A 1,076,682-nucleotide genomic window follows, 5' to 3' on the forward strand; every position below is an offset into this window, starting at 1 on the left:
GTTGGCTATGGTTTTTCCAACACTCTACATTTTTTCTCGAGATTTTTAACTCCAAAGAGGTTTTCCAGTCACTGAACATCTGACACACAATACCAGAATAAGCTGTTTGCTATACTTATTTACAAATATGGCATATCAAATGAAATCTCAATGGGATTCCTAGGGGTAGCTTCCCTCATTCCTGTTCATGTACATATGCACATATGAGTGAATGGGTGCATATACACATCCTGTTTTTTTTTAAAAAAAGTATCATGTACTGTATCAGAGAAAATGCCAGGGCAAAATGTTTCATGTTTCACAACTTTAATAGAATATTCTAACTATTCTGTACAAATTGAAAACACCGTATTAAGTTACAAATGTATAAGGTAAGGCTGGAGCACTCTCTACAAGCCTGGTAACAGCATTCATACAGTTGCTAATGAACTGTTGCCAGAAACTGGCATAATTGTGTTAAGAAATGTGAAATGTAATTCTGAACAGATCTTTTCAAAGATTTTGGCGCTTTAAAAACCATGGAAATGTGGTACAGAGTGATTTGAGTATTGCAAATCAAGTATCGGAACTACACATTTACTTAGGATTTAATTTATATGTTCCCAATAAAGTTATTCTCATGGGCTCAGCTCAGACAATTCTCTAAACTATTCAAACCATTCCATCTTTCCATGCTTTTGAGTGCAGTGTATCATCATTTTCTTACTTGCAGTCATGTCTAAGTTAGCAAACCACTGATCTCCAAACCAGAATGTGCCGTTTAACTATCATAGAAAACTATTTTTCCCTAAACAGAAAGCTGAGAAGTCAAGCTGCACACACAAGGGGAGAAGGAGTGCATGAACCCGCAGCTCTCCACTTTTCCAAATCTAGATCTGGAGGATCATCTGAACAAGGCCTAGTAATGTAGGCTAAGTTAGATCAGTGATATATATTAGTGCCATAACCCATTTTCATCAAATTATGAAGCCCATTTCTTACCCAGTTTGTTGTTTTGGAGTGTTTGACAAGCAATCATTCTGTAAGTAGAGTATGAGTTTTCCATGTACAAGTACCCATATTTTATAAACAGGAAAAATATTTTTCAAGTATATTTAAAACTATTAAAAGCACTAGTTCATCAAAGTACTTACAAACATGAATAAATAAGGTGAACAACTAAGATCTCTCAACCACCACCACATCCTTTCAAGAAGGTAAAGGAAATGTTACTTCAAATTCAGATTACCTTTACAGGAGATGACAATGTTTAATGCTGCTCTGTAGCACTATTCTGATTAGAAGGTTGCTGGAAACATATTTTAAAGGGGGAAAAGAGCTAGAAGAAATCATATTGCTTTGTTTTTGCTGTTATGTATTTTAATTAATTAATTTAATATATTTTTATGTGAACTATCTCACAGTATTTAGACAAAAATTACTTTGTACTGAGGGCAAGTTTTTCAGAAGGGATATTTTAAAATTTTAATTGGAAAGCCTATTGAGGCAATTGAACTACAGTGTACCAAAGGCTGTAGAGTGTGCTTTAATTAAACCTCATATTTCTCAAATGCATTAAGTTGCCACTGTACAAGTTAAGCAAAAATAAGAAAAAAGTTAGTGAAAATCATGCATTTGAAAACAATTTAGTTTTAAGCATTGTTAATAAGATTGTGCTGCAGCAATAGAATATCCTGAACTGCAGGCCAGGTATCCAAATGTTTGTTACAGGTTGTTCGAATATCACTCTGAAGTGGTATTTCCTTATTGTTGTTTGCATTCAGCAGGCTGGCTGGCATCTTTCTGTTGAAAAGAGAAAAGAAAAAGAAAAAAGGAAGTTTGCACAAGACTTATCCAAGTGGATTCCAAATTTAATTCTACTTATATAAGCAAAATTACCATTAGCAAGTGATCCAACATAAGCAAATTGTTCCAATTATACTAAGATGTTTCTGATCTATTTACTGTTTATCAAGCTAGTTCATATTTAGCATAAAGGCTAAAACTAACAGTCAATGATCCCTGTTTGTATATTTTAATCATTGTAGAAGCTCCTTAAACATGACAAAACCTGTGCTGGATTACATAAAAGCTCTATGGAGTCCAGCACCCTACTTCCACACAGGCCAATTACGATCTCTATAGAAAGTCCTCTCTTGCAAAGGAAGTGCATGACAAAACCAGCTGACACAAAGGGCATACATAAAATCTACTTTTCCAATGTATTTTCCAGAAAAACGTATTTTCACTGACTACAACTATTAACTGACTTGATATGAAGAGGTACAGTAAGTTATTTTATGGTTTTATCCTACTGTGATTTCAAGAAATGTGAGAGTACTCTGTGGTGTCATTCAGTACTGGCCAAGTACAGACGCAATTACATTCAGAGATAACCTTGATCACTCTCCTTCAGACCATTCTGTATTTCTGTTACATCAATTCATTCCAGCAGTTTCCAATATATTCAAGCACTAACCAATTCAAAAGATGGAGATTTAGCAGGATTAAGAAGAGCACTGTTCTGTTTTAGGATATCAGCTTCAAATCAAAGTTCCCAATCTTTAGTCTAGAAAAATTACCAAGGGATACTTCTAGAGTAGGCAGTGTAAACATATGGTTCTAAAGATGGTACTAAACAGCAACTCTCACAATCCCTCGCTAATGGCTATGCTGGCAAGGGATACCAGGAGCTGAATATCAGTCCAATAATATCAGAAGTACCACAAGTTTCCCATTCTTGAACTATAACTTTAACCAAAAAAAATACAGATTAGATGGTGGCATGTGTCTTCCCAGTTTAAAGCAGATACACAATGACCTCATTTAAGAACAAGGAAAAGGGAGAATTATAGAAGACAAAAACCTGTGAAAAGGGACTGTATGTCCAACACACTGCAAAAAATGTGGAAGGATTCAACCACCAGACTACTTGTAAAGACTCCTCATCTACATTTGGAAGAAATAATGTTGAAGATAGAACAGCCCCAATCCCTCCTAAAATTATACAGTGGGCCCTCTTCCTTACGTGGGGATCCGTTCCAGATCCTTCCGCATTAGGGGAAATCCGCGCATGCTGGAGCCCCATTAGAAGTAATGGGGCTTATGGGCACACACCCCATTACTTCTTCTGGGGCACGTGAGAGGCTTTTCCGGTGCAGCTTTCAGCATATGCTGAAAGCCACGTATGCAGTGATGTGTAAAACGCGGGTGCACTGTACTTGCATCACTTTTATGATCCACATTTATCAGACAGCTCTCTCTAATTTTTATTCCAGGCATTTAGCAAAAGAGTACAACATTCAATATGTATCTCAGCATAATGAATATTTACTGTAAGGACAAAAATTCTGAAAAATCATTAGCTGATTTAAGAGATTAAATTTGAAAACCATTGTAGAAAATGTAATAATCCATCACCACACATACACACATCAAAGCAGAAGCACATGTAAAATCATTAATTCTCAAATCATCACAAAGTAAGATTAATAAAACCAAACTGATAATAAAAGCAAAGTAGTTTTTTTTAGTATGCTCAAGTCCACATCTAATGAGCTAATTTTTAATATTCCTCCAAAATATGATTAGATATATCAGAATCAGGTCTAGGATAATTAATTCAATGGAAAAGACTTCACTGGATCAAACATGTTATCACAATAGTCTTCTATCTCTCTTTCATGGCCTACTCTTCTACCTCATTCAAACTGTTTTTTCAGCAATTTCGCTCAAGCTTCTACAACAGTTTTAAAATATATGTCTTTACAACGCGTCTCCCCCAATCAGCAAAATAAACAGAATAAGAGTAACAGAATGAGATAGCAATGTTCTACAATAATTCATTCAGAGCATTTTCATTAACAGAGATGCTCCAAATTAGCTGGCAAATTAAAAATAATTCTAGGAAGCATTTTACAAGAATTGTCAATTGCAACCACACTGTCCCTATGTTGAAAACAATGGCAGCACTCTGGCTTTCAAGAGGTTTGATAGCAAAAAAAGCCCAGGCTGCTTGTACTCTATAGCTAAATAGCATAATGGGTTTTACTACCACACAGCCACCGTTGTTATTATCAGTGCAATCAGGAGAGGAGTAATGCTTCCTTACTACTACAGTGCCTCTCATCCTGCAAAAGCTGGTCCAGACAGCTGAGAAACCAGCTGTAGACAGTTTTGGATGGTACCTAGGACTGCAGGGGCAAGGGGGTGAGGAGTGCAGTTCCTACTTTAAGTTAATGTCCCACACTGCAATATTGTTCCAAATGTGGCAGTGCTTGCATTTGCTCCCATCTACATATTTACATTATTTGTACTGTATGTATTATATTGCATTGATCATAGAATAAGGCTACATATCCACAATGCAACCATTTTAACGTGCTTAATTCCACATAATGAAAAATGAAAAGCAATTACATATTACTGGACATCCATGAGACACATGAAGCAACAACTTCCAAAGGTGAAAGATTTCCCAAAAAACAAGGCTGAGTCTTTGAGCAGCACTGTGACCACTGTGAAGTTGAAGGCTTTCATGGCCGGTATCCATAGTTTTTTGTGGGTTTTTTAGATTATGTGGCCATGTTCTAGAAGAGTTTCTTCCTGACGTTTCGCCAGCATCTGTGGCTGGCATCTTCAGAGAATGCTTGTGTGGAAAGGACTTGGGTATATAAGGCAAGCATTCTCTGAAGATGCCAGCCACAGATGCTGGCGAAACGTCAGGAAGAAACTCTTCTAGAACATGGCCACAGAGCCCCAAAAAACCCACAAAAAACTACTGTGACCACTGTTAGATGACATGGTAGGACATTGTAGGATATGTCTTAGCCTTCAGCCACATAAAAATGGCTAGAACAGTTTAGGATGCTAGCTTGGTAAACAATATTCTTAAAAATCCAATGCTTTTTTAATATTACAACACAACACATGTGTGTCTGAAACTGCCTCCTGATTACACATGAAAAGGTGAGAGGGGCTGGAAATGAAACATTGGTACTACCCGTTTTAAGTCATTCTTAGATGGTAGAATGAGCAATTCCCCATGTGCCAGCTGGATAGGAAGGATTTTAAATTATTTTCCTTTATGTCCATTTACTCTCCTCCCTTGTTTGTTAGTTTTATTCTATAGCCTTGTCTAAACAACATAACCTAACAACCTAAGCATAGGAATCAAATTTTGTTTATGTACTTATCCTGATTAAATCTTCACTAATACTGATCTACAGATAATGTAGCTAATTCAGAAACTCTTGTTGCTAAAGTACTTTGACACTGAAAACATCACTTTAAGAGTCAACAATAATAAAAAAGCTTCTTTGAGAGGTTCAAACAGTTCCTTTGTTAATGTGTTAAGTACTAGTTTCCAATCCCATGAGGGAAATCTATGCACTGTTGGTGATGCTGATAAAGTCGCCCCTTTCAAAACCCTCTTAACATGAGGATTAGCTGACAAGTTGACAGCCTTCTGGAAGGAAAATTGTGGACAATGCAGCAACTTGCCTTTTCAAAATATTCCTTTGACTATCCCATTTTGAAGAAAATCAAGATCACCATTTCTCCCTTTCAGATTCATACCATGAGGCATAGACCACTGGGTGGGGGGTGGATTATGCATTTCTACCCTTGCCAATAATTCAGAAAATGTTTCCAAGTCATATCATATATTTTTTCAGTAGAGTCTCTTCTCAACAACAAAATAGTATCAACCAGGTTCTCTGTATTGCCCTTCTGATTCAAGAAGTTCCTTTCAATATCCAAGCAGTTAATTACACTCGGCCTTCCTTATAGGCCTTCCGTGGCTTTGAGCTTACGCGAAAGGTAGCCCTGGCAGAAACAATGGGGCGCGTATTCACACCACACACCCTGTGTACTGCCGCGAGCAAGTGCCCCCATTATTTTCTATGGGGCTTGAGCATACGCTCTTTTCCCCATGCAGGGGGGGTGTCTGGAATTGATCCCCCATGTATGGGAAGGGTAGATAGTACAACCAACTTGGGTTTTGATATTGGCCCCGATGTAGTAAGTCTGGTTTTTGTGGCAGCCTCCACGTTTCCCTGACTGTTGCAAGAGTCGGAAACCAAATTCACTTGGGCCAATATGGAGCTACCAACAGAACCTCTGCCTTTTCCAATCTTATTTTTGTTAACATTTTCTGAATTATTGGCAAGGGTAGAAATGCATAATCCACCCCCCACCCAGTGCATTGCCAGTGCATCGTGCTGCTCTGCTCCTTTGTCTCCATCTATTGAATAATTAACTCCTTGACGTTTAGTTATTTCCAGAGGTGAATAAATCTACCTGGAGTGGCCCATAACTGCTGAAATATCTTTGTTCAAGGCCCATTCCCCATGATGAATAATATGCCTTCTCTTACAATCCACCTGTACATTTAAGAAACATTTTAGATACATTGCCTTTACTGATTTTTTTCACCCACTGGAATATCTTGTTTGATTCTTAGATCAAGGACACTGACTATACACGCCCTTGATTGCCAACGTAAGCTTTCAGTTAAATCGTCCATACAGACCTGCACGAGTTTTCTCCTTATGCTGTGAGCAAAACCTAATAGCGCCAATCGTACTGCCTTCAGTTCCAGTTAACAAATATTATATTTCAAGTCCAGACAAAGACTATAACTTAACAGTCGCATTTCATGAACCAGAACCAATGGTTACTTTAGCTTCTTAATGGTTTCTTCCAGCTTCTCTTTGTTTGCTCCAGATAATCCCCCCACCACCACTATTGAGAGAGGCTGGCTTGCGTAGTGACTGTAACCTCTGAATGAATTACAAACAATGATTTCTTGTCCACGTATCTGTTTTGCAATCCTTGGACCTTTGCCGGACACATTGTATCTGCTTTCTTCATCTTCAACAACTGATTCAGCTCCTTCTTTATTTTATCTTCCTTGCTTGTGATTAAAAACAGACATCCCTTCCATAGAAATCTATCACTGCTCTTAAATGAGTCAATAGATGTGGTTGGCTCTGACTTTTCTTGAAGTTTATTACAAAACTATGTCTCTCTAATATTTGCACTGTTTATTCTGACTATTTTGACTATTTCCTTGTTCCCTGTCTTCACCAAGATGTCATCCAAATGTGCATGTTCCTTTCTCAGATGTGCAATTCACGGATACCAATATCCAGTTGAAGACTGTAAGAGCTGAGGAAAAACCAAAGGGAAGGGTGCTGAATGAAAAATGGCACTCTCTGAATTGAAAATGAAGATATTTCCTGCAACCTGGGACTAGAGCTACATGCAAATATACCTCCTTTAAATTGATTGAGTTGTTCATGTGCATATTTTCCTTGATGGTCTGTAATGATTCCATTTTGAACCTTTGATGTTTTTTGAAAGTGATTAAGAATTTTAAATCTAATACAGGATGTTAAGTTCCATTGCTCTTCAATTTCAATTCTGTGTTGTAATACAACAAAATGTGGAAAAGCCAAAGAGGGGAGTAACAGTTCTGCAAGGCATTGCATATCTCATGCAAAATGCTTTTCCAAAAATCTGAACAAGAACAATTCCTTATGGTCTAGCAATATTTATGTGGAATAAAGAATCTAAGGATGCTTCTGCTAAATAAAACATATAAACCTTTAAGACTGGGATGGGATTCCTGTAATACAGATGCAAATGTGCCCGGCTTGGCCCTTGCATATCACTGGAAAGAGAGAGAGAGAGAGAGAGAGCACTGCCATTTGGGGAAGTTTTCATGAGCAGCAATTTTACTTGAAAATAAGGCACAGCAACCACACTCTGTACCTTACTTTTGGGCCCAACAGTAGCTTTTTGCAAAACTAAAAAGGGAGCTCTGGCCACTTTCAGTTTTGTTTTTGGGGGCACTGGCATGAACCACAGCTACTACAACAGGTAAAAAGCAATCACTGGACCTCTACTTCAAAGTCCCACAGGATCTTCATTGTTTCTTCTAAAACAAACTAATAAGGCTATTTCTGGAAAACATTTGAAAAAGGAGACAGCTTGAAGTCACACCATTGATAGCTGTAATAGAGCTGACAGTGAAGGCCAGTTTAATTACAGGTTCACTGAAAACACATGCTATCAGTCCCAGTTTTCACCAGTAAAGAAGGTACCTGGAAGTAACTAGGACTATGTCAGCTCCAGGAACATTAACAACCTATGTGTTTTCATTAGCAGACACTGTAGTCACACTAATTTTCAAGGCAGAACTTTGTAGACAGGTGAGACTCATTGCTGAGTACAGTTCAAGTTTTCTCAGAGCAAATAAAAAAGGTAGCTAAGTCTTTACTGTCATTATAGTAACTACCACAGATCTAGAGCTGTAATTTATAACCTAGTCAAATCACTCCTTTATGAGGCAGATTTACACAAATCACTGCCCCATCCTGAACTCACTTGATATTAGGTTTGGCGACTTCCCACCATGTATTCACTAAGCTAGAAGTCAGTCTTTGACAATACAAAGCAAGCACTACTCTTCAATAAGAGGTTCCAAGATAATATATGATTCATCACAGGAACCAGTGACCACTTAAAAAACATAATATGCCAGCACTGGTCAAGCTGTTGCTTAGAAGCTACGTGTCTCTCTGACAATTTGTTATTCTTGATGCTGCCAACATCTTCCCAAGCAATGGGCAGTCCCTGTCTGCTTCAGCCATTTGGGCTGCAGACAATGGTGACAGCAAAGGAGAAGAATCCAATGTGCAAAAGAAGACAGCATGCAATAACTAAGCAGGAATGGACAGGATGCAAGTTGGGCAAGAGAGACTGCTGAAAGGAGAACAGACAGAAAGCTAACCATAAGGCACCAAAAAAGAGAAAAAAGAAAAATGTGTCAGGTAGCTCTTGGAGGCAGCTGAAAAGATATAAACAACGTGGAGAGAAAGAATATATGAGGCTCAGCCAAAAAGGCAAGTCACAATTCTAAAATTGAAAGAAACAAGGCAACAGTTACCAAGACTATGCAGTTATGCTAAATGCTGTCATCCCCACTTTCTCCTCACTTTCCCTTAAATTATTAAGAAGGAAATTGGAATAAATTTGATCCTTCCAAGGCAGAAACTATTTGACAATGCTTGTTTGTTAAAATTCAAGAAGAATCTAGCCTAGTAAATTTGTGCAAGTAGTGAGTTGGACATCACATTGGCCTACAAGTGCACCAATTCTAATCATACTAGAGCTTGCTATGGTTTTTAAACCTAAATCTAATTCTATTTTTGATACATGGAAATGTACAGAGAAAGCATGATATAGGAAATTCAATTATGAGGGGAAAATATGCCCAATGGAAGATTTCTGCATTCACTGTAAGAGGAAGTAAACTGTTGTGCTTTATATGAAACAAAGACGTTATTTCAAAGAAAGAAAGCTGAAACACTATGGGGGAAAATATCACATTTTTATCTGTCTATACTACTGTATCAGGAATAAAACAAATCAACCATACTGAAATCATAATGAAGCACTCAAATACTATTTTTGAGCACTCATAAGCGAAGCTGACACAATTAAATAAATCAGTACCTATTGTGCCTATAAAGTTGCATGTTTGCTATGTTTTGAAAGTAATTATAACAAGCCCAACATGGTCTGAAAACTTAGCCACTCCACTCCTTCAGCATACAAATATGGATTTCTCTATAAAAATATTTACACACTCAAGATAAACATCCTATGCATTTTGTTTATTGCTGTTGGGTAGCATCATGTTATCTATAAATAAGATATAAAGTCTGTTCTCGCTTTACATGGTGGATCCATGCCAGACCACCACCACCACCCCCCCCACGTAAAGCAAAAAGCGTGTATGCTCAAGCCCCATTGGATAGAATGAGGCTTGGACTTGCTGCGCGGCCATGTGCGTGTGCCACAGGCGCCATTGCTTTTAATGGCGGGCGGCTTCAGCGTATGCTGAAAGCCACCTACAATGAGCCTGCATATGGTGCAGGCTCATGTATAAGCAACAAATAGAAATAGATAAATCCTAATATCTACAAAGAAATCTGTATTTTTCAGTACTTCAAGAAAAGACAATGTTGCTACATTAAGTTCTCACAATAAAAACAAAGAATTGGGCAATTTCAGAAAAGATCTAGCAGTGATAGGTTATCTAATATATTACAGCAGTATTTATTTAACCTCTCTATCCTAGATACAAAGAGAAATCAGTTCAACTGTCCTTCTATCACTCCACTGAGTCACAGATTTGATTTCTTATCCAGAAGGCACTTGAACTTAGAATCAAACATGGTCAGGCCTGCTCAGTACTTGGATGGGTGATCAGCAAAAAATACCACGTGCTACAGGCTTTATTTTAGAAGAAGGCAATGGCAAATCCCCTCTAAATATTCCTTGCCTCAAAACACCATGACATTCATGGGGTTGTCATAAGTCAACAAGTTATCTGAAGGCACATGCATGCGCAAACACAAACACACACACACACACACACACACACACACACACACGAACACATGTACAATTAAGCAGCCTATGTAAGTGGACTGTAATCCAGCTACCTCATATTACAATTGTGATAGCAAATGGCTAAATGAACAGTCAGCTGTTTATAGAGCTTTGAAAATTTTCATTACCCTAAATTCAATCTTCTGCAGTAAGTAACTACTGTTTCATGAAATAAACTCTCCAAGATTTTCTGAAATTCTTGTTAAACTATGTAAGTGCTAGTTACTGAGATGCTATAGACCTATATATTGACAAAAAGGTGAAGACACACTTTCAAGACACAAATAAACTATGTGAAAGCAAAATGAACAGATGAGATGGCAAATCGGATTTTAAGAGAAGAGCCTGAAGAGATCATAACTTAAGGGTCTCAGAGCAATGGTTCATATGTTCAAGAATAGATCACAATATTTCCAAAAAAGACCCAGTAAATGCACATAGTTTAATGTGGCTCAAGAAGAATGCCACTGTCTCTAATGAACTCTAATAGGATCAGCAATCTCACCTGCTACATGGAACAAACAGCAGGCCTTGATCAAGTAGGAGAGATGTATGAATATGTACTTGACCAAGAATGTGCCTATTTAACACTAATACAGTACACAAAAGAATAGGGGAAGAGACCAGGAAAATTAAGAATTTAATTTCAAGTAAATAGGACTAAGTGGAACACACAGAATTTGGAAAAATGTTTGTCCTGGAACATGTCACAATGCACACAGAACTGAAAGGAACAAGTTTATGCATTAACATCTGCACGAAGTCTCACACACACAGTCAATACAATCACAACAGAAATATCCCTATGTTAAAAGTACACAGCTACAGCAAAGGTAGTAGAATGTACACAAGGAAGAAAGAGGTGTTCCTATAAATACTGGCACTCCTCATGATTTTAAAGTATAAATGTTCTATACATTTTTCTCCAGAACAAGATCTCTAAAGGGTATCCAGATTAGGTACCACATTTTTCTATATACTAAGAAGAAACCAGACAGGCATTTAAATGAACCACACTGCATGGGCTACAAAAACGGGAAGTCTGGAAGTTATGTATTAATGGAATTAAACCTTACCTATAAATGAATGAATGATAAACAGACTTAAATTACACCTAAATGGGGAAAAATTGAAAGGAACTGTCAGCATGAAAGAAATGTGAAATGGACAAAAAAAATTAGACAGCAATAATTACTGTTCCAGAAGATACAAGAAATGATTTGTCAGATACAACTACTCTCCAAAATAACTTATGAAGTCATTTTCAAATCGGCCCTGCTCTTCTTCCCACACACAAGATCTTTGACACAGCCACTGCCGCATTTCATTCAACTCAATAACTATGACTCTGTCACTGCAATAACCTTGCAGTGGTCACAAAATACACCATCTCCATAAAGAAACTGTATAAAATATTGTGCAGTGTGTGCTCATTATCTCATGCAAGCGTGAGTGTTATGTGTCGTCATTGATGCAAGTCCCATTTCTGCATGTCACTATTTTGGGGATATTACCTGCTCTTTTGATTTTATTATAGTCCCCTCATTAAATGCATGCTCTACATGTCCAATCATGATTGTAACAAAAGGCCTTTTGATAACTAGTCACGTCACAAGAGGGAGTCTTGGTCATGCAGAAATTTTAATGTCAGCCTATCTGAGGAAAGGGATAGCAGGAGAAAAATAGAAAAATATCTAATATATCTAACGCTACTCACACATGACGTTTCCCTACATGGCCAAAACAATCACTTAAGGGAAAAACCATATGCAAATGTCATGTGAAAAATCACACTACATATAATTTGCTGCAATTATGTGTCTGGAAATTACAATGCAATTTGTTAACAAGATTTTTTTTCTTATATATCTTTGAGAAATGCAATTCATAAAGCAGTCTTTAGAATCTTCAGAAACAAGGATCTCAGCAATAAAAACTCAGCAATAAAAACACTAATGAAAAACTAATGCACTTATAATAGATATATGCAGAGCCACATACTTATTTTGCAACAAGACTCCGAAGTTATGCGTGCACTTTGTAAAAAAAGTAAATATACATTTGTGTGAAGACAGCCAGTGTGTTAGTTACATCTGTGCCTTAATGAAGAAATATTCATGGATACTGTTAAAAATGAAATAGATGATCAGTAACTTGGTTACTTGAAACAATTAACAAATGTTTCCATCCACGTACAAACTATATTCTACAAAAATAAAATGGGCCTTATGGTAAAGTTAGTATGCGAAAAATTGCATGTGCACTTCTAAAACTGAAGCTAACCTTAGGTTCACTTTCTGCATCTTCCTCCTCCTCTCCTTCTTCTTCACCTTCCAATTCCTAGGTTAAAAAAATAAGATAAGAATACTTTTCAGAAGCACAGTAAAAAGGAACATTGATACAGACCTGAAAGTTCCCTCTTGGTGACATACTTGGGTATCCAGCTACGGGGCACCCAGTTATTAACTATTTCTTTCTGATGTTCAGCAGGCAGGAGCCCCTTGAACAATTTTCATCTATTCCTTTTTTCCTTATAGGCATGCTCTCAAGTTTCATTTTGTTGTCTCAGGTGTAGTAGGAAGAAACACAAAGACATGGAGAAAGAAGGGAAATTGGGAATTCTAGGCAGTATAAATATTAATACAAAGGAACAGTTACCAAAAATGGTCCATTCTCCCCTTGGCATAGGAAGGATCCAAGTGTAGAATATGTAAAGGTATGTAGTATGTCGGCAGAGGTAGGTGGTAACCCAGAAATGACAAAACAAGTGTTGAAGCAACCTCCAACCAAAGGCTGACAATGCAGACTTGTCTATTTTGTGATGCCTTGTGAAGGTGGTTGTGGAGATCCATAAGGTCACCCAGAAAATGAGTTATGGATCTGTTGGTGTATGGCAGGGGTAGGTAACCTTTCTGAGCCGGGGGCCGGGTTGCTGTCCCTCAGACAACTGGGGGGCCAGAGGCAAAAAATAAATAATTAAATATTTTTTTAAAAAAAAAAATTAAATAAATAAACAAACCGGGACAAATGTAGGACAAAATTTTCAAATGGAGGACGCTTTTTTTAAAAGGGGGGGGAGGACACGCGAAAAAATTTGTGGATTTTTAAAAAATGTTAATATAAATCAGTGCTTCTCAATTATTTTCTGTCATGCCCCCCCAGGAAGAAGAAAACATTTCGCGCCCCCCACGCGACTGTAAATAGTATCATTTGTCTATAAAATTGTTATAAGTACACCTCTGCATAACAGCCTCGTGCCCCCCTTTACGGAGCCTTGCGCCCCCCCTGGGGGGCCCGCCCCACTATTTGAGAAAGGCTGATATAAATGCATGTTTCTGAGGCTTCTATAGAGAATTGCCCCCTCATGCGAGAGGCCAAAGGCCCCGGCGGCAATCGGTGGCAAGACCGGGCTGGGGCCGGTCCCAAGGCCTCGCCAGGCCGAATCTGGCCTACGGGCCGTAGGTTGCCTACCCCTGGTGTATGGTGTAGGTAATGTGGCGGAATGCCCTAGCATAATAAGCCACAGTGTAGGTTACTTTAATAAACTAAGATATAAAAATCAGCTTTCTAATTACAATTAGACCATTCCAGATCAGTACAGGTGCAGGTGACAGGATGGGTCTTGATGAAAAAACCAAGAGCTTCTTCCAAAGGGCTCTGCTGCTGACTAATTTCCTCCTTTGACAGAAAGGTCAGAAAACTTATGGGCAACAGATGACCTTGCAACAGGGTGTCCATGCTATACTTATGGCTCTGTTTTAGAGCAAGATTTGCTCTGGAGCTAGTTCAAGTAAGAACAGAATGAGAAAAGAACCAAGAAACATGTCTGCCCTGCTTATGAAAGTGTTCCCTTTTTTTCTCTTTGAGAAGCTGCCCAGAAATGTCAGTAATAGTATCATCCTATATTTTTTTGCTCAAAGAGTTTCCAAGGTGGGAGGCAAGTGTAGACAAGAGAAAGAAAGTGAGTTTGGTGTGTGGGCAAGCAGAAGCAACCCTTCCCTTATCTGAGACTGAAACTGAGAATCTCCTGAATGTGAAAGTAGCTCAGAATGAGCCATATAGTTCTTTTGTGCTCTCTGGTGGTGATAAACGTTACTGCTATTAAAACTGATTCAGAAAATGATGCCAATTTTTGCAGGGACCTGGAGATTTGGAATAGTTCCCCAAATTGTTACTGGGTAGCCCAAATCACTAACAATTGCTGATTCTCTGCAGTAGTAACAGTAAAAGTAAATGGACATTTTATTAGAGGATGAGTTTCCCTTATCCAAAATGCTTGTGACCAGAAGTGTTTTGGATTTCCCCCCTAGTTTTGGAATACCTGCATACTAGTTTGCAGATAAGACTCAAGTCTAAATAAAAAAAATCCTTTATGTTTCATGTATGTCATATGCACAAATGCTGAAGATAATTTTATACATAATAATTTTCAATGATTTCATGTATGACACCAAGTTTGTGTACATTGAAGCACCAGAAAACAACAATGCCACTATCTCAGCCACCCATTTAAAAAGTTTTGGCTTTTGGAGTATTTTGGAATTCCAGATAAAGGAGATTCAATCTGTATTTGTAATGGGATTGATGGTTTTCTGTATCTTTTCTAGCATATAAGGAAGAGAATTACTTCCAACTGCTTCCTAATTTGCATTCATTTTATCAGGATTGTTAGTTCACTTTTCCTTATGAGAGAGACATGAAAAGGGGAGAAACTGGTAAGGAAAAGCAGCACGAGAATTTTAAACAATGCAATTAAGGAAAAAAAGGGACACAGACAAGAGCGAAGAAGAAAAACACAGGTTTAGATTATAATTATGAGACCAAACTAAACAAAATAGAGGAAAGACAAGCTTCTGCTCTGAATGTAGATTGAAATGAATGAGCCAAGAAAATGGAGCTGGGGAAGAGTCTACAGACACAGATGGTCAATTAAGTTGCAGAAGTTGTTGGCTTCTGAGGAAAACAATGAGGGAACCCACAAATGCCCTGAAATCAAGCAAACCTACTTTTAAAGATTTTGGAAGTTTACAAAAAATGAGACTTGTCTTCCAAACTTCTAGTTTAGGTCTACTTATGCATTTCATATTCATTAATTTTTTTCCCACATCAGTTAAAGTGATAATGAGCACTAGCTTCCGGACCCAGTACAAGGTGTTGGTTATCACCTTTAAAGCCCTAAATGGCTTGGGTCCAACCTATCTTCGGGACCGCCTTCTCCCCTACAATCCTCCCCGCGCACTCCGCTCCTCTGGGAGAGGCATACTTCAGCCACAAAAATCTAGGCTTTCGACTACCTCCCAGAGGGCATTTTCCATCGTCGCCCCCAGACTGTGGAATGGCCTGCCGGATGAGATCCGTCTACTTACATCCTTAGACAGCTTTTAAAAGGCTGTTAAGACGGATCTCTTCCGGCAGGCCTTCCTGGAATAGAGAATTCGGCCTTAGAAAAACGTCTGGGAAAGATACAGCTGCTCCCACTGGTTGCTTGTTGGTATGATGTTGTTGACCTTCTGGTCAGTTTTTAACTTGTATGTTTGTTTGTTTGTTGTTGTTTTTTGTTCTGTTTTTTAAATATCACATTGAATTTAATATTTTTTTAAGGAGGGGAGGGTACCAAGGATTTTATATGTTTTGTATTTTTAACTTTGTTAGCCGCCCCGATTGTTCTCAGAGGGGCGGGATACAAATAAATATTATTATTATTATTATTATTATTATTATTATTGCAAGCATTAGAAATTTTGAAAGGGCTCAAAAGCACCACTCCACCAACTCCCCATCCCAGCTGTATTAATCATGTCAACTAAAGCCCAAAACAGGCAGGCATAAAAACCTGGCCTCCACATGGCTTGGGGGCGTTAGATGACATACACCCACAACCTGTGTTAAAGCTGCACTGGGGTTGCTGCCTAAGGCAGCCAAAACCCAGACCTAAAAAGAGTGGATCTTTTCCGCTCCTTTCAGTGATGCATTGCGGATAACGGCAGGGCCGGCATCGGGACTGCAGTGTGTGGTTGCCGCAGTCCTATGGCACTAGGCAGAAGTGGCCTCTGGCTGCTCCTTCCTGCCCATTTGTTCTGCCCCTAAGTTTACAGGACTAATCATTTGGCTATCCCCAGTTTTTATTAAAAGTCAAATTATTTTATTAAAAGCTTCAGCTCCTTTCCAAATACTTGAAAATAATGAGGAAGAGTCATCACACCGACTATACTACTTCATAATTTTTCATGACAATGAAAAAACTGGACAGAGCTCACTTTCCTCCAAAAACACATATAGAACAGCACTTCAGAGCACACATTTTGTATTATGTCCAATCTCTCAGTACGTGGGGGGGGGGGAGGGGGTAAAAATAGAACAAAACTAATTTTGTATTAGCCTACTATGCTGTCAGGGAACCACAACCTTTCATCCATCTTACTTCACAAAGTATGACTTAGTAAACATTTCACATAATGGCTACTCAAACAGAAGCCAGCTAGCTACCAATATGAGTGCAAAGGGCTGTTAGGCAAACCAGCCTGTTCTTAAAATTAGCTCACACCAACAGAGGCAGTCAACAATAATATGTCTACTGTATGCTCTAAAAAAAGTCCCATTGGATTACTGGAAAAGTAAATATTTCTTCGTGTTCACCATGGAAAATGTGTCCAGAAGATAAACAGGATTTTACTCACCTCCTCTTCTCCTTCCTCTCCTTCTTCAAACTAATGAGAAGGGGGAAACTGTTTAGATCCAAGTTTAAACATTAGCAGATAAAACATTTATATGCATTCTAGACATTCTACATTGCACCCCACTTCTTTCACTATGTAACTACTATTATTTAAAGTGTTCCCCTTTTCATATTTACAATGAAGAAAGATCAAATGAAATTCTGCATTTCTACCAGCGTCTTTGTAGAAAAGAGGAAATAGGCTATAGAGTTTAGGATAGTCTATTCCTTTAAAGGTCCTTTCTAAAGATGCAATACAATCTCAGCAGAAAAGTTTTCTTGCCCTGAGCAGTTTCTTAAAGATTTTTGTTGATCATAAAAATAAATCCTGTCAAACAAAGACCATGCATTTCTATTAATCTATGTGTTCCTTAAGATGAGGGAAGTTTCCAAGTTAGTTTATTGATAAATCCGTCCAATTAAAAAGATTGTATGTACAGCGCTGTGTAAATTTACAGCGCTTTATAAATAAAGGTTAATAATAATAATAAATAAAAGTGATTAGCCATCACAATTCTATATAATTAAGGGAAAATACAATCAAATAAACTACAATAACAGTAATAAATTTCAAATAGAATACACTTAACAAACAAGTGATACAAGAATATACAAATGCAAAAATATAAAATCATTATTAATATAGATTAAATTAAAAGCCTCCTGGATCTGGTACCATGTATCTTCATTACCTCTGTATAATTCATATAAATGATTTTGATGCCTAGATCTTAACTTACTTGTAGTCAAGGCAAATTTTACAACCATAGTGGTAATATATGCATTGTTGCCCACCAATAAGATAGAAATTTGCTCAAGGGGAAGTCAACTGGAAAGAGAGTGGGGAATATGATTAAGAAACCTTTGTCTAGAGGCCATATAGAGAGAGCATTGCAAAAGACAGTGGTGAATTCCCTCTACTGACGAGGGAAGAGGAAAGGATAATTAAACCAACAGAAAAAAGGGCACGATAGCTACTGTTGCCTTAAAACAGTGGTTCTCAACCTTCCTAATGCTGCGATCATTTAATACAGTTCCTCATGTTTTGGTGACCCCCAACCATAAAAAATTTTAAGGGTCGTTTAACTCCCAAAGGAGTTGCAACCCACAGGTTGAGAACCGCTGTCTTAAAACATGAACTACAGCACACTGGCTAAGAGACAGAGCTGGAAAATAAAATTAATCAGATAGAAGATATACAAATTAGTAGAGAAACCACTATTTATTTCAGTTTCAGTCCTTCATCATCCATGGGGATAATACCAAAGTATTTTACAGAGGTTTTGTAAGGATTAGAATAATTTTCCATAGTAAATATTTCTTCACAGTTCAACCTCATTCCTAACATCCGTTTAGCATTGCAGCCAACCATCTCTGGTGAAAGTTAATATTTTTAATTCATACAGCTGCCAATCTGAGCATGCCAACACTTCGCTCATTTCAATTCCATTTATGTTGGCTCTTAGCACATACAATAAGTTATAAGGAGAAAGGAACAATCAAACGAATTACCCAGTCAGAACCTAACAATTTTAGTATAATATTATTTTGACCTCAAATATAGGTGAGTTCTTTATAATTAAAGCTTAGCATTACAAGGTTTTTTAAATGCCTCCAAACAAAAAAATCAAGGTGTTCACACACTGAGGCAATTTTAAAGATACGTACGTTATCATCATCTTCTATAGCTTCACCAGTGAAATAGAGTACAGCACGGGGCACTATTCTTTCACGAAAGAAGTGCCCAACTTCAAAGTCTATAGCTAACGTACACTCTGAATCTTCATCCTAGTCAGTTAAGAGAACAACAGTTTGGAAAACATTTGACACGATTGATAAGACATGAAATTAGTTTGTGAATTCAGCTATGGGTTTCTAGCTCTACTGCATGTTTTAAAAGTGAATAACAGAACATCTTCCTGGTCCTCAAACATGAATGTGTCACCAGTATATCAGCAGCATACAACTTCTTTTAAAGCCAACCAAATCTTATTAAGCATTAGACATAAGATGTGAATATCAAATTTATGATATAACAGAATTTGCTGTATTTTCAACAATTACACTTAAATAACTTGTGGCCAATTCTGAAGAACACGTAAAGAGATTAATTTATGCCATAGAACAGGGGAGAAAAACAGGCAATGAGAAATTACTAAGGTTTAAAAAACTTTCACATCACATATTAACATATGGTGCACCCATTAATTTTAGAGCATTTTCTTAGGCAAGTAATACTCAAGAGGTGGTTTTGCCAGTTCTTTCCTTTTGAATATAGTCTACAGCACCTAGTATTTGTTGACAGTCTCTCATCCAAGTACTTAGCTTCCAAGCTGAGCTGAGATCTGGTGCTTTTAGGGTATTTAAATCCTCACTAGTATGAACAGAGGTGGCCAAATACCCAAAGCACATACAAAATAAATACCTAACATCTATCTATTAAAAACTGCACCTTCCTACACTTGTGGTAGGAAAGTAACTAGATGCTTACCATATTTCCTGAAAATTATTTATGTTATCAAATAATGAAACAGATGCACCATTATTAGAGAAGGGGTGTTTCTCCTTGGTTACTTGGACATCAAAGAATCTCCCTGAATGGAACAGCTAAGGTGGCGAACACTGTAGATGAACAAGCCCATAGTTTATTTTGAGAAATCTGTTGTCCCGGTTATTCACCACTCTTTGAAGTATGCTAGCTTTCTGATTAAAGGAATGGCCATGGGCATAAAAATACTGAAGACTTACCAGTGATTCTCCATCTCCTGAAACTACAAAGGAAGAAAGAAAGAACAAAATCAGTCTAAATAAACCATAACTCCCAACTCTGATGTATATTTTAGATGTTCAAATGAGAATAGCAACAGCAATAGCAAGTATTGCCCCCAACAAGCTGGATACTCATTTTAGTGACCTATGGAAGGATGCAAGGTCGAGTGGAACTTGGAGCCTTTGTGATCTAACTCATAATCTTGTGGCTTGCAGGACAGGCATTTAATCACTGTGCCACCAGGGATCCTTAGAGAAGCCAAACAAAGAAAAACCTCGAGCCTTCTGTGCATTTTAGTGCCAACGGAAAACCAAGACTCCATTTTCTAAGTCCTGCCTTTCATCTAGCGCCTTCTATTTGCCTTTCAGATCAACAGCTTAAGACCAAAACTGTCAGTGAGGAAAACTGTACAAATGGCACTTGCAAAACACACCTTTGATAAATGTTTCAATATTGAAGATGAAGTGCTGTGCTCATGTGAAAGGTCCAGGTCTACAGCATCAGGACAGCTAAGCACATTAAGCTTGCATTTATCCCACATAATAGGAAATGGAAAACAACTCATTTAATAATGCTATTTAAAATATCATAAACTTAAAATAACATCACTATCATTGTGAGGTTCAGCTAGTGTTCTGCCAAGAACCGTAATAGAAGTTACTTCCTTCTCCCCTTCAGAAAAGAAGCACTATAGGATTCTCCAATTCTCTGAGGTGGTGTGTGCCAGGCGCTGTGATGTGTAGGGGGGATTGCCTCTTCTCGTAGTTCTGCTGTATTCTGCCATTTCATTATTGGAAGTTCACCACTGAATCCCACAAACACAAGCTCTGAAAATGACAGGGCACCTTACAGCTCAGTTGACGCACAACTACTCAGAAGATCCCATATCCATTTAGAACATGAGATGGGAAAAGTGTAGTTTTCAGACTGTTTTTGGGCTCTTGACCCTACTTCTGAAATTCCCAAAGTCCCCCCAAAAATTTCCTCAAATTGTGATGCAACATGATTTCTGGTCACCATTTGGGCTGGAATACCACAGAAAAGTAAGTATTTTGTGCACTGTTAGGAAGTTGGAACTAACCCCTCATCTCCACATGGTTATCCCTGATTTAGAAGGTGGCCTAATGCCCATAGCACATTTACTAACTATTATTTCAAGCTTATAGCAGATCTTGGAAGCGAGTATTAACACTGAAATAATCTAGAATAGTTTGAGGTTTTTAATTTAAAAACAATTAAACAAATTTAAAAACTCAGGTGAATACTGATTGCCATTAATATCAAACAAAGAACAGTGTGATATTTTAAACGTGCAACACGATAAATGCACAGTGAATGTAATATGGTGACAATGGTATATTTCAGTTTCCTTAATGAAGCAAGACAAAAACCAAGATCCCTTAGTGCTGAATCTTCATTAGACACTCTAATAAGAGTGAACTTGGGTGGCTGAATGCTTAATCAAACACAGTGAAATGGGAATTAAACATTATAGAATGACTTCCACATACCCAGCCTCCAGAGAATGAAAATACTTTTGTAAATGAAGAAAGGCACACATATCTGTGAGCTCTGGCTACCACAAAACATTTACACAGTTCAAATTACAGTAACTCATCCTTTTTTATGGAGAAGAACAGGTTGGACAGCTGTAATTGTAGTTTGAGCGGTCATCTGTGAAATCGTACAAATGGGTTATCTATGCCTGTGCAGTGCATAGTTTTGAACCTTCTAGAGCTATTGCATAAACCTTTTGGCAGTAGCCCCACCCACCCTCTGGACGCCTTACCAATGCAGTTCTCAGCTAAATCATCAGTTCTACAGATACTGTATCAGCAGCATCCAAGGATCAAGAGAGAGGCAGGACATGATGAGAATGGGCAGGGTTGTTTGAGTTCACAGAATTCGGCTGAAGAATTAGTTATAGGTATGCAGCCTGTCCTCCTTCATAGACTTTGTGACTCATACAAATGGGAGACTAGCAAGGTAGTAACCACTGAGTGTCATGCTGGACAGGAAAATAACACTGCTCTCCCAAAGACAAGGTCCCCCCTGGGCCTTGCATCAATCCTGTAATGGGAGATGAAAAAGGCTATGACAGCATAGCCACTCTGCACAAGGACACACCCCTCAAAAAAACAGACAATGTAGCCATGGTTCTCGTGGAATGTTTTCAAACACAGAATGGTAGATTCCCTCCTGGCCAGTTCATAAACTAGGTGGTTTGTGGAAACCATCCACTTTGAGAAATGTTGTATGGAACCCGGCAGTCTGAACCTTTTGGAGTAGCATACAACCTGTCACAGACTTGAAGAAACCTGCAGTCCTATTAGCATAAAAGGCTAGAGCGTGTCTAACATCCAGGCATTGACGAGTCTGTTCCAACTCTGAAGTAGAATTCTGCATTAAAGCAAAAAATACCATGTTTTGATTGTTTTGGAAGAACACCACCTTAGGTAAGAAAATGTTCAGTGTGAGGACGACTCTGTCTCGATGAAAATGTAGATAAGGTTGGTTCACTTGGAGAGTGTATAGCTCTCCCCCTAAGCTTGCAGATGAAATGATTAACAAAAAGGCAGTCTTCCAGGTAAGTAACATTTAAGAGAAGAGAGAAGGAATTCCACTACCTGTTGAATCCATGCCTGAACTGGAAAGATCTCTCAAAGTGAAATGAAGGACAGGAATTCCTTCCATTTATATGCACAGGACCAATGAGTGGAAGGCCTATACATTGCAGCAATGACATTCCACATGGCAGCAGGAATAGAAGCTAGGGAAACATCCTTGAGGAAGTTAATCTGAAAGTATCCCAGGTCTGAGTGCTTCACTTGCCCATCATGAATCATGAGGAGGTCTGGAAGGTATGGCAGTTTGAGATGACTGCCCTGAGAGAGGCGCAGAAGTGGAGTGAACCACGGTTGCTGAGGCCATCATAGTATGATCAAGATGCATCTCGTCTTGTTTCGCTATCACCGTGTTGATGAGTGTACACAATGGGACCACTCCAATGAAGCAGGAAAACCTTGCCATGCAACCTGCCCTGATTAACTCCTGGAGCAAAATACCCTCCGCTGGCTGTTCTCGTGGAGATGAACAAATCCACTTCTGGAGTGCCCCACCTTGGGAGGACAAGCTTCTGCCAAGGTGTTCTCTCCCCTGAAAGATGGATTGCTGAGATGAAGATACCTCTGTTGATATTCCAGTCCCAAAGTCACAGTGTGAAGCAAAGCAGGGTGCTAGACTGTGTTTTGCCCTACTTGTTCAGGTAATATGTTACCATGGTATTGCTAGTAATTACCTGAACCACTTCACCCCAAAGTAGCATCTCGCTCAAAATGCTTTCTCCATGGGCAACATCTTGAGTGCGTTAATATGAAGTGCACTTTCCTTGTTGAGTCCACTGCACCTTTATCAAAAGTTCTTCTGTGTGGCCTCTTCCATGGAGGCATCCGCTGTGACTGCTATCTCAGGTTGGAGAGGAAATAATAAATGTTGTTGGGATTGAGTAACCATGCTAGGATCAATGAATATCTCTCAGTGTAGTGAGATGAAGATAAAGAGCGTCTGTCAAGGGGTTGAGCCAAGACAGGAACCAGGCCTGTAAGGGACACATCCTGAGCTTTGCTAATAGTGTCACTGTCACTGCTGAAACCATGAACGCAAGGAGCACTTGAATGGTCTTTCCTGCTATCCTGCAATTGCTTTGAGACAAGAAGACAGCTCTGAGAAGATGCTGGTACTGCTTGTCTGGGAGACAAGGCCGCAGACACTTGAGAATCTAGAATAGCCCTGATCAATTTCACTGTCTAGGATGTTTCCAAATTAGATTTTTCCAAATTGACAATAAGGCCCAGCATGTTAGCGAGGCAGTGTGTGCGATTGGTAACATAGAGGAGTTTGCCTCTGTTTGCACAAAAAAGAGCCAGTCGACAATGTAACTGAATAGACCAACCCTTTGTTGCTAGAGCCAAGCTGCTACTACTGCCACGCACTATGTGAAGAACCAAGGGGAGGTGGACAGTCTAAAAGCAAGGACATGAAAATGATGGGCCCTTCTTTGCACAGCAAAATGAAGGAAGCACATGTGCAAAAGGTGAACTGCAATACCAAAATACATGTCCTTCAATTCCAATGTTGAAAGCCAATCTTCTCCTTGTAAAGAAGAAGGATGGAACAAAGTGCAACAGTTCTTAAGTGTCTGGGCTAAATGTAGAAACTGGCATCCCAAAAGTCAAAAAAATCAGACAAAGGTAGTCATCATTTTTACACACAATGAAGTAGCAAGAGAAGATTTTCCTTAGGACTGATGGTATAGGGACCAGTTTTATAGGAGGAGAGTATGGACTTGCTCAATGATAATGTCAGAGGGGGGCAGTGATGTGAATTACTCCTGAAGGGGGATAACTCCCAAACTCTTATTGCACACCCCCTCTGCACAATGTCAAGAATCCAAGTAACTGATGTTACAGCAGCCCAAGACTGATGGTAATGGGAAAGGGTGTTGTTGAAGAGAGGAGAGGTGGTGGGATTAAAGGTATCTGCAAAGTAAAAAATGCTGCTTGCCTTGTTTCTGAGATATTTTCCGATAGGATTGGAGCCAATACTTTAGTCCTACAGGAGGCGGCATATGGGAAAATCTGGGAGCGAGAACAACACAAACTTGTAGGACTGAATGACATTTACAGAGTAGAAGACAGTGATGGAAAGCTGAACATACAGGCTGTGTTATACATCTTCAACATCTCTTCCACCTTATCATCCAGCTCCACACTGAACAGCGCCTCTTCACTGAATGGCAGGTCCTCTACTGTTGCTTGTGCCCTGTGTGATAATCCTGATGCCTACAATCATGCATGTCTACGCAAAACAACTGCCTGCTAGAGTTTTTGCATTGCAGCCAGCCACATGAAGAGTGGAGGTTATCTGCTGAGCTGCTAGCACATGGGCCTTGGACAGGAGAGCCCCAGTGAAATGTCTGTCTTCTTCTAGGAGCTTGGCAAAGAAAGGTATCATGTGTTCCCCAAGATTGAGCTGGTATGCTCCCATACTAGCCTTGTAATTCGTGATCCCTAAATAGTGATGAAGTAGAATAAAGCTTCTTTGCCATTAAGTCCAGCTTTTTGCCCTCCTTATCAGAAGGGGTGGCATGCTTTTTCTGCGTTGATTTAGACTGAGCCGCTTCAACTATGATGAAGTTTGGCTTTGAGTAGTGTGGTGCAAAAGCCAGTCTGAACCAGAGTCCAACACACAATACAGTTCCTTGGTTTTCTCTGATGTGGGTTGCATCATTGAAGGAGTAGACGAAGTCCTGTCAGCTACTTTGAGAAACAAAGGAAGCACCAGAATGGATACTGGTGTTGAAACCATGCTCTAAATACTCTTATAAACTGGGTCAGCAGGCTCTGCCTCAGGCTGTTTAATCTCTAGTTCCAGGGCAGGTGCCATCATCTGTTCTGTAGAACATCTGTTCCTTAACTCAAGGAGAGGAATGTGTCACATCTACTGAAAGCTGAACCACTGGGGTGGCTGTAGGACCTTACCAGAAGCATACAGAAGTGCAGAAGATGAAGTCTTTGGGGAAGACACAACATGTTTCAATCTTTTCTTTTTCTTATACAATCTCTTTTCAGTCCTCCATTCAGTGGTCAAAGCAGCTGCCACAAAGTCAAGAAAACAGTACAGTGTCAAAGGCATATCTGAGTGTCAGTTTTGATAATTCTGGTGTTTGTTTTGACAGTTCTGGTGTGTGGTCTTTATCAATCAAAACAGGCATCAGTCTTGCAAAAAATTTTTATCGACCATGCAGACTGCTGAACCCCAGACACTCAGAGCCAATAGAGATCAAGGTGAAAGGGTTCTGGAGACCGTGTCAGATGGTTTACCTGAGGCCATCAGAGCTTGCTCATGGACAAGCAATTTTTAGTGCCTGTGGGGTGAACAGCCTGGAATGAATACAAGACCCCATGCTGTTACATTCACTGAAGCACAAGAAGCAATGTGAACACTGTGCCTACCGGGAATTTTTGCTCTGTGCAAGGCACATTTTTTTTAAAAGAATCTGATGAAGCAACAATAGGCCACTGTAAGGAAAACTGCTATGCTGAAATGTTAGCCACATAATCCAAAATCAAACCTAAAGACAGAATTCAGAACACGGCAGTGGTATACAGTCCAGCCCTCATATCTGTGGATTTGCCATCCCCCAGATTTGAGCATTCATGGATGGCAAGCCCATTGGGGGGGGGGGGGGCGACAGCGGGGAAGACGAGGAGGATGAGCGGAGGCAGTGGCCACAGAGGGGGGTAAGAGGAGGAGGAGAAAGGAGGAGGAGGTGGGAAAAAGCAGGAGGAAAGAAAAAGAGGAGGAAGAGCAGAGACAGGGTGAAGAGGAGGAGGAGGAAGGAAAAGGGGGAAGGAAGAAGAGCCATGGTAGCGGCAATGGGAGGAGGAGGAGGAGAAGGAGGTAATCCCTGCCACCTGCTGTGGTGAAAGTGGCAAGGCTGGCTTCAGGGAGGCGGGGGGCAAAGTGCCCAATGTAATCAATATTGGCAAATTTAGTATTTGCAGGGGTATCCGGAACGGATCCCCTGCAGATACCAAGGGCCCACTTTACTGAGAAAGGAAGCAAAAGTAGCTCCAATACCCAACAAGATGTTCAGAAGACAAATAACAAGCCAAATCATTATCCCAGGAAGCAAAGTCAAGAAAACCTCTCCACGTCAAGATAGAAACCAAGTAGAAATAGCTCAGCACAGTTCCTTTGATGCTGCTAATGCAGCAGAGAAAAAGGAATTGAAACTTTAGGCAAGAACTGCACTAGTAAGGTGATCAGAGGGTGGGTGGGACTACTGCCAAAAAGCTTATATGCTCTAGAAGGTTCCAAATGATGCACTGTGCAGGTGCAGATAATCGATTTGTGTGAGTCATAGACCATGAAGAAACTTTCCTTCTCATACTATATCCCTGATATATAGCAGGCAAGAACTTAGGTCAGAAGCTTGCAGAAAGTCATATACAGTACACATGCGTCATATGTGGGCACGATATATGCGGCTTTCAGCGTATGCTGGAAGAGGTAATGGCAAGTGTGTCCGTGGCACATTCACCGTGTGAGTGAGCGCCATTATTTTTAATGGGGCTCGAGCATACACAGAATTCCTCTTACGTGTGGGGCAGGGGCGGAATGGATCCCCCGTGTAAGAGAAAGGCCCACTATACTAAGTCCTTTTCCAACTACACAATAGGAAAGGGGTGGTTCCAGGGGATTGAGAAAGAAAAATGATGTCTTCTGTGAGTCCCAAAGGCACTTATTCCAGGTTGTCTAGAGCCCTGAATAGAACACTCCTATTAAAGGGGTAGAAAGAATGACCATTACTTCTGTGTTTAGTCTTCCAACTTTTTTTGTGGCTGGCTTGCAAGAACTTAGGCACTCAGTACCAAACAGGAACACAATTCAGCTACTTCTCCTATTTTTATATGAAAAGGCTTGTTAAAATACACAAGAGTGTAACTAATAAGGGCAGACTAAACTGAAACATGCTTACCTTTTATTGGACTGAAGAAGTTAAAAAAGGAGTCATTGGGTACTTGTTTAGTAATTGTTCTGACCGTGCCTCGCCCCTTGTGTTTCTGTTTCTTCTTTATTGTTTTAACTGTAACATTTTTTCCTTTCTTCCAGTCAATAGTACATCTGGAGATAAAGTATGCCAGTGACATTGAAAAGTGAAAAGCCATGAAGAACAGTTAGTAGCTTTTCAGACTAAAGGTAATTTCCCATGAGGATAATGGTTGCTTACTATAGCAGTTATGCTAGCTACATCCAACCAAGCATAAGGAAAAGCTGAGTGATAGCCTTGATGCACAGAAAGAGCCATTAAGAAAAAGCAGAGGTCAATGTTCCAGTGTTAAAAAAAATCGATCTGTAACCAAATTGGAAGGAAAACAGAAGTGACAACAGGAGATATACAAGCCATCTGTAACCAAATGGGAAGGAAAAAGAAAGTGACAATAGGAGAAGTTCATTTCATCAATAGCATTCTGAACACAGTACTGGCAAATTGGGGGGGGGGGGGGGGTGATATTCTTCACAGGCACCAACCAACAGCTGCCTGCAAAGCCAAGAAAATAATTACCAAAGCAAAAGTGAAATGATTTTTTTCTAAATGTTCGCAACAATGCTGCTACCTGGATTGTGCCATTTAGCTGGTATACTTGCAACTTATGAATCATCTCTGGATAACCACAGCATATGAAAGTGTTCTTAGAGTAAAGTCATTTGAACAATATATTTAATTTTTTATTAAGCCAATTTTTTCATGAGTATATACAATCAGACACTGTCACATCATTAGAATAACATTTCTTTTTTATTATTTAAAAACAGTACTACAAAATATTTCCTAAAATTTGAAGCCTATCTAATTTTTACAGCTCCAGAAGCACTAGCTTGTGGCAAAATGTCTCACTTGGAGGGGGGGGGGTGTACAGCACATTTTAAGGAGCCTTAATCAAATAAGTACAAGTGTACTACAGTGCAATGCAAATAACTTTAAATGAAGTTGATAGATCTGGGAAGGAAATTCTAAGAATTAAAACTAGTACAGTGCACCCACGCCCTATACTGGCATGCCATAGGCAGGGGCGCCATACGCAACTTTGATTTTACGCAGAAATTGCACTGTAATAAAAAGATTGGTGTGTATGCCCATGGCGCGCGCGCCACACCACATGCACAAGCCCCAATGGGGCTCGAGTGTACGTGTTTTTTGCCTTCCGATGGGGGTGGGGGGGTCCAGACTGGATCCCCCATGTAAGGGAAGAGCCCACTATATTGAATATTATTTGATACTTTTGTGGTCCCCTGTCTACAGATGCAATATCACAACATCTTCAAAGCTAAGAAACAAGAGGTGGTTGAAGTGAAGCTGTAACCCATCTGAAAAGTGTTACCCATTCAACCATGTGTAACTCTTTAGCACAGTTCATACTGGCTCTTCAGCACAATACTTATGTCTAGATATTTGCAGCACACATATATTCACCTTGTTCTGTGGGTTTAATATTATGAATATATATATTTACAATACTATTTTAACATTTGGAATAGAAAATTTAAAAATATTTTTAAATGTTTCCTTACCCTTCACAGTCAACAATTTCAGGGCCTTCAAATGAAAAAGGATCTGACTTATCTGGCTCTGATTTCATCTTGTAAGTTTTTGTCAGAAGCGAATTAGTAAAGTAGTCATTGGGCTCAAAGTGGAACTCTAATGTGAAAGACTAAAAGAGGTACATTATTACATCATCACCATTTTCAAGTACATAGAAAGAAAATAATTATTTGTTAATAGTGTGGAGTATCTGGATTGTGACATCTTCTTTATAACATTAAATCTAAGATCTGTCTGGACATGACTACATTGTTCTACTAAACCATAAAAACTATATCACAAAAAAACTTACAAAATTTGAATTTAGAGTTTGAAAATATTTGTGACTTACCTGTTTTTTGTTTTTGTTTTTACTTAGCTTATGCTATGGCTAGTCATTGTACCTAATCCTGTGTTTTGTTTTTATTTGTTTTCTTAACAAAGCCATGGATAGCCTGAATACACTGTTAGGACTAGGTCAATGCTGTTGAATTACTACAGTCAACTTAGAACTAAAAGGTGGGATATAAATATAATACTTCATATAAATATTGCTATAAACACCATGGATGAAACTACATGTGAATGCTGTTCGATTAAAATAAAATGCAAAAATCCAGATTTTTTAAAAATGCTTATAATGTGTGAAGCATCAGTAGCAAACAGGTGATGCTATTGTTGTAACTAAGCTATATAAGGGCGTCCCCTCTCAACAACATTATATAAGGACTTTCCCCTCTTAAGAGGCAAAGTTGAGAAAAATCATTCCTATCAACTGAATACATTAAAATAAAACAGTGGCACCTCCACACCCAAGGCATTAATGCCTATTATGCCACATATTATAGCAAAAAATTAAACAATACTAACCATTGGCTGTCCTGGCTCAGAAAATTTCACTTTGATATCTTGCAGGTGTTTCAAAATTGGCTCATCATATTCCTAAACATAAATTAGAGTTATTAATAAAACAAAAGACATGCCTTGCATTTCATAAATATCACACTCAGCACAAGTGATTGAGCTTAAGTACGCCATCATTATTTTCAAATTTAATTTCCTACACTTCCGTATTAAGTGAATATGAGAATTTTAAGAATTGCTAGCAAAATGTCTACTAGAGCTATACCCTGTACACAGACCCACCCCTTTTAAGTGTCATACACAATCCTTGCCCATGGGCTGAGCCAGAGAAGGCACACAGAAATAATAAAGGGACAGAAACTGACCACTTAAAAAAACCCAAAAAACATACACACAAACCTGTTGGTAAGGCACAACTGTCTTTTAAAAAGTCAAGACATAAGCAGCAAACCTCAACTCTGGGGGATCAGTGGTACTGCACAATTTCCTTAAAATATGATAGCAGGTCCCACAAAACAATAAACTGTCCATTCACGAAATGGCTGATATATGGGCAGTGACAGTTACATATCACTCGTTCCACAAAATGAAAAGTTGTTGGCACTGAAACAAAAATAACTCCAAGATCCTAAGTTCTTGGAGTTCCAAAACACAAAACTGTATTTTTAAAATTCTACTCACTTTGGAGAAGGCAAACTGATGAAGCTAACAAACAAGCGCAACTTAGCCTGGACACTCAGCACAAAGTCTGTGTTCCAAACACCAAACTATATACTGAGTCCCACAAAAAGCAACAAAATACCTATTTTACAAAAATCAAACAAAGGAAAGTGGTGATGTTGAAAGAAACTCAGATAGACCACATAGCCACATCATCCCCCCCTCAAAATGATATAACACATAAAGTTATACCAGCACAACATGCAGACACACACGATAAACCCAACAGGACCTGTGCATGCTTCAAAATGAAGTGTTTGATTGCAGCCAGCCATCATTTTTATTTTCTAAGAATTACAGGTAATAAACCCTACCATGTAAGAAACCTGGGCACTCGCCTCAGTCCATCAGCATGGAGGACCTTGGAAGAAACATTCTGCTGGTGGCACCTCCCTCTTCCTTCCCCAAGATCAAAAATATTAATGTAGAAAAGTCTGACTAGTCTTAACATTGAAATGAAGCCTTCAAGAGGTAATAACCAGAAAACAGGAAAAAACAAGGTCGTGGACCTCTGCCCTGCTTACCTGCCATCTCTCAGAGGTCCAACCACTGGGGTGTAAAAAATATATTGCCCTTTCACTCAGAGATACAACCCTGACATAGTGCCACAAACACCCTGAAGGATCTTGCAACCAAACATTTGTCTCAAAGTAAGCCAACACAGTGATTCTCTAATGCCCAGTAAAAAAGACAGAAGAAAATGGGGAGCTAAAAATGTGGATTCCCTCACACATAGCCCTCTGTTGGAAAGATGGCATCAGCCCTCCCATCATCATCAGATTCCTCTCCAAAGCAGAGATGTTTAGGCCAGAAGCCCGACTTTGCTTCCCTGCTCCCTTTCAGATGGATAATGGCATACAACACTTCCAGGCATTTCTAGAGCCACTAGCTAGGAATAGGGAATGGATTAATGGCTTGGATATTGCAAGGATTACCATGGTTGGCTAAGGGAACTGGGAACCAGATTTTTCATGGAAAAGAGACTCTCCTATCCCCACAGAGGGAATCAACTGCTTGACCTATACAACATCTTGCTCATATTTCTACATACAACACAGGAAACAATGTATACCTTCACAATCTGAATTCTCCAGATCTTGCTGGACAACCCTATCAGACACAAAAGCATTACAGTCAGCCCTCCACATCCACAGATTTTTTTATCTATGGATTCAAGCACCTACAGCTTCAAAATATTTTAAAAACATAAAGATTCCAAAAAGCAAATCTTCTTTTTCCCAATTTATATAAGAAACACAATTTTACTATGCCATTATATATAATCCCCTATGCTATTTAACATTTACATGAAGCCGCTGGGAGAGATCATCCAGAGACATGGGGCGCAGTGTTATCAGTAAGCTAATGACACCCAGATTCATTTCTCTATGTCTCCGACTGTTGCAGTGACTGGGGATGGCATCTCTCCTCTGCATGCCTGCCTAAGGTCAGTAATGGGCTGGATGAGGGGAAACAAACTCAGGTTGAATTCAGAGAAAACAGAGGTACTAGCGATAGGTCCCTCAGATCCTGGGAAGGAAATCAGTCACCCTGTCATGGACAGGGTCACACTTCCCCTAAAAGATGAAGTTCGCAGTTTGGGAGTACTCCTGGACTCTTCGCTACAATTGTCATCTCAAGTAGATGCGACAGCCAGGATTGCTTGGTACCAACTCTGGTTGATACGCCAACTGCATCCCTACCTGGACCAAGGGGACCTTGAAGCAGTGGTACATGTACTGGTAATCTCTCATCTTGATTTCTGTAATGCGCTCTACATGGGGCTACCCTTGTACCAAGTCCGGAAGTTTCAATTGGTACAAAATGCAGCAGACAAATTGGTCACTGTTTCTTCGAAATTTGACCATATAACATCTATTTTGAAAGATCTTCATTGGCTACCGATCAGCTCCCGAGCACAATACAAGGTGTGATTACCTATAAAGCCCTATATGGCTCAGGCCCGAGTTTCCTATAGAGTCCGTTCTGCACTCTTAGAACTTCTGGGGAAAATGTGTTGAAGGTGGATCCAACTAGATTGGTTTCAACCTCTCAAAGAATTTTTACTTTGGTGGCTCCTAAACTATGGAATAACCTTCCGGAAGAGATCCGTCTTATTACCTCCTTGGAGGCTTTCAAGAGGGCAGTTAAGACGGATCTCTTCCGGCAAGCATACCCACCCAATCTCTTGTAAGGTCTTCACCCCACTCGTATTGTTTTTAAACTGTTTTTAACTATGAATATTATATGTTTCATTCTTGTATACTGTTATTGTTGCTCGATTGTAATCCCACTTCGATCCATCTGGGAGAGGTGGGAAAATACAAATAAATTTTTTATTATTTATTATTATTATAATGGGACTTGAGCTTTCACAGAATTTGGTATCCACAGGGGCCCTAAAACCCAACACCAGTAGATACCAAGGGCCCACTGTATAATAATTATCCTTGGGAATCAAACAGAAACTAAGATGAAGCACAATATTGCTTTGTGCTACCTATCAAATTAATGATCATTGATAAGGCAGTCTTAAAAGACAAAAGGTTTGAAAGGGTATCTGGTTGTGGCTTGAAAGAAAGCTTCCAGATGGGGGACTGTGCTCAACCAAGAAAATTCTGGCTACCTTAAGAAATAAATTTTTTTATAAGTGAGGGCAGAAGTGAGACCTCTCTTTTTCCTGTAATTAGGATGGCAACTTGCTCCAGGCAGGGTGCTAGGAGCATTTTGGATTTAACCTCCCAGTCCTTCCCATTCTGGAGAAATTTCACAACAGTGGAAATTGAAGAACTCAAGGCCTCTGGCTTTAACATAACAGTGAAGAGAGTACTGTTAAGTTCACTATCTTACGAACTGAGAGAGGAGAGTGTTCCATGTATGCTCTTTCAGCCTACGTGCTGAGTTGCAACAGGACTTGCCTGAACAAGCTGGGAATCTCACTTCCCAACAGATGAAGCAGGACGGAAGCCACGCTAAAGGCCAATACACTGTTCTTTTTAAACCACTGTGTATAAAAATAAAAATTTACTTACAACTACCATTTTACCTGAGCCTTGACAGCATGGTGACAGTCTCGGGTGAGTAGGGATGTTGTAAGATCTTGCTTTTTAAAGGGGAAAGACAAGTAAAATATGGACAGTGTTTGACAAGTCCATGAATTAAGAGGACTTTAAATGTTTGCATCCAGGAAAATGCAACTAGGAAGAACAGAGTTCACTCCTTAGTCATTAAAGCCAATTAGAATGGATGAGTCACAGCTAAGTGTTCAGAAAACACTTATCTGTCTTGTTGAAGATGGAGTATGAGATTTAAAAATAAATCTAAGATACTTGGAGTGATGTGCTGTTCCCCACACCAGTCAACAGGCCTTGCCAGTGGCAAGGACTAATTTATTCTATTTGATGAAGAGTCATGGCAGAGTGAAGCTTAAGTGACCCTGTGACCTAGGTTGATGAAACAAAGTGTGTTAGAGAACTATCAGCCACAATCTGTAAACTAGTAAAGTATCTTTTCCAAAACACAATTTTTGTGGATATTCATTCAATTATGGGAGAACTGTTCAAAATTCTGTTCAAAATAGTGTAAATACTGGTCATTATACAAGAGAGCCTTATTTAATCTGTCCAACTATGGCTAGTCAAACTTTTTACAAAGTGAAATAAACAATCCTTCCCTGTCATTTGCCTCACCATCACAATGCAAAGTTGTCTATGAACCTGAGGCTTAATTTAGTTATCACAGCTAGTAGACGCAACCTTCACTAATTTGTCCAAACCCTTTAAAAGCCACCAAGGTAACGGCAATGAGCACATTTTATTGCCATCCAAATATTATTACAGAATAGGGCAAATAGGGCAAACCTATTTTAATTTCTTTTACCTGGACATGGGATGGCACTAGGCCAAGGACCTGTGGAATAGCAAATGCCTACAATTTAGTTGCAAAAACCTGACCTATGGATACCACTTATTCCTACTACAATTTCACACTTTTCTTCTGCAATTTGCTTTTTTTCTGCACAGCGAAAGAGAAGAGAAAAGACAGCTATGAACTGGTACTGATAAATCTTGGCACTCTAGAACTAGGGGTGAGAAAATGTATAGCCCAGTAAGACTGGGTGACACTTTCTATCTTTTTCCTTTCTTCAGACTGATCTGAAAGCAAAGAATCATCCAAGCCTAAGACCAAGCAGCAAAAACATCCACTCGCCAATTTGACCATGTTTCTCCTTTATTATTATCCCTTCACTGGCTCCCCTTTCCCTTCCGTATTCAATATAAGCTTCTGTTATTGACCTTTAAAGCCCTGCATGGGTTGGCTCCTCTTTATTTATCTGAACTTTTCTCTGTACATTCCCACTTGTACCCTCCATTCTAGTAGTCAAGGTCTCTTGTCCCAGCCTAGGATCTCCACTGCCCCGTCCCAGATTCGTCCCTTCTCACTTGCTGCCCCTCACTCCTGGAACCTTCTTCCCCCACAAACAAAGGTCATCACTTCTTTGACCGCCTTTAAATCTGAGTTGAAGAATATCCTGTTTAGGGAAGCATTCCCAGGCACTGTGTGATTATCTATCTGATTGTTGATTGGATAGTTGATGTTTTTAATTGTTGCTTGCTTATTTTAACCAATTCTATTATATATTATTACCTATCGTTTTACACGCATTTTGTAGATTGTACACCATTGGCAGGTTTTATTTTTATTGATTTGATCATTTGTATGTACAGTGCTGTGTACATTTGTATGTACAGTGCTGCGCTTTAGAAAAAAACTATAAAACAACAACAACAAAAAGGATAGACAAATATCTCCAACAGAAACAGGAGAAAAATGTGCCCTGGTTAAATCTTTCTTCAAAATACAATGGGCCCTTGGTATCCACTGGGGTATGATTCCAGAACCCCTCTGGATATCAAAATCTGTGGATGCTCAAGTTTCACTAAATACAATAAGATGGTGTTCCTTATGTAAAATGGCAAAATCAAGGTTTGCTTTTTGGATTTTTTTTTTTTAAATGTTTTCAAGCCCTGGATGCTTGTGGATATAGAGGGCCAACTGTAACTGTATCTTAGCAGACAAAACGAAATCTGATGCCTTAACCATTGGGAGTTACCAAATAGAGAATGGAATATCACTAAATTGCCAACACAGAAAACAAAGTGCTTTACTTGTAACTACATGTTATCATTAATTGTAACATTCACTTCTATTCAAGTTATATTATCTAACCTGTGAGGCATTTCATAAAAGAAGGGTTTAATGGGTTACCTGTACTAATTCACTCAGCATATCTACATTTCTAAATATTGTGAACCAAAAATCTGGTATTCCTTTGGGACTGGACTCTTCAGCTGCTCCTGCTTCTTTGTCTTCTATTACTACTTTATTTTTCAGGTCTCCCTAGAAACAGAAGATAGATTAATTTATATTACATCTAAAGTTTGGGACAAAACTTTTAAAATAAATTCCAGGTTGTTTCAGGGTTGTTTTTCAAATAGATAGTTTCCATGTGAACAAGAACCTCTTGTTGTTTTCCATAACAGGTGGTTTAGTTACTTTTCTCTTCATGCATTTAATCCAACTGCATGACACAAGACTTGAAGTCTGGAGAGAAGCTAAAGCAAAGTTGGATTGCAAATAAATCTGGCTTTCTGAGCAAGCATAAAAGGGGTAGCGTGCACTGTCCAAGCATTCCTGTTTGACTCTACCTGTTAGTAAAGAGTAGCTAAATAACCAGGATTCCTTAGTCTGTGGCTTATTTAACACTATTTCCAAACTGGTATTTTGAGTCTGCTTATTACCTAACAATATGAGGCCAGGTTCTGTTTTCTACTTCAGAGTCCAGCTTTTTTGAAAAGGTGAGAGGTAAAGATCTTGGTTCAGACTGATGGGTAAATTAGCTACTCCCACTGGCAAGAGGAGCTACGAGGGAGCAATTTAGTAACAGGCATCAGCCTCCCTGCTTTCTCCCAATAAATTCTGCACAATTCTGATTGGGATGTTGAGAGATGAAAGAATTTGCCAGTTTGGACGTAATGTTTTCTTATTAGGGGAATCAAAATGCAACTTGCAAATAAATCAGAAAATTAATCTAAATTGAGAATTTCTCAAACATCGTAAAAAATACATGTAAAATTACTCTCCCCTCTATTTAAACACACAAAGTGTACCCAAAACAGAGATTAAAGACAGGCAGAAATATCTGGCTTTTTCTCATTTTGGGTCTTGTTATAGCACTGGAATGGAACCCACTGGCAGAAGATGCTGTCACCAGGTTACGAACAGTGCAAATTATTTTATTACAGTATTGAAACAATGCTAAATGGAAATGTTCACATCCAGCAGGCAAACTGTTGGAACCTGTAGCTATTTTCTGAAGTTTCAGAAAAAGAGGGAAAAAGTCAAGTGTTTCCAGTTCCCCAAATTGACACAAGCTTTCTGATGACAGCCATGTTTTCATTCATTTACTTCATTATAAAAGCATAAGGTACATTAAATTTATAATTTAAGTTTTTAAAAATAATCCCAGCATTTAAATTACTTATTTTACTTACAGCTAGTTTCTCTTCTTCCTCATTTTCACTGTGCCATTCTGCCTCTGCATCTGTAGGTTCAGCACAGCCAGTGATAAACTCCCTTCTCTACACAAATTATATAAAAAAACACATATTAGAATATAGTAAGTTTACAAAAAAAAATCCAAGAGTGTTTCAAAAAACTAAAATACAGAAAATGTAACATATCAGTTCTCCAGTGGGTTAGTGACCATACCAATTACTTATGCAGAATTAATAATCTCAAACTATTTTACTGTTATTCCAACAACCCATATCTAACAGAGATCTGGACTGTTGGTATGTTAAATACTTTAACCAAAGTACACTAATCCCTCCACATTTGCACCTTTGACTTTTGCGGCTCTGATTATTTACAGATTTTATTAATATATTCTCTCTAGGAATATCTAGGTTCTCCACAACTCTACAGTCATTTTTAACCAAAGGTCACACTGAAGGACCTAGAGATTCTTAGAGAGAAAATTCCAGTAGGGCTCTGTAGCTCCTCCAGCGCAATTCTATAGTCAATGTCTAGCAGATGTTCACCATAGAGTTGCACTGGAGGACCTAGAGATTCCTAGAGAGGTTTTCTCTCTGGTAAAAACATAGTGTTTTTGTTACTTGCAGTTTTTCCACATTCACGAGGGTCCTGTGCCCCTAACCCCAGCAAATGTGGACGGATGAGTGTACAATGTTTGAACACATTAAAATTTGTTGACTTCATTTTCATTTTCATTTGTTTTAATGTAACAAAATCTTAACATGTTTTAATCATCTCTCCTGTCCTTCAAAATAGAACATAATGTGGAGGAAGTTCATGTTACATATGTAACTGCTGCTGAATAATTCAACCATGAACCTGACTAGAATGAATAAAATTGCTTTTTAAGGAATACTAACTGCATGCAAACATAATAAAAATAAAATACTGTATATACTCATGTATAAGTCTAGAAATTTTAGTCAAAAAATTGACCCCAAAAACCTAGGTTGACTTATCCATAGGTGAATGTAAATACTATACTTTAACTCCTGTTTGTTTTCTTATATCTCTTTTTTCAATGCACAAAAACCACTGATAAAACTGAAAACAGCTTTGCAACAGGAGCATACTATAGAAATAAATGTAGAAATCACTCAATAGTTTACCCAGTTTTAATCTCCCCAGTTATAAGAGATATTAAAATGATAAGAAAGAAAAATTAGAAAGTGACAGGTGAATTTACATGTCTTCTCACAATACCTTATCAAAGAGAGGCTGGTAGAGTGCTGCGTATTTTCTCTCTAGATCATGAACTTCTTCATAAAATTTAGCTTCTATATGGGCACATTTCACCTGAAGCTGTTTCAAGGCATCAATTCTTCTTTTGACTGCTTTTGGTAAGCTAGAAAAAAGGTATTAAAAATATGTACAGTGATATTATCCAGCACCCTCATTTAGTTTCACAGTACACTTCTTCCTTCAAGGCGCATAATCACTTGACTCGAAATTAAAATATATGCTTATTGATAACACAAGTCCTGGAGGAACTGAAAAATGTGCCATTCCAAACTGTTACAGGAGCAGAGACATGTTTACAAATTTATGTAATGGAGCCAAAAAGAGTGTCTACCACTCTATTAAACTCAGAAACAAACTTCAGAATGTGTCAACAATGCAGCTCTGGGAGGAAAAGCAGCACCAGGGGATACAAAGCTACACTGATAACATTATCACCACACTGCCATTTCAATGTAGCTGGGCCTATGTGATTTGCTCCTTCTGAAGTTATAGTGATGGTATCAGGAAACTAAAGTAATGCAGCAAGGAATGGATTCACTTTAGAATTCTTGCTCTCATGGGCTCAAAAAACCCTCCAAATTCATGAGTAGCAGTGTTGTTAAACCAAGGTCACTGACAATAAAAAGGGAAAGTGAATATAAACAATGAAAGGTTTCAAAGATGTAGAACAAAGGCCATCCAACTCATGGAACTATTTAAATCAGCAGAATGAAGAGGTTAAGTATTTCCTCTTTCCACAGCAACCTGCTATACCTAGCAAAAACCTCCTCTGGAGGACTGGATAAATCCTCCAGAGTTGGTTTTCAGGCAACACCAAGGACTGCAGGGAAGAGAAGCAAAGGAAGTTTTATTACACTTGCACTGCAATGTCAGCAAAGAAATTGACCATTGCAGATTTGTTGCAAACCTACATTAAAGGCACCATGACGATGTCTAGTCATACCACCTAAAACATACATTAAAGCTTGAAAAGATTCAGAAAACGAAAACTAGAATATTCAGTAAAATGTGTTATTTAACAGACAGGCCAAAATAAAGCTGCTTCAGGCCACATTGGAAGTGTGCTGTTTAAATGAAGCATGCGTCCTAAGAGGCCAGAGGCTGCGCCAAAGCCACCCTCCAGTCCTAATGACTTGAGTGCAGCTTTGGCGCAGCTTCTGGCCTCTTAAGATGCATGTGTCATTTAAAAAGCATACCTCCAAAGTGACCCGAAGCAGCTTTATTTTGGCCTGTCTGTTCGGGGCCTTACTCCTGATCATAACTTAAACAGTTGAGTCACATGAAAAGAAGAAAAATGTTTAGTGTGACAATGCAATCAGGGCTGCTCAGTTAACTTGGTAACAATTTCAGACAGATGCACTGAACGCTGTTACCTTCCCACCAATGTGGTACCTATTTATCTACTTGCATTTGCATGCTTTCAAACTGCTAGGTTGGCAGAAGCTGGGACTAGTGACAGGAGTTCACATCATGCGGCAGTTGGGCCTCGAATTGCCATTGATCTTCTGATTATCAGAACTGGGATCTTAACCACCAAGCCAAGACATTCCTAAAATGGCTTGCAGGGGCTGGCAAAAATGACTTCACACTGCTTGATGATACCTGGGGGCATTTCAGAGCAAAAACATTTTTGAGTCTTTTTGCAGTTGCCCAGCCCAGCTAGAATTAATTACCACAAGATGCAGTACTTATAGCAGACAGAACTCATCCACATTCTTCCATTTTAAATACTACACAAGATAATATTTTACCAGTGGCAGAATATGCCATAGCACTACACAGTTATGAGATAATTGAGAACAAATAACTTTCCCTTCATTTTGATTATCTTTTGACTAGGATCCACACACTTTGACTAGCCTTGGCAGCCACTCAAAAGCTGTGCTTATCATTATTCTCCAGAAGGGTATACCATACATACTTGTGTAAAGTCGACCTCATGTATAAGTTGAGGGAAGGTTTCAGGGTCAAAATCCTGGATTTTGGTATGACCTGTTGATGTTGAGGGTAAAGCTTAAGGGGCCATAATGAAGGATGGAAGGGGGGAAACACCACTTCCATCCTTCCTTCACCTTCTCTGGGCTTCTCCCACCCCCCTAACACCAACTGTCAGGTGCTAGAGGAGAGATTTTAACATCAGATTGAGAAGGGAAACAAGTGGTGTTAAATGGGGATTTGATTCTCTGAGAAGAGAAGTCTTGCAGATCGGACTGGGGAGGGAAGCAAGTGGTGTTAAATGGGTATTTTCTTCCCTGGGAAGAGAAGCCTTGCAGATTGGACTGGGGAGAAAAGCAAGTGAAGATAAATTGAGATTTTCTTCACTAAGAAGAAAAGCCTTGCAGATTGGACTGGGGAGAGAAGCAAGTGGAGTTGAATGGGAAGTTTTTTTCTATGGGAAGAGGACCTCTTACACACACACAAACACACAGAGAGAGGCATCAGGCTCACTTGTTTTAGGACCTTTCTAAGCAGCACTTGTTGCTGACCCATATGTAAGTCGATCCAGGATTTTAGGGCCAATTTTGGGGCATAAATTTCTCAACTTACAGTCGAGTATATACAGTAATCCATTACTTTAGACTGAGACTCCTCCTTGCTTTACAAGCAATTTCAAAGACTTGGGGAAAGCCCTTACTGTTCTACTGAGGCTGGATAAGGTCTGGGGCTCTCTGCCTGTCCTTGGACTGTCTTCAACAAACCAAAAACAAACAAACAAAAAAACCCAACATTTTAAACTTATGTTGAATCATGTTTCTCACACTTACGTTTCAATGTAACTGGAAGGAGTATGAGGGGCGTTATCAAGTCTCTCCTGCAAAGCTGCCAAGACTTGTGGATTCTGCATTACCTGGTCTGCTAACTTTTCTGCAAGAGAAACAGTAGCAATTAAATTAATTGGATTATGGCACAATTTTATATTTTTATTAGGAATTTTTCTGGATAGCAGTTTCATGTAATAACTAATCTTGACAAGTTTTGGTCTAACTCCTGTAATATTATGCTCCCAGAACACTACTGCCAAGACAGATATTCAGTCACACCAAACTACAAAGAAGGCATAAAACATTTTCCTAATCTTTTAGAGGTAATGAAGCCCAGGGTCAAAATCTATCATCTTACCTAAATTCTCTTATTGTCCCAGGCCACTTAAACTACATTATTCGGGAATTTTAACCTGTCCTATCCCTAAATCCTAAGGCATGCATTCATATCCAACACCAATATTGGCCCAAATAGAAGGTCTTATTCTCATTTCCTGAAGAGTTATGCCTTATCAGAATGCTAAAAAAATGCGTATGTGGGAATGGTCACAATAATAGCTTTTTGTGGGTTTTTTGGGCTATGTGGCCATGTTCTAGAAGAGTTTATTCCTGACGTTTCGCCAGCATCTGTGGCTGGCATCTTCAGAGAACTCTCTTCCATGCCATCCTTCTCTGAAAGCCTTCGAGGTCACAGTATGCTTTGCTATATGCCCTTGATGATTATTCAATACATGGAAGGCACAAAAGTTCATAGCATATGATTCCTACAATACTCAAAGGAATTTAGTGACCTTATCCAAAGAAGCAACAGAATATGCAGCCACAGTGTCTCCAACCCTGTTCCTCTGCCAGCTCTTTAATAAATAAATAATAAATAAAACTTTTATTTGTATCCCGCTTTTCTGTGATGAGACAATCAAAGCGGCTCCTTTCACTCCCCATCTCTCTGCAAGCAGGACTTTCACTCTAGAGATGGATGCAGAGAGGAGCAAAACTTAAAAATCAGGATGGCTGGCAATGCAGTTGCTTTTCCCACTGCTTCAGAGATTTTAAAGAAGTAAAAATGTTATTAGGGAACTGTATCTGTATATTTATGTATTCTAAAACATTGCTTTTTAAATACCTTTTTTGTCACCTGTTCCTTTAGCAGCTTCCACAGAATCCGAGGCAGCATCTTCTGCTTTACTGCAAAACCATATTTTGAGATATATCTAATTATTACTTTCACAATTAAGTTTTGTAAATATAATAGGCATTAAAACTGAATTGTCTAACTCCACATTTTTTAAATTTGAGATACTGCTACTAACTGACACTAAAATGAATACGCTGAACATGGATTAAAAACATTTATCACAAGTTTGTAAATGTTGCAAATGCTGACTCTGTGTCTAGGAGAAATACTAAAGGTCCTGTTAGTCTCTTTACATTGTGTTCTCTGAACGAAAAGATTCCCACGGAACTCTGATTTTCAAACTGCTTGCCAAGCAAATTTCGCCAGTCATACACCAATGTTTCCAATTTGCAACTTTAAAAAGATAGCTGGAGAAAATATTAGATTCAAAATCCAATTGTTAGTCCCAACTAGAATACAGTACACTTACTAAATCAATGTAACTTGTATTAATGTTGACTTACCATTTCCTATTGATTCAGTGGCTCCACTCAAATTGAGACTAATAATAAGATGCAGAGCTAAGTGTTTCCAATTAAACAGAAACACAGCCCACATAAGAGCATCCTGCAAGTTGATATTTGATACCATTTTCAAGTAGAGAATCAAATAGATGAGCAAAAGAAAATGTAAAGATACTAAACTCTTATGGTTACTGACATGCACTAAAAATCCCTCAATTCCTATGACATTGGGGTGCCACTGTCAACATTGCCCTCTCCCTTGTTTGTCATCTTTCACTGGAGGCAGTATTTGGAGAAAGGCCGTGGCTGACGACCTTAGTGTTCAGGCTAGCTCATACAGAAGGAGGCACTTCTCCAAGTACTTTGGTCGCAAGCCATTTAAGAATTTAAAAGTAAGCATAAACATTTTGAATTGGGAAGAAAAGGAAAATGGCAGCCAGATAAACTCCTTAACAATAGCAAGATAGTATCTTAACAAATAATGCCAGTCAAAATTCCAGCCACTTCATTCTGCACTAACTGAAGATGCTGCACCATTTTATTTCTTTTATTTAAAGCATTTATACCTTGCCCTTCAGCCAAAAAAGCTCCTAGAATGACTTAAAAATTGTTAATTTGACAATTCCCTCCTTCCAGGCTTACAATCTAAAGAGGCAGACCTACATACAACAATAGCAGTAATCCAGATAGAGTGTAAACAGAGTATTAGAAACCATAGCTTGACTACTTCAGTTCTGGAGAGACTGCAGCAAGTGCAGCAGCTAAGCCTGGTGAAAGGCGCTGTGTACTTCAAGGTCATCTAGGCCTCTAAAGACAAAGCTGGATACACCTAATTGCACAGTTATCCTTCTGGGGAATACAACAGCATCCGCTTCAGTTGAGAGTGAAACTGATCACTCTGAACTAGAGAACAATCTACTCACAGGACCTCTGTCTTATCAGGATTAAGCTTTAGGATTAAGTTTACTACTGCTCATCCATCCCCATTACTAAATCCAGGCATCAACTCGGCACCTCCACAGCCTCACCTGACTCAGATGACAAGCAACGGCAACTCAGGGCATCAACAACATACCACTGACACTTTATTTCAGATAGTTAGATGACCACTCCCAGAAGCTTCACGCAGATATTAAACAGAATGATGGATAAGATATCTTGGTGGGAATCTATAGCTCAAGGGCCAAAGGACAGAAGTGCCCCCACCATAACATATTAGAAGCAGCTCTTTTAGCATCATGAGACATATTCCCAAAACTGATAAAAAGGATGCCATAGTTGGTAAGCTGCTAAGATACGTAAGAATAGAGTATCTTGACTTTCTCAACATAACTCATCCATTCAGGTATGTAAATCATTATTAAGCTGTTTAATTAATCTATCAGAGCACTCAAACCTATTTATGTGCCAAAATTAGTCCTGAAGCCTCGGTATAATAGCTCTTGATAGTTTATTATGAGATTCTGGGATTGGACTTCTTCCACTCATTTTAAACAGCTTAACCAACCAGAGGATATATGAAATGGAAAATAAACATTACACTCACTTAGAGCCAAAGGAAGCCTTTCTTCAGACAGATTATACTAGTACCTTCATCAAAGTATTCAGGAATATCCCTTAAAGTATTAATTGCCTCCTGAACTGAGCTAGCCAATTACTTTATAAATAACCAATCATAAACAGGTAGCAATAATGCAGATTGAAGTTTAACCAAACAACCACAGAGCAATTTACCAAAACTAGGGCAGAACAACTGAAATTTAGAATAGCTGGCACTCAGGATAAATCCAGAGAAACTGCCTCAACTACAGCAGCCAGCATGGAGCAAGAACAATTTTACTCTCAAAATTAATAGAGCACAAATCATAACATGTTTCCATGTTTCCTGATTTCTTCCAGCTGAAGCTCTCACCCTACTCAGCAATCAGTGGGTGATCAATAAGTAGCAAAATAGTATATGCTTTGTTAAGATGTATTTTTCAACATAATTAAATATATATATACATTATAAAATTATTAAAAATATAAAACAATATATTTATACTATCCGTGAAAACTGATTTTATTTTTGAATATATTAATGTCATGTGGTGGGGTATTTATATTTATAATTCTGTTGGTATTTGTGTCTGTATTAGAAGTAAACTAAGAAGAATTATTTTTTTAAACAGTAAATGCTTTGAAAACATTAGTGGTCTTTCTTTTCATCAAGTGTACCACAAATCAAGCCTGAAGTGTGAAACATTTTCATTCTAATATGTGCTATATTGAAGAAGTATAATTTTGTATATGTTAAACTTTCCAAAGAAGCACTGTAAGAAGAGAGATAATTTTACACAAAACCGCACAGTGAGAAAGATACAGAAGCAAAACTACTGTGAAAGGAATATTTTCTTAAAATACTATAAATACTCGTGTATAAGTCTATATATTTTAGTTTAAAAAACTGATCCAAAATACTTGTGTTGACTCATCAACAGGTCAATGAAAGTACTGTAGCTCTTATTTTAAAAAGGAACTATTCCCTGTTGAAAGGCAAGAGCAGAATCTGTGTTCTCTCATCCAGCCAACATTTAGTATGAGAACAAAGTTATGCCTGCTGGAATTTTTTAAAAAGTTTTTTGGCATTGTTTTCCTTTGCTTCTTATTTTAAATTGTTTGTTACATGCCCCTAAATTTTACCCTCAACTTATCCACTGGTCATATTAAAATCTCTAATTTTGGCCCCCCAACCTGCCCTTGGCTCATACATGAGGTCGACTTATTGTTAAGTATATACAGCAGTGAGCTTCTGAAATCCAAAAAACCACAAATTCTACAATCCTTGAACCCATTTTAACAAACAATTGTTCTAGGATTAAGTAGCCGCTCTTATAAAAACGATTTTCAGAACATACCTGTTATCTGCCATCTGTAAGATCTTTTCACTGCCTGAAAGACAGTAATTTCAAATGTTTAAGTATCACACAGGGTAATAAAATAACACTTAGGGAGGAATATCATTCTTATATATTATGGATGTAATCCACACTCCATATGAACTGAGCTTTGCTCATGACAAGCTCTGCTAGAGGAAGGAAGCAATGTTCTCTCTTTCCCCTGCAGCCTCTAGCACCACCTCTCAAAACACTGGAACAGAGTGCAAGGGAACTGACAAAAGCAAACAAACACAACCCAAAATCTCCTTCTTGTCCCTACTGTATGCAGAATTACATATTGGGCAAGTTTGGTCAGAGTGGGTTTGGCTTTGCCTTCCTCTGAAGCTAATCAAGTGTGAGTTGCCCAAGGTCACCCAGTGGTTTCCATGGTACTTTTTAATTAACTCAGTTAAAAAGTCCTAATAAAATATTAAGTAATATTTAACTTTTCTTAACTTTTCTCTTGAAACTATTCAAACTATTATTCATTAAAATATTCTGAAAAGAATGACACCCTGGTTTTCAACCCCTGATACATATCCACTAGTCTCTGCACACATTCAAAGTATCTTGTAGTATAAAGACTGGAACTATTTTAAAGGAGAAATTAATAAGTAGGTCTATTAATTTTGATTGCCAACATTCACCCATCTAATTACAACTGTCTATCATGTCATTAAATTCTCCATTATGCATAGGCCCAACACATGGGCCAAAAGTGCCAGCTTTGGGCCAATCCAGGGGCGCGGCATAAAGATGACACAGGGCCCCAGATGTGCCACAACTGCCTAAGGCAGCCCAGGGCTGCTGGCAAAACATCGCTCCTTGCTGGCAGTCCATTTGGGACCATGGTGGCATCTGACGCCTGGTCACCACGGTGCCACGCCAAACAGGGAGTGATCAGTCTGGAGCGGCCAGATGCTCTGCTTGACCCCTTAGTTAAAAAGGTATTTATTCTTAAAATTATATTTTTGACTCTCCTGGAAGAAAGAAATGGAAGTTGCTGCCCTTCGGAAAATTCTGAAATATCAAAAATGTAAAAATATAATCTGAATCCAGTCATTAATGTTTTAAAAACCCTAATACCTTTTAGAAGATCCTGAATACTATATGAAGGTGGTAATATGATCTCTCCTGAAAAATTTATGCTGTGAATCTTGACAAATTAGCCTTTAAGATGTGCAAACACACTTGGCGATCCATTTTCTCTCTCTCTCTTTGTTGTTGTCTGCCTTCAAGTTGCTTTCAACATACAGTGACCCTAAGGTGAACTTATCACAAAGTTTTCTGGGGCCCGTATGTGTGACTCACCCAGTAACCCAGTGCAGTGGGTCCCAATTTTTTTCCTTAAGGTGTTTTGGACTTCAGCTCCCAGAATTGTTGGCCAAGCTGGCTGGGGCTTCTGGGAGCTTGAAGTCCTAAAAAACCTGGAGAACCAAAGTTTGGGAACTACTGACCAGGAAAGTTTCCATGGCTGAATGGGGAATCAAACCCTGATTGTAGTCCAATGCTCAAACCACTACACCATGCTGGCTCTCCGTGTATACTTGCATACAAATGCAATCCACATTGTAAACATCCCCATCATAAACTAAACTGGGCTGATGTCAACTAGGGTGATGGGAATTGGACTCCAACTTCTTAAGGGCCAAATGTTTCCCACCCAAGCTTTTATATAAAACACTATTTTTAAAAAAATTACTGAACAGATTTATGGCGTCTCAGAAGACCTGAAATCTCAGATATGTACACATAATTGCTGCTTCTGTCTGAAATATGTTAAAACTGACAGCAGACTATTCAAATTAAACACTTATTTTTTAAAAATCTGTTAAACATTACACAATATTTTTAGCCTGCATTGTGTTGTAGCAAGTTAATACAATAGATTTTGACAGACTATACAAATAGCCTTGGGATGGAAAAGAGAATAATTTATATTGACTGTCCCACTTAACGTTTTAAAAAGTACAAATACTGAAAAATTCATGTAATTTTGTTCTGTAGGCCATGGCTAGACAAAGTGGAACCCATGGATCACATAAAGCCCTATCAGGGACCCAAGGGCAACTTGCAGCCCTCCCAATTCAGCCTTCAAATGTTTCTGTATTAAGCATTTAAAAATCATTTTTGTCCTTTTGAGTAAAAACACCTATCTCATGCCCTGTAGGGGTGATAAGTGCCATCTGTCCCACTTTTTTTGAGTGGGGGGGTAATATGTTTTGGCCTCAAAACACAAAAGGCACCCCAGTCTGATCTTGGAAGCCAAACAGGGTTAGCCCTGGTTAGTACTTTGATGGGAGACGGCCAATGAATACCAAGTGCTGTAGGCTATATTTCAGAGGAAGGAACTGGCAAAACCACCTCTATGGACTCCTTGCCTAAGAAATCCTTAAGCAGAGACACACATTTATCTTCAGTGGGAAACATTTTGAGGAGTAATGTACAGTACTCAATATTCAGAGTATCTAAGCATAAGATTAGGGGCTTAATCAATTTAATCTGCCAGTCTTTAAACTCAGCTGAAGAAAGGTGTGGGGCAGTGGGAGATGCAACAACTGAAACCACACCACAGTAAAGGGAGTTAAACCTTTTAGTATTAGCAGGAAAATGGACCTGTTTCCTCAGGAACAGGAAAAATAACTGGATGTTTTTCTTAAGCTAACCTTCTTCAGGAGAATTTCACTCCTTGACGTAATACTCTTAAGCAAACAAAAAACTGGATATATGGCTGTCCCCAAGTTCTTCTGATTAAGGCCGAAAGAGCTTCACTCAAGATTGCTTCAATGCCAAGGCTTATTTCACATCAGTTGGAACAGAGGAGTGTACTTGTTTAGGATGTTTGTCTCATACACAGTGATTAAACTCGATTATGATGATTACTTAAACTCAATTATTATTATCTGTAAATATTTCATCTAACAGAATTCTTCTAACTCGAACCATGTAAGTGTAACACACTCCCTTGGAGAGCAAGGGAATCTCCTCCTACAGATGGATGGCCATTTGTCAGGAGTGCTTTGATTGTGAGTTCCTGCACGGCAGATTGGGGTTGGATTGGCTGGCCCTTGTGGTCTCCATCGGGTCTATGATCCCATAGGTATGAATCCATTTATGCTCCTGAGCCTGTAAAATGTCAGGCTACGCGTAGCAATGCCAGACCACAAGGGCTTCCCTTACAGAGCTGCAAAGGCACAGGCAGCAGCCCAGCAATGACAGGTAAGTGTGTGTTTTGGGCCTTGGCGACACTGCGTGTCTGTGAGAAGATTTTGACACAGAGAGCGGTCCTTTGTGTGTCTGTTCCTTCAAGTTGCCTGTTCAACTTCTGGCGCCCTCACAGGATCTCCTGCCCATGGACTTCACAGGGGTTTCTGAGGCACCACACGTATCGTCCTTCAACTCAAGCTGATCTATGGCGGCCCCACAAAGCGCAGCTATGAATGGGCCACCAACTCACCCGTCAACTTATGGCAATCTGATGAGTTTAAAAGTGTTTTCTTAGTCAAGGAACACTGAGAGGTGATTCTGCCAGCCCCTGCCTGCGAAGTATAGCCTACAGCACCCGGTGTCCGTCAGCAGTCTCCCATCCAAGGAGTCAGGGCTGTTCGCCAGTGGGAGTGTAGTGGAGTCCCCCTCCTTGGAGGTCTCTAGACAGAGGCTGGCTGGCCATCTGCCATTGGGGATGCTGTGATCGGGAGCTCCTGCATGGCAGAAGGGGCTGGGCTGGGTGGCCTTGGGCCCTCTCTTCCAACTCGGCCATTCTACGGCTGCATACGAACCAGGGCTGACCCTGCTTGGCTCCCAAGATCAGATCATAGTAACAGCAGTATTGACTCCTCACCCGCCTTTCCCGGGAGAGCGAAGCGGGCGCAGCAACAGACCCAGAGGCAGGGACCTTCTGCCTTCAGGCGCTCCCTCCCTCCCTCGCTCGCTCGCAGGCCCTCTTCTTCCCACTCCTTCTCGAGGCTCTTCCCAGAACAGTTGAGAGGCAGCCGAGAGGAGAGGGCCACGCGGGGGAAGAAGAAGGAGGCAAAGGAGGCCCGAAGGAAGGGGAAACGCCCCGAGGAGGGGATGGCGGCCTCGGCGTCGCTCCTCCCTTCCGCCTGGGCCCTCCTCCTCCTCCTCCTCCTGTGCGGCGAAGGGCCGCTCCTTAAAATGGTGCCCGTGCCTGGACGCCGCACCCGCCCCGCGCCACTCAGCCGGCCTCCCCTCGGCCGGGGCCGGAAGACCCCGCTCCCGCTGCCGCTCCGCCGCCGCCGCCGCCGCTCACCTGGCCGGGCCTTGGCGTCGCCTCACGGCCGCAGCACCGCCAGCGCCCAGGCTCTAGTTCTGAGCCTCTCTCACAGGCTCAGCAACGCCGCTTCCCATTGGCTGCCGCGGCTTCCCCACCGTCCAGTAAGGCGAGCCCCGATTGGTCCGGAGTCAGCCGCGGCCGCCGCTCCGCACGCGGCGCATGTTGACTTTCCGGCAGGGAAGGGATTATGATGAGCCAATCGCTGCGTCAGGAGGGACGGGGGGGGGGGTTGTGTCTACTGCGCATGCGCGGGAACTGGTCCAAGCGCGAAAGGCTAAGGCGCCAGGAGGGGCCCACCGGGAGTGACGTCACGCGGACGGCGGTTGGGACGCCGGTCCCCACAACAGACTCCGACTCCCAGAATTCCATAGCCTTCAGCCAAGACGCAGTTAAAGAGGTGCCAACCCGGTTATTTCTCCAGTATGGATCCAGCACTGTAGAAATAACTGTCCTGGCTCAGTGCTAGGGGATTCTGGGAACTGTAGTTTTGTGAGACATTGAGCCTTCTCTGAGTGTTCTGGTGCCACAATAAACTACAATTCCCAGGATTCCCTAGCACTGATCCCAGGCAGTTAAAGAGGTCCCATGATGGATGATTACTGCGACCTCTTTGAGCCCTTAGGCTGCCCCTGCACTGCAGAAATAACCCAGTTTGACACCGCTTTAGCAGCCCTTGCTTTTGTGGCCAAAAATAGTTTTGTGAGACATTTAGCCTTCTCTGTCAGAGAACTCTCTGGCCAGAGCAAACTCCATTTCCCAGAATTCCATAGCATTGACCCAGTTAAAAGTAATGTCAAACCAGACTGTGTCTGCAGTGCTGATGCAGCCTTAGTAATGTTAAGGATCCTACATTTTTTGACTTGCTATGTCATTGTGGTGTTTCAGTTGTGTTTAAAAAGCACACAGTTGTTGTTTTTTAAAACATCTTTTGTGAGCTGCCTTGGGTCCAGTTAAGTAAATAAAATAAATGCAGATGCATTTTCTGGGGTTATGGCCCCAAACCCCAAGAAAGCAAGGTTTTTCTTTTTACAAAACACCCTTTTTTTAACTTGTGGGAAGTGACCATAGACTGATGCTGGAGGACCTACCAATGCCTAGAGAAGTGTTCTCTGTCGTAGTCTTTACGTCCTCCGGTGCAACTCTGTGGTCAACCTCTGCCAGAATTGCGCCGGAGGACCTACAGGGAATATATTATATCCACAAATAATCAAATATGCAAAAATCAAAGCTGGAAATGTAAAGGACCAACTGGAAATATAACTAAATAGTCATACTTGGAAGGGAGGCACCTAAGGAATACCATGTACTGTAGGCTATATTTCAGAGGAAGGCGCTTGCAAACCTATCTCTGAGTATTCCTTGCCTAAGAAAACCCTATGAAACAAATGGAGCCTCTGGAAGTTGACAGGCATCTTGAAGGAACACACACACACACCTGAAATCATAGAAGAAATAGCAAAGTGTTATTTCAGTAAGCCAAGAGGCAACAAATTATGTAAAAGTGGGCAGCAATCTGTCCATGAAAGCTTGTCCTGAATAAAACCAGTTAAGTCACTGTCTTGATTTGGAAAGAATTTATTTGCAAATTATGGTGGAAAATAAGTATTTGGTCACCGACAAACAAGCAAGATTTCTGGCTGTCACAGACCTGTAACTTCTTCTTTAAGAGGCTCCTGTGTCCTCCACTCATTACCTGTATTAATGGCACCTGTTTGAACCCATTATCAGTATAAAAGACACCTGTCCACAACCTCAAACAGTTACACTCCAAACTCCACTATGGTGAAGACCAAAGAGCTGTCAAAGGACACCAGAAACAAAATGGTAGACCTACACCAGGCTGGGAAGACTGAATCTGCAATAGGCAAGCAGCTTGGTGTGAAGAAATCAACTGTGGGAGCAATGGTTAGAAAATGGAAGACATACAAGACCAATGATAATCGCCCTTGATCTGTGCTTCATGTGAAATAAGTGCTGTATATATTTTGGATAGTTGGCCATTTCAGCCTTTTAAAGTTACGGTTCTAGGCAGTCTGCCAATGTATTGTTTACACTGAAATATGAATTTTAGGCAAATAGCCAGTTTTACAATTCTGAGGAAATACGGTCAGGAAGGAAATCTAAGACAAATAGATTTTGTTAAAATAAACTATAAAGAAATCTATTAAAAGGAGTCCATAGAAAATATTAAGGATGAGTTTCTATAGGCAGGAGCCACATAAGTATAGCCATAACACAGGGAGCTCTTTATAAGGCAAGAAATCTATACCCAAAGAATAACAGGTATTCAAGGAATAAAAGCCATAGAAAAGGTAAGGAAAAAAGACTACTACAGAACCGGTGTCAGGACCCATTTACACAACATGTACAGTGATAGGTCTATTATTTCATTTTAACTGCTAGGGTTCCATCCTATTGGATTTGTAGTTTGGCCGGAGGCACTAGAGCTCTCCAACAGAGAATACTAAAAGTCCCTTCCTAAACTACCAATCCTAGGATTCCAAGGGATGTATCAATGACAGTTAAAGTGGTATCAAAGTTTTGTAATTGTGTGGTATAAAAGGGCCCCAGAGTTTCATAAGAAAATAGAGATTACAAAATGTATATTTTAAAAAAAAACAGCAATCAGGTGCACTTGCTTTGCAAACCAGGCTCTGACACACCTTTTTGCAGTGTTGAAATGCTGAGCAGCCAACCAGACAACCACAGATGAATAAGAGATTTTATACCTGTTGGAGTAGAATTAAGAAATGGAGTAGAGTTAAGAAACAGAGTTAAGACTTCCCAGTATATTACACATGAGAAGGTGCTGAAAAGTTCTTGGCCCGACCCACTTCCTGAAATCTAAGCCTAATTTTGTTACTATAGCTTGAAAAGGTGTTATTTTGTGTTGTAACTTGCCAGTTTGCAGGACTGAACTTCTAATTTCTTAATATCTGAAATCATTGATAGAAATATGTCAACTAAACATGTGGAAATTTCAAATACTGAACTCCAGGAGATTTTGAAGTTCCTGTTCCTGCAGAAGAAAATGCCAAAGGAAATCCATGCAAACACTGAATTAAAAGTGCCCATCGTATTCAACTGTGAAGAAGTGATGTGCCAACTTTCAGTGTGGAGATTTTGAGACCAAACATGGAACAGGATATCTGCAAGTGTCTCCTGTATCAACTGTCCTCTTTCTCTTAAGGACATGAGTAATGAGCACCTTCCTTGACTGATTTAAAAAAAGAGAGTAGAATGGAATGTGTCCATGGAGTACCCAGAACTCTATGGCCCAGTATCTTATGTATGCATTATAAGCAAGCAGAGAAAAGCAAGGATACCTCGGCCGAGATGATGTCCATACAGGGTAAAGGTAAAGTTTTCCCCTTGACAAGATTGTCTAGTTATATTCAACTATAAGGGGTTGTGCTCATCTGCATTACTAAGCTGAGGGAGCCAGCATTATCAAAGACAACTCCGTTGGTCATGTGGCCAGCATGACTGCATGGCATGCTGTTACCTTCCTACCAAAGTGATACCTATTTAACTACTTGCACTTTTCCATGCTAAGAACTGTTTGTGTTACCCCGAGACTAGACTCCCCAATCTCCCCTCATATTTAATATCAAGTTAATATTAAAAGGGATGCAGGGTTGAGTGACTTAGGAATGACCCTATTGTGAAAGCCTGACCACTTTACACTTGGAAAACCAGTTAGCACTGTCAAGGGAGCAAGGAAGGTACCCACCATGACAAGAGCTCTGGAGGCATCAGTATAATCCCTTTCGTCTTTAGAGGGAGACAATGGATCATGGCCAAGGAAGAGCTAGTCTAGTTTACAAGCAGACAGGGATGTCGTCAATTTGCCTCTCGCCCACTTGCCTCAGCAGTGATTAAGGCTTCTCCATTCCAGACTTTTGTTGATTTGAACCATGATCCGCAGTCGGTAACATATCTCTATTAGCAAGGCTTCAATCTAATAATAATAATAGGATTTATTTATATGCCGCCCAATCACTGGGAATCCGGGCGGCTTACAACAGAGGGGATAATAGACAGTACCCTGCCCTCAGGCTTACAATCTAAAAAGACACGATACAAAAGGAGAAGGGAATGGTGGGGGGGGGGAGAGGATAAGGTCCATCATTCTTCTCTCCCTCTGAGGCCTGGACCAAGGCAGATGTATCTATCCACCTCTACCACCTTTGTTTCTTAGTTCTTGTGAGTGTGTGTGAATGCGTGTGTTGATTATTTCCGTAATAAAAATAAAGAAATATATTTGGATTTGCTTCTGGAGTTCTGCGTGTTTGGAGCCAGTATAAACAGGGTTGGTCCCAAGGCTGATGTTGCTCTGGCCAAAACATTATTTCATCTGAGCTATTAAATAGCCACTACAGTTATTTTGTGGGAGCCTTTCTGGGACCCTAGCAATTTGGAAAACACTAGGTTGGCAGAAACTGGGACTAGTAATGGGAGCTCATTCTGTCATCATCATCATCATCATCATCATCATCATCATCATAATTTTATTTGTATACCACTTTTCTGTCTGATCAAAGCGGTTCACAATACAGTACAATATTTATTTATTTATTTATTTATTTATTTAGGTATTTATATCTCACCCTTCAGCCCTAATGGCTTTCAGGGCAGCTTACAATTATTGTTTTTAATCAGACAGTTCCCTGCCCTCAGGCTTACAATCTAAAAGACACGAAACAAAAGGAGAAGGGAATGGTGGAGGGAAAGGGGATGAGGTCCAGTGGTTCTTCTCTTCCTCTGAGGCCTGGACCAAGGCAGATGGATTGGAGGGAGGGCTCTTCCTTCTTCAATACAGTGCAATACAAGACAGTACAATAATCAAGCAATACAATATATCAACAGTTACATCAACAATATTACACAATTCAATAAAAATCTCATAGCAAATACAAATCAATTTAAAAACATTCGGTTGTGGTTGTATATCCGGATCTTAATTAGGGTACGCTATCTCTAAAGAGAATCAGGTGGGTATGCTTTCTGAAAAAGATGTGTTTTCAAAGCCTTCTTGAAGGCTTCCAGCGTGGAACACAGCCAGATCTTTTCAGGGAGAGCATTCCAATGAGCAGGAGCTGTCGCCGTGTAGGCTCTCTGATAAGTTTTTACTAATTTTACCCTGGGGTATTCAAGCAAATATGTCCCAGATGTTCTGAGGGTGTGGGGGGGGGATTATGTAGGGAGAGGCGCTCCCTCAAGTAACTCGGGCCCAAGCCATGTAGGGCTTTCAAGGTAATGACCAACACCTTGTATTGCGCCCGGAAGCTAATAGGCAGCCAGTGGAGAGATTTTAATATAGGTGTTATATGGTCCGATCTTCAGGTACCCATGACCAATCTGGCTGCAGCGTTCTGGATTAACTGAAGCTTCCGAACCTGGTACAAAGGTAGCCCCATGTAGAGCGCATTACAGAAATCCAAACGAGAGGTTACCAGTGCATGTACTACAGTTTCAAGGTCCTTTCGATCCAGACAGGGACGCAGCAGGAGTATCAGCCGAAGCTGGTACCAAGCACTCCTGGCCATCGCATCTACTTGAGATGATAATTGTAGAGATGAGTCCAGGAGTACTCCCAAACTGCGAACTTTATCCTTTAGGGGGAGCTTAACCCCATCAAGGATAGGGTGACAAATTTCCCTATCTGGATTAGAGGTACCTACCATGAGTACCTCTGTTTTCTCTGGATTCAGCTTGAGTTTGTTTTTCCTCATCCAGCCCATTACTGACTCCAGACAGGGGTCCAGAGGGGAGGTGCTGTCCTTAGTCACTGTATCAGTCGGAGGCATGGAGAGATAGATCTGGGTGTCATCAGCGTACTGATAACACCGAGCTCCATGCTTCCAGATGATCTCTCCCAGCGGCTTCATGTAAATATTAAATAGCATGGGGGATAGAATGGCGCCCTGCAGAACGCCAGATGTCAGCTCCCTTTTACAAGAGCAGCTATCCCCCAGCCTCACTGACTGGAACCTTCCCGAGAGGTAGGACCAGAACCACTGGAGCGCAGTGCCCCCGATACCCAACTCTCCCAGGCGTTCCAGAAGGATACCATGGTCGATGGTATCGAAGGCCGCTGAGATGTCTAAGAGCACCAACAGGGTCACATTTCCCATCAATGCTCAGACGGACATCATTGACTAAGGCGACCATCGAAGTCTCGACTCTGTGTCCCGCCCTGAAGCCAGTTTGAAATGGGTCTAGATAATCAGTTTCATCCAAGACTGCTTGGAGCTGAAAGGCGACTGCCCTCTCGATCACCTTGCCCATGTGGTGCTTGGGCCTCAAACTGCCGATCTACTGACCTTGTGATCGTCAAGGGTCAGTGTTTTAACCACTATGTCACCACATTGCTGCCCCTAAAGGGTGCCTAAAGTAATGAAATTAATGTATTTCAAAAAGTAAATTGTAAAGCATCCCAGACTATCTAAATGGCTCATTCCCTGGTCCTGTTATAGACCAAGCTGCAGACTGGCATATACAAGCCTCAGACCACTATGTACTTACAAGTGAAATGCCCACCATAACTGGGAATGCACACAAAGTAGTTGTGGAGGTACTTGCTCACCTGTGTGGTTCCCATTCATTTATTGGCCTCATTTGCTAAACACAATGTATAGACCTTAAAGGTTGAATCCTAGGCATGCAAATAGTTCTGTCATGTGAGTAGGGATGGATGTGGAAATGATTGATGATATCACAAAGCTGCTGATGACTAAAGCTGAGGAAACCAAAATACCATCTTATGGAGACCATGAGAAAATGTCTTGGTGGAAAGGGCTGCTATAAAAGTGATTTTAGGCAGGGAGCTCAAGACAGCAGCAGTCATTAAGGAAGCCATACTTAAAGGTATGATTTGATGCACAATCCATGTATGCTGGTAGTTGAGCCAGCAAGTATTAGCCATATGCACACATGAACTGTATCCTCAACATGATGCGACTCAAACGAAGCAAGTTAGTTTTCACTGAACTGAAGGCTGCTTGATGACCTCAACTAACCTATATAGCTGCTTGGGTCAATGCCAATTTGTACGATGAGCTGGATCAAGCCGTAAAGCGCATCAGGGAGAAAGCTCAGTTGAACCTTTCTCTCCAGTACAAAAGAGAGAGACTTGCATGTGAGGGTGTTAAAAAGGACTTACTAACTCAGTTTATTAACATGCATACATTTAGTCCTTGTCAGATAGTGCCCGAGGAAGGCAGTACAAATACTTCCTGCATGGAACATATTAGGCTATTTTTAAGGACAAAAGGGTTTAAAATATGTTTAGATGTAATGGTTTCTATAAAGTGTTCCCTGTATTTGTTAACATATCTGCCAGCATTATAATTTTAAATACCCAGGGACTATTCCAACATGTAACCCCACTTACACCCTGAAATGACAGTCCAACAAAAAACTTTACTACTAGAGTGGACAAACCATACAAACTGACCCTCTATCAGCATCTCTGACTGACAATAGTTTAAAAGTTCTGCTTTCACTCTGTTCCATGATCTAGAAATCCTTAAATGTGGGAAATCCCAAATGTTATTTTTTCACAATTTAGCATTTTTGCTAAAGACACAAGCAAATCTGAGAAATGTTTTCTCTCAATACTGATTGGATGCATTCAAAAATACTGAATGATAGTTTTAAATGTCTTTTTCTTACCACTGTCATTTTTGTGTAGAAGGGGAATTCTGAACTTGGAAAAAAAGTTTCCTTGCAGTGCAACATAAGTAAAGACATACCTCACAAAATGAATATTCAACTTCTTCTTGAAATGTAAGTCACTTAACTACAATAAAACCCGAGTGACAAATTGATTGTCAGCAAAAGGACTGTACAGTGCATAGTATCAATGACAACCTCAGTATTTATATGTTTAGTTTTTTAAATCTGTTTAAATTGTGCGCTTACAAAGCTGCTGGCAACAGACAGTATTTTACTAGACAGCAAATGCTATACATTCAGCTGCTGATTGGTGGAGCAAAGCTAAGCCCATTGCCTGCAATAGTAAAGTGAAAATGTCTCCTTCTACACTATTTTTGTATCTATGAAAATAGTTATCATGGTACCATCTCTGAGAATGTCATAACACACCAGCAGCAGACAATATAGGTGCACTGCCTGACTGGGGTTAGGAAGAACATTTGAATGCTACATACTGGTTTTGATCTCTGAACAACTTAATTTCTACTTGCACTGTTCAGAGTCAGCACCAGCAAGTTACCATGAACAATGCATCACTAGAGTGGAGGAAACACGAACAGGACTGATATGATCTGAAGGATACATCAACAGTTTCACCAAGGGCTAGCAAAATTACTTCTCATTTCAGATTGTTGGCATATTTCCATGGAACTTGCAGCAGCCCTGGTCATGTTTCCAGTTGTTCTACAAAGCACTACAAAAGGCAATAACATCGCTCACATCAGATCTCTTTGCTCTTCCTCCAATGTGATATATTCCATCCAATGCCAGCAGCATTATCTAAATTAGATAAACAGGACAGTGTCTATGTAAGAGGATTAATGGACACAAATCTGATGTTAGAAATGGCAATACCCCAAAACCAGACACAGAACTTTTCAACTTCACTGGCCATACAATAAGTGATTGGCAAGTTGTGATCCTTGACCAAGGAAATTACAAAGGAAGACTAGAAAGAAACTGCTGTATTGAATTATATTCATAAATTCCAGTCCATTAGCAGAGGTATGAACAAAGACAATACATGTAGTGTGCTTCATGACACACTACATGTATTAATACAAGAGTCCACACTACTGCATATAACAAAAGGTATCTTCTCAGAGTTTTAAACCCCAGGAAACTGACATTTGGTTAACAGAGTCATTGCTTTCACACAGCAACTGACCATTAAAAAACTGAAAGATCTGTAGTTAGAGCAAGAGTCATGATTTGCATCTTTCTGGGTCCTATTACATTCCTTCCTACTCCCACAATTGTGTAAATATGCTTTATACCTGAGCCTGTTTAAAATCACTCTGTACAGAATCCAAAGAAGTGGGTTTATATCCACAAAAGTTCATGGGAAGATAATAAGCAGTTAAAGCTGCTGCTACATTTTTCTCCCCTCACCCCCAGCCCTCCTTTTCATTCTTCACTGTAATTAGAACTATGACTGTGCAGGGATGAGAAAATGTAGTGATATACTGCCGAGGGCAGTTTCTTGGGCACTGGGCCTGCAACAGTGGTTTGCAGATATGAGCAGGAAAAGATGAAGCAGAGCAGTAGGCAAGCAAGTGTAGCCTTCTTGTAATCCCACACATCTTGTAACCCCACACCTTCAACGTATGGGTGGGTGGGTGGTAGAGGAAATGAGAGATGCTGCCAGGGCATTCAGCACTTGGTTCTTGCCCTATGGGTCTTGTCCATGCTGCCTTATTGCTTTCCCCTCTGTCTTGAACAAGACTGCTTAGTGCAGCCTCTTAAAGAGTTGGAGCAGGATATTGGCACTATATAACACCCTTGAAATCTCTCAGGGTTGCATTTGCTGCCTACATCGAAGGCAGAAAATCTATACTCCTAAAAGTGGTCTCAGATGATACTCTACCTTATGTGTGGTGACAGACTTCCTGCCTTTCATTTCAGGAGCTGCTTCTGTTCCTGTTTCTGATTTTCAGACTCACACAGTGCTCTCCTGGCTGTACAAGCAGACATACTGTATATACTCAAGTATAAGTCTAGAAATTGAGGTCAAAAAATTGACCCTAGAAACCTGAGTCGACTTATCCATGGATCAATGTAAATACTGTATCTTAGAAGGAACCATCCCCTGGTGAAAAACAAGAGTATAATCTATCCTGAAAGCATTGACACCTCCTCCCTTTGCTCTCCCATCCATCTAGCCTTAAGGGTGAGCACAAAGTGTTATGTATGCTGGAATTTTCTAAGTTCTTTGACATTGTTTTGCTTTGCTTCATCCTTTAGATCCTTTGTTATATGCTCCTAAGTTCTACCCTCGACTTATCCATGGGTCATAGCAAAATCCATAATTTTGGCCCCCAAATTTGCCCTCGACTTATACATGAAGTCGACTTATAGTCGAGTATATATGGTACTCCTACTTCCACCGCTTTAAGCCCACACAAATCTTTCTGGGGAAGAAGCAATCTTGCCCCCATGGCCTGAGGGCAAGGACATGTCTAATTAACTATCTGTAAGCCACTCTGAGAGCTTTTCTGGCTGAACAGTGGGGCATAAATACAGTAAATAAATAAATAAATAAAATAATGATAAGATGTAATGTTAATAAAAATTATGTACGTTGTAAATGATCCATCAGTTTAACTAATGATATAGTATAAATTGGTTTAGTTGCTCAACAAATATGGATGAAAGGCAATAAAAATAAAGGTGTTTGCACTTTTAATTCATAATAAAAAGCAAATCAATCTAATAAAATGTGTCTTGTGAATGAAATAAATGTGATTGTTGGCAGAACAGATGTGTGTAAAACTGCAAACATACAGGAAAACTAAAGCTGTGATTTTTAAAAATTAAAACTAAGAACAACAGTCCAACTGGGGCATGGGGCCACCTATGTTCAGAAAGTCATGTCGGTCAACAGGGGCCTGTTACAGACTGCCAAAATAAAGCTGCTTCGGGTCTCTTTGGAGGTATGCTATTTAAATGATGTATGCATCCTAAGAATCCGGAAGCTGCACCAAAGCTGCACTCCAGTGCTTAGGAATGGAGTGTGACTTTGGCGCGACCTCCGGACTCTTAGGACCCATGCATCATTTAAATAGCATACCTCCAAAGAGACCCGAAGCAGCTTTATTTTGGCAGTCTGTAACAGGCCAGGATTTTGTTCTTGCTCATGTTTAGGGAGCACACATTGAAAAAAAAGCAGTTATAATTTGTCCCATTAATTTTGATGGGTCTTCTCTAAGCAGGGCTTTTGAATCACACCTGCAAACAACACTTTACAAATTACCTCTAACATGTAACAACAATGATACTAGCACCATCCTTTAAAAAAAGAAATGTAATAAGTGGTAATTGTACCAAGTGTTCATTGTAACAAGTAATACTGTTACCTTAAACTGTTACTTTTGGGAATCATTTTGGAGAATTTGAGATTATGTTTTTAAGTGCATTTCTAAAAAAAAAAGGTAAAGTTAGAAAAAAACCAACAAAAACATTTAGAGTAATGTGACAGCCACCAGTCCCATGAGACCAATTTTAACAAATTATTTTTTTAAACTAACAAGCATCAAGTTATTTTCTTAATCTGGCCCAATGAAATCTAGTTCAAACCTGGAATATTTGTTTCTAGAATTTTTAAGCAGCTGGCATTTCAGTGGAACAAAGGCAAACTTCATTTTCTATGCACTGTAAATGTAGCAGTAATTTATTTGCCACTGATCATAAATTGTAACAGAAAGGAAACAGCACATTATACAATTGCCAGATAAGAACCAGATGCATGCACATGGCAATGTCTATACATTTATTTAAAATATTTAATTTCTAGACTAATACCTATGCCTTCTTGTCATGGAATTTCCCCCCCCTTCAGATCCCCTAGTTTCCATGTGGTGTAATCTTATAGCTATGCTAGCAGTTACAAATTACTCTAGGTCTAGCTCTAGCAATCCCATGCATACTGACTAATGAGTAAGGCCAATTGAACTCAGTGGGATTTACTTCTGAGGAAACATGCATAGGATTGGGTTGCACATTACCCAAGGCAAAAATCTGAGTAATTAACCGTGTCATCCCTCCTTAGAAGAGATAGTAAACTGGTTTATTCCAGCTCATGTTATATAAACACATTACATGAACATCATTGAAACAACAAAATGTATTAATTTACTTTCAGTTTTGCACAATGAAGTCACAGCCCGGTAAAAAATTCATTATCTCCACAAAAGTTATCCAGATGTGCCATTTATTTAAAAAGTATATTGTCCAAATTTTCTTCTTAATTTGCAACACCATTCTGAACCATTTGAAGATATTCTTTGTACAGTTTTTCTTGAGCTTCATACAGTTTCTTTAATTTCTTCGTTTGACCTTTGCTGAGTTCTTTGCCTTCTGTATCATGGGTTGGAAATCCCTGTAAAACATCAATTCAGTGTCTTAAAACCATAGCATTCCGATCTTTTTGCCTGTTTGTGCTGTGTTGATACAACTGTATTATCCATTTTCATTAGTACTACACATTATCAACAGGAAAAGCAGAAAGCTGAGCTTTGCATTTGTCTATTCAAAACTAATCAACCACATATGTAGCCTTTCAAGTTCTGAGAACAAAAGAAAACAAAGAGGCAATAATAAAACCTACATCGAACTGGGAAATAACTGATAAAGAGTTTGAAGCCAGACTTTTATTTGCAAGTAATGGATCCTCTAGGTGGCTACATTCTTGCACACTATGGGTAGAAAAGAAAATTTAAAACTTTAATTTTTTTAACTTTTAAAAAAATACTAAACATCTGTCCTAATCTCCCTAAGGGCTTGGGGGCAATTTTGCCACATTTTTGTCCCATGGGATGTTTTAGACTCAAGAGAGTCTTTTCTTCTGACTGGGAAGTAAATCTCTCCTAGGCCTCAAAGGATCCAGAGAGACCTCAAAATAGGGCAGAACTGCCCCCTTTCCCTTAAAAATGGCCAGACTGGACTATTTTTAGCAAACAACAAGTACCATCACCCAACGTTTCCTTAAGACTGGGATTTAAGATGGATTACAAATTAAAATGATTACAGTAATAGTTGAAAGAACTATACAAACATTAACAACAACAACAACACTACCAGCTTTTCTCAGGATACCTAAATAATATATGCACATTGCTTTTACACAGAAATAAAATCCCGGTGATTCTTACATTCTCATCAAATTTGGAATATTTGTCATGTTCTGATTTAAACAGTTCTCTTGGCGAGATTTTCATTTTTGCCAGTTTTGCTATCTGTAATATAAAAATACATATTAAAAAGTATTATGGCAGAAATATATTAATACCATAGTGAAGAAATAAGACATTTTTCCAGCTGCTCAACTAGAACACATTGTGCCTTAGCCCAATTACTTCAAGATCATATCTGAAAACAAACTTTGGCCCACAGTTCAGAGATTTGAAAGTTACTTATAAAAAGTAATTGGCTACACAAATATTTCCAATGTACTTATTCACAAACTCCACAAAGGTTTAATTACTACTATAGCTACAGTGTTTAAAAAGTAGCTCCTTACTTTCTTATTTCTCAAAAAAAACTGACTTTTAGTTGCTTTTTGTAAAATGTCATAAATTCAAAAGCCACAAAATGCTGGCCTCCCACTCATCATCATCTCAACTCCTACACTAGAGTAGCACAAGATACATCACAAGCCAGCACTTAAGCCACATCATATTCTCGCTCCATTCTTTAATGTGGCTACTCCTTCGTAACCATAAATGTAATTAAATAGTTAATAGTTACACCACAAAAGAAACGAAATTAGTCTTTGGTTCTGGTAATAGCAAAAACCCTGATGATGCTGGTGGCATATGAAGACTTAAGAAGATTCTATTGCTCTGCCTTCATAAATATCAGAAACACAGTTCACATGTCATTTATGCTACCTGAAAAGATTATATTATGTTCTCTTCTAAAAAAATAAGATGGATAACAATCAGCACTCATACAGCCTGAGGAGAAAGCTTGAAATATGTTTTCTCTTGTATGACATCACTGCTACTTATATTGCCAAAACAGATGTTTTAGAACTATCTGGTTATTTACCTCCTGTTCTTGTTTCTTTCTTGCTGCTTCTTCCTTCTTCCTTCTTTTCTCTTCTTCAATCTATAGGAAAGAGTGAAGAGAACGATTACAGTTTGAAAATGATGTTACAATGCATAATATTAGTAAGGCACCCATAGCTATGTTTTACACTTCAGGTTTTTAAACCAAGCTGTTAGCACTATACAGTTCTATCCAGAATATGTCATTATTGAACTTACAACAGAATTAGAACATACGTCTTCATGTATGTGCCAATGCTAACTATAACGGAATACAAATGTTTTATTCATCCTAATGACACTGTAATAAACACACAACTTGAGCCAGGAGACACTACCATGTGTAAGAGATTCAAGTAATTTGAAAGCAAAGGGGATGGGAGAAAAATACATTTACTTTTACTGGATCAATTAACAAGATTGAGATGACATCTATAAATGAGTACCATTTTATATTATACTAGTTAATAAATGTTCCTCTACCCCACCCCAATTTGTAGATTACTACAGCTGAACACACTAAGAGGATTCATAGAATCGTAGAGTTGGAAGAGACCGCAAGGGCCATCGAGTCCAACCCCCTGCCATGCAGGAAATCTAAATCAAAACATCCCCAACAGATGGCCATCTAGCCTCTGTTTAAAGACCTCCAAGGAAGGAGACTCCACTACACCCCAAGGGAGTTTGTTCCACTGTCGAACAGCCCTCACTGTCAGGAAGTTCCTCCTAATGTTGAGGTGGAATCTCTTTTCCTGGAGCTTGCATCCATTGCTCCGGGTCCTGGTCTCTGGAGCAGCAGAAAACAAGCTTGCTCCCTCCTCAATATGACATCCCTTCAAATATTTAAACAGGGCTATCATATCACCTCTTAACCTTCTCTTCTCCAGGCTAAACATCCCCAGCTCCCTAAGTCGTTCCTCGTAGGGCATGGTTTCCAGACCGTTCACCATTTTAGTTGCCCTCCTTTGGACATGCTCCAGTTTCTCAATGTCCTTTTTGAATCGTGGTGCCCAGAACTGGACACAGTATTCCAGGTGGGGCCTGACCAAAGCAGAATAGAGTGGCACTATTACTTCCCTTGATCTAGACACTATACTTCTATTGATGCAACCTAAAATCGCATTGACCTTGTTAGCTGCCGCATCACACTGTTGACTCATGTTCAACTTATGGTCTACTTGGACTACCAGATCCCTTTCACACGTAGTTTCATTCAGCCAGGTGTCCCCCATCCTATATCTGTGCTTTTCATTTTTCCGCCCTAAGTGCAGTACCTTACATTTCTCCCTGTTGAAGTTCATTTTGTTACCTTTGGCCCAGTTTTCTAGTCTGTTAGGTCATTTTGAATCTTGATCCTCTGGGGTATTAGCTATTCCTCCTAATTTGGTGTCATCTGCAAATCTGATGAGTATGCCCCCAATTTTGTCCTCAAAGTCATTAATAAAGATGTTGAATAGCACTGGGCCCAGGACAGACCCCTGTGGGACCCCACTGGTCACTTCTCTCCAGAATGAAAAGGAGCCATTGTTGAGCACCCTTTGGGTTCGGCCGGTCAACCAATTCCAAATCCATGTACAGTTGCCTTGTCTAGCCCACATTTTACAAGCTTGTTTGCAAGAATATCATGGGGAACTTTGTCAAAGGCCTTACTGAAATCAAGATATACTATAGCCACAGCATTCCCTTAATCTAACAAGCGACTAATTTTATCAAAAAAAGAGATCAGGTTTGTCTGGCATGACTGCTTTCTCTGAAACCCGTGTTCATTTTTTGTGATTATGGCATTGCTTTCTAGATGTTCACAGACTCTCTGTTTAATGATCTGCTCCAGAATCTTTCCTGGTATTGATGTCAGACTAACTGGACAATAATTGTTTGGATCCTCTTTCCCCCCCCCCCCTTTTTTTTTGAAGATGGGGACGTTTGCCCTCCTCCAGGCTGCTGGGACTTCTCCTGTTCTCCAGGAGTTCTCAAAGATTATTGCCAATGTCTCCGATATTACATTTGCTAGTTCTTTTAATACCCTTGGATGTAGTTCATCTGGTCCTGGAGACTTATATTCATTTAGGTTAAACAGGTATTCCTTGGCCTTTTTAGTCACCAACACGCTTGTACAAAGTGCGGGATGAGTCCTTCCTGAATCTTCGTTCGCGAAGCAAAGCCAGAGAGAGACTATTGTAGCCAGTGATTTTCAAAAGAAAACACACACTTATTCTGTGCTGAAATTCCTCCTTTCTGTCCTCTGCTCCATTACCCTCAGGTTGAGCACCGTTTGCTTTTTCTGAGAAGACTGTAGCAAAAACGGTGTTGAGTAATTCTGCCTTTTCTCTGTCCCCTTAGCATTTTGCCATCTTCTGCACGCAGTGGCCCTACCGTTTCCTCCTCCTTCCTTTAGCTGCGGACATATCCAAAAAAGCCCTTTTTGTTGTTCTTAACCTCTCTAGCAAGCCTGAGTTCATTCTGTGCTTTGGCTTTTCTGACTTTATCCCTACACAGGCTCACTATTTGTTTGAATTCCTCTTTGGTGATTTCCCCATTTTTCCATTTCTTATACATGTCCCATTTAAAACTTAGCTCAGTTGAAAGTTCCTTAGTCATCCATCCTGGTTTCTTGAGACATCTCCCATTTTTCTTTCTCACTGGAAATGTTTGAAATTGTGCCTTCAGTATCTCTCTTTTGAGAAACTCCCATCCGTCCTGAACTCCCTTTCCTTTTAGTATTTCTGACCACGGGATCACCCTCAATACTTCTCTAAGTTTACTGAAATCTGCTCTCCTAAAGTCTAGAATGTGTGTCTGACTATGCCTGGCTTCTCCTTTCCACTGTATAACAAACTCCAGGAAAACACAGTCACTTCCACTTAATGATCCCACCACTTGCACCCCATTAACCAAGTCATCCTTGTTGGTTAGGATCAGGTTTAAAATAGCTGACCCCCTTGTTGCCTCTTCCATCTTTTGGACAATGAAATTGTCTTTGAGGCAAGTGAGGAATTTGCTAGACCTTCAGGATTTTGCGGAGTTTGAATTGCAGCAAATATCAGGATAGCTGAAGTCACCCATCACTACTACACCTCTCCTTTCTGAGTGTGTAGTCATCTGTTCTAGAAAGGCATAATCCAATTCCTCAGTCTGACTTGGTGGTCTGTAGTAGACTCCCACCATAACATCCCTGTTGTTTCCCTGCCCTTTAATTTTTATCCAGATGCTCTCCACCTGGCTTCCAGGATTGATGTGCTGGATCTCTTCACTGGTGTCAATGTCCCTGACATATAGTGCTATTCCTCCTCCTTTCCTGTTTGGCCTATTTCTCTTGAAAGTTATACCCCTCTATTTCTACATTCCAATCGTGAGACTCATCCCACCAGGTTTCAGTGAGGCCTATTATATCATATTTGCTTTGTTGTGCTAGGAGTTGAAGTTCATCTTGCTTATTTCCCATGCTCTGTGCATTAGTATAGAGACATCTAAGACCATGTGTTCCCTTTACTTGCTGCCTGTGCAAGTTCTTTTGCCTCCCACTTTTGGGTCCTTGCACTGTTTGCCTTGTTCCCTCTGTGTCAGTTTGACTATTTTCTCCAGCCCTTTTGCCTTCCAGAATACTGTCTCCCTCCCCCACATAACTCAGTTTAAAGCCCTCCTGATCAAATTCTTGAGACTACTGTATTGGCAAAAACGTGTCTGCCAACTGGCGTGAGATGCAACCCATCCCTTGCCAGAAGTCCCTCCTCATGGAACTGCAGCCCATGGTCCAAGAATCCAAACTGTTCTTGGCGGCACCATCTATGGAGCCAGTTATTTACATCCGCTATTTTCTTTTCCCTTCCTGGACCATGCCCTTAAACTGGGAGAAGAGATGACAACCTGTGCATCCATCTCTTTCAACTTCCTACCCAAAGCCTCATAATCCCTTATGATATTCTGAAGGCTGTGCCTTGCAGTATCATTGGTTCTCACATGAACCAAAAGAAAGGGATAATGTTCAGTAGGCTTGACAAGTCTTGTCAGCCTCTCGGATCTTTGCCCCAGGGAGACAGCACACCTACAGTCCCCACCCACATTTTACTAATGTGAAAAAAAAATGCATTGTCCTTCCAAAAGGAAAAGAAGAGGATGATTATATTGACTATGTAGAATCATCTTTCATAATCCAATAACATGTTGGCCATAAGATCCAACAGGACTTTGTCTAGGGTAGGGCCTGGTAATCAAAATTCCCTGGTGAAGGCTGCACTTATTGGATGCCATGGAACACTTGGCAATATTTCTGTTCCTTAACCCATCCATATCTGCTGGACCCAGCTGATCCACTAATATAGAAGAAGAGGCATGTAGAACCTTTTTCTTTTCTTCTCGTTCTTTTAGCAAAGTGTTTCTGTCCACCAGCTTAACCACAGTTGGGAGGCCTAGAAGGGGGGAAAAAGAGCAATTAAAATGGTGTATATGCTTTAATGTGTTACTATTTTTATTAATTTAGCCCAACACTATATGTAACCAAAAGCAAAGCTTGGAAAAGTTACTTTTTAAGGCAGTAATTCCCTAAATGTCCCTGTTCAATGGGGATTCTAGGAGCTGTAGTTCAAAAAAAGTAAATTTTTCAAGCTCTAAACTGGGTAATTTGATTCTGAGTAATCCTACTATTGGCAATCTAGGCCTGTGCTGAACTGAGGTCATGACCAACCTCTCCCCCTTAAAAACAGCCCCTTTGCTGGAGCGATCTGATTTTCATACCCAAGAAGACTACTAAAGATAATTAGTAAGAAATCAAGGTTCTTGCAAGAATATTATCTCAAACTGAACCAGAATGGCAAGAACATCTTGTTCTTCCACCCATCGTTATCCCATTACTGTCTTTTTAAATGCCACAAAAAAGTTACAAATACTATTCAAAGCAGTATAGATTATGATAACAACATTTGTAATTCAAATATTCTGATTCTAGGCAGGTGCACTGATCTTATTCCTTTCTGGATGAACTCCATTTACATTCATAGAATCGTAGAGTTGGAAGAAACCACAAGGGCCATCCAGTCCAACCCCCTTCTATGCTGGAAATCTCAATCAAAGCATCCCTGACAGACGGCCATCCAGCCTCTGCTTAAAGACTTCCAAAGAAGGGGACTCCACCACACTCTGAGGGAGTGTGTTCCACTGTCCAACAGCCCTTACTGTCAAGAAGTTCCTCCTAATGTTGAGCTGGAATCTCTTTTCCTGTAGCTTGCATCCATTGTTCCGTATCCTGTTCTCTGGAGCAGCAGAAAACAAGCTTGCTCCCTCCTCAATATGACATCCCTTCAAATATTTAAACAGGGCTATCATATCACCTCTTAACCTTCTTTTCTCCAAGGCTAAACATCCCCAGATCCCTAAGGCGTTCCTCATAGGACACGGTTTCCAGATCCGTCACCATTTTATTGACCTCCTTTGGACACGCTCCAATTTCTCAATGTCCTTTTTGAATTGTGGTGCCCAGAACTGGACACAATATTCCAGGTGGGGCCTGACCAAAGCAGAGTACAGTGGCACTATTACTTCTCTTGATCTAGACACTATATTTTATTGATGCAGCCTAAAATTGCATTGGCCTTTTTAGCTGCCGCATCACACTGTTGACTTATGTTATATTTGTGGTCTACTTGGACTCCTAGATCCCTTTCACATGTAGTCTCGTTCAGCCAGGTGTCCCCCATCCTGTATCTGTGCATTTTATTAATTTCTTCCTCCCCCTTCCTACTATCTAATCTCAACATTGGTGCAGCAATCCTAGGAGATAAGTGTCATTGTATTTAATGTGGCTTGATTCTGAGTAGATATGGATAGGATTGCACAGTTAATTCACTGAATCATCCAGATCTACATGTGATTGTTTGAAAAAGGAAATAAACTGGTACAGGAGATTTGTCAACCTGAGTTTCAAAGGAGTTCTGTAAGGTCAGGCTTCCAAGACCAGGTTCCTGTGAACTACTGACTCTTCATGACAGAGGTGGAAGTACACTAGCCCAAATTGTTTCATTCTTTTAAAAATAGTAATGTAAATATCAGATAAATAACATACAGATTAATACAGATTGCCTTCTTATGTATACAATTTTAGTGTCTTAAAACATATCTAAATGTGTGTGAGATACATGCACATGCTGGAAAGTCCTCAGCTAAGTGTATTGGTTAACCAATTACCATCTTACTATGCTGCGTAGAACTATATTTACTTTTCTAAGACAGCTTCAGGCTGGTCTTGGTAAAAGACAGGACATATATAAATGAATAAAAGTATTATATTAAATTAGAGGAAGGAAAGGCAGGGTGTGATCATTTCCTGAAAAGGCACTCTTGTACAGAGGACACAAGTCAAGCTTTGGCAGGGACTAGGTAGGATATGGGTGTAAGATGGCCTGACACAGAAGAGGACTAGGCACCTTTAATAGTTGGGAAGAAGAAGGAATTTCAGCAGGTATAGCTTGCAAGGTGAATTACTATATCAAGTCAAAATCTTCTCTTTGAAAAAGGACTCAGAGCCCGCAGCAACAAAGTAAGCAATCTATAAATTTGGCCCTCAATATCTAAAGTCTTGCCATCCAGGAAGTCAAACATCTGCAACCGGCAAGCCCCTGTTGTCCCCAGTGGCGGTACGTGCATGCGCTGCCACTGAAGTCCTGTTGCTCCTAATGGTGGCCTGGCTATGTGGATGTGCCACCATTGGGGACAATGGAACTTGAGCATCTGTGGATTTTGGCAACCATGAGGGGGTGGTGGTGGTGGTCCAGAACGCAGATACCGAGGGCTGACTGTATTACTTTCTTGGGTCACAATGCTACACACAGTTATGGGCATGCAAATTCCACAGGCACTATGCAATTCTGTGTGGGAACACAGCTTTGATTAAGGCAACATCTTAGTAGGGCAACCTGCAAAAATCCCGTGCAGAAACGGGATTTGAAAACCAGAAAAAACAGCAAAAGCGGGTAGTTTTTCACACACAGTGATGTTAATGTGACAGTAACCCAAACAGAAATTACACAAAACCCACCCCTTTTTACTTTTGGCATATTCTGAAAGTAAAAAGGAGCAGCTAATTCTCATTAACACTAACGTCATCAGAAAAACAACCCCCTTTTGCGGGTTTTTTCTACTTTCTGCTCAGGTTAATCCCAATTGTCATCTGAAAAACTATCCACATTTGCTAGTTTTTTATTCCAGTTTACATCCAGTTTCTACATGGGATCGATCCCAGCCAAATAATAAACTGGTGTGTGTGTGCTCATTAACAAACTTGGCTATTTGTCACATACTAAACTGGCATCAAGACTGGTTAGCTATCAAGCATCCTTAAATCTTATCCATTCCAATAGAAGAAAAAAATGGTGGGGCATGGAAGAGCCAAACTGTGGTAGGATTCTGTCCATCATTAAAATAAACATCACACAGATGAAAATAAAGGCAAAATCTACTTCAGCATCATCTGGTGGATAATCCTAAAGAGAAGGAGTGTGAATATTCTGAAAGCCAATAGTTTTGGTTAGTCTTTCGTGGATTACTATGTCCCATCACTAGCCTAACCTACTGATCAGTATTCCACCCCATGTCTATTCTACTGATCAGTAAGAAAATCCTACTGATCTGACAGAGTCTTACTGGTTTCAACATAAGGCTACAGTGCTTAGCACACTGAAATGTTCAAGGTGCTTGACAGAATTCTTTTCACAGTCACATCATGAAGCACATCATTAGTGTTCGTATTTATGAAGAGGAAAGAGAAGGCAGCAAATTCCACTTTGGCCAAACTAAGCCTATTTTCCTGGATCACATATTAAATTTAAACCTCAATTACCTTCATGGTCTTCAAACCGAACTCCATGTTCAGGAAGGACGTCATCTCGAAGAGAATCACAAAGCTGCAAAACCTCAAACACTACAAATATATATAAAAAAAAAAAAGAAGAAGAAGAAGAAGAAGAAGAAGAGAAACAGCTAACATTAGATTTGAAACATTTCACATTCCTTTCATTAGTCCCCTAAGGGTTATGTTAGAAGTGAAAACCTCTTTTAATACTCCATGGGGTAAAGGGGTTGCAATCTCCCTCCTAGAGGAAAGCTCACTAGCTAGATGAAAGCTAAGGATCTTGCCATTTGAAAATCTTATTTTAAAAGAGAATGCCATGACTGTCTTCCCACTTCTAAGAAGGTACGGCTAATCAGAAAGGTGAAAAAAGACTTGATATGAAAATTTACTTCACTGCTATCTATACTGGCCAGGATCCCATGTTGTTCAGTCTGCAGTACCAGGACAAGCTTCGAAACCTTTGAGAGGCTGATTCTTCAAAAAAAAAAAAAAAAAAAAAAAAAAAAAAAAAAAAGTTTGGGGGGAGGGAGGGGACTAGAAAATTTTGCAGGCTAGTTTCTACTATCCCACTAAATGTCTGACACTAAGATGCCATTGGATTTAGACCACTGTGTTTGAAACAAAAATAAACACATGATCAAATCAGGAGCTAACATAGATTGGATCAGTTCTTATAGCCCAGCACTACATTTTCCAACTGGCAGGAGTTCTCTCAAATCTCTTGCTAAATCCTGCAATCCAAGATCCTGAACTGAAGTGGCAAAGAATCAAACCTAGTAACCTATCAGAGTTTTACTAACCTCTTTGAACCACTACTCCACAAATCACCATTGGCCATGCTGGCTAGACATTTCTGCTAGATGTAGTCCCAAAAAATTAACATTTCCAAGCTCTGGAGCCTACACATAGAATCACAGAGTTGGAAGAGACCACAAGGGCCATCCAGTCCAACCCCCTGCCATGCAGGAAATCTCAATCAAAGCATCCCCGACAGATGGCCATCCAGCCTCTGCTTAAAGACCTCCAAAGAAGGAAACTCCACTACACTCCGAGGGAGTTTGTTCCACTGTCGAACAGCCCTCACTGTGAGGAAGTTCCTCCTAATGTTGAGGTGGAATCTCTTTTCCTGGAGCTTGCATCCATTGCTCCAGGTCCTAGTCTCTGGAGCAGCAGAAAACAAGCTTGCTCCCTCCTCAATATGACATCCCTTCAAATATTTAAACAAGGCTATCATATCACCTCTTAACCTTCTTTTCTCCAGGCTAAACATTCCCAGCTCCCTAAGGTGTTCCTCATAGGACATGGTTTCCAGACCCGTCACCATTTTAGTCGCCCTCCTTTGGACACACTCGTTTCTCCACATCCTTTTTGAATTGTGGTGCCCAGAACTGAACACAGTATTCCAGGTGGGACCTGACCAAAGCAGAATATAGTGTCACTATTACTTCCCTTGATCTAGACACTATACTTAGAATCATAGAATCGTAGAGTTGGAAGAGACCACAAGGGCCATCCAGTCCAACCCCCTGCCATGCAGGAAATCTCAACCAAAGCACAGCTGCCACATCACACTGTTGTCTCATGTTCAACTTGTGGTCTACTTGGACTTTTAGATCCCTTTCACATGTAGCTTCATTCAGCCAGGTGTCCCCCATCCTATATCTGTGCATTTCACTTTTCCGCCCTAAGTGCAGTACCTTACATTTCTCCCTGTTGAAGTTCATTTTGTTAGCTTTGGCCCAGTTTTCTAGTCTGTTCAGGTCATTTTGAATCTTCATCCTGTCCTCTGGGGTATTAGCTATTCCTCCTAATTTGGTGTCATCTGCAAATTTGATGAGTATGCCCCCAATTTTGTCCTCAAAGTCATTAATAAAGATGTTGATTAGCACTGGGCCCAGGACAGACCCCTGTGGGACCCCACTGGTCACTTCTCTCTAGGATGAAAAGGAGCCATTGTTGAGCACCCTTTGGGTTCGGCCGGTCAACCAATTCCAAATCCATGTAACAGTTACCTTGTCTAGCTCACATTTTACAAGCTTGTTTGCAAGAATGTCATGAGAAACCTTGTCAAAGGCCTTACTGAAATCAAGATATACTATATCCACAGCATTTCCTTCATCTACCAAGCTGGTAATTTTATCAAAGAGAGAGATCAGATTTGTCTGGCATGACTTGTTTCTCTGAAACTCATGTTGACTTTTTGTGATTATGGAATCGCCATCTAGATGTTCACAGACTCTCTGTTTAATGATCTGCTCTAAAATCTTTCCTGGTATTGATGTCAGACTAACTGGACGATAATTGTTGGGATCCTCTTTTTTTCACTTTTTGAAGATGGGGACGTTTGCCCTCCTCCAGTCTGCTGGCACTTCTGTTCTCCAGGAATTTTCAAAGATTATTGCCAATGGTTCCGATAATACATTTGCCAGTTCTTATAATACCCTTAAATTAATTTAGATTAACAAGATATTCCTGTACTATCTCTTTCTGTCCTCTGCTCCATTATCCTCAGGTTGAGCACCCTGTTCCTTTTCTGAGAAGACTGAGGAAAAGAAGGTGTTGAGTAATTCTTCCTTTTCTCTGTCCCCTGTTAACATTTTTCCATCTTGTGCACGCAGTGGCCCTACCGTTTCCTTCTTCTTCCTTTTGCTGCGGACATGTCCAAAAAAGCCCTTTTTGTTGTTTTTAACCTCTCTAACGCACTCCTAGGAAGGAATTTTCTGCAGTAGGTTTGTAGAGATGCCTTCCTGAGTTATAAATAATCACCAGTCTATAACTATGAATAATTAAACCTTAGCAGCAAATTCTTCTGGGAAGAGAAGAATGAGACAGGCGTCCAGAAAAACATTAGAGAGCTACTATTGGAGGCAATTTATTTGCTCATAAACTTTGGAAGTTACTTTTTGGATTACAGTCCCCACTAAACTGGCTGTGCTAGCTGGGAAATTCTGCAAGTTGTAGCCCCCCCAAATGTAATTTTTCCAAATAGTGCTTTTGGAAGAGTTAATAATATGGTTTCATGAAATACTTCAAGACAGGTGTGTGACAACAGTGTGTTTTCTCAGGGACAGAAGCTTTCAGCAATAATGGCAACAATCCAAACAAGAGCATGTGCCAAAGAAAAAGCTATGCTTTTCTTATCTTTTTCAGTATAGTATCCATTTCTCCCACAGCACTGCCAGATACTGTTGAAGAAGGAGGATTTTCCACCCTCAAAATATGTAGGCACGTTATTCCAAAAGAGGGAAAAGACCTGACCCAAGTGATAAACTATAGACCTATATCACTTTTAAATAACGACTACAAGATCTTTGCGAGTATCTTAGCAGAAAGGCTGAAAAAAAATATCACTTCAGTCATTCATAAAGATCAAAGAGGTTTTGTACCAAAAAGATACATTAGAGACAATACTAGGCACTATTTAAATTTAGTTGACTATCATGAAGTGTATATTAATAAGAAATTTGCAGCCTTCTTTTTTGATTTAGAGAAGGCTTTTGATAATGTTTCATGGTCTCTGCTAAAATGTGTAATGGGAAAGTTTGATTTAGGGGACAACTATATGAGATGGGTTGGAGCAATATACCAAGATCAAGGAGCAAGGTTATGGATAAATGGAGAAAGAACTGAGGTTCTGCGCATAACAAAGGGTACAAGGCAAGGGTGTCCTCTTTCCCCCCTTCTCTTCTTGTTGGTGTTTGAGGCTTTGCTGCAAACCTTAAGAAGAAATACAAATATTAAAGGGGTCCAAGTTCAAAGAAAAGAATATAAGCTGAAGGCTTTTGCTGATGATCTTATGGTGACTTTAAGTGATCCTTTAAATGATTCTTTGGAATTGATGAGGGAACTTAAGAAATTTGAATTGATATCTGGTTTAAAAATTAATAAGAACAAAACGGCAATTATAGTGAAAAATATGACAGCAAACGAGTCTCAAAAACTGGAAATAATTACTGGGATAAAAGTGCATAAAAAAATCAAATATTTAGGAATTTGGATCACAAATAAAAATTCAGAATTATTCGCTAATAACTATGGGAATTTGTGGGATTGTGTTAAAAAAGATTTAAAAAGATGGAAAGATCTGAGCTTATCATTATTGGGAAGGATATCAGTTATAAAGATGAATATTCTCCCTAAGTTCCTATTTTTGTTTCAAACAATACCAGTAATCACAAACGAGAAACCATTTAAAGAGTGGGAAAAGGGTCTCTCAAAGTTTGTATGGAAAGGTAAAAAACCTAGAATAAAGATGAAATACCTACAAGATGTAGGTGAAAGGGGAGGACTCGCCATGCCTAACCTGAGAATCTACTTTGAGGTATCATGCCTATTGTGGTTGAAAGAATGGATAAGTTTAACGGATGAAGATTTATTAAACTTGGAACACACTAACTTGAGGTTTGGTTGGCATGCGTTCCTTTTCTATGATAAAGAAAGAGCAAATAGGGATGTCAGTAACCATTTTGTAAGAGGACCTCTATTAAGGATATGGAAAAAGTATAAAAGGCTAATTTGTGATAAAATCCCAATGTGGGCATCCCCACAGGAAGCCTTTTTCAAATATAGTAGTAAAAAAGATGAATGGATCTATTATAAAGACTTATTAGTTTTGCGGGATGGGAAATATCAGATTAAAACTCATGAAAGCCTTTTAAATCAAGGCCTTGATATTTCATGGTTCTTCTACAGACAGCTGCGGGAACGCTTCAGTATGGATCAGAAACAAGGGGGGATAGGCAATACCGACTCAAATCTGGAGGCAGAACTATTATCAGATAAGAGGGCACCAATATCAAGGCTGTATAAATGTATCTTGGCCCATCAAATGGAAGATGAGTTAATCAAAGATAATATGATTAAATGGGCGAGAAATTTTGATGTGGTGATCCCTCTAGATCAATGGGAATACTCCTGGAAAAAAAGAATTAGATATACTTGCAGTCAAAGCATTAGAGAAAGTTACTACAAAATCTTTTACCGTTGGTATTTAACTCCAGTAAAAATAAGTAAAATGTATAATTGTAGTAATAATTTATGTTGGAAATGTGGGAAAATTCAGGGAACTCTTTATCACATGTGGTGGACATGTGAGCATGCAGTTAACTTCTGGAAAATGATATATTTTGAAATTAAAAAACTTATAGATGTAAGACTTAAGTTTTCACCTGATGTATTCTTGTTGAACATAATAGACTTTGGCTTGGAAAAGAAATGGGGCAAAATAATTTTTTATATGTTGTCAGCAGCAAGAATAATATATGCACGTAATTGGAAATCCAAAATGACTCCTCGCAAAGAAGATTGGACCTATAAATTACTTGATATGATGGAAATGGATAAACTGTCAGAGGCTCTTCGTAATGAATCACAAAGCAAGAACAGAGAAGACTGGACCATTGTCATAAAATCTCTTCAAGAACAATGGGGAAGAAATGTAGTAGTGGGAGTAGGAATATTATAGATGATATATGCCCTCTCTATTGTATATTTTGTATCTGTTACTATTGGCTTAATGACTTAGGAAACTTAATGAAGGGATAAATGCTATGTAGATCCCAAGGCCATCTATTTTTAAGGCAGAGCCCCTACCGGCGAAGCAGCCAGAGACCATGGCTAGGTAGGATAAGAAGAAGGGGATAAATATGTACATAATAATGACTTTGAATTATTGTTGGGCCATATTAAGCAAGGATGAATTTATGTATAAATAAGCAGAAAAGAACTGAAGGTTAGGAAGTACTAAAGACAAGGTTTGTATGGTGTAAACTGTTGAATATTATAAGCATTGGTTATAAATAGCTTTCTTTATTTGTTTTTAAATGTTGAAACTTCAATAAATATTAATTAAAAAAAAAAAAAAATATGTAGGCACGTGAGCTTTTACTCAAGTGAACAAAAGCAACCCAAAGATTCAAGAGTGAAACCATGATCCAAATTTTCCTGTCTCTAAGCTGAAGCCCAGAAACATTTCTTGGCAAGATTTCACTGAAATAATGTTCTTTCAATGCACAGCTATGAAACCAAGGCTGGGGGTGGGGGGGGGGGGGAAGAGATGATGATGTTCCTTTCTTTGTATTCTCTCACTAGAGCATTCACAGAGCAAATGAACTTCATGCTAAGAATGGCCAATGTTGCTCTCAGCATTTCCAGTTATTTACTTTTCTTGTACAACAGATAAAAGAACTTTTATTTGCATAGAATTTTAATATCCCACAATTAAGGCCCTTCTGCAGGAAAAAGCAACAGTATATGAATACACACTCTGTTACAACTTTAATTCTCATGGGGAGGGAGGGAAGTTCCCTGCATATAAAAAGAAGACATTGTAAATGCACCCTCAGAGTTTAATGGGAAGTAGGAAGTCATAATTCATGTTTCCTAGAGCTCTTTATCTTGAAATGACAATTCATATAATGACATGAAATGACAACTCATATAAATATGCTTTGCTGTAACAGACACCTATGTGTTTAGCTTGGATTACTTTGTTAATTAATTAATTATGGTACTGAATGCTTCCCCCCCCCTCCTAGTGATTTCACAAAACTCATTAGATTCCCCCAATTAGCACTGAAGTTTAACATATGCCTTGGTGAATTTGGTGTTAGAATTTGTTAGAATAGGTGCCTGTATTTCTGGCACATTCAGTGAAATAGGAAGGCCTGTGTGCAATTTCTTTGGGAAGATAACAGGGAGAGGGAGAATGTGATTTTTTAAAACCAGGATCAGAGCAAAAGAGGTGGGATTGGAAGGAAAAGAGGAAGAGGAAGAAATGGAAAAGAAGCAAAAAATGAGACTTGGAATGGAGTGTGGGAAGTGATTTGTTTGTTTAGCAGCAGACATCAAACAGCCAGCTCCATTTAGGATGTCAGGCTTTTAAGGTCTTTAAGTATATTCATTTCTTTCTTTCATACATGTGTATACATGTACTTGTCCACTTCAAAATTTAAAAATGAACACCTGTAGAGGGCTGCATATACAAGCCCTGTCCTCAGCATCCCCACTCCTGTTCATGATGTTGGAGCACAAAGTTCAAGAGGAGCTCTGACTGAAAATGTTTAGAAACTTCCAAGCCATCAGAAAGCCTCCAGTGTAATGCAGCCTTGAATGTTCTAGGACTGAAGCACTTTTCTGTAGATTTCTACTTGTAATAAGCACAAACGTAATTTTACCTTTCTTTTCCCTGGCAATTTGCCTTACACCTTCTCTGAACTCAGACAAAATCTGAAGATATGGCATTACAGTTGATTCAAGCTGTAAAATAAAATATGTGTTCAATTAATTAAGAATCAAATCATTTCCTTCTGCAATCACTTCAGTGTCTTGTCTTCCAAAGTTCTACCACAATATAATGGATTCCTAAGACAGTGTTATGAATCAAGTAGTGAAGTGTTCATTATCAAGCATTCAATTTCCCCACTGTGTAGATGGGATGGGTGAAGAAGAGACACCAAGTCTAAGAGCTGGATTCAGGGAAGGTGAGGCTCTATTTTACTATTTCATTCTTGGTCTTATTCACCTGCTGCAGATGTTACATTATAGGGTACATCAGTACAGGTCCTCCCTATCCCTGTTCAAATCTCAAAAACAGGATGGATTGGAAACAATACCCATCAAACGTTTTTAGTGAGAGTGGAGAAAGTTGGATTTTATTTTTGATGTCACAGGACCCTTCTGATATCTGTGACCATACGCAATGAGTGAAGTTATTTTGTTGCCCCTGTTCTGATCACACATGTTTGTGGGCCCTTTCATACAACACTATTATAATGTTATGATTCCACTTTAAGTGTCAAGGTTTCAACTGATGGAATTCTATGACTACCAAGTGGAATGAGGAGATTTAGAATTCTTAGCCAGAGAGCATTAGTGCTTCCTCAAACTACAGATCTCAGGATTCCACAGGATGCAGCCATGGCAGTTATAGTGCTGTATTTGTGTAATATGAAAGAGCTCCTGGTATCTGTGTTGAAACAACTCCAGTGAAGTGTCTGTTCTAGAAAGATTTTTTTTAATTAATAAAAGGTGGCCTTATCATAACCACATCATAAGACAGTTTCCTTATTATGAGACTGAAAACTCCAAAAGATTCTCAATAGCTGCCCTTGCATCCAAATAAAACTGAAAAAATGCTGTTAGTCTGGTCATATTTACTTCACAATGCTTTACTCAAAAAGCACAGAACTGGGCTTTGCTTCAACATGTAACCCTGTTTTTCTAAAAGCCATGAACAGCGTTGAAATTGTCACAGTGTGTTTGCCTTTCTACTTACATTTAAATTTTGACCATTTCCTCCAACTGGGAAACCAATAGCTTCATCGCCTTCTATAACACCAAAGATCTACGCAAGAGAACACATGCATACTTAACCAAACACAACCACACATACCAGTAGAATTTTTAGTAGTACTGCATTAAAAAACCCTGAGTCGTCCTACTAGTTGTCCTCCTTTAGGATAGCATATTTCCTATACAATTTGATAGTAAAGCATGGAAACAGAATTCTTGTGAGCACAATTTTATTCATGGGAAGGGCACACAGAATGGGAATGGAGATTTCCATCAATTCCTCCTTCCCTCTCCAACTCCCCATGCCTCTTCCCCCTTCCCCAAGAAGTTACTCTGAAGTCAAGAAACCCTCTGAAAAAGGGTGGAAGAGAGGCTCAGAGAAGGGAGAACTGGGGAAATACACCTCACATTGCAACCTCTCCTTTTACAACAGGAATCTTAATCTCTTCCAGCATGGATCTAAATGTCACAAAATATTGAACAATCAACAAATGATACAGCATGGACCAGATATGCCTTTACCCTTTCACTCAAAAGCAACGGTGCTGTCCTTCTTTTAAAAAGTGTTGACGGAACACCATCAGTTCCTCAAAATTACAAATCAGTGGAGAGAAATATGTTTATGACTCTATACAGACTTCCATTAACACTTTTTCCACCTATGGTATGGGCAGGAAAACTGGGGGCTTCAAGTTCCATTTCTGTAGTCCTCAAAAACCCTTTGGCACTCTCACAAATCTCCAACAGCTCCCATCGCAAAAAATATATGGGGGCTGCTTTTCAGACCCTAAATGCCTAAAAAGGATCTGGAAAAGCAACTGTTTAGCTTTCGTATGCACTCAGAACCTCTCAAATACTGGGTTTTGGCAAAAAGCAATCTGTAAATGGAAGCTAGAAATGATGTGATTCAGCTTCTGGTGTGGACTGATGTCCAAGTACAACCTGGATAGGGGACATGGGCTAAAATTGGCTCCCATCTCATGTATATTTGCTAATCCCTGATTTAAGGAGAATACCAAAGCTTAGTTAATTGATTACCTGAGTCCCCATTTTCAGACTCTGAATCACTATAGCCTAGATCCAGCTTTACTATCTCTAGTAAGAACCAAGGCCATGAGAATCTTACATTTGTCTACTGCCAATAATGGTCCTGAGGTTATTGAAGAGAGTTGGCACTGACCACAATATGACATCGAACAAATACTGGGTGCTCCCACATTCTCATTATAACTACAGAGCAATGCTAAATGATCCTGAAAGGCCTTTTCCACTTCCAGGAAACAGGATGTTGGCAGCAGAGTCTTTCACCTTGCCTGCATAGAGCTGGATACTGATACACAGATTGGATACTGTTAATAGGGTCTGATCTGCCTGCTACAACTTTGGTTGCTCACAATGTATTGCATGGTACTAATGGTGGATGATAGATACATAGTCATGGGTCAATTGTTAAAGCTGTTACTCACGTTCCTTTGCTGGTTAAAGAACAGATGGGAAAAGGGGAAGAGAGGCTGGTTGAGAGTTTCAAAGTTGGTCTTATGAAAAGGAATTGTACATGGGAAAAGGAAGATCATGGAAAAAGGCAGAAATGAGTATGCTTGATCTGGAGTATCAGCTCACTCAGAATTTGAATTACTGTCTGCTTTAATTGTACTGGGTTAACGCTGATGTCTCAGTCCTGACAACGCAAGTCTATAGAGCACATCTATAGTTGATGAATAAAATATTTCTTGTTTTCACTACTGAAGCCTGAATTTCTAAACTGAAGTGTTCCTTTACATGACACAGGGTTTTAGTAATACATAGTATATATGTTCTTACTGCATAAATCATGGCCATCTCTCTAAACCATGTGAATACTGCAAGTTGCAATATCAAATGGCTGACATATAGACAAATCTTTCAAAAACAACACATGTAGCTCTTCAAATGTTTTGCTCAAAACCACATACCTTGAACATCTGTGTAAGATAAACACTTATATTTTCTAGCAGCATTCTATTTGGCATCTGCCTGGCAGTTTTCTTTGCAGCAATGTAGGAATTACAGTGGCTGACAAGTGACCGCATTTCCTCCAAGGCTGTGCGTGTATCAATGTTGTCACATAATGCTTCATGAACTGCTACTTTCTTGTCATAAAAGCTACCCAAGATTTAAAAAGACAAAAGAGAAACATGTTATTTATGTTAGTCCTAAATTATTCTAGTCAAAGATTTTGGTCTTCCTTGACAAATAAAAAGCCAGAAGAATCCTTGAAAAGGATATTTAACTGGCTAGGTTGGACATTAAAATGACAAATGTGGTTCATTTTTAAGAACGTGGAAAGTGCTGAGGTTCTGACTTCAGACTTCAAATATAAAATAGCAGAAAGTGAGCTGGCAGTGATGGAGCAAGTAAGTGATCTGGGTGTTGTAGTGGGCAGCTCAATGAAAACAGCAATTCAGTATGTGGTAGCTGTGAAAAGGGCAGATTTTATATTAGGAATCATAAGAAAATGGTTTGAAAATAAAAACACTTACACAATAATGCTCCTATGCAACAAAAAGGTTAGGCAGTTGGAGCACCTCTCCTCTCAGGAAACAGAATTTGCAACTACAGTGGACCCTCCACTTTTGCTGGTGTCAGGGGCACAAGACCCCCATATATGTGGGGAAATTGCATACCCCCCCATTTTTTTTTAACTTGAGAGAATACCTTGCTAGGAATCTCTAGGACCTCTAGCACAACTCTGTGGTCAACATCTGCCAGAGATTGACCATATAATCACACCTACAACCTACAAATGGACATACAAATGGCTAGAGAAGTGTTTTCTCTAGGTCTCCAGAGCAACTCTATGATCTATTTCCAGCAGAGTTGCAGTGGAGGACCTAGAGATTCCTAGAGATAACAGATTAATCAAATCCACAAATAATCAAATCCACAAAAATCAAAACTGCAAATGTGGAGGGCCGACTGTATTTCTTTCTTTTTTTAAGAGCAGTAAGTGGGAGGATGATACATGTATACAAAATTATGAATGTAGTAGTGAAAGTGCATAGAGGTTTTTTATTCTTCTCTCACAATGGTACAATTCAAAATCACCCACAAATGGGGGAAGATCCAGGGCAAACAGATTAAAGCACTTCTTCACACATCACACAGTTTTTATGGAGTTCCTTTGAGATGTATTTCAGTCACAAATTCAGCTAAGCAAGGAGACAAAGCTATCAATGGCTACTAAAGACATTTTGTATATGCAAGTTTCCATAATTTTTCACCATATCAATTTCTCTTGCTGAACATACCATGAAAAGGGAATGGTGAAGTCATTCTGAAGTTATGAAGCAATCACCCTTCAAACAGTGCTTGCATTTTTAATTCTGAATGAATTTTAAAAAACATACCAGCATGACTTGCTGGTACAAGGTAGGCTTTACATTTTTAAATGGACATCTGGCACTTCCAAATGAAAACAACTTGCCAATGTAAAAGTCAGCATAGCTGAACATAAACTTTATGATGGGAATAGAAGGCTGAATGCAGTTTACGTAACTGTAAAGTGAGCTATTAAAGCAACATCCCAACAATCCTAAACCTTCAAAAAATTAACAAACTCAGGCATCTTTTCATTTAGCAAATTCAGGGCCAGGCCTTAGTGGAGGGCTGCAAAGAACAAACAGATAAAATGTCCGTACAAAATAGTGCTACACACAACAATTTTGGCAACTGGTTAAATCTGCTATACTTATATTTATTTTAAAAAATAGAAATATTTTAGCCACAGCAAGACATGCAAGATGTCAGCATTCCAGTAGATCTGTCCATTGCAACTCAACTAAATAACCTCTATTGACTTGAGTTTTCAACCTAGTTGGTTGCTATTTTTGCCCGACGGAGGCAGAGAATGGGTGGTCTCCAATTCCCAATGGTACAGAAAAACAATCCCGCTCTGAATTTCCTTCTTGTACAACGGTGTTATTTTTTTTCTTATTAGGCCCGGTACAGACCGCTGGTTTGTAGTGGTCTGGGGTCAAAATTAGGGCTTGGAAGTGCAGAGTATCTGCACACTCTTGAGCCCTAGCATGTGGCAGCGGCGCCATCATGACGGCCTCCTGTCCACATGGGGGCCACCATGATGACACAAGTGTGATGCAGCGTCCACATATCGCGGCGCTTGCGTCATCAACATGTGACAGTGCACCAATGGTGCACTCATGGCAGAAGCCGCACGCATTAAAAAGAACCTGCTTTTAGCGGGTTCTTTTTGGTGTGGAGAGAGCCCGCACAGTTTGGTTGCTGCAGGCTCCCTCAGCAGCAAAACCGGGCACCTCCAGCCCACCCCTTTGGGGCGGTCTGTCGAGCCCCTTAGTCTCCAAAAAAGATTGTTGGTTTAACTTGGTATTATATTCAGCATGGTCTGCAAACAGTTACGGGTCTTGAGACCAGCTTTTGAGGGATAAAAACAACCAAAGAACAATTTCTTAAGCAAACAAAGAATAAGAGATATAGGAAATATGAATTAGGCACAGAAAGTTACAAAAGGGGAAAACATTATCAGGGCAAAAAAATACAAAAATGCAAGTTTTTAAAACAATTAACCAAGATAATCAGCAATAATGATGTAGAAAAATGAAAACATTTAGGTTATATTCTAGACTGATGGTGACTGCCCTACCAAACTTGTGAGTGTGGCAATCTTTTAATACCTCTAATAAATCACAAAAAAGGGACAGAGTTACTGTTGTACTTCAGATAAAATATTAAATCATCTTATAGCACTCTGGGAATGAGCTGCAGCAAACTCTGGTACTCTTCTTGATTGTAGTACTGGAAGATTCCTTTTCAAATTAAGAACAACTTACCAAGTTATCTGCTGAATCTTGAGTTGTGGTTAATCTTAACTGTGATCCAAAACACACTGCAGAAATAATCCAATTTGAGACTGCTTTAAATGCCCTGGCTCAATGCTAGGGAATTCTGGGAACTGTAGTTTTGTGAGACATTTAGCCTTCTCTGTTAGAGAGCTCTTGTGCTACAATAAACTACAGCTCTCAGGATTTCCTAGCACTGACCCAGGGCCGTCAAAGCAGTCTCAAACCAGATTATTTCTGAAGTGTGTTTTGAACCTTTCATTAGTAAAAACTATGCTTTGAAGCTGGTTTGTTTTCAATATAAAAACAAACTGTGATTAACCTAAAACAGAAAATGAAGTTTCCAATCTTGAGTTCCACTACAAGAGAAGAGAGTATGTGAATCCAGTGGGAGGTTAGGCTTGTCCCCATCAAAATATACCAAGGTTTATCATGACATCCAAACATCAGGATTTGCATGAACAGCCTGAATGGAAAACATACCAATGTTCTACAATACAAGTCCATATGCAAACTACAACCAACATCCTGAGTTGTTTAGTTTCTTTTTTAAAAAAAAGGGCACATATTTTTAACCCAAGGCTGTGAAAACAAGCTTGAAAATATGTGGTCAATGCAAACTGAAATCTCATAAGCCAAGAAGGGGCTGTCAAAATTCATGCAATGAAAGACAGGGCTTCATTTTTCTTCAGGGCAATCTTTGTTCCCAGCAGAATAAAGTTTGCTGGACAAACACATGTGTGGAAACTTTCTTCAGTTACACACTTGGTAACAATTACAGAATTCAGCTTTCAGAATTTTGAGTTACTGCAGCACAGACAGCTTATTGCACGTATTGTGTCTGCGGAGTCGCGTCCAGCAGAGCTGTTCAGGGTGGTGAGGGAGCTAACTCAGCTTTCCCCCACCCTGAACCCTATTTTAGAACCAACTAAGGCCTGCTGTGACGACTTTAACAACTTCTTTGCAGATAAAATCTCTCGGATAAGGGCTGATCTTGACGCTGGCATTTCATCAGAGACAACAGAAGTGTCCAGCGCTTCCGTGAACTCTATTAAACTGGATTATTTTGAGTTTGTACATACCAATGAAGCGGACAAGCTTCTTGGAAGTGTTAGGAAGATGATGTGCTCTCTCGATCCCTGTCCTTCTTGGCTGACTGCCCAGGGTGGTGATGCGGTAACATCATTATTGTGTCGCATAATTAATGCATCATTCAGGGAGGGAAAATTTCCATCTAGCTTAAAATTAGCAACGGTCAAACCATTGCTTAAAAAACCCTCCCTGGACCCCCTAATAAGAAACAACTATCGGCCGGTCTCACTATTGCCATTTTTAGGTAAGGTGATCGAGAGAGCAGTTGCCTTCCAACTCCAAGCTGTCTTGGATGAAATCGATTATCTGGACCCATTTCAAACTGGCTTCAGAGTGGGATATGGAGTTGAGACCGCCATGGTCACCTTAGTCGACGATCTCCGTCTGGGCATCGACGGGGGAAGTTTGACCTTGTTGGTGCTTTTGGACATCTCAGCGGCTTTCGATACCATTGACCACGGTATCCTCCTGGAACACCTGAGAGAGTTGGGCATCGGGGGCACTGCGCTCCAGTGGTTCCGTTCCTATCTCTCGGGCAGATTCCAGATGGTGCAGTTGGGGGACACTTGCTCCTCTAAGAGGAAACTGACATCTGGTGTCCCTCAGGGAGCTATTTTGTCCCCCACTTTGTTTAACATTTACATGAAACCGCTGGGAGAGATCATCTGGAGACACAGGGCGCAGTGTTATCAGTATGCTGATGACACCCAAATATGTTTCCGACTGATTCAGCAACCAAGGATGGGGTCTCTACTCTGAATGCCTGCCTGGAGTTGGTAATGGGCTGGATGACGGAAAACAAACTCAGTTTGAATCCAGAGAAAACAGAAGTACTGGTGATAGGTTCCCCAGGCTCAGGGAAGGAAATTTATCCACCTGTCCTGAACGGGGTCACGCTTCCCCTAAAGGATGAAGTTCGCAGTTTAGGAGTACTTCTGGACTCGTCTCTACAGTTGACATCTCAAGTAGATGCGACGGTCAGACGTGCTTGTTATCAGCTTCGGCTGATACGCCAACTGCGACCCTACCTGGGCCAAAGGGACCTTGAAACTGTGGTACATGCTCTGGTAACCTCTCGCTTAGATTTCTGTAACGTGTTCTACATGGGGCAACCCTTGTACCAAGCCCGGAAGCTTCAGCTAGTACAGAATATGGCAGCCAGATTGGTCACTGATGTTTCCAGGTTTGACCATATAACACCTATTCTGAAAGATCTGCACTGGCTGCCTATTCGCTTCCAAGCGCAATACAAGGTGTTGGTTATTACCTATAAAGCCCTACATGGCTTGGGCCCGAGTTACTTGAGGGACCGCATCTCCCCATATAATCCGCCCCGCACACTCAGAACAACCGGGAAGAATTTGCTGGAAATCCCACCTTCTAAATATGTTACTACATCCCAGATGGCCTTCTCAATAGTGGCCCCATAAATCTGGAACAGTCTTCCCGAGGAGCTCCGCCTTATCACCCCCCTGGAAACATTTAAAAAGAGGCTTAAAACCTTCCTCTTCTGTCAAGCCTTCCCCTCTGGAAAATGAAGTTGTGTATTTTGATCCCATCGACTCTCTGCCTCTCCCTATTGAATGACTGTTTTAGATTTGTATAGTGTATATTGTGTTACTGGTTTTTATCTATTTTTATGATGTGTTTGTAACTGGTTTTAATTCTGTGTAAACCGCTTTGATCTTTTGGAAAAGCAGTATATAAATTATTATTATTATTATTATTATTATATGTCTCTCTCTCTCTCTCTCTCTCTCTCTCTCACACACACACACACACACACAGAGAGAGAGAGAGAGAGAGAGAGAGAGAGAGAGAGAGAGAACAAAACAATGAACAAAAACAGCCTGAACATGTAGACTAGCACTGCTTCTGAACCAATGGAAGCAATTCTGCAAAGAACTGCTCGTTGCATCTAGAGCCCTAAAACAACTAAGTAATGCACTATACACTCGTCCCCCGGGATACGAATGCGCCGCGTTACGAATTTTTCGGGTTACGAAAAAAAAATCATTAATTAATTATTTCCGGGTTACGAAGGTTTCCCCGGCTTGCGAAAAAAGTTTTGGTGCTTTTCGGCGCTATTTCGCACCAAAACGCGGCTTTTCCCCATTAGCGCCTATGGGGATTCGGCTAACGAAAGACTTCCGGGTTACGAAAATGGCGCCGGAACGAATTAATTTCGTAACCCGGGGGACGAGTGTAGTTGTTTTTTGAAGGGAAGGAGATGCAGGCTATCAGCATCTGATACCCCTCTGGCTATAGCAACGTTGTTCTTCACATAGCTGGTGTTCACACCAGAAAAAAAACAGTACGAGGAGGATATTAAAGTCACTGTCCTTGTGCCTCACTACAAATGTCTATGATCCTCTGAAATCCTTCAACATTTCTATGGATGCTCTTCCCTTGCTCCCTCTGGATGACAGAACAGAATTACACAACAGAAAGCAAAATACAAGAAGCTGGTATTCCTACAGTCTTGCTTAGTATTTTACATCCTTTTCAGGAGATAACATATTTTATTTGTAATTTGCTATTTATAGATGTTATGCATTGGGTTTGTTTTATATGCTATTTTAGAAAATCTTTTATATTAACTATATTCTTCTGCTTTCGATATACCCTGAGGAATAAAAACAGGATGTAAACTTGGAAGTAAATCAAGTGACTGTATAATGTAGCAGAAAAGTAAGATGAATTGAAACAGCCTGGAATTGGCAGAGGGAGGGCAGGGGCAGTCAAGGAAGCATGTGAAAGTACCTCGGATCTGCACCACAAGCCATCTGCCTATTTTGTAAACTAGCAAGCTACTGAGATTCAAGAAGTATGTCCTACAGAAATACAGTATTATTAGGACCCTCTTTACACCAAAGGGAAATGCCAGTTTGAAAAATGGGATCCGTTGTCATGAATATGCAAACATCTATTCATGATAAAATAAAAAATAAATAAAAACAAACCAAAACTGGTTTCTCACTCACCTTTTATTCAGCTCAATTTCCTGGTTTTCCCATTTTTCAAACTGGCCTGTCACATCAGCAGGAGACCGAAAGATGTCCTTCACATTTAAAAAGAACTCCTAAAAGGGGGAGGGAAAGAGCCCACAGTCTGAAATATTCATCTTGTAAAGCATACTGCCTATTTCAACATTCATATCGGACTCATTTTCAGCCAAGAACAGGATCAACTCCCTATCTGACAAGAAAAGCAAGTTTTCTATTACCTGCTGTCAAATCACTTTTGTCTAGGCTATGACTCTGGATATCATGAGATATGAGACATTAACAAAGCAGTTATTGAGTTCTACAGTTAACTAAATCCAAGGCTTCCTTGCAAAAATAGGATAATAATGACCAGCAACTGTTATGTCCTACCTTACCCCCCATATTCATGACTGTGTACTAAAATGGAAAGAATAACTTGAAGGTGACTCTTTTGCTGAAAGCCAGACTTTTCATTTAACTTCCTCCTATTGACATGTTTCCTGTGAACTATTCCTGGATTAAGGAGGACATCCTGTTCAAGTATAGCATATTATTTGAATTTATAATACTAACTTAGATTGAAACTGGGAGAATTGTTCTGAGTAGACATGGAGTAGGATAATGAATGGGTGACTGGGGAAGATTTTAAAATTGTCTGACATGGCTAGATTCTGTGCCACAGTTAACAAGAAGCAAGTAATTCAACTAGTCGAGTTGCTAACCCTGCTCTCAAGTATTTTTATAGTTATTTTTCTTGATGAGCTGAAAAATATTATTGCACACTACTGCTGCTCACACAAAAATTGCACAGTAGTTGAAAACTATGGGTCCATCTACTTTCTATTTGTATGTAAGAATAATACATTTAAGAAACCTCACTTAGTACAGCAAATATGATTGCTTAGTTGTTCAGTAAAGCCAAACAAACATAATTTCACTTGAATGTTATTTATAATTTTTGTAGGTGGTGAGCATTATGTTATGCAGCTCTTTTTTCAAACAAAAATCTGTTTGGGTTCCTCTAATCGCTCCATAAGATGGCATGAATGTTACAAATAGGGATGCTAAAAGCTTTCTAGATTTGTTTGCAATTTCATAGTTTCTAAGACTATGAGTATATCCTCCCCCCCCCCTTTTCCCAAGAACTTTTCCTAGAACTGCAATGGCCAAGACTGAGTCCAGCAGCAGCGTAAAGTTCTGCCTGCACACAACCAGGATGTGCCACTTGCAATATTCTGCAATTCTTCTCTCTCTGGGTTTTTGGGTTTTTTTTTAAACATTGCTCCACAGTATTGGTGGTCCCACACCATAGTGTGAGATGGTAAACCTACCTCCCCCATTTTTTTAAAGTGGGAACTTCCTCTGAATCTCATGTCTTTCTGTCAAGAGAAGGGAAACTCTCGACCCAATCCAATAAAGAAAATGTAACATGAAAATTATTTGCAATATGTTGCTAGATACTTGTGTTTTAAGCCTACAACAGCAATGTCTTTTTTAAACAATCTCTGTTATTAGTATAGCACATGGATGACTAATCTCTTCATATTTCTTTAAATATTAGTTACAAAAATACAGTAGAAAGCTATCTATGGCTGCATATAGAGGCTTTCTACTCAGCAATAGGAAGAATTTATCTTATTACTACACCATTCATTTTTGCACCAGCATTTCTACTGTGAATTATACAAACTGTTGGGAAGAGACAATGGAAAAAGCTTGCTCTGTTTTTGTAATATGTACTAGTTCCATGCAATCAAGGGAGTGATGAAGGTTTCTAGAACAGATGGAAAGCAACATTTGACATCCCACATTTTACAGCTGCCTTAGATTCATTTCTCCCTCACCCCAAAATATGGTTTGAAAAAAACTACAAACTTCATATAATAGAACTAGACATCACAGAAAAGCACCAAACTGAACATGCGGATTGCACATAATGTTAACTCTGCAGCACTGTCCCCCGGTTTCTGACATGAAATTGTTTTCACATAGCTAGAGAATAGTAGTTGCTGATGTACAGCCGCTCTTCCATTTTCACAGACTTGGAGTCTGCGTCCCTTGCACATCCATGAGGAGCAAACGGAGGGACTCCAATATCGTCAATTTTCCATTTTTGTGGGGGGAGGGTCCAGAACGGATCCCCTGCAAAAATGGAGGGGTGACTGTACTAAGAAAACAACTTGACATGGTTTTGCTTCTAAAACAAGAACTCTAAATGAAGCCTCTCCTTGCAATGGTGCAGATTAGGCTAGAGAGAAAATGTTATCTGAACACATCATGATAAATTTCGAATTGATACTGGGCACGTCTTCATCAGATTAAGGGAGGAAGATAAGAATGGCTTCAAAGAGGTCCCTCTTTTGTCATTTTTATCAGCTATTGGGCTTTATTCTTGGTTGCCAATAAAATATTCTGCCGCTCTTACATATCATTCCCATGGTACATTCTAAAATGCTGGAGTACTGTTATCTTTACTATCAGCCTATACAATTTATAACCTAGAGATTATGCATTTCTGCCTACCAAATGGTTGTGAATTCCCCATTTTAGCAATTCCAGGCAGGGAGCAAAATCATTTAATTATACCCATGCATTGTTAATAGGTTGCCTCTGGCTTGGTTGGGCTGGCTGTGTATGCATGTCATATCATTTTCTGGGGCTGCCAGATAATGAAAAGTACATTTGGAGAAAGAAGAGAACATAGTTTTCTTTCCAGCCAGAAATGGAACTAGGAGAAGAGTCAGAAGAAGGAAGTACTGCCAAAAGTATTACTTCCATCTCTGAATGTATTGCTTGATTGAGATTTAATGGAATACAGTGGAACCTTGTTATACGCTGGGGTTTGGTTCCAAAATCCCCCATGGATAACAAAATCCGTGTATGCTCAAGTCCCATTAAGTATAATGACTTAGAAAAATGGTGTCCCTTATAAAAATGGAAAATCAAGGTTTGATATTTGAAATTTATACTTTTTTTTGAACATTTTAAAACCGTGTATGCTTGAATCTGTGTATAAAAAATCCGTGTATAAGAAGAGCCAACTGTACAATGGTAAAGTACACAACTAGATCTATTCAAGCTCAACTTTTTGCTTACACTTTTATAAAAAGTATGCAGCAAATTTAGAACACACAGCAATATGTTATATGTAATCAATTATATCTACAGTCAGTAGAAGAGAACATTATGCCTTAAGATCCATAAAGCAGCAAAATTTGAAAACACCAACTTAACTTACATTCATAAATTTTTCATACTGAATGGCAGACTCCATGGTATTGCTGGAATAATCTAGTGTGTCCTTCCAAGAATGCATTAGAAAAGCCAGCCTCAACTGCCGAGCTGTTGAGAGATTTCAAGGATTAAAAAAGCGCAGTACAGTAGATGATAATAGTAAAAACCATGATCCCAATTACAATATAAAAGAAATCCTCCAAAGTTTGTTATTAAATAAGTAAAGCAGGTCAGTCTGATAACTTCTTTCTAATTTTTAAAGTCCTAAACAGCTTGTGACCTTGATACTTGAAGGAGTTTGCTATTGTGTCCCTTAAGTCTTTTCCAACTTATGGGGACCAACCTATCACGGGTTTTTCTTAGCAAGATGTGCTCAGATGAGAGCTTGCCTCTGCCTCCCTCTAAGGCCGAGAGGCTGCCCAAGCTCGCCTAGTGGGTTTCCATGACACACTGGGGATTTCAATCCTGTCCTCCAGAATTGCAGTCCAATGCTCAAGCCACAACACCACACTTGAAGGAATATCTCTCCCTATATGTGTGTATCTCCTGTTTGCAGGAGAGTCCATCTCTTGTGTCCCACCAGGGATCACAATACATTGTGGAAGGAGGAAGAGGAGGTCCCAGTTGTTGTTGTTATTATTATGCTTTATTTATATAGCGCTGTACATTTGCACAGTGCTGTACATACAAACAATAAAATAGATAAAAGTAAACCTGTTTATGGCATACAATCTAAGAAATAATAGCATAATAGATATAAATAATACATAACAATACAGGAAAGGGTTCAATAAAACAGGCAACAAATTAAAAACGTCAAATACCATATAATAGTCGCACAATGCCTGGGAATGCTTCTCTGAACAGTTGTGGACTATCCTCACTTCTGAGGTCAAACTGACACTAACACTGGCTTCCTTCTAGGGCTAGGTTAAAACATAGCTTTTTATTAAAGTTTTTGAGGCCTACTTGATTTCACCCAAATCTGCACACATGCATGGGTTATAAAGTTTAACTCATCATATTGTTTAATATGTTTTAAGTCTGTTTAAGTTATTCTCTACTGTTTTAAATTTAAAATTGTTTAAATTGGTTATATTTGTACACCAACTTGAGATCCTGTAATATATGGTGAAATATAAAAGTTTAAACAAAAAAGTTATTTTTTTATAAAATTACATTTAAAAAGACTGGATACTGTTTTTCTCCTAATAAAATAAAGGTCTTACCTGTATGCCTTTTAAGTGCATCTTTTATCGTAATAAAGTTTTTCAAAGATTTGGACATTTTACAACCAGCAATTGTCAGGTGCCCAGTGTGCAAGAAATAGCGAACCCAGTGGTCATTGTCGAAGTATGCCTATGACATACATGGGAATAAAGCACCCATATTTGAATATGAATATCCATTAGAATGCAGCTATATGCAGAAAAGAAAAAATAAGGCTTCCATGCTCTCCCTGCTCCTCCAAAACATCATCTTCTCTCCAGTTAAGACAGAGAAATGTAATGTGAAATGCAGCAAGATAAGATTTCTACCATTACCCATATTGCTATTGTGATTATAGATCCCTAAATCACTATTTCTCAAATTTTACTAGACATCCAAGATACTTTTTTTCAGAAAGAAAACTGGGACATGCTTTTTCTCAACAGTTCAAAAGCTATGAAATTTCCCCCCTCAGGCACCTCCTATGCAAAATTAAATAGGGGGCTTCCTTCCTTGTAAGTGCAGATCAATACAGGGTTAGTTCAGCTAATATATTATCTACTTTAGGTTAATATATAAGGAGGAGATCACACTCCCTTTGTCACTGCTGTTTCCATGTGGAGAAGCTTTACACACAGAGGTGGGGCTCCTCTTCAGATGATTGTTCTCCATACAAGGAGGGGGGTAAGATTAACATGCTCCTCTTCTCACATGTTAACTTAAAATTGAATAAGATTGGACCAGTTCCTTCCACCACCACCCCCCAGGGCCGGCCCGTCCATATAGGTAACCTAGGCAGCTGCCTAGGGTGCCAAAAGTTTGGGGGCGGCACTGGCGTGGCACGGAGAGAGAGAGCGCCAATCCCGGGGTGCCACTCATGCTCCCGCTGGCCCTGCCCGCTTTTGCTTTTTGCAAAGAGCAAAAAGGAGATGGGCCAGCAGGAGGGCGAGTGGCACCCAGGATTGGCTGGGCTGTGCGCACGCCCTTTGCCCTCCCCTAGGCCTCCTGCCTTTTGCTCTCCTGCCCTATATGCTTCCTCTGTACAATAAATGATTTTACAAACTTCTATCATGTCTCCCTTTACTCATTCTTTTTTCTAAGTTGAATAGCTCTAAATGTTCTAAACTTTCCTCATAAATCTCTTCTGCAGCACTCTGATAATTTCAATTACCCCTTTTTGAAACTTTTTCAGCGCTATAATGTCCCTTTTTAGGTTTAGCTACTTATTTGAATTATTTGAAGTATTGCAAAGAAAATTGTAAGGGCAGCATAATACTAGCAGTTTTACTTTAAATTCCTTATCTAATTATGCACAACAAAGAGTTTGCCTTTTCCAAAGCAGGCTGAGTCAACATTTTCACTGAGCTTTCCAGCATAACCTAAAGATCCCCTTCTCTGACACTGCCAGCTCAAATCCTATCAGTGTAGGAAATAGGCGAGAAGCTATCTTTAGCCCCAGTGGGCACCACTTTACAAATACTTACACTGCATCACATTTGCCTGTTTAAGGCCCATCCACCCTATTTGGACAGATCCAGGTGGCACTCTTTGAAATCACTTTTCATGGTTTCTTTTCCAAACTGTAACTTCTTCTGAATGAAGCTATCTTATGTTGCATTTGCTATCGACATTACTCCCCTTCACCCAAGACTGGAACATAATGGTACTGTCATTTCTTCTTTTTAAAATAAAAAGTGGTGTAGACTTCCCAAATATTCTTTACCAAGTGATGTAAGGAATATAAACATTGAAATGCTTTTGTTGGGATTGTTTGGACAATGGTACCTCATCCTTGCGCAGCCAAGGCTTGTAACATACCTCAGGGTACCTTATTTTCTCCCCCACCTCCCAACCATGAATGGAAGCAGACATCTAAACTAGGAAAACCTGCATTGGTTTGAAAGCAGCATCACTCTTGATCTCTGAATGTATTAAACAAATTCAGCTTCTGCAGCAAGTTCTGTATCAGAATTCAAGGGAGACTCCCCAATCCCATAAACATGGGAGTATGCCTCTACATGCAATAAGAGGAGCACATGAGGAGACTAGTCCTGCTTCAGATCTCTTTGCCAGTCTGGAAGTGGGACAGGATCAAAAGTAAAAGCTTTCAGGAGACAATTTTAAATGTATCCCTACTACCTAAATTTAAGTAGATTTACAAACCTGTAGGATCTGAGCACATGAATCCTGACACAATACACAATGCTTTCCACATGCCTTCAAAACAGAGTTAGAAAATATATCAATTTGCGATTTCCAGTCCTGGTTTGGCTATCAAGTCCAAATCATAGTTTGCTGATTAGGATGCAATTGTAAACTATGCTTTCACTGAGCCAGGGAAAGAATGAAAGTGTCGAAGAGTATAAACTGGAGACTCAGATGCTTATCATATTAGTCAGTTATTTTGGATTGTCCCATTTGAAAAATACTTCACTTGTACTTGCAAAGATTGTTGGATGCTGATGCTGTGTATCACATCCTCACTACATTTGTACTTTAATAGTATAACTTTCTGATTTTTTTTCTGCACTGTATGTAATTCCTGGATACAGAGACCATTTGCCCCACCTTGTCTGCCTCACCTCCTATGTCATTATTGTTTCGCTTCAATTTTGTTTAATTAAGCTGTACACTATTATAGCATGACATTACAGTGCTATTACACCACTGCCTTAAAATATTAATATTAATAATTACTAAAAATAATTTTTAAAAACCAGACTGTGGCGGTAACACTGTGATGTGTGATACCATAGGAAAGGAGTGGAGAGATCTTTGGAAAAAACTCCTGAGCAGTGAAGACATCTGAATAGTGACTTCAAAAGGTCAACAGGTTGAGATCACATTGTTATTTCACTATTACATCAAACCATTTATATATACCTTAAAAGTTACAAAGAAAATCTAAAAAAGGTTTCAAGGGTGTACATCAAAGAAAATGGATAGGAAACACAGACATTCTCTTGGAAAGTCTTGTCTTCCATGCCCAGGCTTCCCTGCTTGCTTGGAAATCTCCAAGGACAGGGCACCACCCTACACTCACATCACATCCATTATTTAGTAACTCTTGTAAAAGATGTAGAATGACACATTTGCACTCAAACTAGTTACTGAATATAACAGGAAACAGGGTCATTAACAGATATTTCAAGAATAAGAAAAATAGAGTTCCCAACAATTCTACAGCACAGTATCTGGAGAACATCAATGTCATGTGATAAGGCTAAGGCAAAGGTGGGATTAATCCACCATTATAGCAATAGCATCTTACAGCACTGTTATAACAGTATAACAGCAGACTTGAGTCAACAGCTGGGTACGCTGTTAATGAGCAGGTCAGGGAAAGTGGGCGAGGGGGAGGTGTGGCCATGGTCCACAAAAGCTACATCAACTTAACCAGGAACCCAGTCCAGACAACAAGGCACATCGAGTGTATTTACCTGACCCTAAAAACCAAAGACAGTTTAGGGATTCTGCTGGTCTACCATCCACCCCGTTGCCTAGCAGACTCCCTAGCCAAGCTGACACAGCTGGTCTTGGAGCTGGTGTTGGAGTCTTCTAGGCTTCTTATCCTGGGAGACCTTAACATCCCCTTCGAGGACAGCTCATTAGATTTAACAGGTGCAGCTCGGCAGTTCATGGATTCCATGACTGCCATGGGCCTGTCCCAATTGGTTTCAGGTCCGACACACTGTGTGGGTAATACACTTGATGTGGTCTTTAGCACGGACAGGGAACAACCGTGGGCAGAGGTAATTCATACCTCTCCCTTGTCATGGACGGATCATTTCCTGGTTAAGGTGGAACTGACGGCCACAATATATATCGCCCCCAGGGGTGGAGGACCTATTAAAATGGTCTGCCCTCAAAGGCTGATGGAACCAAAAAGGTTCCAAGAAGCCTTAGTGGGAGTTGTGGTTGGGAATGATGGCGATTCTATCGAAACCCTGGTTAATACATGGACAATCTTACCAGGGCAATAGACACCATCGCACCCGAGCGTCCTTTCCAGACCGCTCCGAATAGAAAATCCTGGTACACAGAAGATCTCCGGCAGATGAAGTGGACCGCGCAACGACTAGAGTGCTGCTGGCAGAAACACCAGCGCATATCTGACACTCCATGAGAAGATGTTGCATTCCTATGGAGTGGAAATCAATGCAGCAAAGAATTCGTTCTATGCTGCATGGATTGCATCGGTGGAGTCTCGTCCGGCAGAGCTGTTCAGTGTGGTTAAGGAGTTAACTCAACTACCTTCCACCCTGAACCCTTTATTAGAACCGACTACAGCCTGCTGTGACGCTTTTAATGATTTCTTCGCTGATAAAATCTCTCAGATAAGGGCTGATCTCAACGCCGGCATTTTTTTTTTATTTTTATTTTTTATTTTTTTATTATTATTAAAAATAATAATAGTGATACAATATTATTACATATATACAATCTTTCAAATAATAAAAAAGAAAGAAAGAATACACTAATAATATTCTTAGACTACTTTAAACTACTGTATCTTCCAGTCGGTTCTTCATTGTTTCCATCTACACCTCCTACAGTAACTGCCCCTATGTAATTTCCAGTCTCATCTTCATATATAGCGAACATCATTAATATTATTCCTCAATGTCTATAATTATGGATACTCTCCCATCTCACTTTAATATCTATTCTTTTTGCCATTTCTTCTGTGCAGTCTATGTTACCCTGACTTTATTTATTACTATCACATCTTATTCTCTTTTTATTAGAAGGAGATTGCCTTTAGTCTTCCCCCTTGTCTTCAGGTTTGTATTGTCATTTTATAATTTATATATATACTCATCAATTACTATGAAACACCTTTATGTCGGATTTAACCATCTCTTTTTGCAATATACCAGTAACGGTTTCCACATTTCCTCATTTGAGGCTTCATAACTTTCTTCCTCCCTTATCCACATCGTTAGCGTGTCCATTTCCATGGCTTCCAATGCCTTCGTTAGCCACTCATCTATATCTATATCTCCCATCCTTTTCCAATTTTTCGCTATTGTAACCCTTGCTGTTGTTATTAAGTACAACAATATTTTTTTCTGTTTCCTTAATGTATTACCTTGAATCATATTCAACAATAATGTTTCCGGCTCTAGTCTTACATTAATTTGGTATACTTCCTTAGTTATTTCCTGTACCTTTTTCCAAAATTTTTTTACCATTGGACATGTCCACCACATATGATAGTAGGAGCCATAGTGATTGTTACATCTCCAACATATATTCGAACCATTTTTAATCATCTTAGCCCATCTTGATGGGGGAATATGCCACCTGTGCATCATTTTCATGAAATTTTCTTTCAGATCAGTACAACATGTAAAGTTCAAATCTTTACCCCATGCCCTTTCCCATCTTTCTAACTGTATATTTCTATTAATGTTCTTGGCCCATTCGATCATACAACCTTTTATCGTTTCTTCTTCATGGTCCAATTTTATACACATTTTATATATTCTCGAAATTATTCCTTTACTCCCCTTTTCCAAAATCTCATCAAGTTCATTTTTTTCTGTGGCTATCCCTTCTTGATTCTTATCTTTCCAAAATCTTGTACTTAATTGTAAATATTGAAACCAAGTTAAATTTATTCCCTGTTTTTCTAATTCTTCTCTGCTTTTTAATCTCAATTCACCTTTTTCGAATTGTAATATATCTTTGTATTTAAGCCAATTCTTCCCAATCAACTTTCCTCTATACATAAAGGCTTCATGGGGGGATATCCATAGCGGTATTCTTCTATATAATTTGTTCTTATATTTCTTCCAAATTTTAAATAATGATCTTCGTAGAATGTGGTCATTAAATTGTTTGTTTTGTTCTATTTTCCTGTACCACATATATGCATGCCAGCCATATCTATTATTAAATCCTTCCAAATTCAATATGCTTTCATTATCTAAATTAATCCATTCTCTCAGCCAGTCTAAACAATTCGCTTCGTAATATATTTTAAAATCTGGCAATGCAAATCCTCCTCTTTCTTTCAGATCAGTGAGTACCTTCCATTTTATCCTAGGTTTCCGGCCCACCCATATGAACTTTGATATGTCTTTCTTCCACTGATTAAAAATTTGATCCTTTAAGATTATTGGGAGATTTTGAAAAAGGTACATTATTTTTGGTAAAATATTCATTTTAACAATAGATATTTTTCCCGATAGTGAGGTATGTAAGTCTTCCCATTTGGTTAGACTGATTTTGATTTCTTGCCATGTTTTCTTGTAGTTATTATCGAATAATTCCGCAGTTTTTTTAGTCAAATTTATTCCAAGATATTTTATTTTCTTTTGAATTGTAATCTTCGATTCCTCTTGTAGTAATTTTTCCCTGTTTTTCGTCATATTTAAGGTAAGCATAGTTGATTTATCTCTGTTTATTTTCATTCCTGCTATTATGCCATATTCTTCAATCACTTTCATTACTCTTGGTAAGCTATTCATTGGGTCTTCCAAGATAATCAGCAGATCATCTGCGTATGCGCATAATTTTATCTCATTACTTTTTATCTTATTGCCTCTAATCTGTGGGTCTTCTCTTATTCTTTTGCACAGTATTTCCAAACAAAGTATGGAATTGCATCGGTGAAGTCTCGTCCGCCAGAGCTGTTCAGTGTGGTTAAGGACTTAACTCAACTACCTTCCACCCTGAACCCTTTATTAGAACCGACTACAGCCTGCTGTGACGCTTTTAATGATTTCTTCGCTGATAAAATCTCTCAGATAACGGCTGATCTCAACGCCGGCATTTTGGCAGAATCAATAAGAGAGATATCCATTGACTCTGTAAACAGGATTAAACTGGATCACTTTGAGTTAGTAAATATCAATGACATGGACAAGCTCCTTGGAAGTGTAAGGAGGATGACTTGCCCCTCGATCCTTGCCCCTCTTGGCTGACCGTTCAGTGAGGAGATGCAATAAAAACATCATTACAGCTTATAATAAATGCATCCTTTTGGGGGGAATATTTCCGTCTACCTTAAAACAAGCGATGGTGAAGCCACTTTTAAAGAAACCCTCCCTAGACCCCCTGTTAAGGAATAACCACAGACCGGTCTCCTTATTACCATTCTTGGGCAAAGTAACTGAGAGGGTGGTGGCCTTCCAACTCCAAGCTGTCTTGGATGAAACCAATTATCTGGACCCATTTCAAACTGGATTTAAGGCGGGTTACGGAGTTGAGACAACCTCCGTCTGGGCATCGACAGTGGAAATGTGATCCTGTTGGTGCTCCTGGACATCTCAGCGACCTTTGATACCATAGACAATGGTATCCTTTTGGAACGCCTGAGGGAGTTAGGCATTGGAGGCACTGCACTTCAGTGGTTCCGTTCCTACCTCTCAGGTAGATTCCAGATGGTGAGGCTGGGGGACAGCTGCTCTCGCAAAAGAGAGCTGACATCTGGCATCCCTCAGGGTGCCATTCTGTCCCCCATGCTGTTTAACATTTACATGAAGCCAGTGGGTGAGATCATCCAGAGACATGGGGCGCGGTGTTATCAGTATGCTGATGACACCCAGATCTATTTCTCTATGTCTCCAACTGACACAGTGACTAAGGATGGCATCTCTCCTCTGGACACCTGCCTAGGGTCAGTAATGGGCTGGATGAGGGAAAACAAACTCAGATTGCATCCAGAAAAAACAGAAGTACTTGTGATAGGTACCCCAAGCCCAGGAAGGGAAATTTGTCATCCAGTCCTGGACGGGATCACACTTCCCCTAAAGGACAAAGTTCGCTGTTTGGGAGTACTCCTGGACTCATCTCTACAATTATCATCTCAAGTAGATGCGACAGCCAGGAGTGCTTGGTACCAGCTTCGGCTGATTCGCCAACTGCGCCCCTACCTGGACTGAAAGGACCTTGAAACTGTGGTACATGCACTGGTAATCTCTCGCTTAGATTTCTGTAATGCGCTCTACATGGGGCTACCTTTGTACCAAGTTGGGAAGCTTCAACTAGTCCAAAACGCAGCAGCCAGACTGGTCACCAGAACTTCCAGGTCAGACCATATAACACCTGTATTAAAATCTTTACACTGGCTGGCAATTAGCTTCCGGGCACAGTACAAAGTGTTGGTCATTACCTTTAAAGCCCTACATGGCTTGGGCCTGAGTTACTTGAGGGAATGCCTCTCCCTATATAATCTGCCTCGCACTCTCAAAACAACTGGGAAGAATCTACTAGATCATATAAAAGTCAGACTAGTAACTACTTCCCAAAGAGCATATACAGCTGTGACTCCCATGCTTTGGAACAACCTTCCGGAAGAGATCCGACTGATTTCAACCTTAGATGCCTTTAAGAAGGCACTAAAAACTTACCTCTTCCGGCAAGCATACCCCCCTGATCTTCTATAAAGACCTAAAGTAAACTTCACCTCATGAAAAAACAAGATAACTTTATCGCAGGATGCAATGTGGTTTTAATATTGTATTGTTATATTTTAATATTACATTGTTTTTAAATTGTAATTTTAGATATTCTGTTATTGAAATACTGTTGTAATCCTGCTTCGATCCGTCGGGAGAGGCAGGAAAATAGAAATAAAACTTATTATTATTATTATTATTATTATTATTAAATAAATTAGGGAAGAAATCAATATCCTTGAGGGGAGGAGGGAGTGCCTATGACTTAGGTTCAGATCAAATGGGTAAACTGTGTCTGGTCATTATATCCAAAGCATTCAAACTTTTAAACCATTTGAACATCACATTAAACCAGAATTAGAGAAGCTTGACATGATGCCAAATAGTGGTGGACAAGCAACTGGCAATTCAGAATCAGAATACTAGAGTTGCAAAAACGGTTGGATTTGGCATGATGCCTGAATGAACAAGGCACTGTTATAGCCATTGCTTTGTCGCCACAGTCTTCTGTCTTACAGAAAAAGGAGTGTTGAGTGGATGGGAATAAAAGAAGAAAGCTGTTCTAAACCACACCTTCCCTGTCCTTTTAGAAGCTCAAATTAGTTTGCAAGCTAGAGTTCCTACATGCATGTGGAGGTTCTAAACTATAGTTACTGGAAACCACAATTCTGTGTAAACTGTGTTGTAAATATCAGAGACATTTCTGCAAGTCAGAGCCAGTTGAATTTTAAAGCTCAGTTGGAAGGAGAGCACATAGACATTAGGAACTAGAACAACAGAGGAAATTATGATATCACTTACCTCAGACTGTGCCAATTCGTTGTCATGGTGGGGGAATCGAAGATCAAAACCTCCTCCATGAATGTCCATTGACTCTCCTAGAATGGATCCAGCCATTGCAGAACATTCAATATGCCACCCTGGACGGCCCTATACAGAAATAAAATATATTATAAACACAACTATTAAACTGTTCTCAATAAATTGACTTACTTTAGGCCGGCTATGTTTCTCTTGAGCTTCCAGTGGGCAGCCCATTGCTTAAAACGTTGTCCTTGAAATCAAGATTTTTTTAAAAATCGTATTTATGTGTATTCTTAAAACCAACTGGGTGACACTGAGGAAGTCACATTCTCTCAGTTTTCAAGGAAGACAAAGGCAAACGCCCTCTGAACAAATCTTGCCAAGAAAACTCCATCTTTGGGCCATCATAAATCAGAAACAACTTGAAGGCACAACAGTAAACAAACCAATTTAAAAAACTATTTTTAAAGTTGTTTTTTTCTGCTAAGAGTGTTTTCACTTGTCTTGGTTTTTGTTGTATTTCTTTTATTGTTGGGTTGAGAGGTGATACAGACCTAAATAAATAAAATGGTATAAAAGAAAATTTACTCTTTCAAGTTAATGTTGATTATGCTGACCTAAGAGGAATTAATAGAAATGCATTCTTAAAGATGCAGCATTTCTATTTTATGGCCTGAACACAATTGCTCTGCTATTGTAGTGCTTAACACTGAGTCTGAGTCTTTTCCCACTATTAAAATTTGTCTGAAGTGACAGTAGCCATCATTACCACAGCTGTCACTGAAATTCAGCAGCGACAATGGTGGCTATACTACAGAAGTGTTTCAGGAAATTCTCCGGTATACAGAACCCAGCAAATGCAGAGAGTAAAAGTGAAGAAAAAGGAAAAGGAACAAAGGGCGGAAGCCAACATGATTTTGGCAGCACAGCTGGTAATGGCAGCCATCAGTTCTGAAATGCTGGAGGTGATGGGAAGGCCATTAAGCTAGAGTATCAAGGCTCTATGCAGCACACAAGTTGTATGTTAACAATCCATGCATCACACAGACAAAAACAACCACAGAATTATAGAATCACAGAGTTAGAAGGAACCTTAAGGGTCATCTAATCCCACCTTGCTAGGGCAGGAATCCACAGTTAAGCATCCCTGACAAGTTGCTGACTTCTGTTTAAAAACCTCCAATGTAGGAGATTCTCTTACCCTCTGAGGTAGTCTATCATACTCTTAAACAGCTTTGACTATCAGAAGGTTCTTCCTAACATTTAGGAAGACTGTTAAGAGTGTTACTGAACACAGTATAAAGCACCATCTGGAGTATGTTTGGCTTTGGAACCCACAGTTTAAGAAAGTAAACGACAGTGCAAAGAGAATACAGCTATGGGAACATCTGCTATAAAAGGCAACTATGGTAACAGAATAATTGGAATACAGGTTTAGAATGTAACTGAGTAAACACAGAATGGCTATCAGATGATTGGGGCTGACTATCAAAGTTACTAAATGAAAGACACCCCCCCTCCCCCCCCAAAAAAAAAAAAAGGGCTCAGCAACAATTTCAGCATGGAAATAGCAGAACATTCTAACACTGATGACTGAAACTGAAGATTCTATAAATTGCCAATGGTTGGAGTAGAATGTAATGAAAGAGTAAACATGCCATAAGTGATAATAGTTTGGCAGGTCTTTATGATACCAGCTTGCAACTTATACTTTAACTGGTGCTTTAGGACATTAAAAAGACTGGACCATTTGTTATGAAAGGCTGTTTACTGTTAATTTTATAGGACTCATTTACAGCTACATACATAAACACACACAGGCCTAAATCCTGTTGTTCATCTTGACTAGAGCAGAACCACATAATTACTGGAATTTACCTACATGCAGTCCCACCACTCAATAATCAATTGTAAATGAGCCTACTCTAGCAGACGCCAGACACAACAGGATACCAGCCACACAGTGCCCCATAACAGTGTTTTGGATTCAATGCAAGAAGAAGGTAACTCCACTTGTATGTGGACCTATACTTCTTTTCCCCGTCCCCAACCACCAGTCTCTTTCAAACTGGGTCCAGAATGTGGGGAGGGGGCGCTCCAGATTGGTGTTAAAGGGGGATTAGAAAACTGCAGTTAAAATGGAAAATCAACTTTTGTCCCCCCATATGAGAAGAATTGTTTTCTGCCCATACAAATGATCTATTCAATCCAAACAACCATCCTTACTTTTCCCCAAGGAGAATCCCATGAAGGCTCTCCAGGTTTGGAGGATTTCCATAAGGCAAAGTCATTTGGAGAATGCTTCTCACTTAAACGGTCTGCTGACACACTCAAGTCACCTGTGAAAGACAAGAAAAGCTTTTTAAAACATTCATGCACCTTTCAAAAATTGTCTTTATACATCTGCTGACTACATCAATTTACCTTCACCCTCTTGAAGTGCTTTTTGATCTCCCACAGCTTCAGGAACCAATTTAGCATAGGAGTGTTTTTCTGAGGCATCAAATTTAATTGTATCAAAATAGACAGATCCATTGGACACATAACTAGAAGACAAAAACACAGTTTCACTGGAAACTCTAATTAGCATTGAATCAGACACAAAAGTACAATGCTTAGAAAAGATACCTTTTGAAACTCTAAATCTCAGCCACCATAGCTACTGGCCATACTGACAGGTGAATCTGGGAGATGTAATCTGAAAAGTAACCTTCCAAGCTCTGTAAAATATTACTACTATAATATTTAAAGACTAGTTTCTTTCCCTGCGTTCTATGGCAGGTGACCAGTAGGATTCCAACAGAACGGGGTTGTGTTCCTTGATTTCATGCCAAAAGAAATACCGTGGTAGCTCAACATACATGAAGGGAGGGCACTGAGTTGCGGAAAGATTTCTTACTGTATCCAGTAAGAAGGACATAGTCCAGTATTGGACTATGACTGTGGAGACCCAGGTTCGATTCCCAGCTCAACCAAGAAACCTACTGGATGACCTTGTGCAAGTCAATGCTCTCAGCCTCAGGGGAAGGCAATAGCAAACCTTCTCTGAACAAATCTTGCAAAGAAAACCCATATGATATGTTTGCCTTAGGATAGCCACAAATCGGAAACCATTTGGAGGCACACAAGAACAACTACATCAGCTTTGCATCCATCGCTGGGCAGTGTCAAAGTGATTTATGCTGGAGTACCTTGTTAATGTGGACCAGCATACAAGTCTGAATTCTTTGAATTTTGATGCCTGAAAGTTATTTTTCCATTTTCAATCAGTTTTCTGACAGTATTCATCACACAAAAGAATTAAAATTAGGGATGGCAAATATGTTAAGCTTGATTTGGCTCATGTTTTGTTTTTGTTTTTATTTCCCCTCTGTTATGTTCATTCTATCCCGGTACAGACTGCAATTTGTTGTCCCCAGAAAAATCCACGTATATTTTTATGTGCATTTTAATACATAACACTTTTAGTGAATGTTTTCAAGTTTTTCTCTTCTGAACAATGCATGTTTGTGTACACCTTTTCCCAACTATATACATTTTTGTTATAGTGTTTCAAATGTATGCAGTTTTCCCAATCTGCATCACAAATTCCTGAAAGTATGGACTTCATTATCTAATGGTGCTCCAGTTCAGGGTGAGGAAATTCTCACCAGTTCATATACAAAAGCTGTGTGTACACTTTCTAACAGAGACACCATTCTAGAAGAACCAGTCTTCAATTCTGTAAACCAATGCAGCCTTCAAAGTCACAAACTATTGTTGAAAAGGCATATTCACATCATTTATTACAGAGCAAAAAAACAGGCCGTTCACCCCCCCCCAAAAAAAAAAAAAACCCTGAAAACATACATAGAAGAATCATTTCTATCATGGTATCTGTTGAGCCATTTAATTTTACTACTGTTCTTTATTTTGTCCCAGCACAGACAGTGCTAACCTAGGAGGCATCCGCACTGCAGAAATAATCCAGGTTGACACCACTTTAACTGCCATGGCTCAATGCTATGGAATTTTGGGATTTTCCATTTCGTGGGGCACCAGAGCTCTCTGGAAGTGAAGACTAAATATCTCACAAAACTACAATTCCCAGAACTCTATAGTTAAAGTGCTATCAACATGGATTATTTCTGCGGTGCAGATTCAGCCTTAGGACGGTACTTCTTAACTGAAACAGCAGCTGCCAGAAGTCCGGGTCAGCATGGCCAATGGCCAAGAATTCAGGGAGCTGAAGCCCCAAACATCTGGAGGATCACAGTTTGAGAAATACTGGCTTAGGAAGCTTAGACAAAATATTTACCATAAAAGTATTTCTCATAATTAACAAATAAAACAGCTTTCCATTAGGAAGACCATTGCATTACCAGACTTTATTGATATAGAATTTGGACTGATTATATGTAAGTACTGTACTTATAGAAGGGCATATGACTGTGACTGCAGCATACAGTAAGGGAGATGGTGAGAAAAAAGATCTGTGCTAAGACAGCCAATTGATTTGAAACATTTCCACATAACTTTGTTAGTTATATCTCATACAGTTTGGCATAGCATAAGGCAAGGATCCAGGCACAAGGCAAGTTGATTACAGTCTGGTGTCACCACCCAGCCTGCTCAAAGGAGGAAAACAGCACCAAGGTATCCAACACAATAGATACTGATTGCATGTGTCATAACTGCCAACCTGGCATGTACCAAGAATGCCAGCTACCGAGTTAAACTGAATCTGAAGCAAGAACTGAGACTTATTAAAGCCCTCCCCCAACACATACTGAAGAATGAGGAACCCACATTTACATACTTCAGCTATGAATTCTACATAATGTTTCCAGCACCTTTTTGAATGTTGTGACAGTACTATATTGAGATTTAGTAGAATACCAAGAGAACATTGCTATGGGGAAACAAACACCCCACAACAGTTGAGCCAATCATGAACTGTGGGTGAAATTTAAAACAGGAGCAGTAACACTGTCCATAGTGAAGTGGTGACCAGTGCAGGACAAGGATGGGCAGGAGGAAAGCAGACACTTTAAAAAATAAGGCCATACTTCCATTTACTTCAGGAGCCAACCAGATGGTCAAGGTTCTCTTTCTGCTTCTCTCTCAAGCGCCACCCTAGGAGGCAAACTCACACAGCTCGTTGGCTTCTGGGTTGGGGCTCAAACTACATCAAGGTGGTAATGGAGATGACCATCCAAAACCATCTACCCAGCTGCTGAAATATTTCTCTCATTGACTTCAGCTGTGTCCTTGATCTTGCACCCCCAACCATTGATCCTCAAATAAATGAGGGACCTGTTATCATATCTTATAAAGATTGTATGAATCAAAGAAAAAGTTAAGGTCCATCTATACTTACCCATATCCATTATCTACAATCTTTTGAACGAAGTCTACAATTTCAGGTATATATTCACTAACACGTGTTAAAACATCTGGAGGTAATACCTAGAAGCAAACAAACAATGCATGATCTAAGGCACAACCTCTGTGTGTCAGGTTCTCATTCATGTGTGACAGCCTGGAAAAAGTACTTTCTTGGATTACTTCCAGAATCTCTTTGTTGTTGCTGTGTGTCATCAAGTTGTTTCCAACTTGAAGGTAACATTAAAGCAAATGCACTGGGGTTTTCCTCACATGATTTGTTCAGAGGAGGTTTGCCATGGCCTTTTACTGATGCTGAGAAAGTGCGACTTGACCAAGGTCACTCTGAGCTTCCATGGCTAAGTGGGGATTTGAATCCTGGTCTCCTGGAGTCCTAATAGAACACTCAAACCACTATACCATTCTGGTCCAAAATCCCTAGCCATCCAAAAAGTAATTTTTCCAAGGTCTGGCATATTAACATGAATACTTGAAAAGATGCTCTGATGAAGCTGGAAGTACAGCCACAGGTATATTGGTAATTACAAAATAACTGTGGCTGAAGAAGTGGACTGTTATCTGTGAAAGCTCATGCTAAAATAAATCAATTAGTCTCAAATGTTCTCCCTGAGTCCTTCAGTTCTGTCTGACTGCTTCATCCCTATTTTATACTGAAATAGGCAAAAATTAAGGCCCAGTACAGACCATCAATTTGCAGTGGCCTGGGCCTAAATTAGGGCTCAGGAGAGCGGAGCGTCTGCACGCTCTGAGCAATCCTGGTGTTATTTTATCCAAATGGTGCAGTGCACAAAAGACGTCACTGCGCTGCTCCAGGGCCCTAATGGCGCCTTGGCAGCGGCGTGGAAAGGAGCTGCATTTTGCAGCTCCTTTTGGGGGGGCGGATCGTTGCCAAGCCCATGCAGTTGCTGCGGCAACAATCCAGAGAAGCCGTCCCTTTCTTCTCATCTGTACAGCCCCTAAAATCTGAAATATAATCTAAAGCTAAAATGAAAGTCATCACTACTGGGTTGACTGCAAGAAATTAGTTCTTGATTTATACCTTGTCAAAATTTTGGTTTTCTAGGTATGACAGCATTATGAAACAGAGTGCTACAAAGAGAGGTCACCACAGAAAGGTCTCATTATGCCAATTATTCTAAATTATTATGCATCCAAATCTGTCACTAGGGTTATGGCATGACGCCTGGAACAACAACTTAGCATTGGATAGTTTTTTGTGGGGTTTTGGGGCTATGTGGCCATGTTCTAGAAGAGTTTCTTCCTGACGTTTCGCCAGCATCTGTGGCTGGCATCTTCAGAGAATGCTGGCGAAATGTCAGGAAGAAACTCTGCTAGAACATGGCCACATAGTCCAAAAACTCCACAAAAAACTATGGCTGCCGGCCATGAAAGCCTTCGACTTCACATTAGCATTGGATGTCTCCTTTTTCAACCTTCGAAAGACAGATAATTTCTAACAAATAAGCATGACCATTAACAGATTACCTCACCTTTCTAGTTTTGTTGAATCAGCACAACTACTTACATTGAGAGCTGCCATATCTTTATGATATTCCTCTTCCCAGAATTTGGGAAGCTTGGAAAATATAGAGTTGTCAGTCACCTGACTGCCAAGTTTAGCATCCAGCCACTCAGAGAGTATATCTTTTGCTTCTTGCAACAATGTCTGGAAAATAAATACATACATAACTTAACAAAACAGCAGTCTATCACAATTCATGATTCTCCATGAGGAAGCCTTCACTGTGTTTCAATTCACCAATGTTGATTTTTTTTTAATGTGGATCCAGGGTTACATCTCACACTTAAGTGAAGCTCTTGTCTCGTCCTGGTAGGAAGCCCTTTTTGTTTCATGAGAAGCTTCTTCAATGGGTCTTCTGACTGTGAGGCATACTTTGAAGGGAACCCTGTTGTTGCAGTAAGGCAGAAGTGGCTGAATAGCTCCTGTGAGCTTGTACAAGATGTATTTCTCCCTTTGGCTTTAAGCTAGGAGAATTAATTTGTCCATATATTAATTGATTCTGTACTGTTATACCAGTGGTCTTCCAGTCAAACAAAGGGGGAGGTTCCCTCTCCCCCTTCCCCACTGTACCCCATTCCTCAAATTTCCTCTGCAAGAAATTGGGATTGGAACAAGAAACTGCAATGGAAAGAAGGAATCTGTTCTGCCAAGTGTCTCTCCACTGGCAGACAGACATTATTTGATACAATCCAATGCCAACTTCATTGATATAAGTGAATTCAAGAAAATAAAGATGATCTATTAGAGGACCGCAAGGGTATAGTTTTTGCTGTTATCCAAGAAATCTCAGTTCTTGCAACCACATTATTTTAAATAAATAACTTGCCTCAGAAAAGAGCACCAGCCCTACAAACTGAAATCCACCAAGTACAAACCTCAGCATATTTACTGACTTCTCCTTCAGAGAGTGTCTTGTGCAGTGCATTTTCTAGAGGTTCCACAGCAGCTTTCACTGCAGCCTGAATCCTTTCCAGCATTTGTTTCTTATCAGGATCAGAGATTTCTTGTAGTTTAGTTGAAAAGGGCTGATGTAAGAAACATGAATTCAATATAAATACAAAAGCAAATGAAAGCTCCTGCAAGGCAACAAACAAGCACCACTGCATAAAACAAGACCTATCTCATCAAATGATCCTTAATGACCCCTTAGTCTTGTTAAGAGAGTAAAATACTCAGGGCAAAAATATTATCAAGTGTCTAAGGTATACAGCTGTTTTGGCCTTGAGGGCTGTACCCAAGTCACAGCGGGGGCAGGGCTGGGGGACTGCATTCAAACAAGAATCTCAGCACCCAGGGTGAAATGAGTAAACCAGGGATGGGCAGCTATCTGAGATCTATAACTTGCACATTCCTTTTACCCAACAGATCTTGGAGACCTACAACATGGATTTTAAAATATTTTCTTTTACTTTAATTTTTTAAAAGTGAAAGTGCCTGCCTGAACCCTTTAAAGGACATGGGTTGCAATTTAACTAATGCTTTTGCTTCCAAAATCTTTTTTCAGAAGAATATGGAATTCTCTCAGCAATTACCAGGCAGGACAAAGCACAGAGAATTGTATTTGGTTGACAGTGGGAGAAGGTAGATGTAAAAAGTAGCATCAGAAAAGGTGACAGAGCTAGGGCACCAAAGACTATCCTTCCATGGAGAGAAGCAGAACTCTTGAAGTGGGAATGACCTCACAAAGCATAAGCTTACCTGAGAGGCAGCCTGAACATCTTCAAGCAGCTGAGTAGGTGACAGCTTCTTTTCTCTATATTGTTCAAAGAGATGGTTTTGCCTTGCTCTTTTTATGATCTACAAGACAAAGTTAAAAGATATCCAGAAAATAGAAATACACAATTTGAAGCTGAAAATCAGTACTGGTTATCTTGCAAAACATTTCCAGATTTACAAAGACACAAGAACGAAAACAGAACTTGTGCATAAGACTTCTCACTTACCTCTCTTTCCTCCCTCCCACTATGCCTCCTCAATCTCTTTTGTTCAAATTAGGTTGTAAGCATCCTGGCACAGGAATCTGTCTCTGTAAAGCTATCACATATGCTGATGATGCTATATAAATGAAAATGAATCCAATGAAAATGAAAACACCAATGAAAGTGTGAAGATGCAGCATTGGGGGCTGTCTATGCTTCATCTTGCAGCCACACTGGTTGGAAGAAAGCATAGTGAGGTGGAGGTGGCATGAGACAGACGCTAGATGCCCTGAGCCCCCTTCATCAGCTTTTAAATGTCCAAGAAGAAAGCAGTAGAAGCAGTGGCAACAATCAAGAAGACAGGGAGAGACATGCCTCTGCAAATTTTTGCCGAGGAATTCATAAGATATTATTGTGTCAATGTGCTGCAACAGGTAGTAAGAAAATACTAAAACAAGCAGCATGTGAAAATAAAGGAAGGAGGATATTTAGAAAAGTTAATGGGAATTGTATTTGGAAAGCCACAAAAGCGAGCTAGGACAATTAATTCTACCATAAGGCTAGGCTAGGAAGAACTTACAACCTCTCTCTCTGAATAGAAGGATCTGAAGACTTCTCCAACTAAAGGATGTTCCCAACCCATACCATCCATTCCATAAAAACAAAGGTCTAACAGTTGCTTGGTAAGACAAGCATTAAAGTATAATTTAAGCCTAAATTTAATAATCTCATATTTTTGTCTCAGAAATTAACTGTATTATGGCATTTTAGATTTACCTTGTCATCTATATCTGTAATATTCATACAGTAGAAGACATCATATTTGAAATAGTCTTTCAAAACTCTTCTCAGGATATCAAATGAGATGTATGATCTAAAATAATTCAGAAGACAAGTTGGTTTTGTGTAGCAGAAAATTCACATTCTTTAACAAAAAGCTGCTGTGTAAACAAAGCATCATCTTCCTATTCTTTAACAAAATCCATAGTTTAACCATTTCCCAAGTATAATTAAGTTTTTCACTGCTCGAACAATGAAAGCCAGGAGAAGACAATACACAGGCTGGAAGGTAGATGCTAAACACACTGTAAATAACCATCAACTGTCTCGTTACCCATAATATTCATTTTAAAAGAATCTTGAAATGATTAGTTTAATGTCTTTTCAAAGCCACATCATTATCTGAAAAGGCTGAATTGTGGTTTTAAAATCCCAAGAAACATGTGGTTCTTGGCTATGACACCAATCAGACTGAAGACTCAACTAGTGTAAAGAGAGTGGCCATATTTCTTAACTTGAAAGTAATGTACTTTTGAAAATAAAACATGAGATAGGGATAGACTATGGGACAGACTGTATCAGACAAAGGACACCCATACTCATTATTTCTGATCATTAATAATGGCAGCTGGAGTGAGGATTTGATCTGGACTACTCTGCTGGGAAGGAAAGTTTTCATACACATGGCCACCTCTCAGACTTCTTTTCCTGCAGCAACATGATTCTGATCAGATTTAGCACCTTCCTTTCCACAGTTTTACTTTTTACAAACAAGATACATCCCACCTTGGTTTCCTGTGTTTTTAGTTGTGCCCAAACACTGTCAATTTAGGGGTAATATACGACATTTTAGTTATCATATCATCTTTCTTGTTGAAGAGCTCCATGTCCATTTATGACAGGTCAATGCCCAGGTCACAGCACAGTGTTAAACTGTGCCAAAGTCCAGAGTTTGGAACCTTTACATTTCTGTACTTCAGCTCCCAAAGTATCTCAGTTAGCATGACAAGCCACTACACTTCTGGGAGTTGCAGGCTGATTAGGACTGCTTTGTTCCAGACTGGAGCAGAATAAGGACATTTATTTCTGGAACAGAATACTATTATCTTGAAAATGTTCAGCCCAATCTAGAACAGGTAATTAAATATAAGAGTGGGAAAAACCTAGCCAGTGTATCTCCAAAATGATTTTACAAAGAAGATGGCAAGAGTGTGTGCTGTAGGGGACAGGGGAGGCAACTAAGTTGCTCATAATTAACAGCTCTATCATGCAGACAGGGATCAAAATTTGAGGGAGAGAAGAATAGCTGGGCACAGCTTCATCATGCCTAGGTCCAGCAGCTGAGGAAAAGCCATCTCTCCACCCCAACTGCCACTGCTGTGGCCTTAGAAGGAAAGAACAGCAGTCAGCATCATCCCATCTTTCACTGCAACCCCCCTTTTCTTGTGTGTTTTCTTTTTGGACTGTAAACTTCAGAATGAGGAACTATCAGATTAAAAATTATAAACTGCTCACGTAAAGCACCATATGCACTAATGGTGCTACAGTTGTCCCTCCACATTTGTGGGGGTTAGAGGCGCAAGACCCCCAAGAATGTGGAAAATCCATGAATTCCCCCCCCCCCCCCGCAGGAAGCCAGTTAAAGGGACAGGTGGGTGGGGCAAGAGGAACAGAAGCATGTGCGCTCCTTCCCCCACCCACCCATCCCTTTAACTGGCTCTTCACCCCTTTCTAGGCGGATAGTTGCTTTCCCCCCGGGCAGCTCTCCATCCTGGAAAGGGATGGAGGATCCCTCCCCCCCCCCCCCCCAAAAAAAAAAAAAAGCTGTTTCCTGGATGGAGAGCTGCCTGGTTCACCAGGCAGGTCTTAGACCTGGAAAGAGGTAGATGATTGCCCCCACATGCCCCCTTCCAGGAGGGAGAGCTGTCTGGGGAAAGACCTGGAAAGGAGTGGGACTGGCATGCACACCCTTCCTGGCTGCTCCCTCCCTCCTGGGCTTTTTTCCTCTGAAGGAGAAAAGCCCAGGAGGGAGTAGTAGTAGTAGTAGTAGTAGTGTGTGTGTGTGTATACATGGTGGCCTTGACCTCACGAATGATCAAAACCGTGAATGTCGAAGGATGACTGTATATAAATAATTATAATAGAAATAAGAAGAATTTTACCAGTACTTTCTAATTGGAGTGCTTATGCGGCGGGATGATGCAAAGTCACTTGAGATTATATTATTTCTTCCAGTACCTGTATTAGTGCATACTGTGAAAGAAAGAGCTGGGGGCATGGGCTGTTACTGATTGTCATCTAAAGTGATCTTGTTGAGCCTCTCGCTTTTGAATCTCCCTTTGTCTTACTGAAGAACTTTATTTTCTGTTTGTCTTACTAGTTCATTTGTCTGTTTGACGAGTATGCGTCTTTTATTTACTGAAACTGATTCAAGCACTACCCTCATCCGGTACACCCCAGCTGCCTGAGTTATTGTTGTTATTCATGTGTTAGATGAAAGGCAGGCAGTCTGAATTACCACAGAAAAGACAGAGCCTTGTCTGGGATCACTCTGAGGTGGGAGCCAATCCCAGGATTGCTAGCTGCAATTGATCCAAGTAAATAAAGTAGCATGAGTAACCTGTTACAATATCTTAAAAGGTTGCACTATGTAGCTTTTACTCAGAACAGAGGTAGAAAAGTCCTGGCAGCAAAGCATGTCACACAAGGCAAGAAAAAAAGGTGATGAATCGCCTGGTACCAGCAGCTTTCATTCTCTGCTCCCTGCCAAGATGGTTAGGCAGGCAACTCTGGAACAGATAGTTGGAGGGAGCATGGAGCCATGAATGGGAAGTTTACAATGCCAGCCAAGATCACCAAATGCCTTAAAACGAAGCAGAGGAGTTCTTCAAAGAGCTCTCACTAGTAAAACATCTTCCCATCATCCCCTTCCTTACTTGTGAATGAATTTCATCCATTGCTTTTTAGACACTGCTTTTTGTAGTGATGGAGAAGGAACAGCAAATTTTCCAGGCATCTAGCAAATATTCCTGGAGTTAATGGTTTGAAATTTAACTAGATAAATCTTTTCTTTAGGATCTACCATTTCTCCAAATTTTATGTGAATATATGTAAAAAATTCAAAAAGATTTTGCCATTTTTGGTTTTCCAATGTAAGTCAATTAGTTAAGATCTTTTGATTTGGATTCTGGCAACTTCATTTGGATTCAGTATCCCACGTCAGTTGGATCCAGACTGATACAAACCAGATCAGGCTCAGATCCAAATTGCCAAATTGGGCTTTGACCTGAATTAGGAACCTCATGCACAGCATTATTTAATACAGATACTGGTATCAATCAGGAATAAAAGTTTCGTATATGGCTTTGCACTTCAACTAATAAAGTCATTTATCTTTTGATATAACACCATACCTTGCATGTCCCATGTGGGAGGAATCATACACTGTTGGACCACAGCAATACCATGTTACCTTGTTGCCATTTTGAGGCTGAAACTTGTCCTTTAGAGGAAAGAAAGACACCATAGTGATAAAGAGCCCAGTATGAGCAATCTGAAGTTCAGATGAACAGCTGCATTGCATATACATGCAGTCGCTCCTCCATTTTCATGGACTTGAAGTCCGTGTCTCTCACACATTCATGGGTAGCAAACAGAGGGGGACAAAATAGGGAGTGCACCTATGGCATGCGACCATGGCTGCCTGTGGGCATGCACCACCACTCAAGCCAATGAGGTTTGAATATACAGTCGGTCCTTCTTATACACGGATTTGTTATACACGGATTTAAGCATACACGGTTTGAAAATGTTCCAAAAAAGTATAAATTTACCTTGATGTTCCATTTTTTATTAGGGACACCATTTTGCTATGTCATTATACTTAATGGGACTTGAGCATACACGGATTTTGTTATACAAGGGGATCTTGGAAACAAACCCCAGCGTATAACAAGGATCCACTGTAGGTGAATTTCTGTTTGCATTGGTGGTGGGGTCTGGAACAGATCCCCCTCGAAAATGGAGGGGTGACTGTAGTGCTTTTCATTTTAATGAGCCATGTTACTAACACCCAAAGAGAAAGATAACTAGACTTGTCAGGTAACACTGTTTCAATGTTTGGGTTGTTATACAAACCAAAGAGATTATCAACAAATACAAAACATTAAAAAATTAAAAAATCACCTTATTGCGAGTGAGACTATTGTACAGGCAGAGTTTAGGTTGCGATGTCCCTTGTGGTGGAGACCAGGGAGGCAGAGTACGCTTGCTTTTACCTAGAAAGGATTTTAAAACTTTGCATAAATTTTTCATTAAAAATAAATCAGGAAAAGATAGATACAGTGGTCCCCCGGGTTACGAAATTAATTCGTTCCGCTGCCCTTTTCGTAACCCGGAAGACTTTCGCAAGCCGAATTGCCATAGGCGCTAATAGCGAAAGCCGCTTTTTGGTGCGAAATAGCGCCGAAAAGCACCAAAAGTTTTTTCGTAACCCGAAAAAACTTTCGTAACGCGGAACAGTTTTTTTAAATTATTTTTTTTTCGTAACCCGGGAATTTCGTAAGGCGGTGCTTTCGTATCCCGGGGTACCACTGTATAGCAAATAGTCTAAAAAGGACTGTGTTAAGTCATTAGGTTTTTTTGCAAAGGGAATACTGGAACAACAGCTACCGGTAATTAAAAAGGGGAAAACACTTTTAAAAAACACAAGCATACATAATGATGATGGTAATGCTACTGTTTTCCTAAATTTTTCTTGATTGTCCTACATTTTATGGTGCCTTGTCCTCCTTTGCAGTAAGGACCTCTGGTCACCCTGAGTAGGGCCAACATAACTATTAGGCAGCCATCTTAGGCAACACTGAGTGGGAGGAAGTATGAGAGGAAAGAATGGTGTATGCATGCGCCCCTCCCTGTGCCCCTTAAATTGGTCTGCTACCCCTAGGTGTAATGGAGGATTCTCTCCCATCAACACCAAAGCCTTATTCAGACATTCAGAAAAGAGATAACATGAGTGCATGAGTATGGGAGCATGCTAGCCCTGGCTCCATCCCACTGTCATGCCATATGGCATCATGAAAGCCTCCTCTATATATGAGCTTCTTCACACAATGTCTGGGTATTCAATCAGATGGAAATCCTCCACACACAAAGCAAAGGATCTTAACTTAGACTAAAAACATGGTGTGGAGATATTAAGACCTTCGAAACAAACAGATTTATTTGAGAATGATTTTTTGTGAATTACGCTCCATTTCCTCAGATGCATAGACGTAGTACAATAATTGAACCTCAGGTGTATGTGAAGACTTACACAGTTATGCCAGTGAATTCGAATTGCTGTAGGCTGCATGCCAGAGGAAGGCAATGACAAACCATCTCTAACTATTCCTTGCCTAAGAAAGCCCTGTGAAATTCATGGGGTGATTTTAAATTGACAGGCAACTCAAAGGAACACATATAAACACATATACCAAAGTTTAGCTAAATGGGAATGCTGCCCTCCTGCAATCCTGTACATGTCTCAAGCAATAAAATGTTTTTGGTTGACCTTGCTTGCTGGATTTTCAATACTTTCTGTCTTAGAAAACATTGCCCATGGAACTTCTACTTTCAGGCTGAAAACAATTAAAATTGCATTTGAGAAGAAAAGAAATCTCAGTTCTAATTGTAAACCGTAAATAGCCACAACCCACAGATACCCAGAAAATCTATTTATTGAAAATAATGAAAATATATTCTGTATCAGTTTCTGCTCATCAATGTAAATGTGCAACTCTAAGCACATTTACTTAGAGATGACTCTCACTATACTGAAAACAAACTAAAGCACCCTACCTTTGCATCAATCACGCCATTTCCTAAGATTTGTCCAAATCAGCATTTTCCACTAGTTCCTAAGGTTCATCCACTATCAGTACCTCCACAGTCCATATGCAGAAAGCATAAAAAATACTTAAGAGAGAGTACCTTCAAATGAATATTTCAAGAAAAGAATTAACTATTTAGAATTCATTAGTGGTCATTAGTATAAGAATATCAGTACTTTTATTAGAACTAACAAAAGGTTATACCACAAGCAGTGATTTCCTCATTTGGCTGTATACTTTATGCAACCCCTTTAACAAAGAAAAAAATAGGGGTGTTCCATTTAAAGAATAAAAGCAAATACAAAATGAGCCAAAGCCTCCTGCCTTGTGCAAGAATTGGGGTGAGCAAAGGGTTGGTAAAGTGTAGCCTGCAGGAAGACCCAAGGCTGTTTTAGAGGGTCTTGGTCTCCCCAGAAAACCTTAACTATTTACCAAAAAAGATAAAATGTTTTTGAGGGTCAGGCCAGTGTACCCTCACTATCCTTGGCAATTGCTCATCCCTAGTTTAAACAGTCAATCTGCTGCCTCATGTCTAATTACAACTTAAGTTTGCAATCCTACTTAGACTTACTTGTAAGTTCCACCACACTTGGTGGAGCCTACTTATCAGAAGACATTAACAGGATTGTTAACAACCCATGACATAGAGTGCCACCCACAAAAATTTATGCTACACTACAGCATTTTAGTCTACCTGATCCCAGGTGGGCAGCACTCCCATTTAATGAAAGTTTAATAGTTCGGGGATTATTCAAAATAAGAACGCTGAAAAAAATGACACTGAACCAAGCTGTCACAGGGTCCAACAACTAGGGATAGTAATCACAAAGCTCCAGATCTAAGGGACAGCAACTCCCAGTAGACTTTGTCATCATAGCCAAAAATGAGAAATGCTGGAAGCTGTAGTTCAGCAACATTCAACCCTACCTGGAGTATAAGAAATTAAACATGGGGCCTTGTGAAAGTAAAGTATGTACTCTGTCACTGAGTTACAGACCTTTTCTAAAAACAAGAATAGACCAGGCATTGCATTTTCTCACTTAATAGACAGAAACTTAATATAACTAATGGTTATATGTACATGTATGTGAGAATTTCACTAGCTACAATCCAAATTAGTTCAGGTGTACCCAAAGACCTGGGCAAACTTTTTTTTTAATTGGACCTTGGGATCTACATGCCATAGCAAAACTACTTTGGAAAGCTCTTCCTATTTCAAAAGTAGCTTACATAACAGCACAAAAGGCTACTCTTTGAGAAACACAATTCCAAACCTTCTGTCAATCTGTCCCAATAATATGGTTATTTATAATCCAGACACTAAAAACACTGTCTAAAATCTAAAATAATAGAATATCCTCTCATGTTTGAAGTGCAACGAACACCTAGACTGCTAAGCACCACACTGTCCTCTTTGGCCTGTTACAGACAGCCAAAATAAAGCTGCTTCGAGTCACAGTGGAGGTATGGTGTTTCAATGATGCATGCGTCCTTAGAGTCCAGAAGTCACACCAAAGCCACACTCCATCCCTAAGGACCAGAGCGTGGCTTTGGTGTGGCTTCTGGACTCTTAGGACACATACATCATTGAAACACCATACCTCCACTGTGACTCGAAGCAGCTTTATTTTGGCTGTCTGTAACAGGCCTTTGTTTCAGATTCTGTATCTTGTGTTTCATGTACTTACTCTGGACAATAGGGGGAAAAACTCTTCAAAATTAGGAATAGGTACTTCACCCTTATCACTGTTGAGTACACTAGCAAACAAACTAAAAAGAACTGTAGTGACTGGATTCTAGAAACAGAATTCTCAAGCACAACTGAAAAGCACAATTGGCAGAAATCTGAAAGTATTTTTAACAGATTCTCAGCTCGCCCTCTGGCGTCCTCAGAGAAAAATGCTAGCGTTCAGCTCAGCTTTTGTGAAAGGCACTGAGCTCTCGAATATTACAGGTTGAGTAGATACTTACACGCACATCCCTTATCCAAAATGCTTGAGACCAGAAGTGTTTGGGATTTTTAAAAACTTTTGGTATATCTGCATAAAGATAATGAGATATCTTGGAGATGGGACCCAAGTCTAAACATGAAAACTATTTATCTTTCACATACATCTAACACACATAGCCTGAAGGTAATCTTATACATAGTACAGTTCTCCCTCCATATTTGCAGGGGTTAGGGGACTGAGAGCCCGCAAATATGGGGAAATTGTGCATAACTCTGCCCCAGTTAAAGGGATGGGTGAGCAGGGGAAGAGGAGCAGGGGTGAGCGCTCCTTTTCTTCCTACCCTCCTGTTCCTTTAATTGTCTCCCTGCTCCTTCTCCTCCTTGATCCTTTCCTTAGGCAGCCCAGGGAGAATATTGGGGAAGAAAAGGCAAGAGGTGTCTTGGTCCCTCCAAGACCCTTTACCTCCCCGATCCTTTCCCTGAGCATCCCAAGGAGAGGTTCAGGGAGGAGAAGGCAAGAGGTGTCTTGGCCTCTCCGAGACTCTTCTCCATCCCAATCCTCTCCTTGGACTGCCCAGGGAGGATTGGGGAGGAGAAGGCTCTTTGGGGGACGGGGCAACGCGCCTCCTGCCTTCCCTGTCCAATCTCTCTCTGGGCTGCCCAGGGAGAGACTGGGCAAGGAAAGGGAGGAAGAATGCCTGCATTAGTGGCCTTGACCTCACGAATAATCAAAATCGTGAGTCTCGAGGTCGTGAACATTGAGGGCTGACTGTATTTTCAATAATTCTGTGCATGAAACAAAATCTGGGTACACTGAACCATTGAAAAGCAAATGGGTGTCACTATCTCAGCCACCCATGTGGACAATTTTGGGGTATTTTTTTAGTATTTTGGATTTCTACGTAAGGTATCTTGAACCTGTAGTGAAGAAAGCAGTATCTCTGAAATAAGCCTGCATCCATGGTCTACAAGAACAGGCTTCTTTAAACATTTGGTGATCTTAGGATGATATAATAGAGTGTCTGAGAATCTAACTGCAGCTTTTTCAGAGGTTCAAAAGCATTCACTGCAGGTTCTTTAATAAATCTATGGCGGGGTACAGACGGGCAGGGGAAGACGTCTTGGAGGTGTATTCTGCTGAATACGGAGCCTCTAGACCGCCTGCCCCGGGGGCGTGGCTAAGGTGGATGGGGCTTCCACATGGGGGGCAGTGAAGACGCCTCACCTGGGGCCGTTTCTGACCCGCAGTTTCCAAACCGCCACCTCGGAGGACGCTGCAAAGAGAGAGGCAGCTTCCTCACGGGCGGCCAAAAACGGGGCTTTTTTTTTCTTTTGCCGGCTGGCGGATGCGCAGCTGCACAGCTGCGGCGCTCAGCAGCGGCGGCAGAAAGCCTATGTGCACATTTAAAGCGCCCAAGCCCCTTTAAAACTTTTTCCCTCGCCCTGCCCAAGAACAATAGTGGTCTCCTGCCAACTGGTGATCAGCTGGTGTTGGCATCCTTGTCCGCTTGCACGTTGCTAATGTCACCAGCATCATGGATGCCTCCTCTCCTTTGGTCCCCGCGCTCTTGCTGAATCTGCAATGCACAGCCACAGCTGTCGCCGCTGCCACCGCTGTCCCCCTGCCATCCCCCATCACCTCCCTTGTACATATGTAAATATTTAAAGTTTTAGAGGTTTTTATTGTTAGGTGAAAATGGCACAGGAATGTGTGTAGGGGTTCACTTTACATTCCAAACTTTCCCCAATTCTAGCAGCGCATGCGTACATGTTGCTCTAGGGTTAGGGTTAGGGTTAGGAGTCTTAAAATGCGCTGCAGCTGTGCTGCAGCTTCCACACCTGCATGGCAGCTGACGCTGCAATTAAAGCCTGACTGCAAACTGCGCATGTTCCAGGACCCCGACTCATTATGCGACGCAGCAGACACGGAGCTTTTAAATGGGCAACTTAAATTAGCAGCGTAACAATTCTGGCGTACCGGTGCAGCAGCTTACATACGGAGCTGCGCAGCTGCGCATCATACAGAAAAGAAGCGGGGAAAAGCAGCACCTTTTTAATGCCGCTTCTTCCCGCTTGGGGCGTGTGGGCGGCGTGTTCATGGCGGCATTCAGGTAAGGGCCGTCTGAAGGCTCTACCTTCATGACGTCATGAACACACCCCTTTTTGCCCGTCTGTATCCCACCTATATTAGTGGTACCAAAAGACATTTTTACAAAATAGAAAACGCCTTCCTTTCCTTTCTTGTTAACTTGAGCTGTAAAGATCCTTTGTTTACAATGTTACTGAGAGCCAGTATGATGCACTCCCTAGTGAAATACAAAACTCACACAGTGATTTTGGCCCAGCCACTCCTTCTCAGCCTGATCTATCTTACAAGGTTGTTGTGAAGATAAAGTGGGGAGTAGGGAAAGTATATACACTTCTTTGAGCTCACAAGAGGAAAGGTAAGATATAAGTGTAATTTAATTAAACAATGCTTTTTTTAAAAAAAAAGCATAAATAAAATATATTGCACAGCCATCAAGATAGAAATCTCTATAGCCAAGGTTGGAACAGTGAAAGCAACAGCCAACTGAAAAAGGGATACACCCCAGAACTTCTAACAAGATTACAGTTGCTATTTATATTCAAATACAAACAAAAATCCATCACTGTCCAACCGAAATGCACAACATACTTGTTGCAAGCTTTTAAAGCTCCATGGGCTTCTTCATCAGGCAAGATGTTACAAACCAAATAGGAGAAGAAAAAAACAACAACTAGAGATGCTAGTCAGATGCCTGCATGCTGTTTCAGTCCTTAGTAAAGATGTTGTGCTGAGGAGGATATCTTTTGCAGGCAGACTCCTCCTCCTCATTCTGGCCATGTGGCAATAAGGAGATTTTGGAATGAAGACATATTGGATTGCAAAAGAGGGGTCCCTGTTGAGATGCAAATGGACTTTAAATTCCCTGGACTTTGCATGGCCAGGAGGAGGAGCCTGCCTGGAAAAGATATCTTCCCCAGCATAACATCTGCCATAAAGGTAGTTGACCTCTTGAGCCAGTCATTCTCTTCCTTTCTTACTTACCCCACCCAACTTCTGAGGCTTGCTATAAAGAAAAATAGGGGAAGGGACAATCTTGTACACTACCTTATGCTCCTTGAAGAAGGGATGGGGTAAAAAGGTAATAAATAAATAGGCAAAAAAATTAATACAAAAGGAATGGAGGCTGACTGTTCATTGCAATAGTACAGAAACCAATTGCCATCAAATGTTGGCACTTCAAGAAAAATAACAGTACACTGGGCCCTTGGTATGTGCTGGGGTTTGGTTCCAGGATTGAACCTCCCCTTCCCATGAATACCAAAATTTGTGGATGCCAAAATTCCATTATATACAATGGCATAGTAAAATGGTGTCCCCTAGATAAAATTTTTGTTGTTGTTGAATGCTTTCAAGCCATGGATGGTTGAATTCATGGATGCAGAAGCCATGGATACAGAGGGCTGATGGTAATATAATAACCCTTGTCAAGTGCTTTTTTTAAAAAAAAAAAATCAAACTTAGAAATCTAGGCCATTAACTCCCTGTCATTACTCACTTGTTTGGAGTTTACAGGAGTCACGTTTCTCATTGCTGCCATCATAGATTGCTTCTATGTGCCTGTACCAACGAACCACATGGAAATGCTGGTCTATAGGCGGGCCTGTAAGCTGTCTGAAAGCTTCCACATCTGCATGTGAAAATGTGAACCCCTGGATATAACTACGAGTGCTGAGGTACTCATTCAGAGCCTTCAGTCTGGCTTCCTCTTCGCTAATGCTCAGAATGCAACTGTAGTCAGAAGCTGCAAAGACAGAGGCAGATGAAAAGCAGTCAGATCCCTTTGTTTAAAAGCATCCAGAAGCAAAGTATCCCATAGTTCAGATTTGGAGGGGAGATAGACATGTTAAGGGCTTTATAGTAGGGCAGCAGCAACTTTGCTAGAAGGCCCTAGAGATGTGGAAAGCCAGGACAAAGACAAGAAAATGTTTGTGGGGAGGACCACTTCGCCCTAGTTTGGGAGAAAGATAAGAAATGGGGGAGAAGTGTCCTGCTTTTCACAATTTCCTCTTACTTCTGATCTTCCCCAGTATGTTGCCCTTCAAATATGCTGGACTACAACTACCACTGGTCATAATGGTAGGATATGATCAGAGCTGTAACTCACGATATGCTGAAGGCACTGGATTAGAAAAGGTTGGCTTAGACTATATTGCAATTAGTGTACATCAGGGTTTATCAACCAGAGTTCCCTGGAACCCTCGAGTTATGTGAGAGATTGCTAGGGTTCCATGAGATACTGTGAATAAAACATTTTTTTAAAAAAAAGAGTTGTAATAATAATTTTTATGCAGTGTTCCCTGAGACCTGAAAATTATTTCAAGTGTTCCTCCAGGGGAAAAAGGTTGAGAAAGGCTAGTCTAGAAACAAAAGTGATGCAAGAAGAAAAAGAAAAGCACTGCATCCCAGGGGAACTCCCCCCCCCCCCCCGCGGCAGAAAACATGAAAAAAGATGGACATTTTCTGTTTTCTAAAGAGTTGCTAGCCACATTGCCTGTGAGGAACCCCTAGACAACTAAACCAGGAAATATGAAAAAAAAACAAAAACCCATACTATTTCTGACTTTTAGAGAGCACAGGTTTTTATGAGTAAATACACTGGTAATTTTGCAAAGTTATGGGTATTGTTGTTAATACTAATCTGTTTCTAAATATATTATAAAGACATAAACTCAGATTTTGTAAATCAGAGGTTTAACTCTGAAATGAGTGTATCACTATTCTAAAGTTGGGTGGTGAAATCTGGATTTTGTAAACCAGGAGACCTTCAGATGTCAATGAACTACTACTCCCACTATGCCTCACCCCTGGTCAGGCAGGCTAAAACTGAACTGAATTAATTTTGATGGCCATGTGTATCCCAGTCTCATTATAAACAAAGACAAGAGAACACATGGCCATCAAAATTAATTCAGGTCTGTCCTAGCCTGCCTGAATTATAAGCAAAGAAAAGATCAAAATAAAGTTCATTACAAAACAACCGCAGCCCTGAATGATTATTTCTGTCTTATTACAGTACGCAACATAACAGTCACCCAATTACACTATTTGGTGAAGTTTATTTCTCAAAAATACAGTGCTTAGCTTAGTAGTTGCCATGCTAGCATCTGCTTAAATATCAGACTAGGTACTTCAAAAATCATCTTCTCCCCATGCCTGCACCCAGTTCCCAGTAACAGCAAACCAGTTGTACAGCTACAAACCTTTAAGTGACCGAAATTAATTTGGGTTCTATTTTTGTCTTGGCAGAAATGAAAAAATACCTTTTGGTATGATAATTCTTATTTTAAGCCCTAAGATGAAATGTTTTAAATGTAAAGCATGATACTCAGTATTTTAAATACAAGGTCTCAATGATTCACATATTTGAAAATAAAGAAGAAACTAGTCCTATATCTACCAAAAATATACAGCATTTAAATCATACACTGGTCATAGGTAGCATTTGGACAATGAAGCTAATCAATACACAGTAATCAATATCCACTGGGATTTAGTTCCAGGAACCCCTGTGGATACCAAAATCCATGGCTGCTCAAGTTCCATTACATACAGTGGCATAATAAAATAGTGGCCCTTATATAAAATGGCAAAAACCAAGCTTTTATTTTTTGGAATTATTTGTTGCTGAATATTTTCCAGCTGTAGATGGTTGAATTCATGGATGGTCAGGGCTGACGGTATAGTTGGCAAAACAATGCAGTTATATAACACACCCACAATTTATATAGTGTTCAAACTAGCCCGGCAGAGAATAGAAATACTGTATTTTCTGGCGTATAAGACTACTTTTTAACCCAGGAAAATCTTCTCAAAAGTCAGGGGTCGTCTTATACGCCGGGTGTTGTCTTATAGGGCAGGTGCTGAAACTTCCGAACTGGACTGGAGAATCTGCAGTCGCCGCATATGGTGGGGGGAGCTCAAAAACGGCCACGGCCGCATCCCCACCGTATGTAGCAACCGTATGAAAGCAGCAAGGGTGGCACTATACAAGTATGGTAGAAGAAAATTCATTCACCAGGATTTGCGGAAAGAAGTGACTTAACGCAGTCCCAATGACAAGGTGAGGGGGTGCCTCAACAGGAAGGTGTAAGTGAAGGGAGGAGCAAGCGGCAAGCGTCTGGGACGCCTGAGGTCTGGACAAAAGAGCAGCATTTGTGCTATCAGCTCTGATAGTCTTGGAGGCAGGGAGGGCTGAGCAGGCAGGGAGAGCTGACCAATCCAAGCAGGCTTTGTATACAACAAGTTTTCCTGCTAAGTACCTGCATGTCATAAGCATTTGAATTAAAATTACCATATTGAAATCAAATCTGATGTTTTTTAAATTTTTATTTGATGTGCGTTGGAAGAGAGGTAGTCTTATATGGCGAGTATGTCCCAAACTCTATATTTTAACTGGAAAAGTTGGGAGTCATCTTATACACCCAGTCGTCTTATACGCCGGAAAATACGGTAGTTAAAATGATCAAGCAGAAGTCAATGACAGTGGGCAGAATAGTAGTGCAGAAGATACCATGGCAAAAACACAATATGTTTATTGCAGCACTGAAACACAGAAGTGAATAAAGCTAATGGAAACAATTGTTTTCCTGTCTGAAGTGCCAATGAGATTAGCCTCCATTTCTATGTGTTCCCTCCTTAAAGATTCTGTATTAAGCAAGAAGACAGATCATTGCTTGTTTAGGTCTGCAAGCTCCTCTCCAGAGTCACAGGAACTACAAATTTAACCTAATAGAAACCAGAAAATACTGGCATTACAATCAAAGCGTAAAGGCCACACCTAATTAAAAGAAATTAGGGTAGAGCAGAGGCAGAGCTGGGTTTGCACTACAGCTCCCAGAATCCCCTGGCCAACCAGATAAAATGAGTGCAGGTCTTAAGAGGAGCCCACATTTATGAGGATCTTGGCAGAGGGCATGGGACTGCATCCACACCCCAATCCTCTACAGAGCTTTAGCTCTTGTCAGTGAATGGTTGCACAGGATTTACAAGAGGTGGGCAATAGGGGCAAGCTTTTCCTCCCCACCCCACACCCCAGTGGTTGACACCCACCTTTTTGAGTCACAAATGCAACCTGGGAACACTTGGAATTCTACTACTGGTTTGTACTTCCTTTCTTTTTAGCTGATATTCAGTCATTTGGGAAAAGTTTGTGGTGGGGAGGTATTAGAGGAGTAATGAAGATTGTGGAAAGGGAAAAAGCTGGACTTCACAGTGTTCTATGGTGTTTGAGGCCATACTGGATGATGTGTGTGCATGTATATTGCCTGAAAAAATAATCTGGGGCATTCAGGGGGTTTGAGGGTAGAAATGCAGAGTTGGAGGATGCATACAATCTGTACTTTCCCAAAATCTGTCTGAAGAGCGTCTGTATAATCTGTTCAACAAACATTTAACCTTGTATCTTGTAGTCACCAATGAAAATCGTTAAGTTTAAGAAATAACGTTATAGTTATTCTTAGATACAGTAGCAAGCCACAGAACAGGATTCTGCGGGTTTCTAGGTGATCCACAGGTTATATGTCAGATAATGTTTATCTCCAAAACATTTCCTAAGGACATCTACCCAGTTTGTAACCATAACCAGTTCAAACAGTTTTAATTTGAAGATCTTAAAGCATGGTGATATTATCCACACTGACACATATTTGAGGTTTGCAGTAAAGCTGCTAATTTACTCTGGCTACCTATCACTTGCTAAATATTTAGCAAACTAGCCAAGCTGCTACTGCTCCACTATTACTGTTTGGATTATTCCTCAAATACATACTTGGAGAGAAAATTATACTGATAAAAAGTGACTAGTATATATTAAGTCCATTAAGAGCAGGCATGGATCAAGGACTGTATGTGACTCAACAGGAAGAGTCTAGTCCATAATTTCATCTTTTAAGGCCTAGGAATCATCCATTACCCCAACCTGTAATGAGCCCCACAGTTAATTCTATGCCATAGATGTCTTTTTTCTTCACTGTCTGAGGTGGCCAGATATAAAAGGACAAGACAGCAGTTTTAATAGTTACACCAAAGAGTGAACTTCAACAAGTGTAGCATTTTTCACTCTTCTACAGAAGTATTAAGTTTCTAGATACCTTTTCTCTCTGGGGTACATCTACACTGTAGAAATAATGCAATTTGGCACCACTATGACTCCATCCTATAGAATCCTGGGATTCATAGTTTTGTGAGGTGCCAACACTCTCTGGTCAGGAAGGTAAAAGATCTTGTAAAAAGACAAATCCCAGGATTCCATAGACAGGAGCTGAGCACTTAAAGTGATGCCAAACTGCATTATTTCTACAGTTTATTATTATTATTAACCTTTATTTATGAAGCGCTGTAAATTTACACAGCGCTGTACATGCAATCTTTTTAGTTAGACGGTTCCCTGCCCTCGGGCTTAGATGTGTCCTCAGACAATCTAACAAAAAAAGGAAACAAACAAAGCCATGAAACTATGCTACATTTTGCCACTGTTTCACATTATATGATATATAATGTATGATTACAATAACTCTCATCCAAGTAAAAACACTCTGAACATCACAAACAATATTTAGTACTTTACTGAAAATGAAGAAATAATTCAGTACCAGACAGAAACATTCAAGTAACCTGAACATACTGGATCTATCGTGACAATACCACCGAGCCTAAAATGAATGACTAGCACCAACCTAGAAAACAGTTCCTAAAATGCAATCAGCAACTAAGGCCCAAAACAGATGGGAAAAAGGTGGCTTCTGCGTGGTCTGAGGATGTGGCAATTAGATGACACCCCCCCCCCCAACTTCACGGAAGCCATGGTGGCCCAAACCCAGCCACATAAGGAGAGGATTTTATCTGCTTCTTGCTGTGGCCCGTTCAGGACTACAGCAGCAGCCGGCCTCAGAACCATGGCATCTGGTCACCACAGTCCTGCAGCGATCGGAACAGGAGCAGCCTCTGGTCGCTTCTTTTGCCCCATCTACTCGAGGCAGAAGATACCGAAAAAACTGATTTCAGAACTGTCAAATCCTTTTGTATCTGACTGGGCTCTAGCAGTATGTAGCAGCTTCACTTGAAAAACAAAAGGAGTCCCACCCCATGATGTGTGTTTCCAAAAAAAAGTAGAATTGGAACATTTTCCAGTGTTCTAAGTAATGTTGCTTGATTTAGCACGCTTGAGATTAAATGAAACACATTCAAAACTTTATGTGCAAATTACTTTACTGAGATACTTGTAGTAATGTATTGAAAATAGCATTTATAGTTCCTCCCTTATATTTAACAAAAAACAGCTAAACTTGAAAGAATACTTTTTAAGGACACTTACCAAAAGAGAGCTGTTCCTGAAATCTCTCTTTTGCTGATAGATAAGTTTCTTTTGCTGAGGCATAACTGTAATATCTTCACTTCACTCATTCTGCACTACTTATCAGTTCCATTGCAAGTTGAGAAAAATTTGATTCAATACAACTATTTGAACATTCTGTTTCACTAAACGATGGATGTGAAAGGATGGGTGAGAAAGTATGCGTGTGCAAGCATTTGATGCATGTGCAGGGTTTGATTTTTTTAACTCTATTGTAATTTGATGTATTTTATTGTTGTAAACTACCCATATTCTTCATGATTAGGTGGGCTAGAAATAAATCTTTATTATTATTTATTATATGTGTCTGTATAATTCAGAAAATTTCCCATGAAAAAATTTCCAGCAGAATTTTTTTCTGAAATTTTTCCCATTCCACACTTTTTATTCCATTCTGCTTCCAATACAGTGGCAAAGCACAGCACAAGGCAAGCAGGACTGCTTCCTACAAATAAGGAAAGTCAGGAGATTTGGTGCCTAATGATCAGAAATTATTTACAACAAGCAAATCAGAAAGAGCCATTTTCAGGAGAAAACCATATAAAACCAGAGTACAATGTTCTTCAGCCGAGGAACAAATGTGGTGTCTGATGGGGAAGGGACAGGAGTTGAACATAAATACAGATGTCACAGAAATTACATCAGTATCCAAGACACTGATTCTGATGTTTCCATTAGAATCATAGAGTTGAAGAGACCACAAGAGCCATCCAGTCCAACCCACTGCCATGCAGGAACCCACAATCAAAGCACCCTTGACAGATGGCCATCCAGACTGTTTAAAAACCTCCACCACTCTCTGAAGGAGTGTGTTCCACTGTAGAACAGTCCTTACTGTCAGGAGGTTCCTCCTAATGTTTAGCTGGACTCTCTTTTCCTGAAGTTTGCATCCATTGTTCTGTGTCCTATTCTCTGCAGCTGCAGAAAACAAGCTTGCTCCATCCTCAATATGACACCTCTTCAAATATTTAAACACAGCTATCATATCACCTCTTAAAATATTACCATTGTTTTACTTTTAATTGTTATTGGATATTGCTCAGTGAATTTTACTAGGAAGCAGTCCAGAACTTTTTAAAAAAACTTGGACATGGCACAAATTTTCTAGCTGATCTGCCTTACAGGCTTGTTGTAAGGCTAAAAGCAGGATGACTATGAGTATATCCAGCTCTTGAAGGAGGAGCAGGATGCAAACATGATAACTATTATTATCGTGTATCACTCATAGCAGTTCTTCCCTCAGGACAACCACCTCAAACAACCGTGACCCAAGGTACCAGGGTTGTAGTTCTCTGTTCATCATCCAGCAGGAGACAAGCTTTTGCATACATGCTCTGGAATGCTAAAATGACTGCCCTTTTAAATTAATCATTTGACATAGTTGCAAGACATAATTACATGTTTAAATTGAAATTAAGAAGTAGTTTTAAGAGCATCAACTATACACGTCAAGTTTTTTAAAACTTCTGCTATTGGACAAGGATAAAGCACCAGTAAATGTTTTAAAGAAAATGTTCATTATACATATGGCTTGAACATTATTTTAGATTCTTATGCACCAGCACTCAACATTTGCAGCCTATTCTCAGGCACGTTTATTCTGAAACAAATCCAACTATGTCTGGGGCGGGATACATACCGCCATTTAGTACATATAGAATACGTACTAGGGTTAGGAAGGGGCGGTGCTTCCGCACCCCCCTAACCCTAGTACGTATCCTATACGTACAAGATGGCGGCGCCCCTTCCACATGGGCGCCGCCATCTTTGCGTATCGGACGCTCAGCGTCCGTACGCGTCGCGCCGCTTGTGACGTAGCGAGCGCGCCCCTGGCGCCTCACTACGTCGCAAACGCGACGGTAAAAGAAGCTCCATTTTGGAGCTTCTTTTTCGGTCCGCGCGGGAGTCGGGCCATCTGAAGGCTCCGGCTCCCCCGCGGACCTACTGGCGGCGGCGGCAGACCGCCGCAAAGCGGCGGTCTGTACCCCGCCAAAGTCTCTTATTTCAAGAGTCTGAATAGCTCCAAGTGACTATTTACTGCTCAACAATGGTTATAACCCCTCATCGTTTTATGTACTAATTGTTGAAACAGCAGTTAGACATTTCCTTTTTCATGTGTAACAAGATATTTCCAGCTGCTGCAAATGGAGAAAACAGCACCATGAAGGAAAAGAGACACATGAAGCATGAGATGAATACAAGAGCTGTGACTATCCATATCAACATGCGCAGACAGCCACTTGGGAAGAACAGCAGCTGCCTGCTTTGGATGTTGTGGATCTGTAAGAACACTTCTTTGCAGAATATATGAGGTGCTTCTTTCCTAGCATCCCTGAAACTCAGACACTAAAGATTCCAGACCAACATTTTATTATCTTTCTTTCTTTCTTTCTTTTTCCACCTCGCAGGGGCCATGCTAATCTTCTCTGTATCGTTCCAATTTTAGTATAGGTGCTGCCGAAGCGAGCACAGCCAGAACAAAATTTTAACGTGTGCTCGTGCTTTACAGCAGAGGAACTATGCTACGACAAAACAGAATGAAAAGGCTCTTACACCTGCATAGTGCACTGTTTTGCATGCCATGCCTGGCAGGGTATTCACATGATATTGTAACTGTTTGTAAGGACATATCACAGGTTGGTCTGAAGACCATTCCTATTTTTAAATTAATTCAGTTCTGCCCTCCCTCCATCTTTTAAAATACCACGCTCTGGCTTAAGTGTAAACATGAAGAGACAGTGTGTTTTACTGTTGAGATTACTGGACTGCAACTTGGGGGATCCAGATACAAATCCCCAATGAGTCATGGAACCTAACAGTTGATCTTGGACTGATCTCATTCTCTCTGCCTCACTTACTTGACAACTCATTGGGGAAAAAGGCAGGGCACAAACGCAACATCTTAAAAAATAATAAATTGAATGAACCCACCAAGGGAGCAGAGCAAACCAGGTATCATTAGATAAAAAAGGTCGAGTCAATTACAAAGTTATCATGACCTGATTTTTATGAACTGCCATGACATTAAAAAACAAACAAAACTAAGTCTGCAATTCTCAAAATAGAAATAGCACGGAGGAATTTTCCTGACCATCTATGTGGAAGTAAACAATTGAGTCCACTAGCAGCTCTGGTTATAAGAGGCCGTCTGGTGACCTGAACATAACCACATCATAGCACTGGGAACACTTTGGGACAGGGCTGGGTTAACTGCAATAGCAGCCTGTTGTTACAACACAACAGTGTTTTACTTGAACGACAATACTTTGGGCTCTGTCCAAATACACTCTCAAGGCTTTCAAATACTCATACCTATCTAATGCAGATGACAGCTTAGGGTTCTTTATTTCATAAGATCTTTTTTGCAGGTCTGAGTTTAGGTTAACATAATAATAATAATACCATTCAGTAACCACTCTTGCATGAAATGGTCATGAGAGACATAAGGTTACTTGACAAAATTCAGAAGACTGAGTTATCATTCAATCTACTTTTAAAAGCATTACGTTGGTGTAGTAAATGACCAACCGAACCCTCAATTCAGCATATATTGAAGCACCTGCCTAATCAAGTGAGCAAGCTCCACTCAAACACAAATTCACAATAGATGAAACTCCACATCCAAACTGGGCTTAACAGTATTTCCCTTAACGCTTTTGCTGAAGACAAAACAATATCAACAAATTCATCAGGCTCTGATAGCTTTTTCTAATTTATGTGTACAGTGTTTAACGGTCATTATTACTATGATGATCACATGAAGCCGAATTAGAACACTATGTTAAATTCTGGCCGTCCCATCTCAAAAAGACTGGGAAAGGGTTTTTGTTTTTAATGATCTGAAAGTATCAGAGGGTAAAGACACAGTTTCCTATGAAGGCAGACTGAAACATTTACAGACTTTAATACAATGAGACCTTGTAGAGACTAAGCTTTCTAAGGCTCCATCTGCTTCATTAGATGCTTCATCCAGATGTAGAGATGGCTGTGTTTGAATTGGTGACTAAGGCCTGTTACAGACTGCCAAAATAAAGCTGCTTCGTGTCTCTTTGGAGGTATGCTATTTAAATGATGCATGGGTCCTAAGAGTCCGGAGGTTGCGCCAAAGCCACACTCCATTCCTAAGCACTTGAGTGCAGCTTTGGTGCAGCTTCCGGATTCTTAGGATGCATGCATCATTTAAACAGCATACCTCCAAAGAGACCCAAAGCAGCTTTATTTTGGCAGTCTGTAACAGGCCTAAGTGCATCAAAAAGCTCAAGTGAGATGACAGGACAGAGTCTGCAAAATTACAAATGGCATGTCTCTAAATTCTCAGATTTATGAATCTTAGTGTATGTCTTCACTTCTATAACATATATACCATATTATTATAACCCCTCTGGAGACCAGGGTCCGATTTCTGTTCAGCTGTGAAACTACCTGCGCAAGTCACACGCTCTCAGCCTCAGGGAAGGCAGTGGCAAACCTGCTCTGAACAGATCTTGCAAAGAAAACCCCAAGACATGCTCCCCTTAGGGTTGCCCTAAGTCAGAAGTGACTTGAAGGCACACAACACACACAACACACACACACACCAAGGCACAATGGAAGTGTTCAGCCAAATAATACTGACCATCAGTAAATTCAGGACAGATCTCTAGGTTACACGGCAGAGGTATGTGTTCTCTGGGATTCACTGCAAATAAAGGGGGGATGTCTAGGGGCTTTAAAATATGAGCCTTTATGGTATCCTATTCTCACAGGCTTTAACTCTCTCTCTCTGGCTCTTTGCTATGGAATTCTGGGAGTTCTGGGCCCCACAACAAACTCCAACTCCCAGAATTCCATAGCAAAGAGCCAGTTAAAGCGGTGCCAAACCGAGTCATCTCTCCATCCTCGTTCTATCGGAAGCCCCTTCTTCACCCTCCCAGGCTCACCGGCCGCGGCCATCCCGCTCCTTCCTCCTGTCAGGCGCCGACCTGCCTTCCTAGCTCTCTCACCGGCTGATGCAACCAACACCGTGGTCCGGAAGCCCGGCTGCGCCTCTCTGCGTCACTTCCGGCGCGGAGGATAACAGCGAGGCAACTCCTGGCAGCGTCGCGTCACGTGATCCTTCTCCTCCCTCAGAAGAACGTTCCTTTTGGGCCTTGGCCCTGGGACAAAATGGCCGCCGCTGTCGCTTAGAGACAGCCGCCCCGCCCCGCCCCCTCATTATGGAGCCCTTCCAGGGCCCTCTCTCTCTCTCTAAAAGCCTGGGCTGGGAATTTGCCCCTAATGCTCCTTTTTCTCTGCCTCACAATCAGGAGCCTGTGGCTTAAGTTGCTTGCAGCTTCACAAAAGGATGGGAAGCAACTTGGGTCTCAAGGGGAGCCTCTCTTTCTGTCTTGCTTTGTTGTTGTTAGCTGCCCTTATGAGACCCTTCCAAGACTCCTTGGCCTCCGCTGCTGTGCTCAGGCCCTGCAGCCCCATGGCTTCATCCCCCTGACGGAGTCCATCTTGCATGCAGCCTTCCCCTTCTCTCTTCTAGTGCCACTCTGCTCTGCCTTCATACTGAACTTAGGGCGGGAAAATGAAATGCACTTATATAGGATGGGAGACACTTGGCTGAACAAGACAACAGGTGAAAGGATCTAGGAGTCCAAGTAGACCACAAGTTGAATATGAGGCAACAGTGCAATGCGGCAGCTAACAAGGCCAATGTGATTTTAGGCTGCATCAATAAAAGTATAGTGTCTAGATCAAGGGAAGTAATAGTGCTACTCTATTCTGGTTTGGTCAGGCCCCACCTGGAATATTGTGTCCAGTTCTGGGCACCACAATTTAAAAAGGGTGTTAAAGGAGGGCGACAAAATGGTGAAGGGTCTGGAAACCATGCCCTATGATGAAAGACTTGGGGAGCTGGGGATGTTTAGCCTGGAGAAGAGAAGGTTACTAGTTGATATGCTGTTTAAATACTTGAAGGGATGTCATATTGAGGAGGGAGCAAGCTTGTTTTCTGCTGCTCCAGAGAACAGGACCCAGAACAATGGATGCAACCTCCAGGAAAAGAGATTCCACCTCAACATTAAGAAGAACTTCCTGACAGTGAGGGCTGTTAGACAGTGGAACACACTCCTTCCTCGGAGTGTAGTGGAGTCTCCTTCCTTAGAGGTCTTTAAGCAGAGGCTGGATGGCCATCAGTCGGGGATGCTTTGATTGAGAGTTCCTGCATGGCAGGGGGTTGGACTGGATGGCCCTTGCGGTCTCTTCCAACTCTATGATTCTATGATTCTACCCTCTACCTTTCATAGCATTATTGTTTTCTCTAGTGATCCATGCCTTCTCATTATGTGGCCAAAGTACAGTCCACAGAGCCTGAACTGCAGGTCAGTGGAGGAGAGGGAATCTTGGAGAAGTCTCATCCACAGGCTCCCATGAGTCTGTCTCAACTCAACTCAAGGGCAGTTAAGAACAAGATGTTGTAAATGCAGTGCTTCAGATCATCTAGCATATTGTGAGTGGCCAAGCTGATAAAGGATAGCAGGTATCTGTGGCACATCTGGAGAACAAGAGGCATCCAGTTGAAGGAGTCACACCTTCACTTGTGCCATCTTGTGCTGGGTTGTTTTGTTGCTGTGAAATACACTGTCTCCAAATGTGTTGTAGTTTCCTTTTTGGAGGTTTTTAAACAAAGGGTAGATGGCCATAGGTTGGGAGTGCTTTGTGTCTTCCTGCATGGTGGGGGTTGGACTGGATAACCCTTATTATGGCCTCTTCCAACTGTGTCATTCTATGATTCCACTATCAACCATAGTTGCACAGACTAATCAGATATTTGGAATACTCATTGAAAAGTAGAACAAATAAGGAGAACATATGTTCAGTCTTTTAAAGGCAGTCCTTATGCCCTCAGATTTCTCCTCCTTACCCTTAGGATTGGAGAAGAGAGTCTAGGTACTGAAATCTGGAGAGCCTTATCCAGACTTGCCCATTCCAAATGTTGGATGTTTATTTATTGCCTGTCCTATATGTACAGCTCTACACTACATGATTATGGGAGTGAACCTTTCCATTTTGATCCTGACAACCACCTTGCAAAACGAGAGGGCACAACAATGCCAAAATCACCCAGTGACCTTCACAGATGAGTGGAGATTTGGAACTGAGACTCCTAATGTTATCCAACACTGACCAATGTATCATGCTGGCTCTCATTTATTAATTATTGTGAGAATTAAACATTACTTTTTTAAAAAAGGAGGGGACGGTCAATTTTCCAACACATCAGTTTCAGAAACTAGTGAGCAATAGGCTCTTGCAGAATAAATGGATGTAGCATACATATAGGCTGCAAAGAGCACATAGCATACATACCACATACATCGATAGGTAATAGCAAGGAGAGGTCTTGTCATTTCAGCAGTGGTACTTGGTCCAGGGACAAAGGTGCTCTTTGTATCTAAGGTTATCTATTTTTTCATCCAGGAACTTCCAAAAAGTCAGAGCCTCATTGCCATGGAGCCTGCCCTTTAGACTCCTACAAACTGAATGGGGCAGGAACCCAGAAGTTAATGTCCTCCTTCCAAGAGGAAGCTCTTTCTGTATTACCCCAGTGGATGCCTTAAAATTACATTGATAATTCCATCCAAAGACTAGGGCTGAGCAGATGAGCCAGGAAAGCACAGGCCGAGCCCACTTTCCTGGCCCAGAGCACAATCCAGATAAGTTCCTGGGCTGGCATGGGGACAGGTGGATGTTGCATGCACACCTGTCTCCGTGCCATGGATCCAGTACTGCTGCATGCCCCTTACCTCCATCTGTCATTGCTGCATGTGAACAGACCACCGCCATTGGGTCTGATGTAGAAAATGGGGTGCCTGGCTACAATCACATAGCCAGGCACCCCCTTTCTGCAGCAGACGCAGTGATGAGAGTCTACTCTTGTTCAGCAATGATGAACGGAGATAAGGGATGTGCAGAGCCATCTGTTTAGCCAGGATTTGCTGCTGAGTTTTTTGGAAAGTCCACAGCAAATGGCGGGTCAGTTTGACCTGTGTTAAGGCCTTTAGATCCAAGATTGGGCCAGATCCACAAAATCTGCATGTGGTCTGGCAGGATCGGACCTGATCCTGCCCCTGGGGTTCTGGCTGAACAAGATGACATGAAGCCAGGGGGAACCTGATCCTTTCATCCTGGGTGGACAACCCCTATGAGAATTTGTTGCAAACCTGTGATTTAAACTTGCCTGACTCATGACCCCACTGGATAGTCTTAAGGTAAGTCCCTCTGATTATCAGCCCCCATCCCATTAGAAATACTGAGAAAGTTGTGACTCACGTTGAAGAGATGTAGTTAAGGATGGCTAAGACAACGGATGGTAAGTTTCTGTACATGTAGACTTACTAAATAGCAATTTATTTTTCCCTCCCTGTCAAATTGACTTTTTTCTCTCTGTGTGCACACATATGCCTGTTACCTGTCAACGTATAGTGTCCCCATGAATTACATACAGTTTTCTTAGACAAGGAATACTCAGATATGTTTTTGCCAGTTCTTTCTCTGAAATATAGCCTGCAGCACTGTCTCCCATCCAAGTATTAACCAGGGCTGACCCTGCTTAGCTTCTGGGATGAGATGGGATCTGGTACCTTTAGGTTATTTATTTATACATCCCCTTGTATGTTCTCCCATGTATTGACATGACTAAGAAACGTTAACATGAAATGTATTTTTTATTTAAAAATATTTATGAATTATAAAAAGAAGTTATAAAAAAAATCCAGACAACACGATTCCAGGATTTCATTTGAAAAATTCAGAATTTAACAACGAATGCCCCAATCCATAACCTTCTGCAACCAGAGTAGTCAATGCAGAGACCGAACCTTCCTAGCAATAAGGTTCTGGACACCTCCACATAAGAGATTGTAGTAGCAGAAAGATGACTTGGGCTTCTGTTTCCAAGTAAACTATTATGGCTACTTTCAGCCTGCTGAATGTTAATAAAAAACACCTTGCAGTTCATGTAATAGCCTACCGCATTACACTGAAATTTGGTCATAACAGTACATTTTATCAAGGACATTTTTTTCCAGGAGAACATAGCAATGTCAAGCTACAATATATTTTAAATTACAGTCATTCCTGATGATCCTTTTGAGTCTTAACAACTTTATTTGGTCTCAAGATAGTATGTAAAGTTTCATGACCTTGGACTGTATACATTCACTTTTCATCCTTCTCTCAATAAGGGTGACAAACAAATTGAGATACTAAATACTGCCCAGGCTTACCTGGGGAGCAGATTCAAGTGTAAGTAATTGACAGAAGTTCCGAGTACATTCACTGTCAAGCTCAGATGTTACAAAATATACATATACAAATATGCATCATTCCAGTCTCCAGACAAATTGAGCTGGTCCCCATATCTTTAACAGCTGTACTTTGCTCATCCTCAGCAAAAAGTAACATGCATTTTTACAGATTCTGTCGTTATAAATTTTTAACAAATAAGACATTAGTCTTTGGTTTCCAGTATTATAATATCATGGGTTATTAATTCATTTGTTACATTTTCATAAATATTCTTAAGCTTCAGGTCCCACAGTCCATCTAATAAATTACATAAGGCACCACAAATTCCAGATCGATTTTGTAAAGTGTTTAACATTTGATAACATGCTTCATCTATACTTTGTTGATTGTCAAGCTTTATTTTGTCAATGTCATTGTCCGACAAACCACTCTTCCTCATAAGTTCATTCCAGTCACGGCAAGGCACCTTGTTCCTCATCTCAAAATAGATGTGATTTAGCTCTACAATATAAGAAAAATTCATTGCAAATTTTAAAAAGTTAATTTTAGAGAATTTCAGTATGCTGGTGTATAGTTGGCCCTCTGTATCCACAGATTCTGCATACATGCATTCAACCTCCCATGGCTTGAAAATATTGAAAAACAAAATTCTAAAAAGCAAGCCTTGATTTTGCCTTGTATAATAAAGTACATCTTCTTACTATATCATTGCATATAATGGGACTTGAGCATTCATAGATTTTGGGCCAACACCCAATAGGGTTTCACTATACATGCTATTCAAGTCAAAACAGCCATTGAAAAGCTCTATTTTTCTTTCTAGGTCATTATTAACTAGATTGTTACTCTACCTCATATTTTAAATGTAATTTTAAATTTGTATGAGAATTTGTACCTCAGCCTTCTAATGCATGAATGTCATTCGCAACAATTTAGAACAATTAGAATCACAATTGTCAGCATAAAACCATAAAAACCAAAGTGTAACACAGGCAGAAGCAATACAAGATTAAAAAGCATGTAACTTCAGATAAAGCATTCCCAAGTTCCCACTCTGTCTCTCAGCATCTTTCCCCATACTGTGTCCTAGGGAGTGGTTTGGTTTTCCCCCTAAGGGAATGTGGGGGAATTGTGAGAAGGAAAGCACTTTTTCCTTGCCTCCCCCAGTGAAATCACATGAGTGAAGTTTCACTCATGGGAGCTCTAGTTTCAAACTAGAGCACAGTATTTAATTAGTCTTTTAAAATCCATGTAATTAATATTTACACCAAGGAGTTAAGAGACTGGGTAATTTACATTCACAGCCTAATCAACTGTGAATCTTAAAATGTGGTATCCAGTTAAAGTATCACTTATATAACCTGCTAGAAAAGTTTCTATTTCTTTTTAATTTTTTTATTGTAATTTTACAAGAAATTATAATAGAGCAGACAAAGACTGCATTCATGCTAGCATTTTTGTGTCGAGTAGATCCGGGGAGATTCGATGATGCAATACCGAATCAAAGTTCCCACTACATTTATCCCAATCCTATATCTCCATAGCAATTTAATCCTGTTGAAGTTCACATTACCATTTGTATCGATTTACAATGGAGCTGCCATTTTGACCATTCTCAGGCTTTTTTAAAACTGTCAATCAAATGATGCACATCTATGTCACAATGTTTGGGCGAATCCCCCCCCCCCCCGTGATAGCCGTGGAGGATGGTGATGGCAAGCCCCTCTGAGGACCCCTTGCCAAGAACCCCCCCCCCCGGTGACAGCTTCTCCTTGGGGGATCCTCCCCTGTCAGCCTCAGATGATGGTGACCATTGGTTCTTCAGACACCCTAACCCCCACCTCCACTTTTTTTGTGTGGACCTTTTTTTGCACATCTTTGTTATACCAATGATGCCAGTATTTAAAGGTACGTACTGTTTACTGCAGCCATGCAGTAGCACAGATGTGTATATGCTGTCAATTTTTTTTTAAAAAGGACACCACATAATGAGATGTTCCGAAAATCATCTCTGTGACTTTGGCTTTGGCTGGCAGGGTAAGAGGAAAAGGATGGGCATGATCTGCCCCCTGCACATTAACCCCTCCCTTTCTGTGCTCCAAACTGAATCAACAGCAAGTTCCCATTTGTAGCTGGTAAAAAAATCCCGGTTCTTTTGGAAAGACATGCACATGTGCTTCAAAAAGAACCCCGTTTCAAAAAGAACTGGGTTCCCCCCCGCATTCGGGTTGGAGAAACCCAATGCAACTGTGAACAACCCCCTTTTAAAGCGGTTTATAACATAGTGTGAATGGCCCCAAAGATAAGGCACAAGCAAAATACTACTATGGATGAATATATGAAAGTTTCTGTTTTGCATTTTTACTCTTAAGATGATCATGCTACCTGTCCCCCTCCTTTACCCCAGACAGAAACTGTTCAACATTGTCTTGCAATGCTGAAGTTGTCCTAGCCTCCTTGTTTAATTCTGAGCCAGAAAGCTAAACAGGGGCATTTTTAAAAGTACAATGACATTCAGAAAGCATATCAATGCTGCCACTTATTTTGAAGGAAAGGCCACTGTACCAGAGGGCCAGTCTGGACCTAGGATCAGCTCTTTCTTTTTTAAAAACAATAGCCAAACACAGTTGTATAATCAACATTTGGATGAAGACACTTCACCTTAATAAGCCAAGATATGAACAAGCTTCATGTGGGTCACCTCCAATAATGTGGAGCCATTCTCTGTTTGCACAGCAAACAAACTACAATTATTCCATTACATCTCAAGTAGAAAATGTGGTCTAGAGCTTCTGAACAACCCATGAAGCCACAAATTTAAGCTGGTTAAATCTTGTTTGCAAGCTCTCAACTGTTGTTTCATGGTTTAAACATAACAACAAACTATAGTACACAGCGGTCTTTCTGGTTTGTTTTCTCACATGAAGGGGAGAGTAAAGAATGTGGTTTGGGGCACAGGGTTTGTTTATCTCTGCTTATTAACCTGAGGCATGTTCCTTCAAATGCTGCCAGTGTGCAGTGACCACACTTATATATAAAATGTAATAACCTCTAAGTTTTTTTTAAAAAAAAACCCAATGGGTATGCAAATTAGGACAAATAAGTATTGATCTACATTTATTTTACCCCACATGTAAAAACCAAGAACATTTTGTTTGTTCAATACTGCTTGCTGGTTGATAGACCTACAAAAGTTGCACAAACCACTCACCTTTGGAAGAAGAATCTATTATTCTCACCACAGGTTTTTTAGGTTCTGGTTCCTAAATTTAAAAAATATCATAATTTTTTATACCTGTAATAATTTTAAGAGACAAAGCATTTGACCAACACAAATCAGCACAGATACATTTTATGACATAGAACAATTCTTTAGGAGATGCATTTTAATTTTGTAGGGTAACTTTTAAAAGAACATATACAATGCTAACAAATTTTAGGGAAATTTTTCACTGTGTGTTGCAAAAACAGATTCAGTTTTGTTGTTGTGCACTTTTAAGTAGTTTCTGACTTATGGCAACCCTAAGAGCAGGAATGGCAGACATCACTGGGTTTTCTTAGCAAGTTTTGTTCACAAAGGGTTTGCCTTTGCCTTCCTTTGAGGCTGAGAGAGTATAACCTGCCCAGGGTCACCCAGTGGGTTTCCATAGCTGACTGAGGATTCAGACCCTGATTCTTTCAAAATGCTACAACTGAGCATTTTGTTTTACAGAACAAGTCAGCGTGTTTGTTCTATTTTGCATTTTTAAAAACTTTTGGAATTTAAGCTTCTTGACATTATTATTCGTTTAATGGTATTCATGAGCCATGGCATCATTACTATGGAAGCACAATAAATTCCTGCATATATAAATGCTCCACATCACTTCCCCAGGTGACCAGCACACCACTGAGAGCAATGTTAGGGATTAAGAGAAACAGGACATATTTCTGTGAGAGCATAAAGCTTTTCCAATCACACAGCCCTTTCAGATTTTCCACTACTAGCTGCTTGTTTGAAAAAGCACCACAGCACAGCAGGTGGGAAAGAAACCTATACCTTAACCACAACAAATGTTTGCCCTTAAAAGAGTTTTGTTATACATTGATTTTACAAAATTAATATTTTGATGTAAAATGAACATGTGAAAGTGTGTGTGTGTGTGAGAGAGAGAGAGACAGAGACAGACAGATTCATTTTCCAGCTCAACAGTTCTTATACCGTTTCTTACATTTGACTGCACACTTAGAATGGGTGATGGGGCTGATGGAATATTCCCAGAAAGGGATTCTTCATCTGTGCTGCCCACCCCCAAAAGTCTTCTTTCATCGTTCTCAGGCACCTCATCTCTTAGTACAGCAACAGATACTTCAGGCTTAGAGTTCAGAATATCACTACCACCAGGAATCTACAAATAAAGAAATAATCCTTTTGACATTAGATGATTCTTTGGATAATAGGAATGTTCCAGCACAGTGTGCCACCTGCCATCATTTACACCATTTCTCATATAATGGTAATCACAGGCAATATGTTTTAATACATCTTACCAGAAAGAGGTAAACATTGAACATGTCCACATCATATGACACAAGGAAACATTATCTGTATTACATTACATAAGTTGGACTAGTGCTCCATTTCACTTGTTTGCCAAGTGGACATTTTGCTGCTTTCCTGGTTCCTCAGGATATTACTCAAATGATCAAATTATCTGTCAGTACTGCTTGCACAAACATCTCTTGATTTGGACAGATGGGCATCACTTATTTGGTGTTTCTGGGAGTTTGGGTTTATATGTACAGGTTCCACTCATTTGTTCAATATATAAACCAAATCACTGATGCTTACCTGAATTACAGATCCCTAACATGCTAATGTACACAGAAGCGTATGTGAGTTATTTTATATGGGATACGACACATGAGGACCCTTCTACACATAATTTTGTAAAAACAATAACACAGAGAGCTAACTTTAAAATGCTTAAGTATGATAGTGCTCTTTTCTTTTGTCCCCTACCTGCAAAAGTACAGAAGGGCATATGTGTAACTTCTATTCAGCCGTTATATAATTGATTGTTGTATCTTTTTGAAAACTGTTCTGAGAATGTAATTCTAGATATTATAAAATATTAAAGCTACATAACCTATTCCTTGCAGTAGGTATCTTCAGTGGCAACCTTCGCAAATTGGTCTGTTGTGTATTTCAAAACATCTCATCTAAATCAGCAACCACCACCACATCTTGTGGTAGGATATCCCAGACATTAATGTTGTATTTTATTATTTTATTGATGTGATCCCTCCTCGTTCCGTAGGGAGAGGCGGGAAATATAAATAATAATAATAATAATAATTATTATTATTATTATTATTATTATTATTATTATTATGTGAAGAAGCATTCTGCTTATTAGACTATGGTGGTAGGGGAGCAGATAGGGAGGCAGACCTGGCCTCAGATCCCACCTCAGCCACTGAATGCTCATGAACAAGATAACCAAAATCCTCTTGTGAAATTCCTTATATTTCTGGTTGAAAAACATGTTGTTTACAGATTACTTACCAAAAAATCCTTGCCTTCTTTTTCTGAGAGGAAAAAGAAAAACACAAATGCAAACCCATTAGTGTGTCAGAGCATAATTAGAGCTTAACTACAAATTTGAAATGGACAAAACATATGTCTGAATTTTTTTATTCTCATAGTTTTGATTAACACTTTCTTCCTTTTAAGCTTTTAAACTCTCTCTTATTGTAATTTATGTATAACACTAGATTCTTTCCTTGAAAGTCCACTCACTACCTATGCTGCAGAATGACTTATGTCAGGATTCCAACCACTGATTGGACTGCATTCATTTTCAAATAAACAGGCATAGGATTGCAACCTTATTTTAATATATAGTTTCTATTACATATGAAAATAACTGCAGGGGTCCAGCAACAGACGAGTGGGCTACTTTGTCAGGAAGCTATTACTCTGTATTACAGACCATTTGGTGCTGCCTATTGTCAGACAATTTGTTAGCCTAGCTTAATACTCCCTGCTTCTGAAGGCCTGTGGGCCTTTTTGATTATCACTTTGACCTTGGTGAACTGCAATTCTTCCATGCCAGAAAGAATGACAAACAGCCCCCCATTTTCAGAAGGTGGGTGGTTGAAAAATGGCAAATAACACCCACCTTTGGGTGGGAAGGCCACATCTATATCCGATCCGAAACAGCCTCCTTCTGGAAATGGGGAATCAAAAAGAAAGGCAATTTCAGGCCTGAAATTGATGGGAAGATGGACCAAAACATTTTTCCATGTCAAACTGCACAACTTCAAGGCTTATTTATTAATTTTATATCCTGCCTTTTTCTTGACATGTCACCTAAAGTGGCTGACAAGAAGTTTGTAACATGACAAAGGTAAAAATGTGATGATAAAGTAATTAGAACGTAATTAAACAAGTGATAATATTAAAACTTCATTGATTTTCAAAAGCATTTTAAAAGTAACAATAAAAGATAAAGCACCCCCACCCCAATAAAAAGACTTTTCTGCACAACCAATTAAGTATGAAATACATCTTTAAACAAAATGGTCTTTACCTGCCAGGAAAGGAGAGTGGAGGCCAGTTAAGCCTCCTGCAGAAGGGAACTGCACAACCAGGCAGCAACCACTGAGGTGGCATTATTTGCTCTTTGTTAGATGACTTATTTGCTTTTTTTCCCAAACAAAACTATCCTTCCAGTGAAGAGAGGATCCAGGGGACACACTTGGGTCCTTAGTGAGCCCAACCCAGTTTACTTGAAGTGGCAGCCACTGGTGGATGTGTCGCACATAGCCTGATTCTTTCAGCTGGAGATGCCAGGGTGCTTCCATGTGACAACATGCACTTTGGAACTGAGCTATAGCCCTCCTCAGTTGTATCTCCCAGTTCACCTTCACTTTTAACACATTTAATACTGAATATCTAGGTGCATCAACAAGGTTCATTTGTATTTTTTTAAAAAATTACCTTTTTCTCTTTTAGGTTTTCTCTTTTTATATATCCAGAAGCACAGGAACAATAATAAGCAAACAAGTGCAGACACACCAAAGATGATTCCCAAATGTTGGAGTATAGAATTTCCTAAAGGCACAGGGGGGAAAAATCACTTTAATAGGTCCAGACCACAAGACCATGTCTTGAAGTACAGGTGAAATACATAGGTTGTTTTTTGATATTTATTTTAAAAAGTGGGGAAAGGAACTATAATCTGCCCTTCTTTTATGCGGGGGATCCATTCCAGACTCCCTCACGTTAAGGGAATTCCCCCTTTGCTCCAGCCCCATTTAAATGAATGGGGCTTGTGTATGCAGCGGTGCGGCAGCACAAGCTTGCCACAGGCACGCACCCCATTATTCCTTATGGGACGTGCCACCCCTTCAACGTATGCTAAAAGCCACGTAAAGCGCACCCGTGTATGACGCGGGCGCGCTGTACTTTCTGGGAATGCAGAAAGCAACAACGAAATAGGCCCTTGTCACCTTTGTGTATTTTCTAGCCTGGACTTTTGCTTCAGGCCAGAGCAGGATGTGTATGCAAGTTAGGATGGCAGGAGATTGTTGTGCTTTTCCAGGTCTCCAACCAGAGAGATTATTATCAGGACATGTGGCACTGGAGAAGGAAGAAGTGTGATTGCTAGGTTGCCTAAAAGCCTAGACACCCATCTTCAGCTGGCACAAGAGCTCTCTCGCTCAGGTGTTTCTATCCATGTTACACTTACGAAGCACTAGCATGCTAGAAAACCAGGAGCAAGAGGAGGGGAAGATGTAGAGGGAAGTGTGATGTACTTGAGCCTCTTGGGCCTTAAAGAGCAAAGAAGGAAAGTCAAGTGGCAATGTTGCAAAATGTCAGCCTTGTTCTGCAAGCACTTGCACCAGTAGTGGAGAGTCTGGGGAAAAGTTTACTGAGCTGGTAGTGAACTGTCTACAAGATCCAGCTGCAAGAGCATAGATCTTTGAAAATCTTCTCCATGTGTCACTTGTGCCATTGGTAAGGCCATATGGAATGAAACCTACTGGGAAGGTTGTAACTGTTGTAGCTACTGGCTGCGTTTTGGCACCTGCTCAGCTAGTGAAAACTACTCCCTAAGCTGCCAGGTAACCATATGACTTGGTCAGAATGACCAGATGTCCTCCTTTTCTAAGACATCACCTACACTTCAACCTTCTACTCTATTCTAAAATGTCCTTCATTTTCAGCATGATTAAGAAGCTTGAATTTATATATACTGTATATTGGGGTTTTTTTACCTTTTATTTTGGAATCATCCACATTTTTCTTGAATGTTCTATATTTTGTGGTGCCTTGTCTTCCTTTGCAGTTATGACACCTGATCACCCTGGACTTGGTTAGCTGGATTTTATCCAAATTTTGGGTCTGTTTCCCAAGATTGCCCTCATGCTCGTTTCAACAGCCAGCTGCCTGAATACCATTCCTTGCCTGTCCCATGTTTATCACAAGGACCTGGACCTGGATCTCATGTTTTGATCCTGAAATCTCAATGAATAGGATGTTCTTGACCAGACAACCCTAATATGTATGCACAGGCAAAAACAATATGCCATCATATTTCGGGTGACATTCAGACAAAAAAGGAAGAAATAAGGAAGAAACCTTCTTCAATACTCTCCTGTTTACAAGAATAACTGAGATAGGATGATCAATTTGTGCTTCTCTAGAGAAGTGGTTCTCCAGCGTGGTGTAGTGGTTTGAGCACTGGATTATAACTGGAGAACAGGGCTCGAATCCCCCTCATCCATGAAACCCACTGGGTAACCTTAGAAAATTGACACTATCTCAGCATCAGAGGATTGCAATGGCAAACCCCCTCTGAAGAAACCTGCCTAGAAAACCCTGTGACAGTTCGCCTTAGGGTCACCATAAATCAGAAACAACGTGAAGGCATGCAACAACAAGAACAACAAAGGCAATAGAACTGCAACCTCATTATCTCCCACCACTAGCTATGCTGATTAGAGCTATGGGTGTTGTGGTTCAACACCATCTGAAAAGCAACCCCTGGTTTCAAAAGGGAGGGAGTCAATGATATCTCCAGTCAGGGGCCTTCTCTACCTGAGAGGCTCAATGTTATTTTCTAACAGCTCGCACTTCCACATGGGGGTCTTGTTAGATTTCAAAATGATACTGTTCATACTGTACCTGTGACAGCTGGCATGCACTCCATATCTGTGGTAGGACTGCAGCTCTGCCTCTCCACCTGCCCTTCAGGACATCTATATATTCATTTACAAAAAAAGAAGGTAATTATATTTTTCTCTTAGGTTTTTATGGTGAATATTTTCCAGATGGTGGTAGAATTCAAAGATTGTCTGATGAAGTAGGCTCAAGTCTTTCAGTGAGGAGCTTATTGCATGCGGCTCTGAGAATGGCCCCAGTACAGAACGAAAAGGGGCAAGATGGGAACGGAACTGGGTTATCACCTGTTTTATTGCATGCTGGAAAGCCGCCACTGCTGGAAGTGCCCATTCCATTCCACATCCGTCCCAGAGAGGGTGATTTTAAGGAATTGATAAGAAGCATTCCTGAAAATTGCCTCCTCTGGCATGGATCGGGAACGGAATGGGAACTTCTGGCAGTGGCGGTGTTCCGGCATACAATAAAATGCCCCTATTCTGTTCCCATCCTACTCCCTTCCGTCACATACCGATCACATCTCCAGGGGCAGTGCGATAAGGTCCTCAGTCTCAAAGGTGCTACAAGATCTCTTTGCATACTTGTTTTCTAGATGGGTTAAGTACGTCATCATCAGGATGTGATATCCAAAAAATTTAAAGCACAAAACAACATATAATAGTACCTAACATATCAACACTTGAAAGCTTAAGCATCTGCTGTAACATTTTACAGTCACCAAACAAAACTTCAGATTTAGTTTTGAAAACAGTTTCAATTAATAGGGGAGAATGTGAAGATCTGTAATATGGTGCACCCTTGGCTTACACAGGGGATCTGTTCCGGACCCCCCCCCCACATAAGCCAAAAAACATGTATACTCGAGCCCCATTCACTTGAATGGGACTCGTGCATGCAGCGGTGGTGCAGCGGCGCACACGCGCCAATGCACCCCCCCCATTCATTCAAATGGGATGCGCCACCCCTTGCACCCCACACGGCTCTCCGCGGATTTGAGTGTATGCTCAAATCGGCGTATAACGAGGGCGAACTGTATAGTATTTCTAAAATTTTATTTCAAATATAGTGACAATGTGTTCCTAAACAATACAGGAATTACACATGAAGATGTACATAAATGCATCCAGCAGAATTAATGAAATTGGCCTTAATGAAAAGTTCTTATGTTTTGGATGATTCATCATTGGCCTTGTCCACTGGAAATTGACAGGGCTATGCCCCACCTTTGCAAAAGGGACAAATTTGTTTAATTCGTTCTATTTACACATTGAAAAATTGGCTGTTTTTACATTTGTCATAAAAATAGCCTGGTTCAAAGTGAGTATCAGTATAGGCTATTAAACCTGTATTTCTAGGCTTAAATCCACTTGTTTATCCTAAGCAGAGTGAACCTATTGAATAAACAGTGTATGTAAATACTGACCACAAATCTTTATACGCTCTTTGGTCAACTCTAGTTGGGACTGATAGTTGGGTTTAGGCCATTTTAAAAACTGAATCACTTCTTCTTCATTAAATATATTGGCTATGTTCTGGTGCAGAAGGAAAGCATGGTTTCCTGCTACTATAATAAGACATGGAGAAACCCAGGTTCATGCATTCCCCATTCCCTCATTTGTTTATTATTATAATGAGCTTGATACTGAGGACCAAGGATTGGCAAGGCATTAAAATCCAGCTCTCTCTTTGTGCTCCATGATATCTCATCCTGTATAATACTGGAATGGTCTTCCACTATGTCCATCTGTTTAACCTCCTCTACCTGGAGCTCTTCAACTTACTCAGTTCCTAAGCTACAAATATTCAATTGCCACAAGTAAATAAATATTTTAAAAAAACAACCCTGCTCTGCCCCCTTTTCTGCCAGCCCTTGTTTCTGGGATTTTCTAGATTATTTTTTATAACTAAAAAATTCACATGCAATGATACATAGGCAACTATGAGCAAATGTTTTGAACTTTTCACTAATTGCAGTGTGAGTTAAGTTTAGGATTAGACCATTCAGGCACAAGTAAGTGTCGCAATTTCAGCTGATGTCAAGCAGAAAGTGGCAAACATTGTAAAGATCATAGTGTAAGTATGTGGTTTATTTGTAAATTTATGGACAAGATCCTACATCATGCTACAGACCATACACTCTACTTGCACAGCCCTTCTAGGATGAAACTTTTGCCCCGTATATAAGGCAGCTTCCTAGCAGCAGACTGTACCCTCATGTCATGTGCAGCTGTCACTCTCCTAACTTTCTAGCAAGTACACTAGACATTTGGACAGAACAGTGATGACTGCTCTTCTTTCCTGACTCTGTCCAGATGTTGCCTCGCTCCATGCCCTTCCACTGGCCAAGAAGCCATGCACCTGATCTTTGAAGCAGGCTTGTGTGCGGGAAAGAAAAGAAAGAATTGCATAAGGAGGTACAGGATACCTTCTTGCACAATGAACTTCATATTACATATATGTCACCAACTGGATTCCTGTCAAAAAAATTTTCAGTGATTAAACCACGGTTTATCAATTCACCACCGTTAGTGCATCAAAGCTTAGGAAATACAAGTTCTAGAATAAAATATTGTTTAAAATAAATAGGTTTTTAAAACTTTTTTCCTAATAATTTTTATTATGAAAATCATTAGAGTCTACATGGGATTAACCAACCCCTAAATACTACTTCAAATGAAAAAAGCCAACAGTATTACACTCCTTAATGTACATATATAAAGCCAACAACATAAAACCCCTTAATGTACATACTCTTTCTTGCACTTGATACATTCTTCACAACCAAGAGGGCAGTAATATCCCTCAAGACACTGGCATTCCGTATTATTCTTAGCAGTGCAGGATCTCACTGTCATAAATCCTAAAAAAATAAATAAATAAAGAAGGTGTCCTAAAGTATCTTAATTGCCAGTTCTTTCCCTTTTAAAGGAAAACATTAGTGTATGCAAGAATACATGATCAAAACCAGAGGACAGAAAACCTACTTTTGGGCTACAACTCCCAGAATCCCAGCTGGATGGAAGATTCTGGCTGCTATAGCTCAAAAGTTCTGGTCAAAACACTAGTTCCATGAACTCTACAATAGATACAAAGCGTGTTAAAAGAGTATTGTGAATCGGCTCTAGCAGTAAATATTGGGGTAGCAAAGCATTAAGCTATGAAAATGATTCCAGTTCTGAACAGTTTAAACAGGGATGTGCAACCTGTGATCAGTTCAGGCTTCTGGCAAGAGCAACCTAGCTGCTCACTGGACAAGGAGGAGGAGGAAAGAGGAGAAGGAATTATGAGAAAGAAAACCCTAATATTTTGTGACTTTGGCCCCACCCTTTGCCAGCATGCCCCACAACAGACTATGCTTAAGGGAATGCAGCCTTGGGCAGGGGAAAATAGATTCCCCAGCTCTGGATTAATGTTAGAAAAACACAAGGTAACAGAATGCATCAAGAGAACATGGTGGAGCTTTTAAAAACCAGAAAACAGACCCCTTAAGAACAAGTCACAAATTCATACTATACCAGGTTTGCATTTGTCACAAGGTAAGCATCGATTAAGGCCATTTGGATGTTTAGTGTAGTCTACTCCTTCTGTGCAAGATATACAGCGCCCCAAAGTATGTGGAATAGTGCAGGGTTCACCCACGTAGGTACCTAATAAATGAGAGATGCACATTTACTACAAAATTAATTCCACAAAGACCCAGCTGGACTTACTTCTGAATAAGCATACAAGGAACAGGCTAGTAACTGTTGAACAATCTGGTACTGAAATCCTACACAGCTGGGAGGCCATAGCTAAGTCGCCCAGCACATGCTAGTCATCCCAATTTTCTCATTAATTTAGAAAGCACTTGGTCAACAAATACTGTACAAGAATTTAAACAGAACTCTGCCCACAGCCTTACAATCTAAATTATTATTTTGTCTCTGTATAAGTGATTTAAGATGTGGCTATGATGGAACTCTGGGGGGAAAAATTAAATCCCCCTACAAATTTGGCAGGGTTTACAGTTATGTGCAAAGAGGTTCAGAGTATCTTATGACCCATTTCCCAAAGGATGTTTCAACTGATAAAAAGTGGAAGACGGAAGGAGCAAATCCCACTTCAGACCCTATGTTCTCCCAACCCTGCTCTAGAAGACTGTAAAGCCCCCTGAAGCCAGTTTGTGAATGACAAAGAGAGTTGCTGGGGCAAGTAATTTCCCCATGTGTTAGCAGACTGCACTAACACCATTACTGAATTTAGATCTGTATCAGTCGTGATGATTAAGGAAGCAAGGGGAAAGACACCAAATTTAGATCTAAGGTACATAAATAGTCATGGCCAAGGAATGTATGAAGTTAGAACTATAAGTAAGGTAATGATTCTGTAACAAACTATATAGCTCTAATAATGTGCTTACTTGTGGAAGAAATATCATCACTGAGCAGCAACCATGTGGAACTTGATAACGTTACCAAAGGGCATCACAAGGTATCAAGGGCACTGCTGTCTCTAAATCATGTAAATGCCTGACTGAGTTGACTGGATAGGAGTCACAAGCATGTTTGTTAGCAGCCACACTGGATTCTGCTAGCCTTTTAATCTTAAATTGCTCCCTGGCAACACCAAATATCTTTCAGCTTTCTCTCTTACCACTATAGCTGTCATCGCCAAATGTCATATTCAACAGCAGTGAGGCCAGTTAAAGTGTCTGAGACTTATAAACAGATATGTAGATCCAGAGCTTGGAAAGTTTACTTTTTTTAGAGTAACTCCTGGATTTGCCTATGTTCAGCACAGCCAGTGACTGGAGTATTATGGGGTTTGCAGTCCAAAAATAATGTTTCCAGGTTCTTAAATCAGATTACCTAGAGCGAGTATGAATTGCAGACTAATAACATATGTGTTGGCTGGTAGCAATGGTACAACAATGTTGGCTGGTAGCAATGGTACAACAATGTATGTTGTTATTGTTGTTAACCGCCCTGATGTTTCGAAGGGCGGTATATAAATAAAGCTTTTATTATTATTTATTTATTAAAATGGTTTGCAAGGCTGAAGTAGTGGCAAACAGACCACTGGCAATCTAAGGTTTAACACTTTGGGTGGGAATAATGCAGCCCTCCAGATGTTGTTAGACAGCAACTCCCAGCAGTCCCTGTCAGCATAAACAATACCTGGAAGGACACACGATCCCCACCCATGATTTATACAGCTCTCCAAGATAAAAACAGAACCATGTTTGAACTACATGCTGAAAATTCCCGAATGTTCTTGCTGTTTACCATGCGCCTTTAAATTTTTGAATTCTAGAAGCATTGTGTAAGAGAGTGCCTAACTTGCTTTGGAGCAGTGTTGCCAATTTCCAGGGAACTCCCTAATTTCCAGGTAATAAAAAGCCTTCGGGAATTTTCAGGTATTAAAAATTTATGGGGAATTTCCAGGGAATTAAAAGCCTTTCTGTTTATAGGGAATTATTTCACTTCCCACCACCCCAAAATGGCCAAAAATGCCTTTCTCGCCCCCAAAAATGTCCGACCCGGAAGTCCCCACCCCCCAAAATGGCCGACACAGAGGTCCCCACCCCCTTTTGCCTTCCCATAGTGCTTTGCAGTCCCTTGATCCCTGACTTGGATGTCCCGCCCCTGACCCAGATGCCCAGGGAATTTGGGGGCATTTCGGGGATTTTCAGGGAGATTTCCTTCAAGGGTGATTGGCAACACTGGTTTGGAGACAATCAGGTTCAAATACCCACCTTGACCATGGAAATCAAGTGTTACAAATTTAAAATTATGGGAGAGCCTCCCTGTGGAGGACAGACAGAAAAGATATGCAATAAACCAATAATAAGCAAATAAACAGAGAGACGGAAAACCCATTTGGGTTAAAACAGTTCTGATTTTTGCTAAAATGGTTTCAGCTTTGAAAAAGGAAATTATTTATTGAGAATGTAACAGATAATCATTATTTACAGAACAAATGCATGTTTTCCCATATAAAACAGAAATAACTGACTGAGGGAGCGGGAGATGGATGTCATTAAAAGGGAGGGGCTGTTTTATGGACAAAAGAGAGATTGGTTGCAGGGGGGATGTAGCCAGTCTCTTCCCCATCATCATCATCTACATTTATATGCTGTCTGGTGGTGTTCATGGAACTCCACACTCCCACATCATCCCTGTTAGGTAGGCCAGCTGCCAGAGTGAGTGAGAATTGCTGGCCTAGGATCACCTGGTGAGCGTCACAGCTCAATGAGGACTGAAACCAGGCTCTCTCAAGTCCAAGTGTGATATTATAATCACTACACCCCACTGCCACTTTGAAATTTGAAGTGATTTTCCTTTCTGTTTCTTTCTGGCACTAGAAGTAAGTCAGGTGGCAGAGAATGCTTCAAACAGGGGAGTTCAGACAGGAAGGGACCAAGTTTCACTCCCACACCCTTCAAGCTCTTTGTATCTAAAATGAATCTCTAACATCCTTGCTTTATAAATATGTGCTTATTAATAACTTATTACTGATTTATGTTCCAGGGTTACAAAGATTACTGGTAAGGTGCTCTTTCCCAACTGCTAAGGAAACAATTTCCACTCTCTGGCACTAACAAAGAAAGATGGGCATAATTTCCTTTTCCAGAAAAAAATAGCCACTGTTATCCTTACCTGCAGGGCAATATTTGCAACAAAGCTGACCCGCATAAGCATATTCTCCATCAGCACAGTAGAGTCTCAACAATGGAGATTCACCCTAAAAGATCCAAGAGACAAGTTTCAAAGCAATGAACTAAATGGGTGCATCAGCCTATCTTCATGTGAGATTTAGTAGCTATTTTAAAACGCAGATCCTGAAGCCTAGCAAGTTCACAGGAAGAACATTCTTGTGCTGAGCATTAAAGAAGAGCTGAGTGCAAAACAGATTCAATGTTAAATGAAATTTGTTTGAGAATTGTAAAATGAAATTTGCTTCTCTTACACCATCAATCTCTAGAAGAGATTAAAATTTTGGACAACAACTAAGAGAATCCTGTAACCAACATGAAGGATTCTAGGATATGAAGTCCAAAAAACTAATAACAAACTTTAGAATATAACAGGTGACATGCCCATTTATGTTATTGGCCCAGAGTTTCATGCAGTATGAAATTTCCACTGACTTTAATATGAAAACTATTATGACTACAAAGCAAGTTCCAAGGATTCTTGACCTATATGTATTCATGGGCTGCTTGGTTAGCAACAATGCAGAATCACGTAGTAACAATCCTTATTAAAAAAATAAAAACAGTGAGAAAAAGCATAAAGAATCTGCACTGACACGGCTGTGGTTGTGGGTAGATTGGCATGGAGAGTTCTTTTATAAACAATAGCTGCTGAGGAACAATAGCATAGGTGAAAGCTTTAGTGCCTAGCAGTGGTGTGGAGCCAGTTCTTACATGCTTGAAGACAGCAATAGCAATAGGATTTACATTTCTATACCGCTTATCAGTGAACTCAGCACTCTCTAGGAGGCTTACAATCTATAAACTAATCGTCTCTAACAATCTGAGTACTCATTTTACTGACCTACAAAAGAATGGAAGACTGAGTCACCCTTAGAGCTTGTGGCTGTAGTAATGGCATTTAACCACTGTGCCACCAAGCTTCTTGATTAACAGCACTTTCACATCACCTACCACCCCAACCACTCTTGGGAGATTATCGTACATCACTTTTTGCCCGATCCAGGCACAGGCAGCCTTTTCCTGTGCAATAATACCCGCTCTCACCCATTCAAGCCCATTCCCAGCCTGTGTCTGGATCGGGCGTGCCTGGACCAGGTGAAAAATACTGTGTGATATTCTCCTTGGATTCATCTCTTTCTTCAATTTCATCTTCAATCTGCACAGTAACTAGAGGGAAAATGGCTTTCCCCAGTAAAGATACATTGTTATGGCAACCAGAGGCTTTTGAATTAATGGAGGTTTTCCACTGGCCGAACATCTTTTCCTTTCAGTCCTCTTGCTTCCATGAAAATCTACTCTGTAGAGTTGGAAGACCCAGAGGAAGAGAGGCTTTTGGCTGCTGAAACTGCGGAAGAAAAGGAAGCTGATAAACACCTCTTTGCAGGAGCTTTACAGCTTTCCTGATAGGGATGAAGATTGCTGGAAATGATACTTTGGTGCTGTCTGCAAGGGCAAGAATACTCCAGGAGTGGTCCATTGTTTACAACTGTTTCTCTTTTTCCTGGAAACTTGCTGTGGATCAGCAGCCAATAGCTAGCAGACTGATACTGCCCTGTGTGAACACCATATTGAAGAGCATTGCTGTAGAAGAGTCAGATGATTTGGACCATGTCTAGGCACCAGAAAATCAATTCAGCAAGGTATATGTCAATCAACTTGGGACTAATTTTACACCTTTTTAAGTGGGATATATCCCAGGTAAGGTGCTGAATGGACCAAACATAATCCGCACTGTTTGTGCCAGAGTTGGGAATTTGCCTCTGTGTCATCCGGACTCTCTACTGAGAGGAGAAAGGGAGGCCAGTTTATTTGGCCTGTGCAGACAGGACCTCAGATTAACCCAACCACTTGCACTGGTGGACTTTCCATGGTGATGTTGCTATTGAGAGTGTTCTGGTGAAGGCCTGTACTTCATAATTTACCACTACACCACTGCTGGCACCAGACTCTTTAATTCCACAGAGAAGCAAAACAGCACAAATTCCACCTGCCCCCAGCAAGCAACTTATGCCGTCCAGATCAATGTGTGCTATAGCGAGGAAGTGTACTACAAGAAGATCTCACAAACTCAGAAACCAACAATAAAAAGAATAGTTCCAAGATCAGTAGCAAGTCCGACATCTATGGGGGGGGGGGGTATCCCCTTTGGAATAAGACAATTAAGCAGGCCTGCCCACCAAGCTCACAAGATACTTTTCACTGGTTGCATGCTGATCCCATCAAACTACGCAGCAGCAACAATCTCACATTATTATTTTAGCCTTCTGCTCTAGTATTTTAGACAGGGCATCATTGATCCACAGCAAAATGTAACAAAACTATACAGGACTTAAATTCAAGTCCTCAATATATAAAAATTAAGAGTTAAAAACTTAATATTTTTCCCTCAAGAGGAGAGGTTTGGGGCAAGGACAAATTCCCTGGATACTTTGTTGGCCAGACAGGGCCTCCCCACTTGCGTCAACCATGTTAAATGCAATGATGAACAAGAGTCCTAAAACTCTAGTAACACACCACCTAAAATCGAAGAAGACACCATTTGTTTGCTATAAAGGGCTGAACTAGACACTCATGCTCTGTCATATGTAAATTCAATTCTTCACCATGAGCGCTAGATAACTGCATGACACCGTCGGTAATGTTAAAACAGGAGAGATGCAGGAGAGCACAGTTTATACCAACTGGCTGTGCTTACTAGGCTCAGCAGTTTACCATCAATGTGTTTATCAGCCAATCACTTTCAAAACATATTCATAAAATATACTGTCCAAACCCACAGTTGCACTTTCTAAGAACTACTAATGCCAATGGGGAGGGACAGATGATAGATAGATAGATAGATAGATAGATAGATAGATAGATAGATAGATAGATGAACATACAGATTTGTATTTGTCTGTGGCATAATGTCCATTAAAAACATTATGTTAATGCAATATATCAACTAAAATAAATTGATGACAACCGGAACATTTACTCATTGACAGTAGGATCACGATAGGCAGAAAATAAGAGAACAAAACTAGATGTTAATACAATAATATATCAGTAAAGGACTCCATTGATACTGACAAGTAAGATAACATATGCCCTTTGCAGTCCACTGCTGATACCTTAGGAAATTTGCAGTGGATCTTGGACTACTGCTGCAACAGTGGTGACCTTCATTATAGTAGATCTGCAAACAGGTGACAAGTGTATTTACAAGAATAGCAGATTTATGAATCACTGCCTCAGTCTAACATTTGCATCAACAGGAATTTTCCCTGTGACCTGACCAGAATTCTATAATGCTGAACCCTCCTCATTTCAGTGCATTTGAAAAGGTCTGAACTGCCATCTCATTCATTAGAATTCCATTTTTAAGTTGCACAAACAGTTGGGCATCAATATGAGATTATTAGTAATATATAAAGATACAGTTCTCAAACTGGTCAAAGGTACAGTAAAGGTCTGGATAACTGTGGAAGACAATTAATTCTCAATTTAAATATGTGGCATAAAAAGAGATTGAAGCTACATTCCTGTCATGTTCATTTAAAAAGATCAGGTAGTGGGAGAGTTGTGTGTAAAACCCTGGACAGCCTGTAGGGCACACTAGGCTAAGACAAAGGTGCTTATCACACAGAGGTTTTTGCAGCTCAGATCTGGGGTGACTCCTGGTTCAGCTATGCAAATTCACGTTATAACGTAAATGTTTTATCACACCTGGTTGCCCTTCCAAATCGAGGGGGAATCGTATCCAAGGCAAGTCACGTGATGCAGATTCAAGCAAAGCAGAGTGAGTGCAAATTGTATTACCACACCGGGGGATTCAACGATTCGAATCGGCACCCTTGCACATGCTCAGTGGGGGTCTGAATGCATCGTAACCTTGTACATTTCTGGGGTGAAAGGGGGCGCAAGTTTTTGTTCCCTGTTTTGCATAATTGCATGATTGCGTGAATATTTGCCTTGTGAATATTTCTGTGTCTTCTTCATCCCCCCTTTTTTTATTTTCCCTTCCATTTCAGCAATTTCAACAGACAGACAGATATACATATCTGTATATTCACATTCATGCACATACACACACATATATATTTCCCAAAAATGAGTTGCTCTGAAAGTTGCCCTGAAAGTGAAAGGACCACCGAAAGGAAATGGGGGAAAATTGTAGCGCCACATCATGGGAAATTTGCAACCCAGGGGGTTTGCAGTGGTGTACCAGAGCAGAAGCAAAGTTGCATTCCACACCAGACCAATTCGGAGTGAAATCGAAGTGAGCTTGGAAGCGATTTCTGTGAATTTGCTTGTTACCAATTTTACCAAAATGAGGGGTCACTTTGGAATCACTGCAGAAGCGCCACACAAGGAGCCCCCATAGAAAGGAATCGTGTGTGATAACGTTATCGTGTGAATTCACATTGTTGGACCTGCAGTCACATCGGATCTCAGCTGCAAAAAGCTGCAAAAACCTCCGTGTGATAAACACCAAAGAAATTCTAGGGCAATTTCTGTGCCAATGATTTTAATGAAATATATTTCTATGTAATTCTCTTACGATCAGGCTTTCAACCATGAATAGGAAATATGTAATAAAGTCACGAAGAGTCACAAGCTTCAGAAAGTTTGAATGTGTTTTTGAAGTGGAGAAGGCTTAAAATAATCAAATACTGAATTAAAATGGATCCCTGAAGTATTAGAATATTATGTTGATTCACATTAAAGGGCAGTTAAAGCACTGTTCTTCACTTTCAATCTCAGCTCCTCTCTCCTCTCTGTATCAAATATGGGAAAGATGGGGCCTGTGCCCCAAAGTTGTTGGACTTCAGCTGCTAGTCCTCCCCATGGGGTGTGTTAACTAGGCTGATGGGGAGTTCCAGTCCAACATCTCAAGGGTTGTATGATCCCCATTCTTGCTCCATGCTGGAACAAGCAGCAGTTGTATGATCCCCATCCCTGCTCAATTCTGGAACAAGCAGCAGTTTCTTGCTTGCTGTCTTGCCTGCTAGGGATGAGGCCGATTAGACAGAAAGGGGTTAAGATGATCTTTTGTCTTCCTTTTCTGCTTGCTTTTCCTTCTGTCAACCACCTATCTCAAAAGCATTATGGACAAATAACTTTGTCTGGTTCATTAAGGATTAATTGAGAGACTGCCCTCTATTGTAAAAAGAAAAAGAACAGCACATCTGGGAGGGAGGAGGACATGCTGCAACATGTATCCCTCCCATCCTTTTCTCTTACAGTTTAGAAAGGATCTGGCTATTGCTATCCAAGAAAGTATTTCCTTAATAAATGTTCCTCCTGTTGAGGATTCTAAACTTATTTTTCTACCTGCAATTTGGTTGTTCAAACACATCATCCTAAAACAGGCACTTAGGACAGGTGCCTCCACTAAGACATGAATAAAGGCTCTAATGGGCTTTTCATTCCAATAACAATCTCTCACGATCCTTCCTCTCTAAAACTCTATTAACCATCACAAAAGCAAAGAGAAGTTTAACTAAACTAAAATATGAATCTCTCTCTCTGAATACGCATGTAAGACAGACAGACAGACAGACTGTTGTGAGATGTAGTGGCTTGAATGTTGGTTAGGACTTGAAAAAAACAGGGTTCAAGTCCCTGCTCAGCCATGGAAACTCATTCAGTGATCTTGGCAAGTTACGCTCTCTCAGTCTTATAGGAAGGAAGTGGCAAACCCCCTTTGAATCAATCTTGCCAAGAAAACCCCAGGACAAGGTTGTTGTTAAGTCCGAGCCAATTTGAAGGCACATAAAAACAAGTTAAGTAAGCCTTGCCTAAGTGAACCAAAAACAAAAACAAAAACAAAAAAAAACTTCTAGAGACCACTTAAATGCTTCTTCCAAAATGCAACCAGGGATTATTTTTTTCTTTCACCAGCCTCCACTTTTCTCATGCTTTCCATTTTGGGGGCCAAACCTGCAGAGCCATGCTCTTTTAAAACATGCTTTGAGCAGCTGGTGAGGCAGGCCTATCTGCTCTATCCTTTCTCTCTGTTTTGCTGTTCACTTAGGCTTTGTAGGGAATTCTGGAGGTAGCTTCTATTTGCATTTGCATGTTGTATGTAGGAACACACAACTACAGCAGAATCAGCTAAAGTAAAATCCCATTTTTTCATTTAGCAAATATAAGTCTTACTCAAAATTGCAATTGCAGAGGTGATAAGTAAAGTTTTTCCCTTTGTTATCAATAGGAGATAGTTTAAATAACCAAACCCCTACGTAACTGAAATAGCGACCACTTTTGATTTTGGAAGTCTTATTTTAAATGTTGTGGATCAGTTTGTCCATGTGTTATGTATGTTTGCAATGTGTGTATGTAGTTGTATAATGCTTGTCTTTTTAATACAATAAAGAAATTCTTTAAAAAAACAAACAAAGTAAAATCCAGTTTTTCCCCAGATCAAATTATATTGCACTGTTTACTGCAGGCACACTGATGCAACACAACACTGAAAATCTGTCTTTCTCCAACCCTTCTTCACCAGCCTCCCAATGGTGATGCTGCTTAAAAAAACCTTCCAGTTAGACAAAGGACAAGAAGAAAAAGGAGGTGATTGGGTGAAAAAAGAGATTTTTTTAAAGGAGCCTGTCAGCAGCTTTGTTAAATGAAGTATGTGTGTGTCGTGTGCCTTCATGTTGTTTCTGACTTGCCAAATCAGATTTATTCAGATGAGGTTTGCCATTGCCTTCCCCTGAGGCTGAGAGAGTGTGACTTGCCCAGGGTCACCCAGTGGGTTTAGTGGCTGAGCTGGAAATTGAACCCTGATCTCCAGAGTCATAGTCTGGCACTTAAACCACTACACTACACTGGGTCTGCCTGAATACAATATAAATGTGTTAGGTGTCCTCTGGGAAGCTCCCTCTCTAATAGTTAGTTTGCGAATTGCAGCCAGTGGTGTCACTAGAGGGTGCATGAAGCACGGACCACCCCAGGTAACACCCCAGGAGGGGTGTACACCCAGAGGGGCATTACACGCAGTGTGACTGGTGCAGCTACTGGGTGAGTGAGAAAAGGCATCACCTCCTTTTTTAATTCACCAGCATTGCCTATGGGCAATCGGGAGACCACAGTGTCATATCTCTTGCCACCCCAGTAGCAGCTGCTTCTGGAGGTGTGCTGCCTTCTATTCTGAGTCTGGCATGGCTACTGGGCAAGCAGTCTTGCCAGACCCCAAATGCCCCCCCCCAGAGGCCATAGCAATCTAGTCCAGCAGCGGGTGGGCAGCAAGGTTGGAGGGGGGCAAGTGAGCAAGGTATCAGGAGGGAGGGAAGATGGGGGCATTTACTACCCCCCCCCAGCCCTTTGCTGCACCCTCACTGGGTGACACCAACCTCAGTGATGCCACTGACTGCAGCTATAATCAAACAGATTGAAGTAAATCACAATCATCTCAAAGTGAATTATCAGTGAACAAAAGGTACACATTTAACAGTGGCTCATAAAAAAAATTACATCTGTGATTTTTTGTTTTATTTTTTAAAAGGATTGGAAGCCATTAATAAAAATGCTCAGATTGCTCAGATTTGCAGCAACACCAATAGGGGATAGCCTCATCCTGAAATGCATTCACCTTAAGCCTGAAACACATTTAACTAAAAACTGCCTGACTATTGTAGTTTATGTTTAGAAGCATAGTTTTTTTTCTAACTGACCTGGATTTCAATCAAGAATGTTTGCTTCTAGATAAAGGCCAGTTAAAATGGATATTCATCATCTGCACTTTCTGTGCCATAATAAAAAAAAAGTTTCTCTCACACAAAGGAAGAAAAGTGACACCGCTGAAGTTATAAGTCTGCATTTGTTTCCTTAAGACTTGTTGACAAAAGGTCTAGGGTGATAATTTTTGAGTGCTTATTTTTCCCCACCAAAAATTATATTTCTTTTTAAAAAAAACCACTTTATGGCCCCATACAGACTGCCAAAATAAAGCTGCTTCTGGTCACTTTGGAGGTATGCTGTTTAAATGATGCATGTCTCCTAAGAGTCCGTAAGCTGAGCCAAAGCTGCGCTCCATTGTGAATTCTTGCATGGCAGAATGGGATTGGACTAGATGGCCCTTGTGGTCTCTTCCAATTCTATGATTCCAGTCCTTAGGACTGGATTGTGGCTTTGGCGTGGCTTCCAGACTCTTAGGACGCATGCATCATTTAAACAGCATACCTCCAAAGTGACCTGAAGCAGCTTTATTTTGGCCTGTCTGTATGAGGCCTATGTTTCATCACATTCACTAGTCAGGATGAATGGATGCCAATGCAATATCCTGTAAATCATGATGGAGAAATTGGAAATGCCCTAATGACCTTAGGTACAGAGTTAAAATTAGTGTCTATAATTTTCTGTGTCTTTCCCCTTCAAATGTAAACAAACAATGTAAGGCAAATATATGTTGTTGTAAAAATATAAAGGGAAATGTTGTTCCAAAAATTATTTCCTCATAGAGTTTTCAAAAGGTTTAAATACATTAAAGTGCTAGTGGTATTTTCCCCCACTCCAAACAAATATTTACGTTCATATATTTCTGGGCTGTTTTGACACTAAAAAAGTTTTGTTTAGCAAGCATAAGCCAAATAAACATGCTAAGTCAACTCATATTGTATTTAGAGCAGTGAATTTATCTTCCAAATTTATTGTTTAAATTTGAACAATTTTAATCCTGCTACATACAATAATTCTTTCTTCCCATACAGATATTATAATTGAATTTTTCTTATGTGAAGTCGAAGGCTTCATCCATAGTTTTTTGTGGGTTTTTTGGGCTATGTGGCCATGTTCTAGAAGAGTTTATGCCTGACGTTTCATCGCATCTGTGGCTGGCATCTTCAGAGAAATCTGAAGCCACAGAGGCAGGCAAAATGTCAGGAATAAACTCTTCTAGAACATGGCCACATACCCTGAAAAACCCACAAAAAACTATTAATTTTTCTCCCTTCTCCCTCTACCCCTCCTTTCTGCCCTCCCCTCCCCAAATCATGAAGTCATGACCTTATTCCTGACAATCACCATAAATAACAATTGTCTTCCAAATAGTTACATGTTGTTTATATATTAATCATAACCTTCAATACTTGTTTTTCCAAGATCTTGCTTGATCCAAAGCAGGTTTAAGTCCAGTATAGCCATGACTAATATAAGCAATAAATAGCTTCCAATCACTCACAAATATATCCTGTTTTTGTCTCCCCTCTTAATGCTCTTACTGTTAGTATGTTAGTTTTTCTGAAAGAGCTATGGGCTGACCATAGCCTATTTAACCCCTTTTGTACGGAGAGATTTTTTGTTTTCTATACTTTTGCTATTTCTAGCCTTGTAGAACTTAAGTGTTATTAGAACATTATTAGGCAAGTTTTCATTTTCATTTTCAACTGTAGAAATTCATAACAGTGCCCTTCTGAAGTGGACACAACATTTGACTTAGCCTTCCTGGCTGTGTTACTCTGTTGCTACTAAAAATACAACTTTTTACGGTATATTTAAGACTAACAGATTAATTTATCAGATACTGTCTCTCATAGCCTTTCCTTTCGGTGGTCCTTTCACTTTCAGGGCAACTCATGGAAATGTTTCTCTATGTACAGGTTTTAAAAACAAATCCCAAGCATGGTAATTTATGATGGAATTGAGTACAGTATATCTTTTTATTTCCTGGCTTTATTTTCTGGTCTTTTTGTTTGTTTGTTTGTTTTTGAAGCATGAAATATAAAAGATAAGCAACCTTCGTGAAAGGAATTTTTCTACTTTGGCCACTGAGAGGTAGAACTGGAAGAACACATAGATTCTATGCTTCAAGGAATGACACTCAGATTTTATACTTTAATAAAACCTGAAAAAGAGGTCACAGTTCTTGCTGATTGGTTTATTAGGGTACAGGGGGTTCCCTGTTTGAGAAGACAGTTAATATTTATAAATTTAAAAGCATTACATTGAATGAGGGCCAGGACTAAACCTCTTGCCTTTGTTTATATTTTAAAGTTTGCTTTCTGTCAGAAAGTTGGGTCCCAGGGTGGGCAAACATTTTACATTTCTTCTTTTTTTAAAAAAAAAATACACACCTAAATACAGTTTAACAGAAATGTCTTTTCTTCAACTCTGTCTTCCTCAGCCCCCTGGTTTGCTTAACAGCAAGGAAGGGAAAATATTTTCTCCACCTTTTTGCCCTACTTGTGGTGCTGTAATTTCCTGTTTTCTTTACGACTTGCTTAAGAACCAGCTTGATGAAGTCAAATAATCTTGCTCCCACTTGTAAACACTGCCCTGATTTTTAAAAAAATACCCAGATTTAGGCATTGTTCTTATTTCTGGATAGCTTCTATGCGTTTTTGAAACTTGAATAAAATTAATTTAGCCGTTCAAGACTGAGATCCTACTCTTTGAAGATATATTCATTTATTCCTTTATTATTTTATTTATTAAAAGATTTATAACCCTGTATCATAAGAATGGGACTTTAATTTTTGAGGATGTAGTCATTCATTATTTTATTTATTAAAATATTTATATCCCTATATCACAAGATATGGGGAGGGGGGAATCAATTTTAAAACAACTTGGAACAATTTAAACTTAAAAGAACGAGGAATAATAAAATGGCCTAAAATATATTACATCATATAACAATTAAAACAGTTAAAAACCTGAACAGATTTGAGCCAAACTTGTGAGATTCCATAAGTCCTTAAGAAAAAGCTATCTTTAATAATAATAATAATAATAATAATAATAATAATTTATTTCCTGGCTTTATTTTCAGGTCTTTTTGTTTGTTTGTTTTTGAAGCATACAGTATAAAAGATAAGCATAAAAGTTAAGCAACTGGGGAAAGTTTACATTTTTATCATAATTTATTTTATTTAACCATTTAAGAAGTTTGCAGCCATCAACAATTCTATTGTTGTTGTTGTTGTTGTTGTTGTTATTTCTTACCCAACTTTCCCCATGGATTGAGGTGGGGAACAACAACAGTTAACAGACAAACAACATCAGTTAAAAGACATCATTTAAAATACACGTCAGTTTAAAAGGATGAATAAGATATACACATATTAAAACATTACATATTTAAAATTCATCATTTAAATTTCACAATTAAAAAAAATCATTTCGATAAGCCTTCCAGAAGAGATTGGTCTTTAATGCTCTTTTAAAGTGAGTTTTCACCAGGTGTGGGGAAAAAGTCAGTGTCACTGCCAACTGGGCCTCCAAAAGGAAAAACATTTCACAAGTGGAATGCCACAGCTGAGGAGGCCCAGAGTGGGACTACTGTACAATAATAATTTAATAATTTATTTTTTCATCCGTACCACCATCCACAATGGGTTAATCCAATTTTGGTAATCTAAAAACAGTTTAGTTTTGTTTGCTGACTATCAAATAAATCTGCAGGTCTTGGTCATGGCTTGAGACACTTCTGGGTATCTGGTGGATGTGGCTGCTATGACCATTATTTCTTTCTTTTGTTTCAGCAGTCCATGGCTGTAACCTGAAACCTACAGAACACCTGGCAGTGCTTCATTGCTTGATTCATTCAAATCTGTTAGATTATCCTGCCTTCTATCTTTGAACCAATGCAGTTTGCTGCTTTAATCTCACCATCTTCTTCTGATTTATTCCTCTTTCCCCTAGCTTTGCTTAACACTCAGCCTGATTCAGCCTCAAAGCCACTTTATCTGCCTGAAGCCAAAAGACCTTAATATAAAATTGGCTTTAAAATTATCCCTAAAATGGCGGAGGAGGCATCTCTCTTTCACCACACACACAGTTATAGCACCGTGAGTCCACTTTAACTGCCAAGTTAAAGTGGACTGTTGGGATTTGCAGTTTTGTACGGGATTTGAGACTTCTGAATCAGAGAAGCCAAGTGTCTCGTCAAATGCCAAGCCCAAGATTTTGTTAAACAGAGTAGTATCAAAGTTCAGGAACTATGTGCTGTGCAAGATACCTCTCTCACACACACACACAGAAGTGACTTCATCTGGAGAAGACAAACAGCTTTGCTTTCAGAATGAAAATCCTCAATACGGTGTATCAGTTTGTCTTTGGTTGCTTCCAAAAATACCCATGCACCTAGAGCCCTGGGTGTGTCAGGAGCTGGGAGCCTGGGGCCCTCTGGGTATGGTTTTGCCAACCATCACAGTTTGTCAGCCTGAACAAGGGCAGGAAATGCTGCTAACAGTAATAGCCCATCCACTGTTGTGTTGTGTGCTTTCAAGTCATTTCCGACTTGTTAATGCCTTAGGAAGCACGCTCTGGAGTTGTGCCTTTCGCTTTCGACACAGACCATCCCTTTTTCAGTTTGCTCAAAACTAAGTACAGCCATGTTACATGTCACTTTCCCCGAAAATAAACTTATTGCAGACTGGGTGGTGTGTGTGTGTGTGTGTGTGTGTGTGTGTGTATATGAGTGTGCCTTCACATCACCTGCACACTTAAGATGTTGTTGTGTGCCTTCAAATTGCTTCCAGTTTGTGGTGACCCTAAGGCCAACCTGCCATGGCAAGATTTGTTCAGAGGGGGTTTGCCATGGCCTTCCTCTGAGGCTGAGAGAGTGTGACTTGCCCAAGGTCACCCAGTGGGTCTCCATGGCCAAGCGGGGATTCCAACCCTGGTCTCCTAGAGCAATAGCAGTGGGAGTCCTAGTCTAATTGGATAATGGGAGTCCTAGCTAGAGTCCTTATCCTGCAGTCCTTATCCAATGCTCAGACCACTACACCACACTGTTTTTTTGCTCAGCCCTTTGAAATCCAGAGGAGGTTGAAGGATTCCTAGTGTATATGGCAATCCTTTCTTGATGCCGGACAGTACTCTTTAACAAATATACAGGATACACACACACACACACCTCCATATTTGCGGCTTTGATATTTGCAGACTTGATTATTCACAGATTTGATTGATATGCTCTCTCTAGAAATATCTAGTTCCCCCAGTGCAACTCTATGGTCTACTTTAAACGTTACACTTAAAGACCTAGAGATTCCTAGAGAGACTACTACTAGGCCTTTGTAGCTGCAGTTCTATGGTCAGTGTCTGTCGGACGTTGACCACAGAGTTGCACTGGAGGACCTAGAGATTCCTAGAGAGGTGTCCTCTCAGGTAAAAACAGTGTTTTTGCTATTTGTGGTTTTTCTATATCGACGGGGGTCTTGTTCCCCTAACCCTAGCGAATATGGAGGGACAAGTGTATATATAGTGCATTTTTGGCTTTTCTGCCCCCCTCAGCCCCACTCCCTGTTAACCAGCGTGGTCCAGGCCAGATGTTATTGGCATGACATCTACTGTTCAACCCATTCTCAAGATGGATGTCCAACAAACCCTTGGAGCATATAGAGCATAGTGGTCTGAGGGCCTGACTAGGTCCCTGGAGTCCAAGGTTTGAATCCCTGTTCAGTCAGAGAAACCAAGGGTGACCTTGGGCGAGTCACACTCTCTCAGCCTCAAAGAAAGAAAGAAAGAAAGAAAGAAAGACCCTCTGAACAAACCTTGAAAGCAACACAACAGAACCCAAAAGCTACTAAGGAATACAACTCAGAGCTCTCTGAAAGGAAGGCAAAGGCAACAATGTTTATCAGCCTCCCGAAGGGAAGCCCTCCTAAAAAGAAAGGCAAACAAGAGAAGGGATGAAAGGCACTCTTACTTGCTGCATCCACATTGGAGAAATAACCCGGTTTGGCATCGCTTTAACTCCTTTCTGGCTCAAGGCTACGGAATTCTGGGAGCTGGAGTTTGTTGTGCTCCGCTCTGGGCCCACAACAAAGTCCAACTCCCAGAATTCCATAGTCTTGAGCCAGAAAAGAGTTAAAGCGGTGCCAAACCGGGTTATTTCTCCTGTGTGGATGCACTCCCTTTTTCTCTCTCCTTTAGCCAAAGAGCCAGGTTTTTCCTAAGCCTTTCAGAGCCGGAAACTCAAGTAACACCCCCCCCCCAGCCTTCCTGCCAGCCTTGGCGGATTCCCTCCCCCGCATTTGTCCCGGGATCATTGCGCAACAGGAGAGAGTGAAGAGGAATCCCTGGCCCAAGGGAGAAGGCTGGCCCCTGAGGGCCCATAACCTCGGGCTGCCCTTCTTTCCTTGGGCCCGGGGTCTCCCTCTGAAGCCCCCAACCCCCCATTGACTCACCATGCCCAGGAGGCAGGCCAGGAGTGCCAGCCCCAGTGCCAGCCCCATCGCGTCCCAGGGCTTCTCCTCCTAAGGCTGCTCTCTGGGGAGGAATGGGTGCCCAGCCTCAGGGTCTGAGAGAGGAAAGGTCAGGTCCTCCTCCTCTGAAGGAAGGAAGGAAGGAAGGAAGGAAGGAAGGAAGGAAGGAAAAGAGCAACAGGGACCTTCCTTTGGGACTAGGCTACAGCCAGCCCTCTCCTGCCTACCTCTCCCTGGCTCTCTTCTGGAAGGCCAACCCACTAGGCAGACTGGCCTTCCCCTTTGACGTCAGCAACCCCCCCCCCCTTAAACTTTGCAAACTTTTCAGGCTGCCAAGGGCTCCTTCCCTGGGAGTGAAAAAGGCCATCCCCCAGGATTCCGAGACGGAGGGCGATGGATTGCTTTTACAGTCAGCCCTCCTTAGCCACGGTTTTTTTCTATCCATGGCTTCAAGCGTCGGCATCTTGAAAATACAGTACTTTAGAAATAGACTTTTAAAAAAGCCTTTAAATACTTTAAAAATAGACTTTAAAATACTTTAAATACTTAAAAATAGGCTTAAAATAGACTTTAAATATTAAAATACTTTGAAAATAGACAAATTCCCATAGGCAAATTGATTTTGCCCTTTTCTATAAGAGACACCATTTTACTGTTCGATTTTGCCCCTTTTTGTATAAGGGACACCATTTTACTTACTGATGTTGCCCTTTTGTATAAGGGGCACCATTTTACTTTGCCATCATATTTAATGGGACTTGAGCATCTACAGGTTTTGACCCCAGCGGGCCCACTGAATTTATTTCAAGGGTTTATATCCCACCTCCTTAAAAGGGATCCAGTAATTTAAAAAGGCGCAAGTCTTATGCCCCCTTGGGCACTCATTCCAAGTTTTTGGAGCAGTGACAGAAAAGGACCAGGAGGTCACCGCCAGTCTGGTCTTTCTAGATTGTAAAAGGTTTTTCCAAAAGGATTGGAGTGTATGGGGAGGATTGTATGGGAGGAGGTGTTCCTTCAAGTAGGCTGGACCCAGGCCATGTAGGGCTTTATAGGTGATAACCAACACCTTGTACTGTGCCCGGAAGCTAATAGGCAGCCAATGTAATGATTTTAAAATAGGTGTAATACAGTCAAACTTGGATTTTCCGGTGACCAGTCTGGCTGCCATGTTTTGTATCAATTGGAGCTTCCGGACGTGGCACAAAGGTTGCCCCATGTAGAGCTCATTGCAGAAATCAAGGCGAGAGGTTACTAGAGCATGTACAACCGTTTCTGGGTCCTGCTGCTCCAGGTAGGGGCACAACTGGAGTATCAGCCAAAGCTGATAACAGGCACTCCTGGCTGTTGCATCGATCTGAGAAGACAGTTGAAGCGACGAATCCAGGAGCACTCTTAAGCTGCGGACGCAGTCTTTCAGGGGAAGTGTGACCCCATCTAGAACTGGCAAACTTATCTCCATACCTGGATCGGGGTTACCTATCATGAGTACCTCCATTTTATTTGGATTCAGCTTAAGTCTATTTTCCCTGATCCAATCCATTACCGACTTCAGGCAGTCATTCAGGGGGGAGATGCCCTCCTTGGTCACTGAAACAGTCTGAGACATAGAGAAATAAATTTGGCTTTCATCAGCATACTGGTTACACCCCGCCCATGTCTCTGGATGATCTCACCCAGCAGCTTCATGTAAATGTTAAACAGCATGGGGGACAGAATGGCGCCCTGAGGAGCAGCTATCCCCCAACATCACCATCTGGAATCTGCCTGAGAGGTAGGAACGTAGCCACTGCAGAGCAGAGCCAGCGATTCCCAACTCTCTCTGGCGTTCCAGAGGGATACCATGGTTTATAATGAAGTAAATTTCTGCACATAGGCTAGTACTAGGAGTTGCCCCAGGCCCTGGCTGGATCATGACACACCTATAAGAGATAAGATGAGGCCCGAGACAAAGCACGAGGAAGGTAAACAATGCATCAGCAATCCTGCATGCTAATCTCCTCTTGTCTGGGAAATGTGTGTCTATCGCCCCTCTTTCAGTTTGGTTTTGCTCCATTGTTCCTATCCTGGAAAACCAATTCCAATATGCTCAATCCTTTCAACTTCTTGGTATCTGCCCTAAGGGTTATTTTTGGTATAAATACTGGAACTATTAGAGCCGGTCTTCGACTCATTCCAGTAGCAGGTAGAATCTCTGTCAGTTTGCTTGGCGAAGCACCTCAATGTGGTCGCTATCCCCACGTGCCACGGGAGTTCTTGAGTCCTCTCTTCATCCCGGATCTGCAACATTTGGAGACAAGATCCTCATAGGTAAATATCACCATTAGTGAAGCCTCTGATCTATTCCAGCTTCCCACCTTTAATTTCATTAGTCCTTGTGTGTGTGCACAGTTGTTTGCATGAGTGAGAGATTTATTCCTTTTTTTATTTATAAAAGCATTTTATATACAAAAACAATAAAAAAGCTTCAAGTTACTACATAGTATCAGAAAATATATTGAAGTTCACAGATCAGTACTTCCAAAGTCACTTTAAAAACAATTTCCAAACACTATACCCATACATTTCAATATTCTCTTTTTTATATATCAGTTTCTCTTTTTACTTCCTGTTACCTCGAAGTATATTCCCCCGAGAGATTTATTCCCTTTTAAACTAAAACTTATTCTTATTTGTAAGTCTGCCTCTGGAGTTCTGTGTGAATTTGGACCCAGTAAAAGCTGGGAAAGATCCCTTAAGACCAAGTTATCCCGGTCCTTCTAAATCTCTCTGTTTGATCTAAGTATGAATTCCCTTGAGTGAATGTTAGCTTGGTGTCCCCTCCAAACATCAGAGCATTGTGGGTTACACCGAGGATTCCATGGGATGCAGCCATGTCAGTGAAAGTTGCACCATAGCACTATAACTGTGTTGTGTGAATGGGCCCCACATCTCAAATTCTTTTCCATTAGCATTCTGAAAAACCTTCATGAATTAGGGCATTGTTGTTGTGTGCCTTCAAATCATATCTGACTTATGGAGATCCTATCATGGGGTTTTCTTGGCAAGATCTGTTCAGAGGGAGTTTGCCTTTCTCTCCTTCGAGGCCGAGAGAATATGATTTGCCCAAGGTCACTCACTGGCTTTTTTTTTTTTTGGCATAGCGGAGATTCAAACTCTTCACTCCAGAGTCATAGTCCAATGCTCTAACCCAGTGGTCCCCAAATTTTGGTCCTCCAGATGTTTTAACTTCAGCTCCTAGAATTCCTGACTGTTGACCAAGCTGAGTGGAATTTTTTGGAGCTGGAGTTTGGTAACTACTGCTCTAAGCACTGGATCACTCTGGCTCTCTAAATTTGGGCATACAGTTATCCAAATCAAACTTAACAGAATTCTCAGTGATTTCCACTAGTCCTTTGCTATGAAGAAGAGCATTTATACTTGCCTAGCAGAAAACAATTAGCAGCAAGCCAAGCTCTGTAAACAAACCACAGATGGGAAAACAGTGCTAGTGACAAGCCACAATATGTTACTCAGCACACATTGTGGTGTCAAATACATATTATAATAAATTGTACAAGAAAAGCAATATAATAGATGAAAGGTATACTAATCAGACACAGGAGCACAACAGGACACAGGAGCACAACATACCGGTAGGTACTATGACATTATAAATAAAGGAAACCCCAGTATAATATGCAGTAGTAACACAATAAATGTACACTTTATTATACAAATTAAAAAAAACACATTAAAAAGGCATGCAGGTAATAACCTATTTTAAGATCTTTGTCAAGAACTACTTTCCCTCTATCTTTTAGTGTCATTCTGTCCAAAATATATAATAAAAACTTAATTTAACCTATGATACATGTCTCAAACCACATAATATAAGCACAGCTGTTTGAGGGGAGGCATGCCTGTGAGAGCTCCACCTTTAAAAGCCGGCTCACAGACCTTTGAGCCCAGGAACATCACTCCAGCCCAGCTGTTTGAGGGGAGGTGTGCCTGTGACACAGCGATAGCGAAGGGTCCATGGCATATCATTGTTACAATATGAACTTATTTATTTTCCAGAGCCCATAGGCTTCCCCCTCTCACTTGTCCTCATAAAATCACCTGCCAGCAGCGGTGCATATTAGGCTATAGACATCATTCTCCCCTCATCATGTATATTGTGATTTTGAAATGTGATTTTATTGTTATTTGTATTTTATTATCATTTTTGCTGTAATCTGCCTTGATTCCTCTGGGAAAAGGCAGTGGGGGGGTGACTAAAACCCAGGAAACCTGGAAAGTCGGGACGGGACCTTCCCAAGGGCTTTAAACCTGGGAAAGTCCCGCCCAAAAGTGGGATATCACAAGCCTAGTAGACATGGACTTACCATGGCATCTGATGAAGCCGTGGAAATGCTGGGACCTGCTGCGAATGAAGCAGTGGAGATGCTAGGGCACACTGGACCTGCTGCTTTCTCTGCCCCACAAGGGATAGGTAAATATTATCTCATGCACACTGTATACATTGTTCTGCACTGTACTGAAATAGGCTGGGATTCTCTAATTGCAGTCAATTTGAGGCAGATAGGCTGCATCCACACTGCATGAATAATCTAGTTAGACACCACTTTAACCGCCATGGCTCATGGCTATGGAATTGTAGTTTATTTTGGCACCAGGGCTCTCTGACGAAAAAGGCTGAATGTCTCACAAAACTGCAATTCCCAGAATGCCATAGCATTGAACAATGGCAGTTAAAGCAGCACCGTCAAACGGCATTAATTCTGCAGTGGAGACACAGCCAGAGAAAGAAAGAAGAGCAAATAGGGTTCCTTACCTCCTCTGCTCCATAACTAGCCCTGTGTGAAGTTATGGGAAGAAGACTGCGCTGGAGAATCCCAGCCATCCACACTCAATGAATGTGACAAAGCCAGAAGGAAAAGGGTGCATCACCCATCACCCCTGTGAATCAAAAAGCCCCTACGCTTTGACCTTCCAAGCCCAGGCCCCATTGCAACGCTTGAGGGCACCTAGCCCTTGCTTTCCCCGACTCCAGTCTAAAACCACACTACAGAAATAATCTAGTTTGAGACCGCTTTAACTGCGCTGGCTCAATGCTAGGGAATTCTGGGAAGCGTTGTTTTGTGAGACATTGAGCCTTCTCTTTGTAGTCTGGTGCCACAACAAACTACAGTCCCCAGGATTCCCTAGTGCTGAGCCCAGGCAGTTAAAGCGGTCTCAAACTGGATTATTTCTACAGTGTGTTTTGGACCTCCATAAGCACAACCAAAGCTGTGATGCCCATGAACTTGAAAATACACTATCCTCTGGCACTGCTCTGTATCAAGAAGCTATCCAAGGTGTTGAACTCTTTTCTCCAAAGATGGAGATCGAAGACAGTGGTCAGTGCTCACCTCTGTCTGTGTGACACGTTCCTCTATTTCAGGGATGCAGGAGATCATTATTCTGCGCAGCCAATATAAAGCCCCAATCACTATGAGAACTATGGCATAGGTGTAGGCAACAAGCCAGAAAGCTACTGGTTGCTTTGCCAACCACATCCACATGCTCCCCAATTGCTTAGCCACCCACATCCACAAAGACTCCAATGCCCCATGGTGGATCTGTAGATTGAAAGATTTTTCTTCCACAGTGGGGTCTTCTTGACCTCTTAGGCTGAAGACCAACAAGGGCAGAACCAGGAGAGGAAACAGACTGGATCCGGCCATGTTGGGTTCTCAAAGCCCAACTGCCCAAGTGGATGCATTCTGGAAAAAAAAAGATCAGTGCTTCAGTCAAAGCAACCATGTAGCTGACCTCCAATTGTGAGTTCATATGACCTCAGGGTTCTGCTGAGCTGTCATGGTTGACTCAAAGATATATAGCCTTGTTAGTCTGTAAAATCAGTGTCTCGCAGCACCTTTGAGGCTAACTGAAAGAAAGAAATTGGCAGCAGGAGCTTTCCTAAAGTCTAACTGCATAAGGCCACTATGACCACGATGTTGATATTTGGTCTGATAGCATAAGACCATATCATCTGTTTTATTGTATTGATAAAATCAGTTCCAGCATTGTACAGTGGGCCCTTGGTATCCTCTGTGGTTTAGTTCCAAAATCCACATTCACAGATGCTCAAGTCCAGTTGCAGTGGTCCCTCCATGGATTCACCAAAACAAACCAACTTATTTTTATTTTTATGTGTTTACTGTATTGCTATCCTGCTTTTCTCCTGGGTCAGGCTATTGGCTAGGAAGGGCTGATCTGAGGCAGAGAACAAGGGAAACTCTCTTTCTCTGTGCCCACCAGGGTCACAAGATGGGAGACTTAGGTGTTTATTGCAATAGCCCTGAAATGGGCCCAGCGCGTTCTAAATGTGCGTGGACGCACACAGAATGGGATAGGGCCAAGAACCCCATTTTATTGCACACTGGAACGCCCTGTTCGCCGTTCTAAAAAATGCTTTAGAACAGTTCTCAAAAATGGCGCCCTCTGGGATGGAACGGGGATGCAACTGGAACGCCTGGTGGCAAAGGTGGCATTCCAGTGTGCAATAAAATGGGGTTCTTGGCCCTATCCCGTTCTGTGCACGCCCCCGTGCGCGCACGTTTAGAATGCACTGGGCCTGTTTCAGGGCCAGTGCAATAACCTTCTTAGTGTCCTTGCCATTTATCAGTATTTGCAGAATTAGCAAAAGCATCCTTCCTCCAGACTTTAAAGCAGAGCACTCCTTAGTGCTGTGTCTACATCGCACAACATCCCATTTCATACCAGCTGAGCCTCCATCCTATGGAATCCTGGGATTTGCAGTATGATATTTTATCCTTCTCTCTCAGAGAGCTCTGGTGCCACAGCAAACTACTGCATATCCCAGGATTTCCATCAGATGGAGCCACGGTACCTAAACCAGTGTCAAGCTGCATTATTTCTACAGTGCAGATGCGCCCAAAGTTAAACCCACACTGGAAATGTGGGCTGTATCTACACTGCGGAAATTAATGCAGTTTGAGGCTGCTTCAAGCACCGTGGCTCAGCGCTACAGAAAGCCTGAGATGTGTAGTTTTCGTGAGACGGCTTTGGTGTCACAGCAAACTGGGCACCCCAGAATTTCCATAGGATGGAGCTGTGGCAGTTAAAGCGGTGTCAGACTGCATTAATTCTGCAGTGTGGCTGCAGCCTGGGCTTGAAATGGAATTGCTGCTGAGGGCATTTCCCGTTGACAGCTCAGTACCCAAAGAGGAATTCTGGCCGACCAGAGCCGCTGGGGCTATTAAACGGCTGGTCCAATCCGGGCTGGAAGCTGAAATGGGTGAAGGCACCTAAGATGTCAGGCAGAGGTTGTTCCCGCCTCCCTTGCACTCGGCACATGGCCAGAAGCATCTTTGCGCCTCTATTGTGGTTCCATCAAATTCCAGATCAAGTGCTTTGAAGTTGTTTCCAACTTATCAGGGGGCTTCCTTGGCATCTTTCTTCGGGGGTGGTGGTCTTTGCCATGGCTATTCTCTGAGGCTGAGAGAGTGTGGCTTGCCCAGGGTCACCCACTGGGTTTCCATGGCCAAGCCAGGATTTGAATCCTGGCCTCCTAACTTCTTAGTCTAACACCACATTGGCAACCTGAATCCTCTTTCTCCTTCCGCTTTACACAAGTATCTCCTTTATTTGTGACAGATGGTTTGGACTTCCAGAATTCTTGACCATTGGCCATTGATATATATATGTTGTTGTGTGGCCTTCAATTAGGGATGCCATATCCTGACAGCAGGCGGGATTGTCCCATTTTTGGCTGTACCGAGATGGCCCCATCCCGGTTGCTGCCAATTCATGGTTTTGGGCAGGGGTAGGCAACCTGCGGCCCGCGGGCCGGATGCGGCCCGGCAAGGCCTTGGGACCGGCCCCAGCCCGGTCCTGCCGCCGATTGCTGCCGGGGCCTTTGGGGGGCAATTGTCTATAGAAGCCTCAGAAACATGCATTTATATTAACATTTTTTTAAAAATCAGCAAATTTTTTCGTGTGTCCTCCATTTTTTACAAAAAGTGTCTTCCATTTGAAAATTTTGTCCTACATTTGTCCTGGTTTATTTATATATTTAATTTTTTAAAAAATTATTTAATTATTTATTTTTTGGCTTCGGCCCCCCCAGTTGTCTGAGGGACAGCAACCCGGCCCCCGGCTCAAAAAGGTTGCCTACCCCTGGTTTTGGGCCTGGCCCTCAGGCCAGGCTCACTCATGCGGCCATCACTGCGGCCGCTGATGCGGGCCGCCAGCCACCCACCATCACCTCCTCCTCCTCCTCCGTGTGGCTGCACTGCCCGCAGCAGTTGCCCGGGCTGCAGCTGGCGGCAGCTTGCACTCGTCCTGCTTGCACACCCGCGGGCGGGGCTAAAAAGGAGCTCATCCTCCTGAGGCTGTCTGGCCAATGGCAGAACAGCAGGGGCAGGGCTGTTTCCAGCCCCAGTCTGCCATTGGCTAGCCTCAACGAGGAGGTGAAGCTTCGGAGGAGGAGGAGACAGAGCAGGAGGAGGACCGAGGATAGGCCTCTGGGCCAGGGGGAGGGGAAAGGGCCCTTTTCCGGTGCCACATGGTGCCGAGGAGGAAGAGGAGGCGGATGAGGAGGTGGAGTGGGTGGCCATTTCCTAAATGATTTTTTCCCGCAATTGTATTTTTTGTGTATTTTTTGTGCTTTTAATGCTAACAAGTCTGCCTTGTTTTGACAATGATGGTGGTGGTGGTGGTGGTGGTGGTGGTGGTGATGATGATATTGATATCAGCAAGCTTCTGAGGCATGGGCCCACTCTTTCTGAAGGCGGGAGAGTGTGACTTTCCAAAGTGTGTTTTTTGTGTATTTTTTGTGCTTTTAATGCTAAGACAAGTCTGCCTTGTTTTGACGACGACGACGACGACGATGATATTGATATCAGCAAGCCTCTGAGGCATGGCCAATGAAAGTTGCTCTCATTTTTACCAACTCATGAGCAGTGAAGAAAAATCAAAGTACCTTGACCAAGTACACACTTCTGAGAAGTACAGTTGGTGTAAGAAACCTGAAACCGAGGGCAAATCCACTTCTTGTTAAACCACCTTGACATGTTAAAGGGTTTGGTTATAGAATAAGCAACTGAAATATGTAAGAAGCTATGTTAAATATATAACCATGTTAAATGTTAACCCATATTAAGAGTTAAACCCAAAGGGTTTGGTTATGCAATAAGCCTCTGAAATATGCAAGAGTCCATGTTATATAAAGCCATGTTAAATGCCCAAATGTACTGTTGTGTGTGTTTTGGAATGGGGGGGGGGGGGTTGGCCAGAAAGGGAAGCACATTTCTACCATCTGTCTAGGAAAAATGCCAAAATGTCCTCCATTTTGAGCATGCCTAAGAAACATGCTTTTCTATTAATGCTTTTTAAAATTATTTTTAGTTGTTTGTGTGTCTTCCATTTAAACAACATGTCCTACATTTGGGGCTAAATTTCATCCTACACTTGTCCTACATTTTTTTTACATTTGTCCCGGTTCGGAGGTTGGCAGTTATGGCAACCCTAATGTCTACTGGCTTCAGTTGCAAGTCCAATAATAATAATAATAATAATAATAATAATAATAATAATAATAATAATGTTTTATTTATAGACCGCTATTCCGCAATGATCATAGCGGTGTACAGTAAAAGTTGCAATACAAAATTAGCCCCTACCCACCCCCTCACTCCCTCCAGGCTGGACGATGACAGTTGGCTGTGGAGGGAGGGCTCTGTCTCTTCAGGGCAGGCCCGATGGTGTTGGACCCGCCCCCTCACTCCCCCCAGGTTGGATGATGACAGTTGGCCGTGGAGGGAGGGCTCTGTCCAGAGGCTGGTCCCAGCATGTCCACCCCTTCAGTCGCAGGTCTGCCACTTCTGTCCCTGAATCAGAAACCATGTCCATGTTCTGGGAGGAGAGCATGACACCATTTTTGTTCTCCTAGGTGCCCTCCTCCACTCAGCCTTGGCTCATCGACACTGAGGAACAACAGGCAGAAATTGCTGTACATATCGCAAGCCCTGGAGGATTTTAAGAGTGCTGTCGAGGTGAAGACGCGCGAAGTCAAGGATGGTGCACATACACTGGCCTCCATATTGCAAGTCATGGAAGATTTTTTCGGCAGGGTCCAGCCCACCTGTCCCAAATTCCTAACCAGGAGGTGGTGGCTGGCCACAGACAAGGAGGAAGGCCAAGAGAGCAAGTGGTTGTTGATGGCATGGTGGCTGTGCAGGGACTACATAGAAGCCCACGAATCCAGGTTTCCCAAGTCCAGGAGATGGCAGCTGTCCAGGGTCTTCGCAGAAGCCCAAGAAACCAAGTAAAATAAAACTGACATGCCCAGAGTGTTTTTCAAAATTTGCACTCCTGGACAACAGGATACAGTCATTCCCCAGATAAAACCTGTAATTATTCCCCTGATACCCCACAATCTCCGCCACTTGGGGTCACCTTTTTTCTGAAATTCTGGAGAAGCAATCAATACATTGGCATACTGTCCAAACACCTTTAGGTAGCTTAGGTTGGGTGGCCTCCCCTATAACATGAAGTTGGGTGTTTGTTTCACAGCAGAATTCCAAAGCGAGTTAGTGATGTGGCAGGCAGCCAGGATTGCCTCCCCCCCAAAGTCCTTCTGGGGCCCCTGCATCAAGCAGCATGCAATCCTTTATCTGTTTTAATACCCCAATCTTTCTTTCTGCCAAACCGTCTTCCTGCGGCGTGGCTGCATTAGTGGTGTTATGGTTGATGCCCTTCTGTTTTCATCCAATTATTCAAGTTTTGGGACAAAAACTCACTACCCCTATCTGTCACCAGAGTACCAACCTTGTACTCAAATTCCCTTTCCACCATCTCCACCCAGTTCTTGAATGTGGAAGCAGCCTGATTCTTCTCCCTGAGTGTGTAAGCATAGGAGTATCTGGTGTGCCTATCGACAATGACCATCAGATATCTACAATTGCCCACAGTTTTAGTGAAGGGACCGGACAGATCAGCATGCACCATTTGGAAAGGCCTCTGGGTAGCGCATTTGCTTTTCTTGGCAACAGGAAAAGCCTTTACCTTTATCTTGCTGCACATAGAACAAGCCAGATGATTCCTGCAGTCATTCAATTTCAGCCCAGGGCAAACACTTCCCAATTTCCCCAAACTCATGAAACTAGTGTGTCCCAGCACCCTATGAAAATAATGCGCACAGTTTGAGTGCAGAGGCACATTGTTCACTGTGGCACACTGGGCATGGGCATCTAGAAAATATAACTTGTTGTGCTTGTGTGCTGTTGCACAAACCTGCCCCTGTTTTGTGATTACATACTCATCCCTTTCAAAATGTAGGGCATACCCGTCTGAAGTCAGCGAGGACATGCTGATCAGACAGCTTTGCAACCGGGGGGGGGGGGGGGGCACACAACACATTCTCAAAGTCTTTGGCAAACCCAGAAAGTACACAGTCCCCATGTCCCTTATTTGGCTTGAACCCCCGTCAGCCAAATCCACAGAGTCTACACACGAGGGCTTGCAGTTCTTCAGCAAAGACTTCCTGTTAACTAAATGATGGGTTGCTCCACTGTCAACAAGCCAAATTATCTGGCTTTAGCGGCGAGATGGGCTTGACTGTCACTGTTCTTCGCTGCCAAAACAACTCCCTTCCTGTTCCCAGGAGACCTGTGTCGTTCCTTCTTTCTGATGCAGGTGGATTCTTGCAGTTCCTCTTGGGATGACCTGGCTGTCCGCAATTGTAGCATCTCCGGACTTTGCAAACAGCTGCACTCTCGGCTTGTTGAACTGCCTCCGATGGTGTGTTTGCTGGTTCGGCATGTTGCTGTCTCTGAATGCCTTTCTCAAAACGCCATCTCTGGCATTCCTCCAAGACATGTGTCGACACCAAGTCCATTGAGAGCTCACTCTCTGGAACCCCCTGTAAGCTGTACAGTATGTGATCAAATTCACTGGATAAGCTGCCTAGCAAGATGTATGCTTTTTGTTCTTTAGCCAGCCTTATTCCTCTGTTTTCTACCTCTAGTAACAGATGTTTCATGGTGGACAGAGGCTCTTCTGGAGACTGTCCCTTTTGCATCTTACAAGCATATAGTCTCTTGCTCCAGAGCATTTTTGACAGTGCAGAGTCAGATTGATGCACTTCTCTCAGTGCATTCCAAACCTCCTTGGCAGATACCTTATCACTTACATGGTCTAACTGACTGGGCTCCAGAGTGAGACATAACGTAGCTCTGGCTCTTCTATCTAGCTCAGCATCTTCACAGTTAAACCTTCTTCAATTACATCCCAGAGTCCTTCTCTTATTAGGACTGCCTTGGCATAGACAGCACATTGGCTGTAATTGGAGTCTTTTAACTTTGGGAACTTCACAAAATTCATGCCGGCAACAAACAAACAAATGCTCGGCCTTAACAGCTTCCCACAGCTCTCACTATCTGCTGAGTATAAGAAGATGGCTGGCAGCTCAGCTTCTTAATTCTTTGCCTTCCAGCCCTCAGACAGTTTGAGCTGCTCTTCTGGATAACTGCTCACAAAACAGCTTCTCACTCAGGTGCACAGGCAGATCCTGGGGTGCATTCTGGGCCCATAACCCTTGTTAAAACGCTTTTGATGTTTTTACACAGCACGTGAGGCAACACGTCAACATATGGCACCAAATTCTCCACCTTTGTGACTGTAGTCAGTAGCTTGTGAGCTGGAGAAACACCTCTCCCTTTCTCAGTGCGCAAAGAGACACTGTAAGCTTCTCTCAGATGAGGCTTTTATTCATAGAAGAAGTTCCACTGTGTACAACACTATATACATCGACACCATCCATCATCCACACAAGTAACAACCCACTCTGAGGCACCAACTGTCTCACTCTCCCTCAGTGACAGTTAAGAACCACATTGACAGTTGCATCAACATTCCAATGATGAACTGTTTGAATGCTGACACATATCTGCCACTAGAGCTGGAAATAACTTACAGAACACCTCCACCTAGTGGCCACATCCATGTCATTTTATCAGACCTGTTTACCATGGTCCTAACAGGCCCTGCTGCTGCTGCTATCCTCCTCTCTGCCCAGGAAGCAGCTCCAGTCTCGGGGGAAATCTCATTTTTCCCTTCCTTCCTTCCTTCCTTCCTTCCTTCCTTCCTTCCTTCCTTCCACCTGGCCATCTGCAGCAGTGACTGGGAGGATGATGATGAACCAGCTTCCTGGTTCTGAGCCCAGCCGTAGCAGCCAAGGCTAGCAAAACCAGCAGCAGAGAGTCCAAAAAGGCTGGCAAAAGGCAGTTCTACTATTGTTCTTGTATAATAAAAAAAATGGTTATATTAAATAGTAATTTGTGTGTTCATGCACTTTGCTGTGCCTTTTTTCAAACCTATTGACTTCCAATTTCTCAGCTGCTTTTAATAATGTACCAGTTTCTCTTTACTTTTCCCCCTTCGTCCTCAGCTTCTTTCCATTGGGTAGGGTTGCAATAATTCGCTACCACCAAACTGGGACAAAATGTAAAAAAATGCAGGACAAAATTTAGGCCAAAATGTAGGACAAATGTAGGGCAAAAATTAGGCCAAAATGTAGGACATTCAGGAAAAGTGGAGGGCACAACCAGCTAACAGCTAAACACATTAATATTTAAAAAAACATTAATAGAAATCCTTATATTACAGAGATCTTGTTGCACCTCTGAGACTAAAGGCATCTGAGGAAATAGACATTACGAAAGAAAGCTCATGCTGCCAACTTCTTTCTTTCAGTTAATAATAATAATAATAATAATAGAATTCAAAGACATAGAGATCCTAGATCACCCCTGAGAGTAAATGCATCTGAGGAAGTGCCACAGGAGGCAGTGGTGGAGGAGGGCCAGGGTTTGATCCCTTGCTTGGGCATTAAAAAACCCACTGGGCTAGTCATACTTTCTCAGCCTCAAGGGAAGGTGAAGCCAAGCACTCTCTGGTCAAACCTCCCCTCAGAAAGCCCTTGGGGAAGTCACAGGCTCTCAGCCTCAGAGGATGACAAAGGCAAGCACTCTCTGAACAAACCTCCCCCCCCCCATCCTTGGGCAAATGACATTTTCTCAGCTTCAGAGGATGGCAACCTCAAACCCTCTCTGAACAACCACTCCCCCAAATCCTTGGGCAAATGACACTCTCTCAGCTTCAGAGGAAGATAACCTAGATAACCCTGTGATAGGTTCCCTTTAGGATTGCTCTAAGTCAGAAGCAACTTGGAAGTACACACACATACAATCAACACATCCAAGTCACACTGTCTCAGCCTCAGGGGAAGGCAATAGCATACCCCTTCTGAACAAAGCTTGGCAATAAAAGCGCCTGATGAAATGACTTGTAGCGCGCGCCCACACACACACACACACACACACACACACACACAGAGGGAAAGAGTTTCAACAACAACAGCAACAAAGGGAAGAGTTGCTCTGAGAGCGATCGCTCTTGGCCAGCCTCCCCAAGGGTCCTTGTTGGACGGGGCCACCCTGGGTCAAAAGGGGGGGTTAGAGGTCAGGACCCCTTTAATCCTTGGAAGCCTCCTCCTCTGAGACAGCACCTTCCCCAGGATGAATGGAGTCAAGATTGGGGGAAACTGACCGGAGGGCTCTGTGCCTCCTCTAGCCAGAGGGAAAAGGGAGGAGGACAGAAGGAGAGGAGGAGGAGAAGGGAGAAAGGATGAGAAAAAGGAGAAAGGGGAGGTGGGGGAGAAAAAAAGAGAAGGAATAGAAGGAGAAAAAGAAGGACAGGAGGAAGAGGAGGAGAAAGGCAAAGGAGAGAAGGAGGAGGAGAAAGAAGGAAAAGGAGAGGAGGAGGAGGAGGAGAAGGAGACCAAGAGAGTGAGAGCAGAACTCCTGGAGACCAGAGAGCCAAGCCCCGCTCTGCCATAGAAACCCATTGAGTATCCAAGTTGGGCAAGTCACATTTTCTTAACCCTCCCCTCCAACAAAGTTTGCCAAGAAAGCCCAGTGATAGGTTCCCCTTAGGGTTGTCATAAATTGGAAAAACGTGAAGGCACACCAACTTGTAAGGACCGATGGGTAGGGGGAGACAGGGGAGAGAGAGCCTGGGGCAGCTGGTCACTAGGCTCACTCCTCCTTCAAGGCCTCATTCACTGCCTGGAGAGAGGCCAGGAGGCTGGCGGCGTCATGGGCCTCCAGGGCCCCGGCCAGGGCAGTGCTGCCAGGGCAAGCTGACCACCACAAAACCCTCCTCTCAGACACGTGGAGGAGCATCTCCTGGCAGAGGAGGGAGACCTGGCGGCTGTGATGGCGCACGTACGCACCACTGGCTCTGCTCACGTCTGGGGGCCGGGCCAAGCCAAAATGAACCCCCCGTGGCCCAGAAACCCCTCCTAACTGGCGGCAAGGTTGTAATTTTTTTTTAAAAAAAAATACTAAAATAAAACTAAAATGGCGGGGAAGGGCAGGGGAGAGTTCAGTTGACCAGGGCCTGGGACACCATTGCAAAACTAGGCAGGGACACTCCCGGGGCTGAAAAACTGTGATTGTCCCACCTAAAAGCGGGACATGGCAACCCACTGGGTGACCTTGGACAAGTCACATTCTCCCAGCCTCAAAAGGCAAAGGTAAATCCCCTCTGAACAAGTCTTGCCAAGAAAACCCTGTGATAGTGTCACTCTAAGTCAGAAAACAATGTGAAGGTACACAACAAAAACATAATGACCCTGGACAGTTGAGTAGTTACAGTTATCTTGAGCTGATAGATGTATGTTTGGGGCATGTATGTAAGTTATGTTTAAGTTGTTATGCCACGTTTTAAATGAAATAGTCCTGAATAGCACCTCATTTAGATCACCAGCAAATGGCTGCTGCTCTATGATGTTTTTTAAAAAGATTCATACAGCATAGAGTTAGCACTGTTATAGTTGGACTTTATTTTGTATTTTTGCTTTTATTTGTTTATTTGTAATATATAGTGCTTATGTTATGTAACTACTGAATGCCAGTACATTATTCAATCCATCTCTCTCCCCCTTTATTTGTAGAGTATCTCTCCTCCACCCTCAAGATTGGGACCCAAGGTGATTTACACGATAAAAGACATACACGACCACATGCAGCTAAAAATCCAAACAATTAAGATTAAAATACTAGTGTTAAACAGAGCCACTTTGCTCTGACAAATAAATGAGGAAATAACATAGGCGCATTACAGACCGCCCAGAAGGGGTGGTCTGCCGCTGTCTTAATTTGCAGCGCGGAGGAGCCCCAGCGTCCAAACCGCGAGACTCCTCTGCGCTGCAAATAAGAAGTGCCAAAATGGCGCTTCTCTTTGCGGCGCAGATATGACGCCGCAAGGCGCCAATGGCGCATTCGCAGCATCATATGCATCACATGACGTGCAGACGCAGCACATCTGCTACGTAAACATGGCGGCCCCCATGTGGAACGGGTGCCGCCATTTTGTACAGACATTTTGTATTAGGGTTAGGGGTGTCTGGAAGTGACGCCCCTTTCCAATCCTAATACGGACCCAGTCCGTACTTTATGCCCGTTTGTAACGGGCCATAGTTTTCATGGTTTACTGTTATCTAAATGAGGAAAATAAGCTTCTTCCCCCTTATGTGTGTGGATTTCACCTTCACTCTAATAATAAAATAAAAGTAACAGTAAGAATTTCTTACCTGCCTCTACCCATGGATGGAGAAGAGGAAAAGCAACAGATTAAAATACCACGCATAACATAGGACCAGTTTAAAACATATAAGACCAATACATACTCTATCAGTCCATAGTTTAAAGTTCATAATTTAAAGTTCATAATTTAAAAGTGATCTAGACAGGCCTACCAGAGGAGATGGGACTTTAATACTGTTTTAAATATGGACAGTGTGTTCAGCTGTCAAATCTCTTCTGAGAGATTATTTCACAGTCTAGGGGTATCTGAAGAAAAAGTCTTCTGAGTGATAGTTGGCAATTTAGATTATTGGAATACATGTCCCCAAGAGGATCTGAACATATGGTGTGGATTAGACGGGAGGAGGCGATCCCAGAGGTAACCTGGAACAAAACCACTCTAATCACTTAAACAGATGACACTTCTAAGATAGTTTACTTTTCTAGATACAAGCTAAAGGTTCAGTTTCAGCTGTCTGAAGATCTCTGTCAAAGCTTGTTGTGTTTTACAAGCTGAAGCTATGCAGTCAGAAGTAGGAATCGAGTCTTATCAAGGACAGAGCTAGGTAAAATGAAGACATTGCCCCCCAAATAAAAATTCTGCCCCCTTATGAAATTTTCCTTCAACTCTCAAATTTCTACTATCACAGTGACTTAAAACTTCAATTGTGCCTTTAAACGTAAAATTTAGGCATCCAAAGAAAAGGGGCAGGCAAAGTTACCAAGGGAATGTGAACATAAAAAATAGAAGAGCTCTAGTGGTGTAAATCATTTTCAGTGTCTCACTCTGAGCAATGCTGGAAATTTGGGGGCTGAAGGAAAATGCCATAAGGGACAGAATTCTTATTTAAGGAGGCAATGCATGCTTTCATTTTCCCCTACCTGGTAGGTGTACCTCTGAATTCAAGGCAGCTTAATCAGTGGTAATTACTGTACGCTTAGGACTGTTGTATGGACTCTAATGAAATGCATATAAAGCTATACATTGCTGTTCTTGGGGGTGTGCACATATCAATATATTAGGGATGAAGAACTCTAGGGCTTTAGGGGACCACACTGGCCTCTTAGAAGACCTTTGAAGGCTTCACTCCTCTTCTGCCACCTTGACATTTTGTTCCTTTCAAATACTTCCCACCTCGAGGGAGGGGAAGAGAATCGGCTATGTTTTTGGTTCTGAGCAGTTAAAGACCCAGGAGAGGCCTTTTACAACAATGTGTCCTATTGAATTTCAGAAATGATTTGGGATGACATAAATGATCTTGGGGCAGTGGCCTCGGTGTATATGTACCCACTATCACAGTGAGTGCCTGCATTTCAAAATTTATGTTTGTATAATCTTTTAACAAATTGTAATGTTTTAACGTTTAATGTTTCAAAATGTTGTAAGCCACCTTGAGTCCCATTACTGGGAGACAGGTGAAATATAATAATAATAATAATAATAATAATAATAATAATAATAATAATAATAATATTGCTGCTTCTCTTCAGCACCCTTCATTTGGAGCATCCTTTCTTCAAAGTCCCATCTCCCTAGCTTAAGCCTAATTCCCTCACCAGTAAGCCTTCTCAGTCATTTGGTGCCCGCCCTCTTAGATCATGCTTATTCTGCCCTTTCCTGCACCATTTTACCCACCTTGCCATTTTCCAATACCTGAGCAGCTCAGGAAATGGCATCTAGAGGTCTTTGTATTCACATTCTTTTCCATGCAGGAGGCAGGTTGGGGCTTCCCCGGTTCTACTGTAACAGCCATTGCTATTGTTGCTATGTTCCTTCAAGTTGACTCTGACTTGTGGTGACCCTTCTGTAGGGTTGCCTTCTTTTGAATATAACACCTACAGCATCTGGTATTTTCTGCCAGTCTGCTTTCCAAGTCCTAAACAGGCCTGACCCTGCTTAGGGGCTGTACAGACCAGCCCAAAGGGCCAGTATTGGGGTGGAGTGGGGATTGGTGACTGCCCGCCGGATGCCACAACTCCTCCCCAATGCCGGCGACTGGTAGAGTCATGACCCTTCTTTGGTGCTGTATTTAGGCGCACTACGCCAAAGAATCGGTGAAAAGCTGCCACCACAGTGGCAAGGGTGGCTTTTCACTGCTTTAAGAACAACATTTTGCCAGCCCTATTTGGGCCAGCAAAATACTTGATTGGGCCCACAGCGTGTGGTTGCTGTGGATCCGATCTGGCTCTCCCAGGGGCAGTGCAAAGCCACTCTATTGGGGTGGTCTGTTTTGCCCCTTAGTTTCCAAGATGAGACAGTAGCCAATATTTAGGGTATTTAGGCCACTGCTGTAACACAATGTAATTTGCTCTCTGGTAGAAAACTGTTGCTCCTTTGCTTATATGAAAAACAAGATTCCAGCTTGTGAAAAATTAAAAAGGAACATTTTAATAAACGTTAATGAATAAAATGCCTCTACACAACAGTCAACATATGGTACAAAGATCATGTGTTCCACAAACACAAGTTCCAAATGCTTCCAAGCAAAGTAACTGTAGTTTCCAAAGACAGTTAGTTATTCAGACTTGAAAGTTATCAGGGACTTCAGAGACAATGTCCATTTTAAGTGTAGATGTTATGAATCTCATTCGTTGTCACCAATTTTGTCAGTAGTTCTGTGCTTCTTGAAATATCCTGAGTTTAAAAATAATAATAAAAAATTTAATATACAAATAACTGTTGATTACCTAATTGCCCCACTCTTAGTTATATAATTGGGGGGGGGGGGCAGAAACTGTGTGTTCATTGCCATTTAAATCCAGCTCCTGCCATAGTTCACAACAGTGCAAAACTTCCTCAGTTATGGGGGAAAAGGCAGACTAAAGAGAGAGAGATACAGTAACAACAGCAATAATTTAGAAGCCACAACAACTAAAACGGACATAAAAGCAGGCATTCTTTAGTGAGGTAAATTAGATTTCTGATGCATGTAAGGAAGTCTGGGGGGAACCTTAGATACAGTGGACCCTTGTTATATGGTGGGGTTTGGTTCCAAGATCCCCTGTGGATAACAAAATCCGTGGATGCTCAAGTCCCATTAAATATAATGAAATAGCAAAATGGTGTCTCTTATAAAAAATGGAAAAGCAAGGATTGAAATTTATACTATTTTTTGAACAGGACCGACTGTACTTTTAAATGGTATTTTTACTTTGCTCTTTAGCCCAAGATGTTGTCACAGTGACATAACATACAATCAGCCCTCCATATCCACGGATTTCTATCCATGAATTCAAGAATGAAAGTATTTTTTAAAATACATAAATTCCAAAACAAACAAACAAACTTTGAGTTTGCCATTTTATATAAGAACACCATCTTACTATGCCATTGTACCTAATGGGACTTCAGCATCCATGGATTTTGGTATCCACGTGGGGTCCTGGAACCAAACCCCAGCAGACACCAAGAGCCCATTGTGCTATTCATTTAAAAACACAATTTTGAATAAAGAAATGAATGGATATGTTTTAGGGATATTTTCAAACATGGTTTAAATATAGGAATTTACATGGGGAGCTTGTAATTTATATTTCCTCCAGTTAAACTGTGGAAGGAAGCAGTGCAGTAAAGGGGTGGGTGGGTGGGGAGGAGAACAGATTTCAATCAATTTTAAAATCCTGAGAACTTTAAGTAATTATGAATCATGGTTGGTGCAAGCACCTGGCAAGGTCAGTAGCTGTAGAGTGAGACTGGAAGCATGAAAGACTCCCTGTTAGTCCAGAAACAAAGAGATGGATTAATGCCCATAATCAAGATAAAACAAGCATGCGTTTGCTGGAAGGTTTCCAGCAAAAGCCCAGCTTGGCTCTTCATGTAACTGAATCCTTAAAATTGTAAGCTCTATAAAAAGCTCTTTCCATAAATTTACATTAGTCTCAGTTTTCTTCACAGCAACTATCATGGTGACTAGGTAGCCAACAGCTCAAGTAAGATAATTAAGCCTTACCTTAACCAAACTCTTTAGAATTTTGGAAGACAGGACAGGCTGGAAAGCTTCAACTGTTACCAAATCCAGTTTGAGGATATCAGTGTAACACTGATAAAACACTGCAGGGATTTGCCACACTTGACAGTAACTGAGAACTAGGTGTAAGGGAAGATAAATGGCAAAATTGATTATTCACTTGCTCTTGCAGTAGATAATATAAGTAAAACACAAAATATTTAACAAATCTGATTGAAACACACATTTTAAATACTTTATGGGGGGGTCATGTGTTTCATGCATAGTGCTGCACCCATGTAGTTTCACATCCTTCCTTCCCACCTTGGAGGACACTTTCAACCACCAGGAAAACTGCCAAAGCAGTCTACGGCCAGGAAAGGACAGGAGGTACCCAAGCAGAATCTGGCTGGAATTCAGCAGCCAGGAGAAGACATCTGACATCACTCCCTGTCCCCCATGGCAGCACACTCCAGTGTGAAAAAGATACCTTTTGTCAGGATTGTGGTGGTTACACTACACAAGGAGGTTTTGAATATCTCCTTGCACAACATCTAAAAAGGACATACATTCATTTAACCCCAGTTTACTTGAATGTATGTACTAAGACATACACTGAGACACTAAGTTCTAGGCAATGTAGCACTGTGTGGCTTCCTTTTGGAATAGGATACCAAGACATTCTCTGTGTGTGAGCTATAAACTGAAGTAATTCTGGCATCCCTGTTATATGTTTTCTGGAAAAAGGGCAACATGTTACATTAAGGCAAATAATTGCATAGCTAAGAGTGACCTGAAACACAGTTGTTACCAAGGATCCAGCATGACCGATACTACCGTAAACTATTGTATAATGAAGCGAACTGCGCAACGCCTAGAGTGCCACTGGCGGAAACATCAACTTTTGCCTGACAAGACACATCATAGGAACTTTTTGGATTCCTATGGAGTGGCAATAGATGCAGCAAAGAATTCTATGCTGCACATAGTGCATCTGCAGAATCTCATCCACAGAGCTGTTCAGGGTGGTTAAAGAGCTAATGCAATTGCCTCCCACCCTCTATTGGAACCAACTAAAGCCTGCTGTGATGCCTTCAATAACTTTTTTGCAGATAAAATCTCTCAGATAAGAGTTGATCTAGATGCAGGCATTATAACAGAAAATATAAGAGAGGTGTCCAGTGACTCTGTGGACTATGTTAAACTGGATCATTTTGAGTTTGTAAATACCGATGAAGTGGACAAGCTTCTTGGAAGTGTAAGAAGGATGACGTGCCCTCTCGATCCTTGCCCATCATGGTTGACCGCCCAGGGTGGGGATGCAGTAAAAACACTACTTCAATTCATAATCAATGCATAATTTAGATAGGGAACATTCCATCAGAGCTAAAATAAACATTGGCTTACCTGGTGAGATGTTTGTTTTAAGCGATGGAGACGAAGGCATCCTTGATGTATGGGTTAGACCCTGTGGCTCGCTCTAGGTCAGGCAGGAAGTAGACAAAACTTCAGAGGCGTGTCGACAGGATAGGACTAACCCCCAAAGCAAGTTTCAGTTAATGTAACAGCCTAGAGAAGGAAGGATTCTAAGAACTCTCAAACAACTAAGAACCAAATTTTAGGGCATCTGAAAAAGACCCAGTAACCAAAAAACTGTAAACGTCCAATGGGACGAGAAAAAACACTAATGGTTGACCTCAAAAACTGGGTGCCAGGAGATCAAGACCAATCAGAGGGAGGGGAGGATGCCTTCGTCTCCATCGCTTAAAATAAACATCTCACCAGGTGAGCCAATGTTTATTTTTCCAGCGATGGAGAGAAGGCATCCTTGATGTATGGGATATGGCATAGCTCCCCAAAAATAAGGGTAGGTAGAAGGAGATTGAGTTAATGAGGTACTACAGCCTGTAGTACCCTTCTTCCAAAAGCCGCCTCAGATGACTGGAAGGAGTCCAGGCGGTAATGTCGGACAAAGGTAGATGTCGAGGACCATGTAGCTGCCCTGCAGATCTCTTCTAGAGAAGCATTAGTGGAGAGTGCTGCCGAGGTTGAAGCACTACGTGTAGAATGAGCGAAAACAGTTCCAGGAAGAGGCTTTGCAGAATCTGTATAACACATGGATATGCAGGACCTGATCCATCGAGAAAGTGTAGAAAACTGACACCTTTTTGCCCATGGAATTTTTGTGGAATGAGACAAAAAGGCTGTCAGTCAAAGGAACCTTTTAGTTCTATTAATATAAGTGCGGAGAGCCCTCCGAACATCCAGTGTATGCCAGGTCTTTTCCAAGTCTTTTTTGGGTTGAGGGCAAAAAGAAGGTAGGATGATATCTTGGGACCTGTGGAATGTAGAGTTTATCTTGGTTATAAAAGTTGGATCTAGTCTTAGCAACACAGAGTCTTCTCTGAACACACAGAGCTCTTTGTGTATGGAAAGGGCGCCAAGTTCTGAGACTCTCTTGGCCGAGGTGATGGCTGTGAGGAATAGAACCTTCCAGGTAAGAAAATTTAAGTCTATGTCTTTTAGTGGTTCAAATGGAGCTTTGGTAAGAGCCGAAAGTACCTTGTGTAGGTCCCAGTTAGGGTATCTGTGTACTGTGGGAGGTCGGATGAGAGTGGCTGCTCGAAGAAACCTTCTGACATAGTAGTTGTTGGACAGTTTGTTAGCATGTTTTTGAGGAAAAGCAGAAGTGATGGCAGAGACCTGCCTTTTGAAAGTGTTGGGCTTAAGACCTTTATCAAGTCCTTCTTGGAGGTAAGAAAGTAGAGAGCTCACAGATGCCTTGAGTGGGTTAAGTTTGTTTAGCTTAGACCAACGGGCAAATGATCTGAAAGAATATTCGTATATTCGTCTGGTGGAAGGTCATCTAGCATTGATGATGGTGTCTATCACCCTAGACGTGAGCCCTTCTTTTATCATATTTTGGCGTTTAACCTCCAAGTGTGAAGGTTGAGCCAGGCTGGATCTGGATGGTGAAACTGACCCTGGGATAGAAGGTCTGGGCGAAGCGGGAGCTTGAGAGACTCTTGAGCCATTGTCAGGATCTCTGAGAACCATGGTCTTCTTGGCCAGTATGGGGCTATTAGAATTATTGTCGCTCTTTCTTTTCTTGCCTTTTTTAGGCACTTGTTGATCATGGACATTGGAGGGAAGGCATATAGAGTTCTGTCTGGCCATGGGGCATGTAGAGCGTCCATTTGTTCCGCTCCTTGAGTTAGGAACCGAGAGAAGAAGCGTGGCAGTTGATTGTTTATGGGTGATGCGAAGAGATCTACCAGGGGCATTCCAAGCTTGTGTGTCACCATGTGAAAGACTTGGGGATGTAGCTGCCACTCTGACTGGTCTATGTCCTGTCTGCTGAGCCAGTCGGCTCTCGTATTTAGAGTCTCCTTGATGTGTTCTGATCTTATCGAGAGGAAATTTGTTTGTTACCACTTGAAAAGAAGCTCTGTCTCGCTCATTAGAGACTTTGATCTTGTGCCTCCTTGTCGATTTATGTGGGCTTTTGTTGACATGTTTTCTGTCCGAATCAACACTGGTTGTCCTTTGACCAGGGATGAGAATTGTAGAAGAGCCAGGCGCACCGCTCTGAGTTCTAGGAGATTTATGTTGTGGCTTTGTTCTTGGACAGACCATCTTCCCTGTGTATAGGAGTTGTTGAGTGTGGCTCCCCAGCCCCGCAGACTGGCATCTGTCGTCAGTTGTAGTTCTTGAGGAGGCCAGAGTGGCCGACCTGTTTTGAGATTGGGAGAAGTCCACCAAAGGAGGGAGTGTCTGACCCTGTGAGGCAGTATCAGTTGTTTGTTGATCTTTGAGGATATGTAGAGGAGGAAAAGCAGCAGAGCTGATCTGAAAAGCGTCTGACCAGAGCAGAGGCAGAAACGAAACTGAAACTTGCTTTGGGGGTTAGTCCTATCCTGTGAACACGCCTCTGAAGTTTTGTCTACTTCCTGCCTGACCTAGAGCGAGCCACAGGGTTTAACCCATACATCAAGGATGCCTTCTCTCCATCGCTGGAAAAACATGCAGTGGTTAAACCACTTAAAAAAAACCACCTCTCTAGACCCCCTGGTAAGGAATAACTATAGACTGGTCTCCCTTCTACTATTCTTGGGCAAAGTGATCGAGAGGGCAGTTGCTTTTCAACACCAGGTTGTCTTGGATGAAGCTGATTATCTAGCCGCATTCCAAACTGGCTTCACAGCAGGATATGGAGTTGAGACTGCCATGGTCACCTTAGTCAATGATCTCCGTCTGGGTATCGACAGGTGAAGTGTGACCCTGTTGGTGCTCTTGGACATCTCAAGCGGCCTTTGATACTACAGAGTATGGTATCCTTCTAGAATCCCTGAGGGAGTTAGGAATCGGAGGCACTGCCCTCCAGTGGCTCCATTCCTACCTCTCAGGCAGATTCCAGATGGTGAAGCTGGGGGACAGCTGCTCTTCTAAAAGAGAGCTGACATCAGGCATCCTCCAGGACGCCATTCTGTCCCCCATGCTGTTTAACATTTACATGAAGCTGCTGGGTGAGATCATCCGGAGACATGGAGCACGGTGTTATCTGTATGCTGATGACACCCAAATCTATCTCTCTCTGTCTCCGACTGTTACAGTGACTAGGGATGGCACCTCTCCTCTGGATGCCTGCCTTAAGTCAGTAATGGGCTGGATGAGGGAAAACAAACTCAAGTTGAATCCAAAGAAAACGGAGGTACTAGTGATAGGTACTCCAGGCCTGGGGTTGGAGATTTGTCAACTAGTCCTGGACGGGGTCACACTTCCCCTAAAGGACTAAGTCCGCAACTTGGGAGTACTCTTGGATCCATCTCTACAGTTGCCATCTCAAGTAGAGGCAATGGCCAGGAGTGCTTGGTACCAACTTCGGTTGATACGCCAACTGTGTCCCTACCTGGACCAAAAGGAACTTGAAGCAGTGGTACATGCACTAGTAATCTCTCGTTTAGACTTCTATAATGCACTCTACTTGGGGCTACCCTTGTACCAGTCCAGAAGGTTCTATTGGTTCAAAATGCTGCAGCCAGACTGGTCACTAATACACCTAGATCTGACCTTATAATACCAGTGCTGAAATCTCTTCACTGGCTGCCAGTCAGTAGAAGGTTTTGGTTATCACCTTTAAAGCCCTACATGGTTCGGGCCCGAGTTACTTGCAGGAATGCCTCTCCCTACATAATCCGCCCCGCACACTCAGAACATCCAGGAAGAATTTAATGGAACACTATAACATCAGGTTAATAACAATTTCCCATAGAGCATTTACAGCTGCAACCCCTAAATTGTGGAACAGTCTACCAGAAGAGATCTGTCATATTACCACCTTAGATGCCTTTAAGAAGGCACTTAAGATGGATCTCTTTTGGTGGGCGTACCCACCTGATTCTTTATAAAACCATGGTAAATGCTCCACCCTTGATGATGATTATAGGATTACCTGATGATTAGATACTTTAAGGAACTAATAGGAATGTTGTAATTCAGTATTAGTATTTTATAGTTTCTATCTGTATTAGTACTGCATTTTTAATGATGCAATTCCGCTTCGATCCTTGGGAGAGGCGGGAAATATAAATAAAAATTATTATTGTTGTTGTTGTTGTTGTTATTATTATTATTAACATATATACTTGACTATAAGATGATCTCATGTGTAAGTTGAGGGCAGGTTTTGGGGCCAAAAGTATGGATTTTTTAATATGAGCCGTGGATAAGTCAAGAGTAAGACTTAAGGTCATGTAACAAAAGATCTAAGGAAACAATGCCAAAGAACTTACAAAATTGCAGGAGGCATAACTGTTTGTGTTCACACTTAAGGATGGATGGATGAGAGAACAGGGGAAGGTCAGTGCTTCCAAGACAGATTACATTATTGCGTTTCACCAAGGGATGGTTTCTATTTTTATGAGAGTTAAGATACAGTACTTACATTGACTTGTTGATAAGTTGACTCAGATTTTTGGGGTCAATTTTTTGACTAAAATTTCTAGACTTATACATGAGTATATACAGTAATTCAGTGTTGTGCTATTGGGAAATAAGGAGAAAAGGTGGAAAGGGCAAACACAGAGAGAAATAAGTTATTTATTTGGCAAGTCTGAGCTGGTGGGGGTGCTGTTTTGCCACATCCTGTGCTAAGACCTCTGGTTAAAGTGATTAAATACCTGCAGCAGGGAGATCCCGTACAATATTTGGCTGCTCTAGAAGTGAACAACAGACTTGATCTTTGAACGCTGTTGTCTTTAATGCTTTCAGAAAAGGAGAAGGAAGTGTTAAAATTGATTCTGTTGTTTTATAATCTGTAATGGAACATGATGAGAGAACCAGTATTTGTAAATCAATCTTCTGCATGCATCCAAAAACCTAAGATAAAGATACAAATTTCAGTGTGAGCGTGACAAATTTAAGAAGAAAGGCTATACCAAGTCTTATTCACACTAGTATCTGTATTGTGGTTTCTTCCATGTGAAATATCTGTGTTATCACATTAACACAGGAAGCAGTAATAGAGAAGTGGCATTCATATTGTAAGCCAAATCACAGACTGAATTCTATGACTGCTTACCCAGAGCAAGCAACAGTGACGTGAATGGGACTTATTTCTGCGTACACATGTACACAGTTACTATTAATATTGTTGGAACAAGAATGCAATTGCTTCGTAGAGGTTTCTTGGGGGACTGAATTTGCCCCCTCAGCGTATCCACATCTGCAGACCTTCAGCCCATAACATATTTACAAAAGATAACCTACTACAAACCACTACAAAGACCATTCACCATAATCTAAAAAGTATTGTCAGTTAAAAACTGTTCAGTGCCACACTGTATGTCCTTTTCTGAAGAGTTGCTGCTGATCTCTCTCTGGTTTTTCTTCACGAATGAAGATTCAGGAAGGACTCATCCCACACTTTCTACAAGTGCGTAGGAATGTACTGATAGTCAAGTGGTAAACAAACAAATACCCTGAATCATTGCTATCTTTGCAAGGCAGGCTATCTGGCAACAACCTATTCCATTCTGAAGAAGAAGCCAAGGAAGCATGTTGCAATAGGCTGGGTTCAACATGATTCCAGGTAATGGACAAATTCTCATCACATTGTACAAAGCTGGATGACAATCCCAACCCATGTTGCTTTTCCTGGCAGGTGAAATTAAGTGCTATGTTGCTCTTAAGAAAGGAGATAATATGGAGGGGCAGAATGTGGCTACATAGATTCCTCTGTACTTGCCTCTCCTTCACCTTTAAGAGAGGCTTTTCTCTCCCTTTTGAAACAATGCATATCTTGCTTCAATGGATAAGAAACCTCTCCTAAAGGTAAATGACACTTTCCCCATCACAGTGGTGGCTGGAGGGGCATGTGTTACAATATAGCCTCCCTTCCTCCTGGAAGTTGCCCACCTCTTGCACAAATGTTCTAAACAGTAAAGTAGGCATCCAGTGAAATATGAATGAAAACAACAGTTAGTTACAGTGTATTCCTAGACACATCTGCTCAGAAGCAAATTCCACTGAATTCAATGGGACATACTTCCAGGTGTGTCTATGTAAGACTAGACTTCAATTCATTTTCACCCTTCGTAAAAGCATGGACTCACCAATATTTGGGAGTGTGTGAGCAAAATGAGGACCCCATAAGAATTCTGACCCTTCTCCATGAAGTTTTTCTTCACTCCCCAAATTTCTAACATTGCATTAAACTGAAACTTCAGTTGATCATTTAGAAATACTATTTAGGCATCCCCCCCCCCCCCCCAAAAAAAAAAAAAAAAGGTTCAGGAAACATTACCAAGGGAATGTGAACATAGCAAGTAGAAGAGTTTGAGGTGTGAACAATTTTCAGTGTCTCACTCTACAATGCTATCAATTTGGGGACTGAAGGAAAATTTAATGGGGGAGGCAGAATTCTTACCTGGAGGCACTGGAGATGATCATACAGGGGATGGGATGTCATTGTCCTGTCCCTGTCCCGTCCCTCCCGTGCAAATGCAGAAAGGACTTTCACAGGACGTTGCACTTATCCGGACATTGTCCCATCCAGAAACCATGAGTGACAGTGATCATGCGAAAGCCTTTCAAATTACATCGCTCTGATCCTGTCACTGTCTCGTCATTGAAGTGGCATTGCCCTGGTATTTTGCATTAACAGTAGTTCACATCAATACAATGTCACTTCAATGACAGGATAATGACATGATCAGCACATATGATATGACAGGCTTTCGCGCATTGTCCTCCCCCCGAAGGGATAAGGATGGGAGAGCAATCCCAATCTTGTCCTGTCTCAGTGTGATAATCTCCACTGTCCACATTTTGCTCCATCTGCAGCTACATCCAGTGTATATGTGTGTGATAATTAATTTGTCCCCCTGGTCTATATTACATATATCTCACCAGTGTCAATGAGCTTGTGCTTCTTACCTTTTCAAGCCACTGAAACTGTTGGTCTTCAGCCACATAACAATTGCACTGGCACAATAAAATCTGGAAGGGGTGATAATAAAAATTTCATAAATTTTTGCAATACTGTGTTAACAGGTAGTGCAAGAAATACTATTCTTTAAGGCAATGAGCTTCCCCCCTTTGTGACCCTTGACCCCTTCTGACTTCTCAGAACTCCCTTTCTGTCCTTACCCTACAAAAAAAGCTGAATCACCTTTTCCGGGACCCCTCAGGAGCAGGCAAAATTAATCTTTTAGACTGGTTGCAGGGCCTCCTTGCATTGCTTAATACAGGAGTACAACCCCACATCTGTGGGGAATATGTCCCCAGACTTATTGTGGATAGTTAAAAGTGTGAATAATAATGAACCCTATATTTCTGACCGAGGTTGACCACTGAGTCATGATAGAAGACCTTAAAATGTCTAGAAAGGCTGTACCAGCAGTCTGTGTAGCCCCACAAAAAGATCCTGGGGCAGAAAAGTGGTCTCCAGATCCACTGGAGTTGCACACTCCTGACCAAGGCTACAATCCAATGGGCACATTCCTAGGAATAAGTCCTATGAAACACAGCAGACGTTACTGCATAGGGTTATGCTGTACTTTCTTCACAGCATGTAATGCAAATTGAAGAGGCCTTAACTCAGTAATAAAGTGCGTATTATCATGTCTCATATCACTAGAACCTGGGTTCATATACTTGAAGATAGTGGGAAATTTAGGATGGATACCCTGAAGGCACCAGATAAAGTGTTGGATGTTAAGCAAGGTCAGATGTGGTTAGTAATTGGATTGGAAACCACCAATAAATACCAGGTGCTATAGGATATATTTCAGAGGAAGGAGCTGGCAAAACCACCACTGAGCATTCTTTCCCTAAGAAAACCCTATGAAATTCATGGCATTGCCTTAGGTGCAAGGAAATAGGCTCACTAGTGCAAATTATTACTTAATAATCTATTCATGAACACTCAGCACCAAATCATGACAAGTAACTGCTAAGGCAGCAGCAATTACCTACATTAATTATGATCTTCCAACTCTATGGGGGGGGGGGGGGGACGACAAGATATAAAAGGTGGTACTTACAGTAGGATCTGAAATCAAGCGATAAAATAAACAGAATGAATCTGTTGGAAGGACATTGGTTCTGTCTGATGTTCTTGACCACTCATTCCATAATTTCACAGATCCAACTACCTCCCAGCATCCCGAACTCAAAACAAAGGAAGACAAGAATGCTGTAAATAAAAAACAGACTTGTTTTATGTAGTATTTTTGTGTCCGGCATGTTGCTGTCAGCTACATTTGCAATGTAGTCATTTAGAGATGTACCTCAGTTTACACAATTTACGTGATGCAAAAATTGGGCAGACGCTCTAAAGCTGATGGAAGTTTCTCAGTAAAACTCTCAGTTGGTTAAGCAATGAAACAAAGCCCCAAAACAGACGGGTGAAAAAGAACGGCTTCTGGCTGCTTCGGGGGCATGGTGTTCATATAATACACAGCCCCAGAGCGGCTGAAAGAAAAAACGCTCCTGGTAGCAGCCGGGTTTGAGACTGCAGAGGCCTGGTTTGAGAATAGGTTGTCCAGTGCCCAATCAATTGTGAGTGGAGTAGCCAAAGGTCGGTCCTTCATGCCTGTCTGCCTCACCCCAAAGAAAACAATAATATTATCTGTATTGCTCACCTACTGCATTCTGACCCACAGCCAAGATGAACTTTGAGCAAGGAAACTGCTCTTCTGTAGAAGCATTTAATGTTGTATTCCAGACGACGTCAACCTTTCTAAATATAAGAAACAGAAGAAGAGTCAATGAGCTCCGACTGAGAAAATGGCTGAGAAGTCAAACCATACTAACAATCCGTACTAATAATCAAGACTGCTTAAATGCCAAAGTAGCCTCTTAAATTTTACAGTAACACCACAGACAAAACAGCTGTTTGTTTTCATGCCCACACAAGCTCATTTCAAAATTATAGCCGTGTTAGTCTGTGGAATCAGTATGTAGAGATATCTTGTAGCACCTTTGAGACTAGGTGAAAGAAAAAAGTTGGCAGCATGAGCTTTCGTAGACTTAAGTCTACTTCCTCAGATTTTCCTAAGAGCTAGTCAGAATTGATTTACATTTCTTTGAAGGACTAAACTGTAATGATTTAAATTTAATTAAATCAACTGTTTTCATAATAAAATCACACCCATGTTTTGTTTTTCCTTTGTTAAATTTATTGTTTTGTTTGAAAATACCCTCCCCCCCAAAAAAAAATCAATAGTGAGGAAAAGCCTCCTTAAATCCTGCATCTGGAGACATATATGTCCCACTGTTACCTCCCAAAAATCCTAACAGGAAGATTTCCAAAGTACTGGAGGGATATAGTCCTTCAAAGAAATGATTTAAATAAATCCTGACTAGCCCTTGGGAAAATGACTCCTCCAGCCCTTTCTTGGCAGTGAGGTGTTTTGTGACAGGCAGCTGCGACAGAACCACACTGGGGTCCCTGGCCACTGTAACAGAACAACCACAAATGTGAAGTCCAAAAATTAAAAATGATGCAAGTCAGGTTTATGACATTGTAAATATTGAACAGCATGCCAGCCATAATATTTAATATGTTGTTGTTGCTGTGTGCCTTCAAGTCATTTTTGACTAATGGCGACTCTAAAGCAACCCCATCAAGGGGTTTTCTTAGCAAGTTTCTTCAGAAGGAACTTGCCATTGCTATCCTCTGAGGCTGAAAGGGTGTGACTTACGCAAAGTCACCCAGTGGGTTTCCATGACTAAGGAGTTTCTCACACTAGCGAGATTCTGCGGGAAAACAGGAATTAAACAAGATTTAAACCAAGGAAAACCTGGAAATGCCCAAAGTTTATCATATGATGTTGCAGTTAACGTGAAATAATGGGAAGTTAATCTGAATGCAAAGTGGAGAAAACGGCAGCTTTTTACTTTCGGAATAACCCAAAAGTAAAAAAGCTACCATTTTTATGTGCTTTGCGTTTGGATAACTTCACGTTATTTCACTTGGGCAGTCCCTAGTGTGATAAACTAACTGAAGTGCAAGTTTGGTTTAAATTCGAATGTACTTAACTCGCGTTTAACTCCTGTTTTCCTGTGGGCTTTCCCCTAGTGTGGTAAAACTCTGAGTGAGGATTCAAATCCTGTTCTCCAAAGTCCAAGTCCAATGCTCAAACTACCACACCATGCAAATCTGTTTTTATATTTATTTATTTACTGGATTTATATACTATCTTTCTTCCAAAATGGGATTCAAGGGGGCTTAAAATAATTTTAAAAAGGAGACAAGTAAAACATTAATTACAAAAGTTTAAAGATAATGTAATAATTTGCTGTTGCTGTGTGCCTTCAAGTCGCTTCTGATTTATGGCAACCCTAACGAGAATCTATCAAGGGGGTTCATTGACAAGAGGGGGTTTGCCTTTGCCTTCCCCTGAAGCTGAGAGTGTGTGACTTGCCCATGGTCACCCGGTGGATTAACACAGCCGAGCTGGGATTCAAATCCTGGCTTCTTAGAAACAAATGATCTTTTAAATCATTTAAATGTCATTGTTCAATACCATTTTAATTGTCAATTCTGCAGGTTTTTAACTGTATTGTGTTTTTTAGACTGTAAGCTGCTTTGGGTGCCAGTCTTGAGAGGAATAAAAATAAAATAGAAATAATAATAGTCCAGCACTCAAACCACTACACTACACTGGTTCTACTCATATTAAAACATAAAGATTAAAAAACACAGCTTAGTTAAAAACCATTTACAAAACACACAACCATAGTTAAAACTAGAGTTAAAAACCATTTAAAATAGAGCAGGGCAGCCCTTCAATAAAGAGAAGAGTGTGTGTGGATGAAGAGGAGAGTGTGCAGGGATTATGGAGCTGGGGTCTCCATTCCATACTGGATTGCAAAAGAGGAGTCCCTGTTGAGATGCAAATAGACTTTAAATTTCCTGGACTTTGAAAACCTCCCTATTGCTACATGGCTAGGAGCTTGCCTGCAAAGGATATCCTCCCTATCACAACATGTTTGTTAAGGACTGAAACCACATGCAGGCATCTGACATCTCCAATTGTCTTTTCTTCTTCCCCTGTTTGGTTTGTAACATCTTGCCTGATGAAGAAGCTCATGGACCTCCGAAAGCTCGCAACAAGTATACTGTGCATTTTGATTGGCCAATAAAGGTATCTGATGGATTTTTGTTTGGATTTGTTAAATGGCTAATACAGCTATCCCTGCATGTTTTCTGCACAATTCAAGAAGTAGGTGTTAAGTCTTGAATCTGAGTCAGAATGCAGTGGTCCCCATACTGTGCCCTTTATGAGATTTCGGATTTTGGAAGGTTTGCTGGACTATGTACCTCTACTCAATTTTGCCTTGTGGTCAGCAAGTAGTTTAAACTCTATCTCACATTTTGATCTAGTGTGTTTTTTATAACCAGTGCCATAACAGGATGATTGTCCCCTTTTTGAGATGTAAGCCGGGCTGTTCTGAATTATTATACATCAAAATGCTGTTGCGAGACAAATGCACCAGTATTGGCCTCTTGGTTGCAAAAATTTTGTCACTGGCAGTTAAAATTAGAGAGCGCGAACTGTGAAAAAGGGGTCGGACTAACAGATCCATAACGTAATGCAGTGGTCCCCAAACGGTGCCCTTTAAGAGATTTTGGACTTCAGCTTCCAGAAGCCTCAGTCAAGAGTCTGGGAGTCTAGGAGCTGAAGTTTGAAGTCTCTTGGGACCACTGCGCCTAATGCAATAATTGTATAATCAAGCTAATTTCCAATGTTGCAATCCAACCTGACAACTTAATTTTACTCTGAGTTTTCTGCATTTTGAAGAAACTTGTTATTTCATATTGGTTTTTAATATTACATGCAATCTTTCCATATATTTAATGTTTGTCACTGGCAGTTAAAATTAGAGAGTGCGAACTGGTACAAAAATGGGTCAGACTAATGGCCCCATACCCTAACGCAGTGGTCCCCAAACTGTGCCCTTTGAGAGATTTTGGACTTCAGCTGCCAGAATCCCAGACTCTTGGCCAATGTGGCTGAGGCTTCTGGGAGCTGAAAGTCCACAGTCTCTGAAAGGGCAGAATTTGGGGAGCCCTCTGGCAGAACCAGGGTTTGGATCCTCCTTCAGCCCAGCAAACTCACTCCCTGGGAGAGCAAGGCTCACTGAGTCAGCCTCAGAGGAGGGCAATGTGGCAAAGCTCCTCTGGACCAGTCTTGCAAGGAAGCCCTCAGTCCCAGGCTCAGGGGATGCTGATGCTGCTGAGGGCTCCTCCTCCTCCTCCTATGTACTACCTTTTCCCCTCCAGGGCCAGGCGAATGTGGCAGTCCTCCTGCGCTTCCTCCTCCTCCTCCTCCTCCTCCAGCCCTGCGCGGGAAGGGAGAGCCACCACCTCCCCGAAGAAAGTGGCCATGGCTGCAAGTCAGGAGGAGGAGCCCAGAGGCAGAAGCAACAGCAGCAGCAGGAAGAGGAGGAATGGTGGTGGCTGCCAAGGCGCTGCTCTTCCGGGTTACCAAAGGCAGGAGGAGGGACCATGCTGCTTGGGCCAGGCATGCTCAGAACAGGGCAGCCGCACAGCAGCCAGGCACCTCCTCCTTTTGAATCCTCCCCCCAGGACCTGTCCTCCATTTCATGACCTTCTGTCCAGGAGGGGGGTCCAAAACGTCCTCCATTTTGAGCCTCACCAAGAGCTCTTATTTCAGGACAAGTCCACATTACAGCTTTCTGTTCAGGAGGAATTGCAGAATGTCATCCATTTTGAATGGGTCTAAGAAGCATGGATTTAATCTTTATATGAGTGTTGTGAGCTTTTATTGGGTAATGTGCTCTGGCTTAGGGAGTTGGGTATCATAGAATCGTAGAGTTGGAAGAGACTGCAAGGGCCATCCAGTCCAACCCCATTTTGCCATGCAGGAACTCTCAGTCGAAGCACCCCTGACAGATGGCCATCCAGCCTCCGTTTGAAGACCTCCAAGGAGGGAGACTCCACTACACTCCTAGGAAGTGTGTTCCACTGTCGAACAGCCCTTACTGTCAGGAAGTTCCTCCTAATGTTGAGGTGGAATCTCTTTTCCTGCAGCTTGCATCCATTGCTCCGGGTCCTAGTCTCTGGAGCAGCAGAAAACAAGCTTGCTCCCTCCTCAATATGACATCCCTTCAAATATTTTAACAGGGCTATCATATCTCTTAACCTTCTCTTCTTCAGGCTAAACATCCCCAGCTCCCTGAGTCATTCCTCCTAGGACATGGTTTCCAGACCCGTCACCATTTTAGTCGCCCTCCTTTGGACACGCTCCAGTTTCTCAATGTCCTTTTTGAATTGTGGTGCCCAGAACTGGACACAGTATTCCAGGTGGGGCCTGACCAAGGCAGAATATTGTGGCACTATTACTTCCCTTGATCTAGACACTATACTTTTATTGATGCAGCCTAAAATTGGCCTTTTTAGCTGCCGCATCAGACTGTTGACTCATGTTCAACTTGTGGTCTACTTGGACTCCCAGATCCCTTTCACATGTAGTTTCATTCAGGCAGGTGTCACCCATCCTATATCTGTGCATTTCATTTTTCTGCCCTAAATGCAGTACCTTAGATTTTTCCATGTTGAATTTCATTTTGTTAGCTTTGGCCCAGCTTTCTAGTCTATTCAGGTTGTTTTGAATTTTCATCCTGTCCTCTGGGGTGTTAGCTACTCCTCCTAATTTAGTGTCAACTGCAAATTTGATAAGTATGCTCCCAATTCTGTCATCCAAGTCATTGATAAAGATGTTGAATAACACTGGGCCCAGGACAGACCCCTGTGGGACCCCACTGGTCACTTCTCTCCAGGATGAAAAGGAGCCATTGTTTAGCACCTTTTGGGTTCAGCCAGTCAACCAATTATAAATCCATGTAACAGTTACCGTGTCTAGCCCACATTTTACAAGCTTGTTTGCAAGAATGTCATGGGGAACCCCATCAAAAGCCTTACTGGAATCAAGATATACTATATCCACAGCATTCCCTTCATCTACCAAGCTGGTAATTTTATCAAAAAAAGAGATCAGGTTTGTCTGGCATGACTTGTTTCTCTGAAACCCGTGTTGACTTTTTGTGATTATGGCATTGCCTTCTAGATGTTCACAGACTCTCTGTTTAATGATCTGCTCCAGAATCTTTCCTAGAACTGATGTCAGACTAACTGGACGATAATTGTTGGGATCCTCTTTTTTCCCCTTTTTGAAGATGGGGACAACGTTTGCCCTTCGCCAGTCTGCTGGGATCTCTCCTGTTCTCCAGGAGTTTTCAAATATGATTGCCAATGGCTCCGATATTACTTTTGCCAGTTCTTTTAATACCCTTGGATGGAGTTCATCTGGTCCCGGAGACTTAAATTCATTTAGATTAATAAGGTGTTCCTCTACTATCTCTTTACTTATTCTGTGCTGAAATTCCCCTATTCTGTCCTCTGCTCCATTATCCTCAGGTTGAGCACCCTTTGCCTTTTCTGAGAAGACTGAGGCAAACAAGGTGTTGAGTAATTCTGCCTTTTCTCTGTCTTCTGTAAGCATTTTGCCATCTTCTCCTAACAGTGGCCCTATCATTTCCTTCTTCCTTTTGCTGCGGACATATCCAAAAAATCCCTTTTTATTCTTTTTAACTTCTTTAGCAAGCCTGAGTTCATTCTGCGCTTTAGCTTTTCTGACTTTACCCCTACATTTCTTTGAATTCCTTTTTCATGATTTCCCCCTTTTTCCATTTCTTATACAAGTTCCGTTTAAAACTTAGCTCAGTTGAAAGTTCCTTAGTCATCCATCCTGGTTTCTTCAGACACCTCCCATTTTTCTTTCTCACTGGAACTATTTGAAACTGTGCCTTCAGTATCTCCCTTTTGAGAAAGTCCCATCCGTCCTGAACTCCCTTCTCTTTTAGTATTTCTGACCATGGGATCACCCTCAATACTTCTTTACTGATATCTGCTCTCCTAAAGTCTAGAATGTGTGTCTGACTCTGCCTGGCTTCTGCTTTCCATTGTATAACAAACTCCAGGAGAACATAGAATCATAGAATCGTAGAGTTGGAAGAGACTGCAAGGGCCATCCAGTCCAACCCCATTCTGCCATGCAGAAAATCTCAATCAAAGCATCCCTGACAGATGGCCATTCAGCCTCTGCTTAAAGATCTCCAATGAAGGAGACTCCACTACACTCCAAGGAAGTATGTTCCACTGTCGAACAGCCCTTACTGTCAGGAAGTTCCTCCTAATGTTGAGGTGGAATCTCTTTTCCTGTAGCTTGCATCCATTGCTCCGGGTCCTGTTCTATGGAGCAGCAGAAAACAAGCTTGTTCCCTCCTCAATATGACAACCCTTCAAATATTTAAACAGGGCTATCATATCATCACTTAGCCTTCTTTTCTCCAGGCTAAACATCCCCAGATCCCTAAGACGTTCCTCATAGGACATGGTTTCCAGACCCTTCACCATTTTAGTTGCCCTCCTTTGGACACGCTCCAGTTTCTCAATGTCCTTTTTGAATTGTGGTGCCCAGAACTGGACACAATATTCCAGGTGGGGCCTGACCAAGGCAGAATATAGTGGCACTATTACTTCTCTTGATCTAGACACTATACTTTTATTGATGCAGCCTAAAATTGCATTGGCCTTTTTAGCTGCCACATCACAGTTACTCATGTTCAGTTTGTGGTCTGCTTGGACTCCTAGATCCCTTTCACATGTAATTTCATTCAGCCAGGTGTCCCCCATCCTATTTCTCTGCATTTCATTTTTCTGCCCTAAGTGCAGTACCTTACATTGCTCCATGTTGAATTTCATTTTGTTAATTTTGGCCCAGCTTTCTAGTCTATTCAGGTCATTCTGAATTTTGATCCTGTCCTCTGGGGTATTAGCTATTCCTCCTAATTTGCTGTCATCTGCAAATTTAATGAGTATGCCCCCAATTCTGTCATCCAAGTAATTGATAAAGATGATGAATAACACTGTGGGACCCCACTGGTCACTTCTCTCCAGGATGAAAAGGAGCCATTGCTGAGCACCCTTGGTCACTACCATCTAAGTATGGTCACTTCTACCTAATGATCCCACCACTTGCACCCCATTAACCAAGTCATCCTTGTTGGTTAGAATCAGATCTAAAATAGCTGACCTCCTTGTTGCCTCTTCCATCTTTTGGTCAATGAAATTGTCTTCGAGGCAAGTGAGGAATTTGCTAGACCTTGAGGATTTGGCTGAGTTTGAATTACAGCAAATATCAGAATAGTTGAAGTTACCCATCACTTCTACATCTCTCCTTTCTGAGTGTGTAGTCATCTGTTCTAGAAAGGCATCAAAGTGGTACCTATTTATCTACTTGCACTTTTACATGCTTTCAAACTGCTAGGTTGGCAGAAGCTGGGGCTAGTGATGGGAGCTTACTCTGTCAGGTGATGCTTGGGCCTCGACCTGCTCGAACATAGGAGTCAGCATCTTAATGCTAATTCATCACACCCCTCTCTCCTACAGGCCTCCAGTATCTTGCCAAATCTTTTTTGGAGAGTGAGGCACCCCTCTAAAATCAAGCATATGGGAGGGTCTTCCCATTTATGGCACTCTGGTTGAGAAATGCCCTTCCCCTGGAGGCTGAATTGGTGCAGAGATGGGTCTTATGTCAGCAACAAGTTAAGGCCTGGGTTTTTATAAAGGCTTTTGGAGCCCAATGACTACTAAATGCACACAGATGCATGCTCTTGTATTGTTTTAAAATTACACAATATTTAATGTTTTTAGAATGTTTACCTTATTTTTTATTATTTTAAAATGTTTATTAACTTACATTGTTTCAAGTGATTTCATTGTAAGCCATCTGGAGATGTTATAATATGATGCAGGATAGAAATTCTGTAAAATTCTGTAAATAAATGCATTAATAAATACTTGCTTTGCAAGTGCCTGACTTCATGCACAAGGAAAGTGAGCAGTAGAAAAGACATCCCGTTTACCATAATGATCAAGCCACAAACAGGGTATAAGTGAAAGTTGTGTAATTTATTTCAACATATCAAGCACAAACAATTTTTCCCCTAATGGGGGAACATCACAAGGAATGTAGTTAAAAATCTGGAAACATTTACAATGAAAGTTAGCCCAGACTGGCACCACCACTAAATATTTTAAGGCTGTATATATATAATATAATATCTTTTATATATATATAGCAGTACTTATCACTTGGAACTACTTCAGGCCAGAAAAGAAAGTCTTAGTACTGGCTGCGAGTCTACATAAAATATTGCAAATCTTTTAAAAATGGTGTAAAAATAGGAAGACTATCAACAGATTCAGAGGATGCAGTGGCAAACCCTTACTAATCCTGACCATTAACCTTTAAATGTACCAATGACCAAGTAACATACACAGGGTGCCTTCACACAATCACAGGATCAGCCCTATAGAGGGGCAGGGGGCACTCTGTGACACTAGAAAGCAGTTGTCCCTTGATACAAAGCACAGGGAAGTTGAGCCTACTAGTTACAAGTGATCACTCAAAAGAAAAATAGATGCAGTTGCTTGCACCTGCCCATATATCTGCCCTGTATATGTATCAGCGGATAAAACCTTCCTATGCCACAGTATGTGCCCAGTGAGCCCCAGTACTGTAGTGATTTTTGTGGCATATAAAATAAACTATATACAGAAGTGCTCATATGGTCATTCTCTTTCCCCCCGTTCTGGGGACAATGGTACATTTCAGAAGCATTCCTTTATATACTTGTTTGCATTCCTTTATACAGTGCTTGTGTGAGTGTGTTTTAATCAATGTAAAAACTGATACATATATCTATATATCTCTATATAGATATATATATCACCAAACTGATTCATAATCAGGCATGTCTGACCCTCTGGCAGGGTATTGTTACCTGTGAATGGGAGGCCTCATGTTTCCTCAAAGGACCTGGCTTTAAGAAATCATGCATATTTACAATCTTGGTGGAATGCAATGAGGTGTGCTGTTCATGGGGACCTGGTGTGTGAGAGCACTGATCAGACAATCCAAGGAGAAGCTGTGCTATCTATACCCAGTTGGCTTAATTTTCCTCCTGGCTGACTGATGTTCTCTTCTAGAAGGCATTTAGTTCAATGTCCAAATTCCCTTGTTCTGTAGAAGAGCTGTAAAACAAGCCACTAGAAACCATTTTACAAAACCAAGTAGATGTGGGTACTGTTAAAGGGGGCACAAATACTTGTTGGTAACTTTGAATTGCATCAGAAAATGACCAGACATAGAAAACAAAAATTGCACATTTAAAGCTACATTTGGCTTTAGCATTAAGGCCCATACAGGTAAAGAGGTCCTTGTAGATGTACATGTAAAAAAGGCAATGACATTAAATTTGAAGAACAAAACTTTGCAGGTTCCCTGGTTCACCTTGTTCTCTCTTCTTTCTGCCCCTGGCTGCTGTGTCGGTATTAAAGTGCTTGGTGCCTCAATGGGCTCCATGCCATTGAGTCTCCCCACTCCTGCAGCTGGTCACTTTTATTGCTGCCCAAATGCCACTGTGATTTTTATTTGAAGACATAATTAATGAAGAGCTGACACGTTAGAAAGATGCACAGAAGGAACCAACAGCGAGAGTCCAGGAAGAGGTTTTGCGATGAGGCTCTCCTGTAGAGAGACTTTTTGTTCAGAGCGGTGAGGTTTCTGCAAGAACAAGTTAAAACAACTGTTATTCAAAAAGGAAACTGCTACTTACAGACACAGAGTCTACAGAGATTAAACTCAGAATCAATTCAGAATTTGAGCCAAAGAAACTTGAGAAATAAAATATTCTGGCCACTTATATATTTTTTCTAATAATTTTTATGATAAAAAAGAGTGATTTATAACCTCTCTTTCCTCCTCTTAGCTTATTAACTTTCAGGGATATTGTGACTTTTCAGGCCTCTCAAATTTCCATCTCTCTCTTTTTCCCCCCCAAAGTGGATCAAAATAAACTAAGTTTCAATATATATATATATATATATATATATATATATTGCTATTGAGTGGCCCACCATTTTGTTTCTATCCCAGTACTTATTGCTAGGTGTGAAGTCATACCAGCACAAACACCAAGTTTTTGTTCTCCCATCTTGCAACTTAGTTTAATTGTGGATTTGTATAAAAAATACCAAGCCAAATTTCTGGACTTCCACACTTCTCCCTTTCCATTTTCTAAAACCACTTAACTTGATGGAGAATTCAGGAGAACTCAAACCTTACACACTATTATATAACTGCAATTGATCCTAATAAAGGTACTGGCTGTGTCCATTTATAGGAATGCCAAGTGGCTCTGTCCTTATTAATATTTTTATATCAGAAATATTCTGATATTCTGTTATTTTTCTGTTCTAAAAGCACAGGATATTTAAAATAATTTTTAATATTTTAATTTCCCCATAAAAATAATAATGATTGAGATGAACCATCACTTTCTACCCCACCAACAAAAATTATAAATACATCTATTTTTAAACATGGCAGTAACTAATGTCTTCATCATTTGCTTGCTCCATATTCATAGAAGTATCTGAAAGAAAGCAACCCTTGTTCATTTTATTGACTTAACTTCCTGGATGGGCTAATGATGATCACTGTACTTTGGCTCATGCTTGGTAAAATTTATATATCAATCAACTCCTTTGCCTGCCCTCTTTGAAGAGAGACTCCCTGTGAGCAGCATATACTATTGCTGTATCTATGCATATTTATTTGAAGCTTAGATCACTGTATTAATAAAGAAAGACCATACCTGTGTATGTCCTGTTGAGCTCTCTGAAGGGATAAGACAGCAGTGTGAATTTCCTTCAAATGGTCAGATTCTTTCCCACACTGAGTACATGGACTTTCAAAACCTAGGGTGAGAAATGGTGAGATGACAGCAGGATTACAGATGTGTTTTTGTAAATAGGAGGTTTCTTGCATTTTACATGCTTTGCAGTGTTTTTCTTCCCTTTGCCTCCAGATAAGAGAGGAAATCACTCAAATATATATGCAAGGTAAAGAAGTGGTACACGGGTTACCTATCTGCTTAAAAATTCATGAAATCCTGATTTTTAATTGTTTATTTTTTTGATATGACAGGCTTTACAAATACGTTCAGGGTAGAGGTCGACTTGCACATAGTGCAGAATTCTGTTGGCAATGCTGTCAGATTTGTTGTGCAAGGAGTTATCCATCACCTGTTTGTACAATACTTCCTCCAACTGCAAGCCTGCTGCAAAAACCAGTTGTGCACTCCACTGGCTATTTAGTGGCCAGGACTGGGATAAGGGCCACCCAGACTACAACTGAGAGAAATTAGCAGCTATCTTCCTTCTGTACTCACAGGTGATCTGGGAGCAGGGACAACTGATGTTTTTTAACAATTGCAGAGGGACAGCGGGATAGTTTCCAGGTACCTGTGCACTCCCCCCTGGGAACTAAATGCATGAGGAAGCACATGATTGCCATTTGAAGCAGCCTTGTGCACCTGGAAACCCAGTGATTGGGGGGCAAACTGTGTGGTGTAAGATTATGGCTACTATTTTTTCATGTATGTAACCACCATACCTGCAAAATCCTCTGGAAGCTTTGAGTCAGCTCTGAAAAGCTAATACACTAATCAAATATGCTAAGGGACCCTGCAGCACCTTTGAGATGAACTGAGAGAAAGGTGTTGACAGCACAAGCTTTTGCAGACTTAAACCCACTACCTCAGATATACGGAGTTTAGATTTTATTCCATGCATCTGAAGAAGTAAGCTCAAGTCTACAAAAGCTTGTGCTACAAACTTATTTCTCTCAGTTATACTGCAAGATCTCTGTGCATGCTGATCCAGCTTAATATGGTTATGTTTTTGAACTCTACTATAGTTAAGGGTCCTATGTGGCATGGGTTCTAGGCATGCTGAACTAGCTAGAGAATCTAATAATGACAATCTCCAAGAATGTTTTGGATCAAATTAGACTCATTTGATTATTAAAATCAATTCCTTTCAGTGAAATTTTAAAACAGAGAATAAGAGTCTTACTTAACTGAATCTGGGCAAAGCAGCCAAGAAACAATCACAATTGGCAATCTCCGTTGATATGGAGAGAGCAGAATGGGAAGCTATAAACTAAGATGCCTCAATGGCTAGTTGTTGCTGTGTGCCTTTCAAGTTGTTTCTGACTAATGCTGATCTAAGGCAAACCTATCACAGGGTTTTCTTGGCATGATTTGTTCAGAGGGGATTTACCTTTGCTTTCTTCTGAGGCTGAGAATGTGCAACTTGCCCAATTTCACCCAGTGGGCTTCCATGGCTGAGAGTGGATTTGAACCCTGATCTCCAGAGCCACAGTCCAACACTCAAACCACTACATCATGCAATCATAAAATGAAGAGTCATGAATTTAGAAATGTGATGGATCATAAATATAGAGAAGTGAATCCTATGGGTAGTCCCAGCAACACAAAGCCTATTGAATCAATTGGACTTGTAAGTGTTGATCCTTCCTTGATTCAACAGGTCTGCTTTGGTTGAACTACCAATAGGATTCAGTCCACAAAAATTATATTAGGTAGGTAGCTATCAGAGGATGATGAAACATTAAAATGACTTTCACAAATCTACAACTCTGGCAACCTAGAGGATGATGGAAATGATACTCCAGCATATGTGAAGGACATAAGATGCTAGGAATGATGACAGTGGTATGTTTCCAAAAGACGTGGGTGAAGATAGAGAGAGTGAGCACACTGGATCAGAACACATCATCATCATTACCATCATCATCTGAAAGTTCCTGCATGGACTCAGGTGTTGAACAGCTACTTTCAGTGTTCTGGCTGTTGTTGGACGGTTGATCACTGGCTTTACGACATCGACAATCATGTGCAGACCTCTGAATAGAAAAGAATGCAAACAAATACAGACAATAAATTAATTTACCAGAGGTTTTTGGAGTCAAAAGATATCATCAACAGAATCAATAAATATCTGGACTTCAGTGGGAGCTGTTGAGGTTCATCACCTCAAGGATAAATGAAGCTGGGTTGAAATCCTCAACACTTTTACCCATAAGCAATCCCAATGATTTCTGTGGAAACTGTTCAAGGCCTCCATTCCTCTCTCCTTTCGCAATGTTCTAAGGGAAGCATTTAAAATCTGGAGTTTAGCATTATAGCTCTACAAGTGAGATTATGAAACAAATTGTTCTTCTGTCTTTTTCATCATCACAATCATCCAACGAGTTATAGATATCTTATTATTTCAATTCTCACATCTTATCCCATTTCACAGACAAAGAACTACAACCAAAACTAGCCAAATTTGCTATGTCTTATCAAGAATTTGGACTCAGTATTCCAAAGTCCCAATAGTCTGTCCACTGGTCCACTTGATACACCCATCTACTATGATAATCTGGCAGTAATGTACCTAACAGCTGGTGTGGATCATTTTTTAAACACCCTCCCCTCATATTATTTTCAGTAATAATCTTAAAATGAAACAAATAATAATGGCCAGAAAATAAATGCAGACAGTGAAAATACTCTTGTGTTGAACTTCATATATATAATCTTGTCAATAGCAAAATAATAAATAAAATAAATCTTAAAGTTCAAAAAAGCAAAAAAGGAATGTATTAATGTGTTTAAAATACAAGCAAGGAAGTTCCAAGGCAGGAGACAGGCTTGCCTTGATGCAGATTGTAAAGGTCTCCTGACCAAAAGAATCTCTCTTGTGGCACTCAGTGAAGTGTGTGGGGGCTGAGGAACCAACATTGCACTCCCTTATTTTGTGTGCCTGGGATGGACCCCCTCTCCCTCAAGCTCCCCATTAGGTCACCACTGTCATCTGGGTTAACTCCTTCTCAGATGATTCTGGTGAAGCTGCAAATCTGGCCTTGGAATCTGAGCAGAAAATGGTAACCAATTATAAAGGAAAATCCCCAGTACAAGAAATATAAAACGCTTGCAGATAAAAACCTTGCAAATCAGATTAATTCCATTGTATTTGCAATCTGGTAACCCATGAATGATGTGCCATCTCTCCAAACCTAGCTCATCACAATGTGTTCATAAGAATTGGTTATAGGATCAAAGGGTGTGATTTGGCTTACCACCATTCACCAAGTAGATTGTAAAAAGATGTGACAGCTATCCAAACAGCATGGAAAATATCAAGTGCCGGAGCAATAGTGGACTTTTTCAAGGATTGGCAATTACCTTGTGTCGGACTTGGTTGCTGATGTGCATGTTCTTGTGAGCTGACATTCGATTGGGTAAGTGCCTCTGCATGGTTTGGAGTATCCCATCCTTCTCATATTGGGCAATGTCATTCAGTGGGTCCCAGGGCCTTAAACTTTCAAGAGGAGAAAAAAATGAAGAAACTATCTTTTTAACAAATAGCCACCAGGTTTATAGAAAGCCATGTACACCAAACTTACAAAGTAACTTTTACCAGTGTTTGTGCCAGACATTAATGTATATTTATTTGTTGTGTGCCTTCATTTCTGACATATGGCAACTCTAAGGCAAATCTATCATAGGGTTTTCTGGGGCTGAGAGAGTGTCACCCAAGATCATCTAGTGGGTTTCCATGGCCCAGCAGGAAATCAAAACCTGATCTCCAGAGTCCTAGCCCTATGCTCAATCTATTACACCCCACTGACGTTGTTCTTATTTTTTGCTATCAAAATGCCTCAATTGATAGCAGAAGTACCATGCAGCAAAAAAAGTGTACCAAAATATGCAAACAGGCTTCTTTCTTACTGCTAAATATGTACACATCTTGTTGTTTCCAATGTGAAAAACACTTCAGCCAGAAACCCACAGCAAGAAAAAAGCCATGGGGTACAGTAGCAGTGAAGGAAGTAAGGCAAAGTCATTGTTATCATCTAGAGGGAAAAGCTGCCAGCTCCAAGCAGCCTTTTTCTCCAAAGTGTTGGTTCTAGGTGGATCCTCCACTGTAACTTGGGTGCTCTGGAAAGGGTGGCTTGGAAAATCTTCTTTCATGTGTACCAGGCAATTTTCCAAAACAGCATTCCAAGAGTATATGAATATTAACTGAGGTGGAACTGGATGTGAAGTTTCCTAAATTCACTGGACTGCACACAGATCCAATTATATGGAAGTACAACAGGGTCTTGCCATCCTCGGTCTTGCCATCCTCAGATCTGAGCATCCACAGATGGCAAGCGAAGTTGTTTTCAATGGATGTGCGTGCACATAGCTGTACTAGCAGCTGCACACATGTCGAGCCACCAACTGAGGACAACAGGACTTGAGATCATGTGTTTTTTCTAATCCACTGGGGGGGGGGGTCCAGAATGGATCCCCTGTGGATACAAAGGGCCAATGGTACACTACAGTCCAGTGATGGAGAATCTTTTAAGGGCCGACTGCCCAAATTAAAAGGTCTTCTGGCACTGGGTGTTACCCGGTGCTGGGGACAGGAGTTCTGGGGCATGGGGCAGGACACCCTCCTGTCAGAGACAGCTGAAGGCCCAGGGGGGAGGAAGAGGAGGCAGCTGGAGGTTGGCGAGGGTCCCCCTGCACCGATCCTGGCCTTCAGCTGCTTCCGAAGATGCATCTGGAGGCCTGGGAGGGTCCCCCTGTGCCATCCTCGACCTTCAGCCGCCTCCGGAGAGGCATCTGCAGGCCGGGGAGGGTTGGGAAGGAGGAGGAAGTGGTCTGTGCCGTGTGCCAGAGGCATTACATGCTAGCTCTGGCACACGTGGCATAGGTTCGCCGTAACAGCTATAGTCTGTTTTATGCAGACATAGTCTTGTTTTCTGCAGCTCTTGAGAACAGGATCCAGATCAATGGATTCAAACTACAGGAAAAGAGATTTCATCTCAATATGAGGAAGAATTTCCTGACAGTAAGAGCTGTTTGGCAGTTGAACACACTCCCTCAGGGTGTGGTGGAGTCTTCTTCTGTGGAGGTTTTTAAACAGAGGCTGGATGGCCATCTGTCGGGGGTGTTTTGATTGTGTTTTCATGCATGGCAGGGGGTTGGACTGGATGGCTTTTGTGGTCTCTTCTAATTCTATGATTCTACAGTCAGTGGGGGAAAGTTGTAAAAAAATTTGTAATTACACAAATCAATTAGGGAAAATGTTTTTTAAAAAACAAATGTGTCAGTTCAGGAAGAAACCAAAGTTTGCCAATCTACAAACAGGGACAGGAAGAAAATGCAGGTGGGATCTGGACATTCTCAACAAAACTTGGACTGAATACTTTTTCTTCTCTCTTTTCATGTGAACAAGCATGCAGAGGATTAGACTGTTAACGCTGCAAACAGCTGTGAACAGGTTTTGAACTGCTTTGTGTCTAGTTCCTGTGTCTAATTATCTGTGAAATTTGAAGTAATCTGTGTATGTGCTGTATATTATACAGATGATTAATCTTTCCCTTCCTGCATTATAATTTTCTCTTGGCAATCTCCTTTTGAGTGCATCAGGCAGTCTGGGTAAAGCCATTTTGTCATTTGGTCATTTATCAACTCTACACGTATTTTATTTATTATATTTCAGTTCCATCCAATAACTTAAAGCTCTCTGACAGTTAACAAAATGGAAGTTTAAAACCATACAATGTTAGAATTTAGTAATCAGAGTCAGAATCTGGAACCAAGATACAACATAAAACTGAAAAACATTTTAAAATAACCGGAATTTTGTTAAAGATTTATAAACACCCCTCATGGAATGTAATTCCCAGTTCTTGCTGCAGCATGACTCACAAGCAAGTTTAAGACTGCTGCATAGATATACCCAATCTATACATACACAATGAGTAAGGCACACTTTTTCCTGCTTTGGGCTTTATTCTCTTGAGTGGGCCATACACCAGTTGTGGGTGGGGTTGTAGCCAGTGATGGAGGGGCGCAGAACCCTTTAGGACTTAATGTGCGGCTTTAAGAGGTCTGTGAACTAGATGCAAAAACTATTTTCCCCTTTCAATTTCTTTCCTGCTAATTCATTTTTTTCCTGGCCCTGGTGATTTTAAGGTATTTTCTTTTTTCCTTTGTAAGATACATAGTGATTTTTCCTGTCATGATGATGATAATAATGATCCTGCCTTTTCCCCAGTTTGGGACTAAAGGCAGCTTTGTTGTTGTTGTTGTTGTTGTTGTTGTTGTTGTTGTTGTTGTTGTGTGCTGTCAAATTGTTTCCAACTTATGGTGACCCTAAGAGAAACTGTCATGGGGTTTTCTTGGCAAGTTTTTTCAAAGGGGGTTGCTATTGCTGTCTTCTGTGGCTGAGAGAGAGTGACTTGCCCAATGGGCTTACAAGTTTGACCCAGCATTTGAATCCTGGTCTCCACTGTACTAGTCTAACGCTCAAACCACATTGGCTTATAAGATCTAAAATAAACACAGCTAAAATCCACAGTACACACGTTAATGTAATTTAACTATCAAACTATAAAAATATAAACCACTAAAAACAAAACAGCAAATCGAAAATCCAGCACAGTACGTGCTGCAGTCTGGAAGGCCTGAAGTCTTCCAAGGCCTATAGAAACAAAACAAAAAAGTCTTTACCTGTCTGAAGACAGATATCAAGGAGGGGGCCAGGCTTACATCTCTGGATAGGGAGTTCCTGAGACTGGGGGCAGCCACTGAGAAGGCACTCTCCTATGTTCCCACCAGAGGTACCAGTGAAAGAGGTGGAGAGAGAGAAGGGATTCCCCGGAAGATTTTAAAACACGGGCAGGTTTGTATGGAATAATACAGCCTTTCAAATAACCAGGGCCTGATCCGTATAGGGCTTTATAAGTCATTACCAACATGTGAAGTCGAAGTCTTTCATGGTTGGCATCCATAGTTTTTTGTGGGTTTTTCGGGCTATATGGCCTTGTTCTATTTTGAATTGTGCCAAGAAATGAAGTGGCATCCAATAGAGCTGTTACCACAAGGGAGTTGTGTCCTTCCTGTAACCAACCCCAATTAACAATTTAGATGCAGCTCTTTGGACCGGGAGCAATTTTTGGACAGTGTTCAAAGGCAGCTTCATGTATAACACATTAAAATAATCCAAACACAATGTAACCATGTGGTGAAATCTGAAGTTTCAAGGAGTGGGCACAGCTGGTGCACACTCCTTAACTGTGCAAATGCACTCCTGGCCACCATGAAAACCTGATCTTGCAGGGTTAAGGGTTGAATCCTGCAAAACACTCAAGCTGTGAATTTGTGTCTTCAGACAGAGTGCAACCTATCCAACCCAGAGTGAATCCCTATTCTGCTTTTCGACTAACTAGGAGCACTTCTATCTTTTCTGGATTATGTTTCAGTTTGTTCACCCTCATGCAGTTCATTACTGATGATAGGCACCTAGTCTATGTGGATGGAATAAATTTCCACTGTAATAAAATGTATACAAAATATTTTGTCTGTTTTATTATGTTAACTGGGAAGGTCATTAGTTTTGATCAATTTCTCTGCCCCCCCCCCATGCCCCCTAACCAATGGTTAGGAACCACTATCTTAGCTGAAATCACCCCTCTTTTTTCTTTGACTCTTAGGACTTTATCACATGGGGAAAATTGGAGGTTTAAACAGGTATTATCCAGCGATATTCATGGTAAAGATTTTCATACACCATCGCCATTAAAAATGACTTATCCTGGGAATAACCAGGGAATAACCAGCAACAAATCACGGGATTTCCCTATGAATGATTTGTTGCTGGTTATTTCCTGGTTATTTCCAGGATAAGCCATCTTTAATAGCAATGTATGTGAAAATCTTCACTGCAATCATGCGAATATCACTGGATAATGCCTGTTTAAATCCACAATTTCCCCCCCATGTGATAAAGTCCTTACACTTATTCATATATTTGCTCAGTCACTCTTACCTAACTTTCTACTGAGCAGTTCTGCTGGGAAAGGAACGAATTTGTCTTGCAGTAAACCAAACTGAAGAGGGCTTTTGCTTCATAAAATTGGACCAAAACCTACATGTGGCCCTAGTACTGCATGTTTCCACTTTCTGACCCACACAAAAAACTTTTCACCATCACATGCTCTGAAGCCACTCACTCTTCATATTTGTAATGCCATTCATTGGTGGCAGGATCATGCCAAAAGAGAAGGGGCTTCCACTCAGTCCCATTGTCCTTCCGTTCTCGGGCTGCATTCCTCTGTTCCTCTTCCAACACAAACTTCTCTTCAGTTGCTTTGTTCTGGTCCCCTTTGCTGATGGCACTTGTCACATGCTGCCAGAGTCTATCAAAACAACAAAATAAGTGTCCATGGTCAGGACAGAGACAGTGATGGGGTTCATGGACCCCAGAAGTATTTTTAAAGGGAATGGGAAGGGGTTAAGAGCAATATTAAATTTATCATAAAATTAATTTTTCTTAACAATTCAATAATACAAAAAAAGAAATGAAATATTAAGCAGTATTAAATCATACATTTAAAATGGTCCCCAACAATGAAAAGCTCAGAGTTCAGAATTGGCCTCTTTCCTTTCAGCTGCAACACCTTCTTTCACTTTGGGTGTGGGTTAGGAGAGATTTAATTCTATCACCTACTGTGTTCATGGTCCAATCAAAAATTTCTATTGCAAAACAGAATCCATCAGATCACTACTTCAGAAGAAATATGTGACTTCCTTCTTCCCTTGCTTTATTTTCTGAATACTCCATTGTAGGGTCTCTGTCTTTTTGTTCACCTGCTTACCTCTCAGATTCAAACTCTGTTTGCTCTTCAAACAGTACAATGTGACGCTTTAATCTCTGCTTTCGCACCTCACTGGTTGGGTTCCAGAAAATCTCTGTGCTGCTATTTTTTAGGTCATTTATATATACTTCTCCATCCTAAGAAAAGGAATAAAAGCATTTGATATTAACATAAAAGAGCAGACATGTCTGCTCAGACTCCTTAAGGTTTAAGTGAAAGGAAGTACTTTATTATCCATACACTACCCCATTCTGTATACTCTCTTATCAGGTACATTGGCAAAAACCAAGCAATGTTATTTCCCATGTTCCCTGTTACAAAACCACTTCATCATTACTTTCCACCAGAGCATCCAGGAAACACACTATTCCCTTGTTTCTATCAGTGGCCTGACAAGGATTACTTGAAACACATTGGGCTAAATCAAGATTGGGCAGTTGTGTGGCTCTCCAGCTATTGCTGGACTGCAACTCCCATCTTTGGCTACGCTGGTTAGGGCTAATAGGGGGTGCAGTCTAGCAACATCTGGAGGGCTACATGTTTGCCAGCTTTGTGCAAAAAGAAATTGTATTTTTGTGTATTGAGGAGACTCTCTGTGTCCTGCCATCTTGTCTTCCCTCCTCTTTGTCTGTCTCTTTGCTACCACTCAAGCCAGCACACATGGATTGTTGCTTCAGTTTTATATTACAGCCATTCAGTGAGGTTGAATCTCATATTTATAGAACAGGTTTGGGGATTCTACAGTAGCCTTTGGATTCCAGCTTCTATCAGCACTAGCCAGGTGGCTAAAGGTGACAGATGGTGGGAGGGTATAGGTTTCCCTTGGTCTAGTAGCTATATAGTTATATGGTACCACTTTAATATCTTTTGTTGTTTGGGAGAAAGAATACATTTGCATTCCAACAATCTAATCAAATGCAGTGCCTAAAAACAATGTATCTATGTATTTGTTTGCCTTGTTTATTTATTTATTTATTGGATTTATATCCCACCTTTATCCCAAAATGGGATTCATATATTTTGCCTTCCTCTAATATCTTTAAAGTTGCATACATGTCTCTTCTCCTTCCCACTTTATCCTTGCAAAAACTCGATGAGTTAGGTCAAGTTGAGAGAAAACGGCTGGTTCAAGGATACCTAGAGCTTCCTGGCTCAGTGTGGATTAGTGTTCTAGTCCTAGTCCAGTACTCTAATCACATAGGTTTATATTCCATTACATCTTGCAGGGTTTTATTTTTTGAGATACTGCACACTAGATAATATTAATCATGGGATTTCAGTTAAAAATGGATTGGAGAAGAATACATGAAGTGAATATAGCCAAGATCTACATAAACTTGAAGATTGGCAGTCCCTCTATTTTCAGGGTATGATTAGTTGTCAAATAACCAACTGCTTGTTTCTCATGGTACCTTCACTGCTCTGATTTCATGGAGTAGATACACTATCCCTGCATTTTAAATCTTGACATTCTACATATCTGTGGAAGGTGCTTCCACCATGTTGTCTGCCTTTTGTTATAGAGACCAACTGGGGATATGCATGCCCTTTATTATAACTGAGTACAGTCAGCCCTCCTTATCCACAGATTTTTTTAATCCATGGATTCAAGCATCCATATCTTGAAAATATTCAGAAAAAGCATACATTTGAAACAGAAAACCTTGATTTTCCATTTTATATAACAGACACCATTTTGTTATGCTGTTGGATTGAATGGGACTTAAGCATCCATGGATTTTGTTATCCACAGGGGGTCCTGGAACCTAACCCCAGTGGATAACAAGGGTCCACTGAGTGCAAGAGGTTCTCAATGAAAGGTTCTCTGTTTCTTCTCAAGAAAACATCCCTCACTACTGTTAGTAAGATGAAACATCAAGAAATTCCCTCTGTGTTTCCCTTCCCTTCTCCAAAGGCCTTTCAGCACAGCTAAATGATGTCCTCAAGGATAGACAACTGTGGGCCTCCATATTTTTTATTTTTTGGATAGCAACTTGCATAATTCTTTATTAATGGTTATGCTGTCCTAGCTAGGACTAATAATAAATAATAAAATTTTATTTATGTTTCCCCGCCTCTCCCACTTGGATCGAAGTAGGGTTACAGACTAGGTAAAAGCACAATACAAGCAGTAAAATTCTCTAAACGAATTACTAACAATTAAAATATCCAACATGTAATTAACATTTAACAATTAAACAGTACAATCAGTAAGTCAACCAGCGTCTCATTCAAGAGGGGGCAAGTCAGTCGGTGTGTTATATCACATCAGAGTAAGCTTGGTGAAAGAGCTCGGTTTTAACTGCTTTCCTAAATGCCTCTAATGAGGTCGCCAAACGTATGTCCTCAGGAAGGTTGTTCCACAATCTCGGAGCCCTTATGGAGAAGGCTCTTTGCAAAGTGGAAACATATTTAGGGTCCGTAGTTTCCAATAGATTCTTGCCCGATGTTCTAAGAGTGCGGGGCGGATTATATAGGGAGAAGCAGTCCCTTAAGTAACTCGGACCCAAGCCATGTAGGGCTTTATAGGTAATAACCAACCCCTTGTATTGTGCCCGGAAGCTAATAGGGAGCCAGTGAAGATCTTTTAATATAGGTGTTATATGGTCAAACCTAGATGCACCAGTGACCAGTCTGGCTGCCATATTTTGTACTAATTAGCTTCTGAACTTGATAAAAGGGTAGCCCCAAGTAGAGCGCATTGCAGAAGTCTAGGCGAGAGGTTACCAGAGCATGTACCACTGTTTCAAGATCCCTTTGGTCCAGGTAGGGTTCTAGGAGTTGTAGGCCAAAATTATCTGGAAGGCCACCATTGCTCATCCCTAAATAGCCACTGCTTCACTGGCTACTGGTACATACTCAAGCTTTATGTGCTAGGCTTCTCCGACTGATAATGTCCAGAACCAACTGAATCCCCCTCCTTTTATTATTTTTCTTATTTGTGATTTTTAAAAAACTTTGATGTATTGTTATGTACTTTTTAAACATTTTTTACTGTTTAATTTTATAGTTGGGAGGGAGGGTTGGGTCGGGGTCTTGTGGGGCTTGTTGTTTTTATTGTTGTATATTGTGTTCACTTTGCTGTTACCTGCCTTGATCCTCAAAGCGGAAGAGGAGGGATAAAAATAAATATTTATTATTATTATTATTGGCTGAAGTCAGGTTAGTTCCTTTTTCAGAATTTGAGCCAGCATTGTGAATCATATCAGCAAGATATATGTCTGAGCAAATGGAACTGCTGGTTGCATCAATTTTATACCAGAACCTCTTCTTTTTAATTTAAAGATCTGTTTCAAAGTAGCATGACACACAACATTATTCCCAACTGTTCTTTGGCAGTCTGGACATGCATTTTTTAAAATTGTCAGCAAAGAGGATTATGATTTCTTACCCAGTGTCCATCGAGGCTTGCCAGCACTTCTTCTCCCGATTTAATCTTCCCCGAGATTTGATTAATGCTTGTGCTGCCACCGAAGAATGGCTGTTGGGAGGAAAGGAATAGGAAAAAAAAAAAAAAACCACCATTATTCAGCCAGGAAAAGAAAACAGCCAAACTAAAATTATATCTACTGGAGGTCAGAAAGAAGCACAATTGACAGCTCTCAGAATTCAGACAAGTACAGTCCTGTATCCTGGTAATCCTAGGCTTCTAGTTGGTGTAATTTCTGTCATGTGACAAAACATAGGTTGTGAAGATACACACGTTTCAGGTTTCTGCAGGGTGAAGTGCTCATTGGATAGTCTGGACAAAGTCTGATATAATTATTCAGTGCATAATTGGGTACATTCAGACCACATACTGCTTCATTTATCAAATATGAACCAACTTGGGACAACTCTAGTGCGCAGACATTAGTTGACTGCATTACAACCAGTGGCATAGGAATGAATTTAGAAGTGCAGGCTTTCAAGTCTTCATAGCCACGTCCCCATGGAGACTCCAAAATCACAGGGTTGTATACCAAACAGTAGCAGAAAGTAGTGTAATACTCAATTTATTTTGATCAGCTGATGGCTGTAGAACAGTGAGCTGGCAAATGTAATGGCAGATGACGTCTTACTCCCTTTTACTGAAACAGCCACACAGTTTGACACCCTAGACCCCGCCTTCCTGTTTACAACTACAATATATAATCTCATCTTAAAGAGCCTTGAAGAAATTTATACTATTTTCAGAAGTAGTGTTGAAGTCCTTTCGGATATCCCCTTGTTGGAGGTGACTTATGATTTTATGCATGATATTCCCCTTCTCCCTTTAACATGCACAATACATAACTGATGAAAAACTAGCAAGGTTTGCAAGATTAGCCATAATTGGAAAACAGGCTGGGTGGGTGGGAGACCCTGAAAAGGAAACAGAAATAACTACAAAAATAAAGTAGAACTGGAGTGCTGGAGTCATGTTCAAAATGTGAAACAAAGTTGGTTACCTTCAATTTGAATTCCAGTTCTGCTCGATGATTGCTTTTCTCACAGTCAATAGTAACCTTCCCCCCAAGCTCCATTGTCATGGTACCATACAGAATTCCTAGAAATGAAGAAAAAACATTAACAGGATATTATTTTTGCACAGACTCCGTATGGTGTTAAAATAGCTAACCATGTTCATTATGACTTGCATAAAATGATACAGAAAGAATTCTGGTTCTTCAACAAATATTTGGTTACATAACATCAACCTGAAACATCCTCACTTCCCTGTGTTCTGTGGCACATTTTACAAAATCACAAAAGGGTCTAACCTTACAGATGTATAGACATGCTGTATTTATCATTTATAACTATTTATTAGATATGTTTATGTCCTGTCTTTTGTCAAATGAACACAAGGTGGCATATGTGTCTATATTCCTCCCAATTTATCCTCAAAACAACGGTCTGAGGTAGGTCAGGCAGAGAAATAGTGACTTGCCCAAGTGTTTCTTGGCTCAGTGACGCAAGAACTCAGAACTCCCAGGTAATAGTCCACCCATCTAATCTCTACATCATACTGGTTTACCACTCATAATCTATGGCATGGGTAGGCAGGTTGTCCATTATGTCTGTTCTGCAAAGTGATTTTAGGTCAATTGAAACAATCCTGTCTAATCTTGGCTCTGCAAGGGACTTTTTTTGCTTCTTTGTGCAAAAGCAGTGATTTTTAGTTGCCATTCTAGCCCTTACTGCTTCCTCCTATGACTCCAAGTACAGGACTAATGGGAAGAGGAGGGAGAGGAGCAGAGCACGGCACCCATCTGAACTGAACAAGAAGCAGGAGGTCACAGCTATCAGTGTGGCACTATTTGAATTTTTTTTTTTCACTCTGCACCTCAAATGAATGGAGGTGACAAAGATTGCTTCTTGTGTCATTCAGGTATCATGAAGTCAAGGTAGACAAGGAGGAACCCAAGTAGTAACCAACAGCCCCATTCTCTTGCTTTCTGCAATATGTGCCAGAGCTAATCAGGGAAGGAGGGAGAACTATAGTTGGCTTTCCATATCCATGGATTCTTTATCCATGGCTTAAAAATATTTAATAATAAATATTTCCCAAAAACAAACCTTGATTTGATATTTTATATAAGGGATTCCATTTTACTACTATATGGTACACAATGGGACTTGAGCATCCACTGATTGTGGTATCCATGGGGGGTGGGGGGGTGAGTCCTGGAACCAAATCCCGGTAGATACCAAAAGCCCACTGTACATACAAGTATAGCCTTGGAGTTCCAGGAGTGCCTTCCAAAGCTCTGCCAATGTTTTTTTCTTACTGCTCAAGAAAAAGGCAAAGCTCTTCCTGAGCAAGTGGAGTTGGAAGGTGGAACACATTGCAAATATCTCACTTTCATTTTGCTCCATAATAGTTTAGAAAAATTGTCATCCTTTCCCTTTTATGGCTGGAATCCAAGTGCCTGCTCCAGGCTTCTATATGCAACTAGAGATCTAGGATGGCTACACTTCACTGACAGCCTTAACCTGTTCCATCTCATCATTTGGCCTAGTCCCACCGGAAAGTATTAGCAGTCTGATCATTTATTTATTTATTTATTTATTTATTTATTTATTTATTTATTTTAAAAGTAAGTAGGTCTGCAAACTTGTTACAGATACAAGATTTTTTTTTTTTTGTTGCTGGTGGATGCCTCTTCAAGGCAGAGAAAAGAATTCCAAAGCAAGAGAGGACAGAAAACCTGCAGTTCCCCACTCTACCAATATCTCACCTTTGCAGTGCGCATAGGGCATAGTAATGATGTACTCCTCCCCACTGCTTAGAAATGTCAGCTTAGCTTGGCCATCCAATAATGCTGAAAGTGAATTACCTGTAGAAACAAGAGCACTGATGATTATCTAGTTATGTTGTGATCAACCTACTTATAACCGGGGAACAAGAGAAAGATGTACAGTGGAACCTTATTATACGCGAGGGATCCGTTCCGGATCCCTCCGCGTATAAAAAAATCCGCCTATGCTCGAGCCCCATTGTTTCCAATGGGGCTCGTGCGCGGCGATGCGCAAGGCACAACAGGTGCGCGCACCCATTCAATTGAATGGGACGCGCCGCCCCTTCCGCCCCGCGCACGCCGGCGGCTTTGAGCACCTATGCTCAAAGCCGCCTATAAAAAGGCAGCGTATGCGGAGGCTCCACTGTATAAACCAAAGGTATTTTTGTTTAATTTTAAGAAACACAGGGTCTGCCTTCTTTCTTGCCTTTTAAGGCGAAGTGCAACTGGTTTTATGGGGAAGTGCTGGGATATCTCAGCAGTCTATTCTTCTAGATCAATGGTAGGGAAAGCATAGGCCTCCAGATGATGTTGAATGGTAATCCCTATCAGGCCCTAGCCCACTTTTCTCCAGGATCATTCTGCAATGTGTATAAGGAAACATGGAATCCACCATACAACAGCATGATTAGAGTTTTACAACCTATCAACTTTGCTACAATTATTCATTTGTTACACTTATATGCTGCCTGTCCTCCTAAGAGGTCAAGCTGATTCACATGGTATCCAATCCCATTTTTTACCCAGCAACCCAATAAATAAATTAAATTAGGTTGCGAGAGAATGACTTGTTCAGGTTACCCAGTGAGAATTTCTAGACAAGTATGAATTTGAACTCTCTTCTCTGAAATCCTAATTCAACGCTCTAGCTAATACAAAACACTGACTCCCAGATTAATTATTCTGTTTGAGAGCCTTTTGAGAGCCTCCAGGGTGCAGATTATCAGAGAGGAAGGACTGAGCTATCCAGTCTGGCAGAAATGGTGGACCTACACCTCCTTATGCAAGTTCAGACAACATTGAACCACTATTGACCCACAAAGGACCCCAGCCGCAGAGACTGATTATTATTCTCTACACCCCACATGTGTATTGCCAAGTCAAATGGTGATGTCAGTGGCCAATCTCACCCTTTATTTCTCTCTCTGTATACCCCAGAGGGATAGACCACTTTTACTTAATCCTCTCACTCATTACCTTATGTTTCAAATTGCAATTATTTTACATAGTTGTTAAAACTGCTTTGGAGATTGGAGGAGAGTATGATCCATAATCATCATGGCTGCAGTCAGCTTTCTCTGGTAGGCCTTCTCACCCTCCTTCACCCCACATTCAAGCTGAGCCATGCTGGAAACTTGAAGAACTTGTTTTGGATAGTTTATCTTGGAATTAAAACAACAACAAACTCATATATGTACTGAAGATAGCAGTACAGGCTGGCTTCCCCGCTCTTAAAAGGGTAAGTCCATTTTCTACCTAAGTGAAACTGATTATTTCACAATGTATCACTGAAGTATCCCATGAAGAATAACAAAATATAAAGTAGGTTACTTTTCTTTCAGTTGACAGAAGCAAAATGAAGAATCGTGAGATCATACCAGGGTAAACTTTTCTTTTTCATTGGTCACTGATGACCCTGATCATAGAATCATAGAGTTGGAAGAGACCACCAGGGCCATCCGGTCCAACCCCTGCCATGCAGGAAATCCAAATCAAAGCATCCCTGACAGATGTCTTACCATAAAACTTAGATTTGGCTAGAATGCTGCCAGTAATACAGAATCCATCCTTCCTGTTACTGACATGAAAGGCTGATACTGGAGGATGATGAGAAACCTACAAGGGAAGTCAACATAATACAATACAATAAACATATGTACCACTTCATTCAGATGTGTTATAGCACAAAATGTTTACTTTAATTGTGGTTACAAGTTACCTGCTCAGCTATATAAAATGTGTGACTGTTTGTCTGTGGATGAAACCAGCAACAACGAAAGGTCTCTCCCAAAATGGGATTGTATGGCTTTTTTATTCCCTGGAAGAGAAGAGGTCATGACATCATTAAAACCTAGTGCTCCAATATGTGCACTACAATTTTCTATAGTAGCAGCACTGTTTATGTGAATCAAGACAACCATCCACACTGCAGTGTTCATTCAGCCCCCATCTGAACCATCCAGATACATCTTTTAATGTAGAGAAGGATAATAATTTTCATCCAGTGCTAATGCCACTTGTGTATGCCTGCAAAGGAACTGGTGGAGCGTGGTGCAGGAGCAGCCTGGGGTGTTGCTACTCCAGTTCCCAGAAGCCTTTGCTAGCAAAACCAACAGTGATGAATACTAACAGTTGCAACTTAATGACATCTGAAAGACACCCCTCCTGCTTTAGGGGAATCTTATTTAGTTCACATGAACCTTACTGGATTATGACACTTCATTGCTTTTTCAGTTTGCTTTTTAATCTGCTGCATCATTAGAACAATGTGAGAAGCAAACTATGGGCCCAAACAGACAGGCCAAAATAAAGCTGCTTCGGGCCACTTTGGAGGTATGCTGTTTGAATGTTGCATGTGTCCTAAGAGGCCGGAAGCCACATCAAAGCCATGCTCCAGTCCTAAGGACAGCTTTGGTGCAGAATCTGGCCTCTTAGGACATATGCATCATTTAAATAGCTTACCTCCAAAGTGACCCAAAGCAGCTTTATTCTAGCCTGTCTGTTCTGGCCCTATATCTTACAAAATAACTTAACAGAGCATTATTCAAAAATGATGGTCTGTGGACCAGTGCTGGTACACAAGCTATTAGTGGCTGGTCACAGTGAGTTTCCAGGAAAGAAAAAAAATAGTTGTAGCCAATATGGTACGGGCTCCTGGCACATTATGGAAAAAAGATTGCCCATCCCCATATCAGCTCTCCTCTATGTCCCATCTGTGGGGAAATGCGTTGTTGAAGACACGAGAGAGGGCCTTCACTGTGGTGGCACCTCAGTTGTGGAATGCCCTCCAGTTGGAGGCCAGATCACACCAATGTTATCATTTTGGCAGCAAGTCAAAAGTTTTAGGCCTGATTTATTTTATCCAGGCTGCCTATGTGCTATGGTTGTACTATTTTAAAATGTTTTAACAGGTTTTAAATTGTTTTTAATTGATAAATTGTTTAACATATATTTTAGTTATTTTAAAAAAAATTCTTCTTTATTGTTTTAAATTGATTTTATTGTAAACTGCACTGACATTTTTGAATAGAGGGAGGGACAGAAATATTTTAAGAAGCCAGAGCGGTGTAGTGGTTTTGAGAGCTGGGCTCAGATTCTATGGGATGAAGGTTTGAATCCCTTCCTAGCCATGGAAATCCACTGGGTGACTTTGGGCAAGTCACACTCCCTTAGCCTCAGAGGGAGGCAAAGGCAAAATCCCTCTGAACAAATGTTGGCAAGGACTGCCCATGATAAGATTCACTTTAGGGTCATTATAAGTAAGAAATGATTTGACGGCAATGAACAGTAACAGCAGCAGCAACAACAACATAACATTTAATAAATTAAAAAAAATGGGTATCAGGTAGCATGAGAAGCAATGATTTAACATACATTCTTAATAATTCTGTTTATCCCCAGAACTCAAAATATTCTGGAAAATTTGTAGTCTCATAATGACCACTTTTAATTGTAGGAATGAACTGTAAATGAAAAAGGATCCTAATTATATAACCCTCAGATATAACTGCAGCATTTCCTTACCTTTGGCTTCTTATAAAAGCCCGATAGGTACCATCTTAAGACTTGCTTTATTCGACAATATGGATCTTCTTCGAGAGCAGCTCTAATGGGAGGAAGAATAATAGCTATTTTACTTCCACTGGGTGGCTTTGGTATAGGCTCACATCTCCACAATTAATTCATAGAGAAGTAATATCTCATCAGACACAATAAATAAATAAATAAATAAATAAATAACTTCAACAGCAGCACAATGTGAAAACTCTCCACTATCCCTTTAAAGTCTTCCCATCAGAAGACAAAGTAGGAAGTGACCTGGCATTTAAGAGGTTTGGTTTAATTGTATTTTCAATACACAATTTAGGAATTAAACATGATTTGTTCTTAGTAGGGCTGTGCAACTGATTTGGCCATTTGGTTCAGTTTTCTACCAGCTCCAAACTGGATTGGTTCAATCTGGTTCTGGAATAGATCAGTACAGTCAGATGCAATTTGGACTAATCCTGAAATATTGACTCAAAAAAAAAAAATGAAGGGAGGAAGGGATGGGATAAGAATTCTCATTTGGATTGTATGCTGTCATTTATGTTTATTACTGGAAATCCTATTTTTTAAAAAAAGAAACAAAGGGGTAAAAGTCAGACTGTGGATGCATCTACACTGCAGAAATAATGTAGTTTGATAGTCTTTTAATAGATGCTGTATTGAGGCTTCTTCCTGCATTACCCCTTCCTTGGGTACAAAAAGTAAAAGGCAAAGGCAAACCCCTTCTGAGCAAATATTGCCAGGAAAAACCTGTGATAGAGTCACCTTAGGGATGTCATAAGTCAGAAATGACTTGAAGGAACAGAACAATAACAACAGCAGCAAATCAAACCTGGAATGTCCCTGGAATCCAGGATGACTAAGCTGAGAGTGTCATACTTATGAAAAGACATGACTCACTAGAAAAGAAAATAATGCTTGGTACAGCAGCCGGAAAAGAGGAAGACTGCATTACAGGTGGATGGACTCAGTCAAGGAAGCCACAGCCCTGAGTCTGCAAAACCTGAGCAGGACTGCTGATGACATTCTCATTCATATGGTTGCCATAAGTCAAAGTTGACTTAACCACAATTAACAGCAAGAAAAGTCACCATAAGTTGGAAATAACATGAATGCACACAAAAAGCAAATAATTAAATTTCTATTACAACTTGTATATCATCTTTAGTTTTAATAACTGCTGTTATTATCATTATATCTGAGCATTAATGGGAGTAAGCATGAGATGGGAGTAGATCACAGTATTACTATCTGCCTTCAATTTACACAGAAAAAAGCATGGGCAAACTGCTAGGATATTACAGTACCAGCTGCCTACTCTGACACCTTGAGGGCAGCACCAAGCAGTCTTGCTCAGAATAGAAACAGAAAAGTCCCAGCATCTTGGCACAAAGACGGCTGAATCCTCTGGCAGGTCTTAGTCCTTCCTTCCCATCTCTGCTTCAAAGGGCTTAGGCAGCCAAATATGGAATAGATGCAGTGGAGGAATATAGGGCCATGAGATAGTGGTTTACAATGCCAGCCTAGATCACCAAATATCTTGAAGTGGATTTGAGGTTAGGTGAGATTGTTAGGAAGTTCTCAACATCTAGACTGCTGGCAAAGCATTCTTTTCTAACTCACTGATTTCTTATGTTACATCACTGACCCCTGCTAGTTGGATTTCTGGTAGAAAGAAAAGCACCATATCTTCAAATAAGCTGTTTTTTCATTACCAATTACAGTCAGCCCTTCTTATGCACGGATTTTTTATACACGGATTCAAGCATACACGGTTTGAAAATGTTCAAGAAAAGTATAAATTTCAAATACCAAACCTTGATTTTCCATTTTTTATAAGGGACACCATTTTGCTATGTCATTATTTTTAATGGGACTTGAGCATACACGGATTTTGTTATACACAGGGAATCTTGGAACCAAACCCCACTGTATAACAAGGGTCCACTGTATCTACCATTACCAGCTAAATTTTTAACAGACTTAGATGACTATGCTTGTTTCTTGATTCAAGAAATAAGAACGATCATAGGGCAGATGCTGTGCCTGCTTCTGTCAAATGTTGCTGCCTCCCAGTCTGGTGCTCCAGTATATTTACTCTCTCTCTTTTTGGTACAGTTCTTCAACAGTAGACGTTGGGGATCATCTTAGTCACCTTACCTATCTATTTGTTCTTTTTCCTATAAATCACAACAACTGAGATTCTGTATACCAGTGGGCAGCTTTTAGAGGGACACAATTATTGTTGTTTACTGGTGGGCAAAGATGCAGTACCAATTGCATCACAGATCCCCGACCACTTACTTTCCCCTCTTCCTATTCTCACAATTCCCATAAACAGTTCTACAACTAAAGGTCACCAGAGTGGATTTATGGCCTGATTTACTGTGTCCACCGATTAACTTTGAGAGCCTATGTATTATCAAGAAACCCTTTCAAGCACACAAATGCCCCAGCTCCAGCTAGGCTGATGCTCTTGCACATCTGTGCACAGATGTGCCTGACATCATAGAAAAGCTGGCCAGTGCTGCTTACTGGGAAAGTAGGTCGGCGTGGTAATAATAATCGGAAAGCTTATTGAGGAAAGAGCGGGGCTCTAAGATGAAAGTGGGCAGAACCACACGAGACAAGTCCATGCCAGGCCGCAGCTGCTTCAGAAGGATCCACATCAAGCTCTTGTTTTCATCAGACACCGTTTCTGTTTGAGAGTATTCACCTGTCTAAAGAAGAAAAGAAATCACTCTGTGAAGTATGGTGTTTGGGGTTTGGATAGGCCTAGTTGATGGTACAGCAATGAGATCCCTAGTTGTTGTTGTTGTTTTTAAAAAACCCATAGTACTATAATGGTTATAACGGATATATAATGGATTTTTTTTAAAAAAAATAAATCTTGTCTAGGGGCCCATCCACACTCTATAATTAAAGTGCTATATTCAATTTTAATTGGCATGGCAATGTCCCATGGAATCCTGGGATGTTCAATGGTGGAAGAAGCATTTAGGATTCTTAGCTAGAGACTTCTAGTGCTATACCACACTAAGAATCCCAGAATTCCATAGGGTGGAGCCGTTACAATTAAACTGCTAACAAAATGCTATGATTTTATTTATTTATATTGGATTTCTATCCCCCCCCTTTCTCCCAAAACTGGATTCAAGGTGGCTTATGATAATTTAAAAATGGTATAACTGAAATATTAAGTTATAAACTAGTTAAATAATACTAATATTAAAACATAATAGTTAAAACACAGCATAGCTAAAATTATTTTAAAAATTAGAGCATCAAAAGCAGTGTAGTTACAGTCCACCCACAATATTTTGAATTAAATATAAGTTAAGTTAAAATTTTAAGTAGCATCTTTTTCTGTGTATTATTAAAATAATTTCCAGAAAATTTATTTATTGCTTTAGCCAGGCCCGCTTTTCTCAAGGGATGAGATCCAAGGTAGCTTTGATTATTGTTTGAAATTATTCAGGTCCTCCCTCCTTGAAATTTCCATATGACATATTCTTTCAAAATAAGACCAAACTAATTCCTTAGGATGCAGCCATAGCAGTTAAAGTGGGTTAATAGTACTGTAACTGTGTAATATGAATGAGCCCTAGTGAACAGATATTCCCTGCACAGGCGGAAATGGCTTCCATATTTTAACACCTTCTCCTTAGCTTTTATCATACAGTCACATGAATTCTTGAATGGCAGAATTTTAGTTTATAGATTAGTCAGAGTTTGAAGGTGTTGGTTTGTTTTTTTAACTACAACTCCCAGAATCACTAACTATGCTGGTTGGGGACTCTGGGACTTGTAGAACAGCAATTCTTCCATCTGGCACACTACATGCATGAAAGGGGCTATAAGCAAAAACATGTCCCAGATGCATCTGAGAAATCACGGGCCTTTTCACACTATACAATTATAGTACTATGATTCCACAATAATGGCCACGGCCATGGAATCTTGGGCTTTGTAGTTTGGGGAAGCTAAGAATTCTAAATACTCCTCTATAAATAATCCTGCAAATCCCAGGATTCCATAGGATCAGCCATGGCAGTTAAAGTGGAATCATAGGTCTCATGCTCTCAAGTTGGCTAGAAAGCACTATTGTGCTGAGCAAGTTCACTGTGAGAATTTAGTTTACAACTCTTGTAATAAGTGCAGAACTCAGTTTGATAAAAAGAAGAGTTCAGAGCAAGGACCAACAAAATCTTTCTTTCTTTTTCTATTGATTTTTATAAGTTGTAATCCATCTTGTGCCAAAGATGAACAACAACCCTAAGCTTGATCCTCCTTGGATAATGGAAACTATTAGACAAAAATGATTGCAGTTGTGCTGTAGGCCATGATGTGTATTGATCTGTCCATGTTCGCATCAGATGTATTTACCAACTGCACAGGGGCATATATCTTGGTCTTACACACATATAGTCCAATGAATTGAAAATCAAGTCTTGCCAACACCATGCATCAAATGCTTCAAGCACAAAACTACCTTTTTAAAACTGACAGTACTTGTATATCTCTTTAGTACTCAAAAAACAAAAAAATGTAATATTATTTAAAAGTAGCTGCTTTCCCCCATAATATACATTGATTTCTGCCAGTACACTAACCATCTTCTAAGTAAGCCACAAAGATCAATCAGAGGCTATTTACAGTGTGCATACAGAGGGTACTGGAAAAACAGGAACAAAATCCAAATGCCATAATTTTTAAACTACAGAGAAGGGCAAACCATGTCTGAGAAAACTGTTATTCTTTAGTGGATTGTCTCTGAACCTTACATAGCATATTTGTCCACTGCAGAGAATATATGTATAGAGAAGGATGTAAATCTTTCAAAAGTATTCGTAAGTGGCCCAATATACATCTACTGGCTTATAAACAGAAAAAGGAACGGTGAAAAAAGAGAACACTGAAATGTGCTAAGGCATCCCAGTAAAATGTAAACATTGATTAAGGTCTAATGGATTGTTGCCATGGTTCTGAATTTTTCTCTTGGCTTCTCCTATTGCCCCCACCCCCAAAAAACCCTATATATTGCTTTCCTTCATCATCCTCTGCAGAATCTGATCCCATTTCCTGTGAGTTTGTTCCTGAGAAAAGCTTATACACTGTATGACAGTAAATGTTCCATTGGGGTAGGAAAAGATATGTTCATGAGATATCAGTCAGGTCAATCACTCAGATTACAATCCTAAACACATTTACAAGAGAGTAAACCCAACTGAGCACAGTGGGACTTTATACCAAATACATAAGAAAGCTCTCTGGATGTAAAGATGTTCAAGTGGCTAGGAAATAATGCAGATCAGTGACAAACTAAAGCAGTTGTTACCTCCCCAAATTCTTCATAGTTCTGTTCCAAGTAGGTTGTTCCTTTATTTTCCTGGGACAATTCCCCATGGATTTCAGACTGATCGCTCTCACTCTCATTTGTTTTCCGGTTGTTCTCGTGCATTTCATTCTCAGACTCTTCTATGTTGTCTCTTTCAGATTTGTCTGAAAAAGCGTCATTTTCCAGGTGATGGTTCTCCAAAGCTGATTCATTAAGACTGAAACATACAAATGGTAATAACACCTTACTTTCAAGGTACTAAAAACTAGGTGAGATAGGCTGTTCCACCCTGTCCATGGAACATGGGTCAAGAAGTACAAGTTTGCACTAGAGGGAGAGTTCCTTGGAGACTTTCAAGGAAACTTTGGCCAAAGATGTTTTGAATGTGGCAATCATTAGGACTGTCACTTGTTCAAAGACAACTTGGTTGATTCACCATACAAGCTTGAACTAGTCATTCAGTTATTAATACACAAGGCCAAGCTAGGAAAAGGAAGGCAGAAAAACATTTTTTCTGATCTCCACAAATATTTCATTGCATTGTTTTAGTTCTACTGATGCTTAAGCCAATCCTACAAGTGAAAAATAAGTACAGATTACTGATTCTTGAAAATGTGTGGCTGGCAACATTTGCTCTCATAAATTTGCTTCTCCAAAGAGTGTGAGAAGCTTCACTGTGAGGTTGTTCCATTGGATCTCAACCAAGTTGGGTTATTTCAGCATGCAGGACAAGCCACATCAGTACAGTATAGTTCTTCATTGGACCTCTGCCCATTAGTATTAGCTTAGTTGTCCTTTGCTTTTGTTTCTTTTGGGAAGAAAAGGGTCATGCATTAGAATCACATGAATCTGAATTATAGGATTTGATATATAACAAAATATTGCAATTCAACTTTAAATGCCAACTGGGAAACCCATGTACGAAATCCCACTCTAATGCTTTCTGCAGGTATGGTTGGTATGGTCTTGGAGTTGGTAGATCATTTCTTAGCATGTGTGTTTGATTTACTACTTTGAGCTTATACAATCATTAGCATTTATAAACTTATGTTGTTGATTGACATCAAATTGGCTTCAACCGACAGTGACCCTATGAATAAGAGACCTCCAAGAAACCCTGTCATTATCAGCCTTGCTCAGGTCCTGCAAACTTAGAGCTGTGGCTTCCTTGACTGAGGGATGGAATACACTGGCAAGAAGGGGCAGCATGAAGCCTTGGGACCACAGCAAACACATTACGTGGTCCTGAAGGTGCCCTCTGCCACTAGCCCAAGTAGGGAGGGGGAAAAGATCCGCTCCTATTTGGGTTGGGTTTGGGCCACCTTAGGCTACCTTGGCAGAACATGCTGTCCTCCTGGAATGTCTTGAAGCCACCCTTGTGTGGTTGGCTGGATGGATTCAGGGCATCTTGGGCTGCACCCCCAAGCTGCTCAGAAGCCAGCTTTTGCAGCTGATCTGTTCCACCCCTGGGTCTATCTACCTGTAATATGATCTTCCTCTTTTCCAACTGCTTTCCACTTCAACAAGCATTATTGTCTTTTCTAATGAATCATGTGATCTCATGATCTCTCCAAAATGATCTCATGATCTCTCCTACAATAGCCTCAGTTTGGTCATTTTAGCTTCTAGGAGAGTTCAGACCTGATTTGTTCTAGGACCCATTTATTGATCATTTTGGAAGTCCATGGTATTCATAGAACTCTCCTCCAGTACCACATTTCAAATGAGTTGATGCTTTTGTTGTAAGTTTTCTTCACAGTCCACCTTCACAACTGTACAGAGACATTGGAAATACTATGGCCTCAGTATTTGTAGTCTATAGCTATTATGATCTCTTTCTATTATGAAAAATATCTTCTATGCACTGTGTAGAGGATTTGACAGTCAAGTAATCTAAATTCAAGAAAACAAGATAGGATACCTTTCATTTTAGGAAACTCATGTCTACATCCAATAGCATGTAGAGAGTCATCCCTAATCAGCTGTTAGGACAGACTCACACTGTCAAACAGCTGTGCATTAACCACTCTGCACTGAAGCTATACATGGGAGCTGACCCAGGTAAAAGCCATATGCATGTCTCTCCTTGCTACTGAATTCTGGAAGTTTATAGCAATAAATATGCAAATAGTTTGCCTACAGCAACTTAAACACAGTATAGATTTAGACCTAATAGTAATATCTACCTTGTTTCAATGAACTTGAACTTCCTTAATAATGATTACTGAGGTCCAAAGAACTATTTCAGGTGTACCCAATGACTATCATGTGCCTACAGAGATTTCACAACCAGGTGCAATTTAGAATCAAGTTTTCCTTGGCTCATATCTAAGCTCTTAATTACTATAATGGGGTGGGAAACAAATGGCCCTCCAGAAATTGTTGAAATACAATGCTCAGCATCCCTTACTATTGACAATTTTGGCTTGGGCCTCTAGGAGTTGCTTTCCAACAATATCTAGAAGGCTGCCTAATTCCCATCGTTGCACTTGAAGAAAAGGTGCACACCGTTTACATTGTTCCTGCAGTAGCTGGTAAAAGAGTCTTACTTTACTACCTTCTTAAATGTCTTTTCCTTATTTCTCTAGGTTCAGAGAAATATCCTCTGCTTCTCTAAAGAAAAGAAATTGTTGTGTTTGTAATAGAATGACGCAAAACAGATAAAACCTTTGTGTGTAATCCCTGTACATATTAATACCATATGACTGCTTACTAGATTTAAAGGGAAGCATTCCTAAGAACAGGATACCAGCATAGACTATAAACATATACCCCTTAATTCAAAACGCTTCATCTCTAAGATCATTAGACAGACACCCCAGCTTTACAACCCACTCCCCTTTGAAATGTTGAGCTGGCAACCTTGCTTAATGGCCAGAGACATCAAAGCTGGACAGCTCCAGTACAGAAAAACAGATGCTATATCCTAAGCAAATGTACATGTGTGGGAGGAGGGACAGAATGGCAGATTAGAGGAGTGGATCAGCCTTGGTCTGTTTCGAATAAGATTATTTAGAATTTTCAAATGGATGCAGTAAAGCATACCGGTAAATCCAGCTATAAACTCAGGCTTCAAAACACTGAAGGAAAATTACCATTAGTAATCGATGGCAGGTCTTCTTCATTCAGAGAAAACCTCAGCACTCACCCCTCTAAACTGACTAAAGAAACTATCAGGTGTATAGTAATGTTTATTGAATAATCATAAATGTATAAATTCACAAATATAAGAAAAACTTTAGAACAAATTTTATAGTCTTTTATATTATCCTTGTTTATTTTTGTCCATCTGAGCCTTGTGTATATTATTGTCTGGTTTTTATGCATGACTGATCAATGTATAGTATTATAGAGTTTGTCTTAGGCCATCGTCACTGACAGAAATGTCTTAGTGACTAGGAAAATTCCAGCAATTCTGGTACACTGCATACTCTATGGCCATTTGAACAATAGGCAGAAAAGATAGCTATTTCAGCAACTGTGATGATCAAAGAGAAAATAATCAGTCACTACAGAAATATAGCACAAGCTCAGGATTCCATTCTTCCAAAGAGGATGGCTGTCTTTTTGAAATCACCACAAGCCGACTTCTCATATTTTCAAGTATAGTTTAAATAATCTGAAGAAAGCACTAAATGTAATTAATTGACCTACTAATAAGAACATGCCAGTTTAATTGCCCTAATTCCCAAGGCAGAAGAAGTTTAATTGGAGGATTAGTCCCAGCACAAGACATTGTCAGTGAAGAATTGAGAGCCTGTAAGTATTCTAGCAGCCGTGGATGGCTATGAGACAAATGGTACTCTACACAGATGGTTCTTTGCTTAGTTTGTCTCCCCACCACCACCTGATTGAACTTGTATCTCTTCTTAATGTCTGGTTGAGAGGTTTTTTTAAGATTCAAAATTTTGGCAGGTATGGATCTCACGATAAATTTTTGCCTGGTATTACTGACAAGGCTGAAACAAACCAAAGGTCTATCTAATACAGCCTTTTATTTCTTGTAGTATCCACAAAAATGTATATTGAGAAAACCCATCAGGGCAGAAATAGCCATGTCACAGGAAATGAGAGAGATAGCCCTGTTCCCCAGCAAACAGAATTCAGAGACAGTTGACAACCTTACCTTTTACAACTCTGACCAATCCTTTTTTAAAGCTATGTAAGTCTCTGAACATCATCAGATTCTTAAGAGAAAATTCTATGGGCAGTGGATATATAGGTGGAAATATTGCACAGCCACAAACAGATTATGACATTCTGGCATCTACAGCTATAATTCCAGAACCCAGCGGGGGGGGGGGGGGAGATGGGGGACACGTATTGGATAATGGAATCTCAAAATATAAAAAGTTTATGGTGCAGGATGACCTACTGTGGTCAGGTTCTGGCCCAAGATGAAAACAAAATGTCCCACTCCTTTGTTTCATCTATAGTTGCCAACGGCACTAGCACATCGTTGCTCGTAATACAGTAGCATTTTCCACCTCATCTGTGGAAAATGTTTTATACTGTTTAATCTTGTTTTAAGGGGGGTACTGTGTATATATGGATATATTTTAGTCTGTTGTACGCCGCTTTGATTGCTTGGCAAAAAGCGGGATAAAAATAAAATAAAATTTTATTTTATTGAAGTAGCAGGAAATTTAATGCAGGATAGGATATTTGGAAGATATTGCTTCATCCTCCAGCACATGGGAATAGCCAAGAGGTGGCTGCTGCCCACTTCATAACATCTAGCATCTCTTGCCTGAGGCAACCTGCTTCACTCTGCCTAATGGTGCAGCTGGCCTTGACTATGACTGCTGTTCTGTTTTTCATATCAGTTACTGCTGCATAGAAACTACTCCAATAACCCTGTAATAACCTGGAAAATGTGGATCCTGTGTCAGTGATACACACTGATGCACAGTAATTAATCAGCAGATTGTATTAGTGGCTCTGTGCTAAACCAATTTACACTGATGCCACCAAATCCATTTAAAAACTGAATAGCTTCACTTTCTGATTCCATGATTTAGTAAGCCATGAGACTTTGAGTGTGCTGCCTGCCATTCTAATAGCGGTCTTGCTTTACTCAAGGAAGAATGGGAGAACTGTGCTGTAATTTTAATTTTATGTTGTGTGAGTGATGTTTTGGTAGTTAATTCATTCTTGATATCCTAAGTTTGCTTTAACTCTGAGGCTACAGCCCTATGCACAGATATCTGAGAGTTAAGCTTCACTGAACAGAATGGGCCTTACTTCTTAGTAAACATACACAGGATGGTGCTTTAAGTCATTCAATGGAACCCTCTATACACATGCTCATGGAGAGGTACTTAAGCAACCACTTGTGGCCCTTACCTCTTTCAAAACAAACCTTATTGATTCTGTTGTTGTTTGAATATAGAAAGCATAAATGGGGTGAATCAAAATGTACTCTCATGTAGGAAATATCATGCACAAGTGAGTGAAAGCATATCCTTACTGGAAAAGCTCCTGATCTGAGATGGTAGCCGTGTGTAGCAGGTTGTACAGCCCAGCATGTGAAGAATCATTCGAGCAGTTCAGATCTCCATCCTTCCCCTGCTTGGATGCACTGAGCCTAAAAAGGCTGGAGCAGCGCAAGGCCAGTTCCAGGGCATCCAACCAGCATCGGCCTGCAGAAACACAAGTCCAAAGGTCAAATAAGGCAATGCCAAACATGCACTTGATAGCCTCCCACTTCATGTATCCAGATATTTAATCCATTTTAAAGAGTAGAGAGATAAGAAACAACACAGCAAGGATTTCAATTGCTATGAACCTTGCTGGAGGCAGAACCCCAATTAACATTTGATATTTAGGCCTTGTTGTAAAAATGCTCAAAACAAACAGCTTTCTACGTCCTTTGGATGGTAACCCAAAAAAGAAACATAATATTTCATTTGTTCATGTCATTCAACCCTGAAAGTTAACCCAACCTAAGCAGATATCCCATTGCTGTTTGATGTATACAGTCCATTTTAGATTCATACTTTGTTTCCTACAGGCGTAATTTATTTTCCCCCTTGAACTGAGATTATTAAGATTGTCAAAGTTTTGCTGTGTAATTGCTACTACGTAACAACATTTCCAAGTTCTACAAATAACTCAAGACAATAATTTATAGAATAAATTAAAACCAATAATTTCTAGACGGTAGCTATTTCAGTTTTGTTGCAGCAAAATTTGTTTCTTGTACATTCATTATGGCACTGTTTTAAAAGGTGAGTAAGAAAACCTTGTTTTGATAATTATGGATTTATGCTTCCATTTTTGGTGTTCTTTTGCCCATCCTTTACTTTTCTCTAGAAATGTTTCAAGCATGAGGATATTGTCTCTGACAAAATAGAATTGTCTAAGGAAGAAGAAAGTTCACATACATAAAGGATGAGAACTGTGACTCTCCAGACATTTTTTGACTCCAGTTTACTTGGCTAAGCTGGCTGTAGTTGCTGAGAACTGTGGTGTAGAAGCATATGAAGGGCCATAGTTGCTCACTGTTATGATACACTTTTACCAATGGTGATGCTAAGTCTAAAGAAGTCTGACACCTCTCTCCTAGGGCCTTCTCTCCTGACTGCATCTTTGGGTTGCACAAATTGAAACACATCCATTGCTACTGCATAAATAAGAGCCAAAGTTACATCCACTGGATCTGGATCAGTTATAGCATCCATGTCGGATTGAATTTCAGTGATTTTATTTGCAAAGTGTAGAACAAGTTGTTGACAGTGGGCTGTTGAATGGTCTGGATTCTCCTCTTGTGAGCCCAAATGCACAAGACCCCTGACCACTTGATACAGTTCCATTGGCCAGCTTTTTGCAGAGGCAATGGGGACAAAAAAGAAGTTTTCTGTCTGTATAACAGAGTAGGTTCTCAGGTAAGCTATACAGTTGGCCCTTCTTATACACTGATTTTTTTATACATGGATTCAACCATACATGGTTTGAAAATGTTCAAAAAAAGTATAAATTTCAAATATCAAACCTTGATTTTCCATTTTTTTAATAAGGGACACCATTTTGTTATGTCATTATATTTAATGGACTTGAGCATACACGGATTTTGTTATACATGGGAGATCTTGGAACCAAACCCTAGCGTATAACAAGGGTCCACTGTACTCTGTGTTCATTTGGCCTTGCTCCCAGTTTTCTGCCAACATCACTCTGACTGCCATCTTGCTTGTTTCATTGCCATTAGCTCCTTGGAAAACCAGGGGACTGCTTGGGCTCCATTCTGTGAGAGGGAACAATCAAGAATGATTGTGTCCACCACCCTGGCCATTCCCTTAATCCAACCAAGGCAGGAGGAAAAACCCCAAGAGCCATCAGGAATCCATTTGGACCCAAATGTCTCTTGGGGCAAACAACGTTAATGGGTCCTTGACCCTCAGATGATTTCTGAGTCTTGAGTCTATACTCCGCCAGGTAGTGATCTGCCCAAAACAATGGAACTATACTGACATGGGTTTTCTTCATGAAACATTTGATTAAAAAAAGCTTTACGTAAGGACATCTGTCTTACATATAAAGATTTACTGGAAAAACGCAGAGATTACCATACTTGTGCTCACATAAGTATTTAATTAGAAATATAACTGAACTTTTTTTAAAAAAAAAATCTTTTGATCAGAGCTGATTTGGTGATCCAGACACTAGTAAGGAAACTGTATCAGGGGTATGTGAACAAATGAATTAAATCCTAAAAAGTATTTAGATGAATTCTTAAAGTCTGTCAGTGATTAATATAATTCTATATATTCCTTCAGAACTTTGATGAAGAAAGCTTAAAGCTCACAGTAAATAAAAAAGCAGCACAGCTCCAAATACTTTCCCACTCTTCTGTATCTAGAAGCTGTATAAAACAAAAGGAGTTATTTCATAAGAGAGGACTGGATTGTAAGCCTTGGTGAGAATTCCAAACACATACGCACTGAAGGATTTTTACTCTTGACCTACCGGGAGAATCCATGAAATTATATTTTAACTGTATGATATTTTAATTTGTAAGGCACCTAGAGTGCCGTTGTGTGGGAAAGGTGGAATATAAAGAAAGATGATGATTGCCAATAATAATAATACTAATAATAACAACAACCAAATATTCTGTGATTAAGGTTTCTAACTTTTAAAAAATATTCTTTATTAATTTTCATATATACAATATCAATGTTACATACTTATCATCAATATATTGTAGTTTTTTTACACATAATTCAAAAAACAGAAATTTATATGTTTTTAACCCATATACTCATACTTCTTAACAAAACCAAGAAGTGGGAAATAAATAAATAAAGCATGTCTGTGCAATTAGTTTTTGATTTAGACAAAGTGCTGTTCATTCTGAAAACACTGGTGGGTATATCATTGGAGAAACAATTTCACCGCCCTGATTTATGTTATTTTAAAACTTGCTGTGTGCTCAGTCCTATGAATGCTATGGTTAAAAAGAGTTCAGTCAATAAAGAAAATAGACCACCAAAAGGCATAATCATCACTGGGAAATAAATTGTTCTGCTTATAGAAACAAAAGCAACTAAAACAGTTTAAAACAAACATCACCAAAATACTGGCTGGCTGTTGTAGTGCCAGCAGCTTCTCTATGTCTCTCTGTGTCTCTCCTCAACTAATTTAAAATACATTCAAAGAATGCAAAGAACTTTTGAGGGTGGAGATGGTGGCAAGCAGTATATGTTGAACAATAGCAAAAACATCATTCCTCTTCCAGAAAACAACTTTCCCAGATTTGCAGCAACCAACTTCTGTGCACAAGGGGCTATATTTGGAGGGGACCATCTTGACAACTGCCAGCAAAAGTAACTAGCAGACTAAGCATGTCTGGCCTTAAACCAGGCAGCCTACAGATACACACACTACCCACTCAGCAAAGGGAATAATAACTAGTTGACTGTGTGGGAACCAGGCACCAAAAAGCAGGTGAGATGGGCGAGAATTGAACAGAAAGTTGCCATCTTGGAGGTGTGCCAAGGAAATGCTGGTCAAGGTGCAGACATATCTGGAAGACTGCAGCTTTGGTGGGCCTTTCCCCACTTCATCTATGAACTCTGGCTGAAGGTTTAGGGTTTCCCCTTCACACTAAGAAGGGGGTGTTCATACTAAGGAGGTTGCCCTGACTTCTTCTGTTTGCTGTTGATGGAAGGAGGCAGCCAGGAGAATCAGGAAAGCCTTTGTATTCTATCAAGGCTAATGACTTCATGCAGCAAATATAAATAAATGTTGGGATATGTTATGTGGGGAAAGGACCAGGAAGGGAGAAACTGAAAGATTTATTTTTGTATACATCTTATTTTCAAACCAGTGAGATCATGCACACCAGCATTAATAATAATAATAATAATAATGATAAAATTTATTTTTATCCTGCCTCTCTACAAAAAGCAATTTGGGAGGCTTACAAAGTTAAAATATAAAGTCCAAACCCTCAGACCACCCACCCCTTTAAAAGACAATTAAACAGTGTGGAATTAAAAACATAAAACATACTTAAAAACAATACAATAACTGTGGTGAAAGAGACACAGCCATCATTCTAAGCAGATGAAGAAGAGCTTAGATAAAATGTACAGATGATACCCATTGAACTCACAGTTCCCATTAAAGTCTACAGCAGTGGTAAAGAAATATGTTTTACTCCAGAGGCAGTTGGATGGCAATACCCTAACCAATGGAGAGAAATTCTGGGAGCTGGTGACAACATCTGGAGATCCTTATGATTTCCACCCTGGTCTACAAAATAAAAAAGGTCACTGATTGATTCATTGGATTTATATCTCATTTTCTCTCTGGATGGGATCCAAGGCAGCTTAAGAACTAACTATTCTTCCTCTTCTGCCTTCCAGTTATTATAACAAAGAACTGCAGGTCAGGAGCACCTTCACTGAAAAATCCCATCTAGAAAGTACAACTGGCAGGTTGGATACCTTGTAGATAGATATGGTTGTTGCTTGGTTGGCAATTGGGATTCCTTGAAGAATAGGACTAAGGGAAGCTCCGAAGATGAGAAAAGTCCTCAGAACAGCTGTGGGTTGAAAGCGGTCCACAAAGGAAGAGTCACTGACAGCTGCTCAACCTCCCTCCCCCCCATCAGAACCTAATGGGGGAAAAGCAACAAAAAGCACCCAAGACCTAGCCTTTTTTTAGACTAGAAAGTGGCAACAGTTCCACTCCATTTTCTAATTGCTCATTCCTACTAGCTTCTTTCTTTCTAACAGGAGTGACCCAAGCCATTTTGCTGACTGAGGTGAACTAGCAACCCACTCACGGATCCAAATGTATAATATCCAGAGTGAGCCATTGTTTTGGTACAGTGAAAGTATCTGTATAACAATTACAATAATTCAACTATAATTTGTTGTCTTTTCACCTCTAATTTGCTACCTGTGGTGGCTGCCTCATTCCACCAAATGGTAGGGCTGACGTAGTTTTTTGTGGGATTTCTGGGCTATGTGTTCTGGAAGAGTTTATTCCCAACATTTTGCCAATATCTATGGCTGGCATCTTCAGAGAATGCTGGCATGTGAGTGAGTGGGGTGTGTGTGCGTGCGCGTGTACACACACACACACACACACACACACACACACACACACACACAGTGTGCCCTTCTCTTACATGGGGGATCCATTCCGGACCCCCTGCGTAAAAGAAAAAACGTGTAAGCTTGAGCCCCATTAGAAGTAATGGGGCTTGTGTTCGCAGTGCAGTGCTGCAGGTGCACGCCTCATTATTTCTTCTGGGGTGCACAAGGTTTTTTCCGGCATGGCTTCCAGCATATGACGCAAGTGCACTGTGTACACACACACACACACACGTGACTCTTGGTTGAGAGCAAGTGATTTGCATGTTAATTTCCGTGTTGGTCTGTTGTAGGGCTGAGCTTGCATCTTAGTCCTCTTGGATAATTGTAGTAGAAGACTGACAATTGATTTTAAAAAACAGTGCATGTGTGCTGGCTCTTGCACTGGAAGTATTCCACACTTCATCATATTGTGTTATGCCTGTTCTGAGTTCAGAAGATAAAAGATAATCAATGTGAAACAGTACTTTATGCAAAGGGATATTGCTAACACCCTTGAGATTAGCTGAATGAAAGAAGCTGGTAGCATGAGCTTTTGTAGGGTTGAGCCTACTTCCTCAGAAGTATGTAGGCCCAAGTCTATGAAGGTTCAAGATTCCAGTTTCTTTCTTTCAGTTAGTCTCAAAGGTGCTACAAGATCTCGTTGCATACTGATTTTCCAGAATAACACAGCTATGTCTTTGAGTACTTTTTTATGTCCTACAGATGGTGCTGTGCCTCCAGTATCAGCTACCTGCTGAACAGTATCAGTGAAACAATCATGCAAACCAACCCTAACAGCTTCTTCCATCTGAGCCCACACAGAACCATCTACTTCAGATCTGCAAGCAAAATGAACCGAAAAGATCATTTCAAGGCCAGTTGGAAAATGTCTCAAAGGGGCAGTTTTTCCAACTTTCAGTGGGTGGGTAGTGCCACATTTATCAGTTTAAGAAAAATTTATCAGTTTAAGAAAGAAATGACTCTTCTCATTGTAAGAAAACCAACGTTTACATGGACAGTTCTAAACTAGAAGCTTTCTGATTTACCTGTGTATATTCACCAAATATTCCAGATACTTTGCCAGAGCTACAGTGTAGCTCAAAACACACATAGTCGAAATACACCCATAGACATATACATAAAACTTTGTGTTATCCACCCCTCAGTTAATTTGATTTACTTTATTGATGTAAAATGCTTGTCATGCTGCCTCATATTCATAAATGATCCATAACCTTAGGCCCATTCTCACTACACAATTACAGTGCTATTATTCTCCTTTAATCGTCAAGGTTCTGTCCCATGGATTCCTGGGAATTGTAGTTTTGGGAGGAGCATTTAGAATTCCTTGGGGAATTCCTTAGTGTTGCCTTAAGTCAGAAATGACTTGAAGGCACACAACAACCACTATAAGAGTACAGTATTTCTTTTCTTTGAAGAATAATATACCAAAATAATTGGTTTTTTTTATTTGTAAAGTTAAAAGATTACTGTTTGACTTATCATTTGGTGTCTGGCATCTGAGGTCAATGATCTCTCCAATTGCTAATCTATCTACTTTTAGTTTCACATTTGGTTTGAAACATCCAAACATTTATGAAAATAAGCAAACAACTTGACTGCACCTAAATTCATCATTCTACAGAATGTGGAATTTACTGTGGATTTCTGACACTTCATGTTATAGAGAGTGAGCAGTAGCAATGTGAATAACATACACTCCATGTTGGTAAACCAATGGACAAGGTAAACACCATGTACAAAAAATAGTGAAAGATCAATATACTTTTTGATGAATATGGGGTGGCTACACAAGCTGTTTTACACAATGCACTTTTTCTAGAGTAGAGAAAAAGAAGGAATGAGTGCCAATGTAGTCCAGGGAAAGAAGTACTGGTTCTAGAACAGAGCAACTGAGTTTTAAATTCATGATTAGTAATGAGTCAGCTGTCTTCTGTACACTGACCTGAGAGTTAAGTGCCACTGGGAAAAATGGATTTGCTTCCGAGTAAACATAGATAAGATTGTGGTGTGAATGGGTCTTAAGCATGTCTTCCTCTTTCACCTAAGACATATCTCATCTTACAAGGCTGTTGTAAAGATAAGATGTTGCTGTTGTGTGCCTTCACATTGTTTCCGACTTATGGCAACCCTCTCATAGGTTTTTCTTGGCAAGATTTGTTCACAGGAGGTTTGCAATTGCCTTTCCCTGATGTGGAATAATGCTCCCTTCAATTATGTAAAAAGGGACAAGCTACAAATGTGAGTCATATACTGCCACCAGAAGATTTCAAAAAGTTGAGACTACATGGCAAATGTGGACAAAGTACAGCCCTTCATATGCTGTTGGACTGAATTTCCTAGCAGCCAACAGTCAGTACAGCTAATGGTGAAGAATGCTGGGAGTCACCACCAAACATTTGAAAAGCTGCAGTTTGCTATACAGGACAACCCAATACTACATTTTCAACACCAAGGAACTGTTTGCAAAGATAGTGGGGATCTGACTGAGGATACAAAGAGGAGCAGATTATTTTTTTGAGTGCACAGAGCTCACTGCATGTAATTCCTAACAAGTGAAGAATAGAAAAGCCCTAAGGTTATTCTGAATAAGACAGACCAATTCAATCTACAGAAGCCTAAAAGATATGATCCAATATACAATTTCTTTTTCCAGTTTGGTCTTAATGCATTAGGATGAAGACTTTTAGACAAGAAATGTAGGCTAGCTAAAGTGGTCATAAAGCTTTGTGCTGCATGTTTTGTAATTAACTTAAGTAGAATGGCAAGTTAAATTGATCTCTAAGAAGATATGAGCTTTTAAGATCAAATTGATAGAAGGCCATAGAGCTAATAAATTGCCCTTAAAGCCCAAGAGACTCATTAGTTTTCAGCTCTCTTCCAAAAGCTGTCGTAATTTGACCAACAGTTGAAAAACTTCCTCCTCCCCATCGATATCACCTTCAAAAACCCAATACACAATATCATGCATTTATATTTGGGAGACGAACAGAGTAGTAATAATAATAATAATAATAATAATAATAATAATAATAATATTTATTTATTTCTATACCGCCCGGTGGCAAAGCCAATCTGGGCGGTGAACAACATAAAAATTTACAGAATAAAATGTACATAAATATTTATACTCCCTTCCCCCCCTTAAAAAATATTAAACACTTAAATGTATTAAAATGGGACTACAACAATGTATAATTAAACTATCCTAAACTAAACCCCAAAACCCTCAGTAATCCTCACCATCAGGGGATGGGGCCACGAGAGGAATAAGGGAAATCGGGGAGCCCAGGAGCCTGGCCGGGAAAAAATTTAATCTGGAAAGGCCTGCCAGAAGAGATCCATCTTGACAGCTTTTTTAAAGCTGTCTAAAGATGTCAACTGACGGATCTCATCCGGCAGGTCATTCCAGAGTATGGTATGGAATGTCAATGGAAATCATTCTGCTAAACTTTCTTTTTGTTTTCTATCTCTGAAAGATTTAGCTTAAGAGTTCCTCCTGACTAGCCAAAAGCCTTGGAATTTGGTTGGAGCTATAGCCTTAATTTCCATGTGTGCGCACGCTTTTTTTCCTTATGTGCATATGGCATTCTTCCTGTCCTGGTTTACAACAGCTTTTAAAAACCACTGCATGATTTTTTAAAAATTTTTTTTTTAGTCCTGGGAATTTCTGATACAGGCTGAAATAAATGTCACATGTCTGTATCCAGACTGTCTGTCTTGTTTTCTTTGGCCCTACTTTTGGCAGTCCCACTGATGATGTTTGAAATGGCTGTGGGGGTGTGGGGTGGCATTTGCCACAGAGGTTTCCCACTGATTTTCACTCTCTGGTTACCAGATTTACTATTTCTTCAATTTCTTCTTTCTTTTATATGCTAAACTAGTATGGCACTTTTAGAGTAGTACAGCACTTTAGCACTATAACATTAAAAAAAATTAAACATGGCAGACAGAGAATGTGGGAACTGGAGGAAGAATATGGAAAGGTGGTGCTGAGTTCATCTATCAACCCATCATGTTATTTATACTGGGACTTTCTCCAAAAGTGGGACTCAAGGAGTTCTGAAGGAAATGAAAGGAGAGAGACCATATCCACACAACAGCTTAAAGACACTACATTTTCCATGAGGTCTTTCCACTGACCTTGGTTCCCTCATTACATTCCCAATTAAAGCTGTATTTCTTTCTTTCTTTGCTGCAGTTCATGACAATGGACTTAATCACACGGGGGGAACTGGGGATTTAAACAGCAATTATCTCATGAAAATCATGCAATCGCAATTAACATTTTCACACACATTGTTATTAAAGAGCCATTATCCCAGGAATAAACAAGCAAAAACCAGCAACAAATCATTCACGGGATTTCTCTGTAAATGATTTGTTGCTGTTTATTGCCTGTTTATTCCTGGGATAATGGAAATGTTAATTGCGACTGCACGATTTTCATGGGATAATCACTGTTTAACCCCCCAATTTTCCCCATGTGATAATGTCTCATAACAAAAAAAATGTAAAAATAAAATGCACAAGCATCACTAGTAAGGTGCAGGGGATGCAGACTGCATTAGGTAACACTTCAGAGAAGGGGTGACGCCTGGCCGGATCCTCCTCCTGTGGGTGGGGGTGGGGGTGGGGTGCTGTGCCCAACCTTCATTCCTTCTTTTCTGCTGTTCTTGCTTTCTCCATGAAGACAAAACCAAGAAAGCAAAGGAGGAGGGGTAAATATTCCCCTTCCATACCCTCCTGCTGTCTCATTTGTCCAGCTCTCTGTACACACACACCCGGTAGCCCTGGCCAGGGAAGGGCAAGGATGGAGGGCAGGGTAGGCCACTGCTGCCCGACAACCCTTTCTGGGTCTAGTCAGGCAGAAGTTGTCTGAAGAGGGGGTGCAGCTGAGCAAGGAAGTGGTAGGGGAGAGCCAAGTGCACACCCCACATAGCTTCCCTACTGCCCTGGCTCTCTCCATGAGGAGAAAGCCAACACACTTGCCCCTCCCATCCCCTCCTACTACCTCATTTTCCTGGCTGCTCAGTTGCCCCTGGCAGCACCGGGCTGGTGGTGGGCAGGAGAGCGAGTGAGTGAGGCAGTAGGAGGGGAGGCAAGGGAGGCCATCGCTGCTGCCACTGTGCAGCAGCCCTTTCCGGATTTGGCTGTGTAGTGGGCAGCCGGGCAGCCATGGACAGGAGGCAGGTGAAGGGAGGGTGGGGCAACCTGCTACCGCTGTCTTTTGGTACACAGCAGATGACCCCAAGCCTAGTGGCGCCACTGACAGCTACTCCATTGGAATAACTCATTTAACATCCCTTATAAGGACTGCTCAGATAACTCACATCCTAAGCTCGCTTGAGGATTTTCTGTTGTTTGTATGGTTTTCTTTCAAATAAATAAAAATTACCCAAGAAAAGCAGTTCTCGCCATCAAAACAAAAATGATTAAGATGAGCTGAGTATTGCAAAACCAAATATTTTGGAAAGAATTCAGCTGGAAAATCCAGAGGAATCTCACATGTGACCCATTTGTTGACCAAGGCTGCAATCCTATATTCTGTTACCAGAGAGCAACTTCTGTTTAAGTCAGTGAAACAACAGCATTGTCAAACATGTGGCAATGTATGTTGGTTACAAGCATCCCTCTTATTGATGGCCTACATCTTTGGTTCTAGGTTAGCACTTGCCACACAACAGACAAGTTGAAAGCATTTAGGAAGTATGACTGTGTTTGCATTTTAGCATTTTTTTTAAAAAAAAAACCATCTAACTGTTAAAAAGATGATCACAGTTTGATAAAAATGAATTCACTTATCTTATTTATTATTGTATGTCCTCAACTACCCATTTTCCATTTAATATGGAGAGCTGACATTCAACACCAGAGGATGAAAGCAAGTGCATACTGGATGCTTTATAATCACTACCAGAAATATGGCATGTTACAGGGGATAAAGATTTCTTAGGCAATGAGAAGTCGAAGGCTTTCATGGCCGGCATCCATGTTTTTTTGTGGGTTTTTCGGGCTATGTGGCCATGTTCTCTGAAGATGCCAGCCACAGATGCTGGCGAAACATCAGGAACATTTTTTTCTAGAACATGTGCACATAGCCCAAAAAATCCACAAAAAACATTTCTTAGGCAGCTCTAGATAAGAAGGTGCCAGAGAGAACAAGATTATTTGATTTGAAGTACTGTTTGAAGCTCTAGCAAATATCCTCTGGTTACTACTACAGATTCTGTGGCAGATTTCAGTCCACTTCAAAATTGCTCTCTCTTTGTACAGTAATAGTCTTCAAAGATTAAACATAATAGAATCACAATTTTTATTAGTTTCTATGTTTTCTTCTTTATCAACAGCAGCCAGTTTTGCTCAGTTTTTAGTTCATAGTTCCAAATCTCAGACAACTCAGCCACAATATGTCAGTACATTTTGAAAAATCTTGTGCTGTAAATCAGTTTAAAAACAAAAATACAGAATGCAGTTAGATGACTCTTCAAGAGGTAGCCCATAGAATAACTCAAACAGGTGAGAGGAGAAATAATGTCTATTCCCAGGGGCATAACGACAGCTAACCAATTTAAAAGCTATGAGATGAGGCTCAAACTGCATGTTCCAGGGAGATGTGGGTGCAACCCTATTCCCAGTAAATGTACAGTTTGTACTATGGGAAGAGTAGAATGACATGAGAATCTAGCTACAGCATTTCCCTACTCTCCATAGTTATTGAAGTAAGACAAGGGGAAAGGAATCATATTTTCCTCACTCCATGTTGCCTAGAAAATGTAGTTTGGTAGTACAGGTAATTACACACCTCCCAATAATAAATAGTTTGGGGCCAAAGATGTTACAAAGCAGGAAAATCAGAAGGGATTCTACCATTTCCTTTGTGACTCATTATAAAACCACTCTAAGGGCCCTTTCATACTCCATAATTATAGCACTATGACTCCATTTTAACTGCCACAGTTCCATCCTATAGAAACCTGAGATTTGCACTTTAAGGAGAGGTATTGGGAATTCTCAGCCAGAGAGAGTTCCAGTGCCACACTAAACTATAAACTCCCAGATTCCATAGAAAGCAGCCATAGTAGTTAAAGTGGAATCATAGTGCCATAATTGTGTTGTGCGAAAGGACTCTAACTTGTTCTTTCCCCATAGAAGATGGAGTTGTTCAAAATCCTGGGAGGATCCTATCACACAGTTTGTTCCCAGACAGTGATACATTGAGTGGTATGGTAACAAGCAGAATCTAAATAAGTAAAGGAAGAACAAAAACTCACCATCTGATTCTGAAGCTGCCCGGAAGATCAAGTAGCTGCTCGGAAGAGGCTGTGTGATAGAACCAACATTCTCTCCCTTTGGACCCTAAAATAGTTTGTGAAATAAAAAGGACACATTATCATTTCATTGAAGTTCTCCGTTCTACCTTCTCTGTTTTCCATTTTTAGTTTGACCCTTCCAGTGTCAAATGGAAATTGGGCAGCTCCTCTTAGTGAGTTTCAAATATACTTTGTCTAAATTAATACCTGTTAAAATAGGTCAACAATGAAATCTTAGGAGTCATGTCTGCAGACTACAGCTGGAAGGAGGGCCTCCTCAGACTCATCTGGGGGCACTTTGTAGGCTGTAGTGGTGGTGCAGGCATCTGGAAATCACTACTTTTCATCTACACTGCTCAGCATCCTTTCCTTGGGCTCCGTTGTGGTGTTCACATGCCCAGAAAAAGTAGACAATGGGTGGGGAGGGAGGTACTTCCAGATGCCTGACCAGAGCAGTGCTGTTTTCCTTTAGGCTTGCCTAGGGAATATTTAGGCAAGTGCACCCCAGGCTACCAGGCACTCTGTTTTCAGCTGCTTTTTCAGCTGCAAAGAATGTTCAGCTGCAAATAATAGGCTGCTTAGGAGAATGATGGAGTCTTCTTCTCTGGAGGTTTTTAAACAGAGGCTGGATGGCCATCTATTGGGGGTGCTTGGATTCTGTATTCCTGCATGGCAAGGAGTTGGACTGGATGGCCTTGGTGGTCTCTTCTAACTATGAGTCTATTCACAAAGATTCATTTCATTGCTGAAAGACAGGTTTCCTGACACTCAGGAAAGCCAGCTGTGAAAAATTATTATGCATATTATGCAAAAATGGTGGATTGGCAATGGCAGGAGTGGGGGGACCTCCCCCCTCAATTTTCACACAAACACATCTGACATGCAATGATGAAACAGTCCAAGATTTGCACCCCCTACTTTTGAAATCTGGCAGAAGATCCTAACAGATCATCTTGATCTAAGTTACACCAGAAACCATTAGGGAAATCTGTTTGAAATGTGTGTTAGGATCCTTATTTTAAATAGTCTGTCATTGAAACTCTCAGAAGTATTTTGAAATAACAACAACAATAATAATAAAATTTGTTTGTATTTTCCCGCCTCTCCCAGGTGGATCGAGGCAGGATTACAACCCAACAATAACAATAAAATACAAGAATAAAACATGTAATTTCAAACATTAAAATAGTTAAAAACAGTGCAGTCAACATTTATAAGATAAAATGTTCTGATCCTGGATAGAAGAATGAATGATGTCGTTACAGAAGATTGGTTGGATAATAAGCTTTGATTTAATTCACTCAGTTGGGAAATCTTATAATATACAGACAACTATTTAGATGAAAGTCTCCAAAAGTAAGTAACAAGGAGATTCCTGAACAGAAATCTGAAGGAGAGAAGAAAGATCCATAGCAAATGAAAAGGTTAAGTGACTCATGAGATATTATTCAGTGACTATCCATCCATCCATCAACCTTTATTAGGCATCTCAATAGTCAATATACAACAAACAATACAATACAAAATTAAACTAAAATAGTTTACATGAGTACTTTAAAAATTTATCATCCTTAAAATCATCTAACACTAAACTCTAACCATTATTTAATTTGTGCCAGATTTTTGTTGCCTCCATTAGAAAATTGGCCATCAATCGTGTAATCTGTACATTACAATCCTCCAATAAATGTACTAGAGTTATATCGGTTAAACAGTAGTTCATTTCCATTAGTTTCTTTAGCAATTTCTCTCTCGGTTTTTGATACAACGGGCAAAGAAATATGATATGTTGGAGAGTATCTGGAGATAGTTCACATATACATATTCGATTTGCAAAAGGAATCCTCAAATATCTACCCCTGGTGACACAGGAAGGGTGAATATTCAGCCTTGCGAAGAGGAAAGCTTTCCTCGAAGCCTGAAGGGACAATGATTGAAAGTACTTTGGCATCTCACCACAATAAGGGGGAATGCCAAATACAGAAGGGGAGCACACTCTGGGAGGAGTGGAATAAATCATCTTATAGTCCCAACTCAATAAACAATCCTTAATTGTCTTGAAGCACTCCTCCTCAGTTAGGAGGAGTAGAGAGTCCAGACTTAGGCCCTTTAATTTTAATTTATCTTCATAGATTTTTGACCAATTAGTATAATAATTATCAGATAAAAGAAACCAAATTAGACTAGATCTATTAGGTCTATAGTGGATTTTTAGCCATGATTTGTACGCCATCAACCAAGCTGTGGTCTCGAGTGTATCCAGACCAAGCTCAGCATATAATGTTAGGTGATGAACACATGGTGGGATAGATAACAATTTCCTACAGAGTTGTGTTTGTAAACTTTCGACCTCCTTGTTAAAAGCTGTTACCCAAACAGATATACTATATAGTATTTGTGGTCTTATTTTGGTTTTGTAAATTTTCATAGCTGCAAGGAAATCTTGGTTTCCCTTCTTATAATAAAAGGATTGTAGAGTCGCCAGAGATCTTTTTCCAGATTGAACAACCTTTTCTCTCTGCTTTGCCCAAAGACCATTATAATGGAAAAGAACACCCAAATATGTATACATTTTTACCTGCTCTATAATTTGATTATTCACCTTCCATTTCCTTGGATTGAAACCTTTTGAAAATACCAAAACCTTTGATTTAGTAACATTTATCCGTAGATGGAACTTAACACAATACTCACTAAATCTATTCAGGGCTCTCGATAAGCCCACTTGAGTCAATGAAAGTAATACAGTGTATTCAGTGACTAGGAAAGCATCCATAGCTCCCACCACACACCAATATTTCTATGGTCTCTTCATCTGAGGAATTTTGTTCTTCAAAATACCTTAACAGCACTCAGCATTCAAGCTGCTCTGAAGGCGAGGAGGGACTGAATAATCATTAACTATAATTTGAGACGTATCCCCTGCAGTTTACCTTTCAGTCTAGCTACATCAAAGTTGCTGAACTGACTGTCTGTAGAAAAAGAAGGTATGAAAGGGCATCAAGTAGCAGTGCCACTTCAAAATCCAACACCTCCTCTTCCTTCCACCATCTCAGAATGAGATGGAATGGAAAAGAATGTAACAAGATGAATAAGGTGTGAATGTATGGCAAGATCAGGTTTACTATGGCATGGGATACACGAGTTTTTTGGCAAGATACAGCGGCTATGTTACGTATCTTCAAGTAATTTTTGGCTTATGGTGACCCTAAAACAAATCTATCATAGGGTTTTCTTGGCAGAATTTGTTCAGAAGGAGTTTGCTCTTGCCTTCCTCTGAGACTGAGAGAGTTTGAACTGTCAAAGTTACCCACTACATTTCCATAGCTGAATGGAGAGTCAAACCCTGGTCCTCAAATTACCACACCACATTAGCTTTTAATGGTAGTTATACAGAACATCAGTAGTTGTGGTGCTGAAGGACTTATTTCATTATTAAATTGTTTGTATGCTTTGAATCCCATATTCTTTTACTTTTCAATATGCCCATGTAATTTAATTTTAAATACTTTTTCCATGAGTAGTTTTAGTGACACACCCTTATCAGAAAGCAAATGATGAAATACACTGCATGCAGTCCCAAGAACACTCCAATCTCCCATTAAGCCTTTTAAAATAAATACATATAGGAGCAAGTTATTTCAGGAGGAAAGGAATCTGAGAAGGAGCTTAGCCAATAGCTTAACAGGTGTTTAAAGGAACACAGTTCAAAGACCTGTCCAAGAGAGAACAGAATCTTCCCTTCTGTCTCTAGATCCTTGTTCTATTTCTTTTTCTTTCTCTTACAAGTGCACAGAACTCAATAGGAAGGACACAAATTCATCTGTTGCTCCAAGATGGAAGGCTGACAAGGACTGTGGATACTCAGTTTTCATTTTGCTTGGGATGAAGAGAGGCATAATCTTGGATGTGTTTGTAATTACATACGTATCTCCAATAGCAGCATTTGAAACAAGGGTCCAAAACACACTGTAGAAATAATTCAGTTTGAGACCCCTTTAACTGCCCTGGCTCAGTGCTAGGAAATCCTAGGGCCTGAACAGACAGACCAAAATAAAACTGCATTGGGTCACTTTGGAAGTGTGCTGTTTAAATTATGCATGTGTCCTAAGAGGCTGAAGACCACGCCAAAGCCCTGCTCCAGTCCTAAGCAGTGGAGTGCAGCTTTGGTGCAGCCTCTGGCCTCTTAGGATGTATGTGTCATCTAAATAGCATACCTCCAAAGTGACCCAAAGCAGCTTTATATTGGCCTGTCTGTTCAGGCCTCTAGGAACTGTAGTTTATTGTGGCACTAGAGCTCTCTGACAGAGGTGGCTAACTGTCTACAAACTATAGTTTCCAGAATTTCCTAGCATTGAGACAGGGCAGTTAAAGTGGTCTCAAACTGGATTATTTCTGCAGTGTGCGACCAAGGTCTTTCTCCATAGATGTCTGGAGAGAAAAGACAGATGGGCATCTCTTTCTTTCTACAAGCTGTACTTCAACATCTTCTTAAGCTCTTACTTCTTAAAAACTGTATCTTAGGCAATGAATATTTTAATCCTCAGGCTGGGGTTCATCACTTGTTCCGACTATTTTTTTAAAACATGGCAACAGAGGCCACTAGTCCTTACCTACAAAACTAGCATTAATTTTTTTGTTTCTAGCTGTTCTAAGTTAGTCTTACAACAGACCACAAAGCTACCAACTCTTTGCAATGTTTTGTTTAACTCCAGAAATGTTTAGTGTACTTCCTGTACTTCCTCTGCACAGAAAACCATCTCCCATTTCATTTCAAAATAAAGCCTTGGTGGCTATATATGTCATTGTTATAGAAATGTTATTGTATTGTGCGTCTAACATACAGCAACATATTCAGCATTTGCCATCTTTAGAAAACCACTAGTTTTGACTTACTTGATCATAGTTGGTCTTTTTTTATATTTTGCTAGACAAGTTACTGTAATAACCTCATACAAATAACAATATTTTGTTTCTGTTTTGCTTTATTAGCCTTCAAGTTGATCAACATGTTGACCCTATTACGGGGTTTTTCTTGGCACGTTTAATTGAAAGAAGGTCTGCCATTGCTTTAGACAGGCTATTCTCTTGATTTGTCCAAGGTCACCCAGTGGGTTTACATAATTAAGCAAGGATTAGAACCCTAGTCTTCCAGAATCCTAGTCCAACACTCAAATCACTATACCATGAGGCTCCTAGATTCCAGTTATACTTCAAATATTCTAAAGTACACATCTCAATAATCTTTAATAACATACCTGAAATGTAGCTCAGTACTATTCTCCAACACTAGGGCGCGTTACAGACTGCCCCTTTGAGGCAGCCTGTAGGCGCTGCTTTCCCTGGTGTATCGGGGCCTCAGCTGCCAGACCGGCAGTCTCCGAGGCCCCGATCCGCCGCTTTCAAGGCTGCGGGGAAGCGGCAAAAGGCCGCTTTCCCGCAGCCTGGAAAGGGGTGTCCTTGGGGCTTCAAGCCCCAAGGACACCCTGCAGCAGCGGGGAGGAGGAGAAAGGGGCCGCTTGGCCCCTTTCTCCCTTGTGTCGGTGGGTGCAGCGATCTAAAGGCTGCGGCCAGCGACGCAAACCAGGAAGGAGCTCTGAAACGGAGCTCCTTCCTGCTCCGTGGAAAGGGCGCACTAAGCGCCCTGGTGCGGAGTGACGACGTCACGTCCGCGCCGCCCCGTATAGAGGCGGCGCGGTCGTGACGTCGTCATGGCAGCCCCCATGTGGAAGGGGCGCTGCCATTTTGTACGGACTCAGTCCGTACTAGGGTTAGGGGCGTCCGGAAGTGATGCCCCTTTTTAACCCTAGTTAAACAGGCCTATCTCCCCCATATGGGCCTGTCTGAATTTTAAGATCCTGGGTTGAAGGTTTTATATAATAATAATATTTAATATATTGCGCCCGTGTCATATGCGGACGCACTATATGTGGATTTCAGCATTTGCTGAAAGCCGTGTGGGAGTGTATGGGGCACAAGGGTGCCACCGCGCCACTGCCACATGCATGAGCCCCATTACTTTCAATGGGGCTCGAGCATACATGGTTTTTTTTACACGGGGGGGGGGAGTCTGGAATGGATCCCCCACATGTATTTATTTATACCATGCTCTTCAGCCAAAAGGTTATCAGAGCGGCTTACAAATTGTTAATTAGACATTTCCCTGCCCTCAGGTTTACAATCTAAAGAGACAAGACACAAAAGGAGAAGGAAATGGCAGTTTCTCATGGTCCCACCAGTTTCACAGGGATATTTAGAGAGGACACAGAAGAGAGCATTCTCAGTGGCTGATCCCAGGCTATGGAACTCTCTGCCACTAGCTTGGCTCCCTTCTTGCTCTCCTTCATCTCCTTTTTATTTGCATAATAATTTGGGGAATAAAGGCTGCATCTGCACTGCAGAAATAATCCAGTTTGACACCACTTTAACTATCACAGATTAATGCTACGGAATTCTGGGAATTGTAGTTTAGTGAAACATTTAGCCTTCTCTGTCAGAGAACTCTGGTGCCATAACAAACTACAAACCTCATATTCCATAGCATTGAGCCATGGTAGTTAAAGCAGTGCCAAACTGCATTATTTCTACAGTGCAGATGCAGCCTAAGTGTGTATCCAGATTGATTAAAAAAAAACAACACCAACAACCCAGAAACCCCTAGATTCTGTTCCTATCCTTTCCAGTTTTATTTTAGAAATCCATATGCATCCATACACCCAGGATATTTTCCATTAAACACTAGTACGATCAGAGAATTTTTATGCCAGATACCATGGTTCATTTTAACTCAGTACAAAATCAGAAAGAACAGGAACAAAATCTGGGACTTTCCCATCGGTCCAGATGCACTCTAGGTGTCAATGTGGAAAAGTCTTTAATTGGTATGTATGTTCACTGTGCTGCATTGCTTTTTAACTTTTCTTTTCATAGTTATAAATGATTTTATATGTCTGGGTGTTTTAACATGGTACCTTATTTAAATATGTTTTAACTTTTCTACTACTAATTTGTAATTCACCACACTAGCTTGTGCTACCTGACTATTCTTACATTTGACAAATAAAAGAACTCTGTTACGTATTCTGCTTTTAACACAGCGATGACTCAAACCTACTTCACCTATTTTTAAAATGACAGCACCTTTCATTAGCACCATTCCTCCCCCACCATATTCTATTTTTTTAAAAGTATTGATTCATATCAAGAATGCACCAAATGTTCTCCAAAGCCCAGCTCCCAAATTAAACCTAGCGTAAGGGGAAAAGTTACAAGGAATGGTGCCAGTTCATATTAATGTCAACTCTATGAGCTGCTAAGCTGAGTGATGGGAGTCCCAGCTTTTGCTCACTTTGTCTATTGTGTCTCCATAGAGATAGTGCTAGTTTCCTCCATGAGCCCAAGAAAATATGTCTTTGCCTGCCCCCTTGCAAGGGAGAGCAAGTAAATAATGTACTCCTTCCCTGCTGGAGACTTCTGGCCATTAAGAACTAGGTCAGAAAATGTGTTGCTTCAGCAGTTCAGACTGTCAGATCTACTCTGTATCAACCTGATCTAATGCATTCTCCTATTTATCGCCTCACTTTTCCATTTCTGAACAGCCAAATCTAGACGCAAATCTCATTGTGCTGCAGTGGTCCTACCGGCACAATAAAGTACCTACAAATGTTAAGTTTGGCTGCGAAGGCCTAGGTTTATACCTATACTCACTCATACAACTTATCAGATAAATTTAGGTAAGTTTCAGCTTAATTTTCATCACAAAGTTATTACAAGAATAAAAGGAGATGCTACCCTGACATACAATGTCCTACATTCCTGAAACAAAATTTGAAATTAAAAAAAATCAAAAAGAGAGCATGATAGATTACTGAGTGTGGAAAAATTCTATAAAATACCCAGTCCAAACCATCCATCCACACATACATTTCATGATTGGGAAAATACATTGCTTTATGAAGCAGAATTTGATCAAAGCCAGTGGTGTCACTAGGGTTGGTGTCACCCGGTACGGGAACTCATGGTGTCATCCTGCCCAATTGATCTTCTCCCCTACCACACCATCCTTAGTAATGTTTTTTGTACTACTGTTACTCATAAACTGTACTTTCTATATATCACAGAATGTAATGGTAACAGGTGACATAAAGAACCAGCAAAATGAAAATTATACCATTAAATTACAATATCATATACACAGCCTAAATGTATTTACAAGCACAAAAGTTCATGTAGTTAAAGTGAAAATTTGGTAAAATGTGATGTTTTTAAAGAAAAATGTAAAATAATTTTTTTAATTAAAATTAAATAATTAAAAAAACTTGAGGCCTCTTCTTTCTCCTCCCACTGAACTTCACCGCACTCACACCGTCTCTTCACCATTTGAAAGGGACATAGGCTAATACCAAGCTCATTTCTGCCCAAAGTGCAGTCTCTATCTCCCACACCCTCTGGTGATGCCACTGATCAAAACTAGTCATGACTAGTTGGGTTTCATTACTTCTGTACCTGTGCTCCATTCTTGTATAAACCAAAGTCTGATTTGTGTGCCAAAAGGGACACAATCATGAAGAGAGCTGAATCCCCCAGTCCTGCCTTACTTTTCCATACAATTTTCTTCTCAAATCTAATCCAATCCTCTAATAAATCTTGTAAGTATCAAGTACTAAGGAAATGTGTATTCCATGCAATTAATCTACCCCATTATCCATGTTCCCTTCCTATACTGGGATTTCCTCAGAGACATATCCTTCAACAGTCAGACACAAAATTTAGGCCATGTTTCTTTTCCAACCACCTAAAATAAAAGAAAGCATGCTAAATGCAAGCTACATAGTTGGGAATAATCACATACCCACCCACAGAGAGGATCTCTCTATATATTGACTCAGGACTTTTTGACACGGGGAAAATTGGAAGGTTAAACTGGACACAATATAGGATCATCCAGGGCATAAGGGACAATTTTGCAATTGCTTTTCTGACTGTGCACAAACCAGTCAGAATCCATGCAGAAAGTGAGGTGAATCAGGGAATAAGCATTTTCGCAAAAATACCGTGTTTTCATTTCCAGTTCATTAACAAATTCGCTTTCTTCACGTAATTGCAGCAGTCTGAAAACCATGTCCCTGATTCTCCCTGTTCTCAGATTTCCCATGGTTCCTTGCTGTGCCAAGGAGAGGGAGGCAGACCACACACACCTCTTTCCCTCAGGCAGCTGGTCTCCTTTTCTAATCAAGCCTCTAAGCAGCCTCTAAGGGAATGGCTGGTGGGAGAAGGCAGAGAGAGAGGAAGTTTTGGGATTCCTCCTGCACGGGAGGGAGAAATGGAGGACATGTCCTGGAGAAGGAGGGCATCTGGGCGGTCCAACCCTCGCTGAAACCAGACAAGTTTATGGACCAGCCCCATCCTCTTCCTCTCTAGTGTGTGTGCGTGTTTTATGGGCATTTGCAAAAGGAAACCTCAACCTGCCTTCCTCTGAACAGCTTCTGGGACAAAGAAGACCCCCCCTCCCCTTTTCCCTTCCCTCTCTGGAGCATGTGTGTGTTGGCACTTGTGGAAATGACAGTTTGGAGCATGCACAAAAAAGTCATTTCCAAGCTAGCAACAGGATTCGTCCTCATTTCTCTGAAACACAAATTTGTTTTCGACCCACTTTCTTGCCTAAGTTATGTGTTTTTAACCCCTTGTTGTGCTCTGTGTGCTTTTCTGGGATGCCAACACTTTAACCATTTTCAGGATGGACGTACATAGGTCCCCATGTGAAAAAGTCCTTCAATTTACTGAACTTTATATATACCCATTATATATCAACTACACTAATGATTTCTTACTCAGAACTGGGTCTTTAAAACAACAGTGTGAATTTGGTCAAGATACCACCCTGGTTACCCTTGATTCTTTTACACCAACATACCACATACTGATGGGATTCAGGTTTTACATGAAATCCTTAATACCAGGAGTTCTAATGAACCTCCAACAGACGTTATTATCATTTTAGCAAGTCTAGTCCTCAACTGCAATAATTTCACATTCAATGAAGATCACTACCTCCAACTACATGGTACAGCTATGGGCACTTAGATGGCTCCCTCATATTCAAATCTGTTCATGGGGAAACTAGAAAATAAAATCCTTAATAAGGCAAATGACAAACCTCTCATATGGCAGTGATACATTGATGAAATCTTTATGGTTTGGACTAAGGAAAGGAATAGCTAGAAAAATCTATATTACACATCAACACTATCCATTCTACAATCAACTTTACATTTAGTAACTCAAATGAACATCTATTGTCCCTTTCCTTGATGTCCTCCTGACCACTGAAAATCACAACATTGTCACAAATCTCCACAATAAACTCATTGATGCTGATTCTTACCTGGATTGGAGATCCTGCCATCCCCAACACATTAAAAGAAGTATTATATACAGACTGGCTCTAAGAATCAGGGCCCTATCAGACTACACTATTATAGTGCTATTAGTCCATTTTAACTTATGCCAACATTCTGTGGAATTCTGGGGTTTATAGTTTAGTGTGGCTGTCAATTCTAAATGTATCTCCCTAAACTGCAGGTCCCAGAACTCCATATGATGTTGTCATGGCAGTTAAAGTGGTATTGGCATTGATGGGACAATGGAGCAATAGTGTCACCTACAAAGAAAATGCATATGATCTCACTAGCCTTGTGGCAGGAGGTTATGTAGGAATTCAAGAGGAGTTTGCCAGTGAGGTCACCAACAAAAATAATAGGTAACTCATGCAATCAAAGCCCATGACAATAGAGTTGTTCCTCCATATTCGCAGGGATTAGGGATGGACTCCTGCGAATATGGAAACATTGCAAATAACCCCTCCCCCCACGAGAGGGCCCACATGGGTCCTCTCCAGACCCCTGCCATCCTTGAGTCTTCCAATCCAGAGATGGCAGGGGTGGAGAAAGACCCCCACAGGTTCCCTCCAGACCCTTCCATGCTTGGTTTGGGTGATCCAGGCATGGCAGGGGGGAGAAAGAACAAGCATGATCCAAGCATGGCAGGGGTCTGGTGGGGAGCTGTGTGGGTCTTTCTCCCCCCCCGCCATGCCTGTATCAGGTGGTCCAAGCATGACAGTGGTCTGGAGGGGACCCTTGGGGGTCTTTCTCCCCCCTGCCATTGGGTGATGCAAACATGGCAAGGGAGGTAGAAGGAGATGCTGGAGCTCTCTCCTGACCACTCTGATGCCTGGATCAATTGTTCCAGGCATTTGAGGGATCAGGAGAGACCTTGTGAATAATCAAATTCATGAATTCCAAGTTCGCGAATTAGGAGGGATGATTGTACATGTATTTGCACAAAAGGTACACCCCCCCCCCCGCCTTAGTGACAGCACTTTAAGCTATTCTGGAAAATGCAGCTTCCTGGAAGCAAAAGTGAGAGCTTAGAAAACTGTTTGTATCCCTCTTTCCATAATCAAGACACTTAAACTGGAGAATGTCATTGCCTGAAAGCTGCAGAAGTGCTCAAAGTATTTCTGACAGAGCTTGTGATAGTCACGACGCATCAAATCAATTTCCACAAGGAAATAACAAAAGCACTCTAGGGCCTTGTTTAAGAAATGTGACTGTTCAAAACACAAAATATTTAGCTGTAGTGATTTCAACTTACCCTGCACCTGATTTGTTATTTTGGATATGTTCCAGAGAATCACCTTTAGCCAATTTGGACAATATCCAGCTTATATTTTACAGACAATAATGGTAACTTTCTTGTGAGCCACTCAGACATCTTCAAGAACCTTCATTACTGAAATAGCTCCAAACCACCCTCACGCCCCATGTTTTGCCAGCTTCTAAACTCAAGGTGGAATACTAAATATTCCATTCAATACCGTATCTTTGTGTAAAGTAACTGAAGAAAATCAATGTTATTTATGAACATAAATGCTAATAGATATTGCTTCTTTGTCTTTCATTGGAGCCAGTAAACATTTTTAGCTCCTCCATCATGTGTGTGTGTGTGTGTTTGTGCATGCATGGGCAAATTTAAGGGGAAAATACTAGGGAAAAATTTAAGCCTCTTCTACCTGGACAATACTCAGTCTAAATTAAGCCCTCCAATCTTACTTGGAATTAAATAAAAGTGAAATTCAATGACATATGCTTTTAGTTTTTTCCTTTAAGTCTCACTGACCTGTTTTTCCCCCTGCATCAACAAATTTATGATCAGGTGACTGACAGCCTTTAATCAGGTTGGGAACAGTGAAGTCTGAGGCTACATATGGATTTCCAGACCCCAGCCCAACATGCCTTCCAGGTCCCCAGAACCTATTTTAGACTCCATATAAACTTCTAGTCACTTCTATGGCCCTTTCACACTACAAAATGACAGTACTATGATTCCACTTTAATGGTAACATCCTATGGAATACTGGAGTTTGATGGGGAACTCCAGGAGGTTTCTACTTGAGAATTATAAACACCCCTCTCTAAATTGTCAATGTCAGGATTCCATAGGATGCTGCCATGGCAGCTAATCATGTGGTGTTAGCAAAATGACTCCAGCTCACATTGCATCTCTTGTAACTGAGCAATCAGCAGCTACATGACTGACTCAAGAATGCTTCTCACAGTACCACTGCTGTCAGTCTGCAGATTTGCTGCTTTCAGCAATGGACTGGATTCAAGTGTGGTTAAGCGACATTGATTCAGAATAGTGAGACTGATGTTAATCTCTAAAACTGTAGGGAGGTGGCAAAGTCCTTCTTACTTATCACAGTTGGCAGCAAATTCTATTTTCTTATGTACCAGGGACAGAGTGTTATTTCTTGACAATGTCAGTGGCACTACTAATAAAGAGAAGTTGCAGGTTCTTTGGGCTGTAATATCTTTATAGTGCACAAAGGCCTGCCTATTATTATAAAGGTCTTATCTTGGTTGAGACATATCAAACAGTATAGATTTGTTTCTCCTTCAGAGTTGCCAGCTTGATTAGAGAGGGCAGGACAGATTCAGGATGGAAGAAAATTGGATTGGATGTTATACGGAGACCTCACACACACACACGCCAAAAAAAGTTATGGATTATAGCCTCAAGCAAAAAACAAGCATGTTTTTTTGAATCATAAAAATTACACCTTGAAAATGAATTGTTTTATTACATAAGGAATGTCCACTGCCCACATTCTGTTGTCAGGTATCCAATGTTTTCAGGGTTTAATATAATCTTCTTTAGGGAGATTCCCTCAAGTGCCCTGTTTCTCAAACTCTGATAAACAAGATAAATGGGGTGGATGTGCTCTCCATCACAATGAAGACTGGTGGTGAAATTTAAAATCCATCTTCTATGACAGACTAAGATCAATACACCACAACCATATATACAGTCACCTCAAGGTACTATCACTTCCAATTTTACAACACACAATTTTCTTTTTCATTGTTGAAATTAAGCTGAAATTTGTGTAGCTGGTCTTCATTTTCTGGAGACGTTACATACTTGTATATCTTCCATATTTTACTCCCTTTTGTTGGATATACCACTCAAAGAGTCAGTAAAAAATAGTCTTCTGTGCTCAAAGGATTCAGCACTCAGCCACAGTCAACAGTCCCATCATACCTGAAGAATTATTTATACCTGCATATCACACATTTGAGTGACCCACTTCTTTATACCACCCCTCAGCAGGCCAGGACCAGATGCTGCATCTCAAGAAACAGGACTCTCAACAGACTGGGGTTTTATGTCATCTCTTCTTCCCAGCATCTTACAGCCACCGTATCTCATCGTTTTCTTTTACTACATTTTCTCTTCTCACAGGCTAAATATGACTATTGCTTGCTAAGCTTCCAATTTTGACTTGCAGCCATTCATCTTAAGAAGGCCTAAACTGTTGTTTCCCACTGTTGTACCCATACTATTTGGGATGTGGTGGCTAAGACACTAATTCTCATTATCCTAAGTTCAGAAGGTTGGCGGTTTGAGGCCTGAGTGCCACGTGATGGGAGTGAGCTCCCACCACTAGCCCCAGTGTCTGCCAACCTAGCAGTTCGAAAGCATGTAAAAGTGCAAGTAGATAAATAGGTACCACTTTGGTGGGAAGATAACCACGTTCCATGCAGTCATGCTGGCCACATGACCACTGGAGTTGTCATCAGACAACGCTGGCTCTTTGGCTTAGTAACAGAGATGAGCACTGCCCTCTACAGTCAGTTATGACTAGACATTCATGTCAAGGAGAAACCTTTATCTTTAGCCATACTACACAATTATACAACTTTGATAATAGTTTAATTGCTATGTCTTCATCCTATCCTGGAATTTGCATTTGCATTCCATAGGATGGAGCCATGGCAATTAAACTGGTAACAAAGGACTATAACCATATAGTGTGGATGTAGTACCCAAAAGAATTTTTTTGAATATGTAATTAAAATCTCAGGTAGCATCTTTATATATTATAGCTATATCTATTATAGATAGATATGTGTATGTAGATATTGATATATCTATTATACTATATGTAGTTGTTAAATGCCTGTACTGCAGCCACTCACTCACAAACCATAAGGTTGCAAGTTCAATACAAGCGAAGAGCTGAAGGTCGACTCAGGCTTGCATCCTTCTGAGGTCGCTAAAATGAGTACCCAGATTGTTGGGGGCAACTAGCTTACACTTTGTAAACCATGTAGGGAGTGATTAAGTGCACTGATAAGCAGTATAGAAATGTACATGCTATTGCTATACGTATATTACAAATATTAAGATATATCTATTATAATATGCCTATTATAGATAGATGGATAGATAGACATCTATTATAGAAAATGCTTCCAGAAAGAGAATTAAATTGAAATTACATTATCCATCCCTTTTAAATTTCAATATGAGATAATCTTTGAAAGCAAGACCTCAGACAATTGTCAATTTCTTTCTGCAGTCCTCTAGGGATCTGTTGTTTTCTCCTAAGAAACTTCCCATAAGTTGTTGTGTTGAGTCTTAGACTTACCTTCACAGCCCAAATTGACTGATCCAGGGGATGAAAAAGTTTGAAACAGAAGCCATCCTTTTTGGAGGGTCTTTCAATCAGCTCACAAGAATGGAGCAAGATGGTGCCCACCCACTGTCCAACCTTTGGTGTTTTATAGATCAGCAGCACTCCAGGTTTCAGCACACACCACAACTTTGTCCAGCTTTTCAGAGTTCCACGAATCTGAAGAATAAGAATATGGAGATATTTTTTCTTCTCTCTAGTAAAGTAAATGAGTCCTTCACCAAAGAAACCTCAGTCTTGCTAAAAGGACTAGACTGCAGTGCCTTTATTATGTGAGCAAGCTCAGTTCTTCAAAGCATCTTGCTGGACTATTCCAGATGAAATAATATGAGGCTGAAACCAATCTCCCAATGGCATTGTCTGTGAAAAAAGGGCCAACTCTCTCCAAACAGCTAATTAAGAAGAGGACATTCCCTTTCTGGCAAGAACTAAATGTTGCTTCCAGACCCTGAGCCAGTGTTCAGTTTAAAGAGAACTCCTCTAAGATACCCTACAATTTTTCACATCTAAAGAACAAGGCATGCTGGAGGCAAAATCCCAGGGGTCTCAATGAAAAGACAGTCTGCTGTTTCTGCTTATCCACACTGCAGCCTAGTGCCTTACTGTAACCTGCCTCAAAGGAGCATGGCCCATTTTTATCTTATTCATTTGTTGTGGCTTCAATGAAATAAGTTGATTGGTTCTACCCATCAGTGTTAGGAAATATCAAATTTTTAGAAGAGCTCACGAGTAGAATTCTCTCAGAGATTAGTTTTAGTAAAGGCAAACAGGCAGTATGAAAGCTTCATAGCAAAAACTTTATTATTTTACATTTAAAGTTACATTCATACATATATGTATGCAGTGCCTAGGTCTTGGATAACTACAGGAACGTTTCAGGACATCTTATCTCGATGCTCACTGAAAAAGTGTTGTTGTGCTGAATTCTCTTGGTCAGCCAATGTAGTTGCAGGGCGCTCTGAATAGCAGCTCACAGCAAGCCAGGGATGGAGCCTCATGATGGTACTGCCATTGAGAGGGTTGGGTGAGATCTGGTGGGGCAAAGTTCCGCAGAAATTCATCCAAGACCGGGCACCCCTTATAAGGGCCTGTGCACATGGCAGCCAACCATTTTTGGCTAGACAATTGGGGAGGCAAAAGCCCAGGGGTGGTTAGAGGGGCATGAAAGGGGATGACCTGCAACCAGTCATTTGGACGTGTCTCACAAACTGACCAATATGGAAAGCTCTGGTTAGAGGTTACCAGATCTGCAGAGATGCAGCACTTGAGCATGTGCTGGTTTGCAGACCACTGGGCCCCATGTTCCCTCAACCTTACTTTGACTACATTGTATACTTGAGTAAGGTATAAGTTATGAATGTATCAAATTTGTAATACAGTTGCCCCTTGCTATCCATCGCGATCCATTCTGGACCCCCCCCCTGCGGATAGCAAAAAAAGCAGGACCTTAAGTCCCTTTCTTTTCAATGGGCACCCATGCCCACCCGCGCAACCTCATGCATGCACACCCACTGAAAAAGCTGGAGCTTGCCATTCACTGAAGATCAAACCACGGATGGCAAGCCCGCAGTTAGCACAGGTGTACTGTAGTTGTATTTGAATTAAAGTTGTAGCCAACCTATTGAGTCCATAATATGGTATCTGAGCTCATTGTCTCAGCTCAAGGCTTACCCTCATGCTCACTAGAGGAGTGTTGTCACACTGAGTCCTCTCAGCTGGCCACCATAGCTGCAGGTTGCTCTAAACAGCAGCTCGGAGCAAGCTAGGGCTGAAGCCTCATTATTGCAGTATCATTGTGAGAGTTTGGGTGAGATGTGACATGAGATCATGTCAGATCTCTTGGCGAAGTCCTGCAGAAATTCAAATCTCATGGAACTTCACCTGTGACCCAGCAGGGCTTATAAGGGCCTGTGCACACGGCAGCCATCCACTCTTGGCTGGACCTTCAGCACAACCCTCTCACCTTTCCTTGCTGCCTCATGCTTCTTTGCAAATCCTCAGGCTACAGATGGGCTGATAGCAAATGGAGTGAAGGGGGCTAAAGAGAATGCTTTGTTTTAAACCATTTCCTAACATAAACTCATACTAAAAGTAATATGACCAGTGGCCACTGATAACCCTATTCTCCATGAATGTGTCCAATCTATTGGACAATCTATCAGATTGTTGGGAGAAAATTAGCTTACAGTTGTAAACCGCTTAGACTCTGCTTAGGCGATATGAAGCGGTATATAAATGAAGATTGTTTGTTTGTTTTGTTTGTATCTTTAAAGCTGTTTCAGCTGGTGGCTATCACTGATTCCGTAGCCAATTCTACAGTTCAACTATGTTCACTGTGAAAAATTTATTCCTTCTACCTGTCTAGCTTCCTTAGGCTGAAAAATATCTCCTGTTACTAAATTTGCAATGTCAAGCACGTATTTCCAAAAATGTAACAACTAGCATGTTAATGGTTTTCACACAATTGGGATTGTCTGGGATCAGGAAACAGTGAATTAAGTGTTAGCCCAAGGACAAACAAGGCCTTTGATAATTCAGTAAGGAAGCTATCAGTCTTCCTACCAGTTTTGTCTGCTTTCCTTCAACTAATTTTTATCATCATCTTTGCTACATACAAGCCTCAGTTATTACTTCAGTTTGCTGAATTGCTTCAACATATTACTTTAAGCCTTCTTGTTCCTGTATAGGACTATTTTAAAGCAGAAAACTACTTTCTGAAAGGAGGCAGCTGCTGGATTATGAATCTACAAACCTAAAATCCACTGGAACTTTTTATTCATGTAAGCTTAAAATGATGTTTTGCACTAAATTACCTTCAGCCAATCTGCCATAATGATCACACTGGGATCTTTCAAAGCACTGAAGAGTTGTTTGGTGGCTCGTTTCTTCTCTTGCCTGTAATTTTTCTTCTGTACCTGTTAGACCATATAGACAAAACGGGACTTGTGAGCACATTTTCTTTCTCTTTCTATTGTGTCAGCAGAAAAGATGGAGAAAAACTGACAGAAGAAGATAGGATCATGCTGTTAATTTCAAACAACACCCTCCTATTTTAGGGAACTCACTGTTTAGGGAACAGGTAACAGCACTTAGTGTAACAGCAATAGGAACAACTAGACTTTTTGTCTGTGATGAAATTGCATACTGCCCAATATCTTATAGATGGAAAATGGAACGTGTGTGGCAAAGGAACATCAGACTGTGGTCAAGATGAGGTATTCATTAATGAAGAAAAACATACAAGCTAGGAGGGGCTGCAACAGTTTATTTTTGTCTGAGCTTACAAGGAAGGGCAAGATTCTGCCCCTCGTCTACTTTCCCTGTCCCCCCTCCCCAGTAACTACTTTTGAACTCTGAACTAAGTCTGGAGCAACTGAAATAAGCTGAGGACATGGGGGGAAGTGGGAGAAGTGCATCAAGCCTCATTGGATTTATTGGATTTACACTGAGTCAGTCAAATCACATATGGCATAGGGACTCTTAATCCGCCTAGCCCCACATTGTCGATACTGATCTTCCATGGTTTTAAGCAAGATTAATTTTTAGTCCTATGTGGAAATCCCTGGTGTTCCCTGATAGTCTTCAATCCTAGGCATTTCTATAGATAACTAGTCAATTCTCTCTCTCTCTCTCTCTTTTCCCTTGGTATCTTCACTGTTTTTAGTGTACAGAGATAGTCTGACATCAATGCCAGGAAAGATTCTGGAGCAGATCATTAAACGGAGAGTCTGTGAGCATCTAGAAGGCAATGCCATGATCACAAAAAATCAACATGGGTTTCAGAGAAACAAGTCATGCCAGAGAAATCTGATCTCTGTCTTTGATAAAATTACCAGCTTGGTAGATGATGGAAATGCTGTGGATATAGTATATCTTGATTTCAGTAAGGCCTTTGACAAGGTTTCCCATGACATTCTTGCAAACAAGCTTGTAAAATGTGGGCTAGACAAGGTAACTGTGACATGGATTTGGAATTGGTTGTCCGGCCAAACCCAAAAGGTGCTCAATAATGGCTTCTTTTCATCCCGGAGAGAAGTGATCTGTGGAGTCCCACAGGGCTCTGTCCTGGGCCCAGTGCTATTCAACATCTTTATCAATGACTTGGATGACAGAATTGGGGGCAAATTTGCAGATGACACTAAATTAGGAGGAGTAGCCAATACTCCAGAGGACAGGATCAAAATTCAAAATGACCTGAATAGACAAGAAAGCTGGGCCAAAGCTAACAAAATGAAATTCAACACAAAGAAATGTAAGGTACTGCACTTAGGGTGGAAAAATGAAATGCATAGATATAGGATGGGGAACACTTGGCTGAATGAGACTACATATGAAAGGGATCTAGAAGTCCAAGTGGACCACAAGTTGAACATGAGTCAACAGTATGATGCAGCAGATAAAAAGGTCAATGCAATTTTAGGCTGCATCAATAAAAGTATAGTGTCTTGATCAAGGGAAGTAATAATGCTACACTATTCTACTCTGGTCAGGCCTCACTTGGAATATTGTGACCAGTTCTGGGCACCACAATTCATAAACGACATTGAGAAACTGGAACGTGTCCAAAGAAGGGCGACTAAAATGGTGAACTGTCTGGAAACCCTGTCCTATGAGGAAAGACTCAGAGAGCTGGGGATGTTTAGCCTGGAGAAGAGAAAGTTAAGAGGTGATATGATAGCCCTGTTTAAATATTTGAAGGGATGTCATATTGAGGAGGGATCAAGCTTGTTTTCTGCTGCTCCAAAGAACAGGACCCGGAACAATAGATGCGAGCTCCAGGAAAAGAGATTCCACCTCAACATTAGGAGGAACCTCTTGACAGTAAGGGCTGTTTGACAGTGGAGCACACTCCCTCAGAGAGTGATGGAGTCTCCCTCCTTGGAGATCTTTAAACAGAGGCTGGATGGCCATCTGTTGGGTATGCTTTGATTGAGAGTTCCTGCATGGCAGCAGGTTGGACTGGATGGCCCATGTGGTCTCTTCCAACTCTATGATTCTATGAATTCCCAATTCTCAAACACACAGTCATCCTGGGAAAATGCCAACTTGCTACAGTCTTGTGGGATTTTTTTTATATACCCCAAACTGCAAAACTGCTACCAGCTACAAGAAAAATAAAGGCCAAATGTGACATTTTAGGATGGGGAGACTACTGTGTGATCTCAAAAAATGTGCATTTAACTAGGATTATTAGTAGAAACCAGCAAACGTGGTATAGTGGTTTGGATGCTGGACTAGGACACTGCGAGACCAGGGTTTAATCCCCACTTAGCCACAGAAACTTACTCGGTGACCTTAGGTAAGTCACACTCTTTCAGACTCAGAAGAAGGCAAGCACAACCTCCCCCAAACAAATTCTGTCAAGAAAACCCTGTGACAGGTTTGCCTTACAGTCACCATTAATCAAATATGATTTGGAGACACACAACAACAATCAGTAGGAAGGCTATTCTGGGGAAATATTGAAGACAAACCATTATTTGTGAAGTGAAGCTGTTGCCTTGATTTATTAGTACAAACCAATCTATGGGGAACAAAACAAAGGGTAAAATGTGGACTTGCCTAGCAGCTGCAGAGATATAACACTGGGACTATGGAAAAGAGGTATAAGTTTATCAGGATAATCATTTATTGATATAGTTAGGAAGATCCTTCTTTCACGTACCTTCAGAGTCTCTTTCTTGTTGTTTTTGCCAGTAGGGGAGACACACTCTTTATCAGACCCATTGCAAAGTTTGTAGTCAGTCTAGATAGAAAGGAAATGGGATGACTTAATGACTTTGAAGATAACAATAAAATGCAACACCACCAGCACCATCCACCAGAAATAATCATATGCATTTATTGTTGTTAACTGCTGTCATGCTGACTTCAATTTATGGTGACCCTATGAATGAGAGACCTCCAAGTCACGCTGTCATCAACAGCCCTGCTCAAGTCTTGCAGACTCAGGGTTGAGGCTTCTCTGACTGAATCTATCCATCTGGAATGTGGTCTTCCTCTTTCCTACAACCCTCTACTTTGTTAACATTATACACTGTCTTCAAAGATCAACTGGGTTGTTTTGTTTCAGCGTAAAAGACAGAAAGAACTCATGTAACACCTTTGAGGAAGAAATTTCTAGCTTTTATAAATTCCCGTCCACTTCATCAGATGCAATCATAAACTACAGAGCAAGAAAATGACAAGACACACTCCCCCTCCCCAAATCTCATACTCAGAAGACTTGGAGGAAGAAAAACCCATTATTACCTGTCATGACCATATCTAGCAGTGGCTTGAACTCTGATGTGGAAAGAGATGAGCTATATGAATCACTATTACCAGAATAGAGGCCTAATACTTAATTGGAGCCTAATAACCAGGGGCAAGGGACCATCAGAAAATGAGATTCCCCCAAGGGAAAGTCCTAAACCAGGATTCCCAGGGACTGCATACTCAAGAGTCAGATACCAACCGAGATGATGGCTTGGTAAGTCAAATTTTGTTCAGACTCTTGTGTGAATGGCTTCTCTTTGACTGTGGTCTCATCCTCACTAGGACTGAACTCTATCTTGTGTTCTCTTAAAACAGGGGAGTGTAACAACATTTGAGTTATAATCTGGCAATGTGATTTGGAATATGACTGTACCTTCAGGTTCCTCAGAACTATTCCTAAGAGGAAGGAGAGCTTAAGACTGGCAGGCAAATCATAATGAATTTTGTATATTTGTGTGCCTGTTTTTACAAAACAGTAAATATGCCAGAATACACTGAACAATAATACTACCAGCTAAAGAAGTTAACAATATATGTGCTATAAGGGCAAGGACAAATAATTAATGAAATATGAAAGCATTGTTTAAACTGCATAACATTAATATCAAGGAAAGGAGAAACTAAAAAAGACCCTATTAAGTGAATGCAAATATGGTTATAAATTAGGATACTTTCGATTGCTATTTCCTCAGGGGGCAGGGGCTTAACTACATAGGAGTTTTGATAGTCCTGATTCTTGGTGCCTGATCATTTCAGGGGGGCTCAGCTCCCCCCAGCCCAGCCTTGGGATGTATGTGTGTGTTCAAGCCTCCCCACTCTCCATTTCGGGATCCATTTGTACATGGATGGAGCCCCAAGAGCTATCCAACTCATCACTGTAACAGACAACATTTTATAAAAACACATCATTTACTGAAATAGACTATCTTGATCAGTCTCTGCGGGAAAGGTGGCATTTTGTACCTGTGTTTTAATGCTCCTTTTCTTTTGTGTGCCTGGATTATACAGAGACAGGGGGCTGGGGCAGGGGGAAGAATTCAAGTATCTTTAATACAGGGAGGCAGTGCAGTTTAGGGCGCCGCCATTTTTACGTCCTCGACACGTGTGAGGGGCGAGGGGCGTTTGAAAGTGCCGCCCCTCACATGTGACGGGGGCGCCTCATAGCGCCCGTTTAAATCGGGCCAATAAAAGCATCAAAAGTGGGTGTAAGATCAGAAGCAAGTGATTGATGCCCTTGGTTAACTGCTATGATTCTGCTGCAAAAAGCAGGGAGAGGAGAGAGGCAGATTGAATACAAAACACAGATTTGTATGCTGAGGTCAGTCTGATGTGTAAAGCTTGCTTGGCAACACTATGTTTGATGACTAAAAAGCTTAAGCGACGATACTGGTTGCAGAAGGCATGAAGCATGCTTGTAGCTTCAGTGCATTCCAAAATGGACAGGTGCCCATTTCATACTTGACATTCATCAGCTGATCATTTTTTCCAAGGAGAGAATCAAAAGCCACACCTAGACAGGTTTCAGTAGATCCAAAATCTGCTGCTGTGTTGTAACTGTGAACATTAGCTGTTTTACAGACCAAGCTCCAGGTCTGCTTCTTCTTCACTTTCTTTCCCAACAACTGCCACCGTGAATGAAAACAAGATTCCATAATTTTGTCCTCAGCTTTCAAGCCTTCTGTACATCCTTTCTGCACTCTTCAGCCCTATTCAGTGAATATGTCAGGAGGAGGCAGGGAAGAGTGAGCTAGACCTGCCCCTCTGTAATTTCTTTCCATGTAGTGACAGGCTGAAGAGCCTCCTCTACATGTGGAAACTCTCCACATGACCACCCTTCTTGATTCTGGGGCCTTCTAGATTACACGGAAAGTGCCACATGTAGCAGAGGCTGTCTTTTTAGACAACTATTTTCCACTAAAGAGAGCACTGATCAACTAAGCAATCCTTCCTCACACATTAATCAGATTTCCTACTTTTCAGGATCCATGGACTTTATTCTCCTCTCTCTGCTATCTACAGATGCCCCAAAGTCCCCATTCTCTTCAGCAAGATCTCTTCATCTGTTCAATATGCTGCCCCTTATGTTTGAGAACCCTCTTTCCAGCACACTTCAGTTGACACCACTTTGCCTTCTCTGTCTTCAAGACTCCTCAAAATATACCTTTATTTCAAAGCACACAACTGACTCATCACGAGTGATCCTTAACTGAAACAAGGCCAAACCAGCAACTTACAAAAGCATGCCCCTGTCAGTGCATTATGGTCAGCGAGGGACAACTGCTCACCAGTACAATATGTGTTTTGCATGCAGTAAGCTCTAGGTTCTATCTTTAGCATTTCCAATTTAAAGGAAATGCCTCTGGTGTAAGATCCCACAGAGCCAGTTAAAATTGAAACTACCAAACTACATGGACAAACAGTCTAATAAGATATCTTTGTCGATTCTCTTGGGAACCAACCCATTTGCTAATATCATCAGATACTGTCCTTCAGGTGCCTCCACCAGAGAGGGCCTTTTCTGTGGTGATCCCCAAACCCTGGCTGGCTACTTTGTTCCTAGTTTAATTAGTACTATGCAGTGAGTTGAAACTTTGTTATTTGTTTTGTTGATTAAAAAAGAATGTTGGTTCATTAGCAGTTTCATTACTCTTACTGTGTTTTGTTTTATGTGGTTTGAGTGTTAGACTACAGCTCTGGAGATCAAGGTTTGATTCCCTGCTTGGCCATGGAAATCCACTCGGTAACCTTGGGTGAGTCACCCACTCTCAGCCCCACAAAACCTCATGATAATCAATTCAATATTGTCTGATTACAAAGATGAGATGTTTTTAAAAAATACATGTAACTTTCATTCTTTGTTGAGTAAGGACATTGAGGATAGGGTGCTTTGGAGGTCTCTCATTCACAGTGTCGCAATGGGTCAAAGTTGATTTGAAGGCAGTTAACAGCAACTCCTCCTGTCTGCTCCCCCCCCCCCCCCGTACTCCAGATTGAAATTCAGGAGGGACTACAGCCTCTTTTTTGCTTGCATTTCTCTATAAACATCCCATACTTTAATTGATGCATGCATCTTTTGTAGAAGAAGCAGCAAGCTTGGACTTTCCCTTCTTCTGGCCTTTCTCACTCATCAGATCTCTCCCTTGCTTCCTCAAGCCAGTTTGCCATGGTGTCTGAACCAATAAAGTCTGGTTTGAATTACTCCCTCCCCTAGAACATGAGGATCATAAACTTGTTTGCAATCCAAAATTAAAGCAGACATAATAGAGCCAAAAATACAAACACATACAAAAATATGCAGAACATGTCACTACAATGTAATTAAATTACTAATAACATTCAAAACAATTTAAAGCATACATTAAAAAAGAAGGTGAAAACAGCACAACATCCTATTAAATCCCTTTTTACAAAGCAGTTCCTGAAAGCAAGTCAGAATTATCAACAACAACAAAAAGTATTTGCCTGCTGATGGAAAGACAGCAAGAAGGCAGCCATTCTAGTTGCCCTATGAAAGAAGTTTCATCACTTAGGAGCAGTTACTCAGAAGGCCTTCTCCTATGTTCCCTCCAGATGTGTGAGGATGGTGAGACAGAGAGAAAGACATTTGTCTTTATAGTGCCTGAGCAGGCTCATATGAGAAAATATAATCCTTCAGATACACTCAACCTGAGTCACATGGGGCTTTCTAGGTCATAACCAGCACTTTGAATGGGATCCACTTGGGATCCACTGGGGTTTAATTTCAGGACCCCTGTCCCCATTGACACCAAAATCCATGGATGCTCAAGTCTCATTAAATACACTGCCACAGCAAAATGGTGTCCCTTATATAACATGGCAAAATCAAAGTTTGCTTTTTGTAATTTATTTTTCTTTTCTTTTTTAATATTTGCAAGCCATGGATGACTGAATCCATGGATAAAGAATTTGTGGATACTGATGGCTGACTGTATCTGGAAAAAGACTAGTAACCAGTGGTGTTGTAACAAGAGACTGCATGCTCCTATAACCAGCCTTACTCCACAGTCTAGCTGAAGCTCTTTTACTGAACACTCAAAGGCAGCTCCATGTCCAGCACATTAAAGCAATCCAAATGTGATGTAACTGAGGCACGTATCCCCTTGACCAAATCTAACATTTACAGGAAAAGGTACAGTTGGCACAGTAGTCTTAATTACACAAAAGCCCTCTTAACCCCTGCAGAAACCTGGACATATGGGCTCAGGGCTAAATTCAGGAGTTCACTCAAACTATAAACCTGGGTCTTAAAGGAGGGTGTAATTCCACCCAGCACAGGATGAATCCCTATACCCTTCATTTTTCTTTTGACCAGCCAGAAACACCTTTGTGTTCTCCGGACTAAACTCCAGTTTGTACACTCTCATTCATTCTCTTACTAATGCCAAACACTAGTACAGAACTGAAACAGGCCAGCATTCTCTGAAGATGCCAGCCACAGATGCTGGTGAAACATCAGGAATAAACTCTTCTAGAACATGGCCACATAACCCAAAAACCCCACAAAAAACTATTGATGCCGGCCATGAAAGCCTTCGACTTCACATTAGAACTGAAACAGTTTTTCTTCAAATTCAGTAGCAATGAGAAGTACTGTATAAGGAAAACCCCTTCCACCGAATTCCAAGAAAGGAATCCCCATTACCCGATGTGTTTATTCTGACACTGGGATTAATTGAGGATTAAGGAACCCAGAAAGGCTTGGAACCCAAGGCACTTATCATTTTTTAAAACCATGCAGCTTAAAAGAAATATACATTGGCCCGTTCCGCACGGGCCAAAAGTATGTGTGCAGCACATACTAGGGTTAGAAAGGGGCATTTTTTCCCTAGTACGTGCCAAGCATGTACAAAATGGCGGCGCCCATTCTACATGGGCGCTGCCATCTTGACGTAGCGGATGCTTAGCGCGGTAATGCTGTAAGTGCGCCATTGGCTCCTTGCATTGTCATTACCGCACCGCAAAAAGGACCCGCTTTTGCGGCTTCTTTTTGCAGCTTGGAGGAGTTGCGCGGTTTGGCCGCTGAGGCTTCTCTGCGCAGCAAATGAGGGCGCTTTGCAGACCGCCCTTTTGGGCGGTCTGGAAAGCGCCTTTGTTAAAAAGAGGGTTTCAGCAGTACTTGGAACAAGGGAAAATGCATTCTACTACCTTGTGACTCCTTCCTATTAATTGAGTCAAATGAGAGGTCATAGGAAGGTGTCCAAGGTACTTTTCTATTCCTAAAAGCTCATAAACACTTCTTGAATAAACTGCCTTCAGCCTACGCACAGATATGCCCATGTAAATAATCTCCTTTGCTATTATTTTTCTCTTATTTACACAATAATGCTCTTTTGAGACTTATTAAAATGGATAAGCAGAAAAGCCCACAGGCGCCTATTTAAATCATACATTAACTTCAAAGCAAACTACATTTTCATTCACATTTGATAATTTTAACTCACAGACACATTTTACATATGCTTTAAATTTTTATTATCATGAGTTTTGGTTAACCTTGAGAAGCTACTTAATAAATGAAGAACCAAAGTGTTCCACAGTTGACTGTGCTGGTTTTGAACCAATGTTGTCTGCTGACCAAAGACCAGCAGCACCACTTCTTCCCATGGATTTAATGCAGGAATAGATATGTTCCAAGGGTCAGAGGAGAATCTTCGGCTCCACAAACCATGGACCTTACCGCATTGCCCTCTGGGACGTGATGGGGACATGATGAAAGGGAGCGGGATGAGAACAGAATGGGTGCTACCGCCACCAAAGTTCCCATCGTATTCCAGATCATCCCAGAGGAGGCGATTTTCAGGAATGCTTCTAAACAGTTCTTGAAAATCGCCTCCTCTGGGACGGATCTGGAATGCAATGAAAACTTCCGGCGGCATCAGCAGCATTCTACTGTGTGATAGCATGGGTGATAGCACCCATTCTATTCTTATCCCGTCCCCTTTCATCACGCCCCCATCATGTCCCAGGGGGCAATGTGGTAAGGTCCCATAATAGAACATTTGACAGTAACCCAAACTATCTTTATTCAGGAACTGGAACTCCCTTTCAGTTGTTTTCTTTTTGGGAGGGCAGCATTTTAAGGTCCAAAAAGTCCCTCCATGTGTATTTTTGATGAAACTACACCTTCACATGGGTGCCCTGGGACAACCAGGAGAGCATGTTGCAAGGAAACCCCATAGACTACATGTGGTTACAGGCTGCATGATTCCCATCCCTGTTTAACAGTTGTATCAACCATAAAAATTAGCAGGTTGAAGCTTTTCACAGGAAGGTAATAGACATGACCACCTCCTAACAACTGATGATAATGCTCCTCTCAAAAGTGTAGGAAGAGGTGCTAATAAAGGAGAGCTAATAACTGAGACAATACTCCAATTCACTGACTTAGCTTTAATGTCACTGATCCAGTTCCAATATCATGGCCAAACCATATGTGCAAGCTGAGAGCTTCCACACTTCTCCATCCCCATATGTTCACCAGTCTCTTCCACCACTTCCTGGCTCATGGTAATCATGGCTATTTAACATCTCCATGAAACTGCTGGGAGAGATAATCCGTAGGCATGGGGGGAAGGTTATCAGTACGCTGATGACAGCCAGATATATCTCTCCATACCTCAAACTATAGCATTAGCTAAGATTGGCATCTCCCCTCTGAATGAATGTCTGGACTGAATGAGGAAAAACAGACTGAAACTGAATCCAGATAAGATGGAGGTACTTGTTGTTAGAGCCATATTCTTATTATTGTCTGAAATGGACAAATTATGGCTGAAGATAGATGACTAGGTCATAGGGTTTTCTAGCTTGTGATTGACTGGCATTGCCATACACATCCACAGAGGTTTTTTGCCACATGCTCCAAAATTCATCATGTACATGGAAAGTATCTTATGAACAATTTATGCAAAGAAGTCTTCCCTAACCTAGCAGCCTAACTATGTGTTGGCACCAGATTGTGAGAGGCTGTTACAGAGTTTCATGATTACAGATCTGACTTTTCAAGAATATCTTGTCTTCCTGTTTTTTTTCATGCAGTTTCAAAATTCAGCTGTTCTGGACATTACATTTTTACTGAATTATGTACCTCCCAATGTCATGTGATTTTCAATTTTCAATGTGAGTGATTTTTAAGATAAAAAATTGTGAAGGGTATTTTGGTATCTGTGTGTCATGTGAGTCCCATTAATTCTACTTTTCATTGTGCTCACTTTATATTTATTTTATTTTTTATTCTTTTTTATTTTTGATTGTAGCAATGATTTTTAAAAACATGCACAGATGGCTTAGTATACTAATGCACATAATTTTTAAAAAGAAGAAATAAAATGCTATGTAGGTAAATTCTCCCATGCTTAAAGGGAATGTATGTAGATAATTCCAATTAAACAAACTATCAGCCGATTTTAACTATCTGAATAAGCATTCGGCCAACACTATCCATTATAAAATGGTTTTATAAATTTTTTTTACAAACAGAACTCCTCCTCAAAGAAGGCCAAAATACTGAAAATATTATATGACTATTTGTAATCCAGGGCAAACACCACCATTTAAACACAGCATGTACCAAATGAACCTCCTAGTTCTTTAAACAAAGAACTAGGAAATGGTGACAAAACACTGCAGCAACCCATGGAGTGAAAGGTAGATCTCAAGCTTCACTCCATGGCAACAGTAACAGCCAGTACACTTGGGAAGGAGACACAACAAATACTGAATAATAGCCATCAGCATCAGTCATCTGTACCACAGGACTTGAGCACACACTGAAGAATTAGCAAAATTCTCCACATAATAATCCTGTCTGTATTCATACCTTGGTTATCATTATTCACAGCAGGCCGCCAAAGTGGAACAAGACACCATGGCTTATATATCCTTCCAACATTTCACCGGGATGAAAACCAGGACACATACGTCCAAACAACAGAGAGTATGGTCAAGATAGTAAGCGTTATTAATGAAGAAGAACACACAGATTAGGAGAGCCTGAAGCAGTTCACTTTTGCCTAAGCCTACTGGAGAAGGGCAAGACTTCACCCCATTCTTCTCTCTTTTCCTGCTGAGTTAATTGTATGCAAAACTACTTTTGCACCTTAAACTCAGTTTGCAGCAACTAAAGTAAGCTGAAGATGAAGGGGGGAAATGGGAAGAAGGAGAAAAACTGAGACACTTTAAAAGCATCTGAAAAAGTGGGATGACAGAGAAATGGCCAACATGGGATGGGAGTTCCAGTCCATGGATAGCTAGCCTACAGATATGGCAGGCTTATTATATTAACAGATTCATTTTAAATTCAATAGTATTTTAATATTAATCTGTGTTTTAATCTGTATTTTTTTTTAAATGATGCTGAGAGTTGCCTTTGGCCCCAGTTCTGAGAGAACAGCCAGGATATAAATCAAATCAAAACCAAATCAATCCATTCTTTTTTAACACTGGACTATGATATTATCCCCTGCCCTGCAACGGGAACATCTTAATTCAGGGTATGAACCATGCAATCCTCCACATGTTGGACTGCAACTCCCATCATCCCTAGCAGTGTGACAACAGAACTGAGACCAGGCAAAAAGTATGGATTTTTGTCCAAAATGAGTTAAACAGCAAGTTCATGTTAACAGACAATATTGTTTGAATGTTGGACAAGGACCCTGGAAGAGCAGTATTAAAATCCCTGAGCAATCATGGGAACCCACTGGGAGAACTTGGGTAAGTTTCAGCCTTAGAGGAACCTCATCTGAAGACATATTGCCAATAAAACCATAGGATAGAGTCACCATACATTGGTGTTAATTAGAAGGCATCTAGCAGCAACAATCATTCAATATTCTACATACTTTGAAAATACACTAAGATTGCACTTTAATACACCTTTGATCACAGGGCTGTCTTAATCCACATAAATAAACAAAGGCATGAGACGTTCCCAGAAAACCTCATTACCTTATTAATAGAGTTTGGCGTCTGAGGAATCTCATCCTTCAGCATGGACAAACTGTTTCCTTCCATGTCTTTCCCTGGAATACAAGAGCATAAGTAAAACTGTGAAGTTCCCTATAAAACCAAGGTCAGTAAAAAACATCATGTAAAGGGCATGCCTTACAAAGGAAACAGATACAAATGGTAGGATAAGTGAATCTTATTATGATAGGAATAAACAAGTCATATTAAGATAACCAAAAGGCACCAGATTCTATCTGATCTTGGAAGCTATGCAATGTCAACCCTGGCTATTACTTGGATGGGAGACCACCAATGAATACTACATGCTGTATTATTATTATTATTATTATTATTATTATTAAACTTTATTTCTAAAGCACTGTAATTATACACAGTACTGTACAAAGTAGGGTATATTTCAGAAGAAGAAACTGGCCAAACCACCTTTGAGTATTCCTTGCCTAATGAAACCCTATGAAATTCATGGGGTCGCCATAAGTCAGCAAGTAACTTGATGTCACACACACATACACTATCAATAATGGTTCTAAATAGCTACTAACATAAACAGTTATGCACTTTGTATTATTTGGAACATGGAACAGTTGCCACTGATGGCTTTGGACTAAGGTCTAACTCAAACATGTAAGCTCATCCATTCTCTACATCTGATGAACGGCTGATGAATGAGTGAACATATGCCACTAAAAAGTACAGCATCAGATAGGTCTCCAGATGTCTGCAACATGCCACCTTTCATCACCTCAGCTAAGTTGGCCAGGGCTGCTGGGAGTTGTAGCCCAACAACATCTGAAGGGACACATTATTCCCATCCTGAATTAGAATACTGCAACCAGGAATGTTCTGTGCTCTTATGGACTGTGATGGACCATTCACATATGATTTGTAGGTTTTAAGAGAAGAACATACAAATGTGTTAAGCAGCTCTCATTCCTATGCACACTGATTTCTGATGAAGGAGTAACAACCTGTTTTTTGAAAGCATATTTTTGCTCCCTTGGAGGGCTGTTCTGTGAATAACATGCTCTCTGCCTCTCTCATCAATCAGTCTCACTTCATGCATGGAATAAGAATCAGTTCTGCCTCTCAAGTTGTCTTTATGAAGAGACAAACCTATACAGATTTGGTTTATGAACTGAGAGGACTGATACCATAAAACTTGATCACCTCTGCCTTAGGCTGAGATCCTTGGCAAACAGAGAGGAGTAAGGCCCATGGAGGCCAATGGAGCAAGTAGATGTAGGATTATCCTATATCTTTATCCTTGCCCCGTCACACTCAAATGCATCTTAATTCTAGGCATTTGCACAGTAGTGTTTACATGGGCAGATGATTAATGAATGAATCCCTCTCCCTTTCCTCATGTGTTCATTTCACTGAAAGAGAACATATGGTCCAGCCTGTCAATTAGTTTTAATGGGAATCCACAAGACTGATTCACGGTTCACAAATATGCAGATTTACTCTCTCAACATTTTTTTGAAGTTACACCACCACCTGATTATGATTTATGCTTCCAAAGAGAAAGAGCTGACATCCAAGGCAGTCTCTTCCTCCCCCCGCCCCAAAAAAAATCTGTACATTAGTTTCTGCCTCTGCATTTGAAACATCAGGAGTATTTTCTCACCGTTTTTCTTTTCCGTACTAATACCCTGATGCAATAAATACATTTACTTGGAAGGCAGTTCCAATGATTTCAATAGGATTGGTAGCCAAGGCAATATATGTTGCAGTGCAGTCCAAATATCACTCAGCAACATTCATGTCTAATATCTTTTGTTGATTAGCATTTAGCCTAAAGGTTATACAGTCTCCTTACATTCTGCATTAATTATACTAGGTAATTCATCAGAGTCACTGATGACTCTGGAAAAAACAAACAAACACAAGTAGCCATAACAGTCACAAGGGAAAGAACACACCACGCAAATTCATATTACTGCTATGTTTTCATTTGGAAAAACATAAGGGCACAAAAATCTATGCAAACATTCAAGATCTCATCCCCAGGCAAGATGTTATAAAATATAGAGGACTGACCAGAAATACATGGGAACAAGGGGAGCTTGATTTGATTTCTTTTAAATAGCAGCTGCTTATTTTACATGCTGTAAAATGTTCCTTTATTATGCTCCCTTTCTCCATTTAGTTCACTTCTTTACTGCTAAGCAATCATTTTGAATGACACCCGATGGAGCATTACCAGCCTCTGAATCATGAAGTCAGCTATGTACATCACTTTCAAAAAACACGATGATGATATAATAATAATAATAATAATAATAATAATAAAAAAATGTATTTATGTTTCCCCGCCTCTCCCGGTGGATCAAAGTAGGGTTACAGACTAAATAACAGCACACAGTGTTTACATCAAAATTCAATTAAAAGCAGCTAAAAACAATAAAATATCCAACATCAGACAATAGCATCAACAAGCAAGACAGGGGTCATACACAGACGGGGACATATCATTCATATCATATCAGGGGGGGTATTCATATCAGGTGGGGTATGCTCGGCTAAAAAGCTCGGTTTTAACTGCTTTTCTAAATGTCTCTAGCGAGGTCGCCGAGCGGATCTCCTCAGGAAGACTATTCCAAAATCTCGGAGCCGTTGATGAGAATGCTCTTTGTGAAGTAGCAACATATTTAAAGGTTGCTATTTCCAATAGGTTCTTACCCGATGTTCTAAGAGTGTGGGGCGGATTTTATATAGGGAGATGTGGTCCCGTAAGTAACTCGGGCCCAAGCCATGTAGGGCTTTATAGGTAATAACCAACACCTTGTACTTGAAAGCAAATAGGGAGCCTGTGAAGATCTTTTAAGATAGGTGTTATATGGCCGAACCTTGATGAGCTGGTGACCAATCTGGCTGCCATATTTTGCACTAACTGAAGCTTCCGAGCTTGGTACAAGGGTAGCCCCATGTAAAGCGCATTACAGAAATTTAGATGAGAGGTTACCAGAGTGTGTACCACCGTTTCAAGGTCCCTTCGGTCTAGGTAGGGTCGCAGTTGGCGTATCAACTGAAGTTGATAGCAAGCACTTCTGGCCATCGCATCTACCTGAGATGTCAATTGCAGGGACGAGTCCAGAAGTATTCCTAAACTGCGAACTTCGTCCTTCAGGGGAAGTGTGACCCCATCCAGGACAGGTTGGCAAATTTCCTTCCTTAGACCCGAGGAACCTATCACAAGTACTTCCGTTTTCTCTGGATTCAGTCTGAGTTTGTTTTCCCTCATCCAGCCCATTACCGACTCCAGCCAGGCATTCAGAGGTTAGTCCCTGTATCAGTTGGAGTATACTCACCACCCACCATAATAAAGGAAAGAGAAAGAAGGGAGATACTTGGCCTTTATCAGGGAAGTTATTAAGCAGAGGCCCCTTTACACTACATAGCTATAGTGCTATGACTCCTTTTTAACTGTCATATACAGGAACATCTTAGTTCAGAAATCCAGGCTTCAGCAGTGAAAACTCAGAAAATCTTTCTTTAGAAAACTATAGATGTTCTGCATAGATGCTTGTTGTCAGAATATACTAGCAAGAATTAGCAAAGCATAGTTAAAGCATCCATAATTTCAAATCTTAGGCAGGCAACTTTTCATCTATTGTAATAGCAAAACATTCTTTTCCCTCCCCTTCCCCATGGGAGCCCCACTTCCTTCTCTCACTCCAAATGTTCTCAGGAGACTGATCTTGGATCCTCCTAACACAACCTCAACTCCTTTCCCATCTGATCATTAACCAAAAAGAAATGTGGTCAAGAGGTTTATCCATTAACACACTACTACATGTTCCATCATTTGACAAAGGTACTAAATAACACAATGCAGGCTAGCAAATAACAAGCAAGTGAAGCTATAGTCATATAGCCCAAACATTCTAAATCATGGCAGGCTAACTGAAGATTTGGCTTCAGACATTAACCTGCAATGAAAACATCTCATGGAACTGTGGGATATGAAGTTTAGGAAGTATGCAAAATTCCCTGCTACGGAGCTCCTCTGCTGCCTCTGAACAAACTACAAACCTCAGGATTTCACAAGATGTAGCCAGGGCAATTAAAGTGTACTCATAATGCTATAACAGTATAGCACCCTTTTTACTCCCTAAATCAGGGTGGGAACAGTGTGGTCCTTCAATTTTTGTTGGACTAAAATTCCCAGCCTTCCTTTCCATTGGCTATGCTGACTAGGGTGTTGGGAGTTGCAGTCCAACAAAATATGGAGTGCTGCATGATTTCCACCACTGTCCCAGATGTGGGCTTGATGTCTATGGTTATAAACCATGCATACTCAGTGGGGCTTACAGTTGAGTATACATGCACAGGACTTGTCTGCAAACAATAGGCGGAAAAGATAGGGATCAGAATCAGGCCTCAAAACTGCAACTTGAAAGGAAGGGGCAAATAAAGAATCATTGGCCCTGTCCAGATGGGCCCTTTGCAGCGCGTCCACGACGTTCTAGGGTTGCCTCGGGGCGGCATGTGCACACGCCCCGCAACCCTAGCATGTCATGCACATGCCGCCGTTACGCAGCACCTTACAGATGGCGTGTGTAACGGTTACGTTGCAGCTGTGCAGCCTCCAAATGCTTTGCGCCGCTGCAAAAACAAGCCACTTTTTAAGCTCCTTTTTTCCTGCGCAGCAGCGCCGTGCAATTTGTATGCTGTGGTGCTCCTGCGCAGGAAAGAGAGGCGCTGAGGAGGCACCTCTTTTTGGTGGTCTGTATCCCACCATAGTTTCCAACTCATGATATCTCTGTACCAGGTAAATTTATTTTATCTATTACTGTTTTTCAGTTTATCAGGCCTCCCAAAGTGGTACTATATATTATGTATTTCTGCTAAAGAAACAAAGCTTTGGTCTAAGATGAAAGACAGCCTTACATGCTAGCTGTGTAATGAATAAAATATATTAACAGGTACTAACCACTATACAGCCACCAGATTTTTTATATAAGCCCAGCTAGTATGCACTGAACATCAAACACGTGGGTAATGCATCTAGTTGAGAAATTATCTGCAGCATTAAATCTCCTTGGTATACTTTTTGTTCTGTCTTAGTAACAGAGAACTAGGAAAAGCACATTAGAAAACCAATGAACTAAAATGGAAACCATAGCCATCCTTTGGTCTTGCTTTAAAAGATGCCCCATACATTACCTTTAACCTTTCCATTTCTTTCCCTCAGAATTTTTTTCAAATTGTTTTTAAAAAGACTAAAAATGCATCGAGGCACCTGCTCACTGCCAAAGTGCCAAATTGCCAAGTGCTAAAAATACCAGGGCTCCCATACCTTTAACTATTGGGTAGAACTAGAGATATGAAGGCTCAGAAAAAAAAACCCTGAAAAAAACTAAGGAAAAACCCCTCTTTTTCCCATGACTTCAACATTTGCAGAAATTTTAAATCCCTGGGTAGAACAAAGAATTCAGTAAGTGAAAATCTCTTACCTTTCCATAACAGACTGAAGCACACAACTCTGCATGGTACAAAAGCCCATCATCCCTTACATCTGGGCTCCCTGTTTACTTAAGTTATCAGCTCCACCTACTCTTTGTTACCTCCCTCTCCTCTTCTAGACTGCCTTTAAAGACAGGAAAGTAACGCCTGAAATTTCTTCCAGTATGAAGTTGCAGCCTGTTTTATCAAAGACATGAAAATGCTAGAAAGAAAAGCGTTGTCAGCCCTGAATTCATACCATTTAGCCAAGGGCAGGTAACATGTCTTTAAATTAATTGCATGTTAAATAATATAAAATATGAATGGGAGAAGAGAAAAGTAGAACCATGTTCACAGCTTACTAAATCCCCTTATCCATCATTTCCCCTTCCATTATGTTTACTCAGCTCAATGAGAATATGAAAAGTCCTCTTTAGACAAGGAGAGTTAACAGTTCTGGTTGTTGTGAAAAGGCAGCAAAGCCTAAGTGATTTTAATGTTTTGCTATTTTAATTTACCTGTCAGATATGGAGAAAGACAGTTTTACAATTTCCTACCTCAAGTTATTTCTTCAAAAGTAACTTGATTGGATTTGGGTACTATGCACCTTGATTAGGGTGGGGCTCATGGAACCTCAGGCAGCAAAATTTGTTGGGCCAACCCTGATGAAACTGTTAGTTCTACTCATAGGAATCAGGCTGGGATTACATCTGGAACAGCACAAAGATGGGAGCTGCTGCTGATACAATGGAAACTATAGTACTGGAGAAATTAAGGTTCCCTTCATGCTGTATGATTATGGCATTATGATTGCAGGGTGACCAGATGTCCTAAATGCAAAGGAGGACAAGGCACTGAAAAATGTAGGGCCTTCAAGAAACATGTAATACATAACCATATAAAAGCTAAAAACACTCAGTATAAATATAAATGCATGCTTCTTAGGCTAAAAATGGAGCACATTTTGAAATTCTTCCCAGACAAAAGGTTGAATTCTAGGACATGTCTGGGAAAAGTTGGATGTCTGGTCACCCTGATCCTATAAAATCCTGGGATTGGCAGTTTAAAGAGGGGCATTTCAAATTCTCAGCCAGAAAGTTCCTCTAGTGCCTCATCAAACTATATATCCCAGAATTCCATACAAAGCAGCCATAGCAGTTGAATTGGAACCACAGTGCTATAATGATGCAGTGTGAAAGGAACCTTATGAATTTCTGAACCCTTAAATATTAATCGACCACAGTAATATATCTACAAGGGATTCTTGTTTGTTGTTAGCCATTTCGATTATAACATATGAAACTATGTTATACCAGCACAGAATGTTAGTAGAGAGCTGCCAATTGCTCGTTTTGGTTGTGTATTGGTGAACCTCCCATACATCTCTTTTATTTATATTTTGTTTATTAAAATATTTATTTCCCACCCTTTATCTGAAGATTGCATGGCAGCTTTCCATAAGATCAATTTAAAACAATAAATTACAAAAGGTTAAAAGATTTAAAATATAATATACAGTTTTTCAATTTAAAAACAGACAGGTGTTTGTTTTTTGAAGGGGCCGAGTAGTAGTGAGAACAAGCTTTAAGCTTGCAGATCAACACAGTAGCAAATCCCACTAAACAGAGTGGAATTTACTTCATATATATGTATATATATCTCAAATCTCTCACATCCCATAGGGCCACATCACACATCTGGTTCAGCATAGGAGGATTGCTTCCAGAACTGGAAGTGACAAAAAGTCACTTCTGATTTTTAAAAGAGGGCCAGCATGGTTTATTGTTTTGAGCGTTGGACACTGGGAGACTAAGATTTGAATCTTGACTTGGCCATGAAACCCACAGGATGACCTTAGGCAAGTCACACTCTCTCAGCCTCAGATATAGCAATGGTAAAGCCCCTCTGAAGCAACTTGTCAAGAAAACCCCTCAATAGGGTTGCCTTATGTCAGAAATGACTTGAAGGCACACAACAACAACAAAACCCAGTCTGAAAACAGGTGGGGGTGGGGTTTCCCAAAAACATGCCAAAATTAAGGCCATGGTTCCTAGTGGGCATGAGGCCTTTTAAAATAAAAAATAAAAACAAAAACTGGGAATGTCGAGGATGTAGCTGGCATGGGGTTGCATGTATGTAGTCCAGGGGCTACAAAACCAGATTGAGCCTCCCCTCCCTCTTTTGATGTGCTGTCAATTTATTATTATACGATTAGTTGCTTTTTTATGCTCCTGGATTTCTGTTTTGAAAATTATTTGTAACCTTTTCTCTTTTTTAAATGTGATGATTTTTAAATAGTTTGGGCATTGCCTTGATTTCTTTTGAAGAGTAGGATATAGTTACAACACACAAGAAGATGGAAACAGGGAAGTCTCTCTTTCCTATTTCCCCAATACCAATGAATTCGACTTAGTACTCATATGACAAAACTACATGTGTTTGGACTTTCCCCAATCAAACAAACAAACAAACAAACAAACAAACAAACAAACAAACATGTAAAAGCACCTTGGCAGGGGTGTAGAATCCATCAGGGCAGAAGTGGAGCAAGGCAAATAGAGTTAGCCTTTTTTTCTGTATACTGCTTTTCACAGTTCCACCTTTATCAGAAACTTGAATGTGTATCATAGACACACACACACAGGGCCCTCTCCTTATGCGGGGGATCTAGATCCCCCCATGTAAGGGAAAATCCGCCTATGCTCGCGCCATTGTTGTTCTCCCTGAAGGAAGGTGCGTAAAATGCATCCGCTTGTGGTGCAGGCGCCCTGTATATATACACACACAGAGAGAGACACAGACACGGAGTGAGAGACCTAGGATGCATTTACACTGCAGTATTAATGTAGTTTGACACCACTTGAACTGCCTTGGCTCAATGCTATGGAATCCTAGGATTTGCAGTTTAGTGAGATATTTAGCCTTCTCTGTCAGAGAACAGCAGTGCCACAATAAACTAGAAATCCTAGAATTTCATAGCATTGAGCCATGACAGTTAAAGCGGTGTCAAACTGCATTAATTCTGCAGTGTGGCAGCAGCCTCAGAGAGAAGGGGGAGTGATTCCCAAACAAATTTATTTTGAGCATCTGAAGAAGGCAGAGGCCAAAACGTTTTGATAACATATTTATAAAGTTGTGCTTGTTAATCATGCCAATAAATATATATTTGATTTAACTGCATCCTCCTGAGATCCAGAACAGGGTTGTCAGAAGCAATGCTTGTTTGCTTTAAATCACTCCCCAATGTATTTTCCTCATGGGACAAATATGCATAATCATCACTAGTTAAATGTTGTGTGGTGTGAGAAGATCACATCCACAACCAGTGCTGTGGTCCTGATCAGTTTTTCCCCCCTTCTCAGCAAATCCTACCAACCTTTCTAAAGACAACAGGGGGGAAAATCATCCATTTCCCAATATCATATCTTATTAAGATTCCAGAAGAGCCACTGTCTCTACCCTGCCATTTAGAAGGGATTAATAATACTGGACTAGTTTCAGTTCTGTTGAGAAAATCACGGAGATAATACATGTGAAACATGTGAGACAAAGCACCTTAGAAATAATGTTACATTATATGTATGGCAACAGAAGAATGAGCAACATGCTTCCTTTACTCAAAGGAGAATGGCTACATTTAAACGTTGAATGTTTTGCTTTTCAATAGTTGAAGATGTATCGGATTCTCTTCTTGCTATTTGATTTTTATTTTGGACTAGAGATGGGCAATCTCCATATTGATTCCTATGATCCCCTCCAGAGCACACCTGCTGAATTTGCCATAGTTGTAGGAAACAGAAAAGAAAAGGACATTCTTGGGATGAAAATAGTGTGGTATAGTGTGTTGAGTGTTGGAGTATGACTCTTGAGAACAGGATTTGAATCTCTGGTCAGCCAGGAAAACCTACTGGGTGACTGTGATCAAGTCACATCCTCAGAGGATGGCAATAGCAAACCCTCTCGGAAGAAACTTGCCAAGAAAACCCAAAATAGGTTCGCCTTAGGGTTGCCCTTAAGTTGGAAAGGACTGGAAGGCAAACAATATACACACAGGGTGTAGGAACCTTATTTTCAGGGCTAATAGGACTTCTTGAAATCTCTGGGAAAAACTGTAGTTACTGAAGACAAAGCATATGGAATACTTGCACCTTATTTAGTCAGCTAATAGAACTCCCCAGAAATGATACCAACCAAACTAGCCCCATTGGGATTTCTAGGATTCATCTATATGGTATTGACTGATTCCTTCAGTCTAATAATGACAGTATGCACACGCACGCACGCACGCACACTTTTCATACAAGGTTTGCAACACATGCAGTGGCCCCTAATAATACTCTGGCATTTGCCCCTATCACTATGGTGGGTATTGAGACCAGGCCTGGAATGGGGAAATGTTAGGCTTCAGTTTTGTTTATCCCATGACATCCATTAAATGTAGCCAGCTATGAAAAAACAGTGGGTGTATCCACGCTGCAAAATTAAAGCACTTCAATACCATTTTAATGGCCATGAGTCTATTCTACCTGGGATTTTTGTAGTTTGGTGACTCACCAGATATCTCTGACAGACCAGGCTGAATACCTCACCAAACTAGAAAACATCATACAGCCATAACAGTTAAAGTGGTCAGACTGCTTTATTTCTTCAGTGTGGAAGAGCTGAAAGGCTTAGGAAAGCAGGTATAGATTTACGAAACAGGATGTCCACAGTGGCATCACTAGGGTTGGCATCATCCAGTATGGCAACTCATGATGTCAACCCCCCTCACTGACCTCCTCCCATACCACACCATACACAATCCTTAAGAATACTAATGTTATTCATCAATCATAATTCCCATACGTCACTGAATGTAATGGTAATAATTGTGACATAAACAACTAGCAAAGGTAAAATTAAACTTTTAAATTATAACCATTGAGGAACACACACTGACCTGGGCTGATTGGGTAGATCTCATTATCTGCCCCAAAAAACAGATTCCGAGTCAACTTGCGAGGATCTATTTTTTGAGGAGTAGATGCGGCAGGACAGAGCGAGAACCTGCGCCGAAGAAAATTTTCTTCCTTCATGGCATGTGCTGTAGGGGTTTTCTGAAAGGAAGGAAAAAATAGCAACATTGTCAAGGTTTTTAATTCTGTTTACTTGGTTTAGCTACTTTAAACCAACCTGCTCCTAAATGGTGTGCTTGGTTTTCAACATGGCTGTGGCAAAACAAACAATCTTTAGTGTTAAGTTATGTGTTACTGCTAATTCCAGCAAATAAACACCCACACAAATACAATGTTGTTGTTTTTCCTGAATATCATGAGTGTGCTATTTATTGTAAATAATACATTATAAAATGAATTGTAATCCTTTTCAGATTAAAAAAAAACATGCTACTTCATAAATCTGATATGCCTATCAGGAAATATAGGCCTAAATCCTGCTGTTATTCTTGACTAAAGGAGAGTCATTGAATAATGGGGTTTACCTATATGTTGACTCAACATTCAGCAATATTTTTATGTCTTCCTGACTGTTACAATCCTCAAAATAAACCTTGATGAACTTATAGAATCATAAGAGTTGGAAGAGACCTCAAGGGCCATCCAGTCCATCCCCTTGCCATGCAGGAACTCACAATCAAAGCACTCCTGACAGATGGCCATCCAGCCTCTGTTTAAAAATCTCCAAAGGAGGAGACTCCACCACACTCTGAAAAAGCATGTTTCACTGCCAAACAGCTCCTACTCTCAGGAAGCTCTTCCTAAAGTTTAAGTGGGATTTTTTTCCCCCTCTACTTTGAATCCACTGAATCCAAATTCTTGCTGCCCATAGTACTAAGTGATGATTTTTGAACCGAGTTTTCAAATGTTAGTGTTCCTGCTCTGTGTTGTTTCTCTGTAAAATTTTAATATCTGGACCACAATTTTTCCTGAAAATCTTCAAGTTTGGACTTTTTTTTTTACTACTGCATTGTTCATAAAGTAATTGGAGGGGGGGGAGGGATCTGACCCAGGTGTGGTTGTGAGCTTTAACAGCAGATTGTTCAGCAAAAAATCAGCTGGGGTAAATCAGCTAGGGAGATATAGGTAAACATATCATCTACAGCATGACTGGGCAACTGAAGAGATCATGGGGGCCAAATGTTGCCCCCTATCCTTTCCAGTGGGGTGGACTCCCCCTGTAAACTGACTGGCAAACAAGTGAAAATGAATCCAAAAGTTTTGGTTTCTGTTTCTGGCATATTGGATTGTGGAGGGGAAGAGACTGAGGCTGGCTTTGTACCATTTATGGGAAGCGATCTGGGGTGGGGTCAGGGGCTTCAAATATCTGGCTGGGTCAGAAGGCTAAAAATCCCCAGTAGATTTGTCCATCTATACTGTGAAGATTAAAGCAGAACAACCCCATGTGTAAATGCATAATTGCACTGTTTGTTAACTCGAATAACATCTTTGTCTTTCTTGTATGACAGGGTATGCAACTGTGGTCCTCCAGATGTTTTTGGGCTCCAGTTTCCACAATCCAAATCACCATTAGGTATGCTAGACACAGTCTATCAATATCTGAGGGGCCAAGCTTTCATGCTGTGCATAAAGCAGAACTTGCCAGGAACACCCTCATTTACCATATTCAGTGCATAAACTAGTGCCTTGGTCAGCAGGGAGTTATTTCCCCCAGTGAAACTCAATCTCATATAAACAACCTGTTGCCTCAGAGTAGTTATTATGCAAAGAACATAGCAGTTAATAAGAACAGAGTGTTTATGATACCTGTAGTTAAGTACCACTGGGGATGTTTTGTCCATATACAAGTCCGCAGATGATGTAGCTAACTGAAGGAAACCAAAACATAATCCCTGACAGTAATACGTTAACAACACAGCACACTTGATGAATTAAAGCTCCAATTTACATCAGTAGGCTGGTTTTTGAAATCATACCTTTATTTGGGAGTGGGTGGGTTGGGGGGTTCCTTGAAATAATTACATAATTCACAATACCATATTACAACAAATCAGCTACAGATAATTAACCCAAGAAAATTCACCCAAATGTTGTGGTGGTGAACATAACAAACCAGGTAGGGAATCAAAAGCAGAGCTAGAAAATTTTTCCCAACAAATTACTTTGGTAACGAGCCTCCTCCCCCCCCAAAAAAACAACCTGCAATGCATTTATCTTTTTTGCCTGCAACATCCATGGCGGTAATTCACTACTTTCTATGGAATGGAAAGGCTGCCAGTTATTCCTCAATGAGTGTATGATGGTGCAGTGGTTACATGCTATTACTACAGCCACAACATTGTGAGTTCGATTCTAGGGCTTCAAGGTTGACTCAGCCTTCCATTCTTTTGCAGGTTGGAAAAATGAGTACCCCATACAGACTGTAAACCACATAGAGAGTGCTACATTCTTTATGAAGTGGTATAGAAATGTAAATGCTACTAGTATGTACTAGCTTAATCTGACCTCTTTCAAGCTACAGCTGCTTGTCTTTTTGCAGAATTTCCAAAGTGTAACATCTGAAATGGCCCTGGGGGGAACCAGAGAGCACCCCCCAACAGACCAGTAGCAACAGACTGAGCCAACACACTTTTTAGTAATGAGTATCTCAGCAAGTTTTCTTTCTGCAGTAAGAGCAGCATGTATATGACCTGCTGGGTGAGCAAAGTAATGAATAAAGGAACTAGCTTGCTTTATAACTTATTCCAAGTTCTGATCAAAACATCAGTGGGCAGTCCTATCAAGAACTGATGCTCTCCATGCTAATGTCAACTGAGGCATCTGTGTTATTTCAGGCACATCTGGAAGCAGCCTCAACTCAAGGCAGCCCCTCTGGGCTGCAATCATTAATTACTGAAACAATGCAACTATGTTGTATTTCCATTAAAAAGCTCTTTTTAAAAATAGTTTACATTGACATTTTGTCAAAATTACATTGACAAAGGGGATATTTATTACACTTGTGTTAATTCAAAGTTGGTATTTAAGTTACACCGAGATCCAGTGTGATGTACTGGTTTTGGTGTTGGACTACGACCCTGGGAAAAGGGTTCAAATCCCTGCTCAGCCAGGGAAGCCCACTGGGCGACCTTGGACAAGTCACACATTCTCAGCATCAGAAGAAGGCAAAAGTAAATGCCCTCTGAACAAATCTTGCCAAGAAAACCTTGCAATAGGTTCATCTTAGGGTTGCCACACTTGAAAGCACACAACAACAACAACAATTTGAGTTGCATTAATAAACTAAACCTTCTGGAGTGAGGGTGAAGCATCCCATTCATGATTTTACTCCCCCCTACCCTGGTCTTTGAGCTTGGGTGAGAAGAAAAGATCTGCATGGTTTGTGTGTTTTGTTGTTGCTGTTATGAAAACCTAATTTCTCACCTACCCACTCACTGAAAGGGAATGTGTGAGATTGAAAATACATACATACATACAGAAAAGAATAAGTCTCTTCAGTGGCAATAATACTAAGAGAGATAGGAGCAAGAGAGCACAATTAACAGAGAACCTAAGTGAAGTCTCCCCCCACGCCAGTACTTCAGCCACCAAACCCAGTAACAAAGAAATGTCAAGTTAAGCTCCCCAAACCCCCAACAGGGACTCTTAAAAAAGCAACCAGCACCCCAATCTTTCTCTTCATGATGATCACTACAATACTGTAGAGCCCACAAATGGGAGGGGGGATTACCATGTAAACAAATGCAGTGTAGCCAAAAGAATAAAAAAGGAGTTCAGCCAAGTAATATCAGCAAAACTGAAATGTGTCAAGCAGAAAGAAAACATTAATCCTCTCCTGTTTTGAAGGTCAAATCACAGCTGCCTGCATCCCGCCCACCCCAAAAAAGGAGGTAGACCATCACTGAAAATGCAAAGCAAGGTAGGCTGGACACTGTAGAAAAATGTGGAAGAAAACCCCACTCTTCCTTCTTCATATCTCCCCTAGTCCATACCCTCTTTTCCCCCTCCTCTCACTCTGCCGATTCTGCTCTCTTATGCATTTCTGTATACTAGAAGGCAGCACAGCTCTTCCCTCCTGTTCTTGTTGCTCTTGTTGCCTTTCAAAGTTGCTACCACCCGACAGGGGTGAAAAACTCTGGCAAAGACAATAGGAAAGGTAGTGAATGTGGCAAACGGAAGTGATATTCCCCTATATCGCTTCTGGAAAAACACCCTCAAAATGACATTAAATTTTGCTGGGAAACGAGGGAATTTACACTCTTCTTTGACTTTTTTAAAAACAAATAGCATTAACATCAACACTTTGACTCCAATCTCTGTCCTCTTGAACAATGACAAAAGTTCTTGTAGTCAGAAGCAACTTTAAGCTGTACAACAACGAGCTGATCTCTGCTTTTCTTCACTACCAAAACACTACTTTCTAGGATAATATTAATATGACAATGTTTAGAAGAAGCAGCCCAAGCAGTTTAAAAGACTGTATGATGTCTACCTTCTCCACTCCATATGCAGACTCTCACCAGACCATGCTTTGAATCTTATTGGGTGGTTCAAGGCAGACTTGGTCCTTGTGAGATACACAGATCTGTCCTCCAGCACCTTACTATTTCCTCCTTTTCCCAGAATCAGCTGGCTGAGGTGGGTGTGATAAGTCCTGAATGTCTCATATTCAGAGCATTGTCAGCTTCCCATAGACAGAACTATGTGTAGTTTGCACACCCATAATTTAAGTGCACAAGCATGGAATCTGGTATGCAGTATTAATCTAGCCACCATTCTTTGCTGATCCTTATGACTGAGTAAAATGGCTTGGAAATCTGTAGAAAACAACAGAATGGTTAACAAGGTGGAGTGAAAATAAAACAAAATATCACTGCTGCACTGGTGCATGAAAGTGCAAACCACACTGAATCCATAGCCTCAAAATCACTGTGTAGAACACATGAGCATGCAAACCATGGATGGAGCAGTACTGCATCCCCTTTTTAACAGAGGTGTGCTACAAACAGCTTCTTGACTGACTGTTGAACCGAGTTTGTCAGGTTATGGCCCTCCAGATGGTGGACTCAATTCCCAGCATTTTTTATAATTGCCTATGTTGGCTACATCTGATTGAAGTTGCAGTCCAACAACATCTGGGTTACAATTTGTCCAACCCCTTTTAGACAATAGGCAATAGTTGTCAACTATGCCACACTAGAACAAAGTAATCTTAACCCGGGTCCAGGTTTGGAGATTTGTCCACCTGTCCTGAATGGGGTCACGCTTCCCCTGAAGGACTCTGTTCACAGTCTGGGGGTGCTCTTGGACTCGTCGCTCCACCTTACATCTCAGGTGGATGCGACGGTCAGGAGTACCTGATACGCCAGCTGCGACCCTACCTGGACCGGGGGGACCTTGAAACGATGGTACACGCTCTGGTAACCTCTCGGTTGGATTTCTGTAATGCGCTCTACATGGGGCAACCCTTGTACCAAACCCGGAAGCTTCAGTTAGTGCAGAACATGGCAGCCAGACTGGTCACTGGATGTTCTAGGTCCAGCCATATAACACCTGTTCTGCGAGATCTACACTGGCTGCCTATTTGCTTCCGGGCACAATACAAGGTGTTGGTTATAACCTATAAAGCCCAAAATGGCTTGGGCCCAGGATACTTGGAGGACCGCCTCTCCCCATATAGTCCACCCTGCACACTCAGGTCAACCGGGAAGCAATTTCTGAGGGTTCCACCCTCGAAACGCTCTACAACTGCACAGAGGGCGTTTTCTCTCTCAGCCCCGCAGTTATGGAATTCGCTTCCCGAAGAGCTCCGCTCGACCCCCTCCCTCGACCAATTCAGGAAGATACTCAAAACCTTTCTCTTCGAACAAGCTTTCCCCCAGTTGTAATCGCTTTTTCTCCCCCCCTCCTTTTGCACCTGCACTTTGACTAGTTTTTGTAAGGTTTTTAATCTGGGTTTTTAATTCCTTGTTTTAATCTCTGATTTTGTTTTATATTGTATTGCTGATATTTATCGTTTGTTGCTCTATGATGTTGTAACCTGCCTTGATCTCATGGAAAGGTGGGCTAAAAATAAACGATTTATTATTTATTTATTAATGGGAACAAGCTTGTCTGTGCCATTTTGGATTGGTTCATCCAACACCATTGTAAACTCTGCTGATAGAATGTTTTACAGATTAAAAACAAGTAGCCAAAAAGGACTGTGGGACATGAGCCTTAGCAATTGAAGACAGCCAAGAAGGAGACAAAACATGACAGCAAGGTTCAGAATGTACCAGATGTGCTCAAACAGGTATATGAAGAGGCTGGAAGTCATAGGTATGGGCTGCCTGCTAGGACTGTAGTAAGAGAGAATTACAAGAATCAGTTCCTAAACTTTCCACAGCATATGTTGCATCTACAAAGGTGGAATGTGATAAAGAAAGAGATTATGTGGGCAGCTCATCCTATTAAGGAAATCTTAATAATACATTATCCCTGACGGCTGATTACCATTGTTGTAATTGAAAGTAGTCTCTTTCTTTGTGTTGTGTGCCTTCAAGTCATTTCTTGACCTGTGGAAACCCTAAGGTGAACCTATTGCAGGGCTTTCTTGGCAAGTTTCTTCAGAGGAAGGTTGTCATTGCCATCCTCTGAGGCTGAGAGAGTGTGACTTGCCCAAGGTCACCCAGTGTGTTTTCTAGGCTAAGCAAGGAATTGAACCCTCCTCTCCAGAATCATAGTCCAATGCTCAAACCACTACACCACATTGGCTCACAGTCTCTTTCTTTACTTAGATCATTTCAAGTATGTCAAAACCTCCTCTCTCATATGTTTTAGGGGTTTCAACCACTGGGATATGGAGAAAGGTCCAATTCGGTAATGCCTCAGAATACAAAGGCCCGGTACAAACGGGCCCTCAGTGACGCCCTCGTCACGTGCTAGGGTTGCCTCGGGGTGGAGCACCCATACGCCCTGCAATCCTAGCACACGATGAGGGCGTAATAATGGCAGCATCCTGTATACATGGGTGCCACCATTGTTATGCCGCCCTTGTGGTGTAAAAACAACCTGCTTTTCACAGGTTCTTTTTCCGCCAGAGGGAAGCCGCACAGTTTGGCGGCTGCGGCTTCCCTCCGGAGGAAATACAGGCGCTGGGAGATAAACTTTACATGCCTTTTCATCAACCATGATATTATACCAACTACCAAGTGTCCTTCCTTCTTTTTCCATGAAAGACTAAAACTTGGAAAGAAGGAGTAGCCCCACTATAAAAAAAAGGGGGGATATTTTTTTTCAAGCTCTGAGAAATCACACTAAGGAAGTTTTGTTACAGATCCTGTTGTTTTTGAGAAAATTTGGCGAAACTGTATACCAGGGAGTTTTCTGAGGTGGTTCCTTCACTGTGAAACTTAGCTTGAACTGAAAAGATATCCAGGTATAGCAGTGTTGGCCATATAACAAAGTATGTACAATAACATCCAAAATCCACAAATCAGTGATACTTTTACTAGGCCTAATAAAGGTATCACTGTTTTCGAAACACTGGATATTATTGTATTTAGCTTGAAATGGTTGTTGCAGGACTACCCCCCCCCCCCCAGGATACCAAAATCCATGGATGTTCAAGTCCCATTATGTACCATGGTACAGTAAAATGGTGTCCCTTATGTAAAATGGAAAATTAGGGTTAGCTTTTGGGAATTTTTTTTTCGGGGAGGGGGGGAATATCTTCAAGCCATGGATAGTTGAATAAATGGATGCAGAATCCATGGATACGGTGAGGACAAATGTATTAGGCTGGAAGCATATTGTGTTCCCCCTTTATCATTTTTCATTTTTTGCACATTTCCCTGTGTATGTATGTGTTTTTAGTGGGGGTTATTTTGTGTCAAGTGGGAGAGAATTGTGAAATGCCCATAAAATCTTGGGAAATCATAGTACAATGGCTACATCAACCAATAGTCTGGCTCAGCTTTAAAAAGGACCTTGTAAAGAACAGATTTAATTTTAATTAAAGATTTAATTGACTAACCAATAGAGTTAATTATAGGACAATATTTAATTTACAGGGCTGCAAATTAAGCACATGTGTTTAGGTTGCTATACTAATGCAGTAGGGAATGAAATGCAAAAATATTATATTGCTACTTAAATGTACATGGATGTATTTCCTTCTGACAGTTAATGGAACTGTGAGAGCAGCTGTGTACTCTAGATTACCTTTTGGTACAACCAGAGTGGAATATCTGGAGCATTTGGAAGAAAAAAAAATGAGATAAACACCAACAGTCTCCAAAAGAGCAGAACTCACTGAAAGGTGCACTGCTAAATGACACTTTAGGTGAATCTTTTTTCTTAAAATACAGCTACATCTTCAAAATACAGAATAGGAGAACCACCCATGTAATCACAAAGAACAATGTTTAGTAAAACTCTTTCCATTTGAGAATACCTTCCTTAATAAATCTTTCAGGGTGGAGATTGGTCAAAATAAGTGCTCAAAGTCTGCCAGTAACAGAAACAGAGGAGAAAGAGAAATCAAGCAGCACACAAACTTTTGTATTTCTGTATGCAAAAAGAGACCTTTATAGATCCCAGTACAGGAAGCAGAGTATAAGATATTGTGTATCTTTTAAACTATGCCAAAAAAGCTGACACTGAATTCCAAATAGTCCAAACGTGGCAGATTTGCTAGTGTTATTTCACTGGATTTGCCAAATGACAGTGTTGAGCTGAGCCAACTTTCCATGTTAATAATAACAGATCATCTCACCATGATGTAACACTACTTTGGCATGCCTTTTAGAGCCAATTCATACTTTCTGGGAGAAATATGGTGGTTGTTCCTGAGGCAAACCACCCTTCCAACCAATCCATTTGCAACTAATCATTTTCAGGTATTCCAATCATGAGCAAAATGAACACATGAGAGGGGAGACCAAAGATGAGGCTGCTAACTCTATTTTCACTACTGCCATCCCCATCCTTGTTGCCTTCCATATAGAGAGGGATAAGAATGGCAATATAGGAGGGAAGAAATTAGCATGCTTCCCTTTCTTCTTCCTTTCTCCATCTTCAAGGTACATTTCATCAGAATCCCATGAACAACATACAGCACACCCTCCAGGATTTCACAGATGAAAACAAGAGATGTGTGTGGCAAAGCAACATCAGAGTGTGGTCAAGATGGCAGAAGTTACTAATGAGTAAGAACACACAAACTAGGAGAGGTTATAGCACTTTGCTTTTGGGTGAAGACTATTAGGAAGGACAAGAATCCATACCTTCTCTCCTGGTAAGTTAATTGAGTGCAAACTACTTCTGCGCTTTGAACTCTATTTGCAGCAACTGAAGTAAGTAAAGGACAAAGAAAGTGGGAGGAAAAGGAGACAGAAACTGGTTCATTTTTAAAATAGCTGAAAAAATGGAATGACAGAGGATTAATCTGGATGATCCCTGCCAAATCAAGACAGTTGGAGAGCATGGCATAGATAAACTAGAACAGATACTGCTGAGGGGAAAGTGTGCACTGGTGACAGTAGACCTGCATAACTTCATAGATAAATAATTGTTGTCATGCTGTCAGTAGTGGTAGGGAAGGGAGCTGTCCGACATGTGCAATGGAGATAACTGCAGAAGAAGCTCCCATTCTGGTGTACTGGAAATGATGTAAAATCACTTCTGTTTGCTATTGTGGCTGATTTTTGCCCAATTTTAGTTTTGCTTTGCAGGTTTGCGGTGGCTTGGGGGAATTGGAGGAAACAAGCCACTGCATTTACATCCGGTGTGTGTGTGTGTGTGTGTGTGTGTGTGTGTGAGAGAGAGAGAGAGAGAGAGAAAATGGCTGAATAGCAGTGCATTTTTTAAAAAAATTGGGGGGGGGGTCAGGGTCTCAAAGCTGAACTTTTACTGCATGCATATATTTAAGCCCCAGATTCCTTAGGTGACACCAAATACAGTTCTCAGCAGTGGAAGAAAGGTATTATATTAGGACTGAATGTAATTGATTATCACCCAGTGAAAACTGTTAATCCATTAAACTGTGCAAGACTATTGATATCTCAATTCAAGGACGAACAATAGTGGGAAAAGAAGCCAACCTGGAACTTTTTCACACTACACAATTATTTCAGTTTGGTTCCACTTTAATTGCCATAGTTCCATTCAATGGAATCCTGGGATCTGTAATTTCATGAGGTACTTAGTATTCTCAGCCAGGGAGCTCTAGTGGCTTCCCAAAACACAAAGCCTGGTATTTCACAGGATGCAGCCAAGACAGTTCAAGTATTATGGAAGTACTGTAGTTCTGAAAATACCTCTGTTTTTTCTTTTCCTTTCTTTATCAACAATACTATTTTTCCCTCCCCTTGTGGCAATATTTCTTTTTTGCCTTGAACTTGTTTTTACTTCAAAATATTTGCAGTTTCATATTAGAAGATCAGTTCATAAATTCTAAGCGAAAATACTGGGAGGACAATCATAAAAAAGTAACCAGAGTTTACATTTACTTTGTTCATTTCCTCTGACCTTTAGAAAATAAATTGATTGCTGTGCAGAGGACTATTAATGTAACCAAGCACATTCCATTTCCTCTTTTCACTGGAAAACAGAAATTTGACCAGCCTCTCTTTTGATGCCTGCGGACAGCAAGCCCCCATTTCTTTTTCAATTAGATAATGTATCATTTGACAACGACACACCTGCCTACTCAGTCAGGAATTTTGCTGGCTTCGATGAGACCTATTCCCAGAGTATAGGACTGAATCCTTGAAATCCTGTACACACATATCTTGGATAAGTTACAAGTGGGGAACATCAAGGCTTCAGGCCTGCCTCTGAGCTTCCCCAGATGCCTCCCCCCCCCCGAGTGAGGCTATCGTTTGATAATTTCTCAGCTTTTCAGTGGTCCCCCCCCCATCCTAAGGTTTAATCAGTAGCAGTAAGAAATTTAAGCTAAAATATGCAGCTATTTTTGATCCCACTTTACTCTCTCCCCCCTCTTTCATATTAGTTGAGGGTGCATCTGCACTGTAGAAATAATGCAGTTTGACACCACTTTAACTGTCATGGCTCCATCCTATGGAATCCTGGGATTTGTAATTTGGTGAGGAACCAGAACTCTTGGGCAGAAGAGGGTAACAACCTTGTAAAGCTACAAATCCAAGTACTTAAAATGGTGACAATTTGCATTATTTCTACAGTGCAGATGCACCCTAAATTTGACCCTTGTGCTGAAAGCAGTTGCTTGCCTTTAGAAGAAACCCTACTGGGTTAACCCTATTTAGTAAGAATAGACAGGCTCAATTCAGAGCAGAGTGGAATAAGATTGCACTGGTGAGTTCTCAGGGTTGATGAGTTTCAGTTACAGAATTCCATTTTGATAAAAAACAATAATGCTAACAAACAAGCCATGCCAGAAACACAAGATAATGATGATGATGATTGGAAATGTCAAAAAAACCCTTCTCCCTTCATCTTTCATTAACACCTTCTTGGGAGATGGGGAAGGCAAACATTTGCTTAAAGCTGATTATAGTACTTATATTTTGCTTACTAAAATGAATCCTCTACTTATGTCTATGTTGGAGTGGGGAACACAGGGTTTATACATTTTATAGGCATTCGTGTGAAATTCATTAGTGCTTACTGGAATCTTGTCATTCTGAATTTTTTGTACAGAACACTCCAAACATTAGCATCACTATCTCATCACTACCACATCTATTTAGGATTATTTCTCAGTCCACATGTAATATGTACTACCAAGACTATAATTTTAATGTAGACAAATATGCAATTTAATATTTGCCAAAATCACTTAAATGTAACTCCAGAGTTCAAGGAGGTTCACCTGTGTACTTAATACTTGTTCATCTTGGCAAATAATAACATTGAGCCACAGACAACTGAATGTGAGGGATGAGGCATCTGATAAATGTGTGCTTGCAAGATTGGATTGGTTTTGGATCTTTTTCACATTACACAATTGTACCACTATGATTCCACTTGAACTACCATGGCTTCATCTGGGTTTGTAGTTTTGTCAGAGGCACTAACGCTCTATGGCTCAAAATTCTAAATGCCCCTCCCTAAACAGCAAAAGAGAGCCAGAGTGATGCAGTGCTTTGACCACTGTGGAGATAAGGGTTCAAATCCCCATCAGGACATAAAAACTCACCAGGTCCCTCACTGTAGAACCATGTGATGGCAATTCAACTGCAGGCAGTCCTCGATGAAATGGATTATGAGAGACCCATTTAAAATTGGCTTCAGGTCTTACTTTGGCACTGAAATAAATTGGTCACTTCAATGATTGATTTCTATTTGGAGAAAAATCGCACTGTCACCTTTCTGTTTGATCACTAAGTGATATCACACTGATTCTGTGGGTTGAGCTTGGAGGCACAGTGATATGGTGGCTCTGCTCCAACATGAAAGTTTATTGCCAAAGGTTAGATAGGTATGAATGTCCTTTCACAGATCTGTAGCACTTGTTTCACATGACAAGCTGTCTCCCCCTGGCTTTTATCTTACTTCCCATGTTTTTAAAAACTGTATTCATCCTTTCCCAACCCAATGCTCTCCAGGAAAGCCTTTGACTTCACGCTTTCCAGATATTTTGGACTACGGCAGCTTCCAACTGATGGAAGTCAGTCCAAAAGATCTGGAAGACAGCAGTTTGGGAATGATTGATTTATAAGAAGCTACTGGATGGAGTGATGCAAGAATTTTGGGTAAGACATTATCAGTATGCTAACAACCTGTGCCTCAATACAGTAACAAATTGAAAGGGAATCCTGAGAAGACAGAGGCCGTATGGCTCAGTGGTTCTTGGGCCTAGAGAACTGGTATTCCTTCTGTTTTGTGTAGTGTTGCTAACCCCTTGGGAGAACAACCTTGCAGTCTGGGAGGTGCTCTTTGGTTCAGCCTTATCTCTCAATGGGTCTACATATGCTGTAGAATTAAAGCATTTTGATACCACTTTAACTGCCATGGTTCCATCCTGACATTTGTAGTTTGGTGACGTTTTTCAGCCTGGTCTGTCAAAGAGCTCTGGTAACTCACCAAACTACAAATCCCAGCTGTCACAGCTGTTAAAGTGTTGTTGAACTACTTTAATTCTGCAGTGTGGCTACACTCAATGCCAGCTGGGCGCAGAGGCATACTCCTTAATAAGTGTGTTTAGGACTGCAGCTTCAAAGTGGGCCTGGATATAAGGGGAGGCCCATGGCTGAGCAGAGAAGGTGCCTGACTTAATCTCTGGCATCTTCAGTTAGAAAAATAAGGGATGAGATAGGATGGGGAAAATTTCTACAGTCAGTAGCTGCCAATGGGAGTAGATAACATACACGCTCTAATGTCAGTGGTGCATCAAGTTCACTTTGAGCGATGCTGTTGTTGTGTGCCTTGAAGTTGTTTCTGAATTATGGAGATATGAACCTATCATGGGTGTTTTCTTGGCAAGATTGCTCAGAAGTTTGCCACTGCTTTCTTCTGAGGTTGAGAGCATGTGACTTGCCCAAGGTCAACCAGTGGGTTTCATCACTGAGCTGGGAATCGAACCCTGGTATCCAGAGCTACAGTACCACACTCAAACCACTATGCCATGCTGGTTCTCAGACCTGGCATAACATATGCCTTGCACTTTATTGCAAACACTGATAGATACACCCATCACTTTCCAATGTCAAGTTTACACAACACCCTGCATAAAGCACTACCATTTGTATTGCTGCAGCAATTAAACTTCTCATGAAGCTTGGCCTGGTTTGTGGACAGTGTAAGGGCCAATCCAGGCCTCCTCAATAATCATCCGTAGAGCGGCCTATCCCAGTCTTAGAATTTGGGGTTCTATTCAGATCAGCTGCAACAACTGGCTGATTTCAGGAGCAAGAAGCTTGGATGTCTCTTGCATTTTTTTTTAGTAACCACAGAAAACATTGACTACAAGGTTAAATAAATGTAGAGTGAAGGAATCCAGCCCACATGTTTGCCAGATTTTCTAAACAATTAGTTTTCCATTTTAACTTTGGCCCGCTTTTTTAACAAAATAAAGAAGAAGAAAAAAAGATGGAAGCACAGTGACTTTATTTATGTCATGAATAGGGTTGACAACTGCCTTTGGCAATGACTCTTGGTTTAAAGTGTCCTATGTAGCTTTGACACCCAATATTTATCAGCAAACTCTTGCGCTTCTCTTCCGATGGAATGTTTTAGCAAGTTCCCCTGTGCTGATTATCAGTATTAATTAGTTCTGTGTTGCTAGCAAGCAATATAAACTCTTGCCACATTGACCCTTTCCACTTTTTTGAGGGGGGGGGGCTTTCAATATGCATCATAACTACAAATGGCCTTTTTACAAGAGTGCCAGCAACCCTTTTAATTAGTAAAAGCAGTAAACAATATCTATCTTTCTTAAACAACCTTCCAGAAGCCCTTTAAAGAGGACTTCTGTGTAAACCAAGGCACAGTGGCAACAACCCACATTGATAAATGGTCTTTATTCACTATTTAAAACACCATCTTTCTATATATTGCTATTAATATTTCTGCATATGATGCATATTATCTTGACCCATTTTGGGTCTGCTTAGTCCAACTCACAGGGATGTTGTGATAATGAAACACTTCTTTGGCTGCATCATGTATTCTACCTAAAGCTTCTGGGAGAAAAGACAATTAGAACACACACCCCTAGAAGCAATTAAATAATACATTTCAGCTAATGGAGGTGTTGCTGTAGTATTTTCAAAGTTCATACTTTTCTCTATGACATTAAATGCATTCCAGACTCATTTGGGGTTAACACTAAGTTTAGTGCAACCTTCCTAAAGTTTAGTGCAACCTCTCCCAAGCCGACGTCCTCCAAAAGCATTTGACTGCAATTCCCATTATCCCCAAGCAGCATAATTACCATGTTGGCTAAGGAGAAACATTTGTGATCATGATGTCCAAACCTGGACAAAGTCTAATTTTAGATGTGATTTTAGAGCTTAGAAGTAATACACTTAAAAAATGTCATTACAGGTATTTGTTCTTTCCCACTCTGCAATAACAAGGTACCACAGCTGACATTTTGCATTGCACTTATCATTTTATAACCTAGAATTATAGATCTTTAACTGCTCTGCATTCAGATATGCAATATATTCGTGACCAGGGCACTTTAAATATCCCTGAGCCCTGGGAGTGAGAGCCTATTTGCATCATCCTAAAACACTTCACTTGCATAAGGCGCAGACCTGGAGTGATTCCCTCAAATTTAAAGTGGGTTCTGGGAGTTAATTTCTTAGATTATTCATAACTATGTGACTACAGCTCAGCTAGGATCTTGGCCAATGCCATTAATTTTAAACATTTTGGAGAAGCGTTTGGTGTGTTAGCCTCCCCCCTCCCCCTTTATGACCAGTAGTATTCATTCATTGTTGCAAAAATTTGGAGAAAATGAGTAGTTGGCCATCACCTCCCCCCGCAAAAAATAATGTTGGCGTTGATACATTAATAATACTTGCTCCATGATCCTGTGCACTTTTAGCATAACATAAATATTGTTGTTGCATGACTTACAGCAACCCTAAGATGAACTTACCATGGGGGGTTTCTTGGCAAGATTTATTCAGAGGATGTTTGACTAAATATACAAGCATAACTGTGATGGATCCCTTACTAAGCAACCAGTTGCTTAGTGATCACAGCCATAGCTCACCCATTAAGCCAGGGGTAGGCAACCTTTTTGAGCCGGGGGCCGGGTTGCTGTCCCTCAGACAACTGGGGGGCCGAAGCCGGGGAGGTGGAGCTTCCACCCCCAGGGGGGCGGGCCACGTGCTGGGGGTGGAGCCTCTACCCTCCGGGGGTGGAGCTTCCACCTGGGGTGGAGTTCCCACCCCTGGGGGCGGAGCTTCCACCCCAGGGGCCAGGCCACCTCCTCTTTGCCGGCACCTGACGGGGCCCCAGGCCCTGTCAGAGGCCGGGAAAGAGCCGGCGGGGACTGCCAGCGCTGGAGGCCTCCCCGTCTTTGCCGGTCCCTGACGCCAGAGGCCCGCAGCCCCCACAGGAGCCCTCCTGAAGGGCCCCAGCGACAGCAACTGGCCTCCCAGGGGCTCGCTGCCACCATCGGAGCCCTCCTGGAGGGCCCCAGCAATGGCAGCTCGCCTCCCAGGGGCCCGCTGCCACCGCCAGAGCCCTCCTGGAGGGCCCCAGCGAAGGCAACGGGCCTCCCAGAGGCCCACTGCCGCCGCCGGAGCACTCCTGGAGGACCCCAGCAAAGGCAACGGGCCTCTGGGAGGCCCGCTGCCATCGCAGGAGCCCTCCTGGAGGGCCCCAGCGAAAGCAACGGGCTTCCCAGGGGTCTGCTGCCGCCGCCGGAGCCCTCCTGGAGGACCCCAGCGAAGGCAACGGGCCTCCCAGGGGCCCGCTGCCACCACCGGAGCCCTCCTGGAGGACCCCAGCAAAGGCAACGAGCCTCCCAGAGGCCCCCTGCCGCCGCCGGAGCCTTCCTGGAGGGCCCCAGCAACGGCAAAGGGCCACCCAGAGGCCCGCTGCCGCTGCCGGAGCCCTCCTGGAGGGCCCCAGCGACGGCGGCGGGCCTCCTAGAGGCCCGCCGCCGCCGCCCCTGCTGCCGCCGCCCGTCATGGCTTTTCGCCGCTCTGGGTGGCAAAATCTCGCGCGGCCTCCCCTGAGGTCGCGCGAGAGTTCGCCGCCATTTTGGGTGAAAATATGGCGCCCATAGCCCCAGAGGCCGCTATGGGCGCCGCCATTTTTTCGCCCAAAATGGCGGCGCCCAGAGCGGCAAAAAGCCGTGACGGGCGGCTGCGGCGGCGGCAGCAGCAGCAACAGCAGCCAGGGGCCGGTTGCCAGGCCTCTGCGGGCCGCATCCGGCCCGCGGGCCGGAGGTTGCCGACCCCTGCATTAAGCAATAGTTGATTGACTCCTCACCCACCAGCTCAAAAATGAGAGAGAAGAGCTCTTCACTTGCTTCCCAAATGATTGGCTTATGCTAGGGATCACACATACAACCTCTGAGAAAGTGTGCAATGGCTATAGCAACAATTTTTTCAGTAGCATAATTTTGGAACAGGATTCAGGCCATTAAGTTACTTTTTACATACAAATAACACGTTGCTCATAAAAACAAACACAAACAAACCTTAGTGAGTAACCTGTTGCTATTTGAAGTAAGGATTCCAAGCTCTGAAGACAAACCAATTTCAAACCATGACTTATGACTTTACTCCAGGGAGCCTTATCAATTATCCAGAGTTTAGGATTGAGACAAGATAACACACCAAATTGCTGTAAATCAGAAGCTTACTGTTTCTTCCCTGTAGTTGTGCTAGAGGTATAGAGGAGAAAGCATGGGGATCATCCAGCTCATTCTCATTCTGTCCAGATGCAACTATTATGATACTATGGAAAAACCTACCAACTCTGCAAAAGTTGTATCTAACTGAAGATGATAAAATAATGGCTGGGATCCAGTATTACAGTTAAAGATTCATAATATAGAATTATGGATATGTAACTGAGCTGTATTCAGTAAGATTACATAGGCCCGTTTTAGACGGGCCTTTACACCGCCCTCACCACGTGCTAGGGGTTGGCTGAGGACCTAGCGTCCATACTGGCCTCACCCCTAGCACGTGACAAGGGCATAAAAATGATGGCGCCCTATACATACGGCAGCGCCATTTTTACGTGCTGGACGCTTAGCGTGAGCACGTCGCCCTTGCCTTGCGACATCATGAGTGCGCCATTTGCGCACTCGTGCGTCACAAGCGCGGTGTGAAAAGAACCTGCTTTTTGCGGCTTCTTTTTCCGCCGCCGGGAAGCCTCCCCATTTGGAGGCTGAGGCTTCCTGGTGGTGGAAATGGAGGCGGCGGCAGACTGCCGCTTTCAGGTGGTCTGTAACGCACCATAGCCTTACTGGAAACCTGCCTAAATGCCATCCCAGCCTGTGGGAGAAGGGTGGAAACATAGCCTTCTTTGTGGAAGCTGAACAGACCTCCTTCAGCCATTCTGGCAGAGGACTTTTAAGACATACTGAGAATGGGGGTCCAGATGAAGTTACTTAGCTACATCTCTTTGACTAGAATTCAAAGATACAACTGTGTTAGCCTGCAAATTCAAGATACAAAGGGATCTAGTAGCACCTTTGAGACTAACTGAAAGAAAGAAGCTGATGAAGTAGGCGCAAGCCTATGAAAACTCATGCTTCCAGCTTCTTTCTTTCAGTTAGTCTCAAAGGTGCTACTAGGTCCCTTTGCATAATGATCTCTTTAACTACAGTTGGCCCTCTGTATCCACAGATTCTGCATCCATGGATTCAGCCATCCATGGCTTGAAAATATTTAATAATCTCAAAAGCAAACTTTGATTTTGCCATTTTATGAAAGGGACACAATTTTAATACCCCACTGTATATAATGGGACTTAAGCATCCATGGGGGATCCTGGAACCAAATCTTAGTGGATATGAAGGGTCCACTGGAACAGATCTAGGATTCTGGTGAATGTTCTTTAAAAACTAATGGGGTTTAAGGGCAGTGGTGGTTTCCATGTCAATGGATTGGTGAATCCACTCCTGATTTTAGTTTGGACTTTAAGAGATCTCTCCCTAAGATAGGTTCAACAGCTTGCACAGCTCCTTTAAAATTCAGTCTAAAATAAAAATGAATCTGCCACTGGCATGGAAGCCACCAGCTGCCACTCTATTCATTCATTCATCCATTATTGTATTTATATCCCACTCTTCAGAAATGCTTTCACAGCAGCCTACAAACCACTCTATGCTTTCTCTGAAGATGCCAGCCACAGATGCTGGTGAAACGTCTGGAAGAAAATCTTCTAGAACATGGCCACATAGCCCAAAAAACCCACAAAAAAACATGTATGCCGGCCATGAAAGCCTTTGACTTCACACTCTATGGTGCTTTAGGGGGCTTACTCTTTTCCAGGCTGTATGTGAGGTGTTCGGTGTTAGGAAGTGACATAAGCATACAGCAAGGTCTTAAAATCCTACCGATTATGCTGCAGGAGTCTGGTTTTGCTGTACAATCTCATTTAAATTTAATAACAGAAAACCAGAGGTAGATCTCAGCAAAAACAACCAGTAATTCTTCAGATAATCTGATTTCACAATTTTAAAAAATTAAAATATGGCATAGAGCCCTTCCAGTAAGAGGAGCATGATCTCACATTTTAAACAAACTACAGTAATGTGATTTTTGTCAAATATAATTTCTTGGGGAAATTATTCTTTAAAGCTATCCCTACTTTTGGGGGAGATTAAATAATCCAAAGCATGTCCATAAAAGCAATTTTTCTAACTAGATTAACGGCTATGAACACATGGGACATCATGCAGGCAATTAACACTTATTGATTTATGTGAAAATTTCTAGTTACAATCTATCTCCACACTGATATTTGGTCTATGGTAAATTAAGCCATCCAACTCATTGGATTCAAACAGAACAGAGTTCTTTGACTCAAGGTTGGGTCTCAAATGGTTACAAAGATGAGCATATAAATGATAACATTTTTCTCTGTGTGAGGATAACCTAATGGTGCCTCCTTGATTCAGCTCCTGGGGACTTGCATACACAAATAGAATGCCTCACATTTATTGCTGCCTGTTACATGTCAGAAGACAATTTCCCAATAACTAGGACAGCAAAACCCCAAAAAAGACTGTAAAGTCAAAGGCTTTCATGGCCGGCATCCATAGTTTTTGTGGGCTATGTGGCCATGTTCCAGAAAAGTTTCTTCCTGACGTTTCGCCAGCCACAGATGGTGGTGAAATGTCAGGAAGAAACGTTTCTGGAACATGGCCACATAGCCCAAAAAACCCACAAAAAACTACAAAAAAAGACTTCCTGCCCAGAGGATCTGGAACAAAACTGTAGGAAGAAAAGTACTGAACAACACACACAGTTATTAACATTGTGAATTAAGAGAAGGAAATGTCCTTGCGGAAGGAGTCTGCTCCTTTTACAGCTTTAGTTTTCTGCAGCATTTCCATCTAGCTTCCTTCCAAAGGCTCTGTGCTATTAGCAGCTGGTTGGCAGACAAATATTCAACATCCCAGTGACTTCTTGGCTTTATGCCAACCTCATTAAGTCATACAGATGTTAAGATCAGATCCTTGGTGGGGGGAAAAGAGAGAGAAGACTACAGAATTAAGAGTCAGAGTTGGGTTTTACAAAGAGGTTTATATCAGATTTTACACTTCTATATTGTCTTCAAAGGAAAAAAAAAACCTACATGGGAAGAATAGGGATTTTGGGAGTTGCAGTCTGACATATTCAGAGGGTGCCGGATTAGGGGGGAAAAATGATTTGATTCAGGACAAGTGTGACAGCTCTAATGTCAGTGGTGCACCATGTTCACTTTCAGTGCTGTTCTTGCGTACCCTCAAGTGGTTTCTGATTCACGGTGATTCTAAGGCAAACCTATCATGGGGTTTTGTGGGTAAGATTTGTTCAGAGGCTGAGGGAGTGTGTCTTGCTCAAGGTCAAACCCTGGCCTCCAGAGTCACATTCCAATGCTCAAACCACTACCACTAACTACAAAGGAGCTACCTAAATATTTCAGTAATCTGGATAATTTCTTTAAATATCAGACTATCCCTGAGTGGAATCACTGCTCCACTGAAGTCAGTGCCCACAGCCTCTACTGCTTTGATTTGAAAATCTCTCCCTTGGATTTTCATGTCTGCATGAATGATGTTCTCAAGCCCATGCATACCTATCTAAGCGTGGGTCTTCACTGTATCCATTTAATACCACATCAACTGGCTCTGTCCTATGAAATCTTGGGATTTTTGTTTTGCAAAGAGACTTTGAATTCTCTGCTAGAAGGATGCAGGATTATAGTTCATGGGAGTGAACTAGAAATCCCAGGATTTCATTGAGGTAGTATGGTAGTATAGCACTTGAGGTAGTATGACACTGCTATAGCCAGGTAGTGAAAACGTACTATAAGCGAGAACTTGGAAAAGCTGCTGTTTTGGACTGTAATTTCCAATGATTTCAGACCATGCTGACTGAGGGCTTCTGGGAACTGACATCTCAAAAGCTAAAATTTCCAAGCTCTAAACTAAAGGCATGATTAGCACTGTTCCTGAAAACACTCCTAATTTTATTTCTCTCTAACTACTGTTAGCTATGCCAGATAGAATTTAGGGTTACAACACTGCTGCTAAAATAAACTTCCTCCCTAAAATAGATTGCAGAAAGGCTCACTTCCACTGTTCTTTTCTATTTGACCATGCTGCTAGCAAGACTGTAATCATGATACGCTGGGATTTCTAATTAGGATCAGCTGAAATCAACATTAAATCAACAGTAAAAATAGAACTGCACTGTCTGCACACAGCTGGGACTGGGAAAAGCTAATGGAAAAGTACAAATGCAATGAAAGTAAGCAAAAAGTAACAAGCTGAGGGAAAGAATGGAGCTTAAAATGTGGCTAATTGAAAGGAAAAACTGCTTGCTAAGGTCCTTGAAGGCAATCTTTCTTGCTGGAGAAAGTGCAATCCCGAAGGTCATAGAGTGAAAATGCACCACTTAGTCGTGACCCTGCCAGGCACATAGTGTGCTTGATCTTGGTCTTTCAGAAAAACACAGTCAGGCAAGGCCAGATACTGATGTTAAATAAATACACAAATTAAATTAAATAGGGGTGTTCTTCCCGGATGGAACCCATTAAGCTTTGTAAACATCTTTGTGGTTGTGTGCCTTCAAGTCATTTCTGACTTACAGTGACCCAAAATAAACCTATCACAGGTGTGTGGGTTTTTTGGGCAACATTTGTTCAGAGTGGGTTTGCCTCTGCCTTCCTCTGAGGCTAAGAGAATGTTACTTTCTCCAAAGTCATGGATTTCCATGACCAAGCAAAGATTCAAACCATAATCGCCTAGAGTCCGTGTCCAATACTCAAACCATTACACCACATTGTTTCCATCAGCTTCTAGGCCCTTTAAAATCCAGAGGAGGTTGAAGGTTCCTTACTCTTCCCTAGTGTTTATGGTAATCTTTTCTTGATGCCCGGGTCAATAATCTTTGACAGAGTCATTGCTCAATGCTCAAATTGGCTCTTGTAAACATTTTTAAAAGCCTTCAAATATACATGTCTTAAAAGCCTGCCTATTTGATAAAAACTAATAGTGTAACCAACATAGGCAATAAAGCACTACTTCCAAAGTTTTCACTTCCATGCACAATTTGAAAAATGTAGAAGCAGGCCTGCACTTGATAAAGTGGTATTGGGAGAGCGTAGCCCCCAAACCCATTTCTGTAGACCTTGAAGCCCCTGGTTTTTTAAAATTGGGGCATTAGTCAACACCTTCTTTGCCTCTGTGTTCTCAGAAAAGGCAAAGGGTGCTCAACTTGAAGATAATGGAGCAGAGGACAGAATAGGGGAATTTCAACACAGAATAAGTAAAGAGATAGTACAGGAATACCTTGTTAATCTAAATGAATATGTCTCCAGGACCAGATGAACTACATCCAAGGTTATTAAAAGAACTGGCAAATGTAATGTTGGAGCCATTGGCAACAATCTTTAAGAACTCCTGGAGAACAAGCGAAGTCCCAGCAGACTGGAGGAGGGCAAACGTTGTTCCCATCTTCAAAAAGGGGAAAAAAGAGGATCCCAACAATTATCGTTCAGTTAGTCTGACACCAAAACCAAGAAAGATTCTAGAGCAGATCATTAAACAGAGAGTCTGTGAACATCTAGAAAGCAATGCCATAATCACCGAAAGTCAACATGGGTTTCAGAGAAACAAGTCATGCCAGACAAATCTGATCTTTTTCTTTCATAAAATTACCAGCTTGGTAGATGAAGGGAATGCTGTGGATATAGTATATCTTGATTTCAGTAAGGCCTTTGACAAAGTTCCCTATGACATTCTTGCAAACAAGCTTGTAAAATGTGGGCTAGACAAGATAACTGTTACATGCATTTGTAATTGGTTGACCAGCTGAACCCAAAGGGTGCTCAAGAATGGCTCCTTTTCATCCTGGAGAGAAGTGACCAGTGGGGTCCCACAGGGGTCTGTCCTGGGCCCAGTGTTATTCAACATCTTTATCAATGACTTGGATGACAGAATTAGGGCATACTTATCAAATTTGCAGATGACACCAAACTAGGAGGAGTAGCTAATACCCCAGAGGACAGGATCACGATTCAAAATGACCTGAACAGACTAGAAAACTGGGCCAAACATAACAAAATGAAATTCAACACAGAGAAATGTAGGGCGGAAAAATGAAATGCACAGATTTAGGATGGGGGACATCTGGCTGAACGAGACTACGCGTGAAAGGGATCTGGGAGTCAAAGTGGACCACAAATTAAACATGAGTCAACAGTGCAATGCAGCAGCTAACAAGGCCAGTGCGATTCTAGGCTGCATCAGTAGAAGTATAGTGTCTAGATCAAGGGAAGTAATAATGCCACTCTATTCTGCTCTGGTCAGGCCCCAACTGGAATATTGTGTCCAGTTCTGGGCACCACAATTTAAAAAGGATGTTGAGAAACTGGAGCATGTCCAAAGGAGAGTGACTAAAATTGTGAAGGGTCTGGAAACCATGTCCTATGAGGAACGACTTAGGGAGCTGGGGATGTTTAGCCTGGAGAAGAGAAGGTTAAGGGGTGATATGATAGCCCTGTTTAAATATTTGAAGGGGTGGCATATTGAGGAGGGAGCAAGCTTGTTTTCTGCTGCTCCAGAGAACAGGACCCGGAGCAATGGATGCAAGCTACAGGAAAAGAGATTCCACTTCAACATTAGGAAGAACTTCCTGACAGTAAGGGCTATTCGACAGTGGAACACACTCCTCGGAGTGTAGAAGAATCTCCTTCCCTGGAGGTCTTTAAACAGAGGCTGGATGGTCATCTGTCGGGATGCTTTGATTGAGAGTTCCTGCATGGCACAGGGTTGGACTGGATGGCCCTTGTGATCTCTTCCAACTCAATTATTCTATGATTCTAATTTTCACCCAAACCCTGACATAAAACAAAATGGGCAAAAAACACCTCTAAAACAGGAGCATCAGATGACAGTGGGTTTGACACCATTTTAACTGTCATGGCTCCACCTTACAGAATCCTGGAATTTGTAGTTTTGTGAGGCATCAGCACTCTTTGGCAGAGAAGACTAAAGACCCTGTAAAACTACAAATCCCAGGATTCCATAAGATGGAGCTACAGCACATAAGTGATGTCAAACTGCATTATTTCTACAGTATATTATAGATATACTTTGTGTCAGTGAACTAACTAAACAAAGTAACATAATGTGAATTTAGAAAATTTATAATTGGTTCCTTGGCTTTCTCTTGTCCTCATTTTGCAAAATCTGACTGTTGCAACTATTACTATAGATTCCAGCTTGTTCTTCCAGTCGCAGCCCACAAAATTGTTTTACAGTCATATCGAACCTCCATAGAACAATTAATCATTAAGTAGTCAGATATAAATATGACAACCACTCCCTCTGCTGCTGCAAGGAGTATACTTGTGACTAACTGACAACTGAAAGTCTAAGAGGTGAGTGTATGCAGTACATATTGCTGCCTTCCAGTATTTTATTTCAAGGTGCTAGTTTCAATCACCAAAATACTAAAAAGGCATTGCCATTTTTTAAAGAGGGGATTACTCTTCTTGGTCATGCTTTTTCTTACAACGGTTCCTGTCCACATAAGAAAAGCAATAAGTGGACATCGATCAGATTAACCTATTGTAATCCCCAAATCTGTCCAGCTATTGTTCTACAGGCACAGGTGATTTCCTCAGAAAACCTTTCCCACAATACCTGATTCTGAAGAAGGAGCTCTCAGAATAGTTTGGCCTGCCCTGGTGTCGCAGTGGTTAAATGCCTGTACAGCAGCCACTCACTCACAAACCATAAGGTTGCAAGTTCAATACCAGCGAAAGGGCTCAAGCTCAACTCAAGCTTGCATCCTTCCGAAGTCGCTAAAATGAGTACCCGGATTGTTGGGGGCAATTAGCTTACACTTTGTAAAGCTTAGGGAGTGCTTAAGTGCACTGATAAGCGGTATAGAAATGTACTTGCTATTGCTATTGCTCTGGTCAAAACCATGTCAGCCACTTCTGATCTCCAGAGTCATAGTCAAGTGCTCAGACCACTATACTACACTGGCTGTTTCACAGCATCTTGTCAAATGACGAAGATTGCAAATGGAATGAATGCTGAATTCTGTGCACTGTGTCCTAAAAGCCAAAGGAGGCATCTTTGGGATCTGACACTGTGGAATTCTATCGTCTCAGTGACTCAAGTAGAACTTGAAACTGGTGTAAATTTTCTTCTATGAGTGTCAGTTTTTATGGGTGGGGGTGGAATTAAACTTGGGAGGGGGAATAAGTGTTTGTAACGTTCTTACATGTCATGTTAGATTTTAATATATAACTGTCATGGATATTATATTTGCTGTTTGAATAATATAAACCTATCTAATCCATCTGACATTTGATCATTGAAGTGCACTGTTGCCTGCGCTGATCTGCAAGGTATCAAACAGAGATCTTTTCTAGTGCTGTTAGTGCAGATAAATTTCCACTAACGGTACTAGGACTGAACCTGCACATAAAGCATATGCTCTTGCAACTAACTGCAGCTCTTCTGTTACATTCATCCCCTCTGCTTCAGATTCAGGACCAGGTCAGCTACAAGTCACATCATTTTTTCTTAAAAAATGGAGCATTAATATGCCTTTTCTTTTTTTCTCAATACAGAAAACACAAAGAAAATAAATTAATCCAGGTAGGTGCTGGCATTCACTTGAGAGCATCAGTCTGATGAAACCCTAAATACCTGTTGGGACATGAAAAATGCTTTCATTAGAAAAGAAGATTTCAACAGTCAGATGAGACGCTAGCCTGAAGCAGGCTATTGAAATTCATGGGAAAAGATTTAGTAACATGGCAGGCTGATCTCTCTGGCCTATCAGAAGATGGAGACTTTGGCCACACAAGGCAGAGAATCTTTGTTCACTATGAGGGATTTCAGGTAAGGTTTTTAATCATAACACTCCTCCGATATAATCCTTCCCGCACACTCAGGTCTTCTGGGAAGAACTTACTACAGTCAAGAAAAACTAGACTGGTGGTGACCTGCCAGAGGAGACTCACCAGATCACATCCATTGATGCTTTTAAAAAGGTGATAAAAATGATCCTCTTCCTGTGGGCCTTGCCAGACTGACTTCTACCCAGATCAGAATTAATTGCCCATTTGATCTGGCCCCCTAGATATTGCCACTTTTGTTAAACTGTTTTTAATTGTTTCTGTAGTTATATGGATTTTATTGTTATAAATTTGTATTGAAAGGAGAGCGGGTCGAAGCGGTGGGGGTTGGGGGATTGTTTTTCTTGTCATTATTTTCTGTATTTGTTTTCATTCTTGCTGTTACCCACCTCGATCCTCAAAAGGGAGAGTCAGGATACAAATAATAATAATAATAATTACTGTTCTGCCTTGTGCATTGAATTTTACAGCAGATTCACATGCTGTCATCCTTTACTCATAACTTAGGGCCAAAACAGACAGCCCTATAGGGGCGGCCTCTGAGAAAGCCGGATTGGGGCCACAGCAACTGCATGCTAGGGCCCTGATCCGGCTTTTTGCTGGCCCAAAAAGAGGCAGAAAATGCCACCCCTTTTTGAGTTGGCAAAACGCCAGCTTTTCTGCTGCCACAGCTGCATTACAATACTCCTGTGGTGTGCAGCATGTGTAAATGGCATGCCACCGGAGTGCCACAAAGCTGGTGCATGTGTGGTTGGGCGTAGGTGTGACACCGACTTTGGGGTGGTGTCATAGCTTGCTTCATAGTAAATTAATTTCTTTTTTTTTTTTTCATTACATGCTGGGGGCTACACACAACCAAGTGTGCCCACTGCTCATAGTGACTAAGCACTCATCCAGACTGACTAACAATCCTAGATTTTGTTCCTGTTCTGTCCAGTTTTATACTGGATTAAAATAAACTGACCTGAGGAGCTGGTATAAAAAAAATCTCCAATCAAATCAAGTTGTTATTGTTTATTGCTGTGTGCCTTCAAGTTGTTTCTGACTTATGGCAACCCTAAAGTGACCCTATCATGGAGTTTTCTGAGAATGAGAGTGTGTGACTTTCTTAAGGTCACCGAGTGGGTTTCCATCACTGAGTGGGGAATTAAACCCTGATCTCCAGAATCATAGTCTAATGCTTGAACCACAACACTATGCTGGCTTTCATCATACTAACAGCTGACACAAAATATTATGAGAAAAATAAAACATGTATGGTTCTCCAAAATAGAATCAGAAAGAATAGGAACAAAATCTGAGACTTTCTGGTCTTTTTAATCAGTGCACATGCCCTCTATATCCTATATTCACTTTCCTATATTCAGAGGTAAGTCCTATTGAATTCAGTGATACTTATTACCAAGTAAGTAAGTACAAGACTGCAGCCTGAGTGGATACTCTTGAACTCTCAAACAGGCAGCACATGGGTCCATGTGCATGTGTGCATGTGTGTAGGTTCTAACTATTTTGTTATCATGCTGGATCGATCTCGTCACATTGCAAACAACTTCAAGGCTAATAACCTGCATTCCACACATGTGTTGCAGCTCTTGGCAGCTAAATTACCAAGACAAATGATGAATAGCAAGCATGATCTATCAGGAGAATGACATATAAGTATTTGAGAAGCAGGTATTAACTTGTCTTACTATCAATTCCAGGTTTCTCCTGTAAGACTAATGCATAATAAGCCATTGTGGGGGCCCTTGTCTTTGACAAAGAGGCAATACATTTTATTTTTCTGCTGTTACCCCACAATTTAGCCCCCGTTGCCCCCTCCCCCTCTGATATAAAATTAATAAAGTTAGCATGGGTGACCTGGATTTGACCCCCACTGTGGAAGCCAAAAGTCTTAGTGGATTTGCAAAGCTACCTTTTAGTAGAGTTACAGATTTGTAGAGCTGGCAGAGGGAGGAGGGTACCCACCTTGATGAAATCATTTGAATTTTGCAGCAGATCCTTTTATGTTTGGAGAGGGTGAAGGGATAGCTAAAGTATAGGATTGGAAGCACATGGTTTGACAAAGAGCTGGAGAGCCCGCATGCTAATCCCTTTTGTCTGAGGTATCTGCACCATTCACCCATTGCATTCAATCCAGTTTCTTTCCTGTCCTGGGAAACCATCTAAAGCAATTTAATCCATTCTACTTTGAGTTTCTCCCCCCCCCCCCCAAGCTATTTTCAATGTATATATACATGTAGCAAACTAATTATTCCTCGATCTTAGTCTAGTAGTAGGCAGACACTCTGTTGTCTAAGCCCCTCAATACGCCGGCTAAGTCCCAGTTCCGCAGTGACTATCAAGTCCTCCCTGTTCTGGACCGTCATGGTGAGTATTACCATTAACAAAGCCTCACTTCTATTCACTGCTCCCATCTTTATTTCCTAGCTCTTGTGTGTGTGTATGAATATTAACCTCTGTTGTTACCTGCCTCGATCCCCAAAAGGGAAGAGACAGGATATAAATAAATGCTTTATTATTTATTATTATGTGTTTGTGTGTACATGTCACTTATTCCCCTTAATAAAATATAAGAACCTATTGAAACAGCTCTGGAGTTCTGTGTGATTTTAGACCTGGTATAGCTGGGCTGTATCCAGAGGTCACTGTTGCCCCAACCAAACTTTCAGCTAAGTACCAAATTCCCCTAAAAGCGTAGCAGTTGCAGGTGTCTTCTCTGGACCCCAGCAGTTTGGGTAACACTACTTTTGCGGCACATGGAATGGTTGCGGTTACATGCCCAATGAGGAGTGACTTAGGGAACTGAGTATGTTTAACCTGGAGAAGAGAAGGTTAAGAGGTGATATCACTGCCCTATTTAAATATTTGAAGAGGTGTCATATTGAGGCAGATTTTTAAGATTCAGATCATTTTGTAAGAAGGTGAAATTGAAATGCTTCAAACATCTGATTACACCATGCTTCACTCCAGTCTGTCCAATCATTGGTAGCCAACTGCAATTTCAACCTACTCGGTTAATCTGATCTTCAGCTGAACTGAAAATATTGCTGATGACTCTGCTTCTCTATGTACTGCGAAGATGGAATGATTCAGAATCAGGGAACCTTGTGATGGAGGCTGGCATTGAATTCACTTGTGAGGTTAAAATCCCTTTCCAACAGGGAGGTCAAACTTCTCTTTAAGCCTTTATCTCAACTAACTCAAAAAGTGGCATTCCTTCAGCATAAGAGCAAACTATCATTTTGCATCAGGAAAGATGGTTATCTTTCACAATAATTGTCAGTTATGATGCACTTCACCCAAACAGATTCACTGGTGGGGAAGGACAGTATTTTGGGACCTGTTGTAGCCCATCAACCAGTCCAAATGACATTGATGGATTATAGTTCAAAATACACTGCAGAAATAATCCAGTTTGAGACTGCTTTAACTGCCCTGGCTCAGTGCTAGGGAATCCTGGGAATTATAGTTTATTGTGGCACCAGAGCTCTCTGACAGAGGTGACTAAATGTCTCACCAAACTACAGTTCCCAGAATTCTCTAGAACTGAACCAGGGCACCTAAGGTGGTCTCAAACTGGATTATTTCTGCTGTGTGCTTTGAACCTTAACATACACTGCATTGTACTGTGGAAATAATGCAGTTTGACACCAGTATAAGTGCCATGGCCAGTGCCTGGGATTTATAGTGTTGTGAGGCACTGGCATTCTTTGGCAGGGAAAGATAAAGACCTTGTAAAACTAAAAAGCTCAGGCTTCCATAGAATAGAGCTACAACACTTAAGCTGGTGTTAAACTGCATTATTTACACAATGTAGATGTACCCTTAGACTGTTAGAGGCTACTGCAACAGGTGCTACATCTGGACAACTATCATCTCAGTTGTCTGGATAATGTGGAGTGTACTAATTTTCAAATATATCATGACCTTGTCTCTCCCAATGCTAGAAGTCTTTGAAAGTGAGAGAAACAGGAAGGGCACATTATATGACCAACCAATGAGGAAAGCTACACATAGCTTGAAGTTTAGACATGCAACACTGATTCAGATTAGTTATGTTGTAAAACAGTAAGTCATAGTGCATGGGGGGCAGGAAGCTGAAGGTTATCAGGGGCAAGGGAATGCCTCTGACATCAGAAGCATGGTCACAACACTTCGTCCATGCAGGCTTTCTTCAGTTGTGGATAGTGTTCCTGGAGTCACTACATGGGTTAAGAAGTTAATGTGATGTGGGAATGAGGAGAATGTTTAATGGATGCCTTGATCTTATCAGTCCTGATGCTTCAATAGGGTAAGTATATCATTATCAACATGAAGTACTGTATAACTTTTACTTAGCTAGGATCCAAGCCATTTTATGCAATGATCTTTGCCCAGCTAATCAGATCTGTGGAAAGGAAAGGGGAGCATTTGTGTAGGGATAAAGGTTACTTGTCTAGACTATCATAATCTTCATGCTGGCTGGGGATTCTGGGAGTTGTAGTCCAAGAAGTATGTGTTTGCAAGCAATGGATGCCCAAAAGATTGCTGGCCTAGATTTAGCTCTGGATGCAAGTGGAAGAAAAAGGACACCCATGCAGCACACCAAAATAAAATCTCAGTTCAGGTGGCCAAACTGGCTTTCGAGCACAGACTTTCAACAGCTGGCTTGGGATCCATGGCTTTGGCTTTACACACTCTGAATTAGCATCAGCAGAAGTACAAATAAAGTGTGCAAAGGTTAATTTGAATGAAAACTGGTTATTAAATGAGAAAAAATCAAGGCCAGCGCAGGCAGAATGACAAAGCAGGATACCTCTACAGCAGCAATTGGTTCTGACTTGAATGTAGTCTAATAAAAGATAAATAAATAAAAATCTGACAGCACATACTTTGTTCTCATTATCTTTGGAGGATATACAAAAGGCAAATGCATTAAAATACAAAGATTCAGAATGTATGCTATTTTCCCCTATTGCAGGGCCTTCATATCTAGGAGCATTAATTTATGATGAGTCTGTTGCCAAAATATCTGAATGGTAACAACTGCAACTCTGCCAGAACATGAGAGGGTGCATGCACATTGTTGGCACTGAAGGCAAGATTTTCTGGTATTGTAGAAGTAATTACTGTAATAATTCTTCTTACAGCTAGCTTTCCCCCTAAAGACACATTGCTTTTACAGTGTGGGAACTGATCTAGCAAAGAAAAAAAACCTGACATCAAATATTTTGGTTTCAAAATCATGTGGCACTCACCCACTCCATTTAACTAAAATGAAGGCTTTTTGTGCTTGACATTTGTGAAAGCTAGTCTGTCATCTGTAAAGCTGAGAAAAGATTTATTGTTCCTTCAGCCAGAAGTGATATTTTAAAAATATACAATGTGTGTGGTTATGTATGTCATGTGAAAGGAGGATTAATTTTTTTTCTTGGTAAAATTTTAGTGATATCTCTAGAGTCTCAGCATTAGTAGGCATCCATCAACCTCAGTGTCCAACTGACCCAATCAAATTGTGGAAATATTTCACTGTTCTTGGAAAGTGCACCCACTGGTTGGCTTAGCTCCTTTTAAACACAGCCAGGCTTGCTAAAATGGGAGGCCACCATTCCTCCTAACAGCAAATCAAGTTGGGGAGTCCCACTAGGACTGTAGCCAAAAAGAGACATTGGGAAACAGAAGAAAAGTATCAACATGCTTGGGTAGGTTTGTATAGGAGAACTGCCAAGGTCTGCAAACACACACACACACACACTAACAAATACAAATTTGTTTTAAAGATTTGTCCCCAACCACTCCAAAACAGCCTGTAAGAACGGAACATATTCAATAGTGATGGATTGTAGAATAACAGCTGAAAAAGAAAGGGGGTGGAAAAATGGTTATGGTAGTCAGCTTGGAGGTATCAAAGTGAAGAAACGCTGCAACATTTTGTTACACACCCAACATGTTAATTTCTACCATGAAAACTCAAAACTAACAAACTCTAATTCAAAGCAATAGAACTACATGCCCATAATCTCTCTCTCTCTCTCTCTCTCTGTGTATGTGTGTGTGTGTAAAATATAGAAAGAAAAGTTGCTTCAGGTTGTTGTATCTTGATGTTGAGACATTGATTCTGGGTGAACATTAACTCTTACACTGTTTTGTATATCCTTTGTCTGTGTTTTAATGGGGTGTACACACTAGGAAATCGTTTTTTCTGCATAGGAAATAATATTTATGCACAGAAATACCATTTTCTGTGCAAAAGATGCTGTTCCCTGTGCAGAAAATACTGTTTTCTGCACAAAACAACCGTGTGCAAATTTTGCACAGAGTAAGTCTTAACGATGAAGAATTTCATAAGTCCAGGATTCTTCTTGACAAGGTTTCTCAACACTTGAAAAACATGTTGTTTTAAAACCATTGCCTGAATACTTTTGAAACAGTCTTCCCATCCCTAATTTGGAGTAGTGGAGATGGAACATGGGAGACCCAGGTTCAAATCCACACACCATGCTTTGAAACTCATTAAGTGAATTTAGGCAGTTATTCCTTCTTTACATATCCCACTTCTGAGGGTAGTTTTTGTGAGGATAAAGTGGAGGAGGGAGGAGAAGAGCCTTGTACTACCTTGAGCTCACTGAGGAAAGAAGGGATATAATGTAACTAAATAATACAATAATTGAAGATAATGTATAAATATCCTAATAGCTATAATTAACTGGGACATCATGCAAGGTGTCTCAAAATTGGACAATGTGTTTTTGATTGTTGTCCAAGTCATGGTGCCAGAATTCTAAAGGGGGACATCCTAGAAGCAAAGAAGGCCTGCCACAACTCATCAGGATTTAATGTGTTTTTTTAAAAAGGTAGAAAACAAAACGGAGCTCTCTAAGGCACCTGTGCTAATAATCCTGAAACTGGGGATGGAAGAGCCAAGAAACAGGGCTAGAAAGGTTCTTGGGTTAAAAAAAAAAAGGGGGGGGGAGGTAGAAAAAGGAGTACCAAGGACCCCTTGAAAGGGCATTAGGTACAGACCAGAGCAATGCCAGACACACTTCAGTTATCATAAAATAAAATAAAACCACACAGGTAAAATCAGACCTAGGATATTTGGGAGGAATCTGCCTGGGAAGAGGGGCATGACCCATGTGGAGCTTTTATTAACATTTAGGTACAAGGCAAGAAACAGAGATTATAAAGGTTCTTTAAAAAGCAACTAGAACTCCTGGAGGTCCTCCACTAGCATGGGCAATGGTTATGTTGGCTAAGGGATTCTGGGATGTATAATCCAAGAAAATAAGCAGTTTCAAAGCTCTGGGAAAGAGGCAGCTTCTTAGGTATTTCATATACATTATGTTCCACAGCTATAAGATTCCCTGCAGGATTTAGCCAGCTCTGTTTTTCAGAGAAAAACAATTTTAAAATAGCTCTTTCATTTGCAATTATCATGTCACTTTGTCACTTAATGGTAAATGCTGTTTAGGATCTGAAAAAAATCTTGTTGAAGCTCAACTGCAGGTTCAGCATAGCTCTATCTGATACAATCCTTCAATTCTTGGCTAATGTGTTATTGTCTATTATATAATACTGTCATTCCTCTTCCCCTCCCACCATTAGACATAATCTATTTATTAATGCAAAGAGCTCATCTCCAATTCATTATAGGCTTTATATTTCAGATGTGTCCTCCCGTTTTGGCCTTGACTGTATTTAACATAGACAAAACATGACAGCAACATGCAAAAAGACTGATGAAGCTGATGATAATGAAAGGGTCTCCATAAAAATTATGGCAGTGTAAGGGCAGAGAGGCCTCCCATAATGAAGGAATCATATCCAGTAAGAGAGGCAGCTCTCTGGGATTAGGAAAAAGGAGGCCTAGGCTGCATCTACACTACAGAATTAAAGTAGTTTGACACCACTTTAACTGCCATGGTTCAAGGCTATGGAATCTTGGAATCTGTAGTTTGTTGTGGCACCAGAGCGCACTTACAGAGAAGACTAAATAACTCACAAAACTACAAATCCCAGAATTCCATAGCATAGAGAAATGACAGTTAAAGCAGCATCAAACAGCATTGATTCTGCAGTGTAATTGCAGACACAGAAAGGCAGGGGTGAGGAACATTCACCATTTGTCCTTCATTCTTAGTATGATCAGGGATACTGGCATAACATAAAAACGTACTTCCATTTTATGTCTGCAGGGTTTATCAGTTAGTAAACTCCTCACTATCCTAAAGGCACCAAAACCTGTCTGAGTTTAGAAGCTAAACAGGTCAGCCCTGGTAGTACTTGGATGGGAGACCACCAATGAATACCATTTGCCGTAGAGTACATTTCAGAGGAAGCAACTGACAAAACCAGACCCTCCCCTCCTGAAATTGCAGGCTGTGGTCCAAGATTCCAAATCATTCTTGGTGGCACCAGCTGCGGACCTTTTAGAATCTATTTGAAGACTGCATACAAAATGCATCCAGAGATTATTATTTTTCTTTCCCCAGCTCCTTTTCTTCTCATGATTTTAATTCTGGTGGCCAAATTTATGCTTAAAACTTGGTGGCCATATTTATGCTTAAAAACAATCGTGGGTGTGGTCACTGGTCAGGTAGGCTAATCTGCTTTTTCTTTTCTCTGTTTTGCTGTTCATGCATGCTCAGTCAGGGATTCAGGAGGCAGCTGCTGTTTACCCTGCCTGCTGTGTGTTGCACCCACAGCTATGGTAGGATTGGCTGGAGAGGAATCCTGCTATTTCCCAGCTCAAGCTTTCTTGCAGTGTTTACTGCAGAAACACTGCTGCAATTCAGCACCAGAAGTCTGTATTCCTCCAGCTGTCCTCCACCATCCCCCCATGCAAATGCTGCTAAAATCCTCCAGTTAGAGGACAAGGAGAAAAAGTAGGGTCTGTGTGGGTGTAAAAAGACTATAGAAAGGAGTTCATCAGAGGTTTTGTTAACTGCGGTATGCCTGTGTTCTCAGAGTCCATTGCCATACATATCTTTCCCTTATGCATGTCTAGTTCCTTGTTGTTGTTTTTTCCACAGGCAGGCAAAGGCTTCTGTATTTCAACAGATTCTCAAGAACTTGATTTTGGAATTTTTGGTTTATTGAAAAGCTCACTGATCAATCTAGAAAGTTGTGGGGGTGGAATCTTCCTCTGCTTTTTGAAGAACGATGTTCCCTACTTATATCTTATCTCAATAACATTGGAGCAAAAGTGGGTCTTCCTTTGTAATATGATTCCCTTTCAATGATTGAACTGGTGCAAAGAAGGTATCTCTGTGTTCTGAGTCCATCCCTGTTTTTATGTAATGTTGCTCTTTTATATCCCATGTGACTTTGAATCGTTGAAGTTGGTTTTTAAAGATTTATATTTTTAGCTTGTTTTTCTTTGTATTTGTTGTTGTTTTCTGCCTTTTTTTTTGTAAGAAATAAAATTTTAAAAAAAGAACTAAATGTTTTCAAATAAACAGCCTTTAGTATGGTGCTGGGCTGCTTTTAAAGATGCTGTTTATAAATTGCCTTTTAAAATGTTAGGTTTTATTTTTTTTTAATGTTATTGACAATTTGTTAATTTTAATATCAAACTTTTGTTTGTTTTAGCTAACTGTATTTGTTTTAATTTGAAAACTGCCTTCAGTCCTGATTCAAGGAGCAGGAAGTGGGATATAAAATGAATGGTAATATGCTGAGGAAAATCCAATGTATTTAGTGGGGCTTGATGTCACATAAGTGTATTTAGGACTTCAGACTTAAATATGCGCATTCAGACATTCCTTATTAAACCTATAACTTGCTGAAGGGTGTAGTTAATATCTTTGTTGTTTCTAATATAGATAACCAAATTTTTACATTTTACTCTTTTTCCATAAATTTTGTGGCTATGCTGAAAATATTACCAGGATTTTCTTTAAAAAGGAAACATTGACCCAGCCTTAACTATGGCTGACTCTGGTCCAGCATGAACACAGACTCTTGACGCCAAGAGAAAACTTGTTTCAGTTTCCGGCTTTCTGTGTTGCCTTTATGGTTTATCAGTTTGGCAGCAGACTATAGAATATATGAATCATTTTAGAAAGAACGGTGCTTTAAGTGGCATGGGAGGGAAAAGGCATGAAACATAAGCAGATTGATGAGTCTCTGTAAAGCTAGGGCTACAATTTGTATGTGGCTAGACAGAAGATTACACTATGATTGGAAACAAATGATCAAAAAGATCTTGGGCCTTTACACAGTATACAATTATAGTGCTATGATTCCCCTTTAATTACCATGCTTCTATCTTATGGAAACCTGGGACTTGGAATTTAAGGAAGGACATTTAGAATCCTCAGCCAGATTGCTCCAGTGCCTCCCCAAACTACAAGACCCAAGTTTCCATAGAATGCAATCACGGTAAGTGGCACTGCAGTGCTATGACTGCATAGCACTGCACAAACAAAAATGGAACTTGCAACAATTAAAAATGAAGATGTTCCAACCATGCTGACATCATTCACTACCATCAACCAAAAGTAAACATAAAGCAAATATTAAGGTGGTAGCGCCATGGTGGAAAGAGACATCTTAAAAGGGGGGGGGGGGAACCTACTGCTGACTAGCAGCCAATGGTTGACAGATCAGCACTGATCCATGGACTACCACTTTGACTAAGGATGTTATCAGACAAGGGAAATTGGAAGTATAATCCAATGGCAATCTGAACACAATTATGGGGTTTAATGTTATTGCATGATAAACTACCACATGCAATTTCAGGCAATGGGAAGTCAGTCCGAACACAATCATGGGGTTTCACGTTATTGCGTGAGATGTGATCACATGCCCTTTCAGGCAATGGCAAGCTATTTTCAGGCAATGGGAAGTCAGTTTGAACGCAATTCGAATTCATGTAAATTTGTTGAACTAGCGAATTCACATGAATGCATTCTGGCCCCATTTTCTTTTCATTCGAAATTATGAGAAATTCCTCCTGTGTGATAAACTCCTAACATTTCAGTAGAAGACATCAAGGGCTGGAGCTTAACACTAATAAAGCGGCCTTTGACAATATGGATTCTGGCAGTTATCAGCACTGACAGCTTAAATAATGAGGACAGCAGAACTCACTGGGGAACGCAAGAACTGCAGGTGAATTCTTTCATTACTGTATCTATTATTTGTAGACAGACATGATACTGGCCATTTGGAAGTGGGATTATGTAAGTGAATGGAAATCTTCCAACTGAACATCATCTTCAAAAGAATGGGGCTTCTAAGACTTCAGTGTTGTCAGGAACAGACAATAGACAGTTCTGAGAGACGACGGGAAGAGAGCATTTGTCTTGTGTGCTTTGGTAAGACAGGGCCTCTGTTGTTTTGGCACTGGGTGAGAGCAAGCAAATTTTATAGTGACAGTTGGCTAAATTTCCTTTTGGCTCAACCTTCTGGCAAACCCCAAAGAGGGAAGGAAGTCAGTGTACCTTTCCAGAGGGATAAATTCCAAGTGTCAACCTTCACCCTATGTCTTGGAGGAACACACACGTAGTGTTAGCATGAAGTAGTGAGGCTGCCTGCTTGACCGAAGGGTCAAATGTTACCAGTGCTCACCAACATGCCAGCAGGTTCTGGATTTAAACCAATGTGTACTATGAATTTCATACCCCTTATTAAATCTTAAGTGCATTGTGACTTCTGTCTGGTCAGGCAATCTTCTCTCATTTGTTACTTTTTAATAACAACATCCAAATGCTTATTGAACCATACTGCATGCCTCTAAGCAAGTCTAAAATTCAGTGAGGCTCATTCCCAGATTAGTGAGTATAGCAGTTTTATAGCCTGACATTAGATTGCTTCCTCAAAAAACAAGTCCTACTAAACTCAGTGCAATTTACTCCTTTGTTAGTGTGTTTACAATCTAATGTAGAAGTTGAGACAAACTTATTTGAGAGTATGTCCAACTGAATCTGATGGATTTTACTTCCACGTAAACATGGCGAGGGTTAACCTGTTGTCCTTTTCATACAGAAGAAACACTGACATGAAACAAGCACACTACTCTTTTTGCTTTTATTTTTAAGCTGTAAATCTTTCTTAGTTTCATGTGATCACTGTGTTTTATTCATTTGACAAGAAATGCCACAAAATCAGGTTAGAATTCAAGCTAAATGAAGTTATAGGCCAGATAGTGAGACTGCACTGGTTTCCAGGAAAGTTATAACATACACCAGAAATTCCCACGGTTATGCCTCTGTTTCCATAGTGGAGACCCTGGTTGGATGACTATGCAGAATGGATTCCACAGCAAAACAAAAGGTTCAAGAGATGTCTGAGGTTTTGCAACCTGTTTTGAAATCTTGATGATGATGAATCATGAATATACCTACCTCTAAACCAGCTGATTCATAATGAACATGTCAGAAAGTGAGTGGTGCAGAGAGGAACAGGCATGTGGTGGAAGGAATCAGACACACACACCCCATAAGAATTTTGTCTCTGCAAGTGATTTTTTTTTCACTCCCCAAATTTCTAGCACTACATAGAGTGACACAGAAAACTGTTCATTCCCAGAACGTTCATATATACTACGTTCCTATTTCCTTGTAAATGTACCTGTCATTTTCTTTGGATGCCTAAATTGTACTTCTTAAATGCTCAATTGATGTTTTAAGCAACTGTAATGGTAGATATTTTTGGAATTAATGGAAATTTAATAATAATAATAATAATAATAATAATAATAAAAATTTTATTTGTATACCGCCCTTCCATCGATCAGGGCGGTAAACAACACAATAACAATACAGAAACACCATAAAAATACAATAAAGTCATATTAAAAACAAAATTAAAACACCATCAGCCGATCACCATTGTCATCGGGGGGGGGGGGGGGGGAGACCAGCTGGAACTTCATTCGGGGAATGCAGATTGAAATAAGAAGGTTTTTAGTTCCTTCTTAAACTGGGCCAGGGAGGTGGCCGAGCGGAGCTCTATGGGCAGCGTATTCCAGAGGGCCGGGGCGACGATGGAATATGACCTCCTCATTGTGGAGGTTAGTCTAGCCCCTGGGACCCTCAGTAGTTGCTGCCCGGAAGTTCTGAGGGTGCGGGGCGGAATGTATGGAGAGAGGCGGTCCTTCAGGTATCCTGGGCCCAAGCCATATAGGGCTTTATAGGGGGATCTTATCAGTGGGGCAATTTCTGGGGTAGTTTGGATTTAAAAACTTTGCTGAAACATGTAGACCTCCTCCTCCTCCTCCTCCTCCTCCTCCTCTTCTTCTTTTTGTGATACAGGAAACTATCCATACTCCTTCCATGTTATTTCTACTTTTGGTACCAAAGTTTCTGTTAAAGAAGGAAAGGAACTGTGTTGCTGGTAAGTCTGAGGTTCCATGGGACCTTACATTGCATTCCTAGAGGAGAAAATGAAGAATGACAAACTTCCACAGGAGACAACTTGTCTACCATTATAAGTGTTCTTAGCCTTTAGGTCCTGCAACTTGCCTTTGTGAACTTCTTTACATATTGGACATTATGAAGCTACTTTATATCAAGGTCTTGATAGATATTGGTCTATCTAGATTAGTTGTGCCTACACTAGGAGTAAACAAATTTGGTAGGCCCAGGAACCAGTTTTCTGCCCTGGGCCCCTCCAGCACCTACACAGACTGCCAAAAATGTCATACAGTGGGAGGGGACTAGTGGGACTAGTGACTTCCCATCAGTGATGTACTTTTGAATTGTGAAAGAGGAGGAGACAAAAGTAAGCAGAGATCAACTCACTGTGCAGTGCACTTAATTCATGCTTTCAACTTCACTCAGAGAAATATGTTTCTAGCATATGCAGACCATGTTGCATCACACATTCTGAATGTCAAGCTACCAAGCATCACCTATCATAGTTTGATTTCAGAAGATGGGTGTTTAAACAACTGTTTAAAAAATATTGCCCATTTTAGATTCTGACTGACATACTATTAAAAGGCTACCAAAGAAGTTCCAATGTTTGAGTCTGACTGATTGAAACATTGGCTTGTCCTTGTTACTGAATTATTACATGCAGAAATTCAAAGTTAACAGGGAGTGTATTTGCTAGTTCCTAGTTAAGGAAGCAATCTTCTTATGGTTTCTTTCTTGTTATGATGTTGTGAATCAGAGTAAAAGAGAAAGTAAAGAACATTTGCGAACTATTACAGCAGATATCCTTGACTAAAGGAAGCCTTTCTGTCTTGGGGCAAAAACAACAAAGAGTCTCATGGCCTCTTAAAGATTAACTAAATTACTGTGGCATAAACTTTTGTGGACTGAAGTCCACTCAATCTGATGAAAAGGATTGTAGCCCATGAAAATGTATGTCAAGATCTGTTAGCTTTAAAAACTGACTTAGAAACTGGTGGGTTTTTTTCTTCAACAGACCAGTCTACATCTTTGGAAACTGCTTCTTCCTGTAAGAAGTTTGTCTGAGGCTGAGGTTTCTAAATGGTGGCTGACCTCTATAATGCCACAACGTTATATCCATAAAAGAAAAGGGATGAGTTATATTTCAACTTAATGTAACACAACAATATTACATTTGCTTCACATTTTTCCAAAAAAAGTGCCAAGCAGCATCCAACAAAAATTATGCATAATTTTAAAATAATACAACAAAAATGGCATCTAATAAGCCAAACCAACAATGAAAGTAAGTGGAGGTGCCAATAAATCAGAAATCCAGAAACAAAGTGAGAAATTCACCAAAGGAATGTGTTGCTGCTGTTGTTTATATGGGCCTTCAACTTATTGCAACCCTATCTTAGGGTTTTCTTGGCAAAATTTATTCAGAGGAAGTTTGCCATTGCTTTCATCTGTCTAATGGATTAAATCCATGACGAAAACGGAAGTGTAGCGCCATCTGCGATCCCACCAGAAGCTCCCGTCGGAGATCAGTGATGTTAACGCGATGGGAGCATGGTGGAAGGTAAGGCGTCTGATAAACTTAAGAGAATGTGACTTACATTTACCAGACGCCTTACCTTCCACCATTCTCCCGTCGCATAAACGTCACCAATCTGCGAGGAGAGCCTCTGGTAGGATCACGGATGGCCCATGGTCACCCAGACTGAGTGGGGGTTTGAACCTTGGTCTCCTAATATCCAAGTCAAATAATCAAGCTATTACAATGTGCAGAATGCAAAAATAAAAAAGGGCTTGCCTAGTTCCTTAATGCCGGCAAAGAAGACAGATGACTCTCTCTACTGAAACAAACTGATCACCTTTTAGCAAAGCGTATTGCAGAGACACTATATGTATTACAAGTGGCTTTTCTTTGTAGCTGAGAACTGCATCACAAAACCTGAAGTTGTACAAAATTCAAAGGATAATTGTGTTCCAATCTACAAATGTCCAAGAGGTGTTGATTCAATCATGCTCATTAAAATTCACAGAGACTGCCTGCTCAAGTCTTGGACCATAATCTAGACTCTCACACTCTTTGAAGGTATGCCCCAATTTTTCTCGGCTTCCTTTTTAGTGGTTTCCATACAAAATCCTTAAAAGCAGTCTTCCCCAACCTGGTGCCCTCCAGATTGGATTGACTGCAACTCCAAAATCCTCAACTGAGTATTTCTTTGGGACCATCACATCTGGAAAGTATCAGACTGATGGAGGGAGCCTTAAACTCTTCTTTAAATTATCCAAGTTCAAAAAGCAGTTTGACTGTCTGAAGCACAAACATTTAAATGGGAGAACTGTCGAGACATTATGTGCATTCAAAGAGGAGCATTCTGCATTTTAAAGAACTCCTATCCCAAATCCTCTTAACCAGGGTCTTTTTTGGTATTGCTAAGTGTCTCACTTCACAACTTGGAAAAATGAATTCAGTTAGGTCTGTAAGCAGGTGTGCTTTCCCAAGAATAGAGTTTCAGCTTGATCATTTCTGCCAGCACCAACCCTGTGTGATTCAGAAGCTTCACTCTTGCCAAGCAAAAGACTCTTATTCTGGCAGTTTCTGTTTCCTGGATTTTCTTATCCAAAGCAATTTGCTACCCGGACGCTTACATGGCAAGAAAGGGGGTTTCCTTCTTTCCCTTCCCCCATATCTGTCCTTATATGACATTCAGACAGATCAGTTTCATTTTGCCTCTGTGGCATTTGGCAGAGTCAGTGGCCAGTGGAGTAAGATTTCATAGCAACAGGAGCAATTTTTACTAAAAGATCAATATTTTCAACTTGTTTAAGCCCCAGGTAGCTGTCTAGCTGAGGATCATTTTATTGAAAGCAAGGTTTTTACCAGGCATTCCCAAATTAGAAAAACCAAAGGCCATGATCATATTGTTCACTTAAGAACTAGTTATACTTGCTATAAAACGTGAAGCCTGACCTTGTGAATGTTTGTGTGTATGTGAATCTTTGTGTGTGTGTGTGTGTGTGTGTGTGAGAGAGAGAGAGAGAGAGAGAGAGAGAGACTTCAAGTTGCCTCTTGACTATGAATTTCAGTTTTCTTAGGCAAGCTATAGCAGAGGTGGTTTGATATTGCCTTCCTTTGAAATATAACCTACAGCAGCTAGTACAGCAGTTGGTATCCTTTTTGATCTCCCATCCAAGTACTAACCAGGCCTGGCCCTGGTAAGCTTCCATGATCAGCTGCCTTCAGGGCATGTAGGCCAAAAGTCAGAAGTAAATCCCAATAGTTTTAGTACGAATGATTTCTAGGTAAATATGCTGCATAATGGGGTGAGCTTCCTTCACTAGTCCAAGCTCTGCCAACCTAGCAGTTTAAAAGCATGTAAAAGTCCCAATAGATAAATAGGTACTGATTTGATGGGAAGGCAACAGTGTTCTGTGCATCCAGGGATAGCCATGTTGGTCATTTAGCAAATCCAATTAAAAATCCACCAAACAGTGATACCTTTATTGGCCAACTAAAATACACAATATACATGTTGCAAGCTTTCAAAGCTTCACTGGCTTCTTCATCAGGCAAGGTGTTATGAGGTAAGGTGCTCTGTGCAGTCATGCTGGCCACATGACCACGGAGTCGTCTTTGACAACACTGGCTCCCTCGGCTTAGTAACGGAGATGAGAACCACTCCCTAGTCAGACATGACTAGACAATCTTGTCAAAGAGAAAACCTTTATGTTTAGGATAGCAGCCTTCCCATGTTTTCCAAAAAATACTTCCATCCACGCAGTTTACAAAGGCAAGTTCAGTAGTAATTTTTTACAATATAAAAATATTTTAAAATTTAGTGTGATTTTAATAAAAAAAACTTGTTTAATTGCATTTTAATTCTTTTAATGATCAGGTTCATTTTATTGTTAACTGCAAAAAGATTGCAGCTTTTGAATTCAGTACAGTCACATTGTGTGCTAAGGAGTTGTTATACATTTTATATTTTTAACTTTGGCAGGCCACTGAAGAAGACGTCAGTCAAAACGCATCTGGCCTTTGGTTTTTATCATTAGAATTGTTACATTTTCTATAATTGCCAAAGAAAAAGGGAGGTTTTTCTCTATCCTTTCTGTTGTTTTATTGGCTTTTCTCCAGGGTTTAGTTTCTCTGGTTTTGAATTTTGGATATTTTATCATCAATATATATTCACTCTTAGCATTTACAGATTTTTCAGTGGGGTATTTATACCCTTTAAGATACTATATTGAGTCTTCCTCTCTTTCTACTGCCCTCCACCTTTCCTAGCACTTTTGTCTTGCCTAGTGAGTCATCTTTTCTCATGATGTGGCTGAAGTATGTCCAGCTCAATTTAGTCACCTTAGCTTCCAGAGAGAGTTCAGGTTTGATCTGTTCTTGAACCCATTTCTTTGTCTTTTTGGTCAGACATAGTTTCCTTAACACTCTTCTCCAGTGCCACATTTCAAATGAGTTGATTTTCTTTCTATGAGCTTTCTTCACTGTCCAGCTCTCACATTCATACATGGTGATAGGAAACACAATGGTTTGGATGATCCTAACTTTGGTATTTAGCTTGATATCTTTGCACTTTAAAATCTTTTCTAGTTCTTTCACAGCTGCGCTTCTCAATCCTAGTCTTCTTATTTCTTGACTGCTGTCACCATTTTGATCAATGATTGAGCCAAGGTATGGGAAATCTTTAACAATTTCAATTTTCTTGTCATCTATACTGAATTCCTATGTCACCTCAATGGTGATTATTTTTGCTTTCTAAATGTTCATCAGCAAGCCTGCTTTAGCACTTTCTCTATGACTTTCTTTAATAAATGTTTCAAGTCTTTGATGTTTTCTGCTAGCACTACTTTTCTGTAGTCTTACTTTAAGCCACCTTAGCTTCCATGCCAAGTAAAAGTCCAATTAATTTATTAATTAATTAATAAAATGACAGATAGAAAATTTGATCCTATGCCTTGAAATCATACTCTAGAACAGGCATGGGAATGGGACAGCTCTCGCAGTTCCCAGTATTCCTCACTGTTGGCTGTGCTGGCTAGGGCTGTGGGGGGTTGCAGTTCCACATCTGGAGGGCTGCACAATTTTCATCATTGCTTTGGAGCCAGCAACTCAAAGCTAACAAAATGAAATTCAACACGGAGAAATGTAAGCTTCTGCATTTAGGGCAGAAAAATAAAATGCACAGATATAGGATGGGGGACACCTGACTGAATGAAACTACATGTGAAAGGGATCTAGGAGTCCAAGTGGACCACAAGTTGAACATGAGTGAACAGTGCGATGCAGCAGCTAAAAAGGCCAATGCAATTTTAGGCTGCATCAATAAAATTATAGTGTCTAGATCAAGAAAAGTAATAGTGCCACTGTATTCTGCTTTGATCAGGCCCCATCTGGAATATTGTGTCCAGTTCTGGGCACCACAATTCAAAAAGGATATGGAGAAACTGGAGCATGTCCAAAGGAGAGTGACTAAAATGTTGAAGGGTCTGGAAACCATGCCCTATGAGGAACGCCTTAGGGAGCTGGGGATGTTTAGCTTGGAAAAGAGAAGGTTAAGAGGTGATACGATAGCCCTGTTTAAATATTTGAAAGGAAGTCATATTGAGGAGGGAGCAAGCTTGTTTTCTGCTGCTCCAGAGACTAGGACCCGGAACAATGGATGCAAGCTCCAGGAAAAGAGATTCCACCTCAACATTAGGAAGAACATCCTGACAATAAGGGCTGTTTGACAGTGGAACACACTCCCTCCGAGTGTAGTGGGGTCTCCTTCCATGGAGGTCTTTAAGCAGAGGTTGGATGGCCATCTGTCGGGGATGCTTTGATTTGGATTTCCTGCATGGCAGGGGGTTGGACTGGATGGCCCTTGCGGTCTCTTCCAACTCTATGATTCTATCATTCTAAACACATCTAGATTTTCCTTTCAATTAATTCCATTGAATTCTTTTTTATTTTTTTATTTTGTCCACATAAAAAACAAAATACCTTTCAGAACAAGTAACGCGTTCAAGAGCTGAGATATGAGAATGAGAAATTACAATAATCAAGTTAAAGAAAAGAAAAGAATAGCATGGCCAATACTATGCTTTTGAAATAGCTTAACCCCTGCCCTCCAAATTGTTCATGTATCTGAAAGTGCTTGCAGTGGGCAGAGGGCAGAAAAATGATGAAAATGCACCCTATACATATGGCCTTTGTTTTTCTGACTGAATGCTCTGAGACAACCTGCAGCCAATTATTCTGAATTTTCACAGTCAATAATTATTCTGATGTGCACAGCTGAATCCCACTTTATGGGACCATGGGAAGTATGCATACCTTCCGTCCAGCAGTACGTTTTTGCATTCAAGCTGTCCCTTGAAACCAAGCAAGCAGGACTCCACTTTGCAGCTGCTGCTACCAGACAAACAGATGCCTAGTACTAAGCTCCACACATGTGGTATGCATTTTTTTTCTGGGTACAATCTAGTCTCCCTCCCTTACAAACTGTACCATTCTCCTCCTCTTCACAATAATTAATGCCCTCCCCTTAGAACACTTAACTGGCTGTGCCAGCCTGTGGTAACTAAGAGAATTGCACAATTTTTTTCTGTTACAGAAAAATAATTATCATCATCAATTCCTTTCGGCTGTAATACAAAACAAATTACTATTTAAGCAGCCATGTTCTGTTGCCAGCTTCAGCAGGTCACACAAAGAAATACATACATAATTTTCTCAGTGCCTTTGCTGTCACAGTACTGGTTTAGACTGTACTATCTCGAAAGATAAATTACCTTTTATCTTGTAAAAGGTTTGCAGGCACAAGCCCAGGAATGACACCCCCCCTCCCAATCTGTACTAGTGCTTGTCCCAACCTTTGGACTTGTTGTTTGTTTTGTTTCAGTTTTTTGCCCTATGAGGAGAATGGTTCCAAGGGTGGTGAAAAACATTCCAAAGACCAGGACATTGTGCGTATTTGTGTGTGTGTTGATGGGTGGGAGGAATTGAGTACTACTCACAAGAACATACAAGGTGAGGTTGAAGGCTTTAAAATATGCTGCCATTCTTTTCACAATTTAAAACCAAACTGTGGCTTGGCTGTACATCAAATGCCTTGGGAACAATGCAGGGTGGTATCACTGGATCATTCTTATGGCACTGTGCTGGGGAAATGAGAGCCAGCATGGCGTAGTCGTTTGAATGTTGGATTATGACTCTGGAGACCAGGGTTCAATTCGCAGTTTGGCCATGAAACCCACTGGTTTGAGTACTGGACTACAACTCTGGAGACCAGGATGGTGACCTTGGGCAAGTCACATGCTCTCAGCCTCAGGCAAAGGCAAACCTCCTCTGAACAAACCCTGCTAAGAAAACCCTATGATAGGTTCACCTTAAGTCAGAAATGACTTGAAGGCAGAACAACAACCATAACAACAGGAGAAAAAAATGGTCCCCACAAAGATTCTCAAGCCCTCTTGCCTTAGTCCAGCTAAGATGGAAGGGGGTCCTCAGCTGGCCTTGCTGTCCATACAAAAATCAAAAACATTTTGTTGTTGTTGTTGGTGGTGGTGGTGGTAGTCCCTGGCCTTTTGACTTTCAGTAAGCCTGCAGAACCCCAACCCTTAACAACAGCATATCTGATTTCACATTAACATGACAGCTATGGTGAACTCTGTCCAAGGGACATGGGATTCAAGGCAGTGTGCAACAATACAATTAAATAGCTTTCAGTACTAAACTTAAAACACAATTAAATCAAATTTCTATTGAGAAAAGGTTAGTTAAAAATGCTGGTTAAAAGCCATTTTTAAGAAAACGTATACGACATAATAAAACAGAAACAACCCCCCCACACACAAAAAAATAAAAAATAAACCTTCAGCCTGCCATGTCATATTAAAAGGTAAAAGCCTCCTTAAATCAAAAGGTCTTCACCAGCCTGGGGGCAGCTACAGAGAAAGCTTCTGATAGTGCTCTTATTCAATCAATAGGAATAATTTATAGAACTGGAGAAACTAATATGGATGGAATGCCATTTTTTGATGATCTCATTTTAAAAATAAAATTAACAGTAACAGAATGTCTATATATATTTTAATTCAACTGAGAGAAAGGGAAGTAGAACTCTGAAAGTACGGAATTGGCAGAGCATGAGTCTGTATGACCATTTTCCTCCAATGAGAATGATCAAAGTAAAGATTATTATTATATATTGTTGTTGCTGTTGTGTATTTTCAAGTCGTTTCTAACTTAAGGCAACCCTAAGGTGACGGTGTAGTGGTTTGTGCACTGGACTACGATGCTGGGGGTCAAGGTTCCATTTTCTACTTGGCCATGGAAATACACTCATGGCCTTGGGTGAGTCACACACTCTCAGCCCCAGAAAACCCTGGATTGCCATATGCTGGAAACAATGTGAAGGCATGCAACAACAACAAAAGGCATGCAACCCTATCATGGAGTTATCTTGGTAACATTTGTTCAGCTTTGCTCTGAGGCTGAGAGAGTGCGACGTGCTTAAGATCTCCCAAAGTGTTTCCACGGCCAAAGAGGAATTTGAATCCTGATTTCCAGTGTTGAGTCTAACACTCAAACCACTACACCACACTGGCTCTATTAATATGCATTACCACTGCCAACTGAAACAAGATAAAAAGCAAGTAACAGTTATTAGACATTACTATTTGTTATTTGTAGAAGTTTCTAAGGGGTTAAAAACATCCAAAGAAAATCAGAGATCCACTAGATGCATCTTATCAAACAAGCCTTCCTACATCAAGAGCTGTACTTTCAAATCCAGATTTATGTTCTTATTCTTCCCCCATCCTAAATGAGGATATCATCCTGTCATAAATCCACCTCTTTGTATTCTTCTTTCCCTTTAGAAATGCATTTGTGGTCTCTGTTTTTCATAATTGTGAGTCATGATGTTATTATTTCATGTACATTTTGAACTTTCTGTACTTACAGCAACAAATGGATGTAAAATTAAATTATTTTATGTATTTTTTAAAAAATGCAACTCCAAAACATTTCCTCTCAAGACACCTTCTGGTTTTATACACTGTTAAAAAAACCTTTGTGACCAAATTTGAGCTATTCCATTTACTGTATCCCTTGGAGCTTTTCTTTTCAGCTTATCAACATGCAATAAACACTATGAGAATTTAAATTACCTCCTCTATGAACAATTTGATTTTAGAATGGTATTTGTCCATATTGCCTTTATACATAGGTGCCAGAGATTTACAGCTGATCTTAAATCTCACTTCCTTTTTTTTTACAGGATTGTAGTCATTAAAACTGCAGCTCCTATTGCAATCCAATTTTGCATACAAAAGGGCTCAGAAACCATTGTAGGTGGACATTCTAAGTCTCTCCTGATTAAGATAATATTCTTTCTGCTTCTTACTAGCAAAAGAAGATTGATTCAACAGAGCTCCATCTGATAGCCTGCTGCTTTTTTTTATTGGAGCCTGTGGGCAAAGAACTAGATACTAGCTAATGCATTATGAATGTAAGAATAGACAATTCAGTTAGACTGACAAACCACATTGCAGCCACAGCTCAGTCCAAAGGGAATCTGTTAATACACACACCATTTCAAATTGTTAGTATTCTCATATATATTGACAAACCAGAAACTACTTTTGGTTGATGAGCAAGTTGCTCTGATATACAGTTCTGTTACAGGCATAACTTCAGTTAATAAAGCTTTTGACAAACAAATTCCTTTTAACAGCCTTTTACATCATGCATCCCCCACTTTTTCTTCCAGTTATTTTTCTGGCTGGATTTTTTTTTTAGCAACTTCAGCCTTTGAAAGATGGTGGAGGAGGACTGGGAAAACAGTTTCAGTGTTGCCTTGCAGCAGTATATCTACATTAAACACTGCAATAAAGCTTGAGCTGGTAAAGAATGGGATTCTGCTGTAGCTGATCTTATGGTAGTCATGTGTGTCTGTCTTCAACAGGCAAGGTAAACAGCAGCTGTCTTCAGAATCCCGTACTGAGCATACATGTGCAGCAAAAGAAAGAGAAAAGAGGAGAGAATGCAAGCCTGCCTCAGTAGTTCCCCCCAGCAAGGTAAAACAGCAAAGAACTGTAAGTATATCTTACAAATGTTAATTATAAGAAAACTAGAGGCTGGTGAAAGAAAATATCAACTCTGGATACACTCTGAAAGTAGCTTTCAAGTGGCTTCTAGAAGGTTCAGTTTTGTTCTTGTTATTTACTTATTAAAGGCTTACCTGATTTTTAGTTAGTACTGAATACTGTTGGTGAAATATGTTTCAGTCTTCTTATATATATATTTTAAATTATATCCTGCTCTTTCCCCAGAACTGGAACTCAGAACAGTTCACTACATTAAAAGAACAATACAATTAAAAACATACAAAAGTGGTACATTAAAATAGAATGGAATTATTACAATACTAAAATGGATAGGTTTTTGTGGGTTTTTTGGGCTATGTGGCCATGTTCTAGAAGAGTTTATTACTGACATTTCGCAAGCATCCAAGAGGACAAGTGAACAGTGAATGGCACGTTACACAGGCGCACAAAGTACGCACTCTGTGCGTACTAGGGTTAGAAAGGGGAGTGCTAGGGTTAGGAAGGGTCTTACCTTCCTAACCAGCCCCATCCCTAGTACGCGCAGAGCGCGTACTAAATGGCGGCACCCGTCCACACAGGGGCCGCCATTTTGATGTCTCAGACGCACAGCATCTGGACATCGCGCGGCGGAAGAGATGCTGCGAGTGCGCATCTCGCGGCGCCACTTCTGGGTGGCAAGAAGAAGTGCCATTTCGGCGCTTCTTCTTAGCTGCGCCGGGAAGCCTCCCGGTCTGGCTGCTGGGGCTTCTTGGCGCAGCTAATGACGGTGGCGGCAGACCACCCACTTTAGGGCAGTCTGTAACACGCCAATGATAGCCAGGCTATTTAGAAGGCTCCAAGGTAAGCACTCCTTGAGAATTGCCCAGTGATGTTGACCTCTGACATGCCCCTTCTGTAAGCTCATCTTAACTAGATAGCCTCATATCTACCCATGAGGTTACTGCATACATTCCAGCTTTAAACCCTTTAATAATTCCAACCTTACCCCTTCATCTTTTCTGGAAATATATCTACATATGCAGGAAACCTTACAGAAAAAGATATATAATTGAATACCAAAGTCAAGCTTGTCCATGTAATTGTATTTCCGATTTCTGTGTATGGTTGTGGAAGGTAGATAGTGAAGAAGGTTGACAGAAAGAAGATCAATTCATTTGAAATGTGGTAGTGGAGGAGAGTTCTGTGGATACCATGGACTGTCAAAAAGGAAAATAAATGGGTCTGAGAGCAAGGCCCTCTACAGACTGGTGTTATACGCTCACATCGGGGCAGAGTGGGGGCATGGCATCTGCACACCGGCTGCCCTGACTCTGCCCCCATACTAGCCACCTCACCAGATAACAGGTGGCATTACGCCACATCTTCGGCACAGCGCTTACACACGCTGTACCAAAGAAGTGGCAAAAAGCCATCGCCACCACATCTAGGGCACCCTTACCATGGTGCAAAAAGAAGCCACATTTTTGCACTATGGGACTGCTGGGTTGGGGGTGTGGCATGCAATTGCCAGCTCTCCAATTCGGCAGGGAAAGGGGCGGCATCCACTGCCCCTTAGGGGCCATCTGTAAAGCCCCCAAGTTAGACTTAAACTCTCCTTACAAGTCCGCTGTACTTTGGACATACGAGAAGAAAAGGCCATAGTGGCTCAATGAAGAAAGCTACAGCCTTACATCTCCTAGAGTTTAATAGAGCTGTGGATAACAGGGGATTTTGAGGTCTCTCATTCATAGGATTGCCATAAATTAACTTGAGAGCAATTTGCAACCACTCCAGGGAGCTTTATACCTTAATTTGCATCTATGGTCAAGAATATGCCCTTCTTGAGAGCTACTCAGCCCTGCAGAGGCATACCCAAACCAATGAAGGAGATTCAGTGTGACCAGATGGCCTCATTTTCCATGATATGCCCTATATTTCAACCTTCTGTCCATGAAGAGTTACAAAATGTCCTCTGTTTTGAGCATGACTAAGAAGCCCATTGAGTAACACCATGCTTGCTGTTCCCCTTCAAGAAATTCTATTTAGCAGTCTGTACTCAGTGCAAATAAGTGGACAGGATAAATCCTTCTAAAGTTCTTTCTTTCTAGGTGCAGCAGCAGACAAGACTTGCTCCCAGAAGTCAGGGCACATTTGTTTCTTGGAGAGGAAAATGGGCAGCAAATGTGTTAGGCAATGGGTTGCTTAAAGACACAATGCAAATATTGAAAGGGTTTGAACATTTGAAATTTTCAGCACCCTTAATTTCAGCACAATGGACAAATGAAAGGAATAATTTAAATGGAGATTCAGTCAAGGGTTTGTTGCTAGTAAAGTACAATTTTAAGCATTGGTTTTGCTTAGAGTTCTACTGCAAGCCAACAAGGCATTTTAACAATGATAGGTTCATCAGAAAAATACAGTTGATTAAATAATTAAAATAATGTATATGTTATATATAGTTGTAAATAAGAAATATGAAATTATATTTAGCTTTTATTTGGTAATGTCCTACATTTTCTTGAATGTCCTACATTTATGATGTCTTGTCCTCCATTGGAATTATGTCATCTGGTCACCCTGAGGAGACTTCATATTGATAGGGAAGAGACATGACCAGTCTAAAATTATATTAGAAGACCAAGAGGTCTTCTTAACTGACAGTTGTTTGGTTAAGTTATTCCTAGGATCCCGAAAAGCTTAGTTCATTAATGGTTTGTTCATTTTATTTTAAAAAGTGGCAGACTATTTCTGAACCTGTCTGCTTGCTTCTTGATGAGGATATTGAATTGGAAACTGGGGTTGGTTTGACTTTCTTGTCTAGACTGAGAGTTGACTTCATCCACAACCTAGCTACACTATTTATAGCTGTTACGAGAGTCTAAGGAAAGCTCTGAAAACAAGTCCATCGTTTTCCATAGGCATATGAACCTAGTTTCTCAGATATTCAGAATGGAAAAGATATTTAAGAAAGAGTGACAGCTTATCTCTAAAGCATATAGAGAAGACTGCAAAGCATCATCTTGCTGGGTTAGCTGTGTAGAGGCAGCTGATTATTACAAGACCTTTTCCTACTACATTTGTGATTTTTAGAAAAATATATTTGAACATGGGTTCAATATGTGAGGAAGAGATTGTGATTTGGAGGAAATTAGATCTTTATGAAGAAGAGTTCATTCCCTCTAAAAACAATTATTGAGCCAGGTGTGTAGGGTTTCTAAAATGTGGCTTGAAGAACATACTTTATTGTTTTTTACAGCACAGCCATCACTAGTATGTCCATCCGCAGGTCTTTTGTTTTGTTTTGTTTTTTGCATATATCTTTAAAGGAAGTAGCAAATAGCTGTTCACACACACCACACAAAAAACAGAATGCTTGTTTTAATCGTGACTCATTTCAGCCACAAGAGATTCCTACACAGTGGCTCAATTCAGAATCTCTAATTTCAAGACGAGAACTAGCCTTGAAAAAACAATTTGTTCCTAGCAGAGAAAGCCTCTTCAGAATGCCAGAGGAGGAAGGATTAATGTGGGAGAGCCAGCAGTTACAGGAAAAAGAACAAAACAGGTTGATTTAGCTGGTTATGTAAGTTGAAAGTGAAACCTGTGACAATTTATACGCACACTCTCAAGCAATGGAATGAGCTTAGACAAAGATATAGCTGCATATAATGAGAGAATGGACAGGTGAAGGTACAAGTGCAAAAGTACAAGAGACCATCACAACTGTCAACCAATGATATTCAGTAAAACAATGCATGCACAGTCTTGCATTTTGGATTAAGTACATATAGGTATATCTCAGTTACGGAAGTAGATGTGTTCCTGGGCATGATTTCTTCAACAGAAAATTTAGTACCAGAGGTAAAAAGAACATGAAAAGCATAGGGATAGGTTGCTGCGCTATAAAAATGAAGAGTAGTTCAACATGCTTCTATATGCTTTTTATCCAAAGCTAACACTATGCACATGGGAAATGGAGGAATCAGGTCTGGTAAGCCTTGCATACGTTACAATAAAATTCAAGAAACAATTTCAGAGCTTCTTCCAAAATGCATCCAATTATGACTTTTTCTTCACTAGCCTCCACTTATGATTTCCAGTTTAGTGGCCAAACATATAGATCTATGCACATTGCCTGTTGTAGTCAGGCTCATAGCTATACAGGACTAGACTACAAACATATTATTTCCCAGCTCAAGTTTTATTGCAGTATATAGTGCAGATATACTACTCCTGCAATGCAATGCAAAAACTCTGTTTTTTCCAGCCCTCCCTCACCATCCTCCCAATGCTGATGATGCTTAAAATAACAGCCTTCCTGCTAGACAGAGAGCTAACAGGAAAGGGGGAGCTAGCTGGGTGTAAATGAACTTTGTAAAAAGGAGATTATTTATTATGGTCTTTGTTAATAGATGTATGCCTAGCTAATACAAATACTAGTAGCAAAAGCCTTTCTGCATGAACTATAGGATACGTCTTGAAACTGGTAGAATGTATATATTTTTACTAGCTTGAATCTTTTATCATTTTCATATATGAGGCATCAACTGGCTATGAGCATTTATATTTATGCACTTCTTGAGGACTACTAACACAGAGGAGAAAGCAAAGGGTAAGCATGGGGAATGTAAAATCAGCCTCCTGACTAGAGCTGATTTTACATTTATTGATTAAAATGCATCCTTTGTTGCCATGGAGGACATATTCACATATGGATAATACTAATATTACTAACTGGTGCTGACCAAAAGGAACTACATCTTGCCAGTTCTTAAACAGATTGTGCTGGTGGTGGCTTCTTTCTGGACACAGTTCTATTCACATTCATCTTGAAAGCCCCAAACGACTTCATATTGAAGCCAACTTCTTCCAGAATTTCTCTGCCAATATGGAAGTGAAAACCTGTCAGTTTCATTTTTGTTACATTTCTCAGACTTGAGAAAGTTCTGTTGCCAGTTGCAAGCCTGTCTTGTTCTTCCTGAACAAAGATTTGTGCATATTTGGGGGGGGGGGGTGTACGCAATTTCCCTAATGAACACTTTTAAAACATTTTCCTCTCAAAGTTTACATTTTCTACACATTTTTTATACTGACAAAGTGCCTTTACTGATATGTAGGTCAAGTAGCAGCTCCCTTTTCCATTTGTTTTTATTTTCCTGACCTATATTATGTCTGCATTGAAAGACTTTTGCCCCAGGGAACACCATGCTAGATTATAGTTTTATAGATATAATTCAGCAATATCAAAACACAGTTGGATTTTTCTCCTGTGTACTGCTATAAAAGCAAGTTGTTCAGACATGATTAAAATTAACTTAAGACATATCAGGGCTATAAAGGTATAATTCAGACAGCATAATTTCCTGATCTCCACTGGGAATGTATTTGGGACTTTCAGGTTCCCATGGTATGCATGGATTTCATTCTTTGTTTCACTGTTTACTGCTTCAGAATTAGTATACAAATCACAATTTACTATTATGTGCAAGTGAGAATTAGTGCTAAGCAAGATTGCAAACTTAATTCAAACAATGCTTTTAGAGGAAATCTTAGTTAATGCTAATCATAGCCCAGACTTGGACTTAATGACAAAACTATGGTTGTAGAAAGCCAAGAGTTAGGAATGATATCCCTGGCTGGACTGATGGGGAGAAGGAAAGAAGCAGCTAGATGTCCACAAACATGAAGAACACTTTTGATCTCTAGGATTGCAGTCTGAGACCACAGAAGACACTATCTTATGAATTGTAACATACTTTCTGGAACCTTACAGTATTTCTTTTAAAAAGTTTGTCTGGAATTTTTGGATATGATTAATTTAATGCCAGTGCTACTGCATTAGCACTGGGAGTTCTAGATAGTATTTCCTTTGCTGCAATGACAATACTCATTCCAAAATCTCACTGCTTGACATGTGTATTCATTCTGTCAGACTAGATCAGCTGCTGCAGCAAGATAAACAGCAAATTACTCGAAAGTCATAATAATCGCAGGGACATAAGCAGCAATTTCCAAGTGGGGTAATATATAATCAAGTAAACCAGCAGAAGTTTCAAATGCAGTATATCTCAGCTAACAAGGTTTAAGTGTTCCTGGGCATTACTTCTTTAACAGAAAATCTCATACTAGAAGCAGAAATAACATGGAAAGAATAGGGATAGATCCCTACACCACAAAACAAACAAACAAACAAAAACAAAGCACAGTTCAACATGTTTCAACAATGTTTAAAATCCAAAATGAACAATTTGTGCATGTGAAATAAAATAATCATGTCAGGTAAACAAAAGCATTTTAAACCTTCTAGAAAACAATTGAAGGTTCAAATTCAAAATCCAGGATGACTTTTCCTTCACCAGTCTCCATGTTCCCTTTTGGTGGCTAAACCTTTAGAAATATTTGAGGGATGAGTATATGTAAAGGAGCTTCTTTACAGGTGTGCCTATATTCTGGGATTATAAATCAAATGCCTTTTTTTTTTTTTTTTTGAAAAAGGAATCTCTTTGTTTCATATTGTATTAGTATTTTAGCCTACATCTGTATGTAGGTATCAATTTGATTATTTAATTAGGTCAGATTTTAGAAGATTCAGAAGCAATTTAGACAGGTTCTCAAGACATTAATCCTACCCCATGTTTCCTCCTGAATCTGCCTACTTGGCGCCTTCCCAAGCCACTCCATCTCCAAACTTGCAGCCTTGTATTGTGAGGAAACTTGTAGAAATGCCCTTAAAATAAATGCTTTGGAGATTAAGTAAAGTAAAGCCATTATATGTTTATAATGAAATAAATAGAAATCTTTCCTCCATGGCAATTATAGCAGTTGGTATAATAAGCCCATTAAAAACAGCCATGACTGGGCCTCATCCATAATTTATTATACACATTTGCATCAGTGATCAACCCAGATGGAGCCAAGAAGTCACTCTGCTTTCTATTTTGCTTAATGAAATTCCATACATGCAAATAAACATTTGACATAATTTTACCCAATGAAGCTAACCCCTTCTGTATTCCTTACACTCCAATAGTAACATAAAATTAACTCTTGATTCCCACATAAGAATGGGCCCTGCTGCTTATTTGATTTCTAACTCCACACCCAAATGAAGATATTCAGTGGCTTAAGCAAATGCATCATTAACCTGTAGAATTATTTAAGGCATTGAGACCCATGAGGTGAGATATATAGATCTGATAAAACAATCCAGAAATTCACGAAGCATGTAACCTTGAATTCTCAAAACCCATGCTGGGTTTAAAAGGCAAGAAAGAGAACAATTAATACCAAATAACTTGTTAAAGATTAAAATAAAGATACAGTGGACCCTTGGTATCCACTGTGGTTTGGTCCCGGACCCCCTGTGGATACCAAAATCTGTCAATGCTCAAGTCCCACTAAATACAATGATGTAGTAAAATTGAGTAGTGTATATAAAATGGCAAAATCAGTTGCTTTTTGGATTAAAAAGTGTATTTTCAAGCTGTGGATGGTTGAATTCGTAAGTGCAGAATCCATAGACAACAAGGGGTGGCAGCATTTTCTTTTCCCTGTTGTTTTTGAAGATACAGAAATAACTAATCTCTGAACTGAGACTGCTCAGTAACAACCTACAGACCATCTCCAGATGATGTTTTCCAGGAAACACCTATGAGTTCCACAATGCCTCTTGTCCTAATTGCAAGGTTATTTTTGTAACTAAAGAAAGTACTTTACTCTTCCTCTCATCACTTTTCCACTCAAGAAATGACTATGGCTTCACCTACCCTTGTATATATTTAAGGTTGCCACATTACCGCCCATAGGAATTTTCTTCCACAAAACTGATCTCCTCTACCCCCTCCTTCAGGTGCATCTGACAGTAGCCAGAAGAACAGGTGGGCAAAGGGACCCCACTGTCTGTCTGGCTCCTGTAGTCACTAGAAGCTAGTCTTGGTTACTTATAAGGCTAGTGTGGTCAAGAGAAGCCAGTCTTGGCTACTGTAGTCACTGTCACCTTATTCAGCTACAACTGGCAACCTTTCCCCCATCATGTGTGCCTACTCCTGCAGCCCACATAATCCAAAAAGGCACATCAGAGGCTGTGCAAGACCAAATTCCCCTTTCTACATCAGGATAAGACATTATATCTGTGCAGAACTTGAAAACATACGTTTTGGGAGGACAGTTACCAGAATCCTCCAGCTACTGTGGGCACAGGCCACAGTAAATGGGGATTTTTCAAGTTGCAGGGTGCAAGAGTAAAGCAGGCAACTGCCCCACAATTGTGAGAGAATCTGCTACCCAGCAGCCAAGCTTGGGTTCTTGTACACAGCCCTAAAAGGTAACACTTCAGATCATATTATATCCACATTTTAATGCAAAAGTTCTGTATGTCTCTTTCTTGACATACTTTCATGACATAGCTGTAGATGAGATGCCACTGTGGTTCTGTTTTTGAAATGTTTATCTGAAAACCTTAATGCAAACCAACAGACCATAAAACTTGGAAAGATATAATTGTGGCAGCCAAGGGGAAAGCTTTAATGATTAATATGGTTATACAATTCACATTTATTACACAGGGAAGGTGTTCAAAATCTGGAACCCAAACAACAGATCACTTCTGCTGTAATTCACAAAGATGGAACAGGTAAAATTGTAACTAGTCTGCAGAAAGGAATGCCACCCTTTATTTCAAAGCAAAAAGCTACACTACACTACAAAAGAGACAGTTTGCGCAGATAAGAAGCCCTGCTTTCTACATCACCCCTCTTACAGGATGGACTGGTACTGTCCACATCACCATCTCTTGAGCACTTCCAATGACCACCTCCTTCAAGGGTTCATAACAGCATCTTTCAGACTTGTTTATTCCAACATCAGGGGAAGCAGACAGAATCCACAAATGCTTATGCTAGAATAAACCAGTTAGTTTCAAAGGATCCATTTCTGTCTTTTAAAATACAGTACATTGTAGCATGACTCAGAGTCAGTGTGTCACAGTAGTTTGAGCGCTGGACTACATACAACTCTGGAGATCAGGATGGTGACCTTAGGCAAGTTACATGCTTTCAGCCTCAGGGGAAGGCAATGGCAAACCTCCTCTGAACACATCTTACCAAGAAAACCCTATGATAGGTTCACTTTAGGATCTCCATAAGTCAGAAATGACTTGAAGGCACACAACACATACATTATGACTCAGTGCTGGAAAAATTTAGTCATGCATTAATTAGTCAAGGTAATGTTCTGGTGCATCCAAAGCGAAAAGATATAAGCAAGCAAATGGGTAATGAATGGGATTCAACAATGCAATTTTAATTGTGCAATGCATTTTGTCCATGATCAAGAAGAGAGGTGAAAGTTGATGGCACGAATTGTAAACAGACAATTGGAAATCAGTTTTTTTGGACCAAGAAAGCCTCTTGCATCTCCTTTGACAGTTAGGGACTTTAACATTTGTGCACAAGAGATTGTTGTATTATCTTAAAAGGAGTAAAATCTTTATTTAAATGCAGCAGTAAGGGGTGCTTGTGGGGGAAAGAAGACATGTCATTCAGAAGCTCTTTGTTATAACATACATATATGTTTCCCACCATTGTGAAAATTCATCCTTCTTTGGGACTATGCACAGGTTTGACAATTGCAGCAATGGAGACTGATGACATTCATGTTAGTGAGGCAGTGGATCCATTTGGGAGTTAGTCCAGATGTTAAAGGAGCTATTCAAGGTGCTGATTCCAACCAACCAACATCTTTGTGATGGAATTCTAGAGTATACTATTATTATGACACTAGCTTGCTAACAAGGAGGTAGGCATGGCTGGTCCTAATAGCACACACCCATAAACCACCCAAAAAAACCTCACCTAATATTTAGACTGCTGATCAACAGCAGGCAAGTACACAATATACAAAATAGAAATTACATGTATGAGAAAGAACAGAAAAACATTATGATTAATCAATTAATTGAATTTAGTGAATTCTTAAAGAAATATGTCATTAAAAAGTTTCTATACTGAAGTAATTGTAGCTCTAACAGTAGGCAGACTAAAGCAGTCACTCATTGAGCAGCTTTGGAATCTCATGAAAGTTAAATCTGCTATTGTTGGATTTTTACTACTAGGGATAGAACAAGTCCTTTTCTTACCTCGGTGTAACATTCAATGAGAATGGATCCTGGTCATGCCATCACCACAGAAGCTCACTTAGAGCAAAGGCTCATATGAATCACATTCTTAAACTAAAAGTCAACAAGTACCCAGGCTCCTTAGCCCCAATAATTAATTTATACAAAGCTAAGGTTACACCTATGCTTTTATATGCAGCCGAAGTATGAGGTCTAAATTCCATCGCAGTAGTAGTACTAGCCCAGTCTCAACATTTGAGAAGTATTCTGGGAGTAGTAGATAAAAGGACCTCAGCAGCTGCTTTTAGAGTCGAATTAGAAATTTACTCTATCCACTCGCAAGCTAAAATCAGAATGTTTAATTATTGGTGCAAAATTGATGAAATGGAGCCAGATTCCCTAAATTATGCCTATTAGAACAGTTGCACTCTCATCTGCAATCTTCATGGTCTATACAACTGATAAACTTTATAAAGAACTATGGTCTCCCCATAGTCTGCACAGCGAAAGATCAAGCAAAAAAGGGTGCAAGACAGAAAATCTTGGATATTGCGGCTCAAGAAGATATAGCCACCCTCAGCAAGGTAGGCAATTTAAAATGGTTGAGTCGATACAAACGGACCTTTCAAATGCCAACTTATCTAAAAATACAGATCCCAAAACACCTCAGAGAGGCATTCACCCAAGCTAGGTTTGACCAACTTGAAACCATGGTAAGGCATGGGAAATTCCAGGGTATCCCTTATAATGAACAAACTTGTATTTGTGGTGACCATGAAATTGAGGATCTAGGAAATTGTTTAGATGTAATCTGTACCAACAGGAAAGGGATCAGTATCCTGATCCCTATATTAAATGAACAATATTCTGGGATACTCACATCAGAATATCATACTTTATGAGTGGACAAGATTCAAAAATATCTATTGCCACAGCTCGGTTCCTTCATAAAGCAATACAGTCGAGATCTAGATATGTGGGGATGATTGATGTTAACTGAGGGTGATAAAGAAATTTGACATATGATGACTGATGTTTGATGTTATTTCTTTCTCCCATTTTAATTATATTTTACTTCCTATGGTAATTATCTTACACATTACTGTTCAATTGTTTTAACATTTTTATTTTTTACCTATTTATTTGTATATCTTTCAGTACATATTGTATATTTTTATTTAGATTTTTATAGTCTGTTTATAAGCTGTGCATGTTTAGCTATTCATAAGTATCTATATGGTATTGCGGTATATTGTACTTAGTGCATTATATTAACATTGTGTGTGTGTGTGTGTGTGATTGCTTGTATTACTATGTTTTGAGGTATTTTGAAACGGCCCTTGGGCTATTCAATAAACCAGGGGTAGGCAACCTGCAGCCCGCGGGCCAGATACGGCCCGGCGAGGCCTTGGGACCGGCCCCAGCCCGCTTCTGCTGCCGATTGCCGCCAGGGCCTTTGGCCTCTTGCACACAGGGACAAGGGGGGCAATTGTCTATAGACGCCTCAGAAACATGCATTTATATTAACATTTTGTAAAAAATCAGCAAATTTTTTTGCGTGTCCTCCACTTTTTTAAAAAAAGTGTCCACCATTTGAAAATGTTGTCCTACATTTGTCCCGGTTTATTTATTTATTTAATTTTTTTTAAATTTATTTATTTATTTATTGGCTTCGGCCCCCCAGTTGTCTGAGGGACAGCAACCCAGCCCCCGGCTCAAAAAGGTTGCCTACCCCTGCAATAAACATATTGATTACTAGGGATAGGCAGAGAGGACTGAGAAAATTTTGCCTCATGTATACTATACACACTGACTTGGATAGAAGGCAGGATATTAGCTACTCTGGCAGAAAAAAATCTTAGGCTAGTCCTGAAGATAGTCATTCTTCACTCTTAGAATTTCTGGGTTTGACTGTGCTAAGACTGTGATGTTACACCAAATCCAACATATAAACAGGATCAGACCAATCAAATCCAGTTAGCAAGATTCATTACACTATAACCTTGCATATAAATGGCATGTTCAAGCCAAAGTTCACTGAAGACTGCAGAAAGATATCCAAATAATTACCCTGCAAGCGAACACGAGTAACTGTGCATTTTATTTAACTACATGTTTCCTGCAGATACGTAAGTGTTCCCAATATGTTTAGACACATAAAGCATACATGATTTCGCAATTTGGAAATTGCGAAACTATACAGCTCAATTAGGAAATTAGAGTTAGAGCAGGACACCACTAAAGAATTTATGATTAAATGGGCAAGGGAGATAAAGGAACCGATCCAATTGGAACAGTGGGAAAAATTATGGAAGATAAAGATGAGATACACACCAAGTATAATGATAAGAGAGAACTTATACAAAGTAATGTACAGATGGTATATGACACCTTTCAAAATTGCCAAAATGTTTAAAAGTAACAAGAATAAATGTTGGAAATGTAAGATAGAGGTGGGGACATATTTACACAGCTGGTGGTACTGTAAAAAGTTAGAACAATATTGGAAGGAAATACATAATGAAGTTAAAGAAATCTTCAAAACAAAAATTATGGGAAAGGCTGATCCTAGGATGTATCTCTTGAGCATGACAGACACCAGGGATTTGGATAAAGGAAATGAGAAGTTGCTCTTTTACCTGACCGCGGCGGCAAGAATATTGGTGGCCAAATTTTGGAAATCAGAAGAAACACCGACGATCGAGGAATGGAGACTGAAAGTATTGGAATTTTTTGAAATGGATAAGTTGACGATAATTATGGGAAACGGTACTCTGAATAAGTTGGATAAAGAATGGGAACCATGGAATATCTACATTCAGAATGTGAAAAAAGCAACTATGCAAACGGTGTTCGGCTAGGTTTTTAATTTTGGAAAATAGGAAGAGAGAAAAATAAAGGTAGTCTGATACGGAGGGGGCATGAGAAAATAAAAATAGGATAATTAGATTGGGAATCTCAATTTTTGATGTATTTGATTCTATGGAGATTGCATAAAGAATGGTTATAAGACTTAGTTTAATTTAGATGATATACTATTTGGAGGAATTTGGTATTGCCTGAGGAAGAGATAGGAAAATATATTTTATGAAGAGGAGAGTAAATATTAGCATATATATTTTAAGTTAAGTTTTTTCTTCTTTTGTTATCGATGTATATATGTGTATATGGTTAAAGTTCAAATAAAATTTTTAAAAAAGCATACATGAGAAGCACATACCCTTTGAAACCTTGATACACATACCAGAAAACTACAGCACCTAGACACAGTTATCCATTAATTATTCACATTTTATGTTTCCTGAAGGAACCATCACTAACACAGTGAATCTGCAGCAAACATGGTCCAAGGTCCTATCTTAAGCAAGCATAGGCAGACAGTAACATTCTCCCTATGTTATTATTATTTTATTATTAACCTTTATTTATAAAGCGCTGTAAATTTACACAGCGCTGTACATACAATATTTTTAATTGGACGGTTCCCTGCCCTCAGGCTTACAATCTAAAAAGACACGACACAAAAGGAGAAGGGAGTGGTGGTGGGGAAGGGGCCTCTCTAGTAGGAAAATACATATAAAATACATAGCAATACAGGAAATGATTCAATAAAACAGACAACAAAAGAACATCAAATAGCAAATGACAGTTATGCAATGCCTGGGAACACTTCTCTGAATAGGATGGTCTTCAACTCCGTTTTGAAGCTGGTTAAAGAAGTGATGGCTCTTGCTCATGGGGGAAGAAGGTTCCAGGAGTGAGGGGCAGCGAGTGAAAAGGGGGGAATCCTAGATGGGGCAGAGAAAATCCTGGGCTGGGACAGCAGACCTTGACTACCAGAACGGAGGGCCCTAGTGGAAAGGTGAGGAGAAATAAGGTCTGATAAGTAAGGAGGGGCCAGCCCATGGAGGGCTTTAAACGTTGACAGCAGGAGCTTATACTGAATGCGGAAAGGGAGGGGGAGCCAGTGAAGGGATGCCAACACAGGAGAGATGTGGTCAGAGCGGTGGGTGGATGTGATAATGCGTGCAGCTGAATACTGGACAGAAATGTAGTTCCATGCCCTCCTTTTTGCGCTGTTGGGTGTCAGTTTGCAGGAGAGGTTGGGGCTGCTCTTTACCAACAGGGATGGGAAGGAGATGAAGGCAGTTCAGAAGAGGAAGATACAGCTGGTTCAGGCACATTGGGGGAAAGAAAGGAGGGTGTGTGCACTATCTTTCTTTTTCCCCTTGGAATGAAGACCAGCCATACTTCTTCCTTTCAGTTGTCCCCTTCTTTCCCCACTGGTAGGGAGCAGCAGTATGACTCCCTCCTTGAGCTTGAAAGCTGTAGTGGGGGAGGTTTGAATGGGGTGCAATGGCAAGAGAATAGCCCCCTGCAGTCCACCCAAAAAGAGACATACACGCATGTAAGCCACTAACAGGATTCTGCCTATGGTTGTCACCTAGAATATGCAGCTACTCTGAATAATCGATCAGTGAAATGCAAATGAAACTGAAAGTCAAGTTAGATATTCTAAATGCCTTAGAGCTGGTTCAAACTCTCTGCACTGTGCATACATACCAGTTTTATCACATTTACAGAATCTTTCTCTTCTCTCTCATTTGTTCATCTGCTGTCTTCCCCAAGGCAACATCCAGGATATTTCAGTGGGCTTTACTGGCAGCTAAGTTTGTACAGGGCTCTGTACTAAACAGCTAAACTTCCTTGTCAATATATTGATCCAGTTGCCTTCCATAAAGTTTTGATCTAAGTTACAGTTTTATTTATTCCCACTTAGTTTCTATTCCTAATTTTCAAAATTTCAGAAGCTAAAATATCTCTTATGTTAATGAAGGCTCTGGACATCTTGTTGCTATATGCTGTAATGAATCCAGCATATGACTGTGGCTGGCTAGCTAATTGCTAGTTAATTCTATATACATTTGGCAAATACAAGCTCACAATAGGAGGCTGCTTTCATCCAAAAAATGATATAAATCACGGCGCAGAAGCTAAACTGCATTTTGACCCCAGATTAGCATTGGATTAGCATTATAATAAATTACTTTTAATAGCCAGGGCATTTTAGGAAATGCATATGTAATTTGTTAATATACCACTTACTTTAGCTATCAAAGGGTTTCATGGTCATTTCCAAAGCCTCCTGAAATCAGTAAACATTCCTATGTGATATTCTGCAGTTTTGGGAAAAAGGACATTAGCAGAGTATTTTTTTTAAAAAAATCTTATGGAATTATTAAGGTCACATTTCTGACAGCCCATCTTGATTGCATTTTCCAGAACTCAGTGAATTGTCATTTGCCTCTTGACAGTAAATTGTTTGTTCTGTGCTCATATGATTAGTGACCTATTCCCACTGGTTACTTGCAAAACACAACTATCATTTCTGAAGGGGAACAAAATGTTCCCAATTCAGTGGGCAAACTCACATGACATGACAATCCAGGAAACTGGGCTTTTCTGTGCATAAACAGAATGATGCCATTTGCTGCTCAACTGCAGTGGGAGTAGCTAAGCAAGCCACAGAGCTTTGCTCTACGGTCTGTTTGTCATGTCATGCCAACACAAGTAGCTGTAGTTCCCTGGCTTGTTTCTCTTCCAGCAAGGCAGAGAAACAAATGAAAAAGCAAACTCTCACTTCTTCTTCTGGCTTGTTGGGAGAGAAAGCAAACCACAATGGCTACTATGCATGACATTATTTTTTTAAAAAAAAGACGTGCACCCACAGACCAAATCTCCCTGGTTTGTTAACAGCCCTCACTGCAAGTGGGAGCAGTTAAGGATCATGCAGTAGCACACTAATTGCACACAAATTTTCCCATTAACGAAAAATGACAAACATCTTCAGCTGTAATAACCAGGCTTCTCAGCATAACAAATCTCTCATGTTGATCTTCCCCAGATACCAGGAATGACAATCTGTGTAAATTATGTATTTATTTATATAATTCTGGTCAGTTTTTGCTACTTGCTTCATATTGGAAACAAGATGGATTAAGGTAGTGCATGCCTCCTGAAAATTATTTTTGTACATATTAACTTATAAGGGGTACAGCAGGTAGCATCAGCATTTGGAGGACTGGAATAGCATGTCCATAGTAAACATGAAATAAAGAAACCTTGTAGCAGTGTCTGCCTGTGAGGCAAACAGCACCTGCCTCCAAAATCCCTTACTGAACATGAATGAACAGCAAAAGAGAGAGGAAAACCGGGGGAGGGGGGTTAACCTCTCCAGCTACATTCAGTATATTAAAGAAGACAAGTCTATACATTTGTAATTGGTTGACCGGCTGAACCCAAAGGGTGCTCAGCAATGGCTCCTCTTCATCCTGGAGATAAGTGACTAGTGGGGTGCCACAGGGTTCTGTCCTGGGCCCAGTGTTATTCAACATCATTATCAATGATTTCGATGAAATAATAGAGGGCATGCTTATCAAATTTGCAGCTGACACCAAATTAGGAGGAGAGGCTAATACCCCAGAGGAGAGGATCAAAATTCAAAATGACCTTAATAGATTAGAAAGCTGGACCAAAATTAACAAAATGAATTTCAATACGGAGAAATGTAAGGTACTGTACTTAGGGCATTAAAATGAACTGCATAGATATAGGATGGGGGACACCTGGCTTAACAACTGTACATGTGAAAGGTGTCTAGTAGGCCACAAGTTGAACATGAGTCAACAGCATGATGCAGCAGCTAAAAAGGCCAATGCCTTTTCTATTCTGCTTTGGTCATGCCTCACCTCGAATACTGTGTCCTGTTCTGAGCACCACAATTCAAAAAGGATGTTGAGAAGCTGGAGCACATCCATAGGACGGCCACCAAAATGGTGAAGGGTCTGGAAACCATGCCTTATGAGGAAAGACCTAGGGACCTTGGTATGTTTAGCCTGGAGAAGAGACAGTTAAGAGGTGATATGATAGTCCTGTTCAAGTATTTGAAGGAATATCACATTGAGGATGGAGCAAGCTTGGATTCTGCTGCTCCAGATACCAGAACACAAAACAATGGATGCAAGGAAAAGAGATTCCAGCTCAGCATTAGGGAGGAACTTCCTGACAGAGAGAGCTGTTTGACAGTGGAACACACTCCCTTGGAGTGTAGTGGAGTCTCCTTCTCTGGGTTTTTTTTAATAGAGGCTGGATGGCCATCTGTCAGGGATGTTTTGATTGTGAGTTCCTACATGGCAGGGACGATTATGATTTGGCCACCAAAGTGGGAATCAGAATAATAAAAAAAAGTCATCCCTGCATACATTTTGAAAGAATCCTCCAAATGGTCAACACTGTTTTTGTCTATTCATGCAAGGCTTACCTGAATTTTATTTTAGATATGCATTTTCTTGGTTTTGAATAACAAGCTTGCTGAAACCTGTCGAAGTACTCTTTTTTGTGTGTAGGAACCTATCCTTCTGCCTTCTACATTATTTCTGCCTCTGGTACCAAATTTTCTGTTTAACAAGTAATGCCCAGGAACACATTTCCTCTCTTAACTCTGGTATCCCTGTATTGCACAAGAAGGCAAAATACTTGAGAGAAGGGCCACTACCATGCCTTCCAGCACCCAAGGCATATTGGTGTAACCCATTTGTCAAATCATTATCACAAGGAAAGTTTAATTGACACACACACACACACACACACACACACACACCTCTCCATACCATACAACATTTTGTTCTTGGTCATGACAGCACCTCTTGCCCCAAGAAGAAATCAGATTCAGAATTACATTCCAGTGTCTCATGAAGAGAAATGACCACCCTTTTGTAATCTCAATGTACTATCTATATATATATATCTATATCTATATCTATATATATATATATATATATATATATATATATATATTGAAAAATGCATTTAAATTAGTCTTGGATGCAGCAAGCGTCTTTGCATAAACAACTTTTTCAAAGGGTCTGCTCCATAATTTGACACATTCTCCTTCTGATTACACTATTTATTAAACTATTCTTATTAAACTATTTATTAAAATTTTTCTAGCTAGGACTGTTTTATCCCTAATTATCTTTAATCTCTTTTGTTTTCCTCACTCTAATATCATAGTAGAAAGTTATAATGTACAGTCTCACAGAAATGTCTACTCAGAAATCCCGCAGCATTCTCTGAGGCATACTCCCAGATAAATGGTTACAGAACTGCAATCTCAGACTCCTTTTTCTCCAAACTGAGCATCTGAAATCATTAAATCTCTGTTCATATGACATTTCTCCATGCCTTTAATTATTCTGATTTCAGACATGATCTCATCAGTGCCTTCTACAAAGGCACCAATAAATTTTAAAAAAACCCTTCAAGAATGTAAGTGATCCTTTTTAAGACAACAACTTGGACACACTCCTGATCATCTTGAGATCAACCAGCCCTTTCCATTTGCTATGCTTCTTGCTGCACCTGTTGCTCACCTGCTTTGAATGTTGTACAGATAGTATAACTGTCATGCGAGACTGGAATAGCACTTATGCACATCATAACTCTGACCAGATGTTGGCCACATCTGGAATTATAACTCATAGCCACAAGCCATTCTAACTGATTTCTGGGAGTTGTAGTTCCCAAAATTTTCAAAGCTTTGATTCTGGCTACCACTAGTGGCCTGTCTGAGATTTTAAGATGAAACAATGATGATATGACAGAAGGATGAAATATCCTTTGGTGGCCTACATTGGCTACTTATTTATGAAGGCATAATTAAGTAAGCCTCCTGGCCCTAAGCCCATTTTAACAGCCAGCAGCCACATTGAATGAAGGAGGTTTGTTCAGTAGCTGCACAGGGATACAAGGAGGAGGATGTTTCCATCCCACTCCTATCAGCAAGAAGGCAATGACAAGCAGGCCATGACCACGCTGCTATATATTGAATGGTGTGTGCACCTGTGGCACGTGTGCTGTGCCGTCACAAGCGCAAGAACTGGCAGGCTAAGCCCTCTCTGTGGGCACGCAAAGCTGTCACTGTCAGTGAGAGGAGGGAGGAGGGGAGGCAGGAAGAAGAGGAGGAGAAGGTCCCATGCTGCCAGCCACCCACCTACCTGCTAGTGAGAGGAGGGAGGGAGGGAGGGAGGGAGAGAAGGAAGAAGAGGAGGTGGTGGCGGCCCCATGACTTCAGCCACCACCACCCACCCCTGGTGAAAACTGGCAGGGAGGAGGAGGAGAAGGAAGAGGAAGCAGCAGCAGCAGCAGCAGCAATCCCGTACCATGAGCCTTTCTACCACTGGTGAGAGCCGGGAGGGAGGGAGGGAGGAAGAGGAGGCAGGAGGAAGAGGAGGAGGAAGAGAAGCAGAGTGGCAGTGATGGCCCCGTGCTTCCAGCAACCTGCCTACTGCCAGTGAGAGGAGGGAGAGAGTAGATGGAAGAGGTAGAGGCAGGAGGAGGGGGAGGAGGAAGCGGTAGCGATGTGGCATTTCATCAGAGAATGCTATTGCTAGCCTGAGGCTGAGAGTGTGCCGTGTGTGTGTGTGTGTGTGTGTGTGTGTGTGTGCGCACGCACATGCATTCAAGTCGTTCCTGGTGGCCCTAAGGTGACACTATCATGAGATTTTCTTGGCAAGTTTCATCAGAGGGGGTTTGCTATAGCTAGCCTAAGGCCTAGAGAGTGTACCTTGGGTTCCCCCCCAGAAGTCCCACCCCCAAAGTCCCCCCCAGAAGTCCCCTGCCCCCCACAGAGTTCTCAGCCCCGGATATCCCTCCCCTCACTGATACAGACTACCAGCCAGAATACTTATCTCCTACCACTGAAACTGTGAACCTTTGAACCACAAAGAATCTATAGTCTAATATTGGTAAGAGACTGTTGAAACTATAATCTAAAACAGTACTACTGAAAGTAGTGACCCGTAGATTACTGCTGGCCTGTGGCAAGTTTTGAAAGAAAGCAATTATAGTAGCCAATGGGCACAGATATGGTGCTTGTCCCTGTCACAATGGGAAGAAGAACCTGCCAGTTTATTACATCAGTTATCTCAAGAAGCAATGGTCTAAAACATCTGGAAGGCCATAGAATCTCCACTTCTGCTCCTAGGACTATCTACTCCAGATCTACATCTGGATCTAATGGTGGACCAAGGGGTGAATACCCAGTGGACATGCATCAATTTCTATCTCCTGATAGTTTATGATTAGCAACAAAACAATGTCTCCTCCCACCTTGCCTGGCATTATTATCTCAAAATGAAGAAAGCTTAAAGTAACCAGATGTAGATTTTTTGGGCGGAAGGACTGTGTGCTCTATTCAGTTCTGATATTCAAAATGAACTCCTAGGCTCAGAATTCTTTAACTGGAAGTGTCTTGTGTTTTTCACCAAGCTGTGGTTAGGTGGCATTAGGGTTCGGGTACCTAGGCTATAAGTTCCACAAACCTAGAACACTACCCTCAGTCCGTTTTTATATGTCTTCGGTCTGGAGACTTTTAAAAGCAACAAAATAATAATTTAGTATTCTAACCAGGTCTGCAGGCAAATACATGATTAAACCATTCAATATACAGTATATTATTGAATGTGCATTAAAAATGATACAAGGCTCAAGAGTGCAGGGGGAAAAATCTGGCTAGTAAGATAAGCACTTAGTTATATTAAGTGTGCTTTGGGGACTAATCTCTGAGAGCTGTCAGTGAGACAGACTGCATTTCTCTTGCTGAAAACAGACAAAGAAGGAAAATGGAACAACAGGAAGTCTGCAGGTTTCACTAGCTTCTCAAGTCGATATTTTGACAACTGCCATTTCCAAACAAAGTAAATAAAACATTAAAAAAACCAAAACTATAATGAAGGGGAGAAGTGCATAAAGAGAACCACAAGTTCCCAGGGAATGTGTGTTTGCCATAACTCAGTGGCAGAGAGAGCAATTAATTTGCTATTTAAAATAATCATATGCACCAAACAGCAGTTGAAACCACAATTTCAATAATATATATGGCAATGCCTTCCAGAGGACAAAGAAGCATTTCCCACAGAAGGTTAAAAATCTAAATTTTAAGGGTGTGGGTGGGTGGAACAAAGAAAGAGGAGAAGGGCAAGGAGAGATGCAAGTCAAATATAATAAAAGACAACATGATCGAATACTAGTAAATGTGCTTAGGATTCATTAAAGCCCATTCAGAATGATGCCTGTAGAGATTAAATGCAATAAAGAAACCCACCAAGGGAAGTCTTTAATCACTGTTCAACATTATAGACTTTATATCACTTGCTGTGTTAATATTGCAACCTGGCAAGCAATACAACATCCACTAATCTCAATGGAAATAGTAAGGCATGCAGGATTAGAATAGTGAAAAGGGATGAAGATTCCATTAACTCACAACCCTGATAGACTACTCCGCTGGTTAGCATGGAGCTCAGGCAGGTGTGGATTCAGACCATATATTCCTTCTACTTTCAACATCAGCCATGTCTACAAATGCAGCATTCAAGGTCAGGTAAAAATATGCTGCTTTCTTTTCTCTATGAAAACCCTGTAGGACCTGAAGCAACCTTATGAGATTTAATGTCATAAATGAGATTTGCTGGAGGTGTCTTCCTCTGTGTCCTACCACTGGTAAAATATACTGTGGGAGTAGGGTTGCCATAAGCCAGGACCTCCAAACCGGGACAAATGTAGGACAAATGTAGGACAATATTTTCAAATGTAGGACACATTTTTAAAAAAAGGAGGACACACACAAAAAAAATTGATGCTTTTTTAAAAATGTTAATATAAATGCATGTTTCTTAGGCATGATCAAAATGGAGGACATTTTGGCATTCTTCCTGGATAGAAGTTTTGTATGTAGCGTTGTGTGTTGGACTCTGGAGACCAGGATTCGATTCCCTGCCTACTGGATGACCTCAAGCATGTCACACTCTCTCAGCCTCCTCAGCAGAAAGCCATCACAAACCTCCTCTGAACAAACCTTGCCAAGCAAACCCCAGGATAGGTTTCCTTTAGGGTCACCATATAATGGAAAACAAGTTGAAGGTACACAAGAATAAAAAACAACTGAGTACTGTACCGTTAAATGCAGTGGAGGGTCCAGCATGGTATAGTGCCCTAGGACAATGGGAGACCAGGGTTCAAATCTCAGCCTGGCCATGGAAACCCACTGGGTGTCTTTGGGCAGCAAGTCACACTCTCTCAGCCTTTCAGGGGAGGGTAAAGTCAACCCCCCCCCTGAAGAAACTTGCCAAGGTAACTTGATTCTATAGATTAACACGGCTATATCTTTGGATTATTTCTGCAGTGTGTTTTGGGCCATAGTGCGGTTTAGGTCCAAAACAGACTGTAGAAATAATCCAGTTTGAGACTGAATGAACTGCCCTAGCTCATTGGAACTGTAGTTTTGTGACAGAATTCAAAGATACAGCTGGATTCGTCTGTAGAAATCAGTATGTAGAGAAATCTTGTAGCATGTTTGAGACTAATTGAAAGAAAGAAGTTGGTAGCATGAGCTTTCCTACACTAAAGTCTACTTCCTCAGATGCATTTGACTCACAAAAAGGGCAATAATTTACTCTACTTGATAATTATCAGATGTAGTGAAAACTTTTATGTATATAATCGTAAATGTGTACTTTTTTAATGTTTAAAATACTCAATAAAGATCATATACAAAAAAAAGGGGAATATTTGAAGAATGCTACAACCATCTGAATCTAGGGTCGCTATAAGTTGAAAAGGAGCTGAAGGCACACAACAACAACAGCAACAGAGGAGGAGGAAGGGGAGAGAAGAAAAGTGAAGGAGTAGAAGAAGAAAAGGAGGAGGAAGAGGGGAAGAAGAAGAGGAAGAAGAGAAGAAGAGGAAGAAGAAGAGGAGGAGGATGGGGAAGAAGAAGAGGAGGAGGAAGGGGAAGAAGAAAAGGAAGAAGAAAAGAACAGGAAGAAGAAGAGGAGGAGGATGGGGAAAGAAGAAGAGGAGGAGGAAGGGGAAGAAGAAGGGGAGGAGGGAAGAAGAAGAGGGAGAAGAGAAGAAGAGGAGGAAGAGGCAAGGTTTCCTTCTCCCCCTCGGCTTCGTCCTGGGACTGGAGCTGAAGGGGGGAGGGAAACCTCGCCATGGCAAGGTTTCCTTCTCCCCCTCGGCTTCGTCCTGGGACTGGAGCCGAGGAAGGGAGGGAAGCCCCCCCCGCCCCCCCGCCAAGGGAGAGAGGCTTACACAGGCCTCTCTCTTTCCCCCGCCACCACTGCCGCGCCAAACGCACAGCAAATGGCGGCCCCAGCCTCCCCGACTCCCCACAGCCCTGGCCAGGCCTACCTGGGCTCCTCCTCCTCTGGGCCAGCCTCTGCCCCTTGTGGGCAGTTGGAGGCACTGCAGGCAGCTTCTCCTTGCCAAGCCCAGAGGAGAAGGAGCTGTGGGCCTGAGGCAAGTGCGGTGGAGGCGCACGAGCACCCAGGCCCCTTGGGCCCAGGACAAACTACTGAAACCGGGCAGGGACGATTCCAGAGCCCCAAACCTGGGATTATCCCAGGTAAAACCGGGATATGGCAACCCTATGTGGGAGACACTGGAGAGGGCCTTGTTTGCTGTGGCATCCCAGTTGTGGAGTGCCTTTTTCTTAGAGGCCTGGTTGGCACTGACAAGGATGTCATCCTGGCATCAAGTTTTTTTAAAAAAGCATTTTATTAAAGCCTTTGGAACCTAATTGATTTCATCCATGCACATGGTTTTCAATTATCTTAAATTGTTTTAACAGGTTTAAAACCTGTCTTGTTTTCTTTGGTAAAATTTTTAATATGATTTTAGTCTGTTTAATTTATTTTTATCATTTTAAATTAGCTAAACTGATTTTATTGCATGCCACTCTGAGATCCTGTAATATAAGTCAGGTTAAAAATAAAAGAGGGAGGGAGCTAAGCAGGGTCAGATCTGGCTAGTACTTGGATGGGAGACCACCAATGAATACCAGGCGGGTGGCCCCATTTCCCAGAAACGAACCAAACAGGCAATCTGGTGGCCATGCTGGCTGGGGAATTCTTGAAGGTGCAGTAAAAAAAGAAAAAGAAAGAAAGAAGAAAGAAAAAAGAAACTTTTCCAACCAATGACCATTGCTATGAGGAAATGAGAAGATTCTGCTTATATTAAATCCTGAAAAGCTATTGCTATGATTGAAGGGGAAAGCCAGAAGCAGAAAGCATGGCTTGAAGTTGGGTTGTTTTCCTAAGCCATACTTTATCTTTACCAGAGTTTGTCTGGGTTTAGATACAGTAATACACCACAAATAGTTAAAAATGGAAGTGAAGGCTTACAATTTCTTTGTAGACCAGATGGAGAAGAAAAGTAAAGGACAGGGGAGCGCATAACTCCAAAGCTTGTTGACACAACACTAAACCACAGTTTAGCAATATGTCAGGAATGAGGCCATTTTGAAACTATATTTTCCACCTGTCTATAGTGAGTATTTATACTTGTGTTCCAGAGAGTCTCTGAAAGAGTAAATATACTGCCTTTGAAATTGGCAAGGCGAAAAGAAACAAGTACTGTAGCAGTATTCTGACTAGTAGGTGGCTTAGCTTCGTGCCTTTTTAAAATGAGCCTTCTGTTCCGGCAAGAAACATTGGCTAAGAAACAAAGCATTCTTATTTGTTTGATTGCAAGATGCACCAAACATCACAGGTCACTTTGACTCAAATTACTGCCATTTCTATTTATTAGGACACTGGTACTCCCCTCCTTCCCTTCCTGGCATTGCAGCTGTGTAACAGGTTGTTGCATTAAATGTTTCAGAGGAGAGTTTAAGCACGGTTTATATTAAAAGCTCCCTTTCTTTTGTCACAAAACTAGGGAGATGCAGAATGAGAGGGATAACAAACACAGCTCAAAATGTTACACAGTTGCTAAGCCACTTGTAAACAAGGTTGAGGGAGGAAAGCATAATTTAGAATGGGAATGGAAATGAGTAAAAAAAAGGAGGGGCAGCTGGTCTGTTTACAAAGGAGAGTACTCCATGTTCTCTATGGAATGAGCAAGGATTTCAACCTCTGATCTAGAATTAAAAGATATTTGGCAGCTTCCAGTCTCTATCATAGAAGAAAAAAGTCATTTTAAAATTGCCAACTTCAGTTTAAAAGATAAGCAACCTAGCCCTCTTTAAATTTTATTTCAATCATACCTGATGCCTGGTCTCACCTGAGTCAGGGGTTCCTTCAGTAATGTTGAGGAATTGTGTGAACAAATCAAAAGTTGTTCATAGATCTATTAAATGAAGCAGGTACTGCCACACACACATGCTCTCCTCTTTGGAAAAAACAACCACCTTCTTGTCTTTAATGGCCAAAGTCTCAAACAGTTTTTACATTTCACTGCCTCTAAGAAATGTCTTACAGACTGTTTGACATCCTCAGTTACTTTCTATTAAAAAATTTTTTCATTCAGGAGATTGCACATACAACCCGGAAACAAGTCAACAGCAGCCATCTACCATCACCAATTATGTAAGTGGCACTGATTCAGTGGGTCTAGTCTAGCTGCACTAATAATTGGATTTAGGGCTTTTATCACACGTGGCTTGTAAGCCGCAATTCCCACGGGAAGAAAGTGTCATTGGCAATGGTGATTGCATGATGCTACTTCCCTCCCATAGCTGCCCCATCCCTGACCTGTGATTTTTCATTCACAGAGGAAACCTGTGAATGAAAGAATCATCATGCTAATTTGTGGGTGTGCAAAGCCATTCCCGTGGCACTAACGTGATTGGCAGTGATGTGGGCTCATTGGTCCCCCCTCCCCCTCTTCCTCCTCTGCCTCCCTTTTTAAATCCCCCCCCCACTTTATTTGCAGTATTTTGGAGCTCCAGAGCCCCAAACAAAGTTTAAGAAATTGTTTTTCGAGTGAATCGGGATTGCAGAGCTTTGAAATAGTGCGCGCGCGCGCACACACACACACACAAAAGTTGGGGGGGGTGTGTGAAAAAACAAAAGGTATGCCAGGCAAGGGAGGGGAAGGATTAAAGGAGAGGAAAGGACAGGAACGTGATGTTGGTACCAGCCCAGGTCCTGCTAAAGGACGAAGGGTGGTGGAGGCTGCTTCTGTGATGGTATTGTTCTTTTTTATTTTTACTGCAGGACTGCACTGCGAAAGGGGATGGTGTGGTAAAGACCTTAGTATTCTTCCCTTTAAAGTAGCAGCAGCAGTAGCACAAATCCAGTGTACAATTGCAGGTATGAACTGCTCCAGAAAGCTGCTACTGTTACCTAATCTGGGGACAAATAACTGAAGGAAGGCTTTACATCCTACTGGTGAATTTCTAAAGTGCAGCTTCCACTGCAGTTTAGATGGCAGCTTTGTTTCATCTGAACTATATTTTTAAAACAAGCCACCCTCTTAAAATACTATTTGAAGCTGGTTTGTTTTAACAAACCATCATTAAGATTAACCACAGTTTGATCAAATACTCTAATTAATTTAATACAGAGTGGATGTTTCACCACTCCTCCTCACCAGAGGAGAAAAGGAACATGTGAGCCTAAGGAGAGACTTATGGTAAATCTGAACCAGCCCATTACTACAGGTGTTAGGCAAGGCACCAGTCAAGGCTCATCTCTTTACTAATATTACCTTCTTGCTCATGTAGGTCTAATTTAAAACTGTCTATTTATGCAACACAGGCCCCATTCATACTGGTCTAAAAGACCTGGAAGGAACTGGGCTGATCCGGATGCCCCTCCCCCGAATCACTCCGTTAGCAAGTGCCCACTACAAATTTGAAATCGAATGCATTTTGACCTGCAAATTAGAAATCGAATGCATTCTGTGTCTGCTGGCGAGGTGGCCGCTGCCAATCAAGCTATCGTCATGGTGACGTTTGCAGGGCATCGGGGAAAGTGTCCTCCCTTTTTAAAGAGCCAGGCACAGGGGTTTCAGCGGCTGAAGCAGGGAGAGAGATGCCTCTCACTCTCTCTCTCTTTTTATAAACCTGTGGGCTTTGGGGTCAGATCTGCCCCTGTCCCAGGCAAAGGATGGGATTGCCATGCATTTTTTTTAATGCTTTTAAAAGCAACATTAGCTTTCCCTTTGCTTCCCTTGCTGTATCTGCTCAAGAAGACAAACCATGCGCATATTTGCTCCAAAAAAATTGTTAAAAATGTAACATTGATTGTTTGCAACATTTGTAGCTTCCCCCTCTGCAGAAGGCAAGGAGATCCAAGGATATAAAGTGCAAGCCCAGCTCCATCTGCCTCTGGAATACAAACATAATGTATTCAATGCGCATATTTGCTCCAAAAAAATTGTTTGAATTTGAAAAGGGGGGGGGGGTTGCCTGACATGAGCTCCGTTCGTGACCTGAATTTTTTCCTCCTGCAAGGGAAGGAATGCCCAGCGACAGAGGGCTTTGGGCAGGGGATGCAGGGAAAAGAGGCTCCTAAAGAATGCCTTCCCTTGCTCTCTTCTTCCCAGGGCTCTTTCCTCCTCCCCCTCCCCTCCGATGAGGGGAGGAAATGCTTTGCCGTTTGCCCACCCTCTGACCTAAATCCCTCCCTCAATTTGCCTCGATCGTGATCGAGGCCAAGTTCTCATTCCCAGGACCCGGGGTTTTCCAAAAGAAACGGTATTTGCGCCGATTTCAAAAACACCGCGCTAGGGGCCATTTAACATGGAACGGGTGTGCAAGCCCCGGATTCGCTTGTGTGAGATTCGGGGTGAGTAGGAACTTCACGTGATTGAATCGGTTTCAGAACCGATTTTTTTTGGTAATGTGAATGGGCCCACATTCCTAACTTCCTTTTTGGTCCCTGGGCCATTACAGAAGTTTACAAAGATTTATCTCTCCAGCTGTAGAAATTTATTTGTTTCTGTGATGGCAAAAAGGTATCCAGGGTAACCTTCTGTTCCCAACATATTTTTGTTGTTGGTGTTGTGTGCCTTCAATAGCTGAGTCGGAATTCGATTCCCAGTCACCAGAGCCATAGTCCAAACGTAAATGGACAAGACATTTCTCAGAATAAAGCATGAATAAAACCAACAACAACATATTTTACCCATGCTGTATTCTAAGAAATGTCTTGGGATCTCAGAAGGTCTTGTGTGGATTGTTTACCTCCCTGGATTAAATAGTAATATAGTTTCAAGAGAAGATGACCATGAAAAGCCAACTGGGTGTGGTTTGGAGTCTCTCTCCATATGCCTAGCCCATGTGCCAGTTGCATGATAGGTTACCAAACAACTACAATCAGAGTTACACAATGGACACAGGTGCTCAGAGTCAGATTGTTTCAGAAACAGAAGCAGTCACTTCAAATCAAAAACCAGGAAAAAGCGAAACACACACACACACAAAAAGGGGGGGGGGACAGGAGGGGGGCGACCAGAGCTCAGGTACTCCTTCAAAACCAAACAGTTATGCATTTTACCTATTCAGGGTCATTTTAATGTCAACCAGGCATCCAGTGCTGCTACCAGAAGCATGCTGAGAAGTATTAACTAACTGCACATTTTATAAATGCAGCCCATCTACCAAATGTACAGGCTGAATGTGCATAAAAATATTTTTGTGTGAAGGGAATTTTGTAAAAATTTTTAAAAAATTCAATGAAAGACTTTTAAAAAATCAAGAATCCCACACACAGCAAAGAGAATCATGTTGCCAGTTCCCCATACCTATAACTTATATATGAGCTACTCATGTTGGCCAACCAACATTTCCTCTTAAATTATCCAGTCAAACAGGCAGCTCAAGACAATTGGTTGCCTGAGGCTGAGCAACAAATGGTGGCTCCTGCCCACCCAAGTCAGTGTGTGTAGTACCAAACTCAGCCATGCTGGCACAGGAGGCAGAAAAATCCCTCAAGTGCCTCTGGCAGTACAAACACGGAAATAACAAATTAAAACACTAACAGTTGGCTGCCCTTTCATGACACCCCAAATGTGATGCCGGAAGCAGAAGGCTCCCTTTGCCTCATGGCAGAGCTGGCCCTGAATCTTAAACTAGCTCTTCAATACAAATGATACCTAAGATAATGGAAATGACCATAGGGGAACATCTCACAAAAGGACCAGGCAGAGGGGGAGAGTACCACATGGCTAGATGCGTACAATCCTAGTCAAATCAACTTCAATAGTGTTGATCACTTGACAAAGACAGAATAGTCAGTATGAGAGATGGACCACTCATCTCTTCCTCACTGCTACTAAGAACAAATTGACAATCATACAAAACCCAGGCTGCCGTATTGATTTATTTTGTTGTTGTTGTTGCTATGTGCCTTCAAGTCAACTAATGGCAACCCCATTATAGGATTTTCTTGGCAAGATTTATCCAGTGCAGGTTTGCTATTTCTTTCCTCTGAGGCTATGGAGTGTGACATGTCCAATGTCACCTGGTGAGTTTCCATAGATGAGTGGGAATTCAAACCCTGGGAACCTAGTCCAACACTCTGCTATATCATGCTGGATCTCAATTATTTATTTATAGCCACATGTACGAGTCCTATTCAAGAGTTCTATCTGTGTTGTTTAAACTCACGAGGACTTTAAAGCACTAGGCTCACACCCTCCATTGTCACTTAGCTCCCACACACACACACACAAAGGCTGGAGGTGGGCAAAATCATGGAGAAACCTGGGTTCTTATTCATACAGTGAACAAAGCAGTGTTGGAAGTGGTGGGACTACTAGAGCATACAATAGCACACTATGGGAATGCTGGAGTATGGCTACACACTCATTTATATGCAAGTTTCCTCACACTAGAGACAAATTTCATATGAAAAATATTCATATACTCCCACTGTGCTTTTTGAGCATGAAAAAGATGACAACCATCAGCCATTTTCTTCCTGTTTTTAGCACATATTTTTAAAATGTAAATCAAGAGACACTGTGTCAGAATCAAAGCCTTTGGAGCAGAAGTGGGTCTTCCTTTGAAATATGATTCCCTCTCAATGATTGAACTGGTGCGAAGAAGGTATCTCTGTGTTCTGAGTCCATCCCTGTTTTTATATAATGTTGTCCTTTTACATCCCATGTGACCTTAAATTTTTGTAGTTGGTTTTTAAGGATTGTATTTTAGCTTGGGTTGGGTTGTTGTTGTTGTTTTTTGGTATTTGTTATTGTTTTCTGCCTTTTTTGGTAAGAAATAAAGCTATTTTAAAAAAAGAAAGAATCAAGGCCTTTCTAAAATCAAATCCAGTTTTCTGCTAACAATTTTTTTCTTGAACTGAATCTTTAATAAGTCAAAAGAGCTCCTGAATTGCTTCAGACAATTTTATATTCGTCACCCAAATGTTTATTCACATAGCATCAAATTCCATTTGATAAGACAAAACCTACTATATAGGATACAGAACTTTTTCCAACTTGAATTCAGTGACTGCAGCCTGAATATTTATAGAAATGTCATATTACAACAGTGTGCCAAGAGTCTCTACTCAGGGCCTGAAAATGATTCATTAAAACAGTAATACATTAAAGATTTTAGTAATTAATTCCAAACCTATTATTTTAGTAGTTATATCAGCAGTGATTTTCATAGTTAGCTTAGAGTTGTAAACTGCCTTAGACACTGCTAGTTCCGTATGAAGCGGTATATAAATGAAGCTGTTTGTTTTTCTGTTTTTATAGTTTGGTATAACAAAATCCACAAAACAACAATACCTGTAGTTGGCCCAACTACTTTGTATATTTTTTATTCATGCTGTATGGCCAACATGGATATGTTAATTGTTTGGGTAACTGGTATCATTTCATGCTACTTTAATTTGTCATTTTGGGGGGTAACCTGGGTGACTTTGCTGGCCATTTTTAGTAATTTCTTTTAATTTAAGAGAATGTATTACAAGTTAAAGGGACTGTGGTGGCTTAGCAGTTAAGATGCTAATTCTGAAAATTGCAAGATTGGCAGGTTGGCAGTTCAAGGCCCAAGTGCCATGTAACAGAGGGAGCTCCCATCACTAGTCCCAGCTTCTGCCAATTTAGCAGTTCAAAAGCATGTAAAAGTGCAAATAAATAAATAGGTACCATTTCAGTGGGAAGATAACAGCATTCTGTGCAATCATGCTGGACAAATGACCACAGAGTCATCTTTGATAGCACTGGCTCTCTCGGCTTATTAACAGAGATGAGCGCTGTCCCCTACAATTGGACACAACTAGACAATATTGTCAAAAGGGAAACCTTTACCTTTATCACAGGTTAAATCCATTATCTGAAATAATTAGGAACAGAAGTGTTCCATATCTTGGCTTTTGGAATGCCAGTATTTGCCTATCCATGAGACATAATAAGGCTGGAGAGAGACAGAGGATCTGTAAAATGGTGGGAATCTAAACGTAGTTCTTGATACAAATCCACACCACATGTCATTTTACAGGTGATCCTTATGTCTCTTTCCCGCCTTGCAAGTACAGTACAGGTACAAAGTTCAAGGATTTTGGAGAATTTTGGATTTCAGAATTTCATGTAAAGAATATTCAGCATTTACTAATCACTGATGTAATAAACTAATTCTAACTTTTAGAAACCCCAACAGCATTAACACATTAAATTTTAAATTTACCTCAGTGAATTAGCTTTAGAGCTAATGCATCTAAACTCTGCTCCAGGTTTCAGTTATTTATGTGTGACAGAAGACTGGTATGACATATAGTGACAAGCAGCATGAATCAGAGAATCCCTGGTGGAAATTCCACCTCAACTGTAAACTCCTAAAAGGACTTGATGCAAGCCACCATGCTCTCAGGGGTCATCAGACAATGTTGTGTTTTTTTAGCAGAACGATGTGAATGACCTCACTCACACATTCCAGGTTTGTTATTCACACTATGGAACTGCATCTTTACATATCTCTGGGAGTTTGGTTGCTCATGCATGCCAGCACTCGGATTTCAGTTGCTCACATGTGCTGGTATTTTTTGGGAGTCGGTGATGGGAATGTATTCAAAACATGTTCAAGGCATGCAGAATTTAATCATGAATTATCATGGGCCTATTTGCATCAGTTATTTACATGGCTGATGATGCGAATCTTAAAATAAAACAACTCAGAGGGGGAACCCACTATTGATTATCTCAGGTTGTGGGGTTTTTGCCCCCCCCCCAATAAAAACCTTAATAGGGTGAATCCGGGATGCATGTGAACAACAGAGATTCATCCTGGATTATTTTCACTGTCTGAATAGGGCCTTCAGTCCCATGTCCCCAGCTAGAACATGGAGCTAACAGAACTGGCCTGCTGTACAGAGGACATGATTACAGAGGTAATGCATTTAAAGTGCTATGAATGAATACACATGACAAATGCTATATGTTTAGTAAAATATCCATGAATGAACCCAAATGACCCAAGATCTGGGAACAATGAACAGTTCCATTTTGCATTTGAGTACAGTACTATCAAAATGTTACCTCCTTTCAGTCTCAATGTGGGCATATATTTAAAAAGCATGCTGCCTAAGGTTCAGGAATTAAGGATTTACTGATCACACTAAAAAATAAAAGCACTTCCATCTATGGAAGCAAGAGTGATACCGTTGATAACCAATAAAGGATGATACTTTGGAAGCATCTTTGCTTCAACAGCAAAAAAGAGTATAATTGGCTTTAGCTTGCCTCAGCTTTAAATGTTCTCAAAATAAATGTTCAATAGCATCAGTAACTATAAAGACTACTCATGGGTGCCAGTCTGAATGAAAAAATACCAGTTATGCAGTTTCATACTGGCCTAGGATTTGCTCACAGAGTGTTTGAAAGAACATGTTATTAAGCCAAATAAAAGCTAGAGCCTTTACACACCTCCCATCAGATCACAGTAGCACCCCAGTGCCAAAGCTGAGGTTTTTAGGATAGCTTAAGGGAATTACTGAAGTCTCACAGAATTTCTTGTGCTTAAGCTCTTTATCCTTGTTCTCTTTCTGCCTCCACACCTCATGAAACAGTCTTCCTTGGCTTGGGTTCTTTCTTTTCATTGTTGCTCTCATTCAAAACACTTTACAGTTTCCTCATGCCTGCAGTAAAAATAACATTGTACTGTGGCAACAACTTACCCCCAAATGTCAGGAAATAAAGGTTACAAACTCCTAACATTGTTATGTATGTGGTCTTCTTTCCAATGTGCTCTCAAAGATATTTGTCTCATGCCATACTTACAACAGATCTCCTCAGATGTTACCATGTTTTCCTAAACTCCAGAGCATAGTAGAGCCAGAGCATCCACTTCACTGTCACAGACTAAAAGTTAAAAACCCTAATACACTAACCGGGGTCAACCCTGGTTAGTACTTGGATGGGAAAGCATCAATAAATACCAAGTGCTGTAAGTTATGTCTCAGAGGGCAGAACTGGCAAAACTACTTCTGAGTATTCCTTGACTAAGAAAACCCAATGAAATTCATTGGGTCACCATAAATGTGCAGGCGATGTGAAGGGGTATGTACACATATGGACCCTGAAAAATCAAGAATCTTAACTTGTGTTAAAAAAAAAACTTCAGCCAAACAGAAACTTATCTTCAGATGAGAGGACAATGACAATTCAGGTGAGCATGGCAAAATCTTCTCCCACTCTTGCACTTAGGAAAATGTGGAGAGTAATGTCTGAAAAGGGCTAATATCTCTTAGAGCTTGGATGAGCTACTGTTTTAGACAACAACTCTCAGTGGGAATGTTGACTGGATGGCTAGGGAAATGGCAGCCCCCCCCCCCCCCCAAATTAATTTTTGACATGCTTTGCCCTCTATGTCCAGGTCAGAGGAGAGCACAGGTGACCTAGGCACCTACATACAGCACAAACAGAAATCCACCATTGAGGATGCAGCTAGTTACCAGTGAGAATTAAGTCTTTTCTTCAAATTAGGAACAAAAATGATCTAAATTGGGAACTCTGAGTTCTTACAAAGTACAGCTGTTGGTTTCCTAGTCAGTGTGTGCAGGAGGGAATACAAACACCCTTGAAAGTGAATCTGTTAAAAGCTTCCTGTTGCTTGCTGGCCACAAGTATGTCTTACTTACAGAAATTTGAATGGCTTGAGTCCAATGTGTCTCCTGAAGTATCTTTGCTCATACAAACTTCTTTGTCACTTGAGGTTTTGGAGTAGTTCATGCACATGTTATGTTGGTGTTGATCCTTAACCCCAAACTGTAGCACTTCCTTTATATAGAGTCCTGTCTGGCCACTGTGACTATATTTAACTAGCAACGCATCTGCGATGGTCGAAATGTTATTTTTGCTACTAAGGATATATTCATATCATTTGATTTTTACTTCTGATTCAGATTTTTCTTCAATGTCTTTATGGTACAGTGGAACCTTGCCTTACATGGGGGACCCGCATCTGAATGGGATGCACTGCCCTGCACGCGGCTTTACCGCATACGCTTAAATCCACATATAACGTGGGCACACTGTATTTGTTGTGTCCCTTCAAGACATTTATGACTTATAGTAACCCTAACGCAAACCTATCACAGGGTTTTCTTGGACTGGATGAGGGCAAACAAGTTGAAACTTAATCCAGACAAGAGAGTCAATTGGAAGGCAGATCAGGGAATAGGGATCCAGCCTGTGGACCTTATCACACTCATATAATCTCAAACAGAAACGGGATTTAAATTAGAATAAAATGGGGGGGGGGGGGGCTGGCAAATGTGGGAAGTTTTTCACAAAACGTTATTGCCAAAGTGAAATAACACGAAGATAAAGTGAAGGCAAAAGGGATAACAATGGCAGTTTTTTTACTTTCGGGAAGTTCATGTTATTTCGCTTTGGCAGTAAAGTTATGTGAAAAACTTCCCACATTTGCCATTCTTTCTAATTTAATTCTATTTTAAATCCTGTTTCTGTTCTAGTGTGACAAGGTCCTGTGTTAGATGGGGTTACACTCCCCCTGAAGACACAAGTTCACAGGTTGGGGGTACTCTTGGACTCAACTTTGAACCTGGAGGCCCAGGTCTCTGCAGTAACCAGGAGTGCTTTTTCACATTTAAAATGTGTGCACCAGCTGTGCCTGTTTCTTGAGACACTGGATCTGGCCTTGGTGGTCCATGCCTTGGTTACATCCCATTTGGACTACTGTAACGGGCTCTACATGGGGCTGCTTTTGAAGAGTGTTCGGAAACTTCAGCTATTCCAAATTACTGCAGCCAAGCTGTTAACTGGGGCAGGTTATACAGATCACAAAATGCCACTGTTGAAACAGCTGCATTGGCTGCCAGTTTGTTTCCGGGCACAATGCAAAGTGCTGATTATGACCTATAAAACCCTATATGGCTCAGGTCCATGATATCTGGCAGACCGTATCTCCCTGTATGAACTGGCCTGAGCCCTGAGATCCTTTGGATAAGCCCTTCTCTTTGTCCCACCACCACTGCAAGCACGGTTGGTGGGGACGCGAGAGAGGGCCTTCTCAGTGGCTGCCCCTAGACTCTGGAACTCACTTCCCAGGGAGATCAGAATGGTACCCTCCTTGTTGGCCTTCCGCTGGTAGGTTAAAACCTTCTTATGTAGGCAGGCTTTTTAAAACAGAAAGTTCTTAAAGGAACAGCTAGGATGATGTATCATTTTACATGTTTTATTTTTTTTATCTTTTTAACTGTATTTTTATTGTTTTAATAAGTAATCTATTTTAATATTGTAACACTTTAATTCTGTTTTAATTTATTAGTCTTCTATGTTTTAATTGCATTGTAATATTGTGAAGCTGATCTGAGTCTCAGTTCTGGGAAAAGAGAATAATAATAATAGTCAAGATTTGTTCAGAAGGGGTTCACCTTTGCCATAGTGTGACTTGCCCAAGGTCACCAAGTAGGTTTTCATGGCTGAGCAGGGATTTGAACCCTGATCTCCAGAGTTATAGTCCAACACTCAAACCACTATACCATGCTGGCTCTCCTTTATGGTTTTACTTCCTTCTCATTTTAGCATGAGACACTTTGAAGGAATGCTCATCTGAAAAAAGCACTTGACATTTTTTAGGTATTTAAAAATAAAGACTATGGGGTGGTTTGGCATTTCTCCCCTCCTTTAGTCCTTTACATTTTGGATCAGCTTTATTTTGGGATGGGGTGTGTGCCCATGACTACAGCAGAAAAACCCTCAGTAAGTCTATGAAAGATTTGCATGTTGCCTGTTAGATCCCAACCAAAATAAAGTATCAATTTTCTTTTAAGCTATAATGATTCTTAGACCTTGGTTATTGGTTTCATACACCAAGGCCTTTCTTATACCAACAGCTGGCAGGAAATGACAATTTATCTCAGTCTTGATTGTTATGGTCAATGACCAATATTCATGAGACTGCAACAGAGGGCAGGTATACATCAGTTATGGCAGGCTTTTTGTGTATTTTTGTCACTCCCTGTGATGTAACAAAGGGTCTTAGGTTTTGATCCTGAAATCTCAGACCCTGGAATATGTCCAGCCTGGCAACCCTAAGTCTTTCCCAGAAACCAAGATCTATCTAGAGATGCTGGGACCTTCAGGTTGGAATATATGTGCTTTTCTATTGATAAGTGACTGTTCTGTTTCATTTCTGTGTTGGCCTACTAATGTTTAAGAACAAAATGACTGATCCAGATTTTCACATAAAAGAAACCTATAAATAATTCCAATGTATTCCAGTATAACTGTCTCAAATCCCAAACATACCAGATTGTGAACTGTACAGTTACTGTCTTCATTGATAAGTCAAAAGCCACAAAACCACATACTCTCTTGTATCTGATTGTCAGTAGCAATTGCATAAACAATATGGAACAGTTCAGGACAAGCTGGCATCTTCAGTGGAAATCTAGAGGTGAGCCATTTAGCCACCTCAGAAAGAATTAAGTCAATGGCAGAATGAAAATGTGTTTTCCCAGCAAGCCCATTTCCAGTTCAGAATGACCTTCTCGTTAGAAGCCAACTTTAGACAAGTAAGACTCCTATGAATTTCTTCAAAAGATAACCTTTAAGCAGAATCATTTCCAGAAATCAGCAATAAATAGCTATTCCATTGTGCTAGTGGATATATATTAGCACCTATGCTTTAGAAGAAGGAAAACCTACACAGATATCAAGAAAACATTACCTTCCCAAATAGTGCTAAAGCAATAATTACCTGGTCCTTCCCTCTATCTAGAAGAATGACATCCATGTTCTACTTGGAAATTTCCTGGCATTGTTGGTTTGATGTTGATGATTTCCCTTATGATTTCAATTAAACTAAAGTCTAAAAGGGGGCAGTGTGTGTGTGTGTGTCAAACTTAACCATCCTCAAAATTTGTTGCACACCAAGTTCCATGCAAAATGAGCCCAAACTAGCAATCCCAGTTCCAAAAACTAGAGTTTGCCAACTGGCTGCAAACTAGGACAAAAAATTGAAGGTATAAATAATTAGTTTGCACCATCCTAGACTACACAATACCTGCAGTAATCCTGATAGTGTTGCTAAGAGAAAACCTTCTCCATACCTGCCACACAGTTCAAGTGGAACCAGCTCTCATTTAATATTTATTTATTTAGTCCTCTTCCTCCCATCATGGGAATGTCTGCCCCTTAAAGAAACATATCCAGGGGTAGCCATGTTGGCCATATAGCAAAGTACAATAACATCCCAAATCCACAAAACAGTAATACCTTTTTTGGACCAAAATGCACAAAATACATGTCACATGTTTTCACAGCTCCACTGGTTTCTTCACAAGACAAAGGTATTAAAAAGGATGGAACAGATTTTTTTAAAATATATGTTAGTCACATGCTTGCAGTTTGTCAAGATGTTGGTATTGTTCTGAGTATGTAGAGAAACTAGGCTTGCCATATCCCGCCTGGGGGCGGGACTTTCCCGGTTTGGGGCGGGTCCACACGGTCCCGCCCCGGTTTGGCCCGGCCCCCGGGACACCCCCCTCCCAGCGAGGGCCTGGAGGCTGGGGCTTGGGAGAAGCTCTCCCAGGCCCCTCTGGAGGCCCTGGAAGTGGCTCCGCGATCGCGGAGCAGTCCTCCAAGGCCTCTGGGGCTTGGGAGAAGCTCTCCCAGGCCCCTCTGGAGGCCCTGGAAGCGGCTCCGCGATCGCGGAGCAGTCCTCCAAGGCCTCTGGGGCTTGGGAGAAGCTCTCCCAGGCCCCTCTGGAGGCCCTGGAAGAGGCTCCGCGATCGCGGAGCAGTCCTCCAAGGCCTCTGGGGCTTGGGAGAAGCTCTCCCAGGCCCCTCTGGAGGCCCTGGAAGCGGCTCCGCGATTGCGGAGCAGTCCTCCAAGGCCTCTGGGGCTTGGGAGAAGCTCTCCCAGGCCCCTCTGGAGGCCCTGGAAGAGGCTCCGCGATCGCGGAGCAGTCCTCCAAGGCCTCTGGGGCTTGGGAGAAGCTCTCCCAGGCCCCTCTGGAGGCCCTGGAAGAGGCTCCGCGATCGCGGAGCAGTCCTCCAAGGCCTCTGGGGCTTGGGAGAAGCTCTCCCAGGCCCCTTTGGAGGCCCTGGAAGAGGCTCCACGGTCGGAGCTCCGGCTGTGGGGTCCTCCAAGGCCTCTCCAGAGGGGCCTGGGAGAGCTTCTCCCAAGCCCCAGAGGCCGAGGAGGAGGCCGCTTGCCACCGCGGCAATGGCCGTGATGACAGGCGGCCCCCACGCTCCTTCCCGGCCTGGGAGCAGCCCGAGGCTTCCTCCCAAGCCGGGAAGGGGAATGAGAACAAGGTTCAAAAATGTGGGACCTTTTTTTTTTAATATTCCTGGCCAGGAAATTTAAAAAAAAAAAAAATCCTACATTTTTGAACCTTGTCCTACATTTGTCCCGGTTTGGAGGTCCTCAGCTATGGCAACCCTAGGTACTGAGAGATAAAGTATTTTGAAGTTCATGAAATAAAATTTAAATTCCATTAACAACACAAAAAGGAACTTCCTTTGAGATCCAGGATCACAAAGGATTGAGACATCCTGTATGTCAAATGAACTACCTTTTTGTGGGGTATCTAATCTATCTAATCCAGCTTCCGCTTTCTGGGGAAACTCAGAAGCAAGTTCTAAGTATACATTCCCTAGCAGATGATATTAAGAAGTGTTAACACTCATAAAAACTGCACTGTTAAGAACATAATAACTGGGATGTATCAGACCAAGACCAGTATCTAGTCCAGCATCATGTGTCCCACTGTGTTCAGTCAGGTGCCTACATGAAACTCATTATGTAAAACATCAACACTGTAGCTGTTCCTCCCACCGTAACTGGTACTAAAATGGAAACGGCTCCTGAAATCCGTAGGTTTCTGGCAACCTTCTTAATGAGCCAATTTTAATAGACCTATTCTTCCATCTACCTAATTCTCAATTTAAGCTAGCTAACCAAGTGGCTATCACCACCTCATTTTGTGGCAGCAAATTATATATAATTAATAATGCATTGTACAAAGAAGAAACTTTATTTTTGCATGCCTTGCATTTTTCCCAACTTCCTCAGATGACCCAAAGTCGTCATAGAAGGAAAGTTGGTGACAAACCTTTCCATCCACTTACTCCACACCTCATGCTTATTAAATATTTATATATAAACATCCAAAATGCATTACAAACCTTTGCCTAATGTTTCTCCAACAACAGGGGCTGGGGGAAGAAATGGGGACAGAGTGGAAAACTGGAGCAGAGTGGATTAGATTTTAAGCAGAACTCTTTGATGACTTTGGTAAGGAGCCCACCTTAAAAGACAGATGATACAATGGGGTCACACAGTCAGCCACAGTAACATGAAGATCAGAAGGAAAAGGGAAATATTCTATTTATATTTTACATGAGAGATGGTTTTGCACTAAATGTTACTTTCTACTTTGAGATCATGGGGGGGAAAGGTGGATGTGGGGAAGAAAGGAGTGCTTTTGGATTCTGTCTCATGGCCTCATGTGCAAGGGCATGGATCTCAATTACTGGGGGGGGGAGGGTCAAAATACCAGTGTAGCCAGTAAAGAATCTAGTTGACATAGTTTTTTGTTGGTTTTTCAGGCTATGTGGCCATGTTCTATAAGAATTTATTCCTGACCTTTCGCCAGCATCTGTGGCTGGCATCTTGACCTTCACCAAAATGTGGCTGCCAGCTGCGGTGATAGGGTCACCATAAACAAGAAATGACTTGAAGGCACCCAACAACAACAAAATTGGACACCTTTCTTCTATCTTCTCCTTTTTAATCTAGCTGCTGCTGCTATTATTTATTTAATTAATATTTCCATTGGGATTATCCTTGCCCCTATTGTCAGCAGTAAACCATTTCGGAATCCAGTTTGCTAAACTTATTGACAGTGGCTGCTAGGTTCCATCTGGGGAGGATAGACTTGCCCTTCTTATCTGCAGACAAAGAATGAGCTTTTCATAAAATCACAGAGTTGGAAGAGACCACAAGGGTCATCCAGTCCAACCCCCCTGCCATTCAGGAATACACAATCAAAACACTCCTGACAGATAACCATCCAGCTCTGTTTAAAAACTGGCAAAGGAGAAGACTCCACCACTCTTTGAGGCAGTGTATTTCACTGTCAAACAGCTCTTAGATCATGAAGTTGTTCCAAATGATAAGATGATATCTCTTTTCCTGTAGTTTGAACCTACTGTTCCATGTCCTTGTTCTGGAGCAGCAGAAAACAGGTTTGCTCTATCCCCAATATGACACACTTTCATAATATGCTGTACTGCTTTTTAACAGCTTGTTCATCTTTCAAATTGTTTTTAATGCTATTAAAAATAAATGTAAGTACATTTAAAGGAGGAACTGTGGCATGTTTTTGTGTACACTGCGGTCTGAATGTAGTAGAGTAAAATCCCTTACATTGATGGAATTTCTCTTAGTATTGGCTTACCAAGTTATTGATTCAATGGGTATACAGAATCAGTTGGGGCACAAGAAAGGACTGAAACCTTGAAATGTACTAATTTTGTAAGGTGAGATATAAATAAAATGAAGAGGAGAGAGGATGTGGGTTCTCTTAACAAAGCCACAAGAAAGAACATGAAAGAAAATCCTGAGGCTCAAACACTTGTCAGCTGCCAGGAGCTTTTTTTTTTTTAACCTTTCTCCCGATAGTCCTGTAATGAAAGAGAGCTCATTTTCTTTCTTTACAGGATAGGTTTTCAGATACAGAAAGAGATATGGCATCCACATCATTTAAAGCTTTTTTTTTTTTTATCAGAGGACCCATCAATAGCAATCAGCATGTCATAGCATATCACTGCTTGGCTTTGCATGCCATGTACTTCCCAGGCACTCAAAAACCATATTCCTCATTTCCCCTAGGAATTGCATATTCAAGAGAGTTTCATATTTTATAACAACAGAGAATAGGGCGGCCACACAAAAGTCTTCATATGGGAGCAACATCAGGTGAAGAACTGTGCCAGCTGCTAATTAAGATGAGTGTGGCTCAGGCCAAAGTCATTGTTCTGAATATGAACTAGCTTCAAAGCATCAAGACAGAAGATTCTGGCTGTAGAGTTGGCCTCCCACATTTGCAGCTTTGACTTTTATGGATTTGATTATTTGAGGTTTTGATTAATATGCTCTGTCTAGGAATCTTTAGGTCCTCCAGCACAACTCTGCCACAGGTTGACTATAGGGTTGTGCTGGAGAACCTAGAAGTTCTTAGTGAAAACACTTCTCTAGGCATTTGTAGGTCCGCCAGCATGAGTCTATGATCAACTTCTGGCAGATTACCATAGAGTTGCACTGGAGGACCTGAAGATTCCTAGAGAGGTGTTCTCTTAGGTAGAATAAGTTTTTTCTTTATTTGCTGTTTTTTCACATTCACAGTGGTCCTTCACCCTTAACCCCAGCAAATGTAGAGAGACCACTGTATACAAGCTACACAGCTGTATGCCTAGAACAATGGCTAGGAATCAAACAACCCTATGGAAGTGCACAAAATGTTTGGTATACACAGCAAGAGGCACTGATTTTCTCTTCTGGTGTCACTGCCTTATCCTTTAGTGTCTGGAGCATCAATTTGGGGGTGTGGGATCATAGATCATCAGGAACCTGTGGAAGGGATCTAACACTAGAAGTGTATACAGGGAAAAAATCCTGGAGTATACAGAATATTGAGTATAGTGCTTTGATTCCCAGTTAAAAAGGCATCAAGTTCCTACAAATTGTGTTTCAGTTCACATCAAGGGTTTCCTTTTTATTCCTACCACTGAAAAGCTGAGAACATATTAAGTGCTCTTTTGCAACATGGCATGGTTGCCCCAATGCATCATCATGACTCAGATCCACCATTTCAATTTTTTTTTTTAAAAAACCCATTCAATGTAACATTGAACCAAGCAGGGGTTCATACAGAGATGCAAAAGGAACTTCCTATGCGAAGGGAGAATTCTGCTACATCTCTGCAATTATATCCAATGGACCTCTTATAGCAGAATTACCTGCTGGCACAGTAAAGGCTGACTTAAGAGAGAAAGGACTGGTAAAATCCAACATGTAAAAGCACAGTGGAGAACATATTTTTATTAGCCCCCCCCCCCAGATCAAACTGTGCGCAAGGACACATTTGTGGTCTGAGAATGATTGGTATGACAAAAGCCTTTGCGCATTACCTCTGTGGCCTGATTGCTCCATAGCTTGTCTATTGCATTTAAAGCCTTCTTTGTCTACAGCAGTGGGAAGGCATGCTTGGCCTCCATCAGCCCTTTCAATGTGAACCACATCCTTATATATCTAGCCTGTTCTCTGTGGCACCATGCACAATGAATGTCTTAAAGGCGGGGGGAGGGAAATGTCTGCAGTATGTATAAAATAGAAGACAAAAGACCTATTTTAAGCATAAGAGGTCTGGCATTTCAAAAGGATGGATCTCTGGTCTTTTGTACATGCAATTTTCAGCCCACATTATACAAAATATGTGGTTACTCACTCAAATTCCTGAAGTGTAGCATTTTATTTGTATAGCTGACAGCTGTGGAATGTTCTAGAATTTTTGTAGAGCTAACCAGACGCATTCTCAACTGGACTGCAATATTTGGAAGAAGGAAGTACTTTAATTTATAACATACTCTCCAATGAGTAAAAAACAATACCAGTCCATCAAAGTATTTTAGAAAGGGCAAAGCAAATTGAATGTTCCAAGGACATCTGTTTTCAGTTATTAGAAAATGCATAATTATATGGAAAGAATCTTGCCTTTAAAAGCTACAGCTTCTCTATGGATATAATTCTTAGCTCTTCCTGAATACTGATTTTTTTTTCAGTTACAAGTGAAAGTATCTGTGGATTTCTGTTCATAAATCCAACAGATGGAGGAAAATGCTCTCAAGTTTAAAGGAGGGAAATTATATACTAAGCAATACACATCAATCGTGTATAAAGGCAGCCTACACGTTCTATGGTTAACTGTACTAAAACTGAAATATTCAAATGAGATGCTTTCTTGCTTAAACTTTTGAGGGAGCCTTGAAAGTACAACTATGTACAGCTATGACTACTGACGGAGATTCAAACAAATAACACTGGCATTTTACTACATGGCAAAGATCCAGCATCCACCTTATACACTGTGAATTGTACAAATAGCAGATTCATCTCTTGCATTTGATGTAGGGTTGCCATTTCACGGTGGTGGGCGGGACTTTCCTGCCCCTGGGGGGCGTGCCCGGTCCCGTCCCGCCCCCGCCCCGCCCCCGCCCCCAGGTGGCTGCCCAACTCTGAGCTCCCAGGGCTGCTGCCTGCCTTCTATAGAGTGCTGCCTGTAAAGCATGCCTGGAGCAGCAGCAGGAGGACTGAAACCAGCAGGGGCGGGGTCTGCTGCACTGCCCTGCCTCTATTGGCCAGCCCTCTGCTTCCTTATTTGGGCAACATCCAAGCAGGGAGGAATTTGCACTCAGGCAAGCTGCTTTCCCCCTTTCTCTTTCCCCTCCTTCTCTTCTTCTTGTTACTCCGTTTTTTTTCTCCTCCTCCTCTTCCCCTCCTCCTCTTCCTCCTCTCCTTTTTCTTCCATTCTTCCCCCTCCTCATCTTCTTTTTCTCTTTCTTCCTCTCTCTAAGCCCCCCTCCTCTTCTTCTCAGGGGTCCAGGGCTTCTCAAGGCTTTGCCCCCATTAGAAAAGAAAAAAGGCTTTGGATCTGTCCCATAAATCCCTCCTAAGTTGAGACATACCTGGGAAAAAGAGGGGGCGAGGGGTTTGGGGGGGTTGGAGGGGGCAAGGAAAAGGAGGAAGGGGGGAATTGCTAAGAAGGCTTGGGAGTGGGAAATGTAGTTTACAGTGGCACAAGGGACTGCCTGTGATCTTGCAAATGCTATGCCTGGTTGGGAGTGGGAAATGTAGTTTTCAAAGGCACAAAGGACTGCCTGTGATCTTGCAAATGCTATGGCTGCTTGGAAGTGGGAAATGTAGTTTGCAGTGGCACAAGGGACTGCCTGTGATCTTGCAAATGCTATGCCTGCTTGGGAGTGGGAAATGTTCTTGTAGAATTGGGGGGGGGGGGGTTGTTTGGCCAGAAAGAGAAGTACATTTCAGCCTTCTGTCTAGGAATAATGCCAAAATGTCCTCCATTTTGAGCATGCCTAAGAAACATGCATTTATATTAACATTTTTTAAAAAATTATCAATTTTTTCATGTGTCCTCCATTTTTTTTAAAAAAAACGTGTCCTACATTTGAAAATGTGGTCCTACATTTGTCCCAGTTTGGAGGTCCTGCCTTATGGCAACCCTAATTTGATGGGACTTAAGTAGATGCAAACAATACAGTTTAAGTCAGAAATGGGCATCCTGTGAGCTACATATGTTCCTTGAGTTTTTAAAAAATCTCCCAGAACCTCACCCATGATGTCTGTGTTATTTCCTGTTCTAAATAAAATATCCCATGGGCATCATCTAAAATGGCTCTGGGGAGGCCCAAAATGAAGCAAAATGTCTCCCACATCTCCCTAAAGGGCTTTATGGGTTATTGGGAGGCATTTAATTTTTTATAAGGGACACAGCAGGAGGTATGGCCCTCCAGGGTCTCCTAACCACAGATAATTATGCACCCCTGGTTTAAGTAGGATGTTATTTATGAGATTTAGCTCAGATCCATTCTATATTCCTTGCTAATTATTCAGGCACCCTATAACCTAGCAATAAAGGATATTTGTTGTCTCAGGCTGCATCCACACTGCAGAAATAACCCTGTTTGACACCACTTTAACTGCCCTGGCTCTATGCAATAGTGTCCTGGGATTTGTAGTTTGTTGTAGCATCAGAGCTCTCTGATAGCGAAAGCTAAATGCCTCAGAAAACTTCAGTCCCAAGGATTCCATAGCATTAAGCCAGGGCAGCTAAAGTGCTGTCAAACTGCATTATTTCTTAGTGAGGATGCAGCCTCACTGAAGAAGAGAACCAGCTTGGAGCATCTGGACTACTTCATCATTCTCTTTTCCCCTGTACCTTCTCTTTTAAAAAAACAACAGCTTTTCATTACTCTCTTTTTGATTCTCTGTTCTTCTTACCTCCCCTTGTGCAACTGTATAATTTAGATCAGTTAAACATTCACTGAATTTGTAAGAAGAAAAAACACAGAGGGATGGGGAAAGAGATTGGCCCGGGTACCAATCCTAGGGAGTGACATGGATGTGCTATTTGAAAGGAGTTCACAGTTAGTGACATTGAGAAGGATGCTGATCCTACAAGCACAAAGAGCCATTTGACTGTTTGGAATCAATAACGGGGGGGGGGGGGGGGAGATCTCCGCCTGTCATGTTAGGAGTGTAAAAACAGGAAATAGATTTTCTATATGCCTAACAGTCCAATAACACCGGACACATATAACCTAAATATGAAGTGAACTGAGAATGATTTTGCAGGAATTGAATGAAATACCCCAGGGGGGAAATGGTGCCTGGAAAGATACAGAGAAGGCAGAGATACACAGCAAGACGACCTTGTTCTATGCACAACAGAACAATTCTCCCAAATTGCAACCTAGCTGGGAGAGGGCATGAGGAGATATTAGGGCCCAGCTTCCCACTCTCACAGGGGCTGCCAGTGTGATCTGTAATAAGGGAAGGCATGAACAAGATTAATATGAACTGCCTTTTAAAGCTGATTGTTCATGAAGGCAAAGATCATTCCAGCAGCAAGTACTTCAACTGAATCCCAAATGTAGTAAATTTGACCCAAAGAACATTGTACTAGTTTCCAGATGAAGCTTTTCCTTTCCTCTTCCATGGTTAGATTTTTCTGCTCTGCAAAAATAGTATGAAATAGAGTTCTGTTTGTTCTCACAGACTGTAGACATCAGTTGAAGGAATCTGGTGAAAAGGTTTTCCTTCCATGAATATAAAAGACTGCAGTTCAGCATCTGACGCTGCATCCACAGTGCAGAAATAACCTGGTTTGACAGCACTTTAACTGCCATAGCTCAATGCTATGGAATTCAGAGCTCTGCTCTGGTGCTGCAACAGACTATAGCAATGAGCTGTCAAACCAGATTATTTCTGCAGTGCGGATGCAGCCAAAGTGAAGACAAGGTGATCTGTACTGGAGGTACATTTCAATATGAGAGCAGTGGTGTGGTGCAGTGGTTCTCAAATTTTTACCCTTGGGCCCCCTTTTGCATCTACATGCTGATATCATTGTTCCCCAATTTGAAACAGACTATTCATTATGAGCTGCAGCTACATGTCTGCAGTTAACAATGCAATAAGCAAAACAGGAACTAACTAGGAAAGAGCTGGATTCTGCTTCTGCTGATCCTGCTGCACCTGTGTGGGCCTGACTACAAGCAAGGTAAACAGCAGCTACTTTCAGAATCCCTCACTGAGTATGTCAGTTTCACTAGCTACGTATTTTTTTAAAAGAGTGCAGCCTTGTAAGTTTGAGCATCAAAATGGAAATTATAAAAAAAGTGGAGATCTGGGTTGTTGTTTTTTTAAAAAAAGTCATCCCTGGATATATTTTGAAGGAAGGCTTCAAGTGGTCTCTAGAAGGTCTGAAATATTTTTACTTACTTTTGCAAGACTTGCCTGATCTGGTTGTTTCATTCCACATGTGTGTGTATTTGTTAATTTTGGATAAAAAGTTTGCTGAATCATGTTGCACTTCTCTTATTTTTTATGGTGTCAGGACCTATTCGTCTTCTTTCCATGTTATTTCTACCTCTGGTTCCCCATTTTCTGATACGTAAGTCATACCTGGCAACCTATTAACTACTTCATTAACTGAGGTATACCTGTATATTATTTTAGGCTATCTCTGCTGTAATCCAAAAATATTTTAAAACATATCAAAAACACTGTTTTTGGGCCACATATAAGGTAGAGATGGAAAGAATATTCTCCACTTTTTCCCCCTTAAAAATGGATTTCTTGTCAGTTGGAAAAGCTGTCTGGGAAGAATAATTGAGCAGCAAGGCATTCCTGAAGTATTCTGGTGTAACTATTCTTCAGAGGAGTACACAATGTGTTGGGTTTTTTTGTACAGAAAATATGTTTATTTCTGGAACAAAGTAAAATATGTTTATTTCCACGAACAAAATGTGTATTTCTCTGCATAATAACTTCCCCTGTTGAATACAGGGAGAAGACTGAGGAGAAATATCTGTTTTCTCATGCCACGATGAGAAAAACTACTGTAGTTGTTCATCCTTGTATGCAAGGATGAAACAGTGAAGATTGAAATCTCTAATGTGGGAAGCTACTCCTGCAGAAAAACTGACTTTATTTAATCAATAACTAAGGAAGAATCATCATGTAGTGGACAATCACATCAACAAATACTGTATTTTGAGCTTCAGTTCTTTAATACAGTGTAAGCAGTTTAAGGGATACTCTGTAATCATTTTTGAACAGAGCTAAACTTGATAAAATGTTTGTATCATTAGATCAATATTGCCGATCCCCTCTTCCATCCTTTCCCCCTTCTTCTTCCTAGTTGCATTGCTTTGTTGTTATTGTTACTTTCTTTAAAAACAAATCAAAACAGCATTTTAAGGAAGTTTAGTCTTGCATGGGAGATTAAGAATCATTTATCAAAGACCTGCTCTTCCTAGAAACGAAGACTGCTGGAACTAATTTGTGCAACTTAATTCTAAGTAAGCATACAGAGGGATCCAGTACGCATAGTGGTTTGAGTGTTGGACTAGGACTTCAGAGAACAAGGTTCAAATCCTCACTTGGCCATGGAAACCCACTGAGTGACCTTGGGCAAGTCACACACTCTCAGTCTCAGAGGAAGGCAAAGGCAAACCTTCTATAACCAAAACTTGCCAAGTAACCCCCCTTGATAAGTTCATCTTAGGGTTGCAATAAGTTGGAAATGACTTGAAGACACACAGCAACAACAAGAATACAGAGGGTGCTGCTGCATGAGGCATCAAACCAACTCTAGCAGAATCAACAGAGATTGTACTATGGCTTTAGGGCTGGAATTGCCCCTACACACTATTTTCCAACATGGTCACAAAGACTGATGGTATAAATCCCCTTCTCTTTCATTTAATGGCCAAAAAAAAAAAAAAAAGGCCCACAACCTCATAACATAACACTTTAAAGACAATACCCAGACAACTTTGAGCTACAATACCAAAAATACACACCTGCCTTCTCTTAAGGGCAGCCCAAAGCAAAGGCTGAAAGAGAACAAAACTCACTGGAAGTCAAGGGACAGCTGGATCTCAAGGGAAGCTCCTTTTCTGTTGCTAATAGAGTCAAATTTTATTATCTGCCTTTTACTGCCCTTTATCTTTATCACAAGGCCAAGAAGGATAGTGGCCTCTGCCTGTATTGAAATCCCTTAGTACTGTCTTATCTGACAACAGGGTGACATTTGAGAGAGATTGCAGGCCTGTGACTCCTAACATCATCACCCTTTTTCTCTTGTATGATTTTAAACATGTTTGTTTGATAAAGAAGCCAGTGGAGCTTCAAAGCTTGCATAATGTATTTTATACTTTGGAGTTGGCCCAGTAAAGGCTTTGTGAATTTTGGATTTTCTTGTATTTTGCAATTTGTAGCCAGCAAGAAAAGAGTCTTCTAATTGTTCAGACCAGAAGCCTGTGCAAAACTGAAGCATTTGTAGGAGGTACAGGAAACAAGAAGATGGATTGCATCTGGCATCTTTGACATAAGGGCCTGACATAAACCATAATGATGATTTCTGTTACCTTTATCAAAAACTTACAGCACTCTGTTAGAATACACAGATATGGCAGACAATCTAAAAACATTTCCTCCCTCAAACGTAAAGTGCTGAAGAGAGGTTTCACCAGCTTAGGCCCCTTACAGACAGGCCAAAGTAAAGCTGCTTCGGGTCACTTTGAAGTATGTTGTTTAAATGATGCATTCGTTCTAAGAGTCCGGAAGCTGAGCTAAAGCCACACTCCAGTCCTTAGGACTGGAGCGTGGCTTTGGAGCGGCTTCCGGACTCTTAAGATGCATGCATCATTTAAACAACATATCTCAAAGTGACCCAAAGCAGCTTTATTTTGGCCTGTCTGTAAGGGGCCTTAGTTAGCTTCAGGCTGTACTTCAGAAGATGAACAGCCCCAAACTGGAGATAATAATGGTCCTTATGCCTCATTTGGCTAGTTTAAAGACTAATTGTTTCAATAAGTAGTCTGTATAGGGCTTTGAAAATATATGTATAATTAGGAAACAGCTGTGTTATTTCACTAAGTCTACAGTCTGCTAGACAGTTAGATGAATTGATAGCTTCCCATTCCAGGGAACATTTTAACTATAGCTGAAGTCACTGGGTAGATTTCCAGTAAGTGCAATGGAAGCTAAACAGTTGTTACTAAGTCAGGCATTACCCTAGACAGCCTATTTTCTGCTCCAAGATTTCTACAGGATAATTCTGAAAGCAGTGGATCAAAGATTACTGCAAAATTTTCCAGTGACAAAATGTATTTTATTGTAAGATGGATTCATCCACAACTTTCAGAGGAGCAAATTGAACTCTTCTCCTTCCTAGACCATTCCAAGACATGTTATGGCCTGAGACATAGGCATCTTGCTCCAAATCATGTAGAAAGGGTGACTGGACTGCCAACTGAATCTTATTTCAATAATGGTGATAGGAAGGGATACTTTTGATCAAATATGGTATAGTGATAAAACTTGCCAAGAAAATCCCATGCTAGCGTCATCTTAGGGTTGTCATAAGTCAGAAATGACTTGAAGGCACACAACAATAACAACATAGTGTCTGGAGCACCGAACTATGATTCTGGAGACAAGGTGTCAAACTGGCTGATCTTGGACAAGAAACACATTCAGTCTCAGAGGAAGGCAAACTGTGCCAACCATGCCAAGAAAACCCTGTTGTCATGGCCAGCCAAGATCAGCACTCGGAGGATGATGAGGAGGATGAGCCTCCTCCAGAGCAAGAGCTGATTGAGGCTACACCAGGTGGCAATCCTGCTCTGCCAGGTCCCAGCTGTGCTCTTCCAGCCCCAGAGGAGGAGGCCCAACCAGGTCCTAGTGCTAGAGAAGGGCCTCCTATGGTGCAACAGCCTAGTGGTGACTCTAGGGAGGAAGCTTGCCTGGAGGTGCCTACGTTCAAAGAGAGAAGGGCTGAGAGTGCTTGCAGGCGCATATCCAAGAGGATTGCAGAGAGGCAATCAGCCAACCAGCCTCAGGTGGCATGGGGGAGAGTTACCCTTACTTAAACTCTTGAGAGACCTTCACTGTTTGCCAGAGTTTATTGCATGATCCCTTGGTGTGATTGCTGCTAGCACTGGCTTTTTGTATCTTGATTCCTTGTTGCTTTGACCTTGGACCGGCCCCTTGTTATCTTCTGGCTGCTTTGACCTCGGACTGCTTTGACCACTCTGACTCCCAGTATCCTGATTTTGGCTTGGCTTTTGGTTTGCTTTGACTTCTGGTATCCTGACCTCAGCTAGACTTCTCAGACTGCTTTCACGCTGAATCCTTGCAAGGTCTGTGTTTTGCATCCACTTGCTGGGCTGAGCCATTCTTATTGGCGTGTGTCTGTGAGTGCTGGCTGCAGTCCAGGACACCTGTCTAGTTTCACTTTACTGTCACTGCCATTCGGAAATGACTTGAAGGCAAAAAATAACAATAATTCCTATGACAGGATTAAGCATCCATATTATATAATCTAGGTTCTAGAATACAGATGTTCACCTGTGGCTTCTAGACTTGATCTCACTTGTGAAACAATTTCCTAGAGGCCTGAAGAGCAACATACAATACAATTCTGTCCACAAAAAAGGAGGAAAGAATGGCTTGCCTCAGTACAAAGTCCCATCTACTCCAACATCCCATTACAACAGTGACTAGTTAAATGCCTTGGGAAGCCCTCTTCCATTGTTGCACTTCACAGCTGCTACTCAGTGCCACAAACAGGACCAGCAACAAACTTTTGCATTGTAAAATATTCCAAGCCAATGTTTCAGTCAACCCATTTTGCCCTCCTTCACAGAACTCCATTCCATTATCCTTTCCACTTACAGACCTTTCAATGCACAGAATTGTACCACTATGATTCCACTTTGACTGTTGTTGTAGCTTCTTATGAAATGAAATTCTGGAGTTAGTAGTTTGGGGAGGCCCTAGAGCACTCTGGCTCAGAATTTTTTAAAAAGTGCCAATCCCCATATTTCATAGGATGTTGTCATGGCAGTTAAATCATGGCACTACAATTGTGTAGAGTGAAAGGGCCCTTAGTTTTCAATTCCCACCCCTTAACTGCAATTCACATTATTTAGTGGTGGTGCTGGGTTTAGGATAGCCCACAAAGTATTTTCCCCCTCAATTTGTGTGTTTGTGTGTTTCTGTAAATAGAAGGGTTGCCTGAGGCTGCTAATGCCTCTCTTGTGCATGGAAGGCACTAGCTTGCCTACAGAAGCCAAAAACAGTGGCTTTCACATCTGCTTCCTGGAAACAGAGGGAACAGTCCCCTTCCCACTCTCTCCCTCTGTACATATTTCCCCTTATTTGTCTTTAAACTCTATCTTTAAGGAATATTTAGTTCATTATTAGGATAAAAAAATGACTTGCAAGAACTGTTACTGCATCCCTGTCATTGACTGAAGTCACATAGGTTCCTTTGTCCATTTAGTCTTTATTTAGTCTTCCTATATTTATTGATTTTTGGTTCCCTGGCTACCCAAATGGCATCCAAATTAAAAAGATGTTTTTTTTTTTGGGGGGGGGGGGGACGTCAGACATGCTTTTCAATGGTAACATTTTCCAACCAATTTTTGAACCAGTCCGTTGCTTTTATATCTAAAAACATACTTTGAGAGTAATGCTTGAAAATCTATGTACATTGCTTTGTCAATCTTAAAATTACAATAGTGTTCAGGTCCCTTGTTTGGGAATGATGAGTTACAGATATACACTGAATATTTTCGCTGCAGGGAGGAGATGGATTTGAAAGTATTGTATTTATTATGTCACTAGTAAAGGCTGGGAAATTGGCCTAGAATCTGACTTCCAGTCCTCTTGGGATGACATACGGTTGGGAGCTCTTTTTCCCAAACCTGCTGCAGATGGCAGACTGCTTCCATGATAGTACATCTCAGTATAATAATAACCCATAAATTAATGCCAGAACTGGCAGGTGTAGAATTCCAGCACTCTTATAGCTAAAAAAGGAAAGGAAGGGGGTAGGAAGAGAATAAAAAAGAAATAAACAAAAAGAGAATGTGGAGAAGGAGAAATGTCCTGGAGCATGCTAATTTAAAAAAAAATTAAGCAAAACTAGCTAGAGCAACATACTGGTCCATTTCAGAAAGCAATCTGTTTTAAGTTATTTGGCTTGTTTTCAAAATGAATTGATGCCAATACAGAATCCGTAACTGGCTGAAAGAACATATCCTTGTTCAATTCTCCTTTAAATGCATTTCAGCAGGCTAGTCAATCTTATACAGGAAAAGCTTCATTCTCTTCTATTTACTTTTATGCCTACCACTCCATGCTAAATTATATTACAGAATTGCTTCCCATACTTCTTATTACCTTGGTGGAAATTGCATGTGAATTAATGTTGCCCACAAAGACTATCCAGAACAGAAACCATCCAATGTTCTATCACATTGTTTCCATAAATGGTTAAAAAGCAGCCCCTCTCTGGCCTGTTCCACAGTTACACCCTTTTCCCCTTTCTTGTGTCAGTTTCCCTGGTTCTACTGCACTTGGTTTTGGTAAATAACAACAACAACAGCTATAGCTTCCAGAATGGTAGCTGTAGTTCTTAAAAAGTAAAACTTTCAAACTCTGGTTACAAATTTACTGTCACCAGCTTTTAAATGTTTGTGCTTAAATTGAGAGCCTGGGTTGAAAATATTTCTCAGATGACTATAGGAACATAGCTATATGTGCACTTGGGATAGCTATAGCTAAACATAACATTAAAACAGGACAGAGAAGTCTGGATTGAAAATGTTAAGTGTCAGTCAGACTTTTGGGTCAAGTGGAAACAGGGGCATTCTTGGTAATGGTTCCAGGATACCACCCATGCCTGCACATCTTTTACAGATAGTGAAAAGTGTTTCTAATCCGTTAACAACAACAACACATAGAAAGGAAGAATATTCAGGGACAAAGGGATCATGACAAATCAATTAAGGAGCAGGAGGCAAGGAGGAATCGCTTGCACTGTCACACCCCACTCAAATCTGGCTAAAGAAGCTGTTGATTTCTAAGTTGCAATTTCCAGTGAGCTAAGACATAATCTAATGGCAGAACTCAAATGGCAGTTCCTATCTATGCTACAAAAGAACTTCATCCATCAACATAACAGCATGAAAATGGTCTATGAGATCATGCTTTTTTGGTCTTTATGTGTATTTTAAGGAAAGGATGGTTGGATACAGCCAAATGATTCCGTGTTTGCTTATTTCAATTTTTTTACAGGATTTTATTCAGCCTTCAGACCATACCGGAATAGAATAGTGGGATTTTGTAAGCAACTGCCCAGTCCGGCTGAAAGATCTGTTTTACTAGGAGTCCTTTGATGACTAAATTTCTGTGGTTCCCAGCTGACAAAATATGACACTGCTAATTCATACTTGTATTACAAGATGCTGACTTGAATTTTCAACTTTTTGCTCAGTTGAGTCCTTTTCTGACTCACTGGCAGAAATTGGTGGGCTCAGCAATTTCATTTCTAACCACTTGCAGCAGTGTCAATGTAGCAGAGCTGTAAGTGAACCATTACATTATCACCAGTGACAAGATACTAATAATTTCTGCCTCATAAAATGCCACATGGCCTAACAAGAAAAAATAAATTACTGTCCTTTTTGATTTAGGCTCTGTTGCTTTGCCGGTGTTTACATTTTGTAAAATCAGCATTCTAAGTATTAAATGTTTAAATTAAGTATTAAGTATTCAAATAGGAATTTTATATATTATAAATCTAATCTTATAACATTTTAATATATAATGCGGATGTATATGTCTTCAAGTCACCTGTTGAGTTAAGGCGACCTCAGGAATTTCAGAGGGTTTTCTCAGGCAAGGAATACTCAGAGGTAGTTTTGCCATTTTCTTCCTCTGAAATACAGCCTACAGCAACTGGTATTCATTGGCAGTCTCTCATTGAAGTATGAGCCAGGGGGGTGACCCTGGTCAACTTCCAAGATCAGATGGGATCTAGTGCCTTTAGGGTATTTAGACCTCATAATATATAATGTTGTTAATTGCCTTCAAGTCGACTTCAACCTATGGCAACCCCATGAATGAGAGATCTCCAAGTCACTCCATCATGAACAGCACTGCTCAGGTCTTGCAGACTCAGGGCTGTGGCTTCCTGGACTGAGTTTATCCATCTGTAATGTGGTCTTCCTCTTCTCCTACTGCCTTACCAAGTGTTATTATCTTTTCTAATGAGTCATATCTTCTCACGATATATGGCCAAAGCACTATAGTCTCAATTTAGTCCTCTTGGCTTCTACAGGAAGTTCAGGCTTGATTTACTCTTTGTTGTTATTAGTTACCCTCCAGTCAACCCTGATTCATGGCGACCCTATGGATGAGACATCTCCAAGCCTCCTTATCTTCCAGTAGTCTGCTTAGATGCTGTAGATTCAGCACCACAGCCTCCTTAATTGAGTCTATCCATCTGGTGTGCAGTCTTCCTCTTTTTTTCTATCTTTTACCTTTCATGGCATTATTATCTTTTTAAATGAGTCATGCCTTCTCATGATGTGACCGAAGTATGACAGCCTCACTTTGATCATCTTGGCTTCCAGGGTGAGTTCAGGCTTGATCTGTTTATCTTTCTGACTGTCCATGGTATCATCAGCACTCTTCTCCAGCATCACTTCTGAAGTTTTTTTTTCTTTTAATGCATTTTCTTAACTGTTCAGCTCTCACATCCATACATGGTGATGGGGAATACAATTGACTGGACAATTCTAACTTTAGAACTCAGTTGTATACCTTTACTCTTTAGGATCTTATCTAGTTCTTTCACAGCTGCTCTTCCCATTTCTAGTCGTCTTCTTATTTCTTGGCTGCAGTCTCCTGTCTGATCATGATACAGAAAATCTTTAACTATTTTGATTTCCTCATTGTTTAGGCTGAATTTATGTAGATACTTCATGGTCATTATTTTTGTTTTCTTGTGTTCAGCAGCAAAGTCTGCCTTCGCACTTTCTTCTTTAACCTTCCTTAGTAACTGTTCCAATTTTATTATGTTTTTCCATTCTAGGACCCATTTATTTGGGGTTTTTTTTAGCAGTAAACAGTATCTGTAGAACTCTTCTTCCGCACCACATTTCAAATGAGTTGATTCTCTTCCTATCAGCTTTGCTTTCTTCACTGTCCAGCATTTACATCCATATGTAGAAATGGAAAATACAATGGCATGGACATAATAGCTTTCTCCTTTATTTCTGTAGAAGATTTATTTTAATAAGTTAACTGAAAATCCATGTGTAATTTTAAACTGCTTGTGTAAACTGCTTGCAAATCTATGCAAAAATACCCAACACACACACATAATTCATTTAAAAAGCAGTATGTAATAAATGGAATTGGTGTTATTCAGTAATAATGTTGATGTAGAGAGCAATTTACTGTTAGACTCTCTTGAAAATAGGATTTAAAATTACTATGAATTTTAGCTTAACTGCTAATGACTTACATGATCTCTTAGTTGTAATTCACATTACTGCATGCTTGCTTTTTATTCCAGTTCCTCCTTTCACTGTGGTCCCTTAAAGAAACTGTGATTAATCTAAACATCAGTTCCTCCTGTAAACAGAGTTTCACATAGGGATTAAGATTTATCTTCAAAGATTCATTTGTTTCAGATTACTGTGATTAGGGAATATTGTTTGATTTTAAAAAGACATGAGTTTGATCCCATACATGTTGGGCCAAGTTTACCATCCCCAGTCTGCTGGCTCTTCCTGTACCTCCTCTTACCTAATTCTGATTTCCTGCTACTTCAGTGCCTCCACCCCTTTAACATCTCCTAAGCACTAAGACAACCCTCCTCACACTAAGACATAGAAGCCCTTTCATATTGCACAGTTATAGCACTATGTTTCCACTTTGACTGCCATAGCTGCATCCTATGGAATCCTGGGGTTTGCAATTTGGTCCAAGGAACTAGACCTCTCTGGTTGAAAATTCTAAGTACCAATTCTCCTCCCCTTCCTACTGTACAGTTAGGAATTCCATAGCAGTTTTAGAAGTGGAAGACGGGTCACAGGGACATCTTAATGGAGTGTTCTTGTTTCTGGGGATAGGGTTGCCATAGTGCCGGACCTCGAAACCGGGAAAAATGTAGGACAAAATTTTCAAATGTAGGACACACAAAAAGTGTGTCCTACATTTGAAAATTCTGTCCTACATTTTACCGCGATCGCAGCGGAGGCCAAGCGGCAAGGGAAAGCCTCCACTTAAGGAGGCTTTCCCTCCCCGCCTGGGCCCCGCCACGATCGGAGGCCAGGATCGGGGCCTCTCCTCGTTCCTGGGACCCTCAGGGACCATGAAGGAGGGGAGGAGGCCTGCGGCGATCGCCGCAGCCTCTCCTCCTTCCTGGCCCCGGCTGGGACCATGAAGGAGGGGAGGAGGCCGGCGGCGATCGCCGCGGCCTCTCCTCCTTCCTGGCCCCGGCTGGGACCATGAAGGAGGGGAGGAGGCCGGCGGCGATCGCCGCGGCCTCTCCTCCTTCCTGGCCCCGGCTGGGACCATGAAGGAGGGGAGGAGGCCGGCGGCGATCGCCGCGGCCTCTCCTCCTTCCTGGCCCCGGCTGGGACCATGAAGGAGGGGACGAGGCCGGCGGCGATCGCCGCGGCCTCTCCTCCTTCCTGGCCCCGGCTGGGACCATGAAGGAGGGGAGGAGGCCGGCGGCGATCGCCGCGGCCTCGCCCCAGGCCTCAGAAAGGCCTTGGAGCCGCCGCGGCAGCGGAGGTAGCCGCGGTGGGCGGGGCCGTCCCGGTTTGGGCGCCAAACCGGACCGGGACCGGGATGGCACCGCCCAAACCGGGATTGTCCCGCCGGGGGGCGGGATATGGCAACCCTATCTGGGGATCCTAAGGCAATCCTATCATGGGGTTTACTTGGCAAGTTTCTTCAGAGGGGGTTTGTCCTCTGAGGCTGAGTGAGTGCAACTAGCCCAAGGTCATGGGTTTCATGGCTCAGCAAGAATTCAAACCATGGTCTCCAGAGTCATAGCATGACTCAAAGGATTACTGTAGTGACTAGCAAGGGAATGGCAGTTTGCCATCTTACTGCTAACACAATGAATTGTTGAAGAAAGAAAGAAAGAAAGAAAGAAAGAAAGAAAGAAAGAAAGCGAGCCTTTGGAGAAGAAGGAAAATGTAAAGATTCCAAACTGGAAGTACAACTGGAAACAGAAGTCAAGAGAAGTGATGGGAACTCACAGCTTATAGTTTTATTTTCTCTTTTTGTTTTAAAGTCAAGAGACAGCATTTGGTAGGGGAAATAACATAAAATGACGTGAAGTCACCATTAATGTTCAGAGTGTGGCTGAAAGAGTCTTATAGTCTCTCAAATACTTTCGTATTTCATTTTGGATAATTGTTCATGCATGACAACCAATACAACAGATACATGGATTTTTTTGCCTCAGTGAACAGACTAATATAAATGTACATGGGAATATGAGATTGTAATCAGCTGGATCTGAGGGAATCTAAAAGGAGTAACATTACTTGAAGCCATTAACAAATAGTAGTTAGGTGGTAACACATATGCTTTGATTCTTGCTATCCAGAAGGAATGCATTCAGGAGACAAGACATGAAACACTGCTTTCCCTGGAGAAAATAAGCAGCCACCTTAACCAGTAACCACTGATACCATTATCATCTGTGATCACAGCAACTGCAGGGCAGTATGTACTAAATTTTGAACCATGCTATATTAAGGAAGACTACAGAACTCAGTGTCAACAGAAAAGACTTCTAACACCAACTGACATTTCATTTAAGTTAGACATCACTGTCTGTCGCAACAGAGGTATGGTGCAGGAATCACGTTGTACATGTTCCCTTTAAGATCAACTTGGCAGAGATCAAGGGATTCATCTCATAAAAGGAAAATCTGTTTGGTTTGTGCATCTGTGCCAGCAGCTTATCAAAATGAAACTGCTGGTCCACTATTAATTCCAGCAAGCCTTTCAAATCAGACTTTCAGGGATGTTGCACATACACAGCCACTTCTTTATCCACTTCAGTCATTCACACCCAGCCTCTGATAAAATGTTAAAATCCTTCTTCTTGTAGGGTCACATCCCACTTCCTCCCTAGTGATTCCAACATAAACAAAGCAAAGTAACCAGTCAGGATATAGAGTTCATGGTAGATGAACAGGCAATTTTCAAGATGTCATGAAATTGTTTTCTTCTGCTATATTGTTCACAGTGACCACACCAAGATAATCTCAAATGAATGAGATGCGCAAATTGTCTACTACATTTCCTCAGACTTCAGAGGTCTGTAGCAGCACACTTAGGGAGAAAATATTACATCCATTCCTTCTTCCTTGTGACCCCAAACGTAGCAGAAAAGAAAGCTCTCAGTGTCAATGCAAACAGTATTGGATTAACTTTGGGAAACCATACATCTACTGGTGGATAAAACCAAAGGGAATTTCCCACATGAGGCCATTTTGCATTCTTTAGGTAGGAATGGAATGAGATTCATCTCATTTTAAGAGTACGTTGGCCCTCTGTCTGTAGCGCCTCTCTTTTAGTGCTAAAAAAGAAACAAGTGCATTTTATTCTCTGTGCCAAGGTACTTCTGCATTCACTCCTCCTGAATGACTATGATGTTAGTCTGTGGCAGCAAAACCAGCCAAGACCTGTTTGTCTTTAAGATGCCATAAGTATCTATTGGCAAAATCTAGTATTAGGGCTATCACTGAAATGAATGTCGGGCAGCATTTCAAATTCTCAGCCAGAGAGGTCTAAGCACCTTCCCGAATGACAAACTCCAGGGTTTCACTGTTGCCATGACAGTTAAAATTTAATCATAGCACTGTAATTTATAAGAAATAACAAATTTAAGTGGTTGAAAAAGAAAACTTAAATTTAATGAGTAACACTTGGTTTAGCCCTTTGATGTTGTTGTTGTTGTTGTTGTTGTTGTTGTTGTTATATGCCTTTAAGTCATTCCCAACATATGGTGACCTAAGTTGAAGCTATAACAGGGTTTTCTTGGCAAGTTTCATGGGGGGAGGCTGTCACTGCCATCCTTAAGGCTATACTGGTTGATCAACAGGTAAAGATCTGTATGAATACTCATGTTGCGATAAACTGCAAGCCAACCAGTGTTTTCCAAATACATATCAGAAGGTGTCAGAGGAGGCGGGAATAAAAACCCAGTGATTTTCACATTTCCATTTTCCCCCCTACCCAGTTTCTAAAGTTGTATCTGCGTTGTAGAAATAATCCCATGGCTCATTGCTGTTGAACCCTGGGACTTGTAGCTTAGTGAGATATTTAGCCTTCTCTTGTCAGACAGTTCTTGTGTCACAACAAACTACAAATCCCAGGATTCGATAGATGGAGCCATGACAGTTAAAGTACTGTCAAACTGCATTAATTTTGCAATGCAGATTAGATATGTGTACAGTGCATCTAAAGGGGTTTGTAAACCTGCAGCATTACTAGCAAAAGGTACAGAGGCATCTGCCTTTACTAACAAAAGTTTGCTATGGAGCAGGGCAGAAATCAATCACCATCACATCTGGGGATTTGGCAGAATCTCTTCTAACCCCATAGTGCTGCAGAGCAGCTCACGGGGTAGTAACACTATCTCCAACCCTGAACACAGCCAGTGTTGTACATGGATGGGAAATCACAATGAAATAGCCAGGCTCTCTAGGTAAAACTAAGAGAACAATCCTGTCTGAAATTCTGGGGAGTTGCTGACAGTCAAATTGACAAGAACATTTATGCTAATACTGTATAATGCAGACTTCTGTATTCATCACTTGATTCTCACTATGATGAAAATCTCCTACGTTTTTCTTCTGTATTGAGCCATTGCCCTTAGTCAGTACGTGTTGAATAACCACATGCACCCTGATTTGGGAAGTAGTTTAAAACATATTCAGTTTTCTAAAACCCATTGCTAAATATAAATTTGCATTCTCACTTCTTCAAAATACACGGATACATGCATATATCCAATATCAGGTGGTTGAAAGAGCAAAGATACTGTAGAAAATAGTGTGTGAGATCTAACAGTTCTCCTCCCCAGTTCCAAAAGCAACTATTCCCACCCACTCACCCATTATAGTTCTCAAAGGAATGGACAGAAAAGGATAACTCTTGGAGATACAAACTGGAGCAATGCCAATGGCACCTACATTTGATAAAGTTTCATCAGAGAGGAAATGATTTACACAAGAATCTAGGGCCATGTTTATACCAACTCAAAGGAGTTCAGAAGCAAAGCAAAAAAACCTTCCATCTAGATAACATTTTTGATCTTGGCTTCTGTACATGTCCTTGTTATAGGAGTTGGTAAACTGAAGAAAATGTGGTTCTGAACCTCCAGAGCTTAGAATGGTTCAAACCACCCACTACATCCCCTCACTGCATTTAGCAATTCAGATATGAAGGCAAAAGCCAAGTCCCATGGTACATCCTTTGTATAGGTTAGCTGCTGCTAGACAAGAACAAAGTTTTGTTTCCAGGTTACAAATGCTTTGTAGACTAAAAAAGTGCAATGGAAATGTTGACACAAGTTCAAGTCAAGCTGTTCAAACACAGCACAAGTAAATCTCAGATCCCAAATAGTCCTAAAGAAAACTCCAACTCTCTCCAACAACTAATACAATTTTCACACTCACTGATCCCCCAAGCTGCTAATTAAATAAAGTAACCTGGTCATTCTGGGATGGTGGGAAATCCTCTTATTTTAAAACTTTCCTTTGAATTGCTTTGAAGCCACCTGTCAGCAGAATATCAAATGTGTTGGCCAGCATTTTACAAACATACACAAAATAATAATAATAATAATAATAATAATAATACTGTTTATTTATAGCCCGCTTTTCCAAAAAATGATCAAAGCATAAATGTAAGCAATATACAAGAATTTAATCCAGTGTAGTAATATATGAAAGATACTTTAAGGGAAAGTCTAACCTAAAATATCAGTTCTTGTTTCCTCAATAAAATTCTGGATTTGTACATATTATTGATGCATATTTATAGGTTCTCGAAGAAAGGAAACAAGCAGTGAGGGGAATGTAGGACTCCATGCTATCAAACATCTGCAATCTTATTTTGAGTCCCATGATTATAGGAGTCTGGAAAGTTAATGCAATGTTGACATTAGAAAATCAGAGGCATGTACTTAAAGACTTATATTTTATTGGTTCAGCTTCCAAGAAGTTTGTACATTCCCGTTGCCAAAACCACTGGACAACCAGAGAGAGACAGAGAAAGAGGGTGAGAGAAGAGAGAGACTGATTGCTTCTCTTGGCTTGTCACTAAATTTCACTAACTTTTAAAGCATGATTTGTTTTTTATTTCAAGCTTTATTCATAACTTCTGAGCATTTGTTGGTAGTGCTATACATTTTGATTTCTCTCTTTTCCTTTTTTAAAATGAAGATCACAAAAATATTTGAAACACTTTTGTTAAGGCTTGTTTACAACACATAATGTACCGAGGTTATTCATTTACTGTTTTTATTCTGAATCAATAACTTTTTCTTAGATGTGCTTTGCAGAGTTGTTGTCCTTTCATTCAGTATCACTGTTATTTCCAGGTCACAGCAAAATTGATTGTTAATTTCAAATTTCAATGATCTCCCTGAGGTACTAATCACAGTAAGTTTGTTATCTGGACCCAAGGTGAAAGAGAAGTTAACTGAGAGGGGACAAAACGCCTTTTCCTTACTTACTGTAACATAGCAGTTCAGTTCATAAGACCAACTAAAATAGACCAAAAGACTAATCTAATTCATCATTTGGTTTCACACAGTTGCCTTTGGAAAGCCCACAAGCAGGATATGAGTGCAATAGCAGCCATGACTACTGTATTCATGTAAACAAATGCAAGGCCAAGATGAACTAATAATTTATTTTCTCTAGAAAGGGAGTCATGTTTACAAGACTACCAACTCAGGAAGATACAGACTATGGAAGGCAAACATGAAAGCTGACTCTTAAAATTCCAGGAACAGGGAGTCATCTTCCTGGTTGTAACAACTGTTAACCAGTGGCAGATAGTCCCATCTCACCTCTACAAGACCTGTTTCATTTCAGCCGAATTAATCTGAATGAAAGCAGTGATATATAATGGGCCACAGTCTTAGCCCAAAGTTCCAGGAAGAGCCTGCCCCAAGATATTCTGCTTTTTGAACTGAACAACAAGTTGGCATTATTTCTGTCCCCTTGTACAGAAGACAACTGAATTGGCATCCTCCACACCATCTGAGGCAGCAGGCTAGTTTAAGGACCCTTTTCCAGATAAGAATGGCTGGGGGGGGGGGGCAAAAGAGGGTGACTTGCAGTTGCTATATTTGCATCTACACCTGAGCAGTGCAGGTACAAGGAAAGTGTGGCCATGGGCCATACTGCATCCCAATAACCCACTGTTGAATCCCCTACCTCAAGGACATCCTTCAAGCCCCAAGCCCTCCCCTCATTAAGAAAACTGGGATGACTTTCTACCTAAAAGTTCCATTTAATAACCTAGTTGACTTTCTTTCACTGGAGGCTTTTAAACAGATGTTGGGGGGAAATGGTCACTTCTCAGGGGTGCTGTAACAGTGGATTTCTCTTTGGTATTGGGACTAAAGGGTCCCTGGGGTCCCTTGCAACTCTGATCCTTTGAAAAACACTTTAAAATAGCTTCTTCAATACCACAAAACACATGAGTCAATCAAAACCAAACTAAAGCCAGATACTTATAGTTTCAGTGTGGTAAGCTGGCTGGAGAGATGGGAGTGACAAATGGCCGTAGCACCATTGTTCCTTCCTTCTCTGATGGTAGGGACGGTCCCAGTTTCACCCCATTCTATACAAGGTCTAGATCAGGGATTCCCAAACTCTGGCCTTCCAAGTGTTTCAGACCTCAAGCTCCCAGCATCCCAGAGCATTGGACAAGATGGCTGAGGCTCCTGGGAGCTGAAGTTCAAAACACTGGAGGACCAGAATTTGGGAATCACTGGTCTAGGTCCAGATGCCCTTCCTCCATGGTGACAGACTTTCAACTCAGATCTGGTCCAGACATTTCTTTTTGCCTCATTCTTACATTTGATAGACCCAGGGATCCAGAAGTAGCTTCTCCCAGTGCCCTTTTCTTGGAAAGCTACTTTTAAAGAGAATGAATATAATGATCCTTAAACAGTTCAGCTATAAATGGCTTCACCATGCCATTTTAGATCTGATACTGGCTTTCAGTTATACCCAAAAAGATGAATATGAAGCGCCTACTAGATGACAAAGTGGGGAGGGAGAGCATTAAATAACCCAATGCATTTCACTTCCTTCCCCTCTTGATGGGTCATTGTCAAAAGATAACTGTATCATTGCATGTACCAACCAAGTTAATGTGGATTATGCTAGGACTGCATTCTATAAGCTGAGAATGAATACCATATATACTCATCTATAAGTCTAAAAATTTATGCCCAAAAACCGACCACACAATCCCAGGCTGACTTATTTATGGGTCACTATGAAAATGTGATAGCAGCTCTTTCAGATTTCCCCATGCAGTTTCTTTCTCTCTTGAGCCAAGAGGAAAGAGTCCTGGGTGACTGACTGATGTTGCTCTTTGTTTAAGAGTCCCTCTTCCACCCGCTCACCTCGCTGCCTGAAGGTTGAAATGAAAGCTGAGCACTGAAGCAAAAATGAGAGTCACTCTTGCCGCAAACACACATATATACACTGAAGGAGCCTCCAAGTTTTACCGTCGACCTAATCCATAATTTTATCCCCAAATCCTGCCCTCGATTTATACATGAGATTGAATTATAGTCAAATATATAAGGTAGTAAGGAGGCAGTAAGCAGACACTACAGCACAGTCTATAAAGGCAGCAACATACTATAATTATTAGGCAGAAGCTATAAATGAAAATATTAATCCATGAAACAAAACAGTCTGAACCAGAGTAAGCCCAGCTGCTTTCTGTCTTCCATTGTCTCTGTTATGAAGACATTCCAGTTCAGAAGATGAATGCAAAGACTGGACAGCCTACACAGCATATTGGGTTCTTCCCCCTTGCACACGTGTGTACACACACACACACACACACACACACACACACCCCATTGCCACAAGATGTGAGAACAGGCTGAGACTAGATTCACCTGCCAGACGGCTTCAAATCATGTCCTACAAAAGATTTTGCTTGCCAAAAACAATTAGGTCTGACTCCAAGACTAAGCCTACCTTTGGCTCGGTTATGAATCTTAATTGCTTGGTTGCTAGGTGAAAAGCTGACTTCTTCTGACATTCCCTCACTCCCACTGGTAAATCCCAAACTGAAACAAAACAGGCGTAAAAATAGCAACATGCTCTGCCTTATGCTGGCCCCAAAAAGCCTGCGTATGAAGCGCTGGCAACATTTGGCCTCGGAGCTGAACGATGTTTTCACTGTTTCCTCCAGGGCTGAATTCCAGTCGTCTGATATATTTTCTTGCTGGATTTTAACGCAGTGAGGAGGTTTGCTTTAGTTGCACTGTGATGTGAAACAAAGCAGTGCTTTTACTTTTTAAAAACATAACCTATACGTTACCACATTCCACGGCAGATGTGAAAATGCCTGACTGTGCTGATAGCAATTCACTTTTGATGGAAGCATGATAATAAACAGGCCCCAACAGCAAGGAACTCCTAGGAAATTGCATTTGTTATGGCAGTCGGTGGGGAGGTCATGTACAAGAAAAGAGGATCAGTTGCCACTCGTGAACACAGCCCCAAATTAAAGAAACTGTTGCTCTGTCTTTGCCTTTTAAAAATACTAATTTCTCATTTATATTTGGCCTTTTAACAATGCCTCTAGGCTTCATGATACCTTCAGTGTTTTACAAACTGCTGTGTATTCTCTGTGAAGACTTCACCACACACACACACACACATATATATATATTATTCATTCTGTGGCTTCCCCACCACAGAAATGCTTTTGAAAAACCTCTCCCTCTCCCTCTTTCTTTGTTCCTGAAATAATGAGAAGTCATGAAGAATGATGTTAAAGGGGGAGAAACCATATTTGTTTAAGAAATGAAGATGCTGGTCTGATCCTGGTTGGGGTTCCTGCTTGATCCCCAAAGCACCCAGGCCCTGGCGGCGACTCCCAGCCCATGGCGGGTCTTGCTTATTCTGATGGCCATGGCTCTCCTCTGAAGAGGAACCATTCATTTCTTTCTCTTTGATTTTAAAAGAAAACCCTGACGGTGAATGCAAAGGATGGAGAAATCCCTGTCTGCTGGTCAAAGTGTCCACCATCTGTTCCAATGGTTTTAGGGAGGGGGGGGGGTGTTACAAAAGTACGACTGCTACCTCCTGCTTTCCTGGCGAGGGGAAGGAAGGGGTCCCCCTCTGTAGGGGTCCATATTCGCTCAGAGACCCAAGCTGCTCAGCCTGAGGAGGCTTTGGGGAAGAAAAGTACGGACCCCACCACCCCCCAAACCGCCTGCTCTGGCTTTGGAGTTCGCTCCTTAGCCTTGAGGCCCAAGAGGCAGCCTGGCTTCCCCAGCCCCAGAGTCCTCCTAAACGGGAGGAGAGAGAGGGCGCAGGGAGGGCCTTCCAGAGGACCTGGAGCAGCCACCTGAGCCAAGGAAAGCCCAAGGCAATGGCAGTGCCTGCTTCTGCCGAGTGATGCTCCTTTGGGGCTGATGCCTGCTGGGTCCTGGCTGAGGCTCCAGAGGCTCTCGGGGGCGGCCTTTGGGGGCAATGGAGGGCGGGTCCCTGGGAAGCAGCAGGAGGCCTTCTGGTGCCTGCCTCGCTTACCTCCTCCTCCTCCTCCGGACGAAGGCAGCAGATCCAGCAGCAGCAGCAGCCCGGCAGCCCCGGCGCCCCAATCCCGGACGGCGGTCAGAGCAGCAGCGGCAGCGGCGTCCTCCTCGGCGCCTTCCCTCGGGCGCTGGGCTCTGGGCCCTCGGCCCCATCGTCACCACCGCCCCGGACCCTCCCGCATCCTCCGCCCAGCAGCAGCCCCTGGGGGCCAAAGGAGCAAGCCCTCTGGCGCTCTCACCCTTCGGGGCCTCTGTGGCTCTGAGAGAGAGAGGGAGAGAGAGAGGGAAGGCGTGGGGGGGGGGCGCTCCACTCTCCTCCTCCTCCCTTCTTTTCCTTTCTCCTCCTCTTCCTCCTCCTCCTTCTATTCCTCTTCTTCCTCCTTCTCTCTTTCCTCCTCCTCCTCTTCTTCTCTCTTTTCAGAAGGGAAGGACACACCACTCAACCCCAAGCTGCCTGCTCTGGATTCGCCTGGCGTTGGCCCCTCAGGCCCCTCTTCCTTCTCTCTTCCCTCCTCCTCTTCTTCTTTCGATTCCTCTTCTTTTGGGCGGGAGCTCCCTTTCCCCTCCCTCCGGAGCTGCAGCCTTCTCTCTTCCGAGGCCCAGAGCCGGGGAGGGAAGGGGGCTTTATGGAGACCCCAAAGCCGCTCCAGGGAAGCGGAGGCAGAGGGCTCTGGAGCCTCCGGAGTTGGAGGGAGAGAGGAGAGAAGAAAGAAAGAAAGAAAGAAAGAAAGGGGGGAGGTGGTGCACAAAACTTGGCCAGGATCGGATTGGATCGGCTTTGACTCCTTTTTCCTGAGGCTTGTTACAACCCCCGGAATAGAAGCGCTTCCTCCCCTGTGGTTCTCCCCGAATCTGGGAGTCTCCTTCTTGGGTCTGAGCTGCTTTTGAACACAAGACAAGGGCTTGCCTCCCCCTGCTGGACAGCCAGGCCTCAAATCCGAGTCCCTTCAAAGCCTGAGGGGAATGGACCAGTTTGTGGGGGGGGGTGGCAGCAGGGGCAGCAGAGGCCCTCCCTTTCCAGGACCTGGCCCACCTTTCACCCTCCGGCCAGGAGGGGCTTCACAAGGCCCTCCCTTTGGAGCAGGACTGAGAAGCACACACTTACATTGCTTTGATTTGGGATCGCAGTGCCTCGGCCTCCTTTGCCCTGAGGGCGTCTGGAGGGGATCCAGAAACAAATGGAGATGTCAGATTTTCTGTCAGAAATGGAAACAGTAGTGCTTGATAAATAATAAATGTTTTGTGCCATTGTGTTAAACCTAGAGCCACACGATTGCCCTCTCTGTTCAATTTATATGCAGACCATACTGTACAGAAAGCAGTCGAATATGGAGGAAGCAGGCGTGAGGAGCATCAGCAGTTTTAGATATGCAGACGATACCATCTTGTTCTGTGTTCCTGACAACTCTATCACAGGCAAGATTTGTTCAGAGGTATTGTGTCTCTTTACCTTCCTCTGAGGCTGAGAGCATGTGACTCATCCAAGGTCACCCAGGGGAATGCGCAGGGATTCAGACCCCGTTCTCTAGAGTTGTTCAAAGCTCAAGCCACTGCACTTCACAAGCCCTGACACCATATTACTTGCAGAGGCTGGAAAAGACTTGGAACAATTACAGAGGACGGTTAAGGAAGAAAGTATAAGCACAGGGTTACAGCCAAATATTAAGAAACCCAAAATACAATGACCAGAGATTATTTATACAACTTTAAAGTGAGTAGCAGAGACATTTAAATAGTTAGAGGTTTCCTATACTTTGACCCATGCATTAACTAAATGGAGACACTAGTCAATAAATCAGAAGAAGACTAAGGGCCTGTACACATGTGCAAGAAACAATGGGCCAGCTCTGTGGTGCCAGCCCAGTCCCTTCCCCAGTCCATACCTGGGCCAGCAAGGAACAGGCGGGTCTTCAAGCACCCACCCACCTGCCTGGCACTGTGCTTTGGAGCCACCAATAACATTGCCATGTCCCCTTAACCTGCCACCACTACCACTGCATCCCTCTTTGAAGGCCCTGCTGTAGCCCATAAGATCAGCAGTGGGGCACTTGGCTTCTGGTGCCTCTTTCAGTGTCACAGGCCATAACTGGGAACTTCATGGGAGAGGCTGCTGGCACAGGTGTGCAGCCAGGCACTCTGACAGCTGTCACAGCAGAGTTTCTAGGAAGCTCCACCACAAACAGTCCATTTTAAAAGACCATGTTAAAAGCCTTTTGGACAGAGGCTGGCCCAGAACCACCAGAACAGCATCCGATTAGGCCAATCCCAGGGCTGTTGGTCTGCATCATCTGCACAGGACGATGCCAGGCCATGGGGGCCATGGCCTTTGGCTTGTGCATACAGCTCCTAAGATTTGGAGAGGCAGCCATAAAGGAACTAGGTAAGCTCATCAAGTGTACAGACATTAAATACCAAAGTCAGTATATGTATGACTGAAAACAGGGCTGTGAAGAAAATTGATAGGTAGAAAGTCAGTTCATTTGAAATGTAGTGCTGCAGAAGAGTTATGTGGACACAGTAGACTGCTAAAAAGACAAATAAATGGCCCTTAGAGCAAATCAAGTCTCAACTCTCAGTAGATACAAAGCTGACTATACTGAAGGTATTGAACTTTGAGACAGGAAAACAGCACTACAGATTCATTCAAAGAAGGAAGCCATGGCCCTGAGTTCGTAAGCAGAGCAATTGTTGACTGGGGCTCTTGCAGGTCTCTCATTCATCAGGTTGCCATAAATCAAAGTTGACTTGATGATAAAGACTCAGGGACCTCAAAGTTACCAGGCCATGCCCTGCTTAGCGTTTGCAGATTCAAAGCTATGGCTGCCTTGGTTGATTCTGTCTACCTGTACATGTTACCAAGTTTTATCAGTCCAGACCAAAACAACAACAAATTTTTAAAAATGCTTCGTTTTTAGCCTCTTTCTGAGATATTTGTTGTTAAAATCATGAGATCCAGGGGAGTTTTGTTCAAAATAGTGAACTGTCTATCAGCCAGATCTTCTCTAGAACAAGACATTTCAGGTTCCTCATTGATTCAAGATATCCATTTCAATACTAAATCCAAACCACTCAGATTCCTGGGAGACAAGTGAATGAGAAATATCAAATATACAAGAAAAGCATAAGTAAATCCTTAATGCTCCACTAGTTTCACATTTAAGGCACAAAATTAAGACCATTGTACCGACAGCAGAAAACAAGGAACTGCAAAACAGAATAATTTCCTGTTCTTGATCAGGATGGTGTCCTTGGCACCGATAATTGTTATGTTTTGTTTATTATTTATTTGTTACATTCATATCATTTTTTCCTTCAGTGAGCTCAAGACTGCATATTTGGCTGTCGCTCCTAGTTTAATCTTACAAAACCTCTATGAGGTAGATCAGGCTGAGGTGCTGCCTAACAGAAGCCTCAGCAAAGTCAGAAAGCATTGTTCAGAAAACTGAGTAGATCACAGCATAATGATGCTGTCAGGTCTGAAGCATTTTCAGTGACACAATATATTAAAAGCACATAGCAATTCAAATGTTTTTGTGGGCTCACATCGCATATGTCTACAAACCAAAACATTCCCTTTCCCAAGACTTCTCCTTTTTCCTCTGATACCATGGCTTCTGACTGAACTGACCTTGACAGCCCAGAGCTTGCTTTTTCTCCCCACAGATCACATTATCTGGCACCATGAATGATAAACAATCCTTTCCACCCAGCATCACCAACAGTGTAGCACATCCCGCCATCTAGTATTATCATGCATATCAAAATACATGGTTACCAAGCATGGCAGGAATTATGATTCTGACAGACAGTGACTAGCCCAAGAAGATACCTTGGGTTCCATGGCTTCATGGAGATTTGAACATGGATTTCTGATGGTCCAACACTCTTAATTGCTTCAACACACTGGTTCTCACATAAACATGGAAAATAAACTACTAAAGCTTTTAGCTGGCAGTTGCAGTGGCTGTTCATCTATGAATGGCTAAGAAACAGGCACGCCAACTGTCCTCAGATTGGTCCCACTTGCTCCTGTGCCTTTACCAGCAGCTTGAGATGTACTGACTAAAGAAAGTTTTGCAGCAAGAAGATAAGCATCATTTTACAGGGTCTGCTGCACAGTCATGCATCTCTCCCACCCCAAGCTTTGAATGCTTTCTTCTCTTTTCAAAAACTATGCAACTGACAGTTTCAGTTAATTTAGGCCTCTTCCTTCCAGCTCCTTAATTTCTAACTGTATGATTTCTACTTTTAACCAGATGTGTCAGTATGTCCTAGCTTAGTTTGAGTAATTCATTTCCTTTCAATCCTACTTCCTATTCCCACGATCTCATGTCAATTCTTTTGGGCAGTCTGAAGATCAGAAGGCCTAGCTCAGATGTTTACCATCTGGAAATCGCAGCTGAGACTCACTCTCTCTGCAGGGACGTAGCCAAGGGGGGGGGGGGTTCTTGGGGTCCGGACCCCCCCTTCCATTAGAAAAATGAATGGTGTGTGCTGCTGCGCCGCCGCACCCAAGCCCCATTATAATGGTGGCACTTAGTCTGGACCCCCCCCCCCCCCTTCCTAAAATCCTAGCTACGTCCCTGCTCCCTGGGATCCTAGTATCCCATCACAGGAGAAAAGCAGGGTATAAATAAAATCATAAAATAATAATTATAATGTTTCTCCCTCCCTCCTACTGCTAGTCAGATCTCACACCCTGTTGACCAAATGGCAGTCCCTTGCAGAGCTTGACACAGTCAAGCACAGAAAAATTCTGAGGGCAACTATTTCAATTTGAGCATTCCCATAAATAACATAGGGTTGTGCAATCTATTCTATGCATGTTTATTTGGAACAAAGCTACACTAAACACATGGAAGAGACTTCTAAGAGATATTAATCATGATCCCCAGATCTCTTGGTCAGTTGGGAAATTGGGATAAATTTTTGCCCCCAAATGCATCAGTTTACACTTCTTTTTGCTTATTTTTTCATTTTCCATTTTAAACCTCATTCTTTCTGTTTAGAGAGAACCTTGTAGAATTCTTCACAACCATTTCTCTGAGTAGGGTTGCTAATGTTATCAGTTCGTCCTTCTCCTGCCCATTAAATAGCTGCCTAATCAGTAGACATCAGCAGGGAATAAATGATTTCCTTCTTTTTGGGAACAACATTTGTTTTATTACATCTGCAGATTAAATTGCTATTAATGATTTCAGAGTGGGGATTAGTTTTAAAAGGGTGGAGATTGACCACTTTATTCACAAATGGTCAGAATTAAAGCTGTGGTTCAAAAGTGCACAGTTTTATTTGAAATGGCTTCCTATGTAAGTTTTATATTAAAAAATAAATCAGTTTCCAGTTCTGAAAGGGCAACTATAGATATAGTTGAAGGAATCAACTCTGATAAATGAGTTTAACCCCTTCATGGATAAATAATCATTTACATTATATGAAAGTGTAAACAGCAAAACCAGATAATGAGACATCATAAAGGTAAATTAAATAATAAATCTTTTCATAAAGCATGAAAGAACTTAATGCTATACTTTTGTCAATAGAACTGACATAATGAGACCTTGGTAACCACAGCCATATTGATTAAGCAATAAATTGGCACACTCTAGTAATGAAAAGAATTTGCAGTTGGTTACACAACTTAAAATAATACATTGTTTAATCGTGCAATCAGTTTATGACTATGACAGCTGCTCCAACCACACCCACACCCACACACAATACAGTCCTTAATGAAGTGGAAAGCTAGTATATCTACCTGAAAGTGTTTTCAGATAACCTTATTGGTTAAAGTGCTTAAAGGCATAATTCAGTAATATTAATGCTTTAGGAAATGTATATATTCATGCTTCTTATGATCCCACAAGCAAAAAGAACTCCTAGCTACTGTGTTGGTTTATTTCACAAATTAGAAAACTGATAGTGATAGCATTGAATTGCAAGGTTGCTACAGGTCTTAATTGCAAGGTTGCTACAGGTCTCTCCGGTAGTTAAAGGAAAGCAGAAAACACCACAAACAACTTCCACTGTCCCTCAAAGAGATCACCTAGTCTTTGAGACTTCATGAACCAGTTCTTTTCTACTGTGGTATCAGTTTTTATCTACTCCCAACAAAAGTAAACAGCCAAAAAATAGTCATGTAGAATTTACAAATATATTTAAAAAGTTCTGGCTGATTAATCTGGCATTCTATAATATCAAAGATCAACACAACTGACTATCTCTAATCTTGAAAATAAATTGAATAGCACCGCGTTGCCATCTGCAGCACAGTTTGTCCATTTACCATCGAGAACCAGCATGGTGTAGTCATTTGGGTGGTGGACTAGAACCCTGGAGGCTAGGGTTCAAATCTCCACTTGGTCATTTGAACCCACTAGGTTACCTGGGGTGACACACACTCTCAGCTTCAGAGGAGGGCAATGGCAAGTCCCCTCTGGCAAGAAGACCACATAATAGGTTTGCTTTAAGGTTACAATAAGCTGGAAATAACACGAAGGCACACAACAACAAAAACAATGGCAACCTAGGACTGGGAGACATAGGTTGTCAGCCTTCTGCTCCCTCACCGTAGCTGAATGTATCTTCTCTTTTCCTTCACCAACCAATGCTGTGAGTTATACCTAAGGTTAATAGCCATCTGTTAAAAATACGGCAACTGGGGTGTGCTGGTGAGGCAGGGAGAATATTTTTGGCAAGCTTAGAAAAAAAAAGTGGGCCATACTGCCTTCTCCCATAAGAACCTGCCTAAAATTTGAGTTCTTCAGTGGAGGGCCAGTTGTGTGTGTCCCATCACCCCAAGAAGCTAGGCTGAAAGGTACATATATGTAACTGTAATTTTATTTTATTGATGTAATCCTGCCTTGATCGGTAGGGAGAGGCGGGAAATATAAATAAAATCTATTATTATTGTTATTATTATTATTACTACTACTACTACATGGGACAGAGTTTTGTGTGTAGTAGCACCCTAGCTGTGGGACTTACTCCCAAGGGAAGTCAGGCTGGCTCCATCCCTTTTGAGTTTCCAACAACCAAGAAGGTGTTCTTTCACATGTCCTTTTGTTCCAAGACTATTCTGGCTGTTTTAACTATCTGTGGTGATTAAACTATTTTGAGAGGTGGTTATCTGTTCTACATCTGATAACAGTTTGTATCTGTTGTTCACCAACTCAGGCTGCAGCTACTGACTCCTACTTACCTGTGTCAAGGATAGAAAATTGGAGGTAACAGCCATGAGCTTTTCCTCATGTTCATGATGGAGAAAGTTAAGGAATCCTTTGTTTATGAATTATATCAAAAGAAACTGGTTCAGACACTTACTACCAAAGGAAAGTCTTGAAATCAGTGGCTTGCTGAAGCCCAAATACATAACCCATGGGGAATAGATTAGAGTCTTGGTCCTCCATCTGCTTATCCTTATTCTGAGGTGTCCTGTCCCAAATAAGAAACAGAAGATGTTATTAAAGTGTCCCTTCCACACTTTCAGAGCCTGGTGAGCTTCCTCAGAGAAAGAGGTGTAGGACTTGGTGGAGAACCCTATATAAACAAAGGCTTAAATGAAACCTCCATGGTCCAAAATGTCTCATTGCATAGGTGCCACAACTTGGACCCTCTCATAGCCTCTCCAATCATATCTTCATTGCCTTCTCAACCTTCTCTTCCTTAGGGCTTTAGGGTTTTAAAATGGTTCAGTTTCTCTCTTCTCCTCCCACTTTTCCTCTTGTCTTCAGCTTTCTTCAGTTGCTGCAAACACAAAGTGCAAAAATAGTTTTCATTCAATTAAGTCTACAAGGGGGGGATGAGAGGAGGGGGAAAGTCTTGCTTTTCCCAGTAGGTGTGGCCAAATAAACTAGTGCAGGTTCTCCCAGCTTGTGGGTCCTTCTTCAGTAATAACTTTTGCCGTCTTGACCACACTCTAATTTTTCTTAGCCACATATGTCCTTGTTTTAATCTGTGAAATGTTGAAGGGTATGTGAGACTTCTATGAATCCTTGCTAGGTGTTAATAGTTTCTAAAGAGCTCCACTTTAGCTCTAGATTCCACATTAGGAGCTGGTTATGGAGAGGGCTTTAATGTACTCTTCCCAATATTTTGCAACATTTTATCTTATATGTAAGATTAGACTCTCAAAATTAATTAATCTAATCATACCCTTGTCTCCTTCCTCTTTCTAGATCCAAATAGGCCTAAATAGGCCTGTTGACCCAAATAGGCTTATCACTTCTGATGGATCTAATCATTTTATAACTCTTTGATTGCTGACTAGAGAATTATTTAGTAAATATACCAGTAGCATGGTAATAATAACTACAAACCACGTAACCTCAGCTGACAGTGCTTCCAGTAATTATTAGAGATATTTGTTCATAATATAATTTATACTTTATGTTTTGATGTAGCGCCAGATTATCTGCTCTAAACTATGACACAGTTCACACATTTTATTCCTAACCCATCAATCTTCTGGCTCTTTCTGGGATCATTAAACATCAGCTTGACTATTTATAATTAATCTTTTGGCCACTGCGCTACAACTGTCCTTCCTCTTGGGCACAGGAGTTTATAACTATTAGGTAGAAATTGGAAGCTCTGAAAAAGACTAAATTTTAAATATTAGTCACCACTGCCTTGGCCAAGGGGTAATTATAGTCTGTCTGTGAAGCATCAAAGGATATTTTTGTAGTTTTATTTATCTGGATTTTTGCTGTAACCATCTGTATATATTGCAAAGCAAAGCTTCTGCCATAGTTTATGTGAAGAAATGTAAAATAATAATCTTTCTCCCCTTCTGGTGCATTGCCACCAGCAAGCACTTGTCATTCTGGGATCAATATCTTCCTGTTCTCCTTCTTTTGGGGGAAAGACTCAGGGTTTTTTTCCAGAGCTGCTGAAGCAAAACAGTAAAGTCTGTAAGCCTGAACAGAAAAATTCTCAAGCCCTGTGACCTACCAGCCATGAAATCCCTGTCTCTCAGTGTCAGCCATACTTTTCTTCCATGGGGGAAAAATAATGACTTAATTTATTATCATTCAAGAAGTGACACTGATAAAGCAGTTACAAGGATTGCTCAGACAACACATGTGAAATCCTTTGAACATTTCTAAGTGCTATACAAAAGTCCAGTGTTGTTATTTAATGTTGCGTAGGCTATGAGCCACTTCACTGAATGGAAATTTTATTGACATAAGAGAAGTTGCAAGGGATTCCATAAGACTGGTGTTCTTGGACATTAAAGATGTGAGCAGCCTAAACCAGAGATAGGAATATTAGTGGGAAAGGTGCCATTACATTATGTTTGCAGTAAAATAGACCAAAAAAACTTTTTAAAAACCCTTAGTTTGATTACATTTATGTTGAAAAGCAAATCAGTGTGGTGTAGTGGTTTCAGTATTGAATTAGGGCTGTGCGAGCTCAGAGACGCCAGTCAGCTCAGCTTTTTCTTGCATGTCCTACATTTTTGTGGTGCCTCATGCTAGTCCTTCCTCCTGGCAGGGAAGAAGAAGAAGGAGGAGGAGGAGGGGGGGGGGAAACTTTGCACTCACTTTTGCAAAGGAAAACTGTGCCAGGGGAGAAGAGAGAGAGGGAGAATTGGCGTTTGAGAAAGGAAAAGGAGAGAGGGAGAGATTGTTGTTTCTTGTTGTGTACCTTCAAGTTGTTTCCAACTTATGGCAACCCTAAGAATAACCTGTCACAGGGTTTCCTAGTCATGCTTCTTCAGAGGTGGTTTGCCATGGCCATCCTCTGAGGCTGAGAGAGTGTGACCAGTCCAAGGTCATTCACTAAGTTTATATGGCTGATCTGGGATTAAACACTAGTCTCCAGAGTCCCAGTCCAACATTCAAACAGGCTCAACAGCCTGGGCTCTACTTGAAAGTAAAGGATGGGAAGCTGAGGAGGGAAGATAACTCCTCCTTTATTCCCCCCATTCATTGGATGTAATTTTCCAGGATAATGACTCTTTAAACCCCCAACCCCCTCCCCCAATTTGTGATAAAGTCCTATGGCAACGGAAGTGGTGTTATATAGTTGCACATCATTTGACTGACAAAACAAAAAAACATAAAACTGAAAATGATCAAAGGTGATCATAGAATCATAGAGTTGGAAGAGACCACAAGGGCCATCCAGTCCAACCCCCTGCCATGCAAGAAATCCAAATCAAAGCATCCCCGACAGATGGCCATCCAGCCTCCGTTTGAAGACCTCCAAGGAGGATCAATAAGGAGGATCCATTTTGAAGGATCAATAAGGAGGATCCATTTTGAATTGGTGCTTCAGACAGTGTGAACTTCAACAGGGTTAAATTGAGCTGGAGAGATTTGATCGGGGAAAACATAGTGTGAACTTCAGTTTGGAATCACAACATTGGATCTGATTGAATCTCCTCACTACAAAAATGCAAGTGTGAATGGTGCCTTAGCCTCAACGGAAGGCAATGGCAACCTCCTCTGAGTAACTATTGTCAAGAAAAAAAATGTTGGGTTTTTGTAAGTTGGAGTTGGCTTGGGGCACATAACAACGGCTCTATAAATCTTGATGAAACTCACGTGAAAAATCCCATCCATTAATCCAGTGCCTCTCCCCGCTTTCCTTACTTAAAAAAGCCACAAACTTTTATCTATAAATATAAGTTATAATCCATACCAATCAGCCTCAGGCCTTTTTACCCTGGGCAATTCAAGTGCTATATTCCACTTTAACTGCCATGACAACATCCTAGGTGTGTCTTTCTGTCTGATCACTCTGTTTGGTCTTTTTTGACTTCAGAAATTACTTTACGGACCACAGTTCCCAGAATACTCATGTTGCCTGGGAGGTTCTGAGAACAGTTGTCTACAAATTTCTATGAAATTTGCAAAAAAAGTATTTTATACACTTTGCTGGTTTCTTTTCCTTCTGGGATGAAAATCAGCCCTGCTTGCTATGGCTATTCAACCAATGTCATTTAGAAACAATTGAACAGCGGTATATAAATAAAACAAATTATTATTATTATCATCATCATCATCATCATCATCATCATCATCATCATCATCATCATCATCCTCAGAATGAATGCACTAAACATACCCAGGAAGTTTGCATTTTAATTTCATTTTAAGATGACAGCTCTAGAGCTGCTAAAACAAAACACTATTCTAGGGTACATTCTAAATTAAATATCCACAAATGTGTATTCTCATGAGCAAGACATTTTTAGGACAATAAAAATCTCACAGCATGAGCTCTGCTCAGTGGAGATGCTGCATTGTTTTCTCTCTTTCTCTGTTTCTTAAAAATAAATATAAATAAATAAATAAATAAGATGAAAGAGGAAAAACTGTTGCAGCTTAAGGTATTCTGTAAAGTGACAGTCACATCAGAGCAGCAGAACGTTTTAAGGGATCCAGTTTTCACCTAGGACTCAGTTTCTATTTACCAAAATATTAAAGTCAAAATTAATGGAGATGGGAGGGATCCAGTGGGGTATCATGACCCTCCTGAAAGAATCCTCAAATGAAGCTGACTCCAAGCCTCCTGTACCAGAAAAAGATGAGGAATTTAGCCACTTCTGCAGACCCAGGACAAGCTAGGGTATGAGAAATGGTTTTGGAACCCAAGAAGGCCAACCTGAGACAGGGTCACCAGATGTCCTCACTACAAAGAAAAACAAGGCACCACAGAATGTAGGGCATTTATGAAAATGTAGGACATTGCAAAACAAAAGCAAAAGACACTACTATAAATGTAAATACATGCTTCTTAACCATGCTCAAAATGGAGGACCTTTTGAAACTCCTCCTGGACAGAAGCTTGAAATATTGGGCATGACCGGGAAAAGGAAGATGTCTGGTCATCCTGGCATGAGAGAGCCTCTACCATGGGCTCCAGCTTTTGACCCTCCTTTCCTGGCTCCTTTGTCTTCTCTTCTGGACCACTTTTGTGTCCATTCCTTACCTGATCCTGCCTCTACTCCATCCTCGACAGTCTCCTTTGGTATATCTCAGGCAACCTGGGCTGTTTTGGTCCCTGCTTGTGATTAACCCTTTGCCTGACCTGTCTACACTCTGGTAGGACTCTGCTGGTCCTGTTTCAGGAGTAATTGCCACTCACACGCTTATGTTTGCCTGGTCCAGAATAGGATATGACCATCCACATCCCATGACAAAATAAATATTACAGTGGTCCCTCCACATTCACTAAGGTTATAGGTGAAGGACCCCCATGAATGTGGAAAAACAGCAAATGAAAAGCCACTATTCTTTTTACCTAAGGGAACACCTCTCTAGAAATCTCCAGGTCCTCCACTGCAACTCTGTGATCAACATCTGCCAGAAGCTGACTGTAAAATCATGCTGGAGGACCTACAAATGTCTAGAGTAGTGTTTTCTCAAGGAACTTTTAGGTTCTCCAGCACAACTCTATAGTCAGCTTCCTGCAGAATTGTGCTGGAGGACTTAGAGATTCCTAGAGAGAACATATTAATCAAAACTGCATATAATCAAATCCGTAAAAGTCAAAACCACAAATGTGTAGGGCCAACTGTACTCTTGTTATCTATAGAAGACAACTTCTCTTGCTGTTGAGATTTAGCACCATGTCTAACCAATAATTCCTGGAACAAAAGCTCATGTCACAGCTTCTTTTGCACAGTTAGTCTCAAAAATCCTGCCCTTTGAATATTGATATTCCAGATCAACATGGCTAGGTCTCTGAATTCTACTCTCCCGATGAGTATTCTTCCCCCCACCCCAGTGCAGGACCATTATAAATGAGAAGTGTGATAGCTACTCTGTACTATATTTGCTAGAACTGTTCCATTTCCCTTTTTCATTTCTATCACAAAATTGCCATCATTTTTTCACATGCATGCATGTGCACGCACACATGAATGTAAATGTACAACAATCTTAATACAGCTGGGGCAGTAGGCAGAATGAACTTGAAAGATATTCTAATGTGACTTAACCCCCTCCTCCATAAACTAAAGTAATACAAAGTGGGGGTTTTCCCCTTAAAAAGTAGAAAACAAATGAAGTTATTATTATCTAGTTACATTTGTTCTTTTGTGACTTCTTGCAAACTAAAACTGTAAGCAATCAGTTTTGTAATTAAAAAAAAAATTAAAAAAATAAAGTTAAAATTAAAAAATAGAAAAATGTTAATACAGCCCCCTATGAAGTATTGAAAAAGTGAATTGACACTCTTGGAGGGGCAACTTTAGCAATCTGGGGCCACAAAAATATCTATAGGTCCAGGGTGACATTTTACTCACCTTGGGCTAAAGAATGACTGATTTGCTCTTGACTGAGCTCCTGAGCAGCTTCACCCCAAGCAGCTTCATATGCCAAGCATATGTTCAAATGCAGTAGCAGGAAGCACAAGGTCTTCTGTTTCCATTATTCATAGAGATTAATATTTGGGATTTGAGTCTGGATTTATATCCCTTTGCCATATGTTCATATAACATTAGATATCAATGTCACATGAACTTTTGACCAGTCTCTGACCTTAAACCAGTCAGTCTTAATCTTGATTGGTGAAATCAAGGAAGCTGTAGAGTTTTGGTCAAGTGCAGACACAAGTCCAGTCGCCTATTATGCCAACATTTAATTACGTTCACGTCAAGCAAATGCTGTTTTACTGTCGGTCAAGGAGAGATTAGAGAGCTAGCATAGTGAAGTGGCTTTAGTGTTGGACTAGGACACTGGGAGGCCAAGGTCTGAATCCCTGCTCAGCCATGGAGACCCACTCTCTCATCCTCAGATGAAGGAAATGGGAAAAACCCTCAGAATAAATTCTGCCAAGAAAAGCTCATGATAGGGTCACCATAAGTCAGAATCAACTTGAAAGCACATGACAACAAATGTTAAGGATTTATTAGCAACTAGAATTGAATTTTGGAAGTGGATAGAAACTTCTTCAGAGTTCATGTAATACTGGTTTTACCAGTATAAATCTGGCAGTCACCTTCAGTGCTGTTTGAATCTTCTGATTCAACCCCAAATGCTGTCCAACATACAAAGCATTACAGTCATCAAATTGGGAAATTACCAGAGCCAAGACTACCTCTTAGCTATGGTCAGTGGGCCACCTGAAGCTGATCAGAGACTGTTTGTGCCACTGAGGACACCTGGACCTCAGCTGAGAATGCTAAATCCAGCTTGGTATCTGCTCTTTTTAAGGGAACTGCAGTGCCATCTAGAACTGAATGTACAATTCCTTCCTGGATCTGAGGACAGCCCAAGACATTTTACTGTTTCAGGCAGAGCTGCTAATAGGGCACACACTCCCAGAAAATCAAATTAAGTGATTTTCATTCTTAAATGTGTTTTATTCTATTATTAATTCAATTATATTTTAAACTTTTCTATGATTTTTTAACTGTTATCTGTTTCAACCTTTGTAAGCCACGTTGAATCCCAGAATGAAAAAAAGGAAGGATAAAAATAAATATCAGAAAGAGGAAGAGAGGGAAGAGGAAGAACAATCCCCTCCACCCAATTCCCAAACCAGCCATGTTACAATGCCACGTGAGACATGGAAACCCGATAATTGCTAGCACAAATTATGCTGCCTCCATCTTGTTAGGATTTAGCTCATGGGTTTCAGTGGATTTCACAAGTGGCTTTCTTTGCACCCCAGAAGAAAATAAATGTACATGTTTTTGGCTATATGATTTACTGATTCCTTCCCACAGGAATTTTCTTCTGTTTCACAGCCACTGACTCCAGTGAACATTTATAGGTGAACTTTACTTGGCTGAAGAATTCCCCCCTCCTTCACATAAACAAGCATAAAAGAAGTAACACTAAATAGTAATCTATACTATAATGAAAGTGATGATGGTAAGAATAAGTAGCTAAAACAAGACAGAAGGGGAAGAGAGATAGAGAATGGTAATCAAGGAAGGATACGGTGAGAGGCTATAACCTACAAGGGTAGTTAGAGGGGTATTGGAGGAAGTCAGAAAGAGAAATAGCAGGACCTTGAAGTAGAAAAAGAATTTCATTCAAAAGAAGTACAACACATGTAAATAAAGGAGGGAGGGAATATAGAAGGGTAGTTTTATTTTGTTTTTGTTTAAGCTTTGTTATGTTAGTCATTGTGTATTAAGATATCATTCATCATCTTTTCTCAGTTTATCATATATCATTTGTCTTTTATGTTATATTGTTTGTTGAAATAAAAAAATATTAATGTACACTATAATAACTAATGAAAGTCTACAAAAGCTCATGTTGCCAACTTCTTTCTTTAGTTAGTCCCAAAGGTGCTACAAGGTCTCTCTACATATTGATCCTACAGACTAACATGGCTATATCTTTGAATTCTACATTATAATAGGTATAGGAGGCTGATACCGTTTGAATTGCCATAGCTCCACCCCATGGAATCCTGGGATTGGCAGTTCTAGGGGAGTGAACTAGAGCTCTCTAGAGAATTCCAAAGATACAATCAATCTGAAACTCCCAGTATAAGATAGAGACATGGCAGTTAAAGTAGCATCAAACTGATAGTTTACTATGCTGTACCACATATCTATACTATAATTATATAGTATGCATGCTTCATAAGAACTTTGCAAATCATATATACTCTACAAAGGCATAGGACATGCACTCAGAAAAAAATCAGATAACTATGCACCAGACACTTGATAATAATAATAATAATAATATAGTTTATTTGTATCCCGCTTTTCCAAAATCTGATCAAAGCGGCGAACAACAGCATATAAAAACATTCCAATAAAATCAGTTTAAAAACAGTATTAAAAACAAATCAACAACACTAACAGCAAAGGGCCAGAGAAAAGGGGGAAGTCAATATATACAATCCAGGGTCATCAATGAAAAGGTGTAAGGGAAAGAATGATTTTTCATGGTGGAAAGGCTTGGGAAAAGAAATATGTCTTCAAGTTCTTTTTAAAAAGACCTAAAGATGTGGTGGAGCAGAGCTCGTCTGGGAGACTATTCCAGAATTTTGAGGCCATGACAGAAAATGCCCTCTGTGAGGTCCTCACATAGCGTGTCGCTGGGACCTCCAACAATTTCATCCCTGTTGAGCGGAGTGTGCGGGGCGGATCTTCTAGAAAACATGAGCAACTTTTTTCTTCATAGATGGCAGTTTGCAATATACCATGGCCTTCCCCTTCTAGCCAGAGAATGAAATGGGAAGACATCCAGATCTTTGTAAACATTCATTATCTATTTATTTTTATATCTTATGCTTTCTTTAAAGGTTTGTGTGGCCTTTACATTATGAAGATTTATGTGGCAATCACCCATTTCCTCCAGCAGTCAACTTTACTAATAATCTGCTTCCAGGCTTTATACAAAAATAAACATGGATATTATTCCTAACAATACTTTTTAGAAAGTCCCCCCCCCCCCCAATTCATTGTCACAAGGAAATATCCCTTAAACCAAATTATGTACATAAAACAAGAACAGTATTTAAAGAGAAATGATTAACATGTTGATCTGTTACATGCATAAAGATGATTCTTTCAAATCTTCTTTAAAAATGATTCCAAGGTATCAATATCATAATTGCAGGATAATTAATTGCACACTATTAAGACACACAAAAAAGCAAGGATTGCTCAAGAGTGATTCCAGGTGGTTGGTAACAGCATTAGATATAATGGACAGAAATGTTCTTTTAGATTTCAAATTCAGCTGAATTCTGTTCAGTTTATTCTTCCACAATCATGTTTTCTTTCCTGTAACTGAACATGGACAAGATAGGCACTTTAGCACAGAACAGTGTAGCCCTTTGTGTATTTGCATCAAATCTATAAGCTGCTGGTATGTGCTTGATAATGTATCCTTAAAGTATCAGAAAGATACAAAGACTTAATATTCCAGTAACAGACAAGTAACAAATCTTGTAAAATTATCACACAGAGGCTTACCATCCTTAAAACATGGCCAGATCGCCCCTAAATAGGGTTGCCATAGCGCCGGACCTCAAAACCGGGAAAATGTAGGACAGAATTTTCAAATGTAGGACACACAAAAATGTGTCCTACATTTGAAAATCCTGTCCTACATTTTCCTGGCGATCGCGGCGGGGAGCAGAGGCCAAGCAGCGAGGGAAAGCCTCCACTTAAGGAGGCTTTCCCTCCCCGCCTGGGCCCCGCCGCGATCGGAGGCCAGGATCAGGGCCTCGCCTCGTTCCTGGCCCCCGCAGGGACCAGGAAGGAGGCGAGGAGCCGGCGGCGATCGCCAGGGCCTCGCCTCGTTCCTGGCCCCAGCGGAGACCAGGAAGGAGGCGAGGAGCCTGGCGGCGATTGCCAGGGCCTCGCCTCGTTCCTGGCCCCAGTGGAGGCCAGGAAGGAGGCGGGGAGCCCAGCGGCGATCGCCTGGGCCTCGCTTCGTTCCTGGCCCCAGCAGAGGCCAGGAAGGAGGCGAGGAGCCCGGCGGCGATCGCCGCGGCCTTGCCTCGTTCCTGGCCCCAGCGGAGGCCAGGAAGGAGGCGAGGAGCCTGGCGGCGATTGCCAGGGCCTCGCCTCGTTCCTGGCCCCAGTGGAGGCCAGGAAGGAGGCGGGGAGCCCAGCGGCGATCGCCTGGGCCTCGCTTCGTTCCTGGCCCCAGCAGAGGCCAGGAAGGAGGCGAGGAGCCCGGCGGCGATCGCCGCGGCCTTGCCTCGTTCCTGGCCCCAGCGGAGGCCAGGAAGGAGGGAGGAGGCTGCAGGGAGGTGGTTAGGTTGGCGCGGCTGCGCCCAAGAGGCGCCGCCTCCCTGCAGCCTCCTCCGCCCCAGGCCTCGCTGCCCTCCTTTTCCTCCCCGCGGCCATGCGCGGGGGAGGAGGAGGAGGGCAGCGAGGCCCCAGGGTTGCCCAGCAACCCCGCTGCAACCGGGCTTTTCCCGGTTTTTGGCTGCACCCGTGCCGTGACCAGGCAGGTGCAGCCAAAACCGGGAAAAACCGGGTTGCAACCAGGTTATGGCAACCCTACCCCTAAAACACAAGGGTGTGATAACCGGTTGCATTTGTCTCCTGTGATGAAATCATCATGGAGGTGTCCAGTCATTAAATCATTCACCGCTTCTCTACATAATGGGAACTTCTGTTATGCAGAGAAATAGTGGCTCTGCAAATGCTTTGATGGGACGCCTCCATGATGATTTCATCACGGGAGATAAGAGTGACTGGAGATTACACTCTTGCACTTTAGGGGTGATCTAGCCACATTGTAAGGATGGTAAGCCTCTGTGTGATAAATTCCTTGGTGCTGGACCCCAATTTTCCAACCTTCTAAAGCATTTCCAGCCGATTCTGTTTTTCTATTTGATGCCTTGTGTGTATTTATTGGTGGTTCAGACCAGCTTACCTCTCCTCCTCATTTTAGAAAGACATTGGATGGCTTTTCTGTGTGGTCCTTTATTGTCAGACATCAGTCAAGAGCTCAAGACCTAACTGGTGGTGCCCTGGTGGCTCAGTGGTTAAATGCTGGTACTGCAGCCACTCACTCACAGTCATAAGGTTGTGAGTTCGATCCCAGGCAGGGCTCCACGGTTGACTCAGCCTGACATCCTTCTGAGGCCACTAAAATGAGTACCCAGCTTGTTGGGGACAATAAGCTTACACATTGTAAACCATTTAGAAACTGCTTAGTTCAGTATGAAGTGGTATAGAAATGTAGCTGCTATTGCTATTGCTATCTGGATGAGCACTTGAAAGTGGAACCAAGAGAATACACATCAAGAAAGAAGTTAGAATGGAGCCTTCCGGATCTTTCTTTGTGGTGGGTTTTGGAAAGCCTTTTGCCACATGCCAAAAGGCAGCACTTTAAAAAAATTAACTAAACTGGAGGAACTGCTTAGAAAAGTTGCACAGAATGTTCTACAGGGCATGAAAAGAGCAGGAGACAGGAACTGTCCCCCACTCTACCCCATGTCTAAACACAGTAGATCTGTTCATTTGTTTACTCTAAAAAGGCTGACACAAATGTGGCTCACATTGCTGCATATTGTCACCATAAAGCGCCGAAAAGGAAGGGACCTTTTTCCAATGGAAAAATGTTACAGTCTGTAAGCCAGGAGATCAGCAGCAAAATCCAGCACAGCCCTTTGCCAGCCTTCATTTGGATAGAGCTCTGAAGGATTTTATCTCACAATGCTCAAAATAAAATGTTCATTCAAAAGCTTTCTTCTCTCCTCCTCCCCTTCCTCTCTATTTCACACTCCATTTGTAATGATTAATGCTTGCATTCTTGAGGGATGAAAGCTGAAACAGATGTTCACCAGTTACAATGCCATCTCACTCACCCAGAGCCAAAGGCTGAGATCTCTAGCAGATTAGTGGCTAAAGTCAAAATGTGGATAAATAAAAATATGGACAAACTCTTAGGGTCTTTATTTCAGTGGATAACAAGGTGGTGGATGAAAATGGTTGCCAGGTGGTTTGAAGGGCAGTCTATAAAGGGCCTTCAAGTCTACGAAAGCTCATGCTACCAACTTCTTTCTTTCAGTTAGTCTCAAACATGCTACAGTTTGCTTTGCATAGATGTTCTATTGTTATGAATGATACAGCTGGTAGAGTCTCTTAGTACATTGTGATCATGGATATGGGATGCTTGTGTCTTTACAGGCCATGAACTAAGGCCAAAGCTGCCATCTAGGAAGGTCAGATTTCATACAAAGAAGAGTAAAAACCTAAGATTTACTGTTATTCTTTCTAAAAATTATATCAAGTTTCAAAATCACTCATTGCATTGATGACAATTATATTTTATTTTCTTCTGTTATGGAATAATCTTTTGCAAAACAAGAGCTGATGTGTATTTTCCTTTGCAAATGTAGTAAATATGACCCTGTGTGTGTGTGTGTGTGTGTACACAGTATCTGCCGAACTCTCTTCTGGCACCATCTTTCAAAAAATTCTCTTCCTGTCTGTTTTCTACATGGTCAAGCTTTCACAACTATACATAAAAATCAGAAATATTATGGGATGAACAGTTCTAATGCCTATCCATCTGGATTCTTATCAGGCACTCATCCTATATTGTTGTCTTTCCATAAAATCCCCATCTAAAATGGGGACTAGATACCACAAAATATTCAACTTGAAAACAGTGGTTGGGAGTAGACTGTTTAAAAGGGCGTATTCTCCCATATAAGCCTGAAAGGTTTTAAGATCTTTAGCGAAGTACCATCTCAGAATCCTGCTGCCTTCAGAGGGACATTTTGTGGGGACAGACTATCTCAGTGGCTGCTGAGGGGCTACTTTTTGATGTGCATATGTATGTGTGTATAACTGACTGGATGCTGGCTGTGTCTTGTATTATGGTTTTAATTTTGTTTTTAATTTGTTAATGTGTATGTAATCATGTTGTTAATTTATTTTAATTTTTTGAGATGTTTTTATTAAGGTTTTGTGTTTAATTGGTGTTTTCTTCTTGTTAGCTGCCTTTAATAATAATAATAAATAATAATTGTCCTCTAGGGTGAAAAGGCAGGGAAGAAGTAAAATAAACTACACATTCAGAGAGAGAGAGAGAGAGAGAGATTTAGTGAGAGCATAAATGAAACTGGGAAACTGAGAATCCATGCGTTTCTTCTCCATTTTGGAAAATCTATTGGGCAAATCCAAAGAAATGTCTTTCTTGAGATTAATTTTATTAGTTTTTAGTATGAACAATCTAATTTACAATCAAAGATAATATAAATCAAAGATAAAGAAGCAGGAGGAGGAAAAAGAGGAAGAGGAGGAGAAGGAAAAGTAGAGACATACTCCTAATTCACAGCAAGCCTCTGGTTCCTCAGTTCTGACTGTAATGAAAAGAAAAATAAAAAAGAGAAAAAATATGATTCTACGATTACAGATCCAAATAAATAATCCTACTGAAATTACTAATAACCATAGCCACAGTTTCTTACATCATTAAATTATTGCTATATACACACACACACACACACACACAAATGGTTTCCAGTCTTTCAAAAGTCTTCAGTTGGCTTATCCTTTAAAACTCACATTAATTTGGCCATTGAGGCTAACTCAGCAACCTTAATAATCCATTCATCCATTGTCAGTATTTCAGTCCATTTCCAAGTTCGAGCAAACAATATTCTTACTGCCTTAGTCATGTACTAAAGAAGCAATCCATATTTACTATCCAGTTCTTTATCCATAATGCCCAGCAGAAACAATTGTGGTAACAATAGAAAATCTACCTTTAGAATTTTTTGAATTAACTTATAAATCTTAGACTAGTATGAAGAGAGATCTATAAAATCTTAAGCCAGTAATATTTCACTTTCTTACAAGTCCACCACATATGAAGAAAGGAGCCCTTCTTATCTTGACATCTCCAACATTAATTTGAAACATACTGGGCCCTTTTCAACAGCTTATTTGGGGTTAGATATCATCTATACATCATTGTAATGGTACCCAGTTGGCAAAGGGGTCAGGGAAGGATGCATTCTCTCACTCTGTTTATTCAAGTTGTATGCAGAATATATCATGTGAAGAGCAGAAACATCAAGAATCTAGGATATGCATATGACACCATACTTCTAGCGGAAAATGTTATACACTTGGAAAAATTAGTATGGGGCGGGGGGTGGGAGAAGAAAGTGCAAAGGCAAGCTTACTGCTGAACATAAAGAAAACAAAAATAATGACCATGGAGTATTTATATAAATTCAACCTAGCTAATGAGGAAATCAAAATAACTAAAGGCTTTCCATTCCTGGAATTGATCAGAAGAGAGACTGCAGTCAAGAAATCAGAAAAATAGGAATGGGAAGAGCAGATATGACTAGACAAGATCCTGAAGTCCAAAGACGTAACACTGTACACTAAAGTTAGAATCATCCAAGCAATCATATTTCCTGTCATCATGTTCAGATGTGGGAGCTGGACAATGAAGAAAGTGTATAGGAAGAAAATCAGTTCATTTGAGAAGTGGTGCTGGAGAAGAGTGCTGAGGATACCGTGGACAGCCCAAAAGACAAACAAATTGATCCTAGAACGGATCAAGCCTGAACTCTCCCTAGAAACCAAGATGACAAAATTGAGGCTGTCATACTTTGGCCACATTATGAGAAGGTGCAGCTCATTAGAAAATACGATAATGCTGGGGAAGGTGCAGGGAAGGAGAAAGAGAGGAAGACCAGATGTCTAGTCTCAATCAAGAAGGTCAAAGGAATGAATCTACAGGACTTAAGTAGAGCAGTGGAGGACAGGGAGTCTTGGAGATGTCTCATTCACAGGGTCACCATGAGTCAAGGTCGACTTGAAGGCAGTTAACAACAAATACATCATTGTATACAGGTTTTATTTTAAATTACTGCATGAATTAAATTTTATCCTTTTAGACCACTTTCCCCCATATATCCATGTAGACATTATCCTCCAATTTCTGGGCCCACCTTATCATGTACGCTTGCACAGGCTCATCTTCTGTTTCTAGTTTCAGAAAACATTTATACACATTTAAATTTCATGGTCATTGTCTCTACACAATTCTAAATGAAACTCGTTTTCTTTAACCTCTGTGTTTGCATTTATTTTGTCTTGATTAAACTTGTCATTAAGTTGAATATAAGCAAACTAGTTAAGACCATTGCTGTCCTTAAGAATCATCATCTCTTGATTTAAACTTCTAAGTTTTCTTGTTCAAAATACAAAAGATCATAGAGTAACCACAAAGAAATACCTTTCTTGACCTACAGTGACACCTGGTGGGAGTCAATAGTATATATCCTCAGCTCAGTCCATACAAATGATGAAATTTGCCTACATTCCTCTCTGTGCAGCACCTTTGCATTGAGTTACAAGCACAACCTAAGAGGTATCTCTCACATTTTCTGATTGGCTGCAGCATGCACCTGGGTACCATCTTGTTGTCTCGAAAGGGAAAGGGAAAGGTTTCCCCCTTGATGTGATTGTCTAGTCATGCCCAACTGTAGGGGGCAGTGCTCATCTCTGTTACTTAGCTGAGGGAGCCAGTGTTGTCAAAGACTGCTCCGTGGTCATGTGGCCAGCATGAATGCACAGAACGCTGTTACCTTCCCACTGAGGTGGTACCTATTTATCAACTTGCACTTTTACATGGCTTTGACCTGCAAGGTTGGCAGAAGCTGGGACTAGTGATGGGAGCGCACTCTGTCATGCAGCGCTTGAATCTCAAACTGCCAATCTTCCAGTCTTGCAGTCAACAGAGTCAGCATCTTAACTGCTAAGCCAGCACACCCTAAAATAGAGAGACAGTGTCCATTCTTGTGTAGGGAATTGTGGCTGCTCCTTCTCCTCTTCCATGTACTCAAATAGCTTGATCACAGCCTCAAAGCCAGACAGTGATAGGGGCCAAGCCTTGCCCAGGAACCTTCAGCTGTCCTATACTTGAGCAAGAAGAGAGAGTTATCCACTGTCCCTGCCTATCAGCAACAATGTAAATATGGTGGTGGAGATTTAAAGCCTCACCACTAAGTGACATTAATACTTAGACAGGAAAAGTATAAGATATCCTGTGCCCAGACCATTTACCTCTGAATTGAGAAGGCAGAATGTATATGTGTGAGAGGGTGGCAGCCTGGTGACTTGAACATTTTTTCAACTTCAACTACCATCAGTCTTAGCATTAGCAACGGTTGGAGATTATGTGAATTGTAATCCAAAATATCTAAGGAGCACCAGGTTGCCTGTCCTGGTGTGGCTGGGTGGAAGATACTAGGCAGGAGCTGTGGAAATTGCAGCTTATTTCAAGCCACCCACAGGTGCTGTCGGCTATACTTCAGAGGAAGGAGCTGGCAAAACAACTTCTGAGTATTCCTTGCTTAAGAAAATTCTGTGCAATTCGTGGGACAGCTGTAAATTGACAGGCGACTAGAAAGCACACATATAGTCCATTTGGTCCATTATCTGAAGGTTTACTGACCTATTTTCATGATTGTTTCCTTATCCTTATCCTTATTAACAAAAGTGACAAGAATATCTACAGTTTCAAGTGTTGACCATAATGAATCAACCATTAAAAATTATTCATGTTTGCTCAGCTCCACACCCCCTCAATGTAAACACAACCAAAGTACTTTTCAGTGGTATACATGTATGTTTGAATCAGCTTTTGAACTCTTGTCTTGGAAGAAGTGCCATTCATTTCCCTCTGCTTTCCTTTGTACCCTTTTCACAAACCTGATTTACAACTTCTACAATTAGATTTTGTGTTGCTAAGAGTAGCTCAGAATCAGAACCCAAACAAATTCCCAGTGAGATCATACAGATTGCCTGCGCCCAGGGAGGATGCTTTCTGTTACACACAATGCATACAGCATATTAATTTCACAGTGGCATTGTCTTAGGTCTAACAGTTAGGGTGAAGAAAAGATGAGCAAGTTCATCACAGGTTTTTCTTGGCAAGAGGGGGCTTTGCCTGTGAGTCCCTCTGAGGATGAAGGAGTGTGAATTGTCTATGCTCACCCAGTGGATTTCCAGGGCCAAGTGGGGCTTTGAACTCTGGACACCAGAGTTATAGTCCAATGTTCAAACCATTAAACCATGTTGGCTCTGGGGACGTAGATGTCACTGTATATATAGGTATCTGTGGGAACTGGAAGGAATTCTTAAAAAAACAAAAACCCTAAGGTGGTGAATGTGTGGGCTGCCAGTTGTTTTGGCCTACAATTCTGATCAGCACCATCCACCACACCAAACATTATCATACTGTGAAAATTGTAATTCAAAACATCTAGTAGGCAAAAAGTTCCCTATGCTTGCCCTAAACAATTGAGTCTCAAGCTTCCACAGAAATGTATGTGTAATGATGTCTGTGTATGTAGGTTTTCCTCTGGCATATTTCCACATTTAGCACATGGATGTTAGGGGAAGGTGGGGGTCAAAAGTGTAATTGGTTTCATTGGGAATTAAGCAGGAGAATAGCTCTTTCCTGTTAATATCAATCTAACATGCCCTCTGTTTTAAAAATGCAGCACATTCAATAGCTGGTCTGCAAAAGCAGAAAGAAACTGAGGAATAATAAAATATAAAGTAGGTATTATTAGATATTTATATAAATAGTTATCAATGCACTACAGCAAATATCCACCACTAAGAATGCAGAAAATCATATGAAAATGCAATCAATTGTGTACATATCTGATGAATGTCTGAAAATGCAGATAGGCTCACATTGTAAATGCAGAAAATAAACCAACATTCATTCTCTGTGTTCGCTCATGTAAAATGCATCAGTCTGGATGTTCGCCCAATACATACAGAATTAATAACACCCCTTTGCAACTCCTGACACTGCATTTTGGACATTCATTGTATTACTGTAAAAGGAAATTAATCATTACATTAATATCTGATTCTGCAATTCCTTTGTACTTGCTATTGAGTGTACTTGTGTGGCAAAATCCTAGAATGAAGCAGGACAGTGGGGACATCTACAATGTAGAAATAATGCAGTTTGACACCACTTTAACTATCATTCATCCTACTAGTACAAATCCATCCCAGGATTTGTAGTTTAGTGAGACACTATGTTGACAGTGTTTATGCAAGCATGCAGCCCAAATGGAATAACTATAAACCCTGACTACAATGGTGTGGGTTTTATGAATTCTGTTGTATAAAATCTATATAATTTGACCTCCTTCCCCTTGTTTTTAAAGGATAGATACATATTTCAAGATAGATTTAGGTCAAGGGGTTGAAATCTTCAGCCTTTAGATGCTTCTTGCTACTGTTTCAATTAGAAATAGATTGTGGGAGTTATAGAATCAGAGGCTATAGATATTTTCTTCGAGTTCTCCCAGTAGCCTTGCTTCTAAGGTAGTGTGCTCAGAACTGAAGTCCATCAAGTAGTTAATAGGGTAGGGATGAGGGCTACACTTGGGACACCCATTTATTCACTAGGGGGATATTGTCAGTTAACTGTCAAATTATTTGATCTTGATTAGGTATGGTCAAACATTAATGAAGTCCAGAATGTCTTTGTGTGAGCGGAGCTTAACTTTTCAGCTGCATATCTATTTGGTATTACTAACACAAATAGGGGCCCTTGATTCCCTAGCCCTGCAAAAATCAGGGGTCTTTATACTCCATGTTTACAAGGAAGGCTTCTCTGGAGCACAGTTCTCTTGAGAAAGCTTCTAATCCTTCCTAGTTTCCAATTAGGCTATGTAACCAAACCTCTCCTATAAGCAATGAGTAGTTATCAGCTACATGTTTTAAAAGATCATGAGCATGGCTCTCTGGAGAAGGCCTTCCAAGCTGTTGTGGTAACTTCATAAACCACTGAGCATCCTGGAGTTAGATTGGTCACTATGGGGCTCAACAGCCGGCCCCTTTGGAGCGGTCTGCAGCTGCCCCTTTCCTCACTGGATTAGGGCTGCAGCAACTATATGCCATGGCCAAGATCTGGCCTTTCCTTGGTGCAAAAAGAAGCTGCAAAAAGTGGCACCTTTTTGTGCCACAAAAAGAGTGCCCTAGCCACAGCAGTGGCTTTTCACCACTTCTTCGGTGCAGCACATGTAACAGCTGCTATGAAGATGTGGCATGACACCACCCGCCATCTGGTCAGCCAGGTGGCGTGAGGTCGGCATGGGAGTGGCTGGTGTGTGGACACCATGCTCCCACTCTGCCTCGAGGCCAGCGTATAATGCCGGTCTGTACAGCCTGTATGTGTCCTTCATTGCACTTGCTTCAAGAAAGAAAGGTCCTTATGTGTTCCTCTGTTAAGCTTCTTTAAAGGTGTTATGGCACTCATCTTCTGTGATATGAGATGTTATAAGACTGTCAAATAGAGCAAATGTCTGTAATCTGCAGAACTCTCCCAGTTCTGGTAAATTAATGCTTGAAGTAGCTGGTTACATTTGACCCACTTATTGTTCACATTTGGTTGCACTTTTAAAAAACCTATCATCGTGTGTGTGTAGCTCTTCCCTGATCTGTGTTTGGAACACACAATGTATCTAGGCAGAAAGCTAACAAGAAGTCCCGTGTGCTACCCAGAGTTTTTTTGGTTTGTGTTTTAACTACAACTCCAAGATTCCCATGATTAGCAGGGTCACTTTTTCAAGCTTTGGTCATACCATAAAGGGTCAGCTTGGATATGAGCTTTCAAATGCCCAAGCATGCACCCTGGCACAGAGTGCTAAGTGATCAGTCAAACTGTTTACACAGGACAAAGAGTATGCCAAAGTAAATGTTGCCAAAGTTTCTAGATACATTAGTAAATGCTGGGACCATCTGTAATGGGTAGCTAGTATCACAGCCAAGTCTCTTGAACTGTAGAAAATTCAGAGACAAAATGCATCAAAGTGTAATCCCTAGATTAGTACTGCAACTTGTTTTATCCATGTATCTTTAGAATACAGAAATCTGTGAGATTAGATCTTGAATGGTTTCAAGTTTCTACTTTTTCCCAATGCAAAAGATGCTATCTAAATCTTTCCAAGATGAAGTGACAAGTATGTTGCCATTCAGATATATTCCCTGGCCATGACTGTTCTGGTTCAAGAGTAGCATAGTTAAATCCACCTTTCTATCACACGCTGGGTTCTGAAAACATTTCTAACCATTCTACCCTAACAGTACTTACTCTAAATGCTTGCACTCACACCCATTTTGCATAATAGAAACAGAAGAACAGAAGTTGGCTCCTGCATGTTGATCGCTAACCCAGCTACAGGTATATTTCCCATACTATTTTCAAAAAGGAAATTAAATATTAAAAATGAAGCATTAATTAAGATTACAAATTCAATAAGGATTGGCAGCATGCTGAAACTTCCTTTAGGAACAAATAGAACAAATGTGAGCTTCAATACAACAGGGAGAAACACACACCACCAATGTGAGTTCCACTACAGTGAGCCCTTGGGATCCACTGGGATTTGGTTCCAGGAACACCCGTAGATACCAAAATCCATGGATGCTCATGTCCCATTAAATACAATGGCATAGTGAAATGGTGTTCCTTATATAAAATAGCAAAATCAAAAGGTTTGCTTTTTGGACGATAGATAGATAGATAGGGAATATTTTCAAGCTGTGAATGGTTGAATCCGTGGATAAAGAATCTTTGAATATGGAAGTGTGACTTTATATGCAGTCCATTTATCTCCTTCCAACAGATATTTAAGTAACACCCACCCAATAAAGGCTTCTTCAGTCCTGAAGAAAAAACTCTGGTGGTTACAGGAGGGATCACTTTCCAATTAGTTGGGAACACAGTCTAGTGAAGTGGGTGCCATCACATTCAATTTATTTCAATTAATTAATTACCTTTCTGCAAGCACATGTTTTTAAAACATGATTAAAACATAATTACAATTATTTATTTTATTATTAATTATGATTTTATTTTTATTTCATTTTATTCATAAATAAATAATAAAATAAGATCCATTAAAAGCTCCATCTAATGTAACAAGTTTAAAGGGCTGAAAAGTCAGTACACAAAGTACAGGTTTTCCTAAGCTTTTTTTTTTTTATGTAACAGACTCATTATTTTGGCCTAATATAGCACATCACAGGAGCAAACCTTGAGTAAAATATCACAGAGCCTGGAAATGTACTTTTTTTGGGGCTACAACTCCCAGTAACTCCCAGCATAGTGGTTCCAAGTTCTGTTCACTATACAAGCTTCAGTTTCAGCTGCTCAGCAGCAGACTGAACAAATACAGTAACAACAGACTTCAAGATTTCAGTAGTTATTGGTAAGCATTAGTCAGTATCATTTTACTAAAATCAGTGCTGCTGGTATCCCTTTTAGAAACTGGACATCCATGGGGTGAAATCATTTTTAAATACTCAGATTTCTGAGTCTCTTGATCCTTCGGTTATGAATACACTGATGGTCTCTCAGCAGGGCTTAAGAAAGTATGCTCCATCTTTGTGGAATTGCCTTAACAGACAACATAGAGAGTTGGCAGTTGATGTTATAATAGTCTAGATCTCAAGAATGAATGTTAAATCTTAAAAAAAAAAATCTTAAAAAAACCCCAAAGCACTTCAAATCCTGCCTTTTTCAGCACCCTTATAAAATGTTTTATTAAAATCATCTTAGCAGGAGTTAGATTACATGAAAATGACAACTTGCCATTGTTGAATGGCAGTTATTGCTGCACGGTTTGCAAATTTATGGGCCAGAACCTTGGCAAAGAAATAACTGTGCTTTGTGTAATATGGAATGCAAATCACCATGGGATAATCTCTTACAGAAACAAAAGCAAAATGAGCCAATTTCACATCCCACAGTTAATTGTTTTGTATTTTCAGATCATGAAGGTAGTGATCTTTACAGAATCACAAGCCTGCTCCAAGTGAGCCAGAACAGTTCTGATGTTATGAATCCACACAGCAACTACATTTCTGTTGTGGAATCCCTGACCAGGTGGGCCCCACAGTTCCAGCCCTTGAGTTCCTGTCACTTACCCTGCTCTTTTATCCTCTGGGTCCCTCCTTGGATCTGATACTTATAGAATCATAGTATCGTAGAGTTGGAAGAGATCACAAGGGCCATCCAGTCCAACCCCCTGCCATGCTGGAAATGTCAATCAAAGCATCCCTGTCAGTTGGCCACCCAGCCTCTGTTTAAAGACCTCCAAGGAGGGAGATTCCACTACACTCCGAGGGAGTGTGTTCCACTGTCTAACAGCCCTTACTGTCAGGAAGTTCCTCCTAATGTTGAGGTGGAATCTCTTTTCCTGCAGCTTGCATCCATTGTTCCGGGTCCTGTTCTCTGATCCCTCCTCAATATGACATCCCTTCAAATAATTAAACAGGGTTGTCATATAACCTTTTAAACTTCTCTTCTTCAGGCTAAACATCCCCAGTTCCTTAAGTCGTTCCCCATAGGGCATGGTTTCCAGACCCTTCACCATTTTGTCGCCCTCCTTTGGACATGCTCCAGTTTCTCAATGTCCTTTTTGAATTGTGGTGCCCAGAACTGGACACAGTATTCCATGTGGGGCCCGATCAAAGCAGAATAGAGTGGCACTATTACTTCTCTTGATCTAGACACTATACTTTTATTGATGCAGCCTAAAATTGCATTGGTCTTTTTAGCTGCTGCATTACACTGTTGATTCATGTTCAACTTGTGGTCTACTTGGACTCCCAGATCCCTTTCACATGTAGTCTCCTTAAGCCTGGTGTCCCCCATCCTATATCTATGCATTTCATTTTTCTGCCCTAAGTGTGGTACCTTACATTTCTTCGTGTTGAATTTCATTTTGTTAGCTTTGGCCCAGCTTTCTAGTCTATTCAAGTCATTTTGAATTTTGATCCTGTCCTCTGGGGTATTAGCTACTCCTCCTAATTTAGTGTCAACTGCAAATTTGATAAGTATGCTCCCAATTCTGTCATCCAAGTCATTGATAAAGATGTTGAATAACACTGGGCCCAGGACAGAGCCCTGTGGGACCCCACTGGTCACTTCTCTCCAGGATGAAAAGGTGCCATTGTTGAGCACCCTTTGGGTTCGGCCGGACAACCAATTCCAAATCCATGTAACAGTTGCCTTGTCTAGCTCACATTTTTTCAAGCTTGTTTGCAAGAATGTCGCGGGAAACCTTGTCAAAGGCCTTACTGAAATCAAGATATACTATATCCACTGCATTCCCTTCATCTACCAAGCTGGTAATTTCATCAAAGAAAGAGATTAGATTTGTCTGGCATGACTTCTTTCTCTGAAACCCATGTTGACTCTTTGTGATTATGGAATTGCCTTCTAGATGTTCACAGACTCTCTGTTTAATGAACTGCTGTAGAATCTTTCCTGGTATTGATGTCAGACTAACTGGACAATAATTGTTGGGATCCTCTTTTTACCCCTTTTTGAAGATGGAGACAATGTTTGACCTCCTTCAGTTTACTGGGACTTCTCCTGGAGTTCTCAATTACATTTGCCAGTTCTTTTAATACTCTTGGATGTAGTTCATCTGGTCCTGGAGAATTACTGTACAGTGGACCCTTGTTATACGCTGGGGTTTGGTTCCAAGATCCCCCGTGTATAACAAAATCCGTGTATGCTCAAGTCCCATTAAATATAATGACATAGCAAAATGGTGTCCCTAATAAAAAATGGAACATCAAGGTAAATTTATACTTTTTTGGAACATTTTCAAACCGTGTATGCTTGAATCCGTGTATAAAAATCATTTAGATCAGCCTTTCTCAAATAGTGGGGCGGGCCCCCCAGGGGGGGGCGCGAGGCTTCGTAAAGGGGGGTGCGAGGCTCTGTTATGCAGAGGTGTACTTATAACAATTTTATAGACAAATGATACTATTTACAGTCGTGCGGGGGGGCGGGGGGGGGCGAAATGTTTTCTTCTTCCTGGGGGGGCATGACAGAAAATAATTGAGAAGCACTGATTTAGATTAACAAGGTATTCTTTGCTTATTCTGTGCTGAAATTCCCCTATTCGGCTCCATTATCCTCAGGTTGAGTACTCTTTTCCTTTTCTGAGAACACAGAGGCAAAGAAGGTGTTGAGTAATTCTGCCTTTTCTCTGTCTCCTGTTAGGATTTTGCCATCTTCTCCACACAGTGGCCCGACCATTTCCTTCTTCTTCCTTTTGCTGTGGATATATCCAAAAAAGCCCTTTTTGATGTTTTTAACCTCTCTAGCAAGCCTGAGTTCATTCTGTGCTTTAGCTTTTCTGACTTTACCCCTACAGAGGCTAGCTATTTGTTTGAATTCCCCTTTGGTGATTTCCTCATTTCTCCATTTTTATATATGTTCCATTTAAAAGTTAGCTCAGTTGAAAGTTAGCTCAAAAAGTTACTTGGATCTTAAGGTAACTGCTCTTCTGGACAAGTGGCTGTGGTGATCAGTGGGTTCAGTGTGGTAAATTGTGACCAGTTTTTCCTTTCAATTGTTAAATAAAAACCAACCAATACCAGGTACTGTGTGCTATATTCCAGAGGAAGGAACTGGCAGAACCACCCCTGAGGATTCCTTGCCTTAAAAAACTCTATGGATTTATAGAGTCACCATACATTGACTGGCAACTTGAAGGCACACATAGACGTATACACACACAAAGGTTTATTATATAACGATTCAGTTAAACATGAACACCCTGAACTCTTTCCTTATTTGCAGCACAGCAAACCCTATTCAAGTCATATCAATTCCTTTTTTCATAACTGGTCTCCACTTGGTCTCCGACTGCCCTAACCTTTTTTATTTTTAAACAGGGAAGCCTCTAGGTTATAGCCTCTCTGCCCTCATAGGCCCACTTCACAGCTTTCCATGAGCTGAGATAGACTAGTTTTACCCAGGCTTGCCAGCTCATTGCTTCACAGTTACCATCATCAGTAGTAAAGGGTGGCACCTCTCGTCAAACTCATAAGCCCCGCCCACTGACAGGTGCCCCGCCCCGGAAGTCCCGCCTTAACAGGAAGTCCCGCCTTAACCGGATATCCGGCCTCCTGCCGGAAGTCCCGCCCTCCCCGGATATCCGGCCTTCTGCCGGAAGTCCTGCCCTCCCCGGATATCCGGCCACGCCCCCCGCTTGTGGCCCCACCCCAGCATGAAACCCCGCCTGTAGGTGGAGCGTCTGAAGGGACTCATGTGACCATGATGATTTAAAAGGGCCAATCAGAAGGCGGTTTTAGCAACGCTACAGGAAGCCTTTGGGCAAGCCCAGACATGTTCAGGGAAGACAGCGTGGAGTCAACCACCGCTATTCCAAGCTCTGGCGGTTTTTCCAGGCCATCTGCAGCAAGAAAAAAGCAACCTGCAAGGAAGGCCGCCCCTAGATTCACCTCTTTCCCCCCGCTACTGCCAGGACCTATGGGTTTTTCCAAACCCCCGGTACCCTTGCTTAAGGAAGGCTGGGCAGAATTTACGAAGCCTCTCTCGCTAACTCCTGCAGACCTGAAAACCCGTGCTGGTAAGAAAAAGACCACCGTGAAGGATTCCCCCGTGTTTGTTTTTTCAGCAGGCCAAGAGGCTGGGGCTAAAACCATGAGCTCGCCGGACGGGAGTATAGATGGCCTTGATAATGGATCTGACCTAGAGTGTGATTGCGGTTGTGATCTGAAAGCACTTTTCCCGAAGAGGGAAAGACCTCTGATTTCTGATCCAGAAGAGCTAGATGGCAGTGTGTTTAGTAAAGCAGCCCCACAGAAGATTGAGAGCTCGGTGGGAGAGCCTGACACAGCTGGATCGGCTAACCAATCACTCCTTGATGACCTGATGGAGGCTGCCTTGGGGGACAACTCTGAAAAGACAGATGCAGGTTATGACAGCTTACCGGTAAGAGTTTTTTGTATTGAGTGGCTGTTTTTTTTTTTAAAGAAAGAGAGAGGTGGGGGGTGCATTGCATGCAGAGGTTTTTTACTAAAAGATGTTTTAAATGTTTTTGCCAACAGGAGGCTGGTGTGCATGAAAGTGACGTGAAGAATCTTCAGTTCGGAAACTCTCAGAATGTAAACATATCCTGTGTTTCATGTGTTTCCTTCAAGCCTGAAGATTAGATATGCTCTGTGTAATTTGCAATAAAAATGGTTTGATCTATACCTGCGTGTTCATATTTACAGCAGCTGACAAAATGTCAGAACATGAAAAAATCCTAAAGAAAATATACTACGACCCTGAAGAAGTTGGAAGCTTTGGCGGTGTTCATCCCCTCTTTCTAGAGGCCAAAAAGCAGAACAAAACCATCCGGAAGGGGGAGGTTGTTGGATGGCTTTCCAAACAGGACAGTTATACACTACATAGGCCAGCCAGGGTCCGTTTTAAAAGAAACAAGACTGTTGTATCTAAAGTGGATTCTCAATGGCAGGCTGATTTAGTTGACATGCAACAATTTTCTAAGTATAATCGGGGTTACAAGTACATTTTAACCGTGATAGATATCCTTTCAAAATATGCCTGGGCTGTGGCTCTGAAGGATAAGTCAGGTAGAGAAGTGTCAGGAGCCTTTAATACTATTTTCTCAGAAAATAACAGAAAACCTGTTAAGTTACAGACAGATCGTGGCTCCGAGTTCTTAAACAAGCCTGTAAGTAGCCTTTTAAAACAACATGGGGTATATCACTTTGTCACCAATAATGAAGTTAAAGCTGCAGTTGTGGAGCGGTTTAACAGAACTTTAAAAACAAAAATGTGGAGGTACTTCACAGCCAATAACACCTTCACCTATATTGATGCCCTCCCATTGTTTATAAAAAGTTATAATCATAGTTTTCACCGTACTATCAAAGCAAGGCCTGTTGATGTCAATGATTCCAATGACCTAGCAGTGTGGAAAACAGTTTATGGGACCCCTGTCAAAAGAAAACAGGAAGTGCCAGTGCTCAGAAAAGGAGACCACGTTAGGATTTCTAAAAACAAGGGAATATTTGCTAAGGGCTATGAACAGAATTTTACTACAGAGGTATTCATTGTGGACCATGTCATCAGAAAAGCAGAAAGGCCTGTGTTTCTTCTGAAAGATTATGATGGTGAAACTGTGGTTGGCAGCTTTTATCCTGAAGAATTACAAAAGATTAACACTGCAGAGGACCAGGTATACAGGATTGAGAAAATTCTAGCTACAAAAGGGAAGGGTAGAAAGAAGCATTACCTAGTGAAATGGCTAGGATGGCCAAGCAAATTCAACAGTTGGGTTCTTGCTTCTGAAGTTGGCAAACCTGTGTAATAGCTGCTGGTGAAGAGGTGGAACAATGGGGGATGGTAGCTTTTATGTTGTACTTCCAAGTAATGCCTGTGCAGATGTTTTTCCAGAGAACACGATCTCAAGTTTTACTATCTCTGTCGCAAGACCTCTGGAGCTTCCTGGGGAGTGGGAGGTAGGCCTGGCCGAGATACAGTACCCTCATAGTTGGAACACTGTAACTTCTGATGTGTGGTTTGAAATTGCAAACGGGAAAAGGCGGTGGCGTTACCTTCTACAACGGGGCTATTATTCAAGTATCCCTGAACTACTTGCACACATGAATAGCCTTATAAAAACACACAATGATCCCCCAGAAGTGGTTCTGCGGTATGACCAAGTGTCCAGAAAGGTTTGGCTTGAAACAGATGGCACATACACACTGATGGTTGGTGCAGAATTATCCTACATATTAGGGCTGTTTCCCAACCATCATGTCAAAATCCTGCCTTTCGCAGCAGACATCACTGGGGGTTTCACCAGTTTATATGTTTACACAGATATTGTGGAGCACCAGATAGTTGGGGACGTCTATGTGCCTTTGCTACGCTGCGTACCTGTGCAAGGACAGAATAATGAGCGTGTCAATATTTGTTATGACAAGCCTCACTACATTCCTGTAAGCAAGCACCATGTTGACACCATCACTGTTGAGATAAAGACAGATCAGAACAAAAAAGTCCCATTTCGCTTTGGAAAGGTGATTGTGAAGCTTCACTTCCGGCCCAGGAGAACTCTGCATCTTTAAAAAAAAAAAAAAATGGTGATCGTAAAATCATATGGGGACCCAGCCCTTTACAGAAATTATTACAGAGCCCAGGCTGGAAATGGCCTTCCTGGATATCAGGGTGTCCCCCAAATGTATGGGGCAGGGCTTGGTGGGATTTTCAGAGGCCTTTTTCGAAAAGCTGTACCGCTTTTAAGAAGAGGCCTGGACATTATTAAACCTCACGCAAAAACAGCTTTTCGTAATATTGCCAAAGATGTTGCTGGCAAGGTGACTGAGGCAGTTCTAAATAGAGTGACACCTCCAAATCTGCAAGAAGGATCGGGCCTGATGTACATTAAAAGAAGGAAGGGGTTAAAAAGAAAAGCATCACAGGCGAGGCTGACAGGCCCTCCCCACCCCCTTAAAAGAAAAGTCCCACAAGAAAAGAAAACTCAGAAGCGGAGAGCTGTGCGAAAGCGACAGAGGGCTCTGGCTAAGAGGGACATCTTTTAAACCAGCATCATGGCCTTTATCCATTGTGGCTCTGAAGAGTGCACTAAATCTGAATTAGATTTATTCCACATTGGGCCTACTCAGACCAGTATTGAGAGAAGTGTGTTTATTGAGGTTCCCCCACTGACTGCTCTTACAGAATCTGCCCCACTTGACTTTTTCATTGCCGGGAATGGTGAGGACTATATGGATCTGAACAACACGCTCCTCTATTTGACCTGTAAAATAGTGAATGAAGATGGGTCAAACCTTGCAGAAGATGCCAAGGTAGGGCTGGTGAATTATCCAATAGCCTCCATTTTCAGTCAGGTTGATATTACTATAGCAGATCGTCTCGTCAGCCAGAGTAATAACTGTTATCCTTACCGATCATTCATTGAATCTGTGTTAAACTACAGCGATGACACTCTAGCAACTCAATTTTCTGCAGGCCTGTTTTATAAAGATACAGCTGGAGAGCATGAATCAGCTGAGCTGGATGGGGATAATGAAGGTTTTGTTAAAAGAGCAGCCCTGACGGCTGCAAGTAGAAAGATAGACTTGCTGGGCCATCTCCATGCTGACCTGTTTTTTCAAGAAAAGCTTTTGCTAAATGGCGTTGATGTGAAAATTAAACTCACCCGCAACAAAGATGCTTTCTGCTTAATGAGCGATGCTGCAGACAGGCAGTACAAACTGCAAATTCTATCAGCCTCCCTTTTTGTCAAAAAGGTGAGGGTGTCCCCTGGTGTCCGCCTGGGACACGCCGAAGGACTGTTGACTTCCAATGCCAAATATCCTGTGGATCGTGTGAGTATGAAAGTGTTCAGCATCCCGAGAGGCAGCCGCGTCTCTAATCAGGAGAACCTGTTTCTGGGACAATTACCTAAACAGGTGGTTATAGGCCTGGTGGACAATGATGCCTTTAGCGGTATTTACAACAAAAATCCGTTTAACTTTAAACATTATGATATTAATTTTGCGGCCCTTTACCTGGATGGAGAACAGAATCCAATGAAACCGTTTCAGCCCGATTTTCAAGAGGGAAACTGTGTGCGAGAGTATATGAGTTTGGTACAAACGGCGGGCAAGCATATGAAAGACAGGTCTCTTTTAATTAACCGTGAAGAATATGCAAGAGGTTACACACTTTTTGCATTTGACCTGACTCCAGATCAAGAAGGAGGTGACCACTACTCTTTGATTAAAACTGGAAACCTGAGGGCAGAGCTGCGTTTTGCCAGGCCCCTGCCAACCACTGTCAATATGGTTGTTTATGGAGTTTTTGACAATGTGATAGAAATAAATCAACGAAGAAATGTCTTGTTTGATTATATGTAACATGGATAGCCTGCAGTTAACCCGCATACTGACTTCTGACCCCTATACTCGGAAGAGCTTCTATGGAGTCTTCCCCTGTGACATGCTCCCCAGAAAGAAGCTGCTGCAAAGGCCCCTGAGCTTGGTCATAAACACCCATCCTCACAACCTTCCAGGAGAACATTGGCTTGCTATATACTTGACAGAAGAAAAAAATGGCGAATTTTTTGACTCCTACGGACACCCTCCAGACCACCCTCTGTTTCCTAAAACAATCATGAATTTTTTAAGAAAAAATGGCTACAAAACTGTGTTTCAGGGTCATCCAGTACAAGCCCCAGACTCTGTGGTTTGTGGATATCATTGTGTGTTTTTTCTGCAACAGCGCGGCAAGGGCCTGACATTTAAAAATATTCAAGACCTATATTCTCACAATTTGGAAAAAAACGATGAGATGGTTGTACAGTTTGTGAAAAAGAAGAAGAACTTGCCCGGGCTTGTCTCAGACATGTTCCAGACTACTCAGGGATGTGTATCCTGTAATGAATTTCACCACCGCATTTCCTAATAAACACACCCCCTCAGAGGGTTTTATTAAAACATAATCTGTGTCCTGGCTTTTATTTTCATTTTAAAAAAACACTCACAGACTATCAAATAGTTTAAAAAGAAGACTTTTATTTCTATTTCTTTTTCTAAAAAATAGCGGCGTTATAAAGTGAGCCAGGTACAAGCAGCATGCCGTTGTTTTTTAAAAGATCTGTGTGACAGTACAGGTGTAAGTGACAAAGAATCTTCAGGGTTCTTTAAACGGTTCAAAAGTTCTCTATTGGCAGTGTTACCCACCACAGAAGTTGGAGCGTTTATTTCAGCCATGGCCCTCAAAAAAACATCCCAGCCTTTGGGGAGGCGTTTGGTTGGTAAAGCATGAGGCTGTATTATACTTTTGACTAAGTCCAATATATTAGATCCAGTTACAGATTCTCCTTTATACACAAAGACGCCCTTGTCATCCCACGAAGAAACATTTTTGTTTTGACTCATTTTGTTTAGTAACAATCTTGCATTATTTTTGTACCTGACAGGCAGATTGTCCAACACTTCTTGAATCATGCCATCAGGGGAGTTCATCACAACTTCTTCAGAAGGGGATTCGGGTAGAAACAGATTTAAACTTTGTTTCTCTGCCTCCTTCTGTTTTACATGAGTTAGATATTTTTGGAGTAAAGCATCATAACGTCTGGCTTTCTCATATTCAGTTAAGTCGGTCCTACGTAGAATTGCCTGCATTTCAGTATCTAAGGAAGAGATTGCTGTAGTTCTGATGTTTTCATCTTTAGAAGCTGGGCCCTTTAATTGTTCTAGCTGATGGCTGGGGACCAAATACATTTTTTCAGCATATTCCATCACTGTTTAGTTAAAAGGCCTGTTATTAGAGGAACTGCGAAACTTAGCAGTGGCCCCAAAAAACCCCCAGACTGCTTCACAAGGTACTTCTTTTTTCTCAGGGACAATTTACTGTTACCCAGAGTTTTAATAAGGGTGCGTCTTTTTTTTAATACACGCACCTGCTGTGGGGATAAAGGAATGTTGCCTTTTAAAGTATTGAGGGCTATTTCTGAAATGGCTGCAACAAGGTCATCCGAAGCTGAACACAAAATGGCCTTTCTTTGACGAGGAGGCACTGTAATAAGCAGTTTTAAAAGTGCCAAGTTTCTCTTTACGCGACTGGACATGTTTCCCCATGGAGGAGCAGACAACAACAGAGCCCTGGATTGTTAAAACCGGGCCCTTTTGTGGTGGGAATGGTTTTTCTTCATTATATATACCACAGGCAAATCTGGAGGGAAAAGGCAAGTTCTTAGCCTGTAAGAATCAGGGGTGTTAGCATTCAGATCCAGCACTAAATACCCATGAGGTTTGTTTGTAGCATCAGCAAACACCTCCATGAAGAAATTGACATTTCCCGGATACATCTGTCGAGCCAAAGTAGCAATTTGTAATTTGTCCCGAGGATTTTTAAAGAGCACCATATATTTAGCGTTAAGGCTGATGGTCCGGCTACTTTTTCCTTTGCAAAAAATATTTTGGGTAATGAAAAATACACTCAGATTCCTATGATGTACAAATTGGGTGAAAACCCGCTCAAGATCTCTATTTTCAGAACCATGAATCATCAAATCATCTATAACCAAAAGATTTACTTTATTGGGGGGTAACAGTTCATCATCATCAAATTTATCAGGCATCCCCTGTACAAACTGAATAATAGGGTATTTACATTGGAGTTCTTTGTACAAATGTTGCCAACAACTGTAACACCAGACAATATTTTCAGGCATTTCTGAGAACACACTACCAGCATGATCCAGCATATTTTTTATAAAAAACGTCTTCCCACAGCCACTAGGTCCAGCGAGAATAGCTGAGAATGGGTGTTGCCAGCGTGTTTCCATTTTAGTAGCCATAAGGAAGTGTCCTAAATCCTTCAGTAATGACCCTTTTATCAAAAACAACTTTTTGTGTTTTTTTGAGATTTCTAGTGTGAAGTGTCCAATGCTGCTTATTTCTTACAATACCTGGCTGCTGTACCACAATTTCATGAGGTGTGGAACCTTTCTTGTCTGAGACGTAGGAGAATACCAGGTCTTTGAGACTGTCAAAATTAATTTTTTCACAGTTAGCGCTGTTCAATGTAATCCCCTTGACCTTCATGCAGGCTGTGCCGTTAGACAACTTATAACCGTAGGTCTTAGGCCCTGCTGACACAAACTCTGTAATGGTCTGATCTGCAGGAACCTCACTTGTGAGATCCCCGAGAAAATCTCCGAGAGGAGGGTCCCACTCTCCTTCCCGACTCACAAATATGACACTGTCTGTGTCATGGTACAAAACACGTCTCCCAAGCTTGTCTAAGAGTGCATAAAGTTCCAAACGTGCATAGGCCGTTGTAAAACAGGCAAGGAATTCGTTTTTTCTACCCGAGGTTGTCACCCGGTCGTCGGAATATTTCCAGGAGACACAAACAGCCTCATCGTCAACAAATTCAAACATTGAAACCTTGTAAGCATCAGAAAAAAGCAGCTGAAAGAATTCATCGGGGTCTCTCAACACCTGAGTGTGAGGGAGGTTTGTTCTCTGCCCAAACTTCCCCCACAAAGAATTTAAAAACAGCTTTGCAATCTGGCGCTTTGCAGGGTTCACAGCGATCTGATCTTTGCGCAAAAGCACCCCCTCCCTCATATGATATTCCTTTATATACTTGTTTTTGTCCTCATCGGTAACACACCAGTGAGGATAGCCTGAAGCTTCCTGCTTCTGTCGTAGGTGCATCTCGATGTATTTTGAAAACAACACAGAAGACCTGCGTGCAAAGTGCCATACCTCATAGATTTCCACAACCCTGTACCCCTTCTCTAGAGCCACATTTAACTCAACGGAGCACCACGTCCCCTTTAAGGCTCTTTGTTCATCTGTATGTTTGCACGGGTCCAACTGCCGCTGTTCTGCACAGGTTGAACACAGCACAAACATAAGTTTTCCAGAGATCCTGGAAGGCAAAACTGGAAAATAGAGTTTTCTGGGAGGAATAACTTTTGCCTTCACTATGCCAAAATAGTTTGTGACCGGTTCAAAGTCCTTATAAATGACTTTGGGATGCCCCAGAGGGTATTGTTTGGTTTTGTTAACATAAGGGTACAGGCTGGTGAAATCGTAGTATTTCACTGTCTCCCCACTTTTAGGTTTATAGTAGAGACAGATGGCATTTGTACGACCCCCAAAGAGAGCATCTCTGGGGTGTAGGGGTTCTGGAAGGCGGGATGAAGCAAGAAACGTTTGGAGTTTCACATCTGTTTTTACCATATTATCCCATTCGTGTTGCCAAATCGTTCTCAAATCAAAACCCCGGCTTTTGAGTTCAGCTGCTTTTTTCTGTGTGGAATTGTAGAGAAATTCATAAGATTTCCCCACCACAGGGTTTTTCTCCTGGGGAGGATAACACAGGACACATCCACGATAAAAGCAACCATTAAATTCAAAGGCTATTTTCCTATTACCTACAGCGGCATACCCGTCAAGAAAATAATCTCCAACTTTAACCTCTCCACCATTTAAGGCATGCTGAATCTCAAGCTTTTCCTCATGTTCAATATACAAAAGCCATTGAATAGACGGTGTGGAGTATCGCTTAAACTGATTGTGGTAATTTACAAAACTTGGAATTGCAATGGTGTTTTCTTGCAGAAACTTAAATCTATACATCGCAAGAGAGACACTTGCAAGGGTGGGGAATTGGAGGGGGTCTATAGCAAACCACTCCTCATATTCTTTTTTCCCTTTCTTCCCTTTCTTCCCTTTCTCCACTAACTTCTTTTCTTTTGTCAGTTCTACAATTTCATGCCTGTACTTGGTACAGGCCTCTACTAAAATTTCAACATCCTTTTTGCAGTAAAACACAAGCTCTTTCTGCATGTCAAAGATTTTATCCTGATTCTCTGAATACCATGCTAAAAAGGCTTCCTTTTCACCAGGCATCATATATTTTACACCAAAATCTTCAGCTGAGGGCATTGGGCCTACATAATCCCAATGCTCAGGTGTGTTAAAGTAATGGGGAAAATATCCCTTATAGCTCTCAAAGCCTAGAGCTTTGGGTAGTTTAGAGAGGGCCATAGGGAGGTGACTCAGGGAGTCAATAAATTTTATATTCAATTTTTCCACTGTAACAGAAATCAGTTTCCCACCCTGAGCGATAATTTTTACATCAAGTTTTTCTTTCACCAGCTGATTCAGCACCAGGTAACCATCATAACCCTTAGAGTTATGTGCTAAGAATGTGCAGTCAGAAAACTGGCGGTCTATAAATGTTGTAATAAAGTCAGATAAACATGTCTCCCCTTTAAATTCCCAACTTTTGCCAGCAAGGGGCCACTCATAATCTTCATCCTCATCATCGCTGTCATACTGCTTTTTAGCCCCTCTCTTATACCTCCGCTTTCTTTTGTTACCATTTTTAAAGCACTCTACAGTTTCCCCTGGAAATGCTTTTACAAAGCAGTAGTTAGGGACATGTACACCAGTTGCTTGGTGACACTCGAAATCGTAAAATAGATACTGTACAGAAACCTCAGGGGTTTTTAGGGGCTGCATGAAGCATTTATGTTCATCATCTTTTGTGATGAACCCCCAACAGACTGTGCACTGCCGGCCTTTACACTCTTCCTCATCATGGTAACTTTTCTGGTAATGCGAGCATTTAGGACAATAGCTCCTGCTTTCACAGCGTACCTTTCCCTCTGAGACCAGCTGCCTGTGTATTTTTAAGCACTCTTTAGACCTACAATTCAGCTTACAGTCAAAACACCTAGCCTGTTGATCTACCACAACCGCACAATCTTTTCTCAAGCAGAGGCGACAGAAATATAAGCAGGTGTGATTGTTATGGTTATATAGGCTCTGGCAAAATATGCAAAAATTTCGTACCCCGAATAAGGCTTTTACATTGATTACCCCATAGAAGTGTTCGTCATGCAGAAGCAGCGTGTATGTTTTTTGATATTGAGGGCCTTGGGTTTTAAACAGACTCCACCCCTTCTTAGAATAATGTGCCACATGAATATTAATTTTTAAGTGGTTTTCAGCATGTGAAATATCACTTAAGGTCACTTTTTTCTGATCGGACCAGCCAAGCTCCTTATACAGTTGCCTGGCTGCTGTCAGCAGTTTTGCATCTGTGGGAATCTTTTCACTCATGACAGCAATCAGGCCACCGCCAAAACAGAGGTTAGTGCCTGTATAATTTAAATCAACCAAATGTTTTCTTTTTCTGGCAACTATTTCACTAGAGGGGATGGAGCCTATTGATCTATGCCCTCCGCCCCCTGGGGGTTTCACAATCGTAATTATGAGACGAAAACTGGAATGGGCACAGATTTCCATGTTGCTTTGCAACAGGTTACTCAACTGTGATAGAAAATCCTCAGCATTTAAAAGGTCCTTACTTTTTTTAACAGAATACAGAGGATTTCTTAGGCCATCAGCCTCCAGTCTAATTTGAACACAATCTCCCAGACTAATTCGCTGGTTAAGATCGTCTAGAATATTTTGTATTGAGTTGTGTAATGCGTGTATAGCTTGCGTGTACGATGTTACATGCTCTAAGTTTCTGAATCGGAACTCCTCACCGATACGCACTGTACGATACAACCTGTGGGTCCACTGCCATGAGCGTACACGCTCTGCATACACGGCAGGGGGGCCCTCATCATCTGGGGAGCCTGGGATGTTTGCAGGTAGGGGCTGGCTCTCATCCCTGGATGATTCAGAAGACTCCAAATCATTCTGAGGTTCTGCACTGGAATAAGAAGGCTGGTTATTATCAGAAACAGAGTCACAGGGGTTTTGGTTCTCAGCCCTGGATGGGTCAGAGGCCACGGAAGAAGGGGTGCTGGAACAAGAAGGCTGGTTATTATCAACACTATGTTTAGTGTTTTTTACCAGGCTCCTCGAGTTCAGGCCCCCTTTACATTTCCTATTATTTTTCCGAGTGTGGAGTACTTTTTTTGATCTGTTAATCAGGGTGGTTACTCTTCTTCTCCAGTACAGTTTACCATTGGCAGGTTTCTTCCAGTACCCCGCCACCCTGCACCATTTACCATTCCGGCCTTTCTTGATCCTTGGTTGTAGTTTACCTCTGCCTATCTGCCGATGTTCAAGGGACCTGTCCACCATGTACTCGTTATATTTTTTAATACTCTCGTAAAAAGCATCCATATGAGCTTGTGTTACTGGATTGTCCCACATATAATTCAAATGGGCTTCATAGCCCTTGGCCCGTCTAAGGATCGCGCAACCTTTCGCTACCATTTTCTGCATCTCCACAAAGCAGGCCGATAACGTTGCAGCTTTCTTTCTGCGGGCTTCAAAGCGTTGTAAGAGATTTCCGTCAATCACCATCACCTGCTCATTATTTTTTGGCTTCTTAGAAGCCTGGGGTGTAGCATCGTGGGGTTCTTCTCTGTTACGTTTCAGAGATTTGTCTAAAAGCAAACAAAATAAGAAGTATTATAGCTCACTCACTCACTCATTACCCCCCCCAGCCCTTAAATACCACAACACACACACACACACACACACACACACACACTGTACCTCCACTTTTATTTGTTGTCACTGGAGTTTCAGGTGCCGCATTGCCTTCGTGGCTGCCTTCAGCAAACATCAATTCTGTAAAGAAAAGGCACTAATTTCAGAAAGAACAAACCCACAAAATAACACATTTAATGTTGTTAGCCCCCACCTCTAAATTTTTTTTTTGACCCACAAAGCAGTGCTAATATTGTTAAGCACAAATTTTACCTAATTCTTCATCTGTTGGGTGTGTCAGGTTTGGGGCCTGTGTTTTAGCCATCCCTCCTGTGCCCTGTGCAGTCTCCTCTGAAGGAACGTTTTGGACCTGTTTTTCCATGGCTTGCAGGGGCTATGAAGTACCAGCTGTGCCTGATGAACACAAACATGTTGAGACATGCCCACTAAACCCACCCCTCGCATATCAGAAAACCCCACAGAATTATACTGTTGAGACTGAGCTGCCACATTTCTGCTTCTGACAAGAAATGGAGAGGCAGACATTCAGCATTGTTCATGTTTACTTAAATCTAGTATGTGACCAAGTTCCAGATGAACAAATAGATGAAAAAATATACCACACTTTACAAAAATTGGCCAATTCAACTCAGAAGCACGTGGAAGAAAAAATGGAACCCTTAATAACACAGTTGGAAATTCCAAATATTTCTCGTGCTTGTGAAATAATCCATTTAGTTATGAGGTCTCAATTTTCTGATGGAAAAATCAACTGGGGAAGAATTGTGATGACTCTCTTATTTGGAGGTTTTATTGCCAAAAAGCTGAAGACCAGAGGTGTGCCTCTCACAACAGGAAATGTACAGCAAATTACCAATTGCATTGCCGGCTATTTGATAATGGAGAAACACATCTGGATGAAGGAAAATGGCAGCTGGGTAAGTTTAACACATATTCTTTAGGAAACCCTATGGAACCAGTGATCAATTGAGAAAAATGTGTTGCCCTAACAGTTTTTTTCTTTTCATTATTTCAGGAAAACGGCTTAATAATGACGCATGAAGTTACACCCAGAAATATGAGAACAGCTGTTTTTAACCGTCTGTACAATATTTTATATCTAAAGTGGTTGTTATTTCCGGCATAAGCTCTTGTATGCTAATGTCCTATAACAAAGCTATCCACCCAATAAAATCTTTTGAAATTACCTAGTCACCATCAATTCCTAACCCCTACACACACACAAAGCAATGCTCAAAGCAATGGTAGTTAACAGGCTTATTTAAGAAAAACTGGCAAAAAAAAAGTTTTAAACAGAATAAAAAGATTTCCAAATGGGCACTTATTTGAGAAAAACCAAAAAAAAAGAGCTTTTAAAACAGGCACATTAGACAATTTAAAACCTAAAAAAGAACTTTTTGGGGGAAAATGGCAAAAAGAAGTTTTCCAAATAGGCTTATTTAACAATTAAATGAACTTTTAGCACCAACAAGCCAAAAGTTAACAATACAAAAGGCTGTAACTCTGCTGCGTATGAGTAATCAGCTCTTGACCATAAACCCATTAACACCTCTGGAGCTTTGTTTTCTACCCCCATCAAATCTTCCCCACAAAGTCTCCAGAATACTCTTTAAAAAAAAGCTTATAAAGCATTTTAAACCTTGTTTCACAAAAAGAGAGCTTTTTAAAATAATATTTGACAAAATTTTTAAAAATGTACCAAGCACATGTTTTGCATGTGGAAACAGGGGCCAGACTTTTTAATACACATCTTTCTTAATCCCATCAAACATACCCAGCAGTAAGCAAAGCAAAGTTTTTTTAAAAAAGGCTTCTAAAGCATTTTAAACCTTGTTTCATAAATACCAAAAAGAGCTTTGTTAAAAATATATATTTAACAAAAAAAAAATTTAAAACAGTGCTGAGCACATGTTTCCAAGTGAAACCATTTGCCAGACATTTTAAAAACCCGTATATCCTAATCCACACATTTCTACTTTCAGTAAGCTTTGAAAAGTATTTTTTAAAAAGGCTTCTAAAACATTTGTAGCACATGTAAAATTTCTTTCTAACAGAACTACATGCTAACAATTAAAAACATTTAACAGGAAAATGCATAAATACCAATGTTTTTATGGCCCAAAGCCCCAGATTTTAGATGAAGTCCATGGAAAAAGAGAAAGCCTCATGTTATGCTTGTAATTTTAAAGCTGCTCAGTTTTCCCCCCCAAATTAATGGACATTCATCAAATATTTATTCTTTAGTGAGGGAAAAGGCCCACAACAGCCCATTTTGAATAAAGTTTAAAAATGGGGAAAAGGCAATAGTTATAAAGGCCTTCTTTTAAAAAACAATGCTATGGAATATACAGGAAAAAACTTACCAAGAACCAGAGAGTCTCACACAGGTATGGCAGCCAGAAAAGGACAGACCCCCTTCGCTGCAGAACTTTTATACGTCAGGTAACCAGTCTGTGATTGGCTCTTGAGACCTGCCCCCACCCACCCCTAAGAAAAAGGGTAGGTTGGATCTATCCCCCCTCCCCCAAAAGGTGGTCCTTGGAGGTGGATCTATGACCCAAAGGTGGTCCTTGGGGGTGGATCTATGTCCCTCCACCCCCCCTAAGGTGGTCCTTGGGGGTGGATCTATGACCCAAAGGTGGTCCTTGGGGGTGGATCTATGTCCCTCCATCCCCCTAAGGTGGCCCCCCACCCCTAAGGTGTACATGTTGCAGGGCACATAGCCATGTGGTAAGCCACCCCCCTCCCCTTTTCTCTTTTTAAAAAACTTTTTGCAGAGGGCCCCACCAGGGAAATATAGTGTCTGTTTAAAACTTCAACCATGCTTTTTGTTTCTGTGTTTAGGAGACATTGGGAGGGGGCCTTGGGGGGTTGCAAAAAATGATTTTCAACCCTCTACATTATTTAAGAGCCATCCTGATTTCTGCTTTTTGTTTGAAGTGGGGGGGTTGGAGAGGTAGCTGTACAGCTTAATTGTAAGAATCTCTCCTTTGCTTTATTTCTGTTTTTAGGCTAAGGAGGGTCAGGAAGTTTGGAGGGTTTCTGTAAGAAGGCTTCCCCCCACCCCCTCTTCATTGTTTAATTTAAAGAGCCATCTCCACCCTCCACCCCTCCATTTTGTATCCCCCACACCACCAAAGCCTCATGTTTTCTAGGGAGATTGAGTGGTGCATGAATACTGATACCCCCCTCCCCCCATTGTAAATACTCATTATGAGCCAGCTCTAGAGTAGTCACTTTTTTGAAAAGAAAATCACAAACACCTTTTTTAAAATAAACTCTTTTTTATTTTATAACCTTTTAACAAACATTTTTAAAAAATATCAAAGCAGCCAACAGTTTTCAAACAAACTTCTAGTCAGTCTTTATGGATCAGATGGTCTGTTAATAGTTGTTAGAAATGTTTTATAAGATCTATTTTTAATCACTTTTAACACATGCTCCAAAATAGGCTTATCCCTGGGTTTCAAAATGTTATTTAATTCCTTCAGTGAATTTTCAGATCTCTCTACTTTAGTTACAAGTTGCAAGATTTGGTCTACAGTCTCATTTGTTATCAATAGGCCATTGAAACTGTAAGCTACAAGAATATATACGTGTAACACGTTTTTAAAATCTATTTGCCCACATAACCAGCTCAGTTTTCTACACAGATAACGTTTTGACCACAACAGACAGTCATGGGAATTTTGAGCAGGGGCAGAGATTACACAGGCAACACAGGATTCATAGCGATATTGCTGCAAACAATGGGTGATGATTCCATAACACACGGCTCTGATTGTTGACCGCATGAGAACTTTCAATTCTCTGGGAGAAAAATTTAATGGTTCTTTTGGAACATCTAGTCCAAGAATTTCAGCCATGACCACAGGGCTAGGTTGAGCTGTAGACATCTCGACGAAATCCTAAAAAAGAAAAAAGATAGATTACCTTTAAAATGCATTTTTAAAACACACACACTTAATACCAAAATCCCCTTCTAAAAGATGACTTACTGGAATATCATTCCAGCCAATGCTTGCAAACCTCCACAGAGCTATAGGTAATGTGTTGCCTCCACATGCTTCAGCACACTTCTCTGCAGAACTGCTACTGGCCTGAGGTTGCTAAAATATAAAGAAAATAGTCTTTTTTTTGTTTTTTTAGAGGAGAGGTGGGGAGCCGACTTTGTAAGGCTAGTCAAAACCCTTTAAAAATAAAAAAAACCCACTTTTTTACCTGCATTACAGCTGGTTCTGCTGAAACGGCATCCACCAGGCGGTTCCATGCTTTGCAAATCTCATCAGCTTCTTCGCTAGCCAGGTCAGCATAGGTAGAAAGCCCATCATCTGAACTATTGCTAGGATAACGCTTTCTGCTTTTTGGCTTCACATCCCCTGTTTCTTGCTCTGTAGAGTTTGCAGAAGTAGTGGGGGCCTCCATGTTGTCTTCTCTGAACATGTCTGGGCTTGCCCAAAGGCTTCCTGTAGCGTTGCTAAAACCGTCTTCTGATTGGCCCTTTTGAATCATCATGGTCACATGAGTCCCTTCAGACGCTCCACCTACAGGCGGGGTTTCATGCTGGGGTGGGGCCACAAGCGGGGGGCGTGGCCGGATATCCGGGGAGGGCAGGACTTCCGGCAGAAGGCCGGATATCCGGGGAGGGCGGGACTTCCGGCAGGAGGCCGGATATCCGGTTAAGGCGGGACTTCCTGTTAAGGCGGGACTTCCGGGGCGGGGCACCTGTCAGTGGGCGGGGCTTATGAGTTTGACGAGAGGTGCCACCCTTTACTACTATCATCATCATCGCAATATATTCAAGAATTAATAGCTGGAATCTTGTTAATAACTTGATGCTGGCATAACAATTCATTATACTGGTGTAGTGCACTTTTCACAGAAGTGCCCAGCAATGTAAGGGGAAAGGAAGAGAACAACATCACTGTTAAGAGAAATGTTGTCCTTCTGGCTCATGAGCTACTGGGGAGTTGGCAGAACCGTTTTCTGTCCTGCCTATATGAACTTGCCCAAGCTTTAATGTGTAGGTGAGGCACTTCTCTCTATCCCACCACCAAAAAAGGCACAATGCAAGAGAAAGTCTTCTCTGTAGACACTCCCACACTTTGGAAATCTCTCCCTAGGGAAATTAGGCTGGTCCCATCTTTGTTTTGATTTCAGTGGCAGGTTAAGACCATTCTTTTCCAGTAAGAATACAGAAACAAGAAAAGGCTTTTATGGTGCTGTACTGTTTTTAATCTGTTTTAAAGTAAGATTATAATTTGTTTTAATTCTGTTGTTATTTAATACTGTTTTAATTTTGTATATTTTTAAATTATATGTGTTTTATTGTATTCTCTGCCTTTTTGTAAGCTGTCTTGAGTCCCAGTTTGGGGGAAAGGCAGGATATAAATAAAATTATGGATGGGTGGACTATGGCTTTCTCTGTTTCTTCTGGTTGCCATTGTAAACATTTTACCGCTGCTGTTGCTGCATCACTGGCACCACCATTGCTGGCATAGTTACATGGCAAACAAGGCACCACCATTGTTACTCCATCTGCCCGTACTAGGGTTAGGGACCGTTCAGTTGCCACGCGGTCCCTAACCCTAGTATCGGCCCTGGTGCACCGCTTATTGGTGGTATGTACTGGCCCCATGTTTTCTATGTGAATTTTCATGTTTGTATGTCCACATAAAGCACAAAGAGATAATGAATTGCAGACAACATAATATTGCTACAGCTAGAAGGATTAGGTGGTTAAATTATATCCCAGGAATTCTCCAGAGTGTATGAGTAACCATTTATGAAAATACTTGTTAATAGTGTATTGTTTCCTTAGTAATTTTCATGGAAGAATAGTGTGCATTACAATGAACATATTACCAAAGATTCTTTTTTTATATCAAACAATCCCAATAATACAAAAAGAGAAATTAATACAAAATTGGCAAAAAGATTTGTCTAAATTTATATGGATGGGAAAAAAACCTAGGGTCAGAATGAAAATACTACAGGATTCTAAAGAAAGAGGTGGTTTATCCGTCCCAGATCTAAAAATTTACTTTCAAGCAACATGTCTGATTTGGATCAAAGATTGGTTAGAACTGAAAGATAGAAAATTATTGAGATAAGAGGGAGAAGAATTAACCTTTGGTTGGCATGCATATCTATACTACAATAAAGAGAAAATAGACAAGGAATTCAACAACCACTGTATAAGGAAGCCGCTATTATGGATCTGGAAAAAAGTGAGGAAAAATATTGGTGAACCAATTACACTAGGAATCCCCCCTCCCCCCCCACAGGAAGCATTTTTATGGAGAGAGAAAGGACTGGTAAAGGGTTGGTTAAAGTATAAAGATCTGTTAGTAAAAGATGGGAAGATTTTCAGATTTAAGACAGAAGAAGAATTTCAGGATCAAAATTATAAAATTCATTGGTATCTAAAGTGGCAACTAAAAGAAAGGTTTAAAATAGACCAGAAGAAGAATAAGTCAGTGGAAGAAGAAACAGAACTAGAGAAATTATTAAAATCAGAAAATAAAGGTTTACTCTCTAAACTTTACAAATTTTTACTAAAAATAGAACTAGAAAAAGAAATAATTAAAAACAATATGATAAGTTGGGCACAAAATATAGGACATAACATAGAGCTAAATCAATGGGAATATTCATGGAATAAACATTTAAAATATACCAGAAATCAAAATATTAGGGAGAACTACTATAAAATGTTCTATAGGTGGTATATTACGCCAGATAAACTAGCTAAAATATATGGAACAAAAGATAAATGCTGGAAAAGAAAAAGGAACATTTTTCCATTGTTGGTGGTCTTGCCCGATAATCCAGTAATATTGGCATGAAATTCATAACTTAATTGGGAATATGTTAAAAATTAAAATGGAATTTAAACCTGAAATTTACCTACTAAATATAATTGATCGCAAATTAGAGAAAAACTATGGTAGAATAATCTTTCATTTGATCACTGCAGCAAGGATTGTATTGGCACGAAAATGGAAAGAAGAAAACATCCCAGACATAAAAGAATGGACAGAAAAAATGTACAAACTGGCCGAAATGGACAAATTGACAAGACTTTTAAACGATGAAAATATGGAGGACTTCTTTAAAGAATTGGAAAGTGTGATAACTTTCCTGCATCAAGAAGAAAAGGAACTTTATGTAGAAGGCTTCATAGATTAAAAGTACTTTTAAGTAATAGTAACTAACATGCTAGAATAAAAAATGTTGATTGGAACATAAGTTAATAAGTAACAAAATGGTTATGAAGAATATTAGGAAACTAGAGCCTTTTTTAGAAGCTTTTAGTAAGATGTAGCATACAGACAGTAGTAAACAAATAAATAGATAATAAGGATCACAAATGAAAAGTTAAAGATTATTCCCATGTGCAAGATAGGAAGGAATGTGTTTTATGTTAGATGAATAGATAGTAGTAGGAGTTGTTTGTATATCTAGTTTGTGTAGTCTGTTTTTGAAAGTTAGTCAGAATGATTCGAAACGTGTAGAAGAAAGAATGTTTTAGTATGTGGAAGAGAGTAAGTGTAAGTGAAGAAAGTCTGCGCTGTAAAGAGGAGGAGTGAATAGATGAAAGGAATAAGGGAGGAGAGAAGGAAAGGGAAAGGATGGGAACGAGAGAATGTTTGTTTACGGAGATAATAGATTTTAATATTTAGAAGGTAAAGTACTCTATATGTAAGATTGTATTTGTTGTGATTAGTAAGGTTTGTGTTATGTGTGTTTGTGTTTGTAAGTTCAATAAAAAATTTAAAAAAAATTAAAAAAAGAAAAAGAAAATCTATTTCTTTATTGAAGTTCCAAACTGATGATCTAACTTTTTTGTAGCCCAGGGAGCAGGGGCATCATAGGGTTAGCATCACTCATGGAATCACCCCTCACATTGACCTCCTCCCATACCACACCATACAGCATATTTAACAATGATTTTGTACTAAAGTTACTCATAAATCATAATTCTTGTATATCACTGAATGTAATAGCAGTAGCTGTGTTCTAAACTAGCAGAATTAAAATTATACTTCTTAGGCATGGCTTAAATTTATTTACATGTGCAGTTTCATGTGGTTAAATTGAAAATTTAGTAAGATGTGATGTTTAAAAAGCATTTAAAAGGCCTCTCCTTTCTCCTCTCACTGAGCCTTGCTCCACTCACACCATCTGTTCTGTTGAACTCCAGAGTTTTAAAGGGATGAAGGTGAATCTCACAGCCTGTTTCTGCTCAAAGGCAGATGTTTGGGGAGCAGTGGTGTCGCACACACCTCTTAGGGTAGGTTAATGTCCCTGCCAGTGATGTCCCTGTCATGGAACAAACATAGGTCAGGAGTCATTTCAGTGCCACAGCCTGGGTACAGTACAGCATTACAGAGCCTGGGCATATCCCTACATCCAATAGGGAGGTGGAAGCTCCCAAGTAGCATCCGGAGCAGCTTTGAAGCCTTATAAAAGGTAGAACTGTTGCCCTTCTGGATTTCCAGCATTCACCATGGAGATTCAGAAGGGTGGTGGCTCTTCATTTTTCCTGGCAGCAGAACCGTAGCCAGATGATAACTGGGATCCCCCTATTCCCCAGCCATGGATTAGACATGGGGGTGCACCCCAGTACCAATAAAGCAGAAGTTACTTAACAGACAGGGCATTGTGGGAGATTGTGTGGGAGAGACTTTGGGCACATCGACAATGTAGAAATAATGCAGTTTGACACCGCCAGGGCTCCATCCTACAGAGTCCTGGGATTTGTAGTTTGGTGAGGCACCAACACTCTTTGGCAGAGAAGGCTAAAGACCTTGTAAAACTGAAACTGGATTCCATAGGATGGAGCTACAGCATTTAAAGTCATGTCAAACTGCATTATTTCTACAGTATAGATGCACCCTTTGTGCAAGGACATTCTAAATACTTCTGCAATGAGCAAAATATAGAGGCATAATAGAAGGTTATCCTAGCATCTGCCACCAACAGGATCCTAGCCAAAAACTTCCTTCTGTGGCTCTTAACATAGCCTAATGTATTCCCAGCACAAGGCGAGAACAGAGTATTGACAGCCCATGCCCCACCTTGTAGCCCAATAATTGCTCATACATATTCACTGCATACTGCCTAACCATGTCCTCCTTGCATGCATATGAATGAGATAATTTTTCTCTCTCCAGAACAGACCAGTATAATTTAAGATCAGAATCAAAACTGCCATTAGGCAAGGCTAACTCAAAATTATCAGTTTTATGGTTACATAGCTTCCTTATGATGTTCAGTATTCTAAACAGCCAATTATTGCAAAAACTAATTTAATTAAAGAGAAAAAGATGTTTCATAGTAATCTGTCAGTCCAGCGTCTGTTTTTAATGTAATCACAAGAAAACGCTTGCCTTAAAAAAATACTGCTAGCATACAAATACAAATGCTAGCATGGGATAAAACATTGATAGGAATGGGAATTGCTGCCAGGAAATCAAAAGAGATTAAAAATGGGGAGGGCAGCTATGAAAGAACCAGAAAAGATCCTAAAACGCAAAGATATACAACTCAGCACAAAAGTTAGAATCACTGGGTTTGATCCCACTACAGTTTAAACTGGATCTTGATTGGGTTTAAACTACGATGGTTCCCACTTAATTTGAATCCTTGAAGTGATTCGGAAAGGAGTGCCATGGTTTTAACCCATTTTTACCTATTTAACTCACGTGAAAAAGATGCTGGTAAAATGGAGTGTTTTTTGGGCTGAATCAATTTATATGGAAATAAATCGATTCAGCCCAAGTGGGAAACAAATGGAATCAAATCAGATTCGATCTGTCTTGGATCTCACTGGTAGCGGCTTTCCCAGCCATACCTCCATGCTCCGTCCTCAGTCCTCCATCCTCCCGGCCTGCCTCTCTCCTTCTGCCCCAGCCTCTCATCCACCCCTGGTATGGCCAGGAAGGACAGAGGGAGTCATGGCATGGAAGCTGCGGCTGTCACTTCCTGTATCAATTCTTGAAACTGGCACAAACATACTGGGAACCATACTGTTTGCTGAACCGATTTCAGGAATCAGTGCAGGAAGCAAATCAAGAGGTAAATGGGAATGAGGCCATAGAAGCCATTGTACTCCCTATTACCATACCTGGATGTGAGAGCTGGAAAGAAAGAAGATAGAAAGAAAATCAATTCATTTGAGATGTGGTGCTGGAGAAGAATGCTGAAGACAGCCAAAAAGACAAACAAATGGGTCCTAGAACAGAAACCAAGATGATAAAATTTAGGCTAGAGTACTTTGGACACATCATGAGAAGACATGAATCTTTGAAAAAATCAATAATGCTAGGAAAGGCGGAGGGAAGTAGAAAGAGAAGAAGGCCACATGCAAGATGGAAGTAATCTATTAAAGAGATCACGAGTATGAGTTTGTAGGAGTTGGGAAGAGCAATGGAGGGCCGGGGTTCTTATATCTCATCAGCAGGGGTTGCCATGGGTTGGGATCAACACGAAGGCAGTTAACAAAAAACAAAGCATTTTTAAAAACCAGAAAGAGGGAAGAACTAAAAAAAAAAAAAAATCGAATGTTCAACAAAGTTTGCTAGCTCAATTCAGCTAGGAAAACTAGAATTGGATTTAGGCTTCTACGCAGGCTGATGCAAATGCACATTTAGCTACATGATCACATTTGCACCAAAGGGCATATTACATTCCCTGAAGTGAATATTGCCCAGGGGTGTAACTATGAGGGGTGGGCAAAATGAGGGCATTGTTCTCCCAAATAAAAATTCTGCCCTTCCCAATGATTTTTTTTTCTTTCACTAAGTTATAGTATTGCAATAACCTAAAAGTTCAGTTGGACTATCTGAAATACAGTTAAGGCAATCAAAGAAAAGGAGGTAGACAAAGATACCAAGGGAATGCAAACATAGTAAATACAATAGTTCTAGATGTGAACGATGTTCAGTGTCTCACTTTCTGCAAAGATATAAATTTGAGGACTGATGGAAAATGTCATGGGGAAAATTCTTATTTGGAGGGCAATGTCCTTATTTTGCTCAATCTGTACTAAATTCCCATATAAGACTTTAAAAAACAACAACACCAAAACGGATGTACATCTCTTTGTGCAGCCAAAAGATGCACAATGCAAGAGCTGGTTTGATGTTCCTCCATATTAATCAGCTCAGTTCTGACACCTGTGCAACTGTTTATCATAGCCACAATTGCTGAGTTAGCCTTAAGAAAAATTCCAAAATTAATATTGTGGAAATATCTGTATTAGTTCAATCAAAACAGTCATTATCCTGGGAAAGTTGCACGATTTCCCGGTGGATGATTTGTTGCCGGTTATTACTTGGTTATTGCCAGGATAAGTCCTCTTTAATTGCAATGTTGTGTGAAAATCTTCAGTGTGATTGCATGACTTTCATGGAATAATGACAGTTTAAACCCCCCCCCTTTCCTCTGATTTTCCCAGTGTAATAAAGTCCATAATTTTAAATTGATGTCAAACTCTGCATGTTGTCTTAAGATGTTAGGGAAGCAAGGGTCTGCTGCCTCCCAAACTAAGCTCATCAGGTACTAAATCCAATTCTCAATAGCATTGGTTAGTATAATGAACAAAATTTGAACAGCACATAGAACATACGCAGCCACTAGACTAGGGGACTGGCAAACCTGTCCAGATTGAAAGGTTAGCATTAAAATGGCCAAAGCATGAAGAAGTTATGCATCATATCATTCATCAGTCTCCTAGTACAGGTCTTCCTGACCCTCTAGCTCAGAGGAAGGCAACTCTAGAAGAGTGGGGACTATTCTCCACTCCCACCCTGTGATGAATTATGCTGTCGTGTTTTGGTATGCTGGAGATAATGTGATGTCACTTCTGGCCACTATTTTGCCCAATTTTCAAACAGTTTGTTTGTTTTAGAAAGGATCTGAGAGATTGGTAAGTTCTGAGGGGGTAGGGAGTATACAGTCGGATTTTTTATCCATGGATTCAACCATCCACTGCTGAAAAATATTCAAAACAAATATAAATTCCAATAAGCAAATCTTGATTTTGCCATTTTATAGAAGGGAAACTATTTTACTGTGCCATAGTATTTAATGGGACTTGAACATGTACAGATTTTGATATCCACAGGTGGTCCAGGAACCAAACCCCAACAGGTACCAAGGACCCACAGTTGCATATGTGGCCAGTTTGTGGTGGATATGGCTTGATTTGGGGGGAAAATTGTCCACAAATAGGTGTGGGGGATTCAGAGGCTGCACTCTGAGGTCCTAAGGGCCACTGTTGGCCCAAAGGCTAGACTTTGTCCATCCCCGTTGCAGCTGGAGCAGTTTCCCTGCTCTTGTGAAAACTGCTCCCTGAATGGCTGGATAGCTCCTAAACTGTACTGAGCATGTGATGGGTTGTTAGGACAGGCAGTTCAAGGACGTAGCCAGGATTTTGGGAAGGGGGGGTCAAGACTAAGTGCCACCATTTTGAGAGGCTAAGAGCCTCCCCCAAGACACAAAAAGAGGGTCGAGCGTTTACCCTCGACACCTTGATGGCACTTTAACTTCCGTTATGGCTTCGTGCAATGGAATCTTGGGAACTGTAGTTGAGTCATCTGTCAGGTGCCACAACAAACTACAAATCCCAGCATTTCACAACATGGAGCCAAGGGCAGTTAAAGTGGCATCAAACTGGATTATTTTTTCAGTGCAGATGCAAACTGAGTCCTTCCTCTGAAGGTGTTTACATCAGATAAATTCAGCTCGATAAAGCAAAGTGCAGCTGCTCGAGCAATGAGTGGCAGCCACTCTGTTCATGCTCAGAGACACTCTGCTCATGCTTTGAGACACTGTATTCCAACATCTGAGCTGAGCTACGAACCCAGACTGCATCCACACATTTCATTCCCACTTCCAAGAGGGATTTTTAATTTTGAGACACACACACACACACACCTTTTAATTCCAAGACCTATCTATCTATCTATCTATCTATCTATCTATCTATCTATCTACCAACCATAATTTTTAATTCCAAGCCATTATAGGTTCCTTTCTTTTTATATTAAACAAACCCCTTTAAGAGAATCCTATTTTGGGAGAAAGGCAGGGTATAAAATCAATCAATAAAAAATTATAGTGCAATAGTCCATCAGTGCATGGCTTGCATTATAAGACTTTATACCTTTATACATTTAAAAACTATTAAAATCACAGTAGGCTCAGAGTGCTACAGAATCATGGAATCATAGAGTTAGAAGAGACCTCTAGAAGGGCCATCCAGTCCAACCCCATTCTGCCATGCAGGAACTCCCAGTCAAAGCATCCTCAACAAATTATGTAATGGAGGTGTCCATCTACATTGTAGAAAGATATACTATAGATTAATGCTATGGAAAATCACCACCTTGAGTCTGTATACTGGGAGAAAGGCGGGATATAAGAAAATAACAACAACAACAATATCTGGGTATTGTAGTTTTGTGAGACATTTAGTCTTCTTTGTCAGAGAGCTCTGGTGGCACAACATACTACAAATCGCAGGATTTTCCATAGCATTAAAGCAGTGTCGAACTGGATTATTTCTGCAGTGTGCAGCCTTATTAAACTGCAGTTCCCATCAGTCTGTGGTGCTGCTGGATGATGGGGCCTGCAGTCTAGCATTGCCTGGAGCAGGGCCATAGGACTCCACAGCCACGATTCATCATCTTAGATTGATTCCATATATTAATTAATTAATCATAAAAACATAGAGTTAGAAGAGACCCCACGAAGGGCCCTGATCCAGTCCAACCCCATTCTGCCATGCAGGAACTCTCCATCAAAGCATCCCCATTGACATGCTGAAAAAGGGCCAGCTAACTCTATTTTATTCTATTTGTCTTTTAAAAAAGAGAAAAAACAAGGCTGGAAGGAAGCCTCTTGCCTTTTTGCATCACAGACCCACCTATTTTTTGTTGTTGCAAAAATCCAGAAATGACTGTTTTTGCAAACATGAGTCCATTCTCAGGAGAAATGTCCAGAGTAGAGTCTGAGTCTCCTTTCTCTGGACTTCCAAAACCCCAAACTGACCCTGAGAGCATCTGGTCTGATCCCCAACTCAAGGAAACTTGGAAATCCTGAAGGTTTAGATCAATGACTGAATTATTGAATTATACAAGGCATAGTGGTCTCAGGGTTTTGCTGAAGCTCAGTATGCAGAAGCACAACATTATTTTAAAAATATTGTGCATTAAATTACCTTCAGTCTATGTCTATGAGATGCATATGAAACATACATGGATCCCATCTCCCAGGATATCCCATTAGACATACTGTATATAAATATACCAAAATCTGAAAAACTCCAAAATCCAAAATACATCTAATCCTCAGCATTTTGGGTAAGGGATATTATTATTATTATTATTATTATTATTATTATTATTCTATATTGTACATGGATATAACAGCTAAAAGTTAGAAGTCACCTTTTCTTTCTTTTATATTTCCTTTTAGAAGCTTCCTGCCTTCCTTTTTTCTTTCTTCCGAAACGAAAGCGAAAGGAGTCACAGGGACTCCCTCTCTCCCCCTCTCTCTCTGAGCTTGCAACTGGCAAAGCTCCTTCCTCCTCCCTCCTCCCTCCCCCCTCCATTAAAGCCACGGAGCAGAGGGAAAAGGGGAACTTTTGTTTTGTCTTTCCTCTGTTCCCTCGCCGTGGTTTTAATGGAGGGGAGGGGGGAGGAAGGAGCTTGAACGCCCCCAGGGCCTGATAGGGGGGGGTTCCGACCCCCCAACCCCCCCCCCCCCCCGGCTACGTCCTTGGGCAGTTTATGGTCATTCAGAAACTCGTGTCTTCTGGGCCCACAGCTTTCTGCATAAGGAGAGCAATGTCACATGCAGAAAAAGCAGGAAGTCTTGAAGCAAGACACTTTCCATGGATGTGTATTTCCCCTCCCTCACCTCAGAGCAGTCATTTTGATCAATATTCATAAAATGACCGTGAAGTATATTATGATGAGATAATATGGAATTGGGTTGTAAACAATCGGATCCAAAGAGTGAACAGAATCCCCCCTGTAAGGTTTTTGGCTTCTCCCCCTACAATACAGAAACCATGCCCTATGAGGAGTAGCATAGAGAACTGGGTATGCTTAGTCTGGGGAAGAGAAGGTTAAGAGGTTGATATGGTAAGAGAAGATTAAGAAGTGACATGTTTAAATAGATGAAGGGATGCTCAGGATGGAGCAAGCTTGTTTTCCATAGCTCCAGTGAATAGGATATGGATTAATGGATTCTAACTACAGGAAAGAAGATTTCATTAAGAAGAACATCTTGGCTATGGAACCTGTTTATCAGTAGAATACACTGTGTTGGAGTGCAGTGGAGTCTCCTTCTTTGGAGGTCTTTAAACAGAGGCTGGATAGAGTGCTTTGATTGAGTATTCCTGCATGTCAGGGGTTGGACTGGTTAGTCCTTGCAGTTCATTCCAACTCTACGATTCTATATACTATGAATAATTTCCCAGACACTCCCAGAAGGCACCACTTGTAAACATCAATCCAGGGTATATGCTTTTCCTTCCTACAATACCTCATCTTGTCTCACTTAAGTCTCATGTTATTCACCCCCTTCATCCCCAGATTGTTTCCAGACACAGATTCAAGATTTCCATAGCTTTCCTGGGAACAAGCAGATAGAAATGAAAGGTAGAGATAAGTACCATTTAGTGACCTTGCTTCCATCTAGACATCTGCACCACTTCCCTCATTCCATGTAAATGTGGAAAAGTATAGGAAACAACATGGAACAGTGGGTACCTCATAGACCGGCATGGAAAATTCTCCCAATAGTATCTTCTGAAGCCTTCTGAGTTTCTTCTTCCAAGAAGGGGTAGATGTGCCAAAGCATGCCTCCTAAGCCTAACATGATTAGTGAGATCAAAAGTTTCTGAGTGATCCAGAACAACTAATATTCTGTCCCTTCTGTAATGTGTATCATCTACTAGGGTCATGAAGGCCAAGGTTGTTTCCATACCATAACCAGGCCAGAAAGCAAACGAGAATGACACCCAATAATCGGTATCATGCAGCACAAATAAATAAGATAATCAAGTCCTAAATATCTGGTAGACCCAAAATAGGATTTTAGTGATGTATAGCTCAGAACCACCAAAGTGAATATTGAAAAGCTGGATCAGAATTTGGCAATTCATCCATCACATCCCCATTACATATGGAATGATGCATCTTCTCTTCCATTCCATTTCCAGTTACTGTATAAGTGAGATTTCTCTAGTTCACTATCATCAAGATGAGACTGACCCATCATCCCCAGCCAGTTTGGCCAGTGGGACAATAATAATGCCTTTGAAAATGCCTGTCCCCACCAAGTCAGGTGAAAAAAGCACAGTATGCTATTTTTTTTTAAAAAAAAAGAAGCTCTGCAATAGTCATTCTGCCTGGGTTCAGCCACCAAACCTTCTTCCAAACTTAAAACAGTCAACAGCACTCACACAAGCAGGCAGGGAGGGTCTTCAGATACAGCAGCAGTTTTCATTATACAGCTACTGCAGTCTTAGAAAGCTGCATTCCTCCCTGCTTTCCAGAGCTTTGGGCTGGGGTGGAACTCATCCATTCCTTAGGTAGCAATGATTTTTGATGTTACTTTGTGGAAAAAATTATTTGCAAGTAATTTAGGTGCAATGCAGTATCCTGTCTCTTTAAGCACAGCATGCTTTCTGGCTGCTCTCTCTTTCTGTCTCCCATCTCTTTTACCCTGCCCTATTTTTACTCATCTAGAAATCTAGTCCTTGCTGTGCAGCTCCCATCAAAAATGAGCACACACACAAAACAACTTCAAAAAAAGTTATCCCCAAATGAAGCCAAATTAATCAGTAGGCTTAATTGTATTTTCTATAGTGTAAGAGTTTAAGTGACTCATGAGGGTGGGGAAGAGCAAAAGGCGAAAAGCAAGATAATATTTTAAGGCTGAGATCTTGCAGATAAAGCTTTGAGAGAGCAGGAAAGATCTTGCACCAAAGGAGTGAAATCAGCCAAAGACCCAAATGCAGTTGTTTAAACTCACTCTGTTGCAATAGTAATTGAAATCACTCTGACAAGCAGGCACATTTCCACACAGTTAAGCTGTCACTGCTAAAGCTGCATGTTTAATTGGGAGAGGGGAGGGTGTTTCAATAAATCATCCACCAACAGTATGACATGCAGAGAAGGATTCTCTGAATATACTCACTGTGCAGCAAGGCATGAGTGTTGCGTTGATCTCCAAGCAATCCTTTCAGAGCCTAAGTAGGGTGCAACCTGCTTCTCATTCCCATCTCAGGCAATCCAGCATTACTGGAAGATGGCCAGAGGTGAACGGATTCATCAGCCAATAAAATTGTCTAAAGCTGCCATTCCACAGGAGACCCGTTCCTCACTCCTGCTTTGGCTGCAGATGCAAGGCATCAGCCAATAACGGGGAGAAAACAGCATCTGAAAGTTCAGGAAGGTACATGGCATGCCTGCTGCAGTGGGCAGTGCAAGTGGGGTGAGTTTGCCCCCTCTGCCACCATCCACTTGTGCAGCTGGCTTGGCTGGTTAAGCAGTGTAAGTTCTGTGTGGCTTGCAAACACAGAGTGATCTCTCATGTTTCTGGGGAGGTGGGAAGTGAAAACAGAAGGTGTGGGTTCATCAGGAAACCAGTGTGACAATCAAAAATAAGGATAGAAGTCCTATGGATGTATGAAGCATGAAAATGCAAGTCTTCCCAAGCAGGTAGGCCTCCATGTTCTGGTAAAAGGAACCACATAGATACTAGGAACGCCACTCTCCTTCCTTTAAACAGGGGCTTCCATCACTGCTGAAATGATCTCCATTTTGCAAAGGCAACCCTGCACTACCACATTCCCTCATACTGTCAGAATCATGACTGAAAGGTCTGCATCTATCATTCTGAAAGGGCATTGGGTGCTTAATGGCATGTAAGCAAGAAATGCGTTCAGGGTAAGCGTGGCACAGATGGCAGAATTCTCCCCACGTTTCTTATCAAGAAAGTTGAGAATGTCTTTCAGCACAGCTGAATACTCCCAAAAGATAGTCTGGTGTATAGACATTCTACATACTCTACTAAAAAGTGTGACTGTAATCTAAATGGGATATAACTGTGGCCAGTGTTACCACAGTCAGTTCAGACATCTCCACAAACTGCTGTAGCACTTTAATTGTTACAGCCACAGATCCTAGTAGAGTATGTAGAACGACTCTAGTCTACACCAAGAAAGAGCCCTGGTGGTGTAGTGGTTAAATGCAGTCACAGCATTGTAAGTTCAACCAGTGTTAAATCCAGGGGTACATGCAAATTGAACCTATTTCTTCAATAGGAATATACAAATAAGGTGGCCTCTCAAGGACCCTTTGCAGAGAGTTGGGGCTGGTTCCAAAAGGAGGATAGATCTGGATAGCTATCTGGTAGCTTTTAGACATTTTCTGTTGCCCTGGCAGGCATTTTTTTCCTTTGAAATCTGGTTGGCTAGGTCAACCAGAGTGGCAGACATGGTTGCTCCTGAGCATTCCCTACCACAAAGTGGAGCCAAATTAGCCCCCTGATTTACGAAGACAGGGGGGGAAATGGCACAATTTTCTCACAAAAAGAGTTGATCAACAGCCTGCTCCAGAAGGTGGTAGAATCTATCCCACTGGAAGTCTTAAAACATGGGTTGAATGGCTGACTCTTGAGTGTTTTAGTATTGCTTTCTTCCATGGCAGGGACTTGGACAAAATGGCCGTTAGGGATTCTTAGATCTCTATCATGTCATCTGCTTCTTTTTGGAATGATGGCACCTTCTCTTGTTGCAAGGAAGCATTTACTATTTCCTTTACCCAGTCAGCCAGTTCCTCCCTAGCTGCTTTTATAAGCCGGGAAGGGGAAATATCCAGTACCTGAGTTTGGGATCTCACCTCTCCAAGTATCCTGACTTCATAAATCAGGGAGTAAATTTGGCTCCACCTTGTGGGAGAGGATGTTCATGAGCAACAATGTTAAAAGCTACCAGGAAACTATCCGGATCTGTCCTCCTCACCAGCCCCATCTCTCTCTATAGGATCTGAGTTCCAAGAAATCCAAGCCCTACTAGGTAGTGTTTTGTACACGACAATAGCACTGTGTTCCTCTATATTGAAATTTCTATCATCCAATCCAGTACAGAATATAAAGTCCAGAATTTGTCATATAGCATGGATGGGGTCAGATGTTTCTTGGGCAGTCTGTGATTATCATAGAGGGCATGAAGTCCTGAACTGCATCTGACAGAACAATCTCTGCATGGATCTTAAAATATCCCAGCACCGCAAGTCAGACATTTAGCTAAGAAACGGAGACTATTGAACATTAGGGTGAAGAGTATACCACTATAATCCCTATTCCATTTTGGCCACCTGATTTCAGGTATATACACCCAAGGACAGAAGACCTGGGGAGGGAAATGGACTCACAGTAGACCATTTCTTGTTTCATTGCCCCCCAGATCCTTTTGGTTGCTGGGCAAAACTTTTTAAAAAAACTTAATTTAAAAAATGCGGGGGGGATTAGCCTTTTCTGTGCAATGTGCTGTAGCAGAAATACAAAGGTGTTTTAATATTGTTTTACACTTATAATCCTGAAGTTGCTTGCTTGTCATAGTTCCCTTGCCTGCCATTGAGTCTGCCTATCTTGAGTCCAAACTATATAGTGGGTTGCCATGTCCTCTCTCATACCAACCTTAATGGACAACCCTGGGCCCATGCTTTAGGTGGGAAAAACAATCCCACTGCCCCATGCTTGAAGGATTTCCAGTGTATAGGCCAACATTCTTTCCTGTCAAGCTCCCCAAAATGTCTAAAACTGGGAACAATGCAAAGCTCTAATTTGATGAAGACATCAAAACAGTTAAATATTTTGTTCACCTTGCCTGGGAACCTGGAAACTTTTCCCCATAGACAGTATCTCATCTGCAGTAATGCAGTCGCCTGTATCGAGGGAAGCTGCATGCCAGTGCTGCCCCAGAAGATGGGGCAATCCCACCACACACTGGTAGCTAGTACTGTCAGTGGGATGGTAAATTCATTCTAGGTTTTAGATCAAACTTTAAAGTAGCTACCCAAAGCGCTGTGTCATATCTTACCAAGAGGTTCAGTACCTCAAACTAATGCTGTTGAAGTTTGGCCTAAAATATCGAGTATATTCTCCACCCAAGTGACATCAGACCCACCAACCACCACTGCTTGCTCTCTATGTCACCACCCTTCCACGTACTTTATCTCTTAAAAGAATCCTAAGCATCAGTATAAAGGTGCTGTAATAATTCCTTTCCACCCATTCCTTTCCTTGAAATCTAGCAGAAGCCTTAAAAGAGATGGGTAGAGAATGACTACTGTGGGAACAGGAGACCCTCAAAGAAAGGGCCTTTTCCACCAGACACCCACAGGCCTGCCATTTCCTGACTGCCCCTCTCCCCACCACACTCAACCTCTTTCTCATAGTAACATGCTGGAGGAACCAATGGCTGCAAAAACAGCCTTGAGGCTGCATTTGGCTGCCTCCAGGGGCTGCAGAGGTTGCAAAGTGTGTGCTTGCATGAGCGGGCATGTGCACCTTTATATAGCACAGTTTCCATGGTCCAGATGTTGTTGGACTGTAGCTCCCAGCACTTCTTAGCACTGGCTACACCAGATGGGACTTGGAATCTAAATACCTGGAGAGTTGTTACAATAAGGTCTGTAGCTTTGATCTCCACCCAAAATGATACCCATGACTCCTTCCCAACAATTCTGGTTAAAGTGGCTGCAAATCTGCAACCACTAGAATGTTATCTTTAACAGGAGTAATGGTGTCATTGCCATCCATGTTTCCTCTGAAGACAGCTATGGGGAAAAGAATTATTCCAGCACCCGGATATTGCTGTGAGGTCTGCCAGTCGTAATATAACTCTGAAATGTGAAGTTTGGTTGAATTAACTTGGTCTCAGAGGGGCAGTTAAGAGCCATGAACATTACAAAAGACATGCTTACATGATTGCCCATTAGAGAACAAGTTATAAGGGATGCTGAAGATCTGCTGAGAGGGGACAGGGTAGGCATGATTACCTTCTTGAACCTTGTTCAACTGACATGCTGGAAGATGGAGGCAAGCCAGAGGAGCCATGTGTGTGAGAGGTGATGGCTGATACCTCTGCTAGGTGCAGTGTGTGCAGCTGTGGTGGGCTAACGGAGTCAGTTTTTGGCCCTGGGGCATTTGGGAAGGGGCTTGTGGATTGCCGCAAATGTCTCAAACAAATTCACTCTGGATTTTGGGGAGGAATATTAAATAGTGCAGGGGGAGATGTGAGCTATTTAAAATGCAAAGTTTTTCTCGTGTAGCATTTCAAGGGAGGCAGCTTACCTTTTCTTGTGGCCACAAAAGTGCAGCCAGGAGAGACTGGGGATGTCAAGGGCTGCAAAATCTGATTTAGTGGGCCACATGTGCCCCTAGGCAGCTTGGCAGTGGGCCACATGCAGCCCACCCCCTGTGCTATCAAAATATTACTATGCGGGGACACAGTGATAAGATACATGAATAGGAATGCATAGAAAGCAAGCAGTGCTTTCTAGGAATCATCCCTTTGTTCTTCCTTTGATGCCTCGGGCCAGATATACCCTAGGGTCAGATATGGCCCATCTGGCTCCAGGGGCTGCAGATATTACAAACTGTATGTATGTATGTGTATGCACACATGTGCCTTCAACAAGACCATCAACTTATGGTGAACTGTGGATTTCATAGGGTTTTCTTAGGTGAGGAATCCTCAAAGGAGATTTTGTCAGTTCCTTCCTCTGAAAGCTAGCTTACAGCACCTAGTATCCCCTGGCAATCTCCCATCCAAGTACTAACCAGGACTGACTGACACTGCATAACTTCCAAGATCTAGATATTGTTGGACTGCAGCTCCCACCGTCCCTTAGCACTGGCTACACTGGAGTGAGGGGCTGCTCGAACTTGCAGTCCAACAATAGCTGGACTTAATGTGTGATGAAGAGAGTAGGGTAGACAGAGAGAATTAGAGCTTGGAAAAGTTTTGGACTACAGCTCCTATAATCCCCTTTCTAGCAATAGAACCTGAAGTCAAAACTAATACAGCTTGTCTTCTTCACTTCACTGATCCCACTTGTCTTCCTCATAAACTATACCAAGCTATCTCCCCTCCCTCTCTCCCTCCCTCTCTTGTGTGACATTTTCCGGTTTTAGGTTTGATAAATTTAAATCTAATTATTGCAAAAACAGCATACAATTCAACACCTCATTGACAAGACAGCTTTCTATGTCACTTGCTAGACTTTTCCAGTGTAAAAATGTACGCACTCTTGCACCCCTGCTGTTTTATTGCACTGATGCAGTAAAACAATAAAACTTTTAGAAAAACAAATTTCAAAAAGGAATTTCCCACCTCTGATTGGAATGGGTGATAGCTGCCCCTTGTGATGGATGAGACATTGTAATTATCTCACACTTCTCATGCAGGGAGAACAGTAATTTTATTGTTCACCAGTCTTTAAGCACGAGAAGAATTATTCTGTCATTTCACATTCCTAGTCTAAGATAGCATGTGTGCCTACAAGTCGCCTGCTAATGTATGGCAACTTTATGAATTTCCAAGGTTTTCTTGATTGCTATGATGTACAAAATGTTGTTGAGATTTGAAAGTGAAGGAGAATAGGTTAAAGACTGTATGACAAAATGGTCTCAAAATACTGGATCCCCAATTTTGATAGAACAATGGGAAAAATGTGGTCAAAGAGTTTGAAATTTACATTTGAGTTATGATTTGAGAGATAATTTTTATAAAATGACATACAGATGGTATTTATCTCCTGACAGATTATTGTACATGTTTAAAAATACAGTTGCCCCTCCAAGTTCACAGACTTGAGACACGTGTATTTGGAAATCCACAGAGGAGCAACCGTCATTAACGTGAAGTGTGGAGTGCGCCCCGCATGCATGCACCCTATTCAAGCCTATGGGGCTTGAATATGCACGCATTTTGGAACTTGCATGGGGGGGGGGCAGGATCTGGAATGGATCCCACATGAGTTCCAAGGGCCAACTGTAGTTCAATGCCTGTTGGAAATGTAAGAATAAAGTTGGGATTTTGTTTCTTATGTGGTAGTCTTGTAGTGAAGCACAGAAATATTGAATTCTGATACTTTAAATGCTGGAAGATAAAGACTCAGTGGAAACCAGAGACTTTCTTGCTGAACTATTGGACAAAGTTCTAGAGCAGAATTATGAAAGGATTTTGCAGTATGTGATTGCAGCAGTGAACATCGTCTATACTCAGAAGTGAAAGGAAGCTGCTACTCCAACTCAGGAAGATTGGTTCATGAAGGTAGTTGGACTTGCTGAAATGGACAAATCTGGTTAAGGAGAAATCCTTGATGAAATGTAAAAAAAAAAAAAAAAAAAAAAAAAAAAGAGAGAGAGAGAGAGAGAGAGAGAGAGAGAGAGAGAGAGAGAGACTAGGAAATATTTATTTCTTACATGCATTCCTGTTGGGGTTATTGGTTTTAGGTTTTTTAAAATGAACGGAGTTTTCTTATATCGTAGAAGACTTGTGTATTATGAATTAAAGGAAGTATAGTAATGGGAGATTATAACCATAGGTTTGGGCAGGGAGGAGGTCAGTGTGTTAGGTTTTTTTTTTTTTTTTTGTTCGCAGTTTTTGTATGGTAGTTTTCAGTCGTGTGTGTGTGTGTGGGGGGGGCAAACAGCATTGTCACTAAGGACTCTGGGCACATTAATAATAATAATAATAATAATAATAATAATAATAATTATTATTATTTGTATACCGCCCTATGGGAAACCAATCCGGGCGGTTGACAACAGTAAAATATAAAATACAACAATTAAAAACACTTTATCCCTCCCCCCCTTAAGACAGTATTAAACAGTATAACATATTAAAAACACAATATCAAGCATAAAAACAACAATTAAAAACTAAAACCCCTGACATCCCTCTGTTGATCCTCAACCATCACTAAGATGGGGCCACGGGAGGAATGAGGGAATCAGGGAACCTGGGCCGGGATGGTTAATCTGGAAAGGCCTGCCGGAAGAGATCCGTCTTGACAGCTTTTTTAAAGCTGTCTAATGATGTCAACTGACGGATCTCATCTGGCAGGTCGTTCCAGAGTTTGGGGGCGACAGCAGAGAATGCCCTCTGGGAGGTCGCCGCAAGCCTAGATTTTAGAGGCTGCAGTAAGTTCTTCCCAGAGGACCGGAGAGCGCGGGGAGGATTGTACGGGAGGAGGCGGTCCCTGAGATAGCTTGGACCCAAGCCATTTAGGGCTTTAAAGGTGATAACCAACACCTTGTACTGGGCCCGGAAGCTGATAGGCAGCCAGTGGAGGGACCTCAAAACCGGAGTAATGTGGTCCCTCCTAGATGTTCCTGAGGCAAGCCTGGCTGCCATGTTTTGAACCAGCTGTAATTTCTGAGTCAAGCACAGGGGTAGCCCCATGTAGAGCGCATTACAGAAGTCAAGGCGTGAGTTTACCAGCGCGTGCACAACCGTCTCGAGATCCCTTACTTCCAGAAAAGGGCACAGCTGGCATATCAGCCGAAGCTGATAACAGGCACTCCTGACCGTTGCATTTACCTGATTTGTCATCAGGAGCGACGAGTCAAGGAGCACCCCCAGACTGCGAACAAAGTCACTGGAGGAGAGTGTGACCCCATCCAGGGCTGGAGGTTGCAACCCAATTCTTGGTTTCGGGGCCGCTACCTTGAGCACCTCCGTCTTGTCTGGATTCAGTTTCAATCTGTTTTTCCTCATCCAGCCCATTACCGCCTGAAGACATTCATTGAGAGAAGAGATGCCATCAGAATTCGAGGCCGACGAACGAGATATGGAGAAATAGATTTGGGTGTCATCAGCATACTGATAACACCCAGCGCCATGACTCCGTATTATCTCACCCAGCGGCTTCATATAGCTGTTAAATAACATCGGGGACAAAATAGCCCCCTGAGGAACCCCACAAGTGAGGTACCTCTTACTGGAGCTACAGTCCCCGAGTAGCACCCTCTGAGACCTGCCCGAGAGGAAGGACCGGAACCACTGCAAAGCAGTGCCCCCGATACCTAACCCCCTCAGGCGGTTTAAGAGGATGCTGTGATCTATAGTATCGAAAGCCGCTGAGAGGTCTAAGAGCACCAACAGGGTCACACTCCCCCTGTCAATGCTCAGACGCAGATCATCGGTCAAGGCAACCATGGCAGTCTCAACCCCAAAGCCTGTCCTAAAGCCGGTTTGAAATGGGTCTAGATAATCGGTTTCATCCAAGACAGCTTGGAGCTGAAGGGCAACCGCCCTCTCGATCACCTTGCTCAAAAATGGCAGCAATGACACCGGCCTATAATTTCTCATATCCAGGGGGTCTAGGGAAGGTTTTTTCAGGAGTGGCCTAACCGCCGCTTCCTTTAAACAAGATGGAATATGTCCTTCCCTGAAGGATGCACCGATGATATCTGTAAGGAATCTCATCAATGCATCCCCCCCCTGGACGGCCAGCCATGATGGGCAAGGGTCGAGAAGGCAAGTTGTCTTCCTCACCTTACCAAGCAGCTTGTCCACGTCATCAGTACTCACAGATTGGAACTGATCCAGTATGACTACATCGGCGGAGTCACTGGACACCTCACCTGTCGACTCTGTTTCAATGGTGGCATCTAGGTCGGCTCTTATCTGAGAGATTTTGTCTGCAAAGAAGTTGTTAAATGCGTCACAGCAGGCCGTTGTCGGGTTAAGTAAGGGATTTGGTGCAGGGGGCACCTGCGTCATTTCCCTCACCACCTTAAATAGCTCTGCTGGACGGGACTCTGCAGACGCAATACGTGCAGAGGAGAAGGCTCTCTTCGCTGCACGTATTGCCTCCCGATAGGAACGAAGAAAGTTCCTATGGCGAGTTCTGTCGGATAAGAGTCGAGTCTTCCGCCACCTGCGCTCTAGCCGTTGTCCAAACCGCTTCATCTTCCTCAGCTCTGGTGTGAACCAGGGCCTCCGATTTGGAGCGGGATGGCAAGGGCGCTTGGGAGTGATCGTGTCGATAGCCCTGTTAAGATCGGTGTTGCAGGTATTGACCAGAGCATCGACAGGATCACCGGCATTCCCAACCAGTAAACCCTCTAAGGCTGTCTGGAATCCAATGGGCTCCATCAGCCTTCGAGGGCGGACCATTCTAATGGGTCCGCCACCCCCGGTGGGGCAGATATTGGCTCTAAGTTTCGTCTTGACCAGGAAATGATCCGTCCATGACAATGCAGAGGTACTTACCACCTCCGCCCACGGATATTCCTGTTCCGTACTGAAGACCGCATCGAGTGTATGACCTGCACAATGTGTGGGCCCTTTGACCAATTGGGATAGGCCCATGTTTGTCATGGTCTCCATGAACTCCCGAGCCGCACCTGTTAAACTGGTCTCGAGCGGGATGTTGAAGTCTCCCAAAACTAAAAGTCTGGGGGTCTCCAACAACAGCTCAGAGACCAGCTGTGTCAGCTCGGTCAGGGAGTCTGCTAGACAACGGGGTGGCCGGTAGACTAGCAACATCCCCAAACTATCCCTGGTCTTCAGGCTAAGGTACATACACTCGAAATGGACTGTGTTCCGGACAGGTATCCTGGCCAAGGTCAGATGGTTCTTATAGACTAGAGCCACTCCGCCCCCCCCCCCGCCCACTTCCCCTCTGACAATGTATGAAGAAATGGCCATGATAGAAGGATGGGAAAGCCCAATTACTTCTGAATAGGCATCCAGGATATTTAGGCATTTAAGGCATTTGTTTACTGCTGCCCAACTTGCCAGGGCCTCCAAGATGATGTACGATGGATAAAAAAAATTAAAACATTAAATTCATGTCTAAAACATTTTAAAAAGCTAATTCTGTGTGAATTACCCCCCTGTAGCTTTTGCTAACAGCCAGTCCCATTTCTGTAGAGGTACTGTAGGTGTAAGGAATTTCCAAGGTGAGTGAGTTAAATCCTCAAGGCAGGCTTGAGTCATGCAAGTTTTAAGCACAAAATCTAATGTATATTGCAGTCTGCAACACCTGTTTCCCTTTGAACAAAAATACAATATTTTCCTCATCTTTATGCTGTTATGGCAGTGTGCTCCAACTAAGCAATACATATTAGGGCTCTTCTGTGCTCATGCTCATATCATTACATCTTTCACTGGAAACTATAGGGGTAGTAAAACATTGGATTAAATGGGCTGCTCATGTCTAGGCTTTGTAATTTGCACACCAAAATTGCAGTTTGAGACAGCTGTCACACCTGCCACTTGTAAAACTGCTCTGAGCATCTTTCTTGCTGTTGGATTTCATGAATGAAAGGCAGGGTGTTTTAAATGTCCTTGCATCCACTTTTATCAAATCAATGGGAAGTCCTGCAAGAAAGGCATGTTTAGACCTCTACCCCTTTCCTGCACGCAGTTAGGAAGGGTCATATGCAAATATCTTTAAATTCTTGTATGTGAGGAAGAGAGGAAAGCGTGGGAAGGGAAAGAGATCTTCTCAGATGTAAGTTTCCTTCACCATCCACTGTACAAGTGACAAAGTCAAAAAGAAGGGAAACACCTGCCTCCACCCCAATTCTCAGAATGGGAACTATTCCCCCTTTACTTTTGTTTTTCAAAAGGAAGCCTGGTGACACAGTGATTAAATGTCAGTACTGTGGCCAAAACAACGAATTCGATCCTTCAGGGCTCCAGGTTGACTCACCCTTCCCTCCTTTTGTGAGTCAGGAGAATGAGTACCCAGCTTGTTCAGGACAACTGGCTAACACAATGTAAACTGCTTAGAAAGTACTCATCACTATAAATCTGTATAGAAATGCAAGTGTTATTGCTATTCCCCAATGAAACTAGTGGTTTGACAAACATTTTATCCATTTCAAGAACATTCCAGCTGTCCAATTCTTCTTTCCTTGGCTCCACAACTGCTGAAGTTGCTGAATAGGGATAAATACCTGTGTCTGGTCTACATTGGGGACAGGGAAAGAGTGCCTCCTCTCACAGCAGCTAATAATGTCCTTCTTGACTTGGGATGGTAGGCAGCCCTTGCCTTATTCAGACCAACATGGCTACACATTATCAAAAACACTTAAGTCAGCATGGCAGAGTTCATTTTGACCTATTCTTGTAAAGGTATCTTTGCAGCCACTTAATTAATAAAAAGGCTGGCAAGTCTTCAAGTCCCAGTTTCAAGTCCGCTTGCTCTTCCCACCCATGTGATGTACTTAAGTGTTTAGATAAGTTGTACACAGAAAGGTGCAGCCTAATGGAATCAGAAAGCTGAGCAGGCACTTCTGCACTTTGTGTGTGTACTTTAATTATATATACATTTAAAGGCAAAGCTCTTTTTCATAGCAATAGTAGACCATCTGTGGAATATTTAGCTCAGTTCTATTCATTGTGGTGCTTCCTGGGCTAGGGCTGGTCTGCAAGCCATTGACTGGTGATCTGCAGAGAGCTTCCAGGAAAGAAAATAACAGTTGTAGCCAACAGCTACAATTATGGTATAGGTCCCTGCAACATTTGGGAGGAAAATTGCCAGTCCTTACATCAGATAGCTTGGGAAGCACTTATTTAGATGAAGGGCCAATGTAGAGTGCTGGCTAAATTACTCAAAATCTCAAAAGAACACACATTAAAGGCTATGATGTCAATGTTTTATTTAGTTACTTTTGGGTCACTGAAAGATGATCAAACCATTAAAATTAAGAATGGTATACTGCAAACGTTTATACAGTGGATGAAATGCTGGAAATTGTACATAATTTGAAAACACAATCTTAACATCAACATCTGATGTACAAAGAAGAATCCCTTTTTAACATTAGGCCTTGTGTAATTAAGAAAAATAAAATATCCAGTTACATATTGGCAAGCACCGAGAGAAAGAAGAGGCATGAGGTTTTTGCTTGATACTGGTCTTACTGTAATTCTCACTGCTTAACAGTAAAATCTTAGGCTTGTCTACTCTGAAGTAGGTCCCAGTGATCTGAGCATGACTTATGTTCCTGTAAGAATCTACAGAACTGGAGTCTAAGAGGTTTGTTGCTGTTTAAACTTAAGATCTTGTCTTACTGATAGTGAGAACTGCAGTAGCAAACACTGCAATCAAAATTCTTGCCTACATGTACAATTCTGTCTTTACTTTGAATCCTAACCCTTACATTGCTACTCCTAGTTTTAAGACTTGGAATGGATGATCTGAACACTCCTAGCAACATTAATGATGTGCTCAGAGGTGTTTTTGATAACTTCAAAGCCTACATCAAAAGAAAATTACTTAATAAGCAGACCAGTGAGAAATTATTTCTATTCAAGCCATTTAGATATCATGCTTGGCTGCCTCTGTACCAGCAAACTAGGAAAGACCAAGGCATTTTGGTGTTAGAGAAAAACTAGCTGTGTCCCCATAGTGGTCAAAATAATAAACTAAATAGATGACAGTTAGCTGCCCTTTATTGCTGCCTCAGAGTCTCTTGTGCAAAGAAAGCTATTCCACTCTAACCTCGGTGGGGCCATGCCTGACAGAAAAACAAGTGCTTAGGATACAGCCAAATGAAATAATCAAACAACTGTTGTCTTCCCATGAATCGGGTGTAACTTTAGAATAGGCTTGCTACAACATCAGTTAAAGCACATATTTCCCCATGGTCAGATTGTGTGTGTGTGCGTGCGTGTAAATTTTTGATCTAACTTCTGCAAGCGCATAAGGTAACAGATTTACATGTCAATGTATTTATTTCAGAATGTGTGAAGGTTCCTGGCATCAGTCATTGTGTTAAGATTTGGTTACCACAAATCAGTGCTTTTTATGTTAGGCCTGAAACAGATAGGCCAAAAGGAGTGGCTTCTGGCTGTTTTGGGGGTATAGCTTGCAGATGACACATGCCTCTAAGGTAGCCAGAAGCCGCTCTGAGGCTGCCTAAGGCAGCCTAAAGATGCTAAGAAAAGGATCAGCGAAAAACCGCTCTTTGCCAATGGCTCGTTTGGGACAGCGGTGGTAGTCTGCTTCAGAAGTGGGCTGTCTGGTCACTGTGGTCCCAGGTCGATTGCAGCTGGAGCGGCCAGAGGCTGCTCCAAGCTACCTATCTGCTTCACCTCTTAGTTACATATATCCTTGTGCTAAGCTTCTTTCTGTATGATGATTGTTGGAGATAGGAATCCAATTTTATAAAGCATTTATGTGTCCTTACCAATCTCTATCTCCAAATAAATCAGGATAAACCTTACACAAGGTGTGGTTTGATTCCTAGCCAACCTCTGTAAATTGTGTGTTCCTTTTGCACTAGTACAACTACATTACCACATGGAGGCATAACCTGAAATTTCAAAGATGGCTTCTAAATTAAGGTTTTTGAAGTACTGCTTAATTATAGGTAAAAATGCTTACATTAGAATGTGGGATGTATAAAGCTGATAGATTCCTTCTTTTTATTTTTTAAAAATGTAATAATTAGAAAGTATTTGGACACATACACCAAAATCCAATGCCATTTCACCTAATATCAGAGATACACAAAGCAACAAATGATGGAACCGCTATAGCACCAGAACAGGTTGTAAAACCATTTTTGCACTTTAGAGCAATCTGTTTCCAAAAGACATCACAGATTTTGCCACACAAACAGGCTTGGAGGTATCTCAAAACCATGATGTATTTACATTTTGGCTATACAAACTCATTGCAATTCAAAGGGTTTTGGCACTAAAGAAAGCTGAAGAATAAAGTCCACAATACTAAAATACTTTACAGATTAAGCTCTATAATACAGTCAACGATCATATCAATTTCTAATGCTGCCAGCGCATTGACTAAAACAAAACAAAATCCAAACCTCAAACCCCTTCCATTTCCCAGACCACAATTCCTTCATTAGCAATGCCTTCATAATTTTAACAACAGTGTACCAACAATATTAATTTAATGGAGAACCCTTCAATTTTCATTAATCGTATCTATTACAACTACAGCAGCATAATGCAAACAAACAAACAAACAAACAAACAAACAAATATGATAGAGCAATTACATTTCTTTGATACATATGAACATTAAAAATATACATCTCAGTTTTAACTGGCTAAAATATTCTGCAGTTGGCAGAACCAGTAGTTTTTTGTACATTTACTTCACATAAGAATTAGAATAAAGCCAATGAACCTTCCTGGGATCACTCTGCCATAGGAGTTCTTCATTTAACATAAACCACAGAACGAGTAAGAGACACTGAACCTGAGTAAACTCTATGGAAATAGAGGCAACCATTCATTCAGTAAATCAAATATTGCACTTTTAAATAAGTCCTTATCACATACAAGAACACAAAAATATGAACCAGACCAGGGGGGTGGGTCGGTCACTCACTCACTCACTCACTCACTCACAGTTAAAGCTCAGATTGATACATGGCCCTCCTCTTCATCTTAATGACAATTGCCAAGATCAGTGGAGGTGACAGTTATTAAGTGATAAATTTATCAAGTTTGGATTAATTGCTAATTACCAAGTTGGCATTCAAAGTTGCCAATGGCATGTCTATTATCAGATGGAAAGGCAACTGCCTGTTACTTATTTGCATACCACGAAACCAACATTATTACTCTCCTGTAACTGCTTTGAATCCAGAGGATATAGAGGCAGTGTGTGGTGATGCTGGACTTACTAGAGGCTACAGATAACTGTCTCTCTACATAGTTTGCGCCACTATGTCAAGATAGCCAGTGCACACTTAGCATTCCTGCTTTCATAAGTTTTGAGATATCATTTACCAAACATTCTCTAATTTCAAGCATTTGCTTTGAAATAAGCTTATTCTACAAGGCAAAATAATTGAGAATAATACTTGACCATTCACATTTTTAATGAATTTGACACCCTGCCACTTCATCATCACTTTCTTTCACTTTTGATCTCACTGACTTCAGTTATCTCTGCTCGCTGCTGCTTAACTTAATTAACTGTATTGATGCTCATGGTTATGTTTACAGGCATCTTGGAAGCACAGTTACGACAGCACTATAGTCAATAAGATTAAATGGCACCAAGAGCAAACGAGGCTGAGGTCTAAGGAGGACAAAAATGGAGCTGAGAAGTGGAAATCAGCCAGAGACATACAATGGCACTGAGAGAATGTAAATATGCTTGGACCAAATGTGTGCAGGAAAAGAAAAGAGGAAATGTTCTTCAATGAATATGAAACCTGGGAATGTTTCACCACAGCCATGTAAAAAAAAAAAGCTCTGTCCTTCATAGATAACACAACTGGATACAACCAATATATCACACAAGTGTTGTTGGCCTCACATGATCCTATGAATTTACTCTGGAATAAAGCCTTGCAGATGAAAAGGAAATACAAGGAATGGTTGCCCATTTCCACAAGGGAAGAATCAAGAAAACTATTTCACATAAGAAATTGACATTAGTCTTATTTAAATGGTCTATTTCAACTGAAAACTTTGGTACAAAAATATAGCACTCTGATCATGTTTAGCAAAATAGCTAGAAAAAAAGGCACAATTTCATACTAAAATATCCTATTTGCAAAAGATTTTTGTGTTCTGCTTTTGAAGAGAAAGTACAGTCACTATTATGGAGATATTCATTGGTTAAAGAAACCAATACATGCAAACCATCATCTCTGGAACACTTAGAACAGAACCCGTGTCCAACAAATCTGAGCAAAATAGAACCAGTGTCCAACAAATCTGAGTATGAGCCTGAATGTGATTTTTTTAAAAAAAAAGTAATTTAAAAATTACTCAAGTAATTCTTTTTTTTTAATGTATCTCACCATTTGATTGGTATGAGTTCAACTTACCAATAACATGAAGTTTTTTGAGTTCTTCAAAGCAAACCCCCTGTGTAAAATACAGTATATTTCCCTTTAATACTATAGAGAAACTACAGTTCCCATCAGGATTTTTAACATGTGCATATTCAAATCCATTATTTTAAAAATGGAAAAGAAATCTTTCTATTTAAAGATGCATAAAAACAGTGCATATTCCCTCTCCCATGTAATAGGCAGGAGGCAAGTCATTCCTTTGCAGCTATACATGGTAGCCATTTGCCTTCCCAGTGTGTGGTGATGGTGTAACATTCTCATAGATTGCCATAGCGTTTGTATTTTGATATATAAGGTCTGTTTTCTTCTCCTTCTTAGATTTAATAATGTCCAAAACACACTGGTTTAGGAAGACATACTGGTCCTAGAAGGGAAGGGAGGGAAAAAAGAGAATGAAGTATTACTATAATGTTCACATGATGTATCATGCATGACCAACAAAAAATATTCTATTTTTATTTACTCAGTTTATACCCTGCCTTTTTCCCATCATGGCATCCAAGGTGGCTCACAAATTTTATAATGAAAGTTTAGCTACAAGCATAATATAACAAACGTTTTTTAAAAAACACAATTAAACATCAGTTCTATTAAAAGCACATAGTTAAAACAGTTTAAAATACATTTAAAACACACAAAGGATAAAAACAGCACATCACTTCCAAATACTGTTCTGCTATGTGGTTAAAAATCAAATATCTGACTAAATAAAGTTTTTAAATTGCTGGTGGAAAGAAACCACAGAGGGGGTCTTACTAGGGATGGAAGGGAATTTCACAGCCTGGGAGCAGCCACTGAAAAGTCTCTCTGCTATGTCCTCACCAAACATGTCTGTGTTGTGATGAGGCTGAGAGGAAGCCTTCCCCTTGAGATCTTAAAACTTTGGTTGGCTTATACAGGTAGACATAGGCGGGATACAGACCGCTGCTTTGTGTGGCATTAAACAGCATAGCAGCTAGTACCAAGCCCTTATGGCCCCACAGTCCAGGGTGTCCAACAGACATCCCACAGCACCACCTTCTGAGTCCAGCCAACCACTGTAGAACAGCTCCTCCAATACCCATCCCAGAGATCAGTCCAAAAGGATAGCACCATGAACAGTACTGAAAGCAGTACTGAAAACTACTAATTACAGCAGAACAAGCAGGGGCACAATTCCCATTTCTAGTTCCTGGTGCTGGTTATTTATCTATGGAGTTTATCACACTGGGGTTGATTTCGACATTAAAGAGATATTTAAGTGCATTTAAAACATCTCGTAAATGAAGCGGAAATGGCGAGTAATTGTACAAATGATTATCACACACAATTGTGCAAGTAAAGTGATATTGGAAATGCATTGTCACTGAAATCCTGAAAGTAAAAAGATGCTTCTTTGTGACCACTTTAATAGTGGGTTTTGTGTGATGTTGTGTGAAATCGTTTCACGTAATTACATGATTTTTTAGGAATATTCAGAGTGATAAACTCCAAGGTGATCAAAGTTGTCTCAGTCCCACAGCCAGGCCTGAAGCCAGATTACAATCAATCCACTTTTTTTTTAAAGTCTTCTCCAAAGCAATTTCATTATATGGGGGAAAAATCATTTTCAATTTAACAGCATCTGTCTCTTCTGGCACATACAGGGGAGGACTCCAGCAAGAGCACAACAGAGTTTTTTAAGCCCTAAACAGGCCAGGCCTAATGTTCCTGAAGGAACAATTTCTCTCCTATTTTCCTTCCCAGTTGTTAAAATCATCTCTGGAGAAGCTTCTTTTGCTGCAGCTACTCACAATGGTGTGACAGGTAACTCTTATGCAAATAGTCTTTTAAGTGGGTAGTCTCTCATCTGTGGGAAGACCTTGCCAGGGGAGATCCACCAGGCTTCCTCATGACAAACATTTAAGTAAGACCTGCTTCTTCTAACAAGCATCTAAACCTTGATTTGCTATGGCAGCTTTATTGTTAGTTAAAATAGCAAAATGTTTTCATATCATAATACGACAGGCAATGTAAAAATCAGCTGCCCCAAAGACATTTGCCATAAATAAACAAAAAGCACATAAATTTAATTTGGCTCTTCCCCCGCTATACTTCCACTGGACAAGCAGGTTAATCCAAAGAACTGCTTGTGCAAGCAGAAGTAGGGGTTGATTGCTGTGGATCTCTCCTTCCCACATTATTTATCTGTCCTCTCTGTTTTATTCCGCCCTATTCTCAGACATGAACTACATGCACATGTCTTGTAACTTCTAGCCCTGGAGAATTCAGAAAAGGGGAAAGTACTTTAAAACACAAAGATGCATAATATTGAACAAAGGATTTCCAATTAATTCTACAAGAAAACAAAGTCCTGTATCTTCTTTGAAATGGGCTCAAAATTTGCTATCAAATCCAAGTTTAGAAATTGGTCAGACATTGCATAACCCTTGTCTTTTTGATGCTGTGGTAATCTAAAAGAAATTAAAAGATCAGTTAGACGAAACAAAACATATTATTTTGAGCTTCTGAAAAGTTTAAAAGAATTGCAACACAAATTGAAATAATAGTTCAGAGTTGGCTATACAGACCTGTATAGACCTGAAGCTTGCAGTGGTATCTATTTTGTTTTTTTTTAAAAAAAAGGGTGATTCTACCAGCTTTTTACATAGCTATATATTTTAAGGAAAGATTCTCAGAATTGAATTAAATTGAAACAATGGTGAAAGTTGTAGGAAACATGTTTTTTGCTCTCCTTCATGTCAGTCATTATTTTGCATTCTCAAGAGACCAGTCTGCCTTACCTCCGTTTGCACCATTAAGGACCGATGCATTCGAAGATCATATACGACACCATATACATCTACTGTATTCTCCATCTCCATTTGATGGATCAGACGATCAATTGCAATAAAAGTTCCTGTCCTCCCAACACCGGCACTACGATGAATACATTTAGGCACAGGTTAAATGCTTTCATGTTTGCCTTCAGTTATCTTTTTAAAACACCCCACTCTAAAGCCTCACTCAAGATTACAACACAGCATAATTTGACATCTTTGGTATAGAAAAATGCATTCCATCTATCTTGCTACTTGGACAACTAGCATAAAGCCCATTTCCTCCTCATCCTGAGTTCAGGAGGATGAAAAGCAAAAGGCTGTGGATTGGGTTGGGAGGCAGAGGATGGAGAGGCAGCAGGGAGGAAAGATGGCCATGTGGGCTTTAACTGTGTTCTTATTTTTAATCACTTTTACATCAGTGGCGGGTTATAGACTGCCCATTTGGGGCGGTCTGGACCCGCCCCTTTCCCCGGAGTATTGGAGCTTCAGCGGTTACACCGGCAGCCGCTGAGGCCCCGATCCGCCGCTTTTCGGGCTGCGGGGAAGCAGCAAAACGCCGCTTCCCCGCAGCCTGAAAAGGGGTGTCCTTGGGGCTTCAAGCCCCAAGGACACCCCGCGGCGGCGGGGAGGGGGAGAAAGGGGCCGCTTGGCCCCTTTCTCCCTTGCTTTGCTGGGCAAAGCCGTCTGAAAGCTGCGCCCAGCAAAGCAAAGCGGCGCCGCGGACCAGGAAGGAGCTCTGAAACGGAGCTCCTTCCTGGTCCGCGGAAAGGGTGCCCTAGGCGCTCTGCCGCGGATTGAGGACGTCACGTCCGCGCCGCCCCATCTAGAGGCGGCGCGGCCGTGACGTCCTCACGGCGGCGGCCATATGGAAGGGCCGCCGCCGTTTAGTGCGTGACGGGCACGCACTAGGGTTAGGGCGGTGCGGAAGCACCGCCCTTTTGTAACCCTAGTGCGTGCTCGTCACGCACTAAACTGCCGGTTTGTAACCGGCCATAGTTTTGTTTCTTTGTTACATGTATTAACCTGCCTTTCTTATAAAGAGTTCCAGAGAATGTATTTGGTTTTCTTCCTCATGTTTACCCTCACAACTACCTTGTGAAGTAGGTTAGTGACTGGTCCCAAGGTCAACCAGTGAGTTTCATGTCTGCATGGGGGCTTGAACCTGGATTTCCCTAAGCCTAGTCTTTAATTCAAGTGAACCCTCACCCCTGCATATGACAATAGCCCTACTATACAATTGCCCTGGTTTTTATAGTGATGCATGCGGTTGTTTCCAAAAACATTCCAAACTCTCTAAACAGAATGGTAAACAATTATATTTTAAAATTACTTAAAAAGAAGAATGATTTTTGTACCTGCAGTGTACTAGTGTAGGAGATGTTGATGGGTTCTGCTTCATGTATTCTTGAACTAAGTGCCTGAAGCTAATAAGGAGATCAGTTGTTTCTGGAACACCATGATCTGGCCAGGCAGTGAAGTGAAACTGTCTCACAGGGTGACTTTCCGATGAATCACTCTTAGAAATGAAAATAAGGAGGATGGTTTATGGTTCAGAAGAATGGTATTACCAGGTATTTATAGTAAAATAGTTCCTGCAGTTGCTTCCTGACAATTCTCCTTGTGTGGGTAATTTTTATAGCAAAGGTACTGTTAGACATTCTAGACAACCCACAACAAGGGAATTGTGATTGCTCTAATTATGATTGCTCTTCTACACAGTTGGGCCCTGTGGTATTAGGCACAAGCAATGCGAACTAGAAGGATATCTTGCCAGAATGGAAATGGCAGGCACATGGAAACTAAAAATAGTTCAATGAACAAGAGGATATAGGAGTACAGGTTGTGTATCCCTTTTCCAAAATGTGTGGTATCAGAAATGTTTCTGATTTTGGAGTTTGAAATATTTGCATATACATAATGAGATATCTTGGAGATGGAACCTAAATCTAAAAATAAAATTAATTTATGTTTCATATATACGTGATACACATAACCTGAAGCTAATTTTACATACCGTATTTTAAATAATTTTGTGCATGAAACACAGCTTGTGCACACTGAAACATCAGAAAGCAAAGGTGTCACTATTTCATCCACTCATAAAAAAGTTTTGGATTTTGGAACATTTTGGATTTTCAGCCTAGAGTAAAAGTGGAATTGGGACCCCAGAGAAGCTCCAGAAGTACAGAGAATGGCAACTGACTCACAGTGAACACAGTCAGGAGAGAAAGAAACAAACAATTAAAATTGAGAAAATTCGCTCCAGTTATTTACTTATTGGATAGCCTCCTTTCTTATTCTTTGAGAGCCTCCAAATGTGCTGTACATTCTTCTATACCTTTATCTGGGATGCATTTTCATAGTTAGAACTAATCAGGGAAGAGGAAACTCATATCCTGTCTGTCCATTTTGGGACTTGTAGACTGTGAGAGGGATGTCTTTTGGCTGTGAATTCCAGGGTTTAACTATGAGTTGTGTGAAGAAACCCATTTTATGTTCTGAATCTCCCACCATTTAGCTACAATGGATAACTTCAGGCTCCAGTCTTCCGATTCTCCATCTCTGTTTTGTTCACACCATCCATAATTTTCTATATCGTTCATGCATATATCTTATCTCCCATTGTTCATATTTTTTCCAAGCAAAGCAGCCCCTATTACACCAAACTATGAGGGGTGGCTTAGGAGAAGAGACAGTTAAAAGGTGACAAGATTCAAATATTTAAATATTTGAAAGGATGTCATATTGAAGATGGAGCAAGAAAAGCTTGCTTGCTTGTAACTGTGGTTCTTTGAGTGGTCATCTGTGCCTTCACACAATAGGGCTTTACGCCTACGTAGAAATTCCATTCAGAAGCTCAAAAGCTGAGTAGATTGGCTGGTAGCCCCAGCCACTCCTGTGTATTGAACTTCTCCAATCTTTCCTATCTAGCTCCACCTTCAGTTCAAGTCCACCGTAAAAAAAGGTACAGGGACCTGAAAGAGGTGCGGTAGGGTGGGTTTGTGTGAGGGCACAGATGACCACTCAAAGAACCACAGTTACAGGTAAGCAACCTGTTCTTCATCTTCATGGTCTCTGTGCCTCACACAATAGGGTGACGACTAAAAAACTTACTTATGGACAGTGGGAAGGTCACTGCAGAATAGAGGAAAGAGCAGCATGACCAAAACTGGCATCCCGATGAGATCTGGAATCAAGCCAGTAGTGCTGGACAAATATGGAAGGCTGAAACTACATAGCTGTCAGGAAATGACATTGGTGTGGCCACTAGGGGGAGCTGTTGTGCAGATAATTTGGAGCTCTGGTGGCAGCTAATGTATCAGCATTCAAACAGGGCATCATCAGAATGTTGATGCAACTGTCAGTTCTCAACTGTCACTGAGTGAGACAGTTGGTGCCTGTGAGTGGGCTGCGTCTGTTACTGAGAGGCAGTGAGATGGTTGTGTGTTAATGTGGCTGCCTCAGAGGTTGTGTTATTGTTGGCTGGTGTAAATAGTGTGTATTAGAGACGGATGTCCAATACACTGTGTATATCTATATTGTAAATACTGCAAAGGAAGATTAAAGCCCTCGTTTAGAGTGAAGACTTGTAAGAGTCATTATTAGTTGAAGACATCTTTACAGATTCCTTCTTCTTGGCGTCCTGTCGACGTGGTTGAACTCTGCAGGTGGTCGTGGTGGACACTGCGCGTCATTTCCATAGGTCCCAACAAGGGTTATGGGCGCAGCACACGAGCCACAACAATAGCAGCCTTGCAGAGGTCAGGCAAGGAAACACCTCAGAGGAAGGAAGCAGGTGAAAAGACCGCCCTGGTTGAATGTAGACACACACCAACAGGAAGAGGGTGGTTAGCCAGTTCATAAGCTAGGAGAATAGTTTGTATAATCCATTTTTCAAACCTTTGTGAAGAAACAGGGTGGCCCTTCCTGGGTCTACCATAACAAATAAACAACGTTGGCCAACCTAAACTCAGCAGAATGCTGAACACAGAAAGCCAAAGCATGGTGAACATCTACAGTGTGCATAGTCTTTTCCAATGTCCTGAGAGAGATGGAAAGAGGAGACCATCTTGGAAAGAAAGGAAATATCTGGCCTGAGGACAACCTTGTCCTTGTGAAAAATCAGATAGGGTTCATTTGAACATAAGGCGGTAAGTTCTGAAGACCTTCTGGCTGAGATAATGGCAATCAGGAATGCCATCTTGAATGTCAACAGCCTCAGTGAAGTTGATCCTAGAGACTCAAATAGAGGCCTCGTGAGTTGTGCAAGTACCAAAGAAAGTGACCAAGGAGGTATTAACAGAGGAACTGGAGAGTACAAATGATGTAGTCCCTTGAAGAATATGTTCACTGTAGGTGAAGTGAAGAGTTGCCTTGAGGCTGGTTAGCTACTATGGCAGACAAACCTTCGGAGAAGAAAAGGCCAGTCCTTGATCACAGAGATGAAGAAGGAAATGCAGAGCCATAGACAGCTGGACAGGTAAAGAAGGCTCCGCACACACTTTGGCAAATGTACAAAAGCGCTTCCAATTGTAAGAATAGAAGCGCTTGGTAGAGTCTTTACGAGAAGCAGGGAGAACCCCCAAGAGTTCAAGAGAGGTCAGTACTAGATCCTCCAGGCTTTTAGATGGAGGCTGTGCACATCCGGATGGAGAACCACTCAGTGGGAGTGGGAGAGAAGGTCCAGCCAAACCGGAGGTTTGAGGTACCGGCCCCTGGACAAATGAAGGAGTGGGGCAAACCAGGGTTGTCTCGGCCAGTATGGCTCAATCAGTATCACGTCGGATCTGTCTTCTGCCATCTTGACCACTACCCGTGACACTAGGGGAAGTGGAGGAAAGGCATAGAGGAGGCGGTGCATCCAATTAAAGATAAAGGTGTCACCTAGGGAGTCTTTCCAGCCCTGGTGCAAAAGTGTGGGCACTTTGCGTTTTATGGAGAGGCAAAGATATTCAGCCGGGGAATTCCCCATCAAGACGTGATGAAGTCGTATGCCTCATGACAGAGTCCATTCGTGTTGCATTGCCTTGCTTGCCACCAGGTGGATAAAGCGAATGTTGCACCATCTCCAAAACTGCAGGGCAAGGCGAAGAAGCTGTTGAGAGTGAGTGCCACCTTGCTTGTTGATATAGTAAACTGTAGTGGTATTATCTGTGACCACTTGGACTAACTTGTTCTCAAATGGTCTGAAAGCCTTGAAAATGGCTAGGAATTTGAGAGTGTTGAACTTGAAGATCTTTGTAATGAACTACCCAGCCCTTCATAGAGGCATTTGTGGTGACCATCCTGGAAGGTTGCAGGGGCTGGAATGGCATCCCTCCAAGAACTTTCTGAGGAATAGTGGAATGAGGCCCACACTTCCGTTGGGTGAGTCAGTCTTTTGGACTGTTGATCGTGGAGGTGGTCGAAGACAGACAGGAACCACTCCTGAAGAGGTTGGAATTTCATGTATCCCAGATAGGTGACTGCTATACTTGATGCCATGAGGCCCAGTAGTTGTTGGTTGTCCCTCGCTGATGGATGGGAGAGACGAAGAACAGTTCAAATGGGAGACCAGACCGACTCAGTCCTTAGAATAGCGAGATAGGCATGAGCTTTAGGGCGGTCTGTAACACGCCACAGTTGGTGCAACTGGCTTGGAATCAACAATCTGGAACACTGAATCCTGTGCTGGTTTGGGAGGAGTGTTCCCGTGAAGGCGCAGAACCCCGGCCATTCTGGTGACCATGTCCGAGAAGAGTTGAATGTTTTCAGGGAGAGAATGGGTCCAGTATCTTCAACCTTCTCTTGAGGTGATTCTATCAAAGAGCAGGGAGGAGTGGTGGATTGGACAGCTTGCATTGTAACAGCGGCTGTTACCCTAGAAGAAGCTTGTATAGTCGATACCAGAGGAATCACAGCAGGGATGGGCATCAATACTGAAATAGTGAGCGGTATTGAGGAATGAGGTGGAGATAGAGGAGGACGTGATGCCGTCACAGTGGTGTGAGAAGGTGAAGAAAGTGCCCTGATGTTTCGCTCTTCCAGACACAGGAACGGTGATGGAGGAGTGGAAGGTCTGAAGTAGGAGTCGGACCAGGAAACCCAGTATTGAGCAGGAGAGCGGGATCGATACCGGGCGCGCGCTCAGTATCGAGAAGGAGAGTGGTAAGACAGCTCCCTGCGATGGTAGCGATCTCAATATGAAGGAGAGTAGGACCTGTAAGATGAAGGACGTTCTTTCCAATAGTGCTGCATTCTGTACCATTCCATGTATGAAGGAGAAATATATGGAAAATCAGTTTGATCTCTATATGGTGTTGGAGAGTGGTGAGATCTTGCAGATGAGACAGTTCGAGACCAAGGATGCAGAGGTGAGAATGGCAGTCTATAAGCCCTGGCCAGAGACTCAAAAGATCTGCAATGGTACTGATGACAGGACTGGTGATAGCTATGTGACTGTAGTCACCAGAGTTGGCAAGGTTAAGAGTACAAGGAGTGGGCTGAGGCAATGATATTGAAGCAGCACTTGTTGAAGCCAATGGTGTCACTCCTGGCATTGAGTCCACCAGAGGGTCCGAGAGGGAAGGAAGGACGTCTGGTACCACAGTTGTCGACAGCGAAGCTGTGGTCATCGGGTCCAACATTGGGGACTTCGTCTTATGCTTTCTCTCTTGTCAGCCTCAGAATCACCCCCGGTTGCTGCGGATCTCTTCTTTGCCTTATGAATATGCGGCTTTTCCTGAGAAATGAAGGGAACCTCCTCTGCAAAGATGTAGTCAAAGCAGCAGGAGTCAGCATTGAGTCCAGACTGGCCGCAGATGATATCGAAACTGTAGGCCTCGAAGGGATCAATACTGAGGCAGTCGATACCAAAGCGCTTGATACTGAGTGAGTCAGTATTGATGTGACAGCTGAAGAAGAAGCTGTTTTCCTCAAAATCTTCGGGATCTCCAGAAGTTTAGAAATTGGAATAAGAGTCAAAGGATCCTGAGAGGAAGTTGAGTGTTCAGCTACGGACAACAAATGCTCCCAACAAAAAAATAATAATTAAGCATTGAGCTCTATTACGGAGCGTTTGAGGAGAAAAGAAACAACAAATAGAACAGTGCTCAGCAATATAGCTTTCACTGAGACAAAACAACAACAACAAGAGTGTTCATTAGTAAGTGCAACTTTCCTATTACAGGAAACACAACATTTGAAAAGAGAAATGGAGGCCACAAGAGGCCCAGAGAAAAAGCACCCAACCAAACAGGGATTGGAGGAAAAATAAATCAATCACTCTCTTCTGTCTCTCTCTCTCTCTCTTTTTTTTTTTTTTGGAGGGGGGAGCAACTCAAGAATAAAAAACCAAAATAAAGTGAACAATCTGACCATACAGAGTGACTCAACTAGAGTACTATCCCAAAGAAGCTTCTATTGCAGTGGACAAGAGAACTGAAGGTGGAGTTAGATTGGTGGGATTGGGTATGCTCAGTGCACAGGAGTGGGTGGGACTACCTGCCAATCTAATCAACTGTTGAGCTTTTGAATGGAGTTTCTGCACAGGCACAAAACTCTATTGTTTGAGGCACAGGAAGAGATTAGCATATGAAGCAATGCATTGAAACTACAAGAAAAGATATTCCATCTGTTAGGAAGCATTTCCTGACAGTAGGAACTGTTTGGCAGTGGAATATATTGCCTCAGAGTGAGGGACTCTCCTTCTCTGGAGGTTTTTAACTAGAGGATGTTGGGAGTGCTGTGACTGTGTATTATGTAAGAGGTTGGACTGGGTAGCTTTTGTAGTCTCTTCCAACTCTATATGATTTTTTCCATGCAGGCAGTAGCTCCTGTCCCTTCATCATTCTTTTTCTGAACCTTCTGCTCTACAAACTCTTTTTCTAAATGTAATGACCAGAACTGCTCACAGTATTCCATTCCAGAGCACTATACACAAAGATACACACAGATCTCTAAAAAACTTACCTTTTCCACAGAGAAATCTCTTATCGTCCACTCTGGAAGAACAATTTCTGAGGTCATGGCTACTGTTATGTCTCCATAGCTCTTGGATTGTTTGTTTGGCCAGTACTCCTCACATTTTGTCTAGAAATACAAATTTAAAACTATGTTATATCTTACAGTTAGAATCAAGGAAGATAAGGAATGACTTCACGATAATCACTGCAGTATTTCCACATACTGTATTGAACAAGGTTAGCAACACTCCTAATACTGTATGTTTTCTAAAAAAAAACACCTGAAAAACCTCTCTGAGCTATCAAATTGGCCCAGAACCTTTCAGTTTCTCTCTATTTATGTGTGTGTGCGTGTGTGTGTGTGTGTGTGTGTGTGAGAGAGAGAGAGAGAGAGAGAGAGAGAGAGAGAAGTTGGGTGGAATTTAGTTAGGGACATCTGTATGGGTCTATTGTCATCAATCTCATCCTGCCCCTTTCCCAAAACTGGGACTCGGGCCACTCACAACATTCAAAAACAATACATGCATGCAAATGTATTTTTTGGAGGGGGGCACTGTGGGAGTTGTTAGTTCCTTCCTCTCCATGTACAGCTCAAAGACCCCTCGAAACATATTGCATGGCCATTCTGTGCTTCACAGTGAGGAGGCAGGATCAGAGAAGCAATGCCTTTTATACTGTTTAAAATTATTTCTCATTATTTTAAACTGAAATTTTTGTCAATCATCTAAAATTGATTTTATTTGTATGCTGCTCTGAGATTTGTGATCTAGAGCTGGACAGACATATTTGAATGAATAAAAGAATGTTCATTAGCAAAACCTTACCCTGCCTTGTTCAACACATTTAGTCAACATAACAACTGTATAAATATTCTTCTCCCAGATCATGCGCCAGAAATCTTGCACAGTGGTGGGCAGAGGACCTTGTGCAGCTATGAACTCTTTCTTGGAGTTGTATCCCTGTAATAAAAAGTGTCATCTTTATGTCACTTTCCTGTTTTCTAAATTTTTATCTTAAAAACATCATCATAATTATAGGTGCAGGTCAAGACAACTTACTGGCATATAGTTTGCATTGATGTAATCACTGCCTGGCTGAGTCTGAATGGAAAGTTTTACACGAGAAATATCATCTGCAAATGTGAAGAAAAATAACGTATCACACACTTTTCCTTTTGTTTTTTCAACAACACAGATTACATAAAATAAGAAAAACCACTGGCAAATAAATCCATGTATTAGAAAGACTAATGATGAAAGAATATGGAAAGGTATTGTAATTAGGACTAAAATTAATCTCAATTATTTAAGCCGAACAGTAGTACAGGCAATTTTCCTTCTCAATAAATTGGCCACAATTAGTCATACTTAAGTTCAGTTGAAATTAATTCATGTCTCATTAATTTTATTACAGAATGGTGATACAGGAGTATTGGAACAGATTTTTCCTGGAGGCAATGATATTTATGTGGTGACTAGTATACATACAATTCAGTTCCATCCACTGCAAGAGTAGTGGCTTGTCTGTAGAATATTCTCCTTAGGTAGCTTGAAGAATCACAAGTCCTTCTATCTAACAGATGGCAGAGTAAACCACCTTTTTGTTTTCCACTGCTTTTAGTGCATGAACTGTTATCCTTCTGATTTTCTGTAATTTTGTTCAGCTTTTTAAAAAACCCGACTCTGATTCTTCTACTGTCTGCTGATTTTAATTTTTTCACTGTTTTAATTTGACAGATATTTTATTATAGAATATTAACAGAAAAATTGATAGAAATAGTTTCAGCTAATACAGTACCTATTTGCATAGAATAATAGAATAATAGAGATGGAGGAGCCCCAAGAGCCATCCAGTCCAACCCCCTGCCATGCAGGAACACACAATCAAAGCACCCCCGCCAGATGGGCATCCAGCTCCTGTTTAAAAACCTCCAAAGAAGGAAACTCCACCACTCTCCAACAGTGTGTTTCACTGTCAAACAGTTCTTACTGTCAGGAAGTTTCTCCTAATATTTAGGTGGAATCTTTTTTCCTGGAGCTTGCATCCATTGTTCCAGGTCCTATTCTCTGGAGCAGAGGAAAACAAGCTTGCTCCATCCTCAATCTGACACCCCTTCAAATATTTAAACAAGGCTATCATATCACCTCTTAACCATCTGTTCTCCAGGATACCCAGCTCCCTAAGTCTCTCCTCATAAGGCATGATTTCCAGACCCTTCACCATTTTGGTTGCCCTCCTCTGCTTCAATTAAAGCAGTGAGAAATCAAACCAAAACTGCATTCCTTATCAGATCTAGGTACCATTTCACAATGTCAAAGAAAATATATAAATAAGCAACATGGAAATGTGTGTAGAAATTAACATCATTCACAGCCATGCTTACCCCTGTTATTTCAACAAGTGCCCTTAAGATGGTGTTCAAACAACACCATTTGAAAAACAAGGCTTGAATCCAAAGGTGCTCTTGACCCCATCTGCTCACCCCAGGTGACCTGCCATATCAGCCATCTTCCTCTTTCTGCTAGAACCTTTGCACCCTGTCCATTCTGGAGGCACAGGAAGCTGAAGTGGGGAATGGAAGGCTAGGAAACCAGTTTTGCCACAGTGTGAATTCCACTCAAAAATCTTAGGATCCATGTCTAAATGAGTTACTCTAAATGAGTTACTAGATAAAACAGCAAATGCACCAGAACAATAAGATGATCCCCTTGCAATATTATTGTGACAAGTCACTAGGCTGACGTGACTTCCCAACAGCCAACCCTGGTTCAGGCTGACTGTAGGGGAGTGGTTTCTGTGAGTGAGTGAGTGAGTGAGTGAGTGAGTGAGTGAGTGAGTGATTAGGCAGACAGTCAGTGGACGGAAGGGACAGTCAGAGCCAGGGGGAGTGAGATGAAGACATTTGAGGTGTAGCTGAGGTTACAATGCAGAGTCTCTTTGCGGAATTCAGAGTTCTGTTAAAGGAGTAAAGAGTTCACAATCGGAAGAGATTAGGGCCCAAAACAGCCAGGCAGATGGTGGCAGCTTCTGGCTGCTCTGGGAGTGTGGCGTTTACAAAATGCATGTCCCCAGAGCACCTGGAAGTCACCCCAAAAGAAACGGCTTTTTCCACTCCTTCCCACGGTCCATTTGGGACTATGACAGGAGGCACCCTTGGGGCCGTGGAGTATGTTTGCTGTGGCCTCAGGGAGATCGGGCTGGGAGCGGCTTCTGGTCGCTCCTAGATGCCTGTCTGTTTTGCCACTAGGTTAGAGGAAGAAGGGAACAGTTTAAGTTTAGAGAGTTAAGAGTGAAAGAGAATAGAGAAAGAATAGAGAAGTACTTGTAACTGATGATTTATTGTAGCTTCTGCAACATACCATCTATGGAACTATACTGAATAAGCTATATTCTTACTACATGCCTGTAAATAAAGTTGAGTTTGTTTCAAGACAAGCTCCTGACTGAATGAATTAATAACAATAAAAGTACAGGAAAAATGCTACCGAACAGATTTAAAGGTTATAGGAGAAGGACACTGAGGGGTCCCTAACCCTTAAACATTAGGGACAGTGTATTAAGGGTAGGAGTTGGGCCAGTGTCAGTCACAAGTAGTCTTCAGATCTTTCCAAAGTAAAAAGGTGGGCCCAAAGCATTGTCAGAAAGACCTCGTGACAATTACGTACAGGAGAAGGTTTCTTGGAGTAGGCAATGGCCAGTTGTGATTCATCAAAATGTGCTTCATTTGCCAACAAAAGGTCTAGCACAGTGTTAGCACTAAATAACTTTAACAGTAATATGCTGTATATTTTTAAAAGTTGAACTTACATGGCAAGACATTATTATATCTGTTTTTCCCTTTGTTATCAGGCAGTTCAGCTGCAAATTTGGGCTGATTCACACCAACTAGCCTGAGATCCTACAGCAAAAAGAAATATAATTTAGTATTTCATTGTCTCAAGGCATGCAACAGTTCCTGAACATTTGGTTTCACAGTATGCAAATAACATAACACTCAAAACAAGGTGATCTATTCAATTTTTTCTTCTTGTTTATAGCATCCAGTTCACATAGCCATTTTGTGACTACATGGTGAAGACTGAATCGTCTTGGAATGTTATTTGTCCAGGGGGCAGCCTGAGTATAAGACAGCTTCTCTGTGTACAAGAACACACACTGTATATATGTACATGCACGTGCACACACACACAACTACCCCCAAAAAAGTTCATATTGTAGTAATAACTTTACTAGGCCAACCGTAAAAGCACATTTTCAGTGCCTAGCTTTCTTAAACCAAACTTTCTTCAAAGTTGATTAAAAATACCAAAACCCTTGCAGGGATGAAGACTGTTAGAATAACTTGGGGATGTCCACATGGGCCAAAATACCCAGGTTCCCCCTGGTCTTGCATTGTCTAATTCAGATGACTCAGGCCATCCCTGGAGAAGGAGCAGGCCTGATATTGCCACACTAGACACAGATCCAGAGGATCCGGCATGATCCTGAGGTAAACAGCCTTTCCCTCAGGATGAAATACCCCAGGTTTTGCTCATAATTTTCTATAAAACTGGGCTGTTTATTAACACACACACCCCGGTGCTCCTTACCTTGCCAACCATCACATTCACTCAGAAGCCCCCTCCCCTCGCCATTGCCATGTCTGATGTGGAAATAGGGCATCTGACTGCACCCACGTGGCCAGGTGCCCTGTTTCTACATGAGATGTAGTGACAGAGGGGCTTCTGAATGAAAGTGATGGCACAGGAAGGTAAGGAGCACATGCTGGTTGAGGGTTGCTAAGGGCAAGGTTGTGTGGACACCCTCCCATCTCCGCACTGACCCAGGGCTGATCTAGTTGAGCACTGGGGCCAGGACAGCACAGGCTCAGCTTGTCTGCTCAGCCCCATAGTTAATCTACATATGGTCTTTCAGATGGTACATGAGGAAGAGTATGTAGACTGATCAGTTGGGCTGACCAGGCTCCATCCTCAATGGACCGGCCTGGTCTACAGCAACTCATAATACTTCTAAAAATGTAAGTGTCAAAAGTACTCATCAGGAATGTCATCATCACTTAGTTTTGCTTCTCCAGCTAGCAAGAATTTCACAACTGAAGTTTTATTTAGGTGACTGTGTTAAATATGGAGTAACAGGTAGGAAGAGGAAAAATAAAAACAGAGCAATAAAATTATATTCTCCTTTTGAGAATACAGAAGATTTTTCTGAAATCTCTAATGTATCGGTAATCTGTCAAAAATACTGTAACAGAGAAAGAGCTCAAAACATTAAAAATGCATACCTCATACTCTTCTGCAAAGCCACAGTTTGAGTCAGCCTTTTGTTTCTTAAAATAAGGCTCAAAGTTTTCAACCTTAATTAATTTTGATCTGCAAATAAACAAAAACATCTGGCTTCTAGTATGTAGTCATGGTCTGTTATTGACTTCTTTTGCTGAAACTCAAAGGCCTACATCCAACGTCATGTTGCTGCTTGATTGTTAGCACAACATAAATCTCCTCCCTTCTGCATCCCCTAAAACTTTCTTCCTCAAAAAAATCAGTTTTCTAGCACCACAGTTAAGGAGGAAATCACTCCCTTCTAATTCTGCTGATGGAAGCACATCTGTCAGCAGAAGACTGCTTGGATCTTAACCAAGAAGTCCTACAGTACTTTGAGAGACTATTTAATTATGCATATAAACCTTACATATAGCAGCCAAGCATGAATACTGACTTATACTGGGATATAACAATCTCAGAACAGAGTGTTATTATATTGAACTATATATAGTACATTACAGTATTAAAGATTACAACAATTCAGATTTGTTTGTCTTTTTAAAAATCAAATTATATCTTAACGTTATATTTACTAAACATGAAAAATAAATAACATAAAACATCTAGTCAAAAATAAAACATTTTCTGAAAAACTATATAGAAATACAAAACATAACTGATTTTATTATTTATCCAAGGTTTAGGGAATTATTTACTTACTTTTTAGGTCTGAAGAGAAAGAAGAAAAGAAAAAGGAAAAACAGTGCCCAAATTAGTTATAGCCTTTGTTGATTTGTGTTTGTTATTGCTGTGTTTATTAACACAACAACCTATGCACATAATATTCGTGACTTAGAGAAGCAGAGCATTAAATAAAACACCAGTTCCTTCTGTGATATGGGTTTGCCTAAATAGATTTTAGGGCTAAAACATAGTTGAAAAAATCAATCTGATCAATAGTTATGCTATGTTACTACCATTCCTAATTATTTACTAGTGTTCTTTTCTCCCCACTTTTCAGAAAAACGTCTTCACCTAGGAATTTTTTTAATATAAAAAAACCCCAAACACTTTGCATAAAGTCCGAAAACAGATGGAATGCCATTCCTCACAATTAGCAATTGTGTGAAAGGCATTTTAAAAGAACTATATGTTTATTAGCATTTTAACAGTTTAATATCAGGTCTAAATACCATGAAGGCACCAAATTCCATTTGAATTTGGAAGATAACCAGGAAATGGCCTGATTAGTACTTGAATGGGGGACTGCCATGGAATACCAGATGCTCTAGGTTATATTCCAGAGTAAGGCAATGACAAACCACCTTTTGAGTACTGCTTCTTTAGGAAGGCCCTATGAGATTCATGGGGTTGTCATAAATTGACAGAAAACTTGAAGGTATACACACACACACACACACACATGTCTAACATGTTTTAAAGTACTAGAAGTGTTAGGGAATTCACATGAATTCTCTCACTAGGCCAACAGAGAAAGCAATTCCTTACTACTGATTCCTTACAACTTTCTAAAGAGAGACATTAATAGTCAACTTACTCAAATGAACCAATTGGTACTTCAGTATTTTTTCCACCATTCCTGTAAAATTTGAGAATTAAAAAAATATTGAACGTTTCCCCATTCTTTAAAACGTTTATGCTAAACCAAATTCAAAAACACAATTTTGACCTATAATCACCCAACTCAGCCACAAAATGAAATTCTAAAAAAGCAGAAGTGTGTAACTTTTCTCAACTCCACAGGGCTGGAAAATATCAATGTCTGTGAAGTCCAACTCCTCGCTGTGAGGCAGGACTATGTACCTAGCAGCCCTCGCCCACTCATTTCAAATTACAAAACATGCACGCTGTGATGAGCAGTGTCTGCACGCTAGAAACCTTTCAAGATTTTTTCCCTTGCTAAACTAAACTAAAGCCCTCCCTCCATGGCACCTATCATCATCCAGCCTGGGAGGGAGTGAAAAGACAGGCCCAACTCCACCAGGCCTAGCCTGAAAAAGAAGAACCCTCCCTCCATGCCATCTATCATCATCCGGCCTGGGAAAGAGTGAAAAGACAGGCCCAATTCCATCAGGCAGGCCTCTCCCTCTCTGCCCGGCGCAGCTTTATTTGTGTGTAAAGCCGTGCCAGGAAGGAAGTTGAGGGTGTGCCCTTTTGGTGCTGCCCCCTGTACTGAGTGACGCCCCGGTGTGGGACGCCACTCTCTTCATCTTCTGGCAGGGAAGAACAAGCATAAATTTAGATAACACCTACAGGTAATAGAACAGTAGTGACAGCTATGTCTGCCATGGTTCTAGACAATAAGGTCTGGCAAAAGGTGTGACAATATAATAATAATAATAATAGGTTTTATTTATATACCGCCCAATCACTGGGAATCCGAGCGGTTTACAATAGAGGGGATAACAGACAGTTCCCTGCCCACAGGCTTACAATCTAAAAGACACGACACAAAAGGAGAAGGGAATGGTGAGGGAGGGAGGGAATCAGGTCCAGCATTCTTCTCTCCCTCTGAGGCCTGGACCAAGGCAGATGGACCGGAGGGAGGGCTCTTCTTCTTCAGGCTAGCCCCTGATGGTACTGGGCCAGCCTTCTCTCCCCCTCAGAGGCCGGACGATGACAGGGAGGGAGGAGCCTCTTTCTTCAGTCTAGCCCGATGGTATATAATAGTAGTTTTTAAAGACAATCACCTGTTGGCCTACTAAGTCAATTATGTATATTTTAACTATTTAAAAAGTATATGATATTTCCATTATGAAATATTCAAGACAGGTGGCTCTTGCTCAAGGATCATGAAGTAACAAATGTACCTTCTCTTTGTCCAGAAGATGAATCCCACTACTGCAGCAATGACAATAGCAGCCAGAACACATCCAACAACAGCTCCTATGACAACACCTTGGAAAGATAAAGAACAGTAACTTTTCTACAGCGACTCATAATACTTCTAAAAGTACTCCTCAAGAATGTCATCATCACTTAGTTTTGCTTCTCTAGCTAGCAAGAATTTCACAACTGAGGTTTTATTTAGGTGTCTGTGGCGCGTTACAGACCGCTTGAAATTGGCAGTCTGCCAGCGCCATCATTTGCAGCGCAGAGGAACCCCAGCGGCCAAACTGTGCGGCTTTTCCACGCCGCAAAAAAGAAGCCTCAAAATGGCACTTTTATTGTGGCGCGCTAATGACGTCGCGAGGTGCCAATGGCGCACTCGTGACGTCATTTGCGCCGTGTGAACGTTAAGCATCCGCTATGTCAAGATGGCGGCGCCTGTGTAGAACGGGCGCCGCCATTTTGTACGTCCTCAGTACGTACTAGGGTTAGGGGCGTCCAGAAGGGATGCCCTTTCCTAACCCTAGTACGTCCCGGGGATGTATTTTACGCCCGTGCGGAACGGGCCTGTGTTAAATATGGAGTAACAGGAATGGGGAACCTTTTATCCTACAGATGTTTTGGACTTCAGTGCCTGGGAGTGTCAGCCAATATGGCCGGTGGTGAGGGTTTGAGGGAACTGGAGTCCAAGAGATTTGTCCAAAGGCTTCCCATTCTTGGAATAAACATGTAGTAAAACTTTTGAACCTTGCATTAATCCCCAAAGAGAAAATTAAGAACCATTTTAACTGAATTCTCAAATACAAAAGAAGAAAGATTAATCATTTTGGTTATGTGGTATTTGGGTCCGGTTTCCTACCACACTAGACTTTCCTCATACCTGTCTTGCTGACACTTCAGCACCAGGTGAAGGCATTTTATTTCCCAAGATTTTCTAAATCCCTTCAAATTGCTTTTATATCATTATGAATTAATTTGCTTTTTCTAGGCTGCTCTTCTATATTGTGGTGCTTAACCTAGTTCAATCCAATCCAGTCAAAGTTAATGGATACTTCAGTCAGATGGTCAAAAGAGAACAAAATTGGGTTCACAAATAATAAATAAATAAATAAATAAATAAATGAAAAAGAAAAGCTAAAACAACAAGTTGGCAATTGTACCTGGATTCTGAGGTAAAACAACAGGTCCTGAAATAGGTGTAAATGAGACGTAACTCTCCTCTCTATTGATAAGCTCAACAGTCTTATTCAAAAAAGCTATGTGAGTGAAACCAGCAACACATACCCTGATGAAAGGTAAGAGAGAAAGAAAATGATAGCTAAATTGTATAAGGTTAGATGGGAAATGTGTATCACTCATTTATCATACTTTGCTCATATGCAGGACTCATGAAAATAGAATGAGAATACCTGTATGAACCAAGGGGATCTAACTTCCCATTGACATAACCATATGCTGTAGATCCATCTCCTATATCAATATCATAATCTGGATTTATGGAGGAGGAAGATGAACGTTTTTGCTTGACACTGATGACAGATGCAACGTAACTGCTTGTTTTCTTCTGGACAAAATCATCGTAAGTATATTGTAAGGATTCATTAGAGACTACATCTATAAGAAATAAAATCAGAATATATTAGACTATAATTTGTAAAACCTGAAACATAGTAGTTATGACCTCAGAACACATTGATAGTAAAATACTCACAGCTAACTCTTCAACAAAAGGAAACCATACCATTTAAAATCAAAGTGCTTGGTAAAATATCTGCTAATTTTAATACTTCCGTTTTCATATAGCTGTGCTGGATGCTGTAGTAAGCATCACTTCAATATACACCTAAGATGTTATGCTCAAATATTTCTTGACAACAGAAGTAAATTTCTACAGATGATTTTGCTCATCAAATATTAGATGCATAAAAAATAATTCACAAAAGTAAACTAACTCCAATAGAAGCATTCCTCAGTATTCAGAACTACTGCCAGGGGTGGGGGGTGGGGATCCAAAAGCAAAACATTGCACAGCATACTATGTCCTTTAGTTGTTAAAGTCCTTGAAAGGACCAAGATACTACTAGAACAGGATATGGAGAAGTAAACATTATTTGGTATGCAGCCTAGGGCATATTCAAGATTTTAAAAAAGAAGGAAAAACTTTCCAGTATTCTTTCTCCTTGAATGATTTTTATAAAAAGACTCCTTGGGGAATGAATATGAATAATGTTTTCTTAGCTCTTATTAGGGGGATTCACACAATCTCTGTCACTTCTTACATGGAGAGGACACCAGTATTAGCTGGATTAAATTCTCTTAAGTGACCTACTGGCAGGCAGCAACTGCTTCCCATCTTCCCCCTCCTAATTCAACAGCTTAGTCAGTTTTAATATGTAGTTTTTAATCTTACATTGTTTAATCTTGTTTTAAGGAGGGGCATTACGTATATATGGCTGTATTTTAACCTGTTGTAAGCCGCTTTGATTGCCTGGCAAAAAGCGGGATAGAAATAAAAAAAAATATTTATTTATTTTATTATTTATTTAACAGTGCAACTAGCACAATGAAATAAATGTTAAGGCATCCAGCTGGTCCTATATCTAATGGGTTTTACAGACCAGCCATTAAGGCTGGCCTGGGAGTAGAGTCGGGGTGTGGTATGTCAGGACCATGTGGCACATTTGGAAATGACATGGATGTGGCCACTAGGTGGAACTGGAGCAGAGGTAACTATAGTTCAAGTGGCAAGTGTGCATGAGTCAGCATTTGGAAGCTGTGCATCATGGGACATCTAATGCAAAATGCAAGTAGGTGAAGTCAGCCAGCAGTGCATCTACATGATGCAGCTCCAAAGGAAATAAATAAATAAATAAATAAATAAATAAATAAAATTTATTTGTATCCCACCCCATCTGTACTCAGGCAATCAGGGCGACTTACAGCATTAAAAATTATACATATCATATGCCCCAACCCACCCTCCCTTAAAATAGAATTAAACACTTTACAATTAAAACATGTTAAAAAGATCAATAACAATTTAAACAATAAATAAAAACAAATCAACAACAATGGACAGGTAAACAGCAATGAGATCGGTCCATTACTTTCTTTCTTTTGGTGGCAGGGCGTCTATACAGGAAAGGCCTGAATAGAAAGAGATCCGTCTTAACAGCTTTTTAAAAGCTCTCTAAGGTGGTTATATGATGGATTTCATCCAGCAGGCTGAGATAGTCGAGAAGGTCCTCTGGGCAGTTGCAGATAACCTGGTTTTTATTGGTTGTAGCAGATTTCTCCCAGAGGGCCTAAGTATGCGGGGTGGCTTATACAGAAGGAGGCGGTCCCAGAGATATTTTGGACCCAAACCATTTAGTGCTTTAAAGGTAATAACCAACACCCTGTACTGGGACCGGAAATTGATGGGCAGCCAGTGAAAAGATCTTAAAATTGGTGTAATATGGTCTCTTCTATATGTTCCCGAGACCAGTCTGGCTGCCATATTCTGTACTAGTTGAAGTTTCCAGACCAAGCATAAGGGTAGCCCCATGTAGAGAGCATTAGAGAAATCCAGATGTGAGGTTACCACTACATGTACTACTGTTTCAAGATCCCTGACTTCCAGGAAAGGGTGCAGCTGGTGTATCAGCCGTAGCTGATAAAAGGCACAAAGGAGTGTGGAAAAGTTGTGTGCCAGCTCCTTTTTGTGCCGTAGAAAGGTGAGATTGGGGTCGCAGCATGCAGTTGCTGAGGCCCTGATCCAGCACAGAGAGAGGCGGCTACAGGTCGCCCCTTAAGGGAAGTCTATACAGCCTCTAAGAGTCTGGGCCCCTTTAGGATTTTGCCCCATCACTGTCAAATGACCAATTTTCTCTTAACTTTTCATTCAACTTTTCATTTACAGTGCACCCTTGTTATACGCTAGGGTTTGATTCAAAGATCCTCTGTGGATTACAAAATCCATGGATGCTCAAGTCCCATTAAATATCATGATATAGCAAAATGGAGTCCCTTATAAAAAATGGAAAATCAAGGTTTGATATTTGAAATGTATACTACTTTTTTGAACATTTTTCCAAGACAAAAGTCAACACACATTCAGTAAATTACATTTGAAAAATATGCAGAAAATACCTCTTGCTTTGACCAGCACTATATTCTGCCCCCCCCCCCCCCCGGCAACAGAGGACATGAAAAGCATTACTGCATGTCAAAAGAAACATTACTTTGGAAATGGACACCTGGGAACAATTCAAAATGTATACTGGGAAGTTCCTCAGGACAGGAGCAGAGGAATTTTTAAACACTGCAAGAAAAAAAAGTCCACTTTCCTAGCTATGGTATACTGAATCCTCACTGGGATTCCTTACAGAATCCATTCCAACAGGTAGACGAGTAAAACAAGGTTGTGTTTTACACCGCTCCTCTTTAAATATTTTTTAAATGATATTTCTTATCACATGAGCAATGACAAATTCCACCCTGGTCAATTTGTGGGAGCAAAGTCCCCCTGCTTCTATATGCAGATGACACAGTACTCATCCCTTGTACTTAAACTGGATTTAGAAGACATCTGGATCATCTGAATGAATATTGGTCAGCCAACAAATTGTCAATTAATTATGAAAAGCCAAAAATTGTAGTTTGCAGAGGTGGAACAAAGGCGGGATACAGACGGGCAAAAAGGGGTGTATTCATGACGTCATGAAGGTAGAGCCTTCAGACGGGCCTTACCTGAATGCCGCCATGAACATGCCCCTCGCACGCCCCAAGCGGGAAGAAGCGGCATTAAAAAGGTGCTGCTTTTCTCCGCTTCTTTTCCGTTTGATGCGCAGCTGCGCAGCTCCGTCTGTAAGCTGCTGCACCGGTACGTCAGAATTGCTACGCCGCTAATTTAAGTTGCCCATTTAAAAGCTCCGTGTCTGCTGCGTCGCATAATGAGTCGGGGTCCTGGAACATGCGCAGTTTGCAGTCAGGCTTTAATTGCAGCGTCAGCTGCCATGCAGGTGTGGAAGCTGCAGCACAGCTGCAGCGCATTTTAAGACTCGTAACCCTAACCCTAACCCTAACCCTAGAGCAACATGTACGCATGCGCTGCTTGGAAAGTTTGGACTTTAAAGTGAGCCCCTACACACATTCCTGTGCCATTTTCACCTAACAATAAAAACCGCTAAAACTGTAAATATTTACATATGTACAAGGGAGGTGATGGGGGATGGCAGGGGGACAGCGGTGGCAGCGGCGACAGCTGTGGCTGTGCATTGCAGATTCAGCAGGAGCGCGGGGACCAAAGGAGAGGAGGCATCCATGATGCTGGTGACACTGGCAAAGTGCAAGCGGACAAGGATGCCAACACCAGCTGATCACCAGCTGGCAGGAGACCACCATTGTTCTTGGGCAGAGCGGGGGGGAAAGTTTTAAAGGGGCTTGGGCACTTTAAATGTGCCCATAGACTTTCTGCCGCCGCTGCTTAGCGCTGCAGCTGCGCAGCTGCGCATCCGCCAGCCGGCAAAGGGAAAAAAAAAGCCCCGTTTTTGGCCGCCCGTGAGGAAGCTGCCTCTCTTTGCAGCGTCCTCCGAGGCGGCGGTTTGGAAACTGCGGGTCAGAAACGGCCCCAGGTGAGGCGTCTTCACTGCCCCCCATGTGGAAGCCCCATCTCCTGAGCCACGCCCCCAGGGCGGGCAGTCTGGAGGCTCCGTATTCAGCAGAATACACCTCCAAGACGTCTTCCCCTGCCCGTCTGTATCCCGCCTAAGAAACTCAACTGGCACATAGGGCAAAATAAGACAGAACAGGTGACCTCATATCATTTCTTAAGTATATTATTTGCTGCTTCCAGCTCTTGACAACCACATGTCACAAAACTCAAGACTGAGCAGCTCACAAATGCAATTAAGCTTTGTTACAACACAGGAAGCAGGCAGGTGTTCCCAATTTTGCAATTAATCAAGCGGAAACTCCAGTCATAGCTGTTGTATGGATATGAGATTTGGAGCTTTCAAGTTGCTGCAGACTTGGATGGCATCCAAAACAGAACTTTAGAAACTGTCTTGAAAACTCCAATATACACCCTAGTACAGTATTTGAAGCTGGAAACAGGATCACAATCCTAGCTCATGATGATCTGTCTGTTTATCTTTAATTTTTGGTTAAGACAGCAAGGAATGCCAAAAAATCATGTAACTAAACTATGTCTTCAGGAACAACAGACTCTTAGTGCCTCAAAAGAAAAATCTTGGTGTCAAAACATCACATGTCTTCTTCATAAATTTGGCTTTTCAGAAATCTATATTTCCCAGAAAGATAACATAATATATCAGCAAAGAAAGAATTTAAGTCACATGCTAATGATATATGCTTACAAAAAGAGTTTGCATTGCTTTCATCAGTTAAAATCTCCCCATGGTATAATTTACTTAAATACTTCCATGCCCAGAAGACTATCTGTTTAAAATTGAAAAGTTTTGTCTAAGAAGAGAGAGAACACTTGCAAGGTTTCAACTGATGCCTCCAACAGTCCTGGATGGGCGATTAGCTAAACTACCTTACCATCCACACTACTGCTGCTGTGGTCTGGATGAAATTAAGGACCTTCCTTTGTCAAAGAGAATCAGAGAAAAATGCTTTGAAAGGTTGTTAACTAATAAAAACAACTGGCCCACCCACCAAAAACAAAAAATATTTTTTGCTTTTTAATAAGGATTCTAGTATTACTAGAATAGTTGCAACTTTCTTAATGGCATTAGCCCATGCAAGTTATTATGAAGTCTGAAGTTTTACCACTTTATGCCTTTATTTTGAACACTATACGCAGGCACACTATACGCAACTGCCCCAAGTCGTGAGCACCCACCCCATTGTTTGCAATGGGGTGCGAGCATATGTGGATTTCCCCTTATGTGGGGGGATCCGGAATGGATCCCCCAGGTAAGGGAAGGGCCTGCTGTATTTTGCATATTTAATTCTTTCTTATGTTTATTCAAATTAGAAATGATATTTGAAAGTTTATTATACATTACATATTTTTATATTGTTGTTTGATATTTGTACAATCTTTTGGTTATATAGTGTGATGACCTATGGTTAGAAGCAATTAAAAATGAACTTAACTCAAGGGTGCTTTGATTGTGTATTCCTGCATTGCAGGCGTTTTGAGTTGATGGACTTGTGGTCTTTTCCCACTCTATGACTCTATAATGCTATTCTAACTGAACTGAATGATCACTATATCAATCTCGTGCTGACAAGCTATCCACAGAAACACAAATGAGAAACAAGTTTAATACAAAATCTGTTTGCTATTTGAAAAACCATTTCTATATTATGGTTCTAACAAGGAAATGATACAATGATAAGTTGAGTTTTTAGCAGGCAGGTGTTACAGAGAAATGGTGCTGTTCCTCCAAATGTGATAAAAAAAGCAAGCAGGAATTATGTTTGCATCCTGCACATATTTTAACTAAACATGGTTTAATTATTTGATTTTTCATTCTCTATTTTAAAAAAATGCAGAATTTTCAGTTTCTTGAATTTCAAGACAGGGTGGTCACAGTGGGCATGCAACAGTATTTGATTTTTCATTCTCTAGATTATGTGTGTGTGTGTGTCTGTGTGTGTGTATTTGGTGAAAAAATAAATATAGAATTTTCATTTCCTTGCATTTCAAGACAGGATGGTCAAACTAGGTATGCAATATTTTTACCTGCAGTTGTAACAATTATCGCATATGCTGTTACAGGCCCGTGACTTGAATCAAAGCTATCAAACTGAACTTTCAAAGAAGAGTGGCTGGTTCCTAGAATGGCAGGGGGATCAGATGGAGCTGGGGGATCTGGAAAAGAAAGTAGTAGTCATGAGATTAAAAGGATATGGGAAGACTGAGGGAAAAGCATTATTTCAAAATAAAATAGTCAGATCTCTTTTAGACAGTACTACAAAGAAACACAAATACTTGTCTGCTCCTCCATTACTTGAGCAGACAAAGAATAGACCACCTCATGACAGTCTTTATACATTACGTCATTCCCATACCTTACCATACAGGCCACAATCTGCATCACCCACATCATTTGGAGCATTGGCATGCTGCTATTCAGAATTTATGGCAGTAATATGATGTGTAGGAGTTTCATAGTAACTGAAACTCAATATTACAGGTTCAGGAAAGAGAGGTTACTAGATATATGTTGACTGTAGTGTTGCTGTTTTTAAATTTTATTTCTGTACTGCATTTCTATACTGTCCACTAACCAAAGCTACATACAAGACAAACAAAGACAATCATTTGCAAATACAGAATCAGCAGTTAACAGTAACTTGCAAAAGCATTAAGGCTCCATATTTAAATTAAGCTATACACGTATGCAGAAAGGCTTTCTTGGTTTTTTTTGTGTTTTTTTCGGGCTATGTGGCCATGTTCTAGAATTAATGTCTGCTAATCCTCTTTTGCATTAGCCTCCCAGCTTGAGGCCTGCCATCAGCACAGAACAATCCACATGCAAATCACTTCTGCATTCCCAGGCTCACACAGTATATATAGACCCACTTTTTCCAAGCAAACATTCTCTAAAGATACCAGCCACAGATGCTGGCGAAACGTCAGGAAGAAAAGCTTCTAGAACATGGCCACATAGCCCGAAAAACCCACAAAAAAAACATGGACGCCAGCCATGAAAGCCTTTGACTTCGCTTTCTTGGGGGTTGCTCTACATCTGTGCAACTCCTTTCTAACTGAAGTTCACTGAATTCCAAGTTTAATATTTTATGAGAGAGGTGTAACATTTTCCGGACTGACAACCAAATGGGGTCATTGTAGCTTTTATGCAATATATACATTTTAATCAGTTACTTTGTTTTTACCCTAACAATTCCAAAAGGGTTGGCCATGTTACATCTGTTGCATCACAAACAGTGAAGATTCCTGTGACACCTTAAGGACTTAACACATTGCTATATAAAATAATTAGCCTATAAAAAGTGAGACAATACTATGTTTAATTACATTTTTCTTTCTGTTGTTACTCACCACAGACTCAGAAAAAGTTGGGGATGAAGGAAATAAATTTCCACAACACACACTAATGGACCAATTGCTTCTTGCAATTTTTTAAATAATATTTTTTACTGACCAAAAGTACTACACAACCTAATTTATTTCTGTCAGTGCACAGAGGAGGCTTTTATGTGGCACATATTTATGAGGGAATATGCATATATAGGTGTAATTCCAACAGCAGTGTAATTCACAAATCGATGTCCACTATCCACTCTACCTATACGTATCTTTGAATTCTTTGACTTACCAGTAATACTTGTAAGGCATCTAATTTCTGTAGGTGAGCTCTCCTTTCCACATGAACGGGTTATAATTGTAACAGTATAGTTGGTAAAGTAATTCAGACTTTTTACTGATGTTTGGTATTCTCTGTTAAGCGTTTCCATCCAAATGTTATTTAAGATTTCAATTCTGAAACCTTCATATGTCCCATTTGGAGGAGTCCAGTTTAATATCAATTCTGGCTGCTTGGTCACAGGTTTACAGACTAGTTCATCCACTGGTGCTGGATCTACAAGCAAATAGGAAGAAATGGAGTGATCACATTGACTGTTTTATTAACACACAACATTCGGATGTAAAGGGAAACAAAGGCCTGAAGGAGATTGGCCAAAAAGTGCAGCTTCCAGCCACTTCGATGACGTACGCCCCTGGAGTGGCCAGAAGCTGGTTTGAGGTCACCTAAGGCGGCCTTGGGCTGCCAGCAGGAAGAGCGGGGAAAGTCCGATCTATGTGGCAGACTGTTTGGGACTGTGGTGGCAGCCTGCTTTCAGAGCTGCCTGTCCAGTTGCCACAGTCCCATACCAGTCGGGGCTATCCGTGGCTGGAATGGCCAGAGGCAGCTCCAAGGAACTGGTCTGTTTCACCCCAAAATGCTAGGAAATTAAAACTGTCCCACAATGCCCCTTTCTACTTTATCTCCTTGCATTTATTTTATTTTAATTTTTTGCATGTATATTTTGCTTTTCCTCTAAAGAGCTCACAATGGCGTATACATCTCTCTTCCTTTCCACATTGAACTTAAAAAATACTCTATGAGGGAAGATCATACTGAAAGAGAAAGCAACTAGCCCAAAGCCACACAGGCAGCTTCAGTAGGGACTAGAATCTAGACCTTCCAAATTTCTGTCTGGCACTCTAGCCACTGCTCCACACTAATTTTCACATATTACAACTTTAGACCCTATTTATCCCAGAAAACCAAGTGAAGAAATAACAAAATGTGACAAAAAGCATGTTCACTATTTTTAAAGACCAAAAACTCACCTTGAATTCAAACTCTAATAGCCATCTGGTGGATGAGTCAATTTGGGCTGCAATCATGTATTTACTTACTTCAGAGTAAATTCTACTAAATTCAATGGGCCTTGCTTCTAGGCAGACATATGGACTGCAAATTTAATACCCTTAGTCATAAATGTACACCTCAAAAACATAAAAAATGAACAATATCACTGGTTGAGTTATTTTTAATAATATTGCTTGGCACACACTACGAATGTGTGTTTGGCTGCACTGACCCTCCTCGTGGGACTTGGGTCTAGGTTATTTCAAAGTGGCCTGTTACAGACAGCCAAAATAAAGCTGCTTCGAGTCACAGTGGAGGTATGGTGTTTCAATGATGAATGCATCCTAAGAGTCCAGAAGCCGCACCAAAGCCACGCTCCAGGCTGGAGCGTGGCTTTGGTGCGACTTCTGGACTCTTAGGACGCATGCATCATTGAAACACCATACCTCCACTGTGACTCGAAGCAGCTTTATTTTGGCTGTCTGTAACAGGCCACAGTATCTCCCTGTATGAACCCATTGAGGTACTAAGATTATCTGGAGAAGCCCTTATTGCTCTCCCACCTTCTGATGCTCATTTGAGGTGGACAAGGGAGAGCGCCTTTTTGGTGGCTGCTCCCAGACTTTGGAACTTTGTCCATAGAGAGACCAGGATGGCCCTGTCCTTGCTCTCATTCTAGTGGCAGGTCAAATTATTTTTTATGCTGCCAGGCCTTTACAAACTGATGACAAACTGGGCTTTCAATATGGTGCTGTTTTAAAAACAATGATTTATAGTTTTAATGATTTTTAATAGTTTAAATTTTAAATGTTTTAACTCATACATTTAAATTGTTTTAATCTTATATTTGTACTTCTATTTTGACTTTTGAATGTTTTTAACTTGTATTGTTTTAAATATGTCCCCCTCCCCTCCCCCCAAAGGAAATTGGCTTCTTTCTCATTTTCAGTGTTTTATCCCTGGCGCATTATTTATTCTGTACCAATCATTTATTTGTCTTCTTTGAACGATTTCTTGTTTGGTGGCTACACGCCCTGGTATATAACAGACTTACTTGTACAGTGATTTATGCTGCTTGGACTTCCTTCAGTCTTGCCATTTCCTGCTACAGAGAAGATGCTGAATGTATAATTAGTACCAGGGCTCAGCTTTGAAATTTCAGCATTACTGGTTTGGAATGTCATATTCTCATCAGTCCCCCCAGTGATGTGTATCCTATAGGAATACTGAAGAGAAGCCATGTCAGCATTTTTCCATGTTAAGTTGACCACTGTTGTACTGACATCTGTCACGTTGATGTTGGACACTGAGCTAGGCACTGTTACGAAAGGAAAAGATATATTTATTTATTTATAGAGACACTTCTATACCATGTTTCATTTCAAAAACACAAAAGAAGTTTAAAATTTGACAAATGTTAAAAACCACAAACTTATGTTATGTGGCAAAGTAATTTAAAACAATAACATTTTGCTTGTTCATTTATGATGGTTTCACCTTGTTATTGGGTAGCACTAAATATGAAGTAAAACTTAACAAAAATCTGAGCTCAGAAACCTCCACTTTAGAGGGACAAAAGCAGAATGAATAAAACAACAGAATGCACAATGGTGAATCTATTGTATTAAAATAATATAGACAATCAATTGAGTGGACAATCTGTGCTACAAATCTTCGGAACATTATATAAATCAGGCTATAAATTGTTTAACTCCATAGTGTTAATGTATGGAATGCATGCTTGTGATATATGTTGTAATCAGAACCCATCACACACCCCAATTAGTTTACTCACTTGTATAGGTAGTTGCATTGTTTGGATTTCCTTCAGTTTTATTATCAGCTGCTACTGAATATATGTTGAATATGTATGATGTTCCAGGCTCCAGGTTGTTAATTACTGCATTGGTGGTATCAAAAAATTCATTCCCAACAGAATAATTTCCTTCTATTTGTATTCGATAAGTGTAGTTAGGAGCATGCAGATCACTATTTGTCCATGTTAAATTCACTGTTGTGGTGCTGATGCTTTCAATATAAATGTTAGAAACTGGACTGGGCCCTGCTCAAGAAAGAAACAGTGAAATAAAACATTATCAAGCTGCTATGTGGTACTGACAGAGATTGGTTAGCTGCGAGTGCTCATTCTGTGTTGCATTTCTACTCTTTCTACTTAACTTGTCAAAGGACAAACAACTTATTAGAGAACCAATTAAAAATAATTAAACTTACTGGGTAACTAGCATGGCATGAATTCAGGGGATGTTTTTAATATCTGCAATCAATTTTCTATCAATTGCTTTAAGCATATTTTACATATTTATAACAAACTCTTTGGCGGGTTATAGACCGCCGCCGCCGTTTGCTCCGTAAGGGAGCCATCGCAGCCAAACCGCGCGGCTCCGTTACGGAGCAAAAAAGAAGCTCCAAAATGGAGCTTCTTCTTGCGGCGCCCTAATGACGTCGCGAGGCGCCAGGGGCGCATTCGCGACGTCATTAGCACCGCGACACGTTCGGACGCACAGCATCCGATATGTAAAGATGGCGGCGCCCGTATGAACAGGGCGCCGCCATCTTGTACGTATTCTATACGTACTAGGGTTAGGGGGTGCGGAAGCACCGCCCCTTCCTAACCCTAGTACGTATAGAATACGTACTAAATGGCAGTCTGTAACCCGCCTTTCTTTCATTAAAAAATCCTTCCTATCTAAGTTTGTAGTTTAGATGGAGGGGATTAAGGGGCTTATATGTTTGTTGTCCTTCTATGTTGTTTTATTCTTAAAACTTTATTATGTGTGAATGAAAGTATTTTTAAAAAGATATTCCTATATGTAGCGAGGCAGTACGTTTAATACAAATAATTATAGAGGAGATCAATTAACAAGAACCATGAACAGTCAACACCATATCTACTCTATTCATTTATATGTATCTTAAATAAGCTTCTAAATAATTTCAAACTCTTCCCTTAAAGCAATGGTCCCCAAATTGTGCTCTTCAAGAGATTTTGGACTTCGGTTCCCAGAGGTCTCAGCCATGTTGGCCAATAGTTTGGGATTCTGGGAGCTGAAGTCCAAAATCCCTTAAAGGGCACAGTTTGGGGACCACTGCTTTAGAGTGTCAAATATCTTACCACCTACTGTTAGCAATAATATACATATACATTATTTTTTAACCAAATAATGCATTAATTGCCTACTTACAGTAAACATCTTTTGGTCAAGTACACCGTACATCTCCACAATGTGAATTTATGCAATGTACCTTCATGGTGCAGAAATACAGTGAACTGAAATCAAGAAGCACTTTTAACATACTTACTTGTATAAATAGTTACATTGTTTAACTCCCCTGAAGTTTTATTATCTGGTGCTATTGGGTAGATGTTGAATGTATATGATGTTCCAGGTTCTAGACTGCTAATTTCTGTACTGGTGGTATCAGAAAATTTATCTCTGGAAGTGCCATTTCCCTTTATTTCTATTCGGTATGTGTAATTAGAAGCATGTAAGTCATTGTTTTTCCAGGTTAAATTCACTGCTGTGGAACTGAAACTTTCAATAAAGATGTCAGAAACTGGATCAGGTTCTGTCAGAGAAAGAAAAATCATAACAATACAAATTTAGGTGATTGTTCTTGATATCTGCAATTAATTTTCTGTCAACTTAAGCATCCAATGAAGAGCTTGTTTTACAAGATATTCACATATGCAGCAGACGAGTTAACATCCTCAATGATACTGCCCCTCTTACAAAGAACACATCCACCTCACATCTGCTCTGTTCATTTACTCAGGATAAGGTAATTTCAGTTGAGGTGATTTGCATTAATGATATGAAAAGAATCCAACATGAAGAATCCAAACATGATTAAATATGATAAAAGAAACATGAGAGTAATGACAATATCAAAATCCCTTAGAGGAGTGTAGTTAGTCCAACTCTTTTTAATATTATAATCTTCCATTAGTTGTCCCATTTGGTGTTTGGGTCTGTTTATACGCCAAGGCCTGTGCTCTGTGGTTCTGTAAGTGATCTCTTTGTTTAGCTGAAGCCTGACTTAATGAAGTTCTAAATAAATTGGAAGAATGGGGTGATTTCTGAAGTTTTTGGCTTTCTTTAAGTAAAACAGTGGTTTTATTTAAATGATCTTTATTAGACGACAGTGTTCCTATACAACTGCTTTCACTCTATATGTGGAAAGAAGTCAAACAAAACCTAACTTTAAGTTTCTGGGGGTGTACTTTAACTCTAAGGTTCAAAATACACTGCAGAAATAATCCAGTCTGAGACCACTTTAACTGCCCTGACTCACTGCTAGGGAATTCTGGGAACTGTAGTTTTATGATACCTTTAGCCTTCTCTGTCAGAGAGTTCTGGCGCCACACCAGTGCAGTTAAAGTGGACTCAAACTGGATTATTTCTGCAGTGTGTTTTGGACCTAAATTAACTTGGAAAGTGCACTTTTTAAATTCAGAAGTGCAAGATAGATTGAATTTGCTGACAGCAGTGTCTGGAAATAAATGGGGAGCAGATAAGAACATTCAACTGATGTTTCACAATGCCTATATTTGGCTTTTGCTAGATTGTGGCTGTCAGTTCTTTTCATCAGTCTCTCCTACTTTATTGCATCAGCTTGGTAACATTCAATCTAAGGCCCTACAGAAAACTACTGGAACTTTTATTGCCAATGCTTGCTCTGTTCTGCAAGGAGCTGGTGGGGAATGGCTATGTAATCTTGGGCATGAAGTAATAGATCTCTCATTATGGGATAAATTGAGCAATAGCCAAAACAGTCCCTATTGTATTCTTTATTATAAATGTTGCAAATTCAGTGCCCTTGAGAAATTTATTCATCATATTCCCCATATTGTTAGAGTACGGCAATTGTTGGATAAATATAATATCTCCAGTATTTCTGCTTCTCAGGAATTTGCCCCAGCTTCTTTTAGGTGATTATAGCTCCCCCACCAACACCTTTGATGGAGTGTGCACCTACAGTATGTCACCTGGGCTCTCAATGGAGTGGCACTGCTGACCTGAAGGAACCGATTTAAGAATATATTCACTTAAATTCCTGTTAAAGAATTTTTTGTTGTGCTGGTTATATGGCAGGTTCTTGGGATTCTATGGAAGGTAGTACAAGTCCTGCTCATTCTACTCCTAGTTTTGGAGTTTGCAAAGAATTTAGATTATCCAATCGTATCTCAAAAAGGACTGCAAAATTTGTGGCCATTTTGTTGGCACTGGAGTGGGAATGAGATGTTTATCATGATCCCGTCCTAATCACATCTTTATGCTATCTGGGCTGCTTTTTTCTGGACTTCTAGCATTCAAGCTGGCAGGGTGATCTGCAAGAATGCTGCTATTAATGAAATCTGGACAATTAATACAGAGATCCATTTAATGGGAATTTGTTTAGAGCTATGTTAGATGCCTGGATATGAGAAAATAAATTAGTAGACATTATTGCAAAATCTGCCTTACAGATTGTCTGTCCAGTGAATAGCAACAACAGTGGGAATTGGGGACAACCGGTTGTAAAGTTTTTTTTCCCTTTTGTCCTCCTTTGAGGGACTTCCATATTTTTGAACAATGGGGTTGAGTAAGGTAGGCCTGCCTGTTTGGGTGCTCACAGGGTATGGTACAGCACGTAGAAATTTGCTTGTAATTGGACAGGTAGGGATGGACCTTTGTGATTTATGTAGGGTTTAGGATATAATAGATCATGTTATCTGGGACTGCTTTGGTTATAGGGAAGGGAGAGAGAAATTTCTTCTGTTTCCTGTCTGAGAAAGGAATTCCTGTGAGTGTTTTAAGCAACTGTTTTTGCAATCGTAATTTGTGGTCTGGTGTATTAACTGCTCTTGGCATTTTTAACAAATTGGTAATTTAGTGGGATTATTGCAATTGTTTTCCTTTCCTCTTTTGTAAGCCTTTTTTAGATACCAGTAGATGATGCTAATGTGGCTTTTACATCCTGGTTTGCCAAAAACCTCCACGGGGGTGTGCTGGGGAGGAGGAGGAGAAGAAGACAACTATGTCAAAGGAGACAAATTGGAATCGAATCCCCCCCCCCCCCCGGAAATGTTACTATTTGGATTACAAATGTCAGAATCCTCCAGGCAACATGGGGAATAGCCATGCTGGTTACGAAATTCTAGGACCTGGAGTCTATAAAAAAGTAAATTTTTCCAAGGTCTCTCCTGTTTTGTTCACATGGAATGCTGGAAATTGCATCCAAAAAAGGAACTATCTATCATCTATCTATCTATCTATCTATCTATCTATCTATAATGGCATACAGCCAGCACAACGATAAAATACAATACAATAATGACCACTTATACAGTCATAGAAACTCTAACATGTGTCAACTTGCAGGGTGTTTTAAAAAGTTGTAAAAATGTTTCAAATAATCTCTTTAGAATAGTCTGCATATCAATAACAGAAATGGATAAAAATAATAGAATAGTATAAAAAAAAACCCTATAGACCATCCTATAACTATATAGGCAAGCCTCGTCAATCAGTTTATATATGATAAAATTTCATACAGCAAATTTCATGGTGTCTGCAATAACAATATCAGTCATAATTAGACTTCCAGAGTTCACTGAATCTGTTTTAAATAGCCTCTCTGAAGGGTAATAGCAGCTGCAAGAAATTTAGCGACTCTGCTAGTTACATCTTCATTTTGGTCTGCTAAAAAATATTTAATATAAAATTGATTCTCCCTTCCCGGTAAATACTTGACAATAGGAGTTATATAGAATGCACGGGTCTCTATATAGAGGGGGCAACTAAGAAGAACGTGCAGCAACAGCAGCCCAGCAGCAGAGGGCACCTGTGGGTGAAGGACCCTTTAAAATGCCTTCCCAGAGTTCCCTCAGAGACCTTGGCGTCGGGGGAGGAGACCCTGCAGCAACAACAGAACTTTAATAACACTAGTCAAACAAGTAGGACAGTTGCTGAATGATAAAGGGACTGCAGAAAAGCTGAAGGAGGAATAAAAGGGAAGGACTATTACTTATAAACGCTGCTTATAGGTTTTGTGGAAGCATATGGCTGGCTAATGTGATGTACAGGATACTGGATGAGAGAAACCTTTATCTAAACAACACGGCTGTTATGCTTGTGTTCCTATGCCATAACTGAACCAGGAATAGGCAACCTGTGGCCTTCCATATGTTGCTGGGCTGCAATTCCTCAGCCTCAGCGATGCTGGCAAGGGTATATTGGAGTTGCAGTCTAACAGTATTAGACAGGACCACAATTGATCCAGCCCTGTCTAAATAGATCCATACTCCTTGTTTTTAAAATATCCAAAATACCATACCTGTACACAAGATAGGGAAATAACCATATAATTTTTAATATTAAAATTTCCTTAATTATTCAGATTGATCTATCTGAATTGGCATATTCTCCTTAATCGGAATATATAGGATTTACCTTTAGAGTACAGAAATGCAGTGACTGCTAATTCCCATTGTCATAGTTTACTCACTTGTATAAACAGTTGTATCATTTGGATCTCCAACAGTGCTATTATCTGCTGCTACTGGATAGATGATGAATTTATACAATGTTCCAGGTTCCAGGCTGCTAATTAGCAAACTACTGGTAGTAGAAAATTCATTCTTGGAAGTGCCATTTCCTTCTATTTTTATCCGGTAAGTGTAGTTAGAAGCATCTGGATCACTATTATTCCATTTTAATGTTACTGAATTAGTTCTGACATTTTCAGTATAGATGTCAAAAACTGGACTGGGTTCTGTTTAGTAGAGATAAAAAAATAGTTCTGTCCAAAATATGAAAAGCTTGTCACAATTTAAATTTGTGAAGCACCAAAACTCTTTGAACAAATAAAGTGTTGCTGTCATTTAGTTAGCTAATATTGTCTTCGAATACTTTTCAGCACAAAAAATCTGATGACATTTTTAATTATTGTTGTTGCATGCTTTCCAGTCACTTCCAATTTATGGCAATTCTGCTAAGGAGACTCTTATCTCGGGGTTTTCTTGGCAAGATTTGTTCAAAAGGAGTTTGTCATTGTTTTCTTCTAAGGCTAAAAGAATGTAACTTGCCCAAGTATCGTATATATATGAATATGGTAAAAAGAACACAAAATCCAAGAAAATATGAAGGAAAATAAACTGGAATCAAATTTTCCAACTGGGACTGGATTAAAAACTGACATTTCTTGAAAGGAGAAGAGAAGAATTAAGACTGTGCTGAATGGCTTGGCCAAATTGGCTTGGATTCTTAGAAGTTAATGATGCAATGAGATTGGCTTATACTCTTAGAAGCTCTTGATACAATTAACCATGGTATTCTTCTGGCTAGGCAGTGGAGGATATCTGCAGGAATATTTTGCTATGGTTCTAACTTTTACTTCATTAGTGGATTCCTGTAGGTAGATTATTATTCTGTTGTTGCTGCCGTGTGCCTTCAAATTGTTTCCAAGTTAGGGCAACCCTAAAGCAAACCTACCATCGGATTTTCTTGGTAAGATTTGTACAGAGGAGGTTTGTCATTGCCTTCCCCCATGGCTGAGACTATGTGACTTGCCCTTGGTCACCCAGTAGCTAAACAGAGAATACACCACACTGGTTCTATTGGATTATTATTCTAGCCCTCTGTATTTTTGGGATGCAACGGGGATCTATTTTCTCCTTCATATTATTTAGCATTTACATTACAGCAGGAATCATGTGGTCCTCCAGATATTCTTGGAACATAGTTCCCATTTGCCCTAGCTAGCACAGTCAGTTGATAGGAATGCTGGTAGTTGGAGTCCAACATGATTCCAACATGGAGAGCTGCATGATTCCCATCCCTGATTTACATGAAACCACTGGGTGAGGTTATTTGGAGATAAGAGCTATCGTCAGTTGTGGCTTTCAAACCATTCTCAAGTCACTTTTTTGTTGAATCCTGGTGGGGATTATAGTGTTCTAAATCAGCCTGGATGGGGGCTAACAAACTGAGTCTCAAACCAGGCAGAACAGAGATACAGCTCATGGGTGTTTTGACCACACACACACCAACTACTGCCCCATGTGGTTCGAGATAGCCTTGCTACAGCTATCTACACTCTGGTTGCCTAGTGCAATCAGTTGTAAATGGAAATCTTTTCAAAACAACCTGAAAACTTCAGTTCGTCCTAAACAGGGCAAGCAAATGCTCAATAAAGACTGGGTGGTGTGATCATATTGAGCCAGTGCGCTGTCATCTGCATTGGCTTCCAGTACATTTCTAGGCCCAATTAAAAATAGGAGCGCTATACACTGCCCGCTGTGTGGTCAGGTGGACGGTATGACGATGGTGTCAGGGCAGCGTCGGGGCGTGCATCATTGTTTATTTTCATTACAGTGGACCCTTGGTATCTGTTGGGGTTTGGTTCCAGGACCCCCCCCCCATGGATAACAAAATCTGTGGATGCTCATGTCCCATTAAATACAATGACAGGTGTCCCTTACATGAAATGGCAAAATCAAGGTTTGCTTCTTGGAATTTATATATTTTAAAATATTTTTAAGCCATGGATACTTGAATCTGCAGATGTAGAAAGATGACTGTACATTAGTATAGACTGAATATCCCTTTTTGGATATCCAAAATTGTCCAGATGGGTGGCTGACAAGGTGACACCTTTGCTTTCTAATGGTTCAATGTACACAAACTTTGTTTAATGCACAAAATTATTAAATTCTTGTATATAAATTTACCTTCAGGCTATGTATACAAGGTGCATATAAACATAAATGGAATTCCTCTGAAGATGCCAGCCACAGATTCTGGCAAAACGTCAGGAATAAACTCTTATAGAACATGGCCACATAGCCCAAAAAACCCACAAAAACTATAAATGGAATTATGTGTTTAGACTTGGATCCCATCTCCAAGATATCTCTTTATGCATATTCCAAAACAAACAAACAAACAAAAAAACAAAAAACAAAATCTGAAACACTTCTTGTCCCAAATATTTTGGATAGAGGAACTCAACCTGTACCAGCTGTACAATGCTCTCTTGAGAGATTAGCTTGATTCTTAAAATCTGCTCTATTTTGGCATCAGGTGATGAAAACACTTCCCCACATGTTTTAATATTTCATCTTTAAAATTAATTTTTGTGGGTGTGATATCTATAGAACTTCTCACATTTTCAGTGCTTAAGACTTCAGTGCTTAATTTCTGGTGGGGCTTTGCATTATTTGATCCTATGAGTTATTTGATTTCTGGTGGTACTATGAGTTACTTGGTTATTTCCTGTTAATTTTTATGCCATATTTAGGCCTTAAAGTTTTGCTTTTTAACAATTTTTTCTCTTTTAGTTGTAATCCATACAAGAATCTCTGCTACTGGGTGGTACTAACTGTTGTAAAAGAAAAAAGCAAATAAAAATAAATCTGAAATATAATAATAGAATGTAACAGTAATTCCCTTTTATTAAAATAACATGCAAATTATTTTAGTATTACCAAGTGTGCAGAAAATGTATAAACTCATCCCTCAGTATCCACTGACCTGTCATTCACAGTTTTGATCATTCACAGATGGCAAGTCCTCCCTCCCTTCCTTTTTGCCCCTGGCACTAGGGCCACCGGGGCCTGTCATCCATGCCAGCCACATGGGGACTCGCTTTTCCAGCAGCACTCGGGGGTCCAGTGTGTGCACACCCCACCCCCTCCACTGCAGCAAATGGGCACGCAATATGTCAATTGGCTGCAATTTCGGGGGCGGTGTGTGTTCACACCAGGGCCCAAGTGCTGCTGGGAAAGCTAGCCTCCATGTGGCTGGTGTGGCTTACAGGCCCTGGCACCGGGGGGGGGGGAGGGAAGAAGGGGGGAGGGGTCCCATTGTTCCCAATGGCAGCCTGCCATTCAGGACAATGGGACTTGAATATTGGAGAAATTTTGGATTTGCAGGGGGAGGGAGCAGGAATGTATCCCCCGCGAGTCCAGAGGGGCCACTGTAGTTCTCTAGCAAATTACAAACTTTGTGAACAGAAAGATTACACTGTGGATATCCCAAACTACCTCTGTGGTAAGGAAAAAAAATCACAATCTGAATTTAGCACATCATTTAATTTGATTTACTTACTTGTATTAGCACTTATATTGCTTGGCTCTCCCACAGTTATATCACCTGCTACTGGATAGATCTTGAATGTGTAGAATATTCCAGGTTTCAAGTTCTGAATTACTGCAGTGGTGGTATCAAAAGATTCATTCCAGGCATTACCATTTCCTTGTACTTGTACAAGGTAAGTGTAATTAGAAGCATGTAGGTCACCATTTTTCCATATTAAATTCACTGCTGTGCTGCTGATGTTATCAAAGTGGATGTCAGAAACTGGATTAGGCCCTGATTAAGAAAGAGTTCATGAATTAAAGTATTATCGCCCTGTGATTTGGTCCTAACACAGATTCATTAGAAAATAATGTGGTTAGCTAATATTTTCTTGATGCATACAATATTTTCAACATGGTAAATGTGACTTACAAGTAGCCATTTTCACATGTTGCACACACTTTCCTACTTTACTTACCAAGGGGCAAACAACTTCTTACACAATTGACAATTAAAGTTAATGGGTAAGTAGACGGATATAAATTCAGGAGATATCTTTGATATCTGAAATCCATTTTCTTTCAATCATCTTAACCATCTTTCAGTCTCAATTTTTAACAAAAAACATTCTCCTCTGTCAGCTATTGTCCTCCAAATGTAGCAAGGAAAGAAGTTTTAAATTATTTTAAATGGTGTAAACTGTTATTACTATACACTACCCTAACATTTTTTGTTATAGTTTTGGAAAAATATTTTAACAAAGATAGGGGCCAAGATCGTAGATCAGCCACAAAGAGGCTGAACAGATGGCCTGGAAAAAACGGTTTCTGGGCGACTTGGGGGTGTGGCATTTTGATGGCACAACCCCAGGGCATCAAAACATCATGTCCCCAGAGGGGTTTGAAGTTGCCCCTATGTGATCACCCAGCATGACTTCTTGGGGGCGTGGCATTTGGATGACACACATCCCCAAGATACCCAGACATCACACTGGGCAATCACACGGGGGCGGTTTCCAGCCCCTTTGGGGACATGGTGTTTTGACGGTGCATGCCCTCAGAGTGCCCAGAAGCTGCCCTGGGGTTGCACTGAACCACCGATGGCAGCCCAAAACCAGCCTAAAATGGAACGGCTCTTTTCCATTATTTGTGCCGGCAGCGGGGCGGATTGGGGCCATGTGTGCTTGCCACACCTCTGGACTGAATAGCTCCAGGGCAGCCCCAATCCACCCTCTTTGGTCAGTCTGTTTCATCCCTCTGTTAAGTATACATAAGTAGCATCTCCCGGCCTGACCCCTCCAATCCTTTTTCACTGGGCAGCAAATTTGGTGAGCCAATGGAGATTTTTTCACCTTTTGATCAGGATGCGGCAGACTGATGCTTCTGCCCCCTCCCTTCAACAATCTCCAGTGTGAATCAGAATTCCTGTCACAATTCCTCTTCACACCACCAATTGTGAACAGGAACGGCAGTATCCTAGAGTTACACATCTGTAACTGATTTGTATTCACATTTCCTGCAGCCATGACTATACAAGTTTATTTGTTTATTATTGTTACAATTATTTACAGTACAATCTTCAAGGAAGCTCCTGATCCTTCTTCTTCTTCTTTTTTTTTAAAAAATATAGTTACATTTAAATGTAAGCCTATATTCACAATAGTAGTGTTGGCCTACATGAAGGTTCATGTGGGAGAATATTCCATCAATTCAAGGACCCCACTCCTGCTGAAACTGGGCTAGAGGAAACGTAACTTAATTTGTAATTCAGTCTGCTATGAGTTGGTCTGAACTAACTGGAGTAAAGGTAGGGCATTAAATATGAAAAAATATATATAAAGTATGCAGTAAAAATGTTTTTGCTGAAATTTGTTAACTGTTTTGAAAGGCCAGGATTTGACTGCTACATTCTAAGCTAAACAAGGAATGGCAACCATACAAAGCCAGGTTGGACCATATCCTCAGAAGCTCATGTATTTGTGCTAAGAGACAAAAGTCAGTGGGAGAACAATACTGTATCCCTTCCACAGAAACTGGCAGACAAAGAACAAAGCCTCCCAACCATATACAAGGGACTCAAACTAACATTTGTCTTTCTGCATTGAAAGAAGAAGAAATTCTTTAGTACAGTCAAAGACCAGCATCAAAATAAAATAATACACATATAAAGATTACTTGGGATAAAAATCTGCCAACTAGAAATGTAAATAATGCATTAACACTAGAGCAGCTTGGGGACAGGGATCAGATACCAGAAACATAAGAGATCCTTCAACTGCTGTCTGCTTTAGAGCATCAGATATTTCTAAAAAATAACTGAGGGGCTGTAGAGGTGAGAAGAAGATGAAATACCAGGGAATCCTGATATCAGATATTGGTACAGACTGGTATGTGCGCCAATAACCAGGCTCCTTGGAAGTAAGGAATTTTATCAGAAGTAAGAGGCTTGTCAGGAATAAAGAACCATTTGTACCTTGGTACAATCTAGCAACACAGGCTTTCAGCTGAACTCTGTTAATTTCTGGAACAAGCCAGTTTGCTTCCTGACCTGACCTCCTGTACTACTGATTGCCGAATACTAGCTAATACCTTGCTCCTGTACCCTGCCTGCCTTGGGATTACTCCACTGTGCTCTTGTACAATGTTAACTTTTGGATCTGATCTTCTCCTCAAGACCCTGTATTTCTGAGAAGTCTTGATAATAAATTGGTTCGATGGCTCTCCGGGCCCTTGCCTGCCTTCTGTCCTGTGGAATAATTCCTCCTTTGCCTTCCAGTGACTCTGTAGTACAAAAATCACATATCTGAATATACTTACTTGTATAAATGGTTGTCTCCTCCAAATCTCCCACAGTGTTATTATCAGATACAACTGGATAGATTCTGAATGTGTATGGTGTTCCAGGTTCCAGGTTCCTAACTACTATACTAGTAGTATTAGAAGATTCATTTCTGGAAGTACCATTTCCTTCTATTTGTATTTGGTAAGTGTAGTTAGAAGCATTTGGATCACTGTTGTTCCACTTTAAAGTTACTGTAGTAGTGCTGATATTTTCAACATGGAGATAAGAAACTGGATTGGGTTCTGTTTAAGAGAGGGGAAAGGGATATGTCTGTTTCAATGGAAGTAAATTTCTCAATTTTAGATGGCATTGGCAGAACAGATATAAATGGCATTTCAGCTATTGAAGACAGTCAAGGAAGAAAATGCAAAAGCAAAGTTATATTTCAACATTAAGAAAACAAAAATAATGACCACAGATAGATAGCTCATATAACTTTAAAATGGATAACAAAGGTCTGGCACAGACTGCCAGAAGGTGGCGGTTTGGCACCGATTTTAGGGCTCTAGTGTGTGGACCATCTGCACACTCCTAAGCCCTACTACGCGCTGCCGGTGCATCATGGCTCAGCCCCGTTCACATGGCATGATGATGCAGGCGTGCTGCAGCGTCCACATGTTGCCGCACCATGCGTGTATCATCGGTGTACATCAGCACAACAATGGTGTACAAATGTAACATCGGTGTACAAATAGCACAACAATGGTGCCCTGCGCGTGGACTAAAAAGAACCTGTTTTCAGTGGGTTCTTTTTAGTCTTGACAGAGGCTGCGCCATTTGATTGGTGAGGCTTCCTTGCAGCATAGAAAAGGGAGGCTATAGGCCGCCTTTTCTGGGTGGTCTGTCAAGCCCCAAAGATATAGAAAAGGTCAAATACTGTGTATACCTTCGTCTGGCCATAAATCAAAAATAGTCAAGAAATCAGAAAATTAGGAGTTGGAAGGGCAGCTATTGAAAAAATAGATTAAGATCTTCAAGTGTAAAAATATAACACTGAATGCCAAAGTCAGGATTGACCATGCCACAGTATTTTCAACAGAAACGTCCACAGAAAGTGGTCTGGATGCCTGCCTTCCTGGCCAGTCCTCTTACCAGTTGTGCCCAAATTGCAAAAAGCCGTATGAAGCGGGTGGCATTGTCAGTTGTCTTCTCCCATCCACCTTCCTTCTCTTCTCTCCCCCCCAAATTCCATGACTTTCTAGCCTTTCACCTGAGGACTGATAACATTTCTTCAAGCCTTTACAAATCCCATGAGGATATCCTGGCCCCTGGGGATCTGTGGACCATAGGTTAAGAATTGCTGATTTTTAAAGAATATTAAACAGTAACAGCTGCCCTGTTTCATTTCCAAAGTAGTAAAACTCACTCACAAAATTTAAAATATAGACCAAATAAAAATATTTTTTGCATGCTTGTTGTTTTACTCTTTTTATTTTTTATAACTTTGCACAGAGAACTTTGAAAATCTGATGAAAGCTATGGGCACTTTCCCAAGAAAAATATACTTAAATACAATTTCCAAAGTAACAGGACAGAAACTGAAAAGCAAAACAAAACAAACTGTTCAGAGCCTTTCCCCACCCCCACCCCAGAAGCCTTTCCCTATCTACAGGGGCTTCTAGACTTATTTGTTTGCTGGAACCAACATGAATTATACCCGAAGTTGTATTTGTGCAGCTCAACAAGGAAAATATTCAATTGATTTCAGAGTGGAATATAAGATCCAACAAATATCAGTCCAGATAACCAAAATAGAAAAGCTAGAAATAGCATTCTAATGATTATTACAGAATTATCAGAGAACTCTTATTTATTATATCCTACACAGCTATGTCAGAATTCAAAATACTATTCAGAGCTTTCTTCCATCCAGACACTGCCCAGACCCAGACTAGCTTAGCTTCACAAAACCCAAGTTCATACACTACGCCCTTACACACCGGTCACCTTGTTTGTTATGAAAGTTTAAAAACACAGTTCATTACTCAGGTTCATTACTATGCTATTTTAATAATTAAAGGAAAGAATCTTTTCATTCATACTGAGGGAGAAACAAGCTGTATCTAAGAAGGTATGGGAACTTCCTGAGATAATAGTTGGTCTAAGAAACCATGGCAATACTGCTTCAAGCTGGTGCCTATAATTGTTACAATGACAGAATCATAATTTGGAGGAGATAATGACTATATTTGGAAAGAGAGAGCATAAAGATAAACTGCTGATTTTCACTTTGGAGCTCAGCTTTGTAAAATTAGATTGGAGAAGCTTTTAATACGTTCAAATACTACCACCTCTTATTTCCTGTACATCAAAAGAGTATATTTTGCAAAGTTGTCATTATTAACACTTTCCTAGAAAGACTGCTTTAAAAGATATATTTTGGTTTACTTATCACACAGAATAATTCATTTGCTACCATTTCAGAATCCCCCATTAAAAATGAATGGATGTAAATTGAGCTCAGCTTCCTATGGATACCTCTGCTGGTATACTTGGTAGCTGAAATGCTGCATTCCACAAAATTTCACGTGCAGCAGAAAAGACTGCAAGGCATAATGTCATCCCAAATACAAGGAAAATATTGATTCAGCAAGGGATCCAAATAAACTGCCTTGGGAGCAGGGCATATATACACTTGTGCCTACCCATGCAGCACTCTCCTGACTGTGTGAGGTCCAATACAGCAGGGCCATGAAGCCTGTTTTGACTTGTGGATCAATCTTTCTAAAACGTGGGGACTGGAAGACCTGTGGCCCTCTAGATGTTGTTAAACTCAATCACCCATCAAACTTGACCAGCATGGTCAATAGTGAAGCATAGTGGGAGTAGTGGTTTATCAACTTTTGGAGAGCTCAATCCTTGACATATGCACTAGAGATGTAGAACTGACTGAGCAAGATAGAGATCCTGGCATTAGAGTAGTCAGTATAATGAACACTTTGGGGCAGCCCAAAAGGAGCAGCTCTGTGGCGCCCCTGGATGTGTGGGGCTGGGGATGCAGCAACCGGACACCAAGCCTCCAACCCACTGGGAAAAGAAGCCGTGAAAAGGAGCTTCGTTTGCCGGTGCTACAGGAGCACTATAAAGGTCGTGTCACGCCCTCATGATGCTCCTCATGCATGGCACCATTTACACGCCCTGTGTAAAAAGGCTTGGGAGTGTGCACACGCTCTGCTCTTTCGAGCCCTACTTTCGGCGCCAGGCCAGCACAAAACACTGGTCTGCAGCATGCCTAACTCACTGTATAGCTGTTGTGAAAGGGGCAAATTCTCTTTCTTTTTTAGGAAAAACGTCAGAAATAAAACTGCTAATGATGGAATGTCTTTGTATAACATTCTAGTGCAATAAAGTGTTCAGTTCTAACCACCGTACTTCAAAAAAGTGTTAAAAAAAACAGAAAGGGGGACACAAATAATCAAGTAAACAGGGAAGCTGCACAATGAGGAAAAGACCTATTTAGTTTTGAAAACAAAGCAATGAGGACAGAAATGCATAAAATGATGCATGATGTGGAAAAAGTCAGACGCCTCCCTACCCACCCCTGATAAAAGCTGATGTTATCAAATGAAGCTGAGAAATCAGAGATTTAGGACAGATACAAGGAAGTATTGCACACAGCACCTATTTAAACTATGAAATATTCTAAAGCAGTGCTGGCTGTAAATGTAAAATTTAAAAGATGATTTTTAAAATGACTGATAGATACAGGTTATCAATGACTACTAATCTGCATACTACCCCCAGTAATGTGTGCAGTATACCTTAGAATAGCAGTTGACAGGAAATCTGTCTGTCTGTCTGTCTGTTTTTAAAAATGCCACAGTAAATATGTATCACCACACACTTTAATATACTTACTTGTAAAAACAATAATCTCTTCAAGGTCTCCAAAAGCTTTATTATCAGCTGCTACTGGATAGATTTTGAATGTGTATGATGTTCCAGGTTTTAGGTTCTTAAATACAATACTGGTGGTATTAGAAGATGTCATCCTGGTAGGAGTGTCTCCTTCAATTTGTACTTGGTACATGTAACTAGAAGCATTTGAATCATTATTATTCCACTTCAAAGCTATTGTGGTATTAGTGGTACTTGCAATATGAAGATCAAATACAGGACTAGGTTCTGTTTTGGAAAGAGAAAAGAGGTTAGCATTGTGTGTGAATGAAAAAGTTGCCACAATATTAAATTAGTGCTGTACCAAGTCTCATGAAGCAGGTACAACATTATTACCATTTGGTTAGTTAACATTTTCTTCCAATATAAAAATTTTCATCACAATAACAAATATACAGGTGATGTTGTTAATATTCAAAATATTTCCATCATCTGTCTTAAGCATCTCCTTATCTGTACCTCGCCCAAGTCAGCACTTTAGGGAGAAACGTGGGATATAGTTGCAATCAATCAATCAATCAATAAAGTTTTATGAGACAACGCACTGATAGCGTTGAGATTTTGGCTGGGCATGGAGAAATCAGGCTCACGTTAGAGTTTCAAACCAGTTCTGTCAGTCCGCTGTCAGCGCCAAAGCCAAATGATTTGGGGGGGGGGGTGCTGACATGGATTGGGGAGTTGTACTGACCCCATGAAGTCTTAGAAGGTTGCTCCCCTGTCATTGCCCCACTGCTTCCCCATTTAGTGCTGTTTGAAACTGTTTTATGCTGAAAAAAAATTGCTCTATGAGCATGGAGTGACAATTGCACTACATTTTTGCCCCTGCCAAGCTGTTTTAGGCTTATGAGAGATCTTTTGCTAACCAGGATGTTCAAATTAGAAAAAAGGTCTCTCCTGGGCATGAAACATCTGCAGGGGGGACTCAGGCAAAAACTGCAACCCCATGATTCTTAGACATAGGGACATTTTGAGCACAGGAGGAGGAGAAGAAGAAGCCAACAACACAGCAGAAGCAGCAACAGCAACAACAACAAATAATCCAGACATTCTTTTTCAACATTTTTAAAAAAGGTTTGGGGGGGATCAGATGGCTGCATTCAGACCAGCAGCTACATTTTCCCATCGCTGCTATATGTAACTCATTCATGGGTCATCTGTTGTGTGCGGGAAAGGGGTCTCTAACACTAAGTCTGATATATCAAAATGACATGGAATATACATTAACTGAGGGTTAAAAGGAAAAAAAATAAATGCACAGAATCTTTAAATAATTAAATAAATAATAAGGTGCAGAAAAGCTACAGTGCTCTAGTATATTACAGACTTCATATCCCAAGTTTTTTGTTTGTTTTCATATTGAGAAACCAGAATATACCTTTTTGGTGAACATGGTAATCCAAACCCAGCAGATCTCTTATTTTAATTTACTTACTTGTATAAGCAGTGGTATTGCTTGCCTCTCCTACAGTATTATTATCAGCTGCTACTGGAAAGATGCTGAATGTGTACAATGTGCCAGGCTCCAAGTTGCTAATTATGGCATTGGCGATATCAAAGGATTTATTCCAAGAAGTCCCATTTCCCTCTATTTGTACTAAATATATGTACTTAGATGCATGTAGGTCATCATTTTTCCAAGTTAAACTCACTGTTGAGGCATTAAGGTTTTCAATGTGGATGTCAGAAACTGGACTGGGTTCTGTTCAAAAAATGAGGGAAAGGGGTTATATCTGTATTATTAAAGTAAAATTTCTCATTTTGAGATGGTGCTATGAGAAATGAGTTATGATTAAAAAGGGGGTATTCTAGTTGTGTTCCAGTTCTACACATTTTCATATTTAATATAAACATTGAAAGGTATCTAAAGTACACTGGAAATGCAATTTTAATTTTAAATGTTCTGGTAAAGAAACAAAGTAATGTATGAAAGAAATCCTATGTTGTACAATTATTATTCAACTAAATAGTATTTTTCTTTTGCTATGAATTAATGGTACTAAAAATACAGACTACAGATTTTTTTTAAAATTGTGAAATTAAATTAAAGGGTAATCATGAGAAGAATTTATTACCAGTATTATAGTTTTAAAAGCAGAATGGAGAAATAAATCAATCAGGATGGAATATTTAAAAAAAAAAAAACACTTCAGAGACGAGGACTCTGACACAGAATGACCACATGTGTCAAAAGCTGGTGGTACTTCTTACTGTTTCACTTTTAAAAAGATCAATGAAATGTTTTGCTAATCATGCAGTGCCAAGCACAAAATGTTGGTGACATATATCCTCTATCAAAAGTGCCCTTCAATATTACACTGGGCAAACAGGCCAGTTTCTGTGTCAGAGGATAAATGTACAAAAATCAGACATTAGGAATGGGAATACATTAGAAAAGGCAATGGTGCTTGGTAAGGTAGAGGGGAGTAGGAAAAGAGGAAGACCACATTCCAGACGAATACTCAGTCAAAGAAGTCACAGCCCTGAGTCTTCAAGACCTGAGCCTATTGATGATAGGTGCCTTGGAGGTCTCTCTCTCTCATTCATAGGGTTACCATAAATCAAAGTTGTTTCAAGCCAGTTAACAACTGGATGAGAAAAAGAAAATGACTTTATACAATAACACACCACACTGTTATAGCACTATTATTCCACTAACTGCAATGGCTGCCTCCTATGGAATTACGGGATTTGTAGTTTAGTGAGGCCTAAGACATCTCTAGCTGAGAATTGTAAATGCCTCTCCCAGGACTATATAGGAACCCACAATATCAATTTAAGTGGAATAATAGCACTATAACAGTATACTGTGATATTGTCGCTTGTGAGAATCTAGAAACATATCAAGGGGATATGAGGGGGATGGACTTATCCACATCTAATGCCACAATCCACACTGCAAGCAAGACACTCACATTGCAAGCAAGATAAAAGTTGTCACCTTTCCATTTAAAAGCTAGGAAAGTATTTGGATGGGAAAGCATCAAGAAGCAATGACAAGCAACAGTGAATGGGATTATATAGGTTGGCACCATTCTGAGTAAACCCTGAAAATTCTTTTATTGCCTAGTGGGGTATCTTTCAGCAGTCATATTACAGACTGCATTATTCCTTCTAACGTCTATGTGGAGAAAAAGGTCTAGCCTTGGAATGGGTAATCTTGCTTCAGATCCTCTCTATCCAGCTCCTATCCATCTCTGTAGTAATTTCCTCCCTGACAACTGGGGTGTGGAGGAGAGAGATACACAAAAAAATTGTGTCAGGGTAATCTGGGAGAGGCTTGTTGAACTTTCCTGGGCCTGAGCCATTCCCTGAAACTGACTGGGAATCTATGCTAGTCTTAGAGCTAGCACAGATTAATTGTGATAGGTTTCAGGCCACCATAAGTCAGAAATAACCTGAAGGCACACAACAACAACAAATCCTGGAAACTTTGATTCTGGATCTCTCTGAGATAAAAGTCAGGATTTGTTCTGCCTGACTGCAATTCTAGATAGAACTGATCTGGGAATAAATGTCATCAAACCGAATGGGTCTTACCACTAAGCAGACAAAACCTAGAATTGCAATTTTATATTTTACACGATAGGGAAAGGAAAGGAATGCAACTCACATAATAAAGCTATCTGGCTACATAGCAGTTAGGGTCATCTGGCTGGGTTTTAATGCTGCAACATTTAAACAGATTAACTAAGATTTTTTTAAAAAAAAAAAACTCAGCTAAAGCTGTGTTCCTAAATAGGAAGTACATTTTAAAAATGTTTTTAAAACAGAAAAGGTGAAATCCTATTCAATAGTTGATTATGTTCTGGTTGCCATCCCAGGTGGGAAGCAGAGCTGTGTCTGCATGCCAGCCTAGCATTTAAGGCTTAAGACAAACCAGTGGGCTATGAGCAAATGGGAAACTGCTTTCATAAGGAGATGCTTGGTATCTCCTCATGCAATTGTATAAAAAGCATAACTGACAGAATAATGCCCCAAAAGGAATTGAGCCAAGCATGTATAAAAATAGAGATAGTATTCACTCTTTCCCTTAACACAGAAGGTACTTCTGTGATGATGCCTGCTACAACACATGCTTGCCATATCCTGAAAAAAGGCTAGCAGCCTGAATTATTATAGTGTAAAAGAGACTTGCAACATTGTAACTCACTTTCTTGGTCACTGCACGGCAACAAAAATTCCCCTCAAGCCCACCTTATACAGACACCTCAACACATGTTGTCTGGGAGTGGAGGGATCAGCAGGGACATGTCCAGCCAATTTCCTGCAGTTGGATGAACTGCAAAGGTGTCACTTGTGGGAACCTCCCAAGGATCCCCTGCCCCCAAGTGAAATATGCTTTTGAAATCCTAATTAGACTGCTTGTATGAGCAGCTGTCTATGCAAGTCAGATGCTGGCCATACAGTTGCAACTGAATCTCCTGTGTATGAGAAGCCCAAGTGACATTATCTTGATTTAAAATATTAACAAAAGAAAAGTTCCCCCTATTAGAACCACTTCACAAATCATACAGATTCACATACGTCTCTTTGAACATCTAACATATCACTTACTTGTTGTGATGGATCTGCAGCATGTGTCAGTAGAATTTGTAAAATAAATAATATACTCTATGCCAGAATCAAGTCCAGATACTGAACTATTCCCTAGTGGAATCTTCACTTCTGTTCCATTTGCAAAAGTTACATTACTTATAATAAAACTGCTAGGCAATTGGATTTGAATTTCTGTTGCTGATATTTGTACATCATTTATAGAACTGCATTCACTGGAACCTATACAGGAAAAAGGAGACAATAGCTACAGTCTTTTGTTGTAACTAAACTTTCCACTACTAAGTAAGTATTATAATACAATATTCTTTTCTTAATTATTATTATCAAGCATGGGAAAAACATCTTGTCCCTTACATGAGCTTTGGATAAGAAGAAACTTTTCTGAATGGCACAGGAATGACAGTGCTGGTGTGTGTGTGTGTGTGTGTGTGTGTGTGTGTGTGTGTGTGTGTGTGTGCTGTTCAGGCTCTGAGTTGACAAGAGACTAGACTTAACTTACAATGGATGCAATGCACAAACTGGCAGAGAAAAGGAAGGGTAGGGTCCTGAGTGAAATGAGTGAGCCACATTCTCATTCACCTTCTGTTGCTTGGAATATGAAAAGATTAGGTTTTCTACAGGTACTGAGAATGTGTGGAGATTATACTAGGAACAGACTGTAGCCTGTGACAGGGCCAGTCAGATCAGGCACATTACATCTTTGCAGATCTACAAAAGTAAACAATTTTATATTAAAGGTAACATACACTCTGATATTGGAAAGCTATTGAACACTACTTAACCTCAGGTAAAAAGTTAACTGCAGTAATGGTATTGTGTGACTGGTTTGGGGGACAGGCCATGGGTTGCAGAGTTTTCGGAGCATTTATACAGGCATGTTACTAGTCATAATTTGTAATTAACTATCAAAACAGTAAAATGTGGACAACATGATAGAATGGTACTTACAGACAGCATCCACTCTTATCTGTAAAAAAATGAAGACAAAAGAATAAGTGGTATTAAAACATCTACAGTGCTTTACCTGTACAGTGTCATATATTTGTACTATTAATGTATATTGATAGATAACACAGCCATGTTAACACAAAGTAACTTGATTTACAGCTAGAGATTTAGTTCTGTCAACCAGCTCACAAAGATTCTAGTCTCTTGAAGCAAGAGTAACAAATATCATTATTTGATATCCAAGGACAGCCTGGATCTCAAGAGAAGTTATTTTTCTGTTGTTAATGGAGCTGGAATTTTATTATCTGTCTTTTATTGCCATTTATCCCCAGTACCCACATGGCCAAGAAAGGGAATGGTCTCTGCCTGCATCAGTGTCCCTCTAGACCAGTGGTTCCCAACCTGGGGTATGCAGCAGGACAATAAGGAGTAGACAATGTTTTTTAGTAATGGTGGAATAATCAATAATGGAGTAAGCTGAGAAACAGGAGCTGCTGCTTCCTGTGGGCGTGCATGTCTGAAAGCCATGAAACAAGAGGAGAGCACCAGCTCAATGCGGTGCCATTAATTGGGCAGCTGTCTTCTCCTAGTCCACCTTCCCCATTCCTCCTCCATGTTCTCACCACCTCTTTCCCCCTCATGGCTGGAGTGGGGGAAATGGTGATGATTGGTGGAGTGAAGGATGGAAGCAAGAGAGAGAAACAAAAGGTGGTCGGGAAGGGCAACTCTCTGTGGCACTTACAAACAAGCTCATTTATATACCGCTTCATACCGCCTAAGCAGTGTCTAAGCAGTTTACAACTGTAAGCTAATTTGCCCCCAACAGTCTGGGTACTCATTTTAGCGACCGCAGAAGGATGCAAGCCTGAGTTGAGCTTGAGCCTTTTTGCTGGTCTTGAACTCGCAACCTTATGGTTTTTGAGTGAGTGGCTGCAGTACAGGCATTTAACCACTGCGCCACCAGGGCTCCCGTGCCTGCACTTGTCTTGCTTGTGGCGGTGCCACATGGTGGCTTTCCACCATTGCTGGCAGGCAGTGGCTTCTTCAGAAATATCTGTGTGGTTGGCTGCACTTGTGGGTAGTTACTGATAGTTATCCCTCAGCTTGCTGGTAAGCTTAGAGAGAGAGAGAATAGCAGTTATTAATGACCATTTTATAGCTTTATCCTTGTTAATGCTCTTGTTTTGCTGGTGGAAGTGTAAGGTATAAATATTTTAAATAAAATAAATCCAGGTCAGTCCTATGCATTTTTGTTGTTGTAATAATAATAATGATAATATAGCAATAATGTAATAGTAAAAATATAGTTATGCCCCACCCTATATTCCAGAATTTCTGGACTGAGTCCATTCCAAGTTAATTTTAACACTTTAAGTACAGCTATCCCTCCCTATTTGCAAGTTTGCCACCACCACCTCACAGCCATTCTTTCTGCTTCCAAGTAAAACTTAGAGGCTGTTGTGTGAATGTACATATGGCAGCCTTGGGATTTGGGAGTCAGAGGCACAAAGAATCAATACCAATAACCCCTCTCCCAAAGCGTGAGGTCACGGCCTCAATGTGCACACAACACCCTCCTTCCAGAGCTGGGGCCTTCTGTGTCAGTGAGCATGCAAGAGTCTCCAGCTTTGAAAGTAAGGAGTAGGCTGTGTCTTACTCCCCATTCCCAAAGCTGGAGACTCTTGTATGCCCACTGACACAAAACTTTTGAGCTTCAGAAATTGAGAACAAGAAGGATCTACTCCCCACTTCCAAATCTCAAGACTCCTGTATGCTTATTGACACAAAAGACTCCAGCCTGGAAAATGACAAACAGGAAGGATCCTTACTCCCCAGTTTCAAACCTGCCGTGAGACCACAAGCTAAGCATGAGCCAACATGTAATGCAGCAGACTAAAAGGCTAATGCAAACCTAGGCTACATCAACTGGACTATAGTGTACAGATCAAAGGAAGAAGAAGTTGCACTCTGTTCTGTTTTTGTCAGACCTCACATTGAACATTAAGTCTAGTTCTGAGCAGCACAGTAGTTCTGAGCCCCAAATTTCTCTCTATAAGACTTGCCCCACTTCTCACAATTTCCCCCACAGTATTTCCCCACCACCTCATCCAAAGTATTTCCCCACATCCAAGATACACGCACCACACACCATTTCTCCTCACAATAAGTCTGCCATTTGACATACTTGGGATAGGAGCCTAATGTCAACTATGGTGCAGTTCATTTTGACTTTTCCCCATATCTTTAACCAAAAGAGCTAACAAAGTTTTCATCTTTTAAACCAGTGGATGGTACTTATTTACAGTTACAACATATACATGTGAAATAACAGCAACTATATTAATTACAAACATTTTACTAGCATAAAGTGTACAATTTATGGAAATGTGCTGCCAAGGGGTTTGTTCACTGCCTTCGAATTGATCTCGACTCATGATGACCCTATGGATGAGACATCCCCAAGACCCCCTGTCCTCCACTGCTCTGCTTAATTCTTGCAACCTCATACCTGTGATCTCCTTAATAGAGTCCATTCATCTGGCATGTGTCCTTCCCCTCTTCCTACTTGCCTCCACCTTTCCCAGCATTATTGTCTTTTCCAGTGAATCCTTCCTTCTCATGATGTATCCAAAGTACAACAGCCTCAGTTTGGTCTTCTTGGCTTTCAGAGAGGTTTCCCGCTTGATTTGCTCTAAGACCCATTTGTTTGTCCTTTTGGCTGTCTATGGGATCCTCAGCACTTTTCTTCAGCACCACAATGAGTGAGCCACATTTCTTAACTGTCCAGCTCTCACATCCATACATGGTAATAGGGAATACAATGACCTGTATGATTGTATATCTTAGCATTTTATAATCTTTTCTAGTTGTTTAGAATCTTTTCTAGTTCTTAATCTTCCTCTGATTACCTGACTGCAGCCTCCATTTCTATCAATATTTGATCCCAGGTATGGGAATTATTTTACTATTTCTATTCTTCATTGTCTAGGTTGAACTTGTGAAAGTATTTGGCGGTCATTATTTTGGTTTTCTTTATGTTCAACATTAAGCCTACCTTTACATTTTCTTCTTTCATCTTCCTTAGTAGGTGTTTCAGGTCTTTGAGGGTTTTCTGCTAGTACTATGGTAACATCTGTTGATATTCCTTCCTCCTATTTTCACTCCTCCTTCTTCTGTGTCCAAGCCTACTTTTCTTATAATATGTTCTGCACACAAGTTGAACAGATAGGGTGAAAGGATGGAGCCTTGTCTGACCCCTTTGCCAATTGGGAACCATTCTCTTTCTCCATGTTCTGTTCTGGCAGTAGCCTCTTGTCCTGAGTACAGATTCTTCATCAGGACTATCAGTTGTGTTGGCACTCCCATGTCTTTAAGGACATTACATGATCTATGCAGTCAAAGGCTTTGCTATAGTCAAGGGGTACGTAAGTGAAAAAAGGTTGGGAACCACTACTCTAGACCATCTTAACTGACCAAATAACATCTCAGACAAAATGTAAGCCTATGACTCTAACATTGTCACTTTTGTTCTCCTGTATGATTTAATCTTTGCCTGATGAAGCCAATGAAGTTTCAAAAGCTTGCATGATGTATTATCTGCATTTTGGTTTCCCAATAAAGGTATTGCTCTTCAGTGGATTTTGCTGTAAAGTGGCATAGTGGTTTAAGCATTGGAGAACGACCCAAGAGTCCAGAATCTGAATCCCTCCTTGGACATGAAACTCACTGGGTGACCTCAGGCAAGTCATATGCCCTCAGCCTCAGGGAACAGGATTGGCAAATCGCATCTGGGCAAATCGCCAAGAAAACCCTACAATAGGTTTGCCTTAGAGTCACAGCATACAACATCATCATCATTATACCTCAATGAAAAAGTGCTCCATGAAGCCAAGGAATTAAAAGAACTAAAACAAACAAACAAAAAAACCTCTTTACTATGAGAACAGCTTCAGCATGTATTCCCATGATGTTAATCAGCACTGGGTAGATCAAACTACTCTATCTCATTGATCCAGAAATCCAACAAGTTGAATAAAAGCACATGAAATCTCAGCTTAAGAAAATGTATTTAGCCAGAAAAGGTGCTAAAACTCATGAAGATGTACAATTAAAAGGGGGAAAGAAATATACAAGAGAGAGAAAAGAAATGCAGGACAAAGTTATGCATACTGTGTATTACCACTTTCTCTACTGGGAGGGCTAGAAATGTTTATAAACATAGAGGCCATCTGAATTTTAACATGACTGTCGGCTGTTTGCTATCTTATGTGGGTGATTCAATTTGTTTGGGAGGTTTTTATATGTACTACTTATGTTTACAGTTCCCTTAATGACATTTCCTATCATCTGTCTATCATTAGCTATATTTCAAAAAATATCTGGATAGTTGTGTCCAAAGCCCTCTAGGCTGCCAGCTCAGAAGAAATTTTAGAACAACCCTGTTGCTTGTGATGGGAAGGCAATGGGAGTATTCCCTTAGAGAAGTGGTTCTCAACCATCCTAATGCCACAGTCCTTTAATACAGTTCCTCATATTGTGGATTATACCGCCAATTGCTGTTTTGTTATCCCAGCAACAACTATATTGCCATGATAATATAAAAAATTGTGCTTAGCAAAGCATTGCCATTATCATCAAACATTTAATGATGTAACAACACTTTACAACTGCTGCTTTATTTATCCTCAAAAATCATATTTCAGAACAAGTTCTACAAACTTGACCTCTGAAAGCAGCCCAAGACAATCAAAACAAGAACATAGCTAAGCTTAGAAAACCTGGTGTCTCAGATTCAAATCTATCTCTCAGTTCTTGAACTTTTTTCCAAGACAAGTCAAGCTGTCTCCTTCTCTATTGAGTTTTCAGCAGGCAGCCAAGTCAGCATTGTTTCATATGGCTTTTCTTCCTTAACTGTTTTAAGTGTGTGTGTGTGTGTGTGTTAAGTCTGTCCTTTGAAAATGTATCTGTTTTTAAAGGTTGTTTTTATCTGAGAGGCTGAGATGCCATTTAATACATTAAAGAAACAAACTTCATTTAACAGTGAAGGATGGGAAATATCCTATGAATACACAGTAAGTTATGAATTCCAAAAAAGGAGAGATCCATATTAGATTGGAACCAAATTACTTCACAGGTGTGGCCCAATGTGGAACATTCAGTTGTGAATGGGGCCCTCCAAGCATCTCTTTCACTTTGTATTAAAAACTAAATGTGGCATGAAAAATCTAGTTCATAGTCTAGATCAGGGGTAGGCAACCTTTTTGAGTCGGGGGCCGGGTTGCTGTCCCTCAGACAACTGGGGGGCCGAAGCCAAAAAATAAATAATTAAATATTTTTTTAAAAAAATAATTAAATAAATAAACCAGGACAAATGTAGAAAATTTTTTTCAAATGGAGGACACTTTTTTAAAAACTGGAGGACATGCAAAAAAAAATTTGCTGATTTTTAAAAAATGTTAATATAAATGCATGTTTTGGAGGCTTCTATAGACAATTGCCCCCCCTTGCCCCCCCTTGCCTGCCTCCTCCTGATAGGCCAAAGGCCCCATGCCCTCACGCAAGAGGCCAAAGGCTCCGGCGGCAATCGCCGGCAGGACAGGGCTGGGGCCGGTCCCAAGGCCTTGCCGGGCCGCATCCAGCCCACGGGCCGCAGGTTGCCTACCCCTGGTCTAGATGTTACAGTCTTCATGAAGTCCTGAAGCACTTGACCTGTCATAAAAAGTTGGACATCACAGAATATGAAATATCTCCTCTGGTATGATGACTATCACAACCTGGACTGCTCCACTGTTCTTCCTGTCTCTGATAAAATGATTGTATTCACTAACATTATAACTCCTTTAAAAGATATTAAAGATCCAAACTTTCATTACACAGAAATAATCCCTTATTTTTCAGATGTTTTTTTCTATACTTGTCTCAGTTTCTGCTAATGAGGTGTTCCACTGATTTTATTACCACTAGAAAATCTTCAAGTTTTATATTCTTCCTACTGTAAAGGTATGCAGAACATATCATGCATAAAACAAGATGCAGATTCAGAGGCAGGAAGTGTGAAAATTTGGGAAAGGAACAGCAGCAGCTTAAGATATATAGATGACTCCACAGCACTAGCAGAAAACAGGGAAAACATGGAACAACTGTTGTTCAAAGAAAAGCAGGGTTACAGGTGAATATTAAAAAACCAAAAATAATGACCACAGATAATGACCTCAAATTAAAAGCAGATGATCAAAACATTGAAATAGTTGCTACATCTTAGGTCAATCATAAATCAAAATAGAGACTGGCAGCTATGAGGAACTACATAAGATCCTCAAATGTATAGATATATAAATGAATAGCAATGGAAGGATGATCAATGCCATAGTATTCTAATGTCTTCATATGGTTATGAAAAGCAGGATAGCAAACGAAGTTAACAGGAAGATGACCAATTCATTTGAAATGTGGTGTGGGAAGAGAGTTCTAGCAGATATCATGGGCTGCCAAAAAGAGAAATAAGTGGGTTCTAGAACAAATCAAACCTAAATTTTTACTAGCAGCCAAAATGCCACGAGGCTATCATACTTTGGACACATCACGAGATGGCATAACTCATTGGAAAAGATGCTAATGCTGAGGAAAGTGGTTCTTCTTACAAAGAGAAAGCCCACAGTACAGATTGATTTACTCATTTAAGGAAGTCCTGAGTTTTAATACTAGAGCTGGGCTCTTGATGGCCAGGGCTTGTAGAGGTCTCTCATTCAATGGGTTGACATATGTTAGCAAACAACAACTACAAAGTGTAAAGATCACTTTTGTAAAGACATTTTGTTATGACACTTCAAAGTAGAAGATCAGTGTAACAGATTAGCCAGAACCTTTTGCAATACTGATGGCAAACCACTAGAGGCCACAATGAAGCTACAAATGTTATGTATTGATACTGAAGTAAATTAAAATATCTAATATTTACAACAGTGCTTTCTTTTGTCGACCAATTAATACATTTTGCTGGGCTTCCTTCAGGATCCGGCAGCAATAACAACATTTACTGGGATTGATAATATGGAGTAGGTCATTATAAATTGGACAGTTACACCCTGCCCTTCTGTTTCAGAAATCTGAAGGCAGCTAACACAATGAAGTTAACACAAATTCAAATAAAACAGAAATGGAAAACATCATAAACACAATAGAAATCAATGAGTAAAATTACCCTATTTAACGAGACTTATTCAAATGCCCAGTGTAGAACTGTTTTTAAAGACTTTTTCGAAACTTAAGCTGTTTCCAAATTCAAGTGCTCAAGCACTGGTAGATGTCAAGTAGTTCAGACTGTGCAATTCCTATCAGCTCAAAATACTGTCATGGGCCTTCAAATCCCAGAAGAGTCTGGGTACATTTTACAAGAAAGATTGCCATCATCCACACCTGCTTGCACTGAGAGATCACACATAACCTAATTATCAACATATTTCCTGCATTTTAGTATCTCTATAGCAAGACAATGTTTCCACATGTCTAAAATCAGCAGTTGTGATATCTCAGTTAAAAAAAGCTCTCCCTGGATCCTACCATACTGGATAATTACTGGCTTGTATCCAGTATCTCATTTCTAAGTGAGATACTGGAGTGCGCATGGGCATCCAAGCTCCAACCATTTCTGGATCCATTTTAATCTAGTTTAAGGTCTAGTTATGAGAAAAGCTAAACATCTTGGTGAATCACCTATGTCAGATGCTAGACAGGGAGATCATTTCTTAGTTGGTCCTCATGGTGTTGAGCACCACAGTGGTTTTTGATATCATTGACCATAGCATCCTTCTGAACTGCCTCACTGGGATTGAACCTGGATTGAACCTGCTTTATAGTGGCTCCATGCCTTCTTGGAGGGATGAACCCAGAAAGTGGTACTGGGGGACTCCCATTATACTCCTTGGCCATTGGTCTGTGGGGTTTCCCGGGGTTCCAAAAGAAACGCTATGGCGGGGGGAGGTTGTCTTTGAGATCCTTTGTTTCTGCTCTAGCAGTCTAGCACAGCTACACTTATAAAACAGATTATTTCAAAGCTTTTGCTGTGACACAACTATTTTTAATTTTTTGTTTATTTATTAACTTGCATATTTTTGTCCTGCCTTTCTTCTTCTTTTAGATGCTCCTGAGACAGGGTAAACTCTTGCTTTTTTTCCACTTGGCTCAGAGAAGGAGAGGGGTCCTTTTTAAAAAATTAGAATTCAAGTACTATACAGTACTTACATTGACCCATGGATAAGTTGACTGAGGTTTTTGGGGTCACATTTTTGACTTAAATAACTACCATACACTATGGATTAGTTGTAGCCAAGAATCCAACAGTACTGAATATTATAGTCATCTTATGCAGATTACTTAATTCTTACATACATACAGATATTGGTACAATAGCCTATATCCACCTATTAATCCAAACTAGAACAGATCCACTGAATAGGCTACTGAATGGTAAATCATCAACCTGGAGCCCTGCAGGATCAAACTCACAACGTTTTGGTTGGCTTCTAACCTCTCCACCACCAGGGCTCTTTTCAGTAGGGTTCCCATAGCACCACTGAACAATATGAGCTTGTTCAGCTCTCTTTTGTTATCATATCTATATGGATGGACTCCTGAATCTGTATATAGTGTCTATAACACTTCTCTCAAAGATAATCTCTTATAATCTATCACATGGAGGTAAAACGATAGAACAGAAGTTTTATGGCACAGAATCTCTTGGCCATATTACGTCATGCACACTATATCAGTGTTTCTTAGGCTATCAGAAGTGAAGGACTAACTGTATTTCTCATGTGCCAGGGACTGGTACCATATTCATGGTGAATGGTTAGAACTATCTATTTATTTCCTGGAATCTCAGTACACACTGGCAGCATATGGGTCACAAATATATGCAATTCATGGACCACCACTGTAAGTTGTACTGCACCAGATCACGGTTTAATAGGGTTATCAAGTCATGACTATCTCAAGCAGTGCTCTCCAAAAATTTTCCTCCTGTCCCCAAGGACTACAGAAGAGGGGCCAGGCCCTGGGGTCAAGAATCCTAGTGATCAAGCAGTCTCCAAGTTTTGTCAGCAGTGACATTTTACTAATTCCTAAAGTCTTAAAGTGAGGGAAACCAGCTTCCTCATAAATATTTCTTTTAAAAACCATGAAGAAAACATGAGAATTCACACACAAAGAGGGAAAACATGGCTTACATAGTGTAGATAAGCTGGGCTCACTGAACAATTTGGCAAGCATTTAGAAAACAAAGATAGTCAAGCCACACAATTTAGAAGGGAGCAGAACACTACAAGACTTCCACACTTGAGAGACTTTTCCCTTACATGAAGAACTCACTGCATCACATACAAGACTTCACTTATTACAAAAGAAATGCATCCTCTTCCTGAAGGAGAAATTTCCACAATAAAAAAAATATATATGAAGTGTTCCTTATTATGGTGAAAGGAACAATGGAAACAATGGTAAGGTCAAGTAAACATTTGTCTATATCATCTGCTTCCAAACAGTGAGTCTGGACCCACCAGTGAGAAGTAGGTATCTGGGATACCAGTATTTTTTTTTTTGGGGGGGGGGGGCAGGTTTGAAGAATAACTTTAAAGCAAGGAATAATCAGTTTCACTTCTGTGTCAGACTTTGGAAACAATAAATACAGAAAAATATCAGTGGCCCTTAATAAAGAGAGTTCAGAAACCATAACATTAGTGTTCTCTCCCTTCTGTGCACTTCCTTTCTTTCTAGTCCAGAATATCCAGAAGAAATGGAAGTTATATGTTTGAAGGCTAGTGTTGGAAACTTCCACAAGAAATCTAGTCCTGCCAGAAATAGTGAAGATTCAAGAAACTATATTGTTACCCATTATCCTTCTCCACAACCCTCAGCTAGCATTCTTTATTTCCACAGCATGCAAGTTTCAACCTTTGCCATTTGACTAGTTGATAGTATTCCCACGGCAATTAGTGTGTGAATATTACACTAGGAATATAGGATGGATGGCAAAAATTACGTGTGGTTTACCAACTGCTTATTTTGGTGCCTGAAAACGTATTTAAGAATAACTCTTTTGTTTGTACAAAGAAAGCATGGCAAATTCAAATGAAATTCAGTAAGAAAATTTTATTAGGCAGCTCTTGGCACCAGATAATCAAACAAATTTCACCAGCTACTACAGGCTGAGTCTCCCTTATCCAGAATTCTGAAATCCAAGATACTCCAAAAACGACTTTTCCCCCATGGGTGGCTGAGATAATGACCTTTTGCATTCTGATGGTTCAGTGTACACAAACTTTGTTTCATGCCTAAAATTATTAATTATTATTAAAACAATTGTATAAAATTATCTATATGTATAAGGTATACATGAAACAGAAATTGAATTCTGTGTTTAGACTTGGGTACCATCTCTCTCTCTCTCTCTCTCTCTCTCTCTCTCTATATATATATATATATATATATATATAAAAAACAAAAACTGAAAAACTCAGAAATCCAAAACACTTCTGGCACCAAGCATTTCTTATAAAGGAGACTCAACCTGTATTGTCATATTACTACATAGCAGTATTTATGGGACCTTGTAGCACTTTTGAGATTAATTGAAAGAAACTAGTACATGAGTTTTCATAGATTAAACCTACTCACGCGCCCTGTTCATGGCAAAACAGAATTATTATAAATCATTAATCTGTGTCAATGAGAGGCGCCCGCAGCGTTTGTTCTCCACCTTCAACTCTTTGCTTAAACCTCCCTCTCCTCCTGTCTCTTCATCATTCTCTCCTAATGATTTCGCTAACTACAGTATTTCATCTCACAGATTACCACTATTCGCTCTGAGATAGTCCCTCCTGATTCGTCTTCTACTCCTAATCTTCTATCACTCTTGCCTTAAAAAATTTCTGTGTTTCCTCCTGTTTCTTTGGATGAACTCTCTACACTGCTGAACTCTTCCAAACCTGCAACTTGTTCTCTTGATGCAATTCCTACTTATCTTTTAATTTCTATAGCTCCCTCTTTTTTGCCCTCGCTTCTCTATATCTTTAATCTCTCTCTCTCTATGGGCTCTTTCCCTTCAGTCTTTAAACTGAATGCTTTAGGTTCTCCTATTCTGGAAAAACCTTCTCTTGACCCCTCTTCTTTGTCTAGCTATCGTCCGATTTCTCTTCTTCCTTTTCTTTCTAAGGTTTGGAATGGGTCGTTTATTCTCGCTGTCTTGAGTTTCTTGAAGCCAACTCCATTCTCAATCCCTTTCAGTACGGTTTCTGCCCATGGCATTCTACAGAGATGGCCCTCACAAAGATCTCAGATGATCTTTTACGGGCCAAGGCTAATGGCCTTTACTCTGTTCTCATTCTTCTTGATTTGTCTGTGGCCTTTGACACCACTGATCACTGTCTTCTAGCTGATATATTTTCTGACCTTGGGTTCTCAGACTCTGTTCTTGACTGTTTTAGATCTTATTTGTCAGACAGATCTTTTGCAGTGGTCACGGGTTGTTGGACGTTGTCCTCTGTTCCCTTATCTGTTGGAGTTCCCCAGGGCTCTGTTCTGGGTCCCCTTCTGTTTTCTCTCTACATATTGTCCCTAGGAAAACTCATTAGTTCTTTTGGCTTTTCCTATCATTTGTACGCCGATGATACCCAGTTGTATCTTTCCACTCCTGACTTTTCTCTGGGTCTTGAACAACAAGTTTCATTTTGTCTTACAGCTGTCTCTCAGTGGGTGTGGCATCGACATTTGAAGCGCAATATGTCCAAAACGGAGCTTCTCATTTTTCCACCTAAGTCTTCTCTTCAACACTCCTTTTCTGTTTCTGTTGATGACATTTCTATTCGACCAGTCCAGCAAGCCCATAATCTTGGTTTTATTTTCGATTCATCTCTGTTGTATATCCCCCAGATCCAGACCACAGCTAAGGCATGTAGATTCTTTTTATACAATATTGCCAAAATCCGACCATATCTCTCTGCCTTTACTGTGAACATTCTGGTCCATGCCCTAATGGTATCATGACTTGATTTCTGTAACATCCTTCTGGCTGGGCTTCCTCTTTCTCACCGCTGTCCTTTAATTTCTGTCCAGCATTCAGCTGCATGCATTATTACATCCACCCACTGCTCCAACCGTATCTCTCCTTTGTTGTCATCCCTTCACTGGCTCCCTCTCCCTTTCCATATTCAGTATAAGCTCCTGTTGTTGACTTTTAAAGCCCTCCATGGGCTGGCCCCTCCTTATTTATCAGACCTTCTCTCTCCTCACCTTCCCACTCGGGCCCTTCATTCTGGTAGTCAAGGTCTGCTGTCTCAGCCGAGGATTTTCTCTGCCCTGTCCCAGATAGTGTTGAAATGTGCATAGTGTGCCAGGAAACCATTGTCTCTATTCAACCCACTGCTGATGGACTAGAATCTGTGGATACATCCAGTTCTGCTATTTCTCTTTCTCAACTTCCTTTGTAGTTCTTTTGTTCAAGGACCACGGTTCTGAGGTCTGAGATGGAATGCGGAGGAAGACTGAAATGTTCTTCAACTGGTTTTTGTGTATTCCCATTCCTAATGTCTAAGTTATGTCAGTTTATACTCTGGCACAGGAACTAGCCTGTTTACCCATGTAGCGTACTGAAAGGCACTGCTGACATAGTATGGCATAAACAACACTGGAGCAGGAATGACTGAAAAGTCCCTTTAATATTATGGGTGATGTCATTAGGTCCTGTGATGACATTTCCTGAATACACGTGTGGTCAGAGTTGGCATCTGGATTTGTCGCAAAGCTTTGTACCAGTGTCCACTTATGTGTCATATGTCCTCCTGTAGGTAAGTACCTGTTTGAGATTTGGAGGCTGTTTGTAGGTGAGTAAAGGCCTGTCACCAAGTATCCTTCAGGAGGCAACACTCATGTCCAGATTGGGTTGAATTTCATTGATGTGGTCTCAGTTGGGAGCTGTATATGACCACTAGTGGGGTTCTGTCACTGTGAATGCGTGAAAATGCACACCAAATAGCATAACAACTAGCTGATGGATCGCAGATAGTCTGTCATATAGCCTTATTATGAAGTGAGCCCTGTCATATAGCCTTAATATGAAGTGAGCCCTGATCAACAAACTGGAACTTCCCAGCAAACATATTCAGGCCTATGTGAAGGAGCAAATATGAATACTTATTTGTAAATGTGTAATTGTTATAACAAGTAAGAAATGTTTACTCAACAAAACATTGACTGAAGAGAAGCAAATCAAAACCTGTCATGACTTTTACTTGGCAATGCATTGTTAAAGGGGCATCTGTATCCAAAAAACTTATGTTGATTGACAAGCCCCATTGCTGGAAATCTTTGTTTTGGCACATCTGCTGTTAACTTCAGTTGTTTCCAGGAAGGCCTGGTAATGTCACTGATCTTCATATTCTCTATTATCAGGAAAGCCCATCATGATTAAATGATACCAATCACACAAGAACAGCACTGCATGGTGATACATATAGTCGTGCATGATTTTTATCAAGCAGTATTTCCAACATCCATACACAGAGACAAAGGGCTAGATAATGCACATTTCTGCAAATTTCAGCAGATATTCCAGTAAAGAAAACTTTTTTCCCACTGAGTTTAAGGAATTTTGTGAACTCCCGGAAATCATGTGTGGCCTGATCACATTCGGTTTGACTGGAATGAGGAGTATTTTAAATGTGTAGACTAGCCCAGAGTCTTACTGTTTTTTCAAGCCTTCTATTTTCCTTCTGTTTAGACAGCTTAGAAGGAGGCACCAGAAACATGCATGAAGAATCTGAGACGTTTTGCCTGGATCAAGCAGCTCTAAGATACATGTTTGCCATGCTACTATAAAAGTTCAAATTAGTGACCTTTCAACTTCTTACACATTTGTTGCTGCTGCTGTTGTTGTGGTTGTGGTGTGCTTTCAAGACGTTTTCAATTTATTAACCAAGGGGTTTTCTTGACAAGTTTCTTCAGAGAGGGATAGCCATTGCCATCCTCTGACTCTGAATGTGACTTGCCCAGGGTCACCCAATGGGTTTCATGCAGAGTGGGGATTTGAAGTCACAGACCAACACTCAAACCACTACTACCATGTTGGCTCTCTCAGTGCTAACACATAAACCAGTTCAGCTGAATTGCTGCAGTGATATGTGTAGGTAGCACCTGGAACAGAATCTGAACACATTCTGATGTAAGTGACTTTACAGCCATACAGTCATTATTCCCACTCCCACTCCCCACAAGTGTGTGATGGAAGGTATTTAATGCCATTTAGTATGAGTCTATTACAGACAAAAGAAAAGCAATTTCTCCACTTTCCAAAAATAGCCTGATTTTAGAGAGAGGAAGTCTTTCCAGTTTTCACAGTATTCATTTGCAATGGAGCACAGTGGACCCTTGTTATACACTGGGGTTTGGTTCCAAGATCTCCCGTGGATAACAAAATCTGTGGATGCTCAAATCCCACTAAATGTTATGACATAGCAAAATGATGTCCCTTATTTAAAAAAATGGAAAATCAAGGTTTGATATTTGAAATTTATACTTTTTAGAACATTTTCAAACCGCTTGTTTGAATCCGTGAATAAAAAATTCTGTATAAGAAGGGTCAACTGTATTTTAGTGAAAGAATAACCTCCTGCTTGCTTTCTTCAAATTAAGGCTTAAAAACTTATCCAAGAAGAACTTACTCAGTTTTACAGTAATGAGGAAGTTAAGACTAACAGTACTAGTTATATTATGCCATTCTATCTGAACAGACATCTACAGTAAATCATTGCGTTGACATCCAGGACAATTAACCACATTTGTTTATGGCTGGGTTTTTTCCTTTCCCCTCCCACACATTTGATTGTTTAAATGCTCTTATAGATTTGTAACTGTGCCACTTCTGGAAAATATGGCAAGCCATTTCATCTGAATTTTATGTCATACTGACAAGGATACACAACTGATAAAACCTAAAACAAATTCTAAATGAGTGCAGGACTTCCATTGAGAAGTACAAACAAAAGCAAAAAATGATTTTTATGGTTTTTTATTTTCATACTTTTCTTCATTTAAAAACAGATTTTCACTTCATGATTCTGAGTTCTACCCTTCATATCATCATGGTTATTATCATATATTGACAACAAACTAAATAGGCACTTGTCGTGAATTATCTCTGGAAGTATATATCTAATTAAAAACAATCTGCCAGATAATTAATGAATGAATAAACCTGAGGTGCAGGGATCCAATATTTAAACAACATTCTAGCTATTTTTCAGCCCCATCAAACCTTTTGTGGGTGATGTGATCTCCACGGCTGGTGTTATATGGGCAACAAACTGATTGTGACCTAGATATGGTTTTTCAAATTGGATTCTTATATCTACCCTAATGCTCATTCAATTCTTAGCATAAAACCCCACCCCTTGTTTTGTTATTCTCCTCTTTTTCTGCGCTTCCTCTCTTTGTGTCTTTAAAAAGCAAAAAGCCAGGGCAATCAAATGACTGATAAAAAGACAGCTCAAGATAACCCAAACAATGCCAAAATGAATACTATCCACAAGCAAGTCCAACACAGTTGTTGTGCTCCAATGACAACTGTACATCTCTCTTCTTGTTGTGTGTGTTCAAGTAGTTTCCAACTTATGGTGACCCCAAGGTGAACTTATCATGAGGTTTTCTTGGCAAGATTTGTTCAGAAGAGGCTTGTCTGGAAGTTTTTTTCAGCAAGGGTTTGAAAAGCTATCCTCTAAGTTTGAGAGTGTGTGATTGCCCAAAATCACCCACTGGGTTTACATGTCCGAGCCAGGATTTGAACTCTGGTCTCCAGAGTCATAGTCCAATAGTTCCAATCATCTCCACTATACTGATTTGGTGAAATTTCATTGCTTTCCTACGCACCCAAGCCTTAAGAGTCATAACTGTAGCAGTTGCCATCACTGCTTCAGTTCTTTCAACAGCACAAACTGTTACTGCATCTGGTATCTACTCTGCATGTGTTGTAAATCAGAATTTGGTCTCACACTGAATGAATGAGGTTACATCTCAAGGGTGAGACTTCATTGAGGGCAGTCACCAGATTTTTCACTGCTTTCAGCTAGCTTTGGGCTTCAGCCAAAGCATTTAATAAATCTAACTGGGGCCATTCAGCACAGCTGACACTCAGTAGAGCTATAAGTGACAACAGTAGGGAATTTATTGCTTCTCTACTGAATCATGCTGTCTCTAATTGGGGTGGGGGACTGTGTATCACTTCAGGGTGGACCACCACTCCTAAACTAGAAACATTACTTAGCAGAAAAGAACCAATAAGTAGAACCACATATCTTTACATTTATTTCAAGATTTAAAAAAATGACATAGCTGACAGACAGTATTGTGGGGAAATGTTTTATAACAGAGTGAGACGTGTGGTATGTGCTGGGACCTTGGAATGAATATTCTAGGAATCAGATTATTATTTGATTTCTAAGCTTCTGGGTATCCTTTTAAGGTTAATAGTAACTAGAGAAAGATGAGAATGGAAAGAGGAAAGACCATACAATTTTAAGTCCCATTAGTCTGAATATAGGCGCGAGTGCGCACCTCATTTATTCCCCCTCCATTCGTCCCTCGTGAATAAGTGAGGGACGTGAGTCTGAAGACTGCAAGAATGGAGGGAGGACTGTAGTACTACCATATTGGATGAGAGACTGCTAACAAATACCAGGTGCTGTAAGCTATATTTTAGCGGAAGAAACTGCCAAAAGCATCTCTGAATATTTCTTGACTAAGAAAACCCTATGAAATTCATGGGGTCACCATACGTCAACAGGTGCCTTGAAGGCAGGTACACACACATTTCTGATTTTCTTGTGCTGAAGATACACAAGGGCTACCTTGTTCTGCTTGTGAGTTTTCCTTCCATTCTAAGTGCTTCTTCCTTAACAACTAAGAAAGCAAATGGTGAACTAACATTTCTTTTCCAAATAGATGAACAGTTGGTTTTGATTTTCTGCTGTTTATATGCAGAGTAAAGGAAGGCAGGTGACTACAGTACTAATTAGCAAGAGCCTTTTATGCCTTAGTAAGATAGCCTCACTCAGAAATGCCTACTTGGAATTTATGTTGCCAGATCTTTTTATTCCCCCAGGCTTTTAAGACTTTTAGATTCAAAAACTGTTAGTGCTTATGAAATTCTTGCACCGTTGTTTTATTTTATTTTTTCTGTAGCAATTCATGTTAGATTTTACCTTGTTCTATAATATTTATATATTTAATATGTGTGGGTTTTATTCTTGTTGCGGGAACCCCTTTGTTTTGGACCCCACCCAGAGACTTTCAACATTTCACCATTATCAAGAGTATGCAAGTGAAGCCTTAGTCCTTTTTTTTTTCTTTTTTTTATTTTATTGGTAGAATGAAATTAATAAATGTTATTATAATAAATTGATAAAACAAAATATTGATTGAATTCACCTTACAATAATATATAAAAAAACTTTTACATTATATTCCCCATACATATAATATATACCTTTATATTCCATTCTTTACTACTTTATCTAACTTTAATTCTTATTTCTTTTCATCATATATTTTTCATAATTCCCCCCTCCCCCAAGTGCTCCCCATCACCCGAGCCTATCTTCTTATTACTCTATCTCCAGAATTGTAACTCTTCCTCTGGTGGTAAAACACCTCCTTCTTTTCCTAAAACTTTTTGTACAAATGTTTTCCATATTGCTTCGAAATCATTTCTCTTGATTATTCCTCTTCTAAACTTAATTTCACTAGTTAACTTATCATTAATTGCTATTTGCCATATCTCTCTATACCAATCTTGTATTTGTAAATCTCCCTGGTCTTTCCACTTTTTTGCTATCATTAATCTCGCCGCTGTTAATAAATTTGTAATTAGATCCTTTATAACTTGGGTGCAGTTAGTTTTATCATATAAAGATAATAAAGCTATCTTTGGACAAAATTCTAAATCAATTTTTGTTATTTCTTTTATCTCTTCAAATACCATTTGCCAAAATTTCCTTACAGTTTTACAACCCCACCACATATGCATATGTGAAGCCTTAGTCCTTACTTGTCTCTACTGAGTAAGACTGATGGGACCTGAAATCCAACATCCGAAAGATCACATTTTGATTGCCCTGCTCTAAAGAAATACAACAAAAATAAAACTCTAAATGCCTGTCTGGAGTCGGTAATGGGCTGGATGAGGGAAAACAGACTCAGTCTGAATCCAGAGAAAACAGAAGTACTCGTGATAGGTTCTCCAGGCCCGGGAAAGGAGATTTGTCCACCTGTCCTGAATGGGGTCACGCTCCCTCTGAAGGACTCAAAGTTTGCAGTTTGGGGGGTGCTTCTGGACTCATCACTCCACCTTACATCTCAGGTGGATGCGACAGTCAGGAGCACCTGTTACCACCTTCGGCTGATACGCCAGCTGCGACCCTACCTGGGCTGGGAGGACCTTGAAACGGTGGTGCACGCTCTGGTGACCTCTCGGTTGGATTTCTGTAATGTGCTCTACATGGGGCAACCCTTGTACCAAACCTGGAAGCTTCAACTAGTACAGAACATGGCAGCAAGGCTAGTCACTGGATGCTCCAGGACTAGCCACATAACATCTATTTTGCAAGATCTTCACTGGCTGCCCATTCGCTTCCGGGCGCAATACAAGGTGTTGGTTATTACCTATAAAGCCCTAAATGGCTTGGGCCCAGGGTACTTGGAGGACCGCATCTCTCCATATAATCCGCCCCGCACTCTCAGGACGGTCAGGAAGCAATTATCAAGGATTCCTAAAACGAGATACACCTCGTCCTCGCGAAGGGCATTTTCTGTCTCAGCCCCGCAGATTTGGAACTCTCTTCCTGACGAGCTCCGCTCTGTTACCTCCCTTGACCTGTTTAGGAAGAAACTTAAGACCTATCTCTTCCAACAGGCTTTCCCCCATGTAGCTTGACATCTGCTCCCCATCATATATGCTGTTTTCCAGCTAGTTCTGATTTTTGGCTATGGTTTTTATTTTCTGTGGTTTTACTGTGTTTTTATTCTGGAATGTTTTTATGATGTTTGTATACTGTTGTCCAAATTGTATAATGTTTTATATCCTTGTTGTAACCCACTTTGATCTCCCTTGGAAAAGCGGGCTATAAATAAACAGTATTATTATTATTATTATTATTATTATTATTATCAAAACAAGCAAGCAAAAAATTATAGTGCTTGACTGAGGAAAGCCTGAAAATAACCACCTATCTTGTAGGCAAGACATTTACAAAAGGAGAAGGTAAACCTTAGGTACACAGAAATATTTGAGGTTTAAGATATATCTTTTATCTTAAGACAACCCTAATTGATCAAATTAGAAAGCAGGAGGGTATGTCTTTAACTTTTTGGAGAGGAATATTACAAGCATTTCACCAGCATTATCTATATTTGTTCTGAAACTGGCCAGAAGTCTGCTGATTTTTACAACAGGAAATTATTTTGTTTGCAGTTTCCAGATCCTCTTGGAATGCTTTGGTGGTTGGGGTGGGAGGTGTTTAAGGAAGACTCCCTCCTTCATAGACCTATGAAGACTCCAGCCTTTAGAAGCCCATACAGTTCTTCCATTTCATTTGGCCAAAGAAGGCAGTTCTATCCGCAAATTGGAGCTGGTTTCTAGAGGTTTTTATCAGCTGAAGCATCTCTATTAAGTTTTCAACAAGATAGTTGATCATGAGGAGAGAGATAAAGTCATTTGCAGGTTTCATTCAAGAGGAAAATGGCAAGGTTGGGCACTTGACAATGTGGATCATAACCACCTCAACAGTATTAATCTGGGAGCTTTTGAAGGATTTGTGAGTGAATATCTGTGTGCATGGTTTTTTTTTTTTTAATGAGAGTGTTTTTACAGCTACATTTTAGTGACTCTGTTTTGGAGAAGTTTCTGTCATAAAATACTAACTAGTAAATTCTTGGTTGAACTTTGTCTCTTTCTTACAACTTTTATCTCTGCCTTCTGAACTTCTGTACTAAAACTGACTCCATTTATAACATGAAGCCAGACTGTGAACACAGTCTCAGCTCAGTTTTATCATTCTACCAGAAGTGTCAATCAGGCATTCAGGAAAGCTTAAGGGGATGAAAAAACCCACCCAGAAAAATTTGGCGTGGTGCCAGTCTGAGGGAACCTCTCTGGAAGGAGGGCACAAGAGCCCATAGGTTTCACTTTCCTCATTTCTCAGGTAAAAGCAGCTGCATTATCTCAAGAGGAAACTATATAGTCTTGTGCACACTACATGTACAGATCCTATCCAAGTCACATTTCATGAAAGGTCCAATCAAACACCACACTAAACATCCTTATAGGTGAAATTATTTAATCTTTACTGGTAATTGCAAACAAATATGACAGTTTGAATAGCACTCTTAACAAATGAAAATCTCTGTGTAGTTTCAGAAGAGGAACCACCAGAGATTCTCATCGTCGCTTTTTATGCTGAAACTGAAAAGTCACAGCAAGCTTGCTGTCATTTGCATATATGGGTCACATCAATGAGACAATGACCTGGTTGGGTGCATAGAACTATCTGGCACCATACTGAAAAATCATCTAGAATGTTTTCTGGTGTCTTTTCAGATTTGAAAAAAACTTCAGAATAAGGAAGAAACAGTATTAAAAAGTGTCACACATGTAGTGTGCACAAGAATATATGCATCATCTGAATAATTAATACCAAATGTGATATGTTATCCATCCATCAGAAGATAATGATTACAAGACTTTGCTGAAGTGCCACTGTGTCAATAAGAAATAGACTACTGCCATGAAACTTAATGGAACATGCAAGCTCTTCTGTTGTTATGCCTTGATAAAGGGCTAATGATAAAAAGAACTAAACAAGATATCAGCTATGAGGCAAGTGGTTCCCTGGTCTAGGAAATCAGTGTCTGAATGGGACTGCACCACTTGGAAATCCTCCTTAATTCAGTTTTGCCCATAGTGATCTGTGTTCTCACCCTGGTTTATGGTGGTCTCCAAACAGAGATAATGCTGAGGCTGAACTCTCTGAATTGCTGTTTTGGACTAGAGGGCTGCAATTCATAAGCATTTGAAGGGCAACATGATTCCCACCCCGATTTACATAATGGGGTAAAGGAAGCTAAATCATCATATACATGAACTAGAACTATGGAACTATTACTGATGTCATGCTCCCAAATGAGGGTTAATTGCTTTTTTAGGAAACATTTTCTTCGTTTGTAGGTAAACATTTGCTTAGCCACCTCAAATAAGCAAGACAATCCTCTACACCACCTGGCAACAAAGCTTTATCAAAGCTAGGCAATATATTGCTCTCACATATACAACGCACCTGTGTTTTACGCAGGTGCGCAATATGCGGCTTTCAGCATATGCTGAAAGCCAGACCAGAAGAGCCCACCGTGCGCCCTGGAAGAACTAATGGGCCGTGTGCCCATGGCGCGCACACACCGCTGCGCCGCTGCGTGCTATGGGTGCGAGCCCCATTACTTCCAATGGGGCTCCAGCACACGTGGAATTCCCCTTATGTGGGGGGATCTGAAACGGATCCCCGCGGAAGGGGGGTGCACTGTATGCGTGATCAATGAAATTATTAAAACCTTTCTGTAGGCTACTAAGGGGTAAAACAAACCAACATAATAAACCAGCTTGGGAGTGGCATGGGGGCATGGTGCCTAGGCGCAAAGCCTGATGCGGCCCCCAAAATGGCATCACACCGCCCACCCGCCCAGAAAGTGTGCAGTGTTGCAGTGCCCTGGCGGCGTGTTGTTTATATGCCGCAGGAGCACCTAAAAGGCGCCGCCACAACCAAAAGGGTGGGTTTTTCCCACCCCAAAAAGGAATAGCATTTTGCCAGATAGGGGCTGTGGCATGTGGTTGCCGCAGCCCTAATCTGGCAATCAAAGGGGCGGCATCAAGCCACCCCTATAGGGCCATCTGTCCCGACCTTTAGACTTTTTACTTGTTTTAAAGATTGGACTAATAGTAGTGCATATTTCTCTTCATCCCTACATCTGCAAGAGAAGCCACCTTTCTCTATGTATTGATATTTGAAAGACGTGTCCCACTCAGTATGTCCCTAGACTTATCTGGAGAACCAGTCACAGAAGTGTTTTAAAATGCTTCAGAATGGTATGAAAGGACCATAAAGATATAACTTGCCAAGTTCCTTTAGGCAGGCTATTCTGTTCTGCTGATTACTCAGTCCAAAGCACTCCAGGCACAATGGTAAACAGAAAGACTCATTATTTCCCTTCAGTTAAGATTGCAGAACCACTCCCAAACAAGTCAAACTGGGGCAGAATATCTCTTGATGACAAGTTTTTAGAATTTCAGTGAAATTAATATATTGTGATCTTTAATTTCTAACTGGTATTTGACTATGCAGTGCATTTAAACAACAATGAAGAAACATAATACTGGCCAACCAAACAGGGAAGGAACAATTTTGGCATTTGGACAGCCAGATTTCAGTATTCGGCTGCAATTGTGCCAGCATCCTCACCACCTATTCCATGAACTGAATGGAGCTCTATGGTTTCTGCTAGTCATTACCAAACAGAACACATTAGACCAAAATAGAGAAGTTATTTTAAGAATAAAGGTGTGTGATCATGTTAAATATGCTTTCGCTCTCCTTACTCCTTAAAATATCTCTGTTTTGCATTTAATCACATTGTATGCTCTGTGTGGAAAAATATGTGGAACAGGAAATGCAGAGCACATGTTCTTTCTGTCCCACCTCTTACTCTGCAGCAATCAAGAAGAGGAAAAAGATACAGGGGCATTAGTAAATGTCTTCGAGGACCAGTGCCTTGCAGAAACACATTCCAAACTGAACACTGAACATTTCCATAGGTTTATCAATTTTGAGAAACAGATAAAAAATTCACTGATTCCATTTAAACTCATTTCTTCCATTTTAAAAATGTAGAAGATTGTTAATTAATGAGATTAATAGCAGCTAAATCTGTGTCTCCCAGACAAGCCCAACACTGTAACCACACAATGCAGGCTACCATACTGTCTATGTGCTTCTGGTCTTTCACAGCTTATTCTGAATACAGGCAGGAAGTTGGAGAAAGCATAGTGGGAATGATTCCATTCTTCCATTCTATGTACATTGGTCATAATGTGTGAGAAAGTTTATACAGAAGCATTTAATTTCAATTAGATCAAGCAAATACAGGCAGCACTTAAGCATAACAGAGACTGTTTAACCCAGTGATTCCCAAAGTGGGCAGATGTCCCCCTGGGGGAGGTGGAAAGATCCAGGGTAGTGGTGAAGGAATTGGTGGCAGGGGGGCAGTGAGGTAAGGGGGGGCAGGGAGCCTTCAGTCAAAGTATTTGTACACAAAAAAAGACAATGGGAACAAGCAGCCTTAAGGACCATGGTGGGGATGAGCCCTATACAATGTAAAATTGTATAAAGCCAATTTAAAACTATAAATAATGACAGAAAAACACCAAAGAGGGGAATCATATTTTAATCAAATCCTAGATGACTGATTTTCATGCCATTTTATTCAAGGATTTGGCATTTTGCAGTTTTTAGGCAGATAATTGCTCTTCTAAGTCATTTTACTGGCTCTGCCCACCTAGATTTTGGAAATGAACTCATATATAATCATTTATTTCTTCCACACTTATATTATATGTATTGAATGTGTTTCTGTTAAAAAAAAGTTTACTCAAGCAACAGATTTGTATTGGTGGATTTATAAAAGAGTGGCTCTATTTGCTAAAAAGTCCTTTCCAAAACTTAGTCCCACTTTGCAAATGAATCACTTAGTATTTACTCCAATAAACACCAAATAACATTTTACAAGCAGTATTAAGAGTGAAGACAGACAGACAGTCTAAATTATGGTGGAAGTGGTTTTGACACAGCTGTTGTGTTTTCTGGCACATATATTCAGAGCAGCTAATGAATGTCAAAAGCACTTCCACCACACTTCAGAATTTGTCTTTCTTTTCCCAGAGTTTGGAAGAAACAATATGCGAGCCAGATATCCAGGCAGGTTGGTTCTTGGGACTCTAAGCTTTCAATTATTTACATGATTGCATTTCACACCATTCAATTTAAATTTGATTTTGATGTTACAGCTGAACTAGGTCACCGTCAGAAGAAATGTGAGGGCTAGAGAAAGGGGTTGGTGATGCTTAATTTGTGTTCTACTACCCCTGAAGAAAAGTAAGAAACATGAAAAAGCAAATGTTTTTAAAAAGCAAAGGTAGCCATGGAAGCCCATAGGAAAACTAATCTAAAATACACAATTGGTCAATAGGTTTATTAGATCAAGGACAAAAATGTCACAAAATAGTAATTTTAAAAACATATGACTTCTGACTATACTGGGAATCAATTGTATACACTGTATATGTGTCAGCTCTAGGAAGATAATCAAATTATTGTGTATAGAGCTTCTTTTCTCTATGCATTCTTTGAAGTCTGAAAGAGGCTACAGTTAGACACCAATAAACTTGATCAGCTTCCCAACACACATGTTCCACCACTGCAGGCAAAATACAGAATTTGCTTTTTTGTGTTTGATTAAAACACACAAGTAAAACTTCTCAGAAAGCAATGTGTCCATTACAGGAGTGTTTGGAGGGTGTACACAACATGGAAAAATAAAAATAAAATCCCAAATGAAAACTGGACCGAGGGGGAAAAATCTCTCTTCTGGCAGAAATCTATGTTCTGACCTCTCCATGAACTCTAAATAACCGGCTCATAATTTCACAAAGCTTTTGGAATGGAAAACATGTTGTATGATGCTAAAAAATCTAAGCCTCTGATTACTTTTGTTATGTAGCCAATGATCAGCTAAAGCAGACGTGTTTTAAAAAGTGTTTTCCTTCAACTGTGCAACTTGTGTACTATACAAAATTATGTAACACTGTATTTTTACCACTTGCATATATACTCGTAGATTATACAATTCTATATTTATACAGAACGGTATATAAATTTTATTCAGTTTATTATATTATGCAAGCTATATATACCTAGCCAAAGCTAGCTGTATACTTTGGTACCAAATGTCATTAGAACCAAGACCAGTGAGCGAGGAAAGGGAAAATACTCTGCCAGAAAAGCCCAAACAAAATGATACTGGAGGGCACGAAGACAAGAGAAAACCTGGGAGAGATTCTCCAAAGAAAAAATCTTTAAGGTAAGATGGTAATCCAGAAATTTCAGCCCAGTATTTTTTAGAGACCCAGGGACAGCAAACTCTGTATGTTGTTCAGTAGCACCTATGATGCTCATAGCATCAGATTGTTTCCAGAAAGAGCTCTAAATTTGAGCAGAAGTAAGGAAAAGTTACATCCCCACCATAAAACTTGTCATGATAGAGGCTCACTAAGTGACTAAACAGATCAGGAAATGCATGCACATACCCCAAATAAGTATGTGCAAACTATGACACTACCTTTCTCTGGTGGTGGGATTTTGCTGAGATGCCACATTAAATTTGCCAAGCAGCTTCTGTGCAGCAGCAGTAATGTGAGTGTGTGTGTGTGTGTGGGGGGGTGAAACTGGTGGAGGATCCCTCAGAGACAGCAGCAGTGGCACTACAGATAATGGAGCACGTTGAATGTCTTTTACCAAGAAAACCCAAGATAAGACAATTCCAAAACGAAAGAAGAGATAGTGCCAGAAGATGACACTCCAAGGTCAGATGGCACTCAGTGAACTACTGGAGTAGAGCAGAGAACATCTACAAGTAGTGCTGTGGCTATTGACACAACCAGACTCAAGCCAAAAGGATGTTCAGCTGTTGATGTACTCAGAGGAAAGTTTGACGCTGCACAACACTTATCGCAGGAACATGGAATGAGAGAAGCATGAATCAGGTAAAACAAGAAATGGAACGTATAAGCATTACAATACTTGGGGTGAGTAAGCTGAAGTGGACAGGAACAGGACATTTTGAGTCAGACCATTACACAGTGTTTTACTCAGGAAATGAATCTCTAAAAAGAAATTGGGTCATTGATAGTGAGGAGAAATGTAGCAAAAGCAGTCAAAGGATATAATGCAAAGTCTGACTGAATCATGTCAATAAGACTTCAGGGGAAATTCATCAGCATAACCATAACCTAAGTTTATGCTTCAATTACAGAGGCAGAAGAAGAAATTGAAAGATTCTATGCTGAAGTCCAGGAGAAAATTGATCACACACCAAAACAGGACTTCCTGTTAATCATAGGCAATTAGAATGCAAAAGTAGGAAACAGAGCAGAATACAGATTGTATTTGGTCTAGGCTCAAGAAATGAATAGGAGAATGACTGACTGAATTTTGCAAGACAACAGTTTGTTGCAAACACATTCTTCAAGCCAGGAAACATGTGACTGTTTCCAATTGGCAAGGGGTGTGTTTATCAGGCAAGGCTTCAGTTTATCACCTTATCTGTTTAATTTGTACATTGAACTGTTTAACTTGTACACTGAATTTATGTAAAGCAGGATTAGACTTGGGGGAAGGAAGAGTGAAAATTGGAGGAAAGCACATCAACAATTTAAGATGCAGATGACACCATAATACTAGCAGAAAATACCAAAGACTTGGAACAATAACTGAAGAAAGTCAAGGAAGAAAGTGCAAAGGTAAATTTACAGTTGAATTTCAAGAAAACCAAAATGATGACCACAGATTACATATATAACTTTAAATCAGACAATGAAAATATGGAAATAGTTCAAGATTTTCCATACCTTGGCACAGTCATTAATCAGAATGAACACTGCTGTCAACATACCAGAAAAAGGCTAGGACGTGGAAGGGCAGCTATGAAGAAACTAGACAAGATCTGAAGTGCAAAGATGTATCATTTAACTGAAAATTAAGATTGTCCATGCCGTTGTATTTCCAATTTCTATGTATGGTTCTGAAAGGCCGGACAGTGAAAAAAGCTGATAAGGAAAAAATCAACTCATTTGAAATGTGGTGCTTGAGCAGAATTTTACGGATCTAGTGGACTGCAAGTAAATGATACCTAGAACAAATCAAGCCTGAACTGTTCCTGGAAGCCAAGATGACTAAACTGAGAGTATCATCTTTTGGATATATCATGAGAAGACATGGCTCACTAGACATGGCTTGATAAGGCAGGAGGAAAAGAGGAAAACCACATTATAAATGGATAGACTCAATCAAGGAAGGCACAACCCTAAGTCTGCAAAGGCTATTGAAGACAGGGTGACTTGGAGGTTCCTCATAAATTGAAGATGACTTGATGGCAGTTAAAAACAACAACAAAGTATGTTCTCTAGTTTCCACAACAGCATAGGCTACACATGTTATTTCGTTAAGGACTAGCATTGACAAAACCAAAGCTAACCCATGTTATGAAAACCCTGAAGCGCAGTAGAAATGTTCTTCTCTTGGTTTAAATTCTATTCCAATATTTTAAATCCCAGTAATCTCAGTGACAAATAATTAAGCATATGTATCCCTCCCTGCTCCCCATTACAGAAAAAAATGGGACTTTAAAGTGAATTATTCTGTTCAAAAAAAGAAAAGAAACATAGACCATGAGAAGTAGAAAAATATGTGAGCAGCAGGGGAAAAAATCCAGAAAAGAAATGCATTATTACTGTGAGAAAGAGAAGGCAAGAAAGTTAACAGCATTTTGAAAAAGGGAATAAATTGAACTCCTCGACTCTCACACACTCTGTCTGTCTTTCCAAATGTTGTTAATCTACAACTTCCATAACTTATCAACCCCTGTCTAAGCTGACTAGAGCTGACAGGAGTTGCAATTCAACAGCTTCTGGAGGACCACATGTTCCCTAATCCTGTTCTAGAAAAATAGCCACAGAAAAGATTTTAGTTTGACGTTTCCCACCACAATTTCTGTTGAACCATTGCTAACACAAACACCTCTTGGCAACATAATAAATTGTATTGTACTTTTTTGGCAACTTAAAGCAATTCCATGTGGAGTATAAAACTAAATTATTTATAGTAACTAAGAATATTTACTCCATGTTGGTATATGCCAAGCAGTTTTTCAGTCACAAAAGACATTCCAATATATTCAGCACTGTAATTTGTTAATTTCTAATTTTTTGGGAATGGTTCAATATCAGAATACTCATGATAGTGCATGATGCTAAAAATGTCATTTCCTTCTTGATGAGAATACATGGCAAATGGGCAGGAGTGTCCAAAAACTGCATATTGGAAAAGCTGCTGTGGCAGCAGAAAAACTAAAGAAAAATAAACAAGCAAAAAAAGAAATTTAGGGGAAGAGGGAAGTCTGAATACAGAACTACAGAACAGCTGCTTCACCAATTTTCATTTCCTTTTCTCTGCAAAGAAGTAGGAAAAAACATATATTTAGGCTATATCTGGATTTAATTGTATTTGAGTTCAACACAGAGTTTTATTCTACTGAGTGGGATACCTCACAGCCATGTTGATCATAATTTCATAGGTTGTCATGTCGGAAAGACTATATACATAGTCTTATTTATTAATAAGGCAACTTTAAAGTTAGAATTCTGTTCTACTATTCTTTGGACGGAAAAGAAGAGTGCTTTGGTGAAATAAGTACAGTTCTCCCTCCACATTCACAGGGGTTAGGGGAAGAATATGTGAATGTGGAAAAAATGTGAATAACTCCCCCTCCCACTCAGAAGCCAGTTAAAGGGAGGATGGGCAGGGGAGGAGTAGTAACATGCACTCGTTTTTCCCAATTCTCCCGTCCCATTAACTGGCTCCCTGCCCCTTTCCCAGCCAGACTGCTACCCTCTCCAGGGAGTGATCAGGGAGGAAAGGTGTCTTGGGGAGCTGGAGGCTTCTCCTGCCTTTGGAAGGGGCTGGAGTCCTTGACATTGCGAATAATCAAAACCGTGAACCTCAAGGCTGCGAATGCGGAGGGACAACTGTACTTCACATTTTGAATTAAATTGAGGGGGGCACTATGCACACAGAAACACCCAACCTTTTAAGATTATAGGATTAACCAGGTGAACTATAAGTAATAAAAATGAACTAAAACTCAGTAGTACAATCAGTGAATACTACAAAACGTAATATACTGAATAATAACTCAATGACTGGTGTCATATCTAATTCCTCCCTCTTTTAATAAATATAAATAATAATAATAAAATTTTTATTTATACCCCGCCCTTCCGAATGATCAGGGCGGCTAACAAAATGCACCGAAGCGCAGACAGAATACAGAATTAAAAACAAGCACAATAATATTAATCAATAAAAACCCCCTTAGCCCATCCTCACGGCCACGAGAGAGGAGGGAGGCCCACAGGATGTTTTAGTCGGGGAATGCCTGACTAAATAGGAAGGTTTTTAGACCCTTCCTAAATTGGGCCAGGGTGGTGGATGAGCGGAGCTCCGTGGGCAGCGTGTTCCAGAGGGCTGGGGCAGCTGTGGAAAAAGATCTTCTGGCCGTAGCAGCCAACCTAGCCCCAGGCACCTTCAGGAGTTGCTGCCCAGATGTTCTGAGGGTGCGAGGCGGAATGTACGGGGAGAGGCGGTCCTTCAGGAATCCTGGACCCAAGCCATTTAGGGCTTTATAGGTAATAACCAACGCCTTATATTGTGCTCGGAAGCGAATGGGCAGCCAATGGAGATCTTTAAGCACGGGTGTTATATGGCTGGTCCTGGGAGCACCAGTGACCAGCCGTGCTGCCATGTTCTGCACCAATTGCAGCTTCCGAGTTAGATATAAGGGTTGCCCCATGTAGAGTACATTACAGAAATCCAGTCTCGAAGTTACCAGAGCGTGTACAACAGTTTCAAGGTCCCTCTGGGCCAGGTATGGGCGCAGCTGGCGAATCAGCCGAAGCTGATAACAGGTGCTCTTGACTGTCGCATTCACCTGAGCAGTCAGGTGAAGGGAAGAGTCAAGAAGCACCCCCAGACTGCGCACGGAGTCCTTCACGGGGAGCGTGACCCCATTCAGGACAGGTGGAACCACCGTCATTCCTGGACCAGGGGAACCTATCACTAGTACCTCCGTCTTCTCTGGATTAAGTTTGAGTCGGTTTTCCCTCATCCAGCCCATTACTGACTCCAGACAGGCCACGAGGGGGGAGACGCCATCCCCGGTCACTGCATCAGTCGGAGACATAGAGAAAATAATTTGGGTGTCATCAGCATACTGATAACCCCGCGCCCCATGTCTCCGGATGATCTCTCCCAGCGGTTTCATGTAAATGTTAAATGTATTTCTGTAGATGTGAATCTGCTCCAGGTTTTTGTTCAGTTCTTAAAGAAATAATACAAGGTTTGTATTTGAAGGATAGGGTGCAACACCTTGGACTGCTACTTCAAAGTTTTGACTAGAACCTAGGGGTGATTCACAGCTGCCACTGTACTACACAGATTAATGGTAAATTTGTTATTTCACCTTATTCAGTTTTTCACCTATTACTACTGTGCCTCATCATCTGTGTTGCTTGTATTGTTTGAGGGCTAGGTTCCCAGTAACTGTGTTACTTAGAACAGTGCTATGTGTTGACTATTTATGGGGGAATGTTAAGAAAATGCTAGGCTCATGCCCTTCCAATTAATTTTGTTCCAGCATTCATAAACTGGAATTTTAAAAGGGACCCGTGATTTACTAACATATAATACATTTGGAAGTAATGTTCATCTTTTACAATTGGATTTTTTCCAGAGTGCCCATGAAATTCTTCACTGGTTGGGAAAGTTTACACTAAGCAGCTACAAGCTCACAATCAATGACTTTTAAAAATCCAGATATAATGATTGCTTACTTCCCACCCCATTCGTCTTTGTTTTCCAACTTTGCTAAGGTGAATTATCATCATATTAACCTTCAGCATCTTTAGTACAACACAGAAACTTGGAGGCTGAGTAGACAGGCCAGGAAAGCTCAGCCTCAGCCTGTACTTTCCTGGCTGGGGTGCTAATCCGGATCAGTCTCCAGGCTGGCATGGGGACAGGCAGGTGTTTACATGCCAGCCCATCCCGACATCAGAGATCTGGTATTGTCCTTCACCCCATACCACAGTCTATTAATGCTGCTGTGTCTGATGTGGTGATAGGGCTCCTACTGTACTCACATGGCCAGGCGCTCTGTTTCCATGTCAGATTTGGCGACAGAGGTCTACATACAAGTGGCATCAATAGATGAAGATAAGGGGTGAACAGGGCTGTCTGATTTAATTGGGTTTGCTACAAAACTCTGCAGCAAACAGGGGTCAATTTGACCCATGTTAATGTCCTTTTATTCAGGATCAGGCTGAATCCACTGGATCCACATCTGGTCTGCCAGGATCCAGCCTGATTCTGGCCCCAGGATTTTGGCCTGCATCCTCCAAACAGGAACATGCCGACAACCCCATAGATATTATGTCTTATTAAGTGTGATTTGTAAAGGATCCAGACCAGAGAGTTTTTTAAAACACACACACCAAAGTAAATTACTAATTCTTTATATTTCCATTTTCATTGTATCAGATTATTTTTTAAAAGTGGTTGTTAGCCTGATTTAGCTATGGTCACAGGTGAAGTCACCAGACCAAAGTAATCTCAAATTCCCTAAAATGATCCCCTACAAAGCAACAATTTAACAGTGAGAAATAAACATTATTTGTGAGACTTTTTTTAAAAGGGGAATGATATGATTAACTATTACATTATTACTGAACTACAATGACACTGTTAACCTCACTTTCCCATCTTCCCCCAAAAAACTTAGCACAGCAGGAATAGCCAACTAGGGTGGAAACTGATTTTAAAGGAATTGTATTAGCTGGTGATATACCTCTGGTCTGAATTTAAGGTACTAGTGATTATACATAAAGCTCTAAATGGCTTAGGAGTGCTTCTTTCTATGTACATATCCGCCTGAGGATTGAGGATTGTAAGAGGGATCCTGTATTAATAAAGGAAGGAATACACTGTGTGAGGACACTGGAGAGGTCTCCCCTAATGTGACACCTTGGTTGCAGAATTCTCTCTCCTTGGAAGTCTGATTGGTTGGCATCATTCCACTGCCAAGTTACAACATGATTCGTTTTTTGTGGGTTTTTTTGGGCTATGTGGCCAGGTTCTACAAGATTTTCTTCCTTATGTTTCGCCAGCATCTGGGGCTGGCATCTTCATAGAATGCTTGCCTGGAAAAAGTGGTTACACACACACACACACACACACACACACACACAGTGTGAGCCTGGGAATGCAGGAGTGATTTGTGTGTGTGTGTGAGTCCACTTTTTCCAGATGCTGGTGAAACGTCAGGAAGAAAATCTTCTAGAACAGGGGTAGGCAACCTGTGGACCGCGGGCCGGATGCAGCCCGGCGAGGCCTTGGGACCGGCCCCAGCCCGGTCCTGCTGCCGATTGCCGCCAGGGCCTTTGGCCTCTCGCGCGCGGGGGCAATTGTCTATAGACACCTCAGAAACATGCATTTATATTAACATTTTTTTTGCGTGTCCTCCACTTTTTTAAAAAAAAGTGTCCACCATTTGAAAATGTTGTTCTACATTTGTCCCGGTTTATTTATTTATTTAATTTTTTTAAAAAAAAATATTTAATTATTTATTTTTTGGCTTTGACCCCCCAGTTGTCTGAGGGACAGCAACCTGGCCCCCGGCTCAAAACGGTTGCCTACCCCTGTTCTAGAACATGTCCACATAGCCTGAAAAACCCGCAAAAAACTGGATGCCGGCCATGAAAGCCTTGACTTCATAAAACATGATTGTTTACTAAAGCCTTACAGCCCTAATTGATTTTGTCCAAATGTGTACACAAGTATCATTTTCAACTGTTTTAATCTTTTAAGTGGTTTAATATGTGCTTAACCCATTTAAATTATTCTCTACTATTTTAAATTCCAAATCCTCTTTTTGCTGTATGCCTTCAAGTTGTTGTGACCCAAAGGAGAAACTATCATAGAGTGTTCTTTGTAAGATTTGTTCATAGGCTGTTTTGCCATTGCCTTCCTCTGAGGCTGAGAATGTGTGAATTGTCCAGAGTCATCCACTGGGTTTCCATGGCCGGGTGGGAATTCAAATCCTGGTCTCCAGAGTCGTTGTCTAATGCTCAAATCACTATACCATGCTGGATCTTCAAATCTAAAATTGTTTAAATGGATTTTATTTGTACATCCTCGAAATCCCATGCCACAGAGCAGGATATAAATATTCTAAGGAATCAATAGTCTCAAAGGTGGTGGGAAAGCAAACAATCCTTCAGATTAGGTAGCAAATGAATAAAATGTTCCATCCACTCACCCATCACTTTATTTATATTATGTCTTTCTCCCAGACTTACGAGGCAGCTTACAAAAAGGCAGAAAATTACAATAAAAACACATATAGTTCAAACATGCAAAACTAAGATTAAAACTGTATTAAACAACAAAGCTATTGTCTTGGGCAGAGGCGCCCAATATTAGTAGCAGGAGGAATTACTGTTTTTGGTCTCTTACTAACGCCCCATACTGAGAGAAAGCACCTACCTTAGTGATAAGCTATATTGGGTAATCTGTTACAGCCTTCATTTATGTTGGGAGCTTTTTTCTCTTCTGCCCATGTGACAGAGTGGTATTTAAAGTTAATAATTACCTATGCTCCCACCAGACCTCAATCATCTCTAAAAGTAAGGGACAAATAAATCTTTCCAACCTGTGCCTGAATATCATAAGAATCAAATTAAAGCCTTATAACAACACTTTGCTGGTAATAACTGGCGAGAAGAGGAGTCTTCCTATGTTTAAATATGAATTTCAAATAGTAAAAGTGAAAACAAGTAAAAGAACAAACTAAGAATAGAACTTATAGTTATTTATTAACAAGACAGTTTTTGTGAATATTTACTAAACATGTTGAAAGAATGCAGACCAGCATATACCAGAATGAACCTCTTGGAGGTCTCAAAATCTCTATAAATGCCCAAGGAATACTCCTCGCTGAAATTAAGCACTCATCACTCCTATAGGATACACAGATAAGCCTGCATTGACTGTGAAACTGTTCTGGCTATGTGCTTTTGATTTATCTTGCATAGCACAGAATAAATCCTGAGTTATCTACTTGGTTCCATGCGCTTGTATTTATATTCTTCTTCTTCCTTAGGCTTGCATCAAGAGCCAGTGTGGTGTAGTGGTTTGAGTGTTGGACTATGACTCTGCAGACCAAGTTTCAATTCCCAACTCAGCCACAAAACCCAGTGGATGACCTTGGACAAGTTACATGCTCTCAGCCTAAGGGGAAGGTAATGGCAAACCTCTTCTAAACAAATCTTGCCAGGAAAACCCCATGACAGGTTCAGCTTAGGGTTACCATAGATCAGGAACTACTGAATGTCGAGCCTTTGCCATGAAATGTCTATTTGCTTACTGGCAATTTCCAAAATAATCCCTTATTATAATTGCCTGTCATACCTTCAAGTGCTACTGGAATGCTGAGACCAAAGGGACCGTTCAACGACAGAAAGCAGTGCCCCTGTCCCACAGTTCATAGTCACAAAGATACTGCACTGCAACTTTTAAGTGTGGACATTTCCCCCTTTTCACACTGGCAACATAAAAAGGACAAAATGGAGTCACAAGTGTTTTTGGTGCATTGGATCATATCTAAAACAGCTGTCAAATGTATTGCAATATGTGACAGAACGAGTGTGCTCAGATGTATACCTAAATTAATGTTCAAGTGAGGGGGCTTTCCTTTTTGTTATTACTGAAAAGGGATAGTGGAATTTTTTATCTCTCTCTCTCTCTCTCTCTCTCCACCTGTTCATTTAAGTGCAGAAACCAAAAGGGGAGCACTCTCCACATTTGGAAAGAGGCCCATGCAACAAGCTGTAGCAATCCAAGATATTTTGATTTATAATTTAGCAATGTTGACTTGAAACTGAATGTGAGTTGGTTCACCTTGGCCTATGAAATGGGTTTGATCCAGAACCTGCCTTCTGCTCGTGGAAGGATTCCAGTCATCAAAGGTGCTTCCAGGACCCCCCCTTTTTTTCAGGAGAGGGTGGAAATTGATCTGCCTAATTACATTACTACACATGCTATACAGCAGAGTCCATGAAATTCTATATAGCAGTTTCAGGATGCAGGAGGAGCATCTAGACAGATGAGGTGGCAAGAAAGTTCCCTTTCATTAGTCTTACATCTGGCTCCAATGCCTAAATCTGGATCCAGTCTACTGAATCAGTCTGAACTTATTTTCATCTGTCTATCCTTGAATTTATGTATTGCCTCTCAGTCAGCCAGGGCCTCTGGAGTGATGTACAATAGCTATAACATTATTTGAAATATTAAATATAAACAAATTGAATTGAAAGGGGAAAATAAATTAAATCAACTTCTTGAAAAACAGTTTAAACACCACAGACACTTAAAACAGCTGGAGCAACCACATCTGGTTTTAAGGACCAATTGGTACACCAAGTGTTAACTACTTGTCAGATGCTCAAAAGAGACAGAGCCAACCTGGCTTCTCTTGGGAGGGAGTCCCATACCAAGGGCGTATTTACTAAGAATGCTCTGTCACACATATTCACCAGTCCAGCCACACACTGTGCAGTGAAACATGTGAAAGGCCTCCACTTAGATGTTCAAGCTTCAGGCAGGCTCAAATAGGAGAAGACAATCTTTCAAATGTCCTAGCCCCAAGCTGTTTAAAGGTTTGAATGCAAAAGCAGCATACTGAGTTCATCTCAGAAGCAAACGGAAAGTCATTGCAGTAGACAGTGATATACAGTCTCTAAAATGCACACTCAACAATAGTCTGGCTGCTGTATTTTGCCCTTTTCAAAGGCAGTCCCTAACAGAGTATATTACAATTGGAAGATAATTAAGGTGTGAGGCACTGTAGTCAGATATGCCCTAAATAGGAAAAGACACATACCAACCAAAACTGGGCAAAGGCATTCCTGGCCACAGCAATCAGGAGCAATGCAGGGTTTAAGAGCAGTCCTAAGATATGAACTTTATCTTTCAGAGGGAGTGCAACCCCTTGTTGTTGTGTGCCTTCAAATTGTTTCCTACTTATGGAAACCCTAAGAAAGTTTTCAAGGGGTTTTCTTAGCACGGTTTGTTTAGTGAAGGTTTGTCACTGTCTTTGCCTGAGGCTGAGAGCATGTGACTTGATCAAGGTCACCCAGTGGGTTTCCATGGCTGAACTGGGACTCGACCCCTGGTCTCCATGGTTGTAGTCCAAAACTCAAACTATAACGTCGTGCCTGCTCAGTTGTAATTTCAACCCCAGGTTATCTTTCCTATTGACTAACAATACTTTTATCTTGTCTGAATTGAGCCTCATATTATTCACGAATATTGAATCCTTTACTGTAACCACACAACAATTCAGGATTTCTAGAGCCTCCTTGGCATCTGTTGCAAAAGAAAGGCAGCATTCTGAGGACACCTGACCACATAGCTCCAGACTACCTTCTCCCAGCAGCTTCATGAAGGTCTTAAAAATATGAGACCCAATATTTGTGTAACAGCCTAATAGCCAGGAGGCTGAAGAACAGTTCCAAGTACCACCTTCTGAGAATGTTCAGCCAAGTACTGTACAAAAAACCACTGCAGAAGAGAGACTCTAAATTCCATATCCACTAAATCTCCCAGAAGGTCAAGGCAATCAGTGCTATTAAAATACCTCTGAGAGGTCCAGCAGAACCAACAAGGCTGTACTCCCCCTGTGCCATTCCCAGCAGAGATCATCTACCATTCATTTATTACGGATATTAAAATAAGACATTAATCAGCAGTTACAGGAGATACAATAAGAAACAAAGAGGATAGCAACTTGGCAGTCAATCTTCCTGTGTAGAAACAGCTCCTGGGAGTGGAGTAGCAGACAGACATAATCTGAAGTCTTATTTGCATAGATACATAATCTATACGCAAAGAAGCCCAACAAAAGGATTGTCCCAATGGCCATAATTTATGAATATGCCCCAATGTCTGGCTTTAAAAAAAGGCAAACAAGATCATATTAGAAAATTTAGTGGGGAGGGGTGAGAAGATTATTATCAGTAAATAGGTGGGGCTCATGGAGGCTTCTCATTCATAGGGTCACCAAAAGTTCAAGCTCATTCAACAACAAACAGCAGTAGCAGCAACAATCTATGTAGGGAGTACTCCATAAGTATGAACTGACTGATCTACAGATAGAGGAGAGGAGAACTAGAGCAACTGTATAAGGACAGAGAAATGTCTATCTCACAATGATGACTACAAGGGCATGTCAAGTTTGCTTCAATGACCTCCTCAGAGAAGATCTATGAAGTAATAGTAATGAAACAAAATAAACAAGAAACAATGTTAAAAGGTAGACAATATAAAGTTTGCTACCATGACACTTTGTCTTCAAAGGATAGGGGTTACAGTTTCAGATCTAGGTGCATGTGTGTAGATGGCCACACCGTGAATAACAGCATTCAAAGCAAGATACAACTGTGTACGTATTATCACCACAAATGGAACTGTTTCTCTCTCCCTCAATGAAAATAGGAAAGTCAACCCATCACAAATACTCAGCCCAGACATATGTTATTACAAGGTCCCTTCAAGCACTGCCATTGTGCTCTGGTAGCCCTTAAATAAAATACAACTGGTGGGCCATTGTGTGGATAGAATGATGAGCTGAGTATGTATTTTAACTATATTCAGCAGGACTCTTTTTATGTCCACATGCCCAAGGTATGACTACTTTCCACATGTGAGTTTCCCTGCTCCCCAATAATGAGAGGCCAACACTAGTACTGGGAAGAAGCAAAGTAACTGGCCATTCCCCAGTCATCCTTTTAGAATAACTGAGATTTTCAAATTATGTTCTTGGGATACCTAGGGATCTCTTAAGCAGAGGAATTATCAGAACTGTATGAAGCAGATCAGTGATGGTGGACAAGCTTTCCTAAAAGATAGCTTACTAAGCACTACCAGTCTAAACTAGCCCTACCAAAAGTGAAAGCCACAATGTGTTGGCAGGAAGCCCGAGAGGAAGCCACTGAGAAGCAGCCACAGTGCACTATTAAATCACAGTGCACTAAATCAGAGAAACAGAAGTGTCTTCCTCCTCTTCTACAGAAAAGGAATATGAGTGAAGAAGGACCTGATGAAGAACTATTCAAAACAGGAGCGATCTCAACATGCATTAATATCTCCTAAGGGTAGGAACAGGAATTTCTTTAAGGCAGGGGTAGGCAATCTTTTTGAACCGGGGGCCGGGTTGCTGTCCCTCAGACAACTGGGGGGCCGAAGCCAAAAAATAAATAATTAAATAATTTTTTTTAAAAAAATTAAATATATAAATAAACCAGGACAAATGTAGGACAAAATTTTCAAATGAAAGACACTTTTTTAAAAAAAATGGAGGACACGCGAAAAAATTTGCTGATTTTTAAAAAAATGTTAATATAAATGCATGTTTCCGAGGCTTCTATAGACAATTGCCCCCCAAAGGCCCCGGCGGCAATCGGCGGCAGGACTGGGCTGGGGCCGGTCCCAAGGCCTTGCCGGGCCGCATTCGGCCCGCGGGCCGCAGGTTGCCTACCCCTGCTTTAAGGAAACAGATCAAGTAGTAAGGAAACTGCACTTTCCAGACAACACAGCATATAATGTGTATTTGTTAATAGTGGGATTGTTAGCATTACCTCTCCAGTGCCTGGCCAACGAATACTCATTTAATATTATCAATGATCCTTAAGGACTATTCCTTAAGGAACATTTATAAAAATAAAATGGGCAAAAAATGTTCCCCCACATAATAAGCCAGTGTGGTGTAGTGGTTTGAGTGTTTGACTCTGGAGACCAGAGTTGGATTGCCTGCTTGCCTATGAAACCCACTGGGTGACCTTGGGCAAGTCACATGCTCTCAGTCTCAGTGGAAAGCAATGACAAACCTCCTCTGAATAAATCTTGTCAAGAATACCCCATGATAGGTTCACCTTCTGGTTGCCATAAGTTGGAAATGACTTGAAGGCACACACCACCAACATGCACACAAACTCACTGCAACACAATTATAATTGGTTAAATCTTCTGGCTATTCACTACTGAGACAAATTCAAGACACTGAGGCTTACCCTTAAAAGGCAAAAGGGCTTGTAGGACAAATCTCTGGAGGAGCTCCCACTATCACATTAATCTTGTAGTGCATTGAGTAGTGCCAACCACTATGCCAGTGTGGCATAGTAGTGTGAACATTGGACTACAACTCTGGAGACCAGAGTTCAATTCCCGCTTGGCCATGAAACCCACTGAGCGACCCTGGACAAGTCACATGTTCTCAGCCTCAGAGAAAAGCAATGGCAAACATCCTCTGAATAAATCTTGCCAAGAAAACCGCATGATAGGTTTGCCTTAAGTTTGCCATAAATTGGAAATTACTTTAAGGCATACAACAACAACAACAACAACAACAACAACAACATGCACACAAACTGTGTATAGGCTGCATGATGCGTACATTGTTATCAGAATCCTAGATCATACTTACTGTTGTACAAATATAGGGTATCCTCAAAAGGTAAATCAAACACATACAGAATAGAGCCAGTGGATGCAGTTCTAACTATCTGACCTGGCCAACATTCACTATATAACACAAGATTAACTAACAATGGTACTTTACTGAAATCAGCAATAAAAAATTAACTAGTGGCATCCAGTCTAGAGTACATGAAACCCAGTAGGACCCAGCAATCAGGATGAGGGAGTCAAAACAAGAGAAGCCTCTATTTGCCTTTTTCTTGAGTTGTGTTTTGTTCAACTGTAGAATTGTAGTATGGTAGGTGCCACAGTAGATTTACTCTACAATGGTACTTCATTGAAACCAGCAACAAAGGATTAAGTGAACTATATACACAACAGGGTTACTGTTACAGACTCTAAAGTGATCCACTGTGCCAGAGGCAGACAACGCACAGAGCAGTGGATCTTTTACTCCCCTTAACTAAATTCCTTGTCTGAATTCAAAGCAGTGTCATTATCCCAGGCAAAAAAGAGAATGTATCCCACAGTGACATTTTCAGCCTGTTGGTTAAAATCATTTAGTATCTACTCATCTCCAATAATAGCCATATTAAAACACACACACATACAATGGGTTCTCTATTGAAGATTTTCTTCACGACAGATAGTCATTTATATAGAACTTTTTTCTATCACTTGGATGAAACCTCACAAAGACTCGATTCATGCACCATTCTAATTTCTATCAGACAAAAAATTAAATTAAAATAAAAAGCTCAACAGAAAAAGTACTGATGATCCACCAACAAGGAAGCCTGTTAACATCCTTCAAAATGGTTGGTACTGAAACTTTCTTAATTACTAAAATCTCTGCATGTGACTCATAAATGAAGTAACAATCATGATTTTGGTTATAGTAAAATTAACAACATAAATTATGGCTACAAACTTTGGTTTTGGGTGAGCAGATGCAAAAGCAGATCTGGATTCTACTACTGAAGATAATCTGAGCCTATCTTCCCAAATTCCTCAGAAGGAGGGCAGGACATAAATACAAAAGCTAAAAATAATTTTTAAAATGCAAAAAGAATCCCACAACCTCCCCAAAAATCCAAAGCAAAAACCTATAATACAAAAAAACGTACTCTGTAGTAGATGTCTTGTGATAACAATTTTAGAGATGAATATTTAAAGATCTTATTTCTAAAGGATAATGTTTCATTCAGTGATGGACCTAGCTATATTTACATGTTTCACTAATAAGGTTCAGTTTGCTAACAAAGTGTCTCATTGTTTTGGTTTGCTGCTTTGAAATGATGAATGTCTTATACTTTAGATGTAAATCAGAGATTACATAAACCCTTTCCTCATTAGATTGTAATTTTCTTATTTCCCCCATTTTAGAAATACTAATTTCCTCAGTCACGCACTGAATTAATAACAAAAGTCCAGCAGTCCAATACCATCATGGCTCCACATCCACAGTCTGAACCTGGTGATTCATCCTAGGTATTGAAGCTTGAATTTTCCAATGCAGTATTTCCACACAGAAGCCTCCCCATTCACTTCAATGAAAGGGCTGGTTCACAAATGCAAAAGCAATGTGCAGAATGCCTCCTGTTGTTTAAGACAATTTGGGATATTTGTATGCAGCGCAATTGTATCAAAAGTGTACAGGGAGCTCTGAATGGTATGACTTTTCCCATCAAATGAATGACTGTTATAAGTCCCAATGAATCAACAGCTTGAGAGTTTCATACTGAAAATACTTCTAACCATATGAGTAATAAAAGTTCCTGTCACAACTTTTGGGGTGGGGGAGAGGGGAGTGCTGATAGAACAGGCTCTGGAACAAATGGGAAATTATTCCCTCACTCTGCTAATTTGCTCTCCAATTTATCTTTCAGTGCTTTGCACATAGTAGGGTTTTTTAAAAAAGAAACATTTGCAGAAGGAATGATCTGGTGATTTACTTATGGAAGATGGTAAGATAACAAATAGAGGGAAATGACCGCAATGGAACACTATAATGTGAGCAGTACTAGACAAGCAAAATCCAGAATGAGAGCAATCTAGAAGACTTACATGGTCAGACTACTCAAGATCAACAGGTGGAATGTAAAGCCACATAAAACAACAATAACAGCTGTTATCTGGATAGTGCCAATTCCCAGTCATTCACTGTCTTCTTCTTTTTTCCCCCAGCATGCCTTTGGGTCCTGCCAAGTGATGGAGTAAACCAGAGGTGGACACGAAACAGGTTTGTTGACAGAAACATGTTACCTGACTGCTATGACTGCAAGCCCACCTTGGTTGTTTTTATTTGGGATCTACAGTACATCATGGATCTATCCTGGCCTTCCCAGTCTCCTTCCAGCATTCTCCCTTGACCAGCAATGGATGTTGCTGCTTAAAGTAACCACTGTCAGTGTTCCTTCTGTTTCTTCCAGGGTATCATATTGGGATATGCTGACTTCCTCAAAAGATTAGGAAAAAACCTGGAAGTTTTTTTGGACTACAGCTCCCATAGCCACCCAGCCAAAATGGACAGTGGCCAAATTAGCTGGGAAATCTAGTAAACTGTAATCCACCCAAAAAGCATTTTTTTCAAACTTAGGCATTAGAAACTCACCCTGTTAAGGCCAAAGGCTTCTGTCCAAAGGTAGACAACTTGTTCTAAGGGTGGTATTATTATTATTATTATTATTATTATTATTATTATTATTATTATTATTATCCTTTATTTATAAAGCACTGTAAATTTATCTCACTTAACAAAGCTTCTGATAACAAAAGTCCTTTTGAAAAGTCTTTTTATAGGAACCCAGACCAGCCCGCCCCCCCTTTCTTGTCTTCTGTCTAGCTGGAGGTTCTTTGCAATATTGGCATTAGAAGGATAGTGAAAGAGGGTTGGAGATAGACATGCAGCAGTATGTCTATAGTAACAATGCAATAAAGCTTGTCCTGGGAAAGAATGGGATTCTATTCAATCCTACTGTATCTGTGTGTACTTACATACAAGTCTTACCTGAACTGTTTGTTTCATTTCTCATGTGCATAATGTTGTATAATGTGCATATGTACTACCGTATATACCTGACTATAAGTCAACTTCATGTATAAACCAAGAGCAGTTTAGAGGACAACATTATGGATTTTGATAGGACCTGTGGATGTCAAGCATAAAATTTACGGGCACATAACAAAGGATGTAAAGGATGAATCAAAGGAAAACAACACCAAAGAACTTAGAAAATTCCAGCTTAACTTTTGTTCTCACCCTGAAGGCTGGATGGTTGAAGAGGGAACTACAGTAAATGGTGACTGTGCAATGTGCAGAGAGCTGATCAGGCACAGGCAGAGCTAAGAAAACGTTTACATATGAAAAATGATGAAAACAGAAAACAAAGAAAATAGCAACTACATTAGCAATGATTACAGCCTTTTACTTTAATGTGGTAACTTTGCCTGATCTTAACCCAGAAAAGCTGACAAACATGTACAAATGTCTTACTCAAATATTTCAAAGCTCGATTCCTCTCAGTGCTCTTTTGAGGGGAAGTGTCACAGAGTTTCCATCATCTTATTTTCCCACCCATGCATTCAAAAAGGTCAGAAGCAGCACTGTGGCAGAGAGCATAGAGGGGGTTGGTGCTACTTTTGTCCATCTGGAATGGACAATGCTCTTGCTTTTTGCCCCTCTATTCAAAGAAGGGGGTGACTCTTTTTTTTTTTTTGGTAAGAGTTAAAAGTACAGTATTTATAATGACCTGTGGCTAAGTCAACTGAGATATTTTCAGTCATTTTTTAACAAAAATTTCTACGCTTATACATGAGTATGTACAGTAAGCCTACTGTTCCTCATCCAATTTGTAACCAGAAAGTGGGATGTTTAACTCATTGCAGAAGAACTAGCAAGAAGGAATGAAACAGCAGAAACTGAATCTTCTGATATGACTTCCTAGCATGGCATTAATCGTGTGGCTCCAACCTTTGTCCAGAAGATACATGTACGAATGCTTGTGCGTGTGTCTCCTTCAGCCACAAAGTTAACCGTGTTTATGCCTCCAATTTTATGTGAAAGACTCAGTTGCTTTAGGCTCATCTGCAGCTTACTCCTCCTCTCAGTTTATAAATAGAATAGCTCCTTGTTTGCATACCAAGGCTTTCAGGAATCTAGCAACAGTACATTAAACTGATGAACTTTTTTTAAAGGAACATTTTTATTCAGAAAAGAGAAAAGGGAAAACTTCTTTTCTTAATAAGATGTCAGTGTTGCAGACTGTTTTGTGCATTCCAGTCCTGAATAACTTTGAAAGCCAGAAATTACACATACTCCAGGTAACAATCTGGTTTTTCAAGAGGTTAACAGTTGTAGTACACATTCTTGCATGCTTCAAGGAATGTGGTGGAGAAAGGGAAAAGAGAAAAGAGATTGTGATGATAACATAAACATTCCCATTCACCCCTACATTGTTCTGTAGCATCTGTTCTTCATCAAGCTATAGAACTTTTAATTCCATCTGCATTTCTAACACTAGAAGACTAGGCTTTACATAGGAATCTGCAAAATAGTTTTCTCTACAATAATACTGGCCTAAATACCCTAAAAGCACCAGATCCTGTCTGACCTTGGACACTAAGCAGGGTAGCCCTGGTTAGTATCTGGATGGGAGACTGTCAATGAACATCAGGTGCTATGTTTCAGAGGACAGAACGAAAAAAATCGCCTCAAGTATTCCTTGCCTAACAAAATCCTATAAATTTTTTGGGGTCACTATAGGTCAACAGGTAACTTGAAGGCACAAACCAGTATAAGTAGGGCTTTACAAACTTCATCAAAGTGATGCTTTTCAAGAGCATAAAAACTACCCATGCCTTCTCAAAATTAAACACACACCAGACCATATCATTGATCAGCTTTTGATCTTAAGGTATTCACTTCTAAAATCCTTAATTTGGTAGGCACTATACATAAAAATCACAGGCCTGTCCCCAGGCCAACAAATTAAAAAGAAAAAGACAGAGGAGGGAAAACAAGTGCAATCTGGCAATGTCACAATAAAGAGGTGAGTTTTACTAGGGACAAGTTGACCTCTCCTTACTCATGTTCTTTAAGATGAAAGTGTGTCATTACTGAGCAGCCCTTGGATGGGTGGGCATTCCCCTCCCACCTTTAAGTTGGGTGCTTCTTGGTCCCCCAGATTTTATTTATTCTAAATATGTACACAGAGATGGTTTGAGCCAGAAAAAGGGAAATTATCTTATTGAAACTACAACATACACAATAAAGAATCTGACTAAACTAGCACTCTGCACAAAACTGAACATGGAACATAGAATCATTTGAAGTACCAGCAGACATTATAGCTATGGGGAGCAGTGCCGCAGTTTTTTTTCGTCTGTGACCTGTACCACTCATTTCTCTTCCAACAAATATTGGTCAGTATCCAATGGGATAGTTCTGCTGGTGAGGAGCTGCTTCTTCCTTCCTTCTGTAGGCCCCCATACAGCTATTAACTTGCTCTGGAGGGAAAGAGAGCTCTTCAGAGCAGGTTTTCAGTGTCACAAAGGGAGATTGCGAGAGGGAAGGGAAGAAAGTGTCAATGCTACTGCTAGTGAATATGAAGGTTACTGGATGTTCTTCCAGGATTCTATGATTTCAAGTGGAAATTTAGAACGTACAACTTGGGTGAGCCCAGCCTACATCCTAATATGTAGTAGTCCAAACCAAATATGTAGTTCCTTGTCACCATGTACAGATGTGACAGCTGAACAGTGAAGAAAGTATATAAGAAGAAAATCAACTCATTTGAGATGTGGTGCTGAAGAAGAGTGCTGAGCATATCATGGACAGCCAAAAAGACAAACAAATGGGTCCTTGACCAGATCTGGAGATGTCTCACTCACAGAGTCGCTATGAGTTGAGGTTGACCTGAGAGTGGTTAACAACAACAAATTGTTCGTATGGCAAGGCATACTGGGGTCCCCTGTTCACTAAGTGCCCAAGCCCAGGCATAATAACTAGGCCAAAGCACTTAACTGCAACATGTATATGCTAAGTGGAGCATTCTTAAAGAGATAAATATTCTGCTCTGTAAACACCTTTCTAGTTTGAATAGTTCAGCTTTTCATGGGAGTTTTATGAAGGAATGTTCATAAAACTGTTTGCATAGCTTCTCAAAGAAACACTAGGCTTGCAAATTTTTAAGCATTCAAGAATGAGAGGCATTGACTGGGCTGTCTGCACAACAAGGAGTTGCAAGAGCAAAGATAAGAAACAGGAAAAGAAAAAGATGGGAGCTTTTATTACTATAGCAGCCATTCTGTTAGAAAATAAAACCTCATTTCTGAGACCTGGACAAAGTAAAGTAAAGTAGCTATGGAGTTAGCCTGCTGCCCAGTAATAATTAGTAACAAGTCAGTCCAAGTGACTAACTTTATGGACTACCAAAATTAATTATCAATCAGATTGACTTAACATGTGCATAGGAGGGATGGGCTGATGTCAGCTCTGACAGTTTATATGCTGCTTAGAAACAACCTTTGTTTACTGAAACTGTTTCAGTGGTGCAATCCAATCTAGTCATAAACTAATTTACAACTGAAATATTTTGATTTTGCATACCAGAACCAGAACAGAATGCACATATATAAATTTATAAAAAATGAGAGCAAAACTCTGATTAGAACAATTATTTAACTAAAACTAGACACCAGGTAAGCTTATATACACAGGGTCAAAAATTATTCTTAGTTCAGATATAAACTGTCACCTCTAACAAAACCTCAAGCAGCTGTTCCATGATATGCTAGACTAGCACATTCAAATAATTTCCCCTTCCACCTTTGCATGTGTTAGGGCACATGCAACTATCAAAATGATGAAGCATGCAAATGATGGAGCATGCCACACAACTTTGTGCATATGCTCTGAAGACAGTGAACTTGTGTGTCTTTTAAGATTTTCTTTCAGCAGCACTTTTGTTTTTAACTAAGTCCTTCTAAAATAACAGAATTATACAAACTGGATTCAAATACAGAAGAATAAGAAGAACATGCAGATCCTTCAGTTCACCAAGCATTTTCTTGTGGCCCTAATTTCAATGTTAAAATTCCAGCATTCAAATACTTTAGTATTTTAGCATTCTTTTTTTTAAAAAAATCTACTTTGGGACATGGTAACTAGTCTAAAACACCAATTTTCCTCAAAATTCATATCCGTCTCTCTGAAGGAGGGCAAAAATGATGCTTAAGATTACCAGAAACAACCTTGTTTAAGATGTCAGTATCTGTACACCAAATGTTAACCAATTTGATGCAAGGCTGTCTTAACAAACATCTCCTCTGGTACCAAGGCCTGGAAAACTCACCTTTTTTTTTATTCTTAACTCTCAGAATCTGAGATGTAGTTCAAAAAAGTAACCATTCCATCAGCCTTCCCAGTTGCTAAGATCTCCATGGTTGTCTATGCTGTACCCTATAGTGTTTCATCTGGCAGTGACATAGAGGAGGTGCTTCTCTGCTGTGGTGTCCAGGATGACCAGACCTTCTCCTTTTCCAGGATATGTCCTACAGTTCAGCCTTCTGTCCAGGAGGAATTCTAAAATGTCCCCCATATGAGTAAGACTAAGAAGCATGAATTTATATGTATATCAGTGTTTACAGCTTTTATTTTGTAATGTCCTACATTTTTAATGACTTACATTTTGTGGTGCCTTGTCCTTCTTTGCAGTTATGATATCTGGTCACCCTAGTGGCACCCATCAATTTAATACACCATGTAGGGCCACAATCCTACATGAGTGCATCCAGAACAAAAAACTGCCTGCACAGTTCTGTTCAGCTGTCATCCCCCCTCCCCCACACATAGACATTTTAGTTGCTGGAGAGCAGGCAGAGAGAAACCAGGAAGCATTTCAGAGAACTTCTGCTGATGGGAGAAAAAATGCCCTCCCAGGGACTACACTGGAAATCTGGAGAGCAAAGAGTGTCTTCCCACCAGCTTCAGCCAGACGCTGCCTGGATGCCCCATGCCCATCTCCAGCTACAAAATAGTCAATGGAGCACAACTGCCCTTTGAATCAGACTGAGGGGAGTGCTGCACAAGAGCCAAACAGACCACCACCCAGATAGCAACACTAGCATGTTTTCAGGAATTAACCGAAACTACCTTTTTTGCACCTTGATTTTAATAATCTATGAGCTGTTTTGAAATTACTCATATATTTCTGCTTGTGTATTATATTTGTGGAGATTTTTGTCAGATTAAATGCATGAATCTGGTTTAATATCATAGCCCTGGCTTTGCTACACAAAGCAATATAATACAAAAGTTTTGTTATACATGCAAATGAAAAGGTAGTTGAAATATTTTGAATAGTGAAGGAAACTAGGAGTGCATAATTATGAAAAGTTCTAGAGATTTTTTTTCCAAGTGAGCATGAAGTAAAACTGCAGTGTGGCTAACAGCTGTATGTTTTAAGGAGCATGTCCATAGGGGAGAAAAGGAGCTTTCTTTAGGTCTTTTTGTCAGTTCAAAGGCATGAATCTAGTTTAATATTATAGCCTCAGTTTGCTCCAAAAAGTTTTAACATTAAGTAATTTAGAGGTTATACAGATTAGCCCGAGGGTGGCGAGACACGGCCCCTTTTCACCCCAAATCAGGGCTGTGGCAACTGCACACTGTGGCCCCAATCTGGCTTTCAGAGGACACAAAAAGAAGCAGCAAAACACAGCTCCTTCTTGCACCTTCTAAAGGGTACCATATCCACCATGGCGTGGTGTAATGACGCCCTTTTGGCGCTGCATCATGTAGATGCAGAGCAAGAGTGACATCATCATGGCACACACTATGCAAACAGGCATTCGACAAAATGGTGCCATGGGGGTAGGGTCACAGCATCGAGCGTATACACTACACTACGCCAGCCTTTTGGACTGGTCTGTAGAGGCTCTGTCTTTAAAAGATGAGGTCATAGCACCTTTTGCCTACTTGTTTGTTTGTTTGTTTGTTTTATTTGCAGTTTTCCCTGTGTCCATTTATAATACAACCCGAACATGTTTATTCAACTTAAAAATGCAAGGTAAACATGCATGGTGCATGGTAAACATGTAGCATGCATGTAAGGAACAATGGCGCGTTACAGACCGCCCGTTTGGGCGGCAGCCTCTGAGGCCCCGATCCGCTGCTTTCCAGGCTGCGGAGAAGAGGCAAAAGGCTGCTTCCCTGCGGCCTGGAAATGGGTATCCTTGGGGCTTCAAGCCCCAAGGACACCCAGCGACGGTGGGGACCAAGAGAAAGGGGCCGCTTGGCCCCTTTCTCATTTGCGTCACTGGCGCAGTTGTGTACAGGCTGTGCCAGCGACGCAAATCCTGGAAGAAGCTCCGAAACGGAGCTCCTTCCTGCACCGCCAAAAGAGTGCCCTAGGCGCTCTCGCGTAGCGCGACTACATCACTTCCGCTCCGCCTTGTTTGGAGGCGGCACGGTCGTGACGTAGTCATGGCAGCGCCCATCTGTATAGGGCACTGCCATTTTCTACACGCTCCGTGCATATTAGGGTTAGGAACATCAGGAAGTGACACCCCTTTCTAAACCTAGTATGTGCGGAGCTGGTACTTTTTGCCCGTGCAGAACGGGCCAATATTTTGCTCTAAAGTAAGTGTGTGTTACCCTGATCAGGACCAACATATACAAGTGGAAGAAATTTAAATCTCCTCCCATCATAATCCAAAAACGTATACACACTGCCTAGGGGTTGAGGGGTTTCCCTCTCTTCTTTTAACACATGTACAATAGGGTGAATTGTTAGACTGAAACCCAGATGGGAGGTTTGATTTGTGGTGGTTTTGATACAAATTTATTGTTGCTGTGTGCCTTCATGTTATATGGTGACCCTAAGGCGGATGCATCAGGGGGTTTTCTTGGTAGAATTTGTTCAGAGGGTGTTTTCCCTTTCCCTCCTCTGAAGCTGAGAGAAAGTGACTTGACCAAGGTCATCCAGTGGGTTTCCATGGCTGAGCTGGGAATCGAACCCTGGCCTCCAGAATCACAGTCCAACACTCAAACCACTACACCATGTCGGCTCTCAAACCATGCCCAAGTGCATGGTCAAGTGAGGATAAAAATCCTGGTCTTCCAGTGTCCAGTACTCAAACCACTATACCACGCTGGCTCCTGGACAAGTACTGGAGGCCAATTTTCTGCACAGTACAGAGTACGCTGCACCCCATCCAAAATACCCTCAAAATCCCAGAAAAAATGAAACAGAAACTGATTAGAAATCCACTTGTACAGTAGTTTCATTTTGGGGCAGCTGGGAGGTTTGGGGGAATCTGGAGCCTTCCCAGACAGGAGAATGTATCTTTCTGACCAAACATTTATTTTTCTCAGGAAGCTGCTCATCAGCCTTTGGACCATAGTCTGCCCACTCCTGCATGTTTACCTTGATGTTTAGTGTTTAGCATAGCATTTAGTTTGATTCAAAATAAGCCTCACTGGATTTAACTATTACGTCTTGTGGTACTTTGGGAGCATAATGTTTGTCCAAAAGGACATCTGAGTCTGTCTACAATGCTTACTCCCTAGTTTTCTAATTTTTATTTATTAATATGTAAGTGTATTTAGGGCTACAGGCTTAGTCTTCCCTTCCAAGAAACTTAGATCCTTTCAACCTCATCTGCCATATCACAATGAGTCAGTAGGGAAATATTTCCATCTCTGACCATGTGTCAGCAGCTTGAAGCTTCACCACAATGTCATCCCAAGATAGTTCCGGTTTTGGGTTGAGGGGGAAGCTTGTCCTCCTCAAGTCAGCAGTGGCAAAAGCCTGTTGCTGAAACAAGAGTAACCCTGCCTTACATTGAGTCTTAACAAACAGAAGCACCCTGGGCCAGCAGAGTACAGTAAAAGAAAAATCTAAAATCATCAAGAAATGTGGGAATTTGCCTCGCAGAAGAAATAAAGTTGGATTTTTAAAAAGTCTACAACGCCACTATCTTTATCAAGGCATCATTCTCATATCCAAAGTATTCCTTAAAACAGACCAGGGGATTCCAAGACAATTCTTTTAAGAGGGGGTCTGTCTTCACCATCAAGGAACTTGCCTCCAGTGTCAAGCCATTAGCATATAAAATGTATTGTAGTTCTGATCTAGGTCATAGAATATCCACACCCACACACATTCATTCATACGCCATCCCACACACATATACACTAATCATACCCTATAGTAGTATGTCTGTATGTGTCCTAGGGCGAGGGTGGGGGGGTTAATAATAATGTTCCTGTTATCATCTTCTGTGATGAGAAACAGCAAACACTATCATATTTTTAACTAGCTCCTAGACATAAATTATTTCCCCCCTTCCGTTTGGTAATTAACTCAAGATTTAAGGCATGTGGATTAACATTTCCAGATGCTTAAACCACTACTATTTATGTTTATATACCTACAATTAACAACTTTAAAATAGGCAAACAATTCTACTTCAAAAGCTAAAAATCATTTAACTATCTCATATCTATTTTTAAAATCTGTCCTTGCTTTCATGCAGAAGTGCCTTTCACCTATTCACTGTGAACTGAGCTTGATTCCCGCTTATTATGCCAGATTTTACAACCTGCAAGCTGGGAAATCCAGTATTCCTGTTAATAATGCCCCAAGAAATTTCAACACCCCTAAAAAAGCCATCTCATCAGGCTGCCACAAGGAAAATAATCTGTCAACTTTGTTGAGAATATCATCAGGCCTCTCCTTTCCCTTATCCATTAAATGGCTACAACCATTCCATCAGAATGCAACTGAGAGAAAGATGGGAGGCAGAGCAGCCAACCAAAAAAACTTGTAACCAATGGGAAAGGTGAGCATAGTGAGGGGTCAATCTGGATACAATTTCCGGTCAAATATTGAGATACCTGTAAATTTTGCCTTGCCATGCCCATGTTCCACATTCAGAAATGAAGTGTCAGGAATCCCACTGTTACCTCTCATCTCAGACCACAAGAAGCAATACTGTGTATACTTGACTATAAGTTGAGAAATGTATGCCCTAAAATTGACCCTAAAATTTTGGGTAGCCTTATATAAGGGTGAATATATCAGTAGTGTTTAGAAAGTTCCTAAAGCAAGCAAGCCTGATGCCCCAATCTCCACTAAACACCATTTCCTTCCCTCTCCAGTCTGTTTTGCAAGCCTTTGCTTCCTATTGGAAAAAATACCCATTTAAATCCACTTGCTTCTTTCTCAGGTCCATTTTGCAAGACCCGGCTTCCTATAAAAAAAAACTTCTCCATTTAAATCCACTTGCTTCTTTCTCTGGTCCCTTTTGCAAGACTTGGCTTCCTATGGAAAAAAAACTCTCTATTTAAATTCACTTGCTTCTCTCTCTGGTCCATTTTGCAAGACCTGGCTTCCTATAAAAAAAAAAAAACCCTTCCATTTAGAACCATCTCTCCAGTCCCTTTTGCATCCCAACTCCCTGGATAAGAAAGAAAGGCTTGCAAAAATCTCCAACAGGTGATGTCAAAAATTTGACATGAATGAATTTACATTACTTAACATTAAATATGAATGAATTATTAAATGAAACTTGCAACTAAGAGCTTGCGTCTAGGTATTCTCCTCTTTTTCCTCCCCAATCTCTTTTCCTTTTGTGGCATGTCTTCTATACTGGAAGCCTGAAGACAGTAACTATCTCATTTACTAGAATCTGGAAGCCATTCTGGAAGTTGGTGGGCAAAGCAAGAAAAACTTATTAAAATGCTTTAAATAGAGAAATAAAATAAAACTTATTTTTACTTAATAAGTTTACAGGAGCTTATGTAAACTTTAACTCTTAGCAGAGGAACCATGAAGTTTAACTATACAGTATTCTAGCTACATTCATGTGATACAGTGTTTACTAAGCCAGCAAAGCATCTTGCTCTTTTCTCGTTAACTTCTAGTTTCCTTATTTCTGGAAATTCCAAATTATACCATGATTCCTTAATCAATAATTGCTCAGTAGGAATAGTATTATTCAAATATTTTTCAAAAAACCACAATACTTATTAGCCATCAATGAGAGCCAGGGGGGAAAACATACCCATTATGTTAGCAATTCATTCATGGAACTTTTCTCTAAAATAGGCCAGTTTTATTTAGCCCCATATTACATGTAATTAAGGTGAGGCTGACAGATAATAGATTGCTTAATGCATCCTAGGAGTAAATAGGCTGTGGTGAGTTTTAAACTAGGGAGCTCACAGTGTATTCTTTTATCCACTGTACTCCATGAATTACTTCGTAAGCTACCGCCTCCATTTCTAAAATGTACGTGAGGTAGAAAATGAACTTGCCTCAATCTATATCACTGAATGCACATTCAGTGCTTTAGTTTGTGCATTTATTTTTATAACACATGTAAAATGTCTCTTTAATAAACCTGCTTGCCCTGTAAAAACAGCCCCCCCCCCATCTTAGATTGACATGATTCTCTGCCTGATCCAGCTAGAACTATTTAGAGCAGGGATGGAGAATGTGTGCTCCCTCCCCAAGTGTTGTTGCAGCTAGCATGGGCAATTCTGAATGATGATGAGAGCTGTAGTCCAACAGCACTCAAAGGGTCACCACACCTACTTTTGATGCTGCTACATTTGCTGGGGTTAGGGGTGAAGGATCCCCATGAATGTGCAAAATCCGCAAATAATAATGAAAAAAAAAAACACTGTTCTTTTTACTTGAGAGAACATATCTCTAGGAATCTCCAGATCCTCCAGTGCAACTCTATAGTCAACATCTGCCAGAATTTGATCACAGAATCATGCTGGAGGGACCTACAAATGCATACAGAACTGTTTTCTCAAGGAACATCTAGGTCCTCCAGCACAACTCTATGGTCAACATCTGGCAGTTACTTTGGATTAACACATTAATCAAAACTGCGAATAATCAAATCCTCAAAAGTCAAAACTACAAATGTGGAGTGCCAACTGTACTGTCATGTTGGCCTCTGTTATTCCAGAATAAAGAAAGTTCTTGAAGTTGCCCTGCCTCCTGTCTTTCTGTTCAAACAGGCCTTCAGCTTTAACTAACTAGGGTAGAGGAATATGTAAACACTATAGGGATGCTGTTTTTAATACAGTCGGCCCTCCATATCCACAGATTCTTTATCCACGGATACAAGCATCCATGGTTAGAAAATATTTCAAAAAGTACAAATTCCAGATAGCAAACCTTGATTTTGCCATTTTATATAAGGGACACCATTTTACTATTACTAATAGACTGGCTTGGACGATTCTAACTTTAGCGCTCAGTTGTATATCTTTACTCTTTAGGGTCTTACCTAGCTCTCTTATGGCTGCCTATCTCATTTCTCCTGATAGTGAGAAAATCAAAATAGTAAACGAGTTCTTGTGCCTGAGATCAAACATTCTTCACAATGGAGACTGCAGTCAAGGAATGAGAAGAAGACTAGGAACGAGAAGAAGACTAGGAATGAGAAGTCAAGGAATCTGAAGAAGACCCGCCCTCCTTGCCAACTGTCATCTTCTGGCCTGGAGGGAGTGAAAGGACAGGCCCAACGCCATCGGGCCTGAAAAAGAAGGCCCTCCCTTCTTGCCAACTGTCATCTTCTGGCCTGGAGGAAGTGAAAGGACAGACCCAATGCCATCGGGCCTGGCCTCGATTAAGTAGAAAAGCCCTCCCTCCAATCTATCTGCCTTGGTCCAGGCCTCAGAGGGAGAGAAGAACAGCTGGATCTGATCCCCTTCCCCACCACCATTCCCTTCTCCTTTTGTGTTGTGTCTTTTTAGATTGTAAGCCTGAGGCCAGGGAACCGTCTAATTAAAATAATAATTGTAAGCCGCTCTGAGAGCCTTTAGGACTGAAGGGCGGGGTATAAATACAGCAAATAAATAAATCCCCAAATTCTGAGCTGCTTTATCCTTCCACTGACATTGACTTTTCACCAACAAGCAAGATCGAAGTTTAAGAGGTCACTTCCTAGTAGACACTACCACTACAGGAAAAACAACAGTAGTACACATCTTAGGAATACACAGCTGTGATGCACGTTAATGTGTCAATACCAATTATGAATGGGTGGACTGTGGTTGGAATCTTCTTGTAGGATCACACCTGTGTAACTACTTTTTTCAGGCATTGTGCAAGGAGGAATTTAGCACCTTCTTGTGCAATGCCTTTTTGCTGGCTGTACAACAGCAACTGGAGATCACTGTGGCATATGTTCCATGACCACTCAGTGCAGATGGATAAAAAAAAATATCCTGCAGGTTCAGGAGGGGGGAAGCTGTTCATTTTGCCCCTGGATGTACATTGGCTGGCAGACAACACTGGAACACAGCTAATCCCCGACAGTGATTATTTGCAGGGGTGCACTCCAATGCCCTGCAAATGCTGTTGTGAGGCTAAGGAAGATACAGTAGCTTTTGACTTAAGTTTGCTGGTAGAAATTTACATTTCGCCAATCCTGAACAGAATCTTGGCCAAAGTTTTCCGCAGACAATCAACCAAAAGAACTGAGGATGACTCCTTCACTGAAGCTGCTTTAGGATAAAGTCACAGCAAGTGAAATAACCACAAAGGAGCTTTCCTCTACAGATGCACTATTGAAATGTCAGCAAAGAACTGGCACCAAAAAGGAATTTATGAATAATCCTTGTATGGCTTGCCTCTGGCTGAAGTACATGGAAGTGGTTGCCATCTTATGGAAATTCCACACAGGTGAACAAACAGGAAATTAGAATCTTGACTTGCAATTCATATTAGAGACTGTCCTATACTTTACAGCAGCTGGTCATAACCAGTTATTTGAAAGGCAGCATCCAAACATACGCATACTATTTACATCTGGACATAATCTTGTTTGCACAACAGATCAGTCCAGGGCAGGACTGTCCTCAGACCTTACCAATGAAAAGGTAGTGCTGAATGTTTCTGTGAGTAAGGGCTTGGAAAAACTCACCAACCCACACCAGCCTATACAGAAACTAACAGATCTTTTCAGGAGTTAAAAGAACTGTGTATAAATTTCAGTACCTATATTATGCAGGAAAAAGACAATAAAGACACACTATCTCCAGAACAAAAATGTTTTCCATAATAATACAGTTCTACAGAAAACATGTGACATTTGGGGAGTGACATTCCAATCATCAGCATTGATTTTCCAAAGTCATGTGTGGGTAATATTCTGAAGTCAATAGATGGGGGGAAGTGTTCACAATACTACTGCATAGTTTTGCTTAGGGCAAAAGAACATCTTCCCAGCTGCTAAAGTAAAAGAGATATCCCACAATTTCTGTGGAATACAAGGACCAGAGGCTGCCATGAACTGCTGAAATCCAGACCCTTCTTTATACAATGGCCATATCCAGGATTAGTATTGCTTATCAGCAATAACCCAAAGACTTTACTCTTTACGTCATATCAAACCAGGAAACTGTTCCTCAAATGAGCATAAAGAATGTGAATGAACTGAGTAATGAAGTCAAATACCAAACAGTAAAACTACATACTGCAGTGCATTAAAAATGATAGAGAGAAAAACCCACAGATTAATCTGCAAATATGTGGCGTGACTGATCATCCAAATATTTATACCAGAAATAATACTGTGTAGATAAATATTAACAATCCTTTCAGGTATTTCACATAATATTTCCCTTCTCAATCTTCCTGAATTTTACACACATAATACAGTAGACATAAACATGAATATACATATGTATCCTTTACATTTTAAGAATGTTGAAGACAATTATGGTAGAAAAACTGATACAATAAGTACAATATTTACAGTGATTTGTGTAAAAACCATTACCTCAGTAATCCCTACAACAACTATGTAACTATGCTCAGTACTATTGCCCAAATACTGCATAGGTTGGGTACTGGGGGAATCAGTGGCTTCTCTGTGATATTATGAGTTCATGAATGAGGTAAAATTTGAACCAGACAATTCTTGGCTGTGAATTCCCACTATACCAGCTTAATGGTACCATTAAAGCTCACCTTTCATAGATATTTTAACTGTTTGTAGCTATTAGGAATGACAGTGAATACAAACAAATAACTTATAGAATACAGATTATTCAAAATGCTCCAAAATGCTTAAAAAAAAAATTCCTGGGTGGCTTCTCCGAGAACATGACACCTTATTTTCTGATAGTTAATGTACACAAACTTTGTTTCATGCACAAAATTATTAAAAATATTGTTTAAAATTACCTTCAGGCTATGTGTATGTATAAAACATAAATTAATTTCATGTTCAGACTTGGGTCCCATCTCCAAGATAACTCCTTATCTATATACAAATATTCCAAAATCCTGGGGGGGGGGGGGGTTTCCAAAATCTAATCCCAAGCATTTTGGATGAATGATACTCAGTTTATAATAGAGACCTTTACTACATGCTTACTTGATCAGCTATATTAATTACAACTATGACTTGTCTTATATCTTTCTCTTACATGACTATGGGCTAAAACAGATGGCCTGGTAAAGCCGCCTTATAGGTAGCGTAAGGGCGTGGCATTTAGATATATGATATCTGCATTAAGGTGTTAATTTGTCAGCATTCAAACTACAGTTTGCACAGATCTTGGCAGGACAGGCTCTCCCTGCAAAGTTATCTTAATTAGTATATAACAGGTGGGACATATCCGTAATTGGGAAAGGAATATAGAGCTTCCCTTTTCAAATAGTACAGCATCATAAATAAGTGGAGCATCCAGCATTAAGTAAGTATGGATGAATAATATCTTTAATTTTTAATGAATTTCTTCATTTAATTTAAAATGTCTTTTTTTTTGTACTTTTATTACTGTCATATGTCATCTAGAAGTGCAAATATTTTCAGATGCACGTTGACTGTTGGACATCTTTTATATATTAGCTGTGATTTATAGTTTTCAGCTTTGTACATATTGGCAATATTTATATTTCCATTCTGTATACAAGCAGACACTGTATACCATTGACTGTTCTCATCTTCAGGCAAAGTGCACAGCTGTGTGTATACACACATCTTCTTGCTTGCCTTTTTGTCAGCTTATTATTGCTAATATACTATCTTAAGAAAAATTTATGTAATAAAATCTAGTTACCCTTTTTAGCATTGACACTTTTTCATAGACTTTTTGTTTTGACATATGGTATTTCTGGTTTAGAGCAGCACCTTTTTGTCTGTATTGTGGCATTTAGACGCCACATGCTCCCCAGACATCTTCAAGCTGCCCAGCTGTTTAGATGTGGGCAGCTTCAAACCACTCCAGAGGCATGGCATTTATTGAAGCTGCTGCAGGGCAAGAAAAACCGGCTTTTTGCCAGATGAAAAAGGAACAGATCAGCCAGCTTCAAGGCAGATTGTGGCTGTAGCGTCCGGCCCCAATCAAGCTTCGGGGGGGGGGGGGGGTCGGTCTTGAAGCCGCCCCTTGGGGGCAGTTTGTTTCATGCTCTACTCTCATATGCCATACTGCATATCTATTACAAGCTGTTTACATGTCATTCTTGTATGTTACAGAATGAGCAAACAACCCATTTATCACATGGAAATTATGAGGGGAAGTGGCTGTTTCTTAAATGAACAGAACTTCACAAATACATGTTCACAAATACACAAAAACCTCACAAATCTATGGCTGATAGTGACAGTGTTCCATGATTGCTGCAGTCCATCCCTAGTAGCTGATTCATCTTGTTGCTACAAAATGAACATTAGTTCCACCTATCCTTTCATGCACTGAAAAAGCTTTTTCTTATTACTTCCTGGTTCTTTGTTTATGAAACAGATGTTTTATTCTTTTCCCACAACCTTAAAAAAGTTAACCCATTCACATAATGGTAATCACATAAGTTTCCAAATATGCACATCTTATTTTTTAAAAATGCATTTTCCATTTGTTTTTCTGAACAGATAAGCCACTGTACATAAGGACATAACTACCCCCATTTAAGTAAAGCTAGCTAGCTAGCTAAACAAAGGTGGAAAAACCCTCTCTCACAATTCACTTTACATACTTAAATCAAAACTAAACACACATGGCATCCACTACCTCTTCACACGTGTATAAAAATTACTCAAAAGACTGTACTGTCATTTTGCTTTTTCAGCCAAATCATAGGATAGCATCAGATTATAATTTTAGAGAGCTTCACAAAGCTGTAACATATGTAATTTTTTTTTCAAAAGTGCACACACAAAGCCAGTTATTATTAAATTGAGATGTTAGATTGTTGAAGAAAAGGCTGGAAAGACCAGTTATTAAAAAAGAAAGAAAGAAAAGAAAACACTTTCTAGCCATTAAGTCAGGGGGGGAGGGGAGGGAGGAAAACACTAATCAGCACCATAAAGACACAAATTACTAATTTCAAACAATAGCCAAGCACACAGGAAATGTAGGGAGATCTTGCCAATCGGTGAAGACTCCAACCCTTACCACATATAAAAGTCCATGACAGGAGGAAAAATATATTGGGTAACAGCCAACTATGCTATGCTGATTATCCCATTCTTCCTTAGGGCTTAGAGTAGGTTGCAGTGAAGCACCACATGAAATTACTTCCTTGTGCTAAAAGCTCACACACTAAAACTGCATAAAAACAAAAGTAGTCAGTTCCTGAAATACAACATTCTGACTCCTGGAAAGGGCCCCGGGGTTTAAGATTAGTGGGCACCAGGCAGACACCTTTCAGACTCCACAAAGTAAGAAGTTGGAACACACTTGTTCTCTGTTGCTTCAGAGTACAACACTAGAACCAACAGATGGAAATAGTGGGATGTCCATATAGAAGAAACTGACAAATAGTAAAGGCATCAACTGACAGCCCAGTTAACTCTTCTTCAAGTTGAGGATGGAGAACCACCTCTAAGGGATGCTAATTCAGTTTCACCCTTTATTGAACAGGGAGTAGACTCTGTTGATCTCTGAAAGCCTGCTATCTTTATGATTTGAAGCTCTAACTGGCAAGCCAAGCTACATGTTACATATTAAGTCACATGTAGAGCACACAGACATGCAAAATACCATTAAGAAATTAAAGACAGATGTTAAATATCTTTTTAAAATCTATTTATGTTATTAGATTCATTAAATTCCCAATATTTGCTTAGCAAGAGCTCACAGCAACATATGATAAAACATTAAAACTTCACACTATCAGGGACAAAAGAAAAAAAAAGAACAGCCATTTAAATTACAGAGCATCAAAACATTTTATATCAAAAGCCCAATGGAATAGCCTGTTGACGCAAGGAGACAAAATGGATTTCATAGAGTTTTCTTAGGCAAGGAACGTTCAAAGGTAGTTTTCCAGTTCCTTCCTATGGTATTCCACCTTCTAAGGAAAAAAAGAGGACTGACTTTACTTAGCTTCCATGATCAGACAGGATCTGGTGTCTTTAGAGTATTTAGGTTTCATTGAGTTTCCTAAGCGCTGCTTTCAAAATGGCCCTGGCTGGAGCATTCCACAAATAGCCTCTCTAGGAGGTGAAGCATTCTGCAGGACCTCTGATTATGATCACGATTTATGGACAGGATCACATGGAAAGATTCTCCATACTTTATAGATAAGAAACCTGAGACTGGAGATTTTTACTACAAAAGATCATCAGAAAACATCATCCATACCCATGTTCAGATTTCTATTCATTGGCCAAGATCTTACCTCATAATTACCTGAAGTAAATCTCTGAATGCAGAATTACACATTGATGGCCATTTAATACAAGTGTTGTGTAGCACAATGTTTCACAGCTCAATGCGCAATGACACTGCATGGCCAACTCCAATTCCACAATCTTGAATGGAATGTGGATATTCCACATCAAACAAAAATGTTCAACTGCTTCCAGAGGGAACTCATGCAAGCCCAACATGGCAACATGGAATTTTACATCCTGATATTTGCTGGAAGTCAAACTCAGCCAAATCCTCAAGGCCTAGATTCCTCACTTGCCTCGAAGACAATTTCATTGTCCAAAATGTGGAAGCGGCAACAAGGGGATCAGCTATTTTGGATCTGATCCTAACCAAAAAGGATGACTTGGTTAATGGGGTGCAAGTGGTGGGATCATTAGGTGGAAGTGACCATGTTCTCCTGGAGTTTGTTATACAATGGAAAGGAGAAGCCAGGCAGTCTTCTAGATTTTCTAGATTTTAGGAGAGCGGATTTTAGTAAACTTAGAGAAATACTGGGGGTGATCCCATGGTCAGGAATACTAAAAGATAAGATGGATGGGACTTTCTCAAAAGGGAGATACTGAAGGCACAATTTCAAACAGTTCCAATGAGGAAGAAAAATGGGAGGTGTCTCAAGAAACCAGGATGGATGACTAAGGAACTTTAACTGAGCTAAGTTTTAAATAGAACATGTATAAGAAATGGAAAAATGAGGAAATTCACCAAAGAGGAATTCAAAGAAATAGCAAGCACATGTAAGGGTAAAGTCAGAAAAGCTAAAGCACAGAATGAACTCAGACTTGATAAAGAGGTTAAGAACAATAAAAAGGCCTTTTTTGAATATGTCCGCAGCAAAAGGAAGAAAAAGGAAATGGTAGGGCCACTGTGTGGAGAGGATGGCAAAACGCTAACAGAAGACAGAGAAAAGGCAGAATTACTCAACACCTTCTTTGCCTCAGTAAACTCAGAAAAGGCAAAGGGTGCTCAACCTGAGGAAAATGGAGGAGAGGACATAATAGGGGAATTTCAGCACAAAATAGGCGAAGAGATAGTACGGGAATACCTTGTTAATCTAAATGAATATAAGTCTCCAGGACCAGATGAATTGCATCAAAGAGTATTAAAAGAACTGGCAAATGTAATATCGGAGCCATTGGCAATAATCTTTGAGAACTCCTGGAGAACAAGAGAAGTCCCAGCAGACTGGAGGAGGGCAAACTTGTTCCCATCTTCAAAAAAGGAAAAAAAGAAGATCCCAACAATTATCATCCAGTTAGTCCGACATCAATACCAGGAAAGATTCTAGAACAGATCATTGAACAGAGAGTCTGTAAACATCTAGAAAGCAATACCATAATCCTAAAAGTCAACACGGGTTTCAGAGAAACAAGTCATGCCAGACAAACCTGATCTCTTTTTTTGATAAAATTACCAGCTTGGTAGATGAAGGGAATGCTGTGGATATAGTATATCTTGATTCCAGTAAGGCTTTTGACAGGGTTCCCCAGGACATTCTTGCAAACAAGCTTGTAAAATGTGGGCTAGACATGGTAACTGTTACATGGATTTATAATTGGTTGACTGGCTGAACCCAAAAGGTGCTAAACAATGGCTCCTTTTCATCCTGGAGAGAAGTGACCAGTGGGGTCCCACAGGGGTCTGTCCTGGGCCCAGTGCTATTCAACATCTTTATCAATGACTTGGATGACAGAATTGGGAGCATACTTATCAAATTTGCAGTTGACACTAAATTAGGAGGAGTAGCTAACACACCAGAGGACAGGATCAAAATTCAAAACAACCTGAATAGACTAGAAAGCTGGGCCAAAGCTAACAAAATGAAATTCAACACGGAAAAATCTAAGGTACTGCACTTAGGGCAGAAAAATGAAATGCACAGATATAGGATGGGTGACACCTGCCTGAATGAAACTACATGTGAAAGGGATCTGGGAGTCCAAGTAGACCACAAGTTGAACATGAGTCAATAGTGCGACACGGCAGCTAAAAAGGCCAATGCAATTTTAGGCTACATCAATAAAAGTATAGTGTCTAGATCAAGGGAAGTAATAGTGCCACTATATTCTGCTCTGGTCAGGCCCCACCTGGAATACTGTGTCCAGTTCTGGGCACCACAATTTAAGAAGGATGTGGAGAAACTGGAGCATGTCCAAGAGAGAGCGACTAAAACGGTGAAGGGTCTGGAAACCATGCCCTATGAGGAAAAGACTTAGGGAGCTGGGGATGTTCAGCCTGGAGAACAGAAGGTTAAGATTATGATAGCCCTGTTTAAATATTTGAAGGGATGTCATATTGAGGAGAGAACAAGCTTGTTTTCTGCTGCTCCAGAGACTAGGACCCGGAACAATGGATGCAAGCTACAGAAAAAGAGATTCCACCTCAACATTAGGAAGAACTTCCTGACAGTAAGGGTTGTCTGACAGTGGAACACACTCCCTCGGAGTGTAGTGGAATCTCCCTCCTTGGATGGCCATCTCTTGGGGATGCTTTGATTTGGATTTCCTACATGGCAGGGGGTTGGACTGGATGGCCCTTGCGATCTCTTCCAACTCTATTATTCTATGATTCTACATGGCAGTCCTTTGTGGAATTCCCTCCTGGAGGGAGCTGGATTAGCCTCCTCTCTGTTCTTTTTTTACCAGGTGGTAAAGGCCTTTTCGTTTAGGCAGGGCTTTGGCTCTTAATTTGTAGGCCAAATGGTTTCTTAATGGGGTGCACTGTGCTTTTCTTTCTTATTGTTGATTTTGTTGTTGTTGTTATGTTTAAAATATATTTTAAACTGTTTTAACTTTGGGTTTTTAATATGTTTGTTTAATTTTTTTTAAAAAGTGTACTAATAATGTTTTACCTATACTTTATTTTAATTTGTTGTAAGCTATCTAGATAATGAAGAAATGGAAACAGTAAAAGAGTTCCCATATCTTGGATCAAATATGGATCAGAATAGAGACTGCAGTCAATAAATTAGTAGAAGACTAGAATGGGAAAGGGCAGCTATGAAAGAACTGGACAAGATTCTAATGTATAAAGATATACAATTGAACACTAAAGTTACAATCGTCCAAGCCAATATATTCCCCACCACCATATATGGATGTGAGAGCTGGATAGTAAAGAGAGTCAAAGGCGGGATACAAACCGCCGCTTTGCGGCGTTCCCCCGCCGGCGCCATTTGCTCTGCGCGGGAGCTGCAGCAGCCAAACTGCGCGGCTCCCGCGCGGAGCAAAAAAAAAGCTCCATTTCGGAGCTTCTTTTTGCGGCGCCTCTATGATGTCGCGAGGCGCCACTGGCACATTCGCGACGTCATAGGCGCCGCGACATGTCTGGACGCTATGCGTCCAGTACGTAAAGATGGCGGCGCCCATGTGGAAGGGGAGCCGCCATCTTGTACGTATTGTATACGTACTAGGGTTAGGGGGGTGCAGAAGCACCGCCCCTTCCTAACCCTAGTACGTATACAATACGTACTATATGGCGGTTTGTATCCCGCCAATAGAAAGCGAATGAACTCATCTAAGATGTGGTGCTGGGGACGAATGCTGAGGATATCATGATGGGCCAAAAGACAAAGAAGTGGAGTCTAGAATAGATTAAGCATGAACTCTTGCTGAAAGCCAGGATGACTAAACTGAGGCTGCCGTACTTTGGCCACATCATGAGAAGGCATGACATTAGAAAAGCCATGATATTAGGGAAGATGGAAGACAGTAGAAAAAGTGGAAGACCATGTGCCAGATGATTGGACCACTGGAATGAGTCTGCAGATAGGCCAGATAGGCCACGGGCATGAGACTGCAGGACCTGAGCAAAGCAGTGGTAGGCAGGGGGTCTTGGAGATGTCTCATCCACAAGGTCACCATCAGTCGAGATCAACTCAACAGCACAAGCTATCTTAGATCCTGTAATTAATTAGTAGGATCCCAGCCTATGGCTATCATTTTAAATCTAGTTTATTCAAATCTAATGTAGTTTTCTGAGCTACTTGGTTCAAGAGCTCTCTCTCTGTATATATATTTCACTGTATTGAGATCATTTTCCATTTTCCATAAAGCAACAAAATATTAGTCATTCACTATCATTAGGGATAAGTGCTTGACAACAGATACTGACAACAGGTACTGCAGAAGTGAAATAAATAAAATCCAACTTAGAAAAACCTTAGATATGATAGGAATGTGTGTGTGTGTTTGCATGTGTGTGTTTTCTCCTCTGAATGGAAACTACCTGAGTAGCTTGGGGCAAAATGCTTGGACTGAAGAGCTAATATTTGTTCTGAATACAAACCCCACTATTATATGCCTGCATTTTACTTATTGTTTGCTTATCTCTTAGGGTGGAGGCAATTATAAATGTTCTCTTAACTTCTAAGTGAAGAGGCACCAGTTAGACAATCTTTACTGAGCAGCAAAAAATAAAATAATAAAAAATAAATAGATCTGGTTTATTGTGTGGTAGAGAGATGACCAGTTTTGCATATACATGAAACACTGTTTTTGGAAGAAGGGGGCCTTTTGTTGCTAGATTTTGAAGTTATCTAACTTTCACATTCTCCAACAGTAAACCTGGGAATAGTTATACTAATAGCTATCTCTACTGTGTAACAAGCAAATCATATTATACACCAACACACTCATACATGTAGATTTTCACATTTTTTAGGAAAGAGAATTTATATGGCAGGAAAATTCTCAAGAGTAAGCTCCACATATTAGGTACTGTACCCAAGGGACATGCTATGAAACGTACACAGGCCTATGAGTCTTAATAATTGTATCAAATGTTACAGAAAAGACTGCAATCATATACTTTTGCTGCCTCTAAAGCACTAGGCATAGGACTGTAAAGTCCTTCACAGAATTACCAGGTGTCTCTCATTTTAAAAGTTGTGTTTAAATGTGTGTGTACAAGTGCATGCACACACACACAAAGAACTGCAGCCTTGTACAACTTAGTTAATACATTCCAGGTAATCCAGTTATTTGTTATTCAGTTATTTGTTACTTTCTCCACTTGATCTATCTGTTGTTTCTGTTATATGCATTTAGGTCAACAGCAACTTTTGATGACACTATCTTGGGTGGGAGCAGGTGGCAAGATTTATAAAATCCATTCCTACCAGTTGATGGAATGTAACTTGTCCAAGGTCACCCAATTGATTTCCCTAGCTGCGCAGGGATCTGAACTCTGGTCTCTCAGAGTCGTAGTCCAGCACTCAAACCACTATAACCTTCTGGCTCTCACACTGACCTCTCTTTGACCACTAAAAAAAACCCTAACTAAAATTAATTTAACATGCTTTCTCAGTGTTGACTGCACAACCGTTACAGATTATGAGATCTGAACATAGGGAGCTGCTTTATACTGAGTCAGATTGTTGGCCCATCTTTATCAGGTATCAAATGGCACCACTTCTCCAGGTTTACAGAAGGACACTTTCCTCAGTCCTACATGGAGATGCTGAATGGCAAGATTGGAACCTTTAGCATACGAAGCACTACAAAGCACATACCCTACAATTAGGCTAAGGCTTTTCCCCATCAACTGATATAACAGTCAAGATCTATACTACCGTATTTTCGTTGGCACTTTCTCTTCAAAACTTCATTATTTTCAAATCTTTGTTTTATTACTTTCATCTTTATGTTTAAGTCATACAAAGCTTTCCGCAAGACTATTTGGATATTTCAATTTGGGGCCCTATGAAAGGCTTTTAACTTCAAATTAAGCCATCAAAGAACATGCTGATAAAGAAACCTGATTGCCCATGCCTTCCTACTTAACTTTATTTACTGAACTGGTACAACAGCTTTTTGCCCATGTATTCTAGGTAGTTTATAGTTTAAAATTCTAAATAAAACAAAGCGAGATATAAAAGACAAAACAATAAATCAACAGTTCTCCAGCCTTTAGCAGTTCTTCCATGATTAGAGACATCACAAATTCTCTGACCTGAATGGTGTGACCTTTAGTGAAGTGTTAAGAAACATCAGCTGGTCCAAACTGTAGCACACAGACTACTGACCAGGGCAACACAAGGTTGGGAGTGTCTCCCCGGCTCTGGGACTCTTTTCCAAGCCTACTTCTTCTTTCTTGTCACTTCACTGGCAGGAAGTTATAGGCTTTTGGCTTTCAAGGACTCTGAGTGTTTCCAAAAGAAACTTTTATTGCCCAGTTGCCTTCTCTTATTCATGGAATTTTATGGTCCTCCAGAGATCATCATCTTCCATTTGTAACACTCGCATGTTTTCCCATCACTTCTTATGCCTTTTTCGCTTACCACACAGTCGCTAAAATCTTGGGGGAGTAGGAATAGAAGAGCTGACAAATCTCCTTGTGTTTGGTAGTGCTAGGATACATCCCTTGTTGTTCAAATAAGTTTGCACTAGTAGTGGATGTTGTTTGTTCTCTTTTTTTAAAAAAAAGGGATTTGTTTACCGATTTGTTTTTATGTTTTAGGTATACTTCTACATTTTATATTGCATTTTATTGTTGTCAGCCCTTTGAGCTTTGCCATTTGTAGTGGAAAAGTGAACACATTTTTTTTTAATCTGTCAAGCACAATACAGTCAGCTCTTCATATCAGCAAGAGTTTCGTTCTGGACCCACACAGATAACAAAATCCACGAGATCTCAAGTCTCAATTATCCCAATGGCAGCACGATGTGATTGCAATGATGTGGTCACATGCATGCACCACCATTGGGGAGAATGGGGTAGGTCCAATCCCCAGAAGGCAAGCCTGCACATAGAAAGAGCTGACTGTATACACCTTGTGCTCTGTCTTAATATAGTACATGTAGGCCCTTTCCAGAGGGGTCTTTTAGTACGTACTGTGTACGTAGTAGGATTGCCTGGGGGCGTCTCTTTCAGACGCCTCCAACCCCAGTACATACACAGTACGTACAAATTGGCGGCACTCATTCTACATGGGCGCCACCATTAGCACGTCACGACCGTGCCGCCTCCAAACAGGGCAGCACGGACGTGAAGTCCTGGTGCCCTTTCCGCAGCGCAGGAAGGAGCTCCAAAATTGAGCTCCTTCGGCTGTGCCAGCATCACAAAAGAGAAAGGGGCTGAGTGGCCCCTCTCTCCTTTCCTTGCCGCTGAAGCCCCAAGGACACCCCTTTGCAGGCCACGGGAAGCGGCCTTTTGCCGCTTCCCGTGGCCTAGAAAAGTGGCGGATCGGGGCCTCAGGGCTGCCGCTGTGGCAGCTGAGGGCCCGATCCGTCGGGGAAAAGGGCGAGTACAGTACAGTAACGTGCCATACTTTCACAAAGGAGAGACTAATAGTCCTAATCCCAACTAGAGTAGACCCACACAACCAATGGTAATTTGGCAAAGCAACATTTGTGAAAGTTCTGCTGATTCAATGGATCTGTTCTAGCTGGAACTAAATATGATTCAGACCTTAGTGTTTCAGTGCTGATAACATAAAAAGAAATTCAGTTAATATCAACTGAATTAGACAGCAGCAAATATGAAATAGAGATAATGCAGTATAGATATCTTTCACTGGATTCTAGAAAAGACACTAACAGATTACCACTGTAAAACAGAGAGATTATGCTGAAGGCTTTCATATACGTTTTCTCAATCAGCCTTACAACTATGTAAGGCAGGCTTCATTATCACCATTATGCAAATATAACATAACTTGTGTGTGGCAGATGTAGTATTTGTTCCAGGGACCTCTCACTTACAGTAGCACACTCTTAGACACACTCACACTCTTAGTACAGTTCCTCTCAGATCATCTACTGCTACTCACATTGTGACTAAGAATATTTCCAGATGGATAGCTTCTAGTACTACAATTCAAAAGGGATTGTGCAGATATTTGATCTTTCCCTTATTAGCAGAGATGTTTGTGGAAAGAAGAAAAATGGAAGTAGTAGTAGAAAAAAGTGAATAGGTCCAAGTAGAATAAGACATCTAGAAACTCATGAAACTTCATGAGGAGGGAGTGTGACTCTCTAAGACAATCTTTGTTTCAAAGCTTCATTAATTATTGAAACCCTCAATTAATAACAGAAAACATAATGATCAAAATGGTTGCCTAGATACTAAGAAAAATCAAGCTGACATCTAGGAATTTGAAATATTTTTCAGTCCTACAATGAAATGGTGATGTTCATTTGTAGGAATCAGCAATATTTTCTCAGTCCTACCAACCTCTATAAAAAAAAATGTCTATGTACATATTTTCAAGTTTTAAATCATAAAGTATAGCCTTAGCATATGAAATAGAAAAACAAATAAAAATTAGTGGTATAAGTTGTAAAAATATAAACATACCAACTAAAGACAGATGCAATGCTAATAGGAGTGTATCATAATAAAGAGATAATACAGAAACCCAGCAGAAGAATATTCACTGCAACACTGGTTAAATCGTCTGGCTATTCACTACTGAGACAAGTTGAAAGCATTGTGGCTTACCATTAAAAGGCAAAAGGGCTTGCAGGCCAAATCTCTGGAGGCATTCCCATTACCATATTAACCATGTAGTACATTAAATGACCACTATGCCAGTTCGATTCCCACTTGGCCATGAAACCCACTGAGTGACCTTGGCAAGTCACATGCTTTCAGCCTTAGGGGAAGACAATGGCAAACCACATTTCATATTCAGAAGCACATTATACCTGTTGGAAAAGATTTTTCCCTGCCAATCCCCTGACTTTTGAATGCCCTCATATACCTGGTCCTGACACTGTATTTCTTTTAGCTTCAGATTAAGACCATCTTGTTTACCAAACAACTTTACATTTATTGTATTTTCGCTCAGTGAGTAGTTTTTGTTCCTGTCTGCCGATGGTTGCTTTAACATTGTACTAAAGATGCTAGATCTTGGATTAATACAGTTATACATGTATAGAATAAAGTAAATAAATAAAGATGATGGTAAGCACGGTCTCCAAAAACCCTCTCCAAAACTCCTTCCATAAAGCTTCTCCTCCAGGTAGCATCTAGTCATTTTGCTTTTCTCTGTGCCAACCTGCTTGGTGGCTTTGTTCACCACTCATTTTTATGGCAGCAACCAATAGGCCACGGGTGTGAATTGTGCAGCCTGTGGTCTCCATGCAGCCCAAAATGAGCCTCCATGCAGTTCCCAGGATTTGTAGGAGCGCTCTGACATTTTAAAAACTGGCTCAAAATCCAAAGAAGCACACCTCTAGGAAGGGTGATTCTCCATTAAAGCACTGTGCTCATTCCTGCATTCCAAGAGGCCCCAAAGGAAGCCTTCCCCCCCCCCCCAATGAACACAAGAACAAAGCAAAAGTGACCAGCATGAGACTGGGTTTGGCAAAATTGGGGTGATGAAGAAGGCATAAAAATGGGACAGGTGATGCCTCTCACTCTCTGCCTACATATATAGTAGGTGAGAGGACTTGACCAACATCCAGAAGAACTGATCTGCAGGTGTCAACTAGATTCTCCTGACCTGCACTTTCCTCAGCCAGAGTAAGGGGAAGCAAAAGCAAAGTCAACTGAGCTGAAGTTCTGATAGGCTGAGGGTTTAGTTTTCTGATTTTTGCTTTGTATAAACCAATTCAGTAAGCAAATGTGGCTTTTGTGCATGTGTATGTTTTAGAAAAATCTCATGTAATGGAGTAAATGAAATATTTCATAGGCAGGAGGATAGTCTCCTTGAAGCCCCATCTACATCCTTATTGATTGCCAGGCCTTTCCTCTCCTCTATGTCTCCATTACTCTGAAAAAGTAGATAAAAGTACTATGATATGCTTCTCTTAGGATTAGGGAAGTAAGCAGGATTTAAAAGCTGATTGCAATAAGAGCATTTGTTACTAATTAACCAGTAGCAACACTGCTTAAGCACATTACAGGGCAACTGTGACTGTCTTCCTCAAACCTTGGTCATAATACAAGTGTAAACAGCTTCTTGGAAAAGAATGCACATTTATCAAAAAATGAAGAACTATATAACATTTTTATTGGAGCTGTTTGGAACTCAGAATGACTTTCAAAGCTCTGCTTCATCCTCACAACAACCCTGTAAGGTACTTTAGGCTGAAAAAGGGTATCTGTCTAAAGGACATCAAGGCCACTTACAGATTGCCAAGGCTGAGTAAATTTGAATGTGGATATGAATGAGAGTCAGCATGGTATAGTGATTAGTGCATAGGATTTGGACTCTAGAGATTGGAGGATCAATTCCCCGACTGACCATGAAACCCACTGGGCAAGTCAAACTCTCTCAGCCTGAGGGAAGCCCATTGGAAACCTCCTCTGAACAAATCTTGCCAAGAAAACCACCCAATAGGTTTGCCTTAAGTTGGAAACAATTTGAAGCCACACAACAAGTGGATGCCCCACATCTTAGTCCAATAATTTAACAACAGCACCAGAGATACATGATCTCTGGCTTTAGGCTGAAGTTGGGGTCACATTTCTAATCCAATAAAGTGTGATTTCTGCTCCACAAATGCTTATTCTCCACTAAATCTATACATCTCCAAGTTGCCACAAGAGATACAACCCCCCCTATGGAATTTGCCAACCAAGGATGATCCAGAAGTGAAGCACTGGAGTCAACCAATCTTTTCCAGCAGGTTTATCCCAATCATTTTTAAATTATGCATTTTAAAGTATTTATTCATCAATCTTAATATCTGCTAGTTCTACATTTTCTTTTAAATGATGTTGTATGTTCTGTTATTTGTTGTTTCCTCCACCTCAGTTCACAGGGAGATATGAGCAATAAATAAATATTTACTGCTTAAATGAATGCTCATTATATTGTCAAGCAGGTGAGTTTCCTGCTCAACTCTCTTCTTGCATACTTAAAAAAACTGGATCAATTTATCTATGGGTAAATGTAAGTACTGTACTTTGACTCTTCTCCAAAGAGGATATCCCTTCTCTGAGTAGAGTGTCACCTCTCACACCCATCCCACAGCCACAATTTGTCGTAGTTCCTTCTTTATGCTTGCTGGAAATTTGCAAGTTCTTTGGCATCATTTTTCTTTGCTTTGTCCTTTACAGCCTTTGTTACATGCCCCTGAGTTTTGCCCTCAACTTATCCATGGGTCATATCAAAATCCATAATTTTTGGCCCAAAACCTGCCCTCAGTTTCTTGTCAAGTATATACAGTAATTTAAAAAGGTAAATCAGCATGGTGTAGTGGTTTCAGTATTAGACTATAACTCTGAAGACCATGGTTCAAAATTTCTCAGCCATGGAAACCCATGTTAATCTTGGGCAAGTCACACTCTCTCAGCCTCAGTGGAAAGCAACAGCAACAAACGTTGCCAAGAAAAACCTGTGATATGCTTGCCAAAAGTCAAATAAGCAGCCAGGTTAGATCTATGACAATAGCTTCCCAAAGATATTGTAGGGTTACTGGCGATGACAGCAATGGAAAAACACTGAAGGACTGGAAAGCTCAAAGGTTAGTTATGGAGAGCCAGTCCAGTTGCACTCTATATCCACTGATTATGCATCCAGATTCAACTGTCCACGGCTTGAAAATATTTTTAAAAACATCACAAGTCAAAACTTGATTTTGTCATTTTATGTAAAGGACACCATTTTTCTATGCTATTGTATATAATGGATTTTGATATCATGGTGGGTCCTGAAATCAAACCCCAGTAGATACGAAGGACCCATTGTACTTTAATCCACTGTTTCAGTGTTGTGGCAGGAGCTATTCAACTCGTGACTCATTGAAGAGTCTCCAAAGGCACCAAAGTTTATGCATCAGAAGCTCCACATTCAAATGCAGCATGGAAAAAGGTTCAAAACAGCTCATTGTCCCAGGGGCTGAACATTCTTCAACTGCTTTCGAGAAAGCACAAAACCACATATTAAATTAGTGAGGAAGTGATGAAAAACAAGTGGCAAACTCTCTCTACATTCTATTTATATGTATTTTCAAACTGAGATTCATGCACCCATGATTTCAGAAGGTGACATTAGAGAATGGCACCAATGGCCTACTGACACAGAAATTGCAGTTCATTATTCTCACCTACTTGCTATGATTTTACTGCCTAATTTAGGATAAGGCATTTTTTTTTCTTGTCTCAAAATGCTAAGATTTTCTCAGGACCATATGAGAACATCATCAAGCCAAAAATGTTCTGAAGAGACTCCCTCAAGTATAACCTTACTTTGTAGGTCTGAAAGACGTACCTTTCTAAGACATAGTTGTCTTCTATGATTTCTGTGGTCATTCATTATCAGAAAACAATTCTTTATGTGTTTTCTATTTTTCCAATCTTGGATGTCAATTTGCTATCATGTTAACAAGAACCAACACACACACCACAGTACTGTATGTTCTCTCCTCATATTAGAGTCCCAATAATAGCAATGTTCAACCCATAGTGCAAGACAAATCAGAAGATACTGCCTTTTAATCCACATTAAAATAAAATCTGACCTAACAATCCCTTCTGCTGTAAAGGTATCTTAGGGCCTGAACAAACAGGTCAAAATAAAGCTGCTTCGGGTCACTTTGGGAGCATGCTGTTTAAATGACACATGCATCTTAAGGGGCCAGAAGCTGTGCCAAAGCTGCACTCCACTCCTTAGGACTGGAGCGTGGCTTTGGAGCGGCTTCCGGCCTCTTAGGACACATGCGTCATTTAAACAGCATACCTCCAAAGTGACCCGAAGCAGCTTTATTTTGGCCTGTCTGTTCGGGCTCTTAATTACTAGACACAGGAAGGGAGGAAAAGATGTACATGTGTAACAGAGGATAATACAATGGCTTGTCTTTCCAGTCCTAGAAGAAAAGATGTTATTCTCGAATGAGCAGCACATTCAGAGTTTTTAAAGAATAATGAACAATGCAACAGCAATGACAACAGACCAAATTGTCCCTCTGAGGACTGGTGCCAATGTTACTAATCTACATACCCAATCTACCACATCACAGAAAATAGAGCCACCTAACAAGTTTTATTAAGACTGAGCCAGCATGGTGAATTGGTTTGAGTGTTGGACTACAACTCTGGAGACCATGGTTCAAATCCCTACTCAGCCATGGGAACCCACTGGGAATCTTTGGGCAAGTCATACTCTCTCAGCCTCAGATGAAACCAATGCAAACCCCCTCTGAACAAATCTTGTCAAGCAGACCCCATGACAGGTTTGCCTTGGGGATGCCATTAATCAGAAATGACTTGAAGGCACACTATTCCTCCCACCCCACAAACAACTAACCACAAACAATCCCACACTTCAAGCCACTTGATTTGAGTGCTTCTTAGTTTAGGCTCCCTCATACCCACAGTAAGACAAAGACAGCTACCAGCCACATTTGCTATAATGCTACCAGTAGTATACCATCACCAAATGCTCAAGTAAAGAAGTAAGAGGTAGATTTGTGCATTGGTAAACATGGCCCAAACTCGTATTCCATTGCTTTTGATAGAATCAGCCCAGGACAAGCATTTTAAAAAACAATGAAAGGGGCATTTATTCAAGATAACAGCATACTGCAGATTAATTGCCTGTTCCAGGTTGATCAATTCGTCCTAACTAAACAGGGCTTCCCATTTGTATAGCCGCAAATACAAATTAAAAGCACCATCCTATACTATCAATGTCACATGATATACCATATTGTACTAGTTAGTTTTATAGATGCCTCATAACTCCTTCGCACTCTGGTTCTTCCCTATTTTTAATATCACACAACTGTACCCCAATATCACACCATTATACTTCTAAATAACTACCATCCACTTGGTTTGTAACCACAGTTTTGGTCCTAAATCCAATCTTTTTTCCCAACTAGAATAGATCCACTGAATCAATGAAATTTATGTTTCACATGATTTATAACCTGAGCTTTTAATATCAATCTGTACTGAATCTGAAGAAGTGGGTTTATATCCAGGAAAGCGGATGCCAAAATAAAAACCAGTTACTGTGGCCTTAAAGGTGCTGCCACATCACATTTTTTCTCCCCTCACTTCCTCCTTTTTATAATGGAACTTATGTAAGTGTCCATTTACCAAATTAGTATAAATCCATGAGGTCTATGCCAACTGGGACTCAAAATGGAATTGAGGCCCTTGTGCCTCCCATAATCTTGAAACTGAAAGGATATATAGTGAAGAGAGAAAAGGCAGATTCTTTTATTTGTATCATTGTTTAATCATGCTAATCTGTAAGAAGATTAAAGGGAAACTAGTGCAAGTCAAGTGATTTTGAGTAAGTGCTCCAATGTGTAGGAAGAGTGGTGAGCTGAAAAGAAGGAAGGGGGGGAGAGAAAACCCTCTTATAGCCCTTTAGCTCCCTGTTGTTAGCAGACCTGTCTAGAGATCACTTCCACAAATAACAGTAAGATCTTGGCAAAATATTTGATGTCCCTCCCAAACTCAACATGAATTACTGGCCACCCTAATTCTGTATGCTCACATTGGTTTCTGCAGTTCAAATACAAGAGAATCACCCTGACCGGAGCCAGTGTGGTGGAGAGGCTTGGGAGGTGCATCTACAATGTAGAAATAATACAGTTTGACAGCACTCTAACTGCTGTAGGTCCAGCCTATGGGATCCTGGGAGTCGTAATTTTACAAGGTCCTTAGCTTGCTCTGCCAAAGTGTGCTGGCGTCTCACAAAACTACAACTCCCAGTGATTCTGTAAGATGGAACCGTGGCAGATAAAGTGGAGTCAAGCTGCGTGATTTCTGTAGTGTAGATGTATTACAGCTTTGGACATCAGGGTCCAGTTTCCTCCTTGGCCACGAAAACCCAGTCAGCAACCTTGGAGGAGTCACACTGTCTCAGCCCCAGAAAAACCCATGCGAGCCATAAGGGGAAATGGCTTGAAGAAAAGGGTGTTTGGAGGCAGTGATGGCAAGGGATGGGGCTCCATCCATTGGCCAGGGGAACACGGGTGGAAAACCCAGAGACACTCTGCGCAGGGCGACCACAAGTCCTCCTTTTCCAGGGCCTGTCCTCCATTTCCACCATCTATCCAGAAAGTACCCGGAAACGTCCTCCATTCTGAGCACCACTAAGAGCTCCTTTTCCAGGACCTGTCCTCCATTCCAGCCTTCTGCCCAGGAGGAATTCCCAAAGGCCCTCCATTTGGAGGAGGACTAAGAAGAAATGCATTGCTATTTCTATGAGTGTGGGGCCTTGTCCTCCTTTGAGGGGGGAGGACACCTGGTCACCTGCCCCAGGGTGACTGACTGGAGGCCCTCCCCCCAGGACCTTGTGCCCAGGAGGGATCCCAAAAAGCACCCTCCATTTTGAGCCTCACCAAGCGCTGTCCTCCATTCCCACCTTTCCTGCCTAGGAGGGATCCCCCCCTAAAAGAATGCACGCCCTCCATTTTGAGCAGGACCAAGAAGCCATGGGCGTTTAGGGCGGTGAACGGGTCCTACATTCCCCTGCTCCCTTGAGACACAGCCCTGCCCTGGGCTCGGCTGAGGAGAGCCGCCTACATTTTGCAGCCTAACAATAACAATAACAGTAGTAGTAAAGCCCCCTCCTGCTGCCCTTACCTCTCCCAGGCAGAGCGCCAAGAGAAGGCAAGGAAGCGCCCCCAGCAGCCTCCTCATGGTCCTCCAGGCCAAGGCGGCTGCCCTGCTACTCCATGGCAGAGGGCTCCTCGCTCAGCCCGCCAAAACGCACCGAGGCAGGGAAGGGAAGGAAGGGAAGGGAAGGGTGAACAGCGTCGGCGGTGGCTTCGCCGTCGTCACTCAGGCTCCCTGAGGGCTTGGGCCTGGCTGCCCTGCCCTCCCTTCCTCCTCAGCCTCCATTCATCATCGCTCCCCCAGGAAAGGGCCGCCCTCCTTGGCAGGAGTTGAAAAGGGCAACGTTTCGGCCGCCTGGGAGGGAGCCTCGGAGGAAGCTGTTCAGCCTGGCGGCGGCATGGCCTTCCCTCCCTCCTCCTCCTCCTCCTCCAAGTCCCCTTCCTCCTCCTCCTCCTCCTCCTCCTCCTCCTCCTCCTCAGTGGCGGACTTCTTCTCTCCACATGCCTCAGGAAGGGCAGGGCGAACACCCACCCAGGCTGGGTCCTCCTTTGCTGGGTCTTTTCCCCGTAGGACCTGGCCCCTGTTCTAAGGAATTAATCCCAAACGCCCTCCATTTTGAGAAGCCTCGCAGCGACCAGGCGCCCTCAGTTTTTCCAGGACATGTTCCACATACATTTCAGCCTCCTGTCCAGGAGGAATTCTCAAACGCCCTCCATTTTGAGCAGGACTAAGAAGCATGAATTTCCATGCCTATGAATGTTTCTAGCATTTTATGTTGGGAGGTCCTCCCTTTTTCTTGGGCGTCCTACATTTAGTGGTGCCTGGCCTTCCATTGTGTTGGGGAGGCTGGGCTTCTCCTGGCCATTGGCAAAGCTGAGGGCTTGGAAGGCCCTGCGCTCAGTCCAGAAGGGGCTTGGTTTATGTATAGTATATATATTATTATTATTATTATTATTATTATTATTATTCTTTGTCGGAATAAAGGCCCAGTGGCTGGGCTTGAGAAAGAAGGCACCATGTTAGTCTTTGGGGCTGCATCCGCACTGCAGGCATAATCCAGTTTGACCCCGCTTTAAGTGCCATGGCTGCATGCTGTGGAATTCTGGGAAGTGTACTGTAGTTTGTTGTAGCACCAGAGTTTTCTGACAGAGAAGGCTAAATGGCTCATGCAACTACAGTTCCCAGAATTCCATAGCATTGAGCCATGGAAGTTAAAGTAATAATATAATAATATTTATTTACTTACACCCTGCTGTGGTTCAGATTATTTCTGCAGTGCAGATGTATGCAGCCCTCCTCCTCACTTGATGTTTCATGGCCCAGCCACCTCCCGGAATTTATGGGACCTTCAGCAGATTTACCAGATGTCCTAACCTCAAAGGAAGCCAAAAGGAGGACATTCAAGAAAAATGGAGGACATTCCCAACCAAAAGCTAAAAACACTCAAATAAATGGCAAAGCATGCTTCTTAGTTGTGCTCACACTGGAGGGCATTTTGAAATTCCTCCTGGACGAAGGTTGAAATGGAGGCCATCTGGTCACCCTAGTCTCTGGAGACCAGAGTGAATTGTCACTCAGCCATGAAAACCCACCGATTGGCCTTGGGCAAGGCACACTCTCTCAGCTTCACATCAGTGGTGTTGCCCAATTGGGTAACTCATAGTGTCAACCTCCCTAATGATCTCCTTCCATGCCACACAATACAGGATCACTGAGCATTATGGTAACAGTTGTGAAGTAAACAACTAACAAAATTAAAATTATACAGTCAGCCCCTCGTATCCATGATTTTTTTTTAATCTATGGATTCAAGTAGCCACAACTTGAAAATATTCCTAAAAGGTATAAATTCAAAATAGCAAACCTTGATTTTGCCATTTAATATGAGGGTAACCATTTTACTCCCCATTGTATTTTATGGGACTTGAGCATCCATGGATTTTGGTATCCACTGAGGGTCCTGGAACCAACCCCCTGTGGATACCAAGAGCCCTAATGTATTAACATGTATATAGTTTCACGTGGTTAAAATGAACCTTTGGTAAGGTGTGATGGTTTTAAGAAAATTTTAAAAGATTGTTTGTTTGTTTGTTTGTTTGTTTTAACCCTCTCCTTTCTCCTCTCACTGAGGCTCAGCCCACTCACACTCAGCCCACTCTTCTGCTGAGCACCAACATTTTTAAGGAACACATGTGAATGCCACAGCCCATTTCTGTCAGAGTTTGGGGAGCACTGGTATCACCCCTTCATAGGGTGTCGCCCGGTGCAACCCGCATCCCCTGCACCCTCTTAGTGATGTCTCTGCCTCAGAGGAAGGCAAAGGCAAACCCTCTCAGAAGAAACTTTGCCAAGAAAATCCTATGATAGGTTCATCTTTGAATCACCATAAGTTGGAAATGACTTGAAGGTACACAACAGCAAATATTTCCAAGGGATGGTTCCCAGCTGTAGCAATAAAAAGAGGTTTTGCCCTTCACTGCTTGAAAATAGTGCTTTTTTTGGACTATTAACTCCTAGAATCTTCTCCTAGTCATATCAATCAAGAGTCATTGTGCCCCCCAGAGCATGAAAATGGTGCTTACACCTCTCAAAATCACCAATGTTGGGGGATTCTGGCAGCTGAACTCCAAAACCCAAACTTTTCCGAGCCCTCTGTACCTATTGTGCCTTTCCTCCTCAATTGTTGTTGCTGCTGCTGTTCTGAACTGCAGTAAAATTCCATTTCTCTTAATGACACGGGGCAGTTAGCATATGTGTGTATTCAAGTTGCCTGTCTACTTATAATGAGCCAATGAATTTCATAGGGTTTTCTTAGAACTTGTCTGCACTGAAGAAAAAAACATACTGACCTCACAGCACACAACCTTCTTGACGATTTGCACAGGATTCGCTGCAAATTCACAGGGTATGCACACCAAAGGGCTTTAATCCAATTTCTAAAAAGACACCTTTTACTTCCTGATTTTTTTTAATCCAGATTTTTCTGGGTGTGGCTGGTGCTCCAAGCAATGGTGTCCCCATGCCGGGTGTCACCTGGTGCAGCAGGAGAAGGTAAAGCTCCTTTAGGCTTCATCCCCTAGGCTTCTCTGCGGTATGCTCCCTTCTTGCTCTTCCAGTCCTGGGCTAGAAGGAAGCTTGGGTCTAGAGCAGCCCGCAAGGGCATGCAGGTTAGGAGAACCTAACAGGGTCAAGTGGTGCAGACTGCACCCCCTGCATCACTCAGTGATGGCACTGGCTCCAAGGTGGCTTTGGTGTGGAGCCTGGGGCAGGAGGACCTTTTGATAGTTACAACTGGTTGGGTCTGGCAAGCCTAGTGTGTATTGCTGTGTTTTCCTACTTCAGTGTATATTCAGCCATGAGGTCAGTGGTGAGGGGTTTGATCAGGCTACCACTTCCGTCTTCCTCCTCACTCCCCAAGCATCACTCCCTCCCCCACCAATTTTATCCAATATCTAATCAGCATTGTGTCATCTTTGCTTTTATTTCAGTGAATGGAGTGTGTGCATTCCCTGTTCCATCATGATAATTTACTTCCTCACTTGTGTGGAGATCTCATGCACTGCCTCACTGATCCCCCCATACATACATTGCAGATCTCCACACAAATGAGTGAGCACATGATGGGGGGGGGGGGGAGAGGAGATCACCTCACAAGAGAACAAGCAAATAATGGGGGGGGGGGGGGGGGAATACATGACATTCACTGAAGTAAAAGCAAAGCTGACACAATGCTAATCGTGTAAGGGAGGATTGGGGGAAGAGTAAAAACAGTACAGACGAATCCAATATCAGGCAGGGGGAAGAAGAGGGAGGCGTTGCCTCATCTAACCCCTCACTGCTAATCCCATGGCTGAACATTTTCATAAATAAAAAATAAAAGACAATTTTATTTTTCATTCTCTGTCATATGTGTAGTTGTGTGTACATTTAAAATTCCCTCAGTCAAACAAAGACATTTGAAAAATTTATTGGTACGGATTAAAGAAAATTATTATAAAGTGATTTGGAAATGGTATTTGACTCCAGTGAGATTACATAATATTGATAAGAATAATCCAAAAAATTGTTGGAGAGGTTGTCAAGAAGTAGGGTCATACATGCATATGTGGTGGCAATGTAAATATGTACAACATTTTGGGGAAAAAGTTATGTTAGATGTAGAAAATGCTATGAATATAAAATAGACAGAAGACTGAGTATAGTTTTGTTATCATTATATAACTTAGAGAAATGGGGGGGAGAAAAAGATTTGGTAACAAATTTGCCTACAGCAGCGAGATTAATTATAGCAAGGTGTTGGGAAACGAAAATAAATGTAGAAGTGGAGGGCTGGTATAAAGAGGTATGGAAATTAGCGATTAATGAAAAATTGACATGTAAATTTAAAGTAAAAAAAGGACTATGGAAAAGAAATGATTTTGAGGGGATTTGGAAAGAATTTATTGAAAAAGCATTGAGAAGAGAAGATGGAAGATTACCTCCATGAGATGAACTTAAATTCTGGATGGAATATAAGGATGAAAATGGCTCCGGGGAAGGAGGACACTGAGGTGAAATATAAAAAAGTGGATGAATCAGCCAGTGATTCTTCTGCAATTTTCCAATTTCACAGAAAGGCCCAGAACTTGTGCAGTTGGAAGTGCTCTGATTATTCATATGTTAAGAATATATGAATACAGTGGCATTCAGCATACGCTGAAAGCCACGCTGGGAGTAGGGGCAGTGCGTCCCGTAAGTGATAATGGGGTGTGTGCTGCTGCGCCACTGCACTGCTGTGCCGCTGCGCCGCCACTTGCACAAACTCCATTCATTTAAATGGGGCTCGAGCATAGGCAGAATTCCCTTTATGCAGGGGAATCCAGAACGTATCCCCCGCATAAAGGAAGGGCAGACTGTGTGTGTGTATTGTATATATTAAGAATATTAATATAAATAAATAAGTAAAATTCCCTTATGAGGTTGGTAAAGAGGGAAAGGGGATTGAAAGGGGAAGCTTCCAATCAGAATGCAAGATGGTGTAGAGAAGAACAGGCAAACAACAGCAGCTATTGGTTGATAGGTTGATGCATTCTCGAAAGGCAAAAAACAGCGGAGCAAGATCACTAGGAAGAAATGTGTGGCCAGTCACCTCGCTATGTCTGTTAGTGTGTGGCATCAGCAGGTTGTTGTGTAGTCATTACAGGCCACGAAAATGTGAGGTGAGGCCAATCATTTTGGTCAGTGTAGATAAGCCCTTAGGCAATGAATACTCAGAAGTGGTTTGCCAAGCCTATCCTCTGAAATACAGCCTACAGTATCATTGGCAGTCTCCCATCCAAAAACCTACCAGGACTGACCCTGCTTAAGTTTCCAAGATCAGTTCGGATCTGGTAAGGCAACACATTTTTTTAAACAAAAAACTTGTCTAAAATTACTCATTATTCTCAGTGGGATTTAACATCCACTCTCTTTTGTAAGTGTTCATAAGATGACAGCCTCAGGTGTACTCTTAGTAACAGCTCTGCTCTATCTCAAGGGTGACATTACATGTACACTTATTTGAAAATTAGGTCAGTGGGTTTTCTGCTGAATAAATATTTGTAGGATAAGGCTGCAAAATGGGCAAATGGAGGGGTAAGCAGACTATAAGAAGTCAGAAGAATAGATCATAAAGTCACCATAAACTGTTTTTAGAAGAGTGATTGTGATGCAGAATAGGAGCACTAGGAAATTCTTATGAGTGCTCATCCACCATGCATGCACCTTTAGATTTCACTTCTGCTTTCATGGAAATAAAGGGAAGCAGGCTCCAGTGGACAATTAAAGAAGAAGTTGGCAGTTTGTATATACCCAACTATCTTGATTCAGCTGTCAACAAAGAGTATAAGTGTTCTCTGGCTTTTACCATCCTGCCACTTTTTTATGTTTAATAAGAGTGCTTTGTGAAACATCAGCAAAATTAATTTGTTCAAAATGAAGGAATTATTTGTAATCCATTCCATTCAGAGAACAAGCACAGAAAGTGGATGAACCAGCCAGTGATTCTTCTGCAATTTTCCAATTTCACAGAAAGGCCCAGAACTTGTGCAGTTGGAAGTGCTCTGATTATGTGGCAATCTTTCCCTGCCTTAGATAGCTCATATTACTATTACTGTATTCACTTAATTATAGTATCTTCATATGCACCTTCTTACCCAAGATTCTGGCCCTCTGTCCATTTTCCAAAATCAAAATTAATTAGGTATCTGTCTAGCCCAGAGATGAGGAATGCCTTGCCCTCCCAATGTTGCTGGACTGCATTTCCAATTTCACTATTGGTAGTGCTTCCTAGGAGGGACGTAGTGTCTTAGGGGTTAAGATACTGACTCTGCTGACTGCAAGGTCAGCAGATTGGCGAGGATGGGGTGAGCTTCCGTCACTAGTCCCAGCTTCTGCCAACCTAGCAGTTCGAAAGCATGTAAAAAGTGCAAGTAGATTAGTTACCACTTTGGTGGGAACGTAACAGCATTCTATACAGTCGTGCTGGACATATGACCACAGAGTCGTCTTTGACAACACATGACTGCGTTCTGCCTTTTTCTATATACAAACTCCAAACCTGGAGTCCTCCCAGTTAGTACTGATATACAGTGGTGCCAAAAGTCAAGAGGTTACTCAAGGCTCTTCAAACCTATTTTGCCCAACATTCGAAATAAAGCTGACAGTTGGTGAGGACCTCCCCCCCCCCCCACACACCTGTTCTTTGGGTAACAGAATAACACTGTCTTATACAGAATATTTTGAGAGTAAGGTCCTGTACAGACTGGCATACAGAGCTGGGGTGGGGGCAGAGTGGGGCGTGGTGACCACATGCCGGCCACCCTGACTCTGCCCTCATGCCACCTCCAGACTGCCCGCCTGTCCAGATAGCGGGTGGAGTTACGCCACATCTTCAGCACAGCGTTTACACATGCTATGCTAAAGAAGCAGCGAAAAGTTGCCACCACTGTGGCTAGGGCACCCTTTCTGCAGAACAAAAAGAAGCTGCTTTTTGCGGTTTCTTTTTGCACTATGGAACGGCCAAATCGGGGCCATGGCACGTAGTTGCTGTGGCCCCAATCCGGCAAGGAAAGGGGCAGCTGCAGGCTGCTCCAAAGGTGTGGTCTGTTGAGCCCCTAACTCTCTCTGGGAACCTCCTCTTTTCAGTGCTACTACCTTGCTTTCTCCTTCATATCTTATCTTTAATTTTAATCAAGCTTCTAAACTGAGGTTTGGGATTCTGCTCCTTATATCGACAGCCTCAAGAGTAGTCCTGTGTGCTAGATTTTTTTTCATGGTTTTACTCAACAAAATATATGGGGAAAATAAGCAAGTTCATTCAGTGGTGACTGGGAAACTTAAAATGAAATTGCATCCTCCCTAGTAAACCCTGCAGCACTCAGGATCTCCCTCACCTTATTTTCTAGTCCTGGAGGGGGAAAAAGGGGGGGGGGAGGTAGTTGCAACAAAAAAAAACTGTAGCAGACGTCTGTTGTGCACTCCTATTCTCCGTACGATGGACTGTAACAGAGCTTGGAAAAATGACTTTTTGGGCTACAGCTCCTAGAGTTTCTAGAAACTAAAAAAAAAATTGTAGGCCTGTAACTGACTGGAATATTTGAAACAGTCTTAGAAGTCCATAACCAACATAAGAAAAATGTCCAGCTAACCAATATTACCTGTAATATTTGTTCTCCTCTCTAGAGGTCTTCTCGTACAAGATTGTCATGCTCCTTTTCCTGCAGAAGCTATGTTTTAATAGTAGTGTGCCAGGAAGAAACCCAGCTGGTACAGTTTTCCCAGCATAGAAGTGGGGTGCAGGAAGGAAAGGCAATGAATGCTGTTAAACTTCTACCTGTCACCCACTTGTTAAAAAGGCACAGTGGTATGGGGCCAGAGGACAGGGGCTGGCAACCATATCCACTGCTGAACACCACACTGCCCTTTTGTGCAATGGCATCTGGAATTCATTTGCGGTTTTCTCAGGAACTTCCAGTTTTTCCACCTTACTTCTGATCACCCTGCAACAGGAGCTCAGCCTTGCACCCAATTTCTCCTTCTGTGGCCTTCAGGGTGTCAGTTCAGATCCAGCAGAACATCTGTCTGTATATTTCAGCTCTCTCTCTCTTTGGTCAGTCTGATAAAGTATGTGCCAAACACCTTTCAGCCCCACTTGGTCCACTGTGGAAACACCAGGTGTGGCATGGTTAAATCTGGTAGCAAGTTTCCAGCACCGGAAAGAGAAGCACTGGTTTCAGCACTTTAGTGGAGGAAACGTGAGGTGTTGCTTCAGCATCCTCTTTAAAGTAATATGGAGTCTGAGGTTGCTCACTTTCCCTCCTTCTCATCCCTATTCATGGCTGTAGTCTTCCTTTTTCAGAAAACACATCTGTTTAGGTATACCTGACTGTTCAATGCACCATGGGCTATAACAGAGCTTGCAAAATATTTTTATTTCGCCAGAGATTCTGGGAGCTGCAGTCTTAAAATATATAACTTTTCTATGCACTGTTTATGTAGGCTTCATTGTTCCTGTAACCGATTAGAACTGTCTGAAACGAACACCGAAAGGTCTTAAAAGCCCCCTATATCCCTTTCCCACTCATCCCATTGTAGAACGCATAAATATATATTTCTGATATTAATATCCATGTACTTCAGGGCCTGAGCACCCTGGAAATTTTACTTTTTTGGACAACAAGTCATGCTGGGTGGGTAACTGTGTGGTCTGAAATGCAAACTCCCCAAGTTCTGCCCTCTGTTGCTACCTGCACTAGTTCTCCGTAGACATTTTTATTTAAGCAAGCATTTAAAACATAACATGCCATGGTGGTTTTTATACTGCTCATGTGTATTGTCTTTTAACTTCTGTCATATTTTTAATGTAATTTTATATTGTTTTTAGATTATTTAAACTGTTTTATTGTAATGTTTTTTAAATCTGTGAGCCACCTTAGGTCCCTTCAGGGAGAAAGGTGGCATATAAATGAAATAAATAAATAATTTTTTGTTCTTTTCCCATAACTCAAAGCAATAACAGGTAGTCAGGCCTGGAGCTGACCCTATTAAAATAAAGCATAGTTTTAGGCTGCAAACATATGCACACGTGTGTGTGTTTGTGTGTGCCTTCATATTGTCTGTTGATACATGAATTTCATAGGGTTTCTTCTGTTCATCATTTTAACTGATGCATGGCAAACAAAAAGAGGTATTTTGCAAAGTGTCAGTTTTTGGATGTGTGGGAAGGGGCTTTTACCCATTTGGAGGTGTTTTGATATGGATCTTGGCTAAATATTGTTAAAATAGGGCCAGAACAGACAGGCCAAAATAAAGCTGCCACGGGTCCCTTTGGAGGTATGTTTTTTAAATGCTGCATGCATCCTAAGAGGCCGGAAGCCGCACCAAAGCCAGGACTGGAGTGCAGCTTTGGCACAGCTTTTGGCCTCTTAAGATACATGTGTCATTTGAACAGCATACCTCCAAAGTGACCCGAAGCAGCTTTATTTTGGCCTGTCTGTTCAGTTTCACTTACTGCTTACTGGTTTCCAGGTGATATTCAGAGTACTGGCTATAACCCTTCAAGCCCTACATAGCTTGGGTCCACACTTTTTGAAAGCCCCTAACTCCCTATATGAGCCTGCTGGAGCTTTAAGAGCTGCAGGGGAAATTTTTTTCTTGGACTCACCACCATCACAACACACTTTGTGAGGACATGGGAAAGAGCTTCTCCCAAACTGTGGAACTCTTTTCCTCTAGATGTCCACTTGTCCCCCTCCCTGTTGTCTTTCTGCCAGCAGGTCAAGATTCTTTTTAATGAAGGAAACATTTGGTTTTGTAGTACGTTGCAGCGGCTGGAGTTTTTAATGGAGGGCATAGTGTTTTTGTTATTATGTTTTATATGTGTTTTTAATATTGCTTCTAACTTGCATTCCAACTTAAAATAAAATGTAGCTGAATTATGTTTTAATTTTTGTATGAATAACATTTTAATTGTATTTGCTTTTAAAAGGTTGTATGGGCCCTTGGATCCTATGCTGGGAGAAAGGTGGGATAAAAAATAAATAAATAAACAAACAAACAAACAAACAAACAAACAAACATTTTTTTTAATGTAAGTTAGTGCACTTAGGGCAAAAATTGAAATGCACAGATATAGGATGGGGAACACCTGGCTTAACAACAGTACAGATGGAAGGGATCTAGGAGTCCTAATAGACCACAAGTTGAACATAGAATCATAGGCGTTTTACAGACCGCCCAAAAGGATGGTCTGCCGCCGCTCTTGTATGCTGCGCGAGGGTACCGTAGCAGACAAACCACGCAGCTCCCCAGTGCAGCAAAAAGAACCCGCAAAAAGTGGGTTCTTCTTGTGATGCTGTTGTGATGCCACAAGGTGCCAATGGTGCCCTTGCGGCGTCACAAGGGTGCCGAGATGTGCGGATGCTAAGCATCCGTCACGTCAAAATGGCAGCACCCATCTGTATAGGGCGCCGCCATTTTTACGCCCTCGTTACGTGCGAGGGGCAAGGCGCATCAGGAAGCGCCGCCCCTTGCACGTAATGACGGCGGCCAAAAGGCCCCATCTTTAAAGTACCATAGAGTTGGAAGAGACCACAATGGCCATCCAATCCAACCCCTTGCCATGCAGGAACTCTCTATCAAAGCATCCCTGACAGATGTCTATCTGCCTCTGTTTGAAGACCTCCAAGGAAGGGGACTCCACTACACTCTGAGGGAGTTTGTCCCACTGTTGAACAGTCCTTACTGTCAGGAAGTTCCTCCTAATGTTGAGGTGGAATCTTTTCCTGGAGCTTGCATCCATTGCTCCGGGTCCTGTTCTCTGGAGCAGCAGAAAACAAGCTTTTCCCCTCCTCAATATGACATTCCTTCCAATATTTAAACAGGGTTATCATATCACCTCTTAACTGCCTCTTCTCCAGGCTAAACATGAGTCAACAGTGTAATGTAGTAGCTAAAAGGCCAATGCAATTTTAGGCTGCATTGATAAAAGTATGGGGTCTACAACAAAGAAAGTAATAGTTTCACTGTATCCAGAATACTGTATCCAGTTTTGGGTACCAGATTAAAAAATAGAGTGCAACTCTGCCAGATGTTGATCATAGAATCATGCTGGACGACCTACAAATGCTTAGAGAAGTGTTTCCTCTGGGAACTTCTATCTTTTCCAGCATAATTCTATGGTCAACTTCTGGCAGAGTTGCACTGGAGGATCTAGTGATTTCTGGAGATAACATATTAAACAAATCCGCAAAAGTCAAAGCCACAAATGTGGAGGGCCAACTATATTATTGCCTTTTTTTTTAATACTGGAGAGAGGATGTGATCATGGTGCAATAAATTTTCCACATCAGGTCTCAAAATATCTTGATAAGGGGATGGAAGGACAAAGAATAATGCTGTTTGCTTCTGTGTCTCAGGCAGCAAAATGTCTTGCTCCATCCTTGTATTTGCAAAGTAATTTCAACATTATGTGTCTAACTACGGAGATTACCGCATATCGTTCTCAGAACGTTCTGCACGTAACGTGATGAGAACGTTCCTGGAACGGATATTACCGCATTGAGTAAACTGGAACGTGATCAAAACGTGATTGGAAAGCATTTTACCGCACAGCGCTTCCTTTTTCTTGAAACTGTTCTCAGAACGGTTTGCTGTATTATGTTTTGTGGGCTGTGTTCTGATGACGTCGCCACTCAGTGGTTGGACGGCTCGGGAGAGACACTGCTCCCAGGAAAGAGGAAAAAGGGAGGCTTGGGCCATGGAGCTCGCCTCTCCTGAGTCCCTCGGCTTACTGAAATCCCTCACATCCCTTCCCCATAGGAATCAATCCAAAAACAGAGTTTTAAAGGAGCAGCGAGCCCTATGGGTCTTCATCTGGGGAAGCAGAGGTTGCTTGGCTATGGGGATGTCCTGCCATCTCTCTCTCTCCCCTCTTTCCCCATAGAAATCAATCCAAAAACGGAGTTTTAAAGGAGCAGAGAGCCCTATGGGTCTTCATCTGGGGAGGCAGAGGTTGCCTGGCTATGGGGATGTCCTGCCATCTCTCTCTCTCCCCTCTTTCCCCATAGAAATCAATCCAAAAACGGAGTTTAAAAAGAGCAGTGAGCCCTATGGGTCTTCATCTGGGGAGGCAGAGGTTGCTTGGCTATGGGGATGTCCTGCCATCTCTCTCTCTCCCCTCTTTCCCCATTGAAATCAATCCAAAAACGGAGTTTTAAAGGAGCAGAGAGCCCTATGGGTCTTCATCTGGGGAGGCAGAGGTTGCTTGGCTATGGGGATGTCCTGCCATCTCTCTCTCTCCCCTCTTTCCCCATAGAAATCAATCCAAAAACGGAGTTTAAAATCTCTCCCAGATGCAGACCCAAAGGGGAAGGGAGGTGGGGGATTTCAGTAAGCCTAGGGACTCTGGCCGCCCCCCCCCCCCCAGCTTGTCTTCCCTCCGAAGGGAGTCCAAGGATTCCCTTGGGAGGGAAGGAAGGCAAGCGCCCCCCCCCCCCCCAGCTTGTCTTCCCTCCGAAGGCAAGTCCCTATAAAACGTTGGGGCTTTATATGCTGGCATATGTTTGAAGAAAATAGGATAAAACCTATGTAACTTGATGGGCCAAGGGCAGAGTCCCCTCCTTGGCAGCCTGGGTTTTAAGGGAGCTCCACGGAGGTCCCTTTAAGCGGAGGGAAAGGGAGGGGACTGGACCACAGAGCCCCGGCAGCCACTGCAGCTCTTTAAACTGGTTAGAAAAGAAGAGTCCTCTGCTGTCATCCCATTTCCCCTTTTTGGCAGCTTGACACCCTTTTGCTCCTGTGTGTGTGCATGTAATGTGTGCCTTCAGGTTGTGAGCTTCCCTCCCCGCTTTAACTCTTGTCTGGCTCTTTGCTATGGAATTCTGGGAGTTGTTTGCTTGCTTTTGTGTGTTGCTCCAAACAGAGGAGCTTTTGTGGGTTCCCTCCTGGAGGGAAGGAGGAGAAGGTCCTGGGCATCCCTGCCTCCTGCACTGTGACAGCACAGGAGCCCCACTGGACATGACACTAGAGGCCCCCCGCAGAAGCAGCCAGATCCTCTCCCTCTTGCTCTCTGCTCTGGTCTCCTCTTTCCCTCTCTCTTTCTCTCTCTTTCCCTGCTTTCCTCTTCTCTTCCTTGTCCCACCTTTCCTCCCTTTTTCCTTCCTTCCCTCCTTCCTTCTTCCCCCCCCTCTCTCGCTCTCTCTCTCTCTCTCACACACACACACCTTCCCTCACTGCAGTCGCTCGCCTGCCTGCCTCCCTGCCTCCCTGCCTCCCTGCCTGTCATTCTTTCAGCCAATCAGGAGACGGAGGAATGAGAGAACGGATTTGAGAACGGATAAGAATACCGCACACACTTCTGTTGGAACGTTCTCATCACGTTTCAGCTCGCTGGGAACACATTCAATCTGTACCCTCCTGGAACACATTTGGAACACATTTAAACGTTCTGAGAACCCGATTGGAACACATACGTGCGGTATACTCAAATGCGTTCCGTTCTCATCACGTGATGAGAACGTTCTCAGAACCCAGTGCGATAATCTTCTACAAGTGACATAGGCTGCAATCCATTTGCAGCTAATTATGGAGCAAGTCAAACTGAACTTAGAGGAACTTTCTTTTTAGTGAGCCTGCACAGGACTGGGCTATTAAGATAATTTATTTAGGTTGCAATCCTATACAAACTTCCCACTAAACTCAATGGTGCTTACCTCTGGGTGGACAAATATAGGATTGCTATATTTCCTATATGTTCTATTTGTGCCAAAATAGGGAACAGATTTTCATTTAGGTCCAGGTTACCTACAGGATTGCCTCCTCCCATATAATCTGCCATGTACTCTCAAATCCTTTGTTGGACATTTACTCCAGTCAGCCAGGACTAGGTTACTGACTGTCAGCCAGAGAACTTTTTCTTCAGCAACCCCTAGACTGTGGAATGACCTCCCAGAAGAGATTCAACAGCTAAATATGCTGTTTACATTTAAAAGAGCATTAAAAATCAGTCTCTTCTGGCAGGCTTATCCAGATTATTTTCAGAGTGTGAATTTTAAATGTGGATTGATTTAATATGTGTATATCTTATTTGTTCTTTTAAATTGATATGTGTTTTAATTGATGTCTTTTTAACTAATGTTGTTTGTTAATTTTTGTTGTTCCCCACCTTGATCGAGGGGGAGAGGCAGGTAAGAAATTATTATTATTATTATTATTATTATTATTATTATTAAATGTGTTCTGCTAGTTTATTTGAAGGAGGCTTCCAAATTTAGAAAGAATTCTTGAACTTTATATAGCCATGCAGTACCTCTTCACCACTTTTTGCACATCGCCAGTGATCACTATATATATATATATATATATATATATATATTTAAAAATTAACATAATGGGATTGCTGCTGAAATTTGGTAACTGATTGTATTATAGTCAGTGGGAAATGGAACTAAATGTGCTATAGTCAGTTGAATAGACAACATCACAGTCAATTTAATGCTTTTTTACTTCATTCTCTGTAGGAGAAGAGGCTACTATCAGAACAGAATAGGATGAAAAACAATGATTCCCAGTTGGTGAAGGAATAAGACAAGGCTGCATTCTATCAGCCTATTTGTTCACCTTGTTTGCAGAAAATATCATATGAAGAGCAGGTTTAGATTCAGAAGAAGGAGGAATGATGATAGGAAGATGGAACATCAAAAATCTAAGATATATTGATAATGAAAATAAAGCAAGAAAAAAACATACTGACAGATGAAAAATGAATAATTTTTTTTTGGAAGATTACTACAGAAATCTATTCAAAACCAAAAAGACTGAGACAAAAGAAATAAATGATTATTTAGATAACACAAAGATTCAAGCATTACATGGTAAACAAAGAGAAATCTTAAATCAGCCCATCTCAACAACAGAAATAAAAGAAGCAAAAAAAGGCAAATCACCTGGACCAGATGGATTCATGGCAACACATTATAAAGAGATACAGGACATTATAGTAGACATTGAAATATACAATGAATACTGTTTGAAATATACAATGAATACTGCTCTTCTCATTCCTAGTCTTTTTCTGATTTCTTGTCTGTAGTCTCCATTCTGACCAATGTTTGAGCCTAGGTACGAGAACCGTTTAACTATTTCAAGTTTCTCATTGCCTAGGTTGAATTTATGTATTTCATCTGTGGTCATAAGTTTTGTTTTCTTTATGTTCAGCATTAAACGGTTCTCGTACCTAGGCTCAAACACTGGTCAGAATGGAGACTACAGACAAGAAATCAGAAAAAGACCAGGAATGAGAAGAGCAGCTATGAAAGAATGAGAAAAGATTCTAAAAACTAAACATATATACAACTGAACAGTAAAGTTAGAATCATCCAAGCCATTGTATTCCCTATCACCATGTATCGATGTGAGAGCTGGACAATAAAAAAAGCAGACAGGAAAAAAATTAATTCATTTGAGATGTGGTGCTGGAGAAGAGTGCTGAGGATGCCACGGACAGCCAAAAGGACAAACAAATGGGCCCTAGAACAGATCAAACCAGAACTATCCCTTGAAATTGAGGCTGTCATCCTTTGGCCACATGAGAAGGCATGATTCATTGGAAAAGACAATGATCCAAAACACACTGCAGAAATAATCCAGTATGAGACCACCTTAACTGCTCTGGCTCAGTACTAAGGAATCCTGGGAATTTTTGTTTATTGTGATACCAGAGTTCTCTGACAGAGAAGGCTAAATGTCTCACAAAATTATAGTTCCCAGCATTCCCTAGCATTGAGCCAAGGCAGTTAATCCAGTCTCAAACTGGATTATTCCTGCAGTGTGTTTTGGACCTATAATGCTAGAAAAGGTAGACAGCAGTAGAAAGAGGTAGACCACACGCCAAATGGATGGACTCAATCAAGGAGACCATGCAACTGAGTCTGCAAGATCTAAGCAGTGCAGTGGATACAGGGTCTTGGAGATGTCTCATCCATAGAGTCACCATGAGTCGGGGACTGCTCAAGGGCAGTTAACAACAACAAAACTCAATATGATATGAATTAAATACAATTTAATTACAATTAAGGTTTTCTCTGTGTTTGTAATTAATCAAGTATGAGTGGGGGTTTATTTGCTAATAATGAGTGGGAGATTTTAATGAATTTAATAATATCTGATTATATTCAACTTTAAATTAATATTAGCTAATTTTAATATATTTTACATATATGTGGCTATTTTTATGTATTTTCTTGGGAACTTTCAGCAACAACAGTCCTTGTTTTAAACAATGTAAAATAATGTAAAACAACGCAAAGCCTCTCTCCCTCACTTTATGTAAAACTGCTAATTTTAAACTATTGTTCTTTTCAACCAAGCCCACAATTAAGAAAGAGAGAAATTTTCCTAGCCTTGTAACTGAGTTCTGGTTATTCTCTGTACTTAGTTTTGCATATCCTGTATGAGAAAGATGAATTCAGGAAGTTAAACCTATAACACCAACAAATTGAGGGAGGAGGTTTAATACAGTTAACACTGTTGACTCATAGACCATTTAGAAGCTCAATTTAAATCCATCATTCACACTCAAAGGGCAATGTTCCTCAACCCTGTTGCCTTCAGTAATGTTTACAACCAATATACCACCTAGAAGTAGGAGTTAAGCAAGATGGGAGTGAGGAAAAGAGATGAGAAGTGAAAGAAAGAGAGAAGCAAACAGAAATAAGCCAGAGTCCTAGGTCTGTGTTGGTGTTTTACAGTCCCTGAAATATTCGATGTAATATTTGGACAGAAATCACATAAGCACGCACAGGAAGAAATAACTACAATTTTGGAGAGTAGTTTCCTTGTAATATTTTTATTATGTTTACTCTGGAAAACTCTGCATAACTCAACATGCTATAAACATTTAGCATGGAATCACATTTCAATGTTAATTGCAATTTCCTGGTTCAGGCAGTGTGAAACTGGCTCATAAGACTCCATGAGACCTCTGCTAATAGATTTTAAATGATATCCACTGCAAGAAAACCATTCTTTAAGAAATGGGGGGGGGGGGGGGAGGGCTGTCCATACAAATATTAAAGATTCTCTCCAGACAGTTGTGTCAATATGTACTATACTGAAAGTGGTCTTTAATTTGGACAAGAATTAATAAGACTGTCTTTTTGTTTAAAAAAAAAAAAGGAGTCACTACTTTTTGACTGACCACACTCATGCCACAAACACATTATTAAACTCCAGTAATTTCAGTAAGCCTTGCTTCTGAATCAGTAACATATTACAGTTTAAAGGGTAAATGCTACTGATCCATGGTGTATTTATTAAGGGCCAAAACCACATGGAAGCATGTTTATTAAACATATCTGCTGATAGGACTATAAAAGTGAAGGTGAGGAATGAACTTTTAATACAAAAATGAGAATAAGGGAAAGGGCAGAAAATCTGCTAGTCTTGTGCCTTGTCTCCTCTGGTTTCCACAGCCATGACCAATGGGCTAAGAGGGCAGGTAGGTTGAAGGAATCTGTCCATTATTTTGGACACAAGGTGAATCTAACTGCAGTCCCCTACAACATGTTTTCATTGTACATACCTCACAATCACAATTATTTCTAAGGCTAGCAGCAAAATCGTATGCATGTCTACTCAGAAGTAAGCAATATTCAATTCAGTGGGCCTTTGGACAACAAAATTTGTACCAAATTTAAAGTTGTCAGAGGGATAGACATGTTATTCGGTAGCTGCAAACAGGAAAGCACTCAAACCATTAAACTTATTATGTCACAACTTCTTGTGGATTAGAAACTTCTCAGGCACCTGATTAGAGTACAGGAAATTACTTTTAAAAAGAAATTTACAGTGAAGCCATTCTCAAAAGGTTGTTTTATAATTAATTTTACTCATCAAGGTGCTACAATTTGTTTTTACAAATTGTATGAAGGCACATAACAACAACAACTTTGATCCAGCTACTAATTAGAGCTAAGCCTGCTTAGCTTCCAAAATCAGATGGGATCTGGTGCCTTTAGAGTATTTTGGACCTGGAAATAAATTGCACTGAACCAGTTTCAGAGTAGACATGTTTAGGACTGCATTGTTAGCCATTGTGATTTCCTTTTTAGATATTTTAAGCTTTTCAAAATGTTTGTACTCATAGAACCAGTCATAACATAAATGTTGTCTGATATATCTATGTTTAAATGCCTGCTTCTAGATGGTAATTCCAGGATGCATGAATTGTTCTTTGAGCTTTGTCACTGCTGAATGAATGCACTGGCTAACATTTTCAATGAAAGAAACAGTACAGTACAATAATAGTGTTTCAAAGATAAAGATGTTTTATTTACAGTCCTTATTGTTAAAAGGAATAGCTGTATTTGCTTATTTATAACTGTTGAGACTAGATCATCAAAACTACAAACAAAACTAATGAGTTGTGTTTAGTAAACTAAATGCATAGGTTGGATAGCATAAGAGAACAGGACATAAATAAAGTTTTCCCTCCCCTTCTCTCTTCGGCCTAATTCCCACTTATGCGAGATTTGGTTTCCAATCTGAATTGACGAATCAAATTGAATTTGTAGCATGGTTCCCACTGCATTTGCTCCTATCAGATTTTCTGGCATGGAAGCGATTCAAAGTAATCCACTTGTGGTTCCCATTGACAAAAGAATTGGTTCTATTTAAACTAGTTCCTGAGGCAGATGGTTCCCATTGACAAAAGAATTGGTTCGAGTAATTTAAAACTGAATCATGAAACTGATTCCGATTTGGTTATGGTTCCTACTTAACAATAATTCAGTTTTGAGGAAAAGGAATAGAAAACAATCAGTGTCTTTTTGATGCATGTTAATTGGGCAAAAATGGGCAAAAAACATGGGCTCCCTTTCTGAATCGTTTTCTGAATTTGAATTAAGTGGGAACCATGCCAGTTTAACTCAAATCGTGGTCCAGTTTAAATGGTAGTGGGAATTAGGCCTTTGTGTGTGACCTCAACAAAATTCTCCAAAAAGGCAAGATGTAAATTAAATATATAAATAAAATTGGTAGAGTCTCTTGAACAATGTGCATTGAGGCACAAGGGGGATGTTGGGGAAGGTGGAATACTCCCATAGTTATGATTACATTGTTAAGCCCCTGACTGATTTTGGATTAAAGCTTCCTCAATCAGTTTATGATGGACATAGTTCACCTAGCAGCACTTTGTACCCCAGTTCAAGTTTGGCCTTCAAAATTCAAGTGGGTTTAGAGGGAATACAAACCATTGAAGGTGTTCAGAAACTGTTCTTCCATAAACTTCCCTTTGTTTACTTATCTCTTGTTCAGAACCATAGGGTTTCCCCTACAGAAAAACAGCAAATCATCTGGAATCAACATTTGTTTGGTGTCATGATGAGGTGGCAAATTTTTAGTTATTTTTTCTCTGTTTTCTTTTTAATGCTAGTGGAAAGTGGCTTGTAGGATTTTCTGCCTCAGTTGCCAAATTAACTTGGTTTACACTGGGTACTATGTGTTATGGTGAAGGGGACAGGGAACATTTACTAATTAGCCTCAGGCAGCAAAATATTTTAATCCAATACTAGAATTAGAGGAATGCTGCACCTCACTTTGGTAATGCTGAGTAATTCATTTAGATTGCAGTCCTTCTACCCAAACCATCTACTTCTACTTCAGGTCTTCTTCTTCTTCTTCTTCTTCTTCTTCTTATTATTATTATTAACCTTTATTTATGAAGCGCTATAAATTTACACAGCGCTGTACATGCAATCTTTTTAGTTAGACTTCAAGTTAATTCCTCCTATAGACTGCCTGTTACCACAAGGCTCTCTGTAAAATTTAAACTGCTTACTTTTCCCTTTTGTTCTAATAAACTCAAGGCACGGGGCAGCTGATCTATATGACATGTTGGAATTGCAAAGAGAAATATGTGTCAGAACTCACTAGACCAGTTATGTCTGCCATGAGTGTTATTTAGCGAATGATTTTGGTCGCAATCTGACGCACACTTATTTATGAGCACTCTTACTTGAGCTCTGTCTTACTTAAGGCATTCACTGTACCTCTGTAATATATTTATTGTTTATTTATGCCAGTGGTTCCCAACCTTTTCTGTGCTCCACACTCCAAGGAAATGCTTGGCTAATGTTTGCACCCATTCAAAACTAATATCACATTTGAATTTGAAAAAGTCTAATTTTTAACTTATAACCCACAAATTTAACCACTTAAAATACTGTGAGTGAACAAAATGAACTTTAAAAAATAAGCTTTTAACTCAGTGTATAAAATGCCGAATTTGCTCTAAAATTGTAATAATTGTAGACTAAAATTCTCTCCTTTTGATTTAATAAACAATGAAACTATTATCTATGCAACACAACTATCTACCACTACTTCTCAAGGCACACTGGCATGACTCATGACTTGTCATTCAAGGACACAAACCACTCTTTGTCACACCTCTTGAAATACCATTTTGCACCCCCTAAGAGTGTGGGCATCCCAGGTCGGGAACCTGTGATTTATGAATTGAAATAATTGTACCTCGCTCTTCTCCAACAGCAAGGCAACCACAGCAACTTATAAAATCCAGGTAACAAAAACCTCAGGTAACAAAAACTGCAGCCACACTGCAAAAATAATCTGGTTTGACACCACTTTAACTGTCATGGATCAATGCTACGAAATTCTAGGAAGTGTAGTTTGTTGCACCACCAGACCTCCACTTCCCAGAATTCCATAACACTGAGCCATGGCAGTTAAAATGGTGTCAAACTGGAGTATTTCTGCAGTGCAGATGCAGCCCAAGGCTTTGACAAAGAAACTCTTTTTTACAGTCTTTTTATACTCCTGCCCACCTTCCTTCCTTGTCATATATTTTGCTGGATGTTTTAGAGGCATTTGAGGATGTGAAAGAAGGCCAGAAAAATACAGACTTGGAGTAGCATGTCTTCGGGAAACAAAACTGGAGCTTTGAATGAATAGGATTCTACTCTCTAACCAAGTCTATAGTGGTGTGTGCCTGTGTCCAAAAGGCAAGGTAATCAGCAGCTGCCTCCAGAATCTCATGTTGTGCATAAGTGAATAGAAGAGCAGAGAGAAAAGAGGAAAGCCTCACTTACTGTTACATCCACATCCCAGCATGTCCAGCCGAAAACTAGAGGTATGGCCCTGGAGGCATGGCCCTGAATATAGTTGGAAAGAATTTTTCAGATGGTCTCTAGAAGGTTACAATGTTTCTGTGTACTTACACAAGGCCTACCTGACATACTTGTGTCTTGTCATATATGCATATTGTTTCGCTCTGAATAAAAGGTCTGCTGAAACAAGTTAAACTGCTCTTCTGTTTTATGGTGCAGGAACCTATCCCTGTGCTTTCCACGTTATTTTTGCCTCTGGTACCAAACCCTACGTTGAATAAGTAACTTCTAGGAACACAACTACTTCATTAACTGAGATATACCTGTATTTAATTTCTGCCCACAACTGAAAACAGCCTTTCTCAAACTTTTTTACCCTGGAGGAACCCTTGAAATAATTTTCAGGCCTCAGGGAACTCCTGCATAATAATTTATTATATCTACAGCTTTAAAATGTTTATCATCTTCCAATAAGAATTGCTCGTGCAACCCCTAGCAACCTCTCACAGAACCCTAGGATTCCAGGGAACCCTGATTATGAAATTCAGATCTAAAAGACCCAAAAGATGGGATGGACTGGAACAGAGGAAGAAAAATCTGGAAATCTGATGTCTGAATCCTGTTGCCAATATGAATGGGGGTATACCTGTTCTGAAATTAATTGTACTAATTAATTGTATTAATTTGCATTCTGTTCTTCTTTGTGGACTGGCATATGCTTTGCTGTCCTGTTCCCCTTTTCTTTCTTTCCCTCTATTTATTTATTTTCTACTTTTACTTTCTGATCAGAGTATGTCTTCCATGCTCTCACTGTGAGAAAGATGTTTCGTCAACAGTCCTTCTGGTGGGTAGGAAAAGTTGCCACTGGCAGCTCACCAAGTTGTTTCTGCTTCTCCCATATAAACTGCCAAGGAAATCAGCTAACCTATGTACAGTTAGCACCACCAGAGTGATAGATTGTGTATTTAAAATGAAGTTACAAAGGCCTCAGGGTGAATTTACTGTCTAGATTAATGTGCAAAGCTATGTGCCCCCAAGGATGCGTGTAATGTCAATATATATTCAGATACAGAGCCCTAGGGTGAAATTCAAAAGTAAGCTCTTAAATCCTATTGATTTTAATGATCTTGCAGTCATCCCTAAAATTGTGACCACTGATGACAGCTCATATAGAGGAAGGATTTCAAATGTTAAATGTCATTTAGCCCAGGAAGTGGTAATTGATGATAATTTACACAAGCTGGTGCTCCATTATATAACTCTTAGCTACATTAACTTGGAAGGAAATGTCATTGAATATGGAGAGACTTATTTCTGAACAGCCATACAAAGAATCTAATCTGAATTCAGTGCCAAGATAAACGGTGGTCAGAGTATTCTAAATGTCCTCTATCACAATTTTTGTAATAGTGGTGGATCTGATTAATCGTATTCATCCTTTCCATCTCCTTTTCCCATTCTTACTGTAACAGTCAAAATTTCAAACATTAATTTTAAAAAGTAATAGCTGCTATTAAGAAGTTCTCTGGCAATTTCAGAAGGAAGTCATTATTTGTAAAGCAAGCTAAAAATGAATCTGAAATTGAAGTTATGGAATAACCTCCCTAGCAGGTTTGACTGGCACCAAGTTTTCTTTTTTTAGTCAGATGATAGATAATGGCCCTATTTAACAATGTTTTAGGTTGATAATTCTGGCAATTGCTTCACTAATTCTCCTTCACTGCTGCTTTCCCCTTCATATGATTTGAAACTCATTGTTTTATGGTTTTGTTCCTGGGCTTTAGTGTATTGTGTTTCTTCTCCCAATGATAACTCTGCAAACTATAGCAAATAGAGACCCTGGAACATACCTCATCTGAGTTATCATCTTCCTGCATGGGATTCGGAGCTTGGAAAGGTTTGGAATACAGTTCCCAGAACAACCTCATTCACTAGCCATGCTGGCTGGAGAAATTCTCACCATTGTAGACTAAACAAAGTAACTTCCCCAAGCTCTGCTGGAGCTTACATACTTATGATGCTATGCTGTGATATCCTATGCACTGTCCTTGCAACATGGGACCCTTTCACACTACACATTTGTACCACTATGGTTCCAGTGGAATACATCCAGTGGAATCCTGGGATTTGCAATTTAGGGAGGAGTATTTAAAATTTTCAAGAGAGTTTCAGTGACTCACCAAACTACAAATCCCAGAACTCCATAGGAGGGAGCTGTGGCACATTAAAGAGGAATCATAGCGCTAAAATTGTATAGTGTGAATGGGCCCATGGGCAGGTCAGTTGTCATCATGGGTTTGCCTTTTAAAAAAAAAGTTCTCCCCCCCAATTGAAGTAAATGGAAGGAAAATGTATCATGCCAGATCTGGAGCTGGTGTACAGTTCCACTGTTAATAGGGACATAGCTGTGGATATGGTACAAGGGTAACCTCATCTGCACTTCTCACATCTTGTCCTTCTTTTCAGCCCATTTCAATATGCTTCTAATCCCAGGACAGAGCAACAGGGTATCACAGCATACTATCTTCACTATATGAACTTAAGCAGAGCATGGAGAAGTTACTACTTTGCTCTATAGTGGCCAGACTTCCCTAGCCAGTATGGTTAGCATATGCAGGCCATGGCATTCCACTGGCATAACAGGGCTTCCACCAAATTGTATAAACTTAACTAGGTAGATCTTCAGTATATCACTGCATCTGAAATTCAAAAGACAGAAACACTGGGCAAGAAAGTGTGACTCACAACATTTATTCATGTTCTAAAATTGGTTTTAAAATTTGCTTGCAATTTTTTTTACCCTCCTCATTCCACAGTTCTCCCTTCCTCCTTCCCTCATTGGCCAATCATGTTCCCGGCTCTAACACGTAACCTTTATAAAGTAGTGTTTGTTTGTTTTTTAAAAAAATCTTTCTCCTTTTTGTCACTCGCTGATAGTTTAGATGAGATTAAGGCTTATCAATGTCAACCAAGCTATACTGACAACGTGCTTTTCAGTTTCTTTTTCCATTCTGTGTACTTTGCCCTGCCAAACATAACTGGCTTGCCCTGTCTGTCATGAACTTGATATACCTATGAGGAGAAAGTATTTCCCAAACTGCTCCCCTCACACCACTAGACTTTTTTTAAAGAAAAAAACCCTTTTCTTTCTCTCTCACTCCTTTCTGAAAGTTGCTGAAGACGTTTGGCTGCACAAAAGGCTGAAAGAATTTTTTTATTAACAACAGAAGAGGCTAATAGGTCAGAGCAGCACATAAACAAAAGGTTTTTTCTTTTAACATCAGCATCCCCAAACAAAGAGTCGTATTGAGTGTCTAAATTTCTAAAAGGGGGACTCAGTGTTCTATATTTTGTCTACAAAAGCAGCTGTAACTTTCCAGCAGGGTGGGGGCGAGGGGAGGGTTTCCTTATTTCAGGCTACTTTTATGCACAGTCCTCAATAATTCAATAGTACTTTGTGATAAAAACAGAAAATAATACTATTTATGTAGTTTACTAGTCTATTCATGTTTGAATTTTAAGAATTGTTTAATTTTATTTGATGGCATATCAAATCATCCTGATCATCCAAATAGCAGAATAATTTTACAGAACTGAAAGGGTCAAATAATTCTGTTTGCAGCTGCCTTATTTATATAGAGGCTATTTTTCCTGTCCAAATCTCATTGTGCCAAAGTGTGGCTCCATCAGCATTGAGAACTTTGACTGGGTTGCCATGAAAGTTAAATAATTGAACTAACTGTCCCTGATTCAAGTATCCCAGAAAGCTTTTCAATGGGGGCTGCTTCAGGTGGTCTAATATTAAGTTAAAATTTGAATTCAGACCTCTATTGAAAACATTTACTTCATGAATACTATAGAATAGCAGAAGTCCTAGAAGCTCACTTGTTTTGGGCTCTTCACCTTTAATCTCTACTCCCCTGCTTCCCTTTCTAATACATCTCTCTTTCTGTCTCCATACTTTAGACTCAGGTCAGTTTGGATTCTCCTTTCATAGCTGTGTTCTGTTTCTAAGGCACAGGCAATAATCAGGAAAACCAAGAAATGAGCAAATTCAAAGATATAGCTGTGTTAGTAAGTAGAATCAGCACACAGAGAGATCTTGTCACACCTTTAAGACTACTTGAAAGAAAGAAATTGGCAAACAGCGTCAGCCCCTCAGATAGCTTCTTTAAAATTGAGACTGAAACTCAGAGTGGGTGCATTTGCCCTAAACACATGGGAGTCATCAACCACTAATACCAGCAGGGCCTCAGTATCGAATGTTGGTGAACACAAAAGCAAAATCAGGGCCAGACTCTTGGAAGCAACATCTCATTTGTGAAGTTGAAGGCTTCATGGCCGGCATCCATGGTTTTTTGTGGGTTTTTTGGGCTATGTGGCCATATTCTAGAAGATTTTCTTCCTGACCTTTCACAAGCATCTGTGGCTGGCATCTTCAGAGAATGCTTGCCTGGAAAAAGTGGGTCTATATATACTGGGTGAGCCTGGGAATGCAGGAGTGATTTGCATGTGTATTGTTCTGTGCTGGTGGCTGGCCTCAGGCTGGGAGGCTAATGCAAAAGAGGATTAATGTCTGCTAATTGGTGATCATTATCTGCTGGGAAAGCCCCTGACTCTGAATAGTTCCCCATTTGCATTTGCTGAGTCCTTATTTTGCTATTCTTCAGGACTGGTAGCCAAATTTTGTTCACTTTAAGGGTTTCTTCTTTCTCGTTGAAATTATCCAGATGTTTGTGGATTTAAATGGCTTCCCTGTGCATCCTGACATGGTAGTGGTTGGCATGGTCCAGAATTTCAGTGTTTTCAAACAGTATTTTATGCCCAGGATGGTTTGTGGCATGTTCTGCTACTGCTGATTTTTCTGGCTGGCCCAGTCTGTAGTGTCTCTCGTGTTCCTTGATACTTGTTTGCACACTGCATTTGGTGATCCCTATGTAGACTTGTCCGCAGCTGCATGGTATGCGGTAAACTCCTGCAGCTGTGAGAGGGTCTCTCTGGGCCTTGGCCTCCCAGCCTGAGGCCTGCCATCAGCACAGAACAATACACATGCAAATCACTCCTGCATTACCAGGCTCACACAGTATATACAGTGCGCCCACGTTATACGTGGGCACGCTTTACGCGGTCTTGAGCGTATGCACTCGCCATGGGGCATGCACAGGGCCCAAGGGGCGGCACATCCCATTCAAATGAATGGGCACATGCGCCCATGGTGCCCCGCACGCCGCCCCGCACGAGCCCCATTGTTTCCAATGGGGCTCGAGCATAGGCGGAATTTGCCTTACACGGCAGGGTCCGGAATGGATCCCCTGCGTAAGGCAAGGGCGGACTGTATAGACCCACTTTTCCCAGGCAAGCATTCTCTGAAGATGCCAGCCACAGATGCTGGCGAAACGTCAGGAAGAAAATCTTCTAGAACATGGCCACATAGCCCGAAAAACCCACAAAAAACCAACATCTCATTTTCTGGGAGCTGATCTCTCACTGAAGCAGAGGGGTTTTTTTTAGCCTTGGAACAATTTATTGCATTGACTCCTGCCAGACAGGATTCATTTTTGAAATTATGCGAATGAGACGCTTTCTGGACTTTTATTTTAAACACAACTGTTCCAGGCAAAGCGATTGAAGAGTCTGTGTTATGTGCCTTTCTATAACATGTTTAATTTGTTTCCAATAAGATAAATTAGTTGTGTGTATTTTGAGGAATTAATTGCAGCTGAACTGAAGTCATCCTCTTCCCCTCACTAAAGTTTTTAGTGTTCTGACCTTGGTTTACAGATGTTTTAGAGGAGACTGGAGTCTGATAAACTTGCTTTGGGCCATTTCAGTGGTGAGAATACTCCATAAAATGATTTATCAGTTAATTTTGAGGTAGTTGACTTTATTTATTTAGTTGATTGATTGGCTGATTGATTGGTACCCTATCTTTTTCCTAGTACTGGGACACAAAGCAGCATCAAAATATTAAAATAAATGCAATTTAAAATACATACAATAACATGTGTGTATGTGAAATTTTAAAATGCAATTAAACCAACTATAAAATTAAAACTGTTGAAATAGCAGTCAGCAAGACAGCACTATATTAGATCTGTTTTAAAACTTGTTTTCTAAGTCAGAGATTTTTGAAGAGTAGAAAAGATTTTATTCTAGTGTCAACCATTCTGATGTAGATTAGAGAAGAATTCTTCCTTCAACATACAGTGGGCCCTTGGTATCCACTAGCGTTTGGTTCCAGGACCCCCCATGGACACCAAAATCCATATATTCTCAAGTCCCATTATATTCAAATGGCATAGTAAAATAGAGCCCTTGTATAAAAATGCAAAATCAATGTTTGCTTTTTATAATGGATATGTTTTTTGAATATTTTCAAACTGTGGATGCTTGAATCCAAGGATAAAAAATCCATGGACATGAAGGGCTGACTGTAGGATTTGCCATAGACTGTTCTGTTGAAATATATTTCTACCAGCATTATTGTGATTATACAGTATATTTATAAGCGTGCCAGGAGTTTTGCATATTATAAACTCTGGCTTTCTTACATATTATAGCGTATTTGTTATAATGGAATATAGTTTGGGATCTTTTTCCTTTTCTTGATTTGTACCATCAGAGACAGTCAAGATTAGTACTGTAATTATGTTTTGCAGGTATTAATTGCACGCATACCTGGACTGTTCAGCAAGCTTTTAAAAAAACATTGCTTTTGCTACAACCAATTACTAGTTTAAATTAAGCAGCTCTCATTGTTACATGGATGCTTAGATGCAATCAGATACTCTTTATCTGATAATACAGGAGGAGCCAACAGCCAAGAAGAGAGACACCATGAGATTTCTGCTGAGATTAATCATGCAAAAATTTTGTAATGACAGAAAAGCTTTTCTGAAATAAATGAAATCAAAACATACATGAAATAAAGTACAGCAACAGATCACAAGACACACCATGAACTGCATACTCTCTTGAATAAATATCAGTTGTAGAACATGCAAAAAATATCTGCACATAGTTCCAGTTCTCTAAGTATGACCTGGGACAGACTGCCCCAAAAGGGTGACCCTTTTGGGGCAGGGTGGCCTGCCGGCGGCCTATTTGTCTCCAGCAGGATGCCACAGCTGTCAAACCACGCAGCGTCCCTCCAGAGTAAAAAGAACCTGGAAAAACTGGGTTCTTTTAGGTGTGCCAGGCAGACGTCATGAGTGCGCCAATGGCGCACTTGTAACATAAGTGACGCGCAGCTACATGTATATGCTACGTGTCTCTTATGTCAAAATGGCGGTGCCCGTGTACACAGGACGCTGCCATTAGTCTACCGCCATGCCGTGCTAGGGTTAGGGACCATGCAGTTGGTGTGCGATCCCTAATACTAGAATTGGTGGCAGCACGGCGCTTTGGGACAGTCTGTCCTGCGCCTATGGACCTTATCACAAGATGAAAATTGGAGTGCCAATCCAAAGTCAATCTGGACCCATCCATGTGAATTCACGTGAAATCACGGTGAATCATCACATGTGATTGCTGTCACTGCGGAGCCATTCTGAGCCCGATCCTTAGCCAGTCCACAGTCACTCTGGAATTCGGTGAATTCAGTAAGAAATGAATCCACAAAAATCCACAAAAATTGTTTCCAAGCTCACTTCGATTTCAATCCGAATTGGTCTGGTGTGAAAGACCACTTTGCTTCCTCATCCCCACTGCCCCCCTCCATTCTTGTGTTTCCTCATCATCATCATTCTTCACCCCGATGGATGGACCATTGCCTCTGGGTTTCAGGTTAGATAAACACTTGGCGCAGCTGGTCAGTTTCACAGCAACTTTTTCCCCCAAAGTTCCTCCCTCCCTCCTCCCTCCTCCTGCTTTCCAAACCCCCATCTATTGCAAGGGATCTGGATCAGAGGAAGGAGCAGCTGCTGCCTCTTCCTCCTAGGTGTTTGCTTTGGGGGGTGTCTGGGGTAAGTCTCCTTTGGGTGGGGGAAAGAGGGGCGATCAAGGGGGCTGGACAGGGAGGCGAGGCAGCTGAAGAGTCCACCGGAGTCCAGGTTCCCCTCTGCAAAACGGGGAGCCTCTCTTTGCCCTGCCTGGGGTTCCCCCTTTCCTCCCTCTCCTCCTCCCCTCTGCAAGCCTTTGGGATTTGTTTCTCTCTCTTTTTACCCAATGCATCAGAAACCAATTTGGTTGACGGGAGGAAAACTCATTCTTGAAGTCTGGAGTCCAAAACAAAAAGAGAGAGTCACTTTTCCCAGTTTCTGTTCCTCCTCCTCCTCCTTCACCCTGATCCTGCCCCATTCTTGCCCTGTCTCCCTGGCAACCCCAGCTCAGTTGGGATTCGAACCCCGGGGAGGTTGCCCTGGTCATCCTCTAAGGCTGAGAGAGTGTGACTTGGCTGAAAAACTTCCTCCTCCTCCTTATCCTCTTCCTTCATGCCAATCCTTAAGGTGAAGCTGTCATGGGGGTTTTCTTGGTATGTTTCTCCAGAGGGGATTTGCCCTGGGCTTCTTCTCAACCCCACTGAGCATGTACAAAGTTGCCAATCTGAATTGATTATAGTTACTGACATGAACATTTATTTTGCTGTCGCTCTACTTTGCCTTAGGAATGACCACAATTTAACTCTTCATGTATGATAGCTCATCATGTGAATTGACTTATATTCTAATTGAGTTTACTTTCCCTTCCCTTCAGGATGGGGGCACATATCCCTCACATATCCCTCGTGTGATAAGGGCCTATGTGTGATTCCAGCAGAAACATAGGCATGTTACAGACCGCCCAAAATGGGTGGTCTTCCACCGCCGCCATTTGCGGCAGTGAGGAGCCCCAGTGGCCAAACCGTGAGGCTTCTCGGCGCCGCAAAAAAGAAGCGCCAAAATGGTCCTTCTTCTTGTGGCACGCTAATGATGCCACAAGGTGCCAATGGCACACTCTGAGGTCATTAGTGCAGTGTTACGTGCGGACGCTAAGCGTCCGCTACGTCAAGATGGCGGCGCCTGTGAAGAACGTGTGCCGCCATTTTGTACATCCCCAGGACGTACTAGGGTTAGGGGTGTGCGTAAAGCACGCCCTTTCCTAACCCTAGTACATCCTGGAGACGTACTTTACGCCCGTGTGGAACGGGCCTTAGTTACATGTTGGGGCGGTTTCTGTTCAAAGAAAGAGTGGCAAGGAAGGGCATAGGGCTGTGCACTATGTCTTTAGCCCTGGCCCAACCTATTCATTTCTGATCTTTGCTTGATTGATGTGAAGATCTGAAGAGAAATTCTAACACATCTGTAGCTGAATGCGTTTGGAATCCTTTTGGCCATCTGGAACCTGGAGACTGCAGAATTCTCAGTTGCAAAAAGGATTCTAACTGCATTCAGCCAAACTGCGTTGATGCCCCACTCTCCAACCCCCATTCTGCTAAACACATGGATTGGCAAAGGAAGAAAATTGGGGAGGTACCCCAGTGCTTTCTTCAGGGGTTTGCAGCAAATGTTTATAAAGCCCAAAGGTGTGATAATTGTCCTTTGATGAATAAATTAAACCAGAGATGCACAAACTTTTTTTGATGCCAATGCTAGCAAGTGATATTGTCTCAGGGGCTGGGGCTGCAGACATGCCCACTTTACTGACCAGGAGGGAGCTACAGCCTCCAAAAATCTTTGTACTTATCACTCTTTCCCTAAGCAATCCAAATGAAAGTTGGCTGTTAATGGTGGAAGGAACGTCCATAGGGCAACACATTGAAGTCCACAGATGATGCACCACCTATTAAACCATTTTATAGGACTAGGCTACAGAATCTTATTATGTGATAATGTATTTTGTTTTATGTTTTTTTCAGTGTCTTTCTGCATTATACAGACAATAGCTATGCAGATCAATAAATAGACGCAGTCTAGCCCCAAACATTGCACTATTCCTAAACCTTCAGTAAAACATTTGAACCTCCTAAAACACTCTGTCATCGTCCCTCATGTGGCCATTGTAGAGCACAGGAATTTCGGAGCAGAGAGATTCCTGAGCTACCATTCATTAGGAGTTTCTACTCTATCACCAGAGCTTTTGAACTGGGATAATATATATCACACTACATGTGCTAATTGATTTACCTAATGTCAGGCTGTTTTCTGAATGGTCAGTATTATTAATGTGGTTGTTACTCTTAGTACTTCATGAGGTTAATTTCTCTTTGTCCACATTCTCTGTAGTCCCTCCAATATGACATGTGGTTTCCGCGGCCCCGATCTAGCACAAAAAGGGGCAGTTGCAGGCTGCCGCTTAGGTGCTGTCTGTACCGTCCCATAATTGTTATAATGGAGAATTTAATACATTGTATTCTGGAGGGGCCTTTACAAACAGGAATAGGTATCTGTCAAAGTTTCCCCCTTCTTAAAACAGGCTTTAGTTAAAGATACTCTCTCTTATTGATCTAATAGGAGCAGGCATTTGAGGTACAAAGAGTTGAGTAGGAAACCAAAATGGCCACATGCAACTAAGCATTAGTTGGTTTTAATAATCTGTAAGTGCCGGTTCATATTGTTAATGAACTCATGAATGCTTCTAGCTGCAAACTATTTTTAACCTTTTTATAAGCGAGCCAAAAGTAAGTCAATGCATCTCTGTTTCATGGGACTGTAATTCAGCAACTCTCTTGTGCATCATGCATAAAAGGATATCAGATATATAAAGTGATGGATGCAAAATGCAAAGTGACCTGTGGAGATTAGAACAGGAGAGTGTACAGGAAACAAATATTTGGCATTTAATTAATTTTAAACCCTACACCCACTGAAAGGAAATGGACTGACTGGTATAAAGCGTAGCAACAGCTAAGCATCCTCCTCCCTCACAAATCCATTAAACCAGGGCACTTCAATTCAGCCTTTGCAGTGAGCTCTCTGCAGTCAGACCCTCATCTCTTCACATATTTTGTACAAAAAGCATTGGAAGGCCAGCTACTTCTTCGAAGAGCATTCATTATAAAATAATACAGCATTATCAGTGGCCTCATACAGTTTGTCACTGAAATAACCTCAGAGGGTCAGACTGGTGAATGACTTGCTACTATTAAATTTAATGGGGATTTTGATCTGATCAGGACTGATTTGTTCAAACACTTTATGAGGGAATTTCAAAACCTATGCACCTGTGGATCTTTTCTGCATGAATCAAAAGTGTGCATGGCAGTTCAATATACAGTACTGGTTATTTTAATTGTTTTACTGATTGTAATTCATTTTTTAAAATAAAGTTCTACTTTTTTTTTTGCTATATTGCTGCATTTTACTGATTGTTTAATTTTACTGGAAATGGCCCTGAGCAGCTGGAAAAGCAATGTATAAGTCCTGGCATTAAAAATCAATGCATTTGAATGCTGGCATAGGCAAACCATGATCAGCAGATAGTTCATGGTGTTCACTGTGTAATTTGTGCTTGGCAATTAATGTGCATTGCTACTATGCCATGCATATTAAAAAAGGGGGAGGGGTATCAAGTGCTTTCTTTATTCATATTTCCTTGATAGGTCTTTGGCTAGCATGTTGATGACTTTTGCCTGTTCTGGAGAATTCATACATACTCCTGTATAGTAAGAAGCAGGAGAAAGAAGGAACATAAATAGAACCATCAATGGGATCTCAGGCAACACTTCTGATGACATGGGTTATTTAACACAGCTCAGGTAGTATTGAGAGATTTGAATCCTTTTTCTAGGAGCAGATTCAGAACCTATTAAAAAGAAAAAAGAAATGAGTCAGCATGGTTTAGGAGCCAGTATTGTTTGCCTGTTGGACAAGGACTTTGGAACTTCTGGATATGAATCCCCAGTCAACCATGGAAACCCAGTTGAGGACCTTAAACATATCCCTCTCTATCAGACTCAAAGGGAAGGCAATGGCAAACCTTCTCCCAATAAACCTTACCAAGAAAACCCTAAGATGCTATAAGTCAGAGTCAAAATGAATGCACATAACAACAACAACAACAACAACAAAGAAATAGCAGTGGGAAGGAGCAGAAATTACCACCATAGGACACTTTCATCAGTATGATGCATTTAGTGTTGAGAAGTAGGGATGTAATTATTCACTAAGGGGTTGTACACACAGCCCCTAAGGGATGCTGGCAACCACATGCCATGGCTCCAGTCCGGCCTTTCAAGGGCACAGAAAGGAGCTACAAAAAGTGGTGCAGAAAGAGTGCGATAGCTACAGCACCGCAGCAATATGGCACTCCTTCAGCGCTATGTTGTGTGGCACTGGATTGTTACAGTGCCCTGGGGACATCGTGTCCTGACTCCAGCCCCAGGCCAGTCTTAAGGTTTCTTCTTAAAGCCCCCAGGTTTCTTCTTAAAGGAAGCAAGTAATTTTAGCATTTTCTTTCCCACTGTGAGAAAGTATTTGCAAACTTCTTGATTTTCAAAGCCTACTCACAATCTGATACTTATTCTACATGAAAATTTGCATATGAGTGTTTTGCACAGAAAACTGCACTTTTTGTACAGAATTTTTGATGCAAAAATAATATTTCTACATAGAAATATTATTTTCTGTGCAAAACACCCATGTACAAATTTTGTGCAGAATGTCATCAACTATAGCTTTTATGCACAGGAAATAGTTTTTCTCTGCAAAAAAACAACAACATTTCTGCATAGAATTCTGTGTCTTGTGTGGAAAATTATGTTTTCTGTGCAAAACAACCACATGCAAATGTTTGCACAGAAGAAGCTCTAAACTACAAAGCTTCTCATCAGTCCAGGATTAGTATCATAAGGATTTCCTAACTTCCAAAAATATGGTTTTTTACCCCCCCCCCCCCAAATATTTTAAAATATTCTTTCTATCTCTGATGAGAGGAAAAGTAGATATTGTTCCTGATTTTCTATGGCATAAAGTATTCATGTATGATAGTCCAGCAATAGAGGCAATAAATGACCTACACTAAAAGAATAGTCCAATTGCCTAAAACGGGCATTGTGTTCCTTTTCTTTGCCCTGGGTGTTGTCCCTTGTAGGTGAAATTCCATATTGAGAGAACTGTGCAACTGGAATTATTATCAGTGGGTGGATTTCAGCTATTTTTTAGAATAGAAATTGAGTACAGCACGAAATACTTTATGCAGACATAAAGGCCATCTGGAACATCAGAGATGAAGGGCACTTTCATGGAGGATATGATGCAAATGCTAAGGTATCTCTAGATTAATGTAAATGGCTTCACTGCAGAAGGCAGAGCTTATAATTGGGATTAATTTTGAAAACATGAGGGAACATGATTTAGTGGTTTTTATCCTGCTGTTTCTGTCCTAAATGCACCACTGAGGACTACCAAATGGGAATTTAATCACTGATGATTTCAATGTGATCTGCTTCAATGACCAGGTAATGTAAGCACACAACATATAAAACTACTCTGCAAGGATTTGTAAAAGAGGTTAAGCTGCAGAGAACAGGTGGAGAATCTCTGGTCCTTCAAATTGTGTTGGATTCCAAAGACTTTTGGGCCCAGACACTATGGTCAATGGCCAGAAATTATGGGAGATGAAGTCTGACAACATCTGGAGGGACACAGATTCCCATCCCTGTTTTAGGGGCTTTAGGGATTCCTCCTTCCTCAGTACTGGACATTTGACACATGACTTCAGTCACTGCAGAGTATTTTGTGTTGTAGGGATTGGTGCAGGGTTTAAGAGGCTGAAAAGTGGGTCTCATTTAATATTGTCACAGTCTGGATAGCCTTATATCATTATTGTCAAAGTAATAATGACTGTAATAATCAGAGCTTAAATCATTGTTGTTTTAAGTAAAGCATTTGTGTTAGTCATATTGTTACTTTCACAGTAATGTTTCTTTTTAAGATATTTTAAATTATTGTTTATGCAAAAGTAGACTTTAAAATGAGAGCCAGTGTGCTGTAGTGATTTGTGTGTTAGACTACAATGCACCTATACTGTAGAAATAATGCAGTTTGACACCACTTTAAGTGCTGTAGCCCCATCCTATAGAATCCTGGGATTTGTAGTTTGACAAAGTCTTTAGCCTTCTCTGCCAAAGAGTGCTGCTGCCTCACAAAACTATACATCCCAAGATTCTGTAAGATGGAGTCATGGCAATTAAAGTGGTGTCAAACTGTATTATTTTAAATCGATTCCAAAAGGTCCATCATTCCCACTATGAAAGCAGATCTTTTCATTATCCCCTTGTAATCACTTCTTTTTTGGCACAATTGTTGTCCCCACTAGTTTGCGCCGCTTCAAAATGCATGTTAATCATCTGTGTGTCATCAGTGACACAAGAGGCAGCCTGGGCAGCCTGGCATATTACAAAAATTAAATTGATAGAAGATTCAGTTAACTGGTTTTGTAACTACTTTCCTCATTAATTGCAAGTAGTTGCAAAATCAGTGGATCAATTCTTCTATCAATTTTATTTTTTAAAAATCATGCGCCCGTAGGTCACACTACAACCACAAAGGCAGTGCTGGGGGGGGGGGGGAATGGTGGATTTACCAAAAACTGAGGAGGGATGGTAAACACCTTTCTGCCATTAGTCTCTCCCCTCCAGAATGATGTGATTCAGATCTGTCGTTCCCACTTGTTGAACATGCTTCAGAATCTATTCTTTTCAAAAGAACCGCTAGGAAACGAATGTCTGGAAAAACTGTGGGTTTTTTGCATTTGCCTTGCTTTATTGAGACAGAAATTCATCGAAGTATGATCAGAACTGATTTCAAATGAGAATGACAATTATATAAACCAATCAACAATTCACTTTAAATCATCGTGGGAATGAGCCCTAGGAGAGGGAATGACACTCTTAGCACTTTGCTTGGCCCTGTCAATCTGAGGCTGAGTGGGAGGGTGAACAAGTAGCAGGCAGTTCATGTCAGGAAATAATAACACTAATAGTACACTAATTATTCTTTTCCTCTGGGCTCCTTGTAGACTTCAGGAGTGTGAGGTGGGCTGGGCTGTGGGAAGCCTATAATTTATGTTAGGAAGAAGAGGATGCATCTGTTTCCGGAGCTAAGATTGATCAACTCAAGCTTGTTGTGTTGTCACAGGTCTTCTGTTCTGAAACATGACTTGCTTTAGATAGGAGTTTCCCCTTTTATATATACACAAAGTGGAGAGGTGGGGAGGGGAGAGAGATGAAACTTGTGCACAAGTAAGAGCGCTTATTACATCATTTGGTAACAACAGAAGGAGAGATTCTGAACATGCACAGTTGGTGTGTTATTGAAAGATGTTTGAAGCACAAGTAACTGAAAGAGATCCTGTAGGGAGAATGTGGATCGAATGACCCTCATGTTCCATTTAAGAAAGCCTCAGAAGCTAAAAAGCAAATGTCCCTTGTATATATAAATGACTTCATGTTACCAAGAAGCAGAGGGAAAGGAAATGCAAGTCCTTCCTCTTTTTTATAGATCTTGGTACTAATTGTGGATGATTTTTACACAACATTTAAAAGCTCCATTGGGCCTCTCCCCTGATCATTGGAACACTGGTGAATTTTCAAAAGGCAGAAGAGGAAAAGAATGTTTGTTCTAGCAGTGAGTGTATTGCATTCCAATTCAGACATATATAAATACTAACCTCATATAAACAAACAAACAAAAAACTTCAAGCACTGCCCTAACTCAAGACCAATCTTCCTCAACCCAGTATGAGTTTGCTAGTGACTTGCAATCTGCAAATGTTAGGAAGCCCATCTATTTAGCCACTTTTCCTTCTCTTCTTCCTTACATGTCTGGCTAATTTATAGAAGGAGATGGAGGAAAGTGCAGTTTTGCAGATGGAGTAGGGGGTCCTGCTACTTTCACTTGCATCCTCCTAGTTCAGATGTCTCTTTTGGCTGATGAGATTAGTTACAAGTATTCACAAGCATTCATTACTTAGCAGTGCTTGATTTTGTCATGGTGGCTCAGCTTTCTCCATTCCAAGGCCTCAAGGTGGGTAATACTGGGCTACACCAGGGTGGGAATCATGTGGCCAGATGTTGTCAAACTGTGTCCCAGCATTGCCAGCCAGTATAGCGAATATGGTGATGAGTGCTGGAAGTTGTAGTGCAACTGTTTCTGGAGGGCCACATAATTCCTACCCTTGGGCTATATCTATTTGCTACTCCTGACTAGAGTAGAACCACTGAATCAGTGGAATTTTGGTCAGTTTAGGCCAGTTGCATTTATTCACTTGGTCTAATTGATTGGGACTAAACACAGGATTTACCTCATTACAGTTTTTGTACAAAAGTTTTCTCCCAGTATAGCTCCAGCTTATATGGAGAAGTTTTCTACTATTGGCAACAAGATGTATCAAGAACCATTTCTCAACAGTCAGCCAGTCTGTGTCACTTTTCTTTTTTTCTTCATCTTGTGATGACAGATGCAGCTATCTCATGATTTTCCAACCTTGCCACTTCCAGTATTGTCAAAGTGGAAATATGACCACTTGTGACAGAGTATGAATATTTTCACGCCATACTTTTGTAATGCAAAACTCAGTACAAAGGAGCTTTAACGTCTGCCTACAGATACCAAATACATTTTCATCTAGGCTTGGCAAAGGATAAGAAGCTACCCAGACTTTGGAAAAGTTACTTTTTTAGACTATAAAGGCAAGAATCCCACAGGGGTTTTTGGGAAGTTTCATCCGAAACGTTGGCTAAATTCTGAATTAACTGGCAAAAATAAATAAATAAATAAATAAATAAATAAATAAATAAATAATCCACACCTTTCATGAGAGAAGGGAAAGCTATGGAACATAATGTCCAAGTTGTACAAAGACTTTATTGTAGATGACACAATATTTCTGATAGATCAGGGGTGGGGAACTGCCATGGATTCAGGGGCTACTCCCATCTCATTTTCACATACACTCGAATGTCAGCACATTCTTTTTTCAAAAAAAGACATCCTTTATTAAAAACTGAAAGTAGCCAATGACACCCCTAGTGACTGAATATTGGGGGGGGGGGGTGTTCAGTTGGGGGGTTCAGTTGGAGAAGGGTTGGCGGCTGCACTGGGGTTGGCCTATTGCTGGCACAATTCCCACCCATGTGACAGAGGAATGAAAGGACCCCTGCTCAAAGATCAACAGAGAGAACCATAAACTTTAGCAAATGAAGTGTTGCACCTTTTTAAAAATGGAAAAAAAAATTGGTTTTTTTTATCGGGTGCTCAAACTCCAGCTGTTAAATTAAGGTGTTAATATTGCCATTGATAAAGCTACTGTTTGGCCTCCAATGAACTCTAGATTACCGTATTGTTAAAATTAAAGGAATTCCTGTTCCATGCTGTTATTCTTGGCGGGTGGAATATAATGGGCTTTCACTGCAAGCAATGAATTTTCTTCAGACTAAATTTCCTTCAATTCATCAGTAGCAACTTGGGCTGTTCCACTTAGACTTTGTGACTGTTTTTTTTTTTAATGGTTTGTGAACATGCCCGTGATGAATTAGAGGGCTGTTCAGGCCATTATCTTAGACACTTTGTTCTATTTTTGCTCTATGCCCTTCCTTTTCCAAGGGTTCTCCCCAGCTTAAACAGTTCAGAATTGTTTTCTTCGCTCCAGCCTTCCTTTCTTAGAATTTTCTTCACTTTAGACTTCCTTTCTTAGAAGACAAACCCATATCATTGTAGGCCAAAGTGGACCCAAACTCTCCAATTATATAATCAAGAGAAAGTAAGAGACACTAAATGTCTACCATCTGGAGGTGACTGGGGTGACAAGAGGAGGGGTGGATTAGTAAATCTGTAAATAATTACATTAAAAACCCATTCCTGCTCAATCACAGACCTGCTTTGTGATCCTGGGAAAATCGCATATCTTTTGTATATCAGAATTCATATCTGATATACAAAAGATATGCGATTTCCCCAGGATCACAATTGTTAGCACATTGGCTGTTTTTCTGCCAGAGATCTGGGTAGCTATGTTTCTACTTGTGTAGAACAATAGCAGACCCACAGATCAGTGCTGGCCCTGCCATTAAGCAGAGTGAGGTGACCTCCTTAGCTAGCAAGTTTTGGGTGATGTGAAAGAATAGCAACTTGTCATAAGAGAAAACAGCCCAGGGTGAGTAGAGAGGCATTTATGGAATGTTTTCTCTTATATGCCAAAATAACACAAAGAGGTTTTCTCCCGCTCTCCTGTTGGACTCTTTTTCCTACTTCAAAGAGAGAGAGCAAAAGAGCGAGAGCGAGAGAGAGAGAGAGAGAGAGAGAGAGAGAAGGGGTTAAAAATAAATAAAGGCAGGTGAAACAGGAGAATCATAGAATCATAGAATCAGGGAGGAAGAAAAAGCATAAAAAAGAGTGTAAGTATAAAATATCCACTTCTCTGCACAGTATAAGCAAATATATTGTGTTGCCTCCAATGTCAATGGCTTCACTTACGGGGTGGTGGAGGAATAAACAGCCAGGAATGAGGAGTGGGGTTTGTGGGAGGCACACAGGAACTAAAGATAGGGGGTGGAGGCAATCCTGAAAATACATAACCCTTAAGAGAGGGAGGTAAAGGAAAAAAGGAGGGGTGATGCTTCAGGATCTGGTCTGTCATCTGGCTTTTTACACTGTCTGCCTCACTCCAGAATGACAAATGAATAAATACACCATAATCCTAAATAGGTCTAGTCATTGGGTTTGCTAGGACTAGCCTCAGTAGATGGCAGTGGCAATCCCCACCCCCACCCTGAAGAAACATGCCAAGAAAACCCTATGATAGGTTCACTTTAGGGTTTTGGATTTCTCTGTTCCAAGTCCAGCATTTTAAACATTGGTCTGTACTGTTTCTGTCAGATCAGTTCTAACTTTTAAAATGGTAATAATCATAATAAAATTTATTTTTTCCCACCTCTTCAATAAGATCCACTTCTTGGCACAGGTTAAACATACAAAGTACAAAGGTTAAAAGGTTATACAAAGTACAAAAGTTAGACATAGTGTAAGGAAAAAATGCAACCATTAATGTGCTGAATTTACATAATTAGAAAGTAAATTAGATTGATTTGCATAATTAGAATATTTTCATCATATGCAAATTAGGTGCTGGATTTTAAGAAGTGCAATATGGCAGCCCTAATCTTGGGGCATTTTCACCATGTTTTGCATGTCATAGATGTCCTCTCCTAGGTGGAAATGTGGAAATGCACCCCACTCCCCCGGTGGAGTATTTCAGGGGGGGAAAAATACTCAAAACACTTTGCAAAAAATCATTTTGACCACTGGGAGAGTCGGGCAGGGGGTCCAAATATGGTGAAAATGCTATCCACAACCCTTAGAGTGCATTTGGGGAGATTCTAGACCCCTAACAAGATTTTGAAAAAAGTATTTTTGCCAAATTAACTCCCTTTTGACTCCCAGGGGGCCCTAAGGCATTACATTCAGCTTACTCTTGGCTATCCCTCTTGTAAAGGATAGGGACTCTAGGAATGTACACATTTCTTCCTGCTTGCAGGGTCATTAATCCTACTTAAAGGAAAGCTTGAATCAGCCAACCCAAAGTCATGGCCAAAAAAGCACTCAAACTGCAACAATGTCTAACACTGATAGAAACACCTTTCACACAGTATCTGCATACCAAACCCATTGCAATTTAACTTCTTTCTGTCATTTTGCACATGGTATTGTTGCTCAGTACCCTTAATTCAGGTTGGTTCCCTATTTTTGGGAACACCACACCAAATATAACTAAGATGTAAACAAAGTTTTCTCTGAAGGTTGTATGCTGTTTAGGGTCTGGATCTGGTCACTCAGCCTTCTCCTTGCTGTTGAATGTCCTTTTAGTCTCCTTCCCTGTATCTGTACTCTTTATTCTAGTCAGGTCTCCCAGGGGGGAAAACTCTGTTTTTCTTCTAGGGGAAAAAGTCTTTTGACTGTGCAAAAATTAAAGGTGCCCACATTTACCCACATCATAGATATGACAATTTAAAGTATGGGAGCTGTGCACACACTCTAAATCTTCTCTGGAGCCCAGCCCCCTTCTGGATTCTGCCATCTTTTTTTTAAAAAAAATGTATGGAGGGGAGCAAAACGTGAGAATCGTACTTGCAGAGGCCTTCTGGGGATGTGATTCTTCATTTAAATTCTGTTTCCATGGAGCACCTTTTAATGGTTCCGAACAGAATTTTTAGACAACTAGATGTAGGGTTCCCAAATTCTCAAATCCCAGTCTTCAGGGTGACTGAGTGCCTTGAAAACTGTAACATCACAGGGTTTTCCCCTAGGTCTCAGGTTTCGACCCTGAAATGGTCAGGATATTCCTGATCTGGCAGCCCTTCTAGGGGCATGTATACACCGGAGAAATGAAGTGGTTACCCCCATCCTCATGGGACAAATCCCTGATTCAAGTGTGGTCTGTCTTCGTGACAGAAGGCCAGTTCCACACCAAATCCAACCTTTCCCTCCCTTAAACTGGCTTTCAATAACTTACCTATTGCTCTGAAGAAAAATCCAGAGCACTCTGTAGTGCTGGTGTGAGTCGCTCCCTCTGAGTCACAACAAGGCACCCAGTCATATGATTGATGCTGAGTGTCTCATTTCTGGCCTCAGAGAGAGAAACTTGCACCAAGCTGGGTGACACAGCAGGGCATATGTATAGACAGCTGTCCAGTGTTGTTACAAAGTACAGAAGTAATGGGGAAAGTCTGGAGAAGCTCCAGGGTCAGAATACTCTGGGAGCAGCCTGGTGTAGACAAAGCCGGTAGATGTGACCATCCAATCATTTTCTGTTTTTTGTTTGTTTTGTTTTGTTTTGTTTTTGGTGGTAGAGATGGTACAAAAGGTCTTTAGAGGTCCAGGGAGCAGCAGAAAATGGGGCAGGGGATTTTGGATCCTGCACCATAACCCACCTTGGCTGTGGAAGAATCAAGGAAGGACAACTCCTGAACTAGAAACTGAAACCTACAGCATCTCAACCTTCCTCTTTATGCTCCTTCTCCTCCATTATGTCAATATTAACACTTTGGTCTTTCTCATCCTTTCCTATTTTTCCTCTGTTGCTTCTTCACACATCCCCTCTTGTTGTCCAACTGGGTGTATTCTCCTCCTGCATTTCCTTATTATGTTGAGGCATCCAGATTTTTCTGCTAAACTTCAGGCACTACAATTTCTCCATATTTGACTTCCTCCTCTCTACTGCTTTCTACTGGCAGGACTGGCCCCGCTCATGAAAGGTGCTTTCACTGAATTTTGTAGAAAATCCCTCTCACATGACATACCCCAGCTATCCCATTCAGTAGGGTCCTCTGACTTTCTGTGAAGCATTTTGAGGGATGACAGAGAAGGGTAGTCCTACCAGGGTGAGGGGGGGAGGGAGTTTGCCATCCCAACTGCACACATGGTGAATAAAACTGCTTATGGCAAATGGAGTGTATTTATTACCCTCTAGAATGCAAGCATCAGTCAAAATCTTCTGCTAATGATACTAGCCTTTTCAGTATGGAACTGTAAACTAGTAGGTTGTATGACCAAAACTGCTGAGTTTACCTTAGAGGGTTATTAAACCTACATAACATACTTTAATTTATTTCACCGAATCCAGTTTATTTGCATATGCCATTTCTCATGTCAAAACCAACACAGAGCTGCTTTGATTATAGAAATGTGGGGTACAAACTATAGGAAGAATGTAGGGATATTAGACACAGCACCACTGTGCCATAATTCCAGTTTTCCCTTAGATGGAAATTATGCTCACTGAGAAAATAATGAGAACTAATAACACCGCACACACAAGGTCATTTCCTTGTTCTTTGTGTGAAATAATACCATATAACTCCCTTTTCCTGGTTCTGTATTCAGAGGAACAACTTCAAATTAAAATCCCAACCTGATATTGATCTGGAGAGGACAAACCCACCCCTTAACCACCCTAATTGCAAGTATGACAAAAGTGGATGCACTATGTAATCTGTTTCTAAGAAGCCTGTGTATGTGCCATAGACAACATTGTAAGCAAAAAGCACAAAGGCAACAGTGAAGCCTAGAGAAGTTTATAAATCAGTTATTGATATAAATCAGCACCCTGTTTAGTTTGCTCTGACCCATTGCAAGAGTTGAGCTGGAAGCAAAATTTGACTTCAGCAGTTGTGACAGGACAGTGTCCACCAACTCACTTGAGAGCAGCAGGTTCATTTAGGGCAGGGGGAGGGAAAGTGTGCCTCGTTAGCTTTATGCAGTCTCCGGTCTCTTTTTGTGGCCCCAAATACCCCCAAATCTTCTCTAGTGAGCATGGGGGCATTTTTGCGACATTTTTGGCCTCTCCAAGTCATAGACCCTTTTAAAAACAGAAAATGACTTTGGCGATTATCGCACAGGAAATCTGTGCCGGGTTAGACATGGGTTGTAGCTATCTGAACTGGATATTATCGCATGGCCAGAAGCCCAGACAGTAGGCACAACGTATCCAACCTGGGCTTCTCTGGCAGCTTTTAATGAACAGGATTTTCCCATTCTTGAAAAGCTGCCAGAGGAGCCCGGGTTGGATACAGGCTGCCTACTGCCAGGGCTCGAGCAGATAATTAAACAGAGAGTCTGTGAACATCTAGAAAGCAATTCCATAATCACAAAAAGTCAACATGGGTTTCAGAGAAACAAATCATGCCAGACAAATCTGATCTCTTTCTTTGATAAAATTACTAAATAATAATAATAAAACTTTTATTTATATACCGCCCTTCCATTGATCAGGGCGGTGAACAACATAATAAAACAATACATACATTGTACAAATTAAAAACTAGCTTGGTAGATGAAGGGAATGCTGTGGATATAGTATATCTTGATTTCAGTAAGGCCTTTGACAGGGTTCCCCATGACATTCTTGCAGACAGGCTTGTAAAATGTGGGCTAGACAAGGCAACTGTTACGTGGATTTGTAATTGGTTGACCGGCCGAACCCAAAGGGTGCTCAACAATGGCACCTTTTCATCCTGGAGAGAAGTGACCAGTGGGGTCCCACAGGGCTCTGTCCTGGGCCCAGTACTGTTCAACAACTTTATCAATGACTTGGAGGAAAAAATTGGGGGAATACTTATCAAATTTGCAGATGACACCAAATTAGGAGGAATAGCTAATACTCCAGAGGACAGGATCAAAATTCAAAATGACCTGAATAGACTAGAAAGCTGGGCCACAGTTAACAAAATGAACTTCAACAGGGAGAAATGTAAGGTACTGCACTTAGGGTGAACAAATGAAATGCACAGATATAGGATGGGGGACACCTGGCTTAAGGAGACAACATGTGAAAGGGATCTAGGAGTCCAAGTAGACCACAAGTTGAACATGAGTCAACAGTGCGATGCGGCAGCTAACAAGGCCAATGCGATTTTAGGCTGCATCAATAGAAGTATAGTGTCTAGATCAAGGGAAGTAATAGTGCCACTATATTCTGCTCTGGTCAGGCCCGACTGGAATATTGTGTCCAGTTCTGGGTGCCACAATTCAAAAAAGACATTGAGAAACTGGAGCGTGTCCAAAGGAGGGTGACTAAAATGGTGAAGGGTCTGGAAACCTTGCCCTATGAGGAACAACTTAGGGAGCTGGGGATGTTTAGCCTGGAGAAAAGAAGGTTAAGAGGTGATATGATAGCTCTATTTAAATATTTGAAGGGATGTCATATTGAGGAGGGAGCAAGCTTGTTTTCTGCTGCTCCAGAGACTAGGACCCGGAGCAATGGATGCAAGCTGCAGGAAAAGAGATTCCACCTCAACATTAGGAGGAACTTCCTGACAGTAAGGGCTGTTCGACAGTGGAACACACTTCCTCGGAGTGTAATGGAGTCTCCCTCCTTGGAGGTCTTCAAACGGAGGCTGGATGTCCATCTGTCGGGGATGCTTTGATTTGGATTTCCTGCATGGCAGGGGGTTGGACTGGATGGCCCTTGTGGTCTCTTCCAACTCTATGATTCTATGATTCTCCTGGTTGTGTGGTAAGATCCATTCCAGATAGTGACAACCCACATCTGTCCTGGCATGGATTTCCTGTACGACAATCTCCTTTGAGTCACCTCCTGCTATTAAAAAAGAGCTCTCAGGGGCCCAAAACCATGGCAAAAATGCCCTCAACAAAGACACCTATGGGGGTTTCAGATACATCTGAGAACAATTTCTTTGCAGAGCAGATACAGTGATCAGTGTATCTCTCCTTGGGAGCCTGTGTAGCTCCCTGGTCTCCTATTGTTGCCCACCCCTGGTTTCGGAGGTGCAGAAAAGGCCATATGGAGCTCACAACTCTTCTCAAGCAGAACCTAGGGGACTCAAAGGAAAAGACTAGGAGACTTTTGCTGCTGTCCCAACACCTGCCATCTGGGGCAGCTGTATCACTTTCTCTAATAGCAAGACTGGCCTTGCCCATCTGTTCCAAACAGTAAAAGGTCTACAAGCCCCCCCCCCAAAAAAAAACCCCAAAACAGACACTCAGTTAATGTTGCCTTGCCACTCCCTCTTCTATATATTTCTGTCTTCTGCCACTCGCTGCAGCCTCTTCAGGCATCCCACTGAGCCTACTAGTACTGTTCCTCACTAGTTCATAAGCAGAATTTTTGTTTTTCCATGGACCAACACCATATTTATGCCCATTGGGTAGAACTGTTTCTTTTTTTCCTGGAAACTCACCATGAATTATTGGCAAATAGCTTATGGCCTGGCACTGACTCACAAACCACCACATTGAGCAGCACTGCTGTGTCTTATACAAGGGGTTGTTACCTAGCCTACTCATCTGGTACTTTGGCCTCCATCTTCTCACCCCACAGGCATTTCCATATATACATGTTGTATCATAACCAACAACACAGATGGAAAGAGGGGCTTTTACTGTATGGCTGCTGCACACCGCCAGCTAGAATCTTCCATGTCAGTGGTAAGGTGAATCCCGTGTGGATTTTATTTCACACTTTAAAGGAGATATACAAGATGTTGAACCTAGATATACAAGACATTGAACCTATGTTGGGATTCAGTCCCTTTCACAGATCTTTTCAAATCTGGAATAAATCCCCGTGGAGATTCACTGCACTCCTGATACAAATGCCCATGGTGGTGTGCACACAGTGGATTTATACACATTGTACAAATGAGGAAGTGCTATTTCTCAAAGGGGGAAATTAGCTCAGGCACTTGTTGAAAGTCCATAGTCCATACGTTTTATTTTTATAGACTCTTCTCTCCCCTCCCCCCCCCCCACACACAAATAGACACACAACCACACCCCTTGGTCAAGTCACATGTTTTCTCAGCCTCAGGGGAAGGCAATGGCAAACCTCCTCTGAACAAACCTTGCCAAGAAAACCCCATGTTAGGTTCGCCTTATGGTTGCTATAAGTTGGAAATAACTTGAAGGCACACAACAATAACAGTGTATTCACCGGCTAATGGCTATGGGTCAGTGTTTTATGAGGCCAAAACTAAAATGGAGATTGGGAAAAACTAAGATGGAGATTGGGAGGAAAGAACGACAAGTGGGTGGGGAGCTTGTGTGACTAAGATTGCTGGGGAGAATGGTTGGTTAAAAGCACAGAAACAGATTTGGGAGAAACAGAAGGGAAACAGAGCCAAAGCAGCTGATTTCAGAGACAAGGGAACCCAAAGGATTTCATTTCCCACTTGACTGCCAGAAGTTCAAAAAATGTGCACAGATTAACTTTGGGTTTCTCAGCTTTTAGTTCTAAAGATGGGAGGGAGGCCAGGTCAAAAAATGTCGTGTTGCATTGATGCTCCTTAGTGATGAATTGTCCAGAAAGAACTAAAGGATGATATATTCAACAACGAGTTTAAGACAACTACTACTTGGGGTGATTATGACAATATCAGAGAGGTTAGACTATTATTAGGATCTCCAGACCAACTACAAGAGAATTAGTTTTTGTGGGGTTTTTTCGAGCTATGTGACCATGTTCTAGAAGAGTTTATTGCCGATGTTTCACCAACATCAGGAATAAATTCTTATAGGACTTGGCCACATAGCCTGAAAAAACCCCACAAAAACTATGGATGCTGTCCATGAAAGCCTTCGACTTCATACAAAAAATTGCAAATATATTTAGAGAAATTTAGACCCCCTTTTTCTTGGGTTTCCAATAAGATCTGGGTCCCTTTCCCCCTAAACGGTTATAGCACTATGATTCCACTCTAAACTGCCATGATTCAAGCCTATGGAATCCTGGGATTTGCAGCTGAGGGAGGAGCCTTTAAAACTCACAGTCAGAGAGATCCCCTAGTATCTCAGCAAACTATAAATCCCAGCATTCCATAGCATGCAGACATGGCAGTTTTACTGGAATCATTGTGCTATAATTGTGTGGTGTGGAAGGCCCCCAGATCAGGTAGATAAAGGAAGATCCCAGGGCTTGGGAGTATCCTGGAATCGCCTAGTGACGGTAGAGTCTGACTTCCCTTTCTCTGATGGCAGATGATGCCAGAAGTGCTAAGCAATTGCTTGCTTAAGAACCAATAATAGGGACAAATGGACTTTCCCAGAATACAGTCCAGAGTTTGACAGCAAAACAAGGAGATGATTACAACAACACAGAGCATCAAGGTTAAACCAATGCAGTGGACTCCTTCAAACACTTATAAGAAACCAAGGGCAAAAAAATAACCATATCATAATATTTTATAGCAGATACAAAACAAACCCACACCAAAATGATATCTGATGGAAAATAACAGGATAACAACCCTTATATTGTTCCCGTTATATGTTTAACCTCTGACAGAAAAGATTAAATACTTTTGGTTAACAGTTTCCCTGACTCACATCAGGAAGTACAGGAACTACAACAAATCAGGAATAACATATTCAAGTGCTGTTGGGCTGACTGGAAAATGAAGGCTACATTTGATGAGAAGGCATTATACTTTTTTCCCCTTCTGAGTTGCCATTGTTGGGAGTCCTACCTTTCTCTCTGTCTATCTACATCTGTCTTTCTACTGGACTTTATTTTCTACCTGTTTCCCAGAACTGGAATGCAAGCTATTTCACAACAGGTTTAGGCAGATAACAAACAAAAATAGATAAAGCAAACACATATATTAAGGTAATTATGGACCCGGATAGACTGGCAGTTTACGCCGGCCTATAAGCGGACTAGGTTTTGGTGTCACACAGCTGAGAATCCTAGTCCTCTGCCTGGGCACCATCACGGGGAACACCATGATGATGCATGGGCGGTGCAGCATGCAAACAGTGCTGGCCAGAAGAGGTGTCATCATGGTGCGCGAGCACCATTATGGTGACCCTTCCAGGAAGCTGCTTAAAGCAGCTTTTTACTCCCAAGAGGGAGCCGATTGTTGCCGCAGCATGCGGTTGCTGCAGCAATGATCCGGGGCTAAAAGGGGTGGCGTTTAGCTGCCTGTCTGTCGAGCTTCCAAGTTCACTTTAAATTGAAGAAACTATAATCTTAAAATGTTTTTGAATTAAAGACAATTTTAAAACACATCAGTTTGTAAAAAGCATAGTACCAGTTCATTAAAAGCTTTTTCTTTGACAAACAGTTGATGGCCTGAAGCTCTTTGGTGACCAATGGAAGCTTTTTTGCTGGCCTCCCAACAGAAAGGCCAGCTTAGATTTCCTTGGGAGTTCCAGAAGCTGGGAGCTATCCACCAAAATGTATTCTCTCCTGTGAACTGGCCTGAGATCTGTCTGAGATTTTCAGGGAATTGAGAGAAGGATTAGCTTAAGGTGGTAGCTAGCAGGAGGATAATAAAGCTGGAAGTAGGTAAGAAGGTTAAGTGAATCTTTGTTATAGTTGTTGTTATGTGCTTTCAAGTCATTTCCAATTTATGGTGACCCTAAGGCGACCCTATGACAAGGTTTTCTTGGCAAGATTTGTTCACTGGAGGCAAGTCATATGGTCTCAGCTTCAGGGATTGGCAAACCTCCTCCAAGCAAATCTTGCCCCAAAAAAGCTCTGTGATGGTGTTGCCTTAGGGTCAACATAAGTCGGAAAGGACTTGAAGGTGCACAACACAGAATTACATTTATTTCTCACCCAAGGAAGTGGTTTCCTGGCAGGAGAAGGGGGAGAAGGAGAAAAGAGGATGAGAAGGAGAGAGGTAAGATCAACAATTTAAGGAGAAAGGAATGAATTACCTAAGCAGAGCTGATGAAGACTGACATTTTGCTACCTGCAGTGAAACCCACAGGTGTCTCAGGCCAGGCCATGTCTACACTGACAGGGAAATCCTGCTTACTGTTGGGGCTTCCAGATCCGCAGGAAGGACAAGCTGTCTGCACAGCCAACACCCACAATGGGCCAGTACCAGCACCACTGTCCTCACACTCCCCCTCTCCTGTCTTGGTCCCAGTCCCATTAATATACAGTATGGGCTGGAGGAACCATATGAACTAATGAGAGTGCTATGGTGGGAGTTAGAATTTTCAGGCAGGACGGGCAAACAGGGACTCTTTTTACTCCAGAAAATCACCCTGGAGTGTAGATTGGACCTGTGTTTCACCCATTTTGGCCTCATGAATCATCTAAACAGCTCAGTGCAGAAACAGGATGGGGACATTTCTTTTCCTCGATGTAGACATAACTCAAAACTGGAAATTATATTGTGTTTACTACTACCATTCTGAGGTGGGTGATGAAATTAGCAGCAGAATGGGAGAAGTTAATAAGAAATAGTCTCAAAGCAGCAATCTTGTCTTATCATATTCAGCAACCCCAGTAGTATTGAATATTAAGAATGCTCATTATTTTCTCACACTGATCTCTTTCCTTCTCATTGAATAGTTGAGCTGGCCATGGTATAAGAAAATTTGAGAGAGTGAGGAGGGTGGGTAGGGTGTGGCCAGGTAGACACCCCCCCCCCTCTCTATCTATATTCAAGCCATGGATGGTTAACTCTGTGGATGAAGAATCCGTGGATATGAAGAGCCACCTGTAGTTACTCCAAAGTAGCTTGGAGCAGCAATGGCACAAAATCTTTTCCACATCAAGTCAGCACTTTCATCTTGAGATTCCTCCTTTCATCCTGGAACCAAGTGGAGAGAGAGGTTAGAAACTGGGATCAAGGAACCTGAGACAAGATCCACTGATTCAACTATATGCTGACCATCCTCCAAAAGCTTCTAAAAGCAGTTTTTAACGCACCAGCTGATTTGTTGTTAACTGCCTTCGTGTCAATCTTGACTCATGGCAACCCTATGGATGAGATATCTCTAAGACCCACTGTCCACCATTGCTCTGCTTAATTCTTGCAACCTCATACCTGTGATCTCCTTAATAGAGTCCATCCATCTGGCGTGTGGCCTTCCTCTCTTCCTACTTCCCAGCATTATTGTTTTTTCCCAATAAGTCCTTCCTTCTCATGATTTGGTCAAAATATAACAGCCTCAGTTTGGTCATCTTGTCTTCCAGGGAGGTTTCCAGCTTGATCTGCTCTAAGACCCATTTGTTTCTCCTTTTGGCTGTCCATGGGATCCTTAGTACTCTTTTCCAGCACCACATCTCAAATGAATTGATTTTCTTCCTATTTTCTTTCTTAACTGTCCAGCTCTCACATCTGTACATGGTAATAGGGAATACAATGGCTTGTATGATTGTATATCTTTGCATTTTAGAATCTTTTCTCGTTCTGTAGAATCTTTTCTAGTTCTTTCATAGCCATTCTTAATCTTCCTCTGATTTCCTGACTGCAGTCCCCATTTCTATCAATTTTTCATCCTAGGTATGGGAATTCTTTTACCATTTCTATTTCTTCACTGTCTAGGTTGAACTTATGAAGGTCCTTGGAAGGGCCATTATTTTGGTTTTCTTTATATTCAACATTAAGCCTGCCTTTGTACTTTCTTCTTTGATTTTCCTTAGTTGATGTTCCAGGTCTGTGAGGTTTTCTGCCAGTACAATCTGCATATCTTAGATTGTTGATATTCCTTCCTCCTATTTTCACTCCTCCTTCTTCTGTGTCCAAGCCTGCTTTTCTTATAATATGTTCTGCATACAAGTTGAACAGACCCCTTTGCCAATTGGGTACCATTCTCTTTCTCAGTGTTCTGTTCTGACAGTAGCCTCTTGTCCCGAGTACAGATTCTTCATCAGGACTATCAGATGTGTTGGCACTCTCATGTCTTTAAGAGCATTCCATAGTTTTTCATGATCTATGCCAGAGGTCGGCAACCCCTGGCCCGCAGGCCGTATCCAGCCCGACGAGGCCTTGAGACTGGCCCCAGCACAGACCTGCTGCAAATTGCTGCAGGCGCAGGGCCTTTGACCTCTTGCATGAGGGCACGGGGCCTTCGGCCTCTTGTACGGGGCCTTCGGGAAAGAGGAGGCCTCTGGAGCTGGCGACCCCTGCCAGCTCTTTCCCAGCCTCTGACGGGGCTTGGGTCCCGTCAGGGGCCGGGAAAGAGGAAGAGGCCTCCAGCGCTGGCAGCCCCCACCAACTCTTTCCAGGCCTGTAGGAGCCCCGCTGCGGTTGCCGGAGCCCTCCATCAGGGCTCCAGGGGCTGCAGCGGGCCTGTAGGAGGCCATGCAGCCCCAGGCCTCCCTCCAGAGAGAGAGGCCTGGGGCTGCAAGGGCCGTGGAGGAGCCCAGGAGGCGGCCTGCTGCTCCGGGGCTCCGTTGCGGCCCATGCAGCCCCAGGCCTCCCCCCAGAGAGAGAGGCCTGGGGCTGCAAGGGCTGTGGAGGAGCCCAGGAGGTGGCCTGCTGCTCCGGGGCTCTGTTGTGGCCCATGCAGCCCCAGGCCTCCTTCAGGAGAGAGAAATCTGGGGCTGCAAAGGCCGTGGAGGAGCCCAGGACGGCGGCATGCCCAAGCCCTTCCTTCGGCCAAAAGGGCCCCTTGGAGCCCTTTCGGCCGAAGGGAAGAGCCGAAGGGAAGGGCCTGGGATGGGTGCCCAAGCCTTTCCCTTCAGCCCCCCTCCCCTTCGACCGAAAGGGCCCCTTGGAGCCCATTCGGCCGAAGGAAGGGACCGAGGAGGACACCTCAGGCCTGGCGAAGCCCAGAGGAAAGGAGCAGGGGCCGCCGGCCTCATCCTCCTCCTCCTCACGGGGCTTTGGCAGACCTGAGATGTCCTTAGGAGGACACCTCAGGCCTGGCGAAGCCCTAAGGAAAGGAGCAGGGGCCGCCGGCCGCCTCCTCCTCCTCCCCACAGGGCTTCAGCAGACCTGAGCTGTCATTTGGAGGACACCTCAGGCCTGGTGAAGCCCCAAGGAAAGGAGCAGGGGCCGCGGCCTGTTGCTCCTGCCCCTCACGGGCCCTTACTGGTCCCCAGCTGTCTCTGAGAGGCAGCTGGGGGCCAAGGAAGGGCAGGAGGAGCAGGTGCATGCCTGTCACACCCTCTTCCAATGCCCCCCCCCTTCTAGCTGTCTCTCAGACAGCTGGAGGTCGGGAAAGGGAGCAGAGAAATCCCCACCCCCCGCAGGGTGGAAGCTCCGCCCCTGACATGCGGCTCCGCCCCCGGAGGGTGGAAGCTCCACCCCAGCACATGGCCCAGCCGCCAGAGGGTGGAAGCTCCCCCCCCCCGGCTTTGGCCCCCCAGTTGTCTGAGGGACAGCAACCCGGCCCCCGGCTCGAAAAGGTTGCCTACCCCTGATCTATGCAGTCAAAGGCTTTGCTGTAGTCTATAAAGCACATGCTCATTTTCTTTTGGAATTCCCTGGTGCACTCCATTAGCCATCGTATATTTGCAGTGTGGTCCCTAGTGCCTCTTCCTTTCCTGAACCCCGCTTGAACCTCTGGGATTTCTCTCTCCATGTATGATTGGAGTCTATGTTGCAAAATTTTGAACATGAATTTGCTTGCATGGGAGATCACTGCTGTGGTCCTATAGTTGCTGCAGTCTCTTGTGTCTCCCTTTTTGTGAATGGGGATATATATTGATTGCTTCTAATCTGTTGGCCATTGTTTTATTTTCCATATCTGTTGACATATGTTGGTTAGCACTAGAGTTGACTCTGTCAGTGTGGATTGCAGCATTTCAATTGGAATATCGTCCGTTCCTGGTGATTTGTTTTTCGCTATCTTTCTTATTGCAGTTTCCACCTTGATTTTTAGAATTTGGAGTTCACCTTCATATCAACCCCAGTTGATACTCACTCTGTAATATAGAAACAATGCCACATAATTGCTAGCCGTACTCTATCAAATGAAATTTCATGGATCTATTTGAAAATGCAAATTATGTTAACTATGACCCTACATAGACCGGCACTTTGTGCTGGCCTGTGGGCAGAGTTAGGATGCAATGTCCACACAATGGACACCCTAACCCTGCCCCCAGGGTGCCATTTGGCACATGCTGGTCCACACGGTACGTGCCATCATGATGCCCTTCCAGTCAGGGATGTAGCCAGGATTTTGGGAAGGGAGGGTTCAGACTAAGTGCCACCATTATAATGGGGCTTGGGCGCAGTGGTGCAGCAGTACATGCCATTCATTTTTCTAATGGAAGGGGGGGGGATCCGGACCCCATGGACCCTCCCCCTTGACTACGTCCCTGTTCCAGTGCTGCATCCACATGATGCAGCATCAAAGCAGTGTCATAAATCTGCATCACCATGGCTATGGTGCCCCTTGGAGGGTGCAAAAAGCAGCTGCTTTTTGCAGCTGCTTTTTGCGCTCTCTAGAGGCTGGATCGAGGCCATGGCGTGTGGTTGCCATGGCCATGATCTGGCTGAAACAGAGGCAGCTACATGCTGCCCCTCCGGGGATGTCTGTACAGCCCCTTAATTTTTGAAATGTAAAGGAGCAGAAGGCCTTAGACGTATTCTGTGAAACTGAACAATGAGCATATTCAAGAGTATGAGACAGTGCTGTAGAATCTCTTCTGCAGGAATTTTTGAATGACCAAATGAGTGAGAAGAGCTGTGGAGATTCTGACAAAAAACATCATTCATTGCTCCATCGATTTAGCTTGTGCTGCAAGTTGTGTTTGGCACAGTTGGACTGTGTTCTAGGAGAAGACTGGAATGGTGCTTTTGTAAGCAGTCTTCTTGGTCTTTTGTACTTGGACAACACAGGCAGGATTCAGGCTTCATTTAGCCAGGGCACACTGGGTGAACTGAGAGATTGTACTATCCATTGTACCAATAATTTTAAGCTGCTTCTGATTCCTGATTTATCACTAAAATGACCCAGCAACAGCCAGCTAAAAAACAACCCATCTCTCACTAATATTTGACTGAAATACCCAGACCACAGTTGGACAGTTACTTTTTAAAATTAATTGATTACACTTGTCATTTTGATAATCCCTCAAAGTAACTGACTGACATTATAATTTCAAAAGTAATTACTGTATATACTCAATTATAAGTAAAAATATTTATGCCCAAAAATTGCCCCTAAAATCATGGGTCAACTTATATATGGGTCAGTACAGTAATACAGCTCAGAAAGATCCCAAAAGAAGCACCTCCTTGATGCCCCAGTTTCCCTGCCTCAGCAGTGATTTCTCAAACAGCTGCTGTGGAAGGAGTGTGCATGCATATGTGAAAGAGGTGATTCTCTTCTCAATCCAATGTTAAAACCTTCTCTCCCCACTAAACATCACATTTCCCTCTAGTTCCTTCCTTTTCAAACAAACGTTAAAATCTTCTCTCATCCTTCTCCTCCTCTGTCTCTCTTTCTGGATCTCCCCTGCCCACCAAACACCCCCTTTACCTCCAGTTCCTTCCTTTTCAATCTGACGTTAAAACCTTCTTCTCTCCTAAATTTTACCCTTGACTTATATATGAGGTTGACTTGTACATGAGTACAGTATATACAGTTTTTATTTTTTTAGTTTCTCAAAAGTAACCAAAACAATTGCTTTTAGTTACTTTTCCAAAACATGATGATTGTTTCTATCCTGCCTCTTCAATAACATCGAGATGACTTACATCCATAAAAACCATATAGCACAATAAAATAAATCCCAATATCCCCTCCCTCCTTAAAACGATTCCACAAGACACCAAAACTATAGTAAATACAATTAAAATCATTAAAATAGTAGCAACAAGAACAGGACATAATGGGGCAGTCCTTAGAACAATCCACATCAGTAGTGGTAACTGGGTCAGTCATTCAGAGAAGGCCTGTCAGAAAAGATCCATTTTGGCCTAGTACAGACCGCCCCAAAGGGGCGGCCTACCCCTGCCCCTTTTCGTGCTGGATTGGGGCCAGGGCAACCTCACTGGCAGCCCTGCGGCCCCAATCGGGCATTTTTCCAGGCCAAAGAGAAGCAAAATGCCTGGAAAAGGGGTGCCCTTGTGCCTTAGGCGCCAATGGCACCCTGGCGCTAAAGAGGAGAAAAGGGTTGTTGCCGTGGCCCCTTTCTCCCTTCCATTGCTGGCGCAGCCATTTTGGTTGCCACGCCAATGATGCAGGGGTCCAAAAGGTGCTGTGCCGTTTGGATGCGGCATGTGCATGACACCATCATTACGTGCACTGTGTGGATGACACTGCATAATGATGGTGCCCCCCACACATACTAGGGTTAGGGAGCATGCGATTGGTGCGTGCTCCCTAACACTAGTATTGCAAGGAGCACACCACTTTATGGCGGTGTGTACCGGTCCCTTGACAGCCTTTTTAAAGCTGTCAAGATTAGTGATGTGTCAGCTCTCCTCCAGCAGGCCATTCCATAGTTTGGGAGTGGCATATGAAAAGGTCCTCTGGGTGACCGTAGCCAGCCTTGTCTTTATTGGCTGTAATAAGTTTTTCCCAGAGGACCTAAGTGCATAATAATAATAAATAATAAATTTTATTTATACCCCGCCCTTCCAAGAAATGATCAGGGCGGCTTACAAAGTTATATAAAAACGTTACAAAACAGGTAAAATTCAATCAGCAATTAAAACCATTATTACAAAGACAGGAACAGGAAACAATGAATGAAAATACATATATCAGGGGCAGTAGAAAAATGCAAAAACAACCATCGATCCAGGGTCAGAGAGAAAAAAGGGGCAGGAGAAACAGACAAACAATTTAAGGTGGGAAGGCCAGCCGGAATAGATATGTTTTCAGCTGTTTTTTAAAAACATCTAATGAGGCGGCGGAGCGGAGCTCTGCAGGGAGCTTATTCCAAAGTACAGGGGCAGCAGTGGTAAAAGCCCTCTGTGAGGTCCGAGTCAGATTAGACCTAGGGACCTCCAACAATTTGGTCCCAGATGTTCTGAGTGTGCGGGGTGGATTGTGTGGGGAGAGGCGGTCCTCCAAGTACCCTGGGCCCAAGCCATTTAGGGCTTTATAGGTCAAAACCAACACCTTGTATTGCGCCCGGAAGCGAATAGGCAGCCAGTGAAGATCTTTTAAAATAGGTGTTATATGGTCCGACCTGGAGCTACCAGCGACCAATCTGGCTGCCATATTCTGCACTAATTGCAGCTTCCGAGTTTGGTACAAGGGTTGCCCCATGTAGAGCGCATTGCAGAAATCCAATCGAGAGGTTACCAAAGCATGTACAACAGATTCTAGGTCCTTTCGGTCCAGGTAGGGACGCAGCTGGCGTATCAGCCGAAGCTGATAACAGGCACTCCTGACCGTCGCATCCACCTGAGAAGTCAGCTGAAGCGACGAATCAAGGAGTACTCCCAAGCTGCGCACCGAGTCCTTCAGGGGGAGCGTGACCCCGTTCAGGGCCGGGTGACAAATCTCACCACCAGGAACCGGGGAGCCTATCACCAGTACTTCCGTTTTCCCTGGATTCACACTGAGTTTGTTCTCCCTCATCCAGCCCATTACCGACGCCAAGCAGGCATCTAGAGGAGAGATGCCAACCTTAGTTACTGCATCAGTCGGAGACATAGAGAAAATTATCTGGGTGTCATCAGCGTACTGATAACACCGCGCCCCATGTCTCCGGATGATCTCTCCCAGCGGCTTCATGTAAATGTTGAATAGCATAGGGGACAAAATCGCTCCCTGAGGGACACCAGATGTCAGGGCCCTCCTGTCGGAGCGACAGTCCCCCAGCTCCACCATCTGGGATCTGCCCGAGAGGTAGGAACGGAACCACTGCAAAGCAGTGCCCCCAATTCCCAGCTCCCTCAGGCGTCCCAGAAGGATACCATGGTCAATGGTATCGAAGGCCGCTGAGATGTCCAAAAGCACTAACAGGGACACGCTCCCCCTGTCCATGCCCAGACGGAGATCATCAACTAAGGCGACCATGGCAGTCTCAACTCCATAGCCCGCCCGGAAGCCAGTTTGAAATGGGTCCAGAAAATCGGTGTCGTCCAAGATCGACTGAAGCTGGAGGGCGACTGCTCTCTCGATCACCTTCCCTAAAAAAGGTAGCAGCGAGATTGGTCTATAATTATTACGAAGCAGGGGGTCTAAGGAGGGCTTCTTTAGCAGGGGTTTAACCACTGCTGATTTTAATTTGGATGGAAACTGGCCCTCACTTAGAGATGTATTAATTATGTGGTGCAACATTAGTCGCACCACATCTCCCCCCTGAGCTGCCAACCATGAGGGACAGGGATCAAGAGAGCAAGTCGTCCTCCTAACACTTCGGAGGATCTTGTCCACTTCATCGGTACTAACAAACTCAAAGTGATCCAGTATAACAGGGATCACGGACGCTTCGGACACCTCTCCTATAGGATCTGCACAAAGACTGGCGTCGAGATCAGCCCTTACCCGAGAGATTTTATCCGCAAAGAAGTTGTTAAAATCGTCACAGCAGGCTTTAGATGGCTCCAAGATAGGGCTCAGGGTGGGAGGGAGTCGAATTAGCTCCCTCACAACCCTGAACAGCTCTGCCGGACGCGACTCTGTGGACGCAATACGTACAGCATAGAAGGAGTTCTTTGCTGCACGTATTGCCACTCCATAAGCTCTTAAGTGAGAGCGAAGGAGTGTCCTGTCAGACAAGCGCTGATGTCTTCGCCATTTGTGCTCTAGTCGTTGCGCGACCCGCTTCCTTACCCTGAGATCTTCCGTGTACCAGGGTTGTTTATTAGAAGCAGGCCGGAAAGGACGCTTGGGAGCGATGCTGTGTATAGCCCTAGAGAGATTAGTATCCCAGATGTCGACTAGGGCATCAACAGAATCGCCGTCAGAGCCAGTCGTATATCCCTCTAGGGCTTCTTGGAACCTTATGGGTTCCATCAGCCTTCGAGGGTGGACCATCCTAATAGGTCCGCCACCCCCGGGAGGGTTAATGGTAGGAGCCTTGATTCTAGCCTCAACCAGGAAATGGTCCGTCCATGGCAAGGGAGAGACACTAGAGATCTCTACCCACGGAGCCTCCATGTCCGTACTGAAGATCACATCAAGAGTATTACCGGCACAATGAGTTGGCCCTGAGACCAATTGAGACAGGCCCATGGCTGCCATGGTAGTCATGAACTCCCGAGCCGCACCTGTTGGAATATCACTGGCCTCGAAAGGGATGTTGAGGTCCCCCAGGACAAGAAGCCTAGGGGACTCCAGCACCAGTTCCGAGACCAGCTGAGTCAGCTCGGCCAGGGAATCTGTTAGCGCACGGGGTGGCCGGTAGACCAACAGAATCCCCAGACTGTCTCTGGCCTTCAGGGACAGGTAAATACATTCGATGTGATCTGTTTTCCGGATTGGGATCCTGGTTAAGGAAAGAGTGTTTTTATGGACCAAGGCAACACCGCCCCCCCACCCACCTAACCTGATCTGGTCCTTAACTGAGTACCCGGCTGGAAGGGCCTGGGCCCACACTGCCTCACTCTCAGGCCCCAGCCAGGTCTCAGTGATGCACGCCAGGTCACAGTTTTTATCTTGCAAAAGATCATAAACGATGTGGGTCTTATTTTTTATAGACCTGGCGTTGCATAGGAGCAGAAGCAGGGTTTGTGGTACGACTGGGCTGACCCTCAGGCCTCTTTGGTTAGGAAAGTGGAAGGAAGGAGAGATAGGTATCACACATCGATCTCCCCTTCCGTCTAAACACCTATCCACAGTCCTACCGCCATACCTCCCCTTACCCCGCACAACCTCAATTGGGGCTCCCATTACAAATGCATCCGCCACCACAGTTGGCCTCCCATATCCCATTCCCACCCCACAACCGACAAAATCTAATAATAGCAATAAAACCCCGCAGCAACAGAGGAAGACAGCAGAAGTTGTCATTCCTAATAACACTAACTAAACCAAGAATTACCCCAAATTATAAAAAACCCAGCTCAAACCATGACAAACTGGCGAGCAAATAGATTCCTGTCCCTTCTAAGGAAGGAACGCCAGCCCATCGCCAAAGGGAGAGGGAAAAAAAAAAAAAACCTGGCGAGTATATTAGCGCGCCCAGCTGGTCTGTGGCGGCGTCCTCGGGTTGGGGGCCGGCGGGCCGGCTTATGTAGAGAGAGCCGCTCCCACCGGCTCTACTCCTCCCTCCCTTCAGGCGCCGCGGGCGGCAAAAAGTCCTCCTGGCGCGGGGGGCGCGCCCAGCTGGTCTGTGGCGTCCTCGGGTTGGGGGCCGGCGGGCCGGCTTATGTAGAGAGAGCCGCTCCCACCGGCTCTACTCCTCCCTCCCTTCAGGCGCCGCGGGCGGCAAAGAGTCCTCCTGGCGCGGGGGCGCGCCCAGCTGGTCTGTGGCGGCGTCCTCGGGTTGGGGGCCGGCGGGCCGGCTTATGTAGAGAGAGCCGCTCCCACCGGCTCTACTCCTCCCTCCCTTCAGGCGCCGTGGGCGGCAAAGAGTCCTCCTGGCGCGGGGGCGCGCCCAGCTGGTCTGTGGCTGGCGTCCTCGGGTTGGGGGCCGGCGGGCCGGCTTATGTAGAGAGAGCCGCTCCCACCGGCTCTACTCCTCCCTCCCTTCAGGCGCCGCGGGCATGGGGTGGATTATATGGAAAAAGGCGATCCCACAAGTAGGCTGGACCCAAGCCATGAAAGGCTTTAAAGGTCATCACCAACACCTTGTATTGTACCCAGAAATTAATAGGCAGACACTAAAGAGATTTTAAAATCGGCATTATATGGTCACCTCTAGATTTCCCAGTGACTAATCTGGCTGCTATATTTTGGACTAGTTAAAGTTTCTGAACTAGGCACAAGGGTAGTCCCATGTAGAGCACATTACCAAAGTGAAGTCGTGAGGTTACCAGCTCATGTACTACAGTTTTCAGGTCCCCTGGCTCCAGGAAGGGTCGCAGCTGGCATATCTGACAAAGCTGATAACAAGCACTCCTGGCCGTCATCTCTATCTGAGTTGACATTTGAAGGGACGAATGCAGGAGCACGCCCAAGCTATCAACACAGTCCTTTAGGGGAAGTGTGACCCTGTCCAGGACTGGTTGACATATCTCAATACCCAGATTAGGGGGCTCAACAACGAGTACCTCCATATTATCTGGATTCAGTTTTAGTCTGTTTTTCTTCATCCAATCCATTACCACCTTAAGGCATTTATTCAAAGGAGAGATGCTATCCTTAGTCAATGCTGTAGTCTGAGGCATGTAGAGATATATCTGGGTGTTATCAGCATATTGATAATACCCCGCCCCATGTCTCCGGATGATTTCTCCCAGTGGCTTCATGTATATATGAAATGAATGAAATTCTTTATTGCGGTCAAAGACCAGCATGTATACATTAAATAGAATTGGGGACAGGATGGTGCCTTGAAGGACACCAGATTTGAGCTCCCTTTTAGAGGAGGAACTGTCCCCAAGCATCACCATCTGGAATCTGCCCAAGAGATAGGATTGGAATCACTGCAATGCAGTGCCCCCAACTCCCAATTCTCCCAAGCGTTCCAGAAGGCACTGCGTTTACACGACACAGCGCAAAAAGAATGCCTTAAAGCCATGGCACTGTAGCTATCGTGCCCTTTCTAGGGTGCAAAAAGGAGCCGCTTTTTGTGGCTTCTTTTTGTGCCCTGGAAAGGTCAGATCAGGGCACAAAATCTGGGGGTGGTCTGCACAGCGTCAAAGTTTCTTAAATCAAACTCTGTTTTTCTGTGGTTATTTATAGTATAAAAAATTGTATGCAAGGTATACGTTGCCCTATAGCAGGAAACAATCTCAGAGCAGCTGACATTTCAATTTTTAGAGAAGATGTTCCCTGTCCTCACAATCTAAGGGAGTATCAGCCCTGCATAATTATAGCTCTTGGATACCATTTTAACTATCATGGCTTCGTCTTATGGAATCCTGCAATATGAAGTTTAGTGAAGAGGTGCTTAGATTTCTTTGCAGTGCTTCCAAAGGCTTGAACTATGGCAATTAAAGTGGTATCAAACTGCTTTCATTATATGGATACAACCTACAATTAATTAAATATTTTTTTAAAAAAAGAAAAAGGAAGGGAAAGGAAAAGGAAAAGGAAAATAAAGGGAAATCATGGTTTCATCCTCCACATTGATATTGTTTCATGTCATTAAAATGAAATTTTGAGAGGATGTGATTTGAAGAAATTTTTAAAAGAATTTTTAAACATTTTTTATTATTTTTTATTTTATTTTTAAATGTTGGGTCTCTCTTTTCTCCTCTCATTGAGCCTTGCCTAAGTCAAACCATCTCTTCAGCATTTTAAAGGGATGTAGTCAAACAGCCATTTTTGCCAAAAGACAGATGTTTGGGGAGCAGTGCCCCCCGGGGTGTTACCTGGTGTGGTCCATATCCCCCACATACCCCTAGTGACAGCCCTGAAATCAAGGACACTCAGGCAGAAGTTGTTTGATAACCTAGGCAACCATTTCACCAGGCCAAGTAGTTCCTTAGCTTGGTACGATGACAATTGTTTTTACTGCTACCACTGCTGTTGCTGTGGGGTGTCAAATAAAATCTTTACATGATATGCACTACAAATCCACTGGACAAAATACCTCAAAGTACAGGAGATTTGGTGGTGATGTTTTGTTTGGTTATATGGTTAGATTCTGTGAAGAAATAGCCCATCTTCACTGAACTGAAAATACTGTATAGTTATGTATATAAAAACTGGGAACCAGTGTGGTGTAGTGGTTTGAATTTTGGATTATGACTCTGGAGACCAGGGTTCAAATCTTGGCTCAGCCATGAAACCCACTGGGTGGTCTTCAGCAAATCACGCTCACTCAGCCTCAGAGGATGGCAATGTAAACCACCTCTGAGGAAACTTGCCGATAAACCCCCATGATAGGGCCACCATAAGTCAGAAATGACTTGAAGGCACACAACTACAATAAAAATATATAAAAAAATCAACCCTATTTAGCACTCAAAACAGGGGTGAGATTTATGTGTCACTATCTCCTTTAGAAGCCCACAAAAAGCCAGAGATTCCAATTCTTCCTCATTTTCTAGGATCCACCATTATTGATTCTTCACAGTTTGTCCAGGTAGAGTGGCCCAATTCCACTTTGGGGGGGGGGGGGGCAATGGATTGCAGTAGAGCTGTGTGATATAGAACTTTGATTTGATATAAGATGATTTACAAGAAGGCAAGGGTGCCACCTGTTGATTCAAAGGCAGAATTGTTGGGAGCTTTACTTGTCTGAACTTGCAAATTAAAAAAATGTTTCAAAATGCCATGACTACAAGTCTCTGCACTTCTTATTTGCTGGGCCAGAACTGACATTTGGGAGAGTGAGATGGATTCCTCAGTAAAGGTAAATACTGGGATGGTAAATACTGACAGAGAGCAACATGTGGATGGAGGAGTGTGCCTATCAGTTGTCTGTGTCTGCTAAACTAGCTTTCACGTGTGGTAGAGGATGCTCTCCCATACCCACAGGTGGAGGGGGGACAGGTGTCATCTTGTTCCTCATGTGAATCAAGGAAAATTTCTTGGACCAGGCTTGGTTACCATGCTGACAATAATGTAATAAATATATCAGAATATTGTGGAGCAAATAGTTTTTGAATCACCCTGTATAATGAGAAAAATTTGTCTCAGCAATCACTATTAATAGAAACTCCAGTTGATACTGTCCATAACATGCAAAGGTTACCTTTTCTCTCTCTCTCTCTCTCACACACACACCAATTGATTGGGAGCCATTTCTCTGGGATGCTAACCAGCATTTATACAATATCTGCAGGAACAGTACATTGGTGTAACAATTTTCATGTTATGCAAGTTGTTATAGTTATACGTAGTATTAAATTGCAATTTATTTATTTATTTATTTATTTATTTATTTATTTATTTATTTTTATCCTGCCTTTTTCCCAAAGTGGGACCCAAGGTGGCTAACATATATAAAACACAACAATTAAAATTGTACAATTAAAATTGTAAAAATATAAAATATATAAATATAAAATTTTAATCATACAAAGTTAAAATTATCAATCCAAGACCAACCTACTCATCTCCCAATAAAACCAAGCCTGCCAGATCTCAAAAAGCCTGTTTAAACAAAAATGCCTTTGCCTGTCTGCGAAAGGCCAGCAGTGAGGAGGCCAGCCTAGTCTCCCATGGAAGGGAGTTCCACAGGGTGGGAGCAGCCACTGAGAAGGCTCTCTCTTGTATCCTCACCAGGCAAGGATGGGATAGTGACAGGGCTGAGAGAAAGCCTTCTCCTGAGGATCTTAGGGCTTTAGGTGGTTCATATGGCGAGATATGGTCTCTCAAATAGTCTGGACCTAAATTGTGTAAGACTTTATAGGTCATGACCAGCACTTTGAATTGTGCTTGGAAATGAACTGGTAGCCAGTGAAGCTGTTTCCATACAGGAGTTATACACTCCTTGTAACTGGTTCTGGTCAGCATTCTAGCTGTAGCATTTTGGATTCGCTGAAGTTTCCGAACAATTTCCAAAGGCAGCCCCACGTAGAGTGTGTTACAGTAGTCCAAATGGGATGTAACCAAAGCATGTGTCACTGTAGCCAGATCTGACATCTCAAGGAACAGGCGCAGCTTGCGCGCAAGTTTTAATTATGCAAATGCACTCCTTGCCACTGCTGAAACCTGGGCATCCAGGCTCAGAGTGGAGTCCAGGAGCACACCCAAGCTGCGAGCCTGACATTTCAGGGGGAGTGTAACCCCATCCAGCTCAGGCATAGCCTAGAAAAACATGTCCAAAATCACGTATTTTCTTCTACCCCTTGAGTATACTGGTCTCCACAGTGTCTTTTTGATAAAGGCTTAACTAAATCAGCATATTACTAGAGGTGTAATACTATTAACACTTCTTTAACCCATATGCTTTGGAAATGCCCTAGAGTTACATCATTTTGTGGGGAAGTAATTACACAAATAAATTTGGTACTAGAAAATTCTGATATTTAGTGATGTGCATAACTGATCTTTTGTACCCTCTTCACTGCTAAAAGACTGACACTCCAGTATTAGAAAGATAACACATTCATCTATGATCCAATGGACAGAAGCTATAACAACAATTGTGACATTTGAAAGAGGGATATATTGATGCAATTTACAAATGGACTTATATTTAGATATTTGGTCTGCTTTGATTGAAACCTATGTTTAATTATTATTTTTTTGTCTTCTTATTTCTTATATGACATAATATGTAACAGCATGCATCTACACTATAGAAATAATGCAGTATGACACCGCTTTAACTTCCATAGCACCATCCTACGGAATCCTAGTTTTGTGAGGCACCGCACCAGCACTCTTTGGCAGAGAAGGTGAAAGACCTTGTAAAACTACAGATCCCAGTATTCCATAGGATTGAGCTACATCACTTACAGTGGTGTCAAACTGCATTATTTCTACAGTGAAAAAACTGTAGATGCATCGTGAGGACTTTATAATATAATTTTACTTTACATAATTAAAAAAAAATTAGTTAAATAAAGAATAAACTTAAACACCACAAATTTTGTTCCCTTGTACTTTGCTTCACCTTGTACCTCTTTCTCTTGCTTCTTGCACCCTTCTACTCACCTTGCACCTCTCACCTTCTCTTTCTTCTTTTCACCTCACTTGTCTCTGTTCATGCTTTTGCAATGCATTCCTCCTTTACTCCAAAGCTGCACTGCTTTCCCTTTCTTGCCTCACCTTGCACCTTAGCCATGCTCCTCTCTTTCTTCTTGTACTCCACCAGTTTCATCTTACAATCTCTTTTCCCTCTTTGTTTCCTTAGGCCACTATTCACCATAATAATAATAATATTTATTCATTTGTAACCCACTTTTCCAACAATATGATCAAAGCGGCGTACAACCATGGCCTTATGCCTACTTCTCTTGCTCCTTGCACCCTACCATGCCAGCTCTCACTGCCCTTTCTCTCTTTGCAATGCCTCCTTCTTTTGATTCTTGCAATTCTCCAGATGCATATCTTGCCCTCCCTTCTCTTTTTAATAGAATGACCTCTGTTAAGGGCTGTTTCTGCAATCGTTGTCCTCTGTTACAAAAGACCTCATTTGTAAGGACAATACTGTAGGTGGCCATGAGAATCATACTTACTACAAAGTAGCACTGTACTACAAAGCCAGTGTGATGTAGTGGTTTCTAGAGATCAGGGTTTGGTTCCCCGTTTAACCATGGAAACCCTCTGGGTGAGTTACACACTGTCAGCCCTACAAAACCTCATAGTAGAGTCTCCTTAGAGTCACCATAAGTCAGAAACGATTTGAGGGCATACAACAACAACAACACTGGACTCTAAGCACATAGTAAGGAGATTATTGTCCGGGAAAGAGCCAAGGGACTGCTGATAAAGGCTGAGACCAATACAGGTAAACAAATACAAGGTATTTCCAGCAGCAAGAAACCAAGTCCAATATCACAGTACGAGTCCAATGTCCAATAGAGCAGGGTTAGGAGGCAAGCCAAGGGTCCAGGCATCCAGAAATCAGGTCAGCGAGTCAATTCCAGGGTCAAGGGTTCCAGATCAGTCCATAGTTCAGGAGGCAAGGTTTCAGGCAGCAAAGTCCAAGGGAGTCAGAGCAATATGCTTTCACCAGGAAACACAGATAAGGTCTGACAAAGAAGCTTGGTGTCTTGCACCAGTTTATATTGGCCCAGTTCCTAATCACAGGTGCTTAGTGATTGCTGAGTGTTTCTCATATAGCCTCCTGGATCAGTGGAGGCATACTTTTTCTGTCCTTCACTGGCTGAAGGTAGGTACCTCCTTGTCCTGCTCCTCTATGTCTCCCAGGCCTGGATTCTCTGCTGGGGGGAGGCTGGGCTGCTGAATCACAGACTCTGCTGGAGCTGACAGAGCAGAGCTAGGGTCTAGCTCAGCCTCAGGTTCCTGAGGCACAAACAGCCTCCTCCTCTGAGTCCTCTGCATCCTCAGCCTGGCTGGCCATGACAATGATCACATTGACAAATTACCCAACTGCTCCCTAATGGGATGCAGCTGGGTCGCAGGAGGCAGGCAGGTATTGCATGTAATTTGCTACCGCCCCTGCTGGGCAGCTGCATCTCGGTTGCATCTCAGGTCCCAGCCACACTTCATAGGCCACTTTTCAAACTTGGAAAGCTCCTGGCTTTGAAAAGCAGCCTCTGAAGTGCAGCTGGGACCTGGGATGCAGCTGGGATGCAGCCACCCAGTGTCAGTGGTGGCAAATTGCGTGCAATAATACCCACTTGCATCCTGTAATGTGGCTGTATCCCATTAGGTTATTTGTCAATGCAAGAATCTTCTAAATTAAATTTATTTCAGGAATGAGTAGATATAGGATTACATCCATTTCAATCATACAAGTGAGATGGAGCATGTACTTTCCTTCAAGTGTTGTCAGACTGTAGTTCCCATAGTCCCTTGACACTGGCTATCCTATATCCTATCTTATCCTGTTTCAGTCAAACAATATCTCAAAGACTGTATGTCTGCCCCACCCTTGTATTCAAAGATTTAGCAATAACATATCTGAACTAACACTATCCAAAGAACCATATGGGAGGCTCAGAAATAATTGGATATACATATTCTTTTACTTTCTTTTTCTTTTATAGCTATAACATTTTTTAAAGTTTGAAAATTAAAATAAAATTTTAATTTATTTTGGAATATTCATCCTATATTTTAGGGGTGATTTTCACACTATTTTTTTTAGCATGACTATGTGAATAATCTCATGCATTCCAGGTTGTTGTTCACACTATGGAACTGTATCTTTGTGTATTTCTGTAAGATCGGTTGATCCCATGTGTCAACACTTGAATAAAGATGTAGTCGATGTGAATGTATTCGAAGCACATTCAAGATACGCAGAGTTTTTTCCTGGTCTATCCTGGGTCTATTCACATCAATTATTCACACAGTTGAGAAACCAACATCACCCCCCCCCCCCTTAAGCATATGCATTCAAAATGCATGTGAACAACAAAGATTTAACACCGCTTCTACCTGGATTATTTTCATCATGAAAATACCTGCTCAGTGGAAATGTTTCCTCTTCATTGCTCGTTTGTTTGTTCAAATATTAGCAATTCCAAACCATCATGATAAAGCAAGGTACAGTAGAGTCTCGGTTAACCGACCTTTGGTTAACCGACACTCCGTATTATCCGACGCCCCTCCCCTCCCCTCCTCCCTCCCTCCTTCTTCCTTCCTTCCTTCCTTCCTTCCTTCCTTCTTTCCTCGTTCCCTACTTACCTTCCTCTGCAGCCACCGAGTCCTCTCCTGCCCTGCCTCCCTTTCCTTCCCCTCGAAGGACTCCGAAGAGCCCTTTGGAGTAAAGGGGAGGTCCGAGAAGAGGAGGACAGGATAGGGCCGAAGACGCAGCCTCCTCGAAGAGGCTGCATCCTCGGTCCAGGCTTGTCGTCCGCGGCTTGCCTTCCCTCCCAAGGGAGCCCGAGGACTCCCTTGGGAGGGAAGGGGCCAAGCCCTGCCGGCGCTAGCTTTCCCTCAGCTGGAAGAGAGCTCCACGGAGCTCCCTTCAAGCAGAGGGAAGCCAGGCCGCCAAGGAAGGACTCTGGCCTTGGCCCAGTCCCCTCCCTGGCGGCTTGCTTTTCCTCACTGGAAGGGACCTCCACGGAGCTCCCTTCAAGCAGAGGGAAGCCAGGCCGCCAAGGAAGGGACTCTGGCCTTGGCCCAGTCCCCTCCCTGGCAGCTTGCTTTCCCTCGGCTGGAAGGGACCTCCGTGCAGCTCCCTTTGAGCTGAGGGAAACCAGTACTACCTTGGGACTGAAGGAGTCCAAGCCGCGCTGAGGCGAGGCTTAGACTCTCTCAGCCCCAAGGGAGCCACTGTCCCATTGGATTATCCGACATTTTCGGTCATCCGACAATCAGTCAGCCCATTTACATCGGATAATTGAGACTTTACTGTACAAAAGAAACATATATAAATAAAATAGCTGGTGAAAAAGCAACAGAAGTAGTTTAATCTTAGTGAAACTACATTTGTGTTGGCATATTAAAATGGAACAGCTACAAGCTAGAGCTAAGTGATAACCATCAAAATGTTAACTCAACTAGACATTCTCAGTGTTAATGGCAGCAAGCAAGCAAGTGAAAGTGGAAGATGGCTCAGATTCAATGAGCTTACAAAATGTTGATAAGGTTAGCGGAAAACAAAAGAAGAAGGGGGAGGAAAAGGAAAAGAATAGTTAATGAGGCAAAAGTAAGAAGTAATAAAGGTGACTACTGGTCTATGAATAGTCTTAACATGACCTTTTGACATCAGTGAGCCTTTTGAACAAAATTGGAAAGAGGATGCTCTGTTACTAGCCACTAGATGGCAATGGCAATACAAGAACATTACAAATAAAAATTTCAACAGCACTATTACAAAAAGGAATGGTTACTTTATTTGGTTGTCATACTGTTGCTTTTACAGTTTCATTGAGCAAAAACGTGATTGTGCCATGACTATCTTTTACACAGTAGCGTAAGCTTTGTGTGGCTAATAGCACTGTTACAGATTATTTCAAACCACATTGTCTTTATTTAAACATATCCAAGGGCCAGTACACACCTCCAGGAAGCGGCATTCTGGCAGCGATAGTAGGGGTCGGGAGCGTGCACCAACCGCACGCTCCTGAGCCCTATGATGTGTGGATGCTGCCATGATTGTGCAGCCCCGCCCACACGGGACACGTGTCTTCACGCCTGTGGGTGCAAGAGCCATTATAGGGCTACATTGCAGCCCTTAAGACAGCGCAAAAAAGGAGCCGCTCTAGGCGGCTCTTTTTTTGCTGCGCAGCGTTGCTGCCCCATTTGGTAAGAGGGGCAATGTTTCACCACCTATCTATCCAGGGCCCAAATGCCCTATAGAGAACCAGCATGATGTAGTGGCTTGAGTATTGGACTACAACTCTGAAGACCAGGGTTAGATTCCTTGCTTGGCCATAGAAGACCTTGGGCAAATCACACACACTCAGCCACAGAAAACTCCATGATAGGTTCACCTTATGGTTGATATAGGTCAGAGAAAGTACTTGATGGCACACAACAACAACAGCAGCAGCAACAACAACAACAACAACAACAGTTGCCCGATACAGTGGGCCTTTGGTATCTACTAAGGTTTATTTCCAGGACCCGCTGTGATACCAATATATATGGATGCTCAAGTCTCATAATATACAATGGAATGGTAAAATCGTGTCCCCTATTTTAAAAAATTGGCAAAATCAAGGTTTGTTTTTTTTATTCCCCCCCCCCCCCCTGTGATTAGTTTAAAAGTTTAAAACTGTGCTTAGTTGAATCTAGGAATGCAGAAACTGTGGATATGTAGGGGTGACTGAACTGAGTACGTTTCTTAGGTCCACATAACCCAATATTGTTACCTCCAGGGATGGGGAAGATAGCCCTCCCAGATGCTGCTGGACTGCAGCTTCCATCAGTCCAATCCAGCATGGCCAAAACGAGGGATAATAGTTGGAGTTTCAGTTCAGCAACATATGGGAGCCACATGCACCCTAACCATTACTCTTCTAGACCACCAGCATCTTTCCAAGGACTCTGAAAGAATTTTTCCCTAGCCTTGCTATCTATGAAGTTGAGACACTATATTTGGAATCAAGGCCTCCTGTACATGCAATGGAGGTATGCAAAGGCCTGCCAAAATAAAAAGAGATAACTTGTCTAACCTGTTTAGTAAGGGTGTTCCAGAGCCTAGGAGCAGCTCCTGAGCAAACCTTCTCTCCTCTTCCTACCAGATGGACCTGCAAAGGTTATGGGACAAAGAGAAAGGCCTCCCCAGAAGATCTGGGTCAGAAGGCCTTGATGTTACTAGGCCATGATAGCTTTCCCTTCTCTGTGTTCCAGAAAATGATCATAAATATATTTGAATTATATATAAATAATAATAATAATAAATAAAATTTTTATTTATACCCCGCCCTTCCAAACGATCAGGGCGGCTTACAAGAGCACCAGAGTGCAAACATCATACAAAGTTATATGTATATATAATATATATATTATATATTAATTGAAGACATTTGCATGTACTGCTGTTTCCCATATTTTAAAAATGATCTTGAACTATATTCATTGTGTGTCACACCTGGACAAAAATAGGGAGAAAATTCTCAGTGTTATCAAAGCATAGGACTGTGATGATTCTCCAGGTATGACATGATTAAGTGTACACTATTATTTTTTCCCACCTGATCTGTGTTGACTATCCAGTACCAAGAAGCATTGAGGCTCTTCTGTTGTGGCTTTGTCTGTGGGCTTTTTGGAGCGATCACACAAATGTTCTCTGATGACATTTCCTGACTTGTCATAAAATTATATCTAGCAGTTCACAAGGAAGTGAACTCCCCAATGCTGCTCCTGCCCCTGGATTCCACATTATTCTCTCCTCAGCAGCATAAGAAAATTTCACTAACATTGCCTTGAAGGTTCTCTAGCTTTTCAGGTCAGGTCATTCTAATTCTCTCAAGAAGGTGACTGAAGCTGCATTTTCTTTGCAATGTTTCCATTCTTATTTTACCAAGAATTCATTATACTGAAATGTATCCCCATGAAGCTATTTAATATTCATGCAGAGTTTCTTCCTCTTCACTTAATTAAAACAGGGTATAATTCAGAATTGGTGTGACTAATTGAAACAATGATGCCTTGTTCAATCATGTACCATGTATATTAGATAGAATCTAATGGCCTTTTTGTTTGGTTGTTAATAAACTGCAGAAAGCTCTGCAAGTGAAGGGTTTCTCCTTTTCTCCTGAAATAATAGGAGGTGAAGAGCTCTTTTTTCTTCTTGTCATATAAACACAATGGACAGTTTGAATATACCTCTTCTAGCTGAAAGGTCCCACCTTCAAATATCACTGTGCCTTAAAAATAAAGAAAAGTAGAATTTCATCCATTAGTGGTCTGCCTTGCATTGTTGGTCCTATCTTGAACGTGTCAGTGTGACACTCCTAGGACTGAGGATGGGGAACAAACGTGTTTACTTCATGCCCTGTTTCTAGCCATTGGTTAGAGAAGACTGGAGGTATCCACACTGCAGAAATAAAAGAGTTTTTGACACTGTTTTAACTGCCATGACTCAACACTATGGAATTCTGAAATGTGTATATTTGTGTGCTGTTTGGCCTTCCATATCAGAGAGCTCTGGTGCCCCACCAAGCTACAAACCCCAGAATTCCATAGTGTTAATCCATAGAAGTTAAAGTGGTGTCAAACTGCTTTATTTCTGCAGTATGACAGCAGCCTGTGTATATCCACACTGCACAATTACAGCAGTTTCATACTATTTTAAATGCAATGGCCTCTTCCTATGGAATCCTGGGATTTTTAGCTTTGTTCGGTACTTAAACATCACTGTTAGAGAGCTCTAGTCCACTTTCCTGCACTACAGCTCTCTAGCAGAGAACTCTAAGCTTCTCCCCCAAATACAAAACTGTGACTGGGATGTGACAGTTAAAATGGTCTCCAACTACTATTACTATATAGCACTTACCATTTTACAGCCATAATTGTATGCCCTAGTGGGAAATTACCTTTTTCGATTACCACTCCTCTAATCTGGCCATGGTGGCCATGTTGCTTAGGGAATTCTGAGACTAGAGTGCCCCCACCCCCCCCCAAAAAAAAAAATCAACCAGGTTTTTGGCAGGATAGAAATGCTGCTTTGCTATCTGTGCATGGTGTTAGCTTTTACTAGGGTCACCAACATACACAGATGAAAAGGAAAACCAATGGTAGTCCTATTCATCTGACTTGTCCTTCATAAGGAGCCCTCGTGGTGCTGTGGTTAAATGCCTGTACTGCAGCTATAAGGTTGTGAGTTCGATTCCAGGGTCTCCAAGGTCCACTCAGCCTTGCTTCCGTCCATAGGTCACTAAAATGAGTACCAGATTGTTGGGGGAAATTATCTTATACATTAAACCACTTAGGGAGTGCTGATAAACGGTATAGCAATGTACTTGCTATTGCTATAGGATCTTAGACATAACAGGTTTACCCTGGATGGAAATGGTTCAGGAGCCAGCCTGCAGGAAGTTATGCATAATCAATGATAGTAAAATAAAGCTTAGGCATTGCTCCAGAAAATCATTGAAGTCACTACAAGCCTTTAGGTCTGAGCTATAAAATAAAACTAAAAACCATAAAGGATGACAGCACATTTCAAGGTCCAAACCCTTAAGAATCCTCATATCTGTGATTTTTATTATGAGGTTGACACCAATTGGATGGTAGCTGAAGGGGTTGGTTTTGGGATTCTGGACTGAACTGCTGCTTTAGTTCCCAGAGCTACTTCTGAATGTGACCCAGATACATGCATGCTAACCATGGAGCAAGTAATCATTCACATAAGTATAGGAGTCCTGTGTTTAAGAAAGTCTACTTCTCTGACAGCTCCATTCCATGATTGCCCATTATAGGAACTGCACAATAGATTCAGGTGGGTGTTGGAACACTTGTAGCTGGAGATGACTGATCTTAGAGCTATGCAGTCTGTGTAATCAGAATATTTTTAAAATGTGTTTTTTCAGCCCACATAGGACAACTGGATTGCTCCCTACTCCCACCGTGCATTGTACTACTGTGTTCTGAATTGTTAAATCTGAAGCAATAGTTTGTATAACAGTTTTACTAAAGTATCTTAACTTAGAAGTCGGAAATGAGTAATAAAGCAATAAGGTGCAATTTTTGTGCATGACGTTTGCCTGGCCATTGTCTTAGTATTGTAATGTGTGTAACTATTTGGCATAAGAGGAGAATAAATTACTTAGCCATTAAGTTGCATCAGTGAATTTCACATCTTGTCCACAAGTTATCGAGGGTGTTTGTGCCACTTGTTTGGATTTGTGTCATTTTTGATTAGCAGTAGATTATCTTTACTTCTAAATATTTGGATGGTTATTTGAGATCATATCTTTCTGCCTGTGCTATTTGCTCACAACTGACACAAACACTCTCTCTCTTTCCCTCTTTTAAACATCTTCTGTGCCTTTACTTCTTTATTTGACAAAGTGCACCAAGAGTTGGCAACATGTAGACTCCTACCCATTTTTGTTGTCCTTAAAGTTCACTCCCCCTCCTATGCTAATTTCAGAAGCTCAGGAGTGTAATAATAATAATAATAATAATAATAATAATATTTATTTATATCCCACCTTTCCCTGTATTGGATCGAGGCGGCTAACAACATACAAAAGAAAGAACAATAAAATCAAAAACATAGAACAATGCATAAAAACACAATGAACTCCCAATTCCCACTCCCTCCCTCCCCTAAAATTAACATTAAAAGCAGTTCCCAAATACTGGGCAATAAAATCAATCAGAAAGACAGATCAGTTTGAAGGGAACAAGTTTAAGCAAGTGGATAGTGTGATTAGGGGGTCAGGCCCGCTGGAAGAGATCCTTTTTATTGCCTTCTTAAAGGCCTCCAAAGATGTTAGATGGCGGATCTTGTCTGGCAGATCGTTCCAGATTTTTGGAGCGGCAGCAGAGAATGTCCTCTGGAAGTGGTTGTCAGTCTAGTTCTGTATGACTGCAATAGATTCTTCCCTGAGGACCTGAGAGTGTGGAAAGGATTGTATGGGAGGAGGCATCCCGTCAGGTAATCTGGAGCTTTATAGGTAATGACCAACATGTTATACTGTGCCCGGAAGCTAACAGGTAGCCAGTGAAGGGATTTTAGAATAGGTGTGATAGAATCAAATTTAGAACTCTCAGTTATCAACCTGGCTGCCATGTTTTGAACCAATTGCAGTTTCTGAACGTGGCATAATGGTTGCCCCATGTAGAGCGCATTACGAAAATCGAGACGAGAGGTTACCAGGGAATGTACAACCATTTCAAGGTTTTCCCATTCCAGGAGGGGTCGCAGCTGGTGGATCAGCCAAAACTGATAGTGAGCGCTCCTGACTGTTGCGTCCACCTGGGACGACAGGTGAAGTGGCAAGTCCAGGAGCACCCCCAAGCTACGAACACAGTTCTTTAGGGGAAGTGTGACCCTATCCAGAACTGGGGAACTTATCATCATACCCGGATTGGGATTGCCTTTGACAAGTACCTCTGTTTTATTTGGATTCAATTTAAGTCTATTTTCCCTCATCCAATCCATTACTGACCTCAGACAGTCATTCAGAGGAGAGATGCCATCCTTGGTCACTGAAGTAATAATAATAATAATAATAATAATAATACATTTTATTTATAGACCGCTATTCCGCAATGATCGTAGCGGTGTACAGAACAAAAAGGCAATACAATACAATCTCTCTCCCTCAAGAAGGTGGCTGAAGGGAGGGCTTGTCTTCTTCCAGGCAGGCCTGGTGGAGCTAGCCTGCCTCTCTCTCCCTCAAGATGGAAGCGGAAGGGAGGGCTTGTCTTCTTCCAGGCAGGCCTGCTGGAGCTAGCCTGCCTCTCTCTCCCTCAAGATGGAAGCTGAAGGGAGGGCTTGTCTTCTTCCAGGCAGGCCTGCTGGAGCTAGCCTGCCTCTCTCTCCCTCAAGATGGAAGCTGAAGGGAGGGCTTGTCTTCTTCCAGGCAGGCCTGCTGGAGCTAGCCTGCCTCTCTCTCCCTCAAGATGGAAGCTGAAGGGAGGGCTTGTCTTCTTCCAGGCAGGCCTGCTGGAGCTAGCCTGCCTCTCTCTCCCTCAAGATGGAAGCAGAAGGGAGGGCTTGTCTTCTTCCAGGCAGGCCTGCTGGAGCTAGCCTGCCTCTCTCTCCCTCAAGATGGAAGCTGAAGGGAGGGCTTGTCTTCTTCCAGGCAGGCCTGCTGGAGCTAGCCTGCCTCTCTCTCCCTCAAGATGGTGGATGAAGGAAGTAGTTTGAGACGGGGAGTTTCTGACTATGAACTAAGGAGTACACACTGGTAGCAAGCCCCGGGTCAGCACAGGGATGGGTGTGTAAACACCTGCCTGTCCCCGCACCACAGAACATTAGCATTGAACCAAAGGCGGTCTCTTGTGCCACTGCAAACTACATGTCCCACTTCCAACTACACTTAGCATTTGAAACACAACAGGCAGTCTCTTGTACTGGCAAACTACATGTCCCACTCCCAAGCACGCTTAGCACTTGAAACAGACCAGGCAGTCCCTTGTGCCGACAAACTACATGTCCCACTCCCAAGCACGCTTAGCATTTGGAACAGACCAAGCAGTCCCTTGTGCCGGCAAACTACATGTCCCACTTCCAAGCCTTCTTAGCAATTCCCCCCTTTCCTCCTTCTCCTTGCCCCCTGCACCCCACCAAAAACCCTTATCCCCTCTTTCCCCCCAGGTATGTCTCAACTTACTGTAAGGGGGGATTTGTGGGTCAGATCTCTTGCAAAGTCTTTTTCTTTTGCATGGGGGCAAAGCCCTGAGAAGCCCTGGATCCCTAAGGAGAAGAAGGGGGGGGGGCTTAGAGAGAGGGGGTAAATAGATAGAGGGTTAGATAGAAGGGGGTTAAATAAGGGGGTTAGAGAAGGGGGCTAGAGGGGGTAGCTAGAGGGGAGTTAGAGGGGGTTAGGGTTAGATAAAGGGGGATTAGAGAGAGCAGTTAGAGAGGGGTTAGAGGGGGGCTTAGAAGAGACTTAAATAAGGGAGTTAGATAGAGGGAGTTAGAGAGGGTTTAGACAGAGAGGGGTTGGAAGGGGCTTAGATGGAGAGGGGGTAGATAGAAGGGGGTTAGAGAGGGCTTAGCTAAAGAGGGGTAGTAGAGGGAGGGGGAGTCAGAGAGAGGGTTAGAGAGGGGAGGGGTTTGTGTTTGGGGCGGCCTGGGGAGGGGGCTTCCCATGGCCAACGGGGGCGATCCTGGGGGGAGCCTGGGGCCCAAAAGGGGCGTGGAAGGTGCCCTCCTGCTGCTCCCTGGGTGCCAGTCCCTTCCTCCTCCTCCTCCTCTGCTGAGCCTTGCCGAGGCCTCTTCCTCCTCTTCTTCTCCGACGGTTGGGTCCCTGAGGCGCCCCTCGACTTTGTTGCAGCAGCTCTCCCAGCGCTTCAGGGCCCCTTCCCTGGAAGAGGAGGAGGTGAAGCCAAGGAGGAGGAGGGCTGGGGGGCAGGGGTTCCAGGAAAGGGCCCTTTCCTTCCCCCCAGGCTGGGCCGCCCCAGAGGCCAAAAAGGCCGAAAATGGCACCATGGGGCACCAGGAATAAGGGCCCTTTCCTCCCGCCCTCCCAGCGGCCTACCCAGATGGTGGCTACTGCTGCTGCCAGCCTGCCTGCTCCTCCTTGCTCCGTCGTTGCCGCCTTGCTGCGCGCCTGTGTGTAGGCACAAAGAAGCAGAAGTGAGTCCTGCCTGCTCCTTGACAGGGCTGGCCAATAGGGGGCAGGGCAGACCAGCAGACCCCGCCTCCTGCCAGCTCCAGCTCTGCTGCGCTCCCTCGGCTCAGCACAGTATAAAAGGGAGGCAGCAGGGCCGGGAGCCTGGAGTCAGGCAGCCACCTGGGAACTGAGGGAGGGCGGGACGGGACCGTGCCCGCCCCCCAGAAAGTGGGACAATCCCACCTCTTGGCAGGATATGGCAAGCTTATGCCCATCACCTCCATGGGTCACTTCCTTCAGAGGTCAGAACAAGTACCTAGTTGCAAACACATTCTGGCCACTTGGTTATAACCTCAAAACAAGTGATTTGTGATATTGTTTTTCATTTGTTAGAAAAAGCTACAGGAAGATTATTCCACTCAGTTTTGTCACTGCACAAGGAAGAGATTCGGACCTTGTCTGCATGGGCGAGAAGGCCCATCCCCACCCCTAGTTCTGGTGTCATCCTGTCTGGACAATTCATGGCCCAAACCCTGGTTCTGGTACAAATAGTCCAGACAATGTTCAGCATGTTCTGCACCAGAACTGGGGAATAACAACATTAAAATGCAATTTTTAAAAACTTACTTCTTCTTCTGGATCTTCCAGGAAGATTTGATGTTCTCTATTTCTGTGGTGCAGCAGCTTTCTGCCTGGACATCCTGCTGGGCTGCCAGGTGCAGCTACATTCACCACATGTCTCTTGTTTTGAGGTCAGAACAAAGTGCCCAGCATGTGACTCTCACTAAGTGCCTTGTTCTGACCTCAGAAGCAAGTGCCCATGGAGGTGGTGGGTGTGCTGGGCAGCCCAGTTAGATGCCTGTGTAGACAGTCATCACAGTGCAGAAATGGAGGGCCAGGTAATGGGGGGAAATGGGGTAGCTGTGTGGCCAGGATGCTGCAGGCTGATCCTGGAGTACCCTGAGCAGTGCAGACAAGGCCTAAATAATTAGATTTACATCCCAAATGTTGTCATTGTGTGCCTTCAAATTTTTGCCAACTAATGGCGACCCTAAGGTGACCCTATCATGAGATTTTCTTGGCAAGATTTGCTCAGAGGGGGTTTACCATTGCCATCCTCTGAGGCTGAGAGAGTGTGACTTGCCTAAGGTCTGGAGACTGTGGCCTTTTACAGACTGCCAAAATAAAGCTGCTTCGGGTCTCTTTGGAGGTATGCTATTTAAATGATGCATGGGGCCTAAGAGTCCGGAGGTTGTGCCAAAGCCACACTCCATTCCTAAGCATAGGAGTGCAGCTTTGGTGCAGCTTCTGGATTCTTAGGATGCATGCATCATTTAAACAGCATACCTCCAAAGAGACCCGAAGCAGCTTTATTTTGGCAGTCTGTAAGAGGCCTGTGTCTTGCCCAGTGGTTTTCCATAGCTGAGAGGGGATTCAAATCCTTGTCTTCAGAGTCATAGTCCAACACTCAAACAACTATGCCACACTTTCTCTGATATCCAAATTAGTGATTTACTATGTATTCAGTTTAACAAGTGCCAGAGGCCAAGAAATACCTACAGATGAAAGCTATAAGTCCAAGAAAATTTATTGGTTTTGAAAACAGCTATGAACGGCTTGCCTGTAAACAGGAGACAAGACATGGTGGGAGTGAAAACATTTATTTCAGTTATTGTTTCTAATGGAATGTGAAGCTTTTTGCACATGTTAAAAAACTTGAATGTAGTACAGCTGTTACCACTAAGACAGGTGTGGAATCACTACACATAAGCCTTGTTTTCATACAGCATTACAACAACTGGTAGGGACAATGAAGACCTGAAACATTGATAGCTTTCAAAGGGCAAGTAAGGTTGTGTCTCCATCACTAAGAACCTATATTGCATTCACAATGACATAGTTACAAATGTTAAGGAAAAAGCAACATGGGATATACAGTGATTGAAATAAAACTTGTATGTGAGAGTCAGGGTGACTCAGCAGAAGCAAATTAAGAGCCACACAGGTGTATAAGGTAATGGAATTAACAAGTCCTGAATGCCAAGGACAGAAATGTAAAGTGGATAATTGAGAACACCTGAGAATTGTTAAGTGGTCAAGGCTGAGATGATGAAATCATTAATTCTGGGTAGAAACAAGAGAACCAATCAGAATGGATGTACATGCCCACTGGGTGGAAACTGACAAGAGTGGGTGGTATGATCCAAGGACTATAATAATGGCTATGATTCCTAATGTATTTTGTGGGTAGTAGCAGTGGATAGTAGTTGTGAGGAGTATTGTCGTATTGGAGTTGTGTTGGATAGTTTTGGAGCTGTATATAGTAGAATAAAGTAGATCTTTTATATAAGACTACTGAGTTGTCTGGTGTCTTGGGTGAAGATACAAGAGCCAGCTGGATCCTGAAGAAGTGGGAAGACTTCTGTGGAAGCAAGAGTGAGAAGGCTTGGAGAGTTTGTCAGGGTCTTCAGCCTATTCTCTGTAACTCTGCTGCTTTTGAAGCAAAGCTTTAACCACTGACCAAAACTGGTCAGCGCCGGTGCGTAACAAGGTGGTGAGTTCGAGCCAGAGGTGAAGAGCTACAACTCCCATCATCCCTGACAACAAATGACCCAAGGAATTCACTCCCAGAACCCAACTTAAACCCAAGGAAGGTAATCCAAGAGACAGAGGTCTGTGGTGTGGGTAAATGGAGTGCTTCAGGATGACATGGTTAGCCCTCTCTGCCCCCAACTTGTGATGAGAAAAGGAAAAGCAAGACCTGCCACTTTTCACCATGCCTGAGGGATGGGAAGAGGCTGGCTGTGTCAACCTGAAGCACTCCCTTACCCAGCACTATAGACCTCTATACTTCAGAGCATCTCTCTCAAGTTTAAGGTGGGCTCTGAAGGGATATTTATGACCATGGCAATAGTGGCATGATCATGAATATGTAGCACAGGTGAATACAGAAATGCTACAGATCTATAACTCTAAGTTACAAATCCACAATGGCAATGTAGGATGCCAGCCCATATCTTTGATTGTGTATTGCTGTATGGCAGGAGGTTGGACTGGATGGCCCTTGTGGTTCCAACTCTGTGATTCTATTCTCGTCTATAATATTCTATTCTAACAGCAATATAGACATGTGTGAAACCACTCCTTAGTGGAAGCTTGTGCTTCTGTGAACATTCTTCAGGTTTTTATCCAGACTTTAAAGGGGCTATCTTAAATAGGTTCAACACCTTGGAAAGTTCCTTATAGATTGAGACTAAACCCAGAGAAGATTTATTGCTGCATTGGTTTGGAAGCCATCAGCTGCCACTGGCACCAATACTATTTTTTATTTTATTTTATTTTTTGCACATTGGTCAATGTGGCAAGTGTTGACAAGAGCACTTAAAAGGGCCTTCCTATGTGAGATCCATTTCTGGTGCATTAACAAATTCCCATTGGTTTCTCATTGGCTTTGTTGAAAAATTGAACTACAGTTGTCCCTCCGGATTCAATTATTTGTGAGTCCCTAGCTGTGTGCCTCTCCATCCCTCCCAGGCTTTTCCCCTGTGAGTGAGGAAAGAGCTGGGAGGATGCACATCCACAGCTAGGGGCTCATGAATAATTGAGCTCCCTAATTGACCCTTGGGGCTAAAGGAGGAAGCGGCAGGCGTGCCCTCCTTCCTTCCCTCCCAAGGTTTGAGAGAGATCCCTGGACTTCTCCCAAGCCTTGGGAGGGAAGGAAGAAGCAGCCAGCACACGCTCCCATGCCCTTCCAGCACCTCAAACAACTTGCTAGAGCTGTTTGAGGCTTTGGAGGGAAAATGCATGTGCTAGTCCCCACCCATTATTCGCAAATTTTTCATATTCACAAGGGTCTTCTGCCCCTAACCCCCACGAATCTGGAGGGGAAACTGTACACTCGTTCCTCCCTGTTCACAGACTCGGTGTCAGCGGTCTCGCTCCTTCATGGTTGGCAAACGGGGAGGGAGAAAATAGAGTGCGCACCTGAGGCACATGCACAGCACCGCGTGCAGGCACTCACACCCATTTTAACCAATGGGCTTTTTTCCAATCTGCGGGGGGGGGGGGGGGAATCTGGAATGGATCCCCCACAAATTGGGAGAGACAATTGTGTAACATATCATACCTGGGGGTGGTAAAAATGGATCTCAGCTTACTGGTATCTCTGTTTCAGTTTAGTAAACTCACCCCAGAGTTTTCAGGCTACAGAATTATGGCACTCCAATTCCACTATAACTGCATGGGCGCATCCTGTGGAATCCTGGGGTTTGTAGTTTAATGATGCAGTAGATGAGCTATCTGGCTGACCCTGCCTAACCGGCCAATCCTAGGATTTGTTGCTGTAGCAATTGAAGTGGAGTCATAGTGCTATAATTGTGCAGAGTAAAATGGCCTTCTTTTTTTGTGACGTTAAAGGCTTTCATGACTGGAATTCATTGGTTCTTGTGGGGTTTTCGGACTAAGTGGCCGTGTTCTGGAAGAGTTTATTCTTGATCTTTCACCAGCATGTGTGCCTGGCATCTTCAGAGAATGAAGATGCCAGCCACAGATTCTGGCGAAACATCAGGAATAAACTCTTCCAGAACGAGGCCACATTGTCTGAAAACCCCACAAAAAACCCTTCTTTCTTTCTTTCTTTCTTTCTTTCTTTCTTTCTTTCTTTCCAAAATCTGTATCCAATTCCATTCTTTTGCTCCTTTTCAGCCAAAAGCCAAACTGTCGGTCTGACAGCCTTGATAATCTCTCATTTTACCTGAGAGTCTCATTCAGTAAGCATTGTGCACGATAAATACATTGTATCTCCCTTCCCAGTTATTTTCACTTTGGACTGAGTTCCTTTCATTAAATAAAAACAAGGCTAACACATTGCATTTGATGCATGCCTACTCAGAACTGAGTCCCATTGAGTTTAATAGGATTTACTTCTCGGTAGATAAGTACAGCTCTGTAATCTTAACTCTAGTGTGTGGTACCCCCACCTCACCCCCATTTGCTATCTAGTATTTTGATTATACGCTTGATAGTAGATGTTACATTTAGTGTTCCATAATGTATACAGCCTTAAAAGAATGAATGTTTTATCTCAAAGAGTGAGGCAAGCTAACAAGTTTTTTCAGTCCAATAAGTCATGAATAATTTCTTTTGTGCAAATTAATTACAAACCACTGGAATAGCAGTGGGATTCTTGTGTGTGTTGTGCCTGTGTTAGAGCTTCTAAAAGAATACAGCATCAAACTTTGAGAAAGCCCCCTCCCCATTTCCTCTAATATTTGAAATAAATGAAGCTCCTGGTAACCATGGCATTTTGATGACATCACAGTAACCATGACAACAACACTGGAATGGTGTCATTGGAGCCCCTCTCTCCAACACTGCTGTATAATATTTAATAGATATTTCCAACAAGTGGAGGAGTGTCCCTCCTCATTTTATGAATGGTCTAAAATTGCAGTTTGTAACCTTTAAAGTGAGATTTTCTGCTGTAACTTGGATGCTCTGGACCCACTGCTTGTACATCATGAGAAAAGACTAAGGGCAGTGGTGTTACATTGCCTTGAGAACTGTACACATTTAATGAAACATAATTCAAATGTAGAAACCTAATATGAATAAAGTTCAAAGAATATCAAACTATGCAATCCAGGAAGCAATTTGAGGAGCATCTAGGAAAAATATAAAATTAAGCAGTATGAATTTGTTGGAGGAACCAGCATGGTGTAGTGTTTGAGCATGTGACTATGACTCTGGCGACCAGGGTTCAAATCCCAGTTTGGCTGTGTAAACCTCTTCGGAACATTCTCACAGCCTCAGAAGATGGCAATGGCAAACCCTCTCTGAAGAAACTTGTCAAGAAAACCCTGTGATAATTTCGACTTAGGGTCTCCATCAGTCAGAAACAACTTGAAGGCACACAACAAATACAGTATGAATTTGTTACTAGTACCGCAGTTAACAAAGCCTCTGACAAAGAAGCTTCTTTTAACGAAGTTTTTGTTGTGGCCATTCAGTCCCACCCCACCCCCCATTCTTTGTCTAAGTGAATGTCTTTCAGCAGCACTGCAACTGGAGGATGGTGAAGGAGGGCTACAGAAACACAGGCGTTGGGTGCCGGGTTCCAACCGTATGTCTGTAAACAATGTAGTAAACATGTTGAACTGCTCTTCTTTTGTGTGATTCAGAAAACTATCCTTATTCTTCCCATGCTGCATCTAACAAATAACACCAAATTTTCTGTTAAAGAAATAATGCCCAGGAATACATCTACTTTATTAACTGAGGTATACCTGTACCTTCATAATAAAGCACTTCCACACAATTATATACAAACACATTTTCATCAGCTTTCAAAGCAGAACAGGTTTGATCACCATTAGTTTACGATCACAATTCCTAAACTGGAAAAATAATTCAGAGAAATTGGTAAACTGCAAAACAAACAAGCACCATGAGAACACAAGAAGTTATTCAAGTGAAACTACTAAACTGGTTCACATATAACCTGCTGAATAGTTCAAACTAGTACAGAAAACCTATAATTAACAAGCTGCTCCCACTGTCACTCATAAGGGGAAAAATATATATTCTAGAATTTAAGAGTAGTAATGACCCTATTTTCAGCACCAGGAATAGCATCTCAAAGTTAGCCTTAGGGCACATACAAACACATGATGATGGTTTAAGCCATGTCATTAGCAGGTATCATAGAGAGAGGAGAGCTATCCTCTCCCCAACCCTGCAGTTATCTCTCTACCACCACCACCACCACACTTTCACTGCAGTTTACCTTGGTGACCGCTATGACATCAGTAGAGGCTTCTAGCCCAAGCAGGGGGGCACCTCACTCCAACATTTTGGGTGGGACTGTGATGGATCCCTTTCCAGCCCTAGGCCTCCGGTTATTCGCCTTGCCCTTTGCCCATCTCAACCCCTTCATCGATTGGGTACCTGGGTTCCAAGGTGACCATCTATTGTGACTGTATTGTGGTGGCATTGTTTTGGTAGATTTGCTTTTGTAAACGTGACCAGATTCCTCACCAACTTAATAGGAGCAGACAGAGACTGTTGTAAAAATTTATTAAGATACAAATAGATATGACATTAAACTCCTGAACTACTTAAAACTTCACAGCTCCCCAAACCCCTATTCTGTTCTTCTGACTGTTCTGTCGATTACAGCTCTTTTCTATCTGTCTGCTTTCAGAGACAAGCCTCGGTTTTTTATTCTTTCTCCCCCATAGGCTCCACATTATAGCATTCCCTGATCTGTGATTGGCTACCTCTCACCAAGGTTGCCCAGCTTCTTCCTTCACTGGACCCTCTCTTTGTGATCTTGTCACAGGTCATGAATGGCAGAGATGGTTTAATGATGGCTGTAGCTATGCAAACCAAGAAGGTTACAACCAGCTACCTTAAATTAGTCAGCCACCAAACCACAGGTTGTATCACCAGCCAACACACTGAGGTAGGCCTGAGTCCTGGACTGACTCTGGCCATCTATGCTTCTCAAGTCATTCTGTAAGACAGCATCCAGTTCCAGTGGTGCACTGATTCTGCCAGTCTCCTTGATCTGTATCATTTGAATATTCTCCTATGTTGTTAACTACAGTAAAGTCAATTTATGATGAGCCTATGAATGATAGAGACATCCAAGTCACCCTGTCATCATCAGCTTTGTTCCTGTCTTGTAGATTCAGGGCTGTGGCTTTCTAGATTGAGTCTTTCCCTCTGTAATGCAGTCTTCCTCTTTTGGCCAAAGTACATCAGTTCAGTCATCTTGGCTTCTAGGGAGAATTCATTTACCTTTTTAGCAATCTAGGCTCTCTGATGAACTCCCCTTCAGCACCACATCTCAAATGCGTTGATTTTCTTCCTACCATTTTTCTTCATTGTCCAGCTTTCACAGCTATACAAAGAAACTGGAAATATGATTGCATGGGCTATCTTTACACTTCAGAATCTGCCCTGGTTCCTTCATAGCTGCCCTTCCTCTTAGGCCTTTTCTGATTTCTTGACTGCAGTCTCTGTCCTGATTAATGACTGAGCTGAGGTATGGGAAATCTTGAACTATTTCCATGTCTTCATTTAAAGTTATGTAAATCATCTGTGGTTGTTACTTTTTTCCCTTGATGCCCAACTATAAAGCTGCCTTTTAATTTTTTCCTTGACTTTCGATAGTAATTGTTTCAAACCTGCTATTTTCTGTTAGCAGTATAGTGTCATCTGATTATCTTAAACTGTTGATGTGCCTTCCTCCCAATTTTATGTCTCATTCCTCAGAATCTAATCCTGCTTTACTAAATCTTGCCTGTTGTTTTTCATTCCTTCAGCCCTGATTTCAGTCAGGACTTCTGGTTTGCACTTTGACTCCCCCAAGAAGCCAAAAATGACTAAAGCAAGGCTACCATACTTTGGACATATCATGAGATGACAGGACTCATTGGAAACGATAAAAATGGTGGAGAAAGTAGAAGACAGAAAGAAAAGAAGACCACATTTGATTGAATCAATGATGGAAGCCACAGCCCCCGTGCTTCTGGGGCTCTTGGAAGTCTCTTATTCATAGAGTTGCCAAAATTCAAAGCTGACTTGATGGCAAATCACAACAAATATTTTTTATACCTGGCTCATCCCAGGAGGATGTGGTGGTTGTTTCTGTACCTTTTGCTAAGTAGAGTTTCATCTGAACAGATTGTGTAGTGTTGTTGTGTGCTATTAGATATTTCTTTGCTCCTTTGGGAACATATTAGATTTTATTGTGGCAAATGACAAAGGTTGAAGTATAGATTTATTTTATTTTTTTCATTCCACTATCAATGTTGTGTTCCATTCAGGAATGAGAGTGACATTTTGGAATCAATTCACTTTGAGTAATGAAACGGTCTTCCTTCCCTCCTCATGTGCAAGTCTCTTTTCATCTGCTGCGTTGAGCTCTGACTCAGAACATGCCGAAAGCTACTAACGATGTGTGTCCCACTGGGAAAATCACTAGGATTGGGCTCCCCAGAAATTTACTGTCACCAAGTTGCTTTCTGACTCAGAACAAGGTCTGTAACAGCACTGGCAGTAATATGCACTGTAGATGAGTCATGCCGACACATTAATATGAACACAAAAATTCATGCAGGTAGATACACCCTCCCAATAACCATGTGGCTCTGAAATGCCCTCCAATCCCAAAAGCTAAACATAAGCATATGCCATCACAAGTCCATTACTTATGCAGTGGCATGAAATCATTTCTGACTAATATCTCTCTGCCCTACATAGTCCACCACCATTTGGAGCCCCTTTTGGCTGGGGCCCCTGGGGCGGTGCCCCGGTTGCCCCAGCCTAGCTACGAGCCATCATATCACCCCTTAACCTTCACTTCCCCAGGCTAAACATGCCCAGCTAAGTCTTTCCGCATAAGGTATGGTTTCCAGACCCTTCACCATTTTGGTCACCCCCCTCTGGACATGCTCTAACTTGTCAACATACTTTTTGATTGTGGTGCCCAGAACTGGACACAGTATTCCAGGTGAGGCCTGATCAAAGCAAAATAGAGCTATTACTTCCCTTGATTGAGACACTATACTTCTATTGACGCAGCCTAGAACTGCATTGGCCTTTTTAGCTGCAGCATCACATTGTTGATTCATGTTCAACTTGTGGTCTACTAGGATGCCTAGATCCCTTTCACACATAATCTCGTTAAGCTAGGTGTTCGCCATCCTATATCTATGCATTTCATTTTTCCATCTTAAGTGCAGTACCTTACATTTCTCTGTGTTGAAATTCATTTTGTTAGCTTTGGCCCAGCTTTCTAATCTATTAAGGTCATCTTGAATTTTTGTCCTGTCCTCTGGGGTATTAGTTACTCCTCCTAATCTGGTGTCATTTGCAAATTTGATAAACTTACTCTCTATTCTTTCTTCCAAGTCATTGATAAAGAAGTTGAATAGCACTGGGCCCAGGACAAAACCCTGTGGCACCCCACTAGTTACTTCTCTCCAGGATGAAGAGGAGCCATTGCTGAGCACTGTTTGGGTTCAGTCGGTCAATCAATTACAAATCAACAGTCACAATGTGTAGCCCACATTTTACCAGCTTGTTTGCAAGGATATCATTGGGGACCTTGTTAAAGGCCTTACTGAAATCGAGATATCTACAGCCTTCTCTTTGTCTACCAAGTTGGTAATTTTATCCCCAAAAAAAAGTAGATCAGATTAGTATGGCATGATTCATTTTTGCAAAACCCATGTTGACTTTTTGAGGTTACAGCATTGCTTTCTAAATGTTCACAGACTTTCCATTAATGACCTGCTCTAGAATTTTTCCTGGTATTGATGTCAGACTAACTGGACGATAATTGTTGCAATCCACTTTTTTTCCCTTTTTGAAGATGGGGACAACGTTTGCCCTCCTCCAGTCTGCTGGGACTACTCCTGTTCTCCAGGAATTCTCAAAATTATTGCCAATTGCTCTGAGATTACATTTGCCAGTTCTTTTAATACCCTTGGATGTAGGTCATCTGGTCTTTGAGACTTACTGGCTGAACAGACTGGCAAAAAGAACCGGCTTAAGTGTGGCATGGGGGTGTAGTGTCCGCATGCCTCACACCTGACTCCACCCCCAAGCTGGCATCATGCCACTCTCCTGACCAGATGGCAGGCAGTGTTGGGACATTCCTGCAGTGTGGCGATTAGACACCCCATGCCACAGAAATGCAGAAGAGCTGCTGGTGCAATGAAAGGGACAACTTTTTTCCATCCCAGAAAGGAGTGGAGGAGTGGCATTTTGCCACTTTTTTTAGGGCTGGAAAAATGACAGATTGGGACTGTGGCATGTGGTTGCCACAGCCCTGATTCAGCACTCAAAGGGGCACCCAGAAGCCGCTCCTTAGGACAGTCTGCTTCGCACTTTAAATTTATTTAGATTACCCAGGTATTCCTATACTTCCTCTTTGCCTCTTTATTCTGTGCTGCATTTCTCCTATTGTGTCCTCTGCTCCATTTTCCTCAGGTTGAGCATCCTTTTCCTTTTCTGAAGACACTGAAGCAAAGATGGTATTGAGTAATTCTGCCTTTTCTGTGTCCCCATTTTGCCATCTTCCTCATGTAGTGGCCATACCATTTCCTTCTTCTTCCTCTTGCTATGGACATACCCAAAAAAGCCCCTTTTATTGTTCTTAACATCTCTAGCAAGCCTGAGCTCACTTAGTGCTTTTACTTTTCTAGCTTTCCCCTTTCATGTGCTAGCTATCTGTTTGAATTCCTCCTTGGTCATTACCTCCTTTTCCCATTTCTTATGTGTGTCCTATTTAAAACCTAGCTCCATTGAAAGTTCTTTAGTCATCCATCTGGGTTTCTTGAGACAACTCGCATTTTTCCTGCTCATTGGAACAGTTTGAAATTGTGCCTTCAATATCTCCCTTTTGAGAAACTCGATCCAACCTGAATTCCCTTCTCTTTTACTATTCCTGACCACTGGATCACCCCCAGTATTTCCCTAAGCTTACCGAAGTAAAAAAGAGGGCAGCATATTACATTGACTGTTTGGCTGACTCAAGGAAACTTTGTCAAAGTTTGGTGGGATGGAGGCTTGATTGGGAGAGAGATGACTAACTTCAGTGAGTAGCTATACAGATTCCTGGCTGGATTGGGGCTGCAGCAACCTCATGCCGTGGCCCTGATCTAGCCTCTGGAGAGCGCAAAAAGGAGCCACAAAAAGTGGCTCTTTTTTGCACCCTCTAAAGGGAACATAGCTCCGGTGGCGCAACTCTATGGCACCTCTCCAGCACTGTGTCATTTGGACACAGCACCATAGGTGAGTCATGATGGCCCATGCCGTCTGGACCAGTGTGTGTCAAAATGGTGCTATGGGGTTGGAGTTAGTGCAAGCATAATCAGGACACTGTGCCCTGACTCTGCCCACAGGCCAGAGCTTTCTGCTGGTCTGTATACAGCCTGAATCTCCTTTTATTGAAATGGTTAGAGACTCAGTTGAGAATGCAACATCTCCAAATCTTGGCTTTGCTGTGAACTCACCTGTTCTCCTTAGGGAAGCCAGTCATCTCTCAACCCTCCACCTTATCTTTCTGCTGGAATCGTGGAATAATACACAGGCTTATCTTTGATGTTGTGTTACTGAGATGATGCAAGTGAAATGCTTTTCACCATCTCAAGCATGATAATGGGGTGAGGACTCTTTTTCTTATGAAGAGCCATTGTCATGGAAAAAGTCATTGGGGACAGGTGGCACAGTCAGTGGTAGTCAGAACCAAAGCTGATAATGATATGAGACAGAGTGGCCCGTTTTTGTTGCATTGCTCAATTGCATAGCAATTCTTCTGTGTAGTACGACCTTACTTTACACCCACCATGCATGGACACCCACAGACAGGTAAAAAGAGAAAGTAAACTTCCACATGATTCCCAGAGTGGTAAGTCAGGAAGCAAAAGTGCAGCATCTGGAGGGCTGGACAACACTGAATGCTGTATGCTGACAGTGGCACGCAGCTCTTGGCCTGTAGGTCTTCCATGCCAACATTATATAAAGGTTTATTGTTTCATTACTGTTGTTGCTGTTTATTAAGCACATCTGGCCTTTGTTTATTGGAGACCTGTCCAGACCTTTTGGCCATTTACCTTCCTCCAGCTATGAATTTATGCCTTATGCACCTTCACCCTTACTGCTGTTATTTATGCATTTAACATCCTGCCTTTCTCTCAGCACAAGATTTCAGGCAGTTTATTAGCTTGAATGGTGCATATTTTATATGGGAACAATTGATTATTTGATTTATTTATTATATCTTTTTAATATTTATAATATACATGCATTCATAAATGTATGTATTTATTTCTTGACTATTTGTTTTCTGCTGTTTATTAAATGTCTTCTCTCTGTTTCACCAAGGATCTCAAAAGCAAAGAACCAACCTTTCTTTAGGTCATTTTCACACATGAGGCTTGAACTACTTTTCAGGCTTTCTTGCCATGGTCTCCTAGGAAGATAATAAAGAACATTACAAGAATAGCCATGTTGGCCATAAAACGGGGGGAAAAAACCAAAACAAAACAAAACAAAACAAAATACAAAAATTCAAAATCCATCTTGTGGTGATACCTTTATTGGGACAAGGAAAAGTCACAAAATACATTACAATCCTTTCAAGCTTTCACAGGGTTCCTCATCAGCTAGATATCTTAAAATAACTTGCAAGAAGAGAACTGGAAACAACATTGTGGTCATGGCATCAGTAATGTCCCCAGGCTTGGCATCACCCAGTCTGCACTGCCCTAGTGGCACCACTGCATGGCATCTATATTTTGCTATGTTATGTTTCAAAAAGTAAACACCCCCAGGTAAACTGAATGGGAATAAAGGCAATTAAACAAAGGGAATAACATTTGGATTTTCCTTTTGAAGGTACAAACATCTCACTTTCCTCCAAAGAAAGAACTGCTTGCCTCTTTGGAAACATCTCTATATTCTGAGGTGTGTATACAGATTTAGGAGATTATAGGATTGGGGGGGGGGGGGGGAGCCTGGAGTAAAAGGCATACTCCTAGCAAAGTTGTGCGGTTTTGTTGAAGATTTTCAAACACACTGCGCTTATCCAGGACTTAACCCATGAAGGTCCAGAAATGCTTCAGCAACAAACCATTCACAGAGAAGTCCTGGGAATGGTTTGTTGGTGGAGCATTCCTGGAACTTCATGGGCTAAGTCCTGGATAAGCACAACACCATCTGAAAATCTTCAACGGTAATCGCACAGTTTTGCCAGGAGTATGCCTTTTTCTTCCCCAATTTTCCCATGTCTGACAATCTCCATAGTCACTGGAACAAGGAAAATATATCAATTGATGCCATGTCAGGCTACTTCACTACTCTCCTGTCATAGTGACTGGATAATCACTATAGGACTTTATAGGTCAAAACAAGTAGTTTGAATTGTGCCTGGAAATGAATCAGAAACCATTCTGTTTCAATATGGGAGTTTTACATCTTGGAAGAGAGTATGCCTGAAATTTTCAACAGACAATGAGAATTCTCATACATTATATCATTCTTCCTGCAGCTCCAAATTCTTCCTTTTAATTCAGATGACTCAGTGGCAACTGGATTGGAGCCAAAATGGGACAATAAAAATTAAAGGGAGGTATTGGTATACTTGGCTGATTCCACATTATACAGAAATCTAAGATGTAAAAAAGCATACCCTCCAATGAGGTCAACTTCACCACAAGAAATATATATCTGGGATAACTGTGGTGATTATGCAGCAAAACATTAAAAAAAAATCCCAAAAAACACATTGCAGCAATACCTTTATATGACCAACTAAAAGGTGCAAAATACATTACATACATTTTCATGAGCTTTGAGGGAGAGAGAAGGCTGGCCCAGTACCATCAGGGGCTAGCCTGAAGAAAGAGGCTCCTCCCTCCCTAACTGTCATCTTTTGGCCTCTGAGGGAGAGAGTAGGCTGGCCCAGTTCCATCAGGGGCTAGCCTGAAGAAGAAGAGCCCTCCCTCCGGTCCATCTGCCTTGGTCCAGGCCTCAGAGGGAGAGAAGAATGCTGGACCTGATTCCCTCCCTCCCTCACCATTCCCTTCTCCTTTTGTGTCGTGTCTTTTAGATTGTAAGCCTGTGGGCAGGGAACTGTCTGTTATCCCCTCTATTGTAAACCGCTCAGATTCCCAGTGATTCGGCGGTATATAAATAAAACCTATTATTATTATTATTATTATTTGTAAGCATGTGTACTGTATTTGCAATTTTTGATTGGCCTAATAAGGGCAATGAATTTTTTGGGTTTTGCTATATATTCCACCATCATAAAAGACTTCAATAGAGAATCAGCATACTCAACCTTCCAGAAACATATTCTGTAGAATATTAATTGAAAAAAATGGGGCCCCCTTATCTAGTGACTAAACTTATTGGGCACATGCAGATTTAAAGTGGTTTTGAACAGTTTAAATCCAAAAATAGGGTAATGAAAAACATAGTAATTTCAATATCCAGTATCCATTAGGATATCTTGATCAGTGCTTCATGCATAGGAATAGGAGTCTATTCCTTATTTTTAGGTTCTAAACATGAAAGATTACAAAATGAAGGTAACAGTTGCCAAGGATCCATATGGAACACAAAATTACATGCCTCTAGTTTCCACCTCGAACACACTACCAGATCTATACTCTATAGCCAAGCCCTTCGATACAGTCACATCTGCTCAGGCCCACAAGATAGGGACACCAAACTCATGGAATGACAACAGGCATCTCTCAAACTACAGTATCCACCACATGAAGTAAAACAACAACAAATAAACCAGGCAACACCTGTACCCAGGACTAATTCACTACAGAACAGACTGAGGAAAAAAATTACAGAATCCCACTAGTGATCACATATAGCTCCCTGTGAGACAACACAGACGTACGATCAGTGAACAACAACCCATTCTGGACAATAATACTGCCTCTTAAGGAGTCTTGGTGGGAGACCTTTACTTGCCAACAGACAGCCTCCAAACCTCAAATATTACTTACGTACAGGAGTACACATAACTAGGGTTGCCATATCCCGCCGGGGGGCGGGACAATCCTGGTTTGGGCGGTGCCATCCCGGTCCCGGTCCGGTTTGGCGCCCAAACCGGGACGGCCCCACCCACCACGGCCACCTCAGCCCCCGCGCCGGCTCCAAGGCCTTGCTGAGGCCTGGGAAGGCTCTCCGCGGTTGGAGCTCCAGCCGCGGAGACGCTCCCTCCCGGGCCCCAGCGAGGCCTTGGAGGCGGCTCCGCGGTCGGAGCTCCGGCCGCGGGATCCTCAAGGCCTCCGCGAGGCCGAGGAGGAGGAGGAGGCCGGCTCCCACAGCGGCGATTGCCGCGATGAGGGGCGGCCCCCGCCTCCTTCTCGGCCTGGGAGCCGGCCGAGGCTTCCTCCCAGACCGGGAGGAGGAGGAGGCCGCTTCCCACCGCGGCGAACGCCGCGATGAGGGGCGGCCCCCCGCCTCCTTCCTGGCCTGGGAGCCAGGCCCAGGCTTCCTCCTCAGCCGGGGAGGGAGCCGGCCTCTGCCTCCTTCCCGGCCTGGGAGCCAGGCCCAGGCTTCCTCCTCAGCCGGGGAGGAAGCGGAGACTGCTCTCATCGCGGCGATCGCCGCGATGGGAGCCGGCCTCTGCCTCCTTCCTGGCCTGGGAGCCAGGCCCAGGCTTCCTCCCAAGCCGGGGAGGAAGCGGAGACTGCTCTCATCGCGGCGATCGTCGCGATGGGAGCCGGCCTCTGCCTCCTTCCTGGCCTGGGAGCCAGGCCCAGGCTTCCTCCCAAGCCGGGAGGAAGCGGAGACTGCTCTCATCGCGGCGATCGTCGCGATGGGAGCCGGCCTCTGCTTCCTTCCCAGCCTGGGAGCCAAGCCCAGGCTTCCTCCTCAGCCAGGGAGGAAGCGGAGACTGCTCTCATCGCGGCGATTGCCGCGATGGGAGCCGGCCTCTGCCTCCTTCCCGGCCTGGGAGCCAGGCCCAGGCTTCCTCCCAAGCCGGGGAGGAAGCGGAGACTGCTCTCATCGCGGCGATCGCCCGTTCCTCCTCCCGGCTTGGGAGCCGGCCTAGGCGTCCTCCGAAGCCGGGAGGAGGAGGAGGAGGACAGGGTTTGAAAATGTAGGACTTTTTTTTAAATTTCCTAGCCAGGAAATTAAAAAAAAAAGTCCTACATTTTCAAACCTAGTCCTACATTTGTCCCGGTTTGGAGGTCCTCCACTATGGCAACGCTACACATAACACAGATGTGGACATTTGTACAAAGCCTTGCCACAAGAAATGTCATCACAGGCCTTAATGATATCAATTCACAATATTAGAGGGACTTTCACTTGCTTATCCTCCAATGGGATTTATGCCATGTTATGTCAGCAGTATGTAAGCATGGTATGTTACCAGGGTTGTAGTAGCTTAGTGGTTAAGATGCCAGTTCTGATTATCATGAGATTGAAAGGCTGGCAGTTCAAGGCCCAAGTGCCACATGATGGGGTGAGCTCCTATCCCTAGTCCCATGTTCTACCAACCTAGCTGTTTAAAAGCAGGCAAATGTAAATGGATAAATACTGTATATACTTGTGTATACAGCAAAACATTTAGGTCAAGAAACTGACCCAAAAAACCTGGGTTGACTTATACACGGGTCAATATGGTACTTGACCCCAGCCTTCCCCAGCTGGGCTGCCTCCGCAAGGGACAGCCCAGCTGGGGAGAGGCTGGAAAGGGTGATCGATGACCCTTCAAATTTTTCCCAGCAGGTCTCCCTCCCCAAGAGAAAGCCCAGCTGGGGAGAAACCGGGAAGGGTGGTCGATGGCCCTGCAAGCTCTCCCCAGCTGAGCTACCTCACACACAAATGGTTTATATAGGTCTGTCTCTGTATTCTCAACTTCAAACACATGTCTGAGGAAGTAGGCTAAAGTCTACGAAAGTTCATGCTACCAACTTCTTTCTTTCAGTTAGTCTCAAAGGTGCTACAAGATCACTTTAAAGTTTTTAATTGATCTAAATTCATTCCATTGATGTGAGATGGAATCAATGAATAAGAAAATGAATAGAAAACGAATAAGAAATGAGTAGGACAATGTATAAAACAATTGGTTAAAATTAAACCAGAGTAAAAATTGCAGAATTAATCCAATAATTTCCATGACAAGATTTAGGCAGAAAAGGTTTACCATTGTGTTGCTTTTAGGCTGACAGGGCGACTTGCCCAAAGTCTCCCAGTAAGTTTCCATGACCGACTGGGGATTTGAACCCTGATCTTCAGAGTCAGCACTCAGACCATTGCACTATGCTGTCTCTGATAAAGAGGCTCCTTTTTACAAGGTTTTTTATATCCATTTAACCCCCTTTCTTTTCTTTCTCTTTCTAGCTGGAAGATTTTTAGTAGCATCAGCACTGGCAGCTTAACAGAGGGCTTGAGAAATAGATTGTGGATGCTGGGTTGCAGCTGCATGTCTGCAATAAAGCTTGAGCTGGGAAAGATGGGAGTTTTGCTTTAGCCAGTCTAGCTGTAGTTGCGTGTGCCTGCCTACAACAGGAAAGATAAACAGCAATTGCCTTCAGAATCCCTTACTGACCATGTGTGAACAATAAAACAGAGAGGAATGGGGAGAGCAGGTAAACATGCTTCACCAGCTATCCTCTAGCATACTAAAAAGCTAGGTTTGAACACTCAAAGAAAAATCATAGGAAAAGTGGAGGCTGTCAAAAGGAAAAAAAAAGTCCTTTATTGCATTATGGAAGAAGCATCCAAGTGGCCTCTAGAATGTTCAAAATGTTTTTGATTATTTATGCAACATTTACCTGACAATTTCTTAATTTCACATGTGCATATTGTTCATTTTCAATAAAAAGTTTGCTGAAACATGTTGAACTGGTTTTCTTATTTTGTGGTGTAGGAACCTATCACTTGTTCTTTCCATGGCTGTATCTGCACTATAGAAATAATACAGTTTGGCCCTGCCATGGCTCAATGCTATGAAATTCTGAGATTTGTAGTTTGGTGAGATATTTAGCCTTTTCTGTCAGCAAACTCTGGGGCCTACAAATCCCAGGACTATGCATTGTAGTTGTGGATTCTATTTTTGTTTTTATAGGATTGTAAATAAAGTACATTTCAAAAATAAAAATAAAATATCCAAAATGTTGAGAAGTGTATAATGCCAAAGGCTCTGTTATAAATATAGTAAAATTCAAGAATAGTAAAACATAGTAAAATTACAACAACAAAAAAGAAAGAAAGAAAGAAAGAAAGAAAGAAAGAAAGGAAAGGAAAAAGTGCTTCAGGTGATGTTAAATATGACTTTAAAAATGACATGAGATATATCCATAACCACCCTTGTTATGTATTTTTTATATGATAGCAAAGAACATGAGCAGGGAGCTACTGCTTTTTATGCTAGAAACAGCTAGAAGTATCAAAGAAACTGAAATATGCAAAGGATTCATGTAATAGCCAACGGTACACCCAATCACTACCCTGAAACTAACTACAACAGATTTGGAGTTCCACCAGAAAAAAAGTATTTGGATGACTATGTTCACTTCCTCCTCTTCTCTTCCTTCTCCTCCTCTTCTTTCTCTTCCTCCTCTTCTTCGCCCTCCTCTTCTTTCTCCTCCTTTTCTTCCTCCTCCTCCTCTTCTTTCTCTTCCTCCTTTTCTTCCTCCTCCTCTTCTTTCTCTTCCTCTTCTTCTTCTTCCCTCTCCTCCTCCTCTTCTTCTTCTTCTTCTTCTTCTTCTTCTTCTTCTTCTTCTTCTTCTTCCTCCTCCTCCTCTTCTCCTCTTCTTTCTCTTCCTCCTCTTCTTCCCTCTCTTCATCTTCTTCTTCCCCCTCCTCTTTTGTTCCTCCTCCTCTTCTTTCTCTTCCTCCTCCTCCTCCTCCTCCTCCTCCTCTTCTTCTTCTTCTTCCTCCTCCTCTTCTTTCTCTTCCTCCTCTTCTTCTTCCTCCTCTTATTTTTATCTTCTTTTTCCTATTCTTCTTCTTTCTCCTCCTTTTCTTCTTTCTACTTCTCCCTCATTTTTCTTCTCCCCCCTTCTTCCTCCTCTGCTGCTGCTGCTGTTGTTGTTGTTGTTGTTGTTGTTGTTGTTGTGTGCCTTCAGCTCCTTTCCAACTTATGGTGACCCTAAACAGTTTCCTTGGCAAGTTTCTTCAGGGAGGGTTGCCTTTAGCTACCCCTGAGAGGCTGAGAGAGTGTGACTTGCTGTCCAAAGTCACCCACTGAGTTTCCATGGCCAAGCATGGATTTGAACCCTGGTCTCCCATTGTCCTAGGCCACTTCACCATGCTAGACCCTCCATAGCACTTAAAGGTACAATACTCAGTTATTCTTTGTTATTGTTTACCTTCAAGTTGTTTTCCACCTTATGGAGACCCCAAAGAATACTTATCCTGGGGTTTGCTTGGCAAGGTTTGTTCAGAGAAGGTTTGCCATGGCTTTCTGCTGAGGAGGCTGAAAGAGTGTGACTTGCTTGAGCTTGAGGTCACCCAATAGGCAGGGAAATGAACCCTGGTCTCCAGAGTCCTAGTCCACCACACAAAGCTACATCCCAAACTTCTATCCATGACCAGGAAGAATGTCAAAATGTCCTCCATTTTGGGCATGCCTAAAAAACATGCATTTATATTAATGCTTTTTGAATTTATTAATTTTTTGGTTTTTTAGTTGTTCGTGTCCTCCATTTACAAAATATGTCCTACATTTGGGGCTAAATTTTGTCCTACATTTGTCCCGGTTTGGAGGTAGACAGTTATGGCAACCCTAACTATATGATGCCAATGACAATGTTGATAACAACAACAGTTATATTCAGTTTACATAGTCTTGGGACTCTGGCTCTTTGTAACAACAACTAGTGAAAATTCTTGGCTTTACATAGGTTAGAATGGTCCTTAATTTGATTCTGCTGAAGGCCTGAAGCAAAGCTATGTAGCTTTGTTCACCTTGTCTGAGTGAAACCATGACAACTAGTATGCTTAGGCATGGTCTTTGCCCATGGTGCATCCTTATAGATCCTAGGATGGGGGATATCCACTCTAAGCCAATGAAGATGGTCTACCTCACATGGTGGTAGGAGGCAGCCCTCTAACACTGTCCCTTGGACTATTTCCTTCTGGCTTTATATTATTTGGACCCCAAATAGATGCACTGGTTAGGAATGTCTCCTAGCTACTGACTGAAAGTGTGGGCTTTAAACACATGGTCACATTAAAATTAATTAAAATTAAAATATTTAAAACCATGTGCACCTGGAGTTCACACCCCTATGGTCCTTCCCTTTGGTATGTTTTAGTTGTCTCAGTTGTTGTTGTTTTTTTAGTTGTCTCAGTTGTGACTAATGGTATCTTTGTGCAAGCTCTGTGTGTGTGTGTGTGTGTGTGTGTCTGTGTGTGTGTCTGTGTGTGTGTGTGTTATTGGTGAGGTGGGCAATAATTTAGCATGTCTCCATCTCCCACCACTAAATATCACTCCTGAACATGTATTAGAATCTTTCAGAATACTAACATACAGTAAATTAGTTTTAAATCAAGATGACTTTTAAGATCAACCTGGTTATATTTTTCACTATAAAATCTCTTGCAATATAAAGTGACGTTCCAAAGAGTTTAAAGGTCAGAGATTCAATCATAGCACAACAAGAATATGTAGATACAAATTTAACAAGAATGTACTTTCATGTTGCAGCTCCTCTTTGCAAATCTAATAAAATAAACCTAGCCACAGATTTCCAGCTAGGAAAACTGTGCTTCTGTTTCTTGTCTCAAGCCTTTATACAGGATTTTGTTATCACAAAAATGATCCTATGAAAGCTGAAGCCCCCATGTTTTTGAGAGTTCTTTTAAAAATATTAATGAAAATGTAATCGTTTGATTACCGTATTCTATTTTCTGGTGTTATACATGACAAGGTGTATAGCCACAATACAGAATTAAAGAAGTTTGAGGCCAACTGCCATGACTTATCTTACAGAATCCTGGAATGTGTGGTTTGAAGAGTTATTCAGCCACATCTGTCAAGAGAGCCTTCATCAAACTACAAATCTTCATAATGATGATGATCACAACCACAACAGCAATAATAATATTGAGCCAAGGGTGCAAATTGGATAAGTGAAGGTCATGAAAGCTTCCAACAGAATAAGGTTCCTAGATAGACTTATCCAAGTTCTGTGTATTCAGATGCTTACTCCACATTGTTCATATGACTGATTGTTGGCATGTTGAAGCAGATGTTATGGAGATGGGGGAGCTTCTGTTTCCAATGCCATTTTTAATTTCAGCCAAGACAGAAGGAATAGGATTAAGACAATTAATATACACAGTCTACATAACATAGGCCAGGTCTTCATAGCAAGTCCCTCTATTTAAATACAGTCAGATTTTAATGTGTGATTAAAAGTTTAGCTGATTAATCATATTGCTGCTTGCAGCCCTAATTAAAATTAATCAGAATTTTGTAATTTATTTTAGTAGAATGTTGATTACAGCCTATGGGGTACAAATTATACCCTACATAGCAGCAGAAAAGGAAAAATAATGACAGTTCAGAATAAAATATTGCTGCTACTCAAAATATTTAAACATTAGGTTTTACTTCAAGAATGCTTATAACATTCCATAAGTCTAATATACAGCTAGTTTAAGCTATTCTGCTTTGAGTTACTTCACAGCTGTTCTCAAACCACAATTTTTCAGATTTGTGGAAAGCCTGTCCTCCAGGTTCATCGAATCATAGAGCTGGAAGGGACTGCAAGGAGCATCTACGCATCTAGTCCCCTCAAAATGACTACCCAACCTCTGTGTAAAGGAGAGTCCACTACCCTCTGTGGCAGCCTATTCAATTGTCAAACAGCGAAGATCTTCCTAATGTTTAGCTGGAATCTCTTTACTTGTAATTTGAATCCATTAGTTTACATTCTAGTCTCTGGAGCAGCAGAAAACAAGATTTCTCCATCTTCTACATTACATCTTTTCAGATATTTAAAGATGGCTACCAAATCACCTCTCAGTCCTTTCTTCTCCAAGCTAAACATATCCAGCTCCCTACGCTGCTCCTCATGGGGCTTGTTTTACAGACTTCTTACCACCTTTGTTGCTCTCCTCTGAACACACTCCAGTTCGTCCATATCCTTCTTGAACTGTGGTCTGTATAGGTCTGTGCATGCACATTAATGACACTGCTAGAAGTACTCATATGAGTCCATACTGTGTCAACATATTCTTGGTGTAGAATACAGTACTTCTGTCCAAAGCCTTTTCTCTTTCTGAGCTCCATTGATAGTATCTTCATGAGGTGGATCACAACTATCATGAGAAGGCTATCAAGACTATCTGCCCAACAGGACTACTGGTTTCTGCACCAGTCAAGACAGAAGGAAAAGGAGAATTTGTGTTTACTTGGTTATCAACACCAGTGAGCGAGTGGTAGGGGTTGAGGGGCCACATCAGGTGACTGAATTCTGAAGATCCAAATCCTGAAACTTTTGGTGAGATGTACATGGGAATCAGTAATAAATTAATAAATCAACAAAATAATCATGGAGGGCATTTTCCTACTTCATTCTGATGAGAGGTTTAGTGAAGATATTCAGATTTCAATTGCAACTTAACATAAACTTAACAGTCAAAGCTTACCCCTTCCAACTTAAATGCAGTTGAATTAGATTGTTTAGCTTATTAACAAATAACTAAGCACATTAATCCTTTTCTATTCATTATTCTGTCTCTAGGTGGAGGTGGTCTCAGAGCTGGTGTAGGGAAGCCCAAGATTTTTTGACCCCAGGAATCTCAACATACACTTGGAGTTTGTCTTGTCTGCCCTGATTTGCAGTTTCATGACTGATATGATAGTCATGGTTCTATTGCAATTGATATGTATCAGGACACAATTTGGATTTGGTATTCTGTTCAGGAGAGAGAGATCATGATATGAGGAGGCCAGTGATGGTTTCAGTGTCACAGGCAGTTCTGAATCATAGCAGATCAGACTTCCCCCATGTGGTGACTTCCAGATGTTTTGACCTATGGTTTGTATCACCTCTTTTGTCATACTGGCTGGTGTTGATGGGAATTCTAGCACAAAATAACAGGAAACCCATAAGGCTGTTGAGTGCTGGATTAGGTTTTTATTGTACATTTTTGCTGGAGTGGAGACCAATTTTCTCTAGTCTGCCTCCAGAGACTGATTAATCGTATTGAACTACTGAAGTCCCTGAGAGACTTGCTTATTGTCCTTTTGAAATGGTGGCTTCCACCTGAAACACACAGTGGAAAGGGGCCTTTATCACAATTGTCATAACTCATGCTTTAGAGTCCAATGATTCAGAAGGAGTGGAGGAGGTAGATTGCCAGGAATCTGCAGCATCTGATAATGACACTCTATTTGAAGCCAAGGAGCTTAGGGCTGTTGGGGGGGGGGGGGGGTTGCTCCACAGCAGGAGGCTGCAGATACTGAAGATCAATTGCCATCATTCATTGAGTGACCACTGGACAAAAAAAGATTGTGCCCCTCCTGGAAATGATTAAGTAGAAGATGTTGATATAATTAGGCACCTGGAGTCTTGCAACAGCTGCCTATAAATCTCCTAGCCATTCCCCATTGCTTTCAACCCTCCTTTTTTGTTGCTTTCAAGCCTTCTTTTTTGGTGACTAGCATGTTTTTGACTTTGTACTGGCTAAGATTTACAGCTCTGTTTCACCTCTTCCTGGCTTTGTTTATCTGGACTGCTGACTTGCTAAATGATCTCTGGACTGCCCGGCAAGGCTCTCTTGCTTCTCCCTTCATCTGATGGATACCTTGTGACTAATCTGGACTGAATGGACTGCTCAGCAGCTCTTGTATTCTAATTACCTGATTCCTGGGACAGTTGCTGACTGGAGTATAATACAGAATTCTTCCCCCAATGCCCTAACTGAGAATTGCATTGGCTCTTTGGGGCTGTTGTGATAATGACTAGAAAACTGTTGGAAACCCTTCTGTTCACAAGTACACATGGAAGACCATTTCTTTTCTTTTCTTCAAAAGAATAAAATGGAAAAATGTCTGTAAGACTTGGAAGCCAGCAGGAGAGCATTTTGATCTCCTAAGAGGCTCCAGTTCTGATTTAAAGGTAGTTTTCTTACAAAAGAATTTTCAAAGAGATGCTTCTTCATGAAAATATTGAATTAGAACTTATCAAGAAATTTGCTTCAATCCATGTAGGCTTAAATCAAGAGAATGCTTGTTTGTTCCAGTACAAATGCTAATTGACTTGCCAAAGCTAAGATATTTTGTAATACCATACTCACTAAACTTTTGTGGATCTGTCACAAACTAAGTTCATTTCACCACAATTTGACTGCACTGTTCAGTTTTTTCTCTTTAGTATATACAGTAACTGTGTGTATTTTATTACACATACATACAACTTCCAATCAAGGATAACACTATTCATATCTAATAGGCAGCCTCTAATCCATGAAACCTTGTGCCATAATAAATATGTTGGGCGTTAAGGTTCCATAATATTTACTGCTGAAGAACACTATCAATACCTGCAGCCAACTGTGGCAAGCTGAATATTCAACACTTTTGTTGTGGCTGCCACCATTCACCCAATCATTGTGTGAATGAGACTTTTCGGTGGGCAGTTGTTCCCCATTTGTTGGGGTGTAGTATCAAAACTGGGCATTATCTGTATGTTTCTCTTCACTGAGAAACAGTTTTGAAAATTAGAAATCAAACAGGCTGCTGTTTTCTAAAAGGGAGGGCTGCAGATGCTGCGGTGTTCTCTGGGGAGATGGTCTTGTTTTTTTTGCTGCTCTCCTTCCCCTTCCCCTTCACCATCCCCACCCCAGGCCAAATCTCCTGCCCGTCTTTTGCCTCCTGGGCACCTCTGCAGCTTCAATATTTCATTCATGTTTCCCCATCCATCCCACCCGCCCACCCTCTTCCCCATCTTCTTGGCTCTTTCAGAGAAACGTGTGTGTGTCTCTGTGTACGGAGTGTGTGCGTGGGTGGCCTTTGAAAGGCTTGCTGTCAATCCCATCACTAAGCTGAAAAGAGACAGAGATATGGGGGAGAGCGGTTGAAATGGGGGATGTGGGCGGCTGTTGTTACTGACGCTGCTAGCCAACAGGCCAGCCCTTCCCTGGAGGCATTGGCACCAAAAGGGAATGGGAGGCCTTCCCCCATTCATGAAATGACCACTCCTGAGTCTCTTCTGCTGCCACCATACCTGGGACAGCAAAAAGGATGGGGTAACCAGGATTGGACACTTGTCATCTACAGGGCAAATGTTCACGCTACAAACCATAGCAGTGTTTTAGGAGTAATCTGATTCAATTCCCCTTTCACAGTTGTTTTAGGCCCAGGAGATATTTATTTAACCAGGGGGTCCTTCCATTACGAAAAGCTCCAATTCCTGAATCGATTTATATGCCCCTGGTTCCCACTGGAAATCAATTCTGATCCGCATTTGATTTTAGAAGCCTGGAATGGGGAAAAGCTTTGATTTTTTTTTTTTTAATTGGAGACAGGGCTCAGAGACTCTTGTGGGCCTCAAAGTGGCCTTGTGATTTTACCTTGCCCACCCCTGGTCTACAAAGATGCACCTGTGTTGCATCTGGAAAAACCAAATAAATTGCAGGGACTTTGGAATATGTAACTGGGGGAGGGTTTTTATTGTAAAGGGTTTCACCTGCAGGAGAGTGTGGGGTTGTGGTTTGAGTGTTGAACAACAACTCTGAAGACCAGGGTTCAATTCCCAGCTCAGCCATGGAAACCCCACTGGGTGACACTGGGCAAGTCACATGCTCTCAGCCTCAGGGGAAGGCAATGATGTTTATCACACTATACTCTTAACGAGCTATGATTCCAGTGTGACTCCTCTAGCTGCCTCCTGCTGCATTCTGGGATTGGCAGTTTTAAGGAGGGGTATTTAGAATTCTCAGGCAGAGATCTGTGTGTGCGTGGCTGAGAATTCTAAATACCCCTGCCTGAGAATTCTAAATACCCCTGCCTGAGAATTCTAAATACCCCTGCCTGAGAATTCTAAATACCCCTGCCTGAGAATTCTAAATACCCCTGCCTGAGAATTCTAAATACCCCTGCCTGAGAATTCTAAATACCCCTCCTTAAAACTGCCAATCCCAGAATGCAGCAGGAGGCAGCTAGAGGAGTCACACTGGAATCATAGCTCGTTAAGAGTATAGTGTGATAAACCTCAATGGCAAGCCCCCTCTGAACAAATCTTGCCAAGAAAACCCCATGAGAGGTTCACCTTAGGGCAGGGGTAGGCAACCTGCAGCCCGCAGGCCGGATGCGGCCCGGCAAGGCCTTGGGACCGGCCCCAGCCTGGTCCTGCCGCCGATTGCCGCCGGGGCCTTTGGGGGGCAATTGTCTATAGAAGCCTCAGAAACATGCATTTATATTAACATTTTTTAAAAAGATCAGCAAATTTTTTCGTGTGCCCTCCAATTTTTTTTAAAAAGTGTTTTCCATTTGAAAATTTTGTCCTACATTTGCCCTGGTTTATTTATATATTTAATTCTTTAAAAAAATTATTTAATTATTTATTTTTTGGCTTCGGCCCCCCAGTTGTCTGAGGGACAGCAACCCGGCCCCCAGCTCAAAAAGGTTGCCTACCCCTGCCTTAGGGTCACTGTGTGTTGGAAATGCCTTGAAGGCACACAACACACACAGAGAATTTTGTTTTGGGGCTTCCTGTTGAAACAACTGAGGATGCTTTGGCTTAAAATTCCTGGCCAGCACTGTCAGCATTTGGGGTCATAATGTGATGGAAGAGAGGCAGCAGCTGAGCAGGAGAGGAAGCACTGAGCTTCTCATCTTTGGTGCATGCAACAGGAGGCTGTGGAGCAGCAAGAAAAGGGGAACGTTCTATAGATAAGGCCCTGTGGGAGAGGAAGGTTTTAGGGGAGCTGGTCCAGAGCTTAGCTCCTCAAATTCGTGGAAGGATGTGAAGCGGTGAAGACGAGTCCTCCATGCATGTGCAGAGTGCCTTCTTTTCACCGCAGTGCCGAGCAACCACTGCAGAAAGAAACCACTTTGACACCACTGTCACTGCTATGGCTCCATGCTGTGGAATTCTGGGGATTGTTGCTTGTTGTCTCTGACAAGGACGAGCTTACAAAACTACAATTCCCAGACTTCCATAGCATGGAGCCATGACAGTGAAAGTGATGTTAAATTGGATTATTTTTGCAGTGTGGATGCAATGTCAGGGCTGCATCCACACTGGAGAAATAACCCGGTTTGGCACTGCTTTAACTCTTTGACACTTTGCTATGGAATTCTGGGAGTTGGAGTTTGTTGTGGGGCCCAGAGCGGAGACTCCCAGAATTCCATAGCAAAGTGTCAGACAAAGAGTTAAAGCAGTGCCAAACCGGGTTATTTCTCCAGTGTGGATGCAATTCAGGAGGCTTTTCTTATTCCCCCTCCAAGTGTGTGCCTTCCCCTGCCTGCCTGCCTGCCCTGGGCCTTTGCCACTGTGGTGTGTCTGTGTGTGTGGAGTGTGTTTGTGTGGCTGAGCATTGCAGAGTCTGGGCGGCTCTGCAGCAGGGAGCTGAGCCGCGGGAGCTGGAAGGAAGGAAGGGGAAGGGGAGAGGAGAGGAGAGGAGGAAGGCTTGGCTTTGCAGTGGGAAGGCGAGGGACTCAAGAGTGGCCTTGGAGGGGGGGGGGGGTCTCCATCTCTTCCGCAGCGCCAGTCCTGCTCTCTCTCTGGCTTTCCTCCTCACTGCAGTCCCTTCAGGAGCCGAGGCTGAGCAGGCGGGGGCTCTGGCTGCCAAGGAGGAGGAGGACGGGAGGAAGGGGGAAAGAAGACCCCCGAGGAGGAGGAGGAGGAGGAAGCGGGGAGGGAGCCAGGCTCCAAGGCAAGGCGAGCAGAGGGGAGCCCAGGTCCTGCTTGTCTGCCTTCCCGCCTTCTCTCCCACAGAGGAGTCCCCTCAGCATCCCTACTGAGAAGCACGCCTTGCCACAGTCCTAGGAGGGCTTGGGGGCTTTGCTTATTAGGTAAGGGTCCTCCATTTTGGGGAGGCTGGAGGGGGGAGAGGCTTGTGGGGTGTGTGTGTGTGTGTGTGTGTGTGTGTGTGTGTCAGGGACTGGAGGTGGGTGGGTGGCAATGGCAAGCCCCCTCAGGCACCTCTGGCTAACCAGGCACCCTCGAAGGATATCATCATCATCATCATCATCATCATCATCTATAGTTATCATTAACTATCTGAAAGCAGCTCTGAGCCTTTAGGGCTGAAGAGCAGGGTATAAATACAGTAAGTAAATATCATCATCATCTATAGTTACCATTAACTATCTGTAAGCCGCTCTGAGAGCCTTTAGGGCTGAAGAGTAGGGTATGAATACAGTAAATAAATAAATAAATAAATAAATACAATCATCATCATCAGTATAATTATTATTATCACCATTATTATTATCATCATCATCACCATTATTATTTATTTATATCCCGCCTTTCTCCCACTATAGGGACTGGAAGTGCTGATCAATCAATAAGAGACAGCCAGGAGCCAGTCCAGTGCCCCCTCCTCCACCCAAGAGGTCGATATTGGCACCCACACACCCACACTCACACCCACACACCTCCATATTTGTTTACCTCACCCTCAGGGCAGGCTCACAAATACACACAGGCACACACACACTTACACCAGAGGGACCTGGGCTGCCCTCTTCCCTGAGTGTGAAAGGAAGTCTTCCAGACCAGGACTCTTAACAAATTATGGGAAGGGCGGGGGGGGGGAACATAGAGGTAATGTGTGTATGAAAGCTACCCTTACCTGCTCATTGGAGGAGAGAAAAGAGGAGAGCCTCAGATTTGGAAAGGCCAGACACTGAGGTGTTTAATTGTGTTTTTTTTAAAATGTTGTGTTGCAATCGTTGCCTGTGGTACCTTTCTTCCCTTCCTGACTGCAGCAGGATAATATTAAGGTTGGCCCAAAGCTTTTGCCCCCTCTCCCTGACTCCTGACTAAATCCAAGCTGTCTGACTAGAAATCCAAGCTAGTGTGGTGAGACCATCTAAAACTCGCCATGGTAGCCCATCACTTTCTGCCAGGCTAGGTGGCACTGCTGCTGAGAAGAGGGATGTGCAGGTAATGGAAGCGCCACCGGTTGTGGGTGCTGCAGCCGTCTCTCTGCAAAGATAGGTTTTGTTGGAGGGTTTGAGGAGACAGCTGTGGGGAACTGCATTCAGTGCAAAGGGAAGATCTGTGCTCAAAAGCTTGGCTTCTGACTGCCAGTGACTGCGTGGGAGGTTAAATGCCTGGTTCCTATCTTGTACCTGCGACTCTGTGTTACCTGTACCTGTCTGCAAGGCCATCTTGGCATAACGGCAATCTTGTTTCTGAGTAAATAGCCTACATTTCGTTTGCGGGGGGAGGGGACACAGAATGATCTGAAATTTCACTTTTTCTTTTTATGATTGCGTCTCTAATGAAAACATTGAAGTTCAGGCACGTCAGTTGATTTGCAGACCCAGTTTCTTGTTATATGCTTATAAGACCTGGCAACGTTGTTCTTGTTTGTTATTTATTCCAAACAATTTGTTCCTTTTGGTTTCTGTTGTTGTTGTTTTTTAATTGTTATCCGGGTCAAGCTTCTTTTGTTGCATATAACATTCTCTTTGTATGTTTTAGAGGCAAATCTTGGTGCAGGGCTTCCAGGTGAGGGAGGCATTGCTGAGGTTCTGCAGAATTCTGTCATGTTTCTAAACATCAATGGTCCAGAAAATATTGGCTTCTTGTTGAGAATTGTGTGCCTTTTTTGGCTGGCATGATCCAGGTGTTACCACAGTAGGGAGTTTGAAATGTGGTGCATGTTTACAAATGTTACAGTAGGAGAGAGAATGAGGAACACTACATCTCCAGCAGAAGCAGTAGAAGGTCTCAGAGAGGCAAGGAAAAAGAGCAACCGCATTTCTATCCTCTCTTATATGCTCCCCAAGGAAGATTTGGTCAACAGGGGGAGCCACTTGTCTGGCCAGCAGCTGTAGTGGGAGCCAATAGACATGGGACAAAGTTTCCTTTCCATTTTGGTAAGAATTTACCACATTTTGCAGACCTCTTCATATTTGGGACAGAAAGAACTTGAGATTTTTTAAAAATTCAAATGCGGGAACATTGAACTATAGATTCATCCATTCAGGTTTTGAGTACTTAACTCTAGCATTGAATCCCTGCGTATTCAGACATGTTAGTACTGAATCAAGGTTGCCACCTGCTTGCTTGTTTGTCCCCCCCCCCCCCCTTCTATCACATCTACACAGTAGACAGATACATAACATGGCACTTTCCATATTGGGATTAGCTGTCTTTTGAGTTTGGTCTGGAGGAGAATTTTGTTTCAGTTCATTTTTTAAGGACTGATCAAAATGTGCAAATTTCTTCATATTCAGGATGGAAAGAACTTGAGGGTTACAAAATTCAAACATAGAAAAAAAAGCAAATTTCCTCATTCCTAGAGACACTAAGATTTGCAATTAGCCTTTAGAGGTCTAATAATGATGCAAATAGGACTTTTCTAATAGGAGCAAAATTGAACCCATGATTTTTGTCTGTATGCTGCACATCTTTGGGCATATTGTGCTTTGGCAGCAATACTGATTATCTGCATGTCTGAAGATAGGAAGCCCACCTGCATGAATTATATCCACTGTTTATGAGGTTTGGCTCAGTTCTCGACCCTCTTCAGGCTGGTCACAAGGAAAATATATCCTGTGATGAAATGGATGGAAAATAAGTAAAAGTTTGATTATCCAAATGACATTATTCTTGAGTTTTCAGTTATATGATTAGGCTTTATGCTCTTCGATTTTATTGGTCTGTTGTAGGTTCTGATGTATTCCACATATTTCTATATTTTCAAAATAATCTTCAAATCTTGAGAGAACTATTTTAATGGGAAAATGAGAAGGCAATCAGAAGAGAAGGACACAGGGTTTATTGTTGATTGCTAGTATTAAAAATAATGGTGGAATTGTTGCTGGTAATTAAGACTTTAAGCCCATCCGTTATGTTTTTGGAATAGGAGCTACAATCTGGACATAGTACTTGATGGAGCATGAAAGTCTGGTTTTGTTTTGTGCAGCAAGCACATATGTTCTTGTGATAGATGAAAAATTAGGCCATTCTTTTTAGAAAAACCGATTTAGACAGAGGCTCATTTTCTGTTCTCCATGGCAAGGTTATCATGTTTCCAGAACTCTGCAGATTTCTATGAGACAAGATCCTGTTTTATAATGAGTGGGACTTTATAAAATCTATCCTTTAAGTGAAGCTACTTCCTAGCTCTGTACAGTGCTACCACCATCATAATTTTCAAATTTCCTCCAAGCATTACTGATATCCTGTCAAAGCTGCCTGAAACACTCTTTTTATGGTGACTTGTTCCTGCCTGCATTATATCATGTAATATTACCATGTTCTCTGTTATCATTCCACCTAGTGTGAAGAATTTCTGTGGCAGTGCGACTTGTTCTAGCAAGGGGTGAAAAATCAAGTGAACGATGGATGGCACTTAAGTGCTGAGATAACGCACCTCATCTGTTTAAGTGTATGAAAGTGTCTCATACTGAGTCAGCCCGTGGGTCTGTACCACTGATTCTTTCTCATTTATGAACTTTTTTGAGAATCTGATGAAACCTATGGAAAATGTTTGTTGAAACATGTGTACAAATTTTTTCATACAAATAATTTGATTGTGTTGGAAATGTCATAAGAAGATGACGATGACTGCATGTTACCTGACCATTTACAGTAGTATCCCATAACACCCTACACTTGTTCTGAGTGAAACAATATCTTAATAACATACTGTCTGAGATTCTGGATCTTCTATGGGCAGAAACGTAATGCTCTGCCTGCACAGTTGTGCTAGGCTACTGCTTTTACCCATGTCAAAGATACCTTCCTGGTGTAGATTGCAAAAGCCAGGCATGAATTCAAAACCAGGACTATGGAAGACATGGGGTACCTAGGGTGCATTTGGCTGTATATCTACAAGCAGGGAGGAAACAGCACCTGTTGTCCCTTTCAGATCTCTGTGAGTATCCTAGAGAACTGGGATGAGGGCAATGGCGGCTGTTTCCTTTCAGCTGCAGCCAGACACTACCTGTGCACATGTTTTCTTTCCTAGTCTCGAAATAGATGAAGTATTTCATGCCTGGCTTTTGAATTAGGCTTGCATGGAGAGGACTTTGGGCAAGGTGGTATGAGATACCCCCTTGCACACTTTCATTAAAAAGACATATGCTTGAGTAACCCTAGGTTATACAAGCGTATGCTACTAAAAGGATTATGACCATTGTGACATTACATATTTGTTTTGCTCAGAAAATACAATTTTCTAGGTAACAGGAATGAATTCAATTGCAATAATAATTTTGCATGTTGTGCTCTGTGGACCTGAGTTTAAGAATCTCTGTTCTAAATCTAAGTCAGTATTGGGTTCTTTGGATAGAAAGGATCTTTCAGTTAGATGCTATCCTGGCCTCTTGTAAAACAAAGATTTCAAAATGTCTTGCACCTAAATGTCCTGTGGTTCATTATCCATTGCTATTCTGTGGTTTTTATCTCAATAAATTTATGTTTTAGGGAGAAACCCCAGGATTTGATGAGAAGGAATGTGAACCAAAAAAATCTATATTAGGTGCCAGACAAGCATACTAGGATGATAGGAGGGGATCACCGAGAGGTGCTTGTTGTCTGGTGAATACTCTGGGATAGAACAGCTTGAAAACCCATTGTCACCAACTTGTTGATAAACCTATGCATACTTGGATGCCACTGTTTTCAAAGAGTTGGAGACATATATGACTGGAGTGTTAACTCTACCTATGGATGTAGAAACTTTACTACAGCCCGAAGACATGATCTTTTTTTCTTTTTTCTTTTTTGATGTTTGATGCCTACCTTGGTCATCCTGCTAGGATGATGGCTTTGGCTGATGATCGGGGTAGAGATAATGTCCATGCTTTGATTCTCTTGGATTGCTCAGCATCTTTTGATACTGGTATTCTTGTGGACTATCTGTGTGTTCTTGGCCCATCTTGGAAAGTGGTGCGGGGGGGGGGGGGCATTTATTCCTTTCTGTTGCCACTGTGGTCATAATATGCCACAGATTTTATCTTGTCATTCATGATATTTAACATCTGTATTAAACTGCTGGGGGAAGGTGTCTGAAGGATTGGATTGAGCTGTACTTGCTACACGGTTAAAACTCAGTCCTGCTTCTTGTATTCATGGGGAACTCTCAAAATGGTTCCTGGAGGCAGTTTTGGTGTGGATGAAGGCAAAGAAACAGAGGCTTAATCCAATCAAGAGAAGATGGAGGTGCAGTCTGTAGGGAAGTAAACTATGCTGCTTTGAGGTTTTGAACTGATCCTAGCCAGAATTGCATTCACCTTGAAGAACCACACGAACAGCCCAGGAGCAATTCTGGATGCATCCCTAACTGGGGATGCTCAGATGGTGGTTGTGTCGAGGAATGCTTTTTACCTGTTTAGGTAGCAACTACAGATCTGGAGAGGTTACATGTTGCCTCATTGATTAATATACAAGAGAAAGCTGTGCTGTGCTACTGGAATGAGTACATGGGGCTGATTTTAAATATGGTTTGGATATTTCAGCTGGTGCAAAATATAGTTGGTGTTAAATATTATGACCATAGGACAACTACATTGACTTAGTTGCTGTGGTTGTCTTATTTAAAGTTAAGGTTCATTTAAAATTCTGACTATTAAAACCTTAACTGACTTGAGAATGAATCATTTGGAAGGCAGGCTGGCTAACATCAGAAATAGGAGGTCTTCTCACTTGCCCACTTTTGAGAGAAGTTAATTTTGCAAGTACACGGGAATATGGTTTTTCTGCAGTGATTCTAAATTCTGGAGCATTGTGCCAACAAAAGCACGTAAGACCCTATCACTGTATTAATATTTGTTTTCCATTTCTTTCTCCCAAAAGGATTTTATTTGTTAGCTGGATATATGTTATGATTGTAGTTGTAATTATTTATTGGATTTCAGGGTTTTTTAAAACCTGGGTAAACGTTTTTTATTTTACTATTAGCACTGGTTCTTTTTAAATATTATTTTTAGTATTATGGTTTTTGAAATATATCATTACATTGAACATATTCTATATTGGAAGCTGCTTCAAGAGAACATTTACTGTTTCACACAATTAGAAATCATGAGGCCCTCTAGATATTGTTGCATTGCAAGTCCTAGAATCTCTAAGCAAGCACTAGAGCTCATGGTTAGACATTCTGGGACCTGCAGTCCAACATCATCTGGAAGGCTGCATGATTCCCTCTCCTTCTTCAAAAAGTGGTCTACAAACATGTAAATAAAAATATTTATTATCTCCCACCTTTTCTCCCTGCTTTGATTAGGGTAGTTTCTAAAATATTTTTTTCTAAAATAGCCTTTAAAATATCAATAAAATATATGTAAAAAATGACTGGCCTCCTGTGAGTGAATTGTGATTGGTGTAAATCAGACGGGTTTGGATGAATGCTAGAAAACTACATCTACTCCTTATAGCAGGGGTGCCCAACTTGGAAGGAGGTAGGGGCCATAATTAAGATTGGCTAAGGTTGTTCGGGCCGCCAATAGTTTTAGGTGAAATGTAGGACATTAAAAAAATGGGGGGCATGACCAAATAAAAGCTGGAAGCAAAATGCAAATCCATACTTCTTAGCCATGCTCAAAATAGAGGACCTTGTGGAATCCCTCCTCCTCGACAGGAAGGCTAAGAAGGGGGACATGTCTGGGAAAAGGAGGGAATGCTAGTCACCCTACCAAGGAGCAAGGTGTCCATCCCGTCCCCTCCCTCCCTCCCTCATTTCTTTCTTTCCTTCCCTGCTTCCCTCCCTCTCTCCCTTTCTCTTTCTTTCTTTACTTTCTCCCTCCCTCCCTCCTTTCCTTCTTTTATTATTTCCTTGTTTCTTTCTTTCCCTGCTTCTTCTTTACTCTCTCCCTCCCCCTCCTTTCCTTCCTTCCTTCCTTCCTTCCTTCCTTCCTTTCCTTGCTTCTTTCATTCCTCCTCCTTTCTTCCTTTCCCTGCTTCCTTTGTCCCTCCCTCCCTCCCTTCTAAGGTTTATAGCTATGTTTCCTGATGCAGAATTGTGGCCATCATTTTAAAATGTAATCAAATGATCTGTATAATTAATACAGTTTAAAAATCTATTAAAAACAGAAGATAAAATAAAGAAAATATAACACTGAAAGCATACAGTTATCTGCTGAAGAATGAGCGTAAATTGCTATTTTAATTAAGAATCACATCATGCTTAATATAGAATCAAAGAATTGTAAAAGAGCCCTATGGGTCATGTAGTCCAACCCATCCCATGAAGACATACACAACTAAAGCACTCCTGGAAAATGCCCATTCAACCTCTGTTTAAAGACTTCCAAAGCAAGAGAGTTCACTACCCTCCAAGACAGTCTTTCCCACTGTTGAACAGTTCTTGTAGTGAAGAAGTTCTTCCTAATGTTTAAGTAGAATCTTCGTTCTTGTAATTTAAATTCACTGGTTCATGTTCTAGTCTGTGGAGCAACAGAAAATAAGCTCACTGTGTTTTCTTCATGACATCCTTCCAAAATATCTACGTCTGTCATCCCTACATATGTCAAACATCATGGTAATTTTTTGTAGAGTGAAACAGGTGTGCCTTATGGCATGGTTGCATAGACCATTCTCTTCAGCACAGAGAGGGGGGCAGGCTTGCTGGGTTTTCTCTCTTTTATAGTGTTTATAAGGCTCACAAATGTTGGCTCTCTGCCTTTAAGCATGACTAAGTGCTTGCCCCCTCCCACCTTTTGCTGGGTTCTTCTACTAGTCTTTTATCAAGGTCTCTACTCTCTGCATTTGATAATAATAATAATAATAATAATAATAATAATAATAATAATGATGATGATGATGATGATTTATTTATAGCCCGCCCAATCACAAGGAATCCACTGGACCATTCTGTCTTAATTGTTTCCATTATCCTTTTTGTTTACCTTTTGACTGGCGAGCTAGTACTGAATGTTTTCAGAATGCCCACATGTTTTACTCTTTCAATGTTTCTTTATTAAGATAGCTAACTGATTAAGCACCAACTGCATTTTTAACCAGTGTACACTTTAATATTAACAATGTTCTATTTCCCCCCTTCAGGTCTTGAAATTGGCAAAATATAAACATAAAAACATATAATAAGCCTATAACAAGAGCCAAAAAATTATTGGCTGCAACTCCCAGAATTCCCCAATCAGTATAACAATGCTGATTGCTACAATTTATCATCAAATAAACTTTCCAAGCTCTTTTTTCTCAGACAACATTGTTGCTGGTATCACTTTCCTGTTGGTAGTATTTTGCTTATTATATGTTTCTATTGTTCAGGAACATTGGACAAAGATGTTTTCCATGGTACATATTCAGGGGCAGCTGTGCTGGCCATACAGCAAAATAAAACAAAATTCAAAATACACAAAAGAGCAATACTTTTATTAGCAATCCAAAATACAAAAAACACACAATGAATGCTTTTGAAGTTCCATTGCCATACAGGAAGAAGAAAGAGTGATTGAGATCCAAAACACACTGCAAAAATAATCCAGTTTGAGACTGCTTTAACTGCCCTGGCTCAGTGCTAGGGAATCCTCGGAATTGTAGTTTATTGTGATGCCAGAGCTCTCAGACAGAGAAGGCTAAATGTCTCACAAAACTACAATTCCCAAGATTCCCTGGCATTGAGTCAGGGCAGCTAAAGTGGTCTCAAATTGGATTATTTTTGCAGTGTGTTTTGGATCAGTGTTAGAGTCACAGACCTACATTTTGTATAGATGTTTTCTCTGCTATAGTCCAAACTAACTTAACTACAACACAGATCCCTCCAAACCAACTGAACTACAGCAGAGACAACATCTATTCAAAATGTAGCCCTGCGACTCCAACACCATCACTCTTTCTTCCTTCTGTCTGCTTTTTAAAACATCTTTTGCCTGATGAAGAAGCCAGAGGAGCTTTACAAGCTTGCATTATGTGTTTTGTGCATTTTGACTGGCCAATAAAGGTATTGCTCTTTTGTGGATTTTGGATTTTGTTTTATTTTTTCATGGTGTCATCCAGGCTGTCTGCCTAGAGGGGCTAAAGGTGTTGTCTATGGTAATCAGAAGATGAACAATCACTTTCTTTTTAGGAAGTCTGGGACTGAAACTTTTTGGTACAAAAAAAATGGAGAGGAATAGGCTGGAGAAGGGCCATAGATCAGTGGTAGAATCCTTGTTTGGCATGTAGAATCTCACAGGTTCAATCCCAGGCATTTCAAAGGATAATGGTGAAGTTACTTTTAGTAAGAGAAGACCATACTGGTAGACATGTTTAAGACAGTTTTCTCTGACCTGTTGTGGTTGTGTGGATTGATTAACTGATTTGTAAAGGTATGCATGAAGAGGATGTATGAAGAGGAGGATTTATTGGGCTTTGTAGCCTATAGAATCAAGCCAAGGTAGAAAGCAAGAATTCAGCCTTTCAGATATTGAAAATGGTAGAGAATCCTGAAGTATGTTTCTCCTTAATCTCTAGACTGTAGCACCAGGAAGGAATAGTAAGTCCCCGAGGGCATCAAAGGCTGCTGTTGCATGGTGGCTACCACAGTCTGAGATGGCCATAAGAACAAGCTCTCACCTCTTGTACAACCACACTTTGTGGGAAGATAGGTCTTATGTACCAATACCTTTTATACCCAGAATAAGGAATTGCCATGGAGGGAGACACGCCGTAATAATGACACTCAGCTGGAAGGAAAGGCCACAACTTTATTGGCAACAAGTATAACATAACATAGGGTTGGCTTGCATAGCATGAGGTCTGGATCTGTCATTGACCAACCCATTATTGGTCAATAAACCCATTTGCTTGGTCACAGCCAAGCCTTGGGATGACAAAAAGGGGTGACTGGTTAAATGCCCTTTTGCATCTCTGGCAACCAGTTGGTCACATCTCTACCCCTTGTCACCAAGGGATGCCGATTTTGGGACCCTGCAATGGCAACACTGTAACAATCTCAGCACCCTCGGGTCCTCGTTGGACTCCCGATCCAATGCTACACAGCCCTGGAAACCACACCCACCAGATCCAAGACCTATGCTACCGCCCTGGAAAGTTGTGACAACTCAGCCCTTAACACCAACAAGAGGGAGAGAGGGGAGGGAGAGCAGAACAAAAATGGTGGCAGCCACTGGTGCCACGTGACCTTATGAAGGCCCCCAGCTAATCAGGAGCTGAGAAGGAACCAAGTTCCTCCCTTCCAGCTCTCCATCAATTGTGGGCACAGCCAGCCTATGCAGCCCACCAATCGAGCAGCACTTCCGCCTCTGGCGCTTGCTGGGACATTTAGTCCGACACCAGGCAGGAAGTGTCTCCCTCCCCTCAACAGCCTGTTGGCCTATCAGATTCTGGATAGCCCAGCGCCGTGCATGCTGGGGCTTAGCCCCAGCCCTGCAAACCCCCATCAACGGCTCCACCCCCCCAGCGGCAACCAAGCCGTAACTTCTGATATAAACTGACTCGAGTATAACTTTCATTCAGTCATAAAACTGACATTTTAAAACCACAGTGAAGGCTATGTCCTGTTAATGCCACAAAGCCAGGAACAGACATGCCCTGTGATGTGCAGCAGCAATATGAGGTTTCAAAAAAAGTAAAACTATTTTCCCCCAGGATTTCAGCACATTTGGTTTCAATTTTATATTCAGACACATTCTAAGCTTTATGTGGAAATATATTTTATTGGAATATTAGTTATAATATAAAGTGAATGGCATAAACAAAAACATTTAACAAAAATAAAAACCAAACACAAAAAAACCCCAACTACACTTGAAAAAATGCCATTTTTAAAATGTTGCATAACTAAAGATAGTTGTGCCTGTTATATTGACATTTCTTTTACTGAACTATACTGGTAGTACCTTCACTTTACTCACTCACTGCTCTGCATTGCTTATCAGTTCCATTTTAAGTTGAGTAAAATCTTACTTGTAGCCATTGCCCTTGTGAAATGAGCTCACACATTTTTAGGCCTTGAATCCTCAATAAATTTGCAGCAGAATAAAATGTATGCCCTTATTCAAGGAGACAAAATTGGCTTTGAGACCATGTTGGCTCAAAGAGCATGGATTGTATGAAGCAAATAGTCAGCTATTTCTCTGAAACCCTTCGTAGGCTTAATATAGATTTTTAATGTACAGTGGATATCCAAAATGTGCTACTTCTTTCCACATGGGTGAGACAGATTAGGGCAGAACAAAAGCAGTGAGACTGTGAAAACATTTGGTAGGAAAGATGGGCAAAATTGTAGTCTCTGGATCCTTTGTCAGAAAGTGCTGGCAGTTTGGAGATTCTTCTTGCTGATGTTAGAGACCAGATAGGCTACCTTCATGGTAAGCAAATTCAGGAACCCCTCTTGCAGTGGTTCAAATAGTGAGTTCAATAGCAGCTTTATAGTCCATACTGTACTTAGGTGGAGCCTATGAATTGGGAGGTGGATTCATACGATCCCTTTAAGTAACACTTTATATGTAGATTACTTATTATTGACATGCCATTTTATTTCAACACCATGAACAACACTGCCACTTGCCTACATCATCATCATCACCACCACCAATCATTGTTGTTCCTTATTTATATAGCCCCATCAGTGTACATGGTACTTTACAAGTAAAACAACCAAAAACAGTGGGTCCTGACAAAGGCATACAATCTCTATAATATATGTACACACACAGAGAGAGGGAAGGAATGAATGGCAGAAATATAAATATAAAACTGTGCAATACAATTGTAAAACAAATTAGTCAGATAAAATACAAAAATACAATATAAAGCAAACTAACACATCAAATTATACAAGATTATAAAACAATATTAAAATAAAATTTCGGAAGCTTTAGAAAACAAAAAAAATTAAAATTGAGATTTAAAAATAATGAGGGAATGAGCAATCTGCAAATTCAATTCCAAGAGCAGTAAAAATGGACAAAGCTGACTCAAGGAAAAGGAAATCCTTGGTGGGTGAGAAGCCTAGAGTTCCTAGAATGCAGATTTCAAGCAGACTGGTAAAAATTAAAAATAAATAAGGGCTGAGAGATTGGGGTGTGGGGAGTAGGTTGTGTAGGGCTTTGAACATTGAAACAAGAAGCTTGTACTGAATCCTAGAAGGAATGAGTAGTCAATGAAGAGATATAAAAAGTGAGATGGCATGATCAAAATGGCATAATACTTAATGTGTTTGGTCAAAAGCCCATATCCAAACTCAACTGAAGGGAAGAAAGAATGTATTTTCCTCTGTGTTCTCTTCTTTGACTAATACTGTCTTGCACCATTTCAGAAACATTTTCCAAGTTGCCTCATACTGTATGTTCTAATAGTGGAAGCAGGTTCTTATAACTTTATCCAGATAACCTTCTGTCTCTAATGTCTTCAGTTCATGCCCCAAACATCTAGATGTAGCCATGCTGGATTTGGATGACATGGGTTCAAAACACACTGCAGAAATAATCCAGTTTGAGACCCCTTTAACTGTCCTGGCTCAGTGCTAGGGAATCCTGGGAATTGTAGCTTGCTGTGGCACCAGAGCTCTCTGTCAGAGAAGGCTAAATGTCTCAGAAAACTAAAGTTCTCAGAATTCCCTAGCATTGAGCCAGGGCAGTTAAAGGAGTCTCGAACTGGATTATTTTTGCAGTGTGTTTTGGACCATAGCGGCCCCTGAACCAGCAGATCTTCATGAATTGGAAGACACGTTAGTGAAGGAATAGCTATTTCCTCCAGCACAGAACATAGGGCTTCACAGATAGCTCAGAAATGCTGGCTTCTGGCCGGCTTGGGGATGTGGTGTTTTGACACCACCTGCCCCCAAGCCACCTGGAAGCCACCCAGCCATTCAGACAGGGGCTCTGAGTGTGTGGCATTTTGATGCTGCATGCCCCTGAATCGGCTTGATGTTTTGCTAGGGTTGCAGTGGGGCCACCTATGGCAGTCCTTTACTGGCCTGAATAGGAGCGAATCTTTTCCACTCCTGTTTGAGCCAGTGTGGGGGAGGATTGGGGCCGCAGCATGTGGTTGCAGCGTGTGGCTCTGGGACAAGCCCAGTCTGCCCTTTTGGGGCAGTTGGTTTCACCCCATAGTCTCTGAGCCTAAAAAGTGTTATCAGTATTCCCTACCAGTTGGCTGAAATGATACTTTCCTTGAGTGCCTAACTGCTGTAAATTTGGTTCACACTTAAGAGCTGAAACCACCTTCATTCTCTAATGTGCCTACCCAAATGATGGTTATGTTTACTGCATTCACATTTAAGGTGTATGCTTTTTAAAAAAAAATGTAATAGAGATATTCCTAAAAGTGCTACTGTATGGAGAAACCATTTTGAAGCCTGAGGAGGAGCTTCCAGGCCCAGAAGCAGTAGATTCTCTTAGCAGAAGAAGGAGGTGCCAAAACTAGATTTTGCTTCTTCCTAAATATGACTCTAGCTGTTTCTCTGCTTTAGAATTAATGCAGTTTGACATCGCTTTAACTACAATGGCTCAGTGCTATGGAATTATGGGATTTGTGCTTTTGTGAGATATTAAGCCTTCTCTGTCATTGAGCTCTGGTGGCACAACAAACTACAAATTCCAGGATTCCATAGGATGAAGCCATGGCAGTTAAAGCAGTGTCAAACTGCATTAATTTTGCAGTGTGGCAGCAACCTCTGACAGCAAATTATATAAAATCCCATGCTTGGATAGAACTGATTAAAAGTGTTTATAGTCAATTCAGTAAAGAGGCCTGGAAAAGGTGGCAAAACTTTTTTTAAAAAAAATCAAACTTTATTTTGTTTTTCATTGAATTAGCATTTCATTAAACCACATCATAGTGAAACAGTACAGAGCATGGTATCTGTGCAGAGATTTTTTAAAATCCCCATTGTAATGTAGGAAGTGCTAATACACAAGATGGATCACATGTTTCAAGTGACTGGTGTGGAGGCAATGGGCCAGTCCTTTGCCTGACCTACCTCATAGGGTTCTTGTGCGCACAAAAGGGAGAAACAGAGAGCTATGTATACTGTCTTGAGGAAAGGCAAGACATGACTATAACAAATACGTTTTCCAAGTTGGTAATAAGAGCAAGCTGTGTGAGAAGAACGTTGTTCCATTTTCTAATGAAGCCTGATTCTGAAATGTGTCATTCAATTTTGGTACTCCCACCCCTGCCAAATTTTAGCCCCCCTCCCAATGTGCAATTCCAGGAAAGTATTCCATCCACTGCTTATTGTTTTTTTCTAATTCAGCTTGCATAATCAGATAGAGCATATTCCTGTGCTTTTTAAGTAAGTGGATTCTCTGTTGTTATTGATTAAAAAGATACTGTGAATGGAACTTAGAATGGAACACTTTTGTGAGTGAGTGATTTAGTGTTGTGTGCCACGTCTTATCATAAGGAGGTTTTCAGGTGGAAGCAGTATGTCACTGTGGGGCAGTGTTGGGTGAAGAGGCAGACAGGCAAGGAGAAGGGAAGTGAGAAACCGGGAGATCACACAACACACAGTAAATCTGCATTCATGTCTGCTACAATATAGCCAAGTCCTCTAAATCACAAAATTAGCCTTTTTAATCCCTATTGACTTCTTGTAACCTCCACAGACTTTGCATAAAGGGTGTAAGCATGAGCAATCATTCTCCTTAACACAAGGGGAATCCCAGGCAATAGGAAACCTTTATTCATAGATTAAACAGCTGCAGTCTGCATACTTGGCAGTTTTGAATGGCAGTGAATACACACCCTCATACTGTCAGCACAGTTAATAGAACTGAAACCTAGAACTATTATACAGTACTGTGATTATCTAACTCCACAGTACTCAGGATAGTGGGAAATACATTGCATAGCTGAATTGTTAAATGAACATTGTAGAAGAATCTTTTATATTTATTTTTCAATTACACGTTGTTCTAGGGCTAGGCCAATACATGGCAGTTACTAGACTAAGGCCTCATTCCCACTCAGCTATTTGCCCTGGATGGAATTGGGCAGATTCGCATCCCCCCCCCCCCAAATCCCTCCGGAAGCAAATGCCCACTATCATTTACCTTAATTGGGGTTATTTACCCCTGAATGCCATTGCAGCTCTTTGCGGAGAGTTCACATTTATGGTACTGGTTTAAAATGAAGGCTCCTTTGCTGTCAATCAAATTCACTTCTGCTTTCGTCAAAGGTGACGTTCCCTACAGCCATTGGCCAACAGAATGGGTGCTTTCCCCCTTCCTTTTTTAAAAAATCTGGTGGCAGAGTGCGCATATTCTGTCACATTTAAAAACCTCCAGGTGTGTGTGTGTTGTGTGTAGCAAAAGCATTCACTCTTGTATCAATTTGCCAAATTGAAAGGGAAACATTTGTAACATTCGCATTGTAGTATTCGCATTTTAAACAAAATAAATAAATAAATAAATAATAAGCCTCTTGCAAAGTGAGGCTGCCGTTCCAGGAGCAAGAAGAAATGAAAGGGAAATGTAGAACAAGCACATACACATTCTATCGATATGTATCACCCAAAAATCATTTGTATAGTCTGTCAAAAATAAAAGGAGAGAGAGAAAGCTGCCTGGAGCGAGAGGGAGGCTTGTTCTGTTCTCTGCCCTCCCTCTGACCAAGCCTCCCCTGAACTTGACCCTTCCTCCCGCTCCTTCCTCCTCCTGCTCCATCACCCCGATTGCCCTTGGCACCCTTCCTCTGGCTTCATCCTCTTCCTCCTCTGTTACCCCAATTCTCTTGGCACCCTTTGGCTCCTTCTTTCTCTTCCTCCTGCTCCATCACCCCGATTGCCCTCAGCACCCTTCCTCTGGCTCCATCCTCCTCCTCCTCCGTCACCCCAATTGCCCTTGGCAGTCTTTCTCAAGGCTCCTTCCTTCTCCTCCTCCTCCTCCCTCACCCCGATTCTCTTGGCACCCTTTGGGGCTCCATCTTTCTCCTCCTCCTGCTCCATTACCCCTGATCACCCTTGGCACCCTTCCTCCGGCTCCATCCTCCTCCTCCGTCACCCCGATTCTCTTGGCACCCTTTGTCAAGGCTCCTTCCTCCTCCTCCTCCTCCTCTGTCACCCCAATGAAGGGGAGGTATGTTCCGCCCTATGACCTCCCTCTGACCTAAGTTCATATTGACAGAACCTGTTTCTCCCCCAAAAGATACAGCTTTTACTCCACTTTCAAAAGACTCACGCCAAGGGGCATTTGACCCTGAACGGGTGTGAAAGCCTCGTTTTTGCTTGTGAAAGGATCGGGGCCACTATGAATTTCCCATGGTTAATTCGGGTTCTGATCCGGAGTAAAGGGTAGTCTGAATGGCCCCTAAGAAAACTCTGTGTAGATGCATTAAAGTGGATTAAGACAAGCACCTTTTCCATATCTAAAAAATATTTTTATGTTTTGATTTGGAACCACAAGAGTTTTACTGTCTTGCCTGTTCAGACATGCCTCTCCTGACAAAGGAGCTTGGAAAAGTTACTTTTTTGGACTACAACTCCAAAAATTGCACAGCTAATGAGGCCATGTTTAGAATCTGCAAGGAAAGTGAACAAACCAGCTCCATTCCAGGTTACAAAGGGACTTTCATCTGGTGGCCTGGGAGCAATTATAGTTATCACAGACAACTAGGTCATGCTTGTCTTCATGAGTTGGCCAAGATGGCTATGGAAATTATATTTCTATACAGTGCACCCGCGCCATACGTGGGTGTGCCATACGCGGCCTTGAGCATACGCGCTCAAGCCGCCGGGCGTGCGCTGGGTGGAAGGGGCGGCGCGTCCCATTCAATTGAATGGGCGCGCGCGCCCGTTGCGCCCTGTGCGCGCCCGCGCCGCCGCGCACGAGCCCCATTGTTTCCAATGGGGCTCGAGCATAGGCGGAATTCGCCTTACGCGGAGGGATCCAGACCGGATCCCCCACGTAAGGCAAGGACGGACTGTATTTAAAAAGTAGGCATATCGAACCCCACCTATAGTCTTCCAAGCATACATTTAGCTCCTGTTAAACAGGGTTGTTTGCTGTGCTAAGCTGATGTGAATGTTAAAATGTAAATACTTGAATGTAGTTACCAGATAGGAGGTCCAGTAACCTAACTGTTCTTTTCTTCTGCTCCAGAACACTTAGATTTCTATGTGGAAAAGGTCCTGGATTTTTATTTGAGTCACGCCACTAAATGCCCCTTGATGTGAACTAATAAATTATCTGTCTTTGTCTAGTATAGTTTCAACATGTGTCACTTATCCAGCCAAGTAACATTATACGTCCTGTTCCAAATCAACTTTAACAATCATTGGCATTTCTTCTCCAACTTGTCTTCTTCCATGCTCTCTCCAGAAACTTGCCTTCTTCAATTATAAAATCAAAATTATTCACTCTATTCACCTCCTTCCCTCTCTGCTCCTTCCTGTCCCAGTCCTTTCTCTTGCTGTATCTCCCTTAATCTTTTGTCTTTCTCCTAATCAAACTTCAGTTTATGACTGACTAACCTGTTATATTGCCCAACTTCTCCATGTGGCCCATTGATTCTATGTGCTTCTAGTTCCTGATAACTATTGCCCTGGTCATTATACATGCTGACTACCTCATGATAAGGCATATCACTCTCTTTAGCTTCTTTCCTACAGTGGACACTTTTACGAGGAGGCAGCAGAGAAGCACCACCATTTTTTTGTATTTACCAATCTTCATAATCATTATTGTTGTTGTCATCATCATTTTTATCATTAACATTATTATCATCATCATCCTTTGACCCGTCTTGCTCATACTGGTTCTCTCCTTTTTGTCCTCAGACTTCTGGAGAAAATGTTGTTATTGTTGTTGTCATTGTTATTGTTGTCCTCTTCCCTTTTCCGTTATGCCTTGCCATAGCCTGGCTCTTTCACTGTTTGCACATCCTTTCCATAGTCATTGACCTTTCTGTTGTCATGTAGCACCAACTATGTACATGGAATTTTACAAATAACAGATTTGACAGGTCCGAATGCCAGGGGGCTGACAATCTAAAAACAGATGCAAGGAAACAGGAAGAAAAATGGAGGTATAGATGAATAGAGGAAAATATGTAATGATTTCAAAAATGCTTATTTTGGCTTAATTACAGGTATGCCTAAGTTAACAAAGCAAATGCATTCCTGGACCTTACTTCTTTAACTGAAAATTTGGTACAAGAGGCAGAAATAACATGGAAAGAATAGGGATAGGTTCCTATACTATAGAAAATAAGAGCAATAAGTTTAGCCTGGAGAAGAAAAGGTTAAGGTGTGACATGACATCCATGTTTAAATATCTGGAGGGATGTCATATTGAGGATGGAGCAAGTTTATTTTCTGCTGCTCCAAGATCACCACTTCAAAGATTTCATCTAAACATTAGGAGGAACTTCCTAATGGGAAGAGCTGTTCAACACTGGAAGAGGATATCTCAGAGTGTGATGGAGTCTCCTTCTTTGGAGGTTTTAAAGAGAGGCTGGATGGCCATCTGTCGGGGGTGCTTTGATTATGTGTTCCTGTTTGGCAGGGAGTTGGACTAGATGGCCCTTGTGGTCTTGTCCAACTCTATGATTCTATGTTTCAGCAAACCTTTTTTTCCAAAACTAACAATGAAATGAAATTAACAGATTAGGTAAGCCTTGTATATGGAAACAAAAACATAAACAAAAAAGATGTTCTTTTGGCGAGCCCTTTCTTACAAATATGGCTGCGCATTGCATTTTCAATATGACTGATACGTTTGAAAAAGAAAATAGCATGTCATGGGAGGGATGTGCTGGCATATGTACAGATGGAACTTGTGGAATATTTCAAAGTTTAAAGTAGTAGCTCTTGAAGCCAACTTGACACACTGCATGATTCATCAGGGGCACTGGCATATAAAAAGCTAAGCTCTCCTCTGAACAATGCATTGCAGACAGTTGTAAAAACTGTAGATTTTATCAATGCTCAGCCACTGAACTCTTGGATTTTTAAGGTTTTGCATGAAGATATGGGATCAGAGCACATGGCCTTACTTTTTGTCCAGAAGCAAGGTACTGAACAGAATTTTTTAGCTGAGACATTCTGGTATTCTGCTTTTTGCTCAAGCAAAATCTTCCAGTGGCAGAGTTTTACTGCAGCACAGATTTCTTTTTGAAACTGGCATATTTTGCAGATATATTTGAAAAAGTAAACATTCTGAATAAATTTCTTCCAAAAAATGAAGCAACCATTTGTTGTTGTGTGCCTTCAAGTTGTTTCTCATGGCAATCCTAAGACAACCCTGTCATGGAGTTTTCTGAGACTGAGAGTATGTGACTAGCCTAAGGTCACCCAGTTGGTTTCCATGGCTAAGTGGGGATTTGAACCCTGGTCTCCAAAGTTGTAGTCCAATATTTAAACCACCAAAGGTATCAATGTAGGCTTCCTCTGAAACACAAATTCTACTTTTTTAATGGCTGCTGTTGGTTGTTGTTGTTGCGTGCCTTCAAGTCATAACCCTATTATGTGTTTTTCTTGGCAGAATTTGTTCAGAGGGGGTTTGCTCTTGCCTTCGTTTGTAGCTGAGAGAATGTGACTTGCCCAGGATCACTCAGTGGTTTTCTATGGTTAATCAAGGACTTGAACCCTAGTTTCCAGACTCATAGTCCAAACTTTCAAACCACTATGCCATGCTGGCTCCTTTGAAGTAGCCATATTTCACTGGAATAATAAAGTTTATGGTTATTTGTTGTTTTTAAACTACAACTTTGGACAAATGGTTTGAAAAGTAAAAAATTAGAAATGTTACCTACTCTTGTCAATATGCTTAAAGAAACAGACCTTCAGGTAAATCCATCCCAGCTGGAAAGTTATTTAGCTGACTATTTAGTAACAAGAACATTTAAAAAAGTATTTATATGAAAACCTTGAAGCATGGAGCTAGATTTAAAAAATCAATTTGACAATGCACTGCATCCAAGATCATTCAATATAACTGATCAAGAACATCTTATTGATCTACAGACTGATGGTTCTTTCGAAATAAAATTTAAAGAGAGCTCCTTGCCAGAGTTTTGAATTAGTGTTCAAGAATACTCAGCATTAAGTGAAAAGGGAATGAAAGTGCTCATACCATTTGCAATGACCTACCTTTGTGATTCTGAATTCTTAGCTCAGGTAAATATTGTGTAAGACTTGACGTCACCAAAAAACAGAGAATTGCTCTTTCTGATATTACAGTACTCCAAATTTTAGTAAACTGCACTTGGAAACAAGCATATGCCTACTTACATGATGTACGTTGTGTTGAGCTGGACACTGAATTTATTTAAATAAAACTGTTCTAATTTATATTTCCTTGTAAAGTTAAAATAACAATATACATAAATGTGCCAATAAAAGTATGCACATTAGACAAATGAAATATGTTTATTCATATACTATATCAAGAAAAATCTGCATGTAGTTGTAAAGGGGGTCACGGAAGGAGAAAGTTTGAGAACCACTGCTTTAATTGATAATAAAATGGCAAAGAATAATATATGTTCATATTGAATTTTGAAGAGTAATGACACATTTTAAAGTTCTACAATTTCTTTTTTAGTTTATGTGGTCTGCACAACTTCTGTGAATCTTAGATTGACCCATTCCTACTCTGGTATGATAGAAATCTAGCCTTTCCAGCAAATTATCACTTAGAAAGCTTTTTAGCTGTAAAACACCCCAGGCAGTGCTTTGCTAGACTGTTACAGTGAGCTACCATTGATGTTTAAAAGGTACAAGGCTGCAGACCAAATGGCTTTTATTGCCAGAGAAACACTGTAATTGCTTTAAAATGCAGTGCCTGGAGTATCTAATGTCCATTATGAGGCAGATTTCATGCATTTCATATATGTACACATGAGCATGCACAACTCAGCGAATCAAAATTGCTCTGTGTGTGTTGAAGGTAAATATACGTTAGTGCTATAAATAAATGACATTGATAAACTGGCACAGTTAAATTTTAAACTTTAAAATGGATTGTTGCATTTTGGGTATGCACTTTACAAAGCTCCCACCCCCCACCAGCATTTGAAACCTTTGGCAAGAAGGTAAAGTATTAAGACTTACTTCCAGCAGAACCAAGCTGTGAGAGGGAGCTGGAGGATCTCTCTGAAGCATTTTAGTAAACTTTATTTTGTGTGAGGGGTCACCATAGCCAATTCTCATTTCCTGTTTTTAGACTTAGACCATGGAAGATAACATTTTGGGGTTTTTTTAGCCTTCAAAGAGTTCCTTTTCCTTCATTACTTTCCTGTACCACTGGGATTGGTAAGGTTTCCAGGGCCCAGTGTGTAGTTTCCAGGCTTCATAATGTAACACAGGCCCAAGACAGACGGGCAGGAAGCAGCGTGCATGCTCCTAAACCCTAGTCCGTATGGATGCTGCCATCATGGCAGCCTCCCATCTACATGGGAGCCACCATGATGACGCAAGTGTGGTGCTGTGACCATATGTAGGGGTTCTGCAATGATGGCGGCGCCCACACGCGCCAAAAAGAACCTAGTTTTTCTGGGTTCTTTTTGGTGAGGAGAGAGCCCGCATGGTTTGGCTGCTGCGGGCTCCCTCGGGAGCTGAAATAGACAGTTCCAGCCCACCCTTTTGGGATGGTCTGTCGAGCCCCACAAGCGGACTCCAACACTGTAATCTTATGTGACTCCCTGCTCTTTTAAATACTAATCATACTAATAACTGTGAGCCAGGGTCAGTATATTCTTTCATCAAATGTATATTGTAGGCTTCAAGGTTTCCCACCAACCTGCACTGGAATTCTGGCATGGGAGGGAGGACTGCAGTTTCCAAAAATCCTATGTTTTATGGGATGCCCCAGAATCCACATTTGTTTAGCTAACCCAAAAGTACATTGGACTTGCCAGGAAGAGAATGGAGGATGAGTGAGGGAGGCCCTTTAACATCTTCGCCACCCCCTACAGCCTTGAACAACTCAACATGGGCGGTGGCCCATAAACCCTCGGGTGATACTAAGAACATTATTTTGTTGCTAATTTTTAGTCTCCCCCCTTTTTGGAGTGTTAGATTGTAATCTTTTAATTGTAACTTCTTAACTGTAATCTCATAACTTGCTATGTTTTATTCATTGTTTGTTTTGTATTTGCCTGGTTATCTTTTGAATGAGGGATTGGAAATGGAGATTTCCTTTTAATAATTACTGATTTGAATGTAATCTTTTGTGTTACCCTTTGCCATTATTGAATTGTTATGAAATTATTATTATTATTATTATTATTTGCTATGTATTGCTATGTTATATTGTTTTATTATTTTCATGTTTATTGTTATTGCTTTGTATTATCCCCACTGTTGTAAGCCGCCCGGATTCCCAGTGATTGGACGGGATATAAATAAATCCTATTATTATTATTATTATTATTATTACATGAGATACTTAGGACTCAGGGGGACAACAGAGTGGCCTGTTTATAGTGTACACAGCATAGTGTGCTTTTACACAACTTTAAGCTGCCTTGAATCCTTTGCAGGGAGAAAGATGGGATATTAAATAAATAAATAAATAAATAAATAAATAGGAAAATGAGAAAAACCTTGAAAAATGTCATCTACTTATAGCAATTAGTAGACTAAATGTGCAAAGTTTTTTTCCAAACACAAATTATTTGACAACTGATTATTGATTGATTGAACTAATACTTGTGGCTGAAGTACCATGTATCTTTTTGTCTTCTTACAACTACTTAGTAGCTTCTTGCCTCATACTGATGAAACCACAGTAACAGCTTCCAAGAGTGGCAGATTTGAGGCAAATGAAATAAAGTGAATAGTAAAATGATAGAATCTGCTACTACAAGGTGGCTGCCAATTTGGGTGGCAGGAGTCAGATTAAATGTGGCAAATAGCTACTGTGCAGCAGCAGTAGTGATGAGTGGGGTTGATACTGGTGGAGGATCTCTCAAAGATGATGGCAGTGACATCATAGTGCTTGTTAGAACTGCACAGAAGGAGTCATGGTACATCCCTTTTGTATGTCTTTTACTAAAAAAAATCCTATGATGGGACAATCCAGAATGAAACAAGAGATAGTACCAAAAGATGAGACTCCCAGATTGGATGGTACTCAACAAGCTACTAGGGTACAGAAGAGGACAGCTAAAAGTAGTGCTGTGGCTAATGACACACACAACTGGACTCAAGCTGAAAGGATGTTCAACCGTTGATGTACTCAGAGGTGAAAGTCTGAAGCTGCAGAACACATTTGAGAAGCATGAATTAGGGGAAGCTGGACATAGTAAAGCAAAAAATGGAACACATAAACATTGCAGTACTTGGTGTGAGCAAGCTAAAATAGACAGGAATGAGATATTTTTAGTGACATAGGCATGGTACAAAGCACCAAAAGGCGGCACCAGGGAGGTGCCTCTCTTTGCTCCGCAGTAGCGCCACAGCAACCAAATTGTGCAGCACTGCTGCGCAGCAAAAAAGAAGCGCCCAGGAGTGACTCCTTTTTGTGGCACAATTGCGCCACTGTAAACCACCAGAGAAGGTAGATGGCGTCGCAGCTGCGCACCGCTGTTTGGACGCTGCGCTGCTGCGATGTCATAACTGTGCGCGCGGTGTAGATGGTGATGTGCAGCTGTGACGTCCTCGTCACATGCTAGGGTTGCAGGGCATGTGCATGCGCTGCCCTGAGGCAACCCTAGCATGTCCGTCCAAGGCCATAATTACCCAGTGTTTTATTAAGAAGAAATAGAGGTGGCACTAACAGTGAGGAGAAATATATCAAAAGCCAGTAAAAGATACAATGCAATGTATGAGCAAATCATATCAATAAGATTTCAGAGAAAACCTATTAATATAACCATAATCTAAGGCCTGTTACAGACAGCCAAAATAAAGCTGCTTCGAGTCACAGTGGAGGTATGGTGTTTCAATGATGCATGCGTCCTAAGAGTCCAGAAATCGCACCAAAGCCACACTCCAGCCCTAAGGACTGGAGCGTGGCTTTGGTGTGGCTTCTGGACTCTTAAGGACGCATGCATCATTGAAACACCATACCTCCACTGTGACTCGAAGCAGCTTTATTTTGGCTGTCTGTAACAGGCCTAAGTTTATGTCCAATTACAGAGAGAAGAAGAAATAGAAAGATTATGTGCTAGCATCTAGAAGGAAATGGACACACCAAAGCAGGCCTTCTCGTTATTCATAGGCAATTCAAATGCAAAAGCTGGAAAAAGAGCAAAATCAAAGATTATAGGAAGAATTGACCTGGGATCAAGAAATGAAGCAGGAGAGCAACTGGCTGAATTTTGTGAGACCAACAGATTGTTCATCACAAATACATTCTTCAACCAACCCAAGAGGTAACTGTATACATAGACATCACCTGATGGCCAATATAGAAATCAAATAGATGACATGATTGAAAGCAGAAGATGGAGAAACCCCATTTTCTGCAAAAACAAGACTAGGAGCAGATTGTGACACAGACCATGAACTAATACAGTCGGCCCTTCTTATACACGGATTTTTTATACATGGATTCAAGCATACACGGTTTGAAAATGTTCCAAAAAAGTATAAATTTACCTTGATATTCCATTTTTTATAAGGGACACCATTTTGCTATGTCATTATATTTAATGGAACTTGAGCATACACGGATTTTGCTGTACACGGGGGATCTTGGAACCAAACCCCAGCGTATAACAAGGATCCACTGTATAAACAATTAGAGTAAAGCTAAAGAAGAACACTAAAGCAATCATTGTGCTGAAGTGCATCCTGAGGAACATTCCTGTAAAATTTAAAGATAGTATAAAAATACATTTGCAATATTAAGCTTAATTGACAAGGTGCCAGAAAAACCCGACACTGAAGCCAGAGACATTGTCAGGGACGAATGCAAAAAGACACTATCTGTATACAATAAGGGAGAGACGCCTCCGTGGATGAGGGATGAAACTCTTCAAACAATTAAGGGGAGGTGAGAAGCAAAAGCAGAAAGTGACAGAAAGAGAGGCATAAACCTGAATGCAGCTGTTCAGTGACGTATGCACAAAGACAAGAAGAACTACTTCAGTAGTCAGTGCAGAGAAACAGAAGATGACAGGAAAAAAGGAAGAGACCCCTTCCTCAAGATCCAATAAATCAAAGGGAAATTTAAACCAGACTGGGGATGCTCTACAACTAGCAAGGAAACACTTTTCATGACCAAATAGAAATAAATAGGCCAGAAGGGGACTGGCTGAGTGGGTTAAGGAGGTGGTCAATGCCTCCCTTCAACAAGACAAAGTCCCAACATGCCTAAAAGAGGCAGTTGTGAGACCTTTGTTTTAAAAAAGCCATCTTTGAATCCCACTGTAATGAATAATTATAGACCAGTGTCCAACTTACTATTTTTGTGCAAGGTACTGGAATGTGTGGTGGCTTCCCAACTCCAGGGGTTTCTGGATGAAACGGATTATCTAAATCCATTTCAGACCTGGATATGGAACAGAAACAGCCTTAGTCGCCTTGAGGGATGACCTGCGCAGAAAACTGAACAGGGAGAGTATATCCCTGTTGGTTCTCCTGGACCTCTCAGTGGCTTTTGATACCATCAACCATGGTATCCTTCTGGACCGCCTCTTTGGGATGGACTGGAAGGCACTGTTTTCTAGGGGCCAACCCAGAAGGTGGTGCTGGGGGACTCCTGCTTGACCTCTTGGCCATTGGTCTGTGGGCTTCTTCAGGATTCTGTCCTAACATATACATATATTTAACATATACATGAGACCACTGGGAGAGGTTGTCCAGAGTTTTGGGGTGTGGTGTCATCAATATGCAGCTGACACTCAACTCTACTACTCCTTCCCAACTCAATCCAAGGAGGCTGTCCTGGTCCTAAACCAGTGCCTGTCTTCAGTAATGGACTGGATGAGGGCAAACAAGTTGAAACTTAATCCAGACAAGACAGAGTGCTCCTGGTCAGTCAGAAGGCAGATCACACTCCCCCTGGGGGACTCTTGGACTCAGCTTTGAACCTGAAGGCCCAGGTCTCTGCTGTGACCAGGAGTGCTTTCACACATTTAAAACTTGTGCACCAGCTGTGCCCATTTCTTGAGACACTGGATCTGGCCACGGTAGTACATGCCTTAATTCATCCTGTTTGGACTACTGTAACGGGCTCTACACGGGGCTGTCTTTGAAGAGTGTTCGGAAAATTCAGCTGGTTCAAAGAGCTGCTGCCAGGATGCTAACAGGGACCACACAACGCCCCTGCTGAAACAGCTTCATTGGCTGTTTGTTTCTGGGCACAATTCAAGGTGCTGGTTACGACCTATAAAGCCCTATACAGTGGAACCTCGCCATACGCGTGTGCGCCATATGCGGCCTTGAGCATATGCGCTTAAGTCACGGCGCGCGCGCGGGGCAGAAGGGGCGGTGCGTTCCATTCAATTGAATGGGTGCACGCGCCCATTGCGCCGCGCGCCCATTGCGCCGCCGCGCCGCCACACACGAGCCCCATTGTTTACAATGGGGCTCGAGCATAGGCGGAAATCGCCATACGCGGCGGGTTCCGGAACGGATCCCCCGCGTATGGTGAGGTTCCACTGTATAGCTCAGGTCCATGCTATTTGGTAGACCATATCTCCTTGTATTATCCAGCCCAGACTCTGAGATCCTCTGGAGAGGCCCTCCTTTCTGTCCCAACACCATCACAAGCACAGTTGATGGGGACGTGAAGGAGGACCTTCTTGGCAGCTGCCCCTAGACTCTGGAACTCCCTGTCCAGGGAGATCAGAATGGCTCCTTTCTTGATGGCCTTCTGCCGGCAGGCTAAGACCTACCTGTTCACACAGGCTTTTAAGGAATTGTTATAAAGATAGGCTAGGATGTTGTACCTTTTCAAAAAGTTTTGATACAGTTTTTTATACATATATAGTTTTATCTTTTTAAAATGTGTTTTATTATTTTAATAACTAGCTGTTTTAATATTGTAATAATTTAATTCTTTTTAATGTACTTTTTTCTATGTTTTTTTTAATGTTGTGAAGTCGCTCTGAGTCCCAGTTCTGGGAAAAGAGCGAGATACAAATAAATACAAGAAGAAGAAGAAGAAGAAGAAGAAGAAGAAGAAGAAGAAGAAGATAGTGTAAATGATACACTGAAGAGCTGAATAAAAGGGATGAAAGGATGACAGATACATTTAAGGAAGAATGATTTGAAGATGAACCTAAAATTTTAGAAAGTGAAATGAAAGCTGCCCTCAGAACACTTGGGAGAAATAAATCACCAGGAACAGATGGCATAGCAATAGAGCCAACTTCAAGCTACAATCTATTCTTCTTCTAGGTAATACTGTATCTGTCAACAAATATGGAAGAGAACGGCCCACAGACTGGAAATGCTCAATAAATATTCCAGTTCCCAAGAAAAGGGACATTGTATTTTCCATTTCTATGTGTGTTTGTGAAAGCTGGACAATGAAGGAAACTGATTGGAAGAAAATAAGCTCATTTGAAATGTGGTGCTGGAGAAGAGTTCTACTGCTAAAAACATGGACTGCTAAAAAGGCAAACAAGTCTGAGAGCAAATCAAGCCTGAACTCTCCCTAGAAGCGATGATGACTAAACAGGGACTGTTGTACTTTGGACACATTGTGAGAAGGAAAGGCACACTAGAAAATACAATAATGTTTGGTAAAGTAGAAGGCTGTAGGAAAAGAGGAAGACTGCATTACAGATGGACAGTCTAAATCAGGGGTTCCCAACCTGGGTGTCAGAATCCCCCTGCCTCCCCCTCCTCTCCTTCTTCCCGTGGCTGCCAGGCACCCGTGAGGAGAAGGGGACGGGGCAGGGCTCCCTCCTCCTCCCCTTCTTCCCGCAGTTGCCAGGCACCCGCGAGGAGAAGTAGACAGGGGCGGGGCTCCCTCCTCATCCCCTTCTTCCCGCGGTTGCCAGACACCCGCGAGGAGAAGTAGACGGGGCGGGGCTCCCTCCTCATCCCCTTCTTCCCGTTGTTGCCAGGCACCCGTGAGGAGAAGGGGACGGGGCAGGGCTCCCTCCTCCTCCCCTTCTTCCCGCGGTTGCCAGGCACCCGCGAGGAGAAGTAGACAGGGGCGGGGCTCCCTCCTCATCCCCTTCTTCCTGCGGTTGCCAGGCACCCGCGAGGAGAAGTAGACAGGGGCGGGGCTCCCTCCTCATCCCCTTCTTCCCGTTGTTGCCAGGCACCCGTGAGGAGAAGGGGACGGGGCGGGGCTCCCTCCTCCTCCCCTTCTTCCCGCGGCTGCCAGGCACCCGTGAGGGGAAGTAGACAGGGGCGGGGCTCCCTCCTCCTCCCCTTCCCGCAGTTGCCAGGCACCCGCGAGGAGAAGTAGACAGGGGCGGGGCTCCCTCCTCATCCCCTTCTTCCCGCGGCTGCCAGGCACCTGCGAGGAGAAGGGGGCGGGGCGGGGCTCCCTCCTCCTCCTCTTCTTCCCGCAGCTGCCAGGCAACCGCGAGGAGATGGGGATGGGGCGGGGCTCCCTCCTCCTCTTCTTCTTCCCACGGCTGCTAGGTAACTCCGAGGAGAAGGGGACAGAGATGGGACTGCAAGCCCCAACAATCTTTGTGGCTGGAAGTCCCACCCCTTCTCCCTCCAGCGGCCTCCCTAATTGGTTGGGAGGCTGGGAAGGGGCGGGATTTCCAGACTCAAAGGCTGCTGGGGCTTGAAGGCAGCTGAAAGTCCCGCCCCTTCCTGGCCTCCCAACCAATCAGAGAGGCCGCGGGCGGGACTTTCGTCCGCAATGGGGGTCGCGGCCCAACAAAGGTTGGGAACAGCTGGTCTAAATCAAGGAAGCCATTGCCCTGAGTGTGCAAGACCTAAGCAGTGCTGTTGATGATAGAATAGCTTGGGCATCTGTCATTCATAGAATTCCTGTAAGATGAAGTTGACTTGACATCAGTTAACAAGTATATGTGTGTGAGTGTCTGTGTGTGTAGGATTGTCATTTTTGTCTAGACTGTGGCAACTTTAAAACTAGCATGATAGTCAAATTTACAACAGGGCTATTTTGCCAAGCATGGAGAGAGAATTGCACTTGATTCTGCCTGCCAGGCAGCTGTTAAAAAACATAAGCAAAAAATATAGGTACAGACCACCTCCAGTTTTGTCATTACGCTCTTCTGTTGCAAGATACACATCTGGTCTGATTTGACCACAGGAGAGTGCTTTTAGAGATTTCTAATTTCCTAGAGAGAAGACCTGGTACTTTTCAAACAATAGATTGCCTGACATTTTATAGAGCAACCAGACACATTCTAGGACAAGGCTGGCAGACTTTGGGAATATCAGAATTTTTGGAAATAAGCATCTTTCCCTCCTATCCCACTTTTTAAAAAAATGTTTGCTGTGACTGAAAATGTTAACTGTAATGTGGAGGAGCCAAAAATAGTCCATCTTGCCCAGCTGCGTACTACCAGTATCAGATAAAGTGAGCTTTGAAACAGGAGCAGCTAAGATTAAATCCCACTGAATGCCAGAATGGACATTATTTGATTTGTGCATATTAGAATGACTGTGAGGAAGCCCGAGCACCCTCTGGCCTGTGGGGAGGGAAATATTTAACTTTCTCTCTTCACCACCATCAGAATAAAAACTACCTTTAGAAGCAGCTATCTTTTTAGGGAAGCAGATTCCAGTGCTATCAATGGAAGTTTCCTTTGAAACATAAATAGCTGTTTTGGAGAAATGAATTTTGTCAGGACTTCGGAAGATAAAGAAAACATTAAATTCTGGCTGAGACAGTGCCACTCTCTTAATAGCTGCTGTTGGTTGTTCTTGTTCTTGTGTGCCTTCAAGTCATTTTTGACTTATGGCAACCCTAGGGTGAATTTATCATGGAGTTTTCTTGGCAGAATTTGTTCAGAGGGGGTTTGCTCTTATCTTCCTCTAAGGCTAGAGAGTGTGATTTGCCAAAGTACCCAGTTTCCTTGGTCAACCAGGACTGAGACAGAGACATTGTAAGGCTAAGGTTATATACCCTAAAAGCTTACTTTCTAGAAGGGATGTGAGAGAACTTTCTTTGCTTTTTATTTCTCTCATTGCATTCTCTTCCTACCTATGTGTAATCAATAAAGTTACATTTTATATCATCAATTGCTTTGTCTTACTACAGTATACCATTAAGCATGTTTTGGATAAAATCTAAGCAGATGAAGCCCTCCAGAACAATACAATGGATTTCCTAGAAATTGTACTAAATATTATGAGTAATGATAATTGATTGCAGTACTTCCTTCATTGCATTTTGAAGGAAAGACTGACTCATAATATCTGATGATTTGATTCCATTCCTTGTCTGTATGTCAGGTTACTTAAAATCATAACAGTCCTGCAGGACTGATCATGATGACTGATGAAAAGTCCATCTGGTGCAGTATTCCATTTCTGGGAAATCCACAAACAAATTTCATTTCTCATAAGAGAAGATGCAGCAACTTGACCATTGTAAAACACAGCTTGAATGTTGCATTTGGTCACAGTGAACTGTCCCTATAGTTGACTCAGGCTTTGATAGAAAACCAGCTCTTCTACCTGGAGTAAATCAATGCTGGTGAGATATAGTGATACTGATTAGGACCATGTATGTCACCTGTAGGTGGGGGCATCACTAGGGGGCAGATGCCAGCCACAGATGCTGGGGAAATGTCAGGAATAAACTCTTCTAGAACATGGCCACATAGCTCGAAGAAACCACAAAAAACTATGGGTGCCAGCTATGAAAGCCTTCGACTTCAGCACTGATGCTGTTTGGTGCAGCATTATTCACAATTGCTGCACCAAAAATCAAGTATGCATCCCTTGAACAAGAAATGCTCAACGATAAAGGAGTTCAAAATGGATGAGAATTGCTTGAAGGCAAGATATTGAATTGCAAATAATTCTAATGAGAAGGGAAAATGGGAGGTGTTTAAAGAAACCAGGGAAGATGTATAAAGAACTTTCAGATGATATGAGATTTAAAAGAGACAGCATGGCATAGTTGTTTGAGTGTTGGACTGTGACTCTGGAGACCTGGATTCAATTCCCAGCTTGGCCATGAAACACTGGATGTTTTTGGGCAAGTTAAATGCTCTCAGCTTCAGAGGAAGGCAATGACAAACCTCCTCTAAACAAATCTTGCCCAGAAAAGCCTATGGCCGCATTCCCACTATTATTTAAAGCAAATTGCTGATCGGGTTATATGACTGTTGTTCTCATTTGAAACCAGCTCCAAACCTACTGTGACTGGTTTCAATTGTGATGAAGTGAGACAAACGCAAAAACCCTGCTCTTTCCTGACACTAGTTCCTTGGCCGTTCCTTTGGGGAAAAAATTGATTCCAAAGCATGTTCAACTAGTGGGACCAATGGATCTGAATCACATCATTCTGGAGGGGAGGGACTAATGGCAGAGGTGTGTTTACCATCCCTCCTCAGTTTTTGATAGATCTACCATTTCCTCTCCCCTCTCAGTGCTGCCTTTGTGCTTGTTGTGTGACCTATGGGTGCATGATTTTTTTTTTTACTTTGATACCTTGATTTTACAACTACTTGCAATTACTCGTGTGGTAAGCTGAGTTATTGGGCCGATGGCAACGCAGTGAGGCAAGTAGTTGCAAAACCAATGAATTGAATCTTCTGTCATTTTTTAAAAAATATAGTTTCCAAGCCAGGCTGCCACTTATGTCACCGATGATGTGCAAATGATTGATATGCATTTTGAAGTGGCACAAACTAGTGGGGACAACAATTGTGCCAAAAAAAGAGAAGCGATTACAAGAGGATAATGAAAAAGATCGGCTTTCATAGTGGAAACAATAGACTTTTTCTAATCAATTCACCAACACGGAGTGAAGGCGAATCGCAAAGTGGTTTAAATGTAAGTGGGAATGGGACCTATGATAGATTCACCTTAGGTTTGCCATAAATCAGAAATGACTTGAAGGCACATAACAACAACAACATAAGAGAGAAGGGGAAAATCACCAAAGAGGAATACAAATGAATGGACACTATTTATAGAGAGAAAGTCACAATAGCTAAAGTTCAGCATGAGCTCAGGCTTGCTAGAGCGGTTAATTTAAAGTGTGGGTATTGTTGTTACTTTTTTGGTTGTATTTGTACCAAGAAGAAAAACAATGAAATAGTTGGGTCTCTGAATGTAAAAGATGGTGAAATACTAATGGGGAAGAGAGGGAAGGCAGAACTGCTCAGCACCTTCTTTACTCTGTCTTCTCCCAGAAGAAGAATAGTGTTCAGTCAGATGCAAATAGAACACATTATACAGTAAAGAGATTACAGTCCACAATAGGTAAATAAATAATACTGGAATATAGGATTAGATCTCCAAAACCAGATGAACTGTATTCAAGAGTACAGTTGGCCCTTTGTATCCACAGATTCTTTATTCACAGATTCAAGTATCCGTGGCTTGAAAATATTCAAAAAAATATATAAATTCCAAAAAGCAAACCTTGATTTTGGCAATTTATATAAGGGACACCATTTTACTGTGTCACTATATTTAATGGGACTTGAGCATCCACAAATTTTGGTATCCATGGGGGATCCTGCAACCAAACCCCAACAGATACCAAGGGCCCACTGTACTAAAGAACTGGCAGATGTAATCAGAATTTCTGTCCATAATCTTGGAGAATAGAATAGCAGACTGGAGGAGGTTGAATAATATCTGTATCTTGTTTTTTTTAAAGGGAGGGAAATCCAAGCAAAAGCCAATCAATAAACTTGACATCCGCACCAGGAAAGGTTCTAGAACAGATTGTTAAATACCGTATATACTTGACTATAAGTTGACCTCATGTATAAGTTGAGGGCAAGTTTTGGGGCCAAAATTATTGATTTTGCTTTGACTCATGGATAAGTCGAGAGGCATATAGCAAAAGATCTAAAGAATGAAGCAAAGTAAAACAATGTCAAAACTCACAAAATTCCAGCAGACATAACTCTATGTGCTTAGCCTTAAGGCTGGATGGAGGAGAGAATACAAAGGGTAAATGCTTCCAGGACAGATTATCCTCTTGCTTTTCACCAGGGAATGATTCCTTCTTTTAAATAAGAGTTAAGATACAGTACTTACACTGACCCATGAATAAGTTGACTCAGGTTTTTTGTGTCAATTTTTAACCTAAATTTCTACACTTATACATGAGTATATACAGTAGTCAGTGTATGAGCACTTCAAAAAGACTGCTGTGATTACTAAAGCTGCATCCACATGGCAGAAATAATCAGTTTGACCCCATTTTAATTGCCACAGCTCAATGCTATGGAATTCTGGAAATTGTAATTTGTTGTGGCATCAAAGCTCTCTGACAGAAGGTTAAATGGGGAGGAAGCGGAAGCAGTGCAGATACTGGTGAACCATATAGTACAGCACCATACAGATACTGAAGCGTAAGTGCAATAAAGATTGTTTCAATACTAGTATGTTTCCATGTGTTTCGGGAAAGCAACTGATGCACTGTAGAAGCCTTATGTGATAAACTCCTAAGTGTGACATGATAGCCATCTTTAAATATCTGAAGAGATACCATACTTTGAGGGGGAAAGTTGCTTGCATTCTCTCAGAACTTGGCACCACACCTATTAAATAGCCTAGGTAAAGGTAAAGATTTTCCTTTGATATGACTGTCTAGTTGTGTCCAACTGTAGGGCACAACTAAACATTAAAGACATTAAAGAACCTAGGGATGTGATTGGTGCACTGTCTGGTCAGTGTTCATCAGATCAGTTTCATTTATCAAAGCCTGATGAAGTAGACAAGACACTTGAAGCAGTTTGGTTTACCCCATGTGAGCTAAACCCTTTCCCATTTTGTCTGATTAAAATCTAGCAGGGATAAATGCCACAATATGTCAGGGGAAGATGCCTGCTTCTTTGAAGGTGGCAGTGGTGAGCCCTCTCCTGGAGTGGACTTTCCTGGTCCCAGAGGTTTATGGGGAATAGCACTTGATTGATGTTCTCCTTTGGAGCCAAGGTACTTGAGCATGTGGTGGCTGGACAACTTCAGGCATTCTTGGAAAAAACAGATTCTCTGAAGTCATTTCATTCTGGTTTCAGGCCAAGATTTGGGGAAGTGCTACACTACTGATCTTTCTGGATCATGTATTTTATTGGATGAGCTCTGTGGGATGGAACTAGAAGGTGCTGTTCTGTAGTGGTTCTGTTCCTACCCAGAAGACTAGTTCCAGAGAGTAGCATTGGGGGTTTCCAGTTCAACCCCATGACTATTACGTTGTGGAGTGCCACGTGAAGCCACTGGGGGATGTCATAAGGATGTTTGGAGTGGGATGCCATCTATGCTGATGAGATTCCACTCTGTCTTTCCTTGTCATTGGAGTCAGCTAGGGCTGTGCAGGTGCAGGACTCATGTCTGGATGCTGTAATGGTCTGGATGAGGCCAATAAACTGAAATTGAATCCTGATAAGATGGAAGCTTTGTGGATTGATGGCTCTTGGGCCCAACATCTGGGTAGACATCCTGTCCTAGATGGGGTTGAATGTCTCCTGAAGCAGCAGGTTTATACCTTAGGAGTGCTGCTAGATCCATCCTTGTTACTGCAGGCCCAACTGGATTCTGTGGTTTTGATTGGTGTACTAGCTGTGGCCTTTACTGGACAGAGATAACCTAATCACAGTAGTCCATACACTAGTAACCTCCTGGTTGGACTACTGTAAAGCTGGGGCCACCCTTGAAGAAGACTCAGAAACTGCAGCTAGTGCAAAACGCAACAGATTAATTACTGATCGGAGTACCATATAGAAAACATATCATCCCTTCTTAAAAGAATTGCACTGGCTGCTGATACCTCCCCACCCACCCCCCGCCTGAATTCAAGGTGTTTGTGATGACATTTAATGCCCAAAATATCTTGGAATGTTGAGGAAATGCCTCTCCTTATATGTGGCTGCCTAACGATTAAGATCTTCTGGTGGGGGGAAGCGGGGGAATGAACTCCTCCATGTTCCACTAGTAAGATCAATGCACTGTGTTGGGACAGGGAACAGTGGAGGTTATGAGACTGGGGATGGGAGAGGGTTGGGAGAGAAGCGGATCGCTCTCCTGTCTTTCTCCCATCTTAGTCCCAATCTCACTAAAGTGTTTCAGAGATGTCACACTTATCCTGTCACTGAAGTGGAATTGTATTAATGCAAAATCCCATTAATACAAAATGCCAGGACAATTCCACTTCAGTGACAGGACAATGACAGGATAAGCATGAAGTCATCTGAAAGCCTTTTGTGTGATTGTGGTCAATCATGCTTTCCAGACGGGACAATGTCCAGATAAGTGCAACATTATGTGAAAGTCATTTTGAGGTAGAAGATGTTTAAAGTTTCATATTTAGTATGCATATAAATGTAGTTTGTAGAAATAAAAGTACATGCATTAGAAAGAATTTGAGAGGCCCAGGAATGCAGGCAAAAGAGTAAGATTTAAGACATGAGAGCTGAAGATGACTTAGGGTTGTGACCTCGGGGATCTGGAGTTTGTTGCTAGTTGAAGTTAGCAGGGAGACATGAATCCTGGAGAAGAGATACCTCCGCAAGGACTATAAGGGGGGCAAGGACAGATACGGCTAATGGGCTAATGGAATGTGGCTAAGATGTACCTTTAATGTATTCATGTATCTGTACTCTGATTGTATGAAAATCCTATATGTTTAACTTTTGCCATGTCCAATGGGATATGCCAGCTAAAGTTCTTTGTTTTAACACTATATAAAGGAGCCATTTTTCTTGTTCTGGGCTCTGGGATCCTTGTTGGAATGTGAATTCCTCCCAGAGTGACAGCTGTCTAAAATAAACAATCTGTGTTTTGCAAATTCATCTTTGGTCCCCTCCTTTCTGGTTCTGTCAGACCAAGGTCTGCTGTGAGTCTAGTGGGAGAACTTGCAGTGTTTTATCATTTTTCTACAACAATTTCCACGATTGCACAGGAAAGGACTGGACAAGGATGGAAAAAGGACAGGAGTCTCACGTCTGATAATCTCCTCCTCAACTGTGGCACCCAAACTGTGGAATGCCCTCCCCCTGGAAGCCTAACACTCAAGTTATTTGGATCCCACATTAAAACTTGACCGTTCATCAAAGCCTTTGGGCCTCATTAACGCATCCCAAATATGATGTACATAGCTTTAATTTTTTTAAAAAAATTACATTTGTTTTTACTTACTGCTGAATATGGTTTTTAGTCAATTTAATCATTTTATTGCTTTAAATTGTGCAACTTGTGTAACTAATATTTTTTGTTAGTAGCCCTTTGATACTGGGCAGGGAATTAATTAATTAATTAATTAATTAATTAGAAGATGGAGCAAGCTTGTTTTCTGCTGCTCCAGAGAATAGAACACAAACCAGTGGATTCAAATTACCAGAAAAGAGATTCCACCTAAATGGTAGGAAGAACTTCCTGATAGTGGAATAGACTGAGTAGATGGTAAACTGTCATTTGGTGGTCTTTAAATAGAGGTTGGATGGCCTCACTTTTAGGAGTGATTTAGCTGCAGATTCCTGTATAGCAGGGGACTGGAACAGAGATGGTCCTTGCAGTCCCTTTCAACTCTATTATTCTAAGAACTCTGGGCTCTTGTAGGAGATTATCACATGACCATTTTTGCCTTGACTATGCACAGGATGGGATTGGGGCAGAATGGGGGAAAACAGACGTTGTCACACAGTAAATTGCTGCTGCACTGCCACCTGACCATCACCCGTCCCTCAAGCATGCTCTGCCGGCCAATTATTATGGTACAGGGCAAAAATGGCTGTGCAATAATCTCCCTAGATTGTGGCTGCTGCATCATGAAATTCATGTCTGTGCATTGCAGATGTGTCTTTAAGAAGTTATTTGCTTTTTGGCCAAAGCAAAATGAAAAATTAAAGATAAAAATATTGGCTGAGATATATCAGCTCTATAGCAATAGCAAGTACATTTCTATACCACTTATCAGTGCACTTAAGCACTCCCTAAGCGGTTTACAAATTGTAAGCTAATTTCCCCCAACAATCTGGGTACTCATTTTAGCGACTTCTGAAGGATGCAAGCCTGAGTCGAGCTTGAGCCCTTTCGCTGGTATTGAACTCGCAATCTTATGTTTTGTGAGTGAGTGGCTGCAGTACAGGCATTTAACCACTGCGCCACCAGGGCTCTATCACATTATCTATGTCATGCTATGAAGAGATTTCTGGGTTGCAGGCTTTTCATTCACAAATTCTTCTAGAAATGAACTAACAGTTAGAAATGGGCTGTTTTGTTTTTCATCCCTTCTGTGGTTTGACATTCCTCTCATATTACTATACCAGTACATTTTGATAGAGCTAAATGCCAGGTTCTATTTAATTTCTAAAATGCATTTCTCATTCATACCCACTAAAGAGCACTTTTCTTTTCTTTCTTTCATGCTTTAGGACACAGCAATAGTAACTGATGAGTCAGCTCAGGAAATCCCAAAACTGTAACATATAGAATGATTGACTACTTGGTAAGTTTATAGTATCTGTCAGCACTGAATGTAGAAGCAAGGAATTAGTTTTTTTAATACCTGACAGGTTGTGAATGCTGTTGCTATGTAAATCACAAACAAATCCATGAGATTTACTTCAATTATCTACTTGTTGGTTTAAGTGAAATCCCATATACTCACTCTAGCACATTATGTTGATGCAGATCCTGTGTAAATGTCTGCACAGGCATAGAATCATCACACATTATGATCTCTGCAAAGGATTTGTGTGATATCTCAAAGTACTATAACATTACACAGATCAAACTTTTGTAAAATGTGTGTGTGTGCGGGGACTTTTAGAGCGCCATGAAAAGAATGATGTCTGATGCCTCAACGAAAATTGGAGATGCGTTGTTGTTTTTTAAACCTGCAACTTCAAGAATCCTTCAGTCATTATGGCTATGCTAAGTGGAGTTTCTGGGAGCTGAAGTATTAAAAAACTAACATTTCCATGCTCTATTGTTCACATTGTCTGTGCATTCCTAAATGAGGTCTTGCTTTTTATCCATCCATCTAGTGTGACAGCCACCTTTATAATGAAGATTGCTGTTTTGACTTTTGTGCAGAGGAAAAGTAAAAATAAAATCATTGATCATCTTCTGTAGCATAGAATGTAGTAATGGCACGGTGCCAATAAACTACGCACATTGGATGACTAATAGTGCACCCACACTATCAGCGTAGGCAAGGATTGCTGCCATGTAGGGTGCCATTGGTACTTACTAAATGTTTTTAGTCTGTTAATGTCTTGCCTTTTTGAACAAAAAAGATTTTTGAGGTGGATTGTTTCATTCATGTTTGAAAAGTACATAGATGATGAAAAACATTCTTTAACCAATAGCTTGGATTTACTGTCATTTGAATGACTTATATCTGATGTCACAGAGCTAATTTGATTTATTCCGTACATGCTAGTTTAAGTGAGGATAGAGAAAGGTTCAGTACTTTATTCCTTTTTAATTGAATTACTATTTTTAAGAGGTTTTCAAAGAGATATACATGTTTCAGCATTAAAAAGAAAAGAAAAGTGGGATTGTGATGGGGGAGAAGGAATTCAGCAGCACATTTGAGACTAAGTGGTTTATTTTAGAATGATTTAAATGGATTTTAGTCTATTACTTTAGATCTGTATCTGACGTAGAAGACGGAAATCCAGAAATACTCATCCTAAAGTAAACAATTTAGCCCCAAAAGTGCTGCTGAATTTTCCCCTCCTCCCTTACTTCCATTTTTTAACCTCTAAGAAAAATCACCAAGATGCTGAATTTTTATCAATAAAATATATGTAGCATGTGTTGCCCAAAACCAGAGTAATGCTACTGACTACAGTTTTCTACAATACTTCCCTGTAATAAGCTAATTCTTGTAATACTATTAGCATTTTGAGACAAAAGCATGGTGAAAGGATCAGTACTGTATAAAGTTTTTTGTTTATACTAGCATGGAACTTCTTGTCTCTTGTCTAAGGGAGGTATTTTGTTGTGCCAAATATGTAATAAGTGCTTTGTTGTAGAAAATACATTTGCAAAGACTGATGCACATTACCTCCATTGTGAAGATACGATGCAAATGTAAAATCAAACCAAACCCTTAAGCGGGAAGCATGACACAGTTACCATCCACTGTGACACACATAGAGCAGATGTTTGCATGAGGTTCCTGCATATAGTACTGTGTGCAGCCAGCAATGAAGTGCAGAGCAATCCAAGATTGTACTTAAGGACAAGAAAATCCTGGATTTTACAAATCCATATTTCTTCATCATTTTGAAATGGATTTCCTACATAGGCAGAATTCTGCCAAAACACTATACAAATGACTAAACCTGCTGGTTGTTTTTGTGTTGTCTGTTACTGCTACAGGGCTTAATTAGATTTGTTTTCCTCTTCTGATTCATTCAATTTTAAAACCTAAAAGCCAATAAATGTTTAAAAACACAACACCCTTCCTATATTTAACTGGGCATTACAGCGCTGTAACTTTGGCTCCAAACGTTTATATGGAAAAAGCAAAATAAAAGGATAGCTGAACAATGTTTGGAACAATAGAAGCCAGCCAATGATGGGAGGGAAGGGCCTTGGGAGTGAAAAGGGGATTTTAAAAAACGATATGGTTGAGAGCTGTCAGTTTGGTTGAGAGTTGACAATTATGGGGTCAGTTGAACTGTTGTTGTTATTTCTTACTAGCATCTCCCCATGGATTCAGAACTGATTGCCTGAATTTGTTGAAAGAAAACATCTGACATGATTCTGGTTGAATGCTGTTATATGTTTGTAACTAAGATTGGAACATGTTAAAGCATTTTCTTTTTCACATGTTATAATAAACCACATTAATTCTCTAGTTATTTTGTGAAATCTAACTCAGACTGTGTTCTTTACCCTAAATCAAAAGCTGGTCACACTTACAATAACAAATACCCAGCTAACACACACACACACACTAGTCTACAGTGAGGTCACCTGGCAACCCAGTCACCCCAAATCCAAGGCAGGCATCCAAGGATATGAACTGCTGGGCCAGCCTTGGGAAGATAAATGTCACAGATGTACAAATACATGTGATGAAAATGTTAAAGATCTGATTATTTAAAAATAAATAGGCTACAGACATTCATATGAATGGAGAAATAAGAGCTTTACGAGTGTTGCCCCCTAAAAGAGAAGGTATAACGCTCTAGGAGACAGAGGCCTAGTTGTACAGAGATCTACAGAAAATATTACAGTTGAGGCACTGTATATTATTTGAATGCAGAAAATTTTGTAAATGTACCCAAAATCGATTAATATTTTGTAAGAGGACAGAAGTTAGAGAACTCTTCTGATTCAAGGTCTGTGAAATGGAAGGTGTTTGCAACAAGGACTATCATGGCCAGGAAACCTTTGTCAGGCTACAATTGCTGCATCCCATTTTGGATAACTCTTAAGGAGTCATATGCCAGTGATGAGCAAGGCCAAAGCACACATATTTATGCATATCCACAAACAAACACAGATATATATAAGCCTTTGTACACATCCATTCATATGCATCTGTTTGCATGTAAAATGCATTCAATGGAACACTATCACCACCATGCAGAAATTAGGCTTGACAAAAGTATGCTGTTGGCATTTAGGTGTTTAAAGAATCTGATTGTCACGTGTGTGGAGTTAGACTCTTCACTGAGGGCTCAGCACACTGACAGTGGAGGTTAATGCCCCCCCCCAACTGCATACGTAATAAAGGACACCCTTGCCCTGTGCAATTTGTCCATGGAGGAAGAGAGCAATTCTTACCTCCACTGACAGAAAGGAGGCTTCCTTTTCTGAGAATCCAAAATATAAGCACAATCTGCAGCCTGTGTACAAAAATGCCCCATTACCTGCTGCTCAGCAGTTTCTAATAAAAGAATATGCGAAGTCGAAGGCTTTCATGGCTGGCATCCATAGTTTTTTGTGGGTTTTTCAGGCTATGTGGCCATGTTCTAGAAGAGTTTCTTCCTGACGTTTTGCCAGCATCTCTATGCCACCCACAGATGCTGGCAAAACGTCAGGAAGAAACTCTTCTAGAACATGGCCACATAGCCCAAAAAACCCACAAAAACTATAAAAGAATATGCATTGATGATTTCAAAAATTAAAAGAAAAAAAGAAATTCAACATACATATGCAAACTGTTGCATAGACATAAACATATAACTGACTCTCCAACCCAACAAACACAACAGCAACAACAATGAAAAACACATCAATATACTATATCCCCCAGCCTACCCTTAAAATAAGATTTCCTTCTTTCTTCTAACAACCACCAGTATCTATATTCTAATTTTCCCTCCCTATAATTTATTTTTCATTGATTATCTAACATCTATTGTCTATTAGATCAATAATCTACTGTCATCTATTATACTGCTCAGCAGTTTCCTTCATGTCAGCTGAGAGGCTGAGGGAGCATTGGCAGGTTGAAACCTCTTTCCTATTACAGCAGTGGTTCCCAAACGTTGGTTCTCCAGTTGTTCTGGATGTCATCTCCCAAATGGTCCAGCCAACTTGGCCAAAGTCAGGAATTTTGGGACCTGAAGTCCAACACACCTGGAAGAGCAAAGTTTGGGAACCACTGCATTACAGAGTTGATCAGGAAACAGATGAGCAAGGGAGAAAAAAGCAGGGTTGTGGAATAAACAGGACTAAGGAGAGTTGGTGAGGCTTAGGAAGATTGTCTATGCTAAGACATTGGTTCTCAAACTCTAGTTTTCCAGTTGTTTGGGACTTCAGGTTCAGGTCCTAAACTTTAGTCATACTAGCTGAGACTTCTGGAAACTGGAGTACCAGAGTTTGAGAACAACTGTTAGGGGCCATATGGAGAGGCCCACGAGGCCCATAGACTACTTGTTCCCCATGTACACTTTAGAGCAGGGGTGAGCAATTCTTCTTCTGCCAAGGGCCACGTTCTTTGAGAGGGGTGTAAGCTGTGCTGTGTTGTTTTTAATTGTTCTTGTCATGGTTTTAAATTATTTTACATTGTTTTAAAGTATTTCTATACTTAATTGTGTTTTAAATTTTGTTACTGCTCATTCTTAATTTAAGTACAGTACCTACAAGGGAGCAAAGTGAAGGCATTACCCCTTCAATAAGAATCTGACCCCAAATGAAATTTTCATTCAGTCCCCTAATTTTAGTAGTAGCTTAAACTTCAGTTGAGGATTTAGAAATAGAGGCTAAGCAGGCAAAGTGACCAAGGGAATGGAAACCCAGCAAATACAAGTGTTCTCTGTGTTAATTATTTTCAGTGGCTCACCAGCTGCAATGCTATAATATTGGGATTGAATAACATTTCACTTGGGGGATCAGAATTCTTATTTTTGGAAGTCAAGGCCTTCATCTCCCCCTGTCCATGCAGCTATACCCCTGCATATACTTTGTTTTAACACATGTGTGATCTGTCTTGAGTCCTGTTCAGGAGAAAGCAGGATAATAAATTAGTCAGATAGATAGATAGATAGATAGATAGATAGATAGATAGATAGACAGACAGACAGACGGCACTAATAGCTTTCCATAATAACAAAATAAACATGTGGGTTTTTTTAGAAGTCCAGGGTACCTATGGTACTAAATGTTTAACCTACTTTTTCCTTTTCTTTTTCATTTGTTTCTAGGTTTTTTAAAGCATAAATATTTGAAGATAAAAAACTTTGTTCTGCAAAGTATCATTCCTATCAGAAGAGTACTGGAAGAGACATAAGCAGACCTAACCATGTGACTGAGAATAATGGTTTGTTAGATGGTGAGTATGTTTGTTTTGATCCTAAACAAACCAACAAAAAACAAAACCCTTTTCTTCTATGTCATGAAGAAAATATACTAGAAGGGGGTACTCTATGAGAAAATGTATTGTTCCACGTCTCTGCTGCAAGTTCCACCAACCCTTTACAAATATCCCTTCCTGTAGTAGATGACAAATATTTACACTGGTAATATTACCTCGATTTAAAGCTCTTGGTTTATAAATAGCAAAGTTTTCAGAACTTGATTAATTTAAAGCTTTTAAATAAAGAAGATTGTCAGAGGTGACTTAAAATAAAACATATTATTTAACAGTTTATTTTGGCTTCAGTTACTCACAGACAGACAAAATGACATAGTGGTTTGCGCATTGGACTACAAATCTGGAAACCAGGGTCTGATTCCCATTTGGCCATGAAACCTCCTTGGGCAAGTCACATGTTCTCAGCTTCAGAAGAAGGCAATGAACAAATCTTGCCAAGAAACCCCCATGATAAGTTTGCCTTAGGGTTACCATAAGTCAGAAATTTGAAGGTGCACAACACACACATGCAAGGCTGTGCATTGCTTTATCGCAGTAGTCCTAAGGACAGTCCTGAAATCATCCTAGCCACTAGTAGAATCTAATTTGAATGTTTTCTTCTGCCATGCACAATTCATGTTCAAAGTACACTCCTTAGAATTATCATCAGCACATTTTTGTTGCTGTGCGTCTTCAAGTTGACATTGCTTTATGCTGACCCTCTCCTAGGGTTTTCTTGGCAAGATTCATTCAGAGGGCTTTTTCCATTTCCTTACTCTGAGGCTGAGAGAATATGACTTGTCCAAGGTCACCCCATGGATTTCTGTGGCTGGGGGAGATTCATATCCTAGAATCCTAGAATCATTTGGAGGAGACCACATAGCTGTATGGTCCAGTTCACTGCTATGCAGGAATACACACTCCCAGAGTCCTATTCCAACATACAAAACACTGCATCATGTTGTCTCTTTACAGCTCATTATTTTGTGACATTTTAGTTAGCCCAGTATTGTCTTAATACACATTTTTTAAAAAAGGCCACTGTGTACCTTTAGAAACCCAGTGGACCCCAAACATTTTCACCCACTTTCTTCTTGGGTGATTATCCTAGCATCCTCCAGTGCTTATTTGGTAATATTAGGCCTGTTGTTCTTCAGCCAATTCAAAACGACAAATCTTGATCACTTTGTACCCTTTGTACCCTTGGAGCAACAGCCAAGCAGCTGGCTAAGCAGCAACTGAGAAGCCTCTTACATGGGCTGGCCTTGTGGCAAAGGCCAGCATGGGGAAGAGGGGTTTTGGTTGCTGCTCCATTTTCACCTGGTCACTCTGGGAACAGCAACTGAACAGTGATTGAGAAACTTTTCATCCATGTTGGCCTTGTGACAAAGGCCAGCACAGGGGAGAGGTTTCTCAATCACTGCTTGACTGGCTGTGCAGTTGCTGCATCCCAAGGTGACTGGGTACAAAGGAAGAAGCTTCTTCCCAGTGGTGAAGAGGAGCCCAACCACTATCTCACTTTTCTCCCTGGAGAGGAAGGATTCTCAGTCCAAGAGAAGCAAGAAAAGTGAAGGACTTTTTCAAAGAATTGACTGCAGATGCTCCTCCTTCTTCTTCTCCAGAGACGTACCTTCCCCAGACAGCTTCAAGTTGTCCCCTTGAACACACAGAAATCTTCTTTCTTCTGCTACTTCCTTTTTCAGCCTAATTGGTGAAAGAAAGCAGTTGCAGTAGCACAGCTCCACCCTGCCAGCCAAGTCCTGGCAAAGCTCACAAAGCTTGAGCAGGGACCCAAATGTGAAAGCTCTTTTCTGTTGCTGCTTCTCCCCTGCTCCCATATGCTTTAACTCTTTGCTCCAGTCACTCAAAATGGCACTGCAGGAGTGAGCCCATGTGAGCAGGCAAAGAGCAGGAGACACCACCACATGAAGTGATCAACGATGTTATGCAGTGGTTTTAAAGAACTCTAAAAAGAGAAGTTTCATGCAATGCCCACCGTAGTCCTAAAGGCCTCTGGTTCCCCCTTGTCTTTTTTCCATGCCAATACTTGAAGGCCCCCCTGAATCTTTCCACCATCCCCAGGGGGGCAGTACCACCCATTTTGGGAATCAGTGCTTTACATTCTCAAAGTGGAACAAAGCATCAGCATCATGGACAGCATTTTGCCAACCATGGCAAAACTCTCTCTCACACACACTCTTACACACACACACACACACACACACACACACACACACACACACACTAAAATGTTTATTTTAAAGGGAAGGGTTTTGGAGTGAATGATTCCTTTTGAGATCTATACCCGGCTGAGTAAAGCCTATGGCAGTATAACAGAAGGGCAGTTGGAAGGAGCACATGGTGATCTAAGTAGAGATTCCAAAAGAAGAGTGATCTTTAAGTTGGCTGAAGGGATTGGGGAGAAATCCACCTGGTCCCATAGTTCCTGCCTGAGAGCAACAGCAGTGGTAGTGATAAAGCTTAATTTTGAAGCAGTCAAAACGCTTGGACAGAGGTCCACTAGCACAGAGATAAAACTGATTATCTGAACATTCATATGGCTCCTGCCAGTATCAAATAATATAAAACAAGCATAGGAATGACCCTTACATTTACAGCAAACAACCTCTTACAGTTACAGCAAACAACCTCTTCGCCCCCACAGGTTCTGCCTTCATAAGCCTTACTATTCTGTTGCTTTTAAAAAATGTCACATATTGAGAAAATAACCTGAAACTTGGCAGCTATAATCTACCTGTTGAAGTCTAAGCATGTGTCAGATTTCGGTCTAATGAACACAGATCTGATAAACGCTGTCTGAGCTACAGCAAGTAACTGAATAAGTGCTAGAATTATTTCTCTCTGGTGTTAAGAAAGGCTTTTTAAAAAAATATATAAATTTCTGTCAAATTTATTAAAAAAAACCTTTTCTGAACACTGGAGAAAAAATTCCTGATATACCTTATCCAGGCTTCTTGAAGAAGGAAATTCTTGGTTGGTCTGATGAAGTACTGGGCAGTGGTTCAAAAGGTATTAGGGTTGCTGTTTTTATGATGTATCAAACCCTGTGGGACCAAGTACTGGCAAAGTTGTCTCACAAAGACTCATTTCATTCTGAAGAACAAATCTTGTCAGTGTTCTATAGCATCACATTGACTGTCATTGGATATCAAGAGAAGATACAACTTCCCCTCTCTATTTGTTAGAGACTTTACAGATTGGGGATTTTAAAAGAAATTGTATTTCCTACTCAACTCTCCCATATTTTCTGTAGATAAATGTTATGAAAACGATATACAGCATATCCTCCATGATAGAAAACCTACAAAATTTCAGATTGGATGCAAATTTTTCCAGATGGATATTATTCAGATTGGAGAGGGATTCACTTCTTCTTATTTCCCAATATTGTTGTTGTTATTTTTACCATTTTTAAGTAAGACCTATCATAATTTCTAGGAACTGAACAGGAATAGGAAAATAAATCACATATGCAACTTTGGGAAATGGAAGTTAAGACTGGCAGTTGATATGGAGAAGTGAAACAGACTGGTGATATTTTGTGAGGCAGAAGCCCAGGTAAAGTGGTTATATGGGAACTATTAATACATACTGTAATTTAAGTGTGTCCACCAATTTTGTCTGTCAGCATTCTGGCAGTGCTGGAGGGGTAGGAAAAACAGTCAGCTGTGGCAAGCGTAAGGTAATCTTTGGTTTCATCACATTAACTGCATTGGAAAATCTTTGAAACTAGGGAAAATTTCAGAGCTTTTGAAAATGTATTAGGTCATGTATATTATAGGTCTCTCTCTCTCTCCCTCCCTCCTCATTCTCATTTCTTCCTATGTTCTCTTCATCCTCATACTCTTAGCTCTTTCTTTACTTTACTTTTCTTTTTTGTGTAACCCTTAATTAAGGACCACTAGTATTTGAGATTTTATAAACACTTCCTCTCTGGCTGTGTGCAGTACTAGAAATAGAAGTATTGGCAACATGACAGCCCAGTGAGAAGATTACTCATAATGAGGAATTTGGAAAAATAGCAGGTTGTCCCTGAAATCTGTTTCACCAACAGTGCTCTCGATTTGTGACTGATAATTGCCAGGGTACCCCTGAAGGATCCCTTGCAAGATCCTGTTGCTGAGAAAGGCCATATCACAGGAATGGAATTGCTTTACTCTTTCCTTCTCTGGCCAGCCAAGAAAAATCTCCTGACATCTTGGATCATTGATTTTTCACCAGGGATATTGCCCCCTACCCGCTTATATGGTATGGCATTTTCTATTTAAAAATAAAACTTAAGGTCTGGTGTAATAGTTCCTTCATCCTGAATTTCTGGTGCTATGCATTCACAGTCTCATTGATAATAAGATATGGCACCACTTGGAAACTCAAACAGTTGAATTTGCTGTGGTGCATAAAAGAAGGACATTGAGAAACTGGAGTGTGTCCAAAGGAAGGCAACTAAAATGGTGAAGGGTCTGGAAACCATATCCTATGAGGAACGACTTAGGGAGCTGGGGATGTTTAGCCTGGAGAAAAAAAGGTTAAGAGGTGATATAATAGCCCTGTTTAAATATTTGAAGGGATGTCATATTGAGGAGGGAGCAAGCTTGTTTTCTGCTGCTCCAGAGAACAGGAACCGGAACAGTGGATGCAAGCTTCAGGAAACGAGATTCCACCTCAACATTAGGAGGAACTTCCTGACAGTAAGGGCTGTTCGACAGTGGAACACACTCCCTTGGAGTGTAGTGGAGTCTCCTTCCTTGGAGGTCTTTAAACAGAGGGTGGATGACCATTTGTCAGCTGTGCTTTGATTGGGATTTCCTGCATGGCAGGACGTTGGACTGGATGGCCCTTGTTGTCTCTTCCAACTCTACGTTTCTATGATTCTATGACATTTTCTAACATTGGTGCCTATGTGTGGAGGGATCATCATAACAATTAGCTTTCTGTGTCTTCATATGAATTGGTAAGTCACATCTAGATAGTCAACTGAATTTTTAATCCAGCCCAATAGGGGCATAAATGGTATTTACCACAAAGACAATTACGGAAACTTTTTTTTTTACTTGATGTATAGGTCTGCAACCATACGGGGCTAATGATTATTTGACATATGACAAACATTTGAACTGTGAGAGCGTAATGAAGAACATGAAGTGAAATATTTCATTACAGTGGACCCTCCCTATCAGCAGGCTGGCAAACCATAGATTTGACTGCCTGTGGATCACCACACCCCATATTATTCAGTGGTGGCATGTGCACACAGATACACTGATGTGTCATGACATGACAGTGTGCATGTCACTACCACTGAATAATATGGAGTGTAACCATCCACCTTTTTTGCCATCCAGGGGGAAGGTTCCTCTGTAATTATGAGAAAGAAGAAACAGGAAAGTGGAGACACATCTTAGGTAGCTGATAAATTTAATTATGGAACACCCCCCCCCCCCCAATACACACACAATATTTATGACATAGAAGAAATACAAAGGTGGAGATTATTTTCTGTGAAGCTCCTTAACTCCTCTCCCTTGGAAATGTGACCATTATCAATCAGAAGCGCTCTCTCTCTCTCTCTCTCTCTCTCTCTCTCTCTCTCTCTCTGTGTGTGTGTGTGTGTGTGTGTGTGTATATATATATATATATATATATATATATAATTAGTAAGAATGTGATCAATATTCATTCTAGCATGGCTACTGAACTAGAAGCCAACATGGCTGAGATAGTGTGACTTGAGTGGGTAGCAGCAAGTGAGATTGGTTTCTAAACTATTGGCTAGTACTTCACTTGTTGAATTTTGTATGCCTTCCCTAGTGTCTTGTTTTCATAGAATCATAGAATAATAGAGTTGGAAGAGACCGCAAGGACCATCCAGTCCAACCCCCTGCCAAGCACACTGTTCTCCTTTACTGCTGATTTGTATCCCATCTCTATTTTATTAACAGAGGCTTGCAATAACAAAAAACATTTCTCTCTCAAGTGTTCATCTTCTTCTTCCTCTCATACCAAAAGTTGGCCATCATCATGGCTAAGAGTGTCTTCAAGTGTGATTGCTCTAAACCAGCGGTTCTCAAGCTGTGGATCATGACCCCTTTGGGGACTGAACGACCCTTTCACAGAAGTCGCCTAAGACCATCGGAAAACACATATTTCCGATGGTCTTAGGAACTGAGACACTGCTCCTCTATCCGTTTTATGGTTGGAGGTCACCACAACCTGAAGAACTGTATTAAAGGGTCACAACATTAGGAAGGGTAAAAACAACTGCTCAAAACAAAGATGTTGTGTTGCATCCATTTTCTAAGTTTTTCAACCAAGTTGTGTTCTTCCCATTTATTTTACTTTGAATAACCAGCTATATCTTTCTGTATTTAGCATTTTTCATTGTATGTCAGAAATATTTGAGTTCTTCCAAATTTGGTGTGATTTTGTGGTCTTGATAACTCTAATAATTCTTCTTGGTTCTGGAAATTCTTAACATTTTGTAATACGGCCACATTTCAGATCTTTCAATATTTGGTGTGATATTGTATGTAGTCAATACAGTAGAATTAAAAGCTGCTATATCCCAACTTTCACAATTTTTTGCTATTTTCTTAAGCACAGATATCTCAGTTTAACACTTTGGCTTTCAAACTTATGAAAATCTACAGGAGATGATTTTGGGAGTGGGGATTGGAAACCACCCTACCCTACCCTTCAAGGCAACACAATTTTATTTAGCCCTGCAGGGTTCATAATAACTGTTGGGATCACCAAGTTCCATCTACTAAACAAATGTTCTGTAATAAGGACTTGGATGTTCTGTTTAATATGTCTGAACAATAGAATAAACTTTACAAACTCAGTGCCCACCCACTGTGTAGACAGAGAAGGGTACTGGGAGAAATCTTTAAAAATAAATTCAAAATTGACAAGATACTAGCATAGAATCAGCAGTGCTCCTACTGACTATTGTTTGTATCCACTGTTGCACCACACAGTATTTATCAAACAAAGAAAATGAAAGCACATGGCTATATCTTAGCAATCTCTTACGCTCTGACAGCTCTTAAATCTTGATGTTCTGTCCCATCCTCTCTCAGCATATCTGTTTTTTCTAAAATCCTGAACAGCAATGTATTGTGTTGCATTGTATTCATTTATTTATTAAAATATTTACATCTTGTGCTTTATTGTGAATGGTCAAGGTGGAGTCTGTTGTTGTTAACTGCCCTTAAGTCGATCCCTATTCATGGCTATCCTATGGGTATAACATCTCCAGTCCTTATTCTCATCCTCTTTGCTTAGGTCCTGCAAACCTAGGCCTGTGGCCTCCCTGACTGAGTTTACCCATCTGGCATATGTTCTTCCTCTTTTTCTCCTTTCCTCTACTTTTCCTAGCATCATTGTCTTTTCTAATAATTTATTCCTTCTCATGATGTGGCCAAAGTATGATTGCATCAATTTAGCTCCAAAACAGTTTCAGTTTGAGACTGCTTTATCTGCCTTGGCTCAATGCTAGATAATTCTAGGAACTGTAGTGTTTGTGAGACATTTAGCCTTTTTTGTCAGAGAGCTCTGGTGCCACAATAAACAGTTCCCACAATTCTCTAGCACTGAGCCAGAGCAGTTAAAGTGGTCTTAAACTGGATTGTTTCTGCAGTGTGTTTTAGCCATTAATCATCTTGGCTAGATCTTTTCTAGGACTGATTTGTTTGTCTTCTTGTCCGTCCACAGTAATGTCAGCACTCTTCTCCTGAACCACATCTCAAAAGTTGGTTCTCTTTCAGTCTGCCTTCTTCACTGTCCAGCTCTCACATAGTGATGGGGAATACAATTGCTTGAACAATCCTCACTTTTCTTATTAGACCCTCATTAGAATGACATAATATTTTCATTGACTGGGGCATTTAATCCAATCTTGCCTTCTTTTGTCATGTGTGGGCCACAAGCAAGCCATGGAAATCTTACAATGTTAGTCATTAAGTTTCCTAAAATAAGTGCTATTTCCAACCACTACAAAACCTCTAGAGTTATACAATCAAACCATTTAATTTCTATTGCAATATTGGTTAAGGATACACAGTGACACTGTGGGGCAAACATTACTGCTAGTGGCATCTTTTGGTTGGAATCTCTACAGGGTCCAGAGTAAAGTTTGGACCAAGGAATTTAGCGCATGCCGTTCCTGCTTTAGAGATAACTGCATGTATTTGTATCTTTCAATTACCAACTACTTGAGAAGTGAAGATTGCTGTGTGTTCACACATCCTGGAAGTGGTGATTCAGGAAAGCATGATCTCTTTCTTCCCTCTGTCTTCTTGAAGTTCTAGGCATGGTTTTGATTGGGACAAACAGTAGCAGCTCCCCAGAGTCAGTCGTTGAAAGAAACTTCTGGAGATCATTGAACATGTTTCCTATCTCTCATGTCTATTTGACTTCCAATGTCATGAGAAGCTTTAGGCTGAGTGAGCTAAACCTGATCTATCACTGGGGTGAAGTAATTCTTTTGGGAAATCTGATGTAGGATCAGCAATTTTTTTGCCTGCTGTAGGAGTCTTTGTCCCAATTTATTCTACTTATATATTGTACAAGTATATACGTAAAACATGGAGCCCTAAATCCAGTCACAAATCACAAGTATAGTAGGCCTGCAGAATCAGTGGAAGTTTAGTAAGTAAATATGCACGTTCCTATTGATTCAGCAGTTTTGCTGTAACAGGGGCTAACAACTGGATGTAATAATAATTTTTTTTAATTAGTATTTCTATCCCGCTTTTTGCCAAGCAATCAAAGCAGCATGCAACAAGGTAAAATACAACCATATATACACAGTAAACCCCCCCCCCCTTAAAACAAGATTAAACAGTATAAGATTAAAAACCAACTAATAAAAAAAATCATCATGGGCAGAGTTCACTAGATGGAAGGTCTTGTCAGTGGCCGAGTATGTTATTCCAGGAAGGCCTGAAGATTCAGTTATCTCTACAATATTACACACACACACACACACACACACACACACACACACACACACACTATAGAGCTTCCATTAGGAAGTACTTCACTATATGGGAACACCTAATATAGAATGTGATGCAAAATGCCAAATACAATTGCATAAAATTATTATCCATGTTACAGAAAAATTGACTGGTAAAGGACACACCTTTTGTCTAGATGAAGTCAGTGGCATTTTCAGTTTTGCAAGTAATTTCCCAACTACAATCATAATTTTGTGGGTTCCAAAAATGACAAATACACTTAAGAATTACAGTGTGGCGTATTTTACTCAGACAATGGGAACTATGAGTACCTGAGAAATTCATATTATGGAAGCCTCCCTTGGAATTTCAGAAAGGAAAAACTGCAATATTTTACCCTATGGCTAACGTACTATACAATGCAATGCAATAATACATTAATATATAATACAATAATACAGTGATGTTATAGGAAATTACACAAATCACTATGCTTTCCCCTTTTAAAAAGCATGGTGAATTTCTTCTCACTCCCACTCGTTTGTACAGCATGGAAAAAATGCAAGTCCCAAGCCAGTTCTAGACACTTTATAAACAATCTGTTAACATATGACTCATTGTGGGAGACCATGGGTGGTAATGTCCATCTTAATTTACATTGGAATGTACTGTATATTCTATTCAGAAAAATTCAGTACAGATAATCTATCATATATTTTGTAAACCAGCAAATGATATACAAAGTTCTCTAAAATATCCCCCCCCCCCCCCCCGGATTGTATCCACACAGGAAAACATATCTATAAAAAAGGCTAACAGACTACAGTAATACAGCAGTAGAGAACAAAGCTTGTTTATGATTGTGAGTGATATTTGCTACATGTTTCTGCTTTTCAAAATTTATTTTCAAAGACCAAAGCTGTTTTTATTTTTAAAAACATACATACCAGCTTTTCCTTTTGAATACAAAGGAATGCTGCTGTGCTACAGAAGGGGTGGCAATTAACTAAATTAAATAAATTATCCACACTCTCTTCCGTTTTAGGTGTTGTTGTTTCAGCAACATAAACACAGCATGACCTCTAAGCGTTAGTCCAGTGTATTTCTAAAAATTTCCTCTGGTTTTCTCTGAATGTTGTCCTGTTTTCAATCTGCATGAATTGAAGAGCGGGCTAGGAAAAATCAGCAGGTAGTTTTGTTGGCACATGTGGTAAATCTGTTTCTTTTTGTTGGAGGCACAATTCACATATTCCAGCAGACAAAGGTCCAAAACACACTGTAGAAATAATGCAGTGTGAAACTGCTTTAACTGCCCTCGCTCAGTGCTAGGAAATTGAGGGAACTGTAGTTCTGTGAGACATTTAGCCTTCTCTGTCAGAGAGCTCTGGTGCAACAAAAGACTACAATTTCTAGAATTCTCTAGCACTGAGGCAGGACAGTTAAAGTGGTCTCAAACTGGATTTTTCCTGCAGTGTGTTTTGGACCTAAATACTGTATACAGATCACTGCTAATACACCATACTGGCTGAACAGGCCATCTCTGTGTGTGTGTGTGTGTGTGTGTGTGTGTGCGTGCGCGCACGCGCACATGCATGTGTGTTCATGTGTGCATACATACATATATATACCTCACTGCTTCTTTATCTATACTTTGGGCTTCTATACCCTGGTAGTCATAAAAAGAGCTGTGCTGATCTGACCTTTCTGGTCTAGCATTTTGTTCCCACAGTCATCAGTCAACATCCTATGGGAAACCCACCAAAAGAAGAGGATTCACATTCTCCACATTGTAATCATTGCTAACTTACTTACAGAGGTTTACTGCCTCCAATATTGCAAGCGATATTTAGTCATCTTTATTAGTGGCTATTGATGATCCTAATCTTCAATGCCTCTAATCTCTTTTTAAAAGCTGTCTTAATTTGGCAACCACCACTACCTCTTGGTGGCAGTGGATTCCACGGTTTAACTATGTGCTGTGTGAAGAATACCTTTGACCCATTCAAACCATTAATCTTCAGTGGATGACCCTGGATTCTATACTATGAAAGAGAAAAATCTTCTCTCCCTTGTTTGCTTTTAGGTTAAAATTTGTAGTCTAAATTCATAAGCTTGTATCATGTCTTTCTACATTCACTTTTAAAGCTTAGCAGATCCATAATATTGGGCTCGTACAGACAGGCCAAAATAAAGCTGCTTTGGGTCACTTTGGAGGTATGCTGTTTAAATGACTTTATATATGAACATTTAATATCACTCTATACTGTATCCAAAGTTCAGTAGCTGAAAATGATTTTAAGTACAAAATGTTCTCGTTTTTGAGAGTATGTTACTTGATTCCATACTACTGACTCTTAATTAATTGTCTCCCAATTCTTTATTTAAGACTGAAGCTACAAGTACCTTTACATGTTGAAATATAAAAACAAATTTTAAATCAATACATATTTTAGGTGGAATGAGCCTAGTGACTTTAATATGGGAGCACTGTGTTGAGGTAGACATGTATTTATTAAAAGATGTATGCTGCTCATTTGAAGTGAGGTACAGGTAGGAATGGTATAATTGGAATTATGTAAAAATAAGGTGCATTAATAGAGTCTTGCAAAACTGATAGTAACTGAACAGTGGCAGTCATGCAACATGCATGCAACAGTCTGCTATAAGGGTAAAATTGTTCACCTTGCTTTTTAAAGTCATTAGTTAAGTAATACAATGGGAGTTTATTCCTGTTGAAATAGGAGTTGAAAATAGTCCATTAATCAGTTCCTTCTACTGAACGGCAGCAGTAGTGGGGAATGACACTGACAGAGGATCTTCAGAGACAATGACAGTGGACACTTGTTAATACTGCACAGAAAGAGGCAGTGGTGAACCACTTTTAAATGCCTTTTACCATGAAAACCCTATGATAGGATAGACCAAAATGAAATAAGAGATATGGTAGTACCAAAGGTGAGACTCCCAGGTTAAAGGGAACTCAGCAAGCTACTGGGGGAGAGTAAAAGACAAGTATGAGTAGCACCATGGCTAATGATGCAATTGGGCTCAAGTCTAAAGGACATTCAGTTGTTGATTTGCTCAGAGGTAAAAGGAAAATTCAAAGCTGCACAACACATATTACAGTGGCCCCTTGGTATCCACTGGGATTTGGTTCCAGTACCCTCTGTGGATTACAAAATCCATGGATGCTCAACTCCCATTAAATGCAATGAAAGTAAAATGGTGTCCTTGGCCTAGTACAGACGGGCGGGAAGCAGCGTGCTGGAGCCGATTCTAGGGTTTGGGAGTGCGCAGCAACCGCACGCTCTCAAACCCTAGCACGTCACAGCAGTGCCATCTTTACACAGTGCCATCCACATGGCATGTGCATCAATGATGTCATGCATGCACCGTGTCCAAACGGGGCGGCGTATGCGTGATGTTACCGTGATGCTCCAGGGTGCTAATGATGCCTTGGCAGCATCGCCAGAAGGAGCTGCATTTCACAGCTCCTTTTTGGGGCGGATCGTTGTCATGGCTGTGCAGTTGCTGTGACAACAATCCGGAGGAGAAAGGGGTGGCCTCTGGCCGCCCCTTTCTTCTAATCTGTACAGCTCCCTTTATATAAAATGGCAAAATCAAGTTTTGTTTTTTGGATTTTTTAAAAAAATATTTTCAAGTGTTGGAAAGTTGAATCCATGGATAAATAATCCATGGATACAGAGGACCAACTGTATAGGAACATGGAATGTGGGAAGCATGAATCAAGGAAAGCTAATCATAGGTGGCATACAGATGGCAGAAAAGGGGCGGTCCACAGCCGCCCCTTTTCTTGCCGGGTTGGAGGCAGGGCAGCCTCACCGGCAGCTCCTGGGGCTCCAAACTGGCACTTTTCCAGGCCACAGGGAAGTGGCAAAATGCTGCTTCCCTGTGGCCTGGAAAGGGGTGTCCATGGGGCTTCATGCCCCATGGACACCCCGACAAGCGCAGCCAAAGGAGAAAGGGTCCGCTTGGCCCCTTTCTCCCTGGCTTCGTTCTCTAGCAATCTAGCTGCCGCAGAACGAGGCGCCCTCCCAGAAGGAGCTCCGTTTCGGAGCTCCTTGCACTGCAAATAGGGCGCCCTCCAGCGGCACGATGACATCAGGCGCACGCCACTCCATTTGGACATGGCGTGCGCACATGACCGCATCGGCATGTGCTGCGTATGGACGACACCATGCCAAGATGGCGCCCTACAGTTGTAGTAGGGCTGGGAAGTGTGCAGTTGCTGCGTGCTCCCCAGCCCTACTTTTGGCCCCACCATGGCGCTTTTGTGCCATCTGTACTGGGCCATAGTAATACAAGAAATGGAGTATATAAATATTGCAATACTTGGAGTAAGCAAGCTAAAGTGGACAGGAATGAGACATTTTCCTAGCCAACAGTGATGATGTAGTTAATGCAATTGAAGTAGTGGGATTTTTAGGTGGGAGTGACCATGTTTTCCAATATTTTGTTGTAATGTGGAAAGGAGAAGTCAAGAGTAGTCAGACATGCATTCGATACTTTAAGAAAGTTGATTTCAGTAACTTGGGGAAATATTCCTGAATAGAGAGCTCCTGATGCATGCGAGTTTCTTAAAAGTGAAAGCCTGAAGGCAAAATTTCAGACAGTTCCATCATGGAGGAACAATGGGAGGTGTCTAAAGAAACAAGGATGAATGTTTGAAGAATGTTCAGCTGAGCTAAGATTTAAAAGGGACATGTACAAGAAATAGAAAATGGGGGGGAGGGTCACCAAAGAGGAATTCAAACAAATAGCCTGCATGTTAGGGGGCAAGCCAGAAAAGCTAAAGTGCAGAATTAGGTCAGACTTGCTAGAGAGGTTAAAACCAATAAAAATGTTGGCTAGGTCCAAGCAAAAGGAAGAAAAAGGAAGTGATAGGGCTGCTACATGGAGAAGATGGAGGAATGCTAATGGGCCAGAGACAAGGCAGAACTACTCAACATTTCTTTAATCTTCGTCTTCTCTCAAACGCAAAATAGTGCTAAACCTGGGGAAAATGGAGCAGTTGCCGTGGCCCATATCCAGTTAGCAAAGTGGCGGCATCATGCCGTCCTTTAGGGGCTGTCTGTACAGCCCTTAGAAAGGAATGCTATGATCACTTGATATGAAGAAATTTCTTTACCTAGCCACCCAAAAGAGGTATAAGCTCAGATGTTTTTCCAGTTGTCAAACATCTGGATTCATGCTAGATTCAAAGGAAGCATCTTCTTTGAGTTGCAAATGGACATTAAATTTGCTGGACTTTGAAAATCTCCCAGTGACCGGAGATGCCAGCCTGCAGATAGCCCTTCCTACCATCTGAACTAAGACAAGAAACAGAAAATGCAGGCCTGTGACTAACATCTTAATTTTTTTTTTCTGATGAAGAAGCAATTGTGACTTTCAAAGCTTCCAACATGTAATTGTGCATTTTGGTTGATCCAATAAAGGTATCATTGTCCCAGTAGAAACGGGTGCTTTGTGGCGTGGTGCCGGCAATTTTAGGGTTTGGGAGCATGCAGCAACCACACGCTCCCAAACCCTAATATGTATGGGTGGCACCATCTTGACACAGTGCCGTCCATATGTTGTACGCGTCCGTGATGTGTCTTGTGCGATGTGTCCTGACAGTGCGGTGCACAAAATACGTAACCGCCATGATCCATGGTGCAAATGGTGCCTTGGCAACATCACGGAAAGGGGCTCCATTTTGCAGCTCCTTTTTGGGGTAGATTGTTGTCACGGTTGTGCGGTTGCCATGGCAATGATCCAGAGGAGACAGGGGCGGCCTCTGCCCTCCCCTTTCTTCTAATCTGTACCAGGCCATTGTTTGAATGTTATTGCAATTGTCCAACAGTGAGATTAATTTATGTATTACTTTGTCTATGCTTTAAACTGTATGTGGGGGATACCATCCATCCCTTGAATTAGGAATTAAGTTAGAGAAACTCCATTATACAGTATGAGCATTTCCCTGCATACAAACAATCTCCTTTTTCATTTATAGTTAGAGTTTTGGAGGTTGTTCAATTTGAATCAAACCAAGATAAAAACCAAATCCTATTACAAAAAGAATCCTGGTGGATTCATGTGTTAAACACTCAAACCCCAGCAGGACACAATGAAAGGATGCATTTAGAGAGGGTTTTTAAAAAAGTATTATATTGCTAATTAGGCTAATAGTCTGCCACTCTGATAAAATACCTAATTAAGAACAGTGGTGAGAATATTTAAGCAAATTAAGGATAGGAGTCTACATGAACCTGGGAGTGTTACGTGGAGGCTAACAGATAAGACTGGAAGCTGAGAGTTAAGTGGCAAGTTACAAGAATTGCAATGCTTTTTTCTTTCTATATGTTAGTATTGGGTACCAAAATTGTATGTATATCTTTTTTTTTTGGGGGGGGGGCTGATGAAAGAATGAAATAGCTGAAAATTATCTGGATTTGACTGTCTTTTTTACTATTGTGTTGATATTTGTGGTTGTTGCAAGGCAATTTACTAACAAGAATGTGTATTTGACAAATGAAGTGAGAGACACTGTTTCATCTTTGTACTGGTCAAGAAAAATAGAGTTTTAGATTTCCACTGGTCTTTTCATTTGTCAGGAAATGTGCCGTTTCAGCTTGTGTGATATTGAAAAGGAAAAGATGATTGTGGAGAATGTTGAGAATCACAAGAGTCAATAAAACAGAAATAAACAGCCTTACATAATTTGGGATATAAGATTAATTTGTATAATAATAATAAAGGTAACATTTCATGTTATGTATATATTCCTTTAAATGGGAGTAAATTATACACTTGTGTACTTACTGTTCTAGAATTGAGATATTGCAATGTAATAGTATTGATATATCCAGGGTATTGCACAAAGTGTCACTTCAGTATGATGAAAATGTTTGCCATATAGTTTTAATATAAATTGTATTTGCATATGTTGATGCTCGTATTTTTTGTTTCTGATCACTAAAAGTCAACATGAGTTTCTCATGCCAAACTAATTTTCTCTCTCTATCGCTCTTTTGGATAGAGTTACAAGCTTGGTACATGATGAAGAGAATGTTGTGGATGATTTCAATAAAACTTTTGTCAAGGTCCCTTGTGATATCCTTGCTGAAAAGCTAGTAAAATGTGGACTAGACAGTGCAACTGTTAGATGGTTTGTAGCTGGTTGAATGACCAAACCCAAAGGGTACTCAGCAATAGCTCCTCCTCATCTTGGAGAGAAGTGACCAGTGGGGTGCTACAGGTTTCTTTCCTGGGCCCCATGTTATTCAACTATCAATGACTTGGATGATGGAATAGAGGCTAGGGTTGTAAAATTTACAGATGACACCAAATTAAGAGGGGTAGCCAATATCCCAGAGGACAGGATCAAAACTGAAAATAACCTTAACAGATTAGAGAGCTGGGCCAGAACTAACAAAATGAATTTCATCAGGGGGAAATGTAAGGTACTAAGCTTAAGCAGAAAAATAAATAAAATAAAATCACAAATATAAGGTGGATGACACCTGGCTTCATAACAGTACAGATAGACGGGGTCTAGGGTCTTAGTAGACTACAAGCTGAACATGAGTCAATAGCATGATGCAGCAGCTAAAAAAGCCAGTATGAGCCTCGATTGCATCAATAGGAGTGTAGAGTCTACATTGAGGGAAATAATAGTCCCACTTTATTCTGCTTTGGTCAGACCTCACCTGGAATACTGTGTCCTGTTCTGGGCACCACAATTCAAGAGGGATATTGACAAGCTGGAGTGTGTCCAGAGGAGGACAACCCAAATGGTGAAAGGTATGGAACACATGCCCTATGAGGAGTGGCTTAGGGAGTTGGATATGTTTAGCCTGGGAAAGAGAAAGTTCAAAGGCAACATTATAGCCCTGTTTATGTAGTTGAAGGGATGTCATATTGAGGATGGAGCAAGCTAGGACACGGAGCAATGGATGCAAACTACAAGGGAAAAAAAGATTCCACCTCAATATTAGGAAGAACTTCCTGAAAGTAAGAGCTGTTCGGCAGTGGAACATGCTGCTGCTTGGGAGGTTTTTAAACAGAGGCTGAATGGCCATCAGTTGGGGATGCTTTGATTGTGTTTTCCTGCATAACATGGGGGTTGGACTGGATGAGCTTTGTGGTTTCTTCTAACTCGATGATTCTATGGCCAAGCTGAGACTCTTGTACTTTAGTCATATGTAAAGGCATGATTCATTCAATTTTTTTTATTGTGAGGTTTCTTAAATTGATACTTGTCTGGGAGCTGCTTTGGGTCCCACTCAGGGAGAAAGGTGGCTTAGAAATGAGAATGGATTGAATGAATAAGAAAAGACAATATTTGTTAAGGAAGAAGGGAATAGGAAAAGAGGATGACACTCTTACAGATGAATAGACTCAATCAAGGAAGCCACTGCTCTGAGCTTGCAAAACCTGAGCAATGCTGTTAATGACTTGGAGGTCTTTCATTGATAGGATCACTATAAATTGAAGTTGACTTGATGGCAGCTTTTGAGGTGAGTGGGTGGAGGAAACATACTGGTGCTAGGAGATGCCAGTGTCCTAAGTAGGTGGGACTATCCATGATTTTCTCTATGGGCCACACATTTTATTTCTCATTCTCTGCCACATCTTTGTCTCTGTGTTTCTTTTTGCTCATGGCCTATTGAAGGAAGGGTGCACACAAATGTTATGCCAGGTGTCTGGACTAAACACATAACTTCTCTGCCACACCCTTCTCTCTGTGTTTTCCTCACTTGTGGGGCAGTTGATACAGGGGTGGACTGTTGTTGTCAGAGGTCTGACCTGATCATTTCCAAAAGGTTTTTGATATCAGGCTATGGGCTACATGTGGCTCTAAGGCCACAGGTTGATTGCCCACTCACCCCTGGCCCCCCTCACTGCCACCCCTAAAGCAAGGTCCAAAACTTCATCTGTGAGGATTGTCCCAGTTTGTTAACAGTTGACCGATGATAATTAAAAAAAAAAAAAGACCCTGTTTGCTGTTGCCAAAATGGAATGGTGACAGAATTTGTCCCTCAGTGTGAGGGCTGATAGCTATGTTCATAAGGCCAGCTTTATGACCTTTGTTTCACATTTGTTGTCATTCTGCATGAAGTGGGTACTTAAATGTTTGAGGTTCTTGCTTTTAACTGAGGAAGTTCAGAGCCTTTGAATGGCTTTCCATTTCCACTGTCGAGTGGCTACCCAGTTGGTCTTATAAAAGCAGCTGTACTGAGATTCATGTATTGCTTTAAAAACTTAGATGACTGTCCTCAGCATTTCCAAGTATTAAAAATGACAACAGTTGACTGTTTTTAAACAAGCAAACGCTTTTATTTTAACCTTTTAAAAAGCACTAATTCTTAGGCAATAGTCACCATTGTTAACTGTTCAAAAGAATAGAGGGAGAGACAAAAGGGCATTCTTGAACAAGGTCCCAACTGAAGGAAGTCAAATACTAATTATGTGTAGGTGTAATGAAAACAAATATGCTTTGTTATGTTCTCACTAAGGATTCAGATTCTTTTTTAACATAAGCTGTTTGACATTACATTTCTTACTTAGATGTTTTTAGAGGTAGTTAAGGGTTTTTTTTTAAAGTTCTAATTGGAGTTTGAAATGATATCTCTATCTGAAATATTCCTCAAAGTTGGGGAGGGAGGGGGAGAAAGAAAAGAAAACTATATGCCTATATTCCAGAGTTATATAAATGTGCATCTTCTCCCTAAGTTCATCATTTATGGCAGTGCATCTCATGCTGTCTAGTGTGGTGGACTGGCAATACTTATTTTCTAGTGTGCTGGGGACAGGAAGCCAATGGTACAGGGACCAGAACCAATCCAACGACCACTAATCTAAAGCTCTCCTCCAGATGCCCTTGTTAAACAAGTTGAGGCACGTGGCTACAACACAAAGAACAATGATGTCTCTGGCAAAGGGGCTTGCTGGTAACCACATTAGGATGTCTTCATTGCCAGATGAAGGCCTTATTCTGTCAGGCATTTAAAAGAATGTTTTCCATTCTTTTTTATCTTAGCATTCGTCTATCTTGCAGCCTGCCCTATTTTGGTTTCATATGATGTAATGTTTTTAGTCTTTGCTGCAGGTTTTATTGAATGTGTTTACATATTTTATATTTTTAGCATATTCCATACTGCCCAAAGAACTCAAGTTACTGGGCATCTTGGAAATACAATAAATGAATATTATTTCTTTACAGGGCTATTGTAAGGACCAGTATAATAATTTATATAGCACGATCAGTGCTTAAAATTCTTCTCAGAAATTAATTTCATTGAAATCATTACAGTTAATGAGATAACATATGTGAAGTACTTTGGGCATTCAAAAAGGATTGTATTAAACAAGGGTGGATAACTGTTGCGGCTGGTGGTGCATTGGACCCCCAGGAGACCTTGGAGCAGGGGTAGGCAACCTACAGCCCGCGGGCTGGATGCGGCCTGGCAAGGCCTTGGGACCGGCCCCAGCCCGGTCCTGCCGCCGATTGCCACCGGAGCCTTTGGCCTCTTGCATGAGGGTGTGGGGCCTTTGGCCTATCAGGAGAAGGCGGGCAAGGGGGGGCAAGCGGCGGGCAAGGGGGGCAAGTGGTGGGCAAGAGGGGCAATTGGCGGGTAAGGGGGGCAATTGTCTATAGAAGCCTCAGAAACATGCATTTATAATAACATTTTTTAAAAATCAGCAATTTTTTTTTGCGTGTCCTCCATTTTTATAAAAGTGTCCTCCATTTTAAAATTTTGTCCTACATTTGTCCCAGTTTATTTATTTATTAAATTTTTTTAAAAAATTATTTGATTATTTATTTTTTGGCTTCAGCCCCCCAGTTGTCTGAGGGACAGCAACCCGGCCCCTGGCTCAAAAAGGTTGCCTACCCCTGCCTTGGAGGGTTGCATTGCCCTGCAAAACAAAACAAAACCTTTGTAACCCACCCACCCACCCCAATGCCCTCTAGGGGCTGGGAAGCACTTTTGCCATCTCTTTGGCCCCTTGGGTCACTAGGTTTAGGAGGAAATATCCAGAAATACCTTCCTGTTCACATCCTGTTTTTTTAAAAAGGCTTTTGTGTTCAAAATATGATGACAATCCCTCAGACCCCTTACAAGGCATCTGGCGCATTGTGGTGGTGATGGTGAGTGGTTTCTGGTGGCCACAAAAACCCCTATATGGGTTGCATGTGACCCATGGGCTACAATTTGCCCACTGCTGATGTGTAACAATTTGATTTAGGCCTCGGACAGACCGCCCGAAAAGGGCGGCCTGCCAACGGCCTTCTTTCCTCCAGGGGGAAGCCACAGCCGCCTAACCACACGGCTTCCCCGCGGAGGAAAACGAACCTGAGAAAAGTGGGTTCTTTTTAAGCAGCAGGGGTGGTGTAATTGGTGCACTCATTATGTAAGTGCCGCATGGCAATGTGCGGACGCCGGGCGGCACTTACCTAACAGTGGTGGCGCCTGTGTAGTAATAGCAAGTACATTTCTATACCACTTATCAGTACACTTAAGCACTCCCTAAGCGATTACAAAGTGTAAGCTAATTGCCCCCAACAATCTGGGTACTCATTTTAGCGACCTTGGAAGGATGCATGCCTGAATCAAGCTTGAGCCCTTTTGCTGGTATTGAACTTGCAACCTTATGGTTTGTGAGTGGCTATAGTACAGGCATTTAACCACGGCGCCACATGGGCTCTTTTACATAGGGTGCCGCCATTTTACATTCTACGTTTATAGGGACTTTACAGTTGCCGCATGGTCCCTAATCCTAGAATCAGCGCTGGTACACCGCTTTATGGCGTTATGTACAGCGCCATAGTTTAATTTAAATGGGAACATCTTGGTCTATACAGGATTTGACTCTTTTTCTAGAGGGGCAAGCCCCTCCTGGAGAGGCCATTTGAAGATGGCTTCCTAAAGGCTGTACTGTGCAGAGAAACAAAGGCGGGATACAGACGGGCAAAAAGGGGTGTATTCATGATGTCATGAAGGTAGAGCCTTCAGACAGGCCTTACCTGAATGCCGCCATGAACACGCCCCCCGCACGCCCGAAGCGGGAAGAGGCGGCATTAGAAAGGTGCTGCTTTTCTCCGCTTCTTTTCCGTTTGATGCGCAGCTGCGCAGCTCTGTCTGTAAGCTGCTGCACCGGTACGTCAGAATTGCTACACTGCTAATTTAAGTTGCCCATTTAAAAGCTCCGTGTCTGCTGCGTCGCATAATGAGTCGGGGTCCTGGAACATGCGCAGTTTGCAGTCAGGCTTTAATTGCAGCATCAGCTGCCATGCAGGTGTGGAAGCTGCAGCACAGCTGCAGCGCATTTTAAGACTCGTAACCCTAACCCTAACCCTAACCCTAACCCTAACCCTAGAGCAACATGTATGCATGCGCTGCTTGGAAAGTTTGGACTTTAAAGTGAACCCCTACACACATTCCTGTGCCATTTTCACCTAACAATAAAAACCGCTAAAACTGTAAATATTTACATATGTACAAGGGAGGTGATGGGGGATGGCAGGGGGACAGCGGTGGCAGCGGCGACAGCTGTGGCTGTGCATTGCAGATTCAGCAGGAGCGCGGGGACCAAAGGAGAGGAGGCATCTATGATGCTGGTGACACTGGCAAAGTGCAAGCGGACAAGGATGCCAACACCAGCTGATCACCAGCTGGCAGGAGACCACCATTGTTCTTGGGCAGAGCGGGGGAAAAAGTTTTAAAGGGGCTTGGGCACTTTAAATGTGCCCATAGGCTTTCTGCTGCCGCTGCTTAGCGCTGCAGCTGCGCAGCTGCGCATCCGCCAGCCGGCAAGGAAAAAAAAAGCCCCGTTTTTGGCCGCCCGTGAGGAAGCTGCCTCTCTCTTTGCAGCGTCCTCCGATGCGGCGGTTTGGAAACTGCGGGTCAGAAACGGCCCCAGGTGAGGCGTCTTCACTGCCCCCCATGTGGAAGCCCCATCTCCTGAGCCACGCCCCCGGGGCGGGCGGTCTGGAGGCTCCGTATTCAGCAGAATACACCTCCAAGACGTCTTCCCCTGCCCGTTTGTATCCCACCAATGAAAACAGAAGTGCATTAGTATGAACCTCTCCCTATTGCTGGGAGAACTGTACAAGCAGGATGCTAACAGAAAAGTTTAGTTTCCTCTCCTGTTCCCTGCCTTGAATTGGTGAGCTAAAGTGAAATATAATTTAACCTTTTCTGTGTTACTGGACAGCTGTCAAAATGTGGCCATGATGCTAATAAAGATTCTAAAATCCTTCTGCCATGTAGCCAAGGCCATGCTCTGTACAGTGCCCAACCCTGAGATCCCCATGAGGTGGCAAGACATAAATACACATATACAGATGCATGCATACACGAACATGGCTAGGTGGCCAATTGTCTATGATAAAGACATGGAGCCTTTCTAGTTTCGGAATTTGATATTGCTCCTTTACATAGTATTACTCTGCAGTGGAAAGAATGGACTCCTTTTTCTGTATGAAGCATATATTTCATTCTTTTAATGTTTTAATTTTTCTTTTCTAAGAGGAACTCTGGTTTTGTTTGCTTCATTTGCTTTTAAATGCAAGCAAGCAACCATAATTTACACTATGAGCAGGATGCATAACACTGATTTATAAGCTGATACATATTGCACTGATGAATTCATTAACAGCAGATTACAGTTTGGCAAACGGATGCATCACTACCTCTCTAAGCTTTCAACCATGGAGTTCACAAGCACAAGAGATTTGATTCTCCTGCATTGTAAGTGCTTCTGCTTTGAACAACAATGAAAATAAATGCTGGGATTATATGGGTATGACTTAGTGTTTAAAGTCCATAACCAGAATGGTACATTTTGCTCACTAAGGAACACCTCTCAGGGTGTTTCTTTGCATCCATCGTATGCAGTCCATTTTTTCCTTTGTACTTTTTGTAACATAGTTGCCCTTTTTGTTCACTAAAGGATGATAATTCAACCTTTGCTGCAGAAGTATACATACAGATATACATCCCATAGAGGCATAACAACAATCTTCAAAGTAATTTAAAGATAGTAAGCTTCCTTTCCCCACAGTAATTTTGTATTGTCCAAAATAATAATTGAGGCATTTTTCCTCCTTCATTTCTGTTGCTTAGAATTAATGAAAAAAATCATAATTAAATTATAGAAAATTAATGAAAAAATAATGAAAAAATTATAATAAGTTACTGATACATACTGCAAGAGAGAGAGAGAGAAGGAGGGGGAAGATTATAAAATAGTAGCAGGTATTTGAAGTAAGGCACATTTTCCTCCAATAGGTAGCTGCCTCTGCGTGGCCCATTTCATGGGGAAAAAATGACTCTGTAAACTTGTGATTGGGATCTTGTGGTCCTTCCATCAGCATTAGCCAGAAGGCAGGAATGACAGGAATTGCTGTCTGACAGTTTCTTGAAGTAGATATTAACCTTGGAACAAAATCATGGTGCTCCTGGTGTCTTTATGATAGAGAGTTTTCCTTCTTTCCTTCTTGGTAACTTATGTTCATAATGAACTACTCAGATAATGGGCAGCACCAAGAGCATGGAAAAATATTCTGTGCATTCATATAGAATCATAGAGTTGGACAAGACCACAAGGGCCATCCAGTCCAACCTCCTGCCATGCAGGAACTCGCAATCAAAGCTTACCCGACAGATGTCCATCCAGCCTCTGTTTAAAGACCTCCAAAGAAGAAGACTCCACCACACTCCAAGGAAGTGTGTTCCACTGGCAAACTGCTCTCGCTGTCAGGAAGTTCGTCCTAATATTGAGGTGAAATCTCTCTTCTAGTATCTTGCATCCATTGTTCTGGATCCTACTCTCTGCAGCAGCAGAAAACAAGCTTGCTCCATTCTCAATATGACATCCTTTCAAATATTTAAACATAACTATCATATCATCTCTTAAACTTCTCTTCTCCAGACTAAACATGCCCAGCTCCCTAATTCTCTCCTTATAGGGCATGGTTTCCAGACCTTTCACCATTTTAGTCGCCCTCCTTTGGACACACTCCATCTTGTACACATTCTTTTTTATTTGTGGTGCCCAGAACTGGACACAGTATTCCAGGTGAGGCCTGCCCAAAGCAGAATAGAGTAGCACTATTACTTCCCTTGATGGAGACACTATACTTCTATTGATGCTGCCTAGAATTGCATTTGCCTTTTTAGCTGCAGCATCACACTGTTGACTCATGTTCAACTTGTGGTCTACTAGGACTCCTAGATTCCTTTCACACATAGTCTCGTTAAGCCAGATCATTCCCCCCATCCTATATTTATGCATTTCATTTTTCCTCCCTAAGTGCAGTGCCTTACATTTCTTGGTGTTGAAATTAATTTTTTTAGTTTTGGTCCAGCTTTCCAATCTCTTCAGACCATTTTGAATTTTGATCCTCTCCTCTGGGGTATTAGCTATTCCTCCTAATTTGGTGTCATCTGCAAATTTGATAAGCATGACCCCTATTCTTCCATCCAAGTCATTGATAAAGATGTTGAATAGCACTGGGCCCAGGACAGAGCCCTGTGGAACCCCACTGGTCACTTCGCTCCAGGATGAAGAGGAGCCATTGCTGAGCACCCTCTGGGTTTAGCTGGTCAACCAATTACAAATCTACAAATTGAAGGCACACAACAAAAAGATGTTTATATCATAAACGCAGGGGTAGGTAAAAGTCAGATCCTATGAAATCGAAAATGGATCCTCCTAATTGCATACAGTTTTTCCAAAGAATGACACTGGAACTACTCTCCTTTTTTGGGAGATATAAAAAAGAGAAGCAAATCATTCAGTCACTTCCGAATTGCAAGAAAGAGAAAACATAAAACCTAAGAACATGAGAAGATCCATGCTTGATCAGATCAAAGGCCTGGCTTTTCCAGCATTCTGTTTATATATTGCTAAATCAGATGTGAATGGGAAGCCCATAACCAAGGTGTGAAAGCCATAAATGCCTTTCCACTAGTGTTCAGCAGCCACTGGTATTCAAAGACATTGCTTCTGATACTGGTGGTAATAGGTAGCCATCATAATTAGTGACTTGGACTCCCCATTGGAGGGAGAGCCTGGAGACATAGTTGATGCACACACTAGGCCAGATTTGATGGATGAGTCTAAAGGATTATTCAGATGGTGAAAATAGTCTAGGTAAAATCTGGGTTGAATCTTTGTTGTTCACGTACATTTCAATTAATCTGATTAAGGGGTTTGGGTGTTTTTGGAGGGCTGCCAAAAACCAACTTAACCTGGGATAATCGACCTCGGGTATTTTTCGGAGTTTTTCTAAAAGATTAGCAACATCCACTGTGTGAATAACTGATGCAGATAGACCAAGGACAAACCAGGATGAAACCCTGCATGCCTTTAATATGTTTCAGATATATTCACATCATTGATACCATCTTTATTCAGGTGAAGGCATGTGTGAGCAACAGAACTCACAGAGATGCAGTTCCATAGTGTGCATCATCACACTAAAAATAAAGGATGTCTGAATAACCCCAAAGTTTATCTTACATGATGGTGTAGACCAATTGCAAGAGAAGTGAGGCAATTGCTGTCTGTTAGATCTTTAGATGGGATCCGTCAAATTACCACCTTGGCGTCCTTTAAGAAGGTCATTAAGACGGATGTCTTCTGGCAGGCCTTTCCAGATTAGAACATCTTTCTGCCTCTCCCCCCCTTTTTTTTCATGGAACTCTCATTGATATCTCTTTCTATTTTAATTCCGATTGTATATTAATGTTTTTATACTCTTTCTAGGTTTAATTTCTTTTTAGTGTTAACTGCTTTTATGATTGGAATGAGGAATGGGGTTTTGCATTTTTAAGCATCTTTCTTTAACTGTATTTTGCTATTTTTACTGTTGTAATCCGCTTGGATTCCTTAATCATAGAATCATAGAATCATAGAATCATAGAATCATAGAGTTGGAAGAGACCACTAGGGCCATCCAGTCCAACCCCCTGCCATGCAGGAAATCCAATTCAAAGCATCCCTGACAGATGGCCATCCAGCCTCTGTTTAAAGACCTCCAAGGAAGGAGACTCTATCACCCTCCGAGGGACTGCATTCCACTGTCGAACAGCCCTTACTGTCAGGAAGTTCCTCCTAATGTTCAGATGGAATCTCTTTTCCTGTAGCTTGCATCCATTGTTCCGGGTCCTGTTCTCTGGAGCAGCAGAAAACAAGCTTGCTCCCTCTTCAATATGACATCCTTTCAAATATTTAAACAGGGCTATCATATCACCTCTTAACCTTCTTTTCTCCAGGCTAAACATCCCCAGTTCCCTAAGTCGTTTCTCATAGGGCATGGTTTCCAGACCCTTCACCATTTTTGTCGCCCTCCTTTGGACACGCTCCAGTTTCTCAATGTCCTTTCTGAATTGTGGTGCCCAGAACTGGACACAATATTCTAGGTGGGGCCTGACCAGAGCAGAATACAGTGGCACTATTCTCTTGATCTAGACACTATACTTCTATTGATGCCGCCTAAAATAGCATTGGCCTTTTTAGCTGCCGCATCACACTGTTCACTCATGTTCAACTTGTGGTCTACTTGGACTCCTAGATCCCTTTCACACGTAGTTTCATTCAGCCAGGTGTCACCCATCCTATATCTGTGCATTTTATTTTTCCGCCCTAAGTGCAATACCTTACATTTCTCCGTGTTGAATTTCATTTTGTTAGCTTTGGCCCAGCTTTCTAGTCTATTCAGGTCATTTTGAATCTTGATCCTGTCCTCTGGGGTATTAGCTATTCCTCCTAATTTGGTGTCATCTGCAAATTTGATAAGTATGCTCCCAATTCTGTCATCCAGGTCATTGATAAAGATGTTGAATAGCACTGGGCCCAGGACAGAGCCCTGTGGGACCCCACTGGTCACTTCTCTCCAGGATGAAAAGGAGCCATTGTTGAGCACCCTTTGGGTTCGGCCGGTCAACCAATTACAGATCCATTTAACAGTTCCTTTGTCTAGCCCACATTTTACAAGCTTGTTTGCAAGAATGTCATGGGAAACCTTGTCAAAGGCCTTACTGAAATCAAGATATACTATATCCACAGCATTCCCTTCATCTACCAAGCTGGTAATTTTATCAAAGAAAGATATTAGGTTTGTCTGGCATGACTTGTTTCTCTGAAACCCATGTTGACTTTTTGTGATTATGGCATTGCCTTCTAGATGTTCACAGACTCTCTGTTTAATGATCTGCTCCAGAATCTTTCCTGGTATTGATGTCAGACTAACTGGACGATAATTGTTGGGATCCTCTTTTTTCCCCTTTTTGAAGATGGGGACAACGTTTGCCCTCCTCCAGTCAGCTGGGATCTCTCCTGTTCTCCAGGAATTTTCAAAGATTATTGCCAATGGCTCCGATATTACATTTGCCAGTTCTTTTAATACCCTTGGATGGAGTTCATCTGGTCCCGGAGACTTAAATTCATTTAGATTAATAAGGTGTTCCTCTACTATCTCTTTACTTATTCTGTGCTGAAATTCCCCTATTCTGTCCTCTGCTCCATTATCCTCAGGTTGAGCACCCTTTGCCTTTTCTGAGAAGACTGAGGCAAAGAAGGTGTTGAGTAATTCTGCCTTTTCTCTGTCTTCTGTTAGCATTTTGCCATCTTCTCCACGCAGTGACCCTACCGTTTCCTTTTTCTTCCTTTTGCTGCGGACATATCCAAAAAAGCCCTTTTTATTGTTCTTAACCTCTCTAGCAAGCCTGAGTTCATTCTGCGCTTTAGCTTTTCTGACTTTACCCCTACACATGCCTGCTATTTCTTTGAATTCCTTTTTTGTGATTTCCCCCTTTTTCCATTTCTTATACATGTTCCGTTTCAAACTTAGCTCAGTTGAAAGTTCCTTAGTCATCCATCCTGGTTTCTTGAGACACCTCCCGTTTTTCTTTCTCACTGGAACTGTTTGAAATTGTGCCTTCAGTATCTCTCTTTTGAGAAACTCCCATCCATCCTGAACTCCTTTATCTTTTAGTATTTCTGACCATGGAATCGCCCTCAATACTTCTCTAAGTTTACTGAAATTCGCTCTCCTAAAGTCTAGGATGCGTGTCTGACTATGCCTGGCTTCTCCTTTCCACTGTATTACAAACTCCAGGAGAACATGGTCACTTCCACCTAATGATCCCACCACTTGCACCCCATTAACCAAGTCATCCTTGTTGGTTAGGATCAGATCTAAAATAGCTGACCCCCTTGTTGCCTCTTCCACCTTTTGGACCATGAAATTGTCTTCCAGGCAAGTGAGGAATTTGCTAGACCTTGAGGATTTTGCTGAGTTTGACTTCCAGCAAATATCAGGGTAGTTGAAGTCGCCCATCACTACTACATCTCTCCTTTCTGACTGTGTGGTCATCTGTTCTAGAAAGGCATCATCCAATTCCTCAGTCTGACTTGGGGGTCTGTAGTAGACTCCCACTGTAACATCCTTGTTGTTTCCCTCCCCTTTGATTCTTATCCAGATGCTCTCCACCTGGCTTCCATGATTGATGTCCAGGATCTCTTCACTGGTGTAAATATCTCTGACATATAGTGCTATTCCTCCTCCTTTCTTGTTTGGCCTATTTCTCTTAAAAAGGTTATACCCCTCTATTTCCACATTCCAATCATGAGACTCATCCCACCAGGTTTCAGTGATGCCTATTATATCATATTTGCTTTGTTGTACTAGGAGTTCGAGTTCATCCTGCTTATTTCCCATGCTCTGTGCATTAGTGTAGAGACATCGCAGACCATGGTTCCCTTTTACTTGCTGCCTGTGCAAGTTTTTTTGCCTCCCACTGTTGGGTCCTTGCACTGTTTGCCTTGTTTCCTCTGTGTCAGTTTGACTATTTTCGCCATCCCTTTCGCCTTCCTTAATATTGTCTCCCTTCCCCTCGGAACTCAGTTTAAAGCTCTCCTGATCAAGTTCTTGAGACTGTTGGCAAAAACATTTCTTCCAACTGGCGTGAGATGCAACCCGTCTGTTGCAAGAAGTCCCTCCTCATGGAACCGCAGCCCATGATCGAAGAATCCAAATCCTTCTTGGCGGCACCATCTGCGAAGCCAGTTGTTCACATCTGCTATTTTCCTCTCCCTTCCTGGACCATGCCCTTCAACTGGCAGAAGAGACGAGATGACAACCTGTACATCCATTCCTTTCAGCTTCCTACCAAGCGCCTCGTAATCCCTTTTGATGTTCTGAATGCTGTGTCTTGCAGTATCATTAGTTCCCACGTGGACCAAAAGGAAGGGGTATTGGTCAGTAGGCTTGACCAGTCTTGTCAGCCTCTCTGCCACATCACGGATCTTTGCACCTGGAAGACAACACACCTCTCGAGACATCTTGTCAGGCCTACAAATCACTGCTTCTGTACCCCTCAGCAAGGAGTCCCCCACTACGACCACACGCCTCCTCCGAGGCTTAGCAGCGACTGTTCCCTCGGGTGGGACTCTCAGGCTCCCCTGCTCCGTCCCTGAAGTCTGTCCATGCTGCTCTTCTTCATCCTCCTTGATAAGGGAAAGAGCTTGGAATCGATTCTCTAGCTGCAAGCTCCCCGAACAATTCCTTCTTGGCTTACTTCTCTTTGTGACATTCCTCCAGCTGTCTGCCTCCTCTCTTTGGCAAGTGACCTCTTCCACCCTAGCATCTTCCTCTGCGTGGTACTCATCCAAGATGGTTAGTTCTATTGTGTCCAGGAAATCCTCTTGTTCCCTAATCTGCTGAAGTGTAGCTACTCTGGACTCCAGCTGCTGCACTTTCTCCTCCAAGAGTGCTACCAGCTTGCACTTGGTGCATGTGAAGTTCTCCACTTCTGTAGGCAAGAAGAGAAACATCCCACAAGAGTTGCAGGTGACTGCAGTAGATCCCTCGTTGTCCATACTGCAAAGTCTTTAGTAATGAGTATAACAGTCAATCTACTGGGAATACTTCTTTAAAGGAATGTACTGGCTGCTATCTTACACTTAAAGGGAAGGTTCTGTTTCAATATCCGATTCTAACCTGATGCCACTTGAGCAGAGTTGTTCAGTTAAAGAAAACTAAAATTCAGATGTGACTCACAGAAGCTCCTCCCCTTCAGCAACGAGCACACGGTCTCAAGCACACGGTCTCAAAATGGCTGCCAAGCAGCTCCTCTCCTTCTCCTCTCTCTGGCCGGACTGTTCTGGAAGGCTCTGGAAGTTGGTATATAAAGCTAGTCTGCTAGCTCCGCCCCCTTGTGACTCACAGATGTGACTCACAGAAGCTCCTCCCCTTCAGCAACGAGCACACGGTCTCAAGCACACGGTCTCAAAATGGCTGCCAAGCAGCTCCTCTCCTTCTCCTCTCTCTGGCCGGACTCCTTGAGATTAAGCAGAATATGAATAAATTATATTAATTATATTATCTTTGTCCATCCTGGCTGATTAAAACTACCAGAGGAAGGCTGGCTAATTGGGTGGCTAAGGTTATAAATGCTTCTTTAAAAAAGTTGGCATTTCAGCCTATCTTTAAAAAAACAGTTATAAGAGCAAAGATGTAAAATTTATAGATTTTTAAAGGAAAATTATTTTACCCATTTTAATCAAGTTTTGAGGGGGGGAGCATATTAAGCTCCTTTACAGATTGAAAGCCACTTTTGTTACTTTAGGAACATAAAAATGCATTGATTGTAACTTGGTTTGACATGAAATTATCTGCCTGTTATATTAAAAGTATAGTTTATTCAGAATATAATTATGAATGGAACTTTAAAAAAATTCTTATAAATGGAGCTACCAAGCTAAATGTTTATTTGCTACATAGTTTTATATTTTTTTCTAATTTTTTAAGTGGGCTTTTACATCTCTGTGTAAGACCACTATTGAAAAGAGCTTCACTGGATCAGCCACCATAGATAATTATCAACCAGTGTTTAATCTGTAAAGTTAGTTGCCTCCATCATTTTTTAAGTTTCCAATGGGCAGTTGAAACTGGTTTAATTTCATGGGTGCTTAAAATGGAGTGCCTATTCTGGTTGTTTTAATTTTGATTTTAAAACTATTTTTCAAGAGGTCTTTTTAGTCTGCTTTTATTGTGTATTAAATAGTTTTCCATGTTGAAAATCAACTGATAGTCTGAGGCCAAATAAATAAATGTTTCATTTATTGGGTCTCAGACTATCAGTTTCATTTATTTATGATGGTCTGAGATCAAATAAATAAATGCTTCTAAAGAAATGGATAATTCTTCACAAATTTGTCCTATCCCCTTGTAAATACATCCAGTTTGTGTCCATCATGTCATTTTATGATTACCAGCTCTGCAGTTTAATTATGCTGTTTATGAAGAAGTACATCCTTTTTCCTTCCCTGACTGCCCTGCGATTCACCTTGACTGATGGACACAAATCTTCTAAACCTTGCTGCTATGTACATGTCTATCCATGACTGCTCTCCACCCCAAGTGATGGAGGGAGCTCTGGTGAGAAGAGAAGCTGAACTGCCATTGGTACATAAACAAAAGGCTCTCCTTTGGAGTCTGTCAAGTATTGGTTGAATTACTTGATGGATTTATTTAAGCAAGTCCCAGAGATATGTAAAGTTCTGAGAAAAGTCAACCTGAACAGAGCTATTTTCTACAGCGTTTTGTGGAGTATTCTAGAACATGGTTTAAAAACACAGACACATGAAGTTGCTAATAGATAATGCAAATTTCAACTTAAAGCTCAGAAAACTTGCCTTTTATCCTTTTTTTTTTTAATCTCTGGGTTTTGTTTGTTTGTTTAAGTATTTCCATATTATCTCCCAGCTCACAAGGGCTCTCAAGGTGATGAACAAATAAAAACCAATTAAAGCAATACAAAGATTAAAACATTTTAAAAACATATTAAAATACTCTTTAAAAAGTCCTAAAAGAAGTCTAAAACAATCCTTTTAGAATCCAATTTTAAAACAGTTAAAACAGCCATTTGAAACACTGAATGCCATTTGGAACAACACTATTTTGACTGCTCACTAAGAAGTTTAAAAGAGATGAGGTTAGCCTAACTTTTTTGGATAAGAGATCCACAGCTAAGGCACTGCTACAGAGAAAACTATGTTATGTGTACCCACCAACCTAACGTCATGAGATGCTGGGACAGACAACAGGGTCTCTTCTATAGATCTCAAATTTCTATCAGATATACATGCTCCATAAAACTGGAAAAAGGAAATACAAGTCTAAATCAAAGTCTACTGAAGATTTGTGATGCTTTCCTTAGAGAGAATGTTGGCCTCAGAAGAGGAGCCCATTGTCCTGTTTCCCTTTAGCTAGATGGAACTTGATTCTCAGAAACTGATTTCATAATCTTTTCACCTTTAGAATTAAAGTTTTGTAATTCTGTCTTTCATTGGAGGAAAACATTGCATCAAAAGAACATCTCCAACTTTTCTGTTCTAGGAAATATCTTACCTACAGAAGAGTTGCTCCTCCTTAGAGCTCTACTTTTTACCAGTTAAATTATGGGAAAGGGGAAAATTGGGAGCCTCCACCAGAGTTACCACTATCATTCTCTTTCATAAAATTCATGAAATTACAAAGGGAACAGACTTTCCATCTAAGAGGTTCCAAATGCTAAATGGATCAGTTATAGATACTTGCTTCTCCTTTTGATCTGACAGGGGAACAAACTTGAACAGCAGGCTTGTTGAGACAGGGGACATAACTATATGTTATGTGCAAACACGAGTTTTGCAGCCTGACTTTCAAGAGATGCTGTAGTGGTTGACATAGTGCTTTACCTATTTCCTACTCATTAGAGGAAAAATCATCCATCAGGCTTTTCCTTCATACATGTGTTTATGTAATGAAATGTAGCTGAGGGCAAGAGCTTTGATCAGATTTCATTTGCCTTCATCCTACAGATCAGAATACAATCCACAGATGAAATCCATCCACCATAAAGGAATGGGAGAACATTGCTTCCCTCCCTCCCATCTCTTATTCCATACGAAATGACAGGTGGACTGAGTGGGAGCAATGTGAAGACTAATGTGAAAAGGATTGGTGACTCAGCAGTGACTGTTAAAGTCAAGCAATCTCCGCAAACATTTTGGCACACAGCTCCTCTTCAGTTTGCCCAGAAATTGCAATAGGCCATTTGTGGGTGGGATGGGGAATGGGAGAGTGGGAAGGAGGAAGACATTGCTCACCATCAAAGAGGAGGATTGTTAAACAGGTCAATCTGTAAATTTAATCAGACACCAACAACTGAGAAGAGGGAAATCGTCTTTGTATTGAAAGCATATATGGTTCATTTATTTTATTTTGATAACAAAGCATATTTTATCTGTTACAAATCAGTTTGGCACTCAATGTACATAATGCTTTATTAGTGAAAGATTGCTTTGTGGTAAGCACTGGGCTGATCCAAAATACACATCTCTCCTTATTAGGGGGAAGTGAACAATCGTTTTCCTAAACTGCATGCATGGTGCATGATCTATGGGTTTGGATTTTTTAAAAAAAATAATGCATTTCGATTTTATTCCAAATTTACAGTGACATACTATTTTATAGTTTTACTTAGAAATGGGTCCTTCTAAATAAAAATAAGTGTGTGTGTGATTGCAATGCTGTGCCCACTTACCTGGGAGCCTATCCCTATACTGAGATTTTCTTTTAAATAAAAATTGAGTTTTTGAGAGCCAATGTGCTGTAGTGGTTTGAGCCTTATTTACGGATTCAACTATCCATAGTTTGAAAATATTTTAATATATATATAAATGCCAAAAAGCAAACCTTATTTTTGCCATTTTATATAAGGGATGCCATTTTACTATGTCATTGTAAATAATGGGATTTGGTCCTTGAACCAAATCCCTGTGGACATCAAGGGCCCACTGTACTATTGCTGCTAAGCACCTTGAAATGATTAGCTCAGTTTACCATTGTAATAAGTATATTTCATAGGTTCAAATCAAGGCACTCACCTGAATAATGTAGCCAAAAGAATAATGAAAGCTGAAGTAGATGCTGTAAAGTAATCTAAATTACTGAGCAATACAAGAGTACACAGCAGCTTATTAATAAACAACAAAACCATGTTTCTGTTGCTACAGGGGAAAAAGACTGGTAATGTATCCACCCACACTTCATTTCCCAGTGAAGGTAGCAAAGACTACTGCTATACAAAAATCTGTTGCATTTCCAAACTGTATTTACTGACTGGTATTTGAGAGCTTTTGCTGTCCTTTGTAGTTTCTGTAATCACAGGAATAGGTGAAAGTTATGCACTGTGCTTTGCTGTTTATCTCCTAATTGTTTTATCTCCATACTTGAAGGTCTTTCAAAGCCAGTGATGATGGAACCATTGAATGGACCTGATGGACAGCAGGATCAACACAGCAAGACAGAAGAACCCAGGAAGGGTACTGAAGGGACTCTACAGCATAGCTGGGTGGCCTGGTGGAATGGAATAACCACAGGAGGAATCCTGTATCTGTTTGCCTTATCACAAATATTGGTAAGATTTCAGTCTTAACTGGGATGGGCTGAGCAGGACAACATTGCTTTTCGGGTTTTAGACTGATATATTTTAGGAGCCTGATTTTCCCTGACATAGATACGGATATAGCTGAAATTAAGTCAAAAGCAAGGCATAGTGCCTTGCAACCAGGTAACGATCTGTTTGACTTTTTTAAAAAATCTAGCTGATGTGGGTGGTCTGAAAAATACCAACTTATTAGAATACAAATGATAAAACATACAAAATCATTAAAAACTAAAGATCATTACCGATTGGCAATGCAGGCTACAAATGAAAATAAAAAGTATCTTTCTTCATGACAAAAGCTCATTATTAATTATCTGACTGCACAGGTTTTCTTCTTTATGTTTTGGTATGGTGGCTCTGAGACAATCTCAGCAGTTGTCAATGCTTTGGATGTGTTGCCCAACCTGCTCACTCCATTTGGACAGTTGATTGCAGATTCTAGTAAGGTACGTTCAGCAATTTCTATGTGTTTTAATATAGCACTTCAAACTTTTATTTGGTACAGTGATAACAATGTCCTGAATGAAAAATAAATAATAAATGTAATTTAATGCAGAGCTTAATATTTTCTGTACTGTGCAGATTCTCTGGCTGATAATAAGTTAAGGAGTAGTTTACAGAGTGACGTTTCTGCACCACACTGGTGCTCCACAAATCCTACACAAATAACTAGAGGTTTGCGGTATTTCCAACTAAGGATCCTATGAGTACACATTTAAAATACTCCTCATTCCAGTTGAACAGAATGTGTTCCGGGCACATGCAAATCACAGGAGTTCAGGCTTTTTGTGGGGTGAGGTGGGGTGGGGACTCCTTAAACTTCATGGAAAAAGCTTCATAGTTTTTACTGGAGTAATAATAATAATAATAATAATAATTATTATTATTATTATTATTATTATTTCAGTATCCACTGAAATTTGCAGAAATGTGCATTATTGCATGCCTGACTGTCTGTCTGCTTCGCATGCATTCAGATGGCTGTGCATTTTCTGCAGAAGAAGGGTGAACAGATGCGAACAGATGCAAATTTGTGCAGGAAAGTGAATACAATTAACTGTCATTGCAAATGTGAGAAAATGTGCCCCAGTTTGTATAGTACACTTATGTGAAGACTAGTCCTAAGTTTCACTAAACTTGGTAAGATTTATTTTTGAGTAGAACTGCATAGAATTGCATTGTTGTGTGTGCTTAGGATTTATGCCATACTGTTACCTAAACCAGACAAAACAAAGCATCAATTTTGAGCCTCATTTTACTTTCCTTGGTTTTCCGTATCAATGCTTCAGAAACCGGAATCATTTGGAAGAGACTGAAAGGGCCATCTAGTTCATCCCCTTGCCATGCAGGAAAGCACAACTAAAGCACTCCTGAGGGATGACTATTCAGCCTCTTTAAAGACTCTCAAAGAAGGAGAGTCCACCATTCTTTGAGGCAGTGCATGCTACTGTTGAGCAGCTTTTGCAGTAAAGAGGTTTTTACTAATGTTAAGATGGAATCTCTTTTCTTGTCATTGTGGTACAGAAACAGTACTCTATAAGCATGCTTAATATTTTTGGCATGTTTCACTCTCCTCAAATTCATAAGCTATTTCAAAAACAGACCACAATGGCAATGAGTAGTTAACATACGATTCATTGATACTTTTTAGTGATATTTTCTGTAGATTTCATGAGAATAGGTGAAGAGAGAGAGTGCTGAGCCCACTGACCTATTCCAATTCCCTCCTGTTTTTCATCTCTTCACTTCCATTCTACTTGTCAGATTCTGCCGTAAAGCTAGGGCATCCCCATCACAATCCTTTCATTCTTTCAATGCACAACCACACTAATGCTGATGCTGCTGGGCCTCCCACCACTGCAGATACAGATGCTCTTTTTCTCCATGCTAGAAATATCACAGAAGTCTACCTGGCTAGAACAGTGACTTCTTTCTTCTACAGACTAAAGACATTATGCAGTATCTGCTACAGAGTCAGTAAGCCAGGCAATAGTCTGGATTGCTTGTGCATGGGGCGAGGACAGCCAGGAGACCATCTTCTTTTTCATTTTTGTCGCACAGGGTTTACTAAATGTGATGGAAGTGATATAGGGCCTGTTTATAGTGCTATGGTCCCACTGTAATTGCTATTGCAACATGCTATGGAATCCTATAGGGCAGGGGTTCCCTTTTTGACTCCACCTTTATTTCTGTGGCGGAGCCACTAAGAGGCCTACCTGTGTCTTACAAGTTAATGATATTTAGGAGAATATATAAGAATATATTCTTTTTCTTTAATTTTATTCAATTTTTATTTCTTTCATTTTCCTGGAGTGGCCACAGAGCACCTGGGAAGTGCACATGGAGCCCTAAGGGCTTCTCAGAGCACAGGTTGGGAACCCCTGCTATAGGGATTTGCCATGATCATTGGAACGGCGGTATATAAATAAACCTTCATTCATTCATTCATTCATTCAGGGAACAGTATTTAGAATTCTCAACCAGAGAGCTCAGTTGTTTCACCAGACTGCAAACCCCAGGATTCTATAGGATGCAGGTATCGTAATAGAAGTGGAATCAGAATGCTACAACTGTATAGTGTGAGTGGGCCCCTGGCCAGACATAAAGAAATAGAATATTGGCAGCTGGATTTCATATTGCTGTCCCTGTTTGTAAAGTGGATGTCCTATGTGTTGATGGAGTAAAATGCAAGGAAGGCAAAGTAGGAGTGAGTGTGCAGAAATATTCTGCTTTAACAAGGAAACCCACTTAAAACCAAGTTGAAGTCTGGGATTGATTCATCTATGTTGCCTTCATGCAGCCTCTTTGCTTCCCCAAAGCCGTTGTCAGTCCGACTCCTCGCTGCTGTCCCTTCTATTGAACTACGAAGCAGCTGCTTGGCTCTAGTTCTGGGGAGATCTCTTGTCATTGTAGCCAGATAATTCCAAACTATAATAGAGGAGTTTCAATGGCAACCGCTCTCACTGACACTGGTTACATGCAATTGAGTTGTGGAGTTTCAGCCTATCCACTGTCTTTATTCTCTTACTTTTTAAAGTGAAGCACCAGCAGTAGTTATCTCTAGAACCATGGTCTCTGGAATTCAGATGGTGATAGTATGAATGTAAAAGGAAGAGACTTTTCTTCATCCTTTGCTGGCCATCTTCCCTCTGTCCCTGTAACTCAAAGTATGTAAGCTTGAAATCTTACTGCATTAGTGGAACTTGCATCTAACTAAATATAGTTAGGATCAAGCTATTATAATTATGGTTGATTTGGTCATTGGATGCTGCACAGAAAGCTAACCATGCTTAAAAACTATTTTAAGCAGTGCAGTTAGAGACGAGCTGCTATGTCATACAAATGATGTAGAATTTCTAGAAAAAAATTCAGGGGAAAATTCATGGAAAATTGCAGGTCAGATAGGACCTGGGGCCTTTAGAATATTTAGGCCATGTAATCTAAAAGTCTAGACACTGTATAATTTTTATAAATAAGAGGAGGAAGTAAATATATGTATTTTTTTCTTAAATGTTTTCCTCATCATTCCAAAGAAAAATATCCCATAATCATTTTTTTCTAATTTCTATGAGAAAAAGAACCCATCCACCCCGACTTTATCAAGACCTTTCCCAAGGGATTCACATTTTTTTGTCAAGGGTTGACTAGAATTACTAAATTCAGTGGTAACTTAACCTGAATTTTCCTTTTATTTCTACTAATTGGCTTTACTGTTCCTTTCCCTTTTGGTTATCAGCTGCTAAAGTAAGTAAGAATGTAAGCTCTGTTTCCTTCCTACATCTAACAATTAGTCTGAAGTCCAAATATTATAAGGCTTTCTATTTGCTTTAGATAGATAGAATTTTATGTGATCTTTTCAGTTATTTGCATTATGCATAATCAAAAGCTCCTTGTGCAGCAGAAAGCATTCAGGTTATCTACATCTGCATGTTATTTGAAATGAGTCAGTCCAAATATTTTTTCCTCAGTTCTGACTTCAGAATAAGATTTAACCTGCACTTCAGAAAAGAATCCAGGAGCTGGTATTCAGAGCCATACTGCCTCTGGCAGTGAAGATAATATATAGAGATCATGACTATTAGCCATTGATCTGACCCATCCTCCATGAATTTGACCAGTCCCCCTTTAAAGCTGTCCAAGTTGGTTGTTTATGTGAATGAGTTCCACAATTCTAGGGCACAGTTCTAGGTACTAAAAGAAGTACACTCTGTTATCTGACCTTAATCTCCCTCTATTCACCTCTGTCAATCCAAAATCTTAATAGAAATTTAAATGTGGTGAAACCTTAGACAGCACCACAAAAGGAAGTAGGAAATTGAGGGGAGCATCTTTGCATTGACAGCTCTGGCTCAGAATGTAAATGTTATAAGAACAGGGAGTAGATTCAGCAATTTCAGCAGATATGTTTAAAGCAGCCATAACATTTGGAATGGAACCCATGTTTGAATTTCAGAATTTGTTTAACAAGTTGGATAAGTTCATATATAACTAAAGCTCATGTTTTGTAGTCACAGGATTAAGTACTGTTATTATTGTAAAACTGATAGGAATATCACAGCAGTGCTATGACTATTCTCTCAACCTCTCACTTTAAGAACCTTCTGAATTAATTGTGGGTTTGTATTATTCCTCAGGATTTGATCAGAGATGTGGGCCTCACAATGTCCTATTTCCTGCTATCTTTGGTTTCCCTTGGCTTGCTACTCATAGGAACATTGGTAAGCTAATATCATGGATGCATTCAGTTCAAGTTAAAAGATTTGCTATAGTACTATGACACCTGCAAGGTACTCTCAGAAGATTCTACTGGTGTGTTTGATGAAAAATAGTAAACAATACAGACATACCTCAGTTAACAAAGCCTCTGACAAAGAAGCTCCTTTTCACAAAGTCTTTTATGGCCACCAAGCCCAGCCTTTTCCCCCTTGTCTTCTGTTGAGCTAGACATCTTTTAGCAGCATTGGCAATAGGATGGTGAAAGAGAACTGGAAAAAACAGATTTTCAGTGTTATTTTGCAGCAATATTTCTGCAGTAAAGAATGCTGTAATGCTTCAGCTGAGAAGGAGTGGATTCTTCTTTAGCTGCTCCCATTGAAACTGTGTGTGTCTGCCTACAGCAGGCAAAGTAAGCAGCAGCTGATTCTAGAATCGTTTACTGGACAAGCATGAACAGCAAAATGGAGAGAAAATAAGCTTGCCTTACCAGCTACCCCAGCATGTGTTGTTTTTTTTTTAAAAAAACATAGATCTGTAAGTTTGGGCAACAAAATAGCAATCGTGAGAAAAATGAAGGCTGACGAGAGAAAGAAAAAAATCCCTGGAGTCCTTTTGCAAGAAGCTTTGAAGTGGTCTCTAGAAAGTTTAAAATGTTTTTGTTTATTATTAGTTTAAAATAAAATAGTTTGCTGTTGAACTGCTGTTTTTCACGTGCTTAAGAAAACTATCTCTATTCTTTCCATGTCGTTTCTGCCTCTGGTACCAAAGTTTATGTTGGTTATGTCCAGAAACACATAGTCATTAGCTTATCTTGTTCTGTACCTTCAAGTTATTTCTGACTTATGGTGACCCTAAAGTAAACCTATCAGAGGGGTTTCTTGGCAAAAATTTGTTCAGAATGAGTTTGTATTTGCCTTCTTCTGATGATAAGAGAGTGGGTTCTAGGGCTGAATGGGATTTGAACTCTGGACTCCATAGTCATAGTCCAGTGCTCAAACCGCTATGCCACAGTGGCTGTCAGCTGAGGTCTACCAGCACTCTAATAAGCATTAGCAATTCACATGCAAATGATTTAGGTGAGTGAATATTGCTGAATAATAAATTGTGGTTATGTTCATTCTGGGACACAGGACAATTGCAGGATTTTCTTTAGCAGAAAGTGTACTTAAAAGTCATTCACCAAGGATGGTAATTAATGTCAATACCTTTGACAATAAGAATACCGGTGTGCGTAGTGAGATTAGCTTTGCTGTGCAATTGCCTTTGCTTGTTGTTTAGGCTTTTCTTAGCCAGATACTTCTTTCTGTGGTCAAATAATACGCTTTTAGAGGGTGGTGGAGCAGTGCATATTAAAGTGTAAAGGATAGACTGCTAAATTGACAGTGAGCTCTATAAAATCCAAGTTGCTTGTACAATAAGCCAGTTGAAGCTATAGTGCAAGTCTAATCAGAATAAGCACAGTGTGATGTTCCCCTAGTGATTACGCCCAGTGAATTTTCTGCAGGGTTCCCCAGCCTGCATCCCCCACTCCATTTGAATAAATGCAAAGGAACAAAATAATCAAAGAGAAAATTCCTCCAGTGTGATTATAGGTGTACTGCAGTGTTAACATATTGTTGTAAACTCATTCATTTTATGCAAATTCACTTGGTCAACCAGGTTATCAAAATACTTAGGTAGCTTTTTTTTAACTTAACTAGCAAAAGCTACAGGAGATTGATCATTAGAAGTGTTCCTGTGGTAAAATAATTCTAACTGAGATTATACTTCTTGACAGCAATGGTGTTGTTTCTGAATGCCTGTTCTGTGAATAAGACCAGCTTTAACATGCCCTGGGTATATTAGCTTGTGTTTTGAAAAGGAAAAAAAATAAGGAGAAAGGCCCAACATGGTCCATATTCAGTGATTTGCAGGATTTAGAATATCACGGGCAGCTGATCCATGCAATGGAGGTGTATTAATTTAGAAACAGAGGGTGATTAAGATCAGGCAAATGAATACATGCCATCCATTTTTTTAAAAAATGAACTCTATAGAAATGTGTCACATTTCCTTTTCCAGTATTCAAGAACTTCTTTCTACTATATAACATTAAAGTATCCAGGATTTAGGTAGACAGACAGCCCCTTCAAGATTTGGGGAGGATAAGAAAGGGAGAGGTATCCCTTTGCCTTTTTCTCCAGGTAAAGTACTGTTTGTGATTTTCAAATTGTAAAGCTTCCTTACATTTCTAATGAATCACTGAATTGCATTTGTATAGCATTCATAAAACAAAGCATAGCAGAACATAAGAATCCAATAAATTTAATGTGAACTCCTTAGCTTTAAAACATGTTGTGACAGATGACTCCTACCAGGTTAACTCACAACAGAATCTAACATTTTATTTTATTTATTTCAAGGATTTATATCCTGATTTCTTCAACAGTGGGATTCAAGGCCACATCTCACCCACTTGGCTCCCTTTCCTTAAACCATGCCTTGGGTTTAGTATTTAAGGCCCTATGGCTGCTACCATATTGGACCACTATGTAAATTCAGGTTTCTGTGTACATGACAGGTATCTCCCAGTTACCTCAAAGGAACAGCCATTAGGCAGCGCATCAAACAAAATCAACAACAAATGGTTTGTTGGATTAAAAGCTGCTTCAAAGCACCAAGAATAGCCACTGACTCACTATTTATTCCAATGTTGCAAAGTGTATCTACTTCAATGCGTCCCAAACTCTCACCTTGGACGCTCCACTCCCAGCTAGGGATGGAAAAACATTCTAAAATATCCAGAAAATGGTCAGAAAACACATTTTTTGAGTATTGAGAAATCTCGACAAGAAAAATCTTACACTTTAAAAAATCTGTACTGTTCAGGACTTTGCAAAAAAAAAATGGATGTGGTTTGCACAGAAAACAGCCGTTTCTATGAAAAAAAGGATTTAGAAATATTTGCTCCTACAGAGAAAATGCTGCTTCCTGTGTAGAAAATGCTGCAATTGGAGATTTATTCTGCAAAAAATGTGCACATGGTTGATTCCATAGAAAACAAAATTTCTGCACAAAAATGCTATTTTCTGTGCCAGTCCTGTGTGAAATTTGAGCAGACTAAGTCCCAAATTGTGAATAGACATTTTAAAAACTACATGGTTTTTAGAGACCTTCTCATAGTGGGAAGATAATGGTTAAATTACTTGTTGCTTCCTTCAAGAAAAAAACTTAGTAACTAATTACATCCTTGCTCTCAACTCCCTCCTCAATCACCCTCCAAAAACCACACTAGACTCCAAAAATTGATGCAAAACTTGGCAAGCCTTTCCTTTTATTCAACCCATCCCTGTCCTCAGCATTCTGAGCATTGTGTTTGGCTACACATGCTAGTCAGGGGCCCATCTGCTCTGCTGTCCACCACACCTGGGTTATATTCAGAGTAGCATTCATTTACATTTCATTTGCCACTTTTGGCTATGTGTTAATTATGGTTTTCAGCACATGTGTGGAACATCCAAGTTAACCTTCTGCTGAAAATAAAAATCAATGGGCAAAATTAAGTGTGTCTATGTGTACTGCCATAAATTCACCATTGCCAAAGAAGGGGAAAGGGTTAGTTATTTAAAGTATGAAAGGAAGGGTAGTAGCTAAGGAATAAGACAGCTGAGATTTTTCTTGGATCAAGTGCACTAAAGTGTGTCCCTCTTTTATGTAAACTCAATATTTGAAGGAGCAGCTCTCCTAGAATACACCTGCCTGAGGTTTAAGGTCTGTCTAAGGAGCCCTCCTCAATGTCTCATCCATCAGGGCAAAAATCTATGGGAGAAAATGAGGGAGGGTCTTCCTTGTTGTGGTGCCCTTATTGTGGAATATCCTCTTCTTATAGGGTCTGTTAGCACCAATGCAGGTGTTATTTTGTTTAATATGCTTTATGAATATTGAAAATTACAGGTATACCACAGTTAACAATATAGATGTGTCTCTAGGCTTTGCTGCTTTGCTTCTTTAACAGAAACTTTGGTACCAGATGTAGACACAAAAAAAGAGCACTTCAAACATGTTTCAGCACACTTTTTATTCAGAATTAATATTATTCACATGTGAAATGAAACAACCAGGTAAGCCTTACATAAGTAATTTCACATAAGGAAAATTCAAAATATTATTTAATTTTCTAGCAAGCACTTGAAAAACATCTTCCAAAATGCATCCTGGGATGATTTTTTTTCCTTTCAACAATTCCCACTTTCCTTAAGCTTTGCATTTTGGTAGCCAAACTTACCGATTTATGGTTTTACAGCATGCCAGGGTAGCTGGGGAGGCAGGTTAATCAGTTTTGCTCCTCACACATATTCAGTAAGTGATTTGGGAGGCAGCTGTTCACTGTGCCTGCTGTCTGTAAGCACACACAGCTAAAGTAGGATCACTTTGGCCTCATTCTCACTAGCTCATTTGCCCTGGATAGAACTGGGCAGATCCAGTTGCCCCCATACTGAATCTCCCCAGGTAGAAGTTCTGACTAACCTTTACCTTGATCAATGCAATTTGCCCCTCTGAATTTCACATTTGCAGTACCGCTTTAAAATGGAGCCTCCTTTGTTGTCAATCAAATTCACTTCCGCTTTCGTCAGAGGTGACATATCCTACAACCATTGGCCAACCGAATGGGTGCTTCCCCCCTCCTTTTAAAAAAAAAACTGGTGGCAGTGTGCGCATATTCTGTCAACTTGTCAAATTTAAAAACCTCCAGGTGTGTGTGTGTGTGTTGTGTGTATTTGGGTAATTACAGATTATCGCAACCCTAAAACGACCCCATCCTGAGGTTTTCTTGGCAAGATTGGTTCCAAGGAGATTTACCATTGCCTTTCTCCTGAGGCTGAGAGAGTGTGACTCCCCCAAAGTCATGGGTTTCCACAGCCTTCCCTCTGAATGCCAGCCTCTAGCGTCCCCGCTTCCAGCCCAGCATTTCCTCCTCTTTGGAACCCAATGCCACTTCCCTTCCCTTCAAGCCCAAAGCATGTGCATAATCTGTCACAATAATAATAATAATACCTCACTTCAGAATGCCATCTCTGCATCCTCTTTCTTTGCTTTCCCTCCGACTCCAACACAATGCCATTTCCCCTTACATACACATATGTAGCAAAAGCATTCACACATTGTATCAATTTGCCAAAAAGGAAACACAAGCATTTGCATATTCTGTCACACACACAAATTTTTTTTTTAAAAAATGCCACTTGCAAAGTGACGTGACGTGACGTGCCGGCAGCAAGCAAACGAAAGGGAAATGTAGCACAGACACATTCTATCAATATGTATCAACCTGTAGAAAAAGCATTTGTATGATCTGTCAATATAAAAATTACGAGAGAGAGAGACAGAGAGAGAGAGAGAGAGAGAGAGATGCCTGCGAGAGGGGAGGCATGTTCTGCCCTCTGCCCTCCCTCTGACCTAAATCCCTCCTCTGAACTTGATCCGATCATGACCGGGGCCAAGTTCACATTTGCCGGCAGCAGGGAAGAAACAGGTTTTCCAAAAAGATACTGGAAATAATCCACTTTCAGAAAAACCGCTCTAAGGGGGATTTGCTCTGGATCGGGTGTGAAAGACCCTAAATCTGATGTGTTTAAACTGATGCCAATGGGAACTTCCGACTTTTAATCCGGATTACAGTTCGGTACAAAAGGTAGTCTGAAAAAAAAAGAGCTAAAGAATATAGGAATGGAAAAAAGTACAAAAAAATTAGAAAATATAATTTTGGGAGAATCAAAGAAAAATATATCAAAGCTTTATGAATTATTGTTAGAAAGAGAACTCAAACAAGAAGCAGTGAAAGATACAATGATGAAGTGGAGTCAAGATATAAATTGTAATATAGATTTAGAAACTTGGGAGAGAACATGGCAAAAAATGGGTAAATTCACAGTGTGTCAAAACTTAAAGGAAAATTATTACAAGATGTTGTATAGGTTGCATTTGACCCCATTTAAACTTGTAAAGATGAACAAAAATAAGAATTTAAATCCTAGGTGCTGGAAATGTAAGAACAAAGAAGGTTCATATGTACACATGTGGTGGGGCTGTAGGAAGGCTAAAGAATACTGGAAAATGATCCACACAGTATGTATGGAAATTTTGAGAATATCCTTTTATATGAAACCTGAAATGTGCCTATTGAATGTAACCTCAATATTACAGAGAGAGTTAGAAAACAAGTATTGGAAGATAATATTATATATGGTAACAGCAGCGAGATTACTATATGGACAGAAATGGAAATCATCGGAGATACCAACAGAAGAGGAGTGGATAGAAAAATTGTTAGATATGAAAGATTTAGATTTACTTACTAGAAATTTGAAATGGGAAGATGATGGAGACATTCAGAAATGTTGGAATTTAATAATGAACTACTGGGAAAATAAGTTAAGAGAAAAATGAGGGAAAATAGAAACAGATAAGGAAGAGTATAATATGTAGGAGAAGGAATGAATGGATATGAGGGAAGTGTAAGAAGTACATTTATGGATAGTTATATTGGTTGTGATATATGTATATAAGAATGTGGGGAAACAATGTAATATGATTAAAATCAAAGGACAAAAAAGACATATTCGGAATAGGAGAAGTAAAGCAAAGATAAGCATTCTTTAATAAGAAATTTCTTAAATTCTATTAGGGGAAGATACTCTCTTTTCAGGAAACAATAATGAAAATTTTTAGAATGAATGTTATATTGTAGGAGATATATATGGGTAAGGTTGATTCAATGAGTGTTTATGTATATATATTGTGGGGTATGTTTGATGTTTGTATATGTATTTATATATTAATAATAAAATATATTTTAAAAAGTAGTCTGAATGGCCCCTTAGAGTAGAATCCTATTATTTCCCAGGTCAAACTGTATTGCACTGTTTGTTGTAGACATGTTGCTGCAACCTCACACTGAAAGTCTTTCTCCAGCCCTCCTTCACCATCCTCCCAATGCCAATGCTGCAAAAAAGGAAGGGGGAAGGGGGAGAAAAGGGGGGAAGGGGGGAAAGGTCCAGATATATGGGAGACAAGTAAAGGAGGGTCTGGGCTTGGATCCTGTAAAAATATTTTGTGAAAAGGAGCTTCTTTGTCAGATACTTTGGCTACATTCACACTAGTATTTTTGTGATGAGTAGATCCAGGGAGATTCATTGATGCAATACCGTATCAAAGTCCCCACTATTTTTACCCCAAACGAATCTCTCCAGGGCAATTTAACCCTGATGATGTTCACATTACTATTTGTATCAATTTAAAATAGAGCCAAATTTTGCTCATTCTTTTTTTAAAAATTGTCACACTGTTTGGGTGAATCGCTCCCATCAGCCTTGAAGGATGGCAATGGCAAGTCCCTCAGAACAACCCCTAGCAAAACAAAACAAAAAACCCTTTGGGTTAGTCTTGGGGGGAGTCACACTCTTTCAGCCAAGAAACCCCTGCAGGTTTAAATGTGTGGTATAAATGCAATATAATATGTGTGAGAGCTTTAGTTTAAAAAAACCTTGGGAACAGAATCTGTTGTGGTTTTATTTCTTGGGAAAGAGGAAAAAACAACCCCTAACCCCCATTCCCACTGTCATACTGATGATGTGAGTATTTAAAGGTGCTGTCTACTGCATCCATGCAAAAGCATGGACACCGCCTAATGATGTTCCCAGGAGAGCCCCTCCCTGGGTTTGGCTTTAGTTGGCAGGGAGAGAACAGAGCAGTGGGCATGATCTGCCCCTGTACATTAACCCCTCCCTTCCTATGCTCCAGATTTAATTGACAGCAATTTCCTATTGGCGGCTAGTAAAAAAAGACTAGTTCTTTTGAAAAGACGTGCTTAAATCCCTGTTTCAAAAAGAACCAGGTTAAGGGGGATTTGCACTGGCCCCCCCAAAATTCAGATGGGGAAAAATCAGTGCAAGTGTGAATGACCCCCTTTTAAACTAGTTTGCAAACTGGTTTATAACATAATGTGAACAACTCCTTTGTTAACTGAAGTATGCCTATATGGTTATTATTTTAAATTGGTTAAGTTGTCTTGTGGTATGTTTCCATGAGTTCTTTAGATATCTTTGTTGTTGTTGTTATTGTTGTTCTGTGTTTTCAAATGATTTCCAACTTATGGTGACCCTAAGGGGAACGGGGTTTTCTTGGCACGTTTCTTCAGAGAGGGGTTGCCATTGCCATCCTCTGAAGCTGAAAGAGTGTGATGATTATTGCACCCAGGAATCCCAGCAGGATGCAGGATCTAAAAGACGAAAAATGGATGTTATCGCAGGCAGCCCATGTCCTGTCAGGCAGCCTGTCTGCCTGCAACCTAGACTTCACCCACAGCTTTTTCAAGAACAAGATTTTCCTGTTCCAGGTTGCAGACGGGTTGTCCAAGTGGATACAGGCTGCTTACAGCCCAGACATGGGTAAATGCAATAACATCTGTTTTCATACTTTATATCCCATGTCTCTCTTACCGGGATTCTTGGGTGCGATAATCTCTTGTGACTCAACCAAGATCGCCCAGTAGGTTTATATAGCCAAACCAGGATTGGTACCCTGGTCTCCAAAGTCTCAGTCCAATGCTCAAACCATTACACCATGCTGGATCTGTTTAGATAGGATTAAATCCAGTTGTTAGTTCCAGTGATAGCATGCCTGTTGAATCAAGTACAGTGGGCCATTGTTATCCTCTAGGGCAGGGGTCGGCAACCTCTGGCCCGCGGAGGCCTGCCGACTGGCCCCTGGCTGCTGTTGCTGCCACTGCTGCAGCGGCCGCCCGTCACGGCTTTTCGCTGCTCTGGGCGCCGCCATTTTGGGCGGCAAAATGACGGTGAAGTCTCACGCGACCTTCCCCGCCATTTTGGGCAAAAAATGGCAGCGCCCATAGCGGCCTCTGGGCTATGTGCGCTGCCATTTTTTCGCCCAAAATGGCGGTGAAGTCTTGCGCGACCTCGCTGCCATTTTGCCGCCCAAAATGGCGGCGCCCAGAGCGGCGAAAAGCCGCGGCGGGTGGCCGCGGCGGCTGCGGTGGCGGCAGCGGGCCTCTAGGAGGCCCGCTGCCATCGCTGGGGCCCTCCAGGGGGCCCTCCAGCACTGGCGGCCCCCACCAGCTTTTTTGCCGGTCTCTGATGGGGTCTGGGGCATGCGGCCCCGCCCCTGGAGGGTGGAAGCTCCACCCCCGGCATGCGCCCCCGCCCCGGAGGGTGGAAGCTCCACCCCCGGCTTCAGCCCCCCCAGTCGCCTGAGGGACAGCAACCCGGCCCCCGGCTCAAAAAGGTTGCCTACCCCTGCTCTAGGGTTTGGCACTCTGCCAGGGAGTAGAGGGTAGTACACTGCTTTAGAAAGAAGAACCCCTTTAGCAAGTATTTAAACTGTATATATTCTACACTTAATCAAAACTGATTTGAACTTCATCCCCAAAGGGGTATTAAATTAAATTGGTGTGTAAATTTAGAAGCTTAAAACTGAATAATATTTAATACAGTTTTCTGCAAGAGCCAGCGTGGCGTAGTGGTTTGAGCACCGGAAACCCACTGGATGACTTGGGGCAAGTTACATGCTCTCAGCCTGAAAAAGAAAAGGCAAACTCCCTCTGAACAAATCTTGCCAAGAAAATCTTGTAATAGGTTCACCTTAGGGTCACCATACATTGGAAATGACTTGAAGGCACACAGCAGCAGCAGCAAGAACAAAAGTTTTCTGGAAGTCCTACATGTGTAGTTAAAAAATCAGCAGATTGTTGGAGAACAGACCAACTACTATAGTACCCTGCCCTCTCTCATTTCTCAGTTCCTTTTGCATGTCTTCAAGAGAAGAGATTGCATTTGCCAACCTGAGAAGTATATTTAATTGCTGAGTCCCCCATCAGTTAGGTAATTTAATTGTAATCTTGATGTACTGCATTGCTTCTTGTTCTTTATTGTACTTTATTTTGACAAAGTAAACCATTGCTATGCTCCAACTTTGAGAGAGATGTTGAAATATTTGAAAACTACTGGTAAAATATCCTGTTTTTTCAAAATTACCAACTGAATTATTATTTTTCAAAAAAAAAGAGAAGGGTTGTCTTCTTTTAGCAGTAGCAAGAGCAGTGGGATGGCCAAGATAATGATAAGTTTCTTGAGTTCAAGCTAGTACTTCATGACTGTGGATTAATGCATCACTTAAGAAGGGAAGGAAGTTGTGGCTCAATTTAGAACTGGGAACAGAGTTCTTCCCATCAGTGTTTATTGAGGGAGGAACCCTAACCTACAGAGTGCTGTTTCTTCTCAGTCATAAATATTCTTGCTAGAGTGTCCATGATCCCTAAGGGTTCAACAGAGCTTTTCTGCATATTTAGTTTCCTGTTCCCAATTTGGCCTTAGTTCCTGGCTGGTGATAGTTTTTCACAAGCTTTGTTCTAAAAGATGGGAACTTAGCCACCTTTATGTGCATTGTTAGATTGCTTTGTTAGATTGAAAAAGCAGCAAAGGGTAGAAATATGACATTTGGAAATGTAAAATATCCTACAAGGAAATAGCCAGATAAGGATGTGTGACAAGAAATGTGGGAGGGAAGTATGGGGAGGCATCCCAAATAGTCCTCAGTTCAGAAAAGCTAAAGCGGAGGCAAACCTGTAGTCTCAAGTCAAACTCTGGAAGTATGAACAGCAACATTACAACGAGCACTGTGATGGTATAAAATCTTCATCTTTAGCAGAACAAGAGGATAGTATGAAATTGGCATAATTCCTAGTGGAGATCTTCTTAAGACAGTTGAAAGCGGTGTAAATATAGCATTACTTTGCACTATGTGCCTGCCTTTCTCTTGTATTATCACCTCCCAGCAAGCACATTTGTGGAGATATTTAAAACAGTAATTTAAAAAACCCACAATTTATGAGAGGTGAAAACAGAGTAGGGTTGTGCACTGTGAGCAACCAGTGACTGCTCTTTTCAAAAGGCCATAAACTCTCTGGTGGGAAAAGCTATTAATTGTACCCAGGATCCAAAAGTAGTCACAGCTTGTGACCTTTTGTTATTTTTGTGAACACAGCTTATGATTTTCGAGCCCTTAGTGACAATCAGTGTTTCTACAAAGGAAAAAGTGATTTCACCTTTGGCACCTATACAGATTTGCCAAGCATGGGACACCTCGCCTGTATTCAGCAGTTATGCCTAGCAGGTTCCACAAAGCCCTTTGCCTCAGTGCAAAAATATAATAAGCGTCCCTCTTGTGATACTCACAAGAAAGCATTGTGTAGCATTTTCCTGTTCCCTTTAGTTCAGATTTATTATGCAGAGGTACTGTATAATGAACTCATTGATCACGAAAAGGTCAAATCTTCTTTTTAAAAAACCCTGCACAGCTGCCTTTAGCTTTCTATCAGGAAAGCTTTAAATGCTGCATATATTTTCCCCCATAGGTCTGGTATCTTGTGAAGCCACCTCCAGATCCCCCATTTCCCCTCCAAGAGGATAGGCGGCAATCGGTAAGCCGCCAGCCTTCATTTACCTACTCTGAATGGACAGAGGACAAAAATGAGGATGATTTCCTTGATTTGGACCCAGTGCCAGAAACACCTGTTTTTGACTGTGTGATGGACATGAAAGCAGAGACAGATCCAGCAACTCTAACTGTTAAATCTGTGGGACTGCAAGAAAGGTAGGATATTGCATGAATCAGTATGAAGAACCTGAGGGCCAGAAGGTGGACAGTTAAGACTTTCTGATTCGCCTAACCTAATAAGAATTTAATTTAACAGACTCTATCTTTTTTTCAAAAATAATAAAACCTCAGATTCAATAGCTATCTCTTGATAATTTTCCCCTGAGAGTTTCTAGAATGTCCCTTGTTAGAATCCTGAGAAGAAGGAAGGTCTCTTGTGTTCATCTTTTTATTATGTTAAAATTTAGAACAAAAATAACTCCTTTGCAAATGAAATGATAAGTCTGTCTTCCGATATTGTCACTGATGCATAGGACCTAATTAGCAAAGGATCAAGAAGTTGCTTTATTTTTTGGACTACAACTCTCCAAATCCCCCAGCCAACTTATAATTCTGGGAGCTGCGGTCTGAGAAAGGTAACATTTCCAAGCTGTTCTAACATTAAAAATTAGGCTCTTGTATGGTTTCTGTTTTGATAATTTAATAAGCCCTGAGGGTTGTAGCAAAAATGTATTGTGTGCAGATGGGATGTTTATTCCTTTCCTCATATGGTCCCACTGCCCATGTCAATCCTTTTCTCTTCTGCCCAACCACGAGATTGCTCTTATGTCCAGAGAAATAGTGGATCAGAGGCTTTCCTATGTTTTCCCAATGCCTGGTGAAAAAGATCTATATCTTGGGATGGAAAGCATTAAAAGCCCACCTTCCAAGACACCATGTCCCTGATGTTCAAAGCAGATGGGGTCATAGGGCTGTCCATTAACAAAGCAAAAACCATGGGAAATCCTATTCCTGGGTCTGGTTATGCCAGTAGGGAAGGTTTTGAAGTACATATCAATACAGGAGCTATAGGAAAGATAATGCAGCTGAGATGAGTAAATCATGTTGTGCCTTTTATCCTAATAATTTCTGTACTTTCCTTTTTATGAATGTACCGCACAATCACAGTAACCTAAACTACCTGTTATTTGAGAATTCTCAGCCTGGAGGAAGAATATCTTCAATTTGCCATTTTATATAAACCTTAAGTAGAGTGGATTCCAGGCACAACCACTGAACATCAGTTTGTTTGTAAGTTTTGCCCAAAGTAAACAAGAAGAGTGACCAGCTAATGCTGACAAAGCAGGGCTATCTATCTATCTATCTATCTATCTATCTATCTATCTATCTATCTATCTATACACAGAGAGAGGGGGGGTGTATTTAAAATAAAAAGTTGCATGTTTAATTTGGATTTTTAGAATTTAAATCAGATTTCATAATTTTCTTAAAATTAGTTTAAAAAGAGACCAGAGCAAAAAATATAATCCTGAAAACTAATAATACAACTTGTAATGGTAATAATAATAATAATAATAATAATAATAATAATAATAATAATAATTGTATGAATTATGTTAACCGCATTTTATGGAGATGAGAGACAATCTGTTCAGGCCTATTCTGTAGGTGGTTTACATGATCTTCCTTTTTACCATCTAACTCTTTTGGCCTTATTTCTAAGTGCAAAAATAGAGATAGTCAGTGAATAGAAAATTTTGGGAGCAGGATAGAATGGCATCCATTATTATGAGCTAGAAACTGATCAGAGTAATTGCCTAATGTGTACATATCTTCTAATGAAAAGTGCATCTTTGAAAGTATATCAGAGTTATATTAAACAATAATCTGCATCTACTAAAATGATTATTGAATTAGATCTTCACTAGTGATTTAAATGCTGATTTAAATAATTAAAACTGAACCTTTCAGAAAATCAAAACCATTGCTGTGCTAGAGGTCACAAAAATTGCTTTTTGGACTATAAGCCTCAGAATCTACCAGTCCACATGGTCAAAGTTTCCAAGCACTGCTCATTTTACAATCATTAATGAATATCTGTATATCTGTATATCTTGCCATCTTGTGCAGGAGGGGTTCCAATGTTTCACTCACACTGGACATGTGCACTCCAGGGTGTACTGAGCAAGGCTTTGGCTATATGATGTCTCCAAGGGAGCAGTCAGCTCGAGAATACCTCCAGGCAGCATCAAATGTTCTCACTGAGGAGGAATTGCACCAGAAAGCATTAGATTCTTTTGTACTCCAGACAGAATTTTTTGTGAGTATTTTGACCATTCCAATTTCAAAACAAAGCCTTACTACTATTTTTTATTGTGGCTTGGATTTCTGTGCATTGCGTAAATGCAAAACCATTTCTGGTAGTTCCTTCCTATGCATGAAATGTATTTTTCTGGCTAATGTGTCCCTGAGTAGGTCCTGCCCATTACAAACCCAAACACAGGGTAATAAAGGCACTTCTGATGGCACCCAAAACTCAACAACCAAGGAATTGGATGAAGAACCACCTTCCACCTCATAAGTCTACCCACCTATTGGAATATTCTCTGGAAGCTCTCTTGTATGTCCCAACAATCTTGAAGATACTTCTGTCTGGGACTGGGGAGAGGAACCCTTGTGGGGCTGTTCCTAGGATCTGGAACTCCTTTCCAAGGGAGACTAGTCATTCTGCCTACTTAGTGATTTTCTAGAAGTTGGTAAAGACCATCTTTTTCAGAAGGGCATTAAGCAGATAATTTGTTTTTAAGTGGAGCCTTTAAAATATTTTGATTAAAAATATATTTTGTCATGGCATGGGTTATGTTGTTAATTGGAAAGGGTATAAATTTTTCCAGATAAACAAATGAGATGCTGAATAGGGCCACAACTGCCTTAGATTATATAAAACTCTTTGTCCACATAGCCCAGTATTGCTTCAGAACAGGAGATCCTTTTGAGCTCAAGGGCTGAACGTTAAATCCCATGATTGCGTTTGGATTGCCATTGGATTATACTTCCAATTTCCCTTGTCTGATAAACTTCTTGGTGAGACCACAAGAGAGCCATCTCAGTGGCTGCTCCCACCCTCTGGAATGCCCTTCTACAGGAGGCTAGGCTGGCCCCCTCCCTGTTTTCCTTTCTCCGTCAAAGATATATAATTGTGTCAAGGTGGCTTTTATACAGGGTGTGTGCTTTAGATATGGGAGCTTATCACACATGCATTTTCAGCCCAATTCGGGCATGAGACAAGACAGGGCCGGAACGGGTGAGAACCAAGTTTATCACACACAAAATTGCTGCTGCGCTGCCATCCATCCATCCCCCATCCCCCAGCCATGACTCTCCCAGCGATTTTGGTAGTACAGAAACTTTCCATACTACCAAAATCAGCTGGTAGAGCACACCTTGGGCACAGATGATGGTCGGGTGGTAGTGCAGCAGCAATTTTGTGTGCAATAAAACCCGTTTCCCCCCATTCCAGCCCGATCCTGCCCCTTGCCCAGATCGGGATGAAAAGCTAATGTAATAAGCTCCATGGTTTTAAACTTTTGTATGTTTTATATCATTTTACACTGTTTTAGTTGGATGATTTTAATTGTTTTCAAATTTTCATTATAATTTTTAAAATTTGATTTTATCTACAACCATGGGTTCTTTTTCTTGGAGAAAGGCAGTATAGAAAGAAAGAAAGAAAGAAAGAAAGAAAGAAAGAAAGAAAGAAAGAAAGAAAGAAATCAACCAACTTGGGAAACATCCTAGGGTCCATATTAGAGCAATGAATGTAACAGAAACAAAGATAGAATAAGCAAGGTTAAAGCAAAATGGATAAGGCTAGATATAGGTCTTAACAATTATAACATTTTCCTGCCAAGCTTACAAAGTACAGCTCAAATACCAATATGTCTCCAGTAGCACATGACTTGACATTAAGCAGTGAGAGAAGGTAATTCACCTCTGCCTGAAAAACTAAAGGAGGAGGGGGTTTTTTTAAACAAACAAGTAGGGCTTAAGAGTTTACCATTAGTGTCATTGTATGTGACCAAAACACAACAATATTCTTTTTTAAAGCAGAAGGTGGGAACAGTGGATTTATTGCAGCAGATAGCAGCTGTTCAGGAGCAGGAGCCAGTCTTCCTCCCTGTACTTCCCATTGACTGTACTGGTGCATTGTAGCACACTGGAAGTGATGCCACGTCACTTCTAGTCACCATTTTTAGCAGGCTTTCAGCCAAAAACAAGCAGGTGGCGCTGTGGAAGTGAAATTGCCACATTTACAAGTAGATGTCTTATGCTTAAGATTATTTCTGGGAGAAAAATGGTCTAAAAATCAGCCTAGGATTTATTTATTTTATTTTTACTATTGAGGTTTTAGGGACTTTGGGGGGGGGGGGGACATGTGTTCTTTAGGCCCCACTTTGCCCACCCATGCTTTGCAATATACACTTTGTAGTCACTTTGAACACACCCAATCCAAAGCAAAGCACCACCACAAAAAAAAGGGGGGGAGGGAGATTTGATTTTGGAGGTTAAAATATGACCAGACATTTCCTATTTCTTTGAGTTTTTTTCATTGCTGCCGCTACTTTTCATTCAAGATATGATTGGAATAAAAATCTTCGAATGGTTTTGTAGGAATTCCCTTGGGATTTCATTGGGGACCCATTAATGGTTTCTGTTATGTATCCTTCGACAGGAAATTCCAATGAATTTTGTTGATCCAAAGGAATACGATATTCCTGGTTTGGTCCGAAAGAATCGCTACAAAACAATTCTCCCAAGTAAGCACCACATCTTTATTAAAACCATTCTTCAAACTGAGATTTCTTAGAGGGTTTTGAAATCATACTTATATGTTTCATGTTTTAATTTGTTTGTTGGATTTATATTCCAATTTTTCTCCACAAAATGCGATTCAGCCTGGACTCTTGCTTGAGAAATTGTACAAAAAGTTATCAGTATGAAATAGTCAGTTTCATATCCTTGTGTTCACTGAAGGTTTCAATAAAAGATGGTGGGCAAATCTTGTATAGAAACTTGATGTAGTACTCTCGCAAAACCGTTCCCACTGAACTGTAATATTACCATATTATCTGGGGGGCAGGGCTGTGAATTTCTTTAAAAGAACCATGTTTAAGTGAGTAAATTCAGACTAGAACCAGAACTGTGCATGGTACTTTGAAAAGTATCATAAGAAATAAGAAAGATCCTTGCTCCAAGGAGCATATTTGGAAAGTATGTATTTTGCAGGGGTGAATATGAAGGGTAAAGGTGGTATTATTATTATTATTATTATTATTATTATTATTATTGTGTATTTATATAGTGCTTTAAATTTTGTACAGCATTTTACACCATCATCAAAACAACATAAAACCTACCCATAGCATACAATCAAAAATCACAAAATATAAAACATAGTAAATAAACAATTTATCCCATTGAAATAGCAATACAACTACGAGAATATAGACCAGCATTGATGTGTGCAGAAAATATTTTTGGTTACTAAGTCATGTTCATTTTATTAGTCCTTAAACCTAATCCCAAAGTAACAAAAAGGAATTCTGTATAGCCTAGACCTCTACCTGTTCCACACTTCAATTAATCAGTATGGTGTGTATAATGGAGAGGCCATGAGGTAGAACAGCCAAGTCATGTTTATTAGGCATATGGCTTTAAAGACTTGATCTGTTTTACTGATATCACTTACTCAAAATCATTTTATTGTTGGACCATCATAATCTAGAACAGCAAATATTGGATTACAAAAACTGTCTGCGAAGCAGAGTGTGTTCCTTGCAGGCTTCAGGGCATTAAAATATTTAAGGATGTCTAAATCAGATGTTCACTCTTTGCTTGTACCTCTATAGTTAATTACAGTTAGTGAGAAAAAATTACAATAGTCTTTAAATCAGCTAATTTGTATTTCTGTCATAGGAAGTGACTCTTTCAAGTTTACACATTTGTTGTGGGTAGTTTTTTAAAGCAGAGATGTAGTTGGAAGACATTGTTTGTTTTTTGTTTGTTTCCAGATTCAAAGGTACCATAGAATCATGGAGTTGGAAAATATCGCAAGGGTCATCCAGTCCAACCTCCTGCCACACAGGAATACACAATACCACCCTAACCAGATATTGAGAACTAGCATAGTGTGTAGTGTTTTGAGTGTTGGACTACAACTCTGCAGACCAGAGTTCAAATACCCACTCAGTCATGGAAACCCACTGGGTGACGTTGCACAAGTCATACTCTTTCAGCCTCAGATGAAAGAAAAGACAAATCTGAATAAATTTGCCAAGAAAATCCCATGATAGGGTCAATTTAGGGACACCGTGGTCCAAAACACACTGTGGAAATAATCTAGTTAGAGACTGTTTTAACAGCCCTGGCTCAGTAGTAGGGAATATTGGAATTGCAGTTTATTGCGGCACCAGAGCACCCTGACAGAGAAGGCTAAACATCTCACAAAACTACATTGAGCCTAGCATTGAGCCAGGGCAGTTAAAGTGGTCTCAAACAGGATTATTTCTGCAGTGTGTTTTGGACCCATAAGTCAGAAATTACTAAATCAGGCATGCAACAAGAACTAGATGAAGATGGTTGATATTAGGGTGCCCAAATCTAGACTATGTTGCTTATTAACACCAAAATCTAGTGTGCCATTTTACCATGCTTCTTTAGCTATCGGTTGTGTAGGGATCAGCAGGGGTTCCCCCCCCATGTGTCAGTGACCTGCACCATATTTTTTGCCGATTAGCTACAACTGCTTCTTTCTTTCCTAGAACCAGCAGCCAACAGATTGTGTGTGTGTGTGTGTGTGTGTTTTTAATGTAGGGTTGCCATAATTGTCCACTATTACCAGGGACAAAATGTAGGAGAAATTCAAGACCGAACTGTAGGACAACTGCAGGACAAAACTCAGCCCAAAATGTAGGACATTTAAGGTCCTCAATTTTTCTTAAATATTATGATGTAAGTTAGTAACGTTAAGAAATTACATGATAGGTTATATGGAATTAGATAATTAAGGAAAGATATATCAACTGAAGGATGTATATAATAGGTTTCAGTAAGTCGATTTTAATTTGTCTGTACGTCAACTGTTTGTAATTCAATATTATGTCTTCTGTTTTCTTTTCACTGTTTTTTTCTCTTTTCTTTCTTTCCCTCTTTTCCTTTTTCCTCTATCTCTTTGATGTGTTGTAAATTTGTATTTTTTATATATTGAATAAAATCTTAATAAATATATTAATAAAAAAAAGAAGGAACTGTCCCTTTCTGAAAAAGTGAAAAAGTGAGAACTTAGTCTGTCCCAGGAGAACCTAAAAGCATCACCAACCCCCTCTTCTGTCTTCACTGTGGTGCTGCTTCTGATGTTTTAAAATGCTTGGGTGGGAAATTGGTGTGGCTCTTTTGTGCTTCCCACCAAGGAAGTAGAAGTGGCTGGTGCTCCTTTTAGCAGAGAAGAAGATGGTTCCTTTTTTATATATATATAATTTAGTACTGTACTGCTCTTGCCTCTACATCCTTTTTGACATATGCACATTTTGTTAGCCCCATCTGTATCTGGTTGCCTCCCCTACATATCACACAAATACCATTTACCATAGTTCCCTCATACGCGTCAAACCTTTAAGGTCATCTCAAACATTTTACGCTTGCTGTAAATTTGTAAGCTCTTTGGCATTATTTTCCTTTGCTTCATCCTTTGCATCCTTTGTTACATGCTCCTAAGTTTTACTCTTGACTTGTCTATGGTCATATCAAAATCCTTAATTTTGGCCCCCAGACCTGCTCTTAACTTATACAGTGGGCCCTTGTTATCCACTGGGGTTTGATTCCAGGACCCTCCATGGATACCAAAATCCGTAAATGCTCGTCCCATTAAATATAATTGGATAGTAAAATGGTGTCCCTTATATAAAATGGCAAAATCAAGGTTTGACTATTGGAATTTGTATATTTTAAAAATATTTTCAAAACATGGATGCTTGAATCCGTGGATAAAAAATCCGTGGATATGGAGGGCTCACTGTACACGAAGTTGACTTATGCACTAGTGTATATGGTAAGTGGATTTGAAAAGGTATTAGATCAATCCATGAATAGCAGATCTCTCATAGCTCCTAGATGTAAAATCTTAATGTAAACTTTTAGCACAGAGGCAGCATGCTGCTGAGTGTCAGGTTTTGTTTGTTTGTTTTTTACAATAGGCTTCCCTGAAATGGCTGAATGGCCCTTGTGGGGAGTAGAGCCAGAGACTAGATTGATTTAGGGTTTTAACCATGAAACTTACTCTTGGGCTCCTTAGTTGAAATCTCAGTTCCATGTTGATAATATCACAGAGCTTCTTATTAAAGTTTTTTCTCTCCACTCTACAGTATTACTTTTCTGCTCTTCTGGACATCTGTACTGCTGAAAGAAGAGATAAATACTTACGTTCCCTTGCAACACAAAAGTCTTTATTTGTGTTTGTGTTTTTCAGATCCTCACAGCAGAGTGTGCCTTACCTCAGATGATCAAGATGATCCCCTGAGCTCTTACATCAATGCCAACTACATTAGGGTAAGAGCTAAGCAAGTTTTCTGAGCAGGCTCTTTGATGGGCCTCTGTTATCTATGTATTATTATTATTAACCTTTATTTATAAAGCGCTGTAAATTTACACATGTATAGTTGCAGAATTCCATAAATCACCATTATCTCCTTTCCAATACACATCTATGCACCAGCTCTTAAAATTCAGAGCCTTAAAAGACATTTTCGATTATTCTGAATATCAGACATTCATCAAATTCAGCAAGAGCCCAGAAGGTATAATGCCTAGAGATTTGAAGTCTTGGTGGGTCATGGAAAAAGGGGAACTTTTCCCATTTTTTCCTTCCACTTGCCCTCTAAAAATGGAGGGTTCTGAATTTTTCCAGATTATTTTAATGGTCCTTCACAAGACTATAGATGAAGCACAGGAGAATCAATTTTGTCTTAACCATATGTTTTGCATAGCATAAATTCTTCCTATTACTATAGCAACCACTGCTGTCTTCTATGCACTGAAGTTGTGCCTTCTATCCTTGACCTATGTGTATCTTGCTATATGGGTGAGAAAGAGAACATGTGCATTTATGTATTTTATTTATGAGTGAGAAAGTGAATATGCCCATTTAGTTCTGATATGCTATCAGTTTCTGGCAAAGGCTGGAGGACTGAGGTCTATGTATAATCCAGCACTAATCAACTTTTATTTCTTTATTGGCAGGGCTATAGCGGAGAAGAGAAGGTATACATTGCTACTCAGGGACCCATAGTTAATACTGTTAGTGATTTCTGGAGGATGGTGTGGCAGGAATATTCTCCAATTATTGTCATGATTACCAATATAGAAGAGATGAATGAGGTAATTCTGAATCTCCATTGTTTATCCTGTTAGTAACTGGTGTTCCACAGTAGATGCCTGGCCCATGGGAGATAACTGGATAAAATATGGTTCCATTCATGGAGTCAGTGCACTTTGCAGCTAACTTTGGTAGTGAGTGTATTAGAAAGTCTTAGCAAGGAAAATGTCAGCCTATATGCAATTATTAAACTGTTTTATTAAACTTATTAAACTGTTGTGGGAATTAAACAATATTTCTAAATGCAATGCTTTTGTTGCACTAAGGATGTCTCATTGTCTTAGCACTTAATTTGGAGTTTAGGAGAGTGTAATTCCTAACCTGCTAGTATTCCAGCTGCAGAGAACAGCACTAGTGAGAACAAGGTTGTATAAGAACCCTGGTTAACTGTGATGTCCCCGCTCCATAAAGGTGCTAAAGAAACCATTTTCTCCACTCCCATTTTGTTTCTTAGTCAGCAGATGGGGATCAGTTGTCATCCCTTAGTGAACTGCTATCCAAATTGGTAAGCCATTGAACCAGTAGCATCAGTTGCCTAACCACAGTGACTTTCCAGGAAATAAGCAACATAAATATGATACTGGCCACTAGCACATGGGAGGAGAAAGCCTGCTGGTCCACCACAGCAGATTCCTCCACTTGAGCCATTGGCATTTTGAACTATGGTTTTTGAAGTGGCTCTTGTGAGATTGCCTCGCAGAAGCATAGTTGCTGTACAGTGGCTTGATTAATAATCCTAATGAGCCCTACAAATAATTTCTTATCCTACTAAGAGAATTTAATATCATGTGGTCAGCTATCTTTGTTCTTCCAGTCTATCCATCACAGCTTGTAACTGCAGCATTTCTTATATGTTACCAAGGAGACTAGAATGCTGCACACTCAGCAAGACATGCCCCTGCACCTGCTTTCTCTGAAAGACATTTTTGGTTAGAAGTCATTCACAAAAGTCTAAAAGGTTCCACCAGTTTTTGTATTAACAAGAGAATCAGCTAAGCCTAAATTTTTTTATTGATACTACCCATTTCAAAAATTAAAATCTGCCGTAGACTCAGGTACAAATATAGACTACAAACTCTCCTTCTCACTATCTCACTACACTGACATTCCTCCTTTTTTTACCTTGCCTCAAATTAATATATTGTATGAATACCACAAAAATGTGCCAATGCAGACTGAAACCTTTCTTCTGCTGTGATGCTAGAAAAAGAGGCTTTATATTTCTGCTATATACATTAACTCTAATAATTCAAGGATTAATGGCTCAGTATACCCATACTCTTGTCAAGTCTAATCTGAACTGACAGACAGCCCACGGAAATGTGTGGGTGTTCTTACTTCATTTTCAGTTGCTCAGAGTCTGAGCTATAATTAGCTACTAGCACATTTGACAGGTTTTTTTCCAATAGATAGATGCTGTTGTAGCAAAAAGGGGCTGCTGGGGGAGCAAGGAGGCACAGAATTGTAAATATTTGACACTGGGACTGGTCATGACCCATTTTCCAGATTGTGTAAATCAATACTGCAACATTGATTTGAAGAGGCAACAAAGATTGTGCCTAAGGAAAATTGGGACATTCCAAGTGTCATCTTTTCAGCTGAATTTTGTTTAGCCTCTGTTCCTTTAATGTATGGTGGACGCCAAGATTTTGACATACACACACACTATAGAACACAAGGTGATTTAAAACACAGAGCTTTTGAAGAATCATGCAGGGGCCATCATACTGTCAGTTTGTCTGCCTATGCTTGCAAATGTCACTTGAAGTGGACCACAGGGAGGGAGAAACTGAGATGATCTTCATAGTTCATGAGGGGTAACTTAGTAAAGTCTATGGATGGTGGAAAACATGCTGTAGGTGAGTCCATTCTTGAGGTCAGTGTAATGTAAAGAATGATGCTGTTCTCTTGGTGTCAAGGACAGAAAACATTAGGTCACGTTCCCCTTAAAAATGACCTAGAAATAACCTGCAAGTTTATATTTCTAAATTGCTTCTTCTTGCCAAGAAAACCCTATGACAGGGTCGCCTTAAGATCACCATAAGTCAGAAAATGATTTGAAGGCTCACAACAACAAAACCCAAAACAAATAATCATTAAGAGGCTGTTCTGGACTCTTGAGTGCCACACTTAGAAAGCCTGTTTCTTCTAGAAGACCCTGTATGGTGTAGTGGTCTCTTTGTTGGACTCTGGTACACCAGAGTTCAAATCTCTGCTCAGCCATGGAAACTTACTGAGTGACCTTAGATAAACCGCACTCTCTCAGCCTCAGAGGAACGGAATGGCAAACATCCTCTGAATTAATCTTATTTTAAAAAACTTATTGTCATATGTTGGAGTTGACTTGAAGGCACATAACAATTTTCTCCTTGTACTCATCCACCCAACTACCAGTGGCAGAAAGACCTGGAGAAAAACCTTAAGAGTTTGGTAGGTTCTAGGATCAGCTCATACTTCTCTGAATGTTTAGAACTTTTAAACCTTATCATGTGGGGAAAATGTTAGGCAAAAGGAACGCTTTTTACTGTCTCCCTTGGGAAGGAGAATGGAAGTGACATGACAGCATGTGGAGAGAAAAGGAGAAAGCCACTACTCTTCTGATTAGTTTCAGCTTTCTTTTCTCATGTGATAATACTAAGAACTAAATCTTAAAACTAACTGGTAACCAAAGTTACTGGTAAAGTTAACATCGTAGCATTTCCGTTCTCCTTCCCAAGGGAAACAGTCATAAAAGTGTGCCTTTACTGGAAATGATCAGTGTAGTAACTGTCTCTAGGAACATGGAAGTGTATAGGGAAGGGGGAAATGTGGCCTTTGTTGGACACTAACTCCCCTCATTCCCTGTTAGCATTGTCAGTGGTTTCTTCACAGTTTCACCACCCCTGAAGTAGAGCACAAATGACTGAAAACATATCCAGTTTCTTCAAGAAAGCACACAGCTGTGTCATAAATCAAATCTGGTAGAATATATTCTTGACCATCACTGCCACCTAAGCATGAGGAGTAAATCAAAATCCTGGAGTAAAATCAAGTTGCAAGCATGTATTTTAAATGAAGCACAGCTCTCTCCAGAAAAGTCAGACATCTTGTCTTAGATCCCTGACCCAACAGTGCTTCAGTCTTGTCTCCAGTTTGTTTTTCCATTATCCTACCCCAAACTTTTACTGGTTCAGAACCAATGTCACCCTGATTCTGTCTGCTTCTTGTTTCTCTTAATTGCAGAGTAGGGCAAATACTATTGAATTGGAGTGTCTATCAGCCCTAGCCAGCATATCCAATGGTGAGAGATATCAAGAGTTAAAGACCAGTGACATCCGGAGAGCATTGTGTTCTCCATCCTCACTTCATTTCAATGCTGCAAACTCTGGTTACTGTTATAGGCATTGCACCCCTAATAAGAATTCTTCCCCCCATCCCATTAAATTTTCCTTCAGGACTCAAATTTCTAACAGGGCAATAACCTAAAAAACTGCTGAGCATTTAGAGAGCTTAGGAATCCCAAGAATAGGGGCAGTCAGAGTTACTATGAGAAAAATAATACAGCAAATAAAAAAGTTAAAGGTGTGGATTTATTTATTTATTTATTTATTTTCCATCTTTCTTCCAAAAATGGGATCCAAGGTAGCTATGTTGCTCAGTGTCTCACTCCCAGGAATGCTAGAAATTTGGGGACTGAAGGAAATTTTCATGGGATGGAAATAATTCTTATTTGCTACCCCACACCATAGCTAGGTCCCTCAGCATTGCCTTGGTGCCAGGTTGAGATTGTGAGAGGGCCTCCTATGCACTGAAGAGAGTTGCACTGAAAGGACAATTCCTCATGTGTAATTTCTTCAGTCATTGCAGTATGAGTATAGAGAAAACCTATATCGTGTAGAATTTTCCCTTCAGTGCCAGAAGCCCTTTCTGGAGCCAAGAGACAGATTTTCAAAAGCAGTTTTTGGTATATTGCAAAGGACTGCACCAAGGACTGTTCAAAGCCAATAATTCTGGTGCAGACTGTACAAGTCCTTAGGCACAGTGAAAATCAGCTTTTGAGACTTGTTCTTACTCTAGTACATAACTTACTGTATATACTCATGTATAAGTCTAGAAATTTAGGTTTAAAAATTGACCCCAAAAAACCTGAGTCGACTTATCCATGGGTCAATGTAACTATTGTACTTTAAGTCTTGTGTATGTGTATAAAAAAACATCCCCTGGTGAAAGGTTTGCCCTGGAAGCACTGATCTCCTTCTACTCTCTCATCCATCTAGCCTTTACAGATAGTTATGTATGCTGGAATTGTGTAAGGTTCCTTCGTCCTTTACATCCTGTATTGCATGCCCCTAAGTTTTACCCTCAACTTATCCAAGGGTCATATCAAAATTCATAATTTTGGCCTCAAAACCTGCCCTCAACTTATACATGAGGTCGACTGATAGTCGAATATATATGGTAGCTGTTTTCCAGAAACAACCTGCATCCATTACTCACTTAAGTATGTGCTTTGCTTAGTTTTAGGACAGCAACGTCAGTTTTGCCAGGTATCTGCAATTATATATATGGTTTTTGTTTTGCTCAGAAATGTACTGAATATTGGCCAGAGGAACAGGTTACCTATGAAGGAATTGAAATCACAGTTAACCGAGTCATACAAGCAGATGATTACCGGTTAAGGCTTATTACCCTCAAGGTAAGATCACTCAGATGGTATGTGGAACGGCATGAAAAATCTTATTCAGGGTTGTTCTTGGACAGTCAAGTTGCTCTTTTATATCCATTCTATATGGCACAGCTGGAACAATGATCTTTTATGACTACATTGATAATGCCTCTGTCTAGTTTCCTATCAGGTAAACAATATAGTAATATAAGCAGTCAGGCATTTTTTATGGCATATGCACAATTGGAAGACTTTTCAGCTATTTGTAAAATGAATGTACTTGCTCACTGGAAGTGCCCTGTGAGTCATTCCCCATAAGTGCTTACTGGTCATTTGTTACAATGTGTTTTCTCAATAATTTTTTTTTAAATTTCTTTGGCCAGGCCTTAAAGGTCATTCTAAATACATCAGTTTTTGGATCATAGTGCATAGTGGCATTTGCATCATGCCATCCCAGTGTCTACAATATCCCCATGCTCTTTGGTGTGGGACATACCACCTCATCTGTGCTTCAATTTCATACTTATATCTGCCACAAATGGGTGATTCTGCTGAGCCTATTAAGCTGATTATTGATGTGGCACAGCAACCAACACACAGAAGATAACAGAGCTGTTATATTAGAGGAAAACACATGAGTGCTAGAGTAACATCAAATACATTCATGTTAAAGTTGTTTTTCCATAAACATGTTCACTAAAGTGTCCTTTCTTGATGTACTGATTAAGATAAATAGCATTGCTTCTTTTAAGCCAAAGTTGATCAACTGTTCCAAAAAGATAACTCAGTGGTTTTACTTTACATCTTTGACTAAAACTGATTCTCTAAAGAAGAAATCTGTTACTGTATCCCTTCTTAGTGCTGTAGTTATCACTTCTGTTGTGCAGAAACAGAACATTTCAGTGCTTAGGCTTAATAGAAGCTTTGTGCGATATTTTTAAAAGAATGGGTCTGAAGATAGAGGGAGAAGGTGAAAGTAAGATTTTTTCCTTTTTCTTTCCCATTTCAAACATCTCAGTAAGGATCTATCTCTGATTCAGAAGCTTAGTTCAGAAAGCCCATTGCAATATCAGAACTGGCACAAACCCTTAACCTTTGTTTCTTTCTACAATTACCCAGTGTCTAGTAAGCCATTTATCAATAGAGATTTGAAATTATTTGCAAGAAAACTCTTAAAAGTAATGATGACTTGTATTATACAGTTGAGAGGTTGAAGTTATGTTTCTGTAACTCAGTTCCCACATGGTATAACTCCTTAAAAAATAAAAATAAAGTCAGAGTAGTTCTTGATTATTTAATCTGAAAGCTAGTATGTTACATAAATATAAGTGTTAAATCTTTTATCAGATTATTCAGTAGAAGCAACTATTGAGCACAGTGTTAAATTCACCAGTCAGAGAATGAAAAAAATGGGCAGAAGCAAATATTCCAGTGACATAGAGCTCTAATCAGGTGCAAGACTAGGTATCCATAAAGGGAAGCAAGCAGAAATAATCATCTTGCCTGAAAACTGAGCAACATATTTGTTGATTAAGGAGGGATTTCTTTTTAAAAATTCAGCCTTCTGCTTTCACAGAGGGTGGCATGTGGTATATGCAATTAGAAATCACTATCTGTCTATCAGGATATAAATACAATTTCTGTTCATCTGTGTAGCCAATATTGTTAAGAATACAGTTTTATCTCGAACACAACTTTTCAGTTAGCCAAAGACCTGCTTGAAGATGACAGTGTTTAAAAAGGCTGCTATGAATGTGTAGTAATGTGAACTAGGATTTTGATTTTTTAAAAGAGCAACTTTAAAAATCCTGATTATAATGGGGAGAGACATGGCTTCTCACGGAAAAGTGTGGGGAAATTAGAATTTTTCTCTCCAGCAATGATGTCCCTGGCCTTTCAGTAAGGCTTTTAAAATGTGATTGGTTTCTCGTTCACACTGCAGAATTATATCACTTTGATATCACATTATCTATCATGGCACCATCCTAGGGAACCCTGGGATTTGTAGTTCCTTGTTATTTAGAAGTCTCAATCAAAGAGCTCCTCTGGTGCCTCTGACCAAACTGCAGACCCCAAGATTCCATAGCATGGAGCCAAGGCAGTTAAAGTGGTATCTAAATGTTGTAACTGTGTGGTACCAAACCTTAGTTGCAGTGGAGGGATGTAGTGGAGGAGTGTATGTGAGCAGGAAAAGAGGGGGGGAATTGGTCTGAGTAATCATGGCAATACTCCACCACCATCACTTTACCATGCTTTCCAGAAAGCAATTCATCCCTCAGTTTGAAAAGGGTTTCCCAACAGTTTATAATCCCACTGCAACAGACAGGCTTCACAGTAAGGCTATTTATTTATTTATTGCCTGTGTTTATCCTAATGTGGGACCCAAAGTGGTTTACCATATAAGTTAAAATAAAATAGCTAAAACAATTAGAAACACATTCATCATATATTTTAAATTTAAAAATACAACGTGTTCATTGAACATCCTTCTGCCCCACCCAGTTAAAAGTTGAAGTCCTGTTTAAATAAGAACATCTTTGTCTGCCAGCAAAAAAGAGAGTGGGGAACCAGGCCTCCCTTGGGAAGGAGTTCCATAGCCTTTATTCCCTTTATTCACTTGGCTAATCCTTCTCAGGTTACACAAATTTGCCAAATATTTGGAGCTGCTTGAGCTTCCTCAGCACATAATGACACTAGAAGTCTCACTTTTGGAACATACCTTTTGCAACAACTTAAAGAAGACTAGAGTACCGAGCTAGGATTGCCTTACAAGACCCATCTTTAGAAGGGGCATTCTAAATATCAGAGCTGAATTCAATTGAATGGCTCTCCATTGCCTCTCTCTAAATGTTTTAACAGAAAGATGAAGAAATAAGAAATCTGAAGCACTACTGGTATACATCTTGGCCAGATCAGAAGACGCCAGATCAAGCACCTCCCCTGTTGCAACTGGTTCAAGAAGTGGAGGAGGCCATACAGTGCACAGAAGCAAGGAGTGGTCCTATCATAGTTCACTGCAGGTAGATTTATTTTATACATCTTTGAAACACCAGAGGAGAAAGAAAAATGGATGCTTAGATAGTTGCCAGTCTCCACTAACATTCCTTTCAAGGAGCCTTCCTTCACTGTTAACAAAGGGGTCGTTCCCACTACAATTTGAAGCAAACCGTGATATGGGTATATGACCCTTGTTCCCACTTGAAACTGCTTCTGATCCTCATTGGATCGATTCCAGTTGGAATAAAGCGGGGCAAGCACAAAAAGCCCAGGGTTTCTTGATAGTACTTTTTTGCGATTCTTTTCAGAAGAATCAATTTTGACGTGTGTCCAATAAGTGGGAAAGCCAAACCACAATCTATTCTTACTGAGGGGAGGGACAAATGGCAATGGGTCATCCATTGGCTGGCATCGCCTCCCTCCTTCTCCCCGCAGCCTGCTTTAGGGTGGGAGTGAGGGAGGAGAGGAGCCAGGGAGAGACTCCTGGAGGAGTGGGCGAGTGGCTGCCTCAGAAGAATCAGGGCTGGGGGTCTCTTCCTGGCTCCTCTCCTCCCTCCCTCCCTGAAACAAGCTGCGGGGAGAAGGAGGGAAGCAGTGCCAGCCAGCGGAGGATCCATGATGGCAACGATGGGAAAAAGAAGAGGAGGAGGAAAAGATGGAGGCATCTTTTTCTCCATGCAGCCCAATCCTTGGCCAACCTTAAAGTTCCCTGCAGGGGGCTCTGACCACATTTCTCCTAAAGGCAAAGGAGGACAAGGCACCGTGAAAGGGAGGACTGTCAAGGAGTAGGATAAGGCATGGGGAGTACCTTCAAGAGGCAAGGGAGGACGCCAGCCAAGAAAAGCAGCCAATGCCTTTGAGTGCTCTGGCCAGGCTCCCCAGTGAGGCTGCAGAGGGTGGGGCGGGGCTGGGGGCCTGGAAGGGCCAGGGGCTTGGCATGAGGGGGAGGAAGAGGAAGATGGAGACAGGAAGAGGGCAAGGCACGGCCAGGGAACAGAGAAAAGTGAGGGACACATGTATATATATACACACACACTGATTGCAAAATCAATAGATTGGTAAAGTAACTACTTCCAAGTAGTTGCTTTACCAATCTATTGATTTTGCAATTAGTTTTATATTTTTAAAAAAAAACCAAAAAGGCAATACTGTGTGTGTGTGTGTGTGTGTGACATCTCTGTTACGTCTTATGATTGACACATGAGCTGCGCAAATGTGGATGACAATCGTGCCAAACTAACATGAATTCGCTGCCAGATTAAAAAGCTCCACTCTATAGTGAGAACTGGGGGCTTTTGGAACTGATTACCAACATGCAGCATAGCCGGATCAGGAAGCGGATTATAATGTAAGTTGGAATGAGCCCAAAGAGTACATATATGTTTTTGCATAAGATCCCGCACTGTCTGTTGTACTGTTTTTAAATATTTTATACATCAGGGTGGACAACATTTGCAGGTCTAGAACCCAGTTTTCTGCCTTGTAGATCTTCCAGAGGCTACATAGATTGCCAAGAATATTCTCTCAAACAGAAAAAAACCAAAACTAGATGTGACTAGATGTCCACTTCCAGTTTAAAAAATGGGGATTTTAAAATATGAAACAGTGCACAAAAGTGCTAGGGCCCATTCACACCACACAGTTATGATTACACTTTAATTGTCATGGCAACATCCTATGGAATCTTTGGATTGGCAGTTCAGGAAGGACCATTTATAATTCTCAGCCAGAGAGCTCCTCTAGTGCCTCATCAAACTACTTCCCAGGCTTTCATAGCAAGGAGCCATGACAGTTGAAATGGAATCACAGTGCTGTGTTTCTGTAGTGTGAATGGCCCCTGGTGACTCTCAGGAGAGACAGTTAATCCTATTCTGCCATTAAATGGATGGTTACAGGGGTCATCAGTGGGGGGAAACCAGCCATGGGAAATCCATTTTGACCACCCCTGTTGGCGTTTGAAGGCGTCTGGTGCTTCAGTGTCTGAGTGGAAGTTCATGGGGAAGCATGATATGGCAACTCTGTACCTGTACCATTTGCACATGGGCTCTCCTGATAGTTGAGTACAACCAGATTGCTGTCTGTTGTGCAAAAGGAATGGGGAACCAGGGTAAGTTTCTTAATAAGACATGCAGTGTGGAAAGCACTCATTTTTAATGTTCATAATAGGCCCACTTTGTATTTTTATTGAGCCAGCAAACAGTGATCCAATTTCCAAAGAGAAGCTGCGGCCATTTCATCCATATATGAACATGTCTTGCAACTTGCTTTCTCCTTTTGCAAATTGGGCTGCCATATATATTATCCCAATGCTAATGTTATATTAGATATGAATCTACTTCTCAACTCTGTGATCATGATCACTGCCTAGTAAATTATGAACTGGGACACAGTCCCTAGGAAAATAGTTATTTATATTGGGTGAATAGTTTTTTTCTCCATTCTTGAATATAAAAATAAAGCCTCCAGAAAGCCTCATTGAAAATTCCTGCTTGGATCACTGACAACTTTTATCACAGTGAAGTTTTGACCAAAGGTTCTTTGGAGATGTGACTTCCAACACTATAAAATGGTAGAAACCATATTTTTAAAAATTGCTTCATGTTGATGGTTTAAATTAGTTTTATTTGTCTATGGCACAGTGTCCATTAAGAAAAACATTATTAATATAATAATACCTTCTAAAGCAAATGGATGGCGATCAGAGTGCAAAGAAAGAAATGAAAGGTAATTTTAAAAAAACTGAAAAGTTAATACTGATAATTAATTCTTGTTGAAGACCCTGCAGATTGACAGTAGCAAGTAAGACAAATGATCCCCTCAGCAGATCACTGCCAGCATCTGTACTGAATCTTTTGGACTGCTACTATGCAGACAGTAACTTTGACAGTAACAGATTTAGTATGATCTGCCACCAAGGCACAAATAATATCAAACAGTGTTCAAACAGCAATTTCTATCAAACGTTCTCCTCAGAAGGATGTCTTGGGATCATTAAATAGTGATATTTTAATATTTATGATTATAGTAAGAACAGTCCAGCATACAAAAAGAAGGAACAGGAAATCACAGGCATGAGCTATCAGTCATAACCTAATATGAGTCCAAGTGTGCTCTTAGAAAATCAGTTCAACTACTTAAAGAGCCAATAAATATAGCTTTGGAGAAGTGCTGTCTAAGGGTTGTGAATATCTACATGCATGTAATACTGTATAAAAAGTGAGCAAAACTGGCTTTTAAATTGATGCAGAAAGGTCCCTTTCTTTTTCCTCATGCCACTGGACTTTGGTAGGCTGGAAGGAAAACCTCCATTTTCAAGCAGAGGCCATTTTGGGTAAGACTACATAAAGAAATCACAGTTGATATGCATATGTTCATGTCATTACCCAAGACCAAGGGATTTTAAAACCTGATGTCCTTTACACAAGGCGCCAGTGGGCTGATAGGAGAAAGAGAAAGATACAGTGTGATTCTTTCTGATGCACTTTTCAATAAACATAAAACTAGAAATGAGAATGTAATGTGCTGCATGAATACTTAAGTAGTATAGCATGCAAGATTTATCACGATGATTTCAAAATGTATTTGTCTGGTATAGCACAACCAGTTTTCTAAAACATGCTGTTCAGTCCTGAATTCTATATTTCACCTTATCATCACAGTGTCAGTTTAAATCTACATTAACAGAATACTGTTTATTCAGATTCTTGAATGTCCAAACACTTTGTATAATTCCCCTGTTTCTCTCTCCCAGTGTCTCCATTCCAGCCAATGTTCTGAAGCCTTTACAGTGAGCCATTATACTTTATATTGTAGCCTTTTTATTTTATACATGAGGAAAATATTCCTGGAGAATGCACATAGGAATTGTCCTTAAAATAATTATCCCATTGTACAGCATGCAATAAATTTGTCTATTTTGTTTTTCATTTTTCATTAAAAAGTTTATTAAAACTTGTAATTTTACTAACACTGATCAACCATCAAATCTTAAAAACAAACAAAGAAGAATGTTTATATGTAGTGTTACTGGCCGATGGCTTTTTGAAAAGAATAATCAAATCATGTATTCTTTAAACATCCTTAGATTTGGGTGAAATGACTGCACACAGATAACACTTATTTCTCCTGTGGGAACAGCCACTGGCAAAAGACAAATAAATAAAAATGAAGTTATGATGAATGGAAACTCATCCAAGAAGCTATCAGCAGGGTTCGATACCTGCAGAATGAGCACAGCTCTTGAACCAAGGAGTAATTGTCATTCCATGTTTCTGTTATTCAAAGTGACATGTTGACATATCAGACCTGACAGAAGTCAGATGGCTCACCTAACATCTGTCTGGCACTGTACCCTGTAACATTTTCCTCCAATCTAAGAGCTAATCTTTTGCTGAAAAATAATATTGGGCTGCTGCTTAAAACACTTTATCCATATTATTTCTTGGTTTTTGACATAAATGAGGACTGCATATTCTGGACTGGAAAAACCACTTTATTCAACTGCCTTTCAAATTACCATACTGTCCACAGATTCAGTATATAGGGTGCATAGAGGTATATCAACTGAATAACAATGCTACTGTGGAGAATCATTGGGCCCATTCCCACTACAATTTACTGCGAAGCGCGATGTGGGCTATATGATCCTCATTCCCATGTGACCATGCTTCCGATCCTCCTTTGATCGATTAGAAGAGGAAAGGTCCAGGGCAAACTCAGATAGCCTGCAGTTTCCTGACACTAGTTTGGGAGAGGTGTTTTCTGAAAAAATCGATTCTGAAGCATTCCCAATAAGTGGGAACACCAGATCAGAATCGTGGGGTTTTTTGGCCATAGAATTGATCGCAAAAACAAACCCCCCAAAAAAGTCTCTCGCCCTCCTCCATCTTCTCCTTCTCCTCCTCCCATTCCAGGGAAAGCCGCTGCCATTTGCCTGGTGCTGGCAGGGCTTCCTTCTCTCTCTCCCCCTTCTTTTCCCTCCTTCCTTGCCTTCTGCTGGGCTGATGGGACTCGTGGCACTCCTGCCGGGCCTCCACTGCTTCCCCGGTGTAGATGGGACTTGTGGTGCTGCTGCTGCACCAGGTAAGAACGGGGCAAGCGGTGAAGACTAGTCAGGACCAGTGCAGGCCCCGCCATCCCAGGAGAAGCAGTGGAGGCCCAGCAAGCAAGAAGGAAGGAAACCAAAGATAGGAAGGAAGGAAAAGAAGAGGGAGAGGGAGAAGAAACAAATGAGGAAAGAAAAAAAGGAGAGGGGCGGGAAATCAGAGAGAAATAGGGTCCGTTTGTGAGCTTTGGAAGGTGTCGGGGGGAGGACTGGCTGAAGGACTCCAATGGGAATGACATGCGTCCCAAAGGGAAAAAAATCGCTTCCAAACAGGCCCCCTTTTCATAGTGGGAATGAGGGGCCTTTTGGAAGCAATAGAAATACCGGGCAGAGTCCAAATTGAACACAGGTTATTCCGCCAGTGGGAATAGGCCCATTGTTGTCCAGTTTCCCACATATTTTGGAATGAAGATCAAATACACACTCCTTGTTTGATGGCTTAGGTCCAAATTTAAAATACATGAGAAACTAGAAGAAGCAAGATCATAGGATCAGTGTTCATGGACAACAGGATCGTGATTATCATGATATGCAAGAACTTTCTGACTAAGGGAGTCTCCCAGCCTGTTGGGATGACTAAGAGATCTGTTATCACTTTCATCAACTCACACTTCTGCTGGCTCCTTAGAATATACATGGCTGGACTAAGAAGCAGCAATGACACTTCATGGTTTTTGTGTCTACCTAGAAGAAATTGTTTTCTTTGGCATACATCTGCATCTGAGAGTATAAACAAGACAGCCCATATCATAGGGTTAATATTTGACTGGAAACTTAATCCTGAGCCAGTGGGCTAACCCTACTTTGCATATTTTTGCTACATAAATATATAGAAGTGCATTTCCCTCTCTTTCAGAATGTCAGGTTGTTTTGTTGGCTCTGTACCTTTGGCAAGTGTTTGTTTGAATTATTAAAGGAACATTGCTGCACTTTCTGGAAATCCTTTCCCACTCACTCTCTATTATTCCCTCTGGTCAGTGCAGGGATTGGGAGGACTGGTTGTTTCATTGCTACCAGCATTTGCTGCAAACAGTGGAAAAATGAAGGTGTGGTTGACATACTCAGAACAACTTGCCAACTACGACTAGACAGGTAAGAGAACCTTTTTCTATAAGACAACACCACCTGCAACTCTGGTGATCCAGAGGCTATAAGCTTTTCCTTCTTTTTCGTCTACAAAGAGTTTTGGACTCCACATGAAAGATGTGAGTTACTATGATACAAATAATTTATATGGAGAATTTTAGGGAATGGATGGATGCTAAATGCACAAAAAGAAGGATTCCTTGTTAGCTTTTAAGACAAGTACCCTTGGCTTTTGAAGTTATATTCTTAACTAATTTTATTTTACTTTTTAAATTTTATTTTACTTTGTTGCTTTTATTCTATTTGCTATTGCTAATTAATGGTAATAAACATCAGATCTATTAGAATGAGAAACTAGAATATTTGCTTGGAAACGTCTGGAAAAATTAACATAAGAGCAAAACGACAGACCTTTACAGAATTTATTGATTCAGTTAAGACCAGAATTTTTAAAATATTGTATTATATTTTCCACTTAATGAACTCACAAATGGTAGATAATTTCATAATTTCAATAATGCTGATTTGTAGGGCTAAATCATGGATTCATTTGTGTTATGTGCCAGAGGATGCAGTAGAGTGTCCTTAGTTTAGCTCATGGTTACTTTGTGGTACATGGGCAGGGCCAGGGAAGCAGAATGTATAACTGTAATTTTAAATATGGTTATCTAAGGATATCTCCAAAAATACACTTGTGTGGATGTTTGTAATCATTAACTACCCTCAAATTGACCTCAGCTCATGGCAACCCTGTGGATGAGACATCCCCAAGACTGTGAAGTTGAAGGCTTTCACAGCCAGCATCCATAGTTTTTTGTGGGCTTTTTGGGCTATCTGGCCATGTTCTGGAAGTATTTATTCCTGACATTTTGCCTGCATCTGTGGCTGGCATCTTCAGAGAATGGTGGCATGGAGGTGTGTGGGATATATATACTGTGTGACCCTTGGTTAAGAGGAAGTGATTTATATGTCCAAGACTCCCTGTCTTCCATTGCTCTGAGTCTAGCTATCTGGCATGGCTTCTTCCTCTCTTTCTGCTACCTCCAATCTTTCCCAATAATGAGTCATGATGTGGCCAAAGTACGACAGCCTCAATTAGATCATCTTGGCTTCTGGGGGTGGTTCTTGCTTGATCTGTTCTAGGAACGATTTGGTTGTCTTTTTGGCTGCCCGCTGTATCCTCAGCACTGTTCCTCAGCACCACAGCTCAAATGAGTTGATTTTCTTTTTATCTGCTTTTTTCACTGTCCAGTTCTCACATTCATACATAGTGATGGGAAATACTACAGCTTGGATGATTCTGACTTTAGTGCTCAGTTATGTATCTTTACTTTTTACTCTTTAGGATCTTTTTTAGCTCTTTCATGGATGTACACATACATTTTGGAGACATCAGTATAGAATCTGAAATTTTCCATCTGAAACATTAGAGGGTGGCTTCAAGCTTAGGTTTTTAGGAAAAGGGAACACATGCACACTGTACTGTGGTACTGGCTAACTGCATTAGCTGGACTGCCATCTAGTGGTTATATGCAGAATTTTCACCAAAACGAAAGGCTAGAAATTATTTTAAAAGAAAACTGATGCCTGTCTGCACTTCCAATTCTAATGTGTAGCTGGATACACTGACTAGCCTAGACTGCTGGCCAGTCTTCTTGGTAGTCCTGACTAGAATATATCCATTGAATCCATTGACTAGCTGCTAGCCAGTCCTCTTGATAGTCCTGACAAGAGTATATCCGTTGACTCAACAGTTAGTTCAGTGGGTCTACTCTAGTTGGGACTAACCAATGGGATTCCAGTTTGTGCAACTGGAAGATAAATATGTAGTCAGAAATAAAGCTTTTGTCAGGAATATTGCTTAAAACAAATAGATGAGAAAAAGAAAAAATACAGAAAAGATTCTTCCTTTTCAGTCATAGTTTTAATTAATAGCATGTTATTGGGACCAGCTATCTGATGGCTCCATGTATGGCTAGGGAAGATAAATGTTTGAAGATACATCTAGCAGCTTTGCATCCAATGAAAATCAAATTTGAGATGTGGTGCTGGGGAAGAAGTGCTGAGGATACTGTAGACGGCCAAGAGGACAAACAGTACTAGAACAGATCAAGCCTGAAATCTCCCTAGACGCCAATGCAGTTAAACTGAGGCTGTCATATTTAGGACACATCAAGAGAAGGCATGATTCACTAGAAAAGCCAATAATTCTAGGAAAGGTGGAGGGCAGTAGAAAGAGAGGAAGACCACATACCAGACTGAAGGGAAGCCACAGGCCTGGGCCTGCAGGATCTAAGCAGAGCAGTGGAGGACAAGAAGTTCTTGGAGATGTCTCATTCACAGGGTCACCATGAGTTGAAGTTGACTTAAAGGCAGTTAACAACAAGAAGAAGAAAGTCCTGTTTTTCACCATTAGAATTTGTAGTGCCTTTCATTATTACATCAATTTTGAGAATTCTGATTCGGTCCGCAGTGTCATCAGACCTCAGGGACAGTGCTTGTGTATTTTCAGTCAGTGTCTTGTCGAGGCTGTCTCCTAATATCTCTAGTATATTTGACAGAACTCACCATTATAATTAGGGGAGTGGTTTCACAGCTTCACAGTTATAAATAGCATTTCTGTCTTATACTTTCCTAAATTAAATTAATACTTTTTTCCTTCTCCTCCTTTCCTATCTTTCATTCCTGTCAGACTCTTAATTTCTTGATTTTTCTTACTCTCTCTTACAGTTTTCCTCTTTTTTTGCAATTGGGAAATAATTTGAAGTATTCCCAGGATTGGTAATCTTGTGCTAGAACTGAGGGTTGATTGGAGGATCCTGTTTCATCTTCAGCTAGCACTATACCTTATTTTTAATGGTTGTGTACAATGCTGCCATGCTGTAGTTTTGCACCCTGGAAGCAGAGCTTTTCTGGCTGCAGTAGATGTAGGGCTGACCACTAGAATCATGCTACTGACAATAAAGCTGTGTCCGCAGAACAGAAATAATCCAGGTTGACAGCACTTTACCTGCCATGGCTTAATGCTATGGAATTCTGATAACTGTAGTTTTGGGAAACAGTCAACATTCTTTGTCAGAGGTCTCTGGTGCAACAAAAAAAACCTACAGTTCCCAGAATTCCATAGCACTGAGCCATGGCAGTTAAAGTGCTGTCAGCCTGGATTATTTCTGCAGTGTGGATGCAGCCTCAGTGATTCCATTTAACCCCCTACCCACTCTGCAGTTAGAAAAACTCCAATTTCCCCTGTTTCTGGGGAGAGCTACAGCATGGTGATGCCCAGTGGGTCACACTGGTCCATTGGTTTCTTGTGCAGGAGGGCAGGAAAAAGCTTAGGACAAATCCTGCTCAACAGGCAAGCCCAAGAGAATAGAATTCATAGAAAGCATAGCAGAGATGGTGTCAAATAAATGTGTCTGAGGGCAGAGTATCATAATTCACCATAGATCATTTGCAATCTCCCTTGATAGCTACTGACCAGGCTTCAAAAGGATGCAACTTTCAGGATATAAAATTCTGGACTTGATACCTTGTTCCATATTTGCACAGCACAATCAGGAAAAATGCACATAAGACCTGCTGATCCTGCTGTGCCATGAATGGCTCTTGTATATCGGCTATCAATCCGAGAAGCACATGGGTTGGGTTTTAATTAGCTTCCCAAAGTGGCAAACTGCTAGGGCCTTCTGAGAGGATTAGCCAGCAGATTTGAGCAGCATTTATTCCAGGGTATTGCAAGCTGTTAGGGTAGTGCTGTTGATTCCATTTGAGGGGTTGTCTGCCTTCATCACGGTAAGGTTGCAGTCTATTTCTGGTTTGTTTTTGCAAAGGATCTTCAGACATCACCTAGTATAACCACCGAGATTGTCTATTTTGATGTATGCTTGTAGCTTCTAATCCTTTTTTTAATTGTAAACTATATTGATAACTAAAGAATTTGAAAGTCATATGCAGATGGAGTACATGAACTAGAAATGCTCCTTGGCTTTTTACTCTAATAAAATAGAAGAAGCTAATTTTAACCCATACTGGTCCTTTCTGAGACTAACATGAAATGTGCTGTCAATGGTGCTGGTCTACTGGGATGCAGGGTGCCCAGGAAAGCATCTGCCTAAAACCTGGAAGGCCAACTGCTGAAATCCCTATAAACCAGTTTCCATATGGAGTTTCCATATAGTTGTGCAGCTACAGTTCTGCTGGGACTATACCATCACAGACCACAGACAGGCTATCTTGTGCTTCAGTGTTCTCTCAGACTAAAAAAAAAGGTATCTATACATAAGAGCCTTGTCACATTTTGAAGAATCCTTTAACTAAAGCTTTTCTTCCATTTGTGCTAGCTTTCTAAGTACAGGAAGGTTTTAAAAATTAAAAAAGTAGAGATTTACACACACACACACACACACACACACACACACACACACACGGATGCACAAAAAGACCTAAATGGTTCACTCCAAATGTGGCTATGTCATGGTTGTGATTATTCTGAATATATAGGTGATTATTCTGAATGTGTAAGTAAAGTCAGAGTGGTATAGTGATTTGAGCATAGGACTCTGGAGATCAGGGACTGAATCACTGCTCAGCCATGGAAAGCCACTGAGTGACCTTGGTCAAGTCTCTCTCAGGCTCAGAAGAAGACAAAGGAAACCCCACTCTGAACAAATCTTGCCAAGAAAACCTCATGATAGCTTCACCTTAGGGCCACATAAATCATAAATGATTGTAAGGCACAGAACAACAAGAGTCTTAAATAGAGCCAGGGACCCCAATTCAAAATCATTTTTGTTTATGCCTGTGTTTGCTGAATTAGACTTACATTTTCCAAACCAAGTCAACATCTTAAATTCATTTTTTCCTGGTGATTTTAGTTGGCTTCTGATCCATTCACGGTCAGTTTTAACAGACACAATGAAATTATTTTCCTATTTAGATTATTATATAAGAAGCACCTAGAGCAGACCCATGGATTTAAAATCAAGCATAATGCTTAATGGATCTTAGATGCCACCCATCCAAGATTTCACTGCAAAGTGTTTTTGGTTAGAACCCCCCCCCCACTCCCCATTTCCCCCCCCCCCAAAAAAAAAAACCACTACTAGATTTTTATGTTGATTATATTGTGTTCTATTACTATTTACACTGTATGGCTATTGTGAGTACTTGAGAATTGCATAAGGAATATCAGCTTCCAACTTTACCCTCTTCCTTCTCTTTCCAGGGGTGGAATGATCCAAACATGTGAACAATATCAGTTTGTCCACCATGTCATGAGCTTGTATGAAAAGCAGTTTTCTAGAGCATCAGCAGAAGAATAAGGATTCAGGACCATTTGTTATAACAAAAATCAACAGAACTCTGACCAGAATCGTATGTATTCCAGAGATGACAAGAAACACGTGGAAATTTCAAAAGTAGAAGATATTTATTTATACATATATAAATATATATAGTTTTACTTTCATATTGCTTTATTTTGCATTTAAGAGCTAAGATACTGCTTTTCTTCAACATGTGACAGAACATTGTTGTCTTCACCCCCAAAAGGCCTATTTATACTGTAAATAAGATCAGTAGCTCCATTTGTTACAAAATTTAAAACTTCATTGTCAGATTTGCTATTTAAAATGGCAAAATTGCTACTAGATCCAAGTACAGTGTGAAACTCTTTAATAAATGTCTTGCTAAAGTCTGTAATGTATGTTTACTAAGCTTGAAAAGTAACTTTTTTGCCTTTTTTTCCTGATGGATTGTTTTTACATTTTAAACTACCGGATACTGTGTATATCATACGACCTTCTGAGCCTCTGCATTAAAGGATTCAAGTGGATTCGTACTGAAATAATGTTTTTAATGTCTTATATGATTGCTCAGTTTTTAAAAAAATCAGCCCCTACATTGTGGCTGTATATCAAAATGAGGAAGAAAGCAACTATATGAACTGTTTTTCATGCCACATTGAGGCCTGGTCCCTGATTCATTGTGGGGTCCATTAATGCTCTATGGGGCATGGAGACTAATGAGGGAAAGGGTTGGAGCTATATCTTCTAAATGCTGTACACATTTTTGGTGTATGGTCCAGCCACACTGCTTATTTGGAAGCCATGCTTTCCCTGGTCAGTCAGAATGCCTGATTGGTTTCATAGGAGACAGAGCTTCCCTAATAGACCTGTGCCATCTCCTGTCTGCCTATTTTAATAAATCTAACCCAACACTTGATCTCACTGCAATACTGGACGTCCTGAAACTATAGCATTCTTTAGTGTTTTTCTGGTGATTGGGAATAGATGAACTGTGGATTTTGGTTGGAAGCAGTTGATGGATAGAAATTGCTTTATGGTCCCAGAGCCAGTTCCCATGAGCAACACAGCAGCTGGGATGTTCCTATGTACACTTCTGGACTCAGTTCTTTATGCAGTGAGGTGGCCCAGTGAATGTTTTGACATGCTCCCTGGTCCTTATTTACCATGTAGCAGTCTAGCCCAGGTGTTTGGGAAGGCACAGAAAGAGAAGGTGGACTTGTGAGAAGAGAGTAATGAAGCACTTTGACATGACTGTTTTGTCATGGCTTCTGCTTTGCAGCCACACAGAACACATACCCCATGAGGTAGCTTGTGCTTACTGCTTCTATTCTCAACATGTTTCTGTTAAAACATTTTTGATAATTCCCTCACTAAGAGCTCCTGAGCAAATTTAGCAATAATGGAATAAGAAAATGGATTCTTTTGTGGATCAATAGCAGTTGAGTAGAAAATGAAAACTCTCACAATGAAGCAGAGTCAAGAGTCATGTCATCCCCTGATCTATATTGAGACTGGTGCAGTTTTACCCTCCTAGTCAATGATCTACAGCTGGGGAGAAGCAGTGAGGTGATTGTGTGCTGATGACACCAGATTATATTCAAAGCTATCTCCTGTATTCAGTGAATGGGCAATAAAATGGCAAGTATGGTTCATTGTCAACTTCAATCCTGAACTGGGAAAAAGGCAGAATAATAATGTGCTCTGTCTCTAATAATACTAGAATCTCATGCAGTGGAGCTGAATAATGAGAAATACGGACTAGAAGGAAAAAGTACTTCTTTGCACTGGGCACAATTATAAAGTGGAATTTGTTGTCACACGTGATATCCACCAATTTAGATTTTAAGGAAAATTAGATAAATTTTAAAGAAAATTAGACAAATTCATGGTGAGATTGGCTATCAGTTTATAGGAGAGGTGAATGGGCTCTTATGTACTGCTTAGCAAATTTGGGCTGTTCACAAGCTTTTCCATTTTCTGCTCACTTCTAACTCTAGATCATTTATGGAAAATGTTTAACAAGCATTTGTCCCAATACAGAGATAAAATGGCTTAAAGGAAACAGACCTAGTGAATGATATGTAGAATGTAACTCACAAGATATAAAGGAAGGATGCAAATTCTAGACACCAACAGTTGCTCTGTGTTATTGGTCCTTTACTCTATTTCCATAATCAGAAGAAGTAAATGAAATAGCTTTTACTAAACTGAAACACTTCAGGTCATATGTTGAAGTACTTCTCTATAAAAGGAAACAAACAAACAAACAAAAAATCCTGAACATAAAATCATTATGCATCAGAGAGAAGGATTCAGCATAGCCTTCTCCATGGCACCATTTTCCATTCCATTTTTCTAGACCTAGATTCTGTGGAAGAACGTAACAGATCTGAGATTGAAGGGACAGCATTTTAGTCTCTTTCATGAGTGAATACAGCCCAGGACAGTCTCTGGTGTGTGTGTATGTGCACACATGCACACGTGTGTATTGCCATCCAGTAACAATTCTCCCCCCATCTATTAGCATTGCAGTAACACCTCCTCACTCTAACTCTCTGGAGTGCTAAAAATTTGGGGACTGAAAGGAAATTTAATGGAGGAAGGCAGACTTCTTATTGGGAGGGCAATGCCCTCATTTTGCCCCTTTGTAGCTGCACAGTCTCTCTTATTGCATGTGCGTGTATTTCATGCAATCTGTTTGAAGAAGCAAACCTGAGGGAGGGGCAGTTCCTGTAACAGCATATCCCTTGTAAAAAGATCTGTCCTCTGAGAAGCTGTACTGCTTATCTGAGTCAAGGTTTTATTTATTATGTCTGACCTGAGTTTAAGTCCCAGCGGCATTTCCAAGACTTCTTCTTTACTCTTATAAGGTAAAGCCTCTCTGTGGTATTCCATCCCCAGAGATCTGTCAGAGAAAATCCTGAGGAGCACTTCTTGCTTTGCATAGTCATCTGGTCCTCATAGTAAATGGAGCACAATGAGAATATGCTGCGGAGGCTTTTAAAAGGGTCCATGGTGAAGGAGATTTATTAAATGTCTGCTGAAAAAAGGAAGGGATGGAAGGTCACTAAAGTTCTTTATCATGACACGTAAGAGAGGAAATCTGAGCTTCAAAGATTGAATGTGAGGTAGTGGGGGGTTTTCTACCCTATGGGTTTGTTTCTGGAAGAGCAGAGAAACACAATATAACAAAGGGGTCCACCAAAAACTACATTCCTGTCATAGGTTGTCACCACCATCTCCAATAACATGAATCAACTTGCCTCACATTGTGTTGTGATAACATGCATTTCTCTGCCTTCACACTTCTGTGAAGTTGGGAAATGTACAGTGTCATGATTACATGATAATGGGTAAGTGAAGCTTTGTAATATGGGGGGGAGGGGAAGGGGGCAGAATAAGCTATACATTCTGGATGAAATTATACATTAAAAGAGAAACTTAGCTGAGAGATTCCCTTTTCAGCATATTTGTCAAGTGAGTAGTTCAACCCTATGATGGCCATTTTTAAAGTCCTTTATAGCTTTTTAGAAGAGCATATACTGTAGTACTTACATATGACTTTTCTGGTATGAAGAAACATGTTGTTTACTTTCTATCAGAATTTGATTTTTAAAATATAGACATATTGCCCTGAATCTTATTGGTATCCCCAACCAGAGTAGACCCACTGAATTTATATAAATTCATATAAATTTATATAAATATATTTATATAAATTCCATAGGTTTGGTGGGTCTACTCTTTTTAGGACTACCAATAGAATTCAAACTATTCATTAGTACGTTACATGTTTTAATTAGATGAGCAATGATGTGTGTCAAAGATAGAGCTTTTCAGCTGAAGTTTTCAATTGTTCCAGTAGTAAAAGTAAGAGTGCTGGAGACAGTGGCCTGAACAAAGTTCACTGTAAAATGTATGTCCCAGGGTCCTTTCACACTACACATTGATAGCACTATAATTCTACTTTAACTGCCATGGCTACATCTTAATAGAATCCTGAGGTTTGTAGTTTAGGGAGACACAGGAGAAGCTCCATGGCTGAGAATTCTGAATAGTAACAAACCAAAACAGGTATACTAAGGCCTGGTACACACTGCCAGGAAGCAATGTGCTGACGGCGATAGTAGAGCTTGGGAGCACTCACCAACCACATGCTCTCGAGCCCTACTACTTGCAAGCAGTGCCATAATTGCACAGCACCGCCCACATGGGGGGCGTGTCTATGACTTGACATTTGAACACCCACACGTCTTCTACAGGAAGTGCTGTCATAGGGCTACATTGCAGCCCTTATGACGGCACAAAAAAGGAGCCGCTCTAGGTGGCTCCTTTTTTTTGCTACACAGCGGTACTGCACCATTTTGTTGCTGCAGTAACACTGTACAGGAAGCAGGGGTGGCGTACACTTGCAAACACAATTTCTTGGGGTAGCTTAATAGGAAATGTCCAGCAGTAAATTCCAATTGTGAATCTGCCTTGGGGAGTCCTTGTTTTATTAAGAAGATATTAATTTTCCTTTGTAGTGGAGCTTCCAAATTCCTGCATGCTGGACTTCCCACTACCAACAATGATTAATGTGTATGATTCAAGGAAAGAGAGTGGTAGGATCTTGCATCCAACCACTGGTCTAGTCTCTATTTCATCTGTGATTTCTTCAGCTCCCCAGGACAGCTTCACAATTGGAATTTACTGGTGGACATTTCCTGCTAAGTGTTTCCAAGTTTGCATGTTTATATGATTCATGTTGGCTCAAGCTATATACAGCTCATTTTGTTCTTCAAAATAGAGTCTTGCTCTTTGCTTATCTAGTACAGTATACCTGTTTTTGTTTGGTACTATCTAGGTCAGCAAGGATACGGTGTTGTTTAATTCTGTACTGAGAATTCTGAATACCTGTTTTAAAACTGCAAACCCCAGGAATTTCTAGGATGTTGTCATGACAGTTCAAGTGGCATATAGTGCCTTAATGTGGTGCCTTAGTATGGAAGGGCCCTCAGTATGAAACCTTATAGGAAGCTTAGTAAACTCTCTTGGAGGACACTCAGATGTTGTTACAGCACCTGGTGTCACTCAGACACCCAAGGGCTTTGCACATCTATTAGTTGACCTGCTACTATAATGTCCAAATAGAAACACACACAAGACGTTTTGGAAGATTTCTGAATGTCTAACACCCAGCACAAGATACCCCTTGGACATTACAGTAGAATGAAAAGGAAGAATGTGACACCTCCATATCTACCAATGTAACTTCTACAAGAAGGAATTCAAAAGTAGAATGCAAACTCTGCTGCATTGTACAATAAAGTTTAGGCCAGATGACATTTCCTGGTATTAATGACATGGTGCTCATTGGGCTTGGAAATACTGTTCTTTACATGACATATTAAGGCACTGTCTTGGGTAACATGCTGCATCTAACTTCTTGAAAAATGCAGCATGGTTTTGCCCTGGAGGATTCATCTTTTTAATACTCCAAGTATGTGAAACTGTTGAATCTGCAGAAATGGATGTAACCACATAGCCCACAAGGGGCCAGTGTGTATTTAAAGTCTGAACTACACAGAACCATATTTGAAATATGCTGTGGGATCCAGCTGTCTTCCAGAGTCTGCCAAGACTCTAGCTACTTCACATCTCTACAGGACTCTGAAGAACTCACTGATGCTCCAGTAACACCTCTTTCATAATACAGAACACCAGCAGCCTTCACTGCTAGAAAAAGAAAAGGTACCATTTACAAATTGTTTAGTGTGCCTATTATACTTTTTGGAAAAGTATATGCCTTCAGATTGTTGCATTTTTTTTTTGGAGGGGAAGAAGTGGGAAGGGTGAGGGGCTTTCTTTGAATATGGAACTCAACTTCATTTATCATAATTGCTAGGTCACACATCCTTAATATTTAGAAAACTGGCATTCTGAATCAATGAAATTCCTATAATGTTTTGGGCCATCAGTAAGGTAGAGTTAAGTAAATTGTCTGTATGTTGAGAGATCAACATTTTTGTTTTGGTTTTTAAACATGGATCACTGTTTTAGGCAAGAGTCAATAGTGTATAAATTAAATTAAATTATTATTATTATTATTATTATTATTATTATTAACCTTTATTTATAAAGCGCTGTAAATTTACACAGCGCTGTACATACAATCTTTTTAATTGGACGGTTCCCTGCCCTCAGGCTTAAAATCTAGAAAGACACAACACAAAAGGAGAAGGGAAAGGTGGAGGGGAAGGGGCCTCTATAGTAGGATAATACATATAAAATACATAGCAATACAGGAAATGATTCAATAAACAGACAACAAAAGAACATCAAATAGTAATTAATAAACATAATTAACAGAGTTTATTATCAAAGCGACACAGAGATTGATGGGATACCAATGACGTGATGAGATAATGACGACATGCTAGGACAGGAATAAAATCTGAATGAATCTAGGCCCGTTCTTATATAGGATCCAGTGGAAAAAACATTCAGGGGCTGAAGGATGGGTTTTAGACTGGAAGCCTCAACGTAAAGGCATTGCTTATGTCAAATGCCCTGCCACGTAGACAGCATTCATATGCCAATGGTAGCCCCCTCCTCCAATGCTGTGCACAACAGTGTTGTCATGGAAACTCTCTCCATGATCTTCATGACAGATATACTTGGTGGGTGGCTCTCGGTAGAAGTGTGATTTTGGATGTTTCAAGTGAAATAAATAAGCTTGCACACCTATGATCAGTACAGCGTACGACGGGACGTTTCATGGTTGCTGTCTGTTCCATCCACCTTGACCTCCATCCAGGAGTCCTGTCAGAGTGGACCACTCTGTCAGATACCAGGCAGATTGGTTGGTGCGATTATATCTCAGCAGCATTAAAACAATTTCCTTCTTCCCAGATCTGTTTCTGAGCTCTATCCACAGTGCTAATGTTGACATGTAAAGCTTTATGTCAAGTGCACACAATTGTTTGCCTACAAATCTCTTGCCTTAGCCCCAATGGACATGAGTTTCAAACATCTTTCCTGCCCATTGAGATCTAGGCTTTGCAGGTTAGGGGGTGGAGGTGAAAGCCCCTCACCCACCCTACAGTGATACCCACTGAGCCCCTGATTTTCCCACTGCTGCTAGTGGCAAGAAACCATCAGTCTTGGAATCCAGAGAACATTATTTCCCAGCTACCCCCTCCAATCCTGCTAATACACTGATCTCTACCTTTATGGGCCAGAGAGGGAGGGGTCCATGGTTACAGCCAATTTTGAAGCCCCAAGAGCTCATCAGCCTTCCCAATTTGATTTTTCAAAATATTTTCTTTTCTTTATAAAAGCCCCCTACAACCCACTCAGGGCAGTGCAGCTTCCAAGGTTTCACAGGGAGCCATTGCAGCCCCCTTCCAACCCCAGGCAGTTTCCAACCCAGGGTCTCAACTTTCTTCTCAATACTATAACCCATCAGTAAAGTAATCATATAAGTCTTTCATGGTGCTGTAGCTACAGAGGAGCAAAATGAGGGTATTGCCTGCCACATAAGACCTCTGCCCCTCAGGAAATTTTCCTTCAGTCCCCAAATTTCTAGCACTGCAGAGAATAAGACATTGAATATCATTTACACCTAGAACTCTTCCATTTGCTATGTTTACATTCCTTTGGAAACTTTGGCCCACCCAATTTCTTGGGGTGACTAAACTATACTTCTAAATGCTCAAGTGAAGTTTTAAATTACTGCAATGTTAGAAATTTGGGGACTGAAGGAAAATATCATGGGGACTAGAATTCTTATTGGAGGCAGTATCCTCATTCTCTCCCCCCCCCCCCCAACCTGTCTAGGCTTTCATCTTGGTGGCTCTGACCTCAGATGATTATTTCAGTGATTGGGTAGAATAGTGAGAGTTAAAATGAGACCCTGGTTAGGAGCTACAGAGGTTGCCAACTAAGGTCTGGAAACCATGCCTTATGAAGAGTGATTTAGGGAGCTGGATAGGTATAGCCTGGAGAAGAGAAGTTTAAGAGGTGGTATTGTCATGGTCAGCCAAGATCAGCTCTCGGAGGATGAGGAGGAGGATGAACCTCCTCCAGAGCAAGGGCTGATTGAGGCAACGCCAGGTGCTGTTCCTGCCCTGCCAGGTCCCAGCTGTGATCCTCCAGCCCCAGAGGAGGAGATTCAACCAGGTCCTAGTGCCGAAGAGAGGCCTTCTATGGTACCACTGCCTAGTGGGGACTCTGGGGATGAAGCTTGCATGCAGGTGCCTTCTTTCAAAGAGAGAAGAGCCGAGAGTGCTTGCAGGCGCAGATCACAGAGAATTGCCGAGAGGCAATTAGCCAACCAGCCTCAGGTGGCATGAGGGAGAGTTTCCCTTACTTAAGTGGGAGAGAGACTAATGCTGGTTGCTAGAGTTTATTGCATGATCTCTCGGCGTGATTGCTGTTAGCACTAGCTCCTGGTATCTGGATTCTTTGTTACCTTGACCTTGGACCGGACTTTGTTATCTCTTGGCTGTTTGACCTTGGACTGTTTGACCAACGTTGTTTCTCGGTATCCTGACTTCGGCTTGACTCTCGGAACGTTTGGACTTCTGGAATTCTGAACTCGGCTTGTTTTCTCGGACTGCTCTCAGACTGATTCCTTGCAAGGTCTGCTTTACTTTCACTTCCACTGTGCTAAGGCTCTGTTATCGGCTACTGTCAAGTGTCTGCGGGCAGCATTCCCGGACAGGTATACTGTAATAGCCCTTTTTAAATATTTGAAAGGATGTCAGTGGAGTTTATCACCTGGGACGGATCCCATGCAGAAACTTAATTTACACTGGAAAATACCTGCAAAAGCTGGTAGATTTTCAGATGACGTTGGGGGTTAACCCGAACAGAAAGTGGACAAAACCCGCAAAAGTGGGTTGATTTTCACATGATGTAAGGGTTAGTGAGTATTAATGCAACATTAACCTGAATGGAAAGTAGACAAAAACCGCTCCTTTTTACTTCCAGAAAATCCCCAAAGTAAAAAGGAGCAGGCTTTGTCAAGTTTCCATTTGGGTTAATGTTGTGTTGTTGCTTATTAACCCCGATCTGTCTCAAAATCAACCCATTTTTGTAGTTTTTTCCCCGATTTTTAAATCCCATGTCTGCATGGGATCCATCCTATGTGACAAGCTACATACTGAAAATGGAGCAAGTTTATTTTCTACAGTTCCAGAGATTAGAACTCAGAACAATGGATTTAAAGCACAGGAAAAGAGATTCCTCTTGAGCATTAGGAAGAACTGACTGACAGTAAGAGCTATTCAACAGTGTAATACACTCCCACAGAGTGTGGAAGAATCTCCTTCTTTGTCATCTATCAGGGGTTAGATGACAAACCCTGTGTCTTCCTGCATGTTGCGGGGGGGAGAGTTGGATGGTCCTTGAGGTCACTCCCAACTTTATTATACTATGGAGTTTATCACATGGGGGAAATCCCATGCAAAAATGGGTTTTAAAAGCTGGGAAAAACCTGCAAATGCAGGTTGATTTTCACACAAGTTATTGTTAAAGTGGTAATAACCAAAACGGAAAGTAGACAAAAGCCACTCCTTTTTACTTTTGGGAAGTAAAAAGGAGCGGCTTTTATCTACTTTCTGTTTGGGTTAACACCACTTTAACAACAACATTGTGTGAAAATCAACCCGCTTTTATGGGTTTTTAATAATAATAATAATAATAATAATAATAATATTCCAAAATTTGATCAAAGCGGCATACAATTGGAGTATAAAACATCTCAATAAAATCAATTAAAAACAGCATTAAAAACAACACGGTAATCATAACAACAAAAGGGCCAGATGGATAGGGGAGTCAATATACACATTACAAGGTCGTCAATGAAAGGGGGTAAGGGATAATATAATTTTCACGGTGGGAAGGATTGGGAAAAGAAGAACGTCTTTAGATTCTTTTTAAAAAGAACTAAGGATGTGGTAGAGCGGAACTCATCTGGGAGATTATTCCAAGATCTAGGGGCCAGGATAGAAAATGCCCTCTGTGAGGTCCTCACATAGCGTGTTGTTGGGACCTCCAACAATTTCACCCCTGTCGACCTGAGTGTGCGGGGCGGATTGTATGGGGAGAGGCGGTCCTCCAGTACCCTGGGCCCAAGCCATTTAGGGCTTTATAGGTCATTACCAACAGCTTGTATTGAGCCCGGAAGCGAATAGGCAGCCAATGAAGATCTTTCAGAATAGGTGTTATATGGTCAGACCTGGAACAACCAGCGACCAATCTCGCTGCCATATTTTCCACTAACTGTAGCTTCCGGGTTTGGTACAAGGGTTACCCCATGTAGAGCGCATTGCAGAAATCCAGTTGAGAAGTTACCAGAGCATGTACTACAGTTACAAGATCCCTCCAGTCCAGGTAGGGACGCAGCTGGCGTATCAGCCGAAGCTGTTAACAAGCGCTTTTTTCTGATTTAAACCCCTGTTTCTGCATGGGAATTCCCCCATGTGATAAACTCCTATGAGTCTAAAAAGAGATGCCTTTTTGGGCTGTGATGCCCTATCTTTAGAGTGCCCTGTCCAGAATCTTACTTGATGCCTACATTATTGTATTTATGGTAGCAAGCAAAGTCCCTTTTTTATTCTTTCTGACTTTTAAAAACTTTTTACAGCCTTGAGACTGAAAAAAATTGTAGCTCTCCATTTACATATGTGTCTATTTTGTTTTACTTGCTGATTTTCTCACTTTTTGTTATTGTTTTGTTTCTCTTATGAGAGTATTCATGCTAAAGATGTGGGGTACAAATTTTAAAATACAGGATTGGGCAAAATGATACCAGTGTCTCCAAGGGGAGCCAGTTACAATTCTGAACAGCAGTGAATGGATTTCCTTCTCTTACAGGGGAGGGAATGAATAGGAACATCCAGGAATAATAGTGGAGTGGGTGCTAGCCTTGCTCCCTCAGTTCTGGCAGAGCTTGGGAAAGACACTTTTTGGACCACAACTTCCAAAATCTCTGGGGAATTTTAGTCCAAAACAGCAACTTTCCCAACCTTTGGGAGCAGTACTGCTTCTGTCTGCTTAGTCTCTACTTTCACACAGATCCACCACTGTTTCTTGGTCATGGAATGAGGGAATGCAGAGTTAATTTGCTTGAACTGTATGTGAAGTTTAATGTTTGCTTTTAATTACACAGCTCAGAAAATCACTGTAATCAGTAGAAAGCTCCAAAGGTTCCCAGGATGGCAACTGCAGTCATGTGTACGGAAACTCAGACACATCACTCCATACAGGTCTCCAGCTCCAGTTCCAGCTCGATGCATCACATGTCTCAGACTACCAGAATTCTGGGAGGCAAGTATAACATTGAACCTCCAGAAGGCCAGAGGATCCACTAATTTTAGGGCTTGTCAATGAGAAATAAAATTCACTGGTCTCACTGCAGATAAAGCTGGTTGTGACAGCATCCATAGAAAGAAACAGAACTTCTTCATTATTGTTGTCCTCCGCCATCTCCATGATCATCAACCAAATTTTCTGTTTAGCTAAAGGTTAGCATGTGGGACTTAACATGAGTCATAACCAACTTTAGCTGGTTTGTGGCCTGTGTGTTGATGCTGACATTTTGTTACATGTATTCATTTACATTTGCTTACATTTCTGCAGGATTTGAGTGATCCCCACTCGGTGTATGGTGTTAAATAACCAGATTCCATATGTTCAAACAAAACAGCATGCCCTTCTATAGATCCAGCTTGATTTGCATTTACTCCCACCCTGCCACCCACATGAGTGAAAGTATCATAAACTCTGAGTTGTGGTGACCTTCTGAGACTGGCCCAGTAATTGAGAAAGCAGCAATGTATGCCCACCCTCATCACATTGTAAAATAATTCCCACGCCAGCCAAGTTACTTTGGCAACTGAGGCAACTGGCTTTAAAAGCTATGATTTTAATAAGTTAAATATTGTTCTATCCTTATATAACTCTCAAATCAGTCTTCTGATTTTGAGGTGGCTGCCTCACTCTGCCTACAGGTAGGACTGGCCTTGTGATGTTCCCCATTCATGTTTTCAAGCAGAGGTGTGATTTCTTCAGGGGTGGTAGTAGCAGTAAGATTCTCAGGCAGGTTCTTTGATGCCTTAAATATTAAACTGTAAAATACCAACATTTATTAAGACCCTGTGTTATAATTCCTTTTTTATATTTTATTTTATTTATCGAGACATTTCTATACCACTTTTAATTCTCCAAATCCCAAAGCTGTTTCTAATATTGCATGTTAAAAACTGCAAAATGAACTACGGTTGGGTACTCTTCTTTTAGATTCCAGTTCCATGTCTATCATCTCCATATGAAATTCTGATTGTCACTGCTGCTGTGTATTCCTTTGTCTTCACTCTGGTTTCATTTATATTGTAATCTCCTTGGGGAAAAGAACTGTCTTTGCTCTACAGACCACCACTAATAAAGACATATCACACTACACTCTTAAAGCATTGCTATTCCACTTTAACTGCTCTGGCTACCTCCTGTTAAATTCTGGAGTTTATAGTTCAGTGACATCTAGGAGCTCTTTGACTGAATATTCTAAATGCCCCACCTTAAACTGCAAACTCCAGAATGCAACAGGAGGCAGCCAGAGCATTTAAAGTGAAATAGCAGCACTTTAACAGTGTAGTGCAATAATCGACAGTCTGAATAGCCTATGGGATTAGATACCATTAAAATGTCTATAATATAAGCTTTATATCAACTGAAGTTTGTAGGACTGTTGAAATGTGCTATGCATGTAGAAATCCTAAGCCTGTATACATAGCAAATACAGAAGAGACATGTGTCATAAATATGTTGCTCTGTTATAGCAATGAATATTAGGCTGCTGCCACACTGCAGAATTAAAGAGACCTGAAACAGTTTTAACAGTTATGGCTCTGTCCTATGGAATCCTGGAATTTGTAGTTTGTTGTGGCACCAGAGCACTCTGACAGAGAAGGCTAAATATCTTACAAAACTACAACTCCCCAAATTCCATAGCATTGAGCCACTGCAGTTAAACTGGTATCAAACTGTATTAATTCTGCAATGTAGAATTCTGGTGTCTCCAGAATATAACTCCCTGACCAATTGCTGTGTGTTAGGGGAGATTATGTCCAGCAGCATTTTCGGACCCAAATCTGAGAACCACAATGTTAGAAGAAGCCACTGAAAAGCCATGGATTGCTATTTCCAATTACTATTTGTCAATCAGTATCTTTTTATTGTATTTGACTATAGGCACTTTGGGACCCATATTGTGAGAAAGGCCATATATAGATCAAATATATAAATTGATCTTTGACTGAAAGCCCTTATAAACCACATAAGACATTTTATAATAATATAATACAGACAGACAGCTCAATATGGTTGAAACAGTTCATGTTCTGCTATACTGACTGTGTTATAAGGATATTCTTTCCTGGTTTATAGATCTGATTTTGGAAAAGTTTCCAGACAGATCTGATAGCTTTTATTGATCTCTTCTTTCAGATTTCTCTAAAGAACCTGCATTGAAGTTTGCAAAGTTTTGCATATTAACATGTTCCACTAGGAGCAAGTTGATCAAATCCCATCATAGTTCACCCTAACATCAGTAAATGCTATTTCGTACTGATTTAAAAGCTGTGAACTGCCATTTATTTATACATACAGGAGCTCTTGTACTTGGGAAAGATTTTTAATCATAGTTTTCTGTAATGTTCTGCTTTTATCTTTTTATAACTGACCTGTGGTTATAATAAAGTTGATTGATTGAAAATGCAAATCAGAATTAGCTTTGTGAATCCCCACACATTCCACTACAATAACATTCAGAGTGATTGCACAAATACTTTTTGTAGCCTAAGCATAAGTGGCTGTTTTATATCTAACATATTCACCATCTGACAGTAACCACAATATATTCACAGAGGAACTTCCACCCCGAAGGGGATGACAAGATTTCTATGATGATACCACCCAGTTACTATTATATATTAGGCATTCACGGGAGGAGGGGAGGACATTCAAGAATGTGATTCTCAAATGAAGTAATGAAATATACTGCTGTGCAAGATGTCCTTTTGAAAATTTCTCTGAAATTTTGACATCTATTTGATATGACAAACATACTTTTGCTTGACAGATGAGGTGGTTTCCCAGAAATCCTCTTCTGTAGTGGAGTCCTTCAGCATGATCTCTCGCTCTGTTGAGATACCTGCAGGAGAGAGCATCCCAGAATTCTTGGAGAAGCCCCATCCAGTAACAGTCCCTGAAGGTAATCAGTGTGGTAGTCCTTATAATAATTAATAATAATTTGTTTTATTTATATACCGCTATTCCAAAGATCATAGCGGTGAACAGCAAGTAAGCTAATTAGCAAGTAAGCTAATTTGCCCCCAACAGTCTGGGTACTCATTTTAGCGACCTCGGAAGGATGCAAGCCTGAGTCGAGCTTGGGCCCTTTTGCTGGTCTTGAACTCGCAACCTTGTGGTTTTGAGTGAATGGCTGCAGTACAGGCATTTAACCACTGCGCCACCAGGGCTCTTATACAAATGGCAAACTCAGTTCTCCAAGGGCTAGACCTCATGTAACCAAAACTGCACAATAACCCATTGGCAAGTGACCCCCATTGCTGCTGGACAATCATTTTACCATGTGGATGCAGTAGTCTCTTTTACTGATGTCTTTTAGACTGCATTCTTAATCTATTTATTTTGAATTTTTATATGCTTTAGTTGTCTTAATTTTATTTTATTGTGAGCCATGTTGAATCTTTTTTTTTGGGGGGGGGGATGAAGAGATCAGCTAATAAATCCATTCATCTTCAAGATTTGAAGAAGTACATCCCCTCCAAAAAAAAAAAAAAAAAACTTTAGAGAAAAAAGGGAGAGAGAGAAAAATCCCCTAAACAGAAGAGTGAACATTTTCAGCCATCACAGAATGTTAAATGTAGTTACTGTTTAGCATTCATTTCCCATGGTGCCTTTGGCTCAGAAGACGTAAAAAATTAATTCTGGCACACAACAACCAGCATTTTTCTCAATGTTACTTTATGTTTACTGATAGGGGACAAAGCTATATTTCGAGCCAAAGTGAAAGGAAACCCCAAGCCTTCTGTAACATGGAAAAGAGAAAGTGGAATACCAATCAAGGAAGGATCAAAGATGTTTTTTGACAGCATCAATAAGGAATACATCCTTAAGGTAAGGTGCACTGCTTTTAAAATCCCCTGTACATTTTACTTATCTGCTTCCCAGTGCAATGTGATAACATTTTAACAACAGGCTTCAACATTTGCAATTGTCAGCCCCTAATCATGCCAGCAGCAGATACAGTAAGGACCACGTTTGTTGGCTGTTCTTGTATAAAGGCATCTTTGAAGCAGGGATTTAATTTGAGCTTGGTTTAAAAAAAAATTAACCAAATTTGCAAATTTAATCATATTCGGGGTAGATGGAACTTTAAAAAAAATAATGTGGAAGAAACCAAGACAGAAAGATTTGATCATTCAGATCAACAGTTTTGAATACTTAATTCTTAAAAGCCTAAGCTTAAATTCCTGTATATGCAGCCAGTGCTGAATCAGAGCTGCTGCCAGGTTTTTTGTTCTCTTTTTGGACACCCATGTGGTCTGGACATACAACATGGTTCTCTCCATGCACCATTTGGGGGTTGCAAGTGGGAAATATTTATTTTCTGTCCATTTTTTGAGAATTTACCATCTAATATTATGCTTTCTGCATTCCAATATTTTTTTGGATCTTTCTTAATACTTTCTTTTTTAAATGTTTTATTAAACAAGAGAGAGAGAGAAAGGGAATATATCTAGAAGCTACAAATGTCAATTAATGGAAGAGACATTTAGCTTATTTTATGGTGTTTCATATTACAATTATGCTTTATATTATCAAGTCCATCTAGTTCACTAAAACTAAGCTATATACTTCTCATCCCATCTTGTTAAATTCCTTAGAATTTCATTTGGTATCCATAAACAAAATCATATTTTCTATTGCCTTTTCTACTTTTTTGGTCTTCCTTTTCTTCTGACAAATTCCCTATTATTAGTTTTTGTTTTGTAAACTTCTGATTAAAAAACCCCGTAGATTTGGCCATGCACTTTTCCAATACTTTCTAACTTGAGTCCATTCTTCTTCTTCTTCTTCTTGATTATCTATTTTTCATTTGCATCATGTCAGCTAATCATTCAACAGCCATTTTTTTCTTGTTGGTAATGCCTCATTTTTCCATTTTTGAGCATCTTGCTGCTGTCACCATGTATAGGATTATTTTCCAATTTTTCCTTTCATAGGGCCCATTCACATTACAAAAAAAATCGGTTCTGAAACCGATTCAATCACGTGAAGTTCCTACTCACCCCGAATCTCACACAAGCGAATCCGGGGCTTGCACACCCGTTCCGTGTTAAATGGCCCCTAGCGCGGTGTTTTTGAAATCGGCGCAAATACCGTTTCTTTTGGAAAACCCCGGGTCCTGGGAATGAGAACTTGGCCTCCATCACGATCGAGGCAAATTGAGGGAGGGATTTAGGTCAGAGGGTGGGCAAAGGGCAAGGCATTTCCTCCCCTCATCGGAGGGGAGGGGGAGGAGGAAAGAGCCCTGTGAAGAAGAGAGCAAGGGAAGGCATTCTTTAGGAGCCTCTTTTCCCTGCATCCCCTGCCCAAAGCCCTCTGTCGCTGGGCATTCCTTCCCTTGCAGGAGGAAAAAATTCAGGTCACGAACGGAGCTCATGTCAGGCAACCTCCCCCCCTTTTCAAATTCAAACAATTTTTTTTGAGCAAATATGCGCATTGAATACATTATGTTTGTATTCCAGAGGCAGATGGAGCTGGGCTTGCACTTTATATCCTTGGATCTCCTTGCCTTCTGCAGAGGGGGAAGCTACAAATGCTGCAAACAATCAATGTTACATTTTTAACAATTTTTTTGAGCAAATATGCTCATTGAATACATTATGTTTGTATTCCAGAGGCAGATGGAGCTGGGCTTGTACTTTATATCCTTGGATCTCCTTGCCTTCTGCAGAGGGGGAAGCTACAAATGTTGCAAACAATCAATGTTACATTTTTAACAATTTTTTTGGAGCAAATATGCGCATGGTTTGTCTTCTTGAGCAGATACAGCAAGGGAAGCAAAGGGAAAGCTAATGTTGCTTTTAAAAGCATAAAAAAAATGCATGGCAATCCCATCCTTTGCCTGGGACAGGGGCAGATCTGACCCCAAAGCCCACAGGTTTATAAAAAAAGAGAGAGAGAGAGAGAGAGAGGCATCTCTCTCCCTGCTTCAGCCGCTGAAACCCCTGTGCCTGGCTCTTTAAAAAGGGAGGACACTTTCCCCGATGCCCTGCAAACGTCACCATGACGATAGCTTGATTGGCAGCAGCCACCTCGCCAGCAGACACAGAATGCATTCGATTTCTAATTTGCAGGTCAAAATGCATTCGATTTCAAATTTGTAGTGGGCACTTGCTAACGGAGCGATTCGGGGGAGGGGCATCTGGATCAGCCCAGTTCCTTCCAGGTCTTTTAGACCAGTATGAATGGGGCCATAGTCTTTCTCTAATACCAAAGTTGTATTTAACAGAAAGAGGTCTGGACTCAAAGAAAAAACATTTCCAAGAATCTTTGTAATATGCGTATAAATTTTTTTCAAATGTTTTTTGGCATTGGGGCATGCCTACCACATGGGATAGAATGTCCCTATTTTTTCTCTGCACATCCAACATTTCCCTGTTTTGTATATCTTAAATTTGTTAGGTGTTAAGTACCAGTGATAGAACATCTTAAAGTAATTTTCCTTCAAGTTTTGTAAATTTGTCAATTTCCTTCATGTTTGCTGTAAATTTATTTGTTCTTTGCCATGACGTCTCTCAATTTTCCAAGTTTAAATCTCATCCTATATATTGGGCCCACTTTGTCATGGTCTCCTTGATTGGTTCTTCTTTCTGTTCTTGCTCCAGTAGATATTTGTAACACTTCACCATTTTATGTCTGTCTTTACTAAACAGTATTTTCTCAATTTCTTTTTCTTCTCTTTCAAAAATTCTTTCAAAGTCCATTTTCACTACCCATTCCTTATCTATATCTCAAAAGAAAGTTACATACAGTGCATCTTTGCCTTACATGGGGATCCGTTCCGGACCCTGCTGCATAAGACAAGTTCCGCATGTGCTTGAGCCCCATTGAAACTAATGGGGCTGATGCACATGTACCAGTTCCTCTTTGTTGTGCGGCTTTCAGTGTAAGCTGAAAGCCATGTATAGTGCACTCATGTATGGGCGCACTGTATAAGTGTGCACAGACCTCTGTGTAGATGTGTGTGCACATTCATATATGTCCCCCCCCAACTCCCACCCCAGCAAGTATCACATGTAGCACTTCAGGCCTAAAAGGTTTTCTACCCCTCTTGGTTGTTTGCTTCCTTTTCTCTACTAGTTTAGAACAACACAGAGAACTGATTTGGGCTGAATTTATGTTGTCTATTTTCTTTTCCAAAAATTGTACATCGCAAATGCTCTCTACTAAAGCACTGGAAACTGGCTCCAATAATGTGTGAAAGATCAGCTATGTAAGCTGATAAAATCTGTACTTACCCAGAAGTAAATGTTTTTAGTGAACTTAAATTTGACACAAGTTGGCTCAGCATTTAATGGTACAGTTACTAGTTGTATCAGTTTTACAAGTGTGGCACCTCATGACACCTTTTGCCTTTTATTGTCTGTGGTTTCTTCTTTGCAGTTGGAAAACTTGGCGTCAGATGATGCAGACAATTACAAGTGTATAGTTTCCAATGAGCACGCTGACATTATTTACACTGTGTCCTTGAATGTGACTGAAAGTAAGTATCTAAACAATATAACTAAACAAAAGTTTTGCATAGAAGGACTCTATTAGGTAAACTGAAAGGTGTCTGGAATGGTAACCTAAAGCTTTTCCTTGGACTAAAGGAAGTGCAGTAAGGACCATAATTCTCTGTTTCATAAGCCACAAGGTCATCCTTGAAGCTATAGTTCTTTCTTGTTCATTAGACAGGGTTGCCAAACATCAAAGCACCAGCTGAAGTCTGAGGAAATTGCTATGTTTCTTTCAGTTTCCAAGTGGGGAAGCAAATCTCAGGACAAGTGGCACTGGAAAAGGGGGAAGGCAGGGTTTTTGTTTGTTTGTTTGTTTTTGTACTTTAAAACCTTGGTGTCCATTTACATGTTCCTTCCATTTTAAGCCAGCATTGTGGTTCTAACTCTGCATTTAGGTATTTTTGTCTGTGTTGTGCTTGTGCAATATCACTTAACCAAAAAGCCAGGACTGAAGGGAGAGATGGCAGGTTTTATGTCTTTAGGCCCATTGTGCCATTTGGAGCAAGGCAAGGTGTGGAGGGCCAGTGTGATGTCTTGTGAGCAGTCTTGTTGTAGAAGCCCCACCAGCCATGTCACAGTACCTGAAATAAAAAATCACTCCGGGGTCAGCTGTTGGAGATGCTGTCCAACAGTAACATAGCGCCTGGAAAAACTCTCTTATGTAAGGCTACAAAAGATGCAAGCCCTGGTAAGAATGGAAGCAAAGTTAAAATGCTTTGGTGATGGTGTCTTCCTGGCTCTTGTTTACCATAGTAACTTGTTAGCTGGGTTTTAGGCTAATTCTATGCATCTTTAGCCAGGCTGCCCTCAGCCCCACATCTGCAACCAGCTGTCCCAGAAGCAGTTCAGGTCTACCTCCAGACTCTTGCCTCTGTGAGATTACAAAGGCTCACTGCTGTGACATCACACACACACACACACACACACACACACACACACACACCCAGGCTTAGGGTTTGGCCATGAAATCTCAGGGAATCAGATGTTGATAATCTGGAAAGCCGAATTTAGGGAACGTTGAAGCCTTTCAAGTGTTACTTGACCTCAGTTACCATCATTTCACACCACTGGTTAGGGATGATAGGAAACACAGTCTGGAAGCATCAGGAGGGTCAGACATTCCCATCCCTGCCTTAGAATATTGATCATCTCTATTTGTTCTCTGATTTTATTTTTATGTTTATGTGTGTTTTTTAAGGTGAAGAAAAGCTGGATTTCAAGAAAATGTTGAAAAAAAGGTGAGATACTCCCCCCACACCCCACTATTACCACCAAAGTAAATGCAACATTAATATGCTTTCTCAGGAAGGTTGTGCACATTTTCCAGCCCTTTGCCCAAAGGGAGTTTGTAGAACATAGTGACAGACTGATAGGTAGTGAGTACTGCTCTTGCAGGAGACTCTCCAATGCATGAAAGAGATTGTAACAGTGAGGAGGCCAAAGCTTGGCTGTTCAGATGGAAACAGGGAGGGAGGAATTAGTCAAATATATTTATTTAGACTGCCTCTTTTTTACTCAGATATTCTAGGGTGGTTTACAGTGATAGAACTGCAGCATAATAATAAACAAAAATAGAACAGTGTCACTCCTTTCATATAACACAAGTCCAAGAAGCAATGAAACTATAGTACTACAGATTCTATAGAACTGTTTCCTACATTCCAAAGAATTTCAGTCAGGAAAGAAATAAAACTAATTTTAAATGCCTGGGTACATATAAATGCATATGTTTTGAGCTGGAAGCAAAAATACTATAATATTGGCACCAGTCAAACTTCCTTAGTAGTGGTGGCGCTCCATAGTGCCACCATGACTAGTGTCCCAACACTAGTGTGTAAAGAAACACAACCAATTTCACTGTCAAAATCTATGAGGATCAACCTTTCTGTTTATTAAATTAAAACACCTTTCCAAACTTTTGAGGCAGCTGACAGAATAATATTGAACTCACAATAAAACTCAGCATATTAACTGAAAAATGTTTCAGTGTTTCACAATCTAACCAAAGAAGATATTCCACAGAGAGAAAACTGCAGAACAAATTATTGCTTCTTCTGCCTTTTCTGTTTCAACTGGCAAATCTCTGCTTATGAAAAGGGAATAGTAATGATAAATCTAATCATGGAGATCATTCCATAACTTTGGGTTATCCTAGTAGTCTACCACTCCACAGAATGATGAGCAGAACCCTCCCTGACAATTTTATTTGGCTGGAGAGAAGGAGAGGCAGTACCTGAGTGAATGGGAGGGAGAATCAGGGCCAACTAAGAAAGAGTGAGACCGAGGCTGTCTCTGCACTGCACAATTAATGCAGCTTGACAGTGCTTTAAATGCCATGGTTCAATGCTATGGAATTCTAGGATCTGTAGTTTTGTAAAATATTTAGCCTTCTCCCTCAGAGAGCTCTGGTGCCCCATCAAACTACAAATCTCAAGATTCCATAGGATGCAGCCATGGTAGTTAAAGTGGTGTCCAATTGCTAGTTTTTTTGTGGGGGTTTTGGGCTATGTGGCCATGTTCCAGAAGAGTTTCTTCCTGACATTTCCAATTGGTGTCCAATTGCATTAATTCTGCACTGTGACAGCTGCCTTAGTGGTATCTGAGCCAAGAATATTAACATTGCCTCAGGAAGTTCAAAGCCCACCTGAGTGGAAATGGGGACACAGCTTTAAAGATATAGATCAGAACATTCTCAGGGAATTGGGTTGCCAGACTGAAAACTAGAGAGAGCTCCTGTGGCTTTCATGATTGTGCCAAAGAGAGAATTTCCATAGGTTTTGCTTGTTTCCCAGTTGCATGACAAGGAAAACCTGCTTAAACTCCATATTCTACGCAACCATTAAAGATACAGCAGCTGTCTGCTGCTTTCAATCTTGCAGTCCTGTTAGGGGGCAGTGAAAAACCACATTCATGGCTAACAGACTAAAGCTGAATGGGGAAGGTTTGGCATAAAGACTCACAAGCCAGTTTAACTGTCATGATTTCTTTCCAAGCAGGGCTGGCTTTACCTTTAGGCAGAGATGAAGTGTCCACCTCGGGTTATCATTAAAAGGCAGTGATTTATAAATTATTTAATTCATTATTATTGGATTTTTATTACCAAGAACAGGAGATAGGAGAGGGTTCTGTCTTAGGGACCACAGTAACTTGATCAGCCATAGGCATAAGGCACTTTGATGTGTGGTTATGATCTGAACCATTTGCTGCTTTGCTCCAGGTAACAAAATAGCTTGGGCCTTTCCCGTTTCCAAGAACCCTTTGTTCGTGTTGTAAACTTCCCTCGAGTCAATCCCAACTCATGGCGACCCTGTGGGACACAGAATCCTAGGAATTGTAATTTTGCGAGGAAGCTGAAAAGTCCCTGTTCTTCTTTGACTAAAACATGCAGAATGATAACCCTGTGCGATCTTATCTACATGCATATAGAGGACCTCCAGCTACAAAGAAAAAAGAAAAGAAAGTGGTTGATGAAAAAGAAATGCTGGAGATTCTCTCTAAGGTACCCAAGAAGGACTTTGAGAAAGTCTGCATGGAGTATGGCTTCACAGATTTCCGAGGACTTCTTAAAAAACTGAAGGAAATGAAGAAAAAAGTAGAAGTTGAGGTAAGTGATACTTTCAACTTTTAGTGTACTAAGCTGACATGCAGTCGGGCCTCCATTTCCATGGATTCTTCATCCACAGATTCAACCATCTGCAATTTGAAAATAGTCATATACATGAATTCCAAAAAGCAAACCTTGATTTTGGCATTTTATGTAAGGGATACCATTTGACTATCCCCATTGTATAAAATGAGACTTGAGCATCCATGGATTTTGGTATCCATGGGGGGCAGGGGGGGCAAATCCCAGCAGATACCAAGAGTCCACTGCATATTTCTACTTCTGTATGTACCACAAATCTGCATATATTTCAATGGTGGTGCAGTTATTTTCTTCAGGTGTCTTTATCTTATCTTGTTTCTAAAGTGAAAAGGACTAGATCAGAAGCTAGACTAAAATATGTAAACTATAGAAGCTTGAATTTAGAGTTCAGTCTTTAGAAATTAAAAACAGTAAAAGCTTTCTTGAAAAAATAATAATAATGTATTATATTGTTTTTAAAATGTATTGTACTGGAATTTAAAGAATTTCTTGTCAGCTTTAGGAAAAGTTTTGGATGTAAAGCTGTGTTTCAATGTGCAAAAAGGCTTCAGATGTAGTGAAGGCTTCTGCTAATGGAGGAGATGGGGCACTAGATGCTTCCAAACAATTCCCCTTTCTCTTGTCGTTTCTTCCCACACTAACTCCAGCACAGTTTCAGAAAGGCCTGTCCTTCCAAACAGACTTAACAAAGCTCACAGAGATCTTCAAGATGAAGTGGGGAGCTGAGATTTAAGAATTCCTCATGCTGTGAGTGAAAAGTCTCTCTCAGTATTGTAGAACCATTACATAGAATGGAATACAAAAAAGCTTTACAACATAAACCATTGAAACTAAAGTTCTTGTCAAAATGTGTTTTTTGCAATATGCCACAAAACTAAATATTTCACATTTTCTCCCTCTTTCATGCACATACACCTCCTAAAAATCATTATTCCTTTTGGCTGACATGATAGTATCACAATATAACAATAATAAAACATAGATTTCATAACAATATCTCTGGCTTTGCTTCAAGCGCGTTGGTGACTAAAAAGGCCAACCCGGGACAAACAGGTCCGGTTGCAGAAAGCACAGTGGAAAGTCTCTTTGGGTGATATTTCCGGGTTGCGGTTCTTTCTGCGTTGTCGTTTCTCTTTGAGACTCGTTCGGCTGCAGCATCGTGGATAGTGCATCTCCATGCCTCCCGACGTGAGGCCAGGGCAGACTGGTGATCAATTTGACCTAGCCTGAGATGTTGTTTCAGGGAGTCCTTTGTATCTCTTCTTTGGGGCGCCCCTCTTACACTGACCTGTGGTGAGTTCACAGTAGAATACTATTTTTGGGAAGCGATGGTCCTTCATCCTAGAAACGTCTCCTGCCCAACGCAGCTGCGTCCTCAATAGCATGGCCTCAATGCTGGTGGTCCCTGCTTGCTCAAGGACAGCAACATTTGTCACATAGTCGGTCCAGTGTATATTTAGAATTGTGAGTAAACAGCGCTGATGAAAGCATTCAAGGAGTCATAGGTGTTGGCGATAGGTGACCCATGTTTCAGACCCATAGAAGAGAACAGACAGTAAAATGGCTCTATACACACTGATTTTTGTGCTTCACCTCAAGTGTTTGTTACTCCAGACTCTTTTGTGAAGCCTTCCGAATGCACTATTTGCCTTTGCTAATCTGTGATCGATCTCTTTATCAATCTTGGCATCTGAGGAGATGGTGCTTCCCAGGTAGGTGAACTGCTGGACAGACTTAAGCACAGATGTGCCTACAGTGATGTGGGGATGGTAGTGTTTTTCCTGAAGTGCCAGCTGGTAGAGAACTTCCATTTTCTTCAGGCTGACTTCCAGTCCAAAGAGCTCTGCAGCTGTTGCAAAACAAGATGTTAGGTGCTGCAGAGCTGCTTCCGTATGGGCAACGAGGGCAGCATCGTCAGCAAAAAGCAGCTCATGGACTAGATAGCTTAGAGTCTTAGTGCGGTCCCTCAGGCGGCCTAAGTTAAACAGGCTACCATCGGTACAGTAGCGTATATAAATGCCGTCTTCTTCTTTGATATCTGCCGTAGCCCTTTGGAGCATCATGCTGAAGAAGATTGTAAATAGAGTTGGAGCGAGAACACAACCTTGTTTCACACCATTAGTTATTAGAAAGGGCTCCGAGAGAGCATCGCCATATCTGACTTGACCTTGCTGGACTTCAATATAGCATCATAACAAATGACAATAAAGTCTGGGAAGAGGGGAGTTTTGTAAGACTTTAAGTAAAAAGTATAGTAATCAAATTTAGAAATCAAAAACAAAATTCTAATGAAGACAAAAACATGGTTAAAATTTAGGAAATGGTCCAACATTTTGATTTATTCTCTATTTATATTATAGGCAATAAAGATTCTGAAACCCTTGGAGGATGTTTCTGCTAAAGTGGACTCAACAGCAATATTTGACTGCATTTTAGAACTCAGGGATGCTAATACGAAGATGATATGGATAAAGGTAGCCATCTTTATTTATTTGATTTAAATGAAGGATGCTAGCCTGGGAGACTTTATTAAAAAAGAGCAGAGGAAATTCTGCCATAGTGCTTCCTGTAAAGGCACTTTGCTGGGTAACTATATCTGAAGCCACTTGAATTCAGGCCAAGAAATCTAATATTCAGTGAGAGGAAATATGGGAGAGTGGCACGGAAAATTGATGCAGATTGGAAATTATTTCTTTGGCTATTTCTTACGTATTTGTCCTGCTTTTCTGTACCTCATTTACCTGCCTCACAGAATATATCAGCTTTGACATACCTTCAGTGAGTTTTTTCACATTGTTAAGCTATTCAGCTGAATTTCTGAATTCATTTTCTGGTGAATGTTCACCACTTGGTGCTCTGACAGTTTCAAAGTTACATTAGGACCAGTTCATAAGTGTCACTTGATAATTGGCATATCCAAATGAACCATGGTGGATCTAACATGAAGGAATATTCATGTTGATTTACATGAGATCTGAGACAATTTAGTTCATGCATTTGGTTGCCAGACATCACATGGTAAATCACAGGCTAGTGGTCAGGAGGTTTCAGTATTTGTTCTTGTCATTCTCAAGTGGGTTTTTTTAAAATCCAATTGACGTTTTTGTTTTCCTAGGACATTTTCCAGCAATTCCTGTTACCAGCTGCAACATTTTATTCCCACCGCTAAGTGGGTTTCTTTTTCATTTCAAAACATTGTGTTTTTTTACAAAAAATAAATTATTTTAGTTAAAGTAATACAAACCACAAGATATATAAAACCCACACAGCAAGAAATATACAGCACACACCTAAAACAAACAAAAACAACTTCCTCTCCTTCTCTTCTCCAGTCTTCTTTCCTTCTATAGTGCTTAGCATGTCAGTGAAATTTTGCACTATAGTACTAGAACTCTAGGGGTAAAAAATAAAAGATGGAAGGGGGAAAATCACCCTTCAGACTATTGGATCAGCTAACCATGCCCCAATTTTTAAAAACCTTTGGAATAGCCCTACTGCAGATTCAAGAAATCACAAGAAACAGCACCTCAAAAGAATAGAGAAAACAAACATGAAAGCTACAGCAAACAGGCAAACCCAAGGAGCTATATTACAAAAGCTCATCCTTCTTTAAACCAGTCTGGAAGAGGCCAAAGTCTTACACATGGCTGTGTGTCAACTATCTCTAATATCCTCTCATTCTAGTTTGCATACCATGCATATCTAGTTACACTGTTTACATTCAAAACGTCAACATTTTCTTTTCCAGGACAATGAGCCTTTGCGTCTCCAGTATTCTTTGGGAAAATATGAAGCAAAACAGATGGGCACTAAGTATATGCTCTACGTCAGCAATGTGACTGAAAAGGACATGGGTGTATACTCTCTAACAGTAGGCGATAAGCAACTCTCTGCAAGATTGCATGTAATAGGTAAAACTGATTTATAATGCATATGAGAAAGAAAAATGAGTCATACCATCAGCTTGTACAAGTCACAGCCATGTTTATTTCTGTAGAGCTGCTCTGATGTGTACAAGCTGAGATTGTGGCTCTATATTTCAGAAACATTTCCACTTTTACAGCAAAATATTCACAGTGAATTTTACTATGTCTCCTCTTGGTTTGGCTTGGTTTTTCTACAGATGAGCCTCTGACATTTTTGGCAGACCTGAAACCTCTGAAAATAACAGAAAGACAGACTGCTGTCTATGAGATACGTCTCTCCAAAAAGGTGTCCAACTTTGCCTGGAAGTTCAATGGGAAAGAACTAAAGCGAGATGACAAGTATGAAATCATCACTTCAGAAGATGGCCTAACTCACACACTGAAAATTAAAGATGTTCGGCCAAGTGATGTGGGTGAAGTCAGTTTTGAAACTGGAGATCTAGTAACCAAGGCTGAACTTTCCATTCAGAGTAAGACTAACCCAATCTTTAAAACAAAGAATTTGAACCAATGTTTTTATACAACCTGTTTGGTGGCTGGAAGAAAATGTGGAAAATACACACACACACACACACACACACACACAGCACCACATCTGCACACTGTTCTTAAGCTGTCAGCCTTACCACTGTCCTTGATATTCACTGCTACTATGATCACTGCTGAAATCTGTGGATCCTTCATCTGTTAGGGATAAAGGAGAATTGCATTCAGTTCTCTGTTTTCATTACATCTTTCCAAACTCTACAAACTTCTTCATAAATGCAATGGATGTGATGATATTTTTTTACAAATGAAAATATTAATGTAAGAGAAACTGAAATGAAACTATTTGTCCATTCAGGCCCAGGCCTTTGAATTCTTGGGTTTTAAAAATCTGCTTGTGATTTCCTGTGTATTCAAACAACTTAGTTGTGTTACTGATTTAGAGTTGCCACCTCTTGTTCTTTTTATCGCTTTCTCACTTTTAACAGTTACGTTGCAGGGAGGTACCACATGCTCCTCTCCATGTTGGAAATAACTGTACTTGATGAATTTGGCCCAGTACAGATAATGAAGAATGTAGACCAATTTGTTTCTGAGAAGTGCATACCACACAGATACATATACACACATTATCGCCAGCATCCTGTTAATGAGTCCACCTCATGTACATATTATTTATTTCATTGCAGAGGTTGGTATTCTCTTCCACATCCTACAATGACCATCTCTCCACCACCATCCTGGACTCACAGTTTTGCTGTGATAGCCTCACTGAACAGCCATTCTGTGGCTTGTGTAGAGTGTGAGGATTGGCTATGCACCATGGCCAGATACAGACCAGTGATTTCTTATGCCAAGACCCCAGTGAATCTTGGGGAAGGTGTTATCAGTTTGCATTTGGCTATGAGTCACAACCAGACATTTCTCCAATGACCCACACTGTCCACCAGCCACAAAATGGCCATTGAGGGAGATTATTTCAGCAAACCTTTGAACCTTGGTGGTGGGGAGTGGGGAGTCACAGCAGAGTTCCACCTGCAGAACTCTTATGCTGTGATGAGCAATATAAGATCTCAGCCATTATGTGTATGTGTTTATTTTATAAAAACACACACACACTTGCATATAAAACTGAGATGGAAATAACTACATTAAATGAAACAGCAAAATGAAACCAATGGATTTGTGTAAACCCTCCCCCCACCCCCATGTTTGTCTCCTCTTCTCTCTCAAGGAACACCAATTAAGTTTATCAGAAATCTGAAGAATGTCCGAGTCAAAGAGAAGGGCAAAGCTTGCCTGGAATGTGAGTTGACAACTAAAGATGTTACCTTGAAATGGATGAAGAATGGGAAGGTGATTGAAAGGTCTAAAAAATTTACCATGATCCATGAAGGGAAGACAGCAGAGTTGATCATAGATGATGCTGAGCTGAGTGACACAGGGGAATATATGGTAATTGCCATGCAAGACAATGACCCCACGGAATACTACAGCAATTCTAATGTGACCGTAGAAGGTAAGACCTACTAGCCAGGAGAACATTTTGAAATATGAAGTGAAACTGAATGTTTCATTTCCTTTCAGTCTCATGGCATTGACACAAATTCTCTGTTTATGAGTTGTATGTGCATGTATAGGCACGTATGTTTGAAGGAGGAGGAGGAAGACATAGTGTCATATGACATTTTATTCTCAAACCATAAATGATCTCCATCTGATCAAAAATGTACACTTGCATATTACCTTTTGTCTATTGGCAGAGCTAAATTTAAAATGTACCTGTTAATGGCTAAGGGACAAGACACAGATAACATGAATAAATTTAACATGTTGTTCTCTTTTCTCACACAAACCATGAGATTTGATCTTGCATTTTCTTAGAAGAGATACACAGTAGGATAAGACTGTGGTCAAAAGACCACAATGCACAAAAACTGGCAAATGCCCTGAAATAATTCTGAGCCTACCTGCCCTCATATACAAGAGAGAGAGAGAGAGAGAGAGAGAGAGAGAGAGTACTTTGTAACAAAGTAGAAGGTTGAAAGCAAAACACACACACATTTTCTTCATGTCTACAACATTGTTATATACCATCACCTAGAGCAATATTTTACTTCCCAGAGGTGAGTGAGTAGGGCAACATAGATAGCTCTCTGTCCCACTCCCTACCCCCCACATTTTGTCTTTCCAATAATCCTGTGAGGTTGATCTAATGGAGAGCTGGTTAGCCCAGCTTCACCCAATGTCCCAACTAGTATTTGAATTTGACTCTTTCCAGGTCCAGTCCAGTATTCTAACCATTATACCACACTGACTTTCTGCAAACTGCTACATCAGTCAGTTGTGTGTTTTGTTTTTTCTACAGTGGAGCACACAGATTTACATGAATTAGGGAGGATGTGGCAGTATACCTGAGAGCAGTTATATACCTGACTGAAAGCCTCCATTTGGCTGAGAAAGTGATAGGAATGAAACAGCTTTTCTTGTAGTTTTACTGAGATGCCTGTGGAAAAGACTCTATAGAGGCACGACTTTGCTGTATACAGTAGGAGTACACAAGGAAACTAATGTGTTTTTGCATTTGGTCATAGTCAGGGACAGAGGAGGCCTTGAATCTAGTAGATCTAAATCATCTCCTACTTCACGCATTGCCAAAGACCCCTTTTCCCACTCTTTAAAGCTGGAGTTCATGCTGGGAGGCAAAACCTCTGCTGTAGCTGGGAGGTCTCTGCACTTGTAATAGTATCATAAAGTTAGAAGGGACTGCAAGGGCCATCTAGTCTAACGCTCAAACATGCATGAATACACCATTAAAACAATCCTGAAAGTCCTATCCAACCTCTGTTTAAAGTCCTCCAGATATCAGAATCAGAAATCTGCTTTATCCAATGGTCTACTTTTCACACACACACACACACACACACACACTCAACTTAAAATGTGGTATACATGTTATGTGTCAGATCAATTAATGCTGAATTCAGCCTCATTTGACACTGGATCTGAGGGTATTTCTCTTCTTTTCACACAGAGAGATTTGCCACAGTCAAGAGTGGCTTGTCAGATGTCCAAGCGGCAACAGGGGACCAAGCAGAGGTCTGTGTTGTCCTGAATGATGAGAAGGTTGAAGGTGTTTGGCTGAAGGATGGCAAAGAGGTAGGTATAAATCTGGGCAACAGTGGACATCCAGATGTTTTTATTGTCTCTTTATTTATTGACTTCCAACTTCTATTATCTTTGCCCAGCCTAACAAGGGATTATGAGAGTTGCCATCCAAAAGCAGCTGAAGGTCTGCAGTTATCTTGATATGAACAGAGAAACTTGCACAACTGCTTTCATATCAGTGGTGTGGTAAAACCACCTCAGGGGCCTTTCACGGTGTACAATCAGAGCACTATTTTTATTTATTTTATTTATATCCCATCTTTCTCCTAGCACAAGATCCAAAGTGGCGGCACTGGTTCCAATTTATTTATTCATTTGTTGAGTGTATATCCTGCCATTCTCCCAAAATGGGATTTAAGGCAGCTTTAACTCCTGTGGCTCCATCCTGGGGTTTATAATTTGGTCAGAAGCACTAGAGGAGCTCTCTAGCTGAGAATTCCCTTCCTTCACAGGCCAATTCCAGCATAGAGTGGAATGGAGCCATGGCAGTTCAATGGAATCATGGTACTATAACTGTGCTGTGTGAAAGGGCTTAGGTGTTCATTCAAACATTAAATGAGCAAATCAAGATGCTGTTGCCTATTCCCAAAGTAAGTGGCACCTTGGATAGCTCCTTTAAAATTCAAATTAAAACTCAGAGCAGATTCCACAACAGGGAGGCAACGGACTGTCTCTGCTAGTCCTGTACGCACCCCTGCTTGGCATGCCTTTGTGTCTGTCTGTGTATGTGTGTATACACATATTGCCAGTATGTGTTGACTAATAACCTTTATCCAAGATTCACAAACCTCTTCTAGGAGGTAGCCCAGCTAGAAACTGACACCAGCGGTAATACCTTTTGTAAGGTTTCTAAATTCTTTCCTATAGATTACTGATACATGTTTTTAAAAATAAATTTTATTATTTACACAGTACATAATAAAAATTATATGATCCATAATTCATGATATGCTTTTTTTCCCCTCCCCTCCACAAACAGACACTCAGAGGAGATAAATTTCATTTAAATTAATAATCATTTTTGGAGATGTGGAAAATACCATTAATTATATTTTTTTACTTCTTCATACCCCATTTTACCTTCCACTTTCTTAATCACAATTTCCCATTTATATCATTCTTTATTGCTTTCCCCAGTATAGTTAAGTCTTCTTTCCCTAAGGAAATCAAATAATATATATTCTTTTATATATTTAAACAAATAAGACTTATTCCAATTAGATTTCTTTTTCCATCCAAAAGCAATCACTACATGGGCAGCTTTTACATTTTGTTTTGTTATATAGCTTTGATTACTATCCAATCCTAATTCCCCTAAATTAAGAGTTAAACACTTTTCTTTGGTTAATTGTATCTCTATCCTTATTGTTATATTTATCTGTTCCTTAACTTCTGTCCAAAATTCTTAAACTGAAGGGCATTCCCACCACATATGTATATAAATTCCCTTAGCTCCACATCCATGTCAACATTTTGATTGAAATTTATCATTTATAAATGCTAATTGATGTAGCATCCTGTACCATTTTTAATCATTTTCATTTGTTGTTCTTTTACATTTATTATTATTATTATTATTATTATTATTATTATTATTATTATCCTACCCTTCTCCCAGGACAGGGCAGCTTGCACCATACAGTTAATCAACAATTTCTTGTAGCCAAATTTTAATTTTGTCTGTATCAATCAATAAATCTTTTTCCCCGTTCACTGTCACTCCCTCTACCATTCTAAATTGTGTTGTTAACATAATCTTATAAATTTTCCCTATTAATTCTTTCCCACCTTCTACTTTTTTAAAAATTGTTTCTTCCATCAATTTATTCTGCTCTAAAATATTCAATTGTATTTCCTCTAATAATTTAATTATCCCTTTTATCTGAATCCAATACTGATTTCCAATTAATATAATTAATTCTTCTTCCTCTATTTGTGCCCCTGCTGAATCATATAAATCTCCAGTTACTTTAAATTCCTTAGTCTTTAATTTTTTAAAATATCTTCCCAAAATCTTCATCGTTACCTTTATTTAAATATTCTATTGGTAACCATTTCCAGTTTTTTATAACCAGTCTTTTACACCATTTCTCCCATAGGACTAATTATTTTATTTTTAGATTACAGATATGAGAGGAATCCAGATCATCAAGCAAGGGGCTGTCCACAAACTCATCATTGACAAGATGGGAGAGGAATTTGAAGGGAAGTACACTTTCAGAGCAAAAGGGGCTGAAAGTGAGGCCACAGTGAGCATTGCAGGTACAACATGGATACCTCATACTGTTGAAATCACTTTGCCCTTTCCCTTGACTCCTTGTTTTTCTCTCTCTCTCTTATCCACTCTTAACCAGAGTTTATAAGAATTCCTCAGGAGTGCAGAAAAACACAACACATCATACTTGGCCATATTATTAATCAGCCTGTTGAGAAAGTCAGCTTTCATTTTTTAAATATAGTTTTTATTAGTTTTAATCAAAGAACATCATTACGCAGAACACAAAAATATTAAAAATCAACAAGAAGAACCATACATCAGCTTTCGTTTTTTAAAAGGCAGGTTTCTAGCCCTTATGATGGCAAAGATGTGCTTAAGAGTGAGTGGGCAATGTGTGGTATATCAGCAGCAGCTCAAAGGGTCATTGAACTGGGAAAGGGCAGGTTAGGACATCAGCACTGTTTCCCCATCTAGCAAAATCAGAATTAATTATGCAAATAAATTAAATTATAAATTATGCAAATAATTAAATATTAATTATTAATTATATACAGTTCAAAATTAACAAAGATAGAACAATTTCTTGATTTCCTATAATTTCTAGAAACTGCTGTTTTTCTTGGTACACAATTTTTCATTCTGGAAGATGCAATATTAGCCCCACTACATTTATTTCTAGGAACTTCTGGCAAATCTACCTAACAAAAATTCAGCCCCAGCTCTCAGCCTGCAACCAAAAAGGGATCTATTGTTTCACCTTCTTTGTGTCTTGTCCTCCCCATTAGCCACATCTACTAAAGCAAAAACAAACTTGCATGTATTCTGCAGTAAAACAGCAAAATCTTGAGATTGAGGGGCCATTCACATTACAATTTACCCTGGTTCTGAAATCGATTCTTGCACGTGAAGTTCATATTCACCTCGAATCCCCCACAAGCGAATCAGAGGCTTGCACACCCGTTCCGTGGCAAATGCCCCTTAGAGCGGGTTAAAAGAAATCGGCGCAAATAGCGTTTCTTTTGAGAAACCCCAGGTTCTGTGGAATATGAACTTGCGCCCGATCATGACTGGGGCAAATTGAGGGAGGGATTTAAGTCAGAGGGTGGGCAAAGGGCAGGGCATTCCCTCCCATCATCAGAAGGGAGGGAGGAGGAGGAGGAAGAGGAGGAAAGAGCCAAAAGGGGGGGAATCTGGATGCAAAGGGGTGACTTTTGGGCTGCAGAGGACTGTCAGAGAGAGGTGGGGGTGGAGAAAGTGATGAAGGAGGAGGAGGAAGAGGAGGAGAAGGATGAAGGAACTGGGAGAAAGAGTCAATGGGCATCCCCGAGGAAAGAGAGGGTCTGAAGGGAGGAGGAGGAGGAGGAGGATTTCCAGGGGGAATTGGGTTGCGGGGCTATGCTGGGGCATGTAGGGAAATCCAGCTGCAGCAGAAGCAGCCTCTTCTATTTCTGATAATTTCCCTTTGATGTGTATTTTTTAAAAATTATTTTTGGCAAAAAATGTGCATGTTCTTGGCAAGATAGATAGATAGAGATATTTAGATAGATGGTGAGCAGGAGCAAGGGTCATTTCTCAGGGCAGGTGGGAGGGGGGGCAGAGCAAGACAAGCCTCTCCTATCCATCAGGGACCTTTTCCCTTTGATGTGTATTTTTTAAAATTATTTTTGGCAAAAAATGTGCATGTTCTTGGCAATAGATAGATAGATGATAGATAGATAGATAGATAGATAGATAGATAGATAGATAGATAGATAGATAGCAGGAGCAAGGGTCATTTCAGGGCAGGTGGGGGGGGGCAGAGCAAGACAAGCCTCTCCTATCCATCAAGGACCTTTTCCCTTTGATGTGTATTCTTTTAAAATTATTTTTCTCTGTCTATTCTATGCACATAGTCCTTCCTTTGGAATGACAGCTGGATTGCGAATGAATGTTACAAACCGAATGTAATGTTGCAACTTGGCAAATTGATACAGCTTTTGCTAGGGCAGGCTATTATTTCCTTTGGAATGACAGCTGGATTGCGAATGAATGTTACCAATCGAATGTAATGTTGCAGCTTGGCAAATTGATACAGCTTTTGCTAGGGCAGGCTATTATTTCCTTTGGAATGACTGCTGGATGAATGTTACCAACTGAATGTAATGCTTCTCTTTCCAATTATGTAAATTGACAAATTGATACAGCTTTTGCTAGGAATTCAGGGGTAGCCTAGAGAGAGCAAAAAATGCATCCTTTTCTGGCATTCTGAGGTGAGGAATTAATATTATTGATATTATTATTATGATTACCTGTGTATGAGTGTGGTGATCCCTGTGGTGATCCCTGGGGCGATCAGCCCTGTGCACGGCTATTACTCCCAGGGAGTCCCTTTAAACTTCCCTTCTAGGATCTCCTAGGTCTCCATTCTCACTCCCTGCTGAGCGGAATCAGACCCCTGGAGGCCCTATCTCTCGCTGCCACCACTCAGTGAATTTTCCAAACAACCTACGTTTCCCTAAGCACACACTGAGACTTGCTAGGGATCTCTAGATTCCTTCCTTGCTAGCTTACAGCAACCAGTAAACCAAGCTTAAGACACGTGTACAGGAGCAGAGAGAGACAGCAGATACTTTTTAAAGAAAGATGTTTATTTTAAAGAAATAGCATAGGTTAGGAAGGTATCCTTCGTGCAAAGTCTCCTTGCTTCACAGGTACGGAAAGCATAGTTACAAAGATGTTCATTTCAGGCAAGCTATTGAATAAACATAAGAAAACCTAGATGCACTAACTAACACATTCCCTAACTACTCACATAGTGATGGGATTTGCAGTCCGTGTTGAGTTCTTGGGTGCAGGGAGCTGGCTTCTTGCCAACTCCACCTGCATTCCTGAGACGGTTCCCCAGCTGCCCAGAGAACAAAGAAAGCATCTGGTTTCCCCCAAGAAGGAGGGAGGGAGAGACAAAGAACCACATGGCCGCAAAGGCCTTTTAAAGATTTTCCATCGAATGTTCTTGAATCTCGCGGTCCTACTCTCTGATTGGTCAGTTAGACCTTACATCAGCTATGATGTCACAGCTCATTAGCATGTGATGTCAGCTCTCATTAGCATGGACCTCCCCTTAGATTAACCCTTTGTAGTTCAGGAGAAGTCCCCAAATGACTGGAGGGCCCAGTCATTACAATGAGGCATTCTGGGGTGGCAAGGAATGGGGGATACTGGATGCATTAACTTGCATTTGGGGGTTGAAAATGGGGCCAGGGGGAGATCATAACCTGCACCCCACACACACACACACACAAAGAGGTTTATTTGACAAAAGGTGCGCACTTTGGGGCATCTTGTGCATGGCTCTTTAAAAAAAAGGAGGGGGGAGGACACTTCCGATGCCCCTGCAAACGTCACCTATGATGATTGCTTGATTGACAGCAGGCACCCTCAAGTTAAACCCGATAAGGCATTCGGGTTAAAATGCCCCTCAGTCGTAGCGGGCACTCGCTCACGGAGAGATTCGGGGGAGGGGCATCCGGATCTACCCAGTTCCACCCCTGTTAACTGGGCCAGTGGGAATGGGGCCTGAGTAAACCAAATTCCAGACCAAAAAAAAAAAAAAAAAGCAGAATTCTAACTAAAATAGTTTATGAAAATGCCATGAAATAGTTTATATTTATTTTTGTTAGTGCATTCTCCTTCTCTTGGCTGTAAAGCTCCAATGGGATAAGATGGTATGTTGAAAAACAAAGCAGCATTCAATGGCCATTGGAAATCCTGGACACATTTGGGGAATATCTTGTTCATAAGTTGCAATGTTGTAGGTCTGCCTTACAAACCAATAACTCAAGTTGTTTGATCATTGAATAGGTCAGTGTTCTCCTCCAAACACACAATGACCAAAAGTCATCCCCACACACAGACAACAAAAACCCCACCATGTAAGCAGTGGCAACCACCTTCCCCAGCATGGCCATTTCTTGGTTGTCAGAGAGCAAAAGAATCAGTGGCAACTGATTGTAGAGGGATGCACTGCAGGAATTTCATCTGCAGGGATGTCCCAGGGACCCCTGAATATCTCTGCCAATTCCTGTAAGAGCATGTCTAGCTAAAGGAAAATATCTGGATGCATCACCATTGATCTCCTCACCCTCTAACAATTTGGAAATTGACATGTTAGGGGTAGTGCATGGCTTTCAAGGTGGTTTTGGTGGGAAACATTGCTACATCAGGAGACATAGCTACATGAGACAAGTGCATCTCCTGATGTAGGGTTTTGGCCAGTCCTCTCTGGTTTATAATTTACCAGACATTGCTATTCCTGTATCTAAAGGGTTAGAATCCTGCTTTAGAATGAACAACAGAAACTGAAATGTCAGTGTCCAGTCTCAGTTTCTATATTTAGTCTGTCTGAATATTATATATAAACAGTCCTTGGTAAGTGAACAAAGTATTGTCAGCTGCTTCCCTGCCTCATAGGCTGCACCACATTCCAATTTATTTGTTTTCCCATGGGAAAAGCCACTGAAATCATCCAAGGGCATGTTATCAGTGCAGTTCAACTGCTAATGGAATACATGAATGAAAATATATTTAACTAAGTATATTACTTAAACTGTCAAGACCAGACAATGAGACATATAAATGTATGAAACATCCCAAAATGTATTTGTATCCAAAGTTTTCAAGCATATTTTCTCCATTTCTTTCCTCTCTCTCCACCAGATCCACCTTATATTGACCCATCTGTGCTGGAAACTTTAGCTGCTCATCCAGTGACTGTGAAAGCAGGGCAGACAGCTTACATCAAGGTACCCTTCAAGGCCAAGCCCTTGCCCAAAGTCACTTGGTTCAAGGATGGCATTGAGGTGACTGAAGAAGACAGGGTAGTGATGGAAAGAACCAATGACCAGGCATTGCTCACCATCAAGAACTGTGTGAGAGAAGACAGTGGAGCCATCATGCTGAAGCTGAAGAGTGACTGTGGAACAGCCATTGCTCATCTGCACCTCAATGTTATTGGTAGGCCCTGGATTAGTCTTGGAAGCACAATTAATACTTCAGCTATCATGACTTGGGAATAATTTCCCACTGGGGCTGAGGGAATTTACTCAGATATGTATGTCTATAGCATTGCAGATTCAGTGTATCATGACAGTAGCACATACAGATTGGACTCAGATTTAGGATTCCAGTTGGATTCAGATTGGAATCAGATTTAGGATTTCAATTGTACCAATAGACCAGAGTTAGCATGGTGTAGTGGTTTGAGTGTTGGAGTGGGACACGGGGATACAAGGGGCTAAATCCCTGTTCAGTCGTGGAAACTTATTGGGTTAGTTTGGGCAAGTCCCACGCTCTCAGCCTCAGATGAAGACAAGGGCAAACCCCCTGTGAACAAATGGTGCCAAGAAAACTTCAGAAGAAGTTCACCTTAAGGTTGCCATATGTCAGAAGTGAATCAAAAGCACACAACAACAACAACCAACAGGCCCCTTGACCTATTCACATTGATTTCACTGTTTGTATGCTTGCAAAGTCTACTCAAGTTGTTCACATACAGAGTTACTCATGAGATGACTTGCCCATGAGACCCATCTTCTTTTTTGTAGGTTTCTCAGTTAATGCAGACAGTCTCATACAATTGATACTTGTGTGTACACTTGACTGCAGTCCACAGAATTTGGGGGGGGGGGGCAGATGGGGAAAGAGCCTGTCACTGCAGTCTCATTCCTCCACACACTATTCCACATTCTCTTACCCTAGAAATGCTGTCCAAATAGAGGCAAAAGCATGAGAAACTGATTCCATATAAGAATGAATATAATCACATGCTTAAGCCATCCACAACTGAATAATAGTAGAATGATGCTCTCTTACTGTGCTTTCAAGTCATCATCCTACCACTGTCCAGTTATGGTAACTTCAACGTGTCATTAAACTGATTCTTCTCAATAGTAATATCCCATACCATTTTGGATCCTATAGCCTAGCAATTGGATATATGTCCCTACTCAGTGTCAAGACATCAGCCTTTTTCAACCTGGTATACAGTGGTTGTAAGCCACCTTGAATGACATGCAGATCCAGACAACATGCTTTTGGTCAGGGATGTTGAGAGTTGTACTCCAAAGCACCTAGAGGGCATGAGCTTGGTGAAGCTTGGTCTAAGACCAAATTGTGATGCAAATGAAGGGCTGAAGATCTTGTTTAGAGTTCAGATTGTTGTGACCATTGCCACTCTTCTCATTCCTCGTCTTCTCTTTCAGACAAACCAAAGCCACCACAAGGGAAAGTAGAATTCCTGGAGAAGACAGGAAAGTGTGTCAAAATGAAATGGAAAGCACCCAAGGACAATGGAGGCAAGCAGGTGACCCACTTCATTATTGAGCGGAGGATAGTTGGAAAGAAGTCTTGGATCAAAGTTGGTGAAGTTGATAGCAAGCAGACCACATTTTCCACAGACAAGGTGGAAGAAGGAAAAGCCTACCAGTTCCGAATCCTGGCTGTGAACTCTGAGGGTGCAAGTGAGCCACTAGAGACAGAAGAAATCTTTGCTGGAGATCCTATTGGTAAGCACCTGAGCATGCTAGATCAGATTGCCATATGGCTTAAATTTGTATGAACTGGACAAATCCATTAGTCTTGAGATGAGATAGCATGAAAGGAAGATTATTTAACTGCTCTTTGAGGGATGTTCACAGATTTTGATGTAATAGTCTAATCACCATACTTCTCAAAAAGAACTATTTAGGGGTGTATTGACTGAAGGAGGGACAGAATAAACATTTGTAGCATGCTGTCCAATTCATGTTTGGCATTGGCCCTGCTGTGTTAATTTAACTTTAATCACAGTTCCCCTTGAGCTAATTAGATCATAACATCTGAAAACTGCCACAGAGAGAGAGACTAATTTATTGAAATTTCTTAGTGGATAGACCTGACTGGCTACAATCTACTAAGATTTCTAGACTTCCCTGTGATATAGAAACCCAAAATGTAATTGTTAAGTTTTTGGATGTATGAAGATGCATATATATTTTAAAAAAACCATGACAGCATTGGTCATTTTGTGACCAACACCTATTTTTTATTTAGTTCCATATTTACATATTTATTTTGTTCTCCTACTTAAATATATTAGTCGTGTGCATCAAAGAAAGCCACAATTCCAAGAAGCAGACTAAGACGTCATATCTAGGATGTAAATCTTTACTTATTCAATTCTCTCACACACAAATGAAACATCCTAAAAAAATTCTTCCTACTGGGTGAGACAATAACACTTTTTGCACAGGATTTGATGATTTTTCACATTTGGGGACTTAAGGTTTTGTGCCACAACATTGGTACAGAAATGTGTTTTTCATAAAACAATGGTGAATGTTCTACTTTGGATCTCCTGGGAGAAGGACTGGAACAGAAATAGTGGGTTGCTTCTGCTTCCTCTCCCTCTTGCAGTATTCAATGCTGCTCTGACTCATGGTGATGGTAGTCATATTTATTCTTTGAAATAACAGCCACCTTATGAGACACTTGGAGCCATTTTAGACTATACAGTTATATATCTCTTTAACTAACACGGCTCCATCCTATGGAATCCTGGGATTTGCAGTTTAGGGAAGAGCCTTTAAAATTCTCCATCAGAGAGCTTTAATATGTCACCCAATGACAAATCCCAGGATTCATTAGAATGTAGTCAATTAAAGTGGAATAAAAAAAGAAAATACCAGAATCCACTCAGCTGTTCACTAACGGATGTTGAGTTAGGGCTTATTGAAATACACACACACACACACACACACGTGCACACACACATCCCTTTTTATTAACCTGCTATACCCACACACAAATACTTATAACAAGAAAACTGTATTGTGTTCTGTTATCAAAATGATAACAAGGAAAAGAAACCACTGCAGGTGTTATCAGTACTAAACAACTTTCAAAACATGAACTAGCTATGAAAAACACCATATGGAATATCTATCTATACAATAGTAAATACTTCTACAGTCCAACCATAAGATGGGAAAACACTGAATCAATGTGGAGAAGTCATATGTATAGTCAGGTGACCAAATCACCATGATGTTTTCAAATAATCCAAGTTATTCTTGTACTGCAGTTCCACTAGTAAAATACAAAGGGTCTCTGTCCTGCTGTTTTGTTTTATGTTGCCAGGACTGCTTGCATATGCTAGCATTCCACAGTGTGTTTTTCATGGCTAGTCCATGTTTTGAAGGTTATAAAGTTTTTGTCTGTTGTATCTGAATGTTTGCATTGCTTTATCTTTTGTGTAATTAGGGGTGAATATCCTCAACTATCTCATCCCTTACATGCATAGTTACCATAGTTTTCTCCCTAGTGCAAGAGAAAATGAATATCCTCCTGTAGTATTCTCCCTATATTTGAAACATCCTCTAGTGCTGTAGAGAATATATTCTGCTGATAAAAATAATATGTGGAGATCAGAGGAGGTGCACAGAACATCTGTTTTCTGTGTAGAAAAAAAAGAGGTATTTTTACACACACACAACCATGTGTTTTTCTCCCCAAAATAATCCTTCCACAACACTGTGGAAAGTTTGAATATCAGGAGAAAATTGGGCAAAGTTCTCACTCTTCTTCCTGATAATGTTTCCCAACTGTCAAGAAAACTGCTTTTCAACCAATAATTAGGAATATTCTTTCCATCCATAGTATGTATACACTTATAGACAAGCATCTAAGAAAGAAAGAAAAACTACTTCTGTGCCTGCTCTAATTGACCTGTACTACAACTCTTTACAGATCCCCCAGGACAGGCTTCTCAACCTCAAGTTACTGATGTTAGCAAAGAAGCTATTACCATTACCTGGAATCCTCCTGCTAAAGATGGCGGCTCCCCAGTAATGGGGTATATTGTAGAAAGAAGGAAAAAAGGCAGCCACCTTTGGGTCCCAGTATCCAAAGAACTAATACAAGGTCAGCAGTTTGCTCTAAATCCCACCATGTCCATCACAACACAGATATTATATAGTCCGAGGCAGAATAAAGTAGTAGTCTCAGGCAGCAGATCCTGCTTAGAACTTCTTGAAAGGGAGTTCCAGAGTTTGAGAGCAGCTTCACGAAATGTGCCTCTGAAAGTGGTGAAGCTAAGGACTCATTCCCACTTACATTTAAAGCAGTTTGCGATTTGCCTTTGGTCCTTGTTAGTAAATCAATTCCAAAAGGTCCATCGTTCCCACTATGAAAGCAGATCTTTTCATTATCCCTTTGTAATCGCTTCTTTTTCGGCATGATTGTCATCCCCACTAGTTTGCGCTGCTTTAAAATGCATGTCAATCATCTGTGCATCATCAGTGACATAAGTGGCAGCCCGGGCAGCCCGGCTTGGGAACTCTCTCTCTCTCTCTCTCTCTCTCTCTATATATATATATATATATATATATATATATATATATAATTGAGAGAAGATTCAATTCATTGGTTTTGCAATTACTTGCCTCACTATGAGCTACTGTTGGATTGCCTGGGTAATTGCATGTAGTTGCAAAACCAATGAATCAAATCTTCTATCAATTTTATTTTTTTAAAAAAAGCCATGCGCCCATAGGTCACACCACAAGCACAAAGGCAGTGCTGAGGGAGGGGGGATAGTGGATCTACCAAAGACTGAGGAGGGATGGTAAACACCCCTCTGCCATTTGTCCCTCCTCTCCAGAATGATGCAGTTCAGATCTGTTTTTCCCACTTGTTGAACACACTTCAGAATCGATACTTTTCAAAAGAACCACCAAAGAACTAATGTCAGGAAAGAGCGGGGTTTTTGCATTTGCCTCATTTCATCATGATTGAAACTGATCACAGTAGGATCAGAACTGGTTTCAAATGGGAATGATGGTCATATAACCCAATCAACAATTCACTTTAAATCATAATGGGAACACAGCCTAAGAGAAAGTACTACAGATCTCTGTCATCATGAAGCTGCAATTGTGGCCGCAAGGGGGCAGCAAAAAGCCATACTCTATCACAGCTTTGTTGTGTTTTGTTTTATTTAAAAAACTCCTCATTTTCCTTGAATAGGAAGATAGCTGCTTCCAATGTGTTTTTATTGGAGAAACAGCCTTGCTTGTTCATTTTGAACCTTGTTTAATTTTAAGTCTTCTTCCTATATCTAGATACTAAATGCAAAGTGGACGGCTTATTGGAAGATACAGAATATGAGTTCCGTGTCATAGCAGTGAACCGAGCAGGCCCTGGACTCCCCAGCAGCGCTTCCAACTCTGTTGTGGCAAGAGATCCCATCAGTATGTCTCTCCACTTAACTGATTCCTAGTGCACATCATATTCTGAGTGCATAATCTTTTATTGGCAATGTACTTTACAACAGTATAAACCCCAGGAGGTTACAGAACAACAGAACATTTTTACTCAGGACTTTATCACACCCGGGGGGGGGGTGGGGTCAGGGAAAAGAGGAGGTTTAAATGGACATTCGCCTGTGAAAATCGCATGATCGTGGTGAAGATTTTCACATTGGGAAATCTCTGAATGGTTTGTTGCTGGTTATTACCTGTTCATTGCCAGGATATGTTCTCTTTAATTGTGATGCATGTGAAAATCTTCACCATGATTGCACGATTTTCATGGGCTAATGTCCATTTAAACCCTAGATTTCCTCCATGTGATAAAGTCCCTAGACCAAGACAAACCTATGAAAGGCTGAAATAATCCAGAAATAATCCAGGCTGACACCACTTTAACTGTCCTGGCTCAATGTTATGGCATTCTGGGGCCTGTAGTTTTGCGAGACATTTAGCCTTCTCTGTCAGAGAGCTCTGGTGCCACAACAAACTACAATTCCCAGGATTCCATAGGAGGAAGCTATGGCAGTTAGTGGTGTCAAACTGGAATACTTCTGCAGTGCAGAGACAGCCAAAGTATAGTATAGTCTTGCCACTCATTTTATATCAATAATTAGAGGACACATTTTTAGGTTGTGAAAAATATATTCCCCATGTTATATCCCTGGGTGTGCCTAAATACTTTTAGCTGATAACTTTGACATCTTTGCTGGTGTCCCATTATGTTTACCAACACAGGAACTAGAAGACTTGAAGTTGGGAAAATGCCAAGGTAGCAAGAAGGAAGGTTACCCCTAAAGTTAGCATCTAGGATGAGATTATTGAAATTGCAGGGGAGCTGCTATTGAGATAGCATAGACAAGACAGAAGCAACTCAGTAGGATAAATGTCCAACCAGCATGAGACAAGCAAGAGCTGAGGGTTCTTACAGTAGCTCTTGCAGGGCCACCCTTCCTTGGTGGAGGTCCTCATCCTGGAATCAATTAAGTCAAGTTTTCATACTCTGGAACAGAACATAGTAATGGGAGACCTATTGCTGTCAACTGATTACACAGCTTGGCTTGCCACATGCTCAGGTCTAGAGCAAGGCTGATTAATATATGACCCACCAGATGTTGTTGAACTACAATTGTAGCAATGCCATAATCACAAAAAGTCAACATGGGTTTCAGAGAAACAAGTCATGCCAGACAAACCTAATCTCTTTCTTTGATAAAATTACCAGCTTGGTAGATGAAGGGAATGCTGTGGATATAGTATATCTTGATTTCACTAAGGCCTTTGACAAGGTTTCCCATGACATACTTGCAAACAAGCTTGTAAAATGTGGGCTAGACAAAGGAACTGTTACATGGATCTGTAATTGGTTGACCGGCCGAACCCAAAGGGTGCTCAACAATGGCTCCTTTTCATCCTGGAGAGAAGTGACCAGTGGGGTCCCACAGGGCTCTGTCCTGGGCCCAGTGCTATTCAACATCTTTATCAATGACCTGGATGACAGAATTGGGAGCATACTTATCAAATTTGCAGATGACACCAAATTAGGGGGAATAGCTAATACCCCAGAGGACAGGATCAAGATTCAAAATGACCTGAATAGACTAGAAAGCTGGGCCAAAGCTAACAAAATGAAATTCAACACGGAGAAATGTAAGGTATTGCACTTAGGGCGGAAAAATAAAATGCACAGATATAGGATGGGTGACACCTGGCTGAATGAAACTACGTGTGAAAGGGATCTAGGAGTCCAAGTAGACCACAAGTTGAACATGAGTGAACAGTGTGATGCGGCAGCTAAAAAGGCCAATGCTATTTTAGGCTGCATCAATAGAAGTATAGTGTCTAGATCAAGAGAAGTAATAGTGCCACTGTATTCTGCTCTGGTCAGGCCCCACCTAGAATATTGTGTCCAGTTCTGGGCACCACAATTCAGAAAGGACATTGAGAAACTGGAGCGTGTCCAAAGGAGGGCGACAAAAATGGTGAAGGGTCTGGAAACCATGCCCTATGAGGAACGACTTAGGGAGCTGGGGATGTTTAGCCTGGAGAAAAGAAGGTTAAGAGGTGATATGATAGCCCTGTTTAAATATTTGAAAGGATGTCATATTGAAGAGGGAGCAAGCTTGTTTTCTGCTGCTCCAGAGAACAGGACCCGGAACAATGGATGCAAGCTACAGGAAAAGAGATTCCACCTCAACATTAGGAGGAACTTCCTGACAGTAAGGGCTGTTCAACAGTGGAATGCACTCCCTCGGAGGGTGATAGAGTCTCCTTCCTTGGAGGTCTTTAAACAGAGGCTGGATGGCCATCTGTCAGGGATGCTTTGAATTGGATTTCCTGCATGGCAGGGGGTTGGACTGGATGGCCCTAGTGGTCTCTTCCAACTCTACGATTCTATGATTCTATGATTCTATGAATTCTCATTGTTCTTCATCATTGCCTATTCTGACATTGCAGTCCACTAACATCTGGAGGGGCACACATTCCTCAGCCTTTGCTTAGTATACAGAGGGGAGCCCTGCCCTCTGGAATTAGCAATGCCCGAGGACAGTGGTCCCACACAGAGGCTGTGACAAAGCCTCTAATATTGGGGGGGGGGGGGAGGTGCTAACTCTTCCCATCCCCTGCATGCACTAGCTTCTGAGGTGTGGGGGACCCTTTTTTTCAGTCTGTTGAGGTTTTCCCAGTTCCAGGAACTGACAGGGCCTGACAGTTATTAAAAAGTAGGAAATTTATCATGGAACTGGGTCCTTTGCAAAGGAGTCAGCCAGAAGACTGTGTATTTCATGAACCCACCAATGTGTGTAAAAACTGACCATTCCTGGTTTAAACCAAAGTAGTGTCCATCTTATGGGTGTATTAGTTTCCTACTGTGTTTTTCATAATATCTAGGATGGCTTGCAAAATTCATGAAAATTTGTGGGTAGATCTAGGAAAAGTTCATCATGGGGGCTATAGTTCCCAGAATCAGGAATTGGGGATTTTGGGAATTATGCTTTAAAGAGATATTTTTTCCAAGCTCTTGTTTAAAGAAATGTGAAAGAGTGAGGAAGTTCTGTTTATGGTTTGTCTCATTCACACATGCAGGTCACCTGCTTGGTATTTAGTTAGTATGCAATAATAGCAAATGTGTGAACCACCCTTGAGGCTACCATTAGATGTATGCCACAGTGAACACTGTAGGAAAAATTTCTGGGCAAACATGCATCAGATCAGTTACAAATGTTCCAACATGTCATTCAAGTTGTATAACTATTTCCTGCACCAAAAACACAAACAAAACTGGAGCATTGATAGCATGGCTGGTCATATATGAAAACATTGAGTTAAATCAGTTGAGTTTATCAGTTCTGTACAAATATGTTTCCAATAATATATACCCATGTTGTACTGTATAGGCTTTTTTTATTAAAGCCTTTGGGCCAAACTAATTTTATCCAATCTGCACATGTTTTATGGTTATATTGTTCAAGATTGTTTTCACTGGTTTCAAATTGTCAGTTTTAATTGAGAAATTATTTAACATATTTTTATCGTTTTAATCTTTTTCATTATTTATTGTTTTAAATTGACTTTATTGTAAGCTGCCCTGAGATCCTTGGATAAAGGGCAGGAGGAAGGAAGGAATATTATGCATGTTTTGCTGTTGTTCCAGAGCCTCCTGGACTGGTGAAGGGTTTGCATGTAGCAGATTCTTCCAACTCCAGCATTTCCTTGGCATGGCAGCAGCCAGATGAAGGTGATCCACCTTCAGGGTACATACTGGAGATGCGAGCTGAGGACACCAAGGAATGGTCCAAGTGCACCAAGATCCCAATAACTGGTACCAACTACACAGTGGGAGGACTGCAGGAGAGGCAGAAATATTTCTTCCGGATTCGTGCTGTGAATGAAGCAGGTGTGGGAGAACCAATTGAGTTAAAGGAAGGTGTCCTGGCCATGCCTCCTCCAGGTAACTCTTTAGGGTTCAGCATTCAGATACAAATGTCTCTGAAACTATATCTGTGTCCTACCACTGGGAGTGTTGCCTAGGGCTGCTGGGCGTGTGCAGTTCAAAAGGATCTGAAAGGCCAAAGGATTCCTAGTATGAAAACATATCATTCTTGCTGTCACTAAACAAGTCCAGGTTTACACCATTCCATGGCAAGAAAGGGGACCACCTAGGAACCTCACATACATTAGTTCAATAGATCCATGGATAATACTCACTTAGAACCAATCTAGACATAAGCTCCCAACTTTTTCAAAAGTTCATTTCTTCTATGTGGGATTGTGAATTTGGTTGGGAAAATGATGCAAGAAGGAATCAGAACTTTGAAAAAGATGACTGGGTTTATTCCTAGGAACTGTAGTACAATAAAATAACTATTCCAAGCCCTGGAGAGAAAGGTGCAGGGAGTCAGCCTTTCCTTATGTTCTAAGTCCTTCCACAAGGGAAAAGATACATGGGCCAGGTATATTTTTCTGTAGAGGTGGAAAAGCAACTGGAACAAAAGCACAATTTCCTTTGGAAAAATAGCAGAAAGGTTTGTATTCCTCCTCCTGGTCAAATGTGTGCTGTTCAAGTCCAGAGTCTGCCATGGCTATAATTAAAATAAAAATGGAGAAACTGCTGGGAGTGTCATATGCCTCCTAAATCACTTCTAAGTGCTACTACAGGGCTACCATGTCAGCATTTCCAAAATGAATTGAACCATCCTGCCTTTTTAAAGACACAAAGAAGTAACTGAAGAGCAAATGATAGGTGACTGACAAATGGGTCTAATTATTTATTTCCATCTCTCTTTATTGTGGCATCCTGGTGTGTCCTGTAGCTGCTCCGAAGTTTGACTTGACTGTCAGGCTACAGAATCACATGGTTGTTCGGGCTGGGACAGCCCTCTGTATCCATGCCAGCTTTACTGTAAGTCATACCTTTGCACTTTATGGTTAGCTCCTTCTTCATCAGGCAAATTGTGCCTGATGATTTCACTTTGTAAGTAAGGCTTGGTAATAGTACTATCTGGAGTTCCCTGGTATTCTCCCTCCAAATGCTAACCAGGCCCCTTGTATTATTATTATTATTATTATTATTATTATTATTATTATTATTTCTCGCCTGCCTCTCCCTACAGATCAAGGCAGGGAAGAACAAACAATATCAGTTAAGAAGACATCAGTTAAAACACACATCAGTTTAAAAGGACAAACAAGATGTACACATATTAAAACAATCCACATTTAAAATTCACAGTTTAAAAGTCATCTGGATAAGCCTGATAGGAGATAATGGTTTTTAATGCTCTTTTAAATTCAGACAGTATATTCAGCTGTCAATTTTTTTCTGCCAGGTCAATCCACAATCTAGGCGTGACTGAAGGAAAAAGTCCTCTGGCTGATGATTACCAGTCTAGTCTTGGCTGACTGGAGTAAACATTTGCCAGAGAACCCAAATGTACATGGTGGATTATATGGGAGGAGGCGATCCTGTAGGTAGACTGGACCCAAACCATGTAGTGCTTTGTACCTTGCCTGGAAACTAATTGGCAGCCTGTGGAGCGATTTTAATACTGGTGTAATATGATCACTCCTGGCTGTCCCAGTAATCAATGTGGTTTAGCTTCCAAAATCAGGCAAGTTCTGGTTTGATCAGGGTGGTATGGTGGCATATGTGTAATATATCATAAACCACTGAGACACCCTCCCAAAAGATGATTTCATAAATTAACTACTTGTTCTGATTAGGAGTTTTATTTTTAAAAAAACATACAGGGAGATTTGCCTTTTTGCAGATTATAAAACTGTTTTGCAAGAAAACATTGGCTAAAGGAAATAGAAAGGATTAAGGCAGTTGATGTAGGTGACTACTTGATGTAAAAGACAGTAGATTTTGTCTCCCACTCAAGCTGGGATTTATTGTGTTGTGTAAAAGAACATTTCTAGAGAAAATTGTTTAAATAGTTACTACACAGTAAATTTCATAATGGGTATATTGTTCTTTTTAATTTAATTGTAATTTTATTTTTAATTTAATTTAAATCCAGTGATTTAGTACAATATAGCTGATGACGGACTTCTTTCTGTTGAGCTTCCCATTTTGCATTACTCCCAGTAATGTCTTCAAGTCTGCCTTAGGAGTTATTGAAACCCATAGCTATGGAAGCATAGAATGTTATGTAGAAATTAGGAGAATGACTATGGGAAATGATGGTTGCACTGGGAAAAGAAGTTAAATTTAGATCTTGGGGAAAGTTCCATTTTTTTGGATTATAATTTCCATAAGCACCCAAAATGGCAGAAGGGTGGTTCTCAGATTGGTTATCCAAAAGATGTGAAGTACTCATGGAAGCAAGGCTTCACCATTATGTGAACAAGTTGTACAGTACCTTCTGGTGTTATGTATTGAGTATGCAGGCATGAAGTCCCAGTGTCATGTTTGACATATCTGCTCATTTAACATGTCTCTTTATTTAAATCAAGCAGTTGGAGGGAGTAAGGGTTAGATATGAAGCAGGGAGACTTAACCTTTTACCCCAGGGGTTCACAATTTTTTTGGCCTCAAGGGCCATATGTGATACGAGGTTGGGGCTGCATGCAAACAAGTTCCCCATGCACACATACACCATACCTTCCAACATTTCACAGATGAAAACTAAATCATGTGTGGCCAAGCAATATCAGAGTGTGGTGAAGATTGTGGAAGTTATTAACATACAAGTTAGGAAAGGCTGCAACAGTTTGCTTTTGCCTGAGTCCAAGAAGGGAAAGGCCAGATTTCTTCCTTTCTTCTCCTCCCTGATGAATTGATGGAGGGAAATTACTTTGCAGCAGTTGAAGTAAGCTGAGAACAAAGGGGAAAAGTGAGAGGAGGAAAGAGAAGCTAGACATTTTAAAAGCAGCTGCAACAGTGAGATGAAGAGAATTAATTAGGACTGTCCCTGCCAAATCAGGATAGTTAGAGGGTATGATACCCACTGACACCCATATCCTGGAATCATGGTGCAGTTGATTTTTTTCTTCCTGCTAGCAATGGTGTAAGAAGGGCATCTTATATGAGGATCTCTAGTGAGGAGGCTTCAGACAATCTGTGTTAAGGGTTGGTGGGCCACAGTGAAGATCCTGGGATGCAGGCTGGAGATACACCCCCTGGTTTTTTCTATGTCTTGATCCTCTAGGATGCTGTTCACCACAGCAAGAAATCCAGTATTGGTGCCAGGATTTTTGGGGGTGGGGAGCAGGGAGGAAAGAGGGAGGTATGGATTTATAAGGATCATGGTACAGGAGGAGGAGTTTAAAATGCATGGATTCCTTTCCATGCATTGAGATCCAGATTCCATTACTCAAACACATCCCAGATGCATGAAACACAAAGAAAATCAATATAATGTCTAGTCTGACTTTAAGAAATCATACATGTGACCCACCCAGACTAGCAATAATTGCCAAAGCAGAGGGCAGCATTTTGAACATGGATGATTTTCTGTTAAGTAATCACAGTAATACAGAGTAATGCTGGTTTGGGATGCCAAACTAATCAGGGCTTTAGGAACCCTATAATCTCCTCCTCTCCAAACAAATCTATGCTACAAAGCTTTGTCAAAGAGGATCCCACAGTGTTATTCCTCGTGGTTTACTTGCAGGGGATTCTTAAAGCTTGTTAAGTTTTACCCGGGGTGGTTTGAATGACTGTGAAGTTAGGCAGGATTCATGTTGTTTCTCTGTGGGTGTGATTCTGTTGTCTTTGGTGTCTGCAGGACTGTAGGACTGGAAAAGATAACTTAACAAAAGACACAAAAGCTTTGCTTTGCTTCCTCTGATGATTTAACTGCAGGGGTACCAAAGTCTTCCTCCTGACAGCTTTTCGGGATGGCAGAGGTCACAAGGGAGAATCTCCCTATCCCTTTAAGAGAACCTATGCTTCTTGGACTTATTTCAAATGCTCTGTGCAAACAATCAGTTTAGACTTCTGGCAAGAACAACCTGTTCCTCCCAGGCAGCCTTATAGGTGAGGATTGGGCAAATGAGAGAACAGGGTGTATCAGAGGGAAGAAGAGGGAAAGCAAGAGAGAAAGTGGTGAGGAGAGAGGGAAAGAGAAAAGGTGGGATGAAGTGTTTGGAAGATAGAGAGTAGTGGACCTTTTCACACTAGACTGGGGAAGCCCTAGTGCTCTTTGGCAGAGAATTCTAAATACTCCTCTCAGAGCTGCAATTCTCAGGATTGCATAAGAAGTTAAAGTGGAATCTTAGAACATTGATTGTGCAGTGTGAAAAGGTCTAGCACTACTGTACAGGTAAATAGGAGGTGGAGTGGGTGAACCAGAGGTGAATCTACCAGTAGGAGTCCAAATGATAGCAATTCCCTCTCCCTGTGAAATTTTCCTTCAGTCCCCAAATTTCTGGCATTGCAATAACTTAAAGCTTCAGTTGATTATCTAGAAATACATTTTAGGCAGAGAAGGAACAGGGCAGACAAAGTTACTTGAGGGAATGTGACATGGCAATGTAAGAATCCTAGGCTCAAAGAATTTTGAATATCTCAGTCTCTACAATGGTAGACATTTGGGGACTGAAAGAAAATTTCAGTGAGGGGATAGAATTGTTATTTAAGGGGGAAATTCCCTCATTTTGCCGCCACCCTCAACTACACCAGTGTGAAGTGGGACAGGTGAGAAAGGGAGAGAAAAAAGTAGTGGAGAGCCCAGTTTGGTTTTGGCCCTGCCTGCCATTGCTCTTGATGGCATGCAGCCCCTGGTAGACCTACTTTCAAAGCATTTATTGCTCTCCTTAACTGATGAATAATTCCCCATCCTTTAAATTTTCAATCCACTCTTATAGCCTATCAGTTTAATTGTCATGGCTGTCTCCTGTTGAATCCTGAAATGTTTAATTCAGTTAAATACTTAGAAAGTACTAATCCTGAGAAGAGAAGAGGTGAAGATTAAATCACTTTAACTGTGTAGTTCAGATGCATCTTTCATTAGGGGCAGGAATTCCAGTTAGTTAGGGGCATGAATTCCAGAACCTATTAAATGGCAAATCCCAGCATTCCTCAACACTGGGGGCTGCAGCAACAACATCTGGAGGGCCACAATATTGTCATTCCGATCTTAAGTGGAGGCAGTGGTGGCAGCTTCTCCAGTGTGTTTCTTCCTGTGTCCCTTTACCTGCTCCCTCCCCTGTGTTGTGTGCTATTACTGAATACAACAAGTAGCAGATGAAGATGAGTTAGATGAGAAGGACTGAGTGAAAAACAGGTAGGAGAAGTTACATCACCTGCATCATTTTTATTCCGGCAGGGCTCCCCTCCCCCAAATGTGGTCTGGCAAAAGGATGGAGTTCCCACAAGGGGGAGAGAGAGCATCACTAAAGGCAAGAACCACTCTCAGTTCCTCATCCACAGCACCAGACGCATGGATTCTGGACTCTACCGTATTGTGCTCAGTAATGACTATGGGGAAGCCCACTATGACATCCATGTGCGAGTGACAGGTACAAGAGTGTGTCTAGAGAGTGTGGGAGGAACAGGTGAAAGGGATACTGTACTCCACGGCATCTTATCTGCTCAGTAGAATGGTACATTGACCAGTTCCACTCATTATCAGGCTTTGGCATTTCTCTCCTCTATAGCAATCTTCACATTCATTAGTAGACATCCTTCCCACAGTGTTTGTTATAGAGTGTCATAAAAATTGCATGAGCACAGAGCAGTAGCTAGAGGTAGAAAAAAACTCATTAAAGCAAACACCCAGTTCACCAATCAGCTGTCAAATTACTTCCTTCTGTTATCATATGAGTGATTTGATCAACAATATTTAGGTTTCTTAAATGTTGTTCTTATCACCACTATTTATACCCAGCCTTTCCCCAAAAACCAAGGCTCAAGGTAGCTTACATATGAAAAGGTCATAATTAAAATTAATTCTGTTTTAATTAACTATTAATTGTGTTAAACCAATTTAAAACATACTCTTAAGAAGATAAAAAGTAGTTTTAAAACAGTACAGTTTAAAGTGACTCAGCACCCTCTTGAAAGCTCTTTCCTTTAAGTTTTCATTCTCAAAACCTGTGAGAATTTTTTAAAAAGTTTTTGCTGATGCCATACTGCAGAAATAAAGGAATTTGACACTACTTTAACTTCCATGGCTTAACGCTATAGAATTCTGGCATCTGTAGCTTTGTGAGCTATGTAGCCTTCCCTTTCAAAGAGCTCTGATTCCCCACCAAACTACAAAACTACACCAAACTTCTTTATATCTATAGTGGGGCAGCAGCCTTTTCCTGCCAACAGAAAGATAGCAAGTAGAGGATGTTTAAACCTCCCTTGCGAAGGGATTCCAGGGCCTAGGGGCACCAACTGAGAAAGCCCTATTTTGTGTCCCTGCCAACGGTACCTGTGAAGGTGGTGGGACTGAAAGAAGGGCCTCTCCTGTAGATCTTAGGGCCTAGGCAATCTCATATGGAGAGATAGGATCCATCAGATAGCAGACAACAATCAGATGTTGTCATTAAAACATGATGCATCAAATACTGCTTCTCTTCTGAGATGGCACTCCTATTATAATATCTGTTTGCATCATCTAAACACAACATAGATAAACCTAAGTGACTGCATCAGGATGTCTCTGTCCATGCCAGAATAACTCTGCATATTTGGCAGAATTTCCACTGAATTTCTGAGTTGGCAACAAAACCTCAGACTGGGAATAGCACATGCACAAATGCTCTTACTCCAGGATGCAAAGGAGAGTGCTATATTTCTTTTAACCTATATGGTACACCAGAGCTCTTCTTCCATTCAAAAGTTCCCATTGCTACAAAGCAGAATTTCTATTTTATGCAAAATCTTTCCAAGCTTTAAATACACTCTTTATCTCTAATATTCAAACAGTGGTTTGACCAATAAAATCTTACCTTAATCAATGGTTTGATCCATTGGTTTAATCAGTAATTGATTTATTACCTTACTGAAAACTGCTTTAATCAACTAATTATTGTTTTAAGTTGAATTGACTAAATTTGTGTAAATCTAAAAAAAATACATTGTATCTAAATAATGTCTGTCTAAGAAGAATACAATCAGTCGTCCATACCCATGGATTCTGCATACTTGGATTCACCCATCCATGACCAGAGAGAGAGAGAGAGAGGGAGGGAGCTAACCTTGATTGTGCCTTTTTATATAAGGGACACCATTTTATTATGCCATTATATATGATGGGACTTGAGCATCCATAGATTTTGGTATCCATAAGAAGTGAGGTCCTTGGACCAAACCCCAACAGATACAAAAGGTCCCACTGTAATTGTGAAGGAAAACACTTTTTTAAATGATAGATATACATCTCGAATGATAGCAGGAATACCACTGTAGAAGAGGAGATTGATTCAGTCCGTGCATCATATTTTAGGTCTGAGGAAATCTAAATGTTCCTGGCCAAATCATTGTTATGTGCTAATGAAAGGAAATAATCCAATAGTTGATTGGTAAGCTTTAATGAGTATTCTCTGCCTCTAGCTATTGCTCTGTGCTCTTGTCATTTTAATGACACTAAGTAGCAAATATTATGGGCAACATTTCTGTTAATGAGCCAAGGAGATTGCTGTAGAGGAGGTATGAATGATAATGAGTAGAACTGGTCAATCCAATGTTTTCATAAGATGTTACAATGCAGAAAATAGGTTGTAGGATCATATAATGTATGTTGTGTTTCTATTCTTGCTGGGGGGGAAATAATACATGGGCAGTAGGTACCTGTCTGTGCATTTGGAGAGACAGACTGCTGTCAAAAGAGAGAGAGAGAGAGAGAGGTTTGTCTCACATTCCATATTTCTGCCTTAGACTTCCCAAGACCACCTACCAACCTAAACCTGCTTGAGGAGGTGCCAAATACCGTAACATTAAAATGGGATCACTCTCCAGATGTGAAGGAGGATAGTGGTGCCCATTATGTCATCCTGAAACGTGACACTAGCACTGCCACTTGGTTCACAGCAGCAGAGAAAGTCTATAGCAACAAGTACACAGTCACAGGCCTGCTTCCTGGCAGGAAATATTTCTTTCGAGTCATTGCCCGGAATGATATTGGTGACAGCGATCCTTTAGATTCAAAGGATTCCTGGCATATCAACAAAGACAAAGGTAAGGATGCATGTCTGAATGATCCTGCATGTAGTGAGACAGAGTTGTCGTGGCTCTAAGCTGGTATTGGTTCAGTTTAGAATTTTGCAATGGGTTCTTTACAACAGAGATGGACAGTCCACTTTTAAGACAGCTGAAAGCAGGAAAAAATCTGAAACTCATAATTATTTCAAATTTGGTATAAGGAAGTGTTCATCTTTTAGTGCTTGGCTATATGATGAATGCTCATTTTGCCAAGAAACAAGCTGAAAAAGTAAAACAAGATTTGGCACACATACAATCAAACATTCAAACAGACCTGTTGGAGTTTTGTTTTGTTTTGTTAGCTGTAGCTTGTAGCACCTTACCCTCAGAAAAACCACTAGGAACTTTCACTGATCGCTAAAATTACAGGGAATGTGGAGCCAATTGTTTTATAAGCACATGCATTAGGGTTCATTTAATTTATTTCTTTTCACTTGATAGAACTCCTTGTGCTTGTTTTCTTCCAGCAGGCCTTGCTTTGGTTTTGGAACAGAGAAGAATCAGTAGTTTGAGGAAGAAGCTGCTTCACAAAAGAGTTAGGGACTATTGTCAGCAGTAATACCACCTTCAGCCCACTCTGAGCTATCTGACAAGCAAACAAAGAGGTTCAGTTGTCTGCAGACTTCATACCATGTTGTAACTTTGCTCAGGAGTTTATCACACGGGAGCCTAAGTGCCTAAATCCCATGCAGAAAGAGGAGGGAATGGTTTGGAAACATAGGACTAGACACAGCACTGCAGCTTCTGTAGTGTTTGAAATTTTTATCCTTTCCTCTTGTAGACTTCTGCAGTGTCAGGGCTTGGGAGTCCACATCTAGCCCACCCATAAACATTCTTAGTCATTCTGTCTGAAGATTCTCTACAATCTTTATGGTTTCTCCTCCATGGATTTGTTTCATTCCTTTTTAAAACCGTCTAAACCAGTGAGCGTTACATTTTGCAGAGCTAATTTTTTAATTATGTCCTGTATAGAGTACTTGTTTGCTTCATGACGTTGGGGGCTACAATTTCCAGTACTCCCCAGCTCAAGCCAAAAAAGAAAAAAGAAAAATAATGTTTCCAAGTTCTCCTTCCTTCTGTCCCATTTCTATAGATTGATTGACTGATTGATTGACTGACTGACTGATTGATTGTATTTGATTGTACCCTGCTTTTCCTTCAGTGGGTTCAAAGTAATCTACACAACTCTGCTGCTCCCAGATACCTCTCATGTCAATCTTATGAATTATGTCAGTTTGAGATAGTGTGACTATCCCAATGAATGGAGTAGCTGAATGGGAACTAAAACCAGAACTTCCCAAGTCCCAGTCCAATGTCTATGCTTTGCTGAACATTGTCTCTGAATATCCAGTTGAACTAAACATCTTTTGAAATTAGAATTAATCACTGTGTTTTGTTAACAGAACTTTTCCATGCCACGATGAAGGAATATCATGAACGAGATTGGCGCCATGCTCCCCATTTCATCACTCCATTGAAAAACCATGCAGTGCGCCGGGGCCATGACTGCACCATGAGCTGTGCATTCTTGGGCAATCCTCGCCCTGTGGTTACGTTGTACAAAGGGAATGTCAACATCACAGCCAATTCTAAATTCTGGTACAATTCAACCAGTGGAGTCTGCACACTGATGATCCCCACTTGCACTGCCAAGGACAGTGGAGAGTACTCCATATTAATTGAGAATGAGCTTGGCCATGAAAAATGTAACTGCACATTGACTGTGTATGGTAAGTTGAGTCCTTCAGTTTACTGCACAACAATACTTTGGTTTGTTGTGCTGTATTGAATGTTTTAATTTACACTACAACTTCACTCTTCAAGGTAATTTACAACAGTAACTTAAGTAACAGCAACTGTTAAGTAACTGTAACTTAAGAGTAGCGCATTAGCTGCATGGGCCTTGCGACCCCAAAATGTGGCCCCTGCAGCACCCACAGTTTTAAAACAATTGCACCAATTTTCAGACAATTTTTGGCCCAAAAGCTGGCCAAATGCATCCATAACTAGCCAGAAAATGCAGCAATTTACTTCCTCCCCCGTCTCCCCAAAAACCCTATAAAAGACTAAAGATGGCCAAAAAGGCAGCCAGAAGTGATATGGCAATACATTCAGTGCAATTAAGTGGAATGGTGCTGACCATTTGGGGAGAATGAGCCTCATCCAGTCCACAGTTGCCCACTTCTGCTTTAGATGTATCATCTTTTAAAAACATCTGCAGATTTTGAAATGGGGAGCATTATAGCTGCTTCACATTTTTGTGCTGCAATAATCCAGACTGACCCAGCAGATTTGTCAATATGGGAATAGTTTCTCTGCCCCATCTGTCCTATCCCCCAAAAAACATGATGGAAGGAGAAGTGTGACAAAGAATCAATGAGTTAATTGCATTGGTTACTCAGTTAGGATTATTTGGTTGGAGAAATGCCCCTATCAGATGCTGCCTGTTAAACTGGTGCACTGCTTAACACAGGGCTGGATCTGTGGCATCTATACATATCTTAACAGGGCTTTGGATGATGAGGAGGAACAGGGAGCTTGGTCTGGTCTCCCTTGTCTTTTGTGAGCTTCTTAGAAAATTTGGGGGGGGGGGGGGTCGGTAGGGACATAATATACCTAAAACCTGGAATGTTTTTCACCCTTTGTACCTTTGTGCCATTTGTTTTCAAATGTTTTATGTATTTTGATAAGCTTTTTGTCATGGCCTTTGGCTAGCGCAATAAACATTTAATGATGATGATACCTAAAACCAGAGAGTCAGGAACTGCATGCCTGACTTTAGATCTTGACCAGGCTAGCTTCAATATAATTTTCCATGAGCTGAATAACAAACCATGTGCCATGTGTTAATATTTTATCACTTTCCCTTTTTAGATAAAGATGATAAAAGCCTTCTGGATTCAGTAACCAACAGCCTGCAGAAGTCAAAGCATCTCATGTGAACAGTGTGGACAGAAAACAGATTTTAAATTCATTTGGAATAATTCAGATGTTTTTGTTTTGGCTGTGCATGGCTTAAGCAGCATATGACTGTATTACCGCTTGTAACTGTTAACTGAAATGCTGGTGAATAGTGTCTTCACTCTGAGACTTTCATGGGGGCAGGTGCTTTGCTTACAAAGTTATCAGATGTTAAAATGATAATAAATAACAATATTGCCAATACTTAATAAGACCTTATTCTGGAACTTTAAAAGAACCCTGTACAGACTTTTCATTGGAGTTTATCACATGGAAGGAATTTCTCTTAATTTCGAATGAAAAGAAAGTGGGGGCAGAACGCATTCACGTGAATTCGCTAGTTCAGTGAATTTACATGAATTCGAATTGAGTTTGAACTGACTTCCCATTGCCCGAAAATAGCTTACCACTGCCCAAAATTGAGTGTGATCACCTCTTACGCAATAACGTGAAACCCCTGATTGCGTTTGGACTGACTTCCCATTGCCTGAAATTGCATGTGGTAGTCTATCACGCAATAACATTAAACCCCATGATTGTGTTCGGTTTGCCATTGGATTATACTTCCAATTTCCCTTGTCTGATAACGTCCATTGTCTTTTGCCTTTCCTTTTCTTTTTGTTCCACTTAAATCCTATCTCTGATCATTCACTGGTGTTAAAAGTTAGTGAACAAGAAATGGTTTCTAGTGTCCATTTTTTCATTTTTATTAGCAGCAACCATTAGTAGTATTTTATTAGAGAGCATCATGTACCACAGCCACATTAAGCACATAGTAAAGATATTGTTTTGCTAAAGTGCAAACTAAATTCTCTTAAGTACACACACCATCCCTGGAGTGGTGGAAAACTAACCATTTCAGCTGCACTTCAGTGAGAGTATTTGTCATTGTTGCTGTGGGCCTACAATTCGTTTCCGACTTACGGCAACCTTGAGGAGATGCTACCATGGGTTTTCTTGGTAAGCTTTGTTCAGAGGAGGTTTGACATTGCCTTCCCTGAGGTTGAGAGCATGTGAGTTGCCCAGATTTAGTAACTTGCCAAAACCAAATAAAGTGTCAAATTTTAAGAGCCAAAAGCAGTGGATTGCAGGATGCCTGTATCTGAACTGGTCTTTAATGAAATTGGTATCAGATCATCAGCTTCCTGTCGACTGTCTAGAGTATTTCCATGTTAAGGGTCATCCATATTTTAATAATACTGTACTTACATTTGTTGCACTGAATTGAATGTTTCTTCATGGTAGTTTACAGCAGTAACTTAATCCCTCATTGTAAAACAATAGTCTTTATGAGAGTCTGACAGAATACATTAAAGACATTGCCATAAAAATCATATTCAGATCACCCAACAGCAGCAAAAATCAATTAGTGAATGCTCAGTAAGCATCACTGAGTGTCCATGGATCTCGGAATAATTTTTACATGGCATCTAAAATTCATCAAGGATAAGAGAACATAATTCTACAAACAAGCCCCCACCATGATAAAATCTTATCCCTAGTAGCCACTTCAGAAGATGGGGCACCCCATCAGAGCTTCTGATGAAGATATTAAAAGATGGGCCAGTGGGTCTGGGTGAACTCATTCCCACCATTGCTATGATTTTGTTCTAAACAGGCAGCAATTCATGCTAAATTAATTCAGAGACCTCTTTGGCTTCCAGTCCCCAGACTACCAGGGTCATTCATGACCTTGTTCTTAATCTTTCTTTCCATTAGCTTCCCTGACATAAAGATTTTAGATTATTTTTTTTATATAAAGGGTCTTTTTCATCCTATATCAATGAAACCATTACTTAGCTGCTGTTGTTTTTATAGTTTATTGATCGGAATGTTAGTGTTGCCCTTGTCCCCAACTTTAGCTCTAGATGAACTTTCCAAGCCTTGCCTCAAGGAGAAGCATTATTACACTAACAGTCTGAATTGCAAACAAATTAAAAGTAGAGCAACTGGAACAACTTCATACCAGTGCCAAATTGTCCCATTTATCTGGGGCTCATTCACATCACACAATTACAGCATTATGATTCCACCTTAATTGCCATGGCAAATCCTGAGATATGTAGTTTGGAGAGGTGCCAGAGGAACTCTCTGGCTAAGAAACCCAAACATCCCTTCCTAAACTGCAAATCCAAGGATTCCATGGGATGGAACCACGGCGCTAGTAGCCACTTCAGTGAATGCTCAGTAAGCATCACTGAGTGTCATAGCATTATGGGCTCTTGGTTCTCCAGGTCAACTAAATGAAATTCTTGGCATCATTAATTCAGTTGAGTTTGGTCACTTTGGTTTCATGTACACTGTAAGCAAAATCTTTAGGGACTGTAGCCATGGCTTTTAAGCTTGTACAGCTGCAAAGATAAACCAGTTTTAGTACATGGCTATCCAAGTGAATTGGCAATGTTGACTAATGGCTAAGATCCTGAATCAAGACATTTTGACATAACTTTATGCTCACCGAGGTATGTATTGATTGTGCTATGCTACCTTGTCTCTGTATTGCAATATTGCACAACCAAATGTGCACTGATGTGCAAAGAATGACCACACCATCAGTGCACAAGGCAAAACAATGTGCAATGCACAACATGCTCAGTTCCACTTTCACAACCCTCAGCTGAATATGGATATTACAATTTGGGGAGAGGGGAGTACAACTGCATGTGTAAGGTAACTTAGGCAAGGATAATACACCAAGAAGATGCCAATCTAGTAAGTGATACTCACAAAAAAAACAAAACTGATTTAGTGGTGCTGAGTACTGGTGTGGGAACAAAACTTGCATCCCTGTGTTCCATTCATTATATAATGTGTTAAACTGTGAGGGGGTGAAATAGTTGAACATTAAGTGTTGCCTCAGCAACACATAAACTGTAGAATCAGAGCAAATTAGCACATCTTGTTCATATACATCTCATATGCTTTCCATAAAAATCACAATAGACACTAGGACATGGCCAATGGACACTTGCACTGTGGTTACTAGTATACATGAAAGTCTCACATTTTATTCACACAGTCACATTCTCCCATCCACTGATGCATGGCAGAAATGGAGAGCATGTGGTCTTCCAGAGGCTGTTGAGCTTACCTTCTATCAGCTCTAATCAATACAACCTTTGTACGATGAGAGTTGTAGTTCCACAACTGAAGGACTATACATTTCCAAACCCTGGTGTAGAGTATACACAAGTGGAAGTGGAGTATACACATATGGCAGCTGTTGGCTTTCATGCCAGTGGAATGAATCCATTCTCAGCTTTAATCCAAACATTAAAGGTGCTAGATCAAATAGGATTAAAGGTCAGAGTAAAACCCAGGGTGGAGTTACTTCGAACTGACATGGAAGCCAACAGCCCCACTGTGTAAGTGGCAAATCATCGTAGCTGTGAATCAGTCATTATACATCTCCTTTCTAGTGGAGGCTGGTTGGGTTCCCAGCCATGCCTGTTAATCTCCAGTCTTTAGCAATGGGTGAGATTAGCTTTTGATAAGGTCCCAGAAAAGGATTCTGATGGACAACAGCTTTCTTGCAGCTACCTCTGTTTCACTTCTAAAGGAATTTATACACTACATTCTTAGACCTGAAATTTCCCTCAACTATCTGGAAATACTTAGAAGCATCATCAGACTGTGAGCTATTTTGCACAGAATGATAGAGACTGGAGGGATGTTAGAGGTCATCAAGTCTATAATGCAGTGATTCCCAAACTCTGATCTTCCAGGTGTTATGGACTTCAGCGCTCAAAATTCTAGACTACTGGCCAAAATGGCTGTGGCTTCTGGGAGCTTAAGTTCTAAACATGCCGAGAACTAGAGTTTGGGAATCATGCCGTAATCAAATCATAAATTCAGGTACTACAGTGTAGAACTGCTATGACAGATTTCCACACACAGAGGTCTCCAACCTGTATTTAAATACCTTCAGTAAAAGTACTACCTGAAGGAGTTTGTTTCTCAACCAAAATAATGCTTGCTCTTAAGAAAGTTCTACCATTGAAGAATAATTTACTTTCCTTCTGTTTTATCTACTGGTTCAAGTCTTGCCCTCTGCCACAACAGACTGCAGGAGTCATTTCATACTATGCAGTTATAGCAGTATAATTCCAATTTAACTGCCATGGCTACATTATATGGAATCCTGGGATTTGCAGTTTAGGGAAAGCTACTTAGAATACACTGCCAGAGTACTCTAGTGCTGCCCCAAACAACAAACAGTAGGATTATATAGGATGCAGTCAAGGCAGTTAAAGTGGAATCACAGTGCTATAACTGCATGGTGTGAACAGGCCCCAGGTCCACTGCATCATTTGCATGACAGCCTTTTAGATATTTAGACTATGATGTCTTCCCTTAATAATCTCTTGTTCATACAGAATATATGCAGCTCTTTTCAAACAATACTCCTAAAATGTAATTTTAACATGAAAGCAGGACCTCACCCACCTCTGGGTTTAGAACAATTGAGCAACAACAATGAGAAAAATCTATCAAACACGTTTGGCATTTTGGCCAGAGATTTTTTTATTTTCTAGTATATCTATATGCATGTAAGGTATTTTACATGTAAAAGAAAAATGCACACAACAGAACATTCTCTAAACTGAAAATAAAAGGAAAACAGACCTAGCATGAAAGATTGTAACATTCACATTGTATTTGCATCTGAGTTCAAACCAATTACAGTTTTCATTATAAGTCTATGTTAGCAATGGCCCACATACCAATGTTTATGTTTAGTTTTTATGGGCCCAGTACAATGTTGGGAACTGGGACCAGAGATTTGCTCCATATTTTTACAATGCTGAAAATGTTGTTGATTAGTGGGAAGAGGAAAGAATTTTCAATTCACTAGATTAACTCTGAGGGCCATAAAGTCTGCCTCTTATAAGACTGGCAGGTGTTATTATAAGGAGTGTCCCCTATTTGAGAATTGGAAAACTTTCTCTTCTATATAGATTTGAAGTAGATGCCCCCCTCCCCCCCAAAAAATGCTGTATTTCGGGTTGTGGCCCCTTCATAGAAACAGAAGCGTGTATCATGTAATTTATGCATGTGGACAATATGTTAATTTTACAGAGAAATACACGGCTAAGTTAATTGAAATCAATACCTTAATTTGGTATTTAGGTACAAGACAAACTTGTTAATAACTACTTTCTGATCAACAACTCCACACGCCAGGAATTTTGACTGCCTTTGTTGCTTTTTTGAAAACCTGGCAACAGTATGGTGGCCACAACCTTAAACTTCCAGTGCTGTGTGAAGGTGCCTTTGATTGGCTTTCTCAAGATTTATGCCCTCACTGGAAATGTGCAATGCCCTTCTGGCATCTTTCAGTCTGGACAGAGACAGGAAAGAGGGCTATGCTACAGTTGGTGAACTTTGAGCGTGAACATAATTTGTCTTAATAAATGTTATGGAGAAGCACAATCTGTTGCTTCTTCAGTTCTAAAAAGAAACAGAGGCCTATTCACACTACACAGTTATAGTGCAATAATTCCACTTTAACTGCTAAGGTTGCATCCTATGGAATTTTGGGCTTTTTAGTTTAATGGGGCACTACAGAATTCAGTGGCACAGTGGTGAAATGCCTGTACTGCAGCCACTCACTCACAAGCTATAAGGTTGCGAGTTCAGTTGCAGCCAGGAGGCTCAAGCTCAACTCAGGCTTGCATCCTTCCAAGGCCACTAAAATGAGTAACCAGATTGTTCAGGGCAATTGCCTTAGACTTTGTAAACTGATTAGGGAGTGCTTAAGTGCACTGATAAGTGGTATAGAAATGTACTTGCAATTGCTATTGCTATTGCTAAACACCCTTCCCTAAATAAAAGATCACGTCCAGCACCATTTTGGCTGGGGTTCCCCCCCTTTCATTTGGGTGATTAGGGGAAGCAAACTACCCATTTTTCACTGGGTTTGGGCAGCTTTGCAGTGTGTTAGGGGCAAAAAAACACCAGAAAATCTGCCTGGAGAGGGTTTGGGGCTTTGGAAGTTTCAGGAACCACACTTAGGGGTCCCAAGGGTTGCATTTTGCTCACTCCTGTTTTGAAGGTTCACTCAAAATGCTCAGTGAAGACATATGTTTCACAATGGGTATGCTCATCAGCAGGTTGGGTGTGGTCCAGAGCAAGGGAAAGTTACATTTAGAGACAATTCCCAGAATCCCCAACTGTGCTAGGAGATTCTGAGAGTGATAGACCATCTACACTGACAAATCTGAACATGTCACTGCATAATATGTGAAAAAACCCAAAATTAATTTGATACCAGTTTATATCTTTAAAATGTTTATATTCTGCTTTTAAGAGCCAAGTCTTTCACCATAAAACTATTTTGCATATTACCTTTTGCCTAATGCTCTGATACAAAACCAAAGAATGTTGTTGTTTTGTTATTACTCCTTGAAAGCAACATACTCTAGCACAAGTGCAAGATGCCATCTTTCAGTCATGCTATATCAGTGTGGGGACAACATGCAAAACAGGGCCCCAGTTCAGCCAGAGCTTTAAATACTTTGAAATCCCAATGATCCCAAATTGTAGACACATGTTTAACTCCCAAAATAGTCTTCAAAACTGTGCACTGAATTTTTAAATTTAAAAAACGATAATCTATGGACAAAGAAGCAAAATCAGAGGAACAAATTGCAAACTACCAAGAAGGAGGAAGCAATAAACTTAGTATTAATTAAGCATAGGATTACTGCTGTGGTATACATGGATGGTATGCACACAGTTTGGCATGAGCCTACATTGAAGGCAACACACATGCTGCAGTATAGGAAAGCCCTCATTGCAGCAAAAGGCTTAAGATGCAGCCTCTGAATACAGTCTTTGCACATTAGGCAAACTTTTAAAGAAACTAATTGATACTGTCCACAATTTGAAAAACAAGATGCTGGCCACTTTTCCTCTTCTTTCCCAGTTTGTGTTTTGTTCTGAGATTATGCTTGAAACTACCCCCCATCATAGAAGAACAGTACTAACCACTGCAGGGACGTAGCCAGGATTTTAGGAAGGGGAGGGTCCAGACTAAGTGCCACCATTATAATGGGGCTTGGGCGTGATGGCACAGCAGCACACACCATTCATTTTTCTAATGGAAGGGGGGGGGGGGGTCCAGACCAAAGAACCCCCCCCCCTTGGCTACGTCCCTGACCATTGCATTCAAAAAAAAACCAACCCTTACAAAAGTGGTATTTTTACCACTACAACTGGGCAAACTTTTAAAAGGGACTTTTAAGCTTGTTGTATACTACAATATATTATAATAACACTTATGTACCTAATCCCCACAGCCTTCCACACACAGAGAAATTGCAAATGAAGGTATACATCTGTATGCATATCTCCTTTCCCATTTCAATAAAGCCCCATTCGACTAACTGGCTGTGTGATTTGATGTAGCTGGGGGGTGTATATCTCTATACAAAGCCAATCATGTGGGAAATGCCCAACTCTTTGTCTATAAACAGAGCCTAAACTGATTCATAACCTACACAAGGAAACAACAACACAAATGTCAAAGCAAGATTTAGCAACATAATGGATCTCTACAGCTGAGATCCAGATCTCAGCAGTTTTCATAACATTCCACCATTATTAAAAAGAAAAGGGGTTCTCAGTGCAGATATCTGTGCATGCTGAAGTAGATGATGAAAACCCTTCTGTGGCAAAGACTCTCTGATCATTGCATAGATTGTTCTGCCAGTGCTGTCACCCAATTATAGAGAAAGAAAAGGATATAAATGTCTGGAATTGTGTTTTTTTTCCCTTCAGAGCCAAAACAAATACATTTTAAGAAGGATATTGAAAATCTGGAAAGTGTCCAGAGAAGGGCAACTAAAATGGTGAAAGGTCTGGAAATCATGCCCTATGGGAAGCTGGGTATGTCTAGCCTGGAGAAGAGAAGATTAAGAAATGACACAATGACCATGTTCAAATATTTGAAAGAGTGTCATATGGAAGAAGGTGCAAGCTTGTTTTCTGCTGGTCCAGAAACCAGGACAATGGATGCAAGCTGCAGGAAATGAGATAACACCTCAACATCAGGAAGAACTTCCTGAGAGTAAGGGCTGTTTGACAGTGGAACACACTCCCTCAGAGAGTGGTGGAGTCTTCTTCCTTGGAGATCTTTAAACAGAGGCTGGATGGCCATCTGTCAGGAATACTTTGTGTATTCCTGCATGGCAGGGGGTTGGACTGGATGGCCCTTGAGGTATCTTCCAATTCTATGATTCTCATATAAGCATGACCAGAGTCTTGTTGATAACATACACTTGCATCACCTGGGATTTCAGGAGTGTATATATGGTTGGACATTGCAGAAGGAGTCATTCAGCATCTCTTTCTACAATGTCTACCAGCATCACCACCATGGAAGGTGGGGCCTTGATGCATTGAAATGTGATTCTCCCACCAATTATGGTCTGGGGTGGGAGGGAGGCTCCTAGGCAGTACCCAGCAATGGCAGCTAGGAAGGGGGAAAGCTGCCATTGCTTTCCCAGATTTCCTAAGTCCCAGACTTTCAGTGAGGAAATGCTTTGCACTCAAGTTCCAGTATTTCAAAATTCCTAGCAGGATAAAGCACTGCACTCTACTGGCTGATGTAGACTACCAAGCCTCATATCTCATATGCAGGATGTTGGTTTCTTGCCCCACACCCTCACAATACCCCTTTGCCCATACAGGAACAACACAATTGTGGTCTGCACGCAGAAACAAGATTTGAGATGCTACTTTTTTGCTTGCTGAATTATGAGGTATTCCCCCTCCCACAGTCAATATATGGAATACTTTTACCTGTTCTTCCATAAATCCCAGTCAGAGACAATCCATAATTAGTAGCATTGGGGTGGGGTGTTAAATTCAGCTAATTAAACTGAGCAAGGGAAACATTTGTCTGTGAATCCTGACAAGCACATTTCTTTTAGATCTGCAAGAGATGACAAGGGGTAGTAGTATGCAGTTCAGAAATAATTGCCCACTTAGTATTAAACTACTGGCTTTAGAATACCAGTATTTAAATTGTTAAAGTGATTTAAAATAACTAAAGCAAATAAAATGAAATGAATTACCTTACTGTAGCGAGTTATATGAGACATATCTGGAGGTGCAAGAAGTTAAACTCACTGAAAGGAGAGTGGACACCATGCAGAGAAATGGAGTAAGATGACAAAACAAATTAGAATTTTCTTTCAAAAGAGAGGAAAAAAAGATTTTTTTCCCCAAAAGACAAAAAATGTAAATTGTAATTGAAACTTTAACCCATCAAGACCATATATGCTTTAAGGAGCTAGGACTGCACAATTAAACTTCCCCAAGTTGAAAATGTATTTGATTTTTAATTATCTTTATCCTTCCCCAATGTCTGCAGTAAAAATATGTTGCTGAGTCTGTTACAAATAACCTCATACAGTGCAAACAAAGCAACAATACAAGTGTGGGAAATCATGAAATGTCTCCACATGCAAGTACACACACACACACTACATTTGCTTTAAAAAGAAAATGTCATTTTACAACACATTATTCAGGGACTGTGACAGCACATTTCAACTCACCATCTGCTACTGGCAAATTGATTTTTAAGCCCTGTTCAGAGCAAAGGATGCCCTTCTGAGGAATATTTAAATAGAACTTTGTAGTGATCTTAATACTCATTTTCTCTTGGTACCCATCTATCCACCTAAAAAAGCACACTGTTTCAATATTACTTCTGCACTAGTTTTTTTCCAGAAGAGGTGCCAATCTGCAAAAGCTAGGCACAGGATAAGCTGGTTCACCCTACAATTTGACAAGGGGCAGAGGTCATGGTGCGGCCAACAGATGAACAGACTAGATGAATGAAAATGCCAAATTGCTAAATCTCCTTATGGCCATCTCATCCAAACCAGACACAATTTCTCACATGAATGAAATGTTGACCATATTATGCAACAGCATTAAAGCCCAAGAGATTATACATTTTATATTATTTTAAACCAGATCTTTCATTCAAAATCATCAGGCCTTCCCATAGTACTGTGAAAATTTCTTCATATTTTTGAGAATGTCCCTAGCCTTGCTGCCAATTGCTCCTCATCTGACCTCAAGATGCCAAAACAGCAATGCTACAGGCAAACATTCAACAAGGACAGTAATTAAATAACTGGAGCCATGACAAGGACATAAATTTGTAATAACCACAATTTCTTTTCTTCCCAAAACCATTCTATTATTTATCGGTGTATTTATCTGTATGAATACATATATAAAGAGCCAACGTGGCATAGTGGTTTGAGTGTTGGACTATGGCTCTGGAGACCAGGGTACGATTCCCAGCCCAGCCATGAAACCTACTTGAGCAAGTCAGACTCTCTCAATCTCAGGAGAAGGCAATGGCAAACCCCCTTTGAACAAATCTTGCTAAGAAATCCCAGTGATAGGTTCACTTTAGGATTGCCATAATTCAAAAATGACTTGAAGGCACACAACAACCACAAAATACACATATAAAGTTCTTGCAGAGACAGGCCAGCATTTTATTGGTGACATCTAATCACCTACCAGTAAGTTCCTTTTTGGACAGGGCACAGAGTGCTATCTTGCTCTTGTGCTTCATCCAATAACCTCCCACTGCCTGACAGATCTCAAGCCCCATCTGGGACTCCTGCTGCTTTCATTTACCCATGGGTAAAGGAGGCAGGGGCAAGGCAATTCAGTCTATAGAGGTCTCACTGCTCTGAGCTCTTGGGAGAAGGGAAAGGTGGGTGCCCTCTATTTGAGAGCACACCCTCATTTCTTTCCACATAGCTAAACAGAGACTAGCTGTTTCTCTATGGCAGGGATTTCCAAACTTTGGTCCTCCAGATGTTTGGGACTTCACATCCAAGAATTCCTGATAGTTGGCCAACCTGGCTGGGGCTCCTGGGAGTTGAAATCCAAAACACCTGGAGGATCAAGGCTTAGGAACCACTGCTCTATGGTCTCCATCTCCTCTCCCTTTCTCTTCCTTCTCCACCAGTGATGGCAACAGGGATGCCTTCCAGGGCATGTTGGGCAGTGGGAGGATGCTGAACTACATGTGGAGCTATGGGCACAATTGGTTCTCTGCTGTTTTTTAAAAGTATATATCTTGAAATGGAATGGAACAAATGCCTGTTTGGAGCTAGTAGGAGGTGATCTCAAAGGGAATTGCTTTATGTAATGAGGCATTTTACTCTTCTGATCACACTGTTCTGGATTCCATTTTTAAGTATGGCATTGACAGTGCTTTCATGTCAGTGGGCATGGGAATCCACTCTGAACTTTAGTCCAGACTCGAATTATCCAAAACAGATTCAGCACCTTGACTAATTCCTTTCAAGTTGTAATTAAAACCTGAAACAGATTCCACCCCCACTGACAGGGAAGCCACCAGCCACTGGTGGTAGATGGAGATTTCAGATGACATCTTTACTATACACTGGCATTGTCTCATTCATACAAGTTCAAAGGAGGGAGGGGATGGCATTTTCAATTGGCGGATGTAATTCATTTTCCACTGTTTCTTCCAACTTTTTTCTCTTACCAAAAAAAAAAAAAAAATGGGTGGGGGGAAGATGGAATAGCTGCATGTTAATAGTGTACAGTAAGAGAGCCACCATTCTGTAGTGGTTTGAGTGTTGAACTAAGTCTCCAAGAAACCAGGGTTTGAGTCCACACTCAACCATGGGAAACCACTGGCTGACTTTGGAGAAGTCACACACTCTCAGACTCAGGGGAATGGAATTGTAAACCTCCTCTGAACAAATCATGCCAAGAAAACCCAATGATAGGGTCACCATAACTCAGAGTTGACTTTAAAGGAAATAAAAACAAAGATCTCTCTCTGGATGCACCCAGTGTACACCCACTATGTACAAATAAAATCTTGCCCAAATATTCTTGTTTTACCAATGTTTTTCTTCAAATCTCCATTTTCAACCTATAACTTCTTTTGTTTTTACATCCCCATCATGAATGCAAACAAATATTTAATTTTTAGTTCACTTCCTTCCCAGAAAATGTCTGAAGTGCACAATACATTCCTAGGAGCTATTTTACACCATGATTTTCTGTGCAAGGATAAAACAATCTTGGAACCATGACTGTCACATTAAAGAATGCATCCGCACTGCAGAATTAATGAAGTGCCACTTTAAATGGCATGGCTGAGTGCTATGGAATTCTGGGAACTGTAGTTTTATGAGACATTTAGCCTTCTCTGTCAGAGAGCTCTGGTGCTACAACAAACTACAATTCCCAAAATTGCATAACATTGAACCATAGCAGTTAAATGTAGTGTCAAACTGGGTTGTTTCTGAAGTGCAGATGCACCCTCTGAAGCACAGAGGAGGAAGCGGCATTATCCTACAAACAATTTCAGAGACTTGTGTAATCCTAGTAGCCTTAATTGGGAGAAAAGAGGTCAACAGTTCTCTTATGTAGAGCTAGTGTTCACACAAAGAAAAGACACACATTAAAGGAAAGTGTTCCTGGTGACTCTTCTAAGAGAGAAAATACCTCCTCAGCAATGACTGCAAGGGAAGACATGGGTATGAAATCTGCTTAGCGTTTGGATGAAGAAATGAGTGCCTGTAGCTAGCAGACAATTAAGGAGCAGCTCATGGTGCTTTTATGCCCATTTGTGATATATTACATGGCACTTAAGACTGGAGTGAGTGGGCAAGCTGAAAAGATCTCAGACTAAATAGAACCAAGAGTAAAGTTAGGGCTTAATTTTTTTCCCCCAGCAAGCCCTAATCCAGAGAACCATTTACTCAACTTTGACTCAAGCAGAAATGCTCTTCCTTTGCTTTGTGATTTTGGTGCCAGTTGGAAACAAGTGATTTTCTTGAGCAAAATTAAGACTGGATGCAAAGTGGACAATTTTCATAGAAGATGGTGAAGGTGCTGAAAACCAAATTTGAATGAAAATGATGGAAAAGTAGGAAAGTTATTTTACACAGGAAGTTATTTCATAGATCATGACCCAGCACCATTTACACTCAGGTGAGCAACTTGTGGCCCTCCTGATGTTGTTGGACACTGCAACTGCTACCATCTTTCACCATCAACTGTGCTGGCAAGGAAGGATGTGCACTGCAGTCCAGCATCTTTTGGAGGGTCACAAGTTGCCTAATCCTGGCCTACGGGTTGACTGGCAGTAGTTTTCAGCAGGAATTGTTCCTGTATTTTTACCTCAAAATGCCAGGGATTAGACATGGGACCTTCTGCATGCAAAACAGTGAGCCTCTGGTGTGAGCTATCTCAGACCAAGTCAAACCATTTATCTATCTAGCTCTGTACTGTTGGCACTGTTTGGAAGCAGCTCCCCAGAGCTCCAGGCAGAGGTATTTTCCATCCCTACCTGGGTTGAACTTTGAACATTCTACACATAATCTACATAACATATGCTCTTCCTCTGAGCTATGGTCCTTCTCCAAAATTGGATGTTTTTCCTGGAAAAGGCAGTTAGGAAGTTATATGAGCATGATCTTGATGACTGGAAAGGCTGTCTAAAGCTGACAGAGTAAATTTGTTTTCTGTTGCATCAGAGCACAAGACCCAAACTAATGGGCTTGAATTACCAGAAAGTGGATCACAGCTAAATATTAGCAAGGATTTTATGATGCTGTGAGCAACAATAAAACTGGCTGCCAAGAAGAGTGTCAGCGTCTCCTTTGTTGCAATGTTTTTCAGCAGAAGATGGATGTCCACCTATCAAGAATACCAAAGAAGTGGGTTGTTGAGAGCTTCCAAATGTAACTAGTTACATCTAAATAGTTCCTTTCCCCAACAATGAAGGTGTAACTGCATTACAATTATGGTTTCATGAAGGGTAAATTTACTACTCCTGTGGTACAAGTAACCTTTCTGTTATTTTTCTAGTAATATGGGGCATGTCATCACTAAATGGTGGAGGAGACATATGACAAGATTGAAGCACTGGTTTGAGCTGCTACCTCATTCTCTGTTTGTTTAATTTACATCTCACTTTTCTCCTGGTACAGGACCCAAGGTGACTTACAGTAAATTGTGGTGCTGAGGTGACAATGAGGTAGATGGGAGGTGAAGGTATTTTGTTTCTCCAGCCACCCACGAGTATTCAGATGGGTGTATTCTTACCCCAAAAGGAAACAAAAGTAATGAATTGTTTTACTTTTGAGAAATGTTAAAACAATTAGTTTTATTTTTAAAACATAGCTGTAACAGTGACTCACCACTGCTCCCTTTTTGCTTTTGAGACCAACTCTATGATTTCTTCAAACTTTATGGCCCCCAATGGTTATATCTAGATTGTACATTGTGAGTCCCCTGCCCCCCCCCTTCACAAACTGTAGACTTACAGCAGGGGATTCCAGAAGAACAGATACAGGAGTTAGTATCAAGACAACAGCCTAAGGCATATCACTAGTCCCAACTAGAGTAGACTCACTGTATCACTGTGATTTACTTAGGAGTTCACTCACCAGTCAATAATTGATCCAGTGGTTCTATGCAAATAACCAACAGGATTCTTGCCTCCTTGGATCTCATTGGGAACAATCTATGCAGCTCAGACCTAGAAGGTCTTGTGAACAGGCAAGCTGCACAAAGGCTGCTCAGATGTTTTATTCACACATAAGGTGTGACTTGCTTCTTGAGCCTGTGGAGAAAGCAAAACCTAAATTTGGCCAAAATGCTCATTTGCATTTCAAATGCCTCTCCTCCCTTTTCTCTTTTACATTCACAACAATCAGCTTTTCACACAACGAAAGACCCCCAAAGATAATTTAGATTTACCCATAAAAATGTTCAGTCCAGATCATATACAGTAATCAACCAGGCCCAGACAGTTTAGAACAGAACACAATTAGTCAGTCAAGAAATCTTCCCTTGATCATGATTTTTTTTAAAAAAATTCTTTTCATTAAACATTATAAGATTTATGACTCACCACATGAGAACTCCAGACAAACAAACCATACTGCCATCCTGATTCTGACCAACATACTACCCTAAAACAAGATCTTCTACAAGTTAAATTGCATCCCTGTGACACACAGCACAAAGTATAACTGACTGAGTCCTGGATTCTAGCACTCTTAAGAGTGTTGCATCTGATAAAGTGGATTGTAGCTAGAAATCTTTGTTATGCTAGAAATTTCTTCTTCCCAGTTAGCCAAAAAGGTGCTGCTAGATTCATTTTCCTAAAACATGGCTATCTCTTTGAATAGTTCTAAAAAGGTTGCCTTATTCCCTGTCAAATATTCCACAGTAGAAATGCTGAGCTGTTACTGCTGCTGCTTCCAATGGGGTACTGGGTTAGAAAGTAACCCTAATTAGAGTCTACTGACATAGTGTAGGAAGCATTCAGGAATTTAGGTGGATGCATGTGTCTGCAAAAGGAAACTTAACAGAATAAAGAGTTTGTTTTAGTATATTTGTGTATTATTTTAGTATCTTAGTATTTTTGCCTGTTATATTGTTGTGTTTTATTGTCCGTTTTTGATTATATACGGTATGTTTGATGTTCCACCCTTTGGTGGAAAGGGTGTCATAACTAAATGTTGTTGTTATTGTTGTTGTTATTCCAAAGCATCAATTACAGTCTGATAGACCAAATAGGCACAAGCTCCCCTCAACTCTATTTCCATTCCTAGCTTTGCAGCACAGTTATTTGTGCAATATAGGCTCAGTAATAATTAATAATTTGTTTTATTTATATACCGCTATTCCAAAGATCATAGCGGTGAACAGCAAGTAAGCTAATTAGCAAGTAAGCTAATTTGCCCCCAACAGTCTGGGTACTCATTTTAGCGACCTCAGAAGGATGCAAGCCTGAGTCGAGCTTGGGCCCTTTTGCTGGTCTTGAACTCGCAACCTTGTGGTTTTGAGTGAATGGCTGCAGTGCAGGCATTTAACCACTGCGCCACCAGGGCTCCATCTTTCAGAGTCAGAATGAGAGAGAAAGAGAAAGAGAGTCTAGACTGAAATAACATTGCAATCCTTATTGGCACTCATAGCCCAAACTGAATCAGTTTTTTCTGTCTGACTTTCAGTATAAACTATTTAAAAATTTCACCATACAGATGCCAGCACTCTCAAATCCATGGAGAAAGGATAGGGATGTAATCAATCTGCAGCTCCCATCATTCCTCACCATTGGCTATGCTGGCTGGAGCTAATGGGACTTGCAGAGATTCCATCTAAACATTAGGAAGAACTTCCTGACAGTAAGCACACATTGCCTCAGAGTGTGGTGGAGGTTTTGAAACAGAGGCTGGATGGCCATCTGTTGGGAGTGCTTTGACTATATCTTCCTGTATGGCAGGGGTTGGACTAGATGGCCCTTGTGGACTCTTCTAGTTCTACAATTCTATGAATATCTTGTCAGCAGCATAAATCCTACCCTTTGCAATATAAAACTACAGCAAACAGTAGCTTTCAGCATTTACCTGAAGTGCAGGGTTATATTGCTCTAGTCTGTTTTCAGTCTGTGCTTTCGAAATGGTTTGACTTAGAATTACTCTATACCAGAGATTAAATGTAATAGTCATTCAAGATGTACTGGGAGCCCTGGCACTGTGGCAAGGAGACAAGCTAGAGGTACACCGTAGAGAATTCTCAGCACATTCACCTACTTAAATATTCAGAAATTCCCTTGGGAAATGCTGTGGAAGTGGTATAAGAGTGATGTACATTTATAGCACAATTAGGATCTCTAGCATGTTTCCACAACTGATTTCCAGTGCCTGCTGGAGCTATAATGCAAATCACTGAAGCACTTTCCATGCTCATAACTGAACAGATAGATATTCCTTTATGACGCTGAGCACACCTTGGCAAATGTAAATTCTTCTACAAGTTCTTCTAGAGAGCAATGGTTCATTGCTAGAGCCTGAGGACTAGAATGTGTTGCATGTCACTTCTAATACGGGGATGCGGCCATGTGCAAATTTTATCAAATAATATTTACTGAGGGGAGGGAGAAGAAACAATCTGGAATATGTTGAGCACTGCTTTAGAGATACCCCTACCTAAGAATTAACTTTTTTAAAAAAAGGTGGGGGGTCTTTTATAAGCCACATGCTCTCTGGTTTGACAGATAAAATCAAAATACTAATTTAAAAGTTGCCTGTCCACACAGTGCAAGAAAAGACAGAATTCTAATGACAGAACACAAGAGAGGAATTATCTAACTGTAAGTGGTATCTAATGACTGTTCAGATGAAAGAAAGAAAGAAAGAAAGAAAGAAAGAAAGAAAGAAAGAAAGAAAGGCTTCAAGATCTTCCATTTTCTAGACTGTAAAGAGTAGTGAACCAAGTCAAATACAGTGTGTAAGGAAGAGGCATTTTCCCTCTGTCCCCAAAAGTTCCATGAGTAACAAAGAGGACATGCACAGAGGGGTCTTCATGCAGACTGCTGCAGGGCAGGTCAACTGAAAACTCTCCCAGACTGATCTATAGCACCTTAGTGCTGCCCTGTGAAGATGGATAAATGGCTTAGAAAAGTGGTGCATCGACTAACTCTCTCAGCACTTTAGTGACAGGGCTGCTGTGCCTGCTGACATGACCTGCATTGCAACTGTATGCATGAAGGCACCTGCAGACTCGAGAGTTCTAGCTGAAGAGGATGAGAAAGTCAACTCAACATTGATGTGCATGTGTCCATAGGAACTGGTACATACAAATTCCACATGCACAAATCCATGGAAGCCCATTGGCTTCACTGAATGAATATTGTTCCCTGATAGTCCAAGCTCATTGTAGAAACAATAACTTGCTAATACTTGTTAGTGATCCATAACACAGCCTTCATTCACAGTGATCAGAGTACCACTAAGCAATCATGTCTGCATCATCGCTGTTGTGCCCTCTTTCCATCCACTGGCTTTGTTTGGGATTTTGGAGATGGGTACGACAGGGTAGAGAAGTTGGCTCCCAGTTCTTCCCAGGCCCTCTAACTGTGACGATAGCAGATCTGAAAAGCAGGTAGCTTCATCAGCCAGCCCATTCAATTGCAACTCATCTGGCAACAGAGACTTTTGAAGATACTTGAATTATTCTTCAGTTCCACATTTGGTTGCTCTAAGCAGAGATTACACATAGCGAAAGGTTTCTGCTTGAAAAAGCCAATTAATGGTATATCATGACTTCCTTTTTAAAGAAGAAAGGGATAAGAAGAACCCATTTCCCATCTCCCCACTCCATGCCTGAGATTATTGTTGCATTTTGTTGTTGCTTTTAAGTCTGAAGAATGCCAGAGGCTCAACAGAATTCACATTCAGAAGAAAGGCTTTCAATGGCCTATAAATAAATGGTTGTATGAATCTGGAATTCAGACTGATTTCTCACAGGGACAGCACAAGCTGTACTACTCATACAAACTCCCATTCAATGCTCCTGCATGCTGTTCAGGCCCTGGGGGTTCCTTGTGTAGAAACACAGTAATTTCACAGTTGTACTGCAATGCACACAAAAACAGGGCTCAGTTAAACAGCACCAGGGCTCCTTTTCACATGATTTTGCACATTCAGTGTTGACAGTAAGGCTCTTGATCCCCAACATGCTGTCTATTCTCCCCCTGCCCACCTCCTTCCTTCCTTCTTTTAAAAACAATGTTCTGAAATTAGTCTTCTCCTTCTGGAATGTTCAGAACTAGCTTCAGTATTATACAAATACCATGAATTATTTGAGAAGACTCCTACAGCTTCCAAGGTAGGGGCAGGGGGAAAGGTCAGAGAGTAAGTTCTGCGAGAACAATCTAAATTTCCAGTGTGGGATACACACGCCAGCAAATCAGCCTGGAGGAAAGCCAGCTAAACACTAAAGAAAACACTTTGAGGAAGCAAAGGAATCACCGTTTCACCTAAAGAATCAGAACCATCCTCAGGTATGGATGAATGCAGCTACAGTGCCCCTCAGCTGAGTTTGGGATGGACGTCATCATCTACTTCTGCTTCTTGAACACCTCCTCGTCCCGGCTCTCCACAGCAGAAAGTGCAATGAGCATTTGAGCTGCATAGTAAGTGGCCATGATGATGACCCGTGAGTAGGGCACCGGAAAGCAGAACTTATTGACAGCAATGGTCAGATCTGACACCATGAAGAGCACTGAGCCAATGCAAGCGGAGAGCTTGGTCCAAGTCCACAGATCGTTGCACAGCTGCACACCGGCTATGGCCCGCCAGCCCATGAAGCCAATCAAGGCAACATAGACAGCCACTAGATAGGTGAATGGGCCTGAGAGGTAGCTATACAGGAAAGTGTAGCAGAAACTGGACATGAGCGCCATCACCAGGCCAGCTTTCAGGTCTAACGGCTTTATCCCAAATGCTGAGGAATACAGGATGTGTGTGATGGCAAACATCAGTAAACCTGGGGAAAGGGGAAATCAAATAAAGATTGAATGAATAGGGACTAATTGAAATCACAATGGCAATTTTACAATACAAAACAAAATAATTTAACTGAGAATTTTGTATTCTATGTCTGGTTTAATTCCCTGAGTGCTGTACCAAATATGACACTGCCTGTGTATAACAGGCAAGTGTAAGTAAACTGAGAATACCCCTGAAGTTTGCAAAAGAACAAAATTGAAAAATTTGTTCCTGACATTTTGCCAGCATCTGTGGCTGGCATCTTCAGAGAATGCTTGCCTGGAAAGGAGGGGTGTGTGTGTGTGTGTGTGTGTGTGTTCTCTGTGACCCTGGAAAGGCAGGAGTGATTTGCATGTGGATTGTTCTGTTGCTAATAGCAGGCCTCAGGGTGGGAGGGTCTGCAAAAGAGGATTAGTGTCTGCTTCATTAGTGCTCATTGTCTGCTGGGAAACCCCTGACCCTGGGAGATTTCTCATTTGCATTTGTTGAGTCTTCATCTTGCTATTTTTCAGGACTGGTAGCCAAACCTTGTTTACTTTAAGGTTTTCCTCTTTCCTGTTGAATTTGTCCAGGTGTTTGTGGATTTCAATGGCTTCCCTGTGCATCCTGACTACCACCATGAAAAAAAGCTGAAGCCTGTCTGGGGTCTGTGGGAGGAGCCCTCCTTTGTGTCCCACTAGCATGACTGATACACTGGAACCTTCTTCCTCCACTAGCAAGAGTCATCACTTCTTTAACCAGCTTCAAAACGGAGTTGAAAACCATCCTGTTCAGAGAAGCCTTCCCAGGCATCGCATAATTGTCGCTTACTATCTGATGTTCTGTTGTTGACTGTTTATCAATCCATTTCCTGTATTGCTATGTACTGTATATGTATTATCCTACTTGTGAGTATGTATTTTCCCTGGATAATGATTAACCTTCCATTTTGATGCCAAGCCCTCCCTCCTGTCCATCTGCCTTGGTCCAGGCCTCGGAGGTTGAGAGGAACTGCTGGACCTCTTACCCTTTCCTGTCACCACTCCCTTCTCCTTCTGTGTCATGTCTTTTTAGATTGTAAGCCTGAGGGCAGGGAACCATCTAACTAAAAAGATTGCATGTACAGCGCTGTGTAAATTTACAGCGCTTCATAAATAAAGGTTAATAATAATAATAATAATAATAATAATAATAATAATAACAACAACTGTGGGATGATGTGGGAAAGAGGCTTCTCCACTGTGGTACCTGTTGTGGAATAACCTCCCCTTAGAAAACTGATTGGCATAAACCCTGATGTTCCTGTGGCATCAAACCAAAACATGGCTTTCTTATTACAGTCCTCCCTCTTTTCTTGCGGTCTTCAGATCTACATCCCTCACTTATGCATAAGGGACGAACGGAGAGAGAATGAATGGGATGCGCACCAATAGGGTTTGAATATAGGCAAAATTCCGTTTTCACGAGGGGGTCTGGAACGGATTGGATGCCCCATGAAAAAGGAGCGGTGACTGTATAACCTTTGGGGGCAATTTGATTTAATTCAAATTTGCATATGCACTATGGTTTTAAATTGTTTCAAATAGCTTTAGTTGATTTTGTTTTGTTTTAAGTGATTAATATAGTCTAGTTTATTTCCTATTCTCCCATCTCCTATCCAAGTACTAACCAGGGCAGACGCTGGTTAGCTTCCAAGATCAGATGGGTTCTAGTGCCGTTAGAATATTTAGATCCTAATGTGTGAATTACTGTTTGTGGATTTCAGAGATGAAGAACTCCATCTTAGATGCCCCAGAACTGACAAGACATCTAAGGCTTTATTTCAATGCTTGCTTCAGAACATGACCAATAGGCTGTCAAGGTCCCTGGAGGATTCTAATAAACTTTGTAGCTGCCATTTCCTTTTTAGCCATAATTAACATAGGGGGAAAACAGCTGAGAAGATTTGAAGCTTCTGAAAAGAAAATAGAAAGTCAAATACAAAGTCACTGTGAAAATACAAAGTCCATCTAATGCTCTAAGTCTGGTCTAACATAAATTCTTTTACTGGAATTACAAGCACTGTTTAGCTAGCCCAACTTTCACACGTGATCAACTTTAGTGTACAATTTAAAACAAATTGAAGTATACACTGTTAACTTAGATTGTCCTACATTATTTCTTTCACTCCATTTCAGTCTGAACACATTATGATAAAAGCACTGCTTGTCATCCATAAGACTAATAACCCTTCTCATCTTTCAGGGAAGAGGCTATTCCTCAGGGCCTAACTATATTGTGCACTTCATAAAGTGTCATGCAGATTGGTGATGCTGAATAAATCAGGTGTAGAGAACCTTGGGTCCTTTTGATGTTTTGGCCTACAGTTTCCATCAACTTCACCCAGCATGGTCAATGATGAGGCATCATGGGAATTACAGTCCAAAACATCGAAGGGCCACAGGATTCTCCACCCAATTTGTAAATGCATGTATTTGTTGTTGTGTGCCTTCAAGTCATTACTGACTTACGATGCCTCAGTCTAAGGCAAACCTATCATGAGGGTTTCTTGGAAAGATTTGTTCAGAAAAGTTTGCCTTTGTCTTTCTCTGAGGCTGAGAGGATGTGACTTGCCCAAGGTCACCCAGAGGGTTTCCATGGCTAAGTAGGGATTCAAACTCTGGTCTCCAGTGTCCTAGTCCAACCACTACACCACACTGGCTCCCCTAAAGTAGTACAGGGGTGTTATTACTGGTAATAGTACTATTACTGTTATCACTACTATACATGTGCATATAATAAAACCCTGGCAGAAAACGTATTTGGGGAGGTTACTTAATCCCTTTCTGCCCTTTCATCTCATCATGTTCCAAAGATCTTTGTCCCTCAGTCACATTCATTACTCATGAGAACAGTCTATTCATGGGAGTTCTGTAACAGAAGGACCAAAAACAGGATTTTAGCTACGGCAACTTCTACAATATATTTATGTGCTTCCAGATTGCAATATTATTTGAACAACTCAGCAAAAATAAACATTCTGTTGATTTAAGATCATGCTGATACAAGAGGAATAATTGCAAAGGTACAGTTTAGGGAGGAAAGTGGCGCAGCCCACCCACTATTGCCTCTATTTTATGCACATGTTTATACCCAGAATACCCTTACCTTCAGCCAGCTCACAGATTTTATATGATGACTCGCTTTTGTTATGCATAACTGCATGACCCAGCTATGGATATCAGAGTCATTAATCCCTCTCCTTCAAAAGCAACTGTGACTAGCAATCTGTGCTGATCACATTGCCATAGTTGTTATTATTAGTATGATCTTGGTTTCACAGTCTGCCAGATGTTATTCACTGGAGTTCTGGGCCATCAATGATTCAGATTTCATCCAAGAATGTAGGAATCAGGTAAGTGTCATCAGATAATATGGCATGTTCCACATAGTATATTTTTTTGTAATTTCTTCTTTAGTAATGCTATCTTCTGTGATGCCATTCTGATGTTTGGTCAATCCATGTGGGATAGCTCCCAGAAAATCTATGACCACTGGCACCATGGTTGTTTTCTTTGTGCTCAGTGTTACCCATTGGAATCGCTTTTTGCTGAATTTTAAAATGATGCCTCTGATCCATCACCTTTGGCACCTGACATACAGAGGGACAATGGGCTGTCACTAGAGGACATTCTCTGGCCATGAATGGGGAGAATCTTGGCTGGGGTGTCACTAAAGCAAGTGACAACCAGGACAAGAATCATCCATGGGCAGGGCCACCGTGTATACTCTGTTGTTGCTATTCTGAGCCTTCAAGTCAACTCCAATTTTTGGAGACTCTCTCCTAAGGTTTTCATGGCAACATTTTTTTCAAAAGACATTTGCTATTGCATTCCTCTAAGGCTGAAAGAGTTTGGCTTCCCCAAGGCCACCTAGTGCATTCCCATGGCTGAGTAGGGACTCAAACCCAGGTTTCCTGAGCCCTAGTCCAACACTCTGGATGTTATCAGACAAGGGAAATGGGAAGTATAATCCAATGGCAATCCGAATGCAATCATGGGGTTAAACGTTATTGTGTTATACACTACCACATGCAATTTTGGGCAATGGGAAGTCAGTCCGAACACAATCACCTTATTGCATGATAAACTACCACACACAATTTCGGGCCATGGCAAGCTATTTTCGGGCAATGGGAACTCAATTCGAATGCAATTCAAATTCACGTAAATTCGCTGAACTAGCAAATTCACATGAATGTGTTCTGGCCCCACTTTCTTTTCATTTGAAATTAAGAGAAATTCCTCCCGTGTGTTAAACTCCTCTGACCATGCTGGCTGTCTTACTCACTCCCCATCTTTCATGCCCTCACTCTGTAAGGGACTGCTGGGAGAGAGCCAGAGGGCCTCTGTTGCAATGGTTAGGCCCTCCCTTATTCTACTGCAATGTGGAGAGGCATCCACAGTGAGGGTAAAAACATTATAATTATAACTTCCAGCACTTCAGTGAGTAAAAGACAATCTTAGCGGTTGTTTGCTACTGCTGCAGTAGTGACCTCCAAAGCGGCTGAAGATCATCCAATCAGTGTAAATTGGTGGCAGGGTTTGGGGAATAAATGGTCAAGTTTTGAAAAGTGCCCTGAAGCTAGAGCGAGAGAGAGAGAGAGAGAGAGAGAGAGAGAGGGGGGGGGGGCTATCAAACTGGAATTATTTTAAACTTGGAATTATTTTAAACTTCTTGCAGAGCCTTTAGAAAGTCCCATCAGTAAAATGGTTTCTCACACCTGCAAAAGAACAACACCTGTCTTCCTGGGATTTAGCTCTGACTCTCCAGATTGAGCACAGCTTGCCAAACCAGATTGGTTTTGCAAAGCAGCCAAGAAGTGCTGGGTTAGCAAAATATGTACAACAGTCACAGTACCCAAGGCCTCCTGCTGATCACAGCAGCTACTCACTCTTCTTTTGCTTACAAGGTGAAGCAGTGTGTTTCTGTCAGAGTACAGAAAGGATTTCTTTCCCTAGTTCTCTGACTCATGCTCTGCTTTGGGCAATGTGTCACAGTCCATCTCCTTGCAAAGGAGGCTTGCTTACTTGCTTATTTGCTGGAGAAAACCTCAGGCTCTAACCAAAGAGAAGGCATCAAGGCACAAGGAGGTTTCTCATCCTCCAGGCATACATCCACACTGTTAAACACACACACACACAGGGGGATGCTAATTTTGGAGGCCTAATCTGGAGACCAGGGTTCAATTCTCTGCTCAGCCATGAAACCCTCTGAATGACCTTGGGCACGTTATATGCTTTCAGCCTCAGGAGAAGGCAATGGCAAGCCTCCTCTGAACAAATCTTGCCAAGAAAACCCCATTATAGGGTCCCCATATATTAGAAAAGACTCAGAATACACACAGGGCCCATTCACATTACCCTTTAACCCAGTTTTGAAATCGATTCTTCCATGTGAAGTTCATATTGGGCCTGATTCTGTCACAATCCATGTCAAGGCTTGCACAAGAAAATGTCCCTTAGTGCGGGGTTATTGGGAACCGGGCTAAAATCCATCTTTTCTTAAAAGACTTGGGTTCCTTGAAATATGAACTTGCCCTTGATCCTGATCGGGGCAAATTCAGGGAGGGATTAAGGTCAGAGGGCAGGCAGAGGTCAGAGCATTCCCTCCCCTCATCTGAGGGGAGGGGGAGGAGGAAAGAGCCAAAGGAAAAAGGGGAATCTGGATGCAAAGGGTGACAGGAGGCAAAAGGGGAAATCACGGTGACTGGGCTACAAAGGGCTGGCGGAGGGAGTGGAGAAAGTGATGGAGGAGGATGAGGATGAGGATGAAGGAACCATGGGAAGAAGGGAGCCATGGAGGGCATTCTCTAGTGGAGCAGCAGGAGGAGGATGAAGGAGGGGGGGAGAAGGGTCACTTCAGGGCACCTCAGAGGGAGGGGAGGGTCAGAAGGAAGGAAGGAGGAGGAGGAGGATTGCCAAGGGAAATTGGGCTGCGGGGCTAAGCCAGGGGATGTAGGGAAATCAGGCTGCAACAGAAGCAGCCTCTTTTATTTTTGACAATTTATGCACATGATTTTTTGGGTGACTGATAGGTCACTCTCTCTCAGCCTCAGTGGAAGGCAATGGCAAAGCTCCTCTGAAGAGAATGTAGCAGAAGGAAAAGGATCAGTTCAGGTCAGGTCAAAGGCAGGGCACAAACGGAGCTCCCATTAGGCACCTTCCCCCTTTTTTTATTTTTTAAAATTATTTTTGATGAAATATGCACATGTTTTTTTTTCTTCAGGCAGATATATAGATGGATAGAACGTGGCTATCAGCTTGTTAACTTTCCCTTTCATTTGCTGGCTTCCAGCAAAGGGGAAATGTTGCAAAGGGCTAGAATTGCGAATGAATGTAATAATTCGAATGTTACATTTGTTGCTCTTCAAACTGGCAAAATGATACATGCTTTTGCTACTGTCTCTAAGGAATTCAGGGGTAGCCTTTTAAAAGCAAAAAAGAATGCATGACAATCACATCCTTTTCTGGCATTTCCGAGGTGAGGAATTTATTATTATTATTATTATTATTATTACATGTGTAAGAGGCAATCTGAGTTGGCAAGGAGTGGGGGATACAGGATGCATTAGCTTGCATTTTGGGGTTGAAAATGGGACCAAGGGCAGATCATAACCCGCACTGACCCAGATGCCCACAACACACACACATACACACAAAAGAGGTTTATTTGACACAATGTGCGCATTTTGGTGCATTTTGTGCCTGGCTCTTTAAAAAAAAAGAAGGAGGGGGAAACATGCCCCAATGAGTGCTGCAAATGTCACCTATGACGATCGCTTGATTGACAGCAGGTGCCTTCAAGTTAAACCCAATTTCTGAGTAAGGCATTCGGGTTTAAATGCCCCTCAAATCATAGTGGGCACTTGCTAACGGAGAGATTCGGGATGGGCCCCCCCGAATCTGCCCAGTTCCTTCCAGAGCAATGCCACCAGTGTGAATGGCCCCACAGTAACAACCAACAAAAGTTGAGTATTCACTCAGGTAACATTCCTTCCAATGTTGCACAGATGAAAACCGAGAGGTGTGTACAGATCTGGGGTGCTGTTATTCACAGAGAAACCTATCAGAGAAAGCCCCTCTTAATTGGCAGGGGTCCCCACTTCCCTGCTTTTTATAAGGTTTATTCCTTTTGCTTACCTCCAAAAGCACACAGTTCTATTCCAAAGCAAGAAGAGGCTTGAGCAGTTTGTTTTTATCTCAGTCTACTGATAAGGACAAGACTCCACTCCTTCCTGCTAAGTTAACTGAATGCAGAACCCCTTTTGCACTTTCAACTCAGTTTGTAGCAACTGAAGTAAGCTGAGGACAAAGAGGTAATGTAGGAAGAGGAGAGAGAAACTGGGACATTTTATAAGAAGCTGAGAAAGTGGGATGGCAGAGGATTAACCCATATTATTATCTGTCCTTTAGGCTAGTGGTACTCAAAAGTGGTGGTCCATGGATTGGTACTGGACTACAAGTTATCAGCTACTGTTCCATGATAATTCTCTAGGAAAGAAACTGATGTAGCCAAAAAGCACAAATATGGTGTCAATCCATGTGTCAAAAATGGCATGCTGGGTTAAAAAAAAAACAAGAGAACCTGCCAGTCCCCTGATTCAGACAGCTTTAAAAGATGTGCTTTATGCACTCATTTCACTATTGTCTCTGGACAGAATTAATATTAAAGGGAAATGAATGCTTGCTACCTAAATGGGTATTTGTGTACTATCCCACAAATCCTAGCAAAATATTCACTATGATATTATGATAGTAATGTTTTAATTTCATCTAATTTTCAGCAACTGCCCTATATCTTCTGTAGTTGGGGCCATTTGTTCAAAGGATTTGTAGATTGCAGAAACAGTAAAGAAATTAGTGTTGTGTTTGTATCATGTGTGGTGGGACCTATGTCACAGTACCTTCAGTTCCTGTTAAATATGGCCTGTCTCCAGCCCAGAGCTTGGGAGAGTTACTTTTTCTTGCCAATGGTCCCCAAATCCCCCAGTTTGACCAGTGCCTGTGCTGGCTTGGGGATTCTGAGACCTGTAGTTCAAAGCATAACTTTCCCAAGGTTTGCTTCAACCTAAGATTGGGTTTCTGTGCAAACATCAGAGGTGTGTGCTTAATCATTGACAGTACCCAGTAAGTGCCCCGAAGGCTTAGTTGCCAAGGCACATGCCCTTCAAAACTGGAAGACCATACTGACCGTGAACAAAGTAGCCTTGCTCTTGCCAGATGAGGAAAGCATCTCCTATCGCTGAGAATATCAAGCCAGCAAAGATTCTGCACGCGCTCTGGTGAGCCACCAGGAAGTTGATTCCATGAGCTAGCAAGAAAACCCATAAGCAGAAGATAGGCAAACACTTGATAAGGGCACTGAACCATGAAGGGCTGGAGGTTGGTAGCCAGAGGACAAAGTAGACACAGGTGGCTTTGAAGAAGGGCACCAGTTTAGGACCTTCGCTCTTCACCTAGAGGAAATAAGAAGGTGGCTTGTAAGTTCCTCTCACCTTTCTCACACACATCAGCATACATATGTAGAAGCCATGCAGAAAAGAAAACAGTACTAAAGTCTTCCTCTTGGACTGCATCTGCACTGCAGAAATAATCCACCTTGATATCACTTTAACCGTCATGTCTCAATGCTATGGAATTCTGGGAACTATAGTTTTGTAAGACATTTAGCCTTCTGTGTTAAGGGGTTTGGGTGCCTCAAAAAACTACAATTCCCAGAATTCCATACAATTGAGCCATGGCGGTTAAAGTGTCAACCTGGATTATTTCTGCAGTGTGAATACAGTCTCAGATTCAAAAGTGCATTTTCCCCTTTGTTCAAGAATCTCTCTGATCAAAACCAATGGCAAACACAAAGTCTTCTCAAACTTTCTCATACTTCCACCTTCCCCTACCACCCTTGTCACCAGCTGCACAAACCTTGCTGGACTTTTCCATGCCAAAAATAAGGGCTTAAGAGATTTGGGCTTATTCCCTCTAAAGTACAAAAGCCTTGGAAATCAATCTGATTCATTATGCAGAATTAAAGGAGTCACAGTGCTTAGCTGCTTTTTCACACATGGGATTTCTCCCTCTCCCTAATATGAGTGTAGCAAGACCCAGTTGTGCAGCTGCACAGTTTAATTTCTGAAGACTGCATGCAGACATGGTTATTGTGCTGTGTATTTAGCTTGGGTTTCCTGTGACCAATTACAAAGTGCCCATATGTGATTTCTGGTTTTTGTTGTTGTTTAAAAAAACAGAGCTTGAAGAAATGGGGTGAAATAGTCTTAGGATAACACCGGTTTGGTATGGGTTAATTATGCTAGAGAGGGATATCGTGAATATAGTAGCTTAGGGAAAACATGGAAATCAGACATAATACTTTTAAAATCCTCTTTTCTCTTCAAATCTGGGGAAATTGAAAATAAGTTGTATACATTTTATTTGTCAACTCTGCTGTTGGAAATTATTAGCCTTTTTATTTAAGTTTAATCTGGAGTAAATATGTATCTAAGTAAACCTAATTTTTGAATTAACACTTATCCTTTAGAACCGATGTTTAATATGTTTAAAAGAAGGACAGAGGGTAATGGATTATAAGAAAGTAATAAGTGTAAATAATTAATGGTGGTGGAAGTCAGTTTTATTGTGGGAAGAGAGAATGTTAGAGGGAATGGCTGTTAGATTGCTGGAACTGGAAAAATTTATGGAAGAGGAAGAGTCAGAAGAGGGTGAGAGAAAGAGAAAAGGAGGATGGAGGTAAGCAAGTGAAGAAGGTCAGAGTAGGTTAGAGTAGGTTAGAATAGGTAGGTGAGAGGGAATTGTAGAGTGGATTTTGAGGTTTGGTTGTGAGATGAGAAGAAAGCTAAAAGGAGTGAGTAGCTAACTTAAAGATGGGTTAAGGAGTGGTATGCCAGAAATTACTGAAAGTGATATCTCTGATTTCAAGATGGTGTTATGGTGTTTCTGTATTGTTATTGTGTTGTTCACCGCCCTGATCGATGGAAGGGCGGTATACAAATAAAATTTTTATTATTATTTTATTTATTTAAGATGAACAGCTCCCCATAAATCTTTATGTATCAGATCATTCACCAATATGATTGTAAGTTGTTGAATGGATATCAGTGCTGATATGTGTACATTTTTTGTTTTGTTCTTTGTCTTTTTTAATATTCAATAAACTTTATTTTAAAAAGAACAGAGCTTGGGCGGTGGGGGCGGGAATCTCTTTGGGCATATAGTTTCAGCCCAAAAAGTAAGGTTTCCAAGATGACTGATATGCTAAGAGGTTTCTTTCAATCCCACCACCATAGTAGACATGTTTGGTAAGGATATGTAACAGGGCCTTCTCAGTGCTTGCTTCAAGTCTCTTGAATTGCCTTCCTAGGAAGCCCACATTGGACTCCTCTCTTCTCCTGTCTCACCAGCAGGAAAAGACCATTTTATTTATACAGACTTCTAACCATTACCTGGTTTCTGTGGAAAGTTTGGGGGGAAGAGGGAAGTTGAGCTGCAAAGTGCTGTACTTTTATCATTGTTAGAATTATTTTAAATTAAATTGTTTTAATTAAATAAATTAAAACATTAATGGTAATTTATTTGTTTTTAAACTTTTTTTACTATTAATGTTTTGTTGTTCCTTGTGGTATACAAAAACCAGGAAAACATATTGATTTGTTGTTGTTCCCCACCTTGATCCATGAGGAGAGGCGGGTAAGAAATATTATTACTGTATCATTATCATCATCCACCTTGGGTTTCCCCCAAATAAGCAGATTCTTTTGACTCATTTCTCAGAAGCCTGTTTTCAATCCAGTCCTGGTGGCACTGGCCACCTGAATTCATCTAGACCCTTCTTTCCAAAGCATAGCTGGTCCTGTACATCGACCCTCCTCACTTTAATATGGCTGTAAGAACTGTAGACATAGTAAAACATGTGAAAGATTTGATAAGCTGAGGCCATTGTTTCCCTGTATCAGCAGTGCCTGTGAGAGTTCATTTACCCTACTGAACTGTGAGGAAATTTCTATCATTTGAAATTTTCCAGCTGGTTAGGTCACAAGACAACTGTCCCTTCGTCTGGGATTTGTGCATGTCCTCAACCCACAACTGGCTCTGTGGCATTACTGTTCCCAAGCTCAGCATAAATAAGTGCCTTTTGCAAGACTCCAAGGTCTCCCTCTACGGCTGTGTGAAACAGTAGATTTAGCAGCCAGTAACGTTTGACTTTTTGAAGAGCAAACCATGACCATTTGCCAGAAGAATATAATTAAACTCTTGGCAATGCATTCCTATTTTACTTTATTTGGCATCCAAATAGAAACTTGGCCTAATAGTGGCGGTGCAGAAAGAAAGAGTGAAAGAATGAAAGAGAATTAATCAAAGTAGAATTAAAAAGGGCCTGGCAGCAAAACAGGGTCTATCAAGGGGGAGAGCGAATTCCTTCATAGCTGCACACTGGGATATGTTGTTATAGCCAAATACTTAAAAGATAAGCCTATTTGAGGAATTACGAAGTAAGGTATTATTTAAATAGCTGGTTTGAATTCTTGGGGGATTCTAGATACTTATTTATTTATTTATTTAAAATAAGAATAACCTGGTAAAGGGCAAAAATATTTTATTTTTCTTAGCTCCTCCATACGGACTACTGCAGCAACCTTGCCAAAGCTACATGCAAGTCCGACCTGGATTAGGCCCCATTGCAAAACTGATGGACTGTACAAAAAGTTGCATCACAAAAGAGACATAATCAAAATGCAAAGCCTGGAAAAATTGGTTTCTTGGACTATAACTTTTGGGAGCCATGATGGCTGAGGAATTTCAGGTGTATTCCCCAAAGAATTTTTTTTTCATATTGCATATAAGTGTAGTAAATACAATGTGATACAGCAGCTTCTACAAACAAATGAATTGCCTTATCTTACTGTGGGAACAGTGAAGTAGAGCTGAAGTAGAGCACCAGGCCACTCATTTCTACCCTAACTTAAAGCTGTTGTGGTGGTCTGCCCCCTATCACAGGCTTTTCTTGGTCAGATTTACTCAGAGGAGGTTTGCCATTGCCTTCCTCTAAGGCTGAGAGAATGTGACCATGGATTTTCATGGCTGATTAGAGATTTGAACCCTGGTCTCCCTGTGTCTATTTCAACACTCAAACCACTACACCATGGTGCGTCTAACTTCAAGCAGGAAACAAGAAATCAGTTTCCCTGTTTTTGCCCCCAAATTGTATTCCCTGCCAACCAATTCCCTACATCACCAAAGAGTGGGAAGGGCATGTAAAACTGGAAGGGAGATTGAGCCCTCTCAATGAGGGAAAAAGCTATTTTCTCATTCAAGGGCACAAGAAACTGTTCTAAGGTGCGGGACAGACTGTCCCAAAGCACCGTGCTGCCGCCGTTTTTAGGGTTAGGGACCGTGCCTAACCCTAGCATGGCGTGGCGGTGGACTAATGGCAGCGTCCCACCAACATTTTTATGTAAGTGACATGCAGCATATACACATAGCTGCGCATCACTTACATCACGAGTGCGCCATTGGTGCACTCGTGACGTCCACCTGGCAGCTCAAAAAGAACCCGTTTTTTCCAGATTCTTTTTACTCCAGAGGAATGCCACATGGTTTGGCAGCTGCAGCGTCCCTCCAAAGGGAAATAGGCCACCGGTAGGCCACCCTTTTGAGGCAGTCTGTCCTGGGCCTTAGTTACTTAGGAAAATATTACTAATATTACTTAGGAAAAGCAGGGTTCTAGGCATTGCCTAAAAGTTCAGTCTTCTACAGATCTACCTGGAACTGAGCTCAAAGAGACTTAATTACTGTAGGAGTTTAGACTACAGGGAATGGGAAAGTTTTGCAAGCTCAAGATTCAGACACAAACATACTACAAGTGTGACTATTCAAAAGCATCAGCATTTTCTTACCGTAAAAAATGCCATTTCCTGTCCTAAGGAGGAAGAGAAAATGTCTAGCACTGCAGCTCATCACTTAAAGAGACCTTATTCTTTCCAAGTTCTTTTTTTGAACACACAAAGATAAGAGAAAGTGCCATCAGTGTGTGTGTGTGTGTGTGTGTGTGTGACAGAGACTTTTAAATCTTATCTAAAGATTCTGATACTCCTTTGTAGAACACAGAGGAAAAAGTCTAAGTATACATGTGTATCTATTCTGCTTCTAAAAAATGAGTCTCAGAAGTTCAAGACAATGATATGGTAACAGCTTAAAAAATAGTATACCTCATAACCCTGCTTGTTGGGATCTTATGCAATAATAAAAAGCTTGCAGTTAATCATGCAAATCAGATATGATGATTTTTTTCATGCCCTGCCATTGATTTAAACTGCAATCCTGCAGACATTTACCTGGGAGTAGGTCCCATTGAGCTAAGTAACTGAATTCAGAGTAGACATGCCCAGATTGGGAAACAGTGTGCTATAGTCATCTGGACACTGTCCTACAACTCTGGAGCACAGGTCCAAATCCCTGATCGACTATGGAAACCCACTGGGTGACCTTAGTCAAGTCACACTCTCTCAGCTTCAGAGGAAAGCAAAAGCAACCCCCCCCAAAAAAAAAAAAAAAACCAAAACAAATCTTGCCAAGAAAACCCATAATAGATTCACCTTAGGGCCACCATAAATTCAAAATGACTTAATGTCACATAACGACAATGCACAAATTCTACTGTCAGTCACTTTCTTGGTAACTAGCAACAGTATTCTAGCATGAGTCACATTTAAAGGTTTAGGGGTTGTTCAGACAGTGAAAATAATCCAGGTACAATGTGGGTTGAATCTTTGTTGTTCACATGCATTTCAAATGCATCTGATTAAGTTGAGGGAGATGGCCAAAGAAACTCACTTAACCTAGGATAATCAATCTCAAGACGGTTTCCTAATTGTTGGCTGTGTGAATAGTTAATGCAAATAGACCTGGGATAAAACAGGATAAGACTCCATGTTTATTCATGTGCTGACACACGTGAGCAACCAAACTCACAGAGATGCAGTTTCAATTAAAAAACAAATGTGAAAATTGATTAAGACACTGACTCTTTTGATTGCAAGATTGGCAGGTTGGCAGTTCAAGGCCCAGGTGCCACATGATGGGGTGAGCTCCCATCACTAGTCCCAGCTTCTGCCAACTTAGCAATTCGAAAGCATGCAAATGCAAGTAGATGAATAGGTATCACTCTGGTGGGAAGGTAAACAGCGTACTCTGCAGTCATGCTGGCCACATGATCACAGAGCAGTCTCTGACAACGCTGGCTCTTTGGCTTAGTAATGGAGATAAGCACTTACACCTTTTCTTTTAAGAAAAACTTAAAAACGCATTTATTCCGGTTGGCATTCCCACCTTAGTTAATTTTTCTTTTCTCTGCCCCTTGTTTTTCCTTTTGACCCCGGACCATTGTAAATCGATTTCTTCCATCTCCTGCCCTTGATATATGTGTTTTATACTGATTCCTGTTCCCATTCCTTGTAGCAATGTTTTTAATTTTCATATTGTAATTGTTTTTATCCTGTACTGTAATGTTTTAATTCCTTATAAGCCGCCTTGATCATTTTTATGGAAAGGCGGGGTAAAAATAAAAATTATTATTATTATTATTATTATTATTATTATTATTATGGTTGGACATGACAACCTTGACAATGGAGAATACTTTTACCTTTATTACAGGAGACAAACATACATATCATCTCTTTCTAAGATCCCGTTTCTCTGCACCAGGTGAGGCCATGTTCTGGTTATTAAATTAATAGGTTATTAGGACATTAAAGGGATTTCACACAGGATGTTTCACCTGCCACTGAAATATCGATGGAATAAGGGTTAAAGGCCTTGGCTCCAGATCCCTGCCATTCTTTGGCCATGATCAGAATAGAACTTTTAATGATGCAAACACAACTGGCTAACTTAGCAGTGCCTCATAAAATTATTCAATTATATTGAAAAAGGAGAGAAGAAGAACCCATTTTAAAAATCACTCTGTCACTGTTGAAATGAGTTATTAGATACTGAGCACACTACATAATACTGAGATACTGTGCCAACACTTCAAGGTCAGTGATGAGTATAGGTGAACAAGTTTTCTTGAATGGCTTTACTGTTTTCCTAATATCTGTAGTTCCTACAGATATTATTGTTTATTTATTTATATAGCACCATCAAATGTACATGGCACTGTACAAAAATAAAACGATAAAACAGATAGCTCTGCAGAAGGCACACAAACTCATTTAGTTTTGAAGATTAATAACAAACAGAATGTAAATAAATTGGCAAAATGTTTTGGCTTCTGCCTTCTTCCATTGCTAAAAACAAAAGTAAGATGCCTCCAGCTGAAGAAGACAGAAGCTGAAATATTTTGCTAATTTATTTAAAGTTAATAATAATTTAAAACACACACATGCGCATATATATATATATATATATATATATATATACACACACATGTGTGTGCATATTGTGATTAACTACATCCTTTTTGGAATCCAGAACAAACTTGTCAAAAGTGCTGTTTATTTCAAAATCATATACTGTATGTGTACGTGTACTGTATGTACATCTGTTAACAAAGCCTCTCACAAAGTCACTTTAAGACTGTCCAGACATCCCTTCCCCATTTACCTCCTTGTTTTCTCTCTGGCTGGACTTTTTAGTGGCATTCATATTGGGAGAATAGTGAAGTAGGGTTGGAGAAACCCAGAGGTTTTGGTGTTAGCTTGTAGCAGAGTGTCTGCATTATGTATGTATGTATGTATGTATGTATGTATGTATTTTATATTCCACCTTTCTCACAGCACAGAATTCAGTAAGCAATGCAGTAAAGCTTGAGCTGGACAGAACCAGATTCTGTTGTAGCCAGTCTTACTGCAGCTGTGGGTGCTTTCTTACAGCGGGCAAGGTAAACAGTAGCTGCCTCAAGAATCCGTTACCAAGCCAACATGAATAGCAAAATTGAGAGAAAATGGGAGAAGATGCCTCACCAGCTCCCCTCTGCATGTTAAAAAATATCATAGCCCTATAAATGTGGCCACCAAGAGGGAAAAAGTAAGAAAAATGGAGGCTGGAGAAAGAGAAAGTCATCCTTGGGTATGTTTTGGAAGAGGCCTTTAAATGATCTCTAGAAGATACAAAATGTTTTTATTTGCTTCTGCAAGCCCCACCTAACATGTTTGCTTCATTTCTCATATGCACGTTAGCTCTGGATAAAAAGTTTACTAAAGCATTTTAAACTGCTCATCTTTTTTCTGGTGCAATAATCTACCCTTTTCTTTCTGGGATATTTTTGCCTCTGGTACCAGATTTTCTGTTGAAGAAATAATGTGCAGGAACACATGTACTTTGTTAACTGAAGTGTGTGGAGTGTGTGTATGTGACAGACAGACAGAGAGAGAGATAAAGGTACTAATGAAATATCTTATATTCTGTTCTTGTTGTGTGCCTTCAAGCTGACTGACATATGTTGATCCTACCATATTCTGCCAAGATTTATTCAGAGGAGGCTTGTTATTATTATTATTATTAACCTTTATTTATAAAGCGCTGTAAATTTACACAGCGCTGTACATACAATCTTTTTAATTAGACGGTCCCCTGCCCTCAGGCTTACAATCTAAAAAGACACGACACAAAAGGAGAAGGGAGTGGTGGTGGGGAAGGGGCCTCTCTAGTAGGATAATACATATAAAATACATTGCAATACAGGAAATGATTCAATAAAACAGACAACAAAAGAACATCAAATAGCAAATGACAGTTATGCAATGCCTGGGAACGCTTCTCTGAATAGGATGGTCTTCAACTCCGTTTTGAAGCTGGTTAAAGAAGTGATGGCTCTTGCTCATGGGGGAAGAAGGTTCCAGGAGTGAGGGGCAGCGAGTGAAAAGGGGGGAATCCGGGATGGGGCAGAGGAAATCCTGGGCTGAGACAGCAGACCTTGACTACCAGAACGGAGGGCCCGAGTGGAAAGGTGAGGAGAAAGAAGGTCTGATAAGTAGGGAGGGGCCAGTCCATAGAGGGCTTTAAACGTAGACAACAAGAGCTTATACTGAATGCGGAAAGGGAGGGGGAGCCAGTGAAGGGATTCCAACACAGGAGAGATGTGGTCAGAGCGGTGGGTGGAAGTGAGGTTGCCATTGGCTTGCCATTGCTTTCCTCAGAGGGACAAAGTGTGACTTATCCAAGTTCAACCAGTGGGTTTCCATGGCTGACAGGGCCCAAATCCAGCACTCAAACCACTACACCATGCTGGCTCATCATTCTGTTCTGCATGTGAAAAATCTTCTTCCAAACCTGGGAAGGCAGGCAGTCCATCTTGGGCACAGGTTTGACTTTAAAAGGGTGACCTTAGGCAAGTCACATTCTTTCAGCCTCTGGGGAAAGCAATGGCAAACGTCCTCGGAACAAATCATGCCAAGAAAACTCCATGATAGGTTCCCCTTTGGGTCGCCATAACTCGGGAAAGACTTGAAGGCGCATAACACACACAAATCAGGAATGATTTAATTGACAACTATATTTTTAAAATCAGGTTTGGATTTTCTGCCGCAGGTAAACAAAAAAAATTGTCTGGAAGCATCTCTACTACTCTTTCCCCCAGCCACTCATCCTTTCTGATGGGGGACACAGTTTGAGAGTCCAAGAAGTAACTTCTCCAGGCCCTGTTTTTAGTTTAATGATCCAAACTGGCACGCGCGCACACATACACAGGCATCTTCTATAGCTGAAAGAAAGGCTCTGTGACTGATCTTAATGAAGATTTTCAAGCTTCAAAGCACACATTCTCCAGAGACACTTCATTATTTATATCACAATCATCTGTGAAAAGAACACAGATTGTACATTACCAAAGGAAAAGAAAAAGGCACTGTTTTCTCGGGTTACATGACATTCTAAATTCTGCCTCACAGAGACTAGCAAGCTGAAGGACTGGGTAATGAGATACAGAGATTCTAGGTCACAGCTTCCATTAGTCTGATATTGAACTTTGCAGGGTGTCTGTGTAATGAAATGAAGGACAGTGATGAGACCTGCATCCTTGACAAAGGCAGGGTTATATCTATCCCATAATAAAACCAAGGTCATTTATATTTTGTGTTGATTGTTCTTCAGACCAAAGCCAAATGTGATACATGGTAAAACAACAACTTTTTTTTTACACGACAACTTTTGTATTTTTAAGAATGGGAGAATCAGACATGGCATGTTTGTCTGCCTCAGCAATCATGTGTGCGTATGTGCCTTCAAGTTGCCTGTCAACTAATGACAACTCCATGCATTTCATAGGTTTTTCTTATGCGAAGAATACTCAGAGGTGTCCTTCCTCTAAAATAAAGCCTACAGCAGCTGGTATTCATAGGCAGTCTCCAATCAAAGTACTAACCAGAGCTCACCCTGCTTAGCTTTCAAAATCAAACAGGATCCAGCGCCTTTTGCATATTTAGGTGTAACCGAAATCTTGCATGACATTGATGTCTGCACCATCTTAAGACTCTCATAAGGTTCCCAGATCTCGGGGCCTGGTGCTTCTCCAAGGAAGGAAGAGAAATCTTAGAACAACAGCTCTTCTTTGAAAAGGTATGTGCACATATAGTCTCCTTTTTTAGACAAAAAATTGAAGGATGCACTCTGAGCCTATGTGATTGGTGCCTACTGTTTCACGCTAAATGGCATTGCCAGGGCCACTCATTGTAGTATCACTGGTGGTCACCACCTGTGACACCAACTGTGACACCACCTGTGACATCATCAAGGTTTATCCTTAGGTTCGAGTCCTGAAATCTCAGGGCCTGGGATAATCCTGACGTGGCAACAATAGACTCTGACCATGCAGGCCTCAGAGTGTCAGCATTATAATGGCTTTCACCTCTCTTCCTGTTACTCCAACCTGATTTTTGTAGTGTCGCTCCTAATGGAGAGATCTAGAGCTCATACTCATAATGGTGTGTATAACTGTTTGTCCCCAATCCACAGAATTGCCTGAACATCATGAGTGGCTACCTTTCCACTGGCATGATGGTTATAGCAGAAAGGGCCTCTTGTATCCACAGAGCCCTTCAGTTTCCAGCTCTCAGTTAGCTAATTAGCTGCTTATGGGTTTATTAAAGTAATTCCATCACAGGATATTACAGACCTTAAGTCAGTTTACATTAAGTTACCTTAAGTCAATTTTACAATTTACAGTACCTTAAGTCAAGTCCCACCACCCCCTAATTTTAGATGGGAGAGAGAGAGAGGCAAGGACAACAGATGGAAGTAAGCCAGTGTGATTATATTTTATGTTTCAGGTGGGAATAAGGTGTGAATGCACCAAATCAGCATAGGTTGTGGCCAATTTAGAACTGTGATTACTATATATACTCGACTATAAATTGACCTCATGTATAAGTCAAGAGCAGGTTTTGGGGCCAAAGTTATGGGTTTTTATATAACTGATGTATAAGTCGAGGGTAAAACTTAAGAGCATGTCACAAAGGATGAAGGAAAGAAAAATGATGCCAAAGCACACTGCTGTTTTCCTACCCAGACATTCAAAAAGGCCAGAAGTGGCACCACACTGGAAAAACTAGAGAAAGGTGGTGCTTCTTTTAGTTCCTTCCAAGGTGGACTAAGCTCTTGCCTTTTGCCACTCAGAGAAGGAGATGGTTCCTTTTTGATAAGAGTTAAGGTATAGTATTTACATTGACTCATGGATAAGTCAACCCAGGTTTTAGGGGTCAATTTTTTGACTAAAATTTCTAGACTTATACATGAATATTTACAGTAAGAATGAGTGGCAAAGAGCATTTATGATTCCCCTCTCAGAATACAGATGATGTTGCAGCCACAGTTTTTCTATATTCACCCTAGGACTAAAGGTTTAATATAAGAATCAACAGGGACTTCCCAAGGTGTGAGGCAATCCTACATCTTACTAATTTATTTTGCTCCTAATGGTTTGCATGTGAATATTGTGTAAGACTGTGAAAACTAAAAATAGCAGCTGTGCTGTCTTGCTAGGAGGAAACTGTGGCTCCATTTTAAAATCCCAACAAGATTATTTTCCCTGGGTAAAGACCCACCTTTCTGGTCCCTGTGAATTGCCTTCATAGGTGTGACAATTCTACTTAAGGGTCTATTTTACAACCACACTAGACTGAATTCTCACATCATGTGTTCACTAGACACTTAGTGGGAGAAGCATCGGTCTCAAAAGCATCTATAAAAGAAGACTATAAGAGCTGTGTCAGATTGACATTATAAATTGCAGATGCTGACAGTGTTTGATGGATCTGAGAAGTCTGCGCATTGCTGTTGAAACATGTGCCATCCAAACAGTATTGTTCCAAATTTCAGTTCCCAATTGAGTGGGATGCGCTTCCACTCAGATTTAATTTCCATGACAGACAGGGATCCTATTCAACTGAATGTTACCCTGCTTGTCAGCCCTACCACTCTGCCCATGCATAAGGAAAGCAGAATTTGGAAATGTTACTTTTAAGACTATGATGCCCAGAGTCTCCCTAGCCAGCATGGCCCAAAAGTAACTTTTCCAAACACAGAAGGCAAATCATCATTCTGTATAATCTCTTAACTGTCACATCACAAGGTCATTATACAGTCATCCTTTGTCTTATTTAAAACAATTGAAACATTTGATGAACAGCTGCAAAATTGATCAGGGGATTCCTGATGAAGTCACTGGTGCCAGCCAATTAGTACTATCCACAGTTTTTGCAATGAACTTGCAGAACTGAGTTTGAAGGAAAATGTACATTTCTCTATCAGCTACTTAATGCAGTGTAAGCACTTCCAAACTATCCCCACTGTTTTACAAATGTTACTTCTGGCTTCGCTCTTAGAGAAGAGTTAAAGATGAAACTGAGATACTTAGGTTGCCTTTCATATAATTCGCATTAAATGCCTGCAACATAGCCATGTACAAGAGAAAAAGAGCCGTGTCCCTGCTTAAATAATGTTATGAAGGTTGATACTGACCTACTGTTGCAATTTAACTGGGAGTTACAAATGTACCATGTACACAAATGAGCAAAATCAAAAGGAAAGGTGGTTGTAGTCCGGAGGCTAAAACAAAGACATCCAAAACATATCCCAGTCTCGCTGTCTTATTTATAGCTACTAATGAAGTACCAGTTACTCAATGGTCTATATTATGATTTCAACTGCTTATGTTGTGGTTTCTTGCAACACAGCCTCCACAGCTGTAATTATAAAGTGTCCTCAGAGGATACCAGAAGGTTACATTCTGTCAAGAAAACAGGGCATCCTCCAGCCCATGTATAGCTAGATCCATTCCTTTACTACCAGTTTGCTCAACATGAAGGGAGAGTGAGACTGATGTAGGAGACATTCCCTTCTCCTCTCCAAACCACAACTAAGAAATAACTAATTTTTCCAACAAGTTACTTCAGTAGCATATTCCTTTTTTTTCTGTTGTCAACCATGGCTGTAACTGACTACTTTTCAGTGCAAAAGGAATGTGTTGTCTGCTTGTTACTCATTGCAGGGAGGGGGTGCTGACTGTCTGAGCAATGGGAGAGGAAAGAAGAAGGATCATATGGGTTCCATCCAAGAACCAAGCATGGTGGGGATCTACTATATACATATAAATGTGCTCTCCCCCCCTTTCACAAATTGACTCACAGTCACTCATACATACAATCCCAAACTATGGGAAATCTTCATTTTAATTCTGACAATAACTCTTGTACGCTCTGGATTTGTCTGCTTTTGCTCCTTTTGTTTGATAACACCCAGCCTGATTGGGTGCCAACTATTTTGTAACTGTATGGTAACTAATTAAGGATAATTCTCCTACAATCAAAGTCTTGACTGGTTTTTCTTCTTCTTCTAATGGCTGCTAACCTAAAGCTTCATTCTTATGGTCTTTTAAACTGCAAAATCATGAATTCACCCCAGGGTCAATTTCACACTCAAGAGAAGATGGTTTAACTGTTCTTGCCCTGCTGCTGAATGGCTGCAGTTTGGGATGAATCCTAGCCTTCTCTCAGTTTCTGCCCCAATCACAGGCAATGTGTAAAAAAATCCATAGGGTTAAATACACTTCACTCAAAATGAATTGCAGTAGTTTCTTCCATATTTCATTAAACAATGTATGTATGGACAGTTCACATTCTTTACTAGAAGAAGACAACTTTTTTTTCAGGTGCAACCGTTCAGAAGGAAAATTCTCAAAACTCTGTGGAATACTTGTGAATTAGACATTTAAAAGCTCCTTTTAGTTATGCAAGCTCTAGTATTATTTATTTCAGGATGGGATGGAATGTAAAGTAAGTGTTACTGGTAGTTTTGAATCTGTATTAGAACACATATATGAAACTGTCCAAACTGCATCAAAACTATGTGAGTGAATTAGACACTTACTCAATGGCCTGCGAATTCCACTAGAAAAATTAGGAGTGCCTACTCCCACTGTCTTATGGTACTTTGCTCTTAATGACCTGTTAGTTATCCCTTGTTCTTGGTTATGCACAAGGAACTCTGGGCCTTACAGTGCTATTTGACAGATCTTATCAAACATGGGAAATCAAACCTGTTTCTCAGTCTCACATTGGTTTAACTGCTCATATACAATTTTTCCATTCTGGAGAAGGGACTTAGGCTTGGTCCAGACCAAGAGTTCTAAGATTGCTTCTGACTGGAGCCACTAAATCTCACAGGTTCTGGACAATGTGATACATAGATAGAAGAGGAAAACCCTCTATAAATATGCCAGTCAGTAGGAAATCGTGGCTTCCATGTCATCAGGAGAGTGAATCTACTTCAGATTTTAGGCTAAACTGCCATCTAAGGGGCTGACACTATTTCCAAAATTGGTCCAGCCTTAGCTCCTCTCATTTTTGTACTAAAAGCCAGATTCACTACCCTAGTCATGGCTTCATATTTCTAAAGTGAATGAACATAACAGTCATCTGTAATGAAAAATAATCCTTGGCATTTCACAAACTGAACACTGCGAAATCTGATATATCATGTGCAGATGGAGGGAGATTAGCAGAGATTATTTTGTAAACTGTTTACAGGAGAATTCTACTGACATATCTCATGGATCTATCCCTGTTTTTGGCCTACGATGTACATAACTCTTGACTTGGTTAACTAGTTAGTTATTCTATTTCTGTATATGCTCCCAGCAATGAACAAATAAAAATCAATTAAAACAATACAAACAATAAAAACACTGCTTTAAAAACTTCTGAAAGAAGTCTAAAAACAATTCTAGAATCCAGTTTTAAAACAGTTAAAACAGCAATTTAAAATGCTAAATGCCATGCAAAACAACACTGTTTTGGCTGCCCACTACAAGCTTAAAAGAGATGGGGCCAGCCTAATTTCTCTGAGTAGGGAGTTAAACAGTTGAGGTGATGTTACAGAAAAGGCTGTTCCATTTATCCATCAAACTAACCTCACATGTTGTTGAGACATGCAATTAGACCCTCTCTGAAGACCCCAAATTTCTGTTATTTTCTCTTATAACTATTTTTAAAGGGCTCTTGACCTAACTATTTAAACTGACAGCAGTCCCCAAATTTTGGAAGATCATTAGTTTAGTGGGTGATTAACAGTTGTTTGATTTCTTTGTTATGAATGTCAGAGAAATAAGCATTTATTAAAAACAAAAATGGCAAAAAATTGACACAGAACAATGAAAAAAATTAAATGCAGACATCGCCTTGAATGAAATAATAAGTGTCATTCAGGACTTGAAGGCAGACAAGGCCCCAGGGCCAGATGGTTTTGCTGCAATCTTTTTTAAAAAAAATTAGTAAATAAAATTAAAATACCATTAAGAGATCCTATGAATCTCATATTAAAAGAAGGGGTTCCAGAGTCTTGGAAGGGAGCCAATATCGTCCTCATACATAAGGAGGGAAAAGATAAAACAAAAATGGAGAACTATAGACCAATTTCACTTCTCAATAATGATGATAAAATATTCACAATTATATTAACTAAGAGACTTAATTAAAATAAGAGATAATCCCAAAAGCAGAGGACCTAGAATCAAAAATTACGAATATACTATAAAAGCATATGCAGATGACCTAGCCATATTCTTAGAAAATCCTTTGGAAATGATAACATAAACTCTTTGTTACAAACAATACATCTATTTGGCACTATCTCTGCTATTAAAATCAACAAGGAAAAATTTATGATTTTGACAAAAAATATTTAAAAAGAAGATGATAAACTACAAAATATTATGGAATTCAAACTAGAAAGCAAAGTCAAATATTTAGGAATATGGATATCAAAAAAGAATACCAATTTATTTGATAGCAATTATCATGCAACATGGAAGCACATTAAAAAATGGAAAAAAGGACAAAATTAAAACTATCATTTTCAGAAAGAGTCACTGCCATAAAAATGTCCATATTTCCTAAGTTTAGTTTTTTGTTCACTAACTTACCGATCATTGTGAACAAAAAGCCTTTTAATATGTGGAACATAGAACTGAAAATAGTTATTTGGGGGGGGGGGGGGACCCTAGTGTGAGGTGGAAGACATTGATAGATACTAGAGACAATGATGGATGTGACCTTACTGATTTAGAGACATATTACCAGGCAAATTTTCTTTCATATGTGGCAGATCTGATTAAATTAAAAAGTAAAAAAAAATGTGAATTTAAAAGGATTTAATCTTCGCTTTGGTAGGCACACTTATGTATGGTATGGAAAATCAAATGTACATAAATATTTCATCTACCATTTTGTTTGTAAAGCATGTTGAAAACATGGGAAGAGACTAAACATTTATTTTATAGGAAAATACCAGGATGGGTTTCCCTACAGGAAGCCTTCTTTGGAAGAAGCAGCAAAGGTAATGCTTGGGTGAAATAGAAAGATATCATCAGAAAAAATACTCAGAATCAATGGGAACTAAAACCAATACAAGAAATAGAAAGTCTGGATATCAAACACCGTTGGTTCTTGTTAAAACAACTGCAAGACAGATTTTTAAAAGACTTTTAAAAAGGAGGCTTCACAATAAAACAAAATGAATGGGACAAATATTAAAAGAAAGTGAAGAAAAAAACAACTTGTAAACTCTATAAACTATTATTAGAAAGAAAGCTAGAACAAAACATAATAAAACATTTAATGATCCTGTGGGCACAAGATATAGGAAAGCCTTTAGAACTACAAAGCTGGCATTTGGCTAGAAAGAAAACTTCACAGTTTACAAAATCTCAGAGTATCCACAAAAATTACCCAAAAATGGTCTATCATTTGCATTTAATGCCAGAAAAAATAGTGAAAATATATAAGAACAACAATCATAATTGTTGGAAATGTGAAACCACAACAGGATCTTGGATCCATGTATAGCGGCATTGTCAAAAAACAAAAGATGTCTGGGAAAATATACATTCATATATATATATATGTAAAATCTTAAAAGTAAACTTTAAATTAATATCAGAAATATATCTGTTAAATATGACAGACAAAATATTGGACCATCAAGCAAGAAAGAAATGGAAACAAATCTTATACATAATTCCTACAGCTAGGATTAGCTTTGCAAAAAAGTTAACACAAATATTAAATGGTAAATCTGCATATAAAACTGAGAAAGAGTGGAAAGAACAGAGTAACAGTCAAACATCAAAAGAGGTAACATAGAATACGAACTTTAAAATGAAAATAAGAAAGGAAATAATAACTGAAAAGACAACATTTACTTTAAGAGAAGTAGCTAAGCTTAAATAATTAGTTGACATTAAGTAAAGGAATATATGGAAGTCAGTTTAGAAGATAAAATAGAAGGTAGAAGATAGAAGAAAAAGAATAGTCATAAATATTTTAATGTCTTTAATAGCTTCTGTTCACTGAGTGGATAACATATAACGGTTATTAATTTTGTATATTCATTAAACTTCATGAAAAGCTTATGGCAGTAACAAATATGTAATGTTAAAATATGCCTTTTTCAAATAAAAAAATAAAGTAGAAAAAATAAACATTTATCTTTAGAAACCATTAATCTTTATCTTTAGAAACCAGAAACTGTGATGATGCATTCAAGTTCTAAAGTTTAGGAATCCAAACATTTTTAAATGATATTTGTTTCCGTTTGTAAAAAAAACAAAAACAAAAAACAAGCCCTCATAATTTGTGTAAAACAGGAAAGATATGATGTCCATTTTCAGAGACAAAATTACAAACAACATGTTCTGCAGGCCGCTAACTGTTTCATAGAAGACACACAACAGGTGGCTTCCACAATCACAACACCAGTTTGCAATGTCAAATTCCAAAGCCTGGAAACATTATGCTTGGCATGGACACATTGGCAGTTGCATTGCTAGGGGGGAAATAATGTATCCAGATTACCGTGTTAAGGAAATAATATAGAATTGGTTTTTTGTTTAATCCATTAAATAAGTAGATCTGAAAACAGCATTTAAAAGTACCAGAAATGACCAGCAGACAATTAAATTAATGAGAAGTGTAATTCATTACTGGAAAACAAGAGTTTTGGAATTTAGTGATTAAATTAACTGTTAAAGATGACTGCTGAAATGGGGGTGGGTGGATTTTGAACTAATTTTAACAAATTATTTCCAAACTCTGCACATTCCTTTCTTCACATGACATTCAGAACTGGAAGCTATTAAGATGTTACTAGGAAGAGCCAGATTCACATCTCATCGGCAGGAAGGAAAATACTATGGCCCCATTCCCACTGGCCTATAACGCAGATCAGGACGCGAATCATGAGTGCATCATTTCCATTAGAGCGCGCATTCAACCCGCATTGCTCCAATATCGTTCCCATTGGGATTCGAATCTGAATCAAATTATCCTGAAAAATCCGAATTTTAGGTCGATAAACCGGTTTAAAAAAACAGTGTCTTTTTAGCGAATTTTCCTGTACCTCCGGAGTCTGATTCGGGGCAAATGAATGGGAACAAAAGGGTGTCTGATTCGGGAACCTGGAGATGGGAGGAACGGCACTCAAGGGGCTGGCCTGGGGGTGTCACCCTCTTTGTTCTCTTTCTGCATGGCCAGCGCCATTTTCTTCCATTCGCATAGCCTTTCCCCCAGTGGATTGGGAAGCAGGGTAAGGCAATCGCGCTACATTGAGCTCCAAACGCAATAAACACATTACTCCCCCTGCATCCTCCCCTCTGCTCCACATTCATAGACCGATGTGTGAGGAGAGCCATTGAACACCATTGTAAACTATTATTTTTTATTTTTTTGCCTCTGCCTGAGGCAGCAGATGGGCTTTGCAGTAAATGCCTGCTTGATCGCCCCCCAGACAGCCTAGGCAGCAATGGGGCAGGCAAAGGGATCTGGGGTGATTAGAGGCTCCTTTTCTCTCTTTCCCAAAGGGAGTCTGGGGAGACACAGAAGAGCCTGGACGCCCAGGGATCTGAGGGGGTATAGAGGCTTCTCTTCTCTCTTTCCTAAAGGGAATCTGGTGAGACACAGAAAAGCCTGGATGCCAAGAAGGGATATGAGGGGGAATAGAGGCTTCTCTTCTCTCTTTCCCAAAGGAAATCTGGGTGCAGCCACTATTCATTGGCTGCCCAAAAAACAACAACAACAAACAAACAGAAATGGGAACGGGAAGCAAAATAAACCGTGTCAAAGTGTTTTGAATCAGGTGACGACACTTGTGACGTCTGAAGCCTATGCGCTTGATTGACAGCTTACAGATACAAATGGGAATGGGGAGCAAATTACTCCGCTTTAAAATACAGCGATTTAAAATAAATGGGAACGAAAACAGGGTCTAAATAAATCGAGGTAATTTGCCCCCTTTCCTAATGGAAATGGTGGAAAAAATTCGAATTAGACTCGGAATATAATCCAAGTCAGAATCGCGCCAATATAAGCTGTTTTATCTGCCAAGTGGGAATGGGGCCTTTGCTGTCACAGGCTTCAGGGAACTAAGGAAGTGGGATGGGAGCTTAATTCCAAATAGCAAAATCTTTATAAAAGTCACTTGTTAGTATATAATCTACTGCTGGCTTCACTGTAATCTCATCCAATATCACATTTGCTGTATGACTCTCAATATGTTATGGTCTATAAACTTATAGGGCAGTAATGCTCCTGGGACCAAACTATATGTGGTGGCAACATAACTGTTTTTTGGCATGCATAATCCTCAAGTGGACACATAACTGTGCTTTATGCAGGGCTGCCCTTAAGGAAGGTCTGGAAGCTGCAGTTTGTGCAAAATACAGCCACTTTACTTCGGAGCAGAGTACCATATCGACAGCATATCATCTTCGTTTTAAAAGAATTGCACTGGCTGCCAATACATTTCCAGTCTGAAATCAAGGTGCATTTAAAGCCCTAAACAATTTGGGATCTCGATACTTGAGGGAACATTTTCTCCAATATATGCCTGTCCCCCAAGGATTAAGATCTGCTGGCACGGGGGGGGGGGGGGCTCCTCTGTTTCCCACCAGTGAGATTAATACATGGTGTTGGGACATGGCAGAGGGCCTTTTTGGCACCATAATTGTGGAATGATCTCTTCCTGGAGGCCTGACTCACACCCATGTCATTTAGACACCGAGTTAAAACTTGGATGTTCATTAAAGCCTTTGGGCCTCATTAACTCATCCTAAATACAGTGTACATAGGTTTAAAACTTTAAAATCTTTTAAATCTGCTTTTAACTTACTACTGAAGATTAATATGTTTTAGTTAAAAATTAATTATTTTATTGTTTTAAACTGTATAACTTGTTTTAATGTTTTCTGAAGGCTGCCCTGAGATCTTTGCTGTTGGGTGAGGGTATAAATATTTTAATAAATAAGTAACTTTTCTTTTAAATAAATAGTTGCAACTGCCCCCACTGTAAGCCCATTGACAGGGTCTGTTCCTTTCAAATCTACTGGTATACTGTCTGAATTAAGCACTCATGCATATAATCCTCTTCCAAATAATATTGCGAAACAGGTCAACTTCATAGCTAAAAGATTGACTGGTTTACTATGACATTAGTATCAATGAAAACTGATACAGGAGCAGAGGAAGCTACTTTCTGCTGATATTTGGTCCATCTGGGCCAGTTCGATCAACTCTAACTGGCAGCAGCTCTGTCAGAGTTTTAGGCAAGATTTTTTTGTAGCCCTGCCTGGAGATACTATTTCCTGTTTGGTTCCAGCATCTAAATATTAAGCAAGCTTGATCCTACTTAGCATCTGAAATCAGATAAAAATGGGTATGTTTGCTGTCCAGGATGATATAGTGAAACAAAGCAATGTATGCAGAGCCTCCTTGTACTGCTCTACACCAGAGCTTGATAAATTACTTTTTTTGGACTATAACTCCTAAAATGCTCAGCCAGGTCATTCAGGTGTCTTTTTTTTTAAGTGGGGCAATGCAAGTAACCACACTCATGAAGTCAAAGTTTGTTATTCACACCATAGAACCAGATTTGTTTGCAGCTCTGGGAGTTTGGATGCTCACATGTGCAAGTACACGAATAAATATGGAGTCAATGATGTAAATGTATTCTAAATGCATTCCAGGCATGCATCGTATAATCCCAGGTCTATTCATGGTTTTACAAGCTCCACTATACTCCGAGGGAGTTTGTTCCACTGTCGAACAGCCCTTACTGTCAGGAAGTTCCTCCTAATGTTGAGGTGGAATCTCTTTTCCTGAAGCTTGCATCCATTGTTCTGGGTCCTATTCTCTGGAGCAGCAGAAAACAAGCTTGCTCCCTCCTCAACATGACATCCCTTCAAATAGTTAAATAGGGCTATCATATCACCTCTTAACCTTCTCTTCTCCAGGCTAAACATCCCCAACTCCCTAAGTCATTCCTCATAGGGCATGGTTTCCAGACCCCTCACCATTTTAGTCGCCCTCCTTTGGACACGCTCCAGTTTCTCAATGTCCTTTTTGAATTGTGGTGCCCAGAACTGGACACAGTATTCCAGGTGGGGCCTGACCAAAGCAGAATAGAGTGGCACTATGACTTCCCTTGATCTAGACACTATACTTCTATTGATGCAGCCTAAAATCACATTGGCCTTGTTAGTTGCCGCATTGCACTGTTCACTCATATTCAACTTATGGTCTACTTGGACTTCAAGATCCCTTTCACACGTAGTTTCATTCAGCCAGGTGTCCCCCATCCTATATCTGTGCATTTCATTTTTCCTCCCTAAGTGCAGTACCTTACATTTCTCTGTGTTGAATTTCATTTTGTTAGCTTTAGCCCAGTTTTCTAGTCTGTTCAGGTCATTTTGAATCTTGATCCTGTCCTCTGGGGTATTAGCTACTCCTCCTAATATGGTGTCATCTGCAAATTTGATAGCCCCCAATTTTGTCCTCAAAGTCATTAATAAAGATGTTGAATAACACTGGGCCCAGGACAAAGCCCTGTGGGACCCCACTGGTTACTTCTCTCCAGGATGAAAAAGAGCCATTGTTGAGCACCCTTTTTATTACTATTGTTATTATTATGATTAGAACTGCCTTTATTTCTCCAAGAACCTCTCAAGAGATTCACATGAGGGCAATTACAAATGACTGCCAAGAGAGAAACATATCCTACAAATAAACATAAAACACAATTTAGAGCAAGCTCTTGTTGTAGCATCTCGCTCCCCCAAGAAAAAAGAAGAACTAATTTTTCAATTATAGACACAACATCAGTCTTTGGGGTCACCATTCTTCGGAAGAGATTAAATGCTACTGCTGCAGATGTTGTTGTCTCAGAGTTTTTCACATTCTCCCAGAAGTGGTTTTGTACCTTCTGGACGAGGAGGAGATCCTGACTACATCTTAGATAAATTATTTTTTGGAGCTAACTGGTGGTTTCTACTATGATTAAGAGTCCAGAAAAGTAACTTCCCCAAGTTCTGTCCTGAACATTATGAGGTAGGATTGGGAACTTTTCAATATCTACCAGCTGTTTCCTTGTATCATGACACACTTAGTTGCAAGGAAAAATATGTAACCCAATCTCAGACACATTCTTGGATTATCTCTATGATATTCCAAGATGAAGGTTTTAACCCTTCCTCATTTATGGAATTTTATAGGGGTCCATTTCTAATCCTACATATGCCATTAAGTAAAGTCAAAATTGTTTATGCCATAGCATTTCTAATTTCTTCATATGATTGTGAAAGTAACACAGTGAAGAAAACTGAAAGCTCTTGCAATCCAACATGATGCAAAAACATGGAGACTTCTTGAGAAATCCATTGTCCTGTATCTACAAAGAGGCCTGCGGCCTCATAGGAATGGAGACATGCTGGATTGCTAGAGAGGAGTCCCTGATGAGATCTGAATGGATTTGAAATTTCCTGGACTTTGAAAATCTTCTAATTGCCACATGGCCAGATGGGGAAGGGCCAGCCTGCAAAAGATACCCTTCCCATACCATCTTAAGTAAGGAGAGAAGCAACATAATGCAAGCATCTGACTAACATCTCCAATTGCTTTTCTCTGGTTTTGTTTGTAACACCTTGCTTGAAGAAGAAGCCATGGAGCTTCAAAAGCTTGCAACAAGCCTACTGTGCATTTCAGTTGGCCAATAAAGGTATCACTCTTTGGTGGAATTTTGTTTGAAAGGACATGGTAAAGGCTGCCCACACGACCAAGGAACTGACAGCTTTCATGTATGACCCTTAAGCAGCTAAACCCATCTGAGAAGGGATTGGGACAGTTTCTTAACATGCTAAACAGGGGAGATGTTCCTTTTTTCTTTTTCAGCTGTAAGGAGCAAACAGGAGAGTTCCATTAGGCTCTCTGATAAATTATTCCCTGAAAATGTCAGTTTTATATGGAGAGATGAATGAAAAGACTACAGGGTCTGGCATCTGACAGAATTTTAAAAAATTCAGTCCAGGCTAGAGGATCATGATCACCCTCTCCTTGCCTTGTACTGTATTCTTCTCCCCGTCCCCTTTCGCCCACCATGCTAACAAAAGTGCAACAAAAATAAACAGAATGATTCAGCTGCAAGGCTACATCTCTTACTGCAATCCAGCAATGACATTCCCATTAAAGATTTACAAGGCACTTTCCAAGATACTTCATGGTTGCTTAACTGCCTCAAGGAAAGGGAAGCTCAAGATTCAGGAGCCAGAAACTGAACAGCTGTTGATGCAGACTCAAAAACAGTTGCTTAAAAGCTCTTCTTTTTATAGTTGAAAAAATGCTTATGATGACACAAACACACACTATGAAAAAGTATGTAATAGCAATGTCTTCAGGTAAAACCTGGATCCCAAAAGAAAATTATAAAATCTGAAATTGACTTTAAAAAGTTATATAAAATTATTTAGAATGACTGTTTGTCAAAGCATAAAACATTTCTGCTTCTGCCTTTTCATGATGCTACTGAAGCGGGAGAGGTAAACATCCCATGGCAGTCATATAATTCCCAGTGTCATGGCATGGGAGTAAAAGAACAATGTTGGAGACAAGAGTGCTATCGTTCTCTAAGGCCATACAGTGTCAAGGCATCTATAATAATAATAATAATAATAATAATAATAATAATAATAATAATAATAATGTATTTGTAGCCCGCCTTTCTAGTGATCAAGGTGGGTAACAACATGTTAAAATGCAACAACAACATTATACACAGTAAAACTCAAAATAAAATCACAAATACACAATACAAATAGCACTAGCTAGCACTACAGTGCTACTGAGAGGGGAGAGGGGAGTACTTCAGGGGCATTAGGGGTATGCCTGCTAGAACAGGTGTGTTTTTTACTCCTTTTTAAATTGATCCAGTGAGGTGGCTGAGCGAGGCTCGCCGGGAAGCAAGTTCCAGAGCCTAGGGGCCGAAATGGAAAAGGCCCTCTGATTAGTGATGGAATATCTCGCTTCTGGAACTCTTAGTAGGTGCTTCCCGGCAGACCTGAGTGTGCGGGGCGGATTGTATGGAGAGAGGCGGTCCTCCAAGTACCCTGGGCCCAAGCCATTTAGGGCTTTATAGGTAATAACCAACACCTTGTATTGCGCCCGGAAGCGAATAGGCAGCCAATGAAGGTCTTTAAGGACCGGTGTTATATGACTGGTCCTGGAAGTGCCAGTGACCAATCTTGCTGCCATATTCTGCACCAATTGCAGCTTCCGAGTATGGTACAAGGGTTGCCCTATGTAGAGCGCATTGCAGAAGTCCAATCGAGAGGTTACCAGAGCATGTACTACTGTTTCAAGGTCCCCCCGGCCCAGGTAGGGACGCAGCTGGCGTATCAACTGAAGTTGATAACAGGTGCTCCTGACCGTCGCATCCACTTGAGATGTAAGGTGGAGCAACGAATCAAGGAGCACCCCCAGACTGCAAACAGAGTCCTTCACGGGAAGCGTGATCCCGTTCAGGACTGGTGGAGAAATAACCATCCCTGGGCCTGGAGAACCTATCACGAGCACTTCCGTTTTCTCTGGATTCAAACTGAGTCTGTTTTCCCTCATCCAGCCCATTACCGACTCCAGACAGGCATCGAGAGGAGAGATGCCATCCTTGGTCACTGTATCAGTCGGAGACACAGAGAAAACTATCTGGGTGTCATCAGCGTACTGATAACCCCGCGCCCCGTGCCTCTGGATGATCTCTCCCAGCGGTTTCATGTAAATGTTAAAAAGCATGGGGGACAGAATGGCTCCTTGAGGGACACCAGATGTAAGGGCCCTCTTATCGGAGCACACATCCCCCAGCTGCACCATCTGGAACCTCCCAGAGAGGTAGGAATGGAACCACTGGAGCGCAGTGCCCCTGATTCCCAACTCCCCCAGGCGCTCCAGAAGGATACCATGGTCAATGGTATCGAAAGCCACTCAGATGTCCAAGAGCACTAACAGGGACACGCTACCCCTGTCCATGCCCAGACGGAGATCATTGATCAAGGAGACCATGGCAGTCTCAACCCCGTAGCCTGCCCGAAAGCCGGTTTGAAATGGGTCTAGATAATCCGTCTCATCCAAGATCGATTGAAGTTGGATTGCAACCGCCCTCTCGATCACCTTCCCCAAAAATGGCAATAGCGATACTGGCCGATAATTATTGTGCAACAAGGGGTCGAGGGAGGGCTTTTTTAGCAATGGTTTTACTGTGGCCAATTTTAAGCTAGATGAAAATTGCCCATCCCTCAATGATGTATTAATAATACGGTGCAACAAGGAAGTTACTACCGTTCCCCCCTGAGCCGCTAGCCACGAGGGACAGGGATCGAGGGAGCACGTCGTCTTCCTAACACTTCTAACACAAATCTAGTCTGTAGACCCAGTCATTTTTGCTCTTCTCAAGCATTATTGGTTCAAGGCTCAGGCCTTCCTGACTATAGCCGTCTAGCACGCAGTCTTTCTCACTTTCTGTTGCCTTCCACTTCTCCTAGTATCACTACCTTTTCCAATGAGACATTCCTTCTCACCTCTAAAATCTAGCACAACCCTCAGACATTTACAGATTCCCAAGGCAAATTACTCTTGCTACTGTTAGCAGTTCTGGGAGATACAAAATAGCCCAGTCTGGCAATGTGGGGTAGATCAAGCCTGCTTAAATATGCAAGGACACACCAGAGAAAGAATATTTCCATTCAAGTCCATTTATTGCAGCCCCTCTCCCAGCACAAGCTATTAGGATATCCATGTAGCTCTTATGGTGCGATGCTCCTGACAGCCAACGCAAGTGTGCCATCCTCTAGACATGGCCAGAGAAGATAGCTGTAAGCTTGCCCCACTCCCATGCTAGTCTGCAGAGCCCAAACAGGGTCTGAATGAATGCAGAACCTAGGTGTTTCTATAGAAATGCAAACCCAGCAAATTTACTTTCAATCTTTAGGCCCATTCAGAGTATATTATTCCATTTTAATTCAAAGAGATAGCTATGTTAATCAGGAAAATCAATATGCAAAGGAATCTTATAACACCTTTGAGACTAAATGAAAGAAAGAAGCTGGTAGGTGCGACATCACTTTGCATATCTGTTTTAACTGCCATTATCTGTAGGTTGCCATATCCCGCCTGGGGTGGGACATTCACACTTTTTAACAGGTCCGTCCGGTCCCATCCCGTTTTTTAATTTGACCTGGGTCTGCCCCAGGTCGTAGGCTGACACTGTGGTGGTTGCCCTTGCGAGTGGCCGCTGCGTGCAGCCACTCCAGCAGCCCTTACTAGCAGCCGCTGCTGCGGCCATTACACACAGCCGCTGCTGCGGCCGTTACACACAGCCGCTCCTCCTGTTGCACGCATGCACCGCACACCATGCTGGCCGCTCCAGTGGCCCTAGCGAGCGGCCGCTCCTGTGGCCGCTGCGCGCATGCACCACACTAGCTGCTTCTGCAGCCCTTGCACACATGCGCCGTGCTGGCCGCTCAGCAGCCCTTGCAAGCAGCCGCTCCCTCCAGCGGCCCTTGCTAGCGGCCACTGCAGCGGCCGTTGCACACATGCGCCACCTGCCGGCCCTTCTGCTTGCCCTGCACACTCTTGCACGGCCGCATGCAGGGCTAACCAGGGGGAATTCCTCCTCCTGAAGCTGGCTGGTCAATGGCTAAACAGCACACCCCTGCTGCTGGCCCCCATTGGTCGGCCAGCCTCAAGAGGAGAGCAGCTCCTCCTCTCCTCTTTAGTCTCCATGTGGGCAGTGAGGCAGCAATGGCGGCGGTGGCAGCAGCAGGAGCAGGCAGCAGCGGCGGCAGACAGCAGTGGAGGACAGCGGCGGCGGAGGACTGAGGTGGCGGTGGACCAGGGCAGCAGCAACGGAGCAAGGCAGCAGCAGAGGACCAAGGGTAGGCTTCTGGGCCAGGGGGGCCGTTTTGGACTTCCTGGGCCCCAGAAAGGGCACTTTCCTGGTGCCGTTTCTGGCCTTTCAAGTCCAAAGTGTATTTTTTATGCTTTTCAGGCTAACAGAAGTCTGAAAAGCATAGAAATACACTTTGGGTTGGAAAGGCGCACTCTCTCGGCCTCAGAGATAGTGTGCTCTGAGTCCAAGGGAAGTACATTTCTGCCATCTGTCTAGGAATAATGCCCAAATGTCCTCCATTTTGTTCATGCCTAAGAAACATGCATTTATGTTAACATTTTTTAAAAATTATCAAATTTTTTCGCGTGTCCTCCATTAAAAAAAATGTCCTACATTTGAGGTAAACTTTGTCCTACATTTGTCCCGGTTTGGAGGTCCTGACTTATGGCAACCCTAATTATATGGAATACTCGGATTTGCAATTTAGGGAGAGGCATTCACAATTCTAATCCAAGAGCTCTTCCATGGAGCAAACTGCAAACCCTAGGAATACACAAAATGTAGCCATGGTAGTTAAAGTGCAATCATAGTGCTATAACTAAGCAATGTGAAAGGGCCCTAGCTGACTCCATAATTGACTAATATACTGCTTTGGTTGGGATATTTAAATATTTATCAAAATATGGTACCCTATACCAAAGGATCTCTGGACAGCTTACTATAAAACTATGCTATATAATATAAAATAATTATAATTTAGAACAATTTTTAAATAATTTAAGTATTCTAAAAACATAGTAAACTATTTTCAAATAAGTTTTTGTATTTAGTATTGAAAATAGCAAGTAATAAAAAATAAATTTAAAATACTAAATAAATGATCTTAATTAAATTTAGTATTTAAAATGGTAACTGTAACCCTTCCACTTGATAATGAATGATAGTAGATGTTTAAGTTGCTTTACATTCTTTAAGAAGTACTTACTGAGGTTTTGATAATACACAAAAGATTCAAGGTCATTATTTGTTGTTGTTGTTGTTGTTTTAATTTCCTGTCTTTTCCCTAGCCCTGGAACTCAAAGAGGCTTACAAGATTAAAACCAGTGCAAATAAAAGTCTGCATCATGAAAACATACCAAATTTAAGATATAATTAAACTATAAGAAAAATTAAAAGCAATTTAAAATATACCCATTTTAAAACAGAAACACAAAAAATACAGCATATTATTTAAAAGCCTGTTTTAGTTCCTTAAAGTCTAATAATGGGACATGGTGGCTCAGTGGTTAAAATGCTGTCTCTAGTGATTGCAAGATCAGCAGGTCAGCAGTTCGAGATCCAAGTGCTGCGTGACAGAGTGAGCTCCCCTCACTAGTCCCAGCTTCTGCCAACCTAGGAGTTCGAAAACATGTAAAAGTGCAAGTAGATAAATAGTACTACTTTGGTGGGAAGATAACAGCATTCTGTGCAGTCATGCTGGCCACATGATTAGAGTCGTCTTTGACAACGTTGGTTCTCTTGGCTTAATAACGAAGATAAGCACCACCCCCTGTAGTCAGACACAACCAGATAATCATGTCAAAGGGAAAACCCTTACCTTTTAAAAGTCTTTTAAAGCAAACAAAAAAAAAAAAAACCCTATCCTCTTCACCTGCCTATAGAGCCCAAACGTGGAAGGTGCTATTCTAATCTTTCTAGAAAAGGAGCTCCACAGCCTGGGAGCAGCCACCCAGAAGACCTTTTCCCATGTTCCCACCAAATGTGCCTGTGTTGGGAGAGACTGAATAGCCTCCCTTGGAGATCTCAAGGACAAAAGCAGAATACAGTCCTTCAGATAACCTGACCCAAGCTGTGCAGCACTTTGAATTTTGTCAGAAACAGATTGGTAACCAACAGAGTTGTTATAACAAGTGAGCACAATTAATCTTCTAAAAAGCAGATGGCCAAACAACTAAAAATGCTTTTGTCTTTTGGAAGCCCTGATGTTATTATTACATATAATTTTACAATAGTTTCCTATATTACTATTACTTTTTTTCCCTCTTCTGTTGCCCAAATTAATTTATCCATTGACAAATAACCAACATTTCCTTTCAAATCTCTATCATCCTCCTCGAACTTCAGGATTAAAAGTGAAATGGATACATATATTTGGAGTCTTGCTAAAAAACGAAATAATTGTGTCATTGTGATCTCCTGAAAAACAAAAGGACAGATTGGCTGATTGTATCTTGGGACTTAAAGCATGAAGCCTTAAAGCTCCATATATCACAGACAATTGGGAACAAAAAGAATAATATTACCATCAGTGGTTGAGACTGCAATCCACATTGTAGCTGCATGAAACTGAAAGTGGAAGTGGCAAAACATGGGAATCATTTTTCACTTACCTGTTTAAAATGGGGCAAGGAGGCTGAATGTTTTAAAAGGCTACATTTCACCAAGGCCAATACAATTTTTACATCATAAGAGAAATATGTAACAGGAAGTAAGTTATTATTTAAAAGGGTTTCACTGGCGCGTTACAGACGCACCAAAGGGGCGTGCTAGGGTTAGGAAGGGGCGTGTTAGGGTTGAAAAGGGGCGTCACTTCCTGACGCTCCAAAACCCTAGTACCGACCGAGTCCGTACAAAATGGCGGCGCCTGTCCACACGGGGGGCGCCATTTTGATGTTGCAGACGCATAGCATCCGGACGTTGCGCGGCGGAAGTGATGCCGCGAGAGCACAACTAGCGCCTCACAGCGCCACTTCCGAGGCCCAGAAAGAAGCACCATTTCAGCGCTTCTTTCTGGCTGCGCCCGGGAACCACGCGGTTTAGTCGTTGCGGTTCCTGGACGCAGCAACCGGTGGCGGCAGCAGACCGCCCGTTTTGGGTGGTCTGTAACTCGCCACTGTAATTTAAAGAAGAGTCTGTATTGCTGATACATTGCTATTTATAGCTGAAAACTTCTCATTTAAGGAAGAGATTTTTTAAACAACCCAGAAGACTCAAGTGCATGATGTCACAGCCAGCTTCCCATGACCTTTTCCTACATCATTCCACTCACACCTATTATGAAGAAAGCAAGTGTTCTTAACCTTCTTATTTTTTGTTTATCTGAAAAAGACATGGTGGACATGATCCAGTGCTAGATTTCCACTAGTGTAATGTGGAGTCCAGTGGAACTGGAAGGGGTTATTTCTCTCTCCCCTGTGTACCTCCAAAACTGGCTGGAAAATTCTCCAAAACAGGGTTTTAGACTACACAGTGGGCCACAGAAGAGGGGAAAACATTCAGTTGTGACCAGCCACCAGCACAATGATGGGTTTATCCTGCCCTCATGGAGATTCCAGATGACATCACTGACATTCTACTGCATCCCAGTGTTTTCTGTGTTCCACTCCAATTATTTGGAGGGCACGTATTGTGTTGTCCTCTAATTATTATCTTTTCTCAGGCCTGATTTATAAACACACACACACACTCAACATGAAGTTGCAGCAGCAACCATTCCCATATGCACTGGTAAACAATCACTTCGATTCTACCTACAAGAGGGCCTTAAAGTGGTGGTTTTTTCTTTGTCCTTTTTTTTTCTTTACCCTGTTCTCTTTCATGCTACACAATTATAGCACTTTCATAGCACTACATCTGTCATGACTCTGTCCTACGGAATGCTGGGGTTTGTATCTTTGTGCTGTATTTGAAACACTGTGCCCAAGAGCTCTAGTGTCTCATCAAATTACAAATCCCAAGATTCCATAGCATGCCTCATTGGAAATTAAACTGATATCAAAGTGCTGTAATTCTATGAAAGGGGGTACTGTCTACCATTTCTCCAGTTTTTTGCCCCTCTAGTGCTAGCATTAATTACATTTTAAGTTCAACTAGATGAGGTGGGAGTTAGTTGGAATATGCAACACTATGCAAGCAGACTCCCCTTACACAATGGGACTTTTCCTTCCCCATTTATCCTGCAACCACCCCTAAATCTGTTTCAGAGGGTCTCTCGGACCCTTGGTCAGATGGGGAGTGACTACAGGGAATGAGAGGATTCTTTCCAAAAATGGATGCTATGCCATTACATTCCTTTATGAGCAATTGCTCATACATTTATTTTAATATTTAAGAGTGATAGTTCATTATGTCAAACATACTAAAAGATGTTTTACTGCTGCGCAATTTTCAGACTTTAATTTTAATTCCTAATCTGATTCCTACTTTTTCATTCAGTGTTTGAGGCTGCTTTTCTTTAAATTAAACAAGAACACTGTAGAAGCCACATTGGCACATAATAGCCAGCATTCTGTCTTTGACTTAAAGGCTGTACAAACAGCCCCGAAGGGGCAGCTGGAGGCCACCCCTTCTTCAGCCAGATCGGGGCCATCCATGGCAACTGCACATTGCAGCCCCAATCCAGACTTTCAGGGTGCAAAAAGGAACCACAAAAAGCGGGTCCTTTTTTGCATCCTGGTAAAGGAGCAATAGCGATAGGCACTTCTTCAGCATTGTGTCAAAAGGACACAATGCTAGAGGAGTGCCATGATGCCACATGCTGTGTGGAGCAGCATGCAGTGTCACTGAGCCCTGGGGGTAGAGTCAAGCATGCATTGTGAGGACACTATACACTGACTCCGCCCCCATGCCAACCTTAATGACTGGTGTATACAGGGCCTTACACATGGATAAATGCAGCCTATGTGTACTTAAGGCTCTTTTGAGAAAGGATGCAGAGAACTTTTCTCTTGTTCTTCAACTCTGCCCAAAAACATCTCACTATCTGGCAGCTGTCAAGCCCTCAGATGGGCCACTACTGCTGTTGCTTACTGGTGAGGAATGGGGGACAGGTAAGGTTATTCAGACCCTGATGATCCAGTTGCTCTGGGATCCCAAGGGAAAGAAAAGGCAGGTGCACTCCAATAGAGAGAGCACCTTCCTTTCTTCTCCCCTGACTGAGATGGTACCAGCTGCTCTTCTATGATTTCAATAATGCCTCCCCCTCTTCAGCACTGATAAGTGATGTCAGCAGGCCCTTCTCCCAGTGCTTGACAGCTGCTAGGCAGTGGAAGGACAGGGACCTGATCATTCAGAGCTGTTCACAGATGTAGGATCTTAGCCAATGTACAGTTAGCACATGACATCTGAATGTTGCCAAGGCTCTTAAAATTTCTCTTGAATTTCCTAATGGGGGTGAATCTCATTATAAGGATACAACTTGTATCAATTAACCATTATCATTTCTACTTTCATCAGTTCACTGGGGTGCGGGAGAGGTCTGCAACTCTGGCAGTTTGTTCAACTATACAGCTAATACTGAAAGTATCTCCTGTAGGTTTGGTCTGCTGTTGTTTTGAGTTTTTATAGTATTGTGTTTAAATTATTAAATAGCACAGGTGAGAACCAAGAAAGCAGCACGGTTTAAAAGAGCAAGTCCATACCTGCTTATGGCTTTCCCTTCCTTTTATTCTCTCTGCTCTCAATTAATCCTTGAATCTGCATTGGTTCCTCCAGAAGAAAAGGAAAATGAATTAATGTATTCCTATCTTACCCTATATTCATGAGGACCACAGGAGTTTGGAGGAGGAATGGGTTAAACCCAAGTGCATCACAACAGCTAGGCAGAGCTGCTAATTAGTATGAAATCTGTCATCACGGATCTCCTGTGCCACATCTTGTTTGGCCTTTAGATGGTATCCTCAGCAGGCAAAATGGCAGAGCACAAGCTTTGCATGATAAAGATAGCCTTGAGATGTCCAGCTGAGAGATTTCTGGGTGAATCCACTGGATGACACCCTGAAGAGCCACTATCAGAGTGAAAAACCTGACAGGGTTAAGTGAACTAATGGTCTGATGCATTAGTTCCTCTAATCTAGGGACACCGCATACACATTTCATACCATTCTTTATGTTTTTTAAAATAAGAACCATAGAAGGATATCATCAATTGACTTGAACAATAACATAATAGAAATTCTATCCATGTTTCCTTTTGGGAACCAGCACTTCAGCCCAGCTTTGCTCAACTTGGTGATCTTTAGATGTGTAACCTTGACCATGGACTAGAGATCATGAATTCAATACCTCTGAAAGACATGTAACCAATCCAATCTCTGATAACTTGTTGCATCAGCTGTTACTTTAAACAAAACATAATACAGGGATACAGCACATGTGATCCTCCAGATGTTGTTAGACTACATCTCCCTTCATCTCTCACCATTGGCTACACCGGCAAGGATGATAGGAGACACAGTCTAACAAAATCTGAAAAGCCATGTGTACCTTAGGAATAACTGGTGTGAATGCTGGCTTTTTGATCTCAAACTATTGCAGGATAAGTACAAATTGCAATATTGATATTCTGCATGCAATTGTGCCTTTTAATTAAAAGACCTGTCCTAATTATGAGGAATGAAAGCCTTGCCCCCCCATCAAATATCAGTATGAAGGGACAATGGTTTTCAGCAATGATGGGGTGTGCTGGGTAATTCCTTTTCTATACCATTCAGTTGGCACTTGCAATGAAACCTCAAGGTAATGGCTATCAAGGAAGGACCGAATTAGGCATCAGTCCTTTACTAAAGAGATGCTCCTTCTTTGTATAGAGGTGCATTGTTTTCGATTTAGCAGCAGAGTGGCCTTCAGGCTGTCCTATTCCATCTCCACTTTTAACTATTTTTAAAGCTCTCTGAGGAAATCTACTTTCCTTCCATTTTTGTTATTAAAAGGATAATCATCTAAAGAGCAAACAGCAGACTCTGCAAAAAGCAGAAATGGATTTAGTGCCAGCACCAATAAAAGCTTGTTGACAGCTCTGAAATCACTGTGCAATAATCAATGGTTGATATTTCCAGGGTGTGCTGACACCACTGGTCCAGTCACATACCATCTGGTTTGCCAAACACTGCCCTAGAACTAATCTTTGCATGTTTCCTGTATGTAAGCTGGAAGCTTGCTTTTAAATTCCCTGTAAAAGCATCCTTTCTAGCGCAAGAAAAAAAGGGGGCTTACCAAAATGGAGCATTGCCCCAGTGACTGCCATGACAGATGGAGGATGTTTATCTCTGTATGACCTCATACTTTTAAGACAATGGTAACTTTAAAACTGGAAGCATTAACTAGCTTTCATTGGAAACAGTGCTCAACATAGTTGGAAGAGAGTTATTGTCCCATTGGCTGTTAAAAGCTTGGTGAAGCCTAAAGGTTTGCATGAATTTCCCCTACCACAAACAACGCAGTAAGAGCATTAGTATTTTCCTGCATGATCTTCGCAGATATCCTATAGTCCTTTTTAAAAAAAATTATGTATTTATTTACTTAATAAATAAGTAAGTAAGTAAATACAGTACGTATATAATTTAATTTTATTTACTTATGTGATATTACTGAATCCTTCGCTATGTACCTTATAGGAAAGAGTTACTCTAGGAAGCTGATATTAGAGGTACTTATAAAATACCTATCAATAGATCTATGTCTGTATCCGGAGTGAGGAGAGACAGACAGACACAGACAAACACAAGATGAATAAAACTGAACTGGCAGCTAGTTCACTTCTGACCCCAGTTCAAAAGTATTGCTGCTGCCCTTGGATCTAGTGGTGATTGGTCACTCCCATGCCAATGAGTGATGAATCCACTCTGCTTTTAGTAAAGATTTATAGGAGCTGTCCAATGTGCTAAATCTATTGGACTCAGCATGTTGGATAGATGCCTTAAGGCATCATTCTGGTATTCAGCCTTTCTGCAACCATTCAAATCCAGAATCCCAAGTTCTTCTCAGACCATCTTTCTTTCTAGGAACTCCTCATTTGCTCCAAAACCCAAGAGTCCTCTCAAGCAAACAATATTTTACTGACTTTTATTTGCAATTCTATATGTAAATTCTGCACTCTTTTCTTCCACCCTATCCCATTCCTAAATAACATTTTATTGCAATTTGGCATTTGGCTTCATTAGTTTACAAAGACACTCCTCTAAAATTGCTCACTGAACTTTTCACCATGTTTTAAGCTACCTTGAGTCCAAATGATAGCTCACAAAAGTTATGTAAAAAGCTTTAAGAAAGTAAATTGAAAGCTTCTTACTCTAATATTTTTATTGTGCCATGCCTTCAGATTGCTCTTGGCTTATGGAAATCCCATGAAATTTCTTAGGCAAGGAATATTCATAGATGGTTTGTTATTACCTTCCTCTAGTACAGCATGTACCTGGTATTTCTTGGTGTTCCCCCATCCATGTACTAACCAGCCCTGACCTTTTTTAGCTTTCAAGATCAGATGGGATCTAGTATCTTTCTAGAGCTGGCCACCATCTTGAGGGGGAGAGACGAGGCCTGGCCTGGAAAGACTAAGAGCCCTCCCCCGGCCACCATCTTGAGGGGGAGAGACGAGGCCTGGCCTGGAAAGACTAAGAGCCCTCCCCCGGCCACCATCTTGAGGGGGAGAGATGAGGCCTGGCCTGGAAAGACTAAGAGCCCTCCCCCGGCCACCATCTTGAGGGGGAGAGAGGCCTTGCAATTTTTTGTATTGTATTGCAATTTTTACTGTACACCGCTATGATCATTGCAGAATAGCGGTCTATAAATAAAACTTATTATTATTATTATTATTATTGGGAGTGTTTGGTGTCAGTTTGGATTAGAAATCCTCCCAAGATAGCTTACTGGTTTTCAAGTGAATATCATTCTATTACTGCAGCCCACTGCCATTCTTTTCTGGATAATTTTACAAAAAGGGATCTATCAACACCCAAATTAATTACACCAACATCTTTAGCAATGTGCAACACTTTAACTAATTAGACTCCATACAGTTAAGTCCTCCCTGATCTACATCTTCCTAACAGCCATAGCCAATATGCATATACTCATACTTCCCCCGCTGAAATTAATGGGACTTGAAATTGCTTAATTTTCCAATTATATTGCAAATGGAACAAAAGGCAGCAATGTGCATTATCAAATGAGTCCATAATGAATGTGGTTCTTCTAACAGCAACATTTGGAATTTGCAGAAGTTTCACATTAATAAATGCATTTTAAAGTGCACAATTTACAAAGTTTGCAACCTTGGATATTTGTATAGATAAATGATTGTTCAATTTGACATTAATAATCTCAAAAAAATACAGAAGTACAAAGGTGCAGTGATCTTTATAACTGTGGCTAGGAACACTGCAGTACTGAATAGTTCTGCTGTCTTTTTTTGGCATCCGAAGTAAGTAGACACTTTGCGTCACAAGAATCCTTCTGAGATATGACTGCAGCATTTAGAGTATACAGAATCCTCACCAGTGCCTGTTGGTGAAGCAAGGAGGGCACAGTCAATTCAATGAAATCAGATAATATGGGGAACTAAAGTCTGCAGATTCAAAATAAGGGGGGAAAGAGACATTAATGGAAAAACCTACAGGATGAAAAGGGATCCAAACTCTCTAGGCTGGCTTCTGAAAACAGCATCTTGGGGGCTGAACCAGATGAGATACTGCACAAAATGCATTACTGAAAATGAAGTCCTGTGGCTGTCCTAATGAAAACTGCAACACTGTCCTGCCTTCCAGGCCACTACCCAAAGGGAATCATCACAATCACTTTAGGAGAGAAAAGGTTTACCTTCCACTCTCTGTGCATCTGCTGCACATGCACACATACTCATGCATGTGCATGCATGTACACAAGCACACATAGAGAGGAGTGGCTATTAAATAAGAAGGCAAGCATGATGCTCCAATTGATGCACTTTATATTTCACCTAGATTGATCCTTGGACAAGATCTCTCTTAGAGATCCTGGAAAAGTGATGTGAAAAACTTGGTCTACTGAATCTAAGAAATAAGTCTTTCATTCAGAATAATTAGAGCAATGCATTTAAAGGGACCTTGGAGATTTCTTGTTTCCACAAACATCCTCAAGGGAACAGAGATCAGCTAAACTGTTTCTGACATCCCTGCAGTAGATCTAAGGTTTCAATTAAGTGTGCAGTGGGTGAGGGAAGTGGTTGATACCAACCATTTTCTACTCGGACAGCATATCTATGACCTTTCTCTTATCTTTCCTTGACAGAGTCCAATATCGCTTCTGCACTGCCTTTCCCTGACAGAGTCCAATATCACTTCTGCATTACCTTCACCTCCCCACTCCACAATGAACATCATTCTGTTTTGTATAGAGATTGCAATGGCATTGATGAAAAACTACTGTGTTCCAAAGATTTCCATGTTGTATTCTTGTTCTTTTTCAGACCTATTTGAAGACATACAAATAGGTCTGAAAAAGAACAAGAATACAACATGGAAATCTTTGGAACACAGTAGTTTTTCATCTGCACTGTCTCAAGCTTTTTTTGCGGGGTAGGGTTACTGCCCCATTACTATGTAGCTTCCTCTTTATCTGTTTCTCATAAAGCAACTTCTGCTCCCCTAATTTAGTGTATTCCTGTGTGCTACATGGCATTACTCAATTGTCCCTTAATAAATCTGCCCTCTATATATGTGTGCATGTACATGCCTTCAAGTCTCCTGTCACCTGTTTTCTTAGACAAGGAATGCTCAGAAGTGGTTTTGTCAGTTCCTTCCTCTGAAACATAGCCGACAGCACCTGATATTTGTTAACAGCCTCCCATCCAAACACTAATCAGGGCTGACCATGCTTAGCTTCCAAGATCAGATGGGATCTGGTACCATTAGGGTATTTATGCCTCTAGAGGGCTTATTAATTTGTCCATTTATACTCTTGGCAAACAAAGCAGTAAGTTATTATTTTATTTTATTCTGTGTTTATCACTGCAAGTATGAAATTATAAACTGACAAGCATTAGTTTCAGATGCAAGAGATTCTTTTATTATAAGAGCCAAAAGGAAAAGGAAAGGAAAATGGCAGAGAGAATGTAAGGAAACTTACTTTGGCCAGATCTTGCCCAAGAGGGAAGAGTTCTAGGAAAATAAACTAACATTAAATGTCATGACAAACAATCTTTTAACTCCATTATCCAACTGTGCCCAGAAGAGCAATGTCTCAGGTCATTATATTACAGTGAAAGCAACCCTGTTTTTATGAAATAGTAGAAGATATGCCCTCCTATAATGTCAAATAATGCCCAAATACCACTGACAACAACTGTCATTGATGCTGTTATCATTTTAACATGATCTAACGTTAACTTTATTTCTTTGGCTAGATTATCCTTGTTGTGGGGAGGGGGGTTAATGTTAACTATTTACTTACTCAAGATGTACTGTACATACTCATGTATAAGTCTAGAAATTTTAGTCAAAAATTTGACCCAAAAACCTTAGTCAACTTACACAGAGGTCAATCTAAGTTCTGTACTTCAACTGTTATAAAAAAGGAAACCATCCCCTGGTGAAAGGCAAGAGTGTAATCTGTCCTGAAAACACTGACCACCCCATCTGCTCTCTCATCCATCCAGCTTTTAGTGTGAGCACAAACAGTTATGCCTGCTTGAATTTTTCTTTGGCATTGTTTTCCTTTGCTTTATCCTTTAGATCCTTTGTTACATGCCCTTAAGTCTTCCTTTGACTTTTGATATGGGTCATATCAAAATCCATAGTTTTGGCCTCAAAACCTGCCCTTGACTTATACATGAGGTTGACATATAGTTGAGTATAAATGGTGTTTGAGAACCCAGGAGCCCATTGTAGCCAAACCAACAAAAACTGTTGTAGCATCTTAAAGACTAACAAGTTTTATTTGGCCTAAGCTTTTGTAGAAAGCAGCCTATTTGGTTAGTGGCATGGATCATACCATGCATCTGATAAAGGAAGGTGCTGTTCGTGCAACTTATACCAAATAAAATGTAGCCTTTAAATTGTCACAACACTTCTTGTTAATTTTCACATGCATTTTTTTCAGTTTATCTTCTTGGATTTATGGACAATATGACCCACTGCCATTTTGACATAACATACAGAGTGCAATCCAGTAGTTGGAATCCTATGGGGGCACTACACTAGTATAAAAGTAGTTGTGCAAGTTCTATTTCTGATGTTATGCATATGCAACCCCTAGTGCAACCAATCATTTCAAAAGCAGACACACACTCAGGCCTTCTCTTTCACTATTGACTTGGTTGGTAGGGAGCTAAGTGGCCATTCTGCAGGGCTGGGATGCCCACTGCATAACCAGTTGTACAACTTTGAGATCTGGCATCATAAGACTGCCATTAATTTATGGGATGCTAAATGTGTAAAGGAGCTTTGCCTGTGTGTGTTTACTCCAAAGTAAGTTGCACTTTGTTGAGAGAAGTTACTCTCTACTACATCTGTTCAGAATTGCAGTTTAAATGTTAGATGGAAGCACTCTGTCATACTCAGGGGAAATTATATAACAAGCGATCCATTAGCAGATAAAATAATCAGCAGGGATGGAAAGCAAAGTACAGTGAAGACGACCATAAAAGCAATGAGGCAAAACATCTGATTCCACCCTAAATATGTCCAGGGGAAAGAGTGTTTTATCATCTGACATTTAGTTTCAAATGATAGGGGGAAAAACTTCAGTCTGCTCCCAGCAAGTGTGCAAGTGAAAGTTCAAAACAGAGATATCTGTCTCAGTACCTTTCTTTTAACAAAACAGAATAAAGAGATAAAAGCAACAAGGCAGTATTTTCTTAGTAGAGTCTTCTATTGATAATAAAACCCAACAGGCAATATATAAGTATGCCTGAATGACTAAGACTTAGCAGGATTAACATGGGTCCAGTTTTGCACAAGCCCTGAGCTTTCAACATTCAATAGGTTAGGTTCTCCTTTATTGTCATATTTTTTTATAACTCAGTCCTGTATTTGAATACATAGAGAGAATGGCAGCAGGTTAAGTGGCAAGAGTGAGCAGGCTACAAGTCAAAGGGCTATCGTATATATTGATCCTGGTGTAGATGAAAGCCTTGCAGCTGGATCCAGTGAATGTTTACTTAGAAGTAAACACTGAGTTCACGGGCCTGACTTCCCAGATTTCAACCCAAACATGCTAGTTAAAAATGGAACTTTGCTAAAGAAATCTATATAAATTTTATTCCCTCTGGCCACATCCACATTACAGAAATAATCTGTTTCGACATCATTTTAACGGTCATGGCTTAATGCTATGGAATTCTGAGAACTGTAGTTTGGAGTGGCACCAGAATTTCTTCACTATAAGAACTGTTCAACAGTTCTTCCTGATGCTTAGGCAGATTTTTTTTTTAAATGAAGTAGCCACTGATGGCCCTGTTACTTCTGTATGTGAATTCCACACGTTAACAATGTGCTGTGTGAAAAAGTATTTCCTTTTATCTGTCTTGAGTCTCCCACTCTTCAGCTTCAGTGAGCCTCCACAAGTTCTAGCATTATGGTCACATTCGCACTGCAAAAATAATACAGTTTGACACCACTTTAACTGTCATGGCTCAGTGCTATGGAATTCTGGGAACTGTAGTTTCTTGACACCAGGGTCCTCTGACAGAGTGTCAAATGGGATTATTTTTGTAATATCGATACAGTCTCTCTCTCTCTCTCTCTCTCTCTCTCACACACACACACACACACACACAGATATCTCAGTTAACAAAGCCTCTGCCAGTGAAGCTCCTTTTTACAAAAGGTGCATCTACAGTGTAGAAATAATGCAGTTTTACACAACTTTAACTGCCATGGCTCCATCCTACTGAATCCTGGGATTTGTAGTTTTGTGAGGCACCAGCACCCTTTGGCAAAGAAGGCTGAAGACTTTGTAAAACTACAAGTCCCAGGATTCCATAGGCTGGTGCTACAGCACTAAATTGGTTTCAAACTGCATTATTTCTACACTGTAAATGCACAGAAGTCTTTTCATACTCACTCAGCCCCCCTTTTCCTTCTTATCCTCTATCTGGCTGGAAGATTGTTAGTAGCAATGATAAAGATGGTTAAGGAAGACTGGAGAAATACAGACTTTCAGTGTCACATTGCAGCAGCACCACATCCACAATAAACAATGCAACAGACAAAGATTGAGCTGGGAAAGAGTAGTACTTTAGCCTTGTGCCCCTGGCAAGAAACAGAGAAGGTAAGCAGCAACTGCTTCCAAAATCCCTTACTGAGCATGGATGAACAACAAAATAGAAAAGGGAAAGGGAAAGCAGATAAGCCTGCCTTGCCAGCTACTCCTATTATGTTTTTAAAAAGCATAAATCTGTAAATTTGGCCACTGAACTGGAAATCATAAATGTAGGCTGGTGAAAGTAAGTCAATCCTGGATGCGTTTTGGAAGAAGCCATCAAATGTTCTGTAGAAAGCTCAAAATGTTTTTCCTTTACTTATGAAGGCTTACCTGATCTGGTTGTTTCATTTCAATGTGCTTATTGTTTGTTCTGAATTAAACATTTGCTGAAACGTGTTGGAAGGGCTTTTCTTTTCTGTTTTGCAGAACCCTATCTCTGTTCTTCCCATGTTTCTTCTGCCTCTGGTATCAAATTTTCTGTTAAAGAAGTAACATCCAGGCAGGAACACATCTATTTTGTTAATTGAAGTTTGTGTGTGCCTATTCAATTCACATGTTGAGTAGAAGCTATGCTGAATAAGCCAAGACTGACTTATTTTGATTTCCATTATAATAGATTGAGAATAGATCACATACATGAATCACAGCACTTATAGCACTGACACATGGTTAACAGTATAAGAGGCAAATATTTTGTTAGTTGTTGTTGTGTGCCTTCAAGTTGTTTCTGACTTTTGGTGACCTCAAGGCAAACCTATCATGGAGTTTTCTTGGCAAGTTTCTTTAGAGGGGTTTTGTCATTGTCATCCTCTTAGGCTCAGAGTGTGACTTGCCCAAAGTCACCCAGTGGGTTTCATGGCTGAGCCAGGATTCAAACCATGGTCTCTAGAGCCGTAGTGCAATGCTCAAACCACTACACCACACTGGCTCCTACCTTGTTAGGCAGGCATCTAATAACTGCAGATAGAGGGCTCGGTCTCTGAACGGAACAGAACAATGGTGCTTTGAGGAAGAGTACAGGCCCCTGCCTGATACTCAAGAAAGTTGAGGCCAGTCAAAGTAGATAGGATTTTGTAGATCGGGGTGTAGGCAAAGTGTAGCCTTCCAGATACTGGAGGTCTGTTGCTCCCAATACTCCTTGCCACAGGTTGTACTGCTAGGGCTGATAGGATCTGCATTCCAGCAACATCTGAAGGGCCTAATTATGTTCAGCCATGATGTATACAATAGTGCAACACTGACTCACACTTCCTATGCTCCATATCTCTTCACATTCAACCCCCATCTGCTGTGATGTTTATGCATCATGCATGGATGTCCTAATAATTATTGAGATAATGTTTGTGATATGGTTTGAACACTAAAGGGTTAAGAATTATTGTTGGTCTACTACTGCAATAGGTCTCTCATGGTCAATGGTGGTAAATTTTATGAACCTCTATCATTATCCCACCAACCTGCTCTCATATATATATAGGTAATCTACCTAGAAAATGCCTGTTCAGCTTTCTCTTGATACACTCAGTAAGGAAATTCCAGATTGTACTTAGAAAACTGATTTGTCCACTCAGTGCATGGGTGGGAAAAATGTGGCCCACCAGATGTTGCTGGACTGCAGTTGCTTTCATCCCCCCTTACTATTGGCTGTGCTGATTAGGGCTGATAGGAGTTGCAGTTCAACAAGACCTCATGGGCCCCAAATCACCCACTCTTGACCTGTTCTGCTCATCAGATCATTTCTCTCAGTTTCAAAACGTCTCCTGAATTTCAAACTTGCTGCTTCTGTCTTCCTTATGTAAAACCAATGCTAATGAATCTTAAATTAAATGCAGAGTTTAATTAAATGAATAAGCAACTAGTGTTCTCTTTCACTGCTGCTGGCTGCCAGCAAGCAAAAAGAAATACAACTGTATCTTTTTGGGGAAAGAAAAATAATATAATGGGTGGACACTCTCACTCCACTAGTGGAATGGTTTCCATCAGCCGAACCAGGATCCATCATCCAAACCTGCTCCAGCAAGCTGGAAAATAGAAAGCTTGGAGATCTGCACAGAGGAAGGACAAGAAGAAGATCTAGTGAAGATTCAGTAGTGCAATTCTGAATTTACACCAGGAGTAGGAATCACATAGTGCTCCAAATATTGATGGACTGCAACTCCCATCAACAAAGTGAAAATACTGGGAATGAAATCTTGTCGAGGAGCCTACACAATGTCCATCAGTGACTTACCAAACAACAACAACCCTACAAGGTAACTTGAAGCAGGTTTATGAGATCTCAGCCCCTCAGGCTGCTTTTTTGAAGCAAGTCATTATTTTTTACCAAAAAAAAAGAGTTTCTTTTAATGGGCAGACAGACTTTCCCTGTCCACCTCCACTTTCTTCATCTGGAATTAGTATCCAAATCAGAGGGTGAGGTAGGGAGCTTTGGAAGGGGATTAACTATGAATTGCTCAAATTGCCCTATTACTGCTGTTAATTCCATAACTATACAATTTTAACTTCAACTGAACTCCTCCTCCTACCTTTTTTATGGTAAAGATACACAAACTATTGAATTAAATACACACATCTAATGGAAGGGGTGAAGTCTGATGCTCCAGGGAGTTTAGAATGACTGACACAAATTCAACCCAACCTCACAATAGCTCATTTCATTTCATATATACGAATCCTGGCTTTCTCCCAATATGGGAGCCAAGGCAGCTTGGAGTTCTGTCAAGCAGAAGCCAACTGGTTCCATAAGTGACCACGGCTTTGAACGCAGGGCCTCCTTTGTCCATCTTTTATTTTACCTACCCTGGTACACTGGTCAACAGTTATTATTTCCTGGCATATTTGTCTAATACAGCTACATTCATTTATGTCTGTTGTTGTTGTTGTTGTTGTTGTTGTTGTTTTAAACAGCTATTAAGGAACTTGCTGTCTCAGAGAGAGTCTTTCTCTCATTTTTTAAATATATATACACACACACACACACACACACACACACACTGAGACTCTAAAGATGTTTATCAGCTGCAGGACTGAGGGAGGAGGAAGGCAGCAGAGAGCCAAAAAACCAACCTTGCTGATTTTCCTGCCCTTGAAGGCAGCAAAAGGGCACCTGCCTGAGAATGGGATATCTTTTAATGGAGATGGCATACTCTTTATACATCTGTGCGGCACTCAATGCATGGAGATGTTTTTTGACTGTTGCCAAAACATTCCTGAGAAATCCTTCCTGAAGCAATGCAAATTTTGGGAGATGCTAGAGTAGGAGGGGGGGGGGGTTAACCTTGGATCCACAGTCTCCCAAGGGATCTGTGAATAAATTTCAGGAGGTCCATGGACTTGAAGAAAGAGAGGAAGAGAGGCTGTTGCACAGTAGATGGATGGACTCACGGATATTAATTTTCAGGACTAAGCAGAGCAGTGGAGGACAGGGGATCTTGGAGATGTCTCATCCACAGGGTCACCATAGGTCAGGATCGACTTGAGGATGGTTAACAACAACAATGGACTTGGATGGAGGGGGGAGAAAATGACATTTTTATTTTCACTGCCTTCTCTGACTGAAACTTGGCAAGCCTTCAATTATAATTACAGTCCACCATGTAACAGGACTTGTGACTTTGTTGCCAACCAAAATCATAGATATTGCATGTATTAATGCATTATTTAATGAGTTACTAAAGATGCACATTCACTATTGATCATAAATTTAGTTTTTTAAAACAACATCACTGTATTTCTTTTTTTCCCCTCAACTGTATTTTGGTATAATTAGCTCCCTTGGCAATACTAATATGTATTTTTATTATTTTATGCATTTTATGCATTTACAAACATGAGTCTCTGAAGGAGTCCCCTCAAGCTTCACCCTTTGGGATCCAAAAAAGGTAAAGAGTGAAGAACCCCTGCCCCAAAGAAAGAAAGAAAGAAAGAAAGAAAGAAAGGGAGAGGAAAACTGTATTCGTTTAAAGTATTTTAAATGCTTATCTTTTTAACTATATTTTATTCTTTGACATGCAATCTGTTTTAATATTTTAATAATTTAATTGTTTCAGTGTAACACTTTCCTATGTTTTTAATAGTACTGTTTTAATCTTGTAAACCACTCCGAGTCCCAGATCCAAAACACACTACAGAAATAATCCAAATTGAGACCATATAAATAAATATAATAATGATAGTGATATTATGTAGTAGAGGAATCCTGCAGCACCTTTGAGACTAACTAAAGAAAGAAGTTGGCATCATGAGCTTCCATAGACTAAAGCCTAGGAAAGCTCATGCTGCCAACTTCTTTCTTTAGTTAGTCTCAAAGGTGCTGCAAGATCTCTCTGCATGCTGATTCTACAAACTAACATGACTATATCTTTGAATGACAGTGATGATGATGATGATGATGATCATCATCATCATCATCACCATCATCATCTGATTCTACACCATCATCCACCCTGATCATCTGATTCTACAATCTAACACTATATCTTTGAATGATAGTGGTGGTGATGATGATGATGATGGGATTGAGGGATATACACAGCCTCCTTCCCTCTCCCTCCAGTTCCAGAAGTTGCTGGACTCCAGTTCCCATCTGAAGGGGGAAGGGTTGATGGGAAGTGTTGCAGTCCCAAACCTCTGGAGGGCCCCAGGTTGGGGAAGGGCCAACCCCTTTCTCCTCCTTTTCTCCTCCCTCCCTCCCTCCCTCCCTCTCTCCCTCCCTCCTGCCTCCATCTGTCAATGGGAGGAGAGAGATATCAAGCAAGTCAGGCTTCCCAGTCACATGCCCCAATGTTTTCATCCCATGGAGGGGGGGGGGGGCTCCCAGGGTTTCCCCTTCTCCGGCCCACGCGAGGGAAGGGAGAGGTAGTGCAACCCTCTCGCTCGATGGGAGGGATGCCTTCCTCCCCTCCTCTTCCTCCCTCCTCCAAGGCCACCGGCGCCACATTTTCCATCTGGGAGGAAGGAGAGGGGGAAACAGCAGCAGCAGAAGCAGCCCAGGAAGGGGAAGGGGAGGAACGAAAGCCTGGGGAAGGTGGGCCGTGGTTCAGACAGGCAGGGCGACCAGGCACGTCCTCCTTTTCCCGGGCCTGTCCTCCATCCCAGCCTTCTCTCCAGGAGGAGTTCCCAAATGCCCTCCCTGCTGAGCATCTATGTTTTTCGTAGGAGTGTTTTCCGCTTTGGTGGTGTCCTCCATTTATTCTGCAAGGTCCTACATTCTGCGGTGCTTTGCCCTCCTTTTCAGTGAGGACACATCTGGTGACCGTGGCACAGAGGGCCTCCTACTTTGGGGATTTTTACCCCTTCCAGGACCCGTCCTCCATTTCAACCTCCTGTCCAGGAGGAATTCCCAAATGTCCTCCATTTGGAGCCTGACTATGCAGCATGGACTGACATTTCACATGAGTGTGTTTTTAGCTTTTACCTGGTGTATGGGTCCTCCATTTTATTGGAATGCCCTCCTTTTTAGGAGGGTTAGGACATATGTTCACCCCGTCCGAGGGGGGGGACACATGCCCTTTTTTTCCAGGACCTGTCCTCCATTTCCACCAAATGCCAGAACCTCCTCCCTCCCTTGTCAGCAGGACTCAGCAGCATGGGTTGAATATGCCTGGGAGGGAGTTTCATAGAAGGGTCCTCCATTTTTTCCCTGGGAGGTCCTTGTCCTCCTTTGCGGTGAGGACCCCCACCCTGCCCCTGCTGCTGCTGCTGCTGCTGCTGCTGCTGCTGCTGGGGCCCCAAAAGGAAAGCCCATCCGGACTCACCACTGTCACCGGCGACACCATGGTGCTGCGGCTGCGGCTGCGGCGGCTGCTGCTTCCCTGCCCTGCCTGCAGCCCCAGCGCAACGGGGCTCCCTCCGGAGTGGCTTTGTTTTTCTCAATGCCGATTGTTTTCTCCGTTCTTTTTTAGAACGCCCTGACGTCACAATAGCCGGAGCGAATGGGAGGAGGCCCTTGGAGGCGCCGGGTCCCCGCCCCTCTCGCCCTCCTCCTCCTCCTCCTCCTCCTCCTCCTGCTCTGCTGGGTCTCTGGAGAGGGAGAGGCGACACTCTCTCAGCCCCAGAAGATGGCAAGGGCACACTTCCCCTCTGAACAAATCATGTCAAGAAAACAACCCCATGATAATCACACACTCTCAGTCACACTCTCTCAGCCCCAGAGGATGCCAGTCCCCCTCTGAACAAATCATGCCAAGATAACCCCATGATAACCACTCTTGTCTTGGTCACGCTCACTCAGCTCCAAAGGATGGCAATTGCAACTCTCCCTGAACAAATCATGCCGAGAAAACCCCATCAGAGTCACACTCTCTTGGCCACACTCTCAGCCACAGAGGATGGCAAGGGCAACCCCCTCTCTGAACAAATCATGCCAAGAAATCCTCATGATAACGACGCACTCTGAGGCTCGTTGTCTCTGCCCAAGAGGGTGGCAATGGCAAAAAAAAAACAAAAACCAACCAACCCTCTCTGATTAAATCATGCCCCCCCCCCAAAGAAACATCATAGTCACACATACTCAGCCCCACTCTCTCAGCCCCTGAGAATGGCAATGGCAATCCCCCCCCCCCGAACAAATCATGCCAAGAAAATCCTATGACAATCACACAATCTCGTCACACTCTCTCAGCCCCAGGGGATGGCAAGGACAACCCTCTCCCCCCCCCCCCATGCCAAGAAAACCCCATGATAGGTTCACCTGAGGATCACCATAGTTTTTTTTTAAAAAAAAAATGACTTGGAGGCACACAACAACAACAACAACAACAACAAACATTTATGGGAACATCCTCATGTAAAGCCCAGCTCCCTCTCTGGGGAGGGAAGCAGCCCTCTACCCCCAGTGAGCCATAGACATAATAAGTGCCATCTTTGGATGATCCAACCACCTTCTGGGTTCTTTTCCCCAGGCTCCAAATCTCACCTTTTCATTTGCACAGTATTTTGTTTCCTATGTTGTTGGCGTTATTTTCTTTTCGCTTGCAAACCAGTTGTCTGGTACCAACACCTCGTGAAATCAACAGCAAGAAAGAAAATAGCCAGACATTTCGATAGCCACCTGGTCACATTCCCCCTAGAGCTGGGTGGTCTATCTCCATTCCTGTTTCTGAGCCAAGCAGATCTTTTATTTACATTTGACCAGGAGAAGGAAGGAGGAGAGGATAATATTATGGCCCAGTATTTTAACAGTCTAATTTGGGGATGGGAATCATGCCGCTCTGGAGAGACTGTTGGACTGTAATTCCCACATGGCCTGGACAGTGGCATTGCTAAGAAATGCTGGCATTTGCAATCCAACAACATTTGAAGGACCACAGGACTACTACCACTTGTATTCATGTTTGCTGAGCTCAATGAGCTTACTCTCAAGAAACACATAATAGAAGTGTTTAATGGCACTGCATAGATGTATGTATGCATGTGTCTTCACGTCACCTGTTGACTTATAGCAACCTTATGAATTTCATAGGATTTTCTTAAGCAAAGAATACTCAAGAGGTGGTTTTGCCAGTTCCTTCTCTGAACTAAGGCCTACAGCACCTGGTTGACAGCCTCCCATCCAAGTACTAACCAGCACTAACCTTGCTTAGCTTCCAAGTTCCGATTATATTTAGGCCTTTCTCCTCCCCTAATCCAGTGCTGCTCAAAATGGTGGCTCCATGACTGCTGCTGATCCCTAGCAAGTTTTCAGAAATGAAAGAGACGGTTATAGCCAATGGGCACAAATATAGTGCCAGCCTCTAGCACATTAGAGGGGAAAATAATGGCTGCTTCCCCACATCATCCTGGAAAATGCTGCCCTAACACTGTACATAGGTACCAGGTTGATCATTATACTTTCATTTTGCCTAAAAACTGGAAATATGTTTAGAAACGTCACAAAATATGTCACACAGTGATTTATGTATTAAAGTTGGAATCCCAGGCACACTTTCCGGGGAATATCTCTTTCAAAAGCAGAGCAGTTGCTTCTGAGTAATTGTATATACAGTAATGTTTTCACTGAAATATTGCAATGGTTTCTGTTTGCTTGTTTTTACCCTAAATCTCACTTTAAAGGCCTTCAAAATAAATATCAGCTATATAGGGAAAGGTTAGAAGAGGTTATATTCAGCACCAGCACCCATAATGTGCACATAACAAACACTCTGATGTAACACTGCCCCTGCAATCACAGTTCTCATTCCACAACATACTTTTGTTCTGACAACAGCAAATTGCATCACGAGAAGCTTCCATCTTTGGCACTAGGAAAAGGAAAAAATCAATCCATGGTTTGACATATTTGACAGAGCCTGGGAGAAGAGGTTAAGAGGAGGAGCTGGAAAAGATTTGCAAGGTACACATGACTTTGGAGTTATTCAGACGTTGCTGTTTTTTTAGTGCAACTATCCAATTAATCTCACTCACACATTCTGGTTATGTTGTTCACACTACACACACACACACACACACACACACACCGCATCTATGCACATCTCTGCAAGTTCTGTTGCTCACATGTCTCAGAACTGTGAATAAAGATGGAGGCAATGGTGCCAATATATTCCAAACACATTCAAACATGCAGAGTTTTATCCTGGTTTATCCCAGGTCTATTTGCATCAGTTATTCACTCAGCTGAAAATATGAATCTTTTAGGAAAACTCAGGAGAAAAAACAGGATTATTCCAGGTTAAGGGGGGGGGGGTTGCCGCACACATACATCCAAACTTACTTGGGTGCATTCGAAAATGCCTGGGAACAACAAAGATTAAACCCACATTCTACTGTGGTTATTTTCACCTTCAGGGGTTATTCACACTATGGTGCCATTCAGACTACCTTTTACACTGGATCAGAAGCCGGATTGACCACGGGAAGTTCATATTGGCCCCGATCCTTCCACAAGCGAAATCGAGGCTTGCAAGCCCGTTCAGGGCCCCTTGGCGCCTGTCTTTTGAAAGGAGACTTTAAGCTGTAACTTTTCAGAAAAACCGGGTCCGGCAAATATGAATTTCGCCCCAGTCATGATCAGGTCAAATTCAAGGGAGGGATTAGGTCAGTGGAGGGCAGAGGGCAGAACATGCCTCCCCTTTATCGGGCCAAAGGAGGAGGAGGAGGAGGAAGGAAGGGAGCCTTGGAGGGCAGAATTGGGATGAAGGAGGAGGAGGAAGAAGGAGCAGGACAAAGGGTCAAGTTCAGGGGAGGGATTAGGTCAGAGGGAGGGCAGAGAACGGAACTAGCCTCCCTCTCGCAGGCAGCTTTTTCTCTCCCCCCCCCCCCCCTTTTTGTGTATTTTATTTTTGACAGACTATGCGAATGCTTTTTGCTACAGGGTGATACATTTTGATAGAATGTGTCTGCTTGTGCTACATTTCCCTTTCTGCTTGCTACCGGCACGGCACCTCACTTTGCAAGAGGCCTTTTTATTATTATTATTTTGTGTGTAATATGCGAATGCTATAATGTGAATGTTACAAATGTTTCCCTTTCTGGCGGGATACACACCACCATATAGTACGTATTGTATACGTACTAGGGTTAGGAAGGGGCGGTGCTTCCGCACCCCCCTAACCCTAGTACGTATACAATACGTACAAGATGGCGGCGCCCCTTCCACATGGGCGCCGCCATCTTTACGTACTGGACACATAGCGTCCAGACGTGTTGCGGCGCCTATGACGTCGCGAATGCACCAGCGGCGCCTCGCGATGTCATCAGTGCGCCGCGAAAAGAAGCTCCGAAATGGAGCTTCTTTTTTGCTCCGCGCGGGAGCCGCGCGGTTTGGCTGCTGCAGCTCCCGCGCGGAGCAAATGGCGCCGGCGGGGGAACGCCGCAAAGCGGCGGTTTGTATCCCACCTCAGTTTGGCAAATTGATACAATATGTGAATGCTTGTGCTACATATGTATGTGTGTGCATTCTGGGGTCGCAAGGATGGAAAACAAAGCAAGAGGATGCAGAGATGGCATTCTGAGGCGAGGAATTATTATTATTGTTGTGATAGGAACGGGATGGCATGGCATGGGGGGAGGCAAGGGCTGGAGCATTGGGCTGGACGCGGAGACTGGAAGGCTGCGGAAACCCATGACTTTGGGGGAGTCACACTCTCTCAGCCTCAGGGGGAAAGGCAATGGCAAATCTCCTCAGAACCAATCTTGCCAAGAAAACCCCAGGATGGGGTCGTTTTAGGTTTGCCATCATCTGTAATGACCCAAATGCACACAACACACACACACACCTGGAGGTTTTTAAATTTGATAACTTGACAGAATATGTGCACACTGCCGCCAGTTTTTCTTTTTTAAAAAGAAGGGGGGAAAGCACCCATTCCGTTGGCCAATGGCTGTAGGATATGTCACCTTTGATGAAAGTGGAAGTGAATTTGATTGACAGCAAAGGAGCCTTCATTTTAAACTGGTACCGCAAATGTGAACTTCGGAGGGGTAAATTACCCCGATCAAGGTAAAAGATAGTGGGCACTCATTTCTGGAGAGATTTGAGAGGGGGGGCACAATTCTTCGGGGGGGCAATCCCCCCATTTTGTCCCTCCGACTCCATAGCCACACCCCTGAGAATGCATCAGTGTCACCCATGTCATTTTTAATTGTAGTGCTAGTGCCTTTTGCTAGTTTGTTATTCTCCTCAGAACATATATGTATGTTGAAGATGTGCAATATCAATTGTGTCAGCAAACCAATAAAAAAGTTAAATGACAATATTCTCATGACCTTCCAAATATTGCTTTTTGATACTAAAAAACAGCTATACCTTTATTGGGCCAACTCCAAAGCATAAAATATACTATGCAAGCTTTTGAAGCTTCACTGGCTTCTTCATCAAGCAAAGATGCTAAAAATCACACAGGAGAGAAATGGTGATGATGTTAAAATCACTACATTCTGTCTGAGATGCTGTCAGTCAAGATGATATTGGTGAATTTCAGTGCAGGCAAAGGCCATTCCACTTATTGGCTGTGTGAGAACTAGAAGATCCTAAACAAGAGGGAACCAAAGGACTGGCGTTTAACTCTTTGAGGGGGGGGGGGTTTACTCCAAAAAAGATAAAAACCCTTTCATGTGACTATAATTTGGGATTACAATTTGGCATATTTTACCTATATATCACCTCAAAGTTTTTCAGATGTAACAGTACAGAGACTCTTTGAGAAATTAATGTTTTCTAGCTAAGAAAGGATCATTTAGCTTCACACAGGACAAGAACATCTTGATCTCTTCTGTTGCTAATGAAGCTGAAATGTTATTATCTCTCTTTTATTTCTTTTTTGTCTCTAGTCCTTACATGGCCAATAAGGGGAGTGGACTCTGCCTGCATTGAAATCATAGCTGACAACAAACAGAATGTAGGCCTGTAACTCTTAACATCATCACCATTATTCCAATATTCTCCTGTATGATTTTTAACATCTTTGCCTGACAAAGAAGCCAGTGAAGTTTTGGAAGCTTGCATAATGAATTTTATGCTTTAGAGTTGGCCCAATAGAGGGATCACTACTTGTGGACTTTGTATTTCATTTTATTTTGTTGCACAGTCAACAGGACTGCCCCTGAAGAGAGAGAGAGAGCAGGGTTATTCAGAATTAATTCTGAAAACTGAATTTGTCACAAAGGGGAAGCAGCTGAATTTGGAAGATTGCAGTTACTGGTAACCTCATTCTGAATTTTGTGGTGATACTAAACTGGGGTGGGCTTCATGTGGCCTTCCAGGTGGTGCTGGAGGCACCTCCTAGCATTCTGCAACACAGGCTGTGCTGACTAGAGATGCTGGGACTTCAGTACTGTTTGGAGGGCTTAATGATTCCCACCCTTGCTCAAGGGAAAGTGAAGTTTTCATTGCCCAGAACAATGCCTATATGCACACTAGTGTTTACAATCCTGTGGCCTGAATGGCAAAGACATACCTTTCTAATCTCTCTCCACTGGATTAGTCAACAGGGATGGCAGAAACAGTGCAGTCCACCCTATGGAGGTTGCAGTCTTTGCAGAGGCACTTAGCATCTAATGTAGACAGAGCTATCAAACGGATGCTTCCGTAGATTCCAGTATGGCCCACTCATCCTGCATCAGGTCCTACCCAAGTGGATCCCCAACTCTATAGTTAAATTTCATATTACATGAAATTGGCAATATCCCTAGTATTGCCTGGAGAGCCAGTTTGGTTTAGTAGTTTCAGTGTTGGACTAAGTAAGACTCTACGAGACCGGGGTTTGAATCCCCAGTCAGCTATAGAAAACCAGTGGGTTATCTTAAGCAAGTCACACTGTCTCTGCCTCAGAGGAAGGCAAAGGCAATCCTCCTCTGAACAAATCTTGTCAAGAGAAACCTGTGATAGTTAGGATTAGGGTTAGAGTTAGGATAGTTAGGGTTGCCATAAGTGGGAAATGATGTGAAGGCACACAATAATAGTTAGTATTGCCTGTGTGTTCTGTACTTTTGAATGACACCATCTTGCTGCAGATCACCTGAATAGCTTCACAGCCATTTGATAGAACATGACAATTCCTTCTTATGGTATGTGACATCAAAGAGAAGTGAGTATGTTTCACAAATTGACAGTAATTGTTAATATCAAAGTTCCTAATAAATGAATCATTGAAAAAGAAAGAAAAACGATTGTGTAATTTGACAAGAGACAGCAGCTAACTCTCCTCTACATTTGTTTCATTAAATACCTGCAACAAAAAAATAATCAGGTGCAATTTGATCTGGGCTTCAGGGAAGCCTTCAATGCCAAGACATTTTATGAGACAAAATTGAATGAAGGATAAGACGATAATCTTGATGATGATGATGATGATGATGATGATGATGATGATAACAACGATGATGGTAATGGCATGAGAAGGAGTGATGGCAATGGCAAATCGGGGATTTAGAAGGTAAATAGAGGGGTAGGTTACAGTGCCTATGAGAAAGTTTTCATAAAAGAGAACACATATGCAGAGCTTGGAAGTAACTAGCTTAAAACAGTAAGCAATAACTAGTTAGAAATAACTAGTAATTGATAGTCAGAAATAACTAGTTAGTTGTAAACAATCTTCTTTCCCAATAATAAAAGTATAACTTATATTAGAATATAATTGTGCTTTAGGAGGGACAAGTTCACTTTAGTTACTTTCTGGGGATGTGGCCTTAGTTAATGGTAGAGGAGAAATCCTACATGGTTTATGGTTCAAGTACTGGCCCATGGTGTACTTGATGCTACTGCCTTGTAGTACTCTGTTGTGTTGAGGCAGTGTAGAATGGGAAGATAGTGTATTTTGTTATCATAGGACAATGGCTTGTAACATTCAGATTTTTTTAAAGGAGCAAGAACTATCTATTTTAGTTAGGTCTGAGAAATTGAAATGTAAAGATTTGCTTTTTTAAACCCATAACTATAATGGAAACTGATGAATATGGTAGGATGGTTTGTAGAACCATACTTGTAACTAACTGCTTTTAAAAAGTGACTTGATAAGTTCTGATCTTTGGTACCTTTAGCATTCCAGTTTCATATATTTGTCTCATTCTGGATAAGTTCTACACCACTAAAACTCAGTTTTAGTAAATCCCTAGTCAACATCTTAGTTATATAATTGAAAACTTTGAGTAAGAATATTAAGTGACAAATGAGTCACATTCAGTCATAAAGCTCAAGAAACTATTGCAACTAAATCCTGTTCCACCAAATTCCACAGAAACCCCTTAATTCAAAATAATGAAACTGGTTTCACATTCAGTACTCAAGAGCTAGCATGCAGTAGTGGTTTGAGCATTGGGCTACAACTATGGAGAACACAGTTTGATATCCCACTTGCCATGGAAACTGACTGGGTGACCTTGGATGAGTCACACACTCTCATCCCCAAAGGTGATAGGTTAACCTTAGGGTTGCCATAAATCAGAAACAACTTGAAAGCACATAACAACTGCTATCTGATTACAGGAGCTTCTGTACAATTGACATCTCAGTTCAGCCACACTTTGGGCATCCTGTTCATCTCCATCACTTACATCAGTTTCCTTCCTTCATCTGATGTTCAGTTCCATATTCTGGAAAGGATCATACTTCACTTCATCTGATGTGACACATCAGCATATATCTAACCCTATCTATCAGTCCCATCACCTAGGTGCTTCAGAAATCAGAATCTTCTGTATGAATTAAGTCATAATTGTGATGCATATAATCCAGTAATGTGTCTATGAGATATATATATATCTATATATATATATATATCTATATATATATATATAATTTGTATAACTATATCTATATAAAGTATAATAATAATATGTTTATTACATTATTATATGATATCATAATCATCATCATTATCATCATCAGTTAAATGGAACTCATAATTGAGCTGATCCATTTAATCAATGATGATGATACATAGTGTTGTATCATATCGTTCAGATGTTCCTGATAATGCTGATTATGATTATTAACAACCTGCTTTCGTTCCATGCTAGCAGTCCAGGTACTGTATGACAGATTCTTGTACACTGCCCATGCAGAACAAATAGAGCAGTGACTGAGCAGCCAGTTGACCAGCCTTTTGCCCATGCTGACCTTTGCTGTATTTGCTCATTTTTGTTGTTGTTTACTGCTCTTCAGTTGACTTCAACCCATGGTGACCCTATATATAAGATATCTCCAAGATCCCCTGTTTTCAGCCTCTATGCTCAGGTCCTGCAGGCCCAGGCTCATGATGCACCCAATCATTCTGTGAGCTGCAACGAGGCAGCCAGCCAGCCATCCTTCCTTTTGATGTAAGGCCAGTGCAAGTGAGAGGGTAGAGCATGCGTGGGCCATTACCACCACTGTATTTGCATGGGAGAGGTAGAGGCAGTGGTGAGCTAGGCATGGCTGAGTTAGGTACTGTTGGATGGATGGATGGCTGATGCACAAAGAGTAGACCTAATATGAAGAAATGTGTTAGGGTACACTAGAATTGTCTCCCAAGAAGAAAGTGGGTGGTAACCCAAAAATATTTGGGGACCACTGCCTTAGAGGAAGGCAATGGTAAACCTCCTCTAAATATGCTTTCTAATAAAATCCTACAGAAACCATATGTCTGAGTCAACTTGAAAAACATAACAGCAACAAGGGTTTGCAATTAAGGGGATCATAGCAAATAGAGTCTTTTAGTTGAGCTCTTGGATTCTAGCCAGAATTTGTGGTCCATGCAGATCATGTTAATTCTTCCAGCTGTGTAGGAATAGAGGTGATGGGCAAAAAGAAAGAAAGAAAGAAATGCATTTTCAACAGATTCCCTTTATTGCCACACAGTCAAGAGGAAAATAACTCTTTTGAGTACTTCAGTGTTGGCTGGATTTGAATTGATAGCCTGCTAAGCACATGGACATAAATATAGATCTCCTTAACAGCAGTCCACCTAATCTTAAGAAAGCAGTCCCTACCAACACCAGCATCTGAATAACAGCAATGACAACAACAATTTCTTTTAACTAATTGTAATTCATTTAGTACTTTGAGTCCGTCACTTAACATTCACAGATGGTAACACAGTGTGAGCACTATCAGTAGTACAGACAGTATGGCTTTTCTTGCATTTCTTTAAACTTTTTTTTCCAGGACATCCTAGTAACTAACCATAAATCTACTGGGACTACCATTTCCTGCTAAGTCAGATAATTGATGCAGGAACAAACTGCACCATGTTCCTTCTGCACTATGGAGAACTAGGTTTATTAGTATCCCAACTGTCCGCATTAGTATTGTTTTTGGCACGGAAGAGCTTTCTCAGCTAACTTAATGGCTTTTGTGACACATTTTTCTTCACTGTCATCAAAGAATACTGCCGATTGTTCAGCTGTGGGTAAGTGAGATCCTAGACTTTTTTCTATATATATATATATATATATATATATATATAATGGAGCCCTTCCAGACTTTTCTCATGATTCTATCCATAAGCCTTTCAACTGTCTCCATGGGAACACTACCTAAAAGAAAGAAAGAAAGAAAGAAAGAAAGAAAGAAAGGGAAGGAAGGAAGGAAGGGAGACTGGTGCTTTAGATCTCCTTTTAAATTTGTTTTATTTTTTTTATCACTGTCTTCTCACAGATTAGTTTCCATAGTAACAGAGAACTGTGACACTATTCTAGAGCTTCAGTACAGTCTGGCTCCAATCACATTACATATTCATTTAGCAGACTTAGCCGACTCAGACACCTAGGTCCTGTCTATACTTAGAAAGAATCTCAATTCTAGATTTTTGCAACACCACGAAGACATCTCTACTTTTATCATTGCAAATCAAGACATTTCTGTTACAAAAACAAATGAGGACACAGAATGGATTTTTGTTGCCACACGGCCAAAACAGATGCTTCGTATTGTTACAGGATTCTTGTATATGTTGTAACCTGATGTAGTTGCATGTCCTTTTAGGTTAAGGGGCATAGACTTTTATCAGATCAAATTTGATTACAGACCTGGGAGGAGAGCAGTCATGATATGCAACTTCTAAAGTATTGTTGAGCTAGAGTTGTTGAGGTAGTAAATAAAAAAGTTCTAACCTAGTTGTAGTTCAAAGCTTAGAAACAATTGCTCCAGAAGAGCTGCAGTGATTATCTAGGAGTGGCAATGGGATTACATCTGTGATTATATCTTGGACATTCTTTATGCATGATGGATTTGCTGAGGAAATACCAGGACACATAATGCACACATTTTTCAATGCAAGTAATTGCACTGTTCATTGGTATAGTGTGCCCAAGAGTGCACAAGTGAAATGGCATACACTGAAAAATGTTGGATGGACTGGTTTGCTAAGTCTGTAGATTTCAGCCTGCTGGGTGGTTGCAGATCAAACTTGTATTAATTCAGTCTGTGTCTCATTTGCACAAATATAAAGGTACTAAGACAATCAAGTCTATTACTTGTAAATTTAATTTTATTCTAAAATTATTCATAAATTTATTTATTCTAGGAAAGTGATATCATAGTACAGCTCATTTAACAAAGACTCTGATAAAGAAGCGATGTTTTAGAAAGTCACTTTATACCTGTCCAGCCCCAACCTTTTTCTCTTTATCCTGCATTTATTTGGAAGTTTTTCTAGCAATATTGGCACTAGGAGATGGGTGAAGGAGGGCTGGCGCAACACAGACTTTGAGTATTTGGTGTAGCAGTGTGTCTCCAGTAAATCATACAATAAAGTTTGAGCTGGAAAAGAGTGGGAATGTACTGTAGCTGGCCCTACTATAGTTGTGTTGACCTGTCTACAACAGGCAAGGTAAACAGCAGCTGCTTCCAGAATACCTTACTAAGCATGTGTGAACAGCAAAACTGAAGCAAAAGAAGAACATGGATAAGCCTATCTCACCAGCTTCTCCCGGCATGTTGAAAGAGCAGAGCTCTATAAGTATGGGCGCCAAAATGAAAACTATTGCAAAAATAGAGACTGAGGAAAGAAAGAAAACTTTATCCTTGGATACATTTTGGAAGAAAAATTCAAGTGCCAATTGTTAGTTTGGAATAAAAAGTTTGCTGATACATATTGAACAGCTCTTCTTTTTTTATAATGCAGGAACCTCTCTCTATGTTCTTTCCATATTACGTCTGCCTCTGGTACCAAATGTTCTGTTGAAGAAGTAATATCCAGGAACACATCTACTTCATTAACTGTGGTATATCTGTAATTAAGGTTTTTGCTGGCTAAGGTGATTGTTCTTTGCCCCAAGAGTGATATTTCCTTTTGTTGCCCTGCTTCTCTCTCCTGTGAACATAACGTAGAGATTCGATGTGGTGATCATTTGAAACCAAAAGGTAACAGATGCCACGTCAGAACATCCAAAATTAAGATCATGTATTGTAAACTAACTAAATTAATTTGGCAAAAAGTAGTGAGCTAGACCTAATTTGAATGTCAGCCAAACATTAATTTGGTTTAGGGAGGCTTGTACAACCCAAAACCCAAATATTACTTTATAGCAAATTTGAATAGCCTAGGTGGATATACAACTGATTTGTGCGCCTGATAAAGAAACAATATCTAGTAAATTTGCACACTGACTACAAGATTTAGTTAAGGCCCTGGAAAACAGCCTAATTCAGGTCAGACTGAGTTGGCAACTGTCTGATTCAATCTAGGTCATGAATTTGAGCTGAGATTCAAAAATTATAGGTTCATACCTCCTACTGATTTTTATTGGCAATCAAAGAACTCTGATAGAATTATTTGTTTATTTGTGTGCATTTGTCAGAATATAATGACATTTGTAAGCATCATGGCTTCTCAGGATATATGTGTGTGTGTGTGTTCCAAGACCACAGAGTCCTTTCAAGCAAACAGTGAGCATCTAAGGTAGATTGGTTTTACTTTTATTTGTAATTCTTTATACCTGCCAAATTTGAAATAAATTGGACAGGCCCTGGAAAATGTGCCCTGGGATTAGAAAGTAGACCTGTCACTCACAACCACATTTGCCTACTTTCTATAACCACGGTGTATTTACAGAAACAAAACTTTAAAAGATAATATTTCTGAAACAAAATGGCTCCCCTTCCAGAACATGATGTGCCAACAAGGCTTTGTATGGGATACAACTTTGGTTCTGGTCATTTTGGAGATAAAGCCCTCAAACAGTTATATTGCCAAAGTGAGAGCTAGAGTAGTTATTAAGAGTGCACATCAGATTTGGATGACATCCAAAGCCCAAGATGAACTGGGCATTTAACACTTGATTGGGTGTTTCTCAAGGAGAAACATGCTTTCCTCCAAAATGACCAGAATCAGCGTTGTATCCCATACAAAGCCTTGTTGTATGTCAATGGATCATATGACTTAATGCTCCTCCATACCAAAAAAAGAAAAGAAAACTATCTCCACATTTTAAAAAAAAGTTCCTAGACTTTCTCATTAACTTCTAGTTTTCTACGCAGGGATTGTTTTTAGAAGTATTGTGTCATTGAAGTATCTTCTTGTTTGTTTGTATAAGCATTTGCACATCACTCCAGTAAGGCATCTTGATGGCAGCTGAGTTTATCCTGATATTCTGCAGAATGAGCAGTTTACATCAACATCAGAATTGTTTATCAAGAACATGGAACATAAGCTCTGTGCTAATAACATTATTCAGAGGTATAATCTAAAACATCAATTACAGAAGCTTAACCCTCCAGCCAATTTCATGCTTCTTGAGTTACAAAACTATTGCTACAGATTTATTGTTTGCCTCCTACTTATACTCTGCATCCTGGTTTGGTTAGGATCACATGACTCTACTTGAGGACGTGTAATAATGAAAGTGTACACCAGTCTCACTGCAGCACTTTGAAAGAACATGGGGAGGAGGGTTATAAGGCCATATGGACTAGACTCATCTCCAACTGCCATTGCCCTGAGAAGAAGCACTTTCCTGCAGTCTGCATACCCAAATGGTGTGGGAAAGGCATTTCCGCATCTGCTGATGTATGCACATAGAGCACCTTGCCTATATCATTTAATGAGGACAGCACTCTCTCACACTGGCTAAACTGACACCATGAATTGCCGCACTGGGTGACGCCAATCGTAGTGATGCCACTGGTCATAGAGTATACCTGCTATAACCCATCCTCAAACTCCATTTCAATAGGAAGGCTGGCGGATGATGAGTTTTCATGGGGGCTTTAGAGGGTAATGCCATCTGAGGTGGTGGCCATAGATTTGGAAATGGAAAGCCAATTTTATTTATTTAGAACATTTTGGTTTTATTTTAACAGAATTAAGAATGGAATAAAGTTTTCATTTTAAACAACCTCAAAGTGGGATTTTAAAACCTCGAAGTCCAATCAAATCCAGTGATAAAGCAATACAATATTCTATTAGAATCACTAAGATGGCTGGACAAACAAATCTTTAATTGTTATGTAAACATCTACACTGGGAGCAAACTGAATCTCAATGGAGAATGATTCCACATGATCAGTGCCACAACAGAGTCCCTTCTTTGCAATGCAACTAAGTGCACTTCACTAGTCATAGTACAGGAAGCAGGACCTCCCTCAAAGAGAGTAGAGTTTCAGAAGTTTCGAAGATAAGAGGTCAGGATAACCTTGTCCTGGTTTGTTTGGAGCCTTATAAAGGAACAATAACACCTTTAATATGCCTTGCTAACTAACTGGCAGCCTGTGTTAAATGGCTGAATAGCATCCACCTGTAAATTCATTTCTTTCTTACTTTCAAGTAAACATAGAGACCCAATCTGGATCAGGCCCATCATGAGCATGAAAATCTAAATTTGCTTCCCATGCCCTGGAAGCATACCTTTAAAAGAAAGGAACTTTTTTGGTGTCAACAGAGTCTGGCCCCCTATCATAAATATTACCAGACCATGGAAAACAGTGGGCAGCCTACATATGTCTGGGAATAGATGATGCACCACCTGTACTGCTGAAAAGTCCTGTTATAGCATGGAAGTTACCAAGCAGGGAATATGTTTGCTGAAATAATAATTACAGTACATAAAAACCTTGCAAAATGTGGCCTACATTATACTCAAGTTTTAACTAGACCCCTATACACACAAAACCCTGAGCTGGTCTTTTCAGAAAGCCTGTGTGCAGGGGTTTTGAATAGTAAAAGGACATAAACAAAGGAAACAATTGTGGCCTTTATTCAGTATATCCAGTATAACCATGGGAAAGGAACCACATCAAGGACTCAGGTTTCAGAATGCTTCTATTGCAGTTCATTATCAGGATCTGATGGAGAAAACTAGAACATAGCAGCCATTTTTAATGTCTCTTGGATGAAGTTCTCACTGAACCTTTGCTCAGAGGTTGCTGTCCTCCAATGTCAGCTCTTGAATTGCACAGTTAAAATAAAACAGAAGCTTCACTTTAGGAGTCTCACACAAGCAAGGCTTATTTATTACTAAAGCTCATCTAAGGCTGCATTGCTATGTATTCTTAACTGTGAATATCCCAGCAAAAGTCAGTAAAACTTGAGTCTGTGTGTACAACACTGAGCTGTACAAGGAAAAAGTCTTTCTCTTTTAAATCCATACAAGATGGGAGGGCTGCTCCTTTTGTATATCAATGTTGTACATGATAACTCAGAAACAAATCTCACTGAATTTTTATTTCTATCAGCAACATGAGGAGCAACCTTGGCAGAGCTTGCAGAGGTTATGTTTTTTGGACTACAACCTGAAGAATCCCCAGCTTTCTGATTTCTTGTAGTCCAAAGAGATACTTTTCCATACTCTGTGCTCAGGTGGGGAATCAGCCAGTACCTCAATGCAAATGAAGACTAATAAGAAGCAGAACAAAACTGAAAAAGGTAAGCAAAGGCAACAAAAGGTGAATCCACACTGCAGAAATCTGCAGTTCGACATTTCTTTAACTGCCATGACTCTATCCTACAGAATCCCGGGATTTGTAATTTGGTGAGGCACCAGAGCTCTCTGACAGACCCGACTGAATACTCCATCAAACTACAGATCCCAGAATTCCACAGGATGGAGCCATGACAGTTACAGTGGTGCCAAATTGTTTTGTTTCTGCAGTGTGGAAGAGCTGAAAGATGCAGAAGAAACTCATAGTAATCGGACTGGCAAGATGCAGAGGGAGAGGCCATCCTTATTAATTCAGCCTTCACCTGCAGCAAAGTGGTACAGAATGTGGTTGCCACACAGAAGATCATAGATTCAATCCCTGGTATATCAGGGGAGTTAAGAAAAATTATGCCTGAAACTCCAAAGAATTGCTGACACTGTCTACAATATTGGATTATATGAACTAACAATCTAACAGCTGGTGGGAGGAGCAAAGCACCATAATATTCAGGCATGTTGATCCTAGGGACAGTGGAAGCCAAAGCTGCTGGCAGAATTGAAATATATCAGTAAAAGACTGCTTCACAAATATCTTGCAAAGCTTTTTTAAAAACATTTTCCTTGTGAAAGGTTGCATTTGGTGGGAAAAAGTCAAAAAGAAAATGAACTTCCCTCACATATTCAATTAAATGAGATGCAATGGCTCAAGTGGTTAAGATGCTGAGTGTTCATTGCAAGATCGGCAGTTTGACAGTTTGAGGCCCGGATGCTGCATGATAGAGTGAGCTCCCATCACTAGTCCCAGCTTCTGCCAACCTAGCAGTTTGAAAGCATGTAAAAAGTGCAAGTAGATAAATAGGTACCACTTTGGTGGGAAGGTAATAGCATTCTGTGCAGTTGTGCTGGCCACATGACCACAGAGTCATCTTTGGCAATGCTGGCTCCTTCGGCTTAGTAATGGAGATGAGCACCACTCCCTACAGTCAAACATGACTACACAATCATGTCAAAGGGGAAACTTTTACCATTATCAAGCCCTTTTTGCATCATAATCAGACTAGCAGTACTGGATTGGCATCTGGTCTTCCCGATCTCAGCCTCCAGGAACATGGGCTTCTTGGTCCATATGGGCAGCCCCCCTGTCTCCTCAAACCCTTCAAATCCCACAGTCCATAAAGACACTCACCCGTTTCTCTTCATTAAAACAGTTCATGTTTTAATCATCTTTTGTCTTCACTACTCAAATTCATTGCATGGATCGCCATCCTGATCCATATAAAGCACAAATTTCATGTTCTGGGTCTTCAAAACTTCTCCAGAGCCTTCTTGGCTGTAGTTTGTGTGTGTGTGTGGTGTGTGTGTGTGTGTTTTTAAATCCTCTTACCTATGATCTTTCTTCCTTCCACTCTTCACTGATGAAAGTTTTTTTTCTCCCTTAAACAATCCTTTCTAGTTTCCAATGCTAGTCCCTTTCCAAGATACATTGAGAAAAATGTGTTGACTATGCTCAGATGAGTGACATTAAAGCATTTTGTTTCTTTTTTATTTAATTAATTTATATCTCACCTTTTTCCCAGTATGGGAGAATGGTCATTTCTCTGGGGCCTGAATGCAACAGAAACAAATACATTCTTTCATGTGCATGTATCAGTTTCTGATGCACTTCCATGCAACCTACTCCTGATTTGGAGTAGAATAATGTACAGTTTCTTCAGAGTTTTTTTGACCAGCTTGAAGCAGATTCATTCTAAGTCTGGAGACTGGTTTTCAAAAGAGGAAGTGATGTAACTTTTCATCGTACAGAATCCTCCTTTGTCAATTTTGTTCTCTGATGTCTATAAATCTAGAGGCTCTTTGTGTGCATGTATGGGTTCTTTTGATGTATTATTGTTTCTTGTTCCCATTTTAGATTGTCTTTGCTTTAGTTAATGTTGTTATAAATGCTTCCCATAAACTTTCTGTGACTGGTTCAATTGCAAGAGACAAATGCTTCATTGAAAGCAGTGAATGAACTTTCTCAACGATTTAGCCAAATGAAGAATGTTTTGGACCCTGGAATCTCCTGTATTGGGGACTGTTTGATATATTTTGTTACACTATAGCTGGAGGCCTGAAGAAAATTTGCATATAGGTCATCTACTTCTTTTATTTGCTTAGATGTTGTTAAAAAAATCCTTTTTAGTGTAACATACTTTCAGTTTTTTAAAAAACAGAGGGAACTTTTTACATGAAGAAATGTGCAATTAAACAAAACAATGTAGATGGTTAATCAGAAATTAGCTTCACTGAGTTCAATGGAACCGATTCTCATCCGTATAAAATGTTTCAACTGAAGGCCAGTCTCCTATGTCTACTTACTTGTGAGCAACCCAGAACTCTGAAGCACTTACTTACATCAATATATATATTTTTCTCAAATGTAAAACAAAACAACTTGTATGAAAATACATAAATCAAATAGCATCAAACAATAAAAATAACAAAGTATCCATTCCCCCACTTCCCCCAGAACTTCCCACTTTTCATTAATGGCACATAAATTAATTTTGTCATATTAATTCTCTTCTTTAGATTACAGCCTTTTATAGTTATCACCTATTCTATTACATATATTTTTTTAAAAAATCTAAAGATTGTTGTTATTAACTGTGCTTGAGTTGACCTCGATTCATGGTGACCCTGTGGATGAGAACTGTGCAAGACTCCCTGTCCTCCACTGCTCTGCTTAGATTCAGGCCCAGGGCTTCTCTGATTGAGTCCAACCAACTGGCAAACAGTCTTCCTCTCTTTCTTCTACCTTTTACCTTCCCTAGCATTATTGTCTTTTCTAATGATTCGTGCCTTCTTATGATGTGGCCAAAGTATGATAGCCTCAATTTAGTCATCCTGGCTTCCAGAGAAAGTTCGGGCTTGATCTTTCTAGAATCCATTTGTTCTATTGGCTTGTCATCTGTTCCTGGTGATTTATTCTTCCGAATTGCTTTGCATGAATTCACTTTTCCTCTCTCCCATGTATCATTTATCCTTTCACATTTTTAAAAATAATTCTTCTGTATATTGTTTCCATCTTTTTAAAATTCATCTTGATCATGCATTATGTTTTCCTTCCGATCATATAGCACCCCACCTTTGGTTTAAATTTCTCTTTGAATTGCTGAATCTTGAGGAATATCTCTTTTGTTCTTCCTAGGGTACAGTGCGCCTGCACCATACGCGGACACACTATACGCGGCTTTCAGCATAAGCTGAAAGCCGTAAGGGAGCCTGCAGGAACATGTGGGGCGCAAGTGACGACGTGTCCCATTAAGCTTAATGGGCCATGCGCCTGTGGCATGCACGCACTGTCACGCCACCGCACCACCACCCTGCCACGCCACCATGCCATGCACGAGCCTCATTACTTTCAATAATAATAATAATAATAATAATAATAATAATAATAAAATTTATTTCTATACCACTTTTCCACATTGATCAAAGTGGTGTAAAGAACAAAAGAATACAATAATACAACAGTACAAAATAAAATTACAATGTATACATACAATAAAACTGTGTAAAAAATACCAAGTACAATTTAAAAACTATTAAACCCAAGTCAATGGGGCTTGAGCATATGCAGGGGGGTTTACACGGGGGGGTCCTGAACGGATCCCCTGCATATAAAAAGGGCACACTGTATATGTATGTATGTGCCTTCAAGTCACTGTAAGGGGTTGAGGAGGTATGATGGGGCAGAATAGTTGTCAAGTGGGCAGGAAGACCCAGGGGCACCAGAGGACCAACAGGAAGGAAAGTGGAAACAGCTGGGGCCAGGAGAGGAGGAGAGGGCAGGGCAGGCTACACCCCAGAAAGGCACGGAGGGTGAAAGGTAGCAACTGGCAGGTTACTTTTTCTTAAACCTCAAGTCCTGTATGCACACAGTTAGAGAAATATTGAAAGTGGTGGGTTTTTATAGCTTATTTACAATTAAATCTTACTTACAATTTATTCAGAACTAAATCCAATAAAATCTTTTTAATGGAACCTCTGGCACCAGGGGATGCTACTTCCCAGAGGGCCTTCTATGCAATTGCTCCCAAACTATGGAATGGCCTGCTGGACGAGATCTGTCAAAGTGCCAGCTTAAACAGCTTTAAAAAAGCTGTCAAGACAGATCTCTTCCAGCAGGCCTTTCCTGAATAAAAAGTGCCCGGCCACAGAATGACTGCCCCTCACATCATGTATTAGCCCACCGCTCTGTCCTCGTATTTTTTATTGTGTTTTTAATAGATATTTTAATTGTAACATGTTTAATCCTGTTTTAAGGGGGGAATTTGGGACATAATTTTGTAAATGTGGATTTTAATGTTTTGTGAGCAGCTTTGATTGTCTTGTCACAGCGTTTGTTCTCCATCTTCAACACTTTGTTTAAACCTCCCTCTCCTCCTGTCTCTTCATCATTCTCTCCCAAGGACTTCGCTAATTACTTCATCTCAAAGATTACCACCATTTGCTCTGAGATAGTCCCTCCCGATTCTTCTTCTGCTCATAATCTTCTATCGCCCTCGCCTAAAAAAATTTCTGTGTTTCCTCCTGCTTCTTTGGATGAACTCTCTACACTTCTGAACTCTTGCAAACCTGCAACCTGTTCTCTTGATCCAATTCCTACTCGTCTTCTAATTTCTATAGCTCCCTCTTTTCTGCCCTCGCTTCTCCATATCTTCTATCTCTCTCTCTCTCTACAGGCTCCTTCCCGTGGGACTTCAAACATGCTCTCATTTCCCCAATTCTGAAAAAACCTTCTCTCGACCCCTCCTCTTTGTCTAGCTATCATCCGATTTCTCTTCTCCCCTTTCTTTCTAAGGTTTTGGAACGGGTTGTTTATTCACGCTGTCTTGAGTTTCTTGAAGCCAACTCCATTCTCGATCCCTTTCAGTCTGGTTTCTGCCCAAGGCATTCTACAGAGACAGCTCTCACTAAGATCTCGAATGACCTTTTACAGGCCAAGGCTAATGGCCTTTACTCTGTTCTCATCCTTCTTGATTTGTCTGCAGCCTTTGACACCGTTGATCACTGTCTTCTAGTTGATATACTTTATGACCTTGGGTTCTCAGACTCTGTTCCCGACTGTTTAGATCTTATTTGTCAGACAGATCTTTTGCAGTGGTCACACGTGGTCAGACTTCATCCTCTGTTCCCTTATCTGTTGGAGTTCCCCAGGGCTCTGTTCTGGGTCCCCTTCTGTTTTCTCTCTACACACTGTCCTTAGGAAAACTCAATAGCTCTTTTGGTTTTTCCTACCATCTGTATGCCGATGACACCCAGTTGTATCTTTCCACCCCTGACCTTTCTCCAAGGCTTGAACAGCAAGTTTCGTCTTGTCTCACAGCTGTCTCGCAGTGGATGTGCCATCAGCGTTTGAAGCTCAACATGTCCAAGATGGAGCTTCTTGTCTTTCCTCCTAAGCCCACCCTTCAACACTCTTTTTCTGTCTCTGTGGACAACATTTCTATTCAACCAGTCCAGCAAGCCTGCAGTCTTGGTTTTATCTTTGATTCTTCTCTGTCGTGTATCCCTCAGATCCAGACCACAGCCAAGGCTTGTAGATTCTTCTTATACAATATTGCCAAAATCTGACCATATCTCTCTGCTTCTACTGCTAAGATCCTGGTCCATGCCCTAGTGATCTCACGACTTGATGACTGTAACATCCTCCTGGCTGGGCTTCCTCTTTCTCACCTCCGTCCTTTAATTTCTGACCAGCATACAGCTGCACGCATTATCACATCCACCCACCACTCTGACCACATCTCTTCTGTGTTGGCATCCCTTCACTGGCTTCCTCTCCCTTTCCGCATTCAGTATAAGCTCCTGCTGTCAATGTTTAAAGCCCTCCATGGGCTGGCCCCTCCTTACTTATCAGACCTTATTTCTTCTCACCTTCCCACTAGGGCCCTCCGTTCTGGTAGTCAAGGTCAACTGTCCCAGCCTAGGATTTTCTCTGCCCCATCTCGGATTTGCCCCTTTTCACTCGCTGCCCCTCACTCCTGGAATCTTCTTCCCCCGCGAGCAAGAGCCATCACTTCTTTAACCAGCTTCAAAACGGAGTTGAAGACCATCCTGTTCAGAGAAGCGTTCCCAGGCATTGCATAATTGTCACTTGCTATTTGATGTACTTTTGTTGCCTGTTTTATTGAATCATTTCCTGTATTGCTATGTATTTTATATGTATTATCCTACTAGTGAGGCAGGCTAGCTCCAACAGGCCTCCCTGGAAGAAGATTAACCATCCATTATGAAGCCAAGCCCTCCCTCCAGTCCATCTGCCTTGGTCCAGGCCTCGGAGGTAGAGAAGAATTGCTGGCCCTCATCTCCTTCCCCTCCACCACTCCCTTCTCCTTTTGTGTCATGTCTTTTTAGATTGTAAGCCTGAGGGCAGGGAACTGTCCAATTAAAAAGATTGTATGTACAGCACTGTGTAAATTTACAGCGCTTTATAAATAAAGGTTAATAAGAAGGAGGAGGAGGAGGAGGAGGAGGAGGGCAGGATACAAATAAAAGTTTTATTATTTATTATTATTATGCCAGCAACTAAAATACAAGACATATCTACATGATTGGTTTCCTCTTAGCACTTCTGGATCAAACTGAAGATATGGTAACATTTCCTTCTCCAAACAGAAAATCTTCAGCGCTATATAAATAATAATAATAATAATAATAATAATAATAATACTTCTTACTCTAAAATACAGCTGACAGCTCATTGGTGATTTTCTAAGTACTAACCAGAACTGACCCTGCTTAGCTTCCAAGATCAAATAGGATCTGGTGTTTTTAGTGTACACTAAAATCATGTAGATTCCCACAAGATTTCAGCAGCAAATAGAGACATTATAAGCAGAAATAATTTTGCAGTTTTAAAATGCCTTGAATAATTGTCTAGCTATAAACGGTACTTTCTAGAATTCTGATTGTTTTTTTAAAAATGCAAAATGGGTATGAGTTTTAGCGTTAGCACTGTATTAACAATGCATGTGTACGTGTCTTCAAGTCACCTGTCAGCTTATGGCAACCTCATGCCATGGTAATAATATGTGCATTATGTGTGCACTTAATGGTGCTACAGAAATAGTTGCAGGAGTTTTACTGGGATGTTTATTCTGTTATTGCACCTCCCTCTGGTGTCCTGTGTGGGTAAGTGTAGCCTGAATAGAGTGGTTTTCATTTCATTTTCTTATCTATCAGAGAAACCATCTCCATTGTCAATATTCTTAGTTGCAGCCATGGAAGAAAAATTGAGGAAAAGCCCCATTCTATTAAGAAAATTGTGGCTTGGTGCCAATCCTACTCCACAGTTGGCATAACTATTGACACATTCATTTACTTAACTGCAGGGAAAGTTTACTGTAGATCCTTTGCTTTAGTCCCTCTCCTTTCCTTCTGTTTCCTGTTCCTGTAGATGATAAGCTTATAGGAGGATATTCCATTTGCTTGCTTTGTAATAATAACACCACAATAATTATTATTGGCCTTTGGATTGGTTAAGATCGACACACATCTGCTGTAAAGGGCAACTAAAGATCTACAAGTTGATGCCAAGGATAGGCCACTCAGGCCATACACTTTTAACCTGGATATGACTATGCCCTGCAGCAGAGGGGGAAAGAAGTATGACTCACACTGATAGTTTCTGCTTCTTTACTGGTTGGGGTGTGTTGCTGAGAACAAATTCACATCCCAGACCACTGCGGTTACAATGCAGGCAACCCTCCCTCCCCAGCTGCATGCTTCAGCATCAGAGCTATCAGGCAGCAGGGAGATGACTGGGTTGGAGATAGGGACCATATGCTCCTTGACCATGTTGTTGGATTACACCTCCTATCAGCCTAGCCAGAACAGCTGAAGATGAGGAATGATGAGAGTTGCAGTCCAATATGTGGAGCACACCATACCTCTTATCATTGGATTTGGTTCAAAAGTGTTCAGGAGAAATTGTTGAGATTGGGCTTTTCAAATTACTTCTTAATGTCACAAGACCTATCGAGAGCCCAGCAGATTATGATACGACGCATAAAAGATATTGATATTCAATATTCTTTATCCTCTGCGCGTACCTCTTGTTCTCCCATCAGTCTAGGGCTTCAGTTCAATTTAGAATGCGAGGCTTGTTACTTGCAGAATTTGACTATACCAAAGTATCGAGCTGTGTTCTCTAAAGCTAGATTTAATGTTATTCCTTCAGCGCTCCTAGAGGGCCGGTTCAGGGGAATCCCCTATCACGAACGGGTTTGTCCCTGTGGTGACAGATTCGTCGAGTCTTTAGAACATGTTTTACTCTTCTGTACCTTTTATAAAGAGGAGAGGTCAAGATTAATTTCTCCCCTTTTGCTCAAGTTTCCGGGTAGACCAAACAGCTGGTATATAGCATACCTGTTGAACGATGCTAAGAAAAGTAAAACGGAAACAGTAGCTAAGTTTCTTTTTTCTGCTTCTAAAACACGTAAATTTATGAGTAAAACTAACTGACCAGTTCCGTCCCTTGTTCTTGTACCGGGTATATTCATATAAATATTCACTTAGGTTTTATGTTCAAGGTCTTACATTATTCAATATAGCCGAGAGGTTTTTGCGTATTTATAAATGTTTTTCCTATGAGCATCTTATGCATATGCATTTTATGGTTTTATCTTAACAAGTCTATCCATTTTAGTGATTTAAATGTTCTAATTTCTTTTATACGTTTTATAAGTTTTATGCATAAGTTTTATAGATATTTTGTTGTTAATGGCCTGTTGGCTGAAATAAAGTAATACTACTACTACTTATCATTGGAGAAGAATTTTTGCCTTCCTTCTAGTGTCTCTACAATTACTGTATATAATCATGTATAAGTCTAGAAATTTTAGTTAAAAAATTGACTCAAAAAAACTGAGTCAACGTGTCTGCGGGTCAATGTAAGTACTCTACTTTAAATTTTATTTTAAAAAAGGAACCATCCCTTGGTGAAGGGCAAGGGTATAACATCTCCTGGAAGCACTGACCTCTCCTCAACTCTCTCATCCATCCAGCTTTTAGGGCAAACACAAATAGTTATGCCTGCTGGAATTTTTATTTTATTTTATTTTTTGCATCATGTGTGTGTGTGGTATATCTTGGAGAGTTAATATATCAAGTATCAGCAACAGATGTGGTGGCAGCAGCTACTGTTCTGCCTCCATCACCTCTACCACCTCTTCAACACTAGCAAGAGAAGCACCAGGGGGTGCTGAGGCCCCCACCAAATCCAGCTATGTCCCTGCTACCATAATCCCATATACTTAGCTGCATCATTAGTACATCTAACAGTAATGGCTGGCTTCCAGCTAGTGACATAAGTCCAATGTGCTCCCATCTCTTTCTAGTCATTGTAGAGGTTGGAACTCCTTCCTTGAAGAAAGACTAAAACCTCCTGATGATCCATCCTCCTGTACACTTCACAGTGGAAAGTGAGAAGCATCTGGTTATGTGACTTGAAGATCTTCCAAAGGTCCTGAAAGAAGATGTTTTCATCATGCATCTGCCTATAGTCACACAGCTAGACATTTTCAGCCATCCTCAGCTCTTCACCATTCACTAGATGGCCAGAAGACAGGAAGAAGGTGAGTCCTGTAAGAGAGGAGTGTGAGAAGTTTTGTATAACTAACTAAACAAATAAATAAATAAATAGCTGAACTTTATAATTTGTTTCCCAGTGCAGGATCTTGGCTAATTTCTTCTCCCAGGCCTTCCTAGGCTTGAGTACAGGACCTCAGTTCTTTTAAAATAGAGATGTTTTGTAATATGAACTATATGTATGATAGCAGAATAGTTTAATAGACCAATAAAGGGACATATATGTATGATAGGAGAATAGTTTAATAGACCAATAAAGATAGAAATGTGTGAGAGGCATTAAAAAAGAATATAGAAGGCAATAGAAACAAACAAATAAATTCAAACATCCATGGCTTGAAAATATTCCAAAAAAGTATAAATTCCCAAAAGCAAACCTTGATGTAAATGTAATACGTTCATATTTACATAACATAATAATATAGTTCATATAGTTCATATTTACATAACATGTAAAAGGGTTTAAGTGAACAATTATTTATATCCATATAGAGGTTATGGAGGAACAAAATACAGCGCACCCGCGCCATACGCGGGCGCGCCATACACGGCCTTGAGCATATGCGCTCAAGCCATGAGGCACGCACAGGGCGGAAGGGGCGGCGCTTCCCATTCAATTGAATGGGCGTGCGCGCCGGTTGCGCCCCGCATGCTCCCGCGCCGCCGCGCCGCCGTGCACAAGCCCCATTGTTTCCAATGGGGCTCGAGCATAGGCGGAATTCGCCTTACGCAGCGGGATCCGGAACGGATAACCCGCGTAAGGCGAGGACGGACTGTAATAATAAAATCACTGACAAAACGAGGGGAAGTTATAAGCAACAATGACAATATACAAAGTAAAAATTATTTTACGTTATGTTCATATTTGTTGATAGGTTATAGATGATATAATATGTGAGTGTTTTTTATGATATGTGTGTCAGTTATTTTTTTTACATTAACAAAAAAATATTTCTTTCAAAAAATGGAGATGTTATAAACTGGAGAAGGAGCTCTTGACATATAACAATGTGCTTTGCTTCTGAACTAAGGCTTCCAATCTCTCACCATACCGAACATAAAGAAGGTATTACATAAAAACATGGATATTAATAGGTAGCTTGGATGTTTGCAAGAGATATTTGTTTCTAGTCAGTATCCTGATATGATTAATCACAAAAATCAAAATGCCTGTGAATCATTTCCCATTAAATTATGCTACTTGATTCCACATGTGGCGAATATTTGGCCCTCCAGACATTTTGGACTTCAGTTCCCAGAAGCTCCACCATCATGGCCAATGGTAAGAGACTTTGGACATTGTTATCCAAAACATTTAGTGAGCCAAATGCTGCCAGCCCTTGGTTTATACTATCTCAGTCTTCACAAGAGTTAATTTTTGTACAAAGGTTGGTTATCCATTCTAACAGGAAAAAGTGGAGCTAGTATTATATATTTAAGTGTATTTACAGTTAGCACTAATCTACAGAAGAGTGATTTGTTGACTACCAGACCACAGATAACAGAAAGACCTCTGGGACTTGCAGAGCAATTGACAGTGGGGATTATCAGACAAGGGACATTCTGTCCCTGACCCGTCATGTTCCTGTCCTTCCCGCACAATCGTTGGAAGGACTTTCAGATGGGATTTGCGCTTATCCTATTTGGGAAGTGCAAATGATGGCAATTGTGTGAAAGGCTTTCAGATGAAGTCACGCAGATCATTAACCTGTCATTAACCTGTCATTAAAGCAACATTGGCTGGCATTTTGCTTTAATAGAAGTTTGTGTTAATACAAAATGCTTTAATGACAGGCTAATAGTGGGATTGGCACTACGATTTGAAAGCCTTTCACGCCATTGTAGTCATGGACGAGTTAAGGATGGGATAAAGATGGGGGAGCAAATCTGCCCCTGTGTAAAAATCTCCAATGTAATTGTTACATTCACAGATGCTCAGGAGCTGGTTGGGGCTGAGTCCCAGGATGTCACACAATTCTTAAGTTTTATATAATGCATCTTTTATGAGACCAGGTCTGTGGAGGTGGTACACCAAATCTTCAGCTTTGACTCATCTATTCTTCTACTGCCCGACTTTGAATCCTTCATAAATGGCATACTTTGGGACTTTGTTATCCACTGGGGTTTGGTTCAGGCTCCCCTGTGGATAACAAAATCCATGGATGCTCAAGTTCCATTAAATATAATGGCATAGCAAAATGGTGTCTCTTATATCAAATAGAAAAATCACGGTTTGCTTTTTGGAATTTATACTTTTTTGGAATATTTTCAAGCCATGGATGCTTGAATCCATGGATTAAAAAATCCATGGATAAGGAGGGCCAACTGTATAACCAATTTCCTGTAATAAAATGATAGCACAAAGCATTTCATCTCCACTATGTGAATTATCAGGCTACTTAGGGCTCATTCCTACTGGGGGAATAACCACTTTCGGCTTTGGCTAAAGAAGGGGTGGAGCCACTCGTTCTCACTATTAAAAGAGGGCCTGTTTGGAATCAATTTATTTTGTTGGCATGCTTGTCATTCTCATTGGAGCTGGGAAGACAGAGCTGCCCTTCAGCCAGCCCCCCCACCCGCTCCCTGGACCTTTTTGGAAGGTCCTGAACAAACTCTTTTCTCTTCCCTTTCTCTCTTCCTTCCCTCCCCTCTCCCCCTTCTTTCCCTTACTTCCTGCCTTCCTGTGTCCCTTCCCTCTTTCCTGCCAGGCGTCTGCCACTTCTCTCAGGGCTGTCGGGGCTTCTGGTGCTGTTGCCAGGCATCCGCCAGTTCTCCCAGAGCTGGTGGGGCTTCTGGCGCACCTGCCATGCCAGGCAGCATGGGGGAAGTGGTGGTGGCGCAGAAAGGAAAGAGGGAAGGAATGCAGGAAGGGAGCCGGGAGAAGGAAGATGGGGGATTCTTTTTTTTTAAGCAAAACTAATCGTAAAATTGGTAGAATGGCCTAGCAGCTACAGTACTAGCCTTTGCAAGTACGGTATCTGTTTTGCCAACCTATCACTTTTCCGATTAGTTTTATTTTTGTTTTAAAAAAGGACCCAAAATGGCGGCACTGAGGGTGTGTGTGACATCTCTGGATGACACACACTCCTCTGCCATTTGCTCCTCCCCTCTGAAAGAATAGATACCGATCTGGTGTTCCCACTTATTGGATGCGGGTCAGGGTCAATTCTTAGCAGAAGAACCACTAAAAAAACAGCTACTAAAATACCACAGGTGTTTGCCATTTGCCCCGCTTTTTCCCCACTGGAATCGATCCAATGAGGATCAGAATTGATTTCCAGTGGGAACTAGGGGCATATAAATCGATTCAGGGTTTGGAGCTTTTGATAGTGGGAATGACCCCTTAGATTGATAGAACGTGTGCATGTGTGCGGATGCACACATTCTATCAATCCTCTTCACGTTATTTCTCATCTTATGGAAACCACATGAATCTCATAGGGTTTTCTTAGGAAAAGAATACTCAGAGCTGATTTTGTCAGCTCCTTCCTCCAAAATACAGCCTACAACAGCTGGTATAACTTAGCAATCTCCCATCCAAGTACTAACCAGAGCTGGACCTGCTTAGTTTTCAAGATCAAATGGGATCTGGTGCTTTTAGGGTATTTAGGCCTTTGCTAGAACATAAACTATATTTATTCAATTAAGTATAAACTATAAGTATATAATGATTTATTTACCATATATTGTTATACTATTATAAGTTTTTATTTTGAAATCAGAATCAGAGCTGGTACATTTCTACCAACTCCAACCGTAACTCCATGACTCCAACACCACAGCACTGTGTGAGACCTTCTTCTACTTCCTCTGAAGAAAACAAGCTTTTTCCTTTTCCTTTCCAGTCCCTCATTTCACAGGCACCCTTTCACTAGAAACAGCCAGAGAAAAAGAAACAACCTTGCTGATGCATTCAAAAGCTGCAGTGTCAGCTAGCCAGTTCAGCAGCATATGACTGACTCTCTCTCTCTCTCTCTCTCTCTCTCTCTCTCTCTCTCTCTCTCTCTCTCTGGCTTTGCTTCGCTAACGAAGATTCAGGAAGGACTCATCCCAGGGAGAGATGAAAAGGGCATTCTGGATATCTCTAGTAATATTTGGAAGCAGACACTATATCTATAACTTTTCAGAGCATTCCCTGCTGCAGCAGTAATATAATTGCCATTTCTCATAAAAACTAGACATCTCAACTTCTTTTGTCTATACAAGTAATGGGTTTTGCCGGAAGCTGGTTGTCAGTTAAATTAACTCATTTTCACAGCAACTATCTGCTCATACAATGTCCTACCCAACTGAAATCTTTCACTTCTCCAAACAGATTGTTACCTCTGTCACTATGGTACATTCATCAACAGAGGAAAGTCCTATGTAGATCCATCTCTTGAAACTCTGACACACCTATGACAGAAACCACACAGAAGTAGACTTTCACAGCACCCATCCAGTCCTATCCTATTTTGACAGCCCTGTGTTGTATAGGCACAATTTTATCCTATAGGCTAGCCAGACTACTACAATATCATTCCTTGTTAATCAGAAGGAAGTTTACAGCTCACATTTTGTAATGGGAAGATGTGACAAACAATGTGATGTAGTGGTTTGCATGTTGGACTATATAGCCCTGCAGTTCATAGTTTGATTCCCCATTCAGCTATGGAAACCCATGGGGTGATCTTGGGCCAGTCACACACTCTCAGCTCCAGCTCTCAGAACCTGTGATACAGTTATCCTAGGGCCGCCATAAGTCAGAAATTACTTGGAGGCACACAGATACGAAAGAACTGTACAAAATATAGCTATTCCATGGAACACTTTATCTGAGAATCTTAAAACAGACTGACCTTCTGCCCCCATTTGGTTAGGAATCTATTTTTAGCCTATTGAGAGCACATGCCAACTAGGAGGACTTCACTCTGGTAAAATAACAAGGACGGAAATGTAAAAGATCCAGATTGCATTCTGCATTCCAAGCTCTCAAACTCCTTTAGTCTCATTATCATCATTATCTTTATTTATTGTTGTGTGTCTTCAAGTTGTTTCTGACTTATGGTGACCTTAAAGCTCTATATCATAGGATTTTTTTGGCAACATTTGTTCGGGGAGGGGTTGCCTTTGCCTTCCTCTGAGGCTGAGAGAGTGTGACTTGCCCAAGGCCATTAAGTGGGTTTCCATGGCCGCACAGGGTTAAATCCTGGTTTCCAGACAGTCCAACAGCCAAACCACTACACCACACTGGTTTCATTTATATCCTGCCCCCTCTCCCCAAAAAAACTGGGATTCAATGTAGTTTACAAAAGAAAACAAATAGAACATAGTTTTTAAAACTCACAAGATTTAGAGCTCCATGTGTAGTCTTCTTCCATGAAAACCAGGCAAAGACAATCTTCCTGTAACTTCCCCAGAGAAGCATCATCATGCTGCCCTGTTTTGTGAGCACAGTACTTTTACTCTTTCATCATTAGAGCCTTTGGGCCTTTTTGATCTTATTTCTAACACCACATTTCAACCATTATATCTAAAAGAGCCTATGCACCTTACTGATTTCTTCAATTGGATCAACTTGGCTGCTCATTGCCTTCAATGCTGCTACTTCTCAATCTCAATGAAGATTCACTCACCATCTCTTCTTTTATAGAACTTGAACAATTTTATGTAGGGATAGATGGAATAAGCTCAGACAAATGAGTTTATCACACAGGAGGAATTTCTCTTAATTTTGAATGAAAAGAAAGTGGGGCCAGAACGCATTCACATGAATTCACTAGTTCAGCGAATTTACATAAATTCGAATTGCGTTCAAACTGACTTCCCATTGCCCGAAAATAGCTTGCCATTGCCCGAAATTGCATGTGATCACCTCTCATGCAATAACATTAAACCGCATGATTGCGTTCGGATTGCCATTGGATTATCTTTCCAATTTCCCTTGTCTGATAACATCCTTAGCTGAAGTACAGCCATATCTGGATTGTGCCATTTAAGAGATCAGGTATATGTATGTATGTTGCGTGATTAGTTGTTCCTCTATATAAAATAATGGCCACTCATGTGAACATATATCATATAGTCAAGAGGTGACACTGAGGGATATCTCTTCTGTTCTTTTCCCTCTCAAAATAGAGTATAAAGTTCTTGTCTAGATTTCAGATGGGTATGTCCTCTAAACTATCCATGATGCTGACCAATAGGACATGACACCCACAAATAGCTAGTATCTTTCTGATTGACATGTCATTGTTTTGTATTGCACGAACAGCACTCACCATTTCAGGAGAAACATATAGAAAACATTAAACAAAATAACACATATGGATGCAAATAAAAGGTTTTCACATCAGAAAAGAAATTTTAAAAAGCCTTCTTCTGCTAGTGTGCCATTTGAAAAACAAAATGGAAACAACCATTTGCTCATCAGAAACTAACAAACTAATAAACTAACAAACCACAGCTACTGTTGAATCCCATGTGGGAAAATACATGCTGTTTGCTGTTTTTCCCAATCTGCACTGTCCCAATAATCTAATGCTGTAAAAGTCATGATATTTTAAGATGACCCTGACAGCCACTCAGAATTCAACAGTATATTGGATAAATTTTGTCTAGGCTCTTGTAGTCATAACTAGGGTTTCTTGGAAATAATGCCCCATACACACTGACTTTTGAGTCCAGGCTTAGTATCATAGTGGTCATTGATTCTAATTCCCAGGGTTGTCAGATGAAGTAGCCAAAAACTGTTTTAATGGGAATAAAAAAAATCCATTCTAAAACCAAGATATAAAATACAGATGGCATTTTTGGCAGGCAGATCTGTTACCATGGTAATTAATTCAGGTTCTCAACTGCCATGTTCATCAGATATATCTTGCTTTCAAATTTTCCTCAGCTCTATTGGCAGAGCCTTAATCCAAATTTCTTAAAAATGAACAGTCTTTCATTATAAGTCTCAGGGTTGCCTCAGGAAGACCTCTCCTCCAGCCAAGAGAGGGAAGGGGGGACCCAGCGCTCTCCTTCCATCTCCTGCCCAAACTCCAACGGGAGCCAGCTGGAGGACGTTGAAGGAACTCGCCCTCCCTTAGTTTGTTTTAATTATTTATTGCAAGGAATGTTTATTGTTAGTTTTCCCTTTTACTTGTTTTGCTTTATTAACTGCTATGTATTTTGTTATTTAATATGCTGCTACTGATTTGCTATATTTTATTTTTGTAATCTACTGCTATTGTTGATTGTGATCTTAATATGCTGCTATCTTATGTTGTAGAAGAAACTGCTAACACGCTGCAGGTTCTCACACCTTCCTCACAACAAGCCTCGGTCTGACAGAATCAGATAGGAGGGGACCAAAGATGAATTTGCCAAACACAGATTTATTTAAGACAGCTGTCACCCTGGGAGGAATTAGCATTCCAACAAAAGTTCCCAGGGCCAAGAACAAGGAAAAATGGCTTCTTTATATAGCATTGAAACAAAGGACTCCAGTTGGCATATCCCATTGGACATAGCAAAAGTTAACATATAGGATTGTCGTACAATCAGAGTGCAGTTACATGAATATATTAAAGGTACATTTTGGTCACGTCCCACTAGCCCATTAGCCTTATCTTTAGCCTCATCTGTCCTTGCAGAGCTTCAGGATTTAGGGCCCTCTGCTAACTTCAATTTACAACACCACAAACTCCAGATGGCCAATTTGATCTCTCAGGCCATAAACCTTACTCTTTGCCTGCATTCCTGAGCCTCTCAAATTTCCTTTCAATGTATGTTATGTACCCTTATTTCTACAAACTACATTTATATGCATACTAAATATGAAACTTTAAAAATCTTCTACCTCATTCCCCCCTTTATGATATTTATCAATATCTTATTGCATAACATCATCATTCAGTTATAGTATTGTTGTTCCAAAATTCTATTTTGGGTTTGCAAATTGAATATAGCACAAACTTGAGTAGCTGCCTTGGTCTCAATTACAGTCTCTAATTTTTGTCTTACACATTTCAAAAGGCATGGTAAACACAAACATCCCAATATTCCAAAAAAATCGTCATGGTCAGGGACATGAGCAGACTTCGAATCCATTGACTATTTGGTAGTGTATCATCTAACCAAGACCAGAATTCTCCAGGTTTTTCATAGCCAGCTCTTATATCTCTGACCACTTCATGGATCTTTTCCACACTTTCTTCCACTAATCCAGACTGATTTATAAAATGACAACATGTTGCATTAAGCCAGACACAAAAGCCACCTTGGTGTGACAGCAAGTAATCTAAAGCAAGTTTGTGTTGAGCTAGTTCACCAGCTAGGGAGTTTATTTCAATTTGGACAGCAGTTAAACCTTTTGCTGTGGAGTTTGCCACTCTCTCTAAGTGTGCTGACAGCTTTCTTATTTGCTCTATATTCCATCGCACACCAATTCCTGGGATTCCAACAGCAAAGAAAGTTTCAGCGTCTGTCAAATAGGTGTTGCCAGGATTCATAACCCAGTTTTGGGTCATAATCTCTGCGGACTCGGTGTTCTACAAATTGTTTTTGCCAAGCAAACTGTTTCTGCCATGTTCCTTTGGACTGTTCTAGGGGATGATAGGAAATGCCTGCCGGAGCCAGGCCACCTCTTGTGCATGTGCCATTCCACCCCGGTGGCAATATTTTCCCTGCCCAATCCCCACACACCCAATAGAAGCCTTGCGGGAGACCATATAGGAACAGATCTTGCGGTGTTCTCTCTTGCTCCTGAACTCTGTTTATTGGAGCAGTATTTTTAACATTCCCATAGAGTGCCATCCAACCCACTACAGGGTCTAGGCGTTCACAGGTAAGTATTGTCTCTATATGGTCTGATATGTACAGACATCCTGGTCTCAACACTACTATGCGTGTGCAATTGTTATAGTCTCCCACATTTATGCGTGTTCTAGGGTGTGCTTTGGAAACAGTTGCTAGATTCTTTATCCCTTGCCAATTTCTAACACACAAAGGGGATCTTGGGTTTTGTGCTTGGTGTGATAACATGAATTGGCTTGAATCTTCTATAGTTTGTTTTGCTTCCTTTGTAGTGGTGTGGATTTCAGCATTATTCCAGCCTGTTAAACTCATGGTGAAAACCACTTTCACTGGCCATCCTTTCATTTGAGTGGGGGGCATATGTGTACAGGACCAACAACTGGTTATGTTAGCTATTTCAGATATGTTGTTAACTAGCTGGTGAAACTCATTTGTACTCCATTCTGGCCTACCACTTATAGCAAACCCAAGTATCATCAAAAAACATACAGAAAGGCATCTAAGAGTAAAAAGGGTAATAGAAAGCATTTTGACTACAGTCTTTATGAAATCTTCTTTCTTTCGGTGGAGCTGGCGTAGAGCACCTGAAGTCCTGGTGGGTGCAGCCTAGCTCTTCTTGATTGATGACGAAGTAGAGCCCACTCAGCTTCCGGTTGTAAGTGGGGCTTAAACTTCGTTCCTCTTAATCTTCGACCGAGCGTCGATAGCCCTTTTCCGGTCAGGCTATATGCTAGGCGCTGACGATCTATCTTCACCTGTGGCCCCACCCTCCTTCCGGCTGAGGGGGGACGCAGAGGTTTCTTCTGGGACTCTTCTGAAAACTAATTTTAATGGATTATCAGGGTCCAAATCTGATTTCCATTGAGGTGCAGCTCTTTTAACTCTGGTCCAGTGTACCCACGGCTTTATTCCAGCTAACTTTACAGCAGTGGGGGTGGAGAGCAAAACAGTTAAAGGACCTCTCCACTTGGGACTCAAAGAACTGGGTTTGTATTCTTTTAGCCATACTTATCTCCTGGACTGAACAAGTGTAATCTAGTTTGGAGTAGAGGTGGTCTTTGCTCTAGCACATATTGGTTTAACTTGTGCAGAGTCTTTCCCAGTTCCTGGACCTCTTGAAACAGAGCTGATCTCCCTAATTCTCCAGTGTCCCCCCTTATCCCATCTAGGATTTGTGGAGGTCTGCCATACATTAATTCAAAGGGAAGCAGTCCTGTCGCACTGTTTGGAGTGCACCTGAGCCTAAACAAAGCCAAAGGTAGGGCTTGAGTCCATTTTAACTTGGTTTCTTGGCAGATCTTTCCTAATTGGGTCTTTAAGGTTCTGTTCATAAAAGAAATTTGGGCCCTCATTTTAGAGAGTAAGTCTCTCCCCAGTAGGGGTACTGGGCATTCAGTTTCCAAAAATCAAAATTCAAAATCCAAACAGTCCCAAACACTCTCAGAAGTGGTTGAGTATCAGGCTTTCATAAACATCAAAAGTTAAAAAGCAAAAAGTTGCATAAAGAACTGAAAAACTCTTTAAAGTCTGGAAATGCTTTTCTCTGTTAGAAATCCTTCTCAGACTCTTTCAACTTAGCAAGATGTCTCTCTGTAGTTGCTGCTGCTATATCAAGCGCAGCTAAAATGAAGTTGATCTCTTATCCTGCAATGGTAACTTCTCTTTCATTAAGTTGGCACTCTTGTTATGCTCTGGAACTCTTCTTGTTGACTCTCCAGTGCCTCCAGTGTTCACTTTCAGGGTATTGCAAGAACTCTCTCTCTTTTTCATGCCTTCTTAAAACAAACTTTCTTTGTTCCCTCTGTAATGCACTGCACGTGTCTTATCTCTGGCCTGAGGAACTGAAAGTGTTTCTCATCCTCCACTGGCAAGAAAAAAGGGGGGCAGGAAAAAAGGCTTCGCTCTCTAGAAGGAAACTTTTCCTTTCCAAATTGCTCAATGAAAGCTTCCCAAAAAGCTGTCAGCAATCCTGTCCCACCTGTTTCCTCATTCTCTGCTTTGTTACTTTAGGATGGCAAAACTCGTTTAATAAATAATAATAATAATAAAAGCTTTATTTTTAGCCCGCCTTTCCTGGGATCAAGGCGGGTCACAACAGCCAAAAACACGATACAATCAATATACAAAAAATTAAAATACAAAAAAATACAAAATCTCACAATATCTTACAACAGTTAAAATCCAGTTAAAAATTTTTTTTCCAACTAGCACAAGATTACAAGAACAATGAGGAGAGAGAAGAGGGCAACATGGAATGTTAGGGGTAAGCCTGCTGGAACAAAAAAGTTTTAAGTCCCTTTTTGAAATGTTCCAGGGAGGTGGCTTTTTAGAAATAAAGTGAAGGAAATAAATATACAGTTGACCATCTTTATCCACTTATTTTTTATCCATGGATAAAAGGATCCGCGGTTTGAAAATATTTTTTAAAATATACATATTCCAAAAAGCAAACCTTGATTTTGTCATTTTGCATAAGATAAGGGACATCATTTTTGCTAAACCATTATACAGTGGACCATTGTTATACGCTGGTGTTTGGTTCCAAGATTGCCCGTGTATAACAAAATCCGTGTATGCTCAAGTCCCATTAAATATAATGGCAGAGCAAAACGGTGTCCCTTATAAAAAATGGAAAATCAAGGTTTGATAATTGAAATTTATACTTTTTTGGAACATTTTCAAACCGTGTATGCTTGAATCCGTGTATAACAAATCCGTGTATAAGAAGGGCTGACTGTACTTACTAGGACGTGAGCATGCATGGATTTTGTTATCCACGGAGGATCCTGGAACCAAACCCCAGCAAATAACAACGACCTACTGTATGAACACCTTCTAAGCATTTTATTCATCATTCTAAAATAATCTAATTCCCCCCCCCCCCCATTTTTCTGGAAAAACAAGGCTTTGGTATTCTTTCCCCTGAATTTTCCCCCCACCCCCACTCTCAGTCCTTACACCAAGGGCTGTATTACATGTTATACAAAAATGAGCTGATATAAAGCTCTGAATGTCCATATGTGTATTGCAAATGGTGCTGAGAGGCATTCTCATATTTTTCAGTGCTCTACCCTGGCCCAGCCCAAGCAAAAAATTCACTGCATGTAGGAAAATAGCACATACGCTCATACAGTGCAGTTTCTTATCTCCTTCACGTTTTTGTTTGTATATAAGGATGTTTCTTTTAACTCTGGCAGAATACCAGATTTCAGAATACCTGAAATCTTTAGCAGTAGCCATTCCATTCTTGCCCTTTGGGGATGAGACCTGATGTTGAATCGAAGGAGTCACTGTGTCCATTTGGTATGGCAATTACTATACTTAGCATTACGCAACCTAAAATTTGCCAGGACATCAAGCCAAACCATCCTGTGATTAAGTGGTGACTGATCTTTTTTAATGTATGTGTCATTCACATGCTGTCGCCTTTGATGCATTTAGCCCCTAGACAGAGAAAAGGGTGCCTCCTACTGATTCACCAGTTATTAGGTTTATCTTTTGCTTTCAAAATTCTTTAAAAACTATAAAATGTTACACAAGAAGTGTTTGTTAGATAACACTTGTTCTGTTGTTTTTGAAATGTACCTTGGCTATTTCTACATTACCATACCCACATTCTCATTAAAATTAATTGCATTACTTGTACTTCATTACTCACAGACTCTGGTTGTTATTGTTGTATGCCTACAAGTAGTTTCTGACTTATAGTGACCCTAAGACAAACCTATTTACTAATTAATAAAAGAGTTTTGAATATCCAGTAAATCGTGCAACATGATTTTAAGGCTTCCTTCATCATAGACCTTATTCTTGATCATGTTCTACTGCATTTGAGTTGCAGGACTTTATCACATGAGACAGTAAATTATAACTGGAGCAGGGTAATCATGTCTTTGGCTGGAGCTTATCACATGATGTCAGCCCTCTTCTTCAGTTCTTCTGGTAGGACAGCATTTGGAAAGCATTACTTTTCATTAACAGAAATTCTGTTAATTACCTCCTTTCCTACCATTTATCATTTATTTAGGAACCTATCCCAGGATGCGGGATGGAAGCGGGAATTATCTCATGCTAAATCACCACCTAATCATCACCCGCCATCAGCCCGGGTCCCAGCCATGCTCCACCAACACTTTTTAGAAGCCGGAAAGCTTCCAACTTTAAAAAAGTGCTGGTGGAGCGTGGCTGGGACCTGGCTTGGACCTGGGCTGATGGCGAGTGGTGATTAGGCAGCAATTTAGCATGTGATCATCCCCACCTCCATCCTATGTCCCGGCTGCAGCCCAAGAGGCTTGAGACGGTTTTAAAGTTCATGCGATAAGCTCCTTAGTTACCCCTGTTCTACTGTCCTTGATGCTAAGCCTAGATTAATCACTGGCAGATGAATTGCTACTTTAGTTACTGCCTTTCATCTGCCAGCAAGGGGTGTGTGTCACTATGGGTGTGTGGACTGCACTGGGTGACACTCCAGGGGGGGTATCACCCGATGGGAGCAGGCGGCTGTGTTCCAGGTTCCACATGGCCATGGCCACATGGGACTCGGAAGGCCGGGGGTGGATGGCTGCATTCCGGGTAACACACGGCCATGGCCACATGGGACTCAGAAGGCCAGTGGGGTTAGGGTTGCCATAACCCGGTTGCAACCGGGTTTTTCCCGGTTTTGGCGGCACCTGTCCGGTCACGGCACGGGTGCCGCCAAAAACCGGGAAAAGCCCGGTTACAGCGGGGTTGCTAGGCAACCCTGGGGCCTTGCTGCCCTCCTCCTCCTCCACCGCGCATGGCCGCGCGGAGGAAAAGGAGGGCAGTGAGGCCTGGGGCGGAGGAGGCTGCAGGAAGGCGGCGCCTCTTGGGCACAGCCGCGCCAACCTCCCCGCCTCCCTGCAGCCTCCTCGCCTCCTTCCTGGTCCCTGCGGGGGCCAGGAACGAGGCGAAGCCACAGCGATCGCCGCCGGCCTGCTCCCCTCCTTCCTGGTCCCTGCGGGGGCCAAGAAGGAGGCGAGGCCCCGATCCTGGCCTCCGATCGCGGCGAGGCCCAGGGCCCAGGTGGGGAGGGAAAGCCTCCTTAAGTGGAGGCTTTCCCTCGCCGCTTGGCCTCCACTCCCCGCCGCGATCACGAGGAAAAATGTAGGACATAATTTTCAAATGTAGGACACATTTTTTGTGTCCTACATTTGAAAATTTTGTCCTACATTTTTCCCGGTTTGGAGGTCCGGCGCTATGGCAACCCTAAGTGGGGTGAGCGGCTACCTTCCGGGCAGAGGAAAGGCAGTGGTAGTACGGTGGGAGGACTGCATTTTTCACCCTGCTGCTATAACCCCCACCTCCTTGCACCGGGTGACATCCTTGGCAGGAATGCCACTGGGCTGAGAGAATGTCTTGGAGGAGGTAGTATGTGCTAATGCTTCATGTGATAAGCTATTAAGGCGAACAAAGCCAGAAAGGTTCCGTAAAGTGCAATAGGGGAGAGAGCAATCCTGCTTGCATAGTGTTTTTGAAAAAAAACACTATTTTAGCAGGAGGACAGCCTTGTGTGATAATATTTATAGTCAACCCTCATATTAAGAGTACTATATGAGCTGAACACTTTTCCTTAGCATACTCATGGTGTGTGTATGTAGTTTTAAACATGCCACCCTTCCTCCATCTAGAATCTGAAATAGTATGGTCAAAACAACAACACTTTATTCCAATAACTGCAAAATGATCTCCTAGATTGCTATTTTTGATGCAATATTTTTATATATCAACACATAAATGGGAGTTTCCAGGCAGAATTCAAAGTGCTTGTTATGATCTATAAAGACCTAGGTGGCTTAGGTCCAGGCTGTCTGAAAGACCGTATCTCCCTATCCAAGTCTACCCAAGTTTTAAGATCTTCAGCAGAGGGCTTTTTCTTCATTCCACCACCTTCACAGATATGTCTGGGGAGGAGCTGGGAGAAAGCCTTCTCAGTGGTGACTCCCAAGCTATAGAACTCTCTGCGAAGAGAGGCTCAGTTGGCCCCTTCCCTCCTCTCATTTCATTGGCAAGCCAAGACCTTTCCATTTCAACAGACCTCCAGTTTTTAACTGATTGGGATAGTGCAACAGGTAAGTTTTAATGTGCTTTTAATTGTTTTAAACTAATATTTTTAAGTGGTTTGAATTTAATGCTTTTTAAATTTTTGTATTTCAGAATGTTTTTAGCTGTTTAAATTTAATCTAGGATGTAAGCTGTTTATGGAACTAAGTGGTATATAAATAGAAATAAATAAAATAAATAAAGTAGTATAAGATTGTTACTGACTATAACATAAAGGTACATCTGAAACAACAGACAACCACCTGGTGCAGGACAAGAATGAACAGAAGTAGTTTTATTCTCACAATATAATGTGGGATCTCAAAGGTGCTTCCCAGAATAGTGTGTACTTTAGATGTTGGCCTAGAAGTGGTGACCAAAGCACTTGAGAGAACCAGGCAGTCAATAAGGTCAGGCCAACCCAAATCAACCTTTCAAAATACTGATTTCAATACACCCTTGCTTAATTTCACCATGTTTATTGCCAACTTTTGCTGCTTCATTTCTGCACTTCATAATGTTGTAGAAGAATTATGCCATTTTAAATATACATAGAGAATAACTTTTATATATTAATATCAGATAAACCAAGGTTTATTTGTAAAGGGCTGAAAGAATTTATCAGGGATATTTACAACTCCAGATGCTAAGAGGGTTAAGAATGAGAAGCCTGCACGCGCGCACACGCACACACACATGTGTACCAAAACTGTTGTCACACCATTCCAAGTAAAGACAACCCAATAAAATAAATAAAGATGGTTGAGTGTGGAGTGTTGCCAGATGGAAGACGTGTGAATACAAGAGCCAAAGGCTTCTGTATTTGGAACAAGATGTTTTACATCCACATAAGCAACCATGAGAAATCAAGGTCCTCAGTTCAGCATTGACTTAGGGTGCAGCATTAACAGAGAAAATGGTAGCCATCCCTAATGTGGATGGTGAATCTCAGGTAAAGGGAAATAAGGGAGAATGTGGCAGAGGCTGATACTGGATGGTATTCTCTGATTGCCTGTTGCTATTGCTCTGATCAAGGAGCTGGTTTCCTGAGAGAAAATTCCCAATAACATAAATTCTTCTTTACTGAGTAGTTCACAGAGTATGGCAAAGCCATTTCCATTTCAGCCTGTTCAGGACTGGTTCTAGGTATTTGGCCACCCTAGGCAAGAAGTATTTTGGCCTGTCGCCCCTCATAATTATTTTCACCCCTTGATTTCCACTTTTTCATTTATTAAAGCTAAACATGACATAAAACTTAGTTTCCAATCTCTCGTCATAGTATTGAGAATTAGTCAAAAAGCCAATTAAAAAACGTACTACAGACACAGGGGAGCACACATTTATGTTTTGTCCATTGTACAAAAAAACTGTCATACAGTAGCTTGCTTTTACATCGCTTGCTGTAATGAGTGTTCACTTTAATATTTTTTAATTATGCCAAAAAATATACAAAAAAAGCTGCCGCACTGCCCCTAAATTTTGCCGCCCTAGGTGGCTGCCTAGTTCACCTATATGGATGAGCCAGCCCTGAGCCTGTTTGTCCTAAGGATTAGTTGTTATAGGCAATCTCTTTCCCAAGTATCATTTAAGAGCATACACATGAATCCATACATGTTCTAACAGTATACACACCTATAAGAGATCTTGTGACCTTGGCAGAAGTGTGCCTCAGGAAAACTGAAATCAATAACTCACACAGAATTGTATTAAACAATAATTTTATTGAACACACAAGAATCAAAATATACATAATTGTACCAGGGAATAGGAAATATTGTGATAGACATAGATATATAGTACATTGTTGTAGCGAGCCTTCATGTTATATCCAGCTTACAGCAACTGTAAGGCAACCCTATCATTGCGTTTTCTTGGCAAGATTTGTTTAGAGGTGGTTTGCACTTGCTTCCACTGAGGCTGAAAGTGTGTGACTTGCCTGAGGGCACTCAGTGGGTTTCCATCGCTAAGCAGGGATTTGAACTCTGGTTCCAGAGTTCTATCCCAGCACTCAAGCCACTACACCATGCTGGCTCTCAAATAGTACATACAAAATGCAAATAACTGCCTAATACCTCAAATACCTCATTCTATCTCTTAAATGTGACAGTTTTCTCACTCTCATTAAACATTAGCCCTATGTACATTTCCCCCAGTAGGTGATGTACAGAAGTTGCACACTGACTGGACAAAAATTAAAAGACCATGCCCATCTGCTAACTTTTAAGTATATTCACATCAACCATGCTCACAGAAGGTCTACACGTGGTATATAGCTTATCTTTCTATCTGCTGTGTTCAACAGGATTTGAGGCCCTTCACATTTACCAGGTATTTTGACAGTATTGTCATAAAATTGTCCATGAGCATTTTGAAAATCTGAGCCTTAATATTTTGTGATCATTCAGTTATTCAGAGACTACAATTTCTTTACAATCACAATCATTCTCTGTTTCAGCATTATGCCCATGTAAGGAAAGTAACTCACTTTTTCAGTAGTACTGTGAGCTTGAAAATTACTTCTTGGGAGTCACCAATATCTAGTGATTATTTCTTCCTACCCAAAATTTTCCCATGCAGTTACCTCACAGGAACCAATTATAATAGTAGCAAGCTACCAGCCTCCTCACAATCATTCTCTCTGAAAGAAAGGAAATTATTAACTTTGTATGGTTTTTAAAAAAATAAATAAATAGAGATTTCTTTTTATATAAGTTTTAACTATGTACTGTATGTTTTTCCCCTTTTATCTTGTATTCTTTGAAATGGTCTGGAGACTTATTCAATAAAGATGTATGTATGTAGTAATTTCACTGTCAGCATTTTTAAAAACCTTTTTCAGTATTTGCAGTTTCAACATGGAGGGGATACACTTTGAATTTTAGTACTGTACACATTTAGACCATTTTTCTGTAGCTTCAATGCTACTGGAACAAGAAATGCCTGAATGGCACAATCAAAACCAGTTTAGAAAAATGTTTATTTTGCACTCATTACACCAGTCTTCCCTTTTTCTGCTCTTTCTATGCTGAAATAACTCAATGCTTCTCTCACCTTTATCCATGAGACAAGTTCTTCAAACAAAAATCCAAAAGCTCAGTAGGATTTTTCTTTTCATGCTGGATTCTCACAATGGTCCCAGAGAAAATAATTACTTCATGTACTCTTCATATTAGTTCATATCCCAAGTACTGGGCATGAGGGGTGTGGAGGGAGCCAAGGAAGGCTGAAGTCAAAGAAGGGAAAAGTACACAGGAAGGTTTGTAAATCAAACAAATACAAAGCCCTAGTGTGTGTGTGTGTGTGTCCCTGAGGCACATGGGTAAGACTGCCTACATAACAGCATAACTGATAGCCATACACAGACTGTGGAGGATAGGATATATTTATTCAGCCGCTTATCCTGTCACACTACACTACTACCCTAGCATCACAGATGAGGAGGGGGCATACTTCATATTCTCCTGGGGAGAAAGTAATCTGCCAGGGCTTCCCTTACAGCCTCCCCTTCTCTCTGCTTCACAGTGTCATTGTCCTCCATGGGTACTCCCAGGGTGAGCAGCACAAAACAGCACCTGTAGCACAGTCCCTCGTCCAGCACCCTCCCCTTCGTCTCACAGAGGTTGTGTAGGATGATACATGAGGTGATGATGGGCACGACTTTTTCTTCTGCCACAAGAAGTGGGACAGTAATGCACCTCCAGCAACAATCTTACAGTGGCACCTATCTAAGATGCCTACTACTTGGGGGAAGCCAAGCTCAGCAACACCTTCTATGATCTGTGGGTGATAAGAAGGGGGGGAAGTGGGGAGATTAATGACAACTCTGCTGTACCTGCGCAGGTATGCTGAGAGATCAGTCCAGGTCATTCCCCGCTGTACAAACGAGAATGTATAGTAAATGATTACGTGTTCTGCGCAGGTGTGCAGCCATGCCGAGGATAAAGGAGAAGGTTGTGCAACTTTCCTTATCTGACGTGCATCCCCCAGATGCACGGTCCATGATAGCAGTAGTTTCTCTATGGCCAGGGCAAACTCTACCAACACTTCCCCCGCAGTGGTAGGGCCAACCCCAAACTGCTCCAAAGTCTGCTTGTAGGTGCTTTTGTGTGTCAGTGTCCAGATGGCAATGGCCATCCTCTTCTCCACCAGGATGACGTTCCTCATGATAGTGTCTGACCTCTCCAGTTCTGGGTGCAGTATTTCTACTAGCCTGTGAAAGATAGCACGGGGCATTCAGAAGAATAATTTCCATGGCTCATCAGACCAGATGCATGTGACAAACCTGTCCCACCAGTCAGTGCTTCTAGGGGACATCCAAGGGTGTTATCAGGATGGCAGTACACTGTAGAATCACTGAGGCACCTACTCTAGCAGTTGTCTCTGCTGTGTCATCTGGATCATCACTACTGTTGTCCATGTATGTGGCTTCTGGAGTGGTCAATGGGACCATCACTATGGCAGCTCCTCTGGCTGTGCATTGCAGGCTGGCTGCCACTGCAGGCCACATGGGCAACGTGGCATTCATGATGTTGGTACCTCTTACAGTGTGCAGGTGCACAGCAACGTCAACACAGCTGTTCACTTGGCAGTGATTACGCCTTTGTTCCTGTACACATGCGCCTGTGCCTGCCAGAATACACAAAAAAATTAAAGCAGCAGTGCAGCTCAAAGCTGAGTTTGCTGCTGCCCCATGCGATTGCTCCGTCTACCTTTACGGCATCCTCAGAGCCAGCAGTGTGGTTTATGAGGTTTGAATACAGCTCCATATAAACTGCATTCACTCCCCAACAGTGCAGTTGTTCCATGCACCTTCACCACGCCCTCGGGACTGGCAGTCTGGTTGCTAAGCTTTTTGGAAAAGGCAGCTTATGCTACCTTTTCCTGACTGTCTGCACAGCCCCTAAATGCATCTATTCTGGTCAAGACTAAAAATAAGATTGAGAGCTGTGACTCTTCTGTCAGTGCAAACAGGAAGGAGGAATTAGTGGGTTTATTGCTGCCAGAGGATGGGGAAGAAAAATTTCAGAGGAACCTAGGAAACCCTGCTGCTCTTAGAAGATTTACTAGAGATAAAAGCGAGACATTAGCCTGATAAGCAAGGAACAGGAAGAGATTGTAGCCAAATACATTCTCCACAAAGCTCCCAATTAAAAAGCAAGAGTTCTGAGATACTGTGATTGGAGATGTGAATTTGGGGGGGGGGGGGATCCATTACAGTTCAGAGTCTTGGCTTCCTTTTCTGTTTGTTTTATGGAAATGAGGGTGTTATGAATACTTGACACTATGGAGAGCTAGTGGAGACAAAATATTTTTTACTTATGCAGATGTTTTCCTCAGTTTCTATTGGGATTTTGTCTGCTTCTCAAAAAGATTCCTTGTAGTTCAGATGTTTTTTACAGCTCAAGACCATGAGGACCTTTATAGGAAAAATCATTTTACTGCAAAAGTTCTATTTGCAATTATATCCTGAATAAACCAAATAGTTTCAGTACAATAGGCCTGTGGGGGATCTGTTTGGGATTCCCCCACGCATACCAATATCCACGTATGCTCAAGTCCCATTGTCCCCAATGACACGCGCCACCATTGGGGACAAAAGTCCCTCTCCTCCCCTCCTCTCCTCCTCCTCCTTTCTTCCTTCCTTAAATCCCTCCCTGCCTCCCTCCCTCCCTCATTCCTTCCCTCCCTACTTACCCCCTCCTCGCTGCCACCACCACAGGAAAGGTGGGGTGGTGGTGTTGGAGACCCAGAGGCCTCCTCGCCACTGCCACCGTGCGGAAGGGCTGGGGGGCGGAATGGAGGCCTCTTGACCTCCAATACCACTACCCGGTGTTTCCCACGGCTGCGGCAGCGAGGAGGCCAGGAAGAGGTGCTGGAGGCGTTGAAGGCCTCTGGGCTGACGCTGATGCTCTGCCTCCTCGCCACCACTACGGAAGGGCCAGCCAGTGATGTTGGAGGCCAAGAGGCCTCCAGCACTGCCACCTGGCCCTTCCGCGGCGGCAAAGAGGCAAAGCAGCTGCGCCAGAGGCCTTCAAGGCCTCCAGCACCTCCACGCAGCTTCCTCGCCGCCTCGGCCTCTGCCTCCTTGCCGCCGCCGCCACCGCCACAGGAAAGGCCGGGTGGTAGTGTTGGAGGCAAGAGGCCCCCAGCACTGCCAGCCAGCCATTCCATGCTGGTGGCAAGGAGGCCAGGTGGTGGTGTTGAGCGTCGGCCTCCTCGACACTACTGCCGCCAGCATGGAAGGGCCGGGTGGTCTCCTGGAGGCTTCTTGGCCTCCAGAAGCAGCACCTGGCCTTACTGCAGCAGCAGCAGTGGCAACAAGGAGACAGAGCAGCAGCGCCAGAGGCCTTCAAGGCCTCCAGCACTGTGACCCGGCCTCCTCACTGCCTCGGCTTCCTCGCTGCCACCGCCATGACAAAGGCCAGGTGCTGCTGCTGGAGGTCAAGAGGCCTCCGGTCCGCCACCTGGCCCTTTTGTGGCAGTGGAGGTGGTGTGGAGGCCAAGGCGGTGAGGAGGGCTCTGGCACTGCTATTCCACCTCCTCTCTGCCGCCACCGCTGCAGAAGTGTCAAGTGGCGGCCTGGAGGCCTCTTGGCCTCCAACACCACCACCCAGCCTTTCTCGCGGTGGTGGCGGCAAGGAGGAGGTAAGTAGGGAGGGAAGGAATGAGGGAGGGAGGGAGGGAGGGAGGGAGGGAGGGAGGGAGGCAGGGAGGGAGGAAATTAAGAAAGGAAGAATGGAGGGAAAGTGGAAGGGAGGAGGGGAGGGACTTTTGCCCGCAATGGCGGCACACATAGGGTTGCCATATCCCGCCTGGGGACGGGACTTTCCTGGTTTGGGGCGTGGCCACACGGTCCCACCCCGGTTTGGCCCCGCCCCCGGGACCCCCCACCCCACCCCCCACCGACGCCAGGCAGGGAAAAGAGCCTCGCCTCAGCAAGGCTCGTTCCCTACTTGGCCTCCTCCGCCGGCCAGGGAGGCGGCCTGTGAGGGCCAGGGGAAAGGGTCTCGCCTCGGCAAGGCCCTTTTCCCCTCCCTTGCCGCTTTCCCCGCCGGCCACGGAGGCTTCAAGGCAGGGACGAAGGGTCTCTCCGTGAGGGGAGACCCTTTCCTCCCTGCCTTGAAGCTTCCTCCGCCGGCCAGGGAGGCTTCAAGGCAGGGAGGAAGGGTCTCTCCCCGAGGGGAGACCCTTTCCTCTCTGCCTTGAAGCTTCCTCCGCCGGCCAGGGAGGCTTCAAGGCAGGGAGGAAGGGTCTCTCCCCGAGGGGAGACCCTTTCCTCTCTGCCTTGAAGCTTCCTCCGCTGGCCAGGGAAGCTTGAAGGCAGGGAGGAAGGGTCTCTCCGTGAGGGGAGACCCTTTCCTCTCTGCCTTGAAGCTTCCTCCGCTGGCCAGGGAGGCTTCAAGGCAGGGGAAAGAGCCTTTCTTCTTCTTTCTCCTCCTCCTCTTCTTCTGTCTCCTCTCCTCCTCCTCTTCTTCCTCCTCTTTTTCCTCTTCTTCCTCCTCCTCCTCTTCTTCTCCACCTCTTCTTCTCCACCTCATCCTTCCCCTCTTCCTCCCCTTTTTCTTCCTCTGCTTCCTCTTCTTCCTCCTCCTCCTTTACCCCTCCTCCTCCTCCTCTTCTTCCTCCTTTTCTTCTTCTCTGCTTCCTCCTCCTCTGCTTCTTCCACTCTTCCTCCTCTTCTGGTTTTTGGCCAGAAAGGGAAGCACATTTCTGCCATCTGTCTAGGAATAATGCCAAATGTCCTCCATTTTTATCATGCCTAAGAAACATGCATTTATATGAAATTTTTAAAAAAAACCATCAATTTTTTGAGCGTCCTCCATTTTTTCAAAATGTGTCCTCCATTTGAAAATTTTGTCCTACATTTGTCCTACATTTGTCCCAGTTTGGAGGTCCTGACTTATGGCAACCCTAGGCATGCATGGCCACGTGCCGTCATTGGGGACAATATGGGTTTGCCATCCGCGGATGCTCAAATCCGCGCATATGGCAAATCCATGTATAAGGAGGGTCCACTGTACAGTGCTACCTCGGGTTACGAAATTAATTCGTTCCGCGGCGCCGTTCGTAACCCGATACATTTCGCAACCCGAAAAGGCGCTGGAAAGCCGCTAGCCGCGCTTCCGATTTGAATTTCGCGCCAAAATTAATTTCGTAACCCGAAAAATCTTTCGTAACCCGGAACAGTTTTTTTAAATCTAACTTTTTCGTAACCCGGAAATTTCGTAACGCGGTCAATTCGTATCCCGGGGTACCACTGTATATCAAACACAGAGAGCCTGCCTTGTGATTTCAGTGTTGGACCATGACTTGGAAACCAGGGTTTAAATCCTTGCTCTGTCATGAAAAACCCCTGGGTTACACTCTTTCAGCTTCAGGGAAAGGTGTAAGGTATAGTTTTCTAAGTACCAAAGTACCAAATCAAATTAATCAGGACAAAACAAGTGAAGCAGCATTATTCAGTTTATTAATTACAGTCTTGCAAGAAGGGGAGTCCTAGGCAAGTAGGCACACGTGTTAAAGGATTCTCACATCATATATACTTTTCACAACAGCATTTTTTTACTATCACAATTTTCATTGGCTAGATTATGAAATATGTACATTGTTAGACCCACCTTCTTCATGTATGTATGTTCCCACCCACAACATGCTCCTTCATACATCCCATGTCCATGTAAATCAGCCCTAATGTATTCAAGGGTGTATGACAAATATGTATAGACCTAATTGAGCATGCTCAGATATGTATATCTGTTGAACTTTATTTTACCTTTTGAAAAAGTGTTTACTATGCAATTAATAAGGGTTGAACTATGATTTCACCCCCTTCATTATTTTTTCTTTCCTGCCTTTCTCTCTTATCTTGTGGCCTTGGTTTCCCAGCTGCCAGGAAACTACTCCTTTGATGCTGTTAGTCTACAAAGATAGAGAACAATCTTGCATTTTAATACAAGATTTGTTCAATATCTATTTTAAACAAAGCAACTGACCATTTTAATATTTATTTTCTTGGCACATGTAGTCATCTAATTCGTGGTTTGTGAAGTTGGGAAAAATTAAAAATTAACCACTATTTCATTTATAGGCCCCTTCCAATATTCTTTAAAAGGAGTTTATATGTGTGTGTGTATATATATATATATATATGAAACTCTAAAATATAATTTCTTGACTATTTTGTTAACTACACCTTATACATTAACAAACTATATCTAAGGGATTTCAGAGCTGCTTCGTTTTTCTTGTTTTAAAAAAATATTCAGCCCTCTAGCTTATGCTTCAAACAAGCAAGCAAAATAGCACAGCACAGCCAAATTCGTTATAAATGAATATATGTCTTGCTTAATAACGTTTCTTAAACTAAAAAAAATATCATCCAGCCTAACAATTATTTGTATTAGCAAATCTCAAAGCAAGTTAGTATATATTCAAAAGGCAACTGCCTGTTTTATCCAGGGAAACACAGAATCCAAACACTCTCTTCCAGAATGTGTGCATGATTTATATTTTTATTCAAGAAGCTTACCTACATCTAAAAACTATTCTATTTCTTTCTAACATGTTTTCTCTTACAGAATTCCTTTCAGGCTTAATGACTACAGCTTGACCCTAAGTCTGACCCTTCAATTACAAACTAAGCTCCATTTAACTTTTATGGCTGTCTTTTTCAGGCCATTTACTTGTTTATTTAAAAATCAAGGACTGTCCCTTATTTATCTGAAGTCAAAGGGATGGCATCTCTGTCTAAGAATAACAACATTAATTCTGTCTTTACTTTTAAATTATGCCTTTCTTTTATCCCTAAAGTTCAGAGAGAGAAAAACTCTTTAGGTCACACAGAGTTTAACCTGAGTTTTAGATACTGTATATATATTGATTATATGTATGCATGTGTTTGTTTTACTAACTACATATGTCATCTAATTGTTGTATATAAGTATATATGTTTACATGTTACTTTACCCTACCTATGTGTTCTTAACTCTTTTTATGTACTTTAACTATATTTTATGTGTTGGATTCAAATTTAATTCTCTCCAATGGGAAAGGCAACCTTCTGAACAAACCTTCCCAAGAAAAACCCATGAAACCACCTGAGAGTCCCCATAAGTAGGAAATGACTTGAAGGCACACAGCAATATCAAACATGATAATTCTGTGTTAAACAAAGTTAAATATTATGAATGTTATGCGCAGAAAGAACTTTCTTTCTGCAAAGTTGTGTGTAATATTGCCTTTTGCAAATTTTTCTACACATTTCCATTCCCACTCACCCCCAAGAAAAATGGGTTTGTTCCCCATGTTTGCAGAGACAGAGGATCAGAAGATTGGTCCCCCCCTTTTTCATCCCTTATGTTTATCATTACCTCTTTCAAATTTGGCAGGTTTGGGGAACAATGCTGCTAAGAGAAGCAAGGAATCAGAGTTTTCAAGCAAGTTATCAAAGGAGAACCATAGGTGTCTTTACATACACATGAAAACAGCCTGTTATCGCTGAGGCTTGAATACTACTGTCAAAACATCTCAGGAAAGTGGGTTGTAGTCAACAATAATTCATGCTAAAATAAATAATTTATACGTAATGAACAGTCTCCTCAATGCCACCTTTTTCTTTCTCTCCCCTTCCCTTCCTATTGTACTAAAATAAACTAATGCAGCTGCTTCTTAGGGATAAAAAAACCCTGTTAGACTGGTTTGAAGAGAGAGAGAAGTCTTTGGGTGAATCTACATTGTAGAAATAATGCAGGCTGTATTAATACTGCAGATTTAATCCGGGTTGACACCACTTTAAGTGCCATGTCTCAATGCTATGGAATTCTGGGAACTGCAGTTTGTTGTGGCACTAGAGCTCTCTGACATAGACTAAAATGTTTCCCAAAATGAATGTCTCAGAATTCCAGAGCATTAAGTCATGGCAGTTAAAGTGGCATCAACCAGGATTATTTCTACAGTGCAACTACAGCCAGTTTGACACCACTTTTAAGTGCTGCAGCTCCATACTGGCTGCATTCGCATTGCAGAAATAATCAAGTTTGACACCACTTTAACTGGCATGCCTCAATGCAGTGGAATTCTGGGAGCTGTAGTTTTGTGAGACATTTAGCCTTCTCTGCCAGAGCGCTCTGGTGCCACAAGAAGCTACAATTCCCAGAACTTCATAGCACTGAGCCATGGCAGCTAAACTGATGTCAAAATGGATTCTTTCTGCAGTGCAGATGCAGCGCCTATGGAACACTAGAATTTGTAGTTTTATAAGGTCTTTTGCCTTCTCTGCCAAAGAAGGGAGGTGCCTCATGAAACTACAAATCCCCAGATTCTGTAGAATGAAGCCTTGGCCGTTAAAACAGTGTCAACATGCATTATTATTTCTATAGTATAGATGTACCCTAAAAAGACACCAAGAAGTAACTTATCCTGACAGTAAGGACTGATCTTGCTCACAGTCCTGTGAACTAAAGACCACTTGAGCAAGGCTGCATCCACACTGCAGAAACAATCCAGTTTGACACCACTTTAAACTGCCATGGCTCAGTGCTATGGAGATCTGGGATTAGTAGTTTGCTGGTAAAAATAAATAATAAATAAAATTATTATTTTAGTATTTTATAGTGTGGTGTTTTATTGTTCGCTTTTTATTTTGTATGTTTTGATGTACCACCCTTTGGTGGAAAGAGTGTTATAAATAAACATAATAATTATTATTGTTAACATTCGGGGTAGCAGTCTTGGCCATTTACCTTTACTGGCCAACCGAAATGACAATATATATTTCTTGCAAGCTTTTGAAGCTCCATGGGCTTCTTCATCAGGCAAGATGTTACAAACCAAACAGGAGAAGAAGGGAAAACAATTGGAGATGTTAACGGGCCAAAACACACTGCAGAAACAATCCAGTTAGAGACCGCTTTAACTGCCCTGGCTCAGTGCTAGGGAATCCTGGGAACTGTAGTTTATTGTGTAGTGGAAAACTGATAAAACACTGCAAGTTCTCCCACTAGACTCACAGCGAACCTCGGTCTGACAGAACCAGAAAGGAGGGGACCAAAGATGAATTTGCCAAACACAGATTGTTTATTTTAGACAGCTGTCACTCTGGGAGGAATTAGCATTCCAACAAAAGATCCCAGAGCCACAAAAATGGCTCTTTTATATAGGGTTGAAACAAAGAACTCTAGTTGGCATATCCCATTGGACATGGCAAAAGTTAAACATATAGGATTTTCGTACAATCAGAGTACAGATACATGAATACATTAAAGTACATCCTTGTCACATTCCACTAGCTAGCCCATTAGCCTTATCTTTAGCCTCATCTGTCTTTGCCCCCCTTCTAGTCCTTGCAGAGATATCTTCTTCTCCAGGATCTATGGCCCTCTGTTAACTCCAACAACAACAAACTCCAGATCCTCGAGTTAGAGCCCTTGGTCACTTTGATCTCTCAGGCCTTAAGTTTTACTCCTTTGCTTGCATTCCTGGGCCTCTCAAATTCCTTTCAATGCATGTCATGTACCTTTATTTCTACAAACTATATTTATATGCATACTAAATATGAAACTTCAAAAATCTTCTGCCTCAATTGTGGTGCCAGAGCTCTCTGACAGAGAAGGCTCCACGTCTCACAAAACTACAATTCCCAGAACATCCCTAGCATGGAGCCAGGGCAGTTAAAGCGGTCTGAGACGGGGTTGTTTCTGCAGTGTTTTTTGGACCGTTAGTCAGATGCCTGCGTGTTGCTTCAGTCCTTTGGAAAGAATGAGTACTGGGGAGAATAGATTGTTATTAATAATAATGATAATAATAAATATTTTCATTCTGTTTTTAATGTCCAATGATGGTTGTGTTTTAGTTAAGGGATGAGGGAGGGAATTTTAGTGTGTGTACGTTGTGTATCGCTTAGGTATTTTACTTATTTGCTTATGTCAACCGTTTATGTATTTGTATATGTAATTTTGTAAACCGTCTTGATCTTTAGGAAAGGCGGTATAGAAATAAAAATTATTATTATTATTATTATTATTATTACAGTGTTTTTTGTCATTTTTGTTGCTGTGTTTGTTGAGGCACAAGCGCGAAGCTACAAACTACAACTCCCACAATTCCCCAGCGCTGAGCCACGGCACTTAAAAGCGTCCCTGAGTAGCAGCGCTGAGGCAACCAAAGAGAGAGAGAGAGAGCGCCGCTCTTAAGCCCCGCCCCCTGCGCGTGCGAAAGAGAGAGGGAGCAAGCGCCGCTGGCTTTTCGAACGTGCCAGGCCACGTGACGTGACACGTCTCTTCCTGGAAGAAAGGTGTGCGGAAGCAAGTTCCTCGCGCAGGCCCCTCCTCCCCTCCCTCACAGCGGACCCACTTCCGGTCCCGAAGACACTATCTCCTCCCTGTTCCCCAACCTGATATGTGTGTAGGGTTTTTTGAAACCAAACGTCACAACGGAAGTGACGTTGCATTTTTAAAAACCCTACACACGTATCGGGTTGAGAAGTAGGGAGGAGATAGTGTGTGCATGTATATACACGGCGTTGGGACCGGAAGTGGGTCCGCTGTGAGGGAGAGGAGGCGGGGCCTGCGCGAGGATCCTGCTTCCGCCAGTTGGGCGACGAGGAGGATCGGAGGGAGAAGCGTTGAGGAGGGTCTCTTCGTGGCTGCTCGCCATGGAGTTCCGCGACATCCTCATGGTGGCCTCGGAGCAGCAGGGGCTCAGCGCCGTCCCGGTGAGCGAGGAGAGGAGGAGGAGGAGGGTGGGAAGGTCGGCTGCAGCGAAAATCACCATGTTTCATTTGCAGCCTCCAGGTCTCCCTCCCTGCTCTCTAGAGAATAAAGTCCTGGCTTTTACAACGCTGCCAAGGTGGGTCTTGCCATGGCCTCCCTCTGGGGCTGAGGGAGAGCGTGGGCCTTGGCCGAGGCCTCCCAAAAGGCATACCTGCCCCACTTTTAGCAGCTGGAACAGGGCTACTTTCCCTGCCAGCTGGTGTTGGTGTGGCCCTAGCCCTACACGGGATGAAATTGGTCAGAACGAGTGGTTCTCCTCTCCCCCCCAAAATGTTTTCTAGAGCAACGACAGCCTCCCGCTCAGTCCTCCTGGGCAAAGGCAGTAGTATTCTTCCCCCTTCTGGGATTAACGCAGAAGCCTTGCAACTCTATTCTTCAAGCACAATTAGCCACGAGTTAAGGTCGCCCAGTGGAGTCCATGGCCCAGCTGGGAATTGAAACCTGGTTGGTCTCCAGAAGGTCCAGCGTTCAAACCCCTTCGCCATGTGGGATCTCCCAGAGAAGGTTTAAAGACCTTGTAAAACTACAGGTCCCAGGGTTCCGTAGCATAGGGTTAGTAGTAGTTGTTGTGTGCCTTTGGCATTCCCGACTTATGGCGACCCTGTCCTGGGGTTTTCTTGGCAAGATTTGTTCAGAGGGGGGTTGTCCTTGCCTTCCCCTGAGGCTGAGAGAGTGTGACTTGCCCAAGGGCACCCAGTGGGTTTTAAGGCTGAGTGGGGAATTGAAACATAATCTCAAACTACTGCACCACGCTGTCTCCTTCTTAAAGTGGTGTCAAACTGCAGTGTTAGTGTAGATGTATTGCAGATATTTCAGGAAAGACAATCCAGAAAGACCAGAAGTGAATGATAGTTCAGCAGTGTATTAGCTGACTGGCTTCAGAGAAATGTATAGGTGATATACCTTTTTATAGGAATTCAAACAACTTCCAAGCCATGCATTGATTGGATAGACATAGGATTAGTACAGACACCCCTTTTCAACATACGCAATTTTAAGACCCTCGTGGTACCATCATCAATATCTCTTATTAGGACTGTTTTCACTCACTCTCAGCCTGGCATTCCTTATTTTGGGTAAATGCATACATTTTGGCACCACTTAAGGGCAATAGACAGGCCTTGAATGCCATGAAGAGGCCTCTTTGACCTGTTCTGTTGTCTACCACACAACAATCCTTTTCTTTACTTCATCTTTATTTATTTTACTTTTAGGCATCCTAACAATTAGGCATTTTTGCTATTTTGTTAATTTTGTCCTCTGTCTCTCCCCCAATGTAGATTTGTGCCAAGGGAAAGTGAGAAGCTTCACTTAGTGTAGGACTCCCCTCCCCAGCCCCAAACCCTCTGCTGCACAGTTTGCTCTGGCACTGGGGTTGCATCCATACTGTATAAATAATCTGGTTTGCCATGGCTTTAACCACCATTGTTGAATTCTGAGAATGATAGTTTTGTAGTGGCACCAGAGCTTTGCAGCTCCCAGAATTCCATAGCATGGAGCCATGGCAGTTAAAGCAGTGTCATCCCAGATTATTTCTGTGGTGTGGTGCGGCTGCACTTCCAGAACCCACTTGTTCCAGTTTTGGCTAAGTGAGGTTATTCCGCTGTGGAGTCCACCCAGGATGCTGAAAGCCAGCCAGGAGGAAGGAGGAGGTGTAAAATGTTCAGGACAATGAAGAAGCATTTGAAATACTTTCTCCCCTTTGGGTCTGAGTGCTATGATGGCTTCAAGCTGAAAAGGCTTTCTTTGTGGAGGAGTTCACAAGTGGAAGCTAATCTTCATTCTCCGGCAGATGCTCAAGCTTATCTCCAAGTTTCCTCCACTCTGTTCCATTCCACCCTCCTTTTTACAGATAAGCGTCTTCACAGAAGGAGAGTCTCTCTCTCTCTCTCTCCTCTAATTTTTATTTTTCTCTTCCTGTGTAATTGTATTTTTTAAATCTTTTTTTAAAAAAGAAAAAAAAGATGGGCCAATCTAACCAAAAGTGTTGGTTATTGATATATTGTGGATGTTATGAATATGATTCTCTTAGGTCCAAAACGCACTGCAGTTTGAGACCACTTTAACTGCCCTGGCTCAGTGCTAAGACATTCTAGGAGCTGTAGTTTTGTGAGACATTTAGCCTTCTCTGTCAGAGCTCTGATGCCACAACAAACTAAAATTCCCAGGATTCCTTAGCATTGAGCCAGGGCAGTTAAAGTGGTCTCAAACTGGATTATTTCTGCAGTGTTTTGGACCTAATTGAACTAAAACTTTTTGTCATGTAAATGACTAAGTACTAGGCACTATGTTGAAACTCATATTGAGATTGTATGTAGGAGACAGTGAAGTTAAGATAGCAAGGGATAGGAGGAAATGCATGCATATTATCTCTATTCACTTGGATTTTGAAAGGATTACTTTATATCAGCAGTTCTTAATGTTTTTGGGTCACAGACCCTTTTGGAAATCTGATTAATGATACAGACCCCTTTCCCACAAAAACACTCTCAAATACTGTACAATTTTCAAAATTATGGGAAGACAACTGAAGGAGGAGAGACAATTTTTGCACCTAATTAATAGACTCACTCCATGGACCCCAGGGTACGAATCTCTAGTCTGTATTGTGCTATTTTAGAAGGAGCTACTTCAACCTTGTGCAGATGTGTAGCAAAAGGGTTGGATTGTAGAATTTCTTCTTATTGTCCATTTTTGCTAGCTAAGCAGGAGATTGATTAATCTTCCTCTTTCTTCGGAAGTATGTTTGAAAGAGGTGGAGAAAGGTAGGGCAAAAAGGCAGTTAAAGGATTAATCATAAGAGAAAGGAAGTCTTCATTCCACTTTGCTGTGAGTATTCATTGAAGATTATTCTGTTCTAGTTTCCTTCATGTGAGTTGTTTTTGTCAAATGTGTGGTATGTTCATGTATATTTTTTATATATGGGTGTGCGTTCTTGCAGCTGCTTGTCTGTCCATCTAAAAGTTAATTAAGTAAACTATATAAATATCTCTACTTGTTCTTCAAGCATACACTAAATAGTGCTAACATTTTTTGAGTCAGACATGTGTTACAATATATAGTAATTAAGTTGTGAGTTTTATAATCACCTGACTTAGTCAGATTTAATTTACAGACGTCTTAGTGTATTTTAAAGAAACAGAACAAGAGCAGAAAGGAAATTTGTTGCGTTTCATAGTGGCTGTATCAAGACTGCAATTCCCAAATTCTACTGAAAAGAGTTTTGTGTTCCTGTCCCTCAACTGCTTTAATGAGAAGACTAAATGCATCTGTTCATACTTTTCGTTTGCCACCCTCACCTTGCATATCTCTTTCTTTGTAACTCTTGTGATTCCTCCCTCTTCATCATATTGTCCAAATTTAGATTATGAACTCATTGGAACATGGTCCTCTTGTGCTATATTCTTCTGTAAAGAATCATCATTATTGATGGTGTTATATAAATATTATTGGCTAAATAGTGAGGTATTAGCACATGGATGCAAGGAATACTGAGGAGGGCTCAGGAAAAAAAGTTAGGATTTTAAAGTTACAATTGATTTTTCAAAATTGCATTTTGAAAAATGTTTTCACATCAGTTTTTAATTCTTGCATCTAAGTGTTTTAAATTGTATTGAAGCACTGTATTGTTTCAAGGGTCAAGTGAAGGACAAGGAGAATATGCTCTGGAAACCTTGTATTTCTTAGAAAATTAATACACAGTCCATTAGAGCAAGTCTGTTTCCTCCTCTCTTTGGCCCTTCACTTTCTTTGGTGGTGTTCCAATGAAGAAAACAGTTCTGTCAGCAGTAGTAAGAGGGGAGCAATTCCCCTTTATCTGTCTCCTCCCCCACCCCAAAGAAACTCTCAAAATCTCCTCCAGATGGTTGGGAGACCCCTTGCAACCAAGAGGAAGTCACAGGGAATGTCGTGTTGTGCCAAGGAAAGCCTGCTAGCACAGTGTTAGATCCCAATCTTTAAAATGTGGGTGTATGTGACTTTAGGTTTCCTGTTGATATAGGGTAACCACATGCATGCCATTTTTTAAGGCAAGGAATACTCAGAGGTAGTTTGCCTTCCTCTGAAATGTAGCCTACAGCACCCAGCAATTCATTGTTGTTGTTATTAACTGCCCTCAAACCAATCCCAAATAATGGCAACCTTGTGGATGAGACATCTCCAAACCCCCGTATTCTCTACTGATCTGCTTAAGTATTGAAGATCCATGCCCATGACTTCCCTAATTGAGTCTAGCCATCTGGTGTGTGGTCTTCCTCTCTTATTTATTAGCATTTAGAATCTCTTTTGTGCTTTTTGTGGTATTGCAATATTTAGTAGCCACTATTTTATTGTTGTGCAAAGGAAAACAGTGCCTGAAAACTTACAAAATCCCTGCAGGCATAACTATTTGTGCTCATACTAAAGGCTTCATTGATATATAAGGGGGTGTGAGTGCTTCCAGAACAGATGGCACTCTTGCCTTTCACCAGGGAATGGTTTCTTTTTTATAAACATTAAAGTACAGTACGTACATTGACCCATGGATAAGTCGACACAGGTTTTTGGAGTCAATTTTTTGACTAAAATTTCTAGACGTATACATGAGTATATACAGTATCCTGTGCTTTATTCACTACCCATGGAAATATTCTCCTCAGACAGTAGTTGGGCAGTCTTTCTTATGTTGAGGGCTGCATACCCTCAAGGATAATATGTCAGGAGCAAAAGCCAGGGATGGGCAGAGTCAGAACCAAAAATAGATGGATCATCTCTTTCTTCATTCTCCCAGTACTTTTTTCTTTGTCGCTCTGTCAGTCTTGCTTCTGTCTCCATTTCTCTAACCCCAGGGTTTTCTGAGAGTATGATAGATCTTTATCAGTGGAATAGATTAAAGCCTGAAGTGATTTCCCCCCCTCTATAAGTAGAATGCAGTATAATCAAAATACTTTTAAAACACTTTATATAATGATGTAATTCTACAGAAAATAACAAAGTTTTCTGTCTGGAGAAGAAATGTATTGGCATTCAGCTGAAACATCATCTTAAATTTTCAAACCGTTACTAATTTTGGCAGCAGGGCTCTGTGATTTCTGACATCCATTATGTAAAAACCAACATAGTAAAAGTGATATGCTAGCACTGTTTCTTAATTTAATAAATGTATAAATGCACCCGTCATTTAGAAGGGGTCTACAAAATAAAACATTTCTTAAAACACGATAAAACAATGATATGTAAATTCAGGGCAGTAGCGTAAATACATAGCTAAAATCATATTTCTGGGTAGGCTTATTTGAATTAAAAATAGTTTTCAAGTTTTGCCAAAAATGAATTATTGCCTTATCGCCGCAGGAAGAAAATTATGTAAATTCTACAAAGTGAATATTGGAAGCATTCTGTTAGTGCAAAATGCTTCCAATATCGACTTCGTAAAACTTATAGCATTTTCCTCATGTGGATATAAGGCATTCGCTGACAGTATTTCATTTTTAGCACAACTTCAAAACTATTTTAATCTATAGATAACCCAAGCAGCCAGGCAGGGATATAAAAAGTAAAATGACTCCTCAGTCATATACTTGAAGGCAAATCCCAAATGTATTTGGACGGCCATCTGTCAGGGGTGCTTTGATTCTGTGTTAATGCATGGCAGGGAGTTGGACTGGATGGCCCTTGTGGTCTCTTCCAACTATGATTCTGTGAAATGGGATTTATTCATAAGTTAATGCCACTTAATTTAGAAGAATTTACCCTCATGTAATGGTTTGTAGTCCCATGTATATGCTATGTTCAAAGATAGCTGAATGTGTGTATGAGTGTATATATCCTAGGCAATCTTTGCACAGCTGCCTCAAAAATTAGTTCAGTAGACAGGGCTGCTGCATGTTTTGAAAGATTTCCTTTAACTGCTGCAGTGCCACTACAGCAAAATTCATTCAGTTTGATCCATGGGATCATCAGTTTCCATAGTAGGTTGTACAAAGTGACAATTTTTTTAACCCATAAGCTTTTATACACTTGGGGATTGTTCCCATAGATATTTACTAAAGTCTTTTGATTTAAATCTTCCATTGGCCATTGTTGATGGGGTAATTCTTGAAACTGAAATGCAAAAAAGTTTCATTTTCAAGCTCTTGCTATTTGTTTGAATAGTTAATTTGCAGCTTTGTATCGTAAGCTTCTGTTTATTGATAGTACTGAGAGTTTGGGCCATCCTGCAAGTTCAGAATATACTAAACTGAGCCCTATGAGTCTTCCTGGGCATAAGATAAATTTCAGCATATGTTGTGTAAAGGACATCTGTAAGAATTAGGTGTCTGTGTGTAAAAGAGAATGTGTGCTACTATGAGTTTGGAAACCTTCCCTGTCTTTTGCAGAAGCTGTCAGTATGTGTTTTATAGAGCAGATATTCATATTGTATGTTCAGCATGATCTCTCCAGAGGGCAAGATTTAAAGAGAGAAACAATATAGAAAAGATCTTAAGTAAAGATGTCGCCCTTACACCTAAACTGTTTTTATTAAATGTGATTGATTTTTAAAATAAGGATAAAACTTTATTATTATATTATATTATATGGTTACAGCGACAAGATTAACCTATGCTAACAATTGAGAAAAAGAGACTTTGAATATCTCAGATTGGCTGGAAAAGATTGTGGACTTTGCTGCACTGGTAGAATTGACTAACTTTGTTAATGGCAATGGTATAAATAACTTTTTCAGAATTAGGAAACCCTTTATGGGGTATGTGAAAGACTTAAGAGGAGACATAGCAATATTAGGATTCAGTTTATAAGCATTATTTGAAAAATTGTTTTTTAGAAGAAAAAAGAGCTAGAATAGATAGGATAATATATTATTAAGAGTACAGTAGTAATAATATAAGTATGTAAGAACTGCATTACAGATGAACAGGAAATCTTATAATTCATTTAAGTGGTGGGATCTGGATTGGATTTTTTTTAATTCCCCTTATTCTTTCTATTATTATATTTTTCTGTTTCTTTTCTCTTTATTTATGTTATATATATGATATATATATATATATATATATATACACACACATATACACACACTGTATGTTGTATGTATAACACTCATTCATTTTTCTTTATGTAATTGTTTATATTCCACTAAATAAAAAAATTAATACTTCTATTAAATTAAATAAAAATTGACATTGAAATGCAAAAGTTAAATTTTCAAGCTCTGGCTATTTGTTTGAATAGTTAATTTGCAGCTTTGTATCCTAAGCTTCTGTTTATTGGTAGTATTGAGAGTTTGGGCCATCCTGCAAGTTCAGAATATATTAAGCTGAGCCCTATGAATCCTCCTGCCTTTGAGTACTCCTGGGCATAAGATAAATTTCAGCATATGTTGCATAAAGGACAGGTGCAAGAATTAAGTGTTTGTGTGTAAGAGAGAATGTATGCTGCTATGTGGGTAGGAAAGCTTCCCTGTCTTTTGCAGCAGCTCTCAGTATGTGTTTTATAAAACATATTCATTGTTCAGCATGATCTCTTCAGAAGGCACAGTTTAAAGAGAGAAACAGTATAGAAACATGATTCTCTAAAACTTTATTTTAGAGTGCTCATGGTAAAAAGATTGCAGTCCTTAGCAACATAAGGCCAGTGGTTTACATCTTCTGATGAGAATACTGTATATACTCATGTGTAAGTCTAGAAATTTAGGTCAAAACATTAACCCCAAGAAAACTGAGTCGACTTATCCATGGGTCACTGTAAGCACTGTATCTTAACTCCTGTTTAAAAGAAGGAACCATCTCCTGGTGAAAAGCAAGAGTATAATATGTGAAGCACTGACCCCCTGTACTCTCTCATCCATCCAGTCTTAAGAGTAAGCAAAAAGTTATGTCGGATGGAATTTTGGAAGTTTGGACATTGTTTTGCTTTGCTCCATCCTTTATATACTTTGTTACATGCCCCTATGTTTTACCCTTGACTTATCCATGGGTCATAGCAAAATCCATAACTTTGGCCCCAAAACCTGCCCTCGACTTATACATGAGGTCGACTTATACTCGAGTATATACGGGTAGTCATCTTCCAGTGGAAGAAATGCTTCACTTTGGACTCCTCCTGTTGCAAGAGTGCCACTGGATCCATCCTGTTAACTCTGAAATAAGTTCTTATTTCATGACATTTACCAGTGAGTAAACATGAATACAAGAATGCAGTAAAATGCATGTATTATATTACCTAAAGGTAATATTCAATTTGAGCAATTATTTAGAAATAAGCAGATTTTTACTTATTAAGAGCAATTTTAGAATTGAAGCCATCTTTTGATATTTGATGAAGACAAGCATGCCTGATAATTTTTATCCACTTTATTGCAATACAATAATAGTGTTGCATCATGTCTCACTGAAATTATAGACCTATCAGTTCATCTCCTTTGGGAATACCACAGAAATAATTACTGGTAGCTGTTTTTAAAATGATGTAACTAGTAATGTGTTCAGTGGTAGTTCATGAATAGTTCAGTTCCCAGAGATGCAAGATCTGGTCTGTGAAAAATTTCCTCTGTTGGCTGTATTATCTTGTTCATTTCTAATAGTAACATATGGCTTTGTACAACATGAGAATTGAAACCAGCAGTACATAAAATGCAAGAATTGAAACTTAATAATTTTTCAGCTTCATTGTTGCTTTGTGCTATTGGTCATTTTGAGCATGACGCAGGTTTAATCAGGTGAAGAGATGTTTTTCATTGTATATTTGACAGTTGAATAACTGTTTTCAAAGTGAAAAGCAGGTGCTTTTTTCACTGTTGGTTTTTTTTTTTTTTTTTTTGGGAGGGAGGGGTAAATCTGTTCTATTTGTAAGAGGGAATAAATAGGTTTGAAACTAACATTGCTAGCAGGAGTAATTTTTACTAGTGTTATGAGACATGTGTAATCCTTTTTCCAGATTACTTATACAGAAATGTTCAGTTCACACTTGTCACTTTAAGGTGCTGTGTTTTGCAAAAATAGCATCGTGGAGTGTTCACATTACTGCAGCATTAAGCCATTACAGTTGCTGTCTGGCCCTGCTGAGATAATTATTGTGTACTTTTTAAAAATGCCATGCCAAGAGAACCTGACCTGTGCTTTTTCCCTCTGAGGCGGCCAACCTTTGGGATAAATCTGTGTAATGCTGATGTTTTATGAAACATAATGGAATATCAGTACTGATCTGTCTTATTCACTTAGGATTGGAACAGATGACCTCGAAGTTGCAGCTTGAAGCCACCCCCACCAAAAATGGATTGGGGCTGTGGCACACACACACATCGTGGCCCCTGTCTGCCTTGAACCTGGCCTATTCCTCTCCTATTTGGGCTGGGAAAGAGCTGCCTTTCCTGGCCCCATCGCAGCTTCAAGACACTCAAGCAGTGTGCAGTGCGTTAACACTGCACTGCTGGAGCGTCTTGAAGCTGCCCATATCTGGGCAGCTGGGCAACTTCCAGATGTCTTTGGACCATGTGGCATAGAAACACTGTGCTCCCAAGACCCCTGGAAGTGGCTTTAAAGGGCTGTCTGTTTTGGCCCTTAGTGATCAAGGCACACTATTTAATAAGGTAACTGTAAAAGGGTTTCATGCCTCATACAAGCTGTGTTTTATTAAGGATAAATGTAATTTCATGGAGTAAGGCTGTTTATTTAAAATTAGTAAACTCAAACAGTAATTCATAACATGAAATACGTATTTCTCATGTAATTTTAGTTCACTTTGTGTAAATGACAACTGCCTCCAATAAATTACATGTTTAGTGTGAAATTTCCACTTACATAAGCACTGTTATGGGTGCTGTTGAGGAATATATTATCCATATTGAGTTCACACCCATCTGTCAGGTAGAATATAGCATTGTATTCTACTTTACCATCAAAGACATAGCCATATTAATCTAGAAAGTCAGTATACAAAAGATTTTGTAGTATCTTTGAGACTAACTGAAAGGGGGAAGTTGGTAGCATGAACTTTCTTAGACTTGAATCTGCTTCCTTAGCTGCATGGAGTGGAGTGCAAAGTCCAGGGTCAGATAACATAAACAGGCTGTGTGACAGAGTGAGCTCAGAAATGCAAAACTGTGGGTGTGGAGATGAGATGACAAGATCAGTTTTAAGTATGTTTATGGCTTTTGGGGGACAAGGCAGGAGGAAGGATGTTGCCTAAAGCCAAGTTAAGTAGATAACCATATGAATGTATTGGTATGTAATGTGGAAACTAGAAAGAAGATATGATGAACTGTCCAAAAGAGCCATCATGAAGCTGGGCAGATAGCTAATGTTGTAATGTATGTCGTGTGCCAGGAAATGATTGTCTCTGTTCAGTCCACTGTTGATGGACTGCACTTCGCCATATATAGTCCGCCCTCCTTATCCGTGGACTTGCCATGCTTGGATTTGAGGAACTGCCTGGGAAGCCTGTGGGGGCAGCAATGATGGCAGAGGTGGGAGGAGAAGGAGGAGGGACAAGGAGAAGGAAAAGTAGGAAGAGGAGAAAGGAGGAAGAGTGATGACAAGGAGGACAAGTGGCAGTGAGAGGGAGTATGGGGAGGAGGAAGAGTGGCAGCAGCAGCGATGGGAGGGCTAAGAGAAGGAGGAGAAAGGAGGGGAGGAGGAGGAAGGCTGGCCCCCTCACCACTGGCAGTCAAAGACATTTTTATTGAAACAGGCCTTTTAAGATCTTGCAGGCTTGGTTTTATTGGGATATGAGGGGGTTGGTTTTAGATTATTATTTTTAACTTTGTATGTTTTAAATTTTATATTTGTAATTTTTAATATTTTTCCCATTTTAATTGTACGGTTTTAATTGTTATTTCTTTTTTTAAAAAAACAGATGCTTACACATATTCTCACTTATCTCTTTCCCCTCCCCCCAAAAGCTTGCTTATTACATATTCTGTTTTTTTATACCTCTTCTTCTTCATAATAATCAGACTAAATGTAATACTGTAGTATCTTACATATATATCTTTTCTGTAGTCCTTATCTTCCGGTATTACCTCCCATTATTATATCAGTTGGGATTTACATATTTCTGGCTCTTCTATATACATTCCCCGTTTCATTTGTCCATCTATCCAACTTCATCTCTCCACATTGTTTTCCCAAGCTTTTGCTTGATTGTCCCGGACTATGTATTAGTTTTCTAGTGTCTAGTGCCAACACAATCTTTTTATCTATTTATTTACAGAGTTGTCCTCACCCTGTATTTCCTGTATTTCCTTATTCAGTTTTTTTTCTTACCCATTTTATTCCATAAAAAACTGAAGTTTTAGTATATACACAGAGAAAGCAGAAACTTGTTAATATTTGTAAGATCCTCTTAAAACCATCTTTTTTCACAAAACTTTAACATTGGTTTCCAAATCTTTTCAATATTACTTTCATATTCATCTTCATCTCTTAATCTCATTGTGATCATATCCATCTCAATTACATCTATAGCCTTTATTAACCATTCATCTACCTCAATATTTCCCTGTTTCTTCCAGTTTTTAGCAATTATTATCCTTGCCGTTGTAATAAGATACAATACCGGCTTCAAACATTTCCTTATCTTTTTATCCTCAATTATATTCAATAGGTAAGTTTCTGGTGTTAGTGCAACATTTAGATCATATATTTCTCTTATAACATTATATACTTCCCTCCAAAAATTTTTAATGATAGGGCACGTCCACCACATATGAAACAGTGATCCATGTTCCTTTCTACATCTCCAACATCTTGCCTCATTCATGTTATATATTTTTGCTAATCTTGCCGGTGGGAGATACCATCTGTGTAACATCTTAATAAAATTTTCTTTTATATCAATACACGCTGTAAAGTCCAAATCCTTTCCCCATGCTCTTTCCCAATTTTCCAAAATTATGTTTCTCCCAATATTTCTTGCCCATTCAACCATATTTGTTTTAACCACCTCTTCTTCAAGCTCTATCTTGAGGCATAGTTTGTATAGTTTTGTAATGAGCCCCCTATTATCTTTGTCACTCTTTAGTATTATTGTCTCTAATTCCATTTTTTCTATTGATATCCCTATATTTCTCACATCCTCATTAAATTTCTCCCACAATTGTCTATACATAAACCATCCTAGGTTTATACCCTCCTGTGCCAGTTGTTCCTTACTTTTCATGACAATCTTCCCATTCACGTTTGTCACTAGGTCCTCATATTTTAGCCATCCTTTTCCTATTAGCTTACTTCTTTTCATGCGGTGAAGTCCATGTTGGTAAGTATCTGTATAATTTCTCTTTATATTTTACCCAAATTTTTAATAGTGTTCTTCTAATTATGTGATCATTAAAGTTTTTATTTTGCTTTAGTTTACCATAGCATAAATACGCATGCCAGCCAAATTTCATGTTGAATCCCTCCAAATTTAGTAAATCTTCGTTTTTGAGTTTAATCCATTCTAATACCCACTCCAAACAATTTGCATGAAAGTACAGTTTTAGATCTGGTAATGCTAGTCCACCTCTCTCTCTCAAATCAGTCATATTCTTCCATTTTATTCTTGGATTTCTTCCGTTCCAGATAAATTTTTGAATATCCTTTTTCCATTGATTGAAAAATTTTTCACTTAATATGATAGGTAAATTCTGGAAATAAAACATCAATTTCGGAAGGACGCTCATCTTAATTAATGAAATTTTCCCTAACAATGACAGCTTTAATTTGGCCCAATTTGCAAGTTTTATTTTGATATGTTGCCATATTTTTTTATAATTGTTATCAAAAAGTTCCGAATTTTTACTGGATAGTTCAATTCCTAAATACTTTATCTTTTTCTGTATTTGTATATTAGTCTCCTCTTGAAGTTCCTTCCTTTTCCCTTCCTCCATATTTAATACTAACATAGCCGATTTATTTTTATTCAACTTTAGTCCCGCCCATCTTCCATATTGTTCGATGATTTCTATTGCTTTCGGTATACTCTTTAATGGTTCTTCTGTTACTATGGCAATATCATCTACATATGCCAGGATTTTAATTTCATTTCCTTTTATTCGTGCACCTCTTATTTGGTTTTCCATCCTTATTTTCCTACATAGAATCTCCAAGCACATGATGAAAAGTAAGGGAGAGAGAGGGCATCCTTGTCTTGTTCCCTTTTCAATTTTGAATTCCTCTGTTTTACTTCCATTTATTATTATTTTTGCTTTTTGATCCTTGTATATTTGTTTTATCCATGACAATTAAAGAGTTCTAATAAAAATGTCCAATTTAAATTGTCAAAGGCCTTTTCGGCGTCTGCAAAAAGCAACGTCGCTTCTTTCCCCGGGCTTTTTTCATAGAATTCAATCAAATTAATAATTGTTCTCGTGTTGTTTTGTGTGTCTTTTTGGAAGAAATCCACACTGATTTTGATGTATCCAATTTCTAAGTGTATTTCTAATCCGTTCCGCTATTATACTTGCAAAAATTTTATAGTCGCAATTTAACAGAGATATCGGCCTGTAATTTTGTTTATTTGTCTTGTCCTTGTCTTCTTTTGGAATTAACACTATGTTAGCCTCCTTCCACGTGTCTGGGATTCCCTCCTCACTTATATTATTTAAAGTTTTTTGTAAGAGATCCTCTAATTCTTGACTAAAAGTTTTGTAAAACCTGGCTGAGAAGCCATCTGGGCCGGGCGATTTCCCATTTTTCATTTTATTAATTGCTTGTTTGATTTCGGTCTTGGTTATTTTATTGTTTAATTGTTTTCTCATTTCTTCCGTTATATTTAATTTTTCACTATCTTCCAAATATTTCTGAATCTTTTTCTCTGTCTCTTTACATTCTGGTTGCCTTTTGTATAACTGTTGGAAGTATTTCAAGAAGATTCTTTTGATTTCTTTTAATTTTGTATATGTTTTTTGGTCTTCTTTTATTTTGCATATCATATTTTTTTCCTTTTTCTTTCTTACTTTCTTGGCCAGGTATCTGCCTATCTTATTTCCAAATTCAAAATGTCTCTGTTTTAGAAATTTCATATTTTTATTTATTTCTTCGTTATATTTACTTTCTAGTTGTTTTTTCAACATTATCAGTCTTTTCATCAACTTTTTATTTTCGCCCTTAGATTCTATTAATTCTTTCTCTACTTCTTGAATCTTTTCCGATATTGCAGTGATTTCATTATTTCTCTCCCTTTTCTTTTCTGAGCTTTTCTTTATTATAAATCCTCTTAACACTGCCTTCATCGTGTCCCATATTACTTTCATTTTCATGCTTGGGTCTAGATTCTCTTTCAAGTAATATTTTATCTGCTCTCTAATCTGGTTCTTTATTTTTTCATCTTTTAGTAAGTTCTCTTCTAATTTCCACATGAATTCTGTCTTTCTTTGTTTTAATTCCAATACAATTTGATTGTGGTCCGACATCTTGTTAATCCTTATCTTGACATCTTTTATCTCCTGAATTATCTTTTTCGATGTAAAGAACATGTCAATTCTCAAGGCCGAATTGTGTGGGTTTGAATAGAATGTATAATCCTTTAGATTTTGAAATTTAAATCTCCAGGGGTCAATTAATGAGAAATGTTCTTGTAATTCAAAAAATTTATTGGGCTATTTTCCTTGTTGATCCTGAATTTTCTTTTTAGATTGCCTATCTAATTTAGGTTCTAAAACTCCATTCCAATCCCCCATATAAATATGTTGGTCAAAATTTTCGTATTTTTCTAATCGTTTAAGCAATTTCTTGTAAAATTTTCCTTTATTTTGTAGTGGTCTGTAAACGCTCAATATCAAGGTCTTCTTCCCATTCCATTCGATTTCAATTCATGAAATATCTTCTTTCTCTTAAATATTGAGTTCATTCCCTTCACATTCCATGAAAGGAACTTCATTTTACTTCTCTTTGTTACTTCTCTTATTCTATATCCCCTCTCCTTCTTCTTTGCCCTCTCTCTCCTCCTCTTCTCTTTGCCATTCTTCCTCTAACGCCGCTCTAATTATTTCCAATTCCAGTTCTTTATCTGCAACTCCTCCAACCGCACCTTTTTCTTCATCTTGTAATTCTTTTCCATCTATTATTTCCGTCTGTTCATTTTTCTCTCCTGGCACTTGTCTTTCTTTGACATTCTCATCTGGTTTCCATCTTTCTTTTTCTTTTCTTTCTCTGTTTCTTGCTTCCTCGTCCTTAAACCATCTGTTATAAAAAATTCTTGCCTTTTCTGGCGTGTCTATCTTCATTTGCATTTGTTTCCATGTAAATGATATGCCTTCCAAGGGTTCCCATTTATATCTAATTGACCTCTCTTGCAACATTCTTGTTAACAATGTGTAGTCTCTTCTTCTTCTCAGCGTCTCCACGGGGCCATCCTTAAAGATTTTAATCTCTGCTCCATCTATATCCACTCTTTTCTCATAACTTTCCTGTATAATCTTGTCCTTTATTCTTTCCCTTATAAAATAAACTACAATGTCCCTGGGTAAGTTACAATTCCTCGCTGCCGTTGAATTTATTCGAAAAATTTTGTCCACCTCCGCGTCCACATAATCTGTTGAAGTTTCTAGCAACTCCGCCAAAACTGGGATAATTTTGTCATATAAGTTTTCATTATACTGTTCCTTTACTCCGCGAATTTTAATGCATTTTTTTCTCTCTTTAACTTCTTTCAGTCTTTGTAGATTTGCTTCCTGTTTCTGTACTTGTTCTAAGTCTTTAGTGATTTTCTCCACCTTTTCTGTCCTTACTTCTAACTCTCCCATTCTTCTGTTCATTGTCTTTATGTCTGCCATCATTCCTTTCATTGTATCCTTCAGGTCATCAATATCTCTTTTGAAATCTCTTCTTAATTCGTCTCTTGAGTCCTTGATCTCTTGTCTAATATTCATCTCAATTCTTTGTATTGCTTCCAATACTTTAAGATTTGGATCTGGTGTTTTCAATTCCATTGATGCCCTTCTTATTATTGTTTGTTTCTGTTCTCCTTGTCCTTGCGCCTTTTTTTCTCTTTCTCTCTCCCTTGCTGCCATCTCTCTTGTTGTCACCATTGATGTTGTATATACTTTACTCATATTTTTTCTTTCCTCTCTCCTTCAAGCTCACTATCCCAATACCAGAAGCCACAGATAAATCTTAGTTTTGATTGTTAACTCAGGTCAATTAATCTCAAGCTCGATTTATTTTGAATATTAATTAATTGTTATTCAGCTCTATATTCCCCTTCTTTTCCCTAGGGGTTTCTGCCCTCTTTCTATACCCAATTATACCAATAGGAAGCAACCAGCTTAATTTCAGGACTTTACCTTCTAATACTTCTAGTTTCTTAAGAACGTTGCAGTTTCCCTCCCAGGCACAACGTGTCGCTATTTCCTTTCTGCCTTATTTCTTTAATGCTCCAAATTTGTTGCTATAACCCTCCTCGCCTCTTGGAGTTGCTGTATTTCTCTATTACTGCTTGTTCTATTTGTTCTCCTCCTCCCTCTTTCTGCTTTCCTTTCGTTTACCTCCTCACTTCCGCTCTCTTATTTCTTGTTCTCTATGCGGACCGTGTCCTTGAAAACGCCGAGCTTAAGCTGCAAGAGACAGGTACTTCTCTTTCCCTTGCTAGTTTACTCCCCTACCCCTCTCCTCACAATTTAGCTAATTCCCCCCTCTTTTTCTCTTTTCCCTTTTTGTTTTCCCAAAAACCCGTCTTTTACCAGCTCTTCGTACTTTCTCTCCCCCTTCTTTAATTCACTGCCTACTTCTCTTGTCCAAAATGCTCAAGTCTCTCAGGTTTTCTCAGTTGCCTTCTCCGTCCGCTTCTCGTTTTCGTCTGCTTCTCGTCCTCACTTCCGTCTGCTTCTCTTCCTCGATTCGTCTGCTTCTCGTCCTCAATTTCGTCTGCTTCTCGTCCTCGATTTCGTCTGCTTCTCGTCCTCGTTTTTGTCTACTTCTCGTCCTGGAGACCACCGAATGTCGCTTCCTTTTCCCCTCGGGACTGGTCCGTTTCTCTGGCGATCCCCTTCTCCTTCTCCGCTTCACTTCTCTCACTTCTCTCCGCAATCACACTTGCGTCTTTCCTCCTTACAACATTTCCCTCGCTTCGTCAGGCTTTCTTATTTCTTTCCCAGACCGTCCTCTTCTCCTTCTGTGTCTCCTGAAGCCTCCAACAATTAATAAGCTCCCCGGATTACAACTCCTTTTTTAAGTTCAGTTCTTATAGCCACATAGCCCCGTTTCCACTAATCTCTCTCCCTCTCTGTGAGCTCCTTCACGGGGCTCCGCAATCTTCTGATGAAGTATTACTCTCAGGGATCTTTGTTTCTAATCCTACATACACTTTTGATTTAATCTTCTTTCTTCCCCTTGCGGGAGTCTCAAATGCGGAGTTTGCTGCTGCGGTCTTTCTAATATGGTTTCAGCCACCCCTTGCGGCCATGGTTCGCCCTCCGTCCCCCGGAGTCTCTTCGTCTTCCTCCTGAGAACCAGGGGGAATCCAAAGGAATCCTCCGAAATAGGGACCCCGTCGGGCTCCGTCCGGATCCCCTTTATCGGGGGGATATTCTAGCCGTCTTTCGCTACCGAAAGTTGTTGTTCAAACTGGCTAATAAGCCCGCGAGTGGTGTCGCTTGTCACCTGCCTTTGTGACTTGCGACTTCTTACTCCACCATCTTCCCGGAAGCTCGTTTTAATTGTTATTTTAATGTGTTTTATATATGTTGTTAGCCGCCTTGGGTCCCACTTTGAGAGAAAGGCAGGATAAAAATAAATAATAAATAAAAGGAGAAAAGAAACAAGAGCCATGGCAGCAGCAATGGAAGGGGGAAGAGGAGGAAGAAGAGATGCCCCCAGCTGCCTGCCGCAGTGAGAGCAACAAGGCTGGCTTGGGGGGGGGTACCATTGAACACTATGGGACTTGAGCATTCACTGTTTTTTGTACCCGTGGGGGGGGATCTGGAACAGATCCCACACAGATACAGAGGACCCACTGTAATGTGTTTCCCTGCTGGTTGTATAGCATCCTGACTCTTTGTTTAAATTTCCATCTGAATTCCCAGATTTTATGGAAGAAGTCTCTTCTTTGTTTATTTATTTATTTATTTCATTTTTATGCCACCTTTCTCCCCCCAAAAAAATCCAAGGCAGCTCACAAAATAATATTTCTCTGCATTGATTACTATAGTAGTTCTCCTTGTCCGTGGGAACAAGTTACTGAGCAGTTGTCTTCAGGTTCTGACTCTGCTTCTGTCTCCTTTTAGTTCTTGTGTGTCCTTAACTGTTTGAAGAATTTCATCTGACATCCATTGAAGCATATCCTCCTTTTGGCTACAGATACTGTCTTTTTGCATTCTGCCTTGACAATAGCTCTGATTTCAGTCCACAATTGTTCTGGCTCCTAGTCAATTAGTCTTAATAGCGCAAATCTATTGTTCATATTATTTTTAAATTCTACAGGGATGTTCTTCACGTTCTTTTTTCGGCACAGTGATTGGTTTAGTGTTTTTTAGCTTTAATCTAATTTTTGATATTAGTAATTCATGGTCTCTGTCACATTCTATTCCTGGTCTTGTTTTTGCAGAGAATGGAACTTCTCCCTCTTCTGATACTAATTATATAGTCTATTTGATTTCTGTATAGGCTATCAGGTGATGTCATACACTCGAATTCAGTCAGTTGCACTTATGTTTCATTTCTTTGTTGTATGCCAAATTTTCATAATCTTTGATTCTTCTCTATTTCCTGTTTTTGCATTCTAATTGGCTACGATTTATAAAAAGTCCTGTTTTGCTGTATGGTCGATTTCCTCCTGGACTCCATTGTAGAATCTTTCCATTTCTTCTTTGTGTACCTTTGTAGTTGGAGCATAAACTTGGATTAAGGTTATACAGTCGGTCCTTCTTATACACTGATTTTTTATACATAGATTCAAGCACCCACGGTTTGAAAATATTTTTAAAAAGTATAAATTTCAAATATCAAACCTTGATTTTCCATTTTTTATAAGGGACACCATTTTGCTATGTCATTATATCTAGTGGGACTTGTCCATGCACAGATTTTGTTATACATGGGGGATTTTGGAACCAAACCCCAGTGTATAACAAGGGTCCACTGTATTGATGGGCTTTCTCTAACATCTTATTGACTTGATTTGGTCAGACTTTGCATTATATCTTTTGACTGCTATTGCTACATCTCTCCTCACTATAAATGCCACCCCATTTCTTCTTAGAATTTCATTTTCTGAGTAAAACACTATGTAATGGTCTGACACAAAATGTTCTTTTCCTATCCACTTTAGCTCACTCACCCCAAGTATTGCAAGGTTTATATGTCCCTTTTCTTACTTTACATGGTCTAGGTTCCTCTGATTCATGCTCCTTATATTCCATGTTGCTAAAATAGCTGTTGTACACTTTCAGACTTTCATTTTGCCTCTGAGCACATCAACAGCTGAATGTCTTTTTGGCTTGAGTCTAGTTGTATCATTAGCAACAGCACTACTTGTCGTTGTCCTCTTGCTGTATCCCAATAGCTTGCTGAGTGCCATCCAACCTGGGTGTTTCATCATTGGCACTATCACTTGTTTCATTTTGGATTCTTTGATCATAAGGGGTTCTTGATAAAAGATCTTCAAAAGGAGGTTTGCTGGTGCCTTCCTTTGCACAGTATTAGCTGTGGTGCCACTGCTGTTGTCTCTAAGAGATCCTCTGCCAGTGTCACCCTCCACTACTACTGCTACCCAGTAGCTGTTTGGAACATTTAGGTGGGTTACAAGCGGCCCTCAAGGGGCTATTTTCCCGCCGCCGCCATTCGCTGTGTAGGGAAGCCCCAGCGGCCAGACCGCAAAGCTTCCCCGCGCAGCGAAAAAGGAGCGCCGAAACGGCGCTCCTTTTCGAAACGCGGAAGTGGCATCGTGAGGGGCGGAGCGCGCTCTCGCGGCATCACTTCCACCACGACACGTCTGGACGCACAGCGTCCAAGACGTCAAAATGGCAGTGCCCATGTGGATGGGCGCCGCCATAAAGTCTGTGCTCCGCGCTTACTGGGAGGAAGGGCCATCAGGAAGGTAAGAACCTTCCTAACCCTAATACGGCCCTTCCTAACCCTAGTACGCGCGGAGCGCGTACTTTATGGTGGTTTATAACCCGCCTCTGTCTGGCTCCTCAGCAGAAACCTGTCTCATATGGGAGAGCCAACCAGCAGCACTGCTGCCATCAGCTTAGCTTCTTACCTCACAAGACATGTAGTCCCACCACTGTGGAAAGTGGGTTGGTTGGTTTACCCATTGGTGGGATGTTTTACTAAAATCTCTCAATCTTCCTGCAGAGAAGTGTGAGAAATGGATAGTTGGATATGATTTACTCCGCCATCAGTCTACATGTATATGAAGTAAGAGTCTACCAGGTTGTACTGTAGTTTTTATGTTGTAGATCTTAACATGAGACATGAGGGAAACGTCCCTTACAGTGTTCAATCATCCTGAATAACATTGGAAGCAAGTGTTTAAAAAACTTAACATTTGCTATGAATTTACATTGTTATTATTATTTTTTGTAGAAAAGATACAGCTTGGCGGTAGGCCCTCCAAAAAAGGATCCCAAAGTTAAGGGTGTTCACTCAGCAGCTGTGCAAGCTTTCCTCAAGCGGCAAGAGCTGGAACAGAAGAAAAAAGGTATTGTTTAAAATTACTCTTACTCATCTCAAATACCACTGTCATTTATTCATTTTTCTGTGTACATTCCATTTGGGATAACATTTTATGCATTTTTATATTATTATCACGATCTCTTTTGTTTTGGATGATCAGTGGCTTCCAGAATCTTGCAAGTAGTGACAAATATGCCAAAAGTTGATAGTTCCAATTCTCCTTTTAATGCAGAAATAGATTATTTCTATTTGTTTATTTAAATTTGTACACACATTGGTGAGTTCCTCCAACATTTATATCTTTTAAAAGCAGGAAAAGCTGTTTTTTAAAAGAAAAACCCAAACTTATTTCTATGCATAGAAAGACTAGCAGATCTCTATGTGGCCATATCACAGCATGGCTCTTTGAAAGTCCCCTCAGCTTTAGAGCAGTTTGCCATGTGGAATGAAGGACTGCTGTTGAAGCCCAACCCTCTTGGGTATGCTGAATTAATTGTGCAGTTACTTGTATCCTAGCCGAGTGTTTAAAGAGAGGCTGTTAATTAAAATTCTGCTGTGTTGTTCCCAAATGTAATGCTTACATTTAATCTGCATTTTGATTATTGAGGTAATGTATAGACAGAATGTAAATACTGAGCTTTTTCTTACTGGTATTCACTGGTCACTGTAAAGCTTACGTACTGAAAGTATGCAAAAATTCTTAAGCATAAAAACAATCATTTTTATTCAGAAACTTTCTTTCATTCCAGCTCTTGAGGAAAAAAGAAGAAAAGAAGAACTTCTGGCTAAGCGTGTTGAACTGAAACATGACCGAAAGGCAAGAGCTATGGCTTCACGTACAAAGGACAATTTCCGTGGCTATAATGGAATTCCTGTTGAAGAGAAGCCTAAAAAAAGGCAAGGTCGTGAAAGCAGCTCTGACAGAAACACAGAAGGAGCTGAACACATTATGGGCGATGAAATGGAGCTGTACGAATATAGTCAGACAGAATCTGAGCATGAATTCGAAGAACAGGAAGAAAAACCAGCCAAAGCACCAGTAAAACCAAAGGCACCTCTCAAAAGTGCACCTCCAGTAATGAATTTTAATGATCTTCTGAAATTAGCTGAAAAAAAACAATATGAACCAGTTGAAATAAAAATAGTGAAAAAAATAGAAGAAAGGCCCATGACGGCAGAAGAACTCAGAGAGCGGGAATACTTAGAACGGAAGAGTCGAAAAGGGATTGTAGTGAAAGAGAAGAAAGTAGAAAAAGAAATAAAACATGTAATTGCATCAAGTTCTTCCAAAAAAGAAATTTTACAAAAGGAATTAATAAATGTTAAACACAGCAAACATTCAGCAGACAAGCACAACCTCTCTAAAGGAAGTCTTTCCTCACACAGTGGTGTTGATAAGAAACCCAAAGGACCAGCATTAATTGAAAAGCAGTCAAAGTTGTCATCCACCTCCAAACCTAACCACATTGAAAAAGCAAAACCTGCAGCACCAAAGGGACCTTTAAAAACCCCAACAAGCAACAGTCACAATAAACATGTATCAAGTGAGGGGGGTAAATTGGGACCCAATTCCCATACTCAAGTCTTGAAAAGAACTGCAAATGGAACTCTCAAACAACCTTCTACTAAAGAACCCAGTCTGAAAAAAATGGCTAGCCGTATGAAACCAGCTACTGTGTCTGCTGCCCAGCATGAAAGTGTTAAAAATTCAGTCACCAAACTAAGCAGCAGTTCGGCCACAGGAGGTCCTCTTTCAAGAGCCAAGGGAAACCCAAGTACAGGGCGGCCAAACAGTAGTATGGTTACAGGACGTGGGTCTCAAAGCATGGGTCCTGGGCAAACAGGTAACAGCCCAGGATTAGGGCAGCGAACCAGCAGCTCAAATATGGGATCTGATCGGCCGGGCAGCACATCAAGCATGGGGTCTGGCCGGCCAGGCAGCTGTTCAGGACCAGTGCGTTCTGCCAGTAGTCAAAATGTAGGACCTGGCCGACCAGGTAGAAGTCTAAACACTGGACTGGGAAGAAGTAGCACCTTAGGATCAGGGCCAGGCCGGCCAAGCAGCACTTCTGTTGGAACTCTAAAACCAAAGTGCACTGTTGTATCAGAAACAATCTCTTCTAAAAATCTGGTCCCAAGGCACAATAGTGCCCAGACAAATGGAATGAGATCATTTCCCCAGCAAAGACATGGGATCCCCCCACAAGGTATTTCAAAAGTTTGATTATTTTATGTTGGCTGATAGGTATTTCCTGTTTCCTTCATGCATATTGTTTCATTCAGTGAAACAGTCTCAAATGCACCTAAAAGTAATCATCATAATCTCAAACATAAATTTATTTTGTTCCTCAAAAAAGTAGTGAGCAGCTTAATCCAGTGAATATTTAGTCAGTCCCCAACTTTTGTACTGATTGTTGCTTGGGTGTGCTTCTGGATCCATTTTTCCAAATGACAGCTCAGATAGATACAACTGCCAGGAGTGCTTATTATCAGCTTTGGCTGTTATGCCAGCTGTGCCCCTTTCTAGAGCTAGAGGACCTAAAGATACTAGTGTGTGGGGTGGTAACCTCAAGGGTAGACTTCTGCAATGTGCTGTACTTTGGGCTACCTCTACCAAATTGAGAAATGTCAGCTAGTTCAAAACATGGCAACCAGATTGGTTACTGTTACATGTAGGAGTGATGATATTATGCCAATATTAAAATCACTCCACTGGATGGTTGTTAGTTTATGGGCAAGCTATAAAAGGTTGGTTGTTACCTTTAAAGCCCTACATGACTTGGGTACAGATTACTTATGTGATCACCTCCTCCTGTATTATCCACCCCATACACTCAGATCCTCTGGGGAGCATTTACTGCAGTCAGCCAGGACTCGGATGACAACTGTGACCCAAAGGAGATTTTCTTCAGCTGTCCCTAGATTGTGGAACAGTCTCTTCTGGCAGGCTTTTCAGATGGTTATTAAATTCCAAATTTTAAATGATTGGCTGATTGTTTTAATACCTACTGATCTTATACGTTCTTTTTAATTAGTTATGTTTTTAGCTGATGTTATGTATTGTATTTTAATTTGTTTTTGTTTCTTGCCTCAATCCATAGTCAGAGGCAGGTAAGAAGTAAGGAAGAGGAGGTACTAGAGCTCTTTAGCAGAGAATTCTGAGTATTCCTCCTTAAAATCCTAAACTGCAATTTCTGGGGTTCTTTAGGATGTTGCTACAGCAGTTAAAATGGCACTGTAGTGCTTTAATTTGTATGAATGGGCCCCGAGTCCTGCTCAGTTCAGTAGAGTTTGCTCAAAGAAAACCTGCAGTGCATTTTACTTTGCACTGAGTTCTGTTAAAGGAAAGAGGCAAGAGAAAATAAGAATTCTGCAAAGACTACTTTGTATTGAAGATTTGATTAATTTTCAAAGTATGCATAAGGTATAATTGTAGGAAACCATTCACATTACCGTATATACTTGTGTATAAGTCGAACTCATGTATAAGTCGAGGGCAGCTTTTAGGATCAAAAACATGGATTTTGATATGATCCGAGAATAAGTCGAGGGTCAAACACTGGGACATGTTACAAAAGATCTAAAGGGGGAAACAAAGCACCACTTCCCTTCCTACGTCTCCCTCTCTGGACCTCACCCAAGGATTACAGTCTCAGCATGGAAACTGGGGAAACAAACCTCCTCCCTCTCCCTCCCTCTCTCTCTCTCTCTCTCTCTCTCTCTTCCCTTCACTCCCAGGATTTCCAAGACTCATGGCTTGCAAAACAGGGTAGAAACCTCTCAAGAGAGACAGGAGAGCATGCAGGGATTCAAACAGGGAGCTATTTAAAGATCCCTGGCTACGAAGGGTGGGCAATTGTTTTAGGAAGTTTATAAACAGTATTAACTTATTGCCCTGTATATAAGTCAACTCATGATTTTGGAGTCCATTTTGGGCCATAAATTTCTCAACTTATATCATATGATTGTCTGTTTATAAAATTGCAAGTATACTTAGTTGATTTTTGGTTTGAGTAAGTTTGTGTAAATGCATGTGTGTATGAAGGGCCCAAATAAAGTGGTTTATATAATTTATTATTCTATATGTGGGAGAAAATTTCTGGAGGCAAGGAAAATTCCCTTGATATAAAACACACGAATTGTTCCAATTAGGGAGGAAATTGCCTTTATTGCAGGCCACATAATCTTTGTAGCAGACAGCAGGGACATGATCAAATCATTGTTAACCCACTGTAATTTTTTCTTGCTCAGTGCATTTCCATGCTGTCCTCTTTCGACAAGAAGGAGGGCTGATCAGCTATTCTGGAGAGGAAAAAGATTGGGGAACACAAAACTACGCAAATACCATTTTCATCTTGAGCATTGCTTTAACACTGTGCTGCTTATTGAGATCTGATATATGTCAAGAATTCAAAGATATAGCTGTGTTAGTCTGGGGAATCAGTACATATAGAGAGATCTTGTAGCACCTTTGAGACTAACTGAAAGAAGTTGGCAGTATGAGCTTTCCTAGACTTCAGTCTACTTCCTCAGATATATGTCAGGTAGAAGAAGAGAAGAAGATTACATTGTCTTTGCACCTACAGTGGGTCCTTCTTATCTGCTAGGGTTTGGTTCTAGGACACACACATACACACACCCCAGTGGATAACAAAATCCGTGGATACCCAAGTCCCAATCAATACAATGACATAACAAAATGATGTCCCTTATATAAAATGGAAAATCAAGGTTTGCTATTTGGAATTTATATTTTAAAAAATATATTTTCCAGCCGTGGATGCTTGAATATGTGGATAAAAAATCTGTGGATAAGGAGGGCCAACTGTAATTATATTGTTGAAACACTCCCGTTTTTGTCCTGCCTTTGATTGAAGCATTTTTAAAAGATCTTTTACATTGATCAACAAATTAGTTCTTTTACATGACCTATATCTGAAACTGCAGCTTAACCCATGTAAACCCTCATAAAAATAAAGGTTATGGCCAAGAAAAAAAATATATCAATGCCACAGAAAATCTGACTAGTTCTATTTTATACTTCTGAATCTTTCTCTCTAGGCTTTCCAAGGCCTTCTCTTCCACCTATTACTTACAAAAGGCAATATGATGATGAAGATGAAGATGATTCTGAAATGGAAGACTTCATTGATGACGAAGGAGAACCCCAAGAAGAAATTTCTAAGCATATTAGAGAGATATTTGGCTATGATCGGAATAAGTGAGCAAAGAAGCCTTTTTGTGTTTACCATTGTGTACATGTAACTATGTACATATGATAAGATGTATAATATTTATGTAAAGTAGCATAAAAAGGTAACAGAAATTTGAATGGAAGTTCCTATTTAAAATCAAGACAAAATAGTGCACGATTTTTTTAAACCCGGTAATGCTTTTCATAAATGATCACCTTTGGAGGAGTTGCTCAGGAGAACAGAATTTGAGAAGAAGCTGTTTATGCTTCTGTCCATCTCAATAACAGTAAAATACACAGAATGAGTATATGTCTCACAAAATACAGGTCAGGCTCTTGGTTCTGTGAACGTTCCAAGGTTGCTCTACATTTTGCAGGACTGGGGGAGTTGAGAGTTGGGGTGTGTGTGTGTACACATAGACACACACACACGCTTTCACAGGTTTTAGTAAATAAATGTGTGTGCATGTTTGCATACATACACAGCATGTATATTTGATAAAATATGTGAGACCATGAGATTAATGAAGTTAAAATCCCTGGTCCTAGTGAATTAAATTGGTAAATTACTGGGGAGAATCTATTTTAAGTATATGCAGTTTAGGATTTGAAATGTGTGCGTTTATATTCTTGTAAGACTGAGTATACTCTGTACCACTTACAGGTATAAAGATGAAAGTGATTATGCCTTACGTTACATGGAAAGCAGCTGGAAAGAGCAGCAAAAAGAAGAAGCCAAGAGGTAAGTATTAGAATTATATTTGTCCCATTCATTCATGCACTTTTCCCAACGGGAAAAAAGATCCTGCTTATCATTAGGAAGAACTTCCTGAGAGTAAGAGCTATTGTGGAATATGCTGCCTCAGAGTCTGATGGGATCTCCTCCTTGTGAGGTTTTTAAACAGAGGCTGTATGGCCATCTGTTGGGAGTGATTTGGTTGTGTCTGTCTGCATGGCAGGGGTTTGGACTGGATGGCTCTTGTGACTTTTCCACCTTTATGATTCCATTCACCTGTTTTCAACAGCTCACTTTTGAAAGTTCCTCTATTTCAACAAAACTAAATTATAGTCATGTACCACACTTTCCACCCCTGATCTACTCTTTCAGTCATTGCTGCTGTTTCTCCTCACCCCAATCAAGTCAGCATGCTTGGCGTTTTTGCTGTCTGGGATGCTGTGGTTTTTTTCCAGTTGACTTGGCACCATCTAGTGTTCAGTCTTGCATTTATAAGCTAAAAAAGAGGGTTCTTCTTTTCAACCGATTACACTTTTTGACAGTCCTCTGGTTTCTAACCCACCATTAATTCTAAGTAGTGATCAGATTGCAATCTGCTAGCATTTCTCTTTGTGATTTTGTAAATTTATTTTATTCTTTATGTAACACTTCTGTAGTGTCTTAACAATCATGTCCTTAGTCAACAGCAACTATTTGAGATACTTTTTCTCCATTGTAGAAAGGAATAGTAAAAGGTGCAAAGGCAGAGCCAGAATTAGACACTGTTGGAGATTGCCAAAATATTCTGCATATAAGGTCGTATCACAGATACAGAGAATGCTGTGGTTTGTGTATTGTACAGTGCTCCCTTTTTTACGTGGGGGATCCGTTCTGGAACCCCCCCCCCCATTAAAAAAAAGTGTATGCTCGAGCCCCATTGAAAATAATGGGGCTCGTGCATAGCACGGTGCGTGGCGGCGCAGTGGGGTGTGCGCCATGGGCACACAGCCCATTACTCTTAATGGGATGCGCTGCCCCATGTGCTCCCGTGGGCTCCCTGGCGGCTTTCAGCATATGCTGAAAGCTGCATATGGTGCGTCCGTGTATGACATGGGCGCACTGTATTTGCCATACTTGGAATGGGGCATAATATTCCTTTAATAAATACCTGGTAGTGTAGCATACAGTCTGATTCCATGGTACTTAGTCATTTCAACATGAAGCATGAATGTCAGTCCTGTGTTAGCATATTCTATTAAGCACTTTGTAGTAGCAAGTTTCCAATCCAGATTCAGATTAATGAGCTAAGCCTAGTCATTTCAACAAAAGTATGTTTGTTAAGTGTTAAGTTTGTTAAGATCAAATGAAAATTGGAAAATAAGGAAAACTAAATTCTAGAAATTTAATACACTTAGTCTGTACCAGAATGATCTGTTGCAAAATCTAAATTAGTGTTAAATTGCGACTGCAGAATGGATGTGCTATGTATCCATATACAAGGCTGAGCCTTTGACACTAATCTAGTTTTCTGTTCTGGATGGGTATCAATTTGATATATAGTCTTCTGTCACAAACTACACAACTTTAATTAACATTCTATTTTGTCTCTGCTCATAATGGTCATGATGACTTACATCAAATAAGGGAAGACTTATGCATGCATATTTAATTAATGGCTAGTTGGTGTTGAACAACCAGTGAAAATCAAACAGAACTTTAATATCACAGTCAGGGATTTTCAATGGACTCAGTTTTTATAGTCAAATACAAAGCACTGAATTAGGACATAAAGCTAAGGAATATGGCATAGGAAAATAACCCCTAAGAATGTTGTCTGGCTGTTCTTTCTGCAGACTAAGTATGGAACTGCTTTCATAAGATATTGTGATGTGTTAAGTATACTTCTAAAAATGTATTAGTTGTGAACACATAGCTACAATTACATGCAGAGATTCATTCATTTGGAAGTTTGTGGGTTAGCTTAAGCTACTTATTGAATGTAAGCTTTGTGGCAAACAGTGGGTCTACCTTGATATAGTGTTTAAGATGAAACTGAGAGTTCCACTTAATAATTGATACCCAGCAATAAGATTCCCTGGCCTCAGTCAAAAGAATTATGGTGCAAATTTTGTTAGTTTGTTTATTTAATTTGTATGCCACCTTCCTCACAAAGCAGGTTCCAAGGTGGCTCGCAAAGAAAATCAGTTTTAAAATTTAACAATAAAAATTAAACAATGCAAATTCTTCACATAAACAGTATACAATCATTTGAAAACATACAAAACTTTAAAAAAGAAATAAAACTCACATCCCAGTCAGAAGCTCCCCGGCTTGCCAATTAAAAGCCTGCTGAAACAAAAAGGTCTTTGCCTGCTGATGAAAGTAAAGCAGGGAGGGGACTTGGCCTTCCACAGAAGGAAGTTCCGGAGTGTGGGAGCAGCCACTGAGAAGACTCTCTCATGAGGTAGTGGCAGGACTGAGAGGAAGCCTTTCTCTGTAGATCCTAGAACATATGGAGAGATGCCATCTTTTACATAGTCCTTACATAGATCTAAACCATATAAGGCTTTATAGGCTATCACCAACACTTTGAATTTTGCCTGGAAATGAACCAGTAAACAGTGAAGCTGTTCTAACAAGGGAGTTAACAAAAAGGTCTTTTCCTGCTTATGAAAGTAAAGCAGGGAGGGGACTTGGCCTTCCACAGAAGGAAGTTCCAGGGTGTGGAAGCAGCCACTGAGAAGATTCTCTGATGAGGTAGTGGCAGGAATGAGAGGAAGCCTTTCCCTGTAGATCCTAGAACACTGGCAGCTTAATATGGAGAGATGCCATCTTTACATAGTCCTTACATAGATCTAAGCCGTATAAGGCTTTATAGGTTATCACCAGCACTTTGAATTTTGCCTGGAAATGAACCAGTAAACAGTGAAGCTGTTCTAACAAGGGATATGCTCCCTGTAATTGACCCCAGTCAAGATTCTGGCCACAGCATTTTGGTTCTGCCAAAGTTTCTGAACACTCTCCAAAGGCAGCCTTGCATAGAGTGTGTTATAATAGTGCAAACAGGATGTAATTAAGGCATGTGTCACTGTAGGCAGATCAGACATCTCAAGGAACGGATGCAGCTGGTGCACCAGTTTTAACCATGCAAATGTTAACCACTGAAACTTGGGCATCCAGGCTCAGAGTTTAGTCCAAGAGACTCAAGCTGCGAACCTGAGATTTCATGGAGAGTACAGTATAACCCCATCCACCACAGGTACAATCCCTGTTCCCTGATCTGCCTGACTAGGAGCACCTCTGTTTTCTCTAGGTTAAGCTTCAGTTTGTTTGCTCTCTTCCAATCCATTACTGACAACAGACATGGGTTCATTACTAAGACAGCTTCCTTGGAATCAGGTGGAAAGAGAGGTAGACTTGGATGTCATCAGCATATTGGTGACACCACACCTCGGACCTCCTGGTGACTTTTCCCAGCGGTTTCATGTAGATATTCAACAACTCAGAGAACAAAACAGAATCCTGAGGAACTCCACACGCTAATGGACAGGGCATCAAACAGGAGTCCTCCAGCACTACCTTCTGAGTTCAGTCCTCCAATAAACAGCGAAACCACCACATATCAGTACCCCCAAATTCCATCCCAGAGAGTCAGCCCAAAGGATACCATGGTTGATGGTCCTGAAAGCTGCTTAGAGGTCTAGCAGAACCATCAGAGACGTACTAACCCTTTGATGGATGCATAGGTCAACCACCAAGGTGACCAAAGGTTTCTCCATCCTATAACCAGGTGTGAAGTCAGACTGTAATGGATCTATATAATCTGTCTCATCCAGAAATCCCTGGAACTGGAATGCCCAAAATCTTCCCCAAAAATGGAATGTTAGAGACTGGCCAATAATTATTTAGAATTGTGGGATCCAGAGAGGACACACAGGTGCCACGATTATAGCCATTGGATCTGTCTCATCTATAGCACCCAAGACAGAGCGAATCAAAGTGATTTTGTCTCCAAAATATCTTGCAAATTCATCACAGTGAGCAGTTGAGTGATCTTTGTTTTCTACTTGTGGGCCAGAGTGTAAAAGGCCTCTGGCCGCTTCATACAACTCTGTAGGATGAAACTATGCGGTTACACTAGTGGCAGAGAAGTATAGTTTCTTCACTGCCACCTTCACCACAACATCGGCCAATGAGCTTTAGCCTGTATTTGGTCAGTTTAAATAAAGTATATTAGGCTTCTTTATCTCCAGATTCTACATAGCAATTTGCTTTGTGAAACAAGGGTTTAAAAATCTCTTTGTGATAGGTCATGTAAAATTTCTTCTGGTCTAGAACACACTCCATACATGTGTCTGAGCAGCTCTCTATACCGTGCTGGATTTTTTTTAGTTGATGTTTGGTGATTTGCTACAAGCCTTCATTTGTGTTATGTGAACCTTACCTTTATCACAGATTAGAAACAGCATAAATATAGCCTATTCTAGTATTGTTCCATTCCTTGAAATAGCTGGGTGTTGCTAACATGCATCCCTTCATAAAATGGCCAAAGCCTCCTTCAAGCAGCCTGACACTGGTTACTGGGGGAAAAGTTATTTTAACTTGGATTTCAGTCTGTTTGATTTTCTAGTGCATGCACTTCTGTTTGAGTTACAATATTCTTTTAATTTTAGTGTGAATAAATATATAAATATATTTATTTTTTAGCTTGAGACTTGGAATGCAAGAAGATCTAGAAGAGCTGAGACGTGAAGAAGAAGAACTGAAACGGAAAAAGCAGGCAAAGAAGCTAAGAACACGTTAATCAATTTGCCATAGCTGACTTTTTGTTATTCTTCTTTCCCCCCACATTCTTCTACTTGTTCCAAATTTCAGCTACAGTTTTATTTTATGTATGAAAAACAAGCAAACTGTGTAGAACATGGACATCTAGACAGATGGAGTTGGCTTCATACTATTACTCAGCTGGGTTCTGCAGTGGCTGGAGGACCAATGACTTGGATTGGTGGTTGTTTCTAGTCCTCTTCCCCTTCCCCATCACCACTGTTCACCCAGTAATGGAATGGGAGATGGAGAGAAGTGGTGCTGAGGACTGCAGGGAGAAGGAGACATTAGGAAAAATTGGCACCTCTACTCCTTTCCTCCATCAGAAAAGCCTCCATGGAATCTCAGTTCTTTCAGTGAATGGCAGAATCCTTTTCATTTGTGAGGAGGAAGTCAGGATCTGACTTTGGCTTTACCCAGCCTCCAAATACCTTTTTTAATACCTGCCAGCATCTACTTTTTACAAAATAAATAATGCACTAATGGAGGATATTAGATGAAGTAGTGGAAATGAATGTTACTACTGTCTAAAGTAGTTCAAGGATGCCAGCAGACTACTGATGGACTATGCACTGACTTACAGCAAGAGGGCCCACACAAAAATATGCCAGTCTGCATTCTTAATTTTATTTTAAATTGCAAGATGGTCTATATTCTATTGTTGTTTTAAAAGGCCATTTTCTGCCAGGTCAAGATTTTTAAGTCATTTTTTCCTGTTCATTAAAGCACAGATGTAAAACATGTAGCTGCTGTTATTTTGAAAGCAATATTAACCTGTACTGTGATTTCTGTTTGGAGAAGAATATCTGAAAAAGTAAAAGTACACTGAAAAATCAAGCATTTTGACTGCACAAATTAGTAGGTGGTTTCTATTTTCCTGAAGGTAGCTGTTGTGAAATAAACAGCAGCACCAAGCATCAGGAAAGAGGCAGCAACAACATATTTGTCAATATAAATCTTCTCTTGCCCCCATGCTAAGCCAATGTGTTGACCCTAGATATAGGACAGGTTTTTTTTTTCTTCCTAGCCAGCTGAACCTGTTCTCTTGGGGTATTTGGAAAATCTGTCTATTCCCATGTGCGTTGGGTTGATATTTCCCTTTGAGAGCTCAGTCTTTGATGCTTTCCTCTGTTGCCATGTAGAGAATTGAACTGGGGTGTTTACCGTGAATCATTTAGAAATTATTTCATTAAGAAATGGGACCAAATGACTAGTTTTTCATTTAGGCTGAAATTTCATTGCCACAAATAGGGATTTTAAAAAAATCCTGCCCAGAGAAATGCAAACTTTCTATGTTTTATATATAATTTCTGTGATTTTGGCTTCACTACATTTTAAGGATATATTTTGATGTATATTCCTCATTTTTAGTTTCTAGTTCAGATTCAGTTCTTATTATAAAACAACTCCAAACCCTGACACGATATATTACAACTAGTACTAGGCTTTTCCAGCACAAATACTGATTGGATTGACATTCCTCAATTCATATGGGCACATTTATAATCTATATAACTGCTTGATGAAGCTGATGAATAGATTGCCAGAAGAGAAATAAATCTTAGCTGATTTAAGAGTTCGTTTTTATCTGTTTCTGAACCTTTTCTCACACACTGATTTTGAACTAATTTGCAGTGGTAAATTAAATGTGTCCAAAGTAAATGTCTATATGTAGCGAAAAGTACAAGTTCATTCAGTTCTACTCTGGAATTTCAACCCCATGTTTTATGGTTTTTATTCTTATAGTACCTGTGACACACAGTCACTGCAGAATATACTATTTCAGTTCTTCAAAATTTCATCAAGTAACTCTTTCATGAGGAACTTTATATCGTTCTGAAAATTAAAAATGAAGGGGGACTTGGGCACAATAGCTAAGTAACCTAGTATTTTGGAATGGAGTGGCTAAGGTTTAAATAATTGCTTATAAAGGTAGTGTTGCTTGTGAAAAATACTTGGGAAGTTGGAATTCTGTATTTTAATTCCATGTCAACACAAGGACAGCCAGCAGTTAATTTTTAAAGCATTCAGCCTTATCAGATTAAAGAACTGTATATGCTGAAATGCAATAGTTGGACAGTTGCTGCTATTAGCATGCTGCTTAACAGGATGCTTTAAAGGTTTACTGTTTTCCCTAGTGCTGTTTTTCCAGAAGTGTGGACTTTTTTTTATAAATGCACAGTCCACTCTGTTTTGAAATAATCATATATTCAAACAAGTGTCCTGTAAATACAACCATTTATCATTTTACTCATTCAAAATGATGACCTAAGTTGCTGTTCATTTTCTAATTCTAAGGAGAAAGAGTAGAGTATCATTCCAGATATTGTTTTTAAACAAACCTTGGAATTTGTAAAGAATTTATAATAAAATTCTGTATAGGGCAGAATTCTAAAGCCTCTCTGTAATCCACATGCAGGTTTTAACTGTTTCTTACAAATTTGACTCAAGACTGTATTCTAAAAAACTTCAGTGTTGCTTATCTTGTCAATGATTAGAAAATATTCTGTATTCTTAAGGTTTGTCATTTTACTCGACTAATAACCTATCACTTATTAAAATTTACATTTCATATGATACCATGAACACCAGACTAATCTTGCATTCCAAAGGTAAAGTCTCATAATTGTATTCTCATTTCAGATTATATGCTCTTTAACATTTACTTTCTTTATAAAAACATTTTTCCTTTCTCTTCATTTCTCCATTTTATATATTAAAATTTGGCCACTGAATGATTTTATTAAAACAGAATATTTAAAGTTTCTCCTGATGTACATGAAGTATTAAAGCAAAAGGAGAAGTTGACATATATTTCTCGCTGGGGTACCAGTCATCATTAACTTCATAGGTTGTATTACAAAAACTAGGTTGGCTTGCAGATCTGTTCAGTGATTAGATGATGTGCCTTTTACAACATTTTAAATATTTTCATGAATGTAGAAATAAAGACACAGGGGTAATTCTGCTGTCAAATGTGCTGTCTGGAATCTTGATAATGTGAAATACGTAGTGTTTCATAAAGCCCTTTCAGGTCTTGCTTTGCACAATTGCTGTAGTTAATATTTATTGATATTACTAAACAAAGATGAAGGGCACTTTAATATTTAATTAAAAGCTTCATTTTACAGTTTGTCTTCTATATATTTTATTAAGGCTGTATTTACACTTTTTTTTACATGAGTGTCTGTCAGAGACCAAGGCAGCATGTGTCTATTATCAGTGAAGAACTCTGATATTAATAACAGAGCTCTTTCAAAAGTCTGTACAACTGTATTTTTATATAAGATTCCATTTCTGAGCTAGCATAATTAGTTTTGTTTAGCTTTTATTTTCTGTAATCTTAATTACCCCTGTAACTAAATTGTATTTCTACATATACAGCAGAAGACCAAAACACATTGGAAAGAAAATTAAGAGAATAGTGAATAATTTTGATGACTATGTTGGATTTTTATTTATTTTGTTGAGTCAGAGTATAACAAGTGTTAGCCTATAACAAAGGATGTTACTAGAGTCCATGCTATGTTTTCATTAACTTCATTGTGTTTAACACAATGTGACAAATCAGGTAAAAACTGTTAAGCATAACCTTTTTTCTGGTGTTTTTGTATGCTCTTGTATATGCACATTGAAGGCTGAAGCAAGTTATGTATATAATAAATTTCAGACATTAAATATCTTATTGAATTTTTCGTTGGTTTGCTTTAATTTGAAGGAAATGCTAAGATGCCATAGTACCTCTTCATACGAGAATCCTTGCAGGATATTGTTCCCTAAGGAAAAATACTTCAGCTTTTCTTCTGTTATTTAGCTATGCAGAAGCAGTCATGCTTTAGTATACTTTATTATAAACAGATGATATTAATATTGAAAATTCCTAAATTAGGTCTAATGCAAAAAGCTTTACTTAGTGGACTAAAGTTCTGTATACCAATAGTGTATAAATTTCTATAACATCCACGGGCTGTTTTTGAAACTGAGAGGAGTTTCAAAAGAAGTTCATGATAATAGTATGAGATCAGCTATTTAGTCTGAACAGCAATTTTTTTGCCAGACTTGCTAAATTGCCTCTATATAACCCTGAGATGTTCTTTGTATCTTGGCTTTTGGTTTTGGTTCTTGCATGTTATAAATCAGCATGCAAGCTAAATCTGTGAAGGAATAAGAGCAGCACATTTGAGAGATCTTTTTTGAGTACTCATCAGCAACAAAATTTGTTAATGTGCAATTTAAACTGAAAGTATTCCGTTGCAAAAATTTCAGTACAGTTCATCGTAGCTTTATTAGAATGTAGAAACAGCTGAGAAGTGTAATCACGGCTTGAAGATTTTTAGGGCAGGTGTTCATGATTATGGCTGCATCTACACTCTAGAAATAATGCCGTTTGATACTACTTTAACTGCCATGGCACAATATTATAGAATTCTGGGGTTTGTAATTTTGTGAGAGATGTAACCCTCTCTATAGTTTTCTGTGGGTTTTCTGGGCTGTGTGGCTGTGTCCTGGAATAATTTATTCCTGGCATTTCACCTGCATCTTTGGCTGGCATCTTCACAGGGGTGTGTGTATGTGTGAAGACACCAGCCGCAGATGCAGGTGAAACATCAGGAAGAAATACATCCCGAACACAGCCATATAGACCAGAAAACCCACAGAAAACTGTGGACACCCTCTGTGAAAGGTTTTTACTTCACATTAACACTCTGTTAGAAAGCTCTGGTGTCACAACGAACTATAAATCCCAGGATTCCATAGCATTGGAATAGCATTCCATAGGTAAAGTGGTGTCAAACTACATTAATTCTGCAGTGCAGATGTAGCATATGAATCTTCAGATACTATTGGAGCAACAAAACCAAACACTGCAATAAATTCATTAATTACTTCATTGTGTTTTAGCATCAGAAAACAGAGGCATGCTTTCAAATGTTCATTGGGGGGGGGGGTGAGATTGGGTCCAGTCGGGGCCTTGAGATACTTTGCCATGCTCCCTGCCATTTTCTAGTCCATAGCTTTTATTCAGTAGCTCAGTGATGGCGAACCTATGACACACGTGCCAGAGGTGGCACTCAGAGCCCTCTCTGTGGGTACACGTGCCGTCGCCTCAACACAGAGTTCACCAGAGTTTGTCACTAGAAAGCCAGAGGGACATGGCACTTTGAAGTAAATAAGTGGGTTTGGGGTTGCTGTTCGGGCACTCAGTCTCTAAAAGGATCACCATCACTGCAGTAGCTAGTCACTCTTTCTTTGTATGCAGTGAAAAGAGGGTCTGCATATTTAATAGCTTGGTCATCCATAGTTACTGTATTTGAAAATGTGCCTTTTCCCAATCATATGCAAAACTGAGCGCTTCTACCAGATAGTAGCAAATGATATTACACTGTGAGAGACAGCTGCAACCCAGTGTATGACTGCGAACTATGCATAGTGTTTGGAAGAAACACATTGATGTAAGCAAGTGAAAATGAATCATTTTGCAGGTAGATGTTGCAAATACAGGGTGAGATCCTGCAGTGGGAGAAGTACATGTATCATGTAGCTAGGCCTCTCAATGCTACCCAAAAATACCTTGTAAAAAGGTTTTTGCAGACTGTTTTCTAGCAGAACTGGAATCTTCACAACTTTTCTAAGTCTCTGTAGGCTAAGCTTGCTGGCTGTCCCTAGCAGATCACTTGGGATCTCCATGAGCCTGTCCTGCGCTGGAGGAGGTACGTATATATTTTCCATGTCTTGTACATAAAAGAAAGGCAGCTCATTTCACATCTGTCCAGATGCAAGAATTTATTGCCTATCTGTGCTTAAGCAAGGTGGTAAATTAACTGACACAAATCATAGATAAGCCTTAAAGGTAATTTTAAAGACCCATGTGTCTTATCATTTATGAGAGCCCTGCATCATTTTAAGCTATGTTTTGTTGCCTTCTGGACTGCATTAATGAGCTCCTGGGCACTTCTAAAGTCTCCTTGGTGGTTTAAGCTGCACTTCATAACAGGAACATATTGGTTGCTCTTCGAATTCTGCCCCAGGCTTCTGCGTCCATCTAACATACAATGTGAATTAATGCTTATCACCTTCATTTCGTGCTGGTTCACTCTGTAAATCAAACATACAAGATTATTGTTATGATTTTAATTTATTCTGCCTTTCTTCCAGTATATCGACTCAAGGCTGCAAATAAGAAGTATAAAACAATACTGTACAATTTAAAAACAGTACAACAATATTAAAATATAAATTAAAAAAACAGTTTTAAGAGTCAAAACAGTTATACCGTATATACTCTACAATTGGTCAACCTCATAAATCGAGGGCAGGTTTTGGAGCCAAAATTATGGATTTTGCCATGACCTGTGGATAAGTTGAGTGTGTATATGTGTGCGTACAGCAAGAGAGACTAATTGAAGCTGTTTCAACAGCCAGCGTAGGCAGGCGAGGTTACAGCCTTAATAAATTAGATTAAACATCTATACATAAACTAAGCAGAATTAATCTTGCAGAAGCAGAAATAGCTTTCTTTATGTAGGCTGCTATTTTTATTATTACATAATTTAATTTTGGTCTTTGTTGATGATGGGGAGCAACTGCATAATTGTCGCTTACTATCTGATGTTCTTTTGTTGCCTGTTTATCGATCCATTTCCTGTATTGCTATGTATTGTATATGTATTATCTTACTTGAGAGTATGTATTTTCCCTGGAAAATGATTACCTATCCATTATGAAGCCAAGCCCTCCCTCCAGTCCATCTGCCTTGGTCCAGGCCTCAGAGGTAGAGAGGAACTGCTGGACCTCTTACCCTTTCCCGCCACCACTCCCTTCGCCTTCTGTGTCATGTTTTTTTAGATTGTAAGCCCGAGGGCAGAGAACCATCTAACTAAAAAGATTGCATGTACAGCGCTGTGTAAATTTACAGCGCTTCATAAATAAAGGTTAATAATAATAATAATAATAATAATAATAAACAACATAAACTTCGGCAGCGCAATAAAATGCAGATCTTGTTAACTCGAAACTTTTCCTGGAGTTCTTCCAGACACTTGAACATACAAGCTCTAGTGCTTTGAATGTTTGACTAGGACTCTGAGAGATCAAGGTTCAAGTGCTCATTCAGCCATGGAAACTCACTTGGTGGACTGCCATAGAGGAAGGCAATGGTAAACCACCTCCGAATAAACCTAAGTAAACGCGATTGCAAGGAATGAACTTGAAGACATATACAGCGCGCCCGCGTCATACGCGGGCGCACTTTACGCGGACTTGAGCTTACGCGCTCAAGCTGCAGGGCGGCGCGTCCCATTCAATTGAATGGGCACATGCGCCCGTTGCGCCCCCCGCGCCACCACACTGCCGTGCACGAGCCCCATTGTTTCCAATGGGGCTTGAGCATAGGTGGAATTCGCCTTACGTGGAGGGATCCAGAACGGATCCCCGCGTAACACAAGGGCCGACTGTAACATTGAATATAACTTTGTGGATAATGTTGCAACTGTAAGAGCATATATATATATATATATATATATACACACACACGCACGCGTATATATGCTAAAGTTCCAGTTACTATCCAGCTTTCACCATCACTCTGGGATCATCTTATGAATAAAGGAGATAATTTTCTCTTTGAGGAAATCCAGATGGGTGTCACAGTTCATTCTGTGGTACAGTTCATGGAACTGCATTTAAATTTTAGGGGATCTGAATCTGCATATGTTGTTCCATAGTGTCCGCCTGTATTTTCTGTCTGTGCCCACATTATTTCTTTCTGAAAATAATCAAGTGTATTTGTCACTGGACAGTGAGATCCAATTTGGGAGGCTAATAGATCCTGACCAGTATGATTTGCTATGCAGGAGTGGGGGTGGGAGGGCAGTGGGCGGTGTCTGATTTGTGACAAACATGTGGCTATAGGCTGATACCCCCCCCCCCCCGGTTCCCTCTCTTTTCTCATTTGATTAAAGACATTCCACCTAAACATTAAGAACATCCTGATGATAAGAATTGACAGTAGAGTGGACTGTCTCAGAGGGTGGTAGACTCATTTTTATTTTGTTCTAAAAAGCACTTTCCCCTCACTGTCTTTTTTAGTCAGATGCATGTCGCTGCTGGAATAACAGCAAATGTTGCTAACCCCATTTTACCTTGACCTGGTGTCTTTACTAATTTTGACAATAATTAGAATCCTTTTTTAACTTCTTGATTCATAAGAGCATGGGTAAGCAATAAGCAACTATGGCATTACTATTAGAGTGCTGACTAAATGTACCAGATACCTTAGTGTGATGAGAGAAAACTACTGGGCAGCAGTAATATTGGAGGGTGGTTAGACTGGCAGAGGATCTCTCAGGCAATGGCAGTGGCACTTTACTAAACAAGTATGAATAGCACTGGGTCTAATAATGAAACTACTCGAGCTGAAAATGTTCAGCTGCTCATACACATAGATGTGAAAGGAAGGTCGAAGCTGCACAGCACATATACTGTAGACTCTTACCATCCAGGGGAATTGGTTCCTGCCCTCCCCACTCCATGAAGTTGGGGGGGAAAACATGGATAGCTGCACACCATATTATTCAATGGGCCACATTGTGTATGCATCTGTGTCCGCACTGCACTGAAGAATATGGGGCGTGACAGTCCATAGGTGGTCAAAGCTACAGATTGGTAGCCCACTAATCTGGTGGGCCCATTGTAATAGGGATTGGAATGTGAGAAATATCAGGGAAAGCTAAAAAGTAAAAGACCAAACTATGAAATATATAAACATTGCAATACTTGGGGTAATGGGACTCAGAGGACTTGAGTAACCATTGCATCACTACATCAATCTCCCCTATAGGCAAAGTGGTGCTTAAGACTTTATGACAAAAGACTTTCATAACAGATATCCTAGCAGACATTCAAACAAGATATGGCACACATTCAAGATGGATTCAAAAAAGGAAGAGGCACTAGGGATCATATTGCAAACATGCATTAGATAAGGGAGTGTTCCAAATAATTTCAAAAGAAAATCAGCATGTGCTTTAAAGATTATAACAAAGCCATTGATTGTCTAGTTCCTGAAAAACTATGGATCTCAATTAAAGAAATGGATGTGCCACAATATTTTATTGCCCTGGTGCATAACCTGTACTCAAGACAAGAGCCTACTGACAAGACTGAATATGGAGAATTGTTTCCAGTTGGCAAGAGAGTCCGGCAAGGCTGCATTTTATCACCCTATTTGTTTAACTTGTACCATGAACATATAAGTAAAGCAGGATTAAACTTGGAGGAAGAAGGCATGAAATATCAACATTTTAAGATATGCAGATGATACCATGTTACTAGCAGAAAATAAAGACTTTGAATGATTACTGAAAAAAGCAAACAAGACATTGAAATAATTCAATATTTTTCATGCCTTGGCTCAGTCAATAATCAGACTGGAGACTATAGTCAAGACATAAGAAGATGACTAGGACTTGGAAGGGTAGCATTGAAGGAAATTAAAAAGATCCTGAAGGGTAAAGGTATATAATTGAATACTAAAGTTAGGATGGTCCAGCCCATTTTATTTCCAATTTTTATGTACAGTTGTGAAAGCTAGACAGTGAAGAAAACTGATAAGAAGAAAATCAACTCATTTGAAATGTGCTGGAGAAGAGTTCTGCAGATGCCATGGACAGCTAAAAAGACAAATGTTTCCTAGAGTAAAACAAGCCTGAACTGTGGAAACAAAGGTGGCTAAATTGAGGCTGTCATATTTTGCCATATCAAAAGACATGATTCACTAGAAAAGACAATCATGCTTGGTAAGACAGCAGGCAGGAGGAAAAGAGGAAGACCCTATTCCTGATGGAGAGATTCCATTAAGAAAGTAATGTCCCTGAATCCGCAAGATCTGAGAAGTGCTGTTGATAAGGTAAGTTTCATATTTCTCATTCATAGGGTCACCCTTCGACAAAGTTGACTTGATGGCATTAACAACAACAACAATCCAATAAATGCTGAACTGTCACTAGAAGCCAAAATGACTAAACTGTGACTATTATATTTTGGACACACCATGAAATGACATCTCTCACTGGAAAAGATGATAATGCTTCATAAAATGGAAAGCAGAAAGAAGATCACATTACAGATGCATTTATTCAACCAAGAATGTAACAGGCCTGAGTTTGGAAGACCTGAGTACGGCTGTTCCATGTCCTCTTGGAGGTGTTTCGTTGATAAAGTCTCAATAAGTCACAGTTTGTTGGCAAATAACAGCAATGTTCTAGAATTTTGGATAAACTCCAAAATGTACAAATTTTAACAGTTATTAACAAACCAACCTTGGCATTGTGTGGCACTTCTACTAGTTCCTGCCACCAAACAACTTCTATAAATTCACACAGTTATTGACAAACGTGCTAAAGTACTCTTCCAGTAAGGGATGCAGGCCTTAGTATGTATTGTTCAAGTATGATAATGGTGACAGCTACAAACAGAATTGTGAACTGTATCTGAAGCTATTAGTGCTTGGGTATGCTAGAGGAAAATACAGTGTTGCACTTCAAAGGAAAGTGGTGTTTGCTACTGTATCTTAACAATAAGGGAAGGGCTGCCTTATGTTTGTCCTAAATTTCTGAAAATGCAGAAAGATGGGAGTTTCAGTAAATATTGGCCTTGCAGGACATTGTTATATAATTTCATTGAATGACATAATTTCAGAAATGCAGAATAGAACTTCTGAAAAGTTCCTAACAGCTGAATAGTTCCTTAAAACTTTGTTGTTGTTGCTGTGTGCCTTCAAGTCGTTTCCAAGTTATGGTGACTAAGATTTGTTCAAAGGAGGTTTGCCATTGCTTTACCCTGAGGCGAAGAGCATGTGACTTACCCAAGGTCACGCAGCAGTTTTCAGGGCTGAGCTGGAAATCAAACCTTGGTTTCCAGAGTTGTAATCCAACACTCAAACCACTATGCCACATTGGCTGTCATGCCACAATGGCTCCCATAACAATTCCCATACCATCTGCTTTATCAAAATAGCACATTTGAGATTAATTGGGTTGCAGACACTGTCCACTTCATCAGATGCAAGGTTCCAGTCAACCCCTTTTCTTGCAACCCTTCAAAAGCTGCTCTGCTCATATAAGGTCCCTTAACTTGTTTCAGCAAATTTGCCCCTTTCCTACCAGGCCCCATTCCATACTGTTTGGGAAGCCTTCCTGGTCCTCTGGAGAAGTCTGAAAGGAAACAGGAGTGGCAAAGTTCCTTTGTACAATGTTCCAATCTGTCATTTTCTATAACAAGGCAGCACTAAGCATTGTGGAATGAAGTTTAAGACTCCAGACTGGTGCCCCCCCTCCCCAATGTCACATTGTTGAAAAGCCATTTTACAGCAAGCAAAATTTTCCTTATGTGTTTTATGGGTTTGCAGGCTTGAAGGAATTTAGAGAGTCAGTTTGTTTCAGGTGCAGCCACTTTTACTCTTTCATAGTAACTGAGTTGTTAGGCCTTTCAAGGAACTGTTGTTTCTTGCTGATTTTCCTCAATACACTGTAAGGTACACTGTGGTCATCACACTGTCCCTTCCCTGTTTTTTTCTAGAAAGGCATGTTAATTCAAAGACTTTTTGAACTCTATTCATTTGCTGCAACCTCTTGAAAATTTCATACATTGAATATAAATGGAGTATAACATACTGACAAAGTGTCATGTTCATTTGTATCTTCCACTAATAAAATAAATTTGAAAAATGATGGGATGATGCATTAATTACATTCAGAAATGGTGCAATTATTATAAATTAAGGCATACAGATTCATACTCACTTTTATCTCCTTACAAGTGTAACTTGCTTCTAAGTAATCATATTTAGCATAATTGTATGCCTCTGATTTACTTAATGTTGTTAATCATGTATTACAACAGCTTTTTTGACGTGGCCTCTCAGACCTCATCAACTCCAGACAACATGTCAGATAATAATTATGTTATGGGAATTGTAGTCTAAAATATCAATACACCAGTTGGAGAAATTATTTATGCTATCCTATACATTTTCATGGCCCTAACTTTTATTTCACTGTATGCATCCCCAAATTCTCAGTTGTGGAGTAAGTCTCACTGGATGTGGACCTGTGGGAAGAAAGAATTTGGCAGAAGTGTCTGTTTTAAAGGTGTAATAATTTGCCTTACTGATAAGTGTGTCTGATATATTCTTAGCCTTTGTACAAGACTTCACACAAAACAGTGGTCTTTACCCATCCCAGATTTGTGGGAGTCAAATCTTTGACTTTGCATCCAATTATAAACTAGGGTGAAATTTTATGACAAACTCACATTTCACAAAATACTCACCTTAGCTTTTGGTATTCGGTGCATCAGTTCTATAGCAAGAAGGTAGAGGAGCCAAGTAACAACAATCATGATTCAGTTTCTCACAAGGGTCTCACTTAAGAAGTATGATATGACCAGTTTTTCACCAAAAGATTGATGCGGAAAATCACCTTTTAGCTGATATTAAGCAGATCAGTACTTTGGCTGTATGTGGCTATCTATGTTGACTGGACTGTGCAATGAACTTCATTGTGACATCATTTTCTATGTAACAATCACTCCAAACAGAATGACATCACTAAATAGTTTCTCTGATAGATGCAGAAGTATAAATTATTTCAAAACTGCAAAAGTAGATGGGAATCTAAGAGTTCACTTTGAAACATTTTGGTTTTGAGATTTTATAGTTTATAAAAGAGAACATTGACAAAATTGTTACAAAAGTGAATAGCAGTCATTGATAGCATTATAGAATCATAGAGTTGGAAGAGACCGCAAGGGCCATCCAGTCCAACCCCCTGCCATGCAGAAAATCCAAATCAAAGCATCACCGACAGATGGCCATCCAGCCTCCATCTGAAGACCTCCAAGGAGGGAGACTCCACTACACTCCTAGGAAGTGTGTTCCACTGTCGAACAGCCCTTACTGTCAGGAAATTCCTCCTAATGTTCAGGTGGAATCTCTTTTCCTGCAGCTTGCATCCATTGTTCCGGGTCCTAGTCTCTGGAGCAGCAGAAAACAAGCTTGCTCCCTCCTCAATATGACATCCCTTCAAATATTTAAATAGGGCTATCATATCACCTCTTAACCTTCTTTTCTCCAGGCTAAACATCCCCAGCTCCCTAAGGCGTTCCTCATAGGGCATGGTTTCCAGACCTTTCACCATTTTAGTCGCCCTCCTTTGGACACGCTCCAGTTTCTCAATGTCCTTTCTGAACTGTGGCGCCCAGAACTGGACACAATATTCCAGGTGGGGCCTGACCAGAGCAGAATATAGTGGCACTATTACTTCCCTTGATCTAGACACTATACTTCTATTGATGCAGCCTAAAATCGCATTGGCCTTGTTAGTTGCCGCATTGCACTGTTCACTCATATTCAACTTATGGTCTACTTGGACTCCAAGATCCCTTTCACACGTAGTTTCATTCAGCCAGGTGTCCCCCATCCTATATCTATGCATTTCGTTTTTTCGCCCTAAGTGCACCTCTCTGAATTTGTGTAACCCTCCTTTAAAGCTATCAACAATGGTGATCATTACTACAGCCCATGATAGTAAATATTGTAGTGTATATGCTATGTGAAGTATTACTTCTATCTCCCACCATTCCACTTCAGTGAATGACTTCAGTTCTCGCAGTTTGAGAAAGATGAAAATATTTCAGTTTTTCAGCCACTACACCATCCATAACTGTGTGCACCTCCGTAATGTTTCACTTTTGTATGTTTTTTCTAAGCTAAAAAAAATTGCAATATTTTCTTATAGAGAAATTGCTCCAGTCTGCTGATCATTTTGGTTGTCCTTTTCCAGATGTACAGTATCATTTTACTAGAACTGTAAGCGATATTCCACATTTTGGCACACCATTGTGTTATCTAGTTCCCATGTAAAAGCAAACCACATTAAACTGAGTACAGGGTTTCTCTCAAATAAATGCCTGTGGTTGCAGCCTCAAGCAGACACTACTTGAGTATTTTAAAACTTTGTGCCATTTGTACATATACACAGCAAAAGTTCCAATTATATCATCCGGGGCATCAGGAAAAAAATATTCAGGTGCACATGAATAAATAAATTGTAAGCATCCAGGAAGACTCTAAAGATAGGTTGTGCTTGGCAGGGAGCCCTGGTGGTGCAGTGGTTAGCTTACAATTGTAAACCGCTTAGACACTCTATGAAGCGGTATATAAATGAAGCCGTTTGTTTGTTTTGTTTTTTAAATGACCTTTATAGCAGCCACAAGGTTGAGTTCGATCCCAGGGCTCCAAGGTGGACTCAGCTGTCCATCCTTTCATAGGTTGATAAAATGAATACCCAGTTTGTTGGGGGCAACTGGTTTATAGGTTGTAAACTGCTTACAGAGTGCTGAATTCACTGATAAGCGGTATAGAAATGTATATGCTATTACTATGCTATTGGTTATTACTGTATATACTCATGTATAAGTCTAGAAATTTTGGTCAAAAATTGACCCCATAAAACTGACTCGACTTATCCACAGGTCAGTGTGAGTACTGTATCTTAACTCTTACTTAAAAGAAGGAACCATCTCCCAATGTAAAGCAAGAGCATAATGTGTGAAGCACTGACCCCTTCTACTCTCTCATCCATCCAACCTTAAGACTAAGCACAAAGAGTTATGTCTGCTGGAATTTTATAAGTTCTTTGACATTGTTTTGCTTTGCTTCATCCTTTAGATTGCTATATGCCCCTAAATTTTACCCTCAATTTATCCACGGGTCATAGCAAAGTCCATAATTTTGGCCCCAAAACATGCCCTCGACTTATACATGAGGTCGACTTATAGGCGAGTATTTACGGTAAAACTAATATAACTAATTTACAGGAAGCAAGTCACCTATCAATCCTTTCTAAACAGGAGTACTTTGACTCCCTACGTTTTAGCACACTCATGATCTACAAGGCCTGACAGCATATTTGGAAAAAATATTTTATAATCACCTGAGACACGACATCTGGAGTGAAGGAATAGCCGAATACTTGTTATTTATTAATACCATTGACTGCTCCCCACTCACTAAAAAGCACTCACGGGACCCTGCAAGCATAACTTGTTGGTCAAAGGTGATGGGAGTTGTAGTTTTGAATCCCAGGTTCATTCATTGGCCACTAAAACAGTCTGCAAGTCTACCATGCATACAAATTATTAAGTCAAATGCCAGGACTCTTATCCAGAGCTGCTTTAGGCAAAACCACATTATACCAAGACTGTTCGATCCCACACCCATGGTATCAAACCTGAGGGCATGTGAAACTCTTGATCTTTGTTTGTCTGCCTCAAAAATACAAAAGATCCCTTTATAGACACTTCTTTATAGACAGCACTGCCCAACCACCAGCACTTTTCTCTCTCAGTGTCGACCCTAGTAAGCACTTGGAGACACATACACAACTGCAGACTAAAGTTAGAATCATCCAAAGCATGATATTCCCCATCACTATGTATGGATATGAGAGCTGGACAATGAAGAAAGTGGATAAAAAGAAAATAAACTCTTTTGAGCTGTTGTGATGGAGAAGAGTGCTGAGGATACTGTGGACGGCCAAAAAGACAAACCAATGGGTTCTAGAACAGATCAAGCCAGAACTTTTCCTAGAAGCCAAATTGAGACTGTTGTACTTTGGCCACAAAAAAGAAGGCATGACTCATTAGAAAAGACATTAATGCTAGGAAAGGTAGAGGGTAGTAGAAAGAGGAAGATCGCCTTCCAGATGGATAGACTCAACTAGGGAGGTCATGACTATGAATTTATGAAACAGAGCAGTGGAGGACAAGGGGCCGTGAAGATGTCTCATCCACAGAGTTGTCATGAGTCAGGGCCAACTCAAGGGCAATTAACAGCAACAGTGACTGGATGGGAGACTGCAAATGAACACCAGGTGCTGTGTGTGCTATATGTCCAAAGGAAGGAATTGGCAAAACTACCTCCGAGTATCCCTTGCTTAAGAAAACCCTATGAATTTCATGAGTCGTCATAAGATGCCTGGTGAGATCAAGGCACATTTTGTTGTGTGCCTTCAAATGGTTTCCAGCTTATGGCAACCCTGAGCTTTTTTTGGGGTTTTCTTGGCAAGCTTGGTTCAGAGGAGGTTTGCTGTTCCCTTCCCCTGAGGCAGGGAACTTGTGACTCGCCCAAGGTCACACAGTGGGCTTCATGGCCAAGCGGGGAAGGGAACCATGCACACACTAAACAAACCACACAGCTCGGCAGCCACACTTGGCTCAGTGAAGGGTACCATGCCACCCCTATGGTATTTGGGCTCTTGTTTTAAAAGCGAGAGCTGGCCTGGTGCAGTGGTTTGAGCATGGGCCTAGGACTCTGGAGACCAGGGTTGGAATCCCTACTTGGCTGTGGAAACGGGTCCAAAACACTGCAGAAATAATCCAGTTTGAGACTGCTTTAACAGCCCTGGCTCAGTACTAGGGAATCCTGGGAATTGTAGTTTATTGTGGCACCAGTATCCTTTGACAGAGAAGGCTAAATGTCGCATAAAATTAGCTCCCAGAATTCCCTAGTATTGAGCCAGGGCAGTTAAAGCGGTTTCAAATTGGATTATTGCTGCTGTGTGTTTTGACCCAAGTCTACTTCCTCAGGTATACTGAGATGCATGCATTTGAGGAAGTAGGCCTAGAGACCAAGATTTACAAAAGGCCATGGTCATGCTTCCAACTTCTTTCTTTCAGTGAGTCTCAAAGGTGCTGCAAGATCCCTTTCCATACTGATTTTCCAGATTAACAAGGCTACAGTGCGCCCATGTTATATGCGGACGCATTTTACGCGCTTTCCAGCATATGCTGGAAGCCGCGACGGAAGTGAGGGAGGCGTGCACTGGAAGGAAACAATGGCGCACGCTCCTGCGGCATGCACCCTGCACGGGCACGAGTCCCATTCATTTGAATGGGGCTTGAGCAGCCGCGTTTTTTCCTTTATGCGGGGGGATACGGAACGGATCCCCTGCGTAAGGGAAGGGCGGATTGTATATCTTTGAATTCAATAACAACATAATAAGGTAACAGCAATATAACAACGTAATTATGACAACAATACAACAAATTGCTGCTAATAATATTAACAGAATTCAAAGATATAGGTGTGCTAGTCTGTGAAATCAGTATGGAGAGAGATGTAGCAGCACTTCTGAGACTAACTGAAAGAAAGAAGTTGGCAGCATGAGCTTTCCTAGACTTCAGTCTA

The 1,076,682-nt window shown here is 40.9% G+C and overlaps 11 protein-coding genes and 2 non-coding genes across 24 annotated transcripts; 4 read left to right on the forward strand and 9 right to left on the reverse strand.

The window, feature by feature from the left end:
- Positions 1-286: 286 nt before the first annotated feature.
- NAP1L4 (nucleosome assembly protein 1 like 4) lies at positions 287-50,273 on the reverse strand. 3 transcript variants are annotated; one of them, XM_089521010.1, is made up of 16 exons: positions 50,088-50,273; positions 45,797-45,830; positions 42,385-42,446; positions 41,265-41,364; positions 38,461-38,602; positions 37,215-37,301; positions 35,929-36,060; positions 29,947-30,018; positions 29,067-29,206; positions 27,472-27,617; positions 19,907-19,929; positions 18,827-18,946; positions 17,121-17,150; positions 12,727-12,783; positions 11,520-11,557; positions 287-1,782 (listed from the first exon to the last, which is right to left on the reverse strand). In XM_089521010.1, the coding sequence occupies exons 2-15, from the start codon at positions 45,808-45,810 to the stop codon at positions 11,552-11,554; spliced, it is 1,131 nt and encodes a 376-aa protein (XP_089377136.1). In that variant the 5' UTR covers positions 45,811-45,830; positions 50,088-50,273; the 3' UTR covers positions 287-1,782; positions 11,520-11,551. The 3 variants fall into 3 exon arrangements, with proteins under 3 accessions (XP_089377136.1, XP_089377134.1, XP_089377135.1); XM_089521008.1 differs by lacking the exon at positions 11,520-11,557; XM_089521009.1 differs by lacking the exons at positions 11,520-11,557; positions 50,088-50,273 and adding an exon at positions 49,659-49,743.
- Positions 36,823-36,950, reverse strand: LOC149314389 (small nucleolar RNA SNORA54). Its single transcript, XR_016281183.1, has one exon. It is a non-coding gene; the product is annotated as a small nucleolar RNA SNORA54 (small nucleolar RNA).
- A 10,861-nt stretch (positions 50,274-61,134) lies between the features above and the next one.
- On the reverse strand, positions 61,135-134,463 carry CARS1 (cysteinyl-tRNA synthetase 1). 5 transcript variants are annotated; one of them, XM_089521011.1, is made up of 23 exons: positions 134,383-134,461; positions 123,608-123,853; positions 116,388-116,479; positions 115,616-115,704; positions 112,200-112,296; positions 111,202-111,300; positions 110,379-110,528; positions 109,507-109,647; positions 107,956-108,044; positions 105,021-105,142; positions 104,823-104,935; positions 102,594-102,722; positions 93,405-93,534; positions 92,180-92,283; positions 88,939-89,036; positions 81,962-82,151; positions 79,993-80,061; positions 78,893-78,974; positions 71,706-71,786; positions 68,216-68,283; positions 63,879-63,938; positions 62,981-63,064; positions 61,135-62,208 (listed from the first exon to the last, which is right to left on the reverse strand). In XM_089521011.1, the coding sequence occupies exons 1-23, from the start codon at positions 134,393-134,395 to the stop codon at positions 62,074-62,076; spliced, it is 2,481 nt and encodes an 826-aa protein (XP_089377137.1). In that variant the 5' UTR covers positions 134,396-134,461; the 3' UTR covers positions 61,135-62,073. The 5 variants fall into 5 exon arrangements, with proteins under 5 accessions (XP_089377137.1, XP_089377138.1, XP_089377141.1 ...); XM_089521012.1 differs by lacking the exon at positions 123,608-123,853 and having other exon boundaries at positions 134,383-134,463; XM_089521015.1 differs by lacking the exon at positions 123,608-123,853 and having other exon boundaries at positions 134,446-134,462.
- Positions 131,826-131,933, reverse strand: LOC149314391 (U6 spliceosomal RNA). Its single transcript, XR_016281205.1, has one exon. It is a non-coding gene; the product is annotated as a U6 spliceosomal RNA (small nuclear RNA).
- A 3,674-nt stretch (positions 134,464-138,137) lies between the features above and the next one.
- Positions 138,138-168,884, reverse strand: LOC149314392 (tumor necrosis factor receptor superfamily member 10A-like). The gene is made up of 10 exons (XM_089521017.1): positions 168,726-168,884; positions 154,547-154,631; positions 151,424-151,555; positions 150,660-150,768; positions 147,915-147,988; positions 145,725-145,838; positions 144,288-144,310; positions 142,951-143,127; positions 141,951-142,002; positions 138,138-139,240 (listed from the first exon to the last, which is right to left on the reverse strand). Exons 1-10 carry the CDS (start codon positions 168,771-168,773, stop codon positions 138,942-138,944), a joined length of 1,113 nt encoding a protein of 370 aa, XP_089377143.1. The 5' UTR covers positions 168,774-168,884; the 3' UTR covers positions 138,138-138,941.
- An 18,682-nt stretch (positions 168,885-187,566) lies between these two features.
- PSMG1 (proteasome assembly chaperone 1) lies at positions 187,567-203,267 on the reverse strand. The gene is made up of 7 exons (XM_089523447.1): positions 203,103-203,267; positions 199,470-199,567; positions 198,870-199,021; positions 197,761-197,823; positions 195,504-195,702; positions 189,328-189,464; positions 187,567-188,012 (listed from the first exon to the last, which is right to left on the reverse strand). The coding sequence occupies exons 1-7, from the start codon at positions 203,219-203,221 to the stop codon at positions 187,941-187,943; spliced, it is 840 nt and encodes a 279-aa protein (XP_089379573.1). The 5' UTR covers positions 203,222-203,267; the 3' UTR covers positions 187,567-187,940.
- A 4,543-nt stretch (positions 203,268-207,810) lies between these two features.
- LOC149314394 (oxysterol-binding protein-related protein 5-like) lies at positions 207,811-850,421 on the reverse strand. 4 transcript variants are annotated; one of them, XM_089521022.1, is made up of 22 exons: positions 850,281-850,421; positions 293,457-293,613; positions 283,049-283,122; positions 273,486-273,566; positions 270,634-270,735; positions 267,776-267,979; positions 252,745-252,829; positions 240,331-240,502; positions 234,861-235,077; positions 232,058-232,242; positions 229,499-229,580; positions 227,694-227,792; positions 227,494-227,590; positions 225,695-225,793; positions 223,922-224,019; positions 222,883-222,972; positions 219,492-219,628; positions 218,847-219,032; positions 214,021-214,156; positions 212,576-212,693; positions 210,580-210,682; positions 207,811-209,486 (listed from the first exon to the last, which is right to left on the reverse strand). In XM_089521022.1, the coding sequence occupies exons 2-22, from the start codon at positions 293,590-293,592 to the stop codon at positions 209,351-209,353; spliced, it is 2,637 nt and encodes an 878-aa protein (XP_089377148.1). In that variant the 5' UTR covers positions 293,593-293,613; positions 850,281-850,421; the 3' UTR covers positions 207,811-209,350. The 4 variants fall into 4 exon arrangements, with proteins under 4 accessions (XP_089377148.1, XP_089377146.1, XP_089377147.1 ...); XM_089521020.1 differs by lacking the exon at positions 850,281-850,421 and adding an exon at positions 409,326-410,030; XM_089521021.1 differs by lacking the exon at positions 850,281-850,421 and adding an exon at positions 409,144-409,310.
- LOC149314395 (uncharacterized protein F54H12.2-like) lies at positions 445,179-446,489 on the forward strand. Its single transcript, XM_089523098.1, has one exon. It carries the CDS (start codon positions 445,179-445,181, stop codon positions 446,487-446,489), a length of 1,311 nt encoding a protein of 436 aa, XP_089379224.1.
- PTPRJ (protein tyrosine phosphatase receptor type J) lies at positions 482,290-615,021 on the reverse strand. The gene is made up of 25 exons (XM_089521018.1): positions 614,689-615,021; positions 539,002-539,020; positions 538,051-538,272; positions 534,929-535,195; positions 533,458-533,724; positions 529,575-529,841; positions 526,789-527,052; positions 523,187-523,453; positions 518,999-519,265; positions 517,473-517,739; positions 516,732-516,995; positions 514,637-514,900; positions 513,037-513,165; positions 506,747-506,951; positions 506,498-506,622; positions 505,319-505,406; positions 504,046-504,087; positions 502,508-502,595; positions 501,034-501,124; positions 498,285-498,358; positions 498,051-498,185; positions 497,234-497,353; positions 490,639-490,799; positions 489,245-489,380; positions 482,290-486,846 (listed from the first exon to the last, which is right to left on the reverse strand). Exons 1-25 carry the CDS (start codon positions 614,743-614,745, stop codon positions 486,688-486,690), a joined length of 4,245 nt encoding a protein of 1,414 aa, XP_089377144.1. The 5' UTR covers positions 614,746-615,021; the 3' UTR covers positions 482,290-486,687.
- On the forward strand, positions 762,504-842,340 carry PTPN5 (protein tyrosine phosphatase non-receptor type 5). Of its 2 annotated transcripts, XM_089523450.1 has the most exons (13): positions 762,504-762,601; positions 796,900-797,081; positions 797,438-797,557; positions 801,746-801,829; positions 813,235-813,473; positions 815,388-815,577; positions 817,990-818,074; positions 821,782-821,861; positions 822,552-822,689; positions 827,252-827,362; positions 830,192-830,352; positions 836,412-836,525; positions 841,744-842,340. In XM_089523450.1, the coding sequence occupies exons 2-13, from the start codon at positions 796,917-796,919 to the stop codon at positions 841,838-841,840; spliced, it is 1,584 nt and encodes a 527-aa protein (XP_089379576.1). In that variant the 5' UTR covers positions 762,504-762,601; positions 796,900-796,916; the 3' UTR covers positions 841,841-842,340. The 2 variants fall into 2 exon arrangements, with proteins under 2 accessions (XP_089379576.1, XP_089379575.1); XM_089523449.1 differs by lacking the exons at positions 762,504-762,601; positions 796,900-797,081; positions 797,438-797,557 and adding an exon at positions 833,619-833,660 and having other exon boundaries at positions 801,750-801,829.
- On the forward strand, positions 847,442-899,605 carry IGSF22 (immunoglobulin superfamily member 22). Its single transcript, XM_089521019.1, has 23 exons — positions 847,442-847,558; positions 852,987-853,144; positions 855,957-856,088; positions 856,881-857,017; positions 860,573-860,672; positions 861,887-861,926; positions 864,115-864,292; positions 866,695-866,808; positions 868,083-868,245; positions 868,458-868,730; positions 869,981-870,265; positions 871,781-871,905; positions 874,035-874,176; positions 878,828-879,124; positions 880,372-880,674; positions 882,896-883,069; positions 884,269-884,397; positions 888,110-888,406; positions 889,269-889,357; positions 893,730-893,922; positions 896,273-896,572; positions 898,000-898,326; positions 899,471-899,605. Exons 2-23 carry the CDS (start codon positions 853,033-853,035, stop codon positions 899,536-899,538), a joined length of 3,978 nt encoding a protein of 1,325 aa, XP_089377145.1. The 5' UTR covers positions 847,442-847,558; positions 852,987-853,032; the 3' UTR covers positions 899,539-899,605.
- On the reverse strand, positions 866,384-974,415 carry TMEM86A (transmembrane protein 86A). Of its 2 annotated transcripts, XR_016280918.1 has the most exons (5): positions 974,369-974,415; positions 927,139-927,403; positions 918,417-918,925; positions 868,887-868,944; positions 866,384-866,398 (listed from the first exon to the last, which is right to left on the reverse strand). XR_016280918.1 is itself a non-coding variant. In XM_089521024.1 (3 exons), exons 1-3 carry the CDS (start codon positions 974,387-974,389, stop codon positions 918,498-918,500), a joined length of 714 nt encoding a protein of 237 aa, XP_089377150.1. In that variant the 5' UTR covers positions 974,390-974,415; the 3' UTR covers positions 900,719-918,497. The 2 variants fall into 2 exon arrangements, 1 of the variants encoding a protein (XP_089377150.1); XM_089521024.1 differs by lacking the exons at positions 866,384-866,398; positions 868,887-868,944 and having other exon boundaries at positions 900,719-918,925.
- A 53,419-nt stretch (positions 974,416-1,027,834) lies between these two features.
- SPTY2D1 (SPT2 chromatin protein domain containing 1) lies at positions 1,027,835-1,063,129 on the forward strand. Its single transcript, XM_089521025.1, has 6 exons — positions 1,027,835-1,028,073; positions 1,048,612-1,048,726; positions 1,049,451-1,050,908; positions 1,053,763-1,053,922; positions 1,054,560-1,054,637; positions 1,059,318-1,063,129. Exons 1-6 carry the CDS (start codon positions 1,028,014-1,028,016, stop codon positions 1,059,412-1,059,414), a joined length of 1,968 nt encoding a protein of 655 aa, XP_089377151.1. The 5' UTR covers positions 1,027,835-1,028,013; the 3' UTR covers positions 1,059,415-1,063,129.
- Positions 1,063,130-1,076,682: the final 13,553 nt, after the last annotated feature.

The sequence above is a fragment of the Sceloporus occidentalis genome, unplaced genomic scaffold (genome assembly GCF_023333645.1).
Source record: "Sceloporus occidentalis isolate IW3139 unplaced genomic scaffold, rSceOcc1.0.p SCAF_4, whole genome shotgun sequence".
Classification (NCBI taxonomy): domain Eukaryota; kingdom Metazoa; phylum Chordata; class Lepidosauria; order Squamata; family Phrynosomatidae; genus Sceloporus; species Sceloporus occidentalis.

What these genes read in the sequence shown, in the direction of transcription:
- IGSF22 (XM_089521019.1), top strand. Translation starts at nt 853,033, where the DNA reads ATGGCAACTGCAGTCATGTGTACGGAAACTCAGACACATCACTCCATA. An exon ending in TTCTAATGTGACCGTAGAAG is followed by an intron (nt 870,266 to 871,780) that starts GTAAGACCTACT and finishes CTTTTCACACAG; the next exon opens with AGAGATTTGCCACAGTCAAG. An exon ending in GCATATCAACAAAGACAAAG is followed by an intron (nt 896,573 to 897,999) that starts GTAAGGATGCAT and finishes TTTTGTTAACAG; the next exon opens with AACTTTTCCATGCCACGATG.
- LOC149314395 (XM_089523098.1), top strand. Translation starts at nt 445,179, where the DNA reads ATGGCCTTTATCCATTGTGGCTCTGAAGAGTGCACTAAATCTGAATTA.
- PTPRJ (XM_089521018.1), bottom strand. Translation starts at nt 614,745, where the DNA reads ATGAGGAGGCTGCTGGGGGCGCTTCCTTGCCTTCTCTTGGCGCTCTGC. An exon ending in GGAGACAACCATTTATACAA is followed by an intron (nt 527,053 to 529,574) that starts GTAAGTATATTC and finishes TTTCTTAATCAG; the next exon opens with GGCCTAATCCAGTTTCTGAC. An exon ending in TGTTTTACCTCAGAATCCAG is followed by an intron (nt 505,407 to 506,497) that starts GTACAATTGCCA and finishes TATCTTTCCAAG; the next exon opens with GTGTTGTCATAGGAGCTGTT.
- PTPN5 (XM_089523450.1), top strand. Translation starts at nt 796,917, where the DNA reads ATGATGGAACCATTGAATGGACCTGATGGACAGCAGGATCAACACAGC. An exon ending in TCTGTGGGACTGCAAGAAAG is followed by an intron (nt 813,474 to 815,387) that starts GTAGGATATTGC and finishes CATCTTGTGCAG; the next exon opens with GAGGGGTTCCAATGTTTCAC. An exon ending in CCTATCATAGTTCACTGCAG is followed by an intron (nt 830,353 to 836,411) that starts GTAGATTTATTT and finishes CCCTCTGGTCAG; the next exon opens with TGCAGGGATTGGGAGGACTG.
- LOC149314392 (XM_089521017.1), bottom strand. Translation starts at nt 168,773, where the DNA reads ATGGGGCTGGCACTGGGGCTGGCACTCCTGGCCTGCCTCCTGGGCATG. An exon ending in TTGTGACAAATGCAAACCTG is followed by an intron (nt 150,769 to 151,423) that starts GTATAGTATGAA and finishes TTATTTTTTTAG; the next exon opens with GATTTATGACAGTGAGATCC. An exon ending in GTGCATGCCAGCTGTCACAG is followed by an intron (nt 145,839 to 147,914) that starts GTACAGTATGAA and finishes CTGTGCCTTTAG; the next exon opens with GAAATTCTATACTCCAACAT.
- TMEM86A (XM_089521024.1), bottom strand. Translation starts at nt 974,389, where the DNA reads ATGGTGTCGCCGGTGACAGTG. An exon ending in TGGTGTCGCCGGTGACAGTG is followed by an intron (nt 927,404 to 974,368) that starts GTGAGTCCGGAT and finishes TATTTCCTCTAG; the next exon opens with GTGAAGAGCGAAGGTCCTAA. An exon ending in GCAAGGCTACTTTGTTCACG is followed by an intron (nt 918,926 to 927,138) that starts GTCAGTATGGTC and finishes CCCTTTCCCCAG; the next exon opens with GTTTACTGATGTTTGCCATC.
- CARS1 (XM_089521011.1), bottom strand. An exon ending in TTACAGATATAGATGACAAG is followed by an intron (nt 111,301 to 112,199) that starts GTAAATCTAAAA and finishes TTTGTCTTGTAG; the next exon opens with ATCATAAAAAGAGCAAGGCA. An exon ending in AAGTCAGTAAATATGCTGAG is followed by an intron (nt 109,648 to 110,378) that starts GTTTGTACTTGG and finishes TTTATTTTCCAG; the next exon opens with ACATTGTTGCAAGAAGCAAA.
- SPTY2D1 (XM_089521025.1), top strand. Translation starts at nt 1,028,014, where the DNA reads ATGGAGTTCCGCGACATCCTCATGGTGGCCTCGGAGCAGCAGGGGCTC. An exon ending in AGGGGCTCAGCGCCGTCCCG is followed by an intron (nt 1,028,074 to 1,048,611) that starts GTGAGCGAGGAG and finishes TATTTTTTGTAG; the next exon opens with AAAAGATACAGCTTGGCGGT. An exon ending in CAAAAAGAAGAAGCCAAGAG is followed by an intron (nt 1,054,638 to 1,059,317) that starts GTAAGTATTAGA and finishes TTTATTTTTTAG; the next exon opens with CTTGAGACTTGGAATGCAAG.
- NAP1L4 (XM_089521008.1), bottom strand. An exon ending in TGCTGAGTGAATTAGTACAG is followed by an intron (nt 30,019 to 35,928) that starts GTAACCCATTAA and finishes ATTTATGTTTAG; the next exon opens with GAATATGATGAGCCAATTTT. An exon ending in CAGGAGATGGAGAATCACTG is followed by an intron (nt 18,947 to 19,906) that starts GTAAGTCTTCAG and finishes TTAACTGACTAG; the next exon opens with GATGAAGATTCAGAGTGTAC.
- LOC149314394 (XM_089521022.1), bottom strand. Translation starts at nt 293,592, where the DNA reads ATGAAGGAAGAAAATTTTCTTCGGCGCAGGTTCTCGCTCTGTCCTGCC. An exon ending in CGCCAAACTCTATTAATAAG is followed by an intron (nt 273,567 to 283,048) that starts GTAATGAGGTTT and finishes CTTTCTATCTAG; the next exon opens with ACTGACTACAAACTTTGCAA. An exon ending in CATTTTATATAGCTGAGCAG is followed by an intron (nt 227,591 to 227,693) that starts GTAACTTGTAAC and finishes CTTCCCTTGTAG; the next exon opens with GTTTCTCATCATCCTCCAGT.
- PSMG1 (XM_089523447.1), bottom strand. Translation starts at nt 203,221, where the DNA reads ATGGCCACTTTCTTCGGGGAGGTGGTGGCTCTCCCTTCCCGCGCAGGG. An exon ending in TGTGGGTCAGAATGCAGTAG is followed by an intron (nt 199,022 to 199,469) that starts GTGAGCAATACA and finishes TTTTATTTACAG; the next exon opens with CATTCTTGTCTTCCTTTGTT. An exon ending in AGTTTCAGTGGCTTGAAAAG is followed by an intron (nt 195,703 to 197,760) that starts GTAAGAAGCACA and finishes TCTTTATCTTAG; the next exon opens with GTTTTTGGATGCATGCAGAA.